Source organism: Fusarium keratoplasticum, chromosome 12, assembly GCF_025433545.1.
Source record: "Fusarium keratoplasticum isolate Fu6.1 chromosome 12, whole genome shotgun sequence".
Lineage (NCBI taxonomy): Eukaryota > Fungi > Ascomycota > Sordariomycetes > Hypocreales > Nectriaceae > Fusarium > Fusarium keratoplasticum.
The window spans coordinates 549,633-1,538,764 of NC_070540.1; the positions used below are offsets into that span (position 1 = coordinate 549,633).

Genomic DNA, 989,132 nt, shown 5'->3' on the forward strand with positions numbered 1-989,132 from the left:
TGGAAAAAAAGATGAGAAGCACACCTCACAACTTCGACAAGGTGCCATCGCCATATCCGGCAACTTGAAACAGAGCCAAATCATGCTCGTATTCCGAAGAAAGCTGCTGGATCAATTGCCTCTTGATATTCGGTACCAGACGAGCCGCGTTGTGATGACATTGGGGTGTAGGGTACGCGTCGCGTCAGGCAAAAGCCACCATGTCTCATGGTTGGTGGTGACTGGTGGGTGAGCCTCCAAAGGCTTCCTGCACAACACGATCAAGGTAGCGATGAGGGCATAGTGAAATTATGAAATCATCTAATATAATTATCAAGTATACTCCTCTCTTATGATAGCTTTGTTCCATTTTTCTTCATAATTTTGTGTCGATTATGACCTTAGGAAGTGTGCACCTGCCTTGCCCCACAGAGTTGAACTGTAAGCGCTTGAACAGCCTCCATTTGAGCCTGAATTCTCAGGACGCGAGCCTGATGTGCCAAGTGAGGCCTTCGCAGCCAACAAGAAACGCGTTTCAACCGTCCAATCCCCCTCAAGCAGCAGTATGACACAATCTGAACCATGACCAAGGTCCGTGACATCGGATTCACCTGTTTGGGCACCAGCAAGGGATCGTATCGCTTCAAGTTTGTCACACTCCTTCAGCGGAGACCCGGCGGAAACTAACTTCTGAATAGCGTCATTTTCGTGCACGGCCTACGGGGCCACCCGAAGCGAACCTGGGGAAGAGGCTCAGACGAGACGTCCCAGACTCCGACAGCGACGGCGAGCGGTTCCCGTGATCGGTCCTTCAAGTCACTCTTCCGAAGAAGTCGACCGAGCCCCGATACAACGCCAGATATCGAACTGCAGAAGCCTTTCTGGCCTGACGAATTCCTGGCCCAGGATTTACGCGAAGCGAGAGTGTGGACGTACGGATACAATGCGAATGTGATCGAGGGTTTGTTCCAGGCAAGCAATCAGAACAGCGTTTCGCAACACGGGCGGGATCTTGCAGCCCGGTTGGAGCGGGACGTTGATAATGAGGTTTGCTGCCCCTCCACCGGAGCCTTGGCTCGACCTCGTTGACGATTGTAGGATCCCATTGTCTTTGTGGTCCACAGTCTAGGTGGAATCGTTGTTAAAGATGTAGGTACACATCTCCAGCCTCTGGCGCGAAGTTCTCCTTTAGGGTCGCACTATTGTTCTTATCCTATCCTCATCCTCATCCTCTTCTTAAGCCCTGCCTCTTTCTCTTCTAAAGCTCTTCGTCTTTCTCACAGGCTCCTCCTAAACCCCACTTCATTCTTTTCTAATACTTCTTCCACGACTACGTACATCTTCCCTAACACCCACAGGCAATCCGCAGATCCGAGGCCTGTCGCTCGAGAACAAAGTTCATCATCTTTCTTGGAACTCCCCATCGTGGAAGCCAATATGCCGGATGGGGTGTGATTGCATCCAATCTCGCTAGCTGCGCATTGCAAAACGCAAACAAGAAGGTCGTCCAAACGCTGGAAGTAAACAGCGAGGTCCTCGACAACATCCATGAAGAATTCGTCAAGATCGTGCTCGAAACCGGCCTCAAGATCCACTCGTTCCAAGAGGGGCGAGGGCTATCGGGTGTCAAGGGCTTTAGTGGAAAGGTCAGTCTGACAAACAACATCCCGTCTGTACTGTTACCAGCTAACCAATTGGCAACAGGTTGTTGACGACTTCTCTTCCAAATTCGACCTTCCACCCACAATACAGACGGTTGAGAGCATTGATGCGGACCACAGCCGCATGACCAAGTTTTCTGATAAGGATGACCCTGGTTATTGCGCTGTTTTGGGCGTCCTCAGACAGTTTGTGCGGTCAGGCCCTGAACCGAAGACCGAGCAACAGGTGGAGGCCAGGGTTGAGGCAACGACTGTGACGCCGGCAGTTGAGGTGGACCCAAGGACAAGCGGTTAGTGTAATAAGTAAACATTGTTGGCTAGGACTGACATGTAAAAGCCTCAACTTTCTTCCATGTTCCGTTCTCCATTAACCGCCAGTTTGTCGGACGTACAGAGGTGCTCCAAGAGCTCCAGAGCAAACTTTTTGATGGCGACGAATTCCAAAGAGTCGCACTCGCCGGCCTTGGAGGCATCGGAAAGACCCAGATTGCCATGCAGATTGCCTTCTGGGTCAGACAACACAAGCCCGATTACTCTGTGTTTTGGCTGCCCGCACTGAGTAATGCCAGCATTGATCAGGCGTGTGCAGAGTTCATGGCGAGGCATGGCAACCAACAAGGAAACTCGACCAGCCCGAGAGAATCGTTTAGGCAGCACTTGAGCCCACCTGGTGTCGGGAAGTGGCTACTCATTGTCGATAATGCCGACGATATGGACCTTCTGTTTCCCCCAGGAGCGGTTACCCAGCATGTGGACAACTGGCTGCCAAGAAGCGACCAAGGGCGTATCCTCTTCACATCAAGATCGTCAAAACTCGCCTTCAGAGTGATCTCTGACCCACAGTGCGTAATCAAGCTATCAGAGATGGGCTTGGGCGAAGCAAAGGATTACTTGAGGAAATCACTCTACCATCAAGATTCTCTCCAAGATGACAAAGCCGTGGTTGAACTCCTCGACAATCTGGATTACCTGCCACTGGCCATCAAGCAGGCGACAGCTTACATGAACGAGAACGACCTGACAATTGCAGAATACCTCGAGGTTCTGCAAAATACTGAAGACGACATGGTTGAGTTGCTACGTAGCGAGTTTCGCGATGATACGAGGTACATGCAGAGCGAACAGTGTCAAAACGCCGTCGCAACAACCTGGGTGATATCTTTTCGTCAGATCAGAGAGGTTGACCCATTCGCTGCCCATCTCCTTTCATTCATGGCATGCATCGAACCAAAGGCAATTTCCCAATCGGTGCTGCCGCAGCGAGGGACGAAGCAACAACTGACCAGCTCAATTGGGACTTTATGCAGCTATGGCTTCTTGAGCAAATACGCTGGTGGTCAAATGCTCGAAATGCACCGTCTGGTACATCTGGCAACGAGGACCTGGACCAAGAGTGAACGCATCATGGAGCGCACGTCACGATTTTCTGCAGCGCATTTTGATCGAGTATTCCCGAATGGCAATTGGGAAGACCGTGAGCTGTGGCAGCAATATCTGCCGCATGCTCTGGTCATTGTCCGAGAACTCGAGGAGGACGCACCACCAAATTATCCATATCGCTTGATTCATTGCGTTGCAAGATGCCTGTGTCATGATGGCCGATATAGGGAGGCACTCGGGATACTCAAGCGGTCAGCTACGATAGAAGAGCAGCAATTTCCTGACAATTATATGCATCGATCCGAGCTCGCTGTTGCATACATGAATACTTTGCAACCCCGAGAGGTAATCAGACTTTCCGAGCCCCTTATTCAACACCCGATGAGAACATTGCCAGAAAACAACTTTGATCTACTCCAGATGCAATATTCGCTGGGATCAGCCTATCATATTGTTGGGGATCTCAAGAAGGCAGCTCAGCTGCTCGAGCATGTGGTAAAGCTGCAATCCGAGCTTTTGCCAGAGGAGCATCAGGGCCGACTGCAATCGGTAATTGAACTAGGTTTAGTGTACCAAGGAAACGGGCGGGGAGAGGAGTCAATCCGCCTTTTTGAGTCTGTGTTGACGGTAGCGAGAAGGTCCTTCGACGAAGACCATCCCCTGACCCTTAGGGCACAGCACGACCTTGCTCTGACCTACCGCAACGAAGGCAGAACCCAAGAGGCACTTGATCTGATTAAACATGTAGTAAGAATACGGCAAAGGACTCTGAGCGAGCATCATCCTGACCGACTGGCTTCGGAGGGTGAACTTGCACGACTATACCTAACAAGTGGGGAGATAGACGAGGCGACACGAATGCTTGAAACGCTGAAAGTCAGGGGAGACGCAGCACTCCCCAGCGGCCATGTCAGTCGGCTGCTTATAAACCAGCTTCTCGCCGAGGCCTACATAGCCAAACGTCGGGTTCCGGATGCTATCCATCTGCTTGAAGAGACCATGTCGCTAAGTGACGAGATAATGGGAGCCAACAAGTCTGTGCAAATGGACGCTGAGTGGTTGCTCGCGAAGACGTACTTCAACCGTGGTCAGCCGGGGAAGGCAGCGGAGCTCTTCCGTCACTTGATGGAAACTTGGAAAGAAACCTACGCTTTGGGCGATCTAAAGCTGCTTCGGTGCAAGTGGGAGCTCGCGTGGGCATACAGAGCCAATGGACAAACTGATAAAGCAGTGCAGGAGCTTGAGGAGCTGGCAGATACTGAAGAGGAGTTTCGTCCGGAAGATACACTCATACGGTTGCGGACAAAACGAGCCCTTGGTCAGGCGTATCTGGACAATGGCCAGTGGATGGAGGCGGTTGACGTCCTGGAGAGGGTGGCGGCAACAAGTGCGAGGGTGAACGACCCGCGATTGCGCTTGGCGGATATATATGAGGAACTTTCGATCGCATACGGAGCTAGTGGACGTTTGGATGAGGCTGTCTGTGTCGATTTGCTTGGATAATGGTGTGGTTTAAGCGGGCGCTCTATCATTGCACGGCTGGAACGCATCTTGTTAAGCATTGGGACAAAAATCAAGCATATTTTACGGTGATGTTTTTCAAGTTTTACTATACAATGAGGATAATTTAGGATCGGCTTTAGACGAGATTTTGTTGAACGCAATATACCATTGCACCATCTGCAAAAGTGAAAGATGTACCGAGGCAATTAGGTCATATACACTGCTCAACAGCTTTCTTATAGTCGATACGTTGTTTCTTCCATGAAAGTATTATGTGTTATTGTGTAAAAACCCGCAAGGGCTAAGATATGGGATGGAGAGAAATAAGCTACGGTTAAGCAATGCTTGGCTGGCGAGATCTTCTCTGACAGTCAACCGGATGCTGCGTTCCCATTACTTCTCTAGTAGTCACCAGACAGCTGTCTGATGACTTGACACCGAAAGACTTAGACCAGAGCATCGGTCGCCGCACAATCAAATGCAGCGCTCTAAAACACCATGGCTAATTGCAGTTTTTCTGACTTCTGAACTCAAATCTGACCGTGACGATTTTCACTGTGCAGCGATATTAATTGTACTTGCAAACCCGATAGCACCAATGAAGGATCGATAGCTCAGCGGTACGAGCGAGGGATTGCAGATCCCTAGGTCCCGTGTTCGATCCACGGTCGGTCCTGTTCGTAATATTTTTGCGCCCCACGCCGACCTTTCTCATTTCCACACACAGCACAGCAGTGAAACAACACAGCAGTGAATTAAAGCGGCTCGCGCTATCATTCTTTTTACCACTAAGTTAATCCTCCATTCTACAACCCGAGAACGCCCTCAAAACTCCATTCCTGAGGGTCCAACGTTGCGCCTGTCTTCCCACAATTCGTGCAGCGGCACTGAAGCACTTCCACAGGCACCTTGGTCCCCGACTGCTGGCAACGGCCACAATGCCCCAGTATCGGCATCACTGGGCGCTGAATAATCGAGCACAGGAACTCTTTGGAAAACTGGGGGCAGTCACTCAGCACTTCTTGGAACTTGTCCCACCCTTTCCACGAGTCCACAGCCGTTCTGGCCTCACGTCTTGCAAACTCCACCGCCGCATCTCGAAGTGGCTGAGACGCTTCTGCGGGCATGCGGTATATGTCGGCGACCGAGTCAAGGAACTTCTCAAAGTCTGGGTCGTTCTTGAGGGTGTTGGTGTACCTTTCCGTTGCCAATGCTACCAGTCCTTTGATGTCGTACTTGTCTGCCAAAGAGGCCATAGCAGTGTGCACCGAAAGGACGGGCAGATGGTCGGCATTGTCTTCCGAGGTGCTATCCTCATCGGGGCTGGAGTAGTCGCCCGTGTACATGTATTCTACCATGCGTTGTACAATGGCAAGAGGAAACTCGTCAATCTTGTAGGTTCGAGATGTTGCCTCCTAAAATCTTGTCAGTTCCTAGCCGGTCTAGACTGTTTCAGGTTCATCACTTACACTGAATCTTGACGTACATGCCCGGTAGAAAACGGGAGATTGACCACTAATAACCACTCTGTGGACATCGATTCTTTCGTCTCCGCAGAGAATGCCAAAGTCCGTAAAGTCGCCATTCTCGCGCACGCTAGATAGGTTAGTCATTGCTTCGAGGATCACAGACGTTTTCTGGTTGAAGCTTACCTGGCCATTCCTGAATTAGACTTGGGATTCATTGTGATTATCTGAAATGGGAAGTTGGATGTTGACAAGTGGTGTTGATATAGTCACTTGTGTGAGAAATAAAGTTGAAAATGGAAAGCTCAAGTTTGTTGTGGAGGAGAAAAAAGGTAAGAGGGACTCGAGGGGGAGCACTGCGTTATATAGGGAAAGAAAAGTCAAATCTTCGTCGACAGACTACCAGAACCAACAAGACATTTTCCAAATGATGGGGGACTCCCTAAGTTTGAACGAATTATGCGTGGTTAAAGCTTATCTTGTAGGTTTCGGCATGCGTGGTAGAAAGTCTACAAGAAAACTACTGAAAATACGGTGTAAATGGAGGCTAAGTGACACGAGACCTGTGATGTGAACTTTGTGTATGATAGAGTTGTGGATAGGCCCTTGGCCGTGCAGGCTGCGGCCTACTCCGGCTGAGCGTGACCAACCGATCAAAATTTTCAACTGAACAAACTGGGTTGTATGCCGTTGTGTTGAGGGAAACATAGGCTCGTGCTGTATAGGACCAAGGCGGGTGTTGAATCTGTTGACTAACACTCCAACCACCAAATGTCCACCCTGGGAAATTAGAACCTTCTCATGAGCTGATTCAATCTCCAGTGGTCATCGGCACAGTGCAATTTTACGTGGGTGTTCCAAACATCTCGGGAAATCAGCCTACCATCTTCCACCGTAGAATGATACAACCCTGGCCACAACTGAAAAGGGTCACCGGATTATCGAAGGCGGCAACCTTGCCTTAGTCAAGGACCAAAATCTTGTCGTAGTAAAACTGGATACCTGTTGGTACTTACCCGGGTCGCCTGGCAAGAGAAAAGTGTTAGGGCAACTTACTGTTGACTCTAGTTTGTGGATGATGACAATGATGGCGGTAGCCTTGAAATTGGTGAACAAGGTTTGATGTATCACGCTTTCCGTCATTGCGTCCATCCCCGAAGTTGCTTTTAGTGCAGATGGTCTGTATGATTTAGGCATCAGAAGGTCTGGGTGGGATGCAACATACCTTCGTCAAGGATCAGGACTGGAGATTTCTGGACGAGTGCCCTCGTCAGCGCCACGAGTTGAACCTCTCCGACCGACAGGCTATTCCTGATCCGGTATTAGCAGCATGACCATGGAAATATGGCCTCGGAGAATCGACTTATTTGTGCTGACCCGAGTTTCAAGCAATTGCTGTGGTCGTTCATCACCAGTTTCGTCGATCTTGGCCAACTTCCAGATAACTGGCAAGGCTCCCGAGATTTCCAAAGCATGAATAATCTCGTCGTTAATCCTCAACCCAAGCGGACCCAGGCTTTAAAACAGAGAGTTGAAAAATAAAACGGGGCGTTGTGGTATCAATGCAATATCGACGGGAAACGCTGCGGCGAGGGTCCATGGTAGAGGCTGGTTGGCTGATGTGATGGGGTAAGAAGGCGAAGCGGCGAGCTAGATCCATACGAGGAATCTTTCCAGATGATATGTTACCCGGATAATAGATGAAGGTCCCAAAATGATACAGATGGTGTTGACGAGGGCGCGAGGCACAGTGATGCTTATCACCAGGCCGGCCGCCTTGCGTATGGAGCACGTTGTAAAATCCCAAGTCACGGGTCCTCACTAACAGAAGCGTGGCAAAGGACTACAATGAAATGAAATGAACCAGTTCGTCTAAGAGTGAATAACTCGCATTTGAGGTCTTCAACCCGAGATACAACACGGCGAAAGCAGAGCGTCGGACCCGATTGCCTAGATAGGCAAGTATTGTGCACACTCCACCAAGTTAGTGGGTATGCAGAGATGCCTCAGGCTGTAGAGAGGGCGTCCGTCATGTTCGGCGCTGCCATTTCTCGCAACTGAACTGACCCAGAAATCCCCTTACAGTAGACGAATTACTCACTACTGACTACGCTATGGGATCAACGGCCGCACCCAGCAGAGTCAAGAAGACAGACATCACGCGCAGGCGGACTGGCTGCCAAACATGCCGACACCGGCGGCGAAAGGTGCTGTACAGCTGACCGCTGAGAATTCACTGTCGTAGCTAACATGTGTGTTCAATAGTGTGATGAAACGCGGCCCAAGTGTTTATCCTGTGTCCAGAGAGGCGTCGAATGCGGCGGCTACGAGCGCCGCATCGCCTTCAAGGATGTCTCGGCCGCCACCGCTGACTACTCCAAAAGGATCGAAGAGGCCCGATGGTCGGCACTGCGACTCCGGGATGCGAATAAGAAGAGGGTGAGGGGGAAGCACCCCGCCGCTGAGCCTCTGATGCAGTGGGATGGTGAGGCAAATGCCCAGCAACAGCTCGAACAAGACGACGACGACGACGGCCAGGCGGACTTGGAGCTGAGCATGGGCGGAGCTTCTGATCCCGAGAGTCAGTCTTCACTTCTTCAATCTCAAGCTCCAGCAGCAACACCCGCTCTTGATTGCCAGCAACTGGAGCAAGACACGCGCGCAACAGAAGACTCCTTGGACGCGGCATTTTCACCCCCCAGAGTCAATTTCGACACCGCTCTCGACTTTCTAGTCCAGACTCCCTTTACGGGGGCTCAAGGCGAAGCGACTCCAACCGACCAGGTCGATGATGCATGCACGGTCCTGACTTCACCATTCCCAATGCCTTTGGCCATGGAGGAAGCCAACGATGAGCCCTTTGAGCCTATTCACGGTGAAGATGAGGCGTCTATGATAAATCTCTCGCTCAAATTCGGGATGCATGGTCGGCAAAGCTTCCAAGACAATGGTGGTTTGCGGGATGGCTTGGCGCTGGCCTCACTGCCATGGGGCAACGTCTTGGTAACCAGGGAAGACGACCAGCCAACACCGCTCGACATGCCGCCATGCCCTCATCCTGCTCAGACGCCCAGTCTTAAACTTCCCACAGAGGATATCCTCCTACAAAACTATGAAATCCACCTAGCGCCAACGATCTTTGGAGAAGGGACACCTCTAAACATGCTCCAAGCGGGCAACTCCCTTCGTGCAGCAGCGCTCGCACTTTCGGTCAGCCATATGGAACTGGGCCACGATTCCATCACCCAGTCACTGCGTCTCTCTCCAAGCGATGGCTCACGCTACTACGACCTCGCCATGAGGGACATGGCCCATCGGCTAGAGCAGCCAGGCCGGCACCACGACGAGCAGCTAGTCGGCACTACGCTTCTCCTAGCCTACCGCGATCTGACAGTTGGATCAATTCGGGACGTTCAACACCACTTGCGCAAGCTTCAATCCATAATGTCCAATTCTAAACGGATATCAGCTCACGCCATGACCTTGTTCAAGGCATCCCGCATACTACAGTACGACTTTAGGCTGACGCGGAATCCCACACGAAAGTCTACCACAGCCTTTGATGCGTCAGAGCTCCAAGTGCTTCTTGACCCGCAGCTTGCGATCCGCGATATACTGGCTCGCCTCACTCACCTGTATGGGCGCTACTCGATGGAGGCGTCATTTCGTACTGATGATGGTGGCTACGGCGAGGTCGGGGCCTCCTCCAAAGCTGTTCAGTGGATACAGCAGATGCTCAACCGCCAGTGTGACTTTCACCAGTTTCAGCAGAGAGATTATCACGATCAAGATCTGACGGAAGAGGAGTTACAAGATCAATTTGATATCCTATCTCAGCGTCTCGATGTGTGGCACCATGGCCTCTGTGATCACGACATGCCCCGACCTAATCTTGGGACAGAGGAAGATTTCATAGTCGCGAATCCCCTCGGCACGATCATGACCTTTCGATTCGCAAGCGAGCACAAAGCCGTGGACTACTTGCTCTATCTTCTCTCACGGCTCATCTGTAGCCGCTTACAGAGCATCTTGAGAGGCAAGAGGACCAACGCCCGCGGTCAAGCTTGGGGCAGGGTCATGCTCGGCGTAATGGCGTCGATGGACGTCGACAGGCAGAAGATCTCGTTCCATAGTATAGAGGACCTGCTGCTTACCATGATTGAGGTGAGCGAGGGGACTGATCTCCCCATGGCTATCCTGCACACCTTTATTCCTCGGTTCTCCTCGTCCTGCTGGAACTCACAAGGAGCGGCCTCTTGGGCTTTTGTTCGGCAAACCGCCGAGCTCGTAATTCGTGAGAGGCTCTGTGGCAAGGACGTTTGGTCTTTGTTGGTGGCCAGAGATGACTATGAGACTGATAAGGATTGGTACGGCGCATGTAATCGAAGGGTTGTGGTGTTTGGGCACGACAGTAGCGGAATCGGGTTTCGAGAGCTCCATTTTCTTCCCTCCGGATAGGTAAGTAAATAAACAGATGTTTTATATATGGTCACAAGCAGTAATTGTCCAAGGCAAGATTCTGCTTCCATCTAGAGTCCCCCACCCCCAAGATTTGCCTGTTCGTGTGCATCACCGCCGCCTAGAGTGTACGTACATTTTGGGGCGGGAGTGCAATGGACTTCCTATTTAGGAAACCGTTGTGACAGCCCCAGGGCCCCATATATCCGCACAATACCTACCTAGTCTCAATAAGCCACTACTTCTATTCCCCCTTAAACCGTTTGACAGAGCCCCCCGTGATTCAAGGTCATCAACTCTCTTGCATGCCCTCTCGTTGTTCAACATAGCAGCAACACAATGCCACCTCTTCCTCCTTCCCGCCGCGGAGAGCGCAACGTTCATGAGCATCTCATGATTGATCTCAGCCGCGAGGTGGAAAAGAATGCATACCATCATATCAAGAACCCCAATGGAATCATCGATCTGGGCTCGGCCGTCAATTACAACATGCGAGATGTGCTGGGGCCTTGGGTCCAGCGTCGCTTGAGCAAGAAACAGATCAGAGAATGTGAGTCTTGAGCCTGTCGTCTCTGCGAATTGTCGCTCATCTAAGCAAAGCTCTCGATTACAACGACACTCAAGGCAGCCCGGAGCTTCTGCAGGCTGTTTCCGGTTTCGTAAACCTCTTCTTCCGATGTCGCTACCCGCTAGTCCCCTCCAACGTGCTCGCCGCCAACGGCTGCACTAGCTTGCTCGACTCCCTAGCATTCAGCATCGCGGATGAAGGGGATGTCATCCTCCTGCCGACACCGAGCTATGGGATGTTTGCCCATGACCTGACGGCCAGGACTGGAGTTCGCCTTGTTCATGTTCCGTGCGATGACATTCCTCAGGATCGGTTCACGGCAGATGCACCTCTCGACGACTCAAGCTGGAGCTCCCTTCTTGCGCGCCGCCTGGAGAGTTATATAACACAGGAGCGTGCTCAAGGATCTAAAGTAGCAGCTGTCCTTCTCACCAATCCCGAAAACCCTCTGGGTCGTTGCTACAGTCCCGATGTCCTTTTACAAGTGTCCCAGGTCTGCGGGCTGCACCAGGTTCATCTAATCGTTGATGAGATATACGCCTTTACTGGGGGCAATGACTTTACCAGCATCCTGAGTCTCGACACCGCTATGAACCGTGAGAACGTCCACGTCTTGTGGGGGATGAGCAAGGTAAGTTAGCAGTTCTTTGACGCGGCGTGATTTGATCGGGGTGACTGACAAACCCACCTTGCTACAGGATTTTGGCCTCGGTGGTCTGAGGCTGGGATTCCTCTTCACATACAACAAACGATTATATGAGACCATGAGGACCCTGAGGTACGTGCTTCCTGTCAATATCCGCACCGCACTGAAACTAACAAGTTGGTTGTTGCTCTCAGTATGTTCGGTTGGGTTTCCGCCTTCAGCGCCAAGGTCAGCACCGAGGTCTTGTCCGATCATGACTATCTGTCACGGCAGTTCTTTCCGTTGCTTCAACAGAGGTTACTCGGTAGGAGGAGGAACGTCACGAGCCGTCTTGCCAAACTTGGAGTACCTTTTATTACCCCACAAGCCGGGTTCTTCATCTTCATAAACTTGTCAACGTGGATGAAGTGCTTGTCTATTGACGATCCAAAGGAAGACTTGGAGTTGAAGCTTCTCCGTCACTTGATGGCTCATCAGGTTTCCTTGGAACCTGGGCAGGTGAGAAAATGTTGTCATGTCCATGCTGCTCGACCCGACTAACACACTCAAAAAGGCGTTTTTCTCTTGCTCTCGCGGCTGGTTTCGCTTAAACTATGGTGTCGAGGAGGCTGTTCTTGAACTTGGGCTTCGTCGGCTCGAACACGCGTTGGGAGTTTTGGAGGACGACGGGTTGACTTTATGCGATTCAGTGGCTGATACGCCTGGCGAGAAGGAGAAGGGTAACAAGAGTCATATGAAGAACTGGGCCATGTCATCTTTCTTTTATAGCACGTAGTTGCTCTGCTTTCTTTTCTTTACTACTCCATTGTTCATTATGATTCCAAACATAGTGTCTTGCCCTTCGCAGATTCATCGTCAGGGGGAAAGTTTGGGCAACTATCTGGACAAAAGGGCCTCGAATCGCCAGGTGGTCTTGAATTTCCGTTGAAATGTAGAGCAGGCTAGTATTCTAAAGTCGGGATTTATCATCCCCCGCCTTCATCATGGTGTCTAGTGAGCCCACCAGCCATGCCTTAACAAGCTGGGTGACGCCTTGGGGCTGGTCCCGAGGAGCCATATGCCCTGCATTGTCAACCATGGCAAATGCCAGCCTGCTGAAGCTCTTGACTTCTCCCCCATGGGACCTGGTGCCATCTTTACCCAGGAAATACCACGGTGTTAATCTTTGCGTCTGAAATCTAGCTTGGCCGCTCCACACGAGGTTATCGAAGGCTAGAATGTTGCCCTCTGTGCTGCTGTTACAGATGTCAGCCCGTCTCTTCTTCAAGGAACACAAGAGGTAGATTACACAATGACGTCGTTGTTGCCGTTAACAACCAGAATTGGTGTCGCCTTGTCGTCGAGAATATTCGATAGCTCGCGTGTGGATGGGATCACCATATCAGGGTGAGTCGCCCACTCCGTGTTCAGATCCATGTTCACCACGCTATAGTTAACCGCTCTCTCGAAGCCCAGCGCTCTTTGCAGGTTTTCAGAGTTCATGTACTTTTCGACTTGTTCCATTCCTAACACGGATTCGTTAGCCATAGAAAATTGGGCTTCCGTGAGGCTGGCTTGCCTAGATGACCACACATGGGCGGCGTTGTGCACTTGGTTCTGTCATCATAAGGGTTACGGCCACCGGGTACGACTTGCTGATAGAAGGGTTCCCAGACAGCTGCACAGTTCTTCGACGCCTTGCTGCAAATGTCTGCATCGTATGTTGCGCTGCAGAGCTGCCCAAACTTGTAGCATGCTGGGTACGCAGCCTCCATCTCAGCGCAGGTTGTGTCATTGAGAGGATTCGATATGGTTTTAGAGCGGCAGAGATGACGGTAGGCGCCCAGAGTCCTCCAATGCTCATCCACCAACGCATTGAAGAGCATGACGGAGGTCAACTTCCTCTTTATCATAGAGGCGTATACCGGACAGTAGCGACCACCAAAAGACTCTCCCGCTAGGTGAATTTGCCGGTCTTGGAGCTGCGGGAAGAATTCGGTCAAAAACGTTTCGAGGAAATGGTCGAAATCGACCCCTCCTTCAGTCAGACTCGCAGCCCAGAGGTTGGTGTCCTCAGTCGCAGAAAATCCAACGCCGACGGGTTGGCTAGAGGAGTTAGCAATAGGAGAAAGACGAGAAGAGGGGGGTTATGTATACTCTATAAACAGGACATTCGCAAAGTTAGTCCAGCTAAGTTCATTGCGAGTCGTCCCTTGGCCATCGTCGTTGACAGTACAAGGGCCGACCAGCTCATGGAAAGCGCCAAGCAGGGACGATGCTCCAGGACCACTGAGATGAATCAGTAGACATTTTTGAATATTCAGTCGTCTTACCCATTCAGCCAAATGATCAATGGCGCCGTCTCTGGATCAGCTCGACTCTCAAAGTACCCTTCGACATGTCAGTAAAGGTCGGCCTTCAGCAAGTTGAGGGCCTCACAGAAAAACATGTCCCTACGGTCTCCAACAGGCACGCTGCCTGTCCAATGAGCAGACCCGGCATCACAGATACTAGCATTTTGCTTGATGAGCCTCGACCGCTGTGTGGACAAGGAATGCTGTTGGTGATCTACGATCAATGGCTGTTGGGCGGCGGGCTGGCTTGGTGCTGCAACTGCAAGCCACGACGCAACAAGGGGAAGCAGACAAAACTTAATAATACGAGACATTGTGAGGTACGCTGGCGAACTGGTGGATGTGCGAGGGGAAGATGGCGACTCCTTTGATGAGGGAAGGTTGCAACACGACTTCCTATTTAGGCAATCGGGTCCGCACGCCCATCGGCTTGGGAGTCGGTCTCCACCCGGCGCCGGTTCCGGCGGGCTCTGGATGGCCGAGAGTCGGGAGGCGCCATGGCAAGATCCCGTTGTTCTTTGTACGACGGGCGGCCCAGGTTGCGCATCTGTCGGGTTTGGGCTTTTAGGGAGCCCGTATGATTTCCGCAAAACATGCACAGACCAGGAGTTTTGTGATGAAGAAGGAGGCTGGATCGCGGCAGAACCTGAACTCCTCTCATTTGAGGTCCCTGTTGGGGGTTCCGGGCGGTGGTGAGCATCGCATGTGTGGTAAAGAGGTTTTCGAAACTTATAGCAAAAAGGGAATCACGTACCAAGATCCGGAATAGATGATGGAGGAACTTCTGGAGCAGGTAAATCCACCTTGACTATCCACGAGTGTGCTCAGAATTCAAGGCTCTCGTGTCCTGGTGTACGCCTAGTATAGCAACGCAGTCGCCGATTATCCTCGCTGGCAGTATCAGCCAACCTTCAAGTCTCTAGATGTCAAGCCCCTGGAGATGAAGGGCAGGGAGATTGGGCTGAAGAAGGATTTCAAGAACCTGGACTTTGTTGAGATTTACGACGCCGGGCTTTTCTCTCCAGGCGACAAGCCTGCGGAGGTCTTGTTCACGATACACTCCTGGTTCGATGGCGGAATCAAGTCTGAGGAGAGGCTGGCGGTAGCTTTGCTTCTCATTGATGCAGTCGCTGTTCTATTCCATTGCTGTTGGTACATTTGCCTTGTCAAAGTGGAGAGAACTAGCTAGAGATTGTAGTCACAGGGTTTTCTCAATCTAGTACTGATTCCATTAGGCGATAAAGCGTACAAATAAGCTGTGAGAAGAACATGCTCACACATACTGAGAAATACCATCCTCGCCAAGGTCTCCCGTATGTTACGGGCTTGCTCTTTGAACTCAGAATGAAGATTCATCTCGTGGGGTGTCATCGGCCCCACCACAATTTACTGTAACTGGGCCTCTCCATTAGCGACGAATATCTGGAGATGATGATCTTTGAGACATGTCAATGACACTATTCGTGGAAACTCTTTCTCTCATATTCTGGACCAAAGTGCCAGAAAGGGTGTTTAATACGTGGTGAGCCCGTTGTGTTTGCTGTACGGGCAGTACTCTAAATCGCTGAGATTGGAGGGCCAAAGTTCTTGGTGTAATGATGGACTGTGTGGGAGACAGTTGTTAGATGAGAATCTTGGGTGATGCAACATGAGTCTGGAGGCTAGTCGAGCAAATGAGATAACATGATGGACCTCGGTATCTACGAAACACTCCTTTGTATGCGAAAAAGGAGACCCATCAGATTCGATCATGATATGATGTCCACTACAACGTGGACCCCTTGCAGTGTTACAGAAACCTCGGACCCTTCTCTACAAAGTCAATCTCCCCGCCTTGGCCACCATCCTTGTCTCCGAGGCACGGAGAGTTTGCTCTTCGCGGATCGCACATCGTCGCATCTGTTGGCGGACAGTGGACCCGGATCCATACCGCGGCCCGTACCCGGAGGCACAGACTGGAACTCATTGGACCCTGGTTGCTTGTGTTGATGCAGTTGGTTGTAATGGTACGACGAGTTGCGAGACCGAGGATGAGGGGGAGATCTTTTATGCTCGGTTTGCGCAGCTCGACTTGTTGGTCTTGTAATTGTGAAGCATCGATTGTCAAAATGGGTGCCAGTGATCGTGCTCCAGGTGCTGGAGTTGAGGCTCCAGCTGAAGCTCAAGCTGGAGATGTCAACCCCATGCTTGCTCCATCGCATTGGGAGGTAAGTACCGCATAAGTAAACGTACTGATTGAGACTGACGGCGACTAAGAACACCGGTCCCGTAGACAATGAAGCAGACGACGCCGACTCCTCCCTCGGCCAAGACGCAGCCAGCTCTACCGCCTCCATCAGCTCCAGCATCATCCAGTACCGCGTCATCAACGGCCGCACATACCACGCCGATCGTGGCGATGCCCAGTATTGGGCCTCCAACGACGCTCAAGCCAGCGAAGCCCTTGACATCATCCACCACACGTCGACCCTTGTGATTGACGGCAAGCTCTACCTCGCGCCGCTCAACAAGGGCGACGTCAACAAGGTCCTCGACGTTGGAACCGGAACGGGAATTTGGGCCATGGATTTTGGTGATGAGTTTCCCGAGGCAGAAGTCGTGGGTACGGATATCTCGCCTATCCAGCCGACGTGGGTGCCGCCCAATGTCAAGTTTGAGATTGAGGACTTCACTCTGGATTGGACGTTTCCTGATGACTCGCTCGACTTTGTGCATATGCGGTTCCTCTATGGGAGTGTCCCGGATTGGTACCAGCTGTATGAGCGGGCTTATCGCGTGACCAAGCCTGGAGGATGGATCGAGACGCATGAAGGAGACCCCATGGGTCAGAGTGATGATGGCACGCTCAAGCCGGGTAGTGCCATTGCGGAATGGGGCAAGTTCTTCTATGAAGGTAGCAGGAAGCTAGGACGCATCTTTTCGCCCATCCCAGAGAGTCTGCAAGAAAAGGGTCTCAAGGCAGCTGGCTTCATCGACATTGAGACCAAGACAATCAAGGTTCCGGTTGGGGACTGGCCCAAGGATGAGAAGCAAAAAGAGATTGGAAGGTTCACCAACCTCGGTATCGAGACTGACGTTGAAGGCCATATTACCTTCATGGCCAACCTGCTTGATGGTTGGACGCGCGAGCAGGTCATTCTGTACTGCGCTCAACTGCGTCGTGAGCTGAGGGCCAAGAAGACGCATGCATACTACCTCCAGAGGATTGTATGGGGACGGAAGCCGGAAACCAAGGAGGAAGCTGTGTAAAATAGACGAGACATCAATTGCGTACATATATCATTGTGATATCCCAAGCCTCGTCAATGTTTAACTCCGGTGCAGCCAAACTTTTAATCATCACAAAGCATTACACTTTTAGTTCTTCCGAACTCTCTACGTCATACTCAATCTCTGTCCTGATGACATACTTGGCTCCCTTCCTCACGCCTGTGCCCTCGTGTAGCAACGCGCTGGTGTCGCCGTGTGGGAAGATGGCAGCACCACCCATCACTGGTCGAATAGGGTACGCGTTGAGAGTCCCTTCGTGCGCTGCGGGGATAAAGTATGTCGTCTCTCCACCTTCGAACTCCTCATTGAGGTAGATGAGGAAGGTGAGCAAGGAGCTCTGCTTGTTCTCCGCGGGCGAGTTGTCGTAGATGTATGTATCATCCTTGGCAATTCCGGAAGGCGGCCAAGCTCCGTCAATGTGACATCGGTACTCGGCGCCGGGGACGTATCGGTAGACGCGGAACCGTCGGTTGATGCCTCTTGCTAATCGACCGTTGAGCGAGGCGGGGACAAATGGGGAGATGCGCGACCACAAGGTATCGTGGAAAGTCTCATCAACAACCCAGTAGAAGTTGTGAGCCAGGATGCTGATGTCCCCATCTTCACGGAGTGGTGCGTCAGCGAGGAATTTGACGTGCTCGCCAGCTCTGATGATGGCTTTGCACTCTTCGGGGTATAGAACATTGGTGGCGACACGGAGGCCGGGCACAACGGGGTGGTCTTGGCAATCGGTAGGTGGTTTCGTCGTTGAAAGAGGAACGGCTTCGGGGGTGGAGGCGTAGAGGATGGCGTCGTGGTGGTTGGGAGGTTTGCGTTCGGGGCCGGGAGTTGTCTCGATGATGCGCAGGGATTTAGCTAGAGAAGGTGGCGCTGAAGCGACGAGTGATCCATCAAGGACAGATGCGTAGACTTGTTCTGATGTCGTTGAAGGGCGACGATCCCAAATGGTCTGTAGAGCAATAGGAGAGGATAGCTGTACTGAAGCCTTGGGGTTGGTGTCAACTGGGCCGCAGACTCGCAAGACAGCGTCAAGCACACGGATGAGTTCCACTTCTCTCTCAGTGCGCTTAACGGCGTCTCCCTCCTCTGGCAGCGTCGACAGCCCACTGATGACATCGAGCTCCCTCACCCAGCGACAAAAGGCACCAATCTTTGGCTTCTCGCCGCGAATCCTCATCTCAGCGAGTAGGATCCGAGCCTCGGTATATCTTCGATCGGCGAGAGCGCCCGTGATTTGCGCCGTGAGGTTTGCGCCGGCTATGGCATGATCAGAGGTGACATTTTCAACGTCCAGCGTGCAGCCTACCCGCATTATTCACACCCGTCGTGCATGCTTGACGGAAATCGTAGACAGCACCACGAAGGTCCTTGCAGAACTTCGACTTGATCAACCCAGGATACTGAGCCAGCGAATTCAGGGTATCGATGGTGATTTCGAGCTCTTCGGTCGAGACGACGGTGTGGAGGTTCTTGGGTTCGAATTGCGCGCCATCAGGAGGAGGAGTGAGGACGGGGGCGGTCTTGGGGTGTTTGTTGGGGTGCTCGGCTTGAGCGTTTTGTTGCTTTCTCTTCTTTGACTTGGACTTGGCCATGGCTGATGGCTTGATTGATTGATTGCGATTGATAAAGAGCTTGGTGGGGAGGGAGGGCAGAATTGATCCCACAAGCGTGGGGTTAGTCGCTTCTGCTAAATCGTGAGAGCGGTGTGTAGGGGCAGAACAGCACCATTGCCACCCAGGCCTGGGAGGATCATCCATTCCCAGCAAGAAGGGGAGAATCATTTAATCAAACCCTTCAGACATTACTAATACCATTTCCCGTGTTAATAGAGACTTTCCAGCTCTTTTCAACCCGAATTTCTGCGTAGACATTAGAGCCGGAACCTGCCAATCGTTGCGTCTCCACTCCGAGTGTCTAGGGTTGCTCCCCCTCGCGATGACAATCATCCCCCAATCTCATGCTCCACGCCCCATGTTATGGCTTCTTGAGACCAAACAAGCCATATTGATGCGGATTATAACTCGTTTAACTTGATTGAGTCTTGTAGATCCAGCTAAACCGAGTTGACGACACGTTTTTCACGGTTCCCCGTGCCAACACTCGTTTCGTCTCCAGACTAAAGCTGGGATAACCACAAACCAACTCCTAACCTTTGTCGGTTGACCTGTCGGCATAACCATTTTAAAGGGTCATCCAGCGCTAATGTGAGCGAATTTCACTAAATGCTTTCACTAAGCGCACTTAGTCAAGACGACGATAACCATGAAAGGTTGTTGACCGGATGCCCTGGGTATTGCTTGGTGCTGATGAGCCATAGGCTGCTCTATGTGTTCAAAACGGCGTATCCGCTGTGATAATAGCCGGCCAACTTGCACAAAATGTCTTCAAAAGGGCCTCGACTGCCCTGGATATGAGCCTAAACTCCGGTGGGTCGGAGGCCCAGCTGTCCGGGGTCGCTTGAAGGGATTTCAGCCCCAAGGCTCATCCGCAGACATACAGCCAAGCGTCGATACATCTTTTCACTCGTTCCTCGGATACCCGTTACAAGAACTGGTTGATTACTACGACAAGCAACTATGCAAGATCATGGTGTGGGTGGACTCAGCTGACAACATTTATCGAAGATACGTTCTTCCTCTGGCGCAGACGAATCTCACGGTTCGGCTCTCTGTGGCTGCCGTCTCTGCTCAACATGCTGCAGCGTCTCGCGGAGCCTGTCTCATGTCTGAGGATGCCCGAAATCAAGCTATTTCCATGATATCGAGGCACATCACCGATGTGACGAATCATCTCGCCAACGGACACGAGATTGACAAGCAGCTGAGCTTGGATGACGCAGAATGGATGCTAGCCTGCATGCTTGTACTCTCGTGCTATGAGATGGCTCACTCTGGTGCATCAGCAGCTGAGATTCATCGCTCGGCGGCGAGATCACTAGTCAACACGCTTCCAACAGCCCAATGTCGAAAATCCATGTTGTTCATGTCGCTGAGAAACATGCTTTCTACATACGAAGTTTTCGCATCTACAACTTGCTTTGACCTGGAGAGCGTCCAGGATGCCATCCTTCCGATATTCGAAGCGGGGACCGTTCTTCTGGACGAAAGTATTCTCTTTGCCGAGTATCTTGGGCTATTGCACCAGGCTACTATACTTGCACGTCAGCCTCACAGAGTCCAGGCCTCGAATCGTGACTGGAGGACTGATTTCGAGATGGCTCGGGGAACAACTCTGATGATTGGAGGCAGGCTTTCCATCACGGTCCAACAGCGCCGTGATCTGATCCGCCTTGTGGACATTCATCACAACGCCGCCCTTCTCTACGTGTCGCAATGTCTAGGTTATGGAACCACATACGAAACGATGTCAGCCTTTTCAGACCTCAAGAGGCAACTTCTGGCTTTTGACGATATCGCCGACTGGACACATAATCTTGCATGGCCAGTATTCATTGCTGGCGTGGGATGTCACGGAGACGAACAAGATCAAAAGATCGTCTCTGACCTGTACGAGACCATCGTGCAGGTGACGAGACTCAAGTCATACCGGGAGGTGCTTTGCTTTTTGCAAGACTTTTGGTCGGGAAGCGAGCCCGACTGGCAAGTGTTGGCGAGAGAGTGGGAACTGCTCGGCAAACGTGTTTTGCCATACTGAATCTCCACCTCGATGCTGTTGTTTCGAGATATCGACGTAACAAGTGGCAGAGCCCCCTCTTGTTAGCCATCTTACAGACATCGGTACGGTCGAATCTTCTCTGATTCGATGCCTATTCGGGTCTGGCTCGAACATCTCTCTGCTGAGATACCAGATTGGTGTTAGCTCGTTGCGTGGAGACGATGCAAGTTTCTCGATTTTGATACCAAAGAAGGAAAAGCGCGTCTTTGACCATTTGGGTAGTCAAGACGAGAAACACCCCCAGGCTTCACAGTTCTGAGGTCATGAGGACTATAAAAATGTCGAGAATTCCGACGAGATGGCCGCTTCTTTCTTATCGATCATCCTGAGCTGCTCAGTTACCCTCTCTTACCTATTGTCATGACTGTCCCAACACCCCCAATTGCCCGCTTTGACGCAACTGATCCGTCAACCACCATCGACAAACTGGTCGAGGTGATCAAGCGTGATGGAGGCGTAATCGTCGAAAAGTTGATTACCTCCGAGCTTGCGACTCAGATCAGCAAAGATCTTAAGCCTGCCTTTGACACCGATATCAAGGACAAATATGGCTTCTTCCCCGAGACAACTCAACGAGCAACAGGCCTGCTTGGCTTGTCTGAGGCCTGTGTCGAACTCGCTTGCAGCAAGATCTACAATGAAGTTGCTCAAGCCGTGTTACCGTCAACTTACTCCTTCTGGAGGGGTGACCACAAGAAGACGGTCAGCGGCAAGCCCATCATTTCTTCCACTGCTGGATTCCGTGTCAACCCTGGGGGAACCCAGCAGGTCCTCCATCGAGACGACAAGTATGTCTTCAGATCCTTTTATAGCGTTCAGGTGCTAAACCTTCCTAGCGATTATTACCGTCACAACACGGATGAGCCTCTGATGATTGGCTGCGTCACAGCCTTGACCAAGACGACAAAGGAAAACGGCGCCACGATCTGCATCCCCGGGTCGCATCTCTGGGGCCCTGATCGGAGGCCTTTGGACGAAGAGGCGGTTCCTGCTGAGCTGGAGATTGGTGACGCTCTCATCTTCTTGGGAAACCTTTATCATGCCGGCGGCGCCAACACAACCAAGTGCGTGAGTGCCTTTGCCAACTCGTGTAAAAATATTGACACATTTTAGGAATGAGTACCGGGAAACCGTTGGCATATTCCTCTGCAAGCCATATCTCCGACCGGCTGAGAACCAGTTCCTCATGGTGCCGCTGGAGAAGGTGAGGAAGATGAAGCCGCAAGCGCAACGCTTGCTGGGTTACGGTCTCTTGGAGCCCGGGGTTGGTTTCATGAACTATCAGGATCCTATGAGAGTATTGTTTGGGGTTGAAGATGAGGAGACTGTCAACATGTGACTGAGAGACCATTCACGTACTATCAGTATCAAATTGAAATTATGTGCCACCTTTTTGTCAATAACACCGCACCTTTACACCCTCAGTTCACCAGGGCCTGACACTAAGTAGTTGCTTGGGCTGTATATCGACCACCCAACGCTCTTTGTAAGGAACCCAGATAGACCAAGTGTCTCAAGTCCGCCCCGCGCAGTAACCATCTTAATGATACCTATCCCGTGGGCGAAGAAGGCATCCATATCTCCTTCGAAGTGCTGTAGTATCAGGTTAGAACAGCCTTTGAAAACAGGAGAAGAGCACGTACAGATTCGGACGCCATCAGCAGAGCCAGCGCAATGGTCGTATCACTAGCCACCGCCTGAGAAGAAATTGCTTCTTTTGCCATCTTCAAGCACGTGAGGCGATATTGGAGTTTCTTCACCGCGTACTTCTTCGAGTTACTGTTGTTTGTTGTGGTGGCATAATTGCGGCATGCTACGTGGAATATTGCAGCCATCAAGCTTGGTTGACCCATGGCCCATGGAACCCAGACGTCTCTCATCGACGCTTGGAAGACCTTTTCATCTTCTTTGTGATAGCATGCCTTGTAGCCGTATTCGATGACATAATTGAGGTCTAGTGGGTAAGCTTGAGTCTTGGAGGTGTTGGAGGCATGACTGGACTCACAAAAGTCAAACAGATAGTGCTCGTCTTCTGACATTGATCTGGCGAATGTTTGGTATGCATCCTTGCGAGCACCTCCAACCAGCTGAATCGGGCTTGGAGAACGACTTCTGGTTCTTCTCTGTAATGTCGTCGTTTGTGGTCTTGGAACAAGTCTGCGATGCCTGGATGCGAGACTGATAGCGAATTGTGACATCTCTTCGTGATTGTCTTCCTCCACCGCTTGGTCATTTCGAACCTCACCTGATATTATATCCTCTTGAAAAGCGATTTTCGGCGTCGAACGCTGGCGCTGCGTCGTTTCGCGTTGAAGGGCACGTGAATGCTTGGCTGCATGAGACCTGATGAGCCTTATGTTGCTTGTGCTGCCAAGCCCATTGCCTGGGATCGTGTTGATGAATTGGACCCTGCCAGTATGTGACTGTTCTTGTCTGCTCGGGACATGGCCCTTGGGTCGTCTACCGCGGCCTCTCTTTTGGAGCACAACTGTTTGCCCGCTCATCAAGGGCCCGGCTTGCTCGGCTTGCATCCTCACAGATAGATAGTGTTAAGAAACACGTGTTAAGCCAATAAAAGAGGGCTTAGACACCGGGTTTGCAGACAGTTGATCAAATAGGGAGAAGGGAGAGATTTGAAATGAGGTCGTTGAAGTAATATGAAGCTAAAGTAGATCTGACTCAGCTCGCGATCCGAACCAATGAGTGGCGCGATAAGAGCCACAGGAGGTAACGAGGTAAGCTCAAGGACTAAGAAACGCACAAGAGCGTTATATCAAGATCATCAAAAGCGCAGTAACGTGTATTGGAGATAGAAGTTGCTATCTGTAACTGCTGTCTAATGCCATTCCATAAGAACAGCTCCCCTGTCACTTCTTCAGCTTGAGGTCGATGATGCCCTGCACCGTCTCCTTCACACAAGTCTCCAAACCAATCCAGTCGCGGCCGGCCCATTTCTTGACCAACCCAGGCGCAATGTCATTCTCAACCTTGTAGGTCAAGCGAGGGTTTTCGGGTTGAAAGTTGTCAACAAACTTGTGGTCCGGGTAGGCCTTGCGCAGGATGTCGAGGCAGTTGTCCCAGTTGAACGATCCCGCGAGTACTTGGATCCTCTGGCCTTTGATGTCTGGGTCTAGGGCAGCGGCGACGTGAAGGACTGCAACGTCGGTGACGTGCGAGTAGTACACTATTCACCGGAAGACGATACCAGTTAGCGATTTATCCTTCCCAATAAGAAGGGCAACGTTGGAAAACTTACGGGCAGGCGACTGCAAAGCTGTGGTGTTGCCCAAGTAGAGCTGCTCAAAAAGCTGTGGCGGCACAGATCGAAGATGTTTGTCGACTCTGATGTCTCCCAGAATCACACAAGGACTGACAGAGTTGACAGCCCAGGGAAGTTTCTCATCTTTGACAAACTTCCACACTGCCTTCTCAGCCTCGACCTTGGAAGCGCAATAGACGGGAATAATCCGGTCAGCTTCATAAGGCGGAGGAGCCCAGGCAGCTCGGAGCGCAAACTCATTCCATGTGTCGAGATTGGTGATTGTGTCAGAAATGCCTGGGGCCGGGAATGTGGCGGCCCAAAAAGTGGATGTAAAGATGAAGCGCTTGACTGATGACTCGCGGGCTGCAGAGCGACAGACTGTGAGTGCAGCCTCGACGGTTGCAGGGATGGCAATGTTGGGGTCCGCCACGAAGTCGCTGATGATGGCGACGTGAATCACAGCTGACACGCCCTTGACGACATCGTCAAACGCGTTGGGGACACTGGTATCGGCAACAACGAGCTCAAGGTCGCCTTGCTTGGCATATGGCGCAATGAAATCATCGTCCAGAAGCCATTGTGAAGACTCTAGGTCGCGGACAGTTCCACGAACCTTGAAACCTCGCTTCAGTAGCTCTATCACGATGTGGCTTCCGGTGTGGCCGTTGGCAGCGGTTACGAGGACCCATGAGCCCTGGGGGATGGCGGTGGTGTTGTCGGTCATGTTGAAAATGCTTTGGAGGGATGAGGAGATGTGGAGTGAGGTGTTTACTGTTAATGAGGAGTCTGAGTTTGAAAGGGTCTATAACTGTCTCTTTATACTTGGATCCTCGATAGCATTTCTTCACAGTGACGCACGAGAATCAGAGATGCTGTAAGCCATTTGATCGTGACAACCAACTCCTCGCCAATCATAATGCAGCTTCAAAAGACGAGCAACTTCCCATTTTGGAAAAGCGTATTGTCCCTCGATTGATTCCATTACCAACCACGACAGTCTTCATGCTCACCAGGTGGCGATCATACTTTCTCGTCTCACTGAAAGTCTAGCCAATCATTGGGAGTTTTTAAACTTGAGCAAATACTAAGTTGGGAATAGTGCTGACGGAGCTGAGCTGACGAGGGTGGTATTGAGATGTGAGGCTGTTTTTATGGAACTCCGCGAAAGGCGGGAGTCAGATCTGCGCAAGGATCTATTAGTGCAGTGGAAGACGAAGCTGTGAGAATGCTACATTATTCCTGTTTCAATAGCCAGAATTTTTTAACCACCAATTACAGTGGCAGATGTGCGATGGAAGATAGATATTTCATTGGCGTTTAACAGATATGTAGGTTGCCATTTCAGTAGCATTCTTGTACAAGTATATGAGTAATACAGGATAATTAAAGGATCTACCGGTATTGGTGTTCAATGTTGTCATGTATTGATAACTGTGTCTTTCGCTGTTGTGGCTGATGGCTTCTTGAAGATAAGCGTCAGATATCTGTGGCGGCGTGCTCAGTAAAGCGAATTTCCCAACATCCTAAGAAACAAATCTAAACAATAACCTGATGGCGAGGCACGGGGCCCTATCTATATGCCCGGTGAGTTGTGAGCAAAAGCTGCTGTGCGCGGAACGCGCGGGGATAACAGGAGAGAGCCCAGGCAATCAACTAGTGGAAATTGAAGTACCGCGGGAGGCGCGCACTACAGGTGTAGGTGAGACCGAAATACCGAGAGTTTATTTGGTTGGAAGTAACGGGGCAATGCATAAAGGTGGCTTCCTCTCAGACATTGGACGCGGCTGGCCTGAGTCCCCTTGATATCTCACTCTCACACCGGACATGCGACATCTTTCCGATACCCACTCCTCAACTCAGTATTGTAATCAAAGCGTCGGGAAATCAGTTATCAAGCACCGGATATGAGGTCACTTATCTCCTTGACATCATATGCGCCCTTCCTGAACAGTACTGCGCGGCTACGATGGCAAATCGCTCGTACCACAACATTTCAGCCACGCCACCTCACCACATCGACCTCTGATAAGAAGCCAGATCTGATAGTGGTAGGCAGCGGTATAGCCGGGCTCTCAGCAGCCATAACAGCAGCTGAGAAGGGTGCATCAGTGCTCGTCATCGAGCGGTTCCATGGAGGCGGCACTTCAGCGCTCTCAGGAGGCGTCGTTTACGCCGGCGGCGGAACACGGCAGCAGAAAGAGGCCAGCTTCGAGGACACGCCCGAGAACATGTTGGCTTATTTGCGACAGGAGGCTGGAAGCGCCGTCGATGAAGCAACTTTGAGGCGGTTCTGCGATCAGAGTGTCGAGAACCTCGAGTGGCTAGAGAAGCATGGGGCGCGGTTCGAGGCTTCCATGTGCCCTTACAAGACGAGTTATCCGACCAACAAGCACTACCTGTACTATTCAGGCTCGGAGAAAGCATATCCGTTCAACGAAAAGGCAACGCCAATACCGCGGGGACATCGCATGGTTCATCCGGGCTTTTCTGGCAGTGGCCTCGCCCAAGCGTTGCTTGACTCTGCGAAACGGTTGGGTATCCGCCTCTTACCTGCTACCAAGGTTGAAGAGGTCTTATTGAACGGAAATGGCTCTGTCCGCGGGGTCAAGTGTCGAACGATAAGACATGATTCGAAGCTTCAAAAGCACAAGAAGCTGACCCAGAGGGCGCTTCAGTACCAGCTCCCTCTTCCTCCACTGGCAGCCATGTTCCACAAACGAGCGAATGCTATCTTTGAGAGGGAATCGCGGATCGAGTCTATCGAGGCGCCTTCGGTGGTTCTTGCAGCTGGCGGTTTCACATTCAATCCTGAGATGCGGCAGATGTACTTACCGGAATTCTCGGGCGTTGCTCCTCTGGGCACACCGGCTGATGACGGAGCCGGAATAAAGCTCGGTATCGCAGCCGGCGGGTCGATGTCTCATATGAACCGCATGTCAGCATGGCGCTTCCTCTATCCGCCAACAGCTCTCCTCGAGGGCGTAGTCGTTTCGCAGGAGGGGCAGCGAATCGGAGCCGAGGACGTCTACGGCGCTCTACTAACCGAGAAAATGATCCTCAACCATCAGTCCCGGGGCTTCCTTATCTTAGATTCTACCCAGTGGGCCAAGGCCAGAAAGCAGATCTGGGAGCAGACAGCGTCCTTCGTGAGGCTGCAACGACTACACTGGCTCTACTGGGGCTACAAGCGAGCTAACTCTGTTCAAGATCTGGCACGCAAGTTCGGCATCTCTGAGAAAGGTCTGGCGAGAACAGTGGAAGAATATAACAAGGCTATCGAACGCGCAGAGAGGGACCCGATGAACAAAATGCCAGATATCCGCTCACCTCTGTTGACGCCGCCTTTCTACGGTATCGACATCTCAGCCACGCCGAATATGGGGGCTCAGATGGTTCTTGGTCTTACCCTTGGTGGATTGAGGGTTGATGGAGAGACGGGGCTTGTCTTGAATGATAAAGGTGGCAAGATTGGCGGTCTCTACGCAGCTGGACGAACAGCTGTTGGTGTCTGCTCAGATGGGTATATCAGTGGCTTGTCTCTCGCAGATGGTGTCTTTTCGGGAAGAAGAGCTGCTCATCATGCTATCGGAAGATCTTGAGCATGGGGAATCATGACTAAAGGAATTCTCAGTTCTATATACAAAAAGTCTACACCAACACATATGGGCAGTCATATAACGGATCGACGAGAGGCCATAGGTACCCAAGAAAGGAAATTTAGGGGCCCCTCGCTCGAGACCAATCACTTGGCCCAGAAATGACCATATCAAGCATCGTCCTGTGCTCCAATGAGCTCAAGCCCTATCTTCCACAGCCGCTTCTCCCCATCCTCATCATATGCGTGAGGCGCGTAGCCAAGCCTGATGATATCGGTCTCTGATCCTCTCAGCGGGCCGGCTTCGGATACCTCTGCAAGGTAACGGCCGCCTCTCTTCTCCCACTCCTTACCAACAGCCGCCCAAACTGTGGTTGCAGCACCCTGCGCTATGCTCTTCATATATAGGCCAATGGCAGGATTCTGCATCGTTCCCTCAGATCCTCCCATTTGAGCGCTGATCTTCTCTGTCAAGACCGCTCCGGGATGCACCGAGGTTGCATGGAGGCCCTTGGAGCCGTAGCGCCTCTCAATCTCATTTGCCATCCAGAGGGTGGCCGTCTTGGAAGAGCCATAAGCTACATAAGGCCCATAGGGGGTGCGTTCAAAGTTGTAGTCATCGAGCAATAAGGTGCTCATTGCGTGAACCATGGATGACGTAGTCACTACTCGTGATGAGAACTCAGGAGTTGCCGATGCCAGAAGGGTGTCGCGTAGTTCATGGAACAAGGCAAAGTGGGCGACATAGTTGACGCCAAAGTGTGTCTCATTGCCGTCCATTGTGGTTCCTTGGGGTGCAAGGGCAATACCTGTAAATATTTCTAAGTTAAATTTTGCAGAGGTTTGTATGGATGAGCGTACCCGCGTTGCAGATAAGGACATTGAGAGTCTTGGAGAGCCCCAAGAAGTTGGCCGCCGCCTTCTTGGCGCTTGCAATTGAGTCAAGAGACATGTCCAAGTAAACGACCTTCCCTGGCTTTCCATCTGCTAGGATCCTATTGACAACCTCCTTTCCCTTGTCGGCCTGCCGACCTGTAATGTACACATCGGCGCCTGTGGCGTGGATCGCCCTAGCGATTTCGATACCAATACCCGAGGTGCAACCTGTGATTAAGAAGACTTTGCCAGTGAGTTTCCCGTCGAGGTCTTCGTCTCGAATGATTTTGAGGGCCGTAGGACGGGCATCGTCCGGCCCGTTGGGGTTGAGATGGTCATTTGCGTAGGGGGCTGCCATGGTGTGAGGTGCTTGAGAATAAAAGGCTTGAATGAACTAAAGCAATCAGATAACGGAGATCTTAATTCTGCTAGAAAGAGCTATTCTCAGGCCAGTCTGCGTATTTCAACACCAGTTCCGCATGGGCCGGCCAGGCTGGTCCAAAGCCACCCGCGGAACGCGCGGTGCGGCGGAGTTAACGGGCAGCATAACGGACTTCGTGCATGAAACTAAGTTTAAGGTTTTCCGGGGTAGAAACACTAGTTCGGGGGCTAAAGGAGAGCGTGTTTGGTTCGAAAATAGCTGAGGGACATGTAGTAGCATCCAAACACCAAGGTGGCCGGTGCTGATGAACTTCGAGATAGGCTGGTCTGCTAACTAAATACACCCACCACACACAGCGGCACAAACTTAATCACTAAAACTATTCTTAGCCAATATTAGCTCAAAACGATGTTCGTAAGCATTCTTTCTCCAGGTATGGCGGACAAGGGATTGGGATTCTATGACACATAGGAGGAAGTAATTGAAATGGGCATGTACTTCATGAATCTTCTTAGCTAAGCCGGGCTACTGCCTCGGGCGCAAGAAGAACATAGACGAGGCGGCCGTATTTGCAGTTGTATTGCAAGGCTATGCAGTCTTCTGGTTCCCTCTCCTCAAGTCAATGAGAGTATTGGGCAGAAAAGCAGCAACCGCAATTTTCAGCGCATCGAACGCATTGAAGCCTAATGCCGTAAGACGTGATTTACACCGCGTGGGAGCGCAAAGCCTGGACTACAAACTGTTGCCTCTTTGCTGCGCTCTCTGAAGCCTGACACTTATTGCCTACGTGACGGGATCTGCATAAAACCTGTTTGACCGAGAAGAATACAAAGCGGCTCATCTATCGGGCAACTCGATGTTACCCCAAAGCATGTTCGGGCTCCCCGAGGGCGGTATGTTCCCGGAAAATGTTTCGGGCGTACATGCTCTATTCCACTTGAGCCTCATTGCCAAGCGCCCACCGACGCACCTCCATGCATATTCTCTCACCGTTGTATGCCATTTACGTGTAAGTGCATCGTCTGACAGCTTGACAGCTGATGTGCATGCACTTTAACCAGCCTAGGGCCTCGCTGGCCATGTGCCACCACAAGCAAGTGAATGGGGTGAGGGGGTTGCATTAAATTACTGGCTATACACCATTTAAGTTGTAGGGCTGCTTGTTTGACAGTTTCTTATGAGGCCTGATGTTGCCTCATCCTGGAATTGGAAATGAGGCCCCCTAATGAGGCTTAGAGCGACGGTGGTGGTGTAGATTGGGCAAAGGAATACCTGCTGCTGGTGCAGTCTTCATATCAAATAAAGCTGTTCAAAGAGTCATCTCGTTGCTGGTCATATTTCACAATTAGCTCCTCAAAATTTGTTTCACCTTGTGCCAAAGACGACATGAAACGCCCATTGCCTTGTCTGGCATGCTGGGAGGCCGATGGAGATGAGGATGACATGAGTGAGGCCGCACGAGTTTCATCCAAGCCTGCCAGAGTATCCTCCCAGAGCTCCTTGGGTACGAGATCAGCTGACAACAACGTGGTACAAGACAAGACCGATACCACGACTGGCCTGCCGTGCGATGTTAGCAACAAAGACCTCATACTCTGTCGAATCCGATCCGTTGCCGACCCTGAATATCTACAACAGTCTGAGGACTGCCAGGTATCGGATTGCGAAGCCATGATGGCGAAAGTGAGAGAAGAGTTCGAGGCTAAGAAACTTGGTCCCATGCTCGATAAGTTCGAGGAGCCCCTGCACACCATTGACCAGTTCGTCCGAGGTATTACGGTACTGGTCCAGGGCTTGGATCCCATGGCTCAGATTGTCTGGGGTGGGTTCTTGATACTTCTCAAGGCGAGTCCAAGTTGCAAATGTATCAAGTTTGACTGGGTGACTGAACGAGTGATGATTAGAACGCTGTGCGCTTTGTTGATCTCATCAACACCATCTTGAATTGTATATGCGATCTATCCAAGATGCTTGCTCGGTTCCAAATCTTCAACAAAATGTACGCAACCGAGCGAGTAAAGAACTCTCTCGGTGACGTGTGTGCTTGTTGCGTCGAGTTTTGTGCTGCCGCTTCCAAGGTATCCCGTCGTGGTTCAATTTGTAAGGCAATCTTTGATACCCTATCTTTAGCGAGCGACTAACTGTTGCCTGTAGTCAACTCTCTTCGTTTGATCTGGGACCCCCTTGATCAAAAGTTTCGACGGCTTCGGAGCAACATTGAAGCTGCTGAAAAAGACTTTGCGCAAGAAGTCGGGCTACAACAAGCCATAGAGACACACGAGACACACGAACTAGTCCAAGCAGCCAAGCCAAAAGGCCCAAACATCCCGTGTCACGTTATGTCTCCAGCCAAGAATACATTGTTCTTCACACGACCAGACATCATGAAACAGATCGAGTCACGCTTTTTCCCTCACGAGAAAACGTCATCCTCTGGGCTCAAGTCATTCCTTCTGCATGGTCTCGGAGGCGTTGGAAAGACACAACTGGCTGCCAATTTCGCCTATAGCCACTGGAATGACTACGAAATCATCATCTGGGTTGTTGCTGACACGAAACAGAGCGTTGACGACCATTTTCTTCAGGCGGCAGCGGCGCTAGGCCTCCCTCATGACGGCGACGCAAGTGCTATTGTTACCAACGTTATGAATTGGCTAAGAGACTGCAGTCTGTTCTCTTATTGGAGATATATCCAGGATTTCCGGGGCTAACATGAAGGCAGATCACAAATGGCTCATCGTCTTTGACAATGTGGACAATGAAAGCTTGCTACGAAGATTTTGGGTAAACTCGGCCAAGGGATCTATCCTCATTACTAGTAGGCAAGGGATACTTGGCACGACCATGGTGGACGGTGCTTGTCAGGTTGGTCCACTGGATAAGAATGAAGGTGCTTCCATGATCCAACTGCTGCTGGAAAACAAAGTGAGTGATGCCCAGGACCGCCATCTTGTTGAAGAAATGGCCAAGGCTCTAGGCGGTTTGCCCCTGGCACTCGCGCAGATGGCGGGATACCTTCGGACCAACCACGTCACTGTCAAAGAGTTTCTGGGCAATTACAACAACAGTGAATATGCCCGAACGCTTTTTGGTAGAGCCACAAGCCTAGACCATGAACAGCACCAGCAGACGCTTGAGACAGTCTGGCGACTGTCATTCGAGAAGCTGTCGGCCGATGCAAAGACTCTGCTGTGGATCACAGTATTCCTGCACCCGGATGAAATACCATGCAGTATTTTCCAGATTAGGAAGACCGCACCAGGAACGCCCCTGCTATCGGTACTGCAGGTCTTGAACATATCGCACAGCATGCTCAGGTAGGTACTAAGAGGGGCCTCTGAAACAGACCTAGCAATGTTAACGAGCGCCCATAGGTACAAAGAGGCTGAATCAAGTCTGACTAAACAATCTCTTGTGACATACAATGAAAAGGTACACCCGAGTCACCGTGGCGCATTTGTTTGTACACAACTGACGTAACCCTCAGGAGCTCTCGCTATCTATTCACCGACAAGTTCAACAAAGTGCCCTCTATGAACTCTTGGATGGGGATCCAGAAAACCTGCGAGTGGCTCTTTCAGGTGCAGTGCAGGTGTTGTACCATGTGTATCCTCGACAGTGCCCTCTAGGCAAGCCAATACCCAACTGGTCAACTTGCCAGCAGTACACCACACATGTTCTCCACCTCCTCAGCCTCTACGAGACAGAGAAGAAGGTTAGAGAGATAGCAGACACAAACACTCTCACCCTTCTTACAGAACTACTTTGTGACTGTGGCGTTTACCTTTGGGCGAGATGTCTTTTCGGGGACGCTGAACGCCTTGCGTCTGCATCAATCGATGTTGCAGAGAGAGCCCTCGAGCCCCACGACTGCCTACGGGCACAACCGTATACCCTGCTTGGTTGTATCTGTATTCGGTCCGGGAATAGGAGGGAGGAAGCCGTCAAGTCACTCGAGACTGCCCTCCATATTCGCGAAGAGAACATGAAAGCCGACTACAAACACATAGATCCTCCCTTGCAAATCGACATCCAGCTAGCCAATGCCTACAGCAACCTGGGAATTGCGGCTAAGCAGATGGGAGATTTTGAGAAGGCCGCACAATTGCATGAGCAGGCAATCGAGATCAAAGAGCGACAGCGGGATCATTGCGCTGGCTTTCTCCTTGCGCTCTCCCTGCATAACATGGGGAAACTCCACCGCCTCCAAGGGCACGTGGAAGAGGCGGTCAAGTTTTTCGGTGAATGTGACGCCGAGATGAGCATCTACCAAGACGACGACGAGATGAAGGCTCGGCAGGCAGTCTGGCTCTGCTCATTGGCAGAGGCCGAAGCCAGCCTTGGCCGCGCAGAGGACGCTGAAGAACACTTTACCCAGTCTCTCGAGACACTGAAGAAAGTTATGGAGGGGTCACTGGACACTGGAATGGCATATCTTCGATTTGGGACCTTCAGGTACAATGCTGGAAGGTTTGAGGAGGCTGCGTAAGCCATCAACGCCTTCACCAAGCTATGGGCAGAGACTAACCGTAAGGGCAGGGCCTTGTTCAACGATGCTGTGAAGATTTTTCCTGCCAAGCCTGAAGCTGCACTCAGTGATCAGATTCTCTCCAAGAATAGGCTGGCGTACTCTCTTCACTGGCTAGGCCGAACGTATGCTCAGCTCGGCAAGGAATGTGAGTCGAAAGAGGCCCAACGCAAAGCATCGGAGCTGTATGTAAAGATTACCGGCAGAGAGATCCCCTTGGACCCGGAGAAGGCAGCGGAAAAGTTCGAGAAACTTGTCTCGGATGATTGACCGAGTTTTGCTTCTTTTGTTATCCCACGGCTGTCCTCTTTATGCACGCACGCCCTGAGCTTGGTTTCTGTATTTCCTTTTTCCTATTTCTAGAAGTCTTCTCACTTTCGTTTTCGCTCTTGTTCAAGCCGTACTCGTGTTCTTCAGTCGTTTGGCCAGTGAATCCAGCTCATCTACAAACCCTTGTCTAACAAACTCCGGTACTTCTCCCATCCTCCGCACCACCTCGAGGCTGCGGAGCATCCTTTCTGGGTTAGTTGTGCCATTCAACACTGAAACCTGCGGCCCGTCCTGGCCTAGAGACAGAACAAGGCTGAAGAGTGTATCCTCTCTTGACGCCCCCACTCTCTCTGCGAGCCATCCCACGAAATTGGAGTCTAGAAGCTGCGGATTCCCAGTCAGGACCCAAAATGCCTGGTACACGATGTTGTTTTCCGCACAGAATGACCTCACAGCCGAGTCGAAGTGGTTGTGGTACCAGAAACGATTTTGCACGATGGCTGGCTTGATTGTTGCATGATTGTACACAGCCTCGAGTTGCTCAAGCGAGACATTCGAAAGTCCTAGACTGAGAACTTTGTCACAGACAGATTCCATTCCGGCCCATATCTCAAGCGTCTCTCCAAGTGTTGGCATTGGCCCATGAAGGAGTAAGCAGTCGACGTAATCGACTCCCAACTTTGCCAGGCTCATGTCAAGGCTTTTTCGAACCTTGACCTCTGGGAGGTCCTCGCCAAGGTAAGGCGCCAGGTGAGGCTTGTGCCCTGCAGGAGTCGTAAATTTCGTTTGAACAAACAAGCCCCTACGCTTCAAGCCCAGTCCCCCTCCAGATACAGGAGACAGTGCTGAGGCAATCGCTTGGCCAATAGCTTTTTCGTCGTAGAATTGAGGCTGACAGGCGCTGTCTATCCCACGGTAGCCTGCATTGAGAGCGGCTAGGATGACCGAAGGGTCGGGCTTCTCTGCACAGCCGTAGAGAAAAGAGGGAACAACGGGACCGTCGAGGGCCAGAGAATTGCCAGCCATGGTGGCAGATATGGAGAACCCCGCCAACCCAGGACTGTTAGGTACTTTGAGAGTTGAAGGATAAGGACTCGAACGGCGGGTGCTTTGAATAAAGCCAAAAAGTGACAAGTCGCATACACTGCAGTGAGTGACTGGCGCGGCTGTAGGCTGGCACCATTGCCAAGGACCTGGGCCAATCGAGGTAGGTACACAGATCCCCTTGCTTGCATAGGATTGATAAGCGATGTCTCCTGTAGGGTGAGTCACACTACCTACACACCACTGGAGCTGCAACAAACTTCGCACAATGGGTGTCACACTTAATGGCTGCATGTGCAGCGATTCCTTTTGATCGCTTTGTTCTCAAAAGCCTCACACCACATTCAATGTGAGGCCATCGCTCAGCTGACCGGCTTCTTGCTCTTTGTTTAACCACAGCATGTATCACTTGTGCAGCCTATGGCCGTTATGTGGCAGCTGTCTAGGGATGTAACTGGTTGAGACACGGCGAGATGCAGCCATTGTGTGAGGCAGACTCGTAACGGGACGATAATGTCCTGAAGTCCAATGAATTGACTCCCTCCAGCGTGGTCTCGGGTTTCAATCATGCCATGGCCAGTCCCAGGTGGGATGAGGCTCTGCACCAGGGCCCATTCAGTCGGCTCCTTGGTTAGCTGTATGCCCCCTCCCCAAGTCCCAAGTTCTGAGTCTCCTAGCTCTCTACCGAATTTCACTATCTACTCTGTGATTTGTCTCGATGAGTTGGCACAGCAACCACAAACATCGCAGCAGCGATGGCAAGCTCCATGCAATATTGAAACGGTCAGTTTCTTCGTAACCCGATTTTACAGCCTGATCTGATTATTTTCCAGGCTAGATGCAATAGCCGACACGATGGAAGAAATCATGGAACTCTTCCAAGCCCCTTCACTATCAGTCGGTATCAGCTACAAAGGACGAACGATATGGACTAGGGGATTTGGTTTTGCGAACCGCAAGACTGGCCTGGTACCCAATTCGAAAACTATTTACTCCGTCGGATCGTGTACCAAGGGGTTTACGGGCACATCCTTCTGCCTCCTCGCCGAACGAGGCCTCCTCGACCGGGACGCTCCAGTTGCGTTTAAGATTCCAGAGATCAAGACGGGGGAAAACCCGGTTGTGGCTAAGAAGATGAATGGGAATGACCTGCTTTCTCACTGTGTCGGCCTCTCCAGTATGCCGTTTGCAGTACTAGGCCGGCACGGCCACGTCTTTGCGAGGTATGAAGATATCATCCAAATCTTCAACAATTTGCCACGCGCCGCCGAATTTAAGACAGAATGGATGTACAACAATTGGTTATTTGCCCTTGCTGGAACCCTCATCCTACGAGAGTCCAAGTTGTCCTATGGAGACTTCATCAAGCAAGAGATTTTCGACAGAATTGGCATGAGGAGAACCTACACAGATGCGAGCTTTGATGACAACCATGCCTTGCCTTATCTTGTGTTTGGCGAAAAAGAGCCCGTGTCAGTTAGTCTCCCTACTCTGGATAACGGGGTTGCGTTTGATAGCTCGGGATCAGTCCGGTCTTGTGTCGATGACCTTTTGCTCTGGTCTAGAGCTCTCATGAAAGCATGGAGAACTGCGCATCCGGATCACTGTCATCTACTACATTGGGAAGCTGGTCAAGATCCTGGCTGCTTACCCAGACTCGGCCGTCTAATCTCTCGACTCAAAAAGTCTCCAGGGAAGCCACGACAGGTTAACAACCTCATTGGCGGCGATGCAAAACTCACTGCCTCTCTGGCCGCGGCACAGAAACCGCATTTTCCCCTTGCTGGGGACGAGAAACAACAATATGCACTTGGGCTGTTCAACCTGCATCTCCCAACCCCTGAAATGAACATTGTCACGAACCCCGATGTCAATAGCCAAGAGTACTCCATTGGCAAGGACTCCAAAGAGCGGGTTGCCATTGGCCACACCGGGGAGCTAGGCGGCTTCCTATCCGCCTATTGGACGTTTCCAGAAGACGATTGCGCTATTGTAGTTCTCACCAACTCCTTTCAGATCAATGGAGATCCGACCAATCTCATCGCGCAGCTGTTAGCGCAGACTTTATTTGACATGAGACCCACAGTGGACTTCGTGGAAGTGGCCAAGAATGTCGTTCGTAACGCCAGGGGTCGCTGGCTTACCATTCGAGAGGAGTGGACCGCGCATCGGATCCCCAACACGTGGCATCAACCTCTTGCCGCATATGTTGGTGAGTACCAAAATAGAGGCCTCGCCATGAGTCTAAGCGTTTCTATTTCTGGAGATGACAAGTATCCTCTTCGTCTATGCATCAATGGCCTCGAGAGCCAGGTGTTCGAGCTGTACCACTACCATACAGACTCTTGGACTTTCCTGAGGGACTCTCGAGATGACTGTATCGAAAAGGGGTATTCCATGTATCTCCTCAGCTGGGAATCTTGGATCATCAACTTTGATCTCTTTGAGAACGACCGATTTTGCAAGATCAAGTGGAGGCTTGACACTGATAAACGGCTGGGGCCGCAGGAGTTTTTACGCAAATGATCTTGCGTGGTGGAATTTCAGGTGGCGGAAAGCCATATGCCTTGGCATCTTCTGGGTTGTGGTGGGTTTGGCATCGGATCTCGACCAGCATGTGTAATGACTCTGTTTGTTACAGTTATGAAGGGCTTCTTTTGGGGACGTCACCAAGTTCACAATGCTTTGGCATCACTTGGCGGTTATGGACGCACCTCACTCGACGATTTAACTCAGTCTATCATTATCACTTATGAGGTGAAGGAAAAAGTAACATCTTTTCTTCCAGATACTTTTTGAACGATGAGATCATGACACGCACGAAAGGGATTGCTTCTCCAGGAAAATAGTTATACAGTCCATCCGTTTCTCACATCACTAAACGACAGCCAATTGTCACCAAAAATTGCCTCCCTTTGAACCCTTCAGATACGAGCGTGATTAATGACGGGATAAGTGCCCATCATTTCCGTGGTCGGCCCGGGCTCGGGCATGGGCCAAGGATCGGGATCAGGGTTAGGCCTAGGCTTGGACCTCACACCGGAATCCTCGTAAGCTCCGGAACGGCCTTGTTCCATCTTTCTCTTATTCCAATGAAGCCACGGTTTGTCACTCGGATCATCCATGTTGGGCTTCCAGTCGAGCCATGGTCGATTCGGGTCGTTTGATGCCGCCATCTCAGCCTGGAGCCACTCCTTCCACGGCTGAACTTTGGGCGGATCAGTAATAGCCGGGACGTCAACCTGAGCCTTCTCTGAGATCGTGGAAAGCCCAGTCTCGCGGGGGCTTTCACCACTTTTGCGTCCAGCTCCGATAGCGAGGGCGCTGCGCTGTGTTAGTAAACGCATATATACTGCGATAGGTGTGTCTTACCTGAAGGTAATGACAACCAGAGTTACACAGAATAAGTACATCGAAAACATCGGTAGGGGTAGAAGCGTGTGAATCTCAATAGATTGTTTTCAATGCGCTGAAGTCTTAAGTCTTACATAAAACAGTGCCAGTGACAACAAGGGTAGAGTTATGCTTGCAATCGTAACCCTCTCTTATCCTTGATTCGAGCACTGTTGTCATTGAATTGTTGAAAGCCCTCCCGACACCCTTTTCAGCCCTTGAACGACCCTGTAACCAATGGGGCTCAGAGTAACGCCTATTGCTGCCGTGGAGTCAAGTATGCTAGTTCCGTTGGTAAAATGCTGCCACGCATTTATCGGGTCAATCACGTTCTTCGGACCGGTTCCGAGCCTCGTTGGACTTTGGTCCAGTCAGAGGTGCAGGAAGACTGGGCAGCGACAAAAGCCCCCATGTTGGCGAGTGGCCAGCTGACTTGGGCTTGCAGATCAGGCTGGCAGCTGCTACGCTCATAGGTGCTCTTCCTAAATCTCATCCCACACCAAGAAAGGCATGCATGGCATCATGGCCTGGCGTGGTGCCAGAAACTTGGTTTGGGCGGCAATTGTAACTTCGTTCGGAGTGATGCTTCGTGGGGCTATAATGCCCGGTTGTGTATACCTACACACGTGTGCACACTGCACTGACCGGTCAAAGGCTGTGCCACACACCGGATGACTCCTTAATTCCCGCATTGACATCTTGAACCCCCCCCTCATCTTCTCGCCAGCCTGCTTCTAACCTGAAGAGCGAATGATAGTGGCTCACCCAAATACGTACGCCCGAAATTCCACACTCTCCCTCACGCACTCTGCGAGGGCCTCATCTTCGTCAAAGAAGGATGTGTGTGCAGAGACTGAGCGTCATCATCAGATCATACTGACATGAATGCTCGGTGTGAGAGTACTCACATTCTGCCACGTTGGAATCAATGAGGCTCTGCGAATCCATGATTTTGAAGATCCAGGCCTCGTCTGTAACTTGCTGATCAATGAAATACCATTTTTGGGAAGCCGAGTTTCTAAACACCATGATCTCGGTGATGGTGTGCGGATAGATGAGGTCGCATGAGATGAAGTCGGACTTCGCCGTTCTGTAGTCACAGAGAACAAATGGGTGTTGTCGTACGGGTCCCCGAATTGGATGCCACACACTACGAGAGTGGTCAGTGTCTGGGGAAATCGAAGACGGACAGGACGGACTTGATGATGCGAAAGCGGCTCTTCAGGATCTTTTCAGCCTCATCCTTGAAGCCAAGCTTGATCTGCTCAACAGTTGCCTCGTACGTCTGATCTGCGTAGATTTTGTCAAGTTTCTTTCGTGAAAATTTGTTTGCGAAGAGCTATGCACTCACCAACATGGGCCACTCGGCTCGGCGGAGCAAAGCTATCCCCTTGGGAGATGGATGTGCTTCCATTAGCATCTCTGCTTCTACGGAGCTGGGAACAAATAAGCTTAATGATTTAAGTGTGGTAGGGGAGGACACCAGCCGTATGATCAAATACAACAACCCTCACGTCTTCTCCAAGCTGCGCCTTCAGAAGGTCTATGATCCTAGGGTATACTTCCCGGACCACCTTGTGGCCATCCTGCCACTGATCAAAGTCCAATGGATGCTTGATCAACTCGAATCCGTGAACATCAAGTCTGAAAAGGTTCTCATTGCCCCTAATATCATGGAGAGTAACACGAGATTTCTTGGACACAACATTGGTGCTTGGGGCGTTCGTCTCGGTGAAAGGGACGTTGGAGTAGTATGGCTTCTCCGTCTTGTACTTGGGGTCCGAGTTGTCCAAGAACTCGAGGCTCACCTCACGCTTCGGCAGAGCAGCGAGTTCCAGCGTGTCCGCTGAAGCCTGACTGCCTTGTCCAAGCCAAGATGTGAACCACGACATCAGGGATGCCATGATTGATGGGACAAGCTGGATCTAACTGAGAGACCGATAAATCAAGTCGTACAAAATGATGACTTATCTGACGCAGAATCGGCATCTTGAAGGAGGTAAAGTCGATGTGCTTTATGTAGGCCGAGAGAATTCTTACTAAGCTGAACATCAGTTCATTTGAAGGTCTTAGAGGTCAAGGCTCCATTTACCTACGCACTTGAGCTGATCGCTTTTGTGGGTTGACTTGGCAAATTCTGTTTTACAGGTAATAATAAAGGATTGAAAAGTTCATATGTTAACCATGTTCTTTTTCTATCCTCGGATTTCACAACAAACATACCCGCTTAACGAAGGGCTGAGCTCAAGTATATGAGCTGACCTTTTGGAGGGTTTGTTCTTGACTCGTCGTACCCTTGTAGGGTAACAATAACTTCTCTTCCTGGAATTATCTTACGGAAAGGGCTTTCCAGTTCAACATTCTTAGAAGTATTGCGTTTTGATACGGTCGTGTAGTGATAATCATGTCCTTTGTTATTGTGGCTAATGGCTTCTTTTGGAAACACCACAAACATCAGCGATGAGATGAGAACTGTTGATTAGAGAGTTGGTTCTTTCCTTTACTTGTGCGAAATCCCGAAAGAAAACTATTACGTCTCTCCAACCAATCGCACACACGTAACTGCTGCCGCTGCTGCTGCCACCCCCAATATCAACATTTGTAACCCTTCAAAGAGACACCCTACAGCACTGGAGTCTTGGCTCTTCAAAATCCAGCTCTTCCCAAAACCGAAACCAAACAGCACAATCAAGCAAAGCCCAATACTCCATTGCAAGCCCAAGCCCACCGTGCTGGCAAAGAAGTAGGGGAAGAGAGGAATGGTGCCTCCTACTGCGTAACCCAGGGAGATTGAAAGTCCAGATATGATGGGTGATGGAAGAAAGGATGCTGTGGGAGACAAAGTATCTTCTCGGTAAGACTGTAATCGTAGGGCGGCACGTTGAAGGCCTGTCGGCTCCTCTTGGAGAGTGCCGAGAATTGACAAGATGGTAGATCGAGGCAGGTCCAGGGGCTCGAGATGCAGTCGTACAAGCTCCTCAGCCCGAGACTGAACCTTTTCGGTAGGTTCTGAAATATCATCGCTTTCCCTGCTTGTGTCGTAGCTGAGGATACCTCTCATCTCTTCATTGTGGACTGAGTCGGATTGACGACAGGTCTGGGAGGGAGTTTCATCGCGAGCTGCTAGGTATCCACCGATTCCCATGCTAATGCTGCCCGCACATAGTTCTGCTAAGCCTCCAGAAATGACTGTGTCTGTCTTGCCGAGGGAACTGAGCCCTGCCGTCAGGGCAAAGGGTACAGTCAGTCCATCTGAGAATCCCAGTGTGAAGTCGGAAAGAAACCGCTTGAGCGCTGGGCTGTGTGAGAACCTCATGATGAGTGACAAATGGTTGATGCTGAGAGTAGGTTGGTCGGTTTAAACCGAATAGAAGGTGTTGAAAGCCAGCAATAAGCATTCAATTGACGTGAAGGTCTATCGACCTGCCATTAATTACATATCTACCTTCCTTCCTCGGCCAAATGTGTTCTTGTCGATCCCTCGGTGACAAACTGGGATAGTGTTGCATCTCTTCGGCAATATCCTGCCGGATATCGTTGCTTGTGATGATCTACAAAAGTTCTAGGGAGCACATGGCGAAAACTCGCGTTCCTACAGGGTGGTTCAGACCATCAACGGCCGCCCCACAGGTGCTGACCAACCTACGGTGTCTCATTCGCTTGCCCCTGGCTCGATGCTAGTCTTAGCGGCGCAGGGTTCATGATGCCGCTGAAGCCGGAGATCAAGATCCTGGCATTGGAGATGGTACAAGCTTGGCGATCTGACAGCGGCTTGGCGAGGAACCGTGCCCCTCAACGTCAGGCGAGCAGATTCAGTGGCGTCTTTAAATGGTATTGGGTTTTAATGTTACTAAGTGTAATTGTATTCTCGGTCTTTGTAGTTGATAAATGGTTTTTGGACATGCCATTGGGAAAAACTACATAAAGGGGAAAACAAAAGGGAGCCAAAGAGATTCAGTATTTAAAAGCTTGCAATTATTGGCATTGAGTTAAACCCGAGTCAGTCTATCTACAAGCTTAAACCACCAATTTACTTGGACTTGGGAGCCTCGTAACCCTTAGGGGGACTCAATCCATCCGGCACCTCAATGCTATCCTTGTAGTAAGTAGGAGAATGGCTCTTGTGCCACTCCTTACGAATAGGCTCAAAAATCTTGCGCCCAGAAAAGCTGTGCTCGAGATCCAGGTTGGGAGCAGGATACTGATGGTTGCCTCCAGCAGTGTTGAAAGGACCAGCGTAAGAGACGTTGTAGAACATCTTGTCCAGCTTATGAGACTTCCATCGGCGGAGCTTGTCACCGGTCTTGCGGGCAACTAGCTGGAAGACATTGGCGCCGACGTCCCATCGTCCAAGAGTGGGGAGGTTCCAGTTGGCTTGGACGGTAGAAATTTCAGAGTAGTGGTTGTAGAAGTTGTTGTCGGTGGTGCCAACGAGGTGCTTGGGAACGGTATCACCAAGGAGGATACCGAGAATGTGGTTCTGGTTGGCATATGTCTCGTTCTCATCCCAGGTGATCAAGACGAGGGTGTTATCCATAAAGTGCTTGTCCTTCAGAAGAGGCTCCAGGAACTTGCGGCACCAGTTACCGGCCACAGTAACCGAGGTGTCGTGTCCGTCAGAAGTCATGTTGGGGGTGATGAACATCCATTGGGGCAGCTTGTTCTCCTTGAGATCCTTGTGGAACAGGGATCGCGAGGTATCAACCAAAGAGACATTCTTGATCTGCGACAAGCGCTTCTCGGAGAAAGCAATGCTGTCATGAAGAACGGCAGGGTTGTGCTTGCGCACATAGTCGTTGGCGCCGTTCTTGTGGTTCACCCAAGAGAAGCCCTCGAAACCAGAGTAGGGCATGTCCTCCTGGTAAAGACCCCAAGAAATTCCGCGGTGCTCAAGCAAGTCAATGACAGTAGAGACATTGCGAGGGTTGCGGTTGAAGTCATCATTCTGCATACCAAAGTAGTCACCAGCGATAGCGGCCATGTAGTTGGGCTCAGAAGGGTGAGTGACGCCAAAGTAGTTTGAAAGGGTGATACCCTTGGATCTGAACCAGGCAAAGTTGGCTATTTTCGTTAGATTTTTTGACACCAAAGAGGGACGGAATACTCACGATCTCCAAAGGCCTTGTCATAGTTCTCGTTCTCAAAGTAGATGATGGCAATGCGATCAAATGCCTTGCCTCGAACCTTGCTAGTCGGGCTGCTGGTCTTTGCAGTCGCAGCAGCTGCGGCAACTTCAGCAGTACCAGTAGCTGTGTACTTGGTCTCCCATCCTGACTTGTCGCCGTGAGGCTTGTCAGGAGGGGAGTAAGGAGAGTGACCAAGCGCTAGGCCAGCGACGGCCAGAAGGGTGGCGGTTTGAAACAGCATCGTGAGCGTGACAAGTGAGGTTGGCGTGGCTGATCTTCAACTCAACTTCAAGATGTGAACTTGATATCCTATCTATATGATCTCCATTTGTATGGCTACCGTCATCTGCACGCTGTCACGGATATTGTGCCGAACGGAATTCGCACGTCTCCACCGTCGGTCAACGTAACATGTTTGGTGCTGAGCGACATTTCCAACCGCAATATTGCCCCCGGGATAAAAAAGTTCCAATCGAGCACAAACTCTAAGCACGTGGTGTTAAGGACCCCAGACTCGAGGTGGGAAACGCGCGGTGCTCGCGTGCCGTCGTATCCGACTTGACGTCAGTTCGGGCACCCCTGTCACCTCCACTTCGCAAGCATATCAGGGTGGAGATGATTGTTTAGCTGGCTTGTCAGAGGTGCCCTTCGTTTTTTGGAAAAGGAGAATGGCTGAATGGACTTTGCATTGCAAACCTCGACTCAACAATGGCTGGAGAGTCGGATGTAGAGAGGGTGCCGTGGGTCAGGCAGGATGGCTGTGACGCTGACAACACCTGGTTTTTGCAAGACGACCAGGAGAAACCCGATGACCTGGTCTACAAAGAAGAGACTCAGGCAGGTTGGCTTCAGAGGCTTTTACTTTCCGTTCTCTGCATCTTCTCTCTTTTCGCTCTAGCAGCCTTCACCCTCAGCCAATCCATCACATCCTCGCCAACCCATAATGACGACCACCCAGAGACTCCCCACGAGACTACAGTGTCACCATCACCATCACCAACAGTCATTCATCACCATGAAAACACCACTTCCGTGCCTCAGCTTCGGGATGCCAATGAATACATCCTCTCACCCTCGTGGGATTTTGACGCCCATCCAACCATCCGAGAATATTTCTGGACTATCACGACAGCTACCCTCAACCCAGATGGTGTCTACCGGCCAATGCTTCTCATCAACAACCAGTTTCCAGGTCCTTTGGTTGAATGCAACGAAGGGGATACCGTTGTGGTGCACATCATGAATCAAGCACCCAATGCAACCGCCATACACTTCCACGGCATGTTTCAGAACGGCACCAATAATATGGACGGAACTGTTGGCATCACCCAATGTCCAATTGCGCCCAACTCAAACTTTACCTATCGGTTCGACGTCAAAGGCCAACATGGCACATATTGGTACCATGCTCATCACAGTGCCCAGGCTTCTGATGGTCTACTGGGACCCATGGTTGTTCACTCAAAACAAGAGCGGAAACTGCAGGAGCTTGATTACGCAACCGACAGAGTTGTCATGGTGCAGGATCACTATCACAACTTGACTTCAGAGCTCCTGATGGACTACCTTGCTCCTGATCAGGAAAATGACGAGCCCGTACCCGACAACGCGTTGATCAACGGACGTGGTGTTCGTGATTGTTCAGACTTTTTGGGTTGGCCGTGCGATACCACAAACGTATCAACGCCAAGGATCGATCTCGAAGCTGGAAAGCGTCACAAGTTACGCATCATCAATGTTGGAGCATTTGCGGAGTTTCAGATCCAATTTGATGAGCACCCGTTCTACATCACTGAGGTCGACGGAACAGATGTTAATCCAGAGCCTTTTCATCGCGTCAACATCCTCCCAGCACAAAGATACAGCGTGGTGCTGGAGACCAATGTTACTTCATCCAGCCCAGCGTTTTGGATGAGAGCGCGAATGGTAACACACTGTTTCAAGAGAGAGAATACGCATCTTCAACCTGAACTAAGGGCTATAATACGTTACACATCACCAGACTCGGCACCTCCAGCGGAACAACCTACAAGCAAAGAATGGTCCGAAGCCATCGAGGTCATATGCCGGGATCTAAACACTACTGTCCTTCGTCCTGTCGAGTCAATATCTCCACCTCAAGCAGATGACTTTATAGTGTTGCGAGCAAACTTTGAAATCGGCGACTGGCGACTAGCTCGAGGTTTCTTCAATGACTCGACATGGCATGGCAATGCTACGCATCCATCGCTGCACAGGTACCTGGATGCGGGTGTCAAGGGGTCTGTTGAAAGAGGTGCTGCTAGTGTGAACGAGCAAGTTTTTGATCGCAAGAAGGAACTGGTCCTTGAAACGACAGAAGTTCGCACCATTGACATCTCCATCAACAACTTTGATGACGGTGCCCATCCTTTCCATCTCCACGGCCACAAGTTCTTTGTCCTCTTGCAAGGGAACAGCGGGTATCCTCCAAACTCTACTGAGTTGCCAAAATATCTCAAAGAACACAACCTGCTCGAGAACCCCCTGCGTCGAGATACCATCACGGTCGAAGGCTACGCATGGGCCATCATCAGGGTAGTCCTGGATAATCCAGGGATGTGGGCGTTCCATTGTCACAACACGTGGCATGCTGAGTCGGGCATGGTGATGCAATTCCTTGTGAAATCGAATGTGATGGGTGAATGGGAAGTCGACCCAGAACATCGAGAGATGTGTACGAGGAATGGCGTCGCAACAGGGATGAGGCCAGATGATAGCATTTGGTTTGGACAGTTTAGGGAGTAGAAGAGAAGAAGCTTAGACTTCTAACTTGTTATCTAAATACATGCATAATAGAATCCCCGATGCCATACATTAGTTGAACGGATGATGGAATGACGCTGAATGTTTGAGACCTAAGTCAATATAACCAGTGCGTGGGATCGGAGTCCCGTTAGTGACGCAGTCCCTTCAATGAGAAGGACTAGAGTAGCTTTCAAGCCCCTTCTCTTCATTTTCTTTTCGTACCATCACATCCTCATGATGAAGAGTTAGCGGCATGAAAGACCAATCGGAAAATTACATGACCTAACCGCTCTTTCTCTATATCGCGGTTACCCGCTCCTCAGTGATGATAACCAAGCAAGTTCCGGGCCGGGATTTCAAAGCCCCATCGGTGTTGGGTATGACAAGGCTCCCGTCAAGTTCCTAGTGTGTCAAGATAGCAAGCCAACCCGGTCTTGGCTGCTCCGGGGAGGCGAGACCGGAAAGCCGGGGCTGAGCAGTGTCTCATGGCAAGGCGGCAGTTCCGGTATTGGACGCCACCGCACAGAAGGAGGGTTTTCGCGCTCTCTCCTTGGTGTTCTGCGGAACAGAGATTGTGTCTTTGCATCTCAGCCGCCTGCAAGGCAGCCTCGAGTTCAGGTATTCAGCCGATACTGGCCATCGGAAGTCTGGAACTGAGGCCCTTTACGCGAACGCCTGATTATGCTCTTTAGTTGTCAATTGGCTACTGAATCAATAACTCAGGTGTGGCTTCTTGGCACATCCTAAGCGGGGTCTACACCATTTGCAACGTTGATTCATATCCAACGATATCACAGCCTGCTTCTTGGCGATCAACACTTTTCGGTGCCATGCATCACCGGTCAAGTAATCGGTGAATACCTGAAGAGGACTACCAGAGCCTGCTTTAGTTGGATGCGCTTACACCACCAAGAATGAGACCATTCCTTATGGTCAAATCATTGCATATTTGCTATGCCGATGGACTGGTAAGATAATGACCGGAATTAACTACTTGAGACCTCCCTCCCAATCTCCCTTTGCCGCAAGTCACCGTCGAGCAAACATAACACCACTTCGCCGCCTCGTGTCTTGTGAGAAGGGGAAGTGCAGGGGAAATATTATTGTCGAGTCTACGGTCATCGGCCATACCTCCCGCAGATCCAATGGCTGCACGAGACAGAAACTCCATCTACTCCTTTGGAGAAGATGGTGTTACTGCAAGCGTAGCCTCTGGGCGCCTCCTACGATTGTCGCGACACTTTGACCAGCAAGATTTTGGTTACTGCGTCGACCCACCATACATGCCAGAACCCTATTACGTCGTTGATCGTATCACATCACTACTCTCTATGGCGGATGATCTTTTTGAGAATCAAGGAATTGACCCCAAGGTCGATGTCCTTGGCTCCATTTTTGACATGTCAACCAAAGTTGTCCATGATCGCTGGCCTCTCTTCACCATCGAAGTACTCGGTGGTAACACCAAGGTCCAGTTCGTTGCATCTGGTGGCACCGTCTATCAGACCTACGAATTCAACTTTGAGGGGACCGATATCCAACTGCCAGAGGTAGCAATGAGGACGGACCTGCTCATACGTCAACTCGATTTCATCGATCCCTCCAATTCCTTCAACAAACACGAGCCATTGGACGATGCTTACAAAACCGAGCTTTCGGGAAAGGTGAGGTTTATTAAACGATCTCACCACACCAGCACGGGCGAAGTCGCGCTGTTCATCGTTGCTTGTTGTAACAACGAATTGCTCGAGTTCAAAAAAAGGGAGGATAACGACGCGGACGAGGTTTATGAGATAGCGTGGAGCAACAGCATATCCACACATATCCAGGCAGAAAGAGCATTGACGGTCACATTCGCCTATCGCCTTGAATTTTTCCCCAGGGGGGGGGAACCGTTTGCCCACCCATTGACGCCGAGATGATTCAGAAGGCAACTGGGCGGATCAAGCAGGACCACTTCGTCCCGCAAGACTTCAACATCAATCCAGATGTAAATCGAGTTCTGCGTCAGAATCTGGAACACATGCTCTCGGTATGTAGTATCCCTGTCATTGCAGAGGGTGATGACGAGCCTGCTATCGCCCTCACGTGTGGAGATGTGGATGGCCATCGAGTTACGACGGCAGCAAGTTTGTAAGCAAGATATCTCGTTTTTGGATAAATAGCCAGCTAATAGGGGCAACCATTGTTTCGAGTTTTTACTGCTGGCCCTGGATCATTTCAAGTCCCAACACACATGCAAGTCTGGAGAATCGCCGTGCTACACCTGTACGATGACGCAACGGATCCTGAGGGTCTGCCAAGGCCATTTGAAATGGCTGTTTGGCAAAGCATACAGGAATCTATCCAACAGTCCATCCTCTCCCCATTGCTGGGTTAGTGGCAAGGAAATCCGCACATGGGACCAGAACCTATACCTCCCTCCCAAGTCCCTGGTCGAAGTTCCCTTTCAAATCATCAAGGCTGGTGACTTTCTCGAGCGACACAAAGAATGGCCAGTCCCTCCGGAGGCAGGCGAGGCTATCCAGACCTGGATCAAGGAGCTTGACAAGACAAACAAGCTTGGTCGATATGCCTTTCCGAGGTATAGTGAAGAGCCTACCGACAGTTTTTACTTTACCGATCACGTCTTCATCTGGCGCGCTATCAAGTCTGCTGAAAGCCTGGGCTTGGAAGCAATGCTCAATGTGCCCGTCCAACCCGAAAGCGAGGATCATGAAAAGACCCAGTCCATGAAGAACAACGGCAAAATGCGGAACTATTCTTCTATTCACATTCAAGATCAGATTCTCAGGCGATTCACTACTGAGAACCCAGTATCCAAGAAACGAATGATCGCCGTATCCAGGAGCCCAGCTCACAATCGGTTTCTGCTGCGTACCAAAGACTCCGGACTATTTGATGCCATGGATGCCGGGCTATTTGACAAGCCTGGTGCACAAAAGGGACAAGACTACTGGCAAAACAAGGTTGATGTGTGGAAAAATCTTATCGATTGCCAAATCTACCATGAGGATAACGACGATACAACCTGGGATGAGCCACTGCGGTTTGCCCTGTCATTCATCATGGCACAGGTTGGGCAACGCATGAACCGACGACCCGCAGGGGAGATGGGAGCGCACGCCATGTCAGTACTGCTTCAAAGCACCTGGCCCAATGGACTCTTCGCCGGTCAACTTGATGCCAACAAAGAGCCGATTTTCTACCATGACGAAGTCAAGCGAGATGCATACTGGGCAATTTCGTTCGAGATCCCATACATTCTTTGGAAATACTTACGCCTTGCTTCGACCAGCAATCGCCTTCCCCAGCCACAGAGCAAAGATGGTTCCTCGTTTAGAGGTACGAAGGTCGACTCAAGCTCTGATTTCGAACTCTTGAAGTCTCTCAGAGACCTCTTGCTGTCCCAGATCAGCGCCAAAGGATCAGCTTACCCTGTGGTTACCTCCATGCAGCACAGCTTCCCGTTCAACAACGTCGTGGACCAGAAGAACATTGTGGAACTTGCAGACGAGTGGCTTTATAACGAACCAGACTTCTTTGCCCATGTTACTAAGAGGAACGAGGAGTCGACCCCCGTTTTAGACTCTAGAGATGCCTGGCGAGGCATCCTCAAGCTTTGGGTATCTGATAGGGTGGCGATCGCAGTGGTTGACGTACCCAGGACCAAGGATACGAAAAAGAACTCGCTAAGTCTCGATCATTTGATGAGAAGATTCCGCGACGCATCTGATCTCGAAGACTTCATGCAGCAGAAAAGGTTCCAAACCAAGGCCAAAAAGAGGTTCTGCGCTTCGTTTGGCGAGTCCCCAGAGTTCAACAAAGGCTACCATCAGACTGCCTCGGAACAAGCAGCAATGATAGCTTTCTCCGATAGACACGCCTCGTACGATAAGTTCTTCTCCGAGGTGACGACTGCGGAACTAAACAAGTGGACAACCGAGCTTCATCTGTCCTTTTATGCAATCGACCGGACAGGATCAAGCTTCAGTCCACGCATGGTCTCCCGGAGACTGAGGGAAGACGGGACTCCCAAGAGGCTCACCAGGGTGGCCATGAGCTTCCGGTTCGATGGAGATTTCTTTGATCGGTACTGGACCTGTCACTTTTTGGAATCTGATCGCCTGATGCCAAAAAATTTCAATGTTGAAGATGAAGTGAAAGCACTACTTCGACCTAATGGCATCAGGGGAACCAGTGACAAAAAGGCACCTTGGCGACAGCGGAGAGTTTTGGAGCTCTTGCTATTCGGCAGGATCATGCTCCGGATGCAAAAGTGCACGACTGGCATTTTGGAAGAGGCAAAACACAACACATGGAGGAAGCTTTCCGGAAGCGACAGCGAGGCGGAGGGGGAACCCGGCAACTCCTTTGGTGAAGTTGACTATGACACCTTCCTTACGACTAGCAGGCAGTGTCAACAGTATCAACAGATGCTACAAACAGTCGAGCAGGATCTCCATGACAACTTGGCCAAGATTGAGCTATGGATGAACCGAGAAAAGGAGCGTGAGACCGAGAAACCACGGTGGACCTTCAACGACGAGAGCAGATACCGCAGCGTCATTTCAAAGCTCCTTGTATCCAACCAGCATTGCATCCAGGAACTCACTCGCAGCCACGCCAGCATCTCCAACTTCAATGACGCACTGACTAAGAAACTCGAGATCATCCGCAGCGACCTTGACCAACGTCGGGCAGACGACATCAAGCGATTCACGTACGTGACGGTCGTGTTTCTGCCTCTGGGCTTTGCCACGGGGGTTTTCAGCATGAACGGGGCACCAGCTGGTCGAACACTTAGCAGCATGGTGATAACCGCGGTTGTCGCTCTGCTTACCACTGGGCTGCTTCTGAAATTGGCAGAGCGGTTGGAGATGCTATACAACTGGTGCTCCAGGCATGTCCACCGCCTGGTTGCCAGTCTGCGACGCCGTATACTTGGCAGGGGCCGAGGAAAAGTGGCTTTTGATGGCGTTTGATCGTAGGGTTGCATCATGAAATTGCTGAATTGACACAAGTTTGTTCGTCATGCTTCACTCTACGGATCAAAGTTAGTACCATACTACTGGCTGGTGCCTGGATAAGCAGCCCGAGGGTAGGGAATCACATCATTATATCCATAGGAGTAAAGTAATCAGAATGTAGGAATATTTCTTTGTCGCATCAACCAAGGAGCTCATCAGTGCCACGCAGAAATCCCATGCAGGATGAATAATCAGCAGTAGCCAATCTCCTAAACAAAGTCTCAGAGCATTCCATCCAAAGACTGGCTAAAGAAAGGGAGATAGCCAGTCCTCTAGAATCATACCTACGCGTTTCAACGCCAATGTAAACTACCTAGCTACATACCTATACCTACCTCGGCAACGGTCTCGTGCCCACTATTGTACAGGGTGGCTAAGACACTTAAAGGCGGAAATTCCGCTCGTGCAGTCGGGGAGCGGGCCGTAGATGGGAGATGCAACGTCTTGGGCCAACCAAAGCCTGCGCATTATCACATCAATGCATCATTGGCTTCATCGAGGTTTTGCCTTGGCGGTTATCACACTCCACCTGCCGAATAAGACAGGGCATGGGTCTCGGCCGCTCGCAATACCATTCCCTGATTCGATCTTGTCGGGATCAGACGGATCAAGATGTGGGAAATTTGTGGCGAGGGTGGGAATTCTGAGACATGAGCGGGATATTCACATGCGTGTATAAGTACACAGGAAAGCCCAATAATTCCTGCAGAGCGACTTTCTCCTCACAAGCCAGTCAATATGACTTTGCTAATTGACTTTCTGGGTGACTTCAAGTCCTACTTTGTTGTCTTTTTGATTGGTGTCATTCTCCATGTTGTATTCTTTTGTCGTGGAGAATGGGATATCTACACGAACAAGATTGTTGTCGCCTGGCTTGGGACCTTGGCAGCTTCTACCTTTCTGATTGCGCAGAGCGCCGAGCATGAAAACGACACTCACTGGGAGGCATTCACGATCGCCTTGAAGCATTGTTCTACACTCACGGCCGGCTCTGTATGCAGTATTCTCATTTATCGAGCTGCGTTTCATCGGCTCAATGTCTTTCCTGGCCCATACAAAGCGCGACTCTCAAACCTCTATGTCACGGCCTTGGGGCTGAAGAAGAGGCATCTCTACAAAGAGGTCCAAGAGCTACACAGGGAATACGGAGATGTAGTCAGAATTGGTTTGTGGCAGCTCCCATTGCAGACTCACAATTCTGACTTTGACAGGGCCTTCGGAAATTTCCATCAACAGCTCAGAGGCGCTACACGCTCTTCACTCCAATAATACCCCATGTGTCAAAGGCCCCTGGTACAACATTATCTACCCGATGGTTTCACTCTTGGCCGATAGAAATAAGAAAAGCCACACAGAGAGGCGCAAGACTTGGGACAAGGCATTTAATGCCAAGGGCAAGTACCGTATAACCCAGCTGGAATTTGATTCTGACCATGTTTCTAGCTCTTCGAGACTACGAAACCAGAGTGGTGCAATATGCAGCACTCCTCCTCCACCAGCTCGAGAAGATGGAAGGCCAACCATTCAACGCAAAGCTTTGGATTCACTATTATACCTTTGACATCATGGGAGATCTTGCCTTTGGGCAGAGTTTTGGCATGCTCAGAGATGGCTTGAAGCATTACTACATGAAACTCGGCGATGAGAATATGTCGCTGATTGGAGCTTTTTCTCGTCTCATATGACTCTTCCCTCTCTTCAAGGCCATCCCTGGTGTGAACCATACCCACCTCAAGTTTCAGCGGTGGCTGAGGGAACAGGTCGATCGCAGGAGGAAGGCAAGTGATCTTCGACTTGTAGTTTACTGATACTGACAGTCTGTAGAATGAACCACCTGTGTCGGACGTGTTTTCTTGGATCTTGGAGGATTATGAATCGAAGGAGCAACCAACAAAGCAAGACTTTTTGAACTTGCACGGAGACGCTCACTTGATCGTCGTGGCCGGAAGGTAAGTTATCCAGTCAGGACTACCCCAGATACGCTGACCATGATTAGTGACACTACGGCCGTGACGATTACCTCGTTGTTTTACGAACTTTCTCAGCGCTTAGATATTTGCTCTCAACTTCAAGAAGAGATTGATGAGTACAAGAAGGAGCACAAGAAGTCTGACTATGCCTCTCTTTCTCACCTTAAGCTTCTTCAGGCATGCATCGATGAGACCCTGCGCTTGCACCCGGTGGTTCCATCAGGCCTTCAACGCATGACGCCGCCGGAGGGTTTGCAAATTGGCGACACCTTTATCCCAGGAGATACAATTGTGCAGGTGCCAAGTTATACACTACAACGAGGTGAGCGAGCCTACTACTTATTAGCACAGAGGGATTCTGGCTCACTGTTCATCGCTAGATGAGAGGGTATTTTTGCGGCCGAACGAATTCCTACCTGAAAGATGGACTTCGCAACCAGATTTGGTCAAGGATGCATCCGCATTTGCTCCGTTCTCTATGGGTGAGTTGCAAATGTCTATTAGTCCCTCGATCTTGGTATTTTCTGACAGTCCAAGGCCGTAACTCTTGCGTAGGAAAGCAGCTCGGATTGATGGAGATTCGCTACATTACAACCGAGATCTTGTCCCGATACAATATCCAGTTCGCTCCGGGGAATGACCCAAAGGAGTATCTAGAGAACAAGATGGATGTCTTCACGGCGGCTGTGCCAGATTTGAATCTAGTCTTTACTCCAAGGAATTGACCGTGGAACTTGTATTTCACGAAGTAGCAAGGATACGAACAGTGTTGGTCTTGTGGTCGGGGCTTTGTTTGACAACCGGAGATCTGTGCCTACCTGATAGCCATTACTGAGGGGGCGAGATATATTGCTTGATGGTATGTGTGAGTGAAACAATGGTCATAAAACAGAAATAGAGACTCAATTTGTTAAGCCCCCGCCTCTAAGTTTGAGTCGTATTGACATCAGGGGCTTGGGACAACCTTCATTGCTCGGCCGTCGGTGAAAGAGCTTCACATCATTCGAAAGTCTGCCATCAATAGGCAAAACAGATCAAAGAATATGTTGAAGAAATGCAGCGCAAACTCTCACATACGACCATACCTACCGGAGAACTCGGGATCCCGTCCGCTCTCCCCTAGATAAACCGGTAAGGGGCGGATTAGTAGTTGAGTCGGTGACGATCAGCGAATCCCTGCTGTTGTATGTTTTTTGCCGTCTTTGAAACTTCTTTTTGGGCCATGCTCAGAATTGGTGAGGAGACAAGTAACAGGGAATATCCTGGCTGGTCGTGAGCCGAGGCACAGCGTTGCAAATTGCCTCTCCACCCAAAGCAAAACATGGCTCTCGCACAAAACAATGCCAAGTGCCTATCGCTAAAGTCATAAAACACTTATCATCTTTTTTACTGGCCAATTCTTATCTCGTGTCGGGCCCTAAACCCTGACCCCGTGCCAAGATGTCGGGGTGAACAGGTCTAGATCCTATCCTCCGGCTCGAACCGTCTCATGTAGGAGCTTGGCAGTCCCAATGGCATATTTCAAGTAAAGACTCTTCTTCGTTGTTTCAAATTGTTTGGACGTGATCTTGAGCAGCCAATTGGGGTGATTCTAATGTAGCCGGTTCAAACATGAACTATTTTAAGTATGCACCATTCTCCTCTCATCGCAAGCGAACAAGTGACACATTCCTCGACTACCGACTGAAGGTCGAAGCCACCAGTCTTTACTCGTCTCCTAGCCTTGTGGCTGACCTCAAACTGTCGCTTATTCTAAGTAGTAATGGAGTGGTACATATCAAGGTCTACTGTGTCGCATGATATCGCCAACCTCTTCTGGAGTCGCGGAGTTTGAGGTTATTTTCAACTTCTCTTGGCCACAGCGCTCATTACACATAAATACCGGCCAATCCTCTCTGCCAGTAACCATATTGCACCAATCCCCACCAGACGCACTCCCAACATCATCAAGAAGATACCCAGCCTCCCTTTCACACCAACATGCCTCTCTTCAGCAGTCTTCGGCGGCGCCAGCCTGCCCGCCGCCGACACATCAATCCCAACCATCTCCTCGTTACCACGCTCCTCCTACCTGCTTTAGCCCTCGCCCAAGACGATGACGAGCCCACCTCCTCCACCAACCAATTCTCCCAGCCCTTTGTCGACCAAATAACAGGCCTCAATATGGAGAGATTTTTTGGTGCAAGAACGTCGTTTGGCTTTGCCTTTGCCCTCCCTGAGGCTCAGCCTGGTGCTGGCGCCGGCTCCTTCATTGGCCAACTCTCGTTCCCGCTTGTCAATGGGCAAGGTTGGGGATCGTTCGGCTTGACTGGAGATATGGAGGGCAACTTTATTCTCGCTGTCTGGCCAGATGGAAAAGGGGGTGTCATGGCATCCTTTCGACAAGCTACAAATGAGGACAGCCCGCCCGAAGTTGCGGGACAGTTCCGAGTCAGGCCTCTCCCAGAGGGAGTTTCTGTCAACTCGACTTCTTTGCTGTATACCTTTCTCTGCGAGAACTGCCTCGATAGTACTCTGGGCCTCGGCCCAGAAGCCACCGCAGGGAACGCGGTCATGGGGTGGGCATTGTCAGAGAGGCCGCCAAGGGGGGACCCCGCTGATCCTGGTGCATTCCTGGGTTTTCACGAAAGGGGTTTTGGGCCCTTCACGGCTCGTCTGGCACAAGCCAAGACTGCAGGGTTCGATGCGGTTGCAGCCACGGCACTCGGTCCTGTTGGAGACTCTGGGAACGCAGTGGCAGCCGTCCCAGGGGCTTTCGAGGATGGGAGTGGTGATGAAGATAGTGGTGACGAAGGGGGTGCCATTGGCGGGGGTAGAGGCGGGAGCGGAGACGGGGACGACAGTGGTGATGACAGTGACGATGATGATTAAACTATTTTGATCGAGAGAACTGTCTTGCAGTCTACCTTGTGTATCTAAAGTCTTGTACAGTAACCCGGTAACTGCCATTCTATAGCCTTAAAATGTAAATATGCCCAACTTTTGCCTCCACCAGTGGATGGCAATAAGCCCAACCATCACCGCCATTTAACCGTCTATCGGCGCCCTGTAATGCCTTCCTTCATCATCCTCCGAATAAAGTAGATGATGCTAATTCCCAGACCCAGACCAGAGAATCCTACAGCCATGTACCAAGCTGCTCGGTATCCAAACAAAAGATCAGCCATCGTCTCTCCGCCATTGTTGACATGCACCTCGACCGTTGCGGCAAATCCCAGGCCGAGACTGATGCTGTAGTTGACAACCGTGCTCACCAAGCTTGCCGCAATTCCTTGGTGTTCCCTCTTCACGGAATTTGACAGAATCAACGTTGCTGCAGGGAAGGACATGTCCATCCCCCAGGTCATGATGATCAAGCTGAAGAATGACTGAAACCAGTAGTTTTGCTCAACAGGAGCAGTCATCATTAAAATCGTGCCAACCGTGAACGACACGAGGGCAATCAACATGACCAGGGCGGGATGTGTAAAGTGCAGCAGCCACGCGGTCGTCAGCGAGGCTATTGCGCCTGAAACAGCGACAGGGCTCATCCACGCCGCTGTGAGAAGGGGCGAGCCTCCCCGCAAAAGCTGGAAGAACTCCCAGGTGTAGTAAATCCAAATACCGAATGAAGCCCAGCCACCGGCTACACAGGCGAGGATAAATCCAACGTCGCTTGTTAGAGTGTCGAACGGAATGAGAGGATTTGAGGCGACTCGCAGTTCGATGTAGAAGAAGACCGGGACTAGAAGAACGCCGATGATGAGGAGCACGTAGACATACGGTGTCTCCCAGCCAACGATCGGGGCTTGGTTCCAGGCAAAGTTGAAGAGGACCAGGGCAGTGATGCCGGTTGTTGCACCCAGGAGATCCAGCTGATCCAGGATCTCCTTCCATGTCATGCTCGACGATGACAACTTGTGAGGGGGATCGGGGATGATGAATGTCGCGAAAACAGCAATGGCAGCCAGGCCAATTGCGAACGAGTAAAAGGCCCAAGGCCACCATTCTTCATGATCCTTAACAAAGAGACCGGCGAACGCAGCAGCAAACACGTTGCCACCGGGTGCGCAAGCTCCGAATAGAGCGAAAGCGAGCGTTTTCTTGGGTCCTGGATGATACGAAGCTCCGAGAATCGCCAGGCCATTGGGCATCACAATGGCTGGACCGATGCCCTGAAAGACTCTTGCAAAGACAAAAAGGACATGGTTGGAATAGGTAGCGAGGCCTGCGATCATTGACCACAAAGCAAACCACACGAATCCGATCAGAAACAGGCGCTTGTAGCCGAACACATCTCCGAGGCGACCTGAAACGAGGATAAACGTGCCGACCGTCAAACTGTAGCCAGCGATCAACCAGCTGAGCTCTGCTGGGTTGCTCAAAGAAAATGAGGCGCCAATAACGTGCAAGAGATTAAGACAGTTTCCTAGAGCTCCTTGGGTCATGAATTGGGCCATGCAAATGGTCGAGATGAAGAGGATCTCATGAGGCAGCGAGAACGTCTCGGCGATTGAGACGGCCGATTTTGTCCGCGCCAGCTCCTCCTCGTCGGGCGTTGTAATGCCATTGTTCTGCAAGGTAGCCTCTCCATCGCTGATGCGCTCATCTACGCTAATGTTAGCCATGGACCTAGTCAATTGAGCGCGTATCTCACCTTTTTCTCGCTCCGTGAGCACCATTTTGAAGTTTCTGCTGCTGTTATTAAGGAGAAGCGCAAAATGTCACAATCTCGGACACGGATTTCTCGGATATAAAAATTCGGCGACATGTCCGTTGCTGGCATCCGTATATCCGGATATCCAGGGTGACATCATTGAAGCCGCCACGACGGCAAATTTCGACGGCAATGTTACCCTGATTCCTCAGCGTAATAACAGGGGCGAAATGGAGGGAGAGGAAAAATCATGACTAGTACTTAGAATATCTGGTTCATTCCTCCCCTTTGTCCTTTTACCGAAAAGGCCGTCATCACGCCTTCTCCAACTCGGAAATGGGGTGCATGGATTACCTCCAGTATTGACGAGAGCGCGAACGAATGGGTGACAAGGGCGATAAAGGTCCCTGAGTCTTGACTCCAAATGTCTTCGAGCAAGTTCTGCGTGCGAGCGACATGCTCTGCATTCGACTCTGATCGCTCGGCATGCCACAAGAGATCTTCTTCTGCGAAAGTAGCCTCCAACTCGTACTCTGGGTAAGCGGCCGTAATCCATTTTCTAGCTCTCCTCCTGTCACATGTATGGTCGGTTAGGCGCTCCCGGAGGAGTTCTTTCACCACTGGCTTGAAGGGTCTCCCGTGTCCCTCTACCACATCTTTGAATACGAGTTTTGTTGTCTCGAGGCATCGGGCTAGTGGGCTGGTGTATAGGGTATCAGGGACAGGGAAGTTCTTGTGTTTGACGCCTTCCATGTATAAAGTGCCGAGGGCTAAACGTGGTTGTCCATTCAGCGGTGATACTAGTCTCCAGTGCCCCCTTCTAACGGCAGTGTGGCTATGATTGCTCAACATAATAAGAGGAATAAGCCGGAGGAAGCAGGAGAGATGGCTCCGCTCCATGCCCTGTGACGAGGGCTCAAGAAGTTCAACTACTGAAAACATGACGCATGCAACGTGGTGGCCTGACCATGCTGTTGGGAGAGACATGAAGAAACGGGTGCATGGGAAAAAAAAAAAATAACCCATCATGAGCACATGAGACAAGAGAAGAGATGCCATGCCTTCAAAGCCCTTCCTTGACAGCCAAAAGAGCACAAGCAACAGCATCCAAACAGCACCTCGACGCATCAAACTGTACTATCCCTATCCGCGAACCCAGGCTTATCATCCAGGGCGGACCTCGAGCTGTTGTTATCCTGTCCACCACCATCTCGAAGCTCAAACTCGTATACTCGACCCCCAGGGCCTTGCCCCACGTGATTTGACCTGACCATCGTCTCCTTATCCCTGTACTGATCCAAGCTCAGCTTCTTGGTAGCTCCGGCAATTGCAGAAAACGTCATCTCGCGCTGTTCGTGTACTCCGTCCTTCCACATGGCATACATCCCGGATATCACGCCAACCGAGGCAATGACAAAGGAGATGGCGTAGACAGCCAAGAGGACCTCCCACTGGTAAGCAAACTTGTTCACAAGTTTGTGTCGGTAACATGGATACAGTGGACCACCAGGCAGTGTCCCTGAGAGCTCAGAAGTGTTGGCTGCCCAAGACACGATGAGCATCTGGGGGTTCGAGAGGAGCGAGATGAGGAGGTCTTCGTACAATCTGCGGACTTCCTGTTGGAGATCGGTAACGGCGATGTAGTCGCGTTTGTCCATAAGCCTGGAGACCATAACCTTTGACTTTGAGATATGATTCGGGAGCTCGATTGTCCCGTTAACCATGTCTCGTAGAACCTTGCCGAGTGAGTGGTAGGCAGCTATGCGACGGTACGTCTCCATGTTCTCCTTAGTCGGGAGGACGTAGTTCTCCTCGGGAACCGCTACGACCCCGTTCAAAAGCCCGTCGGTAGGGACCTTGAGGGTCTCGTCGTATGTCGTGTTGATGACCTTGTGCATGTAGTCCCGTTGAGTAACGTTGTAATTCTGCAGACCACCAGTGTACGTGAGGTTGACCGTGTAGTTTGTCACATAGTGCTCGCAGGCCAGCACAGCAGGTGTAAAGGCCTCATCCCATCCCGGCGCGCCCTTGCGTTCAGGTTGCCTTTTGGTGATATCATCAACGGTGGTGTAGCCAAGCCAGATGATGGGCTCAGCTTTGAAGGCACCAAGGTTGGCAGGGTAAGGGAGTTGTTGAACAGGTTTCCCACTTTTATTCAATTCAATCTGAGTACCATAATCTCCTTGCGTCAGCGCAAAGTAAGTATGGCTCCCCTCTGGTGCGAGCTCGGTCATGTTGAACGGGGCCTCGACTCCTGCAAAGTCGTCGATGAAAACTCCCGACTTCGGGGTAACGGAATCGCACTTGTATCCTGGACCGACAAAGTGGATGACAGTTGAACAGTTCCAACCTCTCCCACAGATGTCTTCGGCCACGTGGTCTCCCTGCAAGGCTTGGTTTGCTGTAAAGACCTTGTCGGCAATGGCACTGAATTGCGCACTAGGCGAACTATAGTAGTCGACGTTGTCATCATCCTCGTAGCGTGCCCCCGTTCTCTCCCAAAAAGACAGAGAAAGGCCAATCAAGCCATCGCTCTCAGCCCGTCTAGGTTCGTCCCACTTGTTAGTTGATTCTTGCGAAAAGTTTAGGGTACGGACTGAAGGACACCTAGCGTCCCTATCCACTGTGAGGCCGGGAGAAACGCTGAGTGTGGCGGATGCAAAGATGACGACAAGGGGACTGATCCAGATGTAGAGGCTCAGAATCATGACTAGCCATGTCTTCGTCCATGCCTCTCTACTGAACAGCTCCACAATGTCATGGGAAGAGCCAAAGAGGGAGTCAATGGCATGGACAGAGTAGTCCTTTTTTCCAACAGCCCTCCAGGCTGTCTGTTGTTGTGCCATAAGCACAGAGAGAACGAAGCCAGCTTTGGATACAAACGAGATGAATTGGCCCAAACGGAGCCACCACTCTTGGTCTTTGGCATCTCGACCCTTGAGATGCCAGTAGAGGAAGTGATGGCTCAGGGCACCGCCAATCCCGAGGAGGAGGAAGAGTACCATGGACCATTTACTCTTCATGACCTTCTGGAATAAGGTGTCCTCCTTTGGAGGGGCACGCGGCTTTTCACGACTGGAGTCATACAGACCCAGACCAGTGTTTGTATTCTTGGTTCGGTTGGAACCCAGAAGGCCCATCAAGCTGGCACGCTTGCGATCGAACATGGGAGAGGTCCCAAGATTGGGGCTTGCGGGGTCTAGCCATGGTGAGTTGCCACCTGAGCCTAGGACTGTCGACTGAGGTGATTGAGCGGGTAGTGATGGACTTTCTCTGTCGGTGGGAGAACCCAGAGGGGCAGCTGAAATCTCGTGGCCCATGTTGAATTAGTGGACGTTCGGTCTGGGCTTGAGTGGCTGGCTGAAGAGATACTTCAGTAGGACACAACTGTTGTGTTATCGGGCGGTTTCAGGGTGCTATTTAACATCAAAATCCCAGATCGTTTCTTGGGCATGCGGCCCCCTAAGCTCTCCCCAACCAGACTTTTCAACATGTTTCTCGGCTTCTGCAACTCGAAATCAGGCTCTGTGTTGTGCCGCACCCATCTCAAGCCCAGTTTGCACATTGAGGCGCGGTTTCCTTGTAAAAGCGCTTCTTCACCAGGAGCTGAGCAGCCATTGCACATGGTGGACGCCATTTGATGTCACATCACAGTTGGATCGATGACGACTGCTAAACTTCTGCAACTGTTCCTCTTCCAATCACAGCCGACAGGGCGCCATGTTATCCCTTGCGGGAGACAAGAGGGCTGTGCTTGTAGTGACAGTGTCCCGCAGATTCGAGGCCCTAGACTCATGCAAGACGAGAAAACATTGTGTTCCACAACTCGCCCGTGGCACACGATAGCCAATCTTAGATCCGTGTGTGATATACGGTGAATACGGGCGGCATGTTGTGGTGGCTGGAACGGTTGGTTGCCATTTGCTCAATTTGTTGATCAGTGGCAGAGCCTGATCCGTACCGCCGCTTTTCCCCTCCACATAAAATGAAGGGTTGAGAGCCTGCTTTGAAAGTGCAAGTAAATGACTGAGGCCTGACCTGAAAAGAACTGCCGACAGGCTAGGCACTTCAGCAGGCAAGACAACGAGCCTTCAGGTGAGCAGCCTTGGAGGGAGCCAAGAAGCCTGGCATGTACCTCTCTCGCCTGGTTGGAAGACAGGATTTTTGTAAGTTATCGCTCTGCGAGTAAGATGGGAAAGCAGATGGACTATCCATGGGGCGTAGTAAGTCAAAATGGATCTCGTTCCAACCAATGCTGACTGTGGGTTTTGACTTCAACAGAGCTCTCCTCTAATCCCGTCAGAACTATGTTGGTAGCGCGACCGTAGAGCCGGGACAAGTGGTCCGACTCTTACGCAGCCTTGTTTTTGATTTTATGTTTCACTGCATTTGTAGGTCCTCGTGAGGGTACCTATCTTCTTCGAGTTGCTGCATTGCAGCTTGCTTGCATATGATCCTCCACCAACACATGCCAACATGAGCCATTATCAAAGGGTTCCAGCCCCTTCCAAGTGTGTCTATCATTGCTTTTCAAATCGTTCCCACCCTTAAGAGCTCGAAGGCCTCCTTGGCGGACAATGTGGTAGCACATGGCTATGGTTGAGGCCGAAGGTGGCCCTCGAGGTATCTGGTGGTGGTTGCCACATATGCTTGGCACCTGAATCAACCCCGCCAAGGCGTAAATCATTGCATGTCTTGTTCAAAGCCTGTTTTGTTTGCCGGCCAAGGCCAGGTGGCTGTGAACAACTTGGGAGGGCCGGCACGCCGGCCAGCGTGACCAACGCAGCAACATGCAGACGCAGGTCTCAGTCGCTCGAACGGACTCTTGTGCGAAGATTACGTCTTCCACTTACCAATTTGCTCACCGATGCCTCGGCTGAAGAATGAGGCTCTGCATCATCCTCATGTTCCAGCCACGGAGTCGGAAAGGAGTCTCTTCCTGGACGATATGTCCTGCTATTGTGATACAGGTTATAATACACGATTCACTACATTTCATGTGAGCAAATTTCTTCGAGTCCCAAAGTCTTGGCCATTTCTTGATTCTACTGAGTCTCTGACTCTCTCCCCATTGCCCAAAGCAAGGTTCCTAAAACATGTGTAGCTGAGATGCCATCTCAGGATTAGCAGTCTTAAAAGCCTCCTTGGCTTCCTCAATGGACATGAACCACTTGGACTCATCCACTTCGTACCATCGCTGCCCTTCTCCTTGGCTGACGACCAGTTGCTCCCAAAATTCTAGAAACTCTTCCCACTCATCCTCCTCGACAATCTCGGAGACGATTTGTGTCATGCGGATCCATTCCTTGCGAGGGTCCCATCTGTCGGCCACGATAAACTTGTGCCTAGGCTCTCCGTGCTTTGCGATGTACCCTTCTTGAGAAGGCTGGTTGGCAAAGTACGACATGGAATCACAGAGCACATACCAGCTATGAGCTTTGAAGGCCTCATAGTTCTCATGCTTCACCTCGAGCTCCTTCTTGATGTTCTCGACGCCAAGAATGAGTTTGTGAAGCCCTTCCAATGTGGGCCCGTCGACGGCAGCGTGCATCAACATCTGGGCCTTTCGGATAAACAGATCGCCAGGCTCGGCGCGATATTTGTAGCCACGAACGTCGGATCGGTCCATGAGTTCATGGTAGGTACAAGTCATGACCCATTCGAGGTTAGTAACAGCTCGGTGATGGCCTCTCGGCATGTTGGGGTTGAAGCGACGCGCGACCTTGACTTTACCATCCGTCTGGCAGAGGGGGAAAAGCTCGTCTCCTTGCTGCTCTAGGAACAGCCGGAGCAGGTTTGGAGGACACTGGGGTTGGAGGGCAATCTCGATGAGATTATCCGGGCGCTTCATCCTAATGTGAGCCAGCATCTTGAGTCCATACTTGCTGCCCTTGATCATGAAACGATCTTGACACAGGTCAAGAATGGCCCCCTTTTGGCACGCAAGCTCGGCCATCTTGCAAAGCGTCGCCACGATTTTCCTGTTATCGGTCCACTTCATCATCTCTGTCAAGTGGTCGATCACTGGCAGCATCGATGATGAAGCGTAGTACACCGAACACTCAGGCAAGTCGGAGGCTGAGGAGATATTGACCTTGGCCCCTCTATCAAGTAGAAACTCGAAAGCCTGTAACGCAGCATCAGCATTGATCCCGCCGCGATAAAATCGCTCTGCAATTTTGACGAGAGGTGTCTGATACTGCCCCTCGATCTGACGGTTCACAAGAGGGAATCGGGTGTGAGTAGTTCCAAGGTTGTGTCCGGTCACTCTCAACTCATTGTTAACAGCGTTCCTCAATGTGGCGACATAACCGTTAAGGATGCCTACCTGAAAGAGGGAGTCAGGCTCTTCGTACTCCTTGGCTGCCGGCGGATGATGCCTTAGATGAGTTGCTCTCGCGCGGCGAAATGCCTTGTGCAGAGGCATGTCATCGCTCGAAGACATGCCGTAGATGATGTCAACCAGACGATGACGTGAAAAAGAGGTGAGGAAGGAAATTGTAGCCTCCATGTCAGCCTTTTTGTTTGCCCACCGAATACTCTGTTCTAGAGTAGTCTTTGCCAGCTCAGACATGGGCAAAGCTGGATTATCGATCATTTCGATGACTGATTGATAAGTAGACGATCCTAGAAAGGCAATTGTGTTTTCTGGGATGAGCTCGTCTAGCGCTTCCAGCAGAGCCTGGCGGAGGGCGTTCCTGCGATCAGGCAGTTGTCCCTCAGTTCCCTCATAAATGATCTTGAGCTGTACGTCCCGGGGAAAGTCCTCTAAGAAGGTGACAGCTGTTTCCATAGCAGAGTTGTTCATTGTTGCTGGGTAGTCAGTCGAGCTGGATATGGTGGCGTTAGTCTGCAATGAGATGCTGTTGGCGGGTATACAGTGAAAAGAACGCTGAATTTGACTTTATATGAAAAGATACTCAGCACAGAACAAATCTGTTACCTTCCTGTTCTCTTCATGTTCCCGTCTCGTTCCATCAGTTTTGGCTCAATATATCGTAGTGGTGAACACTCATGACCCTAGAACAAAGGCGTGTTCAAAAGGAACCAGAGAACGAGAAGTCGATACTATGGCTTGGCCACTTGACTGTTGTTGTTGAACACACATTCAATGCATGTTCATTGATTCTAACCCTTTGTTGGACGTTCACATTGTGTGTCTGAGCAATATCTGCTCCAACCTTGGCTTTCCATATTAAGCGAATGAAATAGCGAATGCCTTTTGTTACTGATATATCATAGAATCCCTCCACAGGTTCACCTATCGAATCAACTGATACCTTTTACAAGCAAAACTGAAGGAGGAAGGTGGACGGTTTTCTTCTCCTGAGACGATGAAATGCAGTGGGCACAATGGTTGCCAAGATCGCCACCAGCCACAAGCGGAATCCCCGAAAGAGGAATGCCCGCGACAGATGATGGACATGAAAATCTTGAATCTCGATTGCCAAGAACGAGACATTATTAACCTCGTATCCCTGACTCATCAGATAGTTCCCAGGAGATTCAGCTAGATGAATCTGGGAATGTATTCTATTCGATACAGCTAAGCAGGGTTAGAGGTGCAAATAAGCGCCATAGTTAGGCGGGTATCTATTCCAATCGAGATTTTGCCTTGATCACAAAGATCGCTTCAGAGATGACTTCTCAATCGCTCTGAGGTTAATCATGCCCTAACAAAAATGAAGGCATTCCCGGCGACTCATCCCACTCTCTGATGGAGCCTTAACAGCGGAGACAGCCCCGCAGGCTTCGCCGAATCAGAGCGGGAGGCTGACAAATGAATTGACCAAAGCCGATGCGTTGCGGAAGATGACAAATGAAGAGAAACCTGCTCTGTCAAGAATCGGAGACCTTACACAACTCACCGAGAATCGAATGAGGGGATTTAAATACTCTATTCTGCCTCGATCACGCCTTGATCCTCGCTTAATTCCCATCACCAGACTACAACGAGTACGAACAACCCGACAGGCATCATCCTACACCACTCCCACAATGACCACCGGAGTCTTCAGATACATTGACCCAGCCTCAAGTGTTGGTCCAGACGGATCTCGCGTCAAGCCTTGGAGCAAGGTTGACGTCGACCAAACGTCTTTCAAGCGTACAGAAAAAAAGCGCTCCGTCATCAACATCCGCGAGGCCGCCCGCTCAACACCATTTGGAGTTGACGTCTCTGGCTTCGACGTCTTCACCTCTCCCGCCAAGGAAACTGCATTTACCGACGATGAGGCGGTTCGCAATGGATACTATGCCGAAGTCGAGGAGCTGCTGCGGAAGAAGATCCCCGGGATTAAGAAGGTTGTGATTTTCGACCATACCATTCGGAAGCGAGAAAAGGACAGCGCGCGTCAGCCTGTGCAGCAACTGCATGTCGACCAAACCCCCGGCGCAGCCGAGGTCCGAGTCAGACGTCATATTGAGGACCCTGTCGAGGCGGACGAGTTGATCAAGGGCCGGTATCAGATCATCAACGTCTGGAGGCCGATTGGACATGCTGCGACCGATTTTCCCCTAGCTGTGGTTGATTGGAGGACCACACAGCCCGAAGATTTGATCGGCGTTGATCTGCTCTATCCCCAGCGCAAAGATGGCGATGATGAGGATGATCGTGGAAAGGAGGTGCGCCCAGACGAGTCAACATTCACCTCAACCGAAGGATACGAAGTGCGAGGAGAGACCTACGCCGTCGCACCAAGCGACAAGCACAAGTTCTACTACGCCAAGGACATGACTCCTGAAGAGGTCATGCTGATCAAGTGCTTCGACTCGAGGAGTCAAGGATTGCCTGGAGGCAAAGAGGGGTTGGCGGGGCTTACTCCTCACACTGCTTTTGTTGATCCTGCTACGCCGGCTGATGCGAAGGGTCGACAGAGCATTGAGGTGCGCTGCTTGGTGTTCTACTAGCTCAATTTCACGGGAAGGATTCAGTTGGATTAATGTTAAAGATGGAGATGAGACGTCACCAGTTTACGAAGATCGGGGTCAGATTAGCCAAGATAAAACGAAGTAACGATACTTGAGCAAACTTGCGTACATATCATTGCTATATATTTTGGGTTTCAGAATCGAGAATTGTGGAAGCCAAACAAGTGTGTATATTGCTAATCTACCAAGCCTGAAAGCTCAATGATGATAGCTAACGACGACCATACTTACCTATTCCCATTAGCACCCCCATTGTGTCTACGAAGCTAACTTCTGATGTAAACAAATATTACCATATGTAATCAAGGCACCAGAGCACAGCGGTGCGGACCAAAAGTCTTGCCTTACTCTTGCTTCCCCTTGTGCCTGTCCAATTCCTTCCGCCCAACCTGGTTCTCCGCCTTGGGGGCCTCATTACTATCCTCAGGCTCATCCGCTGGGAACACACCAGGACAATTCTTGAGACCACCATTTGCGTCAAAGATATCGTCTTCCTTATGACTCTCTTCCCTGAGACTCTCTTCCTGTGGCTGAGGGAAAGCTCCGGGGCAGTCCTTCAAACTACCGGCCTGATCAAAGATGTCGCTCTCTGCAGTCTTAGTCTCTTTAGCGGGGGAAGGCTCAAGAAGCGGGAGAAAGCCAATGCTCCCGCATTCACCCAAGAAGCGGGCGTTAGAAGGAGCTGCCTCGCCGTCAGAGGCGGGCACGACGGCATCCTTCTTCTCCAAAGCGGTATTCTTCTGGTTGGTCGACATAGTGTTGATTCTGCAGTTGGTACTAGGTAGGGTGGGTACTCAGGTCTGACCCAATGTTGTTAACGGTGAGTTTTGATGAGTGGGTAGGTTCTATTGGGCTTGAGGTAACGCGATTATATATTCCAGAGTGAGGTCACAATCATTGCCTTTTCTTGTGGGCTTGGGCACGTTCATGGATATCCTGTACTGTGCTTAAGAGACGTCCATTTCTCATCCAGGAGCATTTCGCGAACAATGACTAACATATTTAATTACCTGGTCGAACAAGGAGACGGCAAAATACAGCCGACCAAAGAATGGCATTGTGTTTCCTGCGTTCTATATAGTGAAAAGCCCATAAAGGATAACTCCAGCAATCAACTTGAGCAAACAATAAGTAAACTCAACACTAAGAATATCCGATTCACCTTACAATGTGAAGCTCTGGTGCTCATCGATTGTTTGTCCGACAACGATTGCGCTCTTATTCCAGGCGGTCAAAGTTTGGGTTACCTGTAGCGGAGTGTTTTCAGATGGAACGCTAGAAAACATGGCCCAAATAACTGGGATGATTATGGCGTCTAATTGTCTTTCATTTGAGAAATTAAATCTGTAGAGCACCGTGAAAGAGTGCAGTAGCCGTCACATTCTCAGAAATCTGATGCTTCAAAGCCCGAGTACCGCACGGCGAGGAATAGGGTAGGTCGGCTTATTGCAAGTCGGAGATGATTTCGGACTTGGCATAAATCCGCGGAACTCCAGCCGGAGCGCAACGCTAACCAGAAGCGGAAATGATCTGAAGTCATTGACTTGCTGCTTACATATACCCGGTTCTCAGGGACTCGACTGATGCTCCACGCAGAACCTGTCTTCCTCGTTACTGTACTGACGTAGCGGGAGGAGATCGCGATACGTCGTCTTGTTGTGCACAATGGTCTTCTACGGACCTTCTAAGGGTTGTGTGTCGTGCAAGCAGCGCCGGAAAAAGGTCTGTCATCTGGTACCCGCTTCCCGAACTCTGCGTCAAGGCTAACGCGTTTTAAAGTGTGATCAAACTCGTCCAGTATGTTGAGCCTTCTACAGACGTGCTCTTTTGGAGTATGCCTTGATTTCGAGAACTGACAACCTTGTTCAGTCATGTTTGAGGTGCACTAGGGCGAACCGCAACTGTGGTGGTTATGACCAAGAAGGACTTACAGCATTTCGACGATATGAGGCTGTCAACAAATGTCCGTCGAGCCCACCATCGACAGCACGAAGGTGTATGTTACCTAAACGCGCGCCTATACCGGGAACCAATCTGTTTCTGTCCGATGTCGGTCCAACGGAAACACCAGTGAAAAAGTCCTACGAATTCGCGTTGAGAGCCTTTTTCTACGACTTCTGTATCCCGGAAACGAATGGGAAGCTTTCGAGAGGATTCTTATCCGGCCTTGAGGCTATGGCTTATAGACTTGGACCTGAATCCAATTTGGTCAAGGCTTGCCAAGCGGTATCGTTCTTTAGTCACGCAAAGCCACTGAACAGGCCGCACATGCACGAGAGAGCAGAAAGGCTTCATCAGGAACTTCTGGGCTCTTTGGCCAGAGCAATAGAAGTACCTACTCTAGTGGCATCTCTTGAGACCAGATACATTGCCTTGCTACTGGGACTCTACGAGGTATTCTGTCTTGTCGTCCCAACTGCGTCTCTTCTATTAATATGTCTCCAAATAGATATCAGCAGCCAACAGTGCCGATCGTCGCTCCCATGATGCTCATGCAAGGGGGCTTTCCGCACTCTTGAAGACCGGAACTTCGCCGTTAGATCTGCTACGCATTATACGTGATGGAAGCAGGCCAGATACTAACGCGCCGAGTGGGCGTTGCCAAGGAACCCAGCCGCGTCTCAGGGTATGTTTCCGAACGAATTTTGTGCTTAGATACTCGACTGACCAATAAGCCCCGCGGCATCTTCTCGGTTCCAGCTCTAAGTGAGGGGGAAGAATGCCTTGATAACTTGATGCTTGATCTCGACTCTCTGCAGACAAGGTTCTCTGGTGCTCTCGAAACGTCCAACTTCTCCCCCGGCACGGAAGAAGAGATTTCCTCACTGTACCGACGCTTTTCCCGCTGGTCGAGTTCTCGGTGCCCAGGGTTCAGGCCAATAACAGTGACGCATCTCAAACACCCAGCGGTTAACTCTGAGATTGTAGCTGGGTGTTGGCCAGGGCGGGTTGATACGTACTTCGATCTTTACGTGGCTGGAGTCTGGAATATAGTACGCACCTCTCAGTTACGCATCATTGACATGATGGTCAAACTATCCGACTACCATGGTGATAGGGAAGCATCTTTGCACTGGATACCTCGTGCGAATGCGCTTGTCGAGGACATTATGGCATCGATCCCGTATCATCTGACTGATAATATGCATGCCTTTGTCAACCAATACGATACTGGAGAGGGAATCACGGACAGAGGGAAATCGCTTGGGGGTTTGCTTCTTATGCATCCACTCTACGTGGCTTCTAGATTACCGTTCATTCCTGAGAAGATGCAGATTTACATAAAACAATGTTTGCTGTGGATTGGGACAGAGATAGGCTTAGGTCAAGCAACCCTCTTAGCCGAGGTCAGAGCCCCCTTCCCGGGTACAATGAGTATGAGAGCTGACATGTGTGATAGGCACACGATATCGATAGAAGCTATCTGGAGAGCGGGTGTGTGATAATATGGGCCGGTTTCCTGGGCTAGGACATATGTGGAACGGTTCTGTGAAGGAATAAAACATTAAAATTTAGTAGCAAATCAACAATTATCCTGGATGCTGCCTCAACATCAAAGGATTACTGATATTGTGGCGCGGTCTCGTGATATCGACGGAATTAGGCCCTGAAGGCGAGTATTTCTCGGTTAATCATTCTCGGACTTTTACCCTTGACGATTGGGCCAGCTATTTTCAGTATTCGACGACATTTGTAAGCCATGGCGCGGTTGGGAAAAGTGATGAAGCTATCGCCCTTCCGCATTGGGTAAGTCTTGCGCTCCAGTGGGGAACCACCCAGGAGCTCATCGCCAAAGCCACGAATGCAATGACCTTGAGTATCGGGAGAACTCAAGAAGTCCTTGCAATCTCCGAGCACTGACAGGAAGCCAGGCGGTATTCTCAAGGTATAAAGCCCTCAAGACATCCCTCCTTTTCCCTCGATATCATCACTCAAACCATCTAGCCTACAATCATCACTTTGGTACACTTCTACTCTCTACTTCGACCAACATCACTCTCAAAATGTCTTTCGAAAACACTGCCGCCTGGATCACTTCCCACAACGCCTACCCTTTCGAGGTCAAGCCAGCCGCGGTTGGTGTCCCCGAAGAGAACCAAATCCTGATCCGCAACCGCGCCATCGCCATCAACCCAATCGACTACAAGGTCCAGACAACCAGCGTCCACAGAGGCCAAATCACTTATCCCACGATCTTGGGTGAGGATGTCGCCGGTGAAGTCGTTGCCGTCGGATCTAGCGTGACCAAGTTCAAGATTGGAGATCGTGTCGCTGGCCTTGCTGCCGGCTTCTTGACCAACAAGAACGAGGAGAAGACATTTCAGGCGTATACTATTCTGCGCACTGATCTGTCTGTTCGGATCCCAGAGAATTACTCTTTCCAGGAAGCCTCGGCCTTTCCGCTCGCAGTTGGAACCACAGCCGCTGGCTTGTTCAACACCGATTTCCTCAACCTGCGACTTCCCACATTCCCGGCCCAGAAGTCCACTGGGGAACTTCTTCTGGTCTGGGGCGGTGCCTCTGCAGTAGGCTGCGCTGCCATTCAGCTTGCTGTTGCAGCAGGCTATGAGGTTCTCACAACGGCTTCACCCAGGAACTTTGACCTTGTCAAGAGACTGGGAGCGAGCCACGTTTTTGACTACAAGAGCCCAACAGTCGTGGCTGACCTCCTCAAGGCGGCTGAAGGCAAAAGGTCAGCAGGTGTTTTCGACACTATCGGCTTCGCGTCCTGGCCCTATACTCTGGAGTTTGCCGAAAAGGCTGATGGGGTCAAGTTTGTTTCTTGCACGGTCCCCGGATGGTCGGAGCCTCCTCAGGGCGTGACCATCAAGCATGTGTTTTCTCTTTCCATCATCAAATCCCATGTTGCTTCGGCTGTTTGGGATGATTATTTGCCCAAGGCAATTGAGGCTGGCGCATTTGTGCCTGCGCCAACCCCCTGGGAATTTGGAAAGGGGTTGGAAAGTCTTCAAGGAGCGGTGGATTTCTTGGGCACCAAGGGTGTCTCGGCTCAGAAGGTGGTTGTATCTCTGGAATAGTGTATGGACGAAGGAGCTGGGTGTCGCTATCCGGGTTGTCGAAGGGTGGAGAGACTAGAGTGAGCAGATAGAGGACGTACGGGCAATACGTACTACCTTTCCTCTATGAACATGAATGGTTAAATGGATTTGTTCTAGGCACATCGATGAACTCGTGATCCAAGCAAGCCAAGCGAGGGGCCGGAGGGTTGCCTCGTGCTAACCCGCTGCAGGTCGCCAATGTCTCACATCTCCAGCCAGCCACCACGATAAGCTGGCTGGGCTGGACCATACCCACCCACATTCACACGCCCAGACATACAACAGGGCTGAAATGGGAAAAGGACCGCTGACATGGCAAGCTGGATTATGTGATGATCCTAATTGAAGCTCAATCGGGAAAAGAGTAGTTTAATAGACGACCTGCAGTCAGCCAGCCATTTGACCTTCAGGTCAAACCCGGAACGTCTCGCCTGGGACCTGCATATCTGCACACCGATAAGGCGGCATATTAGCGTCCAGGGGGCAAGAAACCCGGGGAAGAATGTGCAAGTATCATTAGGCGTAACTGGATATCTGTAGTTGCTAGTAGATTGAAAGCTTGCTTTGCCGATTGTACGGAAGAATCTTTCTCTAACTTGCGAGAACCATGGTCCGCCCTGGGCATGAGCCGGTACTCTTGGGACGGGCCGAAGCGCTCGGCTGGGGCGAGGTCACCACTAGCCCCTTCGACCCCTGCATTTATTGATGGATAGACCAAATAGTACGAGACAAGAGCGCCACGCTTTCAATAGCTCAGTTCAGGGCCCTCGGCATGCAGAACGGTGACATTCATCAGCTCCAGTACCCCAAACTGTTCAGCCGCCAGCCACTTTGAGTGATACGCGTCTGTTCGCCGAGATAGGAGCACCTCCTTCGCATCGACTTTTTCTAGGTCTAGGTCGACCGACTATCTTCTCCTGGCATGTTCCGAGACAATGGCTGGTACTATTGGCATTGGTTCTGGCACCTCGACCCTGCTAGTTGTGTGGGATGGCCAATTGGGCATTGATCGTTTAAGATCCCGCAGTTACTATGGCTCTGGGAGGCGAGCTGAATGACTTCTTTAGGAGTGCAAAGAGCGATCCAGACCGGAAAAGAAACATGCCGCTGAGAGATTCAGGGACTGCCAATCAAGATAAAAGGCGACATGGTTCGCTGTGTAAACAGAGGCCCTGCATCATCAGCTCATCATTCTTTTCTAACCATGGCTCACTCGTGGAGGGCTCTCCTCGTTGCGAGCCTTGCGCTCGGCAGTACAGCCACCACGATGGACACGGCCATCGTGGTCCAATATCCCAACGCCAACTTGCCTGTTGGCTACCTTGGCGACAACAACAACACAGCCCTTGGTGCCCCTCGCCTGCGTGTGAGGTCTATCGGCCTCGCAGATATCCTCCCCTCATTGGACTCCCGTGGTAACAGCCGCTGCTGTCCTCTCGGCACCGTCAACGACGGCACAGGTTGTGTCTTTCCCGAGTCATCCGTGTGTGAACCCGGCACGAGGCTCGAAGGCAATGTCTGCGTCAGCGACCACCCGCCTCTGTGTCCCGACGGCCTCAAGTTCAACGGCAAGCTCTGTGTCGCCGTGAATCCTCCGCAGTGTCCGCCCCTGGCCAGGTTCAATGGTGTGGCGTGTGAGGCCGAGTCGGACCCCATCTGCAAGCCCCCCTTTGAGTACGAGGATGGTGTATGCAAGTCGACGAGCCCGCCGTTGTGTCCTGCTGGCTTTACCATCAACGACCAAACGCGCCTTTGTACATCCAATGAACCTCCTAAGTGTCCCGACAAGCAGACCTTTGATCGGGAAGCTGGAGGTTGTGTCAGTGTTGACGGTCCTAAGTGCCCCGGCAACAGCAAGCCCGAGGGAGACCAGTGTGTCGACCACAACCCTCCCGTCTGCCCAGACAAGTACTACATCAGCAACGGCGTCTGCAGGCATGACCACCCTCCCTCATGTCCCGACAAGTTTATTCTCAAGGGTTGCGCATGCGTCCGAGAAGAAGACCCAATCTGCTCTCCTGGCTTCTTCAACACACGCACCAAGGTCTGCGAGGATAAGCCTCACTGTCCTCCCGACTATGAATTCGTGGGATCCGTGTGTCTCGGCGAGGTGCCGCTCATCTGCCATGGTGACACGCAGCTAGTCCTGAGCGAGGCTACGGGCAAGTCGGCTTGCTGCCCTGAAGGATTTGACTTTTACAACGGCGAATTCTGTACCATGGATGTCGATGATCCGGATGACTGGGACTGCCCGGCCGAGGCCAAGTACGAAGATGGAAAGTGCTGGATCAAGCCTCCGGAGCCTCCATCTTGCCCCGAGCATAGCGAAATGATCGGCAATAGATGCCATAAGAAAGCTGTCCCCGTTTGTCCTGATAACGGCAGCTACACCGACGGAAAATGCATCCTTCCTGGCGGACCCCAGTGTCCTCCCGGATCTTCCTTCAACGGCATCGACTGCATCTCCGATGAACGTCCTAGGTGCCCCCCAAACTCAGTCATCAACGGCCGAGAGTGCATCTCCACAGGCGGAGCAAAGTGTCGTGAGGGTTACACCCTCACTGGGAATGAGTGCATCGCAATTGAACTTCCCAGGTGTCCTACTGGATCCACACTCGTCGGCAGACACTGCAGACACCCCGATATTCCCACCTGCAAGGACGGCACCAACCTGCATGACGGACACTGCGCCTCTCCGACACCTCCCGAGTGCCCGGTCGGTAGCTATTTCAGCAACGGCAGATGTCTTGCTCGAGACCGCCCTCATTGTCACTCTGCCAACTTCATCTACGACGGTACCAAGTGTATCGCGACAGGCAAGCCCAGGTGTCCTGATGATCTCTGGTTCGATGGCACGAACTGTGTTGGTAGGGATAGACCCGCGTGCCCTGATGGCCAGTCATTCAACGGCAAGGAGTGTATCTCGATCAAGGACCCTAGATGTCCTGACGATCTCTTCTTTGATGGCAATGGCTGTGTGTCTAGAGGCCCGCCCAAGTGCGACGGCGACACTGCCTGGGACGGTCATAAGTGCGCCTCCAACAAGGATCCCAAATGTCCCGAGCGCACCACCTACGACCGCGCAACAAAGTCGTGCACAGCAAGACCCCCCAAGTGTCCTGAAGGAACCGAGCTTCGCGGCGACGTCTGTGTCCTTATCAAGCCTCCGGAGTGTCCTGAAGGTACCTACCGTAAGGGAGCCAAGTGTGTTGCTGATACACCGCCCACATGTCCTGATGGCCTGCACATGGAGAATGGCCACTGCGTTTCGTCCAAGCCACCGACCTGTGGTGAGGGTACTGCGTTTGATGGAAAGAGATGTGTTATTGGCACCAAGATGGAGTGTTTCAACATGGAGGTCTGTCCTCCTGTCGGTGCAGCGTCGCTGCCTGCTCCATGATTTGGAGAGTAGAGGGAGATATACCTGTAGTTTTAGAAATCACATAAATCCACTTTTGTTCCCAACTGTTGTCTGAGCCATTCTTGTTCGCCGTCGTCTTTCACAGTGAGGTACATACGGATGAAAAGACTCTCTTTCCAGACGTAAGAAATCCGAATACTCTTGGGGCGCCTTTCCCTTCAGCTTGTCGGTATTCTAGATAAGCTGCCAACCAAAGGCAAGAAATCCATAGTAAGCAGCATCGGTGTCTCGGAAACCAGGATAAATCTTGTCAAAGCCAAGAGGGGAGTAGTTGAGTAACGCGCCCTCCTCCTTCCATCTCGGAAAGTCCTGGAGCGTTTGTAGACCCAAAGTGTCAACGTAGACCCTGCCATTAGCGAGCTGCTCATCGATGTTCCCTTCGTGGTACTTGGAAAGGTCGACAGTGAGGTTGAGCTTCATTCCGGGAAATGCCTTTTCGAAAGCGGTTTTGACAGCATCTTGTTTGTTCTTTTCGTCCCCGCCCATCCAGGCGATAACCTGGACATGGTGGTTTTCTAAGCTACCGCATGGTATCCCGCTATTGGGAATAAACTTTCTCTTATAAGTAGCAGTAGTTCTACAAGCCTCTTTGTTTTCCCCACATCCTGATTGGGATTGTCACGTGCAGGCGGTGCGGCTGAGTTGATAACTTGGGAACCCCTCAGCGCGCCAGCTCTCATTCCAAACATCTTCGGTGTCGTTTCCGACCTCCTAGGATTATCGTCTGGTCCTCAGGCCCATACCACCTTGAAGTGGCACGGACTGATGCCGCATTCCGCCCCGATGTTGGACGCAGAGACGAGAGACGGAACGAAATGGGCCGATATCAAGCCTCTGATCGGGATCGGGCATGCAGATGAGCTGCGTTCGGCCCTGAAGAAGTTCTCCGGGGTGGTGCCGTCTAAGATATACGAGAGCGTCAAAGACCTATGGAAGGACCCCAAGAAAAGCGAGGCGATTGACCTCCTGCTGAGCTGGGGACCATGCAAGAAGAGGCTGGGCCTTTTCAGATACCTCTTGATGACCAACAGCGCTAACAAGTCGAGTGAGCTCGAGGACCCCGACGACGGCGAGGACGGGGCGACGGCCGTTCCGATGGATCTAGTTGCTGTGCGGCTGCTCCGAGTGTCGCAGGATTTGAACGAGCTGTTGCACGAGTTACAGCCCGACGAAGGCATGAATGTCCTGCACTACATAGTCGAATACGGGTCCGAGAGTCTGCTGGCCGACGTCGTGAAGCTTGTCAAGGAGAACAGACTAGATGGTATCGAGACGCTTCTAGTGACAGGATCCGAGAGGAAGACATCGCCAATGGGCCTCATTGTTGAAAAGAAGAAACTGGACATGCTCCGGCAGCTGCTGTCATCCCTCCCAGAGCTCATGATCGAGGAGGCCATCATCCAGCAAGCCATCGATGGCAGAAGAGACGAATTTCTGCTCTTGTTCGCGCAGCTGCGGCCGCAGTGTGCCACGGTTTCATTACTCAAGTCCGCTATATCCGGCGCCAACATCACAATCCTGGAGGAGATCCTAAGCCATCGGAGCTCGATTTTCTCTGGGCATGGTCTGCTGTCCCACGCCGTTGCAAGGGGTCAGGTGGAGGTGATACGCACCATGATGAAGAAATGTCCACAGCTCGCCATAGAGTATGACGAGGAGGCTAGGCCGGCCCTCTCTCATCTGGAGAAGATAGCAGACTCCAATAGGCGAGACGAGGTAAGGTCGGCGGTGAGTCCATACGTCATTCGAAGGACAAGGTTGGAGCTGGAAGCGTCGTCCAAAGGAAGCGGCACAACGTCTGTGATTGAGATGATTCGGATGTGGTTGGCCGAACCAAAGGGTTAGTCAACTCTGAACCCCTTCTTGTGGATCGGGTGCCGTGCAAAGTTAACATGCTAACAAGAGACGTAGATAGAAGTAAGGGCACGCTCTGGATGGTAGTGTCTCTGGCATCATGTCGACTAAAACTTGCCACATAGGAAAAGAGATCAGCCTGGATCTAGGCGGCTTCCAACATTCCTCTCGGTCAATCGATCCTTTCCTCCGAATGATCAAGACGTCATCAACCAACATTACCACGAAAGCCGCAGAGCTGAAGGTTGAGTTCGAGTCAACTCTGCGATACGTTGACGTTCCAATACCAGACTTCCCAGAGGCCCAGGCTGGTGGCATAAAAAGAACAGAACGTTCCGAGGCAAAGGTGATTCTGGAATGGTTGCGCACCAAGAAAGAAGTGACGGGCATCTACGAGCTTCGAGTTCGGGACTCGCTCTTCTTTCCGCACAGCGAGGAAGCTATCGCCCAATGTCTCCTAGGCTTTGATGTAGAAATGCTAGATTGGATGCGGGTGGACATGTCAGCCAAGCCTTTGCTCAAGACTTGTCCCAACCTGAAAAAGTTGACGCTGTATGCTGGCAACTGGGCCACCTTGAGTTACTGGACTTCGGAAGAGGCTATAGACGCTCTCTCGGGGTTTTCAGAGGTATGACCCTAACCCCAAGGCGGGACCTGCTATCGCTAAACGTTCGACCTGTATAGCTGGAGGAAGTGACGATATTCATTCTTCCGGTGAGCTGCGTCTTGAGTCGCTGGCTCTGTCGTCCGACAAGTCGATTCTCTTCTGACAGCTTTTTCAGGACCTGATTGGCCCTGGCTACGGTGCAACCTATGAAACAGAGACAAGAGAACGTCTCGACGCCCTAAAAAAGTTCAAACCCTTCAAGTTTTCCGTGGAGCTTTCTCTGCGGTCATGGTCCTCCTTGCGACGACGGAAAGAAGAGGCACCTGTATTCAAGAAGACGTATTTCCTGACCATATCGTTTTTCAAACTTGGAGTCGAGGCTAATCACATACTGCAGCACCGCTGTGGAACTTACCCAACTGGAGAGTTTCATCCGGGCCTATAGTAAGCTCCAGGAGGAACTAAAGGACGCGGACTTTCTTGAGGAAGTAAACCCTATGCTGAAAGAGGAACCCTGTATCAGAGTGGCCGTCATCGACACTGGCGTGGATCCCAACTGTATACAATGCAGCCAGATCAGCGGAGCGTCATTCGTGTCCTCGGACAGCGGCGAGAGTCCTTGGTGGTTCTCCTATCACCCGCATGGCACGCAGATGGCAAAGGTGATTTCGGAACTCAACCCTCATTGCAAGCTGCTAGTGGCCAAGGTGGGAGACTCAGACATGGACATGACCGTTGAGAGACTGATCCAGGTGAGTCAAGCCATGGTGAGGTTCTCCACTCCGCAATAGCCTAACATCCCCTTGCCAGGCTTTGAGATGGGCAGTAGACTCAAAAGCAGACATTATCTCCCTCAGCTCATCCGTCTTCAAGGCAGACACGAATCTCGAGATGGCAGTTCAAGATGCCATCGCAGCCGGGGTCGTCATCATTGCAAGCGCCGCTGGGGAAGCGTACAAGCAGCAAGAAGCTTACCCAGCCGATTACCCCAATGTACTCAAGATCGCAGCAACCGACTCGAGAGGAAGAGAGACGGTCGAGAGCCTCGCATCGCAAGCCCACTACATGTTCCCGGGGGACCGGATCTTCGCCCCGACAACCTTCCTGGGGACGACTAACAAAGCGGATGAGATATCGGGAACTTCTGTGGCAACGGCGATAGCTTCGGGGGTGGCTTCTCTGGTCTTGGCATGCCATCGGCTGTGCCTTAGCAACCAGAGCCTGCCGACGCCGTGGGCTGAGCATTCGAAGCTAAAGCGGAAGACTGTAAAGCAGGCCTTCGACAAGATGGTGGACAATGAGGGGAAGTTTGTCAAGCCCTGGCTGTTCTTTAATGAGGCGGATCAGCATAACTGGGGGGAGCCTTCGAGGACGTTGGCATGGTTGGGGAACAAGAAATTTTGATTATATGCTGGTAGGCGTTTAAACTGGCTGAACTTTGCGCTGTGACGTTTGCGTGTCGAACCTGTCTATCAGACAACCTGCGCGGAGAGTTAAGCCAGCTGCTTACTCACGGATTTCTCATCTACCGCCCATGGGATCTCTCAAGGTGATATGGCATGGTAGATATTCTTCAGAGCCAGACATAAGAACCAGCATAATGGACAAATCAGGGGTGAACAAGAAGCTTTCAGTTTAGGTGACAAGGCAGAGTGCGAGGTGGCCAAAGGGCGTCAGCATTTCCGCCCCCAACGACCACAATGAATCAGACAGGAGTATTTACGCCACCTACTCGGATCCCGAAGCAGTACCTCCCCGATCCATGGATGCCTAAAATATCAGGGCACATTGCATCTGAGGATGCCGACATATCACTGCTCCCTCAAGGTAACCCCGCTCGTAGCAATGTTGCAACATTCCAGGAACTTTCACCAGTATCAGAAAAACAGGAGCCTATATTGCCTTTCCACCTCTTGCTTCTCCACCTGATCTCAACATGCCGACCCAGGAGGAACTCACTCGAGGCATCAAGCAAGACATCTTCCAGGCCTCGCTCGACGAGGCAATAATCCGAGAGCGAAACGACCCCTTGGATCCGATCCAGCGGAGCGTCATCACGGACCGCGGCGCAACAAGCGACTACAAGGTTCAAGCCCTGCTCAGAGCATGCATCCATGGTCATATGGCTGGTGCGTCCAGCAGCCCGGCCTCTCTCATCGTCGTCGATTACCAGCTCCAGTCGCTCAAGCAGAACAGCGTCTTTACCTCTGTGACCACCAGCTTTACATTCTCAGAGCACCCCGATACTTCAGAGGAGAGCAAAGCTTTGCCCAGTGTCATCGCGTACGCTCCGTTTGAGCGTCCAGTCAGGCTTAACCAGTCTACTGCAACCGAGGGCAAGACCACTACAACCCAGTTCAGCATCTCCCCACAGGTCAAGGGCATCAGCCTGGGAAATTTCACGCTGGGGCGCGACAAGACGTCGAGCCACGAGCAAAAATACTTTGAGCAAGGGAGGGCGGGGAGACATCATGACCACGGCAGGCCGAACCTCGTGTGGTGGAATCTCGTCCACAACAAGAGCCAGGGCTCCGAGGTGACCCCCCAGTTCCGGGTTGCGATCCTAGTCGAGAGGAAGGGCAGCGCCAAGTTTCAGGCCGACTTTAAGATTGCCGCTGAAGGAGGTTTCGGCTACAAGATCCAGGAACTCAAGGACAGGTGGCTTTACAGGACAGCCATTGACGACCCTGTCATTTTTGACCCGGAGAAGGAGCCTATGGGGGACCTGGAGGGCATCGATGCTAATGAGCTCGGCAAGTTGAAGAAGAGAGAGAGGCTGGAGGTCCTTTCTTATTTCCCGGGACTAGAGATTCTAGGGGATGGGGGACAGTGACCCTTTGCTTACACGAGGCCCAGAGGGGCTGCCAGTCTCGATTACCAGATATTTAAGTCACTACCGCTCAAAACTGAGCTAGTGGATGTCAAGAGAAATTGCGGTGAATTTCTGCTTCATCAAGCCAATGCTAGAAGAGTGGCACTATGTCAGCATTGGGATATGATGCTATGGAATGTTAATATTGTGTTCTTTGTTATAGTTGAAGCCCGGCTCTTGATAGGATACGGCCCTTAATAGGATACCTGGGCGAATAGATAGCTATACGGGCAGCATCCATGGATTCCCAGTCCAAAGGAAGATTCAAGGCTGGGAAGCCTGAGTGAGTAAGAATTCAGACCTGAGCATGAGTGGCGTCTGTAGGGTCACGTGCGACCAAGCCGTGAGGTTGATGACCTTCAGCCGTGGCGCGCCCACAACAGCCAGGCTGAACATGGCCCTCAGGCTTCAACATCTCCCACGAACAGTTAAAGCTGTCACTCACCTGTTAGAGAGCAGGCTTTATTATCCAAGATCACACTAGGGACGTTATCTTGGCGCTTCACTCGTCTCGCCCTACAGTGACCGGCTCCAGATCGAATTTCCCCGCCTCCGCCACTGCCCTCGAGCTAAGAAACCAGCTGGCCCAACTCAAGCATAGAGTCAAGCAATGGACCCTTCATCCTTCGCCAGCGCCGCGGCTAGCCTCCTGGCGCTTGACATCCAGATTCTCTCCTCCCTCTACGGTGACTGGGACGAGGGGAGCAGGCCCCTGGTCGATAGGCTCACATACGAGCTTACGCAGATCCGAACCGTCCTCCAGGCGCTGGAGATCACGTCGCTGTCCTTTGCGGAGCCGATCTTTGATGTTTCTCGCCTCCGGTCATGCCTGGAAGATCTGAAGGAGCATCTCCTGTGGCTGGGTCCCAAGGTCTCGGAGCCAGGCCTCCAGAGACATGAGTGGCAGTGGCGCACCATGAACATGCTGGAGCGATCTGGGTTCAGCAACCTCTCGCTGTCAAAGTGTGGGAGCGCGAATGAGCTCGTGTACTTGCGGTCGTCTCTGTCCAAGTTGAAGGATTGGTAAGGATCAAGCGCACCTCCATTGCAAACATGCAGCCCATATCTCAGAAAACACATGCTTTGCTGCGTCTACCTTCGAGGACTAACAGAAACGTTAGCATCGCAAAATCTCCTTTCCGATCTCCCGAAGCTGCCGTAGAGCGCCAGGCAAGAACCCTAGGCAGCTGTTTATGGAACGACTGCATGGACTATACCAGATCTCACGAGACGGCGCGAGAGACACGCACAGAAGGGACTGGCCGATGGCTCCTCAGTGACAAGACGTATCATAAATGGTTCGCGGTTGACCGTTCATCAAACGTCTTGTACTGTACCGGGAGGCCAGGCTCTGGCAAAACTGTTTTGACGTGAGTTGCCAATGACCCTATCCTAGGCCCGTCATCTAACCAAGTGGATCGTTAGTTCTCTGGTCGTGGACGAGATTAGGGACCTCCAACAGCATGAACCATCTTCAAATATCGGACTGGCGTACTTCTATTTCAGCTACAAAGTGCCAAGTCCCATGCGAGGTGTCACCCTAGCGCTCCTCGAGCAGCTATTCCTACAGTCGTTGACCGCCCCCGACGAAGTCTTACAACTCGAAGATCGAGCTTCAAAGGGGGAACAGATCCCTTTTAGGGAAATCCTGTCGATCCTGTCTGCTGTATCCAAGCGTTTTCAAAAATGCTACATCGTTCTCGACGCCCTCGATGAATGCGCCGACGACTATCAGGCCGACTTGGTCCACCTCCTCAGCTCCATCCGGGACTCTCGAAGTCGCCTCTTTGTCACCTCCAGGCCATTTCAGAGTTACGCCATGTTTGAAACCTACCCACGTATCAGCGTCGCGCCGTCCGCGGAAGATGTCGAGCTCTACGCCACGTCACAGCTTGAAAGGAGCCCCCTTAGGGATCACCCCGAGCTCCTCCAGCAGGTCGTTGGGGCAATCATCGAAAGCAGCGCTCAGCATGGCATGTAAGTTGTCCACATTGTGTTTCAGGCGCATCATCTCACCTTTGACACAGGTTCCTACTCGTCATGTTACAAGTCCGCGAAGTGCTTGACAAGCATACTGTAAAAGGCACCACCGAGTGGCTTGAATATTTCCAGAGCCATGGCGCCTCGGAAGGGAATCTTCTGAACGCGTATCAGAAAGAACTCGCCCAAATTTCGAGCCTCAGTCCTGACTTGACAAATCTGGCAGCATGGACTTTGACGTGGCTCTACTTCGCACAACGGCCCCTAAACGCCCGAGAGCTGCTGGATCTCCTCAGAACGACCGAACACGGCGCGGTGTTAAAGCTCAGCGACAGTGAAGCTATAGGGCTCATTGTCAAAAGCTGCATGGGGCTGGTACGCAACTCGACTACTATCACCTTTACGCACTTTTCTGTCAAGGAGTTTTTCGACTACAACAAGGACCATCCCCTCCTTCATCCTGAGTACATGGTCGCCGAGCGTTGCTTGGTGTATATTTCTCTCTGTAAGCTCTTCGCACTCAGTAGCTCAGAAGAAGTCGAGAAAGTTGTGTCCACGCACCCGTTCTTGCTTTATGCGGCGAATCACTGGGGACGCCATGTTTTCAATGTTGGACCGGATCATCGGGCCTTTTTCGGACATAAGTGCATCCTCGTCCTCGAGGAGCCACAGACGGTGGCCATCCTGGGTCAGATCTCACTATTACCTCGCCTCGACATGAAAACGCTCAAAGGGCCCTTTGTCGAGTTCTCAGCCCTGCATATGATAGCACATTTTGGCCTCACCTGGCTTCTCGACTACCCTTGGGACAGGTTCATTTCCGGTCTTCTGGCTCACTTGACCCCTCAAGGGCCGGGCTTCAACTATCTCAAAGACAGCTGGGGAAGGACTCCACTCCATATCGCGGCTGGTCAAGGTCATACGCTCTGCCTGCAAAAACTGCTCTCGATGCAAGATCTAGTTTCCAAAAGTCTACGAGCAGACGACGAAGGTAGGACGCCATGGCACTACGCTGCAATGAGCGGCAACGCCCAGGTTATCCAGGCGTTATCGGCGAGATATCCTCTTAGCCTCGACCACGAAACACACGATGTACAGGGACTGAGTCCGCTGCAGTATGGTGTGATCCAGGGCGATGGGAAGGCTTTCGAAAGTCTCATGGATGCTTACCCGGCTGAAGAGGCATCCAAGACATACATGGACGAGGCCTTGACAGCTGCTTTGCAACATGGCAGGATAGACATTGTTCGAATGCTCCTCGGTCGTATCACGCCCCGGTATGAGCACCTGACAGTAGCTATCAACTCCAATTTTGCGCTAGCAGTGAGGCTTCTCCTTGATTACGTGGACGATCTCGACAACCCAGCGACGGCTCAACGAACAGCCTTGCTTGAAGCCGCCCGCACTGGGAATAACACAATCTTGTCCTTCCTGATACGCAGTGGAGCAGGAGTAGGGGAGACAGACAGCAATGGTCTTACCGCCCTGGCCCACGCGGTGGAAGTGGGCAACGTCGAAGCCGTGGGAGCTCTGCTCAAGGCCGGCGCGAACCCAGCAACACCTTACTCTGACGGCACCAGCCTCATCATGCACGCGGCCTCTCGAAACATGATTGACATCCTGCAGCTCCTCATAGAGTCTGGGTCGGGCGACGGAGACTTGAAGGAAGCCGCTTTCCTTGCAGCCAAAGAGGGACATCAAGACGTTGTCCAGCTCCTCCTCGCGTCTGGCGTGTTGCCTAATGAACGCTCCCGTGACGGACAAACCCTTTCAGAAGTTGCGAGGGAGGCTGGGTTCGAAAACATCGTGGCACTCCTGCAGGACACTGGAGCTGAGCCTCTGCCTCAGGTTGTCTACTCCACCAACAAGGTGCCTCCTCAGGACCATAAAGCCTCAACATCCAGGGAAGCACCATCGACCAGCTACCGAGTCCCCAGTAGCAGTACTAGCCGTGGCCTTGAGAGCCCTACGCCAAAGAAGGAAGAGAGCAAAGAGTGTGGCGAAGGTCACCACACGCGCCTAGCCAAAGATGAGGATGTTGTGGAAGAACCCAGGCAAGAAGCCAAAGAGGGACACACTGCCGAGCCTAGTAGTAGACATACTGCTCCAATCAGCAGAGAAGATGCCGAAACTAGGGGAAAGGCGAGGAGAAAGGTACCTTCGCCTAGTTCCGAGAGGACGTCTCAGCATGATGTGCCTACCACCCTGCGCAGTACCCCCCAATCGAAGGGCCCCACGCCCTTCGTCCTTCTAAGCACACCAATCGAGCCGGAATACCTTGCTCTAGGCATGATTGTGGCGGACCCTCGCAGCCCCTTGCAATTCTACATCCCAAAACAGATACAATCACTCGAACCCCTAACTTCCGAGGCGCAATACAAAACGGTGCAATACGACTGGAATGTGGCCCGGTTCTCATCAAAGACGTCCAATGCCACCTTGGCATCCATGCTTGAGGTATCCCTTGCGGCTAGTCGAGCATCCCGAGGGTCCAGAATGGACATTCACTCGCCTCGTCTCCTACGGCGTCAACTCCGAAATCACGACCATGTGGTCAAGACAATCTGCCAAGGGAATGAGGAACAGCTGTTGGACATGCTCAAGAACTGGAAAGAGGTTTTCGTTGTCGTCGGGCTGCTGATCGCGACCGACATGGAGGTGGTGGATGAACAGGAGGAGAAGGCCGCAGCAGGCGACGGGATATCCGTTGGTGTGGGTATCGACATAATTGGTTTAGCCGCTCAGATCGGAGCAGAGTCGAGCAGGAGAAGAAGCCTCTCGGCACGGTATTCGGGCGACAGGGTCGTGGCGGTCCAGTATCGGAGCCTCAAGCTCGAGAACCGGCTGTTTAGGAACTTGCTCACAAGGGCAAAGGAGACGCCGTTGACTCTGGGGGCCTATTTTCAGGGGGATACGAATGAAAGAGTATTATAAGATAAAACTAGGTTCATGCGGTAGGGGTTGAAGCGAGCGAGAAGTACAAATAGTTATAATACTAATCTGGGGACCTAATGCTATAAAGCTACAGAGAAGAAGAGTAATAGGGCACTAGCAAAGTCCAACGCTGCTATTCAGCGAACTCAATCGACACGTTTTCAACGTAGTATCTGTTCGATTGACTCGTGGCGGTGCAGGTGAAGGCAATCTTCAGCTCCGCAGACGTTGTCGAAGGTCGGTAAACCGTCGAGACAAATTCCTCAAACTCGTTGTTAGGAGTTCGAGGCGGCACTGTAGCAACCTCACCAATGTCCTCGCCGCCAAAGCTTGCGGTCACCTTGCAGCCTGCCGTGGCCGAAGGCGTATCGAACTCGACATAGATGAATCGGATGCGGTAGGCTAGGCCGGGGCGCAGACCAGTGATTTCTTGGGCGATGGAGGTGTAGGGTCGCATAACCCTGTTTTCATTACATGTTAGTAACCAAGAGCATACATACTGGACTTCTGGCTCTTATTGCTGCTTGTGTACACTTACATGACGTTAGGCTCGGAGTATTTCCAGAATACAGCGCCGTTGGATACCGAAGCCGGCCCGGTGCGAACCCAGGGAGCGCCATTTGAATTGTCGTCGAAGTTTGCGTTGGCAATCGTTGGGAGAGTGGCCGGGGCTTCTGACGTGGTTGTGGATGCTATCGCCGATGATGTTGTCGACGTCTCTTCGGCGGAGGTGGTGGTCGCCGTCGACGACTCTGTCGAGGATAGCTCAGTGGACGTAGCGGTTTCCGTAGTGGATGGGATGGTCGATGTCGTGGAAGCAATCTCGGTTGTCAAAGTGGTTCCAGTCGAAGCAGTCTCAACAGAAGAGAGAGTCGTGGTCTCGCTCAGAGAAGGTTCAGCACTGCTCGAGGTCTCGGACGAAGTAAAGGCAGTCGAGGAAAGGGTCTCGGTTGTTGAGGTTTCCGTAACCGCAGAGGTCGTGGTCCCGGTTGACACGGTGTACGTCTCAGTATCGGTCGAGGCAGAAGACGACGGGGCAGAGGACGAGGAAGAGACGCCCGTCGTGGTCAAGCTGGGCCTGCATGGACCAGCAATGACAGCATCTGCCGCAAGAAGGGCGACAAGTCCCGTGACGATACTCTTGAAAGAAGGCATTGCGATGGTAAAACAAAGTTTCCGACGCAGTAAACGAGCGATTGCGTACGGAGGAGAGAAGAAGCAGGAGGAAGGTTGAAGGGTAAGACTCCCACAAGAAAAGCAGGAGGACGATCCTCTCCTTTTCACCTCCTTTTCGACCAACAAACTGAACGGCACCACTCAGCATTCTCAACAACTACTGCAGGGACCATGTTGTTAGTTCTGCAACAAAGAAAAAAGCTACACAAACATAATTACCACTTACAAGGGCTCTCCTAACAGATGACGTTTTTTGGACCCACGGCCCATGCAAGCTAAGCTGAAGAAGGAGTTGGTCTAGACTTCATTGGAGAGCGGCACCCAACTTGATCTCCTTTGTGACGGACTATTGACACACTAGAGTCAATAGTTCCGGCGGGGGCGCCGTGCCGTGTTTTTCGTAATAACAAACCCCAGTTTTCGGTCAGCCTGGTCGCACGACGAGTCCGTAGATCGCACGCGATGTGTGTCCTAACTCTGTTAAAGTTTATCTTCGAAGCACGCAAGAAAAGTACTTAATTATATCTCATCTCCCACTCAAACTAAGAACGGCAGCTTCATACTGACTCGTGTCTTCCTAGTATCTCGGACCAGAGGAACCCAGAAGTGGCTGCTCTGACCTCGTCCGCGGCGAGCCTCCAAATGAGCTAACACTTTCCGACCTTCCGTTATTCTCATCAAGACGGAAATAATCCACCGGTGACACAGGTTGTAGCGATATCTGGCTATCGCTAATCGATGGCAGACGTTGCGGGCTAGATTTGGGGCTCATGGCAGGCGGTGGCAGCAAAAGCTCCCCAAATTCACTGCTTGCAGCAGATCCCCTGGGACGCCCCCAAGGCGAGTATCCAGAGCCCGTATCACGGCCAGGTGTGCTGTTGAGTTCTGATCCAGGCGAGTGGAGGCCATGAACACGCCGGTAAATGTCCATCTTGGTATCTTCGTCGGGACGGAAAACCTTTGCTCCTGGTCGCATAATTCTGAACATAAGGCCATACACAACCAGCTGCAGGCCTAGGCAAGTGGCTACCATAGCGGGGTAAATATGTTTGGCGTTGTATTTTCGGTCAGCCAAGGGGTCGAGGGTGATATATGCACGCGCAGCTCCCCTGGAGAACACGCCGCTCCTGACGTGGATTAGCAAAGTACCTAATGACAGAAATTGTCATCAAACTTACCAGCATGTGCATGTATTAAACACCCCAATAGAGGAGCAAAGAATAACAATTAGAATGGGTATCCCCAACCCCGTGTCTTTGGCAACTGTCAAGTACCAAGCCACTTGGCCCTTGAAAAATACTTGAATCAGCCACGTCAAGCCAGGGCTCAATATCAACGCAAAGGCGCACGATATGACCCAGAGACTGCGGCAATCCAACCCCACAGTAGGAGTGAACCATAGTAGGACTAAGGCGCAGGTCGCAGCTATCAGTACCGGTGCGAGAGATAGCATGAATAGGTAGAAGGGTGATCGATCATCCTGGCCACCAGCAATAAGGACCTTCTTCGGTCGAAAGTTGTACAGGCTACCCGTCCATGGCTGTGCATCGATAAAGTCGACGACGCTACTCCTGCGTCTATTGGCAAGCCAAGCGATCTTAGACACTAGCATCGGGCTGTTCGGAAAGATGTGCTGATCTCGCTTCTTGCCTTTGAGTGTTCGGCAGTATCGCTCCATGATGCGCAGGCATGTTCGACGAGACACGAAGCCGGAAAGCGTGTTGCTGAGCATGACGATTGTGACGAGCCAGGACAAGAACATGGCAGTACCGATTCGGCCACCAGGTTGACTTGTTTGTTCTCCGCCAATTTCGGGGATAAGGGCACTGAGAACAGAACAAAGATAGTTGATGATAACGACGCACGTTCGCAAGACCTCGTTGGAACGGCTATCGACCAGCTCCTCTGCGGCTTCCAATAGGATATGATCCATGTCTTGCTTTGCAAGACGTGCTCCGTTCTCATTCACGAGGTTTTCAAGTTCTCTGTTGACCGACGGCATATCGTTGGTGAGTTCCTCGAATGCCGATAGGATAGCCGCCAAAGCGCGAGCCGAAGCCTCATAGTCAGGTCCACGGGGAGTTGCCCGCAGAGCTATGGCATAAAATCGATTCCAGACTTCGGCTTTAGTGAGTAGCGACCAGAGAGAGTCGATGGGGTCGCCCATAAAATGCAGCATGGCAAATAAGCGATTGACAGTTCCAACCCGGGCGACGTGGAGGTTACCCACAAGCAGCAACGCGGGAAGCAACCAGGTGAGAATGCGAGGCCACATGTCTTCATACAAGCCAAAGTCTGCTTCTGGACACATTTTGTGGCATCCGTCGATGGTAAGTTTGAGGTGGCCCGGCTCAGACATGGGTTTGCCTTCATGGTAGAAGAAAATGCTGTCATGTGGGTTGATGGATTGATTCAAAAGGCCGTTCGTAATAGTCTTGTTGCATAATTTGAGGTCGACTGCAGTAACTTGAGAAGCTGCCCAGAGCAGCAAGGCCACGGTGGTCGCCATAATGCTAGAGGAGGAACATGAGATGCAAAGAAGGGGGAAGAGTCACAGGTACAACACTTGAGAGGTTTTTACAGCAAGAGCACCACGAGACTTTAAAAGCATGCCAAGCAAGGCGTTTTTACCGACACAAACTTGGGGGCTTAGCAGGCAGACTTGGACATTGTGTGGTTCGCACACTTCTATTCTCAGCCGACACCAACCAACGTAACTGGGCGCCAGCAAGCCACACCCGAATGGAACGGTTTCTGCAAGAGAAGGGACAGTAATCCAGGGTTAAACATGACACGTGGGAGACCATACGCCCCGTTTCTTGGGGGGCAAAGCGGCCACCAGCTGATCGGAGGGCAGATGACGCCAACAAGCGAGGGCTGATCAAGCTTAATTCTTCGGATTTACGGTGCTTAGTTATGGGGCTGTAACCTAGTTGGTAAGATGGGTAAATGTCAGGGTCGGCGCAGGGGGAGGTGAGTCTACGAGTGTGAGTGGTGTTGTATCCCACGTTTTGGTGTTTGAGGCCCTCATTGGCCACGAAAGGCGGAATGGTGAGCGGAATAGAAGAGCAGAAATCCGCGCCCGTTTGGATAAAAGGACACTCGAAATGGATGGAACGAGAAGAGAAGAGGGAACCTGGAGGCCCTGAATGCCCCTGGTAGACAAGCATCGAAGGTGGTAGGTAGGCATGGATATGGAGAGTCCTAGTCTCCCCACACTACCGATTTTCCCACAGGTCTAAGCAGATCGGTCGATCACTGCACTATACACTCTTTCTAGCAGAGGGGCTTTTACGCAAGATCTGTCAAGTATCATCGGCAATGTATTGGCCGTCGATGGTGGGGAAAATGGAGAGACTTGTTCCTGAAGGCGATCTTCCAGAACTACCCCTGGCTTCTGCAGCCACGTAAAGCTTGCATCGATCAGCAAGCCCTGTCAATAAGCCACGAAGGCCAATTGAGATGATAAGAGGTTTCACAAGGCCACTGAGCCAACATTCTACAGATAGGTCTATTTTTAGCTTTCAGATCACGAGTCTGCCCTTCAAGAAGTTGAATATGACAGGCCAGCTCCATTCTTCGACAAACCCCCTGCGATGTAAGACTCTTGTATTGAAAATACCCTCTGATACTGGTGTACAAGACGCAAAAACTATTATTACTGTCCCCCAAGGCTTCTGTGACAGTGTTTAGGTGATCGGGGTTCGATCAACGCCACTTCTCCGGATGTTTACCGGGAGATGTTCTACCCATGTTTAGCACACTGTAGCTAGTTACTCTGCCAGCAGGAAAAAGGGCAGTTAGATTAACGATGACATATTGGCAATCTTATATATCACAATTTTCGTCGCGCTCAAAACCGGATCTCAGGTTTCGTGTCTAAGATTCACCAGCGACTCCGACCTACCCTATGCTCAGGGCGAAGACAATTTGGACGTATGCACACTTCAACTTGATTTATTTAGAGTTTGAGTACTATGAAATAACTAATTTTCTCTGAGGCCCTTCCTACTAGGTTTTTCTTTAAGTGAAATGGAAGAGGGAAAATAGCACTGAGCATTGACGGAAGAGAAGCGTTACGTTTCAACCACCTTCCGAAGGGGACCAACACCCATGTCAGATCTGACACTCCAGCTCCTCCCGTTGAGCCAATGAGAGGGAAATGATGAATGGAGCTGACTTGGCACTAACTTAGAGTAGAAAGACACCACCTTCTATCTTCGGTAATGATCGTCGCTGCGCATCACAACCACTCTTCTTGGCTTCATCAGACAAGAAATGCGGTTCAGAACAGACTGGATGAGAGGCGTCAACTGGAAGCAAATTGATTCAATTACGGGAAACTCTCACGTGAGATGGGCTTAGTTTCTCTCCCGCTCGTGTCACAGCCACACTTTCAGTGGCTCACTAAAAGAACAAGGCTGTGACAGGGATGACATTCACATGGAGATCATCTGCACCTCAGCTGTGTGTGCTAATGAAACTAAAAGGGAACACGTCCACTTCCTCCAGCCTGGCCAATCTTTCCCACCTTCACCATTTCCATGATCTTGCTCACAAATGGCGATGCCTTCGACGCATGTTCGCCCGCTGTTCTTCCTCCAACACCAATCTGCTGCCGGCTCTAAAGACAGTGGCCAGCTCAATGCAGAGGCACGTGCTCACGTCGCACGCCAGGCTGCCCTCAAGGAGGCCAAGAAGCCAAAAACTCTGCAGTTCATAACATGTGGCCCGGGAACAAAGCCTCGCCGAAATCCCTATCGCCTCACTGGCGAGACCGACGACCCTGAGGGGGACAGGGATATTCGGCACTTGAGAGCCAGCCACCGGTGCAAAATCCCGCTCAGTCCAAAAAAGGCCGCGAGCTTCGATCCATTTGACTCTCTTGCTGTTCCAGAACCGGCGAGAGAAGAGCAATTTCTGCTTCACTATGGTGTGTTGTGCCCTGCATCATTCATACGTTTAATATCTCTGACAAATCGCTCAGCCTTCAACAGGACGTTGCCGGCGTTTGGGGAGTCAGAAACTTACAAACGTGATTTTGCTCACTCGTGGATAACAAGAACCATGGAATCTCCCTTGGTTTTCTACGCCCAGATACTTGGATCTTCTACTCATTACTCCATTTCGTCGCCTGGTGCTGATGGACAGAGCCGCATCATAAGAGGGTTGCAACGAAAGATTCAAGCCATTAAAGCTCTGAGAACCAAGATAGAGCAGTACAAGCCAGGTTCTTCTGGAGTTGACCAGGGTCTCCTTCTCGCCATCTTCATTCTCGCGATTCATGGAAACTTTGACCTGACGGATAGACCTGAGCCGCACCCCTTGTCTCCGATGGCTACCTACCGCGACATGAACATCTATGGTAGAATGACATTTGGTGAGGAGCATATCAATGCACTCTATTATCTTGTAGAGCAAAACGGAGGAATCTCATGTGTCGACCCGCATGCTTTTGGATACGTGCTACCTCTGTAAGGCCCCTAGCAACTCTGTTAACCAGCCTATCGGGTTATCCCGCTAACTCCTAGTCACAGGTTTGATATCGTCTACAGTGCCCGGGCGGGGTGTGTGCCCAGATTTTCTTGTCCGCGCCAGCTAGAACCACTGCTCGGTGGCAATTCATGGAAGCCTGATGCACAAGCCAGTAAAATGCTCACAACATATGGTCAGCGTCTACGACTAAATCCCGACGGGGTGATACCCATATATCTGGATCAAAGCCTGGTCAAGGTCTTTCAGGTCATGTCAGAAGTCACTGTTGGCCTCGATCATTACTGCCGTGGTGGAGAGGGGGCACCGGGTTCACTGGATGTGCTGCTTAACAACTGCGACTGGGCAGCCCACACCACCCTATCGTTATCTCCCTACACATCAATGCCCACAGAAGGCGAAGATGGAGAGTCAGGAATCGATGTGTCATGTACGCTTCGCGAGATTTGCCGGCTTTGTGCGCTCCTCCATGTTGACATGGTCCTACTTCCAACGCCACCTCACACAGGCATCAAGCTACGCCACGCAAAGAGTATTTTGCGCTTATTGAAGCTGCTGGATAAACAAGGGCCCATCGAGGATGTCCAAGTCTCAGAGATCTTGACCTGGGCGACAGTCCTGGGTGCAATTGCTACCAGATTCACAGAGCTTGAGGGCCGCTATCGCACCCGCGTTGAGAAGCTCGCGCAGAAAACAGCCTGGGACGTTGTCAAACCTTGTTTCGAACAGCACTTGTGGTTTGCCCCGGTATATGACGGTCCAGCCTGTGGTCTATGGCGCGAGGCAGCGGAAAGGATAAGCCATGGTGATGAGGAACTGACTCTTGGGGATAAGGAAGAAAAAGGTTCTCCGTCAAGTGTTGATTAAGCGCTTGCACTGTGCGAGGCAATGAAGCTATGGAAATTCTTGTAAAATATCGGTCTGCTGATCAGAGAAAACATCTTTGTTCCGTCAAAAGCAGTGCTCAAATGGTCTAGCTACAAATGTTGACGATGGCTCATGTCAGTTCTATAATAACCCCGACCACGTAATCCTTTGACAATAGAGATGATATGATGGTGGGCTCGGCCACGGGTAGAATGAGAGCCGAAGCATGCTAGTGGCCATTGGCTTTGAGACTCGGCACTCGGCAGGGGAAATCGCATGGTGAGTCGAGCGCCACAAAGAAACGACTTGGTGGCTTCGTATCAGCTGAGAGTGCCTCCAGGCGCAGCATAAAGCGCTACGGTAATTCCCGAAGACATCATTATAAGCTTAGCATTGTAACAGCTATACGTGGGCATCTCTCAGGGCAGAAAAACTTGGATGTTGATCAACGCGATATCCTCGGCCATCTTCGTCATGGCATGGAATTACAGATGCTGTCAAAAATGCCAAGACGGGATCTGGACGATCCTCCACACGAAACGACTCGAGTTCGAGACCAATCTGATGGTAGCGCCGCCTGAACCCCGTGTTCCCTCACCATGGCTGCCCACCGGCGTTCTAGACCTCGTCATTAGAATTGCGAGGCCCGTCATTGGGCGGATGTGGCTTTGAGGCTGAGACTTGCCCCTGCCTTGTCCCTTTTTATAGCTCACGTCTTTGTCTGGGTTACGTAGGCTTGCCCTCAGTGACCCGGACTTTGATTGGTTGGCGCTTTGGCTGTTGTTGGGAGAGATTGGATAATTAAGGTGTCCCGAGGTCAAGGCCGTTAGACTTGGAGAAAGGCTCTGACATTCAATTCATTTCTCGTTAGCCATCTTGTTGGTTTAAATTTCTATCCAGTCTTTTCTATCGCTTCACTTAAACCCTTCCCCATCATGAAGTCTCTCATCAGTACAGCCGTTGTTTCTGCGTTGTCACTCTGTAAGTCGAGACCATCCCTCCGTTGGGCCGTGAACATCTACTCACAGATCACCTTTGTTCTTGTACAGTTACCCAAAGAGCATCAGCAACACTCGCAACCTACTGCACCGGTGACTCCAACGACGTGTGCTACAGCTGGGGCGTCCCAGAATCGACAGCCTCTTCAGGCTCTGGCAACATCTTCTTCCGCCTCGAAGCTCCCGCCGATTACCAATGGGTCGCCCTCGGAACTGGGACTGGCATGAGTGGCTCCACAATGTTTGTCATGTACCAAGATGGCTCTGGGAACATCACCCTAAGCACAAGAAAGGGACACGGCCACGAGATGCCTGAGTACAGCACTTTCCAAGGTGTCAAGTTACTTGAGGGAACCGGAGTGTCCAACAAGACAATGATTGCCAATGTACAATGCAATGGCTTTACACACATGGACTTCTCCGGGTCTAACGACTGGATTGGGGCCTGGAAGAAAGGCCAAGCTTTGGACTCTGCTAGTGTTCGCGCCACCATCGAGGAGCACGACGGCACGGATAGATTTTCAGTGGATTTCGCCAAAGCTACTATCACCTCTGATGGGAACCCCTTCACAAAGACATCGAGCAAGACGCCTAGTTCTACCTCTGGCAACGATGCTGTCTCTGGCGGCGGCGGTGGCGAAGACCACAGTGGGACCATTCATGGCATTATCATGTCAATAGTCTTTCTGATTGGATTCCCCATTGGATCTCTGCTGATGCCTCTGATTGGAAAATGGCTTGTCCACGCTGGGTGGCAGATCATGGTCTTTGTAGGCATGTGGGTTGGGTTTGGGATTGGCAAGATTGCAGCCGATAAAAACGGGCAGGTAAGAATATTCCATGCCTCACTCTGGTGTTTCAAGAGCTGACTGTTGCTAGTGGTTGAATGAACCTCATGTCCAACTTGGTCTGGCCGTCTGTATCTTGATGATCCTGCAGCCTGTGCTAGGTTGGTTGCACCACCGCAACTACGTCAAGTATCAGAGGCGAACACCTGTTAGTCATGGGCATCTTTGGTACGGGAGGGCCTTGATGACTGTTGGCATCATTAACGGCGGTATTGGATTGCAACTGGCTTCAGCCTCTACAGGCCTGATAGCAGCATATTCTGTGGTAGGCATCATCATGTTCTCATTGTATGTCGTGGGCGCTGTTCGTAAAGAGATAGCGCTGCGCAAAAAGAGCAAGGGGATGGAGCAACTGGGGACCAGCTCCAACAGTGCCCTGGAGCTGGTGCCATAAAATTTCACTTTGGGTTAAGCATGTTGAAAATCGAAATCATTCCTACCAATGACTCTCTTCGAGCCCAATGTACAAGCCGTGGTTCACCTCCCTAACGAATCTTGCGCTGGTTCTCCAGAGGGTATTGCGCCACCATGGAAACAGGGACAGTGACTCTCCCACGAGGTGCAATCTTCATGCCATGCTCATCTCTCATCATCGCCCATGTAATCCCCCTTCCCCCCTCAGCGTTGATCTCATAAACCTCCTTGATGCGGTATGCGTAGTCGTAGCCTTCGTAGCCCGGATGGTTCTCGTTGTACTCCTTGTTCCCCAGACCATCTTCGGGAAGCGGCTCATTACCTGGGTTTCTGGTCACGGACTCATCGACGGGGCAGATGTGGGTGATAGCAGAATGCGGTGCAGTGCGGTAGAACCAGATTCTCTTGATGCTTGCCATGTTGTACTTTCGAAACTCGTACGTCTTGCTGCCATCGATGATCTGCTGCATGTAGGGATCATTCATGGCGAGGATCATGTCGGAGTGGGAAGGTTTGGGAGGAGGTGATGAAGGAGGCGACTTGCTGTTTCTGCCTTTTCCAGTCATGGTGATTTTCGAAGAGGCTTAAGAGATTTCAAGGAGCCGTGATGTGATGGTTGGATGCTGTGAGCGGGCTGTTGAAGAAGGAAGAGAAAGTGAGAGCAGTGAAATGGCAGTGTTAGGTAGAAAAGAAGGCTTGGATCAGATGGGCAATGTTTTGAAATCTTGGGCCAGCCAATCCGTTGCAACAGTGATTCACCGTCGCTTCACAAACTTTCGGCGGCACATGATTGCAAAGTTTGATGTTACCAAGGGACCAGGCAACAACACTTTACTATTGTACATCAAGTCACAACTTCCCTGCCTTGCCATTGTACCATAGGTCAGGAAAAGTATCCTTAATATTACGTACAAATGTTGCCATCGGCCCAGCTCCACTCTGGTGAGACCTTCTCGCAGGTCTTTGGCATTGTCGATATGCAAGCACATGATGGTCTATGCCCAAGGTGTGAGCCTCAGTACTTCTCTAATTTAAGTTCCGTGTTGTAGAACCTTTGCATTTCATTTCTTCTCGTAACTAATTGAAGTGATAAAGTTATTTTGTAGATGTTGTGGGATGGATCTGTGCTAGGGTGAACCTTTACCAACATTGAGTCGGTGGTTCTATACGTCTTTGTCTTTTATCTCCCCTGATGATGAGCTATGCCGAAACATGGCTCTCCTTTTCTTTCTGGCAAGTATTGTTTCATGTTCCACCAGGCCATTGTCAAGGTCGAGTTTGTTAAGTCATTGAGACGGGGTATTTCATTCTCAGCTCATGTCCTAAAGGAAACATCCTATACTTCTACTCTAATTCAGTAAGAATACCCGAATAGATTTATTCGCCTATCTTAGATTAAGTACAGTCTTAGCGCCTATACTTTTCTCTCAAGTCCTATTGTCCAGGGCTCAACACCCTCCTTCACCCTCAAAATCTCATCTTCACTCAACTAAAGAAGTTCAAGGCCCTCAGAAATTAAGCTTTGGGAAAATGAGGTTCTTGGACGTCCACTTATCCTGGGTGACATGCTTGAAGGGCTCCTCCTCAGTCTTCTCCGGCTTGTTCCTGGCCTCCTGTGCCTGTTCCTTGTAAACAGCTGCGACCTTCTTCCATCTTTCCTGGATCAGGTCACGAACAGCAGCAGCCCGATCCCTGTCTAGTCCACGGAGAGCCTCAGTGACACCCTTAATTGCTTCTGGGTCATCCTCCATGAGATGGCGCCCTTCAGAGTTGACCCAGATCAGAAAGTCTGGGTTCATGCACTCTCGAGGCAGTGTGCCGCATTCGGCGTCATAGGGGTCGACATAAACCCAATCTACGGTGTTGTCGTCGGCGCACTCGCCTTCATCACCATCCTTAGTGGTTGGTGGGCTTTTGGTGCCATTGACCTCCGGCGTGACGGTTTCTGGGTGCTCCAATAGCCAAGTAAGCCAGGGAATCCAGGCAGCCGCGCGCTCGTTGGTCTCAATTCTGGTCTGCTTTGCCATTTTGCGTTTCTTAGAAAGGGCTATGATTGTGGAGATGGTCAGCTGTTATAAGCGGCGAGTGCCCAATGATCAAGTTTGCTACGAGAACAGGAGTCGATTTATAGATTTTCTTGTCATCATGAGACATGGGCCTGAAAAAGCCGATGTATATCCCGTTCAGGACCTTTGTCTATCTATCCGGGCCATCTCCTTTCTGGGCCGCTCTATTGTTCGATGTGTTCGCGCCTCGGGCGACTGAACAAAACGGAACCACAGAACACTTGGCCTTGATCAACGAACAATACAAACACTGATACAAACACACCAGCTTTCATTTGGCTTTTTCCTCTCATCACATATGCTAGCACCACTTTTGTAATTCAAGTAGCTCCAATAGGACAGAATATCACTCTAGTCTCTAATTAAGATCCTTGGTCACCATTCGAAGCCATTCACTCCCTGGACCATTCGTAGCAATCGCATCTTCACAGAAACTCCGAACCTCCCGATACATGACTTGGCGCTCTCCATCTCCTTTTTTCGTCAGTGCCTTAGGTTTCTTGTTACCTTTTCTTAGCTTGCCAAACGCTGAGGCGACATCCCATAATCGATACTTGAGAGATATGCGCTTGAGCTTGTAGTGATCTTCCCAAATAAACTTTCCCTCGACATTGCCAAAATCCCGAGATAAAAAGCCTTTCAGGATCTCAGTAACAACTATGAGCCCTGAATCGGGACCCCGTGTAGATGCATGAGGCTGGTTTGGCTGAGGGCAGCAGAGGATGGACACGAGGGCTTTGCCGCGGCTGAGTGCCTGTCCAATTTCTTCCTATTGACAAGAGTTAGTGGGTTTATCAGGCTTGAATTATAGCTTAATAGAGGGCTCGTACTATTTCCGCTTCAGCCGGGGCAAACTCAAAATTCCTCAATTTGGGTAGATTGTTGATCAGGGTTGTCACCGTCGCTGCTGATAGCCGTGGAATGGCATTTGTACCAACATCTTCGGTGCAGTTTATGCTCAAGCTTTCCAAGTTACCGTGGGAAATAATGGCTCGCCACAAAGCGTCAACTAGAAGAGTACCATCATCAATGGTCACCGGGTATGGGTTTTGTTCCTTGAGCTCCAGAGAGGTCAAAGAGTCAAACGACGCAATGAACCGGATCTTTACTTTAAATTCCATATCAGCACCGAAGTCTCCAAGATGGTGTAATGCACGTTCACTTGACATGACCAAGGACAGTTTGCGTAGATTTTTTGCCGTGCCTGGCTTAGCAGCCAACCTTCTGAGGAACGGAAAGAGGCGAAGGGCGCCAGTTGCTACTATTCCAATCGTCAGGTCGTCCAATTTCATAAAGTCGATGATGTTTGCCATTGAATCAATCAGACTCTGGTTAAAACGAAGGCCAATGAGAGAGAGAGACTTTAGGGCGCTGAGATAGACACTCTCCTGGTCAATCCAGTCAGCTTTGGAGACCATTTCCTCCCACCCAAGCAGAAAATTGCCCAGCTGCAACGAACTCGTCTCTAAGAAAAGGCTGCGAATTGTCGATGCCGAGTTGAAGAGTATTGACAAAACCACGTCGTCATGCGCAAGAGCTTCGCCCAAAGTATGGTCGACAACCTTCAGATGTTGCAGATTTGCGATATCTCTCAGAGGATACATGCTAAGGAGCGATTGGTGGCATAAGAACATGCTCAAGGCTTTCAGGTTTTGCATTGACGCAATGTGATCTCCCATTGATCTATCAATGTTGTCAGTTTCTGCCACGGATGCGAAGGAGAGGTTGCACTGACGGTGTGAGAGAGCCTACATCGACGATTTCGGCATTCTGCATATTTTTAAAGGCTTCATCAAGGTACCTACTGGCAATATGTATATGCGACCGTCTTTGGGGGAGAATTCCAAAAGTCAACTGGCGAACACGAGATGCACAATCTGGTATTTCATCCTCATCTACGCCACGCGGGAACCGGTTCTGTTGGCCCTTGTGTTGGCAATCTCTCAACAGTTGCCTTTTCTGAGAAATGCTGAGATGTGACTCAATGGCATGTATCAACCTCTCTACATGGCCACGAGAGTCAACTGAGAGGTGCAGGTATTTCTGAATGCGTGGTTTTGTGACTTGATGATATCGTTTGCAGGTCAGACCAAGCCTTCGCAGGGTCAATGGCTCCTGAATCTATGAATGCATCAGCCCTATTCCAGCACACTTTGTTGTGACCCCTCACGTTTTCGAGGACCAAGTCCAATATTTCTTGTGGCAGAGACACGAGGTTGGTCCTAGAACGGCCAAGCTCCGATGCTCCCTCTTTGACCATGTCGCTTGATTGCGGGTTTGGGCCTGAGATCTTCTGCCTTTGACCGCGAACATGATCAACGGTTTCATGTTGCCGTGCCTCTGTCATTTCCTTTGCTCTCTCTGTCGCCAAGTTTCGACATTTTGAACTTCTCTTCGCGGGCATGTCGTTAGTAAAGCGTAGACTAAGTCAGTTTGAATGGCAGTGACACAATCAAATTAGAAGTTGGCCAAAATGTGTCGGCATGGGAGACGCTGCTTATTTCACCTGATGGTGTGCTGCTGCCTGACAGCCGAGAACCGTAAGACGGCCAGAATTGGGCCGGTCAATGACGAAGAGTCGCTTGGCACGGGAGATGTGCCTGTTCAGTTCAATGTCATGATCCAGACGATCTTCTGGCTCAGTTAACCCATCGAGGGCCGGGCTCCAACTATAATAAAGAACACATTTTCAACACATCATAGCATCATTTCCCAATGCTAACACAGTGGCCTTTTTTTAACCTTCTGTTGCCTGCAGTCAAAGAGTCATACCTAGCTGCATCACATGATCCAGACTAAGTTACAAAGTCGTGCTACAACCATCGTGAAGCAGTTCTAGAAATTATAGATCAAGTAGTCGAGCTTGATATGAGGCTTGTTTTCTAAATACCTCACACGCAAGGCTTGGACTCTAGTTAGACGAAATCCTACGGATGCATCAAAGTAATGCAACCATCTCAAAACAATGCTCAACCGAAAAGCCTATATCTGTTCCAACTCTGCGCGCAGCTGGTCTAATGTACGAGCCCACAGACCGTCGGACCAAGCGATCCGAGCCACAGTCCCAAGAACGCCATCCCAACTGAGCCTTCTGACAAACATCGTGCTATTGATCTGACCCAAAACCCACTCTTGATTTTGGCCCGTCTCGGCCAACGCATCGATAACCAATACCCAGAGCTCCAAGTCCTCCAAACCTGTCCAATCGAGTCTGTGCGATCTGAGCAACATTGGGAGCCGTCCTCGATGATAGGAGACGATGGTGTTTCCACTCTTGTTCCCAGCAAACCTCGTGGAGGGGCCCGATAGAAACAAGAGCGAAGCCAGGCGCAGCACCTCATAGAGAGCTATACCATCATCGCGGATGTCCGAAATATCATGTCGAGGCAATTTCAGCACCGTGGACACAGCATACTGCAGTTTCTGTTGTGAGATTGTGTCATTGGTCCATTGCGATTTCTCGCGGGCTGCTGTTGCAAACTCGGACATGGACTCGAGTAGGGTGCACAGATTCAAGTGATCTGGCAGTCGCTTCTGCAGTGTGCCGGTAACAATGCCAAGATCACGCGATGCCCGTCTCTGTGGTAATGGCTCTTCAAGGGCTTCAAAAAATGAAGGTGAATCGAGCATCATTGAGCCAGTTAAGCTTGTCCTGCAGGAGTTTAACCTGGGTTATAAGAATCAGCGCAGGGATATCTTACCAGGTAAGTGTCGTCTGTAGATAACGAGAACTGATCTTGTTGAATCCGCCACGAAGCTCAACTACTTTCCTCAGCCCCTTCATGTGGATTACCCATCGATCGAGGTTGAAGATACATATCTGTGGGTAAATTTAGTGAAGCTGAAATGATGGGGAACCGTGGAATCTCACATCATAACATGCCAGGGTGATGACGACGCCGATAAGAGCATCACAAACCTGATTGCCAATGCTGGTTAGCCGCTGGTTGATAAGACCAACTGACTTGTTGTAGTGGCCTAAGGAGCTGTTGCTCTCCTCCGGTAGATGCTTTCTACGCTCCTGAGCAAAGACCAATGTCAGCGCAAGAGTAATATGCATTGCGCTGTCTTCCATCATTGCTAGAGTAAAGGACAGCTCTCGCATCATTGAGCAAACAGGAGAGTCCCATTCGCGTACTATTTGTAGTCAGTACACACACGGAACCTGAGGAATGCTGCTGGCCTTACAAAAGGCGATGATCTTGTAAGCACGGCTCGAAAAATGCCGATAGTTGAGGTCTTGGTCCGCGCTCATTGGTGAAGGAATACTTTGCATATACAGCCTAGAAGCGTACTCGATGTTATCGTCTGCTTGCCAGGGTGCAACCGCAGTAGACAATGGCGTTTCCACTGATTTCACAGCAAGCTCTATTTGCCCATTCTTTTGTTTCCTTCGTCTCGCCAGGCCTATCGGTTTCATGACATGGCGGTTGATCTTTCTTTGAGTGTTTCGGTCTTTGATCTGGTCTGGGCGTGTGATGCTGACAAACATCAAGTCGGCCGTGGGCTTGGAGGCTTCATGCCCTCGAACCGATCGTGATGATATCATGCTTGAGATAGGACTGAGCAATATCCCCAAGGAGATTGATTGAACTGGTTGAAATGCCCGACTAGTGTTTCTTATAGGAAGACGGTGCTGACGGGTGCCAGGGATGCCCATTTGTAAGCATCATCTTGGTGGGCCCACCTTCATGAAGCTGGTTGTAAGTACCAGCACAGGTAAGAAGTGCAACCTTGCTTCAAATGAGGTGAGATGCGACCGGCAGTTAAATTCTTGTCTATCTAAATAAAAGTTCAACTAGAGCCTTATGCTATGAATGCATGGTTGTCCAGACCATAGGTGGTATTAACCCTAGTTGCTCACTCCACCGCTGACAGAAATGTACTGTCCAGTAATCCATCGAGACTTCTCGGACACAAGGAGTAGAACAGCATCACCAATATCCTCAATGGTGCCGACTCTCTTAGCAGCCCTAGTGTTGTTGACGTGCTCCCGGTGCAGCTCTTCCTGGAGCTCCGGTAGGACAATGTCTGTGACAACGGGGCCAGGGGCGACAGAGTTGACAGTGATACCATGGCTGCGACCCCACTACATCTCGTCAGCTCACTCCGTTTATTACTCGTAGACTTTCTTACCTCCTTGGCCCACGACCAGGTAAGGCTATCAAGGGCAGCCTTGGAAGCTCCATAGATGGGAATATCGGCTTGTCCAAGCTTGGAGGCGGTGGACGTGATGTTGATGACTCGGCCACCGGGGGGCATGTGAGGCACGGCAGCCTGAGCAACAAAGATGGGGCCCTTGACATTGACATCAAAGGTTCTAGCAATGTCTTCGGCCGTCATGTCGAGACTGCTACTAGCAGTTCCCCAACCCGCATTGTTGACTAGTAGGACGTCAGCCATATTCATTTTCCACAATTTCGCGAAAGAGGCATACCCAGAATGTCAATGCGGTCAGTTTCGAAAGCCTTGAGGGTCTCTTGAACGAGAAACTTGGCACCCTCAGGTGTATCGACAGTGGTCTTCACAACAGCAGCTCGGCCTCCAATGCTCCTGAGCTTGTCAGCCAGAGCGTTAGCTCGCTCAGTGACTGAGTCGGAGACGTAGTTGATGGTGACAGCCGCTCCGTTTCGGGCTAGGGCGAGAGCGATTCCGGCGCCGATTCCATTTTCACGGCCGGAGCCAGTGACGATGGCAACCTTGCCAGCGAGGGAGAGAGTGTCGGCAGCCATCATAAATGAGGTGTTTGGAATTGTGCTAAAATGTGATTAAGTAGTGGCTGGTGTTGATTGCTGGTGCTTGTGAATATTACTTACACCCAGTTGATCCAGGCCTTTTATCCATCTCAAGAAGACATGCTATGGTAATCCGTCTTTGCAATTGAAGACCTACCTGTTACCACATTAGGAAATAGGTGTTTCTTAAAGATTGCATCATCGCGATATGTTCCTTGAGCCTCATCAAGCCCCAGGTCTATATTTCATTGCTTTCTAATGTCTTGACGCCTTGGCCATGTCCTACAATGCAGGGTAGGCCACTTCGTCATGTTGAACTATACCCGAAATGGAAACAGGTGATCCTGGCCGTGCAGGACGCCACTTGATCTTCCAGGGGCTAAGACTCTCAGCATGGCTGACAAATGATGAAGAGGGCAGTTCATTGTAATCCAGCTATCCGTTCGTGAAGAATCGAATCGAGTGACCTCTACCCCTTCACCGCTTTAGCTGCTCTTCGGCCTAGTCACCGAGGTTTGGCTCGTCTTTGTGTCCTGTTCAATCACCACCATCCAGCTATTCTGTGCTACGTCACTTATTGTCAAGCAATCACGTGATAGGTCTGGTGGTCTAGTGGTATGATTCTCGCTTAGGGCAAACCCGAAAGCAAGCTTGCGAGAGGTCCCGGGTTCAATCCCCGGCCAGACCCTTTCTTTTGCCGTTCATGGCGATAGAGAAGTATTTCTTTTTTGACCTGGTGCAGGATTTACGCGTAGCAACTGCGAGTTGGAATCTCCAAATGATGAAATACCGGTCTTTTAATGTGTGGAGCTCAAGTTTTCTCGGTTCGTAGTCATATTCTCGGATGGTCGCTTTGTTCTTTGTAGCAATCAGCCTGCTCGCTGTGCCATTGTAACACGACGTTTCTGTCAACTAGGGCTGTCTTGCTGCCATGCGATAACTGAAGCCTCTGTGTTGATGTAGTCAAGATTATCTATTCACTTTGGAAAACACCTTGTCATGGCTTTTGTGGCCAAATCGGGAGGATAACTGCTCTGGCCGTTGCGAGTTTGCGCTCAATGGCCTCCAACAAGGGCTGGCCTTGAACAATGGCTTTCAACATCAAAGGTTTATCCCTTTAGCCCTTTTTTCTCCCCCAACAAAGCTTTGTGTCTAGTACCCAGTCACCTAGCCCATCTGTACTGTTCTTGTACGGGCTTTGTACTAGAAATATACTTATTACTCTTAGTTGACTCAGTTCATCCGTCTTCGGTATAAACCCATATTTAACTCCTCGAGTAACATTGTCTTCGTCTTTACTCAGCCAAGAGACTGCAATAACTATCCTACTACGCCTTGCTTCTCATCATGACCGAGCGACGCCCTCCCACGCCCGCTACAGGCGACGACTCCTTGTCCATGGGCCCCCCCAAAAAGTTCCTGGAGGCCGAGGAATGCGCTCTCATGTATTTTGATGCCCAGACGTATCCTGGAGGAGAACTGCTTCCGCATACTTTGTGGTTTCACGAGAGCTGGACTGGTTTTGATGCCCCAATGAATATTCTATTTGGCGAGATGGATGACAAGCCGATGGTGTTCATCCTCCCCCATACCCTTGAGGGGATACCAAAAAGGGAGATTATTTTTGAGGGCATCATGAGGTTTCACGGTCCTAAACCGAAAAGATCTGAACACGGACCATCTAGTCCCAACTCCCAGGCAGACAACCAGGACGCAGATGCTGGTCGCCGATCAACCTTTCGAGACTCCGCTGACAGGGCCCGCGGAATGTTCAGTGGTATCCGCCTTCCCACTTTCCGGTTCCCTTCCGCCCAGTGGTGGTATAATAAGCTCAAACTGTTGGTGAAAGCTCTTCTCATCCTCACCGTCATTTTTGCCGTCATTTTTGCCGGTTTTAAGCTTGTTCACCATGGTCCACAGCTGCGAGAGATGATCGTATCCAAGTTTGAGTCGATCAGCCAAGGACGTAGTCACACCGATCATTTCAACGCTGATAGGGACCATTTCAATATGGGAAGAGACAATTACAACACCGACAAGGACCCATTCAACGCCGATAAGGAGCAAGTCAAAGCTGACACGCACAATTCTAAGGCTGATCAGGACCGCTCCAAGGCCACCAAGGCCACCAAGGCTACGAAGGACCGTTCTAAGGCTGCCAAGGACCAATTCGAAACCAATAGGGACAATATCAAGACGGATAAGGGTCAGTTTAAGTTTGAAAAAAACGCTGACGGCAACCATATCAGCGGCTCCTGGACCAAGCCAGACGATACGCGTATTACCTTTGAGGCTTCAAAAACGTCTGGGAACCACGTCACTGAAATCAAGTTTGTCCAATCGGAAGAGCAGTTTATCAAGGATGAAAATGACAAGGTGCTCTTTTCCTTGAACAGGATTACTCGGTTCTTCGTGACGCTCATTGGTGGTGATGAGCATGACGAGAAACTGGACAAGGTGAGTGAATTCACTAAACGTACTTGTAGAGAATGATGCTAACTTTTGAACCTAGATCATGGATGGAATCGGAACTGTGTCTTCAAAAGGGAATAAGAAGGTCAAGTCACGATGGTGGTGGTGGTAGGCCTGAAGATCAGTGACATAGTAATGATTAATGCGCTGGGTCTGGGATCATGCATATATTGAGTACTGTTTTTGGATTGGAATTCGGGCGTTTATTTTGGGCTAAAAGCTTTGTATTTGCGGACTTGTTCTGTATATTTTAGACCCCCTGTTCCTAGACGTGAGTGGACATATCTCTGACCGAAGATTGCCTTTCATACAAGATTGGCGCTCAAAATGGTATTCATTATCATCTCTTTGTCGTTAACAGTCTATTTGAAGCCGATTTTTGTAGAGTTACACGAGTTGAAACTGTATCACTGTCCCCTTGAGTGAGTTTGTCCAACGCTGAGGGTCATCAATAGGTGAGCTCCGTACCCGCGAACTCGGGCGGGAGGTGGCCAGGTATGCAAGTCTCTGAAATGCCTTGGAATCAGGATCCTGTCCTAGAACTAGAGCCCCGTTTCCCAGCCGCATGATCCAAGCCGTTGCCGTGAAAGACGCCGGGTCTGTCATGTACTCAAGGACGTCCTCATCATGCGCTCTGAGAGCATTACCATCTTCAATTGATAGCGAATAATGACAACGAGATCGTGAGAGGTGTTTGATTCTTCACCATCATCACCTCCCGTAATTGCAACCACGTATTTCAATCGCTCAGGGCTTGAGCGATCGCCATGGGTTAGGGTGGCCTTGAACAACGGCGCCTTGATAGACATGTGCCCACCCTTGACCCGACCGAATGGTGCGCTCTTTGAAGTTTCGCAGTGGACGAATAGAGATAATGCTCCGCCAAAGAGGGATGAATATGGGCCGAGATCAGGAATTGGAAGAGGAGGATAACAATGAGAGGAGTTACGCGTGTGCAGCCAGGTGTCAAGTACCTTTAGCTAACAAAGCAAGACGATGTTTTTGTGATTCTATACAAATTGAGTGTATCATTATCCTCTCTTAGTATTCACTGGCCAGCTTATAATGCTGCCTATCCCGTTGTCGAGGCTGAGGGTGTAGGCTAGTCTTCCTGTCGATCTGAGTTTGTTCAAGCGCGGAACTTGAGTAAAGTCCGCCGTCCGCATCAACCAGACAGAAAAACTCCGATGGCGGCATTTTAATCTTCCGCTCTGTTCTTAATAATCCTTCAAAGTCTCGCTAACTCGGACCGCTCAGTGGAATTAATAAACTTCAGGGTTAAGTTCAAGTCCGTTGTCCACTCCCTTACAAGACAATCCAGTGAGCAGCTGTTTCTACATGAGTGAGAAATCTCTTCTCAACACCAAGGTCGTCTTATGTTCCTACCCTGTCAGTCCAGAGGCAGTCATCATCAGTTACCAACATACGAACCCGCCATGAAGCAAGCTACATATCCGGGAGATGACATTATTCCCGAAGCTGAGATGGTTTACAATCGGACCCGAACTATCAACGCATCAGCAGCAGACATATTTCCATGGGTCGTACAATTAGGAAAAGAACGCGGAGGCTGGTATCTCACATCACGCTGGGAAAGGATGCTGCCCAAGTCATGGGTGGCCAGCCACGTCATCAACCCAACCTTTCAACAACTCAAACCGGGAGATCGAGTGCCCGATTACGGAACCAAAGATGACTATTTCGACGTTGTTAGTATTGATCCGCCTCGATCACTCGTCTACGAAAGCTTTCGGTTCGGCACAAAGTTTACATGAGCCATTCTACTTCACGAGACCGAGTCGGCAACTGGTGCATCGACTGTCGTCCATCTCCGGTTTCGTGGCAAAATTACATCTACAGGACTGAGGCGTAGAGTAATTGTGTGGCTTGGAGGTATCTTGGACCATATTACGACAGCGCCTATGCTGGCTGGGTTGGCTGAGAGAGTAGAGCGACAGCACCTTGGCTGAAGAGGGTCGGTTATACTTGCTAACGATGAGGCCTTGACTTGCAAATATGAGATACCAATGACATACAACTCTGTCTGGCTTCGTAGGCTCTATCAGTTGTTTACGTAGCCGACATGCTCAATCAAGCTTGTTTGCTTAGGATCGCTGACCAGTCGTGTCTCTTGGCCCATTCCTCCCAAGAAGTCATCGGGCAGTCAATTCCAGCCTTGTAATCTGTCAGCAAACAACTTCACGTGCTGAAGGACCGAATGATATACCTTTTGAAGGTCCTTCGCCGTCAATAGATCCATTGCACCACCATACCCCGGATCGGACGTATAGCTAAACATCAAGGCGACCTCAATTCCTGCCTCCCTGTCGGGAGTAGCAGCCACCATCTCCTCCGGCGTAACCTGGCGATAGCTGACTTTAGCGCCTGTGATGCGCGACCAGGTTTCGATCCATTCTGGCCAAGTGCAGGTTGTGCCCTCGGCCATGTAGGCCTTGCCCGGCGGCATCTGATACACAGCGTAGGTGAAGTTGCCCATGTCTCCGACTGGATCGAAATGAGGAGCTGGCTTGTCTGGGGCAGTTGTAAAGGCCATCTCGAAACTTCCATCAGGTTGCTATTGAACATTCAAGTAGAATTAGCAAGTCAAGAACAGACAACCAGATGAATCCACTCTGTGACAACTTACCTTGCCAAAATACGAGTTGGGAAGAATATTGAAGCTCGTGAAAAAGTAGCCTGTGTGAATGCAAGACATCTTGGCAGCTAGCTCCGGATAGTTGGCCTCAACGTACGCGGGGAAGATATCGGCTTTGCCATCAAAGTGATAGAGGTCCTTGAACTTGCCACCGCTACACTTCTCTGCCTGACTCAGAGTCGAAACCAAGAATCCATTGTTATCGAGAGAGTCGACCACAGTAGCTGCAGCATCGGCAATGTTCTTACCGTGCTGATACTCAACATTGTAGGCAAACTTTCGACAAGAGATGCCCTCCTTCTCGGCCTGCTCCCGACAATCAGGTCGGAAGAAAGGTTCCCAGTAGTTTGTAACACTGAAAATGACATTGGCTCCGCGAAAGGCCTCCTTGAGGGTAGTGACGTCGTTGAGGTCTGCGGCGATAACCTCGGCACCGGTCGCGGAAAGCTTCTCAGCCGAAGCCGAGGCCGTGTTGCGGGTCAGTCCCCGGACCCGGAAGCCGGCGTCTAGGAATCGACGGGCAACGGAACCACCCTGGTTTCCGGTAGCGCCAATAACGACGATGAGCTTATCACCAGACATGATCGAGGCGATATTAGGGGATAATATTTATGGTGTTGAGTGCCCTCTCAACGAGGACCATCCGCGCGAAATCTGGTGCCCGGCTACGATAACTCGGCATTATCAGGCCCCCTCTTTGCGACAGGGATTGTGGGGTCCCGGATATCAATTCGTCGGCCAAGCATTGCCTGATTTGGTTCTCGCTCCGGGAATTTGCCCATCTGGTGCGGGGTTTCTTGTGTTGAACATGAGCTGATTGCTCAGGGAATCAGAGGACAACAGGTTCAGCGGTGAGCCAGTGTCACCTTGTCTGCCCATTTCCCCTTAGCTCCCGTGCTACAGTGGCTTCAAACATGGTGCCCCCGAAGGAAGAAAAGAGCCCCTCCCCAACAAGATCCCGATCGTCATGACCCCCGGCTTCAATCAAAGCCAGCTACTCCGGAAGCTCAGCCGCTAGCGGTCGAGGTGACAAGACAGTCGCCGATTGAGGCTGGTGGTACGACTTAGATTTTTGGCAAGAGAATGAATATTGCTAAAAAATCACAAACTGTGGATGAGTGATGCTGGGTTCGAGGACGTTGACAAGCGTGTCTTCCGGGCGAGTATCATTTCTACTTCTTCAATAGATCAGCCGGGTCTACAATTATTCCCCAGGCCAAGTCAGGGTATTGATGGAGAGTATCAAGAGAGAGTTTCACAGTCGTGATTTGGCACTGGCTACGCGTTGCCGGTTCATTGTTGGACGCAAGCCAACTGAGAAGGAATAGGTCTCCACAAGAATTATATGGTATTACAGACTGTGATGATAGCTCTACGATCTCAATAAAATGGTAGTGTTGAGTGGAAACATCTGCAAGCTTATGCCGGTACCCTTACCAAGCAAAGCTCTCCTCGATCAATCTCACAACAGACCCCTTCTTTCCAAGCTCGGTGACAGCAACTCTGACTTCATCTGCCATGCCAGATGGTCCACATACAACCACCGTGGTGCCACCCGTGACGCTTCCAAGTTCCTCTACAAGTACAGCGTTGAGGTCGAAACGCTTGCCGACCGAGATGGAAACGTCAAAGTCATTCCAATTCTCATGTCTATCCTCGCCGTGGTGAACCTGTGGGATAATGTCTCGAACTGCTTGCACGAGGGGCTCAGTCCTGACGCCCCAGAAGAGCTTTTTCTTTCCTTGGAGGCCCATGACGCTTGGGTTACGGTCCAAGCAAGGTAAAACGCCCGTAACGCCAACTCCTCCAGCAACGCAGATGATGTTGGGGTACTCGATAGTTGGGTATGGCGCCGGAGATGGGAGAATGGACGCTTGAGGGCCGTACGAACCCTCGACCAACACGGGGATGCCAGTCGACGAGTTTGCCTGAGCCGACAGCAGAGATGTCAATCCAGTATGACGTCGGACAAAGATGACTAGACCAGGGATGGCGGCGTCGGTCGAGAAACGCTCCAAGTCGGTTCCGGGGGCCTTCTTCTCTTCCTCGTTCACGTTGTCACTGCCATTGTGAGATTGGGTCTTTAGAGAATGGGTAGGACCTGAAGACACTGCGGCCACCGAGAAGGGGTGATTCTCCCAGAAACGCCATGTAAGAGTTGGGAAGTAAAGGTACACATGGCCTTCAGCCTCAACTCTGGGAATGGTGAGTTGAAGGTAGTCTTCGTCAATGACGGTGACAATGGCTCTCTTGACACCATTCTGCACGACTCTCAGGGGTCTAGCAAGGAAACGGTCAAATATCCAGAAGGCAAATGTGATCCAGATCCAGGTCTGGTATCCCCACTGCCACTCATATCGGTAGAAGATGTGCAGCATGCAGCCGATCATGGACAGAAGTGCAAGAACGATATGCGATGCCAAGAAGGCCTCGTATAGCTTCTGTCGTAGTGGCAGAATTGAAAAGGGCATGAGCAGGACCAACGCCAAGGTAGCCACGATACCCCAGACCCAGTAGTCCAGCTTGGACTCCTCTGCATAAGCGCCCTCACCCGTCAGAGGATCAAGGTAGAATTGGAGGTAGATGGCAGAATGCAAGCATGCCTGCAACATACAGATGACAGCAATCCAGCGGTGGATGAGTAGGAAAGTCGAGTGAGACCAGTTTGTCACGAAGAGGAGGAGGTTGTTGCGACTCGAGAAGAGGACAGCGAGAGCGAGGTTGGCAAAGCTCAAGAGTCCCACACGGTTGCTAATGTAGGCGATGAGCTGCTGCTCTAGGGATCCGTACCAGGACATGGGATCTCGGACTTTGTATCCGACGGCCGAAAGGATGATGTTGATGATCCAGATGTAAGCGACGAAAAGTCCCTGGCCACGCGTGGGAACGAAGCCAAGTCCAAGAACGGGCACGGCATGGTATCGTCCAAACAGTGGAGGATCAATGACGGTAGCGTAGAACTTGGAGACGAGAGACTGAGGAAGTGGGAGGAAGCGAAGCCAGGAGAAGACGACCGGAATGGCGACGCAGGTAGCCATGAGAACGATGCTGTGCTGCTGTTAGTCGATGGTAACTTTAAGATGATTCTGAGCACTCACCCATATCTCTCGGCCAAAATCTCCATCTGTTCAAACCCATTGTCGCCGTTAAAGTTGGCTAGCCATGTATCCTCATCCACCAGAGACCTTCTGTTGAGCACCTCTTCCTTGTCTACCACCTCGGTGGGAGGATCCTTGGCGGCGAGAGCCAGGGCGACTTGGTAGGAGTACTTGGGCGTGGGCTGTATCTTGAGACGGCCGACAATGTCCATCTCCCAGATGTTCTCAAGAGTCGAGTTCTTTTCGTCGGCGCAATGGGTGTGGAAGCACCAGGCCATGGTCTGGAGGAAAGGGTCGTTGGTGGCCTTGCATTCAGGTGTTGCAGTAGCCATGTGCATTGAGCTCGAGTGTTCGCCCATGCCGTGATCATCTTTGCAGTCAAGAGTATATCCCTTGACCGTATCGATGCAGCCAAAGGCACATGGAGGGTCGTACATTACCACACCATAACCAATGACTCCATATCGCTCTCTTCCTGTGGTAACATGCGCCAGGACATTGTCAGATGAAAGGCTCGCAAGAGCCAGCGCCGAAAAGAGCGACCGCATGCCGGCGACGTTGTGTGGGAGGCTGATTGCTGAGCAAGCGTGAACAAGGAAGCTTCACCAACATTGGACCCTTATATAAGCTTAACAGAGCCGTGCAGACACAGTCAGGGATTAACAGTAGTCTCTTCCACTGAGAAGATTGTATCGTATTGTCTGGTAGACGGCGTCGTCGCCTCACCCGCCCTGTTGGTAGCGAGAGGGGAATTGAGCAATATGGCGGCCGCCTAGAAGCGATAGAGCCCAACCGCCACACACCAACAGGAGTCTAGACCACCAACAAGGGAGGCGTTTTTACTTGAGCACTTCGACCTGGAGTTTTCTCTCCTCGCACAACTTGAAACAGACATCAGCCGGGCTTGCCAAGGCCTCATGTGGCGCTGATGCTTTCCAATCTTTGCCTCTAGATAGGTCGAGATGATGGTTGGAGGGTCTCTAGCCCATGTCCGAGTGAAACTCGCTCAAATGTGCGCGTTCACGGGATATCTGCATGGAACCCTTGTTCACCGACTGCCACACGACGAACGCGGCACTTGGTGGGTAACTGAAAAGACTTTTCATCCAGTAGAAGGCGATGAAATCTCATGATTGTATTTCTATTTGTCCGTAGTGAGCCAGTTGCTTGGGATCAGTGGGGGTTGGTGATGGGTTTGTCTGAGAAGCTACCCACCAACAACCCTTATTTCTCCCCTAGAACAGCAGATGTCCTGCATCTAGACATTAGTAAATCATCACTAACATGTGGCTTGACACTAACCTCTTGATCCCCTCACGAAGGGTACCCTCGTCTACAGTAAACATCAGGCGAAATCTTCCCGCCCGAGGCGCCCGATATTCACTCCCCGTGTCCATAATGACTCCGGCCCGCGTGAGGCGCTGAGAAAGTCTCTTTTCGGCTTCCCACTCGTCACCGTTGACTTCTTCAAGATCCAGATGTCGTGACAGGTCGAGCCACACAAAGAGGCCGGCGTTACTATTCCTTGTCAGCGATTGCTCACACGATGCGCGATGAAGAACCTTGCCCTTTTTCGTGATAGTTAATATTGGCTTCTTTCAAGAGCTTATTGGTCAAGGCACGACCCGATTGTAGCCTAGTTCGCGATTTCTCCAAGAACTGGTCTACGAACGCCTCGTCTTCGAGTAACTTGGCTGCCAAGTCCATGGACAGTTGCGACGGCGAGGAGAATCGGCTAGAAGATAATATGAGTAACGACACCTCAAACTATTTGTCAAACTTTCTCACCAAATGGCACGCACAGCCTTGGAAAACTCTTTGTTCTGCGTAATGACGCATCCAAGTCGAAGACCAGCTGCGGCATAGTCCTGATGCTGTCAGACAAGCCAAGAGTAAACAGATGAACATGACCTGCCTTGGACATTCCATGAAGGATATGGACTTGACTAGGGTCTATGATACCCAAAGTGTCAACAGCTCGAAGAGATGTGAACCTCTCAGATCCATCATCCTCTTGGTAATAGACTGAGAGCGCATATATCTCATCACTGATCAGATGGATTCCCTTTGATGCACAGAATCGCAAAAGAGCAACTAGCGTCTTGCGAGGATAACATTGTCCTAGACTCTCATAAGCTTCACCCCATTGAGCCATAAGTCTTCTCACCTATAGGATTGTGTGGGTTGCATATGACCAAGGCCTTGATGTTGACGCCTCTTGCTTTTGCATCCTCAAACCCGGCTTCGTAGCCTGCAATGCAGTCAGGCGAGAATTGGTCTGTATCTCCCACTGACACATATTCAAGGTTGACCCTATAAGATGAATTAGATTGGCGAATACAACGGGACCTGAATACTAACCCAGTCCTCATGACAAAGTCCTTGGAGAAGGGGCCGTAAATAGGCCTCCCAAGCATAATAGCCTCCCCAGGATCGCAGGTGACCAAGGCACAAACCTCGTTAATGTTGGTTACACCTGCAGTAAACGTGATTTCCTCGGCATCAATGGCCTGAGCCGGATGAAAGTGTCTGTTCAAGTGCTTTGCCATGGCTGATCGAAGTCGCAAGGTTCCTGTGTAGCCTTCGCCATATGTGAGGAGGCTCTTATCAAGTTCATGCTTGCAGTGATGGTCAGTAATTTGCTTGTGGACTAGAGTTCGGAAGTGGCTCAGCATACATGGCTATTCATGAACTTGGCAAGATCTTCAAGTATGAACCACTAAATGGTCAGCATTCCCAGCACTGAGCTCCAGTGATACCACCACTTACGTTGAAAGCATTGGTAAGAATGACATCACCATTCGGGTTCTTAACGGGGTCATAGGCGTTCTCCTTGCCATGAAGGTAACCATATTTCGTCCAGGAGGTCCCTCGTGCTGACAACATACTTGCTGATAGACTTGAAACCGGGGCCGAGTTGTTGTGAGAGGACAAGGGCGGATTGACTCAACCAGGGCCATTCAACTTATATCTACCCCTCACGAGGGACAAAGCTGCAGGCCTATCACGTAAGAGGGCGACACAAGTGAGGGGCATCTTACAAGGATATTGCAGCAGATAATAATGGTTGGGCCACGTAAGACGGGAGAGGCCAAAAGGGTGCTGTTGGTTTGAACAATCTTGATGCAGAGTCCCGATTGGAAGATGACTACAGAGGCTTCTCCATCTTCAGCCCTTACTGGAGTAGATCTACGTCAGTTGCGGATACCGTTCACATGTATCTTGATTAGAACCTCGGAGATGAACAATCGGTGCTTCTATTTCACTTGGCCATCAATCTAACCAACTCGTTTCTTCCTTCCTCTATCTTCTGGCTCAGTTAACCTATCAAAGGCCGGGATTTAACTAAAATAAAGAACGCATTTTCTTTCGTCCCCTATCTAACTCGTGGTAACGGGAATCGAGTTGTACTTTACCAAACCAGCGGTCGCACGCAAAATGTCTGCTCTGCTCTTACGAGACGAGAGAAAAAAGAAGCCTCCAAGTCTCACCACGCCATCTGCCGGCTCTGGTATCAGCTCCCCTCGTCGATAGAAGCAGCAAGATCTCGTAACAAGCGCCCGATCTTCCGGTGATAGCTTCTCGAGCGTCTCACTACAGACTGTGTCCGTGGAACAGATACCGCCCTTGTCGGCTCTGAGCCAGAAGAGGTCGGACCATATCCTCGCATTGTATGGAATGGTCGAGTGTGGCTCAAACGGCTTTGAGAGCGCCCGGATTCGCTCAATATCCCCCAGCATCCTCAAAACATGGATGTCATAAAAGTTGACACCGTAGGTGGCACCTGATCCGTAGCAGTTGGCCATTCCCGGTGGTCGAGGGTTGACCTCAATGGTGAAGCATCGCTTCGGTGCGTTCTTCACAGGGCCTTCTTTTGGGTACAAGTCGTACACACCGTCTTTGACACTGTACTCCCAAGACGAATTCTGTACCTTGGCCTCGAGGTGAAAGACTCCAGTCTTGAGGCCCATGGCAAGCAACAGGCGATGCATGTCGTCGCGCAAGAGCGCAAACTCATCAGGTGGGAGAACAGTCGGGAAAGCGTTGATAGTCTCCCAAAAGTCGCTATCAATGTCTCCCTGGTCCCCTGCGGTTGGAAAGTCGTCATTCATCTCGAAGAAGAGAATCTCTCCATCCACAAGAACAAAGTTGGCATCTAGTTCTGGCCCTTCGATGTACGTCTCGATCAGGGCCTTTCTCTTGGCGAGTTCTGTGATGCGACGCACTGCCTCCAGCAAAGCTGCTTCGTCATCAACTTTATGAACGTGAGCAGACCCTGTTCCAAAGGTTGGCTTGACGATGAGGGGATATTCGGGCACAAAGGACTTGTTCTTGATGCGCTCCTTAAGATCCACTACACTGCCAACCATGGCCGAAAGGACTGGGTCCTGGTCAAGGAGCCTCGTCTGGTGTTTGTCGTTTGCCATTGTTATAGCCTCTGGTGGCTCAGTAGGCAAGCCTAGAAGAGTTGCTGCCTTAGCCACAGGAGGGAGAGAGTATGTGGCGATGCCGCAGATGCCGTCCACGTGTCCATATGCCTTGACAGCCTCGGCAATGCGCACATGGAACTCTTCGTCTGGCGTCATGTCGATGGCGATGTAATCATCGTACAAGTGCTGGAAAGAAGGGTCGGTAATCCAATGATCTTTTCGATCCAGAAGCACCACCTTGGCTCCAAGTGCCTTTGCCGAGTTGTAGAGGCCAAGATAAGACTCCAAGTTGAGATGGCCATCAACCAAAGCCAGCGTCTTTTGCTGGGGTTGATCTTTGAGTAGCCATTGGAAGTTTATCCTGGCATCCACTTCTTCGACGAGAGCAACTTCATCACAGAAACTGGCTTGCTCTTTAGGGCGAAGGACCATGAGGGCGCTTCCATCAAGAAGCTGTTCAAGACTTGGCTCAGCGAGAAGTCTTGCGGGCTTTCCGAAGACCGAGCGGTCAATCAAGACGCCAAAGTCTTTGCAGCCCACAAAGCGCTCTTGGAAGCAGTTGGTCCTAGCGAAGAAGCCAGTGGCTGTAGGCACGGCTAGAAGGACTCGATAGGACCGCGAGGTACCGGGACTAGAAGAGTCCAGCGTCTGCGCAGCCCGCAAAAGGTCACTCAGACCATCGCTATAAACTTGTTAGTATATAATCTGATAGTGTGCCATGGTAGAGGTACCTCTTGTTAGGTTCCTGACTGCCATTCTCTATGCCCTGTCGTGGAGTGACGTCCACATCCACGAACCAGAGATCATAGCCCTGTCGCTTCTTGTCACTTGAATCGACTAGAGAGCCAGAGCAATGAACGTCCACGGCAGTCTCGGTAAGATCATGGGTACCATTGCTCTTGCTGTCAGTCTCTTGGTCGATCTTGACCACACGAGATGTGTGCCAAGTAACTGGATTAACAGCCATGCTGATGAAGTTGGTGGGATGAGCCCCTGGCAGCGTATGCGTCCCAGTTGAGTCGTTTATGCTTAAATGGGTCGAGTTCTCTCGTATGATGACGGACCGCGAATATCCACATATACCCTGGCTTCGGCACATGCGGGCAAGGCCAAGAATGGAGGAGAATCTCCGCGTCAACGGCCACGGGAGATGGGTCGTGATACATGTCGCGTAATCGGGCTCCTCCTCACGTCAGAACCTGTCTCCATTCTTTCTGCGCCTCATTTCTGCATTTCTAGTAACTGCAGGTACTTGTGAAACGCGGATCACGGCACAAACGGCCGACCCCTGCTGAAGGATCTTACTCGCCACGAAGCGGCAGATGCGCTTGGGCGTTTGTAGAAGCCCAAAGATGCCTATACTGCATATTTACATATGTGCTACCATCAAGGTAATCGCCGCGGTTGCATCGCTTATACAGACCAGGTTTCACGCTTCACAAATTGCTCATATGTGCGCAATATTACTAGTTCGTTATTGAATCCGGAAGGTAAAACAAGCTCGCCATCGTCGAGTCATGTATAGTCAGCTTCCCCATCGGTTCGGCCCGCAGCGTCTTACTACTTCGACCCCTGAGCCGCCGGCCTCGGCACCCCCGTGGGGGCAGATCGGCACTGAGCAAGTTTGATACCTGCCGATCCGGGCGGCGCACAAGGTCCCCGTAAGATTGGCGGGTCAGCATGGATATGTTGACATGTGCGTGCATTACCATTTGCTAGGCGAGGCATGTGATGACCACGTTGCTTAGAGAGGCGCGGAAAGAGGACAGCTGCCTAGCATTGCTGATGATGAGCCTGTTGCTGGTATCGGTAGAAGGAACAGGATGAGGTATTCTCTCAGTCTCGAGGTCTGGTAGTGGATTATTTCCAAGTAAGTCGGCCAGTTTCGCTATATAAATCTTGGTGTTGAGAGACAGCTACTACTTGGCAGGCGACCAATACAGCATCAAGTACATCACCAAAGTACACACACACAACATGGCAGTCTCCAACCCTCTCAATGTCTTCAAGGGCCCTGATGCTCTACGCCAGTTCTTCGATCCTGATGAACAACCTCCGGTTCCCTTGGTTGAGCTGCCCGACAGTTTGAACCCATTTCGAAAGGACAATGTGCGCATCTACGCCAAGCTGCTCACATTTCTTCCCGCTCAGAATGTCAAGGCACTTCCAGGTAAGCCATTGATGGTTCGTACTACAGCCATCCTAAATATGCTAACGAGACCTCCCCATAGCTGTCAACATGCTCCTCCACGATCCCTCGGCTGCCAACAAGTCCGTCGTCGAGGTTAGCTCCGGGTCGACCGTCACCTCGCTCGCCATTGCCAATCGAGTCCTCTACAACAACGATGATACAACCGCATATGTCTCAAATAAGGCTGCGATAGACCGCGTTCGAGAACTGCAGTTCTTCGGACTCAAGGTCATGCTCTACGGTGGCCCAACTTACACCGACACCACCGACATCAGGGGGCCGGTTGAGTGGGCCAGAAATCTGGGCAAGAGCTCGGACAAGGTGGTCAACCTCGGCCAATATGACAGTGTGTGGAACTGGAAGTCCCATGAGCGGTGGACAGGTCCTCAGATTCTCAAGCAGCTGCCAGAGATCGACATCTTCTGCATGGGCATGGGTAGCACGGGGTGTGTCACCGGCACTGGCATGTACCTCAAGTCCCAGAAGCCTAGGGTCAAAGTTTTGGGCGTCTGCAATGTCGAGGCCGACATTGTACCAGGCCCTCGGGAGCGTCCCATGCACGAGACAAGCCCGTTCCCCTGGAAGGAGGTCGTGGACGAGACTGAGATTGTAAGCTCCAGAGAGTCGTACAGACTGTCGATGCATCTTTCCCGGGAGGGTATCATTTCTGGTCCTTCAAGTGGTATGAACCTTGGCGGTCTGCTGCAGTTCATCCAAGCAGCCAAGGACAAGGGAACTTTGAGCAACTACGCTGACCCTACTACGGGCGAAGTCTCTTGCGTCTTTGTTTGCTGTGATCTACCACAGAAGCACATGGACACGTATTTCCAGAAGCTGCCTGATAGCGAGTTCAAGGAGATTGGCAACCGGGTAAGTCAGCCACTTTCCTCATCTTACACATGTGCTGATTGCCAACCATTTAGGAACTGTTTGATGTCGATCAACACGTATATAGCTTCAGATGGGAAGCTGACCCCGAGGCCATCCACCCAACTGACCCAGAAGTCATGGCTCGTCTTGCTAAGCTGACAGTTGCCAAGGGCGCAGTCAATGGCGTCAACGGGCCCAATGGCACTAGCCTCTCTTCTTCCTCAGCCATTCGCTGCATTGACCTGCGTTCCCCAGAAGACTTTGAAGAGTGCCATGTACAGGGCGCTTTCACCTCCCCACTGGAAGGCTTGACGCCCAAGAGCACATCAGCCTTTGAGTTTGGGGAACCTCAGATCCTCATTGACCAGTCAAAGAAGCTCAAGGCCAAGATTGAGGACGCAGGTGTCTCAAAGTGGTTATCAGCTGCAACAAATCCCCTACTGGTTCTGGACTACGATGGTAACACATCAAGGGTTATGGCTGCGGCTTTGAGGGCGCGAGGCTTTGAAGCTTACTCCTTCAAGGATGGCATGTCTGGCTTGGCCAAGTGGCTCAGCAGTAAGCAGTCCGCATGAGTTGAAAAGTGTGCAATGAGACAGTTCAGTAAACAGGTATTAGAATGATATCTAGTTAGACGTGAGAAATTTTATCAATTGGTGTCAACTTTTAAAGTCTGTCTACTCCAACAACATAAATATCTACTTGCCTCCCTGAATCAACCTCATCGGCTTGAAACCCGTAGCTCGTCCGTGAACTTGACCAGCCTGTGGAAACGCAAAACCCAACTCCTCATCATTGTAAATGGCCTGATGGATCGGGAGCAACAGCCTTGGACGGTCCTCCAAAGGAGGCCTTTGCTGGCAGACGGTATGAAAGTTGTCCTCGCGCACCACCAGTGCCGGAATAGTGTCAACGTGGAGAAATTGCTTCACTGTGCTTATCTTGCTCTGTAAGAGGCGTTTGTGGAATGCACTGCCTCGAAGAATTTGGAGGACTTCTGTCAGGTCGATCTTCCACTTGACACCAAGCTCATGAGCACGGCAAAACTTGTCAAGCATCTCTGTGTAATCTTCCCCTGTCAAAATATCCGGATAATGAGCAATCATCCGAAGAACCATTGTTGCGCTGGCTCGATGATTTCCATCAATAATCACAGGTATCCTCTTCCCGTCCCCAAGTGGCAGTGTTGGGTACGTCGAGACTGCAATGGGGGCAATGCAACAGCCACCTTCAGAATCGTTGAGGAGCATCTCCTCCACAATGGTTGCAACATGGGTCGAGATGGAGAACTCGGAGCGTGGCAGTTTGTCCAGAGGCACATAGGCATAGGGCAGCTGTTGGTGGCCAGTGAAATGGACATGACTGATCCCCTCAAGCAATGGACACCCAAGGAACAATGCTTCCTGTGCCGCTTGAGCGATAGCGGCAGGCCAGTCGGGGTTGGTTGCATGTGTTCTTGGTGCTTGGTGTGCCACTGCAGCAACGGACGACAGCATGCGGGCAAAACACTCGACAGATCTGTCGGGAATGTTCTCCAAGCCTCCCAAAGGGTCTTTGAGGAGAGAAAAGATTTGCAAAAAGGCTTCTGCTTCATCTTGTCTTGCTTGACCCTTGCACACCCTTGTTGTCATTTCCGACAGTGCCCTGGCCCAGAGCTGGCTGGCAAAACCTGAAGCGATGTCGTCTGTTTCATAATCCACCGGATTTGTGATGAATGCTGATTTTTGAATGCCTTCAGTTTGAGCTGGCCTCTGTTTTTTCATCTGGCGTATGATCCAATGTGTTTGTTCTTGGGCTCTCTCTTTAAGCTGGGGAACAGCTCGTTTCCAACCAGCCATTAAGACCGGAGCCTGAAGGACCTGGCATATGGTGGGTGTAAATACCGTAGGAAGACCTCGCTCAGGAAGGTTCGAGAGCATAAAACTCATTCTTCCAAGCTCCGTCTCGAGATCCCCATGGTTCAACCAGTCATGGTACGTAAAATGTTGGGCAAACACTGTCTCGGCAGTGGGAAATAGCCTTGGTGGGCGTGTGTCCAGAGTGAACGCTGCATCAAAGACTCGAAACAAAGCCAAGTCGACAAGATCTTGAAAGGAAGGAGAGAAAAGGTCCCGAGGCAGTGGTCGCTTCTCTGGAACCACCACGTGGCTGCTGGACAGCTTGGACTTGCTGGGTTCCAGCGACGCCGAGGCTGGTGCTTGAAGAGGAAGTTGGAGGACCTGCATTGTCGTAGATTGATCAAAATGGCCAAGATCTTTGCTCCTCTATCTACATGAAAATGCAAGACTACTTCGACGCTGGCTTATAACGGCTACAGAAAGGGTGTACTAAGGCAACAAGAGACATGCCTAGGCTGCTCTAACACCAGGAGCCGGATGCTGTTACGCCTCGTTCTCTGCCGTTACAGATCTTCGCTTACCTTACCAAGCTGGAAGCATATTCTAGGTAAGATTGGGCATGTTGGATTGTCTCATAGCCGGCATGCAAGAGCGAGTTTGAGAGCCTTGAGGGACACTCGGTCCAGGATTGGACTCCATCGGACGTAAGACTGAGGCGAAGAGCACGCGTGGCGAGGCAGCAAAGAAGTTGTACTCCATAGGATCATAGTACATGGACTTTACAAGCAAGCTCCAGTTCCTAGCCGTTTCACCTACAGGGGAGCTCGTGGGGGCTAAAGCAGGTGAATGATATTACTTGCACCGGGTCTAATACCACTTTCAGGTCTACAAGCGTCCGCAAGGCCTGGGTCCATCGGCTTTTGGTGCGGCCGATGCATTCCGTATTCAGCCAGTCTGTGCTTTCATGATCTGTTGCATTAGTGGGATTGGTGCGTGGTGCTCATACAGGCTACAGTCACAGTTGAAGAGGTTTACAATCTGAATCATCAGCTGAGTAGAAAATTGTGCAATGTGATTGTGTGACAGTTTGAATGGCTTATTGGTGTTTCAATAAGACATCACTTCGGAGCATGATCACAGCATAAATGTCAGCCAAATCTGGCATATGGATCGTCAAGGTTTGCAACTGGTGAGATTCGGAGATGCACGATATGACTGCAGAATGGCCTGTGTATGTTGCGCAATTGGACATGCCAATGAGGCTTTACGCGGCAAACTGTACTCGGCATTCCTCATCTCTATTGCATATTAGCAATCATAGAATGAGTAATGAAAAATCGAAGCACACTCCCCATGGCTTCTCTGACCATCCTCCTCGGCACGTAGCGGGAGGCAGAAGCCGTGCATACGCATCAATCGCCACGCCCCTGAATACCCAATACCCCCGGAAAGTACCTTTGTTGACATCCAAGCCAGATCTACGTCAAGATCACCCTTGTAACAGTGGAGTACCACCAATTGTTCTCCGCCCGGGGTGAACCAACACATGCCATCAGCTTCCTCTCTTGTACCGCCATAAGTTCCTGTGGGACCACGCCTGCAGCCCGACCTTCCTCTTCTCTCCCTCCATATGTGGGGGAATCTGTTGGCTCGGCTCTGACCGGGGACTTGAGAAGGATTGAGGCCATTTGACCCATTTCCGGGGGCGGGACGGGGATAAGCTTACAGGGTACGAACCAATCGGTGGATTGGAGTGCGGGTATCGCATCCCGGGGTCTTTTTGGTCGGCCCGTATTCGCTCTGCGAGGTCTCTTTGTTAGTGCTCGAGCCGGCAGGGACATATGTCGCCATGGTTGGTTGGCAGGTAATCCTTTGTCGGCTATAGGCGGTGTCTCACTCGCCACCAGCTTTGTACCGTGTTTCGTGGCTTTTGCTGAGTTTGTGTTCTCCCTTCAAACCATCACTAGGTTCCCGCTGCATCAAAAGCCACTGGCATTAGCACTGTAATCATATGCCGGAGAAAGAGAATCTGTCTGTGATTAGCTAGGTATCGTATATCGTACCATTTTGCTGTCTTTTCTCCTCTTTCACCGTTGTGGGCAACATGAACCCCTCTTCAGAGAAAGAGAGCCCTGAGCAACTCACATCGGAGCCTTCTGAGAAAACCCCTGGGCAAAACACTAATGGGGTAATCAATTCTTCTGCCACCGAAGCTCAAGCTCTGGATTCATCGGCAGTCAGTTCTCCCGAGACTGATCAAGAAGAGCCATCTGAAGAAGACCTAGCCAATCTAAGGCACATCAGCGGCAAAATTCCAGTCGAAGCATGGATCGTTGCTTGGTTCTCTGGGGCTGAAAGGTTTGCCTACTATGCATTGCAGGCGCCGCTCCGTAAGTTACATCTCTCCTAGTCCACACCTCTCATCTAACATCTAAGAGAAAACTATATCCAAAACCCTGCCAGCGGGTTTGGACGTCCAGGTGCATTAGGCATGGGCCAATCGGTTGCTACAGCTCTCAACTCCTTTCTGAGGTTGGTGAGCTTCACTACACCCGTCTTTGCTGGCGTGTTGGCGGATGGGCATTGGGGGCCCTACAAAACTCTCGTTGTCTCGTGTGGGTAAGTTGCACTTGGAATGAATGGTGATGTTCGTCTCTGATAAGGTGTAGACTATACTTCACCGGCATTCTCTTGCTCCTCCTGACCTCAATTCCCCCAGCTCTGGATGCTGGCGCCGGTCTTGGGGGCTTAATCGGAGCCTTTATCCTGATAGGTCTCGGCGTTGGAGGCGTCAAGTCTAGTGTTGCTCCATTCACAGGTAATCTCCTGTCAACATCCATTGTATTGATGCATCTACTAACTCAACACAGCTGACCAGGTGCGGGTCACTGGAAAGCAGATCCAGACGCTTGACTCTGGAGAGCGTGTCATCGTAGACCACGAAGTGACGGTGAGACGTGTGTACAGCATCTTTTACTGGTGTGCCAATGTCGGTGCACTTTCTGGTCTTGCGAGCGTCACCATGGAAAAGTATCTCGGTTTCTGGACCTCATTCTTGATGTCTCTAGTTGCGCTCGCTTCTGGAACCGTGGTGCTTATTCTTGGGCGCAACAGATTTTGTCAGTGGTTTCGAAGATTATTCTCTGAGCCAAGTGAATTCTGACCTTTTGTGTAGACCGTCGAAAGCCCGAGGCAAGCTTTCGAGCCAAACTTCTGAGTGCACTTGGATGCGCCATCAGAGGAGGTTTCAGCTTGGATTCTGCCATGCCCGCTGTACAACTGGAGAAGCATGGCCGAACCGTCCCTTGGGATGACCAGTATGTCGAGGATCTTCGACAGGCCTTGCAGGCATGCAGAGTATGGTAGGGCTATGTGATCCAATCCGATATCACTCACATAACTGACTGAAATTCCAAGGGCCATATATCCCATTGTTTGGCTATGTTATGAGCAAAATCAGACCAACCTGGTTTCTCAATCCGGCCAAATGGTCACCCACGGGATTCCAAACGATGCTGTATCGAGTCTGAACCCCATCTTTGTGCTCATGGCTGTTCCGCTATTCGAACACTGCGTGTATCCGTACATGCACAAGCTGAAGTTAAACCCAAGACCAACTGTCAGGATGACGCTCGGGTTCATCATGATTGCTTTCTCCATGGCGATAGCCGCTGGGGTGCAACAGGCTGTCTACAACGCTGGCCCTTGTTATAACATGCCTCTGGAATGCGCAGCGTCAAACGACGGCCACATTCCAAACCAAGTCAGCTTCACTTTGCAGATACCTGTTCATGCTGTCAGCGCTGTGGGCGAGGTATTGTGGTCCGTCTCTGGATCTGAGTATGCATACAACAAGGCTGCCTCACATATGAAGTCGACGCTTCAGGCGGTAACGTAAGTATTCAACTTCATCACCTCATCAACAATGATCCGTGGCTAATACTCGATTCAGTATGTTGACGCTGGCTTTGAACTCTGTCCTGGGACTTGCAGTCTCTCCTGCGGCACACAACCCAAACCTTGTCATCTTGTTTTCCTCGTTTGCCGGTGCCATGACGGTTGCTTCAGGGGTATTTGGTTGGTTCTTTTGGACGAGTGACTAAACAGGCATGTTATCCATAGAGTTGTGGAAAACTTTCTAGTTGGATAGACAAAGGCTCCACTGGATCCTCAAATTCATAGTCTTGAAGTTGATCGAGATCACATAGGACCGAGAATAGATATCAAGAACCACTTCTACACTAGACCTTGCCGCCCGAGATCCTATATGTCTGCGTATTCGGTCATTCTATGGATTGTTGTCGCATATCAGTTCTAATCCTCTCCTCAGATATAATACTCTGGCCTTGCCCACCATATCATATGCTGCCTTGACCTTTGCAAAGGTTCATGCAATGGAAATCTCTGTAAAGCGAATGGTTGTCTAAGAATTGAAAGTACTTATTCTTTCTAGCTAAAAGCTTTTCATGGTCATTCCACACGTGCTCTACTACGTGCATAGTTGAGTATTCTTGCCATGGATCGCCATTCACAAATAGTCTCAATGTAACCATATCAGAATGCAGCGAAAAGAATTTCCGGCGCATTTTAGTTTATATTCTAGACATACTTAACGCTGTACTTCCCTCCATACTCTATCACGTAGTCATCTCTGCTAGCACGCGTGTTGCTCTTCGCACCTGGGCCACAGGAGGCTGTAGCTACTTCGATCCCAGTGTCGGCATTGCTGTGTGCCGTCTCATCGCCATCGGTAACGGCGCCTCCGACGGCAGTTCCCTTATATCGGAAAGTCTTTAACTGAATAACTGAAATCGACACGTATTGAAGCTGGGGTTTTGCAGTGATATGCTGGAGTGGGCGCCTCTAACATCGCGTCCCCCTAAACCCGTCTGTCAGACGCGAGGGTTTCCTTACCACGGCGGGTAACACAAACTGAAGAATGACACGACCTTAGTCTCGGACCATATGGCAAGTCTGTGTTCTCTGATGCTTCTATTAATATCCTTTGATAGCGACGGCAGAGCGTTGTTCAATGCCGAGATAAGGCGAGTGGCCTCTCAGCAGCGACCGGCCTCATGAAGTATTATCGACAGATTCTGGGATGATATAGTGGTCTTCTGGTCTTATTTATTGGCATATTAATATATGTTGCATAGTCTATCGTACGAGTCACGCTCTGCCGCATATCTGTGCTGAATATCACTGTTTCAGCATGCGCCCTATCAACACCACGCTCCCCTATACCTCAGCAATGTGTAACTGCATGTGCGACCGAACAAATGATATCGAATGTGAAATAATGTTTGATCTGCGTAGTAATTACTCGGTGCTGGCGCCTCAAGCTTATGCCGCATGTGATGGCGCGACTCGGCTGTAGGTTTGTGAGCAAGAATGAGCAGTTAACCGCCTGATTCATATCGCCAACCCCGCTCGTAAATGGCTGGAATTGATATCTTCATAACAGATAAACGGTATATAGCATCACCTTTGCGTCTTCCACAAGACTGCCTGGTCTTCAAACAACCTCCTGTATTGCCAAACTGCCCGTGCTCAGTTCTCCTGTCCCTGGAACCTTTAATCCCTCTCCGCACCCCTTCAACATCAAGCTTAATCATGCCCTTTACTTCCAAGTCACTCATCACATCCAAGTGTCTTTTTTACGGACATGGACGGTTTGGTACCAGAAGACGGCATTCTCTCAGCTGCCCCTCAACACGCAACCAAACTCCGCTATGGCCTCAAAATCCCCGTCCCTCCCCTCACGAGATCTTGGGCATCGAAGCTGAGAAGCCTTACAACAAGGAACGTTTTCGAAGGCTTGTCAAGTTGTATCATCCTGATGTGCACGGACAGAACCCCTTGGTCAACTCTCTTCCCCGATCAACGCGCTTGGAACGATACCACCTCATTATCGCGGCCAACGAGCTCCTCAGTGACCCCAGCAAACGAAAGATGTATGAGATGTATGATGTGGGATGGGCTTTCAAGAACCAATATCGTGGGCCACCTACTCCGAACCCAACATCCACGTGGCCAGGGTCGGGCCCTTACACGTCGGCCGCACAAGATTCTGGACATGCCGGTTGGACGGGGCACTATCCAACTATGCGCCAGGAGCCTATATACATGTCCAATGGTGGATTCGCCATGCTCCTTCTTTTCATTGCCATGGGCGGTGCCATTACACAGCATGAGCGAGCCAAGAAGGCAAGACTACGGCACAAGACATTGGAACTTGCTTTCCATGACTCCATCCTCATAGGTCTACAAGACATCATCTTTTCCTCTGGTGATAAACAAAAAGACGAGAGAGTGTTGGCGTTTCTAGCTCGTAGGCACCTAGGCCTAGTTCGGACTCCTGGTCATCACCACACGTTGGAAAGCGGACTAGAGGGTAATATCTGCCGATATTGACGGTCAAGTACTAAATGGACGAAAGGGTGATGATCATGATTGCGCTTTTATATGGTTGCTTGGCGCATTTTCTTTTAGATGGCTCGGGGCATAGATGAAGGACTCAGAGAACGGCACTTATTTAATGCAACGACCTCGAATGGTGTTGTATGGTTTTTGTTGAAGCCCGCCCCATACAAAGGCTTTTTTTCAACATTGCACATGTGATCTACTCCAATTGATTCAGCCATTTGACTAGATCCTCCAAGTCTTGCCAGACGCAAACTATCCCATCATACAATAGGGCTGAAATCTTACATTTCCAGTCACCAAGGTTGGGAGCCGCGATCTGTCAGGCTAGGCAAAGAGTTAGAAAGCCATCAACGGAACTTGCCGCTCATTTCATCTCCCAGTGAAGCAACCATGGCACATCCTTTTACGCCTTTCTCCTTTGCAGGCCTGCGGGATTCACAATTTGATGTTGACGAGGCATACTTGTACGTCATATCCCCGTGTCAGCCTAGCCTAAACTGCTTCCAGCACAAGTTGTCTCCAGGCGCCAGTCGAACTCAGCCCAGTCTTTGGTCCGTCGATCTAGAACTTGGTGGCTTGAAACAGCCGGCCTCTACTAATTCCACTCCGAACGCCTCATTCCGTCGCAAGGCAAACCAAGAAACGACACGTGATAATTATTAAACCCCGCTGAGAATCCAGCAACCGCATCAGTTCAGCGTGCAACCTGCGCCAAGGTCGGGTAAGTCCATGGACCCCCTCTCGATAACGACAGGGGTTCTTGCCCTTCTCGGAGTGTGTTACAATGTCGGCACAGGGCTCAAAAAGCTGTACGATGACATCGAGGCTGTCGACGAGACGGTGGCGGCCATCATCGAGGATGTCAAGGCCCTTACCAAGGTTCTCAACACCATGAAGACGAGCTTCGACGGCGTGGCTGGACCTTTGACTGGGCATGTCGGAGCTCACTGGGAGAACATTTACTCCAGTTTGAAAGATGGAAATGAGGCTCTTGAGGGCCTTTACAAGGTTGTGCAAGAGGTCAGCAGGGAAACTTCAGTCCTCAGTGGGACAAGGAAGCAGATGCGCCTCAAAGCTGCTGAGGGAAAGATTGGGCTCTTTCGAAAGCAGATTCAGTCCTTTCGAGATACTCTACAGCTCTCCATGCAAGCCCTTATTCTGTAAGTTGCACCAGCATAGTCCCGATGAGCGGTGAGATAACCAAGACAGATGGAACCAAGTATCCATTCAAGGTGCAAACGATCGCATCTTGCCCAGTCTCGAGGATATGCAGCGCGAGATCCGAAACCTAGCTGTCAGGTTGAACGAGCGCATCAGCACTTTGCAGACAACACCAGTTGCTGCTATCCCTCAGTTCGACATGACGAAACCTGCAGAGATCGCGGCCATGTCAAACCTGAGGAACTGTGTACGATCCGCTGCCACCATCGTATCGTCTGCTTCCACCATCTTGACACTCGACCGGGACGAAGAGACGGAAACTTATTGTGGCTCTGATTGGGGTGACGTCTTGCCAAGTCAGACCAGCGAGTCCACCATGGCCTGGCTGCAAGACAGCGTTGACAGAGGACAGATACGAATTCCAGGATCTTCAAGACCGCCACAGGGAGATGACTCAGACTCGGACTCGGATCTTGACCTCGATCTTGCTCTAGGCCTGTATAAAAAGGCACAAGTCAAGTATCAGTCAACAGATTATCAGGGCGCAGAACCGTTACTGCGCAACTGCCTGTCTCGGCTGATGCCCATGACCGAACAGGGCCGCACACGACCACGAAAGTCAGATCTCCCTTCAGCACACGAAGTCTTGTCCCTCTTCTGTCAGACATGCATCGGTCTCGAGAAATGGGAAGACGCAGCTACCGCCATGATTGACAAGATCGCGCTCAGCCCACACGGCCTAGAGGGCAAGGATGAAGCGGCTTTGAAGGACATTTCGACTCTAGTCATGGTTCTGTACGCCAAGAAAGACTACGTCCAAGGTCATTTATACGGCCGCAAGCTGCTTCGTGGATATCGGAAGCTTGGGCCCAGCGGAGAGGATGGTGTTGAGCGCAGTCTGACTCTGCTTGTCGCCATCTGCAAAGCCAGCGGCAACACCGACGAGGAGCAAGCCTATTCCATCATGTTGGAGAATCTACGTGAGAGAAAGGCAGCTCAGTCGATGCCCATACCCATCATCGAAGAGGAGAGTTACGGATGGAGAGATCCAGCTATTCCCGTCCCTGAAGCAGAAGAACAAGCGACGTCACCTCAGACTGCTGATGGAAACGCCTTGTTGCCGACACTAGAACTCCCTTACAGACCTTCGACACCAGTTGCATACTCTGCTCGTGCGTCTCCAGAGCCTCCTCCTCCACCAAGCATCTCCGCAGTCCCACCCCAACGATCCTCTATCGCCTCCTCTTCCTCCGTTCAGACCACAGTTCAATCTCCAGACAGTTTAACCATAGCAGTCCCACCGATCCGTCCAGTTACTCCAGTCATTCGCAGCGAAGCTGAGCAGCTTCTATTGTCGAGTAAATACTACTTTGAGAATCATGAACGACTACTACGAGCCCCAGTCAAGAGAAAGCTGGTCATCGTGGGCGATACGTTGTCCGGGAAGAGCTTGTTGCTCCAGTGAGTACACCTCCGTTCTGAGCAGGTCATTTATTAATCATATACATGTAGTCATCAAGCGCATGGTAACATCGACAAGGTATAAGCCACCGGAGGCATTGTTTCACTCCCCATTTTCTCTAACATGAATTTTCTCCAGGTGGCCCATCTCCAAGAGGCTGCAAGCTTGTTAGAAACCTTCTACACAACTGTGACTCTCGCAGACATAACAGTCGACATGACCATGACCGACACGCCGGGCCAGATAGACTATGATCGCTTGCGTCCTATTTGCTACCCCAATGGCAACGTTATCATATTGACATTTGACAAGAGCATTCCAGAGTGTTTCGACAATATCGAAGAAGCGGTTAGACTCTATGTCAGTTGCTGGATGAATACTGCTAATCCGTGACCGATCAGTGGATGCCCGAGATTCAACACTTTCTACCTAATACTCCCATCATACTTGTAGGCAATAAGAAGGACCTCGAGCACGACCCTAAAATAATCCAAGAAGCGAAAAAGATAGGTTACCACCCAGTCACCTATGAAGAGGCAAGCTTAGAATCTTGACGCGTGGCAGACACATGCTGACCAATCTATAGGGTGCAGAAAAGGCAGCCAAACTTCCAGGGGTGGTCAAATTCCTCGAGACTTCTGCCAAGACTGGCGAGGGTATCAAGGAGGTGTTTGAGTTCGCGGCTCTGTACGCTTTGCTGGGGACAGGCCAGGAGAAACCCCCAAGTATCTTCAGGAGACTGTTCTCAAAGAAATGAGGAGGCAACCAGACCCAATGTGTCTCCGCATACAGCTGTGTGTCATCTTCCATACAGCTTCGCTGTCAATGACATTGTCTTTGTTGGACATGCTACCTATGCTATGTTGGAAGTGAATGAAGTCGTTCCATCCTTGAACTGTTCAACCACACGCCCATTCATTCACGGCCATGGCTTCTGGCCGTAAGTGACATACCTATCGAGATATTCAGTAAACAGGCAAAGTTTTACATTAGGAATACATACATGCCACCATTTGGGAAATTCTTCTGATCATTGATAGCGGCACGCATCTGAGTAACCAATACTGTGATCTCCTCGAGGCTCCAGCCCAGGATCTGGCTCATGGGGTAAGTGGCAAAGCCACCCAAGCTCATATCCATGTAGAAGTTGACGTATCGGCCCAGTTCCTTGAGCGTTGGGTCCTTGGGCCAACCGCCGTAGGGAAGTTTGAGCGTCTTGGGTGGAATCTGGGTGAATCCAGCTTCGCAAGCCCAGGTCTCCATTTTCTTGTCTGTGATGTCAAAGGTGCGTCCCAGGCGATCACCAGCGTCGTAGAAGAGCTGAGCCCACTGCTTGAAGACGCTACCGAAGTTAGAATCCTAACGCAAGGGGGTAGAGAAAATACAACGGGGCGTTAAGGCAATGCATACTGGTCCTTGTCCACCTTGGTGGCCGGGTTATCACAGCGCAGTGCGATCCCCGGTTCCATGTGCTGAACCCAGCCTCCTGGCTTAAGGAACTTGAAAAGCTGACCGTAGAGCTTAGTCCAGTCATCGATGGCGTCGTGGAGCGAGCGGATGTGGATAAAGTCAAATAGCTCAGGTTCAAAGGTCCAGTCGAGTTGTGCATCGTCGATCTAAAAGCTCACGTTTGGTGGAATCCAACTGAGCTGCGTAGGCGAGATGTCGATGCCGATGATGTGTGCCGAGGGGAAGATATCTGCCATGTCACTGTCGCTGTCAGGATGGTAGTGATGATCTGTCGGTTGTCTATACTCACATTGCCCAAATACCTGAGCCTGTACCCACGTCTAGGATCCTCTGCTTGCATTTAAGTATGGACAATGTCAGAATATCTTTAATCTTATCTGTGGATTGTCTCCAATTGGTGGGAGGTAGAGTTTATCGCCTAAGAGCATGGTGATCCAGTGGTGACTATCAGCATGGGTTAGCAAGGCGCTGTGGGTTGCCAGTATCTACCACACCCAAGGTCAAATCCTTCCACATGCTTCTCATCATTGGGAGCCCTATTACGGTTTCAGCACATCAAATGGTAGATATTGTTGGTCTATGTACCAGTATTCCGTCGTCTTTGAAGATTTGTAAGTTCTCCCGTGGATTTTGCGATACTCGAGAATACTGGAGGTGATGGATGTCGTTGACTCGACCCACCTGAGTTTTCATACTTATCAGCACATTCTTCACACCATTTTCAGATGTCTTCGCAGTTGCTCAACCTTTGAGAGTCTATGGCAGAGTCGCCATCGTCACCGCCAACAATGTCGGGGTCCTGAGACGCACGTTAGCCCTAAAGTAGACGGGTATACGGTGTTTAGAGAGCACTGTAGTAGAACCTATACTTACAAAATCGATTCTTTTTTCTGTTTCTTGATGATCAGCCATTGCTAGCCGTGCTTTCTTTGTTTTGCTGTTGATTCACCTGATCAACCAACATGCAGCAGTGAGGGGAAGGTTGCGTGTTGGTTGTTGGAATGCAGTTGGCAACCAGGATCCCACCAATCAAGTACCCTTCAACGTCGATGACTAACTGCTGTCAGGTCATAGTAAAAAAAGCTTGGAATAGGAGTTTGTGTCGTGCCTGAGTTGGTTGGTTAGATCTCTGATTGATCTATTTACAATCTCGCAGTTTAAATTCAACATCAAGTCACAGGCCAACGACAAAGTAAGCATGTTCAGATTGGCAATTGCTTCAATGATATCTTATCAGCTACGCCTCAAGTAAATAGTTGAGTTTATTGTTTGTGAACACAGTTCTACGAGAACATCTCGATCAAATATTTACAAGTACAAGCCCACATCCAGCCACTAGTTCCCACAGCTCTGGCCTCGACAAGTCAAGGCCAATATGCTATGTTGACATGGCGAAAGCCTCTTAAGAGGAAGCCTTGTCCAGGTTACCATCAAAGGTATCGTCCTTGAAGGGCACAGTCGCCTTGCCAAAGTCGGCGCTGTTCAGCGCATCACGAGAAGCCTGGGGGATCGCATCCCAGTCGACCAAGGCAAGATCACGGCCCAGGGTGTCGGTGAACTGAAGCTCGTGGTTGGTAGGAAAGTTGGTAAAGTACTCGACCTTGGGTCGATCGCCCTCACGCTGAGGAGAGTCGGTCTTCTTGTAGCTGCCGTGACCAGAGGCCGCAGCGCTGACGAGTTGGGCGCCGGCGCTGTCGACGAAGACGACGACATTCTCCCAGTCGTGGCGGTGAGCACCGGTCGAGACTCCGCTGTTGGGCATGTCCTTGGGCATGTACCAGGCGTACATGATGGCGATTTGTCCGTTGCGCTCCTTGGCGCGGACATAGGTCTGTCCCCTGCCCTGATCACGGCAACCGCCAGTAGAGCTTCCGGTATCCTGAAGACCGCCGCTGAGATTGCGTTAGTTACTATTCGAATCGCAGAGTCCACGTTGACTCACCTAGTGTTTCCGTCGGCATCTACGGCAGGATAAGACTGGCAGCCGTGGGCGATGTGCAGGAACGGCTCAAACTTCTTGATGGCATCTCCGATAGCACCAGTCTGAACTGTCTCTTCAAAAGGCTGGACAGCGTCATGGTTGATGACGGCGCGGGAATGAAGAGTGCGAGCCAACAAGGCTTCGAAGGGGAACGCGTGCACCTGTGCAGCGAGGGTAGCAAGAGCAAGGATCGACTTGGTTTGCATTTTGGTAGTGAATGTGGTGAGTTGAAAAGAAGGTATTTGGTCAACAAATAAAGTGGTAAAAGAGGGTGTTTGATCTGAATGATGGTACTGAAGCTGGTTCTGATTGTCACCTACGAGCCAGAGGCTGCCTCTTTATAGCTTTTGGGCTGATGATATCTCTCCTCCAAAGACTCAGTATTTCCTGTTAAACTCAGTTTCCATATCCATTTGACGATTTTAAGTTCGCGGTGCGTTTCAAGTGGATTCATGGAGTTTATGCATTTCCCAATTCGCATCTGAAGCTCACGTTTGTCACCTGCCAGGCCATCAAGCCTCGTCCAATAGGATAATTTGGCCCCCAAGTCCTTCCGAACCAACCTTCCGAAATCGGTCTCAAGGCCATGGGCTCGTCGCCTATCCTGGCAGCACGTGTTAAATGAAGCTAAATCTGGACGAAGTTGACAGGGATGTCGCGGGAACTTTTGCGAATCGGACATGTGCGGATACCACCACATCAAACCATCCTTGCCCCGGTCGCTATTGATATTCTCGAGACGTTAATGATTGTAAAGTTTACTTGGCATCCATATATGTCGATTCGAATCAGCCCTTGTCCGGTGGTACGGTAAGACCGACACCTCCGAAGGCCCGAAAAACCGGGGATTTGTAAGTTGGCTCACCGTTGACCGTAAACTCTAATTCCACCTTCAACTCGTCATTGGGTAATAGGCGCCTTGTTGGTGGATATCAAGAGTTTCAGCTGTGCCATGGCGGCAGAGCTGTACCGAACCCAAGCCTTGGCAGGGGTAGACTCAGTTTCGGCCAGTCTCACCACCTATAACGAGCCTACGTCAGTGACAGGTAAGCGTACAATAAACTGATGTAGAAGAGATGACAAATTAAGCTTAACAACTCCAGGTGTCGTGGCGTGCCGACCCGGACACCCCGAACTGAAGGCAACAATGGTGACGTCTTCACACTGAAAGAGGATTATGTACCATCCCCACTCTCACATACCGGTAGAGTGTTAGAACCAGAGTTCCTTGTCAGTTCATCGTCCTCGGCTTCATCAAGTGATACTCTTCGGCCTGTTCAGCATCCAAAGTCCGGTGTGGTGTATCGGTTATCATTCCGCGTTTTCACCGCGGCGAGCGGGGTTCGACTCCCCGCACCGGAGCTTTTTGAGTCGCGTACGCGCTCGCGTCTTTTTGCAGGAGACGGGTTTGGACGGTGCTGTAGAGCGGCTGAAGGCGGTGACTCAAACGTTCGTGAGGCTAGGGGAAGGGCTTTACTGGTCTCACGGTGGAAGCTTCTTTTTGTCTGACGTGGCATTTGGGTGGTGGCTATCGTCGTGGCACCAAGGGAAGAGTTGGCATGTTTACTACTAAACACTGCCACGAGAATAGTGACTTTAGCAATGTATTTTAATAATCAGGCTCTTAAACTGTAGAGTATCTTATTGTCCCAAGCTCCATCCATTACAAAAACAAGTCCTACGAAGTTTGTGATAATAACGGCAAAAACCGGCGGGCCAACTGCAGTCACTAAGCCAATTCAGACTAACACAGCAATTTTCATCGTCATTTGGAAACCTGCTCAAGATTAGAGAACAGAAGATGAATGATTCTACAGATACAAAAGCAATGGACAAAAGAAAAGGGTAGAGACAAACATTTGTCTCGTCTTTGGTCTTGTGCTGTCGAGTTTGCTCTTCACCATAGGGTAGATGTCGTGACCAGTTTGTCCCAGCCATTCCGCCCAGAGCGCGCGTGATTACGTCAGTCGTCAACCGCCTACAAGACCATCATTCCCATTCCGTCCGTCCCTGGTCGAGGTCATACGTGACTGGGAAGAAAAAGAAAGACCCAAAAAATTGATCACGCTGGGGATCGAACCCAGAATCTTCTGATTCGTAGTCAGACGCCTTGCCATTGGGCCACGCGACCTCCTTTGTTGGATGAAAATTTTGGTCAGTCACGAGCTCAAGTGGCGCGTGCGCTTCAGCGCCATCTCCGCCATGTCCATGTCATCACATTCAAGCAGGACCACGTCAATAGTAACAGAGCATCTATCATTGAGAAGAGTACAACATATGACATCCATCGCGTACAATGAGGCCTATTAGCACTGGCCCGCTCCGAGCCTCCATTGTTCAAAGCCAACCCTCTCACATAGAGCTCCATTCCATCATAATCCACACATTCCCATTCCCAACTCTCGCCCAGTCACCATAGACAGTGGTAGGCCAACTGACAGTCTCACAACAAATACCCATTGCGCATGGAATCCTCCGCGCTCGAACGTAGATGTACACATGCGACATCAAACAAATCGCACCTAAGCAGTCGGCTCATATGATGGCTGTCCAGAGCTAGCCTCGGTGTTGGTGGGCTGCGCGTGCTGTCCAATCCGCTGTACAATGTCCTTGAGAGAGAATCCTCTCGCCTTGAGCTCGCCATCCAGAGCGTCAATCGCAGGGGCACCAAGCACCACAAGACTTCGAAGCATGCCAAGGTGTTTCGCCTGCAGGTTGAGTGACCTCCCAGCCATGCTTAGCTCCCGTAGCTTGGGGTGAGTCTCGTCGATGAGAATCAAGGCGGGCAGGGCAATCTGTCGAGCTTGTTCGAGTTCCATGGCGGCAGCTTGGCGGTCGGACTCGGCCTGATGCAGCTCGGTGGCGTTGATGGTGGTCTTGTCCCAGTGTGCCTCTTGGAGCGCCTGAAACTTCTCTTCTGAGATCTGCTCCCACGTTTCCTTCGCATCATCGAGGGTTTTCTTACAGTCCTTGAGCTTCTGTTCCTCCGCCAGCAAAACCGAGATCCTTTCCTCCATCGCAGCAAGGTTGGCTTGAGCAGACTTGTGGCGGTCCAACGCTCCCCGGTGCGGCTCGGTTCGCAGCTTGAGCGACTCGGAAAGTTCAGCAAACTCTTGGCCCATTTCGATGTGTTGGCGCTCTATGGCTCGGATGTATTTGGCCAGAGCTTCGAGGAAGGCGGGTGTAGCGTGCATAAGGCTCGATCGAGTTGCGAACTGATCACTCTGGTTAGCTGATGATACTAGCGACAGCAATCAATCATGCAATAGGTCTGAGAGCGACTAACCAAATCTTGTGAGGCTGTACCATCATCATGGCGAGCACGCTTGCTCGGGCAGATGCCTGTGGGCGTAGCAGACCGTTCTCGCTTCTTGATGTTGGGGCTCTCAGCCGGGATTGTTGTAGAGGAGGCCAAAGGACGGGCGTCAGACGCGGTGTTGCTGGCAAACTGAGCTGAAGAAGCTGCCTGCGAGGGCTTTGGCATCATGAAAGGCAGCTGATGTTTGACTGGGATGGACTTCTCGGGTTCGGGTTGGTGGTTGTCATTGTCGACAGTGAGTTCATCCTCGTCATCGGTCCCGGCGACTTGTTCCACTCGCTTCTTGCCCTTCCCTTCTTTCTGCGTCGCATCGTTGGCCTTGTCGCTGGGTTCCGCTCGCTCGCCTTCACCAGCATCGCCATTCGGAGCAGGGTCAGCCACCTTTGGGGCAATAGCGCTCCTGCGTCTGGAGGCTGCGATCGACTTGAACTGCGGGTCAACAAACTTTTCCTTGGCAGCCTTGATATCGCTCATTCGAAGCGAAAGATCGGAATCATCTTCGTGAGAAGCAATGCTGTGGCCCAGAAATGCTTTGACATCGGTGATTTCGAACTCTGGGTTGGCGTCGGCGTGCTCAAGAATCATGGCCAGAGTGCTCAACATGGTGCATCCCTACTGCTTCGGAAGAAACTCTGCCACCCATTCCCAGGGCTTCTGGCCGATGACGGCCTCGATCCGCTTGAGGGAACGCTTCTGTCGCTCGGTGCCCTCGAAGTTGTCGGGCCATTCACTGTTGTCGGGGTCCGAGGGCCTGGGGGAGGCAGATGACGGTCCGGTACGGGCTTTGGCATCGCTCTTTGCCATCTTGTCCGAGTATCACAACGCGGTTTGGTGTATCGAGTGAAACCTTGGGTGCAAGCAGTGAAGAAGCGTGGGTTGGATTGTTGACATTTGGTGGGGTGGAATGCGATAAACAAAAGGTGGGGCAGAGGAACGCGTCGCAGCTGGCGCGCGTGCACGTGATCTGATTCCCCCACCTGGGTGGCCCATGTTTGTGCTGTGACATAACTGCATCACTGTGAATAAAACATGCATAAAACAAACACAAGATGTGAAAGGAGTTTGCAATTGCTGGTTGAACTCTGAAATCGTTCAACACCTCAGAGTCAGGCATCAGTTCAAGGTCTGGCGATTGAACAGACCCGCAGGCAGGTAAGCAGAGCGCAAATGCGCAAAACTTGCATCCTCAGAGGGCGGTTGGTTATTAAGGGTCACATCAGAAGTTGCTGAAGCAAGATCTATCATTGATGCACTACTTAATGTTGAGAAATAATTCTGCGTTTCGATAAAGAATCATCTCCAGCTCTTCTTTCTTTAAAAATCTACTGGCTCGCACTTGCTCGACCCATTCAACCCCATGGTACCAGTCGGCCATGGTGCTTGTAGGCATAGTTGGATGTAGGTAAAGGGGAACATCAAACTCCTCGAGAGTTGCCCAAAAGCTGTTGTACTCAAGTATCTCGTACTATCTCCCTCCCGAGTGATTGTCCACTAAGGCTCCTTTGAAGCCGAGCTCGTTGATGCAACGTCGAAGCTGTCGGCCATAGGGAGGTGCGCAAATGCAGCAAAAGGAGTTGGGTTTTTTGCAACCGCTTCGGCCATGCCATTATCCACAGCCTGGTAGCTGAGCACGTCTTCGGCGTAGCCAGCCGTGTGGCTAAGAACTTGGAGTTTGATGCCCCGGCATCCATACTTTTTATTCTGCCCTCGCCTACGTTGCATAGGCTCTCTATTACTGGAGGTGGAAAGCTTGTTTGATTCCTGTATAAGGACTGGTCAACAGAGGCACTGAGACAATGTTCTTCTAGTGCGATGATTCGCAGCGGCTGGGTTTCAGAGGAGGTCATGGTGACAAACAATGCTGGTGTTGGCAAGATGAGGATCAGCTAAATTGAGGAACCAGTCTGCGCAAAATTCGGTGCAGGGCTAATCTCTCTATTTGATGCTCCAAGCCCAGACGATTCGGGAGGACTCATCCTTTCGGTCGGCACAATATTTCACCTCGTATCCCGACGTCTCCATTTCTGATCGGAAGCTCGGCGGTTAGGAAGCTCGTGTCAAACTTGTGATTGGTAGTGCCTGTTAGCACGACGGAAACTTGTCCCGCCGATACCGACATGTCGGTCTTAAGCTTTGGCGCGACGATGCCGAGTTCTTCCAAACCTACTCGATCGGCCGGGGTGTTGGTCGGATATTCGGCTCAGGTTACGGCGGCGACCACTCACAAAGCTAGGTGACAAAGGAAACATTCGAAGTCGATCTTCGTGTTATATATTTACTTGTTTTAGCTTGACTAATAGTCACTAGTATATCTCGTGGTGAGATAAAATCGAGACTATTAACTCGTGCTTTGGTTGTGTTCGATGTAGCGGGTTGCCTATGCCAGTATTACCTACCCTACTTGGAGGTTTTATTGGTCTCTAACATGACGTACGCGGCAAGAAGCTAGACCTCCCATGGGCTGTACTGATATCCAAGCGATGGGCTAGATGGCCAATCATGCATAAAGAAACGTATTTGTGACTGTCTGTGATACGCGGTTTCTGCAAGCCTCATCCCCGTGGATTGTCCCGGGCCCGAATTCACGTAGAAAGGGGTCTGCAAGTCTCTATTTGTTTCATTGGAGGCGTATCTATAAGCCCCTGGCTTGGTCCTATTGGACTCAGCTCTGGTCACACATTGACATCCCGCTGACTTGCCATCTGCCTTGGATGCCTTGTAGCCCTCGACGAGTTGCATTTTACTTTCAGCTTCCGCTCTCACACGGTGTGGCAATGTGTTTCAATCAAATCTCCGAGACATTGCGGAGAAAGTCGACATCGGCGAGTGAGTGGTGTTTTGGCAAGGCCAATCACTATTTGCTGTCAACCACTCGTCCATCTAGGCAACACTGACTGCATAATGAGGCGCTCAATATTTGCGCCTCTGCCACTGGCCCCTCAGCTGATCAAGTCACAATTCCAAGTCAATCAGCAAGAAGGCATGAGACCAAATTCTATAAAGACCTTCAGATGTCTGGCTTGGTGTTGGAACTTCAAGCTGCATCCCTCACTAAACACTTCACTCTCACTCTCACTTCCAACCCCCCCCTTTGCCTGTCTGGCTGTCTATCATTTGCCACCATGTCTACCGAAGTCCCTGCCACTGATTCAGCCTCTGCTGCCACGGCCGGGTTCTCCCAGAAAAACTGGCGTTGGTGTCAGAAGTGCGCATCCCTTTTCTACAGGGGAGAAGCTCTGTGTGTTCCTGGGGGCGTCCATGACCATTCCTCCAGCGGCACATACACCCTCTCCCAGTCTGCTGCCGGCCAAGAGAACTGGAAGTGGTGCAAGAACTGTCAAGTACTCTCCTTCACTGGAAACGGCGTCGTCGGCCCTTGCAAGGCCGGTGGAAAGCACGACGTTTCTGGCAGCGGCAACTATCGCCTTCAGCAGAATGGGGATGGCCAAGCCGACTGGCGCTGGTGTCGCAAGTGTCAAGTCTTGTCGTTCGCTGGTGGACCAGTGGGCGACTGTCAGGCTGGAGGAAAGCATAACTTCACTGGAAGCGGCAACTACAGCCTCTGCATCGATGGCAATCCTCGTGCTATAGCAAGCGGTCAAGATCAATGGCGCTGGTGCAACAAGTGCCAGGCCCTGGCCTACGATGGCCACACTTGCTGTCCTGCCGGAGGAGCCCACATCAGCACCGGGAGCTGGAACTACACGCTGATTGGCAATAATCCTGCTGTGCCCAACTCTCAGAGCGGGTGGATGTGGTGTCACAAGTGCTACGGTCTTGTCTATTCCAAGGCTTCCTCTGCTGGAACCTGCCCTCGCGGTGGTACACATGATCATGCTGGAAGTGCTGACTATGCCTTGCCCATGAACGTGGGTTCTGCTGGAGGCCAGAACCAGTGGAGTTGGTGCAAGTGGTGTCAGCAGCTGTGGTGGAGTGGAAATGGCCAACAAGGACGCTGCAGTCATTCACCCATTGGCGGACACTCCAAAGATGGGTCTGCAGACTACACGCTTTCTCATGAACAGAACTAGACGCGGTATTTGTAGATACTCAGCTGAGAGCATTGTTGAGGGGACATGAGCCTGGGTAAATGAATGTGCTTTTCTCTCGTTCTTGAGTTAGTAGATGTAGGTTGGATATGAACAATTCTGAGAATATGGAACTAGGGAACAAATTGGCCACTTCACAGTCAAGTTCAAGTGACGGCAGATCACGAGATGAAGTACTCAATGTGAGTGAGAGTGCCAAGGCCCCTGGCTCATTGCCGTCACGGCAGAGATAGGCCCAGATCGACCGACTCGAGGCTTGGCTTCAAGGGTACCTAGCACAGAAAAGAGGCTCGTGAGCACATTGAGATTTCTCCAGCCATCCCTGTTGTTACAGATTGAACAGGTCGTGCCTTGCCTTGTCAGTCGACATCCACAAGACACATCCAGATGGTTTCCTTTCTTGGGTGACTGGCCGACCCACGGAGCATGTTGATTGGACCATTTTCCACCTTTAGGGGTCTTAATTTCATTTCCCCCAGACTTTCCGGAACAACGGTCTCACCCTCCGACGGAATGGATCTCCTCGTCGGCCTTGATGCAACCTCGGAGCCTCAGCCTCCGGGCCCGAACTCGGTCTAGAGCGGGTCCAATCGGGTCATGAGTTCTCTGTTCTGAGGTTTTTGAGTAATTTCATTATAGTTTTTTTCAATAATGGCTACCTAACTCACCAAGACTCGGACATTGCCACTCCGAGCCATTGTTGTCAGTCGATTTCCAGTCTCCTTTCGGGCTCAGGACCTCCGGGGGTCTTCCCTCCTCAAGTTCAATGGAGAAATCCTTCCGGAACAACTCACGGCTGACGGGCCGTATCAATGTGATCAAGAATTCAAGAGAAATTGAATGGAACGGTAGAGTGGGAAGAAGGGCTTGGCCAGAGGGTCTCACGATGGTGTCCTATTTCGCCAACAGCCTTGCTGGAGGAAATGGTTTGCCTCTTGGCGAATATAAGAGCAGCCTGTTTCTCCTTTCATGATGATATCCTCAGCTCAGCACACTCTTAGCTCAGCACACTCACTCAAAGTCTTTGCCAACAGGAACTGAACACCATGCGCTATCTCCTCTCCCTGAGTGGCCTCACTGGCCTCGCTCTGGCCCAGAACGGAGCCTGGCAGCAATGTGGAGGCCAAAACTGGAGCGGCTCTACCACTTGCATCTCTGGTTACACTTGCAGCTTTATTAACGACTATTACAGCCAGTGTGTGCCAGGCTCTAACCCCAACCCGCCTTCTACTACTCTCTCTACCGTCACTCAGCCAAGCTCTTCTCCCACCAACAACCCCAACCCAGGAACGGGCAAGTTCGTCTGGGTTGGTACCAATGAGGCTGGTGGTGAGTTTGGAGAGAATAATCTGCCAGGCACTTTGGGCAAGGATTATACCTTTCCAGACACTGCCGCGATCGACGTAAGTCTTGCCACTGAGGATGTATTGCAGTACGCATACTAACATGGCTCATGAGACTCTGATCGGTCAAGGATACAACACCTTCCGTGTGCAGCTCAAGATGGAGAGGCTGACGAGCACCTTGACTGGTAGCCACAATCAGGCTTACCTTGATGGCTACAGCAAGGTCATCAACCACATCACCCAGAAGGGTGCCTATGCTGTCCTAGATCCTCACAACTATGGCCGCTTCTTTGGCAACGTCATTACCGACACTTCAGCTTTCCAGACCTGGTGGAAGAACCTTGCCGCCGTCTTCAAAAACAACGACCGCGTCATTTTTGACACCAACAACGAGTACCACAGCATGGACCAGACTCTTGTTCTCAAGCTCAACCAGGCTGCTATTGACGGTATCCGATCCACCGGTGCCAAACAGTACATCTTTGTTGAAGGCAACCAGTGGTCTGGTGCTTGGTCCTGGCCCGATGTCAACGACAACATGAAGGCTCTCACCGACCCCGAGGGCAAGATTGTCTACCAGATGCACCAGTACTTGGACTCTGACAGCTCTGGCACTTCTGAGGCCTGTGTTTCCTCCACCATTGGCGCTGAACGGGTCAAGGCAGCCACAGCCTGGCTCAAGAAGAATGGCAAGGTCGGTATTCTCGGTGAGTTTGCCGGTGGAGCAAACAGCCAGTGCAAGGCAGCCGTCCAGGGTATGCTCGACTATCTTGAGGACAACAGCGATGTCTGGAAGGGAGTTCTTTGGTGGGCGGCTGGTCCTTGGTGGGGTACCTACATGTACAGCTTTGAACCTCCAAGTGGAACTGGCTACCAGTACTACAACTCTCTTCTGAAGACCTACGTCTAAAAGCTAGGAGAGTGGGCTGTTCTGGGGGTAGCTTTTGATGCAGTCGTCTGATATTGTCAACCAGAGGCGACACTGCAGGATGAAAGATGCAGGTAGACAGATTGACTAGGAATAAACAAAGATTGAAGGACTTCGGTTACCAGATAAAGCTCCTATGTTGCGAATAACTCTTGGCGATCGATGGACTCGTCATCATCACCCGATAAGCCACCATCAAACAGAGCTCTTGACAAGGGCTTCTCTTTGCAACTATGTGTTTGTGCTTAAGTGACGTGTGGTGTGGGGCGGGGCGTCAGCATCGTCAAGCGCGAATGTTGTACCCTAATTTGTCTTGCTGACGCTGGTGTTAGCTTTGCGAGGGGGGGGATGCTGGGCTGGAGTCTCGTGTCTGGATGACAACGTCATGGAGATGAGAATGAAAAGGCCTGAATGAAGGGGCCTGTGTGTTTAAAACGGACATCCCAGACAGATATTGACCTCTTTCATCGAGACAGCAAGATGAGATGGCGTCGACCTTGAAACAACCGCACAATGAGCTAACTGAAATCGTCGTAGTTGACGCTGGGTCCTTAACCGAGGGTGCCAATCGCCATTCCTGCTTTGCAATCCCAAAGCTGCCTCGGACTTTTCAGCACTAAAATCTCACCTTACATGATGAACCCCTGCAACAGTGTGTGTGTCCTAGTTTCGTGGCAGCTCAGCGCTAAGCAAATGGCCTGGGATAAATATCTGCCAGACCCGATAGACTTGGGCTAATCTTGATCTTTTGTTTCTTCCTCGTGCTAGACTCGACGAGTCATCTCTGGTTCACAGTGACCGTGGGACACTCTGTCTGAAGCCATGGCACAGAACGTGACGACAGCCTCAAATGGCTTCCTCTCCTTCGTGGCAGAGGACGTTAAGCAGTCACCCGCAAGGTACTTGACTGGGTTGGCGTTGCTTTTGTCCGTCATCTTTCTACAGAAGCTCTCATCTCCTAGTCTTGATGAGAGGGAGCCCCCCTTGCTCAAGCCTGGTATTCCTGTCATAGGCCATCTTGTTGGGATGATGAAGCACCATGGTGGCTACTTCCAGATTCTATTGTAAGTCAAGAGAGAATACTCCGAGTCGTTGTTGAGAGGCAAGCGGACTTGAGCTGATGGGCCAAATTTAGTGACAAGACCCGCGCTCGGATTGGCACCTTGCCTATCCTTGGCGGAAAGCTGTACATCATCTTTGAGCCGTCCATGGTCCAGTCAGCCTACAGAAACAAGAACCTGGCATTTGAGCCGTTTGCCGTTGAGTTTGCTCAGAGAGAGCTCGCCATTTCAAACGAGGCAGCCAGAATCGTCCGAGAAACCAATCTCGTGCCTGATTTCTTCTCCGTCATCACCAAGTCAATGGCGGGAGAGTACACACATCGGATGAACGCCAATGCTCTAAAATATGTATCAATGGAGCTTGAGGCCCTAGGCAGCAGCGAGCCCTTGAAGATTCCAAACATGTATCTCTGGGTGCGAGATATGATGACCATTGCCACGACGGAGGCCTTGTATGGGCCTGACAACCCCATCAAGGGCAACCCCGGCTTGATGGAAGACCTCTGGTAAGTATCAACACTGAGATACTACCCAATGGCCACTGAAGCTTGGGTTGCGCTGACCATCGTCCAGGACTTTCGAGGCTGGCTTGACTGGAATCTTGCTCAACGTTTTCCCAAGCATCACGGCACGAGCTGCCCACTACGCAAGGGCCAGACTACAAGCTGCTTTAAGAAAATACTACGGCGCAATGAAGGACCAACACGAGGATGCAGCTCAGATTGTCAAGGGTCGAGCGACAGTGCTTCGCAGCTATGGTATCGGCGCCGAAGTCGGTAACTTTGAGCTTGCTTTGCTTCATGTGTCGACAGCCAACACTATCCCTACGCTCTTTTGGTTCATGGCACAAATCTACGCTCGACCTGAACTTGTCTCTCGCCTGAGAGAAGAGGTGGTGCCTGCGGCACAATACGGGGATGACAACGAGGTTACTATCGACATCACTACCCTCGACCAAAAGTGTCCACTACTTGTCAGCTGTTACCGTGAAGCCATCCGTCTATCTAACCAGACTGTGGGTAACCGCAGAGTTATGGAGGACACCACCATCTCCGACGGAAAGGGTAGTTCATACCTCCTCAAGAAGGGTCTCAACGTGCAAATGTCAGCCCAGGTTCTCCACACATTGCATAGTGTCTGGGGCAACGACGTGATGGAGTTTGATCCTGAGAGATTCATTGAAAAGGGCGGAAAGGAGAACCTCCAGTCTGATCGGGCAAAGAGGACGTCGTTTGCTCCTTTTGGCGGTGGACGTCATCTGTGCCCTGGGCGTAACTTTGCCTTTGCTGAGAACCTTGGGTTGATGACTTGTCTACTCCTTGGATTTGATGTTTCACCTCTAGACCAAGACTACACAGCATTCAAGGTCCCCGCCATGAAGGCGTGTGTTTTCTCTGAAGCCGCAGGCAAGCCGGAAAAGGAAGGCGAAGGGTTTGGGGTCCAGATTCAGAAGAAGGAGGGTTGGGAGAAGATCAAGTGGCGATTTGTGTCTTAAAAGTGCTGACAGGAGAATTATATGCAAACGATTCACTATTGGTAGGTAGGTAAGACGATTGCCTCGGTGATAGACCGTCAATTCACAGGATGAAACGGAGTAGCATCGTTCCCTTCATTCAAAACCTGCAGCTAAATGCTACTATGAGCCTGGGCCTCAATCTAGTCGATTCTCGGGTGACACTTTATGCAGGTTAGTAGCAGCTTGCAAGAAGCCTCGGGTTGTCAGTTGGCAGGAAGTTGTACGTATGAGTGTTTTCATTAGCCCTTTGAAGGATCTCTGTTGTACAATTTCTCTGTGCTGAGTATATTGGAACTTGTAGAAAACATGTTCCACTTCAGGCAAACTCCATCTCGTGGCGCTTTCTTTCATCCCAAGCCTCGCCGAACATTATGCCATGAACATAACAGTCTCCTAATATCTTCCAATGCTTTCCATATCTACGTACCACGAATGGTGTTTTGCCTCCCTTCAGAAGCGCAATCTCATCCCCAACTCTACAAGTCTCAGGGACCAAGGCCAAGTATCCGCCTTTGGTCCTCGCCATCCTCTGATCGACGGCCCATCGCAAGTTGAGGATAGCTAGTTCAAACAATATGAAATCATCATCCTCCATCCTGAGTTCCTTACTGAACCCCACGAGCATGTGGTGTAACTTGGGGACCATGTGTGGTAGGCCCAGCATCTTGGACACGGCGCCTGTCTTTGAGTCATCAGCCATGCCCTTGATGCAACGGCGCATATGGTCAAGAACAACAGTCCTGTCTGAGGTCAGAGGGATCTGGTTCTTGCACATTGTCGTCAACAGAGCTTCCTCGCGGCTTTCTCCAGGGGCTGTATGGAGGCGTTTACATCCAAGTGCCAACTGCTCCCAGCCTTTGAGCGTGCTCCATATCTCCCCAATTGCCTCTATGGCCTTTTTGTTGTAGCTCATGTTTTTGTTCCACGCTCTGATACGGTTTTTAGTCGTCACTGGTTCCCTTGTTGGCACCGGATAATCCAATTTGCCTCCAAGGACATCCAGTTCGTCGACAATAAAACCCTGGAGAATCAGTATTCCACTAGGCCCTCCATCTTTCGGATAGTCGCCCATCTGGGGGTTGGATGCTTGGAATTCGGGATGAGAGTCCTTGAACATGAAGGAATGGGTGTTGAGCCAGGTCTCACGTGCAGACGGCTTGAAGATAGTTATGGGGTGACGAGCTTCCTCTGGGATGCTGCAGTAGTCATAACTCCAGTCGGGGACCCACGAAGGGAGGTTGGGGATGGTAACGGGCAGACAAGAAGGTCTCTTCAAAGCCCTTAGAATGTCCAAGTTGCCACTGCCACGTATGATTTGGTATGCAGCAGCTGTGTAACAGTCCCTTATCGAAATGCCATATTCTGGCTGAATGCCGTATGTTGATTCAGCCAACGCCAAAAGACCATAGACTTTATCCCTTGGGTCAGTGGCCATGGACCATCTGTAGTTGATGAGCAAATCTCCGAGCTCGCTGGGCATTTTATAACCACCCTGCTCGCGCTGACGATCAAATATTAGACGCGTGTAGGCCATGGTGTTCATCTCGTCCATCGCGAGTGTGGAGTTGTTCGACTCGATGCTGTGGCCCTGCGTCCGAATGGTCTCAGTCATGGCCATGACAAATACCTTTTTAAAGACCTGCCATGAGGCTGACAACTTGCCGCACATGATGATTGCATTCGCAGAAACGGCTTGCTCTTGGATAGTCCACGTTCTCGTCCACCACGGTCGCCTCAACGTTGCCACAATACCATCCAGCATCTCTTGTGTCAGAGCAGGAAACGTTGTGTCGGGAGATTCTGATGATTCCGACTGAGCATTGCTTGCAATCTTGGCGTCTTGGCTACCTGGAAAAGTCGTCTGGACAAACTCGGTCCATTTGGGGCCCATACGTATCTTTCCGAGCGTTGGGAGTCTCTCAGCAAGTTCAAATACATGATAAATGCTGTCTGAGGTTGGATCAGGACCTAGCCAAATCAATACGTTTGTTGCCTGGCTATAGATGTCTCCCATCAGGGGAACCTGAAGTCGCCGTTCCCCGAGGTCCAGTTGGTTGATGCAAAGGGCATCGATCCAGAGCGCTCTTTGGGTGTGGCCATTTCGAAGGTTCCTTAGCGCGTGACAGAGATTCTCGGTGACTTTGAAGGTTTCTCCATTACACTTGATTTCGCGGACAGGGTTGTTGTCTCCCCAGCAGTAGGACAATGCCTCAAAAGGGGGGTGTTGTCCAAGGGTGACGACTTCCAGATGGCACTCAATCGGATCATCGATGCTCTCCGCCGGGGCGAGATAGAGTAAACGAATACGTTTCTCTTCGGATAGGGCTTCAATTTCAGTATAAACGAACATGGCGAAGGGTCTAGATGTGGAGAAAGCCAAGCACCTGGTGCGTGTTGGGAGATGATGGAACGTGGAGATTGAGCGTGATCACCACGGTATCCTTGTACTGAGTGTGAAAACAGAAGAGAAACTGTGTGGGACTCGAGTGACTGCCGCCCAGACCAAGAAAAAAAATAGCATAGGTACTAGAGGCAACAAGAGCTTTGCCGAGCTATAGAGACGCAATTTAGAGTAAAATAAATAAATAAAAATATGAAATAAATAAATTATCGTCTAAAATCTATGTATGATCTTAGATTTATAATCATAAGTCTTTTATGCTATGAGTCTATGGATTAAAAAGGTAACGAGTACTTACGAGGTGCGCCATTTTTTTTTTTTCTTAGACCACTGCACTGATTCTTACGGCCTAGCTTGGAGATGAACTCTAGTCCCTTGTGATAGTTACTTCTACTACCTACGTCGTGAGCTTAAAGCATTTGCTTCCTTGTATTCCTAGACAAACTTGAGTAGAAAGCCTTGGCCCTGGGATGTACTGTCACCTTTCTTGGATCAAGGTTAAGAACTTGCAATTCGCTTGTGCTCGTCGCACGTGAGAACTCGACGTACATTTGGCCAGTCTCGAACGTATGCTCAACATCAACCTTGACACGGCCCAGCGTCTGACCCTGTGCTTTATGCATGCTGAGCGCCCATGCGAGGAGGAGAGGAACTCGGACGCGCGTTGCTAGCTTCTCTACGACTCAACCCTCTTCGGGCCATTCTTTGGGCACCCATCGCTCAACAGCCCATTCTATAGGCTCGCAAAGGTAATCCCGGGTTACAAAACGAACGACCGGGTAGAAGGGTCTGTTGTCTAGAAAGTCAATGACGCGGCCCTGAGACCCGTTCACGAGGGTATCATCAACGTTTTGAGTGAGCATGACTTGTGCCCCTTTCTTCAACGCCAAGGACTCCGCGGCTATACATTCCTGGAGGAACACCTTGCGGGTATCCGCATCTCTGATTGTCCCGCCATCTTCTGCGATGTAGCTATAAGTAATGCCATTGATGTTTTGTAGTCGCATTGAGTTCGCCTGATCTGCTCCGTGGCGAAGGGGGGAAAGCTCAGTGGCTTCTGCAACGCTGTCTGCTACCACAGGCCTATGAAGATCCAGAAACTTGTCGATGGTAACATATGAAAGTCAACCTTCTCGGATCTGGTTCAACATGGTGCTAAACTCGGGGTCCGTCTGCCTATAAATTCGAGTCAGGCTAGTAGTATCTTATATAGCCTCATCCCATATCTTGGACTCAAAGCAGAAATTCGGACTGTCTTCATCTCGACCTTTCCTCACTGGCGGGAGCTACAAAAAGTCGCTGGTGAGGACTAGCTAGATACCTCCAAATGGTAACTCTATTCTTTGTAACTCACGCGTGATGGCATCGAGCTTATCGAAGAGGATGCAGTCAACCATGGAGATTTCATCAATAATCAAGACATAGATATCCAACCAGCGCCGCAACTTGAGTTTATTTTTTCGGATGTTATGAATGAGCTTCTTAGTAAAAGCTTCGCTCAGGCCGATCCCTGCAAACCGGTGAAGCGTAGTGCCGCCAATGTTCTGAGCGGCAAGGCTATTTCCGGGATACTTGGAGTACTTGGTCCATAGGCTCTGAATGATATTTCTCAGAAGAACTAATTTTCCGGTGTCTTCAGGGCCTATAAAGAAGACATTTCTTCCCTGCTTCACCACAAGGTCGGAAACACCTTATTGCTCTTCGTTCAGCTCCCAGGCGTCTAAGGAAACATGCTTTTTCCGGTCTTGAGGCTTTTCCACACCTTGATTCAATTCAAGAAGAAGCTGAAGCCCTGCTCCACGAGCTCCTGTACGGACTCACTTAGCGGGTTTCTTCGCTAGACGACTCGTGGTGGAGAAGCAGAGAGTCGGGGCACAGAATCGCCAACGTGCTGCTGTTGCCCCATCTAGTACCGGAGAGCCCATCTGCTCAAGCCTCCGGACATGTTAAACTGGAGTGATCTATTAGACTATGCACCTAGCTCATCTCGTAGTGCACTTACAGGGACGACCTAGGCCTGTCCAAAACAGTGCCATCGTGCTAGAGGAAGCAGCCGGGGGATTGAATGGATTGCAAAAAGGGGCTGGGCCACTGGGTGACGTGGAGATTGAATTGAGTGAGTGTGAAGAGTGGGAGCAGACTGTGTGGGAACCAAAGGCTGCTTCTTGCGGACTATATTGGGGCTAAATTTTGTTGCCGTGGATCGTACACGGCGGCTTTTCCACTAGAGCTGGACTATATCGGCAACCCTCTCTCACGGGATAGACCTATACCCCCTGGGAACACCTAGGTAGATCTAACAAGATCTTTATGGTTTCTGCTTGGACAGTGCTGAGGCCTTAAAAGGGCAGCTACTGGTTTGGAGACAATAAGATGTCCGCAAAACAAGGTACACAACGCCTTGCCCTGCCTGCTTGTGACTTTTATCGATATTTGAGGTTATACAAGCCAGTCTTAGGGATATAAGCCGAAACGCCGTCCCATACATGTTACAATGTTGCCGCTGAAAACATAGATGACCAACACCAAACTCCATTCGTTTCAACTCAACTCAAACACAGCCAATTGCAGAGCTTAAGGCAGAGATCGGAAAAAGAGAGACAAGCTTGTCCAGTAAAGTAAGGTTACTTATAGATTCACCAGCATATCGCCATTGAGTCATGACGCTTACTTGGTCATATGTCGCCTTTGCGCCTCGTCCCTTCCAACGAGGCGCCAACAACATCGATTGCCCGTCTTAAACAATTCGTGTTGTCTAACCCATTTCGTGTCGCTGCTCGGCTGACAGTTCCACTGGAGCTTGTTCATGCAACATCTCTTGAATCGAAGGGGGCTCGCTGTCGGGCTTCTCGCTCGGTCGTGTAGAGTTATATGCGGGCACAGGAGATACAGGCATCGGAAGATCGTTTCCCTCATTGTTGGACTCTGAAGAGCCAACAGACTTGGTGTTTTGGGCGTTCCGCTTCCTTCGACGCCACAGGAAGAAGGCTATGAGTGCAATAACAACGACCGCGAGAGTAGCACCTATGCTGATACCGGCGATGGCACCAGATGAGAGGCCCTTGTTGTTTGAGGAATCACCGCTTGAAGATTCGGCCTCAGAAGTCCCAGAAGTAGAAGTCTCGGATTCGGAAGCCGTGGATTCGGATGCAGATGCTGATGTCGTCATTGGGTGTGAAGTTGACGAAGAATCCTACAGATTGTTAACTTTGACATGGTCATTGAGACAGGCGACCAACTTCAGAAAAGACGGTGCTGTATGCAGCATCATCTACATCCTTCACACTCGTCATAAGCCAATGTTGCCTGCTCTGATACCCCTCGTGGTTGGGACTCAGGAAGACAGGACCATTGGGAACACAGTCGAGATAGTAATCGGTGCCGTTCTTGACGTTGATCAATCTGTATGTATCATTGGCTCCCCACGAGGCAACATCCCAATGCTGTGCATTGGTGCCATCGCTATCCAAAAGACAAGCATGAGTGCGTCTATTTTCGACCTTGACGTCCGGGCGGTAGCATACAGAGAGTTGCTTCTGGGTCGTGGTTTTGGAGCATCGAATCGCGTAACGGCCAGGCTTGTCACCTATTGGTTGCTTGAGGTTACACAGTTAGTGATCGTCATGCTTGGATCTTCAGGGGATTCAGAGCATGGTCGCACTGAGAGGCCTCGAGACGTACAAATTGCCAGAACGCGTTGATACCCTTGGCGGGCCAGACGTGCAGATCGTCATCTTGAGCGACAGGTTGCAGGCTGCTAACGAAATCACCCTCATAGTCGTCCACCGCTGCCTCTGTCAGTTGGTACCACACATTGGGGTCGATCTTGGTGGCAGCTTTGAGGTCAGACATGCCGCCGATTGGAGCTTAGGACCCGAGAAAGATGGAGCAAACGAGAGAAACGACAGAAAGAGCAGAACAAAACGTTAACAAGGCGAGCTGCTTGATGATATGAGTAGGGCTGAGAGATTGGGATCCATTCCCAGGTTGCACCAAGAATGAGGCCAGTAAGCAGACCAGACCCGGCCAGGTTAGCTCTATCCACTTGCACGGGAATGGCTCCTTGTAAAGCGCTGTGAATGGACGCTGAGCGGGAGCTAAAACACGCTATCCAGGGGAGGATCTGCACCGTTGACGCCACTAATCTCATTTACGGATGTTTTGACCCGGCTGGACCAGGGTGGCCTTCCACGAACTCATGATTCTTGGTCAATGAGGACCATAAAGATATTCCAAGCCATGCCGGGTGACTTTTGAAAGATTAACTAGGTTACTGTGTATGCTAGAACCTCTGCAGTGGGTTGCCTTCGCGAAAATGCTTCAAGTTTTCACAAGTCGATGCCGCCGTTTCTTGACTGGCAACCAAAATTGTGTTCCATTACTGCAACACTTGTGCTCAGGCTCAAGGTCCATGAAACCACTACAGCCATTTGCGCACATTAATTCTATGTCCTGCTTATCCCATTGCTCTTACTTGTCTTTCCACCCACGTATCAATGATCCTAGATATCCCCGTTCCGCCGTGTCATGACACAAGTTGGTGTGCCTAGGGTAGGAGCACTAACATGGTGCTCAGGTGAGTATGACTATCGCTATAAGAGCGCTGGTCGGAAGTAACCTTCCAATCTGTGTTTGATCATGGGTTTTAAGTCGTACCTACAGCCCACTGACTCGCCATTTTCTCCTTGGGAATATGGAAAGTCTAGCAGGCCTTGGCCTTTTCGTCCTCCCAGTCCTACAAGCAATATTAGGTTCAAATCCTAGATATATGTACCTTTGAAATTGCTCGAATCGATGTGACAGTCGGAGAAAAGGATATCTACTTCTAGAATTGCGACTGATCTATTCACACATGAGCCCTTTTCGATTGTCAAAAGACCTGGTCATCCAACCAATAGCTATGTGTCATCCGAAGTCCATGCGTTCCTTGGCTAGATCGATTACGATTTTTTAACTCGGTGAGGTTTTTGTCAATTTAATCTCAAATGCTATGTTCTGTGGTAGCTACTATGAGCAGAGAGATTCTATACAAGACTATATGGACCGGCGGAGTTGCCAGATCAAGGGTCGGGCTTCAACTATAACAAAGAACACAATGTGAACATATCATAACATAATATCTTAATGCCAATACAGTGATATACAAGATTCACCAATTACTATAGTATCGAGAAGAAAAGGCCAGTGTCAGGTGGTATGGACGGTTTGATATCTTAGATGCCAAGGCGGACCATCTTTTTAAGCGACTCACTTGGCACCGATATTGGATAGAATTGTCCAGGTCCCTTCACAGATTCGTCATATTCTGTCTGATGACGTTTGAGCTGCTTGTCTTTATTCTAGAAGGAGAATGATACACGTGAAGAACTTCTCCTTGGACGACAATCTACTCACTTGAAACTTCATCGGCAGTCAATCATATGTGATCGGCATTTTCCCAACCTCGGCCCTTCACAATTTCCCGAACTTGCTAGCGGCAGCTGCTCGCTAGGAGAATTTCGCTTCGCTGATTAGCAGGCCCCAAGATGGCGATCGGCAGCTGTGATTGTGATTGCTCGGCACTCACTTCCCCCTCTAGCAAAATGTCAACGACATGGTTGTTTCATGCGCTAACGGAAGATTATGACGACGCATATCCTCCACAACCCCTTAAGCACGGATAACACTGAGCTTGCATTAAAGCACGACGTTGCTGCTGCCCATAGAAATCGTTTCGGTCAAGCTTCTGTAGTTGTCACTGCACTCTTCCTGTCACTCTCTTTACACATTTTCGGAGACACTGTTTCTCCAGCCACTCATTACTTTGCTTTTTCATAAACCAACATGCGTTTTTCTAACCTTCTTCCTGCCCTAGGGGGCCTCGTGGCTTTCGCACAGGCCTCCCCGCACCTTTTGGGCGGTCTCGGTGTTCCTCAAATCAGCAAGCCTAGCCGCATTGCTCCGTCGGTTTGCAGCTTGGCCAACAGCTGGGAGGACCATATTCTATTCAAGGGGTATGTTTTGAGATGCCTTTCTTGGATAAACCATAGTCATTAACTGTTTTATGTAGTATCGCTGCTCCCGAGACCGAGACCTCTCCTGCCCTCAACCTTGGCCTTCATCTCCCCAAGGCCCAAATCTCTGGAGATGTTGAACTGGAGCTCGTCAAGGGTTTTCTTGAGGAACCGCGAGTCCGTGTTGGCCTTGGTGGTGTGAAGGCTTACATCGAGATCGACATCTCTGCCTCGGCTGCTGTCCATGAGGCTATCGAGTTGTTCGCTTCCCCTGCCCTTGAGCTTGAGATTCCTGGGCTCCTGGAGGTTGAGGCTGGTGCGGCTATCGCCCTTGACCTTGTTATCGGAGTTGACGCAGCGATCGATCTTTCAACTGGCGTCTACATCTCATTCGCTGAGGATGCCTTTGTCGAGATCTCTCTTCTTACCAAGGACATCGTTGAACTCTCTCTCGACGGACTTGTTGCCAAGGCTCTTCCTCTTGGTATTGGAGCTGACGTTGATTTGTCTGCCGAGGTTGCGCTCCAGCTTGGTCTTCGTCTACGCACTGAGATCGACCTTGAGGCAGAGCTCGAGATTCCCGCTCTGGAGATTGAGGCTGGTGCCAAGATTGCTATTTGGGTCAGCCTCTTCGACTACACTGCAGTCTTGATTGGCACTGATAGCTGTGCTGTCTCTGTTGCCGAGGCCATCGCTCTCACCCTTGGCCTTGAGGTCGAGCTGAATGTTGAGATTGGCGATATCCTTGACCTTAGCTTGGCCCCTAGCTTGACCATCACTCTTGCCACTGCTGCTAAGGCTGAGAACTGCCTGCCAGACCGTGGCCAGCCTGGCATCTTCCTTGAGAGTCATCAAGACACCGATTCGAGCACTGCAACGGCCACGTCTTCTGAGAGCCCTTCTGGCAGCTCTTCAGGTGGCTCTTCTGATGGCTTTTCTAACGGATCTTCCAACGGATCTTCCAACGGCTCCTCTGACGGCTCCTCCGGTAGCTCTTCTGTTACCGAAACATCGGACACCTTTGCCCACTTTACCAGCACTCCCACCGCGGGCCATGGCAACGTCACTGCTCCTCGCCCTACCGGGGACGTTACAAGCACAGTCCATTCGACCCATGTCTACACCATCACCAGCTGCGCTGCCTCGGTCGTGAACTGCCCGGCACGATATACTCAGAAGGTTGTCACCTCGACTATTGTTTCAACCACCTACGTCTGCCCTGCCACCCAGAGTGGTGCTGTTCCCGCTACCACCTCGGTCTCCCCGTCAAAGTCGACTCCCGTGCCTGTGTCTACCATCACCGAAACCCTGACGACGATTGTTCCTTGCAAGGAGCGCACCACCAGCACTTTCCATCCTCCTACCAACTCACCACCTGCTCCTACGATCACAATCGTTGACCGTACCACCGTCTGCCCCGAAACCTCCAAGATACATCCAAGCACTGTGATCTCGCAGCCCACTTCTGGCTTCCAGGTTGTCACTACGGCTGTTCCTACGAGCAAGACTCCCGGGGTGCCCAGCTCAGCTGTTCCTAGCTCCGGAAAGGTGGTGCCTGAAGTCCCATCTTACTACGAACCCGTCCCTGTTCCTGAAAAGACAGCCCCTTTCCCGTCCTATAACGGAACTGTCACGACGAGCAAGCCATCTTCAGGAGTTGTAGTCCCCACTGGTTCTTGGACCACACCTGTTGCTGTCCCAACTCCGTTGAGCACACACATCGTTGTGTCAACTCCTACCAGCGTGCCAATCCCCCCTCAACCTACCACTCCGGTTGTAAGCAGCGGAAATATGGTGCATGTTGGTTTGGCATTTGCCCTTCCCGTTATCGCTGCTCTCATTCTGTAAACGGAAGGCCAAGCATGCCTCGTATCAATCGCGAATGGATTGCGGGTAGCTTGATTGATTGGCAACAAAGAGCCCCTTTGTAGTAATAAAGCCAGCGAGGTCTATGGATTGGCATCACGCAGGGAGTGCAAGGGATTGTAATCTTCCAGCAATTACAATTATATCTGTCTACTCGAGCGCCCTTGGATCCGTAATCTGCCCTTGTTTTGCCAGGTTGTAGATCTACAGTCTTTATCTCGTTTGAATATATCCCCCTTCTTACTCTAGTTAATATTGTCTTTCCTCGTAACACAGATCACGAGCCTGGGGCAATCATACGGTTTCAGTGATTCATAGACAGGAAACTAATTATGCAGTTTGCCGAGATATCCATGGTATGATCTGATCCGCTGGTGGCTCACTGGATGACTGGCACACCCTCTTTGAGCTTTACGCATAACAAAGTTTCCACATGTGATCTATTACAAATCCAACAAGCTAGATCCCGCTCTCAGGCCGAAAAATCCAGGAAAGTCGTGGGAAGATGGATGGTAAATGTCCACGGCAACCCATTACAAATCTCGGAGACTTCTCGGCGATTTCGTCTGACACGGTGCCAAGCATTATATAAAGAAAGGCAGAGCTGCTTACAGTGTGAACGAGCTCCTGTAGACTCGCAAGCCGTTATCTTATGTCACTTGGATTTGGAGTCAAAAGAATCAGTTCAGCCATGTCCCCCAATACTCCCCCGACCTATCTCATCACGGCGGCCTCTGGTCACATCGGCCAACGACTTGTTCCTCTCCTCCTGTCCCAGGCAGCAAGACCAACTCTCATTCTTCCTACAAACAATCCTGACAAACTCAAGTCGCGACTCAATTCCCATGGAGATGATGCTCGGGTCAGAGTTGTTCATGGAAACGTCCAAGATCCGGTCTTCCTCGAGGAGACCTTGAAGGCGCATGGTGTCACAGCCACCTTTGTCTGCTTGACCGGCGAGAATGAGTTGATGGTCACGCTCAACTTTTTTGATGCAATGAAACGTGCTGAGACAGTAAAGCATCTCGTTTACCTGTCTGCATGTGGTGATTTTGGTCTTGACGCAATTGAAGCTGGCCACCTCCGAGACGTGGCTTCAGGCCATGTATTGGTCAAACACATCATCGAAGCCAAGTTGCGTTACGGGGTGACAGAGCGAAGCCAGCCAGGAGGGTTTAGCTGGACCATCATTGGACCTTCTCTCTTCTTCGACAATGACTTGCGCAGCAAGGAGAGCATACTCAAACAGGGATTCTTTGACGAGCCACTTGGGAGCAAAGGCGTTAGTCGAGTGGACCCTGCGGACATCGCATTAGCAACAGCGAACGCATTGCAAGACGATGGACATGTCTGGGCTGGAAAGAAGATCATGATTGGGAGTTTGGAAACATACACCAGCACTGACACGGCAAGACTGTGGTCAAAAGTCCTCGGAACAGAAATCACGGCTGCAAAGAGTGATGAAGAAGGCCTAGTAGAGTTTGAGAAGCTCTTCCGAACGAGGGTCAATTCCATTTGGGCCAGAGACATGAGACTCATGTATGATTATTTTGAACAGAATGGTTTTGGAATGACTGAGACAGAACATCAGGAGCAGGTTAAATTATTGGGAAGGAGTCCTGCGAGCTACGAGGAGTTTATCAACAAGACTGTCAAAAAATGGAAGATGGATGTCTCCGAATAGAATGGTATGAAGAAGATAGTTTACGTCAATCTTTCTAATCACAGTCTGAGGTATTATTATCACCTGCGCTGGTGTGACTGAACTGGACGTAGATAATTTAGTTAACGCGCATAGATCATGTCTCATTAATCTTATTTTCGTTCCCCTTTGTTATACTCAAGCGCAGCCCTTGCCTCTGAAGATTAAGACTGATGGATCCACGCTCTCCAAGTAACCCTTCTCGATCAGAGCCATGATGTTGCCCACCCCACCTGTGAAGAACTGGGCTCCAAGCCCCGGCTGGCCGAACCAAGGTGCGATAGGGCCTCCCACAACAGGAAGAGGCTTGAGCACTCGGTAGACGTGGTAGTTGTATGGGAAGTTGGGGGATGAAGGGTTTGTGGCCAGGTTGGAGGGAGGGAGAGCACGCTGAGAGTAAGGGGCAGCAGCAGCAGAGATGAATGATCCTGGGGGATGGTTAGACTATTCGCATCTGTTTGATACGAGAGAAACACATACCATATTCGCTTCCGAAGCGATCCACGAGGGCGCCCTTTTGCAATTCCATGGTACCGTTAATGGCGTTGCCGTTCTGGTCAAGCTGGAAGCCGTTCTGAGGAGGATAGATGAAGTTGCCCTTGTCGTCGGTCCACTTGTCGAGGAATTGACCCGGAGTGAGTCCTCCAAAGCGGTCATAGTTCTCTACAAGGTTGTCGAGAGGAAGCTTCTTGGGTAGGACCTTGGGTCCAAGGCGGGAGTCACGGCAGATGAACTCCTTGGACGAGGGACCTCCATTCTTTGTGCCGGTACAGTCGCAGCCGACTGCCTTGCGCTCATCCAGAGGGGCTGGCAGGGCTGAGGCGGTAGAAAGCCATAGGAGGCTTGAGAGGAAGAAAGAGACGCGCATCTTGACACTAGGTTATTCCTGCTCGGATGGAGAACGTGAAGGCAAAGGCGATTGATGATGAAGAGACATGTTCAAAGCGGGACGTCTACATGAATGCCTTTTATACTTCTCAGTTCTCTCCCCCTACCCTCTCAGTCTCTCCTCCTCAACTGAACGATCTGCGTGTCTCACCGGTTTTGCACTTGGATGCCCAAAGTCAGCATAGAGCCTGCCGTGTCTTACAGTCCCGCCCGCTTATGCAGGGATCCAGCGGGTTTGATGCAGGAATGCCAGCAAATGAAGAGCTGGGGCACTGAGGCTACTGCACAGCGCCCAGTAATCGCCGATAATAATCCCTCACTGGCCACGACCAAATAATCGGCGACGATAATCCCTCGGGCGAGCGCCGTGAACAGGCAGGCCTCAAAGTTGGGATGGCAGCTGGACTGCATCGAGGGCATCTCAGCTACGGCTCAGCTCAAGTGGGCATTATCCATGACCCAATCACAGGTCTCTAATTCGAATCAGAGTGCTGAGAAACAGGGTGAGCCGTCACTATTTCTTGTCTTGGTGCCCCATCAAATTGTCGGGATCCCCTCACTCTCCCCGCAGCGCAACCATGGCGACCTGAAACCCCCTGTTTGTGGCTGGCTGACAGCGCTTGGCATCATCACATTATGGGACGAGCTGAGGCCTTGCATAAACACAGAGATAGGCAAGCAAGTACGGATATAATGCTGCTGAAAACGATGCATGGGGTAGTCCCACCACAAAATGCTCGCACAGCTGTTGGCTTAATGATTGTTGCACTGCATCGGTCTTGAAGCAGGGCCAATTCTCCGATGTTGTACGACGACATACGGAGCCCTCTTCTCTCACCGGTCACATTTTTCCTTTGCTGCACCTGTCTCGCCTGTCTGTGTGTTGTCCATGGCAACGCAAGGACATGTCGATCATCACGCGAGTTTAGCACAGGGCGATTCACTCGTAACGGTATGTTATTATTGTCCACTACCGCGCGCACAAAGCGCCTGATCTACGATTTATATGGTGGGTAAACGACATCCAGGGAGCCCTTGTGGACCTACCTATGGAAATAATCCCACGATGGGGCTTCACCGCCAAAGAGACATTGTTCCTCGATGCCCCCTCTCCCCAAGAATAATTGTGTCTTTTGAGCATTCTTTGCCCAAGACAAAAGCTACAGAGACCTTCATCGAATATCACCGTCGCCAAGGTTGGCTCAGCGCCGCAATATCGTGTGATCCGTCGATTACTACACTGTCAATTCCATCGACCTGGTAGAGGGCACTGCTTTGACCTGGAATGGGCACCTCTGGCGCTTGGCGTGGATGTCTAGTGTAACAGCTTTGCTTGAAGCCATGCAAACGAATTGCATGTGACACTTGAACAAATGTGCGACGGTCACCACGAGGCAGAAATTTGCCGACTTGTAGGACGAGATATATGCCTTGTTCGAGATTATTCATGCGAGTGACAACGGTCACAAAGTCGCACATGAGTCAGAGTAACATGCCGTTCCGTTTGAAGAGTATAGACATATATGTACTATGGAAGAACACACCTTAGACAGCCTGATATATATATCCAGTAAAGGAATCGGAGCCATAGATACCTAGGTAGAAATGCATTGCCAAATGATTGCAAATGATACCCCTTGTCTCTTCCAATATCCCTCTCACTCACTCTCATAGCTGACCTATACGAGCTCTCTGTGCTGAGTCTGGGTAGGGTTACCCTCCTGCTTAGAGCTCTCGGTCTGGTCCCCAAAGTGAATCTGCTTCTCGACAGCAGCAACTGTCTTCTCGTTGAACTCGTCGTCTTCAAAGACTGTGATGGCAATATGTTAGTGCTCTGACATATACAAAAGCAGAAACGAGGCTTACGGAAAGCGAGTTCCTCAAGAGTTCGGCCGCTCGTCTCTGGGTATAGCATGAAGACGATGCAAAACTCAAAGAAGATCCAGCCACAATAAATGGCAAGATAACGCCACTTGATGGCATTGAGCGCAATCGAGTTGACGTTCGTGGAGAAGAATCCTGCGAGCTTGCCAAAGATTTGCTGAACACCGATACCACGGCTTCGTTGGGCGTAAGGCCAAAGTTCAACGAGATAGGCTGGAATGTGGTTAGAGGGATCATATGAGTACTGGGGTTTAAACTTACTGTATGTGAGAGCGTTGTTTCCGATGTTGTAGGTTGGAGAGTAGGCAAAGTAGAAGAACAGGGCGGCAATGCCAGCGGCACGGTTCTTTACGTCAGCTGCCTGTGCAGCCTGCAGTCTCTCAAGGGAGACGGTGATGGCAATGAAGGTAACGAGCATTAGACAGGCCGAGAGCATGTACATATGTCGGCGCTTGAAGCGGGTGACGACAAGGGCAATGATTGTCGCGTTAATCAACCCCCAGCAGGCGTAAGCAAGGTTGATTCGGGTTTTCGCGTAGTTGGTGGTATATCCCATCATCTGGAAGAGAATGCCAGAGTAGTAGCTGATGAGAGTGTTGCCAGAAAGTTGGGTGAAGAGACCAATAAAGACCGTGACGAGCACACGGCGACGCATGCCGCTGGTACGGAGGAGGTCAAGCCAGGACTGTTTGGAAACCTCCATCTCAGTCTTGATAGTCTCTCGAATCTGTACAATCTCGGCTTGGACGAGCTGCGAGTTGGCATCGCCCTCAGCGTGGTACTTGACCAGAATGGCGGCGGCCTCTTCACTTCTGTCGTTCGCGACGAGGAAACGGGGAGATTCCGGAAGTAGGCTAGGTTTCGCCCGTCAGTCTTGATCCATAGCGTGACGGGGTAGAATACATACAAGACGGTAACGATCTGAAGCAAAGATGGACAGATCTGGAGGAGAGATGGGACACGCCATGCCCAGTTACTAGGGATATTGGTGGTGCCAAGAGCAATGGCTGAAGCCGTGATCTGTCCGATAAAGTACGACGAGTTGAAGAGCGATGTCAGAATAGCACGCTCCTTGGGGTGGCCAAGCTCTCCGATCAAGGCAGCACCAGAGATGATGCAGAAGAGGATGCCAACTCCGAGCAGCATGCGTGCAATGATGTACATGGCAACTATAGTAGCTCGTTAGTATGGCTGTCAATACCGAGTTCTTAAGACTTTATCTCACCGTGCTGTGCGAAACCTTGAAGGAGGGCTCCAACAACCATGATCAGAGAACCCAACATGATGGACCATCGTCGTCCGTAGCGATGAGCGAACCAAGGCGCGAGTGGAACACCAAAGATAGAGCCAAGCTGATACGACGAGTTGACGAAGCCGAGCAAGCCTGGCTCAATGGCAAAATCGCCATCTTCGTTCGTGCGCCCATTGCCAAAGTCTATTCCCAAGTTAGCACGAACTCGAAGCGTCTGCCATCCCACCGCTTGGATCTGATTGACCGGGATTTGACCCAAATTATGGGTCCCTCTTTTGTGGATAAATCTGGGGTATTCCGACCCCTTTCCGTTGTCGAAGAACAAGGCTCTTTCAACCCCATTTTCAACGCTTGCTACTATGAAACGCGCTCTGTTTAACAGATACTTACACTTATGAAACGTAGGCGCAAACTGGAGCGTGTTGATGAGCTGCGAATCGAACCCAGAGGTCATCTCAACGCCCATACAGCAGCAAAAGAGCCACACGTACATGAGGCGGAGGTTTGGTTTCTTGTACCATGGTGTCTTGTCCTCTTCGACGAGACGAGTGACGATAGGATCGGCCGCTGAACCTACGTTGACCATGATGACGATGATCTGGAGGTTGTAAAAGGGTTGAGTAGAGGAAGCTGTCTCTCTAGGAGGTTTCACTGTCTTGTAACTAGGTCTATATAGTCTGCATTTCTCAGCCGAAATCCCCGCGCGGTCCCCGTCCCGCCGTCCCGTCAACAGGCTGTTTCACTCGTCAACACGAGGCCATTGGAAGGGTAACATCGTCTAGTCTGACGCATGGCGGCCGACCTGCCAGACGTCACGACTCCATCTCCTTGCTTGCGCGGGGCTTGCCATTGGGTACTGAGCAGGGATCTAGACCAATTATGATTAGTCTCTTCCTATACTCACTAAAATGAAGATAAGAGATTAACCTATCCTTGTAGTATTTTTATAGAGTCCTGGATAGTGCTCTAATACCTAGTGGGGTTGAGTACGCTCTGGCAGTCCCCGCGCAAGCAAGGAGATATCGACCCCAGGACTAAAAGCCGGGGTGGAATACGGCTAAATGGACACAAAAAGCTCATTTGTCAGGGAACCATGCGGAGGTGATGCGGGGGAGAATCTGACCAGGGATCTAGAAAGGATCTCCACGCCGCTTCTCGGCCAAATACACGGTTAAACGGGCCGGCTTATTTCAAGCGAGGACAAAATGGTGAGCCGGGGAAGAAGGAAAATAGCCCATTGGCCAGGCTATCATGCTTAAATACTGGGCATGTGGCAGCCTGCAAGATCCGAGCCAGTGGAATTGGATCTGCGTCAAAAGAGGTGTTAAGTGCCGACGTGCGTGTTGTGAAACGTAGAATGGGGGTTCGGGGTAGTATGTTCCATATAGCCTGTTAGCAAATGGAAACCGTGGACAGCTTAGAGAGCTATTATGAAGCTTGCACTATCACCAAGGCGATGTGTAGTGGGTGCTTGCGAGCGGATAATATGTGTAGCTGGTCTGTGCTGCTCGTATGACTCAGTCACACTCAGAGTTCATGAACTGGAGGGTAAGGAGAACTCTGAAGGCTGAGAGTGAGTGAAGATTTCGTGTTATACTAAGCAGCTTCAACTGATGATCGTCAACAACAAAGAGCAAAGATCTAACATCCAGATCAACAACAGTTCAAGTGAGCTTAGGCCTAGCCTCTTCAACTAACAACTGCGGTCCGTCATCTGAAGACTCCCTCTCCCGATCATGTCCAGGTCCCTTCTGCCGCTCCAATAGCGCCAAGCTCTCTGATGCTTCCCACTGCATCAGCCTTCTTCCACGCCATTTCCTGGGGACCCAATCAATGACAAGATCAAAGAGGCTCATAGTAATGAGAAACGCCGAGACCACAATGACAGCCACCACTCCAACAAAGCTGAGCGAAGTGTGGTCTGCAGAACGATACTTTACCCTGCCACAGATATTCATCATTGGCGAATCAGCCCATAGGTTTATGGTGTCAGTGGGACGCAGACCGTTCGGCCCCTGGATGGTATTGAAGATGCCGAGCTGTAGTTTGGCCATTGCCACTGCGAACCAATACGTAACTTCCGTCTTCCACTGTTCCTTTTCGAGGTAGTACTGTTCTCCATTGTTCGTGTGTCTCGAGGCTCTCAGGGCTGACGAGCCGTCACGCCCGGCAATAACAGCCGGGATACTCGTGTCGGGGATAACATTATTGAGTAGAGATACCGCCGTGATGAGATCCTGTCCTATTTGAGCATCTGAGCTGGCTCTATCGTCAATGGCATTCATATCCACTAAGGGTATCAGCCCCGACCATGGGAGACAGCGGTTGGTATGTTTGGCACACAGCTGAAATCGTTCGTCACACCCGATAATATTAAGGACCCTATCCATTCTATATCTCGAGGGTAACTTGGTGAGGTCAAGGCCCCGGAAGGTCCCATTGGGGTATTCGACCTCTGTATGAACAGACCAGAGGGCGTCGTCAGATTTGTTGGTGAATGTGATGCCTCGGCCGCTGAGCAAGATGATGCTCGGCCCGTGGGAGCCATCGCGCAGTTGGTCTTTAAAGTGCAAGGGAGCGGCTAAAGTTTCGGGCAGCGGATAGGGGAATGGGAAATGGTAGGCATCAAGCTTGTAGGCGGCGCTCCGGTTGTCATGGCGTACGAGATGGTCCATCATGAGAAAATCATCCGTCGGTGTTATGAAGCGGTATATGTCCATCTTTTCATCAGGCTTGAACCACGACAGGTTTGCCGATGTATAAGTTCCAACATAGAAAAGATCCTCATGGATGGGGGCACACACGCTGCGCCGTCGAAAATAGAGCTCGTGGGCAAGCCTCGTGTTGATGCCAAGGTGGGCGAGGCTGACATTGCCCGTGTCGACGGCGAGAGCAAACTTGGTCCGACATACATTGCTAGGGAACGGGCATTCGGCATTGTGAGAGACTGAGACATCAATAGCCTGACTCATCAATCTTTCGCAGTCAAAGATGCCCGATTTGACGTGGTTGAAATAACAATTTTGGACATAATTGTCAGCATCAAGCGTGGCGTTGAGTCCCAGCTCGTTGTACACCAGGTTGAAGTTCGAGCTGTTGAGGTCCGGCCCCCATTTGCCGCAGCTCGAGGTAGCCTTGGAGACGACAGTTCTACCGAGAACTATTTGGGAGGTGAGGATTGAGAGGACGACAAAAGTGGCCCAGTGGCCCAATGCTACCACCCCAAACAAGGTTCCCTTTAGCCTGTGTTGATTCCCGGCCGCCTCGGTTCCCTTGTTGACATATGTGTAGCTGAGAAGGCCTACTGCAGCTCCAGTAGCGGTCTCGGAATTGCGGAGGATGACTTGTTGTGGAAGCAGCTGATGATTGATACTGGCCTCGACATGCTGCTGTCTAGGGACGAAGGCCATGTACATGGCAAAACGGGTGATTCTCCAGCTGCGAACTCCGGTGATGGCGACAAGAGTAGCAAGGAAGGCCAAAAGTACAGCGGCATCCCTGTTGATGAGCGTCAAAGTCGCGGATGGGATGACATCTCTAGAATAGTCTATCCAGACTCCTAGCTTCGCAGGTGTTGAAGGGTTTCCGAGAATCATAGCAGGCGTATACCAAGATTGAGAAGAGTCTCTCCTCAGCTTGGGGTTGGGTGAAACAAAATGTCGTCCAGCACATCCCTTGAGTCTCTTTTCTATTTCTCCCACATTCATGGCTGAATATGCCACTCACTGTATTTTCGAGGTCCGTCCCTCATTTCGTGATTCACACACGTAATGCCAAGAAACAGCACAGTTAGTATCCAATTACGGACTGGCAATACGCAAGATCCCCTCAATTTGCTGCTGTGGCTTAAGCCCTTCCAGCACAGGCGCCATGATTCGGCACATGACTGTCAGCGGACCGTCCACATAGGTCAGCTCCGGTTTGTTCAACGGTGGCTGTCAGAGCTTTGGTATGCGGCTTGCTTTTGCAATTCCGAGGAGGGGCTCCGCACCAGCAAGGGGTAATGCGATAAAGGTTGCGGCAAGGCGGAATAGACTTAAAACTTGACACCGAAAACATGCGGGACAACCCGAAGGCTGCATGCTTATCAGTCCGGGTTTGCCTTGGCTGAACTACCACTGGCTTCGGGCTGCATGTTTTATTCTGCATTGACCTCTCTTGGAGCAGGTGCCTTTTGCGTTTTAGGTCTGGAGCGGTCGATCTGCAGGTCTAGTCCATGGGACGCTGAGAGCTCGGAGGATGCTTGACGCAAGTATGTTTCTTGGTTTTCTTGCTTGGCGCCAGTAGGAAAGATCACTAGCATCATAGGAAACAAAAGGTGACTTCAAGAAAAGTCTGCTTCCCAATGATGCACTTGGGGATATGCTATGAGGTGTCAAAAGCATCGCGATGGTCACGACCTAACGTAGCATAGGCATATGAACCGGTAATGTCTTATCAAATATGCTTTCTAGACTCCATATGCTGTGTAAATGTTCAGGCCAGCCCCACGAGCTTCAGCGAATCCTCCCAAAGACGGCCTTCCCTCTCTGGGTCGTAGGTATGCTCGACATAGCCGGAGCTAGCCGGAGGCTTCTCATCCTTAGATGGCTCTGCTTCTCTGCAGGCCTCCAAATATCTTCCTCCCTTACCCTCCCACTCCTTTCCAATTGCAGCCCAGACGGTGGTGGCAGCACCCTGCTCAGGGCTTTTGAGCTTTTTCATGAGCTTCTCATCGTCCTTGAACGCCTCGAGCTCACTGTCGGGGATATGCTGCGAAAGGCCAGTCATGATCCCTCCAGGGTGCACGCTTGTCGCGTGAAGCCCCTGAGCTCCGTATCGTCGTTCAAGCTCGCTGGCCATGTAGACATTGGCCGTCTTGGACTGGGCATAGGCACCCCATGGAGTGTATCCGCCCTTTTGGTAGTTGTAGTTGTCTGAATCGTTGATGCTGTTGAACAAATGCGCAGTGGATGAAAGAATGATAACGCGAGAGTTAAATTCAGGTGTGGTGGCAGCGAGCAGGGCGGGCTTCAAGAGCTCGAAGAAGAGGAAGTGAGACAAGTGGTTGGTTCCGAACTGCGTCTCGTGCCCGTCTTTGGTAAACTCGAGGTTCTGAATGGCCATGACTCCGGCGTTGTTGATTAGGATGTTGATCTTGTCTGTCTTGGCCAAGATCTGGCTCGCCGCGGTACGAACGCTTTCGAGCGAGCATTGGTCCATCTCAACGAGCTCCATGCGCTCAGAGTCAAAGACACCTTCCAAAGCAGTCTTTGCCTTGGAAAGATTTCGAGCTGTCAAGAAGAATTTTGCTCCAGTAGTCGAGAGAGCACGAACCGTCTCGATTCCGATTCCAGATGAGGTTCCAGTGACAACAATGACTTTGCCATTCAGCTTGCCTTCCATCCCTTCATCTTTGATGATTTGCAATGCGGTTGGTCTCGCATCTCCAGGTCCCTGAGGGTTGGCGTGAGCTGCTGCGTATCAAGACATCGTGTATAGTTAAGATATTGGGAAGAAGATTGGATGAATGGGCTTGAAGTTTGTGTTGGAGACTTGAGTTTTCGACGGCATATTGAGCTCCTTTATAATGTCGGCATTGCGGACTTGACGGCTCAGCCGAAGCCTCGTTGTCTTCAGAGCTCGCCATCATGAAACTCAATGGCCAAGGCATGATCCCTTGTTCCATGTCCATGAATGTCATTCTTGCTCCATATCTGAAAGCCCCATCCGTCACTCATGATTGGCCCATCCACTCCCCGTCGGCGAAATAGAAGCTCTTGCGACTGACCAAAATTTCCTCCTTTGGTATAGCGTCGGAGTTTAGGCCAATGTCCGGATTTGTCGCCAGATGACATTTTTGCCCCTTGAGGTTTGGGTCCAAGATAACAACCAACGAATTCCTCCATGTATTACGATATTGACTTGAACGGCTGACAGAAATTACCATTTTGACACTGGCTTATTCAAGACCTACCTTTTTCTCCCTTCTTCTGCAATCATCCTCGCTGTCGTTCCGTAAAGATGGGGACTAGTAGTCAGCACAGCGCCGAAGAACGAAAGGAACGAAAGCGGCTCCAGAATCGGATCAATCAGAGAGCACGCAGTAAGACCACGTCCATATCCTTACAAGCGATCATTTTGCCTAATTGAATGACAGGGCAACGTCTGAGAGACCAAAATGGCACCCATAGCCAGCGTGGTCCTTACCAGGTTAACCGCTGGCGACTTGATGAATCTCCGACTCTTCCAGAACCAACCCCGAAAGCTCCGGACACGAGTTCAAGGGATCATGCCACCAAGTCCATTTCGGACCATGACGATGGCCAACCATTGTTATCACAAACCCCAAACATTTACCAGGCTCCAAACCAAGTCTCCCTTACCAGTTCCAAATGTTGCCCACGCATCTCCATGCCCACTGATCACCTCCTTTTACCTCTCATAGGCTACAACGTATGCCGAGGAATTTTGTCTAACAAGGATTTGCTCAAAGTTATGGGGAGCTTCATCAGTCCCATGGGTGATACGTTACGCAGTCAAAAAACATCGGAGTGCGAGATATCTGTCTTCAGACAAACACGCCAGTCCATGCCAGCCTGCCTTCAGCCAACACAGCTTCAGATGAACCTACCACATCCTACCTGGATCGATGCACTCCCCTTCCCAAAGGTCAGAGACAACCTCCTACGTCGGCAAGACTTGTTCCATCATGGACAATTTCTGTCGGATCTCGTCGGATATCTAACCTATGCGCCGATAACTGTCTCACAAGGAGTGCCCGTTGTCGATGAAACAGACGACATTAGGAATGGTCTCATACTTTGGGGAGAGCCATTCTCTCAGGAAAACTGGGAGGTTAGCCCCGAATTTTTGATCAAATGGGCTTGGGCTGTCGTGGGGTGTGAGGAACTTGTCCAATCTTCCAACAGATGGAGGACAGTTCGGGGGGAAGACCCTCTTGACATGTCTCTTGTGGGTTACCGTTGATATGGTAAGGCTAGACTCGAGTTTAATTTCCCGCTTAGTACTAGCATAGGCTATAATCTAGGCACGCTGGTTATTTGGGTGTGTAACGTCCAATTGTCGGGGCCTTGTGGCCTTTGCTCAATCGCTCTGGAGCTTGGCTCATCTCAGAAAGCAGGATTTACTCCAACATGATCTGGATTCTCGGCGTGTGCCCTCAGCAAAATACCAGGCCAACTTGCCGACGGGAACTTTTCGTCACTCAGCCAAGTGAGGCTATCCACATGTGGAATCTTCTTGGCCTGCTTCACCACAGCATCTCCCAAGCTCTTTTCCGCCTCCAACCTTGGCAAAAGTTTCTCAATCTCGTTGCAATATCCAGCCACTCCCATCTTTGCCCTGTTCTCTTCAGATCCAAAGTCCATGATCACACCAAGTCGGATCAGTCTGGATAGCGGGTCGATGCGCTCTGCTATACCTGGAGACGTATGCACTGCAATTGCAGTCCAGACTTGATGAGATTCCGCTTCCGAGTAGTCGTGGGCAAGGAGATGAGCCTTTGCGCAGTCGGCGGAACAAAGCTCGAAACGCTGTGAACCGTTGTACAAATCGCTAGCACCCATGTCGTGATGGATGGCTGCAACAAAGAGGCGGGGCAATTGAGGGTCGGAAGCAAAACTCGACTGTTCTTTTTTGGCCAACCATAGCGCCAAAAGGTAAACGCGCAAGGAGTGGTTCAAGATGGGTTGAGGCAGTGCATTGCAAGCCAGGGTGAGGGCAGATTGGCAGACCAAAGAATCGGGAATGCGCTGAAGCACAAGAGGGTTTATGGCTGGCTGGAGATTTTCGCTCATGTTGACTACACAGCAAATTACTTGCAGATCTTGGCTGGTGCTGTTTGTGAGGATGGGGATGACTCTTGGCTTTATTTCACGATGTGAGAAAACAAAGGCGGGGTAATTAATAATTCGAACGATTAATAATAGGAACTCAAGACTCTGACTCTACTCAACCTCGAAGAAACGGGGTCCCGCTGAAAGAGCAGTCCTCATGTACAGTACGGAACGGACATACCTACTGACCCAGCTGAGCCTTGACGAGGAACAACACACACCTCAAACGCCAGGCAAGTGCAGATCAAAGACGGAGGCGCCCTGCGTCGAGCCCCCGACGGGACCGTCGGAGAAAGACCGTCAGAGACCTGAATTGCTCGCAGGCATTAATGGAACTAATTGGCTGAGCGTGATGTGGGTCATATTTGCATTTCTTTTATGCGCTTTATGGGGCATTATGAATCCTTATGCATATTTCAGCGATTTTCTGTCACCAATTTGCATAAAGACTTGTGGATGCATAACCAACCTTAGGGCAAGCACGCCTGGCAATGCATCGGTGGGACCGTCCCTGTGTACCTCAGGAGAAATATTGACCTAGTACCTAGCTTTGGGTCGAGTTTGACTTTTCCCATTGAGGCAATTAATGATATTCATTGCTCAAGTCTAGCTTGGTCCTTCCGACAATCGGAAGAGATGGGATCCAGTCATCCAAACAAGGCAGTTCTGCCCTGAGTACATTCACTTACCCTGTAGAAGGACGACACCATGGGAGGGAAGCGATGAGCTGCTCATTATCTGGACAATATGAACTGTTATCCTACTTTTAACTTGCATTTGGTTTGGTGTGCTTTGATAGATCAATAAGAAACACTAGAAGATTAACCTGCGCTGTGGATATAATCGCACACCAGTCATACCTACAGTTCAAGCCGCACACCTCGACAAGTTCAATCGCAGCCTTGCCAATCCAAAAATATTCAGACAACATGAGTTGATTCATAGGTCTCTTGTAGGTTCATGTGGACAGGCCAGTCAAAGATCCTTGCTCTAAGTGCGTGCGTTTTAAGCTCCTCCGGGACACGGTAGATTTGATGGGTGAGGTCATCTAGGCTGTCATGTTGCATTCTCCTAACCACACCTATGACGACTTGTCGAGAAAGCTGTTTTGATGTTCATGGCCTTGTTCAAACAAAGTGGTTATTGGCTGCTGGATTGAGCTGTGGACTGTTCATGTCATAGGTCTTATTTCGTAGGCCTGGCCGTTGTTCACTTCTGTTTCAACACGGGCATCTTCTCGTCCAAGCCTTCGCACACACTCCAGTTGGTCTACTTGATCGGGAGAAGACCCATTAAAGACGAGCAAGACAAAAAGGAAAATAAAAAAAAAAAATACCCCAGAGGGCAAAAGACTAGAAGTTTGATGAGACTGGGACTCGAACCCAGGAGGATTGCTCCATCAGGAATCTTAGGTTGTTAAGGTGACCTTAACCTGACGCCATAACCAACTCGGCCATCTCACCGAATTCATGTCTTTTGGAGTTGCAAAGACTTGCCATGTCGACGGCGTGGCCTGGTGAGGCACAACAATGCACTGAACAGAGATGTGTTGAGAAATTGGCAGCGACGTAAATTGTAAACATGAAACCAGCCGCCGACGCTTTGTGTTCCCTAATAGAGTTTTATCCCTTGTGCGTAGTTATGCTGTTTCTTTCAACCTGACCTAGGGCCTGGCCAGGACCAGCCCGGTAAATCGGCCTGCCTGCCAGGGAAAAAGAAACGCGGCCTTGACACCTGGGCTCTATATCTGTTTAGACACGTCAAACGATGTGATAGAGACAGAGAAACCCCTAGCATCATTAATGCAGCTATACTGTAGAAGGGAGGTACATCAATCATTGACGGCTTCAAGCCAAAGGGTAATAACGGTAGGTAACGGCAACCAATACGAGAATGGCGCGTGATAACCGTCATGGATTTAAAGATCCTGGTTGATTTAAGCTTATTAAGAATTCCGCTTCCATTCCCCGCATTCACTCTTGGATCTTTTGGAAATAGGATCATCGTCCCTCGGCGTGCCTGGTGACCTGCCTAAACAGGGATTGGCCCCCGAGGCTGGTCTTTGTCATGGCCTGGGCGCATTCACACCCAAGGCTTACCCCTCTCTTGGATTCTTGGGAAGAAAGAAGGACAAACAAGCTCGTTGTGATTCATTGGTTTCCACAATGCCGTCGCAGAGCACAATTATTTGTGATATTGGTACACTACGCTGGGAAAGGTTGACTATGAAAACACGACACAACTGGACCATACAGTACAACTGAGAGATAAAGCTCCTTGCTTATCACTCCACTAACCGAATCCCCGTATTCCCGTAAGCAAAGTAAAGACCTGCCAGCCACACAGTTAGCTGATGTCCTAGGATCCCCTGCATATCTGAACAAGCCTGTCCTGACAATGGCATTGTTTATCTTGCCCCTCGTTGCTAACCCCGTCTTACTCTGAACGACAGGAGTGCCTAGACTTGGCTCGCGGCTGGTGAGGCGTGAAGCTCTTGAGCTGCCCCATGCGGAGTAGCATGGTAGCACCGAGAAGCTTGGCATTCACAAAGACCAGTAAATCTTTCCCAAAGTCTCTCAACTATGCAGTGACGCCTAGAATGACCAACGAGGGTGTTTGTTGCGGTAAGACGAGGTATCGGTGTAACTGGGCCCTGGACAACCGGACCTTGCGGAAGAGCCGCCCTTGATCACGTAGCTATATGAACCTCATCTCCTCTCGACTTTTTGCGTGTTGTTTTTTGGTCCTCATCCACCAGACGCCGATCAATTTCCCACACGGGTTTTCTGACCTGGATCCTTCGACTTTGTACTACTTCTCGTTCACGAAATTGGGCCTGTGAGCACTACTCATAATGCGTTACACCGTACCCCTCGTTGTGGCCCTGGCCGCCTCTGTCTCTGCCGCTGTCCCAAGTGCACCCCTCGGGGAGCGTGCCGACAAGCTTTTCACACTTGAAATCGCTCCCGGCGAGACGGTCGAGGTTACTGAAGATGAGAAGTTCCAGATGATTGATGTAGGTTATCAAGTTCAATCTGAGCCCTTGAGAACTACCAGTGACTGACAGCACCTAGGATCATATTCACTTCTTTGATATCACTGAGTGGAAGGACCATCAACCTGCCTCAGCAGCTCGTCTCCTTGCAACCACTGCATCCTATCCTAGCAAGGTTCAGCACAAGTCCAACGTTGAGAAGATTATTAAGAATGTGGACCTTAAGAAGATTGAGAAGCAACTGAAAAAGTTCTCTTCTTTCCACAACCGCTATTTCAACTCCAAGTACGGAGTTGAGGCCGCTGAATGGCTTCACAAGGAGGTCAAGAAGGTTATCAAGAAGCACCCTCTGGCCACAGTTCGGTTGATCCAGCATCAAGCTTGGTCACAGCCATCTATTGTCGTTTCCATCCCCGGAAAGGTCCGCCTCAAGACCATCATCACCGGGTCCCATCTTGACTCTGTCATTTCCAACGACCGTGGTGCCGGTCGAGCTCCTGGAGCCGACGACAATGGCTCCGCTTCCATCATGCTCCTCAACGTCCTAGACGCTTTCCTCAAGGACCCCCGAATCGCCAAGGGCGACCATGACAATACTGTCGAGTTTCACTGGTACTCGGCCGAGGAGACTGGTCTGCTTGGCTCCCAGGACATCTTCAACACCTACTCCCGCCTTGGAATTCAGGTCGAGGCCATGTTGAACCAGGATATGGTTGGCTACAAGGGCCGTGATGGTGTTGAGCGGTTTGGTCTCATCACAGACAACACGGATCCTGGTCAGAACGACTTCCTCAAGGTTCTGATTGAAGAGTACGCCGATATTCCATATGAAGAGTCGCAGTGTGGTTATGCTTGCTCTGACCACGCCTCGGCCAACCGCAACGGATTCCCCTCGTCATTCCTCTTTGAGACGCCTTTTGGAAACCACAACCCTCACATCCACACGCCTAATGATACCATTGCCTATGTTGACTTTGACCACATTGCCCAGCATGTCAAGGTCACGACTGGTTTCGTTTATGAGCTTGCCCATCATGACTTTATCAATGCCTAGACTAGGAGTGGATATCCCAATCCAAGAGATGGACATGAGCCCTAAGAGGGTGATGACATGGGGATAGTGCACTCTAATTAGGTAGTCTCTTAGTGGAGAGAGATAGAAAACAAATAATGATATGAGTACACTTTTTTCATGAACTCTCTATGTATTTTATCGTTACCTGTCCAAAGGATATTGTTGCAATCCGTTGATCCACCAGGTTGCTTGATGGTGTTGAATATCCTTGATGGGCTGGGCATTGAACCGCTCGAACAGCACTTGAATGGACAGAGCTATCTCCGTAGAGCTCCAGAAATTCTAGCATAGAGTCTTAAGGGTAGTTATTATCTTATACATCACTGGAATTACCTATATAGGAAGGAAGTCCAAAGACGTCATTTTTCTCTAATAGCCTTGGCGAGGAGGCACCAGTTTCATTTCGCATATTTTTGCAAATAGCAGATATAGCAAGCTTGAATTGTAGACAGCACACTAAGCGTTGCGGCACTTGCAATTTTATTTGAGTAATGAGAAAGATAAAGTGTAGTTCTCGCTTTCTTTCAAAGAGGTACTTGAAAATTGAATCAGATCTAGATTCTTTCATTGCCAAGAGCGTTATGGCGATAGAAAAAAGAAAAAGACTTCATAAACTGCAAACCCTAATACACCCATGGAATTGATCACCACCGAGAGCCACCATAGTTTGATTGGCCGTGATGATGGCCCCCGTAGCCACCGTCGTCACGTCGATCGTAGTCATCCCGCCGAGAATCTCCATAGCGCAAATTCTCTTCCTCACGACGGCGGCGATCATTATCGTAGCCGCGGTCACCGTAAGCAAGGTCGTCATCGCGGCGACGACGACGTCGATCGTCATCCGAGTCGGAGTCGCTGCTGCTTGTTGAGTCGCCAGAGTAGTTTCGAGGGCGACCATCCTTGTGGTTCTTCTTGTCCTTCTTGTGCTTCTTGAACTTGTGCTCGATAAGGTTTGCGCCAATTGCGCCAGCGGCGGCACCAGCGAGACTGCTTAGGAGGCCACCGCCAGCCTTGTGGGCAGCCCAGCCAGCTGCACCTCCTCCAACAAGGGTTGCACCGAGTCCTCGTTCTCCGTCGGGTCCGGGCTGACCCTGGTCACCGCCGGGGTATGCGGAAGAGCCTCCATAGGGACCACCCTGTTGTTGGTTGTAGGATTGTCCGCGGTTGTCATACTCAGACTGTTGAGGGCCGCCATATCCGGAGCCCTGTGAGTACTGTTGCTGTGAAGCTGTTAGTATGTTGCTTGATGTTTCGGCGTCGCGGGTTCAAAACTCACTTGTTGGGGATAGCCCTGTTGTTGGCCGTAGCCCTGCTGCTGGGCATGGTCTTGTCGACCTTGCTGACCATATCCGTCTTGGTTGTAGCCTTGTTGACCGTAGCCTCCTTGCTGTCCTCCACCTCCACCGCTGTAGTAGTCCTGAGCCGACATGTCTGAAATTGTTTGGATGTTGTAAAGTAGGTAGCGCGTGACTGATCGAGGGAGATTGGAAATAACGCAGTAAAAGGTTATGGGGACCAAATTGAGCTCGCGACAGAGGAGGGGTCAGGTTCCCATTTAATATTCCAGCAGCTGCTGTCGTCATCAAGGTTGAACACGAGCTGACCACCAACAGCCACCTTCAGCTTGGCGCTGGTACGTCTTCTGTCTTGGTATCAATCTCGGCTGATATCATACTTCCTTCATGTCAAGGTGGCGCAGCTCCCGTCCAAGAGCTTAGCTTGACACAAATGTCACGGATTTCGGCACTTTGCCACGACTTGGCGGCCGGATCCGTCGGCATCGGGTCAAGATCAGCTGTGGCTCGGCGCTGGGCGCAGCGGGTCAGATGGCGGAGACGGAGCAGGGAACCTCGGTGATGCCGGAGCGCCGTGAGTGTTGGGGAGACAATTTGCATGTTTGTGTGTCTGGTGATTGAGCTGGTTGTGGCCTTGGCGTGACCTTTGGACACGCGTCTTCTGCGGCTTCTTAGTAAGATATGCTGGCCAAGATTTGGAGTGGATGAAGGTTTACCACACCGTCCAACCACTGATGGAGAAAGTTCCACGGGGTTCTCTTGGCTGCGAGCTGAAAGCATTGAAGGTTGCTCAGCCTGAGGACGATATACTCGGGCTTGCCGGATACCACAAGGCAAATGAAATAGATGGTAGAATAAACATTGGATGTTAATACACCAAAGTGGCTTTCTTGCATTTCATCCATGTAGGTGAGTCAAGGCCCTGTAGCTGAATATCGCCAACACACTAATTAAATTCTTGAGATAGGTCCCGGCGGGCGCTCGTTGGAAACCATGCCCGACTATCTCTCGCATACCATAAGTAAGGATTAGAATAAACCCTTAAGCATAAAGGAAGGGTATTTTAGTCTACGGGAGTTGATTATGTGGTCTTGCTTGTCACGGGGGCCCTGAGAATAAGAAGTATGGCCGGACCGACCCGGACACCATCCACTATTGCAAAGCCTATTTAGGTTGACAGTAGTCATTAATCAATAGATATAGTGACTAATCAGAATTGTATCCGGCTAACTGATCTGATCCATGGCCACCTATCGACTAGGCACGTGACACATGGCGGATAACCCCTCCTGCAAGCTACCCAGGTCTTGCAGACTTTAATACTTGAAAATGGGATCACCGACGCCCCAGCGCCTGTTCCTCCATACATAGTAGAAGTGCATCACGATACAACCCGCGGAAACGAACAAGAGCAACCCAGCATTGGTCCAGTGGCCGGTTGGATATCCCTTTTTAGCTTCCTCAGCCTTGTAGATCCAGACTCCCACAATCTGACCAGGGGCTCCCATAGAGATGTTCAAGGCAATCGCCAAACCAATGGCTGCGGTGGATTGCAGGTTGGATGAAAGCCAGCCTAGGAGAGGAGGAATGCAGGCGAATGAACCGCAAGCTGCAACAATGAGACATCCATAACGAGGCTAGATGAGGTCAGCACCTTGTTTCTTACTATGGAGAACTGGCTTGTACTTGCACTATATGAATGAGCTGGCAGAACTGCAGATGCGATGAACCCCACAGCCCCAATTAGAGAGAATGCAGCGGAATGGAGGGCGCGGCTAGAAAGGTCAGCTTCAATCACGGAACAAATATTTGGTGTTGCCACTAACGCGTTGTATCTATCAGCTGACCAAGACACGAGGAGCGTGACTACGTATGCCGCTGCGTATGGAGGCACAGTCATCAACTGAGCTCTCAAGTCTGCGAACTGGAATTAATCAGCTTGGAATCAACCTGAAGCGACTGGCAACTTACCCCAAGGCCTGCAGTGATTGATGGTGTAAACAAAGACAGACTTGAGAATGGTGCTGAAATGCCAAAGTAGATCTATAGTTATGCGAATTAGCAACGCGCGATGACAGCTGGGAAAGACAAGCACCCACCAGGTAGTGGCACCATAGTCTCCATTCCAGGAGCGTCGACTTGGCATCTTCCCAGGTCATGGATTTACTGCTTCCGTGTGACCCTTGTTCAGCCAACCTGGCAGCTGCCAGATCCTTCTCTTCCAGGGAAAGCCACTTGGCTGTCTCAGGATAGTCAGGGAGGCAAAACCACACCAATGCCGCCGATACGACTGAAGGGGCACCTTCGAGGATAAATAGCCATCGCCAACCAGACAACCCGCCAACTTGGTTCATATGGCCAACACCATATGCGATGGCGCCACCAAATGCACCAGCAAGGGTTGCTGAAGCAAGAATTGTCGCAACACGGAGGGATCTTTCTTCAGGGCGATACCAGAAAGTCAAGTAGTATACCAAGCCTGGGAATAAACCTGAGCTGACTTATTAGACTTGAGATGAGATGAAATTGGCGTGATACTTGCCTGCTTCGAAAACGCCAAGCAAAAATCGCATAGCTGTGACAGAACCGTAGTTGTGGGCAGCGCCAAGACACATAGTGATGGTGCCCCAAGAGAACATGAGGAACGAGATCCATCGGCTTGGCTTCATGCGCTTGAGAAAGTAGTTGGAGGGCACCTCGAAGAGCGCGTAGGCAATTAGAAACACCATGAGGGCGATGGTGTAGTCCAAGTTGGACATGCCGGTTTCGGAGAGAAGGTCATGCTTGGTTGAGGAGTTCAGAACCTTGGCATTGCCAATGTTGGAACGGTCGAGATAGCAGAGCAAGTATATACCCGCTGCCAAGGGGATGATGCGTGCATCTTGCTTGCGCAGAAGCAAGCTCTGCAGCTTCGGGTCGATGGCGGTGGCGTTCTCTGGGCCGCCATCGGAGCCATGCTAAAGCGGAGATTAGAACCAAATGGCTTGGGTGGCCTGACCAAGAGCTTGGTGTTACCTTTTCGACCGCTGCTAGGTCATCAGCTATATCGACGCGAGTGTCGATGTTGGTTGTGGAAGGCATCTTGATGACTATGCTGACAGGTCCTGAGATGAAAGATGAAAGAAATTGCAACAGTCAAGTCGAGAGAAGGAAAAGGAACCGGGACAAAACCTTTCCTCACCATGTAACCGAGATATTCCCCGCACCTTTACACTGGGGTGCTGATCCTCCATCCCCACATCCCCATGGAGGAGTGCTCGGCGCCGGAGACCGACGCCGAGATCTGAATATTGAGTAGAAATAGACCGAAATTTGTGTGAAAGGATAAGTAGCTCGTGCGATTATAAATGAAGTCCATCTGAGACGCTAAATATGTGTTGACTTGACTGAGCTGGACACTCTTGTCAGTGTGCGAGTAGCTCACCCTTGCAGTAGCGAGATGAGTTCCTCTCGATGTGGAGCGGATAAACGAAACAGTCAAGCAGGTAATGGCGATAGACATGAATTTATATCTTCTTATTCTGATTGGATGGTTTAGTTTAAGCCTCGGGATCCTTTATGTGCTTACGGGCCGCTACTTAACTACAGTCTCTGATGCTATGGCGTGTCGCCCATTTTCTCAACTGTGTGCTGATCCATCTAGCATTCCTAGAATTTCCCCTTTAATCTGTTTCCAAAAAGAAGACTATCTTCTTTGACAAAACTATATCTATTCATGTCAACCAAGGGTGACCAACTGAGATCCCAGCGTCGGGCCGTAGGCATTCACCCTGTGTGTAGAAGTCTCTCTCTCTGCAGTATTTGGATCTGATTGGCCGTCCTCTGAGAATTAACACTATTATATGCATCCTTCTCCTTAATAATGACATTTAACTATGCACAATATGCTCACCCTTTCGCTCTCCGGCTGTCTTAACCTTGGAAGAGAGGGCGCCGTGAAGGGGCGCCAGAGAACATCAAGAGAAAAGCCGGGCGAAGTGTAAGACACCATAGATTTATCCTCTCAAAATCTCTTTGTGTAGCGATTTGATACTTTTTCGCAGGGCCTTGGCGACATTAGCGATGTGTTCAAGTTCAAAGATCTGGCAACGCAACGGGGTTTCCATGAGGGCCTGGAACACCAGGCTGTAGTGTTTCACGGTAACACTTGAATGCTCATATGTGTTAGAATTTTTATTCTGAGATACTGTGAGCGTTCGATGTCCCTTCTATAGACATGATGAAGATCGACAACAATGGACCTGCAAGAATGGTGGCATGAGTTTCCTCGTTGTTTCCGACCACTTGATTAGGACAGTTCTTTAAGAGTTTTATCAATGTAAGATGATAAAAAACTACGCATATATCAGAACAAAGCAACAGCGCGATAATATTTCTATTAAGCGGACAAATAACCAGTGCCCCTGATGAGCGGTATAATGCCGCATTTGATCTTTAGTGATTGCACCCTACCTCCTTGGCCGCTGCAACAGGGAGCTGATTTCATGAATTGACGAATATCAACACAGGTGTCTCGCTAAATCTCGGCCTCATACACTATCTGGTCACGCACGATGAGGAATGGTCAAGACAAGCGTGAGCACCAAATTCTACCGCTTCAACGAGACCTTTGAGCTCGTCTTGGCTGACATTGAAGACGAAAACTTTTCACATTTCGACTGCTCCTGGGACGTTCACCGAAGAAAACGAGTAAACTAGCCTTAAACAGAGGCCCTGTCGGGTCGATCATTTACTACGCTCGCTGACCGACTCGACGGACCAATTACACGACGTTCAATAAGCACGAGGCCTATCAGTTTCACATGCAACATCATACATCCCGAGCCAAACTACTCAAAATGTAGAACAAGAGCACGGCAAATGTCCTGAAGAGGAAGGTTACCGAAACTAAGCCAGGACGCCGGATACACGGCACTCAATGTGCTTGAGACGATGCAGAGTCTGATTTGCATATAACTCTCAAGCCCAGTCCGCGAGATGAAGCTGAATCAGTAAATGCAGAGTTGACACTACAAAATGGTTTCTTACAATTGCATCGCAACCTTTTCAATCTTGATAGGGACAGCTCTATCAAAGGCCAGCCTTCCACCCATACCCTCAGATTCGTCGACGCCAGTCCAGCAACGTCTGTCTCTAGATGGGCCGAACAGTAAGTCACCTAACCACGCTGCTTGGACCTATGCTAACAAGTGTTTAAAGGTGTTACGATAGGATGGAATACATATTCCAAGCAAAGCAACCCCTGCGTTAAATATGGCACTTCAAGAGAGCTGCTTAACCAGGAGGCTTGCTCGGATACTTCAATCACCTATCCTACCTCTCGCACCTGGGCCAATGCAGTAAAGCTCACTGGTCTAAAGCCAGCAACAACCTACTACTACAAGATCACCTCGACAAATTCCTCTGTTGATGAGTTTTTCAGCCCTCGAACGGCCGGAGACAAGACTTCGTTCTCCATCAACGCCATCATTGACCTGGGTGTTTATGGCCAAGATGGATTCACGATCAACATGGACCAGTCCAAACGAGACGTGATTCCCAACATACAACCTTCACTGAATCACACGACGATTGGTCGTCTTGCGTCTACGGCCGACGACTATGAGTTTATCATCCATCCAGGTGATTTGGCCTATGCCGACGACTGGTTCCTGAAGCCAAAGAACTTGCTTCATGGAGAGCAGGCTTATCAAGCCATCCTTGAGGAATTCTACAACCAACTTGCGCCCATCGCTGGTCGAAAGCACTACATGGTCAGCCCTGGAAATCATGAGGCAGCCTGCGAAGAAGTGCCATTGCTGAATCTTCTTTGTCCAGAGGGCCAGAAGAACTTTACCGACTTCATGAACAGATTCGGTCGCACGATGCCTCAAGCATTTGTATCGACATCATCAGATGACACTGCGAGAGTCAATGCAAACAAGGCAAAGCAGCTTGCCAACCCACCCTTCTGGTTCTCTTTTGAGTATGGCATGGTCCATGTAGTCATGATCGACACCGAGACAGACTTTCCTGACGCCCCCGATGCACCTGGAGGATCCGCCAATCTCAACAGCGGGCCTTTCGGCAGTCCGAATCAGCAGCTTCAGTTTCTCGAGGCGGATCTCGCCTCTGTTGACCGAGAGGTCACTCCCTGGGTTGTTGTCGCGGGACATCGACCATGGTACACAACGGGCGATGAAGGATGCCAGCCGTGCCAAAAAGCATTCGAGAGCATTTTCTACAAGTACGGCGTGGATCTCGGCGTGTTCGGACACGTGCACAACTCCCAAAGGTTTTATCCTGCATATAACGGAACCCTGGACTCTTCGGGAATGAACAATCCAAAGGCACCCATGTACATTGTTGCTGGAGGCGCGGGAAACATTGAAGGCTTGAGTAGTGTTGGAAAGAAAACGCCCTTGAATGCATTCGCATATGCAGACGACTTTAGTTATGCCACGATTCGGTTTGTGGATGCTCAGAAGCTGCAGGTTGACTTCATCCGCTCCTCAACTGGCGAGGTGTTGGATCGGTCGCAGCTTATCAAGTCTCATAAGGAGCGTTTTGTCAGACAGAGCTGAGGGTCGATGGACAGCTTAGGGGTCTTGTGGCTGCACAAAATAGAGTATCTCATTGAGCCGAGATATGAAAGAATGCATAAGTCTTGAGAGGGCGTTTTGTGTGCCAGACACGCTTTGAGTGTGTGGCTTATCACGTGACCACCTGACGTGTGTGCTTTTCAACCCGTGTCTCCTTTCGTGATTGAGCAATTCGCCAAATGGCAGCAGGCCAAACTGCATGACCAACACCCTGTCCCAAGTATTCGATCCTGATATACCACTTGTCAGTAAACTTCCCAATGCGAGGCCTGTTCCAATGACCCCAGGTGCTAATAGGACCAGCTTTTGACTGCCGGTACCTACGACTATGCGGAAACCCAGACGCAAGGGCCTTCGGTCGCGGCCCGCACAGCGCATGCTAACCCCTGTTTTTGATGATGCTACGAAACTATCCACGGAATCAACTGCTAGTTTCCTCCCTGGTCCCACTTCTGGCAAGAAAAGGAAGCGCGAAGTCGACGCTGAAGCCGCACCTCGACCACCACCATGTGGGCCCTCATTCATCTCTGGTTCAGTCCAGGACGCACTGGGTCCGATCAGCTTGCCTATTGGGAATCCTCAACCTGGCCCGCTGCTTGGGAACACACCTGCTGAGTCCAAGCAGCTGGACGATGCGCAGCAAGTCCTCGATGGTATTCCTGGCGACTCCGCGTCGAATGATAATGCGCATCAGGACAGCAGAGTCCCCAATAACTCCCTGTATAACGACGTCGTCTGGCCGCTGGAGGCTGCACCAACGCTTTCCGCAGAGCAACAGGGGATTGTCGACCTTCTTGACCAGACGCCCCCACCCAATATTTTCTTCACCGGCTCGGCTGGCTGTGGAAAATCCACTGTTTTGAAAGCCATTGTGGGAAAACTAGAAAAGGTGCCAAACAAAGTCTTCTGGGTTACTGCACCCACTGGTTCAGCGGCTGTCCAAGTTGGTGCTAGGACGCTCTCGAGCTATCTGGGGTGGACACCTGAGGATGACAATCTATGCATGGACGATCTTATTGATCTAACAAGACACGGAAGAAAGTGGCTCGAGTACCATCAGAAACCCCCAGAGGAGAGGGAGGGAAACCCGCCGAAAAGCAGCCCGTATACCAGGAAACGTCTGGGGCAAACTCATGTCCTCATCATCGACGAGATTAGTATGGTCTCGAGCAATTTTCTGGAACGAATTAACAAGACCCTGAAAAAGGTAAGGGGCGTCTCCCAAACCTGGAATGCAGACCGCCCTTTTGGGGGAGTTCAGCTCATCGTCACTGGCGACTTCTGCCAACTCCCCCCGGTCCATCCCTTCCAACACTGCGTGGAGTGTGGGCAGGAGATATATGACCCGAAAACAAAGCAAATTCCCACGGTGTTCAACTGCAAGAACAAGCATGGCCCGTTCCTAGAGAAAAACAAATGGGCTTTCATGAGCTCTGCCTGGAAGGAAGCCAACTTCACCCACAGACATTTGAACGAAATCCATCGCCAGAACGACGCGAACTTTATTCGAATGCTCCAGAAGTGCCGAATTGGGCATGCGATCTCTCCAGCCGAGATGCAGGTGCTCATGAATCATCCCAACAACACCGCCAATGCCACGACGCTTCTGTGTACAAATAAAGAAGTTGACAACGCTAATACATTCGAACTCGAGAAGTTGAAGACGCCTCCACGCCGATACGGATGCTTCGACGGTTATCGATGGATCGATTGTAGGGATAAACATCTTGGGGAGAAATTCAACTGGCTTCCCGATGGAACCCTGGCGGGCTTGGAAGGACATCGCCTCAGGCGAGAGCTTTCCGTCAAGCCCGCGATGGTTGTTGTCCTACAGATCAACCTTGACATCGGGGCAGGGCTGTCCAATGGAAGCCAGGGCATCATTTGCGGTTTCGAGAAATTCGACGAAGCGAAGCTCCCGAAAGCTCAACTCTCTGACGATAGTATTCCTCCTTGGCAGGCTCTTAGAGGGAAACATGCAGAGCCCAGAGAGGACCAGATCTGAAGGTTTGCGTATCGACAAAGGGTGAAGGCATGGCCACGAGTCCACTTCCACAATGGCAAGAAGCGGACCATTTTCCCTACATGTATCGTCACCTCCCTCGGAGACAGGGAGCCCTATTCTCTTCTATACCGTACCCAGATTCCGCTAATCGCTGGATGGGCTATGACTGTCCATAAAAGTCAAGGGATGACGATGGACCGTGTCATCATTAACTTGTCAAAAGTGTTCGAGGAGGGCCAAGCCTATGTCGCCCTGTCGAGGGCGACTAGTCTCCGGGGACTCAAACTCGTGGGCGACTTTCAAACGCTGGCAATGGGCAGTGCCGGAAATGAGCAAGTGAGAGCCTTCTTCCGGAGACATTTTGCACAGGAGCTATCCCTGGCCCATGAAGAGAATCAGCCAAGCCAACCCTTGCCTCCACGCCGATCCGTCTTGCCTCAAACCAGCCCTGATGCTACACCCGCGGTAGACCACCCAGACGATGCATCATCAGACGAGTTCCCGGACATATCTTTCTTGGAGGATTTTCCTGACATCAGTTCTTTGGAAAACTGTCCAAAAGCTGGGACCCTGGGAGATGGCCCAAAGATCACATCGGTAGGCCATTGTCGAGATGCTGCATCCTCTGGAGACTGCCCTGAAGTTGCAATCTCGGACGAGTACTCAGACGATGAAATTGAATGGTCATCTTTTGATTGGGCATGAGTTTGAACACAGGCTGGCTCGGTTTGCTTAAGCCAAGGTCATTGTGTACACGAGCTGGTACGAAGTGCTTCGAGAAGCATGCGTTTCTAGTTATGATCCTCCCACGGTTTTGCTTCTGGTACAACACTAATAGCAATTTTTCGATGTCTCGATGGGCAGCTTTGTTACATCGCCCTCGACTGTGATTCTGACATTCCCATGTCACTTACACTCTACGCCTGATACCATGGCAAGTTGGTTGTGCAATTTTACCCCTTGTGTTGGCGATGTCCATGTCCCAGTCCATGATCGAGATTTTGCCGCTCCCTCTCAATGCAGGCATTGATGAATGTATGTGGGAGCGCCCTCAGCTTCTCGTCCTTCTCTGCCAGAACCTCTTCAGCCTTGATTGTATAACTATCCCGGAAGACAGACCATAGCTGCTTGCCCAGGTCATCATCCATCAGTGGTAACGGGTAGTACGGGTCGTTTTCGAAAAACGCAGTCACGAGTTGCTCGACCAGGGCCTCGGGTTGTTCCCATCCGATTCTCTCCTCCCATCGGGTGCACAGGTTAAAGTCGAGCACCCAGATCCGAGTAGTCTTTCTCCTGACTTCAGTTGCGGCCCAAGGGGACTCTAGAGTGGTCTGGGGAGAAGGAGTTCTCGGCGGTTGTGAACCAATGCTGGCCTCGCTGCCCAGAACAAACTCGGCATCGTATCCATCCACGTTGGCGACCCAATGGATAATTGCCAGTGCTTCTCCAATCGCCGAGGCATATGATGAAACAGGTAGACCAAGGTTCATCATTTGATCAAGGCACAGATTGAAGTTTCTGAGAGAAAAGTTCACCTGTCGAGGTTGGTGAGGCGAACGCCGTCGGCCAAGGTAAATCCGAGCCAGACAATCGCGGTTCAAGGGGCTCTCCAGCGCGGCTTGTTGCATGCTTTGAGGGCAATACCTCTCGATCAATATTTCTCGTACAGCTCCAGCTAATGGCAAGATGTGTTCTGAAGTGAGTGCCGAAGATGGAAAGGGAAAATCGTCATGCTGTTCCATGAACAGCCCCTTGTTTTCCCGCCACCACCGGTTTTCCTTTGATATGTGGCTAAATACCCGTGGAATTCGACACTTAGGGGCATCTCTCTGTCCCAAGAAAGCAGAATAGATGGCTTTATGGGCTTCATAGTCGATCCAAAGGGCGTCCTGAAAGCCCGGTCTAGCCACTTTGACTACCATCTCTCGGCCAGGCCATTCAAAAACGAGGCCGCATTGTCCGAATCCAATCTTGCGAAAGCCAATAATCTTTTCCGGGATCTCTTTGGCGATGTTCGAACCTCTGCTGCTGATGGTCGTGTCCAAGGAAAGAAGTCGGGTAGCCAAGTCCACCCGCAAGAGCCCCTTCTCTTGTCCAAAATTCTCTTCCAGATGTGCATTTATTTGCTGGTCAAGAAGTTCGGATAGTTTCTCTGTGGCTAGCGCATCGGCGGAGGAGGGTTGAGGTGGGAGCTTATCAAGGCTCTCATCGTGTGGGATGTCCATCGTGATCGTGGAGAGAGAGAGCAGGGAGGAGTATCCCAAATTGCGATGTCATAGGATGAAAACAAAGCGAGTATTTCGTTGGGGGTATAATGAAGCGTTTTATACTATATAAGAGTCTGCGTCTAGGCAGCTAATTTAGCTTCCAGTCAGCATGATGAGGAATCATTTTGGGGGCAGTGCAACATCAATGCAACCGATGGTTGCCTGTCTGCACAACTGTTTGGCCTAACTAGTTGAATGCTAGACGTGATAGTACTCCCCCACTAGGTAGTGAAGGCCCCGAGGATGTAACTGGGATTTAGAGCTGCTCTCCAGATAGTTTGGAGCGAGACCCTCATCACTGATCTATAGGGGCCATTCACACAAGACACTACACTCCATGTTTCAATCTAGTATCGTGTTGAATAATGTGCATTCGAAATAATTCAAGTCATTCATTCGTGTTCAATCCCAACCTTCCTCACAGCAGCCCCATCCAGTCCCCTTACATCCCATCAGCCAGCATGGCATCAATCATTTGAACATGTCGGTTCGCGTTGGTCTCGCTCCACTCGTTGTCATAGTTGAGACCATATGGCCAAAAGTGACCACCGCCGCAGTTGATGCGGGCATTTGGACCGTCGAAAGACTGAAGTAGACGGGTTGCAGAAGGCCAGTTGTTGGCTGCGCACTTTTGGTCAAAGGCAGCCGTCTGTCCAACACCCAGGGTGTGAGCGATCTCGTGCATTGCCGTCCGCTCAGTCATGTAAGCCCGGTTTGAACCGAAGCGGAGATCTCCATTGTAGCTCGCTTCGGCGGTGGGAACGCCGGGGGCGTAGTAGACGCGGATGGTCTTGCTGGCGTCGGTGAAGCGCCCATATCGTGCCACGGCGCGACGCATGGCCTCCTCAATCCGCACGTATGCATCAGCTTGGTCTGATGTTGGGTTGGAGGCCTTTTGCAATGACCAGCTCAAAGCTGCTGAGGCGGTCGAGGCGTAAGCCAGAGCGACAGTCAGGATAGAGAAGCGCATGTTCTTTGCTTGTCGAATATCAGGACTTCGATAGGCTGAGATGTCAATGCTGGTGACACTGGAAAGGCTAGTGATGAAGTATGGGAATGGATGGCAAAGTCCGAAGGCTGATCTAACAGTTGAGGTCTAACTGTATCCTGCGTCTACTAATAAACTTGTTTCACTCTGGCGTCGTTCCTACTTATATCATGTTTGCAGACCCCTGCAACTGCATTGCCGGCCTTCGATCTTATCCCTTTCAATTTCTTCGTTTCATCCGCTCGTGTGGAATAACCACCGTCATAGCTCCGATTGGCCCTTGCGAGACTACCTGTGTCAGGTTGATGCGATCCCTGCCTCCTCTTCCTGGTGCAACCCTGTTAAGGCCACGGTTCTTCCGTTGATGCTACACAACTCCGCATGTCTACAATCGCGCCAGTAGCGGTCATGGCCATCACTCCATCGGCAATGATGGCGGTCACCAATGAATATCCATTTGAGGTCTATACAAGGAGTACCCTAACCTGTTCTCTTAGAAGGTCATTAACTAACCATCTAAGCTCTCACTCAGTACTCACCGATAACTATGGGCATGGAACAATCGCACGTCTTGATGATAGACGGGTATCACGGTCGACAGTCTTCCGAATAGTCGTACTTATTCTCTCCTGTGCCATTGAAACCAAACTGATGGTCTATAGCGATCGCCCAGAATAGACTTCGGACTAATTAATACCTGACTGGGATCAATGCTTGGCACAAAACTGTCCATTGGTGGAAGATCCTGGTTCTCGGTGAAACAAATTCAGATGGGCAGTTCTCCCGACAGCGGAGAAATAACTTTAAGACTATAGACGGCCATATCGAGCCACTTCTGGCAAGATTTTCAAGACCCTATCGACGGATCCCTGAAGCCTTAGTTTGAAAGCCGCCTGCTTAGACCACACTGGGCCGAGGCAGACTTCCGAATACTAGATAGGAAGGTGACGATGGGCTCAAGAGTATCACGAGAAAGCGCAAGTAAAGGGTTCCAGAGTGGTACATTTCGGACTTGACTGCTAAATGCAGAGCTAGATACCCAGAGTAGCTTTAGCCAGTAGAGATCTACACAGCGTAGCCATTCTTGATACACTCATCCCGGAGACGCTTAGCACTCAACGCTTGCTCAACCTTGCCATTCGCACCCCACTCAACAATCCTAGACCTGTCCAGCACTTCTGTTGCCGGTTTCCACCCAGCCTCTTCCAGTCCATGTGCCGGCTCCATGGCAAACTTGAGATAGAGGTCCTGCATTCGCTTACTAACCCGTCTTTGAAAGGGAGTTGATGGCCCGTCAATTTCGTATGTGCCAAACACTAGAGGCAGCTCCGCGGTGTGGTACGCCCCTAGCCATGGTAGAGGCGAGATGTTGGTGAAGTTGCCAGCGTAAAGGTATTGGTATGTTGTTGCCCCAGCCTTTGACCGAAGCCTAACTTCTTTCAGAGTTGTGCATTGAAGGTTCAGTCCAAACCCCTGGGCTATCTTGGCAAGGTCGGCAGGGAGTTCGGTCGCCGTTTTGCTCCCTTCAAAGTCGTATGGGACGACTGCGGCTCCTTCGTTGGCGTTGGTGCCGATCAACATGGGAATATGAGCTGGATACTTCGAAGGATCCTTTCCGATTCTCTCAGTGTAATTGGCGAAGATGGTGACGTTGTCCGCAATGGTTCCGAACATTAGCTCATCATCAGCGGCACCTCCCGCACCAATATCTGCTTGCAAATATGCCTTGATCTTGGATTCGGGAACCCGGCGCATACACTCTAGTTCCTCCTGGGGTGACAAACCGCCGCACCCAAGGCGGCTCGCAGCCACTGAGAATGTGCTGTGGTTGTTGGAGTCAGACAAGACGCTCTCAATGGCCACTGCATTTCCGGAGTCGGCAATGACGCCTTTGATAATGGGATCTCGAGGCCAGGCAAACAGATAGCTGTCCACCGAGTACGCCCCCGCGCTTTCTCCCCAAAGAGTGATGCGGGAGGGATCACCGCCGAACCGAGCAATGTTGTCACGCACCCACTCAACGGCGAGGCGTTGATCAAGGAATGACAAGTTCAAATTCTTCCCGTCTTTAGCTAGGCCAGCAGCGTTGGGGAGACCAAGGAGATTGAGACGGTATTGGACTTGAACAACTATATGTCTCTGGCTGCGTTGGACCCAGTTAGGGGCGAGCTGGAAGGGGACGTTGGTGCCTCCGAAGCTATAGCCTCCACCGTGAATCCAAATTATGACAGGTAGAGAGTCGTAGTGTGTGGAAGCCGTCGAAGCCGTCTCCTCAACTGCCCTCTTGGGTGCAAACACAGAAAGTCGGAGGCAATCCTCAGTTGTGTTGGAGTAATCTCCTCGCTGAAATGAAGCGGCGGTGACAGGGCCATCCGTGATGGTGCCTCTGAGATTTGGTGCAACATATTGGAAGCAACCAGCAGGCAACTTGGTCGCTTTGGTGACCTCTTTTCCCTCATGCTTTTTCGCGACGGGGGGTGCAAATCGGAGAGGCCCAACGGGGCTTTCGGCGTAGGGAATGTCCAAGAATGAAGCAACTTTGGGTTGCGAATCTCTGAAGAAGGGTGCAAAGATACCAGAGCTTGTGTTTACTGCAACTGGCGAAACGTGATGTTGAGTAGATGGTGCCGCTGTGATTGGAACAGCAGCCAACAGAAGGGACAAAAGGTGAAGCGCCATCATGTTGCCTGTTGGTTGATTTGTTGACCTACAGCTCATCGCCCATTTTGTAACTGAATCTATATACCATGAAGCCGCCCCGTCTACTCCCTTTGGTATCGTGAATTACCAAGCCGTTGTCGGCGTCTTCATCTTAACTCCGATACCTCCATGTTGAGTCTCAACTCGTCATCAGCCCGACAGCCCAATAACGCCCAAAAATAAGCGTTAGATGAAGAAAATAGTAAGCATGGGTCTTTTATTTCACTGGCTGAGTAATTGGGCCCGTAATTACGCGCTGGCTGGGCGTCCTCAATCTACGGAAAACCACAGTTTTCCAAACTCCGCGAGCCAACTCCCCGACCACCTTTTCAATTAAGCGACCTCTTACTCCTTCTCCTTGTCACCTACGGGAACTCTTGGTTATGGAAAAGCTATTACTAGGGGATAGTAGAAAACTCCAGCCTTGAGTTGTCCTCACCAGCCATTTCATAGAGGCAAAACACATACCTATTATCAGGCTATTTCGTAGACGATGATTTCTATGGCGTTGCTGCTAATGTGAGCTGATAAGAGCAGTAGTCTCATGGCTTTTATGGAATCAATAATTCTCTCTAATTAGTGGCTGAAGGTCATATAGATCTCGTGAAACTGCCGCCATTAAAAGAATCCCGACAGTAGGGTAGTTCGCTAATGCCTTGGCAAACGAATGTGATATTTTCCACCACGATTGGCAGACATCAACTTGTTGAAGATAGGGAAAATTTGTTCGGTTAACAGATTGAAAATGACAAGAGAAGTAGAGTAGAGGAATTGGATACTAATTAGGTAGACAACGGGGAACATGATCTAACGCACAACTCTTGAGGGCATAAATCGTGGACAGTGGCATGCCCGGGTTATGCTTGCATAAATATTGCACGGAGTGCGGACTAATGTTGATCCATTTACTTCTGCCTGTGAGTGGTGGGTGTCATATCCTTGCAAAGGGTAAGCATTGCGAGTTCTTAATATAGCACGATACGGGGATCATCGTTTGTACACGAGCCTTTATAACCTCGTTCTTACACCTACACTTCGCTGCCTAGAATGAATTGTCAGATCAATTTCCTGCCATCTTCAGTTCAGAGAGTTACCCATCCTTCATAATTCATTATCCATTTTCCACCATGAAAGCGAAACTCGGCGGCTGGCTTCAATCCAGGCTCGACGTTGTTCGAGGCAAGAATAAAATTCCTCCTTATCTCCCCGAGCGACGACATTATGTTTTGACCCCCTCGGCTTCTCACGAGAACCTCAACCAAGCCTCTCCGTTCTTCAGCAAGCTGCCTCCCGAGATAAGGCATGATATCCTCGTGTTGGCATTCGGCGACCGAACGTTGCACATGGACCTTTCTTTCAATCACCCAATGACACCCTTCCCATATTGGCGTACTTCGGCATGGCCCCATGATTACATGAATGGGCCTTGGAAATGGGAACCAGATTACCACAAATCAAAACGCTGGCACTGGCGAAGCAGCATATGTCATCGTTGTCGACCCGACCACCGCGAACATTCGCTGCAAACTAGAGATGAGCCCTATGAGAGTGAGCCAGATGCCGGAGATGACCACTGCCTTGATGGGTTTGGGCAAAATTGCGAGTTCTGGCCCGGAGAGTCACCATCAAAATGCTTGATTGGTGTTATGGGCTGGCTCTTGGCTTGTAGACAGGCGTGAGTTGTGCAAACAAATGCCCATGTTGCATTCTTATCGGAATTCTTGCTGACTAGTTTGGGTAATAGATACTCCGAAGGCATTGCGGTGCTCTATGGGACAAACACTTTCCATATCTCGACGCAGGAATTTCTGGGTCGTGTACCGCAGCTGTTGCTCCCCGCTAGGCTTGCCAGTATTTCGTCACTGGAGATCGTATTGCCTCTAGAGTTGGAAGAGGAGGGGAACGAAGCATGTTTACCCCAGCTAGATGCTTTGGAGACTACTCTGTCCGTTCTTAGGTCCGCGTTTCCGAACATATTCCGTCTTTATCTCGCCTTCAAGATGAACATCGGCCATCCAGACTTTCTAGACTGTCACTCTCTACTCATCGCCTTGGACACGTTTGTCACTCAAAGCGAAAAATTGCAGCACCTCAGAGTTTCTATTACGAGCACTGTGGCAGAGCATAGAATTAAGTATCCATGGACGGACACGTGGTTACAGAAACCCGTGAGCAAGCAGTTCTGGCCAGAGGATGGAGTTGACAGGAATGGCTACTGGGTTAAAGGGGGCAATGCTAATGGTGGGGGATATGTGGAAGCTCTGTGTATGTGTCCTCACCACAACGGGTTGGGGTCTTGTATTCTACGGAGTTTAGCTTCATGACAATCTTGTGTATAAAGCTGTGCTCCTGCATGAGAAGAGAAGTGACTTGAACCATATATACCAGATTGGTATGGCTATGATTCATCTGTAAGTCTATTGATCTGAGAACCGTGTAGAATAGATCCAGCGCTATTTGATCCTTCTCCTTTCTTCTCTTATCAATTGGGTACTATATAGTTGTCTTCTAGGACAAGATCCCGGTCGTTCGGCGGATATCCCTTGTCTGTGACAACGATGCTTGCTCCCTTGTCGAAAGTCAGGCAAGCGAGTACGCCAACATAACTTGCATAGGGCTTCCCATTCGGGCATGCTGTGCGAGAGCTTGAAAGTCATGGAATGCTATGTTTAATGCAGTTATTACAAAAAGTATGTATGAAGGCGATTTAACCTTGCACTATAGACTGATGTACCTTCTTTTCCTATGCTTCTACCCGCCATCTGTCCCTTGTTTGATATCCAGGAGAATGCTCTTCGGTTGGAAGGCTTCATGTTGTATGAACAGGTATTGAATGAAACATTTCCAGAATGCTTAGACTTAGCAAGTGCAGCTGAACCTACCCACACCGTTACAAGACTATGGCGTCTTGAACTTCTGCTCGATCTCTTCCTCGGAGAATCTCCGAGTATGTCTCTGCAGAAGCTTGACACGCTCATCCATGTTCAATGACATTTGGCTACCAATAGGAACCAAGCACTCCGCCAGTCGCTTATAATCCTTCATCAGTAGCCTCACAGTGACCATGAGATAATCGATATCGTGAAAGACCAGGGCTTGCTGAGAGGCGTAGATGTGCTTGGTTTTCAAGAAGGAGACAGGGTGTTCACGCCAATGGCGCATAGGGTTGAGGTGGTGAGAGGTGTGATACCCGTCGTTGAAGCAATGTCGGTTGCTCTGTAGAAAGATTAGCACGGAGAGCATAAGTCGACAGGCAGGTGAAAAGAAACTCACAGCAACATCGATGAGAGTGATACTTGATCGGTAATCAGAATCTGGCTCATCTGCATCGACAAATGCATGCTGTCCCCAGTTGCCAGCCATCAGACCAAGTCGAAGAAGAAACAGGGGGATGAGGAAAACAAAGACAGTGGCTCGAGGGTTGATGCGATAGAGCGTGTATAGCGAAGTATAGGTCGAGAGTTCCCAGAACGCCGCCTTGAATGCCAATGAAGTCCTGCCCTTGCGAATGAAATAGTAGGGGAGCTCAGCCCAGATGAAGAAGAAGAATCTTCCTGTATAATGCAAGAAGTGAAGAAGGCTGTCCCTCTGGTATCGGATTGTTGAAGACAGATCATTGGGTCCGTTGCCTTCAATGTGGTGGTGCTTGACGTGATGGTAAAAGTATGAGTTCCACGTATGGCCCATAAGAGGATCGAGGATGTATGGGAAAATGTGATCAAAAAGGGCAAGACGCTTGTGTAGGATGCCGCGCATATGGATATGCTGGTGCATCATGAGGGTGTAGGTCCCCATGTAGGAGAACTGCATGAGAAAATGCAAGACGCCATGAATCCAAGTAAAGCTGTAGAAGAGAAAAACAGCGCTGGGAATGGAAGTGAAGACGTAAAGCAGAAGATGTGTTAGCATGATGACATCCGTCTCCACGCGGACGAGGGAGCGCGCAATGCGGATGTAAGGGCGTAGAAGAAGCTTGTCGAGAACAGGAGGCAGCTTGATCTGGTCAAAATCCAGATTGTTCATGATGGTCGGCTCAAAATGGGCATCATTGGGGTCATTCAATGCCTGAAGGTGACGCACAGCTTCTTCGTATGAGAGCTGGTTGGCTGATAGGGGTCAATCACTTGTCAATGGCTACATGTGGGTGATGGAGGGGATCGACAGAGCGTACGCACCATGCTGGTTTGGTGATGTGCCGTCATTTGATGCCTTGGCGTCGGCATCGGAAGTTGATGCATCCAGCGTCTTGCCATTGGCCTTGGCAGCACCATCTCCGCCTTCTTTCCGTGTGTGCTCCCTCAAGTCCTCGGTGAGGCTCTGCAGCACCACAAGGTCCGCCTTGGTGAGCTGCCTGTCGAAAACAATGTACTTGTCCATGGCGGGCAGTGGTCTGTGAGCAGCTGACAGCGGGGTGTAGTTAGTGTAGACGTGCCAACGCTGAGCTCATGGCATCACAGTCGTATGAGAAGAGAGGGAACGAGCTTCAAGGACGAGAGCGGCTGACAGTTTGAGCAACTCCTTGGCAGCAACGTAAAGGGTCCAAGTCGGAGAAAAAAAAATGAAATGAGCTAGCAAAGTCAACCCCCTTAACCATTCTGTTTTCAGCGGCTGAAGCGACTCCGCTTTGGGCGGAGCTCTAGTGGGACAAGGGTCCAACATCCCGGCTCTCTGGCTTCGGTTGAGCCTATGATGGACGCTCAAGACTCACACCGCAGAATTGTTTGCCTTCTTGTCCATCCTTTGAATGCATGCAGAGAGGACTGAGGCATTTCAGCCCGTCTAGCCATAGCATAGCCGAGGCGGCACGGTACACACCGCTAAGCGACACGGCAAGCCTCGCTGTTCATGATTCGTGCGTGGGTATTGCCGAAGCGCACCTTTTTTATGCCCGCTGGTGATTCATATTTTTAGTCCAAGCCAAAATCGAGTTATGCATCCTCAGATTATCGGAATGCTCCGTCTTGATCGTCCCATTAGCACAACAAGTTGCATCATCACCGGCCGTGTTTCCCCATTATCCTCAAACAGCCTTTTAACCACGTGTTCGTGTAATCACGGATCAATGGACACAACGAAGAGATTGAGGTCAGGTTGTGCATCAACGTATTCCCGAACCCGCCTCGGCTCGCTCTCGGAAATAGGTTGAGGGCGGTGAATTTGCGCAAGGCTTCTCGAGTTTTCAAGTTTCAACGCATAGATGGTTTCCATCTGCATGACTGTAGAAAGGAGACTAATTTCGTATATCAACGAGAGCTATGTTCATCAGTCACAGTTTAGGTGAAAGCATCATCACGCACATGATGAAGCCTCACTGCCGAGTACTGGTTCATTCTTTAAACGTATATCCGTGTCGTTGAGATAAATTGGATGATTTATATGCTTGAACGACACCTCTTAAAACAGATAGTTGTTTCCAAGGGAGAGAGAGCTCTAGCCAAAAGGTCTTGGCTGCTTTGAAATTACACTCCCATTAATCCAAGCTCATTCGATACTGCACGAACGAGGTCTGGGCCATCGTGTCGTATAGACCGCGGGCTCTGGTATTATCATGCTTTGTGAGCCATTGCAGGCGCAAGCAACCCATCTTCTTGGCAATCTCGGCGACGGCCTCAATGAGCTTGCGTCCTTGACCCTGGCCACGAACGGATGGATCAACAAACAGATCTGGTTCGAGATTAGCATTAGAGTCATCACTTTCTACTAACTGAAGTAGCGAGGACGTGGGTATTGTAACGCATAACTCATATCCTTGGACCTCAGATTGGAGTTGGACAAGCTTACCATTAAGCATCAAGATTTGTTTCTCGCTCCACGGCGTTTGCTCAGGGAAGAAATGGGCAATGCCCACTATCGATTCTTTCCCATCAAGAGTCCTCCTTAAGACCAGGGCTTGGAGGTCATTCTCCTTGTTAAGGGCGAGGTTGGTAGAGAGAGAAGTTGAACTGACTAACGACAGAACGCATTCCAGACCCCATACGAAAATACGAGGATGAGTCAGTCGTCCTGTTGGAAAGTGGTGACTACGTGTTCCAGTCCGGTCTAACTTGACTCGTGGCTAATGTGGCCCATTTTTGTCTCCACGGCAGCCAATTGTCGACCTCAAGCAACTGGGTGAGACAAATTGGGTGATGAAATTGCGAGAGAACAATGAGATGTCCCTATGACTGAAGGATAGAGGGGGTTCTTCCTTGAAGCACCGCGAAGTGTTGGGGTTGATATGGTCTTTCGATACGTTACATGTTGTTCGTTGCCTCTTTGCCGAATATGCGTTTGTCCATGAGAATGAAGATGAAACACGACAAAAGTTGGTATTTCTCAGCTAAATTCCATAGAAGTAAGACACCTTGCGTCTTTTCTCGCTTGTATTTGGTGCATCCCTACAAACACCTATTTGTAAGGGAATGTCGAGTGTACTTCTGACAGCAATTATGAGTCATAACCATCTCGTCAGTCAGTGTACACAGTGCTCGCATAGAAAAAATCCAAAGGTGTTTTGTTTGTCGAGGATGGATTGAAGGCAAACAGGAAGCTAAATGGGTGACACTGACAATTGGGCTGGGGATACTACAATGCATTGACATTCATCCACGGGGAGGCTGCAAATTACTGAAACAACTATTTCAAGGTATCTGTACGTTCCATATATTCCTTGAAATGTCTCGCGAAAATATCTACTTCTTACACGTGCCGAAATTCCTATCATTTGTCGATTCCGTCAAGTCTCACTTCGATGGGTTGAAACCTCCTGATGCATGAAACCACCTTAACCACTCATGTACGCGTTTCAATAGAACTGCTTTCTTTCTAACTGTTCTATGGTCATTATTGCATCCCTCAAAGATCCTATGAAAATTACACGATGTACAAACTAATTGAGATAAGGTAGGCAGCGACTTGCTAGAATCTTCACCTTGAGGAACACCCTAGCCAACGTGGCGGTAAAGAGAATTCATTGCTGCAAGACCACTACGGATGATGGATATAGCTAAGAATAATATTCACCACGTGTCAGTATAGCATCAGCATGATCTTGCGAGTTAATGCTCACCCAAGCGAGTCTTCTACTGCAGGCAGCTAGAAGACTACAGAAAAGGCGACTATGTTAGCATTGTGATATGGTACTATGATGTGTTGGCGATGTGTTCTTTATTATAATTGAAGCCCGGCCCTTGATGGGATAACCGAGCCAGAAGACCGTTCACCCAAGGATTCTGTCCAAGATCCCACACCATAACCTCTCCTAACCTCACAGGCGAGTTTACAACTCTTCCAAAGTCTTCAGACTACCCTGTACGCATCAAATTCATTGGATATCGTAATCAATAAGTTCCCTTCCCCGGATTTCTTGACAGACCCTGCAGCCAAGGCCTGCTAGTCCTACACCCTCTGGGCTTAAGCTCCCAGAACCACACTCATACAGTGTGGTTCGTTGAAGTCCGGTGCAATTATTAACGTGTATTCTATTCTATATCAAGTTCGTGCCTTGTTTTACATGGCTTTCAACAACCCTAGCGACTCCTGTCTGAGCATCGATGTATTGCCAATTCCACTCCCTTCGGCAGCGTTGTTGGACATCACCCATGTCAATAGAGATTCTGTAAACGGTATTTCGATATCTGAATTGCCAAATCGCCTATCGTCCGGTCACAGCAAGCACGGCAGACATCGGATGAACAGAAATGGACAACTCCGGATCTGTCAGCAAACACCACGAAACACTCCGCAAACAATGACACGACAGTGCCAAGACGCGGGGTAGCTACAACTGAGCGAGAGGGGTCGATAAAAAAATTCAACCGTTATCAGGAAAAATAGCCTAACTTGTCCGATCAAAGACCCATGGATCTGGGAGAGGTTGCACCTCCACCCCCACTTTCGATGCTCTCTTGAATCTCTGGCTAACCTCACCAGAATTATCAGTATGGAGAGGGGTGTGGGGTCAACGGAAACCCTCGGCTCTCACGGATCAGCTTGCCTAGTCTGAAGATAAGGACGCCTCACTCGAAGCGGCTCTTACGCTAAGGAAGGTTATCGCAGGAGGGGTATGAGGCCGAATCTGGCAGATAGGATATCACAAACTTTGAGTATAACAAAGAGCAATTCAGAATACTGTCCTATTCCCGCGGTTTCAGTGCAAACTTCAGCTATCAATCAGCTTCTGTTTTGCAAGTCAGATCTCTTGTCAACCCCCTGCCACAGCACCAGAACCCAACCACAAGGATCATCACCATGTGGAAGTTTCTCGGCCTCTCCTCCGACAAAGACTCCAAGACAGCTCCAGTCCGTGGGCTTCCGGCTTCTTGGTATCGATCTCCAGAAATCTACCAGCTAGAACGTCGCGCCATCTTCTCCAAGAAATGGATCCTCCTCACCCACATGTTGAGGTTCAAGGAGGCCGGCGACTACCTCTCTTTCACCTACGCCGAATTTCCATTTTTCCTCATTCGAGACCGGGACGGTAATATCAACGGCTTTCACAACGCTTGCCGACACCGTGCCTATCCCATTGTGCAGAATGAATCAGGAAAGGCTAGAATTTTGAGCTGCAAGTATCACGGTTGGTCTTACGGGTTCAAAGGGAATCTTGCAAAGGCACCAAGATTCGATACCGTACCCGACTTCGACAAGAGCCAACACGGCCTGTTGCCCATCAATGTACATGTCGACAAGACAGGCTTCATCTGGGTCAACTTGCAAGCTGGAACACCAGAGGAGCCCTGGGAGAAGCAGTTCCCTCGGGTTGATGAGAGCGCCAGGATGACCAGCTACGACTTTGACGGTGGCTACAGCTTTGATCATGTGTGGGAGATGGATCTCGATTCGAACTGGAAAGGAGTCATGGAGAACTACAACGGTATGGATAGCGAGGAAGCAGATCAAGAAATATGGAATACTAACAATGGTTTAGAGTGCTATCACTGCCCGACAAGTCATCCTCTGATTGCTGGAGTTTCGGACCTCACCAAATACAAGGTTGAGCCTAATGGAAGCTGTTTGGAGCACACCATAATCAACAAGAAGGAAGACGATGGAACGGATGAGTTCAAGCGCTCTATCACCTTCTTCTTCCCGTCAACCTCAGTGACAGTCACGTATGTTTCCACACACGTAGTATTGGGGTAGCAACACTAATGCGAGAAACAGCATGAACTTCTTCTACATCCAACGCATGATCCCCATCAGCGAGACCAAGACAAAGATCGAGAATGAAGTGTATCGTCACCATTCAGCAAACGATGAGGAGTTTGCCTCCATCATGGCATTCTACAAGCAGGTCCTTACCGAAGACAAGGATCTGTGCAATGGAACACAGAGAAATCTGAACGCTGGTGTCTTTCTCAACGGCGAGTTGCATCCTGAAAAGGAAAAGGTAGACATCCACATCTGGAGTTCCCAAAACATTTTCTGACTTGACATCAGGGCCCGATTTACTTCCAAAACACGGTCAGAGAAGAGGTCATGGAACACAGGAGAAGGGAAGTGGCACAAGACGGGCAGCAAATATGGCCTGCGATGCCCAAGGTTGTTGGAGACATGATGACAAGCAAGCTTCAGGAGGAAGAGCTGTTGTGTTCAGAACTGGAAAGAGAAAGCTGTGCAGCGAGGTCAGAACTGGCATGGTAATAGAGAGAAGAGGCTACCAGTGAATGAGAAAATGTAAGTTAGACTGTATGGGAAAACAAGCTAGATTTGAGACAAACTCGATGTTCACAAGGCTTTACTCTTAGCGTGTTTTGGGAGACTGACGGGTGCAATGAGGCTATAGGAGTATTAAGAAGAAACCAACAGGAAAGAAGAAGAGGGGACATCCCTCGAAAGACACGGTTTTCCCTCATTAGATTGCATGTATGAAGTGGTACAGAGATCTTTGCTCCTTAGAGACTTCCAAAGATCCTTTTACTCATCGACCACTGCTTTTCACGTTAGACAGACTCATTTTCTAGTCTTTGTTCACGACATAAACACCAAAAGTCCATACATCAGTTCTCGTTAGATTCATCTACTTGTCGTCATGAAGCGTTCCTCATCAAAAGCCGTCCCCAAGCGGATCATCATATTGATTGATCAACCGTTGAGGTACCAATCCACGTAACACCTTGACACCAGTCTGCACGATCTCCCACCTCACCTTTGTCAATATCTCGGCCATCGACCACACTAGACCGTTTGTCTGCCTTCTTTGACTGATCCCTGATGTACTGTCTCGCTGACCCATCTCTGCCATGCTGGTCACGAGTGCCTCCATCTCACCCCGAGGATCCCACACCATCTCGTCGCTCTCGTCGCTGCTCTCGTCGGCCATTTCATCACCAGGCGCGATGCTCCGTCCGCGAAGAGGGCCCGCGTGATGAAACGCCCAGCATGTCAAGGTGGCCAGATATAAACACCAAGGGACGTGGAAGAGACTCATGGCGTCTGAGCCAGTGAGGATCTTTGTGCCGTCGCGCAACATGCGTCCTGCGTGCCATGCGGCAGTGTTGGCTGAATTCCTGCCCCAGGTCGTTGGCTGTTCAAGGTTTTGCTTTACTAGTGCCTCCTTTGCAGCTTGCGTCTGCCCTGAATCCTGAGATGGTTCTCGCTTCGCCGCAGATGCCCACTGCTTGACGTTCCTGGCTGATCGGCGATAGTCCTTCTGTTGCACTGGCCGTCCGAGAATGTTTCGAGCTCCTGCGTAGATCTGCACATCAAGGAACTCCATGTTCAACAGTGCTTGTGCCGAGTGATAGAGGGTGTTGTAAGCAGTTGCAAACGCTATGTGCTCACTGCGTTGTGACTCGTCCTCAGAAGACCGTGGCAAACGACCGATAACAGCCAAGGTGTAGGCATCAAAGTCGGATTTCCAAGTCTCGTAAGCACCTCCAATGATCTTTCGCCAATGTCCTCCTGGGTTGTCGCCTGATACAACTCCAAGGGCTGTTTGGTCACGCCTTTGCATGTCCCAGGCGATGGACATGAGTCCGTGGAAGAGGAGTACGCGGGATAGGCCACTCAGCCCCTGCGGCCGTGGCACAGTAGGGACCATATATGACTTCAAGGCTGGTAGGAAGAATTGACCTTGGTTTGACTGAGAGGATCGCCAAGCGGCAGCCCAAGCCATGGCATCTCCAGCCTCCCACATTCGCTGGCTACAAGGTAGCTCAACCCGGAGTTCAAATGCAGACATGCAAAGACTCTGGCAGAATAGCACAGCGTGTTGGGTATCCCACATGAAGCAAAGCAAAGCAAGGCTAACAACAGAGTCAGCCGAAACAGTTGTTCAAGTGGAGTAGCAATGCTTACCGTTTCTTTTGTTCAGCAATCGACCATCGCCTCCAGGCGTCTCGCAGTGTTTGATCATGATCAACAACATCGGAGGGAGGGCCGGTTGGCCGTATAAACTGGCAGTCAGATCGTCGAATGAGGTTGATGAGAAGTCCATGGAACAAGTGGCTCATGTCATGCTGCTTCTGGCCCGCTCGTGACTTGCCGAAACACTCAACCAACAGAATGGTCTGTAGGGTCCAGAGTTCCGGGCGAGGAGAGAATCCCGCATGAGCGAAGATGCTTGGTCGCATGACATCGTGAATACGGACAGCCAACTGATGAGCGTCCTTGTTCGAATACGTTGCCCCAAGTAATAGGATTGATAGTAGATGGAGAGGCTCTGCGGTATTGGCGTCAAAAGTAGGCAAGTGGATCAATGGGTATGCGGTGTTGAATCGAGTAAAGTAAAGGTCGAGATAATTCTGGAGAGATTTGACTGATAGGAGTGGCTCATTCGACAGAGGATGGTGGGACTCTGGGAGGCAAGGGTTGGTTGCTTCGATGATCTGCAAGAGCCGCTTTCGAACTGTTTCGTTAATCTGCGGTAGGACGGGCCTCCTTGACAGGAGAGAGAATGGCCTGTCGATGTCGTTGGGAATTGACTGGTCTCCGCCATCAACAGGGCCGACCAGCGCTGTGCTAGTCCTCCTTCCTCTCCTAACAGGTTTCTTGGCTGTCTTTGGGACAAGGTCTGAGGATGCCGAGTGGGTGGACTGGTTGGTTGACGGCAAGGGGAGTTGCTGCATGTTGTTGAGGTCTTCAGAAGCCGGTTGTGAGTCTCGTCGTTCGGGCCAAAGCTGAGAGCTATCCATGGACTCGGGTGATATGGTGAAAAGAGCTTCTTGGAAGCTGGGTGCTTGTTCGAGTTGAGATGGCTTGTCGGGGAGGTTGATGAGCGATGTTTGGGTTCCTTTCATGTCAAATAGCCAGTTGTAGTCTAAAGCCGTAGTGTACGGCATATTAAACGAGCTGGCTGTGTCTGGCTGAAAGATTTGGTCGTAATCCAGTTGTGCAACATCGAGCATAGCCCCAGAGAGTAGGCTTGGGTCAAGGTTGGGATCTATAGCATCATCCCAAGACTCGCTTAGCTGGCCGTTGTGGTCGCCTTGCTCGGCCAGTGTGGATGCCTGGAAGCTATAGTCGAGCTGTGACACAGATTGGAGACCCAGAGGCTCACAATTCTGTACCTCCAAACCAAGATCCCCAGGTTGTGGCCAGTCTGGGTGTTCTGGGTTGTCTCCCTGATGGCCACTGTCCTGACCCCAGTACTCTATCGCTGATTGTTGTTGATCTTGTTGCTCTCCACTTGATTCTGGAGGCTCAGACTCGGGTGATGGGATTTGTTGTGTTTCTGGACGAAAGCAGGGTCTCTTTTCGACAACGGAACCGTCAGGGGCTTTCCATGAACGCTTGCGAGTATCGAGAACTCCGCAACCAGGACCGCCAGCTTCAATATCCTTCTGGACGTGACGGTCCATATGACGCTCTAAAGTCATGATGAGCGATTCCGCGGCGAGGAACATTGGGTGTCGCTTGTGAGCCCTGAAGCTCTACTACTTACTCAACAGATCTGGACGCTTGAAGTGAGCACGACACTTGGGACATGCAGAACCTCCAGGTAGGTGATTCAGAGCATGCCTCTGTAAGTGCTCAGCGCGTGTAAAGCGCTTGGTACAACCAGGGTGGTCACACACAAAGGACTTGTCGTTGGAGGGCTGTCGACCCCTAGTAGGGATTACAGGGCCGCTGGGGCCTGCACTTTCAGAAGCCATCCTGCCACCACCAAGGTTGTCTTCAGCACAAGTCAATGCTCCATCCATGCCGCGCATTGGCTGTAGAGTGGGTTCAAAATGGAGAGTAAAAGCATACACAGCACAAGAGAATGGGAACAAAAGTGGGAGAGGGCACTCCTAATCTGCGATTTTGCTAGTCAAGCAGGAGCACGGAGGGTTATCGGTGGTGGGTACCGATGTGGGGCTGAAGGCGGGGGAAAGCGGGGTAAAAACGGGGCGGATTAATCCCGAAGCAGGCCGGGAACCCGGAAATGGTGTCCCGTGGCCAATGGGGAAGGAGGGACGTATCTTTGGCTACGAGGCGTTATCTGCGTGTACTTCGTACCCCCTACGCTGCCATGGCATGACTGTGCCAAGGGCATTTCCAATCAGGTCTCTTCTGCTATCTAAACTCGGTCATCTTTGCCTCCCCCACTCTTGCTCTCGCTCGCTTCGAGCAGGGTGGGAGTAAGGTTCGGGCTTCGGGCGCTCGGCCAAAGCGCTGCATGACCATGCGGTGGTTCAAGGCTAGTAACCATGACATTCGGAGCTGGAGGCATTGGTTGGGTTATCCAGTCCTTGGAGACTCTCTGACTCGTTATTATGAGGATATATCTTTGGTGACAGTAAACCACAGTGTCGACTTTGATGAACATTGAGTTGAGCATCGATAAACAGAACAACACACAAGAACACAATGCCTCACTATACTGTTCAAGAAATTATGCAGCGCGATGCTTCAAGCAAGCTACACGTAGGTTTAGACCCTCTTTCGCAAAAACGACAACTCCTTGCTCAGTATCGCTAATAACACTCTAGGTTGTCATAGTCGGTGCAGGCCTTGGTGGACTTGGAGCAGCTATCGCTGTCCGCCTGGCTGGTCATGATGTTACAGTCTTGGAAGCTGCCCCGTCGATCGGCGAAGTCGGTGCCGGCATCCAGGTTCTTCCCAATGCCAGTCGGGTTCTTTTCTCATGGGGACTTGAGGACCGTCTCCTGAAGTTCGCAACCCGACCAAGCAAGTGCAACTTTATCGGATGGAAGGGAAACCACCTCTCTGAGATGGACTACCATGGATACGCAGCAGCCACAGGCAACTATCCTTTCCTAGATTTTCACCGAGCTACCTTACACGGTTGCCTTCTCGACCGTTCCAAGGAGTTAGGAGTTGAGATCCTCACCGGCGCCTCGGTTGAGAAGTACACCATTACCGATGATGACACAACAGCAACTGTCTACCTAGCGGACGGCCGCACTATAGTATCTGACCTTGTTGTTGGAGCCGATGGCATCAACTCGAAACTACGAGAGCAGTTCCTCGGCAAGACAGACCCGCCTCAACTCACCGGTGATCTGGCATACCGGCTTCTTCTTTCGACTGCCGAGATGCTCAAAGACCCAGACCTACGCCCTTTCGTGGAAAACCCCCAGGTCAACTACTGGGTTGGGCCCGATAAGCACGCAGTCAACTACGTCTTGAAGGGCGGCGAGCTGTTCAACATGGTCTTGCTTGTCCCAGATGACATTCCGCTTGAGCAAGGAAACACACTACATGGGACCATGGATGAGATGCGAGCGCACTTTGCTGATTGGGATCCTCGCATCGGCAAGATGCTTTCTCTCTGCGACTCTGTTGGTTCCATCCTCAAGTGGCGTCTATGTATCCGTCCCGGCCTTGACCCAACTTGGTCTGATCCTTCTGGAGCATTCACCATGCTTGGAGACGCCGTTCATGCGACGCTTCCATACTTAGCCAGCGGGGCAGGAATGGCACTCGAGGATGGCGGAGTTCTGGGTTTGTGTCTCGCCCGGCTCACAGACAAGTCACCAGAGTCCAAGAGAAAGGCCCTCGATGTGTACGAGGCCTGTCGACGGGAGCGAACAGAGAAGGTCGTCCAGCGAGGCACATACAACCAGTGGATCTACCATCTTGCTGATGGGCCAGAGCAGCAGGAGCGTGATGAGCGCTTCAAGCAATTTGGAGACTTTGACCACGCCTGGCTGAGTGGAGAGGATCCTGTGCTGCCCAAGTCAGAGGAGACAGGCGAGGACCCCTTCCCCTGGAGGTACAACGGTGTTGGAAGGTGGCTTCTGACATACGATATGTGGAAGGATGTTGAAGCCAAGTTCTCCAAGGTGGAAGGTTCATCTTCAGGTGTAGAGTCAGTTCGGGCCAGTCTATAGATTACATAAATAGAATCCTTCATAAATACCCGATCTAGACCCAATTGTAGTATACTGAATGGTGATTAATGCTTATAGCACCGATTCCAGGGAGTCTTTCTCCGCCTATTTGTGTGCAATTGTGGACAGAGTGATTGTAAAATTGTAGGCTGACATTCATGCCTGCCCAATCGTTATACCATCTCACACAACAAGGTGTGCCGGATAACTTACAGTAGGGGTGATAACAGTGCCATGGTGGGGAGACCATCACGAAGTGCCAGTCTTCCAATTAGTGTTATTGATCGCTTTCTAGTCAATTTTATTTCGACTCCTATCCAGTTTGACGAAAACAAGCATGAGTCAATCCAACAGAGGTCTCGCCATATACCGGTGTACAATACAACGTCTCGGGGCTTCTAACACTCGTGTAATCACTTGTTACTACTTGAAAAAAAATACTTGGAAAATGCATAAATAGTTCTTGATATTCGACAATGAGGTCAATTCACTGCTTCTATGCCTCTATAGCTTCGTTTGCCCCTTGATCAATGGACAAGTTCCCAGCACTATGCCTTGACCTGAGCCTCGGGAGTCTCGTGAAAAAAAGGGTAATCGTTGTATCCCTTCTCAGGAGGGTCAGCTCCGTAAAAGGTAGATCGGTCATAAGAGTTGAGAGGCCATCCGTTTCGGAGTCGCTCAACTAAGTCAGGGTTGGCGATGTAGTGTCTTCCCATAGCCACGATATCAGCTTCCTTCCCCTTGAGCTTCGGGACTGCGTTATCCCGGTTGAAGTTTCCGCAGGCCAAGAACAGAATTCCCGCAGGCTGGAGAATCTCGCTGAAGATGTTGAGCGAGTTAACCCGCTTACTCTTCTCTGCCACTTCCGTCGTGGAGCCATTGGCGAGAGAGGCAAGCTTTTGCTCCTCGTTGAGCACCTCATCGAAGCGAGGCTCAATCCTATAGAAGTTTTAGTAATGTTTCTCGAACACTATACCTGTGATGCTTACATATGAACGTAGGCGGGTCGCTGGGCCTTGGGCAGGTCCGCGATACGCTTGCAAAGGTAGGACCAATGCTCGTTGGGGTTGCTGTCTCTTGTGTCCTGGAAGTAGTTGTATGGTGATAGACGAATACCGACCTTCTCGGCACCGATAGCGTCACAGACAGCAGTCAACACCTCCAGGACAAAGCGGCACCGGTTCTCAACAGAGCCACCATACTCATCAGTGCGCTGGTTGATGTTGTCATGCAAGAACTGCTCCAATAGATAACCATTGGCACCTAAACTGTGTGTGAGAAAGGATATTCCAAGGGAATATTGGTAGACATACCGTGAATCTCAACACCATCAAAGCCAGCGACATCAACTGCCCTCTTGGCAGCGGCAGCCCACTCGGCAGTCATCTCGTGGATCTCATCCACTGTCATGCCCCGTGGGGGATCATCCTTGCACTCAGTGCCATCGAGATACTTGCCATTCATGGGAATTTCGCCAGAAGAGATGGGTCTCTCGCCTCGCATTCCACTTGAGGAGGCTCGGCCAGTGTGCCAAAGCTGGGTAAAGATGAACCCACCCTTGGCATGGACGGCGTCGGTCACCTTGCGCCATCCTTTGAGCTGCGACTCGGTAAAGACGCCTGGGACGCCGCCATAGCCACTGGCTCTGAGGCAGATATCTGTGGCCTCAGTGATTTGCAGGCCGCCATCAGTGGCACGATCGCCGTAGTACTTGACGACTCGGGGACCAGGGACGTGGACGCCGGGGGACTCGGCATCGCATCGCATGCGCGTGTTGGGGGCCTATATGACCCCTGTAAGTGGCTGTTCCCGTGGCACGGGTCGGTGGGTGAACACGATGAGAACGTACCTGGATGATGCGATGTTTCAGGCTCAAATGTCCCAACTTGAGGGGCGTGAACAGCACACTATCCTTGAGGGCGACATGTGTCTGAGGGGGGGTGATGGCAACAGGCATTGTGAAGAGAGATGGAGGAACTAGTGATGTATTGATGCCCTGGAAAATGAGAAAGAAGTAACACTTTTATCAGAGCTTGTCAAAAGTCGCTACAGCCAACGGTAGAAATACTAGTTGTTGAGGAAGATGAGACATCTTCTCCCAGGACATTGTCTTTCGGCGCTACACGTATCCCACTGTTTGTGCTAACTCTCAGCAACAGTGGATTTCACCGCCGTTGATCTTGGATCTGCCCGACCCCTTTCTCCCACTCTTGATGGCCCTGGAAGTGGAGGCCGAGGAGGCGTCGGGGCCAAGATCACAGGGGGGGTCGAGAGTGGGGGAAGGGATCTTGGATACGAGATGAGATAAGCAGGGGAGTCTAACTTAAAACTAGGCTAAAAACGGTGCGTTTGACGAAGTGCTCTAGGGTGGCGATGTCTTCTCTGGTCCTGAGCCCTGGACAAACCTCACTCAATCTCAATGGTGATGCATTACAAAGCATGGAGGCGTTGATTTGTAAATAGTATTATCCTAAGATCCGAAATACGTACAACCCTTAGGTTTAGGATGATTCGCTGAAGACTATTGTTGAACGATGCTTCACTTCCAATGGCCTGAGAAACGTATTGTCTCACAAACGAGCCAGGGATCAAGAGCTCCTGTCATGATGTTTCAGGCATCCGAAAGCAGTGGCATCGGGAAATTTAGACTAAAGCGGGAAAAATGCATCACAAGGTCATTTAAAAGAAAAAAAAAAATCTCCGTGAACTAAGATTTATTCCACTCTACGTTGCTATAGAGAAGTCCTCCCATCCTAACACCCCATCCGTCCAAGCACTCTTTGAACATCACGATCTTGCTTAAATGGAAGCATGGCCATGGGTCTCATATGGAAGCGCAATGCAGAAGAATCCGACCACAATCCAAAGAGCTGCACTGGCGTAGATGGGAACGACAGTGTAACCACCATAGGTCGATACGAACGAGGCCGCAAGACCACCCAGTCGGAGCAGTGTGGCAGCAATACCCGTTCCAGTGCCTCGGACAGGTCCTGGGAAAGACTCTGGAGTAAAAGCAAACATGATGGCGTATTCTGTCGACCGTATGTTAGAGATGACTATAAGATGGGGGTGACGGAGCAACTTACCAAAGTTTCCGAGAATAGCAGTGGCACATTGGAAGCCGATATCAGCAGCCTGGGTACCAACAGAGGTGTAGGCAAACAGGAAAGCGCCTGTAAGAACAGAAGAGATGGCCATCATCCATCGACGACCGAACCGAGTCTCGACAAGGAATCCAGCAGCGATCGGACCAACGATGCCGACGGACGACACGATGCAGTAGACCATGTACGTGTAGTTGAAGGAGGTGTTGGCAGAGTAACTGGCCTTTGTCTCGAGGTACGATGGGATGAAGGCAAAGTAAAGCGGGTAGGCCACGCCGATGGTAAGCCAGATGAGGAACGTGACAGCGCTGTGCTGTGCCATCTTGCGTCCGGCAAAGAGAGTACGGTAGCTGTCCAGGCTGAAGTCCTTGAAGTTCTCCCTCATGATATCCATAAAAGAAAGCTTCGCAGGTGCGGGAGGAGTGGCAGCTGCAGCAACCATTTCGTCGATTGTCTGCGTGACCTGAGGGGCATTCGACGCGCCTTGGATCCGGTTGTCAATCTCTTGCAAGAGATCAAGAGTCAGAGTCTCTGGCTTGCGGTTGAATCGGGCAATGTGATTGACCGCAGCGACAGCCTCTGCGTCTCTTCCCTGGGAAAGAAGATACTTGGGAGACTCGGGGATCTTGAAGATGAAGATACGGATAAGACCAAGGAAAATCGCAATTCCGCCCAGAGTGATCATGAGGTATCGCCTGTTCAAGATACCGTATTAGTACACAGACGAACTCAGGAACCAAGTTGACTTACCATCCCATGTTGTCTTGTCTCGTGCAGTTGGTGGCATCATCGCAAGCAAAGTTGGCAAGGAAAACCCATGCCAAAAGAGATACAATGACCTGTCCGAGGTTCCACCAGGCAGAGAGTGTCACGAGAAGCCATTGATGGCTCTGAGGGACGAATTCCAAGAAGACGATGCTGTCAACAGGGACATTGCCACCGGCGGCAGTGCCGACAACGGCCCAGAGAGCGCAAAAGGCAGTGAAGTTTTGCGCACCAGCACTGGCACAAGCAAAGATGCCTCCGTATAGAATAGTCGAGTTGAAGGCAGGCTTACGGCCGATGACATCGGCTGCCGTGCCCCAGAAGAAAGCACCAATGATCAAGCCAACGTAGTAAGCGACAGAGCTGAAGCTCAGCCGGCTGATGTCTGTGAACTCGTTTCCGACTGGGGGACGAATGGCTGTGATGCCCTGAGACCAGAAGTTGTCGATCATCCAGCCGCAACCGTTGACGATGAAGAGGTACCATTGGAACCTGTTGAACACGAGTAAGCTTAGGATCATGAAACCTTAGATGCCAAAGATCATGTGTACCTTCCAGTGCCAATTGCACTGAGATGCTCCGCGATGAGCTCTGACTTGAGACGGTAAGACTCATTGACTGCACTTCCGTAGAATTCACGGACGGCGCTGTCTTCGACGGCATGAGTCTCACCCGGGCGGACGGAGCTGGCGGTAGAGCTATGCTCAAGCTTCGTCCCCGAGATGTCTTTGGGAGTGGATGCAGGGGCAATGGCAGACATGATGAAGGTATGGGCAAGAGAGAGAAGGATGAGGGAGGTGGTAGTCAGCTCGACTTTCAGGCTTCAGGGCACTCCTTCATATATGACTGACTCGGTCTGGCTGTGATCAGTGCTGGAGGCCTTGCTATCTTTTCTCAACAAGGGACCGTAGCTACGTACAGCTGCGAAGAGTCTGGCCCTGGCTGAAGACGTAAGGTTCACATCCATGTGCCCCTATCCCGGACAGCCTCTAGCGGTGTCGTTTATCACAGCCGGGGCCTTGGGAGCTGACTGATAGCATGACAAGGGTAGAATGGAACGAACTTGAGGCAGTATCTTATCGTCCGGCTACTCCTAGCCTTGTCTCTTATCGGAATGCCTCGATATCATTCGCCTTCACGAGTAATCTCACCCCACCCCCACTTTCAACAAAGCATGGTGCTGCGGTTATCTGCGTAGCAAAATCCGGGGAAGCCCAGGCTAGGATATCGACCCTGTTACGCCACTTTGCGGGGGAAGACACCTTCTACCATGCAGAAGTATGCTAGTGACACGATTGCTGATTCCATGGATGCGGATAGGCTGCAGCCAGGGTAGGGGACTTGCCGAGAGCCCCGGCGAATACGGCCCAGATGCAGTCCGGCTAATGCAGTAATGAGACCGCAGCTGACGGGAAGCATGGTCCATTTGGCCGATATCAGGACTTGGGCCCAGACCGCTGGAGCCAGCTGAGGCTCTATATGGGAACGATGATGTAGTGCCGTATGACTCGAGCTCCGTGATGGTCCGAAATGAGGTCAGAGCCAGATCAATCTTGAAGGCAATGGCGCCACGTTCTGGGATCAAGCAGGAAGCTTGATGATATCGGTCGGCTGGATCACAAGCGGACCAGTATTGCTATCTCAAGAATGGGGCTCATGAGATGAACTTGAGGACATCGGCAGAATGTGAAGCTAGGGACATGCATGAACTGGCTCAGCAGGGGAACGCGTTGCTGTTCTCGGTACCAGATCTATTCTTATCCCTCCACTGAGATGGCAAATCTAGACATCGTGACTCGTTTACAGGCTTTGGGGTACCTGGAGGAACCCCTGAAAGTACGAATCCAGCCACTGCGCTGCAGCCTTCCCGTCCTCGCTTCCAACATCCTTGAAACGACGAAGAGCACCAACGTATCCATCAGGCCTCACCACGATGACGGCCACTTCGCCTGAGCTTACTGAGCCTAGCCATTTCTCTGTGCACGAGACTCCTCGCCTGTCGAGATATGACACATCGTCAAGATACACTGTCCACTTGCTCTTCGAGAAGGTCTCGGGAAGCTCGGCAATCTCAAACTCGTTCTTGTCGGTAGATGCTATAGCGGAGTAGTGGTTAGCAACAGTTTGATGATAATTTCTCGAGGAGTAGCATAACTCACTGATGAGGCCATACGTAAAGAGTTGGCTGACGGTAGTATACCGTTCTGGTCTTAGATAGGCATCGTCGGCACGCTGAGCACGAGGCTTAGCCTTGTATGATGCTTCAGCTGCCTTGGAAAGCTGAGACAAGAATGATGAAGGAGCTGATGCGGCTTGATCGAAGCTTTCAAGGAAGCTCCTCTCGCCACTTCCCGCGATGTTGGGGACGGCAAAGTGCAACCGGAACTGGCCCAAGATAGGTATATCGAGCTGAATGTCGACGGGGCAAGCATCAATGTATCTTGTGACTTTTGCAGGTGGGAGATTGCATCCAGGCTTTGCGTTACCACCATGAGCCTCTTCAACCCCCTGGTTGAGCTCGTTTGAGCCATACTCGACTCCTATTCCGGAGATGAACCTGGTGTTCTTGCGGAAGTTCTCTGCCAGGCGCTTTGCATCACCGCCGGCGATCTCATTGGCATGCTCAAAGTCAAAGTTGATGAGATCGTGGGCAATCTTCTTTCTCTCCTGCTCGTAGCTCTGGAGGAGGATGCCATCCTTAGAGAAACCACGCGCAGCCAGGTTGAGCTTCCACCCCAGGTTCCACGAGTCGTGTACACTGGTGTTCATGCCCTGAGCAGCCTTGGGGCTGTGGGTATGACTTGCGTCTCCCGCGATAAAGGCACGGGCGGTTGGGTCCAGGAACTTCGAAGCCACGCGTTGAGAGACTGCATAGTTTCCAAACCACTCAACTGAGACCCATTCAACTCGGTAGGGAGCCATGACAAGCCTTGCTTGCTCCATCACGTAGTCCTGAGCAAGGCCCTTGGAAGTGATGGAGGACTTCATCTCGATATAAAGACGAGTCATGTTGCGCTCTCGTGGAATGATCAAAACCGAGCCATGCTCTTCAGAGAACACAACCGTCTTGCTCCAGATGTCAGGGAAGTCTGTATCAAGCTCGCCGTCGAGAACGCCCCATACAGAGTTGTGGGGGCTTCCTTGTCCATTGGCATCGGGGATACAGTTGCGAACCTGCGAACGCGCACCATCAGAGCCAACGAGATATCGTGCTTGGATAGTCGTTTGCGCGTCAGGAAGGTCACAGTTGATGAGAAGGGGGCTTGATATATCCTCAGACTGTGATGTGAAGCCAGTGAACTTGTGACTGCGGCTGACTTCAACGCCGCTCTTTCGAAGATCGTCAATGAATGTGCTCTCCATCATTCCTTGGTGACACAGCAAGATATAGGGCTCCAGCACATCGACAACAGAGGCTGGATAGTGAACCTCTCGTCCTGTGCGGCGGATACCCTCCTTCTGTGATCCTCGCCAGAGACAAATGTCGTGTACTCTAACTCCAGTCTTCATGAGCTCATCGCCAATGCGTAGCATCTGGAACGTCTCAATGGTCTTGGGTTGGATGCCATCAGCCCTGCCAACCGTGGTCTGGTCAGGCCTCTCGTCAGCTACCTTGACTGACAGACCCAGCTTTGCAGCAATGACACTATTCAGGGGTGTGTGAGCCAAGTGTAGCAGGGGTTGGAGACCAGGATACATACCTCAGCATGAGGCCGGCAGGGCCAGCGCCCACAACGCACAAGTCGTAGGGTCCATGCTCCTCAGAAGCGGGGGCGCTTCCATTCGTGTGGCCGTTGGTAGTTGAGAGACTCGTCATGTTGAGAAGTGTTGCCAGATTGTGAAGGTTGACGAGGTAAAATGTCAAAGCTGCCGTACTGAAGTCGGCTTCCAGAAGTTTGTATCAATATCTGGACTAAAAGAGAGAGTATAGACTTTTTCTGATAATTGGAAGCATTCGTCCACAAGGCTCAAAGCAGCTATCACGACAGGTACATGTACCTTTCTGTTGGAGCTCGGCAGTAAGCTCGACGGGGTGAAGCCCGAGGACGACGAACCTCACAACTGCTCTCGTCCCACGGTCAGCCCATTTGCAGTGGAGTAATAGCTCAAGAGTGCGGGTAACCACGAAACTGATTATGATTGACAACCCCATTCATCCATGGGTTCAACGCAAGCCTGTCCATGCCGGGCTTCGGCTTGTCTCCCCCACTCTTGAATGCCGGGGTTCCAACCGAGTCAAGGATGACGCCTCAAGGAGCCACTAGCCTTATCAGCAAGCTCTAGACTCGCGCTAGGCCGGGGGGGCTCCGGTTAGATGCGGAGAAGTCTGAGTCGGCGCCAGATGCCAGCCAATTGGAATGAAGGGTTCTGATGCCGTTGATCAGCGCGTGGTGTTCACGGAGCTTGCCGAGCTTCGTCCGCCATGAGTCTGCTGTCGTTTTCCTCCTGAAGGTTTGTTGAATGAGAATAGTCTACGCGGTACCTTATGAAAACAATCGTGGTTGATCTGGAGAATACCTAAGATCAACCCATCGTATATCTTGGGACTGTTTTTAAGGGTGTATCTTCGTCTATATGAATCCATCGGTTCCCTGCCTAACAAAGCGAGTACTTTGGTGTAGGGTAGGGAGATTTAATCGCGAACCGTTCAGCATGGAGTTGAGGTGTTGGCTGTTGAGACATGGCACGAGCACGCAAGATGGCTAGACGGCGTCAAGCTTCTCTTTTGGGAACTGCATCATAGCATAGAGAGATTTTTGCAGAATCGAATGACGCCACTTCAAGGAGCCAATGGCCACAGAAGTAAAGAACACAGCTGTAGAAGCTCAGCATTGACGAGCTGTCCCCGTGATGTGCGTGGTCACTCGGGGGAATTTAACATTGGAATGAAAGCATGGTTAACTTGAACGAAATAGCATTAATATCTATTATCTAGCCCTGTGTCTTCTTCCACTCGTGGTATCTCTTCATCGCCTCCTCTTTGCTTGCGGGCATCAGGGCGCCCTGAGGCGCCGCATTCTTACTCTTGAAGTAATCGGCCATCTTGAGCTTGTGAGTAACGATCCTAGATGTCAGAAAAAAGGAGGCCTGGGCGACGTACCTCAGCCATAGTTACCCACTCAACGCCTTCGTGCTTGTTGATGTGCTCAATGATACGCTCATGCATCAAGAGGACGTGGGGTCTTCCCGAAACATCGGGATGGATGGTCATTGGAAAGATGAACTCATCTAGGTGGGTCAATGTTAGCAGGGGGAGGGTGTGTTTGAGGTGAATGTGACGATGAGACGTACCATACTCCCGGTAGAAGTAGTCAAAATGGTCTCTCCAGATGTCCTCGACGTCCCTGCTCCTCATTAGCACCAGTGTCACACAATGACCTGTCTAGCAGCCACAAACATACCGAGGGTTGACCCATCCGTGTGAGTTGGCAGAGTTCTTGATGAACATCATTGGGGGAAGATCATCGATATACCATGATCCAGGGATCTCAACCAATCCGGTTTCCTTTCCCTTGACCAGTGGCTTCATCCAATCCTCGGCGTTCTTGGTGTAGTCGATCTTCGTCCAGGTATCCCCCGTCCTCAGCCAATAGGGTTGACAATCGTGATGAAGCATGGAATGGTCATACTCGATGCCGTAGCTGAGGAGTAGCTCAGTTCCTTCGGCACTAGTCTCCCACCATGGAGCCACACTACCTCGAGGCGGCTTGCCTCCACAGAAGTCAGTGATCAACTTCCAAGTCTTGTCAAGAACGTCTCTCTGCTGCTCAAAAGTCATGTCTGCAGGGTTTTCATGTGTGTACCCATGAAGCTGTGGATGTTAGCGTTACTAGATAGCCTGACAGGAACAGAACATACACCAATCTCGTGTCCGGCATCCCGAACGAGAGCACACTCCTCGGGGAAGGACTCTAATGTGTGACCAGGGATGAACCAAGAAGCTTTGATGTTGTACTTGTCAAAGAGCTTTAAGAGGCGGCGGGTTCCAATAGTGCCCGCCCAAATGCCTGTATGGCATCATGTTAGTCATTGAGATCGCATCTGTCGGACTCAGGCCGACCCACCTCTGCTCACGTCACTGGTGCTATCTTCGCCACCATATGAACCAAGCCATCCGGCAACAGCATCAATGTCCACACCATAACTGTTGGGGGAGTCGGTTAGTTGACAGTTGCGCCATAGAAGTGGAATTGGACCGGGGTATCACTCACCAAACCATAACCTTCTTCTTGCCCATCTTGAATGACGCGAGTAGAAATGAATGAGTAAGCAATGGAGAGTTATGAAGGTCTTCTAAAGAGATCCAAGCGTCTAAAATCAGCTAATGGTAGGTATCCTTGGAGCAAACTGAATGCCACTGGCTTGACTTGAAGTATCAGGTTGCCTGTCTTGGGACCCCTGATATGCTTCGAGGTCAGGGTAGAGTAGCTCATAAACTCTATCTCCTCTCAAACCCCGCTATCGGCCGCGATTAGATATGCCTGTTGTGTTCACATGCAGGCCTCAAGAGTGGGAGAGTGGGCTGTCGTGACTCTCCCACTCTTGGCGGAGATAACTCCACCAACGCTTGGACAAGCGATATGCAGGCCCTGAACGACTCGACAACGGTAAGACAAGCATGAATGGAGATAATGGTGGGTACTTTTGACGATAATCTCTTTATCGTATGAGAATGCGTGCAACTACAAATCGTACCAAAACATCCCGACCATCTGCAGCACCCTTGGCATTTGGCACTTACCTTGTTGTTACTTGTTAGTCCCAAAGACGCTAAAACCGGTTCGATCAAGCCCGTCAACACCATAAACATGTCCAAGGTTAGTTACCGATGCCATCCAAAGTATCGGCTGACATCAGGCGATAGTTCTCACTTAGTGGCCGCGTGGCCATCGTCACTGGTGGCGCCAGGGGCTGCGGGATGGCTTTTGCTGAAGGCCTGGCAGAGTCCGGGGCAGATGTTGCAGTCTTCGATGTGATCAGTCCAGCCAGCAACGAGTTGGAAGAGTTGGCATCTAAGCATGGGGTCAAGACTCGATCTTACATCGTTGATGTCACATCTCTCTCGAGCTTGAAGGAGGGGTTTGCCTCGGTGGCGAAAGACTTTGACGGAAAGTTGGACATTCTAGTCGCATGCGCTGGCGTGAACAAGAATGTCCATTTCCTTGACACAGAGGAAGAGGACTTTGAACGTCTCTTCAATGTCAACTGCAAGGGTGTTTACTTTGCCGCGAAGCTCGCGGCCAAGGCCATGATCGCCAATGGAACTAAGCATGGAAGCATCGTTCTAGTGGCAAGCATTGCATCGCACATGGCTATCAGATCTCAGAGATCAACAGCTTACTGCGGCACAAAGGGCGCAGTGAGAGCCATGGTGGCGCCGATCGCTGCAGAGCTGAACGAGTATGGAATCCGTGTTAACTCGGTTAGTCCTGGCTATGTCAGGACAGCCATGACAGCGCCGTTTCCGGACCTTCTTGAGGGATGGAAGGATGAAATCATGAACCATAGGGTTGCTGAGCCTGATGATATCAAGGGAGCTTGTGTCTTTTTGGCTGGCGATGCAAGCAAGTGAGTCCCCAAAGACGCAATACCAACAATCTCTTCATTTACTAACTCACACATAGATATTGCACTGGGACTGATATTCTGGTGGATGGAGGAGTAACAAAATGGTAGTGGTAGAATAATAGACTTCTTTCACAAACAGTTAATTGTGTCCCGCGCATCCCTAGAGCCTTCAGCAAGCTTGTACGTGATTGACACGACTTTGAACTCACACCTGTGCTCTATCTGCTTCACGTTGCTTCTGCAGCGGAGAGTGAGATTGCTGCTGATCCCAGTGACGCCCCAAACAAAAAAAAAAGGGCACAAGACACAGCATCAAAGAACGTAGCAGCTAATACATAACGGTATGAGCCGCAATGCTGGGAGGAACAGTCACTATGCACATGGTGAGGCTAGTAAGACGATGTAATGTCAAGGGACAGCATAAGAGAAGCATTTACACACAGTAACTCGGGTGGTGGGATTGATCATCTGTTATTGTATCTAGGAGGTGTAAAGAACAAGAGAATTCTTTGCAGGGGGATGTTGCTTGTCCTTCATCAGGGGCATCTCCATGGCTATCCTGCCCTTAGATAAAGTACCTCCATTTGGGGTCATCTTCGCCATCTCTAAGTTCATTCGTATCCACATCCTCGGCTCTGAGAACAACGCCCTGCTCCTGGTTCTTTTTGTTATTCTGCTTCCGCATCCACAACCCGAGTCCCAGAGTGAAGAAGATACAGGTCACGTTACAAGCAGCCGTGGCGATTAGGGTAGGAGCATAGCGAGGTGCGTAGGTTGTCCTAAAGGTTCCGGCTGAGAGGATCCCTCCAATGTTTCCAAGACCAACAAGAAGTCCAGTTGTCGCAGCTCGAGAGTTTTCACTCATATTGTTGTTGTTATGCCAACTGTGCACAAGACAACTGGGGATGTATGCACCTCCAGCCAGCATGAAGCATGCAAAATAAGCAACACCAACGTGTGCTTGAGCATCGATGATGGCCAGCACAAGGAGCCCTGCCAAACTCAGGACGAGACTTCCAACGATGTGGAAGGTTCTCTCCCTGTTTCTGTCTGAACTGTAAGTCACAGCCAGAAGAACCAAGAAGCCGGCGACGTTGGGTGGCACAGTCAGAAGGTTGGTGACAACGACTGAGTAACCAAGTCGACGAAGAACAAGAGGCAGGAAGTTGGCAGTGGTGGCAAAGGCAACGGGGTAAGTCAAACTAATAACACACCAGACGAGGAACTTCCAGCTGTTCCACGACTTGAAGCATTGCCGAAGATTGAACTCTTCGTTAATCTTTCCAGAGCCGTCTCGGAGAGATCGAAGAGTGGCAACCCGTCTCTGATCTTCTGTGAGGAACCAAGCGGTCTGGGGACTCGCTGGTAGCCACCAGAAGGCGATGACTCCAAAGATGATAGTCATTGCACCTATTCATCCGGGGGTCAGTAACATGGACAATAGGCGTGACAAGTTGGTCCTTTTTCAGGCAGTAACGAAACCTGTGTGCAGCTTACCTTCAATGAGAAACAGCCACATCCACCCAGTGACTTTAGGGTGATGAATTTGGAAGACACCAAATGAGATGAGACCAGAAAAGGCACTAGCAAGGAGTGCACTTCCAAAGAACAGGGCAATACGGAAACCAAGCTCGCCGCGGGTGTAGAAAAGTGTCAAGTAGAAGACGGCACCAGCGAAAAAGCCTGCTTCAAAAGCGCTAGCAAACAGTTAGTACAGAGACCGAGGTAAGGATCTTTACTTGCTTACCCAAGCAGTAGACGAATGGCCAGCATGCCTCCAAAGTTCTTGACTGCGGCTTGCAGAAGCGCCATCGCCCCCCAGCCGACCATGAGAGCGGGAAGCATCACTCTACCAGAGAATTTTTTGGTGAGAAGGTTAAGAGGAAGATCGCAAAGGCCATTGGGTACATAGAAAAGCAGAATCAGAAGAGAGAACTGCTCTCCAACGAACCCCAAGTCCTTGCTCATTCCATCTGTCTCGGCGTTTCCAAGGTTGCTCTGGATGAGTTAGCACATCATGCTGTCACCCCAAAGACCTTGACTTACCCGGTCGACAGCATTGAAGAAATACATGATGCTCAAGAAAGGCAGCAGGTACATGTCCATTCTCTTGACTGTGGAAGATGAGTAAGTAACATGAAAAAGGGGCGACCATAGGATGTCGAGTGTTGTTTCTTACCATAAGCCCGTTCAGCAGCGGCATCAACGACTAAGGTTGAGCCGGTTTCTTGATCTTTCTGAGCGCCATCATTGAAGGGCTGGGGGTCCTTGGTTTCATGAACTACGTTATGCATTTTGAGTCAAGAGTTGAGATCGATGGATGGATAAAATTGCTGTGCAGCAAAGTACTCACGCATTTGATTCAGTGGGACAGAGGCCGAGAAATATACAAATGAGGGTTCACAGACAACTCGTAAGTGTAGATAGTATACATGATAACCCCTCTCAAGAATGGGCGATCATATCTTAAGCTAGCAGTTGTGGCTTGCTCTGGTTGAAGGCCAAAGCTAATACAGTATCTCGAAGGAATCGAGTCAAGATTAGCTAAAGGCAAGCGACAGGCGCTCGGTGGGAGACGGAGATCTATACCCAGGCGTCCATCACATCTCAGGAGTGGGTAATTCCTTGGCATTCCTTCGCTTGGCCATTAGGCCATTGTTATCAAGAATGGGGGCCAAAAGGCAGCATTGAGCAGTCTGAACATGTTGGAGGAAAGGATCGAGGCAAGTACATTGCATCACAAGATTATCTGTGATAATCTCGAAACAGGTCATTTTTATTGGCATCTCTAGTGCATGCGGTTGGGAAGTAGTGCCGCTGTCATGCCCAGTATTCCTCCTGGTGCCCCGTCCTGCTGTCGGGTTCATGGGTCGTCGAGACCTCCACAATCCAGGGCATTGCCTGCTCAATGATTATTCTAAGAAGAGCACTAAAGGAGATTTAAGATTTAGACATTATGGGGTGACCTGACCGTGGCTTCGTGGATCTCACGCAAATGGTGTCTTTCACCCGCTCACAATGTGGGACATGAAAGAAGAAGCTAAGCTCGACAGGACCCCAGCAAGTAAAATTGGGCTGTGCTATTTCTGTGCCAGCTTTAATTGACAGGGCGTCGAGATGTTTGGGAAATAGCCTCGCCTAGAGATCAATTTACATCCCCTGTTTCACTCCTTGAAAGGTTGCATAGCACACGATGGTCATTGTGTAATACGGTCTTCATTATCAGATAAACCGAGACTTAAGGGGCAGCATTACTAGTAGGGCACTGAGATGCGAAGAGCAGTAACATTGTAATTTTATTCTACATACAGCTGTATCTTGGGGAACGAGAACCTGATCGCTTCCTTTTATGCAGCAGCGACCCCGGCAGGCTTGACCTGGCTATCAATGGTCTTCTGAAGACCCTGCTTGTAGAGTTGGGCCCTGCCATAGGACTCAGCGTAGGACGCCGACACAACCTGTTCAACAGTGGCGGGCTCAAACTTGGCAGGGTCCTGAGGAGCCTTGCATGTGGGAATGCAGTCAACAACGTAGTCGGGGTTGCCCGAGACAAAGACGGGGATCGAGTATCGCTCCTTGCCAGACTTGTTGATGACCCTGTGAACGTTGCTCTTGTACTTCTCGTTGGTCCATCGAGCCATCAAGTTGCCCAAGTTGACAACAAGAGCTCCCTCGGTGGGGGGAACCTGGATTGCGGTTAGCTAATTGTTCAAAGGTGCAAGAGTTTGGTCTGATCTCATGACTTACATCAATCCAGACATTGTTCTTCTGGTCCCAGACTTGCAGACCATCAACCTTGTCTTGAAGAAGCATGGTGATGGCACCAAAGTCGGTATGGGCACCGATTCCTCGAGTCAGCTTCTCATCAGCGTCGGCTGGCTGGGATGGGTAGTGAAGCAGCCTCATGGTGGCAACAGCGCCATCCAAGAAACGAGAAAAGTAGGTCTCTTCGAGATCAAGAGACAAGGCAAGCACCCTCATCAGGTCAGATGCCAGCTTGAGAGTGGAGTGGTAATACTCCATGCTGTGGCTCTTGAAATCGGCCAAGTCATCACCGAGAGCCTTAGGCCATTGATTGGGACCACTGTTAAGCTTCTTGTTGACGAAGTAAGGGTGAGTCTTGGGAATATCATCACCAATGTAGAACCCCTCTTTCAGCTCAGGCTGGGTTCCCTCCTCGAGGATCTGCGACCGCAGCATCTCGTATCCTCGGTTCCAAGTGGTCTTATCCTTGGATACCTCGTCTTTCTCACCTTGTGACAGGGAGAAGAACTTCTTGGCGCAAGCAAGGGCTTGCTTTTGCTGCTGCAGCGGCACAGAGTGTCCAGTGATCTGGAAGAAGCCATTGTAGAGGCAGCTTTGGCGTACTTGGTCCACAACCGCCTGCTTGCGGGCGGGATCTTCTGAGTAGAAGCCTGGGCCAATTAGAAACGGTTGGCAACTCTATAGGGGAACCAGCAACCTACCAGAGAAGTCAATGATGGGGATCTCGAGCTGAGCCATTGTGGAGAACTATGTTGGCGAGTTGACAAGGGGGATTGCCGTTTCAATGCGAATGCAGAAGTAAAGTTGTTATTGAAGCTTTGACTGTGGATGCTTTGGTGTCCGAATAAGCCAAAGACTTCGCAACCCCAGAGTTAATAAATAACTTTGAAGCAATTCAAGATGATCATGAAAATACACCAAGATTATCTTGAACCCCTCCGGAGCTCTCCGACACACATTTCGGGCTTTGTCATCCCAAGGCCGAGAGCCCGAGTCGATCCTCCAGCTAAAACACCGCCGACAACCGAAATGGCGACGTTATCAAAGGTGCGGGGAAAGTGGGAGACCCCCATTCTCGACATTTCGCTCATCGCCACAAGCTGCAATTGGCTAGTGAATTACGCCTGAAAGAGTAGTTGTTGTCGAGAACGTGGCAGGGACTTGGAAGCGAAGAAGGAGATTAGGGAGACATGCCGAGTATGACTGCAAGTCCCCATCGCCAAGTTCTCGCCTCTCTTGTCCTCCCCATCTCTCTCAGACGGCGGTTTCAGGGGACGGATTCCTGAGATTGGTAACATCAAAGAGCTTCGAAATATGGCTTAATGGCCCTGATCACCAGCTGAGAAAGCTGAGACAACCAAGTCCCTTGGCCCTAAGAATCGGGCGTGATGATATTTGCAAGAATCGGCACTCCTTAACGCTGCCTCAATGCTGGGGAAAGCCCCAATCTAAGGTCCTCCATTTCTCGTTTATCTCCTTATTGATTGCCGACCTTTCAGATGTCACCTCCTCGCGGGTCTTTTTGGCAGTCTCTTTGTCGATTGGAAAGTCGATATTCTCATTGATCTGATGCCAAAGTTCAGGTGGCAGATTTCTGACCAACGGCAAATCTGCGAACTTTTCCGACCACCAGTCTCGCTGTTGTGGAGGGATGTTGGCTGTTGAAATGATGGGGTTCATCAGGTCGACAAGAAACAAAGCCAGCATCTTGCAGTGGCCTGGACGAGTCTTGTCAGTCAGCTCAAGGGGGCCCAGACGGTTCTGGTAGACGTTGGAATGAAAAATGGCTCGTCTCTCTCTACTTAGTACGCTGCCAATTTCCTGCAACCTATTCCCACGGATTTTCATGGCGAAGACCCTTTCGAGGCTAAGCCAGTCACCATAGATGTAGTGCAGCTTGTCACCCAGGTTCTCCCTATCTCCCTGGGTGCGAAAGCTAATAGGAGTATCTGCAATGTTATCGCAATCGTAGCAGAACAAAGCTGTGGCACAAATCCTCTCGATGGCTTGACCTTCAATCTGCCATGGGCTCCCTTCGTAGGTTGGTTTCTCTGGTGTTAGATGGATATTGGCCATCTTGACGATGGCTTGGGTTTGAGATACCTCGATTCCCACCATAGCTCTTGGACTGGGTGCCTGGACGTCTCTCTTGAAGAAGCCCTTATCGCGGACATGGCTGGCCTGTAGTTTGACCAAATGGTCCTCATCAAGGCTGGGTTCTGGAAGCAAAAGTTCGTGTGTTGCCTCCCACCATTCTTGATCCAGCCTCTGGCTTTCCTCTGTGTAATCAGAATCGTCGTCCTGTGGTCCACCTGGTCTGTTGTTCGGCTCGCACGTATACCGGCACACTTCTGGTACACTGCAACGATATTTGACGGCCTTGATGCGCTGAAACCGGGAAACCTCGAAGGCTTCGTCAGTCGAGCGGAAGGCGATACCCCATGCCTGAAGGGACTTTTCGATCAGCCTCTCTATGATTAAATAGAGTGGTGCATCTCGTACAGGATGCAGATTGTTGATGTAGCTGTCAATGCGAGGTTTCTCGCCTGTCAGATCGATATTGCAAGGAAGCCACTGAGAACGTGTCCCAAACGCTTTCATCCTCAACGGGAGCAGCATCGCTGTACGGCGGTTCAACATTGGTTTAGGCGGCTGAGGAATGACCTCTCCCATGCCACAGAAGTCGATGCAGCCGCCAAGCGGTACATGTTGGTCGGGCAAGATTTTAGACGTCCCATGTACCAACGACCAGATCGATGGATCCACCACGTTGAGAACCTTTTCATCGGTATCTGGCTGCCAGTTGTTCTGGGACCTTTGCAAGTTCTCCAATGATTCAACGGCAGCCTTGAGTTCGTCCTGCAGGGTTTGGGTGATGAGAGTGTCTAACTTTATCACATAGGCGGCGTAGTCCATGATAGGAATCATACCCGTCTCCTCAAAGAGCTTTGCCTTCTTGGCCAGTTCTACGAGACACTATAGGAAAGAAGTTAAGAGGCGAGACTGGAATAGTGGCTGATCTGGACCGTTACTTACAGCATCTGCCATTGTCTCTGTAAAGTCGGCGTGTGGCCGGTACTCGGCCCAAGGCAATTCAAGCACTTGCCTCTTCCACGGGAGGACAGTTTCAGGTTTGTGGACCTTTAGCCACTACTCTGGCTCGTTGGTTATGTCCTCGACGAACTTGAGCATGCAAACCTCGCGGTTTGTGAGCGTTGGTGCGTACCAGCCGCCGTAGACGCCATGCAAGTATGGCGCATGCGGGCCAAAAACGCTCGTGTGGCGAGTCAAAGGAAGGCCGTAGCCTGGAAGTTTGAATGGGCTTCCGGGATCCTAGAGATTAGAGGATTTAGTCTTGGTCTTGAAAAGAGTAAAAGGTGCGGCTGTGCACTCACTACAGGTCCGTTCTGCCATCTGATAGTGAAGATGACATTTATAAAGCTTTTCACAGGAATCGCATCTGGACTTTTGTGGTTATTAAATATGTCCTTGAAATTTTCCTTGATATTTTGAAAGCAGGGAGGCGGATCTAGAGCATTGAGTACCCAGGACTCGATCGCATGCTCCTCGTCTTTTGTCAGAAACTCTGCATCCCTTGAAGAGTCTCGGCGGTTAATGAAGAGCCTTGAGCTAGAATCCGAGTTGGAATGTCTCTGGCTGGAATCTCCTTGGACATCCATTGTAGAAACTAGGCTTGTCAAGCTTCACTGTGATGAGCGACAATTGCAGTAAGTGATATCTTATGAAATGTTGGTCAGCAGGCAGCAGCAGGGATGGCATCACGGCCAACATCATAAGCCAACATTCCCTTCAGCTCTCTCTCGTAGAGCGTGAACTTGGTTGCAGAGGAGGACATATCAAAATCTTTGGCAGTATCTTGTTTCTTTTCTTAATTCACAGGCCCTGTCTAGCGATTCCAAGAAACATGCCCATTTTGCTACGGACGGACACTAGATGCAATTCTATAAGCTACCGTTATTGTTATCAACTTCTCGCTAGCTGGGCCTAAACTTGTCCTCTCATTGACTGCTCTCAGTCAATGGCTAGTCGCAGCCAGTGATGCTATTCCAGGTATGTTTCGATTACAAAACAATAGACCAAGCCTATGTGAGAATGCTCAATATGTACAGTCAGCAACTGTCATTTTAGGCGAGTGGGACGGAAAACAATACCCCGACGGGAACAACACCAACCTCGGCTTTATTTCCCCCGCCCAAGGTGCTTTTCCGTCAACATCTCCCACCCTTCACCATCTCTACTCGTTCCAGTCCCTTCCTTATCTGGACTTTTTCCGTTGATGCCTTGGCTCGAGGTGACGTCTTCTTTGTTTCGGTTGGTCAAGGTCAGTGCCAAATGTCTTCAGAGCGTCAACTACTACCTGCCCCTGCTGGCGAGACCACGCGTGTCTTGAGGAGACGGAAAAGGAACAGCGAGAGGGTGAGGGTAACGCGGGCATGCGATCGATGCAAAAAGTGAACCCACCCAAGCAATTCTCTTAGTGACTGGAAGGCTAATCATTGGCATCTCGTCTAGGCGGAAAATTAAGTGTAATGGCACCCAGCCGTGCGAGTTCTGCATGCGGTCAAAGGCCCGTTGCACGTTTGACTCTGCCTATGCAAGAGGCCGAGTGCCCATCATTCCCCCAGCACCAGACGTTGACCATGGGACTATCACTATACCGACCTCGCCTCACTTGGACTCCGGTGAGAGTCCTTCAGTCTCGGCACAGCAGGCCCCGGTGACACCAAGCACAGAGGGGGCAGATGCTCCTATAGGCTTGCAGAACTACAGCCTGGCGCCCAATAGTCTCATGCCTTCAGAAGAAGCACCCCCGGTAGCATCTCTGCAGCATTCTCCAGAGCCGTCCCAGGAGGATCTACAGGGACACTATATCGGTCCCGCCTCTGGTGTTTCGTTTCTGCTGAGGGTCCAGAAACGCCTCCATCAAGCGATCTCGTTCTCTTTGCCAGGAAGCATCTTCACATTTGGTGATGCTCCTCTCCATCCTCCCGATTTTGATCCGTCGTTTTGCATGATGCTTCCAAGAGACGACGCCCAGCACTTGATAGATCGGTACTTTGACTTTGCCATGCCGACACACCGCTTCCTGCATCGTCCCACAATTCAAGAATGGTTCGTCGAATTTTATGATACCCTTGGTACTATGCGTGATGTGAGCAATGCTCCAGCCAAGATCGGATTGCTGTTTATGGTGTTTGCTCACGCCAGGGTGTACATGCCCGAGGATGACAGGCCTGGCCCATCAGATCTGAGGTGAGTGTCCCATACTGCATAAAATGTACATCGCTAAGATCAAAGATCATAGTTCTCGCTACTATCTTGCGGCTGAACACCAACTCTCAAAAGAAAGTGGCTCAATACGTCTCACCAGCGTCCAGGCCCGCCTACTACAATGTTACTACCTCCTAACCCAGTCTCGAGTCAACCATTGTTGGAGCCAGTTTGGTACAGTAACCAGCTTAGCCCTTGCCATCGGTCTGAATCGGAACAAACGTCCTGGTGCAACAAGCGGGCTCAGTCAAGTTGAAGTCGAGAGTCGTCGCCGAACCTTTTGGTGTGCATACACCTTGGACACTTATCTCAGCATGTCTCTGGGCAGGCCGCGGTCATTCCACGACGATGACATTGACACAGAGCTCCCAGCATGTGTTGAAGATCACGAGATAACAAGAGACCACATCAGCACGTCCGCGCTCAACAGGGGGTATTCTATTATGCTAGCTCCTCTCGCGCATATGAAGTGAGATGACCACAAATCCCCTTGAGCGCTCTTAACTAACTTGGCAGACTTGCTCGTATCATTAGCAAGATACTCCGCAGCCTGTACTCCATCAAGCCCGTGTCAGCCAGCCGTCGAGCGGAAGAAACAGAATGCATCTCCAAAGACTTGGACGAGTGGCGAGCCGAGCTTTCCCGATTTCTCGATGCCGACTTTTTTAGTTCGTCCCTCCTAGTTCCAATCTTTCAACGGCAGAGGAATGTTCTAAATTTGACCTACTACCATGCCATCATCCTCACCCATCGGCAGTCAGTGCTCAACAACTTCGCACGGGTGTCGCAGCAGGGGGTGAGGCCGTCTAACGAGAGTTCTCAACATGAGGAGAGTGTCAAGCAGTGCCTGAAAGCAGCCATGGAGATAGTGGAGACGATTGATGAGATCACGCACAGCCGTCAAATGTTCCGTGCATTCTGGGTTCGTCTTCCTTGACGTCTAGCAACAGATCGTATGGCTAACTGGCTATAGATCACGGCATACTTTGCCTTTACCGCCGCCATGGTGCTCTACATTTACGTCATCCAGAAATGGGCATCTCCATTTGAAGAGTATAGCAGCTACTTTGCAGCCGCCACCCGATGCCAATCTCACATGTCTTCCATTGCCGAGAAGGGCTCATTGTTCGAACGCTATTGCCTCGTGCTAGAGGAATTACGCACCGAAGCCTTGCGCCATATCAACCGCATGAACCCGTCGGCCAACGGACTCGAAGGAATCGATACTCAGCTACAGGATATTGGCTTCCAAAACGTGGGACTAGCAATGGACGGCAGCCCCAGCAACGAAACGACCTACACGGACTTCATAGGGCAGGGGGCTATGGACTATAGCGCTCTTCAGGGGTCTACACTCACTGACTTTTCTGGATGGAATCAGTTCGCTTCTATGGTTTCTTCGGGGCTGGGCAACCTTGATGTTTTCCTCAACGACGACACATTCAGGATCTAAATCAGAACAGAGAGTGAAGAACTGTTCGATACCAACCAATCAATGATGCCACGAATAAAGACGGAATGAATGACCCCTCGTAAGCCGATGCCTGCGGAACGGAGATAGTGTCACCATTGTTTAACTGTCAAGATGCCTCTAAAGAGGATATTGGTCACAATAGCAAAGGTCACGGTTTTCAACACATACCGAGACTAAAACCGAATGCCGTGAAACAAGCGTAAGTATGACGATCGATCCCCCGTCGAGCAGGCATCTGTCGGATCAATGGTTCTCTCAGAATCGAATCCGCCGCTTGGAGTTCGCACTGTCCAGGAGACCAGACTCGCTCTCTTTTTCCGGTGCTTCCCCTCTCAAGTTGTGCCACCATCCGTCGGAAAAGATGCGACGGATATGTACCCCTGGATGCAAATCCGTGGCCGCGGCACGGAACAGCCAAAGTGGGACGGAACTTGCCACAAGTCGTAGTTGATGCCGTCTACTACGTAGATTATTTCAGAGGTACATTAACCTATCTTCTCTTGTCAGTTGTCACCGTCTGCAGTCTTACCAATTGTATGTGGACACTATCGGATCCTTTTCCCTCCTTAACCAACTAGTCCCCTCCCCTACACCACCTATCCAATCTTACACATTCCCGCTATGGCATCAGCAGCTGCCAAGCGCCTCCAAGGCAAGACCATTCTCATTACTGGTGCCTCATCGGGCATCGGGCGTTCTACGGCCTTTGAGTTTGCGCGCACTAGTCCCAATGACCTGAAGCTCATCTTGGCCGCGCGTCGAGTTGACAGCCTCAAGAGTATTGCGGCCGACATTGCCAAGGAAGTGGGAGATGGTGTCAAGGTCCTATCAGTTCAGCTTGATGTCAGCAATCCAGATGAGGTGCGAGGATTCGTGGACAAGTTGCCGGTCGAGTTTAAGGAAGTGGATGTTCTAGTCAACAATGCGTGAGTATGAGCATAAGAAACTGTCGAGGGAAGAATAAACTAATGAATCGTTAACAGGGGTCTTGTCAGGGGCATCGCTAAGGCACCCGAGATTGCAGAAGAGGACATGAACGTCATGTTTGCAACCAACGTGACTGGCCTGATCAACATGACACAAGCTATTCTTCCCAGCATGCTAAAGCGCAACAACGGTGAGGGAGCTGGCGACATCATCAACATTGGCTCTATCGCTGGGCGTGAGCCGTACGTTGGAGGAGGCATCTACTGTGCAACAAAAGCAGCCGTCCGATCCTTCACTGATAGCTTGCGGAAAGAACTCATTTCCAAGAGAGTCCGTGTCATCGGGATTGATCCCGGCCAAGTTGAGACAGAGTTCTCTGTTGTGAGGTTCTATGGCGACAAGTCCAAGGCCGACGCCGTCTACGCGTGAGTCCTCCCTCTGTCTATTCATTTACTCTTATGTAGCATGGACTAATCATATCCCAGGGGTTGTGAGCCATTGACGCCTGATGATATTGCCGAGGCGGTTGTCTTTGCCGCTGGAAGGAGAGAAAACGTGGTCATTGCTGATACCCTGATCTTCCCCAACCATCAAGCTGCTGCTACAATTATGCATAAGAAGTCTTGATAGCTATTTTAGTGGAACTTTATGCTGTGACTGGGACTATAGATACTGTTAAATAGACTTGATGGGCCAGTTCGATCACATATATTCTTCCAGTGCTCATGGTGCCGGTCTATGAACCGGTTGCCATATGCTCGCATATTAACAATACCATTGACCCCTTACCATTCTGCATAGAAGTTTGGGGCTCTATAAATCATTGTGTTCGATGTGAATATGTTCTCACAAACCCTACTGCTTGCAATTGTGCCCGACACCCTGTCTGTGAGAATGCCTCAATGATAAAACAAGCAACTTTAGGGCTCACTCTCCTGGACTCTATGATCAATAGAGTGAAATAAATAGCAGGGCCGGTCCTCTTTGAGAACCCCTGCCCCCAGAATATTGCCCGGGCAGGCTTCCCGCGCTCATCAGCCGAATCTAGATATGTTACGATCGAGCTAATCTTGGTGTCTCGGAAACACTCCGACATAATTAGCTCATACGCGATATCTGGCCTTTCTAAACTGCTCATGACTCATGCAATGTCACGCAGACACGGCTTGGTGTTGCATCGTCTATCCGAACTTTGCGGGGGATCGGCACTCCGCGTTCCGTCGTCGGATAAGAGGTGGGACATACCCGTCGGAAATGTCACTTTCCAGCCCTCTTTGCCGAGTCTGGCATTTCTGTGAGGAATGGCCTGAGAAGCTCGAATTGAAGGGTCGCGTAGAAGTTCATTTTCTGACGCGTCAGTAATGAAAGAATAGCATCAACATTCGGATGAAGGCGTCAACTTGGGAAACACGTCTTGGGTTATCTGTGAAGCATGTGACGGAGATTGAAGCTGAAGAATCGGGGTGTGGGACTGGGCCTAGTACAGCCCGGTTGTAAGAAGCGGAGCACCCAACGGCTACTCGGATACCTAATGACCCCTGCCGGAAGGGCTTTAAGTATCTTGTCTTCTCCTAGAGCTTAGCGTACCTTCTGCTCTGCAATAGTCACGCTCCCTAGCACCTGAATCAGCCATCATGTCGTTCCCCAAAGTTCCCCCAAGCGGAGTCTGGGCCCCCGCCATCACCTTCTTCGATCACAGCACCGACACGCTTGATACGGAATCACAGGCCAAGTACTACTCCTACCTGTCAAAGACTGGCCTTGCGGGACTCGTCGTTCTCGGAACCAACGCAGAAACATTTCTTCTCACCCGTGAAGAACGCAAGACTCTGCTGGAGACGGCTCGACAGGCATGCGGACCCTCCTACCCCATCATGGCTGGCGTAGGGGGCCACTCAACGAAACAAGTCTTCGAGTTCATCTCGGATGCGGCTGATGCTGGTGCCAACTACGTGTTGCTTCTACCTCCAGCATACTTTGGCAAGCAAACGACACCAGAAGTCATCAACAACTTCTTTGACGATGTTGCCAAAGAGAGCAAACTCCCTATCGTCATCTACAACTTTCCTGCAGTTTGCAATGGTATCGACCTCGACTCAGCAACCATTGCCGCTCTAGCGAAGAAGCATAGCAATATTGTTGGCGTAAAGCTAACATGCGGAGCTGTGGCCAAGATCACCCGGCTCGCCGCTGAGCTTCCGGCTGATCGATTCGCTACATATGGAGGACAGTCAGATTTCCTCATTGGAGGACTTGCTGCTGGCTCCATGGGCACTATTGCCGGCTTCGCCAATGTCTTTCCGAGAACCATTGTGCACATCTATAACCTGTATAAGGAGGGCAAGTATCAGGAAGCTATGGAGCTGCACAAGAGGGCTGCGCTCGCTGAACAGCCCTGCAAGGCTGGCATTGCGTCCGTCAAGTACGCGGCTTCTCTGAATACTGCAAAGGCGGCTGGCATTAAGGGGGCCCAGGAGAAGTTGAAGCCTAGACGGCCATACACTGAGCCCTCAGAGTCTGCCAAGAAGGTTATTGAGGCACAGATTGCGGATTTGGTGAGCATTGAGGCGGCACTGCAACCCAATGCGACTAATGGAAGCACCAATGGACACACTAACGGTGTAACAAATGGGAACTGAGTTGGAGCATTTTCTAGATGAATAGCGAGGGAGCAATAATTTGACTCCTTCCTTGGTATATCTTACACTTCAAACTCTTCACATTGTTGACATTGACGTCTATTAATCTTGCCAATTAGAATTATTGCCTAAAATAACCAGTTACTGCCCTAGTGTTGGTCAAGCTTCTTGGCATTAAAAGTGACTTTTAGGCTTCCTTGACCCTTTCATACCGATTCAGGGAGTGATCGGTAACGAACGGTCTATCCTTTAGGAGCAGGTCTTTGACACTGCTTTTCGCCAAGACGTTTTGGCACAGAGACCAAGGGAAAGCTGTCGAAGATAGGGTTATCAGGTCGAGCAACAATATCCATCTCTGCATGTACATCATCGAGCAAGTCGTAGTGTTCGTCACCAAGTACTCATTTCTGGGATATATACGCAAAAGGTCTTAATGGCTTCGCTGGAAGCGATGGTATCAGACTCAGCTTAACAAAAGTTATACTAATAGAATGTCATAACCAATTTCCCTCATCTCATCAAATACAAGGGAAGAACCCATGTATTCGTGCCTCGCCATCGCAACGCCATGCAACAACGATTTTCATTCTCCCCAGTCACCAGTGTTGATATTTCTGTACAACCCATCACAGAACATGCTTGAACAGTGGCGATCGGTCACCCATCTCAAACAGCTCCTCCTCAGTGTACTTCTCCTTGGCCTCGTCGGCAATCTTTGCCTTGTTGGCGTTTGCAACCTTGTAGCTCCACTCGAGGAGAAAGGCGACGATCAATCCACTAGCACCGAATGCCAAACTGAGGCCAAAACCAGTGTGGTACTTGGGCTTCTCCTTCTCGAGGTACATGAAGCTGCCCACAATGCCACCAACATTGCCGACGCAGTTCATAAGGGCGATACCAATAGCTCGTCGGGAAGCAGGGGCAATGTTGTTCGCGTTCCAAGAAGCCGCCGCTGCTTGGATCGGGTAGATACCGATGACAGCGAGGACGACGGAAAAGTACGCCACGGCCTTCTTTGCTTCGAGGGCTCCGTTGAGGGAAAGGATGATGGAGTAGGCGGTCGTGACGATAGCCATGGGGATAACCACGAACGGCATTCGCCAGAAGAAACGGTCGGAGAACTTGGCGAAGGTGATGGCTGAGATAGCGGCAGCAACGTACGGGGGAGCGGAAGTAAGCTGAGCAGTGGTGTTGCTGAAGCCCATGGCCTTGGTGATAGTTGGGAGAGTGAACTTGATGCCTGTTCCAAAAGATTAGCTTGTGCTCTCCTTGACCGTGTCCTGGGAAACCTACCGTAAGAAAGGGCAGACTGGCAGAGCAGGAAGTATGCCTGCACGTAAATTCTCCAGTTGGTGAGGACCATCTTGAGATCCTTCCACCTAACCTTGTTCTCCTCGTGGAAGCCACCTCCCTGCTTGATGAACATGGAAAGCTCAAGGTATCGAATCTCATCAGGCTCCAGCCAGCGCGTGGACAGGGCAGGCGTGTCGATGAGCAAGAAAAAGCAGGCAACGCCGAGAATAACGGTGGCAAGACCTTCAAGGATAAAGATCCATCTCCAGCCCTCGTATCCACCAACTCCGTCCATCTCAGCGATACCGGCAGCGAGCAGACCCGAGAAAGCACCAGAGAGGGCACTTGCGCAGTAGAAGTATGAGATTCGAGCCGAAAGGTCCTTGGGCATATACCAGTACGAGCAGAGATAGATGGCACCGGGGAAGAAACCGGCCCTGTTGATAGCCGTGTCAGCACAGAAATGGTGAGGGTTGGGGGTACTACTAACTCGAAAATGCCAAGCAAGATGCGTGTAGTCATGAGTCCGCCAAAGTTCTGGACCAAGCCAGTGCAGGTCATAATGATACCCCAGCTAAGAGTGAGGATACCGAGGTACATGGAAGGGCGCTTGAACTTCTTGAGGAGAATGTTGCTGGGGACTTCGAGGAGGACGTAAGGGATGAAGACTATGGCATCAGGTCAATATTTTCGTCCGAGACGCGCCAAAAAAAAAAAAAAAAAAAGGCGACGATATCATGCCAATGGTCCTTACAAATGGAGAGAACAGTGTTGTACTGCACTCCCGACATGCCCAAGTCCTCAACCATGCCCTCAATCTTCGCGTTACCAATATTGGCACGGTCGATGTGGCAAATCAAGTACAGCGCTGCAAGCATGGGGACAAGGCGAACGTCAACCTTTCGGAAGACCTTCTTTCGCTTCTCCTCGGGGTAATTTGTGTAGAACTCAGCATCCTCTGGGTCCAGGCCAAAGACGCGAAAGCCGGCAATGTCGATGGCCTCGGGCGCATTCTCAAGGTGAGAGTGCTTGTCCATGACGTCAACGTCGCTCTTTTCGATTGAGCTCTTGGGAGCCATGGTGGTGGTCGCTGAGGAGAGTCACTACAAACAGACAGACACCTTGGAGTTGAAGGGAGGAGAGGAAGTGTCGCTGGTGGCCTGTTCGTCACCATCGATGGGGTCAAGCTAGATATTATAGCCAGAAGGCCTCTAGCAATATCCCTACTCAACGCCAGTACATGGCGGTGTCTTTACCCCAGACAACCCCAGACTTGGCAACCATTCCAAGTGGGCCAGTGACTCGAGAGTGCGGGGTTAGAGTTGAGGTTTCACCGACGCGGAAATGCTGACCAGGAGGTGAGTTTTGCGCCGTTGATCAGCCACACTCTTGTCGATCTGTGCTAACGGGCTTGCGGATAATGATCCAATCATGGCTTTATCCGCTACAGTATCCGCCATGTGCGGCAGACGTGTCCCCAACATCGGAGCACCACTGCGGTCAAAGGCCCCTTTTCCTTCAACGGCCTTGCGCAGATGACACGGAAACTAAATGACGGATACTACCCAACGGACTCTTAATCAACTCCCGTGATGAACCGCATTACTGAACTGGCGAGTGGTGCATTACCCCGCAAGAGGCAGTGAGGGACGGGAGCGATATTGCTATCGTTTTCCGGCCAAGACGAGAATAGGTCGACCACGTTTTAACATCTAGCCAATCCGCCATCATTTACAGTCCCCTGTAGCAATTCAAGCACTCAACCAATTTGTTTTTGCCCAAGAAATCATGTCTCAACGCAGTATTATCAAGGATGTTGTCATCACGCCGGTGGCATTCCATGACATGCCCCTGCTGAACAGTGTGGGTGTTCATGAACCATTTGCACTGCGCAGCATCATCGAGGTCATCACCGAAGAGCATTATGGCTTGGGTGAATCTTACGGAGATTCGACTCACTTGAGTCGTCTACAAAAGGCCGCCGAGCAGATCAAGGGCCTCTCAGTACACAACACAAACCTCATCTACAAGAAATGTGTCGAGTCTCTGACTGGTGACACAAGTACTGGGGGGGACGGCATGGCAGGCATGGTGACAACGGCCAGTGTTACCGATAAAGTCTTTTCCCCATTTGAAGTCGCCTGCTTTGACATCCAGGGCAAGCTGGCCGGTGTCCCTGTCAGTGACTTGCTGGGTGGACGTGTAAGAGACAATGTCCAATACTCGGCGTACCTCTTTTACAAGTGGGCGGGACACCCCGGCGACGAAGACGATGAGTACGGTCCAGCTTTAGATCCTGCTGGAATTGTCAAGCAAGCAAAGAAGATCATCGATGAGTATGGCTTCAAGGCTATCAAACTCAAGGGAGGTGTCTTTCCTCCGGCCCAGGAGGTTGAGGCCGTAAAGGCGTTGCATGCTGCATTCCCTGGTCTACCCTTGAGACTCGACCCCAACGCTGCATGGACTGTCGAGACGTCCAAATGGGTCGCCAAGGAGCTTGATGGTATCGTCGAGTACTTGGAAGACCCCGCCCCGGAGATCGAAGGCATGGCAGCCGTGGCCAAAGAATCGCCCATGCCGCTGGCTACCAACATGGCCGTGGTGTCTTTTGACCATCTCGTCCCCTCCATTCAGCAGAACGCAGTCCAAGTGGTTCTTTCCGATCATCACTTCTGGGGCGGTCTTCGGAAATCACAAACATTGGCATCCATCTGCGCAACCTGGAAGATGGGCCTATCAATGCATTCCAATAGTCACCTGGGCATCTCACTTGCTGCCATGACACACCTGGCATCTGCAACCCCCAATCTCGACTATGCCTGTGATACTCACTGGCCGTGGAAGCGTCGTGACGAGGACGTCATCGTCGATGACAATCTCAAGTGGTCAGATGGTGGTGTGACTGTGCCCTCTTTGCCAGGACTGGGCGTTGAGCTTGACAGGGCGAAGCTGGCAAGGCTTCACCAGCAGTATCTCGACTGCGGCTTGCGGAAACGAGACGACACTACCTATATGAGGAAATTCCAGCCGGACTTTTCCGCCAAGATTCCCAAGTGGTGAGGCGATTGGTTGCTGTGTTGGCGAAGAGAATAGTTATTGGCAGTTGACTTAGTCTGAACATCCCTACCTATGTTAATAAACTGCTTTATACTTTAAATGCATATTATTCAAGCACGTGAGCCGTCGCTTGACGTCGATCACCCGAGAAGAAATGTCCGACATGAAGCATCACGTTTGTTACAAGGGTACAGTCAAGCAATGTGGCTGACGCAAGGTCAGACTGCAAGGTACCTGGTGAACATCACCTCTCGCTTAACACATAATCTCCAACGACATAGGATCAAGGCAATCATAACTAGGTAGCTAAGCATCTAAAATATAAGCTGTTAATCGAGTAATAGATCTCGATCTTAACCACAACACTACCGTGTAGGCCGGACTCACCGAAAGGATTGCTCCTCTGCCTCTAATCCGAGCGGATTATTTTTACTCAATGGGATTACACCACAGGAAACACATGGCGGCACGTCATACATACAGACATGTAGGGTAGATTTGTTTGGTTTCTTGCATTGTTAACCGGAGGCCATCAGTGCTCGACCAAAAGTCCCCCCTGTACCAATCTTGCATCGGCATTTGTCGGTGTAAGCCCTCGTCAGCAAGATCAGGGCAACTCTCTGTGAGTGCCTTTTTAGTCAACTTGCAGTCTCCAGCTCAAGTTATCACCGTCTTGTGCAGATGAGAAACAGCACACAAAATACGTGAAAAATCTTGTTTCTCCAACCTTAAGGAGTCGGCAAGTGGGCAGGCAACGTTACCATCTGCCGCATCTAACTCGTAACGGCGAATTGTAGACCCCATTGGCATCCCCATAACCTGTCTAACAGCCACTCAGATGCTCAGAATGAAATATTTCCACGCGGTTAAAAGTGGAAAAGTGGAGGGCTAAGGTGATGGGATGAGACACGTTCGTGCCTAAACCGTCACCGGAAAAGCGGTACCTTTGTGCGTCAAAGAAGTCAGGACCTTGTCTCACCCTTGCTTACGACGACTGACATTGCGTCACTTTCCATCTGCAGACCACCTTAGGAGATGGCTTGGGCTGTGGTGCCATGAGGCCAACGGCAGCCTAGTCTTAGGATAACCTCACTTGTTCACATCTTGCTGACCGTGGTAATCTCGATGCTCCGCACACTAACTAATGTCCCTGTTCCTTTGCCCAAGGCTTTTCCCAAGCTGACATTACTTTGCGTGGCCGACACGTCAGCGATCCTGCCAACTGTCTAGCACTCTTTAGACCGGCGCTCCATTCTGCCTTGTAGAGATCCGTCTTACTCGTACTACTGTTTTTGAGATCCTCTAGACGAAGACATAACGGGTTTCTTCCTCCCAACGTCTCTCGTACGATCTAAATAAAGCGCTGGGGCACAAGAGGAGTTAGCCGCAAACCCACAGCCAAGAAATGGATTCTGCATCTCGGATTGTGAGACTAGGCTGACGCCCTGAGAATGAGGCACTTGTGGAGAGTTCCAGGGGCTCGGATAAAAATCTTACCTACGGGATTTATTCGCAAGCCGTGCTCTAATTGGAATCCATGGCGGGCCGGTAATGGCAACTCATGGGATCCTTGTGTGACAACATTTCGAGCTCCAAGAGACATCCCTGCCTTGACTTCAGACTCGTTCATCCTGCGAGCAGCCACATCGGATCCCACATGCTCTCCAGCGCTTACCCCTGTAATCTAGATCCGAAATGGAGCATCAAAGCAAACTCCGGAGCCGAAGACGAGGTTGTTGGGGACTCCACCAGAATCTCTGCGGCCGTCCTGACGGTCAGGGTGCCCTCTTTACCTGTTCCTGGTGACACTTCAGAGGGGTGGCAGTGCATTGAACCAAACACAGGCCCGGTATTGGTCCTGACAGGCGTGATGTTGCATCTAATCCAGGGAAAATTATGTCATGTTTTGACTTTGACGATACGACCTTGGGCTCGCTAATCCACTCTTCGATACCCGCGAAACAGTGGAGATGGGATCCAGCAACTTAGACCATGGTGCGACTGGTGCTGAAAAGACTCGAATCATGATTGCATCTGCGTCGAGGCAAGAGCCTGGTTCAGGGGCGTCCTAATACGAACAATGTCCTCTTGGCAGCTTGCCTTGCCTATCCTGGGTCGGAGCTCAGCTCAGCCTGGACGTGGTGATAACCTCATTTCGGCGCAACCGGATGCACTGGGCTAAATGGGGGAGCAGAAGGATGGCGGGATCTTCCATGATCCCTGGTCAAGATGTTTCCGAGAGCTCTGGAAACTCAATATAGAGCATGCTCCTCGCCGGCAGTGTGTCCCAGGCCAGATGCTTGTTGCTGTTTGTTGTATCAAACCCGTCGCTCGTTGTTACATTTTTACATCGTCCTCTATGTGAGGCAGTCAATCGTTCTTATTCACTCGTTATATAATTGCAATTCTGTAGACTTGCTGCCCACAAGATGCATCTCGAGCCGCCGCCCCCGGTGAAGCAGTTTGCTATTCCCAATGGCCTCATCCAAAATGCCGTCAGTGGTCAGAGCCTACAGCCAAATGATAGGCAACAGCAAACACACCTCGAGTCCCTGCCCCGTTCCGTCGTCGTAAGACGAGCCTCTGTGAGTGGAGGTATCTCTCGTTCACTTAGCGTTGTCCGCACTGCCGAAGTCAAATGGACCTCGGGACCTGGACCTGGCAGAAGAAGATTGCATCGCAGTTCAAGCTCGCCTTCTATAGTCCGAGAGGGCAGCTTTAGAATTGAAGATGCGGCTCGAGCACCGTCGCCGGTTACACCCTCTTTCTATGGCTTCACGAACCCATACATCGATATCAGAACCCCTGGGTCGCAGGAAGACTCAATTCTCCCGGTCTCTCATGAGTTTCCTCCATTGCCCCTCGCACCACCCCCAGCTCACAACACAAGTGGCCTAGCTAGATCACTGAGCCGTGCTCTCTCCAAACGCAGTGCTCGAAGGGGTAGCATTTATGAGGTCTACGAAAAGGCTAAGGTCCGTGGAGAAAAGATCAAGCGACAAAAGTGGACTCAGATCGCGTTTGAGTATACTGTCTACACTTTCCTTCTCTGTTTCATCTACTTTGTTCTCGTCGGCATGCCACTATGGCGTGGGGCCGTTTGGTGGCTCTTTGTTGCGATTCAGGAGAAGATGATTGTTGCTGGTGGCTATACAATCATGATTGGTGTGGCTGCCTTGTAAGTCGGATGCACCCCTAGAAAGTTCATGCTCATGAAAGGGCTAACTGTCTTCAGATACGCGTTCGCCCCCCTACTCGTCCTTTTTGAACCCGACCCTCTTCCCGTTGAACGGTCCACAGGGACTGATCAATCGGTTCGCGAGACGGCGTTGCTCATCCCCTGCTACAAAGCCGCCAACATCATTGGGCCAACCCTCGAAGCAGCCGTCAAGATCTTTCCACCTCAGAACATCTTTGTCATAGCCAACGGAAACTCTCCTATGCCTCTCGACAATACCGGGGATGTCTGCAAGCCCTACGGAGTGAATCACATCTGGTCCCCTGTTGGGTCCAAGATCGTGGCTCAGTTTGTCGGATGCTATGCGGAAAAACATTTCAAGAATGTTCTCCTCATTGATGACGACTGTGCTCTGCCTCCGAACTTTCCCATCGTCGGCGATCGCCTTCGAGACAAGGTCATGTGCATTGGCTATGCCATCAAGAGTGTTGGGCCAGATTCCTCCAGGGGCACACTATGCCAGCAGGCACAAGACCTCGAGTACAAGATCTCGGGTCTGCAAAGAGCCTTAGCCGGAAAGGTCGGCAGTGCAACCTTCCCCCATGGTGCCATTTCACTCTGGGATCGAAAGTTCCTCGTGCAGACCTTCCACGACCATGTTGGCTTCTCAGTATCTGAGGACTGGTTCATGGGCCATAGTTGCCGCAGGCTTGGAGGTCGCATTCAGATGTGCACCTCTGTCTTTGTCGAGACAGAGACTCCATCGGCCATCTTTTTCAGCTCCGGTGGAAGCCGGGGTGGCTTTGGGGAGATGACAGTCTTCAAGCAGAGGTTCCATCGATGGAACTTTTTCTTTGTCAATGGAGTGTGGTACAACATGGCCTATATCCTGGGCAGCTGGAAGCTTGGGTTTTGGGAAATTGGAACGAAAATCTTTGTATTTCAGGAGGTATGTCCTACTTCGCCATGGTGAAATATCCCCAAGCTAATGCCTGGTGTCTTCTAGGTGTACGAGACACTGCTCTATCTCATGACGCCATTCGTCCTCCCCATCTCCATGATCTTGAGGCCTTGGTTTTGTGGAATGTTGTTTGGTATTACTATTCTAGTCTATCTAGTAAACGCCATCATCTTCAATGAAGTGCATCTCAGGCGAAAGAGGGAGAGAGTCGGCTATGGTGTCCTACTCTTCTATTACGTGAGCACTCTCCGTACCAACCATGGCCACGTTTTTCTAACATGGTGCAGATGCCCTACAAGATGGCCCTTACGGCGGTCAATGTTGCCAGCTGCTATTGGTCTATGTTCAAGTATGCAAGATACTTTGCACAGCGCCACCCAAAAGTGATCGAGGACGAGAGGGCAGTTGAGGTTGTTGTGCGCCTTCAAGAAAAAGTACCCCGTAATAACGAGGCGGATCTGAATCGCCTCTACGGCGAGAAGTCAGTGGTTGATCAGAGGAGCAATAATGCAGAGATGCCACCAACACAGCCTTGCCCAGTTGTAGTAAGCAAAAGGGTGAGCTATGTTGAGGACATGGTTTAACAGCGAGGTACTACACGGTTTCTTTAATTACACATAATGAAAATGAATCAACACCCAGTTCCATACATGATCCAGCCAACTCTGCCTTCAGCTTGACGGTATGTGAAATCAAGAACTTGTGTGCTCTGTTCCTGTAGTCAAGAGAGGAAGGATTCTGTTTAGCCATCGTATGGAGGCAATGTCTCTTGCCCTACTCCCCTTCCAGTTTTAGTGACTAGCTTTGCCGTAGGTGGTGAGGGGATGGATGTACGCTCAGTGTCGATAGGTGGTGTGTTGTTTGAAGGTGAGCCGGCTTCAAGGTCTGGTTGAAGGTCCCGGCTGTCCAGGCAGAATGCGAAGCTCGCACCTGAGCACAAGGTCGCCACAGCAGAGCAGAGAATAGCAGCGTCGCTGAATTCTTTCCGCTTCTCACCCACGGGTTCCTACAATGTCTTCACTAAAAAGACAACGGATGTCACGCAAGAACCGAGCGCGAGGATGATGGACAGTCTGTAAAAACCCTTGGCAAATGGCGCCCCGCCACCCAGCCCTCTCAACTTAAGAGCTGGCTCGACTTTATCTTTCTCCTTCAAGTGAGCCATCTCGATGAGTGTCATACGGGATAAGGTCATATTGGGTAATTGGTGGCTGTCGTAGTGATGCCAAGTTGTAACAGATCTTGTTCTAGTGGCGAGCTTTGTAGGGTTTCACGAAGAGGACGTTGCTGATGAATTGATGAGATGAGAAGAGCCAAAAATAAAATGGAAGGCCCTCCCCTTATATTTCCTATGTTCCAGCCGCCCTTTCGACTTTTTTCATGGGATGACTCGAAATGCACGTTTAAGGTGTCACGGGATTGGGCTTTGAGGCAGTGACTTCGGTGAAATCTCATTGCAAGGTGTGCATTTGCTTTGAGTTTACGGGTAAGTAAGGAGGGGATGTTTTTGTTGAGATTCTCAAGCATTTCTCAGTTAGCCTTCGCCTCTATGCAGTGAGTCAAAGCTAAATGCCGTTATACCTACATTATGCAGAATCCAACTACAGTTACTCTTCCCAGGCTTGAAAATCCAAATACTAGGCAAGGAACCTCCACGGTTGCCAGCCAGCCCTGTAGACGAAAAAGAAAACAGGACACGCAATCTCTGCGCAGGATTGGAAAAGACTGACGAGTCCCCCATTAGATCCACGACATCATGTTTTGACGTTGGCAGTCAATGGCTGAACATTGGCTCGAGATCCGCTCTAGCTACAGCATCTCCAAACGTCTTCGCCCATTGCCCTCTACCCAAGCGGTCTGTCGCTCTTCGTCGTCACCACAGCGTGGCTCCTATCAGCCCGGGCTAGACAACGGGCCTTGGTCGGGAAGTGGGTGTTTCAAACGGGGAGTTCCGCTTTGCACCAGGGTGGCGGAGGTTGACTAGCGTCAGGGGTGTGAACCTCAGCTAACTAGCGGCTCCAAGGCAAAGTTCAGTGTGGAATCACTAATGCCTGCAAGAAGCCAATGACGGTCAGTTGAAACTTCCCGGGATCACGGTCGGGGGCCAGGTCCATCCTTGATGGGATGGTGATCACGAACTGGGGTGCCCGAGGATCTGGGTGTTGGGAATCATCAAAGAGCATGTATCTCAAAGAACAAGCATTAGTTCAAACCAAGCGCTATATTTTAGGCTTCATCGTAGAATAATTATCATCAACATAGCAAAGAAAATCTGTGAAACCGGCAAATTGATTTTAGTCAGGGTTGGTGAGCCAGGCAGAGCGCCTCGCCTGACACACCATAGGAGCACCCCGACAAGAATGTCACTGTCAAGAATAGGGCGCAAACAACGGGAGATATTCTGGGCATCGGGAGGTGGGGGTCTCGAAGTATTGGCTGTTCCGAGTTTCCGACTTTTCCATGCGGAGTGTCGACGCTATCGACTGCGCCTAGTGCCGATCTCAGCCAACTACGCCCATTGAGATGGAGAATCACCGGAAGCCCTAGGTACGGTAACAGTTATCTTTGAAGTTTATGCTACACATGGAGCTTTTGAGGGGTGTTTTACAACGCTTGTGCCTTTCGATGTTGATAATTAAGTAGGTGTTTAGAGATCTGTGTTTCCGTTGCAAGTCACCGGATTGGAAGGAAAAGGGGCTAGTTCACTCAGCTCCTGCATGGTCGTTGAGCTAGAAGGTGAACAAAGACTGCATAAACAGTGGAAACCATCAAAAATTCGGGAACTTGGCTTGGCAGTAGAACATTCCCCTTGGTTGTCGGGAGGAATCCAGAGACATGGATATGGAATATGGGGCGCTATCGTCACACCCGTAGGAGCCCCCCAGGATGGAACGCACCCGTAGGCGTTGAAGGGGTGACACGTAACTTGGATACCTACGGAAATATCCATGTTCAGAACATAGGTCAAGAAAAGTCTAATCGTGATGCACAAAATAGGGGACACCATGATATCCCCAGTTGCCGTCGCCAGCCACACGCAACTCCGGGTTGTCGGCATCGTCCTCCTCCCAAGACACGTCAGGATCAGGCTTCATGTGGATCCCGGTGGCCTCTCTTCCCAGTCCACTCTCCAACTGCTACATCGCCATGACGAGTCTTTGGGGCAGTGTGAAGAGGACATGGTGAGAATGACTGACGCGGACATTGAGAGTTGACCGCTCAGGGGGTGGGGAACCAGAATGAGTTGCGTCTGAAGGATCCCAAAGACTGTGAACTCTACAAGTATAAATGCATCAAGATCATCCGTCCAAATAGCTTTCTCTTTCATCACCACACTCTACAACAACAACAACAACAACAACACCAATCACTCTCACTTCCACACAAACACTTCTACACTCTTTCAACTCAACAACCAACTCCACAAACTCAACTTTTTACAACTCACTCTTCAAAATGAAGTCCACCATCGCTATTCTCTCTGCCACCATGGCCGCTGCTGTCCTGGCTCATCCTCTGGATGCTCGTAGCCAGCAGTGCAACGTCGCTCCCTCGGCCGCCACCAACGCTAAGATCAAGCCCATTTCTCAGCCCAGCGCTGCCACCGCCGACGCTTGCCTGGAGGCCTGCCTTAGCAACTCTGCTTGCAAGAGCTTTATCTTTGGTCTCCCTACCAATGTCGACGTCCCCGTCTGCGAGCTCTTCAGCGTTCCCGCCGCTCAGGTCCCCAGCCAGGGTAGCGAGCTGTACGTCTTTGACAAGGCTTGCTCTGAGAGCGCTGTCCCCAATACCGCTCCTACCCACGCCCAGCCCCGTGGTCAGATCAGCCGCAAGCGTTCTACCCGCAGCCTTGTCTGCAACGCTGCCCCCTCCGGCCCTGCCGACAGCAGCATCCAGCCTATCGCCACCCCGACTGTGAAGACTGCCGAGGAGTGCCAGGAAAAGTGTGTCGCTGAGGCCAAGTGCCAGAGCTTCCTGTTCGGTCTTCCTGCCGATGCCTCTGCCCCTCTGTGCAAGCTGTTCGAGGTCCCTCCCGCCAAGGTCCCTGTCCGCGATGACGAGCTCTACGTCTTTGCCAAGGGCTGCGCTGCATCCGAGGTTCCTACCACTGCTCCTACTCACGATGAGCCCCGAGGAGAGGCTCCTTCTGGAAACAATGCGGGCAAGGATAGCGCCAAGACTAGTGACTCCAAGAACAGCGGCTCTGACTCCAACACCGAGAACAGCGCCAAGGCTGCCACTGGCAACACTGCCGCCAAGGACAACAAGAAGCAGAACTAAGCGGCAAGCGGCTTATACCTACCAGGTTTTGATGGACATTTCTTCCTGAAAGTGTTCGACATCAAACTATTCTCTCGGGGGTGATGTGGGGGATGTGGCAACAGAAAACCGAGGGGGGGGAGACTTGGGGTTGTGCCTCTGGGAGGCACGGAAAGGGGAATTTGTGAATATTGTACACTCTTTAGAATTAGACTTGAGCTTTTTCCTTTGCAAATCAATAGATCGGCCGATCATTCAATTTGTTTGTCCCTACTCTAGTTATAAGCTAGCGTAACTGAACTGGAAGCTCTCCACAGAAAACTGGTGATGGCTTCAATTGGTGCACGAGGTGGGAAGTGTTGGGCACAAGCAGACAAAAAAGCGTGAAAGGCGCGGCCCGGCATTGGCCGTGCGTTGCTCTGGCTATCTGGCCGCAGAAAACAAGCACGCATGGGCAAGATAATACAGCTTTAGCAGACATTTACCTTACTATTGACATTAACTGTTAGAGACATAGCAAGGGACCAGTTAGCACAGGCGGAAGGAGAAAATGGCCAGGGGCCAAGTCAACGGCATGTGGGGCCACCACGAATGAGCTCAGCAAAGGGCTATTGCCTGAGGCACGCACGTTTCACTCACGGAAGAAACATTCCAGGCTCTAGGGTGAACGAGTCACTCTACCGACTCTCACATTCCTGATTAATATCTAGTGCCCTAGGTAGAGGAAGATAAGTTTAAACGTTCAGTTTAGAAGTCTGCTTTAGTTTCTATAGAAATCATTTATCCAAAAGAGCTTTTGGGCAGCTGGTCTGATTCTTCCTCGAGGGTTTCTCAATCCTTCGTGTCGAGCATGGACTATTTCAACTGGACGAATTCTTTGATGCACTTGTAGAACCAAGCGACGCCAGCGCGTGCTCCAAGAAGGAGAGGGCTAAAAAATCCAATGAAACTCCTTTTCTTAAAGCTAAATATTTATCGCAAAGCGCTGAAAGATGGAAGACGACGAGTCTCTTGAACTGATCTAAATTTAGAGATCCAGTGACCTGTGGCTGTTGTTCCTGAACGTGGCACTGGCTTGTGTGGCTGGTGCTACTGGCCTTTGGGCAAACTGGTCTCTCCGCCTTGGTTTGAAGTTTGGCCGACGGGATTGGGTACGATAAGGCGATATCAGAACAGCGCTTATCGTAGGGGGGAGCGGTGTTATCTGTTAGCGACAACTCTCTTGCGCGGGCCCCTGTGGTGGGCGAGGACGGATCAGCGGGGGCATTGATTCATCCGATCCTTCGTGTCGGCCAATCGCTCAGCCACTGGCGTCAGCCACTCGCTGCTCGCTCATTCGTGGGGCTGAAACTCGTCGCTTGCTGTGCTCGAGCAACGCTCAAGCGCGAGCGCGAGAGCGAGGAGCGAAAAAGGCCCCGCGCTGGTTGGTCCGAGTGCGGATGCGAGTGAGATCGACGCTGACGCGCTCCATGAATGAAGGTCAAAGCATCAAGAAGGGAACATGTATATAAGGAAACGCCAAGGTCTTGTGTTTGCATTCATCATTCACAAATACCCAGCACACAAACAAGCAAGCAAGATCAAGACTTCACAGTCACTCCCACAACAATACACTTTTCATCTCACTTCCTTAACCCCTGCCAAGAACCCACTTTCACATACAATGGCCACTCATACCATCCGCAAGGTCGTCATTACCGCCTTTGGCGGCCCCTCCAACGTCGAAGTTGTCACTGCCGAGATTCCTCCCCCTGCCAAGAAGGAGGTGCAGGTAGATGTCATCTACGCGGGTTTCTCAGGCGGCGACATCAACATGCGTCTGGGTTCATACCCCATGCAGAAATCTGCACCCCTGACACCTGGGTATTGCTTCGTTGGTCGTGTTAGCGTCAACGGTAGCAAAGCTTCCAGGTTTGCGCCAGGAGCCCTTGTTGGCGCTGTAACGGTCTATGACTCTGAGGCCCAAAAGATTAACATTGACGAAAAATACTTGATTCCCGTTCCCGAGAGCGTCGACATGAGGGAAGCCGTAGGAATCGTCCTGGACTGGAACACGGCTTACGGTCTGGTCCATCGAGCAACCAACCTGGTCGGAAAGGGACAACGAGTCTTTATCCACTGCATCAGCGGTGCCGTTGGCTACGCACTTATGACACTATGCCTGCTTGAGGGTGCTGATGTGTATGGTACCGCCTCGGAGCGAAATCACGCTTCTCTCCGGGAGCTGGGAGTCACTCCATTCACCTACGCCAACAAGAACTGGATGGATGAGATGAAGAAGCGTGGCGGCGCGCATGTTGTCTACGACCCTATCGGTTTCGAAAGTTGGGACGAATCCTGGGATATTCTCATTACCGATGAGCCTAGCCGATTGGTTGGCTTTGGCGGCAACATGAACATCATCCAGGGAGACTCCGCCAAGACTCGATCCCAGTTTCCGGCTCAGGCCAAGCTCCTTGCCAAGAATGGCTGTCTCTTCACCAAGAGAAGCACGAGCTTTTACTACATTGACCGCGATCGCTCCACCTTCATGGAAGATGCCTTGGCCATCATGCAGCTTCTCGCTGACGGAAAGATCGAGGTCCCCATCAAGCAGATTTGGGACATGGAGAACATTCGGGAGCCTCATGAGAACTGGGGCAAGGTCCCCGGCATGGGTTCGTGCCTTGTTCGGGTGGATCCCACTGCATAAATGGAGTGTACACAGCAATGAGGAATATGCACGCGTACTTGTCTGGGAGATCGGGTATACATGGTTTTGTTTGGCTGATTTAATTGGAGTTGGGCCGGAGAGCCCATGGAGTGCTGATTTGGTCCGACACGATTGATATAACAATGCGGTATCTGTAGAGCTAGGGAGGGAGAAGTGGTTTTGGCCAAGGGATAAGCCTCACTTGAGTATAGACATCAATTTCGTTGAGATATTTTGTTTCCTTACTCGACCAATTTGCCTATAGCCCTTCTCACCTAGTGAATGTTATTTCTGGATCCGTTGCTGAGAATGCACAGCTCTTCATCCGACCCTGATCGAAGATCTTTGTCGCCGAAAGTGGATTAAGTATCTGGGCCGCTTCTCATGCCTCGGCCTACCTGTGCCGGTCAATTGAACTATTGGAACGAAGCGGCCCTTAAAGAATCAGCACTTGATACTAGTTACATCTAGTATTATGATGATCTGTGCATATTGTAAGCTGACAATGGCTTAAGTGACGTCACAAATAAATGTGGCGTGGAAGCTAACACTGAAGAACAAGCCATAAAAGCCCGTAGCTCGCTCATTTGGAGGCTTGCCATTGTCCCCATCGCCAATAACACCACGAATCTACCTCTTTTCCACCATGTCTTGTTCTTCTAAGGCCATTCTTGTGATTACAGGAGCTTGGCATGTTCCAAAACACTATCACAAGCTCATTGAGCAACTCGAAGCCAAGGGGGTGAGGGTCATTTGCGAGCAACTGCCCACAAATAACAACGCCATACCGCCAGATACAACAGCAGATGATGATGTAAAGTTCATCAAAGACATCGTCGCCAGAGAGTCTGCCGCAGGAACGCAGCTCACGGTTATTGGGCACTCCTGGGGCGGAATGATTGCTTCCGCAGCGTTGGCGGACTTTGCCGTGGCGACGGGCTCTGGCAAAGGTGGTGTCACCAACATCATCTTGATGTGCGCCTTTGTCCCACAAGAGAACGACTCACTCGCTGGCCTTTTGGGAGGACAATTGCCGCCGTACCTGACTTCGATATCGAATGGTACCATCGTCTGGACAGACCCCATTGGCCACTTATACAACGATCTTCCCGTGGAGGAGGCTCAATGGGCAGAGAAGCTCATGGTTGCCCATGGTCACAAGGCGCAGTATATCCCGATTGACTGCATCAAGGTGGCATGGAGAGTCATCCCTTTGACATACATTGTTTGCGAAAACGACCAAGCCTTGCCCGGATTTGTGCAAGATATGATGATTGCCAAGGTTAAAGAGCAAGCCATCTCGGTGAGACAGTATAGGCTACAAGCTTCTCACAGCCCCTTTCTTAGCATGCCTGATAAAGTTGCTGGAATCGTTATGGAAGTTATGAACTCGGCGGGTGAACTCAATGTAGACCTACCTAGCTGATCAAATGTCGGGAAGACACTATGATTCAAGGATATCAGATTGGATTGTAATGAATAATGAATATGTCTTCCAGTGAACGCCTTTATCTGGTTTTCTGTGTTAACATACCAAAGTGAAGATTTCGGTTAGACCTTGAGTTAATGTGTCCCTTTCTAACCCGTACTTTTCATCCAGACACATCCGGGATATGACGCCTCCTGTTTACCACTTAAGACTTAAAACAAAGCCGTATCTCTATGTGACTTACTCTTAACCCTAACTACTCCAAGGAAAGGCAAGTTGTGCATCTTGGCATGTGGCTGAGTGGATTGGGTGGGTCGGTGAGGCATAAAAGGTAAAGCCGATCTCGCTGTGGGAGATGAAACTCGCAATTCCCAACGAATCTGACGAAGTGGGACACTGTAGTTTCAACACGAAGCGCCCAAGTTCAATCCTGACAGTTCCCTCACAAAATGCCACCAGGCAGTCCTCAGCCAAAGACCTTAGACACCATGGACACTGTCATCCGCACAGCCAGAGCTGATGAGATTCCAGCCATTTTGGACTTTGTCGGAAAGGCCCGCGCCGACATGTTTCCGATGCTGGACCCGAAATCTCACAAGAAGACAGTGGAGCGTGAGCTTGTCAGCTTCAAGGGGACCTACCTGGAGCACTCCAACGGCGCATTCTTAACAGCCCGGGTCGATGGTCGTTTAATCGCAACCATTGGCTATCTCAACTACGACGGACGTTTCCCACAACTCAAGTTCAGTCACGAGCGAGTCGTTGAGGTGGTCCGGCTCTACGTCGACCCAGCCTGGCGCCGGGCCGGGCTGGCCTCGAAGCTGTTTACTGCCCTGGAACAGACTGCACGCCAAGCAGGGATCAAGCAACTGTACCTACACACCCACCCCTTCCTGACCGGCGCACGGAGTTTCTGGGAGCGGCAGGGCTTTTCTGTTCTTTGTGTTGATGAAGACCCGGTGTGGCAGACGACGCATATGAGCCGGCTTTTGGAAGGATAAGATATACCCCGGAGGATGCTTTTAATGGATGGAGAGTCAGATAAGCTCGTGGTCAGCATCCTGGCTGGGTTGATGGAGCTGAAATGCATGTTGTTTGCAGGGGTAATGTGGGCTTTTCCACGGGGCACACCATGATTTTCCTCTAGGGATGATAAGTGGGCGCACGACTGTGGATAAAGATGGATAGCAATTAATTGAAGGAACTGAATAAGTCGAGATTAACCACTGGGCGATTAGTAGATCCAGTTCATACCTCCCCTTTTCCTCCTTGTTTGCCGGGTTGAAGGAGCCAGGATTGTCGCCCCAATTGACATTCACCCTCGCTAATTGTGAGCCACTCACGGTCGCATGTTGGGAGCAGGTCAACGCGAAGCCACCAACGTCAGTCCTAGGAAGAGGCTTGCTCACACAGACATGAAGCCGGATAAAGCGGCAACGGGCTATGAGGGAGGACGCCATAAAGCCCAAAACTGATGGAGGCTGATGGTGATTCTTGGGGAGAACAAGATAATCCCCGAAAAGTCCTGCTCCACTGCGCGGTTCTGGGCCATCGCACGTTGGTGTGGGCGGAAACGGAGTTTTTAATGGCACCCGACTTCCCCGGACCTCGTCAGCTTAGAGACAATGAGACTTGTGCACATGGGAAACATGTTGATTGAATTCATATTCAAGAACATATATAAGAGCATGGCTCTTCCAACAATTATCTTCATAACATCCCATTCTAACGCATTCGCATCAATCATCTTGCCACTCCAGCAACTCCAGTCAAAACACCCATTCCACCCGATCCCATTCTCACAATGAAGGTCGCCCGCGTCACCACCTGGGGAAACCCTCCCGAGTACATGGATGTTCCAGAACTTCCACCCCCTTCATCCAATGAGCTTCAAGTCAAAGTCTTGGCCGCTGGAGTGCCTCGGGTGGTCCAAAACCGGGCGTCAGGCAAACACCCCAGCGCATTCAACTCGCCGCTGCCTTATGATCCCAGCATCGATGGTGTGGGACTCGATGAAGCCACAGGAGACATGTACTTTATCAGCAGTCTCGCGGCTCCCGTCTTTTGCGAACGCGCCAATGTCGACAAGGCTCAGCTCATCAAGCTGGATGCGGGCGTTGACCCCGTAACCATTGCTGCACTCGCCAATCCTACGATGAGTAGCTGGCTTGCGCTGAAGTGTCGTGCCATTGGAGGCTGCGAGGGCCGAACGGTTGTCATCATTGGAGCTACCAGCGCTAGCGGTAGAGCTGCTGCATTTGTGGCTCGTGAGCTGGGCGCCGCTCGTGTCGTGGGAATTTCTCGCACCGAAGAAACCCTTGCTACAGTTGAGGGCCTCGACGAACGCATTGTGATGCAAACCCCTCTGTCTATCCCTCCTAGCGTTGGCCCCATCGACATTGTACTCGATTACGTCGGAGGATCTGCTGGTGTCGAGGTGATGAAGGCTGCCGAGATTAAACGCGGTGAGAACCTGCAGTATATCCAGATTGGCGGCCTGAGCGGCGAGCAAAACATGATCCTGCCAGGCCGTTTACTCAATGTCAAGCCTATTCGTGTCATGGCGTCTGGCATTGGAAGCGTCAGCAAGCAAGAGTTGAAGAGGGAGATCCCTGGGCTGGTGGATGCCCTCTGCCGGATGAAGCGACCCTTTGAGACCCATGCTTTCCCTATGTCGGATGTGCAGAAGGTCTGGGAGTCTGAGGAGGCGAATACGAAGAGGCTTGTTCTAGTCCCATAAAGCTCTTGGGACATGATCATCTTCCCTTATTCTTATGTTGTGGCCTATGTTGGAAGTTTCTTGTTATATAGAACCGTGCGTCTAGTCAGTTAGAAATGATTCATTTGTACTTGTCACTGCTGATGTGGTAACTGTATGGTATCGGCCGATATATGTATTGGTACTAGTCGAGCAGGAGTGCTCTTAAAAGCAAAACAAAATATCACAAACAGAACAAACAGAAACCATCCCGAAACTTATCTACCTCCATCCAAGGCGTCACTGAGAACAATGCCCCCAATTCCGTCACACCTCCACATTACTCCTTTTCCTCCTCCAGCCCCTCTCAGTGTGTCCACATCCTCGCTGTTCGTTTGCTAGAGCTAGGAAGCTCTCAAAAACGGGGAAGCGGGAATTTAGTTGCTCTTCTGAGCAGCAGAGACCTCGTTGGTGTTGGCGTTGGCAGTCTGCTTGGCCTGGGTCTGGCACTTGGTAGAAGTAGCAGCGGGCTTGCCGTAGGCGATAGTGGCCTTGGCTTGCTGGTTCTTGGTATCCTTGGACTCGACAACCTTGGCCTGAGTATCCTTAGCCTTGGCAACCTGGGACTGCACAGCTTTAGCCTGAGTCTCCTTAGTCTCGGTGACCTTGGAGTCAGCGGCCTTGGCCTTAGAGTCCTTAGCTTCGACAGCCTCAGCCTCGGTGTTCTTAGTCTCAGTGGTCTTGGCCTTTGTGTCCTTGGACTCAGCAGCCTTGGCTTGAGTACCCTTAGCCTCAGGGACCTTGGACTCGACAGCCTTCGCCTTAGTGTCCTTGGAGTCGGCAGCCTTGGCCTTGGTGGTGGTCTTGGTAACAGCGCTGGCAATCAGACCGCGAGGAGCAGAGTGAGTGGGAGCGGTGACCGGGACCAGCTTGGCGGGGCAAGCCTTGTCAAAGACAAAGAGCTTATCGCTGCGGATGGGGATCTCAGCAGCCGCAACCTTGTAGAGCTTGCAGACAGGGGCCCTGCAGTTGTCGGGGAGGCCAAACAGGAAACTGAGACAGGCGTCGCCAGACTCGCACAGCGTCTGGCACTCCTCGGCAGTGGTGGCCTTGGTAGTAGTCTGGTAAGGCTGGATCTTCTTGTCGATAGCACCGGTAGGGGCACAGTTGCACTTCTGCTCACTGCGAACAGAGACCTTCTTGGGAGCAACACCCCAGGGCTGGGCATGGGTAGGAGCTGTGGTAGGGACGAGCTTAGCAGAGCAGGCCTTGTCAAAGACATGAAGGCCGTCGCTGCGAGCAGGAACCTGAGCAGCAGGGACCTTGTAGAGCAGGCAAGAAGGAGTAGTAGCATGAGCAGCAAGGCCAAAGACGAAGCTGAGGCAGGCCTCATCAGACTCGCAGATGGTCTGGCACTCCTCAGCGGTGGCGGCCTCGGCAACATCGTAAGGCTGGATGTTGGTCTTGGCCGAAGCGGTGGGAGCGACGTTGCACTTCTGAGCCCGAAGAGTCAGAGGCGTGGCCATGGCAGAGGCCAGAGAAACGGAAAGGAGAGCGACGGAGGTCTTCATTGTGATGGTTTTGAGGGAGTGTGGTGAACTTGAACGAAAGTTGATGAGAGTAAAAGAGTGTGGTTGGGAGGTGGAAGTAAGCGAGTGTATTGAAGTGATTGAAAGATGATGAGCTGAGTGAAGGAGTGTTTCTAGACGGGCATCGAGGCGATATTTATCCTCGAGAGCCATGCTCTGAAGTTCGTCTTGCCCGGCTAGTGAACTTGGCTTCAAACATACGGTGACGCGTCGTGGATACTCTCCACCTACGCGCAGCCACAAGCATGCCACCATTCCGAAGTCTACATTAAAGAATCGTCAGCCTCTTTGGCAGGTGAATCACTGGCTTGCTTGGAAGTGGTGCCGCCCGGGGGTTCTCCGTGATGTGGGAGCGAGATGGCTGGTCAGAAGCTATCACGTTGACTCTGGACCTGCAGAACGACCCTGGGCGAACCTGTAAGAAGCACCTAGATCCAAACTATTGAATCACCTCCTGCAAAAGTTCCGGTATCGTTTACCAATGGGAAATCGTAACACACAGACAGCCCTGCCCGAGAGTCGTCATCAGCCGTACGCGGAATCGGTGCTGTGAAAATGAAAAGGGGTATTCCAAGTAGGGAATGATTGCATCTCTCAGCAGATATCTTGAGTTGCTAGGTAGAATTTCGTGATTACTCCAAACGCCGAATTGACTGAGTTACTGAATTTACTACGATAGGAAGAGAAATGCCAATTTGTACATTATAAGCTGAAATGCGGTAAGATTATCCAAATTTACAAACAACCTCGAACATGACAAGTAACCAATCCATGAATGAGGGCAATAATCATGAAAACAATCGGAATTCCCCATGAACTCTCCCCCCAGGTCCAACCCATAGCGTGTCCTGACGCGTAGTTAACGACACGCCCTTGAAATGACCATGCATCGTATGATTTTCAATCAGACGAATCAAACTCGCCCTGATGATACTTCGTTAGTGCCGTCTCTCCAGGCTGCGTGCATAACTCACCGCCCTCTCTACCACACCAGATCAAGCCCAATTGGGTCTTCTGAGATCTCGCCTTGTTCTTCAAGTAGATGCGGAGCCGTAGGTGTAGGTTTCTCTGTGATGACTGAATAGATGATGACAAAAGGGATAATGCAAGCTGCCATGATTTGTAACAGCATTGGGATATTATCCCAAACAATGGTTTGACCGAAAATGTGGCTCTTATCCACCGGTGATCCCATTTCAGACATGGTCTTTCGATACTTGCAGAAGATGGAAATTTCCTTTGGCGAGATGAGACGGAAGAGATTGGGTGTCTTGTTGATGAATAGTCTTTATAGCCTCTCCGCCAATTACTCTTTTCCCACGCAGCACCGCGACGGCTGTTTATGAATGAGTGTCAGTCACCACCAGGAAGGGGGAGCTCCCTCCTTCAATTTCTCATCACACTGACCTGCTATGTCGTGCGAATCTGAAAGGACGTGGAAAACCAGGATTCTATGACTGGGAGTACGCGTACAGTTGCCGGAGATCAGCGCAAAGGAAAAGGGGTACCGACAAATGTCGCATCACAGGAGCTTCGGCAAGTCACAACTCTTGCGGGATATCTTCATCTCGAAAGGGGGCTGTGTGAGATGGGCTGAGAGAATCATCATCAGCCGCAGAAAATATTGAGTATTCTCTGATAGAAGTTCCTTGTTGTCGTTGTCGTCCTCCCGCCACGTCAGAGGGCAGTCCAGAAACTCTAAGCCGCAGACTAGCGTTACAAGAATGTCATCGTGGCACAAGGGTCTCTCCACAGCCATGAGCCTTGCTTGTTGGTCCAGAGAACGCAGCCAGGGCTCAAAGGACAATCTTTTTGATTGGTCATCCTAGTTTTCGATGGGAAAGGTACACATGCAGTCCCCGGACGGCGCATGAAGCTATCCCAAGGATGGAAGCATAGCGTTGAATCAATGTTCCGGCGCCAAGGATGCGGGAGCGGGAAGTGGGAGAATTAGGCCAAACCGAAACGAAACGAGTTCTTACCACGTTGGTGGTAGACTGTTTTCACGACCCGATCTTCGTAGCACAAGGGGTGCACGTAGGCTGATGGGACGAGGCTTCATGATCGAAGATACTCTCATAGCGGCATGCTTCAATCAGATGCTCCCATACTTTGAGTGAAGGCTTTAGGCTATGTCGTGTAGTTCCGGCCCTAGTCACTTGATTGCAGACATTACGATGACAGAATCGATACTCGACCGTGTCTAACTTTACCTAGTTGATAGACAAGCAGTTCCATCAAAGAGGCACATTTAATCAGGTACTTTTACCCTGCACACCAGCGTATGGTACTAGAACTCGACTCCTTAGCTTCTATCATGGTCCCCTCATGGTAGGGTGCATTGCCAAGTTACACCCCCACGGAAGGCAAGATGAACGCGACCCGTACGCGGCAATGTTTGCACCATTGCGAGAACACGGTAGTAGCCGACACAAATTATGCCTAAGACCTCGGAACCTTTCCCAAGAGTCTTTCGGTTTTTGATGACCCAGCCCCCCGAGTGACCCGGGAGCGCGGGAGCAGCCCCATCGCCCGTGGCGCCTAAGCGCCCTGCTCGGCTGTCTGTGCCCGCTACTTCGTTTCAAAGACATGGGGCTTCGTGGAGTTTGAACTTATCAGTGGGCCAAACTATGGACTGTCAATGACGTTGGTGTTTCCGCAGCTAGGTCTCGAACGGTCTCTTGAGCCCACAGCTTGGACATCGCTAAGCACCGATTGGCGCACGTGGTTGACCTCAGTGTTTCGATTTGCACCCTAGTTGTCCAAGGCGCAATGCACAATTGTGAATTTAATGTTCTTATTGAATAATAATTATGACACTGGACTGTAATGTGCTATTGTTTCCATGTGTTTGCAACGCCTGTGACCCCATGAGGCACACACCAGTGATTTATTCCTAGCACTGGAAGCCCAGATTAACAGACATTATGCTTTGTCTACCCAACAAACGATTACGAACATAAAACTGAGATAATAGGTCCTGATTTAGTGAGTAGATGGAACAGATTGAAGCTAAGATCCTGTTCTCAGGAGATCTGCTGCTTCGTAAATCTGTCTCATGAGAGAAATTGGGTTGACACGACACATTCTGTGGTGCATGTCAAAATATAAGAAGGAAAGATCATTGATAAATATGCTTTTATCTCTGAACTCATAAGAAAGTGAAATAAGTAGTGCCATCTTGCACTGATTGCCGTTTAGCACATATATGGTTGCTTCTGTGTAAAAGGGAGAACACGATGCTCAGAACACCTGCTTGCTTGATCCTGCGACGCGACATTCTGGTTGGAAAAGGAGTCAAAACTGGCAAAAATAAAAGAAGAGCTGGGTTGTGAACCAGCTGAATGTTGCAATGCCACGTCAAGGGATCGAACCTTGGACCTTATCATGTCTACTGTACTAGAAGTACTAGTACTAGTGATACGCTCTACCACTGAGCCAACGCGGCTTGTTATGACTAATCAGGACACTATGCTGCTCAACTGCTCTGGTGCTCAAGCTGGCGAACTGACCTTCCTCCAAACGCTACCCTAACTCCCATCTCTTCACTCAATAGTTGAGTAACGGGATTTGAGTTGAATATATGGTAGGTTGTAGGCCTTGAGCACGAGAGGGGTTCTGTGCACCAGCTGTCTTGATGGCATCGACACTGTGGCGGAGTCTGTGAAGTCGGTTTAACATACTGGGGTAAATGCCCTCCTAATGCGTAAGTCAGAGTTGTAGTATAGGTGCCTTCCCAGACCATCGCACAATGCCAAATAGGACCATTCATTTTGCAAGGATGCATCTTATCTGATACGCCTTTATCTAATACAGTGGATGGAGTGTGCCCGTGGTTGGAGAACGATATTGGTAGATGGCGTGCGCGCGTATTACAATGTCATCAACTCACCCAATCGACCCCGAATGTAGGTAGACCTCTTGCAGATCATTCAGTCAAGGCAGACAGACAAAGGAAAGGATTTCGTTATCCAGACGCTAAAATTGTGTGACCACACCCTTCTTGTCTGCTGCATTTCCGCTCCAACCCCATAGGCCTGGAAGAGGATGTCATGAATACTCCGCAAACTGACGTGATAGCTGCGGTAGAATGTGATTTTGGGGAAGCATCAACAGCAAAAGTATTAATATGCCTTGCATCAGCCTGGAGACTGGGCTTTAGTCACTGATCATCCATACTTTCTACTCATTTCGCTTCGGTCGCAATGTCTACTACCACCACTCAGACCTCAGGCTCGACCACCACGGTCAAGTTGGCCTTTGACACTACACTGCACAACAAGTACAAATATGGTGCTTATCTCCCGGTGTACGATGAGACAACCACATTTCCACCATTTCAACCATTTGAGTTCAACGACCGTGGACTGGTTGCGAATAAGGCCAAATCCAATCTCTTCCCAGAAGGCAATTCCGATGTGCAGGTTTCCAAGATAACTCCCGTTATCGGAACTGAGATCCGTGGCCTTCAGCTTTCCCAGTTGAATGATTTGCAAAAGGACGAGTTGGCCCTCTTGATTGCCGAGCGCGGTGTCGTTATTTTCCGAGACCAGGATTTCAAGGACATCGGTATTCAGAAGCAGAAGGAGTTTGGTCGCTACTTTGGCCCACTGCATATCCATGTGAGAGATACTGAGCCTGTGACTTTTCATCGCCCTGAGGTCGGGATTGCTAACGGAAAGTTGTTTCATAGCCAACTGGAGCGCACATCAAGGACCATCTGGAGTTTCACAACATCTATCTTGGCCCAGATAACGAATACCGGAATGAGAGCAAGCTTGACAAGCTGTCTACCATAGGCTATCACTCTGATGTGTCATACGAGCACCAACCACCAGGTATCACCATTCTGACTCTGCTGTCTGTACCTCCTTCAGGCGGAGACACGATTTGGGCAAGCCAAACCGCTGCGTATGCTAGACTCAGCACCCCAATCAAGACTCTTCTGGAGGGTCTACGCGCCGAGCATAGCGGATACCCTCAGGCAGAAAAGGCGCGTCGAGATGGCCGGCATGTGAGACGGCAGCCTGTGAAGAGTGAGCATCCCATTGTCAGGATCCATCCGGTAAAACCACCTACGAATTGCACATGCCATGCCATCGTATTGAATGATGATTAGGCCACCGGACAGAAGGCGTTGTTTATCCAGCCAGGTTTCACCAAGCGTATAATCGGACTCAAGCAAGAAGAATCCGACGGGTTGCTCAAGATTCTGTTCAAGGTGCGTCGTCATGCCTCCATATTTCTGCCAAGTAAGTAACTAAGCGAACTTTTCCCAACAGCATATCGCGCAAGGGCAGGACTTCCAGGCTCGAGTGAGGTGGGAGGAGGGGACGGTTGCACTCTGGGACAACAGAGTTACTGCTCACACCGCCGTCAATGACTACAATGTGCATAACCCACAGGAAGGACTGCGCCATGGATTCCGAATCACGACATTGGCCGACAAGCCTATTGGAGTGAACGGGCTGGAAAGCGTTTGGTAGTCTCTTTCGTATTTAGGCAACTGCTGGCATTAACCCACATTCTATTGGGACTACCCTTATTAGAGACGGAGTGCCTGGCGTAGTGGCAATCAACGTAATTTTGGCATAAATCAAGTTGCACTTGATGACGAACTAACACCGAGTTTCGTTTTCTCTGCCTGCAACTACTGTCATGTAATCAGGAAGTAGGGAGTCTCCAGCTTCTACGTGGGAGCGCAAGGGGCTCCGCACTGCGGTACCGTATGTAGGGACTCTGCTTAACTCAGCCAGTTCGATGGATTCATCGATCGTCTCGGACGATATATATGCTGCTGCATCAGCAGCGTTGGGTTGTGATGTTGAGGCGCTGGAGTTGGCTTGCTGCTCTGTCTGAGTGCAAGTTGCTGATATAAGTCGCCATGACGCGTTGGCGCGGGGCGAGGAGGATGTTTGGATACTCGAATATTGTTGAGATGTAGTATGTTGCCAGCCAGATCTATGATCAAATACTTGGTCGAGCACATGTTCTCCATACTCTGGTGGTACATCAATCCCAGGCATCAAGCCTGGTGATCCTGTCGTTTGGTGGGCGATGTTACCTTCTTCGTCTGGAGGCATATTTGGAGAGATAAAAACGTGGACTGGTAAAGCCATGTCGAGCTTCAAACGTTAGTGGACATCTTGTCAGTGGCTTCAGGCATTACTCACTTTGGACATATGTCCATCCAGGTTTCGCAGCGGGATAAACACCTTGACCTTGTGCTTAACCTTGATGCCTTGTACCTCCAAGTCTTGGATGCATTCGCAAAGCCTCCTTGGGATATCGAGCGTCTTGTTCATAACCCAGCCTTCCTCTCCGGTCTCCTCGATGCAGTCTTGCCAGTCCTGATCAGTTGCATCAAACTCCCAGCGCTTGACGATACGCTGGACCTGGTGATCCCTTGAATAAATTCGGTGTCTGCTTTGAGCTGAAAACTCGCAAAGTTCCCACAGAGTCACCTCGATACGTCCCAACACCAGACCTTTGGCAAGAGGTGTGAATCGCATGTCCAAAGTGGTTGAGCCACCAAGTACTATAGCCTTTGTAGGAATAGTCACTGAGTAGTCAATCTTGTCGACCCAGAGATTTTCGATTCTCATCGTATGCACGAACTCCAGAGCGGTGAGAGGTAACGTGCGGATTATGCGAACTCGCTTTCGAGCATGCTGTTGGCGCCCCAGTTTGCTTCGGTTCATAGTAGCCTCCAGGCTATAAATGATGCTTGCTTCAGGCATCCCCTCCACCGTCTCAGCAGTGCCACTCGGGATGACATACTCAAACGGCCATTCGTAGTTTCCAGCTGGCAAGGTCGTGTTCTTGTCATCCGCCCTCACAAATGGGGGCCATTTGTGCATGAGTATGGCATTGCTATGAGATATGCCTGGGTCCGATGTCCACCTCCTCATGGTTAGCTCAATATTCCTGTGCAATTTCTCAAGCTCGAGGCTTGAAATATTAGCTCCGGATCACGTACGACTGGCGGAGAGTACCGCCGAAACAAAGTTGAATTGTTTCGACTCTGAGTGGTGATTTCAAGCAGAGCACCACAGCCCCTTTCAGAATCTGGTCGGTGGCTTCATCCTCGCCGCCCCGAAACACAATGACATCTCTTTCGAGTCTAGAAATCCGATCGTTAGAACAGTTCCTCGTCTGACGTCAAGACTGGCACTCTGGCTAAATACGCACCGAATTTCGAAAAGGGAACATGCACAGGCCGATTCGCGGTTCAAGGGTGAGCTAAAATGTTGACCACCGAAAATACGTCCAGTGGATGGTTGCATTCTGCTGCTAATAGCCAGATAAAGAGCGCTGTGAGCCTCTATCGGATATCTCGGAATTGGGAGTTGTGCAGAGGAAAAGGAAGATGCCGGGAGCTTCGGAACAGAAATACCTGGAAGTCAGACGGATATAAGGGATAACAAACAATAGAGCCAGACTCCGTTGGACCTGCCTGACCTGGCGTGACTGAGGCGTCGGACCCTTGGCCTGTCAATATCCCCGTCGGCAAAAGGTTCCGAGATGGTGACGTGTTGCGCCCGGCACATGCTACTCCAAGTTTCCCCGACGGGGTTTATCAATGCCGGCATTGGCATGTGACGCTGTATCCACCGCGGCTGTTATTAGTCCGCGAGGCCGCTGAATCTTGTCCCTGGTTGCATGCTTGATTGAACTCTTTGGTGCGTCATTGATATACTATTCAATGCCTCCATTCGGTTGAAGAATGGGCTCTTTGGGACTGCATGATGCCCTCAATGCCCTAACGAGTAAGGAATCGAACATGTCGACACAACGGTAGAAGAGAAACTGATCAGCATTTAGAAGCTAATATTTTTCTGAATGCAACTTGCATGGCCTTGGCTGCCCTTTCATTGACGTCGTCAAATCCTGGCCTTGGCTGATACTGTCTCCCGAAGCCGTACTAACGAGGCCCGGCAGAATGAACCATGTTGCTCCGGCAGCAGTGGATCTTCTCTTGTCTCAGATGCCGGTCTAGTCGAGATCAATACGTTAAACGCACGTCATCGTTGTCACTCGCTGTTCTAGAGACCCAAGCCTCAACCCTTTCAGCTCCCCACATGATGGTAAATAGGTTCCTCGCCATTTCGTCAACCTCAACAGCCTTTGCAGTGCGGAATAGGCTTTCACCATCCAAGCTACAAATGAAGAGTGGATCGGCATTTCGACACTCTTTTGCCCAAGTGGATGCAGATTTTGCGTCCCAGATGTTTGAACTGGCTGTAAACTGGATACCACCCTGACACTCTGCCCATGACTGTCGTATCGTGAGATAGACTCCTATCATCGAAGTTGCCAGAAGCCAGGTCCGTCGTATGCTCTCCGAGAGAACCCAAGATCGCCACAGTCGTGGTAAGGGATCGCCGTCAAAGAACTCATCAGCGGCTGAAGCGCTTGTTGATGCTGTTAAGTCGCCTTCTGGGCTTTGACAGATATCCGGGTCGCGAGGAGCAGCATCCCAAAGTTGGCGGGTCCAGTGAAGGAGAGTCTGAACGCGCTTCTCGGCATTGGCTCGAGCCCTTATGGACGGCGAAAACAACCCCAGGACTAGGTGTACAAACAAGGACTGTGTACGAGCCAAGTGCTCTCGTGTGTCGAGGGTGCGAGACACGCTAATGTCCTGGCTGCTACTTGGATAGGAATCTTGGTATGACTTCAGAAGTGATGCAACCCGAGCCTCGAGGATATCATCAATGACGGCCTCGTTGGCTGGTGTTTTAGTGTTGTGCACTGAAATTGCGGTGAAGGCGCCTTGGATAGAGTCGGGGAAGCCTGTGTCAGCGTATAGTTGGCGATGAATGAAGGGGCTGTGGCAATGGACAACCCAGTTGGTGAACCATGTTTGTATCCCGCGTATATAGTTCATACAAACAGATGAAGAAAATGTCGGGGTATTAAGCGAAAGATGACGTATCGTCCAAGATTCAGGCGCAAAAAAGACTCTGAGACTGTTGGCTGGACTGGAGAGCGCCGTGGTACTCGTGGCTGATTGGCACGTTGCCGGGTCCTGCATCTCTGTTGGCGATATAGAAGGACCTTGAAGGTTTAGGACGGGAGGATCATGGTGTTCTTGTGGTATAGATGGCTGCTGAAGACCGTGCGACAGAGGCAAGGGATCATCTGTTAGAGCGTTCCAGTTAATGAGGCTTCGTGTCCACTGGTTCAAGTCGATAAGATCGTCGGTCTCGTTCGAGAAGGTAACCTCTGTAGAGCCCAATGTACCGTCATTGGCTGAGAATTGACAAGGGGCGTTGCTGCAGCCGTCCTCGAACGTATTTCCTCTCCTCCTCTTAGTGGTAGGGTAATGGCAATCGATGTCTCGATCTTCACAGCGGCCACACGTTGGCTGAGCCTTATCGCATCGCCGTTTTCCGCTTGTGCAGGCATAGCAAGCCTTCAACTTTCTAGCAGACCCCATAGTGTCTACTAGGTTTGCGGAAACTGTGGGATGTTCCGTGGGCGGATGGAAGGGAACTTGTCAGAATCCGAAGCCAAGACGCGTTGCAATGTCATGTCTGGTTCGTGATCTGCATTTGTCAGCCGCTGTCTTGCGGGTTTTGTGCGGAAATGCTGCGGAAACCTTGCGGGAGTTTGGCCTTGACAGGATCCACCCAGCAACGTGATGATGGACTGGCCCATGCCTCCAGTCATCAAGTATCAGAGTGATGGGAGGATTTTGCAAAGACAGAGTCAGATTCGTTATCAAGCGGAAATTTTGCGGGTTTAGTTCATTGCGCAACATAGAGATCAAAGAGGGCTTAAAACTGAAGATGTTAACGTTGAACGCATCGAGACTCATGAGATCTCTATAAAAGCACCTAGTCTTCCTCACATTCACATCTATCATCAAGCTCATTATCACCTATCGTCTATACCACAAATATTTGCATTATGTCGGCCCCTACAGACTCACCGCGCAAGGCAAACCCATGGGACTCTGTTGATACTCCCAACGACTCTCTTACCTCCGTTGTCCACCGCGAATCTTATCCCTCCATCTCTCCAACTCGCTCTGAGCTTTCCCAGGCTAGCCGTACAGTTCTTGTCGCTGGTGGCTCTACTGGTATTGGCTTCAGCATTGCCGAATCTTTTGGTGCCGCTGGTGCAACACGCATCATTCTGACAGGTCGTCGCCGGAGTGCGTTGGATGAAGCCTTGGCCAAGATTAAGAAGGCGTATCCCAATGTCAAGACTCTTGGTTTGGTCAGCGACTTTGGAGATGACACGGACGTGGAGAAGCTTTGGAGTGGTCTTCGACAGGGCGGCATTTTTGTCGATATTTTGGTTCTAAATGCGGCCAAGATGTGGCTACCTAACACTCTTCTTGGACTGGGAAGCCAGACCGTGAAGGATGGATTTGCATTTAATGTGGTCTCACCATTCCTTTGGATTGAGTGGTTCTATAAGCAACGGGAGACATACCCTTCAAAAAAGCTGGTGAGTGTTCAGACCCGCTCTGTAGTCCCCTTGTCCACGGGAGCGGCGAAATCACATCAGCAACTCCCGCGTACAGACGGAATCAAATGTGAATTAACAAATTACTAGATCTTAATCAACCTCACATCTGTGGTCGTACACTCCCCAGACCTGGCCGGCCCTGTTCCCCTCTACTCCCTTACGAAGAGCGCCTCCACCGCAATGATGCAGACCATTGCATACGCGACACCCGTCAAGGATATGCAGATCATTAGCATTAATCCAGGCATGCACTACACCGAGTCTTTCCAGCGTTTCGCAGAGGCGGACAGCTTCCCTTGGGACGATAGTAAGTCGAAGATGGCAATGCCTGTCCACTTGGAGGCCATGTAGGCTAACAACTCGACTAGTCAAGCTTCCTGGCGACTTTGCCGTGTGGGCGGCATCGGACGAGGCTGAATTTCTTCATGGTCGCTTTGTATGGGCAAACTGGGACGTTGATGAGCTGCAAACGGGGCCTTTGCGGCAGAAGATCGAGAATGACCCCGGCTTCCTGAAGATGACGGTCAAGGGCCTTTAGGCGGCTAACAGTCCCGATAAGGCCCTGGGCAAGCTCAGCGTGTGGGAGTATGTCCTATGTATTTATCTAAGTGCGAGATATGGTCCCAATAAAGAGATCAGCATACATGATGAAGTTGGGTTGTGCATTCAGGATTATGCTACTGTTGGCCAGTTGCTCGTCTGCTACTGGCACAGCGACGCTACCACAATAGCATACCAGGTTGATAAGAAAATGATAGCAAGGTGATAAGTCAAGCGCGAACTAGCCTTGAAAAGAACTGCGTTGTGTTGCAGGCAGGATGCGAAATCTAAGGAATGAGCTAGAGTCCTGTTGTGGTAGCTTGAGTTACTCGTCTGGACCAGTCCCACCTCCAAGGAAGTAGGAACTGAGCCGCAGTATCGAACCTTGAATAAGATTTGGGTCGCGCTCTTGATACGGGTTCGACTTTTTGGAGGAATCGCAATAGCACGTGTTGAGGATCTGCTGTGGCTCGAATTTTACACAATTGGCCGTGTTTGGTCCTTTTCTGCGGTCAACCTATCCTAGCAGCAATAAGTCTTCCCTCCGGCTTGTAGTTGCTCCTTGACGAGGAGGAGGTATCATGAAGTATCTATGTAATATATAATAAGTCCCCATAACAAATTATAACCCTCTAAGCTAATAAGCTTCAGGCAGCACTCATTTCAACCCAACACAAATACCTCCAAAATGTAACCTACAAAGGTCCCATACAATCTCCTCACGTAACCAGGCCACCAATATCAGGTGACTAAATGCCCTTGGCGACTTGTCCAATGTTAACGACACCCAAAGCGCTATCCAGCGAGTCGAAGTAGCCGTTACTGTTGGCAGCGAGGTTCTTGTCAACAGCACCAATGTCAGCTCCATTGAGGAGCTCTCCAACAGCTTCAACGACGGCAACCAAAACACTCAGCGGAGCGCCACCTTGAAGGCTTTCCGTAAGCTTCTGAGTCAGGGTAAAGTTCAGGGCATCTTCAATCTAGGTTCATGGTATGATGGTTAGCTTGTGATTGCCAACATGGAAGTCTCGATCAAAAGGGGCAATATTTCAAGATACTTTCAAAATGAACTGAACAGAGAGACATACCTTTCTCAGAGAAGGGCCGAGAACTTGGTTCAGCAGATCAGTGATCGGAGCGTAGCTAAGCCCAGAAAGAAACGAAAGAGGATCGTTCGCCTGGGGAACACGAGCCTCGATATCTAGAACAAAGAGACGAAGTCAAAAGTCAGCAAGTCCATAGCTTCACATATCTTCTCTCGTGTTGGGGTATATCATACGGGAGTGCCCAGCAATGGCGGTGCCCGCCAGAACGGCAAGGACGAAAGCGGAAGGGTTGAATCGCATCTTGGGAGTGAACAGAAGAGACGAGATTGGATATGCTATTGCTCTGAATATTTCATCTTGGCTTTCATGCCATTTCTTGTCCTTTTTATAATGTACATTGCTCCCCTGTCTTGGGAGACTCGATGGAAGCTGTGCGCCCACCCCGCAACAGATCGACATGTTAGCCTCATTCCTAGAGCTGAATACTCAAATCTTCGTGTATTGTGATCTTTCGACGTGATTTTGGAGTCGATGGGCTCATTGTGTCCGAGACATAATCACAAAAGATCGGCAATGGTTTAGAGTCTGATCACTTCTATCGGCAATTGCTGGCTTGCATTCTTCCGAGATGGCCGGCCATAAGACACAAACTGAGTTAGGCACGGCACCAGAGAAGATGACGCGAATGCAAGGGTGGTAAGTCGAGGGCACTTTATACAGTAACAAATGCAGAACTCTCTAATGAGGATCGATAATGTCAATATTAAGCGTCCAAACATTGTCGTTAAATGTCGGTCAATGTTCAATTTTCAGCGTGGATGGCGCCATGCTACTACTGCCACCTCTAGTTAGGCGAGTTGTCGGCGCCCGTCTTTTACGACATTCCCTTCTCGATAATGCATTCTCGGCAGTTGCGTTGAGCTGTCGCAGCCTGCCAGGGTAGCTTCGTGTTTTCAACGCAAGAAGGCGATACTAGTTCCTTAAGCCATGGCGCGTATCCCAATATCCATTACCGGTGACATCAACGGAGGTTATATGACGTCTTCAAAGTGACCGAACCGCGCCTGCGGTAAGATGGACGGCAGCTCTTGTGTCGTGCACATTCAGGACGATGTACCAGTCAATACCTGAGCATCAGATACTTGGTGACTCGCCTTTGGTGAAGCCTCGCAGTGCTCTGGCGCCTTGATCTTCTGCGAGGCGTTTGTCGGTGGTTAAAAAAGAGTCCAGTGCTCTGAACAGCATAAGGAAAGACACCTCGAATAAGATAGTCTCCCAAGAGGATAGGTCTCCGTCTATACCACACTCAGTTGTGCCGCGTCTTGATTTCTAAATAACACGGCAGTGGGTAGGACATGGCGGGTTTGTTAGGCCGCCATGCTTATGAAACGACCAACGATAGCCATGATTTTACAACGAATGAATAGCGAAGATGACCTATGGAGACAGACCTGGATGTGGAAGATGGTTCTTGAGGAACTGATATAGGTCCATATGCAGAGGGATGTCTGTGTAAATATTGGACTCAAGCCCTAACAATGCTCATATCAACCATAACACATAGTAAATCCTATAGACATTTAGATAAAATCTATAATATCTCGTATAAAATCGTTCTTATTTTTTAATGACCGGTCTTTGGTATAAGCCATAAGCTTCGTGATAAAAAACCAGGATTTGTTATTATTTGGTGATCGATCCTACCCTAAACTCGGAGCGCGAACAGTTTGGTAGGACCATTTGCGAGATGCCCAGATATGCAACGAATTCCATGCCTCAATTCACATCCTTCCCGGTCCTTTCCCATCCAGTGAGTCTAGCCCAATTGACTTCATCACCCAAAAATAGTGAAGACATCGGAAAGAAGGCTTGAGGCAAGGTGGCAAAGTGGAGATAGGGCTATGAATCAGTGACGTCAGTGTAAGCGAGCCTAGCTTTATCGCCGAAGAACAAGATACTTATCGCCATCGGCGATAACCAGTGGGAGCTGGAGCAGTAACTGTCTATATAAAGGTGATTCGACCTACTAAATAGCGTCCAATAAATGACAAACATTGATCTCCATCTACCACCTATTGATTCTCTCTCTACTCACCGCCGTTACAATGGACTCATCGCGAAGCAACTTCCAGACCCTCAAGGGCAAAGTCGCCATCATCACAGGTGCTTCCCGAGGGCTTGGTGCGGGTTTCGCGTTTGAGTTGGCCCGGAGAGGTGCCAAGGTGAGTTCCCGTTAAGATACTGAAGAGGAAGAGCAACAGGATTCTGACAAGACCCCAGATTGTGGCAACATATACATCTCCAAACAGCGAAAAGCTCGTTGAGGAGCTTTCAGCGAAGATCGCCTCACTCGACCCTCCGTCTCAATGCGTTGGTGTCCGGGCAGACCTCCGAGAACCTGACAGCGCTAAAGAGATAATCGAGCGAGCCATCAGCGCGTTTGGACCTCAAATCGACATTCTTGTCAACAACGCAGGCGCCGAGCTGGTAAAGCATCACACTGATATTACACCCGCCGACTTTGACTACATCTATCGCCTCAACGTGCTCGCTCCACTGCTCCTCCTCCAGGCTACAAAACCTTATCTCCCTTCTGCAGGCGGTGGCCGAATCATCAACATCTCTTCTGTTGGCGCACGATACGGGTTTAAAGGCCTCTCTTTGTATTGCTCATCCAAAGCTGCACTGGAAGGCATGACGCGCTGTTGGGCTGCGGAGCTAGGCGAGGAGGGACACACTGTCAACGCAGTAAACCCAGGGCCTGTGCAGAGCGAGATGTTGGATAACATTCCACAAGATATTGTGGCGATGCAAAAAGCACAAACGCCAGCGGGAAATAGACTGGGATCCGTCGATGATGTTGCCCAAATCGTTGCGTGGTTGGCGTCAGAAGAAAGTCGGTGGGTAACGGGCCAATGTCTGAGCGCGAGTGGTGGATGGGTGATGTATTGAATAGATTGAGGAGGGACTAGGAAAAGGCGGCAAAAAGAACATACAACAGCGGGGATTCGCTGGTCGTCACCGACCCAACTACTAATCCGCCCCTCACTGGCTTATCTATGGGAGAGCGGACGGGATCCCGAGTTTTCCAGTGGGTATGGTCGTATGTGGTAGGTTGGGACTCGTCCCGCCCTCATGAAGACTCCAGTTAAGGCCGGGCGTCCGCGGGATGCGCAGGATGAAATGAGTTGCGGACTTTGGCGGAGCGTCTTCAAGCCTCCATCTGCGATTCCTCCGTGCCGTCTCCGTCGGTCTAAACCCATCCCGCAGTTTGGACTATATTATACATGTACATCCATAGTCAATTGATCAATATCACAAATGCCTTTCCAAAGACCCCAAGGACAATTCTTCTCTTGACTTCTCAACCGCCGTTGAAAGCGCCCTGGGCCACTTGTGGGACTCCATCCTGATGGGGGTCAAAGCTGCCTTTATCGGAGCCGCTGGTGCAACCCTCAGCCATGTTCTTACATGGACATTGCTCGCCGGTCACAACGTGGTAGCTCGTACGTTTCAGCTAAAGTGGATAAATCTCTCTCGCTAACCGTTCCCAGTGGTCCGAGATGCTTCCAAGCTCAGGAAGATCTTGACAAGCAACAATGTCTCGGAAGAGATCCTGCAATCCCAGCTGGTCATAGTTGAGGGCTCTTCCCGCGATGTAACTGCGGTTAGTAACCTTCTTCGACATGAGCCAGATATCATTTTCACTGGCATCACGAGTCTGCCAAGCTTCCATTGGAACCCTCTTCGCCCGATCTCAATGCAGGACTCGACTATTACCGGAGACTCGGCGGCGGCTGTTGTGGAGTCACTTCGACAGCTAAAAGCGAGGAACGCGATTTCGAATTCACCAATTTTTGTACCAATATCGTCTACTGGCCATGGTACACAGCGAGACCAGCCGTTGCTCCTGATCCCACTGTATCTATGGCTTCTACCAGTTGCGCAGGCCGACACAGCAGTACTGGAGCGAGTGGTACGGGAAGCAGCAACGCAAGACAGCGCACCGCTTGGTGGGTACGTGATGTTGCGACCGCCGTTATTGACACACGGTCCCATGAAAGGAACAGCGTCCCTTCGAGTGGGCTGGGTTTGGGAAGACGACCTGTATAAGAATGCAGACGAAGTGGAGCGAGGCGTAGAGGTTGGATATACTATTAGTCGACGAGACTTGGCTAGATGGATATTTGAGCAGCTAGTAGAGGGAGATATAAAGAGATGGGAGGGAAAGTGTATAAATGTTACTTACTAGGGAAGTATTAGGTATAATATATTACTCTAGTTTAAAATACTTTTCTTATTACTTATTAAGTTACTAGGTTAATATACCTTTTTAGCTTATAAATATTAGTATTAAATTAATTATTTTTATAGAGCTTTTATTTTATATATTAAAGCTTAAATACTAAGCCTTATAATAAGTTAGCTTTTTATAATAATTATATAATTCTTAAAAAATAAATTAATTATATTAAAGATATATTAATATAAAATATAAAATATAATTTAAGTCTTATATTTTTAAATATATTTAATAATATACTTAAAGTATTAAATATAATTATATTATATAAATTATTATAATATTAATTATTATTATTTAAGTATATATTACTTAATATAAGAATTAAAGTATTATAATTAATATCTTAGTAATTTTAATAATAAAGGCTTTATACCTAAAGCTAAAGATTTTAATAAGCTTAGATTAATAAGATTTATTTATATGACTATTAATAGCTTTAATAATATATTAAAGCTAGCTTTATTTATTATAAATAACTTATATCTTAATTAATTAAAAAATTAAAATCTAACCCTTTTATATAATAACTCTCTTCTCTAATATTAATCTTTTAATTATCTTTATAATTATTAATTACTTAAAGAGATTAAAATCTTAAAAGATTATATTTTTATTATATTTATAAAAAAAGATTTAATTATAATTAATAATAATTATAATTAATTAATAATATATTAATAATTATAATATATAATATAATTTATAATACTTATTATAAATATTAATACTTTTTATTATATTAAATAAAAAAATTAAAGAAATCTTATTATAGTTAGCTAAGACTTAGCTATATAGCTATAGGTATAATTATATTAGGAAATAAGAGTTATTAATATTATAGGTTTTAGAGAGATTTATTCTTAGGGTTAATATTATAGTTTTATAAACTTAAAAAAAGTTAGTATTAAGGCTTAATATTAGACTTAGAGGTAAATAAAAGTCTATAAGTTTAATTAATACAACTTATCTAATTAAATATAAAGTATATATATCTTAGCTTATATAAATATATAAATAATAATAATTTTAATAATAATTTTAATAATAAATAAATAATTATAATATATATAATATAATTAAGTTTTAGTATAACTTTAGGTATAAATTATATAACCTTTCTATCTATATAAACTCTATAACTAAGTCCTCTTAGAGCACTTAGTAAATTAAAGTCTTAGAAATAATATAGACTTACCTTTTATTTATAATTTTACTTTAATCTAGTTATTAAAGCCTATTATATTATACTTTTTTACTTTCTTTTTTATAGATAATTAGTATAAAATTAATATAAATAAGCTATTAAGAAAACTATATTATAGCTCCAGGCGATATACTCTAAGAATACTTAATAGTCTTTTTAATAAATAAAAAGATATTACCCTTAACCTTATAATATTATAGTTCTAATTAATAATAAAAAGTATTAACAAGCTTATCTAGGTAAATATAAGATAATATAAATAGCTATAAATTACTTATTAAAATAAAATAAAACTATAATTAATTTCCTCTAAAGGGATTACTTATTTCCTTAATATAAATAAAATTACTAATTAAAAAGCCTAGCGTCCTTAATTATATATTATAAGAAAGGTAACTTAGCAAGAGGTAAATAAAAAAGCTTATAAAAATCCTTAATTAGCTTAGCTTTATTAAGATAATTTAATAAGGTTATAAATAAAAATAAAAATAAAACAAATAAAAAAAAAATAAAAAGTATAAGCTATTACCTTCTAGGCACTTATTAATAATATATATATCCTTATATAATTTATAGCCTAATTAGCTAAGAATATTAAGAAAAAATATAAATAGCTATTATAATATACTTATAAGATCTTCTTAAAAGATATTTTTATAATAAAAATCTATAATTAGCTATAAGCTATTAAGGCTAATAATTAGCTATATATAGGTATAATATTAATTTAATAAATTAAATAATTAATATTAAAATTACATAACTTATTATAGACTTATTAAAGAAATTAATTATATTATTAACTTATTAAGTAAGAAATTATATTAGGAAAGATTTAGCATATTTATTCTTTAATAATATATTAATCTTAAGCTCTAAGTAAAATAAATTAAAGATTAATTTATAATTATTAAATAAAGTATAAAAAAAATCCTTATATAATACTTTATATATTAAAAAATACTTTATAATATATTAAAAGAAAAATAAAATAAAATAATTATTTATTATTTTTTTTATTATTTATAAAATAAAAATAAAAAAAAAAAACTTAAAAAATAAAGATTTTTTTTAAAAAAGGTAAAAAATAGTATTTAAGAAATAAAAAGACTTAAAATATTTTTTATAATATAAGGTAACTATAATATAAAGTTAAAATATCTCTTAGAGGGCTCTAAAGCCTTATATAAAAAGTATTATTCCTCCTATAAGGGAGGTCTTAAAACAAACTTATCTTTATAATACTTATTAAGAAACCTCAGGAAATAAAGCTATATAAGGCTAAGTAAATAAAATACCCTTAAATTAATATCTTATTAAGTATAATATTAAGAAAAGCTACCCTCTAAGTATTATATATATAAAAAATTAAGCTATTAAGTATATATATATTATATAAAGAGCTATATTAATACTATAAATATAATTAATTTAACCTTCCTAGGACTAAAGGGAAAATACTAAATAAAAATTAATTAGCTTAAGGCTAAAGAAAAAAATAATTTAGAAAACTAAAAAAAAATAAAAACTAAACTTAAACTTTATCCCCTTAGAAATATTAATAAATACTTATACCTATAAATAAACTTACCTTAGTAATTATATTTATTCTAAGAGGGCTTATTAAATAAGAGAGAGGTCTTAGGTCTTATAGATATTAAGATAGAGATTAATATTATTAATATTATTAATATAGACTTTATAAGAAAACTAAGGCTTAAGCCTATTATAAACTATATAGTCCTTAGCCTTAAGTCTTTTAGAGATAAATAAAATTATAAAAAATAATTTATTAATTTTTTTTTATAGACTTATATAAAAAATTATAAAAGATTAAGTAAATTCTTATAAAAGCTAAATTAAAAAAAAAGAATTTTAATATTATTTTCTTAAATTATTTAATAAAATAAGAGGGTATTATTATTAAGTATAAAATTAATATATAATATTATATTATAATTATTAATATTAATTTAGACTTTTTTACTTAATGGCTTATTAAATAAAAATATATATATATATATAATATATATTATTACTTTTTTTATCCCTTTAAAAAAAATAACTTAAAAAGATATTACCTTAGAAAAAAAATAATACTTAAAGTCTAAAAAAAAACTTTTAGCTAAATTCTAAGGTATTAAAAGCTTTTTTAATAAATAAATTATAAAAAAAGTATTAATTTTTTTAAAAATTAATTATAAAATTAATTTAATAAAAAATAAAAAATTATAAAAATATAAATAAAATTATAATATATATAATAAATAAATTAGCTAATTAAATAAATTAATTATTTTTCTAAACCTATAAGCTAGAGATTATAATAAAAATACTATAAACTATTTAATTAATTATTATTATTTATCATATTTTTCCTTAGATATCTTAATTATTACTTAATATATCCTTATATTATAATTAGGCTTATTATAAATATTATAATATTAAACCCTTAGTTATATTAATTTTTTTTAATTATTATTTCTTAATAATTTAAATATTATTTATATATTAATATTTATTTAATTAATTACTTATCTTTTTTCTTTTATTATTATAACCCTTTTTTTCATAGCTAGGTTTTTTTTATTTTTTAGCGCTAATTAAATATCTTATTTACCTCTTAAAGGTCTTTATTCTTAGTAATTAATAAGGTAACCTAATATATAATTATTTTTATCTCTTTCTTAAGAAACCTTAGGGCTTTAAAGATTAACTCTAAGGAGCTACTTTAATACCTTTTAATTTATTTTTAAAGGTACTTAGATTAAAATCTAGCCTTAAGTATAATCCTTAAGGTCTTTAAGACCTAAGAGGTTAAAGGCTTAGTTCCCTCCTTAGTAGGTATTAATATCTATAGCTATATATTAAGCTTTAAGATTATACTTTTTAAGTTAAAGAAAATAAAATTAGCTTTTTTAAAAGCCTCCTTAATATTTCTCTTTATTATAATAGCCTTATATATATTATAAAAAATTAAAAAAAACTTAGTTTTTAAAATATAAGTTATAAAATATTAAATTAATTATTTTATTTCTTAATTATAAGCTTATTTTAATATATTAAAGTATTTAATATTAAGAAGCTATAATAAATAAAATAAATAAAATAATATATAAAATTAAATAATTTATTTTTTATAATATTTTTTAAATTTAATAAATTAATAATTTTTATAATAATTAAGAATTAAGAAATAATAAATATTAATTAATTAATTAATTATATATTAATTAAAGTATTTAAGTTATTTAAGATTAATTTTATTATTAATTTAATTATTTTAAATTATTATAATTACTTAATTATTTAAGAGATTATTTTCTTAATATTAATTAATAAAATAATATTAGTTTATATTAATAATAAATAATTAGATTACTTAGCCTTTTATATTAATTACTTAAATAATTATAATTTATTCTTAGTTTTTAAGTTATATTAATTTTAGCTTTAAATATCTTTTTATACTTATAATAATTATTTTATTTATAATTATACCTATAAGAAAGCTAATCTTATTAAAATTATAGATATTATTTAATTAAATATTATATTTTATAATTATATTTATTATAAGTTAAAATTAATTATAAATAATAATAAAATCTTTATATTTAGCTCTTTACTAATTATATTTTTAAAAAAAAATAAATCTTAGGGTCTAAGTATTACTTAATAAAATTATAAGCCTAATATATTTTAATTAGTAATATATCGCGATTAATAAGTAATTAATTAGTTATTTCTTTTATATTATAAAGCTAAGAGGGGAATCCTTATAAATCTAAGATAAAAATAAAATAAAGAAAGATATATTTCTCTAGATTAAATAGTTAATATAATTATAAGATAGTATTATATTAAGATTAGGTACCTTTATAGTAATTTATAAAAATATTATAATTAACTTTATAGATTATTATAATATATTAAAAGCTAAGTTTTAGTTAATTTTAATAAGCCTAAAGGGTAAAAAGTATTATAGCCTTATAATTAGATTATAATATATTAGGTAGTTAAGAATTAATTAATTAAATTAAGAAGATATTAGATAAGGGATTTTTAGCTAACTTACTTAACTAGTTAACTCGCTTAACTAGCTAACTTACTTATTATATATATTAATTAAAAAATTATTATTTATATATATTAATTAAAAAATTATTATTTATATATATTAATTAATAACTTTTAAAATAAACTTAATAAAATGAAATAAATCTCTAAGATAAATATTAGAGAAATATATTATAAGATTAAAATCTTAAGGTTAAATAAATATAAAATTCCTTTTTATATAAGATATAATTACTTTAAATATATAATTATAGTATTTAAATTAATTAATATTAACCTCCTTTAAGGATATATAAATCTTCTTAAGGTTTTATAATTTCTATATAAAATATATTAATTATTACTTATTACTTAATAATTATTAGCTTATTAATTAAGATACTTAAAAGGAATTAAAATAAGACAAACTTTTAAATTGAAAAAATATATTAATAAGGCTTTCTGAGACTTAAAGCTTATATTTTACTATATAATTATTCTTTAATATTAAGACTTATTTAAATTAGTTAAAATTAAAAAAAAATATATTAATTAAGGTTATCTTAAGTATCTTAATTTAATTTATAAACTCTTAATAAAAATTAATTACCTATTAATTATAAAAGCTCTAAGATATAAAGTGATATTAAATAATAAAATAATAAGAATTTCTTATTATTATAAAGAGCTTAGAATATTAGAGCTATTATTTTTAAGGACTTTTATAAAAGTTTTTTATTTTTATAAATTATTAAGCCCTTACAAGTAGGGTTATAATTTAGTTAGTAATTAATTTACTAACTAATTAACTAAGATTAGTTATAACTAAAAAATCAGTGATTTTTTAGTCTTAGTCTAACTAAAATTAACTTAATTTTTAAATTAAGGATTTTAGTTAGACTAAATTTAAGGGCTATTTATAACTAAGAATTTTTAATTGGACTCAAAAATAACTAAGACTAAGACTAAGGATTTTTTAGCTAGACTAAAAGTTATTTCTTTAGTTAATAAAGAAAAATTACTTATATTAAATATAATTAATTAAAGAAGCTTGTTAATATTATATAAGTAACATTCTTATAAGATATATATATTTTACATTATAAATAATAGAGATTTTTTTTTTAACTTTATATAGCTTAATTAGCGCTGTATAATTTAATTAAAAATTATATATCTTAAATACTTTAATTAACTCTTATAAGATTACTTTCTATTTCTTTAAATTTTAATAATTTTTAAAAGCTTAATAAGTAAAAATAAATATCGCTATAAAATACTCTTACTTTTTTACTATATATAAACATTATAACCCCAGGGTTAAGAGACTTAATTAGGGCTATATAGTTTATTTAAAACTTATATCTCTTAAAAGCTCTAATTTAACTCTTAAAAGAGCCTTAATATAAACATATTATAATTAAGCTAAAAAAGACCTAAATTTATAAAAAAAAAAACTATAATATAATTTAAGTTATAAATTATATATATTATATAATAACCCTAACCCTAGTTAGTTTTGTACATTACATAATAAAAAAAAGATTTTTATATTAAAATAAGTATTATTATAATAATAATACTAGAAAAAAAATAGTTTTTTATATTTTAATAATTTTTAAAGACTTAGTAAGTAAAAATAGATATAAGTATAAGATAATCTTACCTTTTTATAATATATAGAAATTCTAACCCTAGGGTTATAAGGCTTAATTAAGGCTGTATAATTGAATTAAAATTAATATCTTTAAAACGCCCTAATTTAACACTTAGAAGAGCATTAAGATAAAAAAAGCTATAATTAAGTTAAAAGAAATAGCTATAATAATAAAAAAAAGATATAAATATATTATTAATATAAATATATAAACATTATATAAGTACTATAAGATAGTTATTTTTTTCTTATTTAATCTAAATCTTTATTATTACTAATATTATATTTAACCTTAATAGGCTCCTCTTTAGTAATACTAGTACTTTCCTTCTCTTTTAGCTTCTTTTAACCATCTTTAATATTAATTTCTTTATTAGTTAATTTACTAATTAAGCTATCTATATTTTAAATCTCTTAGCTTTTTAATAAAATTACATACCTAACTAATTTAAAAGAAATTTAATTTCTATTTTTAATACTAATATTACTAAAAATTAAAAAAAAACCTTTTCTATAATAATAGAGGTAATAAGAATAAGTAAACAATACGTAGATAAAATAAGTAAAATAAGAAACCTATTAATATTTATCTTTTATTATAATAAAATATTATCCTATTTATAATTAATATATAAAATATATAAGAACTAGCGTTAGGAATAAGGCTATAAATACCTCTCTTTTTACCTTATTTATAGTTAAATATATATTATATTCCTTAGTCTTATCTAAATTATTAATATCTAACTACTTATTAAAGTCTACTTTTATATACCTTAAAAAAAAAAGATTTCTAGAAGTAAAATTAGTGTTTAATTTATTAATAAACTAACTAGGCTCTAAATAGCTGTTTTTTAGCCTTAACCATAATATATATATTTCAATTAATATATATATAATAAATAAATAGAATAAATATTTTTTAAAGGTATTTTAAATATAAACTTTATTAAATTTTTATATACTTATTTAAAAAAAAGAAATTATATTATTATTATTATTAAACTAATAATATAATCTCCTAAAAGGCTTTAAATGCGCTAATTAAAACTTAGGGGCTTAATAGGGTTATAAGAATAAAAGCCCTATTTAATTAAAATTAGTATATATAATTTATAGTTCATTTATAAATAAAAAAGAATTACTAATTTATATTTTTATAAATAAATAAAAATAAGCTTTTTAAAGTAATATTTTTCTAGCTTTTTTATATATTTTAAGATAATATTAAAATAATTAGTATAATAACCCTATATATAAATTAATAATAAATATATAATAAATATATAATAAGTTATTTCCCTTATTAAATAATTTTAACTTATTTATAAAGTCTTTTTTTAAATATTTAAGATTATTATATAATTTAGAAATATATAATAACTCTTTAAGTATAATTAAAGAAGATTAGCCTTATAGCTTAATTAAAGCTATTAAAGAGACCTAAAAGATAGATTTTAAGTCTTTTAAAATAGCCTAATCAAAGTTATTATAAATAATAGTTTTTAATTCTTTATTAAAATTTATTTTAATAATATAATTAATAAGCTCTTTTAACATAAGAGATATATAAATTATATTATAAGTAGAAATTTATAATAATTATTTTATTTATCTAATATATTAATATATTTTATAATAATAATTATAAAAAACAGAAAAATAATAAAAAAATACTTAAAAAAATTAATTAAATATTAAAAATATAAAATAAAACTTTATATTTTTTTTCTTTTTTTATTCTTTTTAAATATAACTTTTTTATATTATTATTGTATTTTATAATAATAATAATATAACATAATTAGGTTATTAAAGCTAAATATAAAGTATTAAAATATACTTAAAAAATATCTTTAATTTATATTTATTATTATAACCTAAGGAAATAAATTTTTTTTTAAAGTTTATTTTGTTTTGAATTATATTTTATAAATATAGTATTTAGTTTATTAAATAAAATAAAAATTTTAAAAAAATAAATAACTTTAAATAAATAGCAAAATAATTATATTACTTAAATATATTTTATATAGAAATACTTAGAAATTCTTTATAATAAAAATAAATTAATTATAAATATATAACCTAATATATATTTTATTTAATTTATTAAACTTATTTATAGTAATATAAGATTAAGATTATAATTAATATATATAATAAGTAAGCGCTATAGTTAAGTAAGCGCTATACTTTTCCCTCCTATACCTAACTCTTTATTTAATTAATTAATTCTTAATAACCTAAGATATTAGCTATTACTCTTAAAGCTAAAGCCCTTCTTACCCTTTAGGCCCTTTAAAATAACCTAAACCTAAGTATCTAATATACTATAAATACCTATATAGTTAATAAGTAATAATTATATCGCTACTAATAAGATATTTAGTCTTAATATAATATTATTTAGAAATTATATTAACTATTTAAATCTAGAGAAATAGATTCTTATTTATTTTATTTTTAATTTAGGTTCGCGATAATTCTCCCCTTAGCTGTATAATATAAAAGAAATAACTAATTACTTATTAATTATAATATATTACTTATTAATATATATTAGGTTTTAAGCTTTATTAAATAATATTAAGAGCTTAAGATATATTTTTTTTAAAATTATAATTATTAAAAAATTAAATATAAAAATCTAATTATTATTTATAATTAATTTTAATTTATAATAAATATAATTATAAAATATAATATCTAATTAAATAATATTTATAACTTTAATAAGATTAGCTTTTTTATAAATATAATTATAAATAAAATAATTATTATAGGGTTAAAAAGGTATTTAAAGCTAAAATTAAGAGAATTTATAAACTAAGAATAAAGTATAATTATTTAAGTAATTAATATAAAAAGCTAAGTAATTTAATTATTTATTATTAATATAAGCTAATATTATTTTATTAATTAATATTAAGAAAATAACCTCTAAGGTAATTAAATTATTTTAATAACTTAAAATAATTAAATTAATAATAAGATTAATCTTAAATAGCTTAAGTATTTTAATTAATATATAATTAATTACTTAATATATAATTAATTAATTAATTAATTTTTATTATTTTTTAATCCTTAATAATTATAAAAATTATTATTTTATTAAATTTAAAAAATATTATAAAAAAATAAAATTACTTAGTTTTATATATTATTTTATTTATTTTATTTATTATAGCCCCTTAATATTAAGTATTTTAATATATTAAAATAAATTTATAATTAAGAAATAAAATATTTAATTAAATATTTTATAATTTATATTTTAAAAATTAATTTCTTTTTAGCCTTTTATATAATATATAAGATTATTATAATAAAAAAAATATTAAGGTATTATTTAAAAAGACTAAGCTTATTTTTTTTAATTTAAAAAAATAATTTTAAAGCTTAATATATAGCTATAGATATTAATATTAATTAAAGAGGTATTTAATTAATTAACCTCTTAGGTATTAAGGACCTTAAAGATTATACTTAAGGCCTAATTTTAATTTTAATATCTTAAAAGATAAATTAAAAGGTATTAATATAATTCCCTAGAGTTAATTCTTAAAGCCCTAAGGTCTTTTAAGAAAAGAATAAAAATAATTATATATTAGGTTACTTTATTAATTATTAAGAATAAAGACCTTTAGGAGGTAAATAAAATAATTAATTAGCGCTAAAGGGTAAAAAAAACCTAGTTATAAAAAAGAGGTATTATAATAATAAAAAAAAAATAATTAATTAATTAAATAGATATTAATATATAAGTAATAACTAAATTATTATAGAGTAGTAATTAAAGAAAATTAATATAATTAGGTATTTAATATTATAATATTTATAGCTAGCTTAATTATAATATAAGGACTTATTAAGTAATAATTAAGATATCTAAGGAAAAATATAATATATAATTTTAATTAATTAAGTAATTTATAATATTTTTATTATAATTTTTATAAAAAAGGTTAAAAAAAGTATAGCGCTTATTTAATTATAGTGCTTACTTATTATATATATTAAGGTTATTATTATTAATAACTTTATATTTTAATTTAAAATTAAATAAAATATAAAATAAAATAATTCTTAAATAAGAATTTTATTTATTTAAAAAATTAAATATTTAAGGTATTAAAAAAAAGCCTTAAATTAGCTATATTTATATTTAATTAAAGATTTTTATAAAATAGAATTATATTAAAAGTTTTTTTTAAAAAGCTTTTAAAATTTTATTTATTAATAATAAGTACTTAATTATAAGGTATTAAATATATTTTTTAATATTAAATTAAAAAAAATACTTATTATAATAATAATATTATATAACTTTATATAACTTAAAATAAGGATTAAAGTATTATAATTAATATTTTAGTTATTTTAATAATAAAGGCTTTAGTTATAATAATATAATAATTCTTAAAATTATTTTTTATTAATAACTTAAAAAGATAACTTATTTTAAAAAAATAATATAATATCTTTTTAATATAACTTTATTAAAAAAATAAAAGTTTTTAATTATTGTTTTATAATTAAATTAAAAAAAATCAAATTTAAGGTTAAAATTACTTTTTTATTATAACTATAATTAATTAATAATTTAATTTATATAAAAGATAATTTTTTTTTATTTTCTTTTTATTTTCTTTTTAATTTTTTATTATAAATAATTTTAAAATATTTTTATTTATAATATCTTATAAAATTAAAACTTAAAAATTAAGTATTTTTATAATTATTTTTTTATTATAATTAGAAATTATTAATAAAAACTATAATAATTATTTAAGTAATATAAGTTATAAGTATATATTTTAACTTATTTTGATATATAAGTAATAAGATTTATATAAAAAGCTAATTTTATATAATATATATTTTAAAATTTTTATAAAAAAATTAAAAAATATAAATAATATTTTTTATTATTTTTATAAGAAATAATAAAAAAAGAAATAAAAAATTAGATAATATTAAAATTAAATAATTAGGATTACCTTAAATTTTTAACTTAATATAACTTAAAGTACTTATTATTAAGAAAGTAATAATTAAAAAATTAGTTATAAAAATATAAAAAAAGCTATGAAATATTTAAAAAAAACTTTTATAATTAATAATAATTTTAAGTTATATAAAATTAGCCTAATAACCCTTTATAATTATTAAATATTTAATTATAAATTATTATATAAAAAAGAAATAAAAATAAACTTTTTTAATATAGAAAAAGCTAATATATTATTTAATTATATGATTTAATAAATATTATATTAATATATATTTTAATTTACTTTGTATATAGTTAGCTTAAAGCTAGAAAAAACAGATATTAAAGCTAAAATAAAAAAAAAAATCAACTTAATATTATAAAAAATCTTATTTTTATTATATAAATTTATTACTATTAAAATTATTATTAAAATTATTATTAAAATTATTATTAAGTTATTATTATTTATATATTTATATAAGCTAAGATATATATGTTATATATTTAACTAAATAGGTTTAATTAATTAAAGCTATAGACCTTTATTTACCTTTAAGTCTAGCGCTAAGCCTTAGCGCTAACTCTTTTTAGGTTTAAATTCTAATACTAACTCCAGGAACTAATCGCTCTAAAACTTATAATACTAATAACCCTTATTTCCTAATATAATTATATTTATTACTATATAGCTAGATCTTAGCTAATTATAAGAAAATATTTTTAATACTTATGTTTAATATAATAAAAAGTATTTATATTTATAATAAGGGTTATTAATTATATTATATATTAGTTATATTTTAAGTCGCTAAGGAGTTAATCTTTCTTATTAATATGAACTTATTATTTCTTTAGCCTCTTTTTAAGAATTATTAATAAAAAAAGCTCTTACTTAATAAAATTAATCCTTTTATTAATATTATTATTAGGTAAAAAGAGGCTAGATAAAAAAAGAAAAATATTATATTTAAAGATTATAAGTTTAATATATTTTAGATTATTAAGATCCTTATTTAATATAATACTCTAAAGCTATTTATTTAATATTATTTCTTATTGCTTATTATAAGTATTTTTTATACCTTTATAAATCTTATAGATTTCCTCGCTAAGGTTATCTTAGTTATATTAGAAGCTATCTTAATAAGTATTTACTCTATTACTTTAATTATTTAGTTAAAGGTCTTTGCGAAAAGTAATTATTATAATTATTTATATATTATTAATTAGTTAAGTAATTATAGATTAGTTAATTAGTTAATTATAACTATTATTAGTTATAATCAAAGCTTTTCTTATAAGGATAATAAAAGTATAATCTTTTAAGATTTTAACCTCTTTAAGTAATTAAGAATTATAAGGGCGATTAAAAGGTTAGTATTAGAGGGGAGAGCTATTATATAAAGTGGTTAATATATACCGCCCCGCCTAATTTATAAACCTAGAAAGCTAAGGTCTAACCCTTCTATACGGATTTTAAACTCTTTAGTTAGTTAATATATAAGCTATTTATTATAAATAAAGCTAGCTTTAGCGCATTATTAAAGCTATTAATAATTATATAGAGAAACCTTATTAATTTAAGCCTATTAAGACCTATGGCTTTAGGTATAGAGTTTTTATTATTAAAATTACTAAGATATTAATTATAATACTTTAATTCTTATTTTAGGTAGTATAAAGTTATATAATAATTATATAATTCTAAAATTTTTATTAGGGTTAGGGTTATTATATAATATTTATTATATATATTTTAAATTATATTATACCTTTTTTTTATATATAAAAAGGGTTTTCTTTTAGCTTAATTATAGTATTCTTTATTTAAGTATTTTTCCAAGAGTTAAATTAGAGCTTTTAAGAGATATAAGTCTTAATTTAATTATAAAATATTAATTAAGTTATAGAAAATTAAGAAAAGATCTTTATTATAAAATAAAAAATATATAATTTATAAAGGTTCTATTAATATAAGCTTGGTAAGCTTATTTAATTAATTATATATAATATAAGTATTTTTTCCCCTTAACTAAAGATATAACTTTTTAGTCTAATTAAAAAATCCTTGGTCTTACTCTTAGTCTAATTAATTATAATTAGTCTTAGTCTTAGTCTTAGTTAGACTAAAATAGCTTAACTAAAGTTAGCCCTTAAGTAAGACTAAAGTAACTAAATCATAACCTTGCTTATATGTATTATAAAAATATTATTAAAAGAGCTTAGAGATAACTTAATTAAATAGGTTTATAAGTTACTTACCTTTAACTTTAATATTTAATATAAGCTATGTATAAAAAACCTAATAAATAATTTCTAATATAGACTTTATTATATAACTAGGGAAATATTATATATAGAGATATTTGTTATATTAGGCAAGAAGCTTATTTTTATATATAAGTGATTATTAAAAGTTATATTAAAAATTATTAAATTAGAAAATAAACTCCTAGTAATAAAAATATATATTTATGCTTTATAGGCTATATTAAGAGGACCTTTTCTCTCTAGTAAATATATAGCTAAAAGTAGTATTTATTACTTAATATTTATAATTATAACCTAGTAATAAAAGGTAAGAAAAATAAAAATAAATACTTTATAAATAACTTAAAAAAAGAGAGAACTCTTATAGAGCCTCTAGGGACTTATTTATAGCTAGATTTATTATTTTAAAGTAATATATAATATATTTAATTATAACCTTTCTTATAAAAAATAAAATAATATTTTTCTTTTTATTTTATAAAAATATAAGATATTAATTAAAGAATTATAAAGCTAAGATTAATATTATTAAGAATGAATAAATAAAATATAAGAAATAGCTAATAAATATAAGAGATAGTATATTAATAACTTGTAATTATTAAAGTTTACGGAAAAATTAATAATACAAAAATAAAATTCTTTATATACTAAGATCTTATAAAGATATTATAATAACTAGGGTTATAATTTATTTACTTTAGTCTTAGTCAAGGGCTAACTTTAGTTAGACTAAAAAAACCTAACTAAGACTAAGACTAATACTAATTATAATTAGTTAGACTAAGACTAAGACTATGGATTTTTTAGTTAAACTAAAATTTATATCTTTAATTAAGAGGAAAAATTACTTATAATAGATATAATAAATTAAATAAGCTTATAAAGATAATATATATAGCCTTATTATAGATGCTACTTCTTTTATATTATATAAAATATTTTATATTAATTTTATATAGCTTAATAAGCGCTATATAGCCTTATTCAAAATTATATATCTTAAATGCTATAATTTAGTTCTTAAAAGAGTGTTTAAAAATATTATAAGTAAGCGAAAAAAACCCATTTTTATATATAAAAAAAATTATAATATATTCTAAAATATAAATAATAAATATTATATAATACCCTAAACCTTAATAAAAATTTTAAAAGTATATAATAAAAATAAGATTTTTTAAAATATTAACTTTATTACTTTTTATATTTTATTTTATCTTTAGTATTTTATTTTATAACTTTAAGCTAGCTATATATAAAGTAAATTAAAATATATACCTAGAAATTATTTTTTAAATTATATATTTAAATAATATATTAGCTTATCTTATATTAAAATAGCTTATTTTTATCTCTTTTTTATATAATAATTTATAATTAAATATTTAATAATTATAAAAAATTATTAGGTTAATTTTATATAACTTAAAGCTATTATTAATTAAAAAGGGTTTTTTTAATCTTTAATAGCTTTTTTTATATTTTTATAGCTATTTCTTTAATTTTTAATTTATTATAAGTTTATTTCTAATATCTAATTAAGTTTAATTATAATAATAAATTATTTTTCTCCTAAAACCGTTTTTTTTATTTATTTATAATATTAATTATTTACTTATTATATATATTAACCCTTATTTTAAGCCTTATCTTAAAATAATTATTTTAAGTTATATTAAGTTAAAAGATTAAAACTAATTTTAATTATTTAATTTTAATATTACTTAATTCTTTTTTACTATTTCTTATAAAGATACTAAAAAAAAATACTTATATTTTTTACTTTTTTTTAATATAAAATTCTAAAATATATATTATAAAAGATTACCTTTTTATATTAATTTTATTACTTATATATTAAATTAAGCTATAATAACTATTTATAACTTATAGTATTTAGGTAATTATTAAGATTTCTATTACTTATTCTTAGATATAATAAAATAAACTATAAAAATACTTAATTTTTAAGCTTCTAATTTTATAAGATATTATTAATAAAAATATTAAAAAAGAAATATATTAAATTTATATTTTATAAGAAGTAAATTTATATTTTATAAGAATTAAAATATTAATTAATAATAATTATAATAAAAAATAAGGTTAACCCTAAATTAGATTTTTTTAATTTAATTATATAAAAAATATATTAAAAACTTTTATTTTTATAATAAAAATTTTTAAAAAAAGTATTATATTTTATTACTTAAAATAATTTACTATATTACTTAATATATTTTATTTTTTAAGTTATTAATAAGGTTATAATTTAATTAATAACTTAATTATTAATAAATTAACTAAGATTAGTTATAATTAAAAAATTAATAATTTTTAAATCTTAGTCTAATTAAAGTTAGTTTATTTTTTTAAATAAAGATTTAAGTTAGATTAAAGTTAAGGGCTATTTTTAATTAAGTCTTTTTAATTAAATTAAAAATACTTCAAAAGTTATAATTTTAATTACTTATTTAAATAATATATATATAAGCTTAATTATTAATTATATAAATATATAATATAATATTTCTATTATATTTATACTATAAGAAAATTAACTTTATATTTTTATCTAATTTATTATAATTATTATAATACCTTTAAAACTAAGTATTTTAAAGAAGCCAATTTAGAGCTCTCTAAGAATAATAAACTAATTTTATTAATTATATCATAGATAAATTAGTTAAAATTAAGATAAAATATATTATAGCTAGAGGCTTATATAAGAGTAATTATGTTATTTTTTATATTATATAATATTCTCTTAATAGTCTTTTATAATTATTTTTAATAATTTTTCTTACTATATAAATAACTAAAAGCTTAACTTTTTAATTTAATTAAAATATCTTAGTATTAGTCTTAGTCTAATTAAGACTAAAATAGGCTAATTAAAGTTAGCCCTTAACTAAGACTAAATAACTAAGGTTAGCCCTTGACTAAGACTAAAGTAACTAAATTATAACCCTAGTCATTACTAATAAATTATTTTAAGACCTATTATATTATTATAATTAGTTTTCTTTTTATTTTTTTAATATTATTTAAATTTAAAATTATATTAATTACCTTATAGCTAATTACTTATTATTAATAAATAAAATTTTAATAGCTTTTTAAAAAAGATTTTTAATATAGATTTATTTTATTTAAATTTTAAATTAAATCTAAATATGGCTAATTTAAGATTTTTTTTAATTATTTTTAATATTTAATCTTTTTATAAATAAAATTCTTATTTAAGAATTATCTTATCTTATACTTTATTTAATTTTAATTTAAAATATATAAATATTAGTAATTATTTTCTTATGCTTAACCTTAATTATATATTAATATAAATAGGGTTTAATAAGTTAAATAAAGCTTATATTAGGTTATAGATTTATAATTAATTCTTTTTTATTTTAAAGAATTATATAATATTTTTATATTAAATATATTTAAGTAAATATATTATTTTATTATTTATATAAAGCTCTTTACTTATAATACTAATAATATATAATAAGATATATATAAGAAAACTCTATATTATATAAGAAATAAATATAAAATATTTATTTATAATATAATATATATGTAATATAATTAATAATAATAAGATTTTAAATATTTTTTAAAGTATAATTAAAAATAATTATAAAAAAGGATTTTAAATATATTATTTATTATATTTATTATATTTTTTAATTTTATAATATAAGATATTTTTAAAAAATATTTAAATATAAATTCTTTTATTTTATTTACTAAAATAGATAATTTATTTATAAAAAATACTATTAAAAAAATAAAATTTAAAAAAAAATAAATTTATTTCCTTAAGTTATAATAATAATGGTAAATTAAATATATTTTTTAATTATATTTTAATAATTTATATATAGCTTTTAATAACTTAATTATATTATATTATTCTTAATATAAGATATAATAATAAAAAAAAAGTTTTTTTAAAAGAAATATAAAGAGAAAAAAAAATATAAAAGTTTATCTTATAGTTTTAATATTTAATTTATTTTTTTAGATATTTTTATTAAATTTTTTCTCTTTTTATTATTTTTCTTTTTTTTATAATTATTATTATAAAATATATTAATTAATTATATAGATTAGATAATATATTAAAATTCTATTTATACTAAAATTTATATATATTTTTTTAAATAAGCTTATTAATTATAATATTAAAATAAATTTTAATAAAGAATTAAAAGCTATTACTTTTAATAACTTAGATTAGGTTATATTAAAAGACTTAAAATCTATTTTTTAAGTCTTTTTAATAGCTTTAATTTAGCTCTAAGGCTAATTTTATTAATTATACCTAAAGGGTTATTATATATTTATAAATTATACAATAGCCTTAAAAATTTAAAAAAAAGACTTTATAAATAAGTTAAAATAAGTTAATAAAGCAAGCATTTTATTATATATTTATTATTAATTTATTTATAGGGTTATTATATTAGTTATTTTACTAGTATCTTAATAGGTATAAAAAAGCTAGAAAAATATTACCTTTAAAAGCGAGTTTTTATTTACTTATAAAAATATAATTAAGTATTTTTTTTATTATTATAAATTATATATATTAATTTTAATTAAATAAGGCTTTAATCTTTCTAACCTTATTAAACCCTAAATCTAAGTTAGTATATATTATCCCTTCTAGGGAATTATATTACAATTTTAATATAAATATTAATCTAATTAGTCTTGTTAAGTAAATATATACTAAATAAGTAAAATTTATATTTAAAATACTTTTAAAAAATATTTATTTTACCTATTTATTATATATATATTAATTAAAAGTTATATAATAAGGTTAACTCTAAAAAGGCTATTCAAAGCCTAATAAGTCTATTAATAAATTAAATACTAATTTTATTTATGCAAGTCTTTTTTTTATGTAAGGCATATAGAAATAAACTCTAATAAGGAGCTCTATATTAATAATTTAGATAAGACTAAGGAATATAATATATATTTAACTAAATATAAGATAAAATAAGAGGTATTTATAGGCCTATCTTTAACCCTAACCCTTATAATATATTTTATATCCTAATTATAGGTAAGATAACATTTTAATATAATAGAAAATAAATAGTAATAGGTTTCTTATTTTATTTATTTTAGCTAGGTCTTATTTAGCTATTTTTATTACTTTTATTATAAAAAAAAGGATTTTTTCATATTTAATAATATTATTATTTAAAATAGAATTTAAATTTCTTCTAAATTAGTTAAGTAAGTAATTTTATTAAAAAGCTGAGAAATTTAAGATATAGATAGCTTATTACATAAATTAGCTAATATAGATATTAATAATAAAGAGGGTTAGAAAGACCTAAAAGGGAAGGAAAAGGCTAATATTACTAAAGAGGAGCTTATTTAGGTTAAAGATAATAGTAGTAATAATAAATATTTAGATTAAATAGTAAAAGAAAATAGCTACCCTATAGTACTTATATAGTATATAATTTTTTATATTAATAATATATATATATATCTTTTTTTATTATTATAGCTATTATTTTGTCTTAAATATAACTTTTTTTGTCTTTAGGTTCTTTTAACAATTAAATTAGAGCTTTTAAGAGATATTATATTTAAATAAATTATATAGCCTTCATTAAGGCTTATACCTCTAGGGATATAATCTTTATATATACTATAAAAGTAATATTATTTTATATTTATAATTATATTTACTTACTAATCTTCTAAAAATTATTTAAATTTAAAATAGTAATTTTCCTTAGTATTATTATTATAGTAATAGGTATTTTAATAAAAAAAATATTTCTTTATTATATAAAATTAAATAGCTAATTAGGGTTAGGGTAATTATAAAATATATATCCTTTATTTCTTAATTTATATTATAGTCTTTAATATTATTAAAAAGGGGCCTATTTAGCTTTATTAGAGTATTTTTTATCTTAAGGCTCTTCTAAGAGTTAAATTAGAGCTTTAAAGGTATATAATTTCTAGTAAGGCTATATAAAGCTTATTAAGCTATATAAAATTAATAAAAAATATATTATATAGTATTAAGTCTATATATTTTATTATAAAGCTACTGATATAAGCTCAGTAAGCTTATTTAATTTATTATATATAATATAAGTAATTTTTCCCTTTAATTAAAGATCTAACTTTTAGTCTAATTAAAAAATCTTTAGTCTTAGTCTTAGTTACTTTTAGTCTAATTAATAAATCCTTAGTCTTAGTCTTAGTCTAACTAAAAATTCTTAGTTATAAATAGCCCTTGACTTTAGTCTAACTAAAATCTATACTTAAAAAAAAAAGCTAACTTTAGTTAGACTAAGACTAAAAAATCACTGACTTTTTAGTTATAACTAAACTTAGTTAATTAGTTAGTGATTAATTCACTAACTAGATTATAACCCTAGCTATAAGTTATAAGAGGTAGGCCCCTTTAGGCATAATTAAACTAAAATTAGAGATTAAGGGTATATTTATATTACTATAAAGACTTTAATTCACTAAGTCCTCCTTTAGGCTTTAGCTAAATTAGGTTATATAGTCTTACAGGTTATATCACCTCAGCAGGTTATTGCTAGGGATCTATTAATAATTAATTAACTATAGATATCCTTACAATTACCCCTTCTCTAAAGGGCTTAGTCCCTAAGCTCTATTATTTAATTAGGGTTATATAGTTTATAATACTATATATATATTAAATTTAGGTATTTCTTTTTTTTTATTAGCCTTAATAAATTCTTTTATATTTATTATAGCTTATTAGTAATTATTTACTTTTCTTTTTATAATTTCATTTATAACCTTTATAAGTCTTTATTATAATTATTATAATAATTCTTTATAATTTATATATATATATTTATTATATTATTATTATATATTTATTCGGTAGTTATTACTAATAGCTTTAAATATAATTAATTATTATTATAACTTAGATTTTTTTTTTCTTATAATAAGCTTCTCTTTATTATATTTTTTTACTTTTATATTATTATATTTTTATTTCTTATAGATTTTTCTCTATATCTTCTATAATTATAATCATAATTCTTTCTTTTATTATATATCCTTTTTCCCTTTATTTAGTTATTATAGAGCTATTTATAATATCTCTTCTTATTATTTATATTACTATATTAAAAAAAATATAAATATAACCCTAATATTATATTCTAAAATATAAAACTAAATAAAAATTTTTATATATATTATTTAAAATATATTAATAAAGACTATAATATCTTATATATTATTAATACCTTATTAAATTGTTATATATTTTATATTTAGAATAAAAAGAAATATATTTTTAAAAATACTTTAATTTTAAATCATAATTATTATTAACTTTTTATAAATCTCTTATAAGCTTTAAGGTATTACTTAGTTTTATTAAATTTTATCTATAAGTTTATTAGTAATATAAAAGAAAATATTATTTTTTATTTAAATATTTAGATTTAGTAAATTAGTTAGGTAATTAGCTAAGTAATATATTATTAATAAAAAGTTATTAATTATTTATATAATATTATTAAATTATTTATTATAAGTAAAAAAAATAAATAGCCCTAAAGGAAATTATTTAGACTTAAGAACTAGCCTCTAACTAAGAATTATTTTTCTTTACATACCTCTAAATAATATATCCTTTTATTATATTATAATTATTATTTTAGCTAATTTTTCCTTTTAGGCTAATATAAAGATAAATCTTATAGAAATAATTTAATATATTATTATTATTATTTTTATTTATATATCTAATAAGACTTTTATTAAGAAATTAGTAATAATAATCAATAATATATATAATTATATTAATATATTAATAATATAAACTAAAATTAAAGGTTATAATATTTCTTTATTTTATAGCCTTAAGTTATTATATAATTAGGCTTAAGCCGCCCTTAATAATAAAAACCTTAGCTTTTTTTACCTTATTTTATTTATTAATAGTAGTCCTTATCCTGAAGATATTACTAACCTTTTAGTGATTCTTAGCAATTATAAGTATTATACTCTTACCCCTAAGTTTAAGAAAAGAAAATTTTTTGTTTTAATAAAGATTTATTAACTTATTAATTAATTAAATATAAGAAAATAACTATTATTAAGAGTAGTAAGAGTAATTATAATTATAAATATAGTTATAATTATAGCTATAATTATAATAACTAAGTTATTTATAAGTATTTATTAAGGTATTAATAATAATTTATTTATATTAGGTTCTTTTAGTTTTAGCTTTATTATTTTTTTATTTTTAATATTAATTTTATTAAGATAATATTTTAATTATAAATTGCCTAAATTTTTATTATTATTATTATATTTTAGGTCTTTTTATTATTTAAATTAAATTTGTTTTCTTTATATTTTTTTAATATATATTTAACTTTATTTAATCTTATTTCTTATAATTTTTTTATAGCCTTATAATATTTCTTTATTATTATTTATATATTTTATAAATATATTTTTAGCTCTTAAGTATTATATTTTATTAATTAGCTTTTTCCTTTAATAAAATAAAATATCTTTTTCTTAATTTCTTAATATATAATAACTTTTTTTTCTCTTTTATTTATTAAGCTTATCCTTATGATCTAATAATATTTATAATTCTTTATTAAGGTTTTAATAACCCTTTTATAATTCTAAGAGAAAAATATAAAATATATTATATATTTTTTAATATTTTTTTAATAATTTTATTATATATATATATATATATATATATATTATAATATCTTATTATCTTAGCTTTTATAAACTAAGGTATTAGCTTAAGGTATTTAAAATATTAAATTTTTATTAACATTTTTATAAAGTCTCTATAATAATAGACTTATAGTTTATATCTTATATTATAATACTTTTCTTATAACTTTAAGGCCCTTTATTAATACTTTAAGGCTTATAACCTTATTTAGCTAAATATCTCTAAGTATTTATAAAAATACCTTAGATATTTATTTTTATTTCTAAGAGAGTATGTTTTATATTCTTAGAGTAATATCTAAATAATACTTATATTAGCGAAATATTAATAATGAAATACTTATTATTATTATATATATAAGTAATATTTAATCATTATATTACTTATCTCTTAAGTAAATCTCTTATATTTAGCCTTAGGTATCTCTTTAGTATTTAATAAGTATATTTAATTTAATTATTTATTTATAAGTAATATATAATAAATAATTAATAATAAATTATTTATTTTTTTATTAAGTTTTTTTAAAATATATTTATAATTAATTTATTTCTATTAATACTTTTTTTAATATACTAAAATAGCCTTTTATATACTTATATAATAAGGCTATAAGCTTTATAGCTTTAAGTTTTTTTATAATTAAGATAAATATTATAAATTTTATTATTATTCTAAATACTTAATAAAAAGCTAATAATAAAGTCTAGGCTAAATTTTAAAAATAAATATAATAATAATAATAATAATAATAATAATAGCAACTTATTATAGGGCTTATACCTAGGTACTTAAATATCTTTTATAATATCTTATTAATAAAACTTTTTTATTATTAAGTTTAAGATTTTCTAGTTATTTATATATCTTATTCTTAGGTTATTATAATATTAATAAAAATTTTTTATCTTTATTATATCTTAATTTATAATAATTATTTTTTTTTATAATATACTACCCTAAGGTTATTAATAATATAATCTTTATATTTTTTAATACTTCTTTAAGCCCTTATTATAAATCCTAAGTATTATTAGTCTTAGGCCTATATATCTTTACTTAATATCTTAAATTATTATAAGGGTTATAAGAGTAATATTATTTTACCCTCTATATGTTTTTTTATAACTAGGCATAAGATATATTACTCTAAAATAATAACCCTAGTTATAAATAGGTCCTTAAAGATTTACTTAGAGTCTTTCTTTTATTTAATAATCTATTAAGCCTTAGTTTTTATTTCTTTTTTCTTTTAATATTAGGTTATAATAATAGATATTATATAATAATTATAGCTTATGATATAGTATTATTAAAAAAAATAAGACCCCTTATTATAGCTCTAATTATATATATATATATATTAAGAATATAATTATTTTAGCCTTTAACCTAATAATATTATATTAAACCTTAGGTAGAAATTTATAAATTAGATTTAATTTCTTTATAAATATAAATAAGATATCCTTATAAAAGACTTCTCTTTGTATATAATTTAGTCTTCTTAATATGCTATTTATAGGATTCCCTATCCCTAGGTAATACTTAATATTAAAATTAATAGCTAATAGATAGCTAATATACCTAGCGGGCTAATATATCTTATATGTCTTTTATTAATACTTTAATAACCTTAATAAGCGCTTAATAATCTATTAAGATTAAGAATTTCTTTAAGAGTCCCTAGAGGTAATAGGCCTAATATTTTAAGCTCTTAATTATTACTAAGAATTCTTATTACCTTATATCTTATTTTTACTTCTAATTATAAAGCTTTTATAATTAATATATAATAGGTTATTATTAGGTAGTTATTAATTAAATTAAGATATCTAAGATAATTTTAATAAAGGTATTAGTTTTAATTTCTATTAAAAATAAAAATTCTTAATATTAGAGAATTATTATAAAATAAAAAATATCTTTTAGTTATAAAAATAATTATTTTCTCTAATTAATTTAAATAAAGTTATTATTTTTATTTTATTTTTATTACCTTTAAGTATAAAAATAAATAAGCTTATAATTACTAAGTAATAAGTATTAAATTTTTAATAAAAGTTATAAAATCTAAGGAAGACTTAAATATTATAAAACCTTATAGGTAATTAATATTTTATAATAAATTAAACCCTAATTAAGTCTATTTAAATACCTTTAGGTATAATAATATACCTAAGGAACTTAATACTTTATTTATAAAAAGTATATTTTAATAATTTATTATAAAGTTATATTTTAATAAATTATTAAAATATTTCTTAAAAATACTTAATATATATATTTTTTAATTTATAAATAAATAAAATACTATTTATATAAAATATATAATAAATATTAAATAAATTAATTAATAATTAGTAAATATATATCTAAAATATAATAGGTATATTAATAAGACTAAAAGGTATAATTATATATTTAAAATAGCTATATCTAGGGTTATGATTTAGTTACTTTAGTCTTAGCTAAGGGCTAACTTTAGTTAGCCTATTTTAGTCTTAGTTAGACTAAGACTAAGACTAAGACTTTTTAATTAGACTAAAAAGTTAAGCTTTTAGTTACTTATTAATTAAGAAAAATTACTAAAAATAGCTATAAAAGACTATTAAGAGAATATTATATAATATAAAAATTATTATAATTACTCTTATATAAACCTTTAGCTATAAGATATTTTATTTTAATTTTAATTTATTTATATAAGATATAATTAATTAAAATAGTTTATTATTCTTAAAGAGCTCTAAATAAGCTTTTTTAAAATACCTATTTTTAAAGGTATTATAATAATTATAATAAATTAGATAAAAATATAAAATAAATTATTACGCTGCTTTGTTCAGGCCCGCGTAACAACGGGCTCACGTGCTATTGACCTTTCGGCGGGGTCTCACAAAGGAATCCTTTATCTTTCGCCACAGCTACGATCATCTTGGAAGAAGCAAGCTTCAGTACAATACAACCATTTTGCCTACCTAGCTTTTCGTGACCTTAGAGATCACAGCTGTAACATAAATTTTCTTATAAGATAAATACAATAGAGATATTATATAATATATTTATATAATTAATAATTAAGGTTATATGTTTATTATTTAAATACGTAACTAAAATTATAACTTTTTAATTAATCTTAGTCTAACATATATGATAAGCAAGTATCACAGTCATGCAAGTATCACAAAAATCCCTTAACTTATATCTTTTTTATTTAATTAATTATTTCTTAACCACCTAGTATATTATAGGCTTTTATTAAGTCTAGAATACTTCTTGCCCTTTAGGCTATATAAAATAACCCTAAGTTAAGTATCTAATAAGCTATAATTATCTATAAGGTTTATTATTATACCTTATATCATAGATAGTATAGTATTTAATCTCGATATAATACTATCTAGAAATTATATTAGCTATTTAATCTAAAGGAATAAATTCTTATTTATTTTATTCTTAACCTAGATTCGCGAGGATTTCCCCCCTGGCTTTATGGTATAAAAGAAATAGCTAATTAATTACTTACCGACCGCGATGCGCTACTTATTAGCACGCGTTGGGCTTTAAACTTCGTTAAATAATACTAAGAGCTTAAGATATGTTTTTTTTGGAAATATAACTACTAGAGAGCTAAGTATAAAGATCTAATTATTATCCGTAATTAGTTTCGGCTTATAGCGAATATAATTACGAAGTATAATATCTAATTAGATAATATCTATAACTTTAATAAGACTAGCTTCCTTATAGGTATAATTATAAGTAGAATAGTTATTATAGGCTTAAAAAGATATTTAAAGCCGAAATTAATATAACCTAATAACTAAGAATAGATTATAGTTATCTAAGTGATTAATATAAAAGGCTAAGTGATCTAGCTATTTATTATTAGCATAGGCTAATATTACCTCGCTAATTAGTACTAAGATAATAACCTCCTAGGCGATTAGGCTATTATAATAACCTAAAATAGCTAGACTAATAATAAGACTAATCTTAAGTAGCTTAAGTACTTTAACTAATATATAGCTAAGTAATTAAATAGTCGCTATTATCTTCTAATCCTTAATAGCTATAAAAGCTATTATTTTATTAAATTTAAGAAATATTATAAGGAGAAGAAGATTATTTAGCTTTATATACTACCTTATTTATCTTATTTATTTTAGCCTCTTAATATTAGGTATTTTAGGCTACTTAAGAAGGCTTATAGTCGAGAAATAGAGTATTTAATTAGATACTTTATTACTTATATTTTAAAGACTAAGTTCTTTCTAGCCTTTTATATAATATATAAGGCTATAATAATAAAAAGAAATATTAAGGGGGCTTTTAAAGGAGCTAGCCTTATTCCCCTTGACTTAGAAAGTATAATCTTAAAGCTTAATATATAGCTATAGATGCTAATACTAATTAAGGAGGCTTCTAATTAATTAACCTCTTAGGCATTAAGGACCCTAAAGATTATACTTAAGGCCTAATCTTAGTTTAAATACCTAGAAAGATAAATTAGGAGGTATTAAAGTAGCTCCCTAGAGTTAATCCTTAAAGCCCTAAGGTCTCTTAAGAAGGGAATAAAGGTAATTATATATTAGGTTGCCTTATTAGTTACTGAGAATAAAGACCTTCGGGAGGTAAATAAGATATTTAGTTAGCGCCGGAGGGCAAAAAGGACTAGATTATAGAAAAGAGGGGTTATAATAATAGAGGAGGGAAGGTAAGTAATTAATTAAATAGATACTAATGCATAGGTAGTGGCTAAATCGTCGCGGAGTAGTAATTAAGGGAGGTTAGCGCGATTAGGTATTTGGCGTTATGGTATCTATGGTAAGCCTAGTTATAATATAAGGACTTATTAAGTAGTAATTAAGATATCTAGGGAAGAATATAATAAGTAGTTTTAATTAATTAAATAGTTTATAGTATTTTTATTATAATTTCTAGCTTAGAGGTTAGGATTTTTATAATACTTATATAACTATAATACTTGCTTATTATATATATTAATTAAAAAGTCTAAATAAAAAATAGCTTTTAATTTTAGTTTAATTAAAATCTTTAATTAAAAAAATAAGCTAATTTTAATTAGACTAAGATTAAAAAATTACTAACTTTTTAATTATAACTAATCTTAGTTAATTAATTAGTAATTAATTTACTAATTAAATTATAGCCCTAGCTATATCTTATATTAAAAATAACTTTTAAGTAATTTTCTTTTATAATATTTATTTAATTATATATATTATAAATATTAATTTTTAATTTTTATTTTATATTAATAAGCTAACTTAATAAGTCTTTAATAAGAAAAAATAAATAATAATTCTTAATTATAACTTTATTTAACTTTTTATAATTAATATATATATATATTTTCCTACTTTTCTTTAATATAAAAAACTAAATACTCTTACCTCGCTAATTAAATATCTAATATACCTATTTATTATATACTCCGCGAGGTACTTCTAAAAGGCCTTATATTAAGCTTTATTGATTAGGTATAATAGCCTATAAGGGAGGTTTTATTCTTAAGAAGGTTAATTTAATATATAGCCTCTAGTAATATAAGTATATTAGATTTATAGTATTATTATTAAAAAATCCTTTAAGGCCCTTAAGTTTTTCTAAAATTTCTATAAGAGTCTCCCTTATATTATCTATAGGTTTATTAAGGCTAGGTATATCTCTTTTTTTTAGTATTAAGATAATACTAATATAGAAGATATAAGCTATTTCTTTATTTTTAATAACTTCTTAAAAAAAAGACTTAGGGTCTATACTTATAATATTATAATAATATTATAATTTATTAAGCTAAGCTTAGATCTCATAAAGACTTATTATATTTTATATAAGTTATTATTTTTATTAAGAAAAAAGAAACTAAATAAATAAATAGTTTTTTAATTTATTTTTTTTTAAAAAAGACCTAAGGCTGAATATAATATAATCTATTATAAGTTTTAATTTAAACCTCTAAATAAAATTAATATTAATTAAATTAATATATAACCTTATATATATGAAGATATTTATTTCTTTTTTAATAAGCCCTTAGAGGATAAATCTTTTAGCTTTAATAGTTTTTACATAGGTATTTGTTTAATTAAGCTTATAAATAAATGGTTAAAATCTTTTTTTAAATTTTTTTGTTTAAAAACTAAGGTCTTTAATCTATATATAGCTAATTATTATAAATAATTTATTTTTATTTTATAAAAGAATTTAATTAATATTAATTTATTTCTTTAATATATAATTTAAGGATTTATAGCTAATCTAATAATAATTATAATATTTAATTATAAAGGGTTTATTATTTCTTTAAGTATAATATATCCTTAATATAAGTATATTTAATTTATTTTAGTTTTCTTATTTTTACTTAGATATAAGATAAGATAAAATACTTAAAGGGATACCCTCTTCTTAGCCCTATTTATAAATTCTTTCTATAAAGAAAATGATATCTCTTTACTAAGGGTTTAGTAATATTAGATATATATTTCGTCGTAGTATTTATCTAAGATAGAAATTAATTTTAGATATATTTTACCTCTTAAGTAATATCTTTTACTTTTATTATAAGGTATTTTAGTTATTTTAGCTCTTTTTTTACTTTTAGCGCGAGGTAATAATAAAAATAATATATTATATTTTTATTTTTATATTATTTTTTTATTAAGGAGTTATAGAGTATATATTATTATATAAAGTATTTAAAAGAGGTTTTTATTTTATTTTATATAGTAATTATAAATTAGTCTTAGGCTTATCTTTCTTATAATTTAAGATTAATATATTATTATTATTAAAAAAGGGTCTATTAGTTGGCCTATAATATATTTTTTATTTTATTTATAATAAGTAATAAAGTTTTCTTACTAATTATTTAATTTATTACTTTATAATAATATTAGGCCTTGATTAATTTAATATTAGCCTTAATAGCCTTAATTTAATTATTAATCTTAATTATATTAGCTTATTTTTATAAAGACCTTATAATTATATTATAATAGCTTTTTAGATTTTTTTTAAAAAATAATTATTAATTATTTAAAAAATTAGATTAATATTTAATTCTATAATTATAGCTATTATATATATATTTTTTATTTCTCTTATTAGGCTTATTATTAAGATTATTATTTCTATTTCTATAATTATCTTATTTATCTTTAGGAAGAAGATCTTAATAAGGAGCTTAAAGAGGATATCCTTTATTTTTTATAATACCTTAGTAATATTTTTACCTTATATAATATTATTACTAAGGTCTATTCCCCTATTTAGGATTATCTTTACCTTAAAATAAATAATCCCTTTTAAAAATCTTATTAGATATCTTTTATTCTCTTAGTAAGGGATTAATAAAATATTTATAAGAGGTATATTATAAGGTCTTATTCCCTTAGATTAATTAATTAATATTTTTTAAGTAATTAATTAATTTAATCTCTATAATAGAGGCTAATAAGAATATTAATTTTTTATAATATAATTCTATTAGGGTAATTTTAAAGGTATATTACTTTATTATTAATTATTACCTAGCGAGTATACCTTAATATAGCCTATTAATCTTAATTATATATTAATTATTTATAGGAATAGAAATTAAAGAATTATAAGAGATAGGCCCTTTTAGGTATAATTAAGGTAAAATTAGAGATTAAGGGTATATCTATATTATTATAAAGACTTTAATTTATTAAGTCCTCCTTAAGGCTTTAGCTAAATTAGGTTATATAGTCTTATAAGTTATATACCCTTAGCGGGTTATAACTAGGGATTCAGCAATAACTAATTAACTCTAGATACCCTTATATAAGTATAATTATATTAAGAAGTAAGGGTTATTAATATTATAGGCTTTAAAGGGATCAATTCTCAGAGTTAATATTAGAGCTTTATAAATCTAAAAAGAATTAATACTAGGGCTTAATATTAACCTAAAATTTAGAGATAAATAAAAGCTTATAGGTTTAATAAATTAAACTTATTTAATTTAATATATAATATATATATCTTAGCTTATATAAATATATAAATAATACTAATTTTAATAATAATTATAATAATAATAAAACGAAAATATATCTTATAATTTATAAGGATTAATAAATTAGAGATAAAAGAGATATTTATATTATAATATTATTAAAAATATTATATCAGACCTTAATAGCTAGGATTAAGTATTTTAATTATAAGATATTTTAATATAATATAATTAATATTTCTATATATATTGTATTAAATAAAAATATATTTATAAAAAAATTAAGGGAATATTAAAAGCTAAGTAAGATCTTAAAACTTTAAAAAGCTTTTAAAAGTTAAAGAGATTTCTTTTATTATAATAATATTACTCTAAGAGAGGCCTTATAAATAATAATATATAAAAGGTATTTAATAAAAATTATTATTAAATAATTAATAATATTATTTTACTTTTTTTATATAAATAATTATATTTTATATTTTTTATAATATAACTAAAAAGAAATGAAAAAAAATAATAAAAAACCTATAAGAATTATATTATTTTAAAAATAAAAACCCTATTTAGTAATTCTTAGAAATAAAAATAATATAAACCTAAGAAAATTATTAATTATAGCTTACTTAAGCTATAAATTAATAAGCCTAGGGTATATTAACTTATATTTATAAAAAGTAAATATAATTATATATATTAATAATTTAGCTAAATATTACTTTTATAATAAATAAGGTTATAAGGTTTAATTAAAACTTAGGCTCTTAATATTATAAGGCTATTAATTAAGTCATATAATACTTATGTTAAACTAATAATTATACCCTTAGGTTTAAGGCAAACTAAGAATCTAAGGGAGATATATTTCTTATAGTTATTAATATAAGTTTTATTAATAATATAAAAGTAAAATAAGTTTTTAACTATATATTATAAGGCTATTTAAAGAAATAATTACTTAAAAGATATATAAATAAAATATAATTATAATATTAATTATTAAGGTAAAGCTATTAGCTTTTTTATAAGTTATTAAAAAATATATTTTCATAAGCTATTTATTTTTTTTCCCTTTGGGTTAACTTTATAAGCCTAGCTACTTAGTAAGGCTTAAAAATACTAATTAAAATTATAATTTAATATAATAATTAATAAGTTATTTCCCTTGTTAATATAAAGCTTATTTAGCTAAATATATAGCTTTATTATATAAATATATATAATTATTAGCTAAGGTAAGAAATTAAAAAAAAAAAGAGAAATTTAGAATAAAATATATTTTGTTAAATAAGCTAATTATTAATAACTTAATAAAAGCTTTATACCTAAAGCTAGAGGTCTTAATAAGCTTAAATTAATAAGATTTCTTTATATAATTATTAATAGCTTTAATAAGATATTAAAGCTAGCTATATTTATAATACATATTATATATCTTTATTAATTAAAAAGATTAAAATCCTCTTTATATAATAACTCTCTTTTTTAATATTAACTTTTAATTATTTTAAATATTATTTTTAATTACTTAGAAAGATTAAAAATATTTTTTTTATAAATATAAATTTAAGTATATTTAATAAGAATTATTATAATTAATTAATTAAATAATAAAAAACTAATTTATTAATTACTATTATTATTTAAAACATATAATAATTATTTTTTAAAAAAAGCTTTAATTAAATACTTATAATAATATAATTAATACTTATTAATATATTTTATAATATGATTATAATAATTTTATTAAAAAAGTTTATAAACTTTATAAAAATTTTAAATATATTTATAATAAGCTATAAGAAATAATATTAAATAAAGCCTTATAAAATATTATATTAAGTACTAACTTTAATTATTTAAAATAAATTAAATATTTATTATATAACTTTATATTACCTAAGATAAGAATTAAAGTATTATACTTAATACCTTAGTAGTTTTAATACTAAAGGCTCTATACCTAGGGTTATAATTTAATTAGTAATTAATTTACTAACTAATTAACTAAGATTAATTATAACTAAAAAGTTAGTAATTTTTCAGTCTTAGTCTAATAAAATTTACCTTAAATTTATAACTAAGGATTTTAGTTAGACTAAAGTTAATAGCTATTTATAACTAAGAATTTTTAGTTAGACTAAATAGTAACTAAGACTAAGACTTAGGATTTTATAATTAAATAAAAAGCTATATCTTTAGTTAAGAGAAAAAGAGTACTTATATTATATATAATTAAATAAATAAGCTTATTAAGCCTATATTAGTAATACTATTATAAAACATATATATATTATATTATAATAAAGATTTTATCTTTATTCTATATAGCTTATTACGCGATATATAATTTAATTAAAAAGTATATATTTTGAAAGGTCTAATTTAATTCTTAAAAGAATAATAAGATAGAAAATACTATAATTAAGCTAAAATAACCCTTTTTAATATATATAAAAATTTATAATATAATTAAAATTATAAAGAACATATATTATATAATAACCCTAACCCTAATTAGCTTTTTAAATATATATAATAGAAATAAGATTTTTCTATTATATTAAGTCTTATAATAATAATAATACTAGGGAGAAATATTTTTTTTAAATTTTGATAATTTTTAGAAGCTTAGTAAATAAATGTAATTATACTTATAAAGTAATCTTACTTTTTTAGTATATAGAGAAACTATAGCTCTATGGTTATTATGCTTAGTTAGCGCTATATAATTTATTTAAGGATTATATATCTTAAAAGCCCTAATTTAACTCTTAGAAGAGTACTTATATAAGAAAAGCTATAATTAACCTAAAAAAATAGCTATAATAGTAAAAAAAAGATATATATATATATATTCTTTATAAGATAATTATTAATATAATCTTAATAAGATTGTTTAAGTAATTATACTTAATATAAGTTATTTTTAAAATAAATAAATAGTTTATATAATAACTAAAGTTATACCTCTTTAGTCTAACTAATTATAATTAGTCTTAGTCTTAGTCTTAGTTAGACTAAAATAGCATAACTAAATTATATAGCTGACTAAGACTAAAGTAACTAAATTATAGGTATAGACTAGACTATACCGAAAGCTAGAGGTCTTAATAGGCTTAAATTAATAAAGTTTATTTCTATAAATATTAATAGCTTTAATAATATACTAAGGTTAGCTTTATTTATAATAAATAGCTTATATATTAATTAATTAAAGCGATTAAAATCCCTTTTATATAATACCTTTCTACTTTAATATTAATTTTTTAATTATATTTATTAATTACATAGAGAGGTTAATAGTATTTTTATTATCCTTATAAGAAGAGGTTTAATTATAACTACCTAATTAAATAATTAATAACTAATTATCTAATTAATAATATATTAAGAAGATTATAATAACTATTTTCTATATAGACCTTTAATTAAATAATTAAAGTAATATAGCTAATACCTATTAATATACCTTATAATCTAACTAAGATAACCTTATTAAGTAGGTTAATAAGCTTTATAAAGGTATTAAAAATACTTATAATAGGCTGTAAGAAATAATACTAAATAGAGCCCTTTAAAATATTATATTAAGTAATAGCCTAAATTATTTAAAATAAATTAAACTTATAGTCTTAAGTATATAAGATAACTTTATTTATATATTCTTATATAATTACTATTTTAATTATTAATATAACTTACTTAGATTTTATACCTTTAAGTATATTACTAAATATAACTTATATCTAATTACTTAGACTATACTTAATACTTTATATTAATTTAAACTTAATATAATTTATTTATTTCTTAAGAAATATATAATTATTATAATATATTAAGTATTATATACCTTATAAATAAGCTTTTTTTTATATATATAATAAATAGTTATAAAAAAATAATATTAAATATATATATATATATATAAATTATAATTAATTAAGAAATAATTTATATATTAAAGAAATATTATTATTTAACTTTATATTACCTAAATTAAAAACTAAAATATTATATTTAATATTTTAATACTTTTAATAATAAAAGCTCTATACTTATAGCTAGAGGTCTTAATAACCTTAAATTAATAAGGTTTATTAATAATTACTAATAGCTTTAATAATTTACTAAAGCTAAGTCTATTTATAATAAATAGCTTATATCTTAACTAATTAAAGAGATTAAAATCCCCTTTATATAATAGCTCTCCCCTCTAATGCTAACTTTCTAATCGCGCTTATAATTTATAACTACTTAAAGAGGCTAAAATTACTTTTATTATCTATATAAGAGAAGGTTTAACTATAACTAATAATAACTATAACTAGCTAGTTAACCAACTAGTTAACTAATCTATAGCTAGTTAATTAATTAATAATATATTAATAATTATAATAGCTTTTTATAAAGATCTTTAACTAAGTAATTAAAGCAGCGCTATTAATACCTATTTATATACCTTTTAATATAACTAAGATAAACTTAGTAAGGAAATTTATAAGCTTTATAAGGGTATAAAAAGTACTTATAATAAGCTATAAGATTAAAGAAATATAAATATATATAATAATAATATATTTCTAAAAAATTAAAAATTAAAAATTTTAATATAATTAAATATTTATTAATATAATATATATTATATATTTAATTCTAATATAAAAACTTATTAATTAATAACTAAAATATTTAAAATAATATATATAATATATAATTTTAATAATTAAAAATAAAATAAAATAAAATTTTTTTAATAAAATATAAATTAAATATATTTTATATTTTATTATAGATTTTTTAATTTTAAAATATATAATAAAAAAAATATAAAAATAAAAATAAAAATAAAAAAATTAATATAATTAAGAGTTTAATATTATAATATATATAATAAGTTTTATTATAATATAAAAGCTTATTATATAATAATTAATATATTTAAAAATAATATTAAATAATTTTAATTAATTAAATAATTTATAATATTTTTATTTTAATTTTTATTTTAAAAATTAAAGTTTTTATTATATATATTTATTTAATTTATAAGCTATATATATATATATATTAATTAAAAATATTTAAATATAATAATATAAATAAAAAAATTAAATATATAAAATATTAAATAAATAATAAAATTTAATAAAAATATAATAATATATATAATAAGTAAATAAAATAAATAAATAAATAAAATAAAAATTTTAATTTATTTAATAAAAATTATAATAAAAATACTATAAATTATTTAATTAATTAAAACTATTTATTATATTTTTTCTTAAATATCTTAATTATTACTTAATAAGTCCTTATATTATAACTAGGCTTATTATAAATATTATAATACTAAATACTTAATTATATTAACCTCTCTTAATTACTACTTTATAATAATTTTATTATTACCTATAATATACTTAATAAATAAATAAGCTAGATAAGTAAATAAGCTACTTTTCCTTACCCCTCTAGATAAAAATTATAATAAAAATACCATAAACTATTTAATTAATTAAAATTACTTATTATACTTTTCCCTAGACGTCTTAATTACTACCTAATAGGTCCTTATATTATAGCTAGGCTTATTATAAATACTATAATACCGAATACTTAATTATATTAACCTCCCTTAACCGCTACTTTGCGATAATTTAGCTATTACCTATATATTAATATCTATTTAATTAATTATTTACTTTCCCTCTTCTACTATTATAACCCCTCTTTTCTATAATCTAATCCTTTTTGCCCTCCGGCGCTAGCTTAATATCTTATTTACCTCTTAAAGATCTTTAACCTTAGCTATTAATAAGGCAACCTTATATATAATAGCTTTTATTCCTTTTATAAGGGACTATAGAGCTTTAAGGATTAACTCTAGAGAGCTATTTTAATACTTTTTAATTCGTCTTTTAAGGTATTTAGACTAAGATCTAGCCTTAAGTATAGTCTTTAGGGTCCTTAAGACCTAAGGGGTTAAGGGTTTAGCTCTCCCCTTAGTAGGTATTAAAGTCTATAGCTATATATTAAGCTTTAAGATTATACTTTTTAGGTTAAGAGAAATAAGGCTAGCTCCTTTAAAAGCCTTCTTAATATTTCTTTTTATTATAATAATCTTATATATTATATAAAAAGCTAAAAAGAACTTAGTCTTTAAAATATAGGTTATAAAGTATTTAATTAATTATTTTATTTTTTAATTATAAGCTTATTTTAATATATTAAAGTATTTAATATTAAGGGGCTAATATAAATAAGAGAAATAAAGTAATATATAAAATTAAATAATTTTCTTTTTTTTATAATATCTCTTAAATTTAATAAATTAATAATTTTTATAGCTATTAAGAATTAAGAGATAATAAAAATTAATTAATTAATTAATTATATATTAATTAAAGTACTTAAGCTATTTAAAATTAATCTTATTATTAATCTAGTTATTTTAAGTTATTATAATAGCTTAATTACCTAAGAGGTTATTTTCTTAATATTAATTAGCGAGGTAATATTAGCTTATATTAATAATAAATAGCTAGATTACCTAGCTTTTTATATTAATTACTTAAATAATTATAATTTATTTTTAGTTTTTAGGCTATATTAATTTTAGCTTTAAATACCTTTTTAAACCTATAATAATTATTCTACTTATAATTATACCTATAAGAAAGCTAATTTTATTAAAATTATAAATATTATTTAATTAGATATTATACTTCGCGATTATATTTACTATAAGCTAAAATTAATTATAGATAATAATTAGATTTTTATATTTAGCTCTTTAGTAATTATATTTCTAAAAAAAATATATCTTAAGCTCTTAGTATCGCCTAATAAAGTTTAAAGCCTAATATATACTAATTAATAATATATCGCGGTTAATAAGTAATTAATTAGCTATTTCTTTTATATTATAAAGCTATAAGAGAAATCCTCGAGAATCTAAGTTAAAAATAAAATAAATAAGGATCTATTCCTCTAGATTAAATAGCTTATATAATTTCTAAATAATATTATATCGAGACTAAATGCCCTTTTACTAGCGACCTAAAGTATAATAATTAATTATATATATCTCTATAGTATATCAGATATATAGGTTTAGGTTATTTTAAAGGGCCTAAAGGGCAAGGAGTATTCTAGCTTTATAATTAGATTATAATATATTAGGTAGTTAAGAATTAATTAATTAAATAGAGATAATATAGGTTAAGGGATTTTTAGCTTACTTACTTATCTAGCTTACTTACTTATTAAGTATGTTATATTAATATTTATTTAATTAATTACTTATTTTTCTTTTTTTATTATTATAACTTCTCTTTTTTATAGCTAAGTCTTTTTTACCCTTTAGTGCTAACTTAATATTTTATTTACCTCCTAAAGGTCTTTATTCTTAATAATTAATAAGGTAATCTAATATATAATTATTTTTATCTCTTTCTTAAGAGACCTTAGGGTATTAAGAATTAATTCTAGGGAGTTATTTTAATACCTTTTAATTTATTTTTTAAGGTATTTAAACTAAGATTAGGCCTTAAGTATAATCCTTAGGGTTCTTAAAGCCTAAGGGGTTAATAATTTAATTACTTCCTTAATAAATATTAGAGTTTATAGCTATATATTAAGCTTTAAGATTATAATTTCTAAGTTAAGGGGAATAAAATTAGCTTTTTTAAAAGCCCTTTTAATATTTCTTTTTATTATAATAATCTTATATATTATATAAAAGATTAAAAAGAATTTAATTTTTAAAATATAAATAATAAAATATTTAATTAAATATTTTATTTCTTAATTATAAGCTTTTTTTAATATATTAAAATACTTAATATTAAGGAATTAAAATAAATAAAATAAATAAAATAAATAAAATAAATAAAATAAATAAAATAAATAAAATAAATAAAATAAATAAAATAAATAAAATAAATAAAATAAATAAAATAAATAAAATAAATAAAATAAATAAAATAAATAAAATAAATAAAATAAATAAAATAAATAAAATAAATAAAATAATATATAAAGCTAAATAAATCTTTTTTTATAATATTTCTTAAATTTAATAAATTAATAATTTTTATAATTATTAAAGATTAAAAAATAATAATAATTATTTAATTACTTAGTTATATATTAATTAAAGTATTTAAGTTATTTAAGATTAATTTTATTATTAATTTAATTATTTTAAGTTATTATAATAGCTTAATTACCTAAAAGGTTATTTTCTTAATATTAATTAATAAAATAATATTAGCTTATATTAATAGTAAATAGCTAAATTACTTAGCTTTTTATATTAATTATTTAAATAACTATAATTTATTTTTTATTTTTAAGCTATATTAATTTTAATTTTAAATACCTTTTTAAGCTTATAATAATTATTTTATTTATAATTATATTTATAAAAAAGCTAATCTTATTAAAATTATAAAAATTATTTAATTAGATATTATATTTTATAATTATATTCCTTATAAAATAAAATTAATTATAAATAATTATTTAATCTTTATATTTAGCTTTTTAATAATTATATTTTTAAAAAAAATATATCTTAAGCTCTAAGTATTACTTAATAAAGTTTAAAGCCTAATATATATTAATAAGTAATATATTATAATTAGTAAGTAATTAATTAGTTATTTCTTTAATATTATAAAGCTAAAGGGGAAATCCTCGCGAATCTAGGTTAAGACTAAAATAAAAAAGGATCTATTCCTCTAGATTAGATAATTAATATAATTTCTTGAGGGTATTATATTAATATTAAATACCCTTTTATTAATACTAAAGTATTATTAAATTAATTATATAGATCTTTATAATATATTAAATCTTTTATTTTAGGTTATTTTAAAGGGCCTAAAGGGTAAGAAGGATTTTAGCCTCTTTATTAAATTATAATATATTAAGTAATTAAGAATTAATTAATTAAATAAAGAAAATATAAGTTAAGGGATTTTTATTTTATTTACTTATTTATTTTACTTACTTATTATATATATTAAAAAAATTTATATTATATTTTATTTTATTAATAAAACTTTTTAATAATAATATAATATATTATATAAGATATTAATATATAATTCTTAATTTAAAACCTTTTATATTAAGTATTATTTTAATTAATTATATTAAGTCTTTTCTTATATTTTTTTTTAAATTATTATTAATTAAGCCTTATTATTAAAAGCTATACTTTAAGACTACCTTATATATAAGCTACTATTAAAAGCTATTATAAGCTAGACATATACCTTATATATTAAAATTAGATTTACTAAGCTTTAAGAACAGGCTGCCCTTAGCATCTTCCCTAGTTTTTATATAATAACCCGACCAAATACCCTCGTATTCTGGTTTTGGTCAATAGCCTTTCTCCACTTCTGACAGATCGCATAGCTATCTACCATGATGTTAACCTCCTGGCTATGAAACCATGATTGTGTATCTTGATTCCCACTGCCTTGAATGCCAACCACTCCATCCGCGATCAGTAGTTTGACATGACAAGATCGGGATTTAAACGAGTTATGGATTGGATGGTCTTGATCCTTCCCGACATAGTGGTAAATGTGTAAAATTTCACGTTCAGGTCCGGTCGGTGGAAGGCCATTGATAAGAGCTCGCGCCGCTTGCTCGTTAGTTCCGCCTTGACCGGGAACCATCTCTCCTGTGTCATTATATCCCCAGCAAACGTAGTACGTAACCTCAACGCCACGCTTCAGAGCATCAGCCAAAGCTGTGATCAGCGGTCCAGCATTAAGATCTGGCGTCTGGATGAAGATCTCCCTCCTGGCATTCCGAATTAGAGAAAGCCAAGCCTCGTTCTGAGGGACATGCAAACTCTTCGAGTTTATAGGGCCATAGGGAGGTCGACACACAAGGGCTATTGGAACGGGCTCTGTAGTGAATGTCTCGATGTATGGTGTCATTTCGTCCCCATCCTGGATGTCGGGGCCTGTTGGTTGAATAGGATTCTTAACTGCTAGGTTGAGCAGTCGGTTTGTCGCTTGTAGCCGGGTCTCGTCTGTTTTATTGGAGTAAAATGACTGCATTCTTGCAATCTCTCCAGCAATATCATCACCGTAATGGGGACTCTCAGGAGTATTTTCTGGTAGTTCTGGGCAGGTTCCATCTTGTGACATGATCTGGCTCCCATTATGCCTCTGTTCGTGATCGAGTATCCCGAGACGCCGGAGGTCTTGTGTGGAAGCTGACGAACCGCCCTCGGTCACCGGGCTGTCGGGTGATGGTGGTTTTGCGACCAGTGGATTGTTCCAAGTGATCAATGCAGTGTCGTAGATGCTCTCAACCACAGGCCCTTCGAGGTGTGTCATCATTTCCATGTTGTCATTGTCCTCGATGTTGTTGCTCATGACGGCCGCGATCTTGCGATCAACGATGCAGAATTTGGCGTGTAGGGTCCCCAGTACCAATCTGTGTAGGCTAATAACCTCCATGTCAAGAAACGGCACCTCTTCAGGCGACGGAAGCTGAATAGAGTGGGATGTAAAGGTCTTCGGTTTCACCCGCTGATGAGGGCTGAAGATGTTCCCAAAGGAAGGCTTGTCATACATGATCTTCACCATGACTCGTTGTCCTCGCCTTTCCGCGCGCTTTGAAAGCTCAATCAGAGCATTTTTGATGAGTCTCTGTGCCACCGATGGCGACCAAGAGCATGTAATGAAGAAAACCTCTTTCTCTGCGCGGACAATGAGATTGGAGCAGTGGCGAACGATGTCTTGTAGAGGTGCGACAATCGTGAGAGGCACTATACCATGCGATCCCATCAACGGAGGCGAGACTACCCCTGCCATGGGATTACTGTCGAGGCAGCTCAGTGCATCAGCAAAGGCTTGCAGAAAGAGGGTGCTCGGCTCTGTTGGGCCCCATCGCCCACATTTGAGAGCTAGTTCCAGTGGATTGACTGATGCCGCTGGCTTATTCGTATCAGAAGCATCGGTACGTTGTCCAGCATCCTCCTGGCCATATAGCCGTTTGACGATATCTCCTGGAGCTTGAGACGGGTCTTTCGCCAGAGCAGAGCTTACGGTCTCATGGACTTGACAAAGGTCGAAAACGCGTTTGGAAATCATCGTGTTGGTGTTTCTTCGTCCTTGTGGATGATATGGCGACTTGTGTGAGACTGCTGATAATGGTGTATCCGACCTGGATCCAGCCGAGGCAGACCTTCACATTTTTATCATGGTTCCTGCCAGCAGGGAGGAGATGAAAGCGTCATTGCGCATTGGAACAAACCTGCTATGGACGTTCAGTATGGCTAGCTTGCCCCCAGTCACCAAACCCACGGCTTATTGTGCCGTGCGGCAACCATTGTCAGAACGTTATGTACTCATTCATCGCGATCGCCAGGGCACAGTTTGCGCTAAGGTCGGCACGTCGTGCCGAGACGGCACATCTCAGCCGACTGGGGTTTTCCTCAGCCAATTCTTGCGGTCGAGTTCTCCAATCTTGGGAAATAGTGGCTGGGCAACATCCAAATTGATTGTATTTTGCTGACGCGTTCAACTTGCTAGCGACTCTTGGGTGGTATTTATTCGATTCGGATGCGAGGCACTTCCTACACTTGGTACGATCTAACACGTCATATTGGTAGTAATCAGGGTTCCTGACCATCTTTTCGCGACTGTAGGCTTTATCAAAGCTACGAAAACATGGTCCTGATCGGGAGAGCGGTTCCTTTTTCACAGCCTGTGTAGCCAGTGTTCATCGAACTCGCATGAGATGCCTGGGATATGATATTCTCGGTCAAAGGGCATGAACCCCCCGATTCCATCAGCACTTTTTAATCCAAACCTAGTCTATTCTCGTGGCAGACGGTTTTGTAAAATCTCAAAGTCCGTCTACACTGTGAGAACTAACATCAGGCTTTCGGGGATGTAGCAATGGTTATCTAAGATCGATTAACACACCAGAGGCAATGTATTTTGGCAAAGCGCCAAGTCTCACGTATCGGTTCAGTGAGATGATGTCATACCCATATGAGCTACCTTGAAACACAGACTTTCGTCGGCACAGTCCGCTGCTCATCCCTCGACAGGCTGGCTCTGAGGGTGTTTCCGAGGCGGACACAGCCGTCGTAGTCTATAGCTTGGCTTGTGATTGCTTTTTTGCTTCCCTTTCCTTGTCCCTCAGCTGCCTTCGTAGAATCTTGCCACTAGGACTCTTTGGGATGGTATCGATGAACTCGATACCTCCTCTAAGCCACTTATGCTTTGCCTTGTGCGTCTCAACATGCTGACAAATGGCACGAACAATGTTTTCATCCGAAAGCCCATCACATTTCTCAGATTTCACCACATATGCTTTGGGAACCTCGCCTGTCCTATTATCCGAGACTTGAATGACAGCACAGTCCGAGACAAGGTCATGTCCAAGTAAGTGGGCCTCCAACTCAGCGGGCGCGACTTGATGGCCCTGCAAATGCATGAGTACCGTAGTTTAGGTAGCGAAGCGAAAATGAGGGAGAAACGAGACAGGAAAACTCACGTTGACCTTGATCAGTTCCTTCAACCTGTCAACAATAACGAGGTGCTCGTTTCCGGAGGCAGCCTTGCGTACCAAGACTTCATCGCCAGTCCGAATCCATCGGCCATCCGCCCGCCAGATGAACGTTTCGGTAGTTGCCTTTTGATTATTCAAGTATCCCAAGGCTAGGGATGGGCTTTGCACGAGAAGCTCCCCCGGCTTGTTATACTCTGCGATTTCCTGGCCAGTCTCAATATCCACGAGTATGGCTCTTGTCCCAGGAACTAGAGAACCGGAAGAGCCGTCATCGATGTCAAGTTCGCTAGTCGTACAGACTACTGTACAAGTTTCCGTGAGGCCTGCAACTGTTAGAAACGTCCCGCGGCGATAGTATTGCTCTACACACCGTATCCTTGACCAACGCGCCACTTTGGGTACTGCCTTCGAACTTCATCTACGACTTCAGATCCTAATGGTGCGGCGCCGGTATAGACATATCTTACGGAGCTTAGGTCGTACTTGGCACATAGAGCCTCGTTTCGGATAATCCGAATGATAATGGGTGGCACCTTTTATAGTCAGATCCAAGGTTATGCGGTAGCTATTGTGATGAAGACTCACCACGAACAAGAGGGCAATTTTGTACTTTTGCACTGCAGCCAGAACCGCCTTGAAGTCGAATTCAGGCATGACAATAACTCCATCGCCTCGAAAAGTGCTGGCGTAAGAGATGATGAGGAGACCATAGATGTGACTAAAAGGAAGCACACCCAGGCAGGCTTGGGTTTTGATGCCGAGCTGTTGTCTTGAGACGCTATCAAATGCTGAAATCTGTAGGACATTGGAAATAACATTGCGATGAGAAATCATCACAGCTTTCTATCGGGAAGAGATCAGTACGCGAGTCAGATAAAACGGGGATGACAGACTAACGGGAAGACCTGAAGTTCCACTGGAATAGCAAAGGTAGGCAACTTGTCTGGCACCCTGACCTTTCACCCACTTGAGACTCTCCAAGGCTGGCAAAGCCACGCCTTGTTGAATGAGCTCATCCACTGTGGTGAATTTCAGCCCTTTGCTGCCCCCTGGAGTCTCTAGGAGGAAAATGTGATCCTTGGAGATACCGACAGCTTCAGCAGCCTTGACAGCCCGATCTATGAGAGCGGTGCAAGTAAAGAGCGCCTTGGCACCAGACGATCGCAACTGGTGCTCAAGTTCATTTGCCGAGTAAGCGGCACTAGCAGGAGTGACAATTCCAGAGAGTCGATGGACAGCTTGTGTGACGGAAAACGTATCAATCTAAGAGATGTAAGGCGATTCTCTTGGCCATTTGAGGAGCGATCGACCTACAGCGTTCAATGAAAAGATAGCAACGACCTTATCCCACTCAACGCCCTCGTTTGGCGAGAAATCCAGTTTCCTGGCAATGGCGCGGGCCAGGAAGTCAGCACGCTGACGTGCTTCCGAGGCAGAATACGTTTTGCCAGTGAGGCCGCAAGTGAATGGGTTCCTGGACTGCGAAAATGGTAGCCGGCCGAAATTCTCTGTTGCCATGAAGTCGTGGAGAGATATGGAATCGGGAGGGTCTGGTTCATAGTTTAGAACAACCAACGATGATCCTTTCATTTGTGAGATAGCATACCGATAGGGAGCTGAGGCACCCATTCTGGGGATGTAAAGACCATCTTGGGCGCGGGCGTGATGGGGTAAATTACGTCGTAGCAGCAGACAACAGGGGGGGCTCGATAGCGATGATTGGAGATGAAAACCAAGCAAGCAATCGAAAAGGTCTACGCGATACTTATGAAGAGTCGGTAAGCGGGTAGAGTCTCAGCCGGCACTCGAAGAGCCCGAGGTGCGTCCCCTGAGTCAAGGGCCCTGACTAAGATGATCAATTTGCGGGGATGTTGCATCGGGAATTGAGAGCGGCAAGGCTTCCCGCGCCCTTCGAGGCAATTCGAAGTGAAGATTCGGGCCTGATAGGCCCCAAGCTTCTCCGCAATCCCTCCACAATCCCCGGACTTGAGATACACTTAGGCCAAGATGCACGTGGAGCTCGGAAGGAGAGGGTTTGAAACCCGAGGGTGAAAGCTCCTTGGCGAGGGGCATCGGCTCTCAAATGCGAAGCCAAACCCGAGTGATACCCGATACCCAGGTTCACGTTGGAAATTATTTACGAGGCAGATAGTCCTATTACGGCTTCAGACGACCTTTACGATCCTATCGAATAGCTCTGTATTATGGTATGATCGAATTCATTCTCACATTGATCGATCGACGAATTCCCTTTCCTCTGAATTGCTACCTAGACCTCACCCCACGGGGCGATGGAATACATATATCCTCCTGCATATCTAGTGCCCTTCTCGATCGTTAAAGTAGCCTTTAATATCTGACAAGGCTTCTTTCTTTGATGTCTTGGGCTAACCATTTCGTACACCTAGGCATCTTATCTCAGCCTGTATTGTAGATTTGTACCAGCCGCCCGGCGATAACAAAATTGGGCAAAGACCCCGATCACTGGCCACCATTGGCGGATGCAGTATCATCTTTTTCCAATGAAACTGTGGATAATGCCAAGAGTTCTTGTTGGTCTTCTGATGACATAGTGGGCTGAGCGTGCTGTGCCGCATAAGCACAGAACATGAGAAGGCTACCAGGCAACAATGCAACTTGCGCGCTTTCCACTTGACAATAACCTCAATATCCCGTCTTTCGCTGTGTTTCGAATCTTGACGCCACATCAAATCTGTCCACCAGCTCCTCGGCCTAATGGCCCCATCACTGTTCAGCGTCCTTGCTCTCGCAGCAGCCTTGCACGCAATTCCGGCATATGGGCAAGGCGAGCAGCAGCCGCTCAACGAGGCTACTGCAGGAACCTACCACGATGCGTATCCAGAATCGCGGCCTGCCGAAATCACCATCTTCAATGACCCCAAGTGGCCTTGTGTAGCAGAGACAGGCCAGCCTTCGGTTGACTTAGACGTGCCTCTCAACACTTGCGTCTCTGCGAACTTCACTCTCGACAGCAATGTCCACCTCATGTCCCCCGGATTATGCCCAGGAGGCAACAAAAGCCCCTACATATCCATTTACCCAAGTTCGAGTTGCACGGGCATATCCAATCACCCAACTTGGTACGACAGACGCGTCGCACTGAATGGTCCCGGTTATTGTCTCGGCAAAGCCGTTTGGGGAAGCATGATCACGCCTCCAGAAGGGCAATGGTCAATGGAATTTCGATGCGATGGCACGGAGAGCGACGAGCCTATGAGGTTTCTCCATGTCACACTTCCCGAACCGCCCGCGAAGGCCAAGCCAGAACCTGCCCCTCCGAGACCTAAAACAGCTTCCGTCTCCGATTCAGCCTGTTACATTTCTGGGATGGGAATGGCCGGCGCTCCCAAGTTTATCTTCCAACGACCAGAAGCCGATGTGTGTGTCAACGTCGCTCCAAAGCACAGACTTAAGATTTACCGGAACGCCTTGTGTCCAAACGGCACCGAGGCACTTTTCGCGCGTTTCGGAGGAAGAGGTTGCAGAGGTAGCCCCATCGAGCTCAAGGAAATGGACAGCAGCATGATGGCGACCAACTCCCCAAGTACTTGTATTGACATGGGAGGAGAAGAAGCCAGCAGTTATACCTTTTGGTGCACAGGTGATCTTCACCAAAAGGATGTGCCTCAAGGCCTGTTTCCTGATGATGATGATGATAACGATACTCGGGTCCGGTTACACTACACGTACGGAGCCCCTGCCAGAACTTCAAATAACAAGTCAAGCGCCGAATCATCGAGGATGTCGATGAATTACAGACTCATGGGGCTAACAGTCCTGGCGGCTGTGCTTTGTATAGCGGTCAGGTAATTGACCAGCAACGGCCGGATTAACAATGTTGGATTTTATGAAGTTTCCTTCTCATGCTGTACACTCATTCGTTAATTAATACAACCGAGTATTCTACCTATCGGTCGACTGCCCACTCAGACTCAGAATCTCAATTTCACTTCTATTCCTTGCACGGTCATTTGTGGAGCTACCATGTGGTTCAACGGCTTGCGAGTCGTGTTTGTGTTGTGATACTTCTGTCGTGCAGATGGCGCCCCTGCTATGCATTGATTCAATGTCATGAATCTCGTGGAACTCGCTGTCATCAGTCCTCACAGGCCTTGGGATTCTTCCCGAGGATTCACCACTGTACTTGTTCGTTGACCCTCCGTTGCGTCGAAGAAGTGGGCGCAATGAAGGAAGACACGCAACAATGAGGCCAATGTAAGCGTCGAGAGCACTCCATAGTTCTACCAATAACTCCAGGTTACCACAAGAATGTTCCGATGAGTATGAAGCACTTACCGATCACGGTTATAGATCTGAAACCGTTACGGTCTCCCAGCTGCACGTTGAGAAAACGTGTGAGGGAAAAGATCAAATCGATGAGGCCGATCATAAAGACCCCATAAACGCCGTTTTTCGTTCTTCTATTCATTTTGAGGTCATGGAAAATCGAGAATGGTAGTAAGAACACTGAAAGTAGGCTTAGCAAAGATGATGTTTCGAAATTAACCAGTGCAGATTGAACTTACACTGGAGACTCCCAAAGAAATGCAGCCCCCAAGCGATCTGAAAGATCATAGGCAGCCACTTAGGGTCACACTCTTCAATAGGTCTTGTGATAACCCTCGATACACAGTAAGCGGAATACCAGCATGGGAGATACTTAAACCAACCAGTGCCTTTCAAGGGGGAGGCATGAAAAGAGCTGCAACCCCAAGGTAGTGATGTACGCCAACAGGCAGTAGACGGTAGTAGCCCATAGAAGAGCCCTTCTTTTGACCATGAAAATTGGAAATATTTGGAAGTATGTCGTGAGCAATGATGCTTTGCATAGATAGAATGTCGTGAAAAAAGGGAAATCGCCGAGCCATGACACCTTTGAAGAATGTGTCAATATGTTTGGTTTCGACAGGGATAAAATGTGTCCTCAGGAGGGACAATCTGTGAGATAGAAATACCTTGAATAAATACTCTATGACCTTCGGGTCTTTGTCCAATGTCGTAAAGTCATATGTCCGCTGAGGCTCGAGCGCGCCATTGACATTCATCACAACATTGACTGATGCACACAAAACAGCGGAGCACCATGCCGCTATCATAAAATAGTCGCTTGCCAGGAGGCGATGTCTCTGAATTTTCAACCTCAGATAGACCCGCGCACCGATAATTACGGCTGCGAGCCCGATGAGGCTGTAAATGGTAGCCTGTCCTGGTAAGCATTTGATACAATCTCGAGGAATCTATGTGTCTGCTAGACAAAGGCGAACTAAAATTTTTAGATATCGGGCTAGTTCTTGATACTTACAATCACGGTTGACCCAGACGGCGGTGCGACGGTCATTGCTGTTAATGCATCGCAAAAGTCGCGTGGGTTGCGGAGCCTACGCGTCAGGGAAGGCTCAAGTTGAGGCGAGTGACTTGAGAAATGAAATGCATTCGTAAATCGATACCCGACCTAAAATTTGGGCTAGGGAATTCTAGGTATGGTCTTCCATTCCTAGCATGGTAGATGAAGTCTAGATGCCGCCAGGGATCTGAGGGCCCTGGAATGCTGTCGTGGCGGTTCACCTGGACTAGTCGCTACATAGCATGAAGTAAGGCAAGCCCAGGAGATAATAGCCCAGATAGGAATGTTCAAGATCTCCCACGGCGGTGTTTTCAGGCTCTGTAATGCATTCAAAGCGCCCCGTTACATTTTGTCCCCAAACGCCGGAACTCACATCCCCGTCCCTCCATCAAACAGCCACTTTTCACAGCATCCAGTCCCTGCGCCTTCCGGGTCTCGGCACATAGTTTACCAGCCTCAGAAGCCTAGCCTCGACTTTCACCTTGGCACTTGAGCTCATTCTTGAAACGTTTGTGTGTTACTCACACGGGGCAACCTAACCTGGCATTATCCAGCCTCCGTGGCTGTGTACTTGTCCAAGATGCCCAGGCACTATTCGAAGTCGGAGTTGTATCTTGATCGACCAGAAGTAGTTCAAATAAACAGTAATAAATCAGGAATTCATACTTTTTAGAATCCCTGCATCGCTCTCTTCCCATGGAAACACCTTCTCAATGGACCGAATTAACTTCTCATGGTGAAGTGACCGTGGCTTGATAGTAGCCTTGAAGGGCTCCGGGTGGCTAACGACGCCCGGTGTGAACCGTATCTCCGGCTGAGCCACTTGATCATCCCTGGTGATATCAAAGACGGCCAGAGACTGCGCAATGTTAAGATACAATGCATTGTCGGCCAAGATGCGACCAGGACAAATGCGACGTCCAAAGCCAAAAACAAAGGCGTGAGGGTCCGGTGCAATTTTTTCCCCTTCATCTGGCAAGAATCTCTCCGGCTTAAAGGACATCGGTTGGTCGTAGACCTCAGGGTCATGTGTAAAGTGCCTAGAGCGTAGACGTTTGTTAGACATGTCGCAAGCATCAGCGCAGGCGCACTCACCAGACGTTGGCAAATAGCATGGAACCCCTCGGGATAAAGTACCCTTCGCACACATCATCCGCTGTACTCGTATGAGGCAAGCCCATGGGTGCCACTGGATGCCATCGTAAAACTTCTTTGACGATTGCGTCGATGTACGGCAAACTCGGGCGGTCTGCCAAGGTTGGCAAACGGTCCTTACCAATGACTCGGTCAATCTCTTCTTGCGCCTTTCTCTGAACCTCTGGAGAAATGGACATTGCCAAGAAGAAGCATGCGAGAGCTGATACGGTCTATACTCGTTAGCATGGCGCCAAGGTTAGGAGGCAAAGTACTAACTGTATCAGCGCCTGCTGTGTAAAGTGACATAGCTGACCATTTGTTGGTGAACTTCTCCTCAGGGGTTGAGTCACCAGCCTCCAATAGTCGTGCAAGAAAGGAATTATCATCCTTGCCCTGGGCAATCTGATGTTTTACAAAGGCATAGGGTTTCTCCGTCACGTCGTGCAACTCGGCTCCCCATTGACGAGCTGTCCTCTTCCACCCAGTTCCGGGCACCCAGTCTGGAAGATATCTCACTGTGGTTATGAGCATCAGTCATCACAGCGACTTGGGTCAAAGGGTGCTTACAGGAGGGGATCATGTCAACCATGAAGGCACCCGGAACACCGGCACGTGCAAACTTGTCCATAGCGTCGCCAGCCATGCTGACCAGAACATCATCCTTGAAGGGCTCCGCCGTGTATCCATATGCGATCTTGAGAATAACCGCGCCAGCTTCCCTACAGTTCAGTCAGCCACGGTCTCTAAAAAAAAGATGTGGGCGGGGTTTGGAGAACAGACTTTCTTATCTGATTCACCAGATCCTCGGGATTGTCCAGCACGTGAAGCAGAAAGTGCCCAACTTCAGCCTCCTGCAAAGTGTTGTATTGGGCTGCGGCTGTCTTGGAACCAATGATCCGGCTCATATTCTTGCGGTAGGTCCGAAAGCGGTCATTGTATTGTGAAAGACCCAAAGAGTTCTCCCAGCCCAGCCTATTCCAAGCGATATTAGTCTCACGAAAAACATGATGAGGGCGAATATTAAGAGTCATACATTTCACCTGCAAAAATCTGTCGAGGCCTAGAAGAGTGTTTTACAGATCGTTTTTCGAGCAACTCAAACGCAAGTCGAGCGTCGTTGATGATCACCAGAGTTTGCCCCATCACTGTGGCAGAGCTAATTGGGCCTGAACGGGTCAGCTTCCTTGAAGAATCTTCATGTGAGCGGGAATCAATGCTAGACATACCATACAGATCCTTGTGTTTCAGCCAATGATGAGCTTCAAGGACACCGGGTTTGGGCAAATCGTTGAGATTCCCGGCGAGAGGAAGGCCTTTTGGCCCTGGGGGCAAGGGAGGGTTTCCATTCGTCCTGCTAAAGGAGCGTTTGAGAATTACTACAATAACGACGCCAATTGCTGAGCCAAGGATGAGCGTTGAGAGGCCAGTCATGATCGCAATAGAGACGCGTTCGCAAAAGGAAAGTTGGAAAGCCCAAGATGGAGAAGTCAATGAGCATCAAGAGTGACGCAACCCTCGCCTTCGCTCACAACAAAGTCATCATGCTTGGGGCTTCAGGCCGTTTTGAATCCCTGCTAGAGCCACAAGACTGATCCAAACGCCTCGGACGTGCTCCGTTCACATTGCCAAATCAGGGGTGGTGGGTTAGCTACCGTGGAGGCACCCACGCAACGTGTTCCTAGAACGGAGTGGGCTTCGCAACGGTAGTTGGTTTCTCTGCATTTCTCAAGTCTACTCGCGGCATTTTTCATCATCTCCAGTGCCACCGTTGCGCGAAACAAGCTAACAAGACGCCGGCATGCATGGCTCAGGAGAAAATGGTACCCCCAAACCCAACAAGTGCGCGATCGACGGGATTAAAAAAGCAAGTCTGGGGGTTGGATGCTACCCTCTGGCTTTTAGCCCCGAGCTCGCAAGGCCCTTTGTCTGCGACGTGTTGGTTCTCTGTCAATCATTTCAGAATTTGCAACGCTAAAGACTCTTGTGTAGCATCTCTTTGCTTTTCTACAATGGATGAAGAAGAAGAAATGGTTTGATGCTGGCGTTTCGTCAACTTCATGACATGTCACATCCTTCAGGGCTGATGGGGGCGCAAGAAGTGCCCCCACATCCCAGACTCTCAGTACGGAATGCATAAGTTTGGGATGCTAGAATTGTTTTATCCCCTCTATACAGAAACTTAAGTCACTGCCAAATTCAAGAGGTTAGAAGTAGTGATGCAATCCAGACAACTTGCAAACATCTAGAGTCAAACTCAGGATTAAGTTGCATTGAGCACCTCTCATAGACCCAAGAAAAGCAATCATTCGGTCTGTCCACGCTACTCAGCTGTCGTTCTGGATCTTCAAGACTATCGCCACCAAGTTCACGTAGTCCAAGGTCTCGACACACAATGAACATGTCACGTATGAGAAATTAGAAAAACAAGGCGAGTTGAGTGAAGGCCCACCTCCCTACAATAGACAAAAACAAAGGAATGGGAGGAGAAAGATACTGGGCTGTTTGCCGACAGTCGCTCCGAACGACGAGTTTGTCTCCCAGTGCCGGCGGGCTCCAGTTTTGCTTTTTACATATAACCCGCCTGGCCACCCAGTCGCCGTTGAAGAAACCCAATGGGGCTGAAAGACCCGCAACGGGAGAGGTCTAGGCTTTCCAAAGAAAGATTCACCTGCAGTAGTCTATACACTAGACAACGGCCTGCCGGGAATTCTCAGCGACAATTACCAACCAAGCGGGGTGCGCGGCATGTTGTCTCTTTTCTCGAGACGGTCAGAGGCATCTTCGAAACCCTGTCCTAGTCGGTACGGCACGTTAGGGCCTTCCAAAAGGGAGTGGCAATTATTCCGTACTCTCACAAGATGAAGAATTTACCTTGCCTCTGTGGTCAGAGAGACTGAGAACAGAGGTAGTCTACAGCACAGATATGGATCACAAGCTCCTTCATACTATGGCACTCATGGAGGTGGTTCTTGAAACGCTTCACGTAGATAGATGAACCTGACACCAAACACTTCATGTGACCGTTCTCCAATGTAGGCACCCCATAAACCCAGCCCTTTGGAGTCAACAAGGTTGCATGTTTGGTGAGCCATCTGGACCAGCCGTTGTGAAATCACGCTTCACTCCACCGATCGTTTCATCCCCGCCCCTTTCGAGGTCCTGGCTTGCAGGCCACAAGTCCATTATACTGTGCCGTGGTCCATGGAGCCGGTAACGGCGCCCCCACGGCTGATCCGGATCTCGATCGGACCTGCATGGTTATATCAATGAGTCCTGCATACCTCTACGAGCCGCAGCTGAGAAGCCCTCTGATCTTCGGGCTCAGAAGTCCACGACTCTCTCAAAATCCTTCGACCTGGCGACGAATGAGGCAGTCATGAGATTCTCGCTGATTCTTTGTCTCGCTGCTGCCATGCTAGGCAGGACAACAGCTCAAGCCGATCTTGAAGCCACCCTCCCAAACTGTACCGTACGTATACGCAGGTTAGCGCTTGATGGCGTTAGCATCATTTCCACAAACTGACGCTCCGCCCTTAGGTCCAATGCTTCCAGGCGAGCATTTCCAACACATCCTGTTCGCCTTCAGATATTCCATGCCTTTGCGGTGATCAGGCATTCCTGGGGGCGGTCCAGGGCTGCCAGGTCCAGAGTTGTACCATTAAGGAGATCTTGAGTATGTAGCACCTCCCTGAGCCTTTATTCTCAGCCGGGCTGATCGAGTACCAGCATCAACAAACGCAACACTAGCAGCTTGTGGCGTCCCTCCAGGGGATCAATCCGCCACGATCATTGGTATTCCGGCATCCTTCGGCTCCCTCGCCATTCTTTTAGTCCTGATTCGTGTATTCGGGCGTCTCTGGATTACCAAGGTCGACTTGGACTGGGATGACTACTTGATTGTCCTCGCAGTGGTGAGTCTGGTCCACAACGGGGTTTCATCCTGCCGCGTTGAACCGCATACTGAACTACTAGATATCTGCCTCGGTACTCAATTTTATCTGCTATCCCAGTAAGCCAACTCCCTGTCGCCGCCCTAACTTCAGACTAACAAGCAAATAGTGGCTCATCTAGGGATGGGAAAGGACTTTTGGACGATCCCGTTCCCTGACATTGATATGACACTCAAGGTACGATTTTAACACGAGACAAGTCAAAGTCGGGTTGCTAATCACATTATACAGCTGCTTTACGTTGCCGAAATCTTCTACATGTTTGCCGAGATGTTAGTACAAATGTCCCTTTTGGCATTTTACATCCGCGTCTTCCCAGAGGCCTCCCTCTTCGTGAGACGATCGTCTTGGACTTTGATCGCCATCGTAGCGTGCTTCGGAATCGCAAACACCTGTACAATGATCTTTCAGTGTACCCCAATCCCCTTCTTCTGGTCTGGTTGGGCTGGTGAGATGGCTGGCAAATGCATCGACATCAACCTCTTCTCTTGGATCCGTGCCGCCATCGAAATCGCAATCGACGTCGCGATTCTTTCCTTACCTCTTCCCAGTGTCGTCAAGTTGCAGATGAGCTGGAAGAAGAAGGCTCAAGTCCTTCTGATGTTTGCCCTTGGCTTTGTGTGAGTCACTTTCCGCTATTCCTTGCCGGCTCCGGAACGAAATCAGAGTCTGAGTCTAACCTGTTTATAGCATCACTGTTGTCAGCATTCTGCGCCTACAATCCCTCATCCAGTTTGCCAAGACATCCAATCCCACTTGTAAGCAACCTTTCCCCAATTGTTGCGCACTTGGCAAGCCGTTGCTCAAAAACATGACACAGATGACAACTCGCCGGCCATTTACTGGAGTGTCCTTGAGTGCGACATGTTCATTATCTGCGCCTGCTTACCCGCCTTACGATCGGTTCTCTCCAAACTCGCGCCCAGGGTCTTTGGCACGACTCGCAAAAAGAGTTATCCATCTGGAGATTACTATAGACATGAGGGTTCAAACCAGGACTCTGAGCGTCAGGTATCCTCGCATCACCTGAGAAGTCTGGATAGTTCGGGGAAGATTACGAAAAGCGTTGACGTGGATGTCACGCAGGAACAAAGAACGGCATCCGATGAGGATCTGGTCTACCCACCACGATCATACTACTTATCCGATAGCTAAGACTGGTCTTGGCGCGAAAATAGATTTAGCTAAATGATAGATACGAATATTATAGACACATGATGCTTCCATTTACCATCTGTCTAGCTTGAAACCAAAGACATCAGAAAAACGAGATTGTGTATTTTCCCCAAAGTCCTGCAAGGTCCAGTGATCACTTCAGTGAGTCAAAAAGAGACATCTTGACTGTATCGAGCTGCTGCACAGCTTCGATCTCATCATCCAGACTATCCAGGAACCGCCTCTCGTCCCACTTTGGCTTCCACCCGAGCTTCAGTGCATTCTCGGGGATAAGGCGCCCACTCCCAGCAGTTAGTTTGTTACTTTATCACATCTGAGGAATATCTCACCTGGAAGTGCCAATAGCTCGCATATACAGGCGCGGGAATCCCATGGTATCGGCGGCCTCATCATAACTTGGCCATACCTGTACCTCTGGTTCGGTCACAAGCCCGCGGGAATAGAGGCCCTTAGCGAGGCCATCCATCACCTTCCACCAAGGAGATCTATGAGCCAGGGCGAAGTAGTATCCATTTTCACCGCTTGGAACCGGTTCTTGTCTCAGGATCTTCTCCAGGAGGAGGAGATAGAGTGAGGTCAAATCAGAGATATGAACTGCAGCTGGGCTCTGTGTTGTGTCAGTCAGAAATTTAGTCCGCAATATGAGAAAGGGTCCCTTCGAGTGATCGTTGGGAAAGGAAAAAAAAGGAGCAAGTTAAGGGAAATGGTGAAACCTACGCCATCGACGTCGAATTTGTAAACAGTCTTCAGCTTGATGCTAGTTCTGACGAAAGCGGGGATGTTGACAGACAGCTTTCGACACTCGCCAGTGCCTCTGCCATCTGTTAAATAATTAGGCCATCTTCTTTCGGTGTTTAACTTTTTCAGTCGGTCGACACTTACAGACCACAGGGACGACAACGTTCAAAGTCGTCACATTCTGTGCCTTGCCCTCGTCTGCAAGAAGGATGTTCGTCTGTACTTTAATTAGGCATCCTTCTCGTTAAAAACCAATCCCGGATACTTACCTGTCTAACCGGGTTTTTAGTGCCAATCTCTCTCTCTTTGCTGAGGAGAGGATCGGTATCCCTAACTTCTCCGGACGGCCATCCACCCTCCTCCGTGAACATGGTTGCCACAGATGACTATGCCAAGTTTAGTAGGATTTTCAATATTAGGCGTTACGAACTCACATGAATCAAGTAAGTCTTGTTTCTACTGTCTCGCTGGCGTTGGCCAAGAGCGGCAACGAGGTTCGTGGTCATGGCAGGGTACATAGAACCCGCAGTGTGGATTACAATATTGACTCAAAATCCCGTCAATATCCTTATCCTAAATATTCTAGAGCGACACATACTCTCGTTACGAAGCACGGCTTCTTCAACTGCTGCCTTGTCGTTGAGGTCAACATTAACAGCATCAATCCTGAGCTTCGATACACTTTCGACTTGGTCCTGTGCCCGAACGGCAGCAAAGAACTTTGCGTCCTTGAAAGAATCATTGGAGTGAAGGAGGAGATCTGCTAGAACAGAGCCGCCACTGTAAGATGTCAGTGACAGTGTGGAAGGGGCATAGGGATGCTTACATGTAACCGGCAGCGCCTGTGATAAGAACGTTCTGGACCATGATGATGATATGGGTATACGAAAGTAACTAGAGTATGAAATAGGTGTAAGATATTTGTTTTATTTACTCCCTTCTCGTAGAGGAGAGGAACAGTCCTACTTATACTCAATATCTACTTGAGTCTTGAAGGGGAGGATGAATCGCCTTGGAAAGCTGATTGGCTGCTTCAATCGATGTAGACCCACACTCCATCCTTTCGGAAACCCGCGCGTTTGCGGTGAATTTGTAATCTCACAAGAACAACCCTCGATCTTACGCGCAGGGTGGATGGGAACACTATTTCCTAACAAACTTGTGATAAAGATGGAAACCCGCGGGAATCCTGCCGGCGAAAAGCCCTATAGTCGCCCAGCAATCACTCGTCGCTCAGTACGTCCTCGCGGTGTCACTTGTTATTGCCAGGATGCTGACATGTGCGTGTTAGTGTGACCAATGCCGCGCACGAAAGGTGACCGACCATGACCTGGGCCTACACGGCGGGCATTAACTAATACCCTGTATCTAGGTCGGCTGTGATAGAGGCTCTCCCTGTTCGAATTGCTTATCTGCCCGTGTCGATTGTACTCATAGTGCGGTCACCTCGAAACCAGCTACTGGCAAGCAAAGGGTATTGATCTCGACTCAATAGTGAGTAATAATGACCAAAACCCCGTATCACTGGCTGATCTAACAACCATTGGTAGTGAACGCAAAATTGACAATATTGCTCGGGATATTGACGACATCAAGCTTCTTCTCCAAGAGCTCAACCTACCAGGACAACAAACAGCGTCCCAGGTCCAACAGCCTCTCCAGCAGGCGACTTCAAATACCCGTGATAAGCCCATATCTGTAAATACCACAACAGCTGCTCTAGCCACAATTGCTCAATGGGATCATTCCTCACATGTCATTGACTTTGTGAGAGCCCTTGTCGAGGACAGATCTGGAATGAACCACGATGGGCCAGGGCCAGACCCCGAGTCAAGCCAGGTAATCTCGTCTCTAAGAAATCTACTCGATGCTCTAGAGAACCCCAGCATTACTCTAAACTCACATCCAGATGCCTCTGCAACCGCAGACCAACAAGCCAGCACTTCAATGCCCCCATTGGAGTCTGTTGTAGGCATACTGCGCTGGGCAAGGAGTATGTCGCCCCGTGACTCAATTACTTAGATTTCTACTAAGGATTCAGTGCATCAAAACTCTCACAGACTGTCTTGGATCTGTAAAGTTCTTCCTTTTGACAAGTTTGAAGAGATCTGTCGCAAAGTATACTTTGCAGTCGACGATTACACCAAAGCTGAGTTCATTGTCACCAATAGCTTCCTATCATACGTCTTTGCAGAGCATGCTGTGATATGTGGGGATGCTACCTCGCGAGAGTATTGTAATCTCTGCCGATCAAATCTCGGCAACGCGATATCGCGTCTCCCTCTGTTCCTACCCGCCTCTATGGAAATGATTGCTGCACTAACACTAGGAGTAAGTCTTCAGGAACACAGAGGACAAAATGCACAAGCTAAATATCTCAAAGGCTTTACACTCGGTTGAAGACTCCAAAGCTTCAAGGGCTTGGACTTTGCTCTCGAATGCCCTAAGTCTCTGCCAAACTCTCGGGTACCACCGCCTCAGCAACTCAAGAAGAGGCACAGGTGCAGGCCAAGATGCCCAGAAACAACTCTTCTGGGCCGTCTTTGGTTACGAAAGCGGGCTGTCTCTCAGGCTTGGACGGTCTTCGGGCATTCCGGACAGTGATATCTTAACACCTATCAATCCGAATGAGCCACGCTTTATCAAAGTTGCACGAGTTCAGAGACAGGTCTATGATCGACTATATAGTCCAGCTAGTCTTTCTGCAAGTGCTGAAGACCGTTATCAAACCTGTCAAACGCTCTCTCAGGAGATGCGAGAGACAATCGACGAGACTCATGTCGCACTATCTGTATGGATCCAACGCCCGTATCTCCTTGGACCTTGCTGACAAATATCTCAAGGAGGCGACAAGTAAAGCCGAGGCTGATGACTCTGAAGTAGATCCTATGAGAGTCATCTATCTTCAATGTGACTTCGTCTGCCAGTCCTCACTTCTCGCCTTGATCCTCAAGGCAATTCCTCCAGGGCAGTATACAGATATTCCCGACAATTGCATCGGAGTTGCTCGCAGCACTTTGGATATGCATGAAACATGCATGGAAGGGATGCGACGCTGTAAAGACCCGTTGCTTGTCCGGAAATATGTCAACTGGTAAGTTGAATGCCCTGGTGGAATGTCGATTGAATTTTTTTATTTTTATTTTGTATTCGATGATGCTTCTCAAAGCCAAGGTCATTGTCATGAAATACTAACTATTCTTCAGGGCACTGCTAAACACTCCTTTCGTTCCTTTTAGCATCCTCTTCACACATGCTATTGAGAAACTTGACATGGACGACTTCGCTCGCCTAGAACGATTCGCCGCCTCGTTGAAACTTGAGGCTGCTGGTACCGAGCCACTCACACACCCGCATCGGCTATACGAGCTCCTTTGCAAAGCTGGTCGTCTGCATATCAGTTCCAACACGCTCTCATCTCAACTTGGCGATGCTCTTGATCCTAACATGCTAGCTACTGTAGCATCAACTGAGCCCATGGGTATCATGGCGGAAACGGGGATGGAAATACAAGGCCCCAATTATTATGGGGATTACATGTTGAACCTTGGTGGCTGGTACCATGATAACCAGCAACTGATGAGTTTATTGGATGAGGATTTCATGTTTGAGTAGGTACTCCGTTTGAGATGGTTCTTGCTGTTCGGTCAATCCTGGACCTGGCATGGAGCTATTGCTCTCCTTCACAGCATTGCTCCCTTGTGTCTTCCCTACAACACACCTGTTTGCAATTCATTTTAATATCGTTTTCATAATAAACACCGAATGCTCTGTCACTATGTTTCATTCGTATTTTGATTCCTTCTCTCCAGCGCGTACTACACCGTCAGCCCAGCATTCAGGGGCTACCGATCTGCCCTGAAGAACGAAATATTCAGTTATAATAACTTCAAATAGCCTGCTTGGGACTTACACAAGTCCTGAACACATGATTACAGATTTTATCAGCCAAGGCGATCTATATAGTGTTAAAATCAATAAGGTGGGTTGAGAACAAGACATATACACGAGGGCATGTCGTTGACGAAGTAAACGTCAAGTCCCAAGGAGTGAGTGCAAGATCCGTCTCAATGCTCGGATATTGCCGCCATAAATTGGCTGCACCTTCTAGGCCCTCCTTAAACGTACCCAAGCTCTGGAGCACCTCGGAGCCGACTCATAATCAAGTCACTTGCTGTGGCGTTCACGGTATGAAGCCTCGAGATGAGGGTCACATGTGCCAAAGGTAGACGGCATGTTCTTGAGAAATGAAATCTACAAGGAAAGTGTATTAAATCTAGTAAAGTAAAGGTGATTATATCTGATATCTGTTCATGTCTCATTCATTGCCCTTCCTATCCACTGAGAAACCTATAGCCAGCGCTCATCCATCCTTGCAAGCCGTGATCAGGCGCCACTCCCATGTAGTCTGTAACCTGACACACTCTTCTATAATCTCAGGATCCTCCCACCACCATGTATCAACGGCGATATACTCTGCCCAAACCTCCATCCAGAGCATCCTACCGACTATATTTCGGAGTTCCTGCTTGATGGTGTCTTCCGACGGATGGCTGTTTTCAGCCGGTGTGAGCTGTTGCTCATCGAGCGGAACAGCGGAGAACTGTGTGCTCGTAATTCTACCTTTAATATGCAATGATGCATTCTCCAACCAGATTGGAAGCAATCTGCTCGGGTTCATGCAGCGAAAGTTTGTTTCTAAGTTTAATAATAAGTTGTGCTCGATCCACGCTCGTAACAATGGCCCCAGAGAGCTTGTAAGCGGGAGCGGGTCGACCAGCACGAGATGCAAAGCACCGCTGGGCTTGAGGCATCGGTGGATGTTTTTAAGGACACCAGGAATCTCCTGGGATGGTGTTGACAAAGGAAGACGTAACGAATAGACTGCCTCAAATGACGATGGCGCCATAGGAAAGGCTGATGATGACCTCACCGGCACAAGGACCGGATGAATATTAGGAAAGAGAGTGTGAGAGAGTGGCGCTGGTGACAGGTGGTAAACCTGCTTATTATGGTGCACAGCTGCTAAATATGAAGTCGCAGCTACGAGTTGATGTCAGTGAACGGTGGTTCCATGACAATAATCCGGCCAGAAGAGACTTACCTGGTGTCTCGTAAAGTGCAAGAACCTTCTTTGGTTTATCTGAGTTCGTATCCTGAGCAGTTTCTGATATATCCTCCTCTTGATCTGCCGGTTGGTCCATGTTATATAATGCAGAGAGCATCCATTGAGTCTTCTCCACCTCCAAGTCTTTCCATGAGTTGGGGCTGCTCAATGTGCCCCATACTCCCTTGAGGCGGAGAAGGCGGATGCTGTTAGATTCAGACGCCAAGCGTGTTACTTCACGCTGCATGGCATTCTGCTCCATCGGAAAAGTTGACTCTGGTGAGCTTGGCTCTTGAGCGGGATCTTCCATGGTTGACGAGAATGTCTCCGTGGTGGGGGTGCAGGCCCACGTGTCTGGCGGCTTCCAACCATCACTTGGCTCACTCCTCAACAAGGCATTGCATGACGGCACTCGTCTTGGTGTACTGGGCAGAGGTGGTAGAGGTGCGCTTGGGGACTTGCTCTTGAGCGCCCGCAAGGATAAAGTCCTATTCATGGTGAGATGAGCTCAACAATGACACTTGGGGTACATACTGGCCACCCGAGGACCGTGGGCGACTGAGAGACTTGCTCTCTGTGTTAGCGGTAATGGTCACCTCGGAGCTCAGACCAAATTGAGGGTCCGAGGGCGTGCGTAGTGATGTTGTGACTTCAGTGCTCCTAGCTATGTAGGAGCCCTCACTAAAGGTCTGGACGATATGGCATGGTTCTAAGGCCACCCGCTCGATAACTTGGGTGTCCCATGGAGGGGAAGGAGGCAGAGGATACTGGTCGTCATCCCCTCTGGAGTTGGTGTTGTAAAGCTCTGGAGGAGCCTGGCGGTCAGTAAGTCGAGTCAGGTCAAAGTCGTAGATACCTGCGTCTCGCTTTGACAGGTTCGACGAACCTGAGGAGCATTCCAGGATCTGTTCGTGAACAAGAGTGTGATCGGTGGTGGACTCGAAGCTGTGAGATACTGTGTCGGATGTTGTTTCGTAATTATTGAGGGTGAAATTTGAGGCTCTGTCAGCCTCAATGTCATAGTTGTTGGTCGAGGTGGTAGTGTGGATGGAGGATGGCGTAGGTGACAGAGTTGCAAAGTCCCTGCTGCTGGTCTTGCGTCCGGGATACCCAACAAATGAAGGACCGTCGCTGGATGATGTCGAGCCTCGACTGAAGAGTGATCTCGCCTTGGTGGAGCTCTTGTCGCTGCGCGGCTGTCTGGCCTTCCTTTCGCGATGTTCCTTTCTGGACTCCCTCTTGGGGTCTGTCCAGACGACGTCCCACATTTTGTGAGACCGACGAAGACGACGCAAGTAGGCAAAACTTGTTGCTGGTCTGAGAAATCTGGGCAATGTGCGGCCTTTCGGGGGAAGGCCTGGTGAATCGGGAGTTGGCTGTGGAGATGGGGACCGTGTCATCGGAACAGAGTGCAACTGTGTGATCGATCGAGGATGACGTGAGGCAGAGCGGAGAAGAGGGCCGGAAGGTTTGGGTGTGTAGGGGCCCTGAGCAAACAATGCCCTATCCTTTTATTTGACGGCCCCCCCTACATGAGGGCGCGGCGACCAAAAGGCATGGCTATTGACTCTGGCAGGCTGGCGAATGTAAGGCTGAACCTAATCATCAAGGTGGTGCGTCCATGCCGTCGAGAACGAACAGGCAGGGGAAGAGTGGCAGAAGGGCGGGAACCCGGCACCAACATTGGCAATTCCATGGAGTTGAGCGCCATGCCATATATCAAGGGGACGTCAAAGCACCACCGCCGGATCTTGCTCCTGCCGGGCTCCTGGGTCCATCCGGCTGGCCTCGCTTTTTCCCTTCCCGTGAGCCGATGCCCTTGTCACAGAGATCAGATTTGCAACAGGCCCCTGACAAGACATCCCCGCTCGCCGGCATCGCACCATGCATGGGTCTGGATGCAGCCACGGCACTTGTGTGGCTTGATGCTATCGACGCCATCACCAGCTGGTTGGTTGCTCACGTGGGGGACACGGCCCTTTCTCATGGTTTTTGTGTGCTTGTCCTCGGATACTCGCTCCTGAATAGAGAAAGGCCATCTCGGTAACGTTGAAGGCTTGATAGCAGCTGCATGAACTCCCTCTGCACGGCCGTTTACGGTTCCTGAGATGGGCACCCACGATGTGGCAATCACTGGCGGCGATTGTTGATTGATAGAATCACCAAGGCAAACGCCATGGTCTGGCAAACAAGAGGACGTGCGCCCTCAGAGTTGGCACCAAGAAGCTCCTCTGCCCACAAACATGCACGCAGTTCGTCCAGAAGCAAAGCTACGTACGACGTGGCCAGTTCCAAGGAACGGAAAACGAATGGTGAAAACCATTGTCCGATGCCACGGCCGCGGAACATTTCAACGCGGAACTGTGGCGTCCTGGTCGGTAGCTGATGGCAGGGCCTCAAATGCCGTGGCTGGTTCTAGACCGTTTGCGGGGATCATCGGAACACTCTCCCTTGCCCACATGAAGATTGATCGATTTTTAACACCCTTGACAGGCTGGGATCTCGATTAGTCTCAGCTAAATTGAAAGCGTCTAGGCCACTCGCAGAAGGGGTTATTCAGGCTGTCTTATCCTTCAGCCCCTTGATGCATCACACATGCTGTTCCATACAACCGGGTCGTCAAACCCACGAGGCGGAGAAGCAAAACGCGTGGCCTGCAGGTTGAGTTGTCTTAGCTTTCGAAGCTCTGTTAGCGCTTGCGTCGGTAGCAAGAAAAGCAAACAAATGATCCCATTCGCTCCCAGCTGCCGAGCCTGCTTTTCTTGTTGAATTGTCAGCAAGCCTCAAGCACAACACGTCAGAACCAACAGTCGGAGCCGCCGAAAGTGCATTATGAGGGTAAGAAATTGAAGGCTTTTTTTCTCGGCATCTCGACCTCCTCCTTATCAAGGGGCAGGGAGGCCAGAACCAGGCGGCAGAAGTCAGACACTAATGTGTGAGATGCTGCTTGTACGGGAAGTGGCTTTCATATGTGCTCAGACAGACAACCTTTACGACACTCAGCGAGCCTATCGCCACTTGAAGGCAAACCCAGCACGAGGCAGACCGTCAAGGCCTTCCCCAATGCAGAGTACAGTCTCTTGTTGGGGAAGTGTCATATCCACGTCACGTACCTGACAGGTGGCTGGGCTAGTGGCAATCGTCTTGCTTTTGACAGCCCCAGCTGCCCAGCTATTTAGTGCCAGGGGCTAGCTGGAGGTGATTCAGCTGGCAAGAAGCTCGCCAAAAGCTCAAGTCAATCGGACCTGACAGCGATTCTACCCGGCCCCTTCTCGTGCACGGGGCTCGAGTCGCGTGTCGCATCCCGCTGCTTTGACCCCAGTGCGGCCCGTCTCAGGCGATCTATTGGTGCTGCTCCGTTGACGGGGAGAGATTAACTTAGTGCCTCTGCAGGGCCGTGGCTTAAGGTTCAGACCTGGAACGGCCGATCGGCTAACTCGACCCGTGGATGGGTTCCTCCGCGATAGAGGTCCATCCCTGTTGGCCATCCGAACCGCTCTGTCCTTAACTTGCAAGCCTCCCCTTAGCACAAAGGCATGCTGCCGTCTATACTGCCGTCTTTGTGCTCTAGGCAGCCCATCTCGCCAAGTAAAACGCCGTGAAACTCAGAGTCACCGCTGACGTCTGGTGTTGATGTGCGCTCCTGGTCATCATGGACAGCGTCAAGCCCAAGTTCCAAGGCCTGTCAATGGCAATCGACGGCTTCAATAGCCGTGTCTCATCTTCAGGCTTTGGCCGTTTTTTCAGGTTGGAAGGCAGTGGCCATGTACGTTATTTGGCCTCTTTCTGCCATATTCCTTGCTCGGTTTTGCTGACAGCTTCTCTAGCCCAAGGAGATCCCTGGCTCATCGCTATACAATGAGATCCGCGCAGGAGCAACCACTTTCGCCACGATGGCATACATCATTGCCGTCAATGTACGATATCCGACCGATTATGCATCTGCTTGCCCAGGCACTAATTGATTGGTATACAGGCCACCGTTCTTTCACAAACTGGCGGCACTTGCCCATGCGATGAGGAGAATCGGGTGGATTGTGATAACAGCGTCAGCTACATGACGTGCAAGGAAGGTGAGAACATATTTATGAGTCCAGTATGCGTTTCAAATGGCTAACCTCCATCAAGAGGTCAGAAGGGATCTCATTACCGCAACAGCTGCCATTGCAGCACTCTCCAGTTTCCTCTTTGGTCTCTGCACCAACCTCCCGGTTGCCCTGGCGTGAGTCTCTCGAAGCGACAAGCAAGACCGGACACTAATGAGAAACAGACCCGGTATGGGCATGAATGCCTACTTCGCATTTCAAGTCGTCGGCTACAATGGATCAGGTCATATTCCATACGGCGTGGCGTTGACAGCCGTATTCACTGAAGGTCTCATCTTCGTCTTCCTAGCCATGACGGGCATGCGACAATGGCTCGTCAAACTCATCCCAGCCACCATCAAGACAGCAACAGGAGTGGGTATCGGTCTATTTCTCACTGAGATCGGATTATCCTACTCGGCAGGCATCGGTGCTATCACTGGAGGCTACAAGGCTACGCCTTTGGCTATCGCGGGCTGCCCTATTGAGATGATTGACCCTCAGACTCAAATGTGTGATGGCGGACTTATGTCAAGCCCCAAGGTACTTGCTAAAGATTCCAAATACGTGCGAGTAACTGACAACAACACAGCTTTGGACAGGCATCTTCGCAGGAGGTATTTTGACGGCCTATCTCATGGCTTTCCGCGTCAAATACGCCTTTATCATTGGCATCGCTCTGGTCTCTATCGTTTCTTGGCCGTGAGGATATCCCATTCTCCCGGATCCAAGCACATTGCTAACAATCCATTAGACGCGGGACGAGCATTACCTACTTCCCACATACCGCGGAAGGAGAGTCGCGTTTTGACCTGTTCAAAAAGGTCGTCTCTTTCCAACCCATACGACACACACTGAATGTTCTCGAGTGGGATGTCGCAGCCCATGGGTCTCAGTTCGCGCTCGCACTCTTCACCTTCCTCTACGTGGATATCATCGATGCCACGGCAACATTGTACTCGATGGTTAAATTCTGCGGCGTTGTTGATGCTGAGGATGGTGATTTCCCTCGCTCGACTATCGCATATTGCTGCGATGCTATCTGTATCTCCATCAGCGCGCTTTTCGGCTGCTCTCCAGTCACCGCCTTCATTGAAAGCGGTGCCGGCATCGCTGAAGGAGGGCTTACTGGGCTAACTTCTATGGTGACTGGTCTCTGTTTCTTCATCTCCGTCTTTTTCGTCCCAATCTTTGCCTCTATCCCACCCTGGGCGACTGGTCCAACTCTGATTCTTGTAAGTGGCTTGAGGAGACTTGCACCCTCTACGCATATTCTAACAGAATCTATAGGTTGGTTGCATGATGGCTCGACAAATGACTCAGATCAATTGGCGGTACATCGGCGATACCCTTCCTTCATTCGTCGTGATCGCTTTTGTACCCTTCTCATACAGTGTCGCATATGGCCTCATTGCGTAAGTTGACACCAATTGTTTCCCAGGCACTCGACTAACAATATCTTAAGGGGCATGTTTCTCTACGCCGCCATTAATGGATTGGTCGGATTAACTGTACGGCTATCCGGCGGAAGAATAGAGCCGCGTGAGTACGACCTCAAGGAGTACTGGACTTGGAAGGCGCCGGGAAGAAAGCCCTGGTTTGTTCGAGCTCTACGGAACGGAGGCTGCGTTAGCAAGGATGATAACGAGTCGAGCACGCGGAGGTTTGACAACAACGGCTCCGATTGCGAAATGTTCAGAGTGGCGTCCACAGAGCGAAAGGACGAAGGGACAGATGTGGCTGTAACGATGCCAATGAGGACACTATCATCCTTTTCACGACGATGAATAGAACTAGATTCGGGGTTGTCTTCTAAAATTTTTGTTTTTTGGCTCCTCTATGTTCACCTCTATACCATGTTGTTTGAGATTATTACTAACCCTGTCAGACGACATATTAGACCGTTTGTCGTATCTCGCAGTCTTCCCAGGGTTTATCTCTTCATTCACGATCTCTAATCGACCAGGTGGGGTAGCCAGCGTCATTGTAGGCTGATGGTTTCATTAAATGCTCAATACTAGTCGTTGATTGTGTCTTAATGAACGGCACTCCAAGCCGTTTCTGGCTTCATGAACGCAGAGTCGCAGTCCATCAATGGATCCCAATCCTCGAGTCGATGACCCTGAAGACAACGGTCAAGAATATACTGGACAATACCACTTAACCCAAGAGCCTGAGGCCCTCCTCCCACCTGCACAATCTCAGCAGCTCCTAGGACGTGCTTGATGGCCATTGAAAGATCGCCGAGCATAATCTTCATAGCCAAATCAGCCCGTGGTTCTACTTGTATGCGTTGCTTGAAATCTTAACATGGACCTTACCTCATCAATACTCAGAACCAATGCCTTTGTCACTGCCATGCGGCCTGAGGCTGGTCCTGTCGCCGAAATCGTCTCCAGGAGACTTCGGACGTAGTTTAGCTTGTATTGGATCGCAAGCGGCCCAAACTCTTTCTCCAGGTGGACTATGTATAAATGACGACATGCTGCGAGAAGAAAGCCCTTGAGAAGTTCGACTTCGGTTGAGGAAAAGAGTATCCAATTTTGTTTCCTGTAGTGGTAGTCTCCACCAAGGTGTTTCATCACTGGGCAGTGAAGATCCAGATAAGGAACGACGACGTTTACGTCTTGAGGCATGTTAGCTTGAAGTGACACATACAAAGTTAAGCAAGGGGAACACAAAGAAGGGTCGCTCACAGTAGTCAAACATGAAAACCTCTTTGGAATTCAGTGATCGGATAAAACTTGCCAGGGGTTCGTGTTCAAAGGCGCCAGGTATGGCTCTCGGAACCAGCGGCCTTGTTTCATCTAGGCTAGCTGAAGGTTTCTTATCTTGATTAGAAACCGCTGCCGTCTCCTGTGACACTTTTACGTTGCTCTTTTCGCGCATATAGTTGGCCATCCGTCGCCTTCTGGCTCGTGCATGGGCGGCACGCGCAGCATGAGAGTGGATTTGTCGGCTTGAGCCCGCAGACGAAGAGGGTTGTGCTGGGGGTCGAACATTGATGAATTCCATCGTTTCAAAGAGTTAGGTCATGAACAGTGACTGTTTAATCACCCCCTCAAACCAGTCCATTTACATATCTGCCAAGATGAGAACACTGACTGCTAGGTCCTTGTCAACACGCCATTTGTCAGCGCGCTTCAGACTAAAAAGTGACTAAGAGTTTCTCGGCAAAGTTGCCAAGACTTGCTCCTACTAGATACGGCCTAGTTCCCTCTTGCAGACCACCATCCCTGGCTTACATATGATACGAGACCTGGTCGCCAATTTCCTCATACACGGCTTCCAACGCCGCAACCACGTCATCAGGCAGCACCCCCTGCTCAATCATGTCAATGTTTGACTCAAGCTGCTCCGGACTCGAAGCTCCGATGATGATGGCATCCCCATGGGCCTTGTTCAGCTGGCTGTGATACGCCGTCCACCGAAGAGCGGCAGCATGGCCACTAATTCCATGGCCAGATGCGATCTCAAGTGCCTTTTCTGTGGCGGCCATGATGGATGGCTTCAAGTAGAATTGAGAATAAATGCCACCCAGAATAAGCTGCAGAAAAACAGGGAAAGTTAGTTCCGAAAACCGTCTTGATTGGGATAACGCACCGATTTATCATATCGCCCGCCTGCCTTGACCTTCTTGTGGTTGCCAGCAAAGAATCCAGCAGCAGCAGGACTGTAAGCATAAAAGGCGATGCCATTTTTTCGCAAGATGGGAAACAGTTCCTTCTCACCACCCCTCACAATGAGGTTGTACTGGCCTTGGTAGACGGTTGGCTTAACAAAGCCGCGTTCCTCGCAAATTTTGAGGATGGCCTGGACTTCTTCGGCCTTGTAGTTGGATAGACCCCATTGCTTGATCTTCCCTTCCCTGTGTGCTTGATCCATAGCTTCACAAGGCTCCTCGAACTTAGTGGCCCGGTCTGGCATATGCAAGTACTCAATGTTGATCTGTTTGATCTTCAATGCCTCCAAGGACTCGTCGATCTCCTTCAGAATGTTTGCCTTGGAGTGAGTGCCAGGCTGACGCGAGTTGACCTTGGTGTCGATGATGAATCTGTCGCCCGCAGCAGCCGCACCCAACCTGGGTTCAGAACTGCCTGGGGCATGAGGGGAGTAGGCGCGTGCGTTATCAAGCTGATGATAGCCACGAGCAGCGAACGCGTTGATAAACCCATTGACCTCATCAGGAGTATTAAAACGAGCCATGGGGTCAATCGATGTGTCACCGACCTGTGAGGCTCGTTAGGGATGTCATCTGAGCATACCCCTTTTCGTGTGACCACTTACGTTTGCTGTTCCAAGCACCAGCTTGATGGGCGATTCTCCGGTCGAAGTCATTGTCGCTTGGGGGGGTGGGCAAAAAATGGGAACAGGGGATAACTGCCAAAGAACGTTGAGAGGAAGAGATTCCAAGAGGACGATGCGTATTTTCAGCGTGGTTTTGTTTGAGAAATTACGAGGGTTCAGAGAGCCTTTTATGCTTCGATTCTATCCTACTCATGCCAGACAACAGTCTCCCAAGACTGTAGGTCGGACTATGGTGCTCGCAATCATCGTTGAATGCCAAGAAATGCGCCTACTCTTTTAGGCAATTATCCGGGTCCCCAGTTCGGCGCCATTGAGTCTCGCCCCAACATTCTACGTCGGGGATTCAATCAGATTGTATTTGTAAGAAGGAGGAACCGGTTTGGCCGGCCCTTTTGCCAAATGTCGATGTAATTGAGTAATCACACAAGTTCTTAGCCCGTCCTTGAGCCATTGTCCCGAGTGCTTTGCGCAGTCTCAGTTACTCTTAGCTGCGCGAAGGCTCCGAAGCCATACCCGGTTCACTATTAGGGTACTAACTAAGGCACACTGGAACAACCGCAATCAGTTTGCGGTCAGGGGCATACTTCGAGGTCAAGGAGATCGATCACTTTTGCTTGCCCTGGACTGATACAATAGCTCATAAAGTATTGAGCCCCAATTAATATCCAAGAGAGAATTGCAAGAGAAGACCGATCGTGAAAGAGTATTCTCAGTGAAGGTCCCTCGCCAGTAGACGTCCCGATAAATGGGCGCGGTGATTGCATGAGCTTGCCCAATCATTAGCGACGAGAAAGAGAGCAAAAACGGTGTCCCGACCTCAACCACAAAACAAGCTCCGTGGCAATGGGCTGGGGCTGACAGTTGAAAGGGATCAGCGGACGCCAAAAAGACAACACCCTTCTTATTGTACAGAGGCAAAAGGCAAAAAACATACAACAGCGGGGATTCGCTGGTCGTCACCGACCCAACTACTAATCCGCCCCTCACCGGCTTATCTATGGGAGAGCGGACGGGATCCCGAGTTCTCCGGTGGGTATGGTCGTATGTACCAGAATCTCCATAGAATCTGGTTATATCCAGAAGGGTCATGGCAGACTTCCTTCTTTCGTAGCAAAACGGTACTTAACGCTACTCATCTTTGGCACTAAAGACAATGGAGAAAATTCTCGCCCGACGTTTAGATGATTATTGTTATTCTCCTAAATAGGTGAGGGCAGATGTGGAGTGAGTCTCGTGTGTTTTTCACCCAGCTCAAAGATACGATGAACATCCTTCGCAAGAAATCCACGACTGGCTCCCCTACGGATCTCAAACTTTTATGACGTACCACTTCTATCGCACTCAATAATACTGAAGTCGAGATAAATGATTGCTTAATCAATAGCAATGCATATGGAGCTAGCTGTGGTATGGAGAACGCATGCTTTCATTGTTCAACGTTGCTAACCTGGAGCGTGGATAAACACCCGAGGTGAGAAATCGCAGATGTACCCCGAGATCCGCGAGAACCGCTCAAGACAGTTCCACACTGTGCTGCCCGACCCCAACCTCTCCTGCCTAACAGAAACCAAGCCACGCAAACAAGACGGGGCAGTGGAGCAGCTGAACAGGGAGCCGCAAGCCACAATCTCCCAGCCCCCTGTTTTACCTCCTGTTTGCCCAATGTTAGGCGTTCATCGGATGGATGAGAATGCTGGCGCTGCGGTGGGAAGTCGCCCTCAGATTTCCCTCCGGAATTATTGGCCCCGTCGTGCACAGATGGATGCTCGTAAGCAGTCATCCCCTAGCTCAGCCAAGTTTGAGTTCATCCCACACTGAGGAGTGAAGGATGATGGTAAGCGAGTGCAATGACGATCAAGCAGGAGTCAGAAAGGAACCAGGAGAGGCATTGTCATGGGGGCAGGGGGGTAGGGAGGACCTGCTCCCATAGCCATCCACGCAACCCATTCTCTCTCCATCAAAGTGGAGCGACGCCTTCATTCCCATCTGTCTTGACCTCAAGCCTCTCGCATTCCACGGATCCTTCCGCACCTTGAGGACATGAGCCGTCCACGTCGGCCTATCACTCACCAAACACGGGTTCCGTGGTCTAGTTGGTTATGGCATCTCGTTAACACCGAGAAGGTCCCCGGTTCGATCCCGGGCGGAACCACATTTTTTGCCGTCCACTCAGACTGATGTGGGTATCTTTTTTTGCAATCGCCTTGGAGGAGACACTGGCAGAAAAGACGATGCGAATCGAGATCGCTTTACCGGAACAGCAAGTTCCAAGTTTACGTCGGCTTGTCATGCGCTTTGGACCATCGAAATCCCCCTTTCACAGAGCTAGCGCCTCAATACCACGTCAACAAATGACTCCCAGTTCCTTTGCAGCAGGAGATGCAGGTAAGCATCGGGATGATGAGTTATATTCGCTTTGTATAATTATCTATTTGTAATTGCCTGACTGTTGCTTTCTGAGTTTATTCCAGCAGGTACTCAGGAGATTTGAGATCAACCCATCCTAGGTTTGGCTCAGATTGTTTCCAACCCAGTCGGTCACGAACAAGTTGTGAGTAGGTCTTGACCTCCTCGATCGGGTAGCTGAGAAAAGGGATTTCCTGGAAAATGTCAGCGACGCCATACCGTGCATCGAGTTCTGTTTCCCACCTCCTGACGATGCACGCCGCTGCACATGAACATGATGTGTACAGTCCTGCTACCGGTTGGTAGGGAGTACTCTCCCGCGCCATGATAGAGGCTTCCTAGCATGACAAATGCTTCTCCACGTTTGAGCTCAGCATCGACAACACCAGTATCACCGTTTGGTCCGAAATCGGGTTTGTCATCTCCCCAAAGGTGAGAGCCTGGAACCACACGAGTCGCTCCGTTGGCTTTGATGGTGTCGCACGCGGGGACAAACAGACCCAATAGCATGTCTCGCCCCTTGGAGTACTTTTCGGCTTTTTCATGTCTTGCGTGGTGATTTTTATCGTCTCGGTGCAATTTTTGTGCACTTGTTCCCGGCTGCGAGTCCATTGTGATGGAGATGGAGAGCAACGGGTGGGACTTGGTGACCGACGGCTCACTTCCATACCAACACGTAGTCTCGAGGCCGATGAAATGCTCCGCAATATCCTGCCCTGGTCAGCCGGGATGTGAATTCAAGAGCTAATCTTCGGACAAACACATACTTGATACAAGGAGTCCGAAAAGAACCTCTCTCTGACTGTTCGACTCCTCCCGATCAGACGTGTGCATATCGCGGTGCCGCCATTTAAGGCGCCAACGGTACTTCCGGCTGCGGCCTTGGAGGCGTCAAGATAGGGTTGGACCTCTCTCTGTGCCTCATTTAGGGATTCTGAATCTGCAAAGTCCTTGATGATCACACAACCGTTCTGTTCTATGGCTCGGATAAACGCATCCAGCCCGGCTTCTCGAGAAATCCTCTGAATCATGGCGAGTGGCGTTGATGAAACACAACAGTCTCGAAATAAACACGGACAGTCTCGTCACCACGTGAGGTTTGATTGGGATGGCTTGCAGAAGACGAGACCGTCTTATCACCGGCTTTAAATACCGATACTATATCCGTGTCTACGGCAAAGATAACCAGAAAAGGAAGCCATCAGCGACAGATGCGGGGTAAATGAGTTGATATCAAAGGATGTCAACGCCGGCAACCGAAGTAGGATTTGTTACGGGGGCGATCCCGGTCATCTTCCAAATCCTTTAGCGGCCTGATCTTATCATCACCCAAACTGGTGCAACATTCCACTCGAGAAAGGCCAGCTGTGACCGAAAGATACAACAAACATGAAACTCCTTTCGTATTGTTGATGAATAGCTAAGAGCAGTAAACGATATAGGCGTTTTATTACTCTCATTGCCCCGATCCAGGCAAATCAATCTCACGCAACTTCACATCTCGCAGCCTCTAGCTTCACCAGCTTCGACCTATCCACACTTCTGGGTCTGATATCGCACGGAAAGGGCAAAGGCCGTGGGTTCGGTGTTGGCTCGTACTTCATGTCGATAACAACAGGCTTGTTGGTTTTCGGATCGATTGGCTTCTTGACTTCATAAGCCCATGCAATCTGGGCCACCAAGATGACCAACGTGCGCTCTGCAAAGTCGTACCCAGGGCATGCTCGACGACCGTAGCCGAAAGGAGTGAAGTTTTGACAGTTGGGGTGCACAGTAAGTGGCTCCTTGTATGTTGGATACGAAGGTTGAAGCCAACGGGCCGGGTTGAATGGTTGTTGGTCTGGGTATGTGTCCTTATCCATGAGAATGGCGCTTTTGGGGTTAGCTAGGACCTACCTATTTGAGTGAGAAGATGAACCTACGCATAATTCGCATGAAACACGGTGTCTTTCGGGAAGAAGTACCCGTCGTAGATGTCGTCTTCCTCGAGCCGGTGAGGGATACCGAGCTCCGCCATTATCGAGCGATACCGAATGCCCTCCTTGACGACTGCCCTGACCATCGGAAGGTTGGGGATATCCGCAAAACATGGGAGTCGATCTGGCCCGACAACCTGGTCAACATGCCTCTGCAGCTTGTCCTGCCACTCGGGGAACTCCATCATGAGGTACAGAAAAGTCAACAATGCGTTGTATGGTGACCTGGTTCCGCCACCAATCATACTGTCGAATGCGTACCCAGCTTCCTCATTACTGATCACATACTCATCTCTGTTTTCAAAGAAATGCCGATAAGTGCTGGGGCTTGCTGTGCCCTTCTTAACGGAAAGCTCGATCTTTTTCTGAAGTTTGAAGATCTCGTCGTACGCCTTGTTCTTGATCCGCTCCATATTGCCAAGTGATGGGACCAACCAGGTTGGCAGGTAGCGTAGAAACGGAAAGACGTTTCCAGGGTACTCATCTGGGCGGAAACACTTCATTGCTTCGTCGATGAAGGAATCAGTCTCGGTGATGAACGGGTCGTCTGCTGAAGACACACGGAAGCCCAACATGGATCTGGTAAGGACACCAAAGGCATAGCGCTTCATGTGGTTATCGAAGTTACTGGGGTCATCAACAAGATCACGCATGGTAAGCTTGGCCTCCTCTTCCATCAACTCCAGGTATTTGTCGTTGGAAGTGATGGAGATTGCGCTATGGATGAGTTTTCGCTCTCGCCTCCAAGCCTCTGATGAGGTATTAGCAGTGATTAAATCAGGAAGATGGAGTTCAACATACCGTTCTTGGGCATCAATGCTGGATTGAGATCCCTGGTGATATACGCCATCGCATGAGGCGTGCCCCTGTCAGAGTACTTGGGGCCTCGTTTCACAAACAGCTCGTGTGCAATCTTGTCACTAGACAACACAATCTGTTTCTCGCCCAAAATACTGAACTGAACGATGTCTCCATAAATCTTGGCCCATCTGTTGAAGATAGGAATGAGGTTTCCATCCGAGCTGGCGAGCTCAGGGGCGTTGCCGACAACCGGCCACCCTTGAGATGATCGTGAATAAGTTTCAAGGTATGGAACCTGAACACTCACCTTTGGGTCCTGGAGGGGCTTTCGCACCTTTCGCTCGCCGCCTGGTAGAGGCGACGCGGAAGGCGTAGATGGAGATTGCCCCCACGATGGAAATGAGAACTAAATGTCCGTATGAGGCTGACATGTTGGGCTTTGCAAGAATGATTGCAATGCTTCACGAAATGGCAGAGTATTGCTCTCTCTTATTTATGTTGCTACGCACGTTCGTAAATATGGTGCTACCATTACCATAGTGTGTAAGTGAGTATGATCGTCGCTTATTACGGGCGTGGTATGGCACAGTCAGCTTACTACCTGGTATAATAAAGGCAGTTTACTCGCCTCTGATTCAATGGTTTGAACTCAATTTCTAGGACTAGCACGTAGACCGTATTTATAATCTCTCCGCTTATGTCTCCGATCCAATCGCCATTTTCTTCGACATCGGAATTATTCAAGTGTCGTTTGTCAGTACAGTAGACTGCCATACTCCCGCCTATCGCTCGTGTGCTGTGAGCTGCTCGACCATGTTTCGTGCACCCATTGGAATAATGTGGTAACAGAAAATCCAATAAAAAGGTCGAGAGTGAGAATACGGTAGCTGTAGGGATAAGAGAGAGGGGAGAGGGGTGGTCAGAAAGTACTACGCAGGCAGTTTGCTGAGGCGTCGGGCTTAGAAGCCTCGACACAAGCATTAAGATGTCAAGTAGAAATGGTTCCAAGACATATGCGTTGAAGAATGCAAGTTAAGATGTGCCTGTGCCCATTTATACATAGCCTGGGTGAACACACAGGCCACTCAACTCCATTACTAACTCCTCTTGTCCCTTGTAACAAAGCCGCTCCAACTCTACCAACCCCGCAATATCGCCGTCCACAGTTGTCACTATCTCTTGACAACCGACAACAGGCTCATCATGCCCATCCAGATTATGGTCAACGTAGTAACGTTGCATTTCCCTTCGGCTGATTCCATAATTCGTCATATCCTCATGTTCTAGCAAGTGTCGATGTGACTCTAAGCCATGCTGGATCTTGGGAAGACTGACGGATATATGAATGTCGGTCCTTGTTGTCAACGGCTCTAAGACCGACGTGATCGTGCGCTCGTCGACGATGGACCAGAGCATGTTGCTCTGGTGATCAAGCCAGATATGAAGCCTTCGCAGCTCTGTAGGTCGAGAGAGAAGTGTTGCTAAATGCAGCCATGCGGCTGTTTGTGTTCCCCAAGCATCGATGGACTCATCCAGACCGGGAGATGTTTCAGAAGCGGCATTAGTCTCGATGAGGTCCTCAAGTTTCGCCAAAAATACTGGTGGAAGCCGGAGTGTGAGATGGAGCTCTCTAAAGCAGAGAATCGAGGATGCAAAAGGGCTCGGCAACTGAGAAGTGATGTTGAAAAAGCCGTCTGGCTTCTGCAGCACTTGCATGAGGACATCTAGGTCGGTAACATGCAGAACCCGGTCGTGGATATTAAGTTGAAGAACTTCGAAGTAACTAGAAAAAGCCATATTGTTGTCAATGCAGACCTTTGGATCTTAGTTGTGATGGACTCACAGCTGCTTGCAAGTGAAAGCGATGGCCAAGTCTACGCGAGAGACTGGCCTTTGGGCCTTGTCCATGCTCAAAGCCAGCTCCTCGCACAGCCAGTGAGGGCCCCAAGACGATTTTAGGCGACGCGCCCATACAGTGTCAGACCTTGGATCACCTGTCGCCTGTCTTTCGGAGCCGTCTTCATCGTCGCTTGAGGCTCCAACACAAGCGGAACAGCATAGCTTTGCTCCTTGCCTGAAGACATGGATTCCATGTGGCAACACGTGTTCATAAATGATGTGTCGGATTTCGGCTGGTGCAAGAAGGAGTCGGCTCCTAGTCTCGCCGGATTGAGGCTCTGATAAAGACGACCGATGTGACATCTTGCGAAGAAATCAGTGAGAAGATGAATCTTGGAGGAGAAAGAGTGATGTTGCGATGCTGACGTACGCCTGGCGCTGTGAAATCGTGGCGGGGTAGCTATATTCGGCAGAGAGCTAAGCCTGGAGGTCCCTGGTAAACTGTGCGCCGAGTGCATAGCAAGCTGGGCAGGTCAATACTCATCTTGAATACGTCCTATTCTTACTAGGACTCAAGGAGTACCGTGAGTGCCTCTCGCGATAATGGAGAATCTGTGTTCAAGTTGGGCGGTAGCATTATTGATTAGGGAGTACCCCAATCTTCCGAGCATCTCCACTTAATCGTAAGTATCTCTTTAACAATTCCATCTCGGGCTAGGTAGGATCAGGTACATCAACCACATATTAACTTGTATGTAGGACGAGGTATCCTTCCTTCTCCCAATCAATGGCCTTGTCTTTGACAGGGATGGGCGATTTTGAGCCTCCCTCCCCAAGTGGTACTTCACTGCCTCCCAGGTCCAAGAACCCACCCACTCCTTTCTACGGCCCTTGGCAGAGTAGACGCTGCTTGAACCACTGTCTAATGGTATTCTCGGGTTAAACACACTTTCCCGAAGAGATCAATCTTCAGGGAGGCCACTGGAATCATACTCGTTGTGATGACTGAAATCTTGTTTGGCACCAGCTTGTCCATAGTGGAAGGCTGGCATCTTGAAGGGGCTGGGAGCAGAATGTCTAGACGACACGTCCAAAAGCGTACGCTAGCGACAATGCTTGTTGTATCATCAATCGCGACATGTGTACTAATCGGGAAGCTGTGCCGCCTCAGGTGTCACCTTTCGTAGACCAAGTCTGCCAACCTCGTGCATTACCCAGAGACGATCAGTCCTTGTCTGGGCAATTGAAAACCACCCCGCTTCAGATCTCATGCACTGATATCACGTCAGCCGGGCCGATTGACAGCCAATTTAGAGTACAAATATGCACGACTGAGACAACTATTCAACGTTGAGTTGGTTCATGAACACTGAGGCGACACATATAAGGCCTCTTCGACCCCTTCATTGAATCATCACACCCGTTGTTATGATATCCCATGATACAGACAAGACCGACGGAGCGAGACATCCAACACCCCCGAAGCCCCCATCCAATCTATCGGAGAGCATGCATCCTCTCTACTGGTTACTTAACCTTTGCGCTGCGCCAGAAATATGCAGTGGCGCCATAATTGAAGCCAACACGTCTAGCCAGGAGCCCCTACCTCCTAGTCAGGACCCATGGTACACAGCACCCTCTGGGTTTGAGTCCAAACAACCCGGCGATGTTCTTCGTATACGATCTGCACCAGGAAACCTCACAGCCGTTATTGGTAATCCGTCTGTAGCCTACCATATCCTCTACCGCACTACCGACTCCAGAGACCAGCCCTCTTGGGCTGTGACCACACTATTCATTCCTCCATCTTTGTATTTCTCGCCTTCGGGCAAGGCGGCTTTGCTGTCCTACCAGTTTGCCTACAACTCAGCCAACCTTGATTCCAGCCCATCCATTGGCCTGTACTGGAGAATGGCTCAGAGGGAGCCAAATCTTGGTATCAAATCCAACGCTGATTTCATCAACTACATGCTCTCCTTGGGCTGGATTGTCAACACGCCGGACTTTGAAGGTCCAAAGGCGTCTTTTGGCGCGAGTAAACAAGCAGGCCATGCGACTCTCGACAGCCTACGTGCGGTGCGGGGGTTGATAAACCCACACGGGCACCTTGAACCCAACACTGCTATATGGGGGTATAGCGGTGGTTCCTACGCTACCTTGGCCACAGCTGAGTTGCAAGCACAGTATGCTCCCGAGGTCAAGATTGACGGAACAGTTCTGGGTGGCCAGACCGATAATATCTCGGCCAGTTTCGACAACTTGAACAGAAGCCCTATTGCCGGGACCTTGATCGCCTTCTTACTGGGCGTGACTTCGCAATATCCTGAAGTAACAGCATATCTTGAGAGCCGCCTGGTCCCAGATACGAAAGAAGAATTCTTATCATTGCGCCACATAAACGTTGCAGACGCGGTGAGACAGTTCTCGGGCAAGGACATTTACGCCTACTTGAAGGGAGGGGCCACAGATCTGCAGGACCCGGTTCTGAGAAAAGTATATGACGAAGATGTTAAACTTGGCTATAGAGGAGTGCCCAAGATGCCAATGTTTGTGTACAAGGCCATTGCAGATCAGTTCTGTCCAGTGGGCCAGACAGATGCGACAGTGGACCGGTTCTGCCGTGGGGGTGCTGACATCACGTACGAAAGGAACACGGTGGGAGAGCATGTTTCTGAGATTGAGAATGGGAAACCGAGAGCGTTCAAGTGGCTCTGGAGTGTGTTTGATGAGTCTTACGAGCCATCCACTGCTGGGTGTAGGATTCGGAATGTGACTGTGAAGGTCGATTCCGAAACTCAATAGAAGTTTTTCGTATGTTTCACTCTAATAAAAAGTTCTACTTGAATCCGAACATGAATTCTTTCATGCATCCAGCTGAGTACATTGCCTCGTCACCTTATCCAGAAGGGCTACGGTGAATCACGGTACCACAATCGGCTTGCCTGAGGCCCGGCCCTGAGGGCGCAGGAATGAGCTCATCACGGGAGAAACAGCTTAATGACTCCATATTGAGATCAGCCTCCGCTAGGCGACGACCTTTATGATGCTGTGGTAATGATAGGTTACGGAGGTAACTTGGCCACTTGGAAAAACGTGGTCGAGACAGAGACATGCGTTTCATGTGATTAATATTCGTTCATATTCTAAACAACGCTCAAAGTCTGACTATGAATCCCCCATTCCCAATAAATCATATCCTCTTCTAGAATCTAGCCATGTTCTATCCCAATTCCAAAGTGTACATCCGTGTCAGGTGTCGTCTAGGGGAGAGCAGCAGGGGCGTAGGACTGGTCAGGCTTGACAACCTTACCACCAGCCAGTTGCTTGTCGGTGTAGGCAGGGTAGATGATCTGCTTCTTGCTGCTGACAACAGACAGAGTGGTGAAGCCCTTGTCGGCGCCGAACTGGCCGCTCCAACCGGAGGTGATGGTGAAAGTGCCGCACTTAGCAGGGCCACCGTTCGCCTTAGAAGCACTCTTGCCCTTGACGACGTACTTGCAAGCAGTGGCAGCGCCGCTACCGGTGTTGATCTTGAAGTTCCAGGTGCAAGTGGTGTCGGGCTTATCGCATGAGCGGCTAAGGCCCTGAATGGTCCATTGAGGCGTGGCAGCCATCATAGAGACGCTGTCGGAAGAGGCGGCCGGGGCGGCGATGGCGCCGGTGGCGGAGAGGAGAGCAACGAAAGCGGCGGTGAACTTCATTGTGACGGTTGAAGGATGTGGTTGTTTTGGAGATGTGGTTTTGGTGTGTTGTTCAAGTATGGGTGAGGGATGACGTGGAGAAGATGATGTTGTAAGATGAGTGTGTTGATGAGTGATAATGATGTCCTTCAACAGTCGCAACTCTCTGGTTATATAGTTCTTCAATGAGTAGCAGAAATGTATTAATAGGACCATGATCTCACTCAGGAACTCAGGAACGGATCATCGGCTTCAGAACTGTGAATGACCTCACCAGATTCAGTTACTGCTTCGCTTTCGCCGTCGCCGTGGTGGCACTCTAAGCAGAATACGAACGCCTCAAAAGTGCCGTTCCGGGGATTTTCAGGGCCTAGAACGATCTGCTGGGGTAGAAACTAAAAGCCGGCACCAAGACGCCAAATTTTGCCTGACTAGTGCTGTCTTATTTTTGGGCAATGGCTCATTCGAGAATGGGCGATGGCCCAACCCCTTGCATCTAACCCTACCAAGCTTAGCACATAGGTCTACCGGGCCAATCGGACATACGATATTTTTAGGCATTACCCCATTTGTCTAATGAGCGGAAATGCTGCCAAGAAAGGTTAAGGGGATTGACCATTCCCAAGATGAATACGAGCTGATGGTCTCGACTATTGCCTTGTGCGTTCTCATGTTCACCAAGCGTCGGTCAAAAGGCCTCGTGATGATGTCAGCCACATATTAATGATGGGGTGGTCTACATATTGATACTGCTCTCACCGTCGAAATCTGCCGAGGAACTGCGAGTCAGGAGGATCATCTTCTCGTGTAATGGTTTAGTGCAGGTAGCGTAGCAGCCGATGATCATTATCACTGAGCGCTTCTTGAGCTCACCGCAAAAGCAAGGGTTATAGACTAGAAACTAGTGCATTTCAAATCGCAGGGCAGGTAATGTCCAGGCGCTCAGCGTGAAGGCCAAACTGTGATGATGGTAAGAAGAGATGCGAACGAGATAGTGTTGGGCTTAGAACCTCAACTGATGGATAAGACACCTCCTGTCGTCGAACCCGAGCTGCTTCTGGAAAAGAAACGTAAAAGAGATGCTAGATTGTCTGCCAAGGCTGAGATGATAGGCTTTGGAGGAATGATCTTTCATGTAGTTGAGACTTACCACTATGCCCTGGGGCAAAGAAGTGTTGGTGAGGAATACCGTGAAGCGAGACCTCAAGACTTGAACTTCGGCGTAAAACATTGTGTAAATACTGGGAGCATTGTGACATTGAATGCTTTTAGACTTCCTTCAATTGATTATGCAACACATCTCATCCGAAGGGCCAAGGAGGTGAGTGATCTCTCAGCGCGATATAACCTAGACCTGTGGTAGGCACCTGCTGAGAGATATCTTCAAACCTCGCTGCAACGGTTGAACAGAAAACTCAGTAAATCCCAATTATTCGAGCGATTTAACTAGCCCTGACTGATTAATTTTAGGGGTCTCGAGGAGCTTTAGTTTCCGTTTCCAAGATGTCTGTGGTCTGGATTGTGATTCCCAGTGCACAGAGAATAGTGTATAATGGGTATATTTCTATATATCAATTTTGTGTTACACTAGGTCATCGGGACCAAAAGTATCCACAAGTATGGTCCGTTTTACAAGCCTCTCAGAGATGACCTCGGCGGAGGGCCATGGAAAACTGACCATTGAAGATAGTGAAGGAAGGGGAAACAAGAGGGTGTTGTGATATCATTAAAAGGTTAAGGGAGTAGCTATTAGTAGAAGAAAATGTCCGCCTCACCCTCCCACCATCTCTATCGAGATATCATGAAGAGAAGAAATCCTCTTCTGAGAAGCCGAAGGAATGAGATCAGACATAAAGCCAATAAAAAGATGGAAACGTTATTGGAAGATTCAACGGAGGGCTCGGGTAGCCGAATTAGGAAATTAAAGGTTGGAGAGGAAGCGAGTAGGGTGTAGGGCGTGACATGCTCCCCATGTCGCACGGTGCGACCTCCCTATCACATAATAAACGCGTATCGTAGTCTGGTAGAGTCACATTTGGTATAAGGGGCAATTGAAAAAGAAAAGATAAAGCTTACCGATCAACCTTAATGTCGGCCCGTGACTGCTTCACTTGGCATTCCGGTCTGGGCACACGCCAATTCTCTCCAAGGCCTGACCTGTCGCCTCCCCTCACAGGGTCCTCCTTTTACTCTGCTTAATCGTCTGATCGCAGTAGAAGTAGATGTTGTGTTAACTCTGCGCCGCAAGTAATTGATTATGCGTGTTATAATTGTTGTCACTGCAGAGTCATGGTCAACTGGCTCCAATCGGTTAGGTTGTAGCTGACAACTAAACATTCTCAAGCAAGTCAGATTGCAGTTACGCGTCGTTCTTGAAACGCGGGCTCAATATTTCTCCGTCTTTTGAACTTTCAGCCATGCTAACAAGACTTAGCAAAGCTACGATTGGACCAATCTCGTAGCCTGCCACAAAGATGACGGTTGTCAGACATCGGCCTCCTGTATTGGTCGCGAGATACGTCACAGCTGACGTGGTGGGTACCAAAGGCGCGGGCTGTCTAGCAACCGATATGCATGCAGGACTGGGCTCTGATGACAGATTCAGCAACACAAGAGATCTAAAATAGGAACCGAGCTCGGTGTTCTGGATCGCGTGGCTGGCTTTCATGCCAATCTAATGCGGCGTTGAGGCGCGACGGTTAATAACTTTGAACTGTCCGTGTGGACGCGCGTCCTCGAATAACTTTCCCCCTTTGTAACTCTACAGCCTCTCTTGGAGAACGTATAATATTATACGGTGTTGAGTTGATAGAATCCTAGTTTAATAGTTTTTGTTAATTTATAAGACTGAAAGAATTTGAAGTACCCATCTCCTTGACGCTCATCGTCTTATCCAGGCGGCCTCAGCTTCAGCCCGAGTCCTCGGCTTTAGTCTCTATCCAATTCCTCAAAAAGTCTCCATACTAGGACACACGCCTCAATGGGTAAACCGTCGTCATGCCTTCCAACATCTCCCGTCCTTTGAGCCTGTCTCCGGCGCACCTCTGCATGCTCGGCTTAGGCTGGGTCCTTCTGGTAATACGAAAATCAGAAAACCATCCTCCATGGCTTTCCATGCCTCTTATATATGGTGTTGTCCCCATAGAATGTGCTATTTGGAGCACCTTGGTCCTACACCTTATGCTCATCGACTTGTAAGATGTCTCACGCATGGTCTCGAAGAGGTCCGCTGACACTGACAACTAAGCCTTGATCAAATTAAGGGTGAATGAGGCAAGAATAAACACGAATGCTTTGACAAATCTGCAAGAAAGTGTCCAAATGACATCTGAAATGAGGTTGACTTGAGAACACAGCATTGTGCAGTCGGCTTGTGTTCCTCCTCCCCATCGCAGTCTTCTACATCAACCTTATGTTTTCTGGTCTCCAGGTTGGATTGAGAAAAGGAAAGTGGTGCCCCGGCAAATGTTGAAAGCTTGCCATTCCGGATCATAGCTCATTCCTCCAATCAGGATTGGTAGCCCTACGCAGGAATACCACGCCCTACACGTGAGCTTTATCACTTGGCGCGTTCGAACCTGTAACTAAATATCCGCTCTTTACTCTTTACTTGTAAAGAACGCGTAATTCAGGGCAGTGCCATGCATGGGTAGGACGCTGAGAGCTACGAACACCGTCTCACACCTTGCCCACCACTGTAACTTCTCTCCATCTCGTCGCTGCTGCCAATTTGTATCATCAATCTGCTTGAAGCTACTCATCTTCTACGTCTGGTCCTGAATTCATCCATCATGAGGCGCCTAGGATACAAGAAGTCTAAAAATGGCTATCTGTCTTCTGTGCAAGCAGCGTAGCGGCTAACCTTTTCTACTACCGACAGACGGTTGTCGTGATCCATCAATGGGCCATGTACCATGGCGAAAAGCACTTCAAGGGCCCCTTCGCCTACCATCCTGAACGCTTCCTGGGAGATCCAGAAGTTGAGTCGGACCGTGGGGATGTGCTGCAGCCATTCCACGTGGGCTAGAGAAACTGCATTGGAAGAAAGTGTGTTGCCCAAAGCGAAAACTATGTGTTTACATGGTGCTAACCTTTTGTAATAGCCTCGCTTATGTAGAAATGAGAGTTATCCGCGCTCGAATCATATGGAACTTCGATTTGTCCTTGGCCGAAGAGAGCCCGGACTGGCTTGTTCGCCAGAAGGTATATATCTTTTGGGACAAAGGGCCATTAATTGTCAACCTGACGCCAGTTGCGCGCAAATAATCGAGTCAACTTGAAGGCAGAGGTAAATAATGGTGCTATAAAAGAGTCTATAGTGCCGTGCACTCTGAGTTTTGGAATATGGTTAAGCAACTCGCAGTTGGGCTTACGATGCCAATCGATGGAGCAGACTTCTTGTGTTATCAAGCATGAACCCCTTCTAGAAAGCAATTATTACTTCGAGGGAGTGGTGGCTTAGACGACGTCATTAGATATCGCGAGCCCGCTTTTGGGCTCACTTCGCACTCTGTTGCATGAAATCCTTTCGGTGGCTGGCAGCTATCAAATCTTCTCCCACTTCCCGGTCACCCAAGATTTCTCTTGATGATTTGTGTGTATTTATCAGCTGCCAGGTTTTGAGGCTGGCCAATCCCTGGGTCCTTTTCTTTAGTGCTTACCAGCTGTTTCAACAGGCGGGTTTTTCTGCCCTAAGAGCAAGGGTATTTCGTCCTCCGCCAATCTGTAATCGTAGATGAAATGATAAGGCTGGGAAAGCCTTGGCAAACGCCAGGGTTCTCTAACCGAATGCCACTGGAGCCGTTTCTACACTGAACCGACAGAAGTGGCAATTTTGCAGAACTGGACTTCATCACACAATGGTACAGTACCCGGAGACAGAGAAGGTTTGAGATGTGTTTCGCTTTGCATCAGGGTGGATTCCGAGGGTTGTTGACAGGATCAGTGAAGTCTCCAAATAGGATAGAACTAGGAGTCCTCAGGGTGATGAAAGGAAAGTTGCCAGGATATTGCATGAAGCTCAAATCATTGTTGAAGTCGAGGCCAAACTCCGCCATTCTGCCCTGTCAATCCGGACATAAACCCCCTGTCCGTCACTTTATCCCGAGGAGGTCACAAGTCCGCCCTCGATCATATTTTTGAACCCCACTCCGAAGACGACCGGGCACTGAGTTGCTATGGCTCTTAAACAACTTGTCCATCCACTATCCGTACCCTCTAATTTCCCTAGATTGATCAGGTCTTTTCAGCTGAGAGGGACTGTTCATCATGGCGGACAAGTCGACCCCAAACGTACAACCTCACTATGAACCTGTGAGCCCTGACGAAACCCCACTCTGTCATCACCACTACCAATATGGCGGCTCTTTCAACTCGGATTCCTCTGATCAGTCCAAGGCCAATGTTGGTGTATACAACTTCGACACTCCAGACAATCATCGCTCTGTCCAGCCCTCAAAATGGCGGCTCAAGACGCTTTTAAAGAAATGGCGGTTAAAGGCTGTCCTGGCCTCCTTTGAAAAGAAGGATGAACGGCAAGTCCCGATCGTCAAAGACAGGCTCACTGCCACACTCACCGCGATGATCCATCTACCAGCCATTGCTGGTATCATTACCCTCAGCTTCTACATCTTGAAGAACTACTATATCGGCAAGGAACTAGAAGGCAAGCCAGGCTACGACGTCGAGAAGAAACTCGGCATCCAATTCGCCTCCAAGCTCATGGAAATGTTCATTGTCCTTTCCCTCAACGCTATTGTGTTTGCCATGGTCCGGCACGAGTTCACCCTCGGTCAATCGGTTCCCTATGGTGCTCTAGTAGCCGGTCAACAGATTTCGGAAATCAGCTTTCTCTGGTCAGACGAGTTCAAGAGCATTTTGACAGGGAGGTTTTCTAGGGGCTGGAAGAAGTTGATCTTCATCTTCGCCATTTTTGTCTGTACTATCATGGCATTCGGTGCCTCATCTCTCAGTGCCGTGGCAATGATGCCGCAAGAAGGCGAATGGAGCGCCGGTGGAAGCATCGTTTACATCAACGCTACTCAAGACGAAGTCTTCCCGATAGTCTTCACGGATAACAATACTCTCGGTGATGCCTGCAAAGTCACTGGAAACGAGTTATGTCCTTCATGGCAGTGGGAAGTTCTCAACACCCAGATCATCTCCAAGTTTCCTTCATCCGGCCAGGTGAACGACGGATTGTTTGCCAGACGACCTCCACGCGAAGTCTATGTCTCCGGCCCCTTGACGACTCTCGTCAATCTTGTTGTGGATGTCCGAGAGAAATGGTTCAACTTGAACAGCCCCAACCACACAGTCGCCATGATGCCTCACTTTGCACCCGCTGAGGCCTGCGTTGTCAGCTCCCTTCACTGGGAGCAGGCCGCGGGTAACTCTGCCATAGCAAAGCAAACCAGGTTCAGTCTGTACAGCAAGATTGAACATCGCCTGGAAAGTTCCATGGCCATCAGCCACACCAGGTGTGAAAGGATTTCGACAGACTCGGAGAAACCCAAGACTGTGCTGTTCCCTGACTTTGTTTCTTTTCCTCCCTCGACCCTTAATGTCACCGATGACAATATCAGCGACTGGTTGTTGGAGACACTACCTGACTTGAAGCAGCCCGAGGTATTTTGGTTTGATTCCAGCCCCATTATCGCCAACACTTCCGTCGGCGCGGTGGTGGCGATTCCTTCGAATCAGTCGGACAGCTCCTTCGACATTTACGGCTGCATGATTGATGCTAGATGGATCACGGCTACTTTGTCGGGCGACGCTGTTGCACTTCTCAGCAAGGGATACGCCCCATTTTCTGACTCCATCGCCACCTCTCTAGCTGGCTCTTGGATTGGCAATCCTATTTACGGCCAGCGCGTTCGCATCGAGCCGAGCTTTGCGGAGTACCTCAATCCCCAGGACTCGAGAACCAAGCGAACCATCATCCACGAAATGATTCTCAGCAGTGGCGTCTGGACCTCCGATGGTGAGGGATCCAGGTCTCCCGAGCACCTGGAGGCAATCCTGGGAGGCTTGGCTACAAACGGCCTGGCACGGTCGACTCCAAGGGCAACACCCATCACGGCTTTGGCTGACCCCAAGGGAGAGTGGTGGAGGACCTTCATGCCACAAGACGGCAATGTATTCGGTCCCGGTGGAAGCCCTTACGCGGTTTCCAGCGAGGACGAGGCCCGTTTCTACAGGACCGAGATAGAAACCTGGGTCACGGGATTCGCTTTTGCTGATAACAGTCTCACGATGCGAGGGGCCATGGCAGTTTTCTACCTCTACGCATTTTTTGTGATAGTGTATTCCGTTTGGTCGATATGGTCTGGCATCACTTCGTCATCCTGGGAGTCAGTTCCAGACCTTCTCGCTCTAGCACTTGCCGACAAGAAGCCACTCAATGACTCTAGGGCATTGGACGAGGACAGATTCAAGAGTGCAGATATCATGAAGGAAAATTATTGCATATCAGCAGACGGGGGAATTTTGAGGCTTCGACCAACTCATGGCCCGGTGCCATACGAGAACCGGGTGAAGCCAAACGAGGCCTATGACTGATAGAAATGAAAACACAGGCCACAACCTTGTATATCTCTGCCCACTCGTCCCTTAGAATTGAACCCCGCCGGGGAGCTCCCAGACGCTATGCCCTGATCCAGGGCATATTTTCCTATTGTTCACCCTTGGCCCCCCAAGTCGAGAGCACTCCGTTGTTCCATCGTACGCGTAATCAGAATCTTGAGATCCTCCAGAACCTTCTTGGCATTGCCCTCCGCCTTGTCCTTGCAAATAGGAACTAGCGTTCTGAGAGGTCTATGGTGGATGAAGTCGATGCCAAAGAAGATCTGCTCTATGACGTAGAGGACACGCTTCGTAATTCCCTTTGTGTTGGCATCAACTCCGATAGCTACGATGTTCAAGCTTGTGGCAAAATCGTCAAACTCGGAAGTAAACTAAGGCCGAGTTAGCGGGCGAGACATGGATCGTGGAGCTCTTCTGGTAGACAGACCTGGTCGAACTTGTTGCAGACTTCTTTTTGCTCGTCCTGATTGAGATTCTTGATGTTGTCGCCGCCCTTTGGCTCATAGAACCTCTCTACAAAAAGGACACACAAGTCCAGCATTTCATTCAACTTATCCCAGATGGCCTACAACGCAAGTCGAAAGGTCAGCACATGGCATTTTCATTCATAAAGCTGGATCAAATCAGCCTGCCCCCGCCGCCGGTTGGGCATTGTCAAAATCAATGTTTCCAATGATGTCTGTCGTCTCGGTAAAGAGAGGAATGAAATCATCCAAGGTATCGGCTATGCTCTCGACGCCGTTACCTGCGCTGGCTGTAGCTGGTACGGCAGCAACCGGGGCTAAGAAGAGGCCAAAGATAGAAAAGACTGCTGCACTCTTCATCGGGGCTTATTGGGTTGCTAGACGGGTAAGAAGTGCGTTGAGAGAGAGTGAACTAGGTGGTTGCAGGATGAGAACAACACCTTATTACCTCCTTATATCTTGGGATCTCTTTCTCAAGGAGCCGCTATCCACTCATTCTCTTGATTATTCTTCGCTTGTCCAAGTCATTCCGCACTGACTAAACGAAGGCACAACACGAGATGATTATTTCGGTCGATGGATACTGATAGATCACAAAAAGATGCCATGCGGAGACTACCACACGGGGCGACGAGTAAATGGCCCATATCACTTTCTCTTTTTAGCACGATGAGAGACATTTCAGAAGCACAGTACATACAAGCCCCAGGTAGACATGGAATAAATTCATTCTTCAAGTATTTTACAAGACTGCTGACTCCAAGACACGGAAAGTGTTGCTTTCTGAGTCAAGCTCAGCCAGGGTATCAAACGGCAGAGTGACCATCGGCGTCGTATGTCCAATATCAACATTGAAAAGAATAGGAAACTTCCTCTCAGCAAGACGCCCTTCACACAAGAGCTCCTTGATAACGCCCGTAAACTTCTCCCTCTGCTCCGGCGTGTCATACCCAAAGGGACGTCCAATGACAAGTCCCGCCGCCTCCTCAAATGCTCCGTAGGCAATCAGATCGGCAAACCCGGCCTGTATACGGGGCAGAAGAGGGCCCGAGGCGTCGTCCTCGCCAATGGTGGTTTCCAGAAAGATGATTCTGCCTCGCCAATCTGGAACAATCGCAGGAATGCCATGCAAGCGCACAGCAACAGTGAGACATCCGCCAAAGAGGCGACCCTGGGCCTTGCCGGGCCGAAGCCACGTCCAGCCCGAGTTCCGAACGAGCTCGGGCTTTTTGGTTGAGGCGGCATCGGAAAAGCATGGGGCTGCCTTGGGGGCGTAGAAGGCGGCTGCTGGAATGTTGCCCAGAGGCTCGCGGGACGCGATGGCGCGGAAGAGGTTGTCCACACAAAATGCAAGTGGTGTCTCTTTATTGTCGACTGAGTTTGGCTCACCAAGCTCAGGGATGGCACCAGGTCCGTAAAAGGTGCGCAAGCCGGTGAGGGCATGCAGGAACCAATGCAGACCGGTGATATCTGAGAAGCCAACCACGATCTTTGGGTTGTTGCGAATGATGCTGTGCAGTTCGGTATCGCCAAGGAGTGCAGGGATCAGTTCGGTAAAGTGTGTGCCGCCGATGGTGGTGATAATGGCAGAGATGGTTGGGTCTGAGAAGGCCTCTCGGATTTCCCTCAGACGGTTGTTGATGGACGACTGGATGCCTGTGTCCTTGCTGAAGAAGGCTTGCACTTGGTATCCCTTCTCAGTGAGGACTGAAGTCGCCCGCGACATGACATCAGGGAGTGCATCGTTGAGACGTGCCGAGGGGGAGATGAAGGCGATCTTTGCGCCGGGCTCCAGGGACTTGGCGAGAACTGGTGATGGCATCTTGATGGTAGGTGATAGGAGGGTTTGGGGCTTTTGGAAAAGTAGTTGAATGCGTGAGAGTACGTAACTTTCTCGGCGCCAAGGCTTTTGGATGTAGTTTTTGAGGCTTGGTTATGGGTTGAGGGGTTTGGCCACCTGGAGGGGATTATACGGCGTCAACCACGCCCTTCGAACCCATGCCGCAACGACGCATAATGGGGCTCAAGCAGTCGGATTTTGTTATCTCCGCCTTTTTCCAAATCCTTCATCGTCAAAGAAGAAGATAATGGCGTGATTGGTCTTAGTTGGTGGAATAATTGCATGTGATCACGTCGCTCGGGAGTTCCGACTTTCAAGGGGTCACATCTTGATCGCGTGGCATCGTCAAACCCAGCGATCTCCCATACTAGGCCATTCGCCAGGCGCACAGTAAGAGAAGAGTTTCAGGTTTTCAGATATTGGGAAACGAAAGAAGACAGATCTTTCCAGAGAAACGCCTCGCCTCATGTCAAATCGTTGCCCATAACGTGTGTGTCAACGATGGGGAAGAGAGACATGGTAGTATCGAACGAGTCGAACCAGAGCATGTTGGGGGAGATGCCGAGGATCTGATCAGTAGCGTTTGCAACCGTGATCTCTGACTGCTCTTGTCCTTCGCCCTGGTTGATCAGCTGCCCGGTCGCGTCTGTAACCATCTCATGGTTCATGGCTGATTCGGGTGCCGGTATTTGTCCCTGGATACCTTGAGATGGCCCAGCCGGCGAGAGCCTTGTAACGGGATCCAACTGGGACGAATTGTGAAATGGAGATCTTCCGATGGAATGTATGCTCCCAAAAAGACCATTCACAAGATGCCCTTGCCGTTCCATCCTCAACCGCGCTCGGTTCTCCATGTAGATGTCGCAGGCACTCTGTAGATGATCCAGAATCATCAAATGACGCTTTGCTACAGCATCGTACCGGCTGAAACGCTCAAGGACGCCCCTCGTAGCAGTAAGGCTTTTCTGAAGAGGGAATGAGTTGTCAAAGTCGCCAAAGATGGCTGCACCTAGGACAAGCCCAGAAACAAAGGCCGAGTTTCCAACGAATGGCAAGCGTTTGGGAATCGTGTCGGTCTTAACAAAGACATGAAGAATATCAACAGTTCGAACAGCCGATTCGAGACAAGAATGCACCAAAACCTCGTTGGAAGATGATGATGATGGCTGCCTCTCTTCTCCACGGAGTGATGATTCATTGGCCTCGACATGCTGAGACACTGCCTTGTGAAGAAACGGGAGTGATAGCAACATGACGGTCCAGTAACCCGTCTGCTTGAGATGAATGAGACCAATGTTAGGCTGCTTGCCTCCAGCTTGGTCATCGATAAACTCATCCTCTTCAATGCCATCGCGCGCAAGACCATCGGCACACTGAACCGTCCAGCGGCGCAGATGCTTGCTGATCCGCTCCAAGACCTCGGGAGAAATCATGCGCTTTGCATAAACGTCTGTGAGGATGGACTCGAAGATCATCGAGAGGTCGTTACAGGCGGAGTAGTCCTGGGGATTCGCAGTGTCTCGAAGTTCTGATGTTGACGGTGGGCGACCAAGCGATGCGCTCATGAACAGGTCGAGAATCCGTATCGCTTTCCAGAGACGTTCCCTAGTGCGGCACTCGGCTGGTGAGAAGAGGGAGGAAATGTCATGTCGGTGCAAGCCAATCGCATAGGCAGCTCGCACGCCCATGCCGAGATACATGAAGGCAGCGTTGCGACGTGAAGCACCGAGCAGATACATGGCGATCAGAGCGAAGGCTTGGATTGTTGTGATGCCAGGATCCTCCATCAAAGTTTCAACCGTCAAGTAGCGGCCATAGTTGAAGAAGATCTCGGCAAGATCGTCCTTGTCTTCAGGTCCAGTTTGCGCTCCAATGGCAAAGACAAGGTAGTACACGGAACTCGCAGGGTCTGCCATGTCCTGGCCATCCTCCAACCATTTGTGGATGCCACTCTCCAGTTCCTTCTGGTCGAACAATAGCAGCACACAATTGGCAGACTGCATGTACCATCTCTGAAGATAGTCCACCTCGGGAGCAGTCTGCCTCGGAGGCGGGTTTTGGGCACTCGATAAGATCCATCCTCGCCGTGTCTCAGGCGACGCCTCCACAATGCCATGTCGCAAAGGGTCGTCAACGAGGGAGCAATCCCCTATGCTGCGTCGCACAATGCGCCGAATATTTTGAAGAAATGATAGTGTTGCTGAGTCCCCGATGAACATGTACTCTCCTCTCGTGTCTTGGATGAGCCGTGACATCCGAGGCAATCGCTCTGGTTGTGTGTTTGAGAGGAGCTGCAACGTCTGTCCATCGCCAGCGTAGGTCTCATCTATTGACGCCAGGGCCGATGCTCCGCTGGCAGATATCGGTCCCGATGTTTCTGGGGTAGCATGTCCCGTCGTGTTGCTTATCCGATCTGGATCAGGGCTGGGCAAAGAAGACGCGACGATGCGTCTCCCACCAGAGGTGGTCGTTGACTCCTGGCAATCGAGCTTCAGGCCACGCTTGATACAGCGGGCACAAGGCCTCCGACCGTCACATCTCTGCTTGCGGCGCTTGCAGTTATCGCAGGCCTCGGCGCATCGCCTTCGGTCGCAGTCCCGGACCCTCCTGGTAGGCATTGTTTGAGTTGAGGGCTTCGTTGACCGCGGGCCGCAACCTGTCGGATATGGCCCTGCCTTTATTGGTCAACTTTGGGCGTGTGATGGAGCTGACCGTCAGGTCATGGCTGACGTGGAGAGGGGCTGGCAGCTCGGTCCGACTTTTCCCTTAGCCGACGCTGCAGGCATTTGCCGACGGTGACTTGGCTTTGACTCCGCTAAGCGACACCACCTTGAAGGGATGGCGCCAGCTGAGGCAGGGAGGGGATGGTCAAGCGATCATTTCTCTATTGTATGGTATTCTAAGTGGTGGAAATGAAGGCTGTTATAGCAGGTATCGTGTCAACCGGTATGGATGACCTGTCAAGTTGAATGATCCCAATAGTGGTGAATTAGTTCCAATTGCTCAACCCAGTTTTGAGACGAAGTCCTCCAGAGCTGAACCGACTTCATCCGCAGCTTCGATACAATGCCAATGTCCAACACCGGGGAGAATTCGAATGTTCTTGGCCGCATTATCGCATCCCCAGCTGGATGAATGTTAGTAACAATATTCGTAATGAAACCACATGAAACTCACCTGGCCAACATCGTTTCGGAATCAGCAACTGGGCTTGTTTTATCCTCCTCGCCTGCAATGATGAGCAAAGGCGAGTGAGCATCAGAGTATGAGGGTCGCTCAGCCTTCGCAATGGCATTGCACAGGGAAATGTATCCATCTGTCTTTTGAGACAGGAGCAGCGTTCGAATAAACGCCTTTTGCGTCGAGTTGGCCTTGGAACCCGTCGCAGCAAAAGGGATCGTCTTGGCCATTGCTTCCATCCCATCTTGGACTTCTCGTCAGTGATAGGGTCTTCACTTCAACCCTCAGTTACTTACATTCTCTCACTGTCTCAACTCTCGCGCTGAAGATGCCTGCCATTGCCGGCTTGGGCAAAACTGGCCCAATGAGGACTGCACCACGAAGGTTGTTCCTTGACGCAAGTTTTGCGACAACAATGCCACCCATTGAATGGCCGACGGCAACGACATTGTCAATGGGAATGTTCAGCTTGGAAACTAGACTCTCGACATCTTGAGCTATCGAATCAAAAGTCGGATCGTCAGTCCCTGGTACCAACTCGGAGAGGCCACTTCCTGATCACATTGTCAACGATTCGAATCACATAGTATCAGGCAGACGAGCACGAACCATAGACGTCAAATGCAACAGATGAATATCCTGCAGCCGCAAGATGGCCCATCACGGGCGTATAAAACGAGTGAGATGAACCAAGTCCATGGATGAAGACCAACACTGGCGATCCTGCGCGAGGGGTTTCAGCTCCCACCTGGGTGTAGAAGAGCCGCTTCTTCTCGATCTCAAGGTAGGGCATTGTGTCTAATGAATAGGGTGTAGATGAGGCTGAAGCTATGCGGATTGGTCGCTCAATGCAGCATCTGCCTTCATTCTAGTACGATCAGTGCATCCAACCTCGAAGTGGCTTGGTCGGACAAGAGCCGGTGGCGGCAGCGGATGTTACGGTGTCGGAAGTCGGTCAGTGGAGGCGTCGGATGCATCGGCTACAGGGTTAAAGCCATGTCTGGCCGGCGCTTACCGCTCACAACGAGAAGAACAGCATTTGCCTGCCTCGGAGCTCCGTAGAAAAGATGGACATTAATGGGACCGTATCACGCATACTTTAGTCATTCTTATCGAGTTGTTTATCCTGGTATATCACGCAAGCAAGCATCTTGATTCCTGCAGTGAATCAGATCAGATCCTGGAAAGATTCCTTATTCCCGACAAGCCCGATCTCGGGATTTCCCCGAAATTATACGCAATCGACCACAGATTGTATAAAATACTCACATAATAGCCTGCTCTTCACAGGAGCCTCGAACTTGAAGTATTTCGGTACCAAGAAAGGTGAAAGTCGATCAATATGGGTAGCCTTCAGCCACAAGAGTACTCCTCGCTTGAGGAGACCAAGCGGATTTTTGACTACTTATGCACCCAATTTGATGCAACCTCTCTGCCACCAGCTGTCAAGGATCTCAAATCACATGTCGAGTTCACGTCAACACGCGATGCCCCTTATTTCCCCATACCTTTCAAGGAGACGGAGACGAGCGCAGCGCTCAAGGCTGTCGAGGGAGGCGTTGCAAACCTTCTAGCAGACCTGGTTGAGGGCGAAGCTCGTCCACGGAAAATTACCGTCAATCTTGAAAAGACGACAGCATTCCTCTGTCAGGCTTACTTGGCCAAGGTCGGTGGACTGGGCAAACTTGACCCCGGTGTCAAGGCCAAGCTCAAAGGTGAGAGATAGGACGGACAGGAGAGGGTTAAACGAGTTATGACTGAGACTTACACTCGTTAGATACGGACTTGCTGCAGGCGCAATCAAACCCCTATCGGCGCATGTCAGCAAACCTGTATGAGACCAAGGTTCCTGGAGAATATTATCATATTCACGGATCTCTTGAGGCGTCTACCACGTTGCAGATGATTGGCCTTGAACCTTTCAGGCCTGAGTTGCAATCCCACGAAGACATCGTTGCAGCCATTGAGCCTGCTGTCCGCAAGTTTTCTATTCAGGAGCTTGAGGCTCTCAACGCCAAGAATCGTCAGGCTGGCATCCCTGCTCTAAAGCACGAAGACTTTTTGCAAACAGAACATGTAAGCACTTGAAAACTATGCTATGATCTTGTCCAGAATTAATGTGCCTGGTGGCTATAGGGAAAGTCAAACTTTGCTCTGCCTCCTTGGTCGGTGGACAGTCTCGAGACCGAGACACCTAAATGCCCTTTGACCCCCAGCTCAGGGCAGCCAACTAAAATCTTAGCCGGTGTCAAGGTTCTTGAACTCTGCCGCATCATTGCTGGCCCTATCATCACACGTATCCTTGGCGAATATGGTGCCGACGTGCTCAAGATCACGAGTCCCAACTTGAGCGATGTTCCTTTCTTCCAGGTTGACGGCAACATGGGAAAGCACGCCGCGGATCTGGACCTCAAGTCTCCCGAAGGACGAGAAGAGTTCGAGCGTCTTCTTGCGGAAGCAGATGTGGTCGTTGATGGATATCGACCCGGAGCCCTCGAGAAACTTGGCTACGGCGCAACAGCATTGACACGCATCGCCAAGGAGCGTGGCAAGGGCTTCGTCTATGTCAATGAGAACTGCTTTGGCTACGAGGGAGAGTGGGCAGGTCGCCCAGGATGGCAGCAGATTGCCGATTGTGTAAGTGATTATCACCCCAAGTGCACCAAAAGCGGGAGCTAATTCTGTCAAAGGTCAGTGGCATTGCCTGGGAGCAAGGCCGCTTCATGGGTCTCTCAGAACCTGTTGTGCCACCTTTTCCTATCTCGGACTATGGCACAGGGTGTATCGGTGCTATCACTGCATTGATTGGCCTCTATCACCGAGCCACACAAGGAGGATCGTGGCACGGCAAGGCATCCCTCCTCCACTACGATCTGTTGCTGTTCAAGGTCGGACAGTACCCAGAGGAGGTCAAGCAGAAGCTGAGAGAGGATATCGGTCCTGATTTCCTTGCACTGCGCCATGCCCACAGCGTCGACCAGATTTCAGGTACCGCACTGCTCAGGATGAGGAAGAAGTTCCCCGAGCTGTTTGAGGGAACTCAATACGTCGAGAAGTGGTACTCGACGGCATACAAGGCGGAGGTTCAGGCCGTGCCGCCTGTGGTGAACATTGAGGGTGTAGAGGTTGGATTTAGACGAGCGAGCCGCCCGAACGGCACAGATAAGCCTACTTGGGACTTTGGCGATGAGCCAGACCGGAGGCTTTCGGATTGATGACTGCATTTGTTGTTTTTATATACATTAGGCCTCTGAAACGAATACACATGGTAGCATACTACTTTTTATAATCCCCAGTGTACAATTGGACAATTCACTTCCTATCTTGTAGAGATACGACAGTGTCCACGTACTCCGTAGCGACGAATATCTACCCTCTTACCCAGTTTGCCCCTGTCATTGCCGATCATCAAGGTGACACAGGAATGTCTTTGACATGGAGGCTGTGACCGCCTGCCAATGCCTGCCAATCTGCGTTGAACCCTCCAAAGCTGGCATCACCCTCACCTGCCTCTAAAACCGCAGTCTCCACGGTTGCAACGGGCTTGTGTCGGAGTTCACCGGCAATACGACCGCCTCACGACCGGCAGTGACACTCTCAACCGCGGGGAGCTATCGGAGAAGGGGTCTGCCCCTCCACAAGGTGCACATCCGACCGGGGCTGTCCGGCATCCGATGGTGTGTGGGCCGATATTCACCAGGACCCGAAACCCTCAGACGTAATTACCAAGCCTCGCATTGGTTCGACTCCATCCCCCCGCATCATGGCTTGCCCTCCGGACTTCCTGCCGCCTTCCCCATGGGCCTTGATGCCACCCATTGTTTTGCGGGCGGGGGAGTGAGCCGACTGCCTTTGTCCGGGAGCTCCATTACCCGCCCGTTCGCTTCAAGACTCTTGTGATTTTGTATATCCGAGTGAAACGTGGTCGCTGACTCCTGATTATGCGGGGCTAAGTCATCTGCTACCGCCGAGCTCAGTAGGCGCTATAAAGAAGTCTGAGATTTCTCCGCAAAGAGCTACGGCCAGTCCACACTCTTCATCGATTCGATTGGTAGTAGATTTTGAACTTTATCTTGTCTTAATAAGTTCAAAGTACCCAGTCTGATTGCCACTTGATTCCATCAACCTTCACACAAAGATCATCACAATGGCAAACCCCACCACCGAGACGACCAAGCCCACCAAGGCCAACGGCCAGAATGGTGGTGCTCCCCAGGAGGAGGGCCTCGGCCAAGCCTTTACGCAACAGGTCATTGACTCCTTTGGCCCCAAGACGGACCCTAGACTCCGCGAGGTCATGTCCTCGTTTGTGCAGCACATGCACGACTTTGCTCGTGAGACTCAGCTCACTGTTGATGAGTGGATGACTGCGGTCAAGATGATCAACTGGGCCGGTCAAATGAGCAACGAGAAGAGGAACGAGGGACAGCTCATGTGCGATGTGATCGGTCTTGAGAGGTAACTTGCCATGTTCTATACTAAACTGCTCTCGCTAACGAAAGCTGCAGCTTGGTGGACGACATCACACACCGCGCAGCGGCCAAGGACGCTGCCTCAGGCACAGCGACTGCCATTCTTGGCCCTTTCTGGCGAGCAGACACTCCCATCAGAGAGAACGGCACCACCATCACCTTCGACACTCCCGAGGACGGCATCGTCGCCTATCTTTACGGCACTGTGACTTCGGCTGCTACCGGGGCCCCTATCCCCAATGCCTCTGTTGAAGTCTGGCAGGCATCCACCAACGGTATGCTTTCTGATATGTTTGTAAAAAATCCTTAACTAACACGTATTTCAGGCCTGTACGAGCAACAAGACGAGAAGCAGCAGGAGCACAACCTGCGTGGCAAGTTCATCACAGACTCTCAGGGTCGATTCTCCTTCTACTGCCTGCGACCTACACCGTATCCCGTGAGTATTTCATTGCCTTTGGAAATTCGAAAAATAGGCTAACGATTGATGATCAGGTTCCTGATGACGGTCCTGCTGGCAAGCTCCTCCAGCTTCTCGACCGACACGTCTACCGCCCTGCGCATCTCCACTTCATGGTACGTTTCCAATTTTACAAGCCTAAAAAATGTATCACTAATAAGTTCTTTAGGTCATTGCCGAGGGATACAAGTCCGTCGTGACACAGATCTTCGACTCCGACTCGGGGTACCTCGACAACGACAGTGTGTTTGCCGTCAAGGATGGACTGACGGTGGATTTCGTGCCACGAAAAGGCGACCCTCAAGCAAACTGGGAGCTTGAGTATAACATGAGCCTCGGGACTGCGTGAGAAGGATATTTGTTTTGGTAGTTGTGCCCATGAGATACTAGCGAAAATGCAATTCACGTCTTTTGAGAATCTCGACATGATGTTCCCCGTTACCTTGAAGTATGTGTGATATGTTTTAGCCATAGGCCACTGTGTTAGCAATCAGATACGATGCTATGAAGTGTTCTTTTTTACAGTTGAATCCCGGCCCTTGATGGGATAACGGCACCGAGATAGTGTTTTAGCCATTGCCGTAAATCATTCTACTCAGCCATACCTCCATAGTTGGCCCTCTTCGGCTATTTTCTTTTTCATAATTATGTTTTCCTTCTTACAACTCCAAAGGGAACTCGGCACAGTCACTAGAATACAGCTTTCACTATAATCCTAGTATTGATATGATCATTTCAATGTCTTATGCCGTCAAGCACCGCAATACTAGGTAAACTTTTCAAATATTGTTTATTAAAAAACGCCTGAACAACCCCAGTCCAAGAGCCAGAGAAGTCCTACCGAGATAACACGGAAATATCATAGAAAGCCGCATACTCAAGCCTCGATTCACAGAAGGATTTACAAGATCTACTTACAGTCATTGCAAGTTACTGTTGCATTGCAGAGTTCCATCAATATCGTGTCTTGTATTTGATCCACAAAGGTGCAGTATCCGGTGTTAATGCAAATACAACCAACCTCTGCACCTACACACATCTCACTTCAGTCTGCAGCAATATGTGCTGTCTCATTGGACGTAACTTAGACCGGCCTTCACTCTGTGCATGGCTATGCTTTTCGTGATTATTCATTTCTTACACAAAGTTATCTAAGATCACGGCTAATGCAAAATCTTCGTTGCCCTGCATCCGCGTAGCCGGCGGGATTATTACGTCGAGTTCCCAGTCCGACTCTGACCTCGGGCATCATCAACCTGCACCCGAAACTGAATTAGGTAAACAGACACCATGAGGTATATCCGATCCTCAACCCTGTAACCCGAAGGCCCTCACCCTCGTGGGGATTAGATACGCCTCTTCGCCAGTTGGTCGCTGACAGCTCTGAGGACCAGCCAGTTCCCTCCACTGGGCCGAAGGCGAGGAGCAAGGTGCCCACCAACAGGCATCCGAAAGCTCCGAAACAAGCTGCCGACGTGTCGAGGCCAGGGATCTCCCCACACCATGCCCTTCCCCCAGTGGTTTCCCCCGCCTTCAGCCCGGGTTAGTTTGCGGGGTCTAGCAAAATCCCGACGCACTGGAGAGCGCAGATCCACTCAGTGGCCACGAGTTTGTCAATATGACTCGGCACCTGCGCCAAGGTACTAAGCACGCTTGGAAGCGGTGATTGTACAAACTGAGGGTTGCCCGTCTTCCGAAGCAGTAACCGATGGGCGATCCTACAGCCCTGCTAGTGACACGTCAATCAGCCTCACATCCACGACTATCTATAAGATGTTGAACAACCACGGCCTGGTCTAAGCTCAACACCTCAGCTCTATACAAATCTTTTCAGGCCACTCAACGCAAACCAAACCTCTCTCCTACCTCTGCGCAATCATGGCCGTTGGCGCACAGACTGATCATGTCGACGTCCTCATCGTCGGTGCCGGACCTGCCGGTCTGATGATGGCGACGTGGCTCGCCAAGTGCGGCGTCAAGACTCGCATCGTGGACAAGCGAGGCACAAAGGTACAATCACGCTCTTTGCTGCCACTTGAATCAGTTTTCTGACCAGAATACAGGTCTTCAATGGCCAAGCTGATGGTCTCCAATGTCGAACTCTGGAAATCTTCGACTCTTTTGGCTTCGCCCACAGGGCCTGGATTGAGTCCAACCACATGTTGGAAATCAGCCTTTGGAACCCCGATGAGAAGGGCGTCCTTCGAAGATCTTCGCGCATCCCTGACACCATCCCTGGCATCAGCCGCTTCCAGCAAGTCGTCCTCCACCAAGGTCGAATCGAGAGATTCTTTCTCGATGCCATCAACGAATTCAGTGAAGGCAAGGTCTCGGTTGAGCGTGGCGTCATCCCAACCAGTCTGGAGATTGACGAAAAGACTGTCGAGGACTCCGAAGCCTATCCCATCACTGTCAACTTGCGCCATCTGAGTGAGGAGGAAGCCCGGCCCAAACAAACGGCCACCTCCGTCAATGGAACAGTCATCCAAGACGGCCTGTTCCGCAGCAACCTTTCTCCCGACGACACTGCCGAGATGATCAAGGCAGCTGAGCTCAACCAAAAGGCCGACACGGTAGAGATCGTCAAGGCAAAGTACATGTTGGGAGCAGATGGTGCTCACTCATGGGTTCGCAAGGAACTTGGTTTCAAGCTCGAGGGCGAGTCTACCGATTACATCTGGGGCGTCCTTGACATTGTACCCATTACCGATTTCCCTGATATTCGCATGCGATGTGCCATCCACTCTGCCAATTCTGGAAGTGTCATGGTCATCCCAAGGGAGAACAAGCTGGTCCGCCTGTACATCCAGCTCACCACGACAGAAAAGATTGGCGATCAAGATTCTCGAGCAGACCGCTCATGGATCACACCGGATGTGATTCTCGAGTCTGCTCAAAGAATCATGGCGCCTTACAAGCTGTCTTACCGAAAGCTGGACTGGTGGACAGCGTACCAGATCGGACAGCGTGTTGGCTCAAGCTTCTCTGCCCACGAGAGAGTGTTTTTGGCTGGCGATGCTGTTCATACTCATAGGTTCGTCCCCTGAAGTGTTTTCGCGTTCAGGCCACTAACAAGTGACTGTGCAGTCCCAAAGCTGGTCAGGGTATGAATGTGAGCATGCAAGATTGTAAGATACCCTGCCCTCCACAACCACCGTAACTAACGCCGAACAGCTTTCAACCTTGGGTGGAAGATTGCAACCGTGGTCAAGGGGCTTGCCAACCGCTCTATTCTGAAGACGTACGAGTCTGAAAGGAAGGGTATTGCGCAAGCCTTGATCGACTTTGATCACAAGTTCTCACGACTTTTCTCTGGTCGACCAGCGAAGGACATTATGGATGAGGAGGGCATCAGCATGGATAAGTTCAGGGAGGCCTTCGAGAAGGGCAACATGTTTGCCAGTGGCATTGGTACGTACATGTTTAATACTTTTCAGAAACACAAACTGACGCGGTATACCCATAGCTGTTGACTATGCTCGAAGCAATATCGTTTCCAAACCGGACCCGGATGACGAGGCCTCTAAGGCCGCCAAGCTCCAGGCTCTCGCATCCGAGGTCAAGCTTGGCATGCGCATTCCAAGCGTCAAGGTTCTCAACCAGTCCGATGCCAGACCCTGGCATCTTCAGGAGCTTCTCCGAAGCAACGGCACATGGAGGGTCATCGTGTTCCCTGGAAACATCGACCAAGAAGGACAGAAGAAGCGAATGAACAGCCTCTGCGACAAGCTTTCGGGCCCATCATCATTCCTCAAGCGTTTCACACCACCATCAGCAAGATACGACTCTGTCATTGAAGTCCTGACAGTACATGCCGCTAAGCGCCAAGACCACGAGATTTTCGATTTCCCCGAGGTTCTACGACCATATGACGAGGTGGATGGCTGGGACTACAACAAGATCTTTGTGGACGATCAATCCTACCACGAGGGTTATGGACGCCTGTATGAGACGTTTGGTATCTCTCCCGAGCAAGGCTGCGTGGTCATTATCCGGCCAGATCAGTATGTGTCGTACATCGGCGAGCTTGATGACTACGAGTCTCTTGATGGTTTCTTTTCTGGTTTCTTGATACCACAAGGGGAGGCAAAGGAGGCCAAGGCCTAATGGTGTGAGGGTAGAAAATGTGACAAGCCTTGTTTATCAATTCCAGGTTCATTCTATGCATAATCTCTCATGTTGTCGGTGATTCAAGCCCACGTGCTAACCATGATCTACTCACGACCAATGGTACAGTCATAAGACTCATATCAAGTGAGATATGTATTACACAGAAAACTCGTGTCTCGGCATCTTGACAAACACCGACGAGATTGATGAACACCCACGGACATTCGAAGTTACAGCTAGTGAATCATCCCGTCCAAGTCTAGGGTAGTCAAGCACCCTTTCACCAAGGCATGTCCGTCTCTCATTCCAAAGATGAGACGTGTCCAACCCAAAGCGAAAGTATCTAATGACTAATGAAATTGAATAAATATGCCCATTGCAAACACAATGGACATAAATATTTGTCAAGTTAGAGGGTTAGTGTTGTGGGGTGTGGGGTGAGGATCCGCTAACGGTGTTCATGTCATGTTTTGTGGGTGCAGAGGCAGGACGAAAGAGAGCAAGAATACCCGAGTCTGCTCGCAAGAAAAACAAAACAAAAAATGAGCACGAAGCTGGGCAATTGCATTCGAAACTTAGCATTGCGTAGTGCGGGTGAGATAAAAGGGCTTGGCTCTGCTGTGACGTGCTTGAGCGACGTGTGAAACGCTCATCAAGGTGTGATCGAGTTTCCCCTCCCTGCATTACTACGAGAATACTGAGTAAGCTTGACTTCCTTGCAACTCAAGCCCCCCGAGAACGGTGAGTTTGACCAAGAGTTTCGCTCCTGCGCGCGAAAGATGTGAGCGGGACTTACGCGAAGAGAATTACAATTATTCTCATTTTGCTAGGGGTGTCAAATACTGTGCCGTTGCTGCTCTCAATGCCATGCTTCGTGTTTGTTGGGATGTTTTCTAGCGGGCGCTCGCTGCATGGCGTTCTAGCGGTATGGGGCGGTTTGTCTCGGCATCCGGGGTGTTTGGGCGAAATTATGGGGAATTCTCGGCCACGTGACCGGTTCGGGCACCGCTGCCCGACTCCATTCGGAGCCGGGACCGAACAACCATGCAAGTTAGGCATCTCTCATTGGCTGGCCGAACAATATTCCGACGCCACTAAGCACCAGCAGCCGATGCAGCCAATAATCGTCAAGCTGTTAGAAATGTGCCGTGACACCCCCTGACACCGCTGATAGCTTGCTTATCTTTGTGGTATAATTCCAAGATAAGTTATCGAAAACTGTCTTCAACTTTAAAAACAGTTCAATTCAACCTCCTGCAATGAATCGCGCGGGGATGCGGCGGCTTTCGCTGCTGCAGGCGTCCGGGCGACGCGTCTTGTCGTCTGTATCCCTTGCAACAACCAGAAGATGGCCAATTGCGTCGACAGGGCCCGCTCCCTCTGTCTCGCGGGTGCTCAGGGCGAGGCCGTTGAGCACCACAACACCATTCAGAAATGATGGTCAGGATGATGAGCAGACGGGCTCATACAGCGAAGCTGACCACGAACATGCCGTCATTTCGACATTCGATCTCTTCTCCATCGGCATTGGCCCCTCTTCCTCTCACACTGTCGGACCCATGCGCGCTGGAAACATTTTCGTCAACGACTTGGTTGAAGCCAACCTGCTGCACAAGGTCAACAAGATTCGCGTTTCCATCTATGGAAGTCTTGCGTTGACCGGCGAGGGCCACATGACGCCCTCTGCTCTCCTCCTTGGTCTGGAAGGTGCTGATGTTGAGACTGTCGACACGGGTTATGTGCCCACGCGATTCACCGAGATCAAAGACACCAAGAAGATCCATCTGGGTCGCTGGCTCGCGAAAGATGGCAACAAGGGAAAGGAGATAGATTTCGACTATGAACGCGAATTCGTCTGGGAATGGGGCCGTAAGCTGCCCATGCACAGCAATGGCATGCGCTTCACCGTCTTTGACAAAGAAGGCTACGTCTTGGCGACCAACGACATGTTCAGTGTTGGTGGTGGCTTTGTCGTCAACGGTGCACTCTCCATCGCACCGGAACAAACACTCTCACCAAATGCTCCAGCTCAGCTCGAAGCGTCCGATCCGCAGGCGGAACCGGCCGGAAGACATCCAGCTGACTTGGCCGAGAACATGTACTACAAGGAGATTCGGCGCTCTGATGCCGCCGGAGATCGCAAGACCGGTACCGAGATCAAGCCCATTGGAGCTGCCGCTGTTGAGCCGGCCGCGCTTCTCGGCGATGACTCGGCAAACACCTCCGAAGCCAAGACAGACATTTCGACAGACGTCAAGTCCGAGACCAAGAGCACCAGCTCTTCTCCGCACCCGCGGTATCCGTTCCGGGATGCCGCTAGCTTGCTGTCACTATGCCGAAAGCATAACCTGACGATTGCGCAATTGGTGTATGAGAATGAGAAGAGTCTCGGCTACACAGATGAGGACATTTACCGGAAGTTGTTCAAGATTTGGGGCGTTATGGATGCCAGTATCCTGGAGAGTGTTCAAGCGCCCGCCGGCTCGAAATTGCCCGGCTCACTCAAGCTCCATCGACGAGCACCAGCACTGTACCAGAGATTGACAAGGGGCTTGTATCCCTCCTCTGCCAGCGACACGACAGCGGCTCGTCTCCAAAGCAAGTGGGCATCACCCGAGCCAGAGGAAAGTGATGATGGAGCATTGCCGTCCCCGACAGCTGTATCCAAGACATCTGCTTCTTCTAATACACCGGAGCAAGTGAAGAGCATAGGCATTCGCAAACGCCATCCTCCTCGCATTCACGGCTCATTAGACCATCCAATTGCCCCGTCCCCATCACGCCGGACTACATTCCCGACCATGGACTACTTGGCTGTGTATGCCATTGCGGTGAACGAGACCAATGCAGGTGGCGGCCGAATCGTCACCGCCCCCACCAATGGTGCTGCAGGTATTATTCCCGCTGTTCTCAAGTACACGATTGAGTTCATCAGCGATGATTTGGAGCGAGACATTCCAACGTTCTTGCTTACAGCGGCGGCTATTGGCATGCTGTACAAGCGTGGAGCTACTATCTCTGCTGCTGAAGGTGGATGCATGGCTGAGGTCGGCGTAGCTTGTTCCATGGCTGCCGGTGCATTTGCCGCATGCATGGGGGCGAGCCCTGAGACGATTGAGCAAGCTGCCGAGATTGGTATCGAACATAACCTCGGACTGACTTGCGACCCCATCGGCGGACTTGTCCAGGCTCCCTGCATTGAACGAAACGCCCTTGGAGCTACAAAGGCCATCTCGAGTGCCAACTTGGCTCTAAGCAGCGAGACCGGGACACAACGAGTGAGACTCGATGATGCCATCCGGGCTATGCGACTCACGGCCAAGGGAATGAGAAACGAGTTCAAGGAGACAAGTCTGAGTGGGTTGGCGACCAGTGTGCACATTAATATTCCTGTCAGCGTGCCTGATTGCTAGAGATTTCCTTGCGCGATGCTTAAAAGAACTGGGACTTTGCTGCAGTATCGTGTTTACCGTGACGGCACATACATGATAGACCTGGTTGAATCTGATCTGAAACGCATTCCTTGAGGGTATCTCGGGTACTGACCTGGGTTTGTCTGCAACCGAGGAAGAACGACGCTCCGGGTGCTGTTATTTCAATTCAAAGGCAAGTTATCCCCATCGCCTAATGGTCCACATCAAAGGAACAGACGGGTCCAAAATAATTCTGGTGAAAGTAAAAGAGTGCTTATGGAGATGGCAACTGTAGATCGGATGTGAGCAGAACTGGTCTCTGGACTCTGGTGCTGTGCGTGTTCCTCTGTTTATCAGAAGAGCGGCCACGACGTTGACACTGGACACAACTGTGTTAAAACGCTCTGGTGAATGTAAACACAAGAATGTGGCCACAATTGTTCTGCCTTCGCTGCATTTTTAACGGCTCTCGAAGGCGTCAAGGGCGGGGGCTGTGTACTCCTTTAGCCATATACAACTTGATTGGTAGCTCATTAGTCAGTAAAATGGCTGCAGTGCTGAGGACTTGTACGTGTTTTTCTTGGCTTGTTGTCCGTCATTTCCATCCTACCTCTACGACAGTGCCGTCAACCACATGAGCTCCTACCAAGTCGCCGAGCCTCAGTTAAGGTACTGACTGGCACCATAATCACACAGTAGCCGTCTAGCACAATCCCTCCTCGTCAGCCACTTCTTGGCAGCCCGGTTAGGCAGCCCAGGACAGACGTGACTGAACGAGATTCACGAAACGAAACGAAACGAGAAGCCAAGAGCACGCCCAACAGGAACCTTGCCGCTTTAGGGACATTCTTCACCGCATCTGGCGGCCCTTAGAACCCTTATAGACGCACCGAGCAGGATAAGAGACTTGCTCAGGGGCGTGATGGCGGAGACCTGGCGAGTCGAATCCCCCGGGAGCTCATCATCTCCGGTTTGGCGTGGTTCTATGATGGGGTTCCCCGACGAGCGCTTGAGGGACATCGCTGCCGTGATTGTCTGTATGGTCGCCATGATTGCGAACGGACCTGGCCTTCATTACAACCAGCAAGTCGAGCTTGAAGAGAGGCCAAATCCTTCGTTGACCAAACGTCAAATCGACTATTTTGAAGTCGATCACGATGTCCACTCCTTCGACGATGACTGGGACGATCTCTGGGAAGATCCATATACAGGCACAGAACTGCATGGTGGGAACGAAAAGTCTGCTACTGCTACTAAGCCTCCGGACGCGGCAGAGAAGGTTTCCAGCGACCCTACGTCAAAGTCAACGGGTACGAACCAGAAATCCAGCCTATCCAAACGACCCAGGCGCGATTCGGAAGAAGGAGATGACAATGACCCTCGAAATTGGCGTATTAACAAGCATCCGAAATTAGATGGAGATCTTTGGCCTCTACATTTCGCATGCCCCTATTTTAGACGCAACCCGACCCATTATGGGGATTGTTTCCGCTACAAACTCAAGCGTATTGCGGATGTCAAGCAGCATCTGAAGCGGAATCACCGGCAACCGACCCATTGCAATATCTGCTTAGAGGAACTCCCCAGCGAGGATGCTCTCCATGACCACATCCGCGCTCAACAGTGTAGGAAGCGCGCGTATATCGCTCCGGATGGAATGACGTCCTTACAAGAGAAGAGGGTCATCTCACGAGTCGGAAATAGGAAAAAACCGGTGGCAGAACAGTGGTTTGAGATCTATGATATTCTTTTCCCTGGGGTGCCAAAGCCCGAGTTTGTGTATCTGGGCGATCAACTGGCGGAAGGCGTCGAGAGCTTCCGCCAGTTTGTGAGCCGACAAGGCTTAAAGATGATTGTCCAGGAGTTGAAAGGAAGTAACATTCAAGGAGGGGATGACCAAGAGCTGGAGGGGCGCCTGCAGAACGCATTCTCTAACATGTTTGATGTGTTCCTGAACAGGCAAAATGCTCCAAGGGACGGGAAAAACTATGGGCAGAGTTCGGGGCTAGGAACAACATCACCGCGGCGAGAGGGAGCAGTGGGCCGACGAACTGAAAGCGGAAGTGGCGAGGAGGACACAACCTCGGTACTGTATGAGAGCCTGGAACTGGAAAATGAGGCGTTTGAAGATGAGATACTTGAGAACGATGGATTAGATGGTCAGGGGATCTAGGTCCAACAGCTATATTTAAAGGATGGTGACAACTGAGTACGAGTTGCACATTGGATGGGACCCTGGGTATCGTGTTTATCTCGTATTGAAATTGAGCATAGCAATGCAAAAGCTAAAAATCATGGAGAAGAATGACTGTGCTCGCTTTTCTTCGGTATCCATCTTGTCTGTCACGAAACGATTGCTTGCTTCGTGTAAGACCCCCGTTGCTCAAACTTCATGACGTCTTTTATATCCCTCAATGTCTTTTGCTGAGCAGCATTTTGCAAAAACTCCACCGCTTGCTTCTTCTTCATTTGTTGCGCAAGATCCATCGCAGTCTCTCCCTTCTTGTTTTGACCCCCTACATCAGCTCCGGCGTCCACGAGAACTCGAAGAATATCCATATTTCCCCTCTCAGCGGCCATCATGACAAGAGTGCACTCGTCATGCTGCCAGCGATAGTTTACATCGCCACCGTGCTGGACGAGCAACTCGAATAGTTCCACGTTTCCGCAGTATAATGCCCAGTACATTGCATTTCGGCCGTCATTGCTAGCATGGTTTGGGTTGGCGCCTGCTTTGAGAAGCTCTCTGGCTACCCCGAGGAAGTGATTGGCACAGACACCGATTAATACAATTTCACCTATAAAGAGATCAGCGCCAGTCGGAAAGCTCGTGTTAGTGTACCTACGATTAGATGTGCTAAGGACGTGATTCGGATCGGCTCCTAGTTCCAATAACAACTTGATCATCTCGGCATCGTTCATGACTCTCGCCGTTAGATGGAGTGGAGTAGCCCCCCGAGTAAGGGTTTTTTGTATCTCTTGTTGCCTTGGTAAGCTGGGGCTCAGTTTCGGCATCGTGCTTGCAGGAAGCCATTCGTTTAGATCGGCGCCGTTCTCTGAAAGAAACCGTAAAGAGGGGACGTTCTGATGTAACAGTGCGTAAAAGAAGAGCGACAATCCTGTATCGGGTTAGATCTTCTAGGCCGTAAGACCACTTTATGTTCACTTACCGGTCTCATCCTTGAACTTCGGGTCGAACCCCGAGTCGAAAAGAACCTTGAGGCTCTTTGTATCCCCAGATCGAATTGCCCGATGCAGAAACGAACATTGATCTGACGGGTTAAGTGTCCTGGAAAGGGCTTGAAAGAGACCAGTTCGCCCAGGGATTTCCCCCTCTCTGGCCAGTAGTCTCCTCAACTCCTCCACGGAGTCGCCAATATCACATCTGCTGTCGACAAGCAACTCAGCAAACTCATAGGAGGGTAGTGACAGAGCCAATCGGAGTGGACTTCGTAGGTGGAAATCTTTGGTGTTGAGATGGGCTCCATTCTTGACCAGGAGTTGTCCCATGGCCACATCGTTGTCAAAGGCGCAGTAGTGAAGGACGGTGAATCCTTGTTTCGACCTCCCCGTGGGACCCACGCCTCTGGAAATGAGGGCACGGACATATTGTTTGTTCTGACTGCGGACGGCGTCGAGCATGGCTTCGGGGTTGTCCATGTTGAAGAGATCATCGCCACCTGCTAGGGTATCGGAAGTGCTTCGGTTGGTTAGCGTTATGCCTGTCTGTTTGATGGTTATTTCTGCACTTGCCTAAATGCCCCAGCTCCTTGATCAGGGTAGTCGATACCAGGTGTCTGATCCATAAAGTTCCTCATCACGAAGCCGGCGTCACTCTGGCCATCTCTGACCGAATCATTGTCGACATCCTTCTCGATCTGTTTTCGGAACTCCTCTCCCCGAACGATATCTTTGAAGTCAGACATGATTTTCTCGTAGAGCTGACCTATGTCGGACTTGATTTCGTCGAGTTTCTTCCCCTCGAGGTACCTGAATGAGTGTCAGCTGAAAATCTCATCGCCCCTCAGCGTCTTCTTCATTCACCCATGCAGACTAGTTATCGTCAGGTTCAACCCAGCTTTCCCTTCACCGAGCCTTCCTCTCAAGTCACGAAGCTCGCTTTTCTTCAGATTCCACTCAACCATTCTAATAAACTTCTTTCCTCCTGATGCTTTCTGAACGAGAGGATTCAGGAAGGTCCGAATATCCTGCATTGACTTTTCGCAGGTCCCTAGTTGCCCCTTCAACGCTCTCGTTAATGATGGGGCTTCGACATGCTGGTACTGTTCAGAAAGCTCATGCGTCGTGTCTAGAATAGCGGCTAGATTTGCAACGTCATCTTGAAGATGGCGAATGTCATCTGGGGCATCACGGATGCCTTGGACGAGGGAGTTGAGTCTGAGCGCGACTGTCGCCGTGATTTGGATGATGCCAATGACACTTCCGACGATCCCAAGTGCCTCTGCCATACTGGGGAGTCGTCTTTGCTTGGTTTGTAGGTATTCGATTGGGGATGAGCTTGGACTCAGGGCGGGTGGAACTTGTAAAGAATCACTAATGAAGTGATCCTACCGACAAAAGCAACGATTTATTGCCGCAGCGTTCGCAAAGCTGAACAGAGAGGCAAACGGCCGCCCGGGGGCTGTGCAATGGCGAGGCCCTACAGGGAGTTGGGGAGGCCTGCAACTTTCTGACTCTGGGATTGGCTGGCTGCAGGCGCAACGCCAGGTTTCCGCCGATTTTCTTACAGCCTGCATCTTTTCAAGTTGATCCCTGCCGCTGGTGAATCTTCAGGCCTCCAGAGTCATCTCTGTCTCACTTTGTAGTAGGTGGTAATACGACGCCGGCCCAGACCCTGGTAGTGTATCGAGACTTGCTGTAGATCCTAATCGCCTGCCTTGCACCGTTTTCGCCCCCAGCAGCGCTGCATAGTCGCGCACACTGCCGTAGAAGTTGTGTAAGGGGAGAAAGAAGCAGTCCAGAGTTTAGGATGGAGACCGCCAGGTTCTGCTACGATTAGGTTATTTGCAAAGCTGGGCTTACTGGTAGTGGTCAGGTTAACATGACACTTCAATGAAAGTCAAGGAATAGGGCCGCCCGTGCTAGATCTCGCAGCTCTGATCGCTTTTCAATACGGAGAGCCATGATATAGATGTCTTATTTTGGGCTAATTTTGGCTGAGCTTGGGATCTCCGAGGCCGACGCCTCTCACACAGCCATGTGGTGTCTCCTTACTGATGCACAGCCATCCATCTGAGGACCAAACATAAGCACTGCTGGCCACGCTATACGATATTCTCCTTCCAAGTCCTATATATAGCTCATAGCCTTTCGATGTCTAGGCGAGATGAGATGGCTTCCAGCCTGAGCGCTTTTAGGAGGTTTTCTTCCAGACCCCATGCAAATGAACGACATTTTCCAAAACATGGCGTTCAAAGTCAAACGCCAAGAAAAGCAAGAACTAAGACACTGGCTGGCTCTTTTTTTCGACTAAGCTCTCGTTTGCTTTTAGACGCCCTCAAAAGATTTCATCCAGCCATTTGCATCCGTCCAAAGTCTTGTTCATGGACGGTCCACCGAGACGCCGCAGTGTTGGTGATGAGTTGATATTTCCTAGGCATTTTTGGGGGCGGCAAACGAAGAGCAGACTGTGACAGGGGCGAGGGTCGGTATAAGGCACCGGCTACATACCTATCCGCATAGTAACGCGACATCGGCCCTGGGAATTGAAGCATGAGTAAGCCAATAATACCTACTCAGGCAGGGATAGGAGACCCATCGACTCTGGCCAATTCATCGCAGACGCGGTCACACGCGTATCGAAAGCCTATGGCAAACATGTTGGGAGAAAATGGCGGGTAGCAAATAAATTTCACGGCCAATCAGTAGGGTGCTTACACGAGGAGCTGAAAAGCGGTGGATGCAACCATCAACGCCACAACATCCCGCATACTGGGATGCATAACCCTGTTTCCTTTCAACCCACCCCCATCACCCATGGAGAATGAGGGGATAGAGTTAACTTGGACGTAGATGAACTCGACGACGCAAACAGAGACATTCAAACAGATTCTCACGGGGTCACAATGTTATACGAGATGTCCAGGAAGCCCCTTTAACCATTGCCCAGTCAAGCATTTGGAGGGCCGGTAGATGTTGTGTAACCTTTGGTGGAGTCGGCTTTTGTTTGTCTGTGCAGCCTGCAGAGCACCGAGGCCGCTACAATCACTCTAGCGTGCATGATTTGTGACAGATGAGCATTTCTCATATGCTGTGGTCTCTCAACCATCGACTCATAAAGATCCTGCGCCCAGAACCCCCATCCATCTCACCTCCTTCTTTAACTATCAAAAGTTTGTTCACCCAACCAAATCAGGCAAAATGACTGGCCAGTCACCCCGGTCACCATCCCTAATCGAGCGTATCAACATAGAGACAGAGAAGTGTTTGACAGTCCTTAACAAATTACCACGACCGGCCCAAAGAAACGCACGTGCATTGCACGCTGTTGAGGCCAAGCTCGCCGCGGCAGAGACAGAAGAAGAATGCCAAGCTTTCCGAGCGGAGAGGAGACGGCTCATTCGTGAGAGAGAGTCTGGTCTGAAAGAAGCGACAAGGGACTGGCACGACGAAACTAATGATGTCGTGGAGGACCTGGTCACTACCTTACTCAAACCCATTCTGAGGGAAATCGAATCTCACATCGCTAAGAGTAGCCGTGATACTGCTCAAATCGACACCCCCAGCGGGGTTGATCAAGTTGCAATCTCGCGTACACCGACAATGCCAGCGACCCCGGTGCCTGAGACCAACCAAGCACAAGGCCCATCCGTCGACTCCACCATCCTTGCTGCCGACCAGGTTAGTGATATACTCCAAACGACTTTTTGACCCAAAACTCACGATTAAAGCCAACCAACAAGAGAAAGGCGAGTCCCAGTCGCCCACCTGCTCCGAAAAGACAACGACGCGGGCTCGAGAAGAATACCATAACATTTGCCGAAGTCTTCCGTAACGGCAAGGCGCCCATCAAACGCATCATCGTACAGTATCCTCCAGATTACGGCCAGTGGTACATCATACGATGCCGGAGGCACAATATCAACTTCAAGGAGAACCCTCTCAAAGCAGCATCACGCCACATCTGCCAGAGCAAGCATCCCAATATGCCACGGAACTATGTATCAGTCATCAAGATGATGGGATATCGGGTCGTGAATTGTGATGAGGACCTCGCCGAGCAGAACAATGCTGTCGCCAGAGAGGCGTTTGGAATTCGCAGCCAACCTCCTTCTGCGGATAGCATTGAGGTGGGGTATGATACTATCGCCCCCGCGCCCGAGAGACCATTGCGTGATGATGACGGCGACTATGAAGAAGAAGGTGGTGGTGAATTCACACCTCAGACCAGCAGCTCAGCTCGACGTCGGAGCATCATGGCAATCACTGATCCGACAGCCGGGGAAGTCTATCAAGTCTACTGGAGAATGCTGAAAAAATGGACCGCGGCAATCGTCCTCCCACTTGAGAACCTCGAAAGATTTGGTGTCAAAGACTCGATCGAAAGCCTAGGGCTGCTCAAGAGCCTCCCTTCATGTTATACGTACGACTCCTTGGCCAAGACGTTCCAGTGGAGCGAAGGGTACGAGGCCGGAGGTAAATATATCTCTAAGCGAGAGTTTCCCGTCATGTTCTTCAATGGCGCACCATTTCCTAACATGAGCGAGGTTGCTTGGGTCCCAGCCAAGGATTTGAACCCTCCTGAGATATGCGCGCTGGAGCCTGTCGTTCAAAGGCAGGTTCTGGACTTTCTGGCGGCTAAAGAGGCTGGGCAAGAGGGAGTTGTCGAAGACGAGTCAGAAGAGAGAAGTGTCGAAGAGGAGTCGGAAGATAGAGGCGTTGAAGAGGGGCCAGAAAGAGCGAATTCCAGGGAAGAAGAAAGTAAGCAATCCCCGGACAATGCTTGGTGAGCATTGCTGACATGACAAGATCCTTGCCAAACGATCCAGCAGAACGGGGCCCTTCAGCCGTCGGCTCAGACTGTCCCCATGGACGAGGAGGCAACAGAAACCTCACAGCCAGCCCGGAACGTGGAATCCAGTGTTACCGCACCCATAGTCATTGACCTGACTGGGGAAGACTCAGAGGAGGACGAAGAATCTGCCCCGGATAAGGATACCCCATCGGGTGAGGAACGGCCGGCGAATTCTGCTATTGACGAAGCTATTACGGACGAGGAACTAGTAGCTGCGGAAGATCTCTCTCAAGCGGAACCTGAAAATAGGAACCCTTCCATGGACACAGCGCCCAGCACCAACACCATAATTACGGATCCACCAACACCTGTGGTGGCTCAGTCGCTAGTTGCTGACCAGGAAAGCATCCTTGGCCTTCAGCCGACGCCTTCAATGACCCCGGAGGCGACTTTAGTCGCGCAGCTCGCATGCAGAATGGTAGACCAGGGAGACAAGAGCATCGAGCTTCAACATATGCCGAGACGGGCAGATGCAGAGCTGGCCTTGCAACACTCTCACCCCGAGAGACCACAGGAAACCCTTCATATCACACAGAGCTCACCAAATGTCCACAGGGATGAAAGACTCTATCCCATGACTCCTGTGATTCAGGACAGGCCGAGACAGACGCATTCAGTCCACCCCATCCCTCGGCCACAGACCGTGGGCCCAAGTCCAGGGCGGTTGCCTGAGCTAAGGGTCCAAACGAACCACCAAGAGAAGTCCGCCTGCCGATTGCCATCAATTCAGAATCTACTCGAAGGCCCTAAAATGGGTAGCTTGGGTAATAGTCAGCTCGGAACAGCGCTCCAGTCCCCCATGATGACACCAAGCCCATACACTCCAGGATCCTCTATCCCCAACCATCTGCGCCCTGATGAAACACCAGCGCACCCGACATGGGTCATGACGTCGCCCCAGCTCACACCTCAAGCGACTTCTTTCCGCAGCTGGAATTGGCTTTCGTGCTTCACCCAACCCATTGCGGAACAACTTCAACTAGCAAGCGGATCACCTGCCCCTGCAAGTCCCAGAGATTTCATGGACCATATGGGTCGCTTGCAATGTCCATTTTGCAGGATTCATGTGTTGCAGCTTGATCATTTCACTCAGCACTTGCAACACCCATGCTGAAGCATTCTGGTAGGGCAAGCTTCCCCGGGTATGTCTGCTGCTAGAAGAGGATAGGTGGAGTGGGAAGGCCCTGTCACGGTGTTTCGTTGCAATGGGGCGTATTTATTCTGTACAGAGAAACAATAGGGAATGTGTGAAAAAATCAAAAGTGTTGATTTGCTGTGGAGGACATCAACATCTTTTTGGGCGCTCATGGTGTGAAAGGGTGGGACATTAGACCCATGGACCTGGACGTGGATCTATGTCTTTCGAGAAAAAAAAAGGGCCCTATGCCATGGCTTATTCTTTCAAATGGATGCCAGGGCCGAGACTAGAGTCTGAGCTATGTCTTGACAAGCTAACATAGGCTTCCAAATGATTCATAGCTTCTTATTCAACAATGCTCTACTCGATGTGTTCCATAGCGCCTCTTTCTCGGGTTTCCTCCGTCGCCCTATGCCCTCCACCATCTTCCACCTATACTAATTTGAGCCTGACTCAACATGATCCATCTTTTTATTTTTCTTGGGCTTGATGAGAAAAGATACGAGAAACACAACCCCCGCTAGGGATGTGTAGAATGCCCACATGATACGCAAGCCGTCCATGTAGTCTTGTTTATCAGTGGTAGCAGATCCCTCGTCGTGTGAGACAGACGTCAAGTTCCCACCACCGACAGTCCTCTGGATCAGCACTGTTCCCACAACGATAGAAATCGACGTGAAGAGGCTTCGTAGAAACGTGTATGCTGACATTGTCGCCGTCAAATCTTTGTGGTGGACATGACTCTGCAGGGCAATCATGGGGTTCTGGAACAGCACTCCAGATCCCATACCAGCGATAAACTGGAAGACTATGATCTTGGCCCACTGGACAGTCTGAGAAAGATCAATGAATAACCCGGTGCCTAACGTCATCAGGCCAGCTCCAATGGTGATGAGAATCTTGAAGTTGCCTGTCCTGCGGACGATATACCCTCCAAGCAGCGTTACAAAGGACATCGGAAGGATAAGGGCAAAAAGCGTGACTCCAGATATAATGGGTTTAAATCCAAGAATGACCTGGAAGTAAAGTGGGAGGAAGAAGTCGTAAGAGATAAAGATGAACGAGTGTAAACACGCAACCGTGAACGAGGCGATATTCGTCGTGCTCTGAAAAATGCGGAGGGGGATGATGGGCGTTTTGGCAAACTTGGCCTCCCAAGCCATAAATAGAGCCAAGATTGCGACTCCAAAGACTATCAAGCAAATGACTAGAGCTGAGTTCCAGGGCGCAAGGCCACCAGATCCGGCCCCGAGTCCGTAAAGGAAGCAGATGGTGCCCCCGATGATGAGGACGAATCCCATCCAGTCAAGGCTGCGCAGTCCATCCACAACGGGCTCTTTCTCGATGTCGATTTTGAGCGTGAAAAAGAGGACGACCAATGCGACGGCATCGAACGGCAGGTTGATGTAAACTGGTCTGACATCAGCTTTCGAGTCGGGGTATTAGGTCAACAGGTAACTCACAGCACCATCTCCAACTAACGGCTTGTGCAAAGATGCCACCTAGCACAGGTCCAACAGCACTGGCAATTCCGAAAACAATACCTGTGAGGCCGTAGTATTTCGCGCGCTCTGCGAGGGCAAAGAGGTCGCCAATGATGATGGTGATGAGCACAGTGGAGCCCCCACCACCAAGCCCCTGGACCACCCTCCCGGCGATGAGTGTCGTACTTGAATGGGCCAGGGCACAGACAAGACTGCCTCCCATGAATATTGCCGTCGAGACCATTATGGTGGGCTTCCGACCGAAAATGTCTGAGAGCTTTGCCCAGACTGGCGTCGACGCCGTCGTGGACAGGGTGTAGCCGCTACCGATCCAGGCATATTCTCGAGCGGTGACACCGAGTTGATTGGCGATAGTCGGCAGAGCGGTCGAAGTGATGGTGATATCAAGCGCACTGAGAAATAAGGTCAAGCATAGGGAAAGCATGATCAGGCGACGCCGCCATGTCCCTATCTTGGGGGGCTGGTACGAGGTGCCAGTCTCGACCGGCTCGAGACAGGCCCCTGTCGACTCCTTTTCCTGCTGAAGTTGTGAATGGTCCGCCATGATGATCTTGAGCTCGAAAATGAAACGAAAGATCACGATGGGTCATGTTAGAAAAGCTGCAGGTGATCGGTCTGTTGACCTTGTTTTGTAGCTTCGGTTCGTTTCGGTTCGGCTAAGTGTCTTACGATTTGGCCAGCCGAGCCTGTTCCACCACTGGCAATAACAGTTGATCGAGATCTGATTCAATGATTCAGGACAAACTGTATTTTTGCTTTTAATTTATATCGACGTATATTGGGTTTGATGGGTAGGCCTAGCTTGTCGCGCTCGGGTAAGACCATCGAGATAGATGTTCGGAGGGAGGGGGGGAGGGAGTCTAGAGGTCCAAGCTAACGCAGCTTCATTAGGACTTACCGTATCGATGCTACATAGCTAAAGTCCCGGTGGACTCATCGGGTTCGTCTAAACGAACAAAAATGATGAAGAAGGTCTCCACACTCAGGGAGCTACTTGAGTGATCCTACGATAGTTGTGTGGCAAAAAGAAATGCCCAACTAGCCTTGTCTCGAGGGTGAGTTGTCACCAGCAAAAGAATATATTAAGCCAGGCCAGCAAAAGAATCACAACAACTGTAACTATCAAACTGGTCTTTGACGGTACACCAGGGACTCGAACCCTGAGCCTTAGTCTTAGGAGGACTACGCGCTACCATTGCGCCAGCATACCTGAGCGATTCTAATGGCTCGTCATTGACTGCAACGTCCCCGTAACGCGTCTCAAGAGTATGGCCACTCGGCTAGCCACATCGCCTCAAAAGCGTCACACTCTACTCTCGACGCATAGAAAAGTCTTAGGAAAGTTACAATAGTTGTATCTATACCAATCTTCATTCAGGAGCCACAATGACCAACAGGGATCAAGTATGGAGAAGGCTATGTGGGCACCAGTCAAGGACTTTCATTCAAGGCCGCGTTCATCCAAGGATGTCAAACCTGTGTTTATTAACTATCATCTATAGCTCAACAAAAGGAAGAATGACTCTGCTAGGATAATCACCACCGAAGTGAACAGTATGGCGGCCCTTGTTCTTCTCGCTATCCGGCCTGGGCTTGGAAAACGCAGTCACTTCTGTGAACCCGGGATACTGCCCCAAAACATCGAACTGGATGCTCTCCCCGGCCTGATAGTCAACACCCATGGCCCAGATACCAATCTCCAGCTTGACAACCTCACCCTTTGGGATCAACTGCACCTCATCGTGTGGGTGGAAAGGGAACTGGGAATGCATTGAGCGGGTAGAGTCAATCTTGCGATGAGAGGCTCGAAGAATTCCCATTGAGCCGTTGTGCAGGGTAAGGCTTATACGCTCCTTCTCAGACATTTCCTCAACTGTCTTGACGGGAGTCCTCTCGATGGGGAATTGCAGATGGCTCAGCTCCTTGCCTGTCTTGTCGAGCTTTCGCAGCTGCACAAAGACAACCATGTCATCCAGAGCATCACAACTCATATAGAGCTCTGCTTTGGGAATGCCCAAGATCCGCGTGGGCTTGTCGAAAGTGTATCGAAACTTGGAGATGGACCATCGATCCTCAGAATTGTGAGAGGTAGTACCGGCGGAAGGAAGAGCGTCAAGAAGGCTGCCATCCGATCCAAGGTACAATGAGCGGTAATCAGTGTTTGGCGAGGGAAAGTCGGCCAACTCGATGTTCTCCTCAACACGGCCTTGGTCATATTGGAGGGTCGCCCAACGGACTCGGGGCGTCTTCTCCCAGTCGTTGTCGATGCCTTTGAGATACTTGTCAAAGTATTTCTGAGACGATGTTAGTGGCGGTTTTGACATGAGATGCTGGCGTAGAATGCTTACCTTGAGCTCTGGGTAGCTCTCCCTCTCGCCATAGAGCTCAAACCACTCCTGATGACCACACCACTTGATCCACTTCTTATCACTCTTCAACTCCATCCAGCCTCGCACAGCGCCCATAGTATGGATCTGGCTGAGGTCGGACCCGGTGATGAAGACAGGAATGTCAATCTTGCTGAAATCAACACGCTTATCGTTCCAGTAAGCATTGGCAGTGGGGCTGCGGCGATACATCTCAGCAAAGTCTTCCACACCATGGTTGCCCTTGATCACCAGCGTTGTGATGAGATCAAAGTTGCTCATGGTGAACCATCCACCCCGGCAAAACTGCTCTCGGAAAATATCTCCGCAGCCCTCCCAAGGCGCAATTGCCTTCAAGGATGGAGGCTTCTGGGCGGCGGCGTGCCACTGCATAATGGCCAAATAAGAATTACCAGCCATCCCCACGCTTCCATTGCACCAAGGCAGCTTCGCGAGAGCTTCGATGACATCATGTGCATCTTCACCCTCTTGAGCACCCATGCAGACAGCGTCACCGTCGCTGTCTCCAGCGCCACGGGCATCAACGTTGGCGATGGCGTAGCCTTGGTTCACCCACCAAGCAGGGTCGAGGCCTTCAAACTTTTCCAGACCGCTGACATCTTCGCGTTTGAGGCAGCATGCCCAGACGCAGACGTTGAAGATCATGTCGAGTGCAGAGTATTTTTTGCCATAAGGAGACCATGAGATGATGACAGGTACTTTCTCATCGCCGGTAGGACGGAAAACATCGGCGTAGAGCCTGCAGCCATCGCGGACAGTGATCTCGACGTCGTGGTCAACGCGGATGTCCGAGTCAAGTGTCCTGGCCTTGAATGGCGCTGAGCCTTTCTTGAGGACTTCTGACTTGCCGATAGTTGGCTCAACGTAGCCATTGACGCCCACCTCTGGCTTGGTGAGGGGCTTGAATGCAACTTGAACGGGAACGGGCATTGTTGCAAGGTGGAATGGCAGAGATGAGTAAGGGGGAAGAATAAGAACAGCCTAGAGGTTGAGTTGACTAGGTGACTGGCTGATGAGGGATCTGAAAATAAACTAGGAGGGACAGGATGAGGCTTGATCGATTGATACGTGGTACTAGGGTGGGAGTTGACGTTGGCTTTAATTAGTTGATGATCATGCATCAATTGCCGTGTCACTAATGCCGACTACACGGACCAGAAGAAGTCGAGACCTCTCCACATCCCGCCTCGTGATTACAACTAAACACCATTGTTTGGCCGTGTCATCTCGGTTGAAGTTATCCCCACGGGGTAGAGTGAGGGGGAACTTGCGGGGTGCGTAAGACTCATTTTTCGGTTCAATCACGAACCGAAATCCGAACCGAACGGAAACGAACCGAAGGAGGAGGAGTTGAGTTTACGCCTGCACCATCTCCCTAGAATGTTTGCCGATGCCGACAATGGATGGCCCCGAACCGAGTGGGCCATACCGGAGGGGCACCTTGAGCCTCAGATCTTGACTTTCTTGGGTTTCATGACCGAGATATAACTACCTTGAGCCTCATGACCTGCATATTCTTTGCTCCTCATCAACACACTTCCATACATCTTGAACATTACCATCTTCAGCTTGCACTTTCCCCAAATCATTCGTCTTTCAATCTCTCCCAACATGTCGAGCACAATGTCAATGACCCAAACCGTCGCTGCGCGGTTTGAGACCAAAGACCTCGTCGACTTTGACACCAGCGTCACATACGGCGACTGGCGCGATGAGTTCCACAAGCACGGCTGCGTCCTCATCAAGAACGTCATCAGCCCCGAGCGAGCTCAGTACTACTGCGACAAGCAGATCGAGTGGCTCAAGAATTTTGACCTCGGCTTTGATGACAAGGATCCTAGCACCTGGACTGCCGAACACCTCCCCGTCAGCTTCAAGGGTGGCATGTACTATTCATATGGTGCTACCCATGAGAAGATGGCTTGGGAAGCTAGAACGGAGCCCAAGGTTGTTGAGATCTTTGAGAAGCTTTGGGATACTAAGGAGCTGCTCTGCTCGTTTGACGGCCTCAACGTGTCCATGCCTAACCGCAAGGACATCTCCTGGAGCCCTTGGCCACACTGCGACCAGAACCCTGAGCGCAAGGGGTAAGTGAACTGCGACCTGCAGTGGATAGGACTAACCAGGTGTGAAATAGTATGCAAGCAGTCCAAGGTCTTTTGAACTTTGCCCCCAACGGACCCAAGGATGGTGGCCTTATGCTAATGAAGGGCTCCTCCAAGCTCTTCAACGAGTTTTTCGCTCACAAGCGCGAGTCAGCTGACCACGAGGATGCTCCTCCTCCTGAGATCAAGTACATGGATCTCTTCATCTTTAGCGAAAAGGACGTCAAGTGGTTCGCGGACAAGGGCTGTGAGATGATCAAGGTCAACATGGAGCCCGGTGACTTTGTCCTCTGGGACTCGCGCACGATGCACTACGCGAGGTTTCCCGAGGGTGATCAGATTCGACATGTGCAGTATATCTGCATGACTCCTAGGCGGTTTGCCACTGAGGAGGCTCTCGAGGCCAAGAAGTACTGTTTTGAGAACTTTGTTGGCACCACTCACTGGCCGCACTGGTACGTATCATGTTCCCCAGTCTGATTGCGTGCTAATATTTGTCCCAGCAACATTCGCATCGCACAGGAGAAGCCCATGAGGAATGGTGAAGTCTGCCCCAAGTACAGGACGGAGCCATTTGAGAAACCTGTTGTGACGGACCAGGTGCTGCGACTGGCGGGTGTCAAGCCATACACGGAGTAATGGAGGAGAAAGGAATGCATCTTCAGCTGCTTAGTTAGAAAAGCAAATTGACTCTTTCTTGATTAAACTACTGGCTCTCTCTCTGTGTGTGTATCTTCGTCCCTCTTAACTTTCAAGAGTAAGCCGATCCAGCTGTGAGCCATCTGCCATGGGGTCGACACGGAGTGCACTACTCAGGGCATGTCCGTGATATTTTGACGACCGCCAAGAGATTACAGCCACTCGCATTAGATAAGATGCTGATGAGATTTGGTCATGACATTAGAAATGCAGCGTCCTGGATAGGTCAACCCGAACATGGGGACACCAAAAACGCGGGGAGGCAACTCGTCAGCCGAACGGTGCTCGGTTCGGCTCTGCTACCCCGGATTCTCTAGTGGCAATTTCGGTTCGTCCTCTTATCAAGCAACCAACAAAGCTTAGTTCCCTCTCCATTCGGGATGTGGCCCTCTAACAATGCGGGGAAGCCAGAGTTGTGGCGGGCTAAATGCCACCTAGCCAAGGGCGTTCAACAGATTCGAAGCCAAGGAGAGGCCTTTTTCACCTCCTTGGCCTTGGCCTTGACTTGGCCATTTCGTGTATAAAGCCAGCGTCGTTGGCATCGTTGAGGGCCTCAGGACAAGACACACACTGACAACGAACTCGCGACGCAACAAAGGTTTTACAATGGGTAGCGAATCTCACCCCGTCGACATGAAGCAAGACGCCAGCCATGTCGAGAACGTCAATGTTGACGACCTCGAGGCTGTTCATGTTACAAAGTCCAAAGTTACCGTCACCGGGACGGTCAAGCTCACTGAGGGAAAGATTGTCTACATTCCCACGCCTACAGCTGATCCTCGAGGTAAGTACAGTTTCTGACAAGGGAAAACTTGCGTTGACAATTTGGAGATCCTCTCAACATGAAGATGTGGCAAAAGGCCATGGTTCTCGTAACCATCTCCCTCTGTAAGTCGCCTCAAGATCACAAACCATCAGAACTGCGAGTGTTGACAAAGGAAAAGTCTCGACAATTGGCCTGGCCCTCGTCTCCGGATTCGGAGGTCTCCTGGGCTTCTACATCCCCGGCTACGCGGCCGTCGGAAAGGGTTACGATGATATCACGCACTTGATGACATATCCGACCTTGTTCATGTAAGAAACTCGCTTCTTCTTGGCATTGACATCGCTAATTGCTTCAGGGGCATCGGTAACCTCATCGGAATGCCCCTCGGTATGGCCGTTGGCCGTCGAATCGTCCTCCTCGGAGCTACAGTCATCATGGTAGCCAGCGCCGGCTTGTGCGCCGGAGCGAAAACATACGAATGGCATCTTGGTGGACGCATTGTCCTTGGCCTGGCTGCTGGTCAGAGCGAAGCTCTCGTGCCAATGATCACGCAGGTATGTGACAATCAGGTAACATGTGACTTCCAGGTTGGGACTAACTCCTGGATAGGAGATTTTCTTTCTGCACGAGAGAAGTCGATGGTTGATGGTCCAGCAGTCGATCCAGACAATCGCCACAGCCGTCTTTGTCCTCTTTGCTGGTCCTATTGCTGGGGCCATCACCCCTGAGTGGTGGTACGGTCTCGGTACCTGTCTTTCTGGGCTCTGCTTTATCCTGGCTGTCTTCTTTGTCCCTGAGACAAAGTATGACCGCCCCTCATCATCATTCCAGGATGCCGGGAGTGACGACACTGCAACCTCGGAGGATGGCAAGACTCTGACGGTCTGTACGGAACGCCCAGAGCTCGACTTTGTCAACTTTGAGCCACGGACCTGGAAATCCGACCTGAGACTCTGGATTGGAAAACCCGAGTGGAATAAGTTGTCCGAGATCCTTCTCGTGAGTATCTCCTTCTCACCGAGGTACATGTGGTTAACCATGATCAATAGCAAACCTTTGGGCTTCTCCTCTTCCCTAACGTTCTCTGGGCTATGTGCCTCAACGGTCTCACCATCGGAGTCAACATCGCTATTGGCACGACCTACGGAACCATCGTGACGAGCCCTCCCTACAACTGGCCGCAGACCTCGGCAAGCTACGTCAACGCTGGACAGATCGCCACATCTCTGGTTGCCTTGCCACTCCTTGGTCACGGCTCTGACAAGCTCATCACCTACGTTGCTAAGAAGCGTGGTGGCATTCATGAGCCCGAGATCCGCATTATCCCTCTCATTTTTCCAATCATTGTCGGTATCTTCACCGCAGTGCTGTATGGGCAAGGAGCTGCCCATCCAACTCAGTATCACTGGTTCGTTTACGTCTGGGCAGTGGCTGCATACTACTTCACCTTTGTTGGAGCAAACATCGTCGCCATCACCTACCTCTTGGACAGCTACCCCCAGCGAGCCGGCCCGCTTCTCGTCATTATCTGCGCGTTCCGAGGCATTATATCGTTTGGCGTCAGCTACGGTATCAGCCCGTTCATCGAGAAGAATGGCTACGATGGAGCGTTTGGAACGTTTGGAGGTCTGACTGGTGCACTGGGGCTTCTTGGTATTCCTATTTATATCTGGGGCAAGCAGATTCGAAGGATCACGGGACGGTACTGCATGGATAAGGAGAAGGGTGAGTAATTGCCAGGGGTTGGCGAGCCGGTGTTGGGATCGTCTCGGATGTGTGGCTGTGAAGCCTTCGGGAGTGGCTTTGAACTGCCTAGGTATCTCATTGCATGCAGAGAACCAAGGGGCTGCTGAGAAGGGCCAGGATGATGTTTGAATTGGCTTGCTTTATTACCTTTCTATGAATCACATTAATTACTTGACGCTTCGTTTAACATCCATGAATTTGTCGCCATGGCAGCGAGCGTGATCTTGTCTTGTTGAAATCCCCTAGTATCAGCCTGCGGCGGAGAAACCGTTGTCGGCGGCGTGAACCCAGGCGAATGACCACCCGGTATGGGTCTTCCAAAGCTAAGATCCTCATCAACAACAACAGGGAATTCCCATTTCTGGTCATCAAGAAGCAATCGCGCAATCTCAAGTCGTCCCTCTATTGGCAAGGCCCGTCGCGGTATGGCAAGTTTGGAAGACCATTCGTTTCCGAGGTAGGAGATTATTCCACGAATTTCGCGGTTTCCGATGCCCATTGCCCACCAGATTGTGTCCATCAACTTTATAAAGACGAGATAGTGAGCAAGAATGATGAGGGCGCGAGGCCTCCGTTTCCGGCAAAGTTCGACATAGGACTCTGGTAAGTAGGTGAACCAAGTGAGAATCCTCAAATTCATGACAGGCTCGGAGTTTTTTGACAGGTTGAAATAGAGGGAACCGAGATAGCGGAGAGCCGCGTAGTAGGTGCCAATGCTAGGATGGTCTTCGTCCCCAGGCTCAATCGAGGCCACCACGGAGAGCAGGTGGCTGGGGATGTAAAAGGCAGATTGGTTTGGGTCAACACAAGGCCTCAGGAATAATTCAGCCAGTCCAGACTCCCAAATTCTCCTCGGGCTCACGAGATCTATGACGTGGCTGATGCCTCTCCAAAGGGTCATCCAGTTGATGATGTACAACTGCTCAGTCTCTTCTTCACGAAACATGTGAGATGCAAGGTTCGTGAGAAGTATAGAGCACGCAATAATTGCCGGGAACGTCTCTGGTTTGGCTTCTGCAATGGCTCTGCGATAGCCGTGGAACGCATGAGAGCGATAGCGAACGGCGCGGTACATGTCGACATCTTGACCCAAAAGCTCGAGTTGCAGTGCCGAAGTGGCGAGTAGACAGTCCATCAGGAACGGGGACGAGAAGGCGATGCGTGGAATGTCAACCTTCAAAATGTTGGTGACGCGCGCCTCTCTCGCAGGCTCAATGATGAATGTAGTGCTACATGCTTTGCTGGTGTAGAACCACAGCAGCTTCATGTCGACGGCATCCCGCACGGGAGACTGTATGAAGAGAGGTTCATAAGGAATATCCGAGACAGGCGAAGGACCTCGCACTCGGGGAGGTGGAGATTGTTGGGGGTAAACACAGACGGCGTTGCGCATGACGCAGCTCCGACATGCCGGCCGAGCCTCGTCACACTTGACCCGACGCGTCTTGCAGACCTTGCAGCCATTTCTCGACTTGGTATGGGTCCTCTTAGTGTGATAGGGTTTTCGCGCCACGATGTTGGCGGTGTTGGGAGGCTCCATCTTGTGTTGGAGTCAGGGATGGGATGGAGATCATGGAATGGTCAGGATACGTCGCCTATCGAGAGATGAAGGAACCCAAGTTGTCAATGGATCATTAGCGAGAGAGAACTGCCTCAGTCGCATTCTCACCGCACGGACCAGACCATGCGCCTCACTCGCTTGTTGACCGTTGAGCCAATGAGACAGGGTTGAAGGATCATGATGCTGGTAACATTGCCAGGAACGAGCCAATGATGCTTCATCTGCTTCGTTAAGCATAAGCCACCCAAGGATGGAGCGAAAGAGAGTACGGAATCCTCCATCAGAAGGATTGGAATAGAAACTTGGGGTTGATGGCTGGGACATTGGCAAAGATATCGACAAGAAGAGAGGTGTATAAGAATCTTAGCAGATTCCCGAATACATGGCCATCTCCGATTCCTCATCGCTTTAACCTTTTCACACTGCTTTGTATTCACAGCTCTTGACATAATTCAACATGGATTACGAAACTGCAATGAAGTCGGGTATCAACCCGGAATACCTTCACGAACTGCCAAACGGAACATGGGTCCACCGAGGAATGTTCCAGTCTTTCGGCCCCGGGGCAAACTGCACACTCGATCTCTGTCCCATCGAATGGACTATCTATCAATACCGTCCAAGTCTACCAGCCAACATCACCTTTATGGCCCTATACGTCATTGCTCTGAGCATACACGTCTACTTGGGTGTTCGATGGCGTAGTTGGTGGTTCATGGCATTCATGGCCACTGGCTGTCTTTACGCCATTATCGGTTACGCCGGACGAGTCGTGCTTTGGAGAAATCCTTGGTCGTTTGGAGGGTTTATGCTTCAGATGGTTTGTGTCACTGGTGGGCCTGTATTTTACACAGCAGCCATCTACGTGACGCTATCCAGAGCGTAGGTGCCCTCTCGCGCCGCTCTTCAATGACTTGTGGGCTAATGGAAATGACATCTTAGGATCCAGTTCTTCGCTGCTGAAATCTCACGTCTACCTGCTAAAATGTTTTACTGGATCTTCATCTCAGCCGACATCACTTGTCTTATCCTCCAAGCAGCCGGAGGTGCACTCTCCTCAACGTCGAGGGGTGCTTCACAAACTGGCATTGATCTTGCAATGGCTGGTCTCATCCTGCAAGTCATTGTCCTCGTCATCTTCTGCGGCTTCTTTGCCGACTACATGATCCGCTTCGCCCAACTACAGAGATCTCGGGGTTCCAGCCTTAAGGCGGCCATCACCACTCGTCAGCAAGTATTCTTCGGGGGGCTTGCTGCAGCTATCTTGCTGATCCTGGTGCGCTGTATTTATCGTGTCGACGAACTCAGCCAGGGGTATAGTAACTCGGACAAGATCACCGATGAAGGCCTTTTTATCGGGCTGGAGGGCGTGTAAGTATTAACTTGCTGAATTGTTCCTCGCGTCTTGAATAATAAACTGACCTCCAGCAGGATGATATATGTTGCCGTGTGCTGTCTTTTCGTTGGCCACCCCGGCTTTGGCTTCCAGCACGTTGACTTGAGTGGAAGAAGAAGGATCGACCAAGATGCTGAGGAGATATCGATGGAGTACAATGGTGGTCAGACGGCATCGAAGCAGTTGCTTTCGACACCCGCTTATTCGGATCGACCCCTATCTTGACGGTTCAAACCCGTTCAGGTCTAGGGTACCACCAGCTGCCTTATTGACGAACGAATGGAGGGTTCTGCCACCTTTGCAGAATAGTAGCTCGCAAGATAGAACACCATGATTAACGAAATATTGACCAACTGAAACTATTGCTTCGCATTGTTTTCCTATTTGTGTTCAATAACATGAGAAATCGCTAACGTGTGGCCGATATTCCCTCCGATATCGCCCTTGTTAGCAAGTTCTGTAACCAGCATCGAATCCACACATCCAAACGGTATTCTCCTACAAAACCGCGTATGGGATCAGCTCAAGACGTCGATTTACCTGTTTATATCTACTATTACCACCTTCTTTTCCCGTTGTCAATATATGCATCAATGTGACATGCAGCCGACCACCATTTCCCACGGCCTACGGCTCCATCGGCCCCACGTTACGGCTAACGAGGGCAATCAGCTCGACAGCCGAGACAGGATGTGGCCTCAAGCAATTCGTCGTTCTCACCCAAGTCTCCTTGAGTGGCATCATCCAGGCTGACAATAACTAACGTCTTATAATGCTTTATTACCCTCAGCCGTTGCCCATCCTGGCCCCGACCAAAACCATGTCCATAGCCGTGAACCGGTCCCGGGATCGCCACCATGTGGGGGAACTCCGCACAAGACGAATCATCGCGCTTCTTATTGGCTGCTTCCCCAATGCCCCGGATGGCCCATGACCCTCTAGACCACTTGAGCTCTAGGCCCGAGTCCGTGGGGGATACAAATGCGTTGTCGGGGCCCTCTCTGCTGCATCACTCCTGTCGCGGACGTCTCCTGGTACCTTTGCTGACCAGTACAACCTTTGACCCTTGATCCCGGTGATCCTAGCTCCGTACAGCTCTATCATAATGAGCAACGTCGGCGTAGCAAGCGAGGGCGCATCTCCCCCTCGACCACCGCGCTCAAAACGCAACCGCCTCTCCCTCGCCTGCACCCAGTGCCGCAAGCGCAAAGTCAGATGCGATGCCTCTACACCAAAGTGTCGCAACTGCGTTCTACGAGGCGACGACTGCGAGACGTTTGATCCTCGACGTCCTAATGGTCCAGCGGTCAGGAGATGGCCGGCCAAGGCGCCGCAAGGGGGGATAGTGCGACGACACAGCTCTATCAGTGAGCATAGCTCCCCAAGCTCGCTCACGTGTGTTCAACATGAGCGGGCAGCGTCTCTATCACGGAGTGGTCCTAAAGAGAGGCATCCGTCGTGGATTGAGAGGGCTTACCAGGAGAGTCAGACCACTCCTGATCACGTTGCCGATGGCCAGACGAACGACAGCCCGGACGTGGTTATGAACACTGACGACACTTCGCACAGAGTCAAGGTTGGTGCTTCTTGAAACAATCCATGCACGCCTCTGACGACCTTTAGTACATGGGCTCCAGCAGCATGCAATGCCTCTGCCAGTTCATAGACCTGTGCTTTGAGAGAAAGGGCCTTGAAGCAATAGGACCACACTTTCGATGGGGGATGAGCTTCACCGAAGAGTTCCAATTGCCTTTGATAGCCTATCTACCCAACTTGCCCGACAGGCCACTGATGGAACCCTTAATCGAGGTCTTCTTCAACCGCACGCACCCTCTCGTGCCCGTGCTGGATCGGACGTCCTTCGTAGCCGAGGTGACACGACTGTTGGAGCTTCAGCAAGGACATGAGAACGGGCTACAGGCTGCCATATCTTCTGCAGACGCTCCAGCTCTGGTAACGGTATACAGCGTCCTAGCACTTGGCATGGATGATTCTGAAGGGACGGTCTCAGCGACGGCTACGCCATACCTCACTGCGGCTTATTCCTTGACCAGCCATTGTCTCGGCCTCCCATATACGAGCTCAGTACAGGCTCTAGTTATGTTGGCAATCGCGTTACGTGCAAGAAGTAAGCTCCTGCGCACTCGGTCGTGGATGGAATTCTGACATCTCTCACAGGCAAAGAGGGACAGAGCTGGCATCTCCTGGGCCAAGCTGTCCGGATTGGCCATTCGCTCGGCTTCCATCGACAGATAGTCTCTTCAGAGTCTACGAATCACCCAGACCGCAGGCTGCATTCTCGGATCTGGTGGGCATGCTACGCATTGGAGAAGATGATGCAACTCGAGACTGGGCGACCATCAGTCATAGAAGAGTTTGACTGCGACCAGGCTTTTCCGGACAGAAACAGTGGCCTCAGCCCATATTTTGTCAGATGGGTGTCTCTATCTCAAATCGTCGGCCAAATCGGCGAGCACATCTACCGAAGGAAGGCGACCAGTTCTCTTGGTCTCTTGTCCGAGATCGCACGACTAGATCAAGCGCTGCTGGATTGGGTCGAGGAAGGTTCAGAAGGACCCAGGTCAGCACAGAGGGCTGGTTGGGATTCGGGAGTGACTGAAGAGGAGCAGCCACTTGCTCTCTTTCTATCATTGCAGTACCACCAGGTTAGTGGGAGCTGACTTCTCACCCCTGGCATCTCATCACTGACCATTTCAGGCGCAAATGACTCTTCTCAGAGCATCACTCATCTTCCCAGAGGCTTCGTTTGCCAGAGAGGTCAACAGTCACGGACCCAAGCTCAAGGGTGCTGCACGTCTACTGCAAGGGCAAAACACCTGCGTGGAAGCTGCAAGATCCACCATCACGCAAGTTGCCGAGTTCGCCGATTCCCACAGCCACTTTATGCTTCTCACGCCAACGCAAACCTTTTTGGCTGCCGTCACTCTTGCGCTCCACACTCTGAAGAAGCCTCACAAGCGCATGGGTCGTTCTGATGGAGAGCTTGTCAGGACTGCTTCGGATTACGTGGCTGATTTCTACCGTCGAGTTGGACAAAATGAGGAGCTTGTCAAGGGAGTTCTGGAGCTATCGCGGAGGATGAACCAGGTGCTCTCTGGAGAGGGAGTCGTGGCAGAACAAGCACCGAGAGTATCCTCGCAAGAGGCCCAAGACGCAAACCCCGTGCAGAGTGCGATGTCCCCGAGTCAGTTCTACGATCATGGGATGGAACCTCTTACCTTTGATCCGAATGACCAGTTTCAAGACCCTTTTCAGGATATGCCTCTGGATCAGTTCTGGGCGATCATGGAGGGAGAGTTTACTACAGTCAGCGGCCAGAATTTCCCCTGAAAGGACGCAGTCATTTAACAAGTCAATTATCTAAATAATACCCCTACTTGATGGTCAACGCGAATTCTACGTCCAGGCCTTGACAATCCAAGCAACCGGCACATCGGCAGGATCTTGGGGCTTGTGCCGCAACACCAAGCGGAAAAGATTCAGCGCCTGAGTTCCCAGAGGCAAGGGAAGCTTCAGCCTCTGGCCCTCCTCGACCGCTTGCTCTAGCTCCTTGGCCAGTGCGCAGAGCCCTTCCTTTGCTTCCGCCGGCTGGCCACGGAGAACACGGATGATGTCACTACCGATAGCCTTGAGCATGGCACTTCCTCCTGCAGCATGAACGCAGAGCTCAAGAACTTGGTCCAAGTCTAGACCAACGTGGTGGGCAAAGGAAAGAGTCTCTGCGGCTGCACATGTATGAATGCCCTTGAGCAGGTTCACGACCAACTGGACCTTGGCATCGACCGCTATATCCTTTTCGAGCACACCAAGCCGTGCACCTCCTTCGAGATACAGCTGGATCAAATGGCCGTCATCATGGCTTCCGAGACCTTTACCAAGACCTAAGAAGTACATCTGCTCAGCCGTACTGGTCATAGGCGTCGCAAATCCGTACCGTCTAGCTTCTGAGGTGATGATGCTCGTATCCTTCAGAATGATGGTCACCGCGCTGGCAAGAGGCACCGCAGCGTCCAATATGCGAGGCAGACGGTTTTCCAACATCCAGCTCCACCCCTCTGAAGAAACCAATTGCTTTCCCGTCTCGGCCAAGTCCAGGCCTAGGTGGTGGGCAAATCCCAGACCCTCGCTCGCTGAGAGGATCTGGTTGGCGGCGAGCACCTGATGGCACATCTTCATGTTGCTGCCGGCGCCAATACCCCCTTCGACGATGTAGAGCTTCTGAGGGTCTGAGAGAGCTTGGAGAAGGTCATGGCCCTTTGAGATGGCTTCTTTTGAAGCTCCGGCCATAATGGACAGTGTGCCGTCGGCGGCTCGTATTGCGCCGCCAGAAACGGGACAGTCGACGAGCAAGATGTCGCCTCGTCCATGTTTCTCGATGCGCTTCTGTAGATCTTGGACGAAGCCACACGGTACAGTAGAGCACAGCAGCAATACAGCACCCTTGGCCAGTGCGGGAATCGCTGGGTTGTTCCCATCAAGAAGGACCTGCTCAGCTTGTTGCGCCGTGGCTACCATGCAGACGCAGTACTGGTGATCGCGAACAGCATCGGCCGGACTCGATGCAATCTTTCCGCCAGCTTCTTGGAGCTTCTGCAGAATTGCAGCTGAAATGTCGAAGCCGGTTAACGGGTAGCCTTGTTTGAGGAGCTGGGTGGCCATGCCAAAGCCCATGGCTCCCAGGCCAATAAAAGCGACGGGTTCTTTTGTGGAAGTCATATTTTGTATTCAATAATTGTCAAAACAAAGTTGCAATTGAGAGCTGAGTACCTGCGATAGCTATGAAAAGGTGATCTGATCTTGTACTCCAAGATCACCGGTTAATCTCAACTGTTTACACACAAACCTATGCACCCATCACCCCGTAAGAGTAAACCGAGCCGAACCACCCCGCTTCCACTTCGTTCGGTACTTAAAAGACCGAATCCTGAGGGGATCAACCGTCATCGGGCATATCACCGAGTTGTTTTCCGAACCGGGCTTCCGGTCCCGGCCGGAAAAGATGGGGAAGCCCGAACGGGTAAGCCGAGAATGCGGGAAAGCATTCAAGATGAGATCAAATGGTTGTGGAATTGATGTAGATCCCTGCAGAAGCTGTATTTACCCCTCAGTAAAGAGTGAAACTCCAAGAGCAAGCTCATCAAGACATTATCCAGAGTAAACACCATGTCACCTACCGCCGACTCGAACAAGACATTACGCATCCTCCGCGATACCAAAGCTGGAGGATACGCAGTGCCCGCCATGTGCTGCTACAACCTTGAAGGAGTCCTCGCGACCGTGAGAGCCGCCGAAGCTTCATCCTCGCCCGCCATGGTCCTCTTGTTTCCATGGGCCATCACATACGCCGGCACATCACTTGTGCGCGCAGCAGCCGACGCCTGCCAACACGCCAAGGTCCCGGTCGCACTGCATCTCGATCACTGTCAGACGCCAGAACTGGTGCGTCGGGCTGCTGATATGGAGAATGCGTTTGACAGCATCATGTGCGATATGAGCCATTACGACGATAACTTGGCCCTTACGAAGGAGTTGGTTGCGTATTGTCATGGGAAAGGCATCGCGACGGAAGCCGAGCCAGGCCGCATCGAAGGTGGAGAGGATGGTGTCGCCGACACGGTTGATCTTGAAGGCATCTTGACTACACCCGAAAAGGCACAAGAATTCGTCGATACAGGCATTGAATTGCTGGCTCCCGCCTTTGGAAATGTCCACGGCGAATACGGGCCTCGTGGGATCAATCTCGAGTACGACCGTCTTGAGGCCGTCAATAAAGCCGTCGGTGACCAAGTCTACCTCGTCCTCCACGGGGCAGATCCCTTTGACGAGGAAATATTTCAGCGTTGCATTAAAGCCGGCATCACTAAGATCAACATCAACAAGGGCATGAACAGGCACTTTCTGGGCGTCATGAAGGAAATGTCGGATAAACCGTTAACCAGCATCATTGAGGCAGGGACCGAGGCCATGCAAAAGGCCATTGAAAGGTACATGTTGTGGTTGGGTAGTGCTGGAAAAGCTGCCTAAACAGACAGCCAATACAATTATCTTGTTGATGTGATGCCCTCCAATCATACTGCGTTGTTGGCTGTTGTGTTGGTTGCCTGGGAATGCCTGTTGGCGATGGTTTCAGGCGGTGACCCTTTCTCCTTATTAAAATGGCACCCTTCTTCCTTTCATTGACCTCCCCAACTTGCAACCTTAGTCATGGATACTCTACCTCAAGACATCATCGACCACATCGTTACGTATCTTTTGGCCGATGGGTCCAAGCCACGACAACCTTACGCCTACCTCCACCCTCGCTTATCCCGCGCAGCTCTCGCGACCGTCTCACGCCGCCTACAAACGGCCGTGGAGAGATGGACATTCCGAGACATCAGGATCAACAGCGATGAGTTGGAAAAGTTGATCGAATTGCTCACGCCTGCGAGACGCACATTCCTCGCTGGTCTCGAGTTCGTTCCTATCCTTCGACGTTACAAGGATGCTTCTAGCGCCCGAGCTGAATCGCCAGCCGAACGCGCTGCCAATGATGAGAGCTACACGCGAGCCATGCAGTCTTTGCTGGAAGCACTCAAGGCCTGGGAAGAAGAGGATCCTCATTCGGCCAATTACCGTCTGAGGCTGTCCATCAACGTTCCACAGTCCCGCAGTGACCGTGTCTGGCCAGGCATCTTTCCTCAATGGAAGGCCTTGCTGCCCAAAGGGAACTGCATCTATGAGGGCCGTTACCTACACTCTTACATAGATCTCCTACGCCCGGAGCAGCTACCAGAGGTCCATAGAGTGAATCACCTGGTCATGATACGTCCGGATGAGAAACGCATCCACCGGAATGTTTGCCCCAAGGTGCCTTTCATGTTGGCCTCCAAAATGCCAAATCTTGAATCCGTTGATTTCTCCGTGGATGATTCTGAAGAGCGTTTCCTTGACTTGCGGAGACTCAACCGCCAAGAAGCTGCAGATGTCATGAAAGGTGTGTCTCTTCCAGAGCTTAAGAGCGCTCGTCTTGACTTCTGGCACCGGAGATACCGCAATGAAGCCACTGTACCGCCACATCTCCACGGTGTAAACATTCCAGATCCGCTGAGTGCAGCCGTCTGTGACTTTTCAATGAGCCTCATGAACCTCGAAGTGGCGGGCATCTTTGATCCCGGCCTGCTTCAGCCACTAAGCCAAGCCCCATGGCCGAACCTCCAGACCTTCTCCATCGAGCTTGAGCCTATCTCGCCTTCTGGACAGTGGTACTTTCTCGAGAGCCAACCCCCGTCCCAGCCTCCAATGGATAGACCGTCGTCCGAGTTTAGCTACAAGAATCTCCACCAAGAACAGTTCAGCTTCCGACGAGAGGCATCGTACGCCAGCCAGAGACCAGCTGATGCGTTCCGTGGCCGAGTTAACGAGAAGGCTCTGGCCCCATTCGTTGAAGCCTACGCCAATGCGCTATCAGTTATGCCAAAGCTCGTCTCGTCCAAGCTTGTTTGCAATCTGGACTTTCACAGTGAGACTCTTCCAGAGCCTCCATCATTCCAGATTGCCTACTTTGCGCCTGGGGCATATTCCAAGAGTGGCTTGGTGCACCTCAACTACAACACCCGCCAACTGGTAACGTCCTTACTAGGATGGGTACCCAGCGCGGATCTAATGACCAAGCTACGTGGCATTCAAGATGCCTATCGTATTGAGCCCATGAAGGAGATGGATGTTGGTGACTCGTTTGAGAAGCAGATGGAGGCACTGCAGATTTAGGTGGCGGAGTTTTAAGGGCCTCATCCTTCGGTATAGGGGCTGTGACGGATTTTCATAGACTTATATTTCTAAATTGTATTGGATGAAATGACGTATATATCGTTCGGCGTTTCCATTCTACTAGATTACATATATTCCACTTTGAAGACCAGATCCCAACTTTCCATGCCTCATGCAAACACAGTCCATACTTCCAAACAAAGATATACTACACTCCTAATACCTCATTCACCCAAGGCATATCTACCAGCTCCTTTCTTCTGACACCGGTCCAAAGCCTTGGTCTTCAGACGTGATCATCTGCCACTCGTTGACTGTCGCACATCCCACCTCGAACGCTCGTCTCCCCTCGAACAGCATTCTAGAGGCGTGCAGTTTGGAAGTGGTTGTGCTGCTGAGGCATTTGTAGGTGGCTTCTTGTGGGCTTTCGAGGCTTCCCAGGCCGTAAACATTGCTCGCCCCAGGTGCATCGTCAATGTATGAGTAGGTTGCATCTTCAACAGGAGCTGTACTGAGACGATGGGTTCGGGGGAATAGTAATGGATCTAACCCTTTTCATTTGGCCGAAACTGGAGTTCTGGCAATCAAGGAACAAGAAGAGTCAATACTCGTGTATGTCTAAGCCAGAAGACAGAGTGCTGGTTTCTCGACACGAAGGGTTGAGACCAGCGAAGTGGAACCAACAAGTGTCGATGACTCAGTGTTTGGCTCCGGCTTTTAGTGATGACACCGCGCCATCTTTCTCGGCAAACTATTCGTACTACTTAACCGAGTGACGCTCCGGCGTCCCCGTTGTTTGGCAATTCACTTGATGTCGAAGCCGAGCTCGGTTCGGTTCGGCTCGGTCAGGGCACAACACCCAACCGATCGATCATCCTACACCAGATCTAGCCTGGCCACTTTTACCCCAGATTCCGACCGAGCGGGACCGAGACGGCGTGTACTTGTGGACCAGCTATCCTTTTATTAGGGGTTAGAGACAGATAAGAGCAGGCAGTCTCGGAAGCGGAGTCGAGTTGAACTTGAACATTCAGCCATACAAGACTGCCTATCATCACAGATACCAGTAACCTTACCAGTCACTATACACAAAGACACAATAGAACGATCAACAACCAACATGGCACCATCAGCGACTGTGACCACGACAGAGCAACACCCTGTTCTTACCCTTCGATCAGATGGTCTCGAGCGAATCAAGCTCGACGGGACTGACCGTCGTTACGGTGACTGGAGAGACGACTTGATCCGCGATGGATACGCAGTTATCAGGGGCGCTATCCCCAAGGAGCGCGCTCTGAGCTACGCCAACCGCATGTACGGCCTTGTCGAGAGTTTGTAAGTTCACCTTGCCCATTTCTTTCCAAGCTTGGGCTAACAGCTGTGAAGCGGGCAAGGATACAACCGCAACGACCCGTCCTCAGTCCACCCCGACAAGCTCCCTGTTATAAACGAGAAGGGCATGCTGCTCAACTACGGGGCGGCCCACGAGGACTTTGTCTGGGCTATCCGCTCCGAGCCAGGCGTGGTTGGCGCTTTCGAGAAGGCTCTCGGAACTGAGGACCTGATCGTGTCGTTCGACGCCATCAACTATGGCTTCGCCAACCGAGAGAACCTCCCTGCCAATAAGCCTTGGCCGCACCAGGATCAGGACCCTGATGTTCCCGGCTTCCGATGCCTGCAGGGTCTTGTCAACCTCCTTCCCAACGGCCCCAAAGACGGCGGTCTCATTGTCGCCAAGGGAGGCCACAACCTGAGCAAGCAGTTCCATGATGAAATCCGGGGAACAGAGGAGAGAATCCCCGCGTGGACCAGAGAGTGGTATGGTTTCACCGACAAGGGCATGCAGTGGCTCAAGGACCACGACTGCGAGTGGTACAAGGTCGAAGCCGAGCCCGGCGACCTGATCGTTTGGGACTCGAGGACCCCCCACTACAATGTGCCAGTGTCCTCAAACCAAGACAGAATGGCAGTATACACATGCTACATGCCAGTCTCTGAGGCTTCTCAGGAGGATCTGCTACGCAAGAAGAAGGCTTTTGAGGACCGTCTTGGAACTACCCACTGGCCCAACGCCATGCACCTCGGCAGCAACGAGGCCAAGAGGAATGGCAAGCCTGACCACATCATTCGAGGCCGGCCTCTTCATGAGCCTATCCTGAGCGAGAGGGCGTTCAAGTTGACTGGAATTCCCTACATCAAGGCTACCACTAGCTAGAGGAGGAAATTGGATGAAGGAGAAGTTATGCTCTTGTATAGTGGCATGTGGTGGGAAAGGAAACTTGTTTGAACTTGAGAAATTGCAATTGTTGAATTCGATAGCGCCCACAGGAAGCCACTCGTTGACAAAACGTGATTTACCGCTGAAGAGCTACTTCTTGTGTGATATGAAGACGTGTGCATATAGAGCCGAGCCTTAACTGTTTAAATATCAGCATAGAAATGTAAAGAGCTCGCATAGATTCGACGACAATGCCCCAAGATCCATCCTCTTCAACATCAAACATACGCCGTTAGTGAGAGACGCAGAACAAGCCATGGGACAATAAGTTTCAATGCAACCAAAAACGACCAGTTCCAAAGAAGCCTTATATATGATTAAACAGCAACAGCCAACAAGTCTATAAGTAGCAAGACCCAGGGGTAAAATTGAGAAACCTCCATGGTCACTCCTGGTATCGGTTGCCGGCTTTCGAGGTCCCATCCAAGCCACAGAAGCCCTTGTTCTCGGTGAATGAATCCCTCCCGTGGTACTCTCATCGGGAAGGCACTCGGAAACGAAATCGAGTCTGGGCTTCTGAGAGTAGAGCGATCCTTGGCGGATGACCACTTTCCGACGGCTTCGGCCTTCGGTTCGGGGCCGCCGGGTCGGTTCACGGGGAACGACCCGAGACAATAGTGTAGTGTCAAGCCAGCCTATAAGGACGTCCCCATTTCATGTACAGGGCTTACACACATCATTAATCTCCGGATACAGACACTTCAGATACCAGAGCCATGGGGAGCCTACCTGAACTCCACGTCGTGATTGTTGGTGGTGGCATTGCTGGCCTAGCCGCTGTGAGTCATTCACTCCCGGGTCTCGACACACAAGTCGCACTCATAGCTAATTCAATGACAAGGCAATTGCTCTCCGGCATCTAAACCGGCGCATTACCGTCCTGGAACGCTCTCGCATGCTTCGCGAGGTTGGTGCCCTGCTATCCCTTCAGCCCAATGCCAGCAAGATCGTCAGCAAATGGAACCTGGACAGTTTCCTCCAACGAACAGAGCCACTAATCGATGGTGGCTTTCGAATCTTTGACGCTGATGGCAAGTGTGTGAGGGAGCTTGCATTCGAGACATCTCAATTTGGTGCGGATCGCATCCTTTATCACAGACAAGACCTACAGGCAGCTCTTGGAGATGCGGCAACAAGTGAGCATCTTCCTGGGAAGCCAGCAGATATTCGAACTGCGAGCCAAGTTGTGAGTGTCGATTGCGAAGAGGGAATCATCACACTGGAGTCTGGAGAGGAGATCCATGGCGACGTGATCATTGGCGCAGATGGTATTCACAGCGTCGTGAGAACAGCTGTTCTAGGTGAGGAAAGGGGAGCCTTGCCTACCGGGACGTCTGCATACCGCATGCTCATCCCCATTGAGAAGCTTGAAGGTATATCAACTCCTGAAAAGCTACTTGATGCTCGCGATCCTTACACCACAATGATCATGGGCCACGACCGACGTGTCATCATGGGCCCTGGTCGGGGCGGAAAGCTGTACGGCATCGTCGCTCTGGTCCCAGATGAGAAACTCTCCGAGAAGAGCTCGGATAGCTGGGTCTCTCCGGGGAGCATCGAAAAACTCCTTGAAGCCTACTCGGATTTCCCCTCTTGGCTGCACGACATATTCCGAGCTTCACCAGACGTTGCATTATGGCAGCTCCGTGATATTGACCCGCTGCCACACTGGGTACGCGGAAGAGCTATCCTCATCGGCGACGCGGCGCATGCCATGCTCCCGACTCAAGGACAGGGAGCTTCCCAAAGCATCGAGGATGCAGAGGCATTACAGGCTTTCTTGGCCGATGTGCAGTCCAGAGGCGAAGTTGGAGCAGCCTTAAACCGAGTGTTTGATGTCAGGTACGAGCGGGCATCGCTGATACAGAAGTTCAGCCGGGAACAAGCAAAGCCAGCGACGGATGGTGCTTCCAGAGAGGTGAAGTTAGATCCGGCTCAGTTTCTCAAGTACAACTGCGACTATGAGGGTGCATTGGACTGGGAGGACAGGCAGAAGAGAGGGATAGACAAGCCCTGAGAGAGGCGGTTGAACCAATACGCAATGGGATATGGTGTTGCAATCCGTCGTGAAGGGGCTTGTGCTAGGTAAATAAAAATGACACATGATGAACAATACCACAATTCTTCATCCAAGTTTCGAAGAGTCATAAATACAACTTGACAGGGACCCCGTCTCGCCACACACTGGATCGCCTCGGTCAAGGGCCTGCATGGCCTTACCAGGATGTGATTTTCAACTTTTTCTGGGCCCATCCCCAGAGATTTTCCTTTACACGCGGCTCCAAGATATAAAAGCTCAGCAGGATTAGATTGAAACCTATTGAATCTCCAGGATTATCGGTGAAAGGTGAATATGCGCCGATGCAGGGTAATTGGAAGATACACTTCACCACAATCGTATATACCTACCTGCTAGTTTTTGTCTACACACTTCGTTAACATGGCATGACGAACGGAACTCTTCGAGATTTTAAATTATTGAATTTTATCAAGTTCACAGTTCTGCTCATGTTAAGGCAAATAAAATATCTAGCACGTCGATGTTGTGATGCACAAACTTCTTAGCAAGGCGTCACCCCAAACTTAGGGAGAGAAATTACATCATCGCCTATACGACACCTCGTAACGACTTTGTCTTGGCACTTACCGTGTTGAGCTGAGCAAGCATCACCGCTCCCGAGATTATCTCTCAACTTAACCGAAGGATATGCCGAAGAAGCCGACGAGCGTGGGGTGAGATGCATCGACACATTCAACTGTAGCAGACAAATTGAATCATAGTATGACACCAGCCACTTGGCAATATGTTCAAATAACGAGATGGCGCGGCAACAGGCTACTCTCCTCCGAGCGCATCGCCAAGTTGAGCGACGCGGAGGAGGGTGAAGCCGCCTCCGAACACCGGATCCAGAACTGGCGTGTTCGTCTTGCGCAGTGACCACTCGTCTAAATCGACTGACCAAAAAAACCCTCGGTGAGGGAAAGTTGTGGGGGAAAGGTTGCTTGACCTTGACTCCAGAGTGTCCTGTGCGTCCTTGCGTCGCGAGACGGCCGGTGGTATGTTGACGTAGACAGCCTCTACTCAGAGCTTACTCGGTGTAAGGAAGGCGAGGCGAGATGACGGCGGTTGGCGGAAAGCACACGACTCTGAGCTGTTTGGAGTAGAGTCTTAACCCACCTCGATGACCTCTATGAGGAGGATTCTCGCGCACTGATGATGAGAGAGGCCAATATGACATGTTTTCTTCAACACGGGGTAATAAGCGTTATCAGTAACCATGGCCACTAGCGAGGGCGGCAACATGGCCAATGACGTTGTGGTGGACGAAAGCCGTGACAAGCCAACAATAGGTAAATGGAATGTCCATGTTGACGAATAAATGCCCATGGCGCAAACGTGTTACAATCCGACAATAGGTAAATCAGATCTCGATCTCGGCAGTGGCCAATGGGGGCTCGTCGTTAAGAGTCCAACAGATCGACTCTGGTCCCTCTCACGAGATTGGATGGGCGACGCGTGGTCCGGTTTGGAAGCAGGTGTCACATCATTCGAATATAACAAACATTCCACAGGCAATACCGTGATGTGAGTGCCAAGACTTGCTGGGGTCGTTCTCCTTTGTCAGTCTTGTACAACCCTGTCGAGCACCCCTAACTGAAGTCCCCAAGGTTTGATGCTGTGGGGGAGCGAGAAGATGGAGAGGGAAGCGATAGATAACGACCGAGGGGCGATATCTCTGGACTTCCCATATCTACTATCATCTTTCCCTTTTCCCTCTGATCTCTTTTTCCTTCTTCTTTTTTTCGCAAGTCACCTGAGCAGCCCCATTACTCCATGCAAACCCCAACCCCGCAGACTGCAGCCAAAGATCCCGGGGGAAATCGGGGCCCTAGCTATAGACTTAAAGGCTAGATCCCTGGACCCATGCACTCCATTAGCTAACAGAATGCCCCGTCTCACACCAGTCCTGCGACGATCCAACACCTTCTTTGTTTTTCCTGCAACTCAACCGTTTCTTCACTCCTCAAGCTGCCGCAGACGTGACGGGTGGGCAGACAGACACAAAAAAGTACACTCCGGGGGTCCCAGGCCTGGGGTGTGCTCATTTCTCTCTTACACTTACACCGAGGGCCATGGGCTAACTATTACCTAACAGCTCGACGGCTGCGCCGGGAGAAAATGCCGCTGTGAGCCAGATGGGTGATAATTTATAAGAGGACCGAGGGTGCCAAGTCCAGGACGAGTATTCCCGCCCACTGTAGAGCAGAGCATCGTCGTTGGTCTCAGAGTCGTTCAAGCCAAGCAAGAAGCATATTCGTTCATCATGGCCACCAAGAGTGTTGAAGAGCTTCACTCTCCCGTATCCCACGCTCCCAGCATGGTCCATCAGATCGGAAACCCTGTAAGCAACAGCTGCCCACGCCTCTGACCTCCAGAGGAATCATTAGAGGACGCTCACTTACATGATAATGTGTCAAAGTCGCCCATGGCTATGGGAACGTTTGCCACCACCCTGCTGACCCTGTCCCTATCCATGATGGGCTTCCGTGGGGTAGAGACACAGACTGTCTTCATTGCCAATCTGTGCTTCGCTGCCGGACTTGGAATGCTCATCTCTGCCCAGTGGGAGATTGCCAGGGGTAACTCGTTTGGCTATGCCTATCTGAGTGCCTACGGTGCGTTGAAGCCCTGCTATTCTCTGCCCTATCTGTGGGTGTAGACTGTGGGGGAGCTTTCGACTAACAGCTATCCAGCTTTCTTCTATGGCGGCTACGGTGTTATCCTCTGCCCATCGCTTGGCGTCCTCCAGTCATACGGTGGAGCGACCGCAGAGTACCACAATGCTCTCGGATTCTACGTTCTCAGTAAGATCAAGACCCTCATATTCTCCGAACGACAAGCTAATGCGTGGCGTAGTCTGGGCGGTGCTATCCCTCTTCTTCATGCTCGCATCTGCACCCACGTGAGTCTACCCTCCACAGGCTATAGATCAAATACTAATTTCGTAGCAACTTGGTCTCGTTTGGCATCTTCACCACTATCTTCTTCTGCTTCCTTTTCGACGCCGCTTCCAACTTTGCCCTCGCTGACGGCCACGAGAGCAACGCCAAGGGCTTGATGCAGGCGGGAGGAGCCTTTGGCTTCATCTCCGGCCTCCTGGGCTTCTACAGCTGCGCCGCAGGAATGTGCGCGGATGCTCTGCCTTTCACCCTTCCCGTTGGTGACACTTCGCGCTTCTTCAAGAAGAACCACAAGACCCTGTAAACAACTGTAGCAGCTGAAACCAGACCAGGCCCTCTATGAGGACAGTCAACAGAGTCACTGAGGACTCGGAGGTTTATGTACTTTGAGCCAACAATGGCTAATGCAGAAATGAATGGACATGATTACAGAAACATGGGAGGATTATACCAGAGGAGGTATGATTTAGCGAGCTGGCTAGAATTCTATCTCAAGCATTTACAATTGATACATACAACGGCTGATGAACGAACGTGCGGTGTTGACGTGAACACCAATGAACCTGCCCCAGAGATCTTCACGCCTCCACAAACTCGGTGAACCAAGAGATGACCCTAGGAGTAAGACAGCCTGTCGTTCAACAGCTGTGACGCTCAAGCTGCGTTTCTCACCGCACGCCGTCCTCGGTTGCCGGGACCACTGCAAGTATGGTCACATATTGACACATACATTGGGTTCTCATCCACATCAATTTACCTTGCATCGTTCCGCACTCCAACCATCAACGGCCATGCCTCGCATCCCCCGGAGTGGAACCTTTGAACTCAACATTGCTATAGCCGGTCCCGCACCGGCTCCGTCTGGGGGACGCCTGCAGCCACAAGTGCCGACGGCATGCGAAGGCTTAGCCAGTCACTAACGGTGTCAGGACAATTATTACGTACCGAATTGTCTCTAGAAACGCATCATTACATAAACTGTGTGTAACCGCGGTGCGGAAAGGTTCTGCTTAGCCGCGGTAAAGGCAGTTCAGGTTTGTCTGACAAGGGTGAAAACTCTGAAGTAAGATTACGAAAAAATGTTGAGATGACAGAATAAGAAAGGAAGAACAAGAAAAAGCGTAAGGAAAACTGGGAGACGGCTCCGCATAATCTTATTTAAGATTTTTAACCTTTGCAAGCCGATCTTCAAACTCCCCGGATTCTTCCATGGTCCGGGCCCGTCCGGCCGGAGCCGAGCGGCTATAACTCCGCTCCGGACCGGAGGAAGGATTCGGTGTTGCAGGTGCTGTTTTTTCTGTTATGCAATGCGAGGACAACACTGAAGCTGTTTGACGTGAGGTGCACTGCAGTTATGTCGGGCTCACATGCATTGCATATGGTCACGAGTTGAGAAGCAGTTGGACTGCGTGAATCTGTGGAAGTAAGATAAGTAGGTGTCCAATCATTGTTCCATGCTGCATATGATTTCCTACCAAGCTTCCTCGCTACAAAGACCGAGAGTGCGGCCTTGGTGCACCTCGGAAGCTGGGTAGTCTCATTAAGTGAGGGAAGCCGAGGTCTGTCATGTTGGCCAACACCACAAGCGATGTACGGCTCGGGGCTGACAAATTTTCCAGCAACAGACCCAATGGCCGTATCCTTGTGGCCTGTACTTGAGATAAAAGAATAAATACGGCCTTGGGCTTTTTCGTGAGAGGTTAGGAGTCTGAAGGTTCATTAAAAATGCATTGAGGGTGTGAGCAGCCGGTGGCCGCACACCCTCAGCACTGAGCTTGTGATAACTATCATCAGGAGAAGAACAGTGCAATCATCAACAATATAAGAATCGTACAAATATACATGCCGCCGGAACATCATAGAGCTCACATTCATGGTCTATACAATAGAGCACATGGATGTAAGAGCCGCTATTGCTCTTCTCTCCTGTCTTGTCGTATGCCGTATCACTCCACTTCCATGTTCAGTCGATTAGGCGGAGGAAGGCGCCAAGAAACTGGGCTTTCTCAAATATGTGGTTACATCAAATGCTAACATAGGGCTCGCAGCTTTCTAACAAGTATTCATCGATAGGATGTTCAAAACTCTGCCATTTGTCTCAGGAAACATTCACTCCATGTACTGCTTCTGTCAACACCCAGAGCTTCCTCCATGTGATAGCGAGAATTTTATCCCATATCAGGTTTCCAGAGCAAATATTCGGTCCTGATCGACCCTTCACTAGTTTTCTAAGAACTATCAACTGGTGAAATCGATTGAGGGTCGCTGCTGTGCTCTACTGGCCCCAGGTTGAAGTCGGCATAAGCATTAACGACAGCTTGGTTCAAGGATATCCATCCGAACAGTGTAAACAACGTATCTTAGTCAACTATTAATCTGCAAAGTGAATCTAGACTTACCCTCTTTTTTTTCAACTTGCGTTGGTTTCGTGTCGCCAATTATGCTCTCCTTCAAAGACCTCAACTATCCTCGCTTGCTGTGATGACCCTCATGTATCCAACCACAATAAGCGACTCAGCCAATTCCATCAGTGAGAATTTCAGCTGACTTCGGACTTCTTGGCATCTTATCTCCACCGGGGCTCGGACAACAACGAATGCCGCCTCGACTTTTGGGTCTGAAAGGCAGCAATAAAAACAACAGGCAACAATATTTCCTCTCATACAAATACGGAACAGCTTACGCGGCTTCAAATGTCTCCAAACCCGTTCTCAGCATGTATCGCATACCTTATATCCCTTTGGAGCTCATCCTGCAAATCCTGGAGGCTTCCTTACCCCCGGGAGGCCCATGCCGAGTCTTCAACCCTTCTTGTCCAGATGGCCAATTACTCGTCGCCTGGACTCAAGTTTGTCGTGCTACATATCAGCCTGCAACACGTCTTCTCCGACGGCATTTTGTTCACATCGACTCTTTAACTCGTCTTCGAAATTTTCTACAATGTGTGGCCGACTCGAATACGTTGAAGCAGTCCACCCTCCCACCAACTATACCCCTGTCATCCATCTCATCCATATACTTGGGACTTGACAGAGCAGACATGGAGTCCCCTCAGATTGCCTCACTTGTCGGGGATCTTTTTAAACATCTCAGCCAATCTCTTCGCCGCCTCATCCTTGACCTCCCCTGGGGCAGAACTCCCCCAAATGACATGGTCAACACGCAGCTCAATCACATGTTTTCGGAGAGCTTCACAGCCCTGACAGGAATCGAAGAGCTCATCGCTGTTGGAGGGTTGCCAGCCGTGGAGCGTTGGAGCCATGTCCACCATCTTTGTCAGCAGTGGTCAAACCTGCGGCGGTTGGCGGCATTCCAAGTCAACTTGGCTGAGCAGGGGCTGTGGCATAGTATTGCTAGATCACACTGTCTAGAGCAGTTGGTGATAGCCCAGCCTTTCTTGCTTCGTTTAAACTCATGGAATATCAAGGCTTCCATTCACGAGCATTGGGATCCTGAATTTGGAGGCAACTCAACCTATGTCCGGCCTTTGAGCATCACAATTGCCAACCATGAGTTCAGTCCCCCAATTATTGACACAAATGACGATTCTATCCACGACCCTCGGGGGTTAATCAGCGTCTCATCCCTCGATGTACCTATCGCGGATACAACAAAGGCGAGGGTCGACTACATTTGCCGAGACTGGCTCCTCGAAGAGGCGAAACAAGACACACTTTGGGGCGATGCTGGGGCTTAATGAAGAAGGGTAGCATAAATGACGTTGGCTGACTGGATGAGTGACATGAGCGAACAGTTTAGGGGATATGATCGACAGCTAGAGTTGTGATAAGAGCAGACACTTGTATAAGTACTGGGATAAGATGTTGGAGTTCGCCTCAATGAGTTGTCAAAGAGTAGGAGTTTTGGGTAGTTTCAATCCAGAAAATTCACTCCTCAAAAGCCCGTTGATATCCATATTTCTCGTTCATCTGGTACTCATGTTGGACCTGTTGTGAGATATCTTCTCCACTGATCTCTCGTAGTCGCAGATCATTCCACGATGCGCGTTCAGCCACAGGAGGCTCATCGGGCGTCCTAATGGAACCCACTGGCAAGGCTCACTACGAGCCAGACTACATAATTATGCCAGTGGCTGTGTCTGCTTTCTGGGTAAGGGATTGGCGGGTTGGCCAGCTGGGCCAATAGTGGTCTTTCGTATCTCGTATGATGGGTAGGGGTGGTGATCCTTCAGGCAACGACATTTTTTACGTCGATCTGGCTACAGCTTCGGTGAGACAGATTGTTAAAGATTTCATTAAAAATAGTCGACAAGGTGCTCTGGCATTAAACCAAATGCCGCATGACACGATCTGCGTGGAAAATGAGCCTTGTTATTCCCGCAGCCATCAAAGACTTTGCCTCTTGGTTTCAGCCTTCAAGGATCAGGCAGCACCACATGACCTATAAGAATGTCGCATCATGCATTGCCACACGGCTATGTCGGCGCTGCCAACAAGAACAAATAGACACAGAGCCAACATTTAAATCCCAGCGTCTCGCTCGTCCCACTCTCATTCACTACACAACATCCTTCTCACCGCCAACATGTCTTCATATTGCTTCACCGAGTGTCCACCGCCACAGCAGGCTTGGTACAAGGATGAAGCTCTGTACGAGTTCACGTCCAGCGACCTCTTCTGGCTTCTGGCCATCGCCATCATGGTCAACTGCTGGTGGGTGGACAAGCAATTTGTACCGTTCGCCGAGCTTGTGGATGATCCGAAAGAGCCTGAAAAGGCAGAGAAAGAGGCCGACAAGGTCCTCAATGAGACGGACAGCACTGAATCACCACAGTCCTCCACCTCACGACATGTCTGGCTCAAGTCACAAATCACATCCGAGCCCCGCAGGTGCCTCGCAATGACCATCTGCACCCTCGTCTTCCCGGTTCAGCTCCTCCATGGGTCTTGGGTGATCAGAACACTCTGGCGCTGGACGGCTGCCCTTTTCAAGGCCACATATCCTTCCATAAGGCCGCGGCTCTTCGGTTTCATTCTCTATTCGCCTATCACCTTGTTCATACTGGTTACATGGATCGCATGTCTGTTCACAGGCCTGTTTTTTATCTTTGAACAGTTCCTTTGCCTTCTCAACATAAACGAGATGAAGTTGAGTGTGCCGTCAAAGACGAGTGAGACGGTTGCGCAGCAGGTTGATGAGGAGTGGGACGAGGTCGAGAAGAACAGTGAGCAGGGAGAGGTAGCCAAGGAGAAGAACAAGGCGAATCTGGCAGACTAAACACTATCATTTCTCAAAGGCAGGGTGATGTCGGTCCCTGCGGTTATTTATGGTCATCTTCGCGAGATAATCAACGTTGATATTCACCCCGCTAAGATGTGCGCCGCTTCGTGGACCAGAGTGCAGATGGCCTCACGTCGCTACCAACATGTTACCACCGGGTGAGAAGGTTTATATAATCGCCTCAAAACAGTCGACACGGGGACTTTTGAATTAAAAAAGGGCGACCTATACTTGCAATAGACATTAGAGAAACCAAAAGATATCTAACCGTACCCGATGCGCTCTACTCCCGACCGTCACCGTACGCCTTGTTGTTTGCCAGTAGTTCCCTAATAGGTGCGCCCTTATTATACATACGGTCTTTGACCGTAGGTTACGTGACTAGGCAAGTCAGCAAAGTTCAAAAGGAGTGTGAATGAGCTTACAAATTGAATAATGCGTGAAATCCCATGCTCTTGAGTTCTTTCGTGACCTTTGCCAAAAGATCCAGAACATCCTCTTGACTCCATCGAAGCACTCCGCAAAACAACCTCAAAGAAAACCCATCAAGACCGTCAAGTGTCTGTGCAAGGTTGCACATGCCCAGGTCCTTCATCCTGGGATCTTTCGCCCAGGGTCCGATGGGAATCTTGAAGACTTGATGTCTCACGTTCTGAAAGCCGGCGTTTTTTACCCATTGGTGTTGTCGAGGGCCAGGACATGGATCACGCCCAAGAGTTCGCGCTGCACCGATGAGGGTATTGATCCATTCGAGGGTCTTGTGTTCTGTGGTTAATGAGCCGTCGTCGGAGTAGTATTGTAAGTCGTAGTCCTGGAACTCGACCCAGCCGCCTTGTTTTGTGTTGCTGTGCCCAGATGATTAGTTGGTACGATCATCAGTAGGTTGAGTGCAAACTCAACTTGTATATCCTGTTGATTAATGTAGGCCAGTCGAGGATGCAACATGTCATGTAGCGGCAGAAGATGAAGTCGAAGGGGTGGTGATGCGTCCACGGACTCTCGACGTCGTCGACTTCGAATCTGACATTTGGCGGGACCCTAACTCATTAGTACTTATGGGGAAATAAAGACTGGTAACGTGTAGCACACCACATCGGCTGAATAGGACTGAGGTCGTTGCCCAAGACCTGCATCCATTAGTCACTGTCACTTCACACGGCGACTCAACTGACCTCAGCGCCTGGATATGTCTCGCCCATTTCGATGGCCCCTAGATGAGTTAGTCGATGAATCAATCTTTACCAACACGCCTAGTTTACAAATTCCTGTTCCCGTCCCAATGTCAAGGACCCGCTGAAGCCTGGGGCCATCCACCGGCGCAAGATACAGCTTGTCGCCAATGACCTTTGTCATGGTAGCATGGTTCAAGTCAAGCCTCTCCATCTCAGACTACACCTATAAGCGGCAGATCATGACAGAAAAGCCAAGACTCTCACCTCGTCGTTGGGTAGTATGTAAGCTGTGAGACGTCAGTATACGAGCCGCACAGAGTGGAACCTTGCTGATTTACATCCACCGCGGAATGCATGATACCGCCGGCCATGCTCGTAGGGGTAGTCGACCACACTCGAAGTCAAGGATGGCGTGTAAGCCGCACTGCATGTTGAACAATGAGATCAGATCAGGTCATGTCCCGGACCTGGGGATGAGGAACGGGTGTCACACACAGCTGAATGTCAATGGCCGAGTCGACATCGTCAGCCAATGGCTGCAGCCTGATTAGCGATCCACCACGTCCACGGTGAGATGTTTACGGACAGTGTTGTCAACCTCGATATGCGTCTCGTCTACTCTCTCATCCATGATCAAGGCTCCAGTCTCCAGGGCCAGACGAGACGAGGGTTCAGCAGCGATGGATCTTGGGAAGGAGAACGGTTTGTTTTGGGACAAAGAAGCGGTTTCAGAAACCCCGCACCCCGTCATCCCACGCAGATCATCTGACTGGGTAGTACATGTACTCTTTGGGTCTTGGCGATTTATGCACGCTCTGACTGGAATGTAGATCGAGCCTCGTCCCGCAACCGACCACTTCCCCGGGCTCTGTAATTCGGTGAGCGTGGAATGTGCTCCCGCGGTCGATCTCTGTCTGCGTGTTAGTTCGTTATCCAGGCTCTCGGGGCTGGGGGCTAGCCAATTGGCACACGGGGACAAGCGAACCCACGTTATGAACCGTTCATAATGAGTCTTGAACTGCAGATGGTGCGCTAGCTGTATTCACAAGATGTACTGAGCAGTGGCATTATGAAAGCAGGGGTGATTGTGTCAAGCCAGTGCGATACGATAAGAGACATTTTTCAGCCAGCCATGTCCATCTTCGAAGCGCGAATCCAAGGTAAATGATCCTGGCCTGCAATGTCCACCGCCTCCCTCACTTCGGCCAGCATCCTCCATGCGGCGGTAGCAGTTGATGGCACCCCGCGCCGACTGGTTAGGTCTCTAGGCCATCACATCTAACAACATCCATCACTTTCGCAACCAGACTCAGCTTTGATGCCAGACAAACCGGTCAACAACAAAGACTTGGTCATTTATTTGTGAATCTCGGTATTTATTCGTACCTCGCCTCTCTGCGCGAGAAACGTCACTGCTCTGGCACTACCAGAATGTCATCCACGTTCACAGCCTGTCCCGTTGCAATGGACCTGTTCGCAGCAATTCCAGTGAGAATCGACGCAGCACCATCCACATGGCTCGCCGCTCTCATGTACTCATCCGACACGGGCTCACCAAACAAGTCATTCAACAGAATCGCATCACCGCCGCCGTGAGCGCCCACGCTCTCTTCAATCTCAATCTCTCTGGGCTTCTCAAACAGCCGTCGCAGCACAATTTTCCGGCTCTCGAGTGAACCTTCGAGGGATTGGTCCCCGCCGGAATTGACATAGCTGTTTTCTACAACTTCCACCTCCAATCGTCCACCTGTGCCGTTGAAGCTGACGCGGAATCCTTCCCAGGGTGCATATGCTGTGAGCGAATAAGTGAGGCTCGCGCCGTTGCGATAAGTCACCAGCAGATTCATCGTATCTTCGATGCTGATGCCATCGCCAAACACACTCTGGTCGCGGTAGTAGCTATCCTCGTGCTCAGCATCAAGGTACATGGCCTTTAGCTGAGGATTCTGATCCAAGTGCAGCGCAAAGGGGTCCGACTTTGCGGCCTCGCTTCCATGAGCACGAGAGTAGAACTTGGTCTCGCCGCGCTTCTCTGCATTCTCGCGACCGTAGAAGGCGAGGTTTCCCGTCGCGTAGACGGTCTGAGGTCGTGTCTGAAGCCAGAAGTTGACAAGGTCAAAGTGATGGGTCGATTTGTGGACCAGAAGGCCACCGCTGTTGCGCTTGTCGCGATGCCATCGGCGGAAGTAGTCGGCTCCGTGGCTGGTGTTGAGCATCCATTCTGCGCTTAGGTTAGTCATGGATCTATCTGCGATTCTTGTCTACTCACCAAAGTGCACGCTGGTCACCTTGCCGATGGCGCCCGAGCGCAGAATCTCAAAGACCTTGGTGTTGTGAGGTGCATAGCGGTAGTTAAACGTCACACGGACTTTCTGCCCAGTTCTTTCAACAGCAGAGAAGATCTCTTTGCATCTCGGGGCGTCAATGGTCATCGGCTTCTCAGTAATGACATTGCAGCCCAGCTCCAGGGCTCGGACGATGTAAATGTTGTGCGTCCGGTCCATAGTTGTGACAAGAACCTCATCAGGCTTGGTCTCTTGGATCATCTTGTCAAAATCGGCAGCCAGGTAGGTCGGAACCTCGCCGTGTCCCACAGCCTTGAGCTTTGAGTTGGCATAGTTCATGCGAGTCTGATTGGTATCGCAGAAAGCAACGATGCATGAGGTTGCGCTGTAGTCGGTGGCGATGGCCGAGTAATAGAAGCTGGATCGGCCTCCAGTGCCGACGACGGCGTATCGTTTCCTGGCTGCGCTCTTGTCCGCCATGGTGTGTGGAGTGGTTGATGAAGCTCGTTACAGCCAGCCCAGGTGGTTGGGAGGACGGGAATAAGAACGACCGTTGCACTGGATACCCGAAGCAAATAAGAAGCAATCCTCCTCCCTCAAGAAGAGGAGAAGCTCGGTATCGATTACCCCGGCCCCCAACATCAACCCCCAAACTTGTCAGATCCCCGCTCTTGGCCATTTGACGTGGCGGATCAACGCGGGGTCAGTCAACCTTGTTGAACGGAGACATTGGATGTTCGGATCGTGAGATCCCAGAATTCCACATGGTTTCTGGGGTGCAGGTCCCTCATTTCGGCCGAAGTGAGCCATTGTTACCGTAACCTCGGGGTAGCTTGGGGCTCTGTTCTCCAAGCAGCCGGGATGCAGGGTCGTGGCAATCATGGCCCGAAGCTTCTTAAGCGATATCTCTCCCATACTCGGAAAACGCTCTCCGCTGTGTATCCATCTCTAATTCTGCTCAAAGGTAGCCTCCTCACGAACTAGCAGTGTATCCACAGCGCAATGCCCACCGTCGCCGGCATTATCACCCTCATAACAGCCAGAGCCAGTCAATTAAATCAGGCCCAGACGAGTCTAAACAGAGCTCCTTTGGTCTTTGGCAACTGTAATTCTATGTTTTATTCAATGGAGAGCATGAAGTCCCTTCTTCATCTGGCTGTGTTACTGAATATGACTTTGACTCCATCCCCACCCCATCACACACTTTTCGCAGATTAGCTAACAAACATGAAGACAACACCCAACAAGTCAATTTTTAGGCCCTTTTATACGATTGACGCGTTTAATGACACACACAATGTCTATTATACTTATTTTAACGCGCTTTATCGCCCTTTTTCTTGTCATTGTTGTGAAAACACATTATAGTCTAGGGTAGCCATCTACCCCGTGCGTCATCAAAAACACCAAGAATTGCTTTTTCATGGCTTAAAATGACGTAGCGCCGGGTAATCAAGTTCCATTCCCCTGTATATCAAGTCGCCCCCCTCAATCACGTCGAGTGAAACGCGTCACAATTACCTCGTCTTGAACATTCGCAATATCTCTGCAAATATGCCGCCCAAGTCAACGAGAGCCAAGAATAAGCGTCCCCTCGAGGAGGGAGACGACAATGCGCGTCAGTCCAGGTCTAAGACCGCAAAGACTACCGAGACATCCGGCGATCAACCTCCCGACGACAATGGTGAGGGCGCTCAGACTCAACAGCCCTCCCGGGTGCGCCGCATCGCGAGGGGGCCCAAGGGAGAGATTTTCTTGCCCGAAGTCATGCCGCGAGAGTGCGCAAAGGTCATCAAGGACATCCCCATGCCTGGAGGTTGGGTTCGTGGCATTGATGCTACCCCCGATCGGAGTATGACACTCACCTCTCGTGAGTGGTGGGAGGAGTTCGGACCTTGGTTGGAGGAACACAAGAAGAAGTTGAAGCTCTCTGCTGCCGACTGGAAGAAGAGGGATGAGGCCCTGAAGAAAGATCCTGAGCTTGTCCCCGAAGATGAAGGGAATGATGATTGGGATTTTATCTGTTGCTCTAAGCCCAACGTGGAATCTCGACGAGACGAGTACGAAGGGGAGGAGGAAGACGAAGATGATGATGAGGATGATGATGAGGAGGATGATGAAGAGGAAGAAGATGGCGGCGAGGGCAATGATAACGGCAAAGGCAAAGACAAAGGCAAGGGCAAGAAGGCCCCAGGGAAGAAGCCCATTGACAAGCTTGCTTCTCTTCACCCTGAGTGGCCATGGGTCTTCACTGTGCTTGGCAGGGACAGAGTTAGATGGTGGATTCAAGAGGCCACAAAGCGCGACCAGGATAGCTTCGAGCTGCACTTCTACAACGACTTTACTTGGTATGGTGCGCTCGAGGTCGTCGAGGCCATTGTAAGTTTGTCCGCTCATTGGCTTCGCCCATCTGCTAAAGCAATGAATAGATTTCAACTTTCGACGCCGCATTCAAGCCCAAGGCGAGCTATCGCGACTGGTGGCCCGAGGTCGAGGGTCTCATCCTGGGTCTTTACAGCACCTTTCTCGAATTTGAAAGTGAGAAACCTAGTCACTCATTCAATGTTCCTTGGCTCACCATTACATAGTGTGCGACGACGGTCAACGCACCAACAAGATCATCGAACTGATCGGCTACATGGTCGTCGCAGCCATGGAAGCCCTCAAGAAGGAGGGAGTCTTCAAACCAGACTCGGAGATCCGTAACCTCGGCCTCGTTCTCGCCATGTTCATCCAATTCGGCCATGGGGAGATACAGTACGGGATTGATGAAGAGAACTGCTCATGGGCATACAAGCTCCTTGACATGGCTGATGAAGCGGGGATTGATCTCACCGGGCCACCTAGGTACGAAAAGGCTATCAAGAAGATTATCGACGAGAGGGACCGCAAGGCCAAGGCCATGAAGAAGTGGAACAATGTGAACTGGGCCACCAAGGTGAGTGCACTTGAGCGGTGAGGTTGCAAAGACTGACACATGCCAGCTGAGAGGTTACACCTCGAAACACGGCGGAAAGACCCATTTTGGAGGTCACCAATACGACATTACTAGAAAAACCGCCGCTGAGAGAAAGAGGCATTCATTGGAGTACGTGATAACATCGATGATTATTCATGTTGGAGACTAACCTGTAATCCCAGCGCTGGCGGAGGCTGGGACCTGATGTAATTTCGAAAAGTGGATTGCACAACTCTGTCAGTTGTGCCAGGGAGAATGCCTGAAGTGTGTACTATGTTGGTTGTCTGGAAGGTAGGTTGACGAGCTTGTTGGTGGTAGGGATGAACTGGGCTTGGTTGAGTTGAACTATTTGTACGAGGAGACTGACTGTATGATAATTCCCGAAGGATTGACCCGTGTCTGTATTGTTTCTGAACTTGAGCACACATTCTTGAGCAGTTGACAACAAGGAAGCCCAGAGATACCCATCTAGAGAATGTATCTAAAGTTCCTGTTCTGAACATCCGTCTCATCAACATCAAGCAGCGTTCCATCCGTGTTGAGATCCACCTGTCGGGTTTCCTCTGGGTCTCTCTGCACGCCCTGCTCCTTGTCTCGGCGGTTATTCTCCCACGCGAGATAGAAACGCATGGCGACGACGAGAACGATGGTGATAGCGAAGCAAGCTAGGATGGTCGTGTATGCAGTCTGGGAGAGTCAGCGATATTGACCTGTGAGATTGAGAGGACTAGACTTGCATGGTAACTTGGGGCTTCAGTACTGATGAAGAACTGGGGTCCACTCAGGTTTCCAGCACAATAACCCAAGAAGATCATTGCCATGACAGTTGACTTCTTGGTGAAGCCCGCAATGTTGCTTGCCGACAAGGACATCATTAGAGGGAAGGCGGGCGCAACAGCCATGATGAGCCAGAAGCCAGCGAGACGAGCAAGCTTCTCCTCGTTTGGCAAAAGTTTGATCATGAGGATTCCACCGATGGCCATGAGATATGTCAACACGAGGGCCACGTGGCGAGACTTGCGCACATATGAAGTGAAGATGGCGACCAGGAGGACAGTCGTGAGCTAGAAGGCGGAAGCAGGGAGACCCATGAGGATGGTCTGGTACTCATCGTAGCCGAAGCTCTTGATGACAATGGTGCTGAACTATTTCAGAGTTAGAATGCACGAAGCACTCGGTGAACGGGTTGGAAGGGACGTACGCTAGTTGTTCCTCCGTTGGGCACGCAGATAACGAAGGAAAAGAAAAAGAACCACCAGGCCTTGACATCCTTCATGGTCTCGGTGAATTGATCGCGGTCCCACTTCTTGGTCTGTGTCGTTCTCTGGAACTTCTTGGGACGGAGGGATGCGAACTCGCGCTCGGAGGGCGTCAAGAACGTGGCACTAGAGGGAGAGTCTGGGAGGAAGAAGTAAAGGAAGATGGACCACGCGATTGTGATGAGACCAAAGATGAGGAAGAGCATCTGTCCGGGTTAGCAAGGTATCAACTCGAGCTCAGAAACCTGACCGACCTTCCACTGCGCAAAATGTCCTTCATAGCCGAGAATGCCATACGCAATCATGGCACCAATAATACTCGCCGAGGCATTTCCAGCAAACCAGAAAGAGTGGCGAGAGACGTGTTCGTGAGGCGTATACCACATTCCCGTGATGAGAGAGAATCCCGGGCTAATGGCGCTTTCAAAAACACCGAGAAACAGTCGAAGAACCATCAGGCTTGCGTAATTTGACGCAACAGCGTGCAGTGTGAGAACAACGCCCCAAATGAGCCTGTCTGTAGTCAGGGTATCGAGTCAACTGGATTTCGGCATGGTTCACTTACATCAAGATGCTGAGATACTTGCCAAGGGGAAACTTGACGAAGCCGAGAGAGATGGGGTAAGAAGCCACAAGATATCCGATGTAAAAGATACTGGAAGCCCAGCTGAACTGCTGACCCTTGAGGTGCTTTGTCGTGTCAGCTGGGTACGCCATTTGTGTGAGGGGAGCATATCTTACCAGCTCTTCTGGTAGTCCCAAGATTGCGCTGTATGCCAGACTGGTCTCTGCAAAATGTGAGCGATCATGACGGGATCAATAGCAGCGAAAAACGTACTGTCGAGATATTGAAGGCCGTAGCTGACAATCAGAAGAGGCATGAGTCTGGTAACACCGTTAGCCCGAAGCGATGTCAAAAGGACTGAAGTTTCTTACCGCAAGTCGATCTTGCGAACCAACTTCTTTTCATCCTCTGAACTGAGTGTGTCTACAGTGCCGCAGCCATGTTTGTCACTCATCTCGTAATCACCAGGAGCAATCTTGGTGTCAACCTTGTCGTCCATGTTGCAATTGTTGATGAGTAGTCAAGAGAGTAATGTTGATGTTGAGTGATCCTTCAAGACAATCGATGGGACCGCACCTGTAGTTATAGCCCATCACAAAAGCATGAACCTTATCATCGTCTACGCTAGATTCGAATCTGGGTCTGATCACCGGTTCAAAATCTGGGGTCCTTGACTCGTTACCCCAGACTCGACCCGTCTCTTGATTGGCCAATTTAATCGACGAGATGAGATACCAGGATAGGGGCGATATCCGCTATCAACACCTCGGTTATCAGCGATTGTGCGTCATGATTCACGTTCAAACGTTCATATGGTGCAGGGAGAATTAGATATCATTGTATCCGCCACTGACTAGACGTCGGACCGCCCGCATGGTGATTCCCGACGACCCCTTAGCCGACTGGACAATCTGAAAGATGCCCTTGATTGCGGGATCTGAAATACTCGCCGAGATCCAATCTCTATGAATGGGATCATGCGTTTCGATCCCTGCAATCAGGAGCGCCCACTGGAACCTCTCAAGTAGCTGGACCGGCCCAGCAGCGACCGTGTAATACGCCGTCGTCAATAGGTCCTTTAGAGCCCTTTGTACTTCGGAGGGAACGGGAAGTTCCCCAAGAGCTGAATCTCTACTACGAACCAGGTATATCTCAAGGGCGTGGAATATTGTGACAGCAACGAGTGCCATTAGTGGTGTGGTCGAAGCCCGCTGGGCTCCCTTGGCCGCCAATTCAAAGATGAAAGATTGTTCCTACGGCCATGAATCAGTGCACCGTTCAAAAATTGAGGGAATGATCACCTACCTCTCGTATACGGTCGAGCTTCCGCTTGATGCCCAGATCCATACCCAGTGTTTGGGCTTCACTGCCTTGGCTGTACCGGTTGATCTCGCGCTGAATGGTAATGAGCGCAAAGTAAACATCGAGAATCATCCTGTGAGGGTTCCTTGACGAGTTTTGAAACCCTGGCCACATAGTTCTATGGTCATTAGAGAAAGGCAGCCTCGAAAGCTGCCAGATCCTTTGCCTTTTCTCATGGTTCTCATCCACATAGATGGCAAAGGCCTCTCCGCATCCATAGAAGCCGCAAAATACATCCCGATCGTAGATGTAAGTCAAGATTCGGGACAAAATAACCGGCTCAGATGTCTCGCCATCGGATGTCCCACTGGCGCACAGTTCGTCCAAAGCAAAGGCCCTTACGTAGACGAGGACTGAGGCGCTCAGCTCTCTTAACCTTTGCACATCGAACGGACGACGTCGCATCCAAAACATGTATAAATACAAGAATGAGAGCATCATGGCAATGTGATTTGTTTGTGCGAATGCCTCTAGTTGTTGGGTGAATAGCTGGGAGCCGTGTTGGAAGTGAAGGTACGACTCCAGCGGAGGTCGGTCACTATAGCCTTGATGAATCGCCAACTCGCTGTGAGAGAAGGCAAGGAGAAGGTGCAATGCCATCCTGTTCTGGATGGCGAAATCTAGGAAGAGCGTGTGTGACGATACTGCAGCCACTTGTGTTGACTTCATGGGCGCCAGCACAGTTCGATGGAAGGCAACTGCTTGGGAATCGCTGGTGCCGATTGAAGGGGCTGGATCCATGGGGAGAGTGAAGGAGATGGACGATAAAGCCGAGAATAGGCTGAATGAGGGAAATGGGAATAATGTCAGTTGAGTGCTCAGACCAATGCCGTCTTGGTGGTTCGGTTGCTCTTCCCCCATGTCGATAGCGTCTTCAGGTAGTAGAACGAGATTTGAGAGGTCGGTGATCGGTGCGAAGGGAACTATGGGCGATGGAATGAGTGACAAGGCGCCTATGTCTGGGCCGGGACTTTCCAGTTGCTGCTCTGGAGGCGCATCATCTAACAGAACAGTAGGTGATGCTTCAACTTGGCTCAGAGGTTCCAGTTCGGGAACATCCTGCGTATTTTCTCCAACTTCTTTTGCAACGATATTTGGTGGTGTCCAACTGCATCGGTCCTTGATGGGTCCGAAACCCCGTCTCCTTGACGCAAGGGACGGTTTCGAAGACGCCCATTCGCACTCAAGTTTAAGGCGAATACAACGACCACATCTTGGATGTTGTTCATCGCACTTGACTCTTTTTGTCAAGCAGGTCCGGCAGCCTACATTGGACTTAGCAGGGAGGGACACAATTGAAGGGCGCGCGTTCGGCCTTGTGCTCACCTTTCTTGGAGCGCCCGCCACGTTCAACACGTCGACGCTTCTTTGGCTGTGCGCTCGACTGATCTTCCATATCACCGCCTGCAAATCCGAGAGGGATGACCTGCTCGTTGCGGGCGGCAAAACACTCTTGACTCTTGGGTGGCTAAGCGGAGCGAGCGCCGATCTTTCCCCCGCTCCGACCAAACGCTCGTCGATTAAACTGGCGAATCAGAGGCGAGACGCTATCAACCTTTGGCGCACAGATGTTGTCAGGGGCACCTGATATCGGTGGACGGCATGAGTCCAAAAGGACAGTAAGGTCGGGTAAGGGTCTTGTCCGGATCTTTCTCCTCTCGTTCGTACTTTCGTTTCCTTTCCTAGACTTCTCTCCTCTTTCGCCTTCTGTTGGCTCATTCATACCTTATCATTCACTATGGGCAACTCCATCTCTTACACCACTTCCGACTGTCAAGTCGACCTTCTCAATAATGCCGGAACTCTCAAAGGGCTTCAGTTTGACTCCAAATCTCGTAGATTTTCTGGAGTTCCCTATGCTCAACCTCCTATGGGCAACTTGAGATGGCGCAAACCTCAACCATTCCCCAAGCACCACCAGTACTCGGCATCAGACGGTACACCATACGATGCTACTGTCTTTGGCCCAGTGTGTCCTCAAGCCAACTACTCCAAGACAGTCAGCGAGCACGTTACCAATCACATCTACGATGAAGATTGCCTCCGACTCAACATCTGGACGCCTGTGCCAAATCCCAGCACCAAGGACCAAAAATGGCCTGTCATAGTCTGGTTCCACGGTGGATGGTTCCAGGTTGGAGATCCCAGCCAAGAGCAGAGCATGGATCCCACAGAACTCATCTCTACCGGCAAACTCAATGCCGTATTTGTGGCAGTTGGATACCGACTGAACGTCTTTGGCTTCCTCGCCGGTCGCGCCCTGCTGGAGGAATCTAGCGGACAAGCCGTGGGCAATTATGGACTCTGGGACCAACGTCTCGCCATGGACTGGGTGTATGAAAATATCGCAGCTTTTGGCGGCGACCCAGAGAACATTGTCTTGGCTGGAAGAAGTGCCGGAGCTTATTCCGTCCTTGCCCAGGCCCTGTACGATTTCCGAGGCAAAGAGTCATGCAACCGTTTCCGACGATTGGTCATGTACTCGAATGCTATTCCTACCCAGCCCAAGACGCCAGAAGATTGCGAACAACAGTTTGATGAACTGTGTGAGTACTTTGGCGTGTCAATGGAGCTTGATGGAGTTGAGAGGCTCCGCAAGCTACGAGACATTAGCTCTGAGGATCTCTGTGCAGCCATCATGGAGTTGAAGAACCACACTTTCCGCCCCGTCACAGATAATGTCTTCATCCATCCTGGAATTTTTGAGTACTATCGAGACGGGTCTTTTGCTTCCGAGTTCAAGAAACGCGGTCTCAAGATCCTCATCGGCGAGGTTCTAGATGAAGACACTCTGTACGCCGTTACCAACCCACCAGACCCGAACCCTGCATCTCTCCGACTGCAGATTTCCAACTACTATTCACCCGAGACAACCGACCGACTTCTGAAGCACTATGCTTTACCTCAGACGAAAAACAAGCGAGACTGGCAGCAGATGTTTGGGCGCATCGTCGCTGATGGCCAAGTCAGAGCCCCTTCTCGGGATCTCGTCAACAATCTCGTACAGAACGGAGTCGACATTCAGAATGTCTGGCGCTACCTCATCGCGTACCGTCTCTCATTTATCACCAATGAGGTCGCTCCAGCTTCATTCGGTGTAAGCCATGCTATGGATCGACCGATATGGAAGTAAGTCTTCTCTGATCTTGTCGTATACTTGCTCCTGATATTATGTTGACGACAAATAGCTATTCTATCACACACGGCCCGACGACCGCAGAGCGTGATTTGATGAACGATTGGATTCGAGACTTGTGCGCTTTTGTCGGAGATAAAGTAGGTTACCAATATGGAACGACAAAGCCAGATGAGTACAAAGTCATGACTCCAGAGGGCACCATCAGGATACAGAAAGACCCGCGATGGGGTGAGCTCTTGGAGTTGGCGGGTACTTTTTCTGGCAACAAGTAGTGAACTAGTAGACATCCTTTTATATCAAGCAGTAATAGACCTTGAATACTTAATAAAGCTCTTAATGCTCTTGACACGGTTCAAATGACAGTAAAGTGCCCTCAGATCTGATGTCGACACGGAGGAAGCGGCCGGGATGAAGACGTCGCCAACCAATCAGGGGCGGCCCTCGGCCGACGGAGCGGAGGCATCAGACGAATCAACGACGCCCGTCGGCCGAGATGTCCGTCTTCCAAGGGATGGAGAAGATCCCCTTGGGCATTTAAATACCGGCATTGTATCCCCCTTTGCCAGGCCAAGTCGGACGCCGTATGGTATCAAGCTCTTGAGGTACCTATAACCCCTGTAAGCTCTCTACGACCCTGCCCCTTGTCAAGTCACAAGTCGTTGAGCCGCTATTTACATGACAAGCAGTCAACCGAGAAATCCTGATACTTTGAATCTTTTCGACATGTCGCACCAATCTGTTGAAGTGCCACCTCACGATCCATCGAAGCCCCGGTCTAACGAAGAGGAGGCTATGTCGACGGTGGGGAATGAAGACTCTTCTATGGCAGAAGTCGAGAAAAGCCCAAGAGATCTCCATGGCTGGAAGGTTTGGAGCTCATTCTTATTGTTGTCTGCGTTGAGCTAACGGGTGCAGTGGGCTCTCTCTTACACGGCCATGCTCTCCACCACTTTTCTCTTCGCCCTGGATAACACTATTGTACGTGAAGATTCTTCCCCAAGCAAGTACTGGCATCTGAGATAATAACCGACTATTCTAGGTCGCCGATATCCAACCTGCGATCCTCAAAGACCTCGGCGCCATCGAACTCCTACCATGGGTCGGAACCGGTTTCGCCCTCGGCACCATGGCAGTCTTGCCCTGGAGTAAGGTGTACGGTATCTTCTCCATCCGAGAGATCTATCTCTTCAACATCCTCTTGTTCGAAGTCGGCAGCGCTTTGTGTGGAGCGGCCCCGAACATGAATGCCATGATTCTCGGTCGAGTCATTGCTGGTGTTGGCGGATCGGGAATGTACTCGGGGACATTGACCTATGTTTCGGTATGCACGACGATGAAGGAGAGGGCGTTGTATATGGCTGGAAGCACCGTTATTTGGGGCATTGGAACAGTGCTTGGCCCTGTGGTTTGTTGAAACCGTCTTGAAGATGGTGTGGATACTGATCAAATTCCAGGTTGGAGGTGCATTTGCGGAAAGCAGCGCGACTTGGAGATGGGTGAGTATCGCTTCGAGCCCCCTGAAATCTTGCTAATTATCTAGGGATTCTACATCAACCTCGTCGTCGGGGCTGTATTTGCCCCAGCATATCTCTTCCTCTTTCCCTCGCTCAACCCGCAGCCCCAGCTGTTCACCAAGCAGAAGCTCAGGAACATGGACTGGCCAATGACGTTTGTCTTTCTCACCGGCTCGGCATTCTTCATCATGGCCATCTCTTTCGGCGGCACCCTTTATAGCTGGCACTCTGCAGCAGAGATTGCGTTTTGGACCTCGTCTGGTGTGTTCCTTGTTGTTTCTGTGGTTCTGTTGAAGTTCCATCCCGGCGTCTCCAAGGAACACCAGCTTTGGCCGTCACATTTTCTCAAGATGCCGGTGGTGATGAACATGCAGCTGCAAATATTCTTGTCAGGCGGCATCATTCTGGTGAGTCAATTTCGGGGGGATGTGAGCGGTGTTGACCCTTTATAGACAATCATCTATTATATTCCCCTGTACTTCCAGTTCATCCGTGTAAGTAAGGTGAAAGATACTTGAAAACCTCTGCTGAACTTCTTCCAGGGAGATGGTGCCCTGGATGCTGGTATCCGACTCCTCCCGCTGATCATTGCCATGGTGGTAACATGCATGGTCAGCGGGGTGTTATTGCCAAAGACACCGCGCTTCTCACCATGGTATATTGTTGGTAGTGCCCTGGTCTTGATCGGAACGGCCCTGATGTGTACGTCCATTTCATCGATGACGGATCAGGCAAATTAACGACGCTAATAATTTATCCAGATACTGTTAATGAAGCCACCAAGAACGCCAATATCTATGGATATAACATCTTGATCGGGGTTGGGGCTGGCTGCTATATCGTTACTGGCTTTACTGTCGTTCAGTCCCTTGTGCCAGCCGGAGACACTGCGAACGCTGTCGCGGCCATGACAATTGGTAAGCATCATCTGACCATTTGTGGCATTAAAATCACGAATGCTGATCTTTAATAGCACAAAATATGGGAATGGTTCTGTTTCTATCTGTCTGCGGTACTGTTTTCCAGAATACCGCTATCAAGGAGGTTGGCCAGGCTCTGCCCCAACTCTCCCCTGACGAAATCGCCGAGCTTGTTGCTGGGACGAGCAGCAAAGCATTCCAGAGCCTGTCTCCTTCAGAAAGATCGACTGTTATCACGAACATCACCTCTGCTATCAGAAACGTCTGGTTGCTGTTTCTCGTAGCTGCGGCGTTGAGCTTCGCGTTCTCTGTACCCCTTGCAGTAAGCTCCTCTCTTCTCTGCAGTTAAAAGCTATGATCCAACTGACTGATCCATCCATATAGAGGGTTCGCCTTGGAGCACATTAGCACTGAAGCATTAAACATGGACCTTGAGTGAGGACTGGTGTCAATACCTGGGTGGCTATGGCCGTGGTGCTTCTCAGAGGATAGGACATGAGGATAAAAGGATGTGTTGGTAGTGAAAGTTGGCGGTTGTGGTGCTTGGAAGAGAAGGTGCAAGGGGTTCTTATCTTCATTTTGAAAACTTGAGTCGGCTCGTTTCAGAAGAGAAATGGCAGGCATCGATTCAATAGTTAATACCAATTCCACGTCGATGTGCTCGACCAAGTCTTTCTCTGTGACAGAGCACGTGGAATCTCCGTGGGGACAGCTGACTCATCTCCTTGCGCAGAGGGTGATCCTTCGCTCCCCTCAGATGTCGACCTCCCCACTTACACACTCTCTTGCCAGCAGCAGTCGATTGCTTTTGACACCAGCATCAGTCACAACCCCCCAAAAGCCATTGACCAGGCTTCATTGAGATAGGGTAAACCAGTGGACAGAAGTAATCGGCATGGGATCGAAGCGCGTTCGACAAGCCTGCACGGTTTGTCGAGACCGCAAGGTCAGATGCGATAGGGTCCAACCGAGCTGCGGGCGATGCCTACGCCTTCACGAGAGATGCAGCTATGATACTTCATCTGGACCTACGGATCTTTCACGTCAAGTTCGAGAGCTTCAGGCTCGCCTAGGTACGAGACTCCAAGATGTAGCTCCACGTCGATGAAGGAACTGACAGCCGAATAAGAAAGGGCAGAAGAAAGATTATCAGCAAGCAGGCTGGGTAGCCTGGAGACTGGAAATCCTTTGCCGGGATCAGGGGTCCCACCCTTAATGCCCCTGACGGAGAATATTGACCTCCTACCTTTTGTACCTTTGGCCGACATCAACTTCGATGCTCAGCTGCAGCCTCCTGCCCCGACGGGTTTTCTCGACCTTTTTGCACAGCCTAACACAGAGAGCCTTTCTCAAGATGCATCATCAGTGAATATTGGCCAAAGTCAGTTCGATTTGATGCGCGATGCTGAGACTGCAGCGGCCATGTCTGAACTGCAATTGTGAGTTAACGTTCCCTCTTTTCTAGCGCCCAGTGACACTCGACTAACCCGATGAGTGAAGCCCGGTGGGATCTCTGCCACTCAATTCAGAGCAAATGAAAGATGGTACGACGACTGACAATGGAAAACATGGGGCGTTCGGGCCAGGACCCCTTGAGAAGGAATGGACCGTTTTGTAAGGCATTATCCGAGTGCCGTCTCCAAGGAGGGCTAACAGTCCAGCAGACATCGCCTCTTCTTCGAGTTCGTCTATCACTCGCTCCCAATTCTCCATCAAGATCGGTTCTTCGAAGAAATGGCTATGCAACCTCATCCCCGCCCACTACTCGCCTTGGGCTATGCAGTAGCCCTTGTGAGTGCAGCCATCTCACCACTCCATCAACATCTGCAGAAGAAATATTATGGCATGGCGAGAAAGCTGCTGGAGGAATGTGAAATGGAAGGGGATGGAGCAGAATTTGCCAACCTCAACATCTTCCAAGCCTTGCTCTTCTTGCTGAGATATGAGATCATGGCAAGTCAGATCACTAGAGCTTGGATGACACTCGGCCGAGCAATTAGACTTGCAAGCGTGCTCAATCTTCAAAAGATGGATACTCGAGTTGCGGGTAGAATCGTGCCAGGTCTTCATGTGAAACTGCCCCCAACGGAAGATCTCGTGTTGCTCGAAGAGCGAAGGCGTTCGTTTTGGTGTCTTTTCATACTTGAAACTTATGTCAAGACCCGATCTGGAATGCCTTGCCAGCTTGGACATGCAGCGGTGAGTGCAATGATGCTGATTTCATAGATATTTAACTGATAAGTCCTTTAACTCAGTCGTTTGATGTCAACCTACCCTCACCTGGGCTGCTCAATCGGAGGTTAACACCAACCGACATGCCATTTCTCCGAGATGTCACTAAGAGCAACGAGGAACTCTCCTCGTACGCTGCCTGTGTCGTCATGGTAGATCTCGCGATTCAAGCATATGAACACGCAGAATTATCGCAATCGCAAACTCAGGGGTACTGGGATCGCCACTTCGCCATGGCGAGACTGACTCAAGAATGCTCCGCAAAGATGGGAAACCATCTAAGTAAAGAGGCTGCGGTTGGTGACCCTATTTCTCTGTCGAATCAACTCAACTTGGGCGCCATCAAGATTATGCTGCACGAAACCGCTATCAGCAAGGGGCGTGTAGATGACCTCTCGCCCTCAGTGGTTGCAGAGAATGAACGATGTTGCCAGGTTACAGCTCAGACAATAGCCGACACAGTTCGAGTTGTGTGGGAGAGCCAGACCCCAGAGGTAAGAACGCGCCCTGATTTAAGTCCTTCCAATAACAAGCTCATTGCAACTGGAAAATAACACGTGAGCACCCACAGAGAAACCTTTTTACCCTCCAAGCGACTTTTACTGCTTGGCCAATAGCAAAGGCGATCAGCAGTCTTGTCAGAGACATGGCAGATTCGTGTAACCTTCCGTCGGTTCAACGAATGAATAACCTGAAACTACTGTGCTCCGTACTTGACTACGTGGAGAGAGAAGGAGGCTATTGGCACATCCTGATAGTTGATGCTCTGGCTCAAGTGAGGGAATGGGATGAGGGGCTGGAATCTTCAGCGTAGACGCTGAGGATTTGAATTGTTGCTTGAATTCTGAGATCTTATTGAGAGGACGACGATGGAAATTGCAAGCCAGGAGTTAGGTCATCACTGTTGGGCTGCGCTCAGGTTTGCCTGATACTTGTCAATTGAGGATATGTTCTGTCTCAGGAGGCACATTTTTATCCATCCATCCAACCAAGCATCCATCCGTCATCATGCCTTCATTTCATGTTCATGAGAACTGATCATCAACGTTGTTCTAGTTCTTGGCGGGAAGGCCGCCAATGACACAGAAGAGGGCCTGGATAACGATGCTAGCAGAGCTGCACCACGAGAATTTAGCAACAACTCGTTATTCAGGCACCTAAATCAAGGCCAAGTAACTTACCAGCCAACCAAATCGCTTAGGACAGTGGGGAGGTTGGTGGGGTCGTTGAGGTTGACACAGCTAGCGATGTTGGTGATGCTGAGGACACATTCAGTGTTGATGGGAAGAGCGGGAAGGGGGCCAGCCTGACGCTCCTCAACCTTAGCAGGAGTAGCAGCAGCGAGGGCGAGGGTGGGAAGAGCGAGAAGAGTAGCGGGCTTCATTTTGGTGGTGGTTATTGTTTAGATGATCAGGAGCGAAGAGTTGTTGTGTTGTTGTGTTGGTGAATGAGGATGATTGTGAGTAAGTGATGATGAGAGAGTGATGAAGGAGGAAAGGGAGCTTTATATAGAATTTTGAGCCTTGAATGCTAGAGTATTGTCAGGACGACTGATGCTTCAGCCGGTCTCTCTCATGGCCTTTCCCCAGCGGCCGCATGTTGCATCTTAGTGTATCACGACGTGTTGGCGGCTTGTGCGATGTGCTGTTCTCGTCAAAGACAAACACGCCTTGGCATGATTCGATCCTCTCCCGCTCTCACTATGAGGCACATTCTCATTGGTCTCTATCAAGCATGCTTCGTTCTCTATGTGATAACCCCCTCAGACAGTGTTGACCGTCCACGCCTCCAACGTTTTGGCTTGGGTCATGTCTCAACGTGATGTGGCGGAGACAACAAACCTCTGGTATGTGATGACCTCGTTTCTGCAGCGGTTATTAATGGTAACTACACTCTGAGACCTAAGGCTGTGCCATGTTCGCGAGGGGTACACAGGAGATTGGGTTGCAACGGCGCGTCAACTGCGTTGGTTCTGACTGGAGGGCCATGTCTCGGACTTGACTGATCATCGCTTTCAGCAATGAATCCTCCCTGTTCTCCGATACCATGGTTGAACGGCATGAAAGTTTTGCCGATCGCTTCGCCCTGATTGAAAACTTGGAATACTCACGAGAGATTTCACTCAATGCCAAGTTGTCTCGGAAGATGAACACGGGTATTGACCTTCAGCATCGCTACCACAAGCCACCATGACAGCATTGGCAACCCGCCTGCATATTGGGCTATGCCTCTGGGGTGACCACATTGCGGAGCCCCATCAAACAGTGCGCTTAAACAGACGCCTGCTCTCTTTCTGGCCCTTCAGCCGCATGCAAAGCTTAACGGAGCGCAGCATTAGGCCTCTACGGAGAATTTTGATTCTAACCCGAGTGTCTAGAATCCTCGACGTGAGTCGTGTGACGTGTTGGCGTGTTGTTTCCTCAACAAGTTACGCTCAGCATAACCGTTCATAGGCCAAGAGAACGGAACGGGACGGCCCTCAGATTAATGGTTGTTAGTCTGTGCTGTGACACACACTAGATGGATGATCTACAGTCAAAGCTTAGGGTAATAAGCTCGTTGCACAAGCAGCCTCATCTCTGCACACTGCATTCCACGTATCCCGAAAGATCGACATGACAACCACCTCCCTGGCACCCGACTTGAGACGGGATGAACTCCTGCTCGATTTGACAAGTTCCATGTTGCACAGACCCTCAAGCAATGCCACGGCCAAGGCATGGAACCGCCATCCGAGTCACATCACATTGCTGCGAGGTTTGTCACTGCATATCAGTCAAACGATGCTCATGCTTTGAAAGTCAAAACAGGCAACAATTAACATGACAGGCCGTACAGTGCTTGTTTCCCCAGCGGGACAAACCAACAGGCTAGACCCCAATGTCTCACTGAGAACACTTTGAGTGGTTCGGATGCCGGTCCGCCCTGGAAGCTCCCTTGTGGCATCCCGGAACTCGCAGCTTGGCGTCGGGGGGAGGACAAATCTGACTGCAGAAAAACAAGCTGGCGATCTAGATCGAGCGGCCCGATGCGTGCGGGGCTTATTGGCCTGTCAGAATGCCACCCCCGTCATCCCTGGCGGGCCGTTTGATGGACAGCGGTTGCGGCTGGCAACTCTGACGAATGGGAGGGCTCTCAATCAAACGCGTGGACACGTTGATTCAGCCCCTTCACTAAACCTTGTGATGTGAAAGGCTATTATTGTATGTACGCTGTCTGTAGCATGCTAAACAGGGTTTGGATCACTTGAAAGTTGACGCGAAGGATGTATGCTCGAGTCCAAACCTGGAGAAACCTGTGGGGGCATTTCGCTACGATGCCTTGGCGAGCACAGCATGAGGGAACCATGACGCCAGCCTGTCAGGGTCCTTCAGTGAGACATTACGCTCGGGTCTAAGTTTACTCGCCCCCAAGTTCACTCAGCTCCGCGGCAAGGGAGAAGATGCATCTCCAGCCCCGCGTGACTTGAAGACAGACAAGATTCAAATATGCCAAGACACGGCATATCGTTGGCCTTTCTCTCCACCTTTTAACCTTTTCTCGACTCCACAGACGTTTGCTTCTCGGAGAATGTGAAGCCTCCTTGGCGGAAAGGCTAGACCCAACTTTAATGGGTAATCTTCCGACGCTCTACCCACAAGGCGTTGCTGACCGCTCCTGATTCGGACAGACGGCCGTGGTTATGCTAAATAAATGAGATCTAAACACAAGTGTAGGTCTAAACAAGTAACCCGAGTCGGGCTACCATGTCTCTTGTTTGACTCGGGTGGATGGGACACGCCGCACGCGGAGTCGGTCTGAATGGGATCGGGGATCAGGAGAGAACTCAGTGACCGAAGAGGGAGGGAGCCAATCATGGATTTATGAGTCTGAAGGTACCTAAATGTGCACGACAAGATGAGAGATGTCACTTTGGTGTTCCCTCTTGTTCCCGCAGGAGATCTTGTCCGACAGTGGCGTGTGCAGGGGGGAGAATACACGGCCTACCTCGACGCGTCTGAGTCACTCTGCCCGAAGGAAGAGAGACCATACACGAGGCGTACAGTATGGAAGTTCTTGACGATCAATGTCTCGTTAGTCGTTGATCGTCGCGGCCTCACCTGGGGATTCGTTCAACCAGGTTACACAGAAGCTGTCAGCGAGCGATCCCTTGTCCAAGTACCACCCCACAAACGCCATGTCTCCAGATCCGTGGTAAGCCTGTTTTGTCTAGTGTCGATCACTTATGTTCTGATACTTTCATGTATCCCCCTTAAAACTCCGCTCATCTCCGGGTGAGTAACGGTACCACTTGTCCCCATCGTTTGCGCATGTTTCTTGTCTCGTGACGGCACGTAGTGGATCGGGACGATGTGATGGGAGAGTGACTGTTTTAACGCTCTTCCATTATGGACTGTTGAGCAGGGCCTTGGTGGCAATACTGTACCCCGTATTGAAGCGTCATTATTGAGCCCACGACAGTCCTGTCAGGAAGATGTGCTTTGCGAGGGCAAGATAATCCATTTCTCTCGACCTCTTCTCTGCCTAGAAATTTGTAGTAAAACTAGAGCGTGGGCCAGATTTAAGGCAGATATCATTAAGCCATAATAGAGATGGCCAGCGTATGAATAGTCATGGCAATCAGCTTTGTGTCTTCTGACAAAGCCAAACCTACTATTGATGAGTGTTCATATATTGTCAACGAAGTTCTTATTTATGAGGTAAGCATTACAGATACATTGAGCCTATGCATTAGCAAATATGTGCTTTCTGAAAGCATGTACCCCAGTTGGTCTCTCTGGCGTACTTTCTGGAGAGATTGCATAAACCCTACGGATGTGTATAATATGCAAGTGGCGTTTCAGCATGCGCTTTACGAGTGGACGGTGTTGCATAAGTATATAGGGTAAAGTGCAAGAGAAAAGGGGGAAGATGGGGCATGGATGCGTAGTACTAGAAGTGGGAACATGGCAGGGCGAAAGGAGGCAGAACTACCTATTCATCCCCTGAAAGCCGGGATTTCGAGATGATTGTCTCGAAATAGAATTCTTATTATTGGCAAGTGACTTGGCCGAAAGCACCGACGGGGACGTGATGGAGAAACAGCTTAGCCAAGGGGGTTGCAAAACAGTCACTCGCTGGTCAAATGGAATAGGGTATGTATTTAATCAGAGAATTAAAGTCTATCAATTAAATATCGCTAATCTCAAACAACTTTTATGGGCCTTTCACTTTGAAGGCATCTCCCAAATTATGTAAACGACTGCCTCGTGTTGACACGATCAATGTCGTAAGGGTTACCCTCATACGATCTCCTCCTCTGAGATGCCCGAGTATGTGTCGTATGTGTCGACGACCGGGTTCGAGCCATAGAAATAGGAGCATAGACTGGCTCATCAACTTCCGTAGAAGCATCGTCGTTGAAGTCTTCCTGCTCTCCAGGACGGGTCTCGTCCTTTTCGGTCTCCTCGGCGGGAGGAGCCTGGTCGCTCTGGAGCTTGCGCATAAAGGCGGCGGACTGGGCGGCGAACTTGCACTTTTCGCGGATGGATGCGCCGTACTTGTAAAAGAGGAAAGGGAAAGGCACGCAGGCCAGGGCGAGGAAGGCTGGGATGGAAGAGGCCCAGTGGATTCCGAGGTCCTTGTACATGTAGGACGTGAACAAAGGGAAAGCAGCGCCAAAGCAGGATCGGAGGACTGAGTTGGCGGCCAAAACAGAGGCTGCAAAGATAGTGTAGGCGTCAATGAGATAGTTCATGACGCTGAGGAAGACGAGAACCATGCCGAAGCCAAAGGGTACACCAGCTGCGATACTAGCCATCCAGTGGACGTGCTTGTCGTTGGTCCAGGCGAACCAGAACAGACCGATGGGAAGGGCGATAGAGCCGACGAGACAGGGAGGGAGACGAGCCTCAGGGGGCGCAAAGCCTCCGTGCTTCTCCTCCATCTTGATATATCGCTTGTTGGCGGGGATGGTGTAAGCAATGGCAAAGAGCATGCCAACCATGATTCCAAGGAAGGACAAGCCACCAACACCCTGGTTCCATCCACGGTTCTGTTGGTAGACGATAGGGAATGCGGCGAAGAGCATGTAGAGGGTTCCGTAGATAATAGCCATGTAGATGGATAGGAGCAAAACGATGGGCTCCTTGAAGAGCAGGATCCAAGGTCGCGACAAGGCCATCTTGAATGACTCGGCGAGAGTAACCTTGCCACGATCATGGTCAATCTTGCTGACGTAGACCTTGCCCGTCATCTTGGAGAGCTTTGCAGCGCGCTTTCGAAGAAGAACAGGCGCGTAAGTCTCGGGGACAAGGATGGAGCCGAGGATCCACAGAGCACCAGAGAAGGCGGCCAGGAAGCCCATGACCCAGCGCCAACCGGCATTCATACCAAGGAAACCACCGATGACAGGACCCAAGACGGGACCGAGGAAGGGAGCGGCAGCGAAGATGGCCATGGCCAGACCTCGTTGCGATGCGGGGAACATGTCGGCAATAGCTCCACCGGCGTTGGTCAAAGGCGACGAGCCGAAAGCACCAGCAAAGAAACGAAGAATGATCAGCGACCACGCATTCTGGGCTCCAGCGCATCCGGCGTTAAATGCGGTAAGAGCGGCATATGTTCCGATAAAGAGAACCTGTCGACCAAACATTTCGCTGAGAGGAGCCCAGAGGAGAGGACCGATGGCAAAACCAAGCACGAACAGCGAGACTCCGAGCGTCGCAACCTCTTGGCTAATCTTGTACTCGGTAATGATCTCGCGGATGCCTCCAGTGTAAGCCGATGAAACGAGGGCGACGGCGAGGGTAGCGATGGCGACGGTCATTGTGATGAACCATTTTGTAAAGTTGCTAAAGGTCATGGGGTTTCGGGGATCGTTGGGAATCCATTTCACCAGGTAAGGATCTTCTTCGGTACCGGAGCCTTCGTACTTGAACTCGGCGACGGCAGGGGTGACTCCAGCTTGGTCGATGACTAGACGCCAGTAAGGAATGTTGGCCCTCGCAGGGGCCTCGATGTTGTCGAGCTCAGCCATTGTGGGAGTGGCTTTGGGTGGAATTGAGATCGACTATGATGATGTGCCAAGGACAGATCAGATCCATGACAAGGGAACGGGAACTATTTAAACAAAAGGAGCCTCGGCATGGCCAAGATTCTAGAAAACACCCTCGTACAGAAAATCTTTTGTCGGGCCCGCCGACTGCCCGATACCGACAAGGTCGGAGGGTCTTGACATGAATTCCGGCCCTTGATGATATCACCGGTGGCCACTTGACAGGGGCTACTCGGTGCGCTCGTGTCATGATAGGTCAAGGCCCCGGCCGCTACTGACAAAAAGCTTGCATTACTAACCGGTTTGGATCTGTGCCTCGGCCCAGATTACGGCTCCCATCTCCATTCAATCTCCGTCGTCGGGTCCGTGTCGGCCATTTCGGCCGTTACACAACAAACTCCGGCGTGTTTTAACAGCGAGGCCGTGTTTCCTGTGTGTGTCAGCTGGTTAATGCAGTCAGCAACTAGACGTTTATCTACGACGAGTCGGATTGTGATTCCATCTTAATATCTTGATCTGTCGCGTCCGTGGTGGGGAAGTGCATCTCTCCGCGGACTATCCGCGGGAACTCCATGGAGCAATGCAAGATTTTCGCAAATTAGCACGTTAACTCCGGTTCAAGCGTTGGGAATCTCGATCATGCGATTTGATAAACGAAGGTCTAACATTGCAGGGGCTACGTAACGCCTCAGAGAATTACTAAACAAGGCGGTACTTGATATAAGGGATGAAGTTCTTGGAGTACTGGATCTTGGTAGGTCCCCACTCGCAAGACGTGACATCTGTCCACGTGAAGGGAGCCGATGGCCATCCATTGAGCGTAAAGGTCTGTGTCTTTTCCTGCGCGCAGGGGACCTTCATCTCGTGCTCGCTCCATCGGGTGTATGGAGCTGCACCAAAGCTCCACTCGAGCTTCTTGTTGGTCAGGGGGAGCTTGTCGACGGTGAGTTGTAGGGCGTCAATGGCCTTGATGAGGTTGTACACAGGCGTTCTGAGGTCGATTTTTACGCTCTTCTGAATGTTGATGAACCCGTCGCGCACCTTGCGACCTGCTGCAGTTTTCGCGAGTTCCTTGTTCTTGGGCCACTGAACACCAAGCATATAGTCAATCTGCGTCAACCCGGTGCGCCCTTGTGCAGCATACTTCTTGATGTTGCTAATGGGAACCAGAGAGTTCTTTATCTTTTCTGCGGCCGGGGGAAAGTACTCGGTCACCTTGCACGCCTTTGCAAAGTCGCGGAGGGTGCTCATATTGAAGTTCTGGAACAGATCGACGTAATACGATCCTTCTGCGGCGCTTTTGGTGTACGAGAGGGAGGTCTTGGTCAGAGAGATCATACCGGGGATGTTCTTGGTTCCCTTGTCCGAGAAACCGGTAACGGCCCCAAGACCTTTTACAGTGGAGAGCATAGTAGAGACTATCCCTGTTAGCAGGCGGAGGTGGTGATGACAAGCTGAACCTACTTTTGCCAAAAATGCGCCGTGACAGTTGAGCTCTTGCAAGCGGTTCCCTTACAAACGCTCGCCTTGGTAGAGCTGACCTTGCCGTTAACAGTAGCGAGGCGAGTCTGAACAAGATTGGAAGCCTGGTTAACAGCAGCAACCTGTTTCTTGAGAGTCTCAAAGATGGATACCCAAGTATTCAACATGCGGACAAACTCGCTATCAGTAATACCCTCAGCATTGCTAATTTAGCACACAAAGAAGTCGCAGAGCTTGACAGGATCGCAGCCGTCTAGTTGGCAGGGCTCCATTGCTGTAGCAAGCTGTCGATACAGGGGCATGCCGACCTGGAGCGTGTCAGTTACACTGTTGACCGGCTTTTGTCATTTTGCCTACATCTGGTTCTCGAGCGACGGTCAAGCCACGTGTATTAGATATCTGGTTCTGAATGACGGTCGCTCGGTCGGTCTTGATGGTAATCCCGTCATCGGCAATACACTACATTCAGTCAGTCGATTATTACTTCACAAAGACAATTCAGTAGACCATACCCTCTCAAGACTGTATATGGATCGGAAAAAGTAATCGCTCAAGGATCCTATGAGCGCCCCCTCATAGTAAGGCTTGTAGAGACCATTCTTGGGAAGGCCAATAGCTTGAGGAAAGCACTGACAGTTCCTAGACGCATGGTTCGCAAAGTCGCCGCTGCCAAGGGCTCTTTTGACGGCCTCGCACACATCGATCCTCTCCGTGTTGACCTTTGTTCCGCATTGCCATCCAAAGCCACCTTTATTGCCCGTCAGCGGTGAGTAACCCTCGTTAGTCGGTAGGGTGACTTGCATAAGATCCTTTCTGTGGTTGTAGGGTATGTGAAGAATTGAGAGTTGCACTGGGTGATACCGTAGACGCCGCCGCAGGCTTTGTCAATGGGCATTTGCACGGCCACAGCGTGCTGGGCTATCCAGCCGAGGAGGATGGACAATGAAGAGCACCGCACGGCGAATGGACGATCGATGCAACGGTAATGCCAAGCATGTTGATCACTGGGAATGGGCACAAGGGGGGGCATGGTTAATTTAAAAGCCAAGCCCAAGGGAGATCTCAACGACATTTCCCCAGTTCATCAAAGCCACAGCCAGTCCAGGCTCGCGCTATCTACGCCTCGCAGAAGCCATCACCACACGAGCGCTAGAAACGCAGCGATCCGGGGAATACGCCTGATAACAGCCTTCAGATTGGGCAGAATAGCGAAAGCGCACCGCCACGAACAAAACCAAGGCATCCCGCCCCTTTATCGACTGGTTACTCAAAGAGGGTTAGAAATGACGCCGCTTGGTAAGGCTGAACCAGGGCCACAGCCGTGATTGGCGAAAGAGGTCACCGCTGAAGCTTTAATTATGGTTATTGAACGCCCGTCACCACTAAAACCTAGCGCACAAGGCCTCGTGGGTTCTAGACTCTTTCCAGGAGGCAGATTTGAGACTGGAATCGGCGAGGCTGATCTCACTTACGGACCAGATCTCCGGGTCTTGGGCTCACATGACATTGATTAGGGCGTGCCTGGAATAACCGTGACAGGTTATAAAGACGACTGGGAGTGCGTTGTGGTCTAGGTTGATAACCCAAGAGTGCCTAGGCCTAGCGCTGTCTACATCTGCTCACGGGAAGTTCAAAAATACCACGACTGCCCAAACTTCGCCGAAACTCACCCCAAGATCAAGTACTTATAGGATTTTCCACAACCGATCATAGCATTTGGGACTCGCAGTTTTGACACAACACGCAACGAAGGGAATACTCAGCCTCTCATCCAGTGGGAATCACTGCCTGCAGCAGCCCGCCAATCTTTGGATACTGTCGATTGGGAGAATGCCAATTTTCCCATGGGCAAAAATTTTGACAGTAGCATTGCCAAGGCATTTTTCTAGGTGGTTAAATTGCGTGACCTCACACACGCGTTGATCAGCCCCCTCTTTGGTGTTCAACCATGCCCGTGTCTTGTAGAACCTATGCCAAGCCAAAGTCATTACTAAACAGGTTTCTGCACTAGACAGACTTGGCGTATTAGCAGAGTGTCTCGTTGTCACCATGCAAGTGGTAGTCCAGCTTAGCTCAAGGGGCACGAAACATCAACACTTTTTCTGAGAGAACTGTGCTGAGTTGATGCACTATATCCCCTTATTCATTGATGACCTTTGTAAACTTGGGTTGTTTGGTATATAGCATGCGATGGCGTGGTTTTTGAGACTGAGGATACGGAAACCTTAAAGCTCGAGGTTGGCGGCCGAGTGGGATAGAAATTGATAAGCGCATGCGCGGCTCATTGTCTCAAATGGGAAGTTGAGTACACTATCAGGGATCCGGCAGTTGAAAACGGCAATATGTCCCTGGTGTTAATGATGACTTCCATAGTTGATGTAGACCTGGGTTCCTCAATATCCAAGGAAATGGTCGAGACAGTACGATACACAGCCCCTATAAAGCGGGTCAGGAGTATCGCATAAATATCAAGCCATGGTCTCCCGTTGTTCCAAGAACGACTTTGTCACAGTACTACAACTTATAGCTTTTCTTTCACCATGACTCGATTTCTGGCGGTCTTGTTGATCCCTGCCATCTGGTTTTCCACCAGCTCCGCATTGTCGATGCCCAACGATGCAACCACTCGACACCTTAGCCAAGGAATTACCACCAGACAGACCATTATCGCGCCGCCGCCTTGCGTACCGATTTATCCACCGCCAAGCGAGTTTGAAACCCAACAGCGGTTCAGTTGTTTCGCTCACGCCTTCCTTGTCACCAAGAACTTGACGGAGGCATTCCAGTATATATCCGAGGGCTATGTTGTGAGTGTTTGGACATTCGATCTTGTTTCCTGGCCTTGTATCTATAACACGATTTATCTGGCCCTTTTGCTATATTCTCTCACACGATGCTTACTTGGCCTTGTATCCCAGAACCATAACCCATTCGTTACCCAGAACGGTTCTCAAGCTGCCTTTGACTTTTTGGCACCCATCTGGCCTTCTACCAATATAACCTTCCAGCGGAAGCTCTTCAGGGGTGATATGGGATGGGTGAACTACAATAGCTCTGCCGCCGGAGAAATCATCGACCGATTTCGGTGGGAGGCCGGTTGTATTGTTGAGCACGTAAGTATACCTGACTTTCTCAACTCATCTCGGTTAGCTAATAGATACGCAAGTGGGATGTTGGTGAAGTGTGGCCGGCGGACAAATAGCCTGTGAATGGCTACTGGAGGCAGATAATGATGGATTCTTCCACATGCAGTGAAGTCAGGAAAGAGCCTGGTCATCGAATTGCAAGGTAAAAAAGGATTAGATCACTAGCCGTACGTAGCTTCGATATCCAAAGACTCCAGCATTTCTACCACCAAGCGACGATTATATGGCATGTATCACGTCTGGACAGACCGAGCTAGAACTTTTAGCTATGGAACAACTTGGTTAATAACAGTAAATTCTGACGCCTCCCAGTGGGCATTCTGATCGCCCATGTCGGCCTAGGGGCTTGTTATCTTAGAGAACGTTCTCCATAAAACAAAGTCGTTGTGATTACTAAACGAAGACAGCAATCTCGGGAGGGTAGCAATCGATAGCTGCTATGAATGACCTGAGAGTTATCTTTGTAATTGTGTTACTCCTAGCTAGACCTTTTCTTATCGGTATTGATTCAACGGTCTGCTTGGGTTAGATCAACCTAGTATTTTCTAGGCTCGACCATTTACTCAGAGACCAAAACTCTTATATTCCGGATAGTCCGGAACTTGTCTTATCTTACGTTTGTAGCCCCTGAAACTCTATTTATATTTTCTAAAATAAGAACAGTCCCCTAAACTGTGGCATAGATTATGAAACCATCGCCGCCTCAGGATGGCAATATCGCCGAGAGCAGCAAGGGTGAGCGTACCGGCTCTTCCAGATAAGGCTCACCGAACAAACTGGAGTTGCCATCGTATTGGCTGGTCAAGTTCTGGTCGAACCACTCCCGTTAGGTTATTCAATGCAATCCCTTTTATAAACAGGTGCTCGGTCGGGGAGTAATTTGAAGCGTTGGGCTCTCGGAACGTGGCCACATTCTTACACAATCACATCGACCATACTGGTGCCAGAAGCTTACGGAGGAAGCCAAATCGGCGATGCTAATCTCACTTACAATTCAAGCTCAAGATCTCGAGACTAGGCGGGCCAGATCTTCGGGTCTTAGGCTCACATGACGTTCATATAGCCAGGCCAAATCCCCAAGTCCGAAGGCGATTCCTTCAATGACCGATGGTCTCTGGCGTATCCACGTTCAAAGGCCGTCGACGACCCTCACCCAATCCCTCAGCGCTATCACCGACTGGAAAAGGGATTCAAGACACTCAAGGGAGCTGCTGTGGCTCATGCAGCAAGAACAGTATCGGTCAATCGATTTCTCTATCGTTCTTCCGCCTCTAACGCCACTGCTGGACAAACATGACGCCGCTGCCGGCCGCAACAAGTTAATCTGTGGAAACCTAGTTATCTTGATTCTCTCAGCCCGTTCGCATAAGCAGAGCGGTGATCTCAGAAACGTCATCCATATCAAGGTCCGCAGGCAACCGCGCCGTAAAGACCTCGAGCTGTCCCCTATCCCCTTTCCAGAGTACTGGCTGCCCATAGAGCTGACCAATCTCTTCCTCGGCAGGAGGGTCACTGCCAGACGTGTCGCGAGCCCAGCCGTCGACAAATGCTTCAAAACGCCACCCAAACGGTGTAGCTTCAGCTACATCACCTGCCTCACTGCCCTGCCAATCAGACCAGAATTCGAGAGGATCTTCCCCGTAGGCTTCCTCTCCGTTGCGGTGACGAAAGTGCCACTTCTCGGTGGGGAAGCCGTGGCCTTTGTTTCCAAGCACTTCCCAGTACCAAATTCGACGCTTTTCGTCACGACCCCAACCCCACCTGGGGCTTCTGAGTTGTCTCATGACATGATCATCGTCTTCGTGTGCGTAGAATGACCGCATGTCGACATCTTCATCCTCATCCTCATCTGAGAATGCATCGTCGTCAATGATCCTCTCAGGCAGTACTTCGAAAGTGTCGGTTCGATCAACTGCAAACCTGTGCAATGACCCAGTTGAGCCGGTGCCTAGGTCTCTCCAGAGACCCAACTCCCAGTCCCACACTCGGTCGTTCTTCACAGCCCAGGGGTTGTGCTCATTTTCCCGCTCGCTCTCATAACTCCGTCTCTCTGGTTCCAAGATCTCCTCATCCGTCCTGGGATCATACCAGACTCCATCACGGTCAACCCACAAACTTGACGGATGGTCGTACACTCGGCATGGACCTAGCTCATGTGTGAATCCATCCTCGTCTCTTCGCTCATCAGCCTCGTCGTCAAGAGCCATTACTTCCAGGGGTTCATAGCCGCGTGTTCGCCACCCTCGCCGTCGCGTGTCGAAAACCGCCCCAGTAGGCCACTCTTCAATATCCCAGACTGCATCATGCGTGCACACCGGATCTTGGTCATCTGGCCCAAAGTCGGGTTCGAGCTGCTTGCCATTAGCTCTCTTGTTGACAAAGCCCAGGACGGTTCGTTCACTAGTCGGCCAAGGGTTGTCTTCCTCCATATCTTGACCGGGAACGATGATGAATCTCTCCAACTGCAACGAGTTCAATTTGTGCAAACTGAGTAGCATCCTTTTAGTAACCTTGGAGGAAGTGATGCGAAGTTTGCGAAGGGTATTCGCATGGAGCCGAATAAATTTAACGAGTGCTGAGTTGTCATCATCAAGTAGTTCCTCGGGCCAAACGAAACCAGTCTCCTGTTCCCCAAGCATGAGATCGTCGAGGTGCACTTCCATCAGACGAGGCAGCTTTGGAATCATCTGCAACAACCTGGGAGACCTTTCGTCCTCCTGGTAGGCAGCTTCTCGACAAAGGTGAAGATAAGATACGTTGGTCGCACCCTTGAGGCAAGCTCTGAACCCTTTCATTTGCGACTCGGAGGGGGGAGTGCCAGAGATGCAAAAGTCGAGATGTTCCAACTTGGAAAAGGCGAAAGGCACATCGCTCGGGAGAAATCTGAGAGCAGTCTCCTTGGTAGTGGTCTCATCAGCAAAGAGGAGACGAGTTACCCTTTTATCGGGCTGTTTTGCCATATGGACAAGCGCTGGTACCAGAGCAGCGAGAAATCCCGTGTTGAACGCACACCTCTCTTGGTTATGGTGAATGAGGCGTTTGATGACTCTTGCGGTTACCGGGTAGTCAGAGGAAACTGCTTGTACTTGACGTTCGTTGTGCATGGGCTTCGAGACAAGGGTATGGAGGTTTGGCATTCCGTCAAGCGCCAGTATAAACTGAGGCAGGAAAGTGGCAAAGGCCTCTTGGAAGTCGTCTGGCTCGCCCTTTGTTGTGAACCAAAAGAGATCTCGCATCTGAGCCATTATATCGGTCAAGAATGGCCATTCGTGTAAAGAAAACGGCGAAAACTCCCCAGAAAGTTCCCAGGTTTCTTTCTCGAATCTTGTATGGTCTCCGTTCAATTCTTCCCAGACGACCGTGCAGACATGGCGAACAAGGCGAGGGGAGTCGGCAATCTTGAAGAAAGCATCGCGATCAGCCTTGAGAGTGGATATCCGGACGCTGTTGAACAGGATAGGAGTCGCTTTGTCGGCGAGCAGGCGAGACGCAAGTCTAACGGATTTGACATCTTGTTTGGGGAGGAATGAGAGAAGTGGCTGCAGGACTTCAATCGGCAGGTTGGGGAGGTGGGCGAATTTCCAGCTCGAAGAATCGATTTCTTGAGCCATGATGGGCTCTCTGGTGTTGAGATGCGGGAGAATCTCCAGGCAGGTTGTGAGGCTAGGCAGAAGGGAGGGGTTTGAGGGTGGTCTGCACACGTGTGACCTCACGTGACTCAATATGACAAGGCAGATTCCATGAGAGGAGGATTCAGGGCAGGCATTTTAGAGATGGGGCGGGGATTTTTGCGAGAGTTCGATAACTTTGTGAGAATTGGAGGCCGGGAAATGCAGATTAGGGTGTGAATCATTGACGCGAACAATGTCGAGGTATACGAACGTGTGTCTTCATTATCCCACTATCCCTCCACCAACCCAGGCTAACAACTACTCAAAAACACGTACAAACTATTATCTAATACTCTCCCAGAATCTCATACTTGGTCAAAATTTCCTATCGCCACTAGAACTCTTCCTCTTGTCTCTGGGCTGTTGAACCGCTCATAAGCCTGGCTGCAGTGTTAGTGGGTTCACACAACGCGGAGATGGACAGAGGACTTGCCTTGAGAGCATCCTTGAAATGAAATGACGAGTCAATAAACACGCGCATTTTCCCTTCTTCTGCAAGCGAGGCTAACCGCTCCGCATTTGCGCCGGTTAGAGGGGCACTGAATGTGATGTATTTTCTGGGAACGCCGCCCAAGAACGAAGGCTGGTGGGTATTTCTAAGAGCCTGGAGAATGAAAGACAGTTGCCCCGTTTCTCCATTACCCTCACCGACGTTGACAACAATTCCATCTGGCTTGAGATATCCGGGTGATTTTATGAACAACTCTTGTGATCCGACTGTGTCCAAAATAGCATCAAAGGGAGCCTTTCCATATGTTTCTGTGAGAAAACCTGGGACGGACTTGACTTGACGATAATCGACAACCTGGTTTACCATTAGTTGCTTGTCTTGATTGTAAGATATAACCAAATAACCACTCACCTCGTCTGTGCCAACGCTCTTGACAATATCCGCTTTCGATCCTGAGCACACAGCAACGACGTGTGCCCCGAGATGTTTCGCCAACTGGATAGCAGCAGTCCCAACAGCCCCGCTACCTCCATTGATTAAGATGCTATCTCCTTTCTTGACCTGGGCTTTTTGAATAATTCCCATAGCAACTTGGCTGAGGACACTTAGACAAGCAGTCTCGGCGAATGTCATGTTGGTAGGCTTGATAGCGAGGCAGTCAGAGCCGATGAGAAGGTACTCTGCCAGCGTACCATGGCCCGACACAGCAGTGGCATACTTGGATACAGTTCCAAAGACTGGTGTACCAGGTCCAAGTCTAGGAGGGACACCAGGGCCCGCCAGTACAACGCATCCGGAAAAGTCGAGTTCTGGGATCGCGTTCTTTCGAAGGGCAGAGGGGACGACCATCATGAGGCTTTTGCCAGCAGACGACAGGGCGGCATGAGAGATTCGGACGAGGACTTGAGACCCTTTCGGTTTGGGAGGCATTGGTAATGAAGAATTCAACGACAAGATCTGTTCTGGAGCACCAGAAGTGCTAAACGTCCAGGCTTGCATAGTAGTGGGAATGTTGCTGGTGTCCATGGTGAAGTCGGTTTGACTGTACCTGTATTGACCACATATTGGTAATTTATGGCTTGGCGCGACTTATATCTTGTAGTTTTCTAGCTATTGCAGTCTAGAAATTGATTCCAAACTCGTTGCTTACGATCGACGTTGTGGTTTGACCCAGCCACAATGTCACTGCTCCGCCATGTTTAGCGCTTGGTGTTGAAGATGAAACTCCGCAGCGCATGGTCACCGAGTGTCTCTGCCAGCATAGGTAGGTTTAATGGAATGAGTTTCCCATTAAGCACGTCAATTGAATAATTATTTATTACTTTTCTAATATGATAAATGTTATCTCGCTAAAGCGTAGGCTGAACAGCGCTGTGGGATGATCAAGAGGGGATCTGCGAGGACATCGTTCGTTCATGGCGTAATCTCCGCCCAAGTTCAAAAGTCCGCAACCGCGGTCTCATACCACAAAGGAGATCGGAGTTTTAATCGTGTGGGTGCCAGTGATGATTACCAACCAGATTCGACTTTCATGATTACTGATTCAGTTTACCTAAATCCAACTATGTTCGGTAGCATCGTGGATATGCTAACCTGGATGACTGCTTACCTCGCATCGTCATCAATTTGGGCATTTTCGTATCTTTGCCAGCTTACGAGGGCAGGCTATAGAACTTTATCGGCGACAAGTTCATATAGAAACCTCTTTGATGCAGGTTTTATTGTCCTTGGCGACGAAGCGATATCAATGGACAGATGCGGTTGGTGTTTAGAATAATTGCACTTCTCTTCTTTGCCAAGGAGAGTGTCAAGCACAGGAGCAAAGAATGCAAGTAGCAACTCAGTAAACTTGTTGCTATCCATTATTCTCGATGAATTAGCTTCTCGTGCAAGTAAAGGGATGGCCAGTCAACCAGGTTTACCTGATGGTCATGTAATGCTGAATAGCCTGCTGTTGAGAGAGGCTGTTGCAGGCAATGAGGGCCTAACCTATATCAGCTCAAGACTGATGGTTTGCTGTATTATGCGCGATGATGGAAATGGTCAACATGAAGACTCGATGCCAAAGCGTTACTTCGCGCATTTGATCCTTTGCCATTTCGACTCATCCTGTGTCAATTCCTCATCTTACATTTCAACAGCAGGTGTGAATCGAAATGACTCATGGACGCCATGTCCCGTTTGGGTTGATCTGCTTTGCATAACTTGGCGTTGTCTCGTGATATGATTGGTCCTTGTGGTTTGTGCATTCATAATTACCATCAACTGCAGAAATGCAACTTCAACTCGAGACATGTAACTCCCCCTTCTTTTAGACAAAATCAACTTTTTCTATAAGATATGTAATCTCCTCATTATCATGGAACGAAAAAGAAGATCACCACACCACACATCAGAGACCTCAGTCGCAGCTTTGAAGCATATCCTGCTTTGGGGCTCGACAATGACACGCTCGCAAACCTTTTCAGGGGACGACCAAACGATCCGCGACACGAAAAACATGGAACAAACGAACGAGAAAAAGATCCTCTCCAGCGATTCCTCTTCTACTAGATCTAGCTCCAACACCAACCTCAATGGTGCGACCACCAAAAACGACGACGAATCTCCGACGAGCGAAAAGGACGAGACGACTACGACCGAATACCCTACAAGCCTCAGGCTCTTTTTTATTCTTCTCGCCCTCGGCCTCAGCATCTTTCTAGCCTCCCTCGACATGGTATATTACTCCAACTCCCAGTAACCAACTTGAGCTAACCTTCACAGACAATCGTCGCAACCGCCATCCCCAAAATCACTGACGAATTCCGCGGCCTCGACAAAGTCTCCTGGTACAGCACCGCTTTTTTCATGACCAACGGCGGCTTTCAATCCTCTTGGGGTAAAGCCTACAAGTACTTCAACCTCAAGTTCACCTTTCTCACGTCCGTCTTCGTCTTTGAGCTCGGTAGTCTCATCTGCGCCGTCGCCCGCGACTCGACCACGTTTATCATCGGACGAGCTATAAACGGCCTCGGGGCTGCTGGCATTGGCACCGGTGCTTATACCATTATTGCGTTTGTCGCTGAACCTCAAAAGCGTGCTAGTTATACTGGAATTATTGGCGCCTCTTATGGCATTGCCTCGGTTATCGGGCCTCTGGTTGGAGGCGTCTTTTCCGACAAGGTATCATGGCGCTGGTGCTTTTGGATCAATCTCCCAGTCGGAGGTCTTGGTGCCGCCATCATCATCCTGTTCTTCCAAATCCCCAGCAGTGCGCGTACGGTTGCAGCAAGCTGGCCCGAGAGGCTGTTGCAGATGGACCTTGTTGGTGCCTGCATTCTTGTCGGCGCAACGCTTTGTTATCTCCTGGCTCTTCAATACGGTGGACAGAGTCTCTCTTGGAATGACAAGACTGTCATTGGTTTACTTGTCGGCTTTGTCACCATCGGAGCTGCCTTTGTGGGATGGGAATGGCGTCTGGACGAGAGAGCCATGATTGTCCCTCGTCTGTTCAAGAAGAGAGCTATCGGCATGAGCACCATGTTCATCTTCTTCTTTGGTGGTCCGTATTATCTGACCATCTACTACCTACCCATCTACTTTCAGAGTGTGGGCGGTTCGACGGCTATCATGTCAGGCGTCAAAAACCTGCCTCTCATTCTCGCGGTCACAATCTCCATGATTGTCTCCGGCATCTTTATCAGCGCTACTGGCCATGGCGTCCCGGTCATGATCTTTGGCTCGACTCTGGCTGTCATCGGCGCCGGACTCTTGTATACTCTCGATGTTGATTCAAGCATGGGCGAGTGGATCGGATACCAGATCCTGGGTGGTATTGGCTGGGGTGTCGCTCTTCAGGTACCCATCATCGTTTCCCAGGCTAGTGCGGCCGCCCAGGATATATCATCAGTCACAGCAATGATCTTACGCAAGTCACCCCACCAGAGAAAGAAGGTCTAGGCTAACTTCATCCAGTGTTTCAATGCCTTGGTGGCACCATGTTCAACTCTGCCGCGCAAGCAGCCTTCGTGAACAGCATGATCAGGACTCTTCCCGGGGATGTCCCTGGCATTGATGTTCAAACTGTTGTTCAGACAGGAGCTACTGAGATCCGGGACGTCTTTTCTTCCTCTGAAGTTATCGGCATCATTTCTTCGTATATGACAGGTCTCAAACTCACCTTTGCCATTGCCATCGCAGGTGCTGGTCTAGGTGTTGTCGCAAGTGTCTGCAATGACCACAAGCGGCTGGGCAAAGAGGCCGTCAAGGATACGGGGGCTGTGGCTTAACATGCGCCATGGCAATGCGCATTGAGATAACTTAATATTTAGATAGACTAGCGTGCTTGTTTCAATGTCAATCCTTTTCCTTGGAACCTGCTTGTCCTTCGAATGCTTGATGATGCAGGAATAATCACAAATCGCTCAGATGCGGAGGAAAGTCAACGGTTGTTGAACACAATGTGAGATTTACTACTCGTAGCAAGACTAAACTACAAAGTGTGTTGTAGATAGAACTCCCTAGTGTGAGAAGTACCCAGAGTTAGGTACTGGAGCCCCCTCTAGCTTAAAGTATCCAGGCTGCAGCACCTGGAAAACCTGCTGAGGATCATACTTCTTGGAGATACCCTTTAGCTTGGCCTTGTTCCCGGCACCGTAGTTGGTGACAACATCCTGGAACTGGCTGGCGTAGTTCATATAGAGGTAATCGTTGTCCACACCTCGAGCCTTGGACTCCTCTTTGGTCTTCCTCATAATATCCGACATCCACGTGTAGATGGCCTCATCGTCGGACTTGTTCAGCCACATGGCGCAGAGCTGGACGATGAGAACGGGCCCATCCTTGACATCTAGGCCGAGTGCGTTTCCCCCGTTGGTCTGCATCTTCTTGAGTTGAGGGGTGGTGATGCCCTGGACGACAATGTTGGGGAAGATGCCGGGAATCTTTTCAACTTCAGGAAGCTTCTCGAAGAAAAGATCCTTGAAGAAATCGACGATGCCACTGTCAACCTTGGTAGAGATGACATAGTACATCTCACGCAGGCCGATAGGCGCACCCTCCATGTTCTCCTTAGCCCACGCGCCAAGATCCTTGTTCCCCGTAGTATCAGAAACAGGCGTAATGGCATCAATCTCATCCCAAATCTCTGCATCACCACCATCAGGCTCAGCGTAGTAAAGAGTAGGAAGACCAAGCTTTGTGCCGTTCAAAGCTCCCCAGACCGCCCAGAAACCGGCCTTGGGATCCTTGGGAGAGTTGTTGACGAGGCCCACGACGGCTTTGGTGAGCTCAGGGAACTTGTCCTCGGTGAAGGCTCGATTGCCTCCCCACATCTGACCACCGGGAAGGGGAACGGTCTTGAGGTTGAACTTGACGACGAGGCCAAAGTTGTTGCCGCCGCCGCGCAGGGCCCAGTAGAGATCTTTGTGCTTCTTGGCGCTGGCTTTGACAATGGCACCGTTGGCGAGAACGACCTATGGGTTGATCAGTGAGAATGGTGACAATGTGATAGCGGTAGGGCCTCTTACCTCGTAGCTGTCAACGTTATCGCAAGCCCAGCCGTGCAGGTTAGAGAAGTAGGAGATACCGCCTGCAATAGATTAGTCAGGGTCCGACACAGAGATGTAGAAAACTATACCTCCTGTTGTGAGTCCTCCAACACCGATGTTGGACAACCGTCCTCCGATAACAGTAACATCCGACTTGGAAAGCTCCTCAAACACGGGACCCCAGGTATTTCCAGGCTCAATAGAAGCGATCTTCTTGTCCTTGGAGAGGCTGATACCCTTCAGGTTGGTGAAAGAAATGGTGATGCCGCCCTCAGCCGAGGACGCGCCAGCCATGGCTGCATGGCCACCACTCTTTGCCGCAAAGGGACATTGTGTCAGGCGCGACAAGAGAACAACGACGGATACGTCTTTTGCCTTTGATGGTTTGAAGATGCATTGGGGGTCGACATCGCCTTGGTTTGCGGACCAGTATGAGCTTGTGAAGGCTTCGTATGCCACTTCACCTTTTGTCTCTACAGCCGCATCGCCATAGAGGAATTTGAGTGATTTGCACTATTGAAGTTAGATAAGGCGGGCATCGTGGTACTGTTCACCCTTACAGCAGCAGCACACCCAGCGGTCGATCGCTTTGAGTCCTCTGCCAAGGCAGGGATCTCATTCACACCGACGCCAAGATCAAGAAGTGCATCAGCAACGTCAAAGTTCTTGGGCTCCAGGACAGGGTCAGTGGCAGCCCACGCTGTTGACACCACGGCACTCAAAGCCAACAAAGAACTAGCGGAAGGAGGAATCATGTTGGCTGGATTGCAGTTGAGGGCCTAGAACAGAGACCCAAGAATAGGGCATCGATGGCTTTTGTACCATACTCTCCTAGAAACAATTCAGGTGCCGAGCCGGGACCTGGTTAATCTCACAGCGTAGCAATGCCCCAGGAGGCTTGCAGGAGACAGAAAAGCCACTCAGATTTGTGGCCCAAGCGTTTTCCCAATGTCTCTTAAGATCGCCAAGGACATGCGGGAATTGTCCCAGGGACGAAACGTAATTGCTTTGCCTGGGAAGTTGGGGGCGGTTTGCCATGGAACTTAGGTACTCCGTAGGAAAGGTGCTTATCCCTTGGGCTAGCCCTACGGTAATCCGTCCGAGTACGGATACGGCGTAAAGCTGACGACGGGCCTTCGCCATTTGAGCTCCGAATGCCCTGCAGAACTTGAAGCACCGGTCTGGCTTGGCGGGTCAACCGTTGAGCCCGCCACACCGCTAGCTTTGCTCCGCACCGGCGATAACTGGCTCGATGAAGAAAATGAATTGTTACACAGGAATAGGCTGAGCTGCTGGCGTTACTCAAGTAAATGAGTGTTTCTATATTCAGCTGTACTGGCACTACCGTCATCACCATTAGCTAGGACAGGGCGTGAGGATGCCTCATAACTGATCTCATCTTCCGGAATGGAATGTAGATGCGCCAAATCTCGTGTTTAACCAGCAGGGATCATCAAGCTGGCTGCTGACTCTAGCAATTAAGCGGCGATTCGGAGACTAGGCAAGATTCTGCACCCGGCCATACCGGAATAACCTTGATCTAGACCCCTGCAGTAAATCCTGCGCTTTGCCCGACATAGAAGGAGTACGAAGCAAAGTGTCAGCAGCCTGGACGATAGGTTGGCGATGCGAGCCGCAACTCGGACTCCGACTTTGTCCAAACTGCCGCTTTGGCCTGTACGACTGATCCAAAGATCCTGAGAGATGTGGGGAGAGTCGTATGTTGCCGCATATGGCTACGTGGAAGCGAATATCAAGTCTCGCCCGGCAACCTCATTTCTCCAAAAGGTAGCGTTGTGACTTTCTATCACCACTTCTCCTTGTCATCCATGTCATATAGGCCGACAAGTCAATAGCACAGCTGCACAAGCGGTCTTTAGTGGTTAGGCTTCCCTGTCGATTACCATAGAGGTTGGATTTATCTCGTGCCATATAGTTGCGACAAGGCTTTACTTCAAGGACTAGTCGCTCTGTCTATCATGTGATACCCACGACAGGCGTGACCGTTGCCCATGTACTCGATACAAAAACCAGTGACAACATGTCCCCGTCCCCAAATAACATGACCGAACTCAAAGACCAACCACCAAGTATGTCCCAAGATCACTCGTCATCCGAACGACCGTCTGCGTCCCATTCACTATCCGAGTCCGAGCGACCCCCGAAGCCCTCGTCAGATTCACCATCCGGATCTTCATCAAAGCCGTCGTCCGACTCATCGTCCGAGTCTTCATAGTCGCCTTGGCCCGACTCGAGGCTTCCTTCCGGCTCAATGGATATCTTGAGAGGATACTCCCCAATGAGACTCTCCAACCTGGGCAGCAAACGGGCCGACTTCTTCTTAGCCTTCTGCAAGCCTGTCTTGTTCATTGCCACGCAGTACTCTCCTGGACCGTACAGGATAATGACATGGAGACTCTCGAGATTTGGGAACTTTCCATATGGCGCCATCTGGGCCAGTATCAACAGATCAGTCCTCGCCGCCATGGTGTACGCATCTAACCCAATGATCAGGTGCTTGATGCTGGGAGGAAGTATATTCACGATGCAACTCTGGCAGAGCTCCCTCATCAGTTCAGGATCCTCGATGTCAGACTCGGAATCATAGTGCTTGCAGAAAGCAGCCTCGTTCAGACGGAGCGTGCGTAGTTTGCCGAACGGGGCGAGCGTGGATTTGACAACGCGCATCTCTGGATGGACGGGTTCATGGTTGGTGGGCGAAATGTCGTTGGTGCCGATTTCGATGGTTTCAAGAGTGTCGGCTCTGAACTGGAGAGCTCTGAAGAGGCATTCCGCCGGGAGATGCTCTCTTGTATCTTCCTTGTGGGTAGTGAGATATCGAAAGTGTTTCAGCTTCTTTGCCTGATAGATGATCTCCGCCAGGATTCTGAGCCCCTTGTCCCCTCGGTCTTGTTCAGAAGCCTCCTTGTCCTTTGGGATGATGGAGTTGATGAGCTCCAAACTGGTGAGATTCTGAAGGGCCGGCGTGAAGGCTCTGGAGTTGAAAGAGGATGCTGCATGATGATCAGCGAGCCACGTAGTGCCCACAAAAACGAGGGTCTGCAATGAGGGTGCTGCACGGAGAATCACCCGAACACCAGGGTTGCAGATGCTGAAGATGTCGGACATGTTGATTGCGAGGGTGAGGTGGCGTAGCTTGTGCAGCTTGGCAGAGTCGCCGCTGATCTTCAAGCGCTGGGCAAAATGGGTCAAGGTTGTTGTGGACTCCATGTCATCGTCGTAGTCGCAGATAGGCAGCACGATGGTCTCGACATTGGGGCATAAAGCCAACATGACCTCGTCATAGATTTGACCGCAGACGTGAGAGAAGACAATGTTGTTTTCGAGGGCGAAATTGACATCGGGGTCGTCGTAAACGTCCATGTCGTAGTCCTCGGCGATATCCATGGCGAGTTGTATCTCGTTCGGCTCGCCCCATTCAACATGGCCCAGCTACAACACCCTCACATACTCTGAGAGGTCCGAGTCCATGTAGATGTTGAAAAGCCAAGTGGCAAAGGGCATAGTCCGGCCGGCGTCATGGTAGAAGATGGGCAGGGCAATGTCGTGAAAGCGAGTCGAGGTTTGTGCCAAGGCCCAAAGGGCGCGGGGTGAGCCGGATCTGTCCCCGAATGGGTTCAGCAGATCTGTGCCGGTCTTCTTGGGGCGACAGTGCCCACAGAGATTCATGCATATCTCTCGTAGAATCTCCGAAGGGAGCAGGTCGAGCGACGTAGGCGACGGATCCTTCTTGGCGGAGGCCATGTCGACAGACGTGAATGGGGGATCGAGGTTGGGCCTTGTCGTGAAGGTGCGAAGGTGTGATGTAGATATAGCCGGAGAAGAAAGAGGGACGAGGGAAGAAGAGACGTTGGTCTCTCGAATGTTTGCTCTTGATTGTTTTTCTCGGTTGGCTGCATGAGTGCAAGAAAGGGCTGGCACTGTCAACGGCCGAACCGATCACTGGCTGACGAAAATCACCACAAGCTGACTTTCTTTGTCGTGTGTTTCTCTTGGCAGTCCAGTCAAACAAAATTCTATATTAAAACGTGGTATCGCGCAGAACGTTTGCTTTGCTGTCCCTGATCAACTCCTGCAGCCACAAAGGAAATCCAGCGAGACCGGCTAGTAAAACGCCGTAGGCAGGTAGCACAACCCGTCCGCTCTTACATCCCATCACGTGATCGACAACAACTTTGGCAACCTTGTCTGGCTCATCAAGGGGGTCGTGGAAAGTTGGGTGGGCGGTGAGGTTTCGGATGAGAGGTGTGCGGACCCAGTAGGGATAAATGATGCTGATATGCCGTGAGCGGAGGCGTAGTGAAGACATAGGGGTATCTCATCTCAACTTACCTCGTAAGAACGTTCCTAGTGTTATATCTATGCTTCAAATCCTGCGCCAGACCCTCATGAAATGCCGTCAATCCAGCTTTCGTGCAACTGTAATCGACGTTGCTAGCAATCGTGATGAAACTGGCGATGCTTGCCATGGTGACAATATGGCCGTGCTGCTGCTTGATCATGGACGGCAAAAATTCCTGCGAGAGCCAAAAATGCGCAAGAATGTTGACATCGAACATGTGCCTGATCTGATGTTTGCTGCAGCTGAGAATATCCTTGCCGAGTACAACTCCCGCATTGTTGATGAGGACAGTCGGGTCGCCAACATCCCGACGGATCTGTTCTGCCGCGTTGTGTATCGCATCTGGCGAAGTAACATCCACTTGGTAAAAGCGAGCATTTGCTGGTAGAGCTTGCTTTGGTGGTTGAATATCGAAGGACACGACTTGGACGTTTTTCTGAGCAAATTGTTTGACCATGTGAGACCCCATTCCACCGCTGCCTCCCGTGATGAGGACTATCTCTTTCTTCCAGTCCCACAAATGAGCGCCTGTCCGAGTATTAAGGACGAGTCTGTTGAGGAGACTATTAAGGCCGTAACATGTGCCAATGATGGCTAGAGGCCCAAGGATACGTCTGAATACTGCATTTTGCGGGATGGAAGACATGATGACGCCAGCGATCCCGCGTCCTTGCTGCAAGAGCGGCTGTAGAAGGCGACAAAGCCCCCGGGACATGCTGTGTATGGTTGATTCCCGCATCTTGGCGTTTGACTGGAAGCGGAAAGCAGGTCTAAATCGAGGCAATGAAAGCACAGCCGACGAAAACAAAAATGAGAGAATGGAGGGTCATCAATGTATTTATATGCATCTTGTCACACAACCTCCTGTCCTCCATCCCCTTGCCCCCACCTACCAAGGTCCCTTTCCAAGCACATCTCTTGGGCTGAGGTGTGGATGATCCTAGCCCATTCGAGTCACGACAGCCAGCCACAAAGCCAAGCGAACCAATAAGCCCAACTGTCACCCCGTTGCCGATATCTTGAATCACATTGGTGTCAGATATTGGTTCTCGACTTCTCAATAGCCTACCTCGCGTAGGCTTTTCTGATAAGCACTTGAACAAACACGTTGCAAATCACATACCAAGACGGCAAAGAGAGCGGCTTCCCCGAGACATTGCGCGGGATGGGTGAGACAGGAATTTATGACACAGCATATCCGACGAAAGCCGGTCCGAATGAGGGGGGGGTGTTTTCTCTTGTACAAGTGAGGAAACTGCATGAAGCTCTCATATAGAAGTAGCTTGCGTCTTGGCACTGCTAGTATCCCCACGATAATGGCGAATTGCAGCCCGCGTACAACACGGGGTGCTGGGCCTCCACATTATTGCCTTGCCGTGTTACCTATCCCGCATACTTGGCAAAGGGATCAACCGTGGGATCAGTGTTGCGTACATATTCCGAGCCGATGGCCGTATCATCTGCCACATCTTGCCCGTACTGTTTGGCAATAAAGGCGAAGATCATGTCGATGCCGGCTGAAATGCCGGATGATGTCCAGATGTTGCCGTCCACAACCCATCTTGCTTCCTTTACCCACTTGACGTTTGGTCCTTGAGATACGACCTGTTGACGTGTTAGAGAGGGAGTCGCACGAGAGAGTATGATGACTTACCCAAGAGAACGACCTCTTGTTTGAGGTGGCCTCCCTGCCATCGAGGACACCCGACTGCGCAGCGACAGCACTTCCTGTGCAGACGGTCAAGAGGAATCGCAACTTTGGATACCTCTCCTTGATAAACTGTCTCACTCTCGCCACGTTCTCCGGGTCTCTCGTTCCCATGCCACCAGGCACCAACAGGACCTCGATATCCTCCGGGGCGGTGTCATAGGTGTGTGTTGGAACCACGCTTTGTCCAATTCGACCAGGAGTAGAGTCAACAAGCGTCGTGACGGGCTCGAGCGAAGTGTGGAGTATAGAGAGTGAGAGCGGCTGGTTTCTAGACATGTAGTTCAAGGCATCTATAGGGCCAAAGACGTCGAGGGCTTGGAAGCCCCGGAAGAGAGCGACGGCATATTTTGTTGGGGGAGACATGGTGACGCTGCTTGAGTCTGCGAACAGCCGCAAGTATGAGAAGAATTGTCAGATTCTTATACTCGTCCTGTATTTGGAGGGCGTGAGGCCTTGAGCACGTTTTATCTTGCTGTGAGGGGTAAATCGGGCTAGACTCTTGGTATGGATATCTTTGCTCATTGGATGTTGGTTGGGCGCATGTTAATATTTGTCAGCAAATTCCGGTGGTGATCGGAATTAAAGTTGTGTGGGGTGTAATGCGAAATTACGATTGATAAGAAGCTTGAGTAATGAAGCTATTCCCAGCTGGATTGACGTGGTGACTTGACGTCAGAGACGCAGTCATCAGTGGGATGTGACGGCTGCCCACGTACCCGGCCTAAATGGGCAACCTTTGCGTTCAGGAGTCAAGGTGATTGTGTTGGTCCAAAAGTAGCAGTGCTCAATTCACGGGCCAGCGTCATGTCAGATATTGAGCAGCCCACTTTTCCAGGCAGCAGATCCCCTTATCCGTCTCATTCACGCTCCCTTCTGAAGGCGTGAAACAAGACTTGAATTATACATCAACACGCCGCTCAAACAATTGCTCAAACTCCGCTGCAATGGCTGCTATCATGGACGATGACACCATCAATCGCATCATCAGACAGCTGAACCCCGGCGATCGTGCTGCGAGCAGACAGAAAGCGCTCGATTCTGCACGTCTGCCCGAGTCGTATCAATGGGTTCTTGAACTCCCAAAGATTCGAAATTGGCTGAGTGGAACGGGTCCCCAGCTGCTCTGGCTCGATGGTCCAAGTAAGAGTACAGGATTGATGGTAATGGCTATTGGTACTGACATGGGACAGCTGCAACTGGCAAGACATTCCTAAGGTGCACCGTGGGACGGAGACGTTGGGGATGAGAAGATGGCTAATATTTGCCCAGCTCAAAAGTTGTCAATCATATTCGATCCGACGACCGACTACGAGCAAACAACTCTGCAGTTGCTGTCGTCTACGCCGAGAAAAGCTACGAACACCGGAACATCGCCGATTGGAACCTCCGACTGTCATCCGTGGCCAGGCAGCTCGCATCTCAACTGCCAACCTCCTCCGCTGCTCTAAAAAGGGCTCTGGCCAAGTTCTCTGACACTGATGACGACCAACTTCACTCGATCCTGAGGACATTGGCCTCCGAGTTTGGAACTGTCTTTGTGGTCTTTGATGGAATTGGCAAGGCTACCACCAAAAGTTTGAAGGCACTCATGCGTGTCCTTGGTGGCGGCCATGAAGAGAGGGCTTCGTTCCGGGTATTGATAACCAGTCGTGATCCACCTCCTGATGCTTTCACGGCTCAGCTCGAGGTCTCTGTCGTCAAGGCTGGGGCTGATAGTGTTGACTTGAAAGCTTATGTGACCTCTGAATTGCGAGATGCCCTCCAAGAGCTCTCTCCTCTGGAACTCTCCAAGGTAAACGCATTACTTGAGGCCGAGATTTCTCTCGCCTGTGACGGAGTGTAAGTATCCCTGCCACTTCTCACTGCGTATGCTCATGGTTCTCTTAGCTTCCCGCCTCTGCCTCTGCCTCAGCTGTATGCCGAACCCTCAGAGGCGATGGAGACTCTCTCTACAATGATCGCGTCGGCTAACGGGCAGTCGACTTCTGATACCATGCAGCAATATTGCTGCAGAATAATGGCACAAACTAAATCAAGCAAATGGGGAGACATGATCTGCTGCATTCTCTACCACCTGGTCAAAATCAGCGAGTTTGGGTATGAGTTCACAATACCAATGGCAGTAGATGCCCTGGACGCTTGGAAGATATTCCATCAAGACGGCTCCTCATATACCGCTACCGACATTCTCGAGGTTTGCACTGGGCTTTATTACTTCAGCGATGACAACCAAACTATTCGCATACGGTCTCCTATTCTAGAGCATTATCTTCGACATGAAGAGTTTGGCAGAGAATACGAAGAGCTTTGTACGACAGCGCAGATGCGGTATCTATGCAAGCCTGAATTCTCCAACAGGGCTTGTGCATCCTCGAATGAGCTTCGCGAACGGTTAAAAAACAACAGATATCTCTGGTACGCCGCAAGGATGTTGGCTCCCAATCTCCATCAGCACATTCCAAAATCCTTCATATCCGACTTTATGGTACTTTCATCCAACCAGGGGTCCATTGATTCGTATCTACAAGCAGCCAACGCCTGGCCATACCATAATGAAGTCACCTATGATGAACTGGAGGAGAGTTCAGAATACTGGAATTGCTTCATACGCGGCTTCCGACCTCTTCACCTCGCCGTACAACTATCAGACTCGGCCCCGTTGATACACGCCTTGGCAGAACGAGGGGAAGAGCTCGAAGCGCGTAATAAAGACGGTCAAACCGCACTACACATCGCCGCTCAAAGCCAGGGAGAATGCAATGCCCTCCGTGCTCTTCTCGCCTGTGGCAGTGACGTGTCTGCAGTGGATGAGAATAGTGAAACACCGCTCTCTCTGGCGATTGTGTGGGGGAGCGTCGAGTCTGTCAAGTTGCTGTTCAAGTATGGCGCGGACATCAGCACCGTTGATGAGGAAGCTCTTGAAATGTGTACACAAGAAGAGCCGGAGATCGCCAAGTATTTGGCTGAGCGTGGTGTTGAGATGCCGGCCAACGATGACAATGATGACAGCTCAACAGTCTCTGCATAGATGGAGCCGTTCATAGACGGTTATCACTGAATTCTAGACTTCGAGATACTAAGTTGAATAACTGAATTCCATTTCCATTTTAACCAAGCTCAATCTTATCCGCTCCTATGGCGGGATATCGTAAAGCCATGATGCCGGCGAGCAAAGTTGCAGCTCACGCTGTCGAGAAAATGTCCAGTTTTCAACTCCCGACTCCCTATCGCCTTCCTTTGTAATTCCCCCTCACTGGGATCCAGATTTATTAGGCTTCCACGCATTCCCCAATCTGTCGACGGCGGCTTGGATGTTGTACAAGCACAGAGGAATTTCCCTGGTGTCGTAGCGTGAAATGTCCTCGATTCCCCAAACGGCCTGGTGTAGTCGTTCCAGGCCCCTTCCCGACATTTTGACAGTAATTTGCAGGTGGTTAATCATCCTGTGAGTATTTTTTTACCAATTGAAGCATCCCCTCAAGTACTTTTACCCGTTCCGTGGAGTCTTTGTCCTCAGGATCAAGACTCGTCTCTTCATCACGCAAGAGTTCTGCAATGGTTCGTAGGTGCACGCCGACCGTGTCCAAACTGTGGAGAAGAGATGGCCTTTGCTCCTTGAGATGCTGAAGACGCCCGCCAATCCTGCGACCTTCTTGTCTTAACAGCTCACGTAGTTGTCTGTTCCTCCCTGTGGGGTCGCTTCGATCATGCAATGAACCCGCGGATCTCATGACATGATTGTTCAAATTTTGAACTTCGTCGACGGCCGCCTGAGCTAAGCTGTCCCACGCAACAAACTTGTTGATCGTTTCGTCGGTATCGAAAGAAAAGGCCTGCATTTCGTGTTCAAGACTTTGGCGATTGTGCATGTCTGAATGCTTAATGACGACCCCCATGTGCGTCATGGTTGTCTCGCAAGATTTGAGGAGTTTTGGGGTATCTCCATGCTCAGTGCTAATGCCGTAGGCCTTCTGCCAGTTGCTATGAGACGTGGCAATATCGCTGATGGCACTGGCTGTGGGCCATCTCGGAGGCGTTTTCATGGAGTCGTGAAGAGGGAAATAGGCAAAGGCTGCACACGCACAAAGAACAAGGATCAGCGCGATTAAGGACCCGAAATAGGCCTCTTCCTGTTTCGTTTGTTCGTCGCTTGGCTTCCCTGGCAGCCAGTCTGAGGCGCCAGATGCGACTGAGGACCCTGGTGGGCCGAGGCCGTCGCCTGGGTGTCAGAAACGAAAGCTGCGAAATTTGGCGCAGTGGTCTTTTTGGCGTGAAGCGTCATCTTGGTTGGTGAAGAGGCAGAAGAAATAGGCCAGTTGCGAAGTACAAGAGGAGCGGGTGAGGTGTGGATTGAATTGGGAACTGACCATCCATGGGGCCTTTCAGCTTATTTATGTCCGATGATTTCCAGCAGAATTCTTTTGGCGTCAATTTACATTAAACGTGCAGATGCAATAAGTAAAAGTCAAACGCGACGAAAGCTTGCAGGCAAGAGTCAAGGCTAAAGACCCAGCGGGTGAACCAGGCGAAGACAGCAGAGGCACAGTTACACCTTAATTAATGGCTTTAATGTGACACCCCGCTGCCTTGAGTTCATGACGATACTAATCTTGCATCGACAGCTGACCTGCGCGACTGTAGCCTAAAGTCACTTGAACAATCCCAGTGGTCTCAACAAACCTTGTTTTCGAGTTCCTCTCGACCATGGCAAGGGATGAAACGTGTCCCCATGCCTCTGTGTTCAAACACCATTTACCCAAAGTCACAACACATGATGTCTTTAGCCACCATGCAAACCAACACAGTGGTGATTGTCACGTCGGTGAACGATGGCGTGTTAGCGAGCACTAGGACTGGACCATGAGAGAATGATGATATCTGCTGCCTATCCCGGTTGCCAATAATTTTACAATAATACGTAAGGGTTTCACTTGCTTTCTCTGTAATAGCATATACAGTTGCCATTGCATGCGTAGCAGGACGCAAAGGCATAACGCCTGCATCGACGACTCAGAGGCCTTCTACTCCATAGACTTTGAGCTCTGCATCAACAACACCGCCTTCCTCGCGGCTGCCCATTTTGCAGGACCCAGCTGGGTGGTAAAGTTAGATACAGTCAAACGGATGTATTCCTCTAGGGCTTCATTGCTTGTTATACTGGCTCCAGGGTCATCTTCAAGGTGCTCGAGCTTTTGCTAGGCTGATGCATCGACAAATCACCTACTGAATCTGATACCTTCGGCCAGAATAATGATATCTAAAGGATTTTTCGTCACTGCTGGGTCGGCGCATCAAAGGTACTTGGCAAGATGGCCTTGATGGATCCTCGCGAGTAAGGATGCTGAAGACATAAAACATCTCCCTATCATCCAAGTGACCTAGCACGGCCATCCGCGGACGCCGCAGATGCGGGGTTGAATGTTGAGAATGCTGGGGTTTCACTGTGAAGCAAGCTAAAGCTGGATTACCCCCCTGTCAGTTGTATGAATTGGCGAATTAGAATGGCCGACGGACGCCTGGTTTGATTTCAACTTCCGATTAGTAAAATCCTGGTGCGTTCTCCTCTTGTCCCGCGGACACCGAGCGTATGGCAGCCACATATATCTGCTGATATGTCTTGATTCTCTGGCACTAAAGAGATGTAATAGGTGGCTCTTTGACACTTTACGACACTTACACCTGGGAAGAATGGCATCGCAGACACACTTGATCACTGGCGGCAGCGGCTTTATCGCCATCCATCTCGTCTATCAGCTCCTGGAAGCCGGATATGCGGTGCGTACTACTGTACGGAGCTTGAACAATGTCCCAAAAGTCCAACCGCTGCGAGGGTTGCAAGAGAAATATCCCAGAAAGCTAGAGCTCTTCGAAGCAGATCTACTAAAGCCAGGCTCGTTTGAGACTGCCATGCAAGGCTGCTCGGTAGTTCATCATGTTGCTTCCCCGTTTCTGATGGCCGAAAAGATCAAGGATGGACAGAAAGAGATGGTCGAGCCCGCTCTACAGGGAACCCGAAATGTGTTGAACAGCATCAACAGCACGGAAAGCGTCAAAAGGGTTGTCTTGACATCGACTAGTAAGAAGCCAAGTTTTGCAAGCCTAGGGTTGTTTCAGTTCACTGACAGACCTCAGTTGGCGCAATTTTTGGGGACTATATTGACGTAAGAAGCATGAAGGATAACATCCTACATGAGAGCTACTTCAATGAATCAAGCTCTGCTACTCATAACCCATACCACTATTCTAAAGTCCTTGCCGAGAAGGAAGCGTGGAAAATCCAGAAGGCTCAATCACGCTGGGATATGGTTGTCATCTGCCCGGGACTAGTTCTTGGGCCGTCACTGACAACTGGGTCCGATTCTGGGAGCCTCTTCTTGCTGGATGAACTGTTTAGCGGACAGCTTTGGTTTGGCGTGCCCGATTTGAACTTCTGCACCGTTGACGTGAGGGAGGTCGTCACAGCGCATATCAGAGCGGCAGAGAACGCATCTGCGAGTGGGAGATATATTATCACTGACAGTCAGATGGCAAGATTTATCGAGATCTCCAAGCACGTCCGATCGCATGCCGAGCATCCATGGACCCTTCCCCGTCACTTGCTACCAACTCCACTGGTGCGAATCGTAGGGCCTCTATTTGGCTTGACACCCAAATGGATGCGCGCCAATCTTGGAATACGGTTCTCCGTTGATAATGAACGGGGTGTCAAGGAGCTTGGAATATCATACCGCCCACTGACCGAGACATTGGACGATCACTATAAGTCATGGGTTGCTCAGAAAGGAAAGCAAGCGGCTAAGTTGAAGGAGAGTCAAAAGTAAATATTATATACTATTCAATAATTAGATCCTCTTATGCTCTTTCTCTTCGTGTCTCAATCTTCTCTATCCTCGGCGCTCCACTCCGTGATAACATTGGCCCCAGCAGTTCCGTCAGGCACCGGCAAGCCCCTGGGAATGATCATGGTGCTGTGCTCGCACGGGAATTCAAACTCTGCCCGGAAGGGTGCCTCCCAGTCGGTCTGTAGCTTGAGTCTGAAATTGCATTGCAAGCCTCGTTTGGCAATCAAGGAGCGGAACTCGCCCACGAAAGCGGGGTACTTGGTCATGTCAGTCACGTCTCAGTCTGCGTACGAACTCGTACGCCTGAAGGGAGCCCTCTTGGCCAACGAAGTAGTTGGCTCCGCGAAGGCCTGACGAGTCTCGGGACTCCAGGCGCATGGCTAGGATGTTTCCAAATGGCACCGCGGTCGCCTGCTTAAACGCCATGACATCGTTATCGTAGGCGTCAAAGTGTGCTTGTGGGTCAGTCGGACTGGAACGCCCTTGGGCACGCCGTGTCTTACCAACAGAGATCGACGGTCAGCAAGGTCTGTCGCGTGCGCGCCTGTGTCCTGTTGTGGCTGATGTGCTCTTTCGGAGACGTCATTGATGATAAGAAGAAATTGTCTGGAGCATCGGTAACAATTGAAATATGCGGAAGGTTGTTGTAAGCCGCTGATGAGATAAGAGTGGGTTTCGAGGCAACCATGGCTGCGAGATGATGGTGCATATGTGTTGTCTGTAAGAAGAAATCTATGCTCTCGGGGGTTATTGATGGCAATAGATAGAATAGCAAGATAAAATTCGACGTCACTGCATTGTGACCGATATCCTGTGTGACGGCCTGGTGATGTGGACAGACGCAGACATCTGAGAGCCAATAATGCAGTTGTTGCTCGCCCGACCATAGAGTGTGATGGTCGGCTAGACTTGCTCCTCCAATAAAAAGAGTCTTCTACCAGTTTCTCTCGTCGCGCCGACATGTCTGCTTGGATGGTGGAGATGTGATGTTTTCACAATCTGTGTCTGGTTACTCCGCGGCTACGCGATAGCCCAAATCCGTCCTCCACTGGACAGCATGATGGGATGGCACATTATGATAACCCTTTTGTCCAACTGAATGGAGACTTTTGCCAGGTCCCCGCAGGCAGCCCGAGTCCCGTCAATGTCCCGGTGATAAGGGGAGGGCGAAGGGCTCGCCGAGCCTGGCAGTCTGATCCGCAGCGTTGGTGCGATATTCCGCTTAGTACAATTGAGCCAGCCTGATCTCCGTCAATCTTGACAATTAGTTTTCTCTTCTTGGAGTGATTTATCTTTTACTTGTATGATAGTCCTTTTGGTCTTTTCTGTCACTCGCTGATGCAGGTTCTCAAGTTAAGCCTTTTCACTGGCTGGCAAAATGTGCCTTGATTCATACAGGGCTCCTTGAGGCTCTTCTGGTCTCTCTTTGTTCTAACCCGTTTGCACCAAGACCCCAATAACCACGAAGTGCATTCCTGTTTTGATGTTAGTGCAGACTTGCGTCTCGGACTCAACAGCCGAGAGTGCACCTTAAGGCCCAAATTTGCATTGAGTAATGCAGCTTCTCTCCCAGGATAACATTCTGTTCCGTCAGTATCTAGTCAGCCATAGAGGCGAACACGAAGTTTCTTGGTACTTAGGCAATACTCTCATCTTCGATTCGACCGTTTGGCGAGGTGACTATCCGGTGCATGGCCCTGGCTCTTGAGCATCTCCATCAAGCTCATCACGCCAGGCCATAAGAACAAGACCTATGTGATGATATCTGGCTAAATTTAGCAGCGTGGACTCTACAGAGTGATACGTAATCTAGTCGAAATGCAATTTTAAATCAAGGCAAAGGCGGGAGTCTTGGATGAAACTGTGGTGAGCCGTGTACCTGGTTTGGCTAGTTTCGGCGGGTCGGAACTTGGGACATCATATCTTCCGCTGACAACATTGTACTACCTAGACTGTGTCTCGACCCAGTCCTGGCCCCCGGCCCTCACAACGTCCCATTAATAAGAATGTTAAAAATACTATTTAGCGAATACTGAAAAGCACCGCTTACATTCCAATGTCTCAGAATACGGTATTAGGGTGGGTAAAATTAGCTAAAATTAAACATGTAGTGGCTGATTATGCTAGATACTGAGTAAACACGGAGAATTTTGGATCTGCTTCCGATCTCGAATAATCCGACCAGACGACCAGCCTCAACCTGCTAGATGAAGTGAGGATCGCAATACCGCTCTGTAGAGGTTCACAAGTATAAAATCCTTTGCAATGGCGCTAGGAAATCTTGATCTTCCAACACGAGTATCTCATTTATATTTCTTACAAGCTAAACTACCCTCAACCCCCATTTTATTCCCCCTTCCTCAGGAAGGAAGTTGAATATGCAGTTCAAACTTTTGTTCTACGCCATCCTTCCCGGATTAGCGGCTACCAACCATGACATTTTCCATCGAGCCCTCAGCTTGAAGCAGGAAACCACAGCCACGTCTAGCTTCGACGCGGGCAACGCGACACTGGCTGATTTCAACTCGCATGCGCGCGAGGTAGCCCTGTCGCGAATTGGTAACTCGACTAAATGCACCAAGGACAACGTGAGGGTTCGAAAGTTGTTCGAGAGTCTCACTAGCGATGAGAAGATCGCTTACACAGATGCGTTGAAGTGTCTGATGGATCTACCAGCCAAGACTCCGTCGGATCTCGCTCCTGGAGCTAAGTCGCGATATGATGACTGGGTCGTAACGCACATTAACCAGACGGAGATGATCCACTTGAATGCGAATTTCCTCGGGTGGCACCGGTGGTATATCTGGGAGATGGAGCAGGCACTACGCAACGATTGCGGCTACACCGGCCCCTTCCCTTACTGTACGTTCTTTCCTCTGCATAAAAAATGGCCTCGCCCTTGAGAGATACATTCAGGAGCCAGAGAATCTCTTCAGGGTGGCCGCGAGAATTTTTCCTTGACCGAGCTTGCTAACAAAAGGTGGTCAGGGGACTGGACGAAAACGGAGAAGGAGACCTTTGAGAAGTCAGAGGTTTTCGACGGGTCGGCAACCTCTCTGTCAGGCAATGGAGCGCCGCTTAATTACACAGACTCGGACGTGATTGTTGTTAATTGGCAATGGCCCAACATGGAAGTCGGTAAGTCGAACGCATCCCCAACTGCCCCCTTTCCCTCGACCAACAGGAGGCTCAGAAAGGGCACTAACATCCATATGTTAGTTCTCCCTCACGGCTCAGGCGGCGGTTGCGTTACCAGTGGGCCTTTTGCCAACATCACTGTTAACCTCGGCCCCGTCGGACTCGCCCTTATCGGCAACAAGACCGATACTTCTGGTGAAGGATACAAGTACAACCCCCGCTGCCTGAAGCGTGACCTCAGCTCCGAAATATTGCATCGATATGTTAACGAGACGAGCGTTCTCACGCTCATCCGGGACACTAGCGATATATGGACGTTCCAGACAGTAATGTCGGGTGCGTGGGGAACTCGCGAGATCGGAATCCACCCAGGCGCGCATCACTCCCTGGGCGGGGACCCAGGCCGGGATTTCTGGGTGAGCCCCGGGGAGCCGGCTTTTTGGGCGCACCATACGAATATTGATCGAGTCTGGTGGATGTGGCAGATGCTGGACCCGGACGTGCGTGCAGCGAACGTATCGACTGCGGTGAATGGCCCGATAACGATGTATGACTTGTACGAGCCGCATCAGAACGCAACCATCTTTGACCTTCAGAATTTGGGCTACGTCGCCGAAGGGAAGGAGGTGGCGCTGGGTGAGCTCATGTCGACGACAGAAGGGATGTTCTGCTACGTCTATGAGTGAGGGTGAGGAGATTGTTGAAGGGAGCTGCTCCAAGCCCCTGTCCTATCGCGACTAGGCTTCAGTACAACACGCAAGTTTTTGAACATAAGTTGATACACGATAGAGGGATCACTTATAATATACGTGTTCAGTTCCTATATTCTACTTCATCACCTTGCGTTGCTGTGGAATGTTAAAGATCACCCTCATCCGAGACCTGCATTGGGCTCATCTCTTGTTCCTTAAGCGACAGCAGGCGATCCAGCTCACCAAGAACCACCTTGTACACAGTCTGATGCAGAGGAGATCTTGACAGATCTTGGCCTCGGCATCGCCCAAAATCGCATTCCAGACATTGCTGCGTCAGATCCCGATACTTGGGGGAGATCTGAGACGTCCTCGCCGCCGCTTTACGAACCGCGAGAGCGTCGCCCAAGTCAATCTTCTCCCAGTGGTCAATCTGCACCAGTGCCACTCCAAGACTCCACAGCGGCCGACATTTGATGTTGCATCGAATTTCCTCATCGTCTCTTATATCACTTTCGGCTGCCTGGGAGTTCGGTGTCTTGACTTCTGGACGTCTTCCATTTGTACCAATCGTGTCTTTCCAAGCTCAGCGGAGAGGTGCATGTTGTGAATTGACTGCGAGAGGTCTTCTATGTCATCTACTGACACGAACAGATCTCCGAGCTGCCAGATGTCGTTAAGCCATGGAGTTGAGTAGAACTTGAGCGCCGCGGATACAAGCATTCGTGCCAGTCTCAGTTTATCAATGGGGTTGATTAGGTCTCTCCTGCTGGTCTTGATGATTTCGTCAAGCGCCATCGGACTGCGTTCAGTGTGACGACGACTAGTTTCGGGACAGCTTGGATAGAAAGTATGACAAAAGTTGTCTCTCTGCCGAGTGCAGTCAAGATGCCCGAAGCAGTGCGGCGCCGATTCACTTGACGACGCGTTCTGGGTGGGTGGCGTGCCTGTCAGTTTGAAGCAAATGTCGCCTGACGACCGAAGATCGCGGGACGTCTGATGGATCAGCTGGCTCCCTGCTTTGTGCTCGAACTCTTGAGCCTGGTGGCCGACGGTCTGCTTCACAGTTGGCTCCTCAAATCGAACGACCTTTCGTCTCTTCGACATCCCTTGATGTTCCTCGTCTGGGGGTGTCAAGGGCATCCTCGAAGCGCCGAAGTCCAATTGGAGTATAGAAGATCGAACGTGCAGTTGCACCAATCCAGACTCTAGAGCCACCTACATGCGGTTGAGGTACATGATAGTAAGCCTCATCTGGGTTTCGTCGTCAACCTGATTGGTTTCGATGAAGAGACGAAATAAGTGCCTCGTGTGATCCGCATGGCCACACTTCCAAGCGTCGACGAGGGCTTCGTGCAGTGCCCTTGAAGCTCTCAGAACACTCACTGAGCCCCGCCACTCCATGAGATACCGTTCACGAGTCTTCCCCTCCACAGACAACTCGTGTCTCGCCGGCTTTCCAAGCTTTTCGAGTTGTGCCCTGAGTGTGCTTAGGTTGCCTATGGAGCGCCTCAGCTTCTCGATGCTCTCAGACCATGTCTTGCTTCGGAAGGTAACCTTCAGACGGTCCTGGATCTCTCGCAGTCTTTGTGTTGTGTCGCCTGGATGCTCGCTCTAGGAGCATGGTTAGCGCAATGTCCAGGGCATTGCTATCGTCTGCCGTGGGCAAGAAAACGGTCCTCAGGATCTTCCATTCATTCTTGAAGATGGCTTCCTGCACCTCCAACTGTCGCCGAATTCGCTCTGCTTCTCGAGCGTACTCCTTGAAGGTCTTCAAGTTTTTGTAGAGGCCCTTGAAAGACTTGAAAACAAACTCAACGACCGGGACGACGCCAATCGCGCCCAAAGCTAAGTCGGCCATGAGCAGAGCGAAGGCTGTCGAATGTCGACGGACGTTGGGTGATGGGAATGAAGAAACCGCGAGGGACCCCCTCATAAAGCCAGAATGGAGGATGTGAAAGCCTTGCCAGGCTTGGCAATTGCCTCCTGCTGAGGGGGTGTGTTACACAACATTGGACTGCCACGTATACACAGCCCAGCTGGATTGCTCCCAACGCAGAGCCCAACCCGTAAAGGAGGTACCAAAATTTTCCTTGACTCATGCCATATAATAGAGCAGAAGAACTATGGTGCCTTTTAATGGCACCCTGATTCCAGACTGCCTTGCTACACTGCCGTACACCTTAACTGCACAGCCTCCTCGAAAGATCCTGTTCTGTTCATTCATTCCATTGCAAATGCCACCCTCTGCAGAAAGGCTTTTGCTCAATCTGAATATCCTCTTCGTTATTATCTTTCACAATCTCTAAGGATCTTGTACGTTAAGTACAGAGTCTTCCGGCATGGCTACTTCGCCACCTTCAAGCGGCCCCTAGTCGTCATGGGTCTCAGTGACGAGTACAGCGCCCAGGTATCGAGCCTCAGAACCGCATTTTATGAGGCAGAAGCATTGCTACAAGAGGGCCATCAAGGTGGCTCAAATTAGGAGACTAGGGCTGATCCAGATTCGACTTCTGATGCCGGGTCCGACAGAAGTGATGATTCGAGCCATGAGTCCACGATTTCGGATTCTAGGGATTTTGATGAGCTTTTAGCGGACCTTAAAACCAACATCCAATGTCTGCGTGATCTAGGCCCCCTCATCGATTCACCATTCGTTGAACGGCCAAAGCAGCCCGAAGATGCTACTCTAGTGTCCCTCCAGATAACATGGGAGGCATACCAACCCTACGGGGACCGCATCTTGCAACGCTTTCCTCAGACACAAGCCAATCTAGTTGAAAAACTGGCCAGGGCCAGTCTGGACCGCTTCCGGAAAATTCAGGAGGAGAAGAGGGAAAATCTCATCAAGCAGCAGCAACATGACGAGACAGCCAGTCGCATTTCCGGCAGCGTACGGTATCGCGACTCAGCCCTTGGAACTTCTCTAGCAACCGGCAGCATCTACGCAGAGACGCTTATGACCTATGGCCAGAGCGAGGATCTTGCTGTTCGCGTACCGCCGCTTCCTGAGGGGGCTAAGTCTGGTGTGCCGTTCGAGTGCCTGGCTTGCGGTCGCAGTGTTTCGATAAAGAACAACTCTGCGTGGAAGTGGGTATTTCCCACTGATAATGATGGTCAAAGTAGATCTTGCTAATATACTATGATCAGGAAACACCTTTGGCGAGACCTCCGACCTTGGATTTGCCACGATGCTGCGTGCGGCTTCAGCAACGAGTCTTTCGTTTCTCGCGAAGACTGGATTGAACACCTTGAGTTTGATCATTGCTTTCGGCCTGCCTGGAGTTCTTTTCAGTGTTCCCTCTGCCACGAAGAGACTGGCGAGGGAAAGACTGCCATAATCCATCACTTGTCTAGCCACATGGAAGAAATCTCACTCGCGGCTCTCCCTAGTGGATACGATTCCGACAATGATCTTAAAGAGAGCGAAGATGAGGATGGGGATGGAAATGGCGGGAAAGTTTCCGCAGGCTCTCCATCTCGGGATTTTTTTGCATCCTCTTTGTCCTTCCCAATTATTGATGTGCAATCCGTTGATCGGGGGTAGTTTGTCTCCCCTCGCTGTACTTCATTGACTCACAAGCTAACTTGGCCAACCTAGTCAAACTGGCATTTTCGACCTCAACTCAGAGGACCACAATCCAATGGATCCATTCGCGGATCCAGCTCCTCACGAAGACGGCTTTTACCATTGTCCGTGTGAAGGTCAGCCAAGCTGCAACCACCAGCCAGAAAAGTCGAAAGCAACCTACGAGTAAGTGGCATTACAGCGATCATCTAGCAGAAGGGGCCACTGACTTAGATGTGCAGCAAATTTGTGGAGTCTCATCTGAATCATCCGTCTCAATGCAAAGTTGCCTCGTGCGAAGGCGCTGTGTTCTCTTCCACCGCTTCCCTCTTGATACATGAGCGTGAAACCCATCGAGTGCATAAAAATAGCGACAGGCCTTTGTACAAATGCGAAGTATGCGGGCGCAGCTTCGTTCGAAGATGGAACCGTGAGAGGCACATGGAAGATCGCCATAAGAGTAATGCTTAGGCTACGGCGTTGGATGATGTTGGGCTTTAATGCCGTTACGTATTTATGACTGTTTTTATTGCTGTTCTGACTAATCGTCACTTGCGGATTCATTATTAAAAATGAGAATAATGACGATGCTATTAGAGGGCATGTAATTCTAATACCTTGAGTAAGGCAGCCATGTAGGTTACAGCGGCGGAATAAAACTTTCATAAAACTAGTAATGGGTGTAAATTATGTTTGATCAAAAAGCAATATACTGTCCAATTAATCAAAAATTCCTATACCTTCTATAAATTCTTATCTGGCAATTTTCTCATTGAACTGACTTGGGACGCTGACGGAGTCAATCCTCGTTTACTATCTGCAAAGAGCGAGGAGAAACATGGGATCACGAGCTAGATTTCGTCCATTCGCTCAGAATACGCTCCCGCCCAAGAGCTTACACTTCGGTGGTGTCTCGGCTTTGCCTAAATACTCCTTGTCAAACCTGCTCCTCGAGATAAGGCATTCTACGCCCCCTAAGTCTTTTGCTTGGCTTCTTGTTCGGCCTTGTGCTTGCGTTCTATCTTGCGTATAATCTTGGCCGGGTTTCCGGCAACAACATGGTACGCCGGAACATCCTAGACAAACTTATTAGCATGAGCTTCGCTGCTAAGAAGCGTCTCACGTGCCTTTGTTACAACACTCCCAGCTCCGATAGTGCATCCATCTCCAACCGTGACGCCAGGCAGGATCATGGCACTTCCTCCTATCCAGCAGTCTTCGCCAATAATCACGGGACGGCCCAGCTCAGGTCCGTTCGTTCCATCGCGCAGATCAGGATCAAGGGGGTGGGTGCCACTGAAGAAGGAGACGTTGGGACCAACAAGGGTACGGGCTCCGATCGATATAGTGCAGGTATCAATCATAGTGCAGTTGAAGTTTATGAAAACGCCACTTCCAACTTTGACGTTTGTCCCATAGTCAATGTTGATGGGACGCTCTATCCAGGGGTATTCGTGCAAGACAGCATCGTCCTCGTCTTCTGTTGCAGCAGGTGGGGGTAAAGGGCGCTCATCGTTGGTGATGCTAGTCTTTGTCAGAAACTCCAGCGATTTGCATGAATACAATTCATTTACTCTTTCCAATGCTCTGCAATTTCTCTACGGGTCAACTCCCCCGCCGTGTTAAGTCGCGCAAGGGCCTGCTTGCAGCGCTTCCGAGCAGCCACAAGCTGCGGCGTGAAAGCATAGTACAGATCCCCTCGCCGCATACGGGCAAGATTATCTTCCTCGTCGATATCAAACACAGTCATCTTGGTGCTGAGGGGTTAAAATGTAAACAAGTTAGTCTGGTATCGCAGGTCCAAGTTTGGACGAAGCAGGGAGTCTCTTGGCCGTGAGGAGCCACCAAGTCGAAACGCTAGGCCTTTCTTAGCTCTCAACAGCGCCGGTTGAATCCATGTCCAATTTGGATGGGTGCGGATTTACGAAAACTCCGGCTTATCTTTTCCTTGGGTACAGGGTGGCTCCTTCATCCTATCTTCATCTCAACCATACATCATCGCGTACTCAACTCACTAGGTACTTTGTGAAAGTGGAAAGTGAATTAAGTTTCTTGTCAAGTTATCAAAGTCTAATCTCCCGTAAATCTGTTGTTGATATCACATGCTGTAGGTTCACGGTCTGCTCGGCCTTGATTATAACCAGAACGAGACGCAGATGGCTGAGTTTTACCAGCTGAGCTCTCTGAGATAAGTCAAAAATAAGCTTGAGTTATTGTCGATCCGATGATCTACCAGCCTCCTCAATTGCGAAAACCTAGCCACAATAGCAACGGGGCTATATTCCAATGTAAGTTTTGCATTAAGCCGAAAAACTCTGAGCGATACAATGGGCCATCACCTAAATATCATGATGTCCACGCCTTTTATGCCGCGTCTTGGCTCTCAGGACTAACTAACCTAGTAATCCTATATTGGAGTGACAGTCAAAAGTGGCTGGCTGTCAGACTATTTGAGTTCAGCGACCGCTCTTTCGGCTCCGCCCGCGGTGGTCTGGCGACCATCGGCGAATGCTCTGTCGGCGACTGAGCGAACCTAGTAACATCACGATTCAAACAACATGTGATGTCTTTGTGTTATTTAAACTCGCCGATTCTACTGTCATCTTTCTCTCAATATCAAAGCCCATACTTCCTCTTATCTTCTGCATCTTTACACAAGACAGCCATACCACTCCCACCCATGAAGATGTCGTCCCTCGCCCCTGAAGCATCCACACCCGCCAATAGCATCTCCAATGCTATCGACTTGATCGGAGAAACTCCCCTTATCCGCCTCAACAAGCTACCGAAAGCTTTAGGCATCAAATGTGAGGTTTTGGTCAAGGCCGAGTTCTTTAATTTGGGAGGGAGCACCAAGGACCGCGTGGCACTGCGCATGATTGAAGAGGCCGAGAAGGCTGGGAAGATCAAGCCCGGTGATACCTTGATTGAACCGACTAGTGGAAATACGTGAGTGACCCTTCCCTAAGCTCTCTGCGGCTTATTAACTTGATATAGTGGCATCGGACTGGCTCTTATTGCAGTTTTGAAGGGCTACAAGACCATCATTACCCTTCCGAGCAAGATGTCACTTGAAAAGGTGACAATTCTTCGCGCCCTGGGAGCCAAAATCATTCGAACACCTGATGATGCAGCTTGGGACAGTCCCGAGTCACATCATCAACTCGCCGCGTGGCTTCAATCAGTTCTTCCGAACGCCCATATCCTCGGGCAATTCGGGAACCCCGACAATCCCCAAGCACACGAGGACACAACTGCCCAAGAGATTTGGAGACAAACGAAGGGTAAAGTTACCGCCATCGTCGCCGGTGCAGGAACAGGAGGCACCATCACCGGACTCGCGAGGGGTTTGAAGAAACACAACAAGAACATCAAAGCTATCGGTGCTGACCCACAAGGAAGCATCTTGGCAGCCCCAGATTCTCTCAACAAAGATCATCTACACGAGCCGCACCAGGTTGAAGGCATCGGCGGCGAATTTGTCCCTGGTGTCCTGGATCGAAACATCGTGGACAAGTGGTACAAGACGACTGATCGAGAGTCTTTCTATCTTGCGAGACGCCTTATTGCTGAAGAAGGACTCTTGGTAGGCGGAAGCTCCGGCGCAGCGATGGCCGCCATGTTTAAGGCTGTCAAGGACTTTGATTTCAAGGAGGGTGACAAGGTGGTTGTTGTCATGCCCGACGGCATCAGGAACTACTTGTCCAAGTTTGCCAATGACGACTGGCTCAAGGCGAATAATCTTTTCCCGCTCGACGGGAGAGATCTCCCCTTTCCACCATCAAGTGGCGTCGAAAACACTGCGGTGACCTCAAATGAGACGGACGACTTGACTAGGCAGCTACTCTCGGCTCAGGTTTTACTTCCAATTCGACCTCCTGGTTCATGCCGGGAGAAGACCGAAGTGGCGGATGAGCATGCGCATCACGACTTTCACATTGTATAATACATCCGCGGTTTTTGATGTGTAATGGATTTTTGGTTCTGGGTAGGGTACTGAGCGAGATAGTTTGGGATTTAATATTTGTAACTTGGCGCTTTTGAACTTTCGATAATGGCCCAATGGGACACTGTAACACTGTATGGAAGGGTTAAGAGGGTCAAGGGCGAGATTAGATGGCCCTGATAATAAGAAGCAATGACGCAATTGTCGGCCATTCGTATGCTAGTCCAGTCGCCTTCCCAGGTCAGGCATGATTGCGAATGCGATATACATGTGCAAAAGGACCAGCAGTTGGATCCTTCGAGCTCTAACGCGCGGCGGTGTACGCACTTCGCCACGCTCGCTTACGCGCCAACAGGATCATCAGGCCACGTCCCAACCGCTTCTGCCTTACAGTATCCCTCTTCATCAATTAACATCTGATAGACGATCGATACGATTAGGTTATTATAGAAGCCCCAGTCTCCTCTGAATAAAGTCAAATAAACGGGCTTTGGCTTTCCCATCACTTTAACATCTTTTGCGCGAAGGATCAAGACCCCCGCCCTTCAAAATGGCCGAACAAACCGACAACCCTGTCAAGTATGACATCAGGGAGTTTTCAAGCTCTGACGAAGACTTTGAAAAGTTGTCTCACATGTGGGACATCATCTTCCCAACGTGGCCAGTTGAGCGACAGCGACTGGAAAAGTTTCTGCGTATCGTCCCCGGCCATCACTATATCCACGAGAATGGCTTTGTTATTGCCTATCTATCAGCCGGTGTTGGTCAGATAGATGTCCTTGGTGTGCTGCCTGAGCATCGAGGAAAGGGACTCGGTACTGCATTGTTGGAAAAAGCAAAGGCTGCGATGAGGGAGGCCAACGGAGAGGATCTCAAATCTTTGCAAATTGGAAGCCAAACTCCCCGGTTCTGGCCGCAGATGCCAGTCGATTTCCCGCAGGAAGTAAAGGACTTCTTCATCCACAGAGGTATGCACACACGTTAGCCTTTGAATGGAATACTCACCGATCTATAGGGTTCCGTCGAATGGAAAAGAACTCAGCCATAGATCTCTTCAAGGATATCCGCGAGGGTCCTATCGCACCACCCGAAGTCATGGAGAAAATCTCAAAGGTCAATGTGAAGTTTTGTACATGGTCTCCAGAACTCGAGGAAGAGTGCCTCACCAAGCAGCGAGCCACTTTTGTAAGTCATTGAGTGTTTTCGCATATGGTCAAAAGCTGACACGCGCGCAGAGGTGGTACATAGGCTACGAGGCCCTTGCAGCTTACAAGCAACACCACGAAGCATTGGTAGCCATTGACCCCGAGACAAACGAGCAAATCGGATGGACATTCATGTGTTCTTCCTCGTCTATTATCAGCGACACTTATGCCTTTATGCCGCTACTGCCGTCAAAGGATAAGACGGGGCTGGTCGCCGCCGTTGGCGTGAGCGAGTCCGCAAGAGGCAAAGGCGTTGGCTTGGCCATGGTGGTGAAAGCCATGGAGAATCTACGAGAGAGGGGAATTGAGGGCATATACATTGACTCGGTTTTTATCCGGGGCTTTTATGAGAAGTTGGGTTTTGAGACTTATTGGGAGTACGAGGGCTTTGTCCAGGAAGGATGATTAGGATCTTGGCTGCTCTCAACTGGATAAGAGGAGGTAGGCGAAAGGGATCGCATATCTCTCGAGTTGATGTAGAACTGCGACTTGTAGGGCTTATGCAGGATATAAAGTTAAACGAAGAATGGAATGCATGATGAACAAGGTTGAGAAACGAGGCTTATCTCTCGACCAGCCCGGTGAATGCTTGATCGGCGACCCATTGTCCAATCACATCGCTTCGGCGACCAAACCACACGCCAAGTCCCCGATCCCCCGATCAGACCCTTCAAACCCCGAACGCACCAGGTGGCACGACTCCATCACCATCCCCAGACACAATGGCAGCTCCCAGGATCACCAAAAGCACTGGGCTCGCATCTCTCGCTTGCACCGGGTGCAGGAAGCAACATCTCAAATGCGATGGCAAGAAGCCGACCTGCTCACGATGCGTCCAGAACGGTACACCGTGCAACTACCAACCTTCGCGACGCGGGGGACGCAGAAAACCGAGGGATCTTACCGCCGGGAGAGGACTTCAGCCGCTTCGACCTTCAATCGGACCTGGAGATGATGATAGTGTCAGTGCTAGTTCTCCGACTGTGCCAGAGGTTCCTCGTTCAGAACCGTCTCGCCTTTCAGCGACAGATGATGCTCCATCAGATGGAAATGTCCTCTCGTACTTTTCCGGAATAAGCACCGATCATCTCCTCTGGCCAGGTCTAGGACCCAAAGACTTCAGCAACCAGGGTCAAGTGTCATCGATAAGCAGACCTCCCACCGACAGTGAGCGGTTCATTCGGATGTACTACGAGAACTTTCACAATGCTCACCCGATCCTTGTCCCGGCATCCATGTATACCTCACGAGCATATCCCACTTATCTACAGCTCGTGGTCGACTTTGCGGGATCTCACTTTGTTCAACTGAGCCCCTCTGAGCAGCTCAAGACAAAAGTTGCTACGGAGCTTTCTTCCAGCACGGATAAGTCGGCATGTATGGTTCAAGCATGGTTGATCTACGCAATTGTGTTATTCTCACGGGGCGACCTTACCGAGGCACAAGATGCCTTTTCACACTGCACGACTATCGCCTTTGATATTGGCCTACATCGCGCAGATTACGCGTCATCTCAACACCCTGAGAGATCCATCGAAGCAGAGAGTCTGCGGAGGACATGGTGGGAGCTCTTCATCACCGACGTCATCATGGCACTTCCTCAAAAGACCATCTCTTTCCGCTGCAGTGCTGTCTGTCCAGAAGTCCCTTTGCCGTGCGAAGAGTCGCTCTACACAGGCACACACGACATTCCAGAACCGCGCAGGATTCTCGACTTTAAGCGGAGGGTTCTTTTCGAAGAGGATATTATCTTTTCGTCTTTCAGCTATCGGATCGAAGCTATCAGCATCTTGGGACGGGTCCTTGTGCTGAACCGATTACGAGACTATCACCGCGATCACCTTCAAGCAGTCGAGAATGCGCTCGTCAGTTGGTCAAATCACCTCCCCACCAAGAAGCTGGACATCGTGGACTCGTACGGAAACATCGACGAGATCATGTTCCAAGCACATGCAATGATTGCGTATGCTGGCATGTTACTACATCTTCCACGCAGCAGCTATCACCCTCATTTGTGCAGCAACGAGGATCCCTTCTGGCCTATGGCGCAGGCCCAGTCGTTGTCCAGCTCGACTCGTTTGGTGCACAGCATCAAAGCAACCGAAGCTTCAAGGCGAATATCGGATTACATCTCGCTCTGTCCGAATATCCAGAAACATACTCCTTGCATCATTCCAGCCCTGGTTCTCTGCGGTTTGATACAGCTGGCTACTTCAAATAGTCACTCTGACGAATGCTTCGACCACCACTACAACCGAATCACGCTGATTCTCGGCTGTTTGAAGAACTTGAAGAGGACCTGGAACTTGGCAGATTCTGCTTACCACCGCGTCCGATCATGCGCCGCAACTCTCATCTCAGAGTCAATGGACAGGTGGAATTCCGAGCCTCTATCGAAATCCATCGCCTTGACTACTTCAACGCCGAGTGAATCTGGCCAAGCAAACAACAGACCTGCGGACTCGACGGTAGTGCAAGGGGCACAAGAAACGACAATACCAGAACTAGACCCGAGTTTCATCGACCGGTTATGCTATAGTTCTTCACTCTTCAGCTCGCTTCCTGATTTTGAGATTAGTTGAACACTTGGTTTGGTAAACGGAGTATATGTTTGGGTATTGGTGTTTAGGTTGGGATGGGGAAACAACGCGTGTCGCTTGGAATGGTAATGGCGTGAGGGGGGCGAGATGTTTTCTTCGGTGACACATATTCATGAACTGGACGGTCTCAACGACAGTCCAAGATGAAAAGGCGAAGTGGGAGTTCATCCTCTCACATTCAACGGATACCTACGGCTCATATAGAAATGACTTTTGGGGTACATTTGTTTTCTGACTCTCTGTTACGGTTTTTAATATAACTAGAAACCACGATCACATGTTTCCAGAAGAGAGTGTGCACTTAAACTGCGTTATTCATGGCTCGTGTGAAGGTGCAGCTCTCACCCATAACCTCCCGTTGTGTAGGGTTGCCTGGGCATGCTGATGAGCGCACAAAGAGACCAGTACCGTGCAGGTAGGTGTCCCTTGACTGTACGCCTGTTTTCTCACTGTGCAGTCTGTGTTGGACGTGGCTGGCTCGTGGCCCTTGTTCAGTGACTCAACTCAGTGGGTGAGACGCGTCGCGTACGCGTAACACGGTATATCCGTGTGACGTGTTATCCCAATCAAATCAACGCGTGGCAGAAGTAAAGTACCCGTGCATAGAATGAGATGAACATTTATTTGCTTTTGTGCAGGACCCGCTCTGGCTTGTTATCGTCTCCTGAGAGCGCAGCTTTTCGCCCCGTGTCTTGCGATAACAGCCAGTGGTGTTTTTCCGCTTCGGCACACATCACGGTGCGAACCTACCCTGGATGTGGGTGACGAGCCAAAGCCGAAGGAGTAATACATAGGCCCCGGTAGTCATATAGCCCTCGTGGGCATGGGCAGTTCATCGAATTCCTCTTCCAAGCAAAGTAACGCTCGGCAGGGACAGCATTGCCACTGTGATGGTTCAGTCCGTCGCTGGAAACTGCCCACAGGGCCTTCAGTGCCCTACTCCTCAAGTTTGTCACATAGAGGCAGTTGGCCCCAATGACATTCACTCCCAATATCGGCCATTCAACTGTTGTATATCCTTCTCCAGCCTCGCCACAACCGCCTCATAAAACCTCTGACAAAAGTCCTCGTTCTCCAGTCCCATGATCCCCAACACGCTCTCAGTCTCCAGGCACCACTTCACTGCCGCCATGTAGTTCCATCCCCCGCTCTGCAGCACCTCATCACTAAACTTGCCGCCCGCCTCGTGCTTCTCGAGCATCGCGTTGAGGTCCATGTTCGAGTCCGCTGCCATGTCGAGCGCCGGCACCGCCTGCCCGATCATCACCTGGATCAGCATCGCGCCGAGGGATAGCACAGTCAGGTTCATGGCCTTGGATGGCTTGCGCGGTGTGTTCTGCGGTGGAACTTTTAGAGGTGCTGCTGCGTCGGTTGTTCTGACGAAGTTCTTAGCCATGAAGGGCCTAAGGGGAGAGTCTGTATGTGATGTGGCCTTCTGGCTTTCCCGAAGGAACACGACGTCGTCCAAGGTCAGGATTCCCGCCAGCCAGGGAGTGTCGTATAGATGGAGGATGCTCATGGAGATAGCCAGCGCGATCCTCAGCTTCTCCAGGAGACCGAGCTCCTGAAACTCGGGATTCTTTCCCTCTAGCATCTGCCGTAGCGTGACGGCCGAGCTAGATTCTGGATGACGATGCTGCGGGTAGAGACCAAACGTGCGATGCGGGTCGGCGATGTACCCGCAGCGCTCGGTCGTCGGCCCCCTACGCTCCTCATGCCATGTGAATATCACTCGGCACAGGTCCGATTTGAGGACGGGGGGTAATGCTTCTATAGGGAGTGACGCTGTGCTGACAACCAGGTTCTTCTCAGAGACGACGGTTAGCGTCTCTGTTGATGAGGACGTCAACTCCCGCCTAGATATGAAGCCCAACGATTCACGGAATCGAACTCTCCGCCGTGGTGATGGAGATCTGGGCTTGCTCAGAGGAGCACTCAACGACGAAGGCGACTTCATGCTAAGTTCGCTCTTGGGCTCGAATTGGACACGGAGACTGTCCCACCGGGTTGGTCGTTCTAGAGGCTTCACTCTCTTCTCATCCTGGCCCGAGCAGTCAGTTTCAGGAACAGGGCTCTCATATGACCCTAGCACCACGTGAAAGTTGAGGTTCTTGGCCACCTCGTCTTCCACATCGCTGGGCACCAGGACAGCCTTCCTCGGCACCAGCTCGAGACACACGTCGTGGGACTGGACGCAGCGGCACGTTGCTGCACTCCTAAGGGCGTCGAAGATGCTCCGCGACAGGCCACGGATGAGTTTGGTGACCCTGGCCTGTGACCGCCGCCGCCGGCTGGGCTCGAGGTCGCGATTCTGCCCAGCGAGGTCATGCAGGACCGAGTTGGCCGTCTTGATGCGGGCGATAATGCCTTCGTAGTCTTTCTTTCTTAGCGAGAAAGATGTCTTTCTTCTAAGCTCTTTCATTATTGCCCCGGGGCTATTTAGATTGGTCTGATAGAGCGTTAGCAGACTAGTACATCTCGGTTTGAAATGTGTGGCTCTCGCCTTGCCATCTGCTTCCATGTACAACTTCTCCCTCAACTCCTCCGCCGCCTCCTGCATCTCCTTGGCATGCTCCTTGAACTTGCCCGTTCCCTTCCATAGTCGCTCTCGGATGTTGTCGCTGAACTGCTCCCACTCGGGCCCGAAAGGCTTCTCGACCATGTCGTCGATCCGGGACAGCGGCGCGATGCCGTCGAGGAGCACCTCGCACGTAGTTTGTAGGCGGACCTGCTCCGTCTCGAGGTCTTGCACAAGGGCTTTCAGGTCGCGGTCGGCGCCTCGCACCCCTGATAGCATGGCCCTGTAGCCTTGGAGGGCCTTGATGGCCAGTGGCAGGATGCCGAGGACCAGGCCCACGACCTCGATGCCGGACATGACGCGCTCTTTAAGTCGTGCGTTTGATGACAATAAAGCACTCTTGGAGCGGGAGCCGCGAGAGTAAGGCCAAGAGTGAGGCTGTCAGCATGCGAGCCCCGCACGCTCACAACTGAAGACAGGGACTGCATTATTCACGCCGCGAGGACCAATGATATATCGATGAATGGAGCTGTGAGCCATTTACGGTGCTCCCTACCCTCTGGAGGCCACTCGCATGACCAGATGCCTGATGTTTGGTGAGCGGGGCTTGCTTGGCTGAGTCGCTGACATCACCCCGTCTATCAGAGTGATGAATCCAGCAGCCGACACCTTTAATCTTCACTAGAGATTACTTTGGCCCTTGTCTTCACATTTTAAATAATGGCAGAGGTGTCTCGGGCCGCCTCGGAACCCCAAATCGCCGCCTTGGTTGCTCGCAGCCTCACCTCGTTCAAGGCGCTGACCTCAACGCTGCAAGATGACCATACCCGAGCCTCGCAATCCAGCTCTTGCTTAGCGAGGTTTAAACTATGGGCTGGAAACCTAGGAGCCCATCGCCCTTCCGGGAGTCGCTCGCTCGAGTACCGTCTACGCGACGCGTCGAACATCCGCAAGTTGGTCATCTCCCTGCTCCAGGATCTCTGTAGCTCCATCGAACAAGGCACAGACACCCGCCCTTTCCGCTGTTGGGAGTAAAACGTTAATAAAAAGTCAGGCACCCTCGTCGCCAACGGAGGCAGCATCCCTGACACAATCAGCGAGAGCCATGACGAGGTGGAAGACGACCTAGCCGACTACTTCAATGAAGACGAAGACTCTGACAGGTCCGAGGTTGAGCAGATACTTGATGAGATTGCTCACGTGGTAGACTGCCTTCTCCGTTTATCTGTCACAATACGCAATCCAGCGCCTCACGACCAGTTCCTGTCTCGGGCGGGGGAGGGCCTCGTCAAGGAATTCGTGTACTGGGATGCCAAGCACGTCCAGGACAAGTTCCCAAATGTGGACAAAGACCTTGCAGACAGACTCGGCAGGGCTATGGCCCGTAGGCGGCAGTATTTCAAGTATAGGGAGGAGCACAAGAGCCGCCTGGCTGAGGGCTTGGACGAGGACGATGCGGATTTCGGAGCACGAGCGACGACAATCGCTTCATCTCTCCCCGAGCATCTAAAGGAGGCAAGCAAGAGCACCGAGGCTAGCGAGACTCAGCTTGCCATACTTGATGATGGCCGTTCTGATGCCTCGGCGACGTCGTATGCCACCTCAAGTCCTGATTCGACCCAGCTGCGAGTCCCGCCAATACCGAAGGAGCACATCGACGGGTCGTTTAAGTGTCCGTTCTGCCACATGATAGTCTCGATAGACACGAGGCATGCCTGGAAGTATGTTTCCCTCCCATATAAAAGCCTCTGGTCACCCTAACTTATTCAATAGGAAGCACGTTTTCAGAGATCTTCGACCATATGTCTGTCTCTCAGAGGCCTGTCAGGCACCAGATCACCTCTATACGCGCCGCAACGACTGGAAGATGCACATGAGGAGGGAGCACTGGAAGACCTGGTACTGTCCCTTTGGATGCGATGCAGAATTCGACAGCGCCAAGGGCTTTCACAGCCACGTCAAGACAGCCCACGAGCAGAATGTATCTCTCGAGAAGATACACGCGCTAGAGGGTCTCAGCAGCCGCGCAGACATAGCGAATGCCAAAGGTCGATGCCCTCTGTGTTATGATTTCCAAATCGAGTCCAAGAAGCAGTATGAGAAGCACGTTGGGCAGCATCTGGAGCACCTTGCGCTATTTACCTTGCCTGACACAGGGGGGGAAGGCGATGACGACGAAGATGGGAACGAAGACAAGGAGGAAGAGAGGCTCGACGATGGAGATGAAGACGACGACGACGACGAAGAAGAAGAAGATGAGGAGGAGGATTGGCTTGCAACGGACGACCCCAGAACCAAGGTTGCTGATCAACAACAGAAAGCTGCGACTGAAGCCTCCGACAAGCTGAATAGAGAGGCCCAAGAATCTCGAGAAATTCATCAAGCCGCGAAGAAGATCATCGTTGACGGTGATGAGGAGGCACTGGCCGAGGCGGTAGCTAGTTTTGAAGAGGAATCGAAGATGGCTGCAGCCGTAGCTGAGGCTAAGGGAGCCACAGAGAAGGCTGCCCAGGAGCTGAAGGAGAAGATTCAGAAGGAGACCAAGGCGAAGCCTGAGGAGAGCGAGAAGGCCGAGCAGGCCCCAATCAGATTTAAGGACGCTGTCGGTCGGCATTTTGCCTTCCCTTTCCGGCTTTGCGCGACTTGGCAGGTATGGACGAAACGGATTCTGTTAGATGACTGAACTGGCATTACTAATACTACCACAGGGCATGGAGGACCTCATCAAGCAATCGTTCCCACAAGTTGAGGTTGTAGGGCCTCATGTTATGGAGGGCCGTTACGATCTGATCGGCCCTGACGGCGAAATTATCCTTCCCTCTGTTTGGGAGAAGGTGGTTCAGCCGGACTGGGCCATCACTATGAGAATGTGGCCGGGGTACGAGATGCCTCCATCCCGCACCCGCTGGACTCATCAGCCTGTGAAGTCCCCGCCCCCGGCTCCTCGGAAGGAGGACCCTGAGAAGATCCGATTGGAGGCTGAACTTGCTGCCTTTAAGGCCATGGAGGAAAAGCAAAAGGCTGCGGAGAAGGAAAAAGAGGTTGAGGCTCAGATCCGCAAGGAGGCCGAAGAGGCCTTCCGTCGCCGGATGGAGGCAACGAGAATTGCTCAGGAAGAGGCCAAGGAGGAGATCAAAAAGGCAAGAATTGGCGCTGGAAGGGCCGCCCGCGAGAGGATGGAGACTGAACGAAAGGCCGAGAAGGAGCGAGCTCGAAAACACGACGAGGCTATGGCTCGACTGTGGGTTCAAGTCAAGATGAGGGCCGCCATGGAAAAGAGGGAGGAGGAGGGGGAGGCCCAAATGAAGATCGAGGCAGAGCGAATGGCTGCCATGGGAAACAGGGAGAAGGAGGAGGAGGACTAGAAGCGCGCCGAGGAACTGGCTCGTGTCGGCGTTGGAAAGGCAATGTGGGAAGAGAACAAGGCATGAGCATGACTCTGAGACATACGTCCGTAAACTATTTATCGCGTACGATACGCAGATTGTGGTTAATCGTGGCTGGAAGCAAAGCACTGTTTCTGGAAATTTAAACTGTCTTCGATATCAACAAGTATACATCGACGGTCAAATTGTGGGAAAAGGCTCGAACAAGTGCACTGATAACCCTCGTTCTACCTCCCACTTATCCTACAACAAACGAGAGCGATCATGCGTCGCAGACCAAAAGAACCAGGATAAAGATAGTTGGTTGCGGCATAGCAGCCGCCGCAGCCCGTGAGAAATGACGACTTGTGATATTCAGCATTCAAGACGAGCGTGGAATGAGACCGTCATGCATATCCGCAGAGGCTTGAGGGCCATGGCGGTTTGGTGACCCTCCCGTTCCCTACACGCGCGGCGGCCTGTCTCCCATTAGATCTTGATGCGCCACGAGTTCTTCCATCTGTGCCTGACTCAACAAACTCATCCAAGTATACACCTGATCCTGGCACCAAACCTCAAACCTCTTCGGCTTTTGCCCCGTGGGATCGTCAATCATCTCCATCGCAATCAACCTCTCATCGTCCCAAAGACCAAACCTCAGAGCCCGGAACGGACCAAACATTAGGCCTCGGCTTACACGAGCTTGTCCCCTTGGGAATAGCAGAGGCTGTGCCCAGCGTAAGCCCTTGCAGCCGACAAGGACTTTATGCCGATGGTACGTGGATGCGTCTCGTTTGTCGATACAGGGAAAATGAGGAGGAGGAGGTGCTGGTGACGGCCAAGCTGGCCTGATCCCTTCCGCATTGGTCAATCGCGGGAGACTGAGGTGTTCATCTCCTAGCGGTCTGAATCCCGTATTGAAGAAGGCGCTCATTTCATTATGAATCCCGCTCGTGTCGCCCGCGCAAGGGCAAACATCCGACACACTCTCAAGGTGTCGGATATAGATCAAGGCGGCCCAGAGGGGTTCTTGGGCCACCCAGATATTGGACTTGCCAAAGTTCCCGAGACATGTTCCAGATCCCATGTTGCGTATGGCCGCGATATCGCTGTCCGTCCAGTGAAGACGGCCTTCGGATGCGGCATTGCTGAGCTCATAGCTGAGCTGCAGACTCCAGAACCCAAGGGTGATGCGCTGCATCTCGTACCAAGATGCTTCTCCGCCAGCGTCGACGGTGTATGGTTGGCCCCAGGGAAGCCCGTCTGGTCGCTGGCTCCACGGGAGCGGAGTGGGTTGGAAGACTTTGTCAAGGAGATGGGACGGAGTGGCAGATTTGATGCGATCATGGAAGAATTCGAAGCACGAGCCTGCGAGGCTTTCGATACGTCGGGCGAGGAATATCATTTCTCTGGGTGAGAAACACGAAGCTTCAGCCCGCATCACATCGCGAAGCCGGATAAGCGGGATGTTTTCACACTGAAGGTCGGGAATACCTAGGCCCTGGTTGGACAGGAAATACTTTGCAATAAAGGAGCCAAGATCATTTGCGGGTTGATTGGAGGGAGTGGTTTGCCGGGCGAGGGCGACTAAGCGTAGCATATACGGGATCCATGGCGTTGAGGTGAAATCTTTGGATACTGGATGGTCGAGGACAGATTCGAGGACGTTGGCGCCGAGGGTGCTTCCCATGAAGTGAAATACATACGGCGATGATACGGTAATGCTATAAAGACTTTTGAGATCTGGCAAGTCGCTGAGGATGGGAGCTAGCAGCTCCGGAGGCAGTGTTGAAAAGACGTCCATTTTGATGACCGTGATCGAATTTGACGAGAGCACAGAGTGCGTTCTCACCCAAGATTCTACCCCTCAGCTTGATGTCGGCATCACATCTCATCATCACGTGTGCAGTTTTTGGTTCCCCGGGTGTCTTTGCCCGTCTGGTCTTTGTGAGGGTGTGGTCACACGGCCAAACGGTTAAAGGAGGTTTCCGAAAGTGAACTGGATCGTCACGCCGTGAGGGGTTCCAGATGGCCGATGACGTCGTGTGACGACGCCTCTTTTTCCATGTTTCCATTGAATGGCGATGCAGTTGGACATTGGAATTGTGATTGTGATTGATAAGATATCGAATTCGACATGGATGGTTTCGATGCTTGTCGCTTGCCGCTTGTTGTGTCGGGTCTGTTTTGCGCAACAACAAGCGATCACCACAGCGGGTCGTTCGGCGATCTTAGCGGTCCGCTGCCTCGGTATAGCGGGGAATGCTTACCCGTCCTGGAACTTGACCAATATCGTGGACCTCATTGTTAAAGGCGAGGGAGGTTTTCATCTCACCAAGGTACATTCCTTCTAAAATGACCTCTCAAGACGGCTCCCCATCTTATCTCTTTCGAGCTCCCTCAATGATCCGAGCAGCCGTCATAACCAAATTCTCACGTAGCCGGGGCGCAACTACCTACCTGTACTCCAACCAACATCCCTGCAGAAGTCTCAGGTGCGTAGTGCTTATAAATGTGTGGTTCAATCTCATTCTTGAGCACGTAAAGCTCACCCAACAACTCCCCGACCGTGTTGCCCTCACCCACAAGAGATGTAGCTGGAAGTGCAACAGCAGGATACACAACAAGTTCCAAATAGCTGTGTAGCCCCAATACTTGCGTGATAGAACACAGGTGATAGGACACATGATCACATCAATGTCTTGGCTTCTCCAGTGAGCCGCATAGAGCTGTCTGAACCTGTCCCTCGAGCTTTTCCGCTACTGAAGAGTCGATTCAACTTTTGCGATGTTGACCTCACATTCGTTTAACATCCATTCAGTGAGTGGATCGAGCGGCTCGGATCCCTCGTAACAGATTCTGTGGATGTCGGCGCCAGCATCCTCCAAGTAATTCGCCGTGGTAATTCCCCAAGCCTTACCATGTTCACAAGGGGTGAATGTTTTTACTGTTATCATGGAGCTGCGTATTAGACGCGCGGTTACCTCGTCCACCACGCGGCGTATGGGGCGTAGAGGGGTACAACGCTGTCGTTGAGTAGAATACCAAGAGGTAGGCGGTCCCCCCAATATGCAACATTCTATTTTCAACCCACTAGTTTCAGCCCAGCGCTTATCGTTGCACATTATGCTTAGCCGCCGCCTCTGTGCCAACAGTTCAGTAAATTCCCTCTGCCGTGATCGGAGGTGTGCTTGGCATGTGGCTTGGATTCTCAGCTGAAATGCAGGATCAACGCCACATTCAGACTTGGTGAGCATTGCCGCGAGATGCCTCACTGACTGAGTTTGTGTTTACCGAGCTAGAAAGGATAATGGCTAATGATATGGGCGCGACGGTTCTAGGTTTGAATCATTTTATATACCCTCAAAATTATCTTGATACCATTCATTACTTTTAAGACACAAGGGACCGATGTGATACAAATCTCGCAGCCTATGTCGATTACCAGGCTGTGCACACTACACAGGGAATCAGGCTGTAGAAAAGGGGCCTGCAGCCAAGTCGATCCGCCAAGCTGTACAGCCGCTGAGTTTCCAAAACTCATTGGAAGGCGTTGTCGTAGAAAATAAGTACTTGAGGGGGCCGATTCCCCTCAACGCAGTCGCCTCACCCATTCATTCTACACCCAGAACTTGACTAGGCGCAACAAACACGTTTCGATATGGAGAGCCCCTCCAGGTCCACCCCTTATACCCTCGAGTATCGAGCCTTGAGCATCTCGAGTTCAGATGAAACACGGTCAGAGACGCCGCCCAAAAACCGCGCCAACGAAGACCCTCATGGCCACTCTGCGGTGAGGGCGAGAAGCAACCTCGGGCCGGCCACGATTCTAGCCGATGTTGCCAGCATACTCTGCCCTCTCGCACTCCTCGGCTTCAGCATCGTCATTCTGCAGACAGACGGTCGCGAAATCGATGAGATATATTTCAGCTACCAGAACGCCATAACAACGGTTAGTTGTGTTCCTATGACTTGTTGATGCGAAGTGCTAACCTTTGACCTAGCTTGCTACCGCGTTCCCTATCCTCTTTGCTGCCATCATGGGTCGTCTGATGTACCAACTATCGCGCTGGATGCTCGAGCGCGGATCCACAATGGTGACACTTGAACAGTTGATGGGCAGTCGGACCCTCGGCGCAGCTTTCTTAACGCAAGTTGAGCTCGGCGCCTTCAATCTTGTTGGTCTTGTCATAGTGTTCACTTGGATCTGGTCACCGCTTGGGGGCCAGGCCCTGCTTCGAATGCTTGACTCAAGGCTAGACACAATTATTAGCCCGTCGACGGTCGTTCATTTTGACACAGGTGCAGCGCCACAGTTTGAGGCCTGGTACGAGGTATCCGTCGTTCGCACCAGACACAGACGGAGCATAGTTGCCACACCCCATTCCATGTACAATGCTGCCCTTCTATCACCAGACTCCATCAGGAATGATAGCCAAGATCTTTGGGGAAACGTCAAGATACCCTATCTCCCATCATACGGCGATCTTGGTGACCCTGGATGGCAGAGAGTCCCTTCTTCTCCCATCTTTGAATACTCTGCATTGGTCGGCATCCCTATCAACAATATTTCGGTAGGAAACTCAAGCTTTCCCATTGAGACCACCTACGTACATCTCGACTGTTTCAGTTTGAAGAAGACATTATCCCCAAACGGAAAGTTCATCGACATCAAGAACACGTCACTTCAAGGCCTGTCGCCTTCACTACCCAACGGCACCTGGCAAGGCTATGAATCGAACGGTGCAAGCTGGACTCTTGCTGTTGATACTTTTGCCGACACCATGTGGAGTAATTACTCCTTCTACGAGCGTCGCGGGCTTAACCGTTCGCAAATCAACCAACCGTCCATGTTTACCAACGAGGTCGGCGTGAAAGCCAACCCAACTGCCCTACTCATGCAAATTGAGTACCCAAGAAGTGGCAGGAGGCCATCAGACTGGTTCTCTGCACGATGTGGCGTGGTTCAGCATTACGTCGAGTCTCGCATCAACTGCTCTCTGGCCAGCAGTAACGCTCTACGAAATTGCACTGTCGTTGAGCAACGATCCTCGCAAAAAGCTCACGCGCCCGGCGATATCTCATTCCTTTCGTTTCCAAGTATCTTTAAAGAGCTGTCTCTTCAGATGCCAGGGGTTGCACAACGTGACAGCAAAGTCTATGGGTTGGAGCCTTCCCTGAAATACCTCCAAAATCCATCCACTGCCAGCATGGGCTCCGAGCCGTTGCCGGCTCTGGAGAACGTGGCACAAGAACTATTCAGCTATCGTCTAGGTCAACTGATAAACTCCTATCTCCTGATCGGACAGGTTTTTGACAGTATCTTGAGCGGAAATAGTGATCCCGATGCTGTTTTCGAGCCAAATATTACAGTCCCCGTGGGGGTGACGAACCTCTCGGAGCTTTATCATGTATCTCGGGCGTGGACAGGGACCTTTATGTTCTCGTGTATTGTGTTTCTTGCGGGTGGTGCCCTCAGTGTTGTCTTTGTTCACTTGGCAACTAGTCCGGATGTGCTGGGCTTTGTTTCGACTGTCGTACGTGATTCCAAGCACATTGACACAACACCAGAGGCGGCAAAAATGGACGGCCTTGATTTGACAAAGTCGATGAAGATGAGGCGGATTAGATATGGCGTTGTCCACGGGGCTCTGGAGGCCGATCCTTTGCTTGGAGTTGGACCCGAGGAGACTGTTGAGAAGCTAAAGAGACTATAATGACGGAGGCGTAAGACCGATAGATGTACCTAAAAGAAAACTGTCATTAGAAAAATCGCGAAGAGTTGTTGTCTACCAAATCAGGATTAATACGTTCATATACTACGCACTTTGTGATACGATACACGGAACAGTGACGGCTCGGAAATGGAGGTCTGAAGAAAGCAAAATGTGAGGAGAACCGAAGGAAACCGAGGGGGCTGATGAATATCTCGGTCAAAGTTAATCCGGGTTGAAAGAAGCAATAAAAGCGGCCATTCGTGTAGGACCGCTTATCTCGAGCTTCAATTCATAGCATCCCGTCGAGCACCTTAATAACCTCTCATTCATACAGTCCAACATGTCCCAGTCAGGTGATTCATTCCCTCCACACATTCTTAGTAAATCAGGCACTAATACAATCGCAGACTTCATCCAGGACGCTGTCAAGCTTATCACTGCTCGTCCGGGTCTACCAAGCCCAAACCCCACTCAAGCGGCATGGCAAGAACCCCCTCATCCAACCGTCTCCAATGCACAGTCTCCCGAGTTGCCAAAGGAGACTGACGTGGCCATCATCGGATCTGGTATCACAGGTACTGCTGTAGCACACTACCTCTTGAATCATGGCGGAGATCTCCGGGTGACGATGGTGGAAGCTCGCACCGCCGTAAGCGGAGCAACCGGAAGAAATGGAGGCCATCTTGTCTCAGATAGCGACTCCTTGTTCCCGACTCTCGTCAAGGAGGTTGGCATCGATCGAGCCGTCGAAACCGTCCGCTTCAGTGAAGCAAACATTCGTCGCCTCAGAGATCTCACAACACAGCTCAGTCCCGAAGAAAGCTCGGCTGTCGAATTCCGCGACGTGATATCAACAACTGGCCTTGAGGATCAAAAATCTTTCGAGGAAGCAGTCGATGGATTGAAGGAGCTTCTCAAGGCTGTCCCAGATGGCGATATCAAGTACAAAGTCTGCAAGAAAGAAGATGCGAGCAAGGTGCGTGAATAGATAATCTATGCGACAAAATACTCACCGCACAAACTACAGGTCTTTCGCTTTCACAGTGTTGCAGGTGTCGTGGAACAACATGGCGTTGCAGCGCTGTGGCCATATAGACTGGTTACAGCAGTCCTGGCATCGTTGAGGAAAGATTTCCCATCCCGTTTCAACCTCGAAACAAACACACCGGTTCTCTCCGTCAACCACAAGGATGAAACATCTCAGATATTCCCTTATACCGTCAATACGCACCGAGGAGTTCTACGCGCCAAATACGTGGTCCATTGCACGAATGGATACTCGGGCCACCTGATCCCCCATCTCGTCGGCAAGCTATATCCTCTCCGAGGAACAATGTCAACGCAGAAGCTGGGGCCTTCTTTTCCTCATGTCGGCGACAGAATGTCGTGGTCTCACATATCTAAAGGGACGTACGATGGTGAGACTCGTCATATCCACCTTGGGCTCTACTACGCTCAACAGAATGCCAAGACAGGAGTCATGTTTCTTGGTGGGGAGTCCCAGAGTTTAAGTGGCCTGTTGACGAGTGATGACTCGTTCGTTGGTGATGATGCACGCGACACTCTGACTTCAGCGGCTCCGCGTATCTGGAAAGATGCTGCACCAGCAGAGCCGCTTAAAGTATGGTCTGGAATCATGGGCTTTACTGCAGACGGCATGCCCCTTGTGGGCCGTCTCCCGGCGGGCCTCACTGGCCGGGCAGGTAGTGGTGAGTGGATCGCAGCTGGCTTTAATGGACATGGAATGGATAAATGCTGGCTTAGTGGAGAGGCCTTGGCTAGGATGGTCCTTGGAGAGGAAGTGGTTCCTGGATTTCCAAGGGCTTATCTTTTGACTGCCCGGAGGATTAAATCGTGGAGTGCCGAGAAGGCGGCGGAGACGCTAATGGACCATATCATGCTAGGTGGTACAGCTCCTACCAGTCAGATGTAAGGGGGGAAAAGCTCAACATATGTATTCATGGTCACTTAAGGTTGAAGAGGTACCACCGTGGGCCAGAGTTCCCAACCATCGCAAGGAAGTAACCTTGATCATCTATGAAGTCTATCGAACTTATACTACAGGTCAAGCTCCTCGTAGTCTCTAACCTTGAGCTTATCGCCAGCCTCACGCAGGCCTTCAACAGTTGCCACAATTGTCTCCTCGAGCGTCGTCCATCCAGGACGGCCCAAGTCTCGCAGTAGCTGCTCCGCCTTGGCACGACCCTCATACTCATTTGCATCTCGACCTCCGGCAAAGTTCTCGGGGAACGTCTTGCTTGGCTCAGTCTTTCTGAGGACTTCCAACACTGCATCCCAGTTAAATCGGCCGCCGTATGCAAAGATGCGTTGACCCTTGACGTGGTCTAGGATTCCGGCTGCGACGTGTAGTCTGCCGGTGTCGTCGACGTCGACGAAGTATTCTATTTGAAAGATCAGAATCATTTGGAAGCGATGGTAATGGAGTATCACATACGAGGAACCACGAGGCGATGGACACCGGTCACCAGGCCGTTGTAAAGAAGGACAGGCAGAGCAGAGCTACTCGGGTATCCCTGGTTTACTGGGTCAATCGATCGCCCAAAGTTGAAGTTGGGAAGCACTAAACCACGTTAGATAGCGTCCCATATACCGTGAGCTCGACTTACCGGTGTTAACGACGATGTCAGGGCGCTCGTCACGGTGCTCCTTGTAGTACTTCCACACCTCCTGCTCTGCCTGAGCCTTGCTAGCACCATAGGTATCGGCGGCTCGCTCCATAGTATACGGAGGGTCAGCCCAGGCCTTCTTGATAGCATCCTCATTCCACGTCTCCTCTGTTACGTTGATGCCAGTCTGGGAAGGCTCTGCAATGACGGTAGCAGACGAAGACGATGTGTAGACGAAGCGCTTTACGCTCGGCTCAGCATATGCGGCCTTCAACGCGTTGACGACTCCGGCAATTACACCGGGGATAACGTTGTTGGGGTTGGGGTCCAGAGACATGTTGGAGGCTGAATGCGCAACAACGGCGACACCTGGAGTAGCTGTTAGGAACTGTATCTACCTCCGTGCCCTCTCGTTCACATACCTTTCACGGCCTCGTCGAAAGCGCCCTCAGCCACCATGTCGGGAACCTGGAAGAACTCAAAGCGTCCTTGTCCGTATTCCTTATCAAAGGCTGCCTTGAGCCATACGTTCTTCTCGGGGTTACGAACAGTTCCACGGACGTTGTAACCAAACTCAAGGAACTGCTTGGAAATATGAGAGCCCAGGAGACCGTTAGCTCCTGTAACAAGGACAGTAGAGCCCTTTGGCACGGCGAGGTTGTCAAGAGGAGCCATTGTTGCTGAGTCGGGGGAGAGGAGTATGGATGATGATGAAAGGTGTGTAATGGGGGAGTTAGGAGAACACACGGGATACCCTGGGACTTTTATAACTCACGGTCGGGGAAACTTATTTGACATCCTTCCAGGACCGGGGGAACTCCTTAATCATCCTTTCAGGATCGGGTGAATTCAATGTCGCAGAATAATGGGACTGTGTTCAGCTGGTTGACTAGTCCGCACAAATCCGCATCAACTCCGCTCGCTGATGCTTCAAGTCCGCAACCACATCCCAGCCCTCGTGAGAATCGGTTTTCAGCTGCGGCGGACTTTAATACGACCCGCCTTACCGCCGTAACCTAGCGAATCGCTCTTCAAAACAGACACCTGTGCCGTCAAAGGATGCAGTACCTTGACCTTGGCGGGCGGACTGGGTCATCATGCCATTATTGATGGCTTGTCTACCAATATTCATTTGAGTTCGTAACTCCGCCTCTGCTTACCACCCAATCGCATAAGAGTTACCGCTTCGGGCAGCCCTGCAAGAGCCTTGTTGGATAGATTAGGAGTGATATAGCGCCTAGTTCCGGCGAATTACCTACAGGTTGCGACCTTTCATGCTACCTTGGCTTTTACTCCTGCGTCATTGCAGCATGTCGAATAATGCGTACATATTAAGTACTAGTGTACTCTGCACATATGACGAGATTAGCCATCGAATAGAGAGTTGACTCGCAAGATTCTATTTTAAGACCTTACTATCTGTCTTGCGAGATGATCCATAGTAAAGATACACCACTGGAAGCTCTCGTGGTCACCTTTTGGTCCTTCTTACTCCCTTCTAATAAGAAAACCGACGCGAGATCTTAGGCGCTCTGACACCGAGATAAATGTAGCTTTCATCTGCGTCAGCTTGGTCATGTTGTCTAGACATGCAACGACAGCAGCATAATACTCGTACTCGGGGTCGGTTGAAGGCGTGTTTTTCAGCTCATCTTTCAAATCTCGCACGCCGCTCCAGTTATATACCTCAGATTGATAAAAGCCATGCTATAACAGGTATTTCACAGTTTTTAACCTCTGATCGCGAGAAATCGGGTGCTGGCTCCCTCGGTGCACGACCGGGGGGTTGTAGTATAACGGCCCGAAGATGGCATTCTCTAGGAGACCCAGTGAACCTTTTGAAGGCTTCTTATGTGGACGAAGATGGCCTGACAGCAAAGTCCACTTTATGTATGGCAAGATGGAGAACTGAGCAGCCAGCCCCACGAACGTGTGGTCAGCGTCGAATCGGGCTGGGACCCAACAAGATCTTTTCTTCCAGGGGTCGTATCCTCCTAGCTCTTTGCATTTCTCTTCAAGTGAGTTTAGACATTTAATGAGCTTCTTAGTGTTCTGTGGGGTGAATGAGACTTTGCTAGAGTGCCAAAAAAAACATCCATTACTGCTTCTCGCAGTTGAGTGTCAAAGTCTGACCATGTGGGACTCCTGTAGGACAAGGCAAGTGTATCTGCCTCGAGGAGATACAAATGAGTGTCGAACGTCTCCTGTGATGCATTGCAGATGCGTTCCCATGTCTCAGGATTTGCTGCCCATTCCCGGGCAGTGCGGTGGATGAAGTCGACAAAGCCGTCCCCCTCTGAGTTTAGCTCCAGGACGCCCTTGGTGCAGTCGACAGGTTTTCTCTTCCATTGTAGTTTAAGAATGATCTTAGCGTTAATGTTTACTTGAAATTCGTCAATCTATCTGGGTGGTAGCTGCCAGGAGCCCCACCCAATAGTAGCAAAGTAATATAGCTCCTGGTTCCTTGGTGTTATCTCTACTTATGGTGTTTTACAACACTTGGCATTTACCCTGCCTCATCCCGCTTCACCCGCCCATTATGCCACACTATCACCATTCTCCTTGACAATGGCTTCTGCGAACGCTGCCATGACATCATGCTCAGCAATCCAGTATGGATCCATCCTGTCTAAAACTCTTTGGCGAAGTTGCTCATCTGTCTCAGGTTTCCCGTCCTCCGACTTGAGCTTTTTGCCGGCAACAGCCTTGTGAACAGCGCCAAGAAGCTTGTTTACCTGTGGCTTTCTTGTTGCCTCGTAAAGCTCAAAAACTTTTCCTATCTCGGCGACTGAGGGCTTCCGGGTCGAAGAAGGAGGCCAGACGTGAAGGAGAGCCAAGGACAGGGCGTGGGCGTCGTTGATGGCTAGAGATCCTCCAGCCGCAAAAGCACCGCCGTGGCCGTGTGCAGCATCGCCAACGAGTACAACCCGGTTCTCGAATGACCAAGTTTCAAGGGGGTCTCCAGTGTAGTTGGGAAACTGCCTGATGTAGGGAGCAGCTTGGGTGAAAGCACGAATAGCAGGGTGCCAGTCCTGGGAAAGAGGTTATCAACTTAGGATTCCTGAGACTTAGGAGTAGGCTGCTCACCTTGTACAGTTCCCTGAACTTTTCAACATCACCCTCGTCATCCCATTTGACGCCTTGCCCTGGCGCGTTGGGGTCGTTAGGATCGGCGTGATATCCTCCTACGACAGTGAAAAGGCCCTTGCCTGAGATGAGATTAGCCAGTGAATCGAGTATTGAATCGAATTGTTGATGGCTCACCTAGCGGAGACTGGAAAAGGTGTCGTCCGTGGCCAATCTACGCACGATGAGTGAGCGAACAGTCCATTTAGGTCCAGTCTCGTATAACCCACCCAGTGAGCAGCATCTTCAGGGTATTCAATACCGTCTAGCAAAGATATGTCGTAGACGGCCCGGAGTGCCACCCATCCGGTCCAGCGAAGTGTATGCGATGGTACAAAGGTCTTGCGTACGCGCTGCGACTATCAACACCTTGGTCAAGTCATGGACGGGTTGAGGACCTACAGAATGCACGCCATCTGAGCCAATGCAAATGTCTGCTTTCGCAGTTGTGCCATCCTCAAATGACAGAGTAACGCCTTCTCAGCAGTTAGTCTGGATGTAAGTCGTGTATTGACTGGAAGAGTTGGCAACCTTCACGTGCGTTCGCTTTGATGTCGGTCAACTTCTTGCCAAAATGGACAATCTCGCTCGGAAGTTTCTCATAGAGAGCCTTGTGAAGATGGGCTCTATGATAGCGCGTAGTGAAGTGCCTCTTGTCCTTGACATTGTGATGCTCGTCGTGATCGATAATCTCTCCAGTTTTCCAATGTCGATAGATCATTGGCCATCCAGACTTCTGTCGATACAGGATGTTGCCAATAAGAGCATTTTCAACTCCGAGCTTGTCCAAAGAGCTCAGACCGTTCGGTCCAAGTCCGATACTTGCGCCGATCTCCGTAAGTTCTGGCGCACGTTCGTACACCTGAACGTTGACTCCTGGATGCTTACGCAAGGCAATGGCAGTGATTAATCCGGCGATGCCACCCCCAGCAATTGCAATGTCGAGTTTGGTGGCCCCATTAGGTCTGGGGGGGACATCCGAGCTGGAGTTTGGCGCCTCTTGACCCATGGTGGAATGTGTATACCTAGGTACGAGATGTTGGTGCAATAATCGTGGAATGCCCCTCTCTGACCAAGTGCCTGGCTCTCGATGACGATTTGAGACTCACAATAAGTATCACGAGATTTTAGTACAATGTCAAGTCCCAAGTCCTCCGAAATCGCGCACAACACCAAGCAATTCTCGTCGTCGGAGTCTCAACATGCCATGCAGTCGCAATACTCCGACAGCTCTAACCATAACAAGGCCCTTGGAAAGGGACTAAATCCTGGGGTCGGCATACACGGCTTATTTCCGACCCAAGCGCACCATACCAATCCTCGGCTATAGTTTCGACGTTGATGGAATAGTGGTCCCTGATCGCGCAACTGGCGCATACTCAAGCATCATTTGATGCCATGGTAAGGATTACTAATGAGTATGCCTGCCGATCTGCGTCCCGTCCCCGTTTAAAGCAATATTAGGCATCTGTCCTAGTCAGAAGAAAGCACATTTTCTGCGGGACTTTATCTTCAAGCTTAACGTTGTGTCGGGTACACGGCACAGGATCCATTGCGTGATAGATGCTACCTTACGCGTGCTAGGATATTGAGCCTTGACACCATCTGATTAGGCGAGGAGATGATTGTATCCTCTCCAGGTGGAGTGGAATCTCTCAAACTGGAGATAACGAGCTCGGCAGGGCTTACTGCTACGTCGGACGTCCCCCGCTCAGATGCTATCCCACCCGATATGGGGTTATTCGCAGATACGCAGCTAATTCTAATCTCCATGGGCATTCGAAACGTGATGGGAAAGTATTCTGAGCTTTCACGCACCCCGGTAGGAGGGTTTCTTATCTGACCACGGCTCCCTGCACATCATCCGAATAGCTGGCAGCCCTCTCCCTTTTCTTGCGCCATCATACCGCTCTCTCCCCTGCAATGGGTTCTATACCGCAAGATGGCACAGCCGCCCCTTCAGCTGAAGCACCGACCTTTGGTCAAGGCACCCGCGTGGCTGTCATTGGCTCCGGGGTAAGCGGTATCTGCGCCGGTGCTCACCTGCTCAGGCAAGGGGCCAACGTGGTGGTGTTTGAGCGATCGGGAGTGTCATCTGGTGTTTGGAACTTCAATCCGAGGACTGACTCCAACAGTGTGGTATACCCCAGCAAGCCAGCGTCGCTAGGGGATTATGCGACGTCGGTCCCTGGCCAGTTCCTCCCACAACAACAACAGAGCAAGCAGCACCATCCACTGAACACCTCTGATGGAGATGCCCTCGAGGTTGCCTTTTCTCCTCCTGGTCCGGCATACTCTGGGTTAAAGAACAATGTCCCGACCAGCTTGCTGTACAGCAACCTGAAGCCCTGGCCAAAAGGGACTCCAGAAAACGTGAGCCACTGGGAGATTGCAACATATCTCCAAAACCTCAGCACCGAAAATGGCCTTGACGAAGTCACTCTCTATAATACCGGAGTCGAAAATGCTGTCAAATCATCAGACGGAAAAACCTGGATCGTTCGAACTCTCACTTTGCTGGCAAAGGACGGCACACCGCGGATTGTTGAAAGAACATGGGAGTTTGATGCCATCGTCGTCTGCTCTGGCCACTATAACCTTCCTCGCGTCCCTGATATCCCAGGGCTGAGCCAGTGGAAAGAGCTCTTCAAGGACAGAATCAGTCATACGAAGGAGTACCGTAACCCCAACCGCTTTCGAGATAAGAGTGTCTTGGTCATCGGAGGTGGTACCTCGTCTCTCGATGTTTGTCGAGAGTTGAGCGACGTGACTACAGGCGTCTATCAAAGTACCCGAGGAGGCCAATTTGATCATCCGACAGAGGTTCTGCCCCAGACCGTCAAGAGGGTCGGCGGTGTGACGGGATTCACACTGGACTCTAACGCTATTCCCAAAGGTGGTCTCGAGGAACAATCACCTATCCCAGGCCAGATTGTCTTGAAGGATGGGCAAACCCTCAGGGACATTCACCACATCATTGTGGCTACGGGCTATCTCACCTCGTTCCCGTTTCTACCCCAATATCACAATGACAACCTGAACCCCGACGATGCTACCCCAGAAGTTTTGGTTACCTCGGAAGCAAACATGGTGCATAACCTACACAGAGATATCTTCTATATCGAAGACCCGTCTCTAAGCTTTGTCGGAATTCCGTACTATGTTTCCACCTTCTCCGTGTTTGACTTTCAAGCACAAGCCATCGCACGCGTTCTCACGGGGAAGACACGCCTACCCAGTAAGCAAGCTCTCCGAGACGCCTACAACAAGAGGATCAGCCTGAGAGGAAGAGGGCGAAACTTCCATAGTTTGGCAGAAGAGGGTGCTGAGCTTGCGTACATCAAAGATCTTGTGGACTCTGTGAATGGGGCCGCGACGGGTCCAGGCGTTGAGCCGATGCAGGGCCACACGGAGGAATGGCTTGCAACTCATAGAGCGTACAAGGAGAGAAGAAATTTGTTCCGGCAAGGCAAGATTAAGACGTTGATACCTCTAGATGAATTCCTACGTCTGAAGTTCTAAACGACAGATGATACCTGGGTTGCTCGGGATTCAATACGAAACAGTTCCGTTTTCTGCATCCTACTCTACTTCCACATTACAACCATATCTCACTAGCTACGTAGAAATCTTAGCCGTATCCTAGGTAGGCTCGCCACTGTTGGCTAACAGGAACCTGTCATGATAAGCGAACGTGTACACTCAGATCTCAAATGGTCAGCACCACATTACGTGTTGGCACTTCACCCGGCGACTGTTGCACTATACCCTGAACGGGTTAGACAATGCATCCTTTGTCGAAGAGCTTGAGGCTCAAAGATCTTGACGGACTTTGCGTGCGGAAATAGCTCAAAGCAAGTGATATATCGTCATCAACCCCCACCCATCCAAGTTAAGAAAGGGTAAAACCTCCCCGGAGCGGAAGTGCTCCGACGCCAGTATGCATGGTTCTCAAACTAGTATTATCCATGCTCCTTCGGATACAGGCTTCCTATAGCGTGCTCGAACCTCTGGCCGAGTTGGTTCAAGTTGCCCCCCTTGTTGACCCATGTTTCATGAGCACGCACTCGGTCCTGGAGCTGATGCAATCAGATATCGCCTCGGGTGGATAAACCCCGACTAAACCTGACCATCCTTTAGTTTTCCTTTTTATTGGCACCTTGGCTGCGTCTTGTACTGGCTTATTGGCTTTTGTATCGGCTTGGGGAGATCACCTGCAGTGCAGCTCTTTTGCAAAATGGCTACCGATATTATCCAGGCACACGATGCCTCGTCTCCATCGAGCTATGGCCGCGACAGCAAGACGCCAGTTCAGACGGTACTTGAGGATAGCGGCTATGTCGACCCAAAAGAAGAAAGGGCGTTTGTCTGGAGACTTGATCTTGGTTTCTTGGTCATCGGGTTCCTGGGATACATGTTCAAGTACATTGACCAGACCAATATTGTGAGTGGCATCGAACTTGAGAAGCCCAGTGAAGACTAACGCATTAAAGAGCAATGCCTATGTGTCGGGCATGAAGGAGGATCTTTCCCTCTACGGCAACGAGCTCAACTTTTTTACCACTTATTTCAAGTGAGTTCGTGCATGAAAGCTCATCAAGCTCTGTCACTAACAGGGATAAGTATCGGTTACATCATAATGCTTTGGCCGTCTTGCATTATTATCTCGCATATTGGCCCTTCAAAGTGGCTGCCAGCCTGTGAGGTGCGGAAGAAGACACCAATCATGCCGTTGTCCATGGACTCTTCTAACATTCGAGCAGGTTATTTGGGGAATGTTGACATGCTGTCTATCGGTAGTCACCAACCACAATCAGGTTTGGATAATCTGTCAATCTACAAATTCCTTCAAACAACTAACCGTTTACCAGGTCTATGGCCTTCGGTTCCTCATTGGCTTCTTCGAGGGAACTACCTGGCCTGCGTACTTCACCATGATCAGGTATGTTCACTTTCCTCTTCTACAATTCAGCCTAACTAATCCTTTTCTAGCCAATGGTATCTCCCACACGAGGTAGCTCTACGGATGAGTCTATACAATATCGCTCAACCCGCTGGTGCCATGATCTCTGGCGCCATGCAGGGAGGATTGTCAACCAATATGGAGGGCGTTCTGGGCCGTGCGGGATGGCGATGGGCCTTTATCATCAATGTGAGATAACATCATCATTAATGATTTCGTATCGACTGACTAGTTTCTCAGGGAGTCTGCACGATTGCTGTGGCTTTAGTGGCCTTTTTCCTGCTCCCGGGATACGTAAGTGAAGCAGAGGCATGGAGTTGAGTCGGCACTGATAGCTCAATAGCCCGAGAGCCCAAATCGTCTTGCAAAGTTCTATCTTAAGCCTCGTCACATCGGTAAGCTCCCATATCTGAGACCCGTGGTGCGATGTTCTAACGTTTCCTAGAAATCGCCCTTGCCCGTGCTCGTCGAGTCAACCGAAAGCCTCAGATAGGCATTACCCCAAAGACCTTTTTGCGATGCTTCACGTTCTGGCAACTGTGGGCGATCGGAAGTAAGCTCCCCATGCGCACTTTTCACTCCGTATCTAACAAATTTCAGTTGCGTGGCCCATTGGTGGCAATTTCACTCCATCCAACTACTACAACCTCTGGCTGAAGTCTCTCAAGAACCCTGACGGGACTAAGAAATAGTTGGTGTGCCTCTGAGAATCGTGAACTTGAAACTGACTCGGCTTAAGTACTGTTGCGATGCTGAACTATCTGCCAATTATTGGACAAGCGGCCCAACTGGCTGCTGAGGTCATTTATAGCAGTGCGAGCGATTACTTTGGCAAGCGTCTACCATTCTTGCTCGTACATTCTGTAAGTGAATATCGCTTAATCTTGGCGCGAAACTCGTCTAATAATGACAGACTGTCAATATTACGTCCCTGGCTATTCTCATCGTCCGGCCCAAGAACGAACAACTGTACATGGCTGGCTGGTACATGAATTACACAGGAGCGTGAGTATCCCCATTAGCTGACCATTCAATCCTCTTTACTAACGTGAGCCAGGGTGTCGATGATGCTGCTATGTTCCTGGGCCTCGGAGAACCTGCCCCACGAACCTCAAGTCCGAACAGTGCTCTTCGCATCTGGAACTCTGTTTGCCTATCTCCTCAGCGCTTTTGTGCCTCTTGCAGCTTATCCTGCATCTGAGGCACCAAACTGGCGCATCGGTGCCAAACTTTACGTTGGGTTTGCCACCTTCGCCGTCTTCCTATACATCGCCATTTACTTTGGCTTCAGGTGGGAGAAGAAGCGAGCCAAGAAACAAGGCCAGCTGACAACTGGTACAACCAAGGATGATGCTGAGCCTGGATCCGAGTAAACATGGTTTGGATGAAGCTTTGAACTGTGTATGGATTGTGGCTTATGGTGTTGATAAACTTTTATGACCTGCACGCATGCGTCAAGGTAGCCAATCAAGCATCTGGACTCGTCACCATTGCATTAACTTTGATGAATGATATCATCAAGAATCAGAGCACTTCGCATTAACCCATGACCTCGTTTTCGTAGCCACTACATTTCAAAATCGTGCCCAACCAGCCATGAGACTCTATGTCATCCCGGTGACTGCACCCCATCTAAGGCTTCACCGGCTGCAAGTGCGGCTGAGCCAAGTCAGTGAAGAAACTAGCTCCAAGGACCTTGGTGGGTGTAGCAGCATCAGTGGCGTTGCAGATCTTGGCAAAGTTTCCGTCCTTCCCGAGTCGCTTCTCCAAGTATTGAGCATACTTCTTCACCGAGCAAGACTTGCCCGGGCCGTCCTGGCACGAGGGCACAGGATAGACAGCGTCGTTGATACGAACTCGGATAAAAGTGTCTTTCTTGTTGCTGGGCTTGTGAGGGTTTCCCTTCACTGGGCAGCTGAGCCGCTCGAAGGCAATGGTGCCTCGCATGGGTGAGATGTTGGAGCTGCGCCAGAGTCGATCCTTAGGGGCTTTGTCGAGTGGAAGAGGCTTCTGCTTGTCAAAGACGCCAGTTGCTACAGCCAGTTCGTTCAACTGGCCGTCGTTGAGGAAGCTCATCAGTAGCTTGGGAAGCTTGAAAGGACGACCCTCAAAGTCAACGCCCTCAGCATCTGGGCCAGCAACGAATCTCTGAACCAAAGCATTGAGGAAGGGAACCATCATCTTGGACGCCACGTTCGCTCCAGGACCCACGCCGTAGTAATATCTCAAGTCTTGTTGATACTCGTACTGCTCAAGCTCCTTCTGAGTGAAGGTGTTGCAGAAGGGCGAAAGACGACCGGTTATCTGTGACTCGAAACCACAGATGTAAGGGAAATCGTTCCAGTGAGCGTCATCAAGCTGAAGGTCTCCCTTGATGTACTGAGAAAGTCGCTTTTTGAACGGCGGCAGCCAAGTAGCCCGCCACGCGGCCTGCTGCTTGTCGCTGTCGTCCTTGAAAGCTGGGCACATATCCGAAGGAGCAAGCGTGTCTCCGAGGTGGGCGGGCATGCCCTTGCCTGTAACGGAGACGACAGTTCCCAGTGAAGAGTTGGTTCCCAGGAAGCCGTGGACGAAGAGCTTGGCGGTTTGGAGAACGCGGGTGTAGTTGTTAGCCCAGACGTAAAAGTTGTCACCCTCTTGGTAGAGGTCAGGATATCTACACCTGTCAGCACAACACTGAGATCCCATAAGTCGGATACATACCTGATGCGCAGAGTATATCCCATATCGAACAACTCCTTGTAGCCAGTCTTGCTGAGTTGAGCGATTTGCATGTCGGGATTGGTCAGGGGAGTGTCCCAGGTGTGGAAGAATGCCAGGGGACCAGTGGCAGTGTATTTGCTCTCTTTGAACTTTGAATTGTCAGAGTGTATAGCATATGCCGAAATTGGAGGTACTCACACGACGAGCCATTTCAACCCACGAGCTGTGAGCGCCCGAATCTGGGTAACGGGATCCATGTCGGGATACGTAGGCAGCCTGGTCGACAACGCAACCGTCGGGAATCTCAGAAGAGATGCCAGTAATATCAGGGCCTGTGAAATGATAAGGGCTTTGCGCAAATGATGATCAGATGCTACTCACCTATGTGCCATGGCCCATTGGCTCCAAGATGAGCCAGAGGGTTCTTTGCTCTCTCAGCATCGGGAAACAGAACAGGCTGAACTGGATCCAGCAAGGTTCCAATATCAATATACTGGGCCAAGCTGTTTGAGCTCAAAGCAACCAGGCCAAGGTGGTGGAGCTTCATGATGAATTGAGTCAAAAGACACTCAACAATTGACAAGACCGAGGTTGAGGAGTAAAAGAATTGCGCTGCCTGTTTCCACAACGCGAACAAATACAATGGCTACCATGATATATAACTACTTGTCTACTGGCAAGGAGCGGAAATGAAATACCATGTTGAGCCCTCGTTCCCCGACGCCAAGCACTAAACAACCCTGAGGAACGTTTGTCGAACCATTGGGGAACCACTACCGAGTTGACCGTTCGCTGTGAGAAAAAGAGGAGAAGTGATATCATGCAACCACGTGCAAAAGCGCGATTAATCCATTCGACAAATGTTAGAACCGGATAATCGACGGCGTAGTCTTGACCCATGCCTCGGTCAAGGACTAGGTTACTGTATTCGGCAAGCGGGCCGCGATGGGTGTCCTTGGTCGCTATTCCATGCGTGATTCCCGTTAAGGATAAAGATGCTCGTATTCACAGGATATCGGGTCTCGGGCTCGGTAGAAATTCTGAATCCCGATAAATGAGGGGATTCACAATGAAGAGCGTCAGTGAGAAGTAAAGAATTGATTGAATAATAAAACTAACACCAAAACCCCAACACCACCCCTGACCCATTCTTAATCAATTTCTAACCCAAACCCACCACATCAGTTGTTTTGACAATCTCATAGAGTATTTGGGTGATAAAAAACCGAAAACACCTTCCAAACGCCTTGCTTTCTTATACCTCTCAACCCGCCTCGCCCCTCAGGACCCTTAGGCTCCTCGGGCCATTGGGTATAGAATTGGCTTGGGGTCTTCAGACTTCTTAGGCTCTTCAACCTTCTTAGTCTTCTCCTTTTTCTCCTTCTTCTCTGTCTGCTGAGGCTTCTTCACCTGCTTAGGCTTCTTAACCTCCTTAGGCTTCTTCATCCCCTTGTGCTTCTTAGCCTCCTTAGCCTTCTCGGGCTGCTCAGACTGCTCAGGTTCCTCAGCCTCCTCAGGCATCTTGGGTTCCTTAACCTCCTTAAGATCCTTGACCGCCTTACGGAACCAGGCGAAATCAACACGGACGGGGGCATGATCCGACAAGGGTGAGTTGTATTTCGTGACAAAGATCTCAGACTCGTAGTTGAACTTGACGGCATCTAGGTGCACAAACTTGCCAGATCGATAACTGAAAAAAAAGTTAGTTTTGCTCCATGACATCATGATTTAAGAAACAACTTACAAAACCTTGTCCACAACCTCACATGAGTTGTTCTGGGGTGGGTGGGCGCACCCGTTGCTCTTCCCGTTGTTCTCGGGAATGGTCCCGTTGTGATGGAGCTTGACCCAAGCATCAGTGAAGCCGGCATCTGTCAGTTTGTTGATGGTGCGCTTGGGGTGGGTCCACACGTCGTTGAAGTCGCCGGCGAGAATGACGGGTCGGCCATTGGAGTGCTTCTTGATGTGTCGAAGAAGCTGGTCAATTCCTTCGGAGCGAGCCAATCGATCGGGCCACTGATTTCTAAGGTGATGTTAGCCATTATCTACGAATACTTTGTAAAGTACATACCCAGCGTCCGCGTGGAGATTATAGAGATCAACCTCCAGACCGTCAATGTGAGATGTCATGTATGTGAAACCCTTAGGAGTCAGGCAGTCGCCGCCGTTTATAGCACACTCCTTCCAGGTGTAGCGATCAAAGATAGAGCAGTTGTACCAAGAAAATGTATTGAGACCGTCGCCGTCCATGACATCGCCAGAAGAGAAAGTCTGGTAAGTGTGGTTGTCGTTCGTAGTGATGCGGTCGTGAAGATGAAAGTCCTCTTGGAGGTGGACAACATCGTATGCCTCCTCACGAAGATGCAGGCCAATAGAGGCCGCGGCGCCGTCCTTGTCCTCAATTCCGTTGCGGTTGATGATTTCTGGGAGGCCGGCCACGTTGTAGGTGAGGAGGTTGAAAGACGAACCATTCTTGCAGAGCTCCATCTTGTGCTTAGAGGATCCTCTCTTGAATGCGGTGTAGTCCACTGGCCAGCCCAGGCAAAGGGCAGGGGCCATGAGGGAAAGGGCAACAGAGCTGAAGAACATTTTTGAAAGTGGGAAGTGGTGATGAGTAAAAGCTTCGATAAGGAAGTGGTGATAAGTGAAAGATGTGATGAACGTTGGTATTTGTTGTTTGTTTATCACTGTGATTGATGTTGATGAGGGAGGGAAAAAGAAAACAGAGAAGACAAGGAGAGGCGACACTCTTTTATGGATGAAAACATGTTAAGCTTTTTCATTCTCATCAACACCTGGTACCAGAATCTTCCAACTCCTTCTCACCCAGATGTCCCTGTGAGGCAAAAGCGAGTCACCAAAATCGAACGGGGCTGAGCATGGCTCTTTAGAACCTTACTTGTGCTTAAACTAAGTTACATCTGTATTGAGGCGAGCCATCGTGAGCTCAAAAAAACTTGTTCTCGTGATTTGCCTTTGCCGTTGCAGATAACGACTAGGCATCAAAGGTTGGATAAACTAACAAGGCGCAGGGCACACGAGTTACAGTAGTTCTTATCAGTTGCAGCCGGGGTGTTTTTTAATTAGGTTTTAATGTGGTCATGTATTAGAAACTGTGTTCTTTGTTACTATGGTGATGTCCGGTACGAGTCACAATATGCAACAACATGCATGCCAGCAGCGGATACAGTAAGACCCTTTCCATTGAAGTGGTGCCCCTGTGGCCTCAACAATCATGAATGCTATCTTTAAACTTTTACTTGCATCGGTACGTCGGAAGGATAAGGGTTGATCCAGCTTGAGTGATTAACAGGGTGAATGTTGGAACCCGGTGTCCAAGGAAAAGCAATGGCTAAGACCAGCTCGTTACGGGAAGGGTAGTGTAATGCCCTCAGGTTAGCAGCCCTCATTTATGTTGTTATCTCCTCATTATGGGTCAATTTCAATGTCAAACTCCAGTTTCTCTATCTTGGAGGCGCCACCCCTTTTACAATCACACAGCAACAATGTCATTTGAACAAGTGCCTAAAGAGTTGATTTCAACTATTGTGCCCGATTTGCAAATATTGACAGTCCCTCACACTGCATCCAACCTGGAGCAGTTTTCAAGCCAGCTGAGAACTATAGTACAGGTCGAAAGCAAAATATATACAGTGATGAATGGTGCAAAAAGACAATAATCGAGTAATATCGAGTAATAGCACTCTCGGCGTTATCACCCCAGCCTTGACGAAGGTCCACCACTTAGCAGATATTCTGCTTGGCGTTGCCAGTGATGGACCAGCTGATGTTCTCACCGCAAGGAGACTCGCGGACCGAGTTGTCGTTGACTTCGAGGGTAACCGAAATGTCGCGGTTGTTGGGGAACTCGTCGCGAGCGGCCAGACGAACCTCACCGCCTCCCTTGACAGTGCCGCCGTTAATCTTCACGTTGTAGCAGTTCTCGATAAGGATGGCGTTGTTGCCGTTGTCAGCCAGGTCGACAGTCTCGATTTCAGCGGCACCGGACTGGGAAACGCAGAAAACGCCACGGCCACCACCGCGGGAGACGACCTTGTCGATGAAAATGTTTGTCTCGTACTCGCCGTTGGCGCCCTGGCCGTTGTTGTTGGCGAATCGGAGGGTGCCGTAACCAGTGCCTGCACCGACGTTGCTACCGTCGACGAGACCGACCTTGGCGTTGGTGGTCTTTTGGATGAGGAGGCCGGCCTCGCCGACGTCACGGGCGATAACCTGGTCGATCTCGAGACCGTCGATGTTCCAGGTCTCGACGGCGTGGCTGCCGGCACCGGTGACGCTGATGGTGCCCATCTTAACGTTGGAGTTGGCGGCCTTGTCTCGGTCGAAGCGGATGCCCAGACCCCCGCTAAGGTTCATCGTGATTTCTCCGAGCACCAGGTTCTTGGTACCGTAGAATCGGAGGCCAAAGTAAGGAGAGCCAGTCATGGTGAGGTAAGGAATCTGAACATCTGTAGTGTCGAGGGACTCGATAGCGCCGTGTCCAGCTCGGTTGGCAACGTCAATGGTACCACATCCCTCAAAGATCTTGCCGCTGTCAATGCTGATGGTGCCTGCACCAATCGAACCCGACGCAATGACAGAGACGCGCTGGCCGCTGCTGATGGAGTCGATGGCAGCTTGGATCGCGGCAAGATAGTCTGAACCCGAGTAGACCTCTCCAGACCCGCTGGTAGCTGTGAAGGAGCCGTCGGAGCCCGTCACCTGGGCGTCGGGTGTTCCAGCACCACACTGGGCTTGGACGCCTCCGATGAGGGCGAGGGCAGCGGTTGGGATCAAGGCTCGGACCATGGTTGCAATTATCTTGGGCGATGTGAGGATAAAGGAATGGGACACAGTCCTGCTCCTCTAAAGGTGGAGGAACGGGGACAAGCTATTTATGCTGTTAGAGACGCACATCGCGATGCCCCTAAACCGATGATCTCTCTCAAACAAACATTGGCATTAGAGGATCACGTTGATCCAGAACAACTCTAATTCTGCACCAATCCGGGGACAGCGTCGTTGCGGGAGAGTCGGGTGTAGAATGGTAGAGCCCTTGTCGCTCTAGGCGAGGAACAGGGGATAGCCTGTTTCCAAACAAGACCTGAGGCAAACTGCAAGGGCTTCCCCAGGCATTCAGGAACCGAGGACGCGATGACCTGGAAATAAGCTTCCTTGAAACACATTATGCTTAAAAGGTAGCCAGTGTTGCGCGATTGGTGACATGTCTACCAGACTCGGGGGTTTATGAACACCTTTTTTGGCATCATCAATTTGACGATCCTTCCCAACACTAACATTTCTCCCATTGCATCATCCGGCCATTCTACTCAAGGCGATAAATTGCCATCCTCAAGACGAGATCTTAACTGCCGGGTTTTAATTTTCCGGGCACGTCACGCCACTACTATAATTGGCTTAGGCTGCAGCCCTTGAGACGGCCAAGATGTTTCAGTTGATAGCCCCTTATCGGCCATGTCGCAGTGGCCCCTTGCTTCGCCAAAACGCACAGAAGATTGCTAGAAAACATGACGGACGGTGACATGCTCATCTTTAATCTGACCACAAGTTTATTCTGGGCCTTATAGCTTATTTCAGCCCGTCACGTTATCGTGGTCACGTCCCAATCCGGGCTCCGTCGGAAGTCCGGTCGGTGGCTCGGCCCCACATCCGCTTTCCCCAGCTCCATTGTCCCGGTATTAGCAGAAGGAATCGGATCCGGAGATCAAGACACTGGCCAAAGACAGAAAACGGGATTTGTTGGATGAGGCTTACCCTTATAAGGTTTATTTTTTTTTTTTTCCCTGATTCCATCTATCCATGTTTCTCAGCTTTTCTATTGACATCTAGTTGCTGGTGAGCAGACGAGGCTCTGATCCAGCACTGACAGTCCAGCCACCCTAGACTCCAGGCTCGATACGTATGAACGCCCATAAATAGCTTCTATAGAACGATCAAATGAGGTTTTTGGTGAGATATAGCCCGTTGAACTGTCATAGAAGGCCTCAAAATCCAGTTGACGCTCAACCCAACCACTAGAAATGCTGTCGACCTTACGAGGCAGGATAACAACTCCTAGCGACAAAGACGACTGAACCGTCAGTATGATGCCGTCTTGAAACCACATCCTTGCTGCATTGTCAAGCCATGTCTGCAAGCTCGTCTTGACGAAAGCACACCAGCTCGAATTGTTTTTTCTATTTCAATCTGTTCATCTGCATGTTGGTTGGTTTGGCGCTTACTGGCACGACCACCCTTGCAGGTGCATGCGCATCTGTCTTTCGCAACAAATCCATGCCTCCCAACAGTGGGGACATCATCCTGCAGGCCACGACAGACACATCAACCGCGCGCTAAGCAACAGCATTGGTTCTCAGGACTGCAGCTTGAATGCTTTTTGAGAAACATAAACCACTCTATTAGCCGCGAGATGGATCCTACAATGCAAGTGCTGGGCTAACTTGGGTCGCCAGTTGGGGCTGGGCCGATTATCAGATGATGAGCAACGGGCATCTTGGGAGTTAAAACCTTGGCTGGGGCCCGAAAGCTTGTTCTGTTCATTCCCCTTGGCATAAAACAGTAGCTGGTAGTTGAGCGTTGTTTCACTTCCGATTTGAACACCGAACACCGCCCTTGAACCTCATCTAGAGATGACCAAGAACCAGCCTCCAGCTATGGTCCGGTATGTCCTTATCCCATTCTTTGGCATTTCTCGTTCTTCAAACTCCCCCACCCATCAGCTAGGGCTGCTATTCTGACTAGGATGCTATCATAGGCCACCGCCAGCCGCCAAGACGGCTGCTGCTAGGAGACCCGTCCCCTGCAACAACGCAGTTCTATCTCAGCCTACGATACCTAAACGTCCTGCTGCCCCTACCCAGCGTCCCGTCGGCCTACCTCAACACCCCAAAGTTCAACAAAAATACCATTCAAGGCCTACTCATCCGGCTCCTAGCCGTCCTCTCCCAAATCCTCCTCGCCCGAGCCGGCTCCCTACAGCACAACCAACTAAGAAACCGGTCGGATACAAGCCTGTCCCTCCTCCAAAAGCCACACCTAGCCCTTCTGTCGTCAAGAAGCAACCTACACCGAACAAAGGCATGCAAATGGATGATGTCAAACGCATCCAACAAGCTGCATATGCTCAAGGTCAGAAGGCTGGGCGTAAAACCGGTCAAGCTCAGGGCTACCAGGCGGGTGAAAAGCACGGCCGAAAGGTCGGCCAAGAAGCTGGAAACCGTGAAGGCTTCAGCAAAGGGCAGAAGCAGGGTTACGCACAAGGGCACAAGAATGGTCATGCCTCGGGACAAGCACAAGGTTACGCCAAGGGCCAGAACGTGGGCTTCAGCGCTGGACATAACAAAGGCCAGGCTACAGGGCAACGCCAAGGCTATGCTCGGGGCCAGAGTCAAGGATACGACGCTGGACACGCAAGTGGTCATGTTGAGGGCCGGAAACAAGGCTTTGCACAAGGCCAGAGCCAAGGCTTCGATGCCGGACAGAGAAGAGGCCATGTTTCGGGGCATAAGCAAGGCTACTATCAAGGTCAACATGTCGGCTACTACCAGGGTCAACACGCTGGCTATTCTCGAGGTGAACATTTCGGTTATCACCATGGATACCAACAAGGGCGCGATGAAGAGCATGACATCAACAAAAAGGCCATTGCAGGCGGTGTGGTAGCGGGCGCAATGCTTGGTGGAACCTTCATGTATCTGGGCCACGAGGCACTGGACCCTGATGGGCTCTCACAGGTCACCGAGGAAACAGAAAGCATCAGCACCGAGATGGAAATGAGCGACGATGAGTTCGCTCCAGGAGAGCCAGTTGAGGATGAAGACTGGTATGAGAGACACAGAGCGGGGTGGGATGGCGATGAGACCTATGTCCGATCCCATGAGGGGTTTTCAGGGCATGGGGATGAAAACCTTTATGAGGGTGGAGGCTATATTGGTGGAGGATATGAGGAGAGTGATGGGTATGATACGAACCAGGATGTTAGAGACGACAGCCAGGTTCACTTGAGCCAGGAATATGAGGCCGATAGGGGAGGCTTCGCAGGAGGTGAGCATTCTGGAAGTGCTGATGATTTTCATGAAAAAGGTCGGGGAGAGGAAGATTGTTGCGAGTGCGACAATTGTTGTGACTATGGTGACTCTTGGTGCTGTGGGGGTGTAGATGACAAGAAGGATAACGGTCCTGGCTGTGTAATTATGTGAGTTGAGTTCCCAATGGAGAGGCTATTCCAGACTTTGCCTGGCTGTATTGTATCATGTGACCGTGAGTACCTTACGCCAGCTGATTCGGCCCACTATCGTCGAAGCGTGTTGTTCCAGCCGCCGCGTGTTATCATCCACAATCATCACCATGGAACAGGACTCGCAAGTTCCCTCACAATTTCGTCACGATGCATACGCCCGTCTGAATCTCAATGATCATACACTAAGCGAGAATCTACCTCCCCTCCAGCCCGAACCCGAAAATGGCCGGCCCCACATCCTACCAGCCACTGGCATTGGCTCCCTCGATGCTCTCCCTGCCGAGTTGCTCAATATGATTCTCACTGAAATCGACCTACAAACTCTTGTTAGCTTTAGACGCGTCAATCGGCGAGCCGCCGAATTGGTTGACCAGGTTCCCTCATACAAAGCCGTCATGACGAATGCTCCACACACCCTGCGCGGCATTCTCAGCATCGAGACAGGGAGGTGGATTACCTGCAGAACCTTGTACGAGAAATTATGCCTGGCCGGATGCGAGACCTGTAGCGACTTTGGCGGTTATCTCTATCTCATCACTTGCAAGCGCGTTTGCTTCCTATGTCTGCCAGAGAATAGACTTTACCTACCTGTCACCTCTCGAAAAGCTTGCCGTGAATTTGGCTTGAGCAGTGACATGGTCAAAACACTGCCCTGGATGAGGGCCGTTCCTGGGATATACTCGCCGAGTGAAAAGAGGGCTTTTGAGTGTATCCTGGTAGACTACAAATCTTGCCTCGACACGGCCGTCGCGTTGCACGGATCGTTGACCGCCATGCGCAAATACGTGTCAGACACGGAGGCCCGCAAGCTTCAAGAACACCGGGGAGCGGGGCAGCAAGCTGGATCCGATAGAGTTCGGCCTTTACAGGCAGTTCCTATCGATAGACGTTCGGGTAATCCGCTTCGATTTGTGGCAATCGTTCATATGCCTTGGTTGAACAAAGGGTCACGACAGTTGGAATGGGGCTTTCATTGCGTTGGTTGCGAGAAATCCAGCCGACCACCCCTTCATTACAGATGAGAATTCACGACAGCCTCATTCGGTCATCATTTGGAGCAATCCGGCGAGATTCGAAACCGAAAGCACGCTCGGGCTGATTTCTATACCTGAGGGAGATTAAGCACAAGAGGGGGCGGTTAGTTGAAGTATCAGCTTGGCTAGCTGGTTTACCGCTGCTATCGACAGAGTAAAGTCAGCTATCCTCAAAGCTATCACCCTTTTGACACGCCGTCCTTGCCTTGCATGCCAGCTAAACATCCTTATTGCCTCCCCTCCCCTCGTCTATCCAACTCTTCAAACCATCCGTATTAACGATCTCGCTCCTATCAAGGTAAGACAAGACCTTGGTGAACTCCTGGACGTATTCAGAAGCCCGGCGCGATACGTGCTCGTCCATGGCCAAGGGACAGCTTAGAAGCGAGCTGGCAACGTCACGGACTTTGTATATCTTGATGACGGATTAGCTCAGGATTGTAACGAAGAGCCTGAGCAGCCTAGACTTACTAAGAATAGGCCATTCGGCTCAAGATAAGGATGTGGAATGCTGTGAAGAATGTGAAGTAGCTGGCGGCAGATGTCTTCGCGTTCCCTCCAGTTTAGTTTAAGATGAGACATGGCTGTCGAAGCTTGTAAGCGAGAACCATCCATCTCTTGAATCACGCCGTCCATTCTGTCGAGTAGAAAGTTTTGGAGCCATAGGTGAGTAACGTGCAAGTTTACCCGCGTAACTTCATTCTGAGCATGCACAAGGTGCACCTCTCCAAAAGGCTCCTGATCAATGGTACCGTCATTGACACTGTTGTAGAATGGCTTGTCGGATGAGTGGTAACTATCCCCAGGCCCCCATTGGCGTAAATGTGGAGGAAGACCGTCGAGGAGATATCGTAGCTCATCAAGTAAGTCTCGTAGTCGCGAGAGACGTTCTTCTGGTGTTCTTCCAAAGCCACAGTCACAGCCATCGTTAAACATGGACTCTCTCATGCCTTTTAGAAAGACGCGAGAGGTGATGATAAAGGCACTAGTAGTGTTGAATGACTCGTCTTCCGCATTACTGTGCAGCCTAGCAGGTAGGACAGCTGGTGAACAGCCTGCAGCTCCTGTCTCCAAGATATGTTCGTCGAGGAGGTTGAGAGGCTCCAAAGCATCAAAATCGACCTCTCGTAGCATGTAATTATCTAGGTAGGTGACGTGGTTGCGCCGTCCAGGCTGGATTTTGGAATGTCTGACCCAAGTTAGTCTTACATACCGAAAAGGGAATGCAGACTTCGCTACTCACGCAAATGTGTATAGTTGAAGCCAAAAAGCTTTCTTCCGTAGCTGGGTCTCTACAGCATTGAGGTCCTCGTACTCCGAGGTGCGATGAAGTTCCAGGAGCCGGGCTATCTGCATCGACTCGGCCTCGAACATCCGACTCTGGTTCGTCTGACCCGTTTGAAAGACGCCCATGGACAGCGCAAACGCTACGGCCCATTTACGATGGCTAAGGTGATCCCAGTAGTCTGCTGGCCGAAGGCGAAGACACATTTGAGAGCAATAGTTGATCATTGCGGTGCGAGTTCCGAAGCGACTTGCAAGGGCATGATAAGCGTCGAACCTAGAAGGTAGGAGTCCGACGGTCAAGGCCGATAGTGCTATGATGAGGCACAAGAAGTCGAGGTCATTTACGTCTCGGTTTGCTGCAAGATCGGCATGGAATGTTGGCAGGTGGACAATAGGAACGAGTGGGTAGACGCGTTCAGTAAAATCCGTCATGATGGACATCAGGAGTTCCCGGGGACACAGCTCATCTGTGAGAAGCGAACGATGATAGAACCCCGATTCATCCTCGCCCAGAAAAACACCCGGCGCTGAGATGCTTGAACGGCTTGGCGATGGGTTAGTGTGTGGTGCATTTGATACGATGCCAAGCTGGGCATTATGTGAAACTGTGACGTCGTCATGGCTTGAGCCATCGTGCGCTCGCTGATAATCAGATGGACTATCAGGTTGGAATTCCGGGGATACAGGGATTGATGGCTGTGGTCTGTCCTGAGTTAAAATAAGATAGACTCTGGAAGAGAGACAGCAACGTACCTCTTTCTCTTTGGCCCCCGCGGCCTCGTAGGTATCGCAAAGCTACATTGAATATGAAGTCTGGAGCAGCCAACGCATTGCGACGCTGTAGTCCCATCGACTCTGGGGAAAACACACTTGCGTCTCCTAGCACGACAAGCGTCGCAAGCCCTACTAGCCAGTTCCCTGGGCTTGGGTTGTTCCCCGAACCCAGTGTCTCGTGGCGTGCTAGGATCAACAACGTCCGTCATGGTTCATGAGTTTCTGGGGAACAAACGCTTGGGGGGGGGGGCTGACGAGGCGGAGAAATAGGTTGGGCTGTGGGGACGGGTCACGACAAGGATGCGAGTCATGTGGTGGTTGACTTTTTTCTGTTCCTTGTGTCCGATGGACGGAACCGAAACTCTATTAGATTGACGTCAGATTCATCTGGTGATCTATATCCGTTTCTAACTTTTCCCGTTAGTCTACATGCCGTCCTCCGTTGCCGGCTCCCCATAGAACCCATACGCATGGATGCATACCCCAGATAGTTGACCCTATTCGGCCCTATTATCCCCGGAGTCCTCTCCAAGCTGTGGATTTCTCAACTGTAAACGACTGTTCTAGGAAATCACATCGGCTGCTGGTCCCCACAAGGACCGTGTACTCCCCGGCCTCGCTGCGCCAGCAATCCTCCCTCTCGTCCCAGTAACTCGTTGCTCGGAGCAGATCCACCTTGATCTCTGCGATAGTGTTGGCTCCCTGCTCGAGATGGACCTTGGTAAAGCCCTTGAGCTCCTTGCTTGACCTTGTAATTGTGTCGCGGGCCGAAGCTGTGAGAGGTGTTGCTGATGGTGGCTTGACATAGGCTTGCAGCACAGCAGCGCCTGCTCGAGAGCCTGTGTTTGCTACCTTGGCCCACACGACAACCTCTTGCTTTTCTGTGTCTGGGATGACGCTTATTTGAGAGAGCTCAAAAGTTGTGTACGACAGACCGTGGCCGAACGGGAACAGGGGCTCAATATCCAGAGTGTCGTACCAACGGTAGCCGACATGGACGTCTTCGCCATAGAGGACGCGACCACCTTCTGAGCGGAAGTTCAAAGCGCTGGGGTTATCAGCGACGCGGCGAGGCATCGTGATGGGAAGCTTTCCAGCCTATTGAAACAAAATCGTAAGCCCAAGTTGTTGTCGAAGTCAGGGTCTTGTAACTTACCGGGTTCACGACACCAAACAGCACGTCAGCAATTCCGTTACCGGCCTCATTGCCACCAAACCACGCCTGTGCAATAGCATTGGCTTGGTCAACCCACGGCATAGACACAGGAGTTCCGCTCTGGATGAGAACCACTGTGTTAGGGTTCGCCGCAAGCACAGCGGAGATGAGCTCGTCGCTACCAGGAGGAAGAGACATGCTGGGTCTGTCTTCTCCTTCGCTTTCCCACTCGCCGCTTGTTCCCACGCACAGTACAACCTGGTCCACGGTCTTTGCGAGCTCAACAGCCTCGTTCAAAGCTGCGGGTTGCTCAAGTCTGGGGCAACCTCCCAGCCGCAGACCTCCTTGGCCAAAGTCAACAACGCCAGACACCTTGAGGTCGGATGTCTTATCGCATCCCCAGCGAACGAGAAGGTTGTATTCCTTGCCACCCTCCAGCTCCTTGGCACCTGTCTCTTCGATGGTGCCACATCCAAGGAACGAGCTTCCTGGTGTCTGATTGATAGCATTGGAGACAACCAACTCGCCGTCGATGAAGAATTCACCAGTGCCGTGAACGGAGAGACCAAAGTCCCACACACCAGACTTCTCTGGAGTCAGGACGCCCTCAATCTCTGCGTACCAGACCTCGGCCAACTCGGGATTCTCATAGTCAACGAACCAAACATTGGCATCATCGAGGAATCTCTCCTCAATGACACGCCTTGTATCATCTCCGGAACTAGGCCTTGGCTCATTATACACGCGCAGAGCGAATCCTTGGCGCTTGCCATCGACTGTTCGCAAGAGCTTGCCAATTTGAGGCAGTGACCGATGTCCGTAGATTCCCTTAGAAAACACGACGTCGCTCGCGAGGCCTTCGATACCCTCGAGTGGAGAGATAGTGTGGTAAGCTCGAAGACTGGCACTTCCACCTCCGCAGTAGGAGCTCATGTCTGCGTTTGGGCCAATGACAGCCACCTTCTTCTTAGGGTTCAGTGGCAAAATGTTGTTCTCGTTCTTGAGGAGTACCACAGATTCTGCGGCAGCCTCTCGCAGCAGACGGATGTGTTCTTGGCTGTTGAGCTGAGTCTCGGGCGCGTTGGGTGGAATTGAAGTCTTCTCGATAGAGTGCTTAACAAGCTGCAAGATCTTCCGTACACGCTCATCCAATGTTGAACGCTTGACCTTGTTTGATGTGACTGCATGAACAAGGGCACCAGCGCGCCATCTGCTGGGGCCTGGCATCTCGAGGTCTTGACCAGCGTTGATACCCTCAGCAGTGCTGTAGCTGCCAAACCAGTCACTGACAACTAGACCATCCCACTTCCACTCATCACGGAGGATCTCTTGGAGGAGATGCTCGTTGTCGGGAGCATGGGTGCCGTTGATCTTGTTGTAGGCTGTCATGAATAGCCGTGGGTTTGCCATTTCCACAGCAATCATGAAGGGAAGAAGGTACACTTCTCGAAGGGCTCTCTCTGTGACTTGAATATCCACGGCCATGCGTGCACTTTCCATGTCATTACAGGCAAAGTGCTTCATGGTAGCAGAGACACCTGAGCTCTGGAGGCCCCGGACATAGTGACCAGCCAACACTCCTGACAGGAGAGGGTCTTCAGAGAATGATTCAAAGCCTCTTCCTCCAAGAGGTCCACGTTGGATATTGACAGTAGGTCCAAGCAGAACATGAGCACCCTTTGCGTGGGCCTCATCTGAAAGCAGCTGACCCAGACGATGGATCAAATCCACATTCCAGCTGGAGCCTAATGCGGTTCCGCATGGTAGGCAAGCAGATGGCGTGCTGTCAAAGAAATGGGTGCCTCGAACGCCGTTGGGTCCATCGGATAGTCGGATTGGAGGGATGGCCAGGCGTTCAATAGCCGCTGTGTGCCACCATCCAACACCTTTTTGACAAATGAGGGTTAGCAGTGGCTACAATGGGGACCAGGGTGGTGGCCGACTTACCGGCGGTCAGTTGGACCTTTTCCTCTAGGGTGAGTTGGTTGAGGAGGGATTCAACATCCATCTTAGTGTTCAATTATGCGTCTGATGAAGATGAAGAGGAGAATTGGGGGGTTGAGAAGGATGCCAATGGCTTCGTCTAGTGACTGAGCCAGACTGTTAGGAAAAGCCCATTTATCAAGGGAAACTGCTCATGGTGCCAAAACATGAATTAGTCAGGACTCAAAATGTCCTCATGACTATCCACTTCATGACAGTTAATTCTCCGCAACATTTTCGCATTTATGAGTGCGTAATAAACGCCAGACAATACGGGCCGTTGACAATATTCCATCGTGCACCTGACTGTGAAAAGTGGGAGTTTACGGAGATGCGAGGCGGAGAATCACGACCGACCCCTGAGCCCAGTCTTGCGTAAATCTCCGCCTCGGACTTCTAGGATTCTAGAACGCGCTAAGACCATTACGCGACATTATCAAGCACGTCTCGTGGCTGATGGCTCTTGAGACGGCACGCGGCTTAAAGAAAAAGTGAGACGCCAGTACAAAGATGTTATCAGATCATCTTGATCAAAGGAGAAGAAGAAAAATGTAGTAAAATCATGGGAGATGGGTACTAGCTTCTAGATTCTTTGTGGGCTTTGTGACACTTTTGGTCAATTATTGGCATATTTCGTGTCAACCTAATATTTGTAGAAGCCATAGCATTCGAGAAGACTTAGACGGCCTTGCTGTTCCGGTGTTCTGGTTCAGGATCCCGACGTCTCTGAAAAACTCCATCAGCCGTTCTCCTGTACCGTTGATTTCTTGCCGCGGAAACGGGTCCTAGTTCACCTCTGATTCGTCCCTCTATTTCTCCGCCGCTAAAAAGCCCACATATTCTCGCTTGTGCCGTGTTCGCGGTATGCACCACGAGGTCTGCCGGGGATCCATCAACAACGTGCGATTCCCCATGGGTGCCCCAGTTTGAAGTCCCGGGGGCCCAAAGTCGGTGACATTGATCGGCGGATACCTTTTTTTGCTGGGGTTTGGGGTAGATATTTAACCTTCTTGCTCATCCTCACAAGGATCTTGATCATCACTCCTCTCCACTTGTCAACGCTTTCACATACTGGCTTAACAACTCGCACAGTTGTCAAACATGGCCGAACTCGTTTCTACCGCCTCTAATGAGAGGCCGTGGTGGAAGCAGACTCATCTGCTGAAGCTCAACTCCATCGTCTTATCGCTCATCTTGTTCTGTACGTAACCCCCTGCCCCAAACTACGCATTAACTAACAAGTCTCAACTGCAGCTTCCGCGAATGGCTATGACGGTGGCCTTCTAGGTGGAATCCTTGCTCTTGATTCATGGAACGAATTCATGAATCATCCGGCCGGCGCCTACCTGGGTTGGATCACAGCCATCTATTGGCTCGGCAACGGTCTCACTACGCCCATCGCGGCCTGGGTTTCCAACCGCTGGGGTAGAAAGCTCGGTCTATACTTTGGATATTTCTTCCTCTTTGTCGGTATCGGCATGCAAGCAGGCTCCCAAAACGAAAAGACCTTCACATACGCTCGTCTCTTCATCGGTATCGCCTCGGGATGGCTCGGAAACTCAGCACCCGTCCTTATCAACGAAGTCGCGTATCCATCACATCGAGCCATCGCCAGTTCTCTATTCATGTGCGGCTGGTATGTCGGTGGCACGGTCTGTGGCTGGGTGACGTTTGGCTGCCGAAACATCGCCTCGGACTGGTCGTGGAGAATCCCTGTTTTGCTGCAGGTTCTTCTCCCTCTCTGCGCTCTACCCGGACTTTTCCTATCTCCCGAGAGTCCCCGCTGGCTAGTGAGTGTCGGTCGTGTGGATGAAGCCACCGAAATCATCGCCAAGTACCACGCTGGAGGCAACAGGGACGATCCCATTGTTAGCACGCAGATGCTGGAGATTGAGGCAACCATCACAGCTGAAAAGGAAGCTTCAGGAAGCGCTTCGTACCGTGACATGATCAAGACGAAGGGCAACCGTCACAGACTCTTCATCTCGGTTACTCTGGGCTTCATCTCGCAATGGGCTGGCAACGGTGTCGTATCCTACTACCTCCCATTGGTTTTGGACTCGGTTGGTCTCAAGACGGTTACCGAGCAGACTCTCATTTCTGCATGCCTTAATGTGTGGAATTTGCTATGGGCTGTCGCGGCAGCTTTCAGTGTTGATCGCCTTGGCCGCCGATTCCTGTTCCTCTCGTCTGCCAGCGTCATGCTTGTCAGTTTCATCATTGTTACTGGACTCAGTGGCTCGTTTGCGAACTCAGGGTCTTCTTCGGTCGGCTTGGCTGTGGTCCCGTTCCTGTTCATCTTCTTTGCCGGTTACGATGTTGGATTGTAAGTCTCTACTCACGAACTGTAGCAGTTGACCCGTTACTAACTCACGCTCTACAGGACCCCCTTTCTTGTCGCTTACCCTTGCGAAATCTGGCAGTTCAGTCTCCGCTCCCGCGGTCTCACCGTGGCATGGTGCACAGCCGTCGCATCCATCTTCTTCAACTCATTCGTCAACCCCATCGCCCTCGAAGCCATTACATGGAAGTACTACATTGTTTTTATCGTACTTCTATTTCTCTTCCTCATCGTCGTTTACTTCACGTACCCTGAGACACGCGGCCACACCCTTGAGCAGATGGCGGTTGTCTTTGATGGAGAGGATTCTGTCCCGGCCCAGGCTGTGGCATTGGAGAAGAAGATGAGCATTGGTCATGTCGATAATGTGGAAGACTAGATGTCTTGGTCCCAGGATTTAGGGAAAGATTTATGCTATGAGCGCAAAGGTAGCGATATTGAATCAGAACTTTAGCGGCGTTACAATCACAACAACTTGTCGCTAGCATTTTGCACAGGTGAATTGTCTCTTGTTTGCACAACCATGCTCCAAAGTGGATTGACAGATGTTCTTGTGCTCAGTTATATACTCAAAGCAAGAATAATAGAGCCAGGTTAATACTTTTGAGCGGAAAGATACAGCTGACTGCCACGTTGAGCAGTTTACCCTGGACTCCAAGGTGACTCGATGGAGACGCGGAAATAAGTGGAGAAGGCGGAAAGGCAAAAAGAAATGTCTGAAGAGCAAAAGATTTGCGGGTGGAGAGGCTCGAACTCTCGACCTTTGGATGTCCCTGACCTTTGGCCAAGTCATATTATGAGACCAACGCTCTAACCAACTGAGCCACACCCGCTGTGATGATCAGATGGTGACCTGATTTCACGTGACTGAGCTTGTGCAAACAAGCCTCATGTTGAGTGACCACTTCCTTGCCAACCTCACAACATCGCCTTAGCTCCAGCGGGCTCGATAGGAAAGTATCGGTTAAAGACACGATCTGGGTCGTATTTGGCCTTCAAGAACCCAATCAGCCTGATGTTTGTACTTGGTCTCAAATCTGGCTTACCTTGATTCTCTGCAACCGAAGATAATTCTGGCCCCAGACATCTTCACTTTTCTCTTTCGAGGAGCAGGCGTTGCCGTTGACTCCCAAATCCTTGGCATACTTTCTCTGATATGACCGAGCGACTTCAATCATATCATGAACCCATGATTGTGCACGTTCGTCACCGGCAATGTCGTTGTGCCTTGAACATGTTAGCTGCTACGAGTGAGCGAGAACTGGATTTGCCTTACTCTTCACTGGCCAAGCATACGAAGTGCTTGGGCTCATGAATGGGGATGCACGTAGTCTCCTATAATAGTTTTTAGAGCCCGAAAGCATATGGAACCACCTGGGACTGCTAGACCTACAGGCCTGAACCTCTTGCTGTTGTGAAACTCAAAGAAGTACTTGGTGTCGACGGCGTCGGGATTCGCATCTGTGTATTCGACGTATCGCTTCCAAACTTCCTCTGCCATTCCAGGCCAAAGACCAGTGAAGGGAGTGCCACCCACCGCCTTCCTGGGGGAGCCCTGCAAGAGAATCTCGTCTTGTACATGACTGAACTCTACCAGGGTTGGGCAATCAACCGAGTGATCATGAAATGGTTTCGCGGCCCCGAAGAAGTCGTCAAATACGGCTTTGAAATCCCCGACAGCCCCGAAGCCAAAGAAGGTTACCACAAAGAGAGGCTAGTATTGGCATTAGCTCTGTAGCAGACAACTGGCTATGCAGATAAACCTTGTGCTCGGGTGCAGGCCCACGGACGTAGTTGAGAAACGCCATGATTGTCTTTTCTCCAAAATCTTGCTTGAGAAATTCCTATTTGGGTTATCAGCATGAAGCGACTTGTCCGACCTGGGGCTGTCTTACCTTGAGCTTGGGGAGAACCATTGGCAGCGCCTCGCCGTGATAACTCAAGGAGCGGAAGAAATAGGGTCCCTTTTGGACTTTAGCGTGTATGCATCTTGTAGTGCTTATGAACTCACCTGGGGAGGGAAGGTCCGCAAGACGAATTGCACCACCACACCAAACGATGATGAGCCCCCTAACCATGTCAGTAACGAACGTAGCGACGAAAACCCGACCAACCTCTAATGGCCCAGAATAGATCCGGGTTTTTAGACTCACTAGCCTTCACAACGCGTCCATCCGCCAGGACAACAATTGCTGATATGATGTTGTCGCATGCTGCTCAATCCATCAGTACCACCTCATCTTGGCTTGACGGGAGGATGGACATACCCATGCCAAACTTTTGCGACAAGGGTCCATAGCCACCTGGAAAGAATCAGGTTAGAGAGAGAAAAATTGATAGCTTCATCATTCTCACCTCCTGTCAGATGGCCTCCGACACCGACAACATGCACGCCTCCTCCCACGCATTCGAGATCATGTTCCCTCAACGCGGTATAGACATCGCCCCAAAGGCAGCCACCGCCGATTGTTACCCTCATGTTCTGTTTATCAACCTCAACGCTATTGAGAGCCTTCATGTCGATGACAATGCCACCCTCGATACTACTCGCAGGAGAGAAATGGTGACCACCACATTTGATCGCAATTTCCAGATTTGATCTAAGGAGTTGTTAGGACTTGTTCTAGCATTCTCCGCCGTGCATACCGACTTTCTGGCAAACTTGATAGCAGCCTGCACATCTCCTGTGGAAGTAGGGAAGACGATGAACTTGGCCCTGCGTTGGGCGGCAGTGTTGGCTCGGATCAGAGATGCATCGTAGTCTGGAGATGAAGCGTCGAGGATTCGACCAACAAAGCCAACTTGTCTCAATTCACTGATAGACATTGTGAATATTGGAGATAATCCATCAAATATTGGCGTAATACTAGCCAAGAGGCCTAGAACATGGTAAACCTGACTTATATCGACCGCAGTAGACAAAGATGGAGTTACGGACCCGAGAATGTTATCCCCGTCCGGATATCTCCACATACCGCATCTGGCCAAGAAGCCGTCCGACACCTGTGATCAAACGACGATTTATCGGACTCGGAACATTTCCACTTCAACTAGATGCGATCTTTACTCAGCTACAGAGTTTAATTCGCATGCCCGAGCTAATTACTGCAATGCAGCATCTAGCCGATATGATTCGATCATGGGATGTGGTGGTCGCTGTGGAGCCGAGCCGAATGAGGCTGGAGTTGAGTCGTGATATCTCACCCACCCAAAGTTGGAGTTAATGATGGCCGGCCCCACGCGGAATCGGGAAGAGATCTATCAGAGTGGCTGAATAGAGTCGCGGAATTAACGGAGTTAACACATCGCGATAGTAGCTCTTAAAGACTCAAGTCGCAGGTTGACAACTCCAGCATCATAATAGGTCTCAAGCCATCTTGACCACATCAGCACTATTACAACCAAAACACAAAGATGACTCTTCGTATTGCCAACCTCGATGTGACCGTCGCACCGGTTATAACTCCAGGGACCAAGGAGAGCGGACCCTATGACCCTCTCAACCCTTCAACTAGGGAGTTGCCCAAGGGTCACCAGCGAACTCCCGAGAACAAGGCCTTTGAGACGGATACCATCTTTGAAAAGGATATTACGCTGCCTATGCGCGATGGTGTCAAGCTGTATGCAGATGTCTTTCGCCCGAAAGGTGTTGACAAGGTTCCTGCAATCATCATCTGGAGTCCTTATGGAAAGACTGGAAATGGTAAGCTGCCTCTCTAGCTATACTTTACAACGAGTCATCGATGACTAACTAGTATCATAGGACCTCATGGTCTCGATATGATCCCTGGCCGCTTTGGTGTTCCAAAGAGCGAAGTCAGCGGCTACGAGAAGTTTGAAGGTCTTGATCCCGCTGTGTGGCCTGCCAGAGGCTATGCTATTGTTAATGTTGACCTTCGAGGCTCGTGGGACTCTGAGGGAACTACTACGTAAATCTTTCCGCCTCATTGTAGCGATCAGACTAACTGGATATAGCTGGCTTGGTGAGCAGGATGGCAAGGATGGCCACGATGCTATCGAGTATGTCGCCAAGCTCCCCTGGTGCACTGGCAAGGTAGCTCTTGCTGGAAACAGCTGGCTCGCCATGGTTCAATGGTACATCGCCTCGCAACAGCCTCCCTCTCTGGCTGCCATTGCCCCCTGGGAGGGTGCCGCAGACTTTTACCGCGATACCCTCTGCCGCGGCGGAATTCCTTATCCTTACGACACCATGTGGAAGCTTCTCCAGGATACCATGGTTGGACGAAACGTCACAGAGGCACCAATTCCCATGTTGGAAAAGTATCCTTTGTTTAACGAGTACTGGGAGGACAAGCGATCTAAGCTCGAGAACATCAATGTTCCTGCCTATATCCTTGCGAGCTACTCCAGCTCACTTCATACGACGGGTTCTATTCGTGCCTACAACAAGATTGCGTCCAAGGATAAGTGGTAAGTTCACCAGAACGTACGTTGAAAGAGATGATTGTCCTGACTTTACAGGCTTCGAATCCACGCCCGACAGGAGTGGTCTGATCTTTACAACCCTGACAACGTCAACGATTTGACCAAGTTCTTCGACTACTATGTCAGAGGAGAGAAGAATGACTGGCCCAGCACACCAAAGGTCCGAGCTTCGCTGGTTGGTTTCAACCGAGTAAGTCCTACCCACATAGAGTACACTCTAGAACCGGAAAGCTAACCAACTCTCATAGCCCGCTGTCACCAACCTACCCTTCTCATCCTTCCCCATCCCCCAGACAAAGTTTACCAAACTCTATCTCGCCCCTGGCGAAAAGTTCTCCCCCAACCCAGTCTCGACAGTTGGAACCGGTTCCTACGACGCTTCATTTGTCCCCAAGAACCCCATCCTTGGCGGCGAGGAGCTCTTTTTTAAGCAAAAGTTCACCAAACAGACCTGGCTCCTCGGATACTCATGGGTCGTTCTCAACATTTCCAACGATAGCCACGACGATATTGATGTGTTTGTGCAACTTGGCAAGGCGGACGCTTCTGGAAACCAGCTGATCAACATGAATGTCCCTCTCACGGAACTCATTCCTCCTGTCAAGGAGGTCTCTGAGGCTGCAGACACATGTTTCCTCAAGTACTCTGGCCCTACTGGTTCTCTACGAGGAAGCCATGCTGTTAGCAAGGTGACTCCTAAGCCTGGAACATTCACCGGTGACTGGCCTGACTACACGCACACCACTAGAAAGTCCATCCCTGCTGGCACCGTCACTCGACTTGAGGTCCCGATTTGGCCCACTGGAATTATCTTTGACGAGGGTGAATACCTCACGCTCAAGATTTCTGGTCATTACATGAGTTACATGGAGTTTGACTTCCTGTATGGGGTTTCTCATAGAAACAAGGGCCGGCACACTGTTCATTTTGGTGCGGAGTTTGACAGCCATCTCGTTGTTCCTCTGCTTGACCCTATCAACTAAGCACCTCCAGAACAGAGTGCCCATAGAATAGTAAAGATAGATTGCCATTTGAATTACGAGATTAGTGTTGCCTTGAATTGGATTCTGCATCCCACTCACCATTGGCTCATGTGCTTATCACGCTAATCAATGCTGATGTAGCCTCGGACATCTCGTCTATCTATCTGGAACCCGTATGTGTGGTAACTCGGCGGTTCAGTTAGGCAACTTCAACCCGGATAACCCTAGTCTGGCTGATGTACCTTTTTAGAGTAATGTTATTGTGGTGAGGAAAAATGATAAAATTCTTGATCTAAGGCCAGTAAGAATTTGAATTAGGGTTTCATAAAAAACCACATGATTCATAATGCCTCGGCATTATCTCATGCCTGGGGCACAGTATGCAACCCTCATGCTGTTGGCCCGTACCTTGCCACCATGGGCCAATCAAACACAACTTTGGAGCTGGGAATGCAACATTTGGCGTGCCCTGCCATTCAATGAGCAGTCGCCATTCGTCCGTCTTGCTCCCGGCTGAATCCAGGGGGGCATGGTTGTGATGTGATATGATGTCCGCCCACTTCAGACCCCATTCCTCTCCCTCATTGACTCTCCCCCCTCTTCCCCCACGAGGCTTTTTCTCTGGCTTCATGTACGCCTCTCGACTCTTTAAGGCTACTTAACGAAGATCTAAGGTCAAATTCACTATGGCTGAACACCCTCCCACATCCGATCCGACTCCATCGGCAGAGGAAAGACCCGCAAACATCAATGTCGATGTAAGCCAAGCATTGCGGGTTATCCGGTATTAATCTGACGACTTAGGTTGACTCCGACGACCACGATTCTGCATTGGACGGGGTAAGCACAACAGAGCTCACACGGACTGTGACACGATATCTGAGCTAACGGGGGCGCCTAGATCTCCGCTTTCAGTGACACGGCATCTCTTGCATCGAGTATCGTCAAGTACCGGGTCGAGAATGGCCGCACTTATCACGCCTATAAGGCTGGATGTCAGATGACTACATCCTCAACTTCATTCAGCACTAACAAAATCTCTTAGCTTACATCCTGCCAAATGACGATGTGCGAATTTCTTTGTCAAGAGGTTTGATGAGACTTTACTAACTAGCAGATTGTAGCAAGAGAACGACCGTCTAGGTAACTATAATCCACATTTTGTTCACTCTTTTGATTAGGATGTCTAATAATTTCTAGATCAACAGCACCACCTCGCTCTTCTGACCCTGAAGGGTCAACTCTTCATCTCACCGGTGGGCAAAGATAAGCAGATGAAACGTGTCCTGGACGTCGGATGCGGCACTGGAATTTGGTCAATGGACTTTGGTAGGCCCCTTACCTCGCCACTCAAGTTAGGGTCTGACAAATCCAGCTGATGAGCACCCGGAGGTCGAGGTCTGTGGTATAATGCCCATCAATCTGGTTCACAACTCATCTGCTTCAGGTTCTTGGTGTCGACCTCAGTCCTATTCAGCCAACCTTGTGAGACATTGGGCTCAACAAATGAGATATGAGACGCTAACCGCAACTAGTGTTCCACCGAATGTCTCATTTTTCGTCGATGATGTTGAGGAAGAGTGGACCTACACCAGTCCATTTGACTTTATCTACCTCCGTGCCATGACAGGGTCGATTCGCAGTTGGCCTAAATTATTTAGTCAAGCCTATCAGTGAGTGTTCCAGAAGGGTTATCATATAAAGACAGCTAAATGGGTGAAGGAACCTCTCTCCTGGTGGGTTCATTGAGCTCATGGACCCTATTTATCCCGTAACCAGCGACGATGAAACGGTATCAAAAGACACTGCCGTATACAAGTGGAGTAGTTTGATGAATGAGGCAGCTACAAAGATGGGAAGTGGCCTTGATTCTGGTCTACGCTACAAGGATCAGCTCATAGAAGCCGGCTTCGTCAATGTCGTGGAGACGCCGTACAAATGGCCAATGAACACCTGGCCAAAGGATAAGAAGATTAAGGAGCTAGGTACTGTCTCTTTCTCTCTGAAAGCCTTAGCCCATACTAATAGAGATAAGGAGCTTGGGGGAATGTAAACCTTGTGGGAGGAGCTCAAGGGTTAAGCCTGGCTCTCTTCACCAAGGTGCTGGGATGGAGCCCGGAGGAGCTCGAAGTCTTTCTTGTCAACGTTCGAAAAGACTTGTGCGATAAGAAGCTCCATGGGTATTGGCGAGTGTAAGTGTCTGGAAATACCCCTATGGAAGAGAGCTGTGCTGACTTGATGAAGCAATGTGGTCTACGGGCAGAAACCTGAGTGAAAGAGAAGCATGACTCTATTGGAAGTATTCATTTCCCCGACTTGAGTGTATTTCTTTTGGTTAAGTTGAATCCCAGGACGGTTCATGTGCTTCTCTTCAGTTGCGCGTATTCCACACTGGCACACAACTTATGCATAAATCACCGTATCTAAGGTGCCAAAGATAATGATTTGAGGGAAACATCAATTTTCAAATGCGTCTCGGACTATGTATATCTCTCTCTTCCAAATACAACATGAAATGTATGCAACTAGCTTCTCAAGATGGCTTCAATGGCCGCTTTCAGCTGCTCTACATGGCCCCTGCTAGACCTCGCCCCTCTCCAAGCAATGAAGCCATCAGGTCGCACAAGGATTGCCTCACCAACCTTCAAGCGGCACTTCTCCTCCACAGCCCCTTCCAAGTCTCTGTACGGAGCGGAGGTAGCGTTCAGAGTGTGGACATCGAGCGTAATGGGGCTTTCACTGGCGGCTTGAATCCAAAGAGAATCAGGGTCGATGGTGACGAGCAAAAAGTTCCTCTTGACGAGGTCGATAGTCGAGATTGTGTTCCCAGGATTGGAAGTGTCCCGGAGAAAAACGTGTGGAAACCTGGATCCTGGGACAGCAGTTGGCTGATAGGGATCGTCGTACAGCTCCTTTGGGACTTGATGGCCCTCCTCTGGAACAAAGGCACCTTTGGGATATCTATAGCCAAGCTCAATAGCAACATCTGGGGCTTCGGGGGCAGCCGGATGTTGCACGACAACTCGGTTCTGGAACCGGCTGTATGCCTGAAGAACAGTAAACTCGTCTATGGGCTGCCTCTCAGAGTTGTATGAGTAGAGCAGAGAGTGCGAGGCTTTTCCGGTCAGGACATAGGCGAGCTTCCAGGCAAGATTGTGCGCATCCTATGCAAGACAAGTCAGTCAAGTAACGCAGAAGAAGTCGTGGATATTTACCGCAATTCCGGTGTTGCCGCCCAGGCCTCCCGTTGGCGGCATAATGTGAGCAGCATCGCCAGCAAGAAAGACTCGACCACCCTTGCTGTTAAACCGCCCGGCGGTATACGCAGCCATAGTCCAGTAGTTCATGGTTTGGAGCTCGGGAGTAATTTGATCCGGAGTGAGACCCGAGCAGTCGTAAAAGTATTGCCTTGCTTCTTCCACAGAGACAGATCCTGGTGGGAAATCGCCCTTCGTACCGACGTTGTTGACCATGAGTAGACCCTGCTTGCCTTCATTCTCCAAGCGGAAACCTCCGCCGATCTTCTCATTGGCAACGTAGATGACACCGTGAACCATCCTCTTGCCGATAAAGGGACTCAGATCGGACTTGAAGCTCACGCTCAGGCTGTTTCGCAGAACACCAGGTCCCTCCCAGGAGATGCCCTCCTTTTGTCGGGTTGGACTTCGGTTTCCATCGCAGGCAACGACGTAAGTTGCCTTAAACTTCTTGATCTTACCAGAGCTGAGTTCCTTGACGACGACAATGACCCCATCTTCTTGCTCCTCATAGAGAAGCACTTCATGTCCGTGTAGTTGGACACTGTCGTACTTGTCCGCATTGGCGCCAAGAATGGGTTCAAACATCCTTTGTGAGATCCAGACCCAGCTTGATGGAGTAATGTTCTTCACCTTCTCGGGGTCGTGCTCTTGGAGATGTTTGAGAACCTTTCCTCCGACTAGCTTCTCCACTAGAAGCATGCCAGCGTTGAGGTCAAACTCCTTTCCACTCTGTTGCAGAGTAAACTCTTCAAGGCCCAGTTGACGGAGAATCTCGCTTGTGCGAAAGTTCAATCCAGCAGCTCGAGGATGAGTACCTGCAGCGGCATGGCGATCAAATGACATCGACTTGATACTGAAGGAATCAGTTTCACTGCCGATGAAGGGGCCTAGTCTAGGTACTTACCCATGATATCCAAGCAAAAGGCCCAGAGTCTTGCCAACCATACTCGAGCCAATGATTATGACCGGCCATTCTTCTTTCTCTAAGGGAATACCGGAGTGGTCAATCTTGGTAAACTTGTCCTTCTCCAAGTTGGAAGACGAAAACGTCTCGTCGACTTGACGCGCAGTGGCGGCCATTGTAAATGTGTTGTTTTTGTGTTTTAACGGATTGTAATACAGCTCAATTATCGGAATTTGATGACTTTATCGATGCAAATATTATACTCAGCATCAACTATGAGGTATAGGAAGCATGATGGTAGCAAGCCATCGAGCAGCTTACAAACTCGCAATCATTCCCCCACCCGCACTTGTCTAGAGCCACCACCTCCACAGGATGGCCTCGCCTTGGATAATATCCGGTGGGGTACCGATGACCCGAGGAGCCGTAATAGCAATTACCACACTTCCGATGTACATGCAATCCGGAGAGGATGACAATGTCGGTTTGGGATTTCCTCGACATGTCGAGGTGCGTCAGAACGCTGGATTTCCTCCATAGGTCAGTTGAAGATTTCTACAGCCATTTTTGAGCCCAGAAATATGGAATACCTTAGCCTGAGCATGAATGACCGCCTCAGAGGTTTGTACTACGTGCTACGCTGGATATTTCGAGTTCCACTAAGGGTTGCAGGATTTAGGTGATGCTACTTTGTTCGTGAATCACGCAGTTCAGACATTTAGGAGGATGGACTGAGTTGGATGAGTAATTCGTAAGATATCAGACCATCTACCTTGAATAAAGATTGCCAAAGAACAGGTCATTATTGACATATGCTATGCTACAATCGACACTTTGGAGCCTGGCCCACCAGCCTTTCCCCGTCCATGTCACGACCCTGCAGTCAATTCTTGCCAGCCGCTCGCAGCGCCTCTTGAGCATCTTTGACAACATGGGAACTCCAAGTATACTCAAACATGTCGTTTGGAAGAACGGCATCAGGCACGTATGATCGTAATTCATCCATCATCTCGCCTCGCCTCTCATCGTTGATCCTCGACATGAGCATAACCGTGACGGCTCTTCCATAGCGAACCTTGTTGTAGAGCTCCAGTCTTTGTGGGATTTGATCGACTGTCGTGTCTGCCGGGAAGAGGGCTCCGAGGGCAGCTCCGTCTTCCAAGGACTGCGCGCCTCCCTGTCCTTGGTCTGTTTTCGTCAGGGGACGTGTTACGCTATTCAAGGATATACCACTTACGAGGAAGCATGGGGTGAGCAGCATCGCCGATCAGAACAGTCTTTCCGCGGTAGAACTTTTTTGGTGGATCTCTCGTGGCCAAGCTCCAGAGCTTCAAGTCCTCAGCTAGACTGCACATCTCGACAATCTCGGGTGAGAACTCGGAATATGTCTTGAGTAAATCTTCCAACTTGCCACCCGCAAGCCACGAAGAGTCGGACTCGAGTTCAGCATTCTCTGACGGGTGCATGGCGACAATATTGAGCAGCTTGCCATAGCGGCAAGGGTATACAACGAGGCGGCGATCGTAGGTGGTAAAAACGTGTTGGCAATCGAGGCCGAGTTTGGCAAAGAAGGGCCCGGTAAGAGGGTTCGAGTTGATTTTTTCGATGGGGACGAGGAATCGGAAAGTGTTTTGCATCGTGCTCTTGCGTACCGCCTTCTCTTGCGTCACGGCTGTGACGACCTTGGACTTTAGAGATGTTAGTGGTGGTGTACAGAGCTAGAGTATCTCGAGCAAATACTTACGTGGACACCATCAGCTCCAACAAGAAGATCAGCCTTGTGCTTGGTTCCATCCTCGAGGACGATCTCTCCGGCTTCTGCATCCTTGGCGCAAGAATGTTAGAATTAGGGTCACAACAGGGGTGGAGTTGATGAAGCAAAGCGAGACTCACAGCAGACATGACGCGGCTCGAGAGATGGATCTTGAGATTATCTCCATAAGTCTCATGTGTAGCCAGCTTTCGTAGAGTGTTGTGCAAGTCGACACGGTGGCTGAGAAGCCATTCGTCCTTGGTGTTGACTTTCTTCTGAACGATGTCTGTTGCCTGAAAGCCGTCTGTTAGCGCATGACTCTGGTAATTCTGTTTGTGTCAGTGCGTACCACTGGCACAAAAATCAGTTTGCCTGTCTTGTCGTACACTTTGATGGCATTGCAGAAGACGGCTTGTAGGTCATCAAAGTCGCAATCCCATGACTTCAACACCCTCGTGGCGTTGGGAGGGATGTGGATCGCGGCACCAATCTCGTTGAGGAACCTGGATTGTTCAAACACCTTGGCCAGTCAGTTTCTATTCACTCTCAAATTGCAATCTTTTGACCAACTTCGACATGATGGCCGGCACGAGTAAGGGCGATGGCAGCACCTAGGCCTCCCAGGCCGGCGCCGACAATGATGATTTTGAGAGGCATGTTGGATGATTTGAAAAGCCAAGATAGAAACTGCAATGATACTTGAAGGAGGTTATTCTCGTGTGCCGACGGTGAAGGGGAGCTAACGATATATGAACATCGAGCAGGCCTCGTGACGTCTACCCGTTCCGTTCAGCATCTTTCAATACCATGCATCAGTCACCAACCCGTCAACCGTGGCTTGCTCTATGGAGTGGCTTGAGACGCCACAACGCTCGGTGACATGCTGCCGAGGTTCTCACTCACAAACAGCTCTTCGGCTCCACCGGGTGGTTGAGCTTCCCCGGCTTCTCCACACGGCCAATAAGCTGAAATATCTGGGGAAACGTGAGCGGGCTCGGAACTATGCTCCGAGATAGTTGGATGTGTCTGTTGTCAGCTTTCTGTTAAATGCCTAGGCTACTTCAACTGTCTGATTCTTCCCCGCTCGACAGGTCAATCTAGACAACTTATTGTTAGCTCAACATTTCTCTTCACTTCCGTCAACACTTTCGAAATATTCAATATGGTTACTGCCGATCACATTCGTGCCATCTTTGAGCCCATCGCTCGGGGTGATATGGCATCGTTCTGGCCTCACGTTGAGCCCGATGTGGACTGGACCGTCAAGGGTGAGTTGATCCCGACCCCGCGTCTTCTCACGTCGTCTAACAACGAAAATATTAGGCGCTCACTGTAAGATCTCTGGACATTACAAATCTGTTGCAGAGTTCCAGCAGGGCACGAGGCCTCTGTCCTCGACATGGGCTGGACCGTTGCACTTGGTTGTTCAAAATATTATTGTTGATGGTAACCAAGCCGCGGTTGAGCTCAAGGCTGTGGACACGACAACCAAGAGCGGAGATCCATTCCCCAACGAGTACACCTGGGTCCTTGGTTTCAATGACAATGGCAAGATTGCTACGGTTCGAGCTTACATGGATACGTGAGTAGCCTCTTTCTCAGAAGCGGCTGGCTTGGAGACTAACCTGAACATTTAGCGACCTTGTTACCCGTGTTATTGAAAAGAACTCGTAGGTGATGCATGTGGGCCATGGTACTGAGAATCTGCTTGCTTGATTCCTTTAGAAGTCTGGTAGAGGCATAGCTAGTCTACGGCATAGGTGATTGACTATAGACTTAAGAAGAATTACATAGAATCGAGTTCTTTCTTCCGACACATGTGCCTTTGTGTTCCTTGTGACCTGCGCATTTCCTCATTGGCCAAGATGGTACCAGAAGTGTGTCCAACCCTCATAGCGTCTCAATGGTATTCAGAACCTCCAGTCTGCTGGCTCTTGTCTGACCATGAGCTATCCAAACGACGAGCTTCTACCTCGTGGACGATTGGAAGCTTAGCAGCCGCATTTCTCTATTGATGCGAGCTCTCATTCTAGTTTTGGCGACATTGCTACATTCTAAAAATCGCATAGATGATCGGGCAATCAATGGTTGATGAATAGATTGTGTCATCATATACCTATCTAGCTCTCTCTCTAGTGCTGAGGAAGGTATTTCTCTGGGACACCAACTTCACCCACATCCACGCCGTTGACAGTCCTTTCAGATGCCAAAAGAACAAAAATGACCCGAGCTGGCTTATTGGTCAAATTATTCCATTGGTGCATAGTCTAATGCGCCAAGTTAGTTTACCTTCAACATCAAGAGGCGCAACCACTTACAGCTTGCTGCACTACCAAATCTCCCGCTCGGACTATGGTACGCGAACCGTCTTCCAGAACCAACTCTAGTTCTCCCTCAAACACAATACCATAGTCGAGGGACGCAGTTCTATGGTTGTGCCCCTTGGAGTTTGCTGGGAAATCCACAACCCGGATGAGAGATCCAGGGGTGTAGATGACTGGGCTGGAGCTAACCGGGTCTTTGTCGACGAGTTCGGCAGGGTATTTGGAATTTTGCCAGAGAGTAACCGCGTCACTGGCGAACGCCGAGACTGGCTGGAGCTCGCTATCAGAGAGCAGTGCGGAGGTGGCACCTTTGTGGTAGGTGACCACACGTCGAAGAGGAGTTTTGGCGCCAAGACCCATGTTGTCAGATGTTTTCTATTGTTGTGGTATGTATTTGGTAGTCCCCCACTGATTCCTAAGACTATTAAATACTCTCTAGATATATATCTAGTTCATACACGGCCAAAGGAAGTGTTTCTATGGTGTGGAGTGTGATAACCGTCCCAGACCACAGCATCCGGCTTGTCCACACGGCTCCACACCGAAGGGCATTTGCTCGGCATGAACGGTCTTCATATATCACGCTCGGACTATCCATTTCAGAGCTCGGAATTGATCCTTCCTTCTGGCTATGCCTTCAAAGAGTCAGGGCCGACATGGCAAAATGCATTCTCGTCAAATATGGGGTGGAAGTTGCCGCAAAGCTTCCTGAGCCTCCTCGGCCTGTAGCGATGATTTCTGAATTAATATTCGACGACAAACCCCTCTTACGACATAGAAATGTGATTACAGGTGAGAGTAGTTGAACATCTAGAATCGGGATCTAAGACTAGATGGAACAAAATCTGTAGTCTATTTAAGATGGTTTTGTGGCTGGGTGTAAGAATCGATATTGTCACAACAATTTCAGTACAAGGTAGGAGTTATATACCCAGAAAATCACACACGCTTAAAGAAATGTTGGCTTGCGCGATGAATGCCCACCGAAGTCCCTGAAATGGCGACCAGTGTCAATGCCAACCCGACAATTAGGCCGCGCTCAAAGTAGCTCAGCCTTCCTCCCTTGGGCTGCTTGATCTTTCCGAGCCGCAGGGTCTGCGACATGAAGGGCCAGAGAGCCTTGGCACGGATAGCAAGCTCCAAAACAGGCCTGAGTGGCTCTTGAATGATGGGCTTGTTCACAGAAAAGTCTCCCCTGGAAAAGAGAGATCGGCTATCAGATATCGATGAAGAGGATGGTGCAACAGCAACTAAATCAAGTAACGGTTAGCGAGACCTCATGTTTATAACACATGGTGAAAATTCCTACCAAGTGACCACTGGGGAATGGTGTTGATGAAGACTTGAAGAGTCTTGCTGAAGGCTGCAACATAGAAGGATGACTTGGCTGCACCGAAGATATATGTCGCCTGAGATGGAGAGTTGTCGTTTCTGTTACTGTCGTGTAAGGACCAACTGAAATCAAGATGCAATATTCTCCTTGTAGACTTACAGCTTGTTCAGTATATCAATGCCGTGATCCAAACTCCGAGTTGGGATCAGTAAAAGGCCGTTGTGGCTCTCCGTCAACAACTCTGCCATCGGAGAGATGGTCTCGACCGTCAATGGGCTAATGACACAAAATGATTAGGCAAATCGCATGAGAGATGTCGAGGCTCGACTTACTCGGAGCTGCTCAATGCAATAACGGCAGGGAGTTGACCAGAAGGCTTTGTAGCCGTCCGCTTCGTGACAGAGGGAAACTTGGACTTTAAGGCCTTGCTTAAAGCCTGAGCATTGCTCTGCCCAGTGGTCAAGGTCAACGACTCATTCGCTTTTGGGCCTGCGTGGCACAGTAGTCCTTCAAGATCGGCGATGAGTGTTTCGTCGACAAAACAAAGCCTTGGGATCCTCAGCGGGTTGTGGCGGGGACTGTCGATTGCTGCGTGGTAGAGATGAGTCGAGACAGCCTCCAAATCCGGAACGCTGCGATCGACGAACGCGGCAGGCATTCCAGAAGGTGGTGACAGAATCTTGATGAGCGGGTTCTTTTGGTACAGCTGCTTCAGCATGTTGGCCCTCTCTGCCAAGTTCTGTAGGACAGCAACCCCGAAGAACTTGGTACCAAGCTGATGTCGCGTGTCGGCCGAGTCATCGTTCGTGACGGCGATGGCTTCAATATCCAAGCTCTCTTTGACGAGTCTTTGTAGCTCGACAGTGACTGTAGGAGCAGACTTGTTGGCCAGAACGACCACTACGCTTCCAGCGGCGACAGCCGCGGCCAGTGGAGCAAGTGTGCTGGCAACAGGGGAGTAGGGAGATGGGTCAATCAGAGTCGGTCCCAACGCGACCAAGTTGTTGGTCGCACTGGCACCTCTCTTGACCGAGACCTCCTGGGATATGGACTTTGGGAAATCGAGGCTATCGTAGAGGGTTTTGATCGTGTCGAGCGCCAATTGAAGCTCCTCAGCCGCGCTCTTGTCGGTGGTTTGCAGATCTGGCAACTGTTAGCCATGTCCGCCATAGCAATGTGATTGACTATCGCATACCTTGTGTAAGAGCTCTGATCAAGCTAGCTGACGACTTTTTGACGTTGCTATGCAGAGAAGCAAGCTCTTTTTGTCGCTGCAGGACATTCTCGAGCCGACCTTCAGTCCAAGCTGCGCTGACGGTGCGATACAAGTCCAATACTGAAGCCATTGTGACTCGGTATCACGCAAAAAGATGATGAATGACGAGTCTCCATGGCAAAGAAGCTATCCATATGCCTTTTGATATGTCTCTCGACGCGTGTTTTGATCAAACACGCCCGACACTTCCGCGATGGCCAGGAAAGCTTCCTTCGGCTCGGCTCCACAGCGGGACCGAAGGACGGCATCCAGCGTCTTTCAATCTCGCATGGATTGGCTTCAAAGTTGGCGGATGCGACGGCGCTTCATGAAGAATAAAACCATTTCTTTTCCATGGGCTATGGCGAAATTTCTGTATCATCTTTACCCATTGAAGCTCGAGTGAAAGCTGTCAGAATGGGAAGTCTACCAACAACCAAAGGTGAGCTGCGACGATGCTTGCCAGGGAGGATGTAGCTAACCACGCGATCGCAGCGCCAACTCCGGTGTTTCTCTTCGCCCATGGCTCGACCATGATGCTGGGCGAAGAGTCAGAACCAGCCAAAATTTGGGAAGGGGTGGGTAATGAGTGTCTGCGCCGTGGTATCAAGAGAATTGTCATGATGGTGAGCACAGCTTGTCAATTGGGCTGGTCATCCACTAACGTTCACAGGGCGCTCACTGGGATGCCCCCTACGACACAGTCGAAGTCAGCATGAACCCCAACGCACAAAAAGACCCCGTCGGCAGCGTCACAGAAGCACGATACATGCCGTACAAGATGGTGCCAGACCTCGAAGGCGGCCAACGGGTCATCGATATGCTCCAAGCAGCTGGCATCAACGCTAGAGCCAACCGCAAATTCGACTGGATCCACGACACGTTTCTCATCGTTATCCGCATGTTCCCAAACTGCGTTCCGCTACCCACAACAATTGTCTCCATGAACGCGCGATACGACCCCCATATGCATCTAAAAATTGGAGCTGCGCTACGGCCCTTGCGGTTTGAAGATACCCTGATCATAGGCAGCGGAGGTTCGGTGCATAATCTATACCGCAACCACTGGCAGTGGATGATTCGCTTCAAGGATAACTTTGCTCAACCTGTTCCCCCAGGTGACTTTGCATTGGAGTTCCGGCAAGCTGTTGAGGATGCTGTCACGCAGAACACTGGCCCCGCGTTGCGACGAGCCGTCACCCGGCTGATGAAGCACCCGCGGTACAAGGAGGCCCATGGAACTGATGACCATTTCATGGCCACCATGTTTGCTGCCGGCGCTGCGGGAACTGAGGACGACGTTGGTCCGAATACGTTTATGGGAGAGTGTTGGGAGTTGGTCAACATGTGCAATAGCCAGTATCAGCTCGGGTCATGGGATTAGGTCAGAGAGGGTGCATTCGAGTTGGGGGGCATCGTGTAAATCCGATATAAAGTGTCATTTGATGAGTCGAAGCGAGAACTTATGTTTTCCATTTTAGTCAACACTACCATCCTTTTTCTTCCGCGGTTCTCGACGTGATATCTCGGGGCGTAACTCGCACTTCTTCCCAGTCATGGTAATGAGAGGGATGGTGCTATCCTGAACTTCTCTCTACGTGTGCTAATCGCGTCGCGTTCGCGGATTGCAGGTCATAACAAATAGGAGTCAAAGAATCAAAGTACGCATTGAATGAAACACGCGCGCAACTTTCAACTCACTTACAAGGGCGGCTATTGATGTCTACAGTAACAAATGCTCATCCCAGAATGCCAATGTCTCCCATCATTCCAACTCTACCACTCGCCTCCAACCTTTGAAAGACCAATATCCGTGGCTCGTCCAGCAGTGTTCCTCCAAAGCTGAGCCCAGTTCTAGGTTATACTGTTAGCCACCGCCACCACCTCAGCTCCATGTGTGAAGTCACCTACCGCCATGAAGCAGCATCCCCAGACCATGACTCCACCAACGATTGTGAACAAGGGTGACTGCCGTCGCTCGTCCCAGTCAAGATTTCGATTCACCGGTCGGTACTCTGGAATGTTCCTAAAGTTTCCTGGCCACCATTCGGGATTGGAGACTGGGTATGGGACTGGAGGATGGGGGGCCAAGGTGGAATCAAAGTCGCTTGGTTGAGCTTCCCGTCGAATGTTGCCGGCGACAATCACTGTCCCAGGTTCCCCATCTCGCTGACGGTTTGCCGGTGATGAGAAATGGTGGATTTCGTAGTCTTCCAGTAGTCTGCTCGTGGCCGCGTCAAGCCGAAGCTGTCTCACCTCGCTGGCAGTCGTCGTTGTCTCAGTCGCCATGTCGCTGATGGTGGCTAGGTGAGTAAGTGAACCACAATTGAACGAAAGAAACTCGAGAGAATCGGAACAGTATTTGGTCTTTCCGTTCTTCGCGATGAGCAAAGATGGCGTGCTTGAGATATTGAAGCATCTTTGTTTACATCGTCAACGGATGCCTCGGCTGAGTGTGGTCCCGAGCCGACGTCGCCCACGCAAGGGTCAGATTGGTGATACCGGCAATTCCGTGAAACATAGTAGCTACAGCATAAGTAAAGCATATTAAAACGATGAATTTGATACGAGATATCAATTCATCTTTCGATATTTACGTCATCGACACCACTAACCTTTACTCGACAACATGGCTGAAAACAAGTTCCTCGAGATCGACAGGGACAACTTTCCCTATGTCTTTATGAAGAATGTGGACATTCCTCTCAAGACATATGAAAAGGGCACTCTTAGAGCGAATGTCTTTTTACCCAAGGATGCCGCTCCTTACGGATCAAAGACTTATCCTGTCATTGCCACCTACGGTCCCTGTAAGTGACAATCACTAACAAGATCTGCGTGTGAGTAATCTACTGACAGGCGCAGATGGCAAGGATGTTCCATATGGCTCCTTCTACAAGAAGAGCTGGGAACAGGTTAATCCCGAGATGAAATCTGCCCACTCAGCTTGGGAGACCCCTGACCCTGCCTTCTGGACGAGCAAGGGCTACATCGTCGTGAGAACCGATGAGAGAGGCGCAGGCCAAAGTCCAGGTCTTCTCGACACCATGTCTCGCGGCACCAGCGAAGCTTTCTTCGATGTTGTGGAGTGGAGCGCTGAGCAAGAATGGTCTTCTGGTAAGGTCGGACTTCTAGGAATTAGTTACTACGCTGGTACTCAGTGGCGAGTTGCTGCTCGAAAACCGAAGGGATTGGCTGCCATCATACCTTGGGAGGGCATGAGTGATTACTATCGTGACAGAGTCCGCCATGGTGGCATCCTATCTGATAGATTTATCAGTAAGTCCATCCAACCGCGTCTAACCAAGCTTGACTAACACTCTTCCAGAGTTCTGGTGGAACAACGGTGTTAGCCCAAACCAGTATGGGAAGCCTGGTCGTGCAGCTCGGAAATGGGGTCAAGATACTCTGGAAGGTGACCTCGATGAGGAAACACTTCTTAAGAACCGCAGAGATCAAACCATAGATACGGCAGTTCATAAGTTCCGCGACGAGGAATACTATCGCACGCGGGACTTCGACATGGAGGCGATCGAAACTCCCCTCCTCAGTGTGGCCAACTGGGTAAGCCCTCCTTTCCATGCTGAGTAAAGTCGCTTCTAATACTTGTGTCAAGGGTGGAATTCTACTGCATCTACGAGGAAACGTCCTCGGCTGGATGCGCGCCAGCTCTAAGTACAAGTTCCTCCACTTCATTGTCGGAAGACACGACCTCCCCTTCTACTATCCTGAGTCAGCTGAGCTTCAACTCTCCTTCTTCAACTCGTTCCTTAAGGGTAACGACGAAGATGGTTGGAAGACAGGGAAGCAGCCGAGAGTTCGTCTGTGTCTGCGCAAGGGAGAGGCTGGCGTCGATGACCCAGAGCGTGAGAGGAATTTCCCCAGCAGAGACGAGGCAGACTGGCCCTTGCCTGGAACTGAGTATACCAAGTTCTTCTTGACGCCGGAGAATACGCTCAGCAAGTCGCCATCAGCCAAGTCTGGATCCATCCAATATGATGCACTGAAGGGGTGAGTCTACTACACAGAGGATTCTCAAGATCTACAGCTCATGGTCACTCTCACAGCGAACCTATCACTTTCAAGTACACCACCCAGTCCAGTCTGGAGATTACCGGCCACATAGTCGCCCACCTCACTGTGTCGGCATCGCGCAAGTCACCAGACTCTCCTCCACCACCCGACATCGACCTTTTCGTCACCCTTCGCAAGCTAAACAAGGAAGGCAACGAGGTGTTTTACACGGGCACAATGGGAGACCCCGTCCCCATCGTCAAGGGTTGGCTCCGCGTTTCTCTCCGCAAAGTGGATACAGAAAACGAGTTCCACAGGAGTTTCCTGCCTTATCGCAACTACTACGAAAGCGAGGTCCAACCTGTAGAGGAGAACCAAAAGTACGAAGTCGATGTTGAAGTTTGGCCGACAAACGTTGTCTTGGAACCTGGAGAGACTCTTGTTCTGGAGATTGCGGGCCACGATACTCAGGGTGTGGGCAATTTCTCCCACGATCACGAGGATGACAGGAGTCCCAGAGTCTTTGATGGGCTGAATAATGTGCATGTTGGTGGAGAAGCGAGTTGGTTGACCCTCCCGGTTATCAACGGCAGTACATAGATAGGCAGTATGGAGCAGACTCAAGCAGCAATTCATCTTCTTCCAAGAGATTCTCTTTCATATTAGAAGCCTCATAGAATTCTATATCTTAGAATCGAGTTGTCTCGGGCAGTATTTCATCCTTTGATGCTCTGCATAATCCTGGATACTGCACGGTCAATCCTTTCTGTGCGGCACAATGCTTATCATTCTCATGTTCCTGCAGAGCCAAGCCCGCAGATAACTGATAGTGGCGCCTCGACGCCTCTTTACGCCCTGTCAACATGTCAAAATGTCAAGCCCCACGTCAACCCCTCATCGTGACGTCTGAAGAGGGCGCATTTAACCCCGCCAGATGTCTTGAGATCTTGCTGCTTCCAGTTCATCTCTCAGCTTTGTCAACTATCAGATTCTACTCTCAAGTGACATCTTCAATATGGGCCTCGTCATCCCGACGGCAATTGGGGCCCTGGCCTTGTTGCTACTCTATCACCATGTCCTGTACCCGGCCTTTATCTCCCCCCTACGAAAGCTGCCAGCAGCACATTGGACATGTCATTTCAGTTCCATCTGGATCCTGGCAGCCCGATTATACAGGCGAGAGAATAGGTCCTTGCACGAGGCACATATCAAACTTGGCCCTGTTGTCAGAATCGGACCTGCGGAAGTAAGCGTTGATGGTGTTGAGGGCATGAGAGTCATATATCAAGGAGGCTTCGAAAAAGGCTTTTGGTACAGCGTCTTTTCCAATTACGGGTCAGTACTATCATCAGAACTGCCTTTCCTAACAGATAATCTGACTTGGCTCTTAGCGTCCCCAATATGTTTTCCACTGGCTCGTCCAAGCACCACTCAGCCCGGAAACGCATGGTGGCAAACGTCTATTCCAAGTCGTATCTTCAATCGTCTCAAGCGAGCAAGGCTCAGATGACTCACATTGTCTTTCAACGGCTCTTACCGGCGCTCTCGGGACATTCATCCAAAGACCAGTTGGCGTCCAGTAGCTCAGAGAACGCCGCAACTGCAGCTCCTGCAGATGTCGAAGTCTTTGGTCTTTTCCTTGCCCTTGCCATGGATGTCATAACCGCCTATCTATTTGGTTTGTCCAATGGCACAGACTTCATTCAAGACGAACAATACCGTCAGTCTTGGCAGGAGATGTACCTTGCTCGCGCCAACTATCCCTTCTGGACGCAAGAGGTACCCAACCTTACCGCTGCTTGTGCGCGTTGGCTCCCCTGGCTCAGGCTGTATCCGAAATGGGTTGACGAGTCAAACGCCAAGCTCTCCCAGTGGAACTTGAATCTCTGCCAAGGAGTCACCAAGGATGCAGAGAAAGATACTACGCAAGGCCGATCACATCGAGCAAAGTCCAGCACGGAACCATGTGAAGAGCCTGTTGTTTTCAATGCCCTACAATATGGTATCGACCGCGAGTTGCGAACCAACGGAGAGAAAAGCATCCTGTACAAGACGAGCATTTGCGAGCGTGAGCTTGCTGTAGCCTCTGAACTTATGGATCACTCGCTGGCAGGTCATGAGACTACGGGGATGGTTCTCACATATGCAACATGGCATCTGTCAAGATCTCCAGATCTACAAGAACAACTCCGTTCTGAGATCATCTCCATCGGGTCCTCACTCAAGCTTGGTGGATCATCTACAACCGAGGCTAACAATTCCGGGAATTCAACGTCCGACCCAAGCCTACCGGATCTCAAGGCCCTGGATGCGCTGCCACTTTTGAACGCAATCGTTATGGAAACTCTTCGTCTGCACGCGCCTATTCCTGGACCCCAACCGCGCGACACGCCCAAGGACGGTTGCAGCATAGCGGGCTATCACATCCCCGGCGGTGTAAGAATCGCATCAATGGCCTACAGCCTTCATCGAGATCCAAAAGTTTTCCCACAGCCCGAGTCATGGAAGCCGGAGCGATGGTTGCTCCAAGATGGCACGGATACAGAAAGTAGTCATCGTGAGATGCATCGGCAATTCTGGGCTTTCGGAAGTGGAGGACGTATGTGCGTCGGCTCCAACTTTGCTCTGAATGAGATGAAGGTCATTCTTGCTGCTATTTACGCCAATTTCCGGACAACTGTTGTGAATGATGATGGAATTGAGCAAGAGGACGCTTACACGGCGAGGCCGGTTGGGGAACAGTTGGTCTTGAGGTTTCACCCTTTGGATATCTGAATATCGAGGCCTGGTTCATGTACTCGAAGTTCATTTCCCGTGAGTAAATAGCTAGGAGAAGAAAACCTACCACAATTATCGTCGGAGGACTGTAAGTGGATAACAAAAAATCTCAAGAGCTAATCTCTTCAAGACTGAGACAGAGAACGTGGATTCTGGGAGCAGTTCTTATGCTCTTGGGTGTTTGTGACCTATAATGATGAAATTTTAGCATTTCGGGGATCTTAATCGTAAACCCTCGGGGGTCTTGACCATCATTCACCACCATTTTTTGTCTAAAAGATGTCGTTCCTCAGCATTCTCAAAAAAGGTATAGGGTAATCAACCCGGCGGTGACCCGAAACTGTGGGGCCGGCTTTGCCGATGCCCGGTGTGGAGACGGCTCCTCGAGATCTTCTATTAAGCCCGCAGCGAACACTTTTCCCAGCTTGAGTGCATCTTCGACGTTATTACTTTTCGTTTGGCACTTGATAGGATACAAATAAGCATTAGGAGCCAAGAGAACTCGGCAAAACAGGTCCCAATGGCGATGCTCCAGTTCTTCCTCAGCTATGGCATTGCTATAGGCATAGCCCTGTCTGCTTTCTATGTATGTCCAAGTTTGCAGAGGCTTTGGGCTGTCCTTCCCCCTTCTCCCGTATTACTTTGCTAAAAGCTTCAAGATGATTTCCAAGGCGAAGGTTGCTCTTCTTGGGCCGTTATCTAATGTCCCCGGACCGATTGTTGCACGATGGACAAACCTGGTGCTCAAATACCACACCTTGTCAGGTCGCCGTATACAGTATTTGGACGCGCTATTTTCACGTTACGGTTCGTTGAAAATTTGAAGGCTCATCTTGATGTATAAGACTAAATTCGCATTATCTAGGCGCCGTGGTTCGGGTGAGTCCCAATGAAGTTGGCATCAATAGCCCCGATGCAGTCCGGATTATACAAAAAGTATCTGGTGGCTTTGACAAGTCTGCCTGGTACGACATGACTGGCCCGGGAATGCTTGGTATGAGAGACCGTGAGAAGCACTCGCGACGGCGCCGACTCCTGGCCCATCCTCTGAGCAACTCATCCTTGCCAGCCTTTGAGCCGCTTATCCAGGCGAAGGTGGACTTGGCCATGGATCAGATGGAAACTGAGAACAGAAAGCTGGGGTACACCGATGTCCATAAATGGTTCAGCTTTATGGCTACGGATATTATCGGTGATCTAACCTTTGGCAGCTCTTTCAGAATGCTAGAGCAAGGAAGAGTGAGCGTCATCATTCCACATGTGAGTGACTCAACTAACACATCCTGAACAGAGAAGCCAGTACGTGGAAGATCTCCAGGCTGTCATGCCCACAGTTCACAAACGCATCGAGCTCGCACCATTCTTTGACATGCTCTTCTTGCTTCCGATTCCTCAGATCGGACAGGTCACTGCCAGGTTTCAACGGATTATGAGCTACGGGAGAGAGTCCATTCGACGCCTACAGCTCGCCCAGCAGGCCGGAACGCTGAACACGCCATTCTTCTTTGACAAAATCATGAATCCAAAGGACAAAGAGAACGCCTTGACGGATGTGGAGATGGAGGAAGAGGCTGCGGAGCTCATGGTCACCGGAACCGACACGACGTCAAACACATTGACGTACCTGGTATGGTCGGTCCTCAAGGATCCAGCGATTCGGAACAGGCTCGAGGCAGAGATTGAAACGCTACCTGCGAAGTATAAAGACTCTGACGTTTCCAGGCTGACATACCTGAACGCTGTCGCTCAGGAGTCCCTGAGGATGTACGGTGCTGCTTCTGGTTCACACTCAAGAGATGTTCCACGTGGTGGCTGGGAGGTTGGAGGCTACTTGATCCCAGACACGGCGACAGTTCTTACACAAGCATACTCGCTGCACCGCCTTCCTGGGATATTCTCGAATCCTAATGTGTAAGCTGACTCTCGTATTATCTACTACTAAACCGATTGGCTGAAATTATCTCAAGGTTCAATCCCGACCGCTGGCTGAACGCTACACCAGAGATGCACGGGTCATTCATTCCATTTGGAGGAGGGCCTCGAAGTAAGCGGACGTTTTTGAAGATTAAGTCACCGCTGACTGATGACGATAGTCTGTGTTGGCATCCATCTTGCATACATGGAGCTGCGATTGACGACGGCCGCCTTCTTTCGGAAATTTCGAGGCGCGACGGTGCATCCATCTCTGACGGATGATGATATGGATCTGGAGAACTACACGTTGATAGCTCCAAAGGCACATAAATGCCTCATCAAGTTGTAAATCTTGGCCTTGGATAATGCAAGGCCATGACATTGATTATCAGGACCTATTAGATATCGTAAGATAAGGCAGGCACAGCGAAGAAGAGACGTGGCTAGTTAACACAATAATCTTGGTGGTCAGCACAGTAATTGAGTCCTTATTTTTCATGAGAGCGGACAAGGTGAAATTACATCCTGTTGTGCATGCCGATACAATCCATTTGCGCTGTATTCAAGATGATCCATAAATAGCAATAGTAGAGGTGACATGCACAGCAGCCAGAGGTGGGCGCCCTATACGCCGTCAGTTGCCCATAGCCAGGTCCAGCAACCAGGCACTTCTGGACCAGCCGTCGCCATTCCAACCGGGAACCCATTTCCTTGCAAGCCAACACACCCGCTAAAGCAATGATCTCCCCAGTCTCACCCCGCAATCTGACCCCATGAGTTGGTCATGCTTGGCCAAGCCGCTCGGCTCCACGTCCACGGCTTTCGCGGGGGAGCTCCACTAGCACCGGGACCGTTCCGAAGACAGACAAGGTCTCAAGACTGCTTTATTTATCAGCGTTAAGTACAGCACTAGGTTCTTCTCGCCTGCTGTTGTTTCCACGATAAACAAGCCATCCCCATCAAATTTTGTCGCGAATCGGGCATTCTCTTTGCAACATCTACACATCAACGAACTTCAGACCTGCTAAGTCGACAAGATGGGCATCAACCGTGTTGTTCAGTTTCAATTCAAGTCTGATGTCACTAATGATGCCATTGAAAAGGTACAGAACCGCCATACTGAGTCTCTACCATTTTTCATGGCTTACAAAGTTGGACCTAGGTTTCATCCAAGATCCTGGCGCTGAAAGACGGCTGTCTCCATCAAGAATCCAAGAAGCCGTACATCCAGTCCATCCAAGGCGGCGCGGACAACTCCCCCGAAGGACTTCAGGTACGAGCAAACTTATTCTGGGTCTTCCTTGTCGCACGCCTTTAGTTGCATAGCTGACACGGTAAGAATAGGGAGGAATCACCCACGCATTCGTCATCCAATTTGCAGGAGCCGAGGACAGAGACTATTACGCGCTCAAGGACCCCGTCCACCTCGCTGTCGTGGATGAGCTGGGCCCTATGGTAGAGAAAGTTCAGATCATTGACCTTCCCAGAAACGACTAAGCAGTGACGGGCGACTCATTTTGGGAGATGTTTGTGGATGCAAGTAGAGCCTGATTAGAAACACGCGACAATAGAATAGCGCCAGTCAGATACATTTGTTCAAATCCCTCTTTGTACTTGAACCCGTGCTATACTCGCAGTCTCGCACTTCTCAACCAAATAGCTTCAACAAAAGGGGGCAACGAAGCCTCATGGGAAGAGAAACTTGGTCGAGACAGTTTGAGGTATCGCCTACTCATACGAGGTGTCACAAGAGACCCAGATTGTCATTATTTCCCAGCACCCTAAGGCCTCAATGCCGAATAGCGAGAAAAATGATCAGCAACCGGCATTTTAACCGGTTATAGCGTCGGAATGTCGGAATGGCGCGGGGTACAGGCAAACGTATTCACTTTCGGCTCCACGCCAGACATTTGTAAGAGAGATCAAGCCCGAGACGACCTATTAGCAGGGATGACATCGATCGTGCGGGGAAGTTAGATGCTTCTAATATGTTGAAAAGAAACCTTTCTGACATTGGACTTTTCCAACGAAACAGGACAGTCCAGAGGCGAGGGTATCCGACACAATGGCGATCATCACAGAGATCACAGGTCTCATCCGGGAACACCTCCCTATCATAGCCGCTGTTCTTTTGTTGGTGCACCTTACCAGTAACTACTTTACTCGAGGCGTTTCCAAAGTTCCTGGGCCATTCCTCGCCAGGTTCTCTAACCTTTGGAGGTTCATCGACGTAGCCAGAGGAAAAGCGGAGGAGACGCATCTCAAGCTGCACCAGAAATATGGACAGTACGTACGCCTTGGGCCCAACCTGGTCAGTGTCCAGAACTTGGACGCGTTGAAGGTCATCTACGGAGTCAACAAAGGATACACAAAGGTGAGTGCCGTGTGTCTTGGCGTCACCTCGTTGGTTGACTGTTTCCCAGACAAAATTCTATGAGCCGCAGCAGCAGCTCTTCAATGGAAATCCCACACAGACTCTTTTCACCACCCTGGATGAGGACTTTCACGCCAGGATCAAGCGCCCAATCTCATCTGCTTACTCCATGAGCACATTGACTGAGTTTGAGGTTTTTGTGGACAAGACTATCCACACCATGATTGGTAGACTCGATGAGTTTGCCAGAGATGGTCGGGTCTGCGATATGGCTATTTGGCTGCAGTACTGTATGAAAAGCCCTTTTGTTCAAAAGATCGGAAACTAACAAAATATTTTTCTAGATGCCTTTGATGTCATTGGAGAGCTCACTTTCGGTAAACCTCTTGGCTTTCTGGAGCAAGGAAAGGATATCAGCGACATCATGCTATCGCTAGAGAGAAATCTGGATTACGCCGGTATGGTAAGCAAACAAAGTCTCTTCCCGCAATATGTCAACCCTCATTCACTGACAGCCTTTCAGGTCGGACAGATGCCCTGGCTGGACCATCTCATCGTCAAGAACCCCATCAGACGCATGATGGGAGGTTCTGCAACTGGAGCAATTGCCAAATTTGCCCGCGAATGCCTGGACGAAAGGCTGGATCGCGGTGATACAAAGTCTGAGAAACCTCTACGACGAGATTTTCTGACTCGTTTTCTTGAGGCCAAGGTGACGCATCCGCAAGTCGTCACGGATCGTCAGGTCTTTTCCTACACCCTTAGCAACGTCAACGCTGGTTCTGACACGACTGCAATCTCACTTCGAGCGGTGCTTTACTATTTGTTGAAGAACCCTGCCATTCTAGGCAAGGTGTGCAAGGAGATTGAACAAGCACACAGCGAGGGCAAGTTCTCTATCCCGGTGACCTGGAAGGAGAGTCAAGAGCTACCGTACCTTGACGCCGTCATCAAGGAGGCTCTTCGTCTTCATCCTGCTGTGGGCCTGCTTTTGGAAAGAATCGTGCCTGAAGGTGGCCTCCAGCTGCCAGACGGTCCTTTTCTGCCCGCCGGAGCTGTGGTCGGGATCAACCCTTGGGTCATGCACCACTCTCCCATCTTTGGAGAGGACCTGGACTCTTTTATACCTGAGAGATGGCTTCAGAGTACAAACGAGACTAAACAACAATACGACGCCCGAAAAGCCGAGATGCTTGGCGCTACGTTTACGTTTGGTGCGGGATCTCGTACTTGCATTGGCAAGAACATTAGTTTGCTGGAGATTTACAAAGCCATACCGACTCTTCTCTTTCTCTTCAAGGCATGTATACGTTTCCAAGGGTTTACTTCTGCAAGTTCCAGCTAACAGAATTACGCAATAGATCGAGTTGGATGAGCCTGAGAAGGAGTGGGAGACGTGTAACGCTTGGTTTGTTCGTCAGAAGCATATCAATGTTAGGTTGACCAGAGTAAAGTGATAAAGACTCTGAGAATATTGTCTTACTATTCTATCTTCACTTTGATAGTTTCAATCAGCCATAATTTCTTGTAGCATGAGGCTATAAGCATCCTTCTCAGTCTTCTCTATGTAGCATCCCAACCACCTGTAGTACGACTACTAAACCTTCGCCAGCTACACACAAGAGTTCCCCTGGCTCATGGTAGGCAGTTTCAATACTTGAACCTACCCAATGATTATATCCAAGGATTACTTTGCCATCACAGTATGGTTCCGGCATCATCAGGTTCCCTTAAAAAATCCTTAGAGGGAAACCTCTGGCCGAACGCTTTGAGTCATCTACATCCAGGACGTCATAGCTGTGAATTGTAAGGTTTGGTATTTTCCTTGAAGCAGAATTGTTCTATTCTATCTAATAACTCTATTTACTCGAATCTTCGGTGCGACAATGCTTCGAGAGACCCGTCTAGTGCTGCAACTGGGCCAGCCTCTCTGCAATAATTTTTGATGCCTTACGGTCGCTCACTCGTTGCCACCACGCAGTTACGTTCTTCCGCGAGTCAATCAGTTCTGGGAGCTGCAGACGGTCTTTGATGAAGCCAATCCAAGGAATATGGAAAAGGTCCACCAAGCTGTAGTTCTGTAAATCGTTGAGTCAGCATTCATGTCGAATACCGAGACTGGGGATTGCCAACCTGGCCAGCAAGATAATCCTGCTTCTCCAGGATTTTCTCGTAGTAGTCGAGAACTTGGGCAAGCTGAGCCTTGTGCTGGGCTACGATTCCCTGATCTGTCTCTCCCAGCGATAGCACCCTTGGTTGCGTCAGTGAGTCCATGTCAGAAGTCCAGGAGAAAGATGACATACTTTTTGAATATAAGTTCAAAGCCAAGAGTTGAAACACTTGGCTCAAAATACGCGTACTCGACACTGGCAGCCTGCTCGAATGCTGCCAGCGCTTCGGGGTTGGATGGCGGACCGAGAGGAGACGAGTGCTTGTTGGCAAGATATCGGCAAATGGCTCGCGACTCAAAGATCTTCAGATCACCATCTTCGTATGCCGGCACCCTCGCAAATGGATGGTGTTCCTTGACATAAGCTGAACTCTGTAACCACGTGTGAGCCTCCACTTTTTAACCACAGCACCATTCTTCAGATGAACCAACCCGATGCTCTGCCTTGGCAAAGTCCAAGGTTTTCAAGTCATACTCGACCTCCAGCTCCTCGAGAAGCAACAAGACTCTGCGAGCTCGAGTCGAGGGAAGATTTCCGTAAACTGTGGGTGTCATTGCGAAGGAAGGAGCTGGAAAATGGATTCACGAGTGGTGAACATAAATTAGATCAATTTGGATGACTGGACAAGAGATACAGAACCAATATGAAACACTAAGCTAGATATACGTAGAAGACGATTTCTTCTATTCTTCGATGTTTGCTACGTGCACGTGAGCTCCGGCTATGGAGTTTGGTCGGAAAGTCGTGGAGCCGGTGGTTCCGAGCCGGCTTGTACCATCTCGGAAAGGCCTGAGGTCGGCTATTGTTGTCCTTGTCGTTCGGTATCCCACAGATGATCATGCCTCCCACTCGGCTTGAGGTGATTTGTGCATAGTGACATATTTGGATCATAAACCCTCGTCCATATGTTTCTTCTGTTGCATCAATGAGATGAGAGTGTCATCGCGTCAGGTTCGATGTCCTTATCATGCGGTGAAGCCTATATAGGTCAAAGTAGGCATTCTCCACAATCTCATGGACACCAAGTCGAGCACTCGGCCTGTACCTCACAAACCACATCTTATTTGCACATGTCAACATGATCTTGGTCAGGAGTAAACGTCAGAGTAGAGTTATCGGATTAGATGTCTTGAATTTGGACCATATGCGTTCGCCATGAAGCAAGCCTTGCCAAAGTATTCAACCTTATCTACCTCGTCCTTTCAAACGCAGAAGCCTCACTCGCTCGAAGCCTCCAGAGAATCTGCGAATACGTAGAACTAATACCCCATCCCTTCAACGACTTCATCAGCATAACCCCATCATCCAATAACTTGCCCCGTCCCTCAGCACAGAGCAGGTTCCCGATTCCCGGCAGCTTGACTCGGCTCCACCCAATACCAATCCAGCTATTGTTGTCCATGCCCTCCAGTGGCTTCGGCCCCAGTACCACAGCCGGCGCCGGCCGCGGATACAAGAACCCTTCCTGAGAGCGCTCGGAGAGTGCAGAGTAGAGCCAGAGAACCAGCACGGCTCTGAGAAGGCTCACAGGTGTGCCAAAGTGTGTGCAGTGACTTGATCGTACGACATGGAGGATCCTCGCTGCATAGAAGCATCCCAGTCTCCCTTGACTTGAGGAACTCTTCCACCGCTCTCCGATCTGCGCCCACTCTGCATCGTCCACTTTGCCGTAGATGCACCGCACAACAGTGGGAAGCAAGTTTGCAGTGGGCGTATTGTGGGTCATCAAAGCGCTCAGGGCCATGATCTGGTGGGTTGTCGCAGCCTTGACCTCATCTATGGACTGCTCAATCTGCTCGTTCTCGGTCAAGGTCAAGAGTTCGTTAAGGACGTTTGCTGCTAATAGCTTGTCATGGTAGGAAAAGCCCGGTACACCAAACTGGCTTGAGCTCTGGTCTTTTATGACGTCTGACAGATGCTGGAGCATAACCTGTTTGCCGAGGGTGTTGGTCTTTGACCAGACAGATTTCCAGGTGTCGTCGGCGACAACTCGCTCCATGGTTGGGAGCCCGCCAGAGCCATTGTTTTCTACAAAATGAGCATTTCTTCAAGTGAAGAGAAAGTCGCAGCAAACTTACCAAGCATGGAAGGGAAACTTGCCCAGCTTTGAGCAGTTGAGGCACCCCAACGATCATCCGGCTGCGGTAAGGAGATTTGTAGCTCAGACAGTCTCATCAAACGACTGAGGTCAAAGTGGGCGTCAAAGGCCGAGTCAATAAGCTGCGAATTTGTTAGCAATTACATGTCAAGAGGCAGGCCAACTCGGACTAACCCAGACTGCGAATCCCGCTCTCCTTCGTTCTTCATCAAGAAGCCAGATCTGCCACTTTTGCGTCCGCGGCAACTGCAGCTGCGCAAACTTTTCCATGGGAAACATGTTTGTAAACAACCTCTTTCGTCTTCCAAGAGTTACAGGCAGAGCCTGCAAGAACTCAGCAATCTCGAGAGATCTTCGCTCGCCGCCGTACATGATGCCGATGTGGTTGAGGAGAATGGTCTGCGCCATCCAGAGCTCTCTGCCGTTGGAGTTTTGGTTCTCGCACTGGAACTAGGTTAGTATGGCCTTGGACTCGGGTGTTTTGCTGTTGCTTACCATGATAGCAGATTGTCGACGGCTGAATTCGTGCATCGCCCTGGAGCACTCATGCGCCCCTTTAATGCCAGAGAAATGAGCACCGAGAGCAGCCACCGTGAAAATAAGCAACCAGTGTCTCTTTGACGCAGAAAATGTTGACTTGTGCAGAATCGGGAGCACCGGATGGAAGAACTCAAAGTACAGCTGTACCCAGGCATTCAGCACCGGAGCAGGCGGAATGGCTATGTGTCTGAACCGCGGATAGCTGGCGCTGTTCTGCATATCTAGAGCTGCTTGGGCCGCCTTTTTACTGACTTCTTCAGGTACCTCGTCTACGTGAGCGAGGTTCTCCTGGTCGATTTCCTCTGGCGTCAGATGGGACAGATCGGGGAATGCTAGTTGGGCGTCAACTTCGATATTTATAGGATGGTACTGTCTCGGTTCGACGCCGTCTCTGTCAATGGCAGGCGAGTGACTTCGGCTGTAGAGCTCTGCCACAGCTGATTGATCGATCATGGAGGTAGGGGTTGGGTTCGCCAGAACAGTTGGCTGCTGCATCCTGAGTCCTGCTTGATCGAGCCAGAGTTCGTTGATGGCATCTATGGAAGGCTCATTCTGAAGGAAGAATGGTGTGAATTCTTGCTCAGTTCCATAGTTGAGCCAACTTGTCGGTTCAAAAGCATCCCCAAAGAGCAACGAGGGCGTGGGCATGTTCTTTGTCGGATCAAAGTCGAGAAACATGTCATTTCCCCCAAAATGCATCTCCGGTTGAGCCATGGTATTCACAGGATACTCGGGCGCTGAATCTGTCGTCATTTTGAGAAGCGGATCGATAGGCTGGACTTCAATGGTGAGATTGTCGACCTTGGGCGGCTCAGCGAACTGCGCTTGAACAGGCGAGACGTGCATTTCCGACTGCGTTATCTCATACGAATTATCGTGAACAGTCGCGGGCGGTGATAGCGGCGAGTGAGTGGCAATCGAGGTGGCGGCATTCGAACTGGTATTGTGGTTTCTGTGCCGCTTGGCCATTGCCTTGTCTGAGCCGGCCTCTGACATCTTGCGCTTCGCAGAGGGCTCGTAGTAGCACTCATTATCCTGGCGTCGGCATCGTTGACACGGTCGCTCTCCATCACACCTCACTTTGGAGGCGCTGCAGGGTTTGCAAGCCTGAGACACGCGACGACGGTCATTCTGGCGGTCACGGTTGTCCTGGCGGTCTGCACTGAGATGAAGGGCTGTATGGTGACGAGCAAGCGAGTCCCTTGAAAGGCTTGTCAGTATAGGGCAAAGGTCAAGTCAAGGTCAGCTCACACTCGGCCGAAGCTTTGCCCGCATTCAGAACATGAGAATGGTTTCTCCTTTGTGTGAGTGCGTAGATGGCGCTGGTAGTGTTCCCTGCGCTGAAACGGCAGATTGCACGTCTCGCACAAGAAGTCTGCCTGTGAAGTTCGTGGGGTCATTCTTAACAACAGAGAAGGTTATGCGCGAGGGTTTGCTTTGGCGTAAGAAGGCTCGGTACAAGAGCTGCTGTATGTCCCTCTCCCAGCTTCAAACGTCCGGCAAGCCGTTGCAACGGTAGAATCACCAGCGGAACTCGGCTTGACGCGTGCGAGTTTACCCATCCCTTCCCCCTTGTCCCCTGCCTCTCTACCCCGCGTTTCTTTCTCCGCGAACCCCGTGTGGAGTGCAGCCACTACCCCGGAATGTGGGCAACGCTACGGGGTCGAGATCGCCAATAAGGTTTCCGCTATTGGGTGGCTTCATCCAAAAGACGGGACGGGGAGAGATGGACGCTGTTCATTGAGATGTTGGACAGTCGAAACGATGGCTGTTGCTAGAGCAGGCCTTACAAATCCTAAGACGCTTTTCTGCGTCCATCCTGACGTTTTCCTGCCCTCGTATACACTGTCAAGATGTCTTTCTTCAAGACACTCACAGCTGACCAAGCCATTCGTTCCCTGTGGCAATCGGCTAAGTCCATTTGTAGTAAGTCAAGTCCACCAAAATGCCAGCACCCATGCTCGAAATGCGACAACTTCCGAGACGCGGGCGACTCGGGGAGTTGCCAAGTCCCGAGCCTAGCCATCCTCGGTGTTCGGAAGTCGTTCCGAGCGCTCGGCGTTTCTCCAGACGATGGGATCTCATGACGACATTGACCCTGGCAGATCGATCAATGGGAAAGAAAATACGTCTGCAAGATGAAATTTCCTGATCCGGGAATTGGCAGATTGAGGCTTTAAAGGCATTTTCACATCAACATCAGGTTGGATCTAAGCCACCCCAACCCTTACAGCCAAGGCGTGACCAAGGAGCAACTGGGCTGTCTACATTGCTAGGGGTCTTATTTTTCGTCTTATCCTTGAACAATAGGCATGTAAATTGAAGGTCCAGACATTGGCCAATACTTGCCCCATCCACCATCGAGATAGGGGCATTTCTCATGGCCGGTAATGCCTTCATTCAACTGAAACGAATATTAGAGAACAGAAAAAAACTACAATAAAACGCTTTCATTCAGTCCTACCACCAACCACCACCCCCTCAAGACGGCCTCTTAAAATGCGGCTTCAGTCCTGACCAGCTATGCTCACTGTACTCAGCCTGAACCTTCTGACACGTCTTCAACCCCCACTCCGTAAGCCCCAACATCAAGCTACTCTCAAACATGAACGCCATGCTACCCTCTCCAATCTTCTGAGGCTTCAGCACCGCATTGCTCGCCCTCTCAAAGCTGTCTGCATCAGGCCCATGCGCAGACATGACGTTGTGAAGACTGGCACCAGCTGGTTGAAAGCCTCCACCAGTCTTGGCGTCGTATTCGCCGCAGATGAGTCCCATGAATTCGGACATGGTGTTGCGGTGGTACCACGGGGGCCTGAATGTGTCTTCTTGGACTAGCCAGCGTGGAGGAAAGATGACAAAGTCTGCTACGGCGGTTCCGGGATGATCGGATGGACCGGTCAAGACGGTGTAGATGGATGGATCAGGGTGGTCAAAGGAAATACTTCCGATGACAGAGAAGCGACCCAGGTCATACTTGTACGGGTAAACTATATCGTGGTCAGCTTTTCCCTCTTGGCCAGGGTTCGTTGCCAAGTCACTTACAACTACACATGTGTTAGCTCTGGGTCACATAGAAAGTTTCATCACAGGGGACAACTCACTTTCCATGCCACGCTACCACATCAAACGGCGTATGGCCCTGCTTAGCCACATACAGCTGGCTGTTGTACTTGTTGATGATGGTCCAAGTCGTGTTCGTATCCTCATCAAACGCCGCTGTGGGAATCTGAAAATCCCTTGGGTTCGCCAGACAGTTGGATCCAATTGGGCCCAGCTCTGGCAGGGTAAAATGTCCTTGATACAACTCAAGGATATACCCTCTCACAGGGCCTGCAGGCAACGTCACGCGGTACTTGATACCACGAGGAAGTATCGCAATCTCGTTAGGACGAACAAGCAGCCGACCTAGCTCAGTTTGGATATCCAACACACCGTGTTGCGCTACCACGAGCATCTCTCCGTCGGAAGAGTACATGGCCGTGTTTGCGTCCATGTCACGTCCAGCAGCAAAGATGTAGATACCCAAGCCGACCTTGATAGTAGGATCCCCAGCGCCAGAGACGAGCTTCAAGCCTTGAACCCAGTCGACCTGGTCGTCAATCTCAAAGGGATCCCATCGCAGCTGGTTTGGTACAAAGTCCAGTTTGCCGTTGATCAGTGGCTCAGAGACTTTGTCAAAGCGCTCAAAAGACGAGTGCGCAGCTGAAGGAAGGATTCTGTATAGCCATGACTGTTGGTTCTCATGGCGGGGAGCCGTAAAGGCAGTTCCAGATAGCTTCTCAGCGTACAAGCCATAGGGTGGCTTCTGGGGTGAGTTGGCGCCGATCGGCAACGCACCCTTGATGGCTTCAGATCTAGTGACGGTCTAATTAGTAACCGTTAAGCATCTTTTACAGGGCATAACTGACTCGTGAAACGACCTGAAGCCGTTGAGGTACGTGTACTTCTCGGGGGTTACAAAGTTGGTCACGGGCATGTTGAGCTGTTGATGGATGAGGCTTGAACTCAGATCGTCGTGTTATCAACAACGACACCAAAACATGCTTCAAGGCTAGCAATCTTATAATATTCGGATCTTCAGCATTTTCACTCGCTCTTCTTGTTATCCGTTCCCCATATCCGCGAGTTTCCGCTTCCCCGCCTTGTCATGCAGATCTACGACATGGTGAACTCGGAATGCTCGGAACCTGGTTTGACGCAATCAGACTCGGAACACAAACCGACGAGCATTTCTCATCACATCTATCTTGAAGAACATTTATTGAGGAATAAACAAATGGTCAGATTCCTTCTCGTTCAAGATCCCACGGCCACCCCTTGTTGATTGAACCCATCCTCATTCACCCCTCCCTTACATCGTTTCCTCCGGACCTCCCTCAATATGGCTTCTTGGTTGCCCATTCCTCTGGGAAGCCACTTTTCCCTAGCAAATATTCCTTTCGGCATTATCTCAACGGTCAGCAAGCCTATCAGAAGACCAGCTGTCGCCATTGGCAATCATGTCCTCGATCTGTCTGTCTTTGCTAGCCAAGGCGGCTTCGCGAAGCTTGTCGATCTCCCTAAGGACAAGCTCAGCGTCTTTTCTCAGTCAACACTGAATGACTTTGCCAGTTTGGGTAGACCCCTACACAAGGCTACTCGAAGTTATCTACGGGATGTTTTCCGCCAGGACACGTCTTTCCCGGAACTCCTCAAGGATAACGAAGCCCTGAAGAAGGAGGCTTTGATCCCACTTTCTGAAGTCGAAACGCATCTTCCTCTCAGGATTGGCGACTACACAGATTTCTTCGCTGGCCGCAACCATGCTCAAACTGTGGGCGCCTTATTCCGAGGCCCTGCCAATGCGCTGCAGCCAAACTACAACCACCTTCCGGTTGCCTATCACGGACGTGCCAGCTCTGTCGTTGTGTCGGGCACTCCGCTCCACCGGCCTTGGGGCCAGGTTCTCCCAAACCCAAAGGCTACTGAGCCAGTCTTCCAGCCATGCAACAGGCTAGATATCGAGTTGGAGCTCGGCATGTTTGTGTGCAAAGGCAACGACCTAGGGGTTCCGATTCCCGTTGACTCTGCTGAAGAGTACATCTTTGGCTATGTCTTGATGAACGACTGGAGTGCCCGAGACATTCAGCAGTGGGAGTATGTACCTCTGGGTCCGTTCAACGCAAAGAACTTTGGCACTACCATTAGCCCGTGGGTGGTTCTCGCAGATGCGTTGGAACCTCACAAGACAGCTGGTCTCGTCAATGAGGTTGACCTGCAACAATACCTGCGCGAGAAGCGACAGGACAACATTGTCGACATCAACTTGGAAGTATCTCTAACCAGTAAGTCGACGCCACCTCTATCGACAATAGTAAGAGCAGAGTTAACATGCCTACAGCCGCCAAGGGTAACACAACAAGTATTACCCGGACAAGCTCCAAGAACCTCCTGTGGTCTTGGCCTCAAATGCTCGCCCACCATTCAATCTCTGGTTGCAACATGCGTACAGGAGACCTTCTAGGCTCTGGTACTGTATCTGGGCTAGACGCCGGAACACAGGGCAGTCTGCTTGAGCAGACTCAGGGCGGCAAGGTTGCGGTTCAGCTGGAGGGCGGCGAAGAACGAAAGTTTATCCAGGATGGTGACATTATCACTATCAAAGGATGGGCTGGAAAAGCCGAGGATGGTTTGATTGGATTTGGTGAATGCTCTGGTACGATTCTATCGGCTGTCCAACGCGGTTAGAGTGAAAGGAATGGAATGATATAGAACAATGAGACTTGAATAGACTTCAAATGTCATGGCTACAACGCGACTATCTGGTGCACAGGACGTGAGACTCTTCGTATTCCGGGCCCAGGACTGCATACGACAGTTTCCGGAGCTCTCGGGTAACGTGTGCTACCACTGTAATTATTTCTTGCATGGCAACGCTAATTGTTAGGTCAAGAGCTGGGCAAAAGACATAGCAGAAAAAGTTAATGAAAACCTGTGATCAACATGTAAAAAAGCAAGACCTTAATCATTTGGTTGAGTTGAGGGGCCCGAGTCCGGATTCAATGCTATTCGTTGATTCCTCGAGTCATGCACAGTTATGCGCGGAATCGGCTGTTGGGATTCCGAGTCCGTTGATCCTAAAACTGGGTACATGCAGAGGGGATGCAGATTATTCCGAACTTGATCTGTAGGGTTTATTTAAATGCCGATTCCTTCTTACTCTCATCCCTACAATTCAAGTCATTCTCTAAAACTTCATCAACCATGGCAGGACAAATCACACGTGTCACTCTCTTCAAGATCCCCAAGGAAGAAGACCAGCAACGGCTGCTGGATCTCTACAAAGAGATGCCGCAAAAGGCAACGAAGGTTCGTGATCCCATTGCACACATGGAATCATTCTCTAATCAAGTGCACAAATAGAACGGAAAGCCGTACATCGTCTCAGTCAAGGCTGGAAAGGCAGCGCCTGATCAACGCGCCCAGGGCTTCACCGTCGTTGCCCTGTCCACCTTTAGCTCTATAGACGACTTCAACTACTACGACACGGAGTGCGCTGCTCATGGAGACCTGAAGCAGTTCGCCAAGACGGTCAATCAAGGAGTTGCCATGGTGTTCTTTGAGAATGTGGTCGTGTAGAAAGGTTGATGATACATATTAATGAGTCATGACAACACATAGCTGCAATCAGTGCAAGTAGATAGTTTCATATCAAGCCCTGAAATCTCCGTGATATCTCTTCACCTTCCTCCTCTGCGATCGTGATCTCCTGCCCTTCAGGATACTGGCCCGTCATGGGTTGAAACAGAGGCTGCCCCTGTCCAAGCGCGTCAAAGAGACTCAGTAGATCGTCCCTCATCTGATACATATCCGGGACGGAATGGTTTATATCGGTATCAGGAAGCATCATCTCTCCCAAAGGGAAGTCAACGTGATCGTGAACCGGCAAGTGGACATGCTCCTGGAACTCCTCACCGTTGATGTCTTGAGACTCAAGCTCCTTGTCTCCCGCTTGTGACTCGCTCGTTTGATCCTCTCCCAGGTGAGGCTTTGCCAAGCTTCTCATACGCGGTATCAGGCCACGGATGGATTTCCACAGTCTGCGGCTGATGATGCTGTGTCGAGAGAGGCCTCTTACTAGGTTCGCTCCATCAAGGAAGGTCTTTCGGCAAGGGCCAGCAAATGTCTCAGGAGCGTGACAGACAGCGAGGAATAGCACTGCCAAGGCGCTGAGCAGGAAATTGTTGAAAGCGTTCTGCTGCCGCGAGTAGATATCCGACGTGCTGTGAAGGTGGACAAGGACCTGTATAGAGTCCTGGGCGATGTCGGCAACCAACCATGCAATGCGAGGACTAGCTGCAATACTCGCCGCACTCATCAGGTGATGTCGGTAGATCAAGATCCTCACATAGTTCCCACGAAGGTACAACAAGGCGCGAAGTCGATGCAGCACTTGAGGTTGTGAGCGCGGTGCCAGGCCAAGACGAGGATGCCGTAGCTGGAGATGAGGAGGAATAGTTTCCAGCCAGTCTTGAGCGCATTGATCAAGGGCTGTTGCGGTATCATCGGGAATGGTTTGTGAAGCAGATCCAAAGGGTGGGATGGCATCCCAGAGCTTGGAGCAGAGCTCAGAATAGCCGACCATGCACCTGAGATATGAATACTCGTCGTCCTGAGACAAACCAGTTAGTTGACCTTTGTTATATCTAGTTGAAAAGGAGATGGGGACTCACCGGCTTGGGAAGCTCAGGATCGATATCCTTATCCACAAGAGCAAAAGACAAGCTGTTGCCAAAACTCCATCGCCGATCAAGCACGTAGACACACCAAAAGACACGGGTTGCAAGACGACGACAGTCAGGGTCCTTGAAGTTATCAAGAAGACTTCGCTTTCGGTGAAGGCCCATCTCTATGGCTTCACGTGCAGCAATGCCAACGAGGCGCCAAGATATCAGCTCCTCGTCGCAATGGAAGTGGTAGATGCTCTGTGCATGTCAGTAACATGGCCTTGTTTTGATATTGGCCCACTTACGAGAATGCAAAGGAGCTGAATCTCTTTCAGGTCGACCTCAGGATACAGCATGCATGAGACGGTTCCCTCAACAGAATCGATGATAGCGGCGCTCAGGTCAGTTTTTTCATGCTCCTCCAGCACCATGCCAGTAGCGACGGCAACCTTGACAATATCAATGTCCTTCCTGGACAAGCCCCTCATCGGTGTCTCTCCTTTCGGGGCAGTATACTCAGGAGCGTTACCGCTGCGAATAGCGTCAAGAATCTCTTGTGACCGAACAACGTACTCGCTAATGTCGATGATGGGATGCACCGACTCGACTTCCTCCTGGAAGACGATGAGGAACCTGCTGATCTCGCTAGCGGTGCATTGATCCCAGTATCCCAAGTTGGTGATTATCTTGGCGGCAGCTGTCGACTCTATGGGAGATTGTGCACCGCTTGGAGGAAATGACTCATAAGTCGGTATGCCCATACGGTTTAAAGACCGTTCTCCAACAAGAATACCAAAGGCAGACCGTGTTGGTCCGACAAACTGAGGTTGCTTAGGTACATCGCCACGATAAGTGCTGAGAGGCGACTGGATATGAACAGTCTCTCGAGAATGCGACGACACGGTATGCGCCTCTTGAGGCTGGTCCTTGAGCTCTCTCACGACACCTACCAGGTCAGCAACCTGCTGGCGAAGCTGATACAACTCTTGAGTAAGGCCCTGTAGATGCTGGCTCCTATTCCCTGTCAGCTGCAACAACTACCGAGTCAATCGGGGCCACCTACTGCTCAAGCTTAGCATCCTTGGGCGGCTGATTGGCAGCCGCCGCAAAGACACAGGTCAATCCACCAGCAATACACCTCTCGCAATTGGAATCACCCGAAGGAATGCACTTGAGCTTCCGCTTCTTGCATTCATCGCTGCACAATGGCGTCAATATCGTCGATAACCGTACGATGCTCCTGATACTCACCATGCCATGGACGTGTATTTTCCCCGCTTGGCGCGTCGGGCTGCCGACCCATCTGCCGGAGCCTCAGAGCCGGTAGGATTCCGCTTGCGCGGCTTGGAAGCCGACTCGGCCGCAGGGGCGACAGTCTCAGCCTCGATTTCCATTGCCTCTCTTCTGTGTCGTCGAGTTCCGAGATGAAAGCAAGAGAGGGAGGGGCTGCCTGGGGGTTATGGCCAGTGGCCGGGACCTCACTCGGAAATGTTCCGCAGTTCCGAGAAACACTAGTCGGGGCCTCGGATGTGGTCGATCCCCCGCATCAACCGAAGGGCAATTGAAGCCAGACAAAGTAACTTTGAGGTGCGGAGAGTCATGGCTACTCGCGGATATGCAATGACATGCTTCCGGGCCTTGTGTGGTATATAGAGAGTCCTCTCTGAGGATGAGTAAACCTGACAATCAAGCCCTCTTGGACAACAACGCCTGCAAATATGACCATCGCCAACCTCCTCGTATCCCTGAACGACAAGGTCCAAGAGAACAAGGGCCAGTCTGTTCTCCTCACGCTTGTCATTGCTCCGTTGATATACCTCTTTATTAACGAGCTTGTCCGACACAATGCACGCATCAGCAATCTCCAAGGACCCTCCGGGCTTCCATTGATCGGGAATATCTGGGATATCCATATCAACGCGGCTGAAAAGTATCGCGAATGGTCTAGAAAGTATGGCAAGGTGTATCAGATCCAGCTTGGCAATATCCCCATTGTCGTTGTCAACTCGGCCAGCGCTGCTAGGACCATTTTTGGAGCCAACGCCCAGGCCCTGAGCTCACGTCCCGAGTTCTATACTTTCCACAAGGTAGGTGCACAATATCATACTCTATAAGCCGACTACTAATTCATTTTCAGGTCCTCTCTGACACGGCTGGAACCACAATCGGCACCTCGCCATACAGTGACTCCCTCAAGCGTCGCCGCAAGGGCGCCGCTTCTGCCCTCAACCGACCATCTGTGGCCACCTACGTCGATCACCTCGACATCGAGACTCGAGACTTTATCAAGGAGCTCTGCAACTATGGAGAGGCTGGCAAGGTCCCTGTCGACCCGATGCCCATGATCCAACGCCTCTCGCTCTCCCTCGCTTTGACACTCAACTGGGGCATTCGACTCAAGAGCCAAGAGGATGACCTCTTTAACGAGATCACCCACGTTGAGGAGGAGATCAGCCGCTTCAGATCGACAACTGGAAACCTGCAAGACTACATCCCTCTCCTCCGTCTGAATCCTCTCAACCTGTCATCCTCCAAGGCCCGCTCCATGCGTGACAGACGCGACAAGTACCTCGGAGATCTCAACCGCGGCCTCGATGAGCGAATCGCCAACGGGACTTACAAGCCGTGCATTCAAGCCAATGTCATTATGGACAAGGAGGCCAAGCTCAACAAGGACGAACTCACCTCCATCAGTTTGACCATGCTCTCTGGCGGTCTCGACACCATTACCACGCAGGTGGCCTGGTCCATCGCCTACTTTGCCCAGCACCCTGAAATCCAGGAGAAGGCCAAGTCAGAGATTGAAAAGTTCTACGCGACGAACCAGCCCATGTGTGATGAGGACGATGATCAGAAGTGCCAGTACATCGTTGCCCTCGTGCGAGAGTCTCTGCGATACTTTACTGTGCTTCGACTTGCTCTGCCTCGCGCCTCTATCAAGGACGTCGTCTACAACGGAGTAACCATTCCCAAGGGAACTGTTGTCTTTTTGAACGCCTGGGCTTGCAACATGGGTAAGTAACCAATCATCGATACGTAATACTTATAGCTAACACCTCCAAGACGAACAAGTCTGGACCGATCCCGAGGTCTTCCGACCGGAGCGCTGGCTAGAGCAGCCCGATGCCCCCTTGTTCACCTACGGCGTGGGCTATCGCATGTGCGCTGGATCCCTGCTTGCCAACCGAGAGCTCTATCTCTTGTATATGAGACTTCTCAACAGCTTCAAGATTGAGAAGCACGACGACATCGATTGCGATCCCATCACTGGCAACTTGGACCCTACAAGTCTGGTGGCCATGCCTCGCCGCTACAAGGCCGTTTTCACACCACGGGACCCCAAGGCCTTGAAGGCAGCTTTGGCACAGCAGGTGGAGTAGAGAGGACATGGGATGGGTATTTTGATTGTGGTTGTGCTGCATCGAATTTCCATGTCGTCATTGTATTCTTTGCTCCTATACATGACACTCTTTTGCTTTGAGAGTGGAAGCAGAACCAACACCAGCGACAACAATGCATATCTTAAGGCGACGGATGGTGTAGGATAGTATATGATTGAGGTGGTCGAGACCACGCTGATGCTATACGCCGATGACTGAATGTCTGCATTTACATACAATAAAACAAACATATAGAATGCATAAACGCGCGCCAAATGCTATGAAAAAGACTGCCCCTTTCAATCCTCCTTCTGCTCAGGCTTCTTACCCCAGATAACATAGACCGGAATGTAGAGGTGGATGGTCGGGTCGTTGAACTGCTTGCGCACCTTGGCGATGAGCACCTGGATCTCCTCGTCACTCCAGCCGAGGACTCGGGAGAAGACGGCGGGCGTGTATGACTCGGCGCCTTGAATCTGCTGGATGAGTTGATACTTGCCGAGTTCCTTGAGCTTGGGATCCTTGGGCCAGCCGCCGATGGGTAGCTAGGGGGTATATCAGTACCTAAACCTGCTACTGTGAATAGGGGAAACAATTTCAAGTCACAAACCTTGAGAATTTCCTGCTGAACGTCCTGGAATCCAGCCTCCTCCAACTTCTTCTTCCACGTAGGAGCACCATCTATAGGCTTTCCAAACTTTTCAATTCCCGCGACCAGCTGGCTGCACCAAGAGTGAACATCCGTAGCCTTCTTGGCAGTGTCGTCGTCAGAGAGGAAACGTGTGTAAGCTGCCTGCAACTCAAAGTAACCGCTGGGGTTCAGATGCTTAAAGGCCTGGGCAAAGAGCTTGTCGTCGTCGGCGATGCAGCCCTCGAGCTCACGGCCGTGGATGAAATCAAAGGGTCTTGAGTAGGGCCATTCGGCTTCAAAGTCGTCGACCTCGAAGACACAGTTAGGAGGGGTCCTGTAGTCAGGTAAGTTAAGGATCAAGCTCTCAAGTGCGAGGGTGTCCATACCATCCAGGCTGAATAGGGCTCAGGTCAGTTCCAATAACTTCCGCGCCAGGGTTTTCACTGTCATTCGTCAGATATGCTTGGTCGGCTGATAGATATCATATCGTACTCTGCAAAGTCCATGGCCCAAACTCCAGTACCAGTGCCCAGATCAAGTACACGTTGAGGGTCCTTGACGGGAGAACGGTGGAGTTCACCCCCAAGAGCCAGGTTGTAGATGTGGTGCAACAGGTCCATTCGATCTTGCTCCTCCTCGTCATTGGGCTGTCATGTCTCAGCCTTGTTTCCGTGGAGTGCCGAGTAGATACGTACCATCAGGTAGGAACCTTCCCGGAAAGCATGGTATCGGCGGCCATTCTATAGTGGGGTTAGTCTTTGTTGGATCAATGGTCCCATGTTTCACGAGCCTCGTATCTACAAACCCGGCCTGTTAGTAACAATTTCAACATTAGACTCCCCAAATCGCGTACTTGTAGTTAAGAACACTCGAAGCTAAGGACGTCTGGAAGCTCCCTGAGCCTGCTCTATCAGAACGGTCAGATATGCACTACTACGCAAGACGCGTCAAAGACGTACGAGGAGGCGTAAACGGAATCATCATCACGTCGGGCGTCCTAGGCACGTCAAAACAAATCCCACTCCTCTGTCGACATCAATGCTTACGTCCGCCTGCAGAGGATTCTCAGCAAGGGCCTGCTGCAACTCGGTCGTCTGTTCGTCTTCCGGACACATGGTTGGAGGAAATAGGTACGTGATGGATGTTGGTTGAGAGAAGCAAGTTGGGGGGAATACCAGCGGGAATTTGACTCTCTCGGTATGTGGGTGCCAATTTTTCTCCCCGCTTCTGTCATCTGACCCAGAATTTCACTCTGGCCATATTACATAACGTGTCAGGTCATGAATGATTTGGCGACCAGGACCAACTGGCATGGGATGCTGGGCCAATGAGCTGGTGAGACGAGCAAGCCTTAGAACCGAGACATGGGTTATCACAACATTCCTACGTGGATATTATGGGTCTCTTCAGTTGGTTCCCTCGGGCCGCTTCAATGGTTCTTGCGCTAAACCGCGTTCCCGCCTACTAGACTAGCTCTAGCGGTGATCCTTAGCAGTTAGGTTCTGGCTACCACGTCCTTATCGCGAGGTTACGAGCTTGTTGTCGTTGGAAGTTGGTGCTCTTGAGGTCGATGAAGTGTTACAACATGTAGAATAGACACCGATCAAGTCCAACTGACCCTTCAACCCCATTCTCACTCCAAGGGAACCTTTGACTGCCCACCCCTGTCTTCCACTAGCCCCCCATGGCTGCATATTCCGCGCTGTTGGGTGAGCCACCAACAAAGACCCAACCAACCCCGCCCCATTCCCGAGCTCCGCGGGCTGCGCGGATCAGGCAAAAGCCAACGGTGGAGGGTGTGATCGCTGCAGGCCAGGGAAGACAATCCAGTTATCCGTAGCGTTGCGACCCTGACGACCGTTACTCGCTTGGGCTGATGATTGGCTGACGGAAGAAAAGCGCGTCAAAGGCGTCTGGAAGGGCATGGGCCAGGGTCGCGCAGACTGTGTTGGGAGGTGTCTCACGCTTCGCAGCGGGGTGGGTAGGGGTCAACCATGGTAATGGTGTCTGCATGATTCTGACATGAACCACTATGACGGTGTTGGTGGTCTGCTCGGATAATTACAGCAGTTGGCAGTTCTGAAAATCGCAGTTTGGGGGCCAAATAGTCAAAATGTGGCCGCAAGGTTCAAAGTCCGACGCCACCGATCTCGTTGTTTGAGGGCTACTATCCTATGACGAGGTTATTCACAAAAAATCGAGCGAGCTAACGGCATCTCAAGTCTGAACATTCTTTCACGAACCTGCATACTCTCAGCCTCAGGTACCAGTGAAGCCCATCTAGGCTGACCCTGAATCTAGGGCAATGCCAGGAAAGACACAAAAAGCCTGGAACCACGAAGGGCAGGATGTATTATCGCCGCGTCCATCGCAGTGGTGCATGGAAGGGATCATGTGCTCAGCATGCGTAGGTAAGCTTATTCGTAGGCCGATGAGTTGTGCTGGCTGCTTATCTGTCAGCGACGAGCAAGTCTCTGAACCGACTTCTTCCTATGCCGGCCCACTCCAAGATAAACACTGTTTTTAGTACTTCAAATGACCGATGGCTGTCTATCAAAGGCCATGTGCAACAGCGAATGGGATATAGTAGGAGTCATACTCGCCCCCTGTGGAACACATGGTTGGCCGGCGGCCGCTACTGCAAAGCTGCGGCGTCAGATCGATCGTGCAACGATTTAAATCTAGATAGTGACCGAAAACAGCCAAAGGCTTGTTCTTCCCCTTTTCAAGTATAAAATCACCTGCTGAGATGTTATATCCAGCTGTCCAAACCCCTCTACGATGAGGGTGAGAGGGGCGGAACAACTAACCTAGACCCCAACTGTCGATGTCTAGCTGATAGATGGCCGATTAGCTCAGCGTGCAAGTTGGATCCGGACGTTTCAGTTGTTCAACTCCGTGGATGAATTTCTCTTTTCAATCTTTCATGCATCAAACTAATGTCCGCTGCTCACCGTGCTCACCACCTAATATCGATCTCATGTTCCACAGCGCTATGTAATGTACATGTCCATATTACCCAATCTTTAGCCTCCAATCAGCAGGAAAAGCTCTCCATCCTGAAATCAGATGAGTTCAGTGGCCACAGACGTCCGGCAAGGCTCCTCGCGGTGCAGCGGAATGAAGCTTACGGCCAGCAAGAAACCCTCATCAGGTCGCCCTAGTCTGTCAAGGATGGGGGACTTTTTGTCAGGGCTGCGCCTTGTCTTACGCAAAGCACTCAGGACACACACAAATACCTCTTCTATCTCTCTAAAACAAAACTTTCAGCGCTTTGGTGTTCAGATGTCGGCATGGCGATCCTCGAGGCAGTTATTCCGTGTGATGTCTCTATTAGACGTTGATGCTAGGCACATTGCTACTTCTGAGATGAATAAAAGATCTAAGTATCACTCCAGCTGGTACCCAAAAATCCAGAGAGTTACTGCCTAAAACTATCGGGATACCGGCATCAGGATTCATTACTGAGACAATCACATTCAAGAGAATGACACATGTGTATGGCAACCAGAAGGTCCACTGGAATTCGACGTAATCAAGTAGAGGACTTCTTTGCGCTGACATTGTCACACACAAATATTCCCCCATGAGAAATCTTTGATATTCAGGCTGATGGGGGCCATGTGCGAGTGTCAGGTCTGATGGTTGCCAGTGAAAATCCCAAATCCAGTCTAAGATAGTGCACAGAAGCCGCCTTGGATTACTTTCTGGCTTGTTTTTCCTTCTTTTTTTCTTCCCTTATGTCTACGTATGATCCTATCATCCCGCAAAACGGTGTCAGTCCGTGAGGAAGGAAAAGTTCGGCGAATTTGTCGGTGACTGGATGTTGAGGCTACGATGTGGCGTTCAGCAGAAAAGTAAGAGCAACTCCGAGACAAACACAGCTTTGCAGCCAGACTTTTGAAACTATTCCTTGAAGTTTTACATCTTGTACAAAGATGAATCCCCTTGGATTCCATAGTCCAAGTTCTCGATGCTCGGTCTTTAATAGCCCGTGCCCACTTGTTCTCGGTGATTTCGGTTGAGCACAGACCGAGATTCGACGTTGCAAAAAAGAGTGCGACGGCCAATTTCCTTCCCAGGAGAAAGTTCGAGGTAAGATTAAGTACGTACAAGGTAAAAAAAAACACTATAAAGTCTCGTGATGAAATATTACTCTGATAGAATCCTCACGACACAGGCTGACCAAACGCCGTTCCTGAGATCCCCCAATATTGCCATTCGCGGATAATCTCGACGATCACACAACCCCAGAGCCAAGGACACCTTGTCCCATTTCAGACCTCAAGCCGGGGTAGATCCTTATGCGCGCCAAACAGACCCCAGTCGCTGAGGTGATGCCCTCACCGCATCTGCCACCCGGAACCTTAACCTACTGTGGGGGATCCTCGACAAAGCCTTGGAAGACGAGATTTTTACCCCACGGTTTTGTTGACAGCTTGCGGGGTCGTGGGGTAGGTCAGGTATAATAAGGTTATGTGCGTGCGGGCTTGGAAAATTCTCATGTGTTGCGCTGTCACTTTGCTTCTCATGTCATGATGTGGTCAGGCGTGTATCGCCTTCAGGGCTTGCTTCTCTGTATCTCGCTCTTGGTCTCAGTGGTTGAGTCTATAACTGTTCATGCAAATGGAGTCAGATATGTAGGCGCCCAGAATTACACGTCTAGGTAAGCTTCTCATCACCATCATCAAAGGCTGCCTTGACTAAGATTTCTCTACAGGATCAACACCTTTTGGGGCATCAGATATGCTGAGCCTCCCGTCAAGGAGTTGAGATGGAGGGAGCCAGTGCCCTTCAATACTAGGTGGCGAGGTGTCAGGCACGTCAGGGCGACAGAACCTCCCCCGGCGTGCTGGCAGAGCACGCCCGCCTGGCGCCCCAATATACAGTCTGATCTCTGGCAGGATGAGGATTGCCTACGCCTTAACATCCAGACGCCGATGGATCCAGCATCTCACCGGCTACCTGTGTTGGTCATGATCCATGGTGGAGGTGAGTTCCCTCTTCGGCTTGGATCTACCGGATGCTAACATCTTCGAGGCTACCTGGCAGGAAGTACGCAGTTTACAACAGGAGACAGCCTGGTCCACCAGTCCAACGGTTCCGTGATCTATGTGTCTATTCAATATCGCCTAGGTGCCCTTGGCTTCCTGGGTGGAGATGAGCTAAGAGGTGACGGAACGCAAGGAACATGGAACGCTGGTTTGCTCGATCAGCGACTTGCTCTCGACTGGGTTCGGGATAACATCCAATACTTTGGCGGTGATCCCACAAGAATCACTATCACAGGCAGCAGCGCTGGTGGGGGCTCTGTGGCCCTGCAGATGGTCATGTACGGCGGTAGACCAACCAATCCCCCATTTCAAGCAGCCATCCCAGGTATGACCTCCACTATACGTACCGTCCTCTGCTAACGCGTCACTAGAGTTTCCTTGGTGGACGCCTATGTATGGAAATGATTGGGTTCAAGACCAATACAAGCGTTTCCTTCAAGCTGCCGACTGCGACTCAATCAGCTGCTTGAGAAAGCTGCCAATCGAAGCTATCCAAACAGCGACTCGGACTGCCAGCGAGTCAGCATATGCCGACAAGAAATACGCCTTCGGAACCTTTTACTGGGGTCCAACAATTGATGGCCGGATTATCGAGGCGAACCTTCAGGAAGAATTCCGACAGGGGCACTTCACAAAGGTGCCTATCCTGGTGGATCGAAATTTCGACGAAGGCTTCATCTTCTCCAATACGTCCGTCGCCACCGATGAAGACGCCATGTCTGATCTTGCAGCTCTGTGGCATGATGACACTGGCTATTATGCCGATACTGTCTGGAGTCTATACCCAGAGTCAAGCTACAACACTTGTCACCTCAGTAAACTGCCAGTTTACGACCTTTTGAAGAAGTCGGGGGCCATCAACAACACCCTCACCAATAGCTTCATCAGAAGATCAGCGCTTTTCGGTGATGCACTCGTCGGCTGTCCAACCACGTACATGGCCCAGGCGGTGGCCAAAGCAGGCATACCAGCCTATAAGCTGATCTTCAACTCTGGATATCAGTTCCACTCTGCAACTGACAAGTTTGTCTACAGCAACTACACCAACGGTTCGTCACAATCCATTCGCTAAGCCATTTTGTCCCACTAACAAATTGTTACAGCTGACGGGTCTCGGATCGCCCAGGGCGCCCAAATTCCCGGCAACGCCACTGTGGCCACCCTTTTGAGACAATACATTCTCTCGTTCACCATGTTCCATGAACCAAACGGTCTTGGTCCCGACAGCCATTATGTCCCCGAGTGGCCCAGGTACACGTCGCAAAAGCCAAAGGCTTTGTATCTGGCGAATTCAGGCGTCGAGGTGGTTGATGACTTTGAGTCTTCAGTCCAATGCCACTTCTTTCGAATGGGACGTGGGAACAATGCTGGCTTGTGGCCAGAATGGTAGTTCGCCCCCTACGGAAGCCCGTTGGAAGGCGAAAGCTACAAGAAATTATATGAGGGAAGCACTGAGTTGTACTACAAGCATCGTTGTGGGCCTATGGTAGCTACACTGTAGGTAGAGCTCGTCTGCAAAATCATGGCCTCAGCTCTTGCCTTAGAAATTAGAAAAGACAAGAACAGTTTTTGTCACACTTCGGTCAGAGGCTCAAGTTTGGTTACATGTAACCTATATTAAGTATTAAGTGTTTGTTAGAAGTACGCAAGGAAATCCAAGAGTGTTTGTTGTTGGTTAAAAAGCTGAAGGAGATTGTTCTTTTGTCTATGAAAAGTGAATAAGTCCAAGTCAATCCGATCTACCAGATCAGAGGATATCTATCAAGTCGCTGTCAATCAAAAACGCTCCCAGTACATACTATACCATGTCTATATGCCAATGTTAATGTCTATACCCATTTCTAAAATCTTTCCAAAACGCCGCTTAAGTGCTTATTCCCTACCCGCCTTTCCCTCATCGCGGTCAGCAGGTGTGCTGATGATAGTCCGACTCTCGCTACCATTAGGTAGGCTCTCTCCAACTGCAAGCCGGTTCGCCTCAAGGTCACGGTCAGGTGAGTTTCGGTCATTTGCAGCCCGAGAAGAGATTTGGTTGAGCACAAACTGCTCGCTTTGCTCAGTACTGAAACGAACAAACTTGTCATGCTGCGCCTGCTCGTTCTGATGTGCTTCGGCCTCAGCCAACAAGCACCTCTTGCGGACGGACCAAGCGCTGGTTACATGAGTGACCAGCCACCAGGAGAAGAGGATGGGGAGCGTCGTGCCGATATTGGCCCGGCAGCCGGACCAAATCCCGACAAGCAAAAGGTAAACGTTGTGCGATGGCAAGGCCCATGACCAGTGGTAGAAGCCGGGCGTGAGCTCGAAGGGGTAAACGACGGAGGCGATGTTGGTAATGATCCATGTGAGAAGGAAGAAGGCAAAGAACTGCATTGGGATGAGAGTTCCGACTATAGTGTCGATAGTCAGGTAGTTGATGTCCATGTAGAACCAGATGCACATCCACGTCTCAACAAATTGGCCGGCTGTCACACCCCAGTCCTCGCGGAAAGCCCAAATGTACCCGGCCATGCCCAAAGCGGAGACAAAGGTAAAAATCTTTCCAGTGCAGAGTCGGAAGACGTACACGTCCCGTTTGGACTGGCCCGCAAGCATATTGGCCCCGCCAGTGATGCCATTTAGGCCCATCTGGAAAAAGAATTGCATAATGATTGGCATTACCATGGACACGGTGTTGAGGAGGATTCGGGCTCCTTGGTTGGTAGGCATAATGTCCCACTCGGTCGCTGTGAAAGGGTTGAGGAGCGCAGAGACTGAGGCCGGGCTAGTCAAGTTGGCGCCCTTGAGCACATCGGGGTTCGAGTGCGGATAAAACTTGGACGCGGCGGCAACAAGAGACTGGAGGCTGCCCTTGAGAGACATGAAAGCAGCTGGATAATATGCGCTATTGTAGATGTAGGTGACAGCATCGTTGGGGTTGTAAGCGGTCGTGTTGTCGCCTTCGATGGTGCTCAGGAGTCGATCGGATGCGCCAGAGTGTGTATAGACGGCACCCCAGTAGCCATGGTTGCAGACGGCATCGCGAAGTGATTCGGGGGTAGGATAATCGGAGGACTTGGCAAACTTGACAGTGGGAAACTGCTTTGACTCCAGAGCACCATAAGCACCAGAGATGGACCGGCCAATGTCTCCATTGTCGTAGTCGACGGCGAGGATCTTGAGGTTATGCAGGCGCGAGGTGGACTTGAACATGCTACCAAACATGTACGACATGTTCGCGAGGAAGAGGAGCTGTATCAACAGACCGGTCATGATGACGGGGATGATGTAGGCCTTCATTTTTCCAGCCCAGGCCGAAGAGCTCGCGGGCTCTCGGTTAGTGGATCGGGGAGGTATTATCGTCATGGTGGTTTCGGTTTCTAAGTTGCAAGTTGTTGGCTTGTTGCTTAAGGGTTGATTAGCAGGAGTAATCCATCAATCTTGAAGCGGCGGAGACGAGTTCATATGTAAAGGATCTGGACTGAGGTCGGCTGTTTGCCCCTGGACGGTATCGGGGTTATAGTCGCCGTGTCGCCGACCCCCGTGTTGGTTGTAAATGTCGGCAGACGCATGAATTGTTCGCCTCTTCGGTCTTCGGAAGCCAGCCCGGGCCTCAATGAGGCTTAGCTATCCATATTCGTAGCTTAAAGCAGACCACTTGGGCTGCCCAAACGATGGGTTCTGGGCTGTCGGGTCAGATCCAGGTGTTTTGTGATTGGCTTCTCTAGGTTACTAAGCGGCAGTTCTCGGGATGTGGGCGGCGGTATCTTTCGTGTTGAAGCACGTGCACCCCTGAAAGGCATGGATTTACGTCATATGCCCCCGTATTTGGCTGAAGAAAACATTGACAGCTCAAGATAATCGTGTCGAAAAGCATTTATCTTAGTAGCTCGGCCTTCGCGACGGAGATAGACCCAGTTTATTGCCGTGTCGGTGTTGCGGGAAACTCCCAAACTGCCGCCTTTCTCATCACGAACCAAAACAGTGACTTGGCCGTAATTGCGGCAACTCAACGTCATGCGGCTGCTGTGCCCTGCGAAGAAGCCGATGATATCAGCATTGCCAACAGTTTTACATGAGTTTAGTGCAAAGATAAACAAAATGTAAGCATGAACAATATCTCAGACTATGCCCTTGTTACTCCCTATTCACGGCTTGGAGGCAGAGGTGTTCCAACTGCATCTTCGACTACCTATGGGAATATCTCGGGATCGCAGGAGATCTTGGGCTCATCTCTGGGAATTACCCCTGGAAATATTTCTGGAAATGATGGGAGACAAGGCAGGGACAAAGTTTTTGGTCCCCCTGAGGCCTCCCCTCAGCCTTATCGGGAACCTAATTTTGCCCGCCGCCGATGGTTCGGTGCCGAAGATTTTGAGGCGCCGAGCGACGCCGTGTCGGGTGCACGGGCTTGGTGCATGATTGTTACAAAGAAATCAGAGTTTACTGGTCATTCAGAGTCGATTAATATCATCATATTGCCCTTATTATTCCGCCATTGACGGTGTAGAGAGAGGTTACTGTCTGTTCTGGAATCGGAACGGAGACGCCAGGCAGAGTGGCTGTTGCATCCCGTGTTGAAGGGTAAACTTAAACCTTACACCAGTGGCATTCGGTCCCTGCATCGATGGCATCCGTGCTTATTTGTTTTCTTTAATTATTAATCTAACCATGTTTACGTGGCAAGCACCACAATGGCCTGTTGTTAACCAAATCCCGTCTCCTTAGAGTTGAGAGTAACGGACGAGCCCTCGCCCAGTTCATGGGCTTTTCAACACAAAAAAAATGATGAACTGGAAATGATTGCTATTAATTGAATTCATGCTGACCTCTTATGTAACAAAGGCTGGTAAGCAGGGCAATTGAAGTCGCTTCCGATTTGCCATAGGGTAGATCGGTCACTCGGATCACCGTCTCGGCTTTTTCGTCTCGGCTTTTTAGGCATCCTAGCAAATCGCACAAACTGGCGGGGTCACCTCTAGCAACCCCATGTCAGTGTATCAGACATAACTCTTGTTGAAAGATGAGCTGAAATATCAGTTTATCTATGTCCTTACGACGGACAGTAAAAAGGGTATCACAAACCATTTGTTTGACTCTGTTGGGAATTATAGGTCCGCGAGAGCCAATGGCATATCTGAAATATTCGTGACTGATAAAGAGTACATGACGACCTGCATTCTATACCTGGATCATGAAGTACTTGCTAGCAGATCTTAGCATCGACGATGCCCCGCACACCTGACAACACAAATGAATTGAGAGAGGAAACTTGTTGCCCGGCTACCTCAGTAGCCAGCTCCCATGTCACTCGCTCATTGTTCTAGATGCCGTCGAACTCTTCGGTTGAATAACCGTGATTTTTCCGCGAGGAAGTGCTTGAATCATGGTTCACACCATCAGACACCATTTTCATTCCAAGATCGTGAGGTTCGAGACCTCCCACCAAACGAGTCATACTAGTCAATTATAGTCATATTACATGCATTAAGTAGTATAGGTAAGTCTATATAGTTCGCTCTCTTACGGGCATCCAACTACTCTATGTACAAAGCAAGCTATTCTAACCGCTTGTTTAGGCGACAGGCCCAAAGAAGCTGAACTTGCCACTAGGGTCGTACTTCTCCTTCAAGCTCTGCAGGCGCTGCTGCCGCCACGACTCACTGCCATACCACTGCTTGGGCGTCTCATCACCGTAGGCATAGTTGACATAGGCACGCTTCTCAGGCAGACCTGAGCCCTTGTGGAGGATGTAACGGAGCTGGTTGCCGAGCTTGGCAGCCTTCTTGTCCAGGTCAGCACCGGCGGGCTTGTAGGTGATGAGAGGGGCAGTGAGGAGGTTGGCATCACGGAAGGCAAAGGCGGCCGACTTGCTGTCGACGGCGCGGAGACCCTGGGTGGAATAACCCTCGAACATGAAGAGGGAGTTGGCAAAAGGAGAGCCAGATCCGACGTTGGAGGCAAAGTGCTTCCAGGCCTTCTTCATGGCCTTGATGTCGTAAGACTGGAGGTACAGAGGGAAGCGGGGGTTGACAAGGCCATCCTTCTGGCAGGGAGCAGCGTCGAGGCTGATGCCAGTCCACTTGGCGAGGTCACGGTAGTCTCCAGAGTCGGGCGTGATAGCGAGAGGACCAATGTCGTGGAAAGGCTTGCTGATGGCGGCATCAACAGTCTTGACGCCTTCCTGGATGATCCAGAAGAGAATGATGGGCTGGCAAGGGTTAGCGACAGGCATGATGGTAGACAGGGAGGTGACTTACGTTGTTGGGGTCGGCGTCAGGGTTGTTAAGCCAGTAAGACCAGTTGATGACACCCTCAGGCTGCTTCCTGAGGAGATGGTCGTTGGCAGCCTGGTAAACCTCGGCGACCTGGTCACCACTGTAGACGAGGGTCTCGATGGCCCAGTCGCTGTGCTCAATGTCGTAGATCTTGACAGTGGCAGAGGTGACGATACCAAAGTTGTGGCCAGCACCCTTCATAGCCCACCAGAGGTCAGAGTTCTGGTTGATGGTCTTGATGGAACCGTCGGCGAGGACGACGCGAAGGGACACCCATTGGTCGGCGATGATACCATGGTGACCCTGGAGCCAACCGTGACCACCACCAAGGGCAGGGCCCATGTAGCTGACACACTCGCAAGTGCCAGTCACTATGAAGAGTCAGTACCATGTGTCGGGTGGAAGGGAGGTAGACGTACCAGTCTGCTTGCCAGCGGCCCAGAGGGTATCAGTGACCTTCTTGGAGGGGGCGCCACCACCGATCTTGACGGTCTTTCCGTCCTTGGCGACAGTAACACCGTTGAGCTGGTTCAGGTAGATCTCGATACCATGATCCATACGAGCCAAAGTGGTGATGGCTCCATGGGCAGTGTTGTAGGCGAGGAAGGGGAGCTTCTTCTTGTTGGCATATTTGACCTAGCAGGGTTACTACAGGTTCACGTAATGGCCAAACAAAGAACTTACAGTTTCGGAAACATCCTTCTCAGTGCCGGGGACAACAACAACATTGATCGTGGGGGCACCCAGGACCGACCATCGAGTGGTGGCCTTGACAAAGTCATCAGAACCAGGGAAGTAAATCTTGGCAGACTTGGACAGCTTCTCCCCAAGCTTGCCAATGTCCTCAGGGCACTTGCCCCCCAAGCTCCCGCTGACAGGAGTCACGGCACAGACAGAGGTGGTCGCCCAGGCGGCGAGAGCCGTCAGGAGCTCAAGCTGAAACCAACGCATTGCAAGACCAGAGACGCCACAGGGAGCGGATCAATTTCAAGGGGATGAAGTGTGGGAGTGCCTGCGGCCGTTGGGAGGGAGAAAAAACTTCAGCTGCAGGAACAAGAGTCTAGTCTGGGCTGAACGAGTATTTAACCTGCATGCGGGATTTGGCACCGCCGCCTCACGACTCAGCGACGGTTGCTGCATCAAGGATATCCATGATCACATTAAACTTCTCCCCTGGTTCTAGCGTAGTCAATTTCCCCATGCTTCTTTCCGGTGAGAGCAAAAAAAGCTCAAAGCCACCTTGAACCCTGCGAGTCTGTGCGGTCTAGATGCAGATTTAGCTGCCCCGTTCGAGTAAAGGCACCGGCGGCGGCCCCTTAGCCCGCAACGGCTCCAAATGGTTCAAGCATGCTAGCGTCGACTACCCGGGTGGACCGGCAAATGAAGCCTGTTGTCGTCCAGCGGAAATCCTTCCGATTGAGTCAAGAACAGGGATCTACTGAGTGGTCCTCCACGGCCTGACGGCTAAGGAGGATCATCAACGGGTCGGCTAACTGTAGTTCAAGTCCAACCCGGACCAGCCGGATCGACAAGTGAGGTCGCAATCGCTCCGCTTCAAATCGAGCAGAGTCGTATGACAACTGGCGCCCGTAGAGATAGACGAGATCTCACGGAACGGGATCTCGAACATCTCAGCGCCAGGAACCGTTCCCCCCGGGGGCCCTGTAAAGAGCCCCTTGAATCGAACGATTGTGGCTTGCACCAAGATGTCTCCCCCTCCTGAATGGTACAGTTACACTGCGCAAGTGGCGTTTCTAGCTGCTTTACCTTGTCAAACTTTCGCGGCACCTTGGCGCGCCATTTTCAGCGACCAGCTATTGCTGATTCGGTGCCCTCTCAGCCCGAGCAAGTTCTCCTTCGGGAAGCTGCTGAACCCAAGAACTCTCTAGCCTTGGCTTACACACTTTATTTTATTTTATTTTTTATTTTTTCCACAATTCATTCTTCCCTTGTTCCGTTAGGGCCAGGGGCGCAGCAGGCTGGAGTTAGAGGCTTATCGCGTCAACGAGTCCGTTTCCTTGGTTTCGAGTCGTGGAGGTTCGAGAGCCTTGGAAGACTCTGCAGACTGGCCAAGCAAATACATATGGGGGCCCCATTCCGGAGCCAAGGCGTCGGGCCGTTCCTCTTTAACTTCTCTCGTTTCTTGGAGACGCTCGTGATTTGTTGTTTTTATTCGTTCTTTGCCTTTCCCTTGTTGTCATGTCTGACGCTGCCGAGGCGGCTCAAGCTGCGGCTGCGGCTGCAGCAGCCTTTCGAGCTTCGGCCATTGAGTCTTGGACTCTCTACGCCATTGGTGTTCTCTCGACGTTTCTCCGATTTTATGCTCGCATGAGGGTTGCTGGCTTTAGAGGTCTCCAGACTGAGGATTACCTCATGATCCTTGCTATTGTTTGCCTCCCTATGCTCAACTCCCATCCACAGGTGCTGACTTTTGTTAGTGCTTCTACACTGTCCAAACGAGTCTGGCCTACAGCATCGGAAGCCTTGCACATGGCTTGGCCAACAATGGCATGACCGACGCAGAGCGTGCGGCCCTGTCACCAAACGACCCCGAATACCGATTCAGGTATGTTTTCTACCGACGAAGAGTAGAGACACAACAACTAATCGTCTTTTTAGAATAATCGGCTCCAAGATCCAAATCGCCGGCTGGACCATCTACTCGGCTTTGATCTGGTGCCTCAAGCTATCGATGCTGTTCTTCTACACTCGACTCACTGTACGACCTCGCGATTATCCCGCCCGAACTCGACGATTAACATGCTTCAGGATGGACTCGGTCGGCGATATGTCATTCGGATTTACATTGGATTTGCCCTCGTCATCAGCACCTTTGTCGCAACAATGATCGCCGTCTTTGGAGGATGCCGGCCTTTCGACAAGTACTGGCAGATCAACCCCAATCCTGGCAGTACGTCTCGTCCTTCCATCATCAATCCACCTGAGCTAACCAACGACTTCAGCTTCCTGTCAAGCCGCCATCTCCAGGCCCATCGTATGGGTGTCGTTCGCCGCAAACGTCTCGACCGATATATACCTCATCGCCATCCCTCTTCCCATGCTGTGGGGATCCAGCTTGAAGATGATCAAGAAGATCGCTTCCACTTTCATCCTTGGTGCAGGTATCTTTGTCCTTGTTTGCGCCATTCTGAAGAGTGTCTTCGTCCTGGTGGTAAGTCTACATGCTGGCCCTCTAATTTAACCTCACTGACCCTTGAAACAAGGACCCTGTTCATGGAGCACAGCTTGCCGGAGCATGGGGCACACGAGAAACTTTTGTCGCCGTCATCACGACCAACCTTCCTGTTCTCTTCCCTCTTTTCAGGATATGGCTCACTCCGTTTTTCGGAAGTGTACTACGGTCGTCCCAGAAGACGTACCAAACACCATCAGGCTTCCGTACCATCGGTGGCGGCGGCGGTCGAAGCCGAAGCCAAAGCCGTCGTGGTCCTCCAACTGCGAACCCCATCTCAGCCAATCTCTCTTTCAATGATAGCGAGGAGCGCATCGTAAAGGGAGAGGCACACACTTTGAGGGAGTTCCCATCACCAGATTCCAACAGCAACAACAACAATCCCTTCAATGGCATTGTAGTCTCCAATATTGTCGAGATAAAACACGAAAACAAGGCGGGTCGGACAAGCAAGTATGGTGTAGACCCACCAGGTGGATGGTGATTCAGAAGGATATAGAAAATTTGGGACGGTTATGGGAAAATAGATGGTATTATAATAGATCAATCCAAGTTACGACCTTTCTTATGTCATGTTCTGCTGTCTCCATACGATAATACTGAGCAATGTTCACTGAAGTTGTTGTTCCTGATGACAGAAAACGCTTCGAGGCCAGGGTTTATCGCACTACTCATCACCATTGCCCACCAAAACCAGGGGTCAAAATTGGCATCTTGTCACCACGATCGGCCTAGTGTCTCGTAGTGCTTTGTTTTGTCATCACGATATTATATAATTCAATTCACATGCCGTCATCAGCCAGAACCAGCCACCAATGCCCACCATTACAGTCAGCTTACATGCCTGGCAACAAGCTATTGAGACTAAATATGCACACTTGAAAATGGCGAATTTCTCACCTGAGCTACTTGTCTTTTGCATTCTCTCGGGAGTACGGACCGAGATGGTGCATGACAGGCCCCCCACGATGAAAAAGCAAATCATCCCTGGCTTCAGGTTGTGGACTCTGCTGGGGTAAATCAAGTAGCTCACATGTCACCTCGGTCTCTTTTTTGCTTTGAACAAGGGCTTGCGTTACGAAAGCCGACTGGAGCCTCCTCTTCCCGAAGGCATCCCTGCATTTCAACTGACAGGCATCAACCAACACTCGCTCGAGCACACACCATAATCTCGCATAAGTCCAAGCTCTCACAGAAATGGAAGGAGGATTCTCACAATGCACAGCTGGAGCTGATCCTGTAATTAACTGGGTATGGGCATCGAAAAGGTCGGCCATATGATGGTGTGAACCATGGTCTCTCGCGGACTTGTCGTTGCAGATAATAATGGTGCGAGCTACTAACATTCATTACCTTTCAACCAGGTGCATATCTTGGCTCTTCTTCTGCTCGATTAACGTCCTGGTCAGCTCCAGATAAATGCGATGACGTCAAACCTACTCGCTGGTGACTTGGGTCGAGGCGTGGGCTTGTAGCAGCCAACTAACCGCCAAAGCCCTTTATGAGAAGACAGGCCCTCGATTGTGATATCCATCAATATGGCATAAAAGAAGAAGTTTAAGGTCAATGTCCTAACGGCAGCAAACTGAGAAAGAAGGGGACTCGCTTTGCCTTGGCTACGTAGCAAGAAGAGAGACAGTGTCCCTGAAACTAGCAAACTCAAGATTTGTTGCCTTCTACGACCAAGGACAGCTTTATGAAACTAGATATGATGTTCTAAGCGTTCTGTTTGGATGTTATCACTATGCTGAAAACCTTGCTCCTTGCTAGTATGCCTAATACCCTCAGTGTCTTTATGCGCCGAGGAGTGCAATCACAGTGATCAACAACCAAGCGTCTACCAGCACGTCAGAATTGTCACTTATTCAGTCTGTAATATGATACGATCCTGCCTTGCAAAGCTCATCCAATGTTTTATAGCATTGGGTTTTGATGCTGTCGTGTGTTTATTAGTGTGTTCTTTGATCTTGTGTCCGGCCAAGACGTCATTGAAAACGAAGAAAGCTCACCCTACCCCTTGAAGTTCATGCCAGCTTCAGTGTTTCCGATTCCGGGAGCACTGGAGCCACGCCGGGCTCTCCTTGGATAGAGAGATCAGTGAACCACGGCCATCGTGGTTCTCTTCGAGTGTTAGTAAAAAGCTTATCTTGCTCCTTGCCGTGGGAAGTACTCACATTCTGGCCTCACATGTGGTTCAGTGGCTCTCAGGATCCAACAAAAGCATCACTCAGTGGCAACTCCCAAATATCCTTGTCAAATTTAACTGATAAAATAGGATCTGGGTAATAGTTTGAATTTTGCTGCAGTGAATACGGTACTCTTATGATATGAACTCGGGCCTTGTTCCTGTTCATCCATCACAGCTGCTAATGACTTCTCGTCGCATCATGAGTCGGCACGTCGGCCACAAAGAGATCATTCAGCTGTTTTGAACACTGCACCCCTACTGCAGATATCAAGATCCCCTCGTTTCTCTAACTAGGCTCCTTCAACTCCCAATGAACTCGGAGCATGTCTCGGCTCCCGATTGCGACACTTGTCAGTCTCATCCATGTACAATGAAATAGCAGGTAATATCAACCAATTTTGTTTTTAAAAAAAAAATACTACTACAAAGGTCTCACAATTAAGGCTTTTCTAACCGCCTGGTATGTTTATGGTGTCTTAGACTCACGTGGGAACGTGGCAACCCCCTAGCCATGACTCTGATAAACAAGAGACATGGAACGCACAAGACACCTTGCGATTAACAACTGAATTAGAAATCTTAAGGCTTGTAGTCATAATGCCTCTTTAAATTACAGTTTGTCCGGCATCACTGTCACTGGAGTTGTTGTGTGTGTCAGACATCTCTCTTTTCGCAGGTACACCCTAAACAGTTACCACTCAATACAGAAAGGGAACTTGAATGTTTAGGTCTGAGACATATCAGTACCATTGAGACATGAATGAATGAAGGGCTCTGATAAGTGATTACTGCGATATATTCAATCAACACATAGCATCTGCCTCGAACTGACATCGCGTGAAGAGACCTTAACCGAGCGGTTACATCGTGGAAAAACTTTGTATGGCTATTGACCTACTGAAATTATTTAGTCTTCTCTTTGAAGTATCAGGCATAGTTGCTAACAGCATACTTCATAGTACAACATTTGCATAGCATCAAACCTACTACTGCAGAAGACCGAAACCGGTGGTCGTCCAACGTTTCCCAACGCGACTTGGCTCCCCTGCATAGGAACATCACCTTAATAGAGCGAGGTCGTAGTGAAAGTAACGAAAGGTATACCTGCAGTCAAAGGTTGCACTTCGTATAGTAGATGTTGGTGCGTTGGTATCGGAGGCAAGAATTACTTGTCGCCCTGAACTATGACCCGTCAACGGAAAGCCTTAACTTTAAAGCAATGACTACTCTCCGGTCAAGTGGACTTCTACGAGAAGCTAGTAAGGAGCGACTGTTGGCATTGACCAGGTAGCATTCCAGAGTGGTCGGCCACTTGGTTCGTATTCGAGAAGTGGCAGTTGAGAGTTTGTGGGCTAGCATGCAGGAACAGTTACATCGCCAGGAACAGGACCTGAACTAGCGCAGACTCTAACGTTGAAATGGAAGAATGGAGCACTCCACCAAATCCCAGGTACGTGGTTGTTGAGTCTTCAAAGCGTTGTTGTGGGAAGGATGCAGGATTTCTGAATCCTTCGATCAGCATGGAACCAACTGCTCGAGAAAGCCAACGCACAAAATGACGAACCAACTGTCAATTGACATTGCCAGTGATTAATTCCAACTCAAAAGCAACGACAGAGGGTTCAGATAGTGGGTTGAGATGGGATAGTAATAAGGTTAATACGAGATCTAATATTGACGCAATACCCTATACGAGCGAGCACGCTATTGAGACGTGAAATGTCTGGCATAGACATGCGAGGATCAACGCCCACATTACGCATTAATACATACATTAAGGGACACATCATATACCGTTTACTATGAAACAACCGAGGCGGATCTCTTACCACAGCATCGGTCATCGGAGCGTCAAGGGTAACATGTACAGGTACGTGGCGCAAACCAAGGTAACGTCAATCATCACACGTTGTTCAGTATGTGCGGCTCAAAACTAAAGTGTTATTCACAATGAATAAGAACAATGCTTTTACAGTTTGCAAGCCCTGGTGAGAATCGCCCTCAAAAGTGTTGCAGGGCAAAAGTCAAAAGATGCAGATCAGAAGCCATGTCCGGTTAAACCAGCTACCCAGAGATACCCCCAACCATGTCGCGCGAGTCGACGATTTAGTAGGCAGCCTCGCCGATCCTGAGGTGAGAGGTTAGCAGGTGACATGTTTCAAGGCAGTGTGGGTTGTCTTACATGTTGCCGGGCTCCTGGTAGCGGGCGACGACGAAGCACTTGCCGTTGCCCTCGGCCTTGGCCATACCGACCTTGGTGGTGGACTTCCAGACAACCTGGGCTGGGAGGGAGTTAGCGGCAATGATATTTGATGAATGTAATACAGGTACTCACTGTAGTGGCCGAAGGTCATGTAGTTGGTGCTGTCGATGACCTGGCCGCTGTAGTCCTTCTTCTCGTCGTTGAACATGTTGACAGCGTTGGTGAGAGGGGTGTCCTCGCCCTCACCACCCTGGTAGAGGTTCTCGCCGACGCCGTCGGCACCAGAGTGGACGAGGCTGCCAATGCCAACAAGCTGCTTGGCGTACTCGAGAGCGCCGGCGGCAAGCTCGTCGTCCCAGACAAGGTCGGCGGTGCCAACGGCGGCACGGGCAGCGTTGTGGGCGTCGAGGGCACCCTTCTCGTCGGCGTCCAGGCTGCCGGAGGAAGAACCGGAGGAGCCGGAGCTGGCGGCGGGGGCGGAGGCAGCAGGGGCGGAGGTGGCCTTGGGGGCCTCAACGACGACAGTGGTCTGGGCGGGCTGCTCAGCCTGCTCGGGCTGAGAAGGCTTCCACTGCCACCAGCTGTGCTGCTTGCCCTGGCGCTGAGGAACGTAGGTGGGCTGGCTGCTGCCGTACTCGGTGACGACCTTGGTAACGTACTCGACGACGACGACGTCGTTCTGGGCGGCACGGCGGGCGTGGGGGTGGGCGACGGCGCCAGTGGCAGCCAGCATGGAAATGGCGAGCTTGGAGAAGTACATCTTGAAGATTTGGGTTTGTTGTTTTTGGTCACCGGGACTGTAAAATCGTGAAAAAAAGAATGAATGAATGAATAGATCCTGCCGGGGACGAGTGAGCGAAGTCGAACTGGCTTGTAAATGAGTGACAAGACTGGATGAGTCTGGAGAGGAAAGATCCAAAGGAAGGGATTGACGGGATCGATCGACTATATTATACTTGGCTCGCCATGGGTGAGAGGAGCTCAAAAGTCACCGCCTCAACTGTCCTTTACCGCCCAGGTTGACGCCACTCGGCAAGTGGTAGGTAGGGCAATTCCCCTGGGGCACTTGGACCGTGGTGCCATGGCCATGGCCAGTCCCTGGCTACGTAAGCCACGTCCTTCAAGTTTATTGACAAAGCGGAGTCTGCACGTTTCAAGCCGTTGAAGCCCCGATGCACACTCGTGGATAATCGCAAGAGGTTGCGGGGATGAAAGAGCCAGGGGGCAGTGGGTCAACAACAAAGAGACTGTTCTGCTGTCTGCGATGGCCTCAAACCAAGTGCATGGTAAGGTAGAATGTTGGCGTGAGAATGCAAGAACCCCTGAAAGCCAAAGCTTTTCGTCTGGAGTTGTGTCCCTGGATAACTGGGTCCTTCATGATCAACCCGAGACTCCGGAACTCCCCTTTACGAGATGGCGTGTGGGGGCTGCCACACTGAAACTCGGCATACCAGTCCTTTAATATTGGTCGGGGACCAGATCTGGCCAGTGGTTTCATCTCTCGCACCTCGCCAAAGCAGACTAGAGACGAGATGACATGCCGGGGGGAGACATTCCCACTCGGAGCGCGGCATTTAACGCCACCCTGCGAGGGTTCGGACTGGTGATGTGTTCGGGAAGAGGCCCCATCATCTCTCACAGACGATAGAGCGTAGCTTATTTGTGTCGATCCCGGTCTAGTAGGCGTTGAGGCGCTTCCAATATCGCTTGCTGTTCGTATTATTACCCAAGACATGGGGGAAGAGGCGCAAAGCCTTGACCTTGTTAAATTGCCCTCGTTCCCCCCTCCTCTGACCCTGGCAGCTGGCGCCTGTGCCTGTGGTCTTTTTGCTTCTCGATGCACTGCTTCGCTGTCTCTGTTGATCTCCCTGCAAAGGGGCCCTCCGATCGGATCGGCCGCTCTCAGCCTTGAAAAAAAAGTCTGCCGGCTTCTTGACTCGGGCTTGTTACAGACTACTGCAAGGGATCCGAGGCGACAAAACGATTGGCTGACAAAGGGTCAGTCGTCTGGTTTCTGGGCTCGGCGGCGCTGGATGGAGACCTAACAGACCATCCACATGCATCCAGAATGCTGTGGAAAAAAAACATCGTGCACAATGAAATAAGGGGAAACGAGACCAACTCAAAGAAAAAGAAGAACCGCCGAACGGGTAGCGTTTGATTGAAACAAGCCACTGGTTTCGCAGGTCGCCAAACACGCGGCCCCCTTTTCTGTCTTGTGCGTTTTGTAAACAAAGGCGCGCGAGCTAGACGCCACAGCGCTTGTTTTTTCCTTTTGTTTTGTTCCAAAACCTGCTGTAACTTACGGCACCTGCAGCGCCTCTGTAAAACGCAGGCTGGCTGAGCTGAACCGCCGATCCCGTCTCCAGTGCCGAGGCGGGCTAGTGGCGATCAAAGTGAGGTCTCAGGATCGGCGTACTGAATCTTTCTTTGATGCCCACACTGATCGATTCTGCCACCTTCCCAACGGTCTCCATTGGCACATCAGGCCCTGGTTTCGTTGAATTCCACTGTCCGGGGCCCCTGCTGCCTCACGTGTTGAAGCCAGGTTCCTGGCTTACTCCTGACGTGGAGCAACCTTGTTTTACCCAACACCGCCTTGCACTTCCCTATTCTGGCTGGCTGAAGGATGGTTTTCATGTTCTGCCTCAGCTGCCGTGATTACCTATGCTTAGCAATCTCCGAAGCCTTTCAAACTGTAACACAGCAGTAAGCCTCTTGCGTACAAGGCACTTCGGAAGCCGTAGCCTAATATTCGTATGACAATACGACAAGTTCTCTCCGCGGAAGCGTCGGACATTCTCCACGCGTGCGTTACTTGATACAACCCGGAGCGGAAACGTGCAACGGGTCAGACTGCATGAACGCCCTACTTGTCATGATGGGTCTGTCTCGTAATGCCAGAACCCTACCTGCCTACTTGGGATGAGATGGATTCATTAATGACAAAGCTGGTACTATGAAGGATTGTATTACATGTCAGAACCTGCTGCACAATTTCAGGGAAACGCCAAGCATGCCAAACATAGCCACCAGAAGGCCGCGCAACACTCAACATTGCCAAGAAGGCGTTTCTCTCCAGCAATTTGCTCGTCCGTAAGGGCCCTTGGCAAATACGGTGAAACAATTACGACCTTCATCAATTGCCGACACTATCGTGGTCCAGACTACGATGATGCTGACAGGTGACCCCTACAGCTCACACTAGGCAGCTAGCTCAGGCTTGAATTCAATATTCATTTCAATCGCAAGCCCCCTTTCTTCACATGATTGGCACTAGCCGCCAATACGAGTCTTTGTCTGTCTGGGTTAAATCAGATGGGCTCCCTCCTCTCCAGTCATGTTACCAATTCTGAAGACGACAATCTGGGAGGAGGGGATCACTGACCACTCGATCGCTAGCAGTTTCTTGGCTCCATGAGCCTTAGGGCCACCACGGCTTGCTCATTGTCCTCGAGAATGGGTAGTTCCGAAAGAACAGAGGAGTCTGGTCACGGTCCAGGACAGATGTTTGATGAGAGCCACCATTCAAGAATGTCCTCACATGGCAAAGCACTTGGAACCATCTCTCTTGGCGAGCATACCACGGCTGAATTCAAAGCCCTTTGATCTGGAATTCACGTCCGAGTCACCGGCCCAGAGATGGACACCAGTGTCTGTTTAGCAAGGAGGACTGGCTGATCTGGTCGTCTTCGTCGTCTAGCTTCGCCCGCAAACAAGAAGATCAAAACCAGCCATGAAACTCGGATTGACGCCCTTAGGATTGAGTAGCACTACCGACAAGCACTGCCGAGTATGGGCACGATGTACAGCTCAAATGATTACTGCCCTTTCAAGCAAAATCTCTGCTACCGGTGGCTGCTTTGCACTCTTGATACTGCTTGTCCTTGATATGATTTTATCCGTGCCAGCAACTCCTCCATGTTGCTTGCTCTTGCCATCTCAAGCGCCACGTTTTAGACGGACTAGTAAGACAGGTCTTAGACAATGGAAACACTTCTTGCTCTTCTTCCTTATCCCCAACAGCCAGCTGTCTGGGTAACTACACCATACCCTGGATCGTGATCTAGTTACCGAATGATGCTGCCCCCGCCACAGCATGCAGCCTCACTCAAGATCAGACACGAACCATGAACTTCTTTGTCACCTTCAGGCCACGTAATATACCGCCGTATTCTGTCATGATCAGTGTTGTATGAAGACATGAGCGCCTTCTCGCTTCGTCATCGGCCCTCCATATGACTGTTGCCGGACTCAACAATGACTCATAATAGTCAGCCTTGCCACATTCTCTATACATGACTTAAGAGCACGAGGCCTGCCGCAAGCCGACAAGTCTCGCAGAGAATAATCCTTGTGTGATATGCCAAACCTCGAGCCTCAACGCTTGGAAACCCCTGTCGGACGTATCGGAGGTCGGCGGTACCAAAGACCGAGGGCATTGTAGCTTTGGAATAGGTGTTCGAATACGAGCTCTCGAGAAACGTACCATCTGCTAGACATCGCTTTAGACACCTTCCACCGCCGCCAGGACTAATTCAACCTATTTCCAGAATGCATCTCGATCACAAAATTCCCTGGAACACGGCAGCATCTCACTTCAGCCTCGTGCCGTCAAACACAGAGGGCCGCTTTGATCTCGTCGCTCTCGGCCTACCTTCTCAAGCATCCACTCTTGGCCACTTCAGTCGCGTGGTTTCAGCAACTATCAAAGAGTTTTCAGAAACTGAGCTTACCAAAGTCCCGTCGACTCCGTCATCTGCTAAGCTATTCTCTGATGACGTGCTTGTCTTTCCGGAGCGGCATTTTGGTCTTGGCCCGCACGACACCAACTCGGCTCTGCACAACCCGTTGTCAACATCCCACCAAGATGTCAAGTATTGGCAAACACGAGCTGAAGGAGGCACCTTTTGCTCCTCGGACGGCGATTTGGCTGATGCAGTCAAGATGCTTGTTGTGATAGCAGCCGTTGCCCCGCAGAAACCCCTTCGCACTGAAGCCTTGGCTGCTCTCTTGAGACTTGCTTCGGAAACTCCTGTGTCAAAGTTGCGTAGCGTGCATTGGGGTCATGCGTTTGGAGCAGACCTTGTTGCCGGCGTAGCTCTGCAGATCTACGTGCTCTTGAACTTGACAGAGGCCGTTCAATGTCGCCAGAAGGAACAGATCTCCCTCTTGAAGATTGACCCTCTTATGGGTTTCCTAAACAGAGATGCACTACAGGACTATGACTACCCTGCTCAAAATATCCCGCATCGTGCGTTCTGGAGTTCCATTGGAGTCTTGAACCTGGGCAGGAGCTCGGCTGTCAGCAATGAGGGTGACGTCGTTGATCCACTTGCTCAAGCGGATGACGAGATCCACCAGGAGGCGAGGAGCGGGCTGCGGCAGTATCTGAAGGATTGCTTTGCCATATTGTACGTCTATGATGTTGTTCTGAGACAGGTCTGTGGCTCGGACGAAGCAGAGGAATTCTGGGCCGAGGAAGTTGCCAGCGTATTCTGGAGGCTTGGATGTCAAATGGGGGATAACTAGATGTCATCAGTCCATCTTCAAGAATGAAAGCAGTTTGCACCGAAGTTTCCATCAATTCACGCAGGTCTACCAGCTTGATATTGAATTAATCCTTGTGTGCTATGCCAAGCTGACGGTACACCACCCCAGTTGAGTAAGCACCTTCTCGACAAGTCACAATCTTTGTAATTGCTTTGAAAGCTTCCTAATTGGCTGAATAGTGCTACCGCATTCGGCAAAAACGGAGCCTTCGCGTCATAATTACACCGATGCTTCCGTGGTAGAATGATAGAAGCATGCACTTATCCAAGACAGCGTGTCCCAATTGAGTGAAAGAAGCTCTTTATCAATTGATGATATGCAGTTAGAAGCTATAGGAATGACGTTGCCGAAGCCTCGTTCGATGCGATGTGACCTTCTTCAGAACAAAAAGCAGTACCCAGAGCCCGTCGTCTCACACCAGACTGGGCACCAATATGAATGTTGTTCAAGTCACCAAGTCTATTAGGATACCAGTCGCACCATTGTTGTCCCTTCTGTCGCTCCAAAAGCACTTCGTACACAGAAGTACCGCTTCCTCTCAATACAAGCCCCGCTTCATCTCAACCTCCCGCAAGCTCCGTCTCCAAATGAATCCTCAAGCAGTCGAGGCTCCTTTGTCCCAGTCGGCGACCTTTCTCGTCCTCTCGGCCAAGGATACTCCTGATGCTTCTGATACCATCCGCTCGACTTTATCCAGCATCGCCGACATCACCAAGAACATCTCCATCCGCCACCAGACAGCCAATCTCTCATGTACCGTTGGCATCGGAAGCTCAATTTGGGATAAGATCGTGAACCTTCCACGCCCGGCTGAGCTGCACCCTTTTAAGCAAGTCAAAGGAAAGAAACACACGGCTGTCTCAACGCCCGGAGACCTTTTCTTTCACATTCGATCTGAAAGAAGGGATTTGTCCTTCGAATTCGAGAGACAGCTCATGGATCGCCTGGGAGAAGCTGTCAAAGTTGAGGACGAGACTATCGGGTTTAGATACTTTGATACTCGCGATGTCCTCGGTTTCGTTGATGGAACGGCGAACCCAGTTGGCCCTGATGTTACTGATGCAGTCCTCGTAACTGCTCAAGACGACTCCGCCGGTGTAGGCGGGAGCTACGTTGTCGTTCAGAAGTATCTCCACGACCTGAAAGCCTGGCGCTCTCTTTCAACTGAACAACAAGAAGCCATCATTGGCCGCACAAAATTCGACAACATTGAGCTCGATGATGCCGAGTCCGGTCAACAGTCCCACAAGAGCCTGGCCACGATCGAAGACGAGGATGGAAGTGAGCATGACATTCTACGAGACAACATGCCCTTTGGTTCCCCGGCCCACGGTGAGTTTGGAACCTACTTTATAGGATATTCAAAGAAGCTGTGGGTGATCGAGAAGATGATGGAGCGCATGTTTGTTGGAGATCCTCCTGGCTTGCATGATCGCATTCTTGATTTTTCAAAGCCAGTGACGGGCTCAACATTCTTTGTGCCATCAGCAAGTGTCTTGGCTGACCTTGCTTGATTAATGGATAGCTTGATGAGCGAGATATCATCTTGTTTAACATTGTAGTTAGACAGATACCATTGATGATAACGGGTTTGGTTTTCATTTCTCACAAAACGTTTCACTCTGCTCAGTATGCCAGTGACACAGACTTGAAACTATCATTAGCTGAAGGTAAGAAGGCTGAACAAGGTTTCTGGTGATGTAGAATATTGTGATACTTAGGGACTGACTAAAAAGTCCCATGAGAGCCAGATCTGGAGAGCGCCAAGTTAGACATTCCGCATTGTTGGCCCAGTGATCAGTCTTCCCATCGCGAGTAGCAAAGCTCACTATTTGCAACAAGATGATACTGGAAACTGTATCTCTCTAGAATTCAAAACCAAGTTCATAGCATCACATATTGAAAGCAAAGCATCGGGTAAGTTGAAATCGCAGACTTATTAAACCATTAAAGCAAAGCATTACCCATTCTATGCCCCAAATCCATCCCCCAAACCAAACCCATACCCATTTCCTAACGCATAATTTCAATTTCCCAATCTATAAAAACAAAAGCAATTAAATCAAAGCCTCAGGGTTCTTGACGAATCCCTCAACAACACTGGCAAGCTCCTCCAATCTCGCCTCCCAGAACTCCCGGCGCTCCTCATCAGCCTCGATACCAACTTGTGTCTTGCCGGACTCGACAAATGACACAATGCGGGGAGGTGTGGCGGGCTCAGGGTGGGGGATTGTGTAGTCGACGCGGCATTGGGTGCCAGCGAAGGGGACGGAATCAAAGTACTCCTTGTTGAGGTTGTTGGTGAAGGAGCCGTAGAAAGGCGTGGAGGCAGGCCAGCTGGTGCACTCGTTGAGGATCTCCTGGAAGCCCAGGGTGGCTCGCTGGGTACCCTCGAGATACTGGGCTCGGACATGGTCCAGAAGTTGAGTGGCAGTCCAGTTCTCCTCAAACTTGACTCGGACGGGCATGTACTGGTAGCAAGGACCCATAATGTTATCGATGCCAGAAATATCAACGTCGCGGCCAGAAACAATGCCTCCAAATGTGACATCAGAGACGTTGAGGTACTGAGACAGCACCTTGGCCCAACCAGCAGTGAGAAGCATGGCAAGAGTCGTGTCAGGAGAGCTTCCAGTGACATCGACATCCTTGGTCATGAAAGCGGTCTTCAGGGCAGGATCAGCAGCCGGAGCAATCTCAGTGGGAGAAGATCCCTCGAGAGTGTTGCGCCAGAAGGTGATGTTGTCAGACTTGGTCTTCTGCAGGTGCTCCATGTAGCTTGTGAAAGGTGCCGAGGAAGGAATTTCGAGACCTCGGTATCGGAGCTCGAGCTGACGGAGGAGCTCAGGCAGGGAGACACCGTCGTACTGAGCGTGAGAAATGCGGATCATCAGGGCGTTCTCGTTCTCGCCCTTGAGGATGAAGAGGTGGAGGAAGGGAGATCCATAGGTGAAGGCTGAGTCGACGTTAATGTCAGATTCAGCGAGCTCCTTGCTAGCAGCATCAATGGATCCCTCAACGTCAAGCTCAGTAACTGGCACCTTCATATCGTCAAGTACCACCTGAAGTGTCTCACTATCTTGCTGAACAAACACAGTTCGCAGGATAGGGTGACGAGAAACCAGGTACTGGAAGCTATCGACAAGCTGGACGGTGTCGATGGACTTCTCCAAGTAGAGCATGTTGTACTGAACCGAGCTCCTTGGCGCAAAGACAGTTGACTTGACATCTCGCTGCTGGGGATCAGTAGCAGGCAAGACATCTTGGATCTTCCAGGTCGAGTCCGCAAGCTGAGGCTGGATCTTCTCGGCAAGGAAGCCATCAACATCAGCCTGGCTCAGAAGCGAGAAAGGAGCGTACTCCTTGACAGTCTCCTGAGGCTCGGTAGGGATCTCGACAAGAGAGTTGGCCATACCCCGAAGCTGCATGTACTGGAAGATGGCCGCCACGGACAGACGGTAACCAAGCTGTCGAAGCGCGGAAACCATTCTCATGGCGACGATAGAGTCACCTCCCAGACGGAAGAAGTTGTCGTCCAGCGACAGCTTCTCTTCCTCGACGTTCAAGAACTTGGACCACAGAGAACGAAGGACGCGCTCCTTGGTGGTCAAAGGAGTAGACTCGGTGATGGTCTTGCGGAGAGTGCCAAAGGCCTTGCGGAGCTCCATGACCAATTCGAGAGTAACCTTCTCAGCCAAGGTGCTGATGTCAACTGATTCGCCAGTTGCCGTGGTCTTGGAAACGGGGATGCAGATGGAGGGGATGGCGTAGGGAGGGAGAGTCTCGACCATGGCCTTGTTGAGGCCGATGATGGCAGTGGCGAGCTCGAAAGAGATGGCGCCAGAGAGAGGAAGATGAGCGACGCTGCGGTCAACGCCAAGATCAAGCATGGTAGCATCCTTGGCAGGAGTCTCCTGGATGAAGGCAATGACCATGGGAGTCTGGCTGCTCGAGCCCTGGGGAAGGACGAGCTGGCTTGAGGCCTCAGTGTTGGCGGAAAGCAGTCTCTTGAGCTCAAGATCGGTTTCGGTGAGGTTGATGACATGGCCGTCGACGCTGGTCATGGTATCCTTGCGACCAACGAAAATCAAGCTCATGTCATCAGCGTATTTGACGAGATCACCGGTGCGGTAGAGCTTGCCCTTGCGGCCTGGGTAGCCAACAGTGCCCTCCTTGAGCCACTCAGGGGCATCAACCACATCCTCATCTTCCTTTTCAGAAGCTCCTTCGAGGAGAAGCTCACCAACAGCTCCAATAGGTACAAGAACGTTCTCATTGGCGGGGTTGACGATCCAAGGAGTGTATCGAACCGTGGGGTACTTGTCCCCGCTGGCGAGAGATCTAGAAATGTCGCGGGGAGAAACAGGTGCCTCCTTGTTGACCTCCCAGATCTGACCAAGCTCCTCCTCGCTCAGACAGGTGATGTTGCTCATGGGAACAGTCAAGTCGCCGCGCAGCAGAGACACAGCGCACTCAAACTGAGCCAGCACACGCTGAACCTGGACGGGGCTCAGGAGCTGGGAGTCGAAGCTTGCCAAGAGACGGAAGCCATTGTGCTGGAGAGAGACAGCAAGCATCAGGGGGTACGAGTTGAAGTGCAGAGCCTCCAGGGCAGCGTCTCCGCCACGGAATGAAGGAAGCTCGTCGTTCTCAGTCTCGGACGGATCAGGGTCCTGGGGCTGAACAACAAGACCCATGGTGACCTCGCAAGCAATCTGAGCATCATCGCTCAGTCGACGAATGTGTTGGATACCAAGATGCTCGTGGGCGGCTCTGATGACGCCTTGGTCTTGAATAGAGCGGAGGAACTCTCCAACAGAAGTTGTACGGTCAAGACGAACGCGGACAGGGACAGTAGCCAGGATAGGACCCTCGATCAGCTCAGCACCAGGGAGAGGGATGGTTCGTCCCATGAAGGTCTCTCCAAACACGACATCGTCGCTCATAGAATACTGAGAAGCGAGCAAGGCCCAAGCAGCCCGGATGATGGTGGCGATGGTGATATCAGACCTGGTAGACTTACCACCAGTAGTGATGAATCGTTCCGCTAGGGAGTCAGGCTCAGGGATGTAAGAACGAGACGGCAGAGAAGGGAACTGAGGGCCAGTGGCACCAGCAAGCTGTGTGCGCCAGTAATCCTTGGAAGCCTCCCTCGAGTCCTCCGCCAGGTATCGAACAAAGTGCTTGAACTCGGCAGGGCGCGAGACCTCGAGTCCCTTGTAGGCTGCTCTGGCGTGCTCAACAATCAGATCGGTCGACCAACCATCATAGATGGCGTGGTGAGCAGTCCAGACAAAGTATCGCTTGCCAAGCTCCTCATCCTCGACAATAGCAAAGCGAGAGAGAGGGGCGCCGGGGGACATGGGCACCTTCTTGTCCTCCTCCAGGAAGTCGTCCAGACTGGACTTGACGTCCTTCCACTCCAGACTCTCGTTGACGACAACCTGCATGAAGCCGTGCTGCTTAAACTCAACGATGCGAGTGCGGAGGATGCTGCTCTCCTTGTACACAACGTCCCAAGCGGCCTTGAGCTTATCGACTGAGCTGGAAGCAGGAATATCGGCGATTCGCTGGGCGATGTAGTTCTCCTTGGATCGAGTGTAGAAAGCCATGTGAATCTCCTGCATGGGAGCACAGGGGTAGATATCCTCAATGGAATCGCCGTTGCAATCGCATTGCTCAGCAGCCTCAGCACACAGGGCATCACGGTCCATGTCGGACTTGAGCAGAGAGAAGGCAGGAATGTTCATGTCGACCTTCTTGCTGGCATCACCCTTTGTCATCGCCTTGGCCATATCGGAAAGGATTGGGTAGTTGAAGACGTCAGCAACAGAGAGAGTGTAGCCCCAGTCGCGAACGATAGGAACAAGCTTCATGGCGAGGACAGAGTCACCACCGTGCATGAAGAAGTTGTGGTTTGTGCCAATCTGGTTGGCCTCAAGACCGAGGAGACGGCACCAAGAGTCACGCAGGAACAGCTCTGATTCCGACTCGGGCTCGCGAAGGACCTCATCCTCTGCAGCAGCGGCTGAAGCTTGCAGAGAAGCTGAGATATCTGCGCCAAGGGCTCGAAGTGACTTTCGGTCTGTCTTTCCAGAGACAAGATAGGGAATCTTGGACAGACCGATGTAGGCGGCCGGAACCATGTAGACGGGGAGAACCTTGGAAAGCTTGTCGTTGAGAGTCTGCATAGCCTCGCGTAGACGAGGGGGGTAGTCGGCAATATACTCAACATCACCCTCCTCCTTAGCCTCTCGGTCCGCAATGAAGGCCACGAGCATGGACTCCTTGTTCTGGTTTCGCGGGGCGATGATCTCAGCGACGACTTCTGATCCGTTGGGGAGAAGGTTCTTGATGTGATGCTCAATCTCACCCAGCTCCACACGCTGGCCACGGAGCTTGATCTGAGTATCCTTTCGTCCAACGAAAACAAATCCACGCTCTCCGTCAGGGTCGTAACGGACGAGATCGCCTGTCTTGTACAGACGCCCTCGTCGTCCAGGAATGCCACCTCCACCAGCAAGAAGGAACTCAGGGTCGTGGATAAAGGCCGCAGCCGTCTTATCAGGATCACCCAAGTATCCCTGACCAACGATAGGGCCCTCAACGAGCAGCTCGCCAACAGCTCCCACAGGCACAAGCTTGTTGTGATCCTCGGGGTCAACAAGCCAGATAACGGCGCCAGTACCAGATCCGATACTGACGTAGGGCTTGCCCGCCGCGCTGGGGTTCACGGTGCATCCGATAGTGCACTCTGCAGGGCCGTATCCAACGACGATTCGAGTGTGTTGACCCCAGATGGCGATATCTCCCGCCGAACAAGACTCTCCACCGATTCCAAGACTGTTCAAAGAGGGAATAATATCGGGATCCAGAATTCGGGCGACTGAAGGTGTAATGTTGACCATGTTGACCTTAAGGCGGCGGATGGCACCACTAAGGTCATTCACGCGGTCCATGTCAGTAGGAATGCAGAGACAACCACCTCGAAGAAGAGTGCAGAGAATGCTGTCAACACTGACGTCGAACGCATACGAAGTGAAATCCAGGGATCGTGAGGTGCTGGAGTATCCGATGCCTGTGCTTCGGGCCAAGGCGCTGGCAGTGTATGTGGCGTGAGACAGCATAACACCCTTGGGAGTGCCGGTACTTCCAGAGGTGAAGATGATGTAGAGAAGGGAGTCGTAGGGAACCTCGGGGAGCTTCTTGGTGGGATCTTCAATAGATTTTTCCAGCTCAACCATCGAGTTCGGGTCGACGATGACGTGCTGGGCGTCAGGGGCAATCTCCTTTGCGTATGGTGCTTGGTCCTTAGAGGTGAGCATGTGCTTGGCACCGACTTGCTTGGCCATGACTTGACGTCTCTGGATAGGCTGACTGGGGTCCATCAGGACAAAGGCGGCTCCGGCCTTCATCACACCCATGACACCGATGGTGGTCCATCTTGACTTTTCAAAGCAAAGAGGCACGATGTCGCCAACCTTGACTCCCAGGTTGATGAGGTGGTGAGCAAGTAGTGTAGAGTACTTGTCGACATCTGCATAAGTGAAGTCACCGTCCCACGAGCAGATGGCAGGGGCTTCTGGTCGCCATCTCACCTGCTCGGCTATCAACTGGTGGATGCAGACGTTGCTGGCAGGGGGAACATCCTTGTTCCAGTTCCATATCACGGACTTGTCCAGCTCGCCGACTGGAAGTACAGAGCTGATGGGTAGTGAAGAGTCTGTAAGGGTGGTGTTGAGCATCTCAACCAGAGACTGGGCAAAGTGGTTTGCCAGGAACTCTGCGCCCACTGGCTCCCGCCAGAAAGGCCTCAGCCAGAGCACGTCGTCTTCTAGGACGGCTTGAAGCTGAACATTTCCCTGTAAGCGCTTGTGTTAGCTACAGTAGACACTCATCTCGGATTCAGTCTCATGCACACTCACCCAGCTCATTGATAGGTCGCCCTCCTCGGTGACGTGGCTGACAGCGTCACCGGTTGCGCTCTCATCGTTGAAGAAGAGCGTGTACTTGTCTGCTTTAATGGGTTCTTCTGATTGTAATTGTTGACGAAGGTAATCTCGGATTACATCGAGTTCTGTCGCCACAGAGCTGTCTGCGCTCCATTGAATGCGGGTGGTGTTGAGCTCAAAGGTGCGGCTCGTCTGTGAGCCAATCTCACTGAGGCCCCACGAGAACTGGACGTGGTTGCCATGGCTGTGACGGTAGAGGAGGAGAGTCCATGCTAATAGCAGGGCCTCAAGTTCGTAGCTATCTTGTTGATGTTGACGCAGAACTGGTACGTCATAGCGAACCCCCTTCTTGTGTGGTGTCTGCTGGGCAGAGCACTGAGTGTCCTCCGCCATGATGAAGGGATAGTAGAGTAGTGTGTGAGTATCAAAGAGAAGTGAACTAGGGTCGATCCAACAGGCCTAGACGAGAGGAGAAAGACTTGGTTGGGGATACAATACAGATTCAAATCTGCGGTTGTTGGACGCAACGTCTGGTGTGCAACGCAACGGTCGGCAGAACTCACATGAACGCCTCCACTATTTTATTGAAGGATTGCAGCAACCATGCAGGAACCTGATTACGTTAAAAAGGAGGATCCGAGCTCCCATCCCGTGTTGCCTGGTGCTGGTGTGGGGGTTTGTGCTGTAGAAATGGCGCCGAGGTGATCCAAACAGGCGGGCCACGACAGGAAGGTGGTCTTTTTTTTGTTTTTCCTTCGCTGCCCGAGAGTTCCTTTGCCCGCAGGACCGTCTGTGAGGAGCCGAGAATGGATCTCATGAGGGCGACCTCGGAGCATCTCCGCGTTGGGATACCTGCTCATCAGTGCTGATCCCCGGCACGCTATTCCGTACGTGTATCGACTGGCAGGATGGGATGGGATGGATGCCCCACGTTGCTTGGGATTTCCCGCGTGAGGAACTATGGGGCTAGTGTGGGCGACATGGAGGCGAGCTCGGAGTGGTGGTCACGAAGATGCGCGCGTGGGAGGCGAGATGGTTTCCAGGGGGTCTCGACGAAGGATGGCACTGGGAATAAGGCTGACCAGGCCTTTGGTGCCAGGTTTCCCCCACCTACTATAACCATTCAGTTGATGGTTCGATGGTTGTCTGTTTCACCACAAGGACTAGGACTCTCTAACCCACGTTCTCTTCCCACATGGGCACCTCTTTTCCTTCTGGGAGAGTTGCAGCAACTGGCAGCCCGCATTTACGTAACAGGGTTACCACTCAGATGAACAGGGTTCTTTCTTGTTTTCGTTCCCCATCCATTCATACACATTAAGCACCTACAGAGAAGGAGTAATAATCGACGTATTTTGCGGGTCAGCCAAGGGACGGCGCCATTGCCCATTTCACCCCCATGAAGCCGTCGGTCCCTGGCAGTGGGGTGATTGATAAGTCCATTATCTGATCTGACTGACAGGGGTTTGTAGGTCCACACACACGCGCGCACAGAGACCAGAGGGCACAAGCTTTGCCGGAATAATGCACAGCGTTGCATCACTCCGTGGCGTTCACATTCTCGCCGCAGGGTTGGCCATGCGAACGGCTCCCGCTGAGTAAATCAGTCTATGCCGTTTGAGGGTCAAATTATCCGTCCAAGGTTCCACTCTACAACAAGAAAAAAACGCGTGAGTGGGAAGAGAATGAGATGAGGCATTTTCCCACTGTAACTCGCTTCCCAAAAGCCCATCATAGCTTGCTGTCCACCCATCTCGGGGCCCTCTTTTCCACAAAGGCCTGCACGCCCTCGTGAAAGTTGTGGCAATTGTCCATGGTAGCGTTCCACGTTTCTCGGTGCAAGCGAACCGCGTTCTCCGCACTGCCGTGCTCCCAGCCAGAGAGGATGCCGGCACGGGACACTATGACGCTATCAGGGCTGTTGCTAACGATGGCCGTGGCGTACTCGAGGGCCTTTTTCACTACTGGACGCTCGAGGATGTCGCAGTCTGGAGCTGCGTCGTCGGTGATGGCGTTGAGCAGGCCAAACTCCTTGGCTTCTTGGGCCGTGATGGGCCTTCCCGTAAGCGCCATTTCCGTGGCCCTGTGTCGTCCAATGGTCCTGGCTAGCCTCGGCAGAGAGCCGGCATTGGCTACGACTCCAATCTTGGCCTCTGGGAGCGCAAAGGTAGCACTCTTGGCTGCGACGATGAGGTCGAGGTTGGCCACAATCTCAAAGCCTCCACCGAACGCAATCCCGTTGACGGCGGCGATGATGGGCTTCTTTCCGTACCGCCGCGAGAGCCCGCCAAAGCCATTCACGGGCGGGTCCATGGGCCGCTCCTCTGGGATGCCGTCCCTCCTCCTCTGGTTGATCTGGTTCCATTCGTTGAGGTCCATGCCGGCGCAAAAGGCACGGCCTGCTCCCGTCACGACGGCGCACCGTAGCGAGGGCTCTTGGTCGTACCACTCCCAGAGGGCATCCAGCTCGTACTCTCCCTTGCTGGTCATGGCGTTGAGCATCTTGGGCCGGTTAAAGACCACCAGCATGATGTGCCTGGCCGGAAACGACACCATCCCGTAGCCCTGGGTCGGGGGCGGTCGCTTGAATGGGGGTTGTTGCGCCATTGTCGGTGGTGGTACAGCTTGTATTGGTGGCAAGGATGGGCTGGGCACAGGCATTCAACTGGCGAATGTGGAGAGGCTTATAACATTGATGCCGGGACTCTGCTGCACAGATGCCGTGGGATCAAGCTTGGTGGCTGCGTGGCATGTCCATCTGATGAAGTCTTGGTGATGCCAGTGGTTGTGAAGCAGAGCCCGAAACTCACTAAGAAATACCGCCTCATTCCCAAGCAGACCCGAGGAACGCCAAATACTACGTAAGCCGGCATCAGGCTCCGGTGGACTCCGAGGGACTTGGCAGGGACAAAAGCAGCCTGCCGCATAGAGAATGGCGCGTGGAGGCCCATGTCCTGGGCGACGGGAAGTGGGCGGAGCAAGGGGTTTATACACTTCGATTGGATGAACCAAAATGCAAGGGTCCCATTTTCTAAAGCAAAGGACCTCGCCAGTCTCTGTTCAAGTCCTCACATGTCACTCCGAGTAGTAGAGGCACGCCCCCTTCTCGACAGATGCCTCTCCAGGATAGCTTCGAGCTACGGAGGAAACCGTTGATCATCTAATCAATCACATCTGATAATCCAGGCAAGATGCGTCATGCGCTGCAATCTAAGGGGAAAAACCGACCCAACTTTACATCCATCGTGCATTCCGTGCCCACAGCAGAGGGCCCGAGATCGGGCTGCTGATCCGGACCCAGCAACAAACTTTGCTCTCGGATGTCATGGCAGAGTTAGCGGGAAGTTTGAGAGAGGAATGAATCTCCAAATTTGAGTCTGTTGAAGCTCGTGAGACAAGTTGAAGCTTCTGGATAACCTCATATCCGACTTTCAGCAACACCAACACCACCACCACCATCACCAACCTGCAGCATGTACGGCACACTCTCACTCGGGCCGTTGGCTCGCGAATCTCGGCAACCGTTGGTGCTTTCTTTTTCTCCCCCTTCCCTCCCATGCAGCCCAGCCCGGTAATTGCAGAAGGTGGCTTACCTTGGCTGACGCGCCTCCCTCGGCACTTGGGGGTAAACAAAAATTACCCTTGGCTGTTTATGCGACCGACGTCCGAGCGACTCCGACCATGTTCGACTTTGATCCCGACATTTGTTTTGCTTGTTGGAGTGGAAACCATTGTCCGATGTCGTCGGCCAAGGATACTACTCCCAAGACTCGTCATGATGGAAGGCCAAGCGCTGTGAAGCAAGTTTTCATGTTGATCAGCGCCAATGGCTTCGGTCGGGGTCTTGGGAGGCGAACGACTAAGCGGCGACGAGCTGCGACGCCGAGACGCGACGGCGAATCCTTGAACGGAGATCTCATCTACGATACCTCACCGACTCATCCGCCCCTAGCACCCTCGACATGTTGTCCTGGAGCGCGATTCACGAGTTTGCGACCGTCGCCGGTTGAACTGGCAGTCAAAGATCGCCTCAGCCTGTCGCGCGAGAAGCCTCGGCACCGCCAAGCTTGTCTGAGAGCTGGTCTCTCCTCGACCGCCATGCTTTGCCGTGGCGGTGATGCTCTACTTGGTTGAGCGACACTCGCCAAGAACTCTCTATCGCCTACTGTTACGGTACTCGTGGCCTCAAGAGTGCGCTCAGTCATCGCAGCTATTGGAAGCCTAAGCGCAACAAGAGGCAGCGTCCAAGTGCTTGTCGCATTGTCGCAGCTTCAAGTCGGCGCGGCGAGTCGTCCCATCTTCAGCGATGGCGACACTCGCGGGCAAGTGCGCACTCTACGGCAGTTGGTTTCACTACGAGAGACCCAAATGTTGATCGCCAGTCGCGATTGAACAAGAACCAGCTTGTCGCAAACATGTTCAAGCTCCTCACAGGCGCAAGAATGTGGCTGCTTGTTCAGTTCATACTGAGAACTCATCGACCGGCGACGGTTCATCGAGATACCTACGAACCGACACAAGAACATACACCAACTTTCTCCCACTTCAAGGCTCATGAGAGCTGTTGCGATCGGAAACGCGACGAGAAAGAGAGCATAAGACCGTGCCTACTACCTACCTAGGTACTCAGGCAGCTTCAAACGGTGCAAGACATATCACACTCTTCGGAATCGTTCCGAGAGATCAGGACAAGACTCATCAATGACTCTGGAACTGCGGAGGGCTCTCCATCACTACCACTCCGACGAGCAGATGAGGGCCACCTCCAGTGAATGACGATTACACTCCTTCACCACGACCCATTCGAACCTCATGACCGACACCTCGCCGTCCGACAATACAAACAAGACCTACGTATCGGATCAAACAGTCGGATGTGTGGTGATTCTGATCCTCGGGCCCCACGCCTGCTGCGCTGAGAGAAGCATGAAGCCGAGGCCTCTGTTAATGGGGCCTCGGGTACCTGACAAGCACCCGGACACATCAAGAATGAGATGCAATGGCGACGCAGTGATGGTAGTTCTCAATCGCTGCCTGTTGTTCGTTCGGCTCGTCCTGTCGCTCATCGCTCTACTGCCCGAAAGTATTTGGCGCATCACTCGTCATGGCTGACAAGAGCCTGGTGAGAGGACTCCGGGTCGCCTCGGTCTCGCGATCGCTTTCGGACGTTCGTTGGCGATTGTTTTCGGTCCTTCCCGCCAAAGAAAGCCGTGGCTGAATTACGTTGGCAGGCTTTCTGAGGGTTGTCGTCGTCAAACTGCTGTGAGAGGTTATTCTCACTCAATCATGTTAGTCGGGTGACATCTCAGTCATGTGGCATCCATCAGTCTAAGCACTGCGCTTCCCCAAGCTTTCATAGATCATCGCTGGCATAAGTAGAGCCGGCATTGTAGGTGGATGGTCGAAGAAACCGTCCTCTCCATCCGTATCGGCATGGCCGCCAGTATCCTGCTGGTCATCGTCTTGCATGAACCGTAGACACCGAGCACGCCTCGTTGGGCACCTTCGCGCAGCGTTCCCGTAGCAAGTGGTTAAGCTGTAAAGACGCTATTAAGTCTGTTCGAGGTGGATTCAAGGGCCTCAGCCTGGTGCGTTGCTGTCGGTCAAGGGCGCAATGGTGAAGCGTTGCCGGCCTCAATCGACGCTGCGAGCTTCTCGTCAATGTCGCAATCGCAACCATCTCGGCCCTCGATTTCGACACCTACTGATCCCCCAACTCTTGTCGTTGCCGTCATAGATGCCGAGGACGGCCCGCCGCCTCAAAGAGGCATCAATGTACCACCGGTCCGGGAATACGTAGGTCGTCTCCGTCCTCCCACCTAACCGACGACACCCTCGCGCCCGCTCTTGACCGCCACAGGGAGACCATGATTTGCGCCAAGGGTTTTTGGGAGGCTCTTTCTCGACCAGTGTTTCGTTCGGAGCATTAGGCGTCGTCTGTTAATACCTCGCGCTAGGCATCTAACACGGGTTGAGGTCGCCGAGGGCTGCAAGCTTGTCAACATCATGACCCCCGAACGAGGTGCCTGACACACCCCGTAGCAGAGAAGACTTGGCGGGTGCGGTTCCGCTAGGATACTGATCCTATGGGTAAGTTCTCGATTCGACTCTCAAGCCGTGGCTTTGTCAATGATACCTTGTGAGGGAACCCGTCGATTGAATGGGTGACAGCTCGCTGTGGAGAGCCATCACGAATAGAACCCAAGACGATTACACCAGGCGTCCCGAGCGTGGGTTTAGCTAAGATTAAGCATAGACAGCTAGTTATCAATCGGCGCGGTCCTGCTCCATAATAAAAGAGAGCAATCCTCGTACTCGCGAGTTTTGACGTCTCATTGAATCCACGAGGGCATCGTGTTGCTTGTCACCCTAGAGCGATCCTACAGTGACCTCGAGATCAGCATCCATGGACAAGCGTTTACCCACCCGCCCGAAGAAATCACTCAGAGGGTGCCCACAGTTGCATCAAGCTAGTGGTGTTCCTTGGCTATGGATGCCCCGAAAGAGGCTCGAGGCCCGCTCCGCTCCCCGTAGCCGCGCCGACCGCGAATCTCTCAGTCTTGGCGCCGCCGAGTGAAGGGGTCCAGGTGGCGCCATCTCTTGCACAGATGCCCGTCTTGGCCTTCAGGGGCTGCGGGTAATCGGCACATATCGGGCGTGGGTGGGCATGGGGGCAAGGGCCAGTAGTTCCACGCTTACATACAGAGACTCCCCTACTGATGGATGGACGCTTGCTTCGGAAAATGGGGGCTTGCTTTGTTCTCCGTGTGGAAGCCATCGTGGATCAGAGGACGCGACGCAAATCTCTGGTCCCCATCCCCAAAGGGCTTGCCAGCCACGTAAGATTCCAACACGTCGGCAGAGCTCGGCATGAGAGAAACAGGAAGAGATGTGCAGCAGCTCCAGCCTTTCTAATTGGCTCGAGGAGAGACACTGCTCGTCGTCACCGAGATCGGTACGAGGCGGGGTATAAATAAAATCGGGAGATCAAGTGTTCTCTGTGATGTTGGCTCCAGACCCCCAAGCAAACCAACAGAAGTTCAAGATGGCCGCCTCAGATCCCTTCCAGCAGCAGTCGCCAATCAAGATCCGGCTTCCTCATCCTTACCTCACCACCTACTTCCTCGAGCGCACCGACGCCGAGAAGCAGTCGTTCCGGCTTCGCAAGGCCGACTCGCCCGAGGAGGATGGCACCCCGTTTCCCCAGGCCTTGCACGCAGAAGGCCTAGTCTTTGCCAGAGTGCCGCCTGCAGAATCTGATAAGATCCCCGAATCTGATAATCGCGCCTGGGCGAGGGCACGCCGCAGCCCCGTCTGGTCCTTGACCTGGGAGGACCGTCACGAGGCCGCCACTCTTGCCCAGGCCTGGATGTTCTTCTACACCTTCTTCACACACACTTTTGATGTAGAGCAGTTCCGTCTCCGCCTCGGCGGCTCCGGTGCTGAGGACCTCGCCAAGGCACTGGTCCAGTCCATGGTGGCAATTGATATTCCCGAGCCCCCCAGCGTGCCCGTGCCGGCTCCTCGCCAGGAGGTCGAGGTGCTCGTCCTCCGAAGCGCCTTCTGGCAGGGGTGCGCATCACCTCTTGGTCAGCAGCCCATCTGGCTTCCCACATGGAACTCGGGCAAGGTGGTTCCTCACGTCGAGTACGTGATGACGCCGACGTCCGAGTCCACCCTGCTCCGGCACCCACGCCGAGTGCCCAAGCCGGCGCCCGGCAGCCTCATCTACAGCCGGTACATCCCGTCGCTGGACGAGCACTTCAACCTCGTGGCGCTCGACTACCTCAACCCAGAGCACCTGGCCCTGTTCAACAAGTGGCAGAACGACCCCCGTGTGGCGGCGGGCTGGATGGAGACGGGCACGCTGGAGCAGCACCGGGCGTACCTCCGGGCGATCCACGAGGACCCCCATCAGTTTGCCGTCCTGGGTTTCTTCAACGACACGCCGTTTGCCTACTTTGAGCTGTACTGGGCCAAGGAGGACAAGATGGGCCAGCACTACGCGTGCCTCGACTTTGACCGAGGCAGGCACTCGCTCGTGGGAGATGCCACATTCCGTGGCCAGCACCGCGTCATGGCCTGGTGGCCCAGCGTGATGCACTACGAGTTCCTCGACGACCACCGCACCGAGAACGTGGTGGGAGAGCCGCGTCTGTCGGGCGAGAAGGTGCTCATGTACGAGATGATCTTTGGCCTTCACCAGGACAAGTGGATGGACCTGCCCCATAAGAGGTCCAACCTGGTCAAGTGCTCGCGGGAGCGCTTCTTCCAGCTGTGCCCCTTTAACCAGAGCAAGCCTCGCGTGGCCGGCACCACCTTTGGCTTTGAGCCGAAGCTGTAGGGAGGACGAATGGTTGCTGCTACTAATTAAGTAACCTGGGAATAATGTCATGTATGAATGGGGACCTGGCTCTAAAAAAAAAATTGTGTATGTATGGACAGGGTGTTGATTAGATAGAATGTCTGTTCTGCTTGGCAAGCGGAGAGCGTAGCATTTACCAAGACTGATCTTCAGTTCCGATCGAACCGATCAAACGAATCCTTTTGCAACGTCTTTTTTTCTCGTCCAAACTCGCTTCAGGATATAGCACCGTCGATCGCTGTGCTTGACGTCTGTCATCTCGCCACTGACTGGACGCTCCAGACTCTTGTCCATCTTGGCAGTCAGGGCAGTTTTACTGTCTGCTGCCGAGGAGATGTGCCCAGCAAGGGAGGGAGCCGCGTGGGGGCATTTGAACATTCTCCCATATTGACATGTTGTGTTTTCCATGGACGACGTTGGTGGCTTGTCCAAGCTTCTGCAGGAAAATTACGCGGCCCTTGACCACCAGTTAAGCTTGTTTGCGCCATGAGTTGTTTATTTCCAACTCTCTTTTTGACTCAATCGCGTGGTTCAGGTACGCAGCAGCCATCGCTAAACAGCAGTGAAAAAAAACAGCGAACATGGGTGGACAGTGGGCTCACCAGTAGCGAGTGGAGTGATGGAGCGGCTGACCAGCAACCAACAACCAACAAACCCCCCTGAAGCCGAATCCCCTGTAGCGCTTGGCCATCCAGAATGCCGTTGGTGACATTTCCCAAACGTGATAATCAAGCCTCGTTATGCGGCCATGGCCGGAACTGGGAATAGCTCATAGGGCTACCGGGACCAAAGCAAATTTGAGGTCCCCACGTTCGGGAACCTCTCGAGCCACGCCAAGATTTCTCGACCTTCGTTGCGCCAAGCGCGGACTCTCGGCAGGGATGTCCTCAAGGGTCCGGTGAGTTGGGTGCAAAGAACACATGGCCCGCCTGATCATGAACCCTTGTCTTGAAAGTGTCTTGATCATGCTTTGACCCCACGCGAGAAAGAAGAGAAAAAATAAGAAAAAGAGGAGAAAAAGACACAAGAGCTGAATCATTGCCTTTTGTTGGTTCGTTCAAGACCCGCAGTCAAGCGAGTTGGGAATTAAAGACTCTCGCGTTGTATACCCAAATTCGACCTCCAACCTGTCATGCAGCGTTGTACACATGCACATTGAACCCATGATTCACACGCAGACACGCAAAATTCACGGTACCTCAAGCTCATCGAGAGCAAGACCATCACGCTCATTCGATCTAATCGATCAGATTAGATAAAAATTTTTCACTACCTGACTCTGACTCTCCCTCCCTCGGCTCAAGCCTCCCTCTTCCCTAGCTCCCTCACCCCCCCACCCCACGACGGGCATCTCGCTGCCCGCGCGTTCCAGACCATGTAAACCCAGGCCTGTAAGTGGCTGCAGCAGCTTTTTCGCCAGTGTGTGTCTGTTGGTTCATCCCAAAACAGCCGACTTCGGTGGGCTGGCTCTTTTAGCCACCACGCAACAAACGCAAGCTGGGGAGCCCTGAGCGGGAAAGCCTGATCTTATCTGATGGGTCTACTCTGTTTTTTCACTCTTTTCCAAAGGACCTTGTGTGGAGACATGTAGCACTAGCCGGGGTACAGGTGGCCCAGGTCTCTTTCAGCCGTACGTGCGGGTGGTTTTACAGTTTAGTTTAAAGATTGACTGTTGCGCTCGCATCCGAGCTTCTTTCTTTCCTTTCCCTCTTCAGTCTTGCCTTGTATTTGCAAATCTTCACACAAGTCTCTCTAGACAAAGCTCCGACAATGGCAGTCTTGGACAAGTTTAACGCCGTCATAGGGCGCAAGGCCAACAACGAGGCCGCCGAGGACCCCGTCACAGTCGCCAATGCGACCGCCGACGAAAAGGCCCACGACGGCATCCCTCCCGAGGATGTCGACCTCAGCGATGCTCCCACTGAGAATGCCCAGCACGGTGTGAGGGCCGCCGAGGCCATCACCCTCACCTGGACCAAGTGGTCGCTGGTTGCCGTCTTCATCAAGTGAGTCTGACTCTGGTTTGTTTTGGTGGATTGGAAATGCTGACCCTCCTTGTAGCATGTGGTTCATCTACCTCGTCAACGGTTTCCAGTCCAAGGTTCTCGACACCTTGACTCCCTACGCCTCCAGCGAGTGGGAGTCTCACTCCATCATGCCCGTCATCAGCACCGTCGCCTACATCATGACTGCTGCCGTCTACATCCCCCTGTCCAAGATTCTCGACATCTGGGGCCGAGCTGAGGGTTTCCTCCTCATGGTCGTCTTTGCCACCATTGGTATGGCCATGATGGCTGCCAGCCGCAACTTTGCCACTTACTGCGCTGCCACTGTAAGAGAAGCAAGCTATCAGATCGTCAAGTCTCACTTCTAACTCGCCTCTAGGTCTTCTGGCAGGTTGGCTGGTCCGGCCTCACCTACAGTATCGATGTCATCACGGCCGATTCCACTCAGCTCAAGAACCGAGGTCTCGCCTACGCCTTCACCTCCTCCCCTTACATGGTGACTGCTTTCGCCGCTCCCAAGTCGGCCGAGAAGTTCCTTGAGAACGTCGACTGGCGATGGGGTTTTGGCTGCTTCTCCATCGTCCTCCCCGTCGTCGCCGCTCCCATGTACTGCATCCTCAAGTGGCACCTCCACAAGGCCAAGAAGGCTGGTCTCCTCGTCCGTGAGGACAGCGGCCGTACCTGGCCCGAGGCCATCGTCTGGGGTGTCATGGAGTTTGACGGTAAGTGGTCAAGATAGTTTCACGCGTAACCAATACTAACTGTGTCAATAGCTCCCGGTGCCCTGCTGTTCGCCGCTGGTGCTGTCATCTTCCTGCTCCCCTTCTCCATTGCCAGCATGGCTCCCCAGGGTTGGGATACCCCTTATATCATCGCCATGATCATCACTGGCTTCGTCGTCCTCGTCATCTTCGGTCTCTACGAGCGCTTCGTGGCCCCCAAGCCCTTCTTCAAGTACCAGTTCCTCACTGACCGAACCGTCGTCGGTGTCTGTTGGTTGGATCTCATCTACATGATCGGCTACTACTGCTGGGCCAGTTACTTCAACTCGTTCCTCCAGGTCGTCAACAACCTGGGCCCCGCCGAGGCCGGTTATGTTGCCAACACTTTCGATATCGTCTCTGGCTTCCTCCTGTTCATCGTCGGTTGGGGTATTCGCAAGACTGGTCGCTTCAAGTGGCTCCTTTGCGTCGGTATCCCTCTGTACATCTTCTCCCAAGGCCTGATGATCCACTTCCGTCGTCCTGGTCAGTCCATCGGTTACCTCATCATGTGCGAGGTCTTCATCTCCATTGCTGGATCCGTCTTCATTCTGTGCATGCAGATTGGTATCCTCGCCGCTGTTGACCACCAGCACGTTGCCACTGCCCTCGCCGTCCTGAGCGTCACTGGTAACATTGGCGGTGCCCTCGGAAGCACCATCTCTGCCACCATCTGGACCAACACCTTCTACAACAAGCTTCTCCAGTGGCTTCCCGAGAGCGCCCTCCCCGAGGCCGAGAACATTGCTGGCGTCATCGATTACCAGCTTGCCTACCCCATGGGCTCTCCCGAACGCCTGGCTATCCAGCGCGCCTACGGCTTCGGCCAGGCTAGAATGCTTGCTGCCGGAACCAGCATCATGGTCCTTGCCTTTGCTACCATCTTCCTGGTCAGGAACTACGACCTCCGGAAGCTTCGCCAGACCAAGGGTATGATCTTCTAAGAGGCGAGCGCTCAGCGTAGCCTTGCAGAAGTATCGTACAATTTCCAGACTGTAAAAAGTCCAGTTGGGAGGACGAAGCTGTTCAAAGTCAAATTTACCTAGTAGCTAGTTTAAAACCACCTAATAAAACCATGGGCAGCTATCGCGCCCACAGGAGGGGGCATTGGATTGCCTCGTTTGTTTCACTCTTTTTTGCCGTCCCAACCATGCCAAGACAAGTCGTTGCCAGCCCTTTTGCCTCGGGCATTTAATGTGCATGGCGCTAACAGGCACCCTTGATGCTAAGACGGCTGCGTTATCCGAGGATCGGCTGCTCATTCTTGGCAAACCGTTCGAGGTGTGGTGGGTGGTGGTCTCCATCGAGGCCGTGGAGGGGCTTGGTTAGCTGTCTTGGCTGTGATGGGGGCTGCATCGACCTTGGCTGCGATAAGATTAGGCTTGAACAGGGTATATATCGATTGAAACATCATTATCGTTTACGGATAACGTGAGCTCGGACCCAAGAGAGTAGGAGGTCACTTGACTACGTTGTCTTTCGCTACTGATGTATCCTTGACAATGGATGGCTTCGTCCATTACCTACCTACCCTGAATACACGCCGTGAAGATAATGGACTTGCACGCTCCCAGCAGCTCACCAGTCTCATGTATTTATTGCGACCAAGTTATTGTGAAATGATTGCAATTTTTCTTACGCCTTGTGGCGTTGCGTTGCGTTGCGTTGAGTCGCCTATTGCATCTTTTGCCTCCCGAATTGCACCATGTTCACTTAGTTGACCAATTTTTTATCATCCTAACATGAATAGGTGATTCACTTGTTATTGTGATTGAAATTCCCAAGACCGTCTCATTCAATCATCAATTAGCAAGAAGCTTGACGCTAATATGTTGTAAACTCAAAGCATTCGCATATCTAACAGCATACAGTCTACCTAACTCACATTCTATTTTCCCACTCATCCTCTCAGGCCTTCCCCAGAATAAACTGCATGATACCATGCTGAAGACCTGTAACAGCAACACTCCCATGATCCTCTCCCTCAAACTCGCGCGTCCAGATACTTGACACACTCGGTGACTTTTCCAGACGCTCCGCCAACTCCTTGGCACAGTCCCTCATCTGCTCATCCTCGGAGCAGTCCTGTCTCTTCTTGAAATCCTGCTCCGACTCGCCGGGCTTCTTGACCAGATCCTGCTTGCCCGTGCCCCAGGTGACAATCAGCGACAGTGGTGGCTCAACGGGCTTGTCGCGGGCGATAAATGCTGCTTCTTGCTCCTTGACGAGGAAGTGGTTGTTCCACCAGATGATGGGGCTCGCGGCAATGTATGTGTGAAACAGATTAGGCCTGGTAAACATGGTGTTGAGAGTAAAGATGCCGCCGTATGAATGTCCAAACAGGGCCTTCTTTCCAGTGTGCAGCGACGCCTTGGGGAAGAGCTTGTCGTGGACGTGGGTCATGACCTCGTGCTGGATAAAGTCGAGGAAATCATGGGCCTCGCCAAACTCGATGTCGGTGCGAGGGTTTCCATTCGAGTCAAGAGGCAGGTCATATGTGCCGTCCGAGCTGGGAGGAGTGAGATCAGGTCCCCGACGGAAGTCGTAGACGTATTTGCCGGGGGGATAGCCGACGCCTACAACTACGGTGCGTGTGCTGTTTGTGAATTCCAGGCGGCGGGTGACGTCGACTGCTGTGAAGAAGTAGGCATTTCCGTCTACGAGGTAGCTGCGGATGGTCAGATATAGTGGTTGAGACTTGCTGGTGAGACGTCACTCACAGAGTGTTGACAACTTCATTTTCCGGCGCGACCCGATCCTCTCCCCAACACAAAGGCCAAGCGACCTGGACGAGATAATCTCCTCTCTTGGTGTGAGCAATCCACTCGCACGTGTTGGGCACGCGAGCGTGAGAGACTGCAGTCATCTGCGTCATGGTTCTTCTGCTTAACTTGGACAAGAGGCGTTGGTGGTTATGAAGCCGGATCCGAAGGAGGGCGCGTTGCATATTTTTGCCGCAGCTGATTGATAAACAGGAGGGACCATCTGATAATTCCCTCCCTCGGCTCCGTTTTATGGGTCCTCGTTAAGGGGTCGTGTTGCGGTATCGGGGCTTTGGGCGGTTAGATACGGCAGAAATTGAAGGGCATGGCCATGTTGCAAGCCGGACTCTCCGAGGACGTTCAACTCCGTGGCTATAGATGGTTGGCACGGCAGGACGGTAACATGTCTTGTACTCGTCTTCATCTTGTTAGTGGCTACCCTGCATGTTAACCGTGTTCGCTTGCATCCCTGTCTGGGGTATTCCACTGCACGTCGAACGTCGAACCATTATCGCCAACTGCCGGACCACTCTCGTGCAGGTTCGCTCATCCATTGAGATATGTTTTGTCAGCTCAGCCTATGGGGCCGTTGAACTGCCGTCGAATCTCTTGTTTCTCCACTCCTCCATTCATACAATCTTGTCCCGCACATTTGATCATGCAGGGTATTTGCATTGTACCCCGATGAAACCGGATCTCCAGACTTGGCTGCGGGGATATTGTACAGATGCCAAGGACGAACAGGTCTTGAAGACTGAGATCCTCGTCATATGAAAATGCAAGGGATGTTGATCTTGTAACTAATCCCTGACACCGGGCAGTTAATCCATCAGGACTAAGTGATGCCAATGTTGTTTGGCTGTTGGATATCCTTTTCAGTATTGAGATTACTTAACCGATAATCTCGTGATTATCATATTGTCTTTGTGGGCTGCCTTTGATTATCCACAGCATAGCCATGCGTGTCTTGCATGCGGACCTGGGGTTCAACAGAGTTTAAATGCAGAGTCAGGTTAATCACTTGCAAGCTGTGACTTGGTCGACTCTTTGACCTTAGATCGGCTGTTGTGGACTTGCGATATCTCATTCAGCAGGCCTAAAGTATCTGGAAAGAATAGTAGTGCTCGCGAGAAAGGATGCAGGGTTTGGCAAAGCGTGGCCTTCGTCAATGACCTACGGCTTTGTTTGTCTAAATTCGAGACATTGGGATCACTTCAAAGCGGGACACAAGTTTCTAACAGGCCGATATCCAATTGGAATTGCCACTATAACAACCAGGTCCATATCCAATTGAGATTACCGCTATATCAACCCATTGACCCATCTAGATCCTATCCTCCACAGAGCATCTAGCAGTTTCGCTGGCACACAGCCTGCCAGACGGTCATGCACTGCTGGCGGCCAGCGGGGGGTTCACCCTGGCACTGGCTGACCTGCTTGGCGAGACACTTGGTGTAGCTTCCTCCGGGGCAGGCGCGGGCCTCGAGGTTGTTGAGCTTCTCAGGCTCAGGGGCGGCAACGCCGACAGAGGCGAGGGCCATGACGGCGATGAAAAGCTTCTGCAAAGAAGTCAGTAATCAGATCTCGAAAGCATCCTGATGGTGCCAATGAGTGACTTACGGCGGGGGAAAGCATCTTGAAGAGTTGAGAGGAGGTTGATTGATGTTGTGGATTGAGAGTGTTGTTGTGGTGATGGGAGAGGATGCTTTCTTGAAACCAGGAAGATGATCAGCTATATATACTTGATTCTAAGCTCATATAACCTCGGAGAGTCTTTCATTAACATAGGTACATAGCATCACCAAGGTCATTGTGGTCGTGGCTTCGTGGGTCTGAACAACTATCATGGGCTAACATCCTGCTGCGCAAAGGACCAACAGGTCACATCGTGAGTCTTCCCATGAAGTCCCTTGCAGGCCTCAGGCGAGCTGATAGGCTGATGACTGACTATGGATCTGCGGCGAGGGCCCGGCTCATCCTCTGGTGGGGGTCTGCCTGGGGTTGAAGGCTGGGGGTGAGCTAACTTTTTATCTAATCTGATGGATTAGATCAACCGAGCCCACTCCGTATGGCAATGTATGTTGGCTCTATGCTTGTTGGGCGCCCCTGCATAGGGCGTTCTCATCCACTCGTACCTGCTGTGCCTCTCCCGATGTAACTGGGATCGCAGAATTGGCTCATGCGTGCTCTTGGCACGTGGGCGGGAAACTAGAGGAGCAACGGAGGGTGGCGACGACCCGGCACAGATATTGCATGGTGGGATGGGATTTGGGGTTTCCTAAAATAGACATAACTGACTTAACAGTCTGTTAGATTGCAAAAGTTGAATGTTGTTAGAAGACGATGGTTTTCACTTGCTCTTCGAGGTTGCTTGTCTCAGACGTCGTGTCATATGGATTTGACCCTTCAAAAATACCTAGAAAAACAAACAGTCTTCTACCAATGTGATATGCAATAGCATTACTGACACAAGAAAAATAATTCCTTAACCACGGATGGGGTATAACGTGGGGGCGATGTTGTCATGTGTTGTAAACGTGGACCAACATAGTTTTCCAGGCCTTGAATCCTATTGTGCCAAGCAACAACAAAGTGCATGCGGCTAGATCCAAAGAGCAGCAATGCTACGTCCTTGAAGCAGTTTGAACGGGGCTATCCGCCCTTTATCCGGTAAGTGAACGACTCTAGCACATAGCAGGGGGTTCGGACATATCTGTACTTGTACCTATTCCAAGTATCCATCCCCTTCTGTTATCCCTATGCGCACGTGTGTTGAACGTTGGCTAAATAACCAAAGAGCGAGCTAGCATAACCTATGGTGTTTTGAATAGTGTCCTAGGGACCAGCAAAGGATAGACAAGCTTGGACGAGAACATGACTGCCAGGGTTTCTGAGCTACAAACTTGTCTCTGACTTGATGTAGAGTTTTACGAGGGATCAGCGTAACTGGGTAGGAATGGGGATCCTATGGGTCATTTTACAGGCGCAGAACCAACAGAAAAACCCACAGTTGCCGGCCCGTGCCTGGGGAAGACAAGACACAGCGACAGCTTTTCCCGTGCTCAACTCGGTTGTGGTCCATTATTCCTCCTGGTACTTTTTCTTGGCCATCGGGAATTCTTAAAAGACTGGTCGAGACTCTCCTTGTGTGTTCCTACACGGTCGAGCAGGATTTCCCGCGAATCGTACGCTATCAGACCATGGCGGGATCTTCGCAGCTATTGCTTGTATTGTCCGGCAATCCCTGCTGTGCTATTCCGAAGTCGGGCATGCGGCCGTTGCAACGTGTGATTTGTACTCTGTGAGCTCTCGTGTGTAATCTTGATGGAAGATCCGGACATTTGTAGCTTCTGTTCCCCGATAGATATGGTGTCTCCTGGAAGGAATTAGAGATGTTGACGCTGGAGTTTCCGATATTCAGAAATTGAGGGAATCCTGATGTTAGGATCGTGTAGGGGAACAAAATGTTTGCCAAACAGGAAGCGATAGAGGCAACCATTGCCAAGCTTTTGGAAGGGCTACTGCCCCCATATTGCTTGCCAGGGTGGTGACAGGGCCTTCGGAGAAAGCTCTGACCAGACTTGGCATTTGACGATGCTGCAACCGAGATGTGGAACTGTCAATCCACTCGAGGAAGTAGAGAAGAAGTTGCGAATGTAGTCGTGCAAGACGGAACTTACGATAAGGGACCATTGTTGATGTAGTGACTCCTTGGTTGGCACTTTTCTTACTTCCTTTCCACGGGGATAGAGAGGTCATTGGGCACAGTGACAAAGAGTATGTATTATTAAACTCGTCATCGCAGATAATAACAACAACAAGGCATATGTATGACTTCATGGCATCGTCAAGCTGAGTTTATCGTTGTGTTGAAAACTGTTCCTAGAAGTGTAGACTACAAGAGCGAGACAAAATTTTGATACAATCTACTGAAACTTTGCAAAACCCGAGCCCAGCAGTTTAGCACCATGTGTTTTCCTTCGCAGCCCCTTCAGTTTCTCTGAAGCCATGCTTTGTCCAACCTTTACAAGCCCCTCGTTCTCTCCTCTGCTTCGGCAATCCATTCTCTTAGTTTGGGCTCAGACCGGATCTTCAAGCCAACCTTGAACGGCTTGGGGTCTGTGGTCAAGGACGTGGGATTGGCGTTGCACTCGATCGCATCCATAACGGGGAAATCGGTCTTGTCCTTGGGAGGAAGCACTTCGAAGGCGGTGATGATGCGAATGTAGGCGGTGTAGAGTTCGCGGTTGGCCAAGTGCGAGCCAGCGCACATTCGTGATCCTGCACCGTATCCATAGTGTGGAGTGCCAATTTCCTTGTCGTCAAGGAACCGCTCTGGGATGAACTGGTTGGGTGACTTGAACCGTGCCTCGTCATAGTCGGCGGCGTAGGCATTCTTGACACAAAGAGTTAGTCGAGTCTTCGCAATTGATCAAAAGACAGAACCTACCATGAAGAATGTTGTGCCTGCGGGAATGACTGTGTCTTTGTAGGGAATGTCTCTGATGTTCACTCTAGGCAAGCAGATTGGAATAACAGTCCAATAGCGGAGAGTTTCCTTGACCAGGGCAGTAATGAAGGGAACTTTCTCCTCGACAAGACACTTCTCCCAAGCTTCGCCATTGGGATATACTTCCTCAATGGCCTTGAGAGCCTTGGCTTGAATCTTTTGTCCTTGGGGAGTCGCGAGATAGGCTACACCCATGATCAAATTTCCGGGAACAGTGTCGAGTCCAGCAGAAACCATGGTCAAACAGATAGATTTAAGCTCAGCTGGAACATAACAGTAAGCAACGTGCATAAAGTGCAAAGATTGGTCACGTTACCTTCGTTTAGCTTTGCCTCTGGGTCTTTGAGAATGTTGCCGGTGATGCAAGGCTTGTCGGTACCGTTGGCTATCCGCTGCTTCAGATCGTTGAGCATGTCTGTGAGATACTTGTCACGTCTCGCCCGGAATTCTCCAGCCGCCGAGTTTTGGGCTCCCCAGAGACGCAGCAGTGGAACATAGTCTTGCCAGTTGTTGCTCGTAGATCGGAAGTTGGAGATTTCGCGCTCCACGTGGGTGATCTCGTGGAGGAGCTCGCTGTTGACATCGCCATCGATACGGAAGCCATAATTGAGCGTCAAAGACGTATTGAGAGCAAACCGAGCGAAGTATGGGGACGGGTCCAGGTCACGGTTGCCGTTCTCGCAATCTTCAAGTAATTCCCTGATGCTGACCGTGGACTCGAGATCCAGGATTGGCATGTAAGACTGGACGGCGGGTCGGTTCAATGCGGTGGCGGCAGCCTTTCGACGGGCCTTGCAAGAGTCGTCCCATGGAGAAGTGCCGATCGTGAAACCTTGGGATGACGAAACGACAGAGTGAAACGTGTGAAAGGTTGGGCGAGAGATGAGTGCGGCCTGGTGGGTGATCCAGAAATGCTTGACAGAGTCGTATGAATTGACAAAGACGACGCGCTGCTAGGGTGAGTGATGCGCCTTGAGCAAGAGAAAGGCTTAAAAAAGGCCACTCACCTTTGTTCCAAGCCGCGTTTGGAAGACCGGCCCATACTTGGCGGCCCATTTCTGTGCGACTCGTGCATGGTCCGTCCCCAATTGAATGAGATTTCCAAAGATTGGAACACCCGGAATCTCCGGGATACCCTTGATCTTGGGAATGTCCGTCGAGTTCAGCAGTCTGATCAGTACGTACAAGACGACGACGCCGGCGAGGTAGAGAACTAGAGAAGACATGGTGAATAGCTGTAACCACGATGACTTTGCTGGAACGAATGGGGCATCTTTACGGCCAGCTTACGGCCCTTTTAATACCTGCAACTTCATCTACAGAGCTATGATGTTACCTATTGCCCGTCTCTCATTCGTCACGCATACGGTATCCCCAGATCTTGGAATACGGGGCTGGCCGAAAATGCGGGGATTGCTCCGAGACCCGAATCCGACGATTCCGATTCCGATTCCGTCATGCATCTACTGTGGAGTAAAGCGTTTAACATGGCCTTCTCATTATCCGGATATTAATTACGCTTGAAATACTTTTGACGGGCGAGAAGCGGTATCTAAAGTGTGAAGATGGCGGTTCGCAGACTCACGCGTTCTCCTCAGGCCAACCTGGTACTGAGAGGCATCTCCTGGATGTGTACTTTTATGCGTTTCAAGACTATGCCGATGGTAAACTATGATCTTCACCCGTGACTCCTCATTGCTACAGCACGGCTGCTCCAAGCACTTTGCTACGGCTTGTTACGGCATTGATGCGACCGCACGAAATGTGCGAGGCCCAGAATGGTGCTTATCAAAAGGTGCTTATCGAGAGGCAAGATTGACCCCATCCTCGGCACTTGTTCGTCCTCTCCCCGCAACCTACGTTAGGGGGCCGGGGTGAGCTAGCCCGCATTGCAACCTCAGCCACCATCCCTGATGGTGCTTCAACTGAACGATCCTCCTTCATCAACCTCCCGAGGAATGATATCCACTCTCCATGTCGTCGGCATCTTCTCAGTCAAAGAAGAGGCGCTGCCCATACACGTCGGTCGCCTGGTCTGTGACCCTCTCATGCTTGCTTCAATCCTTGTGACTGCGTGCTAACTGGCGGCGTGAAGCGACAATTGCAAGCGTCGCAAAACAAAATGCAGCGGAGGCAAGCCTTGCAAGAGCTGTGGAGATAGTGGTGTCTCGTGCGTCTATGAGCGTACGACTCGGTTCCGCTCCGGTGGCCGTAGCCCGTGAGTGCCCGTCCCACGTCTCTAGAGATTCCGAATCGGCGCCGACTTCTGCTTCATCCGTCGCGTCGCGCCGACCTCTTGCTTTGGCCTCATGCTTACCGTCGCACTTAGAGCCGAAGTGAAATACACAAGACCGCGGAAATCACCCAAAGAGAGCCAGCCGAGTCCTGCTAGCCAAGGAACTGACGGGCCAGTCATCAGAACATCTCAAAGCCTTCCGTCGCCCACGTCGCCTACTAGGCCAGGCGCATCAGATTATTACTTGACCCTTGCACGGCAACGTCTCACAGCTATCAGTCCAGATGGAAGTGTCCCACAAGAACAAGATCACGATGTAGAGCCAGCTGGAATGGTCCGCATGAAGTTCCTCGTTCAACAATGCATCAACACCACTGGAACCTCTTTATCAACACTCTCACTGAGTGACTGGATGCAGGTAATTCAAGTCTATGAGGACGAAATTGGCCTTCAATACCCGTTTCTTGATATCCAGGAACTACAAGAGACGATACGTTCCACCAAACAAGGGACCACACAGGGGCGTTCCGAAAGACATGACGCGCATATCTCGGGGCGTCGATACCAGGAGCGCCTTGACGACATTTTAACTCTCATTTTCTATACTGTATCGATTTTGGCCGACCCTGCTTCAGCTGAAAGGTCCAAGCCCTCTGTTGAGTCTATCTACGGAGGTGCTGTTGCTCGGTCCCAGCTCGGAAACCTAAACGAAGATGATCTGGTCTTGATAATCTTGGGCGTAAGTTTTGCCAAGGCTAATCTTATGATGAGAAAGCTATCAGCGGGGCATGTAATAACATGAGCACAGAGCATATTCTTCTTTCTCGGGGATCAAGAGATTCTGGCCTGGAGAGGAATCGGTATGGTGTTTCGACTGCTCCAAGAGTTGGAAGACACACCCGACAAGCTACAGTCTCGTGTATTACCAAATGACAAAGGAGTGATAAGTCCCGAGTTCTACTGGTCGGTGTACACCCTCGATCGACGATGGAGCTTTGGAACTGGTCTGCCGTTTGCAGTTCAAGACTCGGATGTCAGATATCGTCCAAGCTTAAAGGTACGTCTGCCTTTTTTATCACTGAGCACTTGGATTTGGGATGGAAAAGTAACACGTATGGGACATCTAGGACAATTCCCTCTCTTGTGGCTACCTGAAGTCGATGGTTGCATACTGCGAAATCTCGTCCGAGGTCCAGAAATCGATCCTTGAGACACCGCAGTCTATCGTATCAGGGTCTAAACGCGATTTTCTCAACTTCCGAGTCGTACAATGGCAACAAAACCTACCACAGGGTCTTTGCTTTTCTGGTATTGACGACAAGTTTGACCCAGCCAAGGAAAAGCGCGGAGAGTACAAGATGCGTCTCGCTCTTTATTTGAGGGCCAACCAAATGCGCATCATCATTCACAGAAAGTTCATGGCGCGCTCAGAGCTGAACACGATTGACGCGACTGAAGCGAATGTCATGGCTTCAATCACTCGAGACTCGATCAGGGTCTTAATGCAACTGGCCCGGGATACGGACATCTACATTGCCCAGCAAAAGACGTTTAACCACTTTTTAGAAACCGCATTGTCGTCTCTTCTCTTGATAATGTGCTCTACTGAGGACTTGAAGAGGTTTTCCTACCTTTCCGATGTTGTGGAGGCACTGGAGCTGGTCGAACAGCTCGCAAGTCAGTCTGCTATTATGCAAAATATGTGGTGCAAGATGCAGAGCATCAAAGAAGCCATCAAGGATATCCAGACTAAACTATCTGGTGAAACATCATCACACTGCGGTCAAGCCGACAAGGAACCTCACGAGGCTGGCGTGGTGGAACAAGAACCACAGATCGCGATTGGGCCGATGTCTCCCACCGAGATGATGATGGTCGCCACCGCCATCCCGCCAGCACCTAATTTGATGGAAGAATTTGACAGCTTTGAAGCTTTGGAGGAAGCTGGAGGACTCAATTTTGCAAATTTTCCAGAACTTGGGCAATTCTTGCAGGAGTATGAGAACTTTTATTTTTGATAACAGTTCGGCACTTGAATCGAATGAAATATTTCATTGCATACTCCGCACATGCCCTCAATAAGACGATATTCTAATTAAAGGCTATCCCAGTTATGCGCTTAATGGTAGCAGTCCAAAACTTTAGCCCAATCATTGCCCACTTCAACTGCCGCTCTTTCAAAATGCAACCGACACCAAGGTTTATGCACTTAATGAGGCATTGAATGCCAGGAGCACATTGTCCAATCACAACGACTTCAATTTCTTTCTTCAAAACAATCATGCGACACCAGCCTTTATCATGTTCGCCAGGCCTCGCTTGCCACGCCCCAATGCGACCCGCCAATACAAATGCCCAAGTACCTTAGCATGGCGTCCAATCCAGACGACGACTCGATTTCGTTACTTCTCCGTAAGAGGCCGGTCAGAGACACACGAACCGGCTACTCTGGCATGGCTACTGGGATATGGCGACCAAGTCCAACCATCGGGCGCTCCATGGCCTGACCTGTCCGAGTTGGTATTAGAAAATTCCAACCTCTCGCTCAGAAATGTTCGGTTTCTGAGCATCGACATTGACGGGCTGCACCAAGACAAGGCGGGCATCCGCCAGTTTGACATTGGCGTATCCATCCTTGACGCTGAACAGGTCCACAGGCAGCTTAGGCTGCCATCGAGCCCTCGCAAAAACCTAGCGGCCCATCTTGTTAAATCCCGCCATTATATCGTCGAGGATCCCAAGCATGGTAGTGGGAGACGGACAACATTCTCGTTTGGAGGCTGCAGGGCCATGTCGTTGCCAAGATTGAGACAAACGCTTAAGGACAAAGTAGGAGGCCGGAACGTGGTGCTTGTCATGCACGGGGCTGCGACAGAGGTCTCAGTCATGAAGAGCTTGAACATCAACCTGAACCCCGTCTTCACCATCGACACTACCACAGCTGTGCGGCATCTATTCCAAAGAACCAATTTAAAGTGTCTCCTCAAGGAATACGAAATTCCACATGAGGTCTGGAACCTTCACCATGCCGGGAATGACGCCCACTTCATACTACGGGTCCTGCTCATGATCGCCGTACGGCACGTCCGAACCAAGCTGGGTGGAGAGCAGCTACCGGACTGGGTGCCAATTTTTGAAGCAATCGCCAGATCTCCCAAGCCAGGGGTCGAAGAAATGCGGAAAGAAGGGCCGTTGAGGATAACTCCAGGAGATAAGGAGAGGAAGCAGATGGAACGAAGAAGAGAAACACTAGAGAGAATAGGAAGAAGGTTAGAGAAGCTCTCAAGAATCAAAGAGGAGAAGAAAATGAAGCTGTCAAGAATCGAAGAGGGGAAGGAGATGATGCCGTGGAGGAGGGTTCAGCCGACATTGCCAGACTGCGACGCCATGAGCCCTTCTTGGGCTGACCATTACACCATAAGCCAGTATGGCATGTTGCCTTGATGTTGAGGATCCTGATCCTGACAAGCTGCATGGCCGTTGGGATTTGTGGTAGTTGACGGTCTGATCACTTTAGAAGGCTTTGTTCTGTATGAATACATGTACAATCGTTGCAAGCTTACATAGCACAATGGTGATACTGATACGCAAAATGAGCCTCATCAGTGAGTAAATCCGGGCTTCTAGAAGGCAACAATGACCTGATATCACGTTGAGTAACCTTGAAAACGAACGTAGGGGAATAGAGCTGACGCCTGGTTTGGCTGGAATAAGTTGTGTGACTTGGAATAACGGTTAGTCGACCAGCGCCATTCTAGGCAGTGCTGTTTTGTGCAACAATTTCCGCATGTGCCATGGAAAGCTAGATAAGCTGCCACACCTCAGAAACCTCCGCCATTCTGCGGTGTACCGTTGTGGTGCCCAACGCAAGGGAGCTGACGGTAGGTAAGCGGCGTCCGCGTCAAGAAGGTGTGCTAGAGGATGAAAGTGACATTACAGAATGTTTGGCAAGGGCTATCAACCAGCGGCTGAAAAGAGAGCAGGTCATTAGTCTCAGCAGGTGGAATTAAGGCCTGGCGCTGGAGACAGTTGAAGCCACAGCCTTTGATGACGCATCATTAACCCACGGGAGGATGCACGAAGCATCCTATTTGGCAATAAATTACTTCTTTTCAGCTCGTTTCTTCGAGAGTAGCCTGCTACCTCGTTGAGTGACCTGTCTCATCTGTTGCGGGGAAGTGTGTCGCTGCCAGCGCCACGGCGTTCAGCTGCATGTTGTCCTACCCAGTAAAGGTCACCACCACCATCAGTTGATGGCTGAGACCGATGGTTCTCGATCGCTGATTATCCTATGATTCTCAACATAGACTGAGACAGCATCTTGACCGGTTTTTAAGCCAGGCAGCCACGATGCTTACGGGCTGTGATTCTGGACCTTGGTAAGGCGATCTACTATGTGATATTACGGTTGCCAAGCTATAACTTCCCGCATCTTGACGGAGGTTTGAACTTTTTGTCTTAGGATAAATAGACCAATTTCGCGACCAGAACAAGCTCACAATGACAAACTCGATCAACCCACCAGAAGACCTCATCAAAATCACTTGCCCCAAACCCCTCATTCCTGCCATGGCTTCCTACGGACCCATCTGCTTCACCAAGATTCTTGGTGTGCGTGATGAGGATGATATCCCCCCCAAGGAGAGCGTGGCCAACGCAGTCTCTGAGAACCCGCGCAATGGATCGCTCACTTTGCCTCCAGCTCCGACTGCACCTGGGGGACCTCTCGGTCTTGCCATGGTGACTAGGAAGTTCTGGTTGGCTGGTCGCAATTTGAAGATTGGTTTCCAGGGAGGCTCTACCTGGCAGAAGGTTGGTCTCTCGCCCGTAAAATATTGACTGTTATATCACTAACAAGATTGCAGGACAAAGTCAAGAAGTATGCCCCAGAGTGGTGCCAGTACGCCAACATCAAGTTCACCTTTGTCAACTCGGGAGAAGTCGACATCCTCATCTCCTTCAACCCTGGCTCAGGCTCCTGGTCCTATCTAGGGACAGACAGCTCCTGGTTTAGCTCGCGGAACCGTCCATCCATGAACCTCGGCTGGATCAACGACAACACCCCCGAGGATGAAATCAAGGGCGTCATTCTCCACGAGTTTGGCCACGCCATCGGTGCCATCCATGAGCATGAGAGCCCGTATGCGAACATCCCCTGGAACAAGGAACAGGTCTACAAGGACCTTGGTGGCCCTCCCAACAAGTGGGACAGAGCCACTGTTGACAACAACATGTTCACTCTCTACTCGCTTGATGAGACTCAGGCTAGTGATTTTGATCCGGACAGTGTCATGCTGTACTACTTCCCTGCCAGTTGGACCACCGATGGCAAGGGCACCAAGCAGAACAACTCCCTGTCCGCAACCGACAAGGCCTACGCCAAGTTTTCGTATCCTGCTGATGCCTTTGATGCTGGGCAGTTCAACACCATGGAGGTTCGCCCTTGGGACAAGCCTCAGGCAAACAACGACAAGGTCATCTACTACCAGACGAAGTATGACGCTGTCCCTGAGATCCCACTTGGCATCACGTCCCTCGACATCAGCAAGGATGCCAACATCCGCATCAGAGCTCTCGCCAATGACCCAACCACCGAGAAGTTCAAGGCTTCTCTTCAAAGCTGGGCAGACACCACGCTCTACTCAGCCTCCATGACCTTCTTGGAGAAGAGTTCCCGCTTCAGCTACATACAGACCGGCGTCTACAACACTCAAGAGACCCGTCCCTGGAACCAGCCCCAGTTGACCCAGTCCAAGCGCATCAACTTCAAGACACCCTTCAAGAGCCCACCCAAGGTCATCACCTGGCTGCAGTCCCTCGACATGGACAAGAAGAAGAACTGGCGCATCAAGGTGTACCCCACCGACATTGACGCCAAGGGCTTCACCATCCACGCCGACTCATGGGCCGACTCGATCCTATACAGCGCAGGCGTGACCTGGCTCGCCTACCCAGCCGACCAGCAGGGAGTTGCGAGCGGCAAGTTCAGCACGCAGGATGTGCGCCCGTGGGACAAGCCTCAGCACGAGAACTCGGGGGTATTCAATTTCCAGCAGCCGTTCTCCAAGGCCCCCAAGATCATCATGGCGATTGACACGCTGGACTACGATCACAACAAGAATCTGCGAGTGAGGCTGAGCACGTCTTCGGTTACCAACACGGGGATCACATGGCATTTTCAGAGTTGGTGGGATAGTGTCATGTACGTTGCTGGTGCTTCGTTCCTTGCTTGGACTTGAGCGCATTCAGTGAGATACGAGAAAGGGAGGGAGACTTGAAGTATGTTGGGGGGGGGGGGGGGGGGGGGGGGGGGGGGGGTTTCTGCGAAACAAATTGAACTCGGTGAAATGCATGCATATTTATCTTGGACCCCTGCCCAAGCATGTGAGGCGCAAGTCAAAGCGATATCCATGACCTTGATCAGTTTGGTACAAAGCTGTTGTTGGGAATTCTCCGGGTTGTCATCTTTTACACAAGACAGGTCAAGGCGCCTGTGTGACACGTTGAGAATTTTTGCATTCGATAACACCGAGAGTTATAGCCTCAAACTACACGATCCTTCATGATTGAACCTAAGGTCAGGCTAGAAGACCTCTCTCCGTAGTAGTGCCCATACTTGGACTTCATCTTGACAACCTTGATGAAGGTCTCGGCTATGATCCGCACAACCCTCTCAGTTGGATGTAGATCATCGTACCTACCACAAGTCAGATCATCAACCAGCGGACAAACACCTCTGTTCACTTACCAGAAGAAACTTGAGAGCGGGAATGAGGAGTCAACACAATCCTCGGGAGCCGCACCCTCACCTGGACAGGAGTGATATACCCCAGTAATGTTAGCAGGATAGCTCAAGTAAGCGCCCGGATCTTCCAAGATATCCCTCAGCAACGCGTTGACATCAAAGACAGTCAACGATGCTCCAGGCCAACGCTTCTTGATGGTATGCTCCAGCAGCCCACCCTGCTCGAGCATCGTGTTGACGCTAGTTGCATACTGACGGAGCTTGGAGTTATACTGCGTAACATTGTACTCGTATTTGCCGGGCCAGTACTGACTGTGTTCCGGTCCACCAAGTTCAGGAAGGGCATAAACAGGCGCGTGCTCCAATGGAAGCATGTTGAGTACGACAAAGTGGCGTCCGCCAGCACTGTAGACCCCGTCGAAGGAATTCCACGTGCAGTCAACAATATCAGGCAAGGTAGCACCAGGAGCCATAGAGTCGGAGAGAAAAGCATCCCAGCCGAGGTCGTTAGTGCCAATCCACAGGGCATAAACAGTGTTGTCTGGCTTTCGGTCGGGAAACATGCCGTCAACAGCGAGGTCTTGTTGAAAGGCGGGAACTTGGTACTCGAGCACAGTTGGGACTGTCCAGTTGTAGCCTGCAAAGGTTTTCGTCGCAATTTTGGATGAGCAGGTAGCTCCTCCGACACCATAGTTGTAGTATTCGGCACCGCTGAGATTGGCCACGAGTCGTCCCCAGGCATAGCCGCCGCTCAAGGTCTGGTTGTTGGGAGGGAATCTTGTTCCAGGCGGAGGCGCCTGACCATCGTGTTCCATGAAGTACAGGATTCGAGTCTCGTCTGTGAGACTGTCGCCGAATGTGACGAGGTTGGTCATGCTCCGGAGACCACATTGGGGCTTGGTAGCCACCGCTACCGCAGCCGCGGCGGAAGCGGCTAGAAATGGGCGCATGGAGATGGGTATAGACCAAGCTAAAGAATCATAAGAGATAGGCCACACGAATGGAGTGCTTTGCCAGCAGTTTCAAGGTTGAAGCTGAGCAATTTTCGATCTCTTGAGTCGAAAACTTTGTGCAGGGTGAGAGCTGCATGGGGGCCCCATAGGGACACGCCTAGGCGCGCCTCCACTCGCGAACGCGTAGGCGTGCAGATTATGTCAGCCCTCAATTTGGCTTAAACCCCGCACAGCTGTAATTCCGAGTTCTGAGGTAGTTCTTAAAATCCTATAAACTCTACTACTACTACTGAGTACTAAAATCCTATGATCCCGAACGGTGAGGAATAGTTGATTATCTACCTGAATAAATAGCCTGCTGGGCCTCGCCATCTGCCGCTGCCGCCTCCCAAATATCACACATACCTCTTCTACTAGAAAAAAGGCATGCGTTCCATCTCCGTGGCTACCTGAGCCTCGACCCGGTCATCTTCTGCTTTGCTCCAATCTAGGTAGGCCATCATCTCCTCTTTTAGTCCAATCTCTAGAGCCAGTTGGCGTATCGCAGCGCTTGCCCATCTGCTTCCAATCGAGACACCACTGATAGCTTGATTTGTCATACCGCAGAGGTAGACCTAGCGCCCTCCGATATTGCTGGTTGGTTTTAATACTGCCACGAGGCTGCGCCTTGTACCAGGCATCTCGAGCAGCAACATATCTCTGATAGATAGCCCGCGGGTCATCATACCTAGGTGCCGGCACCATCCTTGCCTGAGCCGACGGTGCTGATGATGATGCTGCCGGCACTGTACTGTCTGTGTCGTCGATACTAACAACAATGCAGCTAGCACTATCCCTGATTGGCCTTGCCTGCCCTGATGACCCTGAAGACATTGGTCTTAGAGCTTCCCCTGCCTGCAAAGATGGTGCTGATGAAGATGTCGTCGGCACTGGTCGTACCTGCCCTGATAATGCCGACGGCAACGCCGCTGGCATTGCCCCTACCTGCGCCGACGATGCTGACGACTGCAAAAGTTCCTCGTATCGCTGAGGGCATGCCTTTGAAGTCATTCTATGACCTACTTGGTGGCATCTGCTGCATTTGGGTTGTGCCTTTGGCCGTACTGTTGCCTGAACTGCCTCGAATGCACTTGGCTCTCTCTGGGTGCTTGATTGCGGTCTACCAGTAGTCGAACCGGCGGCTATTCGATCAGGTCGATGCCGAGGCTCTAGTAGTAACTGATGAACACCATGGCGATTGAGGTGCCAATGCGTGTGAAAATGCTCTAGGCGAAGGGCTTGACCTTGTTCTTGTAGAGCCTTGAGAGTATGGGCGCAAGGGAGGCCGTGAGATCGAGAGAATGCGCCGGTGCAACTAGGCAGGTTTTCTTTCAAGAGCAGCTTCCGCTGTTCTTCAACTTTGCGTAAAGCTTCGTGAGATACCCAGCCACGTATGGCACTATATAGTGATCCAGAGAGCTCAATTGGTATTCTCATTTGCTGTCTCGCTTGGTTGGATCGCAGTTCGGCTAATTGATTAAGAAGCGCATGCTTCATAGCCCTCCAAGCCTCGAAGAGATCCAGCGTAGATTTCTTGAGGTGGCTCTTAAGGAGCCCATGGATACCCTCAACCCGCGAGGTAACTACATTACCAAAATGAGGGTGCTGATCAACCCAAGCCTTCACCAGCTTTTCCTTGTATGGATCGAGCCAATTGGCCTTGATATAGCCAACCTCTTCAATGTATTGCGGTAGGTAGCGCCTTTCAAGCTCTTGTACGCGCTGATCAAAGGCCTCTTCGTCTGGTGACTTCATAATTGAGTGCCAGTGGTTGAAAAAACTCACTCCAATCGCTCAGACCCTGCTGATAGGCCTCCGATCCTTGTTGGTGGCGCACGAATGTCGGCTGGCAATAGCGGAGGACTGCCTTGTTCGCGTGCCATAGGCATAGCAGCGAGATTGAAGATGGAAAGCAGATCTCTGCGGCGTTCATACAAGCCTTATCGCGGTCTGTTAAGATAACAGATGGAAACCTTGTATTGCAGAGTTCATACAGGGACCTGAGCCGGTCCAAGGCCCATAGGTAGTCCTGCTCAGTCTCGCCACTAAGGAATGCAAAGGCGATGCAGAAGGATCGCTGGCAGGCATCAACGCCAATCATATCAAGGAGTGGCATCCCATATTTGTTCGTCTTGTATGTGCAGTCCAGGAAAAGTAGGTCTGGATAAGCCTGGAGGTATGCCAATGACTCTGGATGGGCGAATAACACTGCCGTGATTCGGTCATCTGAATCAAGCTGCATCCGGTTCCAGAACCCTTCCTTATCCAGCTGGTTAGCAAAGGCGTGTATAGTGCTCTGTCCCTCACACAGCTCTCGTTTGCTATCTGCGATACGATTATAGATATCTTGCTGGGTTGCAATGGTGTTCGAGTTCTGACGGATATAAGTCCTGATATCCTTTGGCGCTACCCCGGCATTCGTAAGGCGGCTGACTGTTGACTTGTCCGCATCAGAGAGCTGCCGATGGACTGGATGAGCCGATTTGTGCCAGCTTGGCTCGTGGTTGTGTAAGGAAAATCGGCTGTCTGGACGATGCCTTAAAGACCAGGTCGCCTTATCCAGGGATTCCTTCGCAATGATTGAGAACCGACAATTGGTTCCTCGTGTAGTAGTCTTGCGCTGGCGATCTTTTTGAGGCGCTAGGTGGACGACACCACCGATCACATGCGTATGTAACAATCTGCCTTCCACTAGTTGATCGCGAAGACCTCCCAGTTATGAATGCGTATCCTCTGGGTGCTGCCCATTCGTTGATAGCTGCGAGTAGAGCCTCTCGTGAATCGTATGTACCCTCCGGCGGGAGCACATCATCAGGAAATGTTGCTTGGGCCATAGCGGAAGCCCGCTCCTGGAGACTGTAGTTGTGTTCAGCAGTGGCAGCAACAGACGGAGCCCCTGAAACTGCGACTGTGGGGTTTAAGCCAAATTGAGGGCTGACATAATCTGCACGCCTACGCGTTCGCGAGTGGAGGCGCGCCTAGGCGTGTCCCTATGGGGCCCCAGCTGCATGTCTCGGCTTAGTTCAGCCTTGTCCTGCAGGGCATGCCAGGGTCGTATCTGGGTGAGATAAGATACGAAGAACTCTATTGTGAGAATTCCCATGCAGAATGACAGATCCGGAGAATAAGTGAACACTCCAAGGTGGTTCAATCATATGATTGGGCATTTTCTTTCTTCACCGGGGGCTCCACCAAAGGGGTCAGTCCAAGAGGAAGCGAGACTACAGACAGCTGTTCCTGTGGTAACCACTTCTTCGCATGACCTTGGTTTCACAAGTATCTGGAAGCCAATGACTAATAATTGAAGTAGTTCTAAATTGATAAATTGTTGTGCCGCTTATGCGCGTTGAGTGGCTACCCATTACAGCCCCTCTGTTGTCTTGAAGACAAGAGACGCGCACTCTCTATCAAGTATCTTGTTAGTTACACGTTCAAGCCTGCTGTCTTCGCTTCAAGTTGCAAATCAATCCTTCCTGTTGCACAAACCAAATATTCTTCGTGTGCCATTCGTGATCCGGACTTGGCAGCGATAACTCAAACCTCCTCAAGATCTCGGGAATAAGCTTGGCCATCTCCATGATGGCAATGTGCCTTCCGATACAGGTGCGTGACCCACCACCAAAGGCGAAGAATGACTGTTCCATCATCTTAAGCTGCTCCTCAGAGGTGTCAAGCCATCTCTCTGGTTCAAACTGGTCGGGATTGGGAAAGACTTCGGGGTCGTGCTGCGTGACCCAGGCGTTTATTCCGACAATGGTTCCTTCAGGGATCGGCTTGCCGCAGATGACGGCGCCACCAGCGGGTACGTGGCGTTCCAAGAGAAGACCGACCGATGGATGAATTCTAAGGCCCTCCTTAAGCACAGCCTGCATGTAGGGCAGATTCTTGGTAGAATCCTTGAAAGAGATGGGTGAGCTGAGAAGCCCAGCTGCAGCAGCATCATCAATCTCCTTGACTAGCTTCTGCATCTTTGCCGGGTTCTTGAGAAGGTCGTAAAACACAGCTCGCAGTGCAATAGCTGTCGTATCGGATCCAGCAAACACGTTGGTGCTTAGGTGAACGACGATGTCTCGTGTTGACATCTTTTCGGGGTTTGCGAGCTTGACGGCGAACCACTTGCTGAGCATATCCCCTTGCTTGTCGAGGGATTCGATGCTGAATTCTCCATCCTTCTTCAACTTGGAATCTTCATCAACATTGCCGATGACTGCATTCACCGCCTTGAGCGTAAAGGTGAGGACCTTGTTCCATCCTTCCATCGAGGGGAAGAGGATAGGAAGAAGTGGGTTGCCCATTAAGAAGTTGTGCCAAACTGGAACCTGGCCGATCGAGCTGGCATAGACCTGAAAAGGGTCAGAAAAGCTTCACAATGCAGCGGTGAGCTTACCAGCAGGTCCTCGATAGCCTGAATCATTCCATCTACATCTCCACCCTTCTCGAGAAACCCCAGCTTCTTGGCAAAGGTAATCTCGCCGACAACATCAAAGGTATAAAACTGAAGCCATTCCCCAAAGTCAACAGGGGTCGATGCGTCAGCATAGGCAGACAACTTCTCAATGAGCAAGTTGGTGCAGGAGTCGACAGCTGGCTCGTTCGTCAATAGTGTGGTGAGACTGAAGGCGTTGGCGACTGGCTTCTTGAGCTCGCGATGGTAGTCTTCGTCTCGGGTGCCAAACAAATTGACCTCTACTTTGCCCTTCCAAGTGATGGATTGAATAGGGTAAAACGCAGTCTGTCATCATAAGCATGGAAAGCAACACATAATCCCAGAGAGTCAAACCTTGGTGTAGCCAGACTTGAGACCATAGATCTTCTTGATCTCACTAGGGTCTGAGATGGACACATGGTTCGGGCCAATTCGCACAAGGGATCCATGTTTCCGATGAAGGTCGATCGCCGTCTTGTGAGCTTGTCCACTTCGCACATCCAGGTAGCGCCAGAGCCCAGAGTATGCCGCTAATGTCGGTCCAGGAAGAGTTCTCAGCCCGCGACGGAATTTGTTTCTGATCGAGTGAAGGATGAATACAGCGACGGCGAACAAGGAAATGTTCAAGGGAGTGAGAAACTGGACAAACGTCCGAAACATCTCAGATGTGTTGGCCATGCTGGCAAGTCTGATATCGGCGGCCGCAAGAAGACAGGTCTGTATTCGGACTGCAAGAGGCTGCAAGAATGAAACCTTGTTGCACGAAAGAAGTAATCTGGTATACACAAGAGAAGTCCTTACTCCCGTTGAAGTCTTTCCCGGACTACATATACTCTGGGGAAGACACGGGGAAGCCACCGTAAAGACCCCCGGTGATCCATAACACGGGGTGCATTAGCCCAAGGTGCGGAGTAAAAACCGCCACAAGATGCCGGCAGATCTCTCTAAACAGGGATAATTACAATGCCATTGCAGCGATTCGCTCCCTAGAACCGATAACGACATCGGGAACGGGGGGATCGACGTCGGGTTTCTCGAGGTTTGACAGGGAAGAAGGTTTCCGTGAGGGAGGGGTAACGACACGACTCGTTGGTTCTTAATTGGGGGAACTGAGACATTTCGACTCGCTTGCATTAGAGCGTGTCAGGAGAGTGCCACGTTTTATGTGTTGACGGATGCAAATTGACATTACTTGGTTTGAATGGTCATTATATTTTGGTTGTTAATTGCTTAATTGGCTTTGGGGTCATTTACAACATTATACGGACAGATATGGCCGACAAACCATAGGTGGGCGCCGCAATGGCCGACTTGACCATTGACAACATCACCCCCAATGCAGTCACAATCAGTACCCGTGCAGGAGATAAGCGCCTCGACTATGTGATGGAGCGCTCATCACGCATGTCCACGATTTCGCGCGTGAGACGCGTCTACCACGGAGGAAAGGAAAGCGGGACTCGATTTCTGAGTCCAAATCGGTCAAATCACAACCGATGTGAGGAATGTATGCGAACCAACAGCTGGGTCTAGCTCATCCATTGGCCCGAGACGCCACCAACACTGCATAGGAATCCATCTTACTGCCGGATGTGTTGGGTCTGTCCCTGCTCGTCGACTCGATAGATCACCCCAAGCCCGACAATTCGACTCAGGGATCGGTTCTTAGGCCGTTCCACACCCGCGATGACCCAGAGGTTCCCCATGGGGACCCCATATCTTTGAATGACAAGGACTAGCCACATTCTGCCTCTGCACAGTCAAGGAACTAAGGAAACCCCATCGAGGGCGTCAAGGTGGATGTCTGGGAGACGGACAGCAGTGACTTCTACGACGTGCAGCACTCTGATAGGCCGGAGCCAGCTGGTCGTGCTATTTTGAGTACTAATTCAGTTGGTAAACTCTAGTCCAAGGCCATTATTCCCGTTAGTTATCCAATCCCCGGCGGTGGGCCCGTCGGAAAGTTGTTGACGAGGCTCCATCGCCACTCCTAGCGACCAGCCCATATGCACTTTTTGTTTGTGAAAGATGGCTGGTATGATCTCATAACGTAGTGATAATGCAGTGCGATCTCAATTAGGTGGATTACATGTCGCTGACTCAGTGGACAGGGCTCTGTGCATCGACCCAGATCCGTACCTGAAATCGGATGCCGTCTTTGGAGTCAAGTCAAGCCTGATTGTCAAACCACAGGAGATATCAGAGGAATTGGCAAACCACTACAATATCCCACAGGGCATGAAATTATTGACTCACGACTTTGTTCTTATCACATCTGATGAGTCGACTAGGCCAAGGGACTAGAACGCCAGTGAGACTCGGCAACATCTTCCCGGCCCAGAGTGCGCTCTGGTAGACCACTTACCTGTACCCGACCAGGATTGAACAAAGATAGAGAACTTAGATTCACAAAACACTCCAAATGCTGTACTTCATGGGTTTTAAGAGCCATGATAGTTCGTCCACCCACCACGCTCTTACCATGCTATTCATGTTGATGAACAATGCCGAGTATCATCAGCGCAATCCAGGAGATCTCTAGGATATTTCCTGAGAACTCATTTCTATTGAAATCAACCATCAAAGGTCATGGGATGTTTAGTAACCAGGCAAAGGGCTTTCTGGTCCATCGGCTTCATAAGGCCGGTCTATCACGTGGCGCCCATATCCGAACACACATCCGTCTTCGGCTATGGGACTTGGTGTGTTCGGCTGTGGGCCGGAAAAGGCACAACCCTTGCTTTGACGACTTATCATCAAGGGACATGATAGTTTTGAGAACGAATACGCTCGGCATATCAAAGACTCTAAGTAGTTGACTTGTCGCAAGCAAGGTGGGTTCATGCCTTGGGTTGACATGAACGGGTGCTTCAGATATTTCGATCAAGCAAGCTGTTCTACGGCACAGCACTGTTCTTGGCAAAATTTCTGCCCTAGGGCGGTGCCCTGTGAGTTTAAGGTTTCGCTTCGATAATATTTCCACCGTCATCTGGACCATTATTGCGCTGTCTCTGCAAAAGCGGTTACGACACCAAGAATGAATGCTCCACCGGGAGCAGGGGGCGGCTAAGGACTTTTGCTCACCGACATATGGTGTAATAAATAATTCACTCACTCGACGATATCCTTCTCTATAGCGAGACATCAGACTCAAGACGCGTCTATCACCCAGTTATCATGTACAGTGAAGACCAGATCCAACAATATCTCGCCCACATCGGCTTCCCCTACGACAGGCATCCAGCTGATCGCTTGGAGTTTCTGACCGAACTTCAAAGACGGCAACTAGAGCGAGTACCATTCGAGAACTTATCACTACACTATTCGACCAAAAGAGAGCTCTCTTTAGACCCATATGATCTATTTGACAAGATAGCCGGCAGTTCTAGGGGCGGTTATTGTCTGGAAAACAACAACTTCTTCGGTCACATCCTGCGTTGCCTTGGGTTTGATTGCATTTACGTTGCCGCTCGTGTTAAGCGACCGGCACCGGATGCCAAAGGATCGAACTGGTTCGGATGGTAAGTTATGAGTTGACCAGGGGTCATATCGTATATGCTGACCTTGATCGCAGGAGCCATTTGGCTGTCCTGGTCACTATTCAGGAGCAACAATATCTCGTCGATGTCGGACATGGAAGCGCATGCCCAACGAAGCCCATACCTCTGGTAACAAATACCGTCATTTCTGGTATCCACCAGCAACAGCTTAGGCTCGAGTACAAGAGCCTACCAGAGCACACAGATAAAACCCAGCGGGTGTGGGTTTATTCTCACAGGGAAAATGATGAGTCCCCATGGGTAGAAGGATACTGCTTCACTGACCAAGAATGCCTAACTACGGACTTTGAAGTCATGAATCATTTTCCCATGACCAGTCCTAAGAGTCTCTTCACGCAGAACGTTCTTGCGCAGAGATTCCTGGCAGATGAAAACAATAGTGAGCTGATTGGCTCAGTTATCTTGTTCAGAGATCGACTCAAGTTAAATATGCCAAAGGTCGGAGTGACCGAACATATCTTGAAGAATGAAGCTGAGAGGGTGGTTGCGATTGAACGCTGGTTTCGGATACGGCTGGATGCCAAAGATAGGAGGGGAATTCAAGGCTCCCCAAATGAACTTGGAGTGTAGTGTTAGATAATGGTACCTTGATTAGAGTGGAAAGCAGGTTAGGCAACATGAAAACCAATCACTTGCATACTCTTGTTGGCAGTATCAATATGTCGCTCGAGCAATGAAGAGTCTTAGAACGGGCATCATTACTAAAGAGGCTATTAGCCACAATAGCAAAGAATGAAGTTCGAGGAATAAGTGTAACGAGAAAATAATGAAAAATGCGTGTCTTCAGATTGTTGGTGACTGACAGTAATGTGTCTACTGCTATCGGATCAAGGCCATATTCAGAGCTGATAACTGATCAAACCAGTTGGGACGGGAATGCGTGGCGCCCTGCCCTATGCATATCATCGGGGAACAGGAATTGTCATATCTTCACAGGAGAAGCCACTTAGTAGCACATGAGCTTCAGAATTGGCGCGTAGGTACGTCAAACAACAAGGCAACTTCAGTCAGTTGGCTATCTACGCGAAGAAGATATGTGGCTTATCTTGGTCACATACTCTTGATAACGACCGGGTATGTGCGAAATGTCTAGGATCCTCAGTGGGTGAATTCCCAAGCAATAGGAGTACCCAGTTACGCGTCCCTGGGAATTCCAAACCCAAGGTTCTCCCATCTCGTTACAGTCAAGATCTGCAAGTCTCACCCACCATACGGCTCAACAATCTGATAAATGACTCAAGTCAGCCCTCTGGTCCATCTCCAGCGGGACGGTGAAGCTCGAAAAGATCGGCGGACTCGCGGCCCGGGACAACGGATGGCATAGCTTTTTGAACCGAGCCGTAGCCATGCAACTGAGACATTACGCATCTCAGGGCATATCCCCACTTGAAGATGTGTTGGTGGTGAGAGATCGAGCCTCTACAGGGACTTGGTGCCCAGCTTACTTGTGTCAGCTATGCCCTTGGTGCATTCCTGCCGTGCCCATAGCTGTCTCAGATGCGCCCAGGACCCTTAATATCTTGTCTTATCTTGAAATACCCACAACAGGATGGAGCTGTCATATCATGAATTTCCCAGCGTAGGCTATCCGGCGGACCTCATTTCATCTCATATGCCAGAGAGGCAATCAGAGATCTTGCATGACAGGCTTGTCGGCGAGGGACAGTGGGACATGGAAGTACGATTGACGTGGGCAGGCGGGGGGTGAAAAATGAACCAAGGCTATCTAATTCCAATAATCTGTGGTTTCTCTTGATAGGCACGACTGAATATGCTGGATGTCGCCAGACCAAGCCGTTTCTAACCATCGCTTGAGGTACCCTTTCTTGGGCTGCACTTCACGTACGCTTTTCCTGTAGGGCGTCCTGCTCCGATCCCATCATAGCTAAGTCTCGGAAGTGCTTCATTGGATGTTTGGCCCTGGGCATTACACATCTCAAAGTCATATAAAGCCACCAGCATGACCGTGGGTACCAAAATGTTGAGTTTGGAGAACTAAGAGGTGTTAGCTTTGCGGCTCTGGCAATAGCTTAGACGTTCCTCCTACCCTCATAGCTGCTGTCCGGGAGTTAGCGCACACTTTACAAGTTCTGGTTGACCATGTACTTACGGCAGGTATGGTTTCCAGAGCCCCATGCAAGGAATGAATGGGGAGACTTTGAGCCCTCGGCTCGGTTCTTATCATGTCGACTGGGATCCCATTCAAGAGGATTTTTGTATATGGTAGGATCCATATGGACGTCCTCGACGGGGTAAACCTAAGAAATATCAGCAAACCCTCGAGTTGGAAGATGGTAATCGCTCTACCGCGAAGCTGTTCTGTGGAATAATAAAATCCGTGTCACCAACCGCGACACCCCTGTTGCTAATGTTCTTTCGCACAATTTGTCCTGCCATGACAAATCTCATCGTCTCTTTTAGAGTGAACTCGAAAAGAGGAAACTCTCTCTCCCAGTCTTTCAGCTTAAGACGCTGCAGCACTTCTACCACGTCTTCGCTGGGTGAGCGTCGATACTTGACAAGCACTTGATCAACTTCGGCTCTGAGCTTGGATCTCCAGGTGGGACTTTTAGCCAAGTAGCATACGTTCCATGCAGCGGTGATGCTTGTGTTGAGCACGCCTGCTAGGATGGCACCGATAACTGCCTGGAAACCCCGTATTAGTGAGCTTCCCTTCAACTTGCCAAGACCAACACTTACAAGGGTAATAACCGCGTCTTTGAACTCCTGGTCCATCATCATCTGCATGGCATCCTTCTCCTTCCTCCCAGTCTTGCGCCGGTCGGTGATGAAACCCTGGACCAACCAATGCAGTCTTGTGTAGGCCCAGGCCTTTCTCAGTTTGGACAGCGTCGGGAGCAAAGGAAACCATATCTCGAAAAGAGAAGAGTGATCAAGAGGCTTGTAGATGTCCCTCGTGCTGACCACCAGTTCTGGGTCGTTGGCAATGTCGTGAGTCCCGACCATGCGGTGAGTCAGTTGATACATGAGGTAGCCCATTTTGTTTACTGGGTCCCATGCTTCAGAGGGGTTTATGGAAGCGATGAATCTGCAACTATCGTCGATGAGCCGAGGCAGGTTGGATTCAATGTGCTCATCCTGCGCGCATCGCTTGAACGTGAGCAGTGCAAGTCGAGCATAACTGTTGGTGAGGCTATCAATCTTGAGAAAGCTTCCAAACAGAGTAGCAAATCTATATAGACGTGTTAGCACCGTTAATAAAGTTTGAGCGATATACAAAGGAACCATACCCGGCTAGGGCATTCAGCTTCCGTGATGTTAACAGGACAGTCCTTGCTACCTCTCCAGAAACAGAAACCATGTGGTGGGGGCCATGCCAGAAGCTAAACTGATTGTCTGGACTCTGTTCCTTTCCTTGCCGAAGGTAGTCGTTTCGAGACTTGGCAAAAGTTGGCGAATTGAGCCCGGCGTATCCTTTGAAGGGTCGAGGGGCCCCTCGAGGAGAGGTTAGACGACCAATAAGAGGTGTGACTGCCATCAAAGCAACAAGGATCGCAACCGCAACAAGTATGCGGTCTGCCTTGGACTGAAGAGCCGCAAGGCTGCTTAGAACGATGGCCATCTCAGATTCTCAACAAAGTTGCTCGTCGTACCGCTGGAGTGTCAAACGACGAGTGCTCTTGGATCGGAAAGAAGGGCGAGAAGACAGATGAAAGCAAGAAACGAAGAAATCAGGGAGCCGAAAATCTCTCACCACAACAACTGTTGGGACCACTGAGGGCCGTAAGTCTGATAATCCATCAATCTGTGATTCAGGCCGTAACTCAACCAACCAGCCCAACGGCGCTTAGGCATGTGCCGGAGGTCTCAGTCCGCCCCGTCTGAAACCTGGTCGCTTACGGGGCAATGCATGATTGACGATGTCGATCCTGCGGGCATATGGGAATGCTTGTCTCCACCATTCAGCTGATGGTACTTCCGCTCTCACAACTAGCCTCCACTGGTTGTCTAACACCCGGCTTCAGCTCTGCATGCCTACCGGGATGGCGGCATATCACCAAAGGCGGTCCTTTCTGGACACGGACATCCTTTCTAGATATGTGATTGGTGCCGAAGTGGGATTCCAGGGTTCTGATTTATCATCCAGGGCGATATGGCTGTCAGCTCTCAATGTGTCCCCAATCTATTTGCTGACGTGTCTCAGATCCAGCCGTCTTTCACATGCACATTCTTCCGATACTCCATATTTATCAGTTGCAGCGCCTATCAAAGTTTATCCATTCGACGGGGAGCAGGGACTAACTCTAAGACACGGTGACGTGTGTCCCCTAACCGCCCTATCGACACGTCAAGGTGGACAAGGCCGATAAGTCGCGGTACGGGCCGTCTTGAAGAAAAGGCGTCACATGCTTCCCGACCCTTTAGTATGTTGTTCTGACCCCTCGGAGGCGGAGTCAGAACGCCACAGCGGAAGTTGCTTCCCGCCGTGGATCATCCCCGAGGCCCCTTTTTCTATCTCTACAACCAATCTGATAGCTTTCGAACTTCCGAGAGGCGGGGATATATGAATGGATAGAGATGGCCGTCTTGTATATAGTCAAAGACAAAGTCATACCCTCATCTTGTCCCCCTCTTCTCTCAAGTTCTATCAAGATGCATGGCACGGACAAGAACTCCTTCAGTTCGCTCAAATATTCCAACATTCCTTTCCATGGCCAAAAGACAGACCGAAATCTATGGCGTCTGAATGATGACGACAGCCGTCACACCTGGCACTTGCTTCTAGACGAAGCTGCTGCCCGCGACTGGCCACAAACCTACGCGGAAAAGTGGTTCCTGGACCTGCCTTTGGTAAGCTCCAGAACTCATCACTTGTTGCCTTGCAATGGCTAACTGTAACATCAGGACCTGCCCTCTCTCCCCAAAGCCGACTCACCCTTGCAGGCTGCTCGGAATGGCCTCACCTTCTTCGAGAAGCTACAACTGCCATCCGGTCATTGGGGATGTGACAGTGGCGGCCCGATGATCTTTTGCGCCGGCATTGTCATGGCATGGTTCGTGACAGACACGCCAATCCCAGAGTCAACCAAGATCGAACTCACCAACTATCTACTTTCCCTATTCGATCCTGTTGAGGGAGGCTGGGGTCTTCACTCAACAGGAGAGAGCACTGTGTGCGGAACCGCAGTCAACTATTGCGTCCTTCGAATCCTCGGCATGGACCCAGACCATCCCGTCCTCATGAGGGCTCGGAGCTTCATACAGGAGATGGGAGGAGCCATCTACTCTTCCATCTGGGGAAAGTTCTGGCTCTCAGTTATTGGAGTCATGAACTGGGACATTGTCAATCCCATTCCGGCAGAAATGTGGTTGCTCCCTGACTGGGTGCCCTTCGCTCCTTGGAGGCTTTACGCCGAGATGCGCCTCGTAGCTCAGCCGATGAGTTATCTGTACACTACAAGATGGCAATACCAAGGCAGCCAGAACTTGGTTCAATCCCTTCGAGAAGAACTCCTCCTTGACCCCTTTGAGAAGATCAACTGGACCAACCATCGCAACACCGTCGCTAAGGTCGACTACAAGCAGCCAAGAACGTGGCTTCTCAAAGGTGCTAGTTGGGCCTTTGTGAATATCTGGCAACCATACATACGACCAAACTTTCTCAAGAGAAGAGCCGAGGCTTGGGTCAGTCAACTTATCGACATGCAAGATACCAATACAGACTATGGTGGTATCGCAGCGACCGATGCCCCGATGAACACCGTCATCGCTTACCTGCGATATGGCCGGGATTCCGTCGCTTTCCAGAGACATCTTGATAGACTGCAAGAGTTCTTGTGGATGACATCCGATGGCATGCAAATCAACGCCACGAACGGGAGTCAATGTTGGGACACAGCCTTCTTGATCCAAGCAGTATGCCACTGCGGTTTTCAAAATGAGGAATTTTGGCGGCCGATGCTTCTCAAGGCTTACCAATTTTTGGAACGACAGCAGATCCGAGAAAATTGTGTCGACCAGGAGAAGTGTTATCGTCAACCACGCAAGGGCGCGTGGGCGTTCAGCAACAAGGATCAGGGCTTCGCTGTCAGTGACTGCATCGCCGAGGCGTTGAGGGCTGTCATGTTGCTTGAGAAGACTGGAAACTTCCCCAAGATCTTTGATGACCAACGCATATATGATGCTGTTGACTCAATTTTACTCTATCAGAATGATACCGGTGGTGTTTCCGCTTTTGAAGCTCGAAGAGGAGGGGAGTGGCTGGAAGGACTCAACATCACCGAAATCTTTGGCCGCCACATGGTAGATCACGACTACCCAGAATGCACATCATCATGCGTCACAACTCTCTGTCTCTTCAGGGAACATTGGCCCAATTACAGGAGGAAGGAAATCGACAGCTTCATTGAGCAAGGTGTAGCGTGGACCAAGAGAGCTCAGAGACCCGATGGTAGCTGGTACGGAAGCTGGGGAATTTGCTTCACGTACGCAACAATGTTTGCTCTCGAGAGTTTGGCCAGTGCTGGGGAGTACTATGAAACGAGCAACAGTGCTAAGCGGGCCTGTGACTTTCTCATCTCGAAGCAGCGTGAAGACGGCGGCTGGTCTGAGAGCTTCATGGTACATATACTCAGTCTTTGTCTGGGACATATTTCTTGTTGCTGACATACACGACAGGGCTGCGAGACAATGGAGTATTGCGAAGATCCCAGCGGATCCCTTGTGGTCCAGACAGCGTGGGCCCTCATCGGTCTAGTTGAGGCCAAGTACCCTGGTACCGAAGCTCTAGCAAAGGGAGCCAAGTTCCTGATGAGCCGGCAACAGAGCAATGGGGAGTGGCTCACTGAGGCTATTCCAGGCTCTTTCCACAATTTCGGTACCTTTTCTTACCCTAACTACAAGTTCACCTTTACTCTCAAAGCATTAGGGTTGTTGGCGAGGAGATGCCCTGATTTAGAGACACCACTTGCCCAGGGTTGAACCTGTGGATGGGACTGTACATTAATGATATTTCGTGTAAATTACGGCGCCATATATAATAAATCGATCAAATTCACGGCCAGTAAGTTGCCAAAAGCGCTTGAAAGGAACAACAGGCATGGAATTACTGAGTCCTCCCATCACTAAACCTCTTGTGCCCTAACACCATATCCCTTGTGTATTAAACCTTCTTCTTCGCCGTCTCGTTTCCGGCTGCCTGTGCTGCCAATCTTCCAAGCGGATCGGCTCCCAAAAGTGTGCTTCCCAGGGCGAGAACTGCTTTCTTCCTCATCCACGCTGGCATCAGATCAAGTGGTGCTTCCTGGAGAGCATGCAGGAAATAAGGCATAACATATGGTCTACCGCAACCAACTCTCGCCAACGCTGTCTTGACCCATACATCCGGCGTTGGAACCATGATACTGGGAGGAAAGAAGATGGTGCCAGTGTCGGTAACTTGCACGAGTCTGAGGCCCAGAACTTCAATGTCGCGCTTCTTGAATGCCATCTCCAGCCCCAGTTGAACGCAGCTTCCTCTCACAAAGGCCTTTGATGGGGCGTAGGCAGGACAAAGGGGGAATCCATTGTCGCACCACGAACCCACGTTGAGGATGAGAGCCGGCTGATTATTCAGCAAGTTTGGCATGAGGGCGGCGGTGAGCAGCATGGGGAACACGGCATTGGTACTGATGCTCGCGTGCAATTCATCAGCAGTGTAGCTGTCGAGGGTATCAAACTCGTGGCCGATAGGCATCGTCGCTCCAACATTGTTGATCAGGACCTTTATTGATACATCTGAGACGCTTGCTGCAATATGTTCAAAGTTCCACTCCGATGGAGCAGAGGCGTCGACTATAAGACAGCGGACCTCACAAGACGGAAACTTGGCATGCAGCTCTGCCTCGACTGCTTCCAGCTTGGACTTGTTGCGGGCATGGATTACAACGTTGAAGCCCTTGGATGCGAGCTCCAGTGCAAAGGAACGTCCAATGCCAGAGCTAGCTCCTGTGACGAAGGCCCAAGGGGGCGAGCCGTCTTTTGTCTTGGTATAACGGTGAAATGAGGAGGGACGGATGTAGAGCCAGAGAAAGCTAGAGAGCTTTGCAGCTGTCCAGAGAGCAGTAAGTGCGCCCAGGACGGTAACAAGATTCTTTGGCGAGAGATCCATGATTATATCGTTAGTTCTTGTTCAGAAAAGCCGCATCTGTTCTCGATATTTATATGGCATCGTTGGTAAGCTGATGTCATCTTGGGGCACGGTGATGCTGACATGGAGGTACTGGCACACGTGGACGTATTCATGTCCAATTATTTCACGCTTTACGTTCAACGGGATGACAAGGATACCCCAATCAAACAAGCATACTAATACCGAAAATGGCAAAACAAAGACCACGCATCTGTCTGACTTGATGTAACCATTCTTGTCTAGTGTCTACCTGGCGGAACAAACTACCTTGCATGGAATAGTTATCTAATTAAGAACTTCTTTGGGGCCAAAGCTTGGTACACCACCCAGTGATCCAAAGACATCCCCGATGTAATTGCTCGGAGTAAGCCCAGCCTCAAACTTGGCATCCCAGTCCTCCAGAATTCCCTCCACTACCTTCAAAGCTACAAGATATAGGTTTCGAGTGGAAGGCCCCAGTCCACCGTTATCCATGACAAAAGGAAGCTCATGTAGCTTATCCTCGTGCCCGCGATCAAAGTTGGAGGCAGATCTGATCAATGTGACGCGAGAATAGTCGGCCTTGCCTTGGAGTGACGCCCTCAAGAGACCTGCCAGGAGAGCGTTGTCTTCTTGAGCCGTCATGACATAGTCAGCTTGCCCAGATGTATAAACTTTGGTAACCTTTTCCATGGCATCTGAAAGACGATGGCCGTGCCAGAAGGTGTTTGATGAGAGGACATCACCCTCGATAATGCTAGGCTTTTGGCTCGCCGCCTGAAAGATATCGGGCGAACCAACCCACAGGGCGCGGTTCTTTGCAGCCTCCGGCGAGTCCTCGAGAGTAACAGTCCTAGCAACAGACAGGGCATAATCTCTAAGCTCGCCGTTCAATTCAAAGACTTCAGTGCCATACAGGATCTTGGGGAACTCATCAGGCGAATCCGCACCGATGGGAACATAGCCCGAACCCCATTCCGAGGGGATCTCTCTGGCGTCAAATTCCAGCTGTATATCCACCTGGACGGCAAATTTTGCGACCGCAACGGACCCAATGGTCGCACGCTTCGGGTTAACGCCAGCAATGCCCGTGAGCACGAAATAAGTCTTGGACAGGTCGAAGAGTGGCGAGGAGATGAGCGCGCTGATAGACAAGGAAGCGTTTATCACTGTTCGCTTGTTAATTTAATGCAAAGAAAACATCAGATGTACTCACAGCCCATGCCTACGACCAAGAGGCCGACTTGGCCGTCCTCGGTAATATGGACGTCCTTGTATTCAGGGGAGAGGCCAGGAACCTGCACCTTGCGCGGGAACTGGATAGCGCTTTCAGGCGACAGCCAGCTTCGCGACTCTTCGTGGAACTGCTGCATATTAGAGGTGCTTCAAGTCCAGTTGGAGAATGTTGCTCACCATGGCAATGATGAAGACCTTGGGGGTTATTTTAGCATCGCCTAGATGCGCGAGTGCGCCGCCCGCCTGTTGCGAGGCCGAAATAGACTCTAAAGTACTCATAGCGGAAGGATTTGTGGCGTATTGGAGAAGGCACAAACGATATGACACTCTTTGGGATTGCAGCATGCAAAATGAATGCGCAAGTTGACTACAGTGGTCAGAAGTTCTGCTTCATTCATGCGGGGTCAATATGGCGTGATCATCGTGCGCAAGACCTTGGCACAGCATGGTTATCTCGTTATCTTGTCGACATTCGTCAATCTCTTGCTAGCGGACCTTCGTTCATCATCATATGCAGACATCTCTACACGCGGTAGAGGACAAAAACAAACATCGCTTGCCGGTACTGAACAACACCCACATCACCAAAACAACCAGTAAACCGCCCCAGCCACCACAGAACACGGCACGACAACAGACGCAAAGAAGATCATATCTCTCCTCCGGGCTTCCCGTTTGATTCGCATTTGCTCGTCGTAGAACTGCTTCGCCGCCTTGCTGAGTTCCTCGATTCTGTCCTGATCAATCGCATCGTATCTGCAGCTAGCTCTCTCGAGCAAGGGCAAGATGTCTTTTTTCGTTGGTTGATCGACTGCCGAAGACTTTGCTGAAGCTTCTGGCGACTGTGAGTTATTGGGGTCGAGCTCTAACATCGTGAAGCTAGTCTTGTTGAATAATCTCGGGGGTCGCAATCGGGCCATAAACCGCCGAGTATTGGTATTCAAATATGAACAGGGCAATGGGAGGCAAAAATTATTTCAAGTCAGGTTTCAGGGAGGATGGTCTAGAAATATGATGGCCTGGTTGTGGCTGCCTAGGACTCAGCCAAGGCAGACTCAGTCAGGCAGTCAGCTCAAGCCACGAAGCCAAGCCCAATGCCTTTCTGAGTCTAGTCTTCGTTTTTCTCCCTTGATTTATTTCCTGGGTAAATAATTGTCTTAAGCTTCTTTCTCTTCTGGCATCTTGCGTATGCAAGGGGCCTGCATACAGTACAACGGCGTATTGTGCGAACCCCAGTGCCCATGTCAAGAAGCTTGCTTCTCTAGCCAAGAAGTTAATTCCGCCCATCACCTCTAGACCTGCAGTTCGTTTCTAGAACCCAATTTCCCTGTAAAGTGTATGGCTTGTCTCAACGTTATTACGTTAAAACAGACGCCTGGTATTTCATTGACACACCAACTGGCCCACCGCCTTATCTTTCAACGAAAAGGCGCGACATTCCGGCCTATCGTATCTAAAGGATTGGGGAATCGATCTTCGCAACCCCTCTTCATGTCCAGCAAAGGGCGCATTAGTAAGAATTTGTTAGTCAACCTCGGCATAGCAAGCTGATCACGCAGGATTTGATCACGTGTAGCGTTGAAAGTGGAGGAGTTTCGCGATGAGTCAATGACTACATTCGCCAAGAAGAGCGTGATTTTCTCTACTTCATCAGCCATAAAGATAATCCTTCCCCAAGTAACTTGACTTCTATCAATATCAACATAATGGCTTCCGAAAACTTGAATGGCAGTGAGCTTCTCGCCGGGTCGTTGTTCAATGTCAACGGCCTCGTTGCGCTAGTTACAGGCGGAGGTTCAGGTTAGTAGGCAACCGTCAACAAGACCATCTCTAATGGTTTCCCAGGCATTGGACTCATGATCACCAAAGTCCTTGTTCAAAATGGTGCCACGGTTTACATCGCAGGCCGAAGAAAGCACATGTTGGACGAGGTGGCCAACTCACTTGGCCCAAATGTGATTCCAGTGCAATGCGATGTCACCTCCAAGTCGGCACTTCAAGAGGCCGCCTCATTTATCGAGAAAGATACCGGATATCTCAACCTCTTGGTCTGCAACTCTGGCATCGGTGGCCCTCAGGTCAAGCAAGTTACAGCCGAGACCAGCCTGGAAGAATGGGCAAAGGGCAACTTCGACATTGACTATGACGCTTACGTGAATACCTTTGCGGTCAACACAGCCTCAGTGTGGTATACGACTATGGCCTTCCTTGGACTCCTCGGCAAGGGAAATGAACAGAAAAATGTGGATCAGACGTCGCAGGTCATCATCACGAGCTCAATTGCCGGATACAACAAAAAGGCCCCTGGAGGTTGGGCCTATGGCCAATCCAAGGCCGCAGCCATCCTGGCGGCCAAGCAACTTGCGGTGACTCTCCCACAGTGGGGAATTCGGTGAGTTGTTCCGGTGAAGCTATTCAGGTAGTAGAGTGCTAAGCCACGCATAGGACAAATTGCATCGCTCCTGGATGTAAGTGCACGCCATGCCCCTTGACAGGTAGGAGGGTCCAACTAAAGCTTGTTTGTTCCAGTGTTCCCGAGCGAGATGTCCGAGCCAATCGTAAAGCTCTACTCCGATGCTTCAGGCCAGCCAGGTGCCGTTCCGAGCGAGATGGTCCCACTGCAGAGGATGGGAGACGAGAAGGACATGGGAGGCACGCTCCTGTACCTTGCATCTCGCGCTGGGGCATACACCAACGGCGCCGTTATAGTGGTCGACGGTGGTCGTCTGGGCAATTTCCCTGCGGCCAATTGATGCCGTGCAACATCTCGATCGTCCAGAATAGGCAGCCAAACAAGAGAGGCGGATTACTTTGTCAATGTGTCAAAAGGTGTTGGACAGAATACGGTGGATACTCGCTATACGATGGCCACAGATCCCGACATATCCGTATGGTAGTTAGCTCGCACGTTTCAACAGGACCGTTGGCTTTATTTTTGACTCGGCTGCAGATCCAATGGATAAGTCGGCATCTCGCAACCTCGGATGGCCATCTCTCACAGCGAGGCGCAGTCAATGCGGGCTAGAATCTAGACCTTCCAAACTGCCATTGAGCCGCGTCAGCGGCCCGTATGATTGCGATTTTACGCAATTAGCCGTCTCGTATTGCTCCTACTGAAGCTTGCCCACGCCACAGGTGTTGGGCCGTGGTTCAAGACATGGCCATCTTGGGGTCGTGTGGCTGACCACGCCAGGGGCTAGCTCGCTCTCCGGCAACGTCTTGCCGAAGGGTACGGGGTAGCCAACGAGAAACAAGCAATGCCATGGAATGATGTTTCTTCTCCCTTGACTTGGATTCATATTGAACTTTTGGGTACAAAAAGGTGTCCTCGTCCTGCAGTTCTTTCTTCTCATTCAGCCCATCTCTACAACATTCGCTCAACTCTCTTTCATTCTTTCAATAATCTCAACACCCTCACCAAACCTTCACCATGAAGCTGAACTTCCTCCTCGCCGCGGCTCTTGCCATCGCCGCTCCCGCCATGGCTGCCGACTCCACGACCGAGACACACACTGGTACCACCACGCATACCTCGACCAAGTCCGCACCCTATCCATTTCACAGTCAAAGCCTGAAAAGCTAACCATAACCAGGACTGGCACTGCCGGCACCGCTACTGGCACCACCACCGAGACCAAGGCTGTCACCACCACCACCTCCAAGGGCCCTGCCCCTACCCTCCGCGCCGACGTCATTGGCGCCGCCGGTGTTGTTGGCGTTGTCGCCATGCTCGCCCTCTAAGGGACTGGCTGTACCACCATCCTCTGTTCGCGATACTGTATCATCTTCATTTCATTGTATTGTTGGCTTGGAATCGATGGGTTACATATAGAGACGAGCGTTATCTCACAACCATCTGGCTTACTTAATGTCATACCTTCAATACATCACCAGACATTATTAATATTCCCCCAAAGAAAAGTCCCAACTTTGAATGAATGAGTGAAAGTGGCCGTGCGGTAGGTGAGCGAAGAGTGTGTGGCGGGGCACCAGCAATGTGCAACCTGCATCAACCTTCAGTTCATGCTTCTTTTGAGTCAGAAAGTAAGTCAGAATGCAACTGTAAAGTCGCATTGGTCTCCCTACATATGCATCGCGAAATTATTTATTGATGTGTGTCTTTGCCCTAGCCGTTGCCACCGATGTGGCTGGCTGAAGTGCCACTATCACAGAAGGGAGAGTGAGCGCCCAAAGGCCCATTCTCTTTCCGCCCCAAGACAGTGAGACATATAATCTAACACCACAAGCAAGGGAGAAACTACTCTTTTTCTTCAATTTCAGGGAGCAATTTAAGGGTAAGGAGAAACAGATCTGAGACAATCGTGCTTCTAGAGCTCCTTCTAACCCGGTACGTCCCTACATTTACACTGAGATATGAGCATGTATATGCGTTACCCGCTATATGAGAGTGTTGAATATTAACTTCATACTTCAATCCTGAACTCTCAGTAGTGAATAGGTATTCAACTGATGATGCTCACACAGGCCTCTCGAAAGCCCTAGTTATGGATGAGGTATGGAACAGCAGTCCCAGCTATTTACTATTCGACGTCCTTACATACGATTCCCTTCTTGGGATCTTCTCATGGCTATACATAGATGTTCATCCCAAGCACTAATACTAGAAGAGAAGTGCCAGTAACCCGGAAGTTGTCTGGAGTAGTTTGATCCTTGTCCGGGATGACATCTCCTCCAATATCTACTCAAGCTTCAACGAGCAGGCTAGAGAGCCGTATTTCTAGCGCAATACGAATTATGGATTACCAGGAAGAAAATAGAATGGGCAAATACACCTCTCACGGCAAAACATAAGGAGAGGGTTCATTACGTGACACTTCTCTAGTACAATCAAGGACATATCTTTATCGGCAAACCAAAACTCAACCGCCAACACTAGTCCTGCCTTATGGGGAAATCATCCATCGGGCAGTCTAAGCTCAAGCATATCCTCCGGATACTTTTCGCTCTCACTTAGTTTCGTAAGTGCAACATGATCCCATAACAACCACAACCCCTCTCTGGGTCTAGCCAATTCTTTCTCCATTAATTCAACAGAGAGATAAGGCATCCATAGTCGGAAGATGATGAATATGTAAAATGATATGCTTGCGGCTCGATGCGATTTCCTTTTCGCCGAGCGGCCACAAGCTTCAGGAGCAGCACTACAGGTTACGTAGGTGGATCTGTGCCTTGAACATCCTGTTTTCAAGTTCATTGCAGTAAAAGCAGATCTGAGCGCGGGACATCCCGAGATGCAACAGTTTAAGGAATTGCTAGGAGTCAGCCTTGGCATATGATAGGAAGAGCCGTGGAACGATATTCCCCTCTTCACTTCCTTCTCTACGCGACACTAAAAGTGAGGCTGTGCGGGACACAACAGCGATCGACTATGCATCAACCGTATCAAGACAGTATCACAGCATACACTGCCTAACTGTCGACAGCTACAGGAAATATTACTGGAGGGCTCGTCGTACCCGCGTTTCATGTTCTTTTCCCTTATCTCGACCAAGATAATTGGCGGGATGCTGCATGCGCTGTGTTTTAGAGTGAGGGGTTCCCAAGCTGCGTCGCAATTGCGGCTGAAAATGGCACTTGGCTTCCGAGTGTTTGCGATTTGCATGGCATCTTGATTCACCAAAGTACAAATGACCCAATGCCAAGCTAGGACTTGTGGTCTTTCATCTTGATTTCCACCTTATCTTGATGGGAGACAACAGGGTAGCACGTCTCTCTGCTGTGCAAGTCAGATCATTCCGCTTAGTCACCCGCGCACTGTTGCCTGAATGCCTGCCTAAGTGCCTAAGTGCCTCAGCTCCCGCGTCGGTTCACCTGCATCAACGAATCGCTGCTCTCACTGTAGCCAGCCTGTATTCCAATCACCATCTCCTCTTGGTCGCCAAAACGCCTTGGCTGTGCGATTCGATGCTCCTCGCCATTCTATTGGGCCGCTGCCTGGCTGGGCTGATGTGAGATTCCGCCGGCGCATGCTGTGGGCCCCGGTGTGGTGCTCAGAGGCTGAGCCCAGCCCTGCTGCCTACGACGTACAGGGGACGAGCGCACCCGGTGACTCAGGTCGGCAGGCTAGAGGCCATCGCGATGCCGTTGACCGCGACACTATCGATGCGGAGGCTGATCTCATCTGCAGAGGCCTATTCCGAACCCATTGCCTATAAAGAGTCGAAGCAGCCTCGAGAATGGATGTTGGAACCCGACTTGATCCATCAACAAATCTCCATTTGGAGTAACAACACCTCCCACAGTTCGTTCATCACAATCAGCCATGGCTCGCTCAGCACAAAGAGGAAGAGGCGGTCGTGGTCGTGGCCGTCGCTTCCCACCCATTCCACGACACTTCCACCCTCCTCCTCCCCCTCCCCCGCCACGCGCTGCAAAGCCTCCGCGTCCTCCTCGTGATGGAGAACTTCAGTACATGGTTCTGAAGGAAGAAGCCGAGCGTCGCGAACGCATCCTCGCTGATCGACGCCGGGTCGCCTCCAAATGGCGTCCCAAGATCCCTCAGGTTCGCAAGGTTAACTTTGAGAACTTTAAGAACCGCTTCCAGGACGTCGATGAACCCGACTATGCCATTGACGTTCTCATGGGCGGTCCTACCACCCAGGCCCAGATCCGCCGCGAGCATGGACAGCGTCGCCGTGAGGAGATTGCTCGTCTCCGGCAGAGCTACCTCTCCCTCAAGAACAACGGCTCTGGCTCTTCCCAGAACAAGATCGACGCCTATGAGAGGGCCAGACGCGAGAAGAAGGGCGATGCGCTTCAATCATCTGAAAATGAGATTCAGCGCATCCGTATCCAGTCTCAGCCAGTCCTCGGTCACTTGACTGCCCTCATGAACGACACGGATCAACGATCAACTCCCCGCACCTTCATGAGGCCGTTCAAGGCCTTGGTGCACTTCCAGCCCAAGATGAAGGAGATTCTTGCCACTCTGGAGGAGAAGTGGGCAGACTTTGAGGAGCTAGACAGTGATCAGTCTGAGGCTGTTGAGCTTTCTGCTGGCGAGGAAGTTGATATCGAGCCCGAGGTCCTGGAGGCCGAAGACATGGGCTCTGCCAAGGGAGAGGGAGAGGAGGAAGACGACGGTGCTGACACTGAGTCCCTTGAGTCTGTCGACTCCAACGCCGACGAAGACTTCGAGGGCCTCATGGACAGCCCTGAGGCGTTGAGAGACATGCGATGCTATGTCGAGTTCATTGACAACGAAATCCTTCCTCTGCACTCCCGCTTCGATGGTACTGGTGCCGAGAAGGTCAAATTTGATGACCTCTGGTCTCTGTTCCGCGTCGGCGACCTCATCTACATGCCCGCATCCGGCGAGACTGGCGGCCGCTACCACGAGGTCTGGCGTATCTACAAGACGAGGGCCCCTGACCCCGAGACATCGTATCCCACAACTGGATGGGACTTTTTCGAGGATGAACACCAGATCAACGAGAACTCCAAGTTCAAGATCTCGGCCTATTATATCGACCACGATGGCTCCAACTTTGGTGCTGTGCAGCGCAAGTTCGAGATTGAGTCTTTCGTAGGAGAACGCTCCATCGAGTCATTGGAGGTGTTCCCCATCCGATACCGCCACAACCACCAGCGGCTCCTTCAGTCGCTCAAGCAGCAGGGCCGCAAGTTCATGGACTACCTTGCGGATCGCCACCAGCAGTACAGCGCCTGGACCCTGACCAGGAACCCGCCCTCTGGCCAGACGGAGCCAGATGAGGAGATTCTGGACGACCAGGAGTACCAGAAGATGCGCCACCCCGAGTTCGTCGAGAGTGATCTCATTGTCGATCTCACAGAGGCGTATCAGAAGATGCCTGACTGGATGCCGAGATTCCATCAGCTGACCATGAACAAGTCAATCCGATGTGAGATCAAGGATGATGAGATGCCGATCCAGCATTGGTTCAACGGCTCTCGCGGAACTCTCGCGTACTCACAGTCTGAGATTATCCAGCACGCAGACGGAGTTGAGACCCGCCAGCGACGTGACAACCTCGCGGCCGATTCCTTCCTGCGCTATCGTATCAAGGGCAGCCGAACCTTTGAGACGGACCCCAAGGCTTTGGAGCTTCGTGACGAAGACCTGGCTCTTCTTCCCAAGCGCATGTTCGCCTATGCCCTCCGAGAGCGTCGCTTCTGGCCCATCGACTTGAACTTCCTCAAGCCGGTGCGCCGAGAGCCTGGAGTCTTCGAGAACCTCCGGATCCAGAGCGACTACAAGGATGTCGTGCGTGGTTTGGTCATGTCTCATTTCCAGAAGAAGGCTCTGGAGCGCAAGTATGCAGACATTGCCATTGAGGGTCCCAGCCAGGATCTGATTCAGGGCAAGGGTCGTGGTCTTGTTGTCCTTCTCCACGGTGTTCCCGGTGTCGGAAAGACAGCCACGGCAGAGGCTGTGGCCATGGAGAACCGCAAGCCGCTGTTCGTCATTACCTGCGGTGACCTTGGTCTGACACCCCACGAGGTTGAGTCTTCGCTCAAGAACGTGTTCCGCCTCGCCCACCTGTGGGATTGTGTTCTCCTTCTCGATGAGGCAGATGTCTTCCTGTCGCAGCGTTCTAAGCTCGACATGAAGCGAAATGCTCTCGTCTCGGTGTTCCTCCGAGTCCTGGAGTACTACAACGGTCTTCTGTTCCTCACCACCAACCGAGTCGGCACCATCGACGAGGCCTTCAAGTCTCGTATTCACCTGTCCCTGTACTATCCTCCTCTGGATAAGACGCAGACCCGCGAGATCTTCCGCCTGAACATGGCCAAGCTCAAGGAGATCGAGTCGGAGCGCAGCAGGATGACGGGCGAGCCCGCCCTCGTGATCAAGGAGGGCGATATCATCGACTTTGCTACCAAGCACTACGAGGAGCTCGCCAGATCTACAGGCTGCTGGAACGGTCGACAGATCCGAAGCGCCTTCCAGATCGCATCCAGCCTTGCCATCCACGACTACTCCAACCAGGCGGCGCTGGCTCACTCTCGTGGCCAGCGTGCTCCTGTCGCGCCTGTTCTGGATAGGACTTGGTTCGAGAAGGTGCAGATGTCGACTCAGAGCTTCGATCGCCACATGAAGAAGGAGTCGGGAGCTTATGATGCTGAACTGCCTCTTCGAAACACGTTCTTTGAGGGCCGATTCGAGTAAGGGAGGAGTGCATTTCCGGTTGACTTGGGGTGTTGATTTGTTTGATGAAATGGCAATAATGACAGAAACTCAATGATGATTGCGAGCGTGGTTTGACTTGGGTGTTTAGGAATAAACAATTACAAGACTGAATAAAAACATATTCAATGGTACATGTTATCGAAACCCCAGATCTGTGGACTGTGAACCCGTCCAGTGAGTTGCATAATGATGCATACGCGCAGCTCAACGCATCAAGGCTAGAGAAGACGGTGCAAAGCCAGTTTCGAGGAGAATGTGACGCTGGTATGGATCTACCGTGGTAATTTTCTTTCTAAACCCTCTACGCTATGCACAAGAAGCTCGATCCTTCGCAATCGTTCCAAGGATTAAAATGAGCAGGGTCGCTGTTGAAGCAATGTGATGTGCAACCGCTGATCACCGTCATGTTGCAATGCGGGGTGACAACTCCTCCCCTATGCCTTCTTGCTGACATCATACTACTTATCACGCATTGTGATGTTGACTTTCAGTGCGGGGAGAGCTTTAAAGGACCAACTTTACTTGGTAACACGCAGTTGAACAATCTTGAGCTCATCTTGGTCATCTAACACGATGCATTGGACAATTTTCGCCTCTTTTATGAGGCTGGTGTCTCTCCTACTTCTCGCCGGCACGGCATCCGCTCAAGCAAAGTACGAGGTTCAAAAGCCTCCCCTCGACACCGACTGGACCTACAAGGTCGGAACGAACCCATGGCCAGAGTATCCACGACCTCAGCTTCGCCGCGATGCATGGAAGAGCCTCAACGGCATCTGGACATGGAAAGCCGCCAATGGCGAGAAGGACGTCGAGAACCTCCCGAAAGCTGGAGCATTGGAGCGCGAGGTGCTTGTCCCATCGTGCATTGAAAGCGCTCTCTCTGGGCTTCAGATTCTTGATGTGCGGGACATGTGGTATGAGACAAAGTTTGAGGTTCTAGAGGAATGGAAGGATCGCAAGGTATTGCTCAACTTTGAGAGCGTCGACTACAAGGCTACCGTGTTTGTCAACGGTGTCAAGAAGACGACTCATATTGGCGGATATGACCGGTTTACTATTGACGTTACCGAGAACGTCAAGTTTGGTGCCTCGAATGAATTGTTGGTTCAAGACAATCTTGGTCTGAGCGACAGCTGACTCCAGTAGGCTCGTCTTTGTCCACGATCCGACAGACTCCGATATCATACCCATTGGCAAGCAGACTTTGAAGCCTAGTCACATTTTCTATCGTTCTTGCTCGGGGATCTGGCAACAGGTGTGGATCGAGGCTGTGCCCGAGGATCACATCACGCAGCTTGACGTTGCTGCAGGCTCTGACGGCAAGGGTGAGTTACGGATTCAAACTATCCCCAGCTTAGATCTAACACGTTGATCTAGTTTCCGTGACTGTGCATACTTCACAGCAAGCCAAGGGATTCTTCCAGTTTGCCCTCCTTGACGCAGATGGGAGCACAAAGGCAACACACTCTGGAGTCACGAATCAAGAGTTCACCTTTACCGTCGAATCACCCAAACTATGGTGGCCCGACTCTCCTGCTCTCTACAATTTCACCGTCGCTCTAGAAAGCGGTGACAAAGTCCACAGCTACACGGGTTTCCGTACCATCACCAAGGGAAAGGTGGATGGTGTCACTCGACCGCTTCTTAACGGCGAATTTGTCTTTCAGTTTGGGACTCTCGATCAGGGATTTTGGCCCGATGGCCTGTACACGCCTCCGAACCGCGAGGCTATGATCTATGACTTGCAGCTTCTCAAGAAGTTTGGCTTCAACTCCATTCGCAAGCATGTAGGCGGACTTGACCGTCACGTAACGACACATTGCTGATGATATAATACAGATCAAAGTCGAGCCAGATCTATTTTACCAGGCTTGTGATCAACTCGGCCTCATGGTTATCCAGGACATGCCCAGTCTTCCCGCTAGTCGCGACCGCAAGCCTGACTCGAAGCAGCAAGCCGAGTTCAAGCGGCAGCTCGAGGTGGTCATTAACCAGCACAAAAGCTATCCTTCTATTGTTACCTGGGTAAGAAGCATCATTCCAGGAGCCCCTGTTCTTACGAAGCTGATCTTTCAAGGTCATCTACAATGAAGGCTGGGGTCAACAAACTGTCTCGCCACCGCCCGAGAAAGACTTGACACATCTCGTCCGCCAACTAGATAAGACGAGACTCATCAACTCTGTCAGCGGGTGGGATGATCATGGCTTCGGTGACTACCATGTGAGAGCCCTGGGACGCGTATACTCGCGAGATAGTGGCTGACAATACCCCAGGATAACCACAACTATGCTGAGCCTCAATGCGGCACCCCCTTCTACTCACAACCAAAAACGCCATACGACCCCGAACGAATCGGCATCGCTGGCGAGTACGGTGGCATTGGTCACAACGTCTCCCTTGAACAGTAAGTAAACACCCATCTCTTGACTAGATTCACATCTAATCACACCCTTCAGCCTCTGGAACGTCAAAGATGCCATCGCCACCATCAAAGACACCTACGAGATCAACGAGAACCTCGAATCTTACAACTATCGCGCCAGTGTTCTATTCCGCAACATTCGCGAGCAGACGCAGCGTTTCGCCTGCAGTGGCGCCATTTACACGCAGACCACAGACGTGGAGGGCGAGGTCAACGGTTTGGTGACGTATGATCGCCGGTTTCTACGGCCGCAGCTTGAGAAATGGCAGGATGATATACAGAGCGTGTATAAAGCTGCTGCTTCGAGGGGAGGTCACAAAGTGGAGGAGAAGGGTAAGAGGGATGGTAGGTCGTTGTTGGACCTGTGATAAGGCTGAGTTTCGAGACAGTTGGAGAGCTCCTTGGTTCATTCTAAGCTCTTGAACTCTCGTCTTTCACCTTCCACCTCTGTCCTCTTTACTATCGCCATCAGTTTTCAGTTTGAAAAGGATTTAATCCCTGCTCCGGCATGAAAATGATCCGTATTATTCCAGTGTCCTGCATGTTGATCAGCACTGCCACGCAGTCTGCGTCATCACGATCACTCTCGCCTGATAGCATTGCCAAAGCTAAAAGTTCCATCCCCTCTTACCCATTCGTATCTAACCAAGACTAGCGTCTGATCATCATGTCCAAGCCTACACAGCCATCAACGGACTTCTTCGAGAAGCAGCCAGGAGAAGTAAGCGAGCCAGGTCACAAGCGTACGGCTTATCTTCCAGCCACCTTTTTGGTCATTGATTCTGACTAGATTAGGCACCGAGCTTTCCAAAGCACCCAGTGAGGGCCGTGATGACGACTGGCAGATAGTTACCGAAGAAGACGGCAAACCACCCCGATTCTGCGGAACGCTCGTCACGGCGCAGGGCGATTTTAGTTTTGGGCGGGGGAAATCGAAGCGTACTCTATTCACCTACCACATGGGGTATGCCGATGGGCATACGCACTGGTCAGATGACGAAGAGGCGGGTGAAGGAAAACAAGATAAGAAAAGAGACATCTCGGAAAAGGATAGTCATGGCGCTTATGAAGCAAAGAAAGACGCTGTAAAGGCAGAGTAGAGCATATGTCTTATGCTGAGTTGCTTCCGTGATGGACTGGCATCAGATAGCCTGGCTACCAGGCAGACGTCGAAGCCACCGGCGAATTAAACAACGTTCACGGCATCATGCCTTGATTCAAACAAAAGTTATAATGCCTGGCCATACACCAACCTAAACACAATGTCCTACCAAGTCTAGTACTGTTCCACAGAACGTCTAGTAATGCCAACCAAAGTCCCCCAACGCCGAACAATGAGTTGTAATCTATAACACAGTAAACCTTAAATGCAACATCAAGGCTCTTGGTTTGAGTATGCTCCAAAACGCCAACGCTTGCTGTTCTCTTCTACCCACCATCTACTGATGAATGCCCCCTCTTCTACCCAGTGTGCCACTTCTGTGCCGTGTTTTCTCTCAACACTACCCAGGAAGGAGATAAAGTCGAAGCCTTGCACAGAATCATGCTGGGCAGGGTCGGCTGTGAGGTTGCTGAGTCGCCACTCGACGTTGTCGATGATGGGTACCACGAGATGTCTCTCGGGGTAACGGGCATCACGAGCAGTTATCACAGCTCTTCCAGGGTTGACGACCGTGAATTGCCAGTTGCCTTGGCCTGTTTCATTGTTGAATTTTTGCATAGGTCGAATAAGTGATTGTCCTTCGTAATTACGCATCAAATCAGTCGCTGCTTGGCGGCTCGCCTTGTTTAATGATCCCGTCTCCACAAGCAAGTCCAAGATGGTCGGAACGATCTGTGACGAATGCACTGCATCGCGAACGTCAAAGGCGGGCAGCAGAGGATGAGAGAAGACGAGGGGAACGTGGTCGATGCCGACATTGGGGTTGTAATAAGGTGAAACGACGTCGTTTTCGGGCATCGAAAGGCCATGGTCACCAACAAAGACGATTAGAGTCTCATTGGCGACGCCCTGCTCATCCAAAAGGTCCAGAACCTTGCGCAACCATTTGTCGTCGTAACCCTCCGAGTTGACATAATGCGACAGCATATCGAGACCCTTCGCCACGGGCACGTATTGCTCGTGTTCGGGCATCTTGAAGGCGTGGTGACTCGTACTGGTCAAGTGCGTGAGGAAGACTCTCTCGTCATTCTCCTTGGCCGAAACAAAGACGTCGCGGAAATAGTCTTCGAGCGGATCCTCCTCGAAAGCAAAGGCATTGATGTTGGGTAATGTGACGGGTCCGTGAGTGGCATTTGGCGATCGAAGATATTCTCGGCTGATGATGTGCTCCTGTGGAAATCCGAGGCCAGAGACAAGCTCGTATTGCTTGTCGTATAGCATGGTGGCGGCCTGGTAATAGTACGATTGCCATTTTGAAGCATTATATGGGTGCGCATCCTCCTCTTCCGAGTCTCTCAGCTTGTTCAAGGCTTCAAAAACCTGCGCCAAACAAGGCTGATACACATGGTGCCGGTAGTCGAGGTTGAAGTCGGCCATCAAGGGCGCGATACCGCAAAGCGTGCCAACCAAGCTTTTGAGCGTGTATGTGCCCGTTGTATGCGCATTGGTGAAGTGAAGGCCTCCACGCTTGACCTTGGATGCTTCATCTCGCTCGAAACCATCGTCGTAGTCGCCAGTGATGTAGTTGGCGGTTGGTGTCAGTGTTGCGAGCCGATCCATTGCCTCCTTCGGGAGCTTCTTTTCAGGGAAAGAATCGACCAGACGATCGTATAGGACGGTGTCCTTCTTTATGGGAAAGACGTCATTCCTCGTGCTCTCGAGAAAGAAGAGAAGTACATGCTTCACGGGGACATGTTGTAACTTGTCGCGCAGCTCGGATAGCACATCGTCGTCGAGGTTCGAAATCTTCAAGGGGTCGGCGTTTGCGCTGTAATGCTCTCTCCCTGAATACCAGTCCTCAAAGCCCGCCAGCATGTTATCCTTTGGCAGCCAGTCTAGAGGCGCCGGATCGGCAAGGGATGTTCGGTGATCCCAGGTACGTTGAATGCCAGTGCCGAATACCGAAGGCAGTTGTTCGAGCATCGGCGACGAGGCTGAGAAGTCGACGAATGGCAGCAATGCGGTCGTCCAAGAAAGGAAGATAAGCGATCGGTCGTGGGGTCGGGCAAAAGCCGAGAAGACAAGTGCGAGGAGGGCTATTGTGACGATGGTATACGTAGAGATATTGAGGAAGGACTTGAGCTTCGATGGGGCAATGTCAAGTCCCAATCTCTCGATCAGTTGCAGGGCAAGTCGAAGCGGTACGGACAGCGTCTGGCGCTGCGCATCATCGTCAAAGAAGCTGCTGGAGGAACTCTCGTCATCGTACACGAGCTTGGTGGGGTCTTCGATATCGAGCTGGGGGATCTGGGAGTATGCGGATTGAGGACGAATCCGGCGGAACAGTCGCAATGTTGTCGCAAAGGGCCAGTTGGCGACATCGGCAGCGTAGCCCCAGAAGCTGTAACAGAAGTCTTGTAGCAGCCAGCTGAAGAGGAGAGTAAGAGAAAGGACGGCCGTGAATGACAAGCTTCCTGACAGGATCAGAGCTCGCGACGAAGGATCGGTGGGGAGAGAAACGTTTCGCAGGTGGATCTCGGAGCCTGCGACGAGGTAAAAAGAGACTGCGATAATGCCAAGAGCGGCGTTGTAAAGGATGATGATGCTGGTCAAGAAGTACATCGCCAGCCGCGACACAAAAGCCAAGCCAACCACCCAGCGATCAAGGAGGAGCCGTATCAAGACAAGGATAGCAACATCTTGGGCAAAGAACGAGTAGCCCCATTGTCGCAGTTGATTTGCGGGCACGGCAGAGAGATGAGCATGTATGTGAATGATCTTGGCGTTCCAAACAGCGAGAGCAGCAAACGTGAAGAAGAACTTCCGGTTCGCGAAGCGCGAGAAGAGGGTGAGGGCAACCCTTAGAGGCGTCTCAAAGGAGACTGCCGATATCCGGAGCATGATGTAATAAAAGATTTACAGAGAAAGGGAGCACAAAGGAAAAGATGGCAGCGAAGGAGTTGGCCGCGTGGCCGTTAATCCCTTGGGTGGTTCTTCCCTGAGACACCAGATGCTGTTGAGCTGGCAGTGGGGTGTGACCTTGAGGAGTGGGCAAACGTCGAGGAAAAAGCACGTCTTTCAGGCTCGCAATCCAGTGCGGAGCATGGCTAGATTGTTTGTCTCGAAAAAAGAGCCAAGGGATGGACCAGGCTGTTGGTGAAGGACGTAGGGTCGAAGTGCAAGACGCAGGGTGAACGCGAACTGTTCAGCAGTGGAGAATTATACAAGGAATTTTGCGATACCGGCGACGGCAAGGCTAAAACTGTACCTGTCTCAAGTATCTCTGCTAATGAGAGATACCTCGTTAGCCTCGACGATGAGTACTAGGTTCACTCAACTGCTGTAATGTCAGGTAGGGCCGATGGTCAAACGACACCTGTTCGCCGTGACGATCTGTACCTGCATACCTCTCTTGGTGCCAGGTCCCAGGCGCCCTTTACGGAACACCCACTCGCGCGCACGCACAAGCGGATATTCTGGGGCCGCTTGGGCATTGGTTTCACAGACCAAACTCGAGATTCTCACAGCCGCAGCATGTCACCCTGCGACATGATTCGTCTTGCCCCGGTGTTCATCGACAGAGCCCCCAGTCGGTGCTAATGAGCTTGGTCTAGGCTCTGTCCCGAACCCTTGGTCGCCCCGATCAGCAAAGCTTGGCGGGAGACGCCCTGGCCTCGATGGGTCCAGGCTGCTTCCCCCTCTATCGTTTGCCGGTAGGGTGATCCAATCATGTTGAAGGAATAGCAAGCAGGTGATGACAAGAATGGCTGTATCCGTCGGGGAGCGGAGCGAGAATGCAAAAGGTGGCATTTCGAGATTCAGCTTTGCTCAGCCGCCTGGACAGAGATGCAGCCACAGAAGGAGGCCAGAACGAGTTTGCCGATCAGCCCTGTCACGTGCTTGGCGGCTAACTCGGATCGCCAGAAACAGCAAAGACATGCAGCCCCTGGACACGGCGGCCGCGGACAATGGGGCTGAGTGACCAACAACGTCGTAATAAATGGGAAAGGGGAATGAAAAACGGAGCTTCTTGCATCATTCACAGTGTCCAAAGTTCCAAATCATGCGTAAATGGTCCCTTGGTCATCTTGCGCTGAAAAGTCGAATGTGCACCTCAAGATGAGTGGCTTAAGTGGTGATCAAGCCACAGGAGACTCAGCTGGCACCATGCGGCAATGGTTAGCTTCCCCAGAAATGCAGTGCTCCGCCCGGGTTATGAGAGTGGCTTCACCTCGCCAAAGCAGCGCTGGGGATTGGTAAATGCCTCTTGGCGTTGGCAGCCGTGCTTGGCACGCAAGCAACCGCCGGTACTTGCATCTGGTCTCGCGAGGAACGAAGGAATTGACGCCAAAAGCCGTGGAGATGTCGCCACTGAAACGCACTTGACATAGGGTCTAGCACCAGTAAAGAAGGCACTGGCAGACGAGCCAGAAACAAGTGAGTATCGCGCGGTTAACAGGCAATCTCAATTCGAAGAAGATACCGCAATATGCCCTTTCGTACTCCGTACGTAGCTGATAAGAGCCCGAGTCAGCACTGAGACACCCCTGAGGCCTTCACTCAGAGGGGCTGACGGGCTGTTAAGCCACGTCCCACCTTTACTTCCACTGTGTGTCGAATATTATGCAGAGTGACCCTCAAGGAAATCGATATTGCATTTATTCAAGTGTGGCAGAACTCGCTTCAGCATTAACGCATTCTCGTGTGTTGTTTTGTTGTCGTGCACAGCCCCAAAGCTGGAGCCTGGCTGGCGTCAAAGCAACCAGGCCGATACTGGCTATCACACGAACAAACACCAGCCAAGGCAGAATTCACCGGGCTCTATGTCGTATTCGAGGGGCCAATGGAGGATGAGCTGAATGAAAACCCTCTCGATGCAATCCCATGCTTGTCACCAGCGCTTTGACAAGCACAAACAAGCAAGCTCATCTGATGAAACTCACAATGGATCCAACATGTCTCCGCGTCAATTACCGACCGACTCCAGATGCCAAGGATCGGGCTGTTGAGGTTAGGTTATCTTATCGATAACTGGTAATTAGGTATCCTATCTTATCATGGTCCTTTAGTCAGCAGGTTCCAGCACCTTCTGTAGGGTAGCTCTGCCCAATACACAATACTCAAGCAAATCAGAGTTAACAGAGGCGCTCAGCAATTATCATGTGTACACTGTAGTGGCCCATAAATTATTTTAGTACTGCTTATGGTTCAGATAGCATAATGCTCAAGACCTGATTCGTTGAATTTCAATCATTAATTGCTAAACAGGTGGTATTTCTAACTTTGACACAGCAGGTTGCTGCGTGCTGTGCCTACTATCTTATCAGCTTATCTTATCATATTCAAGGCTAGTCAGCATCGTCTCTCGCGACTCAAGCCTGGCAACACCTCGCGACTCGAGATGCTCAGTGTCAAGAGAAAGAATGGCTTGAGCCTGTTCTCGAGCCGCTTGACTTAGGCAGAAATAACAAGCATCACAATACATCAGCACTGCTACTTCAATTGTATCACTCTGAGCCAACACAATGCCTCCGTTGCCCCCTGTCAGGAAGCTGATGCGCGTCAGCTGCCAAGTGCGTCGCCCTCTGCCTGGCCCCTCTTCTGCGAAGTCCGAGCTGGCCAATGATGGCAGCACACGATTCGTCAGAGATGTTGCCTTAACCTCTTGGTCTCTTCTCATCAACCTCTACAAGTCAAGTTCCTGAATCTTTTCTAGTCCATCGATATCGACTGTTCACTTGGCCTGCGTTGACACCAGCGGCTAGTGCCTGCCTCGACCAGGCAGCATCATGTCGTCCATGGCTAGCTTTGATGACCCTGTCACGGTTGACAGCGACGTTGATGTCGAGATGATTGATCGTGATGATATCAGCAACTACAACCCCGAGCAGATACTCCCAGAGTCTCCGGAAAACATCCAAAAGATACGTGCTTGGCTGGAGCCCACCTCGTACGACAATGTTGGCGGCGAGCTTCGCAAGCATCAAGCCGCTCATGTAGTTGGCACAGGTGTCTGGCTCACTTCGAGTAGCACATATCAGGAATGGCTACAGGGCGAAGAGCATGGACTGCTCTGGATCAAGGGCATTCCAGGATCTGGAAAGTCGGTCATGGCGGCCAATCTTGTCAACGAGATAGCCGTTTCCAACCCCGGATGTCCAGTTCTATTCTTCTTCTTCCGCCAAATCATCGATGCCAATCATGAACCCAAAGCTCTGCTGCGGGACTGGCTGGACCAGGTGCTGGACTACAGTCCTCCCCTTCAGAAGAAGCTGAAGACTTACTTGCGCCGGACCATTGAATCGATTTCAACGGAGGACATGTGGAAAGATCTTAAGATGGCGTTGGAAAATCTTCCTGGGAAGGCTTTTTGTATTGCTGATGCACTTGACGAGATGGATCAAGGAAACAATGACTTTCTTTCCGCCCTGGGAGATCTCGGTTCGTGGCGGCCAAAAACAGTCAAGGTGTTGATCACCAGTCGCCCAGTGCCAACCGTCGAAGATCCCCTCAGATTAACTCCATGCCTTCATCTTCGGCTGGAGGAGAAGATGGTCGATGCAGACATCTCGAAATACGTCCAGTACACACTATCCAACTCGGCCATCCCCCAAAGCGAATGGGAAGTCATTATGAATGCGGTTCCTGGTCGAGCCAACGGCTTGTTTCTCTACGCTAAACTGGCAATGGATGCCTTTCTGGAGCAGGGTGCTGATATCAACGAAGTGATCTCACGGCTTCCCGCAGACTTGAACGTCCTGTACACGGATCTACTGAAGGAGCATGCTCGCAGATCTGGTGTAGCCGAGGAAATCCAGCACCTGATATTGCAAGCTGTTACCCACGCGAGCCGCCCTCTGCGATTGCTTGAGCTTGCTGAACTAATCAAGGTCATAAGCCCTGATGGCTCTACACGAGATCTGAAAACAACAAAGAGCCTCATTCGAGATGCCTGTGGGCCACTCTTGGAGATCTTGGTGGATGAGACAGTTTCGGTCATTCATCATTCATTTACCGAGTACCTCAAGGGCACGACGCGGTCCGAAGACGACCCTGGATATCCCATTCTACGGAGGGGCTCAACCCATGCCGCACTTGCCACAAGTTGTCTACAATACCTGCAGGCAGGCTGTCTTGAGTCGGTCTCCCTAGACCAACCCCAACGGTATTCAGGCTGGCAACACGAGGAATCGGATCGACCTGTGGGCCTAGAATCGAGGTTGAAACATCCGTTTTTTGAGTACGCCATCAACAACTGGGCTCACCATGCCAACCGATCTGAATCTGCTGGACATGACCAAGCAGCGCTCAACGTGGAGATTGGCAAGTTGTTGGGTAATGACGACAACCGAAGGCGGTGGCTTCGAATGGAAGCCCCTGGCTATGAGTCCTTGACACTGCTCCATGTAGCGGCCAAGGAAGGGCTGGTCTCATATACAAAGGAAGTGCTTAAAACCTCCGAGGTGAATGCACTCAGCCAATATCACCAAACACCACTGTAAGTACTCTCCAGAATGCTTCAAGAGTAAGAATCCCCATCAGGAGTAATAAGCTGACACATGCCATCTCCTAGTTGGATGGCAGCTGCAAACGGGCATGCAGATATCATTCGTGTCTTGGCTGCTGCTGGGGCAGACCTCTATCCTCAAAGACCTGATCAGGGGGAGAAGCCACTTGTCGAAGCAGCATCAAAAAACCACTTTGAGGCCGTGAGGGCATTTCTGGAGGCGGGAGTTGACCCTATTCCACGCACGGAACCACCGGAAGACGACTACTCTGGCTTCTGGTACGTTCCTACTCAAGATACAGCTCTTGAGTGTGCTTGTAACAACGGGCACCTGGAGACAGTCGAAGTGTTTCTTTCGTTCATCGACGAGATTGACACTGTTCACCGTGCTTTGGCTTGGGCTGCAGAGCGCGGCAGATGGAAAGTGGTTGCCAGGATTCTCCAGGTTCCTGGGGTTGATGTCAACAACACGCTCGAGGGCAACACACCGCTGTTCCACGCTTGCTCATGGCCTCAGGATCTCAAGACGACCAGAGTTCTTCTAGAGGCGGGAGCAGACCCAAACGTCAAGTGCAAAGGAACTGGAGCTGACTATACTGAGTCCGTTTCTGCCTCGGAGATGTTGAACGCGCCGGCGCCCAAGTTCAACTGCTTACACAACATTTGCCGCTGGGCAACCACTTTGGATGATTATACGGCACAAGGTGATCCTGAGATTTTGTCGACCCTTTTCTCGCTCCTAGTTGAAGCGGGTGTTGACGTGCATCAACTTACGGCAACGGGGAAGACTTTACTTCATCGCACAGCTAAATCGGCTCTTATGACCCGGTTACTTCTTGATGCTGGAGTTGATGCCAATATCGCCGATAACGATGGCTGTACGCCATTGCATGTTGTGGAAAATCCAGATGTCATGAGACTTCTCATCGAAAATGGCCACGCCAGCATCGAAGCTCGAACGAGATCTGGACAAACTCCTCTTCTCTACATGCTAGACAGGTCTCATAATTCAAGCATCTTTTATGAATTCGGCGATGCTGGCAAAAATACCCCAACCCTCGACCAACTTCTGGAATACAACCCCGACTGCAAGGCGGTTGACCACAAGGGCAACGGCGTGCTGCACCTTGCGCTACAACAACGGCGGTTCAACCGCGACAGGATCAGGGCTCTTCTGGCAGCAGGCGCTGATCCAAACCTCAAGAATCAGGAAGGCTTGGCCCCCTTAGCCTACTTGGATGACTTCAAGTCAGGCGTCTCAGAGCTCTTTGACCTTCTCGTTGACGCTGGCGCTGACATCGACGCCGTTGACCGAAATGGAGCGACTCACCTATTTCGCCTGTTTTCAGACGATGATAGGTTGAGCCCAGAGCGGTTTGATCACACAATCCGACATCTCGTTGATCGAGGCGCTTCTATTTTCGCCCGTGATCGAAAGGGCCGAACACTGCTCCATCAAGTCATTAAACATCATGACGTCGAAGATCGCGAACAGTCAGAGAGTGATATGTTGGCACGCCTCGACTCCTTGATCAGTCGTGGCCTCAACCTCGAGGCTGTTGACCATTATGGAAACGGCCTTCTTCATGAGCTTGCTCTCCGCGAGGAAAATTCGGACACTGAGTGGCGTACGAGAATGATGTTTCTTTGGGAACAACTCATCGAACGAAGTCTGGACGTGGAGGCAAAGAACCATGCTGGGCGTACGCCGCTACACATCCTGTGCGCCCCTGGAGACCACCGCAAGAATGATGACTTTGACCCACGGAGTTTCATGCCCATCGACTATGTGATCTCGCGGATGAAGAAGGTCGACTGTGCAGACCTCGATGGCATTACCCCCTTGCACATTGCAGCCACAGGCGACGAGTTCTACGCCAACCGACTTTTGGATGCCGGTGCTGACCCCAAGTTAGCTACTTATGAAGGCATGACTCCTCTTCACATTGCTGCACGTTGCAGAGAGAGCAACATGGTTGGTCGTCTGCTCGACGCGCTTCGAAAAAGATACGGCACGACGAAGCCTGTGACAGGCGTCAACGCCCAAACGTTTGACAGAGAAGAGGCCACGCCACTCTTCTACGCTTGCCAGTCGGGAAGACCGGAAACAGTGGCCCTTTTGCTTGAGGCTGGTGCCGATGTCAAGATTGGAAAGCCCTTCGAAGCCTGCATTGGCTTTGAGGGTGAGGACCAACTGTGGAAGGACCCTCACCCGTCGACGGATGTCCCTGAGAACGGAAAGGGTGTCTCTGCTGTGAAAATCAAGGATACATCTCGCCGGGTGCCAAATATTCATGGATTAAATGGACTGACCGAACAAAGCGCGGCCAGGCTTGAGGAGATTCTTGACATGCTAATCAAACACAGCGCCGAGGTCTATCGAATCGATGGCTTTGATGACGGCAGCTTCTCCATTGGACAGGCTATCCAAAGGGAGGAGCATTATCTTGCTGCGTGCCTGAAGGAGGTGCTGACCGAGCATGGAAGGCTGAAGGAACCTCAACATGAACACTACATTGCAGACTGGACCAAGGTCTTGCGGCCCTTGACGAATGAAGCCTCAGTCGGGATCATGACGGATCTGAGACTTATAGAAGCAGGACAAAGCAATTTTGAGCTAGTGTCTTTCCTCCTGGCCCGAAGGAAGTACTTTCTCGTGGAAAGGCTTGCCCATATGGGAGCAACTTTCCTCCCGAACCGCGACAAGGACTGGGGCTTAAGATCTAACCTCTCGACTCTCATCCGCTACGGGTTTTCTCGTCTCGTCGACAAGATCGGCACCTTCGAGGCAGAGTCGAGGTTGGAGAAGGGAGATTGGCATGTGTTTGGTGACAAGACACGGCCTGGCCTTTGGAATGCAGAGGGAGGCTTCTTTGCATCTAAGAAACGCCATGACTCTATGGAACCCTTCATAATGGAGGCTGTCCGGAGACAACTGCCCAACATGGACGTGGTCCGGTTGTTGGTCGAAAAGTTTGGAGTCGATGTTAATGAAACGTCGTACCCTCCCGTATCGGCAAGGGATATTGAAAAGTCCTCGGCCCTTCATCTTGTCGCCTTTGGCCGAGCATGGTGGCACGTTCACCAAGCCTTGCCCTACCTGCTCAAAGCAGGTGCTGATATCAACATTCGCAACTCGAACGGGCAGACTCCGCTCTTCATATCTCTGGGAGGAATCGACTTCCGCTACCTCTATGGGCCATACTGCATAGATGCGACCAAGATGCTGATTGAGGCTGGCGCGGATGTCAACGCCTCCGACGACAAGGGAACCAGCTGCCTCGCCCTAGCCCACAAAGATATAGACCTGATCAGGCTCCTCAAATCTCACGGCGCAACTGTAACAGCGGATGCTTTGTTTGCCGCTATCCTGGACGGAAACCTTGAAGGCCTGGAGGAGTTCCTTTCGGGCGAAGTTGATGCAAACATGCGCCGGCCCAAGAAGCCAGATGGGAAACAAGGACGACTAAGTCAGGATCATCATGCCAGCTGGACATCGACAGTAACAGAGGAGCATGAATACTACCCTCTCATGCGCTGCCCCAGGGAGTTGGGCAACAAGTGGATCGGGCGGCATGGCCTCGCAGGTCAACAGAGAGCTGATGAAGCGTTTCGGATGATGCAGCTTCTACTGGATCATGGAGCAAACCCACTCGCAAGGCTCCGGCAAGTGGAAACGAGTTCCGAAAGCGCTGATGCCAAGTACTATGTCGAAGTGACGGTTCTGCATCACATTCTGCGAAATGGATTGCTGGTTGGACCGATGCTCAGCGTTCCGGGCTTGGATCTCAACTGCCGAGACAGTAAAGGCCGTACCCTACTCCACGCGGTATGCGAGGGCCGCCAGGGGGCCGACCACGGGGTAGTCTCCCGCCAGGAGGACGAGTATCGAACCGATGACACGACGATCTTCAAGAAGCTCCTTTCCCTCGGTGCCGACCTTGAGGCCCGGGATGATTTTAGTCGGAATGTCCTGCATCACATGATTCACGATCACGATGAAACGAAAAAGTTTGACCAGTTCCAAAATTCGCTTGCTCATGTTCTGGACAAAGCACCGAATCTCATGGACCAGGCAGACGGTGACGGTTGGACGCCGCTGTACTACGCAATCCGTCAGGTAGGTCGTAGAAAGGATGTTCGTGCAGCAAAGGCCCTCTTATCAGCTGGGGCCGATCCTTTGGTGGTTGCAGCAAACGGCGAGAACCTTCTGCACGTACTCGCTCTGTATCTTGAGGTTGAGGAGATACTTGACCTGTTTGAGGAGTTGGTGGGAAGGGGGTTGGATGTGAACAAGCGAAACAACATGGGAGACACGCCATTGTTTGCATTCTACAGCCGTGCGGATAGTAAAGAGTTGTTCTGTGGAGGAAAAAGAAGAAGGTATCCGCAGAGGGAGGATGGGATGAGGTCTCCTCAGTCGCCTGCCTACTCACCCCCCTACTCACCTGCCTCACCCGCCTCGCCCGCATCACCTAGGCCGCCTAGGTCGCCCTCGTCGCCGACCTACTCGCCTATATTGGAGAGGAAGCCGCAACAACTCGGGATTACTAGAGAAAGAGAAGCAGTCAAGATGCTGCAGAGAGTAGGTGCCGACTTCTTTGCCAAGGACGCCAAGGGTCGAGGACTGCTGCACGTTGCTGCGAGCAGAAGCGTCAGGACCTTCAGTGATTTGATGGAACTGGGTCTGGACACGATGCTGGAGGATGATGCCCAGCAGACGCCTCTTGATGTAGCAGCTGCTTTCGAGAATGAGAGTGTGCTACAGCTGTTTGAGAAGGATAAGAAGGACGGTGTGAGGGAGGCCAAAGTCGCTCGTTCTCCGTTACCGGTGCCGGCGTATATTGAGTATGACGATATGTATAAGGTTGCGGATGAATGGTCATGATCAAATGAACTGGAATAGTAGTAGGAACATGCTTGGGATTTCGTATATAACTTGCTCTATCGAAGATGTACTTGAAATGATGACGATGCTTTTCTAGATATTACTCAGGCTTACAAGGTTAACTCTGCCGCCATGAGGCAGAGGTGGTTGACAAAAGCTTCTGATATGAAGCTGGCGAGAGTCATTCCCTCTTGTGCTGCGCCCTGCCATTTTCTCACTGCTGGAGCATCTTTAGGAGTGGTTTCCAGTTGCCAATCCCCAGAAGTAAGCAGCCCAAGAACCAAGAATAAGCACAATGACAGCTCCAAAGTTGATGAGACCAAGCTTGCGGTGCCATTCAGCACGCTCAGAGGACTCGTACTCCTCCTTCTTGGTGTTGATGATGTGGCCGTTGTTGACTCTCTTCTTGCGGCTCCATTGTAAGAAGCCTATGGTGTCGGTCATGTATCCAATAATCATCATGATGGCAGCAACAACAACTGAACCAGCTGCAAGAGTCACGTATAGCACCGTGACGTTCTTGTAGCTGTCGTTGTCACGGTCCTGGATGGCGCCAGCGATGACACCGACAATGATGGTCATGCTGTTGTTGATGGCAATCTTGATGGCGTACCCGGACCCAAAGACTTCTTGATACCACATGCTGGTACGGATGCTGTCGATGATGACGGTAGGACCGAATGAAGAAGCAATAGCGTAGATGCCAAAGCTGGCTGCTGTTCCGGCGACTGTTGGGCCCCAAGCTGCGAGACACATTGAGAGGAGCATTCCCAGACCGCATACTAGCATGACGGTGAGACGCTGTCCAAGAAGATCAACGAATATGCCGACAAGTGGTACGAAGAAGAAGCCCAGGTATTGCGACATGGCTGAGTACCATCCTGCCTTGACAGCTGAGATCTTGAAGCGTTGTTCTGCGAGTTCGGTGCCGTTGGAAGAGAAAATATTGGCTGTCGAAGTCTGGAACAAGGAGAACAAGCAGACGAGCCAGAAAGTCCAAGGAAGACGGAGCATCTTGCCAATCTCAAACTTCTTGTTGTTCTCAGTGAGCTTCTCTCCAGTAGCCGGGTCGCGAGTTCCAGCATAGCGCTTCTCGCACCAGCGGGTGAACCACCAGAAGAAGAGGGTGGCAACGTTAGTGAAGAGGTTCATAAAGACAGCCATCCAGTAAGCCCAGCTAAAGTCGCCCAGGTTCTTGGAAATGACGTTTGCCGTGGCCTTTCCGACGAAGGAACCGATCTTGCCGATGCCCAGTTCGAACGCGAGAGTAGAGGCGAAGCCGGAGGATGGGGGAAACCAGGAGGAGAAGATCTTGTACTGGGCGACTTGCGTTGCTACGTCGCCAAAGGCTTGGACGACGATGCCGCCGATCATGAACTTGTAGCTTCGGACTGTGGTGGCTGCTGCGACGAGGATGGCGCCGATGCTGAAGACGGCGTTGCCCCAGAGCATGGTGCTTGCACCTCCATAGCGGTCTGTGAGAATACCGCTGACGAGGATCAGAGCGGTCTTGATGAAGTTCTCACTCGTGTCAAGAACGGCATACTGCGTGTTGGTAATGTGCAGTTTCTGGAGAGTCAATTAGACATGGTTCAATTTCCAGGTGAAGCAAACAACTCACCTTCTTCAAGGTACTCTTCAGAGCTCCTGTAACTCCGCTGCTCCAATGACCTCCAAAGCCAATCATACTGACGACGACGACCGAGAGGATCTTCATGCTCAGAGGAACAGGCTTCTTGCCATTGTGCTCCGAGTCGCTGTCGTCTCGGTCGACGGCAGAGGCATTGGCCGAGACATGCTCGGGGTCCTTGGTTTCCTTTGAGACATCCATGCTACAATATGAGCGAAGATCAATGCCAAAGCAAGAAGTAAAGAAAAGACTGATGCGCTGGAGAAAAGAATTATCTGATTGAAGTCGGCGATGGCGCCCTTTATCAGATCAAAAATTTGTGGGGGCCATCACGAACAAGGTTCGTTTCGTGAACCATGACTAGCAAAAAAAGTCGTTAGCCGATACCCTCCAGCTGGATAAAGACGCGTCAGTCCCACCCTGTGACGGCGGCCGACGGGGGGGACGAGGCCCTGGAAAGGCGCCTGAGTCGATGGTCTACCACGCTTTAAACGCTCGGATCATGGGGCATTGAACGTGGGTTTTTTCGATGTTACAGAGAGAGAATGCGTCGTTGTTGTATCGCAATTCAGTAGGAATAATTGCTAGCATGTTTTATTTGACTTACTCAAGTGTCATAGACCAAATACATCACCTTTCGCTGCGAATATGAGCCCCAGATCAACATGATTCAACAGATCAGATAAGACAACCGACATCTCCAAGATCCATCAAACTCACAAGAACGGTTAGCTCGTCCGGTCGGCGTGATATCGGAGCCGTCAGGAGCATCAAATTTCTCACCGTGAGAGGATCAGCCCCACAGACAGGGGTAAACGCACCATTTCCTCTCACCGTGAGAGAAATAAAGATTTCGGATCTGGACCTTCGAGATTATCTTGCCCCATAGTTTGTCAAGAGTTGCCACCAAAAGACCATGTGCTTATGCAGCACCGTCCGCCACTTGGCGGCTGAATTCGACCCAGATGAGGCCATGGGCCTTGTCTCTGACCTAAATAAGCATCTTGCGGCTGTCCGAGCCATTCTCTCCAAGTCGAAGCCACTCGCTCGGGAGGTCCGATATCAGGTGGTGCCCAATAATCACCGCACAATGAAGATTCTTTCGGTACAGTCCGTCGATGTTGGGGGAGTGGATCAACTTTACAACAGGTTCAAGGATCATGTACAAGACTTCTGGGGCTGTTCCGAGAATAACCTCCATCAAGAGCTGCGTCGGCGACTCGCCTGCGTGACCATCTTCCTCAGGTCCAAGCTGGACTCTGAAGCATGGGTCTCGGCTGGAGTATCCGGCTTCGTTCAAGGCCAGAAACCTTCCGAGCTTCGTTACGCCGGTAACAAGTATATCAAAATTGCGCGAAAGCTAGGAGGCATCGGATCTATTCTTTGGCTTCCCCTCGAGGTACCCTCCTCAACGTGAGTTCCCTACCCCTCTGCCTGCATCATCGAGTGCTTACCCGGTCTAGATGGGAGAGATATCTCAACATTGACGATGAAGAAGTATTTGACCATTTGCGGTCGATCGGGTCAAATATTCCCAACTATGACAGCTTTGTGCAGCGGTTGATCGCAAGTCAACTTGACGGTCAGCGGCATCCCCCCTTGTTCCCATTGTTTGACTAATAAACCACAGATTCTTCTATTCAACTCTCACCTTACAATCTTGCACTTTCTTATGATGACTGCTTCCCAGTCTCTGATCAAGTTGTCTTGATCCTTTGTGCCTTCGGGGGTTCTGCGGTTCCCGTCGAACTGCTGAAGAGCGTACGGGTTCCCCATAGACATTGGACCGATGACGGCGAAATCGACAGTACAGATGCCGTTGACTTTGATCTTCCTCGAGGGCTGGTAAATGTCTTATCAGATGATAAGTGCCTCGATCAAGCCAGCCAACGTCCTGAGATTGTTCAGCAAATGTTGGAAGATGGTAAGACGCTCACTTGGTCCATCCGCCCTGAATCAATGGCATCTATTACCAGTCGCCTGTCTCCCCAGACCCAGGAGGATCTGGCCACCACGGCCTTAAAACTCATCTGTTTCGCATGCCCTCTTGTCTACGAGGGCAAAGTCAACTGGTAAGTGCATCATTGTGATACAGGGCCACCTGCTTAAGTCCTCCAGGCCTCCCCACATGAAAAAAGCGATTTGGGCCTTGCTGGACAATGCCACCAGCCAGAAGCGGGTACCAATGTCCCTTAAGACGCACGTCATAGACGCCCTCATGTTCTTCACCGAGAGGGACTTCTTCGCGATCCGTCGTGTTGCCATTGAACGAGCCAAATCGATGCTGCGCAAGTCGATGTCATATTATTACCACGCCTCGATTGCCCTTTTTGATAGCATCATGCTTCGCCTTGATGGAAACCTAGAGAGATCAGACGCTAGGATAGTCGACTTCCTTGCTGAAGATCACGATACTGGTACCCGCTGCGACAATGCTCTCCAAGGGAGGCTTCACATCTCTCACCTTGAAAACAAGATCCATCGTTACGACAACGACGTGGCCTCTTTCATGTATAAGTGGGAGGGGATCCATCCACTCTCAACGTTCGAGATTGAGGTTACTCGCAGGCTCCAGGGCACAGCGGCGAGATATTTCCATTCCATAGGGGACTTTCAGACAGCCAAGGCGTCTTTGGAGCAACACCTATGGCTTAACTCTACAAAGCCCATCCGCCTCAACACAAGGCTTCTCATTGTCACCCGGCTTGGAGAGATCCACTGCGAGCTGGGGGAGTTCGAAAAGACTCTTGAAGTGCTTCAGCCAGAGCTTGCGGGCCTCACTGAAAAGAAGGGCCGTCCGTTTCGACGGTTGTCAATGGCAATGATAGAAGCTTATCTAGGACTTTGCATGTTGGATACGGCAGAGTCCATTATCAAGCAGTTGGCCGATGTTGAGCCACCTGAGCTAGACGACATCAACGACCAAATGCTACATATGCGTCGACTCATCCTAGTCTCCCGCACCGCCCACGAACAATTGCGTTTTGACGAGGCTTTGCGGTTGTGGAAGTTTACCTTACAAAGAATGGAGAGTCTAGTGACATTCAAAACTAGGCATGGTTGGGTTCTGGCGGTCATCTACCTCTCTATGGCCCACGCTCAACTATGCTTAGGCGATGGCGAAGGGGCCAGACAGTCGTGGGATGTTGCCGTCCAAATATCCATGAACGAAAGATACGAGTACGCCATTCCAATACTTGCAACTTCATGGCTGCAAAAGATTGTTGGGGCAATCCATCAGGAACGAGGGTGGCCGTTCCGGGTGATGCTTCCAGGGGGGAAGCCAGATATGACATGGCAATAGTCATCAGCGACTCTCGCTTAATATTCTCAAGAAGAAGAGACATTGAAACTGCTTGGATGAGGCAGTGACAGAATGCCTGGTGATAATGAAGGTTCTTGATATTATGGTAACAACTTGGGTAGACATGTCTGGTAGTACATGAGAAATAACGAAAAACATCCGGCATTGGTATCTTATTGCTCGCGTGCATCCAATAAAACCCTAAGTCCATCCTCACTTGTTCTTTGACTTTCTTGAGCTCAGCTTCCATGTTGAGGGTTTGCTCCAGCGAAGGCTGGACTTGGTCTTGCCTGAGGAACCGTCTGCTTCCTCAGAAGGGTCATTGACCTGGGGATTCGCATCAAGCTCGGCAGGCCGAACCTGAGGCGCTGGAGGAGGCGTGGCAGTTTTTTCGGAAGAGTTTGTTTGTACCGGCACCACCAAGCTTTGAGGCACAACCTCCTCGTTTACAGGCAGTTCAACCACAGGTCTCAGCTTTTCATCGCCGGCCTTGAGGTAGCCGTCCGAGTCCGTCAGAGATCGTGTAGGAAGTTGAACCTCATCCCCGGGCAACTCGCAGATGGGTGGCGGTGCTGCAGACAACTCTGAGGGTGCACTGTGGCTGTGTGCCAGGGCGACGCTTGAGGAGCTTCTCAGAGACGCGTTCCTCGGAACATTATCGAAGCGGTTGCTGTAGATGATCTCCTCGATGGAACCTCGCAGCTTGTTAAACCTGAAACCAACTGACACCTTCTTGAGAGGGATAAGCTGGTTGATCTCGTCGTGGACCTGCTGTTGAAGTCGCTTCTCCTTGCCGGAGAAGGAGGTGATGGTTGTCTTGGAGTAATACTTCGCAGCGTCTTCGATCTGCTTGATGGAAACATACTTGCCATCGTAGCGGAACGACCTTTCAAGAATCAGGATCATGTCGCAGGAGCACTTGAGAAGCATCCGCGCCGTGGGAGGGAGACCGAGGAGACACCCAGCAGCACCGACGACAATGCCTATTCCCACCGTAGGCACCGCAACACCCACAGCAACAGCGCTTACGCTTGCAAACTGCGTCAAAGATACCTTGAGAAAGTCCCTCATGTTTCCCATGACCACGTCCGACATGATCTTTTCAACCTCTGCAGGTGTCGTCTTGGGGAAGCCAAAGCACTGCAGCACATGCTCGCAGATGAGCCGTGACACTGTAGGTGTTCCTATCATGCCGGTGAAGGGGAGGGGGACGGCTGCGGTGCGGACGGCGTGGGTTCCAAGTCTCATACACTCTGTAATCGCCGAGTTGATCTTCTGTTCAACATCAACTACTTGAGCGGCAACACAGAAGAGACGTACGCGTTCGTCGGCGATGAGTCCGATAGTTTGGGAAAGGAGATCCTTGATACCTGCATCGTCATCTGGGAGCTATTAGAATCTAGGAGCCATCAGTGTTTGAGGCTGAGCGTACCTTTGGAAAGACAGCAGAAGCCATCTGCCTTGTAATGCTCGATCTGTGAGAGCTGGTTCCGAAGCTCGGCGAACTGGGCCTCAGCTATCGCGCTGGCCTTTTCCTCGGCTTGCTTCTTGGCCTCTTTGTAGTTTCCTGTTTCTTCCATAATCTCTTCCAGAAGCTGCATCTTGCGATATCCCATGAGCTTATCTTTCTTTGTTCCAACAACGAATACGGGAACTTGATGCGAGTATTGGGCTATAGTCGCAAAGGTTCTCTTGTCTGCTTCTTCAATGCGAGCCACGTCTGAATCAACACAGAACCTAGAACATGGGTGAGATATGTGAGCACAGTAAAAGTGAAGTAAGACTCACCAAATAACGTGGAGGGCCTCAGCAGGATCCTCTTGAAACGCTCTATGTCTAAGGAACTTCGCAATCAAGTCAAGTTCGGTATCACTGCCCGCCTGCCAACCCCTCGAGTCGTGGATGAGCAATCCGGGATGTTTTGGTGACTCAAATGCCACATTGATGTCGTGGACACCCTGCTGATAGGATAGAGACTCGTCTGTCATCTCAACGCCAAACACCTTGTTGATGAGTGTCGACTTTCCGACACCTGTCTTTCCACAAACCAAGATTCGGAACGCCTTGACACCACTAGCTTGGAGTTGCATGTCTCGAAGCCAAGGGGCAAGCGACTCGGGGTCCTCGACCAGGTACGTGTCTTGGAAGTTGGTGATTTGAGCCTTGAGTGCTTTGAGATTGGGAAGCTCAAGATATCGGGGATAACGGTCAAGAACACAGAAGAGGGATGGATGGATCATTGTGCCATAGGGACCTGTGAGATGTTAGAAGGAGGGATGAGAAGATGAAACCAGCCATACCACTGTCACTCCACCCTAGGAGCTTTCCATCAGTTCCAAAGATTTTACGCGTAGGACTGTGCTTGTATCGATCTGAATCAAGTTTCAAGCTGTGAACATCCAACCCAGAGGCTGAGCGCTTGCCATGAGAGCTCTGGATGTCAAACATGCTGAGTCGAATGCCATTTGCGAACTGGAGTCGCCACTGGATGTCTTCAGAACCATCTAGTGTTGGCAAGTTGCCAGCAAATTGAGGAAATACAAGTGACATTGGATTGTCAGCGGCTGTTGAGCTCTCCATAGCGAGTAAGCTTAGCCCAGCGTACAAGCTCTCCAGGATGATCCACTGAAGCGGATAGAGGGAGAGACCATCGTGGGCTGTGCCACCGATTAAGTCATCGTGCGTGCCCAAGAACCAAGCCTGGATGAAGGATCGGGTGGTCATCTCAGCCTCTTCTGGGGCACTGAAAACCTGGAGCCCTCTGCTGGTGCGGGTCTCGTTTATGGCGAGGGCGTGTCGAAGAATCTCAATTGAGGAACCAAACGAGATGTCGTATGCGCTAGCCTTTGGCGGTGTGCGAATGACCGTGTCGAAGAGACCAACGAACCGTATCCGAGGGGGCTCATCAGCGTGGATCTTGATCTTTTGGATAAGTTGGGGGCCATTCTTGAAGTCGTCCTCAAGCTGGGCCTTGATGAGTGCAAGTGCTGCATCAAAGAGGTCGTCGAATATCTCAGACGACGCTGTTTTGGCCAAACCAAGGCGTTGAATGATGCCAGCGACTGCCCGAGCTACAAAGGCACCGTGACCCGAGCCGTACAGCCAGAGTTCATCCTCAGGGCGCTCAAGAGTCGAAGAGATATCCTTGACAATAGTCTTGATGAGTTCAGGAGTCGTATCGGCATTGGAGGCCTTGGGTTTCCATCTGTCGCTCAGCTTGGGGGTACTGGCAGTAGCGGTGTAGTACTTTGGGATTTGGGCGATCTCAACTCCTCCAACGTGGCAAACACCCTCCCTCACCAGAGCCTTGATCCTCTGGATACTCGAAGGGTTCGTGTCCTCTAGTTAAATGTCAGCAATGAGCGGTGTCAAGGCCAGAGGATGAAGCTATTCACTCTTGCCGTCCTGCGGCTCACAGCCGTCCACCAGGACGATTAGACGCCTTAGTCTCCCGTTACCCGACATTTTGGGTGTGCAACCTTTGGTCAGTGGAAGGTTGAGCAGACGATACAGTTTTAATTAAGCGCCCAAGCGAGCTTATTAAACGACGTCAGACTATGGAGCGGGGAATCCAAGATTGCAGGTCTATTGGCTCTGCCAAGGGTAAGCGTCATTTCAGGGCTGACCGTAAGCAAGGCTGAAACACAGCCGAGTGGCTTTGCGGATAAACTGTGCGATCCCTGTTCCTTGGCTACTTGGATAGGGAAAATGGGTGACACTGCAGTTCAGCTTTCACTAGTATGCCTTGTGGCATGCAACTGGCACCAATAGAGTCCCTCTGAATGGTTTTATTGTAAGAAATACTGACTATCTAATGCACCTCCTTTTGCCCCCCAACTCTTGGCCTACAATGGTTGAGCCCAGAGAGCCTACCATGATCGGCAGATTATGTCGTGCTCAGCAACTGAGCCCAATTGGTAAGCGCCTACAGGCACTTCTTGGCCTCGCGGGCAATGATATCCTTGATCTCACCCTCCTTCTTGACAATGGTGACGCACTGGGACTTGCCCTTGGCATCGGGGGTGATGGTGACCTTGAGACGACCGTCCTCCTCGGTGGAGTAGGTGAAGCTGAAGCTGTCGTTGTTGCTCTCGTGGCTGATGTTGGTGTTGGTGTTGCCCTTGGTGTCGCCCTTGGTAGTAATGATTCCACCGTTGTTGCCAAGGACGGCGCGTCCCCCGCACTTAGGTCGTCGAACACTAAACAAGCTGGTGAAGGTGCAGGTCGCGCCGTCAAAGGCCAGGCCAACGAGGCCGGCGGCGGCGTTGACACCGTTCCCGAATAAATCAAAAGCGGCATTAACGCCGGTATTGACGGCATCAAAGAGGCCGGCCTCTTCACGAGGGGCCTGTGAGGTTGTCAGTGTTGTTGATGGGTTCTAGGCTGCAGAGGTAGCTTACAACGGGGACAGCCATGACAGTGTTGGCAGCAACGGCCAGGATGGTGATAGCGGCGGTGACCTTCATCTTGATGGTTTGGGGTGGTTGTTTGAAAGTATTGAAGGGTTGTGAAGGTGAATGATTGTTGAGATGATTGCTGTGCTGATGCTGATGAAGAAAGATAGACTTGGGAGGTGAGAAGGTCGATATTTATACAACGATCTTGGCCCTTTCGTTCGCAGACTACTACATAATAGAGGCACAGAAACCATCTATCCTATCCATCTCTACACGGCTTGGCATTCCTATCCAACTAGACCGCATCTCAAGTCGGACCGAGTCCAGTGCCGACAAAGCATAGTCCCACTCTCAACCCTTTTGCGACAAGGTTTCAGTTAGGATAGGACCCTTAGACCCTTAGACCCCGAATGAGAAGCGGTAAGTTAGATTTCCTACTAGAGAAAAACGGCCTTGACGCATTCGGAGGAAATATCCCCTGGACAAGATGCTAGACAGATGTCTTTCATGGTCACTAGTTAAGTAGATAAATATGGCCTCATTTTCTGCGTCTGGAGTACATCAGGACAGAAGGAGATATATTTCATTTCCCTAATATCTATACCATCAAGGAGATATCTAATTATGAACAGATAAGGTTGAGCGGGTTCTTCACCGCTTCCAAATAAAGAAACACACTCAACACGGCCTAGGGAGCTAATGCGCGTGCCGTCTGCCGTAGATATTTCACATTCCTGAACACTCGGGCCGACTCCAGCCGCTCACCCTTTTCACCTATTGCTGTAATTAAAAAAACATCCCTTGGTCCGTTCCATAGCCTCAAGACGGTGAATATGGGAGAGAGATTAAGGCTAGTAATAAGGCCGGTGCCGACGGAGGGAAACATCCGGTGTTCAAAAGATGAATGTGGAATTGTATCTGATGTGGGTTTGTATCTCCCGCCCACTACTAAGCCCTTTTAGATATTTTGAGGGATCGCGAGTCCCTTATGACTGCCCTTAATTACGTTCAAATCACGGTGCTTGCCATGGTTATTAGGTGGGTGCTCTTCAACCTAAATCGACCTCCAACCACGGAAGGGGAAGCGCACGTTCTCGCGGGAGGAGATCGGGATAAAGTCAAACTATCCATGCCTTCTCTTCACCCCAAGGGATGCGGAAACCGGCCCGTCTCTTCGACTATCCGCTGTGCCGGACATGAAGAGCCAGCCACCGCGTCTCAGGATAGGAAGGGTCAGTGATGGTTTCGGCCTCACTTGGGGGCGTAAACCACATTACCCTAAAGGTTCGATGGGGATTAGACCTGTTGAAGAGGATGCTCTCTTTTCAAGTAGTATACTCACCCTTCATATCAGAATTTTCAAGTTTTCTCTGCATATATGTGGTAATGGCTTGAGTGGTGGCTGGCTGGACGTGTGGTTTCAAGCATGCAGAGAACCTCATGCGAAACCCTGACTTTCCAAGGTCTGGACCATCAAAATCAGAGTCATGTCTCATGTCTTTCCTGAAGCACGTTGACTTCACCCTTCACTGGCTGTGGCCTTCCTTGAATGGCGTGCCCGTCTCTCTGACTGCTATATCCGTGGCAAAGAGTTGAGGAGGACATCGACCTCACATGCAGGAGTAGTCTTCGAAACCTTGCAAACACACAGTCACGAAGAGGGCAGCTGCCATGAGCTTTGAAACGATTCTTTCTGACGGAACAAGTATAAAGTTGAGCGTTTTCCTCGACTGAGAATCAGAGTCCCTCGCCACCTCAACAATCATCACAGACACTTCTCTCCTCTTTCATATTACCAACTCGCAACCTTCTTACCACTCTACTTTAACCAAAAGTCTTCCTCAAGACCAAAGTCTACTCCCATGCATCATGCTTATAAGAATGCCCTCTCTCAACACTAGCTCATTCCATTGATAACACCAGCTTTCAGGCTCCTCAGTTTCCCACGGACATTGTCGCCATTGGCGATGAGGACAAGACCGGCCACGGAGTCTCACGTTATGCTCACGGAGTACCTACACGCAGACTCACGATCCTGGCCACGGCATGCCACTGAACGAGGATGCAGTCCTGTCAGGTACTTTGCAGCCAACTTGAATCTCTGAGTTAGATAATTTGGCCTTGACATGGGACAGCAACAGAGAAGAGGGCTTGAAATGATGAGTCTATAAGAGGTACTATCAACAACAGCCTATTCACCTCAGTCCTTGGAGCTCGGATAGCCTGCGTAATCGGATCTCCAGCACTACGAGAAAGCGACCAAGAGTTCAACTCTCCCCTCACTCAGGTGTATCATCGGTATCAGCTCCCCAGTTGCAAAAGCCTTCTGCGGTTTCGGCGTACGTCTTGGCCTCAACGTCGTCGGGGCAACTTCTGAAGCAACTGAGAAAAAACACCAAGGTTATTACTGAACTCGCTTGGAGATGCTAAACCTACTTGTTGGCCTCTGTATATGCCGCGCAGAGGCAGGGGATGTCGTCGTTACACTTTTCAGGCTAGAGCAGCATGAGCTATGAGTCACAGGGTAATCACGTGTGTGTGATACATACATCAATGTTCTCGAGACAACTGGCGACAGCTTCCTTGCTCTTGCATTCCGTGGAGGGTGGGCCTTGGGCAGACACCCAAGCAGCGGCGAGGAGGACAAGAATAAGTGACTTCATTGTAAGTAATTGAAGTGAATAGTATTGGTCTTGATGATGAAAGGTGTGTTTGAGGTAAGGATACTTGAAAAAAAGATGATGGGAAAAGTAATTGATATATGTCTGGGCTAGTATGACGAAGACGCCGGTTTAGGCATGAGTAAAGCAGATAGAGTTTCGATTTCTCGCCGCTTGTGCCTGACATGATATTAGATTACCGCATAGTTCAGGACCGTGAAGGTGTTCCAGGCCTTGGAGCCTTTAGCCACCATTCCTCAACACAATCGGTGCCTGAAGAGGCTGATGATGATGATACACGACACCTTGCACAGCCACCCACATAAATTCTAAAGCGCGTAGGCAGATGAAAGATCTTATTTCAAGTACGTAAGAATCATTTGTATGAAACAAACTAGCCCACCCATCAAACGTATTGAGCCCCAGAACCGAGGCACAGGTAGGTTGATGAGAATGACTGCAAACCTCCTGCTGGCGAGGCGGCTTGGGAGACAGATTTGAGCCTTCCTCTCCTTCGAGCTTTGACCTACGATTTTGAACTCACCGGAATACGTCTTCTTTTCACATCAACACAATTCGCCTGAGGGATTTCGCCAGGATGAGCACTTCTATCGACAGCCGACAAAGCCTGAAGCGGCCTTGTTATGAGCCTCCCACCGCCTCACAGGAACACCCAGAAAAGCGTCTCAAGCTTTCTATGCTAAGCAATAAGTCATTTGACCTTTTTAAAAACCTTCTAGGAGTTCTATATTTCCCTACTGGCGATGTCACAAACCTGATCAATTCACACGTTCAGTTTTGGGCATCGTCGGAGCTAACACACCAATACTCTGAAGATGGCCAAGGACTTGACAATCCCAAGTTGCAAGCCCTGCTAGATCGTCTCTCGGTTTCTATCGAAGAAAATATCGCAAAGGCTACTTCTCTCTCCCCAACAAGTCCCTACAGTTTTCTCCAAAGTCTTTCTCCCAGCCATTCTCGGCCCTGCTTCAAGAACAGAGTTCTTGGAGAGACGGCATTCGGCAACCACGACAGGACCCTTTTCTGGAGACTCTCCCTACTTGAAAGAGAGAGACTTGCTGCGGCATTCTTGAAGTACGAGATCATGTGCCAAGTTCTCCGCTCCCGTCTCCAAAATCTTGAGCAGGCATCACACCAGTGCGAGGAGATTCTCAAGAAGGCAATCAACCGCCTCCATCCTTGGGAGATTGGAATACGTCAAGAGCTTGTATGGTGCAATGTTTGCCCATTGTGCTGGCTCTTGGCTGCCTGATCTCCCCTCAGCCAACTCTGGCCCCGCCGGCCTGATGTTCCCCGACAATTATTGCTTCAGCCACTTGACGTACTTCAATGATATGGAGGGGAACGGGGCAAAGACAAACCCCGGGATTACCGACCGCCTAGCCCTCTTTGGTTTCGACCCGGTCGCCAATCTACTCAACTCAACAGAGCAGAACCACCCTCTTCAACTAAAGGAGTGGAAGAGGGACTGAGTCCTCCTCTCCAAAGCTTTTTGATGAGTCTTGGGATGATGAGTTGGTCAGGTTTTGGGATTGAGGAGGAAGGGTCAAGGACTGCTGATGTATTATCTGGCTGAGGACGGTTGGTGGTGCTTTTTAGCACGTTGTCTTTGCTTGTTACTTGTCTGCTGGAGTTTTATCATGAAGCAACGGCCATTAATATTCGTCTATATCTTGTTCCGTCTGTTACGGTTTAGCTGAATGATATCCTTGCGCATGAATCATGGTCGGTGTGCTCTGTGTCCCTCCTAACTTCCATTTGGGAAGCCGATCATCATCCATTCGGGCGAATGGTTTAGTGGTATAATACTCCCTTAGCATGTTTCTTCAGAAGAACTTGTCTAGTGTGGGAGTGGTCCAGGGTTCGATTCCCTGTTCGTCCAAATTTGGTGGTTTAATTCCACTGTTATCCACATTTTTTTTTTGGCGTTTGTGGCAGGTGAGCTACCCTACACTGCCAGATGTTCTTTTGCACATCAAAGCTATTGTGTAGCCCGAGCCCTAGAGTCATTCTAAATGACTTCCTATATCGAGAAGAACTGAATTGTTAAGCAATGATATTTGTCTCTCCCTTTTATGCCTCAAATACGTTTGTGCAGCTCATTGTCCTCCTTTGTCTCGGTCTTCATGTGGCTGCGGTGACGCATCATTTTTTAGGGCCGGCCACCTCTCTCACGTGGCATTCTCCCAAATGAGCCCCGGCACCCTTCAACCACACACAAAACGCGTCAAACACGTGAATATTATGCATTCTTCTTCCTCTGCCAAGCTTCTCCTGTTACAACGCCTCGCGGTTAATCAATTGACGCGCCGGACCTGCTCCAAGCGAAGAACCATGGGATCGGGCGTTACCCAATGGGGAAATAAAAGGCCCACTTTCAGCATGACAGGCCCGTAAAAGGGACAGCTGTTCTCATTCGTCCAGGAGCGCCCCTGCACAGCCAGTCTCGACCTCACTCACAATCAATCACAACACATCAGCCTCACTCACCACGATCCGTCGATTGGCCTCCACACGCTCTCAGGCCCCCATCTCCGTGGCCTTGTATCTCTCCATGGCTGCATAATCTACATCTCGTCACCATGCGTCGCGCCCTCAACCTGCGCCTCGCCCTCCAGGCCACCGCCATAAAGGTCTCGGCCAACTTGGTCGTCCAGCTCATCAAGCACTACAGTACCCCTGGCCAGTCCACCTTTGACTGGCAGCAGGTCCTTGAGTTTGCCATCTATGGCTTCATCGGCTCTCAGATCGGCAACATCATTCAGTTCGTCCTCGAGGACTGGTTCCCCACTGGCAGCTCCCAGCCCAGCGGCGAGGTGCTGCCTAGCATCCAAGGCGACGTGAAGCAGCTGGAAGAGAAGAAGGACGACGATACCGTGGTCCATGAAAAGAAGCGGTCATGTCTTAACCTCAGCCCTGACATAATATGGCGCAATATCCTGGCCAAGCTGGTACTCGACCAGACCATTGGCCTCGCCATCAGCGGCTCCGTCTTTCTCATCTGTACAAACATCGCCCGCGTACCGCACCCCAATCTGGTTTTTCTCGTCATCCGCGATAGGTTATGGCCTCTTGTCAAGGCGGGCTGGCATATCTGGCCACTGGTGGCCGTCTGCAACTTCCTCTGGGTTCCGGTACGATCGAGAGTGCTGGTAGCCGTGTGTGTGGGATTTGGGTGGAGCATATTCTTGAGCATCTTTGCTATGAGGAAGTGAGGAGAGTTTTGCGTTGTTACAGTTGGAGTTCCGGGGTTTGACGGGGTGATGCAAGCGACGCGAGTGCACGGCATCAACAGCAATTCTCTGCATTTTTCTTTGTATTGGAGTTGTATGGATTAGACAAGCATCAAGTTCTTTTGTCTCTTTAACAACGGAGGTGGCTGGCTATTATTGACGGTGTACCCGAGTCACGGAGTTGGTCATCTGTAACTGGCTGAGATATGTAGCTGGCTGAGGGTGCCCATTGGTGGAATCACAACAAGCGTTTATTAAGAAGGATATTCAAGCAGACCCTGGGTGCTGAAGCCTGAAAACTCCATGAAAACGTACCAGTGTCATCCATGGCTTGCTGCTAAGATGGCAAGAAAGAGTGCCTCTCAGGTGGAGGTCTTTACGCAGTTCCTAGTAGCTGGCTTTCCAGCCTAACCTTCATGGCACGTGAATGCTTGGCCTGCTGACGAAACGGAATCCATTAAGCAGTACTCTATTCTCTCTCGGGTTATTGGCTATCTGGCCTGGCGAACTGCTCAGATGCTCTCGATCGCCTGTTTCACCCAACACAACAAAGTAACAACCAACCAAGAACAACGCCCTTTGACTTGTCCTTCACTAGCTCCCCACCATAAGGCGCTCTCTTTACACCGTGTGGCGTCCATGTCATCGTGAAAGGCCTGATCTGGGCGGGGTTGATGTTGAAGTCGCCCCAACCTTCCTATTTGGGAACTTTGGGTTGACGCTCTTATTGTCCCTATCTGCCAACAAAGAACTACAAAAGAGGGAGTATTCTCAGCTTGGAGCATCTAGAAACCCCTCAGCATATTAAAGAGAATTCATACCTTGAACCCCATCCCTGCTTGTTGAGATACAATCCCCACAGCCTATACAACCATGACGTCCTACACCGATGACTGGTATCAGCCAGCCGAGACTACACTTCACAAATGCACACTGATGGCTTATCCCAACAATACCTGTGTCACCGGCGGAGACCTACTACTGGCGGCCCAGAAGGAAGTCGTGTCCATCGCCAACGCCATCGCCGAGTTTGAACCTGTCACGCTCTTTGCCAGCCCTGATACCCTCGAGGAAGCCAACGCTCTGGCTGGCAAAGCTGTCTCTGTCGTGAGCGAGCCCAAGACGAGTCACCTGTGGATTAGGGATTTTGGTCCCATATTTGTCAAGTCGCGGGACGGAAAGACTGTCCGTGGTGTGAACTTCAACTTCAACTACTGGGGCGACAAGCGCGGACCATCCGGAGATGAGGCCATCGCGCCCATTGCGGCTCAGCAGATGACGGGTGCTGAGCCTCTGACTGTGAAGCTCGTTGCTGAGGGCGGTGGAATGGATATTGATGGGGAGGGTACTTTCATGGCGGCTGAGAGTGCGGTGCTCAACGAGAACCGTAACCCCGGCCGCAGCAGGGAAGATGTCGAAGCTGAGCTTTCGCGTGTTCTTGGTATCAAGAAGTTCCTTTGGCTCTCCGGAGAAATCGACAAGGATACTACGGACTGTCACGTCGACGCCCTTGCTCGATTCGTCGGCTCAGGCAAGGTTGTCCTCAGCAAACCTTCACCAACAAACCCCGGACGATACGTCGAGGCATACAATGACGCCAAGGCGAAGCTCACTGGTGCTACCGACGCCAAGGACAGACCCATCGAGCTGATAGACTGCGTGGAGCCAGACTTGGGGAAGCTCGAGAACGTGGTTGATGGGGACATCATCGCCTCGTACGTCAACTTCCTTCCCGTCAACGGGGGTCTGATCATTCCAAAGTTTGGCCATGATGAGAGGGATGCGGAGGCCCTGGAGCTGTTTCAGAAGCTATTCCCGGACCGCAAGGTGGTGCAAGTATATATCAACGCGCTTCCCATTATTGGTGGTGGCATTCACTGTGCGACGCAACAGGTGCCTGCAGCCCATTAAGATTGAGGCGTCGCGTCGTATATGTACTTCGATAGTTGCCTAAATCGACCAGTTTGCACCACTTTCAGCAGAATTTCCCTGTTTCTAGTGAGACCTTTCAGTAATGTGCCGCCTCGTATTATGTGATAGCAATCAGTGCATGGAATGGAATGTTGATCATGCTCTGTGAAGAGTGCCTCGATCGACGCTGGGATGAGGACTTGTATATTCGTTAAAAAGACTGCGCTAAATACAAAGACTCCAACTGACCCAGAAGTAAAATACCAGCTCCCTGCCGTAATCGTGACCGAACATGATAAGCAATAGTAGTACAAGTTGTTCAGTATGGTAGAAACTCGCTAATCTTGGGCAATGAGATATCAGCCAGCTCGTCGTCATGGCCATCATCCACCGCCCAGTGATCCTCCAGGATGTCGAGAGCCTTTTGTGTGTTGAGCAACCCAAGACATTTGGAAACACCATGTAATAGATGCTGCACCCTCTCCCGATGAGGACCGAGGGCGTCACAGCCCGCAAAAAACAGCGGAGGTGTGAGAAGAGTAACGGGCGTGAGGCCATCTCGAAGTGTCATCCGCTCAGCGCCCTCGAGGATCCGACGGACTAGGTCTTGAATTGTAGATGAAGACCTGGGTAAGTGACGAAGGCGCCGTTGAATAAGGAGTAAAGCCGTTAGCTGCCACACCTGATTCGATAGCCGATACTCGTTCACCTCATGCGGTGAGAAGACGCGACCTCGTATGGAAAGAACTGGAGGTGGATTGGCTCGGTCTCGGTCGATGATACCCTGAAGATAGCTCAGAAGCCATGAAACCTCGGCATCTTCTGCGTCTGTGGCCTTGTTACTGCGATGCTGTAGCCGGGCAATCTCCTTGAACACGCCTAGTAGATCTCTTGTGCGCGCCAGGTACATGTCAATGTACACAGGCTCGCTATCAGAGGATTGCGTCGAGGGGGTAGGGATCGTTGTTTGTTCAGACACCAGATCACTGGCAGCGTGGCAAACTAGTGACTCGGTCATGTCGAACCAGCGCAACAAAAAGCGCAGCTCATCTGTCGGATTTTGTGAGAGGCCCTTGTCTTGGAGTCGAGAGATAAGCCCCCGAGCGCCCCGGAAGTGTATGCTCCATCGGTCACGGCTGGGATTGGCAGCAAAGACCTCGCAGACGAACAAGGTCCTTGCTGCAGCTAGCAGTGGCACGAGCTGTCGGTCATCGTCGCATTCGGAGAGCCTCTGGCATAGAGATCTTGAACTTAGGGCCTGGAAGCCTTCTATGATGAGACATTGTGCAGTCTGCTCGTCACTTGTCTTGCAGCTGGCCAGTTTGTGTACGGCGGCGAGGGCGACGATGCCCTGTAATAGAGCGTCGTTGAAGACGGCCATGGGAAGAATCAACTCGCATAGCTCATCGAATATTTGAGGATGAGGGGCGAGAGCTCTGACGGTTCTTTCTGTGAAATATTGAAGACCGGACATGTGTAGGGGCGATAGGTGGCTGAAGTATCCGACAGGAAGTGGGAGAGATAATTGTCGCCGCCGAGGAACCAGGTCATAGGTTTTAGCTGGACTTAACAGAGAGACTTCTGAAGAGGTTGAGGAGGAGGTGTCATAGTTTTCTGTTTCCTTGGATAGGGTACTTGATGAGGGAGAGGAAGAAGGGGGAGGAGTAGAGACGGCGACAGCAGCCTGGCTTGGTTGAGGTGTGGAGGGAGAGACGTAGATGAAGTTATCCCGGTTGATATCTAAGACCAGGGTTAGCTCAGCTCGTATAGGTTGATTGGATAGAAAGCACCTAGTCTCTGAACACTCAACTCATTCCGGGATAGACAATTGCCAAACGCAGAGCGATTGAAGGGTCTCCCGCCCCATCTCAGGTGAACCCCATACTCGCAAGCCACGCCGGCGCTCTTGCAGCGCTGACAGGTAGGCCTTTCTTCACTGCACTTCTTCTTGAAACGCTTGCACCGAGAGCATCCGACCCATGAACGACGCTGTGGAGGCATCACTTTTGAGGCAGAACAGAGGGAGAAGGTGGCTGGGGTGTTGGCCAATGTATGTCTTATGTCACTGAGTTTGGAGAGACAAAAGGCGGGGAAATATATAGTCCCCACCGGAAGAAGCGGCGATAAGACCAAATTAGAGGCTAGTCCTGTATAGGAAGGACGGGGCGACAGTCTCGTGAGCTGGGGTTGGTCTGTTATCAACGAGATAGCAGCAAGCCAGTTGAGATGGCTGGCTTTGTGAAGAATTTTCGTGTCTTAGGTTATTGATACCCGTAGGGGGCCTGTCTTGCATTCATATAGGACTGAATCCCCCCCTTTTTGCCTTTCCACTTGCTTCAATCTTCTTCAACGTTGAAGCTGATGAATGCGTCTCGGAGGCGCTTATCGCATCCCTGTCGCCAATGACAGGGTTGACCTATCCCAGGCTTTTCCTTTATCTTGGTGGTCCAATACACTGCTGTCCTTCTCCTTCTCAACGAACCTGCCAGTTGAATGACCACAGCATAACTACGATTGCCATACCCTCTGGCAGACCTGACGAAGTCGTGGCGCTACAGCTGGCACTGGCATAGGAATGTGTTGTCTCAGTCGTGTCACCCTTGACAAGAGTCGCTTCACAGCAGAGCCCGACTTGACGTGGTATTGCATGGCCGAGACATGAACGCCGCCGAGGTGCAAGTCTTCGAGCTCCTCGTAACCTAGAGAAAGGTAAAGCGATTTGCCCATCTCGGCGGCAATGACCCCTTGGCAGACCTTGTCTAGTTTGGCGAGATCGATGCCCCACCGAACTAGACGGCCTCCATGACCGCGTCTCCAGTACGCGGGATGTACGACGACCATCTCCATTGTAGCGAGACCCTGGAAGTACCTAAGATGATTTATAGGTATTCATTGATGGAGATATTTGTGAACATAGGCTCAGGTTGTGACTCACTGTTCTTCTGCCGCCTCGCAGAGCTCGTCAAGCGCGTCGCAGTGGTCTTTGTCCATGTCTCTCATTGGGTTTTCCAGGAGTTCAGGATAAGGCGCTGATTGAATAAGTTAGACACTGGGGAGGAATGGAAAGTATGGCTATACATACCGTCATCATTTTGAAAGGATCCTTTTCTGTTTGACCCAGGCGGGAGTTTCCAACAGGCCACACCGACAACCACCTCATCATGAGGTTTGGGTGTAGGCCAACCATTATTGGGCGGTATGATTGCCTTGGTCTTTTTTCCTTCGTTGGGATCAAACTTGTCGGTGGCGACAAGGACGATGTGCTCGGGACTTTTGATGACAGCCGAGAACTCGTGGCGATACGAAAGGAGGGTATCTTGAGGAAACTCGGCATGATTTGGGCGCTCCCAGTCAAAGACGGGAGAATAGGGAAATCCAGAAGCAGCGACGATGCCGATGCGCGGGATATCGGCCGGCGAGGCAAGGCGCAAACGGCCGAGGGGAGGAGGACGAGAAGAAGGACCGGGAGAAGGAGCCATGGTTGGTTCAATTGACAAAGATTTGATCTGAAGAAAAAATGAGGCTCTCGTGAAATTCAAATAATGGGCGTGTTATCCAGATCATTTGTCACGGAAGGCCTTGACTTGAGGCTCTGCTGAAGGGAAGGTGGAAGGGAGCGTCTGCGATTGGCCCATGCGACATGCAGGCTGCTCAGACTCGCCGGTTGAGAGTGGGTGGTTAAAAGCAGGCTGTCTTACGTTCCAAAAGCAGGCTCTGACTTGTGTCACCACAAACACACTCCTTTGTCATTTCATGACGCGTTGATGGTGTACCGCTGCGACATTTCTCAACTCGCCGGTCAGCCCAAGCCCTGTCGACACTGCAACGTTCTTTCGCCGGCGGGACTTGGCAGTTGTGTAACCGTTTGCAAGTCACCGGTCGGGGTAAGGCTCTCACATCACCTACGCTACGCCGAGCATTGTCCCCGCTGGATAATTTCTAGTTAAAGGCCTCGATGCGATCCTCAGGGCATGTTGCTCAAGCTCCATTCCAGCAGCATTCACCATGGTCAAAGACGACAACGACGTCTCCCCAATAGCCCAATTGGACGAGAGTCACAATGGCTCATGGCATCCGCTCGAGCCGTTCGAAGTTGGGCGCCCACCGGAAGAATGGGGCACCATCAGCTTTGACGACCTCGGCTTCAATTGGCCAGATCACCTGATGCAGGGTGAAAGCGACCACCAGCCTGCCTTAGCAGCATCACCCAACACCAACACAGCCCTGGACTTCGAGCTGGTCAATGCATTGCAGCCGAATGATGAGGCTCTAGCCAAGCATGAAAATACACAAACTCGCAAGAGAGAAGCCGAAGAGCCGCCCGACTTGGCAGGGTTGCCACATCGCTTTCGCCCTGAACAATCGCGCCCGTCAATCACCATCCAATCACACTCAGATTCAAGCATCAGCCGCAAAAGTAGCACCCCGAGTAGCACATTGAACCTCACGCCTGGCTCATCTTCAGCCAGTCCTTGGACTCTTACCCGCCATGGCTTAGAGAGTTTCGAGCCTCACCCTGCCCCCCATAACTTCCTATCAAGCACTTGGGGAATGGAGAGCCTTGATGCGCCAAGATCAGAGAACGAATCCCACACCGACTATTCACTTCTTTCGGCTGACACCCGCACCGTCATGGGTAGTTATGACATCAGTGAGCAGGAGCTTGGAGAATCACCTTGGGCATGGTTGCGAGACACTGGCCTCACAGATGCCCAATCTGGAGTACAGTCACTCACCAATGAGCCTAACAACTCCTTCCTATTTGTGCCTTCAGATCAGGCCATAGAGGCCTCACATTCTGCACCTGCTTCTACAACCAGGGGATCCTCCTTGATAATCCCGGTGTGCTTACCACCGTCTCTCAATCAGGCTCCGCTGGGGGTGCTCCCAGACTTGGGGACACAGGATCGCCAGCCAGCTAAGCGCAAGCGTGATAAGGACGATGCGGAGAGCCGCACACAGACGAGACAGGTTCGAGACATGGGGGCGTGTTTGAGATGCAGGATCTACAAGGAAAAGGTTCCATCCACCCGCCAAGACCTGTATGGATGGTCTGGTGACGCTGACCTCTCTACAGTGCGACCTCAATGTGCCCTGTGGCCGTTGCGTCCAGGTTGCTGGAAGCGTAAAGCTGTTCAGGCAGCCCTGCCAAAGGGTTGATCTCACCGACGTCATTCCTTTCCGGACCGGAAACGCTCGTGTGGGCCAAACAAACTCGGTGTTCCCGAAGCTGCTATGGTCTGTCGAGAGCCCCAGCCGGACCACCTTCGTCACCCACTTCGTTGAAGGGGTTGACGTGGACTTACTCCCGAAGCTGAAGCTCATGTGTCGGAAATTCTCCCCGACACATGACGATGTCTTGTTTGAACATTACGAGGACGCAGATGGCAAAGTTATGGTGGTTGCATGTCCCCCTGTCGCATGTGTAAGTAGTCCTCCCAGACCAGCCTGAAGAGATCGCTGAAAACAACCACCAGATTAATATCGCAACTCAAAGGACAAAGCGAGGACTTGAGGAATACATGCAAAAAATCTGGCCCTTTGCGGTAAGAGAGATGCTAGCTACCTTGAAAGATGAGATTTACCGTCAAGGACTCGCTGAAGCAAACCGCCTTGCTTCTCTCGGTTCTGTGAGAAATTGTCCAAAAGCGGCCTGATGCATGTCTAACCATGGTTAGAACCCGATCCCGATGCTCCAGAAAGCACTCGAGATCCTTGCCTGCGTCCATCTAAACTTTGATACTCCCATCCTGGTGGGCGATACACTTAATGTGCCAATCTTGAGGGATAAGAGATCGCCCATTCAGGGGAGATACCCAGTCCCCTCTGTATTGGATTTTCAACTAGACACGCTTTGCATCCATCACATGCAGAAGCTGATGAAAGCTGTGTCACGCGCTCTCAAAAAGGTCATCTTTTCTAAAGAAAGGCAGTCTCGCTGGTACGAGATTTTTCTAACCATTTTTGTACTACTCGTTTCGATAGAACAGGTATACTTGGCGCAATGCGAGTACCTGAGGGGCGCCAACATCGCAACCGATGTGGGTTTCATATGCCTTGATACGTTGATCATGCACTGAGGCCCCCCATAGGGAGTCAACATTTTTGCCCAAGCCTCGCCTGTTACCAATCATATGCTTGGCTTGTGGAGGGCGTCGGCCAAGTACCTTCTGTATCATTATCGATGCGTCATGAAGGGAACCGTTCCATTTTCATCCTCCTTCAATTTGAAGGATGAAGGATATGCACTTCTGGACACCGAGGCTATGAAGTACATTCGAAACACGGCTGTTCTGGTACGCGAAAGAGGTGCAGTCTTCCTGGCTTCTTCAACTTACTTGTTCACGCCTTCCGCTGACAAGGCTCGTTCAGAGGTGGAGTTGAATGCCCTCAGGGATAGAGACCTTGACAACATTTCAGTGAAACCATTGTCGTGGATTTCTGAACTCTTTCTAGATTGAATCTGGAACACCTACTCATGCATTTTCACACCGCGGAGAGGCACTGATTCAAGTTATCCAGTGGCATTGCCATCCACACGACAGCAGGGCTGTATTTGTGATTTCAGACCTTTGGCAGCATTGCTAGCCCTTGGCAAATGTCAGATGAAACGTTGAGAATCATCTGACTGTGGAATTGCACATTCTAAAAGGCTCACACCTCCTCGTACGCTACCGACTGGCATTGTCTTAGCTGACAGATAACAGCAAGCCACTATGAGCAGGCTCTGCCCCGTTACACAATCACATCAGCCGATGGCTTATTGTAATTTCTGAGTAAAATGGGTGTGTCAAGTCTGTGTAGTGTTGTTTGCATCGGGATTGAAACGTTGGAACTTGTTTTGGGGGGGGGGGGGGGGGGGGGGGGACAGTCTTGGATTTTCAAGTTGCACATTCGAAGAGCCTCATTGCCACTTTGGAGGTTTAAAAACTCAGATACCTACGGGCAATATTCTGATAGACCATCTCTTCTACATCATTCAGTCTCATGTTGAGTTCGACCTTCTACTGCAACAGAATAACAATGGACCTTCCTACCGGGTTCCCAGAACAGCTCAGGGGCCCCATGGCCTGGGGTGCATCTGATTTTGGCCAGAACCCAGCGGCGTACACTCTGACACTGACTGAAAGTGACCTACTGGCAATAGAAAAAGCCGTCAACCACTTCAAGGGTAAGCTTATCTCACCATCCGGCTTCTCATCGGCCACTGACTCTTGTCTTTTAGGCCTTGGCCTTCCACGAGGCTCCGTGGATCGGTCCAATTTTCCCCTGCCTGAGGGTCTCACCATGAAGCTCCGGCAGATCAATGATACCCTGAACAATGGACAGGGATTTCAGGTTGTGCGCGGGATCGACCTCACCTCTTACAGTGAGGAGGAACACATCCTCATCTTTGCTGGCATCTGTGCCCATGTGGCTACCCACCGAAACTGGTTCATCGGTATGTTGATCAAAGTTACCAGGCATCAAGGAAATGCTTCTGACAAAAATTGAAAGATCATCTCCGGCATGAAAGACAGGACGATGTGGCTGGCGTCAACTTGCGCCCGCCGGAGTTGCCAGTCTCCATGGTATGAGTCGACTTGAGAAGGCTGCATCGTGAACTGCTTAGCTAACCCCTTGTCCATTGTAGAACTTCCACACTGATGTGGACTCGGGGCCTATTCTCGCACTTTTCATGGAGAAGAAGTCCAAATCTGGTGGCAACCAACACCTCTCGAGTTTCTGGACCATCTACAATTCCCTTGCTAGGGAGTCTCCTGAGGTCATCAGGGAGCTTGCATCCAGCTGGCACTGGGAAATGCCAGACAAAGAGAATCTTGATGGACCCAACATCGTTCTGCCATCTCGGCCAATCATTGGTAAAGCGGATGGAAGAATGCAGATCAACTTTGCCAAGGCATATGTTGCTGGCGACCCCAAGTACCCTATGAACAAGGGCTCGCCATCCTTGTCCCCATCACAAGAGGCTGCTCTCAAGGCCCTCTCTGACACAGCAAGGAAGCACAGTCTTCAGCTTGATACCAAAGCAGGCGATCTTGTTCTAGTCAACAACCTCTCCATCATGCACGCTAGAGACGCTTTTGTTGACGATGTAGTGTCTGGCGAGGTACGACATGTGCTCCGGCTCTGGCTTCAAGATCAGGACAGTTGGCCTGTGGCTTCTTCCCTTGGGTACATCGAGCCTAAGAAGGCGTGGCATGTTCCGGATAAGCATCAGTCGCTGCGTACACTGTCTGAATGGATTCAGCTACCCCGACCCATCCGTGCGGTTGATGCAGCTGCATCACAAAAACATGCCTGAAATGAGTGGCTGTGTATGGAAATGGGTCATGCAGGTTGAGTTTGAGATCAAAGAGGAGGTTGTGGTTAGTCTTTTCGCGGCGGGGTGGAGGAGGTTGGCAGGATACTGGGAATAGAGGTTATACCCTGTTGCACTCCGTTCATTTTTCTTATGTATCCAGTATCTTTATCAGGCAGCTTTCCTTATTTAAACTTGTTTCTCTATCTAAACCCCGAATATCACACCAAGCTGTAGAACAACAAGGCCTATACGCCCAAGAAGAATCAAAGCAAGCCGTAGCCTTCTCTTGCGCCTCTCTTTTGCGTCTCTCATCGTACCATCGAAGGGCTCAGAGGCCGCGTTGAAGTAGTTTGTTGTTGCCCCGACATCCTCCTTGTCATGGTAGGAGTCTTGCCGCTTGTGCTATGGCTTGTGATCGGAGTGGATCTTCATGTCTTAGACAGGAAGCCTTGAAGTCACAATACACTTACCTTGAAGGAATGCTTCACCTTGGACAGAGGCTTGCGTAGGTGATAAATCCATGGCTTACAGGTGCTGGTAGGCGCCTGGAAAGGTGCCTGGAATGGTGCCTTGGCCGTGGTATTTCAAGTAGTGATTCTTGACCGTGCAGAGAAACCGCACTGCATGAAGTGTAACACGGATAGTGACACTGGGCTCATTTAATATATACAGATCTTATGTACAATACTGGTTGGCCTGTTGTGCTCGTTAAACTGGCCGGTCACCAGACTTTTCCTGCCTGGTCGGCAAGCTTAAAGACAGTGCAAAGGCAAGGATACATTCTTCCCCAGTAGCTCGTCACCAACCCAATATCCCATCATGAGAATATTCGTCCACGCATCATTATGAATCAAGTGATCAACTTGCCGTCTACAATTCAGTTATGTACTTGACCTCGTGTTTCAACATCTCGTGGGTGATTGATGATACTATCAGAGGGTTCTTGCATGACGGCCAGCCGAATATTTCATCTATTGACTGATTAAGTGGCCCTGCTAGAATAGGCGAGGTATAAATTCCATCGTATCCCTCAATACTAAAACTACTCCTCCCATTCCATTGCAGACGACGGCGAGTCCTTTACCACTACCACGTCGCTATCCACTCCAAAAGGAGCCATTCCAACGACGATGTGCATCATCACACAGTACATCTTCTACTGCAGAAGATATCTCCGTGTTATCACAACTCGCACAGGCTACCAATACTGCCCTCGACCGGGAGTCAAAGACCACTGCAGGATCGTGAACTGCACGGGGGCTAGATTTTTAAGCGAAGGGTATTGTTGGTACTGCACTGGTTACAACGGCGATCCGCAATTTATACAGGTTTGGAATCAACTAATACAGTTTTGACCTTGGGTGTTTTCGTCATTGGTGGAACGCATGGGCTGAAAGACTCGACGTGAAGAGACTTGGGTTCGGCGGAGTGAGATTGAGACGTGTGAACGCAATGCTACTTAGCTAGTCTTGTCGACTAAGATGACCTTCTTCCATATATAAGGAATATAGCCCATAGTCAATTTACCCACATAAACCTTCCGCCTGTTCGCACTCCCAACTCACTGGTTGATCCGATACGTGACTTGCAACCCGATTGGTTGAGCCCTGATGGCAGTCTTCAAGCGAAGGAACGCAAACCCCGGCTACAGCAGACCAATACTTGCGTAGTAGTCATCGACTTGAATGGCTATCCCAGAAAAGGCAATTATACGATGACTGGCTGGCAAGCCCAAGACCCAGAACAAGAAGCCAGGGCGACAGGCGGGTCGAAAAAAACACCGCCAGTACCAGCACCAAAATTGTATAGGGAGAGCGGTGGCGATTTGTTCAACCCGCTTGGGCGGTAATCAAGGTGGCTGACGGTTCTCGTTGCAGCCAGTGTCGTCACAATCCACTAGTATCTCACTCACATTGTTAATCGAGGCCATCTTGTTCCCTCCAACTCGCTGCTCGCGACTCTCTTTCGCGAGGCTGACTATTCTGTGTGTGTGATGACCAAGCATGGGGTCAGAGCCCACTTTGGGCCCATCTTACGCCTCGTCTGACGGCCTTCGGGAAACCGTCATTGACCAAGCTTAAGAAGGAATCTTACTAAACGCTTGGCATGGTCAGCAAGTCATAGAAGGAGTTCAGCATACATAAGTATGAAGTGCAGGCTCGAGAAAGAATCCCCATATCTCAAGACTTCAACACCATCACCAGTCTCATCTTCCACCATCATCCTACCATGTCCGGCCTCAAGTTTGATCCCGAGTACCTCAAGGCCATTGGGCCATTCATCAGTGGCCCCCAGCCACTCCAACAGTCCAATGATATCTATGGCAGGCGGGCGACCATGAACATGATCATGACGGCGGCCAACGACTTTGCTCCCGCTCCACCCGCTGTCCCGCAGACCGTTTTTATCGTCAAGGGCCGTGATGAAGTCGATATCAAAGTCACACGCTTCGCCACCGAGGCGGCTTCTAAGTCGGAAACGCCGACACCTGCCGTGGTCTACTTGCACGGCGGCGGCTTCTTCTGTAATAGCGTTGAAATCTTTACACCTCGGATCGCCCGCTATGCTCACGACTCTGATCTGCCATACTTTGCTGTGAGCTATCGTTTGGCGCCTGAACATCCCGCACCTTGTGCCATTGAAGACTGCTACGCGGTTATCAAGCACTTGTCAGAGTCCTCCCAGGAGTTCAACATCGACCCTAGCAAGATCATTGTCCATGGAGATAGCGCTGGAGGAGGAGTTGCTGCTGGCGCCGCTCTGTTGGCCAGAGACCGCAAGCTTGAGCCTCCCTTGGCGAAGCAGATTCTGATTTATCCCATGCTGGATGACCGGACCAAGGTCAAAGGTGACGACCCGAGTATCGAGCTCATGGTCTGGAAGCCGGATGCAAATGTTGTCGCCTGGGACGCTTATCTTAGCGAAGCTCGGAAGGATAGCGGCATCTTGCCCTATGCAGTGCCGGCCAGGGCTGCCAGTCTACGGGGCCTACCACCTACTTACATAGAAGTCGGAACTCTAGATCTATTTAGAGATGAAGACATTGAGTATGCCACTCGGTTGGCTAGGGAGGATGTCGAGGTTGAGTTTCACCTTTGGCCTGGTCTACCGCACGGGTTCGACGGCTTCCTGAATCTCAGCTGGTATGAAAGGGCTAAGGAGAGCCGGATCAGCGCCTTGAAGAGGGTTTGAGAGATTACTGTGTTGAAACACGTGTCACGCCTGCTGCACTTTATGCTGTTGCAAGGCCCTAGCCGACAGGCTTTCACTTCCGACATCCTGTTGCTGTGATTGATACTTTTAGATAGCCAGATATTTTTTTATGCCTTTGAGATACATTGAGACTCAGAAAATCATTCGTTAATTTCGTTGACTCCTTGACCTGGAAGGGACACTTAAGATTGAGCCCTTGACCTAGATCGTCTAAGCTAGAACTGTGAGCATGGCAAAGATGCTGTTGTACCAATGCCTGGGAAAGAATACCTTCCGTTTTCCTGCGGTCATCCCGAAGAAGTGAAAGGTGGTCGTTGAGCAGTTGACGAGACTTCTCCATACTAAACCCATCAAGTACAACACCAGAAAGCCAATTGTCTCAGAGGTGGTTGCAATGGGAGATCATCTCGCATGCATAAAAAACACGCTCATGCAGGAACTCTCACCATTACCTCGGAACTTGGCTTCCTGTCATAGGCACAGCTCATTGGGTCGCCATTGAAGGCTTGTCTGCAAGTTTGGTGACTAGCCTGTCTTCCGACCTTCTCAATACGGAACATGGGTTCAAGTGAGGGAGCGGGCCTTGCTAGGTAGCAACCCGATGCTGCCGATCAAGCACGGCCCACTGGGTGGTTGAGTAGCAATTCTTTCTAGTCTGTGGCATCTAGGGCATGTGAAATAAGAAAGATGCAGGTGACTGAGCTCAGATGATGTGTAATTTCCCCATAGCATCACGGCACCATAACAATACTGTCATTTGACTGATGCGCAGCAGATGATGTCTTGACAGGCGGTGATGCAACGTCGATGCGTGATGCATCAAGGCTTGATGCAAATCTGGCAAGAGCAATGACGAATTAGGTTCCTCGGCCCGTGAATAGGTATAATAAAGTTTACAATATGATCGATAGCCGCATCAATAAGAATTCGTGTGGTGGTGGTCGACAGTTGATCAACACACGCTATATCGCCTGAATAGGATGGTCTGCCCCCCAAAATGCAACCCCATGTCCATCCACGGCTAATTCCCGCACATGGAAAAATTCCTATTGATGCAAATAATATCCGGCAGTTCCAGCATCATCCCATGTACCCCTCAATATCGGTGTGAATTGGCCGAACCCCGGCCTTGGCTTTGGGGCTTGGCCCATTCGTCCCTAGAGCCCGCCAGTCAAGCGGGCATTGTGTCACGGTGTCACGGGAGAAGAAGGACCGAGGTGTAAGGTCAGGTCAGTTGCTATAAGAAGCTGATATGAAGGGCGAGGAGGTGATTCAGCACACCTGAGGCTTGCTCTTTTTGTGGGGGACATCTTCAAGATGAAGTTCCCTTCAATTTCTAGGCTTGGGGCCTTTGGCCTGCTTGCAACCACCCTTGGGGGCCTCGTCGATCTATCAACTTGCCAAAAGACGAGCGATCCAATTCAGGACAATGGGCTCACTGATCTTGTCCAATGGTAGGAAAATGCGATTGCCTGAAGCATGGTCTGAGCTGACTTATTGTTCCTAGGGATACCCACAGCTATTTCATTAACGGAGAAAGACTCTTTATCTTCTCGGGCGAGGTAAGAGCTGATCCAATTGATTTGCTATCCTCATCTGACACGCGAGTAGTTCCATTATTGGCGTCTGCCAGTGTCAGTAGCAAGTACCCAGACAAGCTGTCACCCTACTAACTTCCACCAGCCCCGAGCTATGGAGGGATCTCTTGGAGAAGATGAAAGCCGCTGGTTTCAACGCCTTTTCCATCTACAACAGTTGGGGCTACCACGAGCCTATTCCCGGTCATCTCGACTTTGAGAGTGGTGCCCACAACTTCACTTCCATCATGACGCTTGCCAAGGAGATTGGCCTTTACCTGCTTATCCGTCCTGGACCTTACGTCAATGCCGAAGCAAACGCTGGTGGATTCCCCGTGTGGGTCACTACAGGAGAGTATGGAGGTCTACGCGACGATGATCCCAGGTTCACGGCAGCTTGGAAGGACTACTGGACCGAGATTTCCAAGATCATCAAGCCTCATCTTATCACAAACGGTGGAAACGTGGCTATGTTCCAGGTACCATATCCTCGAACCTCATGAAAGCCACAAGACTAACGAGACAGATCGAAAATGAATTGGGATGGCAGTGGGACAACCAAGACAAGAGAATCGTCCATAAGCCTGTCGCCAACTATATGCAGCTGCTGCAAGACACCGCCAGAGATGCTGGAATCGACGTGCCATTATTCCACAACGCTCCAAACACTGTAAGTGTCATCATTTGTGGCCTGGGCTGAAAGATTAACCATGTGTAGCGAACATTTGCGTGGTCTAACGACTTTGAGCCCAATGCACTGGGCAACGTCGACGTTGTAGGCGTCGACAGCTATCCTTCTTGTTGGAGCTGCAACTTGAGCGAGTGTACTGGCACCAATGGCCAATACATTCCTTATGTGAGTCTGGCCAGAGTCCTTCATACTTTGGGCAAACACTGATAATATGTAGAAAACTCAAGACTACGTCTCGTACTTCAATGTCCAATCTCCGTAAGTTTCTCCCATATTTGAGCCTTAGCTCTCTCGTTAACAAGTCCAAGATCGCAGCCCAACTTCCTCCCTGAGTTCCAAGGTGGCTCTTACAACCCATGGGGTGGACCTGAAGGAGGCTGTCCCAGTGATATTGGTCCTGACTTTGCCAACCTCTTCTACCGTGATCTTGTGGCTCAACAGGCTACTGCGATCTCTCTTTACATGATGTACGGTGGCACCAACTGGGGTTGGTTCGCTTGTCCTGTGGTTGGTAAGTGTTGGCCATACCTTGAGATGGCCTTCGACTGACTCTATTAGCTTCGAGCTATGACTATTCTTCGCCCATCTCGGAGAACCGCTTCATCTGGGACAAGTTCTACGAGACCAAGCTGCTCACTCTGTTCACCCGAGGTGAGATCTGTTTCTGAGGCACTATTGACATAAGATTTCTGACTCGAGCACAGCCGCGCACGACTTGACCAAGACCGAGCGAGTGGAAAACGTGAGTGAAGTTGTTTCCCAAAATCACTAAGACGCGTACTGACCCAGCCAGAGCACATCAGCTTCTACCAACAAAGAGATTCTCGTCTCTGAGTTGAGAAATGTCGACAATGATGCCGCGTTCTACGTGACCCGACACAGCTACTCTCCATCCGGTACCAAGGAGCAATTCAAGGTCAAGGTCAAGACCTCTGAGGGAGAATGTGAGCGTTTCATGATTCTTGAAAATGATCGTTCGAATGCTAACGATAACAGTTTTGATTCCTCAGTACGCTGACCAAATCACCATTAACGGCCATCAGTCCAAGATCCTTGTCACCGATTTCAACTTCGGCAACAAGAAACTTCTTTACTCAACTGCCGAGGTTTTGACATACTCAGCATTCGATAAGAAGGAAGTCCTCGTTCTCTGGCTACCCGAGGGCGAGACTGGCGAATTTACTCTGCAGGAGCACACCAAGGTCAAGTCCACCAGCAAAGCTCTGAAGGATCTCCAGGTCAAGGTGGGCAAGGAAAATGTCACTGTGACATACACTCAAGAGAAGGGACTTTTTACTCTCGGTTTGGAAGATGGGTCAACTATTGTCCTTGTTGACCGCGAAACGGCATACCACTTCTGGGCTCCTGCTCTGGATAACCATCCACTTGTGGATGCGAACAATACCGGTATGTTCATACGCAGCTCTGAAAGAATGACTTCTAATGGTGTTGTGTCTTCAGTTTTGGTTCAAGGCCCTTACCTTGTCCGCTCGGCCTCTCTCGACGAGAAGAAGCGTAAGCTCAGCATTTACGGTGACCTGGACCAGGAAACACAGGTGACTGTCTTCGCACCTGAGTCCCTGAAGACAATTGCCTGGAACGACAAGAGGGTCAAGATCACATCTCAGAAGGGAAACCTCTACACTATCAAGCTTGACAAGCCTTCCAAGTTCAAGCTCCCTAGCCTGGAACGATGGAAGTACGCAGATAGCTTGCCTGAGATCAAGGCCGATTACAAGACTTCTTCTACAGCCTGGACTGGTAGGCTCTTTCGCATTCAACTTCTGAGTTCCTCTATCTGACCTAGTATATAGTCGCAAACCGGACCAATACTACCAACAATGTGGTCCCTGATCTCAACAACCCCGTCCTGTACGTCGATGAGTACGATATTCACTACGGCAACCACATCTACCGAGCCACGTTCCCTACAACTGACTCGCCACCTACTGGCGTTTACCTGAACCTGACCGGCGGTCTCGCTTTTGGTTATTCAGTTTGGCTGAACTCGGACTACATTGGCTCTTGGCTCGGACGATCTTGGCTCGGCGCCCAGGGACAGGAATTCTCATTCAAGAATGCCACACTCGCCAAGAAGGAGAACGTCTTGGTCGTTTTGATGGACAATTCAGGCCATGACCTTCGTGAAGCTGCGCTGGCTCCTCGAGGTATCACCAACGCAACACTGCTTGGCCCAAGCAAGGAGCGCTACGAGTTCTCTGAGTGGAAGATTGCAGGCACTGCAGGAAGTGGTGAGCCTTCTCTTGACCTAATCCGAGGTCCACTCAACGAAGGTGGACTGTACGCCGAGCGTGTTGGTATGCATCTTCCTGGCTTCCCGGACGACAAGTGGACTTCTTACTCCAAGAAGAAGACTTTGGAGAACCCTTCTTCGGGTGTTCGGGTGTACCGAACAACTGCAGACTTGGATGTCCCCAAGGGTCTTGATGTCTCCATCTCCTTCAAGCTGACCGCCCCCTCCGACTCGACATTCTCGCCTACCAAGTCTGGATACAGCAACCAAGTGAGAGCCCTACTGTTTGTCAACGGATACCAGTACGGCAGATTCAACCCTTACATTGGTCATCAGACCTCTTTCCCTGTTCCTCCCGGTGTGCTCAACTACAATGGAGAGAACACCATTGCAGTGACGGTTTGGAGCCAAAGTGCTCAAGGAGGAGAGATCAAGGTTGAGTGGGAGCTTGACTACGTTCACTCTTCTAGCTTTGATGTGAGGTTCGACAGCGAGTACCTCCGCCCGGGTTGGACAAAGGATAGACTGGAGTATGCGTGATTATGCGGTATTCGCAGATAGATACTTGAGAACTAGGTGCTTTGTGCAAATATTGGCTGAGACCAAAGACTAGTCTAGAATCTATTCTCCGTGGAGGTCCGCGGGCTTGACCATAACCCAGTTCTTGTCTGCTGTGACTGGAAGTCCTTCCTTCTTCTGAGCCTTGGAAAAGTCCGAAATCATGCCACGGATCTGCTTGCTGTAGCTCTCCTTGCGATCAACCCACAAGTGAATGCCTCCCTTCTTGACATCAACTCCATGGAAGATCATTGGTCCGTCACTGTCGGGAGTATCGCCGCCAGCCAAGATAGGCTTCTTCCACTCGTCAATGTAGGTGAGAATGGCGGCCCACTTGCCGGCCTTCCAAGTAGCCGGGGCCCATAGGAACGGGGTCATCTTGGCATCCAGGTTCTGCTGCTGAATCTTTTTGTCGTACTCTCCGTCCTCAATCTGCTTGCGAGCGGTGGTGAGATCGCCATTCTTTTCCTTCATAAGAAGGGTCACGCCGATGACCTTCTCAGGCGGGACGTTGTAGCCGTACTTGGGGTCTGAAGCCACCATGCGGACGAGCTCCTCAGAGGCAGCGCTCACAACGTACACGTCGATGCCGTTGGCCATGAGCTTGTTGTAGAGCTCCACCTGGCCCTCGAAGATCTTGGGAGGAGACACGTCAATGGCCGTCACCTTGTCATCCTCGAAATAGGTGGTTGGAACTGTCTCATTGAGGGCCATGAGCTCATCGACGTAGCCCTTGAGCTCACGTAGAGGGAATCCGCTAAAGATTTGCGCAGCCCATGGGTAACAAACGGCATCCTCAATCTCGCACAGGCGGTTGTAGTAGCTGTACAAGGTCTCGTTGTGCGTATCCGTATCCTTGAAGGGGACGAGCTTGAGGGTCGGGTCCATAGTCTCTCGGGTCAGGATGCCCTTGTTCTCCAGATAGGGCAGCAGGGACTCTTCGAGGTCGAACTCATAGCTGGTGTTGTCCATGTCAAAGACAGCGTAGGCACCAGTGTTGGCATTGGCGGCAATCATTCGCTCAAGGGCCTTAGCAGCCTTGGGAGGCCAGTGCTTGAGCTCAGGGCCGCGGGTGCCATAGGTAGGAATGGCGACGGAGAGAGTACCAATGTTTGCCAGGCAAAATGCCTTAGCAAAGGTGGTTGCGCTGGGCCTCATTTTGTGAAGATTGTCGAGAACAAGGGCGACTGAGGAAGAAGCAAAGGAGTGAGGGAAGAGCAAAAGCCACCCAAGATAACGGCTTCAAGGGTTCCCTGGAGAGCTTATACCTTCTGAGACCGAGCTAGCCGAAGTTTCTCCCTTCATAAACAAGAGACATTTACGAGATGGAGTTCGGTGTTACCGACCTTGGTGGACGATCTTAGACACTTTGGTGTGGCTACCCCACCCGAGCGATAAATCAGGTTTTCGTCCCTTCGGCGCGTCCTGATGATGATAACATGGTGTTTTGGAGTGTTTTCGCGTAAAATCTCAATTATTGCGAGTTCAAGCTACTCAATCATACCCAATTCTGCCATATACATCGCCCATTTTGGCCTCAATGACGACTTCTTCCTACGCGACCTGCCAGAGCAACCACCTCATCTCCCGAGTTGAAGACCAGGGTTGCACACGGGTGTGTTGTGAAACAGGAAAGGATCGACAAGTTCGCAGCCAAATTCCAAGAGAGTTCATTGGCCCCTACCCGCCAAGGGTCGTATTGTCAGCCGGAGATGAGTCGAATCCTACCTAGCTGGACATGGGGGGTCAGAGGTCAAACGGCGGGGGAACAGAAGTAAATGGAATGGTCAAGTTCTCCTTGATAAGACCCTAGTCTTTGGCAACCGTTTAACTTTCTTCCAGCTGCAACACTTCCATGAGCTCTTCAAACTCGGCCTTGGGTACTTTTCCTCCGCTAGCCACTGTATGTCCGCGAGCAAAGGACTCCCCCAGTCGTTCTCTGAGTGTCGGATCGGCCGCACGGCCGGCGGTTTCAAGAAGAAACTCAATGATGTTGACTGGCGGGTCTCGGCCCCTAGCACATTTTGGAACGCGACAGGAAAAGCTGACCATGCCAGGTGAGTATCCTTCATTAGCGACCAGGACGACTTCCAGCTTGTCGGAAGATAGATGACCAGCCCACCGCGAGGCGATGAGGGGGTGAACCTGGGCTGCCGAGCTGATGTAAAGGACGGCTACTCTCCCGCAAGCAGAGAATCTGGGCGTAGTACTTTTGCTGCATCGCCTAAGTTCTGCATCTACTTCCGCTCTGGCTGCGAGTAGATTTTTGTCGCTGAGGAGCTCTTTCGGGGAGGAGGCAGCCCTCAGGGCCTTCCATGCAGCCGAGATATTGCAAGATGCGGTCCGGCGGGGAGCATTGATGAGCGAGATTGCCTGATAGATTATGTGTATTTTATACATCTTGACCGTCGCCTTCATGTCTGGAAAGGGCGGCTCCCACTTGACGCTATTGCCCAAGTCTCCAAGTGTGCCCAAGACACAGAGCCAGTCGCATGTCTCTTTTACTCGTTCGTGCAGGTCAAGGCAGATGAGATATGTCAGCAGTGAACTTGTCGCAACGGGAGGACTGTTGCAGGCCGTAACATGAAGGGCATCTTGAGGATGATCTTTCTCCTCCGCGTAGTGGTGGTCGATGACCATTGCTCTATGGGGGGCCTCGATGAGAGGACGAGACTGTTGTGAGCCTTGGTCCAGGACGAAGATGAAAGCAGGCTTGTAAGCGGCCAGGGCCTTGCGAGACACGTCATCGTGAATACTACCGCCTTTTCGGATAGTGTGAACTGATATTAGATCCTGGTCAAGGCCAAGCAGTGCCAAGGTCCGCTCCAAAATGGCTCCGGAGGTGAGCCCATCGGCGTCTTTATCAGGAATGATGAGGGTCCGTTGCTTGGCTGAAACACTGTGGAATATTTCAATAAGTATATGTGCCCCAAATAATTCTCTCGTATCAACACCAAAGTCTTGAAGAATGAACAACGCACCACTCGTGAATAAAACTTCTTGCTGCCTCCAGCTTACTCTTTGGTGCTGGCCAGATAATTTCGCCCTTCTCATCGCGCAGCGAGGGTGTTAAATGGTACTCTGGCAGCTTTGTACCAGGACTGGAAGCACGACGCCTCTTAGTCTTAGGTCTTCTTGTTGTCGAGCTTGCGGTACGTTTCATTGCCTGAAGTCGACAGTAGAATGGGCCTGAGGAGATAGTATTGCTGTGGAGGAGTGACAATGTTCTTGGGACTGTCAGGGTCCGTCTCAAGTGGAAAAACATCTTATTGTGGCAAGTCTTGTACTTCCGATCTTCCGATATGAGAGAAGTTCCATCCAAAGTGATGTCGTAATAGAACGGGTTGAATGTAGCGAGGGTCAACCCAAATATTGGCCGCTGGTGTGGAAAGAAGGCCCAAGGGTGAAAAGCGATGTATTGTGGTGATGATAAAGCTAGCTAGCTGCAGTCGTGAGGTGGGTGGAGGTCACGTGCACCCTTTCACGTATCACCGCTCAGCCAAAGAACCCATATTTGGTTCAATTCTATGATCAAGGAGGTGTTGGTTGAGGAGAGTAACGCTGTGGATAGTCCGACTAAAATCTCAACAGTCAAGTCTTTTCACCGCTTTCCCTTCTCAGATGCGCGTTCTCTCCTTGATGCCCCATCCGCGTAGTGTCGATCTTTACTCAAAATGTTTGATATGCCCCCACTCCGCGTCTTGGGAACAGTGCGAATCGGAGCTAGCGACCAGCCGAGACATGACGTCGTCAGGTTGTCTAACCAGCACGCACTGGGCACTCTAAACTTTTGTCTTCGAGACCCCTATTGCATTTGACTTCCTGTTCATTTCTGGCAATCGAAGCCTGGGTCGATCCGCAAGACTAACTTGAGCCATATCAGGGGCTACTAGGAGGCATGGACCCTTTGTGGCGTCATGGCGGCTCTAACCAGGCACGATGGCATTCCGTTGCTTCACTTTGAGTCGCCCCTGACAAGCTGGGAATGGTGGCTGCAATTCCATTAGACTGAAAGCAGTCGGATATCGTGGCGAAAGGCTCCTGGGTCCGGAATTGTCTAGCCCAATGGGCAGAGGTTGTGAAGTCTGGGTTCCTCTAGCGTGTGAGTAAATCGATCTTACACCTATATATCTCTCCTGTCCCCGCGTGATAATCTTGGGGTGGCTTCTTGTTTTCATTTTTCTCTGGGCCGGACAAGTCAAGTTCTTCAAAGGCCATTACGCACCATGAAATATCCTATCGTTCTCGCTCTTCTAGCTACGGCCAGAGTGTGTGCCCAAACATCAGGGTGCGCAGAGCAGACAAAGGTTGCTCGATGCCTCGAGGCAGCGGCCAAGGTACCTATTCTTTCTGCAATCTGGGTGGGAATTTCCTAACAAATACCGTCTACAGCCTGCCGGGTGCGAGGATAACGAGCGTTGTCTATGTGGAGTGTATAAAGAAATCTCAGCGTAAGTCCACTTTGGCTTCTCAGCATCTACTGTTCATCCCTAATATTCTGTAGCTGCTATATCCCTTGCCCTAATGGGGACCACGCGGTCGACGCCGAGAAACAAGTTGATGCATACTGCGAGGTCAAGAGGAAGCGATCATTCAAGGAGTGGGTTTCACAGGAATAGAGTGTGGGTCCTTTGTTCAAAACATTATCAGTCTGATACCGTCTTGTTTCTAAAATCTCTTCTGCAATTTCCATTTTGAAATGTTAGAGCAGCTGGCATTGGGCAAGAGAAAGGAGAGGGAGCTTAGAGGCATAGCAGCAAGGTGACCTGCTCGTGCGCCGCCTTTAGGCGCAGGGAGGACCTTCCAGTTTGTACAATAGATCAGATATTCTTGCAGCTATAATCAATACAAATAATACCCAACATTTAGCTGTTTACCAACCTTTTCTGTTATCTCATTGGACTACCCTAGACAGCCGAGCAATTCGGCTCGGAGCATCGGCGGCTGGTCGGAGTTAAAACTGTGCTCTACGGTGCCATGACACGACTATCCACTTCCAAACAGGGTCAAAAATAGCATGGTTTTGCTCATTCGTAATATGTCCGTCTCGGAGCCGATATCAAGAGGCAATGTAAAAAGCAGAAACCCCGTTGTTCGCCAGACTGAAAAACTTGAACTTGTATGACTCTTCATTTGAGACTTTTGGCTTCAGCAATCAATCATGGCGACAGACGACGAACCGAAGCAGTGGTACAATGCCGCACACAGGGTTCTTGAAGAACTTGGCCTTGTCTCTCTTTATAACTCTACCACCGACGTCAAGATCCTTTGCACTCAAAGGTTCATCCGCCTTTTCGCCTATGGTTCATCGACACTTGTTCTGGTTTCCTATCTGAGGGAGCTGGGAATTTCTCAGACACAGATTGGCCTTTTCATGACGCTGACCCTGGCGGGCGACATTATCATTAGCTTCCTGCTTGCCCTCTTCGCTGATGGTGTTGGTCGAAGAGCCGTTCTCGCTCTAGGAGCCATCCTCATGGTTGGTAGTGGACTTGTCTTTGCTACCTTTGGCAACTATTGGATATTGCTGGCTGCTGCCATCTTTGGTGTCATCAGTCCTGGGTACGACCATGTCATTTCTGTGTTACGACCTATACTAATAGATCTTGTTTAGTGGAAACGAGATTGGTCCCTTTCGCGGTCTTGAGGAGAGTATCATTGCTCACGTCACGGACCCTGAAAGGCGAAGCGATGTCTATGCTTGGTACAGCCTCTTCGGCACTGCGGGAGCTGCATTTGGCATCTTGACCTGCGGTTGGGTAACTCATTACATGCGCGTCAGCCTCCACATGGACGTTGTCGATGTCTACCGCAGAGTATTTTACGGATACGCCGTTCTTGGTCTGCTGAAGCTGGTCGCAGCTATTGTCCTGAGTTCCGACGTGGAAATCCACCATGAGCCACAGCCTATGCCAGCTGCTGCCCACAATGATGAACAGACACCTCTCATTCCTGGTAACGACCCCCAACAAAGGCAGCCTTCTCCAAAGAAGCAACTTCGGGCAAGAATCTCTCACGAGAGCGTTCCTATCGTCGTGTGCCTTTGCGCTTTGTTTGCCCTTGATAGCTTTGCTTCAGGTCTCGCTCCTCTGTAAGTACCAATGTCGACCATCCCCTTTATCAGTGCCAAAAACTCATGGTTGGAACAGCTCATGGATTACCTACTTCTTCAAGTCGCACTACCATATCGAAGAAGGAAAACTGGGATCCATCTTCTTCGTCACGAGTATCATCGCCGCCGCATCCATGATTGTGGCATCCTCTCTCGCGAAGCGCTTTGGAAACGTCCGGGTAAGTTCTGCATGCTATCCCATGTCTGTTCTGTTTCCTGACCTCGAGATATTCTAGACAATGGTCTTCACTCATCTCCCATCTGCCATCTTCTTGGCTCTCATTCCAATCCCAGACGAAGTCCACCTATCTGTCCTGTTTTTGACTCTTCGAGCCTGCACGCAGTCCATGGACGTTGCGCCACGATCCGCATTCCTCGCTGCCATCGTTCTGCCTCAGGAACGAACCGTGGTCACCGGGCTTATCAATGTGGCCAAGACCGGTGCCCAGAGCCTGGGACCTCTCATCACTGGACTGCTTGCGGACTCAGACTACTTTTGGGTGTCGTTCATCATGGCTGGTACGCTGAAGGCTAGCTACGATCTAGGCTTCCTCGCCCTGTTCAAGAACCACGAGAGGGTGGAGGCGAGAAGAAACCGCCAGGACCATGAAGCCGCCGAGGAGTAACTGGCTGATGAGAAGTGAACTGTGGTGAACACACCTCGAATCTCCTTTGAGCTACAAAGAATGACAATCTGGCTCGAAAGGGTTTTGAAGCATGGAGGAGAGGTACAAAATGTTGAAAAGACTGAACACGGAACGTTGCAGAGGGGGAATCTAGATTGGTACAATAATGTGGGAGATTGAACATCACTTTTCTGTTTCTCAAGAAAATGACATGTAACTATAGACTTGTGGGAGATTAGTTATCATCGGCGTTTTTATTTCTAATAGGTAGCCAAGTACGGCGAATTATTCTATCTCTAGCCACATACTCAAGGCTTCATCATGGCCGCAAGCTCCTCATCGTCCAACTTCTTAGCAACACCCGGCCCCTTGTATTGCCGGTTAATAGGCTGAATCAGTATTCTTCGGTAGCTGGTCAAGGGCGGGGTGCCAGCATCTGTAACCTCCAAGATAAGGTGCAGAACCAAGCCCTTCTCAAGTGAGAGCTGCTCCCTAACAACGATGCATGACTTCTCTGGGGGCGCGATGGTGACCTCAACCTTGCTACCATCGCTGCCTTCAACCTCCTTGATATCAAGCTCTGACACCTCGTAGCCGTGGTACGTCTGGGTGGCACTAGGCTCTCGGTACTGGAACCACTTATAGGACAGCTTATCACCGTCGGGATCATATGTCTTGGATGCATCGATGGTGATGGTCGATCCAGCATCGGTCTCGATGTAATAAGGCTTATATCCAAACTCTCCGTTAACAGCAACAACAGGCTGGTGGTTGACCTTTGTGAAATCTGGAGTCAATGTCCACTGTATCCTCGCAGCAAAGTCGTTCTGGTATGTGTTTCTCCAACGCCAAATGGTGGCTTTGTTTGTCCTAAACTGTGTGCCATTCAAGCCGACGACGCCGTCTGCGGCATCACAGAAGTGGCCTCTGTTAGGAATGCCCTTGTCGCTCACATTCGCAGGGAGATATCGGCCTCCCCATGAACCCCATGAAGGCTCTTCTGGGAAGTTGAGTCCATTCTGCATGAGATAGAGGAACGTGGGCGTATCTCCCTCGATGATGAAGGCGGGCTTGGGATAAACAGCTCCGAGAGGGCCAAGCTGCACGTTCTCCTTGACCCAGTCAGCGGTGACCTTGCTGGGATCAGGGCCACCCTCGTCGACATCTCCCGAGATGCCGACCCAAGTAGCATTTCCGTACTGGTTCCAGCCGTGGACGGAGCAGATATAGAAGATGTCAGGCCACTGTTGTCGAATCCAGCTGCCGCAGTCGTCTTGATCAGAGATGGTGTAAACGCGAAGCTTGGAGCGCAGTTCGGCAGCGTCAGGTCGGTTGCGGATATGCTGCAAGACTTGGGCTAGCACGTTGACGCCGCCCCAGACGATGACCCAGAGAGGATCTTGGTCGGGAGAGGTCAGTCGCTCGAGGAGCAGCTCACCACCCTCACTAAGTGGGATATCGTCACCAACGGCGGCCATACCGTATACCTAGAGCTGGTTATTTTTTCAAATTTGGATATGGAGTCATGGGAAACATACTGGAGGGCCGGACTTGATGAGGCCTCGGACCTCCTGGGCTGAGGGATAAGGAAAGTCGGGGTGTGCGTGGGCATTGAGGTTATCGACAACCTGCTCATAACCATCGACAATCTCCTGCAGCTTGTGCGGAGCAACTGTATCTCGAAGCCATACTGAAGTGACGGCCGCAACACCCTCAGTCTTGAACTGATTCGAATAAGTCAGGTAGCGGCAGAAGGACTCGGCATCGTCAGGCTCATTTGTGATGTCGGTGAGGATAAAGACGCGATGCTTGGAGGGGAAGGGAAGAAGAGAGGATCTGCCTGTGGTAGCCATTTCCGTCGCACTTGTTCAACAGCTGTAAATAATGATCAAGGACCCTGAGATGTAGGTTTTACAACTGACATTCCGACCCGACGATGCGGAGGCTCAAAGACTAAATAGTGCGAACCATGATGTTTTGGGCATGTCTAAGCACAAAGTGGTGTTATTTAGAGTGTGCCAGCTAGGTCGAGACAGGCAATTTATGGCACAACTCCGGGCTTGTCGGCTTTAGAGGGGAGAATTGCGTCAACTTCTCCACATTGCTGGGCTCCGGGGTGCAGCTCGGGCGTGGGCTGCCACACCGTACACCCGCTTTGGGCAAGGACAAGAGCTGCTGTGGATAGCTGTCAATCATGTGTTTGGTTCGGATGACTCGATGATAGGTCAAACACATGGCAGTGCACCCGAAAAAACATGGGATCGGTTTCCGGAAGACTTATGGGATTCTCAGGCTTCTCGCCAAGACTAGGTGGGTGCTGAAGGCGGGGAAACTGGGGTTGAGAAAATAGCTGCGAGCTGAGTTGGGTTGGATTACAACGTGCTGCACCGATTAAGACATCAGGGTGTGGGAGATTGCCTGCTCACGAACCAAGTCGGCACCCCTATTCCATTTACAAAGAACTGCTTGATGCCTTGTATTGCCTCAGAGACAGGATGAGGATGAACCCAATGGTGACCAGACCAAGAGATAGCCCTGTGAAGCGACATGAGCACCGAATTCAGATCAGACTGAGATAATTCCCTTACAATGAGTCGATTCAAGAGCATGAACGTACGAGGTGGTAATCGCTTTGGCAACCTGCGCTGGGGCATCCCGGATGTAGCTCACGTCGTGGAGAGTATCGGCAATGATCTAGACGCACATAAGTCTCAATCATTCTAGAAGCGCAAAGAAAAGGACGGTGACATGATACCTTGTCTGTCTGAACGGGGTCCAGGCCAATATCAGCGAGGCGTCTTCCCAAGTTTCGGCGAACTGCCATCTAGAGCACAGTATTAATCATTGCTGGGCCCTGCGCGAAGCCCAGCGCAACAGAGAGATAGAGGCATGAAATTGCTGCCGTCAGTTTGGTTTTTTCCACAGCGGACTGAAGAGAAATGAAAACGGACCTCTGGACGAATCCTAACAGAGGGGTCTGGGTCGGAGGCAAGGGATCTGCATCACTCCTTCAACCCTGGCCTCCCACATACAGGCCAACTCAGAGTTCAGGCAGTAGATTACGAGGGTCCAGACAGTCTTTGAGCATTAGGCAAAAGTACTCTATATAGTCTTAATATACTAATCTGCTTACTAGGTGTCACGTAACTTGACTGGCTCCCTCAATGTTTCCCACTACGCCAAATACCCTTGTTGTTCTTTCTTTCCTTCAGTGCCTCGTTGTTCTCTGTATGGCCTTCCTTTCCGCTGCTTTTTCATGCATCCTCCAGCTGCTCAATGCTCAAGCCAGCAGCCTTCCTATATTGCCCAGCGACTGCTTCGAAGCTGAAAAACTGCTTGGTCGACTCTGCATTCAGGTTGACCTTCTTGGGCACGTCAATTCCTGTACTCTTCTCGATATCTTTGGCAAACGGAATATATATGTAGCTTCTCTCCTGGAGCCGTATTCCTCCTCCAGCGCATCAAATGCTGCGTTTTTGAGCTTATCGGGCACTTCGTCTCTGTCCAGAAAATGGAACGACTCATTTCCCATAAATTCCAAAACTTCCGCCCAAGATGTTCTCTGCTTCATGCCCTCACGAAGCCGAAAAGGACTCGCTCGGCCAATGCTTCCAACCTCGTTCAGAAGCTTGGCGGTGGATTCTAGGTCCGGCAGGTCTGTGGCGCTGAAGGGCTTCCCGGTGATTCTTTTATAGCTGACCAGATCTGGTTTCGGCTTCTCATCCGTTTTTGCTGCCGTAAGCTCAACTATCTGGTCGAAGGAACATGGCGCTTGACCTGTATTCATGATAGAAGCGTAGCGAGTTGCAACCGCTTTTGGCTTACCGCCATGTGCAGTGCAGTCGATCAGGCACGTGTAGTAGAAGATGATGCATTCGTATCCGCCCACCAGATTGTACGCTGAAACGAACGAGTAGATAAGGTCCAAAGAGAAAGCGATCAGTTTTTTAGATACCTCGTCGAAGAGTTACAATGTAAGTACATTCACAGTACTGGCTCTCTCGAGGTTCATTCGACGCGTGAGCAGAGGAACAGGCGTAAGCAAGGAAGCGTTTGGTCTATTTCCAGAACAACTAGAGCTTATGGCATGATCGTTCATGATCAACAAAACAAAGTATACAGAATGCGTTTTGATCTTCTGGCTCAGTTAACCCATCAGGGCCCCGACTTCAACTATAATAAAGAACACATTGCAGAATGAGTTTCCCAAGTGCTTGCTTCCACAGAGCTTTCCTCATGTGATTCACGTGTGCCAGACACTGGGGAATGAAGATTGGCCGGACGATGGCGAACCTCTGCCTTAAGCCCTTGGGAGCAGCGATTAAGGAGACTGGCCATATCGACCCCTTAGTTCAGGAGCATAGCAAGACCAAGTCCACCAGCAACAACACCATAACCAGGAATAGTGAGCATCTTCGCACCAGCAGTGCTGGTGGAAGCCACATTAGTCTCAGTTCCAGTTGCAGCAGAGCCGGAACCAGACGCAGTAGGAGTGCCACTAGGAGGCATACCACTCATACCACTAGGCATAGGCCCGTTGCCACCAGGACCGCCGCTACCACCGGGGCCACCACCCACGTCGGAGTTCTCGTTCGCAACACCGCCATCCTCGTAGTAGCTCGCAGCAGGGCTGATGTGGCTCGAGTAGGTAGTGTTGATGCCGAAGGCAATCCAAGCAAACAGACCGCTATCAAGATCATCGCCAAGGTAGACGTAGCTCATGAACGGGTCGACATCCTCGGCCTCCTCGGCGAGGATATTGTCATCGTCGTTCTGAGTCAGCTCCTGGGTGTTGCTGGAGTAAGGGGAAGTCTTCTCAACAGCAGTGATGAGATCCTGATCGAAGAATGCTTGGCCAACGTGCGAGGCGTAAATATCATTGCCAAGAGTGTCGTTAGCGAGGAGAGTGGCGTTGGTATGGACCATAATATGGATGTGGGTGGCACGGCCGGTGTAGTGGCCGGGGAAGACAGACTTGAACTGAGCAACACCGTCGGAGTCAGTTTCCTGGATGCCTCGCAGGAAGGTGGCGTCGAGGTTGGAGTCGTCGTCAGAGTTGCCGTTGCCGCTGGCGACGACGCCGGAGTAGATGCCAGTGCTGTTGCAGTGCCAGATCTCGACGTAGACATCTGGGACGGGCTCGCAGGTATCCACGTCGATAACTTGGTAGTCGAGGGTGATGTCGATGCCGGGCTCATCGTCTGTGATGTCCTTGCGGACGTACTCGCCGCCAACGTCTGCATAAATCAGTCAGTACAAACGGAAGCCTAGGTTCTTGTCCGGAGGGTTTACAGTAAGGACCCTGAGTAACCTCGGGGGTCAAGAGACAGGAACTGTTGCCGGTGAAGAGCTTGGACACATCAGTGTTCGCGGTGTATCCAGTGTCAGACTCGTCATGGTCGGTAGCCAGGACACTGTCGAGATCCCTCTTTTTGCTCACGCCCTTGAGGGCGCGAGCCTGCTCGACGGCAGCAGAGCGACGAGCAATGTTGCGAGCCTCAATACCACGAGCACGAAGCTTATCCGCGCAGTGAGAGAGATCCTTCTTGTGGATGGAGTTGATGAAGTGGCGACGCTCGGCAACCTCCTCGGAGACGTCGTGGCCAGGGTGAGCCTGGGCGAGAGAGGCCAAGGCCGCGAAGGCAGCTAAGGACTTGAAGTGCATGTTGCAAGAGATGGGTCGGTGTTGGTGTAACTGAGGATTCTCAAAGTATAGGAATACAATTCGAAGGATAGGAATACAAATGAGAAGGCTGTGATTGGCTGCGAGTGTCGGATGATCTGCTTCCAATAGAACGATGGGCAGCTTCCAAGACTATTATATATCCAATGCACCTTGGCACAGACCGAGGCCAGTGGGTCGCGCGTCTACGTCGTCAGCTTACCCACTAGAAAGTGTCCCATATCAAAGCCAAGATGCCTCATCGTTTGCGTGGGCTTTCAGCTCCACTACGCCCTCGATTTTCGTAGCATACGCGTCCCGACCGGAGAAACCAATCACGATCCTGTCATGACCCCCGCGTCAGGGTCACGTGGCGCATTTTGTTTCCTCCCTTGACGACGAGCTCCATACCTACCGGTAGCTGGTAGTGGACAAGTGAGCATAATTTCGTCTACTCAATGGCCCAAAGACGACTGTTCAACTCTATGATCTCGTACAATCACCATTGTGTTTAGTACCCAACATCTCTTCCCTTCTTCATCCTTCGGTCGTACCGAGACGCGCTGCCAGCCGATAAGTTAGCGAAAATACGGCGTCCCCGCGCCTTTGCCGATCCCTGCCCAGAAACTCAGAGTTTGGACCACGCGGGAAGTGGGTTACGACTCCCGAACCAAACTAGGACCATTTAAGAAGAAAGCCGATGAAAGCGGATTCTTTTGCCCTGCCATTGACATTGTGTTTCTTTAGTCGCTCCGCGATTTGACTGAGGTGACGACAGCTTCTCCACTCATGCCCCCTGCCCTTCTGAATATTAGAATTCTAAGCTTGTTCTGAGGGCGGCAGGGGCTTAAAATTGAGCTATTAGCGCGCGCTGCGGCGGAGAGCACGCGTGTTGCTGCCACTCACGCTGACGTTCTTGCAACCTTTGGACAAGGAAGGGCAACCTTTCATTCTGTTCCCCTGCCCGTCGTTTCAAATCCTCTTGCACTGGTTGGTTGGTCTTCTTCTGTTGCGACCTGCCGAGCGCTCTGAACATGTTTATACAATCCGTTTGCCGGGATCTGTTGAGTTTCGTCACGTTCATCAGGTCGAGTATACCCGGCTCGCCTTTTGCGATGACGCCTTGATGCACCAGCTCCTTGCCGTGGCGGCCTTCCACCTGACTTGCCTCAACCCAAGCTAGAGACATGCATATTTGACACGAGGTCTGCAACATCAGGTTGAAGCCGCTCGAGGTATCCGCTCTCGGCTTGTGCCCCTCACACCCGAAGTCAGCCACGCCTGTTTCGTAGCCGGCGTTCTCTTAGGAATTAGCTCATTCACTTCACTGGCAGTATTTCACGATGACGAAGACGACCCCAAACCCACCCTAGAGGACCTCATCGACATTTTCCACGTTCTACGCGGCATGTACGCTTTTTTGAAATCGTCAGAGGACGTCATTCATCAAGGTCGCCTAGCACCGCTATTCGAGTCACGGCAGTACTCAAGATAACCCACGGTCCGGTTGCACCAGCTGCTGGATAGCCCCCACGAACTAGAAGGACACTTTGGACCATGTTATTTGCATGATCTTAGGTCAAGCCACATTGTTGAGCGAGCAATTCTTGACCTCATTACTTGTGTCGAGCACGCTGTTAAATACGGTCCGACGCCGTATGAATGGCGGGTTGCCACATCATGGCCAGTTCTCTTCTCACATGAGTTTCTGCTACTGTTGGCGGATTTAGACAAGGTTGCGCTTGCTGTGACTGCTCGATACTATGTTCTATTGCATGAAGCGCACTCAGTCGCTTGGTTCACCAGCGGCTGGGGCCGCAGCGTACTGGTAGACATCGAACCAACGGCGAGCAGACGCACAATTAACACGGCGCAGCGTCGCGATCTTCTATCCTGGCCTTCGAGTAGAGTGTTGGGTTGATGGCGGCCCTGGTTATTCGAGGTAATGCATGATGGATGTTCACTCGGCTCTGGTGAGTGGGCTCTGGGCAGATAATGCTGAGGGTCACTCTCGTGGTTCTACGAAAGTAACATGAGACCCTACTCAGACTTACTCGATACCTGATGTTGACGAGAATTAAATAAATGCATGCAGTTACCATGTTTTACAGCATCGGGTTTTATGCATTTATTAGCGTCTTCTTTGATCCTGTGTACGACAGAGATGTCACTGAAAAACAAGAAAGTAAATGCATGTCAAGACAAAATGATGGGTTTCCTCAAGTGCCCATCTGGTTCACCCTATCCAATCTTCCAAGGCAGTGGCTATAAGATTAATAGCAGAATGCCGTCAAATTGTCCACCTGGAGCCTCATCCCATCTTCCTGGACTTCAATCACAGTGAAAATCTCGAAACACGACCTCGAGTCCCTCTGTATCAGCAACTGTAAAAATCCCAATGACCGGCCCAACAAAGTCTGGATCTGTCATATCCAACGTATCAACAATGGCGAGTCTTATCCAAGTCCTTTCTGGTTCGGAGTTGAGAGCGTACAGCAGGTGAAATTCTTGCTCCGTGTACTTCATCAACAACGAGACATTCTCAGGAACTCTTTCCAAGGTGTGTCGGGTTGTCTTGGAAACTTCCTGAGCCTCATTCCTCTCTTCAAAAACCATAGAGGTACCGGAGGAATCGAAAAATATGCGAAAGTGTCGATGTTCATCCTTGTAGTAAGCCAGGCCGCCTTTGAGGTTACCAGATGCCCAGGCGTCGGAAATATTGGCAACCACAACGCCGCTTGATCCTTGCAACAATCTCTGCCTCTTTCCAACAAACGAAGGAGAGGCTCCAGGGTCAGAGAGATCTACAGAGGTCGCTGTTAGTGTGATACTGGAGCTACGTGCATCGAAGTTGTAGTGACCGAAAAGAGCATCTCGGATGTAGACATAGTCCACGCCTGGTTCCACAGAGAGTGAAGAGCTTTCATCGTTGCGATTCGCAGCATTGGGGCTTAACTTGACGGTCGCCAAGGTTGGCCATTCACCCTCCCATCCAGCAGGTGTCAGGAATGTTTCCCGACTCATGGCATACCTCCCCTGCATGTCTTTTCGGACGCCTAGACACACAGCCCACCACATGCCATCATAGTCTTGAAACAGGTCACCGTGGCCAGTGTGTTGGATATACTCATCGGTATCTCGTGCAGTAAGGACAGGATTGTGAGGACACGGCTCGTAGGGGCCCCAGATGCTTCTTGACCGAGCCATGGTGATCATGTGTGTAACGTGAGTACCATCTTCAGCAATGAGCAGATAGTACCACCCATTCCGTTTGTAAATGTGCGGACCTTCGGGATAAACGCCTCCAGTACCTCTCCAGATGGTTCGCTCCTCTGACAAGGCCCTGCCGGTTTGGATATCAATTTCGAAGCAGGTGATGCGCGTCCAAGGCCCAGGGGTTGCGGATCCGGTGATGTATGTCGTGCCGTCTTCAAAAAAGAGGTCTGGATCGATGCCGACGAAGTCAAAGTAGACGGGGTCGCTCCAGGTGCTCCTCCAAATGTCTGTAGTAGAGATAACGAAGTTGTGCTTATCCACCACTCCAGTCTCCTTCTGGAAGACGGCGTTGGTGCACACAATGTAAAAGTTTCCATCGTGGTGTCTAATTGTCGGAGCGTACAACCCAGCGGTGGCTGGAAGAATCTTGCCTCCTGTCGATGGACTTGGGGCAGAGAGTCTCGTTGATGACTTGGCGAGACTTAACTGGGTTTGTCTATTAATTGCATTGCCTGGTTGCGACAGTTGATATGAAGAACACCAGAGAGGGGGTAATGCAACTGACCGATGTACCTCCATGACAAAAGATCATCAGAGGCGTAAATTGGGAGCCCCGGAAACAAGTGAAAAGAGGATGTGACGAGAAAGTGCCAGCCGGAGACACTGACAATGGAAGGATCCGGAGCGAAGCCCGGTATAATGGGATTGATTGCACGTGGCGTCGGCATTATGACACAGGGAGTTTAGACATCCGCTGTGGGCGATGTGTGTCAAGGGGGTCATGGGGTAGGGTTGGACGACTTATAGTTCGTTTGTACGAAAATCATGATGGTGTCATTCCCCGCAATCGTCAGTAGTGAGAACAAGAGCTGAGTTGGTCAAGACGATGTCCAGGGAGAGGTTCTTGCCAAAGGATGAAGCCAAGCGCTCGCTTGAGGTGCCACAACTAGCTACGCTCTCCAATTCCGCCCCCAACCGCTGGCCCTAGCGAGGTTTAGCTGTCGGGAAACCGTCGGGAAACGACTCGTGATGGAGGGTTGCATACCGAACCCGCGTACTCGGCTTGTCGGAGAACCTGTCGGAAAACCCCAGTAGCGTTCGGCCTCCTCTTCAATCGACAGGGTTCTTTTTCCACGATCCTCACCTGCTTCCCCGCAGACTTGCCTTGACAAGGTCACATCTGCTCGGTTTGTCCCTCAACTTTGAGTCAATCGCAGAGGAGCACCGGCCTCTAATCATGTGGGCTCAGTGGGAGGACAATGTAGAGATGAACAGAGGTGCCGATCTTTCAGATGGCCGATGGGTAGCCTACAAGCTGGGAGCCCAAGTGCCCCGTCAACTCAGGGATTTAATGGAGCTCCCTCAATGTCGTTTGCCCTTCACGACCAAGTTGCAAAGACATGTCGAATTTTTCTGATACTTACCCTAATCCTGCTCATCTGGACGGCGTTTTGGTCAATTACCGGGGTCTAGTCAAGCAACCAACAGTGGTGCTGATCACACGACCCCTCTGGGCGAATGGGCATCTACTCGCACTTCTTTCTCGCGAGTTTTCCTCCTCCAGTTTGTCCGGAAAGATGTCCGCCTGGTCATAACTCGATGTGGCTTTTGACCTCGGGATATCATGGACCGACACTAATGTCTTCAGCTATCCCTACCTACACCAACGGAATCACTGTGACGGCTTGGCATATCACCAAAATGAACCCGATGGACTCGTCTGGACGTCCCATGGTCCCATGGGGAAGCACCCGAGCCCCACCAGCTGCTGAAGCGCTAGCAGTTTGCAACCACCATACCCCGTGGGTCGTATCCCCGGATCGACACCCCAGGCCAGAGTCAGCCCATCCAGAATTGGGTTAGCAAGGCCTATATCACTATTCGGGAGGCTCTTCACGTCGACTACAAAAAGAGGCGAAGAGCCCGCATTCCCGGAACCTCTATTCATCAGCCCAAGCTACCCTCCCCATCTCCACCATGGCCAACAACTCGGAGCCCAAGCCCTCGGCTGAAAAGGCCACCCACACCACTGTCGAACATGACGATCAAGTCGAAGCTCCCATCAAGCCAAGTGAGATTGTTGAAGATGCCGTCGCCAAGGGCCAGGTCACCTCTGGCTACGAGACACTGACCAACTGGCAAACCGTGAAGAAGTTCAAGCTCGTCAGCCTGATCTGTTTCTTGGCCGCCTTCAGTGCTGCTACTGACGGATACCAAGTCGCGTAAGTGCCTATACCGGATGCCCCTGATGTATATGTACAGCCGCCAACTTCTCTATAGCATGAGCGCCAGTATCATTGCCAACAAGGGCTTCGTTCGAGAATTCGCCACCAAAGTCGATGCCGAAGGTAAACAGTATCTCGACGCTCCCATCATTAGCGCCTGGGGTGCTTGTATGAGCGTTGGCCAAATCATCGGCCAGACGACTGTGTCTTTCATCAATGCTAGGTTTGGCCGAAAGGTTGGCCTGTACTGGCTCTGGTTCGTCCTCCTTACAAGCGTGCTGGCCGAGACATTGGCCAGGAACTGGGGAGTGTGGCTGGTGGCAAAGATGCTGGCCGGATACGGGGTCGGCTGTCTCCAGGCGACTGTGCTCGGATACATCAGCGAAGTCGCCCCTGTTCGGATTCGAGGTGGTCTCCTGATGTGTTATAGCTTCTGGTGGACTCTTGGATCCTTCCTCACTCACGTCGCTCTTCAACGCATGAGCAAGCTTCATCCCTACAACTGGCTCACCCCTATCTACACACAGTGGGGTCAAATCGGCCTCATGTTCATTATCTACCTCATCCTTCCAGAGTCTCCGGCTTGGCTTGCTACTGTCGGGCGAGAGGAACAGGCCAAGAAGGTTCTTACTTGGCTCCATCGCGGCGTCGAGGATTACGATGTGGACCACCAGTATCACCTCCTCGAACTAGCCATCGAGCATGAGCGAACTGTTGCTGCAGAGCAGCGCAGGGAGAGTTGGACTTCTATCTTCCGCGGAACTGACGGCCGTCGGACCCTGACTGCCCTGTGGACTATTATGACACAGCAGTTTACTGGTCTTGCGCTCTTTGGCACCTTCGGTACCTACTTCTTCCAACAGGCCGGCCTGGCAGATCCCTTCTCCATCAAGGCCATCACTACGTCTCTCCAGATCGTCACGGTCGTCGCCGCAGTCTTCCTGGTTGATTGGCTTGGCCGACGTCTGATGGCTTGTCTCGCGACAACCATGATGTGGGTGACATGTCTTGTTGTCGGCATCCTTGGAGTTGCCCCTCAAGTTGGAGCTACTACGTATATCTTTGTCCTGTTCACATGTTTCTGGAGTAAGTCATGATCTTTCATCTTGGGACTACTCGCCATACTAATCTCATGTGCCAGACATTGGTATTGCTGCCAACGGTGCCGCTGGCTGGGGCTTTGTTGGCGAGATATCTTCGCAGCGCCTTCGCCCTTACACATCGGGCTTTGCCGCATCAGCCAACTCCCTCGGAGGACTCATCATGTCCGTTCTCACACCATATATGGTGAATGCCAATAAGTGGAACTGGGGTTTCAAAACTGGCTTCTTCTACGCTGGCATTGGCCTTCCATTCGTTGTCGGAATGTGGTTCTTGATCCCTGAAGTCGCTGGGTAAGTATTTAAGACATTTTGACAAAGGTCATAGCTAACAAGAATTACTAGTCGATCGGCTGCCGAATTAGACGAACTGTTTGAACGAAAGGTCAAGCCCTGGCGATTCCACAAGACCGAGACGGCAACCCAGCGCCTGGTCAAGTACGAACAAGACCAGTGATTCGGTTTTCCACCTCGCTACACGGTGACGGCTCCCTTTTTGGAAAGTCGAATGCTGGACTTTCTGTGCGTGTCCCGCTGTTCCCTACAATGTCTCTCGGGGGATCGTGGGTGGGATGTCTGCAGCTGTTTGAAGATGGTATCTCAGCCGCAAGATAATTACAGGTTTTAGTGGTAGAGGAAAGCAGCACTGGCAAATCGAACGAGTTTCCCCTTACAACTGTCGTTTATCCAAATTTAATATTCTATGTACAACATTCGTTCGATGAATCATGTTCCAAGAATCGTAAGGCACCAGTCATGACCTTGACTGTTACTTGTGTCAAGGTCCATCACGAAACAGGTGAGCTAATTCACTGTGCGGTTCGTAAAGCACGGCCAAAAGTATGCTTAGACAGTGGGCCATCCACTGGACCAGTTGATTGTGTTCCAGCCAAAGACCTTTTGTCCATCGCCGTAGCCAATCCTTGTGTCCACATAGTGATAGTAGAGGACCTGTATATTCATGTTAGCAACAAAACATCTGGGAGAGCAGTTTGCATTGTCAAAGAACACTTGCCGTGCCATGAGTAGGGTCGTTATACACGCCCTGTCCTCCAGGTCCGTAGACCCAACCGTGGGACTCAAGCACAACAGTACCACCTCCGTTTGTGCAAGACTTGCCACTCTTGTCAACGAAACCACTGGTGGCAGAGCTGGATCTGCAGACCATGATCTTGTACTCCTGACCAGCAGCAGGTCTGTCCTTGTCAAAGCCACAGCACTTGCCCTTTGAGAAGAACATGTAGTAATAGTTGCCCTGCTTGAACATGTAAGGAGCCTCAACCGCTGTAGTCACAGGCTCATAGATGACGTTGGATGAGCCCGCTCCGCTGGCGATGCTGGTGGGAGTGCTCTTCATGGGCACGGTGAACAGGCCCTTCCAGAAGCTGCCAAAGTACATGCGCCAGGTGTTTCCATCTTTGAAGAGGTTTGAATCGATGGCATTATAAGCCTTAGTACCATCAGAGCGAATGCCTGTAGCTCCCACGTCGGTCCAGGTGCCCACATCCATGGATGATGATCGGGCTAGGCCGATAGCAGAGTTCTGTTTTCCGAACTCGCTAACTGTATAGTAAAGATAGTAAACGTTGCCGATCTGGATAACGTCCGGGGCCTAGTAGAGGTCAGACGCCTGCTCCATACGTGTAGCCTTCAGATGGGTAAGTACAAACCCAGAGGTCTTGGTTTCCAGGCAGGTTGATCTTGGAGCCCTGAGGAAGCGCGGCACCCTTGTAGGTCCATGGTCCCTCGATAGACGGCGCCGTGTGAACAGCAATGCGTCCACCGGTGGAAAAACGGAAATATGTGCCATCGGAGCGTCGAATTATGGTGGGATCATGTGAGTTATTGCACACTCCCGAGCAAGCCTTGGGGTTGGCATAGCCGGAGACTAGGCCAGCTGACAGAGTCAGGCCAGAGAGGAAGGACGAAAGCTTGACCATTTTGACGGTGGGTTACCAAGCTAGGCTAGAATTGGACTATGAGGTGTTCTAGTAGAGGCCCAATCTCATTGCCTCTAGTTTAGGGGGAACCAGTTCCTCATATATCTTCAGTCATTTCGACTGCCAGATAGTGGTCGGGTCTCGGCACGCCCATATGCACTTTCAGCCTCTCACGATGAGACCGGCACCGACGGAGAATCCGTCAAGTCGTGTGGTTACTAGGGAACAACCTAAAACGGCACTCCTCTTGTACGATCCTGTAATCTACACGCAAGGCTGTCTAACGTGATGGAGCAAACGCCTCCGTCCGATGCGATTGGAGGAAACAAGTGGCCGCGAATTGGTCCGGAAACCATAAATGGCCAGTTCGCCGCCATTCGTACGATTTGTGGAGATGCAATTCCATCTTTAGCACTCAACCCCTACAAGCGCGTCGGTAGGCTGGGCTTCTTTACGGAAAAACAATTTCACACATGCTATCAGTACCCATCGATGTCTGGAAGTGTAGAAGTTTGGACAACTTGTCCGGAACATGAGCGCCGAGGTCTGTCCTTTGGGGGCCGCTCTTTCGCTTTGATAAGGCGGTGTGATCCGGAGAATACATGTAAAGCTAAAACTCGCATGTTGAATACTATACAGGAAGTTTGTGAACATGGCCATTTTGAACACCGGGACTTGACTTGAAATTCACCAGTTTGCATGGGTCTGCCGGCACTCTCGGAAGCGCTTTGGAGCCGGACCCAAGGAAAGCCCCGTATATGTCGGAGCTCGAGAAACATATACGGAGAATTCTAGTTTGCCCAACCGTATATCTGTGAGTGGAATAGCGGGCGTCTGTCCTCCTTTGCACGTATGAACGAAGGACGGAGACTGGGAACTCTGGTAGTGAACTCACCACATCTTCATTACGGTTATCATTTCAATGACTTAACCGAGCCAGAAGGGACCCTGTTTGCAGTTTCAATGCCATAGGTGACGAGAAATGCCGACATTCCTTCCTGCTCCGTAGACTTCATATCACTCAGTACAGTGGTAGAGTTGTTAACTGATTTGTAGAATGTCAGCATAAACACGGTCACTTCGTATTTCTTGAGAAGTTTCTCGATGATAATATATCGCTTCACGGTTTCTATGGAATGATATCATCTCTACAACTGGAAAATGGGAGTTGCAATATCTGCGCTGTGAATTGATTGATCCAATGTGGTGATTGCCCATGACAAAAATATAGCCGCAACTAGCCGAGCGACAGGAGCGGGTTCGCGGTTTTGTCAGCTATGCCGCCCGATCTCGGCGGCTTCTTGTAGGGAGACGGAATTCTGTCCCCCTGTAACTACAGGGTGTGCAAAAGCTGCTTGTTAGTGCATCGAAGTACCGCGGAGGATAGATCGAGCAAGTAGAAAGATGTAATAAATAAAAATGGTATATTTAAAGAGAGTAAAAATATACGCCATTATTATTATTAGTGCTATAAAGGTTATGCTAATTGTATATTTATATATGTGTATAAACTGAGAGGTATGAAAAAAAGAAACGTATCAAGTGTCCTGGTTTTCTATGTGAATAAATGAATTATTTCATTACTACGTATTCTAATGCTCTACTGTTTCTATTTTTTTGCCAATAATCTCGGCTGCCTGCAGGGCTGTTGCGTAGAGAACAACCTGGATATTTCCAGAGATAGACTGAGGGATAATAGATGCGTCAACGACACGCAGGTTCTGAACGCCCAAGACCTTCAAGTCCTTATCAACGACACGGCCCATGGCGGCGGTGCCCATGGGGTGGAAGATGCCACTGATTTAATGTTAGAAATGTCTCCAAAACAATAAAGCCCTGTGATATCACGACTTACGTTAGTCCAGCCCGGATACGAGCATCGATTTCCTCATCAGTTGAAGCCGTAGTTAGGGGCTTGTCGCCAAGTTCTCCGCTGATGATTTCTCGGCCAACAATGGTCTTGTTGCTTGTGAGCAGTTTGATATCATGCTTCACAGCTTCCCTCATGGCATAGCGATCAACTTCAGTGCCCATAAAGTTGGCATTGATAAGGGGTGCGTCTTTGATCTTGGAGGATGAAAGACTAATTTGGCCACGAGACTGATCGATGACCAGTACTGTCATGCTTATCACAGCGGAGCCATCTTGAGATGCACCAGCGTACTGAATGGTATGGGTAGCCATGGCACGCTCCTGGTTAAGAAGGGGATGCGTCTTCGGATTGGGCTTCTTGCCCGTATCCTTCTCAATTGCCTTGGCCAAACCATCCTTGGGCACGTCGACAGTGGTTACAAAGTCGAGGTACAGGCCGAGACCGTACTGCGGCTGCTTGAAAAGAGGGTTTCCAGACTCAACAGCCCACCCCTTGGAAGGGTCCTTCAGTCCCCATGCCGTAACAAAGACGGCGTGGTCGTGCAGGTTCTGACCAACTTTGGGAAGATCCAACTGAACCTTGATACCGTGCTTTTGTAGCTGCTCCTTGGGGCCGAGACCAGAGAGCATAAGAATTTGTGGCGTACGGTAAGCGCCAGCAGAGAGAATAACCTCTTTGCCGCGGATCTGGGTACCGTTGGCGAGTTGGACGCCCTGAGCCACCACCTGGCCCTTGGGAGACTTTTGAGTGATGACCTTCTGAACCAGCGTCTCGGTCAATACAGTCGCCTTGTCGATTGGGAACACTAGGGAGCTCTGCTGGCGGCGGCCGTGGTTGCGGTTCTCTTGCATCTCGCCGATACCCATGGGATTGCCGCGGTTGTGGTCAAAATCCGGGGCGGGGCTAATACCGAGCTCTTCCCACGACTCGATAAGGGGCTTGCGCATGGGAAAGGTGCGGTTGAGGGAGCTGATGGATTGAACCTTCATATTACCCTCAAAGCCATGCTGGCCCTTGTCCGTGTCCTGGGTGAAAAAGGACTCAGTCTGCTTCATGTAGGGCAGGAGACCCTCGTAACTCCACCTCTCATCGCCGACAGCTTTGGCCCAGAGGTCGTAGTCGACGGAGTGCCCACGAACCCAAGCAGCTACGAAAACCAGTGAGCAGATTGGCTAGTTCAATGCTTTGCGAAACTCACCTCCGTTGATCAGTGTGCCACCACCCAAGCCCTTGCCCGCGTTGGAAGGGATAGATCGACCGTTAAGATGCGTCTGGGGGACAGACGCATAGCTCCAGTCAAAGTCGCCGCCTTGACCGTTGGTTGAGTTGGGCCAGACGATATCCTGTCGATCGTTGGCGTTGATGCCCGCCTCAATGACCAGGATCTTGAGATCCGGATCCTTCTCGAGGAGTTCATGGACCAGGACCGAGCCACATAGGCCGGCACCGACGACGATGTAATCCCAGAGCATTGTGGACTGGTGCTCGTTCCGGCTGTTGACTAGTGGTGGTACCGAGGTGGGGAGATATCAGGGTATGGTGAAAGATCTGCGCGCTCGAGTTCAGCAAGAGGAAATCTAAGATATATCTACTCTCGTAACGGTAGCATTGCTGCGCGAAATCGCATGTAGGCCGGATCGCCCGGGCTGCTTAACCGATTGCAAGCATGAGAGAGCACCATGGCGCGGTCATCTCCACTGCCCGAGGCTCAATTTCCGGGACATTCATGATCCGGAAATGCCATGCAGGGCTCACTACTCGAGGCTTCCAGGTTGAACGGCTCCCAGGTCTCCTTCGCAAGTGGCCAAGGGTGAGAAGAGCTGGAACTAAAAACGGTGACCAGCCCGTCAGCTTCCTTCGTCTTGCTCGCTACGAAGCGATCCATGGATGAGGTCTTGAGCAATCAGCTGAGGTATTATTGCCCATGTCTCCTAGTATACGCGTACCCCGTCGGAACAAGGACACACTCTGAGCACTTCCGATGCAGAAGGATTCATGAAATTTGTACTAACCGGCCTTAATACCGGATTTATCGAGGCGGCCGTCTGCAAGGGACGGTTTCATCCATGCATAATCCCTGAGATGTCTAAATTACTGATTTCGCCATCGCCATATGTCATCGTTCCTTCGGGATTCCCCAGACTCCGCGGGCATCAGCTGATCCGGGTGTTGCTCCCGGATCCCCTGCCAAGGCTCTATTCGTCCCATCTGGGGGGTGATCTGCCGAAGGTCTGTGTTGGTTCGGTGATCTGTCATCCTTGATAACCCCCGTTCTCGCTAGGTACCAAGGCATCAGGGGTTGTCCCATGAAAGGAGGATAGCCGAGCCCACCCTCATCGACTCTTTCTGGCGACATGCAGAACTCTAAAACTGTATCGCTGATTACCAACCACCTGATGGGATGTTAAGATCCAAGGGAAAGGTTCCTGGTGACGAACCTTGACAGTGTGGTTCGCCAAGGTCGGGACTTGAGTCTGCATAGGGAAATTCCGACGGTTTGCCACCTGTTGGTTGTTGGTTCCCAGGTCTGAATAGGGTTGCAGTGAAATTTTCTTTTGCAAGAATCCTCTCGGTCCTTCCTTCAAGGTGGAGGAGAGGGGGTTGCAAGTTTGCGGATGATGAAAAGATGTGGGTGGTAATTCTGTCCGAAGAGGACGGCATCGCCATCTATTTTCTGTCGAGTCTGAATCTTATTCATTGCCAACAGCATTGATTCCACAACGTTGAACCAACAGCCATCATGGCAGCCCTGAATATGTTGGCGCGATCGGCATCAGGGGCGCCCTTCAAAGAAAAGTTCCCTCCTTTGTCGCCCGAAGGAAAGGGGCTTCTCGCGGCTGTGGTAGCCATGTGGGTTCTCGCAACCGCTTGGACTGGGATGCGGATCATCTCGAGAAACATCAGAAAGTCGGCGTATTATGCTGAAGATCACCTCTACTTCATCGGCTTCGTAAGTCTGTCAGCTATGGATGATCGTCCTCACAATCTAACAGGCACTTGCCTAGGCCTTGTTCAATGGCCTGTGCATCACATACGTGCTTGGTATGGCCGTCTCTGGAGTATCTTCCAGGGGAGAAAAGCTAATAGATCACAGCAATCTGTGTAGGAGGAGCGGGAAATGATATCGGCCGTCTGTCCGAACATCACATGTACCATTACACTCGAATTTCGATCGCCAACCAGACCATGTATGCCGCGACGCTTTGCTTCATAAAGATCAGTCTGGTTGCTATGATCCAACGTGTCTTCGCCGCCTCCACGTCCGTCACCCTTCGTATCGCTAGCTGGGTGACCATTGTGGTCATTACCTGCTGGGCTCTCTACACCATTCTCCTCGGCTTCTTCATTTGCTTGCCTGTGGGAGCCACCTGGGGGGCTGCCACTCCTACAAGCTGTGGAAACCAGACTGTTGCATATTCAGCGGTGGCAGTTATCGACATCATTTCCGAGGTGATGATAGTTGCTCTGCCTATGAGGCTGCTGTCTGGGCTGCATATCGCGAGACCACACAAGATCGGACTCTTTTTAGTTTTTGGCGCCGGAATCGTGTAAGTTATGACTGATCACATCTTTTTCCTCCTGCCAAGCTGATACGATCTCTATTGCAGCACAATTGTCTTCTCCTGTGTCCGCCTTAAATATGCCCTAAACATCGACTTCGATAATGTCACCAAGTCCTTCGCCGTCGCATCCGTTTCCTCCATCCTACAAGCAGGAGTTGCTCTCATGGTGGCAAGCTCCCCGATCCTCCGACCCGTCTTCGATCGAACCATTCTCCATTGGCTCGGCGTGTCTGTTCGTAGTACTGGCAGGAATACCAGCAGCAATCCTACAGGCGGGCCCTCTGCATCTCGCCATCACGCATCGGCTGGCTACCACGATGCAAGCCGAATAAGCCATCACAAGGGATTCAGGCAGATGACGGATAGCGAGGAGCACTTGGCCTGGGAGCTAAGAGACATGCAAGGGAAAGGCGGCGAGCAACGGACTACAATAAAAGCCCAAACCGCGTTGTCTGATAATAGCAGCGATAGGCGGTCTAGAGCGGAGAGTCTTAGCAACGGGCAGATTATAGTTACACAGGAGACCATCGTCAGGTAGAGCGGTTAAGGTTCTTGTTTCTTACACTCGTTGTGGGAGGAGAGGTAACTGAACGAAGAATATCCAGGTCATGTTTAAGATGTTACTTTTTTAACCGAATGGAAGAAAGAACAAGAATAACTTCTCTCATGGGTAGTCGGCCCTCGCCTTGCTAATAGCATTGACCAGATTTTGCCCAGATGCGAAGTCAGTGCCCTCCTCGCCAACTTCGCTTAGAACGCCGTACAAATAAGGGGACCCGTCCTGCTCAAGCCAGAGTGGGCCTCCTGACTGACCCAGAATTCCGTCTGCATCTGTCTCTAGAGGGCCACCCGGGGCACAATCAGCACATCGAACCACCGAGATACCCTCTTGGCGATAAGGCTTTGACGACCCCTTGTCGCCTGGGTATCCCACATGGAGCTAGTACATGTTAGAAATGAGCCTTGACCAAGCAATTTGCCATTGGAAAGAAATTTTTGGGAGCTCTCACAAATATTGGTTTATTCTTTTGAGCATCACAGTCGATGGTTATAGCTCCAAGGTACCCAAACGAGTCACCCAGGATGAAGATGGCCCAATCCTCCATCTAGAAGCAAGGCCCCTCACCTTGTTCCATATCAATTAGTTCAATGGAATCAGAGCCCACGACTCTCTCACCATCAAAATACATGGGTTGAAAGCGCGTGGTGACGCCCTCAGGTGGAACGCAATGCTTGGCCGTAGCAACATGCCTAGGGCCGACCAGGGCAGCACTACAGCTCCCACCATCAGATCCAGAGATTCTGCCTATGGCGCTGTAGGGGTATTGTTGAGAGTCCCATAGAACACGATCATCGGGTCCAATGATGGCTCGAATCTTGAGAGGATCGGTAATGTTGGACGGCTTGGGACTTTGGCCGCTAAAAGGTTTGAGGTCTCTTCTAGACAAGGCCTTGACCTTAGGAACCGGGGCTTGCGAGTTTCTTGCATGATTGGTTATGGATAGACCCCCTGAGCGGCGTTGGATGGGATTGTTGGTGGGAATGGCCAAGCTAGTTCTCCCGAAGGCAAGGATGGCCGCCGCCATGAAAGATGTGATAGGAGCCATTTTAAGGGCTCCTGGACAACTGGCTTTCGAATGCTATTAGAGTGCTGTTCGTATCTTATTGTAGGTAGGAGCCTTCTGAGAGCCCTTTGGACTTACATAAGAGACCAAGGATGACACAGCCCCCAGAAGGATCCGAGTTTCATCCTTGTTGCAACATGTCCTAAAAAGCGTATCATCAGCACTAACAATCTTTTGAAAGATATTTCTCCAGAGATCTTCAGTCGAAAGAATAGCTCTTGCCCTGTGAGGCGTTTCATGAGCTCTGCTTGGACCGTGAAAGCTCTGTGTGATTAGCGCGCAGTGACGGCATCTCACTGATACAACCCTATGTATTCTAATCATAGCAAACAGCCTTGTGATCTACCTAAACCTTATTCCAGGTAAGGCAGTTGGGCTTACTTTGCATATCTAGCAGGGCGCAAGGTCACTGTATCTGCACGCTATCCTAGTCTCGTGGATATCCTCTACCGCGGCCCTTCTGCGTTTCAGGGAAGTGGACGGCGGGTTTTGACAGATCCCAAATCATAGGAGCATTTATTCATACCTGTGTAGATACAGTGATTACTCATGCCAGACTAGAAATAGGATGTATTATTCCATATCTGATCACTTCTACGCCGGAATTCTAGTTGAACAAGAATCAGAAGTTTTGCTCGTGGACTCAGACTCGTCAACCTAAAACACTAGGAGGTGTCAGTAACATCGACTGCGGGGGATATAAAGTCATTGGGGTAGAATTCGCCAGTTTCCAGGCCTCAAGCATGCCAGTTTGCAACGGGGCTTAAGGGCGAGAAGGCCCCAAGGACCCTGGAGGAGAAAGAGACTCAAGATGGAGAAGGATTGTGGTAATGCGGTTTCTTTCAGTTGAGTGGCATAACATGTTGTCCCTTACCTCACTTACGCATATCATCAAGCCCTCGTGATCAAAAAGACAGGCATGACGGCTAATGCGTGCACCATAGTGGTTCAAGTACCTTCATAATCAATACATACCGTTTAACTAGTAAAACTATTCTCGGAGAATGGGAGATCCAGGTAATGTCCAAAGTCATGTTGTCTATCTAAGGAGCGAAGTTGTCATGGAAAGAGATGCATCAAAATACCTTCTCTAAGCTTCTGGCTTCTGACCGTAGACCTTTCTCACCCAGTAAAACGGATGGTACTTTTTGTTGTTCCGGAGCTCTCGTCGAAGCTGTGCGCAGTACACGCGGACCTCGTCCATCGTCCAGCCAAGAAGTTGGCTTGCCATATACAAGATATAACCATCAAGGTCCTGCTCAAGGGCAGCATGTACAAAGTGGCCGATTTCCTTGTTCTTTGGGTCCTTCGGCCACCCGCTAATGGGCACCTATCCAAGCCTCTATTAGCATCCTTACTGTTGTTGATAAGGGGAACACTTACCTTTCGGTTGTCGATGTGAATATTAATAAAGCCAGCTTCCTCCATGCACTTCCGTTGCACGTCGTCCTCAAGAATTGTGAATGTCTGGCCCATCTTCTTTCCGCCCTCAATGAAGAATTTTCCCCATTCGTGCATGGCACTGTCTTCTGTTACAGTTCCGTCATCACTCTGCATCATCGCCGAGGCTTCTAGGCTTTCAGCCCAGCCGCCTGGCTTACAGGCTTTGTATGCCTGGTTGATTAGAAACGACCAGTCTTTAATGCTTCCGTAGAGGAAACGCATGTGTACAAAATCCACGGAGTTTGGCTCGAGTGTCCACTCCTGACTGCAGTCATCGATCTCGCTGCAGACGTATGGTTAGTTGTTTTGCAGATATAACAGTGAGGAAACCATTGTAGAATGCAAAGGCTGCAGTCACGTACAATTTCAGGTTGGGCGGAATCCAAGAAGGTTGGATAGGCGAGATGTCTGTTCCGATAACCTCCGTGTTAGGGAACTCATCGGCAAAGTCGCTGTTCTCGGGTCAGTCAAGGGTTCGGTGCAGCGAGAAGTAATTTTCTGGTACATTGCCCAGATGCCTACACGTTCGGCCCTATTAGTCGCCTGTATATGCATCACCCGCTCTAGGGTCACCTAACCTGTCCCAGTTCCAATATCCACGGCTTTCTACCACTGATATTAGCTAGAAGGTTGTCTCAGGTAATCGTTGGCGCACCTGAATATCCTTCTCCAAGGGAGCCCGATAGAGTTTGCCGTCAAACACAAGGGACAGGAAGTGGTGGCTGTTTGGTCAACGCACGCGTCTATGGGACGAGTATGGACGTGATCTCACACAATGTCCATCGACTCGTTCTGCTTTTCGTCATTGGATGCCCTAATAATCCCGGTTAGAAGCTGTCGTGGAACCCCACTATCGGATCATGTACCAATATCTTGCGTTCCCTCTCTCCGAGTGGAATGTCCTGCCATTGATAGTACGGTATTGAAGGATGCTTGAGGTCAGTGATTCTGTCGACTCTGGGGGGTTGGACCCAAGGGCTGAGTCTGCATCGGCACCACCCTCTTCAGGTTCCTGTAGCCATCCGAGACTTAGCGGAGCCCCTATTTAGTTGATAGGTGAAAATACCTCAGCAAGTTGCTCCCAGTGTTGCACTGGATGCAGTGGTTGAGTCGGAGCGGTTGGGGCGTCTGTCGTGGGACTAGCGGAGTCTCGTTCGCTTGCCATGATGCGTAACTTCAACGTATTTCTATGATATGATAGACCGTAAGAGACAGAGCGAAGAAGAGAAGACAGCAGCGACGTACCGAAGCGCCTCTTTAATATTCACTGTTAACCTCAAGGATGCTCCAGTTCACTCAACTGCAGAAGACAAAAGTGGGCAGTATGTATGCCCATGCAACCTTGAACGAATGATATCGCACAGACCCTTACTCTCATCATTTCTCAGTTTCGGTTGGTAGGAGACATTACTTGCCATCATACCATTCGACAACAACTCGGTTGGGGAAGCGCCTGATGTCCGAAGCGAAGCGGGGTTTATTCTCGCGTGTTGAGCCCTTTATGCATCGTGAGGAATTATTTGCAGCGTTGAGGTCTGCAGGCGACTAATATGTCAGCTGTAGGAATGCCAAGGTTGGAGCACTGGCCAGCCAGTGTCCTTAATTCCCCCTTGTTGTATGTGTCAAGAATAGTCGGTGAGACGTGGACTTTGATAGATTGACAAGGGGATTATGCGGTGATGACGCAAAGCGAGATCTACTTAATTGGTTCTTGAATGTGGCTATCGAGAGAAATCTTGAAGGTCTATGGCATCATCGAAGAATATAGAATGATAGCTTCCATACTTGCTAAGGAGAACAAAGGTAACAGAGGATCAGCCGAGTGCCGCCAAAAGGTAGCCATTTATGCGTTGAACTGAGTCTCAGAAATAAGCAGAATGCCACAGTCGACAATTTACTTGTTTGACGAGAGTTCTATTATCTTCAGTTAATGTCCCGTGGTCCACGACTGCATGGATAACAGTGAGATGCATCTTTTCCACCAGGAGCGCTAATGGTTGGATGCAGCATCGCAAGAACTACGGTGCTCCACGTGTATCAATTATATAAACCCGTCTCTTATGGGTAGAAGGACACTACGCGCATCGTTTCAAGAACCATCTGCAAGCGCAGGTGTGTAGAATTGCTAATAAGCGAAACCTTCATGAAATTAAGACCTGCAGAACCTTATTTGCAACCGAAAGGATACTAGAGTTGAAAGAACATCGTTCGAGAGAAAGTACTTGAGATTCCTACAAAAAATAATGTACATAGAAGCAGCTCCCCTACCAAATCCTCGTCAATACGGTCTTTCAATCACGCCACAGACCCCTGGGCCCAGAAAACACCACGACCGTTGGTTCCAACGTAAACTTGGCCTGCATTGTTGCCGCTGCCCTCCAGCCTGCAAGAGTCAATGGCTCCAAACATAATGGAGCCCTGAATATCACTCCAAGTCTTGCCCTGGTCAGCACTGCCGTACAGCTTAGCCCCAGCAGAGCCAGTGCCGAAAGCATACACATTCCAGGTGCTACCCGAGCCACGGCCGAGGGCGATCTGATACGTGTTCGACAAAGAAGATGAGACCTTGCTGAAGGAGCTTCCAAAGTCGGTACTGTGGAAGATGCCAGCGTCTGTGGACACCCAAACGTCTCCAGCCTTGGTAGGATGCACAGCAATGTCACGGATTGACTGGACAGAGCTGAGCGAGCCGCCCTGGCTGAAGCTTGACCCCTGGTTGCTAGAGACATAGAAAGTTAAACCAGAGGCAGCGTAGAAGTACTTGTTGTTACGCTTATCGCTAGCGATAACAGCTCCTGATGGCACGCTAGAGACAGAAGTAAAGGAACCCTGGTTTTGAGAGCGGAGGACACCCTGGTTGCCAGAAGACCAGATAATCACATCTGCATCCGCAGAATAAGCGATGGAACCGCCAGACTGGGAGGTCGAGGCTCCGTTGTGGACGTTCCAGGAGACGCCTCCGTTGTTGGAAATAGCAACCTGCCGTGTGCCTTGAGTGTTGCCCACTCGGACCACGTTTTCAACCTTGTTGCCTGCGTAGTCAACGCCCACCGCTCCAGTGAACATGGGGTTATCCCAAGCCGACTGAGGAGCTGTGCTGAGAGAAGTCTTGGTCGCAAATGTGAAGCCACTGTCGTCGCCAACACCCGCCAAGAGCTCGCTACCTCCAGGGGCAGACTTGAGTTCCAGCACCGCAAACTCCTCAATGCCATCAGCCAGTGACTGGATGCTGATTTTCTGGTTAGAGTCCCACTTTGTAAGGTCATGTCCACCGTAGACGGTCAAGCCTGTTCCGTAAAGCCAGTGGTTGCTGTCAAAGGGGTCGATGGCCAGAGCCTCAATCATCCACCCCAGGCGCTTCGTGTCGATCGAGATAAAGTTCTTGTAGATCCATGGAGCCTTTGGTGTAGAAATTTCATAGTTGTACTCCAAACTGCCACTCGAACCATAGGCCCACAGCTTCGACCAAGTCTTGCCCGAGTCGGTAGATCGGAAGATCTGAGCATCGGGATACCACGAGTTGAGTGACGCAACAACCAGGGTTCCAGGCTTTTGAAGGTCAACGTCCAGGCCACCGAAGCCAAAGTAGATATCGCCAGGTGGGGTGATGTCCTTCCAGGTTCCAGCCGAGATGTCGTACCGGTAGACGGCACCAGAGCCGCCATCATAAGGGCCAGTGCCATCGCTATAAGAGAGGTACAGAGCCTTCTCCTCAGGCTGAAGCTTAGCCTTGTGTGGGAAGTATTTCCCGGGCTGGTTGGGAACAGCGCTCCAGGTCTGGCCTGCATTGGTCGACACATAAACGGATGCGGTCTTGTTATCGGCAGTACCGACAAAGATCCTCGAAGTTGCGCCATTAAGAGTGGATGAAGTCGAGTCAAAGGTGACAAAGGTGAGACCTTGCAAGTCGTTGTTATACCCAGACGAATCGTTGGGATCCGGGGCAAAGGTTCCGACGTTGGTGAAAGATGTAACCTTGCTGAAGCTGGCACCACCGTCGGTACTCTTCCAGAGACCCTTGCCGCTGCGGGCGCCGAAATAGATGATGTTGGAGTTCTTGGGATCTACTGCGAGACGCTCGCCCATTCCTCGGCCTGGCATATTACCACCAACCTTGAAAGGGAGGTCGGTGAATGTCCAGGTTTTTCCCTTGTCGTTACTCCGTCCAATGGCACCATTATTTGGGTCCCTATTCACTTTGAATTAACTAGGTATACTATGCCACACTTTATTTGTCACTTACCAGTCATTGGTATACATGCCAACGGCTGTGTAGACCTTGTTGGGGTCTGAGGGATCGAGGGCCAAGGCATCAATACCCCAGCGGTTCCTATGCGAGTGTTAACATTGACTCTCCCCGAACAACGTGAGTCCATCCATACCACTTAGAGTTGGTGGCGGTAGTATCCGTCACAGGTGTCCAAGAATCATCTGAATTGAGCCGGTAGAGGCCACCAATATCGGTTCGCGCGTAAGCGACGCCCTTGGCCTTCGGGTGGAACTCGATGCCGGGGACGAAGCCGCCGCCACCACCGATGCGAACATTCTTCCAATCGAGTGCCGCCAAGGCAACACTCGCGGAACCGAGTATGAGGGAAAGGACCTTCATGGTTGAAGGCTGAAGAGCCGATAGATGCAGGACAGATGGTTTGATGGACACAACTATGGGAAGACAGCGTCGTGGAGAGAGCATATATATAAAATAAGTTCATGACACCACCTCCGTGATCAATCCGCATAGACTCCTACCCTTGTAGCCATGTTTCGGATAGTTGGCACTGACCTGGAGGATTAGGTTCGGACTGAGACCCAAAGTTGGCCAAGCTCCGTGATTTGATCGTGGGTTCGGACGAAATTACCGGGCAAATCTTCCCACCTAATTAAATCTTGACAAATGGATAGATCTCCTGATGCAGCACATACGGGATGAAATGCCTTGTCGAGCCACGGGCATACCCTCCGGCTACCCCTTCAAGCAGTCGCTTCTGGGTCTCATGAGTTTATACTCTTGGCCCTGAGGCGAATAGTGATCCCATCGTCGTCACCAGACTCGGCAAGGTTACATCAGTGTCAATTTCGGGACATTTTCCTTTCAACATGGTCCGAAGCTCCCGCAATCCCAAGTCGATCTCGGCAGTCCGTCAAGCAACTTGCCACCAATCATTCAAGAGATTCACCATCACAGCCGGTGGCTAAATGGAGTAGAAGAAGCAACTTAGGCTAAGATCTTAAGCTCCAGTAGCAAGTTTGACACGAGATTGCCAGGGTTAACTTTAATACCCACACCTCGCGCCAAGCCGTTTCGAGTAGAGGATCAAGGGGATCCGATAATTAGAACGAATGAGCCGAGAACTTAATTGTCGGCGTTGTCGGTCTCGTAGAGACCCCGATGCCTCTGGTTAAATAGGGACAGCGTCTAGAATTGGGCCTCGGTATCAGGCACCTCCTGACAGCCTTACCAGCTGGGGGCGAGATTTCACCAAAGCCAAGCTCCTGCCACATACTTATAGTATTGGTTGGCTCACAATGGAGCAAGCTGAAGTTGAAGGGTCTCGGCAGGCGAACAAATGTACCACCAACTCCTAGAGTCAAAACATATGAGGAGCAGCATGTATCACATAGGTAGGTAGGTAGGTACGTTTACTAGGACACTAAGAGAAGAATCCTGCTTTTAGCCGGTGGCACTCGACGCTTTCATTACCCCTCAACAGCAGCAATCCCTTTGTCGTCCCTGGCGAGTTCAGCCTGATTATAGTCTTCGCCATTTGAGGGTAGCTGTAAATGAACCGCCGTGATGGGGGCTGCCGCAATGGTCAAATCATCGTCACTTTCCAAGGCCAACACATGACCACCTGAGTCCCGATTTTCCGAGATGAAATGCAGGTGATCACCGGCAACACTGACCCCCTGCATAAACGTGGGTGACCTGAAGCCAATAATCGTGCCCCGGACCTGCTCAAACGAGTGGGAGACCTGCCGCTTCCCGAGCTCGGCAAGCCTCTCACCGGGAGACTTCTGGCCGCCAACGGTACGGACCGTCACTGCCTTGAAGGCACCGTCTACCCTGAAAGCCACATAGTGATTTTTGGTCCCCGGAAGAAGCTGTGACAGGATCTGTGCCAACGTGTCTTTGTCCTGCAGGGGCCTCGAGATCGTGGCTGTGGGTTCAAAGCGAGTAACCATAGCGAAAGGAGCCGATTGCTCTGCGCATGCAGTGCTATCAACGGCAACAACTGAGCCATCGGGTTTCATGTCGTAGATGACCCCATCGAGGATGATCATTTCGCCCACCATGTGTCGGAACGTGCCGAGACCGTGATCGCCGTGCGCGATGAGGTCTGAGATGGTGATGCCGGTCTCGGCGACGCCATCCATGAGAGCTGAGACTACAGAGTATTGAAAGAGCTGATTGGACGACATGTTGGGTGTATGTAACCTTGAAAGTAGGGCGTGAAGATGAAGGGGAAGGACTGGCGGAGAGACGCTTCGTTCAGGAATCAGGCAAAGGCAGGGTATATGAACTAGCCAATAAGGAGTATGCTGGATACGTCATCGAAGTGGTACGTTTGGACTGGCGGCATCAAGTTGTTTCCACTTGATACTTGATAAGACAATGCGATAGGCACGTACAATGATATATCACTTCAACCAAGAGCACACATAACATCATTTCAGCTGAGATCACTTAGAAATATTGGTTTTACTCACATGCAAGTTAGACGCTGCGCTTTTGCCGACCCAAGTCCTCCTCGCCCGCTAGGAAGAATTCGGCGACTTGCCAAATCGGGAGGGGTCTCTGCGCCATTATCATTACTTTGACTCAAAATCGAATCAAAATCGAATTAGATTCGAATCAAATTCATTTTTAATGCCCATCCATAAAGCCTCTATGAACCCTCTTTCGTCAAAGTCACAACTCCCGCCATCCATCCCAAGTTGCACTCTCCTCGACACCTAGGTTTCAATACCTGTGATAACGATTGCTCTTCAGAGGCATGCCGAGTCTCAGTCAGGGGGTAAAAGATCGAGCGGATCTAGTTCCCTAGCCTCATAAGGACCGCTTTGGGCCGAGATCTTATCCGAAGACTCCAGTCTACACAAAACAGATCCACTCAGGGTTTACCCTCTCGCTTGACAACGACGCAGTCATGCTAGTTGAAATTGCAAGCCGGCTTTCCATCCAAGAAAGCACCTTGGCGCAGCGGCAGCGCGGTATGTTCACACTCAATCTCCAAGGTTCAATTTCACATACTAACTTCAAACAGCCGGGCTCATAACCCGGAGGTGTAAGCAACACTCAACCATCCACCCACAGGATCCCTTCTAACATACAAATCAGCACTCGATCGAAGCGAGTAGGTGCTACTCAACACTCTTTTTTTTGCTCTTTCTTTCTTTTTGCATACTGTCCCAGCTATTATCGCTAGCCACTCGCTGCTCAAGATGTCGCCTTGCCGTGACTTTCATATCGCAAAGCAAGAGCACAATTCTAGCCACCCGAAAGAGGAACGATACAACAAACGAGGACGCTCATAAATTTTTGCCCCTGAATCATAATAAATTGTGTTAAAAAGAACATTGTTCATCCCTTTCACTTCTGCACATAGCTGCATCTCGGAGACCACATTACATAATCCATGCCAAGCTCAACCGAAATGCTGCCTGATTGTCACCTTTCTCCTCATCATCGAGACAACATTGCATCGTCGACTTGAAACATACTGCTGCAGAACTACTGAATGGCTGGGCAGAATGAGCCAAGATCTGACTGAAGCGCACTCATGCCCTCTATGTGAGGATGTCGTTGCCAACCTACGCCAGGCCTTGCCTTCTGCTACCTTAACTGAGTCTGACGGTCAGCTGGTCTTTTACCCAGGCATCACAGCACAGGACGTCATTGACCGTGCAAGCCGCGGTTGTATATTTTTCAGCAGTCTCGTAGACGATGAGGAACTTTCAGATATCACTGACCCCAACCCTGACACCAAGTTTGGGGTAGAAATTTCCTATAACCTGGAATTCGGCCTCAGCTCACTCGTCTTCGGTTACGAAAACATAAGCGACGATGGCACGAAACGAGGCTTTTATGATCGGTTTCTCTCCAAATATCTCCTATGCAGTGTCCAAGGTATAATCTCACTGATATCAGGAACCGTGCGGCCTGAAATGCTGATGCATGTGTGCACTCATATAGATGATCCAGCGAGCGAATTGGTGCATCGAAGGTTGCCCAATCTATCGCCCGGGTCAGAAAGAAGCTATTCAAAGGCGACAGAGTGGCTTCATCAGTGCCGAACAAATCACAATGCATGCCATGAGTCGGCCGCTCAACGCATGCCGATGAGACTTCTAGAGCTCAGCGCACAGGACAATATCTGCACAAGCCTCCGGGTTACTACGGTTCGAAACAGATGTCCCTATGCGACATTGAGCTACTGCTGGGGTGGCGATCAGCCTTTCAAGCTGATCAAAGCACGACTCACGCAACATGAGACTCATATCGACATCAAAACCCTTCCCGGGACCATCGTGGATGCCATCGAAGTATCAGTCCGTCTCGGCATATACTATCTCTGGATCGATTCCTTGTGCATCATCCAAGATGATCCAGAGGATGTTGCGAGAGAGATCAACAAGATGGCCGACATATATCAAGGAACAACAGTCACCATCTCAGCAGCGAGCTCATCGTGTTATCGCGATGGGTTTTTGAATACTCGTCAAGCCCATGTGCAAAGCAAGCCAAAGTTCAAGTTTTCTTTAACATGTCCCGATGGTAAATTGGGTACAGTCTTTCTACTCCTTCACCAGTCCGGATACCCATACCGAGACTGGGCCCCGGACCCTATCAATAGCAGAGCATGGACTTTGCAAGAGCACGTACTGTCTCCTAGGATCTTATACTACTCTTCTCAACAGTTGCACTGGTTCTGTAAAGAGACAAGAGCCAGCGACGGCGGGCTATGCCTAGAGCAGACTGAGCTAGGCCCCTTCGATGTGACCATGCTGAGCTTCTCCCTGGGTCGGGCTGCGATAGCTTCAACATCTTGGGAGCTGTTTTGGAAAGACCTTCTTAGCTCTTACTTATCCCGCGGCTTGACAAGTCCCATGGATCGACTTTCTGCAATCTCAGCTGTTGGCGAAGAGCTTGCGAGAGTAAATCACACTTCATTCGTGGCAGGATTGTTTGAAGCCACAATCGCCCACAACCTTTGTTGGAATCGAGTGAGGTCGTCCCCTATCCAGCCACGGCCTGCAACATATCGCGCTCCATCTTGGTCGTGGGCAGCTGTGGATGGGCCTATCTTTTGGTCTGAAGAGCATCAAGATTACACCAGTATGGTAGATATTCTTGACTGTCAGGTCATACCACGGTTTCCTCAGGCCAAGCACGGTCCCATCGGATCCGCCTATCTCACGTTGCTGGGTTGGGTTGCGCCAGCAATCCTCAGTGCAAAGTCGCCTGGTCAGCAGCGTCGGATAATGATAGTGACAACTAGGTGGTGGGAGGTGATCGATGAGAAAGACCTAGATGCCACGGACCCAGAGCTTGAGAAAGGGGAGCCTATATCCATCTGGCTTATTTGGATGCTGCGGGCTATACCACCAGCTGCCTACTTGATGTTCTCGGGACTGATGGTTGTGCCGGATGGCACAAGTACTGAAAGGTTTCGACGAATCGGGTACCACTCGTCTCGAAGGGCCCAGGCATTAGAGACAGGATATGATCGAGGAATAGGCACCCTTAGGCAACACAAATTGACCTGGAGCGCTTTCCAAAGGCGTTTAATTACAATTGTATAATTGAGCTTTATCCAGACATCATCCACAATCTCGCTCCTACGCATCTATTAGTGCCGGCTTTGTAGAATGTGAGCCTACAACTATATTGCTAGATCTCTATCGTTGTCTTCACACATTGCTGGTATGGTGGAAAGCCCTGGCATCACAATCGCGGGGCCTATTTGATGAAGAAATGTCATGGACTTGGAAAGTACAGTCTGGCTGGGGGAACGACAAAAGCCAAGCAGGATTTCCATTTCAGGACATAGCAACTTAAGGTAATGTCACTGCTTTGTCTCGATGAGAAATCCCATGACGCGAGCGAAGCCAGCTTCCACTGGCACCAATGTCTCATCTCAGAATCCACTTGGGCAGCATCAATGGACATGCGGATGAGTCGGACAGTAGTCTGGGTAGAAGGTCAATGACCAACTACTGGTAATTGATCTCGACCTTCTGTTGGGGTTCTATCATTGCGGTTAGCTCCTAAACAACCACACTCTGTGTGATAACATACGGTCAAGAAGGGTTGCAAAGAGGCGAGTGTCGATAGCCACGAGAGGCGATCCTGGAGAGTTCAAAGTCAACGTACAGAACCGCACAAAGTCTCCAACATACGTACCTGCGAATTTCAGAACAACCGAGTCCCCCTCCTCCACAGCAAAAACTGGTTGGATGGAATCCTCTTGTCCAGCCTTGAACCAGTAAACACGCTTGGGCAAAAGGCTCCGATCCTCGACCTGGAAGCGGCCTAGGAACCAACCATTAGACTGGAGATGACAGTCATTAAGAGTGAAGATGGCTGCATCGTTGCCAGTTGTGGCATGAATGCGATCGTCGCCATTTTCAACTGGAGGTGCGACCTTCTGGCCGTCGACAGTGATGGTAAAGGGTCTGGGAAGAGATTCCATGGTGTTTCTGAATGTCTCAAGTTTGTTGGGGGAAGAAGCTGTGCTGTGATGAAGATGGTCATTTCCAGGGGACGCTAGGGGTATTTATACTGCTATCCGCCTCTCGTCTACTACCTTACGTCAAGGACTTTCCACAGACTAGGCTTCTCTATTTCCAAGTTTTCTCTCCGCTCTCATCTTGCGGAAAGACTGGCACAACCTCCACGGTTGCACGCCTGAAATCCAGCGTCCCTAGTGTAACCACCCCTTCATGCCCTCTGCATCTTGGCAACCACCAATATCAACTACCGACAGAAGGAGGCGGGCAAAACTACTTATCAGGTGTGAGACAAGAGGTGGAGGCCAGATGGCGAAGCTGAGGGGAGAGTGGAGATGTCAGACGGGAAGCTCCAGCTGCTGGACAAGTGAAAGCCCTCAAAAGAGGGGAAGGTGTCTCTGGCTTCATGTCTTCGCCACTGATTCGATGGACTGAGCGGGTGAAACCTTTCCTCGCCCTGCAACACTGAGACACAGAAACCAGGTGGCTTTGGGCATGGCCAATTCCAAATTCGCGCAACTTCGGCTTGGGCATTCCGAATGATGGGACTACGCAAGAAAACGAGTGTCTAACAGGCTTCCTTACAAATATAGTACGGACTTGTTCAAGGGGATATCACGCTGACTTTGCTAAGCTTCATTGTCCGACTTCATCCTATGCTCTAGAGTGTAGGAGATCATGGTGGGCTTGATATTCATCATGCATTTGTACCTATGTGCATACTGTACACGATTCCCACCGCTCAAAAAGAGACAGCGTCATCAGCGGCTGAATACGAAGCTCTATCATAAATGACGTGGCTCGGTTCAGCTTGGTGGGCGACGATACGGCCCGTCCCTGCATATGCATGAAGAGAGATTGGGGCGAGGTCCAGGCGATCTTGAATCAGATGAACGAATCTGATCGTGACGAAACCCCCTTCGGCTAACAGGTGGTCTCAATTCCGCACAGTCCCCTCCTAGGGTTTTGTGGTACCGGTACTTCGACGTAACAAAACAACGTTGCTCAGGTCACTCAGCCAAAGATGGACAGCTCATGGGTCCTCCAGTGATATTGCGGTACCATACAGGGGCACAGCATGCCATGCTTGATACTGTGTCTTGTTGCTGACCGCCTCACCTGTGCTATCATCGTCAAACGGGTATTGCTAGTGAGCCAGGTAATCCATCACGGCTAATAGATGAGGCGACACTCGTGTCGATCGAACCAACTTGTAACGGATCGCACAATTTCGGAACGACTGTATGCTATTCAAACACGTGGCATAATTTCAGAAAATGGAGGTGGCTCTCAGAGAGTGCTGTTAAGGGAGACAGATAACGTGAGCATCATAGCTCAGTCTCGTCGAAGACGCTTGGCGAGAAGAATGTGCTTCAGGAGTTTTCAATTGTAAAAAAAAATGTGTCTTATATTTGCAGGAAGCACAATGACAACGTCAAGGTTTTTCTTTTGCATTTCACGAGTTCAGGATTCGAATCAGTGACCTTGGGTGTCGGAATGTCTTGGCAGGGCCAGGGATGGGGGGAACGAGGGGAGTGCTTGAGCACTTGGCCCCGGGATCTTCTCCTCAGCAGAGCATCATCATACAGTTTTATTCCTACCTTCATTTCCATCCTCTATAATTGACTCTTTCCTTCCTCTCGGTACGTTTATTTGGAGATAGGCAGCTATTTTGGCACAGGCATAGGGACACCCTTATGCAGGAACACCTTTGTTGACGAGCAGCCGAACGGGCTCAGTTCACGTTCGTTGTGTATACTTTGCGCTTTAATTCTCTCTAAGGTGACATTAAAGAGGGTATCAGAACCAACCCACGATACCGGCAATCTTTCAGTTAATTGACTATCGCAACAAAACTCTTCACCCATTCTAATCATCGGCGTCAAGAGTCTCGAGCAGCGAAAGAGGAAATATTTTAGCGACAACACGACAGGGGGTACAGGCCGCTAATTTATCAGGCCTCGCTGGTTCACAGCGCCCGTATTGGCTGGCTCGCCACCTCGCTGCGCCGCGATCCCTCTAGCGTAACGCTGACAGTCCAGATGGGGTCAGCTTCGCGACATGGCTCAATGTTTGCTTTGTCTTCTTAACCGAGCTTACATGTATAGACTGCGCTTTTCTCTTCTCCTCCATCTTGACCGACTGACACATCAATGTCCAGGCCGCCATGGTCCTCAAGCCCTTCATACTTGCGGCCGTGTCGCTACTCATTACGTACCTCATCGCCAAGTTACGCTTCAAACGGTTGAAGCAGTACGCGCATCTTCCGCAACTGCCACCCTCCTTGATATGGGGGCATATGCTCGTGTACGATGAGATCTCCAAACATGCACAAAGAGATAGGCATCCAGGTACAACAGCATTCCCTTGCTCAACAGCATCCGACACGAATTCCTGGCAGATCTCATCTTTGCAGAGATGTACGAGAAACTTGGAAGGCCGCCGTTGATCTTTGTTGACATGCGACCCGTCTCAAAGCCCGTGGCTCTCATCACGAGCCATGATATTGCTGAACAAGTTTCCAAGTCTTCGACTCTATTCCCATGGAGCACACCAAAGACGCCTACCATGAAGGATATTATACATCTACTTGGCCCATCATCTCTCATCAGTGCAGAGGTAAGGTTCGTCCATGATGAATCATCCACTCCCATTGTGACACTTTCTAGGGCGAGGACTGGAGGAAACTTCGGAAGCGATTTGCGCCTGGCTTTGCGCCGAACCAATTGATGACACTCCTCCCCTGCATCTTGGACAAAACTAAGCCGTTTATCAATCGCCTCGAGGATCACGCCCGTTCAGGCGAACAGTTTTCCTTATTGTCCTTGATAGTCAACCTCACGGTTGATGTTATCAGTGCTGTCGCCATGAACGAAGACCTTGGAGCTCAGAGCATTGATCAATCTAGTCAGAGTCAGGTCATCCGCCTATTCATGGAACTGTTAAGTACCTACTCGAGCAGACATAATCTGCCCTGGTGGCTAGCCCCCAGCTTGGGAGCCAAGCGCCGCCGGCTGGCTGGGCAAGTTGATGAGATGCTACGAGATATCGTGCGTCGCAAGTTCGAGGAGCATCAAAGAACTGGCGGAGGAGACAAGTCGCGCAGCATCCTTTCTCTGAGTTTCCAGGACATCGACGATCTCACTCCTGAGCTTCTCAGCCATACTTCGGATCAAATGAAGAGCTTCTTCTTCGCCGGTCACGATACAGCCAGCATCCTCCTCTCTTGGACCTTTTATGAGCTATCTCGGAGTCCCCGAGTTCAAAAAGTGGTTCGTGCTGAACTGGACGAACTGTTCGGTCCTGATCCGGACCCGTCCGTTGTGAGATCCAAGCTATACGCCAACGGGGATGATCTTGTTCGCCGCATGTCATATGTGTCAGCAGTTATCAAAGAGGTTCTCCGAATACACCCTCCGGCAGGAACTGGTCGCTATGCAGAACCTGGGTCTGGATTCACAGTCCGTACATCGACGGGAGAGGAAGTCTGCTTGGACGGCACCATCATATACAACTGCCAGCACATTATTCACCGTGACCCAGTCGTCTACGGCGCCTCGGCTGACGATTTCGTCCCAGAACGATGGCTTGGCGACACTAGCACATGGGGATTTACACCTGGTGCTTGGAGACCGTTTGAACGAGGCCCGCGCAACTGCATCGGCCAAGAGCTTGCGAATATTGAGGCCCGTGTCATCATTGCCATTGTTGCGCGTCAGTTTGACTTTGTCAAAGTTGATCTAGGCGAACTCGACTTGGATGATAATGGGCAGCCTATTCTAAACGACAAGGATCGGTACAAGGTCAAGTCAGAGCTATATCCTGTGAGTCAAGCTTTGCAGGCACTTCAAGGCGGTTTAAGCAGCTAACTCTTTTTAGATGCTACAAGTGACAATCAAGCCAGTTGATGGAATGATGGTGAAAGTCAAACATGCTGATCAGCAAAGCGAGTGCTGAAGACGCTGACAAGAATGAGACCCTATGATAGAAAAGGCAACGGCAAACCTCTGTGACCTCGAATATTTCAACATTGGCTGTTCAGCCAATTATCTTCTTATTGAGAGAGAGAATCATCTACAACAGGAAAAACACGACTTCGAACACAATGGTGAAGATCAGAGTCAGGGCCACAAAACGCGGCAGTGCAGACACTTTTCCCAGTTCCTAACAAGAAATGACTCACCTTGCCATTTACAGTGTTTGGGGAGGAGTCATCTTCCTGTTCTTAGCCCCCAAGCAGTTCGCCTGGTTCGCCACAAGGCACAAGGCCCATTTCGGTCACCTTGTCCAACAACCAACAACGTTGCTGCCTAGGGGGTAGAAGGATGATCAACCTCGAAGGAGGGCGGGGGAGACCCTCGCTAATACACCTCAGCTTGAAAGGATCACCATCCAGAGCTAGGATTTAATTCGATTGCACCCCTGTTTGCTAGCTGATTCAGCATCAACGATGTTGGTTGTAAATCCCTATATAACACTCTAAGCTGCCGCACCTCTGTTGAACTCACCAACATTCATCTGTTTTATCATACCAAGTCCCATTATTAAGTTTATCATCAAGTTGCACAATCATGCAGTCCGAAACCCAGGCTGCTGAGCAGCCTGTCGAGAAGGGATGCGCTTCCGGCCAGGCTTCTGAGCAGGCCGTCAAGAGAACCAGCACTTTCGACCAGAGTCTCTACCCATTCGACACCGCCAATGACCAGCTCGAGCTGAGCAAGCTTCTCAAGAACACCAAACATGACCTCACTCTCCACGGCGTCGTGTCCCTGGGCACAGATGGCATTTTCCGCTCCCTCACGGCCGACCGTGAGGTTGTTGACGCTGTCCCCTTCTCGCCACGCCAGATCAAGGCTCTTCTCGACCGCATGCCTTTCAACCCGGAAAACGAGACCAAGTTTCGCGGCGTCGACGGCCGAGGCGTTCCACAAGAGCAGTGGTTCCACCCCGATAAGAGCCTGCTGCCACCACCACTGCCGCTGACGGATGAGCAACGGAGGTTCGGAGAGGCTAACAAGGAGAAGAATAGGAAGATGCTTGAGGAGAGGGCGAATAGGCCCCGATGCCCACTTCGAATTGTGTCGGACCATGACCTTGGGTTGAGGGTGACCCCTGGCAAGAAGGGAAACTGAAGTCGTGCTGAGAGGACGAACACCTAGAGCACATGTTCGTGGTCTAGGAGCGCATGGAGATGTAGGCTATTTTGATTGAGACTTGCTTCCTTGCCCGAGATCTTGTATTCCCAGTAAACTCTCGCTTCCTCTCTCGCCGTTGCTCACTCGGTAGTCGGGTATCAGTGCTAGATAGCATGTCTAGTAGATGTACCACAACTGATTTACTTCGTCCATCATTTGCTTTTCAGCGATTAGGCAACACCGACATTCTCCATTGTAGTCGTTGTCTTCGACGCTGCACAACTCTAGACCAAGCCATTAGTCAGTGGTAAACCAGACAGTTCCGACGTATGATCATATTTTCATCTCTTCATGCTTGGGACTTCTTTCTCCTACAGATACCTAATCAGGAAATTGTAATGACGCTCCACATCGGCCTCAAACGATGCCAAGACCCGTATCCAGTCACCCAAGAGACCAGGATTCGTTACAGGGGGATCAGGTGAGATTCTTTCTTTCATCCATTAGTCATTAAAACCATTCTCAAACCCCACGTGGACTCGTTCTGTGGAGAGTTGCCTTCTCCGCGAATTCTCAACTCAACTCCAGCGAGGATACGCAATAACCTCGTGATACCAACAGTCATGGCGACACGCTCGTGTGAGACAATTGAGCTGGCTCCCATCGAGTCTCGGGCGCGTTTTCCGCCTCTGAGGCATGATGTTCCAGCGGAGGAACGCCCCAGCTTTGGTAGTTCACGACGCACGTTGGCCCAGAATGGCATCTTTGAGTCCGGCCAATCGCAGAATGTCGTCGAAGTGACGCAGAAATGGAACGACCCCAAAATCAACGTCTTCCGAGTCGCAGCGTGCTCTTGGGGCTTCTTGGTTATGGGAGCGAATGATGTTGTATACGGAGTAAGATCACCGAATATCGTCTGCTCAAGACTTTCGCTAACGAACGCAACCAATAGGCACTCATCCCTTATGTATTTGCCCCTACCCACGCAGACATCTGTATCACCTCGCTAACAATATTGCTAGATTGAAGAAGACTATGGTGTCGACTATGTTGTCTTGTCCATCGTCTTCCTCTCCCGATTCGCGGGCTACATCGCCTCAGCAACCCTCAACGACTACTTTCACCAGAAGCTAGGTCTGCGTGGCATCCCCATGCTATGCGCCGGCTGTCATATCGCCTCTCATCTCACCATAGTGTTTCATCCGCCATACATGGTGACGGTCATGGCATTTATCGTCGCGGGCTTCGGCCATGGTCTGTTCGACTCGGCACTCAATGGATGGATCAGCACTCTGGCCAACTCTACGAGAATTCTCAGTTTTACGGGCGCATTTTATGCTTTCGGAGCTATGCTGAGTCCTCTTATTGCGACGATAATGATAACCAAGGCGCATATGCCTTGGTATTCCTTCTTCTACGTCATGGTAGGTGATGTTGCCGTGGTCATTGTCCAAGCTAACGGCCCAGCTCGGCATGTCCATCATAGAGCTCGCCAGCCTCACATGGTCATTCTGGAATGCCACTGACCATGGCCACCGGGGCACGCCCAACGAGACCGAAGCAGAGCGCGAGAATACGCTGACCGCCGCCCTTTTCCGGATGCCAGCTGCTCGAGTATCGTGGCTTTGCGCCTTCTTGATGTTTTGCTACGTGGGCATCGAGAATGCCTTGGGTGGCTGGATCGTGCTGTTTATGGCAACGGCACGAGGAGGCGAGGCGTTTGAGAGCGGTCTGACAGCCACATGGTTTTGGCTTGGACTAGCCCTTGGGCGAATCGTGCTGGGTTTTGCGACTCCGCGGCTAGGCGTCAAGATTGCGCTGACGGTGAGTTTGTTTTCTTGAGTTGGTTGCCTGTTGCTGACAGGATGGCTTGTGCAGGTGTACATTACGACTGCTCTTGGCTTGGGGCTGGTGTTTGTGCTCGTCCCTCGCTTCCTTGTTTCCGCCATCGTCGTCGCTCTCCAAGGCTTTTTCCTTGGGCCTCTCTATCCGGGAGTGGTCATTGTGGCTAGCAAACTCCTCCCAGAACACCTCAAGGTTAGAGTGATTGGGTTTGCTACTGCAATGGGAGGATGTGGCGCGGCGCTTCTACCTTTCTCTGTCGGTGTGTTGGCTCAGTTGGCCAGCGTGCAAGTACTGCAACCCACGGTCATGGTTATAACGGGTATCATGTTGGCTTCCTGGTTGTGTTTGCCCAAGATTGACAAGAGGCAAGATTAGTGGGTATCTCGGCTTGCATGCGTAAAATCTGATGCAAGAATAGCGAGTGTTTTGTTGGTAAACAACAGGAGAAAAGTGGTGATTTGACACGGGAATATGAGGCCGGCAATAGTGGTATTTTATCGTACTCGCCTCTCCCTTGACGAGAATTGCATGATGGGGCTCGATTTGACGAGATTTACGTGGAGCAACAGCGGCGAGTCGACCTGCGTAAACATGCCTGGAAAATACGAGATGGCTCGTGTGCCCAGCCAGAGCAACGGCCAATGTGTCTTGCAGGGGGTGGGGCGGTCAAGCCGGTTTGTGGAAATGTGCATGACCACAGGGACGAGAATGACCAAAAGTCGATTGGAAGGGAGCCTTCCATGGCGCTGGTTAGCATTTCAGCTGCTCATATGGCGGCTTGGTGTGGCGTCGAAACTAGTGAAGCCATCTTCAGCCCTGGCAGGGAGGGTTCTGTCACTGTTCCGGAAGGGGATTAAGCTTAGCTGCTCGCTCATTTGCATGAAATGTCAGGTCAGTGTCTGGCATAACTAGAACTGCCTGTGTAACCAGTCTCTCCTGTAACGAGCAACGAGTGATCCGTTGGAAGGGAACGCCCCTGTCTCACACGTCAAACGGACTTGTCCGGGTCAACGGGCCTCGGCAGCTATTTATGTCACAGGAGGCCATTGGCTCCAGCAAAGAAGCACTGCCCCGGGCCTTGAAAAGCCGGCGCTAAGGTCCAGTGGCTGACCTCTGTCTGGAACTATTCCCCCAAGCGCCAGGGCCTAGAACTGCCCAGCCACGAGCAGTGCCACCACCTGAAAGTGTCCACCGGGTCCCCTCAGCCCCGGCCTTGAGTGGTCCCCGAGAAGAAGGGAGGGAGCTTGCTTGGTGCCTATATAAACAAACCATGGCCAAGCTGTTCAAGGGTCCAGCTCTTTTGCGCGTTCGAAATTCCAGTGTATTCGATTCTATTTACCATTTACAGCTTTACAACGTCATATTTGCTTCTACTCTAATCACCACTTAATCACCGCCGCCCGATATGCGCTTTGCTCAAAGCCTTCTCCTGGGCCTGTTGGTCGGACACGGCCTGGCGCAGACAGCCGTTGAGCCTGTTGAGGAGCAGCCAAGCGCCGTTGCCCCCCAGAACCCTTCAGAGCCCGCCGCCGAGGAGCCTTCAGCAGCTGCTCCCGTCGCGGAACCCACACAAGACAACAGCTCCCCCGAGCCCACCGCCGACACCGAAGAGCCCGCGGAATCTGCCGCTGCGCCCCAAGAATCGGAGCCTGCTGCTACTGGATCGACCGAGGAACCCACAGCTGCCGAGGAGGAGCCTTCAGCGGGAGTCACTGCCACCAACGACGACAGCGAGCCCACAGAAGCTCCCGAGGCGACAGGGACAGCGGAAGAAGGTATGAAGACATGATGCATCGCTTGGTTGCATCATTTGCTAACAAGACCGTCAAATAGCCTCCGCTACCGCCGACGATGACGATTCCGCTACCGCTACCGGCGAACCAACTGGCACTGCCACCGAAGAAGAAGAGACCGGCGCTACAAAGACCGAGAGCTCAGTACCTACCGCCACCTCTGCCGTCGTCAAGGCCGATCTGAAGAACGCGACCGTCAGCGAAAATGCCGAGATCGTCGAGGTTGAGGGCAAGCCTGCTGTGTAAGTTGTACAAACGATTGAGGATACCACGGTAGACTAACCTAGCATGTGCAGCAAGCTGAGCGCCCCCGTTGATGGCGAAGCCACTTTCAGCGTTTCGGTCGACACCGACGACGACTTCGACGAGGGCGAGAAGATCCACATTGTCGCCTCAATCTTTGTCGGAGAACCCTCTGGCTCGAACAGCGCCAAGCTCCGACGACGTGGCCGCAAGACCGACTGTAACCTCCAGATGAAGCTGAACGGTCAGACCGTCTACGACGAGCCTCTCGAGACCACCGACGGCAAGTGGCAGGATGTCAGCAGTACCGGCCTCCAGTCCTCGGACCCCCAGCCCAAGATCGACGTCACCCAGAAGTGTGGCAAGACACCTGCGCCCCTGACTGTCAACAATGTCCAGGTTGCCAACGAGAATGGCCTGGGCTCCAGCTCCGGCGGCAGCGGATCCGGCGGCTCTGGCTCTGGCTCTGGTTCGGGCTCGGGCACGGGCTCGGGCTCCAGTGGCAAGGGCTCCAGCGGATCCGGCTCCGGCTCCGACTCCGAGTCTGGCTCTGACTCCAGCTCTAGCGATGATGATTCCGCTGGGTCCAAGGCCGCGACCAGCATGGTTGGTCTCGTCGCCGCCATGGCCGCTGCCATGTTGTTTATGTAAGGGAGCTACGGGGATGTTTGATGACCAAAGAATGCATCATGGGAATGGCGAGGCGTACTTGATTGGCAAAAATCGTGATTTTACTGAGAAGCCAGCGACTCATACATACTATACATATTAATCTAGACCATTAATTCGACATGCCAAAAACAATGCCGCTAGTTCGCATCGCGTTTTGACCTTTCAGTGACAAAATAAGGCCAGATGTCATTTGTACGTGGTGTATCGAGCAACAAGCAAGGTGGTGTTTGATGATGCTCCATGTCCCTGAGAATACGCTGTTGCTTGCAGTTGAAGCTGCTGGCATCTTCGTCACTCGACCTTGGCCAGTTTTGCACTTGGTGCAAAAGAGGCCCCCTGCGCTTGCAGCTGTCAGTGCTGATCATTCCTGTAAACGTTGACAGGTGTCTTGATCACATGTTGAACAACTTCTCAGCGCGCGTTAAAAATGCAGTGAAAAATAAAAAGTCGGGGCAGCGAGGAGTTCGATGGCTCACCAAGAGAACAGGTAGTTTGTGCCCCGACTGGACCTCGGAAATCCTCAAGGCCAAAGTTCACAAGGACACATAGTATTCTAATTAGTCAGTCAGTCCCAAAGCCATGCTGGGGCATTGCAAGTCAAAGCTGGCATTTCCCCCTTCTTGTTGTAGGGTAGGTAGGCAGGCAACAAAACAACCATCGCGACGCGGTCCCCTACGCGCTTACGATGGCCACGAGAAATCCCCAAAAACGCGTGTGATGGCAACATCTCAACGCCAGGTTGCATCAAGAACATTCAAAATTAATTGTTACTTCGGGGTAGTTGTTGCTCCGTTCTGAGCAGATCATGTCCATGCTTCCTCCAAGTCACGACCAAACCGGGCCGCTTGGACAAACCTCGTCAACTCCCATCGCCGTTTAAGCTCTGCTCGAACTATTGTTCGATCTGCCTTGGACTCCATGAAGAGTCCGAGCGTATATATAGGCCAGTTCCCTATAAAACACTTTGCCCATCCGTCGTCACCCACATGTTGCCGCAGGATTTTCCTGGTCAGCTGAATCTGCCAGCAGTTGCTGGGTACCATCAACGGAGGAGTTGTTGTCCCATGCTGTGACGCCTGTTCCAGTAGCAAGGAGGCCGCGAGGGCAAACAAGTAGCTCACGTCTCTGAAATACCGTTCCCGTGAGGTCAAGTTTTCTGTTTCGCCAACAGACCCAGAGCGAAGCTCCTTGTCGTCAAGTAAGAGTGCCTCCCATGAAGTGACTTCGCCTTGCAGTCGCTCAAATTCGGCTGACCGCGGACATCCGTTTGAGAAATATCGTCGAAGAAACAGGGCTATTCTAAACAAGGACACTGGTACACCGAGTACCGGACTGTTCAGACCCCTGGGTGCGCCTGGAAAGAACAAAGATCGATCTAGTAACTTCTCGGCTCGATCCCAAAACTCAGGGTCAAAATCATAGCTCACTCTCTCCGTTTCAGACCAGAGGCCAGTCGTGATGGAGAAGGTGTGGTACATGACGCTCTCGACCGCCAGCCGATCGAATAACCGGCCAATCCCCACGGGGCGGTTCAAAAGGCGCAGTGTGATGATACGCGATGCTGCACTGATGTGTTGCGGGACATCGATATCAGTGTCCCAGCTCATCGACTGTGATGGGTTAGTTAATCTTGAGCTTCAGCTAATTTGATGAACTAGGCCAACTTACCCCATGAATGTAGAGCAGCATGACAGACATTAGCAGCCCGTTGTGATTCTCAAACTCTGACACGTTGGCCACCAGTTGCGCAAGCTCGGTCAGCGCATTAGAGTAGTACCTCAACGTGAGGTCGTGCATGCACCAGGAGCCATCTATCAGGTAAATATGCGACGCAGCCAATGCCAAGACGGAGTAGTAAAGGCTCTTATGATTTACCATGAGCTCCTTTATCTCGGCAAGCCATCCATCGTGGAACCCCGGATGAGAGCTGGGTAGTAGGAGAAGGGAGTAGTATTTGTTGGCAAAGTGATGAGACAGACAGGTCTCCAGGTCTCGGGAGATGACGCTGTGAGAGATGGCTACTTCGGAGTGAAGGCAGACAGAGACATCGGAATGAGCTGGACTACAAGGACTTTCGGGAGACTCGGTTCGTGCCAGCTCAAGGTCAAGTGGCTTTGGTGATTGTTGACACGGAGACTTGGATCGAGATTCCCTGTATCGCGACCTGTCGTGGGATATGTGACGGCGGTCGATCATATCTTTTGATGACGGCCATTGACATTCGCGCGCGACAGAGGCGCAGTTACCGCAGACAGGTGACTTTTCGTCGCATTTCTTACGACGTTGTCGGCCTGGTCAATGCGAGTCAGAGTCGCCACGCAAGAGAGGTTCAAGCAAGACTTACATGTGAGGCATCCCGTCTTGGTACGCAGCTTTGCCTTGGTAGAGCCAGCCATGGTTAAGACGGCAAATTATCAGCTTATGGCGTCTCGGATGAGGACGTGCATCCGAGAAAGAGGCCGGTATCTAGGACGCTGCATGATCGAGATACCGTTGATACCGTTATCGAGCTCTTGGCTTGATGATTGGTCTAGCCGAAGACGATCAAGATGCGGGGTAAATCCTTCCGATAATGGGGATATCGACTAACAACCGAGGGTGCATCTTGGCAGGAGGTGTGATAAGGTACATAGCTGTTTATGGTGAAGAGATTCGAGGTGTAAGGGTGCATTTGGGACGAAAAAGTCGAAGAGATTGAGGCGATTTCCACAATGTCACCAGTAAACATGTTTGCGCTGACTTGTTTTGAGTGGCATGGTTTCCACCAGGTAACACGCCAAATCATTATCTAAAGAGTCGAAGTCACGTTCTAAGTGACTTGTTGAAGTGTTGAGTGACTTAAATGGGGTGTTGCGGCGTAGATGACGGTTCAGCCAGTTGGGCGGCGGGAGTCCAAGAGGATGTGAATGTTGTCCTGGGGCGAGAAACCGATGCAACAACAACACTGCCATTCTGTCAACATCAATTTTCAATCATGAGAAAGAAAGCAAAAACCCGACGTTGTGGACATACTCTGACTTGCACAACCCTTTCAACAGTTATCGCATGTTGAGGTCATGAGACGCATTGGGAGCGTGGGGAGCGTGGGCGACAACAACATCACCCGATTCTGACATTCAAAAAGAACAACGATCAATTTGGCGTAGAAATGAAGAAACAAACTGACATGTCAGTTAACATGTGTATTTGATCCGTATGTCATGGTCAAATGCCATGTGGCCACATCAAAGACAGTCATGTTGTCTCAGCAAGGTGGGAATATCTCACGCTGGCAACCACATTCAACTTCCCTATACGGCCAATGTTTGACAAATAATAGACTTGAATGTTCCAAGAGAAGGAACAATCTCCCCAATATCTCTCCTGGAAAGTCGCTGATCAATATCCCTGCTCTGCACCTTAAAGTAACCCCCTTACCAAGCATCCAGAAGTCCCTCGGCTGAAGAGCGCTTACCTTCGGTCTCACAAACTCGCATAACTTTTGCCGATCACAGATAGGAAAGCTGCATGGGAATCTTCATTTCAATACCAGCTTCCAAATCCAGCAAGAGCCTGGGCTTACTCTACAAGGTTCTCCGTGCCGCGTTGCCGAGCCCCAGCCAAAACAAGAAGCAATTCACACGCCACCCGGGGACCCCAGAGACACCACGTTCGGGCTCCATGATGGTTGAGGCCGCTCATTGGCTTGATGCACGAACCGTTTGGTGCTCTCTCTGGCATGTGGACTCGTAACCCCAGAGATCAAAGGAGGCGACGATGAAGTGCATCCGGGGGCTTGCACCCGGTACCCCGGATACCGAGGAGCGCCAGGCGTGCATTAGCCCGGTTTGACTGGTCGCATGAGATACCGAGGCGATATTCAGGTCCTTGAACAGCCTCTGGTGGCTTGCGGCTCTGACAAGGGGCGGGTAGATGCCAAGGAGGCTCAAGTGTAGACGCGTCTGTCGCAAGCGCCCCTGGAAGAAAGTAAAACTTTGTTTGAATGTGAATATGGCCAGGCCATCTAGATACAACATAGGTAGCAAGAGTCATGCGTGTTCTTATCAGAAACTGCCTCCTTATCGTACCTGAAAAAATTATGTGATGCTTCATAAACCTCCCGTAACGGCAATGACCGTCGGCAAGTGGCTGAATCCTCCCAGGCAATTCCCTAGCGCACCAGCGACATGTTCCGAAATGTCATTCCGTGGCGTTAGAAAGTGGCCACAGATAAGATCAGCTTACAGAAAATGCGTCTTTGGCTGATGTCTCGTATCGCCACATACGACTCGTGGTGGCCAAATTAGCAGTTTCCTTTGCGGGTCGAAAAGTTGGATAGTTGAAGACATTGAATGACAAACGTTAAAGCTCTGTTTGGCTAGAGAGCCTCTCGAATTGGCTATTGCTAATCTACTCTATCTCACTGAGGTAATTCGAGAGTGGGCAATCAAGGACCTTCCCAGTTAAGATGCTTACAATTAACCAAGCGTCAGATACCCGTCATGCTCGGAGCACGCGGAAGTCCCCTTTTGACCAAGTTGTGGGTAGCTTGACGCTCGGAAATAGGATGTTGTGTTGGCGATCCCAGGTGCTACGTTACGACCCGTGGAAGCGCCATTTCCCTAGCCTAGCGCCAGTGGGTGGTTGCACGTTGAAACGATCAAGGGGGAAATCGAATCTAGAACGCTTTCGGAAGCTGTAGCCACATATGGGGAAGAGGTTGGTGATCTCATGACATCACGAGGTGCGGCATCTGAACTGACAAAGATCACGCAAATCGAGAACAAGGCGATATCGCCTTTGTATGATTCATTCAAGCTTGACTCACTCTCATAGCAAAATATCGCTCCGATGAAGGAAAAAAAACAGACCGACCGCGGCGTGTCCGAGGCGCGGCTATCGCGTATCTCCAGCCCCGTCACCTCCGTGCTATTCCCCCATCTCCTCGGACTTTTGTGGGGAGCGAAGCCGGCTCCCTCCAGTCATAGAGCCGCACCATGTCTCGTACGAGGCTCGGGTCCTCGGCATTGCGGGTGTGGTGATGTTCTGGAAAATTTGCGGAATCCTTTGGAGCCGCACGCCAAGCGATTGGCCAAGACCTGAAGCCATCGCCGTCGAAAAGTGGCCCTTCTCCAGCCATATACGGCCCGTTTACAAAGGTTCCTCCCCTCCTGCTAACAAAGGTTCCTGTCGTGATGGCTCCCTCGCTCGTTCGGATGGGCTTCCCGTCTTGGGCAAAGGGCGACCTCCGTGTGGCGATGGCATGGACGGCTTCGGTTCCAGACGTCAAATATCTCCAGACTTTCCGCTGTTTTTATTACCCTATGATTTCCCCCTTCCCCGTCTTTCCTCCTCCATCTCACGCTTCCCCGTTAATGCACAGTGTACCCCAATCGCAATATGGCAACGAATCACGAGGACATGGCCGCCCAGTATGTGTCAAGCTCGTACCAACCTCTGGAGAAGCCCCCTGCTGACATCGTCTAACTAGACTCCACGAGGAGTTCGGTGAGCGAGTGCCTAAGCCTAATGGCGAAAAGGATCTTGCTGGCGGCTACATCGCCCCGCATGATATTGAGAAGAAGGTTGAGCCCGAGACTGCTCCTGAGTCTGACCCCGAGTATGGAACTACCCCTGATGGCGAGGAACCCAACGACCATGAGAGGGCTACTCTTCGCCGTGTAGGCGAGAACCTCCCTGCATCGGCTTTCCTCATTGCCGTGGTGGAGCTCACTGAGCGGTTCACCTACTATGGTGCTCAGGGTCTGTTCCAGAACTACATCAGCCACAGCAAGACTGGTGCAGATGGACCCAAGGGTCTTGGAATGACCGATCAGGCTGCTACCGGTCTCAACCTGTTCTTCCAGTGGTTCTGCTATGGTGAGTATTCAGCAATGCCTACAACTCATCGTTGCTAATTTTTATAGTTACCCCCATTCTTGGTGCCATCATCGCCGATCAGTATCTCGGCAAGTACAAGACTATCCTGTTGTTCTGCGGCTTCTACTGGGTCGGTCTCGTCATCCTATGGACAACCTCGCTCCCTGCAGCAATGGATCACGGCGCTGGAAAGGCTGGATACATCGTCGCCATTATCGTCATCGGTCTTGGAACCGGTGGTATCAAGTCCAACATTGCCCCCCTGATTGCCGACCAATATCAACGACGCAGAATGGCCATCAAGACGGAAAAGAATGGAGAGCGTGTCGTCATTGATCCCGCCATCACCTACCAGCGTATCTACATGATCTTCTATTGGTGCATCAACGTCGGTGCTCTGTCTCTGATGGCTACCCCCTTCATGGAGAAGTACAAGGGATTCTGGACTGCCTACCTGATGTGCTTCTGCATGTTCAACGTCGGAATTCTCGTCCTCGTCTGGCGCCGCAAGACTTATGTCAACCGTCCTCCCCAGGGATCCGTCATCACCGACGCCTTCAAGGCCCTTGGCATGATGATCAAGGAGCGCAACATGGATGCTGCCAAGCCTTCCTGGCGCGCTGAGCACGGAAAGACCCAGGTTGTCCCCTGGAACGATCACTTCATCGACGAGCTCAAGCGTGCCCTCCGAGCCTGCAAGGTCTTTGTCTTCTGTAAGTTTCTTGACCGTGCTTCGATTTGTTCCATCTAACCTTGTCAAGACCCCATCTTCTGGGTTTGCTACGGCCAGTTCTCTACCAACTTTGTCACCCAGGCCGGCCAGATGCAGGGCCATGGCATGCCCAACGACTTTATGCAGAACTTCGACCCCATCTCCATCTTGGTCTTCACCCCCGTCCTCGACAAGATCGTTTACCCCATCCTTCGAAAGGCTGGCATCGAGCTTAAGCCCATTATGCGAATTACCATTGGCTTCTGGTTCGCCGCTCTGTGTCTTGCCTACGCTGCCATCGTCCAGCATCTCATCTATAGCGCTGGACCCTGCTACGAGTACCCCGGAGAGTGTCCTGCTGGAAAGGACGGCGAGACTGAGCTGCCCAACAATGTCCACATCGCCATTCAGACTCCTGCCTACATCTTCATTGGTATCTCTGAGATTTTCATCTCTGTTACTGGTCTCGAGTATGCTTACACTAAGGCTCCCCCTACCATGAAGTCCTTTGTGCAGTCTCTGTACCTCTTCACCAACGCTTTCGGTGCTGCCATCTCCGAGGCCCTGGTTTCCGTCGCCGTCAACCCCAAGTACCTCTGGATGTACACTGGTGTCGGTTGCTCTTCGTTCGTCACTGGAATCGTCTTCTACATCATTTTCCGCCACTACGACCAGGATGAGGACAAGATGTACGACCTGGACCGTGATGAGCCCGTTCTTACTCACAACGGCATTAAGCACGTTGAGGAATAATGGCATGTATATATGTAGCGATGATAGATAGCGTAGCGAGATGATAATGAGGATGTGATGATTTTCATCGAAGAACAATTGCCTCTGATGGCATTGCAGGTTGTAGCTAGTGACCATGAAATGTGACTAGGGATTCCATTGAATAACAAAATTTCTACCAATTCAGCGGGCCGAAGGAAACTGTTAAAACCCCAAATCTAAGTTGAAGGTAGCAAAGAGTTGCATTTGAGCTTCAGAGGGGATAAGGCGAGATGCTGTACTATTAAATTGGATTGCCAAGACACAGATGAACATTTAAATCAATGTCTCCTAGCAATACAATTGAAATCTTGTCCCCCCCCCCCCCTCATATTAATTCTTATGCAATTAATAGTTGTGGTCATGGGGTGTGTTATTGGTATCGTCAAGGTTTCCTAATGCTCTTAGAACGCAACTGGACGGCCACTTCTCACACAAATTTGTGAATCAAGTCTCTAGGCCTGACCTCCGGCCCATAGCTTCTTTCTTATATTTGCGTTGATTTTTGCATATTTAATCTATAAGAGGACCTCTTGTGGTAATATGATGGTCAAGTTTGGGAAGACCTGAGCGGAGTTCCGACCGATATGAATTCCACCGAGAACCTTTCCAGAATTATGGTCTAACAATGGTTACTCAAGGTTGCATCAGGAATAAAAACCAGAAAAACAAGACCTGCAGACCAGCTTCTCTCTATGTCTGGTCGTTGGGGCGAGGGTTATAATACCACTCAGGTCACATTGCGGTTTTGGGGAGAATGTGTTGTATGTGTCAGCTGAACTGACTGGATATAGCTCTGACTTTGTTCGTTTCCATGCTATCCAGGCTCAAATCAAAATCAAAACTTTGTGTCCAAAGTGTCGAATCTGCCCAGGTCTCAAAGTATCATTTCTTCGACGTCTGAACCCAATGGGGGCGAGAACATTGACATTCAGGCTCGATCATAACACCCAATTCGCGGGCACTACGCGAGCTTTGAGTTCATTCAGAGCTTATTGTCGTTGGTCAATGTTGGAAACTAATATCCAAACTAGAAGTGTGAGAAACCACACACATGTCACTGGGAATAGTCCCCCCTGGCGCGTTAGACGACGTCGTTAGCCGGGCCTGACTAGTCAGATATGGCACTTCCAAATTCGATCATAAACCGCTAAATTCATTGCTACACTGTTCGTAAGGTCTCCTTGCCTAAACGCTGGTGTGTATGTGCCCTCATTCGCAACGCTATGTACATGCATGGAGCTATATCGTAATCCAACACCTCTTCCAGTCATCCCATCGGTCGTGATTTTTATTTTTTAAAACTTGCCTTGATCCGCATTCTGCATCAACATAGTGGAATCAGGCTTGTACTTCTTGGAGGCCAAGCGGATGTTGTACTCAACGTCGAGGACAGCACCGTTGGGCTCGTTCTCGACGGGCTTGAAGTTGAGGAGCAGATCATCCTTGACAGCGCAGGCAGTGTCGGTCTCGAGATAAGGGTCGTCGCTGGGGTACAGCTGAGCGGTGACACCGATGTAGTCGTCGTGTGTGACCATCATGTGGATGTGAGCAGGGCGGTAGGGGTGACGTCCCATGATCTTGAGCAGCTCGGCAGAAGGACCAGAAGTGTCGATGGCGTACTCAGTGGGCTTGAGGCAGTAGAACCAGAACTTGCCATCCTGGTCGGTGCGGAACTTGCCACGGAGGTTGTGACGAGACTGGTTCTCGGGGTCGTGGGCGTCGTACTTGCCGTTGGTGCTGGCTTGCCACATGTCGAAGACGGCGTTGGGAATGCCCTTGCCAGTGTCGACATCACGGATGACACCATGGAAGAAGGTGAGCTGACCATCCTTGGGCATGTCCTGGACTACACTGGCACCGAGGTCACGGAAGGGAGTCTCAGGGGACCAGAACGGGCCAAGGATAGCGGACGATGTGGGAGCGCGACCATCCGCAGTCTCGACCTTGTGGTTGATCTCATCGACGAGGCTGTGACTGTTAGTGGCTGTGGTCATATAGCGGGGAGAGTGTTTACTCACGATTCAATACCCAGGATATCGCACACTCGCCACGTCTCGTTGCGATTCTTTCTGTAAGCCTGACCGAGAGAGTTGATGTAGTTGACACCGAGGATCCACTCGTCCTGCTTGAGCTCGACCTCTCTGCAAAAGTCGTGCATGTGCTTGATCAGAGAGGTGAGAATCTCACGGTGTCTGGGCAAGGTCTCGGGGCTCATGAGTTCGATGACATGTTGTGTGAAGTTAGGGTCGAACTTGGAGGAGGAGGCAGAGGCACCGTTGGCGCCGTTGGTATGGCCGTTTGCGCCATTGGTGGCAGTGCCGTTTGTACCGGTGGGAGCGGGAGTCATTGTGAAGTGTAGGCTAGTGTCTTCTGTTATCTGTGATCTGTGACCGTTGGATGAGTTGCAAGAGTCCAAAGTCGAGAGGGCCACGCCGTTGTATATATCGTCATCTGGAAGCTCCCGGGAACTGGGGGAAGCCGTGGAGTGCGTGCTCCCGCCATCCATGTCAGCTGACTCCACTTGAAAGAGTTTAACCAATGGATAGGGAACGATAAGAGAGCGAGTTATGGAGAAGTTAGGATCAGGCTTAGCGTAAAGGCGTAGATCAGTCTTCTAATTGGCTCAGGGTTGGGAATACTTTGCCGTGATGGTAGCCGGCTTCAGCGGGGCCGTAACCATTGGCGGCAGTTGGAGTCGGCTAGGTAACGGCGGCCCAGTAGCCTCCCCAGAAATGGCAAACGGCGAGACGTGATTGGTACGAGAAGCTGGGGTCGTTGAACCGAACCGAACTGCCAGGCGGGGGAAATACTCTTACCCGATGCTCAGTACCGACGGGTCTTTGTTTCTCCAAGTTGAGCAGGAGCTTGTAGTGGTGGGCATTGCCGTGGTTTTTTGCCGCACTCTGAGTCGTACGATTCGCTGCTCTCCAGACGCCACTCGGGATTCACCTCATCCAGGTTATTGAGTGAGAGCAGAGCTTTGCCACGTAGTTGCTTAGCTTAGAAGCAATGATCCGGATGTACGGCTCAAGGAGAATGGCAGTTGAGTCGGGTGCGAAAATCTGACCCATTTGGTCGAAAATGAAACGCTACTTTGGTGCTGCAACGGCCTCGGTAGTTGTCACGGCTTGACCGTTGAAACCCAGCTTCTATGTCAACATGTTGGACAAGATAGGCAACCTACTATGTAGTTGACAGGTTGTGCAAGCCAATCAAAGGCAAGCCATTGACAGACATACCCCGGATCGTCAAGAAGACCCGCGTGCAGTGACCACCCCGGTCAGGGTTTGGGAGGCAGGCCACAAGCCCTGCAATGCAATGCCTATGCAGACAACCCAACGCCTGTTCTATACAGATGCTCGCTATTGGAGCCGCCAATGCATGTGCAACCATGGCATCTAGTGACAGTGGGTGCAGAGCAGAACAATGTCATGTATGATTGCCAGGTTATCGCGGTCAGCGTCGTCATGCATTTCTCACAAAGCCTCCAGACAGAGACGAGATTTTCAACAATTTGACACTCGCGCTTCTTCATTGGAAAAAGGCAAAGAGACTCCGTGTTATCGAGTTCTGACTTTGGGTGAAGGTTACGTGCTCCTTTGTCTCACCACCCACCCTGTACCTCCACCACTCTCGGGATGCTAGAGTCAAATCCACCAACACATGTGCGTCTACACTTAGCAATTGGCTCACTATTGCATTCAATAATTTTTAATACCACTTAAGGCTTAATTCGCATTGTTCACGTTCGGGATCAGAAGCCGAGGTTACTGCATGCACCTCGGTATGCTCGGGTTCTTGGTTCTCTCATCAAACATCTGGATGCAGTGAACCAACGCCAGTTTTGTGATTGGGAAGAAAGAATATGAAGAGCCCGGAGACTAAAATTTCTCAATTTCATACTCATCAAGATCGAATACGTATCCGAAGGGAGTTTGCCTGGATTCCGACAGCCCTCGTCTTCCCCCCCGGGGTATGGAGTAGCACGTGGCAACCTCGCCGTGTCCACTTTCATCATCACGAGATCCACCACTCGCTGGCTCGAGCAATGACATCCTCAATGCGCCGTGGAGACCCCGAGATGGCCGCGACTGAGATCCAGCCAAGGCCTAACGTGTTAACAAAGGCTGTCACTCCGGTGTTCCTTGATATTATGCCTAATGACTTCTCTTCCAGACATCATTGGTACCAACAAGAGCTGTTAATGGCATGCACGATGTTTCTAGATTCATCCAATATACTAGAACGCTTTGCAGAATGAGTTGATATTGTTGTGGTGAATCAGTTTGCTTGGTCTATTCTCTATCGGTCTTGTACTTTTTCAATGTCATCTATTTTCGTCTATCTCCGCGTTGAGGCTGTCATGGAGTATTCGTGTTGAAGCTCTTTCTAGTCAAGGACTCAAACGATCCAGATAGGTCACATCACCCGAGTCATCATAGACTTCCTGAACCCCGTGTTGGCCACGCTGCCAATCCCAAACGATGGCAAGACACGCATCATTCGAAGAGGAGTGGCAAAGCTAGTGTACTGTCTGATGATGCTCAGACGTTCTCGAATCGGCATCCAGGATCGACGAGCACAGAGGTCCAAGCCCAAAAGATGAATCGGGGTACTGACGATCTGAGATGCCGCCGGCATGAATAGCTGTGCCATCTTCAACCTAGACTCATCCGACTTGAAGATCTCGGCAAACGGCGTAATGGAGGAGAAAGGAAACTCGGCGAGCTTGGGAGCGAGCATGTTCGGTAGGTTGAACGAGGCGTATATGGTCACGGCATCCCGGAGAGAGAAGAGAGCATAACTCAGCAGAGGCACAGGAGAACCACTGGCCATTCTAGAAAAGTATGCATCCTTGAAGATGCACAAACTAGAGCTGACGGTCGTGGTGGCGGCAAACTTGGCGGGCGTGGAGCAGACGATGGAGGGATCGAGGTCGTGCTGGATAGCATTGAACGAGTCGAAGAGGTTGGCGGTAGCGTAGGTTCCGAAGTAGACGAGGAAGGGAATGAACAGCGAGGCAAAGGTTGCCTTGGGCTTGGAAGTCCACTTGCGGACTGAGGACATGACAGAAGCACCGGTGGTGGCCTTGTTGAAGACGATCCTGTTCACACCAAGGTTAGACAACCTCGAAGTGATGAGACAGAAAGGTTGGAGTAGCATGACACAGCATCTCCATCGTTTATTGATCAAGAGACGCGTTAAACCACTCACTTGTCGATTGCAGTCACCCAAGGAGTGACCAGGGCAGATGCGAATGCCGCAGCTGCGAGGTCGACAGCGAAATATTCCCAGGTGCAGCGCTCCTGCTCCCTGACGCTCATAACTTCGGCCATTTTGAAGTTGTCGATCACGGACGATGACTACAGAGTTGCAGGAGAGAAGCAAGACGTCTTGCACTATGACTCTTAAATATTTCTAGTGATAGCCATGGCTTCTGACTGCGAGTTTCTCTGGAAACTGTCAAGTGGGCGGATTCTCCCTCCCCTGTTTCGGCCATGTCAGCCCCCTTAGGCGTGACAGCGGACTAAGACGCCGCCAGATCCCGCCGGCGGCGTGATATCAAGCGCCATGTTCCCCAACAAACCGCGTGGAGGGCTTGCTTCAGAACGACAATCACGAAATTCGTTGCCAATGGAAGGTTGACCTTGTGGGGTCGCGTCGTGCATTGGTTGGCAGAGAGGGCGGCGACGCTAACCTCGAAGCCGTCTTGCGTCGGTTTAGGGAGGGCCAGATTGACTCACCTAGGTGACCCTAGTCTCACCGGGCAGGGATAAGGTCGCTATTACGTGGCTGGGTCGGCTAAGCTCGGGTTTTGTTGGGGACGTGTTATCAGATGAAAGATGCTCTCAAAGGCCCGGGGAACACATCAGCTCTGCCGATGCTCACCGTAAAGACGCAAGATCTTGAAGATTTGATTCGGTGCGTTCACCTGGACGGCCACAAGCCTCTCCGCGCTACCCCACGTTCTCGGCATAGCAATCTCGACTCACCGAGCTAACCCCGGATTCAGCTTCAGGGGTACGGGACACACTCGGGTTCTGTGTGTGAGAAGCTATGCCTTTCCTTCCTTAGCCAAAAGTTCCTTTTGGTTCATAAGTAATAAACCTTGTCCTGTTCGCTGATCGGCGTGGTTGAACAGGGAGGGCTGGTGTGTGTGTGTGTCAAAGAAGGCTGAACTCCAGTCTGTCTTTCGCCTATCTCACTGAATGCATCAACAGTTTGACATGCCAATCAGGCCGTTTTCCCAACTTGAAGAATTACATCGGTGAGCTTGCATGGCTCGGCTTTGCGCGGTACATGTGCTGTGGTGCCCAGAATTATGAACGACTAGCGAGATGATTCTGATCTCCCCAACCGGGGCATGATGCAGCCGATAGTTTCCGGGGTCGGAACTTGAGCCCAATCATCAATGCTGGGGCGTCTCTTGTCTAACTAAAATCGGAATCAAGGGATGGACATTGGAGATGCAACCTTGACCAGAGTAAGCATAGGTGCAAAGCGTCAGGTACCTGGCCATGAATCTCCCAGTATTCGGCATCGTCTTGATGTTTTGCGAATACGAACAGACAAGAGAAGGCCTAATAGAGGTCACAGTGAATGGGATTGCTGTTTCACCGGAAGTAAGATAGCCCCATAGGTACCTTGAGATCGGACCTTGATGGCAAAACATGACTGATCATCTTGCCGTGTTGGCCCAAGCCTCGTAATACACACCTATATATTTCATCTAGCCCAGGAAAGTAGTAGCTCCAAAGGATTGTTAGCGTCAACAAGAACGGTGCAGGTCTCTTCTGGGCTAAGGCAGCGCCTCATAGAACTTGTTTAAGTGGTCGGGCTGGATAGGCTGGGCTGGGGATGGAGTTAACGGGGGAAGGGAACCCGTTCATACAGCCATTGGCTATCTTTCAATTCGTCCTAGCCTGGTAAAGAATGACTCTGTGAGAAGAAATGTCCGAGCTATCACCGTTACTGTATGGTAAGGTAGCACTGGCCAATGTAGCTAGCCTCCAACACGAACCAGCCGGTTTCGACAGTGTTTAGGCCAGAGCATCTAGGCAGCTGGAGAGAAAAAGAGCTCTCCGAGTCAGAAGCAGATAATGTGACCAAATGAGCACCCCTAACGGCCAAACCAATAGCTGAAGATTAATGCACCTCTCTGGAGCCTCTAGTCATTAAGGTCGAGGATCCTAGAGGTAAGCATAGAAACACTTACAACGTAAGAGCCAAGGCCAACCGTGGAAGAAGGATTTTGACGTGTTTGGCCGCTTCAAACCGTTGGCCTTGATGTGATTCTTTGTGACAACAACAAGGTCTCCCCTGTTCATTGCAGTTCGCAAGTTCTGCTTGCTACTGGCGTTTATCTGACAGTTTGCGAGAAGTCGATCCCTTCGAACGCTGATTGGCACAACAGGAGGTGTGGATGAACAGCGACCCCAAAGGGCTCATTACGGTACACCTTGTACTCGTGGGCTCGGGCTGTCGAAGCGGCCCACGAGTAATCAATTTCACAGGGTAGTTTCTGTTAGAATGAATAAACTTAATTAAAATAATACAAAAATGAAGATAAGCTGCCCGATGTCAATCTTTCTGTTCCAACTTCAAACCATTTCGGATCGCGCCTCCTGGGGCTCCTGCTGGACACGGGTCTCTTCCAATTCCCGTCCCTCTTCCTGCTCCTTATTCTGCGGCCTAAAAGATTTGCTATAGCCGAAGTACGACCAGCGAAGAGGAACCAGCAGAACAAGGATGACTACAACCACAACTAGATAGTTCATGTTACGTCCTGTAACCGGCAGAGAGGTGGGGAAAAGCAATGTGACAGAAAAGAAGGCCACAAGCAGAGTAGAAGCAGCATTGATGGCGTATCCATAACTTCTGAAACCCGACCGCTTACTGTTTAGACGCCCACGCCCACGAAATAATAGTGCTGCTTGTGGAAGGGCAAGCGTGATGTTCAGAAAGAAGACTGAAAGGTTAGCCAAAGAGGCATGAGTGAAACCTGGGATATAAAATAGGAAGATAGCTGGGACCTGTAGGCCGAACATGAGGGCGGAGGCCCTGAGAGGACTGCCCCAGTCGAGGGTCGTGAGATGCGAGGTCTCGAGGCCGCCGCATTTGGCAAAGGACCAAATTACACGGCCTGAAGAAATGAAGAGGTTCAGGAGCATGTTGTAGAAGACCACAATATACAGGACCGCCCAGAAGGTTACCAGAGCCTTGGGATTTGGCACGGCCTCGGAAGTCTGTTTATAAACTTCCAGGATAGGCAGTTCGGCCTGTGCAACGGCATCAATGTCTGTGATACCAAGGCCCAGAACAATGGCCCATCCTACGGCCGCCGTTGCAGACAACGATCCAGCACTACCGATGGCATTGGGGACCATGAACCAAGGGTCTCGGATCTCTCTTGATAGATGAGCTGGAGCTTCGAGACCAGAGAAAGCTGCTAGACTGGAAGTAACGGCAATTGTCATTGCCCATACATCTGGCCAACCGCTGGTATTCCGGAAGCCGCCAGATTTCCACCAGCTCAATTGCCCCACGCCGGCGAGAATCACGGAAGTAAGGAAGCCACATACCGATAGGCCAAAGGTGAAAGCACCTAGAAACTTGATGGAAGCAGGGAAAAGCGTACTGGAGATCAAGGCAATTGCACACAGCAAGAGGTGAATCAACATGGCATGCCATACGCTTGGGGCGTAATCAGGATGCCAAAGACTAACCAACTGGAGAAGCATTTTTGCCATGAACCAACCACACGATGCAATGGCTGCCACGAAATAGTAAATCGTGAACCATCCAGTTAAGAACGAAACAAACCGACATGAACGTGGGAAAACCTTGTACACGATCCTGAACTGACCACCTGCTGAAGGGTAGGCCGAAGCCAGCTCCATGTAGCCCATGTGAATAATGGTCATGATTGCTATAGCTGCAAACACTGCACAGAAGAGGCCATAGTTGCCACCACAAAGCAGTGGCACTGCCATGGTAGCTCCTACCACCATCCATGAATTTGCAGTGTTCCATGCAAACACTGCCAAAGTGTGCCAACGGAAGCGCACGCGCAGTCGCTGGTCAGTTGAAATTGACATGGTGGATGAGATTGTGATGTCGGAAATGGTAGTGAGTTAGGGATTCAGAGTAAGGAGATTGATTATTGATTTATGCTAGAGGATGTCACAACATTAAGTAGCATCTACTACCCTTTGTTGATGATCTTGTCTAGGTAGAAGTTAAAACTGCACAAGGACAATAGGGGAACAGTGAACAACGTCGAAACACGACAAAGACATGACACAGCGAAACTGAGCAAGAACGAGAACAAGAGAACGAAATGAATTTGGTTACTACGAAATAATGAAGCTTGTTTACATTGCAACCGATGAGACACTGAACAGTAGTACAGACTGGAGCCTTGCAGTAGGCCATGCCCTAGTAATGATAACAGCGAGCCCCACCGGCTGCTGAGCGGGAATGAAGCCTCCAACCCCTAGGTCTAACGGGGCCACGATACTGAACATCGCCACGGGTATGAAGAAGGACTGAAATGAGTCTAACACCAAAAGGGCACATATTCGGGTGGAAAACCTCAACTTGGTCGCCTGCCTCGGGATGTGATTTTGGAGGGATCAACCGCCAACAAAGCCATCGATGTACCCAGCCCCGACTTCAACAAAGAGAATTGGTGACATGCATCCAACAACAATACTTGGAAAGTCTTTGTTGGTGTTGTACCTTCAAAATTGAACAGAAAACACTCCCGTTTCCACATTGGGCCTCGGTAAGTATCAAGAGGCAGCGGCAGGAATTCAGTCAACTTGCACTTGATCTGGGGGAGCTTACCTACTTGCTATGCCTGCAACTTGGCGTAAGCAAAGCCTCGTTTGCCCTCATCGGTGGACCAATACAGAATGGTGAGATCCTTCAATTCCCCAATTGAATTGACATGACAATAGGAGGGTCTTTCAGGCTCTGTTTGGTTCTGCCGAGCTCCAATAAACCCCTCATAGGACTACGGGAGCAGAGAGACACTCCGCCTGACCGTAAGAAAAGATGGCTTGCAGCTGAATGAGAGTCAAGGCAGAAAATCACAAAATGGCTACACAATAGCACCCGAAGTGCGCCACCAAGGATTGGGCTGAGGCTGACACCGAAGCTCTCATTATTCACCCCTCGTCTCATTGGATGCCTGCCTTGCTGAGCTCTTCAATTTTCCACTGACCAAGAGTCCTAGGATTCAGTTACGTAGCTGTATTCCTTCAGCTGAAGGCCTCTTTTCCAAGATGGGCTCCGACAGGGCTCATTTGAGTTAAGCATATCTGCACGTTCCGCCATCTTTCGGCAGTAAGCAAGCCACTTTCAAGGCCTCGTGATGCCTTTACAGTAGCATCCGGGCAGTGCCACACTCCAGTTTGGACAGGCAGCTCTCTAGACCGTGGCTTGACAGGCATTGCTATTTCTAGGCAAGCGTGGTTTGCTCGAGTTCTCCGTCCCCAGGCGGATGGCTTCAAGTCAATAGCTCGACGCCGCCTGCTCTCTATTGGTCGCCTTTTTGGTGATATCACGCTTCCCCGCCTTTTCCCGTCTTTCGATTGCGATCTCAACCTTGCCATGGCTGATGGCGGAGCCGCCTGTTTCTGGCTGTGCTCGACGCCTCTCTTGCGATGCGAGGGATGTGCTGCGTGAGCGCTATTTTTGACCCTGGAAGAGATGGGCGTACCCTGTCTTGGCGATGGTAGACGGCAGAGTCGGATATCGAGTCTCGTTGCACATTATGCTTTCTCTAGAAGATCGTCAAGTATAAGAGACTGCCTCGGCCCTTGACAGAAACTCATCATTCAAACAACAGCCTCTCAGCAGCCAACACAGCAATCACCTCAATCCATATCTACCTTTCATCCTTTACTCTCCATCAAGTTCAAGATGCTCTTCAAGACTCTTGTCGCTACTGTCTTCGCTGCCGCCTCTGGCCTGGCAGCTCCTCTCACAGCTCGGGACGATCCCTTCTTCGCCCCCTCTGCCATCTGGCAATACAATGTCCGCAACGGTGCCATCTCCTCTGCGACTGCGGGCCTGGTCTCCAAGTCCACCAGCAACAATGGCAACGACATCACCACACTCCTGACCTTTACCTACCCCTCCGAGGCCGAGGGCAAGCAGTGCCAGTTTGCCTTCTACCTCGACAACGGAGCCACACTCACTGGGAGCAAGAAGCTCGATCTCTTCACCAGCAACAGCCCAGCTCCCGGACCTACCTCCGGCTGGGGCCCCGGAAACCAGCGCAACATCCACCTCGGTCGTCTCAGTGCTGATCTCGGCTCGTTTGCCACGTGGGATGCCACCTACAACGCCTACCTCACCGAGAAGACAGACTGCAAGGCTGCCGGCACAACTGAAGGCTTTGAGCTTGTTGGTGTCTACGACAACGACGTGGTCTCCTGGAACCCCGATGTTGCTGGCCCTCGCATCATCTACACTTAAAAGTTGGAGTTTGGCGGCGCATGACTGTTCCCTTCACGACTTTCATTAATACGCATTCCCAACTTTTCACGTTGGCTACCATTTAGAGGCACCGATGGCACATAACGAGATGCACGAACATTGATGGATGAGGACTTCATGATCACTCCCTACAGGCTCTTTGGACGGAGCTATAGATACTTGTTTTGTAATTAGGTTTCAGCCATTTATAATGATATTACCCATTTGCGATGATCAATACTGCAGTTGCCCAAAATGAAAGGTGTGAAAAGTCAATTCCAGTAGCATTAAGCGATTCATGGCCCCAAAAGGTTTGCAGTGAGCCGACACGCCGTATTAGCGAGCTCAAGTAGTTACCTCCCACGAGTCTCAGCCTGGGTCAGCTTGAGTCAACTTGCTCAGGCTGAGCAATCTAGGCCTTTCTAAAAGCCATGGCGGAGCTGATGCGGGGATGCGGGGGGCCTCTGCAGCCCCGAACTCTGTCGAGGTGCGGCTGAGTTGAGACATATTGGGTGATGGACTCCGCGTGATGAACGTGACGATCGTAAGCGACATTTGCACTTTGATGCAAGTATCAGCCTACAAATCTTGTACTACCGCCTACTCTCAAGACAAAGATGCCGCCTAGCCGAGTGACCGCTTGTCCGAGTTTGGGAGGCTGAGTACTTCGGGTCAGCCCTGTGTAACCCATGGTACCAGAAGGCGAGGCTGAGATCGCACCTCTGAGTGGACAAGGGGACATGTAGGCTATCAGAGCCAGTATGATATAGCATCGTAGTCAGATGATCCGAGAGAGCATCGAAAATCTAATCGCAAATCTACACAAATACGGCTTAGAAATGGATACCATAAGCGCATGTCCAGGTCTCAGTATCGGTTCGCCTTGGTAGATTGGTGGCAGTGATATGAGTGGAAAAGCTTGATTGAGAATAAAGAGAAATTTCATTCAGTCTGCTTGTATTACGTCCATAGATAGGAAGGTATGAGCCCACATATTAAGGCTTGCGTCAAATGATGGGTGAGTATGACCATGAAAGAGAGACCACCCGGAGGCCCATTGACAGGTTGAGTTTCCAAGATTAAGCAATCTGTTACATCCAAGACATAACGGAAGATGAAAAAGAGGAAAATTCTCTGCTGCTTAGCCCAAGGCTCCGTGAGTCAACTGGATAGTGACACCATGCTCAGTGTGAGCGTCAGCAACAGGCAGAGTGACGATAGTGGCACGATAATTGTTGTTGGTGTCGCTTGCAACCTTGTTGTTGGCCGATGAGACTTTGACCGAGCTGAGATTAGCAGACGGGTCGTGCCAGAAGACCACTGTGTACTTGGAGCCCACGATGTCTGATAGGTCGCCGAATTTGTTCCACTTTGAGCTGATGGTCACTGTGCGCGCAAACTGGACGGAGGAGTTTTGATTGGAAATCTTGGTTGCCTTGACGAACTATTAGCTTCATAGTTATGTGAGAGAGACTCGTATCACTCACCTGTTCGATCAAGACTTCGCAGTACTTGCCCGCCGCTTTCGAGTCGCCAATCTTCAACCCGGGGACAGGTGCCTCGGGGGCGCTCTCTCTGGAGATACCGTCGTCAAGGTACATTTTATATTGCTGTGCAGCATTAAAGAGGTGACCTGGATTAGGGAATCTTGGGTTTAAACCTACACTGTTCTTCCCTGGGTAGATGTGCAAAGTGATCGGATTGGCTGGTTGCTGAGTGAGAGATGGATCGGGAATGTAGTCTCTGACCTGGATCTTGGGAATGATTGCCCCTAATCCCTGTTAGTAACTGTCCCCAGAGTTTTGGCACCGATGACTTACCCTCACGAATATACATGGGCGTGATGTACGGTAACTGAGAGTCCTGATCACTGATGAGGCAACTGTACTCGATCCGACTTCCACCATCCGCAGCAGCGGGAAGAGCGACGCCGATGGGGTCATCTGGACGCAGGTTCATGGGGTACCACTTGTGAGGATATGGCAGATAGAGCCTGCGAGTCTGACGTTTGCTCTCAGGGAAAAGAGCCGGCGCCACGAGCAAGTCGTTTCTGACCATGTACTGGCTTCGAGTGAAAAACTGGTTCTATACAAAAAGTGAGTATGTCGTATATCCAGAAGGGGGGCACTCACGTCTGCCGAGAAGAGACTTCTGTCAATATCATCCGTGACCACCTGTAGAAGTTAGCTCGTTCAGTCTCTGGAGGTGAATGGGAACAGAGAGCGTACCATTGCTCGAGCAATGGGCAAGCCAGTGATGACGTTCTCAAACATGGCATCATACAGCAGCTGCATGAGACTATATCTGAGACGGATGTAGTATCGGCAGACGGGAAGAACAGCTCGGTAGAGCATGGCCTCTCGTCCCTGGTACTTGTCCTTGTTCTCGTCATAATGCTTCTGGTAAGCATACGGTTCTTGGAACTGCTTTCCATCCTTTCTCATTTGACCCTGCTTGGGTCCATCCACCCAGTAGCGCTTCTTGGTGTAGTGGTTTCTAAAAGACTGTGAGCCAAGAACAGGAGAAAAGTCAAGTGCCTCACCTAAACCAAGGCAGAAGAGAGTATGCGCAGTACCATCGAATCAAGAGCTCGGGGTTGGCGTAATCTCGTTCAGCATCGACGAACTCGAACCCGCCAACATCCTGGCCAGAGATTGTGATTCCAGACATACCAAGAGCCAAGACTTGAGCAACTGAGATGTCAAGGAAGTCCCAGGTCGAAGCATTGTCTCCTGTCCAAAGACCAGCAAAACGGTGGCTGCCAACAAAGCTTCCTCTTCCAATGATGAAGTTGCGTCTGTTCTCTCTCCAAGCGAGCTCAGGGCTGAGCTTGTGGATGTTTTCGAGGCCATGGTAGGTTGCCTTGTGCAAGTTGTAGCTGTATAAGGACCAGATCTCGATTGCCTTTCTCTGCTTTGCGCGATCCGGATCTCCAGACCAACCATCAGAGTCTAGCAAGAGTCGGAAGGGCAGACTAAAACTATGTCAGTACTTCCAGAGCTGAATGCCACTTTTGACTCACGACTTCATGTCTCCGTATTGCTCAGCGATGCAAGGAGACGTCATGTCCTGCCAGACAAAGTCGAGACCGCACTCAAAGAGATATTGATACTGCTTCCCCCACCACTTGCGGACATCCTTGTTGTTCAGGTTTGGATAGTGGCCTGGGTGGCCATTTCCCCAGCCGTAAAAGACGCCACCATGAAATGGTTTCCCGCTGTTGAAGACCTGCGAGAAGTCGTAGTCGTCCGGCTGGAAGTACGGTGGCTTCTCGTACTGGGGAGCTTTGAAGATCTGATTGCCCACACTGAATCCCAAGTAGCGCTGTTGGTAGGCTTGTGGAGCCGATGGATCGATATCTCGACTGTCTGCGATGAAGTATCCCTTTTGGAGACCCTCGTTGAGAGTGTTGTACTCCTGGTTGGGAAGCGAGTTGATGTAAGGAGTGATGTTGGTAGAGCACTTGACACCCTTCTCTCGGAGCTTCTTGAACATGTTGACGGGATCAGGGAAGTGATTATCTCTCTTGTCGATAGTGAATGTGCGGTAATCATCCTGCATGTCCACATCGATGTGCATGCCATCGAGCGGGAATCCGCACTTGCGGTATTCCTCAACGGCTTCGAGGACCATCTCCTGGTTGTCGTAACCGTAGCAGCCTTGGTGGTACCCCAGCACATATCGCGGCTTGAGCCTTGGAGTTCCGACAATGGAAGTGTACGACTGAATGAGCTCTTGCATGCTGTCAGCTGCCACCATGATGCAGTGGAAACTGTTGAATCTGGTAGCCACGCGGATAGCGTTCTGGTCCTTGACACCGACATCAACACAGATGTGAGAGTAGTTGTCGATGAAAGTGGCGAGCTGAGACTGGTATCCCGGGTGAGAGTCGACTTCGATCCAGAAAGGCTCCGAATGGTATAAAGGCTCTCGATCATCGAGAGGTCCTTGGCCATAGACATTCTGATACCGCATGTTGTCAAAGTCTGGCAGCGTTAGAACCACGATTTCCAAGGACTAGTATCGCTCACTGAAGTAGTTCATGTATGTCTTCTTCTTGAAGAGATGCTTGCCTCCCTGCTCTCCGAATCCCATGAAATCAGCTGTGACCGACTTTTCGACAGAGAGAACAGTTGCATTGCCTTGGTACTGTAGACCCCGTGGTTTGGTCTTCCAGATGACCGCAGCCTCAGCACCCTTAGAAGTATGTAACTTCAGCTTGTCGCTGGTCGTGGCATCAAGACTCTGCAATACTGGCAGCTTCTCGACCGGAGACTGGCTCTTGAGGACCCGGACAGCGGTGATTTGAAAGGGGTCCCGCTGAACCCATAGTTGAAGCTTCACCTGTCTTTGATCTGTCTTGGGGTTCATAACAGATTGGAGGATGTAGTACTTGGGATCTTCGATGATCTCAACAGTCCAGTCAATATTCTCAACGGCATCGAGAGTGCTGATGAGGAGGCTGAGAGTATCTCGAATTATCGTACGACTTCCAATTGTCAGCATGGAATTTCCAGGACCAATTACAAGGACGGGTGTAATAGCTCACCTGTTGTAGTCTGTGAACTCAGATCCCTTTCGATTGTTGGGATCAAAACGGATCCTCCAGACTTGAGGGCGCATGAATTGAACCAAGAGCAGGGAATCGTCGTTGAAGCGAAAGATGGCTCCATGACTGACAGCAGGGTTCGGCTTGCCATCATCCAGTAATTGATCTGACGGCTGAAGGGATACAGTTGCAGGCTGCTTTACTCCGCCCGAGGGGGAGTCAAGGCCTTGAAAGAAGTCATCGGCTTTGACAAAGATGTAGGGGTCCCTGAGCTTGGTAGCTTCGAATTCACCCATCTTGGCCACTGATGAAGGAGTGTATGAGCAATGAATTATTGGTGAGTGAGGGGAACTTACTATCGCAGGGAAGAGCGAGCTGCCGATTATTATGGCTCAATCGGTGACACCCAAGCTGGTTCCCCGCTTATGCTGTGTGACTACATCGTTCCCTCAAGTCATCCCATTCCATAACGCCCAAGACGTGTGTCTCTCCTCTCCACAAACAGATTCGGTCTAAGAATACGAGGGTTTCTGGGGAAGATTTACATAAATGTGAACTGCCGACATGATTGAGCTCCTAGAATGGATTGCTGCTTCGACCGGTGAATGTATAAGGGGTGACACAACCTTGATCGTTAGTCGTCGCAAAGTAAACAAACATGATCAGATTCAAAGACAAGGGGAGATCGTCGTGCTACTATTGGTTGGGTAAGCCACTCAATTGATGTAGAGGAATGTTGTGGTGAAGGCCTGTGTAGCGCAAGCCCTCAAAGCATGTTGGGCCGAATTCATACCCAGATGTCGAATGAGGGCTCCCATACGAGATAAGAACCAGCATTGATTTCGATCTGTTCTATAAGAGATCTAAATCTTCTTCATCAAACTCAATGGGTCTCAACGGTGTTCGTGTCAGCCCGCAGAGTGCGTTTTGAGGCCACCCACGATACGCGCCACCCATTGGCCTGAGCATAATGTTATTGGCCAATGGTTCGGGCAAGGATCTTCGACATCCGGCTGAATCATTGCGGGGTTGCAATTTTCTGACCATACCCAAAGAATCCGGAATGCCTCAAGGAGATATTCCTGCATGACATCGGCTCAGCCGCTCAGAGCGATGCCAAAGACAACACCTGCTGGAATGCCGCCCTGTTTTGGTTTCCCGTGAGTTTGACTTTTGGTGGTTAAAAATTTCTATTATGGCATGAAGATCATGCATCTTATGATGAAATATCCTAGGATGTGATGCCGTGTCGGTGCTATCAATTGCTAGAAGAACAGAGCACTGAGTCGAGGGCTAGAGACCAGATCTAGGAGAGAGTGAGACCTAAGATGTTATAAATGAAGCTGTTTAAGCTATCAAGACTTTTTTTATTAGAATGACACAATGACTAAATTACTTTTCCTTGTGCTCTCATTCAACATCAATGACTCTCCGTGTGTTGAAACCCATCAGGGTTGACTATGGAGGGCATAATTCGTGCATCAATGATAAGCATAAGCGATGTTAAATTATGTGCAATGGAATAACTAACCTTCATACCCTCTAAGCTGGTTTCTTGAAGCTTCCTGTTCTCGTCATCCCATCAATTCTGTTATTGGCATTGTGGCTTCCCAGCATGTGCTCAAGGATGATAATAATCCTGACTTCTATAGGCCTTTGGGTAAATAAAGACGAGTAAATGAGTTACATAGTATATCCAATAACTTCCTAGGAGTTTCTAGATGAATAGATTCAACAGTAAGGAGAGGTTCTAAAACGCCCGTGGCAACGCTCAACCGCCGAACGCCGCCCACTGCCACGCTTTCATAAGAGTAAGACAGGGCTCTCTCTTGGAATGGATGAACACCGAGGTCTCAGTATCAATTATGGCCAAATTCATATTCGAAAAGCCGATGTGCCGAATATAAACAGAATCCGAAACGTAGTGTCTGGCGCTTTGTTCCTTTCTCTATTGCGTATAACATCTCATGCACAAGAGCCCTATTGAGGGTACTAGCTGGTAGATATGTTGAGCTCATAGTCCACTCACCATTCTCACCCTTGGTGGAATGTGAAGGGATGGCCGTATCGACCGGTTGAAGTCAGATTTTGCCTATCCAGGCCACACAGTCTTTCAAACCAAATCTTGTTGTACATCTGTCACAGCGCGATCTAGAGGGTAAACAATTGTTGGTTAATGATGTCAAGCGAGTTTGAAACCTTGGTGTTGTCGAAGCCTTCGGCGAATAAGAGCGCCATGGGCATCCTAGATTCTCCAAAAACGGACACCGTAGCCTAGAAGCAGGGGAATATGTCAGGCAATTTTGGGGTCGATGGAGGTCGATGGAAGTCTCTTGAAGACCTTGGTACTCATACCAATATACGTAGTTGATATTATGCACAGAACCAAAGTCCGCCAGCACTGAGGAAGGTTCAAGTTTGCAGGTTTCTTGCACACTTCTCTAGTGTTGGATTCCACTTTGATAGATCAGTCGAAAAAGTCCGAGTCTCATCGGGCAGGGGACGCAGTATGGCCACCAATTTCGCATGGCAGCCCTTGCATTGATGAAAACATACTTGGAAAACTCCCAGTCAAGGACACTAATGGTTGCTGTTGATTATAACTACCTCTCCACAAGAAAAGACACCGATGACGAACGAAGAGAAGGGAAGGAAGCAATATTATCGGATGCATAGTACTAACCAGTATCTGCAAAAATTCCCCTACCAGAATCGGCCATGCCTGTTTAAAAGTGGTATACGATGGCAATGAGAAACACCTAGCAGCGTGTGAAGAACGCAGTACACGTGAATACGGTTGTGAAGTATTGAAGCTTGATAGAAGCTTCATTTATACGCTTTACATACTCAGAGATGCCGAGGAGATTTTTTTTAGAGGTTTGTGTCGATTTCTATTATTCTAAGGTTGAGGTTGCATGTTGACAGAGCGAGGCCGGCGATTGCTGCCCACGTTCAGGGAGCCATGCAACGTTCCAGAAGATTGGTAAATGTTCGCCATTTGATGTACGGAATAAGCACTCTTTGTCAGCTTTACTGCCTTAAAATAGTAAAAAAAAAAAGCAGCCGCATCTCTAATGAGTATTGCTTCTCTCGAGTTGGGGCTCAGCAAGGCGCTAAGCCTCCATGTCAGCATGCTTCAATGCGAACTTGTCAGGTAAGCTTATTGTGCATTGTAGCCAATATGATTGCAGGAACTGGTCAGCCGGATCATGCAGACATTCACGTCTTACCGACTGTCTTGGTTGACCGTGGTCTAGACTCCCCCAAGCCCAGCCACAAAGTAGGCTTACCCGAACCCCAAGAACAAACGTTTCCCTTACCTCTCATAAGGTGCGTTTGCTTCTTGTAATGAACTCCAAATTGGTACTGTAGTGAAAGATTGAGTTGATGATAAGAATTCCAGGCTCGCTAGTCACCAAAACGAGTAACCGTTGTAACATCCAGAAAGCCCTCCAAGCGGAAGTTGCCATGAGGGCGGACGGCAGTCACGGTTTAAGGCTGAAAGCAAAGCATGTTTAATCATTTCAGCCAGCCACTATTGGCGGACGCAACCGGGGTGCCAAATCGAACGGGCGCACAAGCAGCTCAAGTAAGAGAAGAAGCAGTTTTTACTCAAACAATTTATTAATCAATATTGAATGTGCAGCAAGGTGTTTGCGCATTTGGTGAATCTTCACATTTCAACGAGCGTCTTAGAGGGCACCTCGAAAATGGCAATCCCCAGGAGGTGCCCTAGAGCGATGGAGAATTGAATGAAAAGAAGGGAATATTTGAATCCAGTCATTCGCTCATAGAGACGATATGACCGGCAACTAAGAAGTTCATTATGTGATCGTGTTAGCCATCCAGCCGATTAAGCCTCTATCCCGACCGAGTCCTCCATTAGGTTAATAACCTTATCCAGCCTCATATCCCTTTCTCCGCATTTCCGGCGTTTTCCTACTCCTCATTCCCCCCCCCCCCCCCCTCCTCTTGGTCGTTTTACCTTGGCGTTGTGTGGCTTGCATTCCCCATGTCGGCGGGCAGTTCAGACACGGGCGCGTTGTCGTGGGGGGAAGAAGTGATGGGCAGTTCAGAAACGGGTGACGCGACCGTCTTGTAAGGCTCGATGGGGGGGCCGTGAGGTGGAGGGCTCATACCGCCCACGGGCATTAGGCTGTATCGAGGATCGCTGGGAGGAGGCGGGGAGCCATGAACTGGATAGCCGGCGTAGTTGTTGTTGTTGTAGTCGTAGACGACCGGAGGAGGCACGCCAGGTTGGTAGCCCATTTGCGGTTGCTGTTGCTGAGGAGGGAATCCAGGTGCAGGTGCCGTCGCAACCTCCTTGCTGTTTTGCGGCTTCTTGCGTCGAAGGAACCAAAAGGCCAATCCCAAGATGGCGATCAGTGCAACGCCGCCGACAACGCCTCCAACGATGGCCCCGACTGGAGTGCTGGATTTTTCGGGTTCAGGTGAAGGCTCAGCCGTCTTGGTGACAATTACGAAGCCCCTGGTGGTATCGATACTGGTAAGTGTCTGCTCCTCAATCGTACTACCCGTCGTGACCTTGACAACGGTTGACTCGTAGAAGGGAACCTGTTGTTCGGTCTTGCCACAGAGGTATATGGATAGCTCGTCGCCGTCGCCGTCTTCGAGGGGCTTGATGCCTGTCGCGCAATACGGAAAGTTGGCATCGTCGGTGCTAAAGTCACTCGTTAGCCGACTCATTGCAGTCATTTGGCCATCAATCAGACGAACCAGCAAATGGCACGCTGGTCGGTACTATCACAGCTAGATGCCCTAGGGTAACATGTCGTGTAGATGTTCTGAAAGCAGCCAAAGTGCGAGCCGATGGTCTTGCATGTCTTGGTCCGGTCGCCCTCTACGCCGCATTGCCAGGTAGCCCACCCTATGCAACTGTGTTAGTTCATGGGAAGCTCGAGATGATAAGTAGCAAGAGCCCATACCGCTGTTTGAAAGAGAGTAATAGCCGCAGGAATCGTAGTTGTTTTGGCGGCCGAAGAGATCGCGTTGATGAAGCGTCGCAGGAGCAGTCACAGCCGGGCCAGCCACATCAAACGCGGGCGCGGCTGCGACCTCTGTAGCCTGAACCTCAGCCATAGTCGCACAAGCTTGCTGACGGTCAGAGGATCGATAGGTTGTTGATGTGAAAAGGTCGTCTGCCGCTCAATGTTGAGAAACACTCAGTGCATGAGAGGGGAACAAAACAAGCTGCTTCTTCAGCGGATCAAAGCGGACGAAACTGCAGGGCAACAGAGAAGGCGGAGCCCCCAAATGCTTCCTCTCCCTCGGGGTTTAATAATAGCTGAAAAGTCTTGTTCAAGGATATTGGGCATGATGGCGTTAGAGATGTGCAGTGGCGCTCCTTTAGCCTGCAGCCAAGAGAGAGCTGCACCATTCACAATCTGTCGACAAGGCCAGCCCTCTCGTAAAGAGGAGATTGAGCCAACGGCCTGCGGCGGTTAGCCTGACTTGGATCGACGCCCAGCTGTGGTGTCAGCCTCCACTACAATTGCTGATGTTGGCTGGAACGATCAGCCACTATTGAGAGGCTGAACGCCGCTTCTGCAAAGGCCCCGTTCTAGGCTTGGAGGCGTCGTCCAGCTTCCCTCGGCTGGTATCTTAATTGAGTTTCCTCCCTTCCCCATAGGCCCCATTACCCCGGTTCGAGGGGACCTGTTCGCCGACTTTGGCTCATGGCGAGAGACTTTGTTGCGAGAGCGACAGGGCAGGTCTCGAAGTGGAAAGCTGAAAGACACTTTCTCACACCATCGATATTGGATGTGGAGAGTGATCGTACTTACACCGTGTGGCAGACATTCCTTCACACTACGGCCCCAGACTGCCTTGTGAGGCACACACATGCCAACCACCCCTGTCGGTGACTGGTCTAGGCATAAGATAAAGCTCAAATTAAAGTCAACGAGGCGCATTTAGAGCCTCAGTTTGCACAGCCACTCCACATGGTCAAGCCCTATATTCCCCGCCTCTCCGTCTCTTGACGGCCGGATTGCACATTCAACTTGATGATTGTGTCTCAAATGGCGTCCAGTAGCTCACCTCCAGCTGTGACCCCGTCGGGATCCCCTATCAGTGATGAACACACTCTCAATGGGCACACGTGGGATCTCCCTCTGCGACCGGCACCGCCACCTCCGCAGTATCACCAACTCGAGCTGATTCAGCGCCAAATCCGGATACTCCATCTGCTTCCGGGAGACAGCCAAGACCCTATCCGCTGCACGTTGGAAGCCGCATTTCTTGCAGATGACCCGTCCTACCAGGCTCTGTCATATGTGTGGGGCGACCCTCTTGATTGCCGGTCCATCACTGTGGATGGGAGGACAACCCCCGTCACTGTCAACCTCTTCAATGCCCTCCGGAGGCTACGGCTACCTGATGATGAGCAACGACTCTGGGTCGATGCCCTGTGCATCAATCAGGCTGACGACGTCGAGAAATCACACCAGGTCAACCTGATGAGGGACACCTACTCTCGTACAATACAAACTGTTCTCTGGTTGGGCCACTTTGCCGAGGACTCTGATTCTTCCCGATTGGCGTCCAAAAAGCCAAGAACCAACGGGAACGTAATTCCCGAGCAAACAGTCATGGCGGCTTTCACATTTCTCGAAGTCTTGGCTGCCGATCACCACTACGACATCAAGTACGAAGAGCCGGGCCAAGACCTCATAGGGCAAGGAGTCGCCGCAATACTTTCCCTCATCAAGCTTTCTTGGTGGCATCGTGTGTGGACGGTGCAGGAGGCGGTCCTACCACCCGAAGCCACGCTGATGTGTGGCACCCTGGAGCTTCCGTTCTCCATGCTTGCGCAGGTATGAAAAAACGGTTACAGGCATCGACATAAAGGCTGCTGCGTCTCTTTTGGTCACTTCAAGGATCTCTATGCCCGAATTCGTGGTCTTAACTACATCAAGCGGTCGTCTAAGACACCAACCCTGCTGCCGCTTGCTCTCAACCTTTTCCGATCGAGACAAGCATCCGACATGGGCTCCAAATTGGTGTAACGGCGGTGTCCGCAGCCGTCACTCGGAGATTATCTGGATACGAGTCTTTCGCCAATTCTCCGCAGCGAGCTCCCTTCGGCCTTGGATCAGGGCCGTGGCCTCGGATAAAGTACTGAGTCTCCAAGCCAAGGACTCGTACTGGACCATGTACATGCCAGAAGAACTCTCAAGAATAGATACAGGCTGAAGGAAATTGTCAGTCAGTGGCAAGATCCAGCATATTACTTCGATACCTTCAACAGCCAGGAATATCCTCGGGGTGAGACGTAGGTGGAAGCTTCCCACCGCGCGTTACTTGGTGACCTCGGGCCGCTTGCCGATGATGGAAACCCCGGTCGCCATAGATTCCAATCCGATGAAAATGCACAGGCATCAGCTAAAAGCCTCTTGGCTTCTACTGAAGACCCGGCGAATTCGGTTGTCCATAACAGAAAGGGTATCATCACATAGTCGGGCATGGTTGGGCTTTCAAACCCGGGTGTCAAGGTTGGAGATGTTGCGTGCGTCTTGTTGGGAGGCAAGATGCCGTTCATCCTACGTCGGAAGGAATCATCTGAAGAAGAAGAAGAGGCATTTTATGAGTATGTTACACACGCTTATGTGCATGGTATCATGGATAGGCAAGTTATGAATGAAGACCGGGACCTGGAGTGGATAAATCTTGTGTGATAGGGTAAGCGAAGCGAGCGATGGATAAAGGGCCGATGGAAAGGATTGGCGGTCTACAATGATTGATTTGAGCGTATATGACATGCTAGAAGAGCCTGCAAGCGATTTTGAATATTATTAAAGATAGTTGATGCACAATGATCTCCATTCCCTTATCAAGGATCTCCATCAAGGTTGGAGCTAGAGCCGCTGGCTAACGGCCGCCTAACTCTGTCTAATTTAGCCTGCCCTAACTGTGAGCTTAATTGGACTGGGAATACGCGGGGATGAGATTGACACGCACGGACAGACTTCTTTCATATCAAATATTGAGCTGGAAGGAATATGTTTGTTGTGAAAGGAGCTTGAATGAAGATGCTATAATCCCCTGGCATCTGCTCCTATGGGCAAATGCTTTGTTGCCTCGGCTCAGCGTTATGCGAGCACAACCGTTTCGTCTGGAAATATCGTGACACTGGCCAAGACCTCCCAAGAAGACGACGATGCAGAGGCAACAAACCTATCATATCATCTCGTCAACAAATGGCTTACCAAGCTGTTCCCTCTTCTCTCGACCGGAAAACTGCATTCTTTTGTGCAATAATGAAATATTGACAGGTCATTTATGCTCTTGTGCACGGTTGCAAGCGAAAAAAAAGCCCCCCAAATCTTGGCTCGGGTTCCCAAGTCATGCAGCCAGCGTAGCAGCCAACACCCAGTATCCTCATATCTGTTGGCCCCTTGAGCGACCGTCTCCACACGCGTATGCAACGGACCCCTGTTTGTGTCTGCTTAATTCACTTAACCAGGGCTTAATAAGGCTGTGAAACATGTCAATTCAGCGCTGTGGAGTGATTCCTTCTGGGCCGCCCTTTTCCCCTCACGTACGGCAAATCTCTTCACCTGCTGCCTCTTTCGACACCTAGAAGCGACGCTGTTGGGTCGTGTCTTTGCCATGTCGTCGCCGAAACAAGCCTCCTCGCCCAAGTCGCCGTCCTCCCCAGCCAAGGGGGCTGAGACTGGCGCGGACCACGCTCCTGAGACAACCGAGCGGTCTGACAACGGCCCAATTGAAGTGGTATGCAGCCCTCCACTTCTGTCTCCAGCCAATCCTTCTCACCCAAGTAGGACGACGATGCCGACTCTACGTACTCAGGGTCGTAGGTTTCCCTGTGAACATCTAGTGTAGCCATCTGTGGACCCTTACATGAACTGCAGCACGCGCGTGACCGATACTGAGTCTCTGCGGACCTCGATTCTCAACTACAAGTGGGAGAACGGCCGCAGATACCACGCCTATAATGACGGCGCATACTGGTTAGAGGTTTCACATGAGTCGTTCTTGTGCATCGCTCACCAATCACAGGGGACCTAATGACGAGCGCCAACAAGAAGCCGAGGATCTCATGTGAGCTTCTACTCCATCGCATACGTAAGCGGCATCTAATTATGCAGGCACGAGATGTATCGTATCATCCTGGACGGCAACCTTTACGCTGCCCCTCTTGGAGAGAACCCTCAAGTGGGTATTCATCGTTCAGGGCTAGGAGACACCCGTTGACTCGATATGTAGCGCGTCCTTGATGTAGGTTGTGGTACGGGAATCTGGGCCATGTGAGTTACCCATCAGACCAAGCAGCCGTACAACTAGCTCATAGTCCATCGAGTGAGTTCGCCGATGAACATCCCTCGGCTGATGTCCTCGGTGTGGATCTCTCGCCCATCCAGCCCGGTTTTGTTCCCCCCAACTGCAAATTCGAGGTTGACGATATCAACCAAGAATGGACATTCCCAGACAACAGCTTTGATTTTGTTCACATCCGGGCCATGACTGGCTGTATCCCCGACTGGGTTGAGCTACATAAGAAGGCCTTCAAGTAAGTTGCATGCTTTCCAAGCCCCATGATCCAGCAACTAATCAGATTGTAGGGCTCTCAAGCCCGGCGGCTGGGTAGAGCACGTGGAGCTCTGGGGCATCACCAAGTCTGACGACGGATCTCTCAAGGACAACTCCCCACTTAAGAAGTGGGTGGAAGTCTTCGAAAAGATCGGTGCCCTCACCGGCAAGGGCTTCTTCTACGGCCACAAGGCAGCGGATTTCCAGCGCGAGGCTGGCTTTGAGAACCTCGTTGAGCGAAGACTCAAGATGCCTCTCGGACCATGGCCCAAGGACAAGCGACTTAAGACTTGGGGTGCCTGGAACCGTCAGTTCCTTCTACAGGCTCTTGAGGGATTCTCTATTCGTGGTCTCACTGAACTTCTCGGGGTGAGCGCCACCCATCTCTTCATCTAGACATTTGACTGACTGTTCTAGTGGACGTATGACGACGCTCAGCTGTTCCTGGTCGAGATGCGAAACGAACTTTTGAACCCGGCCGTCCACTCTTACGGAGAAGTGTATGTTAATCCTCACAGCCCGCTAGATATATGAACCTGACGCCTTTTCTAGGACCATCATTTACAGCCAGAAGCCCGAGACCACCGCATGATCATTGGATCCCTTCTTTTGTAAATACCCGGGTCTTCTTTCGAGACAACCCCGGGAGGCATGAGATGATAAGAATATCGGAGTTGTTTCAGTTTGACAAGTGCTATTCATGTTGACACATTCCTTCTGCGCATACGGGCGTCGAGCATAATTAGTTTCATGTTGGAGCCTGAAATTTGCTATTTTTCTGCATTTTTAGCTTGGAGGTATAGTCTGTCCAACTGATTTAAACGAGTTCAAATACCACCTCTTCGGGCTTCGTATGGAGGAACTCTCCCTTCATGATACCCTCAACATAAGCATCCCCGAGGAATCGATATTGGCTTCCCTGTGCCTGGAGAACAATAGGTGCCGGCACGGACCAAATGACCGTGACAATATCGCCCCCCTTGACGTTTGTGCGTGCCATGCCAAGCCTCCCATCTGCCGTCCTGAACAGAGTCCGCCCCTTCAGATAAGGCTGAGCAGTCCAGAAATTGTTGATTAGTTTATCGGCCGCGGAATCTTCCTCATCTGAACCTGACGAATTGTCATCTTCCGAACCTGACTCGTCCGCAGACGTTTCACCCTCGGAGTCCACGTCTTCCCACTCATCTTGGCCGTTCGAATCGCCAAGAAATTCCAGGACAGTTTCTGCCTTCTTTGGATCTATTTTCTCACCACGGAATAAGGCTCGGATGATGTGCCACATTTCTGGGGGTATATCTTTGTCATCTGGTCGTCCTTCATCCTCATCGAATAGATCTTGAAAGCTAAGCATCACCGTCTTCCAGATGTAATCTTCTTCAGGCGTCGGCTCAGGGCCAAGGCCCATGAAGTCAACCACGGGACGTCCAATCATAGCAAAGGCCCTAGCGACTTCCTTCGCGTCGTCGGTCTCATCTGCCCAGGAGACATCAGGCAGAGGAGGCATTACTTGGGTGATGGTGTCAACCACACATCCGAGTCGGCGGAGGACCATGGGATTTTCATCCGGCGACGTTATTAGTTGGGGGCTTGGCGCTCCTCTGCTGGCACATGCAAAGCAGCTGTATTTGATGGTGTGTATATCGAACCCATCCTTTCCAATTGTTTCGTAATCAGGTGTCCATGAGGGCATTCCAGGTGTATTAGTTGGGCGCAAATCGTCTAAGGCTGGTAGGTCTTCCCAGTCACTATCGTCACCGTCTCCCTTTGGGCGCCACCAGTCGATGAACGCCTTTGTCGCTCTGGCGAAAACCGTACCGACCGGTTCAGCATAATCTGCGTGCAGCCCAAAAGAATCACGTTCTCTGACGACACTGAGCAGTCCAAAAACGAGGTCGCGGGGCTCCGAGGCTAGATATCGGGGTCCAGTGAGAGTGCCGATGCCGAGAAGCACATGAACGAGGCTTGGTTCTCGGCCAGCCATTCGAAGTTTCCGGAGGATCAATGTCGAGGTAGTAAAGAAGGCTTGGCCTAGACCCCATAAGAAGGAAAAGTTGGATACTTCATTGAAGATCTCGGTCCATTCCCGGATGACATCTATAGCCTCGATGAAGTATTGGATGGGCATTGACTCATCACCGCAGAGGAGGAGTGCATCTTGGGCCAATGTGACTTCTTGAACGATCCATACGCGACGCCAAAATGGTCTCTCGAGGAGATTTCGGAGGCCATCCATCAGAGGGTACTTGCTCAACGGACGCTCGTCGTCGCGGCGATGAAGCCCAGGCTCTTTATACATCTTGTATAGAAACTTTGCGACGGGGTGCGCATTGGGGCGAGGCTTCTTCTTGGTCGATAATGCTTCGTAGAGCTGAGGATTCACTTCGTCCATGTCCCAGTCATCCGTGGGTCCCAGTTCATCAACCAATTCGCGCCCGTATTCGCACAACAGCTTCATCGCCTTGTCGGTTCGCGGAGTTCCAGGGCCAAGCCATAGATATACCAGCTTTGCATTGCCGTAAATCCGGTCCATGGCGTTTACCTGCCACGTCTTCTCCTCCAGGTCAGTCTGGTTGATGCAGATCGAGTCAGTCCAAAGCCAAGAGGTGACTCCCGCTCGTAAAAGCTGTCGCAAAAGCGAAAGGAGGTTTTCGGAGACTATGAACCCTTCGCCGTCGACGTTGACTCGAGCCGTATCCTTGGGGTCACCCCAGACATACGACACCGCATGGTAGGGGACCAGGTCGTTGACCGAGGCATGACAAAGCTCTAGATTGATGACCTCGGCCTCAGGGTCGCAAGCAAGTCGTATGAGTCTGAATTCTTTGTTGGCTTTGCTTATGGGCTTGTATATAAACATGGTGAGTTTCCAGAGGAGAGGAGTGAAGGATTGAGTGAATTACGTTGAATCCGAAACTTCGGCGTTGCATCTCACCGTCTTTAGCGCCGCCTCTCTGTGGATTACCCTGGAATTAATAAGTCTCGGTTGGAGATCAAAGGCGCCTTGCTTTTTATTTAGCGCGGCTCCATCGTTTCACTGAGAGATTACATGAATGCTACTCACTACCAAAGCATTGCCATGAAGAACTGGAAATGTTAAGGAGCCTGATTGAGTGAATCATCATCAGCCTCAATCCGCTAGTCTCGTGTGCTAAAACATCACAACATGAAAGTTCAGTGCGTTCGCCCATACTGGCTGCGCTGGGTGGATCCTCCTTCGTGCCCGCCATGGCTGCAGACTTTAATTACTTGTGCTTGCTATCTTACATTCAACGACATCACCCACAGTTGTTTCCCTGGCGGCTTACCCAAGCCCCGGCATTGCAGGAGAAGAGTCTCGGGAACTGAATAGAAGGGACACCGAGCGGCGTCTCTCTCTCTTGGCAATGCCTCTCTACCTAAGCTCAAGCCATTGGGCCTTGGACCCCATATTGCGGAGGAGGCTATGAGTGTCTAGATCCAGCACAGTGACTGTGCCCACGAAAACATGATGACCCTCCTTAGTCTCCCGCAACAACACAGGAAGGTCATAACCATCAAGAAGACAAAGAATGTCTCCTCTCTTCGCCCCCAAAGGTGCCCTGCCGAGATAGCTACTCTCGGACTCAAAAAAGTTGTACTTCCGCAGTCCCTGATCGAGAGCTGATAGGATTTGGCTGCGCTTATCCTTACACCATGACAAGATTTCTTCTTGCGGGGTGTGGGTGAAACCGAGCCCTTGCATATCACTACCCGGAAAAGCTACCTCATAAAGCCTAGCCTCCCATTGGTGATGCCAAGGAGGCTCTTTCGTGGTTTCCTGATCAACCCTCTCGAAATCGAGGACGAGAGAAGCAATACCAAGGGCAAGAAAAACCGTCTGTTTAGTAACGGGCTTTGATTTCTTCTCTGTGAGGAGAAGTTGACAAATGGCCTGCAAAGAGGCGACACCAGACACGTAATGTGCATGACGTGAAAGAAACGACTTGAGGAATGAGCAAAAGTCTCGGGGGCGATTGCAGTCTAGTTCTTCTGAGATTGTGTTGATGGGTCCCATCTTGCTTCCCCAGACAAAGAGACTGTGAGTATCTTTGAAAACGTAAGGCTTCTTGTTGTGATTCTTCGGGACGTCTTCAATGGAGCCTGGAATAAACCCTGCTGGGTGATTGCGGCGGGCATTCTCTGGATAGTTGGGAACCCAAGATGGAAGAGCATCAGAAGGCCCAAAGGGACCGATTCCAGCAATTGACAAAAACGACAGTGGCCCAAAAATGTCCACCGTCTCCCCGCAAGTGGCATTCAACCATCCCGCAACGTATTCGACAAACAACTCTGAGAGCGGTTTCTCCGAGCTGTTTGCGGGAAGCTTGAGTACTCGAATTTCATATTTTCCAGTATCCAGAGGCTTGTAGTGAAAGGTCGCCGGTGTTTCAATAGCGGAGGATGTCGACATGGTGAAGGCATCAACATCTGCTGGCTTTGTATTTGCAAGTGTCCTATCGCGACATTTTTCGATCGGGTCGTTTTTATCGCGCCAGAAGTGATTAGCTTCGAGTTTCCAATCCCGACCAGGGTGATTAATAGTTATTCGTAGATACAAGTAGGTCCGTCCATACACGGTACAGCTCTCAGCCAGTCTCAGCAGTCTCAGCAGTCTCAGCAGTCTCCTTCCACAATCCCTGGACTGATATAAATTGGGCATATGATGCCAGGAGGGCAGCAGCGGACTCTGGCAGCAAGCCCCCAGGCGTCGTCCAGTGAATGGTCAAAGGTGCCCATGCCAGGTTCTCAACAAACTGCTTATTCCACTGCGTCCGCGCCTCTGCATCTTCTTGATCGGCTTCACCTCGTCTCTTGCGAACACGCTCGAACAATAGCCGTCCCAGCTCAGCAAAGACGTAGACGCCCCATGATCGCACGCACCAGAGAATGAGTTTGGGCTGCGACTTGTCTGACCATGCGAGCACTTTGCGCCTCGACAGCCAAGCGATGTTTTCCAAAATGAAGAATCCGATAAGAGACACGATCTGGGTAGCTGAAATGGCCGTCTTCACTTTTCGTACTCGAGGTTCTTTGTCGTCGGTATTCGGGGTAGTGATGAATTCCTTTGCGAGCATCCACATGGTCAACAGACCCCACAAGCGACTCATAACGCTCCAATCGTCAAGCATATCCACGAGTGCCCTCAGTCGCTCTGCAAGACGTAGCTGGAGTCTCGGTGCGGCGGAAAAGAGCGAGAATAGCTTGGATCCTAGCGGCAACGAGGGAGCCCTCGATGCAAGCGTTTTCGGGACCAAAGCTAGAACTTTGTTCGCCCATTTTTGTAGATTAGCGTTTCCTGAAGTCTCGAGTATCGCCGCCGCCAATTGCGTTACGTATGCCGCGAATAGGATGACAGAGTCATGGCCGTCGCGAGTGTGAATGAGGCGGTTCAGATGCGAGATGAAACCATCCAGTTTCTTGATAGCCACAGGTGCCTTGAGCCCAGCAGGCTTCTTCTCAGGAGGTACAGGCGCTGGCTCTATTATTTCTGCATTTTGAGGTGTCGCTAAAGAGGTCGTTTGCCCGGGGGCTGGCGGCTCTGTGCTTGAAGGTGTTAGATGCTGAGGGGACGCTGATAAGGAGTGAAGCCCGTTGTACCTTGTCTCTGTCATCGTGAAAGCTAGCAATTCGCTCAGCCAATGCTTGTCTTGTTGAAAGAATGTCCCATCTCTCTCTCCTCAACCCACAAAGAAAAATCGCGGGGAAGACGTCGAGGTTGGTAATTGGAAAAGGTTGAGATGGTTATTGGGGGAGGATCCCGTCTTAACCGTTGTTAGGGCGGTTTCAAGGGTGGTGCCCATTTCGACTACTGCGCGAAGTCTTTCCCGATAAGGGACTTGCGCACGTATCACCCTGAGATTCTCAAAGCAGTTATAATCTCAGCTTCGTGCTCCCATGAATGCCGGTCGCCTCATGCGCCGAGAGATTGAGTTGTACATAATTATCATGAGCTTACATGACGCCCTTTCCGGTCTTTTCAGCACATGTCATCTGTTCTTTTGTACTCTGGGCATCAGTCTTCTGCCGGATGGATACTCCAGGTAGGGCTAGCTTCCAGTGCGGATGTAGCTCGGAACAGGGCGGAAATCTTACAGCGGCAACGCAACTCAATAGCTGTGGGTGCAAATGTCCTCGGAACCGGGTCGGAACAGGCATGTCGCTTAACTGCCATAAACGGCAGTCAAGGCAACTATTTCCCCACTTGGTAAGATGCGCGTCTCGCGGTCGCGAGGCATTTCCCGATATGGGCAAAACTACGCATTTTCCCTTGCACCGACTGCTCTTATTGACACGAGCAATGAAGGAGAATGCAGCTATAAAGCTCACGTGAGAGATAAGACGCGACAGTCTCTTGTTTGGGCGCTGGTGTTTGGGAACACGCGCAGAGATAGCTACCCTACATAAAATTCACCGCCTCATCGAGCTGCCCCGCGTCCCACGCCCACAGTCGCGAATGCTACGACAACGGACTGCAGCGATTCACTGACTATTTGTCGCATGAGTTGGTAACTGTTCACGGTATTTTCTTTCACTTGAACTCCGGGGCTCGACACCGAAGCCTTAGACTGCTGGTCAAGGAAGTCCTTCTGCTCCAAAGGCTTGTCATTTCGCGCGGAATACATGTCTTTGTACTATGAAACTTTAGTTCTAGATATTTTCACGAAAAGAACCACCTTACATGTCTCAAATACATACAACAAGATCTCGCGTGTTTTCGCTTGAACACGGTCAGGCTTTGGGCCAGCCTAGGTATGTAGAGCAGGGACACGAGATTGTAAGAGATTGGAGACAAACCCTCGACACCTGCAAGGAGGCTTCTGGGTTTAAATAATCTGCGATTCTGGCAGCAAATGCCTATTCGGGACTGATTTCAGATAATATTCCTGAGAGTACTTGCTTGCATATTGCACACCAGGGTATCCCTGGCGATACCAACCACACCAATCTTGACACTTTATTCTGGCTTCCATCGGCCTTGCTATCCATTTCAACATTCTCAAAGAGAAATTCCAAGCAAGCCTGCAACAGCCAATCCAATCTTGACGAGAACAGTCTCCTTCTGATAGGTACGTTCCAGCCTCAGATCTTGAAGGTACCACTCCCCATCGACGAGCTTCCAGGTCTCGTGGTAGAAGCCGCCTCCTCTGATCTCAACCCAGGCACCCAAATACTTGGACATGATTTGATCCTCCATGCCGAAAACGGCTTTAACCTCGTCAGGCCCAACCTGCTCAAAGTCCCCGGGACCAATATTATGCTGCGTTTGGAACTGCGAAAAGAACTTGCTAAAGAAGGCGGCACATCCTTTGGCAGAGTCAAATGCCAATGACTGCGGGCCTGCGGCGAGAAGCTTTCCTTCGGTGTCGTAGAAGCTGAAACGGGCATCGGGGAGGGTAATGTCCTGGGCAAACTTGTCCCACTGTTTCGTGTCGGCGTATCTGCCGTAGCGTGCTTTTTGGCGTGTGATGGCTAAAGCAACCTCGGGAGTGACGTGCGCCATTCTGGATATCGCAATGCGGGGACGACTGAGGCGTGATAAGATAGAATACCTGATAACAAACTCGATGAGATGTTGATCAGTGAGTTCGAGTGCGTTGAAAGAAGCAGCTTTGCGAACACGTCATACCGACTTTCCTAGGTATTTATTGAGGAATGTCACAAGACGTGATTCGACATTGGTCTCTGGAGGGGTTGCCAGTGGCTGCTTACCCATTTTCATGTGAAGAGTGCCCTGGTCATGGATTAATAACTAGCCGCGGTGATGTGGCCAATCCTTTTAGGAGATTGATGCGACTCTTCCAATCACGTCAAAGGTTCGTCGCCAATTTGAAGCCATTCACGAGCAGACTTCCTAATACTGTAGCCAAATACAGAAGGTGGGTAGCTACTTTGTCAAAGCTCAAAGGTCATAGCGCAAATGCATTTCCTTCCTCGGGACTGGCTTTATGTTCGTTAGAACCGCTTCATTTTTTCGCTCTGACTGGCGATGCTTATCGACCATGTCATGTTTGCGTGGCAATGGGATAGTACGAAGGGTCTACTGAACCACCTACTTCTAGCATTGTCCTGATGCTCACCTATACTTGTCGAAGCGTGCGAAGGAAAACAGCCAAAATATTCTCAGCCGTTTGGATTGAGTTTCCACCAGTTCCCTGTTGGACGACACGTTCGCGTGCCTCCAAGGGTGCTGGCTGAAGGGGAGTTATATTCTTAACCCTCTTACAATTTTGGAAACCATTTGGCGTATGGTTTATTCAAATCTTTGTGCGTTTCACAGCTTTTAAACTCATTCCAGCAGGTACAGGTGAAGAGCACACTTCATTGGCATGGACCTGGCTCTGGAATACCCAACGGACCTATTATGAAGAGTACCTAAGTAGCCTGGGTAGCTTCCTGCCTTGAAATCTTTATCTACAAAATGGCTAGTATGAATCTGACGAGCACCTTGTCACTGGACGATAGTATTCTTAACCAATAGTGACAGACAGCCCTGGTGGCCGGACCTAGCCCAGTCACACCGCTGACAGCTGGCATCTGGCAAGGGAGCTGGATCTTCTCCCCTCTTCGACCTTTTATTTCTAATCAAACCCCCTTATCTATCATGCGACTTCCCCTCAATAGCGTGGATGATGGCCACTTGCCAAGCAGCACTGTTGACCTTTTCCGATACCACCATGGAAATAGACGCGGGGTATGGTCGTGTTGCGGTAGGAGATGCGGCGATCAGCTGTCGCGAGCTGCTTTTCCGAGAAAGATCATCGACTTTATCTATAAGAGCGCCAATAGCAGGGCTTGTCCGTGCAGGAACGACATCATCCTTCGTAAACCTTGTTCTTATGCTGTTCATCTCCCCGCATTTTGATGCCTTCTGGGGAACCCTGCAAGAGTACAACCGAGGCCCATTCATCGGCACTTATAACCTGTTGACCGCCGTTATGGGTGTGTCTGCTCCTTTGATCTAAAGGAAGTTGTTTTTTGTTTCTGTTTCTTTTCAACTCCGGACTTTGGTCATGTCTACCTCACCTCCCAATACAGCTGGCCCAGCCGGCACCAAGACAGGGCAAGATGAAGTCGCCCAGGATAACCAGATTGAACGCATCGAAACCGCCCAGGATGATGGACTATTTGCCAAGTTCCCTCGGATGGACAAAGTGGACGAGTTTGGCGCACACTCCAAAACAGACCCACGGGAAATAGCTCTCGTCAAGAAGCTTGACCGGTACATTATCGTGAGCATCTACTATCTGTATCTCTCTCCAAGATGACTTGCTAACATTTCATTTCAAAGCCCATCTTATGGTTCATGTACCTCTTCAACTACCTTGACCGCAATGCTCTGGTCAACGCCAGGCTGAACAACCTCGAAGAAGATCTCGGCCTCAAGGGCACTCAATACAACACCTGCGTGTCCATCTTGTTTGTCGGTTACATGTATGCTACCGGTGAACATTCGTCTTTGAGCGTGTTATCTAACTTTGCCGCTTAGAGCAGGACAGATCCCTAGCAACATGGTAATCAACAGAGTCAAGCCCTCCTGGTATATGGCCGGGTTCTGTCTAGCCTGGTCCATCGTCAGTCTTCTTACATTCCTGGCCAAAGACTATAGTAGCATGGTTGTCCTTCGCTTCTTCCTAGGCGTCACTGAGGCTCCTGTAAGTAGCTCGCAGCATTCACCCAATGATAGCTAACTTGCCATCAGTTCTATCCAGGCGCACTCTATGTGATAAGCATGTTCTACACGCGAAAAGAAATTGCCGTGCGGCTCGCAGTGTTTTATACCGGCAACATGTTTGCTAGTTCTTTCTCTGGCCTAATCGCAGCTGGGATCTTTGCCGGTCTTGACCAAGTGAAGGGTCTCGCCGGCTGGCAATGGTATGTAGCTGATCCTTTTTGGTCTGGCTTCTGGCTAATACCCTCGATAGGCTCTTCATCATTCAAGGAGCCCTATCAATTGTTACCGCCTTGTTGGCCTTTGCTTTTTTGCCGGACCACCCTTTGACGACTCGATGGCTATCCCCAGAGCAGAGACAGCTGGCACACAATCGAATCTTTACCGACACCACAGATGCACGCGAGGGAACTAGTGTTTGGACTGGCCTGCGAGAAGCCGTCGTGGATTGGAGAACATGGGCAATGTGTCTCATGTACAACCTGCATCTGTCTTCGGTCGGCTTCCAGAATTTCCTCCCAACTGTCATGGAAACTCTGGGCTACAGCCGAACTATCACTCTGGTCCTAACATGTCCACCATATCTTCTCGCAGCCACGGTTGGAATTGTCATCGCCTGGACCTCGGGTCGTTGGAACGAACGAACCTGGCATATAACCATCTGCAAGTGCATTGTCATGGCCGGCTTCATTATTCCTGCCGCGACCTACAACCTCGGCGCGCGGATGTTTGGCATTTTCCTCTTTGTTGGCTTCAGCTTTGGTATCAACAACCTTCTCCTCGCTTGGATCAGCGCAACTTTGGGACAGACGAATGAGAAGAAATCGGTGGCACTCGCCATTTGCAACACCTTTGGAAACGTGGCTAGTGTTTACACGCCTTACATCTGGCCCAAGTCAGATGGTCCTCGATATCTGAAGGCATGGATGGCGAGCATCGCCTTTTCGATTGGAGTCATTGTCATTGCATGGGCCATGAGGATAACACTTCAAAGGCAGAACAAGAAGATGCGGAGGGATCATCCGGAACTCACTAATTTCTATGTTTATTAGATAGTCCTTCTTAGCTTGAACTGCCAACACTGAATACATTGGATCACGCCCACACTCTCACGAACACAACTAAACTTGTTCCTTCCATACCTAATCAACTAGCAAGGAACAGATCCCTAGAAGTACCTGTCATTGGTGTCCTCCACTGCGCTGCATGACATCACGTGAACATTCGACCCGTGAGATCGCGGCCTGATTTCTCTTGGCTGTTTTTGCCTCATCCACATCGAAGCTTCGATTCCCCGCCCAGCATGCGTTGCAAATTCTGTAAAGAGCTCTCCATAGAGCGCCTCGTAGAATTGGCAGAGGTTGAGTTTGGGGCCATGGTCGTTCCTCACAATGCCTACTACAGCCACCAACCTTCTATCGCCGCTCTTGATGCTTCTGCTGAGCAAGGTTGCGACCTCTGTCAACTCATCGTCCATGCCCTAGGGTTGACTACTGACAATGCTCATTTTGAATTCGAGCTCGAAGGATTCGATCGATCTCAGGATTCCACCGTTCTGGCGACCGCCCGGGGTCTGGCAGATTTCTACGATACTGCTATTCGGATAAGCATCAACACGATGCACGTCGCCTGGGAAAGTCCCTTATCAGATGTCAAGATGTTGGAATTGCTTCTTGTCCAAGTTGGCCCACCTAAAGAAGTTGATGATCCATTGTCAGATGGGGGTGATGACTACGAGATCATGCAACCAGATCTACACCCGGCAGAGTTACTTATCACGTCTCAAGGTGCGTCTAGGCTGCCAATACCGTGCAGAGTCTTCCTCCCTTCAGCTTCTCTCTATCTGAACTTGCTCAATCTCTAAAATTGTCCAGAAACTTCGGTCTACTGCGGCAATTACGTGATTGGCCGCAAGGAGACAGACCCAATCCTCGATTCCGAGTCGAATATCGCTATAGCACAAGGTTGGATATCAAAGTGCCGTAATGAGCATGGGAGTTCATGCGGGGCTCACAAGGGTGACCTCCCATTACCAACGAGGGTCATTGACGTTGGCAGCGGGAACGACAAAACGAAGCTGTTTATATCACAGGGCACAAAGGGAGACTATATCGCACTCAGTCATTGTTGGGGAGGTCCAATCGCCACTGTCCTGCAGACGACGAACATCAAGGACTTCTGTCAAGCCCTTCCGTACGATCAACTTCCGCTCAACTTCAAAGACGCCATCAACATCACTAGGCGTCTGGGAATTAGGTACATCTGGATCGACTCTCTTTGCATCATGCAAGATTCGAGCGATGATTGGACCATTGAGTCAACCAAAATGGCGGCCGTGTACGAGAATGCCGTTGCAACGATTGCCGCCCTTTGCTCTCCTGGCAGTTCACATGGAATCCTCCGGACAGCCCAGCAACAGTCAAGCTCTCCTGATGCGGCACGCATTGCTGGGCCTGGTGATTCAGTTCTTACTCTTCAGGCCTACAAGAAGGATGAGGATGAAGACCTCCGAGATTTGTTTGACAACGCCCCGTTGACTAGCCGTGGCTGGTGCTTCCAGGAATCGATTCTTTCACGACGAGTTCTGTACTACGGCACCAAGCAAGTCTACTGGGAATGCGGAGAAGGGTTTCAAGCCGCGAATGGAGTCCCTGGACCAAACTTGTTCCCAAAGTCTGGCGCAGGAGTCAACACGCTTGCCGAGTTTCTGCTCCAAGACTTTAGCACGGCTCAGATCCCCTTCCAAGGCGAAATGCGAAGAAAGCTTCTTTGGAACTACTACGCTACTGTCAGCTCTTATTCACGACGTAAACTGACCTTCAGTACCGATAAGTTACCCGCCTTTTCGGGGTTGGCTCAACGCTTACAACCCTTGGTCGGATATGACTACCTTGCAGGGCTGTGGGCTGGAGATATCAGACAGGGTTTGCTTTGGGGCGCCTATGAGAAGGGGCAGAGCCTCGAGTACGTGCAGCCATATCGCGCACCATCATGGTCATGGGCTTCCAGAAACGGACCCATCTATTTCAGGAGGGAATTAAATGACAAGGCCTCAGATCCAAATGACGTTGAGATCTTGGAGGCTGAGGCTAAGCCAAAAGATAAGCGTGCCCCATTCGCCGAGGTCACGCAAGGACATCTCCTCCTCCGTGGCTTGACTCAAAAGCTCCGCAGGATACACGGGAAGAAGATTGAGTCCGACGATCATGTTGGCCGGGTCACATTTGACGACCATGACATGGCGGGAGGCAGGACTGGCGTTCTCGTTCATATGTACGCCCCTCGGGCCTCTGAAAGCGACCCAACGATTTGCGTTGGCCCAGATCGACCCCTGTTCGGCTTGGAGAGCCAGTACCAGAAGTTTCTAGGCAGAAACGAACAGAGGGACTATCTAGTCTTGTGGGTGAGAAGACCAACCACCTGGGTACCGTCTTCAAAGGAGTGGAAGAACGATAGGGTGCACTGCATCATCCTTGAGAAGGCCCAGGAAGGAGTAGTAGGAGAGGATGTGTATCGCCGAGTTGGCTACTTTGTGACATATCCTGACAAACATGAGGTCATTGGGGAGTGGGTGTTGCGCACTTTGAAGATCATCTGATGCATGGAGGCTGAGATAGCCTGGGTATTGCGTCCTCACTATCACAACTCAGTTGCACGGTGGCCCGTATCGGGCTATCTTCATCTTTGCCTCCCTCTCGGTGATAGGCCTCGATAATGTTGAGCTTTTCTTCGCATTTTCGCTCATCCCTACACCTCCCCACTCTAATCCTGCATTTCGTCATAACATCTTATCTCCGGGATCAGGCTGTGCCGCGACAATCTCATCTGCGTCGTTAATTGGCCGTCCATGTTGTCTCCTTTCCCCTTGGTCGTGGAAAGAGCATCATATCATGTCTCATCGGAATTCAGTTGGCTCTTCGGCTGCATCGAGAATGGATTGAAACAGAAATAGCTGCATATTCTCTGCCAACGCCAACGGAATACAACGAGTCACAGCTGCCCAGATCTTGGACTAGCAGCTGGTATGAACTCTTGTTGTCTCAGCCTGATTTTGAAGCTGTCGATCCCTCCCTAATTAAGCGTCAGACGGGGCGGAGTCATAAGACGCACTCCGGGGATGGCCTCAATATTCAGTAGCGAGTGATGTAGGAGGGGACATCGAAGGGTGTAGAAGTACTACACGGGCTAAGGTTGTTTCTCAGCTCTAGGACATCATGTTATTTACCATTCCTCTATAGGAGTTTTCGGAACTCTTGCACTGTGAAGTAATAGCAGTAAGACAAGACGCTCGGCCACAAAGGCATTTAGCTTATTCTATGAGTTGTTAGCTGTCAGCCACGATCAACTCCGTCCCTATTTTCAAGCATTCCTGGCGTTTAGGTCAGCGATGTGCATGAGAATGGCCTGGGCGCGTGGCCAGTGTCCCCTTCACTGGGAGTGAACGTGTGGCGTGATGCCGCTGCCCGTAAACAGATGCCGTACGCAAAAGGTTGTGGAGGGGAAGTATGGCCTTGATTTACCACGTTACCCATGGAAAGTGAATGATTGGCCTGTAACACTGATCATATGGTCCGTTCAAAATTCCCTCATGGAAAGAGCTAGGCCAGTTAGCTTTGTTGTGCCGACGTGTGTCACGGACAGATAAGCAGCCTTGAACATCCCTTGCAAGCTTGGCAGGTTCTGCGTTGGGAGTGGGTGGTGTAAATAACTGAAATGCATGATCAATTCCAAGAATTACTCACAAGCTGGGGCCTATCAGTAGAAATCTATTCGCTCTTTGAAACTATTTAAGCTGGTGGTCTCCCATCGTCTGCTCATAAGTTCGTTCCTCATCACCTCATCTCCATTATCCACGACACAGGCACGACGAGACACTAGATACGACTCATCTTGATAAACCACCAAGTCCTATATTTCATCCAATCATGGGATGTTGCAACCAGTGTATGAGCTGCGGCGGATTCTCGCCCGCCAGTGCCTGTGACCCAGGGGGAAACTGCTATTGCGGCCACCCAAGGGGCCAGCACAGTTAGTTGGCAGGGACTTCATTGGTTACCTAACGTAAGGGAGGCATCTATTTGGCTTCGAGAAATAACGTACTGATTATTCTAGTGAAATTAAACCTCAGAGATTCAGACGTTGGCAGATTCTTTGAAACATACTTACGCTTGCTGGCCATGTAGTATTTGGGCCTGTCCTTGCCACACAGGAGGGCCGAAACTTACACGCAAACATTCTTGTATTTATCAGTGCACTCGCTAGCTATGAATTAAAGTGTGTGTCTGGTGCTGCTTGATTAAAGAACATCCACATTGCTGTACGTGTCTCCTTGTGGCATATCTAGAATGAATATACATAACTGTTTGAGTTTGAAATATTGCCGTTCGTGTAGGGTCCCAGGCCAGCAACGACATCCGTCCGGGACACCGCGTCGGAGTGGGAGCACAGGGGGACTCCTCCCTCCGCCGAGACGGACCCTGCGAGTGGTGCTCCCAAGGAAAGGAGAATTCCTGCCCCCGAGCAACTTACACGTACGCCGGCGTGCATCGCTACGGAGCTCTCACCATGGGGGGTCACGCTGTGTATCGTAGGGCAGCCTCCCACTTCGTCTTCAATACAATTGTGTTTGTAGAGCAATAATGTTAATGACGTGGAAGTAAAGAAAAGAGCGTTTATCTTGCCCAGATGATCCCTTGAGCAGCACCATCCCTGACACATATCGTGATATTTAAAAGAGCCTTACTGAGATTCCAAATGATATCTTGATCAACTAGACTAAGTAGTCAACTATTGGTAGTTCCAGGGCCTAGTGTGAATTCACCTTGAGCCGCCCGGTTTCAATACGATCGGAGTTATCGGACATTAATGCGTTAGCACTCACCGTCTGCAATTCACAATTTTCTTTATATCCTCCCGTCGCTCTCTAAGCATTCTCAACTACCACAGTCTGCTTGCTTCCCCCCAACTCATCACAATGGACTCTCCCCCTATCACTCGCGTCGTCACAGGCCACCGCCTAGACGGCCCGGCAACTGTCACCCGCCTGGACGCCCCCCTACCACAGCCAGCCGGTTTCGGCATCAACATCGCCAGGCTCTGGTCAACAGCAGAGCATCCAGCCAGCATCAATTCAGACAATGACAAAGCCCTGCACAACTGGGGCCTATCTCCCCCAGGGACAATCTTCAACGCCGTCGATTTCCCTCCGCGGACCAAGACGCCTCTGCACCGCAGCCTGACCGTCGACTATCTGTTTCTGCACCGGGGCACGCTGGTGCTTCACCTCGATGATGGGTCCAGGTCAACTCTGAAGGAGGGCGACGTTGCTGTGGTCCAGGCAGGGATGCACAGTTGGGAGAACCCGACCGATGAGACGGCGCGGGCGGTGTCGGTCATGGTGGCGGCCGAGGCGCCTATTGTTGCAGGCAAGACGCTTGAGGCGGAGGTTTCGGATGCGAATCCTTGATAAAATAGAGATGCTGCTGATGAGGACTTGATTGGTCTGGAGGAAATGGGGCTTGGGGGAGGGAAACAGAGCCAACCCTAGTGTACCTACGTTGATGAGGCAGTGCTGGAAACTTCCACCGCTGTGTTAGCATTGGGATATGATGCTATGATGTGCTGACAATGTGGCCTTTATTATAGTCGAAGCCCGGCCCTTGATGGGTTAACTGAGCCACAAGATCGCACAGATACCACTTGGATGCCTTTTTGGTATTGGGTCTAAATATCTCCATGCATTAACAGCTGCGCCTTTTGCTATTGTGGCTGGTGGCGTCTTATCATCATTGCAGACAATAATAAAGAATGTCTCCTCCGTCTCTACGCAGGCCCATATCTCCACGTTGCAGTCTTTAGGGCCTTTCATTCGGTTTCCCACTAAATGACTGGACCAAGTGGTTCCAATACATCTGAACCGTTAGTCTTACTAGAGTAGTTACAAATTTGACCAGCACTTGAATCTCTTCCAGATATTTAGAGTACTCTGGGGTGTACAGCTTGTTCAGCCATCGATTCAGCGTCACCAAAGTCCCATACGTCCACGGGTAGGATTTCTCTGAAATCTCACGCCGCGTGGCTAGGTCTTGGAGCATATATGTCTTCTCATCGTATATTGGGAAGGTGGCCCAAAGGGACGTGTTGTCTGTGATGGCTCGCATCTGATTGAAGTGACTCGGAAATATTCTGGGGCCATCGACCGAAGTTTTCAAGGGCAGGTTGATGATGCGGACAGTGACGGTCTCGCAGCCACGGACTTTGGGACTTCTGAGACGCCCCTCGGGCGCTGTAGTGAAATGCACAAAGGCTGGACCGTCAATGTGCCAGCTGGTGCAGAGAAAATTCGAGGGGCAAGCGATGTAGTGGAAGCTGGCCGATTCGACTGATGGGGAAACGTATCGATGTTGCACAAGTTGATCAAAGGCTTTATCCCACTCATCCAAGAAGAGGCTTGTATCTTGAAAAGGGTTGTTTGAGGCGTATACCCAATGATGCCAAGGCTTGCCTGGTGTTGTCTGGTTCGTTTTCCGATATAGGAGGCTTAAATCTCCCAGGTCCCTGGTGTCGTTCTGTCCCACCATCCCCAATTCTACCCACCAGTTGGTCGGATCCAGAAGCCATGGGACGTGGTAAGGGGGGAGACCAACGACTTGGGCGCTTGGTGACCCAAATTCTTGAGCATCCTGAACGTTCTTTTCAAAGAGAACCAAGAGTTGATTCCCCCAATCAGAAAAGTCGGTGGCAAGGAGAACTCCGTCCACACAGCCGGTAAGTACTGGCAGGAACAGGACGAGGATGGTGTGTAAGAGGTAAGGGCGTGTGGAACACCACAGAGCGTAGAGGAAGCGGCGGGTGAATCTGATAATGCGAAACAAATACCGCAAACCGTGGTATAAGCAGAACAATATCCCGATGACGCGAAACATTTTTCCGAGAGCCAGAGTATGGCATGGGAAGAAAGACAAGATTGAGATGGACAAGGGGCCGCCAGGCTATAAATATTGACTGACTTGGGTGATGTTTGAATTACCGAGGTTGCCTGTTGGTGTTGGTCCTGGCCTGCTGGTGTTGGTCCTGACCTGACAGCCCAAAATAGAAATGCCCGAGTGTTTCAAGTTAAATTGTACTTGGAGAAAAATATGCGCTTTTATTTGTCACATAGGGGGAATAATATTACAGTCCATCAACTCAACTCAATCAAGCACAGATGGCGGCTACGGCCTTGTTGATCCACTCCTGATTCCTCTTGTCGGTGAGATACTTTTGAGCCATGGCCTTCAGCTCCTTCATCTTTGTGTAATCGGCGAGGCCAATCTCGCTTTCCCCAAGAGTTGGGTTGAGCCTGACGTGCTTGGTGTCTTTGTGCTCGCCTCGCAGGTTGAGTGTAGTCATGTGGCAGGTGAAATCCTTGGCCTTGGCGTTGGTGTTGGTTGAGAACTCCATAACCTCGGCTGCCACGCCAACGAGCTGGAACCATGATTCTGAGGGGGAGTCGGGCTTTGTGTAGCCGGTTCCAAGGCTGATGACGCACGAGATTGCTGGTGGTGGTTCGTGGGGCTGAGTGAGCTCGTATCTTGAGTACCACAGTTGATCAATGGGGTTGTTGTTGAGAAGGCCACCATCCTAGAAAACCAGCCGCTCATTGTCCTTGCTCTTGGGAGTGCCCTCGGGGAAGGTGACTTCAGGGAAGTATGTGGGTGCAGCAGAAGTTGCGCGGGTGGCAAGGCTGATTGTTACCTTGTCCTGATGCAAGGCCATGGTGTCATTTGTCTTGGAACTGCAGTAGATGTTGTTATCCTTGTAGGTTCGAAGAAGAACAGTCTCGGCCCGGTTCTGGGCGGTTGTGCAGCAGAAACTACATTCTCAGTTAGATGCGATAACTCCCTGTACATGGTGGGATCAACTCACATTCTGGCAGATCCGGGATGTTGCAGGGGCGCATCTCCCTTGAGCTTCCTGTCGTTCTCATCCAGCCCAAACTTTTCGACGACGCCATCCACAGCCTTCTTCAACGAAGCATCGTCAAAACGGCTGCTCTGCACGAGGGTCTTGCTGTTGTTGATGGTGGAAGAAAGAAACGTGGGCATCCAGCCAATGTTCCATCCGTAGACCTTTGGGCTAAAGACTTGCGACGCAATCACGTCGTATTGCTTGATAGCATCCTCGGCAGTCATGCGAAACCGAAAGAGCATGATACCGATGATGCCACCTGTGCTAGTTCCGGCTGCAAGCTCAAAGTAGTCGGCAGGACGGTAGGGCTCAGTCAGGCCCTTCTTTCTCCTCACCCGGTCCATTACTTCGGCGAGGACCTCCAGGGCCACGACGCCTCGGACACCACATCCATCGAGGGAGAGAAGGCGGGCGCCGTTGGGATGCTTGGTAGCAGGAGTGTAGACATGGTGTATCGTTCGCTGGGAAACAAAGACTGGGAGAGAAAGGGAGAAATTGCTGAACGAAAATTTGACAATGCAGAATGAGAAATATATCGTTTTTCACTCAAGCCAAAGACCCATTGTCCTTACATCGCCAGAAGCCATAGATCAGAGTCCAAGGCTCTCTAAGCGGTGACCCATACCTCTTTTGGGACACTATTCCCATGTCGTTATTGAACACTTGACCAGCTGAGCTGGAGCTGTAACTCCACCCGCTGCGGGCCGTTGCGAGGTTACGTGGCGCTAACCGAGAATCTGACTGGAGCTGCTGGGTGACCAGCTGAAGAGGGCTTCAGGGGGTCCCGCGAATGTCTTGGCATTGGTAGACTGTTGGACTTCGCCTAGAGATGCGCCAGCCACAACGGGCTGCTCATTGCTTGTCCTGAAAAATGTTGTCCATCAAACTCTGACAGCCAAGACCGGGGCTGTGGATCGAGGGCTCTCTCAGCATGAGGCCGCCAAATCTTTGACCTCGCTGCAAGGGATCGTCGTTTTGCCATTGGCTACTCAGTCCCCGTCCAATGCATGTCAGCCGTCAACGTCTCCGCTGCGCTCAACCTGCGCTAATATTCATTCAACAACCAACTAAGAGACCGGAAAGAGATCGATGGATGACACTCTTCAAGATGGGGCTCTGCAAAATATGTCAGAGCATCCTCGACAGTCACTCCAATGACATGGAGTTGGTCATCCACTTCCGCATGCACGACTCCTGGGACTCACTGTGTTCTTCCCTTGAACTTGCCTGCCCCATCTGTTGGATGCTCTGGAGGCACCTTCGATCGTCACCTTCGGCGGTCCCGAGAAAGGAGGATAGGCATGGTTTCTCTAGTTATGGAGAGCTATGGCGCGCATTTCGTCCGGGCCAAGATCAACCTCCGCTGAGCTCCATCCAGATTCGCTGCAAGGACGAGTCTCGTCCAGAGCAGATCGTGACCGTGCTTCCAGTCGCCTATTTTTCGCAGTACAAGAGTTGTTCCAAAAGCAAATTCGCCAATAGTACCGGGAAAGATTGCAATGCGCTGGGCTCTGACTTGGACATCGGTCAAATCCGGTCTTGGATATCTCAGTGTTCAAACGGTCATGAACGATGCCGATCACGCACGTCTATGCTGGGAAAAAGACAAGCAGAGATCCCCACTCGCTTGCTTGACTTGCATGGTCAAGGGTCTTCTAAATGGTCACTGGTGGTCACCAGCGGAGAACAGACATACCGAACCTATGCAGCTCTAAGCCACCGATGGACCAAACATGTTCCGCAGCTGAAACGAGAGAACTTTGCCAAACTTCAAAGTGGCGAGCCGAACTCTACGCTTCCACAGGACTATCAAGATGTCATGTTTCTCTGTCGAGCCTTGGGCATACAGTACATCTGGATCGATTCCCTATGCATTTTCCAAGACTCGCCCGAAGACTTCCGGAACGAGGCTGCAATGATGGCCGGCATCTACATGAACTCGCTTGTCACATTTAGTATTTGCTGGGGAGGTACAGCTAGTGGCTGCCTTCCCAAGAGAGACCCTGAAGTCATTGTTCCTGTGGAGATCCCGTCCAAGGATATCTATATGAATGATATACGACTGAAGGGAATCAGCGACACTTACGCAAGCTTACCAACTCCCAAGAGACGCATGAGCTTTCGAGAATCTGAGATCAATGAGCTCATGCATGGAAGTTATGCCGAGATTGTCCATGACTTTTACATAAAGCATGGAGATCCAGAGAAGGCCCTTTTGGTTGACTTGGAGGAGTGGGACAAGGCGGTTCTGGAGTCGCCTATCAATCGTCGGGGGTGGGTCTACCAGGAAAGAATCCTCTCATCAAGGATCGTCTATCTCGGAAACGAACAGCTATACTGGGAATGCGACCAATCTCGTGCTTCCGAGGCCTTCCCAGATGGTTTGCCGAGCCACAATTTCGGCACAGGCGTTGTCCGCGCAAGGATGCGCCCAGCCAAGAAGATGCTTGCGGACTACTTTCATCGCGAACTCTGGCCAGGCATGATAGAAAAGTACACGCACACTGACTTAACATTCGAGTCAGATCGGCTTGTGGCATTCTCTGGTGTGGCCAAGCTCCTGTCCCAGCGAGGTCCCGGAGATTATGCTGCTGGGCTATGGAAAGAGTTACTACTCCCAGGACTTCACTGGGACAAGCTTGACACAGCGTCTCCGATAGCTAATCCTCCAGCAGAGGGAAAGTGGATGGCACCGTCTTGGTCCTGGGCCTCGGCGTTGGGCCCCGTCGAGTATGACACACACGCCCGTTGGTGCCATACCCGCTCCGAGGCTCATGATGATTGGAACTTCAAGCCTGGTCGGCCTTTGGCCCAGGTCAGAAACGTTTCCATGGTGCCGGTGGGAGAAGATCTTTTTGGGTCTATTAAATCTGGCTTCATCGACGTGGAGTGTCTCCTTATTCCCGCCCACATGTTTGGAGCAGGCACCAAAAGCGATGATAAGAACCAGGCCATATTATCAACATCCCCGGTCGTCGTAGACAAAGATCCCGGCTGTCTATATCTTTCATGCTACCTCACCAAGCTCTCTTTGGACCACGAACTTGGCACGCAACAGGACATCGCCTCCTCCATCTATTTTGCTCCTCTTCTTCTTTTTGGGACTGCCAAGGGGAACATGGTACAAGGATTGATCGTGCAGGAGATTATAGAAAACGGTGGGGAAGAGAAACAAGCCGCATACTCGGTGAAGCGGCTCGGTACCTTCCGAGATGATCTTGATGATGGTGTTTTGTCGAAATTCATCGTCCATACCATTGCGGAGGGCGGCATGCAGCAACGTGCCGAGCCTGAGGGTTCATCACAGCCCAACAGTAACAAATCTTTCCTAACAGAGCTGCAAACTTATCTCAAGTCAGTCACGTCAGAGTCAGCTGGGGGGAGTTGGCAAGATTGGCTTCCTCTAGCTAAACGGGTGGGTAAGCTCGCTCCAGAGTCGGAGGTTGATGAGCTCGGATTTCTATGGTCGTATTGGACGGCGCTTCGGCTGGTATAGCGTATAATACATTTCATGCTTCATTGTCGCAGCTGCCAATCGTGTTCGGCAGTGCAGCAGGAGCTGGAGTTAGGATGTCGGGGACGGAGATAAGAGTCAAAGCCCGGATGGTGCAGAATCGTGACCTGGCGTAACATTAGCGCCAATATCTTTATAACTGCAAAGTATGCAGACGTGCCCAGAAGCTTGTGACTTTTTCCGGTATAACTCTTACTTCTCTTCAAGTTCCGGCTCTTAACCCCCTCATCTCGCCTCCAGGGCTCACAAGAATGCTCCTCTATGATGCTCTCGGTATAAACACCTGCGCCGTGCGCCTCTTCATTCTCGAACGCGGCCATGTATCCCTCGACGTCAAGCGGATCGATATCATGAGCATGGAGAATCGCAAGCCTGCTTATGTGAAAAGTGTCCACTCTCGTGGCACGGTACCCGCGCTGCGCATCTCAGACGACTTTGTTCTTACCGAAATAACGGCGATTGCCGAGTATCTCGACGAGATTGCCGACGGCGGCGAGTCGCTATTTGGAACGACAGCTCTTGAACGAGCTGAGACACGCATGTGGTTGCGACGAGCAGACTTGGAGATTTGCGAGCCTGTCACCAGCTACTACCGGAACGACCCCGACACCGTCGACTTTTACCGTGGAAACCGGATTCCTTGCCCCGAGGCAAGACTATGGCAAAAGGTCAACATCTGCCAAGCCCTGAACCGATTTGATGATGAGCTGGAGGATAAGAAGTGGCTTTGCGGCGATCGATTTTCTGCGGCAGATATTCACTTCTACGGACTTATGAAGCCCATGTGTACTCCGGTGCCCTTTCTGAACGATTCTGGTAGGAAGAATCTGGCTGCGTGGTGGGAGCGAATGGACAACAGACCGGCAAGCGAGAAGTCGCTGGAATGTTTCGCTAAGGGCCAGCGAGATCTCAGCCAATAGTTAAATCCTCAAGGAATGTGTAGATCTATCCTTGGCGGCCTCACTTGACTCGCGTAGGCTACAAGCCGCATCATCTATGGAATTCTTAGTCATCAGCCCTTACCCATGAGCTTGCAGTCCCTCGAGAGGTGTTAAAGTTGCAGTGAAGAAATGGAAGCATGACGGTGCATTGTGCTTACAGCATATTTTAACGATCATTGGCGCTCATCGAAGCCAAGACAAGGGATGCACTACCTCACTCATGTGGGTAACGAAAAAATGAAGTAAAAACATACCCAATAAGCCGTATAGGCCTCTCTCTCATGGCTTTACTATCCATTCTTGACTCTTGGCCTATCAAAGGGACCAATGGTTCTGCCAACTCTATTCTCCTCATGTGAGTTCTTGTGTTGGTAGGCAAGCACTATTAAACCGTTGATCATCGGGGATAATGCAGGCAGCAACCAAAGCCACTAGTATTCGGAGCTTGACCCTTATGTCCGAAATCAAGGCTCTAGTATGCTTGTTAGAACAAGTAGTATAGTATCAAGAAGCGATCTAGTTCGAGGCTGCCGCGCGCTTATGCGTCTTGACGGGCTTATCCAACCGTCTCCGAGCCTAGGCCTTAAATCCAGGGCTCATGCATATCATACAAGTCTTGGAATATGGAAATTATATATACGCCAGCTCTTAATGCCCAGGGGTGTTAATGCTTTCTGGGTCTGGTAAACAATTGAGACATTATGTTCTACAATGACGACGTACTTCGAGTTCAACAAAACGACCACCAGCGAAGAGGTGGTTGAAGCATTTGCCGAGAATGTTGTCGGCAAGGCGAGTAAGTATTATCCAGAACAGAGACAAAGCTCATGAATACACTGACATATTCAGTCCTCATCACCGGAGTGTCGCCCAATGGTCTTGGCGAGGCGATAGCACAGGCTCTTTCAACAAAGAAGCCCGCAAAGTTGATCTTCACGGCGCGATCCATTGCCAAGGCTGAGTCCGTTGCCCAAACCATCGAAGAAGGCATGGCCAATCCTCCATTGATCGAGGTTGTGCAGATGGATCTGTCTTCCATCGCTTCCGTGCAAGCTGCAGCCGAGACTCTTAAACAACACCAGCGCATCGACATCTTGATCAACAATGCTGGAGTCATGGCGTTGCCCAATCGCACCTTGTCTACAGACGGATATGAGATGCATTTTGCGACCAACTTCATTGGGCATTGGCTCTTCACCAACCTCCTCATGCCCAAGTTGACCAGCGGTGGACGAGTCGTCAACATCACGTCTGGAGGATACATGATTTGCCCCATCCGATTCCATGATCTTAACTGGGATGGCGATAAGCCATTGCCGGCAGGGGAAGAGCCAAACATGGTAATGGTACAGAACTTGGGTCTCGGCTCGCTGGCGAATGCTGGAGAGTACAATGGCATGCTGGCGTATCTGCACTCCAACGCCGCATCCATGCTGTTTTCCGTTGGCCTGAAGGAAAGGTTCGGGAGCAAAGGCGTCACGGCTATCAGTGCAGCCCCAGGAGGTACGTGAGAAAATGCTCTATTTGGGCCATCGAGACTGACCCTCTGCTAGTCGTTGTGACAGAGTTGCAGAGGCATATTAACGGATTCCGCAACCCGACCATGGGGTACAAGTCTGCCTCTCAAGGTGCAGCTAGCTTTCTAGTTGCTGCGCTGGATTCTGCTCTTGATTGTAAGCTTTTCATGGCATCGAGTTGTCTCCTTTGAAACCTAACCCGGATCACAGCCCACGGTGGTGTTCATATCGATGATTGCCAGGTCGCCGAGATTGCATCTACCCATGTGCAGGATGTAGAGGTTGCCCATAGGTTGTGGAAGACTGCTGAGAGTATGACCGGCTTGACCTTTTAGAACAGTGTGCGCTGGGTCTTCGGATCTTTGGCACCGGGTCCACTACCGAGCTGGTAGCAATGGGACAGAAGCTGTTGGTCTTGGGCCAAGGTTGAGGTTCTCATAATGCGAAATATAGCATGATGGGTTGTCACTCGCCTGAACAATAGTTATCTTCATCAACAAGTCCCATGTCCTCTCCCGTAACGAGGCATATTCCCACTCGGTAGCGCAACGTCCATCCCGATTATCGTCCCACCCGTGCAGCCACAAGGGTCAATAGTCGTTCCTTTATACCTCATCCCACGGAGATCTGGCCCGAGCCGGCTGATTGATAACCAATCATGAAAATGGCTGTGGGAAGCAAACGCCTCATAATCTCCGACGCAATAATTATGTAAACCTCACCCCCACGCATTCAACTGCCGACCCCGCTGCGAGATCGGACTTTGATCTCTTCTTGATAACGCGGCATTTCTCAGTGCAAAGACGTCCTCGGCACTTCAAGATATTAAGCGACTCGGATTCGAGAAAAATGGCATCATCAACTCCGTCCTTGTTGGCCTCCAAGGCTACGGTACCGCGAACCCCTCATGTTGTTGGCTGCGCGACTAACGACCCAGTAGCTGGCCAATGGCATCACGATTCCTCGTGTCCAGTTGGGCCTGTACATGATGTCAACCAAGGAAGCTACCGAGGCAGTCCGTCTAGGATTGTTGAGTGGCTACCGAGGCTTTGACTGCGCCCAAATGTATCGCAACGAGCGTCAAGCCGGCAAGGCCATCAGCGACTTCCTCGGAGGCAGCGAGAACACCACTGGCTTGAAGCGCGAGGACATTTTCTACACCTCCAAGCTTGCCAGCTGTGATGAATCGTATGACGTTGTTCGACGATCCATCAAGAAGTCTGTTGACGAGTCCGGCCTGGGCTACATTGACCTCTTCCTTCTACACAGTCCCTACGGCGGCAAACAAGCCAGGCTCACCAGCTGGAAGGCCCTCGAGGATGCTATCGACGCCGGCGAGATCCGGTCGGGCGGTGTCAGCAACTATGGTTCCGCTCATGTACGTACCTATGCTGCTTAGTGGTGCGCAAGCCGGATCGCTAACAATCATCAGATCGAGGAGCTGATGGCTTCGAACCCTCGCATCCCGCCTGTCATCAACCAGATCGAGGTTCACCCTTTCAACATCCAAAAGGACATCAGGGTCACCTGTGCCAAGCACAATATCACCATCGAGGCCTATGCTCCTCTCGCTCGCGCCATGCGCATGAGTGATCCCACCATCAACAGCCTCGCCAAGAAATACTCAGTCACACCAGCCCAGATCTTTGTCAAGTAAGAAGAGTTCATCAAAGACCCATGACTTCTGCCCTCAGTACTAACATGCCACAGGTGGGGTCTCCAGCACGGTTTCGTCACCCTGCCCAAGAGCACCAAGCAGGCCCGTATGCTTGAGAACGCCAGTATTGATGGTTTCGAGATCTCGGAAAGCGACATGGCCGTCTTGGACGCCCTTGATGAGCACTTGGTTACGGACTGGTAAGTTGCAACAAATTTATCCCCTGTGGTTCAAATGAGCTGTCGGGTCGCTAACCTTTGCTAGGGATCCTACTGATGCTCCGTAAATGTGGAATAATTTCGTGAGATGGGGGTGTCAAAAGTGCTTTTACAATAACAGCTCATATGCCATTCGAATCCCGACGCGCTCTGTTTCCTTTCTCGCCCACGGACCTGAGCAGTCGCTGCTTTAACCTGAGCTGTTCCTGGCCTCCATTGAAGTCCATCATGAGATTGTGGGTTAGACACTGTATTTCTTAGCATCAAAAACTGGTAGGCTCGTTCTTAGAGAGCTAGGCTGCATCGGAAGTCGGTCTTTCTACATGTCAAATTGACCAACAATTTGACATCGAACTTACCTCGATGCACGATGCTGTTGCTGAGTTGACAGATGCCAAGTTTGCTGGAACAAGCGGCGGACTTCTCTGCGATCCCTAGACAATGCACAATAACCGATTTACCAAAGTAAAGCCGCCTTGGTCCGCCTTGTATGCACCTGAATGTCACAGGGGCTCAGCTAGCAACCGGCACACTACGCCAGTCACCCACAGCCCCGGCGCCTTTCAGTCATAGGCTACTAACTGTGCAGAGGGTCCAGGCCTCGGCGATTTCCAAAACTAGAAGGAGGAGCCTTCTAGTTTCGATGCGAGCTTGAGTTGGTAATAAGTTATTGGATTGATTGGACGAGAGTTGTCGTGAATCACGGTGGTGGTGGCAGTCAATGACTTCGGCTGCCAACCACCGGCCTCCGCCTCAGGAATACGAGCTAACGCTTATTGGCGGCGGCTCAGCACTTGATACCTGGTTGTGATCCTGAGTGAAATGAATGGCTTCATGGAACTTTCACATCTAATGAGCAGGACATCTCAGACCGCTGGGTTCTATGCCTCCGCTGACATATGACCGGGATGCGAGGTACCATACGACAGTCAACGACCCATAGTAGCCTAAAGCTGGTCGAAAAAGCTCTCAAAGTCATTTAGACGTTTCTGTCAGTTGTCTCTAACCTTCTTAGTGGCTATAACGCTCATCGCATTGTTGCCCCTGATATGCGTGGTGGTGTGTAGAAACGCATCACCGTGCCTTACACCTACGCAACCCTTCAGTCTGACCGGACCCACCGTACTACTAGCCGGGGACAGCCACGCACGCCATGAATCCTTCTAGCATTCTCTAAGGGCGACACTCCTGTTACGATACCTTGTCGTCAGCTTGAGACGACTGCTGCCTTCGGACCAGTTGCTGATTTAAGGTGTCCGAAGCTCTTTACGATGTTACTTATGAAATCCTCATGGGTGTTACTCCAAGGAGTCATACTGGTGCATGCTGGCCAGTGGTGGTAAGACTCATTCAGGGGGGATGATCCTCCTTCAGGGCCTCGTCGAGCTGCAGTCATTGAGTGCTGAGGTGTATGTAGCCTCACCGAGAAAGAATGTCATTGCATTACGGGGGGGTGTAAGTCCCTAGGCCAAGGAACTATCGATGTGGAAAACTCAAGACTTCACACTTGCGGATCCACCGAAGAAAGCGGCAAGTGGACGTGCGCATGCGGCTGAATCTATGACAGGGCGGTCGCGGAAATACGAGCCGGGATACGCTACTGATTCAGCCGCATATGCAGGCGGGAAATGGCAGAAACATGGAAGCGTGGCTGGCTGAGAAGCCGAAAACAAGCTCATCACCTGTTACTCTCTGGGTGCTGGACGTTCTAGACTAGGCCGGTCTATCCCGCTTCACCATCTACAATTTTTCGCGTGAACTAGGCTGTTTATTGGATCGAAAAGTTTCTTGCAGCTGCCTCACAAGTGACGGTCTGATTGCCTGCCTTGGCAAATGGGGCGAACCAATCGGCGAGGTGCGTCACTGGGACGAGGATAGCGGCGGGTATTGATCGCATGATACGGTCCGCGGAATTCGCAGCAAGAACTCCTCAAGAAACGAGAATATCGGTCATAGCCTTGAGACAATACGGTGAAACACTTCGTATCACGAGACTACCACCTGCAGCCACAACAATCCGTCACTGGCTTCCACAGCTGATTTTGCCATCCGGACAATATTCCGGTGCTCATGACTGAAGCCACATTCCCTACGCGAGCTGGTGGCAACGCTTGTTGCCCGAAGATGAAAAACGTAGTGACCTGACATGCCAACTGTCCATAGTATGGAAAGAGTTGAAATTAATCGTCAGACCCTTGCGACCACCCAGTCTCTTCCCTAGCGATTGCGTGACTGACACACTCATCCATAAGCTGAGTGTCTCTAATTGAACCTGACGATGGTGTCTCGTCGATAGCTACCCTATGCCTGAGGGTGGTCATACTGCGCGTAGAGTACACTGCCTTCTCTCATCCGTGAAAACCTCGGAGCAATGGAGCGATGACTGTGATTCATAAGTACACGCTTATCGCAAGTCGATACTAGGTTACTTTTCCAAATGCCACAAATCTACTTGAAGTGGGAGTGAGTCTTTCCAGTTTGATTCTCCGATGATACGACATGCGTGTTAACTATCCGGGAAACAACCTCTTTTCGCACGTGAGTTGTCGGACAGTATCACCCACAGTGCCTGTATACTAGCTATTTGACTTTACAAGGGTACTTCATTTCAAATATTGTTTTTCCGTGTCGCTCACTGCTATACACGGGCACATTCACCCCATGTCTAAGTAGCAGCTACATGTGGTGACATATACTGAGTTCGGGCCTCAGAAACATCTCATACATGCTTTGGCAGATCCACAACTGTAGTAGAGGGCTAGTGGCCGTCAGTCATAGAAAGTGGACGAACCCGAATCTACAGCGAAGATCGTTGGCTGAGTATTGTCACTCACTTGGAATACAAACACAACGAGGATCGTCTCATTTGTACCTTGATCCATCATTATGCGACCGACGGCCTCATTTCATACAGATATACAATTGCACAACTGAATTGTTGCCAGTTTGGCCCCAGCCTTGATCCATATAGAGTGCCTGTCTACTCTGAGCAATTTTAGGCTAACTCAATCCACGCAGGTAGAGATCTTCGGGCTCTAATTGATCCAAAACCGGGAACGGGCCCCGTTCCCGACTAGAATACTTGAGCAGGCAGAGAATTCCGGGGTGAGTGGGAGCTCCTGCGAGTCCGCAAACCATTGGATGATCTGCTGCGCCCTTGTGATGTGCTGCCGGTCGCGATGTCGTTGGACGCGGAGACGCGTTCGTTCACGTGGCGACACGGCGGGGTCTATTTGGGGACTGGCAAGTCAAGCCTGGTGCTCGTCATCTCGTACGAAGAGGGTCGACTCCGCGGCACCGACTGCCAATGTAGTGCGTAAGAAAACGGTAGGTAAGCCAAAGTTATTTCTAGCTATTTCAAATCCTGTTTGACATTTAAAATTTTTTAAAAACATCCTCTTAAAGTGGAAATTAGCTTGCGACACTCGCTTGTCTGTAATGCCCTCTTATTATTCATGTTATGAAATTTAAATTTAATAACCTACTTTGTCTCCCCAGTCTCCTCAGCTATGGCATCGTTCCGAGCATTAAGGTACGACGTGCGTGCTAAAGCTTGGAATGCTTTAATACAGATTTCCACGTTCGACATCTTTGTCCCCTGATTTATGCCAAGCCAGTTTGCCAACGCGATAGCGTTAATCCACCAGACCATTTCCACGTCATATACAACATAGCTAGTTACCGGTTGATTAGCTATCTACAAGAGCTGATATATAAAGCTTGATCACTTACTATGCTTCAGAGTTGGTTTGCCTGGCATAGTTGGCTAGTAGGATGTTCTGATAATCCAGAACCTTAAACCTGCCAATGCTCCTCTTACTTCTGGAATTGTGGTTAGCTATGTGCTATTTGATATATTCTGTAGCCCTTACTCATAAAGAAAGTCGGCATAAATAGATTGGCCTTCTCTTTTCGCGACTTTAGCTGGTTGGTATTGGTATTAGCATGGAGACCTGGGATAGTTGAATTATGCGCAAACCTTGGAACAGCACAGTGTATTGATTTGTCGTCTGGTTGCTATTGACCTTAACTCCGAAGTCGCAACCATTTGTGTTTTCGTTATTGACCCATTCCTAGGTAACTGTAAGCACATGCTGCTGTCAATGTTCCCTGGGCTATTCGTATCGAGATGTATAGCGATAACTATTCTTCGCGCTCAATATCACCTGCAGGCTGGAGACCACTTACAAAGAATGCGTCTTTCCCATATGCACTGGCCACCCTCTGAGCTTGCGTCATAAAGGTATCAGTGAGCCCCACCTCCATCATCAATCGTTTTGTGAAAACTTGACGGAATTGTTGGTAGGCAATCTGAACAGCATCTGACCCCCTTGAAAATATTTGGTTGAGCTCCGCGGGGGAGTCCACAGGAATGAACGGCATCTTGAATATCGGCCGTAGAAGGAGGAGCTTGATGGAAGAAGTAGGTTGGAAGCAGGCTAGTGGATTGGAAAATGTGAGGTTTATGAGAACGGAATTTAAGTGGTGATTCACATGGATCTTATATAAGTGAGGGGATAAGGACTTCCAGACAACACATCACGGACAAGATAATCTAGGCCTTAGTTATCACATTGGAAGATGGGAAATGCTGCGATGGAACGCTAAAAACTACCAACATCAGCTACACCAAGTAACACGGAGACAATTCTATCGCAAAAGCTCTCACTGAGGAGATGGTCGGTCTAGACCGCACGGGAGCCTGGCTTGGCACTGTAGGTTTCAGTCGTAAAGCCTGTCGTGTAACAATGGCTACTCAGTAGGTCAAATCAAAGGCCCCCACCTCGTCCCCTGGAGAGGTGGTTACAAAGCCCGTAACCTCCGAGACATGGCTTGTTTTTCTGAGCTGATTATGGGGCGATATTGCCGCGGAGAACTTCCTCCACAATCTGTGTCAAAGCTTCCAGGCCGGAGCTGTTCTGGCGGTCCGAAACCTTATGCATCCATATCTGTTGAAAGCTCTAAGACATGGCTTATTTTTCTGAGCTGACTATGGGGCAATATTGCCGCGGAGAACTTCCTCCATGATTTGAGTTAAGGCTTCCAGGCCAGAGCTGTTCCGGCGGGTGGGCCACCACTAAGCGTGCATAGCGCCGAGGTACCTGTCCTTAATTGGCCCAAAGAAATCACAACCAGACGCAGCAATTCATTGTATTGATGCACAAAGCTAAACTCATCACAAGTTGGCGGCAAATATATGTGACAGTGGTCGTGTTGAAGTGGTCTGATAATCATATAGCTAGTCTTGTCGTAAACCTGCTCACAGAATTCCCCATGACCGGACCCTTGAAGCTACAATTGTCCCCTTTTCAATTACAACGTAACAGATAAGTCGAAGGCTGAGAAACTGTGACAATTATGTTGTATATACACTCGATGTTTAATTAAACGTAGTACATGATTGGATACATCGTTTTCCTCGCCAATACTTTGTTATTAGATACCCCATCGCACTTCGTCATGAAGTGCCAAGACCAGCGGCGACCTTTGCCCAACCTTGGCGCATCTCTTCTGTCTTAGCCTTTGCGTCAGTAACAAGCTGAAAATGCAACGTTGTATCCAGCTACACTCATCACATACTTCAGATAGAGATGATTAGTTTCCAGTTTGTCCCGTGTCGCCTCGGGTATCTCCGAATAGGAGAATATGTGACGTGGCTTGCATGCAATGAACATTTGATCCCTCTTGGCCGGCCTTTGCCTTCCGACATATGATAAACATTTGTTGAAGACATGCAAAGTGATCCCTCGCTTGCCGTTTTCAACCAAGTTAACGAGAAGAATGGCCTAGACCTCTCTAGCTTGTGAGGAGCTGAACTGAGGTTGTAAAATATGGGCTCTTTGCAGGTAGAAACAAGACTATTGAATGCTCATGCAAGTCTCCTTCACATCCCAAAGTGTCCAGACGCTTCCATTGTCTCAGCTCCCCTCTAGAAATGGTGATTTACGATGTTCGATTGGTCTCTTAGCCACAGACGATGCACCGCGATCGAGATTGATATGGTTTTAGCACAGCCCGGAAGTATCAAGGAGGCATCACCCAGGTACAAATAGATGCTTTACTCCCCTATTTCCACTAAGGTTCTTCAACAACCAAGCAACCAACAAGAACATATCAATCATTTATCTATTCTTCCTCAACTTCCACATCAGACACAATGGGCAGCAAGGAGATCAAAATCAAGTTTACCAAGGAGCAGATTGAGAAGTACAATACGCAGGGCTTCAAACTCTGCTTCAGTGCTGGTGTTGGTGCCGAACCTGCCTTCAATGTGGTTGCCTACGCGGACAGCAAGTGACTTACTTTAAGAATCTTTCGAATATTAAACTGACATTTCAATAGCAATTGCTGGCAATGTCACCATCTCATGGGTGGACCGGTTCAAGATTGCCGCCACCAAGGACAAATTCTCAAATGGAGGTATGAGGTTCTCTTGAGCCCTGTATTTTTGCCATTTAACTGACAATCTCTATAGTCAAGTTCAACATTTCTACCAACCCCACAGGTATCAAGTTCGGCGAGGTCTACACTCTCCCTGCCACTTGGGTCGATGGTACTATTTCATCTGAAAAACTCCCCGAGAATTCTTTCAAGTTCCTGAACGACACTGCTAGTGAGGCCTCTGCAGTTATCTTCAAGACCATCAATGGCAAAGATTTGCCTTTCTACATCAGTTCCTCGCCCGTTGATTCCAAGGGCAACGAAGTCATGTCCCCCAAGTCTATCGTTGCTCTCTGGTTCCAGAAGAACGCCGAGACTGGAACTATGGTGTCGGTCATCAAAGGGGACCTCTCCATCTTTGATTTCTCTGCCCGGGATGGCATTGACTTGAGGTGGGACGGGGCTCACTTTGTTGAGCCCAAATAAAGGGCCCAGGACGAGCCTCGTCTGTTTTAGTAAGGACGATTAGGCCAGATTCAATATTGTGTTTATTGAGGTTGAGCAAAGGGTAATATAGTTTAAATACGATCTTTCCATCAAACACTTTCGCCGTGAAGATCAATACTTCGGTTCATTTTGCGTCGCTCCCTGCCGGCTGTTCTCCTCCATAGGTATAGATTCAAATGTATCCTCTAATCTCGGAACAGGTTGTCTCGCCATGAGGAAGAGTAAGGACTCGTTCTTCTTGGCTTCAACATCAGGCGAGAGTTGAGGTCTACTATCTTTGTACACCAACTTGATCTTCGTGAACTGGGTAGACTGATTGCCGTAGTCATAGACGATTGGAAGGTGCTCCAAAAGCTTGAAATTGAACCCATGGCGTCTTTCCAATATGTTCTTCTTGACAAAAAAGAACAGTAAAGTTTTCGTGGGTGTGATGGCACCAGTTTTACCAAGGTCGAGTGGCTCTTCGCCTTCACTGGCGATGAAAGCCGGCGTGGAATTATCAGCCGCGAGCTCCTCCAGGTCCAGAGCTAAGTTGAGAACGATAGAGCACTTGAGTTCTATTCTGTACCCAAAAGAATCCTTCCCGAGAGTGTCTGGGCCTTTTCTGACTTCTGTATGCTGAAAGTCCGTTACTATAAACTCTTGACCTCCGACGATGGGCGTGGCTTCCATGGCTTTATTGACCATCTCTTTCAATTCAGCAATATGTCAGTCATGTTGAAATGTCCAGTCTGCTTAGGGCACTCACTACCATGCCGATGCCCTCTCTTGCTGGCGGTAATATAATATTTTTCATCCCAGGCGATTGTCTCTACAGGAGAATCCATAGCTGAATTTATTGTTAGCAACCCATTGCTGTTTGGGCTGGGTATACAGACGCGATATCCATCCTACTATGTTGTAGATGGGATCATTTGAGCCGTCCCAAAGAAACCCCCAAGCACAGCATAGATCGTGGCTTTTCCCTTTGACCTCAAGTAGCTTTTGATCAAGTGCTATTTGCACGCTATATCTTGAAGGCGGTTTATCCATATCGCACAAAGCTGACTGAAGGAATGTTGGCCCGGGGGAGTTTACTTCGATGTATAGTCGATTGAATTGCTACACAACCTGACTCTCGTTTTTGGCTGTCTCGACGTCCGAAATCTGGGAGAGACCAAATGAAAAGTTTTTATGACGTGGAATCGAACGAGAAATGCAAGGGAGCAAAGTGCTTGAGCGGGGTTATGTCAGGAGGTGGAAATAGTCAAGCTCGTCTCGCCTTGGCCACTTTTACCAATGGGCTATGCCATGCTCCTTCCCTCTTCTTCCTTACAGAGACTAGCCTCCATGAGATCCTTGCAAGCCGAAAATTAGCTGCACTATTGACGCAGGTATGTATCACCCAGCCGTCCCGAATACGACGTGGCGGGGGCCCTCATGGCAGTCAGATCTCAAATTGGCGAGGTATCCTGACCTTTTTCCACTTTCCGTTCCTCGCATAAGGTGTGTCTTGCCGCCTCGCCCCCTGCTCAACGCTGAATCAAGGAGAGGTCGGCAGCGTCCAAGGCTCGGGCGGCATACGGATAGTGCCTAGTTGGCTGCAGGCCTAGGACCTGAACAGCCTTGGCCCCGTCACTTCCCTTTTGGCGCTGATTGAGAACATGCATGCATTTCGTCTTTCGTCTATCTCCGACACCCCTGTATAACCAAGTGCAGCATTACCCGATCTTGGTATTGGTTTACAACGATTTGGGGGGTTCACCGACGTATTATATTTATTTCCCGAGCGCCGCCTGATCAATAACTTCGCCCACAACTTGATGCCCCAGCTGGGGATGCAAGCCCCAGAAAGGAGAATCCCGAGAAAAGACTCACCCGGTGTTGGGCACAGGTCAATACCCGAGCCAGATCGAAGACGCCCCCAAGAGGCACCAGTGCGGCGAACCGGAGGTACAGAGTCGCTACACACTCGGACACTCCACAGACATCTCAGAACAGTCGACCTGGGCCTTCGACCCGGGCTACTTGAAGACTAAGCGAGAAGCATCCGTGGAGCGCTTGAGATACATCGTCGATAAAGAGCCCACGACTGTCTGGTCAATGAAACTACCCCCGAACCATATCATTCCTTGGCTAAGCTGAATCCTTGGGCGTTGTTTGACCTTCCTCGCTGTCACCCTGCGGCTCAGCATCAAGCTGGTCGTTGCCTGTTCCCAGCTTCTTGATGACCAGCCAAGCTGGGAACAAAGACAGTCCCCAAAGTCCAAAGTTGAGATATGTACTGCCAACTGTCGCAAAGATGGGCAAAGCGTTAAGTCCGTAGCTGAGAGCTTGCCATGCCGATTCCGTTCCTCTCAGAAGTGCCGAAAGTCGAACAGTCTCCTGTGGGCTCGTCGATATCTGGCCAATGATGAAGAAAGCGAAGTTGTAGTTGAGCTGGAAGCCAGAAACCAGAAAGATGAAAACGCCAAACGCGCGGCCGAATCCAGGATCGCTCCAGTCGTAGATTGGCTGCTCCTTGCGGTACTTGGTTACGTTGACGGTCAACCATATCCACCACGCGCCTTGCAACGTCATGATGGTGATGTACGCCCATCGAGCGCGCTTCTTGAGGGCGACGTGATTTTGGTCCAGCCAAACGCCGAGCAAGTTCCCGGCAATGACGGCCACGACACCAGACACGAACGATCCAAGCGCTCTGGCGCGCACGCTGAACCACAGGGCGATATAGGTGAAGAAGACAGACTCGGAGTACACGCCTTGTCCAATCCATAGGACAAGCAAGAGAAATTCCTTCTTGAGAAAAGTTCTAGTTGTTGCCTTGAACTCCTGCCATGGTTGGTCAAATATTGTCAGGTCAACGGCCTTGCCGTCTGAACGTTGAACTTTGGAAGGACGATTGAGCAACAAGGCTGCGAAAGGACCCAAAGCTTGAAGAGCGATGAATACAAGGTAAACCTTGTACGAGACCTTTCCAGCTTCGTTCCGGTCCGCATTGAGGCCGAGGTTGATCGCACCACCTAGGATCTGGCCAACTCGTGTCCAAGACAGCCAGTAAGCCACAAGCCGTCCTCTGTTCCGCGGCTCGGGATATGAAATTCCAATAGCAGCTTCGGAAGCCCAGAAAATTCCAGCTGAAACACCGCAACACGCCGCGCCAAAGATGACAAGCCACTCGACGCCATACCGATTGTTGAGATAAAGACCAGCGCTGTATGGGGCGAAGCCGATGGTGCCGATGATAAGGGCGCCTTTGATGCCGACATATTTGACGATTCCGCTGGTAAACCAACAAGATATGATCATCAAGCAAAAGGTAAGGGCGTTGCCGGTGTTGACGAGATAAGGCTTCTGAGCGCCGCCCGCGCCCAACGAGTTCATGGCACCCCACAAGCCTGGCGCCGCAAAGCTGCAGATTCCAAGGATGGTTGCATTATAAAACGGTGTGCGATACCATTTCACTGCTCTCGTTAGAATGCGGCATCGAGATTTGAGGCGCGAACTCACCAGCCTGTTTGGGGGTTTCGGCGGTGCTGGTTTCACCAGGCGCCTTGATCTCTGAGTCGGACATGGCTGTGCAATCCAGCGATATTCTGTCCGAAATCGCTTGAGAGTTTTGAAAAGGTCCTTAAAATTGTGATCAAGGTGAGCTGTGGTGACTAAATAGGTAGGTTGATTGCGTAGTGTCAATCACACCACTGAACCCCGGACATGAGGAATATGCCCAGAGCGAACGTGCAACATTGGCACTGGATTGATCATCAATCGCAGCCGAGGTTCCCCTAAAGCACCGAAGCCTAAATTGTAAGCTAGAACGAATTGGACTATTACAGCCGTTGTGGTGGGTAAATATTCTGTGCCTAAAACAACGACCAAGGCAGCCAGGGCCAAGAGTGCTCGGCATGTGTTCATGTCATACAAGACGAGAGGGAATTGTATGTCCTTGCGTCATTTCGGACCAAATCATCGCCATGAAAAGCTCAATCAACCGCCCCCCAAATCGCTAACTCCCACCCGTCGTCCATCATGTTGGTAGGAGAAGGTTGAAGAGACCAATGACCCTCGTGCCCCATACTTGCACACATCTGCCAGCATTTCTAGATTTGCTTTCTCCAATTTTTAAGTAGACTTGCATGGCTTAGGTACGTTGAAACACTTAGAATGGCTTAGTTTTCTCTTCATTGTTATTATCTGCAATCATGACAAGAAGCCATCAGCCACAATAGCAAAAGACACAGTGATCAGTACATGACGACATAAAAGCCCAATGCCATAAAACACCATAGCTTATTATCCCTTCATTTTAAGCGAGGAAGTATTGGCATACTGTTGCTGATCCGGCCTATCCATTATTGTCTTCAATGACGGCCCGACTAACCGTCCTTCCTCATCAAGGTCATAGATCCTCTATTAGATCCAATAGTTCCCTCAGCCACTCCGTATATACGGCGAGATTGACTAGCAAGGACTCGTGAATACCGAGATTTCCGCCTTTCGATAGCCTATTTGCCAGTTCCTTGAGTCCTATCTGCCACTGATCGAGATATTTGAGTCGGCCTTCTTGGCTTTCCGTTCGCCTGACCAGGCTATTGTGGAAGTAGACGAGGGAGACTCGCATTTTATCGTCGAGGGCGTCCAGAAGATTGACGAGAAGAAAAGTGCTGACCAGAAGAGTAGTGTCCAGTAGGTTGCGCAACAGTGCTGGCCAGAAGACTGATGTCCAGATGATTGGCGAGTAGAAGAGTGATGTCCAGCAGAAGAACGATGTCGAAGGGCAGAGGCTCGTGCCCAGGGAGATTCGCATCTCATCATCGAACCTCGTCAAGATCTCTTGGGGCTCTGCAAAGAGAGCATTACCCGGGCCGACCTGCAAAATCGTGACGAATGTCATCAATTATGGGCATCGACCTTAGCCTTCGAATCCCAACTTGACGAGGCGTCTTCTTTCCCATGCATCGTACTCGTCAGGTGAAAGATACTCATGGCTAGGGTAAATCTCTTGCAATTCCACGCTTTCCCAGAAATGCTTCTCGCCAACACAGAGAGGGCATAGGCCACGCAATATATCATCATCCCACATGTAAACCGAGAGGTCAAGATATCGACAAAGCAGACGTCCCTCGTCACCACGGACATGCAGCTTTCGACTACCCCTGCAGAGCCCGCAGTCGCCAGCCTCTACACACCAGATGACGTCCCGGACTTTGACGTTGGCAAATAATGTCGGTATCCTGGACGCAAGGCAGCTCACTGGGAGTCCTATGAAGGTGGCCCCCGGGGTTGATGGATCGCCAAACGGGTTCTTAGCTTCCGAGAGCTGAAGGTGCGGTCGCTTGAGATAGTGATTGTACAGCCTCTCTAGATCCCAGTGCTTCAACAAGCCAAACTGTGGTCTGCTCAAGGGCTCACAAAACAAGGTGGGTATCCCGTCGATATTCACTCCCAAAGCACGCGGTATCACCAGGTCGCAGGTTCCCCGTCTATCAAGACCCCTGAAACGCGGTTTGGGAATAGGCTGGGCGAATTCGAGTATCGTAAGCCACAGCTCGAAGGGGAGCTGATTGTGACCCTCCTTCGAGGTGATGTGTCGTGGAGAAAGGCGGACTAGGAAATCAACATAGGCAACGCCCATGGAATTTCGGTCGAGAATCAAGACAGGTGGTAGCCCTATGAGCTGGTTGAGTGTGTCGAGAGTGACAGGAATCATGGTGTTGGGTTATTGGTGGTTGTCTTGAGACAGGTGTGAGCTGAGAAAGAGGGAGAGCGAGTGTGTGTGTGTGTGTGTGTGTGTGTGGAATAAAATAAACTAGATCGAAATATGACCTCTCAAGAGCCATTATATAGCCAACGATTCAATAAATTACTACGTGAAAAAATGGAAATACTGCTGTCTTGCTCTTGATGGACACCGAAAGCTTATGAAGACTAAAACTTGACATTGCAAACTTTCGCGATGCCAAGGGGGAAGGATCTGACAGTCCCAACTCTGTAGTGATGAAGTTTATAAACCAATAGTGTATGAGAACATCTATTGGGATCTATGATCACTTGCGAGGAGAAGGCAATGAGCAGGTGGAGGGTTAAAATTCATGAGGCGTGGATAAGGACCAGGTGAGCTATAGGTTTATAGTTGCTTCAAAGATAAAAGGCCCGGTTGATGAGTAACTAAATTTTCCCATACGTCTCTCAAAACTATATCTTGCTAGTAATTCGACTAAATCGATGCATATTTCCCCATCCTCACATAAGTACACCGTCCATCAGACGACCTCGATGACATGCTCTCCCTCTCCACAAGGCCTTTCGAACCCTTCATAGTATGAGTCGAAGGTTTCCCTACCTACATCAAATGCCGAATCTCCCGTTCTATCGACCAAATCCTGACCATCTCTCTGGGCCTTCCGCAAGGTGATGCGTTTCCAGAGGAGTTCCTTGTCAGCATCCAAGAAAACCAGAACCCATCGGCCGCCGAACTTTTCTATAACAGCCTTGAATTCGTCTCTATACTGTTTGTTCCAGAAGGATAGGTCGAGTACAATGTCCTTCGTCTTATCCTCAAGCCGACGCTTCAGCTCGGCGATCAAGATTTCTTGTGCTTCATCCTGATATTCTTGGTACTTTTCTTGAGCGTAGTCGATGCCATAGAGTCCATGATTCTTGAAAATGATTTCATCAACAGAGAGCCGTACAAAGTTGGGGAAAAGGCTAATTATCTGCTTCGCCAAAGTTGACTTTCCGGCACCTGATAGTCATGGAGGTCAGCAGACATGACCGGTATGGCAGACAACCGATGTCCTCACCTGAGATTCCACAAGTCATCACGACGAGTGGCCTGCAATCATCTTCCGTCCGAACCAGCTTATCCAGAACCTAAATTTCGAGTGAGTAGGATTTCTATCAGGATATTCCCACAGGTCTAACCGGACGAAGATCAAACGGCTGAGCCGCCATTCTTGGACAAAGATGTTTAGGTTCAGGAAGTATAAGGCGAAGCGATTAAGGGCAGGCAGTTACTGCGCCAGTTACGTCCTCGCTTCTCCGAGAGATAAGAAATGTGATGAAAGACGCAAACATTGAGGCGGGCGGTCGCGTTGTGCCTGTTAAAGCTTCGGTGAGACAGGCTCTGAGTCACGGTTTGAGTTCCGAACCTGGATGAAGAGTCATTGCTTTCTGTCAGCTACTGTGCCGATCAGGAACAACAGGCACCAGCCCACGAGAACATGGATTTGATACGGGAGCAAATCCAAGGCTTCCCTTTATTCACGGGATTACCCGCCGTTGGCAAGCTCTTCAGAAGTCAAGCGAGGATGCCGCATCAGAGGCCCTTCCCGAGACGTCCGATTCGGCAGTTCTCACAACACTGCAATGACCCTTTGGCAGCCTCCAATCACCATTCACGCTATTCAATCGGAGGGTTACAATCCTTTCAAATGCTAAACCGTGAGTTGCTGAATCCAGCTGAAGGAGGGTAGCTTACCCCGCGTTCTGACGTTGATGGCTACCCGACGGTTGAAGATGGCTCCCCTCTTGTCCTCAAATAGGAAACCCGGGTGAAGAGCAAAGCTGACAAACAACCTTCTCCTCATTTACAAATGACGAAAGGTCACGAGGTTGAAGTGGTCGAGGGGTGATAAAGATGCGGGATCCCCTCATCTGTCAAAGTGACGTTGGAAGTCTTTGATCATCAGCACAGCTTGAACTACTCTGCATTCCATCACCAGAATCACGCCAAATCATCAGCAAAGAAACATGGCACCATCAAAGGCATCGGAACGAGCCAAGGCCAAGCTCCAGGCTGTGCTCGACAACCCCAACAGAAATGACGCCAGCGGTAGGCATACCCCCGTCCACTTCCAACAGACAAAGACTGACATGTGCACCAACAGGCTACAAACAGAGAGTCATGACGACCAAGAATCCCATGGGATCCGGTGACGTAAACATGGTCACTCGACGAGACAGCAACACCCGACGCATGAGCACGACCAGCGAAGGTTCGGCCGGCGAGGTTCAACGAAGATGGAGCATGGTCAAGAATTGGATCAATCGCCCTGCCTATTAAGACAAATACAATTACATGATTTTAGTGGCAGAATGGGATGGCCAAGATTGTATATTCTATCCCCATCGGTCGGAACAGTGCTTGAAGTTATCATTTTGGGAGTAATACTTAGTGCGCTCTGAGACAGGATCCAATTGTTCAACTACACATAGTCCGTTACATTTACTAATAACGACTTTCTCATTAATTCAATGTTTGCGAACCAATTGTAGCATGAATTTCAATATCCTGACATGGCGATCTATTGTCTGTTGCTGCGCATCACGTTTTGGCCGCCCCGATGTTGAAATAGTAAACATGTCTTTCTTGTAAACATTATTAGCCAAGCCTCTAATCATAGCTGGCTGGGGCCTATTGAAGGCCTCTCTGATCTACTTTTAAATATTACGAAACAGTGCAATTGCCCACTAAACATACGCCTTCCTTCTAACTAGAACGGCAGGTGAATGGGGCGTGAGCAGAGCCATCGGACGTGATTTTGATCTGTGTCAAGATTAGCATCGAGAAGTGCCTTGGTTGGAAGCGGGTTACTCACAATATCCTCAATCGTAGCATACGTTCCGGCGACAAGAGTGACAGCGCCGATAACAAAGGCAAGAATGCTACCGAGACTCATATAGATGTTCTTCTTGGAATACCACTTGCCCTCGCGGAGCAACATGAACCACATGACGGCTGGGATCCAGAACGAAAAACCGGACACGAAGAGGGCCGAAGCGAGGGAGAGAAGGTCGGAAAAGATGGGGATAGCCTCAGCGATGATCCAAGCGACGATGGTGAAGATGGTGACAAGCACGATCCAGCTGGCCCAACCCTTGGGAGTGTTGATGTATCGGAGAATCGAGTCCTTGAACATTCGTCCGTGGATGTATCGCAGAGCAACCGTTGAGTTGATCGAACCCGAAATGAAGATGACGGGCAAGGCGACTCCGAAAGCGATCTTCGAAATAAGAGGACCGGCCGAAAGAAGAGCAGGCGATTGAACTGAGGGACCGATGAAGGCGTAGCAGAGCGCTCCGGTCAAGGTGTAGATGCAGATCTGCATGAAGCAGGATGCGTAGATGGACTTCATGTAATCGGTGGGCGTGTGCATCTCGTCCATGAAGGAGAATTGACCAATGGCAAAACTGAAGGCGAAAATGATGTTGCTCACGGCGACGAAAGCCTCAGAGAAGCTGAGATCCTCCTTGGGCCAGGCTGACCACCCCACGCCGGAGAGGCCACCAGGTGAGTCGCTGGCCTGGATACCGGTCGCGATAACGGTGATACCAATAGCGGCGATAATAGAGACGAAATCGATGTAACCAAGGATCGCGACCTCGGTGAAGCTGGGAGGAATGGCGAGGATCAGAAGGACGATAGCTGAGACGGCCGAGAAGACGATGGAACAGACGCGACCGTCGGCGATGTCGATCAGGGCAATGCTACCAGTCAGGGCGTGAGATCCGACAACCATGACAAGCTCGAGAACCAGGGCAGCACCGAAAACCTCGTAGCCGAAGCGACCAAACAAAAGTCGTCCGGCATCGGCATAATGCGACACATTGGGATACCGAAGCTTGACCTGGCCGACGATATAACTGGTGAAGATGGACACGAGGCCGAGCGAGATGGTCAAGAAGACGCCGGGGAACATTCCGAGGGTGTGGTAGGCGCCTGGCAGACTGAGGGCACCGAGGGCGACGGCCTCGACGATAGTGACGATGGCCAATCGCTTCCAGCCCAGACGATGGAAGTGGGCATTTCCTTGGGCAGCGAGCTGCTTGTGTTGCGAGACTTCGACGTCGTCAGGAGCATTGCCGACAAGATTGTCGTCAATCATATTGGATACTGGCTTAGATTTGTCGTTTGTCATCTTGATCGAGTATTGATGATGGTGATGAGTGTGGGTGGGAGGAAAGATGGAGATCGAGAGGTTGAGAGGAGGCACTTGAAGGCAGGCACCCTCTACTTAAGAGATAAACAGGAGGAACGATCGACGCTGAAACAAACTCAACGACCCCAGAGAGAGATTTTATCTAGAATTAAAGTACGATTCTGCAGCGGGTGGCGGCTAGACCTGCTTTTCGACGGTTAATCGGCCGGCTTCACGACACGACACGACACGACAAAACAAAGGGCGCGTGGTCGGGGAACCCGGGCTCCACACGGACGACGATGAAAAACGTAACGGAGTCAACTCGGAGTCGGGGGTGTCATTGCATCTCCATGGGGTCATGTCCTTCCTGGGGGATGCCCTGTCCTTTGATGAGGGTCTTTTTTATCCATTCAAACTCGTAATTGTCAGTATCCAACCGTTATCGAACAGCTGAAATAACCAGTATCGCCTCTTCGTAACCAATACCGCACGTGTCGTTACCCGTCCCGAAATTCTCGCAAAAGGCCCGAAGGCAAGGCGTTCAAGAGCCGCATCGGCGTGGCGTAGCGTAGCGTATGGAACATTCTCAGCATGGCGCTTGACCACATGGCGTAAAGCGCTGGAAGCTCGTCCGTCAGAGTTTTTGCATCCGCTTGACTAGGGTCTTATTGCCGGTCTGCCTTTTCTTACGTCGTCGAAACTGCCGGATTGGCCAAGAGTCATGCGCCCTACGGGTCTGGTTTTTAATGGAAATTCATTGAGACGCTCGCTGTGGATCTGATCATGTCATGTTTTCCTAACAGGAATTCAAGGGTGCCCTTTTTTTTTCGCTCCGCTCACCGGCCCCAGATGATTGCCAGGCAGCGAGATTACTCTGTTTCGAGATTGAGATCAAATGGATCGATGAGAGAGAACATCAGGTCTGTTGTACAAACTTTGACAAGATAAAAGGCGTTGAATCTGCTGTTGTTATGACCGTTGGCTGTCATGCCGGCTAAGCGGCAGGCCGACATCTCGTGAGCGACGGTCCGTCCGAAAAAGCACCTCACAAAGATTTCGTGCCTTGGGGAGAGAAACTTTGTTCCCCAACAATCGCTTATCTGCGGGGTTTATGGAATGAATTTACTAATGCAAATGAGTTTGATAACTGGGTCATTTGACTGATCTCTGGGGACATCAGGAGACGTCTTTACGTGATGGTTATTAACCTCGTGCTTTGCTCTATCCTCTATATATAGAAAATGACTCTTTCCGAAGCCCGTTACTCTACACAATTCATCAGCATCTTCTCTCGTGATCGAGTTCAACGGCCTTCCTAGCAATATCATTGTTCTAGCCATCATCTCGTCGCGCGTGACAGAGTAACGCACGCACCTAGCGCAAAGACCTCATTGTCGGCGCGAAGAGTCAATTATTAGGCTCTTATTGGGTTTTCCATCGCGTATGATCACCTAGCGTTGGCCTTTTGACTGGAGGAACGATAAAATACGCTCACGAGTCCCGGCTCTCGTCCTCGACGATGTTGAGAAGGCAATTAGCATTCGATCTACAATCGGTGCTCAAACAGCGCGTGCATATACATCCGCTGGCTATTCCAGAACTAGAGTATTCAGCGAATCATAATAATATAGACTCATGTCTTGGCGGTCTATGACAATTCCGATTCGTCTGACAACTATTGGCTACTAGCTACTCCCTTTCTTCTGGTATCAAACAGCACCTATAAAGATATATAAGCGAACCTAGCAGCACGAGCACGTCTTGGGAGGGTTCTCTCGAATAATTCGCCTTCAGTGGTCCGCTGGGCCAACACGGGACCGACCCTAGCAACCACCCGAGAAAGAACCCAGTTCTCACATCCGCTTTGGAATAATGCCGTTCTCACGATTAAGCGAACCATGTCCTAAAAGGCTAAGTCATGTAACAATCTGTTATATCTTTTTACGCCGCAGGGCCGGGAACCCGATCTTATGCCTCGTTCACTGCTGTTCAACACCCCCTCACTGAAGAACAGAGGCCACTGGAAAGGAATTTTCTCACAGCTTGAATGCCACCAGCAAGCAACATACTCCCATGAACCTAGCCTTAGGTTGATTCTGGCGTAAAAGAGCAAATATTGGCCTGGTTTGTGTTCAATGGCATCTTTCGTTGAACTTGGAAAGTGCGCACGCATCAAACCCATGACCATCATCATCCTCCAGCCTAATCATTGCGTAGAACAATAGACCTGAACGGCTCTCTTCGTCATTAGCTTCTCTCATAGTACTTACCCCGCAAGTCCTTTGTTCCAGGTGGAGGATATTTAAATGCCTTCCCTTCTGCCTCTCCAAATAGATGAATCTCACACTTAGTTTCCAACCCTAGATAGTTCTAAATTCTCCAAGTCACTAATTTAGCAACCGAACAGGGAAACTAGTGTGTCTGGGCAGGGGAAACCATAGGCAGGGAAATCAGGCCACTTCATCTAAACTACAACCGATAAGGAAAGTTAATGTGCCACCGCTGTACGAGATAACAAGTCGGCTAGGTTGATAGCTTGGCGCTACTAACCCATACAGGATACTCGAATTACTATGGTGTGATCCGCGCAGGAGAAGGACATGGATAGTGCATTGGGAATGTCCTGTTTTGATACGGAGGGCAAGGGAATCGTCAACCAGACAGAGCAGCGTGGAGAGGCATAATGGCGAACTTGGGTCGAGCCAGTTCAGCAAACTCTTCCAAAGGACATAAATTTCTTCCGACGTTCCAATTATAGACATTATTCGCACTTTTATCTCCCAAGCCCGAGATATCCTTATACTCCCAGCCTAACCTCGGGTTCCTTGCTCTCAAATTTCAACTCGCTTGATGTTCGAGGTTCCGACACACTATGCTTGGAAGGACTCTCATAAGCCACATCCACATTTGTTGTTCGCATGATGCCATTGTACGTCATGATCTCCTCTTCAGATCCGTTCGGTGATACGCTCCGGATCTCAGTATGATGGGCTCGCGACCCCCGAAGGTCCTTCAACCGAATGTCGCCGGGTCCATCGTAATTAACAGACCGCATTCCATTGGTTCCCCGAGTGGCACTGCCATATGTGTTTCCGTAAGGAGCGCTAGTTGTCTTTCTCGAACTTCCGCCGAATAGCTTGGGGAACCATCGTCGGAAGAGGCCCCGGAGGGCAGGTATCGAGGCACAGATAATGGCAAGGTTCGTTTCGACGATGGACCATACGGGTGAGATACTATAGGTTGTATCTTCTTCGGGGCCGTGAGTTCTAAGGAGGAGATCGTAAATTCCCACAACCCGGATGATACCGACGATGGCCACACTAGAAAGGGTTAGCCCGATCTTCCAAAGAATGATACTTCGAGAAGGGGGAGAAGCGGAAGAAGGAATCAGCCCGAAAACAAGCAAAGCCAACTTACACAGAACCCATAACAAACACTCCAATAACCGCAAATTTCGCTGCCCAGGGCATCGTGAGGCCCAGGAAGATCCAAAAAGGCAGCGCAAGCACCAAGAAGTCGGTAAGAATCGTGATGCAAGACGCAATAACGTGAAACGAATTGTGAATGCACTTCGTGTCAGGGTCCTCTCGTAGCGAAAAATCCCAATTTGCCGCCAGTGGAATGCACTGAAACAGAGCCGTGAAGAAGATGGCGACGGCGTGAAGCGCGTTAAAGATGTTCAGGGCGTGAATCGCATATCGCACCGACCGCTTGTGACCGCCGAGGCGAAGGAGGAAAACGAGGATCGAGGCTTTGACGAGGGCGAGGACTGGGTTGTAGAACATCTGGACGAGAAAGTTCCACCAGTATCCGGCCCTTGGATCGAAGTCGGGGACGTCTTTTTTGTGCCATCCCCAGTAGTTAAGCTTCATGACTATAGATCGGTCAGTATACCTATCAGGAGATATCTTGGGAGTTAAACTTACACATGAAAAGAGGTCCAACCATCAATAAAGCAAAAAGCTGCCAAGACCTGTCAGTGGCGTGTTGGGACGATAATTTGGTCAACCCTGCCGTAAGGGCTTGCCCAAGGCGTGGCTGAGTGAGAGCAAGGACTTACGAGAGCAGCCAACACGAGGTAATCATCTTGAAACCGTTGGATTAGCTGTTGGTCGAGGAAATCGTTGAACATGCTCAAACTTACCAAGGCCAACCAGCCGCATGGTCACACGGATATACATCCGCATACTCACGATAATAATGGCCAGAGATGGGAAAAGAAACATTACCACAAGACCCTTCTCCTGAAGAGGCGGCGTGGGGATTTTTGTTACATCTGGATATGGCGGAGGCCCTGAACGAGCCCAAAGCAGAGATGAATCCATCGTGAGTGTCCAACAAACATGCAAAAAAGAAAAGAGCGACGTTGAAAAGATTCTCCCAGAGTCACGGATACCCGAGCGGCCCAAGGGGACAGCTTGCCGAGCGATCGTCGTCCAGTGCCAGGGGGGACACCGCTGATCCGGAAGCGTGAAAAAGATGCAGGTAATGTAAACGGATGGATCCTTTGGGATCCAGTCAAGTCTTATGTAAAGACAACAACGATCAGGGGCTGGAAGTTGCCGAGTCCACGCGAGCAAAGCAGGAGACCTGCAGTCTGACAGGTTTCTCGTCGAACTCAAAGAAAAAAGCAACAGAGTTCGTGGGAAGGGGGAATCGCCATGTGGCATTCCCTCGTGGATGCTGCCTAATGAACCCATGGGCGGCCGACAGCTGAGCAACCATCTCCTCCAACGTTCCTGGTTCCTGGTAACACGCTTGATACTGAAGCGGCAAGTGATCACCGGGTCTCTCTCGAGTCCGCTTCTGCAACAGCCTTCCGGTTCTAGAATAAAGGCAATTGCGCACAAGTCCCGGTATGCCAGCCAGTTACAGTATGGATCAGAGAATGGCGGCATCCTTCAAAGAAGAGCCGGGGTCTTCACGCCACAGAGCGTTTTGAACCCAGCCATTGCATAAATGGCGTCTGCCATGCTTTAGCAGGTGCAGTACGAGATTGTTGATTGTCGAATGGGGAAGGATTTGGATGATCGGGACGTTGCAAGCCTCGTTGACGCCCAAGCGAGCCAACTACTGCACCCGAGCGCCTGTTGAAAGATGATTGACAGCTGCTCGAGCCAACAGACGATGATCAATGATGCCACTTGATTAGAAATCCTACTCTAGATCTCGAGTCGTATTCATCTGGAATCACAAACTGTCGTTGAAAAAGGGTTCCCTGTCCTTCTTCTTTTTTGCTGGCGGATCCCTCGGTTGGACTGACGTCTTCAAAACAGACTTTGCGCTACGGCTCGCGGGCCTTTCCCCCCAACAGCCAAGATCTGCATCAGCGCGATTTTTCGCCTTGACCCTTGGTTTCGGGGAAACCGTCCCACCCAATATGCACCTTCGGGGGGTTGACACGCCGGAGCCAAACCTATTCCAATGAGCTTACGAGATCTTTGTCGCTACCCCGGAATTCCAAGACATCTCTGCCGGGGTGAGGGGCCAATAAGCGGGAGAATGCCGTCCTGGCGAGCGATTTCAGCCTTGACCACCGGCAACTCTCCCTGTCAATGGGCTGTGCCGTCTCAGCTAGAGAACTCCCCGTAGATCACTGCTCCTCCTGGGTTGGCAATATCACTCGAGCCAGTCGAGGGCTCTGATTAAGTTTCTCGCTTGACAGCACGTCCGACGGTAACAAAGTTTGTCGGTACAAATGTCCCAGCATCGCAGTTGATCCGATCGACTCTCTTCCCGCTCCAATTGATGCCCTTCCCGCCCTGTCAGTGTCAGAGCTGCTACGTAGCATCCGCTGTCCGCGGCAAGTGGTCTTGGATTAACCTTGTAACCTGGAGGGGGATCTAAGCCAAGACGATGCACTCCACCTGTAGATCCTTCGTGCGGTCCCGAAAGTGCATGAGGAAATGGCGCGTCCAAACCTGCGTGCGTGTCCAGCTGCAAAAGGTCGACAGACGGGCTTCTGTAATTCCGATCCCACCTTTAATTCCGCTTCAAGCTTGGCCAGACGTCGGTCCTGTCATCCCGCATACAGCATGGATCTGAGCCCCTGAGTCGTTATCCCGCAGGAACCGGATAACAAAGAGATGAATCCTACCTAATGCGTCGTAGGCAGTCGACGACCAACAAGCGAGATTTCAACGTGAGCGTTCTGCAAGGTAACGTCGGGGGTTTCAAGAAGAGTGCTAAATATATAGACTGCATGGCGAGCCATGTGGCTGTAGACGATCTTTCCTCTTCTCCTCATCCCTCTCTTCTCTTGGCGGGCGAATCGTGATCCCACCGCACACCCCCAATCTCTCTGCCTTGCAAAGAGAATACGAAGATGCAGGCCTCTCGACTTTCGTGGCTGCTTGCCGCGGCTGTTCTTCCTGCCGCCCTCGGCCAGACCATCAATGTCGACGGCGAGGCTGTCCGTACGTGCAGATCAAACTGTCACATCCTCGTGATGAACCATCGCTAATCTGAAACATGTCATAGCTGCTGACGAGTCTAATGTCGCCCCGGCTTGGGCCGAGCCCGCAGCTGCGTCCTCAAGGTACTCATTCGTTGAGGAGACTCCTCAGCTTACTGACGCCGTGCTTGCCAACCTCACTGATCTGGAGTTGAGCAACATCGACGCCTTCTACTTTGAAAACACAAAATCCAAGCGGTCTGCTGCTGATGCTCCCAAGTGCAAGACCTTCCCGGGCGACAAGCTCTTTCCTGGCAAGCTCATCTGGAAGGTCTTTGATCTCCTCTCTGGAGGTGCATTGATTGACACTGTTCCCCTTGGCTCTGCTTGCTACAAGGGAGAGCATTACGATGAGGCCAAGTGCAAGTTTCTCTTGGATAACTGGTCTAACTCGACCACCCAGTATGTCCATACCACCAAGTCTCAATGGCATCCGCTAACACCTCACAGCATCAGTGACCCAACTTCGGTCATGTCGCCCCTCTACGAGGGTGCGACATGTGAGCCTGCCAACGCAGCTGAGGGCGGCCAATGCACACTCGGTGGCTTCCCCTTGTATTCTGTCAAGGCCACCAATGTTGCCCAGGTCCAGCTTGCTGTGAACTTTGCCCGCAACCTCAACATTCGCCTCATTATTCACAACACAGGTCATGACTTCCTTGGCAAGAGCACCGGTGCTGGCGCCTTGTCTATCTGGACTCACAACCTCAAGGACATCAAGTTCACAAAGAGCTATCGCGGTGCGGGCAGTTACACCGGCCCTGCGTTCAAGCTTGGTGCTGGTATTCAGGTCAAGGATCTGTATGAGGCTGCTGACCGTGAGGGATACTCTGCCGTTGGTGGAGAATGTCGGGTAAGCATGAAACTTTGACGCAGACCAGGTTCAAAGATGCTAACAAGGATCACCAGGACGTCGGTGTGACTGGTGGCTATACCCCCGGTGGTGGTCACTCCCCCTTGAGTCCCATCGCCGGTCTTGGCGCTGACCAAGTCCTGAGCGTCGACATCGTCACTCCTGATGGTCGCTTCGTGACAGCTGATGAGAAGCAGAACACTGATCTCTTCTGGGCTGTCCGAGGTGGTGGCCCTGCTACCTGGGGTGTTGTCGTCTCCATGACTGTCAAGGTCTACCCCAAGATGAGCTTCTCTGGCATGACCTGGAGCGTCACCACCAAGGACGCCGGTATCTCTGAAGAGGCTCTTTGGAAGGCCCTTGATGTTTACTGGCGTCGCTTCCCCGAGTACTCGGACAAGAAAAGCTACGGGTACAGCTTCCTCTTCCCTGCCGGCCCCGGCAACTATCTCTGGACCATGAACCCTTGGATGGTCCCCGGCATGCCCCTTGCCGACTTCAAGAAGATGGTTACACCTCTTCTGGAAGAATGGAAGGCTCTTGGTGTTGATCCCAAGCCCACATTCTTTGAGCATGACCGTTTCTTGCCTGCTTGGCGAACACATTTCCCTGCCGAAAGCGTCGGCAACCCTTACGTTCGTACAGGCTCTCGTCTGATCCCCCGAAAGAACTGGGAAGATCCCGAGCTGTTGAACAAGACCATCTCTACTCTCAAGGGCATTGGATCTGAGGGAGCTATCCTGATTATCTACAACATCAACGCCGCTGCTCCTAAGGGCACTCCCTCCAACTCAGCTAACCCTGCATGGCGCGATGCCAACATGTTTGCCATCACCGGCCTAAGCTGGACCGCCAACTCCACTGCACAAGAGGTTGCCGATGTAAACAACAAGCTCACCCACGATGTCATGGAGCGTCTCAAGGCGATTACTCCCGGTGGTGGTGGTTACGGCAACGAAGGCGATGTCATGGACCCTGACTTTGGACAGTCCTTCTTTGGTTCCAACTACCCTGCTCTTTACAAGTTGAAGCAGCAGATTGACCCCTATGGTGTGTTTTATGCTCCTACCGCTGTTGGTAGTGAGGATTGGTACATCACGGGCCAGGAGGCCTACGTGACCAAGCAGACTGGTCGTCTTTGCCGCAAGTAGACATTTTGATCGTTTAGAGGGCTTCACAACAAGCACATAGAAGCCTTTTTCATGTAAATTAGATTATACAACAATTTATCTTGTACCTTGACGCCTCTTCGTGCCAAATTTTGATCCTTGATACAGTTACACTGATGAAATGAAAGCTGTCTCGCATCAGACTACGAGGCCTCTTGCATCACCCACAGCTCGGTTGCTAGTCACAGCTATCCCCTACAGTCGCATTAGATTGCAGTACACAGTTGACAAATTGACTCTAGTATCTCACCCCTTTCGGTTACTAGTCCCAGACCCTGCATTAGCACACATGAACTCTTCGTCATCTGCCTGGCCGAGGGGTCCGATCCCTGTATCCAGGACTGTGTTGCGAGTGGTGCGTCAAGTCAGGAGGAGCAAGTTCCTTGCATCGATTAGTCTGGCTTATGAGCAACGTCTGGGGAACTTTAATTACCAATACCGTCATGGCGGTACCTTGGCTTCCAGGGTCTGAATGTCCAGGGCAGAACGGGCCGGCGATCCGCAAAGCATCATGACAAGCTGCCCAGCCATGCATGTCAGGTTTACACGGCCCTGATCATTGAAGTTGCGTCAGCCCCTTAGGGTCTAGGTGTATTTAGAATGCGTGCAGAATACTTCATTTGGTGACCACCTCGCTACTCTGACAAATCCCTATGCACCCTAACCTTCCATACCTTTGGGAATCGACATAGTGATATCCCATTCTCCTGCTTTTCTAGTTCAGAATCCAAAAGGTAAACAGTCCATGTTTTCCAAATTTTCCTCTGCCTCTTCACTTAAGCACCTCTCACAAGTGCATTTGAACTGGAACTGCTCTTGCACATGCTTCTGTCGACTTGCAACGTCCTCATGCGCCGTGAGGTCAAAGTAGGTGATCATACACTCTTCACCCTTGGCAATATCACGCGCGGCGGTATAGACCATTCGTCCTTGGGCATCAGGCTTGTGTGTGACCTGCAATACCGTTAGTGCTTAGTAGTACATAGTGTCAAGGAAGAAATCTCACATTAGGTAGACAAGAATGGTTGAACATTGCAGCCCGAGGGTACAAGCTCAACCCATACGAATCTCCTCTCGCAGTAGGACGATCAATCATGTACAGAGGGCCTGTCACCTTTGGGTAGAGTCCAAAGGTGTTGGTTTCCTCCTTGCAAATGAGCGACAGCATCTCATCAGGACTCAGGACACACGGCAGCACTGATGCATCACTTAGATACTCCTCGGCCAGTCTCTTCCAGTGGTTGATTTGCGACTCTGGCCACGAGTCGAGGTATGAACAGCACATCTCGACAGCTTTCCAGCCACGGCTGAATTGGTCGTCCCTGGGATATCGATGGCGGGATATTGAGGCACCACTCTTCAGTTCCATGTTCCACGTAGCAAGCAGACGCACAACGTGCCAGATGGTGACGAAATTGTACTGGCCCTCCCGGTCACGGATGAGTTCTCCCTTCTCCTTCAGCCACAGGCACTCGAAGCCATGTCGAACGTGGTCGGCAGCTCGACAGGCAGTATTGCACCACACAACATCCTGGAAGCAATTCCGGTGACACCGGACACCATGTCCGTCCCGGGGCACACGTCGCGAACACGAGAGATTGCTGCAAATGAGGTCTTCCTTGTCAGAATTCACTGAAGGCACGATAGCATAGGGTGTGTCAATGAGGAGAACCGTGCCCTCCCGGACGGCGGCTGAAGCACGGAGCAGTCGGCCCTTGCAGGGATCCTGATCCGGGGCAATGTGAGGGTGGATGTAAAAGGCCGAGTCAAAGGTATTCGAGGGTCTGAGCTTGCTCCTCGGAGCTGTCTTGGGGACTAGGATCTGTTGGACCTTCATTGGCGCGGATTTTGGATCTGGGAGCACAAAATATGGGAAAATGAAAAAGACGGGGAAAAAGAAGAGAAGAAATTCGAGGGTCTTGCTCAACGCTGGTTAGCCTCAGAAACGAAGGTCTGGACCGCCGGGGGCTGGGTCCAATTCGGTTAGTTTGGTGAAGGCAAACTTGTGTCGCCGTAACCGATTGCGGCTTAAGCCTATCGCTGCGGCAGAAACAAGATGGAGTGATTCAGAGGCTGAGGATCTGTGGCACGTCAAGGGTGTTGCTGTGATAAGGTTGCTCAACAAAGCTGGTCATGTCTAGTCAGGCTATCAACCTTTGAGTTTGAGTTTGCTGATGGAACTTGGAGACGTAGATCATAGCAGCTTGATTCATTTGAAGATGCCTGTGCTCACTACCATGCTCCTTTCTGAGCAGAAAAAGGCAATGGCTTTCTGTGGCTGCTTTGTTATCTCAAGATCTTCGCTTAACTGTGGTTCTTGACGTCAGATTTCTTTGTGGTTAGAATGTCCGTTAGTGCGGCTTCAAAGCCACAAAACAGCCACTGTTTGTTCTTCAACAAGGGACCTTGCGGCTGCTGGGTATCTTGAAACCGAAATATATACACGAGACTCGATACAATCCGCCAAACACACGCTCTTCACAGCTTCAACCATCCTTCAAAGGCTCCAAATCCGTGAAGCCATTGCCGGCAAAGTTGCCTCCCTGCATGCCAAGTGGAGATCAAGATGCAAGATGAGATGAACCGTCCAGTCAAAAAACCCTTGACCCCACGTGTTATCATCTCGTTCGCCTCACATTCCAAGCCATTTCCGAGCCAATCAGTGCTGCCCGATTATGAGGTCGCGATAAGAGGTTTGTATGCAGATAAGCTGCTTCATTTGGGTTCTGGGTATCTAATGAAGAGTTGTATTTTCCACTATATCTAAAGATGAATATATGAATCTCATTCAAGTCTCATGTACTCCCGATTATCGTCCAATCTTGGTTTCAGCACGATATGCTCTCCATTCTGTGGGCTGTTGTCGGTGCCTGCAAATGACGACAGAAATAGATCAGCCTTCTCGACATATTTGGGTATGCAGAGCGTTTGAACCTGCTGTGTAATAGTTGCACTCCTAAGTCAAGAAATAATAGGCACATTGATGGTTCAATGACTGCACTCGTTCCGCTCTATGTCGTCAAACACCTTGCCAACTCACGATCCAGGTCCTTGTGTACCCTAAAGTTGAACCAAGGTGCCTGAGTGCGACTACTCTGTGACATTTCTGTCCTTAATGGGCCGGGTCCTTTGATTTAGCGACCTAAAAATGAACAAAGCACGTTGAATTGATGATACACCGCCAGATTGCACCTTGAAACGGCTCTTGGCGGTGAACATGAGTAACACACAATGCGACCGGATCTTGTTCCGGAGTTTCCTCCGGGCCATAAACTCCGAATCTGAGGAACTCTGTATACAATGACTAGAATATTCTACTTTTATCCACTATCATGATGTGAATTTGTTGCGTTCCCTGTTGTTATCTTTCCGACTCAAGGGTAGCATCCCCCGCTCGCTTGGCCAAGTGGCGAAGTTTCAAGAAGTTTCCATCTGCATCCGATCGCTAAAGAAATGCCTGAGGCCCCATTTTAACGGTAGTGAATACCCCCGGCTGTGACCGGATTCACAAAGTCATCTGACGGTGTGCGATCTTCAAACCTAGGGTATTTATGGCCTGTTTGACCGTGTGACGATGAGGCTTCGTTGACGTCACCTTTGTTGCGAGTCAGGGAACGAGCCCACGTGATAACCTATTAGAAGAAAAGCTGCCCTCCATCTTTCTCTCCTGCATTGATATCGTTGCAGTTCGCTGTCGTATTATCTCGTATCGTCCTTTTCGTTGCCAATGTCTCTTGCCCAGCACGTTACTCAGGTTGAAGGGTTTGACTACGAAGGCCCTGCCAATCCCAATTATGAATGTCCCGCACCGCCAAGTTTTCAAGGCCCTTTTGGCGCGCCCGATATTCTGAGTCCTGGGGTCGGAGACGATACAAATAAGTCAGAATGGCGACGGCTGAGCTTTGCCCCGGTCGACATCACACAGGATGAGCCTCACATCGCGGCCTACAAGGTCTCGGACGTTAAGCGATTTGGTGAGTATATGCAGGAACCCGGTCTGGCTGAAATATTGCTAACAATGCCCTAGTCCAAGTTGCAACTGCCGTGATAGCATGCTGGCTTGCATCTGGCATCGTGTTCGGCTTCGCCGCTCTCAAACCAATCTTGATCTCCGAGGGCGTCTACCAAGAGCTCTGTCAGGTCAACACGTCGCGTCTAGGCGATGATCCAAGCCTCAATGTCCCCTGTGCCGAGCAGGATATGCGGTTAAACCTCTTTTTCATATCTGCATCCATCTCTGCAAACGTCTCGTCTCTCTTTGCCGGCTCTGTCCTCGACCGTTACGGACGTCGTACATGCTGGATAGTATCCAGTCTCTTCCTGATCGCCGGTGCCCTGTTGATGGGCTCCTCTTTTGCCATCCCAAAGTTCGACGGTTATCTCCTAGGGAATGTTTTTCTTGCAGTCGGGGGAACATTTCTCTTTGTATCCAGCTTCCAACTCGCCAATGCCTTCCCCAAGAACTCAGGCCTGATCGTTGCCCTCGTCACTGGAGCTTTTGATGCTTCAGCAGCTGTCTTTCTCTTCTACCGCATGGCTTATGAGGCCTCCGGTGGAAGTTTCTCGCTTGAAAAGTTCTTCTTTGGATACATTGCCATTCCAGTATTGATCCTGGTGGCCGAACTACTTTGGATGCCCTCCCATGCATACCACACATTGCCAGAGCTGGAGAAGAAGATCGAGCAGGTGCAAGATCAGACTCGCGATGTTCATGCTTCGGATGAAGAGATTTCCGACACTGCCGAATTGACTCGAGTGCGAAGTGCTCGTGCCGATAGACGTGTGGCCAAGCTTGAAAAGATTGAAGAGCTTGCGGGAGACAGTGAGGAACGAGAGCAGCGTATCAAGATTGAAGAGGGGAGAAACGAAACCAGTGGTGTTTGGGGAGTCCTTCACGGTGTCCCAGCTCATCGTCAGATGCTGTCGCCATGGTTCATTCTCATCCTGTTGTTGACTGTGCTTCAGATGCTCAGAATGAACTACTTCATTGCCAGCATCAGGGCTCAATACAGGTATATGTTGGGGTCAGACACCAGAGCAGAGCAGATCAACGACTTCTTTGACGTGGCTTTACCCCTGGGTGGTGTTGCCTCGACTCCATTCATCGGCCTGCTGCTCAACAATCTGAGCGTGCCCTCCACCTTTGGAGTGCTGACCATCTTTATCATTGTTATTGGAGTTCTCAATTGTTTGTCATTTCTCTGGGCTGGATATGCTACGGTCGTAGCATTTGTCATCTTTCGGCCGCTGTATTACTCTGCTATCTCGTAAGTGAGCCCTTCACCATCAAACAACCCATACTTACTAACCTACTATCTAGTGACTACGCTACGAAAGTCTTCGGGTTTGCCACCTTTGGGCGCATCTACGGAACCATAACCTGTCTTTCTGGACTCGTCAATTTTGCCCAGTCTGGGCTTGATGCCCTGACACATGGGCCTCTAGATGGGAACCCCGTCCCTATCAACGCCACCCTGGGAGGTCTCGGAGCGGTTATTGGCCTGATTCTGACGATCTTCGTTGCTATTAAAGGGAGAATGTTTGTGGATCAAAAGGCGGAGATGGAGGCAGATCATGAGAGGGAACGACTTCTATCTGATGCGAATGGCGGGTATGGCACGGGGGGACAAGCATGATCGATGATTTCTACTAAGATGATAGACATGGAGGAGACGGTAAAATTATCCAGGGAGCACAAGATGATAGACAAAAAGGGGGGTGGAATACATGTTGTATAGGGTCCCGGTATTAGAGATTGGGTTCTGGGCTAAGAAAATGCATTAATTACGTCCTTCTTTGCCCCAAACTCCGTGAAAAGAACCGCGAATGGTAATACCGCAGGTTTTATGATCTAAATACAATATTCATTAGTGTTCTAATAGTGTATCCTCTTCAGACCAGTCAACACTTCGAGCGCAATATGATTCCAGGTGATGTTCCGAAGAGAAGGTGGCCAACAACAGCACAGCAAAGGGATTGTCAAGGAAGGTTAACCTCAATAGTTCTGACTGATTAGAAAACGCCGCATTATCGAGTTACTCATTAAAGCAACTATGAAACATGTACTAATAGAAGATAACGAGCAATACCAAGGCGGCCATCATGAACCCGTTGATTCCATTCACCGCACCCTTCGCAACCACGACTATCGAATCAGTTGGGGGTCCCCAAGGGTTGTTTTCGGCAGGAAGGTTAGAATTATCTGATCCACTCACAGGCTTTGGAGCTGCTTGAGTATGGATCGCATGAGGCTGTGGGGAGTCATATTCGTCCTGGTCGTCCCAGACGTAGTCCTCTGGCTGGGTCGGCTCTGAATCTGCGGGGACCTCTGGATTTACAGGCTCTGCTTTGGTTGGTGGCGGAGGCGGCAAGGAGGCATCTGGAGCTGGCTTCTTCGTCATGGCGGGCTGCGTTTGGTGTGTCGCGACAGGCCGTTGCTGGACGGGCGGCCTTGGCTGGTCATGCTCGGCCGGATAACGATCGTTTCCTGCAGGTGGGGAGTATTGGTTTCCGGGATGTATTCCATGGTCTGGTCTTGGACGGCTTGCTGGTTCTGTGGCCTTGGCTTCGGCACTCCAATACACGCCATCCGCAGCCTTGTGAGGTGCCGGACGGCGCCATGCGCCAGGTTGGTATGAGTCTCCTTCACCCACGGCCGGAGTACAAGCAGCCTTAGGAATTGTGAGAGTGACGCTGTTCGCACCCTGCCAGCCACAAGCCTTACACGGCTGGACAATCGTCGTCATTTCCACTGGCGGGATGGGTTGGACTGCACAGCGGCCGCATGGGTAGCACCCTATAGTTACGACAACCTCGGTAACGGTCAAGTACTCAGGGTCCTGAGGATTGATGGTTTGGTAAACGACTGTTGTCACAGTAGATGCGTATGTAGCCTCGACTGTCTGAGTGACGTTGAAAGTGTAACCCTTAGGAGGGGAAGGGCCTTGAGTGGGAAAAGGAATGGGCAAGTTGTTTGCTGAAGTTTCTTCTGAAGGAGGGATACTGGAAGGAATGTCGATAGAAGAAGGATCGAAGCTAGGAACGATGTCGAGGGTAGAAGTTGGAGGTAGGCTAGGGGCAAGGGAACTTGGAATGAGTGGTTCTGAAGTCGAGGGTATCACTTCAATGGATGAACTATCCAGGGCTTGAGTGAGGGCATAGAGGGTCAACAGCCTGTCTGAGGAGACAGCACGGCGTCGGTTGACGACATTTCCACCGCAGAAGAGGCCAGGGTCTCCGGGACATGGAAGATCGCACTGTCCATTTTGCACAAGGCCCGTGTCGGTCAATTCGTCCGCTACGTAGCATGACCTGCACATTGTTAGAGTGATCTCTCAAGTAGGCTGGTTCAGACATACCGGAAGTAGAGGCCGACGTATTTTCTACCCGCCGCCAGCTCGATGCATCGCGCAGTTGTCATCTCTGGGTCTGTCAGCAGCTCTTCAAAGGTAGGATAACCTTGTCGAGAGCCGAGGCAGCCAATGAATTCGTAATCCTCGATTGATGGCAAGTTGGAAGCTGCGGCAGCTTCTGTAGAGGTTTCCGATGCTGCAGAGGCTGAAGGGGGCAGAGGAGCAACTGTGGTGACAGTCTCAGAGACTGAGGGCTCCGGACTTGGGGTCTCAGCGGATGATGCGTCGATTGGCTCAGTCGAGGTGGTGCTCTCGGACGGCGGAGCAGGTGTTGGTAACACAGTGAACATTGAGTCTGAGGTAGTGTGTTCCAAAGTTGGAATCGAAGGCTCCAGCGATGAAGATTTGGGTGGAATTACTTCGCTAGTCGACTCTTCAGTACCTGTGGTGGATGACGTTTCAGTACTCATTACGGGCAGAAGCTGGGTGCTCGTGCTTGGGGATGTTTCAGTGCTTGTGGTCGGTGGAGTTGTGGATGATTCCACACTCATGACGGTTGGGAGCTGAGCGTTGGTGGATGAGAGGGTCTCCGTTGATGATGACTCGTCTGAGGACAACTGAAAAATGATAGAAGAGGTCTGTGTGCTGATGGACTCAAGGGTCGATTCTTGAGTGGTTGTATATGATGACTCGCTGCTCCAAATTGAGGACGAGTCGAGGGTAATGGAGCTTGGTTCAATAGATGTGGTGGAAATTTGAGAGGTAGTATCTGATGACTGGGTACTCCACATTGCAGACGATTGAAGGGATGTAGATAGTTCAACGCTTGTAGTTGATGGTTCAGTGCATGTGACTGATTGGGTAGTGGTGGGTGACTCAGTGCTAGTGGTTGGTTGAGTAGTCAAACTTGTTATGGTTTCTGTCGACTGGGCCAAGGTAGTCTCAGTAGTCGGCTCTTCTGTGCTTGTCTCATCGCTCGTAGTCGGCGATTCTGCAGTCGTCTCTGTTGTGGTCGGCTCGATAGGGGTCTCCGATGTAGTGCCAACTGAGGTAGTCGCCTCGGTAGTTGTCTCAAGCATCGTTGAGCTTTCTTCCGCCGTGCTTGTGACTTCAGCCGTAGTCGTGGGCTCCTCGGTCGTAGTTGTAGGCTCTTCCGTCGTGGTGGTTAGCTCCTCCGATGTTGTGGTCTCAGTAGTAGTCTCTGCCGTAGTCGTCGTTTCTTCAGTCGTAGTCATCTCGGCAGTAGTCGTTGTCTCTGCTGTAGTGGTCTCGGTCGTGGTTTCAGCTGTAGTAGTTGTCGTTTCCTCAGTGGTTGTCTCAGCCATGGTAGTAGTCGTTTCTTCAGTGGTTGTCTCAGCCGTGGTAGTGGTCATTTCCGCAGTTGTTGTCTCAGCAGTCGTAGTAGTGGTCTCAGGTACCGTTGTGGTTGTCTCCTCAGCAGTAGTCGTCGTCGTTTCTGCCATGACAGAAACAAATATGGTCCCCGATACAGTCCCAGACGCCGTCTGGGTCGATGTACCTGTCGTTGTGGTTGTGATGGTGGACGTGACATAAGCGAGCCGGAAGTCAGTGTCGCAATCGGTGCAGCCTCCAGCTTTGATCAAGAGGCCAGAATCCCATTCCGCGTCGCCCTGGTCACAGATGGCGATGACGATTGTCTGTGCCCCGGTCACTAGAACCGATCGTAAGAATGGCGGCGACGAGCCAGGGTACGAGGTGACACTGTTTGGGGGCACAATGACGAGGGGCTGAGCCAGCCATGGAGATGTTGCTGTTATCCGGTTGCCGTTCTGATCTGTAGCGTACTGCGTACCACCAACAAAGATACCGATTGGGTCAGCAGATCTACCGCGTAGTTAGTTAGCAATAACTGCTAGTACCCTACGCCGGGTTCACGTACCCTCCCTCTTCTTCCGAGGCCATGATGTATTCGAAGTCGATTCCATTATACCCAACACCAACGACGACATCCACCGTCAAGATGGCCGCGTTGAACGTGTTCACATTGCAGTATGTGTCCGACCCGGGTTGTCCGTTGTTGACGTAGTGGTCTCCGTTTGGGAGGGCACCCACTGCCGATCCCGACGTCAATATCGCACCACTGCCGATTCCGAAAGGCCCATCAATAAAAGTGCCAGAGCTTGATGCAGCTCCAGTGAACGAGGCCTGGACGATGGTGATGCCCGGGCCCGAGAAGAGGGCATTAGCCAACACCTTGGCATCATTGCTCCCCGTGACGCCGAAACCGAGGCACCGGTGAACAACAGTCGCCCACAGGGTCAGAGTACCGATGGACTTCATGATAAAAGTTCAAGCTGATTCGATTCCAAGGTAGATAGTTGCCTGGTCTACTCGATTTATTATTTGAAAGCCACCTGCGAGACTCAACCGTTTTCTACCCAGTCCAGAGGGACAGAAACGAAATCCACCGCGTCTAGTGTGATACTATCGTCAATGGCCTAAAAGAGTTGAATATCAACAACCATTCCATGCATGACACCTTTGGCTGGCGAATGGTGGAGAGAGCGCCCCTGGAACTCGAATGTCTCACCCAAACAGGCGGAGCGGGCGCGTCCCCTGGTTTCAAAAGGAACAATCCATCCCTTTACAGTCCACGACTAATCGCATTCCAGATCGCCAAGAACCGTTACCTGCTAGTTAGATAACAGAATACCAAAATGAGGCACTGAATCATTCGGCTTCTCCCGCTTGGTGACATCAAACATGCCTGCCAAGACTTGCCTCCCTCTCCAACCTCTTGCCATGACTCGTTCCTTTCGATGGTCTAAAATAGCCTGTGTTATCCTGGTTAAGTCGGGACATTTTCTTGGTCTTAGTGATGCTCCGGGGTCTATGAAATGGTGTACGCGTCCAATCAACCGCCAGGAGCATGTCGTCCCTAACTGAGCGAATCCTTCAAAGGAAGGTGACGCCTCTTTCATCCGAGCTCTTGAAACACCCGAAAGGCCTAGCTAGTCTCACCAACCACATGTAAAGACCGGTAGGTCGGTATTGGTATTCCCTTGGCAGACTTCCTATTTGATACCGGTAGTTGTCCCTCATTCCTTTTATGATTGCGCCAAAGGTCATGTTACTTACATCCATCAAGACAAGATATCTCACATACCATGGCCAAGCGTTAAACTTGACAAGGGAACTTTGAAGGCTAAGAGGGTTCACTTAACACTACATAGCCTCAAAACCGCTACACAGAGCATTCCACCTTGGCATCGTGACTCCTAGATTAGGGCTAGGGTTAGGAAACATGTTGATTTGGTGGCATACTATCTTGGCTCTGGACTCGGCGTCCATGTCACCCGATCCATAGACTCACCGCTAATCGTGATACTACATTCATTACCCTTCCTTCAGGGTGTAAACACGACCTGTTGACCCCATGCCGTAGCCCCCTCCGCAACTACAAGCGCCTCCTCCCAATCCTCAAGCGCGAACCCACCGCCCACGGTCTCATGCCCAGCATCCTTGCCGAGTTTCAAGACCCCAGTCTCGATCAACTTGATGAGTGAGACTAGCTCCGCCCGCGTGTACATGAACTGGCCTTTGATGGTAATGTTGCGAGTCATCAGGCTCATATAGTTGACGCTAACACCCATCATGGCACCAAGGAAGACGGCACGACCGAAGGGTCGGAGTGAGTCGAGGGAGACGGAGAGATGGTGCGGGGATGCGGTTGCTTGTGGGGGCGAGATGTCGATGAACGCGTCTGCGCCTTCAGGGCAGAGTTTCCGAATTGCCGCGAGGTCTTTTTCGGTATCGCCGGTGAGTTCAAGGGCGGTGATGCGAGGGTAGCGACTTGTAAGAGGCTCCAGCTTAGAAGCTGAGCGTGAGAGTGCAATCACTCGACAGCCAATCTGTGCGGCGATCTCGGCGACAGCACCGGAGAAGTGGCCAGTCGCAGGTGCAACAATGACGGTCTCTCCTGTACGGAGATCAGCAGCGCTGACGCCGCCATATGCAACAGCCAGACGTTGGATGTAGTTCAAGTCGGCGTAAGAGTAGCCCATTTGGTCCCTCAGAATCGCCTCGTTAAGGACCAAGCAGTTCTCAATCGGCATGGTGGCAGTATCTCTCCAGAGACCCTTGTACAATTCAAAAATCTCGACATCTCGCGCCTTGCCACCGCCGTCATGAAGACCGATCAAGACTCTAGTTCCATCAGGATCATCTCTGGCGGCGACGAAACCATTGATGAAGACGAGTTGACCTGGCTTCACAGCGACGGCACCATCTCCGACAGAGAGAACTCGGGCAACGGCAGTGTCTCCGGGGGCAAAGGGGAGAGCGAAGGAAAGAAAGCCCTTTCCTGCAAAGCCATTGCGGTTGTGAGGTCGTACAGAGGTGCTCAGAATACGCACCAAGGCGGTTCCTGGGGCTGTCGCGGTTGGGGTCAGAGACTTCTCCAAGACGAGAGGCTCGTTGAACGCAGGGACGATGAGTGATTTGGTTATCTCCGGGAAGGCCTCCTGAGCAGCCATTTTCATGAGGATGAAGGGGTTGATGCTTTGAAGTGCTGGGTAATGTTGCGTCTTGTTGATGTGTCAAGTCATAGGTTTTCTGGGCCCTCAGCCCTTTATATACTTGCGACATTTCACCTCTCTCCTACAAAATACCCAGTCATGGCACATTTTCCTCCATTGATACGTCCTTGATCACAGATCGGAAGGTTGGTGATCCGTCTGTCGGAGCTTCGGAGCTTCTCGTTTCCTAAAAGGGCAAGGCTTACATCCGACATGTCCGGAGGTCAGGGATCCTCTCGGCCGCATGTACGGTAGCACCTTAGAGGCGGATTACAACAAGAGGCGGCCGCACGCATGAGTTAATTGGCAAACAAATGACCTGATGTCGTTTCATTTGACATGTCGTAGCGGAGATAATTATCGATAGAACCCTACTTGCTGTCAGTACAGGCGAAAATGATGCAAGACTTTGACAGACCCAGTCGATGTCGGCTAACAACGCGTCGAATGATGGAGCCTCTGGGACGCTGAGAGCCAGGGCCTCATTTTCCTCATACTGTGGTACCAGCTGGGTTTGGTCCTCATTCCCCATATCCTCTGCACAATAAAAAGTCGAGGTATCGTAGGGAATCTCCATCACCCAGTGTTGGGCGATTTGAATCTGACCCGAAATCACTCGAAGAACCCTCGAGGCTTCGGATGCATGCATGGAGGTGGCTGCTCTGGCAGACCACATTTGACAAGCTGTCTCCAGCATGCCTTTAACATTGCTGCTTTCTTGAATACTGGAGAACAATTAAAACTCTTCTCTCGAAGGGTGGGAGTCCAACTCACGGCATATCTGGGCAGTCGGCGAATTCAAGGGGTGCCAGAATCTTCCAGACCATAAAGTCACTGCTAGACAAATTGATTGCGATGTAGCGATCCTCGTGCAGTCGCCCTCCTCTTTGCAGCTCTCGATCTACTTCGATATATGCCCTCACACCTCTCATTGCCATCCTTCGGCAGATAGCCAGGGACACCTGAGACAGTTGGTCTTGGGGCTTGGTGAGATCGAGAAACGGCCGATAGAGTATGCTGTTACCCATCGAGTACAGAAGCTCCAGCATGATTCTATCCATGACCGTGTGACTTTGGTCGGTAAAGGCGGTGCTCCGGATCGAGCGTGCGCGTAAGTAGGGTGGTATCGACAGGTACCACGTTTCCAGCTCATGGCCCAGGAGTATGGCATCTGGGTAAGTGCAAGCTTTAAGCCCAAGAGCATGACGGATGATGCGGCGCAGGATTGGGAGCAACATGGATTGGTAAACACATGCGGCCATGCTCTGAGAGTCCGTCAACGGCCGAGGGGATAAAAACGCGCTGTCTTCATCAAAGTCATCATCAGTGACATTTGTTGGATGACCAGTATGACAGTTATCCTCGTGTATAAGAGACGGCAATCCTCGCCCAAAAGCGCAGAGAACGTCGTAAAACTGAATGATAAACCACACCCGTCTTCTCATCTCGGCTTGAAACGGGGTGAGTGCAAGCGAGGGATCAGGCGGGACGCGATGATAACCTCGTAGTTGAGCCAACCGAACAATCAAGCCACATAAAGAATGTAGAGCAACATCCTGGCTTCCCCGTATAGTAAATCTCGAGTGGGAATACATGGTCAGGGCCTCGATCGAAAATTCTTCAGCCTCGAGGTATTGACCTGCCAAAAGACACCTCGCCGCCATGTTCAGATATGTCGACGGGTCAACCGGTATGGGGCTGGTCCCCTTTGCATTCGTCACAACAGCTCCGATTGCCAAGACGGAAAACAATATGCTGACCCAGAGGAAATCCACAGGCTCTGGAGAGTTCCAGAACAGGTCATACTGCCTCCTGAACTGGTGAGCATGGATAAACGGAGCAGTCAAATATCGTGCGTTGAAATACGCAGCGATCATGCTGTCCGTGGCTTGTCGACTCGGCAACGCCCTGTGGATCTCAGGGAGAGTTGTAGGCGACATTGATCCAAATACCACATCAATGTCATGATGTGCGCTTGCGGGTTCTGCAGGTACAGTGGTTTCGTCCGCATCGAGAGCCTTCTGCATGCGGTTGATGCTTTCGGCCAGTTGGCTGTGCGAGACATCACTTCCCGTTCCAGACTTTTCAGCCAAGGCTTCAAGAATAAGCTTCATATGCCTCAATTCCTTCCGGAGCTCATCTTTTCCAGCAGATGAAGAGACACGTTTCGGGGCTGGTCCAAATCGGCACGCGTTCTCCTCACCCCGTTTCCGGCAAGCCCCGCAAGGCTGCTCTCTGTCACACTTTAGTTTCCGTGATCGGCAGCTACAGCATGAGACTGTTTGCCGGTTGCGCTTGATGCGACGAGGTTGCGATGCGCGAAAGGTGGTAGTGTACTTGGAAAGGTCCTGGTTCATCTTAGGAGACGTGGGGGATGAGTGTCAGGAGAACTGCCGACAGATGAAACAGCTTTTAGTGAGATATGACGGGTCATGCGAACGACGGATGGCGCGGTTCTTGCGAGTCTACATGAGACTATTGGCATTTAGCTTGATTAAAGCCTCAGCGCAAAGAGCGCATCGACAGATTTGACACGATAATTGTTATGGTGTTTTGGCTATCGTGTCTAAAGACAAGCCCTGACGCGAGCCTGGGCAACATGTGTGTGAGGTTAGTCAGCACCAAGGAGCGGGGAATGCCTACCCTGAACTTGCATTTGATGCTCCAGATTTGATCTGTTAAGGGCATTGTTTGCCGCAATCTGAGAGCAGAGAACCGCAAAAGACTATAAAGCAGCTCTGAACCTTTGCCAATGTCTTTTTACTTGCCTAGGTCTTCATCGGAAATGCTTAGGAGTAGCAAGCAGCCAACCGGTGTAAAATGGTCACATAACCAGTGGATGAAGGGAGCAATATGTAGAACGACGGACAATTGCGCTAAGTTATAGTCAACAACTAGAGAAATTCACGTTCCACTCGTCCTGCAACGTCAATTAACTTCATCAACCTATATAACGTGCATCTCACGTATCACAAGTTGAAGCCGTCACCAACAACTGCCTGGTCAAGACTCACGACCCCGTTAGTGACATTATCCCCCCTTATTGGCTAGTTGAGCTCCGTTTTGGTACATTTCACATGACTACTGTCACGTGCGCTGCCGGTGTTCGTTGGCGTAGGGTTAACCAGGCCACTACGTGGCAATTCTTTTTCCCTCACCTGGACCTTTACCCCGCTCGCGACAAACAATTCAAACTCGATTAAACAGACCAAAACAATTGTTTTGGTATTCATTCACATCTTCTCTGCCTTTATCTCGACCTTTGCGGTCGTATTCATACCCTTGTTGCCTTTTTTGGCCTAGATCTCGTCGGTGTGGATCTGCCGCATCCAATTACGCAACACTACGGAGCACTACGACCCATTACGGGCCGATCCCACAAAAAGTATACACCCCTACGGGACCGTACTGCGCAATACGCAAAACCCGGCTACAAGCATGTCTTCCCTGCCTGAGCACCCCAAGCCCTTCCCCCGTGGCAGCGCTGAGGAGATCCCTGGCTACCCCTCTGCCAGGGCTCGTTATGTGCCTGCGACTGTTTTTGGCGTGGAGACGAGCTCCTTTGACTACAATTCGCCTCTGCCGACCGCTAACCCGGACCTGACGGTCTGGGTGCTCATGCATGCCATCAATGGCTGCTCGAGCAAGGTCATCAAGCGTCTCAGTGAGGGTCGCGTAAGTTCTCACTGCATATCGTCCATGGTGGACCTCTCACTAACACGCTCTGAAGCCTATCCGCCAGCTGGAGCTGCGCACCAAGGTTGACAGCCGGTCACTCAAGCCGATTCCCTACAACATCAATCTGAGAAACAGCCAGAACTGCGATGCCATGATCAGGCACCTGTACGGCGAAGAGCTGGACGAGGAGGACCAGTGCGCCAAGTGCAAGGACTCCAAGGGAGCCCTGATCGGCTGCGTTGTCTGCCCCGACATTGTCCCCAACTGCGCCAACTGTGATTGGAACCGCTCGGGAGGGCAATGCTCCCTGGGCGGCGGCGTCAGTGGTGAGTGTTTACAATTGGTGCCTATCGTTAGCTGCCGCGTGCGATTAACTAACCGGTCGCAGCGAGGCGCCGTGCCAAGCGCAGGCCCGCTCCTGAGTCGGAGAGCGAGGCCCAAGAGGAAGAGGACACCAACAGCCTCTGGGAGGTGTTCAATGACATGGATCCTGCCACCCTGACCAGACTCTCGGTTGTCTTGTCCGAGGCTGCCAAGCGCACTGGTCACACCCGTCGCTAATTGGCTTTAGGGGTCTTGTGGGTGAAGGTAGCCCACTGATGAGACAGGTATTGAGTAGCTCGCATGCACGTGTACGGTGTGGAAAGCTTCAGCATCCCCGTACAAGGATTGTTCCATGATTTATGTCATTTTATGTCTTTTATTTCCTTTGTCATGTATTGCAATTATGCTGGGAAACGTTTGATGAGATGGATTCGCGCAGGGATGTCCCACAAGATTGCCCAATGTTTCGACTCGACAGGGAACCCCCTGGCCATTTCACAAACGCATTTATTCCCGATCTACACTCATTGTCGCTCTGCCTTTCCGTACCTCGCTTGGGAGGGGAGGATGCTTGAAGGATTCGCTTGCTTGCGCGGCTGCGATCAGGCAATTTGTTCACTTCCAAATCCATCCATCATTTCCCGCGCGGCTGCTATAACTCTACCCTCTTTTTGTAAACATGTCTCTTCAATAGTTACTCAAGATTGATCCATTGCTTTTACCATGGACCGTCGTGCAAGTGGTGATCAACCCATAGAGCGTGACGTGCAACTATCACCCATGGGCGCTTCGGGATTAGCCGACCCGCCTGGAGGGAACCAGCAGAGCGGCGACAAAGAAGCTGTCCCACAACCTGAACCAGAACCAGAACCCGCTTCCAGCCCTACCACCGAAGACCAGGACAAGTATCTACAAGGCTGGCGACTATGGGCATTGACTATTGCGTATGTACCATCCTCAATGTAGTACCAATTGCTGACACTCGAAAGCCTGTGGATCAGCTTATTCCTATCAACGCTCGAGACGACTATCGTTAGCACGTCGCTAGTATCCATCACCGATGCCCTCAATGGCTTTATCCTGCGCGATTGGATCGTCACTTCCTATCTCCTGACCTACACTGGTAGGTATGGAACGCGCCTCCGAAGCGGCTGATGCTGATGCCGACAAGGCTTCCTTACAATATACGCCAAGTTGAGCGACATATTTGGGAAAAAGACCATGTTGCTGCTGGCAATTGCCATCTTTACCGTCTTCTCCGGTCTTTGCGGAGCGGCGAATGGCATGGTAGAACTGTAACTGATCCCCATTACCTTGTCAAGTCATGGATTGTGCTGACTCGCAACTCTAGCATTATACTCCGAGCCTTCCAAGGCGTCGGCGCATCCGGGATATTCTCCATCATCATGACCCTGGCACCAACCCTGATATCGCTGAATCAATACGGAAAGTACATGGCCATCTTCTCGACCCTCTTCATCGTCGCCAACGTCCTGGGCCCGGTACTTGGTGGCGTCATCAGCCAGCACTCTGACTGGCGCTGGGTCTTTTTGCTTAAGTTGGTGCTCAAATACTTTTATCACTGATGGTAAGTTGCTAATGCGGCATCTTTAGTATTCCTGGAGGTGCAGTAGCATTCGTCCTCGTCGCCATCTTCCTACCACCCTCCGAAGCTTCTGCACAACTTCCTCTCCGGCAGGTCCTACGCTCCAAGGTCCAACGTTCCAATTGGATGCGAGTTGACATTGTCGGCATGATATTCTTGCTGGCCGCATCAGTTCTTCTCGTCTTTGCGTTGGAAGAAGGAGGCACTCGATACCCATGGAAAAGCGCCGTCGTCATCTCGACCCTCGTCCTGGCAATTGTGCTCAGCATAGCGTTTGGCTTTTGGGAAGTGTTTCTCGAAAAGTCAAACTGGAGACAGGAGCCGGTATTTCCTCCTAGCATCTGCAAAGACCGACTGTCTGCAGCTATGCTTCTGTAAGTAACGATGCTTTTCTTTGCCACTATATTTTGCTGATGACTTCTAGGACTGCCTGCTTTGTTGGATTCCCTTTCGTGTCAATGATCGTCAACATTCCACAGAGAGCACAAGCTGTCTATGGCGTATCCCCAGTCCAGGGCGGCTTGACCCTGCTTCCCCTACTGTTGACCTCTCCATTGGCAACTGCTTTCTCAGGATTCATGACAGGCAATGCAAAGGTGCCTCCATTTTACCTCGTTCTCGTCGCCTCGGTTCTGCAGGTCATCGGCATTGGCTTGACATGCTCACTGCCGACCGATTCTAAAAGCGTACCTAAAGAGCAATATGGCTATGAGGTCCTGATGGGTATTGGGTTTGGTCTTGGCCTTACCACGCTCTTGACATTCGCTCGAGTTGTTGTCTCCCAGCAAAACCTTTGTGAGTTATCCAGCTCGATGACAGTCCGATAGCTAACTCGAGTCCTAGCGGTCATGATGGGTGCCCTAACTCAGATCCGTGTCTTGGGAGGAACAGTCTCACTTGCAATCTGGTAATCCCCACGAAGCAGGAGAGAAGGGCAGAGACTGACCGGTTCGCAGTGCTACTATTCTCAACAACCAATTAACACCCAAGCTGGACCGAGTTGTCACACCAGAGCAGGCGGCAGCCATTTACGATTCTATATCAGCCGTCAATGATCTTAATGCGACACAAAAGGCGGCTGTCAGGCAGGCATTTGCTGAAGGATACAACCTTCAGAACATCTTCATGACGGTCATGTCTGCACTTGGACTGATCACATCGTTTTTCCTTTGGGAGAAGAATCCACGGAAGGCAGGGTAAATAATGGTAATTGGTACATAGTAATCTGACCACATAAGACGCCTAAGGACTATTTGTCCTTCCAAGCAGTTTCCATGACTTCGAGAGGCGTGGTGATTTTGAGACCCGGAAACTCCGCGTCTAGAGGAGGGTAGTCCCTTGGAACGAGATATCGTCCGATGGCGGCTTGATAGTGAAGCATGGCGAAGAAAGCTTGGTCACCTTCGCCGTACCCAATGGGCGGGAAGTCCTCGTGGAAGGAGATTTTTCCTGACTGGAGCTTCTCCAGGCTATCGTTTGCCACCCGGAACTTGCATCCTACATATCGTGAGTACCAAGATCTAGGAGTGTGACGTCCTGGCTTACCTCGAGCCTTCTCTGCCATTTCAACCAACTCACTGAAGGACAACGTGTTTGCAATAATCGGGCTGACCTTGTTCCACTTCTCCAGATCCATCAACCTGGCGACGAATCTGGACATGTCCTGAGAAGTAATGAAACTGGCCTTGACGTTTCCGTCTCCTGGGATGACTGCCCACTTCTTCTCCACGTTCATGACGTTGATCCATGGTTCCAGGTGAGTCTTCCAGTGTGGCATGCCATAGTAGTCGAGGAACCAACCATTGGCGATGCGGGTGTAGGTGAGCTGAGTCTTTTCGAGTTCATCAATTGCTTCAAAGGTGTACCTCGCCAAAGGAGAGAGTTCAATGTCCCTATTCTAGTAAGCTTCAGTACGCTAGTTGTGAGCAGGGTCTTTACTCTTTTACGTGCAGCATGTCGAAGCTGCTGATGACGAATCGCTCCGTGGTAGCTGATTTCTCGGCTGCAAGGATGAGGTTCTTCTGGGACTGATTGGCCTCTGGGTTGACGACGGCAATAGCACAGATAACGATATTGACCCCCGCCTCTTCGAACGCCTTGGCGATGGCATCAGGGTCATCATAGTCAACCCGAAGATAGTTAACAGCCCCTTGCGAGGGTCGATCCTGGGGGCTCTTGTTAGACCGCTGAACTTAAGACAACATTGAAAGAGAGTTTACCTTTCGAGAGAGGACGTAGATCTTGTGCTTGCCATACTCAACGAGACCGTCGACAATGGTGCTTCCCACGTTTCCAGCTCCACCTGCAACTGCAATGGTCTTCATCTTGGATGTCTATCGTCTGTATGATTCACTGATATCAAGTAAATCGCGCATTTGCAGTGCAAGTTCCGCCTTTGAGGGGAAAGACTTCATCTTGAACTCCACGATGGAAACATACGAGCTCTTCATCAAACATTACTAACAATCACATGGTGTAAGCAGCGCAAGGATGACACATTGAAACGTCAATGAGGGCACGAATCATCGAGTTGGAGATGGTGGAGAAGTGCTTTCTATAACCCTTTACAGTAAACATGCCAGCTCGCAAATAAAATGGGCCTTGCCCGCTGACCTCGAATGAGAAGCCAGATGACGCCATACTCTTCCTTCTCTTAATTCCCAAACAGGCACTACAACGAGTTCCTCCCTGGGTAACAAGGGTTGCTCGGCACGAGAAGCCCGTACGGCGAGGTAAATAATACGCCACGACCCCGAACATACAGGGATACAAACTGCAATAAAGTAGCCCGTGGTAAGTTGAGGTTAAGTTACAAAGTCTAGTTCGATATCTCTTCTAACACATTCTATATGGATTCACTTGCCCAGCCTTCGTGCCCAATGATCATTATTAGTTCCCTCCTTGACACTTGCCTGATATCTACGACACAATCACCTCAGACATGTTTTCCCAGAGCTTGATAGACTCAAACACTGTTCCCTCTGAGCCCTCGCCTTCAACAAACCAACTGATACCCGTGCACTCCTTCGAGTCGGCATACACCATGGTCGACAAGGCGAAGCGATCGTTGGCAAAAACCTCAACAATATCGCCATCGCAGAAGATGCGAAGTCGCAACTTCTCAAGCTCCTCGGATCCGTTCCTATCCAAGTAAAACAGAGTAAAGGGCCCCGAGACTACATCCTTCTTGATGTCTGCCTCTTGGTTGGACTCAGTCCTGTCGACGACAATCTCCTCCTTTTCAGGCGAGAAGTAGATGGCAGTCTTCTGAGTTGCGTCCTTGTCGTGACGAATCCAGAAGCCAAGACGCTGTTGGGATGGTGAAATATTGATGGTGGCCTCCAACTCCCAGCTGACAGACTGCGTTTCCAGCAGCTTTCCACTCTTGTTCTTGGTAGCCAAGTGAGACCAGAAGGCGGGTTCCCCAAGCCTGAGTGATTCAATGTTGGGAAGTGGCCGTATCCCAAGTGTTTGAACCTTCTTTGCCCTCCCATGACCGCCATCGCCCATTATCTTGACGCACTGAATGCCTTCCAGAGACGACTTGAGTCCTCTAGTGACATTCTCGGCAGTATACAAGAACAGCTCCCGCGGTAGGGAGAAGTATCCAGTCCAGCCCTTTGACTCTCGACGAGGCAAGGTCAACTCGTCTTCCTTGAGCCACCCCCAAACAATTCTGGTTTTGGTAACGGGGTGTTCGTATGAGTTTGGTGCATAAAGACAACCGTGGTCTAGAATACCACTATAATCGTGCTTCATCTTGGGACCTTCCGAGGTGTTCTCAAGTGCGCCGGCCATCCACAAGGACCAGACACCGCTTCTATCCTTGATGCCAGGCTTCTCTCCACCTTCAGTTCCCATAAGCAGGAACTGAGCCTCTTCAGACTCGTTGTGGAGTGTCATGTAGTTGACACATTCCCAGTTGACACCGAAGTCACCACTCCAGCGCCCAGATGGTCGGAAGCCAGTTGGAATATCGACAAAGGGACCGAGATAAGTCCACTTGGTCAAGTCATCCGGCGCAACAGCATATAAAAATACTGTGGGTCCGCCCTTGATAAGACCTCCAGACATGAAGCCGTATAAGCTCTTTTCTCCCCGAAGCTCGTCTAGGGCAGGACATTCTGTAAGGAAAGGGTCCCGGAAGCCTGTAACATCAAGACCCTCGGGCTCGCCACGGAGAATGGGGTTTTGTTCGCTCTTCTTCCAAGTCTTACCGCCGTCGTCCGATGTTGCAACGGCCAAGCCGGCGCAGTCGCGAGTATATGGTAGGGTCCAGTGGATGGGAAGGTTGGTGATGGATGAGTACACCACTGTCAACTGTCCCTTCTCTCCTCGCAGACCAGTGGGATAGAAGCAGCCTGTGAAGATTCCCTTGTCGTCGTAAGACTCTGAAGGTTCCAGGACCGGCTGATCCCCGTTATGCTTCCAGTGCAGTCCGTCCGAGCTTGTAAAGTGTCCCCAGGCGATATCGCCCCAGTCACACGAGTTCGGGTTCCCTATGGTAGTGTTAGTATTGCAATGGTAACCTAATAGCGGCTGAGACTTACATTGATATGACAAATGGTATGTGCCTGTTGAGGTATCAAAGCCCGGAGCGCAAGGGTCGTTGATCCAACCTTGAGGAGCTTTGAGATGATAAGTCGGAGATGGGTGCCACCGCGGGCGGGGGACGCAGCTCTTTACTGTCATATCGTATTGAACAAGTCGATATATTTGAAAGGAAAGAAATAAAGAATACTCGAATACAGCTTCTCGAGATGATGACAGATGTAGAAGAGATAGAACGCGGGGATGAGAAGTGAGATCGGCCAAGTCCGGGTGGCGGTTTTGTAGAAAGCAAGTATTCCCCCAACTGACAGCTCATTTCCTTTTAAGCTCTTTTCTGCCTATAAGTACATTCAGCCGGGCTTCCGGCCCCAGACTTGTTCCCCCAGCCGTCACTCGTTGCCGGCGCTCACTAGTCTTGTCGGTCCGACAGATTCGGATCGCCTCATTCCAATCATCTGACGAGCCCAACGGATTTTCGGTGGGACCCTTGGCAGTACCGATACCTGTCGAGAATGGGGTAAATCTTGACGTGGTTTGGGGATGCTGGGGTCAGGGGGTGAAAGGATGGAGTCTATGGCCCGGCGAAAGGGCTCTAGTTTCCTTTCTAGGTAATTACCGTTGTTTAATCCTACGTACAGTACCTCAATATGCAGCTGATCAAAGGAGGGGATGTTACGTTCTCTCTTCATCTGCAAATCGACTTGAGGGGGTACTACAGCGGTGAGACATGGCGCCCACTGATTCACTCAAAGGCACAAACATGGTACGAAGAAAGATCATTTGATCTATGATTATCTACAACTGCGCCTCCTCTAAATACGAAGCAACAACCCCAGTCTCACTACCGAGTCACAAGTCCCGCAAGCCCCCCCCCCCCCCCCCCCCGTAGCCAAGCTGCAGTAGCTTCGGAGCAAGTCCTACTTGGCATGCGCGTCAACCTCCACGGCACCCTTGTCGTCTCCAAACTGATCCACACGAGTGGTAGCAAACTTCCGCGCGCTAACCTTGTGCTCAAACAGAACGTCCAACTCTCCGTAAGTGCGGTCCTTGGGCTCAGGAAGGCGGAAGTAGGCCCAGATCATGATCAGGAGGCAGAACGCGGCCCAGAAGAGACCAGTTTTGGCACCCCAGTTCCACGAGTTGACGCCGAGCATGCGGGGCATCAGGGTGTTGTTCACCAGACCAGCCATGTTGTTGAAGTTGCGTGCAAGGACGATGGTCTTGGCCTTGAGTCGAGTGGATGGGATTTCAGCCACGATGGTGTAGCAGACGGGGCCAACCGCCATATCGTAGATGAATGTGTAGAAGATGAGGAGACTACCAACTGCCCAAGACGGACCGGGTTTGCTCGAATCTGCAAAGCCGAGGCCACCGACAACGATGAGAATGATGAAGAGCACGCATGTTCCGCCAATGTAAAGGGTTCGGCGTCCAAGCTTGGCCATGAGGAACCAAGAGAGGATAACACCGACGGCTCCAACAGCGTACTGCACAATGTTGAGGGTGAACGAGCTGTTTGGGTCGAGACCGGCACGCTCGTAGAACTGGACAGAGTAGCCCATGAGCACACTGCCACAAGTAGCTTGGGCGATATATGTGATGGAAGCGATCTCAGTTCGTCGCAGATCGGTCCTCATGAAGCAGTGCCAGTAGTTGGTACCCGCAGAGGTAGCCTTCTCGAGCTCGTTGGTGGCGTGGATCATGGCGACTTGGGCATCGGCATCAAACTCGAGATCAGGCTTGGGGCTGACAAGCTTGAGAACGGCCTGCTTGGCATCCGCATGGCGGCCCTGACGGACCAACCACCATGGAGACTCTGGAGCGAAGAGAGTTCCAAGAATGATGAAAGGAGGCCAGACCCACTGGATGGCGAAGGGGATACGGTAGGACCATTCGTTGTCCATGTTGAGGAATCCACGGAGGACGCCGGCAGAGATCAACTGGCCAATAACCCAGCAGAGGTTGACATAGGCCGTGAGGTAAGGCCGCAGAACGACGGGGGCAACATCGGAGGCGTAAGCCAGAGTAAGAGTCTGGAAAACGCCCCACGGGATACCGAGCAGGATCTGGCCCGCGAGGATCATCTCGATGTTCTTGGCAAAGAAGACGATGAAGATGAGGGCGATCATGAGCATCTGAGATAGAATCATGGATCTCTTGTAGCCAATGGCATCAGACACCCAACCGTTGAGGTAGAGACCGATGATCTGGCCGCACATGCCTCCAACTTGGATGTATGTCTGCCATTCGGCCGAGATGACTTTGCCGCCTTCGCCATCAGACTCATTGCCGTACTTATTTCGGAATCTAGACGCATGTTAGTACTATGTTGTGACCGAGGCATTGAAGGTGGCTCACGGTTGGTAACCGTAGAAGGATCCAATGAGGGCAAGATCATAACCCTCCATAATAATAGCCGTAGAAAACAGCAGGGAGAATCCAATTGCCTTGGGATACAGCCGGAGAGAATCTCTGAAGCTCAACTGATGCTCCCTAGCCGTGGCAGCACTGGCCTCAGCATGGTGAGCATGGCCCTTGAACTCATCGTCGTGGACGACTTCAACGTCAGCTGAAGACAGCTTGGACGCCATGGCAAAGATTGAACAAGTGATGGAGTAGCGTGATATGAATGAGGTAAAGGTGTTGTTGTCCTGGTTCATACCCTGAGGGCAATCGCTCCGAGGAGGCGAAACCTGGGGATCTTGGTAAGCTTAAGTAGTTGTTTTTTCGGTTCAAGATTCTTTGTAAAAAAGGTCCAAGCGTTGCCGAATGTCTCGTGGTCTACACGAATAGCCGGCTGTCAACTGTGAGGGCATAAACAACAGGCTTAGCTCCGGAAGGGTGAACAGGGTCAGCTCATGCCACGGGGTAAGGCGTCGGGAGCAAGCGTCATCTCTCCAGGTTTTCTTGACCAAAAACGGGGTCTCTCTGGGGATCACGAGGGCTGCTTCCTGTGGAGGCGGACGGGCGTCGGCAAGCTCTAGAACGTCTTCATTGGCCCTCTGGAGGATCAAGTATCGGTACAGGCCAAGGAAATCTGGGGTTTTGGTTCAGGAGAAGGACAAGTTTCTGGGGCTGGGGACGAACTGGTGCTAGCTGTCGGACCGAGAAGAGCTCGGTCGAGACTTTCCGTCGATTCTTCAGGGGGTTTGAGTGGAAGATCTCGAACTGTCGGCCCGACAGTATGGAATACCGAGCTGGGCAGTTATTACGGAGTTTCCGGTGGGGGGTGGCAGGGGCATTAGCGTCCCTGTCGGCGAATGGGAACGTGTCAAGAACCAGCTAGAAGACGGGGCTTCCGAGCGATGCCTTTCTCGATGAGACGGGACAAGGTTTGTGAATCGAGGGATGCTGCAATTGTACGTGATCAGCTTCAATGGCATGATCCTGACTGAGAAAATTTTCAAGAGGGTGTTATTCCGATAATAGGAGTACTGCTAGATCGGGCTGCAACTCGCCCATTTTGAAAACGCTTGACAATTGCCAACATTGCCCAAGACCCGAGGGTTGCGAGCTGAAACTGGTGGCTTGAGGGCTTGCTTGTGAATGGCCGTGACGCGTAACTACCCTGAACAGATATACGAGTAGAGGGTTCTGAGCGCGACGAGAGCGCGTCATGGAGAAACATATTCGGACATATAGAACCAGTTACGGGATTTTACGGTGTTGGGTTTTGATGCCGTTATGTATTAACAACTGGGTCTTTCGCTGTTGTGGCTGATGGCTTCCTGCCATCATTGCAGACACAATAATGTAGAACCACATTAAGCATTCCCCAGACGCCTCATTGCAACTGGGTCCTGCCTTTGCATATCAGCTAGAAATTTATTTGAAGGACATTCATGCCTGAGAGTCAATTGGAAGAAAGGGGTGCCTTTGCCGTTTCCACTAGACTTCTTTTCCCCTTGGAGAGCTTTGGCTTGGTGACTGATGCACCAGTGGACATACCAGTCTGGCTATTCGCTGGGTGTCTCGGCTTGCACTTCACTCTGGTCAGGATGAAAACCGTTAGACAGCCAGAAAGTCAATTTTCACCTTCGGATGCACAACCAGCAGCAAGAAAGGGGTAAAGTCACGCCACAATGCGGGGGCTGTCACGCCGTCTTTGGTGTTGCTTACCCTATCGCACGACTAAACCACAGCTTGCACTGATACATCTGGTGTTTTGGTGATATCGGAGACGAGATAGGCTCCTGGAATTGGATGAGGAAAGCCTTAGGCTGATTGTGAGTCCCTTGATACCAATCGTGTAAGAGCAATTATAGTGAAAAGAACGGACAAAATAGGAGGGCGGCATGGGTATGCCGGTCATAGAGTTGGAGTTTTGGAGCCAATCGGCGAAGACAGGACGTTCCGAGGCTTGGGGGCTTGCACACTTTTTGATCATCTGACTACTAAGTTCTAAGAAAAGGTTTGCTGCATAGAACCTTCTGTTAATTGAAGATTCTCTGTCTTGAAGAGGGCTGCGATGTTCCCCTTTTGCGAACTTGGTGACGCTTCCAAAAGAAGCCACCAGCCACATAGTACTGAACACAGTTATTGACACCTGTCAGCATTAAAAGAAAATCACAAAATACCGTTAATGATTTTACTCTGACGTATTAATTCATTGATGACACCCAATTGGTTGTGAGTTTGGTCTGATCAGCTGGACAGAGGGACATGTCAATAGATGCTCACCGTTCATCCTCTGTTGGTCTCTCTTTAAACCCAACTACAAGATAGAAACCACAAAGAGTACAGGAATCTGGACAGTAATCATCTAGCTCTCATTTGTCCGGTCAAATGTGTTGTAGATGGTTGCCTCACTCGCTCACGATCGTCGATGGTCTTTGCCGACTATCCCTTGAAGAGGGTTCGGCCCAGCGGAGATATAAAGAAATTTCATCACCTATAAATCTCATGGCTTGTATTTTTCTTTCTCATTAGTCCCGCATGTAAGAAATTCAGGCGTGCAAGGAGTATAAGGTACATCGGACACTTGGCTTTGAAACGCAAACGACTTGTGGGTACCATAGATGACGGACCGCGGATCGTCCAGGGCGGATCAGATCTTTTCAAGTCTCTCCCGCAAGGAGATTCTATTCATTGTGCAACTAAGATGTGGCACATGCCAATTGTCATTCTGCAGCTGCGACTTTGGTGATGAGTCTGGGGTCCAGCGGCGCTTGGGTTTGAATCCCCACATGTATCAACAGCCGCAACAGGCAATTCCCTGCGCCCTTGAAACTAGCTCAGACAACTCATTGCATCTACAATTGGTTCAATCAAGGATACGTTGACGGCTCTCTGCAACCACCGGGCGCATGGATTTACCAAATGCAGCATTCAAGGGTGTCGAGCCAACATATTCATGCTTGCTGAAAATGGTCACATTTGCGAGCTCGGACACGTCGCAAAATAACTACGCGAATGAGAATCGGCTAATTTGCGACAGCCGTGGCAAACATGTAAGCTTGACCCTGTATCTTTGCGCTGTGCCGCCAGCTGGTGGAGTCATGCTGATCGAGGCATATGTTTCATTGTTGCAGTAACTGGGTCGATACAGCGCCGGGGATGCAATGGTTTTGTTTCTAGTGCTGACGCTGAGCCACTGCCTGGACAGAGCTGCACGGCTATCTCGGGATGACCGGGTTGTTGGTCTTGCTATATCTACAAGTAAATGACTCGCCCCGGCCATTTCAGTCCTTTCTTTTTTGTGTTTGCTTGGCCCTCAATCTGCATCATGTCGGACGCCCATCTTCCTAACTCGCATCCCGACGTCACCCCGGGATGGGAGGACTACGAATTCCCGAGAACTGGACTTCCTGAAGCGATCAAGACTAAACCTGTGGAAGGATCAAATGGCGATAGATACAGTGGCAGTGTTCCCCTGGTCTGGTGTGCCAACGGTGGGTTACCTGAATAGCCTCCAGGCCGGTTGCTGACTGTTCCAGCCGGAAGGACATTGTCTGCCCATGGAGGGTATTGTGCGACTGTGTTGATGACTACGGCACGTCAGTACAACTGGGAGAAACACCAAAAGCTAGCACACACTGAGCCGCTTAACTTGTTTGTCGAGTTCCTACATCCCTTGCCAGCAGGGCCATTCGAAGTTGCCCTCGAAACTCTCCAGGCTGGAAACCGAGGCTCAACGATTCAAGCAAAGCTTTTGACAGGCAAAGGTCAAAAGCAGCAGACATGCAGCATTGCCATAATAAGATTCGGCGTCCTCCAGGACGAGGGCTACGTACACAACGTTCAGCCTCCAATTAGGCCGGTGCCAGATAGGGAGAAGGAGTGCGTCAGATGGACTAATGCCCTTACCTACCAATTCAACCCACCAACTGCGGCGGTTCGAGTTTATACCCCAAGAGACAGCGGCACTCCTCTCTGGAGTGAAAAGTACGGCGGCCGGAACGTGAGATACCAATGGACCAAGATGGACGACGAAGACACGTTCCGACTAGAGCATATCCCGATCCTGGCAGATCTAGTAAGCGCCTCTTGGCTTCATAACCGATAAAGATGTTTGGCTAATTCACGTTTACTTTCAAGATCCCCGTTATGCCGCTCAACTACGCAGAGGACGGCATACTAATGGCCGCTCGTTACCGAATTCCAACTACCTGCTTGCAGATCACGTTTCATGCACCGCTCAATAATGACGAATGGCTTGTAACCCGAACTACAATGGAGAGATTGTATGCGGGAAGGTTCGATATGAAGATTCAGATGTACGACGAACAAGAAAATCTCGTAGCATCTTGTGTTAACCTGTGTGCGATGATACCACAGTCCAAGGAGAAGGCCAGAGGGAAACTTTGAGCTTGAAGCATGATTTAGTTTACTCCGGGAGCGTTGAAACAGACTTGGGCAATGAAACAGAAAGAAATATAGTACATGGCCGGGAAACTGTGGGCGATGATAAGGAACTGTGCAGGAAAGCCAGTCAGGGTCACATCCTGCTGCTTCTGACTGTTAAACTGGAACGGTATTGGGTTTGGTCCAAAATCCAACTCTTGGATTGACGAATGGGAATCGCTTTTTACTTTATGTAAGATAAATCATGGCATTTTCACTGCATTTTTAAGTGCTCTTGCTGGGGTTTCACTGCAATTTTCCGCCCCCACGGGCACGTATTATTCAACCATCTCGCAAGGCTGCAACATTGATCGTCAAGTTGTCTGGCTTGTATCCGACACAGGTAAGTTGCAGTGCTCAAGAACACTGGGACAACCCCAATCTCATGTTTAAAACCCTGCTTCTTACTATTCTACCTGATACTGCCCGAGGCGAGATAATAATTACCCAGGGAGAAGGAAAACGCTCTGCCTTCGAGCAAAGCCCGTCGTTAGTAAACGTCGGTAATACCTGTCGAACATTTGGGTTTGTGCCATTGGTACGTAAGATTCCAATCGCAATTTCACCAGCCCACGGTTCTTATTATCTCGTCTTTGGCCTGACACAAGTTGGAACACGGGCATTAAAGCCTACCACTAGGACAACGACAACTACGGCATAGCCTCCGGCCAAACCTTTGAATAGCTCGCCAAGGGCTTGATAACCCCTTCATACACAGAGTTCCTAAATCTCACATCTGCAAAGCTCGGCTTTGGGCCAAAGGAACAATCCAAACATCTCCTCACTACATCCGCAACGTTGGCACCGCTGTCGCCCAGCACTTTCATCGCCCACTTTCTCGCAGTGCTGATGCCTGTCTGATCGTTAGGCTTGTTATCTTTGCCGTAGATAGTCTTTGCGGAAACTACAGTCCTCGATATTGTGTTCGAATATCAACTCGAGAATAATGACGCCGACGGTAAAGAGGCATGCGCGGGTGTCTTCTTCCGAGGCCTGCCGATTTCCGGGGACATTAGGGGAATCATGTGCAGTGTCTCCCTCTTCGTCATTCGAACTGGAGAGAAAATTGCGAGAGACGAAAGGGTGGCTGCTGCGAAGTGATTGCGAATCTATGTCCGCCAAGAAGTAGAAATCGCGTTTCGACCACTTTGCGGAAAGCCATGGCGATCGGTGAGTCTGAAGCAGTGCCGACGCAATATGCGTGACCATTTCAAACCGGTGTTGTCTTGATAGGTCGATGGCAGCTTGGTGGTAGGCGTCAAGGAGTTCAGGAAGTGGAAGTAGCCTCACTCTGTTTGAGATGGCCATTCGAAGGCCTTGGGAGGGTTTGCAAAGTTCGAGGAACCGATCAGATTGGTCTTGGATAAACCCAGAGCTTGGTTCTTTGTTGACCAAGAACGAACAGAGGTCTGCAATAAGGAGAGGAGCTGAAGTGTTGCTAATAATAGGGCTAGCCGCCACAGGAGTAGCATCCAGAGAATGGACCGGCCCAGCCTGGCCAATATTGCCTGGAGGACTTATCGCAATCGCAGGCACAGGTGGCCTAAATCTCACGCTCTTTGTAGTAGAAAGAGAGTTTTGGCTTCCTGATTTACCCGATATTCCCTTTAGCGATAATTCCTTCACATGCAGTCTCTGTGACAGCCGGTAGATGAGGTTTGGTTTGCTCTTCGCCAGAGTATCCTGCTCGACAACAGTCTGCTGAGCTTTCGTCAAGAGGGCCGACTGCGGCACATGGCTAATGTCTGATAGTGCCGGCGGCGGTGCTTCCTTTGGCTGTGTCACAACCTTTTGCGTTATGGGTTTGGAAGATGCCCCTTGTCCGCTATTTACAATGAACATGACGTTTATGCTGACGGAAACGGCTTCGGCACGCAAGCTGAGATGAGCTTCATGGCGACGACACGATTTGTTGCACTTCCACTGCCACTTGAGAGCGCTGTGTACGGAACAGGCGTGTTGGCGAAGCTTTTCGAGGCGACCAACTGGCTCCGAAGCCTTTTGCCTCCTCTGCGCCGGGGATATTTCTTAGACAGAGACTGCCTGCGCGCACCCTATCCGGATTGACATGCTTCAAGGTGGCAGACACGTGATGATGTGGCTCGGTTTTCCAAAGAGCTATAAAAAGAGCTTTTGACACATTATAAAATATAAACTAAGCACTATCTCCAGAGGGATTTCCATCTTAAAGTTCCGTTTAAAACTCCAGATTGGAAAGCTTCAACCACTTCTCATCTGATTCAGCCAAGGCCTTGGCCGCTGCTTGAGCGTGAGGAACAGCACTAGGACCTAAGACTATACGCAGAGGTGGATCGTCGACCCGGCCAAGATGGATGATGGCTCTGGCAATGTCGGAAGGCTCAGACCAGTTGGAAGAGTAAAGCTCTCTCATCTTCATCATCTCACCAACCGTCTGCTGGTAGGGCTCGCTAATGGTGACACCCTCGGCGGCGCTGGTGGCCCAGTCGGTCTTGATACCGCCGGGCTCGGCGACTGTGACCTTGATTCCAAAGGGAGCCACTTCTTGGGCAAGCACTGTTGAGAAGCCTCCTACTGCCCATTTGGCGCTCTGGTAGGCAGCGAGGCCAGGTGATCCCACTCTGCCACCGACTGAGGAGACTTGGATGATGTGGCCCGAATTTTGGCGTCGCATAATTGGGAGGATAGCCTTGGTGACGTTGACTACTCCGAATAGGTTGGCGTCAATCTGATCGCGGAAGCTCTTGTAGTCTATGTCCTCGATTGATGCCATGGAAGCGTATCCAGCGTTGTTGATGATATAGTCGATCCGGCCGAATGTATCTTCAACTTTCTTGACGACAGCCTCTACTTGAGCGACATCTGAGACGTCGAGGCTGACGGCGAGGATCTTTTCGGGGCCGTATTTGCTGACAAGATCATTGAGGCGGTTTGGCTGTCTGGCAGTTGCGACAACGATGTCACCTGAGGCAAGGAGTTGTTCGGTCAGATCACGACCAAGTCCCCGAGCGGCGCCAGTGATGAACCAGACTTTGGACATTGTAGTTGATCTTGTTGGAAAGGTGCAAAGGAGACTGATGGTTTGATAGAAGAGGCTGCAGCTGATTGATGCTTGATGGGCAGAGTTCTTCCCCAAGAAAGGGCCATGATCTCTTTATATCATTTGAACATGACCAAATTTCGTCACTCTCCCGCCACTCAGGTACGTCAGCAATCAGATTTAACACATCTGGAATCTTACACAACCTAGTTTAACTCCGCCCGTCAAATAGAAATGAAACTATCCCGGGCCAAAGTTGCGAGATGTTCGATTATGTCCGTGGCTCCTGCATTAGCGCCGACGCTTATGCACGGCCAGTCCAATCAGAGTTGCAAATCCCGTTAACTCCGACCTCCGGCATGTCGGTTCTGAGAATACCGGGCTAAATCATGACTTTTGGCATACAAACTGAGCGGAAAGCTATGGATATGGTTGGTTATTATTAAGGACTGTTTTATGCTCATGGAAGTGCATGTAAATATTGTCCGGGGGGGAGGTAAGACGGCGTATGCGGCTATGGGGTGGAGAACGGCTCTGAGATGTTTGGCGACAGTGCAACAACCTGCTCTCGCCTGTCAGGTTCTGTGACCTGATTATATGAAATACGGAACTATCCGGCAACTACTCATAAAAATGAAGTCTGGTGATAGTTCTAGGTTAAGAAATTGTTGCTACAACCCATTAATCGTCATAAGAGGCTCTCTCGGGTAGGTCAAGGGAGACTGACAACTCAAGAGTCTCGAAGGCGAGTTTGCGCAAGTTTCTATATCCACTAGGAATACCTAGACGAAGTAAACAGTTTGACATTCTGACGTTTTCGACACCAATTTTCGTTTGATTGCCTTAATCCATTATGACATTGACGCCTCGAGCACAGCCACACAGCCGCTGACTGCGGGATTTTTTCTGACACTTCAACAACCTTCCTTTCCACCTTTCATACGCATCCACCAACGACGTTCTTGGTGTTGTAACAAGGAAGCTCCATCATCTCTCCGTTGCCTCCATTGCATGGAGCACACTCCAGAGATACCGAAATGGCGCCAATAAACCCAGAGACCGCGTCTGGTAAGGTCCCCAACTTTAGAAGAAACGGCACGCTAAAGTTATCCTCCAGAACGAGCGCAGTACTATGAATTAAGTCCGCCACGTCGTATAGGTACCATCAATAGACTAAACCCTCTTGCACGTAAGAAAGCTCACATGTAAACGAAGGGAAAGGAAGGCATGCTATCGTCTTTGAGTGCCTCGATTCCAACAAGCGCAAATTCGCCATGAAATTGTTCAAAGAGGACAGCATCAAGAAAGTTGAGAAAGAAATCGAGGCTCTCAAACATCTCCGTGGAGGACCAAACATTATCGAATTCATCGACGCCGTGCAGGGCGATAACGTTGAACCCCCTCACCGCGCGTTATTGCAGACAATGATCACTGACACGCCGAGTAGGACGTAAACGTTGGTGTAGTGCTTGAATTTGTGGACAACGTAGACTTTCGAAGTCTCTACCCACGCTTCAACGCCATGGATATCCGATACTACATTCACGAGCTCTTGAAAGCATTGCAGTTCACGCACAGCCGTGGGTTGATTCATTGCGACGTTCGACCGCACAACGTGGTCATTGATCACCAAAACAGAAAGGTAAGCCTAAGTTGGGTTAAGCATCAGCGCATCTTGTTGATAGTGTACAGTTACGTCTCATCGGCTGGAGCTCGCACAAGGTCCATGAACCTGAAGATGACGATGGCAGAATCTCCACAGGTCCCTGGAAGGCTCCAGAGGCTCTTCTCGAGATGGGGTTTTACGAGTACAGGCTTGACATGTGGGGTCTCGGATCGATGTTCGCGTCCATGATCTTTAGAAAAGAGCCCTTCTTCCACGGTGTCAGCCTAGAAGATCAGCTGCGGAAGATTTCTCAGGTTCTTGGGACAGAAACTATGAACGACTATATTGAAAACCATGGGTCAGACTATTGGAGGCAGGATGTTGAGCAACTGGGTTATTGCCCTCCGCGAGCCTGGTCAAGCTTTGTTAACGACGATAATCAACACTTGACGAGCGACGAGGCGTTTGATCTTGTAGACAAGCTGTTAAAGTTTGAACCTGAGGCAAGTTCACCTTTTGTTTTAAATTCTTGTCTGCGGCAAGCTAACCTCACCAACTCAGGACCGAATCACGGCCGAAGAAGCTCTGAAGCATCCGTACTTCCAGGCTCTAAGCTAAGGAATAGTGAATTGACGTCTTAGCTGGAGTTATAGGGAAGTCTGTCCTGGTACGCTACTTGGACGGCACGCATCACGGATGGAGATTGCAGGCGAAAGATCCGCAGAATATAAAGCGATGCAACGAGCTGGCTGGTGCGTGCATAAGAACCTGGTAGACCCTGTATACCCCGCAATGGAGAGAAGCGGCAGAATGGACATTCGGACACAGGCGGACGGGAACCTTATTTCATTGCATTTCACTCATCCTCGGCATCGACCGAGGTGAAATGCGACAGCGGAGCATACGAGAAATGACTGCTTACCGACTTTCACTGTCTTAAATTTGTGAATCTGAAGGGAGGCGGCTGAGCAATGAGAATCGCCGAGTAACATGCAAGCTGACACGCCACATGGTGCTTCTGCGTAGGGGAATGCCGTTGTCGGGACGTTGTATGGGCAGTAGAATGCAGTGCGTTCCAGGGAGAAGGGACCTGGAAGCAAATGGGCTCTCAATGTCTTGGATGATGCAGTTTCCATTCGTTGGCTGTAGTCAGCTCAAGGGAGCAGCATTTTTTTAGCGTGCGGATGGCTTCAGCTTAATCTTGGCGGTAATCGCCAACCATGTTTTCCCTTGAGCTGGCTAGACCGACTGTTTGGTGCTAACGACCCTTCAATCCGTTAGCCATAGAGCCTATTTCCTGGATTAAAGACACATGATGCGCTTCTGGGGTAGAACCGGATGCTGTTCAGGCAGCCATTGCCCGAAAAGAGGCTTGAAATGTCTCATATCTCATCTCCATACCGAGTTCCCGTGTCAATGCAAGGGAAGCATTTCTCACCTCGCCTTACACACGAATCTCGCATAGCAGTGTCTCTCTCCAGGGCACACACTTGCCTGACCCCTTGAGGTCCCATTATAAGGTCAAACATGGCAGCACGCGTCCTTTTTTGCTGTTTCGGTAGTCCACTTTTTTTTCTTGTCTGTAGGTTTTCATGAAGCTTCCTGGTTCCAAGTCTTCCTCCTGCTCTCCTTTGCTTGCGGACCAAAAGCCGGTGCCGGTGAGGATGGCTGTGCAGGGAGGATCGTACCAACGCCATCAGGGTCAGAGGAATCGCGGTCGGATTTTCATCATTGCTGTTGTGCTTGCTTTTCTGTTTTTTAATTTTGGGTATCGCGTACGTATAGCCTTTCTCTTTCACCTAACGGCGCGATATTGACCTGTTCCCAGGACATCACACACACTCGATACCCACCTCAGCTTCTCAGCACCTCAAACAAGGTCTCCCGGCTTCACTACCTCGTCCCCGCCAATGTCGTCAACCCCCACGTTTGCGCCGTCGTGGGCTCGGCCCTCGCGAACCGATACTCAATTCCTACGATCCTAGGCTACAAAGGAGAGGGGTTCATGGATGCCCAACGAGCGCACATCGCGAAACTGCGCGCCATTCGACATTATCTCCAAACCTGCAGAGGGGACAAGGATGATTTGGTTATCATTGTCGACGGCTTCGATGTCATGGCTCAGCTGCCTGCTGAAGCCATGATCGAACGCTATTTTTCCGTCATGGCTAAGGAGGATCAACAATTGGCTGATCAACGCGGCATCTCGGTTGAGGAGCTTCACGCAAGCGGTATCCGGCAGACTCTTCTTTGGGGAACCGACAAAGGGTGTTTTCCCGAGGGCGACAACGATCCTCGCTGCTGGCTCGTTCCCTTCTCGACGCTCCCTCGTTACAAATGGGGTCCGAGGACAAACAACGGCGAACTCATCTACAGCGACTCTCGTTTCCTCAACTCTGGAACCGTCATTGGTCCTTTAGGTGATCTTGCCACCTTTATTGAAGCTGCCCTGTCGGCGATAGAGGACAACTGGGACCAAGACTACTTCTTTCGCGACTCGGATCAATTCTACATCTCTTCCTTGTACGCTCGTCAAGAATACCAGAGAGCTGTCGATCTAAACGGTGGACAGTTCCCAGAGGAGGTTGGCGACCGCAGTTTACCGAAGAACAAAGAAGGCGAAGACGATGTGACTGAGTATCACGTCGTCGTGGACTTTGACTCGTCATTCACACAGACCCAATGCCACAACAACCGGTTCATTCACAAACTTCAGTTTGACAACTACGATCTCACGGCCCATATCGGGCAGGATGTTTTGGAGGAGGGGGACACCTTTCGACCATACAAGATCCAGATGCCCGCTGCCTTGTATCAGGCCCTGTACAGAGTCTACGAATCCCTGCCCCCGGATGATCGACCCCAAATGCCAGCTCGCAACTGGGTACAGAGTCTCAAACTCGGCACAAACATCGGAACACAAAAGATCTACGCCTTCTACCACAACACATGCGACAAGGCTGGCTTTGTCAACAAGTACCACGACTCATGGTTCTTCCCCCTCATCCGACCTCTCCTACGCTCAGCCGCCAGGGCGATTCGCGAAAAGAGACCCATTGGCCCTCGACCCATTGATGGGAGGGTATGGATGCCTGCGAGAGAGTATCCGGCGGACAGGAGTCTGCAGGATGAGTTCGGGGGCGTTTTTACGGATATGGAGGGGGAAGAGTTCATTCCTCTGCAGCAGTTCTGTGGTGATGATATAATATCGGCAATTGGCACAGAGGTGGAATTCCCTTTGAGCAGGCTGACCTAGTAGCCATGGCCTAGAAATAGTAGATATACCCCGTATATATAGGCCAAAGATTGACAAAGATTGCATTGTAGATTGCGCCCTAGACTTATTTGCCATTTGCCTGCTTGTTGGTTTCCTTGCCAGAGCCTGTTTGCAGGCCCTCGGAGTGAAGGAGTGCATTCTCCTTGTAAATGCAACACTCACTGCTACTGCAGTGCGAGACTTGTTGCAGAACCACTGCTTGTGCAGCATCTCATCGGAATAATTATAAAGATGCCCGACTCCTATCGAATCACTTCCTGCCAAAGCCTTCACCATTGGCGCGCTCTTGTCTTCTGCGGATAGATGGAGTTGGCCCGTGGTCGGGTTATGTATCCATATGGGGCCAAGTCTTCATGCAAGCTGTGAAGCGAGGCTTGATCTCATCAGATTACGATGCCAGTACGGAGTATTCCTGTATACATAACAGAGGAAACATCCAGTAGTCAGTGCCCACCGAATTGTAACTAGGAAACCATCACATCATGTCTCAAGGCGATTTCGACCATGGCGCTTCCGAGTATGCTAAGCTCGCCCACGCTGTCACCCGCAACATAGCATCCGCTGCACTCAAGAAGATCCCCCCTCTCAACTCTCAAAGCCGAGTACTTGACTTGGCCTGTGGAAGCGGTGAAGTTACGAGCCTCATTATCGAAGATGCCATTTCGCGAGGCCGTGATCCCCCACCGACTGTGCTCGGTTTGGACATTGCTCCTGGCATGGTGAAGCTCTACCAGACCAAAGCAGACACAAACTCGTGGAGTACAGTATTTTCTAGAGTCTAGGACGCGCAAGATCTCAACGGCATCTCTGATAATTAATTCGACTTGGTCTTTATGAACTTTGGTCTCATGTACGTGCCCGATGGTGTACGCTGTACGAAAGAGGTCTACCGAGTGCTCAAGCCAGAAGGCCGTGCCGTCTTGACGACATGGAACCATGCTGGTGTTCCGAAGCTTGTGGCAGATGCAACTGCGGCTGTTGGGGCTCCTCATTTCTTCTCGCCTACAGACAATGGTTGGGACGCAAAGGAGAAGCTCGTCTCAACAGTGCAAGCTGGGGGTTTCAAGATTGATGACATCCGAGTTACAATGGAGAAGACGACCTTGGAACAGGGAAGTGCCGATGGGATCGTGGAAGCTCTCAGCTCATCGTTTTGGAACCCGTTGCATGACGGCACTCTAGAGGCTACGTCCAAATGGCAAAAGGCTCTGAGAGCAATTGACTCCGCTACAGAAGGACATTGGCATGATTGCCTGGGTCTGTGTTGCAAAGAAGAACCCATAGCTTTTAGAGGGCATGCCCAATGTGCAAGGAATCTGAGTACATGGTCAGAGCGAGTAGTAGTACGAGGCCTATCAACTTTGTGCAATCCATTCTTGGTGATCTAAAATACAATTATTATTGATATACAAGAAGCTTAAACCTTCCTTAGATGCACTCAAGCGCTTAGTCTAGCTTGATAGGTCCAGGTCCAGTTCGGCACTGCACAGGAATCGTTCCCAGACCCTCACAGTCCCAGTCCTCTCCATCACCATAGATGTAAAAGTCAATGCATCCATTAGGACTGTTCCACACAAACGGCTTCTGTCCAAACTTCTCAGACGTCGTGTCCGTGTTACAGTTGTTGACAGCGCTGCTGAACTTGGCCTCGCAGTCTGACTGCGACAGTTCGGGGTGTCGTTGGCCGTCCGCCGGCTTGTTGCAGCCATCCTGACCTTGCTGGGAGTACTGAGTAATGAGCTGTAGTGTCACGCCGTCCATCTTGTAAGTCTTGAAGACGGGCTGTGCTACTGGAGGGAGCTCGATGTTGTGGCCACAGAAATCTTTGATGGCTTCCTCTGCCTGATCTAGGGAGAACTTGGTGTAGACGGTGGGATCGGCGCAGTTGTTGGTTTCTTCGGGGACGGGCTCGGGTTCAGGCTCGGGCTCCTCTTTCTCGACTGGGATCGTATCCATGGTATACTTGCCACAGCCCAGATCGAATTCGGCCTTGCCGGTGTAGAGATGACTGTTGTACTGGCCTATTGACAGTGTTAGCACAATGATCGAGGCCATATTCGGTGCAGTTACTCACAGCTGGAAACCATCTGCTCGTAGATCTCAGTACAAGTCTTGGAGCACTGTCCGTCCTTCTTCTCAAAGGTAAACTTGATGTCAGCATCAAGGTCCTTTGTAGGATCCAAGTCGCCTCCTCCAAGCTGGAGCTCAGCATTCTCGTCAAAATTGACGTCGCTGTCCTCGCAGAACTTCTTGGCCAAGTCCTTGGCAAACTGAGGGTCCATACCAGCAGCCTCATCCTCATGTCGGGCGCAAGTGGGACTAGCCTCTTCCTCCTCGGTCATGCGGCGCTCGTAGTAGCTGCGCTCTGACCAGACGCGCCACATGCGGTCCGGAGGATCAGACATTTCATTGGTCTCCCAGTTGATCTGCATGTCATCGTACTCGATAAACATGATACCTCGGGCAGACTTCTCTCGAGCCTCGCGATCCTCATCAGACTCCTCATCCTCAGGAGGCGGCTTGACATAAGTCTTGATGATGACCTCGGCGCCTGCAAAAGGAGCACCATCGCCGTTCAAGTAGCCAATAAGCTCATCGACACGGCTCTGATACAGGAGAGTAGGGTTCTCAAAGGTCGAGTCTCGAGTCCGTGGCACTTGGACAAAGATTTGAACGTTTGAGTCGGCTGAGAGGATGCCGTCATCGCCAGCAAGACGAGACGGGGGCGTGAACTTGGGAGAAACCGTTCTTCCCTCGGCGGGCTGGTCTTGGAGCTGGTTCATCATCTCATCCCAAAGGTCCTTGCGGCCATTGTTGACAGAGTCGTCCTCTGGCTTCTTCTCATCGTAGAAGAATCCTGGCTCCATCTATACATTGTTAGTTCCTTAGCTGTCAAGCCCCTGTGAAGCTGTGAAGGGGTCACTTACAAAGTGAGCAAGCCATCCGCCCTTATCAGATGCAATAGTCACTCCAGTGCAGCTAGAACCAAGTCAATAACGAGCTAACAGACAGTTTCAGTTTGACATACCCAATGAGGCCCTCGACATGCAAACCAAAGGGGAAATCCTCCCAAGCTGCATCAACAGACACAACATTAGTAGAAACGGTGTTCCAGTCCAGCCTCTCGGAGATTTCACCCGTCTGTCGACGGATGTATGAATCCTTCTTCTCATCAGTGTCATACTTAGGCTGGTCCATGTTATCCATGCGCTTGACCAGCCATCGTCGGTCACGACGCTCCTGAGGAGTCAGGGTGGGCTGCTCCCATCGCTTCTGAGGGTTGCATTGGGAGCAGTTGACGTCGCAGACAATGTCAGATGCGCTGGTTGAGGTTGCTGTTGTTACGGTGGTGACTTCGGTGGTAGGCTCAGCATCGCATTGCGTGATGGTAACACAGTCCTCAGTTGTAACAGTCTTGACGGTAGAAGTATCGGCATCGCCATCCTTGAAGAATGAAGTTGAGAGGTAAACCGTCTGAGTGCAGCTCTCAACTCCAGTCTCAACGCAGCTGGTAGTGGTAGTTGTAGGCTCCTCAGTCGTGCTGGTGGGCTCTTCGGTCGTGCTGGGGACCTCATCTGTAGTGGAGACCTCATCAGTTTCCTTCTCTTCCTCCTCCTTCTCCTCCTCGAGCTTCTCAGAGATCTCTTTAAGAGTATCGGTGAGAGTCTCGATGACATCAATAGGAGGATCAGGCAGCTTGACGTTCTCAGCCAAGTTCTCCACGACCTTGGTCGCGCAACCAATCAGCTTGGCAGCATCATCAAGAAGGTCAAGAACACCTGAGATAAGGCTTCTCTTCTTCAGAGCTGTCTTGCCACACTCCTCAGGGATCTCGGGCTTGACATCAAAGTTGGTCCAGAGAAGGACAATATCGTCCCGAGTTTCCTCTGTCTTCTTGATGTACTCTTCTTTCTTCTCTTCATCCTTGATCATGTCTCGGTTCGACCAGAGCGCAAGGATAATGGGACCAGCATCTGTTGCATCCTCAGTAGCCTCAGGGCCGCTGACGGTTGTGGTTGGTGGATCAAACTCAGGGAATCCAGTGGTTGCATCCGGCTTGTCGGTGGTGACGGGTTCATCATCAGTAGTGGTTTCGCCAGGCTGTTGGTCCTCAGTGGTAGTCTCGTCAGGACTCTCCTCAGTGGTGGTGGTTTCGTCAGGGCGTTCCTCGGTAGTGGTAACATCTCCGTCGGTTGTGGTCTCCTCAGCCGGCTTGTCAGTCGTGGTGGTCTCGTCGACGAGAGTCTGAGTTGTGGATGCTTCAGTAGTAGTTCTCTCGGTGTTGAGCTCCTCACTAGTAGTGGTCTCTACCGTAGTCTCTCCTGCTGTGGTACTTTCAGTGGTGGACTCGTCAACCAAAGTGGTCGTGGTCTCCTGAGTCTGTTCGGCTGTTGTCTCAGTGCTCGTGACTTCAGTTGCAGTGGTCTCCTCATTCGTCACAGGCTCTTCGGTGGTGGTTGTGGTCTCGGCCGGTTCCTCCGTAGTCTCGGTAGAACTGCCCTCAGTAGTTGTTGTCTCGGCATTGGCAGGATCCTCGGTTGTGGTAGTCTCTTCAGTTGACACGGGTGTGTTCACCACTTCGGTGTTGTCGGAAAATGTGGTGGACAGGACAGGAGGAATCTCAGTAGTCGACTCTTCCTCGGATGGAGCGCTACTAGGTGTGATTGGGACCTCGACGGGCTCGGTATTTGTAGTAGGAACCAAGGGCGGGACGGTACTCGACTCCTCTACGGAAGTGGTAGGAGTTGCAGGCTCAACCGTATCCTCAACCGGAGCTTCGGACGGGGAAGGAATGATCAGAGGAATGGTGCTCGACTCTTCCACTGGGGTGACAGGGGTTTGAGGCTCGGCCAAGTCTTCAACAGCACCATCAGAGGTGATGGGAATGACTGGAGGAACTGTGGTAGTGGTAGGCACTTCAGCATTGCACAGAGTATCCGAAGCACCCTCGGGCAGAGGGTAGGGGACATCAACTGTAGGCAGAGCCGGGACCTCTTGCGCGGCAGGATCAGAGGGAACCCAGACATATCCAAAGGGATAGATAGTCTCAGTCTCCGAGATGGTTGTTGGCGTAGGGATCGTCCAGAGAGCAGTGTCTTCAACTTGGGACGGAGTGAAAATTACGTCTCCTTGGGCACCAGGCACCACGAGACTCGCAGCAGGCGTGACATCGGGGTTACCACAGAGCTGCTGGTTATCTTGACGCTTGGCCAAGCCCCAAAGAGGGCTGGCCTGGGTCGAGGCGGCAAGGGACAAGAAAATGAGTGACAAAGGAGCCATTGTGAAGAGCGAGATCCGGCGCTCTCAAAGGAATGTGTTGGTTGCTCCTCGACGGATACCAAGAGGGGACGAACCAACAGGCCCAGATGCGAACCGTTTGTATTTATCGGGCATTTACTCCGCAGGAGTTAGTCTACCCATGCCCTAGGTCTCGGGACTTTCGTTATTGTTTTCTAAACACATTATGCTCTATCGGATCCTTCGAGGCACAGCCTTGTTTCCTCTTGATTGATGGACACAGGCCAACCATATGAATCAGCGAGCCGCCTGTATCAAACTGCGGAGAAGTTTCTGTGGAACAGTTTAATTAGCCCCGAAAAAACCAGCTTGCTTGGGAAAGATAAGCTGTGATTTCAAGGATCCTGCAGAGATGATCCCAACACATCTGTGTGCCACCGGCAGTCGTCTTATGATACACTGGGCGTTCCGTAAGCGCCGGAAATCACAAGTGACGATCAGGCTTGGTAGAGCATCAGATCGGACTCTTGATCTCACCATCCTTCATCTCAGCTTGGGTTTGGGGTTGCATTCTAGCTTCCTCCTGTTTCATGTTGAGCAAGGCATCCCCACAGAACGCGGCACAGCTCTGTCTGTGGGAGCTGACAGAAGGCTAGGAGATTTTTGGGAGACAGAATCTTGAATTCAAGCTTAACGACATTATCCGTGTTCTTCTGGTCACCTTGAACGTTGGTTTAGCTCGGCGGAGGTCAGCATGCTGGGAGAAGGCCCAAATCCGCGCATCTTCCTGGCTTGCCAATTTCCTCAGCAGTGCAACAAACTCAGGCTTTCGTAATGGAGCCGGGTGTACGCACTGTATCCTGCATTGCTCATCAAACAACTCCGTGGAACGGCTCCTTCGGGACATTTGGACCCCAACTTTATCCCTAGGGCTGAAGCATTAAGATACAGGGATTTACGCGCCTTGGACCAAGTTGTTGGCGCGAACGCGTAAGGCTGACTTGAGCCTTAATCTGCAACGTCTCACAGACGCCCTGCGTTCTCCTGTAATTTTGGCCTGTCAGCGCTAACTGGTTAGTGCATCCTCCCCGATCCGATCGACAGGCACCGCTGTTTCCTTTGAATGCACGCTATCGACGAGTCGTCATCGCTTCAGCTCCGGTTGAGTGCACCTGTTATTGAAGAGATTCGTCTTGCAGAACTGAGATCACTCATCTACGCCCTCTCACGCAGGAACTGTGGATTCTCTCAACCACCCAACATTACCACAAGCTCCCACCATGTCTTCTCGGCCTCAGCGCCCGCCAAACCCGCGCGACATCTTGGATGAGGCCATTGAACACAACTCTGTTGCTCAGCTAGCCGAGGCTCTACAGATCGCGCAGTCACATCCCCCGCGGAACTCCTCTTACGAGAAATTTCTGGCCTCCACACTATCCGCCTGTGTCGAAGACGGGAAACTTGATCTGGTGAACTACCTGTTGCAGCAGGAGTCTGTACCTTTGACATCGCTGTCCCCAACCAAAGTCTGGTCCAATTTTTCCATTCCCCTTGTGGAATTGCTCATCGCCCATGGATGGGACATTAACCAGCAAGCGCCTCGCGGGCCCACCGACAGATGCAGACGTCTCGTTGATCTGGCCTGTCACGACCAGGACATCATCACTTGGCTTGTCGGCCACGGCGCTCGCGTTGACGGTGGGGAATATGAATATGAGATATTTCCTCAACCAGCTCCTCTACTAGAGACTTGTGCTCTTCAAGGATCTGTCTCCACGTTCAAATATCTTCAGGAACGAGGTGCCCGTCTCAGCAGAAGAACTCTTCACCTTGCGGCCGGAGCAGCTGCAGCCCTTGGGGTAGACCCAAAGGTAGAAGACGATGGCACTGTGGGTGCTACAGGACCAACAGGGAGCAAGGAAGCAGAACGCAAAATAGCAAAGTTGGAGATGCTTCGCTTCCTTATTGAGGAAGTCAAGTTGGACGTGAACGCTATGGATACTGACATACCGCACCACGCTCATCACTTGGGTACTCCGATATGTTATGCAGCGTCTAAGTCGAATGGAGAGGCAGTGGTGAGGTGGTTACTGGAGAAGGGAGCAGACCCCAATATCAAGAACATGGAGGGAGCTGACGCTGAGTACGTCGCCAAGGACCATGGATGCGAGAAGCCACTGGCTGTGCTGAAGGAGTGGAAGGCCACCAAAGGACATTCAGAATGATCGATACGAAAATTCGATTCATTCTCGTTATCTAATTACTAGTTTCCCTACTATGATGCACTCTAATGATGGTGGGGTGTCCGAAAGTGGTGACATGGTCAGAAACAGTAGTCCCAGCAGAAAACTCAGACGAAGAGAAAGTAGTTGATAGCCAGTTTAAGAGCCTTAGTGACGTGATCCTTCGTCTACGCCCAGGCTACCTAATTCACCCAGTCGACATTGATGTCAATCTCATCCCCATCTAGACTCTCCTTCCCGCTCTCAACGAGAGCTTCCCACATGGCCTTCTGAAGTCTCTCCGCAAACCTAGCTTCGCCCGGTACCTCGTAATCCAAGTCGCGACCGCAGTTGATCATGGCCATGAAGCCTCTCTTGGCTTCCTTAGCAATAGTAGAGTCTTTGCTATGAGAAAGATGCTGAAAGCGCTCTCTCCAGAAAAGCCATCGCTTGAGACTGAAGCCAGACTGGTTGACGCCTTGAGCTTCGGCAAGTGCTCCACAAGCGGACAAATCGGATTTTGTATGCGCCTCATACGAACGATCAAGGATAGAGAACGTGAGAAGCCTGTGACGACATTGGTCCACCCAAATCACGGCTGTTGGGAGGAGACTTGCGGTAACCGCCTCATCACTCGTTTCGAGAGCCTCGCGCAAATACCAGAGAGCCATCAATGCTAGAGAATCTGGACAAATTCCAGCTGATAGCGCCTTGGTAGAGAAAGTTGCAAGGTTGCACATCTGGGAGGACGTGCCGCTCGACACGGTATGCTCCCACGATTCCTGCAGACTGTCGGCAAACCCGTAGGACTCCCAAGAAGCCATGTCACTGTCGGAAGGATGCAATTCATTGTAGAGCTGGTCAAACTCCTTTGTCCAAAGTACAAGAAGCACAAGCTTGTCATGAAAAGGGTCATCCTTTTCCAGGACCTTGGCCATCTCGATGAACATGCGCCAGAGTACTTGAAGACCTTGATCAATTTCCTCGTGCTGAGTTAGATCTTTGTTGGAGGCATCCTTTAGAAACTGGAACGCGAAACTTTGGATAGAAGTTAAGAGTTCTTGTTTATCTTTGGGACTAGAAACGTCATGGAGGTCGGAAAGGAATCCCTCCAAGACGTCGTGCCTAAAGGCGACGTCATGGTCAATTTGAAGCTTGGCTGTGAGCTTTGACATGATTTAATGGAGAGAGGAAAAGAGGAAATTGATTGTGCAATCAAGAAAGGAAAGTGTGGAATAATGAAGAGTGTTGCTGGTCTAGGGTGATGCGAGACACAAGGTCTTTATACCCTGAAAATATTTGCCATAAATTCGAGGCATGCACTCTAGGCAACTATCTCTAGGCACCAGGGTAGTATTATCGAAACAAGTTCTTTCGCTTTTTCTATTTTGTTTCGTTGTTAGAAACATGAATTCGATGGTGGTTAATTATCCCTCGATGGTTGTTGCCAACTAGTCGGCGGCCATGGTGGTGTTGAGGGGCACGCACCACGCGTCGTCTTGACGGACGTTTTTGATTGGCTGAAATCTGGTCGATAAGCTGCAACGCTAAGATAAAATGATAAGATAAGAGATACGAGCTTATCTGTGTCACGTGACTCCCTAGTCACCGCTCAATGCATATTCTCTCTTATAGAAGAAGAGTATTTTCGATTTCTTATCCGTAGACTTATAATAAAATTGCATTTTACTTGATATTCTATCCCGATACTGTACATGTTGGTTGAGAGGAAGACATAACCCATATAGGGGACAGGAACACGCTGGATGGAAGAAGATAACTACCAAGACGCCAATGAATTCGAGAAATGGGACTGCCAACAACACAAAAGAAAATACCATGCTAGCCTTTGAAAATCTAGTTGCCCAAATACCGTGCCCTCCAGTCAATATCTGGCCGAAATCCATTATCCATACTTTTCTATCCAACCCGTCGAACGATTGCTTGCCATGCTCACAAACTCCACAAGCCCTCGGAATTTCGTAATGAAACACTTAGTAACGTTGGTAACCGTTATTCTCATGAGATGAAAATGATTGCGCCTCAAGCGGGTATTGGTCGTTGTCGAAGGGACTCTTGATGATAGCCCGTTGGTTAATGACCCGGCTGGGATGAAACCAGTTGAACAAAATAGAAACCAAGGCCATGAGTGTAGCGTCGAAGAGATAGATGTAGATCTCGTTGGATTGCAAGGCACCCTCTTTTCCGAGAACATACTCGGCAACACGGAATGCCGATCGAACCAGAATGAACAAACTTGTGGCGTAGAGAACCATGAGGAGCTTCTTCCACGGCGTCGTGATAGTGGCTGATCGATTCGTGGGATTTTTCCGGATCCTCATATGGAAAACGAGCGTGACGATCATGAAGAAGCCAAAGAAGAAAATCTGGATCATCAAGCCGCCAATGATGATATTCTCGCCCTTTTTGACGCTATCCTTATCCTTGGCGGTGGCGAGCATGCCGCCGCCGCCGCTCTGAGCGAAGAAAGACAGGACATCACCAAGGACAAAAAGCTTTGTCAACCACTTGGGCGGGATGAGAGACAGCCGCCCTGCGTCCAGAAGAACGATCAATCGCCCCAAGACCATGTAGATAGATGCGGCGTAGAGGGCGGGGCCAAGCAGTAGAAGGATCGATTGCATGATGTAGGGGTTCTTTGTGTAATCAGGTGCTTCGTTTGCGGAGAGTGCTCGTCCGATATAGCCGGCCGCCTCGACTGTCGCCTTGGGTCAGCTCCTATGAAAGATCAAGCTCTTAGGGCGCTGTGCAACACTTACAGAGACAGCCGATCAAGAATGGAATGAAGTACCACGTTCGGCTCTTGAACATCTGCCAAATGTGTACGAGTGTGGAAAGGGCGAAGAGAATGACGAATACAGCGGCGGCTGGAAGCGACGGATCATAGTTGTAGAAAGTGAAGCCCTGCTTCGCACCAGATCCTCCTTCGTCGCCTGCCATTGTTGCTAAAGATTGATCGTGAAAGAAAATGGAAAGGAATGTCTAAAGTTGGTTCTTTGCTGGTTTGCGGGGTGGATAAGGAGTGACGGTGTCCAAGACGGGGATGGCAGATCGGCAGTAAAGATTAATGAATGAAGTGAATCTGCAAGGCACAGCACGAATCTAGAACTTCAGGGACCGGGCCGTTCATATAACAATGGGCTAACATGCGGCTACTTAGGGGAAGGCTTATCGTATAATTTGCCGTGCAGCAAGCTTTGCACAATACGTACGCGGAAGAGCCCCTGGGCTGAGTGGGCCATGGCACTCGGCCCATTCCGCCACCCCATATTCGTACATCTGACAGGCTAAGATCGAAATAGGGCCTCGTCATTCTCGGCGCTTCATCGTTGGGGTATTTTTGGAACACAATGCTCGTTTGGAGTGCCGTTGATGGGTCTTGATTGAACTTGACGTGAAACGCTGTAGTGTCACAGCTGTCACAGGGAGATCTAAAGCGCCTATGCCGCCACAGAGTATGCAACGCTTCCCGTCATTCAACACTGCAAAAGATACGCCTCGTGGCTTTTGTTAGGTCTTTCGCATCCGGCCGAAGGCCCGAAGAGTCCAAGTGAAGTCGCCGGGACGAGTCATTGCATGCTCCCTAGGCACTACAACTCTATGACAGCTTCACAGTCGCTCGCGACAGATAACGAACAGGCCGCGCAATAAGGGGCTCTGATGCACTCCTACAGGTCAAAATGTCACCTTCAAATAGATGCCACTCTCCAAACGCGCAAAGAATGTTGGAGTTTCTCCCAGCACTTTTGATCTTGTGGATGATTGGCTGGCGGAAATAGGGCAGGGCTATACGTGTATACAGAGATGCTATACGCGGACACGGCTCCACGTATCCGACCAGCCGACGTATCCAGCCTCCAAGGCCACGACAAAAGTCACCGGTTGGGCACACCCACGACGAGATAGTTCCATGTAACTGGCGGCAAATCCAGATAATGGTGCTCTTTTTCGCAATTATACGCGTCAGCGTACCCCGCGCGTTCTGTTTAGGCTTAAGTGATAACCTTCGGTCGTGGTATAAAGTCCGACAACCCCTTTACTTCGATGTTGATACCGGTGGAAGTTCATTGCTCTCATTGGCTCTGCAGCGAAGTCTGCGCTCACGAAACTGAAAGTCAACACAAGCGCTTGCAACCTCGTTCACCATGCCAAAGCTCGAAACTCACAATGGCTATCCGCTATGGCGGTACCTCCCCTCACTGCCGGCCGCAATCGTCTTTGTCGTCATATTCGGCATCTTGACTATTGGCCATGCCTGGAAAATGTTCCGGCACCGCATGTGGTTCTGCATCCCCTTTGTTGTGGGGGGTATCTGTAGGTCCACCACCCCGACACCCCGACACGACGCTTACCTGTCACAGTTGAAATCATTGGTTACGCAGCCAGAGCTGTTGCATACAACAACACGGGCGAGCTTATGCCTTATGTCCTCCAATCGGCTCTTTTGCTCCTGGCTCCTATCTTGTTCGCTGCTTCGCTGTACATGACCCTCGCCAGAGTTGTACGAGCTGTCAAGGGTGCACCGTTTTCGATTATTGCACCCCGATGGCTCACTCGCATTTTCGTCTTTGGCGACATCTTCAGCTTTATCGTCCAGGCTAGCGGTGCCGGTCTGCGTGTTCAGGCTGGTAACAACTCCGACATTGATCCCAACCTCGGCTCGAACATCATCGTCGGCGGCCTCATCTTCCAAATTGTGATCTTTGGTGTCTTTATCGTCACTGCACTGATCTTCAACTCGAGATTCCGAAGACACGTCGCAGGGGGTGCTATGGTATATGACGTCCCGTGGCAAGAGAGTCTCAACATGCTCTACGTCACATCCATGATGATCATGGTGCGAAACATCTTCCGAGTGGTCGAGTACGGTATGGGAAGCGACGGATATCTCTTGAGCGTGGAATGGGGAGTCTATGTATTCGACGCGGCATTGATGACTCTTACAATGGCGTGGTTTTTCTGGCGGTACCCGAGCCAGCTCAAGCAGGCTATCAAGGCAAATTCAGAGGAGGTGGAGCTAGAGTCTGGAAGGTGAAGGACATTGGAGCCAGGACGACATGAGTAATTGGTGATTTGACCTCAAGATTATGCCGTTTCATGAAGGGTTGGCGGCTTTTGGGGTTTGGAGATGGACTATGGGAGGTGGCCATCCGTTTGTTATTTCTCGTTGCCTATTCTTAGATACCTTTAGCATGAACAATATTATGATTAGACTTAAACCAAGCCAGCAATCTTGATACCGGGACGTGATTTGCCGATTGGAAAGCTTGTATCAACCAGACTACGAGATGTAGGTCAGCGTACAGTCGTTTCGCGTCTTGGTGGCCTATTAATGGGAAGACGACTGGGCCTCGGTCTAACAAGCTCACGCAAATAAAAAACTGGAACTATTCGTTTGTGTATATGTAAGCATGTAAGCAACTAACTAGAGATCGAGGCCAATCCGCACGCTTGGTAACACGCACCAAGTGTATCCTTGATGCCTGAACCAACTCCCAGAGGGTGAGAGCTCGGCTCTCTTCATATTATTAGTTCTCATAATAACCTCTACTTGAAAATTTTGAAAAGGGAGACCTTCCCATATATCTCGATGGTCAAGGACTTATGCTGGGTGGGACGGCTCAACTCAGACCATCATCTTCATCACGGTCAACGGGAAAGGGGCAGCTTCTGGGCTCTTTCCTTGGCCGAGTTTTCATTGCTATTAATTAATTAATTGAACTTACCATTGTATATTGCATTTAACTCATCAAGATGTGCACGCGATCTCCCTTCTGAAAGCCTCTCAAAAGATACAACGGTGCTTTCTTCTGGCTGTGGTTGGGTGTGGTTTGTTCCTCCAACAAACTATCCGCCCAAGGTATGGCAACAATTAGAAGGCAAGGTTCCCCGAAAACTTTGATGGTACCTCTGTATAACTATATAGTAGAAAGCATGCAAATGCTTCAACTCGTTGCTCTGCAGCTCTCGAGCGAACGGCATGAGGTTGACAGTCGTGTGGCTGAATCGAACAAGACCCCGTGATAATTCAGAAATAGCACATCATCATCCACAAACAAAACAATGACAAATAGCTTCGGAAACAACTCTGCCGACTGGAAATATCGGATCCGATGGCGGCTTATTCCCTGGGCCTGTTGTGATATCAGACCCTCTTTGCGCCATCCAATCCCCGCAAATTACCACAATCACACCCAGTACCGGCAATGTTATCTCGTTGATTACGGATCAGGACTCCGCTATGGGGGTTCGTGGGGGTCAATGCCGAGCGATTGGGGCTCTTTTGATCTTGAATTTTTCCTCCTTTGTTGTTTAGATCTTTAATCGTTCAAGAGCCATTGAAATGTCAATCGCCCAGCATGTTGTTCAAATCCGATACTAGAAACTCAATCACCATTGTCACGTCCCGAAGACTCTCTATTTCGGAAGATAATACCCCGACAGTGGACCCCCAACATGATGTTGAAAAGGCAGGCCGAGATTCCAGCAAGGGCGAATCACCGGAAGTCACCGAGTCTGAGGAAATCGATTGGGATGGCTCTGATGACCCAGACAAGCCAGTCAATTGGCCGCAGACGAAGAAATGGAGGATTACTCTGACTGTTTCCATGTTGAGCTTCATGACGTTTGTTCTCCCCAGTCTGTGCTTCTCTGCCAAGACTAATTGATCTCTCAGACCATTCGCCTCGTCGATGATGGCCCCAGCAATTGACGAAGTCATGAAGGAAATGAAGACAACAAATCGGGATCTTGGCTCCTTTGCCGTGTCGATCTATCTCCTAGGCTACGCATTCGGTCCCCTGCTCATTGGCCCATGCAGCGAACTCTACGGTCGATTGGTCGTCTATCACACATGCACTGCCCTCTTCGCTGTCATGAATATTGGGTGCGCAATGGCAAATAGCATGTCCATGCTGATTGCCTTTCGCTTTCTGACTGGTACAGTGGGTGCATGTGCTTTCACTGTCGGTCCAAGTACTATTGGAGACTGCTTCAAGCAAGAAGAGCGCGGAAAGGCCATGGCCGTGATGAATCTACCTGTCTTATTTGGGCCATGCATGGGACCGGCAGTTGGCGCCTATCTGTCAAGAGCAGCAGGTTGGAGATGGGACTTTTGGCTAATTACCATTATGGTCGGTATTTACTCTTCAGTGTCCCGACTCATGCATGCTGACTATGAAATAGGCCGGCGTCGCTTTTGGAATCAGCTTGTTGACATTGAGAGAGACATACCCCCCTGTTGTTCTCAGATGGAAAGCCAAGAGGTTACGAAAACTGGCTGGCCTTCCTGAAGTTCAACTCAACAACGAGCCAAGCCAATCTCCGGTTCAATTCTTCTTCATGAACATCATCAGACCCCTCAAGATGCTCGCCCTGTCTCCCCTAATTCAGGGACTGTCACTTCTCGCCGCCGTCGCGTATGGAGTCCTCTACCTGTTGTTCACTACCCTAACAGAAGTTTTCGAGACTCGCTACGGAATCGTGACAAACGTTGGACTGGTCTACTTCGGACTCGGCGTCGGCCAAATTGCGGGTGTTGCCGTCTTTGGCACGGCGTCAGATACCATCGTCAAGAGAATGGCCAAGGGAGGAGAGATGAAGCCCGAATATCGACTTCCTCCCATGATCCCCGGAACAGCCATGATTCCTCTGGGCTTAATCATCTACGGCTGGACGGCGCAGTACTACGTGCATTGGTTTGTCCCTCTGCTTGGAACCTTCTTCGTTGGAGTGGGAGTCATCACCGTCTTTATTCCCGTCGCATCGTATTTGGTCGATGCGTATCCAGCTCACGCAGCGAGTGCGACGGCTGCGACGACGGTCTTTAGGAGCATGGGCGGTGCCCTGTTGCCGTTGGCAGGACCCAAGATGTATCAGAAGCTTGATCAGGGCTGGGGAAACACGTTGCTTGCTGGAATCGCGTTGGGAGTGGTGCCAATGATTTGGTTGACAATGAAGTACGGGGAGAGGCTCAGAACGCATCCAAAGTATCAGATGAACCTGTAGACAGCTCTAATCGATAGTTTTGAGCGCAGTACTGGAAGAAGCTCGTGAGCTCAAAACACGTAGTTACGGGAGACTAAAAGCATGCTTGAAAACTGCAAGCATACGGTGGCTGTCACAGGAAATTGATGCGTACTGAATCCGAAATACGGAGGCCTCATCCCCCAACCTCAGCCGTCTTGGCCTTGCACTCATGTTGCAGTAGGGCTGTCAGCTCGGGCCTTAACCATCCGCCCCAGAGCTTGGCGACTGATACGATGCGTACGAGGGGCCAACCACGTCCTCTGTGCCCAGAGCTTGGTAACTTGGCAGATGTCTGTCAGCCAATAGTGACAGCCGTAAGCTTCTGATTGACTGGGAGCATAGCCACCACCAAACATCCCGGCAGGGCCTTAGCTGTTGTCAATTTACGTCTGCCTAGATAAATATGATTCAAGGGGACAGTGTTTGTTTTCGTCCGACGGCTTGGTAATTTCGAGGATGGGGCATAAGAGTCCACGGCTTCACAACACTTGACTTTTGGAGCGTCACATAGAACCTTTGCAAAGGTCATAACCACTCTGGCGTCTGCTTATCCTAATGCCACTTCCACAGGTTTGAAAGGAACAGCATTAGGCTTCCAGTACTGTCGGTTTCAGCCACAATGTCAGATCAAGCTCGAAAATGCCGCCATGGTAACGAAACAGCCGAGACTTGTCAGTCCTGCAAGACAGAGAGACGAGAGCAGCTCAAGTACAGATGGAAGATTATTCTCGGTCTCTTTCTACCCTTTGCTATTTCGGCCCTCGATGTCACAATCATCGCCAGCGCACTGCCATGGATCGCAGACGACTTTGATCAGCTGTCTCAGCTCAACTGGATCATCTCATCCTTCAATTTGACAGCGGCCGCTTTCATTCCTTTCTGGGGTCAGATGGTTGACATCTTTGGCCGACACGCATCTATTCAAGCCTGCATGATTATCGCCATCGTTGGGGGCGCTCTATGTACGGGCGCTCCGACCAACGCATTCCCGATGCTTCTCTTCGGGAGAGCACTTCAAGGCATAGGCTGCGCTGGCATCAACGTAGTTGTTCGAGCTATCGTGGCTGATAAGGTATCACTGCAAGAGGATGCCAAGAACTGGTCCATCTTTTCCATGGTGGCAGGCAGTTCCTACTCAGTCGGCCCTGTTATTGGAGGTACGAAGTCACAGTCTATGAGAGAATAGTGTCTGATATGAGCATGCAGGTTACTTGACCAACACCAACTGGCGATGGTGTTTCGGAATCACACTTCCAATCGGAGTTGCTGGCTGCATCATTACCTTTATCGTTCTGCGCAAGGAGCTACTTGGACCTCAACCTATCCCACAACTCGAGGAGACAACAGAGACTGGCCGTCGAACGACCTTCAAGCAGCGCCTCAAGACAGTTGATGTCGGAGGTCAAGTATTGTCTCTTTTCGGATTTGGTTTGCTTATCCTCGCCTTCACATGGGCCGGATCAACATATGCCTGGGATAGCCCAGCCATTATTGTGCCCCTGGTCTTTGGCGGTCTCATCATCTGTGCATTCGTGCTGTGGCAATACTACATGGCTCCAGGTCGGATACTGGAGAGTAAGTTTCCACAACAGCAGGCGATGATTCCATGGGAGGTGCTCAGGAATCGTGACATCGGATTGCTGTTTTACACTTCCTTCGCTTCTGGAATGGCCATGTACTCTGTACTCTACTTTTGCACGTTGTATTTTACAATGGTCAAACAGCTGCTTCCAAGCGAAGCAGGACGGCAACTGTTGTTTTTCGTCCCTGGACTAGGAAGTAAGTCTGGGCCCAACATCGTTCAACCCCCCCTAAGTACTAACATTTACTAGCTGGTGTCTTCATTGCCATTCTCATGTGCAACTACTCCCCCCGTCAGACCTGGCATCCAATAATGCTTGGAGCTATTATCGAAGCCATAGGCCTTGGCGTACTAGCATGGGCATTGTGGAAGGAGCACGATCCAACGGTCTACGGCATGATGGTATTGACAGGTGTCGGTATAGGTATTCGTCTAATGCCAGTTCCACTACACGGCATGGCCTACTTTCCGAAGAGAATTGCAGCTGTCATCTCGTTAATGGAAGTCTCAGACCCATTTGGTGGTACACTGGGCTTGACTATTATGACCACCGTCTTGAACAACGTGGCTGGTGTGGGCGACCTTGGAGACTCAGCAGGCTACGACTTTACGGAGTTCTCTGATATGGGTGAGCAAGAGATGGATGATTTACGACAGCGGGCAAAGAAAGGCATCGTGTTGGCATTTGTTGCCATATTCCCCTTCATGGTTCTAGTATGTTCCTCAAACGACTGATTCGTTTCTTGGATGATTACTTACAACATTTAGTGTGTCATCGCATCGGCCTTCCTCGGCAATGTCTACATCAGTATGGATTCAGCCGATGAAGACGAACAGTCAAACGTCATTTACCAGGGCGTTTTCTTTTGGTCATGGGTCAGAGGGAAGAAGATCGACGAGGATTCACATCTAGTCACCACGACGAGGCGAGCTACCTGGAGAGGAGAACAGGAAATGCTTCCAGGTGTAAATGGCTCATCAAATACAGAGGAGGCCTGCAAATAGCCAAGGTAGCATGGTCCTGGGTCAGCCTTGGACTGCAAGCAATGTCTTTTTTTCTCGATCCACAGACTGTTTCCCAGGATGTCGGCGTCAATAGCAAAGAACAAATCTTTCATTCAATCTTGTCATCATAACAGATCCAACGCCGCACAACGCCGCAAGTCCATGTATTATCTAGTATGTCGTCGTGGAAAAGTCGTACGTCGCAGGATCATCATCACCCTCCGATGGCATACCCGACATAATCCCCATCTCTAGCTCATCCTCTGTAATCCGTCTTGGTAACCAAGCTGCCGCAGCATAACACCCCATCTTCTCAAGGGGCTTTGGTTTCGGGATCCAGTGCTCCTCGCCCTCGACGAAATGCGCATTCTGAGTCTCGGCTCGCGCTTTATACTTGTTCATGATATCCTCCGCCGTGTTTTCTATGTCCCATCGAGGTTCATAGTCCAAGATACGGAGGTCCTCAATGTTGTCCACCTCGACCACGTTCTCATACACTTCGGGCCAAAGATCAGGGTCCGGCCAGAGGTACAAAGACTTTAGTGACTCAAAATAGAATAGAAGACTGATGAAATCTTCCGACCTCGCAAGGTCCAAGGGGAAAGATCTTCGGCGATGTCCTTGATGTAGGAATGCGACATGTTGAAAACTTGAGAGCATGCGACGAAACTCTGTAAAGAGCCTGGAATCCCGAGGGTATCTCATCGAAAGGGAACGTTCTTCCATAAAAACTAAAGGATTTCCACCCGGAGAGGGGTGAGGGTGCGAATTATGGACTGGCAGCTTGGTGATGACAAGAACATCGCTTGCTGGGTCGCATCGAATAAAACGTGTGCCCTCCCCTTGGAGATAGCTGCCGCGATAAACCCTCACGGTCTCAGGATAGCTCGAGACAACCATCGACCGAGCTTCACGACAGGAAAGTCCGATATTTTTGAGGTTTGCCCTTCTCTTCGGGTCTTCAGGGCCATCGGAATCCGCTCGATCATACGCAAAGTAACCGTTGATCATGCAGTTTGAGATGCGACTCGGTTGACCGTTGATGTATGTCTTGCATGGAGTATGCTGCCCACAGAAACGGTTATGAACGGCGATACATGAATGATGCGTCTTATAACGCCGGTCGTGGATGTTAAGGCGTATCAGACGCTGCTCAGCGGTGACGGCAAGCGCATCGTTCCAGATGCGATATCTCAGCTCCGGAGGCAGTTTTTGGAAAGGAGCGAAAGATGCCTCGGGAGCTGATCCCGAGGACTGTTGGTTGTCGGCCATTATCTATTGGTGGGAGATAGGCTGATGATGGTGTGTGTGATGTCCTGGTGCGAGTTCGGCGCGCCCGTTAGCATCGTGGCTTATCGGGCTTTGGTGACACTGGGCGGTGAGGCGCGGCAGATTAATGCACATCCCGCTTTCGGGCATAAGGAGTGTGTCAGCTGCCAATGCAACCATGGGACGAGTCTGATGTCGGTACAGCCTTGTGCGGTCTTTGTATGTTTGACATTTTGCTAATATCTATCTCTCCAGGGTGAGTGTCTTAGAGTCTGACGGGAAAACATGTCCTTGACCCAGGGTGATGGACTTGGCGATGTGCTTGAACCGTGATTAAGGTACAGATAAAGAGAACCCCTTTAGACGTTCCAGCACCGAGATTCACTTCAAGTAACTTCTCTTCTATTCAATGGCGAGTTACCACTCAGCTCTTCAGAGCCACGCTCTACCCCAAATGGAAGAGCCATGCATCATCGAAAGAAAGTGCCAGTGACCAACCAAAGATCCAGGCATGTGTACATACATATAGATCACGAGGCAAAGCCTCCTCATGTCATTCCCTCTACAAGCACCAGCAACCCCCCACGCATGAATCAACGTCACACTTCATCTCGATACTTGCCTTTTTTCTCGAGTCTTTCTCCACTAGCAACATGGAAGTCCCCTTGTCTGAACGGCCTGAAGCTACTTCTTTCAAGTTCATTTTGGAGGGGGTACCATCTGGCCTGTCCAACTTCTACGTAGCTTGGGCACTGCAACTTTCAGGGGGTTTTCTCGGCGACAAATGGTCTTATTCGAAGCGAGACGAAGAATTCACCGTCTACACGATCGAGAACCCAGAAAAGCTCTGGTCCTCTCTCCAGAAGTGCTTTGATGCAGTTAAAGTCGGTCTAACGCCATTGCCGGAGGCACGGGGTACAGCGATATCCAAGCCTGGCTCACCCACTCCTCCCTCGCCTTCTAACTCTCTCGAGGAGTGAATGGTTTGGATGGATAATGATCCATCCTAGAAGGGCTCGCTAGAGGCTGTTGTATATGTCGTTAAGACATTTAACGCTTCGTTGGAGAGAATTTACTGGTACGAACCCTTCACTTGAACTCGACCATCTTCGTATGTGGGAATAAGGGGTTGAATCATTCAATAAGATAAAGCCGAAAGGGGCACGAATAACATAAACCTTATTCGCTTATTCAGTTCAAGATTTTATCTTTCCTTTTGCTAAGGAAGGATCAACGCTTCCTCTTTGAAGGGTGAAATCAAGCCAAGACCTGTCTATCAAGGGTGGCCTTTGTAGTGACAGTGGCGATGATGATCCAACTCCGATTCACCCGTGCCTACCTACCGCAAGAAGTAAAGAGAACATTTCAGGGATTCCCAAACCAAGATTCACTTTACACAACTTGCCTTCCAATAAGTGGATTATCCCTGCCCTAGAATAACTTACCACTAGGCCCTTCAGAGTGACAACCTGCTCCAAAGAGGATCCCAGTGCGTCATCGCCAAAGCGTCAGTGAGCAGCAAGTTCAAAGTATGAAGATATAAAGCACGAGGTAGCCCCCCTCTCTCTGGCATTCTCTACGAATACCAACATTCCCACTCGCATTACATCAACTCTCAACACATCTCAATACTTACCTTTTCCACTACCTACTTGTATCCACCATCCAGCAAGATGAGCAGCAGAATCTTCGGGCCCAAAACTGTAACGTTTGAACTCCCTGCCAGCGAGGCTTCATGCAAAAAATGCATCGCAGAAGGTCTGAGAACCCAGGTGCTGCAATACCAGATCTCCTATGTCAAGAAGCGCGACAGCTACGTCATCATCACGACGGGGGATCCAGAGCAGCTCAAAGCGGGAATCCTCAAGCACATTGCTGAGGAAGAAGCCAACTGTCCAGAGCCGCAGTCTCAGCCAAAAGAAGCCAGGCGTCAAAAGCGAGCCAGACGCCAAAAGCCGCAGGCTCAGCCACGAACGAGACGGGAAAGCTCACCCCTGCCACCGCCCCCTCCCCCGCCGCCCCCTACCCCTCAGCCCTCTGCTGCTCCTAAGAAGTAGATGGTCCGGATAGATAATGATCTATCTTGAAATGACTGCACGGGACTCATGAGGTAGTCCTGGATTCAATTGGCTTATAATAGGATGTGTATCTAGTCCAGACGTGTCATCCACTAGATAGAAATTATAAGCCCGTGATATTGACTTGAATCTCCGTGTAGGCGAACATTGACCGTGAAATTATGTTTCTATATGAGGCCTCGAAATAGGCAGTTTCTTGCCATGGGAAAAAAAGTATTCTTCGTAGGTACCACTATGGGAGTAAAGACCTGAGGTTCCCTCTGGTTGCTGTTGTACTAATAAATATTACAAAGCTTTCCCTTTCCCCTTTTGTTTCAAGATGCTATTAGTTCCCTGCCTTCCACCTCCCTTAAGGAGTGAATTAATGCCAGACTCTGGCCCTTAAGGCAAGTCCAGCAGAGTTTGAGTGGGAAGCAGCATTTTACGATGATGATTAAGCTGTGATTACCTTACCTACGCCAGACAGTGAGGAAAGAGAAATCTCTTTTGGTGGTCTAAAAGCTAAGTCACTTCGAGGAACTTGTCTTCTATTCAGTTGCAACTTACTACGTAGCCTTTGAGCCACAACCTACTTCAAACAGATTTACAATACATCGTCTCTAGCGAGAGTCAGTGACCTAATGACACAAGCATGGATACCTATATATCACGGCAAGTCTCCGTTCAACCATTCCCTCGACAAGACACAACATCGTCTCTTACATAACACGAATCTCTTAACTTGACTACTCACCTAATCACCTGCTTTCTTCACCGATTATTTCTGCCAGCTAGCAAAATGCATCGCATAATTTTCGGAACTGAGACTACATCTTTTAGGCTCCCTTTCCCCTCGGTTCCATCTGAACGGAGCCTCTCGAACGCGATAAATGCTCTCCTGGGAAAGGAAATTTGGTGCGTGCAGACCTGCGAAAAGGGCAGCGAGTACATCATTTACTCAACCAGGAACCCAGAGGAGCTTAAGGCCTCCGTTCTGAAGCTCATTGCTGGGGAAGAAGCCAACTCCACAAATGAGAACCCTACATAGGTAACCGAAACAAAAGACCACGCCCATACTCTCAGCGCACTTCCGATGTACCTTCCACCCGTTCTGAGGAGCAGAAAGCGTAGGCACGTGTCTGTATTGGGAAGGCTAGCTGGACACTGCTTGGTTGGTCATGGAGGCTGCAGACTGATTGAGATTATAATAAACTGTTTATAAGACGTTTGGACTCACAGGGTGTCTATTACTAATTACCCAACCTTTGTTTGACATTCTTCGTGGAGGATCGGAGAGGCGAATCATGCCAGTGTCCGATCCCGTCCAGCAGACTCCAAGTGAAGACCGCACCTTCAAGTCAATGTGATGTAGCATTTCACTACGATCTTTCAGCTGTGATTGAATTGCCTCGCTGGGCTACAGTATGCCACGGTAGTGGGTTATCATATCGTGACGTGTTGATAAATGTGTTCTGTGATATTGTGGTAGATGGACCTATCGGAGACATCATTGTGATCAACCACACTGTCTCGCTTTCTCCATGCAGTGAGTGAATATAAACCCGTTTGGGCGTGTCAGGCTGATAGTCACCAAAGAGAACTTGCTTGATTCAGCAGCTTATCTCCCTTCTGTGGCAACCCGCTACTCATCTCTTCAAAGTTACACCATGTCACAAAGAGACTCAGCGACACTATTCAATCAATGCATCATGACCAGCGAGCATTAGTGACCAACTGAAGACTGAGTATCAATAGATATATAAGCCCCAAGGCCAAATCCCCCCATCTCTTTCCTTCTTCAAGCAATAGCGACCCCTTTACACTATATCAACTTCGCAATTCATCTTAACACACATTCTTGACCAACTCTTTTGACTATTCAGCAAAATGACGACCCCAACGCCCGTCACGCTTTTCATGATCAGCACAGCCAAGGTTAAAGATCATGCCCACCTCGTTCAGAAAATACGGGAATTCGCCGGGCCCAACGTGTGGTGTGTTACACACCTAAATTTTGACAAAGGATACTATATCACCTACACATACAAGACATTTGAAGAGGTCAAGAGCATCATGGATGAGCGTCAGAAGACTGGTGCTGCTGGCGAGGTCACTCCTCCCGAGAGTGTTGTAATGAGCTTCCCGATCAGCAAATATCCCAGCCCGGCTCAGAGCAGCACAGCAAAAGCCGAGGAACGGAGCTACCATAGCTTGTAGCTCAGAAACTGGTCGGGCTAAGGAGATCAAGGGCTACTACGTATATAAGTGAAAACACATAATGCAATTAGTCAAATGAGTTTCACACTCCCGACATCGCCTCGAATAGTGCACACCTGTCAGGGGCAAAAGGCGTAGAAGATGGTGAAGAGATTAAAATATACTACATGCTAGGTTTAAGAGGTATAATATGGGGAAAAGGGAAATATTTAATATAGGTACTTATACATCTAAGTTAGACTAACTTATGACCTCTATAAGAAATATGTAAGACTAATAACAACCATCTATTGAGAACCAACAATCAGCTGCCTTGAGGAACTTGCCTTATTCAGAGCTCATGTTCTTCTCTATGATAACACCTCTTCACAGCCACACCCGGGCATAAACGGATTCAGGGACAATCTCCAGGCCATCGATCATTGCCAGCGGGTGTCAGTGACCAGAGATGATCTAGAATGAACGGATATAAAAACCGCAAGCCCAGATGCCTCTGCTCTTTCCTTCTACAAGCAACTCAACTTTCCCTCGCATCAGTTCAATCCTCAACTCATCGCGATACTCGACTTTTCACCAGTTTTCTCTACTATCTATCAAATGCCCGCCCCTGTTCACACAGTCTATCTCAGCACGACTGAGGTCGGAAATGACGATCGTCTCACCAAGGCACTACGAGATGTTCTGGGCAACCAGGCGTGGTGGACTTTCTATGTGGTTGACAAAGAATACATCATCTCCACGTACAGGAGTCAGAGGAGCTCAAGCGCTCCCTGAAGCAGAAGCTCAAGTAATTCTCCTTCGACATCCACCCATCCCAGGAAGGAGCTGACGGGACAAAGTCCTATCTCCAAAGGTCTGGTAGCTTTGGGAGTGTCCGGCTCGTTCGGTCAACAATCATGTGCATCTTTGGTAGTTCGCAGGTATTAGCCATCCACTAGGCAGAAACTCCCAAGCGCACATATTCAATTGCTTTCTCCATCTATGTGAATAAGTCATTGAAATAGTGAAGTAAAATGAGCTCCGCGGTTCACCATTGCTGTGCCCCCTCAAGACAGTGAATATGGAAACCTCTTAAGATCTATTACGAACCCATTGCAGTCACTTCAAGTAACGTGCTTCACCCAGGGGATCATCGTCCCCTCTGCGACAACCTCTTGTTCATTGCTGCAGAGAGGCTTCGCTACAAACGGATTCAGTGACAATATTAGCAGTGAGCCACACTACAAAGGGAATCAAGGTCAACAAAAGACAAGTAGTACCAGATATATAAGCCAGGTCACCGCCTACTCTTTGCTTCTACTTTGGAAGCCAAGCAACGAAACCTCCCCTCGCATAATATCAGCTTTCAATCCACCTCCACACTCGCCTTCCTTACCAATATTTTCCACCGCCTAGCAGCATGTCCGGAACGAACGAGTGGCGCCCCATCTACATTGTCAGGTTCAGTAACATCAAACCTGCGGACAGGGATATTTTCCACAGGGCCCTCACAGAGATTTTAGGCTCAGCGCCAAACATTTTACTAGAGCCTGGTGATGAAGTTGTTGTTACTTCAACCAAGCCAGAAAACGACCTTCGGCGCGCCATGACGCAGAGGATAGCCGACCTCACGGCTATGCCGGCCGTATCCAGGCAGTGATAGGCCGTTGCCGGCCTATCCTCACGGCTGATTAGAGCCTCTGGAGGTGTTTTTGGGAGTGCCAGATTTATTTGGCCGACAACATAATGTATCCAGTTGAGGCGTCTTAGCGATCTACTGGGTAGGAATGCAAAGCATAGGGCATTTGCTTAAGTCCCGTTATGATATACCTGCATGAAACTAAGCAGGTGAAATGTTCAAGTAGATTGTGAAGAATCTGGCGTAGATACCTAGTTTTAGGTGTCATTGCTTGCTCCCGCATTTCCCGCCATTATCTGTTTCTAGCTTGGCCACTCGGATCGTTGACGTCAGGACTCGTACGCGTAAAAAGCGGGTTTCTCAGGCCCGGCATCAAAGGCCAACTAGCATCCATCACGATTCTTCCCGCCAGCATGCCATATTTTCCAACCTCTTGTCCATCTCTTCGAGCCTTTACCAGAATCATAGCATACCCCAAAGATGCCGCGTCAATGCAGTCGTTGCCGAGACAACAAATCCCAGCTTTGGGCTCCAGAGCCAACATCCAACACCAAAGCAACCCTCAACATGAACGTCGCGAAAACCACAGGCCCAACACCACAACAGATGAGGAAGATCACTATGTATTGACACTCCGGACCGATGATGCTCACCATGAGGCAATGACAGCGTTACGAAGACAGTGGTTTCCTACACGCCTGTTGAAGGTAGAGGCCCATGTCACGCTATTTCACGCTCTGCCCGGCTCCAAGCTGCACCAGTTGAAGCATGACATTGCGGAGATATCACGATACACCACAAAATTCGACATCACGGTTAAGAAAGAAGGCATATATAAGATGAGCAAGGGAGTTGGAATCAGAATATCAGAGGGGCAACGGAAAGCGTCAAAGCTACGATCCGAGCTGAGAGACAAATGGGAGCCTTTTCTCAGTCGACAGGACCAGCAGGAAATATGGAGGGGACATTACACTATTATGAACAAGGAAGATGACAAGGCGAGGGTGACTGAGTGTCTGAAGGAGCTGCAGGATAGCTTTGAAGATAGTCGAGGGACGGTCAACGGGTTGAAACTTTGGAGGTATGATCGTGGATGGTGGAGAGAGGTCGAAGCCTTCTCGTGAGCTGGCTTCTGTCTTATCATGAGGTTATTTAGCTGCCATTCTCTCCCCATACTTGTGTGTATTTGTAACCCTGTTGCAGTCTCACGTGAGGGACATGCGCAATTCAGTTATGTAAACTGCATATGCCTGTTGCACATACTTGCACCATTGGTTGAAACCAACACAATATTGATTGCGGCTGAACTTCCCCTCTTTCTGTGTTGTTTTCAAGCTCAACAATCATCTGCTTCGCCGACCTCTAGGTGTGAACCAGCAACCTCTGAACCCCCTTGTTGTGTCCCGCACCGTCTCTCATGTCTGGGTTCGAGGCGCTCGGCTTGGCATGCTGTGTCTTCCAGACCATCAGTTTCACCCGTGAGACCGCCGGCGTCTGCAAGGCCATATATCGCGGCCAGAAGACCCCAGATTCTATACTTGAAGAAAACGCTACTGCTATGATTCAGGCTGCGGATGAAGTCAAAACATCCTGCCGCGTGATATCCACACCAGAAGAGAAGTGTCTGGCCAATATTGCTGGGGAGTGCGCAAAGACTGCCAAAAAGCTCGAGGAAGAGGTGCAAAAGATCACAAAGCTTCACAAGAAGGGCGATTTCCTGGCAGCGGCGCGCGCTCGAGCCAGGTCTTTATGGAAAAGGACATACATTGAAGAGCTTGACGGCGATCTAGATCGCTATAGAGGTACCATGCAGAACCTCCTCATCAACCAAATCTGGTAAGACTTACTGAATTACCACGATTCATCGTTGATGCCATGATGCTCATTCCCAGGGTACAGCAACCAAAGTAAGGCTCTTGGGCTGCAACAACGCCAAGACTTTGACAAGCTCGACCAGAAGCTCCAATCCTTCATAGCAAATATCGCTGCCGGCCGAACCAACATGGAGGATCTCTTGCGGACCGAGGGAAATCTTACTCGAGAGTATATTACCGCCGAAGCCACGCGAGCTGCGAAATTCGTGGAAGCGCACGTTACCAAGGAAGTGCAAGAGCATGAGCTCAAGGCAGCGACTGTGAATCAATGCGAACGTCTCCTCGGAAGCCTCAAGTTCCAAGAAATGAACCAACGACAGAATGCAATTACCGATCCTGAAGATGCTACTTTCGAACGCATATTTCGGGCATATGAGAACACGACCAACGTCGGAGAGACGATCGAAAATCGAGATGTCACCGACGAGGATGACACCGACGAAATTGATGTGGTTTGGCAACGCTTCGTCGACTGGCTCCGATCGGGCGAGGGTCTATTCTGGCTCCAGGGAAAGCCAGGTTCGGGGAAGAGCACGCTTGTCAGGTATATCATCGACAATGAGGCCACCCAAACACTCCTCAACCAATGGCACTCTGGAACCAGAATAATCTCGCATTATTTCTGGAAGATCGGGACGCCAATGCAGAACAACATTAAGGGTTTATTCTGTTCTCTTCTCTATCAGCTGCTTCAAGACAACGAGAAACTTGTCAGTTTTCTCATTCGTACATTTCCATTCACCGACTCCAAGAACCACCCTCATGATTGGTCAGATAGAGATCTGGAGCGGGTGCTTCTTGCCGCCCTCAAAGAAAAGGAGGTTGAACAGCCGGTGTGCATATTTATCGATGGTCTCGATGAGTATAACGGCGACTACGGGGACCATGGTTTGGTGGAAAGAATCCAGGGACTCATCGAATCTGACAAAGTCAAGCTGTGTGTCGCCAGCCGACCAGAGCCTCGACTACTGAATCGACTCAACAAAGAACCCTGTCTGAGGCTCCAGGATCTGACTGGGCCAGACATGAGAGTCCACATTCAAACGACATTCAACAAAATGGTACCAAACGGGCAACTTTCCGTCAAAGAATTGGATGCGTTAGCAGATCGTCTTCTTATGAAAGCCGAAGGTGTCTTTCTCTGGCTCCGCCTTGCAATACAGAGCGTTGTACGTGGAATCGAGAATGAAGACCCGTGGGATTTGCTGGTGTCTCGATTGATGCAACTTCCCAATGCCCTCGAGGACCTGTACGCCGATATGTGGAAGAGGCTGAACGAAGATCAGCCTTTGTACCGGGAATCGGAAGCGACCTATTTCCAAATCATAATTGGAGCCGGCCAGGAATACTTCATCCCAGACGTGGCTGACCACGATGACGTTCAACTATGCATTCCTTACCTCACATCGCTCTACATTGCATGTGCAACCCAACCGACGTTACAAGAAACAAGTCTTCCTATGAGCATCGGTACGAACTTTGAAGGTCAACTACGAGAGCTCTGCCGCAAAACCGAGAGCGAGATACGTACGCGATGTGCTGGGCTTGTTGAGATAACCACACCCGAATCATTGATGGATGAAGGTCTAGCCGATGAGGAGAATCCAATGTGGGAACTGCTCAATTCAGTTGACCTTATCCACCGCAGCGCACACGACTTTTTCGTCGACACGGAACAGGGAAAGCAGATTCTCAGTCAAGGCAAGTTTTCGAGGTCGGAAATGTACTTCCAGACGATGAAGGGTGCTTTGTGCTGGATCCAACTGGTGTCAAAAGCTTTTGAGACTTCTTACGATATTAATGACGTGTTGAAAGAGTTGGCTAAGTCCTTCAAATTGCAAGACGAGTACAAGGGCTCGTCACATAGGGCCACGGAGCTTCTGTCCGTCGCGCAGTCATTCTATGAGAAAGGATTTTTGGATCATTGGCATATTCAATGGCCGCGCACTCCATTTCTAGTGCACGTATTAGAAACAGAGCCGACCCTGTTCGCGCTAGTCGAAAAGAGCATCGATGCTACACTCGCTACGGACATACTCAGAGGAATAACATGGTCACATCTCTCCGAAGCAAACGAACCACGGGAGTTAGCGGCGAACCTGCTTTCTGTTGGTGCTGACCCAGTTGCCGTCAGTCCACGCGCAGTGGGCTATGGCAGGTTCACTCACATCTTACGGAGAAACGCAATGTGGACATTGCTACACGAATTTCTCCTCCGTCCCTGGTCACATGGCTCAGTAACTGCACGCCGCGCTACAGAGGCAGCTGCAGCAATGTTGGAGCTGCGCCCCGCCTTTGACAACTGGGGGTTGCTGCAACCTTTCATGCTGACACCAATTCGTGGTGTTGAATCATTCCACACCCCCCACCTAGCGCTGATCAAGGGCAAGGGATTTGAAAGCTTTTTTGGCTCGGGAACTGCGGTGATTCTGGTCCTCGAGGCAAATACGTCCTTCCTCTTAAAGCACGTCTTGGACAGTTTGTCGACACCCGATAGAACGGAGCTGGAATCTATAGTGCAACAGTTAGAGGCCAGGATCACCAACCCTGTGGCTCGAGTATCCTCGTTGTTTCTCGATCCCAGGTCCGGACAGGGCGGTTGGTTTCGGGTCGTGGACCCAGGCCCATTCCAGGGCATCATCGCGTTAATATTCAGCTATGCGCCAATGCCTGACGGAAGCCGAGAGGCGGATTCGAGGCTGCTATTCCAAAAATGGCATGAGATCGCCCTCTCTCTGACTGAAGATGCCAATGTCCTGGAGAGCATAAATGAAGAAGATGTTTTCGTGGCACAGGCTGATGAAAGGCGGCTCGGGCCATGCATGTTGGAGCAAGGTGGCTTTGATTGGCCTTGTGAGTTTCAAAAGCTGTCTGACTCGGGTCACCACCCCAAGGCCTTTCCGCACCTACGTGCTACAGCTAGGCTCTATGACTCTACCTCTGGGTCCGACTCTAGCTCTGGCTCTGGCGCTGCTCAAGAGCATGATGCAGAGGCTTGCTGATGGCTTGAGGTTGGATTTCGGCAGTTACAACAGTTTGGAAGTAGACATGGAACGGAAATGGTACACGGGGCAAGCATCCTCGCCGATAGAATGAACATGAGTATCTACCAAAGCCGCACGTCACCTCAGCTTTGTGTATACGTCATAACGAACTTCATCAGTAGCAGAACAGCACGTATCTTAATATGCAATACACGTTCGTGGTCAAGCGGCTGCTCACGAACGTAAATGGCTTTAGGTAGCATAACAATGCTTGATTGCTCCGCAACCAGCAGAGGATGCCCCGGCTGGTCTTTCTTGCTGTCCCCTCGCATCGATCCATCACTCGATCGAACATGTCTAGGGTGGGAGATATCTTTCGCTCATCTGCGGCTGGACTAATAATGACGTCCTTTCCTGAACTGTCTGTACTGCTGTGGCCGAGGACAAGATCGTGACCTAGACCGTGGGATCCGAAATCAGGTCTTTCCATCAAGACCGAGAGCATTAAGCGATCCTTACCTCGGTACGTCTCCTCCCAACTGGTCCGCTCAATCCAAGGGCCATTCACCACGTCTGCAGAAAGACGTACCGGAATAGCTCGTCGAGTTGGGCAAATCGCTTTACCTTTCTCGTTTCGCAAGTAGAGATACACCTTAGCCCTATAGACGCCATATTCTTTATTTCTTATAGTAGACATGACCATTTCAAAAACTTTGTTCTTACATCTTAACCCTATCACCATGCACCCTTACCTCAATGGCCTCGAAACACCTCCCTTTCTTCATGTAGCATCAAAATGCCAGATTATCTCACCATTGATGAAACATTCCCCTCACGCTACGGCTCAGATTTGGCTGCAATCGACGCCATCAACTCCACACTCTGCGGGGCTCATTGCCATGTAGCCAATCCCTCGTACACGTTTATGCAGACGACCATTCAATGGCCGTTCGGCAGTGAGGAGAGGAGTTATCATTCAAGAGGATTCGTGTAGCAGTGCAAATGCTACTTAAGCAGGGGGCCGTCCAGGTGTGATGCGGCAGATACTTATTCCTCAGATCAAGGTAGCATCGCAAATATGCCTCAGCACGAACGCGTCCCCTCATCTTGGACTCTGCGTTCTGAAGCCGACCAAGGCAGTGAGACAAGCTCCTCAGTGCATCTCAAGTCCCAAGACCCCGAACTCCCATTCAACTTTTCTTTTGAGGCTGTTTTCCCCAATGTCTTTCGAACAACCTACATCAGTGACAGTCACCCTCTGCCACCTTATCCTAGCATCCCAACACCCACCAAAGACCTGTCGGATGCTCAAATAAACGTCCAAGCGACAGAATCGAGCAAGGAAATCCTCATTGGAGACATCAGCGCCAAAGTTGACTGGAGTGATTCATGCCCTCTGGTCAGCGTATCTCTCGGAGACTCAAATGAGGCACCCCTCCACCAGGATCTCCCTCATCGCGCCTATGTTGTCAACGGCGGAGGAGTGGGACATTATTCCCGGTACAACCGCGGCACTCTTCATGTCGGCCTTGGCGAAAAGGCCGCTCCAATGAATCTCTCTGGCCGGAGATTCCAACTTTCTGCCACTGACAGCTTTGGCTACGACAACTACAAGACAGACCCCCTATACAAGAACATCCCCCTGCTCATCAACGCTACTCCTCAGGGCTGCGTTGCGCTCTTCTCAACCAGCCATACCAGAGGCGAGTACTCGATTGGGTCCGAGATGGATGGCATGTGGGGTCACTACAAGGTCCTTCGTCAAGACTATGGCGGGTTGGAAGAGTACATGATCGTTGGGAAGACGCTAAAGGACATTGTCACTACCTATGCCAGACTTGCCGGGTATCCCTTGCTGGTTCCTCGCTGGGCTTTTGGCTATCTCTCTGGAGGCATGAAGTACTCAATGCTTGACGATCCTCCAGCATCCGAGGCACTTCTTGAACTCGCACGAAAGATGAAGGAGAATGACATCCCTTGCTCCGCTTATCAGATGTCCTCTGGATACACTGTCTCCGAACATCCCCCCAAGACTCGAAACGTCTTCACCTGGAACCACCACCGCTTTCCGGATCCCAAGGCCTTTATCGAAGAATACCACAAGCTTGGTATGAGACTGATTGCCAACGTCAAGCCCTACATTCTCGAGAACCATCCCGAGTACCAGAAGCTAAAGGATGCCGGTGCCTTGTTCACAGACCCGCATACCAATCAGAGCGCCATCGCCAGGCTATGGAGTGCCGGAGGAGGTGAAAGCGGTCTGGGTGGCCATATTGACTTTACTTCGGCAGCTGGCTTCAAGTGGTGGTACGAGGGCATCAAGAAGCTACGCGAAGAAGGCATCGACTGCATGTGGAATGACAACAATGAATACGTCATCGCCGACGATGAGTGGAGGTGCGCACTCACTGAGCCATCCCTCACCATTCCAGAAGCCGCCAGATATCGCCCAGAAGTTGGACTCTGGGGTCGGAGTCTTCAGACCGAACTCCATGGCAAATCTTCTCACGATGCCTTGGTCGACGCTGATCCAGATGTGAGACCTTTCGTTCTCACTCGCAGCGCCACAGCTGGAACCATGCGATACGCTTGTAGTTCCTGGAGTGGTGACAACGTCACCAGTTGGTCAAGCATGAAGGGCGCCAACTCCTTGTCTCTCAACGCGGGCATGTCTCTTATGCAATGCTATGGTCACGATATTGGGGGTTTTGAGGGGCCCCAGCCATCCCCTGAGCTCCTCGTACGTTGGGTTCAACAGGGCATCTACTCACCTCGCTTCGCCATCAACTGCTTCAAAACCGGCAACGACAACCAAGTCGGCGATGTAATTGAGCCTTGGATGTATCCCGAGATCACGCATCTGGTTCGAAAGACGATCAAGCGCCGCTATGCCCTGATACCGTATCTGTATTCTCTCATGTTGGAAAGTCACCAGCGCGCGATCCCGCCGCAGCGCTGGACCGGTTGGGGCTATGAAGCTGATCCAGAGGTTTGGACGGAGAAGATCATGGATGGAGAGACACAATACTGGCTCGGTGACTGTCTGCTGATCGGTGGTGTCTTTGAACCCGGTGCGCCCAAAGCACAAGTATACCTCCCAAAGGCCTCTGATAACGACGATGGATTCATCAACTTGAACGCCCCTTATCAACACCTGTTAGCAGGCCAGTGGGTTACATTGGATGCCGAGTGGCATGGTGCCGGCATCCCTGTCCTCGCAAAGGTCGGCTCAGCTATCCAGATTGGAAAAGACGTCCAAGTACTATCACCAGGTGAAACAACGAACCCTGCCCAACTACCGCTAGACGACTACCGAGCCGTCGAGATCTTTCCACCAAAGGGCGGCCTTGGTAATAAGTGGTACGACAACGCGTGGTATGAAGACGATGGCGTCTCGGCTGTGGCGAAGAACAGGATATCCAAGTATGAGGTTTCTTATGCGGCTGACAGCGCAGAGGTCAAGGTCAAGTTTATCAGGCATGAGGAGTCGGGTTTCAAGGCGCCTTGGAAGAACCTACATGTGATTCTGCCTCCTGGAGATGTTCGAGTGGTGCGATGTGTTGATGGGACGGTGATGGAAGAACTCAAGAGCGATGAACAAGGCCGACGGCATTTTCAGATTGGCCCAGCTTGATGGTATTTCGGGGACTTAGACATAAGCCAGGACCCCAGGAGGAAAGGAGGTGCCGTCTATGACAAGGGAAGTCACTAAATCAACAAGGTCATGTGTAACTACCTATCTAAAAGACAACGCGCACGCTCTCTCTAAGCAGAGGGGAGCCGCGCGCCGGGACTGGCAAGGATACTACGAGAGAGACTACAGTTGCTATGTTAAGTTCTTAAGTACTCACCTGCGAGCCCTGAAATGCATCCTCCCCTATTACGCCTAGTGTGTCTGGGAACGGTCTGAATCTGACAGTTAATAAAAAGTCAATAATTAATAAGTCACTGATTAGAAAAAACCTAGTATCCGAGACGGCTCTCGCAACCACCCTTTTATCGTTTCATTGCATAAGTATGTTCCTCCACCACCACCATGTCGCTTCGGACGTAGATGCCCGCATCGCCGTGGTCTCGGGATAGACGGGAGCCCTGCATCTGGCTCGTTATCACAGTCTGGATGCCCTCCTTGTTGTCGATCGTCTCGAACTCTGATGTGCCTGCCAGCCCGTGCTCTGGGTCTGCGAGGTTGTGTGTGGAACTCGACTCGTCAATCTCCTTTTCTTTGTTTGTTCTGTTGAGGGTTGTGAGTCGGATGGCGTGTGTGGATCGGCTGATGGGATGGCTGCTGCCGGTAGAGCTGAGGAAGGACGAGGGTAGGATACGGCGGAAGATGGGTCGGAGTAAGGGAAAGCAACCTAAGACATGTAGGTTAGCATAGTTCATGGGTGAAGTATCAGCTCGGGGCCAGTTACCGGAGACGATGGCGATATTAATCTCGACGCAGCCCCAAATGTCGTTGAGGGCCATATCTCGCGGCATCTGTGTTGTCTTTGTGTCGTATCGGATCGATTCAATAATAACAAACATGGAAGCGAGGCAGACACTTGAGACGTTAGCATCATTTTTGTCAACATGGAACAAAGGCACTTACATAAAACCAACAATAAAGAGAGCCGTAATGGCGAATTTTTGCCCCAGCCGAAGACGCAGCTTGAAGACCTCGATAACGGGAAGAGCCAAGATGATGACGTCCATCACAAAATGCGTCAGACAAGTTCCAAAAAAGAACTGTGTGTCGTTGATATTGCAGGTGGCATCCTTAATAGAATGGTCCCAGTACGCTTGCACGGGGACGCAGTGGAAGATGACCATGAAAGTACGGAGGACGAGCCAAATGCCTGTGATTACAAGCATAATCTGGATGGGGATTCGGATGGCGGATTGCTTAAAGATGCGCCAGTAGAAAAGAAGAATCGACAACTTGGATAGGCCGATGGCGTAGCTGTAGCTAAGAGAGACGAGGAACTGCATGAATCTTGAGTGAAGCAGAATGTCTTCTCTCTTCTCCTCGCTCAGCCATGGCTCAAGTGTTTGTCCCATGTACCACTTGACCGTCCCTAAGAGCCATTAGCATTTGAGGGCGCCCACTTCCTACGAGAGGCCTTACATGTTATCAAGACGATGCAGTAGAAACAGCAAAACACCTGGAGTCCATTAGCCTCTGTCAATACCCAACAAGTGACGATGCAACTTACAAAGGCCCCCAAGCAGAGGTAGTCATCCCACCACCAATGGATCTTTGTCATGCGTCGTGCAATCACTCTCGCAATGAGAGCAAGCAGCGCAGCGACCCATGTGATGCTGACGGCCAGATAAGTGTTGAGTTGGTATCCAGCCATGGCGACGACGACCCCGTAAGGTTGGTGCTCATGTAACTTGACGTGACATAGAAAACGGTGATCGCAATGAACGCCGTCGAGGCACGGCGCTTCTCTGGATGACGGGGATGATCTGCATTTGAACGCAGGGACAGGTTTGGACTCAACGTCGACCACCAACCCCTGGGCAAAACCTTTCAGTCGCTTTCACCCCCAGCTTGGTGCACCCGTGGGGGAGGGTCTAGAAGGCCCCTTTCACTGATACAATGCGCCATTTGCTAAAAATCCGGGGAACAAGCCTACGCAGTAGCTGATGGAGGCTCCCAGGGCCTTCGTTGTGGACATCATTGGTTGATGCCGGGATTCGAGAACTCGACTGACTCGCTGATCGCTATGGGGTAGTTTATTGGCCAAGGGCATTAAATCACACCAAGGCTAACGTCCGTTTCGCTTAGGGCCAGCTAAGCCCTGTGTAGAAGGTATCCGGCGTCCCCGTCCAGCAAGGTCCGATAACAGAAGAGGGTCCAAGGCCCGAGTGTCTTTTTATTAAGCGGACGTTCCCCGTTATCAAGCTTTGTTTTAAGACATGATCTTCGGAGATAAAGATCAAACTGAAATCGTTGAGAGATAATGACAGAGATACGGTTCGGTTCGAAAAACTCCACAATGACAGAAGGTTGGCGTAACCTCTCGACCCCTCGATCCCGTACAGTCACATTGAGGCTGCCGCCATACGCGTCCGTCATCTTTAGCCTTGGACAGTCAGATTATCGACAAACGCCTCGAAGCCTCAAACACCAAATATCCTGATTTTGGGGGCGGCGGCTAGGGGTGGTAATTAGGAGCCGGTCTTGTTCTCGAAGCCGACGGGAGCGTTCTTGTTCTCGGCCCAGAACACCTGCACGTACCGGCTAGGGGATCATGCAGTGTGGTACAGCATCTCAGCTGAAAAGGTGGCGCGAGGACCAGGGGCTCAAGTGGATGCCGAGAATCTCGGGAGGCGATCCGTAGCGTGCGTCTGACGAGGCAAGCCACCACGGAACGACGTTTCGATATTTCCTGAACCACTGATAATCGAAATGAAGGCCTTGAATCCTGGCTTTTTCACAGGCAAGGCCAGGGAGGCGTCATCAGCCAACACCCGAGTGCCTAGTTCGACGATCCTTCCGGGTACCTGATGTGCAATCCGGACCAACAGATGACCATGCTATTGTTGGTCCTACCCTGGCGCGATGAGGCGTTGACGGACTTGGGTGGAAAGCGTTGACCTGCCCGATCGAGCAAGCCATTACACACTAGAACTTCAGATGGCATTGCATTACGAGGTCTTCAGACATTTCTTTTACAAATCGCTTCCTTCTAGATGTGTATCCCCCAGATTCTGACCGTCAAACCCCAGATTCTGGGGCCCCATACCATCATGAGTGGACTCTAACCCACCAGAAAAGAAAAAAAATTCTCCATCACGAATCTCTGCCCATCGTGGACCGTTGGGCTTCAAGTTGACAGCTGGGGCTCTGCAACGTCAAAAGCCATCAATCGGCTGACAGCCAAAGCCCTGACATGATCCTAGAGGCCCTGATCCTTGTCTAGAAAGGACCGAGTTCTCCAAATGTCACCACTTTTTTTTGCTTTACCCCTGGATCGGCTAGCAACGCCTTTTTCTTAGCCGCAGCCCAAAGCTTCAAAGTGTTGGTTCACTACTCTTCCTTCAGCGGCCGCTTCCGATCACAATTCCTTCATTCCTTCGAGTCAATGAACATGAGACGAACCAGTCCGATCGATCGTTACACGTGTTAGTTCATCTCATGACGGGTCCCTCCGCTATCTGCGTCGGAGCCGCGCTTCTTATCAGCGATCTTTGCTCTGCGGAATGCGTCCGGATTTTGAGCTGGGTCAGGGGTCGCATGCATGAATTCGATAGAGCTGATGAGGTATTTACAGCCGAGGCTTGCCTGAGGCGTTGACACATGAAGCACGCCATGCTCGTTGCTAAGGCGGCTCTCAAACTCGGTCGTTTCTTTGATTGCCTTCTAGACTATTTCTTAGTAGATCACTGCGGCTGCGGCGGCTGTGGCAAAGATAAGGACCTTCTTCTTTTGAATCAGCCTCATTCATGACCTGCATTCCACACTAGACTATCGACACGCCGTTGCCAAGCCACCAGTTGCCGCGCCCTTTACCTCGTCAGGAGACTTTTTTCCCTCTTGGCCCAGGTCATTCTCTCCATCTGATGCTCCAATCTCCCTTGGCAAAGCTCGGCTCCACGACCTTTCCCGCCATAACAGCCTCACAGAGTCGTCTCTCTTCACCGACGAGGAACCCAAAGATGACGCCTCTTCGAGCCGCGCACTTTGTCATTTCCCTCTCCTTTGCCCTTTTCTGGCCTTCTTTTCGTTTCTCGGCCATGGCCTCTGTCTCTTGAATCCTCTCTGCGCGCCCTTTTTCGCCACCAACGCTCCCGTTTACCTCGGACACTGACTGTGGTGGTCGAATACGTGTTCCGCTACGGACTGCCAGACGTGCCAATGTGTGGCCGTCGATACTCTTGTCGCCCTCGAGATTTCCCAAAAGTCCCATGTCTTCTCCAGAAGATTCCGCCTCACAAGGTCTCGGTAGTCGAGGCGCTGGTGTATCTACCGTCACGACTTCGCTCTCGGGCTCAGACTCTTCCATCGACGATCGATGAGGCCCGAAGACATGGTCCTCGACGGCGCTGCAAGGGACCAAGATTCGATCATCGCCTTTGCTCTGTTTGTCCTTCCTCTTCGATCGAATTCCTCCCTGCCCTTTGATCTTTCCTCTCACTTCCGCTTGGTCACAGTCCTCCGCGGATAGAAACTGCACAAACGTCGTCTCGAGTTCACGATCTAGTTTCCCTGGCTTGTTCGTCCTGCACCGACTCGAACAGTACTTGACGGGTGTGTCGTTGGCCTTGGCCTTTGCCGTTGTCCGTCGGTTGCTAATCACCCTCCCACATGAGTGGCAGTATGGCGTCGCGTCGCCGCCGGGAAGTAAGTAGTAGGGTGCAGGCGTCGCTTGGGACTTGGAGGGCCGGCTCCAGCTGTCCATCCAGCTCATCCTTGATGATTGTAGATGCGGCCGGTGATGCAGTAGTGTTTGCGTAGAGAAGGGCCGTGAGACTCGACAGCGCTGTGATGGCAAGGTGCGACGCTTGAGTTGGACATTTCTTGGGAAGCGTCTGATGAACATGTCGAGGTTTAGAAGGGACAATCCATTGAAAAGGTTGTCTCACGTCGATAGTTAGGCTTCCAGAATCTGGATTCTAAGGTGATGATGTCATTGTCGTCATCGAGATACAGGAGGAATATCCGCTTCGAGGACTACCAAGGCTAGGCCACAGCCAACAATCCGCAGAGTTGGTAAATTGAAGGCTCAACTCTCCCTCAAAGCGACGTTTAGAGAGCCTCTAGAAATTTCTTTTAGGAGACAACTCTACCTTCCGAGCCCGCACTTATCTGTTGTGCCCCAGATCACGGTGTCACGGTACTTTATGCAAGCAGCGGCACTTGGCCCGCATCCAATTCATGACGATATTGAAAATTTCTCTTTTTAGCTTAATATCGGCGTTTCTAGAATAGCCCAAGAAGTTTCTCTGTGGTGCTGTTCAAGTATTTCTCGAATCATGGGCACGATCGCAGATTCTTCTAGGGTAGGCACGGAACGGTTGACTATAGTCTGTTGATGAGAAGCACACCCTTAACCAGCTGACCCCTTCAGTCGATTCGACAAGCGTCGCTTTCGATTTCAGATCTCATACACTCCAGTTATGAGAGGAATTATAAAGAATACAATAAGGCTAATTTACAAACCCCCTTTTCTCGCCATTGTCCAGACATGGAATGTGTGCTTTACAAGCCTAAACAGTCTCAACTCTCGCCAACCATGCCAATATTTACTCCTCATGGTGTTAGCGGGCTTATAGAAACATCAATGGTTAGCATGATTCCTTGATATACCCATCCGCTTTCTCGATCAACCCCAAACTTCGCTCAACGCTCGGAGAATCTGCTCCGAAAGAGATGCTGCGCCAGTGGTGGAACAGCTGTTGGAGATGGTCACCCACACGAGTGACACGATGGCTGATGAGATCCTTCAAAGCAGGCACTTGACAGGCTGCGAGGAGTATGAGCATTGCTCCCGACATACTAGCCTAGTCAGTATTCACTGTTCCAACATGGGGAGAAAGACTGTGATTAGAAGACACTTACGACAGTGAGCATATCCAAGTGTCAATCATGACCGTCTGTGAGAAGCCTCGTAGGTTGAGCGCATGCAGCAAGCAGGCATCCAAACACGCCTTAGAGTTGGCCAAAGCCTCTGGGATAGCAAGACCACTGTCATTCGCACCCACGTGGCTGTCACTTAGCATCCACATCAGATACGGCCGGTAAATGACTCCCCTGCATGTCAAGTAACGTTGTCGAAGGAACCCTCCAGCTTCAGTAGTCGTCTCTTCCGTGTCGATGCTGAAGTAAAAGGATGCCGGCAACACGTCGCGCCAATCGTCTAGCTGACGTTGTAGTTCAGCTACGATCCTTGGAAATCGAGATTGGTCGAATGCGGCGCCCGAATCTCGCGCGTACAATAGCTGATGTACTCGATTAAGCAGACGCCTCATGCTGATACAGGCAAGGAAGTAAAGCGATGATTCCTCTTCTTCCTTGTCTGAAGTGTGTGTGTGGTAGACACTGGGGAGCTGGACAGAAGATTCGACCCGAGCAATTCCAGAGGGTGGGCAAGCTGATAGCTCAGCCATGTAGTCGCTACGTACAGTGTTAGTCAAGGCCTTTATTCTTGTGGTTTTAGTAGTACCTTTCGAGGATGTAACAAGACCAGAATATTCTTCTGATCCGCTCCTCGTTCTCAGCGTCCGGCTTGTCTGAGGGATATGACAGGAGAAGCATGCATCTCGTCGCTGTGGCGCTCAGATACTCCCAAGCTTGAAGGGGCCGAACGAGCGAGGCAAAATAGATGCTGCGAAAGATTAGTATTGAGTAAAAGGATATGAACCTCAACTCACGCAGCAAAGAATAGGCATTGGGTCGTTTCCGAGTCAACCTGAAGATGGGCGACATGTATCTTCTTCAAAGCTAGTTGAAAGTAGACGTCGCCCATCTTACGCTTTCGAAGCCTTTTTTCTTTCTCTCCATCTTCAGAGTCAGTCGCAAACCGAAGGCCAGCGACGGACTGGCTTGCACATCCCAACGCTAGCGTCAGCAAGCAGAGACAGCAGTGGACGGTGTCCTCGGCTGGCACCCCATTCTCCATTGTCGATCTTATCGCTTGCAGCTGGCTCTGTGACATTGTGGGATACCAAAAGTTCACATTGTGCTCGAATGAGTCGAGTATTGAGTCGATAGCATCGGCATCAACATACGGATATATCGGGTTCGATGTGACCGCCAACGGAGTGCGAGACTGTTCAAGGTGGAATATTGACATCCCGTCGCTCCGTAACTGCGGAAAGACATCAAAGTGTGGCCATTGCAGGACAGACTCTGTCGTTGAAGTGTGCATCGAGTCCAATACGGCGTTCTCAAAGTTGTTGCCATTCTCACGATAGTCCTGGCTTGTAGGGGTATGAATGGCGAAGCTCCTCCGTCGCAGGCTCGCGTCTGGTGTTGAGCCACAGAAAGAATTGGTGCGACGATCCTGCGGCGAAGCTTGAGATTGGGGCTGACTGGTAACCTGAGGACTGATCGACGACTAGGAGCAACGTGGGTCAGAGGATGCACGCGCTGATAACGGAAGCTCGACTCACGATATTGGACTTGAGCTCGTGGAGGGATCTCTCCACTCGAAGAACGCTCTCCAGGATTACATCGGTCTTGCTTCTTCTGAGGTGCCATTATTACTACACAGCGACATGAACGGTGTCCATCCAATGCTTACGAGTTTGCCTCAGACCCATATGCGCACTCTTGATTCGCAGCGGCACACGTGGCACAAGGATGGCCTCCATCGCATCTATCAACCGAGTCAGAGATACGTTGATAACGGGAGTCTCGGATGGAGGGTTCAGGGACCTTGTTTTACGGGTCCGACACCCATCACACTGTGTCGCATCAGCTCAGATCAGCACACAGTCTAGAAACTCAAAACGTACCGCATGCGAAGTCCGAAGCCTCTTCCTTGCAGGCCAGTTGCCAGAGTCGTTCAATCCGTCGTCAACTTGCTCCATCGCGTCAAAATCCGCTCTCGCTCCGCCACGGGCCGACGAGAAAACGCGGGGGAACGAAGCGCATAATAACGGGAAAGGTCATGTGAAGGACGTGAGTGGATCGACAATGAGGAGAAGGCCGGGGATGCTCGGACCGGCGCCAATTGAGCGTCGAGATTGGAGCGGCAGTGAAAACGACCCCAGGCCCGTTACCCCAGTCTGCAGCAGACGAGGCGATTGGTTGTTCGGCTTCGTATTTCCTCAGAGCCGAGGGAGTTGACAAAGTTTGACGGTCATGCGACGGAGGGGAATTTCGTTTCTGTTTCTTGTGTCGTGAGAGGGCATTCGTGAGAGGTGCTAGACGAGCAGTGCTGGGTTGTCGCGATGGGCTGTGTTGGTGATGGCCCTCAGTGAGTGGTCTCATGTATGGGCCAGTCAGTCATTGTCCCCCGTGTTTCCGTCCACCTTTGGAGCCGCCTTCTACTCCGTAATTTTCTCAGTTTACGTGGTTCTTACGCGCCCGTGAATACACAGGGTAGGAGGGAGACGCTTGGTTGCTTGAGTCAAATAATGTCAATCGGAAAATGCTCCCTTCCGCCCAAGCCCTAATCTGAACCCCAACCAAGTCGCAGCTCGCATACGCTATTCACTTACAAATGGTAATGAGAATTAAACGAGACAACGGGGTCCCTGTGAACTCGATTGGGTTGAGATGTACTCTCACGTTGAAATAATTGCAAATTTGTTGCTTTTTAATCATGCTTCATACTTCATATTGACAGTCAACAACTAACTACCCATGCCAACCCTCCGCATTACTCTCAGCCCTACAAATTGCCGTCCAATCATCTCTGCCAAGCATTTATTTAAGCCTCAAGCTTGCCATCTCCAGTAAGGTTGAGCGTATTCATGACAGTTGTAGCATCCCTCTTCTCCAGACTCTTGTGGACAGGGTTCGGCGCCTCAAACACCTCAGACAGCTCCTCCAGAGTACGATCCTTGGTCTCAGGGAAGAAGAAGTAGATAAAGACCGCCTCAAAGAGATCCCAGAACACAAAGACCAGGTAGAAGTAGTACTTGATGTGCTGGAAGGCGGGACCGCTGCTGTACTGGATGACCGCCGAGGCCAGGGAGCTGGCAAAGTTGCCAATGGCTGTGCCCTTGGCGCGGATGTCGGTGGACAAGCACTCGGCAATGTAAGCAGACTGAAGGGGCGTCCAACCGAAGGAGAAGACGATGCCAAAGATGAAGATCATAGCGACGGTTCCGTTGGCAGCGTTCTTGTTGTCTGGTTCGTCGAGAGAGAGCTTGCTGGTGCCCGTGATGATGGCGAAGCAGCATGAGCAAAAGACGATCGAGTACAGCAGGAGAGGGCGTCGTCCGATGACATCTGTAAGTCGGGCTCCGAGAATAGCGCCAAAGAAGCAGAGAACAGGGTTGATACCGTTCAGAGCTAGCACCTTGTGTTGCTGGTGGATGCCGGCGTTCTTAAGCATGACGGGCATGTAGTACGAGCTGATACCAAGTCAGTGCACTGCCCATGAATGCCAGAAGAAAACTCACCTCAAGCTGTTTCCGCTGATCTGTCCAAAGATGGCCATTCCAAGAACACAGATGAGTCTGCGTCGCGCACTATGCGTGTTCCAGAGTCCACTGTAGTCCCACCACTTCTTGTCGGTCGCTTCGGCCGAAATCTGCGACATCATCTCCTTCATCTGAAGCTGAACCATGGGATGGTTCTCATCTCCCTCGCCGTGATAGGTGGCAAGCACCTTGATAGCCTCGTTGTGTTTATCCTGAGCCATGAGCCAGCGAGGGGACTCGGGCAGGAAAAAGACGCCAAGAACCACGATACCAGAGGTGATCATCTGGCACCAGATGGGAATGCGCCAGGCCGCGTTAGTGTCGATGTAGCTGCATCCGTAAACGACCCAACTGGCGATGATGCTACCAATGTACCAGGTACAGTTGTACAGACCCGTCAAGGTGCCTCGCCACTTGGGATGAGCCATCTCACTGACATAGCAGGGCGCAGAGACACAGCAAAAGCTGACGCCAAAGCCCAGGACGAAGCGTCCACCGAGAAACTGGCCACGGCCTGTCGAAGTCGCCTGCACGATTGTGCCGATAATGACGACGGCAGCTCCTGTAAACATGCCCCAACGTCTACCAAAGTAGTCGTTCACGGGACCTGTAAAGAAGACGGCGGCGACAGAGCCGATGTTGTACATGGCAAAGATGATGCCGGTGGTAGAGCCCTCCATAGACCTACGCGGCATTAGCCAGGCACTTCCACCTTTGATGGGCCCACTTACATTCCGAAGTAATTCTGATAGGACACCATTCCGTTCAGACCACCCATGAGCGATCCATCGTAGCCTATGGGAAACACGTTAGAATGCCAAATCCTGGCTTGAGGGGTTGCGGGTTGTCGCGTCGCAAATTGACATACCATTCTATTCAGGCAAAGTGTTAGCTACTCCATCTCTACCACTAATTCAGTCATTTCAACGTACCAGACAGCCGCAGAGATAGGCGCAACCAAGAACCAAGTAAAGCCGAAACATGCGAGCAGTCCACGGCGAAAGGTCCTGGTTCTCAACATCATGGGCAAGCTGAACAACCACGTCAACGTCGTGGATGTCATCCCCATGCTCCACCTTGGTCTTGTCAAGAGATTTAGAAGCCATTGTTTGCAAAAGGCATGCAGAGGAGTTGAAGAAGAGACTTGGTGACAGCGTCGCACTCGATCCTCGACTCTTTTTATATATGTTGAAGACTCTCCTGCCCCCCCAATTCCATGGAAGCGGAAACTTGGCCCCAGACGGCCTAGACTGCCCGCCCAACGTCGTCCCCGGATTTGCGCGTGCCCTGAAGGGTGTTCTGACTTTGTCTGGTTTAGTTCAGCAGGCCCGAATCGGCAACACCTGATCATTAGGCTATTATTCCCTGCAACCCTCCGAGGCAGGGGGGACCCTGGGCCGGCTCCGGTACCCCCGGGGCGAAACCTGGGGTAACGGGAGAGGGCCAAACTTTAAACGGCTGACGGCAGTGAGCAGTCGGATGGACTGAGGTTTCCCGTGATCTAGCTTTTGGGATGATCAAGCCACAATCGGCTCTTCAAGTCACGAGTGTGCCGTCCTCTCGTGGTAAAGGTGGTGGTGCTCCATCCGGCTCCGGTATCCCCGAGTGCCAAACCTGGGGTAGCACTCACCAACATGATTGGCTCGCGTATGTGTCGGAGTCGGTGAGGGGATGGAAAAGATCATCAAAGTCAAGCCATGTTGTCATGCGGGCCGGTGGAGTTTACTCCTCCTCCTCAGCCAGTCCCGGTCACCTGTTGATTTGTAGCATGTTACACGCATCATGAAGTGGGCAACGACGGATGCCTATCTTGAGGGGACACAGTGTCAGAGGGGCTGTGCTTTGCAACACAGGATAAAAGCTCAACGAGCCTCCTCGCTACCAATCCGCAACTTCAAGTCATTTACCAGACAAACGTTTGTTCAAACATGGGAGAGAGCGTCAGACTAGAGCCCAAGGGCATCCCCCTCCAAGAGGACGAGTCTCGTCCCGATTACTCCAACGAGGCCGTCTTCAGGAGAAATTGCCTCCCCACCCGATCATATCATATCCCCGACACCTCGTTGCTTCTCAATGGCACTTGGGACTTTCACCTGGCCTCCACACCGCTCGAGGCTCCGGAGCCGACCGCGACAAAGGGCCTCGCTTGGGGAGGGATCCAAGTGCCGGGCCATTGGCAGCTGCAAGGGCACGGCAAGCCTTGGTACACCAACGTCCAGTTCCCCATCCCCGTGTGCCCTCCCTATGTTCCTACTGAGAACCCCACTGGAAGTTATCGTCGAAAGTTCAATGTTCCTCCTGCTTGGGGCGCGGATTCTCAGCTGAGGCTTCGCTTTGAGGGCGTTGATAGCGCGTACCATGTGTGGGTCAATGGCGCGTTGGTTGGATACGCTCAAGGCTCAAGGAACCCATCAGAGTTTGACATTTCTTCATTTGTCGACCGACATGGAGAAAATGAGCTGTTTGTCAGGGTCTATCAGTGGTCTGACGCGACCTACATCGAAGATCAAGACCAATGGTGGCTATCAGGTGAGCACGACATCTCTCAACAATTGGCAGAAGCTGACAGTCCCAAGGTATCTTCAGAGACGTTCGTCTCATTTCTTTCCCTGCGTCTAGAATTGAGGACCTTTTCCTTCGAACAGACCTCGATGCTGCCTATGAGAATGCCACCCTCAGTGCAACTGTCGACGTGTTCACCGGAGGCCCTGGCACCATTGAGCTCACGCTTTCTGAGCTCGACAAGAACGGTGGTGCCGTGATTGGCAAGACCGAGGTCTCTGTGAACCATGAAACCAAGAAGGCCGAGCTCAACCTCAAGGTCGACAAGCCCAACAAATGGACAGCGGAGACGCCATACCTTTACCAGACTGAAATCACACTTAAGTCCGCCGACTCAAAGACTTCTCACAAGGTGCAACAACGCATCGGCTTCCGCAAGGTTGAGCTCATCGACGGTCTGATGACTGTCAACGGAAAGCCCATCCGCTTGAGGGGAGTCAACCGTCACGAACACCACCCACTACTCGGTCGCTCCGTTCCCCTCGAATTCGCTAAGAGGGACCTTTTGTTGATGAAGACGCACAATATCAACGCTCTTCGATGCGCTCATCAGCCTCACGACCCCCGAATCCTCGATCTATGCGATGAACTTGGTCTGTGGGTCATGGGAGAGGCTGACCTCGAGTGCCACGGCTTCTACGATGCTGTTGCTCGCCCTCTCGACATCCCTGAAGAGATGGATTACGGAGAGAGAAAGAAGCTTGCCTTCCCTCAAGCTGCACAATTCACTTCCAACAACCCCAAGTGGAAGGATGCCTACCTCGATCGTATCCAAGCCGTCATCAACCGCGACAAGAACCACACCAGTATCATCATTTGGAGTCTCGGTAACGAAGCTTTCTACGGAGATAACCATAAAGCCATGTTCGAATATGCCACAAAGGTTGATCCAGGTCGACTGGTCCACTACGAAGGAGACGAGCAGGCTGTCACAACACATATGTACAGTTACATGTATCCCAGCGTCGAGAAACTCATCCAGTCTTGCAAGGAGGAAGGCGTCAAGGACGGAAAGTTCGACAAACCCATCGTCCTATGCGAGTATGGTCACGCCATGGGCAACGGCCCAGGATGGCTCGAGGACTACGAACAGGCTTTCCGTGATTACCCACGTCTTCAAGGTGGTTTCATCTGGGAATGGGCCAACCACGGTCTATGGAAGGAAGAGGATGGCCAGGGCTTCTACGCCTATGGTGGTGACTTTGGCGATGAGCCCAATGACGGCACTTTTGTCATGGATGGCTTGGTCAGCAGCACTCACCAGCCAACTCCAGGTTTGACCGAATTCAAAAAGGTCATCCAACCTGTTGGGTTCTCTCTTGAGGGCAGCAACTTGATCATCGAGAACTGGCATGACTTTGCCGACCTAAGCCACCTTGGGGCGACTTTCCAGGTGGAAGCCCTGGGAGAGACGTAAGTTGTTCTCAATACGTCCTTTACTTGAAGCCCAACTAACCATGATGCAGATCTACCTTGCTTCAAGCAGGCTCTATAGAGCTCCCCTCTATCCCTGCCGGCGAGAAGGCATCCGTCCCCCTTCCTCTCGATTCCAAGCGATACGGCAGCCAGAACGAAGTCTACTTGACGGTAACCCTGACCCTCAAGCAGGCGACCTCCTGGGCCCCCGCTGGCCACCAAATCGCATGGTTCCAGCATCAACTCCAAGGCCCCAGCACCAAGACCCTCGCTGCAACCAACGCCCTTACCTCTCAGCTGTCTGTGTCTCAGGAAGGACCAACTGTTACCGTCGCCGGAACTGGCTTCAACTTCACATTCGATCGGGCTCGTGGTGCTCTCAAGACCTGGACAGCAAATGGACACACACTGCTAGAGGCAGACCCCACAACTGGCGTTGCCATTAGTCCCTCATTCTGGCGGCCCAAGACTGATAACGACGTCCCTATCTCCCTGCCATATTGGAAGCGATTCGGTGTCGACGCCCTTACATCACAGCTGCGCTCTTTCAAGGTGGATTCATCCGACTCAAAGAAGACCGTGATCAAGGCTCACACATTTATCTCCCCGCCGGTACTCGACTGGGGCTGGAACTGCGAGGTCGAGTACACAGTTCACGTCACGGGCGCCCTCGGCATTAACGTGGCCCGTCTTGCGCCTACTGGATCCTTCCCAGAGCATGTTCCTCGAATTGGCCTGAATGTCTACGGCAACAAGGGTCTGGAGCATGTCAACTGGTTTGGTCTTGGCCCTGGAGAGAGCTACCCTGATAAGAAGCTGTCCCAGCGCGTGGGCATCTGGGGCGTCGAGTCCGTTTCAGACCTACACACTCATTATGACGTTCCTCAGGAGAACGGAAACAGAATGGAAGCCAGATGGCTAACCCTCAGAGACGCCAAGTCTCCCAGTACTGGGTTGAAGGCGACTCGCCTGGGAACTGGAGAGCAATCACACTTCAGTTTCGTCGTGTCACGTCACAGAGACGATACCATCCAGAAGGCTAAACATCCTCATAACCTCTTTGAGGAGGATGCCACTCTTTTCAGATTGGATGCCAAGGTCGCTGGTGTTGGAACGGCAGCTTGTGGCCCTGGTGTGAGGGAGGATCTTTTGGTCAAGACTGAGGAAGTGAGCTTTAACTTTTTGATAGAACCACTCTAGACTGTAGATACCGGTATGAATTTATGAGCTATTCCACTTTCCTTCAATGAGATACACCATTATAAGACTGGCCAGTCTTGAACCAGCGCGAGCTTTCGCAACACCAACCTCGGGTTTAAACAAGGATGTCTTGTTCTCGGTCTAGACCATATCCATCTGATCCAACAGCGCATCTCTTGGTCAAATAGTTAATATGAATCACCAGTTTTTTGAAAGACACTAGACATCGCTTATGCTTCGCTGCTAAGTACAAGAAACTCAAGACCCATGAATTCCATGTACAACCATCACCACAAATGCTTTTAACCCTTTACTTCATTATTTTCATCCATCATTCAATCATCCTCAACCTCAACAATCTCAGTGAGCATCGAATCAATAAAGGCACGCTGCTCCTCCAAGAAGTGTCGCATAGCAGGAATGTCGTACTTCTTCTTGGCCAGGGCCAGCTTGCGCTCTTCCTTGGACTTGGCACGGAGTCGCTCCTCGAGGATCTCAAGGCGGTATTCAGTGTATTGGTGGTAGAGCTCGTCGAGGTTGCTGATACCGCGAACGCCAGTGAGGACACTCTCATCGCGGATGAAGGGGGACTTGGGTCGGAGGGAGGTGACCATGGTGATACGCTCACGACCGCCGAGGGCCTTGAGAGCCTGGTGCTCGATGTATCGGCCCTGGAGGATAACAGCAGTACCCTATCTTTCATGAGTAATAGTCTTGATCAAGCTTCAAGAGTGAACATACCGTGCTGGGTCCGCGAACCTTGATAACTTCACCGTTGGGCTTGCGCACAGCAGTCTCGCCACCAACCATGCCAGTGCAATCAGACATCATGACGACACAGACAAAAGGGAAGCTATCGTAGTGCCAAGCAACAGAGGACAGGTTGTCGTTGTCAGCACCGTCACGGAGCTTGTTCTCGCCAATGGAGATCTCGGCATTCTTGTCGTCGCTGACCGAGATGTTGATGTTGGCAATGTCAAAGTCGAAGGCGGGGACGACCTCGACACCGGCGACCTGAGAAATCTTGGCAAGGGTCTCGGGGGAGTGCCAAGCGTCGTAGGTGAAAGGGGCCAGCCTGGTCAAGTCAGTGGATGTACAGATACAGAGGATAGAGAACTTACTCGTGACCCATGCCTCGGACCATGTTGGCGTTGAAGGTGGAAGCGTACTGGCAATTTTCCAGAACAGTCTCACTGAAAATCTCGGCACGCATCTGCTTAATAGCCTCCTCGCTGAAGAGAGGGAAAGGCTCAGAGCAAGCGTTGGGAGAGATACCATGGCCCTCAAGCCCAATCTCCTTCATGCTGAGAATCTTGGAAGGAGGCTGGAAAGCCAGATGCTTCTCGGCGTCCCATGCCTCTTTCTTGGTGAGCTTTGCTCCATCAATCAGAGACTGAGGAAGATTCTTGGATGGCCGGGTAGCCCGCTTTGTGGCAGGGCCGACGACGTGGGGAGGGGGAGGGTGGGAGATAAGACCAGGCATTTTAGATTCGGAGAATTGGAGACTTGGGGAAGAAGCTTGGAGACTTGATCTGATAAGAGAAGCTCTGTAGTGTTTTGGGGATCAATTCCATCAAGGAGGGATAGGCAAGGAATATTTATGTCGTGGTAGACCAAGTCCCCAGACACTTCCCCACGTTTTCCGGGCATGAATAAACGTGGAGGTGGTCTCGGACCTCAATCAGTCGGCCAGCCATCCGATAACCACAGTCGGCATTCTAAAAGTCCTCTTGTCAGACTCTCGGAAGTCAAGTGTGTCACATGGTCATCGATGAGGCTCCCGACCCTTGTCAAATGTGGCTTGCTCCACGTTGTTAGCGCCCTTGTGGCAGAAGCCGAAGCGAACACTCGGGTCCCTCAGCCGAGCTCCGGATCCGGTGCTTGACAGCTTCAGCAAAACCGTGGGGAGTTTTCCTCTTGAGGTAATTAAAGTCTGGTGTGGTGATTCTATTGGATGTACTTGGGTGGCGATGTTGGGAGCACTGCCTCTTTCAAATCCTACGCTGTGAGCCAGCAGGGCAGGAGAAGGCAGCTGAGCCGGCAACTTCTCAATGTTGCTCGCTAATCCCTAGATCACGAACACCTGTAGTGAGTATATGAAGCAGAAATAAGTGAATAGTTACAATCAATCCACATGTCGCATTAGGAAAGTGGTGACTTATGAACTAACAGCAGTGGCCAGTGGTGATGGGGTGAGCCAGTCTGGCCGGCATAGCTTGGCATTGGGGCACAGTGGCAGTGAAGATCAAGATTCATAGCCATAGTCAGAGTCACAGTTCACAGTGACAGTCATAGTCAGCTCAAAGTGATAGCCAGAGCAAGAATGGACGAGTGCAAAGGCTGGCCTGAATCACTTTCATAAACGCCACATTTCGGCCCTGACAACGATCCCGATCAGCAATGCATCTCACTTGAAAATATTTCAACCTCATTTTTCACTGCTTCATAGATTCGGTCTCGCCGTCGCTAAGTCCCAGTCCTGCCTAGGCTTCCTTCACAGACCTCTCAGGATCCCCCACCGCCATGTCGAACGAGCATCTGAATCTGGAAGACTTTGCAACAAAAAGAAAAGAGGAATTCAAGAGGGGATTTGATGTTTATCTCGGCTTGCTTTCCGAGGTGATCATCGGAATCCTGCCTCACTGGAGGACTTGTGCCTTGGGGTCTTCGGGTGTCTCCTCGGAAAGAGGGCATCGTGCTGTTAATAGGCCTCACTGGCAAGTCGTCAGGACCCAGCTTGCAAAACAGGCACCAACGTGCATCAAACCAGGCGCCTTGACCCTGTGATGTTCCACTGCAATAGTCAGTCAAGAGTAGTATGGGTGTTGATAGGAATTTAGCATGAGACCTCGCAACCTTGAAATGAATCCACGCCGGCTGCTTAGGATAACAACACAAGCGCTCTAGGAGCCCAGCCCCAGTGATGCACAGGTTGAGCCTGGCGCGACATGGACTCCAGTACACTCAGCGATATTCGATAGCTTCCTTAACAGAAGGCTGCTATGGGAGCACCTGTCCTCTGTCCATGACGGATGCTTATCCATCAAGCCTAGCGATCGGTGAATTTTCTCTTTCTAAAATTCCACACCTACTAATGCAACATTCTGGTGTTTCCGAGCCGATGCTGTTCCCCCGGACCCGCCGAATCCACCAAGGCACCTGATCCAGCGCGTCGCGTCTTGATGGAGGGAGGGCGTGATTGGCATCCGATGGAGCAAGATATGAGTGCCGACGGACTTTCAAATCCTGTGGGGAAGGCAATCGATGTCCGAGCGATGTCGAGATGATGCTCCCAGTGCATCACCAAGTCCAATGTCGCGTTGCAATCGTGAGCCCAAGACGCGTCCAAATTCACAATCCCATCCACGGGCGGGCTCGATTCCCCTCTGGCTTATGATTGGCTGCGGATCAGTCCCACTTGATTGCTTTTGATTGGATATTGAAGTAAGGAAAACCGGATATGTTACTCTAATAACAGATAAGCCATCAGAAGGCTTCGCTTTTAGGCTTATCTGTTTAGGCCCTATCCGTTAGCCACTTTTGCGGCTGCTCACTCGTGAACCCTACAAATTCAGTGAGAGAGAATTCCGGCCTGTTTACTGACAACCATATTCACAATTATCCTTTGTAAGAATCATTAAGACATACGATAGAGAATATTCTATTGCTTCTCTTACTGAGACAATCTCGTACTATTTCCTACTGTTCGTGCTGAAACTGCGACCAACATTCAAGTCTACAGGGTAAGTGAAGTCTCTGGCTGCTGGAGCATCCCGGGTGACAGGAAACAAGAAACGATTGGAACCGCGCAGAGTAAATATTTTCGTCCTTGTATTAACAGTACTGTGGTGCGATGTTCAAGCCCGAGCATCTGCTAGTCATGAATATTAAAATCGAGATATGACAAGGTAGGCCTTCAGGAACGGCTCGCCAAAGACAGCATCCTTGGGCGTCAGAAGCACCCAACTTTAGCCGCTCATCCGCGGACTACCTAACGTGGCATTTGTTTGTTTATGGAATTTCGCGGGTTGAAATATTATAGGAGGGTGCATTCTGTTTGGATATTTCGACAACCACCATGGCGCCCCAACGGATGGGAGTGTGCGGCACGTTGTGCCTTTCTTTCCATGACGTGTGGTATATTGTGATACTTAGGACTAGTTTTACCCATCGTGCGTGACAGGCTCTAATCAGACATGGCGGAACTTACGTCTTTCCAGCCAAATTCATGTTGCGTTAAGTCGTGTGATCCATGCCAACGTGCTTTACTAGCCGAGCTTGAAATCCGGACCACGGTGTCTGCCTTTAGCTCGATGATCTTTAAGGACTAGAGAGAAATTCCGACGTACCGTTGCCAGAATGGCAATGTAGTGTTGCACCGTTGAGAGTAGACCTGGGACAAGGTTCAGGCGGGTGTGCTTGGGTGGTCATGGGACCCTTCCGGCAGTTGCTAGATATCACCAACAAAGCGGGAGCAACCGCATATCTGCCGGTAGAACTGCCGGCACTTCTAGAAAAACTACGCCGTATTACCTGTCACATATCTCTACACCCATAGTTACGGAAGAGGGTGTATGGAACCGAACCCCGGCCCCTGATGACCGTGCTGCGCTTTAAACGTCGTGGAACCAACACTGGGTTGATGCGAGAAGATCATGTCCTGAATGGGCATCAAGAGTTAAATGGCGCTGAAGATCTTTAAACTGTCTAAAGTACTTAATAGCCCTCAGGGAGCGCGAGTTGGGGCGCTCTCCTTGTGAGCAGTGGACTTGTGTTGTTGATGCGTCCCCATTCATGTGCATCTAGGCAGGCTTGACGTGAAGCTAACACACCAGGCCGTGTTCTCTTCACAACTGCATCTTCATACTCATTTAATGCCGACCTCAGTTCTTCGGTACCCTTGTTCTCCTTCAGAGCTGGCAGCACCTTCTCTACAAAGTCGGCGACATCAAGGATGACGTGGTTTGCACCCTCACCACGATCTATGCAGGTCAGACATCACAATAGCAAGAATGAGTCGGATAAACTTACACATGGCCATGGCGTGGATGGCGTCTCCCATCAGAACTGCTCGACCGGTCGTACGGAGACCTTGTGGCGGAGGAAAGTCCTGGGGAGCAAGGGGCTTGAGCTCGGCATCTTCAGGAACGCTGAGTGCAAGAGTTCGGAAAGGCTCAGTCCATGTTTCGGCGAGGCGTCTTATGAACTTGTACTTTTCATCATCTGTGGGTGGGATCTCGGTGGGTGCTGGGTCGTCGAGGAAGCCCTCGCGATACGGCCAAGACACGCACATCTGGTAGACGTATGGGTGGAAGACGTCACCATGGTTACCCGGCGTATCGAGCACTATTTGGTCAAAATCACAAGAACCGAATGAGGGTACACGAACTTACGGCTAACGTATACGAAGGAATCATTTGCGGATGAGGTACCCTGCATGAAGAAGGGATCTAGCTCCCGGAGTGACTTGGTCTGCTCAGGCAGTAGATCAAGTTTCGCTCCCAGCATCCGGACGGGAATTTTATGTGTTTCCGCGTTGTCCGGGAAGAGGATATGGCGCACGATGGACTGAGCGCCATCGCAGGCGACGAGAAGCCGTCCCGTGGCCGACTCGCCATCCTCAAACGTAGCGGTAACAGAGTCAGGGCCGTATGACAATAGGGCAATTTGTTTCTCCCACTATACGCAGAGCTAGGGCGTCAAAATGAGGTTATTCTACTACGACAGGGTCGATGGTGGGTAAATACCTCAATCTCGATGTCCGTCGCCAAGATGTTCCGCAGACCCTCCCGAGTGACACGGATGCGGTCCGACTCGGGGGCCTTGGGAGTCGAGGCCTTGAGCTCTCCGGTGCTAATGTCGAAGAAGGGAAAGCTCGAAGAAAGACCCTCGGCGACAGCCGATCGATCAACATAGGCCTCCGGGAGACGGTCGACCAGGTTGCCGGGCAGCAGCGATCTCAGCGCCGGGAGGGACCAGTGCAACGTCAGGCCCCAGCCGGCGCCGCGGGTGGCGAGATCAGCGTCTCGCTCAAAGACGCGGCTGGGGATGCCCTGCTGGCGGAGGTGCTGGGCGAGGAGCAGGCCACTGATGCCGGCTCCGATGATGAGCACGGGCTGTGGTGAGGAAGTCATGGTGTGCTGTTTTTGTGTGGCGAGCTTTGTTTGATCGACATTAATAGATCGGAAACAACTCGAGTTTTTACCATCTGCTCCGCAGGCATTGATCTTGAGGGGGCTCCGCGTGGCTATACATGATTACATGCAGATTCACACCACTCTCGTCAACTCTCAGGCCACTTTGCGGTAGCGAGGCATCTTTCCCTCGGAACCAACACACGGACTTTTTCGCTCCGGCTCAGTGGCATAAGAATAGCTTGCGTGCTTGCTAGTGCCAGTGAAATGTGGGCTACCCGCAGAGGTGGCCTTCAAGGGTCGTGGAATGCAACGTCGAAGTCCCGGAGCAAGGGCCTTCATCCCTGTTTTCAACGGTTTATCTGTTGGTTCTGCCTCTATATTCCTGGCTAGTCCAGTAATTACACGTCGTATATTTATCTAATCGAAACGCTCATGCCTTGGGAAGGAAAAAGGAAACATGGTAGCAACCCCGGCCCGCTGCCCGAATGAGAAGCTGTCACCTGTCATCTCTACGTGTAGGTTGATCCTACGCTGTTGCTGGTGCTGGTATCCTTGCCCGCTCCGCTCGTCCCCATCTCGACAGTGTATGTGACAGACTTCATGATGCCGTTGGACCCCTGCAGGATGTTCTCCTCGCTCCCACTGCGCGATTTATTCGCCGCAGACGTGAACACGGTCGTGTTTCGTCCGTGGCTCATGTCTTTGAGCTTGTATGCGTTGCTGCTCTTGAAGCCGTGATGACTCCGACTCTTTGTGTTGGGTGTGTTGTATTCGTCAGAGTGCTTGGAGCGATACTGGCGAGCCTTCTTGAGAAAGATGGGCGCAAGAAATGGTAGAGATGACACCATGTTCTGGATATGGTCAGTAGAAACACTGCGATGTGTCGTGGTGATGCTTACGCCGACGTTGAATTCGATGGTGCCCCAGAGCACCAACATGGTCGAATTTCCATCATTTGGGTCCGTGATGCGATCGATCTGCGTGTATCGCATGATGCCGCATACCGTGGTGAAGATTCCTAGACCGAAAATGCCAATCAGACCAAGCTTCTTGGAGAGTCGTATCTCCAGCTTCCACAAGACGGGGACCGGTAGCACGGCGACGACAATATCAGCGACGATGGTGACGACTGCGTAGCCTGTGAATGACGGGCCAGGAGCCAGACACGATCCATCCATGTACGGATTCCATGACTTGGCGACCTGTGGCAGTGACGATGAGCCTCATATCTTGGCTGTTGACGTGGCTGACTTACCGGCTTGCATGCAAAGATGAGGACGAGGGTACAAGCAAAGTGCGACAGGAAGACGGCCACGATGGTGAACCACACGATTGCTCTGTACCTGCTGTGGTCTGTACCGTTGAGTAGACGAAGGTAGCTGATCAAGAGGGCTATCTTGAAGAAGCTGATGCCTAGCTGGTAGAATGGTCTTCCAGCATAGTTGATGCGCGTATACGTGACGAGGTCCTTCTTCGGGCGAAGACGAAGAGGAAGTCCCAGACCGTACCTCGTCTCTATGTATTTATATCCATTAGCAGAGTCTAAGCCACAATCCCAAAGGAATCGAGATACATACGCGCAATGCACATGGCGGAGTAGATGATGGAAAACACCATGGACACCAACGACACCCAGTCATCGCTGGCAAGGCCACGGTTCTTGTACCGGATATACAGACGCGATATGACCACTGCGCTGGCAATCACCCCCAGAGCCACGCAGATGGCAATGATCTTGCGCCATTCCGAGACGCGCTCGGCTTCCTCTGTGGCGTGAAGAACCCAGCCCATTGTCGAGTCGAAGAAGGTGGCATACGGTGGTCAAGTAATTTAGAGAGACATGTTGGTTTGGGACATCAATTTAACAAAGACATATTTTTTGAGGTCTCTACTCTAAAGGATTAAGGAGTCGATTAACCCTGACCTGTCAATGGAGCGACTCTGAAGCTCGCCATGGTCCAATATGAGGCGAGAGATTGACCCCCCTACCCATGGCCTTTCTCGGTAGACGAACTCTCTTCTCTCTGTACATCTTCCGTCTTGATATGAGACCCAGAAAAAGAAAAACAACCCCCTTTCCTTCTCGAAGGCGGTCTCGGATCATGCAGAGACTCTCGACCTGGCCACCTTATTCGTTACCGTGCGATACATGATGTGACCGAGGACCCTTTCCGCGCGACAGAACCAACAGACTCGTACTGTAGACATGACCCCCAAGATGCAACGGCTTGCATGTCTCGCGCAGGGACCAGGTCGGATAGAACCAACAGATCTTTGCAGGGGGAGGCAAAAGACGGACCGCATCTGGTCCCATGCGGCAGGGATGCTTGACGAGAATCCCCGGTCCAGGGATGTGTGTCGACGGGCGTTATCACCCCAGTGAGAATCCGGAGGAATATCTAGATTACCAGTAGATGCCCGTTGTGGCAATCACACAATGTAGCATGGGGTATGGAGCAGCATATGCATGAGCTGGGGACCACACTGCCCAGTTCAAGGGTTTCAGGTCGAGTCGAGTGAGTGGCGTTTTCTCTGCTGCAAGCTTGTCTCTGCTTGCCTCTCGTATCGAACTGCTCCTGGACGTTTCCCTTCTCGCTTGTGCCACTTTTTTCTTATTTCTTCGGCCGACGGGTCGTTCGGGCTTAGACTTGTTTCCTCCCACTCTACTTCATTTCCTCCTTTGTACTGGATATATATACTTAATAACCGCTGGTCGTTTATCTCTTTCCCTCTATTTTATGCGCTTCAACATCACAAATTCCTTTGTCTACTCCCCTTTGTCCCACGCGTTAAACATGTCTTCCCTGGAGGATCAGCAGAAGGACGTCTACGTCACCCACTCGTCGCACGGGTCCGAGAGCAGCGCGAGCAATGTCGACGGCGCGTGGAAGTTTCTCGATGACCATCGAGAGGTGGCGGCCAACAGCGAGCCCGTCGATATCGATCACTTGAGGCGCAAGATTGATTGGCACATCGTGCCTCTGATGTTCTGCTGCTACACGATGCAATTCCTCGACAAGGTCATCCTCAATGTCAGTACACGCACACCCCTGTCCATGGTGAGATGTGCATGTGCGTAATCTAATATTGCATTCTGCAGTATTCGGCCGTCATGGGAATGAACAAAGACCTTGGTCTCAAGGGCAACGAGTTCTCCAACGTCGCCACGTTCCTGTTTGTCGGACTCCTGTGCTTCGAGGTCCCCAACAGTGAGTGCCAAGTAACCTCCAAAGAGGACAAGCGATTAACGAGATCAAGTCTACTTTCTGCAGGTTCTTCCCGCTGCCAAGTGGCTTGGCGCCAATGTTATCCTATGGGGCGTCGCTACCGCCTGTGGTGCTGCCGCTCACAACTACACCACGCTCCTCGTGTCGCGAGTCTTCCTGGGTATCTTCGAGGCCACCATCGGTCCTTCCTTGATGCTCATCAGCAGCCAGTGGTACACCAAGTCTGAGCAGGCTCCTCGGTTTTCCTTCTGGTATCTCGGCCTGGGACTGGGCCAGATTATCGGAGGTGCTGTGTCGTTTGGCTTCCAGCACATTGGTCCCGGTGCCTCTCTTGCTGGCTGGCGTATCATGTTTGTGACTCTGGGTTGCATCACTGTGCTCATTGGTCTCTGCACCTTCTTGCTCCTCCCTGACACACCCATGAAGGCTAGGTGGTTGACGCCTGGTGAGAAGGTTGCCCTGCTCAAGCACGTCAGTGTCAACCAGACTGGTATCGAGAACCGCAAGTTCCGTCCTAAGGAGATTGTTGAGGCTCTTTGTGATCCTCAGCTCTACCTCATGCTCGTCTCTGTCGTCTTGGTAAGATGAATGACTGCGGCTGGACCCTCTGCACCTTGCTAACATTTGATTTTAGCTCTCCGTCTCGAGCGGTGTTGTCACCACCTACTCTTCTACTCTGATCCGCAACCTGGGCTACAACCCCAAGAAGGCCGCTCTCATGAACATGCCTTCTGGTGTCGTCAGCATTTTCTTCACCCTTGGTGTCGGAATTGGAATCCGGAAGCAGTCGCACCGCTGGGCATGGATCATTGCCTGCATTATCCCTGCGTTAGTCACTCTGGAGGAATGTCTTATAATCTGCTAACATTTTCTAGTATCATCGGTGGTGCTTTGATGTCCTTCCTCCCTGCCACCAACAAGGCCGGTTGCCTCGCGGGTATCTACCTCGTCAACGCCGTCGTCGCTCCCCTGACCATCTTCTACAACGTAAGTTCTCCTGAGGACCGGACTATCACTCTCACTAACAACCAACAGTGGACTGCTGCCAACTTTGGTGGTGCTACCAAGCGAGCTTTTGCCGCCGCCATCGTCAGCGGTTCATTCTCGCTCGGAAACATCATCGGACCCCAGACATTCCAGGCCAAGGATGCTCCCGACTTCCGCCCTGCCAAGCTCGCAGTCATGGGAACCCAAGCCGGCTGCGCCGTGACCACATTCTCTCTATTCCTGTACTACGTCTGGGCCAACAAGAGACGCGACGACCGCAGCAAGGGTCTGGAGGATTCGTACATGTCCCCCGAGGTCTGGTCGACCATGACCGATAAGGAGAACAAGTTCTTCCGGTACACTTATTAGATTACGCGTATCATAGATAGATCCTAGAATGGACCCTGAATGCAGTTTTACATGCTTGAACGATTAACTCCTGCAGTTTGCATTCGCGTCATTTTGTTCATGCACATGTCAGGCCAGTGTGATATCCTGCACAGGGCAGATTGCGGCTTTTTAAAGAACCCTTGATGTGCCCATTTCGTTTCCACAGTGGGCTTATTGTCAATTTTTCGTATCTCTACCCCGGTCACAGGCTGAATCTGAAATCCTGGTGGGATAACAGAGCTGTGACCATGTTAACAGAGCAAGGATGGTGCTTGTAGCTTGAATGTCGTCTTTGCAAGGTTAGATGAACACCAGAAGGGGGATTTATGTCGCATGCGATCTGATGGTCGAGGGTAGGAGTATCTGTTCCCTGGCGAGGGTGCATGTGTGTAGACTGTGTTAGATGGTTGATATCTTGAGACTTTGGAGTTTGCCTATAGTCACCAAGCCGGCAATCTTAGCGGACACGCTAGCGGTGAGATAGGGAGATCTCCCGCCAAGAATACCGAGTCTATTAGCAATGTGCCGACGGAGAAACTGACGATCAACGCCATGGCTTCACCACCCACAGTCTCGCCACTAACAAACAAAAATCCTCGTCAACAACCCACCAAACAGGCTTCCGAGAAAGCAGTCTAGTTCGGCTGCCCCGAGCGTGATTGACTGCCCCAAGCGTCCCGGGCCGGCTCACCAAACTTGTCGGCCGCAGGATCTACAGGGTCCAGCCCTGATGAGTGGCGTGACACTGGGAACAGGGAACTAGATCCAAACGCCTCCGCTCCTCGCTTGCGCGAATCGCACGTTTTGAGGGGGAGTACCCCAGGATATCGAGCAATGACGCCTTTTACGGTTGAAGGTCTGTTTCCACTTCAAAGGGGGTTCAGGGGAGCGCGGGAGCGAGGCAGGACCCGCAGGAGCTGAAGATTGTCAGACTGTTATCTTGGAACACTCGTATGATGGGGCTTACGGCGATGGAAACATTCATATCAACAAAGGCTGTCTTTAACGTCCGGGGCTGAAAAACAATGACTAGCTGGGGGTGGAGCTGGGCTCATGTCTTGATCTTAGGAACATTGACGACCCCCACTCGGAATCCGGAAAACACTACCCAAAGGACTAGACTAACATCTCAATTTGTGTCCACGGATAAATAGTTGTATGAAACATTTTTGGGATTCAGGTTCGCTCGATGCCATGACCAACAGCACCTGGCTTGCAGGCCCCTTATATCCGTGGTCTACTATAGAGCAGCTGGCCTCTCTCGATTTTGTTTCTCCTTGATGCCTGGGTCGCACCTGAAACTATCGGAAAGGCGTGGACGTAGGCAGGCCCGGTAAGAATCAGAGACTTGAAGATACTCTTGCAGATGTCATGTAAATCACACGTGTAGTCAGGAGCACGGGGCAATTTTCCCCTATGCCCACCTAGTTATGGACTTTGGTCCTTCTCGATCCGCAGAGAAAAAAAAAGAGGTGAGGCTGTTGAAAGATGAAAAGGCTCGACTTATCCAACTTCCCAGTCTGAACAAGCATGGGCTTAGTGAAGTCTATCGAACACGATTTTGATGTGAAAGGTTTGTCAATATTGGCTCCCATGCTATAGAGAAGCACCTGCTATACATCGAATGGTGAGGATGGAGGCAGAGCTGAGGCTGAGATGTGCATGCGTTAGTGATGGAATCCTTGGTTCGCAGTAGGTATGAAGAAACACGATTGGAAAAGCCCTGCTCAATTCTTTGGGTATTTCTGTCTAGCCGGCTTCATTTTGAGTCGCGAGAGGTCAAGGCGACTGTAGATGCTGGGTTGAGGCTCCCAGCTACAAGGCAGTTCAGTTGCCAAGGAAGACATGGACATTTGTTTCAAGACCAAGAAAACATAGCAAGGCTAGGCTGATAGTTAGTTAGGTGACTGGTCTCTTCCATTTAATTCTCCAATTGAGAAAAAACCGGTGCTTACAACGCCAAAAACAACAATACGTCGACGCCATCTCAACGACACTATCACCGAACTTCACAACACCAAAAAGAAAACATCACCACGCCTCAAACGAGGCAGTTAATGCGTAATCTGGGAATCGAACCCAGGGCTCCCCGACGTTGCTCGGATGGCAACGGAGAATTTTACCACTAAACCAATTACGCCGTTGTTGATATGTTGTGATCCATCCCGGTGGTGGATTGTTGGCGGAGGGCTCCGCAAATTCGGTTTAGTTGTACTACCCACTGAGCAGACGAAGTGGAACAGAGACTCTGGCTTCTTCCTGCAGGCTGAAAATAGTTTGGGCAAGCATGAGGGTGCAATGAAATTTGGGTTCCTGAGTAAATGAATCGGTCTATTTTTGTTTCTTTCTCACCCTGTTCAACAAAGGTAGATGATACGTAATCTTTCAAGTCCCTTTCTCATACGGCTCAGAATCTCATCAGAGTGTATCTTCTCCGCCGGCCTTGCTGACAGGTCGATATTCTCTGCCTCGCTTATGACCATGTATCCATTTGCACATGGCCGGAGAACGAAAGGCCATTTTGAGCCCATGAGCATCCAGAGCTCGTCTCCTTCCTGCGCAAAAGATCTGCTTCGAACTGTATGGCCACGAATTGTCACGAAAGCTGCGTCGTAAAAAGCGTTGGCCCATACAGGTAGATGTCGTTCCAGGGTATCTATATGCAGGCCTCGGACTCGTAGAACGACGTTATTGGCGTCAGGAGAGAGCTGGATAACAGATGAACCGATAGCGTCATGCCGGAATTGTTTGTCCTGCCCTGGAAGCTCTGCGAAGTGGCCATCCTCTAAAATCTCAGTTGACGCCCAATCTGGCACCCAAGACGGTAATACGCCCAGCCTTGCCTTGGTCGTTCTGACGGCGAAGGCCAGAATCTCCAGGTCTCTCTCAAATTCGAAAATTTTCTTGGCCGTATGCAAGATAATGGCATCGAGGGTGTTGGACTTGCCATAATTGGTTTCGACATCATATCCAGGGTGCGCCAGTCCTAAGAAAGCAAAGACTCGGTCTCTGGGATCAGAGCTTCTGCAGTGTCGAGACCCAGCTAGGACCTTCTTAAGGTCCTCATCACCCCTCCAAGTCGTTTTACTGTTTAGTAGCAGCTCTATAGCCTTAAGCGAGTCGGAGGCATGCATGTTTCTCTTGTACACCTCTATCAGGCGATCTCTATCGCCCTTCGTCGCTCTAGCCCTATATCTCGTCGCCAGATGGTAGAAGTAGTCGTCTATTCGAAAGTCCTGCAAGACTTGGCAGAGGAGTAAGAGGAAGGAAGTGCGCGAGGACAAAATAGTGCTGTCGTGGTACATGAAGATGGCCTTGGGTGAGCATATGAACTCTTGATGTATCCAGGCGCGTCTCCACCAAGGACACTGAACGAAATCATAGAAAGAAGCCCAACCTTCCATGAAAGCGGGACTTGAAAGATTTTCTTGTAAGATGTGCTGGACGATGTTGCGCGGGGATCGGAATGCGCTTGATATGTCGAACAACACCTTGTGCTTGGCGCCACCCCGTCGATACGCTTCATAGGCCTCGTCAAATTCTTTCAGCCAGTCCAGTCCGTTTGGGCCAGTCCCACCTGTATCGGCCGTTGAAAGCGATATGAAGGTTCCTCGGGAGTTGGTGTAAATATCCCGCATGAAGCCGACCTGGTGAGACCGTTCAGCGTCATTGTGCTGATTGATGCAAATTTGATCGATCCAGAGGATGCATTCTCCTCCCGGATTCCAAATTGCTAGAGTCTTCTCTAGGGCGTGATATAGGTTGGAAAATACATTGAACTGGACACCTTCTAAGAGGATAGGTTTCGTTTTCAACGGGTCGCCTGCACAATAAGATAGAGTGTGATACCTTCCACTCGCTTCTTGAAGGCTTGACTGCGGGAGGAACTCGCACTGGATCAAGTTGCAGTGACAGTCTTTGAAGACACGAACCAGCCTGATATCTTGCGCTGTGTGATCCAAGTCGCTGTAGGAGTACGATCGACGGAAAGAATCGTTCTCAGGAGTTGCAAATATTCCTTGAGTTGGCGGTGGGCTGCGGCTCGGTTTTTCAACTCTCGTCCGTTCGATGTCTTCAGCAAGCAACCGCTGGAGGGCTCTCCGTAAGCGAGGGGGTCTTCTGGCACGAGGAGCCTCGCCGGAATCCCCCTCTGGAGCAAGCGAAATCACCCTCTGATCTAACATGACGGTAGATGCAGAATCTTGAGTTTTCTGAGCTCGATGAGCAGGAAGAGTGCGTATTAAATGGCGAAAGTCTTTTAGGCTGCAAGCTTGGAGAGCGTGACCCGACAGCCACATCATGCCTGCACATTTTGCTATCAGTGGGCAGGTGAGCAGTGGTAGAATGTACGAGTCGCAAGGCAGAGAGGGGGGCTTAGCAACTGCTACCAGTACTTCCACTAAGCTGGGGGTGGTTCGCCTACAGTTCGCCATTTTTGAACGAGGGGCAGGCAAACCATCACGGTTGAAAAACAATGATTACTTTGGGACTAGCTAGACTAATACCAACATACTCGGAGACGAAACTCAAGCACACCAAAATCCATTTCCGTTTCCAGAGCTGAGCTCCTGCCGCTCTAAGCTGAGTTGGTGCTGAGCTCGGGCTGAGGAGGCCTGAGTTGAGCTTGGGGTGGGCTGAGCTTGGGCTGAGCTTGGGCTGAGGTGCCTGCACGAGCCCACTTTTGGGATCGCATGCCCCTGTAAGGCCCCAGATCTGGGACAACGCCCTGTTTTTGGCCCCGGTTAGATTTGCCCGCATCAGGAATCCGGGCCCCTTGAACCCAAACTTGCGAGACTCGGGCAACATGATCCTAGTTGCTGTTGGGTTTAGTCTCAGCCTCTAAGGCATCCAATGACTTCTCTACCAACATAGTCAGTCGGTCAGGGTAAGATCGCATGGACGGGGCCATAGGTTTCATCTGGCCTCTAAATATCCCATTCAATACTTGTTGCCATGCAGCAAACGCTCCTCGCATACCCTAAGATACTACTATGGAGGCAGTCGCACTAACTCTAGTGTCGAGCCGTGGGATTGTGAGAAAAATTTTACGATTCATGGGTCATCCCGTCCTCTGGTAGAATGACTAGCACTGCCTTGTGTTTCATATGTCCTCTCTTGTGCCTTCTTGCCTGGCTCCTACATAGGAATGAGATCCTAGGGCTTTTGACGGGCCCTGGGAATATAAACGAGAGTGGCCTTAGGTTTCAGGGCTGACTTGCCAAGTTGAGGAGGAGGGATCGTCGCTCAACTGCCTGTCAATAGCTTAGTCTTAGAGGCAGTCGCATCAATGGCGGAATCGTATGATATTGTTCCTCAGATAGGAACGTTACAGCGACCGCGGCCACATCATAGTCATTCTAGGCTGCCGAGATCAACCGGAAGGAAAGATACCGACCTAACTATTCCTTAAGGAGTAAGCTTAATGTCAAAGGTTTTAAGACAATCACGGAGAGGAGGTATGAGATGGAAACATTAGTGGCTAGTTAAGACGGTAGAGTTTGTAGCCTTGTGGGCGAGGTTATAATAGGATCCTAGTAGCTGAGGAGAAGGGCGAGAAGTTTCTGGGTAAAGGATCATTCTTGTCGTACACTGGCATTGCTCACCATGCATGAAAGCCTTGCCATGTTACATGGATGCAAGGTGTCTATCCTTATCCTCGGCTTGACCGAAAGTTCCACGCAGTTGGCAGAAGGACTATGGTGCTTCGGGCTTTCCGGTTGGCTGTACTCAAAGCTCTCATGATGGTGTGTACCATTGCCCCTGACTACTAGGAGCATTCCTTCTGGGTCCTGAGGCTTGCTAAGTTGGGGGCTTTCTGTTGGTAACCCCTTGTTACTAATTTCATGTAAGTATTCCCCTGACTAGCCGAATAACTAAGATCTATCAAAAGCATCGCCACGTGTCTCTGTCAATGCTCATTCCCCTTCCACCTGCCTTGGCAGGCCCCCCTCCAGGCCGATGCCGTCAGCCCCTTGGGGCGAGGGTGAATATGCTCGATTAGCCCAACGTCCTACACCTTTGTGGCTGAGGTCGGGCCTGGCAAGGTCACTACGCCCTCAATAGCAACATGCCGATGAATCCCCTGGAAACCTGTGCAACCACCATGATAGGCTTAGTTCGGCTTCTCAGAGAACTCTGCCTTGCCAGTGGCAAGGATTTAATCCCTGGCAATGCACAAGATGAGACAATGAGGATCATATGTGCAAGCGAAGCTGCACTGGTGTGACCCGGCAGTTCAATGATTCGTGCAAATCCTCAAGTCAACGCCAAAAGGCCTCCAGAGCCTTGCGAGAAGATGCCGAGTCCCGACACTAGAGAATATAAGAATGGATTTATATACAGCCTCATCCACCTGAGAGACAACTAGGCTTTTGCATCCTCGTTAGTGCCTCTCCTCCTTCCTCCTTTTTGATAGAGCTCATAGTCTCTGGGCCTATAACTTCCCCCGCAGTAGAATTAGCCCTATTCATTATTTATTACACCTATTTATTTTACTCCTTTGATTTATTCCTATATATGCCATTATGGTATCGATTGACTCTGTCTCGGAGACGCAAGGTGAAAATCCACCCCGGATAGTGTCAGATATTTAGCTATCTAATCCTACTTTATCACGCTCCCAAAAATGAACACTACGTACAAAAGAGTCGAAAGAGAAACCAGGAAAAGCAAGATTGTCTGGGATGCGTTAGGCGAGGTTAAGCACCGAGGCCCGAAAGAAGGGCGAGGGTAATAAGAGATGCATTGAGAATCTACCGGATGAGCACTCGTAGGCGATTACCTATGATGCAGCTAAGAAGGAGCGACACGATTATGGTATAATTGAGGTCGGTTTTCCTAATACTACTTATGACCTAATAACCGAGTCTCGTTTTGAACTCGCTCAATGAATGGGGCTAGATAACGAAGTGGATGACGATGTCACTGACGAAGGTGACGACGACCTGCTAGATATTTTGGGATTGTTAAAACGCGTTACGGCCTCTAAGAAACGCAAAACACGTCATAAAACCGTTGATATGACCAAGGAGGCGCTCACTCTAGAGCCAGACGGCGATAGCAACTACCCTATAAAACGTTCGCGAGGAGAGCTACTATCGACGGAAGAAGTGCAATGGACGGCGACGGCTGATGAAGTCTTAAAGTAACTATAACCGAAAGGTTAATGCCTGAAAGATAGCGTCCTATAGTTCATTATGGAAGTCTTATTTGCCATCTTCTGGCCGCACCGTGGGGATAATAAGTCTGCTCGCGTGACATACCCACTCTGGTTCAATATAGACGAAGAGACGCTGCTATAGGAGCTCCGAGGCTTTGAGAATTATAATATTGTTTTCTTTCTAATTCACCATAAAGAAATTGGGCACTGGACGATGGGTGTGTTGCATATTACGAAGCGTACGATTTACTGCGATTTCTATGATTTCTTGCCTATTCCGGTGACCGCCGCAAAGGTCAAAGAGCGTCTTAAAGCCTGGATAGGAGAAAGCGGTTTATCCCGTGATATTTCTTTTGAAAACAAGGTTAGCTCTTAGTATCATTTTATAATTTACTAAACTCAATCGAAATAGATATACGCGAAGCAGAATGACGGGGTTAGTTGCGGCATTTTCGTATTGACGAATCTCAGGCGTCTATTCAGGGGCGAGCCTATCGACCTATCGATATGCCTAGTTAATGCTAGGGCCTAACTGCTAAGGGATATCCTCGAATATGATGCGTTGTTACTCTATTTGCTATTACTAAGTCATTTAGTGCTCTTGAGTGATATATAAGCCCTTTCGAAAAGAGAAGCATAGAGCTAGGATATGTCTTAGGCTGATATCCTAGGTGTAGAAAATCTTCTAGGGTGGCTATTAGATGAAGATGGCGTGGAGCTCATTCCGTCTGCCCTCGCTAAGTTTATTATGAAAGCTATGTCCTTCGGAAACTTTAATGAACTTTAGGGATGCCTTTCGATAGAGGAGAATCGTATTAAGAAGGCATGCCTCGATCTCTAGTAAGTTAAGATGGCATATGAAGACGCAGTCGTGAAAGCCAACTTAATAAGATAGATATATAACAGCGATATTAGGTTTATGGAGCATGATGTGGTAAGTTCCGGGACTGGTTCGGACGGGGCGTAGCTCTCTAGCTAGTCACTTAAGGCAAGAATCGCCAGTTTATATGATGAGTACTTACATATGATCTAGACGAAGGCAAACAAGGAAGCTCTGGATAAGCTATCCCGCCACAAGCTGCTAGAAGTGGAGATTACTGAGCTGAGAGCCCGTGAATTAGGCGAAGAAGTGGCTATGAAATTAAGGGAAGCAGAGGAAGCTAAGAAGTATATTTCTTTTTTGCGATACTATGTACCAATAATGGAACTATGGCTCGAGCTTGAAAATAGAGATTACTTAGAGTATATCGGGGATAGGAATTAATGGTGAAGGGATTCAAATAAGGTATAAACTATAGGCAGTAGGCGAACTAAGACTAAAGGCAAGACTATAGCATCTTAATATACTTTAAACTATATCCTCATAGATACATATAGATTCCCGGTAGATAGAAAAGGCTCGATTATATACCATATATCTAATTTTATTAATTAAGTATATATCTAGACATAATTGCTAATTTGCTTTAGACCCTTATGTGCTGGAGGGACTACGATATAGCTCGCATATAACCTTTCAACTCTCTCGATCTAGCTTCCAGTGCCGATAAACTGCCACACCCTATATCCTCCCCAGAGCTGCACCGAAAACTTCCAGAGTCTCTTAATAAAGAATCACTCACTGCCCTAGAAGAAAAGGTATAGGGTCCCTCTTCCGCTATGTAGAAGTGTATATAATCGTGCGAGGAGCCTTGATTGGGTGTTTATATTGTATGCGGATGAACAGTCTTGCGAGGATTTCTGTCTTATTAATTCCTGATTGCTATTAGAGAGCGAAGAGATATTTCTCCCTGGAGGACTACTAGACTTAGAAATCGCAAAGGTTGCTTAGCCGCTACTCTAAGAACTAAGGACTCTCTATAACGCGAGGGTATTATCCGGCGAACATAGGGCTTAGAGATATCTATAAGTTTAACTATATAGTTATATAGAAGTTACTATAAAGAGACTAGTTTACTTGGCATAAAGTTATCGCTCTCCTAGAACTAAGTTCCTAATAATAATATTAAACTGGGGATTAGTAAACTCGATACAAGAAATAGAGATATACGCAATATTTTTAAAGATAGCCAAGGGGGTGCTATCCCTTAGATCCTTAACAACTATTTCATTCGCCCTGTATTCTTATTATTATAGGCTCGACCTTTTCTATTTAATTTTAATACTCTCCTTGCCCTATCTATGCATCCCTAATTACTTGATTTTATCTCTATATTAAGTATCTCTTTTAAATCTTCTAGGATATCTTTAGAATTATATCTAAACTCCGACGGAATCTTAATTATAATATTATTAGAGTTATTAACTATGGCGTATTTTAAATCCTAACGTATATGATAAGTGAGCCGGTCAGACAAGTAAACCGGTCAAAAATCCCTCAACCTACATCATTACCATTTGATCAATTAATTCTCAACCACCTAAGATGTCTCAATCAAATAACGAAGCTAGAATCCTTCTAGCCCTCCAAGCCTATCAAAATTAACTAAAACTTAGCCTCCGACGCGCTGCAAGGATCTATAAAGTTCGCTATAGTACACTCTATGACCGATATACTAGTATCCAAGCCCGAGCTGATACTATCCCTAAATCACGCAAGCTATTAAATCTAGAAGAATAGATCCTTATTTACTTTATTCTCGACCTAGATTCGCGAGGATTTCCCCCCCGGCTTCGTGGTGTTAAAGAAATGGCTAATTAATTGCTTGCCGACCGCGATATATCACTAGTTAGCGTGCGCTAGGCTTATAACTTTATTAAGCGATACCTAGAGCTTAAGATGCGTTTTTTTCGGAAATATGACTACTAGAGAGCTAAGTGCGAAGATCTAATAGTTATCTATAACTAGTTTCGCCTCGTAGGGAATATAATCTCGAAGTATGGCATCTGATTAGATAATTTGTTGGAGAAACAGAACACACCACACCACACAGCCAGATCTTCGCGAATTCCTTTCGTGACCTTTCAAAAGAGGGATCTCACACACTGTCTCGTGATCTCAATAACATAGAAAATAGTAAGGGCAAATGATTAATTGATAGCAATAATGATTACGCCGAGGAAGAAAGCCTGAAGCTCCCCTTTCTCGTCATGATCGATGAAGATGATGATGATGATCAGAGGCCGCGGCCTCTGACCTTTTTCTACGTACAAGAAATTGCCCAACGGCCCAAAACGGCTTAGCACTCATTTTCCCCAACTCAGTAACCTCCTAGGTAATTAGGTAATTATAATAACCTAAAATAACTAGATTAATAATAATATTAGTCTTAAGTAGCTTAAATACTTTAATTAATATATAACTAATTAATTAATTAATTCTTATTATCTCTTAATCCTTAATAGCTATAAAAATTACTACTTTATTAAATTCGAGAGATATTATAAGGAGAAGAAGATTATCTAGCTTTATATATTACCTTATTCCTCTTATCTACTCTAGCCCCTTAATATTAGGTACTTTAGTATACTAAAGTAAGCTTATAGTTAAGAAATAGAGCGATTAATTAGATACTCTATAACCTATATTTTAAAGACCAAGTTCTTTCTAGCCTTTTATATAGTATATAAGGCTACTATAACGGAAAGAAATATTAAGGGGGCTTTTAAAGGTATTAGCCTTATTCCCCTTAACCTAGAAGCTATAGTCTTAAAGCTTAATATATAGCTACGGACGCTAACGCCGGTTAAGGAGGTAGCTAAATTATTAACCCCTTGGGCTTCAAAGACCCCAAAGACTATGCTTAAGGCCTAATCTTAGTCTAAATACCTTAAAAGACAGATTAAAAGGCACCAAAGTAGCTCTCTAGAGTTAATTCTTAAAGTATTAAAGTCTCTTGCGAAGGGAATAAAGGCAGTTATGCATAAGATAGCTCTCGTGAGGGCAAAGGTCTAAGACCTTTGATAGGCAAATAAGATACTAAGCCGGCGCCGGAGGGCAAAAAGGACTAGACTATAGAAAAGAGGAGTAATGACGGTAGAGGAAGGAAGGCAAGTAATTAATTAAATAGATATAGATGCGTAGGTAGTGGCCGAATTATCGAGGAGTAGTAGTCGAGGAAGGTCGGTCGGACCGGGCGTTCGGCGGTATGGTATATGCGGCAAGCCCAGGTATAATGCAAGGACCTGTCAGGTAGTAATTAAGATATCTAGGGAAGAATATAGTAAGTAGTTTTAATTAATTAGATAGTTTATGGTGTTTTTATTGTGATTCCTATAGAGGAGGTTAAAAAAAGTGCGGCGCTTGCTTGACTGCGGCGCTTGCTTATTAAGTACGTTAGGTAATTTTCTCTTAAGAGTAACCGATCAAGGAGATTATATCTAACTGGGCGAGCGTATCGATATGACGTACGGGCCCTTGCGCGTCAGAGAAGTCATTGATAGCGAAATGAAATAGCGAAAGGGGCGTGCTGTTATATCGGGTAAGAATTAGCTAGGGGTCTCGCGGGATATAGCTGATAAGAAGAATAGTGTGTGCAGATGACGAAATCAGCGATGCGATCCGAAATCTCGTCTAAGGCATGCCGGACGATATGATCTCGTTGAAAGAACTCGATTTCCACCCCGTGGTAGCACTAAGAGCATATCCCACGGTAGCATAAGAAACGGTTGTTCTAAGGGTTTAGGTAGCCATAACTGGGGTTCATTGGGATTATCCCCTTGCCTATTTGCCTTGCTATCTTCTAAAAAAGACTATTTTTAGTACTTAGGATAGATTACGAGCATTCTAGTATGATAGGATTCTGTTTGTTGAAATTTTTGCACATGGCGGTATAAAGACGGAGCTCCTAAGTTACTAGGTCTAAGTGATTAGCCTACCCTAGATCGTAACGGATGGTCCATCGTCAAATTAACCTTAGTACCCTTGAGTTGCTATTTCCATGGCTTTACTATCACCACCCTGATCACAGGCCTGCCTTACGACTCCTGTTTGTCAGCCGCTCCTGGTCAGCCCGCTGGCGGACAATAGGTTCGGTGCGATACGCCTTTTATGCGCATAATACGTTGGATATTATAGCCTATAGGATATATCCCTGCGTCATATAATTAGATTATGGATAATAGAAAGGACATAGCGCCGATGGAATTAGCCTAACAAAGATATAGCTAGGAAAGCAGGATGTTACCAATTACCTAGCTACTTGAAGCATATCGATACTGTTTCCGCCTTAAAGTCCCTCGATAAAGCCCACCTTCTTGCGAAGCCCGCGGTTTCCCCAAACCCAGCCCATGTACCAGACTCATCGAGGGAGGACCCCAAAGAACACTAAGGAGTAGCTTCGGAACCTGACTCCGATAAACTGATTAGCTCCTCACCACCTGCCCGTAGCCGGCTCTCATCCTAGCAATGCTTCACCGAGGAGCAGGCCCTGCCCTCCTGCCCCTGCAAGCAGCATCGGAGGAGAAATTGGCATAGTAGGGGGCCTGTCTAGAGAAAATCTATACAGGTATACATACACACTATCAGGAGCATAAGTAACTTCCTCTTAGAGCGAATAAGAAATGCTGGCGGACCCATAAAATGCGTAAAAATCAGCAATTACACATAATATATACGCATGGCAGATTGGGGTACAGAACGGGGACCACAATGGGTAGAAACGACGAAGGCCGCCGCCGCGGTCTGGCGATGGGCTCACTGATAAAGCACTCTGAAGCTTGGGGGCATATATCGAATGAAGAAACTAGTATAGGAAACGGCTTTAACTACTGGAGGCATCTTCCACCGCGAGACGACTAGCTTGCCATGACTGCAGGAGTGCAACTGATGACTGAGTGTCCGGATGGGTGTGACCCAACCTCTTTTGTTTCAGATGAACGCAGTCTTGCATAAGAACAAGAGCATCTTCTTGTCGGCCTTGACTGTGCCAAGTGAACGCCAGGTTGTTCATGCTGGTTAGCGTATCGGGATGGTTGGCCCCGAGCTTTACCTTGCTCGTCTCCATCACCTCCACCTCTAGCTTCTCTGCCTCCTCCCACCGGCCCTGGTTCCTATATGTTGATGCCAGGTTGGCCATACTAGTCAGCGTTGAGGGATGGTCGACCCCAAGCTTCACCTTGCTCGTCTCTATCACCTCCACAAGTAGCTTCTCTGCCTCCTCCCACCGGCCCTGGTTCCAAAACGTCGACGCTAGGTTGGCCATGCTGGTTAGCGTCGAGGGATGGTTGGCCCCAAGCTTCACCTTGCTCGTCTCTATTACCTCCACGTCTAGCTTCTCTGCCTCCTCCCACCGGCCCTGGTTCCAAAACGTCGACGCTAGGTTGGCCATGCTGGTTAGCGTATCGGGATGGTCGGCCCCAAGCTTCGACTTCCTTATCTCTATTACCTCCATAAATAGTTTCTCTGTCTCCTCCCACCGGCCCTGGTTAGAAAACGTTAACGCTAGGTTGGCCATGCTGGTTAGTGTATCGGGATGGTCGACCCCAAGCTTCGACTTCCTTATCTCCATCACCTCCACAAACAGCTTCTGCGCCTCCTCCCACCGGCCCTGGTTCCAAAACGTCAACGCCAGGTTGGCCATGCTGGTCAGCGTATTGGGATGGTTGGCCCCAAGCTTCGCCTTCCTCGCCTCTATCACCTCTACCTCTAGCTTCTCTGCCTCCTCCCACCGGCCTTGGTTCCTATATGTTGACGCCAGGTTGGCCATGCTGGTCAGCGTATTGGGATGGTTGGCCCCAAGCTTCGCCTTCCTCGCCTCCATCACCTTTACTTCTAGCTTCTCTGCCTCCTCCCACCGGCCTTGGTTCCTATACGTCGACGCTAGGTTGGCCATACTGGTCAACGTGTCGGGATGGTCGGCCCCAAGCTTCGCCTTGCTCGTCTCCATCACCTCTACCTCTAGCTTCTCTGCCTCCTCCCACCGGCCTTGGTTCCTGTATGTCGACGCCAGGTTTGCTATGCTGGTCAGCGTCGAGGGATGGTCGAGTCCCAGGATACCATTTTTTGCCTGAATAGCTTTCTTTACCAGTATTTCTGCCCGCGAGTATTCACCTATCATCAGCATGTACCAAGATACATTTGTCAGTATTTCAGCCCAATTCGCGATAACACTCTTCTCCCTCGGCTTTCTCCCCAGTAAGGGTTCAATGTGGGGAAGAAGGCTTTGACAGGCAGCCCACGTCTCGAACGCGCCGGATGGGAAATGGTCTGCTGCTAGCTTCATGAACAGCCGACTCCATCGTGCCGGGTCCCCAAATTCCGAAGTCCACGAGCGAGTGCAAAACTGGACCAGCGAGTGCATCTCACATAGCCCCACAGTCGAAAGAGTAACGAGGGAGTAGCCTCGCAGCACGTCTATGTCGTTCTCAAAGTCTCTTCGTTCGCTTTCCTCGTCGCTTTCCTCGTCCGGGGTATTGTTGTCGTCGTTGTAGCTGTGAAGCATGATCTCGGGTATGTTCTGAGCCTGGAATTGGCTCATCAGAGATAGAAGATTGGCAGCGCGCGGTTGCTCCCGCCTGATCTGCTCAAACGTCACCTGCCACGTCACCACCACAGAGTTGGAAACCCCATCGTGCCGGCCGAGATCTCCCTTGTCGCTGCGAAGAAGGCTATCTTTTCGCTTTTCACTTCTGCGGAATTCATTCAGATACGACTCGGTAGTCACTCGTGGGCTGCGCCGATTGATGTATGCTGCTGCCTGGTTCACCGCTAGCGGGATGCAGTCAAGTGTGCGGACAAGATCCATTGCGGCGGCTTCGTCTGTCTTATCTTCCAGTCTCCTCTGTAACAGTTCAAACGCCTGCTCCTCTCTCATAACAGGGATTCGCAGCGTTGCTCGGCTACTGCCGACTAGCTGTTCTGCTGCGTCAAGGCTGCGCGACGTCACGAAAATCTTGCCCTTGGTCGATTTGGGCAAATACGATGCAAGCGGGTCTTGCGAGACGTCATCGTGTCCCTTGTCGGAGAAGAACAGGCCGATGTCATCGGCATTGTCGACGACCATCAACCACGGGCTGATGTCATCCCTCTGAAGCCAGTCACGCACGAGTGCCAGCACGTCGACCTCTGGCTCGTGCCGACGAGGCAACGCGAGAATATCTGCAAGAGCGCGGAACGACTCCTCAAATGTCGCCTTGCTGCTGCCATGCACCCAGAATACGCTGGTGCCGGGCTCGTCCGCATGGACATGGTGTGCGAACTGGATGGCCAGCTGGGATTTTCTGCTACTCCGTTAGTGCCAACCTGGAGAAGTAGCGGGTATGCACTACCCAAAGCCGCCCATGCCGACCAAGGCCATTCGCCGGCCGGGTTGGCTGTATTGATCTTGCATCCATTTCTCGATCGTAGGACGGTGGACAAAGTCTGGGTCGGGAGTGAACGGCACCATGAGATGGGGCTTTCGGGAAATCGAGGCATCCTCGGTCGATTGGAGCCCTAGTTGTTTGACCCCCTCCTGAATATCGATGAGTACGGCCCTGGCAGTATGTTAGTCTCGGCAGCGACGGGGGATCTGTCAGTGCGCGCACGTCTGATCAATCTGGAGTCCGGACAGGATGGTCTTCTCGTGACGTCCAAGACTAGCAAGAAGTTGGTCGATCTCTTTGCTGTTGAATGGCCATTTGAGTGCTCGAAAGCCAAAGCGACGCATCCTGGGGCGTGCGGCATTTGGGCCTAGCTTTTTCTCCAGTCGCTCAAGGTCGGCGATGCAGTTCCGGAATGAACCGACAAGCTCCTGGGATGTCAAGAGCGACTGGCCCTTGGTCCCTTCTACTAGGCGCTGTGCAGCCCGCAGAGTAATTTCTAGGTGTTCGACCTGGGTGCGGAGACGCTCGATATCTGCTCGGGCGCTGGAGACCTCCTTGGAATACTGGAGGCACAGCGTCGCGACCTTGGCAGAGAGGTCAACGACAGCGATGATGTTGGCGGCGACTCCGAGTCCTTCCATGATGGTTCCGGCTTGGACTTGTCACATTCAATGACTGATGGAGTGGAATGATGTGGATGAGGGGAAAGTTGGAATACTCCTCATTTCTGTGTCAGGCTGCAATCTGCATGGCGGGAGGGGAGGCGCAGCTGAGCCCTCGTCGACCGTCATTGGCCGGCGATGATGGCGATAGCGACTGGCTGGTCCTCGACCAACAGCTTGAGGACCATGATGCAGATTTCCTCATTGAGGAGAGCGTCAAGAGAGGGATTGCCGCCATTGTAGTCCAAACATTGGCCGACAAGCTGTATGGTGGTTGCGGGAAATTTGTGTTCTACCTCCCTACCCTTCTACTATCCATGATGTTGTAGGTCACGTGAGTGCCACGAGAAATATGACTCTGGAAGCAGCGATCAGACCGAAATATCGAAATAAATGTCTATGAAGTAATTTATGAAGCATTCCACGATTGAAAAGCCAATACTAGACGATTGACAGCCTAGGAGATGAAATCAATGCGTGGTGTGTCCCGACAAGTACTCGGGAGACCCACCGAGGTACTGGTGTAGCGAGCCCGCACTGGGAACAGTCGGCTGTGCTCGTCGCTATCCTCTATGAACCTGCTGGTACTTGAAATCCGTCTCTCTTAGCGCATGATCAGTATGTGTCAGCATACCCCGCTATGTCCTGATGCCCATAACAAAGAGGATATTTGTTCAGAGGGGGGGTTATCTATGCTCGTGACTATGCAGCTATGGCAAACTTGGTCGGGTGTTAATAACAGATGGAGAGAGATCATGCTTGCTTGGCCAGACTTTGTTCTACAAGTGGGACCCTTTAGTCCACTGGCCAAGTTGGGGGGCAAAATATGGGACCTTATCTAGTGGATGATCGGGGCTGTTAGTGGGCTATGGGTGGCATTGAGCAACCCAAATCTGGGGCCCTCGGTGGCGCGGTGCACTAACACATAGGGACGCCGCGTCTTAGTACTGGTATGGCGAGCTTCTGGACCGATAAGAATGGAGAGCAGCGCTCTCTAATACTTGCTACCCATCCCGTATCCTGAACTATGGCGCCCCAGGCATGTGCGCCCATTTCACCCGCCACTTCCAAGCCCTCCGAACAAGTAAGCAATACAACGTGGATAATTCCCACCGTAGTCTTTGGGACTGTTGTTGTTTCAATCGTTTTTTCCTTTCTAGTTACACACCAAAGAAGATCGAGCCTTCAGGATCGAGCTTGTCAGCAGAGCCGGAAACCGTCGTGGAAGGGGGCCTGGCGAAGGCGAAAGCCACACCCAATTCAACAGCAAGAGGAGTACGAACTTCTCCGGGCAAAGTTGATTCAAAAATCCTTAGCTAGTAGGCATATTGGCTAATAAATTCCGAGGAGAGAGATTAGATAGAACCATGAGAACTTTAGAATAAAGGGTTATGCATTCCCTAGTTAAAGAACCAAGCGCGTCTAGAATTTGCATACCTAGAGGCAAAGGCACTGCAACACCGCTATAGATATAAAGATAGAACGAGGCTTGATGGTAATGATATTGCAATGAAGCCCCTAGTAATTTAGATAGATGGCATGCAGAAGAGCTAAGATTTCTAACTAGCATATGTCATCGGGGTTTCCGTCGAGGATTCCCTATCGTGCTCCCTAGAATCCCCATTCAATTTTTGGAAATTGACGAGGGCTTGTTGAAGATAGGCTATCGTGTTTTTTACTTCTTCTAGCAGGTACATGCTTGCTCCATTCTTTCTCTGTTGATACGCTAACTCGTGTCGAAGACGGCCATTTTCACGCGTCCTCTGCTCGATAATCTTGGGGAAATCAGGGGTTGGCAAGTTCTTAGAGGCTTGTAGCCTTTCTTGAGTTGCTTCAATGGCGACAGAAGACCCTTGATGTCGAGCAATTTCTGTGTCAATGGGGGTAAGCTCTGGAGGCCCATCGTGGCTCTGTAGCTTCATATGCGTTCGCCTGTGTTTGAGCATGTTCATGATGACGGTAGGTATCAGAAATATTTCTGATAGGGTCTGTAATATGAAAAAACGAAAGCAGAAACCTCCTTAGTCTTATTATTACTGTAGTCGACATTTCTTGGGCTACTTTCTAGGCACTGGTCCCAAATTCGGGACCAGACCCCGGCTTTGGGCAACCTCACGATAATGTCCTAAAAAGGGGAAATAAAGGAATGAATGACGGCGCAATCATGTCCTAGAATTGGTACATGAAGGCTTGAGGCTGCGCAAGATCTTCCTAGATATATAAGCGAGTGATCTATCTACACAAAGCAGTACCCATATACTCTTGTGTCGCATCCAAAGACTGATTTCATCTTTTCCTTGCATTTCATTTTCTCTCATAGACTCCCTTCTACTTTCTCAGGCCACACAAAATGGCTAGAATGCATTTAGCGTCCCTAGTGGCTATCGTGGCTATAGCAGGTAGCTCTACTATCATGGCCGCCCCAGGCTCTGGGGAGACCAAGTCGGTAGTGAGTTCATGCACCACCTCCGAACTTTCTTCCGGTGGGGGCCCTACAGCGGCACAAATTCCTACTTCATCAACTACCTTCACTGGTGCTTCACCAACATCAACTGCTTCTGGCATCTCTACCGCCGGGGGCCTAAGCTTGTCGCAGCAACTCATGCTGGCTGATACGTGAGCCAACTCTTGTTGTAATCCACCGCCATCGCTAACATGTCCCCATAGCGCTGCAGATCGTGTTGACCTTCTGCCTGATGACGCACAGTTCGTCTTTGACTTTAACAAAGCCCTAGATGAGGCTGGCGGCGGCGATCTAGCTGTAGCAAACCGCAAGACATTTCCTGCTCTGATTGGCACCGGAGCTGGGATGGCTGTTGGCCGTTTAGGACGTAAGGAGATGTCGGTACCCTTTTGATCTCATCTCTAACTGTGGAAATAGCGTGCGGCTTGAACACGTTTCATGTCCATCCCCGATCAGCGGAGCTGCAACTGGTAATTGAGGGGCGCATCATTACTGAAATGGTTCCAGAGAATGGTGTCCTCGATGGTGACGGAAAACGCCGGGTTATCAAGAACGAGATCGGCCCGCTCGAGATGACGCCGTTCTACCAAGGCTCTATCCACACGCAGTTCAACCCTGACTGTTCTGATGCTATCTTTATTGCTTCTTTTGCTAGTGAAGACTTTGGCACCGGACAAATCTTTGACCAGACTTTCGCTTTTGAAAACGATATGGTGGCGGCTGCCCTTGGACAGGCCGTGGCGGGTGAGGATGTTGATGCTGTGCGTGATGCAATTCCGGTTAACATTGCTCTTGGCATAGATGGATGCCTGCAGCAATGTGGTATCGAGAAGAGGGCTCGCTAAGCAGATGTCGCTGCTGCCTTGTACGACGTGTATGTTTTTTTTTTTAGTTAAGCTTTAGTGCCCGTGTCCTTAATTGGCTACCTTTCACATTGACGTAATTGGAAATGGTTTAAGCTGTTCTTACCACTAGATCTTTTGGGTAGTTAGAGAATAAGAATTCATTTTCACCATGCATGAGTGCCGCGTGAGCATTATCCTCTCGGTGATTCGCCTAAGTCGTATTACTCTATCTCGCTTTAAAAACAGAAAAAAAAACAATGGTATATATTTAAGAATAAAAATAAACAAATAAGTAAATAAAAATAAAACTAAGGTACTAGTGACCTAGCAGTAGTGATTTTATGGGACTAGCGCTCAAAAAAAAGAAAGAAACACTATTATTGATTCTTAGCTTGATAGGCGTCTCGCAACTCCATCACTTGGCCTAGAAGTGTTTCTACCTGAGTAGCCCAATCACGCAGCTCCTGTACATGCGCGTCGATCTCATCGCAGAAGCTTTTAGCTTTCTCCTCTAGCCTGTTTGACTTGTCTTAGTTTCTTCCTAGGTCATTGTCTCCGCAAGTTGGTCTCACCTATTCTCTAAAGTATTGACCTTCTCCTCGAACTGCGCAGTCTTGCTCTCGAGCCGACTCTCGAGACCGCGAAAATTCTCTACGAGCTCAGAGATAATGCTTTTACCATTCTGCTCCGCCGCCGAAGTGAAAGCCTGAGTACTATTCTGCCCAGCTTGGCTAGAAGGTAGATTTAGATCCCCAGTCCATGACCATGCCGCAAGGCCTGGGTCGATGAGGTGATCATGATTGTTGTTAGAATCAAAGAGAGCTTCAGGAACTGGGTCTAGAGAAGGGCCCTGCGTATTGTTGGTGCAGAGTTGGAAATCTGTGAGGAGAGAATTCAAGAAATCCTGGTCGCCAGTTTGATCCCAGTTGTGAGACATTTTGTGGCCCTGAGCTGGGATAATTTTGCCAGTTCCACGTTAACGTCACTACAAGCCTTAAGTAATACCGATTCATGCTGACAAGTTACGCCGTGCTAAAAATAGTCAAATAGTACATATCTTAGTCCTCAGGAATGTACCGATGAAGCCCAAGTCTGGGCCTCTTGCAGAGCCTCAATTGGGACCCAGCTCCCAACAGATCCTATTTTGTTGGGGCTTTGGTTGGCTTATTAAATACAGAGCTGACCTTGTTTGCATGTGAGACGGGAGGTAGGAATATAACATAACGATGCTTCGAGGCTGCAAGCCCAGTGATTGTGGAATACGCAAATGGCAGAAGCGATGCGGAAAAGTTGGGATCGGAGGGAAGCCATTACAGTTGCAACGCCTATTAACGGAAGAAAGAAATGTGGTCCTGATCGACAAGTTTACATCACTTCAAGAATGCAAAGAAACTAGAGAGGTCTTCTCGAGAGAAGCGAATAAGGCCATTGCGTCTCTGTCTGACTACTTCACAGCCATGAACTTAGAGACCAAGGCTGAGATGGGTGGTGTGGGGTTCCAGGGAACCTAGCATAGCCGCCTTTTGGGTCCCGCGGTTTCTAAATATGGGGGCAGGAATGGGTCAAGCCTGTCTTCGGCGCCTAACTAGCCAATTGCGGTCTCTTATCACATATAAGCAAATCCATATGTAACTTGTGAATTTCCGACAAAGAGGCGTGCAAGCCGCCTGACATAGTTACTAAGATTAGGAGATTACACCCAGCCTCCCTCATTGCGTCGATGAAGCCCAGTGTTGTCCCTTTCAATCCCCCAGAATGCCAACCAATCCCTTTCCGCTGCAATCTCCTCACCAATGCACTGCTCAAAAGCCTTTTGGAGGGCTGTTAGCGCACGTTGGGCCTGTTCTAGTAGATCCATTGTGCGAAGCCAACGCTGCTGGTAGGCCACAACCAGGCTATCAAGAAGAGAGTTCTCCTTAGTGAGCCTTTCAACGGTATCTAGTTGGTTCATTCTCTCAAACTCTTCTACTTGGTGGATCAAGGAACTGATTGAAAACTCTTCCATGGTTGCGGAGGGTGTGTTGGTGTGAAATCGCTACTCGGAGGCTTTCTTGCTAAAATTCGATCGAATTGTGCTAGAACGTACGATATATGAGGACGCGTCAATATACGGGTGCCATCTTTCTGCCTTCCGCTGTGTTGGAAGGACCATTTTTGGGACCCCCTCCCAAGTAGGCCCAGCGGTGCTTTAAAGGGGCCAACAGCACGTCAAGTCAAAATCTAAGATTTCTGATATCCATTCACATCACAGTTTCGAAAATGAGAGTCCTTGAGGTTTTTACACTTATTTTGGGTTTAGTTTGGAGTCTAGAGTGCCAAAGCTCCCAATGCTCTCCTAGTAGACAGCATCAAGCGGCTCTTGACGCTACAACCGTGCAGCCCACGATCACCCGATCCAGTGGTCCAAGCCTAGAGTCAGCCTTCCCAATTCAACTCGGAATTGATCTCCAAATTGGCGATCTTTCGGGCTCCGGGACCGTAAGACTTACAAAAGTAGACCCCACATCCTCGCCACTGGTATGGGAGCACACTTCGGCTTGGATTCCTTCCGCTTCTGCGTCGGGTCAAATAGAAGACTGGAGTGCCGCTTACACAACTCCTGCCTTGCGTGTGCTTGGCGCCGACACTACTAGCTCGACCAAAACCCCGTTGGGCGTCGGAAACTTGACCCGGTCTTCAGGCTCATTCCCAACCCCCACGGCTTTGAATACGGTTACGAATGGAGCTGGGAACACAAGGACCTGGACAATCATCTCACTGGTTGTATGGCAGATAGCCGTCTCAGGACTTCTATGGTAAGGGTAGGGATGGACTATTATCAGATAGTTCTCTGGCTGAACAGATCTCTGCTCAGCTGGAAGACAAAGCAGGAAGTCAAGGGCTAGGAACTTAGATTAACTTCTTCAACTTAACAATGAAAATTCGTTTTTGACTAAGACCTATCGAATGAAGGACTTGTTTCTCATGTCGGTTGATTTTCTGAATTAAGTGTCTACCCGTCCAACCAGCCTATTCCTGTCGCCCTCCTTCAAATTCTCAGCCTGTATTTTTCCCGATCAAATTGGCTGGCTCTACATATGCTCTGCTGTACCAAGGCGCTCGGAAGGGATCGGAGCACTACACGGCCTAGTCTAAGAAAAGCATAAATGAACTTTCTATAACGTACTTGATAAGCAAGTGTCTCAGACAAGCAAGTGTCCCAATTTACCCTATAGAGGGATTTATACTGTACCAAATATAAGATTAGTTTAAAAAATTGTAAGAAAATCATACTAGGCCTAAAATAGCTAATATTTGAAGATTATATAACGTATATGTATAGCGAGTGTCACAGTCATGCAAGTGTCACAATTTGATTTTAGTTAAAACAAGGGTTTTTTAAATAATTCTAGAAAATTGAAATTAAGCTAAAGAGGGCTAAAAATTAGAAGTTAGTATAATTATATAATATATTACTCACTCTAATTTTTATAGATTATTAGAAAAATCCCTATAGGGTAGTATAGAAAAAACCTATTCGCACTGTATAAATTGCTATTTCTCTATGAAGGAGATTTTTTAAAAATCTATAAAAACTTTATATAGTTTATCTATAAGTTAAATAGCTAGAAATACTCTTTTTGAGTTTTTAGCTATTTTATTTAAGTTTTTATTAAAGTTAGAAAATCCTAGTTTTAGTGCACAGTCCAGCTGTAACACTTGCATGACTGTGACACTCGCTTATCATATATGTTATATTATATAACGTACTTGATAAGCAAGCGCCGCAGTCATGTAAGCGCCGCACTTTTTTTAACCCCCTCTATAGTTATCGCGATAAAAACACCATAAACCATGTAATCAATTAAAACTACTCACTATACTCTTCCCCAGACGTCTCAATCACTACCTGACAGGTCCTTGCATTATGGCCGGGCTTACCGCAGACACCACAACGCCGAATACCTGGTCGCGCTGACCTTCCTTGACCACCACTCCTCGACGATTCCGCCACCACCTGCGCATCTATATCCATTTGATCAATTGCTTGCCTTCCTTCCTCTACCGTCATTACTCCTCTTTTCTGCAGTCTAGTCCTTTTTTTGCCCTCCGGCGCCGGCTTAGTATCTCATTTGCCTGTCGAAGGTCTTGGACCTCTGCCCTCATGAGAGCCATCTCATGCATAACTGCCTTTGTTCCCTTCGCAAGAGACTTTAATGCTTCAAGAATTGACTCTGGAGAGCTACTTTGATGCCTTCTAATCCGTCTTTCAAGGTATTCAGACTGAGATTGGGCCTCAAGCACAGTCTTTGGGGTCTTTGAAGCCCAAAGGGGTCGATGGTTCAGCTGCCTCCTCAACCGGCGTTGGCGTCCGCAGCTGAACATCAAGCTTTGAGACCACAGTTTCTGGGTCAAGAGGAATAAGGCCAGCTCCTTTAAAAGCCCCCCCCCTGATATTTGTTTCCGTCATAGTGGCCTCGTGTGCTGCGTGGAAGGCCGGAAAGAACTCGGTCTTTGAAACGTGGGTTATAGAGCATCTGATCAATCGCTCTATTTCTCGACCATAAGCTTGCTTTAGCACGCTAAAGCACCCGACGTCAAGGGGCTGGAGTAGATGAGAGGAATGAGGTGGCATACAAAGCCGGATGATCTTATTCTCCTCACAATATCTCTCGAATTCGATAGAGTGGTGACTTTCGTGGCCATCAAGGATCAGAAGACGATAGCGACTATTTGATCGTTTGGCTGTGCATCGGTTAAAGTGTTTTAGCCACTCTAGACCGGTCTCATTATCGGTCCAGCCATTTTGGGTCGTCGCAATAGCCCAATCGCCCGGGAGGTTGCTTTCTCGGTACCAGTTGGCGAGGTGATATTGGCCCGCACCGATGATAAACGGCTGGATCGCCCAGCCTTCCGCATTAATCGCTTGAATGACCGTAATCCATTCCCGGTTTCCAGGCTGCACTGATTTTGGCTTTGAACGCCTTTCTGCACCTGTGACAACCATTCCGCTTGCAATCATGCCCATAAGAAAGCCAGTCTCATCAAAGTTATAGATATCATCTGATCGGATGCCGTACTTCGCGATTGTATTCGCCACAAGCCGAAACCAATCGCGGATAATGGTTGGATCTTCGCACTTGGCTCTCTGGTAATCGTATTTACGAAAGAAACGCGTCTTAAGGTCTGGGTGCCGCTTCACGAAGTTATGAGCCCAACGCGTGCCAACTGGTGGCGCGTCGCGGTCGGCAAGCAATTGATCAGCCATTTCTTTCACACCACGTAGCCGTGGGGGAAATCCTCGCGAATCTAGATCGAGAATAAAGTGAATAAGGATCTGTTCCTCTAGATCAGATAGCCGACGTGATTTCTGGATGGTATCGCGTCGAGACTGGATGCCTTGCTGGCGGCGACGTAGTCGTCGCTCATCGACTATATAGGTGCTTGCGGCGCGTCGGATGCTTAGTTTTGGGTTATTTTGAAGGGCCTGAAGGGCAAGAAGGGTTCTAGCTTCAATAGTAATAGCTGGCATATTAGGTTGTTGAGAATCGATTGATCAAATGAAAAGTTAGGTGTAAGGTAGAAAAGTGCGGCGCTTACATGACTGCGGCGCTTGCTTATCAAGTACGTTAATAATATATTAATTTTGATTTTTATATAATTTTAAAATAATTTTAATAAGCTAGTATTTAAAAAGTCTATTTACACTGTGTAAATAGCTATTTCTTTATAAGGAAATTTTTTAAAAATTTTATTAAATTATATAACGTATATGATAAGCATGCGGCGCATCCAAGTATGCGGCGCACTTTTCCGAGAAACTCTCATCTTCCAATTTAAACATACATTTCTCAGCCACCCAACATGTCACAGTCAAATACCGAGGCAAAAACCCTTCTTGCGCTTCAAGCCCTTCAAAATAACCCAAAATTAAGTGTCCGACGCGCTGCTAGCATCTATGAAGTCAAGGAGCAAAGGCTCCGTCGCCGGCAGAATGGCATTCAATCTCGACGCGACTGGATCCCCAAATCGCGTCGCCTATCTGATCTAGAGGAACAGATCATTATCCAGTTAATTCTCGACCTAGATTCGCGAGGGTTTCCCCCGCGACTGCGTGGTGTTGAAGAAATGGCCAACCGACTGCTCGCTGACCGCGACGCGTCACCCGTCGGCAAGCGCTGGGCCTCCAACTTCGTCAAGCGACAACCAGACCTCAAGACGCGTTTTAATCGTAGATACGACTACCAGAGGGCCAAATGCGAAGATCCGGCCGTAATTCGCGATTGGTTTAGGCTCGTGGAGAACATAATCGCGAAATATAGCATTAGCCTAGCTGATATCTACAACTTTGACGAGACTGGCTTTATGATGGGGGTTATTGCAAGCGGAATGGTTGTCACAGGCGCCGAAAGACGTGGAAAGGCGAAATCAGTGCAGCCTAGAAACCGGGAATGGGTTACAGCCATTCAGGCGATCAATGCCGAAGGATGGGCGATCGCGCCGTTCATCGTGGTTGCGGGTCAATATCACCTTGCCAATTGGTACCAAGAAAGCAACCTCCCAGGGGACTAGGCCATTGCGACGACCCAAAATGGCTGGACCGATAATGACATAGGTCTTAAGTGGCTCAAGCACTTCGATCAACATACTAAGGCCCGATCAACCGGTCGCTATCGTCTTCTCATCCTCGATGGGCATGACAGTCACCACTCGGTCGACTTTAAGAAATATTGCGAAGACAACCACATCATCACGCTTTATATGCCGCCTCATTCGTCTCATCTACTTCAGCCTCTCGACGTCGGGTGCTTTGGGCCGCTGAAAAAGGCATACGGTCGAGGAATCGAGCAGTTAATCAGATGCTCTATAACCCATATTTCAAAGACCGAGTTCTTCCCAGCCTTTTATGCCGCCCACGAAGCCGCCATCACAAAGAGTAATATTACGGGAGGTTTTCGAGGGGCCGGGCTTGTTCCTTTGGACCCAGGAAATGTTATATCAAAGCTTGATGTCCATCTACGGACTCCAACACCGGTCGAAGAGGCGGTCGGCCTCCCTGACCCTTGGGTCTCAAAGACCCCAAAGACCGTGCTTGAGGCCAGCTCGCAGTCTGAATATCTCGAAGGACGGGTGAGACGGCATCATAGTAGCTCCCCAGCATCAATTCTTGAGGCGCTTAAGTCGCTTTCAAAGGGAACGAAGGCAATAATGCATCAGAATGCCCTATTGAAGTCCGAGAACCAGATCCTTCGACAGGCAAATGAGACTCTAAGCAAGCGACGTAGAGTAAAAAGAGCCCGGCTACGGAATGGAGGGAAGATGACAGTAGATGAAGGTAGGGAAGCAATTGATCAGATGGGTGTTGATACACAGGTAGTGGCCGAATCGTCAAGAAGTGGTGGTCAGGAAGGGTCGGCGCGACCGAAAGAAAGGCGTTATGGAACATGCGGCAAGACTAGGCATAACGCAAGAATATATCAGATAATTATCGCGATGTCTATAGAAGAGCATAGCGATTAGTTTTAATTGATTAAAGGCTATGTTGTAATTTTACTGAACTTCTCGTGTTGAAGGTCAGGAAAAGTGCGCCGCATACTTGGATGCGCCGCATGCTTATTATATACGTTATAGCTAATATACTAGCTAAATACCTAAAATAGATTTTTTTTTTAAGTTTTTAGCTATTTTTTAACTTTTTTTATTAAGCTTAGAAATCTCTCCTTTTAGTGCACAGTATGCTTGAGACACTTAGTTGACTGAGACACTTGCTTATCAAGTATGTTATTGGCGTTGCAAATGGTATGTAGCTTTCATAACCTATGCGCCTATTGTCGGCTTTGTAGCATAATTAACAAATGGTGGACTCTCCGTCACGTCGAACATCCCACTCAGAGCTGTCTTTTGGATCAAGATATTTATCGAGTCAGCAGGTAATTCTACCCGACCCACGGTGGAGCTCTCCTCCGGAAGCTCAGGCAGCTGAGGAGAGTTGGAAGCTACCTCAGCTGGCTGATAAAGGTCTTCATCGACGGCTGGCGTATTTTTACAAATGGCTCTAGTCGAAGTTCCACCCAAGTTCGTTGGAATAGCCCAGTCCTTGTTGTTATAGTTGATGATCTGGATGACTGGGTTCGAGGAGGAAAAACGTGCTAGAAGCTCTTTCAATTTGGAGCATTCAGTCCGTGAACAGATGAAGCGGTCTAGAATGTCTTCTGGACCCGAATCTAGTATTCTGGATGACCTGCGACGACGACAAAGGGAGCATTTCAGCCTTGGTTGAACTAGAGACGGGGGCGCCGGGCTACTTTCATAATTCACAGGCCTGCGTCGTGCCATTGCGTTAGAACCTTCCGTGTATAGACTCAGAAGACAAAATTGAGGCATGCAGTCAAAAACACCCGAGTTTTATTAAATATTCAATATTTATGAGTTAGGGTTCTAGTCCTGATTCAAGTCCCTTACGGAGGGGCCCAGAACCTGGTCCTTTATGGTATTCATAAAGCCCTCTTTTAGGGATCATCCAGAAATGTGCCAATATCTGATCCTTTATTATTCCTCTATATAATTACAGATTTAGAGCTAAAGTTACGATTGTTCTCCGTCTAAACTCATCACTCGCTGCCATGGCGCGACACCACCGTACCATGTGGCTGAGCCTCTGCTCCCGGGCAAGTGACACCGATCTTCTGGTGTCAGATCGGGTGCAGGACATCATAGACTGCATACCCAGTCCTGATATCCAACAACCGAACCTACTTGTGTTGATCGGGAATGCAGCCAAATCGACTGCCTTGCGTGAGCTCTTTGGCGTCAGAAGGACTCGTCGCTTCGGCCTCAACCAAAATTCATCTGAAGTGCACCTTCATGTGGACCCTTCCAGTATCTTCAGCGAACAGCCTCTGGTCCTCGTTGATGGCGACCTGCTTGAGAAGCCGAAAGGGAAACTTTCGGCTAACAAGTGTCATGACATCACTCGGCGCACGATCAGGAGGCCGAGAGAAGAGTTCGGCTTCGGCGGGTCAGCAGGCGGTATCTACGCCGAGCTTCTGTCCCCATTTTCCAATGTCTATTGCTTCTTCTGTGATGATCTAGGAGGTTTCAAGCGTGTTGCACGCCACTTAGCTGCTTGGCTAGAACATGATTCTCCCTCGACAATGTCTTCGAGCACGCGCCCTATAGTGGTCGTTGTGACTGAAAAAATTCCAGTCGGAACTAAGAGCGAGAGTGAGGCCCGAGATACCTTGCTTTATCTAATTAGAAAGTGGATAGAGAGGAATGTGCTTGATTATATCTCGGTAATTGAGGTAATGGCACTGCTTCCAGGTGGCTCGATATCTATCGAAGCACGCTATCGGCCCCTTAAAGAGCGACTTATGGCCAGCTCGGATCAAATCCGGAAGCAGAGGCTAGATGCGCATACACTCTTTTCGGCGACTCATCTGGCCGCTCTCCTCGAAAGCGCCTGTGAACATTTCTCTAACACTCTTGGCGAACTATTCAATCTCATCAAATCTTGTCGAGCACATAACCCTCAGGCGATAGACCTACCAGATCATCTATCTACTTTCTTGGCGTACATCAAGTCACCCATAGAACTGACCACGTTTGCAGCCCCCATGATTGCTTCTAGTTTCTTTCTCGATAATTACCCACCAGGCGCTCACTGTAAGTTCAACTCTGGAATTCCTTTAAACCTTATCTAAATTATTTATAGGTTTCGCTCCTGTAGAGGTATTTAATCTTCTTTATGAGGATAGTCTCACAAATGCAAGCAAGCATGGAGCCTTAGTCTTCGAAAAGCCGAACGATGTCGTGCTCCAGAGCAATTTCGTAAACGTCGTAAGAAGAGAATTCGAACGCTACGCCAATAAATTAATTCAGGGATCGAAGTTTGCTGCAGAAATTCACCTCGAAAACCTCGGTCACTATAAATGCCATTGGCTCAACATTCATAGCACCAGTGTTTGTTTGGCGTGCTTGCGGCGCATACCCTCCTATGACCTACCCTGTGGGCATATGATTTGCGGCAACTGTGTCCGTGTATTTGGTGAAAAATCCCAGGATGATCCTTACGTATTTGTCGTCCAAAGATGCTTTCTCTGTCAAGTGGCTATGCCTGAAGACATATGCATCAGGATCCACCCGCCTACTGTTGGCGCAGGGATCCTTTGTATTGACGGAGGTGGTATTAGAGGCACAATGCCCCTTCAGATTATGAAATGAATCAAGGACCGGATAGCACTTCCAATACCCCTTCAGCGATTCATTAAGGTGGCTTTTGGAATCAGTTCAGGTATGCCTTAGATCTACTAATTATTAAGCCTACTGACGGTCTTAGGGGGATTGATAGTTGCAGACATGTTTATCAACGGCTCTTCTATCGAAGACTCGAGCGATAAGTTTGAAGCATTAGCCAAGCATGTGTTTCAGCGGCGGCAATATGTTAACGCGCGGTTCCTACCCAAATTTCTAACGGGCTTGTTGCCGTTGTTGATCGACAGTTTACCCCCACTCCCTTCGTTCCTTTATCTTATGGATATAGCTGTTTCATATTTCACCGATGGACTGTACCCATCAAGAAATATGGAGGACGCTTTGAAGCGAGTTTTTGGCTCAGATAGGAGCATGCTAGGCATCTCGAACGCGACTACCACTGGGACGCTTGTCGGGCTGCCTGTAGCAACAGTTGATGAGAAGCCAAAATGCCGAATTTTCTCTAATTACCATGATGGAGGTAAGCAAAGCCGCCATGGCAGTATGCCTTGAGAACCCGAAGCTAAACAGGCGCCAGATCAGGTCGCAAGGCCAAAGGAAGGGGTTAGACAACCGTGGTTGTGGGAAATGTAAGAATATCTTTGGCTAAAAGCCTCGCGATATAGCTAATAGGATTTAGTGCCCGAGCTATATCTGCTGCCCCTGGGTATGTAAATTAACGTCTCTCTCTAGAAAGTGTGTCTCATATAAGCTCTAGAGTTTTCCCACCCCAACATATCAATGGCGTCGGTACATTTCAGGATGCCGGCCCACTCGAGAATGACCCTCTCATATCCGCACTTACGGCAGCAGCGACAGCCTTCCCACTCCTTGAGGAGCCAGACTTTGTTGTATCGCTGGGCACTGGTGAACCAAAACCACACGACGACTCCCCTGCCACCAATTCACGCAGTGTCTGGAGGAATGGCGCTTTACCCAGATTGTGTCGCCTATTCTTGGAAAAAATGAGGGACACAAAGTTAAGACAAGCCTTCCAAGCATACCCTAGATATCACCGTCTTAATGTTCAATTCGATGGGGATGAACTAAGATTGGATGATGTTCATAGAATCCCCGAACTAAGGTGCAAAGCTGAACAGGATGATTCCCTTTCCCAGAAGATTGATAGAGTTGCGCGTTGTTTTATAGCTTCTCTCTTCTATTTCGAGCTGGACTCTCTTCCGCGTCGAGTTGGTGAAAAGTATCTCGGTACGGGTCATATCTTCTGTTCTATACGGCGCCAAGACCCAGCCTTCACACTCCTCTTTGATCGCCTTTCCAGGTGCTCAGCTCATTTTTTTGTCAATGACTGGCCAGAAGTTCTTGTTGCGGATGACACTAGTTTTGATGCTGATGGAAATTTTCGAAAATTCGTAGAATTAAAAACTGATGGTAGATTTACCATAACTCTAAAGCAAAACTCTTCGGAACCATGGAATATCAGCGGGTCGCCATTTTCGGTAGACAGACTCATACGACTACAAGGCCTCAAAGCAGTCTTTGGACAGCCAGACCACAGAAAGAGAAAGGGCTCGGGGTGTCCCAATAACCTAAAAAGAAAGCAACGCAGGATAGCTTGATAGTGGGAAGATAAGGAGATAAATTGAAAATACTTGTGTTTTCCCTTCATGATATGAATCCACCTAGAGATAAATTAATGATAACCCTATAAACCTTTTTTTAATTAAGTCTTCGACCAATCAATAGCGATGGTCATTCAACGTGACAATGCCGCTCCGTGTGCTACTGGATACGACATCCGACATGGGGAGAGGTAAGTCGATCTTGATGTTCGTCCACTGGATCTGTCGCTTCGGAGCTTGCCCTTGATTCTAGGCTATTAGTATCTCATAGAATAAGCTGAAAAGTCATACTGGCAGCTCTATATTTGATAAAGGTTTGATATAGAGACAGCATTGCTATAAAGAGCACATAAATATTGCGCAAGAAAGATGAGACGGGTTCTGTTCTAATACCTGCAATAAACCCCTCGTTTAGATATCGTCGTAAAACATGCCTTCTCCTCCCTCACCGTACAAAACCATGTGCGTTACACTGCTGTAATGAACCTCGAGTCTGCGATCCTCCTCAACGTCATCATAGCCCTCAAAAGTATCCCCTCCTTTCCATTCGATAACCACAGGCATGAATACTGCGTTTGGCCGAACCTTTATCCGGATATCTTGACCTTGAGAAAGAAGAAACTCGCCGTTGACCTTGAAAGTCTCTGGATCGCCAGTATTGGTAAACCAGAGACGCTCCCTGGAATCCCACTTATATGTGAGCTCTTCCTCTTCTGTTGTCCATATAACAATTTCCGCCCTCAGATTAACCTGCTCATCCTTGTCCAATTTTTGTTTCTTTTGGTAAGGCCTTGGCCCGGAGGAGACATGTTTCTTGCGTTTTGCAGGCCGGTCTTTCCGGTTGATACTGATGATTCCATCATCATCGTCAGATGTAGGGTCGATGGACGAAATGGGAGCGAACAGGTTGGGATCTGTTGACCGCCCCTCAAAGCCGCACGAATCTCCTTTCCTCTGGGCACTGCCAGTGATTTGCCGTTTCAGAGCGATTTCACGTAGCTCACTATCCTCTTCAAACGTTGATGCTATTATGTTGATATCATCAGAGCAGGCACCGGGAGTCTGAGGAAGATTCGACAAGGGCTGGTCGGCGTAGTCGGTTTCTATAGAGGGAACCGTCTGGGGCGAGAGTGGTGAGGCCTCCATGCTCGGGAATGACGAAGACGTTTGGGTTTCATCGGTAATGGACGGCTGCTCCGAAGCCATTCGATAGGTCTGGAAATCATAGTTGTCTGATTCGTAAAACCCGCTGCCATCGTCTCCGCCTAAGGAACCATCCCCGCCTTCGAATTGCTCCGATGACTGCACCATTGAGCCACGTCCCAGGTTTCCAAAAAGAACTAATGCTGTGCCAGCGTTTAGCCCAAGTTCGGTTTTCTGGACCAAACTTAGCGACAACGGATTGACAGTGCCGTTAACTGGAGAATGGACGCTGGGTGTCTGATGTGCCTCTGATGTTACATCTGAGCATGTTTCGATATCGATGTTGTCCAAGGCTGGAAGTTGCCATTCGAGCTCATCACATGTGGCATATCCCGCCTCGTTAGATGTACTGGGTAGGTGCTGGTCAGGGAAAGCATCAAGTGCTGGGGTGAGTACTGATGACCCAGAAACCGCATCCTTCCACATGCTGAACCAGAATCGAGCCCAATATTGGTGGGAACAGCGGGCTGGAACCGAAAGGTTTAGAGATATGTTGCTTTCCATTTCAGTACACTGAGAATGAGAACAGAAGAGAGTGCAATCCATGTTGGGGAGAGTGATGTTCGTAGTAGGGGACCTCGAAGTTGGGAGTGATGACGCTTCGTTGAACAAGTGTCGTAGCAAGAGAAGTCAGCTGTTAGCTCTGGAGGTTGATTCGAATGTGATGAGAAGAGTAAATTGAAGTTCCCCGACGGAGGGGACAACCCACCCTTAAATACTTCGCCATGAGGCCTTGTGTCTCAAATGGGGCTTTGTGTCCGACCAGCAGAATGCCTTGGCCTTGCCCCTTACTCCTACACACGTGTTGAATATCACCCATTATTGGACACACACGATCATACGTTAGCACTTAAGGGGCCTTTGACTAAACTCACACGGCCCAGGGGCAGCTCATCCATCAGTGACGCCCTCATCGTCTCGTGATTAACAATGCCACAATGGCGCCAAGGGAGGTATAAGAAACGTCGGCTAAAATACAGTTCATCACATGCCAATGAAAAGGGGTTAGGTACCAAACAAACCGCAGCCCACAGCACGATCATCAGTGATACATCCGCCATGAGACATTTCAAAACCTTGTTGGTCTCAATGGGGACACAAGCGTCACTTTTGGGTGGCTGCGCTCCGGGCGAGGCAGACTTCTCTTTTGGCAGTGACTTGTACGTGCTGCCATTGATTCCGTAATCGCTACCTATAGGTATCCTGACGAGAGAATGCCTTGCCGCTACAATCGAGCTCAGTCGGTATTTGGGGGGCCCGGTATCAAACACGCAAGGCCTGACGGTCGGGGGAAGCGTCTCTACCACAAGAGAGTTGGTGTGGTCTTTTCCGCCTTGACTGGGACTATTTATCGAGATGTTGATCAACAAAGAACTCCTCAGAGTCTTCAGTATGACCAAGGGGTCGAGTTGATGGTACTGAAGTATTGTTAAGGGCCATGAAATCGTGAGAACTTACTGATTGTAAACTTCCGAGCTGGCCTTGCCCCTATTTCGAGTTGAACTCAAGAAAGTAAAGTCTCGATGAGGCAGTGTCAGCGGAAACTCAAGGTTCCGAGTATCATGCATCCAAGTGTGCCTGACTGGTTGTCCGATGCGGCTGAGATTCTCAGCGTATCATGCCATTTTCATGTATTAATCTCGCCGAGTTCCTCAGATAATGGAGCATCATTGGACAGACCTCAGTCCTAAGTTCCATCACATGCAGTCAGGGGAGTCTTGCGGTCTCAACATCACATTGCATGGCAACGCGAGCTGATGCAACCCAACTTGAACAAAGGTTCCATTAAACTAATTCAAATCTGGTTTTCACGCCGAGATCAGAATCAGCTTCCAGGCCAAATGAGGCACATGAAACAAGAATACAATGCAAGGCAGACTTAGAATCGTCGCGTTTATGGTAGACTACATACTAAATCAAACAGAACACCGGCGATACATTGCAATAGGGATTACGACTGAGCCCTGCCCCCCTTAGAGCTATCAATGAGCCTCAGTTATGGCAGGGATCGGCTAGTCTTTTTCGGTGTCTGTCCGCAGATCTCGTCCCTTTAGGATTATTGGAAGTGGCAGTCATCGGACTTGGCCGCCAGGAGCGTCTTGTTGACTCACGGAAAACCTGGCATGTAGCTCAGGGGTACAGCTCGGAATCTCGTCCATCCGGCAGTCCTCCGATATTTGAGATGTGTGCTTTAATATTGTGGCTATGAGAACGCATAATAAGTCGCGAACTATAAAGCTGACTCTCCCCTCGTCTATCTTCTAGTCTTTCTGAAGTCGCTAATACTCGATATAACCATCCCCTCAAAGACAGTCTCAAAACCGCGATCAAACCTTTTGGGCTCCTTTCTTCCAATGGCAAGCAACGCGGTGCCATCATCGGCGCATCGACTTGTTACATACTCCCACTTTCCTCCTCGAGAAATCGTATTTCCGCCAGCACAGAAGCTTGACACCACTGAGTTTCTTCAAGAATTCAACTTGGAGTCCTGGAGTATGATTCCAATGTGGCCATCGTCTTTTCAATTTAACGACATGGGATCGGGGCCTGGCCTCTCTCCATGGTGGTTGAATGGCCACCTGAGGTGTGTATTCTCCCCTTTCTTTGGCCAGTTATGAAACTTACATTCAACAGCGGTACATCTCCCGATTTTATCAATAGCTCCCTTGATTCAGGATGGGAAATGGTTCAACCTGCAATCTCCCTCTTCCCAGGGTGTGCTACTGAGCCTATCTCCCCTTCTCCTGCCTGGTCGTTTGAATTTTCATTTGCATCTTCTAACAAACAAGTCTTTTCCACTAAGAACTCCGAGGGCCTTCTGGAGAATATGTAAGTCGAATCAATGCATGATCCCTGCTTTAACCATTCTGACATTTTACCTGAAGCGATGATCACGGCTTGAGATGCTGGGATCATGGCTGCAATGGATATAAATTTGCCACTAGGAGTATTCTGCTACGACACCGTCGTGAAAAGTCCAGGAAGTCTATGTCCCATTGTCCGGACTGCTGTAGGCCGTTCACACGAAGGACGGCAATGGAGGGTCATAGGCGGAATGGCAGTTGTAAAAAAAGTCTCACCCGTAGGACAGAATAGTTGGCTGGGTTCTATGTTGTATGTAAAGATGCATAGGAGTGAGTACCCACTAAGTTTCTATTCTCAAGGCGTAAAAGCGCAGTGAACGTGACCTAAGAACCCAAAAAAGGTGTAAGGGCCCCAACGATCACGACAAGAAAGGAAGAGCACAGGCAACCCACACAAAGTCCGTACACACTACCCTGCTGCACTTCAATCCAGGATGGCACATTTTCAAGCTTGGACCTCAAAGTATGGAGGATGATAGTCGGGATCATGAAGGGAACACTGAGTACCAACCCAAAGATAAGATGAACTACGGCGCATTGTATCCCCGACTTAACGACCCATTTTTTGGAGCAAGGGAGCCAGCCGTAAAGAGAGGCTATGAAGAACAAAACACCCAGAAACACGGAGACCATACCAATGATCAACATGTTTCGTAGATACGGTGCCGTTACCCTAGCAAGAGCTATGTTGAGGCTTCTGATGTTGTCGAAGCTTTCACCAAGAAGCTTTATAATGTCTTGCGGGATAATATCGGTCATGTTTAGTGGCAAATCACTGCAGGAGATGTTGTCATACAGTCCTATACAGAACTGCCCTGTTCCCAGAGAGCAGTTCTTTGGAAACAACTCCTCTATAAGTTCGGGAACGCCATCGATGAGATCTGGAACGTCGTTAAGCTGACCAGGAATACCCTTGATAACATCAGGGATCGATGTAGCAGCCGAGCCAGCCGCACTTTGGAGGCGACTCACGGCGCCCGGAACCTTATTGATTGCCGTCTGGATGGCGTCTCCAAAGTCAGGGTTTTGAGGGGCGCGCCTTTCGAGGAACTCATCCGTGAGGATTGTAGAAAGTTGGAGCTAAGAGAGAGTTAGAGGCTTGCCTGCTAAACCATGAAAATAGGGCACACTCGCTTGTAGGGTAGCTATGCCGGACTTGACGTTCTGTTCGTTGGAGAGCGCCTCTATCCCGAGTGCCAATGAGCAGACATACGCGAGTGCCAGGAAAACTGACGTGCAGCGCTTCATCCACTTCTTTTTGTCCATGTTGAGTGTCTGAGGGCCCAATTTGAAGGATGGAAGTTCTGCAAAGGAGGCTTTTACTTATGTCCTGAAGCTGAGATGTACGATTCAGGCCCTAATTTGGGTTCTGTTACCAAAGTTGGATTGCTCACTAACGACTCCCAGAACTGGTACCGTCTTTGATATAAGGTCTCAAACAAATGCAGAACATCATGAACCAATCTACTACTGATAGGTGAGTCTCTCAAGGCAGCATTTAGATAATTATTCCTGTCACACTAGCTGGATGAAGGTTATATGGCAAGCTACAAGAAGAAGAATCAGCACCTAAAACTCGGAGCCTAATACTGCAGCGGGAAGTGGTATCGGTGTCCTGCACCACCAACCTGCAGAAGTCTGACCTACCCTCGACACATCAAACCGATTGCCTAGTTAACCAAATGCCTATTCCATATACCCTCATTGATTGTTTTTCACTGCTATTTCATGAAGTCGGATCATCTTATTCAACCGCCAGTTATACAAAACGCACAGACACAACATGCTTCCGCATATCCCTGAAATAATGCTTATAGTAATCTTGGCAGTTACAGAGACATGCCCCTCTTGCGTGGTGAGGATGTTCACGAGAGTAGACAGTAGTCCAATAAGGGAGTGTCCAACTCCCGGCCTACCATATTTTTGTAAGCCCACGATTGAGGCCAAGGGCTACACACTTACAGGAACAAGTTACTGGTCAGCCAGATATAGTTCATTTGAAACTTTACCCATAGAAAGCAGGTGCCTGATAGTCCAACAAAACAGAAAACGCTAGCCAGTGGTAGCAGTTGAACATTGTTAATAGTGGTCTGGACAACCCTCCCACCTGCTTTCTCAGTAAGAAAGCTGGAGGCCCGAAGGGAAGTAAAGGTATTGGGCAAGGTAACAAAACCAGCGAGCGTTAACCATGCAAATACGGCGGCTGCGATATTGTATCTCGTTTTGATTTGATTTGCATCAACACACATTGCTGCATAATGTGTTTTTGGTGAAGCGTGGGGAGCTTGCTGTAAGTCTGACGTGTCGTGGGTGATATGATCCTGAAGGTTAGACATCGTGACACAATGTAGGACTACGCTGAGGGAGGTGCGTGTGTATCATTCATGCGAAGGTTGGAAAACATCTGGGGCCAGTAGATCAGCGGTTGGACTAGCTCAAATTTTAATAAAAATCGGGAATAAAAAGTTGGGGTGGCCCAAATTCTGGACCCTCAACCGTGCTCTGGTCCCAGATTGGTAACCAATGTAGTGGGCTCTAACTTTCGTCGGCCACAAACCATATGTGCGCAATTGAGGGTTATTGTAATCTTGAATTTGTTGAAATGCCAGCAGGCAATGTGCACAGCGTAAACCCAAATTGTTAGCAAGGTTTGTGAGTATAGATATAATTTAACGTTGGAAATGGGCTTAGGAGAGCAGGCTCTGGTACATAGTGTAATTCTACGTAATGAGATACTATCCTAATATCCAGGCCATGATATCATGTCCTGGGATGTAGAATGTACTGGGATGTTGTACGTGCTAGGACATGGAATATACTGGGACATAGAATGTACTGGGACACTGCGTCCTATCCCAGCTTATGGACTGGGATACTATATACTGTCCCAAAATTTGGTCCGTGATACCACGTCCCATACTAATTATAGAGCTAGGATCTGATATACCATCTCAAATCATGCACTGGTATATTTCTAAGGCTCAAAACATGGCTCGATGGCGCCCTAGGGCTTTTGATAGCTTCAGGAAGTGTTGCATGGGGAGGCAGCATGAGTTTCAAAGAAATATTAATCTCTAAGCTAAATAATCCGGTATATCCTCAATCAGGTTTGACCGACAGGTAAAGAGGGTGAAAAAAAATGATCCGTATGTTTGCTAGTTTCCCCCGAACGCTTATTGTCTTCTGTGTCGCTTGTGGTTCTGTATTCTCTCGCCCGCTTGCCCAGAAATAGCTCCCTGCTGGGAATTAGGTACAGGGTAGTCAAGATCGAGTCCTTTCGTCTCCGGAAGCTGGTGGATGGTTTCTACTTCCCAGTTGGGGAGTAGATAAATAGCGTAAGTTTTATCCGAAGTTACTCTCTCCAAGCAGTTTCGGGGTGTCAATACACGGAGCTGGTGATCAAAGATACCCACGCCTTTCCTCAAATACTTCTCAGCCACTCGCTGAAACTCTGACGGCTCTGAGGGGTCGACCAAGAGCTCATGTGCAGACACCCATCCCCGGCGCTTGAACTTGATGCGTACCTTCTCAGCGTTCAAAGGCATACTGCCTGACTGCTCCGTAGTCTTGATACGCATTAGCTAGGCTATTCTCGGAGATGTGGGAAAAGAAAAACATGCCTCTTGATCTGTGTGTTCCAGAGGTGCGATTTGGAGGAGTCTTTCCAGGTGCTGCTGATCGCCTATTGTCTTTTTCTGTTGCTGCTCCTTTTCAGTTAGCTTCCTAATAGATGACTGGAGCTGTTTCTCTTCCACAGTCAAACTCTCGTTCTTTAACTGGAGGTCCTTTTCACTTGTCATAAGCTGGTCTACCTTCGCCTTCGTCTCATTCAGTAAGTTTGTTTGCCTTTTTGTCTCTGCATCTAGCCATTCCAAGGACTTGTTCTTCTCGCGTTCTCTTAATTCCAACTCTTGGAGCTTTTCCTGTTGGTTCTGCTTTATTTCTCCCAGCTTTTCCAGCTTGGCTTTCCATTCTTGCTCGGCTCTGGAGAATTCGTCATGTTTCCCTACAGCAAGACGATTGATTCTTATTTTCTCTTCTAGAACACCCTGCAATTCCTCAAGCTGTCGGAATTTTTGTTGGTAGCCTGCCTCCTGCAACTTGAGCTCTTCTACTCTCGTTGTATACTGGGTCTCCTCGTCCTGGAGTTGTTGAACGCGGTATTCTCCATTGCGTAATTTTTCTTCCATGGAATGAAGATGTTCTTGTTTCTCGGATAATTTGTTTCCAAGATGTTCCAAACTGTCCTGTTGCTCTTGTTGTTTGATTATGAGTGACTGCAGTGTTGCCTCAATTTGGTGTGCCTCTCGTCTCGCAACCTCTAGTCTCGCATGATATTCCCTCCCCTGAGATTCTAGCTCTGAGATCCTCATTTGCTGCTGGTGGTGCTCGTGAAGTGAATTGGTCCCGATGGTGCCCGTAGGCCGTTCTAGGTCTCGTTGAGTCTGAGCCCAGCGAACAGGATGAAATTCGTTCTCTCCATGCAAGTCTTCCAGATTTCCAAGGTCCACGCTGATCTCTTTTCCAAAGAGATAAAAGTAGCATGATCGCTGAACGAAGAACGAAGTTATATCCATGTCTTGTTGTTCAACAGAGCCATGCAGTCTATTTAAGAACATCAATGACTTGTCTCGGAGCTGATCATTATCGTTAGGCACGCCACATCGTTTCGGGTGTTTCTCGTGCTCCTCCACCTCCAGATCCATGGTGTCATCACTTTCTTGCAGCGGTTGTGCCCCATGTACCACTCCAATCACCTGCGTAATAGAATCTTCAAGATTCTCATATTTATACTGGTCCGGCTTCCTTACTGTCGTAAGAAAGCGACATATCATGGCCCTATCAGGATCTCTTTGCACGATATTCTGAATCTCCTCAGTTTGAAACCCAAACTTCCCTGCTAACGACGCGAACTCGAATAGCACAGCCTCGTCTGCTGTACCTGCTCTAGGCCCTGCCAGCTTTTTCTTGCCTTCGTTTGGCATGTCTCGATACTCACGGAAGGCCATCAGCCATAATTGCCTGTATAATAAATCAAGCCGATCTTCAGCATTGACACGAACAAATCGAAAGGTTGTTCGTGATACTTGGACTGGGCATCTCCCAGCTGGTAATGTCGAATCCAGAAAAGCGCTTTCTAGAGCAGAGAAGATCGTTTCCCCACGTTTCGGACGGACCAGTCTTTTCATATAGTCCGTGGGGCCTTTAAGATATTTCAAGTCCTCGAAAAATGAAAAGAGAGAGGGCACCAAACGATCCGTTGTCGCTGAGCAAATTTTCTCCCATATTGCATCCTGCTCATGGCCATTGAACGCTCCAAGTAACTCACCCGCTTTGATACGGCCGTAAAGAGCTTGCGCATCTGCCTGACACGCTCCAGGGGCGGTCAGATGCATTGCCTCCACGTCGGCTTTTGTCAGTCTTTTCATCGCATCCTCGTCGTTGCCAAACACGAAATAATAAAAGTTTTTTATTTCACTAAGGTAAAAAAGGAGTAACTAGGCCATTAGCGCACCGTCGTTAGTTCCGAGGGATAGAGTGACTTACATCATGACACTTCATACAAATCATCTTATTTAGGCCCTGATCAGGGTCAGCAATCTGGGAGATACCTAGATTTGGGCTTTCGGGATAAGTGCCTAGCCAGACGCGTTTGCCTCAATCTAGTACCACTCCCAGCTGGCGAATTGAGGCGAATTATCATACGAGCACATTTGCATATAATGAAAAGTCTCCTTCTTGCCACTATCTCCCGCACGTTGCGGAGTTGCTCTGTGAGGGCAAAGGGATGAAGATCATACCTGAAATTCTGACCCAAACTGATACAGCCGTGAAAGGGTATAACAGACTGATGCACACTGATTCACACAACGGGGTTTTGGTACGAGACGCTGGCCAAGCTAATTTTATGCGCTGGCTTGTCCCTTCTTGCAACGGGGATCTGTCAGAACCCAGTTCCTGATCAGGGCCTTATTACACTGAGCCTCATGCCACCGTAAAGAGCCGGAATGTGGCGGAATGCGTCGAAGGCTGGTGCAAATTGTGCGTGATTGAGCAACTGCTCGAGCCGTTCCCTCTTATTAGTTGACTCCGACGTGGCAGCTAGCCTTGCCCACCATCGCGCCTCAAAGTAGGGGTTTTTTAAACCAAAAACCCCCTGAAATTCTCGTATCCTATAATAAAACTCTCCGTCGTCTACTTTTCTTTCGTTCGTGTATTCGTCGATCAAAGCACACTTCAGGTCTTTGCTGATGCCTTAACCGAGCATGGTAAGCAATAGTCTGCAAAAATTTTCATGCTTTGTATACATACCTATTGGGTACAAGTCGACAATCCATCTTTTGTCTGCATGCGGGAGGACTTGCCGGGCCGCCTCCACTCTGTGTCGTCCTCGGAGGCACTCTAGGCGAAATGCAGGCGGAAATTCCAGTTTAGCATGATCCCCTGCAAAATCAGACTGTAGGCGGGCTGTCGATATTCCAGATGCATTCAAGCACTGGTGGAGCTCTTGCTCATCAATGACGGCGGGTATTCGATTTGGAAGCTCATCAGGCCTGCAGCTCCGTTCGGTGCGAAATAATCTTTTGAGACGTTCGACGTTTCCCTGGTTTAATCCCTTAGAGTGTGGAAATGATAGCACATTTATATTGATGCTAGCCGTTCCTATACGCTTGATAGTCTTTTCTTCTTCGATACGCTTAGACACATATTTGAATCCTATGCGGGACATGGCTTCGCGTTAAGGTGCTGTGGTTTTTCACAAAGATGGCGAGAGCAGCTGCTGATCAAGGTATGTTCCTGGATCTTATCAAAGGGCCCCGTTGTTCAATTGACATTATTTTTTAGATCCATTTGGGGGACTAGAATTATACCGGATATGTAGTCCAGTTTTTGGGACCTCCCCAGGTACTGGGCCCACAATTGGGTCATCATACTACTTTTGCTATTGTAACGTGTGTATATAATAAATACCCTCATGCCTCAATGAAGGACCTGTTTAGGTAGGTCACTGACTGCGAATGTATTTAAGCCACGCACAATTTCTAAAGATCCCAGTTGTTTCCAAAACGTCTACCATCCCGCACAACAAATCATCGGAGGGAAATTACCCAGAATATTCTTCATGACGTCAGAAGCACAGAAGCGCAACACCATATTCCCGGGAAGTCGAGGATGGTCGGATCACTTTGACAACCTCACGTCATCCTCACCCCGAAGCCAAGGAAGACTGCCAAGCGGTCAGACAGTGCTCAAGTCGCGTGATTCCAAAAAGAATCGATTTAGTAACAGGCATGAAGAAGACTACCAACCTGAAGAATCCGGTGCGGTTCGACGGGAGGATAGAGAATCGACTCCAGGCTCAAAAGTTCCGGCTGTCAGCGTTACAAAGGCACGCAAAATCCCAATTACTAAGGCACACGAATTAGTAGCAGCTACATCAAAGCCACCGGGGAAGGAATATCGCAAGCTTTATAAGCTCCAGTTCGGCGACAGCCCTTATTTTTCAGTGGCTCAGGATGCAAACTCTTCCCAGCATGGACAGCTTGTTATTATCCAGAAGCTATTCGGCAACGATACTGAAGATCAAGTACGATCCATTCGGCAAATCAGACATCCTCGTTTTCTTGTATGTCAGGAGGTGTTCTCCCTAGAGGGTTCTTCCGCTATCGCATTTGAATTCATGTCATTATCTCTCGCGGAGCTTGCAGGGAACCCTCTGTTAGACGAGCTAATATTAGCTTCAATATTGGGACAAGTAGGTCACCATTCCCTCCCCGGTATCGCCCTAGCTTGACCTTTGCGCAGATTCTTGACGGCCTCTCTTATTTAGAGAGGAATGGACTCGAGCACGGTCGACTAAGTTGTTCTAATATCCTCCTTGACCAATCCGGAAATGTGAAAATCTGTAGGTTATTGCCTTGATCACACTGAGGCAATATCTAATCTGGGATAACAGGGGGTTATGAACGGTCTCAACCTAGTTCTAGGCGTGGTCGGGATATTAGGTCTCTCAGTTCTATCTTGATGGAGTTAATGCAAGGCTACACAAAAGAAGATGGTGCAGTAGGGATAGATGACTTGAGTCGCTGGCCATCTGACTCTCGTGCTATCGATTTCCTCTCCATGACGACATCGGCAACTGAGATAAGTCAACTATTTGATGTAAGAATTATACTACCTCTGATGAGCCCTATACTTACCTCGGAATAGCATCCTCTATTGCAGCTATCCTGGCACCCAAGTCTACTTGAAGGTGTTGTATCTCTGGCTAATATCTGGGCAAGTCGGGGTTATAAGTACCCGGCGTAGCTACCTTCAAATTACTTTTTCTTCCTCGGATGAGATAAGCGAGCTGGCTTGCTGTACGTGGATGTGAATCACATACATCTCTGGTATTAAGAGATAGAGAATGATAGACTCGCCATAAGCCTAGCTACTATAGAGAAGTATGAGTGGCTATGGTTTGTCAGGACTGTTAAGGGTACTTTGGTTGTTGACTAGAGGCATGCGCCTCATTTCTATGGATGCGATTGCCGTCTCGCGAAAAAGATCCACGGGCAATCCCAATTTCCGATGCGAGGCAGGTGCCTTGACCCCTGATATCGAGCCACTACAACACAACATAGTCACTTTGCTACGTACAAACCTATAAATCTAAATACTCTGCGGCTGCAGAATAGATTCTTGAAAGAGCGCCCCAGTAGTATCATTTGATCCTGAGGGTTTCGGGCCCTGCGGGCCTGCCAACCATGAGTACAGCATTATACCTCTTCCACACACCTCTGACCCCTCCAAGTAGCCCTTGGATGAGGCTTAAGGTCAATGAAGCACAGTGCACTGTGAGAAGCCACATCAGCCATGGAAGGGTCCGTGCTCAAAGACTTTACGTAGAAAGCTGTGCGGCCTCTGGAGATGGTGGGCGCTGTATCGGGAGCCGCCTTTGGGTCTGCATTGGTAGAGGACCCAGAATCTGCCGCCCGATCCTGTTTGTGGGACTTCTAATACATTCCACCAGCGGGGTGTTACGTCAACACCCAACCTCTCTCATGGAAGACAAGAATTGGGATCAGTGCCCGGGGAGGGTTGTGTATACGTGGCAGAAAAGGGCAAATTCAAGGCCTCGGGATAATACGAGAGCCTCTAGATATCCGTGCTTATATAGATGGAAGAGTTGTTCCAGAACCCCAGCAACTCGAGGTTAGTATCTGTCTACCCCGCCGCAGCCACCCATTTTCCTAGAGATAGTATTTCAACCATAAGATGGCACAACCAAATGGTCCACCCGTGATCGGTAACGTATCGCGGGTTTATTCCGGTGTTGCCCAAGGCAATCTCGATGAAATCGTTGACTTTTCAAGCGCGCAGAAAAAGCTCAACAATGCAATAAATCTATTACAGAGTACTCGAGACATATTCGATAGGCATCAATGCTATTCGAGAAGCTTTGAGATAGCGCTATGGCAAGAAAATAATAAACTGAACCAGGTGTTGCAGGTTAATAGAGCCTTGGTTCAACAAGTAGAAGAGCTCCGCTGTGAAAGAAACCATAAGGGATGGCATGAGGACACACTGGAGCCAAAGCCCGAGGTATTTGAGGAGAAAGATGGCTGTCTATTGCAAGGCGACGAATCTTCTAGTATCGGTCTTGATTTTGACGCCAGGGATATGGAGGAGCCCCTAGCACTAGGGGTACAGGAGACCGGAGAGAAACCCCCACGTAAGGAACGACAGCAGCGCAACAAGAACAAGTTAAAGAGGCTTGCAGGAGCTTTGCTATTTGGCTCCAAATAACCCTTAGAAGCTGGGTACAAGACAATACAATACAATTTATTACCCTCGGCGGCTTATTTTGGCCGAAAGGGCGCTCATCACTAATGCCTACGTACATTACCTACTTTTTATCCCCGTCTCCCGCAGCCCATGCTGCGTCTATTCCAATTTACTGCCACCTCACTAGCCTTGGATTCAATTGGATGCCTCACGGACCATGCTGTCTATTGAAAGGTGAAATAATGGTCTTCTTCTATGTGGGCAACCTTATCGTCGCTTACGAGAAGGCGAGTCAAGAGATGGTGGGTTGAACTATAGGCAAGCTTCGAGAGAAGTATCACCTCTCGGGGGTGAGCCGCTACAGTGGTTTCTCAGGGTTGAAGTAGTCCGCGACCGGAGCCATCACTTAATCTAGCTCTCGCAGTCGTCCTTCATTGATAAGATCATCAACCATTTCGGAGTTCAAGGAGTTGCCGCTCTAAACTCGGTTGAGCTTGGACTGAGGCGCCCGAACGGGCCCACTTCTGGGATCACGTACCTGTAACGGCCGTCCCCTGCATAGGCTAGATCTGGGACCACGTCCTTATTTTGGATCCCGGTTGAGATTTTCCTGCATTAAAAACCCAACCCGCCTGAACCGATATCGCAAGCGACCTCTGTATTCCATACCGTCACTATATTCGCAGTCTCCAGCTAATTCGAACTAATTTCTACGGTCAAGAGCACGGACATCTTCCTCTTTCACAATGGTCTGGGATTTGAAAAGCAATAACCTATACAGGGTAAATATAGATCGCTATATCTCAGTGAAAGTCACCGATGTTCATATCACTAGACGCGGAGTGGGGATCACTCATATTAACGGCGAACCTCTTAGCCGTCCAGCAAGAAGCTTATCCGACATTCGACGCGTGCATCAGAAAGCTCTACAAACTGCTGAATCGGAGCCTTTATTAAGCCAAGCTGAAAAGCCTTCCCTGAAGATTGGTACGGACCGCATAGCCAAGTTTCCTCCTGGAACAGGTTTCTACGTGCAAACACAGAAGACACTATACATATGGTTGCTTCGAATCTAGATGCATCTTACAATCTTACACGGGGTTCCCAACTATCACGAAAGAACAACCCGCTCAGCATGATAACGACTAGTATATCATCGCTCGCCGTGGAACACACAGCGCCAGATGCTGTAAACACAGTACACCTTTAGTTCATTGGCCGAACATGGATGGGTAGAGGCAGAGTGACGCAGTGCAATTTGAGGACTTACTGGGTAAGGTGTTAAAAGATGGTGGAAGATGGAGTGAGCTAATTACCGGTGGAGGTAGTCGAGGAACGTGGAGACGGTCCAACGCCTAGCCCGAGCCCCCTGTTGATCCTCTCTCCTAAACTATAAACATGGGCACTTATTCTCCTGAACAGTCTCAACATATTCGCAATCAATATGTATCGTGATATCTGCCTATGTTCTAGAATTAGTACCCAAGCTGGCGCTAAGCTTAACTCAGCCTGGCCTTAGTGGGGGAATACTTCTGGTTGAGTGAGGCTTCTGCTAAATTAGAGTATTCTCCCAAAAAATGACCCTTTCCCTCTCCAACGTGATCCCCGTCAGGGGGAACCGCTAACGAGGAATATCCAATTTCAAGGCCCCACCCAGTAGTACTTGATACACAAACGTAACATTTTCCAGAACCCCTGATATTGCATACATAACTAGGCGATAAACATTGAGTGACCTCGTTTGGCCTGGTTATAACGATCCCTGTTTTAGGCCACAAGGCCAACTTATGGAACACCTGCGTTTTCGAGAAGGGAAACCTACTACAAGACCAAAACTAGGTCATGGTGGTTACAATGTGTACTTCTATAACTGACCCCTCTGGGTGTTTCACTTAGGCTCCATAGCTAAGCATCCATAACACCAAATCATGAAGCTTTTTGCATGCTATCGTCTTGTCGCACGGTTTAGGGCTCGTTCTAAAAAGCAAGAACGTAAGGGGGACAGCGTTACACCACACATCATCGAGTCAATAGAGTCGTTCCCCCAAGTTCGCACCGCAACGTATGGCCGCATTTTCAGGCCCAAGCAGGTTCAAATACGACGATCCAGAGCACCGTCCCCCGATCGGCTAAGTGTAAGAGGTTCAGGGGTGCCGAGTCAGGTATAAACCTGAGTTTAGTGGGTTGCGTCTGTAGACGATGACCTCTATGGCTGAACTAGATCAACCTCAGGGAACAATCCACCCCATATACAAGCTTTAGGGTAGGTCAATATGTACAGTCAAGAAATTAAGGATAGCACTTTAATCAAGAACTGGGTCAAGGTGTTTGCACTTATGAGAGTCATGTTTTTTTTATGTATCTATGTATACAAATATGGAAGAAAGAAGCTAAAGAGGGGTCGGTCGTTGCGAGAAATCCCGAGCTCGAAATTGCTGGATAGTAACGCGAATAGGAGCCAAGAAGGGCTCTGATACAATAAAGAGGTCTTCTGGTGTAATACATAGTTCCCAACCTAGAAGATCAAGCAACTGAATCTCCATTAGGCTGATTTCTCTAAGGCTGAAGCTGGTCTCTTGCCCCTTCGTCCCACCATGACTAATATGGGCCCAATGCTTATTCATGAGCGCATTATCCTCAAGATACTTGGCTGCTAGGATAAGAGATGCTAAGAAAATGCGATGGTTTGTAGTATGATGACCTTTTACCCCGGGTTGTAGTTTAGCCTGAAGTCTAACCAAATACACAAGGGCTCCCATCAATGTAGTGACCTGTGTCCCGGACGCCTGTATGAGAACAACGATAAAGTCCTCCAAGGAAACCAAAGAGGCATTGCCGCTTGAGGGACCGCACCGCGTAATCATGGCTGCGAAGCTGGAGACATACGCGATCATATCTCGGTTGATAGGTCGGCGAGCGAGCTCGCGAAGAGCTAATGCGTTAAGCTCATCCTTTCCGGCTGTTAGATAATTCATCACGAACACGCTAGGTAATGATAAACCCTTCTGACAAGAGGAAAGATCAAGGTATCTCAACGTGGATAAGTCACCATGGAAAGTAACAATTTTTTTTTTTCAACACATATTCTACAGGGCTATGATGCATGGGTACGTCCTCCCCCTTTAACTTGTCCACCATTGTCCTTTCCTCTACAGGTTGCGTGCCAAAAATTGGTCGTTGCTTTAACTTAACCTATAGTGCCTTTAAAGTCAACAAGTTACCCAGAAGTGGGACACGATGGGTCAGGGAGAATTGCAGGTTACGACCTGGAGCCAAATTTTGGGCCCTTTCATTGCGTTCCTTTGGCCACGTTTAGTAACCCCTTGATGGTATAAAACAGTAGCGTTCCAAATCGCAAAGCACATCATAGAACTAGGATCATAGATCAAAAGACAAGCCAGTGTATCTTCAATCTTGCAACTCCATTTGATTCTATCGAAAATGGCACCTCTTACCAAATCCGTTCGATCGGGGCAGAAACGCCGGTTGAAATTTAGCAAACGACTGCACATGCTGGAGCAGAAGGAAAATGAGGAAAATAAGGAAGAAATCGCCCGGTTGCGACAAACTCTCCAAAAGAAAGATGAGGAGTTGGCATCCTTGACCGCTGAGCAAATGAAGAGCTTCGCTGTTGAGATGGAAGTTGATGATTCGGATGAACCTGAAAGTGGTGAAGACACCGAAGAGGATAAGAAAAAGAATTCAAAGAAGGTCATCCTTCAATCCACCGAACCGCAGGATGCGAATGAGGATGATAAAGACGGGGTATTCAGGAAAGAGTCGGAGCCCGAGCCCGACTCCGACTCCGACCATGGATTCGACGATGACTCGGATCTCGGATCCGACGCCGACTCTGGCGTCTTTGTTGATCCAGATAATTACGAGGCCTTATATACGCCCCCAGGAACAATGCCTGGTAAAGACGTCAAATCTGTTGGATGGTCTGGTGGCAGATCCAGGAGATATATCAACATGTATGGGAAGAAGAATAGTGCGAGATATCGCCTAGAAGGCCTGGCGTTTCCAGCAGAGTACGAGGACAATCTTCCTGAGAATGAAAAGGTCTCCAACCCCAACAACAGGATCGGGGACATATTGTCGGGTAGCGGCAAGTTCAAGTATACCAGGCGTCACATTCGAGGGATCTTTGGAGTTGCATGGAAAGCTGCAGGGCCACGCGTCTCCCGGCACGACCTAGAATGCATTAATCCTAAATCCGTGAACAATTGGAGAGATGTTCCGACTTATATCTTGATTGCTTGGGATATCAACGGACATATTGAGAAGACCTGGGAAACGCGAGCCTGCCTGCGACAGAGGTGGGGGAAAAAGGATGCCGACATTGCAATCTATGAAGCTGCGGTAGAAGCTGAAGATAGATACGTGCAAGCCAAGACAGGCAGACGCCCAGCTAAGAGCAGGTCACCCTCCGTTGGTCTCGCTCAAGGCCACGTCAGCAAACATCGCGAGAAATCGCTCGGCGTGGATAGATCGTCACCATCTCGATCTATGCGCATGACAAGAGCATCCAAATCGCCGCAGCGAGGAACTGAGACTCTGGAAGAACTCAGGCAGGAGTTCTTGGACAACTACCTTGAGCTTCTAGGAGTGCAAGAGTTTGCGGATCTAACTATATCTGAGAGGCGAGATTGTGTAAATACATGGAAAGAAGAGAAGGCTCTCCAATTTCCAGCATAAAGGAAGTAGATCAGCTCTTGATTTTACTACTTATCACCAATATTTCAACGGTCTCCTTATGTGGCTATAGCTTTTTTTCTTTCTTTCTTTTTGTAACTGGGAAGGAAAGGAATGCTTTTATCATTATCCTCCTGTCCCTCTAGCATCTGGCTTTAGTAGGCCATGGGGGCTGGACCCTCTTAGATTAGAAATTCTAGTTACTTGATATAAATGTGATTGGCTTGATGGTGTTTTATCTACTTTGTGATGGCGCTTCCTAGTATAGTCTGGTGCGAGTTCAGCGTTAGTTTCGGCCAAAACGGACTAAACGTAGTACGTATATCCAAGCCTTATGCTCAATTTTGCAGAAACATAGCCGCATTCGGAATGTGCATAGATCGACCCAGTAGCTAATTTTAGAATGAAGTTGAGCAAGTCCAAACCTGACACAATGACGCTAAACCCACCCCACCGTAGCCATCAAACTGACTCCTGAAGCCGGTCTGGCGATTCTACGGTTCATTAGACGACTTGTACAACTGGGGTTTCTTTTTACTGCCACTAAAGACGACGAGGGGGATGACTCCTCCTCGCCACGGTACCAAGATATCAATCCGCCGGGCAAAGTCCTAACTAACGTGAAACTGAAAAGAAACCCCCTGATCCCTTCGATGGCCTCTGTAAGCGCTTTTTGTTCTGCTCTTCCAGAACACTGAGCGCCTCTTCATACATCTCCAGTGCAGCTTTAAAATTCTTGATGTGTCTCTTCGGAATCAAGGCCAATTCCAAACCACGTACAGTTGTGTGAAAGGACCAGAATGGGGAATTGCTCCTGGCTGTTTCGTCCTGCAGCTTCGGCCGGCCCTGCTTGACTATGATCTGTGTAGACGTCGTGGCATCTATATCAACCCGGATGAGCTCTTGATATTCGGACTTCTGGCCTTCCGTCTTTGGGCAGTCCTTCTCTTGCATTGGACTGCCACGGCATAACTCAGCAGCGTGGTCGAGGGATTGGGTGGGGGGAGGGCTGAATTTGACGTTGGAGATCTTCTCTGGATCCAGTATCTCAATAAAAACCGTATCTCTGAGAAATAGAGCGAGGGATCCGGAGATGTTGATGGAATAACGCGTATGCTGTGACCTGTTAGCTAGCATTCAACCAGAGTGCAAGCTTCTTACCTCACACAATTTCCACTTACGCTCACGTCTTTCCTGCCCCATCGAGAAGTTGAGTTCTAGGCGTTTCATGGCTGTTTTGGGGGCGAGAATTGAGGTCACTAGAAGATGGTGGATGAAGGAGAGGATGGGAAGAAAAAGAAAACGAAGGGGTCCTGCGCTTATAAACTTGATTTGACTCCACAAGTCCCAAAACCGTACAGTTGTACTGGTTTCCTCCATTTGTTACAATTCTACTTCCATTACCAAGACTCTAAGGATCCTATCCCAGCCCCTTGTGTGCCACCCCCTCCCGTTTGACCGGGGAAGGCCGACAAAGCAGACCATCAACCCCGTCGGATCCTCCTTTTGTGTTCGCCCCATGTGACATTCCTAGCCTCAATTGAGGATTTCCAATGTAACCTGAGTATGTAAAAACGAACAAGGGGATTTCCAGCCGAAGGTTCTCAGGAGCATGCGCCGCAGAGAAGGGGAAGGGGGGCAAGGCTGTGGCTTCTCATGCGAATCTCTCCGGCCGGAGAGGCGTCAGTCCGAAGTGGCTACGCAAGGCATTCTGTGGATTTCCGCCTCTTACTAGAATCCTTCTGGCCGGATAAGGATCCATCCGAGGTAGTTGTGTGATGTCTTTCTCGGAGTGCGCTCCTAATCGCGTATAAGCGCCTGTCCACATGCGCCTCCTGATGCCTGTGGGATCCTTATCTCATGTAGAATGGCGCAACGGCATTATACTTAATGGATCCTACTAATTGTGGCCTTGGAGTCTAAAGGCGAGAGCGGTGGCGCATCATGGAGGCCTCTCAAATAACCGGGAAATAAGTGCTCCATGACGGCTGATGGCATACCTTTCAACGAGGTATCAAATCTGCAGTTAGAGCTTACCGTTTCACTATACATTGCACCTCTCGCACCTCAAAAGCCTTGACTTTCTCACCATACCAAATCACTACTCCCACTTGACAGCTGCTTCAGTTAACCATGTCGTTATCTCGCCGCCAGCTTGATGCCATCATTACGGCGTACTCTTTCAGTACAGCAACGAATATCTTGTCGGCGGTTAGTCACGTCACCATTTGTCTTCAAGATCGTCGAGAGCGTCCTGGGTCGTCTCCACCATCTAATAGATCGCTCCGTAGGGAGTTGAAACACACGTTCCGTTGGGTTCCTGCGCTTCAGCTCCTGGCCTCTATTGTGGTTGAGGCCATCTTTCTCGTTCTCTCCCTCGAGCACGGACATGAGTGGCCAATATTCCTGCTGAGTTCCATAGTTCTCATGAATGTGGGTAGAGAAGTGAGTCGAGCCCCTTGATCTTCATGGCAGAGCTTACAGGCGCAAGTGTTTATGGGTAGGGGGTAATTGGAGCCCAGGTCAAAAAGCATTTCACCCTGTCTTCTTGACGGTTATCCTGCTTATAGCATGGTCGTTCTTGGTCATCGGCACTGTTTTTCATAAAGACCCGATTCTCAGAAAAGTATTTATCTCAGTCTCTGCTCTCTCGTACCGGCTGTGGATGGTATGGGAGTGGGCACAAACGACCGCATACGCCGTGCAGAATAGGGGACACATCCTCTTCCACCTTATGACTCACATCCTAGCATTTGGAGCCAGCGCAACTGGGACACTTTGCGATTCGCCAATAGATCATTTATTGGTAAGTTTACTATAAACTGCACAAGGCCAGCGCTAACAGATAAGATCACTTCTAATTGCTTCGCGATTCACGGCTTAATTACCTGTGCTTATCCCGTCGTTAAGAAGTGCCAGTACCTGAAACGGTTCTTCAAAACTACCAGGCCCGTAGTCGCAGAGGGCTCATCAACCCACTCATTAGCCAATTTTCCTCTTAGCGATTAGATGTGTCTTTCAGGTTTGCAAGAATATTTCTGTATAACTGAGGTGGACTAGAACTTTATGATCTCGGGTGCCCCTAGCCCTTATGAATCTAGATATGGACCACAGTGGCTGATAGGTCTTGATCCCTTTGATCCTGTTGACTCGGTGAGCAGCCCATGTGCACATGATCATACTACTTGGTCAGAAACCATTTATGGTTAGCTTACCACAAAGCTCTGAGCAGTACTTCTCATCATGAAACAGCTAAACTAATGGACCTTGTCCCGTACTGCAACCCGGGCCCTGTTCTGGGGCCAAACCCTATGTTGGGCACAACAGGCTCGATTCCCACTTTTGGGACCAAGTTAAGATGTCTCTGATTCCCCGTAGTTCGTTTTCATTTCAAGGAGCAAATTAACAGGGAATTGAATTATCAGCTACCATTCTTGTCAAATTGTCCAAATGTCTAGCGCCGCATCCCTTCTCGATGCTCAAGCCCAATGGGAGGAGCCAGAAGAAGTCAACGAAGAAAAGAGAATGAGAAACTATATCAGTCTTTTGTCAGCAACATCATGGAGCGAAACTTGATCCATTCTTTCTGACATAGGCGACAATTTAATAAACGCAAAAAGAAAAGTATATTCTAATATTATACGTAACATAACTAAGAGAAGGTATCAAGACTATATTATAGATATTAAGTAATTATAGTACTAATAAATTTAGCCTCTTAGTAAGAGTAAGTTTATATATTCTAGAAATATAGTTAGATAGCCCTTAGAGAACTATATATCCCTTCGTTAATTTCTCTTATAGTAGATCTAAGAACATAGCCAAGGTATTTAGTATAACCAAGTAGTATATTAATAGCTGAGATAGCTTCTACAGTGGGGTGCGGGTTCAGCGTCAGTAATCTGTCATTGTAATTTTACTAAGAAAAGCCAAAAGTGGGTCGACTATGGCGCATGCACAGTGCACCTTCAGCCCTAAAATAACCCCTATCCTCTTCTGACAGTAACAGCACATAAGCCCCTTGAAATTCAGGCATCAACAACTTACACCCAACTTCTGGCCGCTTACTCCTTGGAATATCAGCCTTAATTATCCTTATTCCAGCGTCTGATTCTAATCAAACTCTATATTCACCCAACGATTACGCATATATATCCTATGAACAAGTACGCGAAAATGCTAATTAGTTACTATACCGGCTCACGCAGCGTTTACTATGGAAAATACTATAGAGACCCTTAGGTAGAAATAGATATTATTCAGGGCCTATACTCCTGTGGGATCTCTACTTACGAAAGCGCCCAACCTTCCCATTTACCTTCCCATATATAACCTCCCATACCGATCTATGCCATGGTTCCCCTTCTACCCCCGATCCGCCGACTTACGCGACCGCCAAAGACTAAACTGACTCCATAAGAGACAGTAGTTATTATAATGCCTCCCGCGTGGAGGCGAGATATGCTATACTCTGCATAGTATCCGGATAGTTTTCTCTAAGCATATATTAGCGGAGTTCCAAGGCGGTTTAATAAAGGTAGAGGGCTTTATTATATTAGCCCTACTAATAGTATATCGTCGCAAAGTCCGCTATGCTCCTAATTATATCTAGATACTTCTCCCTAAGTACCCCTCGCCAGAGTTCTAATACTACTTAATAAATACTTTTAGCCTCGTCATATTAGCCCTACTTATAATATATTATCGCGAGTAATGCTATACTCCTAATTATATCTAGATACTTCTCCCTAAGTATCCCTCGCTAGAGTTTTAATACTTTATCCTTTAACTTCTTAGCCTTATTATATCGGCCCTATATATAATATATAACCACGAGGTCCGCTATATTCCTAATTATATCTAGATATTTCTCCCTAAGTACCCCTCGCTAGAGT

At 49.3% G+C, this 989,132-nt stretch overlaps 327 protein-coding genes and 12 pseudogenes across 339 annotated transcripts, besides 12 other annotated features; 159 read left to right on the forward strand and 180 right to left on the reverse strand.

Annotated features, from left to right (window-relative positions):
* Positions 1-561: 561 nt before the first annotated feature.
* Positions 562-4,523, forward strand: NCS57_01377100 (NB-ARC domain-containing protein; the record flags this gene model as incomplete). Its single annotated transcript, XM_053063395.1, has 6 exons — positions 562-626; positions 678-1,026; positions 1,078-1,128; positions 1,338-1,625; positions 1,684-1,930; positions 1,978-4,523. 6 exons carry the CDS (start codon positions 562-564, stop codon positions 4,521-4,523), a joined length of 3,546 nt encoding a protein of 1,181 aa, XP_052906728.1.
* Positions 4,524-5,329: 806 nt separating this feature from the next.
* Positions 5,330-6,207, reverse strand: NCS57_01377200 (BTB domain-containing protein; the record flags this gene model as incomplete). Its single annotated transcript, XM_053063396.1, has 3 exons — positions 5,330-5,938; positions 5,993-6,119; positions 6,176-6,207. The coding sequence occupies 3 exons, from the start codon at positions 6,205-6,207 to the stop codon at positions 5,330-5,332; spliced, it is 768 nt and encodes a 255-aa protein (XP_052906729.1).
* Positions 6,208-8,103: 1,896 nt separating this feature from the next.
* Positions 8,104-12,436, forward strand: NCS57_01377300 (uncharacterized protein; the record flags this gene model as incomplete). Its single annotated transcript, XM_053063397.1, has 7 exons — positions 8,104-8,196; positions 8,255-10,356; positions 10,777-10,997; positions 11,048-11,646; positions 11,714-11,793; positions 11,856-12,159; positions 12,215-12,436. The coding sequence occupies 7 exons, from the start codon at positions 8,104-8,106 to the stop codon at positions 12,434-12,436; spliced, it is 3,621 nt and encodes a 1,206-aa protein (XP_052906730.1).
* A 174-nt stretch (positions 12,437-12,610) lies between these two features.
* Positions 12,611-14,089, reverse strand: NCS57_01377400 (uncharacterized protein; the record flags this gene model as incomplete). The annotated part of the gene is made up of 6 exons (XM_053063398.1): positions 12,611-12,896; positions 12,950-13,166; positions 13,220-13,746; positions 13,798-13,929; positions 13,974-14,031; positions 14,080-14,089. 6 exons carry the CDS (start codon positions 14,087-14,089, stop codon positions 12,611-12,613), a joined length of 1,230 nt encoding a protein of 409 aa, XP_052906731.1.
* A 2,013-nt stretch (positions 14,090-16,102) lies between these two features.
* Positions 16,103-17,243, forward strand: NCS57_01377500 (uncharacterized protein; the record flags this gene model as incomplete). Its single annotated transcript, XM_053063399.1, has 2 exons — positions 16,103-16,201; positions 16,251-17,243. The coding sequence occupies 2 exons, from the start codon at positions 16,103-16,105 to the stop codon at positions 17,241-17,243; spliced, it is 1,092 nt and encodes a 363-aa protein (XP_052906732.1).
* A 100-nt stretch (positions 17,244-17,343) lies between these two features.
* NCS57_01377600 lies at positions 17,344-18,946 on the reverse strand (annotated as a pseudogene). The gene is made up of 2 exons: positions 18,571-18,946; positions 17,344-18,521 (listed from the first exon to the last, which is right to left on the reverse strand).
* Positions 17,344-18,946: a sequence feature.
* A 580-nt stretch (positions 18,947-19,526) lies between these two features.
* Positions 19,527-20,918, forward strand: NCS57_01377700 (Zn(2)-C6 fungal-type domain-containing protein; the record flags this gene model as incomplete). Its single annotated transcript, XM_053063400.1, has 2 exons — positions 19,527-19,533; positions 19,582-20,918. The coding sequence occupies 2 exons, from the start codon at positions 19,527-19,529 to the stop codon at positions 20,916-20,918; spliced, it is 1,344 nt and encodes a 447-aa protein (XP_052906733.1).
* A 381-nt stretch (positions 20,919-21,299) lies between these two features.
* NCS57_01377800 (uncharacterized protein) lies at positions 21,300-22,278 on the forward strand (the record flags this gene model as incomplete). Its single annotated transcript, XM_053063401.1, has 3 exons — positions 21,300-21,727; positions 21,776-22,003; positions 22,053-22,278. 3 exons carry the CDS (start codon positions 21,300-21,302, stop codon positions 22,276-22,278), a joined length of 882 nt encoding a protein of 293 aa, XP_052906734.1.
* A 74-nt stretch (positions 22,279-22,352) lies between these two features.
* On the reverse strand, positions 22,353-23,470 carry NCS57_01377900 (uncharacterized protein; the record flags this gene model as incomplete). The annotated part of the gene is made up of 3 exons (XM_053063402.1): positions 22,353-22,532; positions 22,583-22,893; positions 22,945-23,470. 3 exons carry the CDS (start codon positions 23,468-23,470, stop codon positions 22,353-22,355), a joined length of 1,017 nt encoding a protein of 338 aa, XP_052906735.1.
* A 336-nt stretch (positions 23,471-23,806) lies between these two features.
* Positions 23,807-24,925, reverse strand: NCS57_01378000 (Epimerase domain-containing protein; the record flags this gene model as incomplete). Its single annotated transcript, XM_053063403.1, has 2 exons — positions 23,807-24,123; positions 24,196-24,925. The coding sequence occupies 2 exons, from the start codon at positions 24,923-24,925 to the stop codon at positions 23,807-23,809; spliced, it is 1,047 nt and encodes a 348-aa protein (XP_052906736.1).
* Positions 24,926-26,105: 1,180 nt separating this feature from the next.
* NCS57_01378100 (FAD-binding-2 domain-containing protein) lies at positions 26,106-27,800 on the forward strand (the record flags this gene model as incomplete). Its single annotated transcript, XM_053063404.1, has 1 exon — positions 26,106-27,800. One exon carries the CDS (start codon positions 26,106-26,108, stop codon positions 27,798-27,800), a length of 1,695 nt encoding a protein of 564 aa, XP_052906737.1.
* A 167-nt stretch (positions 27,801-27,967) lies between these two features.
* NCS57_01378200 (uncharacterized protein) lies at positions 27,968-29,030 on the reverse strand (the record flags this gene model as incomplete). Its single annotated transcript, XM_053063405.1, has 2 exons — positions 27,968-28,605; positions 28,658-29,030. 2 exons carry the CDS (start codon positions 29,028-29,030, stop codon positions 27,968-27,970), a joined length of 1,011 nt encoding a protein of 336 aa, XP_052906738.1.
* A 1,410-nt stretch (positions 29,031-30,440) lies between these two features.
* Positions 30,441-33,852, forward strand: NCS57_01378300 (NB-ARC domain-containing protein; the record flags this gene model as incomplete). The annotated part of the gene is made up of 7 exons (XM_053063406.1): positions 30,441-30,899; positions 30,959-31,154; positions 31,209-31,721; positions 31,777-32,371; positions 32,429-32,486; positions 32,542-33,539; positions 33,594-33,852. The coding sequence occupies 7 exons, from the start codon at positions 30,441-30,443 to the stop codon at positions 33,850-33,852; spliced, it is 3,078 nt and encodes a 1,025-aa protein (XP_052906739.1).
* Positions 33,853-33,975: 123 nt separating this feature from the next.
* Positions 33,976-34,878, reverse strand: NCS57_01378400 (Aldo-ket-red domain-containing protein; the record flags this gene model as incomplete). Its single annotated transcript, XM_053063407.1, has 1 exon — positions 33,976-34,878. The coding sequence occupies one exon, from the start codon at positions 34,876-34,878 to the stop codon at positions 33,976-33,978; it is 903 nt and encodes a 300-aa protein (XP_052906740.1).
* Positions 34,879-35,751: 873 nt separating this feature from the next.
* Positions 35,752-37,422, forward strand: NCS57_01378500 (uncharacterized protein; the record flags this gene model as incomplete). The annotated part of the gene is made up of 1 exon (XM_053063408.1): positions 35,752-37,422. The coding sequence occupies one exon, from the start codon at positions 35,752-35,754 to the stop codon at positions 37,420-37,422; it is 1,671 nt and encodes a 556-aa protein (XP_052906741.1).
* A 1,628-nt stretch (positions 37,423-39,050) lies between these two features.
* On the reverse strand, positions 39,051-40,193 carry NCS57_01378600 (uncharacterized protein; the record flags this gene model as incomplete). The annotated part of the gene is made up of 5 exons (XM_053063409.1): positions 39,051-39,142; positions 39,198-39,439; positions 39,489-39,579; positions 39,641-39,725; positions 39,804-40,193. 5 exons carry the CDS (start codon positions 40,191-40,193, stop codon positions 39,051-39,053), a joined length of 900 nt encoding a protein of 299 aa, XP_052906742.1.
* Positions 40,194-40,819: 626 nt separating this feature from the next.
* On the reverse strand, positions 40,820-41,605 carry NCS57_01378700 (uncharacterized protein; the record flags this gene model as incomplete). The annotated part of the gene is made up of 1 exon (XM_053063410.1): positions 40,820-41,605. One exon carries the CDS (start codon positions 41,603-41,605, stop codon positions 40,820-40,822), a length of 786 nt encoding a protein of 261 aa, XP_052906743.1.
* Positions 41,606-42,319: 714 nt separating this feature from the next.
* On the reverse strand, positions 42,320-43,656 carry NCS57_01378800 (uncharacterized protein; the record flags this gene model as incomplete). Its single annotated transcript, XM_053063411.1, has 2 exons — positions 42,320-43,350; positions 43,398-43,656. The coding sequence occupies 2 exons, from the start codon at positions 43,654-43,656 to the stop codon at positions 42,320-42,322; spliced, it is 1,290 nt and encodes a 429-aa protein (XP_052906744.1).
* Positions 43,657-44,123: 467 nt separating this feature from the next.
* Positions 44,124-46,181, forward strand: NCS57_01378900 (uncharacterized protein; the record flags this gene model as incomplete). Its single annotated transcript, XM_053063412.1, has 1 exon — positions 44,124-46,181. One exon carries the CDS (start codon positions 44,124-44,126, stop codon positions 46,179-46,181), a length of 2,058 nt encoding a protein of 685 aa, XP_052906745.1.
* Positions 46,182-47,326: 1,145 nt separating this feature from the next.
* Positions 47,327-51,166, forward strand: NCS57_01379000 (uncharacterized protein; the record flags this gene model as incomplete). The annotated part of the gene is made up of 3 exons (XM_053063413.1): positions 47,327-47,850; positions 48,222-48,314; positions 48,520-51,166. 3 exons carry the CDS (start codon positions 47,327-47,329, stop codon positions 51,164-51,166), a joined length of 3,264 nt encoding a protein of 1,087 aa, XP_052906746.1.
* A 783-nt stretch (positions 51,167-51,949) lies between these two features.
* On the forward strand, positions 51,950-53,906 carry NCS57_01379100 (uncharacterized protein; the record flags this gene model as incomplete). The annotated part of the gene is made up of 8 exons (XM_053063414.1): positions 51,950-52,376; positions 52,423-52,605; positions 52,655-52,862; positions 52,972-52,993; positions 53,036-53,160; positions 53,208-53,503; positions 53,562-53,663; positions 53,719-53,906. 8 exons carry the CDS (start codon positions 51,950-51,952, stop codon positions 53,904-53,906), a joined length of 1,551 nt encoding a protein of 516 aa, XP_052906747.1.
* Positions 53,907-55,161: 1,255 nt separating this feature from the next.
* NCS57_01379200 (CDH-cyt domain-containing protein) lies at positions 55,162-56,052 on the forward strand (the record flags this gene model as incomplete). The annotated part of the gene is made up of 1 exon (XM_053063415.1): positions 55,162-56,052. One exon carries the CDS (start codon positions 55,162-55,164, stop codon positions 56,050-56,052), a length of 891 nt encoding a protein of 296 aa, XP_052906748.1.
* A 164-nt stretch (positions 56,053-56,216) lies between these two features.
* Positions 56,217-57,842, reverse strand: NCS57_01379300 (MFS domain-containing protein; the record flags this gene model as incomplete). Its single annotated transcript, XM_053063416.1, has 2 exons — positions 56,217-57,769; positions 57,818-57,842. 2 exons carry the CDS (start codon positions 57,840-57,842, stop codon positions 56,217-56,219), a joined length of 1,578 nt encoding a protein of 525 aa, XP_052906749.1.
* A 1,102-nt stretch (positions 57,843-58,944) lies between these two features.
* Positions 58,945-61,137, reverse strand: NCS57_01379400 (uncharacterized protein; the record flags this gene model as incomplete). Its single annotated transcript, XM_053063417.1, has 1 exon — positions 58,945-61,137. The coding sequence occupies one exon, from the start codon at positions 61,135-61,137 to the stop codon at positions 58,945-58,947; it is 2,193 nt and encodes a 730-aa protein (XP_052906750.1).
* Positions 61,138-62,906: 1,769 nt separating this feature from the next.
* On the reverse strand, positions 62,907-64,625 carry NCS57_01379500 (uncharacterized protein; the record flags this gene model as incomplete). The annotated part of the gene is made up of 1 exon (XM_053063418.1): positions 62,907-64,625. One exon carries the CDS (start codon positions 64,623-64,625, stop codon positions 62,907-62,909), a length of 1,719 nt encoding a protein of 572 aa, XP_052906751.1.
* Positions 64,626-65,815: 1,190 nt separating this feature from the next.
* NCS57_01379600 (uncharacterized protein) lies at positions 65,816-66,727 on the forward strand (the record flags this gene model as incomplete). The annotated part of the gene is made up of 1 exon (XM_053063419.1): positions 65,816-66,727. One exon carries the CDS (start codon positions 65,816-65,818, stop codon positions 66,725-66,727), a length of 912 nt encoding a protein of 303 aa, XP_052906752.1.
* A 365-nt stretch (positions 66,728-67,092) lies between these two features.
* On the reverse strand, positions 67,093-67,503 carry NCS57_01379700 (uncharacterized protein; the record flags this gene model as incomplete). Its single annotated transcript, XM_053063420.1, has 1 exon — positions 67,093-67,503. The coding sequence occupies one exon, from the start codon at positions 67,501-67,503 to the stop codon at positions 67,093-67,095; it is 411 nt and encodes a 136-aa protein (XP_052906753.1).
* A 910-nt stretch (positions 67,504-68,413) lies between these two features.
* Positions 68,414-70,217, forward strand: NCS57_01379800 (Zn(2)-C6 fungal-type domain-containing protein; the record flags this gene model as incomplete). The annotated part of the gene is made up of 6 exons (XM_053063421.1): positions 68,414-68,470; positions 68,528-68,545; positions 68,618-69,142; positions 69,198-69,374; positions 69,424-70,095; positions 70,149-70,217. The coding sequence occupies 6 exons, from the start codon at positions 68,414-68,416 to the stop codon at positions 70,215-70,217; spliced, it is 1,518 nt and encodes a 505-aa protein (XP_052906754.1).
* A 535-nt stretch (positions 70,218-70,752) lies between these two features.
* Positions 70,753-71,787, forward strand: NCS57_01379900 (PKS-ER domain-containing protein; the record flags this gene model as incomplete). The annotated part of the gene is made up of 1 exon (XM_053063422.1): positions 70,753-71,787. The coding sequence occupies one exon, from the start codon at positions 70,753-70,755 to the stop codon at positions 71,785-71,787; it is 1,035 nt and encodes a 344-aa protein (XP_052906755.1).
* Positions 71,788-73,012: 1,225 nt separating this feature from the next.
* On the forward strand, positions 73,013-75,208 carry NCS57_01380000 (uncharacterized protein; the record flags this gene model as incomplete). Its single annotated transcript, XM_053063423.1, has 1 exon — positions 73,013-75,208. One exon carries the CDS (start codon positions 73,013-73,015, stop codon positions 75,206-75,208), a length of 2,196 nt encoding a protein of 731 aa, XP_052906756.1.
* Positions 75,209-76,012: 804 nt separating this feature from the next.
* NCS57_01380100 (uncharacterized protein) lies at positions 76,013-79,094 on the forward strand (the record flags this gene model as incomplete). Its single annotated transcript, XM_053063424.1, has 7 exons — positions 76,013-77,069; positions 77,141-77,146; positions 77,209-77,711; positions 77,768-77,797; positions 77,866-78,029; positions 78,088-78,442; positions 78,501-79,094. The coding sequence occupies 7 exons, from the start codon at positions 76,013-76,015 to the stop codon at positions 79,092-79,094; spliced, it is 2,709 nt and encodes a 902-aa protein (XP_052906757.1).
* Positions 79,095-79,626: 532 nt separating this feature from the next.
* On the forward strand, positions 79,627-80,523 carry NCS57_01380200 (uncharacterized protein; the record flags this gene model as incomplete). Its single annotated transcript, XM_053063425.1, has 1 exon — positions 79,627-80,523. The coding sequence occupies one exon, from the start codon at positions 79,627-79,629 to the stop codon at positions 80,521-80,523; it is 897 nt and encodes a 298-aa protein (XP_052906758.1).
* Positions 80,524-81,172: 649 nt separating this feature from the next.
* On the forward strand, positions 81,173-85,476 carry NCS57_01380300 (NACHT domain-containing protein; the record flags this gene model as incomplete). Its single annotated transcript, XM_053063426.1, has 4 exons — positions 81,173-81,585; positions 81,684-81,932; positions 81,988-82,539; positions 82,590-85,476. The coding sequence occupies 4 exons, from the start codon at positions 81,173-81,175 to the stop codon at positions 85,474-85,476; spliced, it is 4,101 nt and encodes a 1,366-aa protein (XP_052906759.1).
* A 133-nt stretch (positions 85,477-85,609) lies between these two features.
* NCS57_01380400 (uncharacterized protein) lies at positions 85,610-86,631 on the reverse strand (the record flags this gene model as incomplete). The annotated part of the gene is made up of 2 exons (XM_053063427.1): positions 85,610-85,937; positions 86,015-86,631. The coding sequence occupies 2 exons, from the start codon at positions 86,629-86,631 to the stop codon at positions 85,610-85,612; spliced, it is 945 nt and encodes a 314-aa protein (XP_052906760.1).
* A 598-nt stretch (positions 86,632-87,229) lies between these two features.
* On the reverse strand, positions 87,230-89,161 carry NCS57_01380500 (uncharacterized protein; the record flags this gene model as incomplete). Its single annotated transcript, XM_053063428.1, has 2 exons — positions 87,230-87,779; positions 87,831-89,161. The coding sequence occupies 2 exons, from the start codon at positions 89,159-89,161 to the stop codon at positions 87,230-87,232; spliced, it is 1,881 nt and encodes a 626-aa protein (XP_052906761.1).
* Positions 89,162-91,212: 2,051 nt separating this feature from the next.
* On the forward strand, positions 91,213-93,012 carry NCS57_01380600 (uncharacterized protein; the record flags this gene model as incomplete). Its single annotated transcript, XM_053063429.1, has 3 exons — positions 91,213-91,585; positions 91,640-92,126; positions 92,190-93,012. The coding sequence occupies 3 exons, from the start codon at positions 91,213-91,215 to the stop codon at positions 93,010-93,012; spliced, it is 1,683 nt and encodes a 560-aa protein (XP_052906762.1).
* Positions 93,013-93,947: 935 nt separating this feature from the next.
* On the forward strand, positions 93,948-95,252 carry NCS57_01380700 (DOMON domain-containing protein; the record flags this gene model as incomplete). The annotated part of the gene is made up of 3 exons (XM_053063430.1): positions 93,948-93,993; positions 94,062-94,837; positions 94,890-95,252. The coding sequence occupies 3 exons, from the start codon at positions 93,948-93,950 to the stop codon at positions 95,250-95,252; spliced, it is 1,185 nt and encodes a 394-aa protein (XP_052906763.1).
* Positions 95,253-95,343: 91 nt separating this feature from the next.
* Positions 95,344-95,838, reverse strand: NCS57_01380800 (uncharacterized protein; the record flags this gene model as incomplete). Its single annotated transcript, XM_053063431.1, has 1 exon — positions 95,344-95,838. The coding sequence occupies one exon, from the start codon at positions 95,836-95,838 to the stop codon at positions 95,344-95,346; it is 495 nt and encodes a 164-aa protein (XP_052906764.1).
* A 942-nt stretch (positions 95,839-96,780) lies between these two features.
* On the reverse strand, positions 96,781-99,114 carry NCS57_01380900 (uncharacterized protein; the record flags this gene model as incomplete). The annotated part of the gene is made up of 4 exons (XM_053063432.1): positions 96,781-97,319; positions 97,846-98,107; positions 98,169-99,021; positions 99,074-99,114. The coding sequence occupies 4 exons, from the start codon at positions 99,112-99,114 to the stop codon at positions 96,781-96,783; spliced, it is 1,695 nt and encodes a 564-aa protein (XP_052906765.1).
* Positions 99,115-100,320: 1,206 nt separating this feature from the next.
* On the reverse strand, positions 100,321-101,887 carry NCS57_01381000 (uncharacterized protein; the record flags this gene model as incomplete). Its single annotated transcript, XM_053063433.1, has 4 exons — positions 100,321-100,990; positions 101,040-101,158; positions 101,210-101,475; positions 101,527-101,887. 4 exons carry the CDS (start codon positions 101,885-101,887, stop codon positions 100,321-100,323), a joined length of 1,416 nt encoding a protein of 471 aa, XP_052906766.1.
* A 303-nt stretch (positions 101,888-102,190) lies between these two features.
* Positions 102,191-103,070, reverse strand: NCS57_01381100 (uncharacterized protein; the record flags this gene model as incomplete). Its single annotated transcript, XM_053063434.1, has 3 exons — positions 102,191-102,427; positions 102,475-102,722; positions 102,776-103,070. The coding sequence occupies 3 exons, from the start codon at positions 103,068-103,070 to the stop codon at positions 102,191-102,193; spliced, it is 780 nt and encodes a 259-aa protein (XP_052906767.1).
* Positions 103,071-104,420: 1,350 nt separating this feature from the next.
* On the forward strand, positions 104,421-105,657 carry NCS57_01381200 (uncharacterized protein; the record flags this gene model as incomplete). The annotated part of the gene is made up of 2 exons (XM_053063435.1): positions 104,421-105,530; positions 105,586-105,657. 2 exons carry the CDS (start codon positions 104,421-104,423, stop codon positions 105,655-105,657), a joined length of 1,182 nt encoding a protein of 393 aa, XP_052906768.1.
* Positions 105,658-107,636: 1,979 nt separating this feature from the next.
* On the reverse strand, positions 107,637-108,789 carry NCS57_01381300 (NmrA domain-containing protein; the record flags this gene model as incomplete). The annotated part of the gene is made up of 3 exons (XM_053063436.1): positions 108,193-108,789; positions 107,773-108,120; positions 107,637-107,720 (listed from the first exon to the last, which is right to left on the reverse strand). Exons 1-3 carry the CDS (start codon positions 108,781-108,783, stop codon positions 107,637-107,639), a joined length of 1,023 nt encoding a protein of 340 aa, XP_052906769.1. The 5' UTR covers positions 108,784-108,789.
* An 845-nt stretch (positions 108,790-109,634) lies between these two features.
* On the reverse strand, positions 109,635-111,847 carry NCS57_01381400 (uncharacterized protein; the record flags this gene model as incomplete). Its single annotated transcript, XM_053063437.1, has 2 exons — positions 109,635-111,249; positions 111,300-111,847. 2 exons carry the CDS (start codon positions 111,845-111,847, stop codon positions 109,635-109,637), a joined length of 2,163 nt encoding a protein of 720 aa, XP_052906770.1.
* Positions 111,848-112,523: 676 nt separating this feature from the next.
* On the reverse strand, positions 112,524-114,209 carry NCS57_01381500 (Aminotran-1-2 domain-containing protein; the record flags this gene model as incomplete). The annotated part of the gene is made up of 9 exons (XM_053063438.1): positions 114,069-114,209; positions 113,977-114,018; positions 113,661-113,917; positions 113,467-113,612; positions 113,215-113,420; positions 113,088-113,167; positions 112,867-113,034; positions 112,602-112,817; positions 112,524-112,551 (listed from the first exon to the last, which is right to left on the reverse strand). The coding sequence occupies exons 1-9, from the start codon at positions 114,183-114,185 to the stop codon at positions 112,524-112,526; spliced, it is 1,260 nt and encodes a 419-aa protein (XP_052906771.1). The 5' UTR covers positions 114,186-114,209.
* A 470-nt stretch (positions 114,210-114,679) lies between these two features.
* On the reverse strand, positions 114,680-116,696 carry NCS57_01381600 (ATP-grasp domain-containing protein; the record flags this gene model as incomplete). Its single annotated transcript, XM_053063439.1, has 2 exons — positions 114,680-116,411; positions 116,461-116,696. The coding sequence occupies 2 exons, from the start codon at positions 116,694-116,696 to the stop codon at positions 114,680-114,682; spliced, it is 1,968 nt and encodes a 655-aa protein (XP_052906772.1).
* A 1,010-nt stretch (positions 116,697-117,706) lies between these two features.
* Positions 117,707-119,365, forward strand: NCS57_01381700 (Rhodanese domain-containing protein; the record flags this gene model as incomplete). Its single annotated transcript, XM_053063440.1, has 3 exons — positions 117,707-117,899; positions 117,961-118,790; positions 118,844-119,365. 3 exons carry the CDS (start codon positions 117,707-117,709, stop codon positions 119,363-119,365), a joined length of 1,545 nt encoding a protein of 514 aa, XP_052906773.1.
* Positions 119,366-119,488: 123 nt separating this feature from the next.
* On the reverse strand, positions 119,489-121,015 carry NCS57_01381800 (uncharacterized protein; the record flags this gene model as incomplete). The annotated part of the gene is made up of 1 exon (XM_053063441.1): positions 119,489-121,015. One exon carries the CDS (start codon positions 121,013-121,015, stop codon positions 119,489-119,491), a length of 1,527 nt encoding a protein of 508 aa, XP_052906774.1.
* Positions 121,016-122,732: 1,717 nt separating this feature from the next.
* NCS57_01381900 (uncharacterized protein) lies at positions 122,733-124,731 on the forward strand (the record flags this gene model as incomplete). The annotated part of the gene is made up of 7 exons (XM_053063442.1): positions 122,733-123,018; positions 123,067-123,247; positions 123,298-123,446; positions 123,499-123,747; positions 123,804-123,990; positions 124,046-124,522; positions 124,581-124,731. 7 exons carry the CDS (start codon positions 122,733-122,735, stop codon positions 124,729-124,731), a joined length of 1,680 nt encoding a protein of 559 aa, XP_052906775.1.
* A 1,510-nt stretch (positions 124,732-126,241) lies between these two features.
* On the forward strand, positions 126,242-127,042 carry NCS57_01382000 (J domain-containing protein; the record flags this gene model as incomplete). The annotated part of the gene is made up of 1 exon (XM_053063443.1): positions 126,242-127,042. The coding sequence occupies one exon, from the start codon at positions 126,242-126,244 to the stop codon at positions 127,040-127,042; it is 801 nt and encodes a 266-aa protein (XP_052906776.1).
* A 708-nt stretch (positions 127,043-127,750) lies between these two features.
* Positions 127,751-130,434, forward strand: NCS57_01382100 (Helo-like-N domain-containing protein; the record flags this gene model as incomplete). Its single annotated transcript, XM_053063444.1, has 6 exons — positions 127,751-128,214; positions 128,264-129,676; positions 129,728-129,755; positions 129,816-130,025; positions 130,079-130,213; positions 130,264-130,434. The coding sequence occupies exons 1-6, from the start codon at positions 127,784-127,786 to the stop codon at positions 130,432-130,434; spliced, it is 2,388 nt and encodes a 795-aa protein (XP_052906777.1). The 5' UTR covers positions 127,751-127,783.
* A 162-nt stretch (positions 130,435-130,596) lies between these two features.
* On the reverse strand, positions 130,597-132,059 carry NCS57_01382200 (uncharacterized protein; the record flags this gene model as incomplete). Its single annotated transcript, XM_053063445.1, has 8 exons — positions 130,597-130,630; positions 130,681-131,019; positions 131,088-131,293; positions 131,437-131,477; positions 131,637-131,683; positions 131,733-131,828; positions 131,894-131,946; positions 132,021-132,059. 8 exons carry the CDS (start codon positions 132,057-132,059, stop codon positions 130,597-130,599), a joined length of 855 nt encoding a protein of 284 aa, XP_052906778.1.
* Positions 132,060-132,549: 490 nt separating this feature from the next.
* NCS57_01382300 (uncharacterized protein) lies at positions 132,550-133,412 on the reverse strand (the record flags this gene model as incomplete). Its single annotated transcript, XM_053063446.1, has 2 exons — positions 133,090-133,412; positions 132,550-133,039 (listed from the first exon to the last, which is right to left on the reverse strand). Exons 1-2 carry the CDS (start codon positions 133,332-133,334, stop codon positions 132,550-132,552), a joined length of 735 nt encoding a protein of 244 aa, XP_052906779.1. The 5' UTR covers positions 133,335-133,412.
* Positions 133,413-135,650: 2,238 nt separating this feature from the next.
* Positions 135,651-137,251, reverse strand: NCS57_01382400 (uncharacterized protein; the record flags this gene model as incomplete). The annotated part of the gene is made up of 3 exons (XM_053063447.1): positions 135,651-136,343; positions 136,415-137,059; positions 137,087-137,251. 3 exons carry the CDS (start codon positions 137,249-137,251, stop codon positions 135,651-135,653), a joined length of 1,503 nt encoding a protein of 500 aa, XP_052906780.1.
* Positions 137,252-141,542: 4,291 nt separating this feature from the next.
* NCS57_01382500 (CBM1 domain-containing protein) lies at positions 141,543-142,752 on the forward strand (the record flags this gene model as incomplete). Its single annotated transcript, XM_053063448.1, has 2 exons — positions 141,543-141,899; positions 141,955-142,752. 2 exons carry the CDS (start codon positions 141,543-141,545, stop codon positions 142,750-142,752), a joined length of 1,155 nt encoding a protein of 384 aa, XP_052906781.1.
* An 840-nt stretch (positions 142,753-143,592) lies between these two features.
* On the forward strand, positions 143,593-145,326 carry NCS57_01382600 (uncharacterized protein; the record flags this gene model as incomplete). Its single annotated transcript, XM_053063449.1, has 3 exons — positions 143,593-143,834; positions 143,906-144,337; positions 144,405-145,326. The coding sequence occupies 3 exons, from the start codon at positions 143,593-143,595 to the stop codon at positions 145,324-145,326; spliced, it is 1,596 nt and encodes a 531-aa protein (XP_052906782.1).
* Positions 145,327-145,663: 337 nt separating this feature from the next.
* On the reverse strand, positions 145,664-147,697 carry NCS57_01382700 (HET domain-containing protein; the record flags this gene model as incomplete). Its single annotated transcript, XM_053063450.1, has 1 exon — positions 145,664-147,697. The coding sequence occupies one exon, from the start codon at positions 147,695-147,697 to the stop codon at positions 145,664-145,666; it is 2,034 nt and encodes a 677-aa protein (XP_052906783.1).
* A 2,806-nt stretch (positions 147,698-150,503) lies between these two features.
* NCS57_01382800 lies at positions 150,504-151,612 on the reverse strand (annotated as a pseudogene). The gene is made up of 3 exons: positions 151,430-151,612; positions 150,988-151,344; positions 150,504-150,941 (listed from the first exon to the last, which is right to left on the reverse strand).
* Positions 150,504-151,612: a sequence feature.
* A 1,959-nt stretch (positions 151,613-153,571) lies between these two features.
* NCS57_01382900 (uncharacterized protein) lies at positions 153,572-155,589 on the forward strand (the record flags this gene model as incomplete). Its single annotated transcript, XM_053063451.1, has 2 exons — positions 153,572-153,741; positions 153,798-155,589. 2 exons carry the CDS (start codon positions 153,572-153,574, stop codon positions 155,587-155,589), a joined length of 1,962 nt encoding a protein of 653 aa, XP_052906784.1.
* Positions 155,590-156,259: 670 nt separating this feature from the next.
* NCS57_01383000 (NAD(P)-bd-dom domain-containing protein) lies at positions 156,260-157,291 on the forward strand (the record flags this gene model as incomplete). The annotated part of the gene is made up of 1 exon (XM_053063452.1): positions 156,260-157,291. One exon carries the CDS (start codon positions 156,260-156,262, stop codon positions 157,289-157,291), a length of 1,032 nt encoding a protein of 343 aa, XP_052906785.1.
* Positions 157,292-157,447: 156 nt separating this feature from the next.
* On the reverse strand, positions 157,448-158,177 carry NCS57_01383100 (TNT domain-containing protein; the record flags this gene model as incomplete). Its single annotated transcript, XM_053063453.1, has 2 exons — positions 157,448-157,737; positions 157,790-158,177. The coding sequence occupies 2 exons, from the start codon at positions 158,175-158,177 to the stop codon at positions 157,448-157,450; spliced, it is 678 nt and encodes a 225-aa protein (XP_052906786.1).
* Positions 158,178-159,876: 1,699 nt separating this feature from the next.
* Positions 159,877-161,919, reverse strand: NCS57_01383200 (MFS domain-containing protein; the record flags this gene model as incomplete). Its single annotated transcript, XM_053063454.1, has 6 exons — positions 159,877-160,007; positions 160,064-160,294; positions 160,343-160,935; positions 160,989-161,250; positions 161,307-161,516; positions 161,724-161,919. 6 exons carry the CDS (start codon positions 161,917-161,919, stop codon positions 159,877-159,879), a joined length of 1,623 nt encoding a protein of 540 aa, XP_052906787.1.
* Positions 161,920-162,997: 1,078 nt separating this feature from the next.
* Positions 162,998-165,040, reverse strand: NCS57_01383300 (uncharacterized protein; the record flags this gene model as incomplete). Its single annotated transcript, XM_053063455.1, has 1 exon — positions 162,998-165,040. The coding sequence occupies one exon, from the start codon at positions 165,038-165,040 to the stop codon at positions 162,998-163,000; it is 2,043 nt and encodes a 680-aa protein (XP_052906788.1).
* A 769-nt stretch (positions 165,041-165,809) lies between these two features.
* Positions 165,810-166,718, reverse strand: NCS57_01383400 (uncharacterized protein; the record flags this gene model as incomplete). The annotated part of the gene is made up of 1 exon (XM_053063456.1): positions 165,810-166,718. One exon carries the CDS (start codon positions 166,716-166,718, stop codon positions 165,810-165,812), a length of 909 nt encoding a protein of 302 aa, XP_052906789.1.
* Positions 166,719-168,445: 1,727 nt separating this feature from the next.
* Positions 168,446-168,961, reverse strand: NCS57_01383500 (uncharacterized protein; the record flags this gene model as incomplete). The annotated part of the gene is made up of 1 exon (XM_053063457.1): positions 168,446-168,961. The coding sequence occupies exon 1, from the start codon at positions 168,899-168,901 to the stop codon at positions 168,446-168,448; it is 456 nt and encodes a 151-aa protein (XP_052906790.1). The 5' UTR covers positions 168,902-168,961.
* A 3,064-nt stretch (positions 168,962-172,025) lies between these two features.
* NCS57_01383600 (Peptide hydrolase) lies at positions 172,026-173,220 on the forward strand (the record flags this gene model as incomplete). Its single annotated transcript, XM_053063458.1, has 2 exons — positions 172,026-172,187; positions 172,246-173,220. The coding sequence occupies 2 exons, from the start codon at positions 172,026-172,028 to the stop codon at positions 173,218-173,220; spliced, it is 1,137 nt and encodes a 378-aa protein (XP_052906791.1).
* A 665-nt stretch (positions 173,221-173,885) lies between these two features.
* NCS57_01383700 (uncharacterized protein) lies at positions 173,886-174,670 on the reverse strand (the record flags this gene model as incomplete). Its single annotated transcript, XM_053063459.1, has 2 exons — positions 173,886-174,461; positions 174,518-174,670. The coding sequence occupies 2 exons, from the start codon at positions 174,668-174,670 to the stop codon at positions 173,886-173,888; spliced, it is 729 nt and encodes a 242-aa protein (XP_052906792.1).
* A 1,182-nt stretch (positions 174,671-175,852) lies between these two features.
* On the reverse strand, positions 175,853-177,617 carry NCS57_01383800 (MFS domain-containing protein; the record flags this gene model as incomplete). The annotated part of the gene is made up of 7 exons (XM_053063460.1): positions 175,853-176,173; positions 176,203-176,311; positions 176,363-176,460; positions 176,508-176,579; positions 176,636-177,027; positions 177,079-177,493; positions 177,552-177,617. The coding sequence occupies 7 exons, from the start codon at positions 177,615-177,617 to the stop codon at positions 175,853-175,855; spliced, it is 1,473 nt and encodes a 490-aa protein (XP_052906793.1).
* Positions 177,618-179,552: 1,935 nt separating this feature from the next.
* Positions 179,553-181,099, forward strand: NCS57_01383900 (Purple acid phosphatase; the record flags this gene model as incomplete). Its single annotated transcript, XM_053063461.1, has 2 exons — positions 179,553-179,685; positions 179,736-181,099. The coding sequence occupies 2 exons, from the start codon at positions 179,553-179,555 to the stop codon at positions 181,097-181,099; spliced, it is 1,497 nt and encodes a 498-aa protein (XP_052906794.1).
* Positions 181,100-184,075: 2,976 nt separating this feature from the next.
* On the reverse strand, positions 184,076-185,347 carry NCS57_01384000 (DUF3669 domain-containing protein; the record flags this gene model as incomplete). The annotated part of the gene is made up of 1 exon (XM_053063462.1): positions 184,076-185,347. The coding sequence occupies one exon, from the start codon at positions 185,345-185,347 to the stop codon at positions 184,076-184,078; it is 1,272 nt and encodes a 423-aa protein (XP_052906795.1).
* A 484-nt stretch (positions 185,348-185,831) lies between these two features.
* Positions 185,832-186,359, reverse strand: NCS57_01384100 (uncharacterized protein; the record flags this gene model as incomplete). Its single annotated transcript, XM_053063463.1, has 1 exon — positions 185,832-186,359. The coding sequence occupies one exon, from the start codon at positions 186,357-186,359 to the stop codon at positions 185,832-185,834; it is 528 nt and encodes a 175-aa protein (XP_052906796.1).
* A 1,083-nt stretch (positions 186,360-187,442) lies between these two features.
* Positions 187,443-189,059, reverse strand: NCS57_01384200 (Carboxylic ester hydrolase; the record flags this gene model as incomplete). The annotated part of the gene is made up of 1 exon (XM_053063464.1): positions 187,443-189,059. The coding sequence occupies one exon, from the start codon at positions 189,057-189,059 to the stop codon at positions 187,443-187,445; it is 1,617 nt and encodes a 538-aa protein (XP_052906797.1).
* Positions 189,060-191,975: 2,916 nt separating this feature from the next.
* NCS57_01384300 (FA-desaturase domain-containing protein) lies at positions 191,976-193,454 on the reverse strand (the record flags this gene model as incomplete). Its single annotated transcript, XM_053063465.1, has 3 exons — positions 191,976-192,293; positions 192,351-193,183; positions 193,253-193,454. 3 exons carry the CDS (start codon positions 193,452-193,454, stop codon positions 191,976-191,978), a joined length of 1,353 nt encoding a protein of 450 aa, XP_052906798.1.
* A 1,093-nt stretch (positions 193,455-194,547) lies between these two features.
* NCS57_01384400 lies at positions 194,548-195,021 on the reverse strand (annotated as a pseudogene). The gene is made up of 2 exons: positions 194,859-195,021; positions 194,548-194,741 (listed from the first exon to the last, which is right to left on the reverse strand).
* Positions 194,548-195,021: a sequence feature.
* Positions 195,022-197,306: 2,285 nt separating this feature from the next.
* Positions 197,307-198,701, forward strand: NCS57_01384500 (oxygenase subunit alpha; the record flags this gene model as incomplete). The annotated part of the gene is made up of 4 exons (XM_053063466.1): positions 197,307-197,931; positions 197,986-198,169; positions 198,222-198,447; positions 198,498-198,701. The coding sequence occupies 4 exons, from the start codon at positions 197,307-197,309 to the stop codon at positions 198,699-198,701; spliced, it is 1,239 nt and encodes a 412-aa protein (XP_052906799.1).
* Positions 198,702-199,104: 403 nt separating this feature from the next.
* On the reverse strand, positions 199,105-202,228 carry NCS57_01384600 (C2H2-type domain-containing protein; the record flags this gene model as incomplete). The annotated part of the gene is made up of 3 exons (XM_053063467.1): positions 201,943-202,228; positions 200,358-201,867; positions 199,105-200,305 (listed from the first exon to the last, which is right to left on the reverse strand). The coding sequence occupies exons 1-3, from the start codon at positions 202,208-202,210 to the stop codon at positions 199,105-199,107; spliced, it is 2,979 nt and encodes a 992-aa protein (XP_052906800.1). The 5' UTR covers positions 202,211-202,228.
* Positions 202,229-202,826: 598 nt separating this feature from the next.
* On the forward strand, positions 202,827-204,337 carry NCS57_01384700 (FAD-binding-3 domain-containing protein; the record flags this gene model as incomplete). Its single annotated transcript, XM_053063468.1, has 2 exons — positions 202,827-202,907; positions 202,973-204,337. Exons 1-2 carry the CDS (start codon positions 202,851-202,853, stop codon positions 204,335-204,337), a joined length of 1,422 nt encoding a protein of 473 aa, XP_052906801.1. The 5' UTR covers positions 202,827-202,850.
* A 548-nt stretch (positions 204,338-204,885) lies between these two features.
* NCS57_01384800 (Oxidored-FMN domain-containing protein) lies at positions 204,886-206,294 on the reverse strand (the record flags this gene model as incomplete). Its single annotated transcript, XM_053063469.1, has 4 exons — positions 204,886-205,276; positions 205,327-205,600; positions 205,651-206,119; positions 206,187-206,294. 4 exons carry the CDS (start codon positions 206,292-206,294, stop codon positions 204,886-204,888), a joined length of 1,242 nt encoding a protein of 413 aa, XP_052906802.1.
* An 842-nt stretch (positions 206,295-207,136) lies between these two features.
* Positions 207,137-208,966, reverse strand: NCS57_01384900 (MFS domain-containing protein; the record flags this gene model as incomplete). Its single annotated transcript, XM_053063470.1, has 4 exons — positions 207,137-207,369; positions 207,424-208,136; positions 208,192-208,698; positions 208,758-208,966. 4 exons carry the CDS (start codon positions 208,964-208,966, stop codon positions 207,137-207,139), a joined length of 1,662 nt encoding a protein of 553 aa, XP_052906803.1.
* Positions 208,967-210,006: 1,040 nt separating this feature from the next.
* Positions 210,007-212,089, reverse strand: NCS57_01385000 (annotated as a pseudogene). The gene is made up of 3 exons: positions 211,908-212,089; positions 210,366-211,852; positions 210,007-210,302 (listed from the first exon to the last, which is right to left on the reverse strand).
* Positions 210,007-212,089: a sequence feature.
* A 1,049-nt stretch (positions 212,090-213,138) lies between these two features.
* Positions 213,139-214,444, reverse strand: NCS57_01385100 (Peptidoglycan deacetylase; the record flags this gene model as incomplete). Its single annotated transcript, XM_053063471.1, has 7 exons — positions 213,139-213,249; positions 213,308-213,435; positions 213,499-213,551; positions 213,609-214,018; positions 214,066-214,214; positions 214,272-214,351; positions 214,419-214,444. The coding sequence occupies 7 exons, from the start codon at positions 214,442-214,444 to the stop codon at positions 213,139-213,141; spliced, it is 957 nt and encodes a 318-aa protein (XP_052906804.1).
* Positions 214,445-215,015: 571 nt separating this feature from the next.
* On the forward strand, positions 215,016-215,883 carry NCS57_01385200 (uncharacterized protein; the record flags this gene model as incomplete). The annotated part of the gene is made up of 3 exons (XM_053063472.1): positions 215,016-215,024; positions 215,072-215,775; positions 215,832-215,883. The coding sequence occupies 3 exons, from the start codon at positions 215,016-215,018 to the stop codon at positions 215,881-215,883; spliced, it is 765 nt and encodes a 254-aa protein (XP_052906805.1).
* A 457-nt stretch (positions 215,884-216,340) lies between these two features.
* On the reverse strand, positions 216,341-218,069 carry NCS57_01385300 (MFS domain-containing protein; the record flags this gene model as incomplete). The annotated part of the gene is made up of 5 exons (XM_053063473.1): positions 216,341-217,185; positions 217,273-217,472; positions 217,523-217,773; positions 217,822-217,889; positions 217,955-218,069. The coding sequence occupies 5 exons, from the start codon at positions 218,067-218,069 to the stop codon at positions 216,341-216,343; spliced, it is 1,479 nt and encodes a 492-aa protein (XP_052906806.1).
* Positions 218,070-219,122: 1,053 nt separating this feature from the next.
* Positions 219,123-220,278, reverse strand: NCS57_01385400 (Fe2OG dioxygenase domain-containing protein; the record flags this gene model as incomplete). The annotated part of the gene is made up of 3 exons (XM_053063474.1): positions 219,123-219,461; positions 219,523-220,190; positions 220,242-220,278. The coding sequence occupies 3 exons, from the start codon at positions 220,276-220,278 to the stop codon at positions 219,123-219,125; spliced, it is 1,044 nt and encodes a 347-aa protein (XP_052906807.1).
* Positions 220,279-220,965: 687 nt separating this feature from the next.
* Positions 220,966-222,588, reverse strand: NCS57_01385500 (uncharacterized protein; the record flags this gene model as incomplete). The annotated part of the gene is made up of 2 exons (XM_053063475.1): positions 220,966-222,516; positions 222,577-222,588. The coding sequence occupies 2 exons, from the start codon at positions 222,586-222,588 to the stop codon at positions 220,966-220,968; spliced, it is 1,563 nt and encodes a 520-aa protein (XP_052906808.1).
* Positions 222,589-224,116: 1,528 nt separating this feature from the next.
* NCS57_01385600 (Fungal-trans domain-containing protein) lies at positions 224,117-226,285 on the forward strand (the record flags this gene model as incomplete). The annotated part of the gene is made up of 4 exons (XM_053063476.1): positions 224,117-224,814; positions 224,867-225,301; positions 225,349-225,754; positions 225,806-226,285. 4 exons carry the CDS (start codon positions 224,117-224,119, stop codon positions 226,283-226,285), a joined length of 2,019 nt encoding a protein of 672 aa, XP_052906809.1.
* A 642-nt stretch (positions 226,286-226,927) lies between these two features.
* On the forward strand, positions 226,928-227,860 carry NCS57_01385700 (uncharacterized protein; the record flags this gene model as incomplete). Its single annotated transcript, XM_053063477.1, has 3 exons — positions 226,928-227,232; positions 227,290-227,658; positions 227,719-227,860. 3 exons carry the CDS (start codon positions 226,928-226,930, stop codon positions 227,858-227,860), a joined length of 816 nt encoding a protein of 271 aa, XP_052906810.1.
* A 1,007-nt stretch (positions 227,861-228,867) lies between these two features.
* NCS57_01385800 (uncharacterized protein) lies at positions 228,868-229,872 on the forward strand (the record flags this gene model as incomplete). The annotated part of the gene is made up of 1 exon (XM_053063478.1): positions 228,868-229,872. One exon carries the CDS (start codon positions 228,868-228,870, stop codon positions 229,870-229,872), a length of 1,005 nt encoding a protein of 334 aa, XP_052906811.1.
* Positions 229,873-230,498: 626 nt separating this feature from the next.
* NCS57_01385900 (uncharacterized protein) lies at positions 230,499-232,244 on the reverse strand (the record flags this gene model as incomplete). Its single annotated transcript, XM_053063479.1, has 4 exons — positions 230,499-231,112; positions 231,166-231,602; positions 231,656-231,833; positions 231,920-232,244. 4 exons carry the CDS (start codon positions 232,242-232,244, stop codon positions 230,499-230,501), a joined length of 1,554 nt encoding a protein of 517 aa, XP_052906812.1.
* Positions 232,245-232,953: 709 nt separating this feature from the next.
* On the forward strand, positions 232,954-234,225 carry NCS57_01386000 (MR-MLE domain-containing protein; the record flags this gene model as incomplete). Its single annotated transcript, XM_053063480.1, has 1 exon — positions 232,954-234,225. One exon carries the CDS (start codon positions 232,954-232,956, stop codon positions 234,223-234,225), a length of 1,272 nt encoding a protein of 423 aa, XP_052906813.1.
* Positions 234,226-236,651: 2,426 nt separating this feature from the next.
* Positions 236,652-238,945, forward strand: NCS57_01386100 (uncharacterized protein; the record flags this gene model as incomplete). Its single annotated transcript, XM_053063481.1, has 5 exons — positions 236,652-236,724; positions 236,926-237,400; positions 237,458-238,349; positions 238,407-238,598; positions 238,649-238,945. 5 exons carry the CDS (start codon positions 236,652-236,654, stop codon positions 238,943-238,945), a joined length of 1,929 nt encoding a protein of 642 aa, XP_052906814.1.
* Positions 238,946-241,817: 2,872 nt separating this feature from the next.
* On the forward strand, positions 241,818-242,642 carry NCS57_01386200 (uncharacterized protein; the record flags this gene model as incomplete). The annotated part of the gene is made up of 1 exon (XM_053063482.1): positions 241,818-242,642. One exon carries the CDS (start codon positions 241,818-241,820, stop codon positions 242,640-242,642), a length of 825 nt encoding a protein of 274 aa, XP_052906815.1.
* Positions 242,643-244,179: 1,537 nt separating this feature from the next.
* On the forward strand, positions 244,180-245,313 carry NCS57_01386300 (PKS-ER domain-containing protein; the record flags this gene model as incomplete). The annotated part of the gene is made up of 1 exon (XM_053063483.1): positions 244,180-245,313. Exon 1 carries the CDS (start codon positions 244,285-244,287, stop codon positions 245,311-245,313), a length of 1,029 nt encoding a protein of 342 aa, XP_052906816.1. The 5' UTR covers positions 244,180-244,284.
* Positions 245,314-245,959: 646 nt separating this feature from the next.
* On the forward strand, positions 245,960-246,739 carry NCS57_01386400 (AB hydrolase-1 domain-containing protein; the record flags this gene model as incomplete). The annotated part of the gene is made up of 1 exon (XM_053063484.1): positions 245,960-246,739. The coding sequence occupies one exon, from the start codon at positions 245,960-245,962 to the stop codon at positions 246,737-246,739; it is 780 nt and encodes a 259-aa protein (XP_052906817.1).
* Positions 246,740-247,191: 452 nt separating this feature from the next.
* Positions 247,192-247,743, forward strand: NCS57_01386500 (N-acetyltransferase domain-containing protein; the record flags this gene model as incomplete). Its single annotated transcript, XM_053063485.1, has 1 exon — positions 247,192-247,743. The coding sequence occupies one exon, from the start codon at positions 247,192-247,194 to the stop codon at positions 247,741-247,743; it is 552 nt and encodes a 183-aa protein (XP_052906818.1).
* Positions 247,744-248,546: 803 nt separating this feature from the next.
* NCS57_01386600 (uncharacterized protein) lies at positions 248,547-249,482 on the forward strand (the record flags this gene model as incomplete). Its single annotated transcript, XM_053063486.1, has 1 exon — positions 248,547-249,482. One exon carries the CDS (start codon positions 248,547-248,549, stop codon positions 249,480-249,482), a length of 936 nt encoding a protein of 311 aa, XP_052906819.1.
* A 395-nt stretch (positions 249,483-249,877) lies between these two features.
* Positions 249,878-251,011, reverse strand: NCS57_01386700 (uncharacterized protein; the record flags this gene model as incomplete). The annotated part of the gene is made up of 1 exon (XM_053063487.1): positions 249,878-251,011. One exon carries the CDS (start codon positions 251,009-251,011, stop codon positions 249,878-249,880), a length of 1,134 nt encoding a protein of 377 aa, XP_052906820.1.
* Positions 251,012-255,234: 4,223 nt separating this feature from the next.
* NCS57_01386800 (TauD domain-containing protein) lies at positions 255,235-256,515 on the forward strand (the record flags this gene model as incomplete). Its single annotated transcript, XM_053063488.1, has 4 exons — positions 255,235-255,651; positions 255,723-256,043; positions 256,149-256,250; positions 256,312-256,515. 4 exons carry the CDS (start codon positions 255,235-255,237, stop codon positions 256,513-256,515), a joined length of 1,044 nt encoding a protein of 347 aa, XP_052906821.1.
* A 132-nt stretch (positions 256,516-256,647) lies between these two features.
* Positions 256,648-258,354, reverse strand: NCS57_01386900 (Arrestin-C domain-containing protein; the record flags this gene model as incomplete). Its single annotated transcript, XM_053063489.1, has 4 exons — positions 258,221-258,354; positions 258,009-258,152; positions 257,203-257,956; positions 256,648-257,154 (listed from the first exon to the last, which is right to left on the reverse strand). The coding sequence occupies exons 1-4, from the start codon at positions 258,313-258,315 to the stop codon at positions 256,648-256,650; spliced, it is 1,500 nt and encodes a 499-aa protein (XP_052906822.1). The 5' UTR covers positions 258,316-258,354.
* A 680-nt stretch (positions 258,355-259,034) lies between these two features.
* Positions 259,035-260,468, reverse strand: NCS57_01387000 (Zn(2)-C6 fungal-type domain-containing protein; the record flags this gene model as incomplete). Its single annotated transcript, XM_053063490.1, has 1 exon — positions 259,035-260,468. One exon carries the CDS (start codon positions 260,466-260,468, stop codon positions 259,035-259,037), a length of 1,434 nt encoding a protein of 477 aa, XP_052906823.1.
* Positions 260,469-260,941: 473 nt separating this feature from the next.
* NCS57_01387100 (uncharacterized protein) lies at positions 260,942-262,046 on the forward strand (the record flags this gene model as incomplete). Its single annotated transcript, XM_053063491.1, has 3 exons — positions 260,942-261,487; positions 261,596-261,815; positions 261,877-262,046. The coding sequence occupies 3 exons, from the start codon at positions 260,942-260,944 to the stop codon at positions 262,044-262,046; spliced, it is 936 nt and encodes a 311-aa protein (XP_052906824.1).
* Positions 262,047-262,797: 751 nt separating this feature from the next.
* Positions 262,798-263,394, reverse strand: NCS57_01387200 (uncharacterized protein; the record flags this gene model as incomplete). The annotated part of the gene is made up of 3 exons (XM_053063492.1): positions 262,798-263,028; positions 263,137-263,249; positions 263,328-263,394. 3 exons carry the CDS (start codon positions 263,392-263,394, stop codon positions 262,798-262,800), a joined length of 411 nt encoding a protein of 136 aa, XP_052906825.1.
* A 1,805-nt stretch (positions 263,395-265,199) lies between these two features.
* NCS57_01387300 (uncharacterized protein) lies at positions 265,200-267,207 on the forward strand (the record flags this gene model as incomplete). The annotated part of the gene is made up of 5 exons (XM_053063493.1): positions 265,200-265,316; positions 265,375-265,994; positions 266,476-266,600; positions 266,649-267,111; positions 267,165-267,207. The coding sequence occupies 5 exons, from the start codon at positions 265,200-265,202 to the stop codon at positions 267,205-267,207; spliced, it is 1,368 nt and encodes a 455-aa protein (XP_052906826.1).
* Positions 267,208-307,736: 40,529 nt separating this feature from the next.
* Positions 307,737-309,512, reverse strand: NCS57_01387400 (PLD phosphodiesterase domain-containing protein; the record flags this gene model as incomplete). Its single annotated transcript, XM_053063494.1, has 1 exon — positions 307,737-309,512. The coding sequence occupies one exon, from the start codon at positions 309,510-309,512 to the stop codon at positions 307,737-307,739; it is 1,776 nt and encodes a 591-aa protein (XP_052906827.1).
* A 1,009-nt stretch (positions 309,513-310,521) lies between these two features.
* NCS57_01387500 (uncharacterized protein) lies at positions 310,522-312,590 on the reverse strand (the record flags this gene model as incomplete). The annotated part of the gene is made up of 7 exons (XM_053063495.1): positions 310,522-310,854; positions 310,927-311,264; positions 311,312-311,474; positions 311,527-311,784; positions 311,839-312,204; positions 312,256-312,491; positions 312,548-312,590. 7 exons carry the CDS (start codon positions 312,588-312,590, stop codon positions 310,522-310,524), a joined length of 1,737 nt encoding a protein of 578 aa, XP_052906828.1.
* A 1,087-nt stretch (positions 312,591-313,677) lies between these two features.
* NCS57_01387600 (uncharacterized protein) lies at positions 313,678-314,772 on the forward strand (the record flags this gene model as incomplete). Its single annotated transcript, XM_053063496.1, has 1 exon — positions 313,678-314,772. The coding sequence occupies one exon, from the start codon at positions 313,678-313,680 to the stop codon at positions 314,770-314,772; it is 1,095 nt and encodes a 364-aa protein (XP_052906829.1).
* A 2,186-nt stretch (positions 314,773-316,958) lies between these two features.
* Positions 316,959-318,874, reverse strand: NCS57_01387700 (uncharacterized protein; the record flags this gene model as incomplete). Its single annotated transcript, XM_053063497.1, has 7 exons — positions 316,959-317,346; positions 317,402-317,673; positions 317,720-317,958; positions 318,011-318,162; positions 318,224-318,415; positions 318,477-318,609; positions 318,670-318,874. The coding sequence occupies 7 exons, from the start codon at positions 318,872-318,874 to the stop codon at positions 316,959-316,961; spliced, it is 1,581 nt and encodes a 526-aa protein (XP_052906830.1).
* A 1,945-nt stretch (positions 318,875-320,819) lies between these two features.
* Positions 320,820-322,548, forward strand: NCS57_01387800 (CFEM domain-containing protein; the record flags this gene model as incomplete). The annotated part of the gene is made up of 8 exons (XM_053063498.1): positions 320,820-320,912; positions 320,981-321,116; positions 321,170-321,354; positions 321,416-321,452; positions 321,503-321,570; positions 321,625-322,013; positions 322,084-322,151; positions 322,214-322,548. 8 exons carry the CDS (start codon positions 320,820-320,822, stop codon positions 322,546-322,548), a joined length of 1,311 nt encoding a protein of 436 aa, XP_052906831.1.
* Positions 322,549-322,702: 154 nt separating this feature from the next.
* On the reverse strand, positions 322,703-324,174 carry NCS57_01387900 (uncharacterized protein; the record flags this gene model as incomplete). The annotated part of the gene is made up of 8 exons (XM_053063499.1): positions 322,703-322,850; positions 322,899-323,176; positions 323,287-323,390; positions 323,452-323,524; positions 323,577-323,693; positions 323,742-323,854; positions 323,906-324,087; positions 324,134-324,174. 8 exons carry the CDS (start codon positions 324,172-324,174, stop codon positions 322,703-322,705), a joined length of 1,056 nt encoding a protein of 351 aa, XP_052906832.1.
* Positions 324,175-324,477: 303 nt separating this feature from the next.
* NCS57_01388000 (Zn(2)-C6 fungal-type domain-containing protein) lies at positions 324,478-326,922 on the forward strand (the record flags this gene model as incomplete). The annotated part of the gene is made up of 8 exons (XM_053063500.1): positions 324,478-324,543; positions 324,599-324,622; positions 324,680-324,801; positions 324,858-325,300; positions 325,349-325,638; positions 325,691-326,098; positions 326,151-326,401; positions 326,514-326,922. The coding sequence occupies 8 exons, from the start codon at positions 324,478-324,480 to the stop codon at positions 326,920-326,922; spliced, it is 2,013 nt and encodes a 670-aa protein (XP_052906833.1).
* A 748-nt stretch (positions 326,923-327,670) lies between these two features.
* On the reverse strand, positions 327,671-329,814 carry NCS57_01388100 (uncharacterized protein; the record flags this gene model as incomplete). The annotated part of the gene is made up of 3 exons (XM_053063501.1): positions 327,671-328,350; positions 328,408-328,902; positions 328,949-329,814. 3 exons carry the CDS (start codon positions 329,812-329,814, stop codon positions 328,317-328,319), a joined length of 1,395 nt encoding a protein of 464 aa, XP_052906834.1. The 3' UTR covers positions 327,671-328,316.
* A 2,252-nt stretch (positions 329,815-332,066) lies between these two features.
* On the forward strand, positions 332,067-334,286 carry NCS57_01388200 (uncharacterized protein; the record flags this gene model as incomplete). The annotated part of the gene is made up of 9 exons (XM_053063502.1): positions 332,067-332,180; positions 332,242-332,331; positions 332,391-332,487; positions 332,543-332,636; positions 332,685-333,042; positions 333,092-333,201; positions 333,254-333,734; positions 333,790-333,914; positions 333,965-334,286. The coding sequence occupies 9 exons, from the start codon at positions 332,067-332,069 to the stop codon at positions 334,284-334,286; spliced, it is 1,791 nt and encodes a 596-aa protein (XP_052906835.1).
* Positions 334,287-334,534: 248 nt separating this feature from the next.
* Positions 334,535-335,514, reverse strand: NCS57_01388300 (uncharacterized protein; the record flags this gene model as incomplete). Its single annotated transcript, XM_053063503.1, has 3 exons — positions 334,535-334,753; positions 334,821-335,125; positions 335,196-335,514. 3 exons carry the CDS (start codon positions 335,512-335,514, stop codon positions 334,535-334,537), a joined length of 843 nt encoding a protein of 280 aa, XP_052906836.1.
* A 226-nt stretch (positions 335,515-335,740) lies between these two features.
* NCS57_01388400 (Aldo-ket-red domain-containing protein) lies at positions 335,741-336,837 on the reverse strand (the record flags this gene model as incomplete). The annotated part of the gene is made up of 3 exons (XM_053063504.1): positions 335,741-336,046; positions 336,103-336,729; positions 336,787-336,837. The coding sequence occupies 3 exons, from the start codon at positions 336,835-336,837 to the stop codon at positions 335,741-335,743; spliced, it is 984 nt and encodes a 327-aa protein (XP_052906837.1).
* A 2,432-nt stretch (positions 336,838-339,269) lies between these two features.
* NCS57_01388500 (uncharacterized protein) lies at positions 339,270-340,244 on the reverse strand (the record flags this gene model as incomplete). Its single annotated transcript, XM_053063505.1, has 3 exons — positions 339,270-339,407; positions 339,457-339,924; positions 339,981-340,244. The coding sequence occupies 3 exons, from the start codon at positions 340,242-340,244 to the stop codon at positions 339,270-339,272; spliced, it is 870 nt and encodes a 289-aa protein (XP_052906838.1).
* A 453-nt stretch (positions 340,245-340,697) lies between these two features.
* On the reverse strand, positions 340,698-342,421 carry NCS57_01388600 (uncharacterized protein; the record flags this gene model as incomplete). Its single annotated transcript, XM_053063506.1, has 4 exons — positions 340,698-341,085; positions 341,136-341,940; positions 341,991-342,248; positions 342,298-342,421. The coding sequence occupies 4 exons, from the start codon at positions 342,419-342,421 to the stop codon at positions 340,698-340,700; spliced, it is 1,575 nt and encodes a 524-aa protein (XP_052906839.1).
* Positions 342,422-343,043: 622 nt separating this feature from the next.
* NCS57_01388700 (uncharacterized protein) lies at positions 343,044-344,192 on the reverse strand (the record flags this gene model as incomplete). The annotated part of the gene is made up of 2 exons (XM_053063507.1): positions 343,044-343,773; positions 343,834-344,192. 2 exons carry the CDS (start codon positions 344,190-344,192, stop codon positions 343,044-343,046), a joined length of 1,089 nt encoding a protein of 362 aa, XP_052906840.1.
* A 1,146-nt stretch (positions 344,193-345,338) lies between these two features.
* NCS57_01388800 (uncharacterized protein) lies at positions 345,339-346,631 on the forward strand (the record flags this gene model as incomplete). Its single annotated transcript, XM_053063508.1, has 1 exon — positions 345,339-346,631. One exon carries the CDS (start codon positions 345,339-345,341, stop codon positions 346,629-346,631), a length of 1,293 nt encoding a protein of 430 aa, XP_052906841.1.
* Positions 346,632-347,089: 458 nt separating this feature from the next.
* On the reverse strand, positions 347,090-347,656 carry NCS57_01388900 (uncharacterized protein; the record flags this gene model as incomplete). The annotated part of the gene is made up of 1 exon (XM_053063509.1): positions 347,090-347,656. The coding sequence occupies exon 1, from the start codon at positions 347,528-347,530 to the stop codon at positions 347,090-347,092; it is 441 nt and encodes a 146-aa protein (XP_052906842.1). The 5' UTR covers positions 347,531-347,656.
* Positions 347,657-352,777: 5,121 nt separating this feature from the next.
* On the forward strand, positions 352,778-355,069 carry NCS57_01389000 (uncharacterized protein; the record flags this gene model as incomplete). Its single annotated transcript, XM_053063510.1, has 1 exon — positions 352,778-355,069. One exon carries the CDS (start codon positions 352,778-352,780, stop codon positions 355,067-355,069), a length of 2,292 nt encoding a protein of 763 aa, XP_052906843.1.
* A 119-nt stretch (positions 355,070-355,188) lies between these two features.
* On the reverse strand, positions 355,189-355,917 carry NCS57_01389100 (uncharacterized protein; the record flags this gene model as incomplete). Its single annotated transcript, XM_053063511.1, has 3 exons — positions 355,189-355,464; positions 355,521-355,658; positions 355,726-355,917. The coding sequence occupies 3 exons, from the start codon at positions 355,915-355,917 to the stop codon at positions 355,189-355,191; spliced, it is 606 nt and encodes a 201-aa protein (XP_052906844.1).
* Positions 355,918-356,299: 382 nt separating this feature from the next.
* Positions 356,300-357,379, reverse strand: NCS57_01389200 (uncharacterized protein; the record flags this gene model as incomplete). Its single annotated transcript, XM_053063512.1, has 1 exon — positions 356,300-357,379. One exon carries the CDS (start codon positions 357,377-357,379, stop codon positions 356,300-356,302), a length of 1,080 nt encoding a protein of 359 aa, XP_052906845.1.
* A 482-nt stretch (positions 357,380-357,861) lies between these two features.
* Positions 357,862-360,015, reverse strand: NCS57_01389300 (Zn(2)-C6 fungal-type domain-containing protein; the record flags this gene model as incomplete). The annotated part of the gene is made up of 1 exon (XM_053063513.1): positions 357,862-360,015. The coding sequence occupies one exon, from the start codon at positions 360,013-360,015 to the stop codon at positions 357,862-357,864; it is 2,154 nt and encodes a 717-aa protein (XP_052906846.1).
* A 385-nt stretch (positions 360,016-360,400) lies between these two features.
* Positions 360,401-361,370, reverse strand: NCS57_01389400 (Hydrolase-4 domain-containing protein; the record flags this gene model as incomplete). The annotated part of the gene is made up of 4 exons (XM_053063514.1): positions 360,401-360,524; positions 360,575-360,821; positions 360,874-361,131; positions 361,187-361,370. 4 exons carry the CDS (start codon positions 361,368-361,370, stop codon positions 360,401-360,403), a joined length of 813 nt encoding a protein of 270 aa, XP_052906847.1.
* Positions 361,371-361,919: 549 nt separating this feature from the next.
* On the forward strand, positions 361,920-363,792 carry NCS57_01389500 (uncharacterized protein; the record flags this gene model as incomplete). Its single annotated transcript, XM_053063515.1, has 4 exons — positions 361,920-362,292; positions 362,355-362,653; positions 362,714-363,214; positions 363,268-363,792. The coding sequence occupies 4 exons, from the start codon at positions 361,920-361,922 to the stop codon at positions 363,790-363,792; spliced, it is 1,698 nt and encodes a 565-aa protein (XP_052906848.1).
* Positions 363,793-364,724: 932 nt separating this feature from the next.
* NCS57_01389600 (uncharacterized protein) lies at positions 364,725-365,858 on the forward strand (the record flags this gene model as incomplete). The annotated part of the gene is made up of 5 exons (XM_053063516.1): positions 364,725-365,035; positions 365,086-365,324; positions 365,376-365,488; positions 365,545-365,625; positions 365,679-365,858. The coding sequence occupies 5 exons, from the start codon at positions 364,725-364,727 to the stop codon at positions 365,856-365,858; spliced, it is 924 nt and encodes a 307-aa protein (XP_052906849.1).
* A 1,529-nt stretch (positions 365,859-367,387) lies between these two features.
* NCS57_01389700 (uncharacterized protein) lies at positions 367,388-369,616 on the forward strand (the record flags this gene model as incomplete). The annotated part of the gene is made up of 5 exons (XM_053063517.1): positions 367,388-367,519; positions 367,573-368,543; positions 368,597-368,637; positions 368,684-368,920; positions 368,976-369,616. The coding sequence occupies 5 exons, from the start codon at positions 367,388-367,390 to the stop codon at positions 369,614-369,616; spliced, it is 2,022 nt and encodes a 673-aa protein (XP_052906850.1).
* A 1,247-nt stretch (positions 369,617-370,863) lies between these two features.
* NCS57_01389800 (uncharacterized protein) lies at positions 370,864-373,032 on the forward strand (the record flags this gene model as incomplete). The annotated part of the gene is made up of 1 exon (XM_053063518.1): positions 370,864-373,032. The coding sequence occupies exon 1, from the start codon at positions 370,879-370,881 to the stop codon at positions 373,030-373,032; it is 2,154 nt and encodes a 717-aa protein (XP_052906851.1). The 5' UTR covers positions 370,864-370,878.
* Positions 373,033-375,375: 2,343 nt separating this feature from the next.
* On the reverse strand, positions 375,376-377,501 carry NCS57_01389900 (Helo-like-N domain-containing protein; the record flags this gene model as incomplete). The annotated part of the gene is made up of 5 exons (XM_053063519.1): positions 375,376-375,830; positions 375,879-376,151; positions 376,203-376,732; positions 376,786-377,022; positions 377,077-377,501. 5 exons carry the CDS (start codon positions 377,499-377,501, stop codon positions 375,376-375,378), a joined length of 1,920 nt encoding a protein of 639 aa, XP_052906852.1.
* A 1,912-nt stretch (positions 377,502-379,413) lies between these two features.
* NCS57_01390000 (uncharacterized protein) lies at positions 379,414-382,181 on the forward strand (the record flags this gene model as incomplete). Its single annotated transcript, XM_053063520.1, has 3 exons — positions 379,414-379,893; positions 379,944-380,973; positions 381,022-382,181. 3 exons carry the CDS (start codon positions 379,414-379,416, stop codon positions 382,179-382,181), a joined length of 2,670 nt encoding a protein of 889 aa, XP_052906853.1.
* Positions 382,182-382,642: 461 nt separating this feature from the next.
* Positions 382,643-384,254, reverse strand: NCS57_01390100 (MFS domain-containing protein; the record flags this gene model as incomplete). The annotated part of the gene is made up of 2 exons (XM_053063521.1): positions 382,643-383,616; positions 383,669-384,254. The coding sequence occupies 2 exons, from the start codon at positions 384,252-384,254 to the stop codon at positions 382,643-382,645; spliced, it is 1,560 nt and encodes a 519-aa protein (XP_052906854.1).
* A 952-nt stretch (positions 384,255-385,206) lies between these two features.
* On the reverse strand, positions 385,207-387,027 carry NCS57_01390200 (PepX-C domain-containing protein; the record flags this gene model as incomplete). The annotated part of the gene is made up of 2 exons (XM_053063522.1): positions 385,207-386,004; positions 386,059-387,027. 2 exons carry the CDS (start codon positions 387,025-387,027, stop codon positions 385,207-385,209), a joined length of 1,767 nt encoding a protein of 588 aa, XP_052906855.1.
* A 681-nt stretch (positions 387,028-387,708) lies between these two features.
* Positions 387,709-388,841, forward strand: NCS57_01390300 (uncharacterized protein; the record flags this gene model as incomplete). The annotated part of the gene is made up of 3 exons (XM_053063523.1): positions 387,709-388,184; positions 388,235-388,657; positions 388,706-388,841. The coding sequence occupies 3 exons, from the start codon at positions 387,709-387,711 to the stop codon at positions 388,839-388,841; spliced, it is 1,035 nt and encodes a 344-aa protein (XP_052906856.1).
* Positions 388,842-389,507: 666 nt separating this feature from the next.
* On the forward strand, positions 389,508-391,400 carry NCS57_01390400 (uncharacterized protein; the record flags this gene model as incomplete). Its single annotated transcript, XM_053063524.1, has 6 exons — positions 389,508-389,685; positions 389,733-389,789; positions 389,846-389,975; positions 390,023-390,221; positions 390,277-390,666; positions 390,717-391,400. 6 exons carry the CDS (start codon positions 389,508-389,510, stop codon positions 391,398-391,400), a joined length of 1,638 nt encoding a protein of 545 aa, XP_052906857.1.
* A 176-nt stretch (positions 391,401-391,576) lies between these two features.
* On the reverse strand, positions 391,577-392,953 carry NCS57_01390500 (Zn(2)-C6 fungal-type domain-containing protein; the record flags this gene model as incomplete). The annotated part of the gene is made up of 1 exon (XM_053063525.1): positions 391,577-392,953. The coding sequence occupies one exon, from the start codon at positions 392,951-392,953 to the stop codon at positions 391,577-391,579; it is 1,377 nt and encodes a 458-aa protein (XP_052906858.1).
* Positions 392,954-393,431: 478 nt separating this feature from the next.
* NCS57_01390600 (uncharacterized protein) lies at positions 393,432-394,595 on the forward strand (the record flags this gene model as incomplete). The annotated part of the gene is made up of 3 exons (XM_053063526.1): positions 393,432-393,856; positions 393,917-394,345; positions 394,406-394,595. 3 exons carry the CDS (start codon positions 393,432-393,434, stop codon positions 394,593-394,595), a joined length of 1,044 nt encoding a protein of 347 aa, XP_052906859.1.
* An 880-nt stretch (positions 394,596-395,475) lies between these two features.
* On the forward strand, positions 395,476-397,721 carry NCS57_01390700 (Zn(2)-C6 fungal-type domain-containing protein; the record flags this gene model as incomplete). The annotated part of the gene is made up of 4 exons (XM_053063527.1): positions 395,476-395,946; positions 395,994-396,498; positions 396,549-397,036; positions 397,089-397,721. 4 exons carry the CDS (start codon positions 395,476-395,478, stop codon positions 397,719-397,721), a joined length of 2,097 nt encoding a protein of 698 aa, XP_052906860.1.
* A 66-nt stretch (positions 397,722-397,787) lies between these two features.
* Positions 397,788-399,107, reverse strand: NCS57_01390800 (uncharacterized protein; the record flags this gene model as incomplete). Its single annotated transcript, XM_053063528.1, has 1 exon — positions 397,788-399,107. The coding sequence occupies one exon, from the start codon at positions 399,105-399,107 to the stop codon at positions 397,788-397,790; it is 1,320 nt and encodes a 439-aa protein (XP_052906861.1).
* Positions 399,108-399,554: 447 nt separating this feature from the next.
* On the forward strand, positions 399,555-400,415 carry NCS57_01390900 (Fructose-bisphosphate aldolase; the record flags this gene model as incomplete). The annotated part of the gene is made up of 1 exon (XM_053063529.1): positions 399,555-400,415. The coding sequence occupies one exon, from the start codon at positions 399,555-399,557 to the stop codon at positions 400,413-400,415; it is 861 nt and encodes a 286-aa protein (XP_052906862.1).
* A 180-nt stretch (positions 400,416-400,595) lies between these two features.
* NCS57_01391000 (uncharacterized protein) lies at positions 400,596-402,140 on the forward strand (the record flags this gene model as incomplete). Its single annotated transcript, XM_053063530.1, has 1 exon — positions 400,596-402,140. The coding sequence occupies one exon, from the start codon at positions 400,596-400,598 to the stop codon at positions 402,138-402,140; it is 1,545 nt and encodes a 514-aa protein (XP_052906863.1).
* Positions 402,141-403,260: 1,120 nt separating this feature from the next.
* On the forward strand, positions 403,261-404,358 carry NCS57_01391100 (uncharacterized protein; the record flags this gene model as incomplete). The annotated part of the gene is made up of 2 exons (XM_053063531.1): positions 403,261-403,478; positions 403,530-404,358. The coding sequence occupies 2 exons, from the start codon at positions 403,261-403,263 to the stop codon at positions 404,356-404,358; spliced, it is 1,047 nt and encodes a 348-aa protein (XP_052906864.1).
* Positions 404,359-405,137: 779 nt separating this feature from the next.
* Positions 405,138-406,438, forward strand: NCS57_01391200 (uncharacterized protein; the record flags this gene model as incomplete). Its single annotated transcript, XM_053063532.1, has 2 exons — positions 405,138-405,200; positions 405,263-406,438. 2 exons carry the CDS (start codon positions 405,138-405,140, stop codon positions 406,436-406,438), a joined length of 1,239 nt encoding a protein of 412 aa, XP_052906865.1.
* A 2,308-nt stretch (positions 406,439-408,746) lies between these two features.
* On the forward strand, positions 408,747-409,687 carry NCS57_01391300 (uncharacterized protein; the record flags this gene model as incomplete). Its single annotated transcript, XM_053063533.1, has 5 exons — positions 408,747-408,824; positions 408,903-409,098; positions 409,177-409,287; positions 409,340-409,385; positions 409,432-409,687. The coding sequence occupies 5 exons, from the start codon at positions 408,747-408,749 to the stop codon at positions 409,685-409,687; spliced, it is 687 nt and encodes a 228-aa protein (XP_052906866.1).
* Positions 409,688-413,928: 4,241 nt separating this feature from the next.
* On the forward strand, positions 413,929-414,621 carry NCS57_01391400 (uncharacterized protein; the record flags this gene model as incomplete). The annotated part of the gene is made up of 1 exon (XM_053063534.1): positions 413,929-414,621. The coding sequence occupies one exon, from the start codon at positions 413,929-413,931 to the stop codon at positions 414,619-414,621; it is 693 nt and encodes a 230-aa protein (XP_052906867.1).
* Positions 414,622-414,971: 350 nt separating this feature from the next.
* On the reverse strand, positions 414,972-416,496 carry NCS57_01391500 (uncharacterized protein; the record flags this gene model as incomplete). Its single annotated transcript, XM_053063535.1, has 10 exons — positions 416,383-416,496; positions 416,292-416,332; positions 416,135-416,220; positions 416,061-416,083; positions 415,884-416,013; positions 415,797-415,834; positions 415,714-415,751; positions 415,525-415,662; positions 415,050-415,469; positions 414,972-415,005 (listed from the first exon to the last, which is right to left on the reverse strand). Exons 1-10 carry the CDS (start codon positions 416,425-416,427, stop codon positions 414,972-414,974), a joined length of 993 nt encoding a protein of 330 aa, XP_052906868.1. The 5' UTR covers positions 416,428-416,496.
* Positions 416,497-417,205: 709 nt separating this feature from the next.
* NCS57_01391600 (uncharacterized protein) lies at positions 417,206-418,561 on the reverse strand (the record flags this gene model as incomplete). The annotated part of the gene is made up of 2 exons (XM_053063536.1): positions 417,206-418,017; positions 418,066-418,561. 2 exons carry the CDS (start codon positions 418,559-418,561, stop codon positions 417,206-417,208), a joined length of 1,308 nt encoding a protein of 435 aa, XP_052906869.1.
* Positions 418,562-419,578: 1,017 nt separating this feature from the next.
* Positions 419,579-421,250, forward strand: NCS57_01391700 (uncharacterized protein; the record flags this gene model as incomplete). The annotated part of the gene is made up of 5 exons (XM_053063537.1): positions 419,579-420,460; positions 420,511-420,619; positions 420,670-421,019; positions 421,066-421,169; positions 421,223-421,250. Exons 1-5 carry the CDS (start codon positions 419,636-419,638, stop codon positions 421,248-421,250), a joined length of 1,416 nt encoding a protein of 471 aa, XP_052906870.1. The 5' UTR covers positions 419,579-419,635.
* Positions 421,251-421,508: 258 nt separating this feature from the next.
* On the reverse strand, positions 421,509-422,023 carry NCS57_01391800 (uncharacterized protein; the record flags this gene model as incomplete). The annotated part of the gene is made up of 2 exons (XM_053063538.1): positions 421,509-421,727; positions 421,778-422,023. The coding sequence occupies 2 exons, from the start codon at positions 422,021-422,023 to the stop codon at positions 421,509-421,511; spliced, it is 465 nt and encodes a 154-aa protein (XP_052906871.1).
* An 81-nt stretch (positions 422,024-422,104) lies between these two features.
* Positions 422,105-423,363, reverse strand: NCS57_01391900 (MFS domain-containing protein; the record flags this gene model as incomplete). The annotated part of the gene is made up of 7 exons (XM_053063539.1): positions 422,105-422,185; positions 422,242-422,505; positions 422,554-422,812; positions 422,865-422,989; positions 423,041-423,087; positions 423,138-423,184; positions 423,236-423,363. The coding sequence occupies 7 exons, from the start codon at positions 423,361-423,363 to the stop codon at positions 422,105-422,107; spliced, it is 951 nt and encodes a 316-aa protein (XP_052906872.1).
* A 328-nt stretch (positions 423,364-423,691) lies between these two features.
* Positions 423,692-425,622, reverse strand: NCS57_01392000 (Zn(2)-C6 fungal-type domain-containing protein; the record flags this gene model as incomplete). Its single annotated transcript, XM_053063540.1, has 3 exons — positions 423,692-424,117; positions 424,170-425,491; positions 425,553-425,622. The coding sequence occupies 3 exons, from the start codon at positions 425,620-425,622 to the stop codon at positions 423,692-423,694; spliced, it is 1,818 nt and encodes a 605-aa protein (XP_052906873.1).
* A 342-nt stretch (positions 425,623-425,964) lies between these two features.
* Positions 425,965-427,637, forward strand: NCS57_01392100 (Carboxylic ester hydrolase; the record flags this gene model as incomplete). The annotated part of the gene is made up of 2 exons (XM_053063541.1): positions 425,965-427,355; positions 427,415-427,637. 2 exons carry the CDS (start codon positions 425,965-425,967, stop codon positions 427,635-427,637), a joined length of 1,614 nt encoding a protein of 537 aa, XP_052906874.1.
* A 451-nt stretch (positions 427,638-428,088) lies between these two features.
* On the forward strand, positions 428,089-430,148 carry NCS57_01392200 (MFS domain-containing protein; the record flags this gene model as incomplete). The annotated part of the gene is made up of 9 exons (XM_053063542.1): positions 428,089-428,232; positions 428,281-428,343; positions 428,405-428,770; positions 428,820-428,861; positions 428,906-429,286; positions 429,332-429,373; positions 429,422-429,581; positions 429,641-429,796; positions 429,853-430,148. 9 exons carry the CDS (start codon positions 428,089-428,091, stop codon positions 430,146-430,148), a joined length of 1,650 nt encoding a protein of 549 aa, XP_052906875.1.
* Positions 430,149-430,694: 546 nt separating this feature from the next.
* NCS57_01392300 (Zn(2)-C6 fungal-type domain-containing protein) lies at positions 430,695-432,845 on the forward strand (the record flags this gene model as incomplete). The annotated part of the gene is made up of 6 exons (XM_053063543.1): positions 430,695-430,872; positions 430,929-431,238; positions 431,300-431,413; positions 431,464-431,998; positions 432,055-432,525; positions 432,603-432,845. 6 exons carry the CDS (start codon positions 430,695-430,697, stop codon positions 432,843-432,845), a joined length of 1,851 nt encoding a protein of 616 aa, XP_052906876.1.
* Positions 432,846-437,261: 4,416 nt separating this feature from the next.
* Positions 437,262-439,049, reverse strand: NCS57_01392400 (MFS domain-containing protein; the record flags this gene model as incomplete). The annotated part of the gene is made up of 1 exon (XM_053063544.1): positions 437,262-439,049. One exon carries the CDS (start codon positions 439,047-439,049, stop codon positions 437,262-437,264), a length of 1,788 nt encoding a protein of 595 aa, XP_052906877.1.
* Positions 439,050-439,766: 717 nt separating this feature from the next.
* NCS57_01392500 (uncharacterized protein) lies at positions 439,767-441,579 on the reverse strand (the record flags this gene model as incomplete). The annotated part of the gene is made up of 6 exons (XM_053063545.1): positions 439,767-440,485; positions 440,584-440,725; positions 440,768-440,857; positions 440,907-441,008; positions 441,062-441,297; positions 441,351-441,579. 6 exons carry the CDS (start codon positions 441,577-441,579, stop codon positions 439,767-439,769), a joined length of 1,518 nt encoding a protein of 505 aa, XP_052906878.1.
* Positions 441,580-443,089: 1,510 nt separating this feature from the next.
* Positions 443,090-443,751, forward strand: NCS57_01392600 (uncharacterized protein; the record flags this gene model as incomplete). The annotated part of the gene is made up of 3 exons (XM_053063546.1): positions 443,090-443,356; positions 443,468-443,662; positions 443,716-443,751. The coding sequence occupies 3 exons, from the start codon at positions 443,090-443,092 to the stop codon at positions 443,749-443,751; spliced, it is 498 nt and encodes a 165-aa protein (XP_052906879.1).
* A 1,296-nt stretch (positions 443,752-445,047) lies between these two features.
* On the reverse strand, positions 445,048-447,306 carry NCS57_01392700 (uncharacterized protein; the record flags this gene model as incomplete). The annotated part of the gene is made up of 1 exon (XM_053063547.1): positions 445,048-447,306. One exon carries the CDS (start codon positions 447,304-447,306, stop codon positions 445,048-445,050), a length of 2,259 nt encoding a protein of 752 aa, XP_052906880.1.
* Positions 447,307-447,700: 394 nt separating this feature from the next.
* NCS57_01392800 (PKS-ER domain-containing protein) lies at positions 447,701-448,843 on the reverse strand (the record flags this gene model as incomplete). Its single annotated transcript, XM_053063548.1, has 2 exons — positions 447,701-448,171; positions 448,229-448,843. The coding sequence occupies 2 exons, from the start codon at positions 448,841-448,843 to the stop codon at positions 447,701-447,703; spliced, it is 1,086 nt and encodes a 361-aa protein (XP_052906881.1).
* A 1,474-nt stretch (positions 448,844-450,317) lies between these two features.
* NCS57_01392900 (uncharacterized protein) lies at positions 450,318-452,088 on the forward strand (the record flags this gene model as incomplete). The annotated part of the gene is made up of 3 exons (XM_053063549.1): positions 450,318-450,536; positions 450,584-451,682; positions 451,775-452,088. The coding sequence occupies 3 exons, from the start codon at positions 450,318-450,320 to the stop codon at positions 452,086-452,088; spliced, it is 1,632 nt and encodes a 543-aa protein (XP_052906882.1).
* A 231-nt stretch (positions 452,089-452,319) lies between these two features.
* Positions 452,320-454,127, reverse strand: NCS57_01393000 (annotated as a pseudogene). Its single transcript has 4 exons — positions 453,909-454,127; positions 453,438-453,861; positions 453,328-453,389; positions 452,320-453,273 (listed from the first exon to the last, which is right to left on the reverse strand).
* Positions 452,320-454,127: a sequence feature.
* Positions 454,128-455,451: 1,324 nt separating this feature from the next.
* Positions 455,452-456,756, reverse strand: NCS57_01393100 (uncharacterized protein; the record flags this gene model as incomplete). The annotated part of the gene is made up of 1 exon (XM_053063550.1): positions 455,452-456,756. One exon carries the CDS (start codon positions 456,754-456,756, stop codon positions 455,452-455,454), a length of 1,305 nt encoding a protein of 434 aa, XP_052906883.1.
* A 634-nt stretch (positions 456,757-457,390) lies between these two features.
* On the reverse strand, positions 457,391-458,357 carry NCS57_01393200 (uncharacterized protein; the record flags this gene model as incomplete). Its single annotated transcript, XM_053063551.1, has 2 exons — positions 457,391-457,643; positions 457,702-458,357. The coding sequence occupies 2 exons, from the start codon at positions 458,355-458,357 to the stop codon at positions 457,391-457,393; spliced, it is 909 nt and encodes a 302-aa protein (XP_052906884.1).
* A 737-nt stretch (positions 458,358-459,094) lies between these two features.
* On the reverse strand, positions 459,095-459,785 carry NCS57_01393300 (DJ-1 protein-PfpI domain-containing protein; the record flags this gene model as incomplete). Its single annotated transcript, XM_053063552.1, has 2 exons — positions 459,095-459,316; positions 459,366-459,785. 2 exons carry the CDS (start codon positions 459,783-459,785, stop codon positions 459,095-459,097), a joined length of 642 nt encoding a protein of 213 aa, XP_052906885.1.
* A 581-nt stretch (positions 459,786-460,366) lies between these two features.
* Positions 460,367-462,450, forward strand: NCS57_01393400 (uncharacterized protein; the record flags this gene model as incomplete). The annotated part of the gene is made up of 4 exons (XM_053063553.1): positions 460,367-460,562; positions 460,613-460,637; positions 460,692-461,261; positions 461,310-462,450. 4 exons carry the CDS (start codon positions 460,367-460,369, stop codon positions 462,448-462,450), a joined length of 1,932 nt encoding a protein of 643 aa, XP_052906886.1.
* Positions 462,451-465,110: 2,660 nt separating this feature from the next.
* Positions 465,111-466,243, forward strand: NCS57_01393500 (Epimerase domain-containing protein; the record flags this gene model as incomplete). Its single annotated transcript, XM_053063554.1, has 2 exons — positions 465,111-465,498; positions 465,555-466,243. The coding sequence occupies 2 exons, from the start codon at positions 465,111-465,113 to the stop codon at positions 466,241-466,243; spliced, it is 1,077 nt and encodes a 358-aa protein (XP_052906887.1).
* A 2,399-nt stretch (positions 466,244-468,642) lies between these two features.
* Positions 468,643-470,088, forward strand: NCS57_01393600 (uncharacterized protein; the record flags this gene model as incomplete). The annotated part of the gene is made up of 3 exons (XM_053063555.1): positions 468,643-469,126; positions 469,253-469,402; positions 469,484-470,088. The coding sequence occupies 3 exons, from the start codon at positions 468,643-468,645 to the stop codon at positions 470,086-470,088; spliced, it is 1,239 nt and encodes a 412-aa protein (XP_052906888.1).
* A 172-nt stretch (positions 470,089-470,260) lies between these two features.
* Positions 470,261-471,955, reverse strand: NCS57_01393700 (uncharacterized protein; the record flags this gene model as incomplete). Its single annotated transcript, XM_053063556.1, has 4 exons — positions 470,261-470,617; positions 470,662-471,312; positions 471,481-471,708; positions 471,770-471,955. The coding sequence occupies 4 exons, from the start codon at positions 471,953-471,955 to the stop codon at positions 470,261-470,263; spliced, it is 1,422 nt and encodes a 473-aa protein (XP_052906889.1).
* Positions 471,956-472,426: 471 nt separating this feature from the next.
* NCS57_01393800 lies at positions 472,427-473,852 on the forward strand (annotated as a pseudogene). Its single transcript has 3 exons — positions 472,427-472,565; positions 472,728-473,184; positions 473,696-473,852.
* Positions 472,427-473,852: a sequence feature.
* A 784-nt stretch (positions 473,853-474,636) lies between these two features.
* NCS57_01393900 (Mac domain-containing protein) lies at positions 474,637-475,412 on the reverse strand (the record flags this gene model as incomplete). The annotated part of the gene is made up of 3 exons (XM_053063557.1): positions 474,637-474,738; positions 474,790-475,186; positions 475,237-475,412. 3 exons carry the CDS (start codon positions 475,410-475,412, stop codon positions 474,637-474,639), a joined length of 675 nt encoding a protein of 224 aa, XP_052906890.1.
* A 936-nt stretch (positions 475,413-476,348) lies between these two features.
* On the forward strand, positions 476,349-477,608 carry NCS57_01394000 (PALP domain-containing protein; the record flags this gene model as incomplete). Its single annotated transcript, XM_053063558.1, has 2 exons — positions 476,349-476,611; positions 476,660-477,608. The coding sequence occupies 2 exons, from the start codon at positions 476,349-476,351 to the stop codon at positions 477,606-477,608; spliced, it is 1,212 nt and encodes a 403-aa protein (XP_052906891.1).
* A 550-nt stretch (positions 477,609-478,158) lies between these two features.
* On the forward strand, positions 478,159-479,218 carry NCS57_01394100 (uncharacterized protein; the record flags this gene model as incomplete). The annotated part of the gene is made up of 3 exons (XM_053063559.1): positions 478,159-478,576; positions 478,624-478,793; positions 478,844-479,218. The coding sequence occupies 3 exons, from the start codon at positions 478,159-478,161 to the stop codon at positions 479,216-479,218; spliced, it is 963 nt and encodes a 320-aa protein (XP_052906892.1).
* A 317-nt stretch (positions 479,219-479,535) lies between these two features.
* NCS57_01394200 (Zn(2)-C6 fungal-type domain-containing protein) lies at positions 479,536-481,395 on the forward strand (the record flags this gene model as incomplete). The annotated part of the gene is made up of 1 exon (XM_053063560.1): positions 479,536-481,395. One exon carries the CDS (start codon positions 479,536-479,538, stop codon positions 481,393-481,395), a length of 1,860 nt encoding a protein of 619 aa, XP_052906893.1.
* Positions 481,396-482,395: 1,000 nt separating this feature from the next.
* Positions 482,396-484,288, reverse strand: NCS57_01394300 (uncharacterized protein; the record flags this gene model as incomplete). The annotated part of the gene is made up of 1 exon (XM_053063561.1): positions 482,396-484,288. The coding sequence occupies one exon, from the start codon at positions 484,286-484,288 to the stop codon at positions 482,396-482,398; it is 1,893 nt and encodes a 630-aa protein (XP_052906894.1).
* A 363-nt stretch (positions 484,289-484,651) lies between these two features.
* On the forward strand, positions 484,652-487,296 carry NCS57_01394400 (C2H2-type domain-containing protein; the record flags this gene model as incomplete). Its single annotated transcript, XM_053063562.1, has 4 exons — positions 484,652-484,913; positions 484,986-485,652; positions 485,705-486,581; positions 486,640-487,296. 4 exons carry the CDS (start codon positions 484,652-484,654, stop codon positions 487,294-487,296), a joined length of 2,463 nt encoding a protein of 820 aa, XP_052906895.1.
* Positions 487,297-487,759: 463 nt separating this feature from the next.
* On the reverse strand, positions 487,760-489,118 carry NCS57_01394500 (uncharacterized protein; the record flags this gene model as incomplete). The annotated part of the gene is made up of 1 exon (XM_053063563.1): positions 487,760-489,118. Exon 1 carries the CDS (start codon positions 489,098-489,100, stop codon positions 487,760-487,762), a length of 1,341 nt encoding a protein of 446 aa, XP_052906896.1. The 5' UTR covers positions 489,101-489,118.
* A 1,839-nt stretch (positions 489,119-490,957) lies between these two features.
* On the forward strand, positions 490,958-493,013 carry NCS57_01394600 (uncharacterized protein; the record flags this gene model as incomplete). The annotated part of the gene is made up of 2 exons (XM_053063564.1): positions 490,958-491,257; positions 491,301-493,013. The coding sequence occupies 2 exons, from the start codon at positions 490,958-490,960 to the stop codon at positions 493,011-493,013; spliced, it is 2,013 nt and encodes a 670-aa protein (XP_052906897.1).
* Positions 493,014-493,353: 340 nt separating this feature from the next.
* NCS57_01394700 (DAO domain-containing protein) lies at positions 493,354-494,946 on the forward strand (the record flags this gene model as incomplete). Its single annotated transcript, XM_053063565.1, has 3 exons — positions 493,354-493,366; positions 493,421-493,989; positions 494,041-494,946. The coding sequence occupies 3 exons, from the start codon at positions 493,354-493,356 to the stop codon at positions 494,944-494,946; spliced, it is 1,488 nt and encodes a 495-aa protein (XP_052906898.1).
* Positions 494,947-495,071: 125 nt separating this feature from the next.
* On the reverse strand, positions 495,072-496,315 carry NCS57_01394800 (Epimerase domain-containing protein; the record flags this gene model as incomplete). Its single annotated transcript, XM_053063566.1, has 4 exons — positions 495,072-495,415; positions 495,469-495,594; positions 495,641-496,009; positions 496,063-496,315. 4 exons carry the CDS (start codon positions 496,313-496,315, stop codon positions 495,072-495,074), a joined length of 1,092 nt encoding a protein of 363 aa, XP_052906899.1.
* A 1,862-nt stretch (positions 496,316-498,177) lies between these two features.
* Positions 498,178-499,790, reverse strand: NCS57_01394900 (annotated as a pseudogene). Its single transcript has 6 exons — positions 499,298-499,790; positions 499,169-499,242; positions 498,997-499,119; positions 498,905-498,941; positions 498,728-498,849; positions 498,178-498,672 (listed from the first exon to the last, which is right to left on the reverse strand).
* Positions 498,178-499,790: a sequence feature.
* Positions 499,791-500,689: 899 nt separating this feature from the next.
* NCS57_01395000 (uncharacterized protein) lies at positions 500,690-502,288 on the forward strand (the record flags this gene model as incomplete). The annotated part of the gene is made up of 1 exon (XM_053063567.1): positions 500,690-502,288. One exon carries the CDS (start codon positions 500,690-500,692, stop codon positions 502,286-502,288), a length of 1,599 nt encoding a protein of 532 aa, XP_052906900.1.
* Positions 502,289-503,003: 715 nt separating this feature from the next.
* NCS57_01395100 (uncharacterized protein) lies at positions 503,004-505,102 on the forward strand (the record flags this gene model as incomplete). The annotated part of the gene is made up of 12 exons (XM_053063568.1): positions 503,004-503,210; positions 503,260-503,339; positions 503,390-503,543; positions 503,638-503,708; positions 503,759-503,918; positions 503,970-504,023; positions 504,073-504,124; positions 504,175-504,282; positions 504,330-504,420; positions 504,469-504,592; positions 504,643-504,734; positions 504,787-505,102. 12 exons carry the CDS (start codon positions 503,004-503,006, stop codon positions 505,100-505,102), a joined length of 1,509 nt encoding a protein of 502 aa, XP_052906901.1.
* A 259-nt stretch (positions 505,103-505,361) lies between these two features.
* NCS57_01395200 (3-phytase) lies at positions 505,362-506,979 on the reverse strand (the record flags this gene model as incomplete). The annotated part of the gene is made up of 4 exons (XM_053063569.1): positions 505,362-506,385; positions 506,433-506,581; positions 506,631-506,764; positions 506,814-506,979. The coding sequence occupies 4 exons, from the start codon at positions 506,977-506,979 to the stop codon at positions 505,362-505,364; spliced, it is 1,473 nt and encodes a 490-aa protein (XP_052906902.1).
* Positions 506,980-507,722: 743 nt separating this feature from the next.
* Positions 507,723-509,021, reverse strand: NCS57_01395300 (Endo/exonuclease/phosphatase domain-containing protein; the record flags this gene model as incomplete). Its single annotated transcript, XM_053063570.1, has 3 exons — positions 507,723-508,122; positions 508,177-508,455; positions 508,504-509,021. 3 exons carry the CDS (start codon positions 509,019-509,021, stop codon positions 507,723-507,725), a joined length of 1,197 nt encoding a protein of 398 aa, XP_052906903.1.
* Positions 509,022-510,176: 1,155 nt separating this feature from the next.
* On the reverse strand, positions 510,177-511,241 carry NCS57_01395400 (uncharacterized protein; the record flags this gene model as incomplete). Its single annotated transcript, XM_053063571.1, has 1 exon — positions 510,177-511,241. The coding sequence occupies one exon, from the start codon at positions 511,239-511,241 to the stop codon at positions 510,177-510,179; it is 1,065 nt and encodes a 354-aa protein (XP_052906904.1).
* A 1,841-nt stretch (positions 511,242-513,082) lies between these two features.
* Positions 513,083-514,651, forward strand: NCS57_01395500 (uncharacterized protein; the record flags this gene model as incomplete). The annotated part of the gene is made up of 2 exons (XM_053063572.1): positions 513,083-513,114; positions 513,208-514,651. 2 exons carry the CDS (start codon positions 513,083-513,085, stop codon positions 514,649-514,651), a joined length of 1,476 nt encoding a protein of 491 aa, XP_052906905.1.
* Positions 514,652-515,943: 1,292 nt separating this feature from the next.
* On the reverse strand, positions 515,944-517,445 carry NCS57_01395600 (uncharacterized protein; the record flags this gene model as incomplete). Its single annotated transcript, XM_053063573.1, has 3 exons — positions 515,944-516,141; positions 516,198-516,915; positions 516,970-517,445. 3 exons carry the CDS (start codon positions 517,443-517,445, stop codon positions 515,944-515,946), a joined length of 1,392 nt encoding a protein of 463 aa, XP_052906906.1.
* Positions 517,446-518,297: 852 nt separating this feature from the next.
* NCS57_01395700 (Beta-glucosidase) lies at positions 518,298-520,951 on the reverse strand (the record flags this gene model as incomplete). The annotated part of the gene is made up of 3 exons (XM_053063574.1): positions 518,298-518,885; positions 518,944-520,829; positions 520,891-520,951. 3 exons carry the CDS (start codon positions 520,949-520,951, stop codon positions 518,298-518,300), a joined length of 2,535 nt encoding a protein of 844 aa, XP_052906907.1.
* A 1,067-nt stretch (positions 520,952-522,018) lies between these two features.
* NCS57_01395800 (uncharacterized protein) lies at positions 522,019-523,646 on the forward strand (the record flags this gene model as incomplete). The annotated part of the gene is made up of 3 exons (XM_053063575.1): positions 522,019-522,127; positions 522,181-523,252; positions 523,310-523,646. The coding sequence occupies 3 exons, from the start codon at positions 522,019-522,021 to the stop codon at positions 523,644-523,646; spliced, it is 1,518 nt and encodes a 505-aa protein (XP_052906908.1).
* Positions 523,647-524,185: 539 nt separating this feature from the next.
* NCS57_01395900 (FAD-binding PCMH-type domain-containing protein) lies at positions 524,186-526,093 on the reverse strand (the record flags this gene model as incomplete). Its single annotated transcript, XM_053063576.1, has 11 exons — positions 524,186-524,260; positions 524,314-524,494; positions 524,544-524,602; positions 524,661-524,981; positions 525,031-525,111; positions 525,163-525,231; positions 525,279-525,337; positions 525,382-525,480; positions 525,535-525,570; positions 525,623-525,867; positions 525,918-526,093. 11 exons carry the CDS (start codon positions 526,091-526,093, stop codon positions 524,186-524,188), a joined length of 1,401 nt encoding a protein of 466 aa, XP_052906909.1.
* Positions 526,094-526,681: 588 nt separating this feature from the next.
* On the forward strand, positions 526,682-528,696 carry NCS57_01396000 (PepX-C domain-containing protein; the record flags this gene model as incomplete). Its single annotated transcript, XM_053063577.1, has 5 exons — positions 526,682-526,970; positions 527,031-527,196; positions 527,243-527,698; positions 527,750-527,903; positions 527,962-528,696. The coding sequence occupies 5 exons, from the start codon at positions 526,682-526,684 to the stop codon at positions 528,694-528,696; spliced, it is 1,800 nt and encodes a 599-aa protein (XP_052906910.1).
* A 686-nt stretch (positions 528,697-529,382) lies between these two features.
* Positions 529,383-530,971, forward strand: NCS57_01396100 (uncharacterized protein; the record flags this gene model as incomplete). The annotated part of the gene is made up of 12 exons (XM_053063578.1): positions 529,383-529,454; positions 529,501-529,536; positions 529,598-529,691; positions 529,742-529,764; positions 529,821-529,839; positions 529,897-530,025; positions 530,072-530,094; positions 530,144-530,181; positions 530,232-530,369; positions 530,419-530,681; positions 530,732-530,888; positions 530,941-530,971. 12 exons carry the CDS (start codon positions 529,383-529,385, stop codon positions 530,969-530,971), a joined length of 1,023 nt encoding a protein of 340 aa, XP_052906911.1.
* Positions 530,972-531,221: 250 nt separating this feature from the next.
* NCS57_01396200 (FAD-binding-3 domain-containing protein) lies at positions 531,222-533,036 on the reverse strand (the record flags this gene model as incomplete). The annotated part of the gene is made up of 3 exons (XM_053063579.1): positions 531,222-531,860; positions 531,912-532,809; positions 532,861-533,036. 3 exons carry the CDS (start codon positions 533,034-533,036, stop codon positions 531,222-531,224), a joined length of 1,713 nt encoding a protein of 570 aa, XP_052906912.1.
* A 707-nt stretch (positions 533,037-533,743) lies between these two features.
* NCS57_01396300 (FAD-binding-3 domain-containing protein) lies at positions 533,744-535,270 on the reverse strand (the record flags this gene model as incomplete). Its single annotated transcript, XM_053063580.1, has 6 exons — positions 533,744-534,048; positions 534,098-534,548; positions 534,605-534,685; positions 534,754-534,906; positions 534,963-535,133; positions 535,184-535,270. 6 exons carry the CDS (start codon positions 535,268-535,270, stop codon positions 533,744-533,746), a joined length of 1,248 nt encoding a protein of 415 aa, XP_052906913.1.
* Positions 535,271-535,775: 505 nt separating this feature from the next.
* On the forward strand, positions 535,776-536,287 carry NCS57_01396400 (SnoaL-like domain-containing protein; the record flags this gene model as incomplete). Its single annotated transcript, XM_053063581.1, has 3 exons — positions 535,776-535,881; positions 535,937-536,195; positions 536,251-536,287. 3 exons carry the CDS (start codon positions 535,776-535,778, stop codon positions 536,285-536,287), a joined length of 402 nt encoding a protein of 133 aa, XP_052906914.1.
* Positions 536,288-536,745: 458 nt separating this feature from the next.
* NCS57_01396500 (Cupin-2 domain-containing protein) lies at positions 536,746-537,297 on the reverse strand (the record flags this gene model as incomplete). Its single annotated transcript, XM_053063582.1, has 2 exons — positions 536,746-536,880; positions 536,932-537,297. 2 exons carry the CDS (start codon positions 537,295-537,297, stop codon positions 536,746-536,748), a joined length of 501 nt encoding a protein of 166 aa, XP_052906915.1.
* A 579-nt stretch (positions 537,298-537,876) lies between these two features.
* On the reverse strand, positions 537,877-539,616 carry NCS57_01396600 (uncharacterized protein; the record flags this gene model as incomplete). The annotated part of the gene is made up of 5 exons (XM_053063583.1): positions 537,877-538,187; positions 538,247-538,368; positions 538,430-538,546; positions 538,603-539,413; positions 539,466-539,616. 5 exons carry the CDS (start codon positions 539,614-539,616, stop codon positions 537,877-537,879), a joined length of 1,512 nt encoding a protein of 503 aa, XP_052906916.1.
* Positions 539,617-539,942: 326 nt separating this feature from the next.
* Positions 539,943-540,909, forward strand: NCS57_01396700 (LigB domain-containing protein; the record flags this gene model as incomplete). The annotated part of the gene is made up of 3 exons (XM_053063584.1): positions 539,943-539,967; positions 540,021-540,151; positions 540,199-540,909. The coding sequence occupies 3 exons, from the start codon at positions 539,943-539,945 to the stop codon at positions 540,907-540,909; spliced, it is 867 nt and encodes a 288-aa protein (XP_052906917.1).
* A 392-nt stretch (positions 540,910-541,301) lies between these two features.
* On the reverse strand, positions 541,302-541,814 carry NCS57_01396800 (uncharacterized protein; the record flags this gene model as incomplete). The annotated part of the gene is made up of 2 exons (XM_053063585.1): positions 541,302-541,379; positions 541,437-541,814. The coding sequence occupies 2 exons, from the start codon at positions 541,812-541,814 to the stop codon at positions 541,302-541,304; spliced, it is 456 nt and encodes a 151-aa protein (XP_052906918.1).
* A 340-nt stretch (positions 541,815-542,154) lies between these two features.
* Positions 542,155-544,139, forward strand: NCS57_01396900 (PepX-C domain-containing protein; the record flags this gene model as incomplete). The annotated part of the gene is made up of 5 exons (XM_053063586.1): positions 542,155-542,335; positions 542,391-542,804; positions 542,854-543,089; positions 543,142-543,536; positions 543,593-544,139. The coding sequence occupies 5 exons, from the start codon at positions 542,155-542,157 to the stop codon at positions 544,137-544,139; spliced, it is 1,773 nt and encodes a 590-aa protein (XP_052906919.1).
* Positions 544,140-544,554: 415 nt separating this feature from the next.
* On the forward strand, positions 544,555-546,314 carry NCS57_01397000 (uncharacterized protein; the record flags this gene model as incomplete). Its single annotated transcript, XM_053063587.1, has 2 exons — positions 544,555-544,874; positions 544,931-546,314. The coding sequence occupies 2 exons, from the start codon at positions 544,555-544,557 to the stop codon at positions 546,312-546,314; spliced, it is 1,704 nt and encodes a 567-aa protein (XP_052906920.1).
* Positions 546,315-546,837: 523 nt separating this feature from the next.
* On the forward strand, positions 546,838-548,580 carry NCS57_01397100 (uncharacterized protein; the record flags this gene model as incomplete). The annotated part of the gene is made up of 6 exons (XM_053063588.1): positions 546,838-546,903; positions 546,977-547,124; positions 547,183-547,556; positions 547,609-548,228; positions 548,285-548,361; positions 548,411-548,580. 6 exons carry the CDS (start codon positions 546,838-546,840, stop codon positions 548,578-548,580), a joined length of 1,455 nt encoding a protein of 484 aa, XP_052906921.1.
* A 688-nt stretch (positions 548,581-549,268) lies between these two features.
* On the forward strand, positions 549,269-549,728 carry NCS57_01397200 (Stress-response A/B barrel domain-containing protein; the record flags this gene model as incomplete). Its single annotated transcript, XM_053063589.1, has 3 exons — positions 549,269-549,334; positions 549,394-549,504; positions 549,576-549,728. The coding sequence occupies 3 exons, from the start codon at positions 549,269-549,271 to the stop codon at positions 549,726-549,728; spliced, it is 330 nt and encodes a 109-aa protein (XP_052906922.1).
* A 568-nt stretch (positions 549,729-550,296) lies between these two features.
* NCS57_01397300 (uncharacterized protein) lies at positions 550,297-552,062 on the forward strand (the record flags this gene model as incomplete). The annotated part of the gene is made up of 5 exons (XM_053063590.1): positions 550,297-550,605; positions 550,655-550,895; positions 550,950-551,068; positions 551,129-551,905; positions 551,967-552,062. 5 exons carry the CDS (start codon positions 550,297-550,299, stop codon positions 552,060-552,062), a joined length of 1,542 nt encoding a protein of 513 aa, XP_052906923.1.
* Positions 552,063-552,509: 447 nt separating this feature from the next.
* On the reverse strand, positions 552,510-553,330 carry NCS57_01397400 (uncharacterized protein; the record flags this gene model as incomplete). Its single annotated transcript, XM_053063591.1, has 4 exons — positions 552,510-552,683; positions 552,739-552,856; positions 552,909-553,147; positions 553,208-553,330. The coding sequence occupies 4 exons, from the start codon at positions 553,328-553,330 to the stop codon at positions 552,510-552,512; spliced, it is 654 nt and encodes a 217-aa protein (XP_052906924.1).
* A 635-nt stretch (positions 553,331-553,965) lies between these two features.
* Positions 553,966-556,814, reverse strand: NCS57_01397500 (uncharacterized protein; the record flags this gene model as incomplete). The annotated part of the gene is made up of 5 exons (XM_053063592.1): positions 553,966-554,804; positions 554,855-554,996; positions 555,049-555,318; positions 555,370-556,615; positions 556,783-556,814. 5 exons carry the CDS (start codon positions 556,812-556,814, stop codon positions 553,966-553,968), a joined length of 2,529 nt encoding a protein of 842 aa, XP_052906925.1.
* A 1,081-nt stretch (positions 556,815-557,895) lies between these two features.
* Positions 557,896-559,393, reverse strand: NCS57_01397600 (Homogentisate 1,2-dioxygenase; the record flags this gene model as incomplete). Its single annotated transcript, XM_053063593.1, has 3 exons — positions 557,896-558,454; positions 558,519-559,271; positions 559,326-559,393. The coding sequence occupies 3 exons, from the start codon at positions 559,391-559,393 to the stop codon at positions 557,896-557,898; spliced, it is 1,380 nt and encodes a 459-aa protein (XP_052906926.1).
* A 405-nt stretch (positions 559,394-559,798) lies between these two features.
* Positions 559,799-561,144, forward strand: NCS57_01397700 (Fumarylacetoacetase; the record flags this gene model as incomplete). Its single annotated transcript, XM_053063594.1, has 2 exons — positions 559,799-560,741; positions 560,798-561,144. The coding sequence occupies 2 exons, from the start codon at positions 559,799-559,801 to the stop codon at positions 561,142-561,144; spliced, it is 1,290 nt and encodes a 429-aa protein (XP_052906927.1).
* A 516-nt stretch (positions 561,145-561,660) lies between these two features.
* On the forward strand, positions 561,661-562,035 carry NCS57_01397800 (Stress-response A/B barrel domain-containing protein; the record flags this gene model as incomplete). The annotated part of the gene is made up of 2 exons (XM_053063595.1): positions 561,661-561,765; positions 561,820-562,035. The coding sequence occupies 2 exons, from the start codon at positions 561,661-561,663 to the stop codon at positions 562,033-562,035; spliced, it is 321 nt and encodes a 106-aa protein (XP_052906928.1).
* A 67-nt stretch (positions 562,036-562,102) lies between these two features.
* Positions 562,103-564,529, reverse strand: NCS57_01397900 (Zn(2)-C6 fungal-type domain-containing protein; the record flags this gene model as incomplete). Its single annotated transcript, XM_053063596.1, has 5 exons — positions 564,375-564,529; positions 564,187-564,321; positions 563,429-564,137; positions 563,130-563,381; positions 562,103-563,068 (listed from the first exon to the last, which is right to left on the reverse strand). Exons 1-5 carry the CDS (start codon positions 564,515-564,517, stop codon positions 562,103-562,105), a joined length of 2,205 nt encoding a protein of 734 aa, XP_052906929.1. The 5' UTR covers positions 564,518-564,529.
* Positions 564,530-564,841: 312 nt separating this feature from the next.
* NCS57_01398000 (3-hydroxyphenylacetate 6-hydroxylase) lies at positions 564,842-566,503 on the forward strand (the record flags this gene model as incomplete). Its single annotated transcript, XM_053063597.1, has 3 exons — positions 564,842-565,210; positions 565,261-566,137; positions 566,187-566,503. 3 exons carry the CDS (start codon positions 564,842-564,844, stop codon positions 566,501-566,503), a joined length of 1,563 nt encoding a protein of 520 aa, XP_052906930.1.
* A 299-nt stretch (positions 566,504-566,802) lies between these two features.
* Positions 566,803-568,300, reverse strand: NCS57_01398100 (uncharacterized protein; the record flags this gene model as incomplete). Its single annotated transcript, XM_053063598.1, has 8 exons — positions 568,181-568,300; positions 568,094-568,131; positions 567,972-568,041; positions 567,830-567,874; positions 567,627-567,781; positions 567,521-567,577; positions 567,114-567,468; positions 566,803-567,048 (listed from the first exon to the last, which is right to left on the reverse strand). The coding sequence occupies exons 1-8, from the start codon at positions 568,247-568,249 to the stop codon at positions 566,803-566,805; spliced, it is 1,035 nt and encodes a 344-aa protein (XP_052906931.1). The 5' UTR covers positions 568,250-568,300.
* A 3,372-nt stretch (positions 568,301-571,672) lies between these two features.
* Positions 571,673-573,578, forward strand: NCS57_01398200 (Carboxylic ester hydrolase; the record flags this gene model as incomplete). Its single annotated transcript, XM_053063599.1, has 5 exons — positions 571,673-571,800; positions 571,855-572,126; positions 572,175-572,513; positions 572,560-573,237; positions 573,292-573,578. The coding sequence occupies 5 exons, from the start codon at positions 571,673-571,675 to the stop codon at positions 573,576-573,578; spliced, it is 1,704 nt and encodes a 567-aa protein (XP_052906932.1).
* A 482-nt stretch (positions 573,579-574,060) lies between these two features.
* Positions 574,061-575,533, reverse strand: NCS57_01398300 (DUF3533 domain-containing protein; the record flags this gene model as incomplete). The annotated part of the gene is made up of 1 exon (XM_053063600.1): positions 574,061-575,533. The coding sequence occupies one exon, from the start codon at positions 575,531-575,533 to the stop codon at positions 574,061-574,063; it is 1,473 nt and encodes a 490-aa protein (XP_052906933.1).
* Positions 575,534-577,742: 2,209 nt separating this feature from the next.
* NCS57_01398400 (FAD-binding PCMH-type domain-containing protein) lies at positions 577,743-579,396 on the reverse strand (the record flags this gene model as incomplete). Its single annotated transcript, XM_053063601.1, has 4 exons — positions 577,743-578,378; positions 578,428-578,816; positions 578,865-579,081; positions 579,130-579,396. 4 exons carry the CDS (start codon positions 579,394-579,396, stop codon positions 577,743-577,745), a joined length of 1,509 nt encoding a protein of 502 aa, XP_052906934.1.
* A 1,248-nt stretch (positions 579,397-580,644) lies between these two features.
* Positions 580,645-582,122, forward strand: NCS57_01398500 (uncharacterized protein; the record flags this gene model as incomplete). The annotated part of the gene is made up of 6 exons (XM_053063602.1): positions 580,645-580,833; positions 580,884-581,011; positions 581,065-581,164; positions 581,215-581,356; positions 581,409-581,617; positions 581,670-582,122. 6 exons carry the CDS (start codon positions 580,645-580,647, stop codon positions 582,120-582,122), a joined length of 1,221 nt encoding a protein of 406 aa, XP_052906935.1.
* Positions 582,123-585,932: 3,810 nt separating this feature from the next.
* NCS57_01398600 (SCP domain-containing protein) lies at positions 585,933-586,789 on the reverse strand (the record flags this gene model as incomplete). Its single annotated transcript, XM_053063603.1, has 3 exons — positions 585,933-585,954; positions 586,009-586,108; positions 586,162-586,789. 3 exons carry the CDS (start codon positions 586,787-586,789, stop codon positions 585,933-585,935), a joined length of 750 nt encoding a protein of 249 aa, XP_052906936.1.
* Positions 586,790-590,583: 3,794 nt separating this feature from the next.
* Positions 590,584-591,561, forward strand: NCS57_01398700 (uncharacterized protein; the record flags this gene model as incomplete). The annotated part of the gene is made up of 1 exon (XM_053063604.1): positions 590,584-591,561. One exon carries the CDS (start codon positions 590,584-590,586, stop codon positions 591,559-591,561), a length of 978 nt encoding a protein of 325 aa, XP_052906937.1.
* A 407-nt stretch (positions 591,562-591,968) lies between these two features.
* Positions 591,969-593,096, forward strand: NCS57_01398800 (uncharacterized protein; the record flags this gene model as incomplete). Its single annotated transcript, XM_053063605.1, has 1 exon — positions 591,969-593,096. The coding sequence occupies exon 1, from the start codon at positions 592,017-592,019 to the stop codon at positions 593,094-593,096; it is 1,080 nt and encodes a 359-aa protein (XP_052906938.1). The 5' UTR covers positions 591,969-592,016.
* A 543-nt stretch (positions 593,097-593,639) lies between these two features.
* On the reverse strand, positions 593,640-599,927 carry NCS57_01398900 (uncharacterized protein; the record flags this gene model as incomplete). The annotated part of the gene is made up of 2 exons (XM_053063606.1): positions 593,640-599,444; positions 599,508-599,927. The coding sequence occupies 2 exons, from the start codon at positions 599,925-599,927 to the stop codon at positions 593,640-593,642; spliced, it is 6,225 nt and encodes a 2,074-aa protein (XP_052906939.1).
* Positions 599,928-601,265: 1,338 nt separating this feature from the next.
* NCS57_01399000 (uncharacterized protein) lies at positions 601,266-602,195 on the reverse strand (the record flags this gene model as incomplete). The annotated part of the gene is made up of 1 exon (XM_053063607.1): positions 601,266-602,195. One exon carries the CDS (start codon positions 602,193-602,195, stop codon positions 601,266-601,268), a length of 930 nt encoding a protein of 309 aa, XP_052906940.1.
* A 4,384-nt stretch (positions 602,196-606,579) lies between these two features.
* On the forward strand, positions 606,580-607,878 carry NCS57_01399100 (AlcB domain-containing protein; the record flags this gene model as incomplete). Its single annotated transcript, XM_053063608.1, has 1 exon — positions 606,580-607,878. The coding sequence occupies one exon, from the start codon at positions 606,580-606,582 to the stop codon at positions 607,876-607,878; it is 1,299 nt and encodes a 432-aa protein (XP_052906941.1).
* A 1,791-nt stretch (positions 607,879-609,669) lies between these two features.
* On the forward strand, positions 609,670-611,610 carry NCS57_01399200 (MFS domain-containing protein; the record flags this gene model as incomplete). Its single annotated transcript, XM_053063609.1, has 4 exons — positions 609,670-609,905; positions 609,961-610,231; positions 610,285-610,627; positions 610,679-611,610. The coding sequence occupies 4 exons, from the start codon at positions 609,670-609,672 to the stop codon at positions 611,608-611,610; spliced, it is 1,782 nt and encodes a 593-aa protein (XP_052906942.1).
* Positions 611,611-612,574: 964 nt separating this feature from the next.
* On the reverse strand, positions 612,575-613,613 carry NCS57_01399300 (uncharacterized protein; the record flags this gene model as incomplete). The annotated part of the gene is made up of 2 exons (XM_053063610.1): positions 612,575-613,334; positions 613,387-613,613. The coding sequence occupies 2 exons, from the start codon at positions 613,611-613,613 to the stop codon at positions 612,575-612,577; spliced, it is 987 nt and encodes a 328-aa protein (XP_052906943.1).
* A 3,008-nt stretch (positions 613,614-616,621) lies between these two features.
* NCS57_01399400 (uncharacterized protein) lies at positions 616,622-617,121 on the reverse strand (the record flags this gene model as incomplete). The annotated part of the gene is made up of 2 exons (XM_053063611.1): positions 616,622-617,044; positions 617,119-617,121. 2 exons carry the CDS (start codon positions 617,119-617,121, stop codon positions 616,622-616,624), a joined length of 426 nt encoding a protein of 141 aa, XP_052906944.1.
* Positions 617,122-617,452: 331 nt separating this feature from the next.
* On the reverse strand, positions 617,453-619,164 carry NCS57_01399500 (Phenylacetate 2-hydroxylase; the record flags this gene model as incomplete). The annotated part of the gene is made up of 4 exons (XM_053063612.1): positions 617,453-617,824; positions 617,879-618,201; positions 618,255-618,888; positions 618,946-619,164. 4 exons carry the CDS (start codon positions 619,162-619,164, stop codon positions 617,453-617,455), a joined length of 1,548 nt encoding a protein of 515 aa, XP_052906945.1.
* A 1,083-nt stretch (positions 619,165-620,247) lies between these two features.
* NCS57_01399600 (Fungal-trans domain-containing protein) lies at positions 620,248-622,192 on the forward strand (the record flags this gene model as incomplete). Its single annotated transcript, XM_053063613.1, has 3 exons — positions 620,248-620,913; positions 620,983-621,231; positions 621,302-622,192. The coding sequence occupies 3 exons, from the start codon at positions 620,248-620,250 to the stop codon at positions 622,190-622,192; spliced, it is 1,806 nt and encodes a 601-aa protein (XP_052906946.1).
* A 2,482-nt stretch (positions 622,193-624,674) lies between these two features.
* Positions 624,675-626,413, forward strand: NCS57_01399700 (ZnMc domain-containing protein; the record flags this gene model as incomplete). The annotated part of the gene is made up of 2 exons (XM_053063614.1): positions 624,675-624,986; positions 625,040-626,413. 2 exons carry the CDS (start codon positions 624,675-624,677, stop codon positions 626,411-626,413), a joined length of 1,686 nt encoding a protein of 561 aa, XP_052906947.1.
* A 304-nt stretch (positions 626,414-626,717) lies between these two features.
* On the reverse strand, positions 626,718-627,938 carry NCS57_01399800 (uncharacterized protein; the record flags this gene model as incomplete). The annotated part of the gene is made up of 2 exons (XM_053063615.1): positions 626,923-627,938; positions 626,718-626,871 (listed from the first exon to the last, which is right to left on the reverse strand). The coding sequence occupies exons 1-2, from the start codon at positions 627,867-627,869 to the stop codon at positions 626,718-626,720; spliced, it is 1,101 nt and encodes a 366-aa protein (XP_052906948.1). The 5' UTR covers positions 627,870-627,938.
* Positions 627,939-631,342: 3,404 nt separating this feature from the next.
* NCS57_01399900 (uncharacterized protein) lies at positions 631,343-633,015 on the reverse strand (the record flags this gene model as incomplete). The annotated part of the gene is made up of 3 exons (XM_053063616.1): positions 631,343-632,254; positions 632,299-632,643; positions 632,692-633,015. The coding sequence occupies 3 exons, from the start codon at positions 633,013-633,015 to the stop codon at positions 631,343-631,345; spliced, it is 1,581 nt and encodes a 526-aa protein (XP_052906949.1).
* Positions 633,016-633,639: 624 nt separating this feature from the next.
* NCS57_01400000 (Dioxygenase-N domain-containing protein) lies at positions 633,640-634,076 on the forward strand (the record flags this gene model as incomplete). The annotated part of the gene is made up of 2 exons (XM_053063617.1): positions 633,640-633,759; positions 633,909-634,076. The coding sequence occupies 2 exons, from the start codon at positions 633,640-633,642 to the stop codon at positions 634,074-634,076; spliced, it is 288 nt and encodes a 95-aa protein (XP_052906950.1).
* A 1,438-nt stretch (positions 634,077-635,514) lies between these two features.
* On the forward strand, positions 635,515-636,467 carry NCS57_01400100 (uncharacterized protein; the record flags this gene model as incomplete). Its single annotated transcript, XM_053063618.1, has 2 exons — positions 635,515-635,858; positions 635,912-636,467. The coding sequence occupies 2 exons, from the start codon at positions 635,515-635,517 to the stop codon at positions 636,465-636,467; spliced, it is 900 nt and encodes a 299-aa protein (XP_052906951.1).
* Positions 636,468-637,697: 1,230 nt separating this feature from the next.
* On the reverse strand, positions 637,698-639,480 carry NCS57_01400200 (uncharacterized protein; the record flags this gene model as incomplete). The annotated part of the gene is made up of 6 exons (XM_053063619.1): positions 637,698-637,892; positions 637,945-637,955; positions 638,008-638,155; positions 638,205-638,543; positions 638,598-639,090; positions 639,149-639,480. 6 exons carry the CDS (start codon positions 639,478-639,480, stop codon positions 637,698-637,700), a joined length of 1,518 nt encoding a protein of 505 aa, XP_052906952.1.
* Positions 639,481-640,511: 1,031 nt separating this feature from the next.
* Positions 640,512-642,839, forward strand: NCS57_01400300 (Terpene cyclase/mutase family member; the record flags this gene model as incomplete). Its single annotated transcript, XM_053063620.1, has 3 exons — positions 640,512-640,709; positions 640,764-642,479; positions 642,537-642,839. 3 exons carry the CDS (start codon positions 640,512-640,514, stop codon positions 642,837-642,839), a joined length of 2,217 nt encoding a protein of 738 aa, XP_052906953.1.
* Positions 642,840-643,020: 181 nt separating this feature from the next.
* NCS57_01400400 (uncharacterized protein) lies at positions 643,021-644,007 on the reverse strand (the record flags this gene model as incomplete). Its single annotated transcript, XM_053063621.1, has 1 exon — positions 643,021-644,007. One exon carries the CDS (start codon positions 644,005-644,007, stop codon positions 643,021-643,023), a length of 987 nt encoding a protein of 328 aa, XP_052906954.1.
* Positions 644,008-644,313: 306 nt separating this feature from the next.
* Positions 644,314-645,522, reverse strand: NCS57_01400500 (uncharacterized protein; the record flags this gene model as incomplete). The annotated part of the gene is made up of 3 exons (XM_053063622.1): positions 644,314-645,176; positions 645,224-645,371; positions 645,421-645,522. The coding sequence occupies 3 exons, from the start codon at positions 645,520-645,522 to the stop codon at positions 644,314-644,316; spliced, it is 1,113 nt and encodes a 370-aa protein (XP_052906955.1).
* Positions 645,523-646,949: 1,427 nt separating this feature from the next.
* NCS57_01400600 (NADPH-dependent AMKP reductase) lies at positions 646,950-647,996 on the forward strand (the record flags this gene model as incomplete). Its single annotated transcript, XM_053063623.1, has 4 exons — positions 646,950-647,043; positions 647,089-647,635; positions 647,689-647,711; positions 647,773-647,996. The coding sequence occupies 4 exons, from the start codon at positions 646,950-646,952 to the stop codon at positions 647,994-647,996; spliced, it is 888 nt and encodes a 295-aa protein (XP_052906956.1).
* A 3,530-nt stretch (positions 647,997-651,526) lies between these two features.
* On the forward strand, positions 651,527-654,394 carry NCS57_01400700 (AAA domain-containing protein; the record flags this gene model as incomplete). The annotated part of the gene is made up of 1 exon (XM_053063624.1): positions 651,527-654,394. One exon carries the CDS (start codon positions 651,527-651,529, stop codon positions 654,392-654,394), a length of 2,868 nt encoding a protein of 955 aa, XP_052906957.1.
* A 594-nt stretch (positions 654,395-654,988) lies between these two features.
* Positions 654,989-657,938, forward strand: NCS57_01400800 (uncharacterized protein; the record flags this gene model as incomplete). The annotated part of the gene is made up of 9 exons (XM_053063625.1): positions 654,989-655,515; positions 655,562-655,740; positions 655,793-656,202; positions 656,255-656,440; positions 656,493-656,636; positions 656,690-656,820; positions 656,873-657,122; positions 657,494-657,581; positions 657,634-657,938. The coding sequence occupies 9 exons, from the start codon at positions 654,989-654,991 to the stop codon at positions 657,936-657,938; spliced, it is 2,220 nt and encodes a 739-aa protein (XP_052906958.1).
* Positions 657,939-658,213: 275 nt separating this feature from the next.
* On the reverse strand, positions 658,214-660,841 carry NCS57_01400900 (Sulfatase domain-containing protein; the record flags this gene model as incomplete). Its single annotated transcript, XM_053063626.1, has 1 exon — positions 658,214-660,841. The coding sequence occupies one exon, from the start codon at positions 660,839-660,841 to the stop codon at positions 658,214-658,216; it is 2,628 nt and encodes an 875-aa protein (XP_052906959.1).
* Positions 660,842-663,729: 2,888 nt separating this feature from the next.
* NCS57_01401000 (NACHT domain-containing protein) lies at positions 663,730-670,335 on the forward strand (the record flags this gene model as incomplete). Its single annotated transcript, XM_053063627.1, has 2 exons — positions 663,730-665,438; positions 665,514-670,335. The coding sequence occupies 2 exons, from the start codon at positions 663,730-663,732 to the stop codon at positions 670,333-670,335; spliced, it is 6,531 nt and encodes a 2,176-aa protein (XP_052906960.1).
* A 231-nt stretch (positions 670,336-670,566) lies between these two features.
* Positions 670,567-672,166, reverse strand: NCS57_01401100 (MFS domain-containing protein; the record flags this gene model as incomplete). The annotated part of the gene is made up of 2 exons (XM_053063628.1): positions 670,567-671,904; positions 671,957-672,166. 2 exons carry the CDS (start codon positions 672,164-672,166, stop codon positions 670,567-670,569), a joined length of 1,548 nt encoding a protein of 515 aa, XP_052906961.1.
* A 715-nt stretch (positions 672,167-672,881) lies between these two features.
* Positions 672,882-675,269, forward strand: NCS57_01401200 (uncharacterized protein; the record flags this gene model as incomplete). The annotated part of the gene is made up of 4 exons (XM_053063629.1): positions 672,882-673,378; positions 673,429-673,547; positions 673,596-674,037; positions 674,084-675,269. 4 exons carry the CDS (start codon positions 672,882-672,884, stop codon positions 675,267-675,269), a joined length of 2,244 nt encoding a protein of 747 aa, XP_052906962.1.
* A 213-nt stretch (positions 675,270-675,482) lies between these two features.
* Positions 675,483-678,734, reverse strand: NCS57_01401300 (uncharacterized protein; the record flags this gene model as incomplete). Its single annotated transcript, XM_053063630.1, has 5 exons — positions 675,483-676,651; positions 676,702-677,006; positions 677,058-677,523; positions 677,570-678,610; positions 678,665-678,734. The coding sequence occupies 5 exons, from the start codon at positions 678,732-678,734 to the stop codon at positions 675,483-675,485; spliced, it is 3,051 nt and encodes a 1,016-aa protein (XP_052906963.1).
* Positions 678,735-679,194: 460 nt separating this feature from the next.
* NCS57_01401400 (uncharacterized protein) lies at positions 679,195-679,735 on the reverse strand (the record flags this gene model as incomplete). Its single annotated transcript, XM_053063631.1, has 2 exons — positions 679,195-679,617; positions 679,670-679,735. 2 exons carry the CDS (start codon positions 679,733-679,735, stop codon positions 679,195-679,197), a joined length of 489 nt encoding a protein of 162 aa, XP_052906964.1.
* Positions 679,736-681,945: 2,210 nt separating this feature from the next.
* NCS57_01401500 (uncharacterized protein) lies at positions 681,946-682,383 on the reverse strand (the record flags this gene model as incomplete). Its single annotated transcript, XM_053063632.1, has 3 exons — positions 682,216-682,383; positions 682,103-682,161; positions 681,946-682,048 (listed from the first exon to the last, which is right to left on the reverse strand). The coding sequence occupies exons 1-3, from the start codon at positions 682,327-682,329 to the stop codon at positions 681,946-681,948; spliced, it is 276 nt and encodes a 91-aa protein (XP_052906965.1). The 5' UTR covers positions 682,330-682,383.
* A 2,546-nt stretch (positions 682,384-684,929) lies between these two features.
* NCS57_01401600 (uncharacterized protein) lies at positions 684,930-685,562 on the forward strand (the record flags this gene model as incomplete). Its single annotated transcript, XM_053063633.1, has 1 exon — positions 684,930-685,562. One exon carries the CDS (start codon positions 684,930-684,932, stop codon positions 685,560-685,562), a length of 633 nt encoding a protein of 210 aa, XP_052906966.1.
* An 891-nt stretch (positions 685,563-686,453) lies between these two features.
* NCS57_01401700 (uncharacterized protein) lies at positions 686,454-687,491 on the forward strand (the record flags this gene model as incomplete). Its single annotated transcript, XM_053063634.1, has 1 exon — positions 686,454-687,491. The coding sequence occupies one exon, from the start codon at positions 686,454-686,456 to the stop codon at positions 687,489-687,491; it is 1,038 nt and encodes a 345-aa protein (XP_052906967.1).
* Positions 687,492-687,810: 319 nt separating this feature from the next.
* On the reverse strand, positions 687,811-690,970 carry NCS57_01401800 (Zn(2)-C6 fungal-type domain-containing protein; the record flags this gene model as incomplete). Its single annotated transcript, XM_053063635.1, has 5 exons — positions 687,811-689,231; positions 689,282-689,480; positions 690,015-690,360; positions 690,427-690,520; positions 690,574-690,970. The coding sequence occupies 5 exons, from the start codon at positions 690,968-690,970 to the stop codon at positions 687,811-687,813; spliced, it is 2,457 nt and encodes an 818-aa protein (XP_052906968.1).
* A 526-nt stretch (positions 690,971-691,496) lies between these two features.
* On the forward strand, positions 691,497-693,952 carry NCS57_01401900 (uncharacterized protein; the record flags this gene model as incomplete). Its single annotated transcript, XM_053063636.1, has 6 exons — positions 691,497-692,510; positions 692,569-692,916; positions 692,969-693,121; positions 693,170-693,532; positions 693,584-693,800; positions 693,864-693,952. The coding sequence occupies 6 exons, from the start codon at positions 691,497-691,499 to the stop codon at positions 693,950-693,952; spliced, it is 2,184 nt and encodes a 727-aa protein (XP_052906969.1).
* Positions 693,953-694,514: 562 nt separating this feature from the next.
* On the forward strand, positions 694,515-695,796 carry NCS57_01402000 (TauD domain-containing protein; the record flags this gene model as incomplete). Its single annotated transcript, XM_053063637.1, has 4 exons — positions 694,515-694,662; positions 694,717-694,932; positions 694,989-695,062; positions 695,125-695,796. The coding sequence occupies 4 exons, from the start codon at positions 694,515-694,517 to the stop codon at positions 695,794-695,796; spliced, it is 1,110 nt and encodes a 369-aa protein (XP_052906970.1).
* Positions 695,797-698,025: 2,229 nt separating this feature from the next.
* Positions 698,026-698,988, forward strand: NCS57_01402100 (Abhydrolase-3 domain-containing protein; the record flags this gene model as incomplete). The annotated part of the gene is made up of 1 exon (XM_053063638.1): positions 698,026-698,988. The coding sequence occupies one exon, from the start codon at positions 698,026-698,028 to the stop codon at positions 698,986-698,988; it is 963 nt and encodes a 320-aa protein (XP_052906971.1).
* Positions 698,989-700,326: 1,338 nt separating this feature from the next.
* NCS57_01402200 (Beta-galactosidase) lies at positions 700,327-704,071 on the forward strand (the record flags this gene model as incomplete). Its single annotated transcript, XM_053063639.1, has 14 exons — positions 700,327-700,463; positions 700,517-700,571; positions 700,621-700,643; positions 700,693-701,065; positions 701,113-701,256; positions 701,305-701,442; positions 701,495-701,535; positions 701,586-701,788; positions 701,836-701,928; positions 701,982-702,019; positions 702,071-702,221; positions 702,274-702,684; positions 702,739-703,038; positions 703,092-704,071. 14 exons carry the CDS (start codon positions 700,327-700,329, stop codon positions 704,069-704,071), a joined length of 3,087 nt encoding a protein of 1,028 aa, XP_052906972.1.
* Positions 704,072-704,152: 81 nt separating this feature from the next.
* Positions 704,153-705,247, reverse strand: NCS57_01402300 (uncharacterized protein; the record flags this gene model as incomplete). Its single annotated transcript, XM_053063640.1, has 1 exon — positions 704,153-705,247. One exon carries the CDS (start codon positions 705,245-705,247, stop codon positions 704,153-704,155), a length of 1,095 nt encoding a protein of 364 aa, XP_052906973.1.
* Positions 705,248-705,916: 669 nt separating this feature from the next.
* Positions 705,917-707,354, reverse strand: NCS57_01402400 (uncharacterized protein; the record flags this gene model as incomplete). The annotated part of the gene is made up of 2 exons (XM_053063641.1): positions 705,917-706,988; positions 707,071-707,354. 2 exons carry the CDS (start codon positions 707,352-707,354, stop codon positions 705,917-705,919), a joined length of 1,356 nt encoding a protein of 451 aa, XP_052906974.1.
* Positions 707,355-709,250: 1,896 nt separating this feature from the next.
* On the forward strand, positions 709,251-710,827 carry NCS57_01402500 (MFS domain-containing protein; the record flags this gene model as incomplete). Its single annotated transcript, XM_053063642.1, has 4 exons — positions 709,251-709,651; positions 709,704-710,180; positions 710,239-710,380; positions 710,438-710,827. 4 exons carry the CDS (start codon positions 709,251-709,253, stop codon positions 710,825-710,827), a joined length of 1,410 nt encoding a protein of 469 aa, XP_052906975.1.
* A 308-nt stretch (positions 710,828-711,135) lies between these two features.
* NCS57_01402600 (uncharacterized protein) lies at positions 711,136-712,680 on the reverse strand (the record flags this gene model as incomplete). Its single annotated transcript, XM_053063643.1, has 2 exons — positions 711,136-712,314; positions 712,366-712,680. The coding sequence occupies 2 exons, from the start codon at positions 712,678-712,680 to the stop codon at positions 711,136-711,138; spliced, it is 1,494 nt and encodes a 497-aa protein (XP_052906976.1).
* A 2,494-nt stretch (positions 712,681-715,174) lies between these two features.
* On the reverse strand, positions 715,175-716,492 carry NCS57_01402700 (INTRADIOL-DIOXYGENAS domain-containing protein; the record flags this gene model as incomplete). The annotated part of the gene is made up of 2 exons (XM_053063644.1): positions 715,175-716,064; positions 716,120-716,492. 2 exons carry the CDS (start codon positions 716,490-716,492, stop codon positions 715,175-715,177), a joined length of 1,263 nt encoding a protein of 420 aa, XP_052906977.1.
* A 2,328-nt stretch (positions 716,493-718,820) lies between these two features.
* On the reverse strand, positions 718,821-720,433 carry NCS57_01402800 (GH43-C2 domain-containing protein; the record flags this gene model as incomplete). Its single annotated transcript, XM_053063645.1, has 2 exons — positions 718,821-720,217; positions 720,271-720,433. 2 exons carry the CDS (start codon positions 720,431-720,433, stop codon positions 718,821-718,823), a joined length of 1,560 nt encoding a protein of 519 aa, XP_052906978.1.
* Positions 720,434-721,682: 1,249 nt separating this feature from the next.
* On the forward strand, positions 721,683-723,487 carry NCS57_01402900 (MFS domain-containing protein; the record flags this gene model as incomplete). The annotated part of the gene is made up of 4 exons (XM_053063646.1): positions 721,683-721,927; positions 721,986-723,016; positions 723,072-723,324; positions 723,376-723,487. The coding sequence occupies 4 exons, from the start codon at positions 721,683-721,685 to the stop codon at positions 723,485-723,487; spliced, it is 1,641 nt and encodes a 546-aa protein (XP_052906979.1).
* A 389-nt stretch (positions 723,488-723,876) lies between these two features.
* NCS57_01403000 (Arabinan endo-1,5-alpha-L-arabinosidase) lies at positions 723,877-724,970 on the reverse strand (the record flags this gene model as incomplete). The annotated part of the gene is made up of 3 exons (XM_053063647.1): positions 723,877-723,981; positions 724,040-724,642; positions 724,701-724,970. 3 exons carry the CDS (start codon positions 724,968-724,970, stop codon positions 723,877-723,879), a joined length of 978 nt encoding a protein of 325 aa, XP_052906980.1.
* Positions 724,971-726,562: 1,592 nt separating this feature from the next.
* Positions 726,563-728,315, reverse strand: NCS57_01403100 (uncharacterized protein; the record flags this gene model as incomplete). Its single annotated transcript, XM_053063648.1, has 3 exons — positions 726,563-726,767; positions 726,826-727,990; positions 728,042-728,315. 3 exons carry the CDS (start codon positions 728,313-728,315, stop codon positions 726,563-726,565), a joined length of 1,644 nt encoding a protein of 547 aa, XP_052906981.1.
* A 1,268-nt stretch (positions 728,316-729,583) lies between these two features.
* NCS57_01403200 (uncharacterized protein) lies at positions 729,584-730,944 on the forward strand (the record flags this gene model as incomplete). Its single annotated transcript, XM_053063649.1, has 4 exons — positions 729,584-729,793; positions 729,849-729,885; positions 729,938-730,391; positions 730,452-730,944. The coding sequence occupies 4 exons, from the start codon at positions 729,584-729,586 to the stop codon at positions 730,942-730,944; spliced, it is 1,194 nt and encodes a 397-aa protein (XP_052906982.1).
* A 126-nt stretch (positions 730,945-731,070) lies between these two features.
* Positions 731,071-732,013, reverse strand: NCS57_01403300 (Serine protease; the record flags this gene model as incomplete). Its single annotated transcript, XM_053063650.1, has 2 exons — positions 731,071-731,327; positions 731,584-732,013. The coding sequence occupies 2 exons, from the start codon at positions 732,011-732,013 to the stop codon at positions 731,071-731,073; spliced, it is 687 nt and encodes a 228-aa protein (XP_052906983.1).
* Positions 732,014-733,121: 1,108 nt separating this feature from the next.
* On the reverse strand, positions 733,122-734,639 carry NCS57_01403400 (uncharacterized protein; the record flags this gene model as incomplete). Its single annotated transcript, XM_053063651.1, has 9 exons — positions 733,122-733,361; positions 733,415-733,757; positions 733,837-733,926; positions 733,980-733,992; positions 734,053-734,080; positions 734,130-734,196; positions 734,247-734,288; positions 734,341-734,486; positions 734,541-734,639. The coding sequence occupies 9 exons, from the start codon at positions 734,637-734,639 to the stop codon at positions 733,122-733,124; spliced, it is 1,068 nt and encodes a 355-aa protein (XP_052906984.1).
* Positions 734,640-735,769: 1,130 nt separating this feature from the next.
* NCS57_01403500 (uncharacterized protein) lies at positions 735,770-738,083 on the reverse strand (the record flags this gene model as incomplete). The annotated part of the gene is made up of 3 exons (XM_053063652.1): positions 735,770-737,663; positions 737,718-737,804; positions 737,857-738,083. The coding sequence occupies 3 exons, from the start codon at positions 738,081-738,083 to the stop codon at positions 735,770-735,772; spliced, it is 2,208 nt and encodes a 735-aa protein (XP_052906985.1).
* Positions 738,084-739,171: 1,088 nt separating this feature from the next.
* NCS57_01403600 (Alpha-acetolactate decarboxylase) lies at positions 739,172-739,894 on the reverse strand (the record flags this gene model as incomplete). The annotated part of the gene is made up of 1 exon (XM_053063653.1): positions 739,172-739,894. The coding sequence occupies one exon, from the start codon at positions 739,892-739,894 to the stop codon at positions 739,172-739,174; it is 723 nt and encodes a 240-aa protein (XP_052906986.1).
* A 3,795-nt stretch (positions 739,895-743,689) lies between these two features.
* On the reverse strand, positions 743,690-744,198 carry NCS57_01403700 (uncharacterized protein; the record flags this gene model as incomplete). Its single annotated transcript, XM_053063654.1, has 3 exons — positions 743,880-744,198; positions 743,775-743,825; positions 743,690-743,724 (listed from the first exon to the last, which is right to left on the reverse strand). The coding sequence occupies exons 1-3, from the start codon at positions 744,166-744,168 to the stop codon at positions 743,690-743,692; spliced, it is 375 nt and encodes a 124-aa protein (XP_052906987.1). The 5' UTR covers positions 744,169-744,198.
* A 2,168-nt stretch (positions 744,199-746,366) lies between these two features.
* Positions 746,367-748,074, forward strand: NCS57_01403800 (annotated as a pseudogene). Its single transcript has 3 exons — positions 746,367-746,458; positions 746,584-746,824; positions 746,875-748,074.
* Positions 746,367-748,074: a sequence feature.
* A 684-nt stretch (positions 748,075-748,758) lies between these two features.
* On the forward strand, positions 748,759-749,337 carry NCS57_01403900 (uncharacterized protein; the record flags this gene model as incomplete). Its single annotated transcript, XM_053063655.1, has 1 exon — positions 748,759-749,337. The coding sequence occupies exon 1, from the start codon at positions 748,777-748,779 to the stop codon at positions 749,335-749,337; it is 561 nt and encodes a 186-aa protein (XP_052906988.1). The 5' UTR covers positions 748,759-748,776.
* Positions 749,338-749,963: 626 nt separating this feature from the next.
* Positions 749,964-751,560, forward strand: NCS57_01404000 (MFS domain-containing protein; the record flags this gene model as incomplete). The annotated part of the gene is made up of 5 exons (XM_053063656.1): positions 749,964-750,236; positions 750,293-750,307; positions 750,363-750,764; positions 750,808-751,164; positions 751,219-751,560. The coding sequence occupies 5 exons, from the start codon at positions 749,964-749,966 to the stop codon at positions 751,558-751,560; spliced, it is 1,389 nt and encodes a 462-aa protein (XP_052906989.1).
* A 1,030-nt stretch (positions 751,561-752,590) lies between these two features.
* NCS57_01404100 (uncharacterized protein) lies at positions 752,591-753,872 on the forward strand (the record flags this gene model as incomplete). The annotated part of the gene is made up of 3 exons (XM_053063657.1): positions 752,591-752,960; positions 753,019-753,220; positions 753,275-753,872. The coding sequence occupies 3 exons, from the start codon at positions 752,591-752,593 to the stop codon at positions 753,870-753,872; spliced, it is 1,170 nt and encodes a 389-aa protein (XP_052906990.1).
* Positions 753,873-754,696: 824 nt separating this feature from the next.
* On the reverse strand, positions 754,697-756,289 carry NCS57_01404200 (uncharacterized protein; the record flags this gene model as incomplete). Its single annotated transcript, XM_053063658.1, has 3 exons — positions 754,697-755,503; positions 755,562-756,184; positions 756,238-756,289. The coding sequence occupies 3 exons, from the start codon at positions 756,287-756,289 to the stop codon at positions 754,697-754,699; spliced, it is 1,482 nt and encodes a 493-aa protein (XP_052906991.1).
* Positions 756,290-759,272: 2,983 nt separating this feature from the next.
* Positions 759,273-761,217, forward strand: NCS57_01404300 (uncharacterized protein; the record flags this gene model as incomplete). Its single annotated transcript, XM_053063659.1, has 4 exons — positions 759,273-759,304; positions 759,364-759,752; positions 759,800-760,465; positions 760,514-761,217. 4 exons carry the CDS (start codon positions 759,273-759,275, stop codon positions 761,215-761,217), a joined length of 1,791 nt encoding a protein of 596 aa, XP_052906992.1.
* A 1,316-nt stretch (positions 761,218-762,533) lies between these two features.
* On the reverse strand, positions 762,534-763,585 carry NCS57_01404400 (uncharacterized protein; the record flags this gene model as incomplete). The annotated part of the gene is made up of 2 exons (XM_053063660.1): positions 762,534-763,206; positions 763,257-763,585. 2 exons carry the CDS (start codon positions 763,583-763,585, stop codon positions 762,534-762,536), a joined length of 1,002 nt encoding a protein of 333 aa, XP_052906993.1.
* Positions 763,586-765,657: 2,072 nt separating this feature from the next.
* On the reverse strand, positions 765,658-766,574 carry NCS57_01404500 (uncharacterized protein; the record flags this gene model as incomplete). Its single annotated transcript, XM_053063661.1, has 2 exons — positions 765,658-766,342; positions 766,453-766,574. 2 exons carry the CDS (start codon positions 766,572-766,574, stop codon positions 765,658-765,660), a joined length of 807 nt encoding a protein of 268 aa, XP_052906994.1.
* Positions 766,575-768,839: 2,265 nt separating this feature from the next.
* Positions 768,840-770,231, reverse strand: NCS57_01404600 (uncharacterized protein; the record flags this gene model as incomplete). The annotated part of the gene is made up of 1 exon (XM_053063662.1): positions 768,840-770,231. One exon carries the CDS (start codon positions 770,229-770,231, stop codon positions 768,840-768,842), a length of 1,392 nt encoding a protein of 463 aa, XP_052906995.1.
* A 1,936-nt stretch (positions 770,232-772,167) lies between these two features.
* Positions 772,168-772,725, forward strand: NCS57_01404700 (uncharacterized protein; the record flags this gene model as incomplete). Its single annotated transcript, XM_053063663.1, has 1 exon — positions 772,168-772,725. One exon carries the CDS (start codon positions 772,168-772,170, stop codon positions 772,723-772,725), a length of 558 nt encoding a protein of 185 aa, XP_052906996.1.
* Positions 772,726-773,866: 1,141 nt separating this feature from the next.
* NCS57_01404800 (Gal-mutarotas-2 domain-containing protein) lies at positions 773,867-777,570 on the reverse strand (the record flags this gene model as incomplete). Its single annotated transcript, XM_053063664.1, has 10 exons — positions 773,867-774,160; positions 774,213-774,335; positions 774,390-774,496; positions 774,546-774,810; positions 774,858-774,899; positions 774,954-775,221; positions 775,268-775,699; positions 775,748-776,711; positions 776,757-777,214; positions 777,275-777,570. 10 exons carry the CDS (start codon positions 777,568-777,570, stop codon positions 773,867-773,869), a joined length of 3,249 nt encoding a protein of 1,082 aa, XP_052906997.1.
* Positions 777,571-781,255: 3,685 nt separating this feature from the next.
* On the reverse strand, positions 781,256-782,374 carry NCS57_01404900 (uncharacterized protein; the record flags this gene model as incomplete). The annotated part of the gene is made up of 3 exons (XM_053063665.1): positions 781,256-781,955; positions 782,012-782,162; positions 782,221-782,374. 3 exons carry the CDS (start codon positions 782,372-782,374, stop codon positions 781,256-781,258), a joined length of 1,005 nt encoding a protein of 334 aa, XP_052906998.1.
* Positions 782,375-783,315: 941 nt separating this feature from the next.
* Positions 783,316-784,302, forward strand: NCS57_01405000 (HET domain-containing protein; the record flags this gene model as incomplete). The annotated part of the gene is made up of 2 exons (XM_053063666.1): positions 783,316-784,110; positions 784,174-784,302. 2 exons carry the CDS (start codon positions 783,316-783,318, stop codon positions 784,300-784,302), a joined length of 924 nt encoding a protein of 307 aa, XP_052906999.1.
* Positions 784,303-785,848: 1,546 nt separating this feature from the next.
* NCS57_01405100 (uncharacterized protein) lies at positions 785,849-787,439 on the forward strand (the record flags this gene model as incomplete). Its single annotated transcript, XM_053063667.1, has 10 exons — positions 785,849-786,028; positions 786,079-786,110; positions 786,169-786,267; positions 786,317-786,358; positions 786,406-786,472; positions 786,524-786,564; positions 786,609-786,827; positions 786,880-787,216; positions 787,265-787,347; positions 787,400-787,439. Exons 1-10 carry the CDS (start codon positions 785,906-785,908, stop codon positions 787,437-787,439), a joined length of 1,083 nt encoding a protein of 360 aa, XP_052907000.1. The 5' UTR covers positions 785,849-785,905.
* A 225-nt stretch (positions 787,440-787,664) lies between these two features.
* Positions 787,665-789,704, reverse strand: NCS57_01405200 (HET domain-containing protein; the record flags this gene model as incomplete). Its single annotated transcript, XM_053063668.1, has 1 exon — positions 787,665-789,704. One exon carries the CDS (start codon positions 789,702-789,704, stop codon positions 787,665-787,667), a length of 2,040 nt encoding a protein of 679 aa, XP_052907001.1.
* A 534-nt stretch (positions 789,705-790,238) lies between these two features.
* NCS57_01405300 (HET domain-containing protein) lies at positions 790,239-791,276 on the reverse strand (the record flags this gene model as incomplete). The annotated part of the gene is made up of 1 exon (XM_053063669.1): positions 790,239-791,276. The coding sequence occupies one exon, from the start codon at positions 791,274-791,276 to the stop codon at positions 790,239-790,241; it is 1,038 nt and encodes a 345-aa protein (XP_052907002.1).
* Positions 791,277-791,451: 175 nt separating this feature from the next.
* NCS57_01405400 (uncharacterized protein) lies at positions 791,452-792,477 on the reverse strand (the record flags this gene model as incomplete). The annotated part of the gene is made up of 2 exons (XM_053063670.1): positions 791,452-792,409; positions 792,464-792,477. The coding sequence occupies 2 exons, from the start codon at positions 792,475-792,477 to the stop codon at positions 791,452-791,454; spliced, it is 972 nt and encodes a 323-aa protein (XP_052907003.1).
* Positions 792,478-793,862: 1,385 nt separating this feature from the next.
* NCS57_01405500 (SnoaL-like domain-containing protein) lies at positions 793,863-794,462 on the reverse strand (the record flags this gene model as incomplete). Its single annotated transcript, XM_053063671.1, has 1 exon — positions 793,863-794,462. The coding sequence occupies exon 1, from the start codon at positions 794,364-794,366 to the stop codon at positions 793,863-793,865; it is 504 nt and encodes a 167-aa protein (XP_052907004.1). The 5' UTR covers positions 794,367-794,462.
* A 1,414-nt stretch (positions 794,463-795,876) lies between these two features.
* On the forward strand, positions 795,877-797,587 carry NCS57_01405600 (uncharacterized protein; the record flags this gene model as incomplete). Its single annotated transcript, XM_053063672.1, has 5 exons — positions 795,877-796,095; positions 796,155-796,297; positions 796,353-796,518; positions 796,566-796,738; positions 796,789-797,587. The coding sequence occupies 5 exons, from the start codon at positions 795,877-795,879 to the stop codon at positions 797,585-797,587; spliced, it is 1,500 nt and encodes a 499-aa protein (XP_052907005.1).
* A 251-nt stretch (positions 797,588-797,838) lies between these two features.
* Positions 797,839-800,133, forward strand: NCS57_01405700 (HET domain-containing protein; the record flags this gene model as incomplete). Its single annotated transcript, XM_053063673.1, has 2 exons — positions 797,839-798,322; positions 798,410-800,133. 2 exons carry the CDS (start codon positions 797,839-797,841, stop codon positions 800,131-800,133), a joined length of 2,208 nt encoding a protein of 735 aa, XP_052907006.1.
* Positions 800,134-802,509: 2,376 nt separating this feature from the next.
* On the forward strand, positions 802,510-803,001 carry NCS57_01405800 (Cupin-2 domain-containing protein; the record flags this gene model as incomplete). Its single annotated transcript, XM_053063674.1, has 1 exon — positions 802,510-803,001. One exon carries the CDS (start codon positions 802,510-802,512, stop codon positions 802,999-803,001), a length of 492 nt encoding a protein of 163 aa, XP_052907007.1.
* A 1,730-nt stretch (positions 803,002-804,731) lies between these two features.
* On the reverse strand, positions 804,732-806,132 carry NCS57_01405900 (PNPLA domain-containing protein; the record flags this gene model as incomplete). Its single annotated transcript, XM_053063675.1, has 4 exons — positions 804,732-805,091; positions 805,167-805,389; positions 805,443-805,959; positions 806,057-806,132. 4 exons carry the CDS (start codon positions 806,130-806,132, stop codon positions 804,732-804,734), a joined length of 1,176 nt encoding a protein of 391 aa, XP_052907008.1.
* Positions 806,133-807,075: 943 nt separating this feature from the next.
* NCS57_01406000 (HET domain-containing protein) lies at positions 807,076-809,918 on the forward strand (the record flags this gene model as incomplete). Its single annotated transcript, XM_053063676.1, has 2 exons — positions 807,076-808,838; positions 809,153-809,918. The coding sequence occupies 2 exons, from the start codon at positions 807,076-807,078 to the stop codon at positions 809,916-809,918; spliced, it is 2,529 nt and encodes an 842-aa protein (XP_052907009.1).
* A 732-nt stretch (positions 809,919-810,650) lies between these two features.
* NCS57_01406100 (uncharacterized protein) lies at positions 810,651-811,791 on the forward strand (the record flags this gene model as incomplete). Its single annotated transcript, XM_053063677.1, has 4 exons — positions 810,651-810,735; positions 810,789-811,442; positions 811,493-811,612; positions 811,667-811,791. The coding sequence occupies 4 exons, from the start codon at positions 810,651-810,653 to the stop codon at positions 811,789-811,791; spliced, it is 984 nt and encodes a 327-aa protein (XP_052907010.1).
* A 445-nt stretch (positions 811,792-812,236) lies between these two features.
* On the forward strand, positions 812,237-813,399 carry NCS57_01406200 (Aldo-ket-red domain-containing protein; the record flags this gene model as incomplete). The annotated part of the gene is made up of 5 exons (XM_053063678.1): positions 812,237-812,347; positions 812,397-812,834; positions 812,889-813,109; positions 813,167-813,313; positions 813,378-813,399. The coding sequence occupies exons 1-5, from the start codon at positions 812,306-812,308 to the stop codon at positions 813,397-813,399; spliced, it is 870 nt and encodes a 289-aa protein (XP_052907011.1). The 5' UTR covers positions 812,237-812,305.
* A 6,089-nt stretch (positions 813,400-819,488) lies between these two features.
* NCS57_01406300 (uncharacterized protein) lies at positions 819,489-820,198 on the forward strand (the record flags this gene model as incomplete). The annotated part of the gene is made up of 3 exons (XM_053063679.1): positions 819,489-819,621; positions 819,674-819,751; positions 819,807-820,198. The coding sequence occupies 3 exons, from the start codon at positions 819,489-819,491 to the stop codon at positions 820,196-820,198; spliced, it is 603 nt and encodes a 200-aa protein (XP_052907012.1).
* Positions 820,199-820,330: 132 nt separating this feature from the next.
* NCS57_01406400 (uncharacterized protein) lies at positions 820,331-821,251 on the reverse strand (the record flags this gene model as incomplete). The annotated part of the gene is made up of 3 exons (XM_053063680.1): positions 820,331-820,908; positions 820,968-821,048; positions 821,098-821,251. The coding sequence occupies 3 exons, from the start codon at positions 821,249-821,251 to the stop codon at positions 820,331-820,333; spliced, it is 813 nt and encodes a 270-aa protein (XP_052907013.1).
* Positions 821,252-822,334: 1,083 nt separating this feature from the next.
* Positions 822,335-823,772, reverse strand: NCS57_01406500 (uncharacterized protein; the record flags this gene model as incomplete). The annotated part of the gene is made up of 2 exons (XM_053063681.1): positions 822,335-823,662; positions 823,709-823,772. 2 exons carry the CDS (start codon positions 823,770-823,772, stop codon positions 822,335-822,337), a joined length of 1,392 nt encoding a protein of 463 aa, XP_052907014.1.
* Positions 823,773-824,597: 825 nt separating this feature from the next.
* Positions 824,598-825,908, reverse strand: NCS57_01406600 (uncharacterized protein; the record flags this gene model as incomplete). The annotated part of the gene is made up of 2 exons (XM_053063682.1): positions 824,598-825,068; positions 825,453-825,908. The coding sequence occupies 2 exons, from the start codon at positions 825,906-825,908 to the stop codon at positions 824,598-824,600; spliced, it is 927 nt and encodes a 308-aa protein (XP_052907015.1).
* A 553-nt stretch (positions 825,909-826,461) lies between these two features.
* NCS57_01406700 (uncharacterized protein) lies at positions 826,462-827,152 on the reverse strand (the record flags this gene model as incomplete). Its single annotated transcript, XM_053063683.1, has 3 exons — positions 826,462-826,943; positions 827,002-827,071; positions 827,123-827,152. 3 exons carry the CDS (start codon positions 827,150-827,152, stop codon positions 826,462-826,464), a joined length of 582 nt encoding a protein of 193 aa, XP_052907016.1.
* A 1,537-nt stretch (positions 827,153-828,689) lies between these two features.
* On the reverse strand, positions 828,690-830,190 carry NCS57_01406800 (annotated as a pseudogene). Its single transcript has 2 exons — positions 828,799-830,190; positions 828,690-828,746 (listed from the first exon to the last, which is right to left on the reverse strand).
* Positions 828,690-830,190: a sequence feature.
* Positions 830,191-832,918: 2,728 nt separating this feature from the next.
* NCS57_01406900 (uncharacterized protein) lies at positions 832,919-835,019 on the reverse strand (the record flags this gene model as incomplete). Its single annotated transcript, XM_053063684.1, has 5 exons — positions 832,919-833,441; positions 833,539-833,995; positions 834,048-834,084; positions 834,182-834,207; positions 834,266-835,019. The coding sequence occupies 5 exons, from the start codon at positions 835,017-835,019 to the stop codon at positions 832,919-832,921; spliced, it is 1,797 nt and encodes a 598-aa protein (XP_052907017.1).
* Positions 835,020-836,446: 1,427 nt separating this feature from the next.
* NCS57_01407000 (FAD-binding PCMH-type domain-containing protein) lies at positions 836,447-838,579 on the forward strand (the record flags this gene model as incomplete). The annotated part of the gene is made up of 4 exons (XM_053063685.1): positions 836,447-836,537; positions 836,602-836,977; positions 837,026-837,428; positions 837,485-838,579. 4 exons carry the CDS (start codon positions 836,447-836,449, stop codon positions 838,577-838,579), a joined length of 1,965 nt encoding a protein of 654 aa, XP_052907018.1.
* A 738-nt stretch (positions 838,580-839,317) lies between these two features.
* Positions 839,318-840,467, reverse strand: NCS57_01407100 (uncharacterized protein; the record flags this gene model as incomplete). Its single annotated transcript, XM_053063686.1, has 2 exons — positions 839,604-840,467; positions 839,318-839,551 (listed from the first exon to the last, which is right to left on the reverse strand). Exons 1-2 carry the CDS (start codon positions 840,432-840,434, stop codon positions 839,318-839,320), a joined length of 1,065 nt encoding a protein of 354 aa, XP_052907019.1. The 5' UTR covers positions 840,435-840,467.
* A 1,806-nt stretch (positions 840,468-842,273) lies between these two features.
* Positions 842,274-844,233, forward strand: NCS57_01407200 (uncharacterized protein; the record flags this gene model as incomplete). Its single annotated transcript, XM_053063687.1, has 3 exons — positions 842,274-842,571; positions 842,625-843,864; positions 843,918-844,233. The coding sequence occupies exons 1-3, from the start codon at positions 842,325-842,327 to the stop codon at positions 844,231-844,233; spliced, it is 1,803 nt and encodes a 600-aa protein (XP_052907020.1). The 5' UTR covers positions 842,274-842,324.
* Positions 844,234-844,662: 429 nt separating this feature from the next.
* NCS57_01407300 (uncharacterized protein) lies at positions 844,663-848,250 on the reverse strand (the record flags this gene model as incomplete). The annotated part of the gene is made up of 3 exons (XM_053063688.1): positions 844,663-845,908; positions 845,956-847,794; positions 847,850-848,250. 3 exons carry the CDS (start codon positions 848,248-848,250, stop codon positions 844,663-844,665), a joined length of 3,486 nt encoding a protein of 1,161 aa, XP_052907021.1.
* Positions 848,251-849,317: 1,067 nt separating this feature from the next.
* On the reverse strand, positions 849,318-850,445 carry NCS57_01407400 (ADH-zinc-N domain-containing protein; the record flags this gene model as incomplete). The annotated part of the gene is made up of 1 exon (XM_053063689.1): positions 849,318-850,445. The coding sequence occupies one exon, from the start codon at positions 850,443-850,445 to the stop codon at positions 849,318-849,320; it is 1,128 nt and encodes a 375-aa protein (XP_052907022.1).
* Positions 850,446-850,786: 341 nt separating this feature from the next.
* On the reverse strand, positions 850,787-852,844 carry NCS57_01407500 (Zn(2)-C6 fungal-type domain-containing protein; the record flags this gene model as incomplete). Its single annotated transcript, XM_053063690.1, has 3 exons — positions 850,787-850,858; positions 850,906-851,212; positions 851,262-852,844. 3 exons carry the CDS (start codon positions 852,842-852,844, stop codon positions 850,787-850,789), a joined length of 1,962 nt encoding a protein of 653 aa, XP_052907023.1.
* Positions 852,845-853,925: 1,081 nt separating this feature from the next.
* On the forward strand, positions 853,926-854,726 carry NCS57_01407600 (uncharacterized protein; the record flags this gene model as incomplete). The annotated part of the gene is made up of 3 exons (XM_053063691.1): positions 853,926-854,162; positions 854,218-854,491; positions 854,554-854,726. 3 exons carry the CDS (start codon positions 853,926-853,928, stop codon positions 854,724-854,726), a joined length of 684 nt encoding a protein of 227 aa, XP_052907024.1.
* A 486-nt stretch (positions 854,727-855,212) lies between these two features.
* Positions 855,213-857,295, forward strand: NCS57_01407700 (MFS domain-containing protein; the record flags this gene model as incomplete). Its single annotated transcript, XM_053063692.1, has 8 exons — positions 855,213-855,433; positions 855,479-855,612; positions 855,661-855,784; positions 855,841-856,047; positions 856,104-856,469; positions 856,520-856,890; positions 856,939-857,002; positions 857,052-857,295. The coding sequence occupies 8 exons, from the start codon at positions 855,213-855,215 to the stop codon at positions 857,293-857,295; spliced, it is 1,731 nt and encodes a 576-aa protein (XP_052907025.1).
* A 49-nt stretch (positions 857,296-857,344) lies between these two features.
* NCS57_01407800 (NmrA domain-containing protein) lies at positions 857,345-858,419 on the reverse strand (the record flags this gene model as incomplete). Its single annotated transcript, XM_053063693.1, has 4 exons — positions 857,345-857,592; positions 857,641-857,987; positions 858,034-858,260; positions 858,315-858,419. The coding sequence occupies 4 exons, from the start codon at positions 858,417-858,419 to the stop codon at positions 857,345-857,347; spliced, it is 927 nt and encodes a 308-aa protein (XP_052907026.1).
* A 595-nt stretch (positions 858,420-859,014) lies between these two features.
* On the reverse strand, positions 859,015-860,844 carry NCS57_01407900 (uncharacterized protein; the record flags this gene model as incomplete). Its single annotated transcript, XM_053063694.1, has 2 exons — positions 860,646-860,844; positions 859,015-860,594 (listed from the first exon to the last, which is right to left on the reverse strand). The coding sequence occupies exons 1-2, from the start codon at positions 860,785-860,787 to the stop codon at positions 859,015-859,017; spliced, it is 1,722 nt and encodes a 573-aa protein (XP_052907027.1). The 5' UTR covers positions 860,788-860,844.
* Positions 860,845-861,563: 719 nt separating this feature from the next.
* On the reverse strand, positions 861,564-863,306 carry NCS57_01408000 (MFS domain-containing protein; the record flags this gene model as incomplete). The annotated part of the gene is made up of 2 exons (XM_053063695.1): positions 861,564-862,953; positions 863,005-863,306. The coding sequence occupies 2 exons, from the start codon at positions 863,304-863,306 to the stop codon at positions 861,564-861,566; spliced, it is 1,692 nt and encodes a 563-aa protein (XP_052907028.1).
* Positions 863,307-866,371: 3,065 nt separating this feature from the next.
* On the forward strand, positions 866,372-867,453 carry NCS57_01408100 (uncharacterized protein; the record flags this gene model as incomplete). The annotated part of the gene is made up of 3 exons (XM_053063696.1): positions 866,372-866,537; positions 866,583-867,121; positions 867,184-867,453. The coding sequence occupies 3 exons, from the start codon at positions 866,372-866,374 to the stop codon at positions 867,451-867,453; spliced, it is 975 nt and encodes a 324-aa protein (XP_052907029.1).
* A 909-nt stretch (positions 867,454-868,362) lies between these two features.
* On the reverse strand, positions 868,363-869,331 carry NCS57_01408200 (uncharacterized protein; the record flags this gene model as incomplete). Its single annotated transcript, XM_053063697.1, has 1 exon — positions 868,363-869,331. One exon carries the CDS (start codon positions 869,329-869,331, stop codon positions 868,363-868,365), a length of 969 nt encoding a protein of 322 aa, XP_052907030.1.
* Positions 869,332-869,686: 355 nt separating this feature from the next.
* NCS57_01408300 (uncharacterized protein) lies at positions 869,687-870,508 on the reverse strand (the record flags this gene model as incomplete). Its single annotated transcript, XM_053063698.1, has 1 exon — positions 869,687-870,508. The coding sequence occupies one exon, from the start codon at positions 870,506-870,508 to the stop codon at positions 869,687-869,689; it is 822 nt and encodes a 273-aa protein (XP_052907031.1).
* A 1,196-nt stretch (positions 870,509-871,704) lies between these two features.
* NCS57_01408400 lies at positions 871,705-872,732 on the forward strand (annotated as a pseudogene). The gene is made up of 4 exons: positions 871,705-871,899; positions 871,956-872,150; positions 872,201-872,632; positions 872,676-872,732.
* Positions 871,705-872,732: a sequence feature.
* Positions 872,733-873,727: 995 nt separating this feature from the next.
* On the forward strand, positions 873,728-875,370 carry NCS57_01408500 (uncharacterized protein; the record flags this gene model as incomplete). The annotated part of the gene is made up of 2 exons (XM_053063699.1): positions 873,728-873,889; positions 873,943-875,370. Exons 1-2 carry the CDS (start codon positions 873,779-873,781, stop codon positions 875,368-875,370), a joined length of 1,539 nt encoding a protein of 512 aa, XP_052907032.1. The 5' UTR covers positions 873,728-873,778.
* Positions 875,371-875,873: 503 nt separating this feature from the next.
* NCS57_01408600 (Methyltransf-11 domain-containing protein) lies at positions 875,874-876,173 on the forward strand (the record flags this gene model as incomplete). Its single annotated transcript, XM_053063700.1, has 1 exon — positions 875,874-876,173. One exon carries the CDS (start codon positions 875,874-875,876, stop codon positions 876,171-876,173), a length of 300 nt encoding a protein of 99 aa, XP_052907033.1.
* Positions 876,174-876,837: 664 nt separating this feature from the next.
* Positions 876,838-880,671, reverse strand: NCS57_01408700 (uncharacterized protein; the record flags this gene model as incomplete). The annotated part of the gene is made up of 4 exons (XM_053063701.1): positions 876,838-877,412; positions 877,466-878,258; positions 878,319-878,370; positions 878,420-880,671. 4 exons carry the CDS (start codon positions 880,669-880,671, stop codon positions 876,838-876,840), a joined length of 3,672 nt encoding a protein of 1,223 aa, XP_052907034.1.
* A 1,238-nt stretch (positions 880,672-881,909) lies between these two features.
* On the forward strand, positions 881,910-882,854 carry NCS57_01408800 (uncharacterized protein; the record flags this gene model as incomplete). Its single annotated transcript, XM_053063702.1, has 1 exon — positions 881,910-882,854. One exon carries the CDS (start codon positions 881,910-881,912, stop codon positions 882,852-882,854), a length of 945 nt encoding a protein of 314 aa, XP_052907035.1.
* A 200-nt stretch (positions 882,855-883,054) lies between these two features.
* Positions 883,055-884,026, reverse strand: NCS57_01408900 (uncharacterized protein; the record flags this gene model as incomplete). Its single annotated transcript, XM_053063703.1, has 1 exon — positions 883,055-884,026. The coding sequence occupies one exon, from the start codon at positions 884,024-884,026 to the stop codon at positions 883,055-883,057; it is 972 nt and encodes a 323-aa protein (XP_052907036.1).
* Positions 884,027-884,845: 819 nt separating this feature from the next.
* On the reverse strand, positions 884,846-885,812 carry NCS57_01409000 (uncharacterized protein; the record flags this gene model as incomplete). The annotated part of the gene is made up of 2 exons (XM_053063704.1): positions 884,846-885,570; positions 885,632-885,812. The coding sequence occupies 2 exons, from the start codon at positions 885,810-885,812 to the stop codon at positions 884,846-884,848; spliced, it is 906 nt and encodes a 301-aa protein (XP_052907037.1).
* Positions 885,813-887,017: 1,205 nt separating this feature from the next.
* NCS57_01409100 (uncharacterized protein) lies at positions 887,018-887,907 on the forward strand (the record flags this gene model as incomplete). Its single annotated transcript, XM_053063705.1, has 2 exons — positions 887,018-887,186; positions 887,234-887,907. The coding sequence occupies 2 exons, from the start codon at positions 887,018-887,020 to the stop codon at positions 887,905-887,907; spliced, it is 843 nt and encodes a 280-aa protein (XP_052907038.1).
* Positions 887,908-889,231: 1,324 nt separating this feature from the next.
* NCS57_01409200 (MFS domain-containing protein) lies at positions 889,232-890,879 on the forward strand (the record flags this gene model as incomplete). The annotated part of the gene is made up of 3 exons (XM_053063706.1): positions 889,232-889,497; positions 889,549-890,005; positions 890,058-890,879. 3 exons carry the CDS (start codon positions 889,232-889,234, stop codon positions 890,877-890,879), a joined length of 1,545 nt encoding a protein of 514 aa, XP_052907039.1.
* Positions 890,880-891,471: 592 nt separating this feature from the next.
* NCS57_01409300 lies at positions 891,472-893,487 on the forward strand (annotated as a pseudogene). Its single transcript has 4 exons — positions 891,472-892,057; positions 892,107-892,679; positions 892,733-893,196; positions 893,251-893,487.
* Positions 891,472-893,487: a sequence feature.
* Positions 893,488-893,658: 171 nt separating this feature from the next.
* NCS57_01409400 (uncharacterized protein) lies at positions 893,659-894,759 on the reverse strand (the record flags this gene model as incomplete). Its single annotated transcript, XM_053063707.1, has 1 exon — positions 893,659-894,759. One exon carries the CDS (start codon positions 894,757-894,759, stop codon positions 893,659-893,661), a length of 1,101 nt encoding a protein of 366 aa, XP_052907040.1.
* A 1,670-nt stretch (positions 894,760-896,429) lies between these two features.
* NCS57_01409500 (uncharacterized protein) lies at positions 896,430-896,813 on the forward strand (the record flags this gene model as incomplete). The annotated part of the gene is made up of 1 exon (XM_053063708.1): positions 896,430-896,813. The coding sequence occupies one exon, from the start codon at positions 896,430-896,432 to the stop codon at positions 896,811-896,813; it is 384 nt and encodes a 127-aa protein (XP_052907041.1).
* Positions 896,814-902,065: 5,252 nt separating this feature from the next.
* On the forward strand, positions 902,066-905,524 carry NCS57_01409600 (NACHT domain-containing protein; the record flags this gene model as incomplete). The annotated part of the gene is made up of 2 exons (XM_053063709.1): positions 902,066-902,484; positions 902,548-905,524. 2 exons carry the CDS (start codon positions 902,066-902,068, stop codon positions 905,522-905,524), a joined length of 3,396 nt encoding a protein of 1,131 aa, XP_052907042.1.
* A 1,060-nt stretch (positions 905,525-906,584) lies between these two features.
* NCS57_01409700 (Gal-mutarotas-2 domain-containing protein) lies at positions 906,585-909,140 on the forward strand (the record flags this gene model as incomplete). The annotated part of the gene is made up of 1 exon (XM_053063710.1): positions 906,585-909,140. One exon carries the CDS (start codon positions 906,585-906,587, stop codon positions 909,138-909,140), a length of 2,556 nt encoding a protein of 851 aa, XP_052907043.1.
* Positions 909,141-909,502: 362 nt separating this feature from the next.
* Positions 909,503-910,848, reverse strand: NCS57_01409800 (uncharacterized protein; the record flags this gene model as incomplete). Its single annotated transcript, XM_053063711.1, has 5 exons — positions 909,503-909,864; positions 909,922-910,052; positions 910,101-910,566; positions 910,617-910,653; positions 910,705-910,848. 5 exons carry the CDS (start codon positions 910,846-910,848, stop codon positions 909,503-909,505), a joined length of 1,140 nt encoding a protein of 379 aa, XP_052907044.1.
* Positions 910,849-913,044: 2,196 nt separating this feature from the next.
* Positions 913,045-914,037, reverse strand: NCS57_01409900 (uncharacterized protein; the record flags this gene model as incomplete). The annotated part of the gene is made up of 1 exon (XM_053063712.1): positions 913,045-914,037. Exon 1 carries the CDS (start codon positions 913,906-913,908, stop codon positions 913,045-913,047), a length of 864 nt encoding a protein of 287 aa, XP_052907045.1. The 5' UTR covers positions 913,909-914,037.
* Positions 914,038-914,785: 748 nt separating this feature from the next.
* Positions 914,786-917,032, reverse strand: NCS57_01410000 (Zn(2)-C6 fungal-type domain-containing protein; the record flags this gene model as incomplete). Its single annotated transcript, XM_053063713.1, has 7 exons — positions 914,786-914,996; positions 915,060-915,614; positions 915,664-915,825; positions 915,872-916,557; positions 916,613-916,688; positions 916,744-916,877; positions 916,958-917,032. 7 exons carry the CDS (start codon positions 917,030-917,032, stop codon positions 914,786-914,788), a joined length of 1,899 nt encoding a protein of 632 aa, XP_052907046.1.
* Positions 917,033-917,877: 845 nt separating this feature from the next.
* On the reverse strand, positions 917,878-919,701 carry NCS57_01410100 (MFS domain-containing protein; the record flags this gene model as incomplete). The annotated part of the gene is made up of 5 exons (XM_053063714.1): positions 917,878-918,526; positions 918,575-919,279; positions 919,327-919,390; positions 919,452-919,467; positions 919,528-919,701. The coding sequence occupies 5 exons, from the start codon at positions 919,699-919,701 to the stop codon at positions 917,878-917,880; spliced, it is 1,608 nt and encodes a 535-aa protein (XP_052907047.1).
* Positions 919,702-920,523: 822 nt separating this feature from the next.
* Positions 920,524-923,773, forward strand: NCS57_01410200 (Beta-galactosidase; the record flags this gene model as incomplete). The annotated part of the gene is made up of 3 exons (XM_053063715.1): positions 920,524-921,124; positions 921,172-922,570; positions 922,624-923,773. The coding sequence occupies 3 exons, from the start codon at positions 920,524-920,526 to the stop codon at positions 923,771-923,773; spliced, it is 3,150 nt and encodes a 1,049-aa protein (XP_052907048.1).
* Positions 923,774-924,108: 335 nt separating this feature from the next.
* On the reverse strand, positions 924,109-925,256 carry NCS57_01410300 (uncharacterized protein; the record flags this gene model as incomplete). The annotated part of the gene is made up of 3 exons (XM_053063716.1): positions 924,109-924,465; positions 924,515-924,848; positions 924,895-925,256. 3 exons carry the CDS (start codon positions 925,254-925,256, stop codon positions 924,109-924,111), a joined length of 1,053 nt encoding a protein of 350 aa, XP_052907049.1.
* Positions 925,257-928,489: 3,233 nt separating this feature from the next.
* NCS57_01410400 (FAD-binding-3 domain-containing protein) lies at positions 928,490-929,907 on the reverse strand (the record flags this gene model as incomplete). The annotated part of the gene is made up of 4 exons (XM_053063717.1): positions 928,490-928,755; positions 928,805-929,119; positions 929,167-929,452; positions 929,521-929,907. 4 exons carry the CDS (start codon positions 929,905-929,907, stop codon positions 928,490-928,492), a joined length of 1,254 nt encoding a protein of 417 aa, XP_052907050.1.
* A 512-nt stretch (positions 929,908-930,419) lies between these two features.
* Positions 930,420-931,701, reverse strand: NCS57_01410500 (uncharacterized protein; the record flags this gene model as incomplete). Its single annotated transcript, XM_053063718.1, has 4 exons — positions 930,420-930,761; positions 930,810-931,112; positions 931,166-931,425; positions 931,488-931,701. The coding sequence occupies 4 exons, from the start codon at positions 931,699-931,701 to the stop codon at positions 930,420-930,422; spliced, it is 1,119 nt and encodes a 372-aa protein (XP_052907051.1).
* Positions 931,702-932,705: 1,004 nt separating this feature from the next.
* NCS57_01410600 (uncharacterized protein) lies at positions 932,706-934,493 on the forward strand (the record flags this gene model as incomplete). Its single annotated transcript, XM_053063719.1, has 6 exons — positions 932,706-932,942; positions 933,011-933,119; positions 933,169-933,716; positions 933,772-933,965; positions 934,013-934,124; positions 934,173-934,493. The coding sequence occupies 6 exons, from the start codon at positions 932,706-932,708 to the stop codon at positions 934,491-934,493; spliced, it is 1,521 nt and encodes a 506-aa protein (XP_052907052.1).
* A 2,378-nt stretch (positions 934,494-936,871) lies between these two features.
* On the reverse strand, positions 936,872-938,698 carry NCS57_01410700 (HET domain-containing protein; the record flags this gene model as incomplete). The annotated part of the gene is made up of 1 exon (XM_053063720.1): positions 936,872-938,698. The coding sequence occupies one exon, from the start codon at positions 938,696-938,698 to the stop codon at positions 936,872-936,874; it is 1,827 nt and encodes a 608-aa protein (XP_052907053.1).
* An 8,677-nt stretch (positions 938,699-947,375) lies between these two features.
* On the reverse strand, positions 947,376-950,567 carry NCS57_01410800 (annotated as a pseudogene). The gene is made up of 3 exons: positions 950,140-950,567; positions 949,882-950,088; positions 947,376-949,833 (listed from the first exon to the last, which is right to left on the reverse strand).
* Positions 947,376-950,567: a sequence feature.
* A 2,614-nt stretch (positions 950,568-953,181) lies between these two features.
* On the forward strand, positions 953,182-953,888 carry NCS57_01410900 (Cupin type-1 domain-containing protein; the record flags this gene model as incomplete). Its single annotated transcript, XM_053063721.1, has 3 exons — positions 953,182-953,195; positions 953,247-953,410; positions 953,461-953,888. The coding sequence occupies 3 exons, from the start codon at positions 953,182-953,184 to the stop codon at positions 953,886-953,888; spliced, it is 606 nt and encodes a 201-aa protein (XP_052907054.1).
* Between the last annotated feature and the right edge of the window lie 35,244 nt (positions 953,889-989,132).